This window comes from Stegostoma tigrinum, chromosome 8, assembly GCF_030684315.1.
Source record: "Stegostoma tigrinum isolate sSteTig4 chromosome 8, sSteTig4.hap1, whole genome shotgun sequence".
NCBI lineage: Eukaryota > Metazoa > Chordata > Chondrichthyes > Orectolobiformes > Stegostomatidae > Stegostoma > Stegostoma tigrinum.
In genome coordinates, this window is record NC_081361.1 from 64,327,679 (window position 1) to 65,451,635 (window position 1,123,957).

At 41.3% G+C, this 1,123,957-nt stretch overlaps 14 protein-coding genes across 35 annotated transcripts; 8 read left to right on the forward strand and 6 right to left on the reverse strand.

Annotated features, from left to right (window-relative positions):
* Positions 1-25,585: 25,585 nt before the first annotated feature.
* tut4 (terminal uridylyl transferase 4) lies at positions 25,586-101,248 on the reverse strand. Of its 4 annotated transcripts, none has more exons than XM_048539095.2 (32): positions 101,137-101,248; positions 96,566-96,733; positions 96,241-96,403; positions 94,140-94,906; positions 88,403-88,566; positions 82,967-83,083; positions 82,203-82,380; positions 79,382-79,470; positions 78,060-78,111; positions 74,433-74,502; positions 72,666-72,792; positions 70,823-70,942; positions 68,238-68,468; positions 67,259-67,433; positions 63,878-64,695; positions 60,955-61,105; positions 55,834-55,914; positions 49,918-50,021; positions 46,842-46,899; positions 46,465-46,568; positions 46,208-46,297; positions 44,881-44,994; positions 43,607-43,684; positions 42,459-42,636; positions 38,035-38,082; positions 37,861-37,943; positions 35,166-35,281; positions 34,283-34,443; positions 29,795-29,913; positions 28,470-28,977; positions 26,948-27,115; positions 25,586-26,107 (listed from the first exon to the last, which is right to left on the reverse strand). In XM_048539095.2, exons 4-32 carry the CDS (start codon positions 94,765-94,767, stop codon positions 26,025-26,027), a joined length of 5,013 nt encoding a protein of 1,670 aa, XP_048395052.1. In that variant the 5' UTR covers positions 94,768-94,906; positions 96,241-96,403; positions 96,566-96,733; positions 101,137-101,248; the 3' UTR covers positions 25,586-26,024. The 4 variants fall into 4 exon arrangements, with proteins under 4 accessions (XP_048395052.1, XP_048395051.1, XP_048395053.1 ...); XM_048539094.2 differs by having other exon boundaries at positions 101,131-101,246; XM_048539096.2 differs by having other exon boundaries at positions 101,173-101,234.
* Positions 101,249-107,692: 6,444 nt separating this feature from the next.
* gpx7 (glutathione peroxidase 7) lies at positions 107,693-130,232 on the forward strand. Of its 2 annotated transcripts, none has more exons than XM_048539572.2 (3): positions 107,693-108,114; positions 123,280-123,541; positions 128,067-130,232. In XM_048539572.2, exons 1-3 carry the CDS (start codon positions 107,899-107,901, stop codon positions 128,228-128,230), a joined length of 642 nt encoding a protein of 213 aa, XP_048395529.1. In that variant the 5' UTR covers positions 107,693-107,898; the 3' UTR covers positions 128,231-130,232. The 2 variants fall into 2 exon arrangements, with proteins under 2 accessions (XP_048395529.1, XP_048395530.1); XM_048539573.2 differs by lacking the exon at positions 107,693-108,114 and adding an exon at positions 120,431-120,558.
* A 23,357-nt stretch (positions 130,233-153,589) lies between these two features.
* On the forward strand, positions 153,590-176,929 carry LOC125456685 (protein shisa-like-2A). Its single transcript, XM_048540051.2, has 3 exons — positions 153,590-153,792; positions 165,386-165,525; positions 176,757-176,929. The coding sequence occupies exons 1-3, from the start codon at positions 153,611-153,613 to the stop codon at positions 176,927-176,929; spliced, it is 495 nt and encodes a 164-aa protein (XP_048396008.2). The 5' UTR covers positions 153,590-153,610.
* Positions 176,930-236,057: 59,128 nt separating this feature from the next.
* Positions 236,058-241,163, reverse strand: LOC125456450 (cytochrome c oxidase assembly factor 7). The gene is made up of 3 exons (XM_048539564.2): positions 240,243-241,163; positions 238,382-238,522; positions 236,058-236,573 (listed from the first exon to the last, which is right to left on the reverse strand). Exons 1-3 carry the CDS (start codon positions 240,346-240,348, stop codon positions 236,125-236,127), a joined length of 696 nt encoding a protein of 231 aa, XP_048395521.1. The 5' UTR covers positions 240,349-241,163; the 3' UTR covers positions 236,058-236,124.
* Positions 240,735-294,920, forward strand: zyg11 (zyg-11 family member, cell cycle regulator). Of its 2 annotated transcripts, XM_048539559.2 has the most exons (17): positions 241,127-241,434; positions 245,809-245,974; positions 246,324-246,342; positions 251,016-251,773; positions 253,491-253,631; positions 254,551-254,727; positions 257,298-257,362; positions 268,560-268,659; positions 269,821-269,871; positions 271,005-271,166; positions 277,117-277,164; positions 279,377-279,444; positions 281,531-281,660; positions 287,985-288,037; positions 288,783-288,880; positions 290,218-290,440; positions 294,380-294,920. In XM_048539559.2, exons 2-16 carry the CDS (start codon positions 245,972-245,974, stop codon positions 290,412-290,414), a joined length of 2,070 nt encoding a protein of 689 aa, XP_048395516.2. In that variant the 5' UTR covers positions 241,127-241,434; positions 245,809-245,971; the 3' UTR covers positions 290,415-290,440; positions 294,380-294,920. The 2 variants fall into 2 exon arrangements, with proteins under 2 accessions (XP_048395515.2, XP_048395516.2); XM_048539558.2 differs by lacking the exons at positions 241,127-241,434; positions 246,324-246,342 and adding an exon at positions 240,735-241,031.
* A 3,836-nt stretch (positions 294,921-298,756) lies between these two features.
* echdc2 (enoyl CoA hydratase domain containing 2) lies at positions 298,757-331,750 on the reverse strand. 3 transcript variants are annotated; one of them, XM_048539561.2, is made up of 10 exons: positions 331,461-331,749; positions 329,419-329,486; positions 328,329-328,416; positions 322,719-322,805; positions 321,075-321,167; positions 316,015-316,071; positions 305,764-305,951; positions 305,487-305,537; positions 299,414-299,461; positions 298,757-299,306 (listed from the first exon to the last, which is right to left on the reverse strand). In XM_048539561.2, exons 1-10 carry the CDS (start codon positions 331,699-331,701, stop codon positions 299,229-299,231), a joined length of 999 nt encoding a protein of 332 aa, XP_048395518.1. In that variant the 5' UTR covers positions 331,702-331,749; the 3' UTR covers positions 298,757-299,228. The 3 variants fall into 3 exon arrangements, with proteins under 3 accessions (XP_048395518.1, XP_048395520.1, XP_048395519.1); XM_048539563.1 differs by lacking the exon at positions 331,461-331,749 and adding an exon at positions 331,348-331,435; XM_048539562.2 differs by lacking the exon at positions 321,075-321,167 and having other exon boundaries at positions 331,461-331,750.
* An 11,562-nt stretch (positions 331,751-343,312) lies between these two features.
* Positions 343,313-362,243, reverse strand: tmem53 (transmembrane protein 53). Of its 3 annotated transcripts, none has more exons than XM_048539840.2 (3): positions 362,107-362,243; positions 354,499-354,590; positions 343,313-346,255 (listed from the first exon to the last, which is right to left on the reverse strand). In XM_048539840.2, the coding sequence occupies exons 1-3, from the start codon at positions 362,159-362,161 to the stop codon at positions 345,557-345,559; spliced, it is 846 nt and encodes a 281-aa protein (XP_048395797.2). In that variant the 5' UTR covers positions 362,162-362,243; the 3' UTR covers positions 343,313-345,556. The 3 variants fall into 3 exon arrangements, with proteins under 3 accessions (XP_048395797.2, XP_048395798.1, XP_059503927.1); XM_048539841.2 differs by lacking the exon at positions 362,107-362,243 and adding an exon at positions 361,863-362,077; XM_059647944.1 differs by lacking the exon at positions 354,499-354,590 and having other exon boundaries at positions 362,107-362,226.
* Positions 362,244-362,313: 70 nt separating this feature from the next.
* armh1 (armadillo like helical domain containing 1) lies at positions 362,314-433,917 on the forward strand. Of its 3 annotated transcripts, XM_059648250.1 has the most exons (13): positions 362,314-362,410; positions 369,359-369,458; positions 372,003-372,234; positions 377,381-377,449; positions 387,180-387,346; positions 395,172-395,368; positions 396,296-396,380; positions 402,364-402,483; positions 409,987-410,041; positions 416,470-416,599; positions 431,002-431,079; positions 433,460-433,541; positions 433,643-433,917. In XM_059648250.1, the coding sequence occupies exons 3-13, from the start codon at positions 372,029-372,031 to the stop codon at positions 433,660-433,662; spliced, it is 1,209 nt and encodes a 402-aa protein (XP_059504233.1). In that variant the 5' UTR covers positions 362,314-362,410; positions 369,359-369,458; positions 372,003-372,028; the 3' UTR covers positions 433,663-433,917. The 3 variants fall into 3 exon arrangements, with proteins under 3 accessions (XP_059504233.1, XP_059504236.1, XP_059504235.1); XM_059648253.1 differs by lacking the exon at positions 433,643-433,917 and having other exon boundaries at positions 433,436-433,541; XM_059648252.1 differs by lacking the exon at positions 369,359-369,458 and having other exon boundaries at positions 362,385-362,410.
* Positions 433,918-440,949: 7,032 nt separating this feature from the next.
* ipo13b (importin 13b) lies at positions 440,950-621,060 on the forward strand. Of its 5 annotated transcripts, XM_048539244.1 has the most exons (21): positions 440,950-441,672; positions 461,529-462,262; positions 472,783-472,845; positions 505,622-505,762; positions 507,144-507,285; positions 513,581-513,747; positions 521,769-521,889; positions 524,479-524,626; positions 526,143-526,324; positions 530,392-530,418; positions 534,840-534,974; positions 556,992-557,135; positions 557,307-557,387; positions 567,977-568,114; positions 570,790-570,886; positions 599,661-599,713; positions 602,502-602,568; positions 611,269-611,327; positions 614,810-614,899; positions 617,364-617,545; positions 619,287-621,060. In XM_048539244.1, the coding sequence occupies exons 1-21, from the start codon at positions 441,610-441,612 to the stop codon at positions 619,381-619,383; spliced, it is 2,931 nt and encodes a 976-aa protein (XP_048395201.1). In that variant the 5' UTR covers positions 440,950-441,609; the 3' UTR covers positions 619,384-621,060. The 5 variants fall into 5 exon arrangements, 4 of the variants coding, with proteins under 4 accessions (XP_048395201.1, XP_048395203.1, XP_048395202.1 ...); XM_048539246.1 differs by lacking the exon at positions 556,992-557,135; XM_048539245.1 differs by lacking the exon at positions 472,783-472,845.
* Positions 621,061-628,481: 7,421 nt separating this feature from the next.
* On the forward strand, positions 628,482-676,818 carry LOC125456058 (AP-1 complex subunit mu-1-like). Of its 4 annotated transcripts, none has more exons than XM_048538721.2 (12): positions 628,482-628,661; positions 630,863-631,019; positions 631,116-631,183; positions 643,071-643,201; positions 648,134-648,281; positions 651,616-651,742; positions 656,040-656,182; positions 660,363-660,434; positions 664,548-664,706; positions 667,005-667,130; positions 670,935-671,010; positions 675,611-676,818. In XM_048538721.2, the coding sequence occupies exons 1-12, from the start codon at positions 628,620-628,622 to the stop codon at positions 675,628-675,630; spliced, it is 1,269 nt and encodes a 422-aa protein (XP_048394678.1). In that variant the 5' UTR covers positions 628,482-628,619; the 3' UTR covers positions 675,631-676,818. The 4 variants fall into 4 exon arrangements, with proteins under 4 accessions (XP_048394678.1, XP_048394680.1, XP_059504237.1 ...); XM_048538723.2 differs by having other exon boundaries at positions 656,142-656,182; XM_059648254.1 differs by having other exon boundaries at positions 643,071-643,132.
* A 4,261-nt stretch (positions 676,819-681,079) lies between these two features.
* Positions 681,080-734,993, reverse strand: LOC125456558 (fizzy-related protein homolog). Of its 4 annotated transcripts, none has more exons than XM_059647946.1 (15): positions 734,793-734,993; positions 730,925-731,008; positions 725,406-725,591; positions 714,342-714,464; positions 713,046-713,109; positions 707,162-707,289; positions 706,174-706,256; positions 703,126-703,309; positions 695,097-695,162; positions 693,439-693,541; positions 691,671-691,855; positions 691,050-691,283; positions 686,647-686,751; positions 685,495-685,587; positions 681,080-681,730 (listed from the first exon to the last, which is right to left on the reverse strand). In XM_059647946.1, the coding sequence occupies exons 3-15, from the start codon at positions 725,478-725,480 to the stop codon at positions 681,689-681,691; spliced, it is 1,485 nt and encodes a 494-aa protein (XP_059503929.1). In that variant the 5' UTR covers positions 725,481-725,591; positions 730,925-731,008; positions 734,793-734,993; the 3' UTR covers positions 681,080-681,688. The 4 variants fall into 4 exon arrangements, with proteins under 4 accessions (XP_059503929.1, XP_059503928.1, XP_059503931.1 ...); XM_059647945.1 differs by lacking the exon at positions 734,793-734,993 and adding an exon at positions 734,451-734,616; XM_059647948.1 differs by lacking the exon at positions 730,925-731,008.
* Positions 734,994-744,042: 9,049 nt separating this feature from the next.
* On the reverse strand, positions 744,043-763,901 carry ebna1bp2 (EBNA1 binding protein 2). The gene is made up of 9 exons (XM_048538655.2): positions 763,323-763,901; positions 756,430-756,513; positions 753,247-753,419; positions 750,581-750,704; positions 749,623-749,712; positions 747,298-747,373; positions 747,020-747,125; positions 746,187-746,355; positions 744,043-744,451 (listed from the first exon to the last, which is right to left on the reverse strand). Exons 1-9 carry the CDS (start codon positions 763,371-763,373, stop codon positions 744,401-744,403), a joined length of 924 nt encoding a protein of 307 aa, XP_048394612.1. The 5' UTR covers positions 763,374-763,901; the 3' UTR covers positions 744,043-744,400.
* A 96,597-nt stretch (positions 763,902-860,498) lies between these two features.
* LOC125456546 (uncharacterized) lies at positions 860,499-870,835 on the forward strand. Its single transcript, XM_048539757.2, has 2 exons — positions 860,499-861,313; positions 869,424-870,835. The coding sequence occupies exons 1-2, from the start codon at positions 860,947-860,949 to the stop codon at positions 869,588-869,590; spliced, it is 534 nt and encodes a 177-aa protein (XP_048395714.1). The 5' UTR covers positions 860,499-860,946; the 3' UTR covers positions 869,591-870,835.
* A 17,958-nt stretch (positions 870,836-888,793) lies between these two features.
* Positions 888,794-899,805, forward strand: lurap1 (leucine rich adaptor protein 1). The gene is made up of 2 exons (XM_048539916.2): positions 888,794-889,264; positions 896,054-899,805. Exons 1-2 carry the CDS (start codon positions 889,031-889,033, stop codon positions 896,648-896,650), a joined length of 831 nt encoding a protein of 276 aa, XP_048395873.1. The 5' UTR covers positions 888,794-889,030; the 3' UTR covers positions 896,651-899,805.
* The last annotated feature ends 224,152 nt before the right edge of the window (positions 899,806-1,123,957 follow it).

Sequence of the window (1,123,957 nt, forward strand, 5' to 3'; positions counted from 1 at the left end):
GGTGAGGGCAGAAGTGTGGGAGATGTGTCAGACGTGGTGGTGAGCCCTGTTGACAATGTAGCTGGGGAATCCTTGGTTGAGAAAGAAGGTGGACATTTCAGAGGCTTCCTTGACGAAGTTGGCCTCATTTGAAAATATGCAGTGGAGGTGGAGGAATTGAGAGAATGGGATGGAGTCTTCAAAGGAAGTGGGGTGTGAGGATGTCTCGCCCAGGTAGCGGTGGGAGTCACTGGGTTAGTAGTGGATATTAGTGGCCAGTCTATCCTCAGAAATGTCGAAGGGAATGGAGGAGTCAGAGATAGACCAGGTGAAAGTGAGGGCAGGGTGGAAATTGGAGGCGAAATTGATGAAGTTTCCAGTTCCAGACAAGAAGAGGAAGCAGCACCGATGATATCATTGATGTATTGGAGAAAGAGTTGTGGGTGAGGGGGCGGAATAGAACTGGAACAAGGAATGTTCCACATACCCCATGAAGAGACAGACATAACTCGGCCCCATGGAGGTACACATGGCCACCCCTCCTTAGCAGAAGAAAATGAGAGAAGTTAAAAGGGATAACACAGTGTGGAGCTGGCCGAACATAGCAGGCCAGGCAGCAGCAGAGGAGCAGGAGAGCTAATATTTCAGAAATGGAGAGGGGGTCTGAAATAAATAGAGAGAGGAGGTGTGGGGCTCAGGAACGTAGGTGGGGTGGTGATCGGTGAGTGCAGGTAGGCAGTGGTGGGAATTGATTAGTGGAGGGGAGGAGCAGATAGGCGGGAGAGAAGACGGACAGGTCAGGAAGGCAGGGATGAAAGGAAGGGTTAGTCATGGGATGAAGCCAGGGATGGGCAGATTTTGAAGCTAGTAAAGTCCACATTGAGACCATTGGATTGTAGGCTCCCAAGGCAGATATGAGGTGTTGTTCCTCCATTTGCCAGGTGGCATCGTTGTGACACTGGATGAGGCCCAGGATGGACATGTCCTGGAAGTGGGAGGGGGAGTTGTAATGGTTTGTGACTGGAAGGTGCTGTCGTTTGTTGCAAACTGAGTGCAGGTGCTCTACAAAGCGGTCCCTGAGCTTGGTCTCACTGGTGTAGTGGAGACCACATTGGTTTGTGGCAAACAACAACACGTGGGGCATGAGCAGGCTGAAACAATGCGTCTGCCCAGACAGTCCTGTTTGTGGATTTTTGGGAGGCAGTAGAAACAAGATGTGGGGAGTTGGGGAACTATCAGCTTGGAAGTGGAGTGTGGAGATCACTGGATGAAAGTAAATTAGTTACCAAAGTGGATACAATGACCTGCTGTGTCCTTGTCGGGTCATGGTCCAGGGGAAGATAGGAGGAGGTATCCGAGAGTTAGTACTCAGCCTCTGCAATGTAGAGGTCAGTGTGCCAGACTACAACAGTACCACCCTTATTGGCAAGCTTAATGACGAAGTGCAGGGAGTGCAGTCAGTATGGAGGGAGATAGGTTGGATTTGGTGCGAGGGGCAGCAAAATTGGGTGACTAAAATCACGTTGACAGTTCTCAATGACCAGATTGAGTGCAGGTAAAAGGCTGGAAGGAGGGGCCTAGGTGGAGGGACAGTGTTGGAACTGGGCGATGGGATCTGTGGGACAGGAAGAGGACTCTTGCCCAAAGCTATGACCAAAGTGATTTTACAGTTCACATCGACAAAACGTTTTGATTATTGCACATTAATGCTGTGATACTGTCAAATTACCAACAAAAAGTTTAATTTGTGGAAATGAACAAAAAATTCTGGAAAGCACTCAGATCAAAATTGCTGAAATTGAGCATGGAGGAGAAGATGGCAGAAGAAGAGTTTGATGTCATGTCGTGCCCGAAATTCGTTGAGGTGAGGATGCAGAGGAATAAAGCCAAGACCTTTGCTGAGTACGGAGCATTCAGCATGGGAATGAGAAACAGAGGATGAGAAACCTTGTGGCAGAAACAGGGTGGCAGAAACAAAGGATGAGAAACAGTATTTCAGAATCAGAGAATGGGTAGCAGAAGATGAGATACAGAGGCTGAGAAAGGCAAAGGACCGGAGGGTGACAAATGGTGAGGCAGTAACAGAGAAAGAGAAAGGTAGTGGCAGAAAGAGGGAATGAGAAACACGGGATGAGAAACAGAGTGGCAGAACCAGAAGATGAGACACTATATGAGAAACAGGATAAAAGCCGGTCAATGACAGAGTGGCCGAAACAGAGGATGAGAAAGGATGATAAATGGTTTAGAAAGAAGAGAGAATGAGAACGAGGGGCAGAAAGAGAGTATGAGAAACCGAGGACGAGTAACAGATGAGCAGAAACAAATGATGACAAACAGAGTGACAGAAACAGAGATTGTGATGCAGGGGTTGAGACAGAAAATGAGAATTGCAGGAGGAGAAAGATGGAGAGAAACAGAAGGTGAGAAATAGAGTGGCAGAAGCATGAGAATGAGAAGCACTATCAGTAAAACGTGATGAGAAACAGGGTAAGAAACAATGGTAGAAAGAGGGTGACAAAAATGGAGGAGAAGAAACAGGCGATGAGAAACAGCATGAAAAGCAGAGGTTCAGAAACAGGATGGCTGAAACAGAATGAGAAACAATGTGTCACAAACAGATTTTGTGATGCAGAGGATGAGAGAGTGGCAGAAACAGGATGAGAAAGACAGAATGAGAAACTGAAAGATTAGAAAGACAATGACAGGAACAGGGGATGAGAAACAGTGTGGCAGAAACCGAATGAGAAACGGGATTAGAAACAGAGGATGAGGCAGAGAGGGTGAGGAATAAAGTGGCAGAAGCAGAGAACGACAAACAGTTTTGCAGCAACAGAGGATGTCGGAGGATGAGTAAGTCCAACCAACTCCAATCTAATCATGGAAAACTCCAAGGCATTTTACACGTATATGAGGAATAAGACAGTGACCAGAGAAAGGGTAGGGTCGATCAAGGATTGTAAAGGGAACTTGTGCACAGAGCCTATAGAGATAGGAAAAGTCCTTAATGAATACTTTTCTTCGATATTTACAACTGAGAAGGGCCTAGTTGCAGAGGAGGGCAGTGTAAAACAAGCTAGTAGGCTAGAGGAGGTCGATGTTAGTAAGGAAGAATTACTAGGAATTTTGAGGAACTTGAAGACAGATAAGCCCCCTGGGCCTAATGGGATTTATCCAAGGATTCTATGGGAAGTGAGAGAAGAGATCACAGGGCCTTTGGCGATGATCTCTTCATCCTCACTGTCCATGGGCATGGTGCCGGAGAGAGGCAAATGTCATTCCCGTGTTCAAAAAAAGGGAATAGGGATAACCCTGGAAATTACAGGCCGGTTAGATTTACATCAGTGGTGGGCAAATTATTGGAAAGAGCTCTGAGAGATAGGATTTATGATCACTATGATAGGCACAGTTTGATTTGTGATAGCATGGATTTGTGAGGAATAGATCATGCCCCACAAGTCTTATTGCATTCTTTGAAGAGGTGACCAAACACATGGATGAAGGTAGAGCAGTCAGTGTGGTATACATGGATTTAAGTAAGGTGTTTGATAAAGTTCCCCATGGTAGCCTCCTGCAGAAAGTAAGGAGGCATGGGATAGGGGGAGATGTGGCACATTAGATTCAGAATTGGCTGACCCTTAGAAGACAAGAGTGGTAGTGAACGGAAAATATTCAACATGGTGCTCAGTTATGAGCGGTGTACCACAAGGATCTGTCCTGGGTCCTCTTCTGTTTGAGATTTTTGTAAATAATTTGGATGAAGGAGTGGATGGGTGGATTAGCAAGTTCGTGGACGATACGAAGATGGTTCACATTGTGGACAGTGTGGACGGCTGTTCTAGGTTACAAAGGGACATTGATAGGATACAGAGCTGGGCTGAGAAGTGGCAGATGGAATTTAACCCTGAAAAGTGTGAGATGATTCATTTTGGAAGGACAAACTTGAAAGCAGAATACAGGGTTAAGGGAAAGATTCTTGGCAGTGCGGAGGAGCAGAGGGATCTTGGGGTTCATGTCCACAGTTCCCTGAAAGTCCTAAGATGCTTGGCCTGCTATGTTCATCCAGCTCCACACTTTGTTGACCCAGATGGATAGAGTTGTTAAGAAGGCGTATGGTGTGTTAGCTTTCATTAATAGAGGGATTGAGTTCAAGAGCTGTGAAGTTATGCTCCAGCTATACAAAAGCTTGGCTTGGCTGCATCTGGAGTATTGTGTCCAATTCTGGTTGCCTCATTACAGGAAAGATGTAGAAGCGTCGGAAAAGGTGTAGAGGAGATTTACCAGGATGTTGCCTGGAATGGAGGGAAGGTCTTACAAGGAAAGATTGAGAGAGCTAGGCTTTTCCCTTCAGAGCAATGAAGGATGAGAGGTGACTTGATAGATGTGTACAGAATGATCGAAGGTATAGATAGAGTGGACAGCCAGAGAACTTTTCCTCGGGTGGAGATAGCTATAATGAGGGGACATAGTTTTAAAGTGAGTGGCGGTAGATATAGGGGAGACATCAGAGGTGGGTTCTTTACTCAGAGAGAGGTAGGGGCTTGGAATGCATTGCCAGAGATGGCAGTGGATTCGGCCTCATTAGGCGCATTTAAGCAGCAATTAGATGATAGTATAGGGTAGGGATGTTAGACCTTAGGTTTAGGGTAAAAGTTCGGCACAACATCGTGGGCCGAAGGACCTGTACTGTGCTGTACTCTTCTATGTTCTAAACAGTGTGTCCAGAGACATAGAATGGGAAACCTTGTGGCAGAAACAGGGTGGCAGAAACAGAGGATGGGTATCAGGGGATGAGATACAGAGGATAAGAAGCAAAGAACTTGGAAGACAGTGACAGGAACAAAGGATGAGAAATAATGTGGCAGAAACACAGAATGAGAAACAGGCTGTTAGAATCAGGGTGGCAGAAACAGATGATGATAAACAGAGGACAAGAAATGGAGAATGATGAACAGTGTGGCAGAAACAGAAATTTAGAACAAAAGCATCACAAACAGAGGCTAGGAAACAGGGCATGAATAATACATTAGCAGAAACAGAGAATAAGTAACAGTTTATCAGAAACAGAGGATTTAAAACCATGTTGCAGAAACGTAGAACAGAAAGCAGAGAATGAGACACAGTGGATGAGAAACATAGTGGAAGAAACAGAGAATGTGAATCAAAGGATGAGTAAAAGATTAGCAGAACAAATGATGACAAGCAGAGTGGCAAAAACATAATGAGAAACAGTGTTGCAGGAACAAAAAATCAGAAACAGGATGAGAAGCAGAGGATGAGATGCAGGGAGAAACAATGCAAGATGAGAAACAGACAATGTGAAACGGAGGATGTGAAACAGGCAGAAACAGGATGAGGAACCATGCATATGAAACAAAGGATTAGAAATAGATGATGAAAAACTGAGGATGGGGAACAGAGGATGGGAAACAGAAAATGAGAAGCTATTAGACCTGTTGGTAGGAGAGCATTTTGGCTGTAGCGATCATAACTCTGTTACTTTTACAATAGTCATGGAAAAATATAGGTACATACAGCAGGGTAAGGTTTATAACTGGGGGCAGGGTAATTACAATTCTGTTAGGCAAGAACTGGGTAACATAAAATGGGAACAGATGCTGTCAGGGAAGAGCACTATTGAAATATGGAGATTGTTTAAGGAATGCATTCTGCGTGTGCTTGATATGTTTGTCCCTAGCAGGCAGGGAAGATGTGGTCAAGTGAGGGAGCCTTGGTTCTCAAGAGAGGTCAAATCACTGGTTAGGAGGACAAAGGATGCTTATATAAGTTTAAGGAAACAAGGAACTGAAAAGGTTCTAGAGGGATACAAGTTATCGAGGAAGGAGCTATCAAACTCTGTTTCAGAGCTCCTGTGTTTCTGCCTCCATCGTTCTCATCATCTGTTTCTTATGACCTCTTTCTGACCTTCTGTTTCTCATCCTCTGTTTCTGGCCGCTGATTCGCATTCTTTATTTCTCATCATCTGTTGCTGCCCCTTTGATTCCTTACCCTATTTCTGCATCTTAGTTTCTCATCCTCTGACCCTGATCATCTGTTTCTGCTGCCCTGTTTTGCACCCTCAGCTTCTGGCCCTCTGTTTCACATCCTCTGTTTCTGCCCCTCTGTTTTTCATTCTCTGTTTCAATTGATCTGATTCTGTCCCTCTGTTTCTCATCCTGTGTTTCTGCATCTACCATTCTCATCATCTGGTCCTGCCACTATGTTTCTCATCCTCAGTTTCTGCACCTCAGTTTCTCATTCTTTGCTTCTAATTATCTGTTCTTCCCCCCTATTTATCATGCTGTGTTTCTACCTCTCAATTTCTCATCTGTATCTACCCCTCTGTTTCTCATCTTCAGTATCAGCCCTCTGTTTCTCATTGTTTGTTTCTCATCATTGTTCCTGCCTGTCTGTTTATCATTCACTGTTTGTGCCCCACTGTTTCCCATCCTCTGTTTCTGCCCCTCTGTTTACCATCCTCTGTTTCTGCCCCTCTGTTTCTCACCCTCAGTTTCTGCCCATGTTTCTCATCCTCTGTTTCTGCCCCTCTGTTTCTCACCCTCAGGTTCTGGACCTTTGTTTCTAATCATTTGTTTTGGCCCCTCTGCTTATCATCCTATGTTTCTGCCCCTCTTTTACTCATTCTCTGTTTCTGCCCCTCTGTTTCTCATCCTATGTTTCTGCCCCTACTATTCGCATAAACTGTTTCTCATCATCTCCTACTGCCACTCTGTTTCTCATTTTGTGTTTCTGCCCCTCTGTTTCTCATCATCTACTTCTGCCCCTCTGTTTGGCTTCCTTTATTTCTGTTCATCTGTTTCTGCTCCTCTGTTTATCATTTTCTGTTTCTTCCCCTCTGTTTCTCATCATCTATTTCTGACTGTTTCATTCTCTTGCTCAGTTTCTCATCATCTGTTTCTTCTCCTTTGCTTCTCATCATCTGCTTCTGCCCTTCTGTTTCTCATGCTCTGTTTCTGCCTCTTTTATTCTCACCCACTGTTTCCCATAATCTGTTTCAGCCCCTTTATTTCTCATCCGCTGTTGCTCATTATCAGTTTCTGCTCCTCTGTTTCTCATCCTCTGTTCCTTTCTCTCATTCTCATCCTCTGTTTCTGCCTCCCTGTTTCCCATCCTCTGTTTCTGCCTCCCTGTTTCTCATCCTCTGCTTCTAACCCTCCATTTCTCACTCTCTGTTTCTTTCTCTGACATTCTCATCCTCTATTTCTGCCCCTTTGTTTTTCATCCTCTGTTTCTCATTCTCTGTTTCTGGCCACTGATTTGCAGCCTCTATTTCTCATCATGTGTTGCTGGCCCTTTGATTCCCATGCTCTGTTTCTGCTCCTCAGTTTCTCATCCACAGTTGCTGGCCCTTTGTTTCTCATTGTCTGTTGCTCATCCTCTGTTTCTCATCAACTCTTTCTGCCCCTCTGATTCTCACACTCTCTTCCTTCTCCTCTGTATCTCATAATGTATTTCTCATCATCTGTTGATGCCCCTCTGCTTCTCATCCTCTGTTTCCACTTGTCCATTTCTCATTGTTTTTTACTCCCTCATTCTCATCCTCTGCTTCTCATCATCAGTTTCTGCCCCTCTGTTTCTCACACTCTGTTCCTTCACCTCTGTATCTTATCCTGTATTTCTTATCATTTGTTTCTGCACCTGTGTTTCTCACACTTGGTTTCTGATGATCTTTCTGCTCTTCAGTTTCTCATCCACAGTTTCTGGCCTTTTGTATCTCATTGTTTCTCATCATGTTTTGGCCCCTCCTTATCATCCACTGCTCTGCCCCTCTGTTTCTCATCACCTGTTTCTGCCTCTCTGTTACTCATCCTCTGTTTCTCATCAAATATTTCTGCCCTTCTGTTTCTGCACCTCTGTATCCCATCTGTATTTATTATCATCTCTTGCTGTCCTTATGTATCTCATCCTCAATTTCTGACCCTACATTTCTCGTTCTCTGTTTCATTCTCATCCCGTGTTTCTGACCCTCTGTTTCTCATCCTCTGTTTCTGGCCTTTGATTTGCATCCTCTATTTCTCATCATCTGTCGCTGTCCCTTTGATTTCCATCCTTGGTTTCTGCCTCTCAGTTTTTCAGCCTCTGTTTCTTATTATCTGTTTCTGCTCCTCAGATTCTCATCCACAGTTTCTGGTCCATTGTATCTCATTGTCTCTCATCATCAGTTTTGGCCCCTCTGCTTATCATTCTCTGTTCTGCCCCTGTTTCTCATTTTTTGTTTCTGCCCCTCTTTCTCATTCTCTGTTTCAATTGATCTGTCTCTGCCCCGATGTTTCGCATACCGTGACTCTGCCTCACCATTCTCATCAGCTGTTTCTCATCATTTGCTATTGACGTTCTGTATCTCATCCGCAGTTCTGCCCTTCAGTTTCTCATCGTCGGTTTATGCCCCTCTGTTTCTGCCCCTCTGTTTCTGATCCTCTGTTTCCACCCCTCTGTTTCACATCTTCTGTTACTGGCTCTCTGTTTGTCATCCTTTGTTTATTTCCATCTATTTCTGCTCTTTTGTTTCTCATCCTCTGTTTCTTCCCCTATGTTTCTTATCATCTGTTTATGCCCCTTTGTTTCTGTGGATCTGTTTCTCATTCTCGGTATTTCATCCATCATTTCTAATCCTCAGTTCCTGCCCCGCTATTTCTACCTATCTGTTTCTCATTCTCTGTTTCTAATCCTCTGTATCTCATCATCTTTTTCTCATCCTCTTCTTCTAATCCTCTGTTTCTGTCCCTCTGTTTCTCATCCTCACTTTCTGCCCCTCCACTTCTCATCCTCTGTTTTTATCCCTCTGTTTCTCTTTGTTTCTCTTCAGCTGTTTCTGCTCTTCTGTTTCTCATTCTCTGTTTCTGTCTCATTCAAGTGCATTGTTTCTCACCATTTGTTTCCGCCCCTTGTTTCTCACCCTCTGTTACTCATCCTTTTTTTTCCATTCTCTGTTTCTGCCCAGCTCTCTCAAATCCCCTGTTTCGCACCCATTGTTTGTCATTCGCTGTATCTAGCTCTGTGTTTCTTCGCTTTGTTTCTCATCCTCCATTTCTCATTCTCAGTTTCTCACCCTCTATTTCTCATCTTCTATCTCTGCCCACCTCTTTCTCATTCTCTGTCCTTAACCTCTGTTTAGGCATACACTGTTTCTGCCCCTCAGTTTCTCATCAAGTGTTTTGGCCTCCCGGTTTCTCATTCTCTGTTAGATAATAAAATGTGAGGCTGGATGAACACAGCAGGCCCAGCAGCATCTCAGGAGCACTCCTGAGATGCTGCTGGGCCTGCTGTGTTCATCCAGCCTCACATTTTATTATCTTGGATTCTCCAGCATCTGCAGTTCCCATTATCACTTCTCATTCTCTGTTCCTGCCCCTCTCTTTCTCATCCTCTGTTTTTATCCCTCTGTTTCTCTTTGTTTGTTTCTCTTAGCTATTTCTACTCTTCTGTTTCTCATTCTCTGTTTCTGTCTCTCTCATTCACATGTACTGATTCTCATCACTGTTTCTGCCCCTCTGTTTCTCACCCTCTGTTACTTATCCTTATTTCCCCATTTTTTGATTCTGCCCAGTTCTTCCCAACCCCCTGTTTCCCACCCACTGTTTCTCATTTGCTGTATCTAGCCCTGTGTTTCTCCGCTTTGTTTCTCATTCTCCATTTCTCATTCTGTTTCTCACCCTCTATTTCTCATCTTCTGTCTCTGCCCACCTCTTTCTCATTCTCTGTCCTTAACCTCTGTTTATACATACACTGTTGCTGTCCCTCTGTTTCTCATTCTCTGTTTCTGTCCATCTCTTTCTCACCACTGTTTCACATCCACTGTTTCTCATTTGTTGCATTTGGCTCTGTGTTTCTCCGCTTTGTTTCTCATCCTCAGTTCCCCATACATTGTTTCTGCCACTCTGTTTCTCATCCTCTCCTTCTGTCACTCTGTTTATCTTCCTCTGTTTCTCTTCCTCATTTTGTCATCCTCTGTTTCTGCCCTTCTGTTTATACACCTCTGTTTCTGCCCCTTTGTTTCTCATTCTCAGTTTTTCATCCTCTTTTTGTCAACCTCTGATTCTCATCATCTGTTTCTCATCCTTTGTTCCTCATCATCTGTTTCTGTCCCTCTATCTTACATCCTTGTTTCTCATCCCATGTATCTCATTCTCTGTTTCTCATCCGTTGTTTATACCCCTCGATTTCTTGTCCCTTGTTGCTCATGCGCTTTTTCTCATCTTCTGTTTCTTAGCATGTGTTTCTGCCCCTCTGCTTCTGAACCTCATTTTCTCATTCTTTGTTTCACATCCTCTGATTCTCATCATGTTTCTGCTCCTCTGTCTGTCATCCTCTGTTTCTCATCCACTGTTTCTACCCCTTTATTCCTCATCCTCAGAATTGGTCCCTGTGTTTCTAATCCACTATTTCTCATTCTCTGTTTTTCATTCTTTGTTTGCCATCATGTGTTTCTCATCCTCAGTTTCTGCACCTCCTTCTGCCCCTCTGATTATACCCTCTCTTTCTCATCTCCTGTTTCTCAACCTCTGTTTTTCCAACATATTTCTTATCCTGTTTCTCATGCCCTGCTTCTCATCATCTCCTTCTATCTCTCTGTTTCTCATAATCATTTTGTCATCCTCTGTTCTCATTCAATGTTTTCATTAATTGCTTTCTACGCGTCTGTTTCTGATTCTCTTTTTGTCATTTTTTGTTTCTCCTCTTGTGTTTGTCAATCTCTCTGCTTCTGCCCCTCTGTTCCTACCACCTCGTTCTCACCTTCTGTTTCTCAACTCCTGTTTTTCTCATGCTCTGCTTCTCATCCTGTTTCTCATCTGTTTCTGCCCCTCTGTTTCTCAATCTGCTTCTCATTCTCTGTTTCGCATCGTATGTTTCTCATCCTGTCTTTTTCCCCCTCTGTCTCTCATCCTTTGTTTCTCATCCCTCTGCTTCTCATCCACTGTTTCTGCCCCTCTATCCCTCATCCACTGTTTCTCATTCTTAATTCCTCAATAACTGTTTCTGCCACATTGTTTCTGTCCCTCTCCTTCTCAGCCTCAATTTCTCATCCTGTTTCTCAATCTCTGTTTCTGATTCTCTGTTTCTGACCCTCTATTTCTCATTCTCCATTTCTAATCATCTGTTTCTCATCCTGTGCTTCTGCCACTCTGTTTTTCTTTCACTGTTTCTCACCCTTTTCCTCATCTAGTCTTTCCCATTCTTTGTTTCTCATGCTGTGTTTCACCTACTGTCTTTCTGTCCCACTATTTCTCCTCATCTCATTCTCACCCTCTGTTTCTAATTCTCTGTTACCGCCACTGTGTTTTTCATCTTTCTTCTGCACATCTGCTAATAATCCTCAGTTTCTGCCCTGCTATTTCTTATATTTGTCTTCCTGTGCTTCTGCCCATCTGTTTCTCATCCTCTCTTTCTCACCATTTGTCCCTCATCCTCTGTTTGCCATTCTCTCTCTCTGCCCTGGTGATGCTGCACTTCTTTTAATCAAACTCTATTTGACATCCTCTGTTTCGGACCTCTTGTGTCTCGTCCTCTGTATCTCATTCTCTGTTTGCCATCATCTGTTTATCACCCTCTGTTTTGGCCAGTCTCTTTCACATTCTCTGCTTCTAGCCCCCTGTTCCTGCACCTTTGCTTCTGCCCCTCTGTTTCTCGTTCTCTGTTTGTCATCCTTCATTTCTCATCCCCTGTTTCTGCCACTCTGATCCTACCCTCTGTTTCTCACCTTCTGTTTCTCATACTTTGCTTCTCAACTGTTGTTCCTCTTCCTCTGTTTCTCTTCTTCTCTTTCTGCCGCTCTGTACCTGCTCCTGTCTTTTTCATCCTGTGTTTCTGCACCTCTGTTTCTGATCGTCTGTTGATAATTCTCTGTTTATAACCCTCTGTTTCTCATAATCTCATTCTCATGCTCTGTTTCCCAAACTCTTTCTGTCATTCTGTTTCTCATCCTCTGTTTTTCATCTTCTGTTTCTGCACCTCTGTTTCTCATCCCGGATTCTCATCATTTGCTTCTTATCTCTGTTTCTCATCCTCTTTCTTTCACTCTGTTTCTCATCCTTAGTTTTTGTCCATGTGTTTCTCATCCATTGTTTTCACGTCCTTTGTTTCCCAGCCTTTGTTAACACTCCTCTGTTTCTGATCCTCTGTTTCTCATCCTCCGTTTCTGACCCTCTCCTTATTACCCTCTATTTCTCATTCCTTGTTTCTCATCCTGTGCTTCTGTCAGTCTGTATCTCTTCCTCTGTTTCTTACCCTTTTCGTCATTCTCTCTATCTTATTCTCTGTTTCCCATGCTCTGTATCTCATCCTGTCTTTCTCCCCTCTGTTTCTCATCCACACATTCTCACCCTCTGTTTCTATTCCTCTGTTTCTGCCCCTGTGTTTTTTATCTTTCTTCTGCCCATCTGTTAATGACCCTCTGTTTCTGCCCCGCTATTTATTCTTATCTGTCTCTCACACTCTGTTTCTCAAACTCTCTTTCTGCCCCTCTATTTCTTATCCTGTCTTCCTCACCATCTGTTCCTCATGCTCTGTTTGACATCCTCTCTCTCTGCCCTGTGTCTCTGCCCCTCTTTTTCTCAACCTCCATTTGACATCCTCTGTTTGGCAGCATCTGTTTATCATCCTCGATTTCTGCCTGTCTCTTTCTCATCCATTGTTTCTTATCCTGTTTCTGCACTTCTGCCTCTGTTCCTCTGTTTATAATCCTGTGTTTCTCATCATCTCCTTCTCATGCTGTGTTTCCCATCCTCTGTTTCTCATCTCCTCGTTCTCATCCTCTGGTCCTCATTTGCTGTCTTTCAATCTCTCACTCAGTGCCTGTGTTTCTGTCCCACTCTTTCTAAACCTCTGTTTCACATTCCCTGTTTGTCATTCTCTGTTATTCATCATCAGTTATTGCCCCTCCCTGATTCTCATTCTCTGTTTCACAACATCTGTTTTTCATTCTCTGTTTCTCATCCTCTTTTTCTTTCCCTCTGGTTCTCATCCTTGGTTTCAGTCCTTGTTTTCCTCATCTGCTGTTTCCCAGCCTTCCTTTCTGCCCCTGTTTCTGATCCTCTGTTTTTCATCCTCAGCTTCTGACCCTATGTTTCTCATACTTGGTTTCTCATGCAATGCTTCCATTCGGTGTTTCTGCACCTCTATTCTGCATCCTCTGTTTCTGACCGTCTGATTCACAACTTCTGTTTTTCCTGCTCTGTTTCTGCCTGTCTGCTTCTGCCCCTCTGTTTCTGATTTTCTGTTTCTCATCCTTTACTTATCATTCTCTGTTTCACATCATCTGTTTGTGCCGTTCTGTTTCTCTTTCTCTGTTTTGCATCTATGGTTTCTCATCCTGGTTCTAATCCCATGTTCCTCATTCTCTGTTTCTTGTGCTCTGTTTCTCATCCTATCTTTCTGCCCCTCTGTTGCTCATCATCTTGTTCTCGCCCTCTGTTTATTGTCAATCTGTTTCTCACTTTATTTCTTCCTGTGCTTCTCATTGTCTCTTTCTGCTCTGTTGCTTCTCATCTTCTTTCCCATCCTCTTTATCGCATCATCAGTTTCTGTCCTCCTGTCTGTCATTCTCTGTTATTCATTTTCTGTTTCTCATCCTCGGTTTCTGCCCCTGTATTTCTCATCTCTTTCTCATTCTCTGTTTCTAATCCTCTGTATCTATTCCTCCATTTTTGCCCCTCTCTTTCTAGTCATCTGTTTCCCAAAGTCAGTTTCTCACTATCTGTTTCTGCTACTCAGCTTCTTATTCTGTTTCTCATCCAGTTTCTGCCCCTCTGCTTCTGACTCTCTGTTTCTCATCCTTTTTCTGATCATCAGTTTCAGCCCCTCTGTCTCTCAACCTCTGTTTCTCATCCTGTGTTTCCGCTCCACCATTTCTGGCCCTCTATTTCTCATCCTCTGTTTCTCGTCCTCAGTTCCACATCCATCATTTCTACCCCTCTGTTTCTGTCCCTCCCCTTCTCATCCTCAATTTCTCATCCTTTGTTTCTGCCCCTCTTTTTGTCATTCTCTGTTTCTCATCCTTCAATTCTGACGCACTGTTTCTTATTCACAGTTTCTAGCACATTTTCTCATTCTCCACCTCCTCTGTATGTCATCCTCTGATTCTCTTTCAACTACTCTCTTTCTGCCTCTGTTTCTGCATCAGTATTTCATATACTTCGTTTTCAACATTTTGTTTCTGCCATTCTGATTCCCATCCTCAGTTTCTCAACTTTTGCTTCTGCTACTCCATTTCTCATCCTCTTTTTCTCATCTTCTGTGTCTTATTCTCTGTTTCATAGCCATTGTCTCCCATCCTCTGTTTCTGCCACTCTGTGCCTCATCCAGTCTTTCTCTTCCTCTGTTTCCACCAGTCTGTTTTTTCTCTTTCTTCCACTGTTTCTGCAAAAGTGTTTCCAATCCTTGGCTTCTCATGCTTTGTTTCCAATCCTCTGATTTTCACCCGTTCTTTCTGCCACTCTCTTTCTGCCTCAGTTTCTGCGAGACTGTTTCTCATCATCTGTTTCTGACACTCTGCTTCTCAACCTCTGTTTCTGCTATTATTTCTCAATAATCATTTCTCATTCTCTGTTTCTCATCTTCTGCTTCTACCACGCTGTTTCTCATCCTCTTTTTCTCATTCTCTGCTTATGCCAATCTTTTTTCTGGCACTGTTTCTTGTTCTTTGTTTCTCATCCTCTGTTTCGCATCCTCTGATTCTCACCCACTCTTTCAACACCCTCTTTCTGTCTGTTTTTGCAAGACTTTCTCCTCATCTGTTTCTGCCACTCTGCTTCTCATCCTGTTTTTCATTCTGTTTACTTTTTATCGGTTTCTTCTATACTGTTTCTACCATACTATTCCAAATCCTCTGTTTATTACAAGGTGTTTCTCATCCTCTGTACCTCATTAATCTGTGTTAGCCACTCTATTTCTCGTTCTCTGCTTCTGCCAAACTTTTTCTAACACTGGTTCCCATTCTTTATTTCTTATCCTCTGTTTCACATCCTCTGATTTTCACCCACATCCTCTGATTCTGACAAACTGTTTCTCATTCACTGTTCCTGGCACGGTTTTTCATTCTCAGACTTTCATTCTCTGTTTTGCTTCCTCTGTTCCTCGCACTCTGTTTCTCATTCTCTGTTTCTCATCCTCTGTTCCTAACATTCTGTTTCTCATTGTCTGCTTCTGGCAATGATTCTTGTTCTCTGTTTTTCATCATCTCTATCTCAGTTTCACATTCTCTGATTCTCCCCCTCTCTTTCTGCCACCCTCTTCCTGCCTCTGTTTCTGCAACAGTGTTTCTAATACTTTGTCTCTGCCACTCTTTTGACATCATCTGTTTCTGCCACTCTGTTTCTCATTCCCTGTTTCATATTTGCTGCTTCGCGTTCTCTGTTTCTCTTCCACTGACTCTCATTCTCTACTTCTCATTTTCTGTAATTCATTTTCTATTTTGCTTCCTCCCTTTCCCATCCTCTGTTTCTGCCACTCTGTTTGTGCAACCCTCATTCTCTGTTTCTCATCCTCTGATTCTGATCCTGTTTCTGCCATTCCTTTTTCCTCATCCTCTATTTCTCGTCCTCTATTTTGCCACTCTGTTTCACTCCTCTGTTTCTTAACTTATGTTTCTGCCATACTGATTCCCATCCTCATTTTATCATCCTCTGTTTGTCAGCCACTGCTTTTTATCCGCTTTTTCTCATCCTCCATTTCTGCCACTCTGTTTCTCATCCTTCGTTGCTGCCAGTTTGTTCATCTGTTAAATCTGTTTCACATCCTGGGTTTATGCCACTTTACTTCTCATCATCTGTTTCTGTCACTCTGTTTCTCATTCCCTGTTTCACATTTACTGCTTCTAATTCTCTGTTTCTCTTCCACTGCTTTTCAATTGTTGTTTCTCATCATATGTTTCTCATTCTCCATTTATCATAATCTTTTGCTGATCCCCTCTTTGACACTTTGTTTCCCATCCTCTCTGTCTGCCACTCTTTTTGTATCCTCTGTTTCTTATCCTCTGTTTTATACAGACTGTTTCTCATTCTTTGTTTCTCAACCTCTATGTCTCATTCTTTGTTTTGCATCTACTGTTTCCCATGTCTGTTTCTGCCTCACAGTTTCTCAAACTCTGTTTCTCATTCTCATCCTCCATGTCTAATTCTCCGTTTTTCTTTCTCTGTTTCCGCCATTCTGTTTCTGCGTCTCTGTTTTCGCAATCTGATTCTCATCCTCTATTTATCACCTGCTTTTGTCACTCTGTTTTTCATCCTCTGTTTTGTGCCATCTGCTTCTGCTGCTCTATTCCTGATCATTTGTTTCTGCCACTCTGTTAGCATTCTCTGTTTCTCATCCTGTGTTTCTGACACTCTGTTTCTGGCACTGTTTCTCATTTTCTGTTTCTCCTCCTCTGTGCCTCATTCTCTGTTTCACATGCTCATTTTCCCATCCTCTGTTTCTGCTGCACTATTTCTGCCACACTGTGTTTCATCTTCTGTTTCTCACTCCCTGTTTCTGCCACTCTCTTTGTACCTCCCTCTTTCTGCAACTCTGTTTCCCATCCTGTGTTTCTCTTCGTCTGTTTCTTATTCCCTGCTTCTACCATGCTGTTTCTCATCCTCTCTTTCTGCTAGTCTGTTTCTCATCTTCAGCTTCTCATCCTCTGTTTCTGCCTCTTTTGCCATCCCCTGTTTTTCATCCTGTTTTGACACTCTAATTCTCTGTTACTCATCCTCTGTGTCTCATTCTCTGTTTTGCATCCTCTATTTCCCATCATCTGTTCCTGCCACTCTGTTTCTCATTCTATTTTTCTCATCCTCTGTGTCCCATTTTCTTATTCACATCCAGTTTTCCTTCCTCTATTTTGGCCATTTTGTTTCTCATCCCACACTATTTCTCTGCCTCTCTATTTCTCTTCCTCTGTTTGTTGTCCTTCGTGTCTACCACACTGTATTTCACACTCTGTTTTTGGACTCAGTTTCTTGCACACTGTTTCTGCCACTGTGTTTCTGCAACTGTCTTTCTGCCACACTGTTGTTTGCCAGTCTGCTTCTCATTCACCATTTCTCATCCTCAGTTTCTCATCCTCTTTTCCTGCCACTCTGTTTCTCATTCACTCCTTCTACCACGCTGTTTCTGTCACTGTCTTTCTGTCACTGTTTCTCATCTACTTCTCATTTTCTGTTTCTCATCCACTGTATCTCATTCTGTTTCACATCTGCTGTTTCTCATCCTCCCCATCTCATCCTCTGTTTCTGCCATTCTGTTTTTGCCACTTTGTATCTCATTCTTTGCTTCTCATTCTCTGTTTCTCATTCTCTGCTTTTCATATTCTGTTTCTTATCCTTTGTTTCTGCCACTGTTTCTCATCCACTGTTTCACATTATTTGTTTCTCATTCTTTGTTTCTGCCATTCTGTTACTCACCCACTGCCGTCCTCTGTTCCTGCCACTATTTCTCACCTTCTGCTTCGGACACTGCTGTTCTTCATCCTCTGTTTCCCATCCTCTATTTCTGCCTATTTGTTTCTCATCCTCTTTGTCTCATCCTCTGTTTCTGCCACCCTGTTTCTACAACTTTCTTTGCTATCCTTTGTTTGTTCTCTGTTTCTGCCACTCTGTTTCTCATCCTCAATTTCTCATTCTCTGCTTCTGCTTCTCTGTGTCTCATCCTCAGTTTCTTGTCCTCAGTTTCTCATTGACTGTTTCTGCCACTCTGCTTCTGTCACCGTTTCTCTTCCTCTCTTTCTCATTCTCTGTTTCTCATCCTCTGTATTTCATCGTCTGTTTCACTTCCTCTTTTTCCCACTCTCTGTTTCTCCTGACCCATGATCATTGTGGGGATATTTCCTGATGATTTTGCAATGTTCACACCATTCTTGATAACCCAGTACTGAAACAATATGTGTCCATGCACAAGATTTGGACAAGTCTCTGCTTGAGCTGATAGCATTCATGACACATAAATACCAGACAATTCCAACAAGAGAGAATCTAACCATTACTAAATTTCCCCACTTTCACTATCCTTGGGTTTATCTTTAACCAGAAACTGAATTAGATCATCAATATAAAGACTTTATCTACTTGAGCAGATTAGAAGATGGGATCTCTGTGGTTGTAATGCATCATCTGTCCTCCCCAAAGCCTGATCACCATCTACAATGGCTAGATAGTTTATTTTAACAGGAGGTTGCAGTGATAGAATTTGGTTAGAACAACAGAATTTTTATTATTGCATCTTTGCTTAGGGCAATGGGCTTTTCAAACTCCACCTATGAGGGATAGCCACAGGCCACTTTTCAACATTTATCATACACAAGAACAAGAAAAATGCTTGAAGGAAGTATTTTTATTTATTATTGAATGAGATCATGGGATGTCAAAGTTATAAGGGAAACCAGCATTTGTTGCCTATGCCTAGCTGCTCCTGAATGGAGCGGCTTGCTAAACTCGATAGCCAGAGACTTTTCCCCAGGACAGGATTGACTGCCACGAGGGGTCATAGTTTTAAGGTGGTAGGAGGAAGGTATAGAGGAGACGTCAGAGGGAGGTTTTTCACCCAGAGAGTTGAGAGCACATGGAATACTTTGCCAGTGGTAGTCATGGAAGCAGAGTCATTGGTGACATTTAAGTGACTGCTGGATATGGACATGGACAGCAGTGAATTGAGGGGCATGTAGGTTACGTTATTTTATTTTTGGATTAGGATTATTCCACGGCACAATATCGTGGGCCGAAGGGCTTGTACTGTGCTGCACTTTTTCTATGTTCTATGTTCTAGGTTCTAAACCTTAGGTGCCAAGTTTACCACATCTACAGCCAGACATGGTAAGGATGGTGGATTCCCCATTCTAAAGGTACTTAATGAAGTAGATAATTTTTATGACAATTGGTGATAGTTGTGGGATATATACTGGGACATCTAACATGGCCTCATTAAATGCAGTTATGTTTTAAAAATCTTAAATCAAATTCTATTTTAGAGTAAGTTACTTAGTTGGAAAGATCATTAGGCAGCATCTATTTAGACTTATTATTTTGCTAATGGACCATACATTATGCTTTTCTATAACATTAAACTTTCTGAGATTAGTAGTAATCAGGCAAGAAGGGGTAAGATTAAGGAACCTTGGATGACGAGAGCGGTGGAGCTTCTAGTGAAAAGGAAGAAGGTAGCTTACATAAGGTGGAGGAAGCTAGGGTCAAGTTCAGCTAGAGAGGATTACATGCAGGCAAGGAAGGAGCTCAAAAATGGTCTGAGGAGAGCCAGGAGGGGGCACGAGAAAGGCTTGGCAGAAGGAATCCGGGAAAACACAAAGGCATTTTACACTTACGTGAGGAATAAGAGAATGGTCAAAGAAAGAGTAGGGCCGATCAGGGATAGCATAGGGAACTTGTGTGTGGAGCCTGAGGAGGTAGGGGAAGCCCTAAATGAGTTTTTTGCTTCTATCTTTACGAAAGAAACCAACTTTGTAGTGAATGAAACCTTTGAAGAGCAGGTGTGCATGCTGGAATGGATAGAGATAGACGAAGCTGATGTGCTGAAAATTTTGTCAAACATTAAGATTGACAAGTCGCCAGGCCCGGATCAGATTTGTCCTCGGCTGCTTTGGGAAGCGAGAAATGCAATTGCTTCGCCACTTGCGAAGATCTTTGCATCCTCGCTCTCCACTGGAGTCGTACCTGAGGACTGGAGAGAGGCAAATGTAATTCCTCTCTTCAAGAAAGGAAATAGGGAAATCCCCGGCAATTATAGACCGGTAAGTCTCACGTCTGTCGTCTGCAAGGTGTTAGAAAAGATTCTGAGGGATAAGATTTATGACCATCTGGAAGAGCATGGCTTGATCAAATACAGTCAACACGGCTTTGTGAGGGGTAGGTCATGCCTTACAAACCTTATCGAGTTTTTTGAGGATGTGACTAGAAAGGTTGATGAGGGTCGAGCTGTGGATGTGGTGTATATGGACTTCAGTAAGGCATTTGATAAGGTTCCCCATGGTAGGCTCATTCAGAAGGTCAGGAGGAATGGGATACAGGGGAACTTAGCTGCTTGGATACAGAATTGGCTGGCCAACAGAAGACAGCGAGTGGTAGTAGAAGGAAAATATTCTGCCTGGAAGTCAGTGGTGAGTGGAGTTCCACAGGGCTCTGTCCTTGGGCCTCTACTGTTTGTAATTTTTATTAATGACTTGGATGAGGGAATTGAAGGATGGGTCAGCAAGTTTGCAGACGACACTAAGGTCGGAGGTGTCGTTGACAGTGTAGAGGGCTGTTGTAGGCTGCAGCGGGACATTGACAGGATGCAGAGATGGGCTGAGAGGTGGCAGATGGAGTTCAACCTGGATAAATGCGAGGTGATGCATTTTGGAAGGTCGAATTTGAAAGCTGAGTACAGGATTAAGGATAGGATTCTTGGCAGCGTGGAGGAACAGAGGGATCTTGGTGTGCAGATACATAGATCCCTTAAAATGGCCACCCAAGTGGACAGGGTTGTTAAGAAAGCATATGGTGTTTTGGCTTTCATTAACAGGGGGATTGAGTTTAAGAGTCGTGAGATCTTGTTGCAGCTCTATAAAACTTTGGTTAGACCGCACTTGGAATACTGCGTCCAGTTCTGGGCGCCCTATTATAGGAAAGATGTGGATGCTTTGGAGAGGGTTCAGAGGAGGTTTACCAGGATGCTGCCTGGACTGGAGGGCTTATCTTATGAAGAGAGGTTGACTGAGCTCGGTCTCTTTTCATTGGAGAAAAGGAGGAGAAGAGGGGACCTAATTGAGGTATACAAGATAATGAGAGGCATAGATAGAGTTGATAGCCAGAGACTATTTCCCAGGGCAGAAATGGCTAGCACGAGGGGTCATAGTTTTAAGCTGGTTGGTGGAAAGTATCGAGGGGATGTCAGAGGCAGGTTCTTTACGCAGAGAGTTGTGAGAGCATGGAATGCGTTGCCAGCCGCAGTTGTGGAAGCAAGGTCATTGGGGTCATTTAAGAGACTGCTGGACATGTATATGGTCACAGAAATTTGAGGGTGCATACATGAGGATCAATGGTCGGCACAACATTGTGGGCTGAAGGGCCTGTTCTGTGCTGTACTGTTCTATGTTCTATGTTCTAATTGAATTGAGAACTGATTGGCAGGATCTAGGCAAAAAAATGTTCTAAATGGCTTTAGGTCTGTTTAGAGACCAATGATCAATTTTGATCAGTGTTCAGACTACTCTATATTATTTTTATTAATGACCTAGATATAGATATTAGAAAATCAATAAATTACCAGATGATACAAACATCTGTGAATATATTGGGCCATGCATGAGAGTAGGGTGGATACTCAACATTCATACATCTGTCAGGGGAAAGCTTTATATGTACAGAAGGAAAGGCAGTTTGTCTTTCCAGAATGTAGATCTTTAAATGTAGATGAAAAATTCTGCGAAGCAATAACAAATAGGCATTAACAAACACTAACAGGGTGCATTTATCGAATTGATTCCAAGGCAAGAAATATATTTATGTCCTTGTACAAGAAATTAGCCAGGCTTCACTTGGAGTTTTGACCTTCTCATTGACAATTACAGGTAGGAAAAGATCAGATAATCTGGAAATCCCACAACAAACCATGGTGACGTTGGCGGTGGAGGGTCTAGGCCCAAAACGTCAGCTTTTGTGCTCCAAAGATACTGCTTGGCCTGCTATGTTCATCCAGCTCCACACTTTGTTCTCTCACAAACCATGGTGAATGTTGTAATTGAGAATCTTCTTTCTGTAACTCCAACAGTCATACAATCATTTGAGAGAGCCCATACAAGAAGTTAAAAACAACTGTGCAGGCTTTATTGGTAATGGGAACTGCAGATGCTGGAGAATCCAAGATAACAAATTGTGAAGCTGGATGAACACAGCAGGCCAAGCAGCATCTCAGGAGCACAAAAGCTGACGTTTCGGGCCTAGACCCTTCAACGTCAGCGTTTGTGCTCCTGAGATGCTGCTTGGCGTGCTGTGTTCATCCAGCATCACACTTTGTTATCTGTGCAGACTTCATGATGGATTGGAATATCCAATGAGTTATGGATAGATAGCCGTCTATGTTAAGGAAATTGAATTAGGTGATGTGACGATGAGGATGTGGAGTTGAAAGCTGACCTGAAGTAAAAAGAGCGATGTTGACATGACGGTAAAAATTGTGTTGATGATTGAGATGTCGGCTTTGGTTTTGTCTAATGTTTAGAAGGAAGAGATTAAGGTTTATCCAAAAACCAAACTCCAAATAAGCAGTTGGACAGCAAAGAAGCAGCTGGGGTCAAATTAGGTCACAAAGTAATAGAAATGGGTATTGTCAGTGCATATATTGCTAACAATATCACTAAGGGACAGTATGTATATAAAATAGAGAATTGATTAAGATGTTGTGGAATTCTGCAGGTTAACTTGCAAGGGAAATAATATAAAACTGCAAATTCACTGGCTATGTTCATTTGGACAGTAGTTGGAGACACCACAGTAGCACAGCTGGTTAAGTTCTGAATACTGCAGAACAGTTGAGGAGGACGAATACACAGTAGTCACAATCATAGACAAAGTCATTTGTGACTGGTCAGGTCTGTTTGGATGCTGTCAATAGGCGAGAAGCCTAACTGCAAGGATCTGAAGAGGAAATTTCAGAGCAAATAATGATAAAGTTAGGAGCCAGAGCTTGATGTTTGGTTTTCCACATGTTTTGCTTATGTTTCTGTATAAATGAATACTCAAAAAAAATGTAAGTGAGACCCAAATAACTTGTCTGGTAAATTTTACCAAGAGTCATTTAAACTGAAGGCACTTACAAATGTACTAAGTTCTGTTAGAAGTTAAAACTTGCGAAATCACCAGCTGTAAAGCTGCTGTATCTGGAACCAATACTCAATTGGGTTTGACTGCCCCTTGGGCAATTAAGGATGGGCAATAAATGCTGGACTAGACAGTGATGCACACATCTCATAATGAAAAAGAAACAATCTTGTTGTATAACAGAATAGGCGAAGGAGCAAAATGTTCTTCTGTTACCTTGTTCATCAACTAGTGAACTAACTATTGCATTGAGCTATTAGAGGGCTGAAAACCTGGTTCATCTGTCCTTATATTGTCAGTCCCGCCATCCCCGGAATCAGCCTGGTAAACTTTCACTGAACTTCCTCGAGAGCAAGAGCATCCTTCTTCAGAAAAGGAGACCAAAACTGCACACAATATTCTAGGTGTGGCTTTACCAAAGCTCTGTATAACTGCAACAACACATCCCTGCTCTTGTACTCGAAACCTCTTCAATGAAAGCCAGCATACCTTTCGCCACCTTTACATCCTGTTGCACCTGCATGCTTACCTTCAGCAACTGAAGCACAAGGACACCCAAGTCCAGCTGCATGCTCTCCTCTCTCAATTTACAGCCCTTCAGGTAGTAATCTTTCTTCATATTTTTGCTTCCAAAGCGAATAACCATATATTTATGCAAATTATACTGCATCTGCTATTGATTTGCCCACTCACCCAACCTGTCTAGATCATGCTGAAGGATCTCTGCATCCTCATCACATTTCACCAACTCATCCAACTTGGCATCATTGATAAATTTTGAGATGTTACATTTTATTCCCTTATCCAAATCAATTATGTTGTGAATAGCTGGGTCCCAATACTGATCCTTGTAGCACCCCGCTAGTTACAGACTGCCACTTTGAAAAAACCCATTAATTCCTACTCTTTGTTCTTTCTCTGCCAATCGGTTTTCTATCCGTCTCAATACGCTTTCCCCAGTCCCAAACACTTTAATCTTGCACAGCAATCCCTTATGCGGCACTTTGTCGAATGCTTTCTGAAAGTCCAAATATAACACATTGACTGGATCCCCCCTGCCAACTCTATTAGTTACATCTTCATAGAATTCCAACAGATTTGCCAAGCAGGACTTCCCATTCATAAATCCATGCTGACTCTGCGTGATCCTGCCACTGCTTTCTAAATGCTCTGCTATAAAGTCCTTGATAATGGATTGGAGAATTTTCCCCACTACTGATATTAGGCTTACTGGTCTATAATTTCCTGTTTTCTTACAACGCCCCTTTTTGACTATGGGAGTAGCACTTGCTACCCTTAATAGTTTCCTTTATTAAAATTCAGCACCCTAATCTCCGAATCAACTACCTCACTCTACATCTTGATAAAAAAATTCCATTCTGCTATGGTCGCTCATTACTAAGGGTCTTCCCCAACAGATTGACAAGTATTCCCTTCTCATTACACAGTAGCCAGTCTAGGGTGGCCTGCTCACTAGTTAGTTCCTACACATATTGATCAAGAAAACCATCCCACATATATTCCAGGAATTCCTTCTCTATGGCATTGTGACTAATTTGATTTGCCCAATCCATGTGCAGATTAAAATCACCCATGACCACCGATATTCCCTCATCACATGTATCACTAATTTCCGGTTTAATGCCATTCCCAACATCACCACTGCAATTTGGGTGTCCGTATATGATACCCACTATTGTTTTCTTGCCCCTTGTTATTTCTCAATTCTCCCCAGGCAGGGTCCACATTGTCAGAGCTCATATCCTTTCTCACAATTGTGCTAATTTCCTTTTTAACCAGCAATGCCACTCCACCACCTTTTCCATTTTGCCTGTCCTTTTCCGAAAAGCTGTAATACCCTGGGCATTCAGTTCCCATCCCTGGTCACCCTAACAGCCATGTCACTGTGATACCAATTATATCGTACCCATTTATATCTATCTGCGCAATTAGTTCATCCACTTAAATGCAAATACTCTGCATAGCAAGGCACAAGTGTACTTCCATTGTTGCCTTGCACTGATCTGTGAATCCTGACCTTGAGAGTTTGATTACAGATGGAATACTAGTTGCAAAGGGAAGTGCTTGGAAACCCAACTGAGTACTGGTTCCAGATACAGCAGCTTTACAGCTGGTGATTTCACAAGTTTTAAGTTCTAAAAGGACTTACTGCATTTGCAAGTACCTTCAATTTGAGTGACTTGATAAAATTTACCATACGAGTTATTTGGGTCTCAGTTAAGTTGTTTTTTGCAGTTTTTTTTTGCTTTGGGTTGGGAGTCATGTAGAATTGGCCAGGTATGGATGGCAGATTTCTATTCCTGAAGGACATGAGTGCATCGGATGGGTCTTTACAAAAATTTACAGTGGTTACAAGGTCACCATTAGCCTAACTTGTAAGCAAATTTAAACTTCACCATGTCATTGTGGGATTGAACCTCATTAGCCTGGGGTTCTGCAGTACAAATTTAGTGATATTATCTATACACTATTGCCTCTCCTTCTGCAAACTTGAACTCACTCCAAACTCTGCTGTCATTTCTGAACTCACATTAAGCCTCATTTAAGCATACTTTCATAAACTTGCTTTGCCTCATAATCCCTTAATACATTTGGTTAATTAAATTCTATTAATTTCAGGTTACAACTGACTTCATGTCAAAGACTGCTGTTAAAAAAAAGTCCAAACATTCACAGTGTTTCTTGCTATAGGCATGAGCAAGACCAAATTAATAAAATTGATCATATTAGAGGTTAAGTGAATGAAACAGTGGCAATCCAGAGGGGAAACAATTACAGTCAAATATCAGTTTATTAAAAAGCTACAGTTTATTTTTAAAAGGCATTTGGCACTATATACTTTTGCTCTGAATACAGCTGACCATCTTTAAACCATATTTTCTTTTTTTTAAGAACCATATACAAAGTCTGAGGCAGCCAAAGTATGAATATAACAGAGAAAATAAATCCAGTCTTTTTTAAAAGCATTTTTTTTTACAGTTCCATCAGCTTCAAACAAAAAATGATTTTACCCCACCTTCAAAAATGGGAGGCATTAAAATAGATGTGATCTGTATCATAAGTCACATTGTGATGTATCACAACAAAAACTAGTAAAAATTACAATCAGGTTTGGTCTATGTACAAATCATACAGTTTAAAAAAATGTCTTAAAATAATTTCCTGCTCTTCTTTTGCAAATGAGTAGGGTTCTGTAACTGTGTATCATGGTGTGGATTTCCATTTAAGTCACTTCTTTTGCTGAATATAATTCATCCGTATTCTTCCTTGCTGCATGATTGGAAAATGCTGGTTACTGTGAATTGTAGGACCTGTCAAAACAGGAACACTTACAGTTTTACAAATACACCAATTTTAAACTTACTTTATGAGAATGTAAACATTGCATTCACTGTGTTTCTAAAAGTTGTATGATTGAAATTTCTGTTGAAATATTATGCACAAACAACTTTCGCACAAGTGAATGAGACACAAGTCAACTGTTGCAAATACACGCAAGTTGCTTAGTACACGTGAAAGCAGCTTTCTGGAACTCACCATTATTTGAATGAGAAACTCAGATTGCTGTTTATAAAGTTGCTGCCATCTTCACCCACTGGTCTGTATAGCTTAGTTAAATGCTGCTTTTGTCAAATTAACCAGCAGCAAATCCTAGGTCACTCAAATTATAATACTGCAGATTTTATGGGATTTGATTCACCCATTTTCTGCCCTCTTGGCTCTGCTCAGTCTTGATCTTGTTTTTAATAACCTTCCAAATCATAACTTCTACAGTGCATTTTCAGTACCCTGCACTGTATCACAGGTAAGCTTGGTCAATTGGGTGACAGAGGGAGAACTGAACCAATGTGCTTAAAGATTATCATCCATTTAGTTGCAGGTAAAATTTCTATAATTCTTCAAATCCTGGATCAAACAAGTGATTCTTATAACTTTACATGAAAAATTTTTGGCCTCCTAAGGTCCATAATTATTTGTTTGGAACATATATAAAGTCCACTAAAATATAGTATGTACTTTCTGCTCTCAAAACCATTTACAATAATATGCTAGGGGATACATATAAAGTGAGAAGCAATATTCCTACATTTACCTGCCATATCACTTTGCAATAGTCAAACCTGATCAGAATGGCTTGCTGTTATTGGTACCTTGAGAATAGTAGGATTTGTTCTGCTGAGGATAGTTCGTATTTCCCTGCTGAATGAAGTTCTGAGGCATTCTGTAAGGCCACGGTGCTTGAAAATGAGGAAGAGGATGATGCTCCCATGGTATGGGTGGTGGATTTAGTTTTGCAAATTGTCCCTGAAACCTTTGATCTATGTTTCCATGGAGGAAAAAAAGTCAAATGTTTGTTGTAAGACATGATTGCTTAAAATTAACATTAAGAAGCCTAAAAAGTGCAATTTGTCTCCTTTGCAAACTGGGTGGCATGTAATTCTTCCTTAGCATATAATTTCCTCTGTATGAACACAGTTAACCTTGTAGCAGGGTAGCTTGTTAACGTATTTTGACGCAAGGTGTACTTACTTTACTTCACTGGCATAGTTAAAAATATTGTCAGAAGCACAAGCAAAATATTAATACAGTACCATTAGATATTAAAGAATTAGCACTATAAAGGTTGAATGAGAATTCATTACTATTGACAATAATGGGGTAAAAGATGTTGTAACAGATAATCAATGTTCAACACTATTATAAACATGGTTATTGAGGATGGAAAAGAGAAGGGAATGCGAAGAGGCAAACAACAAGGTAAATTACAAAAACAGCCCAGAATTCCTAGGCGGTCTCTCTTTGTTTCTGCTAGTGTTATTTTTGAAGCTTTAATAATAATCATATGATTTTTAGAACATTCAAGGGAGAAACACACAGGCTTCGAAATTGGTCATAATCATTATCAATGGTTTAGCATTTTTCATGAAAAATAAATACTCATTGTGACAAGTGAGAGGTATTTGTGTGCAAGTTATACCATAATTTTGTAATCTTAGTTACAAAGTATTACTTAGAGTATTCACTTGTACAGGAAGTATTACGCTGCCCTTCTAACCCTGCATTATTTGCATTTGAGATGTATATTGAAATTTCTCCCAAAAGAATGATTAATTCATTTGTATCCCTTCTCTTTTGGGTCACTAATTCTTGGCTAGGACATGATTCCACAGATTCCAATGGTCATTCTTCACATCAGACAGACAGCATTGGCAAGATTTTGAATCAATCTCATATTCAACTGACATCAATTCTTGTGCACACCTTCAGCAGAAGTTACTGTCTACCAGTGACATGTAGAAGAAAGGTCAAACAGCCAAGCTGCTTCTGAGAACATCTGTAGCATTCAACAACCGCCCCAATCAAAAGTGGCCATTTCAGCACACTGGGAAACATCTCAATTTTACATTCAGGGAAGTACTACATCATGAATTATCAAATGTGCTGCACATCTCTAAACTTATTTATTACTTAATATGTTAATCTTACCCTTCACTGTAATTTATGAGTAGCCATAAAGAAATGCATTTTTGTTAGATAATATCTGGTGTAAAAAGATAAGCACACGTAGAATAAAATTGTTAAAATTATAAAACTACACTTAAGCATGTCCATTACAGTGCATATTCGAAGAATAATAGCTACATATTAATATAATGAGAAAAAGAAATATACCTGAAGCTCCCAGAGTGCCATTTCCCACTAGTGTGCTGCGAGTCATGTGATTGTGCCACTGTCCATCATGAGGAGTGTTGGAGATACCCATGGGCCTGGCAGCAGGTTGAGCAAAGATGATACTAGGATCATTCAGATTCATATTGTTGGGATTAGCTGTGTTGCTGCTCGACCGCATAGGGAAAGTAATGTTAGGATGGTTACCAGATGCAGAGTGAAGCAGAGTAGGCCAAGAATTAGTGGGCATTTGCACCTGGTGCTGTGGTTGGTGCGACTGTATTAAACCCAGGCTGTGCATATTGGAATACTGACCTGGGTGAGGCTGAGCATATGGAAACATGGACATTTGAACCTGATGGGTTGGTTGAGCAAGTGTCTGTGCAAGCTTATTTTGAGAAGCTGCTTGTTGGGTCTGTGGATGGGAAACAGAAGCTGTTTGAGATGAATTTGGTGTTAATTGCTGATGCACAGTTTGAGGAGAATAAGGAGGCGTCTGATGTGGTTCTGACTGAAAATTAGAAACAAAAAAGCAATGAGACAGACTATTGCTGCAGTTAATGGATTTCCAGTTTCTAACATTCTTTCACTAAACCATGTTTTAAGATGGAAGGAAATAACTTACAAAATATTGTGTGTGAATAGGGTGGGTTAAGTGATAATAATTCTAAAAGGATTTATCTGCCATACCATTTTCAAATACAAATATATCACGACAACTATTGAATTTCTACATAACTGTAAAACTATTCATTATTATAAACTACTGTTAATCTTAACGCAGTTACAAGAGGGGTTTCTCCATTGTGGGGCAAATTATAGAAGAATTTTTGAGAATATAAAACTATAAATGGTAATTTGGCAAATGGCAAATGGCAAATGGGAGGCAATGGCCCAGTAGTATTATTGCTGGACTGTTAATCCAGAGACCCAGATAACATTCTGGGGACCCAGGTTCAAGTCCCGCCATGACAGATGGTGGAATTTGAATTCAATAACATACGTGGAATTAAGAGTCGATGCAAAGGTGCCAGGATGGAGGCCAGGTTATGTATGTCAGAAAAACCCATCTAGTTCACTGATGTCCTTTAGGGAAGGAAACTGCCATCCTTACCTGGTCTGGCCTACATGTGATTCCAGACCCACAGCAATGAGGTCGATTCTGAACTGCCCTTGGCAATTAGGGATGGGCAATAAATGCTGCTGAGCCAGCGATGCCCTGGTCCCATTGGTGAATATAAAAAAATTTCAACATAAAGCTTTATATGCTGGAGAAAACCCTGTGCAACTGTAATATGTTATATAAGAAGCAGAAACAAATAACTCACACATTCTGAGGGTTGCCTGTTACGTTGTGGGAAGTCTGGATGTTGTCCTGAATGTGATGCTGATGCCTGGGAAGTTGTGACCACCTGTCCATTGGTGATATTTCGTGTAGCCTGAGGAACTTTAAGACAAATAAAATCTGTCGGATACCAAACAGTCATTTAATACTGAATATTATTACTACTGAATTTTTGCAATGTTTTAATTCCTTAATGCTTTTTTCTTTTTCAACGTCTCCTTTATTTTCCACTAAAATGTTATCTTCCTAGACCTTTTGTCTGAACTACACCAGCATAGCTGAAAAAAAATTTTGAACTTGCAGTCATTAGTTAGCAACAATGAGGTTTATTACAGCTCCCAGGTTGACTGGACTTTCAGATTGTTTTTTTCACTGCAGGGTAATGCCTAACATCTATTGTCACTTCATATGCTGATCAAGAAACAGCAATTCAATCAATACTTACCATTCCGCTTCACAAAAATCTCAAACTCCAAAGCAGCGCACCAGCCTGCTCTGGAAAGCTTAGTGTACATACTGTATGCATCAAGTTATACTATACTAAGTCACTTAATATTTTTATGCACTGTACCGCCTCCCTCAATATGGATATGAACTTTCACGAGTAGTGTTAAAGGACAAATAGAACAGTAATCTGTTTCTCTACTGAAGGATTGTTGGAAAATGTACCGCATGATATGATTCATCAATGCCAAAAAGTCCAATCCTAGCACTGTAAAATTACAGATAACACCATGTGGAGCTGGAGGAACACAGTAGGCCAGGTAGCATTACAGGAGCAGGAAAAAGAAGGGTCTCAACCTGAAACGTCAAATTTCCTGTTCCTCTGATGCTGCCTGGCCTGCTGTGTTCTTCCAACTTCACACTGTGTTATCTCTAACTGACAGCATCTGCAGTTCTTACTATCTCTATGTACAATTAGAGTTGGAATTACTTGGGTGGAAAGTAGAATGGCTGAAGATCAAAGGCCACAAGAAATCAAGGAGAAATAAAATTCCCTGCAACAATTAATACCTATAAGGGTTTGTATCAATATATCAGACTACATTTGGGTATTGTCAACCGGTGCAATTTTTCAGCAGACAATGGAGAACATTTTACAAGATCTGCCCCAGCTCGACATTTATCTAGATGACATATTATTAACAGGAAAGACCAATCAGGAGCACTTAGAAAACTTGGATATAATCTCTGGACATTTCTTGCAGGTAGGCATACACCTTAGAAGGGCAAAATGTGTGTTTCGGGTACCCTAAGTGACCTACTTGGACTACAGAGTCGACAAGACCGGGTTACACAGTTTGTGAAATAAAGTGAGGGCAATCAAAGGCACGCTGGCTCTCACATCTGTGCCAGAGCTTAGATCTTAATTTGGGCTGGAGAATTATTACAGCAAGTTCATACATAACCTGGCCTCCATCCTGGCACCTTTGCATCAACTCTTAATAAAGGGTCAGCCTTGGAAATGGTCGCATAGCCAAGCCATAGCTTTCATGCAAATGAAAAATGGCTATTGCCCTCTATGGTGTTGGCACACTATGACCCCAAGCAAGATCTGCTATTGAAATGTAATGCCTTCCTGTATGGCACTGGAGTGTTATTAGCTCATTGGTTGGCCAAAGGATAGGAACACCCGATACCATGAAAATGCCCAGATACAGATGAAAGATTTGGCAGTCAAACTTGAAGTCAGAAAGTTCCACCATTACCTTTACAGATGTAAAGTTGTAACAATAACGGACCACAAACCACTGCTAGATCTACTTAAAGAAGGCAATGCAATGTCACCTGTAGCTTCAGACCGAATTTCGCGGTGGCCTGCAATACTAAGAGCATATAATTAAAAGTTGGAAAACTGTCTGGGAAGCCAAGTAGCAAATGCAGAAGCACTGAGCTGCCTCCTGCTGACATACACGGCCAGTGGTACCGCTAACAGAACAGTAATGGTTTTAAATTTTCTGTACACTCTTCCAATCACAGTTGACAGTATCAGACTTTGAATGCAGTCCTGGCAAAGCTGAAACAGCTGGTGGTAGAACACAGAACATAGAACAGTTCAGCACAGTACAGGCCCCTCAGCCCACGATATTGTGCCAACCTATTTTACTAAAATCAATCTACCCTGAATCACTATCTTCCTTGTGCCCTAAAACTTAAAAGTCTCTAAAGTATCTGACTCCACTACCACTGCCAGCAACACATTCCACATGCCTCTGACATCTCCCCTACACCTTCCTCCAATCACGTTAAGACTATGCTCCCTCGTAATAGTCATTTCTGCCCTGGGAAAAAGTCTCTGACTATCCACTCTGTCTACGCCTCTCATCATCTTGTACACCTCTATCGAGTCACCTCTCATCTTCTTCGTTCCAATGAAAAAAGCCCTAACTCCATCAACCTTTCCTCATAAGACCTGCCCTCCAGTCCAGGCAGCATCCTCGTAAATCTCCTCTGCAGCCTTTCTAAAGCTTCCACATCCTTCCTATAATGAGGCAATCAGAACTGAACACAATATTCCAAGTGTGGTTTTATAGAGCTGCAGCATAACCTCACGGCTCTTAAACTCATTTCCTCTGCCAATGAAAGCCAACACTTCGTACGCATTTTTACAAACCTATCAACTTGGGTAGCAACTTTGAGGGATCTATGGACATGGACCCAAGAACCCCTCTGTTCCTCCACAGTGCTGAGAATCCTGCCATTAACCCTGTACCCTGCATTCAAATTCGACCTTCCAAAATGAATCACTTCACACTTTTCTGGGTTGAATTCCATCTGCTACTTCTTTGCCCAACTCTGCCCCAGTGATGAGGGAAACCAAATGGCTGTCACAATCAGAATTGAAACCTTATGGACCCAGACAGACCAGATTACAGTAGAAGATTGCATATTATTATGGAAAGCAAATGTGATCTTCCCAAGCAAAGGCTGCAGCTCAGATACAGGCTGAACTCCATCATGGTCATCCAGGATGTCCAAAATTAAGATGTTGGTGAGACGTTAAGTCTGGTGGCCAGAATTAGATGCAGACATAGCTGCATTGGAGGAGCAGTGCCCAGAGTGGCAATAAGGATAAACATTACTGCTTGCAACTCCTCCACATTTGTGGGAATGGCCGGGTAAATCCTGGACTTGGTTAGATGTCAACAATGCAGGTCCTTTCATAGGCTCAAAGTTCTTAGTCATAGTGGACGCCCAATCAAAGTGGCTGGATGTGCATAGTGTTCATTTGTGGGAACAAAAGAAACAATGCACCCATCTTTTGTAGTACATGGGCTCTTGGATGTGTTGTTCGCAGATAACAGGCCAGCATGTCCCAGCAGAACGTTTCAGTACTTCCTAAAGTTGAATGTTATTCTACATACAAGGGCAGCTCCATACCATCCATCATCCAATGGTCTGGCAGAAAGAATAGTCCAAAGTTTAAAGGGAGGCTTAAAGAAACAGACTACAGCTTCACTAGATACCAAACTATCCCAGTTCGTCATACTGGCGACTCCTCACACAACTACAGAACAGCTGCAGAAGAGTCACTGATTGGGAGAAGACACTCTAACAGGTTAAATTTGATCTTACTGGACCTAGGGGCAGAGGGTGTAACAGCATTAAGTATGCCTATGCCGGATACAAGACAGTTTACTTCAGGAGACAAAGTTTGGTGTAGGAACTATGGGAATGACGCTGCAAGAGTAACAGGCATGGTTGACACAAGATCAGGTGCACTGATTTTTAAAGGTTTGGTAGGTGTTACGGTCCTGAACAAGCACATAGACTATTTGAAAGCTGCAAACTTGCAAACAATGCAGGAGCAAAACATGCCTGGCTCCTCAACAGCTTTTCCGACTGCTCCAGAACCAGTTGGTTCTCCCTCTCCATCAAGCGTTGAAGATACCTCGGAATCTGAGATGGATACAGTGATGTTGCCACCTCGGCGCCTTTGCCACCTGAAGAAGAGAATGAATTTCTTCCAAGACACTCCAGCCAGAAGAGGTGAGCTACTGTGTGTTTCACACCACCTTATAAGAGACAGAATTGGAGGAACCTGACCTGATGCTAAAATGACCTGGGACAGCTACACAAAAAAAAACAGCCTATGTCCTTGGACTCAAAATGGGGAGGGATGTAGTGACTGCAATTCGGTCAGCTAGGTGGATCTCATAGAATATGGGTCTCCTGTTTGGGGATGTTAATCTGGTCCATTCAAAAGAGGCCTGACTGACAGATATAAACAGGACTTTCAAAGGTTCCGTTTACTCTCTGAGAGCTGGCTCTCAGGGAGCTGGGTCAGTGTCAAAGACTTGGTGACAGGATACTGGCCTCTCTGAAGTTATTTCACACGTATCACTGAAAAGTCATATGTTAAAAGTACTTTTTCTTGAAGATTTTCAGGGCATTATAACAGTTCTAAACTTAGTATATACACAAACATTACAGTAAATGCAGATAATTTAAAAAAAAATAGTTTGTCTACCAGGCACAGTGTTATTCCTCGGTCGGGCTGTTCTGTATTCTGGACAGTCCCTTCTCATATGACCGGTATCACCACAGATAAAGCATCGTTTTTCTCTTAGTTCTTTTTCTTCCTCCTTCGAATCTTTCTCCTCATCTTTGTCATTTTCTTTCTTCTTCATCCTTAACACAAAATATTTTCAGTCAATATTTATCATTCTTTAAAAGTAATACCAAGCAAGGGGGAATTTAGGGTTGCCACCTGCCCTAGTTTTTGGCTGGTTTTAACAGCAGGTGTTAAAATGTCCAAACATTAACAAAGCATCAAAAGATATGATTTTCCAGGCTTCTGGAACATTTTCATCCAGTATTACAGAGTTGGCAGTAAACTATCAAAAGTAATTAATTTGAAGTGTTTTCAAGAGTGAAGATCAAAATTGTGGTATGGGGAAGGGAGAGAAACAGGAAGACAGACAGAGTAAGAAGGAAGACCGTGAGAGTGTACGACAGTAAGAGAGAGAAATCTGAATAACATTTTAAAGACAAAATTCTAAACATGCTGCTGACTCTGCAGAGCCTGGTTTTCATCCATGGGCCATTGTAATGGGCATTTCTCAGATCAAATAATCCACTTGGAAAATTCTTCAATAAATCAAAATGTCACTTTGGTTTAACTGGTAGACATTTCATCTGAATCAAAACTTATGGGGTGAAATTCCAATCCAGGGTCACAGCACATGCTCTTATGTCCTCCTTAAACCTTGCTGCTAGCCATCTTCATTTAACTAATTTTCTATTGCAAGAACTCGCTGCTATGCACTTTCAAATTAATTAGTTGGCTGCAAATGGGTTTCAGGTTGTCTAAAGACAAAAAATAAACTATATAAATGTAAGTCATTTCTTACCTCCTTCTCTTTGGACAGTCTTTCATGTAATGTCCAATTTTCCCACAGATACGACAACATCTATCATTTGGTGCCAATTCTCCATCAGTTAGGACTTTCGAATCAAAAAAGTAATCCTTAAAAAAATTTATTTCCACAGTTTTAATTGTATTGACCATAAGGTTATGGTTGTAAATTTAATGTATGGAAATACCAAATTGTTCAATGAATTGACTAGCTAATATCTAAAGAGATCAAACAGTTTGAAACAGATTTATTTTATTTAAATTTTAAACATATTAAGGGACCAAGTTATAATTCCTTCAGTTCAGATTTTGACTTCATTACTGATTTCCATTTGTCTTATTCATTAGTTTTCTTCATTCTAATTCTTTGAATGGTGATAAATTGGGAAATATTGATATACAAAGGGACCTTGTACATCAGTCACTAAAAGCAAGCATGCAGGTGCAGCAGGCAGTCAGGAAGGCAAATGTTATGTTGGCCTTCATTGTATAAGAGTTTCAATCAAGGAGCAAGGATGTCTTACTGCATCTCTACAGAGTTTTGGTGTGACCACATCTGGAGTACACTGTGTAATTTTGATTTCCTGACCCAAAAAAGATGCACTTGTCCTGGAGGGAGTACAGTAAAAGTTCATCAGGCTGATTCTTGGGTGGCAGGTTTATTGTATGAGGACAGCTTGGATTGACAGGGCCTACATTCACTGGAATTTAGAAGAATGAGAGGGAACCTCATCAAAACATATAACATTCTCTGGCAGAGCTGGGCAGACTGGATGCAGGGATAAGTTCCCCTGTAGTCCAGACTAAGGGGTCACAGTCTCAAGACGTGAGGTAGGCCATTTTGGACTGAGGTGAGGATAATTTTTTTTTGCTCAGAGGATCTACTCCTACTCATACTCCTTTTTCTATGTTAATAATGGCATAATCAATTTAACTTTCTTCCAGTATCAAACCCAAGCAGATAATATACACATTACAGTTTGAAATTTAAGTATTACTTAGAACACTGTTTTTTATATTATTACTAATAATAAATTATGTTGAATTTACAGGCATTCCAACCCAGCTAATCTATACCAAATTTTACGGTTTACATAGAACAGCACAGCACAGTACAGGCCCTTCAGCGCATGATGCTGTGCTGACCTATTATCCTACTAAGATCAAACTATCCTGCTTACCCTACATTTTACGATCTTCCATGTGCCTATCCAAGAGTCGCTTAGAAGTCTCTAAAGTATCTCCACTACCACTGCAGACAGCACATTCCATGTGGCCACCACTCTGTATCAGAGACATCTCATTGAAGAACCTATCACTGACATCTGCCCTATACCTACCTCCAATCACCTTAAAATTATGCCACCTCGTAATAGTCACTTCAGCTCTGGGAAAAAAATCTCTGACTATCCACTCCTTCTATGCCTCTCATCATCTTGTACACCTCTATCAAGCCACCTCTCATCCTTCTTCGCTTCAATGAGAAAAACCCTAGCTCCCTCAACCTTTCCTCATAAGACCTGCCCTCCAGTCCAGGCAGCATCCTGGTAAATATCCTCTGCACCCTCTCTAAAGCTTCCACATCTTTCCTATAATGAAGCGACCAGAACTGAAACATCATTCCAAATGCAGTCTAACCACAGTTTTATTCCCCAGTCAACTCCCCTGCCAATGAAAGCCAACACACCATAAGTCTTCTTTACAACCCTATCAACCTGGGTAGCAACTCTGAGGCACGTATGGACGTGGACACCAAGATCCCTCTGTTCCTCCACACTGTCAAGAATCCTGCCATTAACCCTGTAATCTGCATTCAAATTCGACCTTCCAAAATGAATCACTTCACACTTCCCCGGGTTAAATTCCATCTGCCACTTCTTTGACCACCTCTGCATCCTGTCAAGGTCCCAGTGCAACTTGCAACAGCCCTCCACGCTGTCCACAACTCCACCAAACTTCGCGTCATCAGCAAACTTACTAACTCACCCTTCCACTTCCTCATCCAAGTCATTTATATACATGCAAAGAGCAGAGGTCCCAGAACAAATCCCTGCGGAACACCACTGGTCCCCGAGCTCCAGGCTGAATACTTTCCATCTGCTACCACCCTCTGTCTTCTATTGGGCAGCCAGTTTTGTATCCAGACAACCAAATTTCCCTGAATCCCATGCCTCCTTTCTGAATGAGCCTACCATGGGGAACGTTAACAGAGCTCTTCCCATCCTATTTCATTGAATACTATCTGTATATCCTTCTACTTCTTGCTGTCTCATGTACTTTCAGTTTTCCTAAAGGCAACGGTGATTTTTGCCTCAATTATTCCTTGTGTTGTGGCAAGTTCCATATTTTACACCCAAAATGTTTCTCCTGAATTCTTTATTTGACCTATAAGTAATATTTTACATAAATGAACCTCATTTTTCAACTCTCCCACAAATCTTCTTTAAATTTCACCTATCAAACACCGAGACCTCTTTCCTAACTTCCCTAGTGAAATAATCATGCACCGTTAAGGTCGAAAAGAACTAAAATTGAGCTTAATTTATCAAATAACAAAATTTGTTACCATAGCACTGGGAAGTATTATCACAAGGGTTCTCCCAAGGAGAGGTTGTTGGGATTTTCAATTATTGTATTATTTAATCAACAAGAAAGAAGAAAGGTATATTAACATAAATGCCTTTACATACTGTTTCCATTCCAGGAAGTGGATATACAGGTGTGCCAAATAATCTGCGCCCATTTATAAAAGCTTTCATAATAAAGTTGGTCACTGCAAAGACAGTAAATGTTGGAATCGGAGCTAAGTTCATGCTTTTTTACGCAAAAAAAATTATGAACAGTCAAAACGAAAGAGAACTTACTTTTTCTTGAAACTCCAGCACCAAGATTGTGATTCAAATCAAAAGGATCTGGAAAACAAGTTCTAACATCACTGACCCAAAATTAAGTTGCCATTGGTTGCCTTTTTATTCATTGTAACACAGAATTATTTGAAATTCATACTACCCGTAAGTCGAAACGTGAATTTTAAAGATCTCAGAATATTCAAGAATTATATTGACGCTTAATGTGATTCACCTTTCACATATTTCTCTTAGGTAGTGATGTACCAAAATGAAATTTCATTCATGATCAGTTGACAAAGCAATAAAAAATATACTTGGTTATTTCAGCTGCAAATAATGGTGAGGAGGAAAAACCTGAAGAAAATACACAGATACTCATTAACCACCATTCAGGTTCAAAAAAAGGCAAATTTACCACTTTGGGAAATTGAAATGCATGGCAAAATGTTAGGCAGCATTATTACTAACGCTCATCAAAATGATCAACTAAGAGGAGATAGTATAGTACATGCTTTGTTACATCATAGAATCATAGAATCCCAATAGTGTGGAAACAGGCCCTTCGGCCCAACAAGTCCACACCAAACTTCAGCTCGCCCATCCTAACCCATTCCCCTATAACACTCCTTACTTAAAAATCCATGAATACTACGGGCAATTTAGCATGACCAATCCACCGAGCGTGCACATCTTTGGACTGTGGGAGGAAACCAGAGCACCTGCAGGAAATCGACACAGACACGGGGAGAATGTGCAAACTCCACACAGACAGTCACCCAAGGATGGAACTGAACCTCGGTCCCTGGCACTATGAGACAGCAGTGCTAATCACTGTGCCACCATACCGCCCCAAATAAACTCCGAAATACAAAGCTCTCTGTAAATAAACCCTAAAACCATCCAGTGAATAAGCCCTGAAACACTGAGCCGCCTATAAAAAGACCCTAAAAAAAGCTCCTTTAAATAAACTCTGAATCAGAACCTCGTGAAAATAAAACTGGAGGCACACAGCCCACTGTAAATGGTCCCTGAAACACACAGCTCCGTGTGAATAAATGCGAAAACAAAGCCACCTGTAAATAAACCCTGAAACACAGAGCCCCCTGTAAATAAAAAATAGAATCATAGAATCCCAACAGTCCCCCTGTTCCAAAAAGTTTCTAATAGAGAGATAGAGAGCTAAAACAATGAATAATTGTCAAGCAGAAGGAAAAGGAATGTTTCAAGGTATGACTTCAGGAAGTTTTTATGTTCTTGCTGGCTAACAAAAGAACAGCAGAGGTAGAAATCTGCAGACAACTTTCCATCCTCCTGGGCAGGATATAGTATGTGAAATCTAATAATGGTAGATAACAGTCTTTTTCAAAGTGTTTTGATGAAAATGGTCTGCCTGTTGATAAAGTGATAATTCAGCTAAAACAGATTTTTCTCACTTTTACCATAGCAAAAAATGCACTTAAAACTACTGCAATAGCTAACTCATGTCTTGTAGTAGACTGAAAGGTTTATCAATTCCCGAATGATACCAAAACAGCTTGTATTTATATGCTACTTTAACATAACACATCATCGTAAAATACTTCAGACAAATATTATCAATGAAATATTACAATGATCTTAAACTTTATCATACAAGTTTTAAGAAGCATTTGAAGGATAGAGAGGTGAAGAGGTTTCGGGAGGGAATTAAAAGAACGCAGCTATCTTGGATACGGAAGTAAAGAAGGCTACAGTCAAAACAGTCAATGGATGAATATGAAGGCTGTATTTTACTAATCAGCACGTGGCAAGAATGGAAGGCGTGAGAGACGTTTGGTGTTAAAACAATTCTTCCACCTGAGAAATGTCTACGCTGTGGAGATATGCAGCCAATTTGCAGATGGAACTGCCCAGTTAAGATCCATTTTGCGGGGTTGTCAACACTTTGTTGATGGCAGAATGGACTCCAGCCAACTTAGCTCTCTGATGAAGGGTCTAGGCCCGAAACATCAACTTTTGTGCTCCTGAGATGGTGCTTGGCCTGCTGTGTTCATCCAGCTCCACACTTTGTTATCTTAGTATGGAGTTGGCTGTGCTGCTTTGATCAGATCCAGAAATTCCATGTCCCAAATAGGGAGCTTGTAGGAGGAACAGCCAGCGGCCGCAGCAATTGCACTGGACTCAGTTCCCATCTGTCTCATGAAGCCTTAGCCTCAGAAGTTATAATCTGTATTAACCTGTTTAATTGCTAAACATGTCCTACCTCTGGCAACTGAAGGCTCAGCATCTGCTTTTTAGCTTGACTTCAAGGTGCTGAATAATGTTCCTCTAAGTTACATGCCCCGCTCAAAGAATCTGCACACGAAGCCCTGGCTTCCAGTTCAGTCCTCCGGGACAGAGACTGAAAAAGATTCACCGCGCTCTCGGTGAAAAAAATCCACTCATTTCAGTCTTAAATTTCCTACCCCTTATTGTGAGACTGTCTTCGCTGGCTCTGGGTAATACATCTGTCCTGCCTCAATCTTGTGAAACCCCGTAAGCATTATATATATTTGAAGGAGATTACCTCATTCTTCTAAACCCCAGAGAATAAAGACCCAGTCTGTCCGATCTTTCCTCAAAGGAAAATTCCTCCATCCTAGGGATAGTAGTGAACCTTTACTACACACCCTATAGGGTAGGTACATTTTTCATACATAAGGTGCCCAAATTTGTAAACAATTTTCTCGGTACTGTCTCACCAAAGTTCCATATAACTACAGTAAGGCACTTTACTGCTTTACTCCAATCCTCTTTGAATAAATGTGTCTTTTCCATTGTTAACTGTTTGTTGTTACCTGCATGTTAGCTTTCAATGACTCCTGAATAAGGATACCCAATAAGTTCCCAGCCTTTCATCATTTGAGAAATACTCTGTATTTGTTAGTCCCACCAAGAGTGGATAACCTTCATTTCTCCATATTGTATTTAATCTGCCAAATTTTAATCCACTCACTTAGCCTCTCTAAATTCCCTTGAACCACTTTTGCATCCTCCCATTCCCACTTACTGTATGACATCTGCAAACTTGGAGATATTACACTTAATCTCAACATCCAGAACTTGACACTGGATGTAGATGTGAAATATTAATTCTGTTTCTTTCTCCAGCGATGCTGCCAAACCTGCTGAGTTTCTCCAGCATTCTCAATGATTGATCAAAATTATTGCTATAGCTTCTAAAAAGCAAGGGCCTAAACACAAATCCTTTCAGTATTCCATTAGTCACAGCCTGCCAACTTAAAGTATTGTGTATGTTTGAATGAGATTACCTCATTCTTCTAAACCCCAGAGAATAAAGAGCCAGTCTATCTGATCCTTCCTCAAAGGAAAATTCCTCCATCCTAGGGATAGTAGTGAACCTTTACTTCGCACCCTAAAGGGCAGGTACATTTTTACTGTCTGCTTTATCCCTACTCTGTTTGCTTCTGTTAACCAGTTGTCAGTCACTTGATTATATTCCTCACAATCCCATGTCCTCTGACATCTTCTGCAGGACCTTATCAAAAAGATTTATGGAAGTTTAAATATATCACCAAAAAAACTCTAACAGTTTTGCTAAAGATGACTTCCACTTCAAAAACCTACGCCTGCAACCAATCCTACCATTATTTTCTGCTTGTCCTCTTATTACAACCTTTATTTTAGATTATAGCATTCTCCTCATGACTGACATTAGGTCAACAGCTCTGTAGTTCCCCGTTTTATCTTTCCCTCCTTTCTTGATACGTCACCTTCCAAACAATAGAAACCATTCCAGAGTCTGTAGAATTTTGAATGATGACCATCAATGCATCAATTATTTCTATTACTTCACACCTTCAACAATCTGGGACACAGACTATCAGAGCCAGGTGATTTAACCACATTAAGTCCATTAATTTCTCCAGTGTTTTTTTTTAGAAACTAGTACTAATGTATTAAAGTTCCTTATTCATGCTAGTCACTAGAATTTCCCTTATTTTTGGAAGGTTTTTCATCTTTTCCTAAATGAAGATCGACACAAAGTATGCCATTCCTTTAGCCCTCAGTGATCAATACAGCTCAAATGAATGCCAGAGCCCTTCAGGAGAAAGGATTAGGGGACAGAACAACTATCATTAATTGAGGTATGTTGGGTAAGGTAATGAAAGGAAACTGGGGATGTTGGTGCATCTAGTTTTATGGTTATAGTAATATTAATAGTGACAGTTGTTGCTGAGTTCAAGAGAACACAGCAAAAATCAAGCTGCTTATATTATTTGGTCAAAACATGTAATAAATCCAGCCAATCTCTATAAAGACAAGACTGCAAAATCTTATCATACTCAGGATTGACTTTAGCCTCAAAACATTGCATGGAAATTTGCCGATGGAATTAGTTACATTATATAACCTTATGCAGATAATCAATAACGGAATTTATGCATTAAACTAAATACCTTCAATTGCGATACATTTTGAAGTCCACTGCTTTTCAAATGTCGTTAAGAGCTTCTTCTGTCTGATGCAGATAACATACTCTTTGAAATCGAATTCTTCTGTGTAAAATCGCAATAGGCCTAGCCAAAGTTCACCCACTGATTCTTTGTTTGTCCCAAGTTCAGGCAACTTTTTCTTCTAAAGCATGAGAAGGAATATTTTAGAAAATATATATAGCAGGTTTCTGAAAAAAAGTCTACAATATTATAAAACAAGGTATTGGAGTAATTTAGCACAATTTCCACAAATTGTGGAAGTATTACACTAACCACGACCAGCACATTTTTAACAAGGAAGGAAGCAGTTGTAAATCTAGTTCCACAAAGAGGTTAATTAGCTTTGAAAAACATGACTGGAACTTAAAGTTGAGAAAGCTCTGGGTTCTCTTGGCATGCATCCTAGAATACTGCATAGTCATTGAGGAAACTGAGGCTCTGACCACAATCTTGCTAACATCCTTCCACGTGGAAGCAGTGGCAGAGGGCTGGAGAGCTTTGTAATACCTGTGTTCAAGAAGGGAAATAGGAATAAGCAAGGTAACAGAGTGGTCATCCCAGCAATTATAGTGGGTAAATGGCTTGAGATATTAAAACAGGATAAAATTAATACTCAGAAAAAACTGGCTATTTAAAAACAGCCTATATTCATGGCTTTTTAAAAGGTAAATCACGTCCTTCAAATTCAATGCAGTTCTTTGAATAAATAACTGCAAGTATTGACTAAGGAAATTTATCAATGGTTGAACGAGATACCTGCAGTTTTGTAGGCATTAATTTTGTAACTAATCGAACAAAGGGGGTTGACAGCTTTTATATGTAGGAAAATGGGACACCATATTAAAAAGTACTGGATGCAGAATTAATATAAACAATAATTTAGAAAGAAGAGCACTGAAGTGGTATGACTAATAGTCTAACCAGAAAGGTTTTCTTTCCAAAATTCTGGCACAGATACGATGAGAAAAGTGTCCGTCTTATGTGTTTGAAAACTTGACAGTTCTAAACAATCTCAAGATGATTTCCTACAGCTTACATCCTAGTCATTCAATTATACTACCTTATTCCCCAAGATAAAACATGCAAGTCGTTAATCAAAAATGATATATTACCAGTTCTTCAACATCATCAAAGAAAAAAGCATTCCATCCATCTACCATTCTCTGAGGTGCTTCTTTCCCATCAAAGATCTACAAAGAAATTGATTTGGTTTTTATAGTCAGTTTAGAAGAAAATCACATTTGCAACAGCAACGTCACCTCAGTGCTCTGGATTTTGAAACTGATAATATCTCCTCCACTACGTTATTTATTACAATAATTTCTTTTCCCAGAAGACCAGTACCGATATGCCCAAAACATAATAATATCATTATTTCACCACTGTTTTACTGTTCTTCATTGCTATCACAGTCGTATTGCTTTCCCAACGGTGCATTCTAAAATATGGTGTTATCACAAATAGAAGCAAAAGAGATCAATCATTCTGATCATAATGCAAGAAGGACAGCTTCCAAGTCTTCAAATAGCCAAATCTCAGACTGCAACTAAAATATATGATAAATTGAAAATGCAAATAACATACGTAACATTAGTTAAAATAAAGACATTCTTCTCATTCCATAATGGCAACAGGAGATTTTAATCTGTACTTAAGCTTGTCCATAACCTTTCTTTCAAAATACTACCAAGAAGCAAACTGGCAAGTACCCATGCAGCTTCAAGGTTTTCAGTTATGTTAACCATGAGGTTAAAAAGTTGAACAGTTAGGCAGTAACATTCTAGAAAAACAATGCTATAAAAACAATATCCTTTCAACAACATCTTTTACAAATGATATTCTGAATTATGATAAAACTGTTCAACAAAAAAAAATGAATGTTACAAGCAGTACTGCTCTTGATAACTGAACACAGGGAAACACAAGATAATTATATAGTTCCAAGACTGTGACTTCTTCCTTAAAAGAAAAGGAGACCTCATACAGCCCCCCTCTCCATGAGGGCAATCTGAATTGCAGGGTGCCTACTAAACTGACGCCATCAGGAATAACATAAATGGAGCTTAAGACTACTTCAAAAGCTGCTGGAGACACCAGGAAATTATGTGATAGATTGGAACTGCCCCATATAATTAAGGCCACTGGAATGATCTACCAGAGATGGAAACATTAGCATTGCCTCCATGCTGTTGCTAAAATTGAGAGCTGGATTGATTGTAGCACTTTGGAAAGAAATGTAACCTGAATGTTTTCCGTTCCCTTAACTGCCATAATTCAACAGAGTATATTCATTCAACAGATATGCATTTTGTCTTCAATTACAGTGCAGCGCTTCGCACACGCAAGACACTAACAGAAGTATTTTCATTCGGGCATTTATACTTACTTCTTGAAGAACAGGGATAACTGGTGGCTTTCTTTGTTGTAGAAAGTATAGCACCATGAGGACATAGGCATATGAAGACAGGCTTCCTCTTGAGGCATCACCAATATCACAACGCTATAAAAGTGTATGTTTTCAGTTAGAAATAATCCTGAAACCAAACACTGCTTACATACTCTTCACGATTCATCGAAGTTCCATTTAGTTTCGATATTTCTATTTCAAAGGCCGCAAACTATCCCACTGGGTGAGAACTTGAGAAAATGTGGATATGCTGTATTCTGGCTCAAATCTAAGTTCACAGGGACATTGCCCACAACTGACCGGCCCTTGGATGTCTTTCCTTGGTTACTAATTCTGTTGCCAATGATGCTTGTTCCACTGAGTTGTACATGTAAGCGTAATTGTCATTTGCATCAGTGAGTAAATACTTTCCCTATTATAGCAAAGTTCTGCCTATTACACCACAAATAGGGATTAAGCATTTGTAGACAGTATAAGTATGTGATTTGTGATCTCGGCGTAGAACCAAACTAGCAAGCACTCTGGAGGCTGCCCTTCAAACTCGTTTTCAACCAATCCTTTCAAACAAATAATTGTACTGTTGTAGTGGAAAGAAATAACCGATAATGGTCAAGCAAAGCAGTACCACACTTCTAGGCTGTGCACATGTGCAGCTGCTCCAAAAGCCTGCCCTATATATGTGATTTTACCGATACTTAATCTGTGATTCCCATTTGCTTTTACAATATGATGGAAAATTTGAATTTGAATCAATTAATTTTCTTTTCATGAATCGCATTACAATGCTGAATCATGAAAAATAGCACAGTGATAAGTTACATCATACTTTTACAATGATTTTGTACAGAATTAGATGGTGTTCGATGCATGATATTTAAAAAAACATTTTTGTTGTGACATTAAAATGTGATTCTTGAAATTAAGTACGTGAAATGGGAACTTGTATTTTCCCTCATTTCAACTTGATTTTTCCCATTCCTTATGGCTGAATGTCAAATCAGGATCCTTAGGCTTTGCCAGTTCTCAACTGCGTGCAAGTGACATGAGCTACATCATTTTGTAATGTTTTGTGGTGCCAAACTTCCATTTGTTGTCTCCCTGCAATGAGATGGTCAAAATGAGGAAGTCTTATTCTAGGGTAATATTGGTGCAAGCCCTGATTCAATACACAGTTTATGCACTGCTTAATCTGCTAATCACTCTTCTATTTTATATTCTGAACAACCTGACAAAGTATAGCAATACATGACCAAATGCAATGGATACAATACATGCGAAATACTGAGAAACAATGTTATGAATTTACCTTAGCAAACACCTTCATAGTGTACCCCAAATATTTTACTCTAGGATCAATAGCAGCATATGTAGCCAACATCCTTGTGTTATGCTGAGCCTGTGAAAAGTAAACTTATTAATGGTTGTCTTGCAACATCACAAATTGAATACTAGCCTTACAATAGATAAATAAATTCTACATTTAATATCATTTAAATTAATTATACTTCTACTATTAACATCGACCCAGTTACATCCGCAAGAAAAACATCCAGATTTCCTTACCAAAGTGTTGTACAAGCTGATATCTCCTTCCAGTCCACTCTGCCTGTGTTCAAATTTTACAATAGGCACTTTAGCTGTTGTTATGGGCAAGATGTTTCTCAAACCTATCAAAACAAGAGATATTCATTGCCAAACAAACTGTTACTAGGATTTCTGAAATGTAAATGATTGATCTATACAAACCAGATCTTCTAAGTTAAAATAAAGATCCATATTTGTTTGCCATATACAAAATACAAACTTAAAAGCAGTGAACTTTAGTGTAGTCATTCATACAAACAGAATGCAAGCCGTAGAAGAACAAAGATTCAGTAATAAGGATTGTGTTGATTTTTATTGAAAACTTTTAGTTTATTTTCATGAAAACAATCACCTACCTGGATGCTTCTTGAGGACTTTTGCCAGACCTTCAATTATTTCCTTACAATTGAGTTTCTTTAAGAAATTAAATACATATACAATAAGTCGGTTGAATTTTAGGCAAAATCAAAAAATTTCACTGACATTGACAGCTACAATAAATGCATTGTATTCCAAAGCAATACTAACAGGCCCATCCAAAAACATGATTACTTCCTATTCGGCCAATTTAGTATTATCAAGTTTGAGTGTTTCATTATCTGGTGATGCAGTATATTAAAACTTAAGGATGAGATAAAATTAACTACTTTCATAATGAAACTTCAATTACACCACTTGTTTTATTGTGTGGAAAATCTCTTGTAACATAATCATTCATGGAATAATAAATATTATGGGAATTCATTTCACAAGCACTGATTTCTCAATTAGGTTTTTGTTAGATCACATCATAATCTGGTTAAAAGTTACCCATTTCTGTAAGGGTGGTTATAACTTCAACATCACAATTTCCTAATCATGATTATCTCTGATATGTTTTATTCATAGAACTAAAGAGTGAAGCAAATACAGTATTACCTTATGTTGTTTTACCCTGAAATACAGAACTTGAGTAACAGGTGCAATAAATGCAGATCACTAGTGTAGATATTTTTAATCAATCCATTCAGCCAGGTGCAGGGATGGCTGGACTTCAATCTAAATCTTCTGGTCCAAGGAATGGGCAACTACCTCTGCACCACAGGATCACTTGTACATATTTAAGTGCTCAACAGCTTTATCATGCTCTAATAATGAGCAGGATAAATCACTTTCATATCTCTATTGAGTTGTTTGATAACAATTTATTAAAATTCCAAAATCTTTCAACAGGGTGGGCTAAGTTTAATAAATGATTTACAACTGAGACTGGGAGAACTGCTTGGAAAGTAGAGATCAAGACATTGTACTACTTGCATCACTCTCCTGAAAAAGTATCTTTCCGAATTGTTACTGTCTGCAGATAGACAGAGATATGATAAGCAAAGAGAATGCTGACCCAAATCCTCTGATATGGGGAGACACGTCTGACTCAATGTTCCTGATATGCCTTGGGAACCTGAGAAGATCCACGTAAGCATATGTGCGGTACATACACAGATTTATTGGACAACTTGACAAGCTGATGAGGGCCCAATTGGTTTATTTCATGCATACGTAGGGAATGCCAGTCTTATCATCAAGTCATAAAATTAAACTCTGGTGGGTTATAGAAACCTCTAGTCTTTAAACAAGGCACTACAACATACATATTACAATTTCCACATCTCTGTCCAGGTGACTTATATTATCTGATGTTTTCCTACAGTGTTTACAAACATTGTTGGTATTTCATTCAAGACCAGCTCTATTTTGCTGAAAGTACAGATCCTATATTTCTAGCCTGCCTTCGTACATCTGTGGTTCCAATTTGTTTTTACAATATGATGGGAAATTTAACATTTAACTAACTGAATCTGATTCCACCCCTTCACGCAACATGTTGAAACTTCCAATTGCCAGTTTTAGCCTGCCTACACTGCTCCAATGATAACGGGAACAGGTGGCAGAAACATGCATATTTAGACTGCTTGCCCTTTAATTATTTTGGATGTTATACAGATTTATTTAAAGCTTTTCACAGAGAGGTGTATATCTTACACAGGGGTAGACTCATAACTAAATCAGCTGCAGAGTTAAAACTCCCATGCCAACAAAGTTCACTTGTTCCTGCACCAGAGACAATGTTCCACTTCAGATTTCAATGCCGCTCCAACTTTATTGTGCTACGACTGAGTTCTGCATTCCGGAATCCAAAGTGATTGCCATTCCTTGGGAGATTCACAGCAGCATTTCCAACATGGCAACGTCCTCTTAACATTATAATCAAGTAAGAATTAACATTCACTGGATAGATCTTGAATTCAAATGTTTATGATCCATTTAATCAGTACATGGGCAACTGAATCAATTTGTTATAGTATTTTAAGCACTCTAAAATCAATCTTATTGAGCAGTTGAAAAAAACTAAAGGGGGAACTGTAATAAAATCCTAAACAAAATAAAGAGAAATAGGCCTGTGTTTAGTCTCTCATTTATTCTTTGTATAATTTACTTCAGAACTGCTGAGTATTCAGCAGCACTGCTATAAAAAAGTTCTGTACAAAATGAGCATTGCCTAATTGCTTTTAACCATTAGGTTAAAGGAACAAGTGGAAGATAACACTCAATAACACTAGAGGTGTAAGGGGCAATTCAATAGGGTATATTTCCCTATTTAAATGATATTCATTAAACTCTTCACCAATTAAGTGGGAATTACGAATTTCAATTAGTTTTAATCTGATAGCAGTTCCATTGGAAAATTCTGCTTTATAGGAGCAATAATTCTGTGCTAGGGCTAGACTGTTATTTTATAAAGTGAGCAAGGATAAGGTAACAATTACAATTTGTGGGATAAGGAAAATAAACCACACAAGGAGTAGCAATTCTGTTCAGTTATTGTTCACTCCAAACACTGGTTATTTCTACTAGCTATTTAATTTCTGTGATGGTAGCTAGAAAGCTTGTTTATCCTTACACTCAAAAGTGATCACCCTTTTTTATAAGATAACAAAGTGTGGAGCTGGATGAACACAGCAGATCAAGCATCATCTGAGGAGCACAAAAGCTGATGTTTCGGGCCTAGACCCTTCATCAGAGAGCCTTCCTCTCTGATGAAGGGTCTAGGCCCGAAACGTCAGCTTTTGTGCTCCTGAGATGCTGCTTGGCCTGCTGTGTTCATCCAGCTCCACACTTTGTTATCTTGGATTCTCCAGCATCTGTAGTTCCCATTATCACCCTTTTTTATAACTTTAGATATTGATTTTAAACTAAAGCTCATTTCCAAGGTCAAGAGGGAAATTAGGAGATCTGACTTAATTCATGAATTGTTTCATATTCTGGTTTCATGGGGACTCCCACTCTTTGTTTTCCCTGAAAGCCCTGTTCCCTTTCAGGAAAAGACAGTCCAAACTGGTCACTTCCCTCCATTTCAAATTTCAATTGATTGTTCACTTCGAAACGAAAACTCACCTCTGCAGTCTCATGGCCTTCCAAAGTCATGCATATATCCAGATCGCTATCACGAAACCCAAAACCATTTTTAGATGATCCAAACAAACACAGTCTGGCCTTGTCTGTCTCAAAAAAGATTATGTATGAATATCAGGGATACCAGATATTTGCGTTATCAAACAGTTATGTAAAGGAAGTAGACAGAGGGGTTGAAGAAGCAAATTGGCTGGAGATAAAGAGGACGGGGAGAAAGGAAAGAACAAGCAAGACATAAGGAGACACAGGATAGGGAACAGAGATAGAAAAGGACAGAAAAACCCAACAACCTATTTCACAATTTGCAATTAACTCAGCTTCAATAGTTCTTTCTTGGGGGTTGGGAGAGAAGGGGGAAGGAGACAGGGGGAAGAGTTGCAAGTTCTCATTGTCTTTTGTGTGAAAAAAGCTTCTTCTGACATCCATTCACCATTCTAGTTCTAGTTTTAAGCCTGTGCATCCCTGTTCTGAACCTCTCCAACAGCAGAAATAGTCTCTCTCCACTTAGAGTCATTGAGTCACACAAATGGAAATAGATCCTTCAGTCCAAACAGTCCATACTAACCATGTTTCCAGGCTAAACCAGTCCCACCTGCCTGCGCTTTGCCCATATCCCTCCAAACCTTTTCTAATTGTCAACTTATCCAATGACTTTTAAATGTTGTAACTGTATCCACCACTTTCTACGGCAGTTCATTCCACACATGAACCATTCTGTGTAAAGAAGTTGCCCCTTGCGTCTTTTTTAAATCTTTCTCCTCTCACCTTAAAAATATGCCTCCACCCTAAGAAAAAAACTCTTGTTGTCCCCTAACCTGTGCCCCTCATGATTTTATATACCTGAATAACCCTGCAACCTCCGAAGTTCCAATCACAAAAGTCCCAGGCTTTTCTGTCTATTTCACATCTCAAACTCTCCATTCCTGACAAAATCCTGGTAGGGATACAAATTTCGAAGAATTGTGCACCTGAACTGCTAGCATTTCGGTTCTACAACACAACCCAGGGTCTTACTGTTAACTGTACTTGTTTGTATCAGCAAGCTGAAATACCTCACATTTATCGAAATTAAACTCCATCTGCCACTCCTCAGCCCATTGACCAAGATCTTTTTGTAATCTTAAATAACTTTCTTCACGATCCATTATGTCACCCACTTTGGTGTCATTTGCAAATTTACTAACCATTCCTCTTATATTCTCATTCAAATCATTCATATGAATGACAAACAAAAGTAGACCCAGTACCAATCCCTACGGAACACCGCTGGTCACAGGGTTCCAGTCCAAAAATCAAACCTCGACCACCACCCTCTGTTGCCTACCATAAAGCCTGTTTTGTACCCAATTGGCAAGCTCACCCTGAATCCCATATGATCTAACTTACTAATTAGTCTACCATGTGGAACCTTGTCAAATACTTTACAGAAGTCCAAGTAAACAATGTCTACTGCTTTGCCCACATCAATCTTTTTGGTTACTTCACTGAAAAATTCAAGCTTGTAAGACATGATTTTCCCAGCACAAAACCATGCTGACTAGTCCTAATCAATCCTTGCCTCTATAAATGCATAGAAGTCCTATTTTTCAGAATGACCTCCAACAATTTACCCAACACCAATGTCAGACTCACAGGTCCATAGTTCCCAGGCTTCTCATTACAGTCTTCCTTAATTAAAGACATAACATTCGCCTCTATCCAGTCCTCCGGTACTTCACTCGTGTTTATATATGATACAAATATTTCTGTTAGGGACCCTGCAACTTCTTCCCTAACTTTCGACAATGTCCTTGGATATACTTGAACAGGTCCTGGAAATTTAGTTAACTTCATGTTTTCTAAGACCTCGAGCACTTCTTTGATATGAATTGTTTTCAGAACACCAATATTTATTTCCCTGAGTTCTCGGGCTTCCATTTCTTTCTCCACAGTAAAAACTGACACAAAATTTTCACATAATATCTCTCCCAGCTCCTGAGGTTCAACACAAAGATGATCTTGTTGATCTTAACTTGTTGATATTTTTAATCTTTCTAAACCCCTGAATTAGTTCATTCTCTATACTTTAATAAACCTATTCAGACATGTTATGACACATCTTTGCAGCAAGAGTGAATTCAAACAAGGACTTCTGGCCCAGTGCATTCTGCAACAAGGTAATACAAGCTTAATTCTTGTTAACTGCAAATTTAATCTTTTAGTCACAGTATTTATCGGTGAACATGTTCTGCACTTTCTCAAACACCAAAATATTCTTCTTGATGCATGGTGTCCAGAAATGATGGCAGTACTCTAAAATAAGGTCTAACTATTGCTTCAGATAACCATGGCATCACTTCCAGCAAATTATATCGCTGGGAAATATTATTAATAGATCTTGACAAGTGAAGCAAGAGAAACCTGGCAATGAGTTCCTTTTCTGCCACCATCACTTCTGTGTCAGCCGCCTCTGAGCTGGAGACGGTCACAGTCCGCTGTCCCGCACCTCCTCCAGTGCTGGGCATCGACTTAAATGCCCTGGCTGTGAGGTGGCTGATGTCCTGGCCTCCTGACACATCTTCTGAAGTCACCACCTGAGGTGGAACAGGGATGGAGATATAAGAGGCCTTGGCTTCCTGCAGACGGACATCACAATGTGGCTCTAGGGCAACCAAATGGAAAATGATGCGCCCAAGTTGCAAAGACAATCATGAAGCTGGGTGGATGCAGCAGAATCCACCACATGAGCCAAACACTGCCGACCCCGTCACTGCCATCTTGGACGTCATGATGTTATTGTAGTTGGATTTTATGTTTGTTGTTTGAACAGTTTGTTGCAGGCTTGGGGATGGTTTTGATTTTCAGTTGGGGGATACTGTCACATGCCTTCTGGAAATCCAAATACATAATGTCGACAGTGGCTCTCCTTCACCCACAGAATGTTCAGAGAATTCCAAAAAATAGGTTAAACGTAATTGCCCTTCCTCAAAACCATGCTGACTCTCCTGATTACCTTAAGCTTTTCCAAATACACAGCTCTACCTTTCTTAATTATCAATGCTGCTGCTTTCCCCAAGAAAAATGTCAAAATAATAGGCCTACAGTTTCCTGTTTTCTACCACCCTAGCTTGAATTAAGGAGTTATAATTGTTATGTTCCAACCTCCGGTAAATTTTGGAAAATTACAACCAACATATCCATAGTCATGATTATAGAGTTTTACAGTACAGAAAGAGGCCCTTCGACCCATCGTGTCCATGATGATCAAGTACCCATCTATGTAACTGGTCCCATTTTCCATCACTTGACTCCTAGTCTTGTATGCTGTGGCACATTAAGAAATCATTTTGTGACTCTTCCATGTTGTGATGGTTCCCGCCTCCATCATCCTTTCAGACAGTGAGCTGCAGATACCCGAAACCGAGAAGATTCTTCCTTAAATCTTCTCTAAACTCCTTCTTTTGAATTTCCCCTGGTAGAAACCAGGCTTATAAATTTTAATACACCTTAAAATGAGAGGGGGTCTAAGACAGCAGGAAAAAGGAGTGGGAGAAATGAAATGGGGGAGAATAAAGGCAAAGACGGGAGACATGAGAGCCAAAAGAGAATCCAAGTAGAGGAACACAATGGGGCAGATGCAGGGTTTGGGGAAAGGAAGGGGAAGAGAAACAAAGAATATGGAAGGAGGCAGTGTGTGAGGCAGTTACAATGAAATGAGTAAAATATAAATGAAGAGATCAGAAACATATGGAGTGGAAGGTGAACAGTGGTAGGAAAAATGAAAATATAGCCAAAGGTCACTATAACACTGTGGAAAGGTGCAGACAGAATGGAAGTAAGAACATAAAAATAAATCATTCAGTTCAACCAATTTATTGGTGTTCATCTTCCATAAGATGTAAAAGCACAAGTAGGCAAATGAGATCATGGCTGATCTGATAATCCTCAACGCCACCTGCCTACCGTATCTCCATAACACTTGGTTCACTTATAATTAAAAACCTGTCTATCTCTGCCTTGATTACACACAACACAGAGAAGAAGTTCCTTCCCACCACTTTCCTAAATAACTGATCTCTTACTTTGAGATAAGAAGATCCCTGCATACTCAGAATCGACCTGATGAACCTTCTCTGGACCGCCTCCATTATCAATAAATCTTTCAGTTCACAGTTCACATTATTTCAGGTGTGGCCTGACCAGTATCTTGCATAGCTATACCAAGATCTCCCTATTTTTATACCCCATTCCCCTTGAAATAAAGGACGACATTTCATTTGCCTCGCCTTTTACCCGGTGAACGTGGACGCTGGCTTTTTGTGATTCATACACAAGAACTCCCAAATAACCCTACGCTGCAGCATTCTGCAATTTATCCACAATGAAGTAATATTCAGTCCTCCTAATTTTCCCACCAAAGACTGAACCTCACATTTCCCCACATTGTGTCCCACCTACCAAATTTTTGCTACTCACTTAATCTGGCTATAGACTTATTCTGAGAATACCCTCTTTATCCCAATTCTCTTTCTTCTATGAGCTAGCCAATTCTCTGTTCATGCTAATAAGCTTTTCCGAATACTATGGGCTCTTGTCTTATTAAGTAATCTTACATACAGTATTCTATCGCATGATTTTTTTGGAAATCCAAATGTATTACATCTATTGGTTTACCTTTATCTATCCTGCTTGTTGCCTCCTCAAAGAATTAAAATATATTTGTCAGATGTGATTTCCCCTACATGAAATCATGTTGAATCTGCTTGATTTTTCTAAATACTCTGCTCCTATACTCATTCTTATTGACTCTTTACATTTTCCCAATGACGGATGATAAGCTAACTGGGCTATAGTTACCTGTTTTGTCTCACTTCCTCTTTCAATAAGCGTGTTTAATTGACATTTTCCAAACTTCTGGGACTTTTTCAGAATCTAGTGATTGTTGGAAGATTACTACCAGTGCATCCACTATCAATTTCTGTAGCTATGTGTCTTGTAATAGTAGAAGGCAACCCATTAGGTATTGGGACTTATCAGCCTTTAGTTCCGTTATCATCACATAATTCCTATAGCATGGAAACAGGCTTTCAGCCCAACACATCCACACTGAGTCTTCAAAGAGCATCCCTTGCAGACCCCGTCCAATCCCTGTAATTCTGCATTTCCCTTTGCTAACCCATTTAACTAACACATCACTGGACACTATGGGCAATTTAGCATGGCCAATCCACCTGACCCGCACATCTTTGGACTGTGGGAGGAAACTGGAGCACCCAGAGGAAACCCACACAGACACAAGGAGAATGTGCAAACTCCACACAGTCACCCAAGGCTAGAGCTGAACCCGGCTCCCTGGCTGGCGCTATGACGCAGCGGTTCTAACAACCAAACCACTGCGTCACCCTTGTTATTTTCCACAGTTTTTTGATTAAAATAATTATCTTCCGTAACAACTGTCTGGTCACATTAGACTTCATATTCCTATCCTTTTACTTTCTTCTACTTCAACCAACTATTTAAGCTAATATTAAATGTTTGCATCATCTCTCTCAATCCTCATGCATTCCATAACCAAATAAATCTTACTTAAAATTGTTTCTCCTGCTATCTGTCCTAAATCTGTTGATTATAATTTTATACTTGGTATAGAATGTCAGATGTTAAAGATGAAGATAATTATTTGGTCCATCCAGCAGTTCTTTATCATAGTACACCACTGCTTACTTCAAAGCTTTAGCACCTCCACCTCCACGTGTAAAAATTCACAATGATATAGTTACAGATGCCCTTGCAATAAGTTTTTGGATAAAACTAGCTGATTATACATACTTCTAAGACTGTGGCTGAGACTGGGTGCCAAAGGTAGTGCCTTAATAAATAAGATGAAGTGTGATGCTTATAGCAAGTTATAGAAATTACCATCAAATTCTTTACGGATAAATCTTTCCAAACTTGCTAAGGTTTGTTCTCTATTTTGTTCCTCAAGAGGTGAGAGTTCATCTAAAAAAAATTTGAGATTTGTTATTCATCAGACATTATGTGAGTAAGATGTCAATAATACTGAGATACAATTACACACAGCAAGCCAGTTTAGACATTTGATTACAGATACATGGTAGAAATAGTTAATGATTCTTTCTTATTTATTTATTCTTGAAATACAAAAATAAACAGAGATGCACAGTCCATGATTTAAAATATGCCTTTAGCAATTGCTGTAATGCATAGCTGATATTTTTCGGAGGCCAAATATCAATGTATAATGCAAACCCATTTCTGCTTGAAGTCAATTTTGCATCTGTGCCAGTTCTCTTGAATTTCAGAGATCCAATCGCTTCCATTATTACTGCCAGGCAATAAAGTTTGAGGTGTGAGAGTCCAGCTTTTAATCAGTGAGCACATCACAAAATTTTTACTAATGAATACAAAATGTCTATCAAAAGCATTCTCTGAATGGAAGTTTTTATTCTAAACTGTTGCCATTACAATACATTCAAGTTGTTTAATATTCTTGCAAAGATTTATAGCTTGGGTTGTGGATGAGGCTGTTGGCTTGCTCACTGAGCTGGTTGATTATCGTACAGATGTTTTGTCAACATGCTAGACAATATCATCAGTGCAGTCTCTGATGAAGCGATGTTGGTCTACTCCGCTGATATTTATGTGATCCAGTCTGTTAAGTTGGGTTGTGATTTTTCCGGTTCTGTTCTGCATGAGTTTATATATGGGGTCTCATTCCAAATGTTTGTTGATTCCATTCTGGGTTGAAAAATCAGGCCTCTAGGAATTCCTGTGCATGTCTGTGGTTGCATTGAGCTAAGATGGTCACGTTAACCCAATTAAATTGATGGCCTCATTGTCCGAGTGCACTGAGCTGAGGAAAAGTTTGTTGAGTCGTTTTTCTACTAGTTGGTGTTCGTACATCCTGATGGCCAGTTTCCTTCCAGTCTGACCAACGTAATGTTTATTGCAGTCATTGTATGGTTTTTTGTAAACTTCACTGGTCCTGCATGTCATGAGTATATGGTCTTTGGTTCTTGTGAGTATTTGTCGTAGCGTGGCTGTGAGTTTGCGTACTATCACGATTCCTAGTGATCGCAGCAGTCTCATTGTCAGTTCTGATATGTTCTTAATACAGGGTAGCATGGTCAGTGTATTGCAGTGTACTGTGTCCATCTAGTGGGCACCTGCGTTGGGATATCCATTGTTAGCAAAACAATTTCATCCATCGGTGCCTACTAGATAGACAACACCAAATGGACACAGTGCACCCCAATACACTAGCCACACTACCCTACTATAAGAACATTTCAGAACTGACAAAACTCCTGTGACCACTAGGAACTTTGGTAGCAGACAAACCCACAGCCACACTTCGACAAACACTCACAAGGACCAAAGGCCCCATATGCATGACATGCAAGACTAACGTAGTTTACAAAATACTTTGCAATGACTGCCACAAATATTACATCAGCCAGACCGGAAGGAAGCTGGCCAACAAGATAGTTGAACACCAGGAGCAGCAAAATGACATGACAAACTTTCCCTTATCTCAGTGCACTCGGACAATGAAGGCCATCAATTTAACTAGTGCAACATGACGATCTTAGCTCAAGCCAACCACAGGCGTGCACAGGAAGTCCAAGGGGTAGGGTTTTCAACACAAAATGCAACCAACTAACACGTAGAATTAGACCCCACATATACAAACTCATGCAGAACAGAACCTGAAACGACACAACCCAACTTAACAGACTGGATCATATAAACATCAAGCGGAGGGGAACACCATTGCTTCATCGGAGTCCGCAATGATGTTACCCAGCATGGTGAGGAAATGTCTGTACAATAACCAGCCAGCTTGGCAAGCAAGTGAACAACCACATATTCTCTCCCCCTTCCACAAGTTTCACAACTCATTTGTTCATTAGCTCACATCTATCCTCATCTTATTTTTCATATTGGGCAACAGCAGTACTTCTATTCCTCAAGCTACAGTGCTTGTGGAAACATGAAACTTCAACAATTCATTCTTTTTTAAAAAAGTTCTTTTTTAAAAAACTTTTCCAAAATCATCAGTGCTGAAACAAAACTACATTAAGTACTTATTATGTTATTTGATCAGTGCTGTGCTCAGGCTAGAAAATGGAAGGAAAGTGGCAAATATTGGGAGTAGAAATAAAATCACTAATTTGGTAGAGAACATCCCTGAATCTGCTTGGAACGGTTTCCGTTAGGTGAATAGAAGATCGTGTAATGTCCATACTATATCATGCAACTTATTTTGAGTGCAGCCACGGTAAAGCAAAATGTTTAATACACGTATTAAGATCATCCCATATGATCACTTTAACATCGATGTAAGCTTAAATCCTGAATTTGGTTCAATGAAACTTTCCAGTTCCTGATGCTAAAACTCAACTTCAGATAAGCCACATCAAGCATTCAAGGCAGTATAGATACAGGGCAAGATTAAATATGTAGTTAAACCTTAGGCAAAGAAAGTCAAAGAAATTGAATCAAGGATATATTTGGAAAAATAGGTAACAAATGAACAACAGGTGTGCATTATGCTCTATGTACTTATCACTTGAGTGGAAGCTGATTAAGATTTGGAAGGATTCATAGACAGTGTCTGAAATTTTAAGGCTGAAAGACTGATGCTTTAGCATCACTTTGGCATTAAAGATGACACCTTCTGTTAGAAAGTAACCAGTTCATAGATAAAGATCGATGCTCTAATCCTTACTGAATAAGATGAAACCCATACAGAACCTAAATGTTATATTTATTCAGATTTCATGCCTTATTTTCTAGTAGTTCTATATTATACAGTGTTCTCTGAGATGGGTGGGTGTGATTCTTTTTAGTGTTAGTTTCTGGAATCTGATTCAAAAGATTAATATTCCTGGTTTACATGAGGTGCTCAAATGAAGCTTTCTGCCTCTGAGAATTGGCATTGTTTCCGCAGTTTCCTCCACAGCGAATATTACGAGGCTGAGAGAAGACCCACATGCTTTCAAATTATGTTTGATGATAAGCCTTTGGATAAATCACCACCATTGGTAGTGGATGGCAAGGTTTTCCAACAGGATTTACTGAATTTGAAGTTAGGACAAACCTAGCCTGAGGCCAAGTTTCAGTTTAAGCAGAACACTGTTTCAATAGAAAGGAAGAAAATATGTGGTGTTATAGGTATATTAAAGTTTGTATGTGATAACATATATGATGCCAATATAATACCCAGGTAACAACTGGTGTTACAGCTAATAATAGAACAGAACTTGCAATGTGTTCGATAAAGAAAATGAAATAAGACTCCAGAAAGAAAAATATATTCACCATAGAGCAGTTAAGTTCTAGACAATAAAGATCATCTACAACAGTGGAAGTCTAACAACTTCATCTTGGCATTTAATAGTACTGATTTTATTGAATTTCTCGACCATCACCATCCTGGGGGTTCATCATGACCAAAACCTTAACTAGGCCAATTATATCATTATTATGGACACAACAGCAAGTCAGAGGCTAGAAACTCTGTTGCACCTCCTAACTTCCAAAAGTCTTTCTATCATTGAGAAACAGCACATCTAACAAGATTCAATAAGTTAACACCGTCCAGGACAAATGTGAGATTAACACCTCTCCCACCAACTTAAACATTCACTTCTTCGGCCACTGGCATACAATGGCATAAATGTGTACAGCCTACAGATGTACTGCAACAACTCACCATGGATTTTTCAACAACACTTCCTGAAACCAATGACATCTAATGCCAAGGTGGACAAGACCATCAGAGGTATGGGAACACCATCATTTGCAAGTTCCCCTTCAAGTTATAAACCATTCAGACTTGTAAATATATTGTCATTTCTTCATCATAAATGGTTCAAATCATGAAAATCCTAGATTAACAACACTATAGGAGTGCACCACATGGACTGTAGTTGTTAGGAGGACAGTTTACCACCATATGCCCATGGGCAATTAGGGATGGACTACAAATGCTAGTCTGGCTAAGAAAACAAATCTCCATGTTATTCACAAAATGCAAGGGTAGCGAAGCATTACATCTGGAGAAAGAATACCAGAAGCTCAAAACATTAAAAAATGTCTCTGATTCTCTTCCTATTTCCTCTAGAAAGGCAAGTTAAATGTCCTTAATATACATGGAAAATAAATAAATGAGAAACAATTACAAACTGTTAATAATGAAAGCTGGAGAAATTAAACTTCTCTATATTTATAATAATAACACAATGCATGCCACGTCATCAGAACTTCTGGATTTTAAAAACTGACCTTCAGTTGCGCATTATTAGTACTTGTAATTTAAAGAGGATTTGTTTTGTGCACAGAACTTGAGCATTGGTGAAAATAAGACATTTATCACAGTGTTTTTGTCTGCACTCAAAAGAATATTTCTAAGAATGCTAATGTAATGGAAACAACATTTTATACTCTCATTCACATCTTGTCAGCAGCACACTTTTCTCAATATAAAATATTGCTCCCCTTTACAGTGGCATTCTTGCAAATGTGCTGATGAATACAAGATGAAAAGCTTCAACAGCATATGCCATTTTTAAGCAATACTTCAAAGAATATTAGCTCAATTCTGCAGGAAACCAGCTCAGTTTTAATCCAAGCAAAATATGTACTTTCATATAAAGCTGCGAAGACAGGATAAACTCAATTTTACATTTCAAGAACTAATCTCATAATTAATTGCAATATCACAACGATTCCATCAAACATTCAGTGATTCAACATTGCTTGTCTTTGGAGAATGCTGCACCAATAATGGCACATTGTTGGATTCATTTAATCCACATGAAATTAACATGATTAAGACTGTTATAGTGACAAATTAAAGGTATAGTTCTAGCAAAGTCAAATAGTGCACCTGTGTTGGCTCAATATTTCTCCTCTTCAGATGGTAAATTATTTTCTTTAAGCCTTTAACTCTATGCTGTTGCTCAGAATCCCCCAATACTTACATTATTAATTACAAAATGACACTGAACTTACCATAACATTTTGTGCAGACTAGATCAAGAATTTGCTTAAATTTATTTATCATAGGTGGCAAAGGTTTCAAATCAATCTTCTTGAAATCCTCTGGGCAATCATTCTTTGAATGTCCGTCCCGTTTGCAGATGCTGCATACAATTGTTGGGGGCTGAAGATAACAGGAAAAATTTACTAATTTCATATAACCTGAAGAATAATTATTACTGCTTTACGAGTGCCATAATACTTATACAAAAAAAATACAATGACACATCATTATCTGTTGCCAAGTGATGGCACTTTTAAATGCTGAACAACCAATACTAGTTTTGTTGCTGTAGCCAGGTATCTTCCAAGGATGGAAACCAAGGTGAGTGTTATCTCCAGCCTGGTCCCTGCCAAAACAATACAGAGTGTACCCACTTCAAAGCAAAGCAACCAGACCAACTCTGTCCAGAGTACTTGAAATATATACCTAACTATCTGTTTAGTGTATTACATGCTATATTAAGTATTAATGATTGGTCTTTCATGTTAACTCTGTAAAGTATATTTTACTGCATGGAATTCATTTGTTGGAGCCCAATGTCCTCAATACATCATGTACCTTTGTGACACAGTTTTGCATTTTAAAACTAACACAAATGTATAAAGTTTCTGCCTTCATTTTAAATCTATAATATGCAAGATAAATTACAACATATTTAAAGTGCTCAAGCTATAAATGATTGAGTCAAGTAACTAATATGAAGTTAACCACACTGACTTGCAGAATTATAAGTAACTGGGAACGAAAAAAACTAATGAATTTAAATCACAAGCCTAAACAATATATTCAAACCCAGTTGTTTTTCCCCACATTTGAGATATCCAGCAACTGCTATAATATGAATATTTCCTGATTTCCTTCAATGGCCAACTTATTTCCTCAACCAACTGACAAGATATTCACCCCAGGTGACTACTTTAAATATAAGAAAAAAACACAAACTTAAAATAATTCACAAAACTAGTTCATTTTTAACCTAGAATATTTCTTATTTCTTGTTGGGAGTCCATTACAATCATCTTTCCTGGGGACTTGCACTGTCCTGACCATAATTTGTTTTATTCAAATGGGTGCCCCTTCTGCATGCTCCTTTGTAAGCATCTCACTAGTTTCAACTGAATGGATAATGGTTTCAATCCACGATATCGAAATTGAAACACCAATATTTAGACTTAACTGCTGTCAATACAACCAAGACTTTCTTTGTACATGCAATGTCTTCACCCCACTTTAAGAGTTCTTTGAACTCAATGTCTGCTATGTCATCATGATTCTGAAGTTCCTCTCTGCTGCTCACAAATGCAAACAGTGTTCACTTCAATTGCTTCAAAAACATCCATGTGATTTACCTTCACTCAATCCAGCACTAATCACCAAACATTGTACAATGGTCGGATGTCATTTAAATTAAAAGTAAAATTATTTAAAACTATCATATATTTAGACATGATATTAATTAATAAATCCAAATAGAAATGATAATTTTGAAATGCAAGAATCAAAAGTTCACTGAAATTGAAATGATTAATTTCAACATTATTGAACTACTGAAAGTGTATGTTACATTAAAACAGATAACTATTTTAGTGATTCCACTGCATTTAAATATGTACATTTTGTGTTTGAACTAAATGACAAAGCATCTGTAAAAGGAAATCAATCAGAGTACATATAGACAGATCATGATTTACCTTCTACTCAGTTGTCATTAAATCTGACATGAAAATCTAGACAACAGTTTGCATTGTTATGCATTTCAAAAGATTAAGAGGAAGATGAATGCAAGTGTTTTTTTTCCAAAAGCAACTCACAGTCTAGATATTCCTCATGTTTTCTATATTTCAGCATACTTGTTTTAAAAATTACAAATGTAAAACTTGAAAAAAAATCTTAAATTCTCTAAGCCTCTTGACCAATGTTGTTATCTGTGTGGTCTTTCTGAGGCTTACCTTTAATACCTCAATGCTTAGTATATGACTGCCAGCACCTTCACATCACTACCAGGAGGACTTGAGCTCAAAAACATCACATCAGGTCTTGCAAATGTTGCACAAATGGAAATTCAAATTAACGTTGAGCAACTGCAGACTCAATTGACAATTCATTTACTGTGAACTTTTTCTTAAAATAAAAGAACCTTTACTCAGTAACTTTAGTGGCCTGCATTTTATGATCAGTGGCACAGCGATAGAGTTGCCATTGATTCCGAAGAAAGCCGCCCAGTGATTTGTGTTTTTGATTTCCCCCTTCTTAACAATAGATTAAACCTGATGGCAATTCAATGGGATCTCCAAGCATGTAGTAACAGTGGTGTCAGTAAGCAGGCAAGCCACCAATTACATTGAAGTATTTCACAGGCAGCAAACCAGGAAGATTAAAGCCTTCAATATTTTTATTCAATTTAAAATTTCAGAAAACAAGTAAGGTGACAATTGGATTGAGATACAAGTTAAAACAAAGATAAACTTTTATAAAGACCGTAATATGTCAACAGAAATAAAACTAGATTTTCAGGGCCAGCAGTTATGGTTAGCAGTTATATGACAAAGTTACTATGCCATTAAAAATCAAATAACACCTTATTCAACTGAATTGTTGAATCACTGACAGCAACTTTTGCACTTTGTGATATTCTGCAAATGTGTGGTTCTAAATGTCACTGTCAGCTTCAGTACACTATCAATATCATTGATGAGTTTCACCAACATAACCAGTGCAAAATCCTGCCGGATGTTCCTAAATTAGCCCATTATAGGTTCTTATGCTATAACACTCTCGAAGTTAGAGAAGTCACACAATATTACTTCTCGATAAAAGGATGATTCTCATAATTGTTTAAAGTTTACACTTTAACACATAACTCAATTCATGCAAATCTAAAGGATAACTTGCCTTTCCATTTGTTAGAATGCTTTTCTCAAAGACATAATGTAGCTCCCCTGTCGCTGATGCATTCCCAGTATCATCAATAACAGTGCAGCTCAGAGCTTCGGTTTCTGTTGTGCAAGTTAGTGAGGTAGTTGATACACAACTGGCAGTGCAATTCGTTCCTTCTGAGCAATGTACTCCGAGTGTGCAACTATCTTTATGTCCATGCAGTTGCAAACTGGCTGGTAGCATCATATTTTCCATGGACTCACGATCTAACTCTTCCAGGCCTGCCTGCTTTGAACAATTCTCTGAAGCATCAGAAAGTGCCAGTGTTCTAGTGGATTGTTTGACTGAATCACAACCGAGCAACCTTTCACTGGAATCTCTTGCACAGTTGCCAACCTCTGGTTTCCCAAGACTGCATTTTTTAAAATTCACTGCAATTACACTGTTGGAAGATGGAACACTCTTCAATTCTGAATGCTCAGTATCAATATTAATATTTGAAGTAGAATCAACACTTGAGTTAGTACATTCCATTGTTCCACTGTCACTGGTCCCATTTGTCACTTCTCCTTCAAGAGAAGATTCTTTAATATCGCTCCCTATTACAGTTCCCTTCTGTGGCAGGCAACAATTGCCTGAACGCTCTTCAGATTTTAAAGGCTTTTTGTTGTTGACTTTCCCTTTTTTCCTACCATCTGGTTTTAACTTAATCCCATCTTTCATTTGAGGAGATGCGAAATATTTATATGCAGTCCTAAATCGTTCCAGAATATATTCAAACACCATCTGGCTGTTCAAACTGCGAGCTATGTTTCTCTTTAGTGCAAAAGGGTCTGTGAGAAAAGTGAACACAACAGTTATATTATGTAACGTTTTCCCTTCTACATCAAGTGCACTTGAAAAACATCATTGAAAACTTTCAATGGCATCTATTACAGAACTCTCAGAAATCTCAATTTATTATGCACGGCTGTGAAAATGATCTTGTATGAAGATGGTGCAGGAGTCCAGAGGAGGTTTATAAGAATGATCCCAGAGATGAAGGTCTTGTCACATAAGGAACAGTTGAGGACTCTGGGACTGTACACGAAGGAGCTTAGAAGGATGAAGGGGAATCTGATTGAAACTTACAGAGAAGCCTGGATAGAGTGAATGTGGAGAAGATGTTTCCACTAGTGGAAGTGACTCAAGGGCACAGCTTCAGTGTGAAAGGACAACCCTTTAGAACTGAAATGAGAAGGAATTTCTTCAGCCTGACAGTGGCAATTTTTTATTTTAATTCAATCACTGTTTAAGCCAGCATTTATTGCCCATCCCAGAGCAGTTGGGAGTCTGTGAGTATACAGTCACATGTAATCCAGACCAGGTAAGGGTGACAGTTTCCTTACTGAAACGACATAGGTGACCCTATGGGTTTTTGGATTCATGGTTTTCACTGGAATCTTAATTCCAGTTTTTTAAAAATCAAATTCAAATTCCCCCATCTGCTGCAGCAGGGTTTGAAACCAGGTCCTCAGAACGGTATCTAGGTCACTGGATTAACAATCCAGTCACAATACTACTAGGCCACATTTTCCCCAATGGGGCTCACTGCCACAGGAGCATGTGAAGGCCAAATCACTGAATGTATTTAAGATGTAGATAGATAGGTTCTCCAAAACTGGCCTCACCAATGTCTTATACAGCTACAGCATGATATCCCAATGCTTGTACTTCATTTTCTGACCAATGAAGGCAAGCACGCCAAACATCACCTTTACCACTGTCTACCTGTGACTTTATTTCCCTGGAGCATAGGGTGCCGAAGGGTGACCTCAAACAGGTTTATCCAATCATGAGGGGCACAGATAAGGTGAATAGCCAAAATCTTTCCCCAGGGTAGGGGAGTCTAAAACTAAAAGGCATTGTTTAAAGTGATGGGGGAAATATTTAAAAAGGTCCTGAGGGGCAACTTTTACACACAGAGAGTGGTGTGCAAATGGAACAAAGTGCCAGAGGCAGGTACCACTGCAATACTTAAAAGTCATTTAGACAGGTACACGAACAGGAAATGTTTGGAGAGATATGCGGCAGTGGACTAATTTAGTTTGGGAAACCTGGTTGACATGGACGAGTTGGACAGAGGGGTCTGTTTCTGTGCTGTGAGACTCTATGGCTCGATGCCAGGGGCCAGCTGCTTCCTAGCCACATGCTCATTTCAGGGCTCATGCAATTCCTACTCTTGATTAGTGGAACATTTTGCAACTTGTCCAGCTACCAAATGGCTCTCGATAGAAATCCAACAGCAGAAATCATAAGTTATTTTCCTAATTTCCATTCTTGGCATCCATCTTTCAATAATGCAAACATAAATACTTTCATGTCCTGTGTCTTGCTTGTCATTGCTACTGATATTTGCATAGGGGCTTTGACATGATAGATGCCGGAAGTTTATGTCCTGTTGTGAGGAGTCGAGGATCAGATAGCAAAATCCCACAGCAAGAGATCACCCATTTAAGACAGAAATTAGGAAGTGTTTCTTTTGAGATAAACAGTCAAAAGGTAATTCAGTGTCTTTCCATAAAATTATAAACATCCTACTAGTGTAGTAAATTAGAATTAGGTATATTGATACTGTAAATAATAAGATTTCAGTGATAATGGGTTTTCAGCCCAATGAAAAAATATGACAAAAATATGTGCACAGTTGATAAGTAAGAATACAAATAAGAGGCGTAGCCAAATGGCCCAACGAGCTGGCTCTGCACTTCAATAAAATCATAGCTGATCTTCAAACGTCTATCATCATTAATACTTAGAGTTATAATAATATTCTGGCTAAATTTGGTACTGAAGTAATCAACTGAGACGACAAACTGAAATCCTGGAGGGAGGCTTGAACCCACAACTTTATGATTCAAGAGGTGGAGTGTTACTACTGGTCCAAAATGATACTGACTGGAAATTGTATAAAAGGGTTCATTTGTTATGTTAATGTCTTGAACATAATTAGTACCTTTCAAAACCTCTTAGCCTCATTTTCAATACCAAATAGTCCTTTATGATCATTCTGGGCACTAGAATTTGTTATCCATTTCATCAGAAAATTTAAGTTAATGAGTGTGCCAGTTTTGACATCTTTACAGTTTTTTATAAACTTAACCAGTTTTTCTCATCAACTTTTTCAGAGAGGTTATTGCAAACCTCTGGAACATGTGGGATTTGAACCCAATCTTCGCAGTCCAAGGAGCATGGACACTATCACTGCACCAGGAGAGGGCCATATTAAAGGAACACCTCCAACCTCAGGGACTTTAACCCAGAATCTTTGAATGCCTCAGCTTTAACTACAAGTCCAATGCCCATTGCATCACAGTACCATTTTTTCTACTGATTAAATGTTTATGTTCACCTCACCCTCAATAGCTATTCTTCTTTTCGGCCAATTTTTATTTTCTCTCGTTACAAGATCTTTTACCCGTATGCAGATGACGTACTCTTCCAATGCAAACTCTAGAGTGTAAAATTTCAGTAACTCTAGCCAGAGGTGCCCAAGAGAAATGTGATGTGTTGAACCAAACTTCAACGCAGCCTAACAGGAAATGAGAAAGCATGATAAATGATGAGAAAGCATGATATAAGAATTTTCTTCAAGTCTATCTGCTTAAAAGATCCATTTAAATTTGCAGTAATAGGCAGGAATCAGAGTTGTGTCAATATAACAAATTCAACTAATTTCACTGCAAAGTTATTAGGTACCATAAAGTTACCTCCAAATTAGGCCCTACAGTGGCCAAATCTCAGCAGAAACTGTACAATAAGAAAATGAGAATTATAAGCGTATTTTAAAACAGAATCAGCTGTCAGTCATTATATATTAGAGATAATTACAAATTTAATTTCATGCTGTGATACCTAGGTGTAGAGAAAGTAAAAATCTAGAACCGTACACTCGAGCAATGCTCAGAGTCTGCACTTCAGATAGCTGGATTTAATTCTCACTTGTACTTGTCATTCTGGTCAACTTCTCATTTCATAAATTTCTTCTTTATAATACTGTGAAACAGTCCTGCATCAAGCTTTCCAATCAACATCTTAAAAGATCTTTTAGAATATGAGGTGAAAGGTGTGAATATTATTGATATTTGAAATTTCAATTCTAACCACGTTAGATGTAAGTTCAAACCTTTAATGTAGGGAGATTTTTCATCAATTCAATTTTCCTCGGATCACATACACTTCACAGTTAATGCTATAACACAATAACATCGAGATAATTTCACATTCAGCTCTATCACTTACATTGCTCAATAAATACCAAAAATTTCAAATAAAAATTCATAATAGTACCAAAATTATAACAGTATAGCTTTAGAAATGAACATACTAAACTTACTTTGCCTTGCTTTTCTTTCAATAAAGTACTTTGGTTATGAGGTTCAGTGCTTTCCATCTTCTTATTTGAAGATTTCCTATGTTCTGCTTTATTTAAGGTTTTACCATCTCCATTGCTTATATTTTTTGTTTCTCCAGAGTTCGCTGGTCTGTGCTCCCATAATACATATTCATCATTCTGTATTCCCTTCAGATGGTATTCATCAATTCTTTTCAAGTCAAAACCTTCAATCTAGGATTCCAAAACGTGACAAATGAACTTTTTCCACTAGCTCAAAAGCAAAATGGGAGGATCAATTTAAGGTGTACATAAAAAAAACTCTAGGGCAGAAATTCATCTTGGTTGATGGTGCTAAAATGATAAGTTACAGCCAATCCAATACTACACATTTTGCACCACTGTCTGAGATTAGTTTCTAAACACTTTGGGTTGAATCTTATGTTTTATTTGGCTAGGTCCAGTTTGCGAAGCCTAGCAATTCTCTTGAGGACATTTCCAAATTGCCTCATTAATCACCAACCACACCCCTATGGTGTCTCTCACCTTTAATTTCTGCCCTATTTTATCACAGTCATTCTTGTGATGAGTAAGTCACCACTCAGCAAATATCCTGGAATTCACCAGCATCAACTGCTTCTGCACCATCTTTCAAAGCTCATTAAACAAGTATTGGCAGTCCAAAGCTGCTCTGCCCAATACCTGACATTTACTCCAGACATGGCAGACAGGGGAAAAATCAGCACACTGCTTTATGATCTGGGTCCTGGAGGTCCTGCTGAACAGGGTGGTGCCAGTGTGGGATTTCCTCCTCCGCCGGATCAGCATTGGGTATGTTACAGGACTCTGCCAGCTTCATCAAGGTTGCCATCCCAGTTAGTGCAGTCTCAGTCATTTGGAGAAATGCCCAACACTGTCGGTAGAAGGTAAATGTCCTTCTGCACTCTGCCAACCTAAGTGCCATCATTTTCTCTTCGGAACCCCACACTCACTCTATCTCTGCTATAGTATCTCCACCTGAGAAACATGCTCCATCACTATTACTGTTGCCTGCAACGTTTTCACTTATCGGTCTCATCTAACCCTACCCACTTCACCACTAACCCTGCATATCTACCACCTGTGCTGCCTACTCATTCACTGAGGATACCTCCCTTTCTGCACCGACAGTAAAAGCTGCGCCACCCATTTTCATCTCCCATTATACCTGCCTCTAGCTCATCCCATGAGGTAAACAGGTCATATTAGGACAGAAGGACTCAAGGCAGATGTGTCCTGCCCATCATTTGGCTCCTCACCCCTTAAGAGGGGAAGATTCTGACTGACCACCCTTGCCAGAGCCTGGCCTGATTTCAGAGGTTGCACTTGACATACTGTGTGCTAGTACTCCTGGCCAAAGTCCATCTCACTTGAGTAAGGCCTGTTGACAACTATGAAAAACTTTGTAGCTTTGTGTCTGTGCCAAAAGGCATGGCAAGACAGTAGAAATATGAGCCTGGTATCTCTGGTTGAGGAAGCGAAATGCAGAAAGGCAAGGTAGGCCAGGGGTGTTGTGATCATCAGAGAGGCTCAGGTCGAGTGAGCGCTATGAATAGCCCGGAGATACAGCCTGGTACAATCTACGAACTGGGTGCATGCCCCTGAGCACAAAGTGTCCTTGCTGGAGGAGTCCAGTGACAGCCCAAGGTGTGGCACTGAAAGGATACTAGTGATAGTGGGTCAAGTCTTCTCTACAGACAACAAGCAAAACGAACATCATCTACAAAATACCTTGCAAGAACTGTGACAAACACTACATTGGACAAACAGGCAGAAAGCTAGCCACCAGGATACATGAACATCAACCAGCCACAAAAAGACATGACCCCACTATCACTAGTATCCTTACATACAGATGAGGAAGGACACCACTTTGACTGGGAGAACACATCCATCCTAGGACAAGCCAAATAGAGACACGCACGAGAATTCCTAGAAGCATGGCATTCCAACCGGAACTCCATCAACAAACATATTGATTTGGAGCCAATCTAGCATCCTCTGAGAAAAATAACAGGAAATGGCATCACCAATGCAGGAAATGACATCACCAACCCAAGGAAACCTAAACAGATAAACAGAAAGCGGACAGAACACCAGTGCTTCACCAGAGGCTCACTGATGATGTTACCTAGAATGGTGACGAAACGTCTGAAAACTAACATTCCAGCTCAGCGAGCAAACTTACATCCAGACATTTAACATGCATTAGTCTCCAGCAAATGGCATCTCACTACTGCCTAGTGTGAGTCTTGCCATGCTGCTTGTGAAAAGCATTAAAGATGGTGTGAGATGATCTTGATATCAAGTCTAGTCTCATGATTCTGTAACAAAGCTTGCCATATTCAGATCTCTATAAGAATCTGCTGACTGATGTCACTGATATACAGCAAAAGTACCTGTGTAAATAAATCATATTGCTGTCATTTTAGAAAAATGTTGGCCATGTGATTTGTCATTTGATGCTTCTTATAAAAAGCTAAACAAGATATGAATCAAAGGAAAACAGAAGAATGAGCCCCTCGTAGTAAAAATATAATGATCCTCACCCATGAGCCCAAGTAAGCTGGTAAAAGAGGTTCTTGTCTTTGCTGAAGAAAAAATATCACCATCAATGTAAATGAATAGGAGGGAATGCCACCTTCTGCTTGACAGTCTATGTGGCACACCTAAAATGACAAAGAATTTGAAAGATGAGAAATAGCTTACTGTCAATACACCTTATAATAAGATAATATTTTCAAAAATTAGGCAATGAAGTGTTGTTCCATCATCAAATGACAGCTGAAGAAAAATGAAACTGTTAAACAATTTTTAGACAAGACTTTTATTGTGAAGGTGCTTCTCAAACATGTAAGAAAAGTGTGAAGTCAAGCCAAAAGGGAAATGGTTGTGAGGACAGAAGGTGTCGAAAAAATGGATTTTCAGCAGAGTCCAAAGACAGCAAGCAGAAAGACAGAAACATTTAAGGAAGAGAATTTGACAACATTAGGCCTACGAAACACAACTCAGACCTGCCAATGCTGGATTTGAGAGGACAAGAAAGAAGCAACAACAACAGTAGCAGCAGCAGAGCAGTGGTGAATTTCAGGGGAGTGATAAGCTGCAGTGGTTAAGAAAATAGCCAAGAGTGAGATCCCAGAGACATTTAAAGACAAGGTTTAGAATTTTAAATTTGAAACATTATGGGTCTGGAAGTTAATATAGAAAGGATACAGGTGAAGGGTAAAGGCAAAAATGGGAATTAGTGCAGAATTAGATATAAGAACAGACTTTTGAATGAGCTGAAGAATATGTTGCACAAAAGGAAGAAGTTAATGAGATCGTGGATTAAAATGATGGAATTTAGGAGGGATATTGGACAGTAAAGTCTGGAAAAGAAAAAGGTATTAATAAGGTTCAACAATAAGTTGGATGAGGTCAAAGCAGACAATTTTATTATACTGGTATTATGTGATTTTCATATAGTGCAAGCAATGGGATTGGAAAACTGGTTTGGGGACCAAACAGATTGTAAGCTCTGATTCAGCCTCATGCAGCAGTCAGGAAAAGTGTGTTAATTATTGGGGTGTGCAAATCATGCTCAGGCTTGTTATCTTTCCAATGACTATCTCGGGAAAACTATGGCTCATGTAAAACTCAATTTAAAACGAGCATGCTGATAGCTGAGGACCAGTGAAAGGTTTAGAGAGGACATGGAGAAGTGCTATTTCTGCATAAATAGAAATGGAACTAGTGTTTTTGGAAAATATTGAAAATATTTTGTTTCTGATTCCCAATATCTGCAGTTTTCTGTTTTTTTTTCTGTTTTATGGAATGCTTAGGAGGCCCCTGCGATGACAGTAGGGTTGGAAGAAAAGCCATTACCATTGACTTGGTACCAAATTCAAAGTGATACCAGGAAAGGGAAAATTCAGGCAACTGAAATCACTAGAGCTTCTGGGGTTACTTTCTTCAAGCTCAGTGCTGATTGTTATTTTGCTACCGACTGCAAAATATGAGCCAACAGTAGTTCTGAGGAAGGGTCACCGGAACCAAAACGTTAATTCTGTTTTCTCCTCCACAGATGCTGCCAGACCTGCTGAGCTTTCCCAGCAACTTCGTTTTTGTTCCTGAATAGTTCATTATTGCTAAAAAGGCAATTGTAGTGCATGGACGAGTACTGAGGAACAAACTTACAACAGTCCTCTGACCATGCAACCTGTCCCTTTCCAAAAGTGCAATGAAAATTCAATCTAAATTACAGCCCCAAGTCCCAGAGCAGCATTTAAACCAACAGCTGACTCAAATGCTTCAGTGAGCTACTCTCTCAATTGCCAGACTCAAGATTGACCCAGTGTGCATTTCCATTCTGATTTAGTCAAACATTTGATTCAGAAGCAAGATACTCACCCTTGCCCAACACCGAAATGCTAGAACTAGCGGGATCAGCCGAGGCTCCAATTTGGCCAGAGCTGCTAGCAGGTTAGTAGTAAGGCAGGCCACATCGTTCCCTGCACTGACTTTGCAAATCAGACCACTGTAGATGAAGAGAATAAGGACATTCTGAAAACTGTTTCTACAGGTTATTGCCCTTGAAAGAATAAAGTGATTTTGTTTTTGCATGATTTAGTCGTTTTAATTCAATTGTTAAATATTTGACAAGTAGCTACAAAGAACTTGAATGCAGCCATTCCTCCACGGATCACATCTGCTACACTCAGTTGAGAATACGGAAGGAAACCAATTGGCTAGTAAATTCTACCCACTGCACTTCCTGTAATATTACACCGTGTGTTCTGTATGCATTGAGATGACTTTAATTTGGGTCATTATACTCTCTTTTATGAATGAGACAGTTTGAATGTTATTATTCAATGAGGAGTGGAAAGGTGAAAAGGCTATTACGGCTAACTGCAGGGCTGCAATTTTGAGCACAGGGCATAAACCTGTAAGACAAGCTGAGTGACCGCACAGATTCAAGGATGTGCACGTATGTTGCATTTTCCACAATATCAAGAGATCCTAAAATGCTTTATACCTAATGCAAATATTGAAACTTAGCTAATATTGGAATTATAGACAAATACTGCAGCTGATCTGTGCATCCTGAATTTACACAAATAGCAATGAGATAAATGGCCAGATAACCTGCCAATGTTGGTTGAGGAGTATATTTTGATCAAGATAAAGGGAGCATTCTCCCTTTTTCTTTAAATAGTTTATGCATATTTCAGGGACAAAAATAACCCTGGTTTAATTTTTCTCCTAAAGCCACCTTTAAAACTTTAGAAGTACCTCACTATTCCACTTAACTGTCAGCTTGGATTATGTACTTATGTTTCTGGAAAACAATTTAAAGTTACAGCCTTCAGTCTCAAGAGACTACAGTGTGTGCACAGAGTGAACAAGTTTAAAAACAAACCATCAGGAAAGAAATATAGATTGAACACACGTCTATGCATTTCTCCACCACATCTAAAATTTGAATTCAAGTATTTTAATCGTCATCAAATCAATCCCTATTATTTACCATTAAACCACTGGGATTATTGCCTTTATTTATTTATAAATTAGCATATCTTGTTGGGAGTTAAATTCTATGTTAAATAGCAACAATAATATAGTCACTTCAATCACTTGTAATGTACTTGAATATTTACATGCATGTCAACTTGGATGTTTATTATTGGTGAAGCATTTCACTGAAAGGTGAGAAAGGTGAGAATCAAACTACACGATTATAATTAAAGCAACATCTCTACTTTAAAGGGCATGTAATGCAAATTAGACATTCACTGCACAAAGGTTATACAGCATATACAATTATTTGTCAAGAATTTGTTAAGTAACATATCCTAGTGGTTTTAATAAAAACTGAATATATACAATGAAAACAAGACAAAATTATGAAGAACAGTGGATTTGTCAGGACCCTAGATTAAAAAAAAACATACATGTTTGATGGAAACCTTTAATTTGACTGAATGGATGATGATTGTACAAATGATTCTGTGGTCTAAGGTATTAGGATATCCCTCAAAGTCAAGCATCAACCATATCATGCTGTTTCTCATGCTGTATCTTCTGTATATTCTAAATTATATGCAAGAAAATTCCATAATCATTTGGAAGAAAGGAATAAAATAAATTTTCCCTGTAATTACAGGGTACACAAACCTTTGTATATCCCTGCAGGAGATAATTGGAACTTTGGCATGGAAATCAGACTCGACATCTGAATATAAAGCTGCAAGGTAATGTTTTAATATATTAAGGATAAAGGCAATAAAAATCATAGAATCATAGAATGCCTACAGTGTGGAAACAGGCCATTGGCCCAACAAATCCACACCAACTCTCCGAATAGCATCCCATTCAGACTTAGCCCCCCCAACCCTATCTGTGTAGCCCTGCATTTCCCATGGCTAATCCACCTCACCTACACATCCCTGGACACTATAGGCAATTTAGCACGGCTAATCCACCTAACCTGCGCATTATGCATGATTTTAAAATTACTGACAATATATGGATGTTATGTTTTTTCCAATTTCAGACTGAATACGAATGATGCTTTCTTAAGTAGAAAAATCGGTCTATTTCAGAATAGAAGAGTTACTAGAGTGAAAACAGCCAAAGTTCATCTATTTGGGATAATGGGAACTGCAGATGCTGGAGAATCCAAGATAATAAAATGTGAGGCTGGATGAACACAGCAGGCCAACCAGCATCTCAGGAGCACAAAAGCTGACGTTTCGGGCCTAGACCCTTCATCAGAGAGGGGGATGGGGTGAGGGTTCTGGAATAAATAGGGAGAGAGGGGGAGGCGGACCGAAGATGGAAAGAAAAGAAGATAGGTGGAGAGGAGAGTATAGGTGGGGAAGTAGGGAGGGGATAGGTCAGTCCAGGGAAGACGGACAGGTCAAGGAGGTGGGATGAGGTTAGTAGTTAGATGGGGGTGCGGCTTGGGGTGGGAGGAAGGGATGGGTGAGAGGAAGAACAGGTTAGGGAGGCAGAGACAGGTTGGAGTGGTTTTGGGATGCAGTGGGTGGAGGGGAAGAGCTGGGCTGGTTGTGTGGTGCAGTGGGGGGAGGGGAGGAACTGGGCTGGTTTAGGGATGCGGTGGGGGAAGGGGAGATTTTGAAACTGGTGAAGTCCACATTGATACCATTAGGCTGCAGGGTTCCCAAGCGGAATATGAGTTGCTGTTCCTGCAACCTTCGGGTGGCATCATTGTGGCACTGCAGGAGGCCCATGATGGACATGTCATCTAAAGAATGGGAGGGGGAGTGGAAATGGTTTGCGACTGGGAGGTGCAGTTGTTTGTTGCGAACTGAGCGGAGGTGTTCTGCAAAGCGGTACCCAAGCCTCCGCTTGGTTTCCCCAATGTAGAGGGAGCCACACCGGGTACAGTGGATGCAGTATACCACATTGGCATATGTGCAGGTGAACCTCTGCTTAATGTGGAATGTCATCTTGGGGCCTGGGATAGGGGTGAAGGAGGAGGTGTGGGGGCAAGTGTAGCATTTCCTGCGGTTGCAGGGGAAGGTGCCGGGTGTGGTGGGGTTGGAGGGCAGTGTGGAGCGAACAAGGGAGTCACGGAGAGAGTGGTCTCTCCGGAAAGCAGACAGGGGTGGGGATGGAAAAATGTCTTGGGTGGTGGGGTCGGATTGTAGATGGCAGAAGTGTCGGAGGATGATGCGTTGTATCCGGAGGTTGGTGGGGTGGTGTGTGAGAACGAGGGGGATCCTCTTTGGGCGACTGTGGCGGGGGCAGGGTGTGAGGGATGTGTTGCAGGAAATACGGGAGACGCTCCTGTATCCCCTCCCTACCTCTCCACCTATACTCTCTCCACCTATCTTCTTTTCTCTCCATTTTCGGTCCGCCTCCCTATTTATTCCAGAACCCTCACCCCATCCCCCTCTCTGATGAAGGGTCTAGGCCCGAAACGTCAGCTTTGTGCTCCTGAGATGCTACTTGGCCTGCTGTGTTCATCCAGCCTCACATTTTTTCATCTATTTGGTATTTTTTATTTGTTAAAGGAAGGCCAGCATTTATTGCTTATCGTAACTTCCTCAATAAAGTGGTAGTAAGCCACATTCTTGAAATGCTGCTACATTTGTGGTGCAAGTACACCCACAATAGACTACATATCAAATTATTCAAATACTGTAATCAAAAATGTTGTCTTCTGAAAGAATCATATGTAATTGCTAACAAATTTATCCATCATTTTTCTTGGGAGCCTATTATATCAACCAATTGCTCAATATTGTTCCCAAGATTTATTTTAAATCTATATCTTCTTCGAGTATAGGCCATGTACTATGTTGCTATTCTGGAGAAGGCGCATAAGCTTGTTTTGATGTACACCATATTATCCCAATTTAAGACACATGAAAACAACAATCATTTCACCATTCAACATCATCTTTTCCAGTGCATATTTAGATTGATCATAATTACAACTGTTACGTACATGTACACCAACTGAATATATGTTGAAAAGAAATGATAGACCAACATCCAATACGTTCATTTAATCAGAATCTGTTGAGCAATATTATAGAAACACACTTAATTATGTTTATTGTGGTTTCAGAAACTATTGTTGATACAGAATCATTATGGTGTGGAAGGCCATTCAGCCCACTGTGACCATGCTGACTCTCCAAATGAACACTATGACCAATCACTTGTCTTTTCACTATAACGCTGCATAAACCAACATAAATTAATGAACAGTAAATGATTATGTCATCAAGTTAGCATCTTATGATCAGTACCAGAATAAACATATCAAATCTTTACAGCTATTTGGAAAAGGACTGCAAAACAAGAGTTCCAAGGATTGCCAGATGTCTTGTGTAGATCGAAGCTACACTATCTCAAGACAAAACTAAGAAGACATCTTTCTGACGTAATTCACTGCAGGCCAGGCCAAAAGACAGATGAGGTCCATTATCATCATCATTATAATATGTGGTTTGCCCTTCAAACACAGCCTCAAACACTGATTGAAACCACAGAAGTGAAAAGCCACACTTCAGAATTCTTATTGGACTACCAAAGCACCTTATTTGGAAAGAGGCTTGACACTGCACCGGAGGTCACATGATAAGGAAGGCATATTTGCTCCTCGCTAAAAGAGGTATGAGCAGAATTCAAACTGACATTCAACAGAATTCCATGAGAGAGAGAGTCCTGCTAGTAGAGTAACCAGAACTCTGTTTCTAACTGCACTATCTTGAAAGAGAAAGAAGGTCTTTTTCCTTCGACCTGTTCCACTTTCAAGTTCCCCTGAAAAATGCACCTTCAGGCAGATCAATTACTCGAACCTTCGCAGCTACTAAGATATCTCTCAAATTTCAACAAATTCACTCCAGCCAATGCATCAGTTCAATTAAGGAACATCAGGCCTGTGCCATAATAGGAGACTGGGTTAAATTTCATTTTTATAATTACTGTTTTATCTTTAGCTGTATCTATATTGTGTGTGAGAGATGATGTGGGTGAGTCGAATTAGTGGCAGTCACATTTTTGTTAACCTATGGAGAAAGTGTGTGAGAAAAAAATTAACCTTCTTCAATTTTAAATGCAGAAAAATTTCCTGCTTGGCAAATAAAAGTAAATAGCTAAATACGGTATCCATGACACCAGCCTCCATGTGACTCTGTATGGCCACAATCAGGAACTCTACATGTAGAAGCTCACTTTGTGGCTCCACCCAATGACCCCACTATCTCGACAAAACAGTTTTTAGTAGTCACGTCTTGAAATATCAAAGGTAGTCAGTAAACTTACAAGTGTTTTTAATAATGTCCAGCACTTGAATCAAAACATCTGGCTGATTTAACTGCAAAAGAAACAATAATGGATAAAGCTAAAGTCCTGCAATTCTACAAAGGAAGAATCAAAAATCAATTCTTTAAACCTTCACAATACATAACAAAATACATTATTTTAATCATGTTTATTAAGCATAACAGGAGAAGTGGAGATCTTATAATGCTTTGTCCTTCTATCATTCATGTTGGTGTTGCTAGCTAGACTAGCAATTATTGCCCATTCTCAACTGCCCAGTTGACAGTTAAGAGTCAACCACATTGGCGTGGGTCTTCAACCAAAATAGGGAAGAATTACAGATTTCCTTCTTTAAAAGGCATTAGTAAACCAGAAGGGTTTTTACAGCAATCAGCACTACATGGTTGTCATTAGGATAGTTTTTCATTCCAGATCTTCAATGAATTCAAAATTTTAACACCTGCCATGGTGGGATTTAAACTCACGACCCCAGAATATAAACCTGGGGTTCTGGGTTATTAGCTCAGTGACATTACCACTACACCACCATCTCCGCTGTACAAATCAATTCCAGAATACATTCAAGAGATGCTTATTCAGCTCAAATGTTATCACTTCATATCAGGGATGCATAAGTCACGAATTTGTATCAAAATCTCAAATTTCCTAAAAGAATCTAATAATCTGACATCATAAATCTTTCACCAGTTTAATTTCACTTACCATGTACTGCCACATTTTGTTTGCTAAGTTATAAGATTTGTCTCCTCCAAAATAACAGATGGTTAGTGTTCCCAGTCAGTGCAAGGGAAGTATGAAAGACTTTTGGACAATGAGCCGTTTGCAGGACTTGCAATATGTCTGGAAGCAAGTTCTAGCAGGTTATCAGAAAGTGCCTCTCGTAAAGTAAAGGTTCCCTTTCGAATGAGAATGATTTGTTATGGAAGGATTTGATGTCAACATTGGCAATGGGGCAATAGTAGAAGTAATCAAAGGATATAATTAATTTTAAAACAATATTTTATTTTAAATAAGGAAATAATTTCAAATCCAGCCTGAAGTCTAGAACGTCTCATGCTGTGGCACATTTCCAGTTCTTGGAGTCAGTTATTGAACCTATCAAAAACAAGCACTTAAGAGTCCCAAATTGTGAGTGGACGCAGACGACGTTTCTGACTGGTAAACCCAGCAGTGAATTTTACCAGGAATTTTACGAGGCTTCTGACATGATTTTGTTGCCGCACTCTATATTTTGAGCCCTGATGTATAATCCATGTTTATGTGTCATAAAAGTGTCAATTGAAACATGTCGTATCACTTACATGGGAAGGGAATTTTACATCAATGTTGATGTCACTAGTTTTGAAAGCAAACCTTGTAAGACAAGAACCATACAACCTCAATGAGCAATCTGTAAAACAAATAAAAGCAAAAGATATCAACAAAGATTTATGTAGACTCAGCTGGGTAGGTAAACATTCTAGTTCATTAACATCCTTTCTATCCTTTCACTTTCCCGAACAGAAAGCTAGCATTTTAGCTTGCTTCAACTATAACTTTAGCAATTACTATGTAATCTTCCTCTATTATAACTAGCTCTAAATTAATCTCTGCCAGCTCTATTGGAGACTCCATTTCCTGGACTCCAAATAGTTTTCTAGCTTGATGACTTCCTTTCCATGACTTCCAGTTTGAAGTCATTGTCAACTTCTATTTCCAGTCCATCTTTGCTTTCCTTGAAGTTTGTATTCACTGTATTAATTTTATCCTTCTGAAAGAAATGATCACACTTCCCCGAGTGCCATTATACTGCCATTACCACTTTCGCAAGTTATGAAAGTTGTTATTATCTTTCAAATTTTCTATAACTTTGAATATCTTAGTTTAAAAACTGAAATGAACAACACATGCAGAACAAATCATTTTTGACAGATTCAACTTTGAAGATGCGTGTTCATTGATAGGTAAATGTTATTCCACAAGATTTGAACAAGGAACTGGTGTAGGTCATACAGCCTCTCGAGCCTGCTCCACTATTTGTAAGATCATGGCTAATCTGATTGAAACCTCAAATCCATGGTCCCACCTATCCCCAGAATGTTTCATTCTCTTGTCTGCAAGCCTAGCTGTCCAACCTTTCCTCACAAGATAGTCTGCCTATTTTAGGTTTTGTTCTGGTCAACCTTCGCTGGACAGCTTCCGAAGTATTCACATGTGTAATAATTCCATTAATGAGATGACTAATACAGTACTCCTAAATGGGCTCACCAGTGCCCTGTATAACTGGAGCATAACCTCCCTACTTATATATTCAAATCCCCTCTGTAATAAGTGTTAACATTCTATTAGCTTCCTTAATTACTTGCTGAACCTGCACACTAACCTTTTCTGATTCATACAGGAAGACAGCACTGTATCTCAGTGCTCTGCAATTTTGCACATTAGAGAACTTTATTTTTTCCTGCTGAAATGGACAATTTTACATTTTCCCATATTATACTCCATTTGTCACATCTTCACATGCTCACTTAACATATCAATATCCTTTTGTAGCCCCATGTCCTCTTCATAACTTACTTTTCTACCTACCTTTATGCCATCAGCAAATATGGCAACCAAGCCTTCCATCCCTTGATCCAAGTCATTAATATACATTGTAAACAGCTGAAGTCACATTACACCTTGTCACCCAGTTACTCCAATCACCCCCACTTCCCGTTAGCCGGCCAATATTCTATCTATACCAATATGCTATTCGCCACATCATCAGCTTTCAGTTTCTCCAAGAACCTTTGAGGTGGCACTTTATTAAATAACAACTAGGAGATCCCCCTTTATCCACATCACGTCACTTTATCAAAGAAGTTCAACAGATTGGTTAAATATGACTTCCATTTCAAACTACCATGTTAACTCAGTGTTCTTACCTTGAAGTTGTGCAAGTGCCCTGCTCCAAGTTTTTAATACAAGCTTCTCGTACTTTTCTGTGGACTGATATTAAGTTGACTAACTTGTAGTTTCCTGCTTTCTGTCTCCCTTCCTCTTTGAATAAAGGAGTTACATTTACTTTCTTTCAATGAAAGCGGACTCTCTCTCCAAATCAAGGAAGTTCAGAAAATCAACACTAAAGCATCAACCATTCCACCAGCCAATTTTGTTTTTACTCAGTACTACTTCACTGGTGACTGCAATTTTCCTGAGTTCCTCACTTCTTTATTTATTGCTGCTTCTTGGATATTACATGTGTCCTCTACAGTCTATACCTCGGAATTTTTCTTACTCATTAGAATGCATCTATACTATGTATTCTGTCATGTCCCCTTAAATGTCTGTCGCTGCATCTCTGCCAAGCATTCATCTCTCTAATCTGATTTGCGCATGCCAATTTGCACATGGGTAAGGCAATAATCGAGTTTAATGATCTTTTTTAGTTCTGTTGCTTAATCTGGCACCTAGGTCCTCATACTTACTGTGCACAGCCATCGGCTTTGTAATGCCTACGTCGTTAGTACCTACATGGATGATGACAACTGGATTCTCACTCACTTACTGCACCTTTACTCCAGTCCTGAGCAGATATCATAAATGTTGGCACTGGGCAGGCAATGCAGTCATTTGGATTCTTATTCTTGTTGCAGAGAACAGTGTTAATCTCTCTGATTATATTGACCCCCACTACCACTATATTCTTTCTCTTCTCACTTGAATGTCAGTCCTGTACCATCGTGCCTTAGTCAGTTAGCTTTTCCAATATTTAGCCTCCAATTTCATTCAGACAAACTAAAAGAATCTCAAGATTGTTGGGAACAATTGCAAAGACTGGCTCCTGCCCCCGGGTGCTCTTAACTACTCTTAACATACCCTCCTGTCCTTGGTATACTAATTAAACCTGATGATCCAATCTTAAGATTAATTCCTGGCACAAAGACTCTAGGCACGCTCCCAAATTCCGCATGATTCACAATTCCTCTAATTCAGTCTCCAGCAATATAAACCCTGAGCCGAAGCTGCTCAAACTTCAAACACTTACTCCAGTTGCACTTGCACTGGAACAAACTGGCATCCAGGAACCCCTACATACCGTAGCTGTGACACTTCATTGCGTATGACCAGCTGTAGAATATAACACAAAGCAATTCAGACCTGGCAAATGTTGCCGAATGATTTTCTCCATTTCATCCACAATATTCTTCCGGACATGGAATTCTTGCTCAGAGATCCCTTCTTGCTGTGCAGCTTGTAGCACAGCAGAATTTAATGCAGCCAGATGGTCAGGAGTTGGTGGTATTAGATTACGAAGTTCATTTTCTTCTTGCTTCTCCTGGAGGCAGAGGGCAATGGAACAAAATGATCTCAAGAAATCTGACAGCTCTATTTCTATATGGTGGCATAGTAGCTCAGTAGGTTAGCATCACTGACTCACAACTCCAGGGAACCAGGTTCAATGCCAGCCTTGGGTGACTGTCTGTGTGGACTTTGGGCATTGTCCTTGTGTCTGTGCTGATTTTTACTGGGTGCTCTGGTTTTTTAACCACATTCCAAAGATGTGCAGGCTTGGTGGATTACCCATGCTTAATTACCCTGTAGTGTCAAGGAGTGTGCAGGCTAGGTCTGTTAAGCATTGGAGTTGGGTCTAGCTGGGAAGACCTTCAAAGGGTCAGTGCAGACATGATGGGCCAAATGGCCTCCTTCTGCATTGGAGGGATTCTATGATTCTATACAACTCATGAATGAAAAGATCGCAATACAGTACTTCCTTTGATAATTGATTTTGTGTGACAGTACAACAGTACACAAAAGATACAAAGTATCACTAATAAAGCATTTGATGCAGGCTTACTGCTAATTTAAAAAAGAGTAAACATTTTAGAATATGATGCAAATCTATAAAAAATGAAAGCACTTACTGCAATATTTTTCTTATGCCGCTTTTCTTTTATATGCTTATGAGCACCCTGGATATTTTCAATGTGAACTAGGCAAAGTTTGCATAGGTACTGACATGAAGGATATTCTGACGAACGCTATTAAACAAAAAGTATGATACATATTAAGTATAACTAGAAACATTATACTATAGTGAATTATTAGCTCATAAAAAATATTTGACGGTGAGTATTTCTATCAGTCAAAAGATCAAGGTTATGAGAAAGCCCCACATACTCCTAAGTCACTAAGAACTTTCAAACAAGCAATGTTCTTAACCTCATTAGTGAGGCCATTATTATTGTCTATGCATTGAACAAATATATCTATCAACTTACATGCACTGCTATGAAATCCTAGAACAGCAGCTATCTCAACTGCATGAATGATCACTTTTAGTTTTGCACTTGCAAAATATTATTACTGAGGCCATTCGGTGCAACTTTCACACTCAATCAGTTAAATCATTAAGTATAATCATTTATATTTTACCAATTTTACACTTATTATAAATCACCAAGATTGCAAAATATTCACAAAATACTCATTAATACAATTTCTCAAAATAAGTGGATAGATCAGATTCAATTTTCAGACAAAACTGTAAACCAGTATTGCAACAGTTAAAATATCGCACTACTTCATAGTTTTTCCACTGGATTACAGCACTAAAAACAAAACGCACTTGACAAATTCAATGTCACAGGAAAACAATAATTCCCTCAACATTTTCTTGTTAATCATGTTTTAAGAACATTTGAATTTTAGTAAACATTCAAACCTAAAAGTTGGAAAAATGACTGAAAAAATCTAAAATCATAGACAATAAACAGCTACAGGTTAACTGTATTATTCCACAGAAAGAAGAGTTTCAATGTTATCCAGTTTTCTGTGAGAATGTGCGAAGAAATACAAAATTCACAGTAAGAAAAAGACCAGACCCTCCAGCAAGTCTTCCTCACTCCTCACGACGAGGACCAGTCAATCCTACAGCAACTCCCCCCTCTCCCTGCGTAATGATGCTACCAAGCCAATTTCAAACAGGATTTAAAATGTAGTAATTTTCTTACAATTCAAATATAATAAAAGGCTATTGAGGGTAATTAGATATTTAAGAGGCTTGAGCACGAAATCTTTGATAGCATTTCAGTGCGGTGTTGGCATTACTTAAACTGATAGGATAGGGTCCAAGTTTCATCTGCACTGGGGAAAGATTGAGCAGAAGGCAAGCACATCCTCACAGATGCTCAGAACCATTGTCATTTACACCAAAGAAAGATGCCATGTTTACGTTGGTTCTATGCTAAAACTATTCAAAATCAATCCTAGTCAATAATTGTGTGACACATTCAATTTTGACCTTCCGCTACTGCTCCAAAAAACAGAGGTTATGATATTGTAGTAATGTCACTGGACAATAATCCACATGGGAACATGGATTCAAATTCCATCATGCTGACTGGTAGAATGTGAATTCGACTAATCAATCTGCAAACAAGGATTATTTGGTACCCATCTTGTGTCTGTCCCTACCTGTGGACCAAGAGACTCGGGATCACATCCCACCTGGTCCACAGGGGTGTAATAACATCGCTAAACAGGTTGATTAGAAAAAATTGGTCAAAAGTGATTTGAGGGATGTTGTGGTGCAGTGCAAGTGTCCCTACCTCTGAACCAAGATGTCCAGGCTCAAGTCCCGCCTACTCCAGAGGACTGTAATGACACCACTGAACAGGTTCATTAGAAAGTATCTCAAAAGCTATTTGTGCTGATGTTGGCCAAATCGACTGTCCTAAAAAAAAACTACCTGGTTCACTAATGTAAGGAAATTTTCTGTCATTACTCCGTCTGGCCTACATGTGACTCCAGAACCACAGTAATGTTGGTTGGCTCTTAAATGCCCTATGAAATGGATAGGCAAGCCACTCAATGAGAAAGCAAAGAACTGTGGTTGCTGGAAATCTGAAACAAAAACAGAAATTATTGGAGAAATATTAATTCTACTTTCTCTCCACAGATGCTTCCAAGTTTCTCCAGCAATTTCTGTTTTGAGACAAGCCACTCAGTTATATCAAAGCACAATGAGGTCTAAAAGGACCACCCAACATTGATCTAGGCATCAGAAACATCAAAGGCAAACCCAGCCTTGCCAAGTTCTCATCACTAATTTCTGGGAGCTTGAGCCAAGAATAGGAGAGCTGGCCCTCAGCCGAGATAAGCAACAGCTTGTAAGGTATGATTTGCTAAGTATGACTGTATTCCAGGCACCATCATCAATATCTTAGGTATATCATTTCCTATCATCAGGACACAACCAGGTAGCAATTGCACTTGAGTCTTCAATATTGACTCCAAACAATATGAAGTCTCATGACATCAAGACAAGACATCAAGGAAAGGAAACACACTGCTGATTACCTCCTTGTTCTTGAGATGGATGATTCAGTGCTCCCTAAGTTGAACATCAATTGGAAGAAGGATTGAGGGTGTCAGCAAGGTCTCAGAATAACTCCGAGAGGGGAAATTCAATGTCCAACATCAGGAGTAGTTCAGTAAAACTGCTACTGACCATGTTTGTCAGTCCTAACGATGGTTGATCTGTGCAGGTGATGAAGAAACCAAGACGGAGGAACATCCTTGACTTCATCCTCGTCAATTTAATGGTTGTCAATTACAATATTGCTAGAAGTGACCATCACACAGTCCTTGTGGAGGCAAGTCCTGCCTTCACATGAAATATTCACTCCATCATGTTATGTGGCACCACCACTATCCTAAATGGGATATTTCAAACAGATCTAGCAACCCATGGCTAGATATCAATGAGCTGGTGTGGACTATTAATAGTATCAGAATTATTTTCCACCTGTAACAGTTTATAACGTCTTGTGCAGTACATCCCCCACCGTACCATTACCATCAAGCCAGAGGATCAATCATGGTTCAATGATGAGAACAGGGTGGGTATGCCATGATAACCACCTGGTATACCTAAATATAAGGTATCAATCCGGTGAAGCTACAATACAGGATTACTTCCATGACAAACAATGGACAGTTAAACAATCTCAGAACTGATGAATAATCCTCAATAATGGAGGAGGCCAGCACAGCGGTCATTTGCAACAACCTTCAGCCAGAAGTTCCATGCGCACGATCCATCTCAGCCTCTGCCTGAGGTCCTGAGCATCACACAGGCCAGTCTTCAGTCAATTCGATTAATTCCTCATGATATGAAGAAATATTTGAATGCACTGAAAAACGTACAGCAATAGAACTGAAAACTAGTGCTTTAGAAGTAGCTGCACTCCTAACCAAACTGTTAAGGTATACTCATCACACTGGCATCTATCTGGTTGTCAAAAATTGTCGAGGAATATCCTGTCCATAAAACATAAACAAAATATCGCGCCATCAACCTACTCTCAATCATAAGTCAAGTGAAGGAAAGGACTGGCATCAATGCTATGAAATTGCTATGACTCGGCAATTAATCAGTGATAAAGTACTCACTGATGCTCAGTGTGCATTCTGACTGAGCCACTCGGTACCTGCCCATGTTACATTGTTGATTCAAATGTGGGCAAAAAACGCTGAACTTAAGTAAAGGTGGCTGGCTTTTACATCAAGCTAGTATATTTCAGGGTGTGACATCAAGGAACCTGTGCAAAACCAAAATTCATGGGAATTGGGAGAAAACTCTTTATTTGCTGGAGTCATACCTACCACATCGGCATATAGCTGTGGTTTCTGAAGATCAATCATTTCAGTCCCTGGAGATCCCTGCAAAAATTTCTCAGAATAGTGGCTTAAGCTAAACCATCCCCAGATGCTTAATTAATTATCTTCTCTCCATGATAAGGTTGGGATGTTCACTGATGATGGCACAACGTTCAGCACCTAGTATGACTTTGCAGATACTGAAGCAAGTGCTAGACAATGACTACATTTGACATGAATCTACTCTTCATCCCTTGACATTCAATGGTATTACCTTCACGGAGTCCCCCACTATGAACATTCTGAAGGCTACCACTGACCAGAAACGGAACTGAACCAATCATAACAGGGGGATTGAGTTTAAGAGTCGTGAGATCTTGTTGCAGCTCTATAAAACTTTGGTTAGATCGCACTTGGAATACTGCGTCCAGTTCTGGGCGCCCTATTATAGGAAAGATGTGGATGCTTTGGAGAGGGTTCAGAGGAGGTTTACCAGGATGCTGCCTGGACTGGAGGGCTTATCTTATGAAGAGAGGTTGACTGAGCTTGGTCTCTTTTCATTGGAGAAAAGGAGGAGGAGAGGGGACCTAATTGAGGTATACAAGATAATGAGAGGCATAGATAGAGTTGATAGCCAGAGACTATTTCCCAGGGCAGAAATGGCTAGCACGAGGGGTCATAGTTTTAAGCTGGTTGGTGGAAAGTATCGAGGGGATGTCAGAGGCAGGTTCTTTACGCAGAGAGTTGTGAGAGCATGGAATGCGTTGCCAGCAGCAGTTGTGGAAGCAAGGTCATTGGGGTCATTTAAGAGACTGCTGGACATGTATATGGTCACAGAAATTTGAGGGTGCATACATGAGGATCAATGGTCGGCACAACATTGTGGGCTGAAGGGCCTGTTCTGTGCTGTACTGTTCTATGTTCTATGTTCTATACAAATACTGTGGCTGCAAAAGCAGGTCTGATGCTGGGAATTGTGCAATGGTCTACTCCTACCGCAGCACAGGCCAACCGTCAGAGTCTACAAGGCACAGTCAGAAATACGAGAGAATACTCTCCATTTGTTTGCCTGAGCGCAGCACTAACAATACTCAAGGAGCTTGACTCATCGAGGACAAAGCAGGCTGCTCTCGCCAGTGTGTATCCACGTACAAATGTTCTTACATTTACTCGACAAAGATCCTTTGACAGCACCTTCCATGCCCATGAGTTCTACCATTTAGAAGCATTGCATGGGAACACTAACTGGCATAAATTCTCCTGCAAATCCTGACTCAGAATTATATCAACATTGCTTCGCTCTCACTGGGTCAATATCCTGGAAACTCCTCAATAACAACAACGTGAATGTATCTGTGCCACAAGCACTGCAGCAGTTCAAAAGGTGGCTCAAATTCTTTGTCAAGATAGTTAGGGTTCGGCAATAAATGCTGGCCTACCCAGCAACATCAACATCAACTGAACTAATAAGTAAAACAAAAACCAAATTTTACAGTTCATTAGCAATAACGTTACATTATTAATAATACTTATATCAAGAGTGCTACATTAAGGGACACATCCTTAAACAGTGTACTTGACAAAAACCTCCCCAAAAATGTACACTTATCTAAATATCAGCATTATTCATTCTTGGCTTTAACAACTTTAATACCACTGTAAACTGAATTGTATTTCAACAGCAAATCATGTCCTACTTTTTCCAGACGAGAGATATAATCCCTTTCCAGTCTTTCCTCAGCTTGTTTCAGTCCAAGCTGCTGTTCTGCTGTCATTTTAGACTCATCAATCACTGGTATACTTTCTGGACAGTTTTTCTCGAAAGGATTTGCTCTGTTTGCATTTGTAGCAGTTGTTTTACCTGTAAATTATAAATGCACAATACTAACTTGATACAGGTGTACATTAAATTAAAGCCATGACAAGCATGATCAATATGCAGTGAACTGGACACGAAGCAATATTCCTAAAAGGTGGCAGTTTTATGCATTTGTTGTAAGCATTCTTTGTGGAATTATTATGTAGTTTGAGTTCATGAGTCTACAGCATCGAATAACTCACCAATTCAGCACTAAATTGTTTGCTCAAAGGTCAGAGGATGCTGGTTGTTCAAAAGTGCAATGTATTATTTTGGCATATTGAGGTTGCTCTTCTAAAATTCTAGCTGATTTATGGTCTAGAGACATAGAGATGTTCAACACAGAAACAGACCCTTCGGTCCAACCCGTCCATGGCAACCAGATATCCTGATAAATCTACTGCCATTTGCCAGCATTTGACCCATACCCCTCTCAATATTTCCTGTTCATATCCCCATCCAGATGCCTTGTAAACATTGTAATTATGCCAGCCTCCTCCACTTCCTCTGGCAGCTCATTCCAATCATACACCACCCTCGACATGAAAAAGTTACCACTTAGGTCCCTTTTATATCTTTCCCCTCTCACCTTAAACTTATCCCCTCTAGTTTTGGATTCCTCCACCCTGGGGAAAAGATCTTGTCTATTTACCCTATCCATGCGCCTTGTGATTTGGTATATCTCTGAAAGATCACCCCTCAGCCTCTGACGCTCCGGGGAAAATAGCCCCAGTCTATTCTGCCTCTCCCCACATCTTAAACCCTCCAATCCTGGCAATATCCTTGTAAATATTTTCTGAACCTTTTCAAGTTCACAACATCCTTCCTATAGAAGGGAGATCAGAATTGCACACAGTATTCCAAAAGTGGCTTCACCAATGTCTTGTGCAACCACAACATGACCTCCTATACTCAATGCACTGCCCAATAAAGACATGCACACTAAATGCCTTCTTCACTATCCTAACTACCTGTGACTCTACTTTCACTAAAAGATATACTTCTTGCATCAAATCATAGCACACCTTACAGTGAAATAACTGATCACATAGAAAGAATTCTATTTCCTAGCTGTAACATTGCTCACAAATAGGTAAAGAAAATTGTGAGGAACTAATTACTCTTTCTTCCAAGACCTGAGATGAAATCAAAACTGATATGAAAGTATTTTATTCAGTCACAATCCAGGTCCTATTGGGAAAGACATTATAGAATAGATTCAGAGAGTCATACAGCAGGAAACAGATACTTTGGTCCAATTCATTCATGCAGCTAAACTTTCCCAAATGATACTAATCCCATTTGTCAGCATGTAGCCCATATCCTTTTAAATCTTTCCTATTCGTGTATCTGACCAAATGTCTTTTAAATGTTGTAACTGTACCTGCATCTACCACTTCCTCTGGCAGTTCACTCCATATGCGAACCACCCTTAGGTGTGAAAAAACTGTCCCTCAATTCCTTTTAAATCTTTCTCCTCTCACCTTAAAATTATGCCTCTAGTTTTGAAGACCCCAACCTGAGGGAAAAGAACTTTGCTGTTCACCTTATCTGTGCCTCTCATGATTTTATAAACCTCTGTAAGGTCACCCCTCAACCTCCAATGCTCCATTGAAAAAAAATCCCAGCTTCTCCTTATAACTCCAAACCCTCTAGTCCCTATAACATCAATTATTAAGGAAATAATAGCAGCACATTTGGAAAATGCAACAGAAGTCGTATCTGGCTAATTTATTAGACTTTTAGAGTAAGTCTCAACCAGAGTGGATAGCGTAGATGTGTTGCATTTAGAATCCCAGAAGGTTTTCGACAAGGTCCCTCACAGAAGGTTATACCGTAACAGCCCACAGTGTTGAAGACAGTATACTGGTATGGATAGGCAATTGGCTCATGCGCAGGAAACAGTGAGTGGGAACAAGGAGATCTTTATCAGATTGGCAACCTATAGTCAGCGGGGTTCCACAGGGATCAGTTCTGGGACTACAACTGTTTACAATATATGAATGAGCAAGTGAATGTACAGTAGCAAAATTTGCAGATGACACAAAAATAGGTAAGCAGGCAGGTGGTGAGAGGGATACAAACTACTTACAGAGAGCTATTGATAGGCAAAATGTTGGCAAATGGGGTATAATGTGGGAAATGTGAAGCTATTCATTTTGGAGGGAGAACAAAACAACAGAATATTATTCAAATGGACAGAAACTGCGGGAAACTGCAACAAAAGGACAAGGGGGTACTTGTGCATGAAATACAGGGAGTTAGCACACACGTGCAGCAGGTAATCAGGAAGGCTAACGGAATGGTGGTCCATATTTCAAGGGGGTTGGAATATAAGAGTAAGGACAGTTTCTGCAACTGTACAAAGTGCTGTTGAGACCACAACTGAAGTAGCATGAGCAGTTTTTGTCCCCTTATTTAGTTTAGTTCGAATCAGCCATCTCACTCAGAGGAAAGGAGAAAAAAAACTGTCACTCAGTGCTAAACCCTGTCACATATGATTTTAATATGATTATGATTTTGATGAATGCTCAATACCAATAATGAATGCTGAAGTGCCTCTCATATCTCTGGTCCTAACAATCCTGCCTCTACCACCCTTTTAGGCAGTGAGTTCCAGATACCCACAACCCTGTGGGTGAAAAGTTTTTCCCACTAAATCACCTCCTCCTTACCTCAAAACTATGCTCCCTGGTTATTGACCTCTCTACCAGGAGGAAAGATTTCTCCTTATCCACCTTGTCTATGCCCCTCAGAACTTTGTATAAATCAATCAGATGGCCCCCTTAGCCTTTTCTGCTCTAAAAGAAACAACTCCAGCCTATCTAATTTCTCTTCATAGCTGAATCACTCAATCCCAGGCAATGTCCTGATGAAAAAAAACTCAAACAACTGCGATATAGGAAATCAGAAACACAAACAGAAATTGTTGGAAAAACTCAGGAAGTCTGGCAGCATTTCGGCCTAACTAACATTATATATAACTCCATCATAACTAACTTGCTCTTGTATTTATGCCTTGAGTAACAAAGGCAAGTATCCCATATGCATTTGTAACCACTTTATCTATCTGTCCTGACCTTCAAGACTCTGCGGACATGCACACTGTACTTCCTCGGCTCCTATCCTATCATTCAACAGATATTCTCTTGCTTTGTCAGTCCACCAAAATGCATCACCTACCACATTTCACGATTGAATTCCATTTCCTTCTGTTCAGCCAATTTGACCAGCCCATCTAAATTGTCCATTAGACCCAGTCTCTCACCTACCTACCACACCACCAATTTTTGTGTCATCTACAAAGTGACCATATCACCTACGTTCATGTCTAGATCATTAACATACAAAACAAACAACAAGGGACCCAGCATTGAATTCTGCAATATGCAACTGGACACAGGCTACTCATCACAAAAATACAATTCAGTCATCATTCTCTACTTCTTGCCTCTCAGCCAATTTTCGGTTCAATTTGCCCTGGATCCGATGGGTTTTTAGTTTGTTAACCAATCTGCCATGAGAGACCTTGTCAAAAGGTCTTGCGTGGCTAACTGAAGTCTATCTAGACTACATCAACCACACTAACATCATCTACACAACTAGTCACCTTGTTTAAAAGATCAAGACATGCTGAATATCCTTAATTAACCCTTGCCTCTCCATGTGGAGATTAATCTGCCACTCAGAACATTTTCCAATAGCTTCCATGGTTGTTAGGCTCACTGGCCTGTTGTTTCCTTGCTTATCCCTACCACCCTTCTTAAATAATGGTGCCACATTAGCTGTTCTCTAGTACTCTGAAACCTCTCCTGTAACCCCCTGCAATCTCCTTCCATCCCTCCCACAGCAGCCTGAGACATCTCTCATCTGGTTCTTGAAATCTACTTGCTATAGCCACTAATACCACTCTCTCTCTTTCTTCATGCTAATTCATTCAAGAATAACACAGCCGTCTTCCCTAACTTTATACCTATATTAACCTCAACAATGAACACAGAAGCAAAGTAATCATTTAAAATCTCAGCTATGTTTCCTAGTTCAATACAGGTTGCCATTTTCATTCTTAAAGGACCCTACTCTTTCCCCAAATGTTCTCTTACTACTAATATACTTTTTAAATGCCTTTGGATGTTCCTTAATGTTATCTGCCAGTGTTTTCTCATGTCCCTTCTTCATTCTCCCAATTTCTTTTTGAAGCAAACCTTTTTCTATACTTTTCTAGGGCACTGTTGTTTTGAGCCTTGGGAATCTTTCTTTTGTTCCCTCTTAACTAAACCTGTACATCCCCTGATATCCACAGTTCTCTAAATTGTTGATCCCACCCTTCACCTTTATGGGAATAATTTGGGTCTGCATTCCCACTATTACCCTTTCAATTATCTCCCAAAGGTCTCATGCTGATTTTCCTGCAAGCAGTTGCTCCCAGTCCACTTTGGCCAGATTCTATCACATCTTATTAAAATTTGGAGTGAAGGGACTATAGGATTTAGAGCCATGGACAGTGAAGGAACAAAAATACAGTTCCAAGTCAGGATGCAGTGCGACTTGCAGCAGAACATGCACATGATAGCACTCCCATGCATCTGTTGCCCTTGCCCTTCTAGGTGGTACAGGTCATGGGTTTGTTGAAGGAGGCTTAGTGATTTGCTACAGTGTTTCCAGTAGATGGTACATACTGCTATCAGTATGCAATGTAATGTCTATTGATATATAGCTACAATAAGTGATTGGGCATTTTTCTTCTTCTGCTGAAATTTATATTCAATGTGGTTGACACTCATGCTAAAGGGTGGAATGCTTTGTTACGTCAAGTACCTAATGTCAGCAACAAGCACTCCTAAATCTGGAACAGAGCATTGTGATGTAGGCTAAAGGTCCCTCAACTTTGCCTTAATAGTCTACCTTTTTCTGACGGTCAAAAGAATTTCTAATTTCTATTTCCAATGAAAGATTTTCTTGTGACCTCTCTTCTCAAATTTGCCACTCTTGTGCCAAGTTAAGGGCTCACAGCTGCTAGAAATTTGGTTGAGACAGTTCATATAGGATTTTGCCAATCAGTGACAAAATCTTTCACACCTCTCAATCTTTTCTGAATTCAAATCTATGTCCAATAAGTGAAAGGTCAAAGAGGTAACTAATGTACCTTCCAGTTTCCAACTTCTGAACAGGATTCTGAAATAAAAACAGCAAGTGCTGGAGGTTTCGGATTTCCAGCATCCATAGTATTTTGCTCTGCTCTGAATGGGACTCTGGTTATTGAACTCAGTCTAAGAAACAGATGATTGCATATTAACATCAAATATATAACCACTGCTCCTAAGCAATGATGCAAGTGAGAGATTAGATCATTTGCCCAGTGAATGAAGTACTTCACTTCTATATTTGTATCATATACGTACCTGTAGAAACAAAATGTCACAAAAAACTGTTGCAATCTCGGAAGAATCATAATGCGAATATTTTCATAATCAGATAGGTAAAATTTCATTTGTGAGATGCTTTCAATCATAGTCTAAATTTATAAATAACTACATGTCTTAATTGAAATATAATCCTAGAATAATCCACCTTACCGGAAGCCTCTGGATTCTTTTCTATTTCTTTAACATCCTGCATGTTCTTCCCAGGTTTAGTGCGGTCATCACTATTCGTATGCACAGAAGACCTGCTCGGTTGTGCTGCGGGCACCAACTTCATTGATTCCTTTGGTTTCACAGGTAAACAATCTTTTTCATTCACAGTCTTTATGCCACTGCTAGTGTGAGAGATCACAAATTTCCCAAATGCTTGCTGCTGAGTCTTAACTTGCTTATGTTTTATTTTCTCAACTGAGATTATTCCACTCGATGCCCGGCTTCCTTGGCTGAGACCTTGATCACGTATATTCCGTGCTCCCGGATTCCTTGAGCTAGTTATGCAGTTCAACATGTCTTGCTTGCTATTCCTGCCCAATTTCACATCTGCAGTTTTTTCATTGTTCTTTCTTTCTATTAGTTCGTCATTCCATTTGGATTTTTTGTTGTTCCAGTTTGAAGTAGTTTTGCTACTATCTCGAGAAGATCCCTCAATTAGATTTTTGGAAGTTTTTTGCTCAATGTCATTCTGTACAGTAACTTTTAAGTCCTTACCTTCGCCACAGACATGGCGAGGTGATTTCCCAGTTTTATGTGCTTCATCTTTAATGTTTTTAGCTTCTTCCATTGTTACAGTATTCTCTCTTTCTTTGTCAATGGCCACCCTTCTCTCCACTTTATTAAAATCAAAATCTTTTAGTCAGCCACTTAATTACTTATTGATGCAGATCAATAACCCAGGTGAACAAACAGTTTTTGTTGAATTCCTGTTAAAAACATAAGCAAAACCGGTTAAGGATTATTGTAGTTACAGACGCTTTCATAGACAAACTCTTAAGCTAATTAATCCAGTCACAAAGCAATGAATTACATTGGCAATAGGGATTGATCAATTGCATATATTGATAAATAGCATAGTATAAATTGTGGCATTTTGTTAGCAGTTTAAATATATCCTTGTGATAGATCAGTTATTTCAAAGTCACAAAGAGGCCAAAAAATGTTTTTCAAGGATTCATACTGGCTGACTTAACAGAGGGAATAACAGAAAATCATAAAAATGGCCATGTCTGAAAAGCTTAAAGAGCATCATTAAACCAAAATTAAAATAAAAATGTTCAGAAACAAATTTAAATTCCTACAAAAATTGAATTCTGATTATTTTAAAAGAATATTCCTTAATAAGATCTCATTGTCAAGTTTTCATCTTTAAGTCACAACCTTGTTAATTAGGGTGTTGTAAGGAATAAAAATAAACTCTATTTTTGTTGCATGATCTCAGTTAGCAGCTACTCTCATGAAGCAATAACTCCAATTACTCCAAGATCACTGAAAGTAAATCATAAAAGCCTTCTTGTTAAAGCCACTGCAGCAAACATGAGAATGCTAAGCAATATTACTGCCAGCTGTTATTGAGGAAATTATTTGAGGAAATAAAGACACAATATTTAAGCATCAACACAGGCAGCACTGAGGAGATGTGGAATATGTATTTGTGCTAATAATTACTAATTTGTGGCTTCTCAGTCTGAGGCATGACATTGTATCAAATATCCATTAAGGGAGGGTTTGAAAAAAAATCAGAACATTTGATTCTGTTATTCTGCTGTGCTGCCGTCAATTAATTGTAGATTTGGCAGAAGCTAGGGAGGTCGTTTGTACGCATATTCTACACAATGAAGTGGGAAGGGAAGGCACCCAAACACAACCAAGAATTAAAATCAGTAAGCTAAATTATTTAATTTACAACAATGAGTCCATTTGTATCTTGTCAATCTCATCAAATTTATTCTAAAAGTAAGAAATGATATGATATCCAAGTTGCTGAACGATAATTGACATTAATCATTTTATTTTTGCAACTCTTTCATATTCAACACCAGACTTGAACAACAAAAGCATGATCTGATATTGTTATCAAAGCTTAAAGAGAACAGTTAGAATGAAACTGTGACAACCAAGCATATGGGAGTTAGAACATGATGTTTAATATTATGAAATGGCAAACTATTATCGATATTAGCCACTGCATGTGAAACAGACTAATGAAAAATAAACTTAGAAATTGGCTAAAGTTTTACTTTGAAAGAATGATACTTACCAGTTACACTCAACTTAACTCCAATACATTTGAAGCAGCCAATCTATTGTACCGTAGCTCCTCCCAGCAACTTTTCTGGGCTCAAGATCAATATAATAATAATTCATTGTGATTACAGAGCCAGAGCCAGAGCCAGAGCCAGAGAGACTTCTAAATGCCACCACTAGAACAAAATAGAGAGAAATGCTGAAGTATCTGTGGATATTAATGATTGCTAACCTTCAAATATGAAACTTGCTCAATATTTTTAAGTATATTTTAAATGTTGAATTATTCTTCATTAAGAGAGTTTAAATTCAATTCAGATCCAGCCAGTCCAACTTACTGCCACAGTTTCTTCCATCTCAGATTTCGGAAATTCTACACTGAAATTTCAATTTCTGGCACTGAAGTCTTTTTAATCCTAAATATTTCCTCATGCCCGATATCTACAAGATCCTACAGCAATCTCATCTCGAAGAAAACAAGTTGCAGGTATTGGTACCATTTGTCACTGTAAAAACAAAACACAGACCAATAAATGGGTCAGACTATAATCATTTGTAACGCAAAGCTACCTCCCCAAATACAAAACTATTACACTGCGTGACTTCCCAACAGCACACTTGAGATATGGAGCTCACCCTTCAACCATAAAACTACAGCTTGCCACTCCATTATGTGCTGGAATGGTAGTGCAGTGAATCTTTTACTTACATGATCAAAGACATAAATTGCAAACGAATTCCGCACTCAAGGCCTTGGTTAATTCTGTCTTCAGGGATTGCTGCATAGCTCAAACTCAATCCAACTTCTCCACAGAACTAAAATTAATTTTTCGTGGCATTAAAGAATTAAGTCAAATGGATTGGAGGACATTTCTCACATTTCAACAGAAAACAAATGGAAGACTTTTAAATGAATGATGGACATGTGCACGTAAGTATCCGAGATAAACAACCTCATACTGTAAAAGGGCAATCAGAGGAGTCAAAATTCATTTAGCAAAAAGCGTATCTGCAGATGCAAGATGTAAAAGGATGAAATGCTTTCAACAATAGAATATCAAGAGGGCTATCAGAGAAAAGGCAAATGGCTTTAAATGACAATGTGCACAAAATAATAAACATCATTAATGATAACTTCCTTTGGGAATTCACAAGGAAATAGACACGACGACAAGCTCTCCCTCAAAATTCAGGTTCTCTATCAATGAAGGTGAATTTCAAGACAAACTGGGATGATCTTAAATAAATTCTAATGCTCAAACGTATTTATCGTACAGTGGTGGCAGAGCTGTTAATAACCAGCATTGAATAGTCTATGGACTGGGGTCATCCCAACAGTGAAAACTTTCAGACATGATACCCACACTCAACATTGTTGACAAACAGACACAAGCAATTAAAATAGTTTTGCTTTTGATACAGGTGTCACTGGCAAGGCAGGCATTTATTGCCCATCCTAGTTGTTCTTTGATTATCAGCAGTAAACCTGGAAATTATTAAGTTTTTGTATTGATCCATAGCAATGTACTTGGCTTAAGTTAAGAAGATCCCAACTGACAAATGTCTTCAACTTTTTTGAACAAGTGCCAACATAACAATGCAGACTTAAAACGTGCAGAGATCCACCTTAAAGAATACCAATAAAACGCAAAGTGTGGGAATTGAGGAAGCAAAAAACAGGCTAAATGATAAACATCCTAAAATAGTCTGGAATTAAAATAATATATGCAAAATGTCTTTATTAAAAGGCATCCAGGACTGGTTCCTGGGCCAGTGTGCTTTAGATTCAACAATGGAAGATGCATTACTTGATTTAGTTCTGAAAAATGAAGTTGAATAATTAATTCATCTAAAAACTAAAAGAACTGTGGATGCTGTAAATCAAGAACAAAAACAAAGTTGCTGGAAAAGCTCAGCAGTGTTCTGAGGAAGGGTCACTAGACACGAAACATTAACTCTGTTTTCTCCTTCATAGATGCTGCCAGACCTGCTGAGCTTTTCCAGCAACTTTGTTTTTGTTCTTGATTTACAGCATCCACAGTTCTTTTATTTTTTAGATGAACTAATTATTCAACTTCATTTCTCAGAGCTAAATCAAGTAATGCATCTTCCTTTGTTGAATCTAAAGCACACTGGCCCAGGAACCAGCCCTGGATGCCTTTTAATAAAGACACTTTGCATTGCAGTGTTCTGAGGATGGGTCACCAGATGCGAAACGTTAACTCTGTTTTCTCCTTCATAGATGCTGCCAGACCTGCTGAGCTTTTCCAGCAACTTTGTTGTAATTAATTAATCTGTCAGAATAACCAGGAAAATGCATTATCTCTGATACAACGTTGTACTTGTGCTCAATACAAGAACAGAAAAGAATAATACTGAACCAAAGATGAGGGTGGTGGACTGGAAGGTAGCAAAATTAGCAGGACGGATTCTGCCAGCATTAATTGGGTGTGAAAATGAGCACATGGCAGATTAGCAACAGGAACTTTTCAAACATAAGAATCAATATTCATAACGGAGCAGGTTGAAAATTTTGCGCATGACATGCAATGTGCATTTCTGTGAATAGAAGCTTATAAAGCGTAGACACATTTGGACTCCAGTTCTATCTTTCACTGCCTAGCTTTCTAAGTCATATCAGGAGAGAGGTAGAAAATTAGACTAGACGGGCTTTGTTGAAGGCAAACAGTGTTTAACAAATGAACAATTTATTTTAAAGCATTGACTGAAATAGCAGATGAAAGCAATACAGAAGATGTACTTTATCTATTTTTTGAATTAGACAGCTGTGGGTTCAATCCCCTTTCTCTGACTTTGGGACATCATTGACAAAGATAACTTAACTGCAGTACTGAAGGAAATCTGAACTGTCACAGGATTTTTTCACATTTACTGCTCTATGTTGCACCTACAGTACAAGTTTCTTGGGGTCAGTTAGCTCAGGTTAGACAGATTGCCCGTTGTGTCCAAACTAAATGGATTAATCAGGGGAAATGCAAAGTTATAGCACTGGCAGATGGGATGCATCTCAGAGGATTGGTGTGGACTCAATAGGCCAAAGGGCCAGCTTGCGCACTGTAGGGATTCAATGATTAATTCTTCATGATTTAGTCACAAAGTCTATTCGCCATTTTTCATCTGTTTCTGGTTGGAGTAAAAGATCTTTATTTTAGAAGATTAGAAACGATGGGATTGGAGTACACAGATGCAATGTCACTGTTGTAAGATGCATAGTAGCATATCGTTAAGATTCATCAACTTAGTATCCAGTGAGTGAGCCCAAAAAGCAGCACAATATTGAAAATAGTGTGCAAGAGCAGATGGTCATAAAGAAAGTTTTTTTTCAAGGGTAAGATGGAACTTTGGCTACTATTATTTCAGATTTTTACTTTCTCAGCAGTTTTAGATATTGTAGATGTTTTTAAAGACGAACAGTCACTCTCATGTGGTGCTCTAGTAAATAGCCTGAGTATCATTGTTATAAAGATGATGATTTGGAATGATAGAGAGTTCATATGTGATATTAACGATTTGCAACAAAAAACTGAGATAACAGCCTTTATAGTATTTGAAGATGTCATTTACCATACGCCATGACTTCTGTGCAATGCAAAAAAAAAGGCCAGGCATCAAGGGAATGCCTACTTTTGATCCTTGTGTATAAGTGACAAAACAAATGAAATATAATCAGGCAAATTTCAAATTGAGAGGCACTAATGACTTAGGCATGCACTTTAGATTGCTCAACAAATAGTTTAGTCTGTTGAATTTTTTTCTTTCTGTACATTGATTTCAACTATATGTCACAGTTGACATGTATTGTGCTATTTGTTACAGGTAAGACAATGATTAAAAATCTATAAGGCTCTCTTTCCTCTTCCTGACATGCCAAAAGTGATTTAAGAAAATGTACAGTTATCTATCTTCCCTTTACACATCATCTCTACACTGTTGTCACCTTTCCAGGTGAAACAGCCAATGTACATCTGTCACTAATTTTGCTTTATGTTTTTGACTGATATTTGTTTTATAAGGATCAGAACTCAATAGTACAATGTACAATAGTACAAACCATGGTTACAGAATTGATTTTTGCAGAACAAAGCCGGGTATTGTAACCAATGATGCCAGAAATGCAGCTATGTTCCTCTACTAGTAAAAGAAGAAAGAGTGAGGCAACAACTTTCTAAAGTAAAATACAACTTCCACTGTTGATGGTGAGACAGCAATTACAATATAGCAATTTTTGCTGAAATGCACAATGTATTGATGCACATCATTTAGAGCTTATTTCAATCAACGTGGGAGACTTCATTTTCTATCCAGAATAGATATGATCCACAAGCGATCTCCAGAGTTATTTATAAAAATTCCAATTTCGCTTGTTTTCTACAGGGTCACTTGGGTTCAAATAGTTGTCAATTTCTGCCAGATACGGGCACCCAAACCAAAATAAAAACTTAAAAATCAATGGGAATCTATGGAGGAAATAAGATGTACATAAAATTAAATATTTATTCTCTTCACGTAAACAGTCACACACCTAGACACAGGAGGAGGATTCATAATATCACACGGGTGGGAACAGATCACAACTGACCCAAGTACAACCTCTAGCCCGGTAACACTTGTGGCTGGCTGGGGTGGTTGCAACACTTGAATCTTTGAGACAAGCGCTGGGGTTAAATGTCCAGGTTCTCCCTAGTGAGAAATGCGTTTAGACTAAATAACCTGTGCCCCTTCCGTCCTCCCTCCACCGCTTTAAACCTGTCACTGGCCTAAAACAACAGCAATCCGAAAGCGCCGAAATTCCTGACCGCAAGCGCAAACCAGATCCACTTGGTGACTTTCTAGATCTATATTCGACAATCGTTTATGATCCCTTCCTATACAAGTCTTATACCTTTACCGGTAGGGTCGACCAGCGCTCCCCAAAGCGTCCCACCATTTATTTATTGGGCTAAATCCTTCCGATCATCTACAGGCCATCCACAAAACAAAACTAGCAGTACGCAGGCGCGACGACGCCTTCCTTTAGCATCACAGATGGAAACACTAACTTCCGCCCGTACAAAACTACAAATCCCGAGAGGCTTCGCAGTGCTTTGACGGTTGGTAGGGATGGTGCTGCGTCTGCGCTTTGCGGTTAGTGACGTCTATCCCAAACGGCGGTGGTGTTGGACTTTAATGTTGGGGTGGGAGATGATGCGAGTTTAAGCTCTTAGTTTCCCAGCTGGTACACCGAGCTACAGCGCAAAACTGTCTGGCAGCTGATCAGTATTGGAATGTTTCTGTCGTTGTCACGTCTGGCTGACTTCTGGTTTGTAGTGTAGAGTGACCTGTGTAGCGTGAGTTCAGTTCCCGCACCAGTTAAGTTTGTTTTTAACTCTCCGTCTCGATCTCTTGTCCTTGTCTACGTTCTTTCCAGCAAGAGCAGCTCCGTGGTCTCGGAGGAGGATGGCGACTTTACTTTGGATGCTGATGCAGCCGTGAAACTGGCATGTATGCTATTAAGACATTTGCCAAGAAAAAAAATAAACAATTGTCCATGAGGACTTTCTTTCTCTGTAACCTTAAAACTTATCGGTTTTATAGGAAAACATTGATTTTTATAGCAGATTATGCTCCAGCTTGAACTGCATACAGCCAGGTGTGCAAGACTGAATTACGTAGGGAGGAATTAAAATGCAGTAGTGAGGAGAATTTTTTTTCCCAGGATAGGGTAGCCAGGGGGAAAAAACACGTCATTTCTTTTATGAAAAGATGTTCACTGGCTGTCATTCAAGATTTTGAAGTTGTAATTAGCAGTGAAGGTATGGAAGCAGTGAATAGAGTACATTTGGATTTCCATAAAGTATTCAATAAGTTGTCAGTTTTTACAAAAAAGAGGAACCACATGATTGGGGTTTATATCTAAGAACTCAGCAATTTGTGTAGGCCATTCAAGCTTGTTCTGCCATTCAACAAAGTCATGGCTGATCTGTGGCCTAACTCCTAGCTGCTTTTGGCCCAAATCCCTTAGTATGTTTGCTTAACACAGGTTTGTCTATTATAAATTTTTAATTAACAACTGATTGAATATACACTGCCATTTGTAGCTGAGAATTCCAAATATCTACCACCCTTTGTGGGAAATCATGAAGATGCAGTTGAGGTAGATCAGTTCTTAACTTGTGAACAGCAGTAAACACTGAGTTGAACAGCCTCCTCTTATTCCTCTTTCTTGTGTTCTTGTATATTTTCATTGCTTCATTAGTACTAAATTAAAATTCCTGATTAACAGCATTTGTAGACAGCCATTACTGCAAGAACTGCACTGGTTCAAAAAGATCCACACCAGCTCCCTGTGACAACTAGATGCAGGCAATAAATGCAGCCTTTCCAACCTCATTGGCATGCCTTGCTGAAAGAAAATATATTCAGAACCTTGAGGCTTTATTCCCCTTTTTAGTTTGATAGTATTGTGGGAAGAAACCAAATTCCACAAAGAAATACAACCTTTTCATGTGTAAATTATGCTGCTTTTTATTGTCCATTTGAGGGCACATTGAATGCAATGCACTGAGTGAATGTGATAAATCTGTAAAAGGTCATATTTATACAATTTTACAACAGATGGAAGAACTGAATAAAGTAGTGCAAAAAAAAACACAATTGATACCTGCTGCTTGATAAAGAAATGTATTCAATGTTTTGTTTTCTGTATAGGCATAAATAGAACAAATTCAGGTTAAACTACAAGAAATAAAAGACAACATTTCAGTGAACTTCCTGAAAATTAAAATAATATGGGTTATATTCTCAGTTGTAGTTTCCAATGTGAGAGTCCCAACTGTGCATCCTCTTTCACTTTGTAACTTTTTTAAAAAATTAAATATTTTTGAATCCCCTGTTTGGGGATGACATTACATGGAACGTACACTAGGAAATTCACTACTGTCAATTCTAGGTCAGTAGATTTAAATATTAGGTCAGTAATATTGGGGCGGCATGGTGGCTCAGTGGTTAGCACGGCAGCCTCACAGCGCCAGGGACCCGGGTTCAATTCCCACCTTGGGTGACTGTCTGTGTGGAGTTTGCACATTCTCCCTGTGTCTGCGTGGGTTTCCTCCGGGTGTTCAGGTTTCCTCCCACAGTCTAAAGATGTGCAGGCGAGGTGGATCGGCCATGCTAAATTGCCCGTAGTATTCGGGTGTGTGGGTTATATGGGGATGGGGATGGGTCTGGGTGGGATGCTTCAAGGGGCGGTGTGGACTTGTTGGGCTGAAGGGCCTGTTTCCACACTGTAGGGAATCTAATCTAATCTAAACCTCTAGAGTAGGTGGGACTTGACCCCAGGTTTCCTGGTCTAGTGGTATGGATGCACCACGAGAGGGCCCCTCCTTTACATTTTGACACTTAAAGGAAGCATTAGTGGCAGCTGGAAACAATTTGTGCTGATTCTTCCTGCTGCAGACATAGGTCTAGGTAGCTGAAGAAAATCGGCTTTAGAAATTCAATCAAAGTAAACACTCTGTAAAAACAAAACAAAATACATCTTGGTGCTATTGTTCTCATAGATTTGACTGTATGAAACCAGAACAAAAGCTCTATAAAAATGAAGCATGTTGTTATGGCTGTACGAACAATCCAAATTATATCAAATATGTGCAGCATATCAAATATGTGCAGCAGCAAGCCACTTAGTCCAAGTAATCCATGCTGCTGCTTATTATTTCATGAGGTGAAGATGCTGCCGGTTTTACCCATCCCTAATTGCAGTTGAGAAAATGGAAGGGAACTGACTTCTTGAACCACTGTTCATGTGGTGTAGGGACACCCACAGTGCTGTATGAACAGAGTTCCAGTATTTTGATTCACTGATAATGCAGAAACTGCAACATAGTTCCAAATCAGGATAGTGTTTAGCTTGGCAGAATACTTGCATATCTAAATGTCCCCATTCATCTGCTGCCTTTGTCCTTCCAGGTGGTAAGGTTGGCATGTTCAAGTGTGCTGTTGAAGAAAGTTTGGTGAGTTGCTGCAGCACATCTTGGAGATGGTACACACCACTGTCACTATATGTCAGTGTTGATGGAAGTGAATATTGAAGGTGAGAGTTAAAGTGCCCCTCAAATGAGCTACTTTGTCCTGGATGGTGTCAAGTTTCTTGAGTATCTTGAAGATGCTTTCATTCAGGAAAAGGGAGATTATTCCATTACATTCCTGAATAGTGCCTTGTGGATGGTGACCAGACTTTGGGGAGACCGGAAGTGATTTTTTTTGCCACAATTCTCAACCACTGACATGCTCTTGTAGCCACAGTATTTATGTAGATGGTGCAATTCGGTTTCTGGTCGATGATAAGCCCCGGAAATTTGATCATGAGATTCAGTGACAGTAATATTGTTGACTTGCGAAAGTAGATGACAGGATTCTTACCTGTTGAAAATGGACACTGCCTGGCACTTATCTGGTGTAAGTGATACTTGTCACTTATCATTCCAAGCCAAAAAGTTGTCCAGATCTTACTACATATGGGTTCAGAACATTTCCTATTTGAGGAGTTGCAAATGGTGCTGAGAACTGTGCGGTCATCAATGAACATTCCTTACTTTCTACCTTATAACGGAAGGTGAGTCATTGATTAAGTTGTTTAGGCATAACTCGTTACCCTGAGGAACTCCTGCAGTTATATCCTGGAGTCAGGTAATTGACCTCCAAAATCCACAATTTTGCTCGTTATCATTCCAACCAGAGAGTTTTTTTCCCCCAGTTGGTATCGAATTAATGTTTGTGAAGGCTCCTAGATGCTAAACTCAAACCAGTACTGTCTTGATGTCAAGTACAGTAATTCTCACCTTACGTCTTGAGTTCAGCTCTTTTGTACATGTTTGGGTCAAGGTGGCAATAAGGTTAGAATCTGAATAGCTCTGACAGAAATCATACTGAATGATGTTGAGCATTTTATTGCTGTATAAATGCTGCATGATAACACTGCCAACAACACTTCACTGATGATTGAGGGTAGACTAATGGAGTAGTAATTGGCAGGGTTTAGTTTGTCCTGCTTTTTGTGGAAAGGACACACCTGGACAATTTCTGACAGCTGTACTGGAGTAGTTTGGCTTGGGCCACAACTAGTTCTGGAGCACAAGTTTTCAGTACTACTGCCAAATTGTCAAGCCCATTACTTTTGCCCCAGATAGTGTTTTTAGTTGTTCCTTGGTATCATATGAAATGAAGTAAATTGATTGAAGACTGGCATCTGTGATGCTGATGACCTGAGAAGGAGGCCAAAGTGGATCATCCACATGACACTACTGGCTGAAGATGGTTACAAATGCTTTAGCCCTGTCTTTAGCATTGATTTGCTGGGCTTCCCTACCATTGAGGATGGGGATCTTTTTGGAGACTGATCGCCCAATTCATTGTTCATATATCTACTGCTATTCATGACTATATGTGACAGTAGGACGGCAGAGTGGCTCAGTGGTTAGCACTGCTGCGTCAGTGCCAGGGATCCGGGTTTGATTCCACCCTCAGGTGACTGTCTGTGTGGAGTTTGCACATTCTCCCTGTGTCTGTGTGGGTTTCCTCTGGGTGCTCTGGTTTCCTCCCACAGTCCAAAGATGTGCAGACTAGGTGGATTGGTGATGATAATTTGCCTGTAGTGTTCAGGGATAGGTGGATTATGGGGAATGGGTCTGGGTGGGGATGTTCTGAGGGTCAGTGTGGACTTGTTGGACTGAAAGGCCTGCTCCACACTGTAGGGATTCTGTGAATACTGCAGAATTTTGATTTGATTTGTTAGCTGTGGGATCAGTTAACCCTGTCTATTGCACGCTGCTTATAATGTTGACGGTGCAAGTAGTCCTGTGCTGTTGTTTCACTAGGTTAGCAGCTCAGTGTTAAATTTGTGTGGTGCTGCTCCTGGCAAGCCCTCTTGCACACTTCATTGATGTTGTTCTCCTCTTGATGGTAATGGTTGAGTAAGGGAAATGCCAGGTTATAGATTGTGGTTGAATACATGACCAGGCTGTTGTTCTTGTCAGAGAGGACATTGCATACCTTCAGGATGTTTCACAACTTGTGTTTGGATCATATTGTTTATTCATCACCAAAGCTGACTACCTTTTTAACTTATAGCAAAACACTGTTTAATAGTGGGCAAGTTGGGGGTGTTGAGAATAAAATTCAATATCCAGTATATTGCTTAATTATTCGTAATATGATGAAGACACACTTTTTTGAGGATTCATGTTTAAAAGATTGTGGACAGTTATTCATTTGGAGTTCTGGAAAAATACTTTCTCTTTAAAATGGTTATCACTAAAATGACATTGGATCATTTTATTTCAAGACTTAGAATTTGCATGGCTTAATCGAATTGCTTGGACTTATTTACTGATAATCAAATAGGTTTATGGACATCAGTAGTTTTGTTTGGATATTGTTTAGAGTTCAGTAGGTATACAGCCTATGCAGCTTGTCCTCTCACCTGAGGAAATCTTGTTGGAGGGTCCAGTGTGTGATGATAGAAACACTGATTTAGCTGTTCTCCTGAAAAATCCTCTGCATCATCAACAATCCCTAAATAGCATGCATCTGCAAAGTTCCCTGTTCTGACTATATTTGACAGAATACACACTGAAAGCTGTTGTGTCCGTTTCATACCTTATCCCTTTTCCTTCGAAATTAAGAATTATTGGTCAAATTTGATTTCAAAATTAACCACTGCCAAGAACGTTTTTGTTTTTAATTTTTGTTTGTATGGATTGTATTTAGAAGGGTAAATATTTGTAGTTTCCTTTTGAAAACGTATGTTAATCAGCTTTACATCTTTGAATATGATCTTTCACAGTAAATGAAAAATATTGACCCTCTCTGATGAAGGGTCTAGGCCCGAAACGTCAGCTTTTGTGCTCCTGAGATGCTGCTTGGCCTGCTGTGTTCATCCAGCTTCACACTTTATTATCTTGGATTCTCCAGCATCTGCAGTTCCCATTATCTCTGATCAAGAATATTGTTGTTTATTTAATAAACCTTTTTTTAAATTCTATTCAGATTGAACGTATAAACCATTTCAGAACTCACTGAAGTAGAATCAAGTCATCTCAAACCTGAGGGACTACCTAAAAATTGATAGTACTGAAATCTTTATTTATCAATGTAAAAGTTCCCTTTACTTTATGATGCTCTTCTATTAGTTATGTCCATTTACAAGGGGCCATTTATGTTGGTTTCATTCGGCGACATTAGTATTAGTCTGTATTGGACAAGAAAAAGCACACGTTTTGAGAAGTTGGAGCATATTATCCCCAGGAAGTGGGATTCACGGCTAGGAATGACAGTTCGGCCGTCACGATATTCTTATCTGCTGAAATTAAAAGCTATGAGTACTTGAGATTTAACAAATATGTTCAAGTGCTAAGCAGACAAAAGGTGAGCTAAACCTTATTCCGAATCCAGGAGATGTGACTCGACTTGTCCGACATTGATGATTCTTTCAGAACGGTGGATGGATCAAAAACAACTAATTGAAAAGTGAATGATTCTTCTGGGCGACCGTTAAATCTTTGGAGTTCATTACGACTGTTTTGCAGCACCGCCTTACGTCAGGTACGAATGGCTGATCTGTGTGGGAGACGATTGGGAACGAGCCCTGTTGCGGTATCAGAGCCAGTCAGAAATGCAGCAGTCAGCCCAGAAACAGCAGGCGCCAAGCAGAGCTGTTTCTTTCTCACAACTCAGCACCCGTTTGCTGTTCATAGTCATGTCACTCGCAGCGATCATAGCTCTGCTGTTATTCGTCTGGCCAACCGAAGAGAAAAACAAAGATTTTTACTCATTTAAAAGTGTGAACATTAGAGGGAAGCTAATTTCACTGGAGAAGTACAGAGGATCGGTAAGTTTGACAACTCCACCCTATCACTAACCGATCACGGAATTAGGACTGTGCAAACTCATGAAGCCTCCAGCTTTACCCAACTAACACACGTGAATGCGGAGCCCACATCCTATTCCCTACTTGACTGTGATTGAAACAATGGAATTTGCTGCCCTTTAATCTGTAATTCATGGGGAATCATGGGGGACCCTTTGAGCAGAATTGTATACGTGGCATCGTAATAAAGTAGTTCAACTATTCTCTCTAAACGTATTTGCTCACTGGTGTATCGTTTTTCCAAATACTGTACGGCTACGAAAAACAGTTCTACTTGAAGTAAGCAAGCCAGTTCATTCATTGTTGTTTAAGTTAACTTTAGGTTAACAGCCTATTCTACATCAGACGTTAGGACCATCAACTGCAAAACTTATCCTATATGAACCAATGCAACACAAAACCAATATACAGCAAATGATGGAAATTGGAAATAAAACTACAAACATGCAGGAATTACTTAGGTGTACCTAAGAAACGAGTTAATTTTCGTGTCTGTGAACTTTAGAACTTTCATCCTGCCTGTAGTATTTGATGCAACTATTCATTGAGTTCACCTCCTGTAGTTTCCCCAGTCATGTAGTATTTTCCCCTGGTGTTTGTGTAGTGTTCTTTTATATTTTCAATTTTTTAAAAAGATGTTGCACTTAATATGCTCTGCAACCCTTTCAGACAATGCTTTCAAGACCAGAATAATTCATTCATAAAACACCCACAGTGTGGAAGCGGGCTATTCAGCCCATCAAGTCACACCAACCCTCCAAACAGCATCCCACCCTATCCCTGTAACCCTGCACTTCCTTTAGCTAATCCATCTAGCCTGCATAGCCATAGACACTATATATGCAATTTAGTATGGCCAATCCACCTAACCTGCAGATTTTTTGGACTGAAGGGAGAAACCCACACAGAAAGTCACTCGAGGATGAAATCAAACCTGGGTCCTTAGAACTGTGAGACAGCAGTACTAACCACTGAGCCACCATTCCGGCACTCTGCATAAGGTTTCCTCAGGGCACCTGTTTAATGTGCTAATCAGCTTAAATCTTTGTCCTTTGCTTTCCAACCCTTCCTCCACTGTTCCTTACTTGGTAAAAGTCCTTCAGGAGTGTAAACCTCTCTACTGATTTCTCCATCATCTCTTCGGTACCGCAGCATCTGTGGAAAGAGAAACAGAATTAACGTATCAATGGCAGTATAACTCTTTTGGCTAAGATTGTTCAGGTAGCTAGTCGAGGAGTTCAACCTGGCAATGACTACAAGGGTGGCTAAGGCTGCCCCGGTATCATTAGAGGTTCAATATCGATAGAGGAAATCAGACCTTGAGGCCAAATCTAATTAGAGGCTTGTTGGTATGCATTCCCACAGTGCTTCAGAGGAAGGAAGCAGGACTCCTGGTTTGATTTACTTGCGGATGAGTTAGAGGCTGAACAGTTTCTGAGAAGGACTGAAAACGCCCAGTGATTTGGTGATCGAGGACTGAATTGAGGATATTCAGTTTGTTGTGGCATCCAGAGGCCTTGTCACAAGTGAGATGGCAACATTCACAATGGAACATTAGCACAGAAAAACCCATTGGCAAATACTGGGAAGAGGTTCACATGTTCAAAGAAGTGTGTAGTGGATCTTTGAGTGCAGAGACCAGTAGTGTTGAGGGCAGTAATAGCCTGCGCAATAGTAGTGCTTTCATGATTTATAAGCACATCGAAGGAGAGGACCCAGACTGCATATCCTCAGAGGTAGTGAAATGGGTCAGTCATGTAGTCCTCCTGGCTGTCTTCTCCAAATTGCCTTAGGGACAAGCAGTTGAAGGACTGCTTAGCAAAATTTGTGAGTGATGGGAATTTGCAGGTAGAGTTAAGGAAGCATAGTGGTGACAAGCCTGTAATGTCCTGTGAAGTGCAGGATTATGTCATTCAGATATTTGAAAAGATTGAAGGAGAGAGGCTGCCATTGAGGAAGTGACTATTGGTGCAGAAGGGGATAAAAACCTCAGGCTGTAAGCATAAAATGTAAGCAGAACAAATTGCTGCATAGCACCTACAGATTCAAATCTTGCTGCCCTGACTCTATGGTAAGTCAATGGCCAGTCTTGCACAAGGGCCATTCCCAAGTGGTGTTGGAGTTGTGATGGGACTTGACATTTCAAACAAGACTGCCATCAGGCATCGACTCATCATTCAGTGCAATGGTCTTCCCTTCTCATCAAACATTAAACGATTTAGGCCTTCCATCAAAAGCCAGTCTGAAAGCATTGGGGAGCAGTGGGTGTGTTGAAGTGGCATTCTTTCAGGTAAGGTAAGGTTCTTTCAAGTAGAGCCTCATTACATGCAGAGTGATAAACTTCCCCCACAGCAAGCATGAAATTTGGCAAGTAGAAGTCTCATGCCTAATTGATACAGGAGCAGAAGAATCAATTGTAACTAATTTTCCTGAGACCCTCTTACTGTGAAGTACTGAGTATTGAACATCACGTCTGGGTCTCTGCTTCACAGGAGAAACCATTGTCTTCTTGGTTGCAATAGGCTCAGTCTCATTTTGCATAGCTTGGTTATCTAGTAACTCATGACCCCACCGATACTCCATTTGGTGTACAAAAGTTGACACTACTCATGGTATTAGTCCAATGTGTTAAAAGATATAAGGTCCTCAGAGCGTGTCTATAATGACTGGCATGAGCAACACATTGGTGTTTGCAGGTGGGGCTCCAAGATCTTTGACCTTGCTCCATCCAATTAAGGTCTATCTGCTAGTGTGGGACATTTGATCTATTCATGTGGCAAAGAATTGTGTTCTTTTACTGACTCTGAGGCTCTTGAAGGCTCATGCCACAAGTCTCCAATTGGTCCACATCTGCCCTTGGAAAAGTATCACATATCACAAAAGGCAGAGCTCTCACTTGTGTAAAACTGGACATCACCCTCATATCTGTGGATAGAATACATAGAATATCCACGTAGGTCAACAGTGACAAAGATATTTACCTCTAATTGAGAATGCCAATAAAACATTGCCACTGGACAGTAGACTGACTGGAGAAGACCCAGAGGTGGCAACTTGTTTCTGCTGCCACTAAGCATGGAATAACTTTAAGTGTTGATGACATTGGGTATTGTGACTTGGTTAGTCCTGTGATTATGACTGAAGATGACTGTCCAGTAAAGATTTCTTAACATCAGATTCCACTCCATCTCTGAAAGAAAGTCTGAGACTATCTGCAGAAGTTTTTGGGGTGAGATGTAATCGAAGAGTCACCAAAATTGTAAACAACAGCAGCAGCTCTCTGGTCTTATGATGAAGAAAAATGGAAAATTGCACTACACCTAAGGCTGTGCAGGCAGATACGGTAAGGAAGACCACTGGACAGTTGAAGAGAATCAGGTGGGTATTGGGGGAATCCGTGAAGTGATCTTGCGCACAAATTGGTTTCTTGCTTTGGATGTTGGTGAGGACAATAGTGCCTCAGAAGTGCTTTCAGAGCCAAGTTAGGGGCACCATTGGGCAGCTTAGCCGAAAAGGAGTGGGCAATGTGGAAAAGAGATACTGATAGTGTTTTTTTAAGGGCAAAATGCAGGCATTTCTATGGCCAGACACATGACTCTTGGATATGTTGCCTCTCTGGTACCAGGATAAAGGATATCACAGAACAACTGCAAGATGTTGAGCTGAGGGTAAGTACCCAGAGATCATGGTCAATGACAGTACCAATTATTTAAGTAGAAAAGCGGATAAAGCTCTGAAAATAGATTTCAAGGAGCTAGGAAGGAGGACCTCTGAAGCAGTAATCTCAGGATTACTTTCAGTCCCATCTCATGTGACCGTAGAAATAGCAGAACAGAGAAATTGAACGTGTAGATAAGAGACTATGTGGGAGGGGAGGGCTTTAGATTTTTCAGGCATTGGTCTGGTTCTGGCATAATCAGGGTCTATACAGGATGGATTAATTGCCGTTTGGCAAGACCAGATCTAACATCCGCATGGGGAGATTTACATATGCTGTTGGGGAGGATTTAAACTAGTTTAACTGGAAGTGAAAACCCAAGAGGGAGCTCAGGTTCAAGGGAAACAAACTAGTAGAAGAGTCGACAGTACAGACAGAAGACAGACAAAGCAATGACAAGCATTAAATGGGATCCAAAGGGAGATGTTATAAAGGCTGAATTAGTGGTACTCAATCTAAATGAGTGTTGTAAAAAAGGTTGATCTGAATGCACAAATTGAGATGAATGGATATGATTTCATTGCCATTACAGAAATGTAGTCACAGGGTGATCATGATTGGGAACTGAAGATCCATAGATATGCTATATTTAGGAGGGCTGGACAAAAAGGATAGCACTCCTAATAAGAGATGACATCAGTACCTTTGTGAGAGGATTTTCATTCAAAGGATCAAGTTATAGAATCAGCTTGATGGAGCTGGTAAACTGCAAGGGGAGTAAAATTGGTGGGATTTGTTTATAGAACACTTTATGGTTGCACTAATGTTGGAAATTAGAGATGTGTGTAATGTTAGTACTGGCAAAAATGAGTTGCTTCGATCTGCATATCTCGCAGGTTAATTAAGTTGCCACTAATGCAGAATTTGAATTCCTGGAGTGTGCACAAGTTAGATTTCTGGTACAGTACATTTACGAGCCAATAGGGATTGGGCTAATTTGCATGTGGAGCTGTGTAATGAGAAAGGACTAAATAATGACATTGCTGTTAAGGAGAATTTATGGTGCAGGACAGGGAAATGATGGAGAAATTTAAGTTACTTTGCATCTGTCTTTGTGGAAGAAGATAAATTAAAATCTCCCAGAAATGCCAGGTGACCAAGGGAATTATGAAACTGAAGAGATAAAAGAAATTAGTATCAATAAAAAGGTAGTATTGAAAAATTAGCCAGATTGGGAGAATTGATAAAATTCCTGGATCAGATGAGCTTCATGTGTTTAATGAAGTAGCTAATGGAGATACTGGATGCATTAGTGGTTAGAATCATAGAATTTTACTGTACATAAGGAGGTTATTTGACCCATTGTGCTTCCACTGGTTCCCATTCTCCAGCCCTAACTCTGTAGCCCTCTCAATTAATCACTTCCAAATAGATGTCCTGCTCTCTTTTTGAAGCTTCCTTAGGGCCGCATGGTGTCTCACTGGTTAGCACTACTGCTTCACAGCACCATGGACCCGGGTTCAATTACACCCCTGATCGACTGTCTGTGTGGAGTTTGCACATTCTCCCCATATTTGTGTGGGATTCCTCCAGATGTTCCGGTTTCCTCCCACAGTCCAAAAATGTGCAGGTTAGGTAGATCGCCTTGCTAAATTGCATGTAGTGTGCAGGGGTGTGTAAATTACATGGATTAGACATGGGAAATGCAGGAGTACAGGGAAAGGGTAGGGGGATGGATCTGGGTGGGTTGCCCTTTGGAGGGATGGTATAGACTTGTTGGGCTGAATGGCCCACTGTAGGGATTCTGTGATTCTCCGATGGAATCTGCCCCCATCACTTTCCCAGGCAGTGCATTCGAAATCCTAACAACTCTGAGTAAAAAATGTTTTTCCTCATCTCACTCCTCACTCTTTGGCTGACATTCTTGAAATTGCGAGCCCTAGTTACTGGCATACCAACTAGTGGAGACAGAATTTTTTACCTGTCATAATTGTTCATAATTTTAAACACCTCAATAAGGTCACTTTCTCTGCTCCAGGGAGAAAAAACCCAATTTTTCTAAGCTTCACTTGTATCTAAAAATTCCTCATTCTTGGCATCATTCAAATAAATATCCTTTGCACTCTTCAGGGCCAAAACTTCCTTCTTTAGATAAGCTGCCAGAACTGAACACACAACTCCAAATGTGATGTCACCAATGATTTGTGGAAATATACCATCACTTCCTTGCTTTTATACTCTCTTTGTAAATCCAAAGATTCTATAAGCTTTCTTAACAATTGTTTCAACTTGCCTGGCTGCCTTCAGAGAATTAAGCGCTTGTATCCCGAGGTCCTTCTGCTCCGGTACTCCTCTCAATGTTGCATTGTCGAGACTGTACTGTGTCTCTGTGTTTCTTCTACCAAAATGCATTATCTCTCATTTCTCATTGAAATTCATCTGTTAGGTGTCTGCCCATTTGGCCAACTTGTCAATGCCACTCTGAAGTCACTAAGCATCTTCCTCACAATTCACTATTGTCCCTAGGTTAGCATCATCTGCAAATTTTAGAGATTCTGCTCTTAACACCCATCTCCAAATCATTTAAATAAATCGGAAAAAACAAGTGCCCCAACCCTGATCCCTGGGTAACACCACTTTCAACATGTTTCCGTCTGAGAAATGCCCAACTATACCTATCCTCTCTTTCCTATATTTTAGCCAACTTCTAATTTATGCTGCCAAGGGCCTGTCAACCCTAAGTATTTCTAATTTGCTATCAAAACTGCCAAATGGTGCTGTACCAAATGTTTTCTGAAAGTCCAAACATCCACAGCGCTTCCCTTATTCACTGTCTGTTTCACCTCAAAGAACTCAAATAGATTTGTCAGTCATGACCTGCCCTTGACAAAGCCTTGTTGTCTGTCCAGTTTTAACTTATTTTCTCTAAATGTATATTTACCTTATCCCATATTTCATCAGTTTACCCACTATTGATGTCAAGCTGACAGGTCTGTAGTTTCCTAGGTTATCCTTTGCCCCTTTCTTAAGCAACCATGTCATGTTTGAAATCTTCCAATTCCCTGGGACTAGTCCTGTGTTTAGAAAGGCCTGGAATATTTTTGTCAACAGCTCCACAAGTTGCTTCCTTACCTCCCTTAGTAATCTACAATGCATTCCATTCAGGCCTTATGACTTCTCTACCTGGAGTACCGCCAGCCATTTTAGCACCTCTTCTTTGTCTTCAATGGCACAGCTGAGCTGCTCAATACCTACATTTTCATCTAGGCCATTGTCACCATCTTCTAATTTGGTAAAGACAGAAGTAAAATATTCATTTACTACCTCTGCCATATAAAGAACAAAGAAAATTACAATACAGGAGCAGACCCTTTGGCCCTCCAAGCCTGTACAGACATGCTGTCCGTCACAACTAAAACCCCTTACCTTTCGGGGGACAGTATCTCTCTATTCCCATCCTATTTATATATTTGTCAAGACGACCTTTAGAAGTCACTAAAGTATCAGCTTCCACCACCTACCTCAGCAGAGACTTCCAGGCACTCACCACCCTATGTGTAAAAAAACTTGCTTTGTACATCACTTTCAAACCTTGCCCCTTGTACCTTAAACCCATGGCCCCTGGTAATTGACTCTACCACTCTGAGAAAAAGAAATATTTTTTGCTTCAGGGAGCAGCTTACTATACATGTTCCTATACATGGGTCCCAGCCCATCCTTCACTAATCTTTCACTGTTAATGTGTTTGAAGAACATTTTATTCCTTGCTTTAGTGCAGCCTACTATCTTTTTCTCATGCTTCTTCTTATACTTTCTCATCCCAGCCTTAGCCTTTCTCCTGCATTTGAGATACTCATCCTGATTTCTTTGATATTATTCCGGTAATTTCCTGGGCTGCTAATTCCAGAACTAAGAACATAATCTCAGCATAAGGGTCAGGCAATTTAAAGCTGACATGAGGAGGAGTTTGGAATTCACTATCCCAGAAGGTTATGGGAGGTCAATCGTTGAGTAGATTCAAGAAAGAAATCAGTGGACTCCTTGGCACTAATGACATGAAGGGTTATGGAAATAGCATGGGAAAATCACTTTGAGGAGCTGATAGCATGATCTAGAATGGCAGGCATACTCAGTGAGTTGAATGGATTGTTCCTATGATGACTGAGGAATTAACACAAAGACTCCTAAAGATACTTCTTAATGTCCACCAACATTAAAGCAACAGAGTTTCAGTGGGCCACTGACCTCCCTCAGTTTTGATTCCAAATCCAGTACAGGCCAGTCAAAAGCAATGCAAATGCTGAATATCTTCAGTCAGAAGATTAATTGTGGGTGGGAACCCACCTCTGCCTAGTTGGAGGGGCCTGTTGTTGACATTACATCCACACACAAAGTCAAAGGCAGCATTCTGCCCCCAAATCTCTAAGCACAGCTAATCAGCTCCTCAATGTGATTTTTCCCATGCTATTTCCATAACCCTTAATGTCAATCGTGCCAAGAAATCCATTGATTTCTTTCTTGAACCCACTAAACAATTGAGCTGCCATAACTCTTTGGAATAAAAAATTCTAAGCTCCTCCTCATCTCAGCCTTAAATTGCCTGACCCTGATGCTGAGATTTTGTTCTTTTTTCTAGAGTCCACAGCCCAAGAAATTACCAGTATAATAATATCAAGGAAATCAGGAAGAGCATCTCAGATGTAGGAGACTCACTGTGCACTTATGAATGCATTCGAAACCAGGTCCTGGAGGTAAAGACGGATGTGGTTTCATCTTTGCCATTTACCTTGAAAGAGAGCCTCAGACAGCTTCAACTGACTTATGTAGCTGTCATAGACTACATTACTACTGGAAGGCTGAACATCCACAAACCTGGTGCTAGCTGATGAAGAAATCAGGATGCTAGATGTGGATCAGCGTGAAATGGAGACTTCTCACAGTATTGCTGAACCTGAAAACATTGCATGATGGTACGTGATGGTGAAGTGCAGTCAGATAAGAGATAAAGAATTCTGAAGTGACCCTAGTGTTGTGAATCTAGGGAGTGCAATGAGTGTGCAGAGGCCTACTCCAGCTCTGGAAAATGGTAAAGCGATGTCGTGAGGGAAGCAGCAACTAAATCAATGAGTGATGTCAATCACATGACTCCTGGAGACCTGACCGACCTAAACCCCATTCTCGTGATAACAAAGTGTGGAGCTGGATGAACACAGCAGGCCAAGCAGCATCTTAGGAGCACAAAAGCTGATGTTTCAGGCCTAGACCCTTCATCACCCGTTCTCGGTGATCTGCTACAGAGCCTGAATCCCACAGAAAGTACCAGTACAATACTGATAAGAGAAAGTCAACTGGGAAGCCTGAGGCTGGTTTGAAATAGGGCCTTAGGTCTCATTTAAGAGAGTTTAGATAAAACAATGGCAGTTGATGAAGGCCTTTGTTATGCTCAGCCAAATCTGTGTGCTCAACACTACCACTAGGTGGAGGACCACACTTGCATGCACAATATCACCACACCATTTCTGTGGCTGGTTTGGATGGTTGCTGCGAATTGTTTCATCTAGAATTTTCACAGTGACCTCATGTGCATCAATAAAGTGTTTTCATTAAAAATTTAACACAAACAGAATATTGCATTTAAACTTTGGCTTTATTTCAGAACGGTTTGTGTAAGACACAAATTTCAAACCCTGTGGCACCAGTGAGGCTGCTGTAATGAACCTTCTCTCTGGCACACTTACATAGGTTACATTTTATAACAGCAAAGAAATACAGAGGATTTCCTTTCTTGTGTGGTAAAGCAAAACACTTTTTAATTGCTGATGTTTTATAATCAATGACAGTGAAGTATATTCTGCAGCTAGCCATCAACGAAGAATGTAGTTGTTAACCTGCGGCCTTCTTCTGAAATACGAAGGAGAGATATTATTAAATTGGAGAGGGCACGGAAAAGATTTACAAGGATGTTCCTGGAACTGGAGGGTTTTAGTTATAAGGAGGGGCTGGATAGGCTGGGACTTTTTCTCTGAAGCATAGGAGGTTGAAGGGTACCTTAGAGAGGTTCATAAAATCATGAGGGGCACAGACAAGGTAAATAGCACGGGTCTTTTCCCGAGGGGGAGTAGAATTCAATAACTAGGAGGAATTTTTTAAGGTGAGAGGGGAAAGTTTTAAAAAGGACATGAGGGATAAATTTTACACAAAGAGCAAGGTTTGGATGTGGAATGAATGGCCAGATGAAGTCGTAGATGCAGGTAGAGTTACAACATTTAAAAAGATATTTGGACATGTATGTGAGTAGGAAAGGTTTAGAAGGATGTGGGCAAAACACAAGCAAATGGGACTAGTTTAGTTTGGGAAACTTGGTTGGCATGGATTGGTTAGACCAAAAGATCTTTTTCCATGCTGTATGACCCTATGGCATGATGACTTTGTCTCGGTAAATTAAATAGCAGAGTATGCATGAAGATGTGTTTTCTGGAATGATGCAATTCACAATACAATCACTATTAATATCACAAAAGTTATTTGCACATGTATTTCAAACCACTCCCCCACACATGACTAGGCTGCCAATGCTGTGATGGGAGTCCACACTCCATTTAAGAAAAGGGCACTGAGTATATATCCTTGTTATGTAGCAGGTAGTAAGGAAAGCTGATAAAATGTAATCATTTATTGCAAGAGATATTGAATACAAAAGACATTTAAAAGACCATATGTGGAGTACTATGCATGTTTTTGTTCACCTTAATTGAAGAAGGATGTAAATGCATTCGAAGTAGTCAGAGACTATTTAACAGAATAATACAACAGAAGGTGCTGGAGAAATTCAGTGGCCTGGCAGCATCTGTGGTGAGAGAAACAGAATTAATGTTTGAAGTCCAGTGACGCTTAAAGATCCAGCCAGACCTGTTGACCTTATCCAGCACTCTGTTTTTATATTTTATACCTCAAGCATTCGTAGTACTTTGTTTGTACCAGCATAATAGCTGGAATAGGTGAGTTGCTTTTATGAGGAAATGTACTGGTTAGTCATGTTCTGCTAGGGTCTAGAAGTGTAAGAGGCAACTTGATTTAAACATACAAGATCCTGAGACATCTGACAAGGTATATATTGAGAAATTGTTTCCTCTGGTGAGAAAATTTAGAAATAAAGATTACTGTTTAAAAATCAAGGATTCACCTATTTAATACAGGGATGAGGTGCATTTTTTTAACCCTCAGAAGGTCATGAGCCTTTAGAATTCCCTTTTTAACAGCCAGTAAAAGCAGAATCTTTGAATATTTTTAAGGCGGATGTGGATGTGTTCCTGATAAACAAGAGGATGAAAGTGTTATAGGATAAATAGTTTTGAGGTAACAATCAGATCAGCTGTGATTTTACTGAATGGTAGACGAGACTCAAGAGGATAAATGGCCTACTCCTGCTCCTAAATCATGTATATGTTCTACAGGCAGCTGACCAATTTAATGAAAGTTGTTTGAGCCAGCTTACCTTTGTAGGTAGTGGGACGTCCTGAGATCGTGACAGGCACTGTATATATGTAAGTTATCCAAAGCTCTTAATAAGAAAAATATATTGCAGTATTTTATCACATTTCCATAAGTGGGCACAATTTCTCAATTAAATGGTTGTTGAAAAGAAGGTAGCATTTGATATGAAAGCAAAACCAATGAAGTTGTAACATCAGAATGGCTACATGGTCGAGCTTTCAATTACCAATTTCTAAAAGAGCAAATCCTTGAAAGATTGACTTTGTAACATCACCATCAACACCATAGTTTTGAAACTACTAAATTTTATACAATGTCAGAAGATAACATTTGTAAAATGTTGGGTAGGGGTATTCTTGATATGAATTGTGATTTTTTTTTCTCTCTCTCTATTTCAGTAGATGGCAGTGAAGGAGGAGATGAATGGCCAAAGTTTTACTATATGCATTAGTCTTATGGCACTTGAGAAATAGGGAGTCAATATGAAGGGAAGATTTGAAGAATAATCAACATTCCCAAAGGAAGAGTTTTTGCAATTGATCTTTTGTTGCCTTATTGACTTTAACATTCAGAACATGTACAGATTCAATAATGGCATTCATCAGATAGTGCATCTTTAATCTGTCCACTCTTACTATATCTATGCTGTTCCAGGGTCAGCTCAATGTTAGCTATAACGAGAAGCTTATTGCTTTCTTCCCTCTATGAATCGTTGCCTTGGAAACAGCACTAAAGGGAAAGGCTATTCTCATTTAGCCAGAGTACCAGATTTGGCAGAGAGCAGGAATTCTTCCATCAGTTGCCATGGTTTTATTCAAGCATAGGAGAATTATGATGTTTATTTGGTTTCTAAGGTAATATATGCTATGTATTGTTGGTGAGCTATTAAAGTTTCTGAGCAGTTTATGATGCCATGTTTGTACCTCACCTTTATGTTTATTATTATTGATTCACTTGCCTATCACAAGGAAGTGACCTTAGATAAAATATATAAAAGGCAACAACAAAGCTCCTCAATCACATGGCCATAACTAGGCAAGTACTATAATTGAGGCTTAGCTTAGGGTGCACTTTCACTCAATGTGCAGAATCAGTCTTTAAAAGCTCCTGTCACTTCCCAGCACTAAGAATTCAGCTTCTCAGAAGATTAGCATCAGGATGGGCTCCAATGAGGAAACAGAGACCTGCTGTAAATGTTACAAACATGTTGATGGAGAAAACTACAGATGACCGAAGCAAGGACATTTTCAAAGGTAGCTTGCAGGAAAGACCATGGCTTGAAAAATGTATGGGTGAAGTGAAAAGTCTTGTAAAACAGTAATCTATCAATAAGTCTCCATAGACTTACCATAGCATGGGTCTCCACTGTCATTTGAGAAAGACAGCTAGCAGTGGTCTAACCTGAGGGCCACCACTCCTCAGACAAGGGGAGAGTCCTTCATGTTAAACACAGCTAGTTCAGGATTTAAAACCATGTTGTTAGCATCAACCCACAAAGCGAACCAATCATCCAAACAATTGAGATGACATAGTATGGAGTTGGAGAAGCTCATCAGGCCAGGCAACATCAGAGGAGCAGGAAAGAATCAGGGCCCTTCTTCAGAAATGGGGAAGGGGAAGGGAACTCGGAAATAAACAGAGAGAAAAGGGTGGGGTTGGGGAAGGGTGATAGGTGAGTGCAGGTGGGAAGTGGTGGGGATTGGTCAGTGAGGTGGCAAGGACAGATAGGTGGGAGAGAAGATGGACAGGTTGTGTCAGGTCAAGGAGACTGGGATGAGAGGGAGAATTGGACATGGGATGAGGCCAGGATGGGGAGATTTTAAAACTGGTGAAATCCATGTTTAGGCCATTGGGCTATAGGCTTGGCTCCCAAGGCGGAATATGAGGTGTTGCTCCTCCAGTTTCTGGGTGGTGTCATTGTGACACTGGAGAAGGCCCAGGAGGGATATGTCGCCCAGGGAGTGGGAGCGGGAGTTAAAATGGTTTGCGACAGGAAAGTGTTGTTGCCATTTGTCACGTACCGAATGCAGATGCTATACAAAATGGTCTCTGAAGAAGTTACCCTCCTCCCTCCGGACAATCAGAGGATCGCTCTCCCACTGCAACTTTCTTGTAATAACTTGTCTGTCTCCTTTGTACCTATCTTCTCCTCTATCCATCTTTGATCTGCCTCTCCCTCTCTCCCTATTTATTTCAGAACCCTTTCCCCCTTCTCCATTTCTGATGAAGGCTCTAGGTCCGAAATATTAGCTTTTCTGCTCAGCCTAGTGTGTTCATTCAGCTCTACACCTTGTTGTCAAGGATTCTGTCTTTAAATTTTTGGGGGTGGGGGAGTGTGAGGACAAAAGTTTGGGAAACGCAAGAGATGCAGTTGAGGACATTTTTGATCCCTGGACGGGAGAGGCTACAGTTCTTGAAATAGGAGGAAATCTGGGACGTGCGGGAGTGGAACGCCCCATCTTGGAGCAGAGGCGGGGGAATTGGGAGTAGGGGAACGCATTCTTGCAGAAGGGTGGGTGAAAGGAGGTGGAGTTCAGGTAGCTAACAGATGTCAGTTTCAAGGTGGTCACCAGAGATGGAGACAGAGAGGTCCAGGAAGGAGAGGGAGGGATCGGATACAATCCAGGTAAGTTTCAGGTTGGGATGAAAGGTGTTAGTAAAGTTGATGAACTGTTCAAGCTCCTCATGGGAGCATGAGGCAGCACTGATACAGTCATCAAAGTAGTGGAGGAAGAGGTAGGGGTAGTGCTGGTGTAGCAGTGGAAGAGAGACAGTTCCACGTATCTTACGAAGAGGCAGGCATAGCTTGGGCCCACGCGGGTGCCCATGCCACCTCGGAAGTGGGAGAAGTTAAAGGATAAGTTGTTAGCGGTAAGGACAAGTTTGGTTAAGCAAATGAGGGCATCGGTGGAGGGGGACTGGTTGGGCCTGTGGGAGAGGAAGAAGCAGAGGCCTTCTAGGCCATCCACATAAGGATACAAGTATAATCCAACTAATTGAGGTGACCAACCTCCCCCTGACCTAGCAATTACCAGTACAGGATTGATATTCAATCCACAATAAGGTAATATCTTGATAAAATACTCTCAATTATTTGTTCCTTAAAAGTGATTCTGAGAGACAACATTTAACTGGAAGTGTTCTGTAGTAAACTGATACTCTATGCCTTTTTCCCATCTAATTTTTGCATCTTATAGAAATCTGGATATTGTAAAAACTTCAGAAACATTCAATAATCTCCTGAAATTTCTACTTGCCGTCCCAAACCAGTTCTGAGGAAGGGTCACTGGACCCAAAAAGTTAACTCTGATCGCTTCTTCACAGAGGCTGTCAGACCTGCTGAGCTTTTCCAGCAACTTCTGTTCTTGTTCCTGATTTACAGCATCAGCAGTTCTTTCAGTTATTATGTGGGAAATCTTGCTCCATTCTTTTTGTGCCTGAGTTTTACATTTTTTGTGTATGTCTGGAGCAGTATTACTGCCCCCAGATGCACCAATGAAAACCATCTCCTTTATAGAATGGTCTAGATCCTCTTGAAGGTAGCAATTCTATCCAGTTTTCCTTAATGAGTTCTGCATAGCTCTTAAACTTTGTCATTACTGCAATGTAATCCATTTTGTGACTCTTTAGATTGTCTCTTTGAAAGAGATCTGGGAAATAAACAATTAAATGATAATCACCTGCGTGGATGCAATGAGCCAAATGGTCTTTTTCTGTGCTGTAGATCTCTATGACTAAAGTTTTATTCCCTGTCACCTTTTCAAGATTAAGGAGTAGGAGTCCCACAGATGGAACCCACAAAATTCCATCACGACTGCATGGCCCATAGAGGCAGTCTGTTTGGACACTTCTGTACTAAATTAATTTTTGGGGCTTTTGTTTACATATAGAAAATAAGCTGTGTATGTGTCATTGCTGTGCCTTTTTTTTTGTTGTTTTTAATCCTAAATTGCATTTGTTTTGTAATTTTTCAGATCTCTTTAGTTGTTAATGTTGCCAGTGAGTGTGGCTTCACAGAAAATCACTACAAAGACCTACAACAATTACAACGTGAACTGGGACCAATGCATTTTAATGTCCTGGGATTCCCCTGTAACCAGTTTGGGAATCAAGAGCCAGGCTCTGACCAAGAAATTGAAAGGTTTGTGCGAAGGACCTATGGAGTTTCCTTTCCAATGTTCAGTAAGATCAATGTCAAAGGTCCTGGTGTGAATGCAGCATTCAAATATTTAACAGGTAAGAATGAGATTTTCCAGAATTTAGGAATACTATTCATTTAAAACATAAAATAAACCACCAATACAGTTTACCTGCATTATACAAAATGTGCAGTAGTTTCTCTGAAATAAGAGGACATCAGAACTCACAATATAAACTTCCATTAATGTACTGCTAATTTCCCAAATATTCAAAACATTTATCATGGTTATGGTTAATCTGAATGCTAGTTGGTAATATTTTTAATTTTATTGACAGTTGCAGACACCAGATAATCTCTAGTGTCTTGCTCAAGTGGTCATGCTCTAATTTTCTAATTTGTGAGTTGAGACAAAGAGTCAGGGAGCCCTGTAAGGTATTCCAACAGAAATATTATCTTGTATCTTGTATCTTGTATCTTGCATAATTTTTATGCAGAAGAAACATTCCTGTTCTGTAGAATTTCATGTAAGGTAGCTAGTCTACATTCCAAAATTTAAAAGTTTGGCTTATACGATGTCAATTCAATTGGGCACAATCACAGTTCCTCATAGTACTTCGTTTTAACAATGTTTCATGCTGCTGGTTTAAATTCCCAGTTTTACAATGCATCAAGCACATGAGGATAGAAATGCTAAATTAAAACAAAACACTTCACAAACACGCAACTGGCCTGTTAGCGTCTGATAAGAGAAAACATGCATTAATATTTTGGAAAACTGAAAGAACTGCAGATGCTATTAATCAGGAACAAAAACAGAAGTTGCTGGAAAAGCTCAGCAGTTCTGGCAGCATCTGTGAAGAAAGAATCAGAGTTAATGTTTCGGGTCCGGTTTCCTCAGAACAGAGGAAGGCTCTGAGGAAGGGCCACTGGACCTGAAACATTAACTCTGATCCTTTCTTCACAGCTGCTGCCAGAAATGCTGAGCTTTTCCAGTAACTTCTGTTTATGTTCATTAATATTTTGGGTTTGAGTTGAGAATCAGTCGGAATTAGAAGAGAGGAGGTAGGTGAGCCTTGTAGGTTTGATCAAACGGGGAGAGGGGAAAAGATAAATAAATGTCACAAGCCAATACTGACTGAAAAGATCTGGGCAGTTTCTTAACTTATTTGCAAGATGGAGAGTGCTGGCTAATGTGCTTAGACTATTTCAATATGATGGAGAAAGCATGACAGTCCTTCAAAATAAAGGTATTAAAATGAAATCTGAATGAGAGGAAGCCAGATCGAGAGCTGAAATGTATAGATCTACAAATAGTCCTCTGACTCTGAGTAAGAATACTTGCCCAGCCAATGTAAATGCTGACATTTTAGATAAACATCATAATTATTGGTTTAAAAAAAATCTTTTGGACCAGTTCTTGCCCTTATTTCCAATATGAATATCTAAGAGACAGAGTTCTGACTGAAGCTCTAACTTGTGAAAATCCTCAATTATTTTATTCAGAAAGTTGCTAAGTATCTTAGGAGCAGTAGTACTGTCATTAAAGCTTGTGTTAAGAACATAGGAATGGAAATAGCCATTCAAGCAGCCAAGTCTGCTTCCCCCATTCAATTTTATCATGGGCTGATCACATGGAATAAAGAGAGAGTGAGCCAGCTGGATATAAAAGTGCCTCAAAGGTAGGAGGCAGAGGGTGTAGGTGGGGGGTTGTTTTTCGGACTGGAGGACTGAGACTTGCGGTGTACCATAAGGCTCAGTGCTGGGTGCACTGCCTTTTGTCATTTATACAAATGATTTGGACGTGAATAGTAGGAGGTATGATTAGTAAGTTTGCAGGTGACACCAAAATTGGTGGTGTAGTAGACAGTGAAGAAGGTCACATCAAAAACCTTGATCAGATGACCAAATGGGCCAAAGAGTGGCAAATACAGTTTAATTTAGATAAATGTGAGGTGCTTAACTTTGGAAAGACACATCAGGGCACAACTTATACAATTAATGATAAGGTTATGGGAGTGTTTCTGAACAAAGAGACTGGGCTGCAAGTTCATAGTTCATTGAAAATGGAATTGCAGGTAGACAGGATGGTGAAGAAGGCATCTGGTATGCTTGTCTTTATTGGTCAGTGCATTGAGTGAAGGAGTTAGGAGATCATTGTTGCAACTGTGCAGGACACTGGTCCAGCCACTTTTGGAATACTGAGTTCAATTTAGTATCCCTCCTATAGGAAAGATGTTGTGAAACTTGAAAGGGTTCAGAAAAGATTTACAAGGATGTTGTCAGGGTTGGAGGATTCAAGCTATAGAAAGAGGCTGATTAGGCTGGGGCTATTTTCTCTGGAGCATCGGAGGTTGAATGGTGACCTTACAGAAGTTTTTAAAATCATAATGGGTTTGGATGAGATGAATAGCTAAGGTCTTTTCTCCAGGTTAGGGGAGTCCAAAACCAGGGGGTATAGGTTTGAGGTGAGAGGGGCAAGACCTAAGGGGCACCTTTTTCATGCAGAGGTTGGTGTGTGTATGGAATGAGGTGGTGGAGACTGGTACAATTACAACATTTAAAAGGCATCTGGATGGGTATATGAATAAGAAGCATTTAGAGGGATGTGGGCCAAATGCTGGCAAAGGGACTAGATTAATTTTGGATATCTGGTTGGCACGTAGGAGTTGGACTGAAGATTCTGTTTCCATGCTGTACAACTTACATTCAATTCATCTACCTCAATGCTGCAAGTGGGGTCTCACTAAGGCTGTAATTAATTGGAATTGTGAAAGAGTGAAAATGAGAAGGGAGCTGCAGTGGACAACCTTTAGAAATAAATGTTAACAATCTGGGCATATTGCTAAACATTACTGCATGTAAGAATGGTCTTCTATTGTCTTCCTACGTAGCATAATATTTTCTATTTTCTGTTTTCTGTTACTTGCAAAACTGTGGTATTTTTTAAAAAGTAATAATAAACCAGACCCATATTTAGTGTCCTATGATGTTGGGCTGTAAAATAAGCCAGGAAAATATTGTTCGTTGAATGACATTTTCCAGTATTGTTGTTTGTGAATTCATGTTCTCCAGAAACATTATTTGTCAAACTGTGTAACAGTTTCACACAGCAGTGAAACACGTAGCAATCATGATCGGCGCCATGCTTGGTAATTGTAGATCCCAAATATCACCTTGTGAGTTCTGCTGCTTTAACAAGAATTAGACAAGACAGGAACTGATCCAGCACATGCTTGACATAACAAATGAGTCAGTGTTAACAGCATATCTGCCCCACAGGTTCAATACTCAAGTGGGTTGATTTGTCCTGGATTGTGCTGCGGAAGCACTCATCTACTCCTTTGTTACCTCTAGACCTGACAATTTGAATATTTTCTTGGATGGCCTCCCACCTTTTACCCTTAAACTTAAGTTCATACAAAATGATGCTGCCCTATTCTAAGTCGCACTGAATTCCATTCACTCATCGTTCATGACCTACATTGGTTTCCAGTCTGACAGGAGAGTCAATTTTAAAATTCTCATCCTTGTTTTCAAATATTATCATACCCTTACCCCTCATCTACTTATCAGCATCTGTTCCAGTATAATAACATGCCATAAACGCACCTTTGGCCAAACACACCCTTACCCCTCATCTTAGTAACCTTGGCCAGTCGTACAACTGAACCGCAGTTCTGGCCCTTTGCACATCTCCAACCTTGAGGTTATGCTTTCAGCTGCCTAGGTCCAAAGTTTGAGGACTCCCTCCATAGATGTCACTACCTTTCTCTCTCTCTTTCTTTATGACACTCCTCAAAACAAGGTTAACTTTGACCAAGCCTCAGGTCACATTCTTGCTATTGTCTTAACTGCGTCAGTGTCAACCTTGTAATGGCACTATGGCTTTAAGAGCTGTATTTTGTCTTTATGTTTGAAGAGAAGTTTTGAGCCATAGGAGTGAAGCTGCTGTCTATTCAAAGCCAATAAAGTAAATAGCTTGTGAGGCCTTGGGTTTTCTTATAAAGTTAGAACCATAGAGGCAGCCTGAACAGATGGAGTCAGGCTCCCACTGAACTGGGGTTTAGTTTAGCTTTTAGTAGTTGCTGGGGTTTTGAAGCTATTTGTGGAAGCTACTACATCGTTCTCTCTGTTACAGCTAAAAGTTGGAGTTCTCTGTACTGCCAGAATCGCAGGTCTTGGTCAAAGGTGTGTTTATGGGATATTATTATACTGGAACAGTTGCTGATTATTAGTTAAATAACCTATTACATTGTTAAGTTTTTCAGTGATATTAAAGTTACACCAATTCTTGTTTCTTTTGTTTGTATTTTAACTGGGGGTAAGATTAAAGTGTGTTTTGCTTAAAGCTGAATCATGTGACCATTTGAATTACATCTGGAACACAATTTGTTAACACTTGCTTTTAAATATGATAAAATTTATGTTCCAGACTATCTCCTTGATTTATTTTCAGGGAGTTTTGTCTAGTCTGTAACCAACTTTAGTTCATTATGGATGATATATAAATGCCAGTTGTTATCATTGAAAACAATCATGCAAGTTTTTTTGTCAAAAATTCAGGTAAATGTGAAGATGTGAAGAAATACTCATAAAACCTGTTTCTGCATTTAATTATAGACTCCTCTGGGAAGGAGCCAAACTGGAATTTCTGGAAGTATCTTGTGGATGCAAATGGTGAAGTGGTGGATGTTTGGGAAACATCTGTTCCAATTGCAGAAATAAAGCCAAAAATTGCAATGCTCGTGAGGCAACTCATTGTGAAACGAAAAGATGAATTGTAATTTAACTCCAAAATCTGTAATATCTAATGTTACCTTATTTTAGTTTACATCATTTTTAACAAATTATTTTTGTGTTATCATTTCTGTTCTGTGAAGCCCACTAATTCATTCCCTGTGACACTAAATTTTCTTTGGCATAGGTTATGCCTTCCTACTGCAATAAAAATAGTTGAAGAAATTAAGCAAATTGTACATCATTTATTACTTTTTTAATTGAGGTAGAACTCAAGTTTATTGTATGCTCTAAATATAAATGAATACATACAATAAAATTAGAAATACAAGATTCACCAAAACTTCAGTCACTGCATACAATGTTTTGCAATTTACTTGTTTTCTTCTAAGTAACTTATTTGATATTATCCTTTATATTTTCAAGTAAAATTTATGTTAGTGGGTTGTTTACTTTCTTCATACTAAGAAAACTAGATCTGTTTCCAAAAGATAGGGAAAGATGTTTTAGTACAGATTTAAAAACTTCCTAAAATGATATCGCATAGTATAATGTTATTTTTGTATTTGAAAGGAGGAGTGGCAATTGGGAGAGGGAAACCAATGGCAAATGTAGTTTGAAGACAGAATCTTTTCAGCTGCCTGCCCGAAACAGTTGAAAAATGGCAGCAGGTTAGGAATGGAATTCCTGCTGGCAAGAATGCTAAATGGATAATTTGGGGTGGCCTTTGATAATGAAAGGGACACTTTGGAGTAGCAGAAAACAAATTTTCCTCATTGGGTCTAGATGAATGTTCCTGTTCCTGATTATTTTTAAGAAATCTTAGATTAAATGTTTTCTTCTCATTGTTTTATCCCTTATGAGAAAGCTACTGAAACTTGCCTTGTAAGGTCAGAATAAAAATTCTGTTTGGCCCAGAAAACTCCACTAGATTCAGACAGGTGCTTCTTATGCTATCTCCTTAGAGTGTCTTAAAATCAGTGTAAACTAGGTGGGAAATTGGTGAATAAGGCATTTGAGACACCTTTAACTGTGCACGAGTTTCGGGTAGGGTTAAAGTGCCCCATTTTTGCTCACCACATATCTCATTATTAATATATGGCAACTATGGGGAATATGAATGTTATGTTTTTAAGGCAATGAAATGTATATAGAGAAATGTCCAGTTCAAATGCGTTTTGATGGAAAGATGGAGTGACCTCGAATTTGGCCCTGTTCTGAGACACACAATCGTGAACGTGTTTTACATACGTATATTGTTTATGCCTTCCTAATGATTGTACAGATTTAATTGAAGGTGCATCCAACCTTGACAGGCTTCTACCTAGAAAGATGGATGTGAATCAACAGTTCCCTATGTTTAATTTTCTATCTAGTTCTTCCTTTATGAGGTCCAATGACCATCGAGCTACAGGAAGATATCTTATTTGCCACTAGTCCCAGTGACAATCTACCAGTATTCAGAAGATGATTAATGGAACAACATTAGAGAGCAGCACAGTAATTCACTGAATATATTCATCTTTTGAGTTACACAGATCTTGATGTTTGAGGAAGCTGATGGGTGGAAAAGCGGAATTGTGGACAGGATTACATCAGTCATCATAATAAACAAAAAACAGTAGATGCTGGAGATCTGAAACATACAAAAACAGAAATTGCAGAAGAAAAGTCACTGAACTCTAAATATTAACCGTGTTTCTCTCTGCCCACATACTTCTGGACTCCCTGAGTTTTTCCGATAATTTTTGTTTTTGTTTAGACCAGACATAGACACGTTGAGAGGTGGAGCAGGCTAAGCGTCAAATTTTAAACCCCTGTCATTGTTTATTATGCCTTATATATGCTGCAAAGAATCTCAGGAAAGTTGAGATATCCACTAGAAATACTTATTGTGTTAAATATTAAATAAATCTGCATAGAAAAGTAAAAGTTTGATTGTGGCATTTCAATTCTCTGTAAACATTAAGCAGTGTCAGTAAGGAAATGTCTCAGTTTGTTAATGGTTCAAAGATGAACAAAATAAATTCAAATCTTGTAACAATTTGATTTAATGACAGGCAACATTGTTTTATCCTGACTGTTGTCATTCCATTCTCTTCACATTTTAACTTCTGTACAGCTGATCTGAATTTGTTAGAATTTTACTCCTTTCAAGTTTGTTTTTCTGATGTATGTCTCCCCCCAACTCTACACCGGTGTGATCACTGTGTCCATTCTGTACACCCAATCCTGTGAAACACCTAATCAATGATGGGCGTTCCTGTGAACAGCCCAGGTTCCTATGATCTCATGGTGTTTAACAGAAATTGTAATTTCCATGCCTTGTGATCTTTCTATGCATCCTATCAATTAGCACTCGAAAGTTACTGTTTGCACTCCTTCTAGTCTGTCCCTGACTTATTTATCTCTAAGGACTGCTTGAATTCTGTTATTCATGTATTTCATATATTATCTCTATCAAATTCAATCATTCCTCTTACATAATTGGGACAGTGGATAATATATATATAAAATACAAAAGACAGTTGGTTTTAACCAACTGCTATAAGATTCATATTGTTAAATTCTATTGTAAAGTTAGTTATAAAGTGTAAAGTTATACAGCTCCTTCCACTGTTGGCACTTGTAACTAATAAGTTGCCACCAATCTATTTTGTTCAGTGCGTACCAGGCATCTTTTTAAAGGTAAAAGAAAGTGTTTCCTGAGACTAATTAACTTTCACATGTATGTTTAAATATTTTTCCCCGAATGTTTATATTATATTTTGGTTATACGTGTATCTACAATTACGTTGAAATCTATCTCTATGATCAACTGAAGAATCTTTATTTAGAAATAGGTTCTAGTTAATGTGAATAATTTCAAAGAAATAACCAATTACTGCAAAATAACTTTAGCTGTTGTCTTCACAGCTGCTTAATGTGTTAGGTTGGCTGGTTCATTGGCTGAGATTTACGACACTTGTTCTAAGTGATGCTGTTCACTTAATGGGACAACATCCTTTCATCAATGAGGCTGAAATCAATCACTTGCCTATCCTTAGACATCCTTTTATCAAACTGTCTTGGTTGCTTGCAGGGCCTCACATTCACCTTGGAGTAGCCCTGTTCAGAGATACCATTTTGTTCCATTCAAATGCCAGAACAGACTGTTTTATCCTGTTTATTTCTTGTCAGACATTTTGTGTCTTTAATACATGGGCCACCCTTAGAATAAGTGATAGATATGTTTCCAACAAAAGTTTGCATTAATTTCACATCTTTAGATTTTCCTTGTTTTTCAACACAATTTGATCAAGGGAAAGTGTTATGTAAAGTTATATTATTGAGAAATATAATTAAATTCTGTCAATTGGCCATCCTGAGATGTCCCTCCTGTCATTATCACTGATGGGACCACAAAATTTGTGTTAATGTATGACTAGGGATCAGTAACATCTTTAAAAATAGTAAATGTAGTTTGAGCTCCTAGATCTTAAGAATGAAGTTCCAAAATCCCATGGTTTTAAACAAGCTAAATTTATTATACATTGTTATAACATTCTAAATACATATGCAATTTATGTTTTAACAATCCAGAATTAGCCATCCAGAAATAGCATGTGGTAGATATGGGTAACTGACAAATTAAGACAGATTCCCTGACTTTGTGATTGCAACATCAACCAGGTGGACCTCATCGAATATGAGTTTCCTAGTTGGGGTTGTTAATCTGGTCCAATCAGGGAGCCCTAGCTGACAGATAAGAACAGGCATTCACTCTGAGAGCCGGCCCTGAGGGAACAGGATCCATGTCAAGGGCTCGCCATGTGTAAATAACCTTGGTGACTGGATACTGGCCTCTGTGGTGTTATTTAAAGAGTGACAAGAGTAGGATTAATAATGTAACCATGCAAAAACTCCTACAACTCAAGCCAAACTAGAGTTCAAATAAGCACTGTAACTGGCTTTATCATTTGAAAATGTGGAAAGTGGAGCATTTTAGCTGCAGGGTATTTCAATGGAAGTGGACACTCTTGCCAGTCTGACTGAGTTTGGGGAACACCATTTGAGTGAAAGCAATTGCATAGCCTTACCCAAGACATATTCAGAATGCAGACTTTAGACAGTAAAAAAGCCCAATGAGACCTAAACTGAGTAAGAAAACTCAGATCGGTATCCAGTTATTCCATTATTTGCATTAGCCATTTCTGCATTCATGCCCGCAAAACCCAGTTACTGACTTTTTTTTAAAAAGTACTCAAATCCATTCCTCTCTCCTTAAAACAGAATGTAAAATTCAATCATATTATGGTCACTACTATCTAAGGGTAACCTTCACTGAGATAATTAACTAATTCAGTCTCATTGCACAGTACTAGGTCCAGTATAGTCTGCTCTCTGGTCAGCTCCTGAACATACTGGTCTAAGGAACTATCCTGAAAATATTCAGTAGACTCTTCATCTTGGCTATATTTGCCTGCCTGATATTTTTAGTTGACATAGAACATAGAACTGTGGATTAAAATATTCAATGACTATTACTATGACTTTCTGACAAGCTGTCATTATTTCTTTGAATCCCCACAGTGTGGAAGCAGGCCATTTGGCACTTTGAGTCCATACTGACCCTCCAAAGAGCATTCTCACCCAGTCCCACCAACCCCATCTGATTCCCGTAACCCTTCATTTTCCGTGTATAACCCACCTAGCCTGTACATCCGTAGACACTACAGGCAGTTTATCATGGTTACTCCACGTAACCCACACATCTTTGGACTGTGGGAGGAAACAGGAGCACCTGGAGCAAACCCACGCAGACACAGGGAGAATGTGCAAAACCCACTGAGGGTCTCTGTTGCTGTTAGGCAGCAGTGCTAACCACTGAGCCTTGTGCCACCCTTTTTGTTTCTTTCTTCCTTCATTTATGCTCCACCCTACTATGTGGTTACTATTAGAGGACCTGTACACCTCTCCTGTCAAAGGACTTTTGACTTTATCATTTTTCATCTCTATCTGAATAGTTTCCACATTTTGTTTTCCTGATCTTAGGCCGTTCCTCCCTACTGTGCTAATTCCATCATTAACTAACCATTCCATCTTTGCCCCATTTCCTGTCCTTAACAAAAACGTGAAAAAATATTCTTTGGATTTGTTTTGTGATCAAATGTGCTTTTTTTTTTGTTCAAGGAAAGGGAGCAGAACATTCTGCAGCCAGGAACACACATTTATCCCACAGGCGAGCACAGTATTTTCATACAGACTAATACAAGGTGTGAGTGTGACTGTATTTAACCAGTAAACACAGCGAGTTTAGTTTTAATTAGTTTCTGAGAATGAACATCAATCCATTTCACAATGAACATCAGGGGATTACATGGATCTTTTGTAGGAGTGGAAGTTTGTTCATTATACAAATATTCATGAGTTTATTAAACACATTTACCTCTTTCCTGACAATAGAGTGAGGGACATCACAGTACTGACCCACTTTCCCATTAATATTCTGTCAGTAAAGCTGGGAATTATCTGATTGACACAAATAGCATGGATTTGTGAGGGGTAGATCAGCTTCACAAACTTTATTGAATTCTTTGAAGAAGTGATCAAAAACATGGATGAAGGTAGAGCAGTGGGTGTGGTAAACATGGATTTAAGTAAGGCATTTGATATCATTCCCCATGGTGGGCTCATGCAGAAGATGAGGAAGCATGGGATAGGGGGAAATGTGGCAGATTGGATCCAGAATTGGCTGACCCTTAGAAGACAAAGGATGGTAGTGGACAGAAAATATTCAACATGGTGCTCAGTTATGAGTGGTGTACCGTAAGGATCTGTTCTGGGTCCTATTGCTATTTGTGATTTTTGTAAATTATTTGGATGTAGGAGTGGAAGTGTCGATTAACAAGTTCGCAGATGATACAAAAGTGGGTCGAGTTGTGGATAGTGTGGAGGGCTGTTCTAGGTTACAAAGGGACATTGATAGGATGCAGAGCTGGGCTGAGAAGTGGCAGATGGAGTTTAACCCTGAAAAGTGTGAGGTGATTCTTTTTGGAAGGACAAACTTGAAAGCAGAATACAGGGTTAAGGGAAAGATTCTTGGCAGTGTGGAGGAGCAGAGGGATCTTGGGGTTCATGTCCAAAGTTCCCTGAGAGCTGCCACCCAGGTGGATAAAGTTGTTAAGAAGGTGTATGGTGTGTCAGCTTTCATTAATAGGGGGATTGATTTCAAGAACCATGAAGTTATGCTCCAGCTATACAAAAGCCTGGTTCGGCCACATCTGCAATATTGTATCCAGTTCTGGTTGCCTCATTACAGGAAAGATTGGGAAGCATTGGAAAAGGTGCAGAGGAGATTTACTAGGATGTTTCTTGGAATGGAGGGAAGCCATATGAGGAAAGGTTGAGAGAGCTAGGGTTTTTTCTCTTTAGAATGATGAAGGATGAGAGGTGACTTGATAGAGGTGTACAAAATGATCAGAAGTATAGATAGAGTGGACAGCCAGAGACTTTTTCCTAGGGTGGAGGTAATTATTACAAGGGGGCATAGTTTTAAAGTGAGTGGAGGTAGATATAGGGGAGATGTCAGAGGTAGGTTTTTTACTCAGAGAGTGGGAGGGGTGTGAAATGCATTGCTAGAGAGGGTAGTGAAGTTGGCTTCATTAGGGGCATTTAAATGGCTATTAGGTAGGCATATGGATGATAGTATAAGGTAGGGGAGGTTAGATAGACCTTAGGTTTAGGATAAAAGTTTGGCACAACATTGTGGGCTGAAGGGCCTGTACTGTGCTGTACTGTTCTATGTTCTATGTTCTACGATCTAAGAAAGGGAATTATGGAAAGTTGATTGTCTTATATGGAATCTGAAAAGAAAAGCTGCTCAGTTGTATGGTAAAACAAAATATACAATATGAGAAAAATATTTGTTTAGTTTACATTTGTTTTATTCAAGCATTGTTTGTATGTCTTCAAAAGTTTCTATTAACAAAAAGAAAATATGTTCATAAAGCAAGTAATTAAACCGTAATTAATTAAAGTGAATTGCAATTAGGTTAAAGAACAGGTCAATAGAGATGTAACAGTAGACATTTAAGGGAATATTTCAGAACACATGGAAACAGATGCATTCCAATGATTAAGAAATTTCCAAGCAATTAATTACCTGGGAAGATATACATGGAGAACGAATAGGAGTCTGTATGGAAGTAGCTGCAAGGCTAAGTATATAGTAAATTCTGCCCAAAAGGAAGATTCTTTAAATTCTGTCTAATCAGCATGCTAGAATCCAGATTGACATTCATGGATCAATACTAAATTATGAAACTGAATTTGTGAGGAGAATAGTCATAGAATCATTTCACACTAAATGATATCATTCTGTCCATCAAGTTCACGCTGGCTTGCTGTAGAGCAATCTAGTCAATCCCATGCCCTCATTCTATTCTCGTAGCTTTGCATGTTTATTTTCTTTTATTTCACATTCAATTGCCATTGTTTCCTTATAAAATCCATTAAGCACTATCACCCTCAAAGGTACTGAGTTCCATACCTTTACCATTTGTTGCATTAAAACATGTTCTCCATCACATTCTGTCTGCCCCTTTTGCCGAAAACTTTAGCTGCTCAAATATTAACATTAGTCAAAGCCACGTTAATCAGGACTCCTCTAGCCTTTGTACTCTATATTAATGGAAGTATTTGCAAAGTGAAAGGAAAGATTAATTTTTTTTTCTGTTATTTCTGCTCGGTTTTTGCTTTCAATTAAAATATCGATAACAGTAATTATCAAACATTTTATGAATCTTGCTTAAGATACAAATGTCACCCCTTCCTTCACAAAAATGCCTTATTCATACTTAAGTCATGACAGATGGAATGCCCTGTGGGTAAAGTCAGTGTGTGGTTATACACTTTGGTCAGTAAAATAGAGGTATTTTCTAAAAGGGGAAAGGCTTCAGAAACTGAAGCACAAAGGGACTTGGAGTCATAGTTCAGGATTCTCTTAAGATTAACATGTAGGTTAATTGGCAGTTAGGAAGACGAACACGGTGTTAACATTCATCTCAAGGGGGCTAAAATACAATAGAGATGCATTGCTGAGGCTGTATAAGGCCCTGGTCAGACCGCATTTGGAATATGGGAGCAGTTTTGGGCCCCATATCTAAGGAAGGATGGGCTGGCCTTGGAAGGGGTCTTGAGGAGGTTTTCAAGGATGATCTCGGGAATAAAGGGTTTCTCATATGAGGAGCAGTTGAGGGCTTGGAGTCTGCACTCAATGAAATTTAGGAGGATGAGGGGACAATCTGACTGAAACTTACAGAATACTGAGAGACCGAGATAGAATGGATGTGGAGAAGATATTTTCACGAGTAGGAGAGAAAAATATCCAAGGGCACAGTGTTTGGTTGAACTCTTTAAAACTGAAATGAAGAGGAATTTCTTTACCCGAAGGGTGGTTAATCGATGAAACTCAATGCCACAGTGGGCTGTGGTGGCCAAATAATTGAGCATATTTAAGACAAAATAAATAGGTTCTCGGTTAGGAAGGGGATCAAGGGTGATGGGGAGAAGGTAGGAGAATGAGATTGCGAATCATATCAGCCATGATTGAACATTGGGTTGAATGGTCTAATTCTGTTCCAATGTCATATGGTCTTAGAAAGTCTACTTTTTGTTCTATGTCCCACAATGGTCTTGTCACCATTTGGTTTCCAAGATCTTTAATTCTCACAGATACTGGCACTGACGTCCAGTAATCAGCAACTTCAATCGTGATTGTTTTTAACAATATTCAAGTAATCTGCTCATTTATAAAAGATGGCATGAAATTGAATATCTTATAACAATAATTATGGCTGATTGACTGCAGCTGCAAATCTGCGTTGTGTTCAAAATATTTCACAAACATTCTGATGTGGGCTGACAGCAAGCATTAGTCCCCTTTAAGGAACATAATAAATATAATAGCACAATTACACTGAGGACTCTAGCAGTATTGTGCAGGTGGGTTTTTTTATGTAACGGTCTTGGAGAAAAGACCTCATATTTTTTCTGAGCTCTTCTCATTTGTCAAAAGCAACCAGGTTTGAACAGCAGGTTGATCCTTCTGGAGTGCGATCGGAGTCTGAGTTTATATCTGTGTATGTTAAATTACTGAAATTGATTCTTTTAAATCTTTAGTTTCTCCTGACTTTTCTTATTCTGCTAGGCTCTTTCACTAGATTTCTCTCGGTTGCTCTTCTCCAGCTTAAATTAAATTTTGGTCTTGCTGATTTGGCAGGGCCAGTCCAAATTTCTTTTCTATCCCTTTTGCTGCCTCTTACTGCTGCACTTTATGGCCTCTAATCCCAGTGGCAGTGATGATGCTGTGAAAGCACTGTTTTATCATTGCTTTGCCTTCCTTTTCTAGTCTTTGTATTTTTGCACTGTACATAAAGTTATCTCTGTTACTCTTATGAATATTTAATGTTATTCCTGGAGCCTTCTCTTGATCCCTTTAGATTTTTCCTCTCTTAGGCCCCTGTCTTTTTCTAACTGTGGCTACCCTTCATCTCTTTTCCAAATCCACACTCCTTTCCCTGAGCCTCTTAACAGCTTCTTGATGAAAGTTTGTCTTTGACTTGTTGCGTTGCTAGTGTAGAACTCACTGTCTTCACCAACATTAAGTGTTACATTACCAGATTGGATAGAGATCAGTGTCATAGGAACACAAACTCCTTAAGTCTGCAGGTGGGGCTTTGAGTATTCTATTATGGAGCAGAGGAACTTAGGGGTGCAGGTACATAATTCATTGATTTTGCATCGCAAATAGGATGGTTAAAAAGGTTTTGGCATGCTTGCCTTCATTGCTCAGTCCTTTCGTGTATAGGAATTGGGAAGTCATGTTGACTTATAGACCATTGGTGAGGCCTCTTCCGGAGTGCTGTATCCAGTTCTGGTTGCCCAGTTACAGGAAGGATATTATGAAGCTGGAGGGGACTCAGAAAGGATTTACCAGGATACTGCTGGGTATGGAGGCTTCAGTTTTAAAGAAAGGCTGGAGCTTTTTTTCACTGGAATGTAGAAGGTTGACAGGTGACTTATCGAACTTCAGAAAATCATGAGGGGTGTAAATAGGTAGTTGTCTTTTCCCGAGGATGGAAGATTTTAAGACAAGGGCAGACATTTTTAAGGTGAGAGGAGAGAGATTTAAGAAAGACATGAGGGGCAAATTTTTTACACCGAGGGTGGTTCGGGTGTGGAATGAACTTCCTGAGGAAGTGGTGGATTTGGGCACAATTACACCATTTAAAAAAACATTTGGATAAGTACATGAATAGGAAATGTTTGGAGGGCTATGGGTCAGCAGCAAGCAGGTGGGACTAGTTTAGCTTGGGATTATGTTCAGTGTGGACTAGTTGGACCGCAAGGTCTGTTTCCATGCTGTATGCCTCTATGATTCTATCACTCTGCGAGGTGGGAAGAGAAAGAGGGAAGAAATACAGATGTTGAAGTACTTTTGGAATGTGGTCAATACTGTATGTTGAGAATCAAAAAGACCATTTACCCGCAGCAAGGATCTACAAATAGCAATGAAGTACATGGTCAGATAATTACCCACACATCCAGTCTTGGGCATATGTGTATATAAGCTGATATCATACCACAAACCACATTGTAGTGTTGTTAGTGTGGAACACCAACCCACTGATGTCAATAGGAGAGGAGTGCTGAGACTCCAATCCATTTCTTGCACTTTGGAGGCCCTCGGGTAACTATAAATACATCTGTCAGATGATGCTGATGGTTAAATAAGAGGTTGAGCTGAGATTTGAGATCAAGGACCTTGGTTGATGCTGCAATCACAGGTGATAGGTGGACTACAGAGAACTTGAGAGAATAGGAGGTCAGGATCCAAGGGGTGGAAGTTAAGGGATTAGGAGGAAAAGAAAGTTTAGGAGAAAGAGAATACGAGGAATTCAGGATCATATCAGGTGAAGCTTGAGGCTGAAGGGAGGGTTGAGCAAGTGGGTGAAGCGGTATCAAGGGAGGATAATGATAGTGAGTGGAAGCGATCAGTAGGTGGTAAAATGGTTAGATCCAGAGCAGGTCTGTTTTTCCTCCTGAGACGGCCATCAGTTAATCACCTTCCTTCTTGCATCCAATTGTGAAGAATGGTTTCTCTCAATACATCAATAATGGCAATGGTTGACTCAAATAAAACCAATCTCAGTTGACACTGACAAATATGAAATATTAATCATGGTGGCAGAGTAAGATGCTCCTGCCAGAGCTCCTCTCCTCCTGTGCTTTTTCTTTCTTTTTCTTCTTTTCTCGCTTTTATCCTTTTTCTTTTACTCTCCCCTTAGCCGTGGGCAGCGAGTCCTGGAGGAATGCATGGGCTGCGAGTCCCAGAACAGCACCTGGAGATGTAGCCCTCAAGCAGTGTGGACTCTAAGACCTGGAGATGCATGCAGGCAGTGAGTCCCAGAGCAGCATGTGGGGAAGCAGACCCGGAACAGCACATGGGTACAGAGCCCTGGAACAGCACGTGGGGAAGCAGCCCCAGACCAGCGTGGTCAGCGAGTCCCAGGCAGACAGCAGAGCAGGGCAGGCAGACCTGGAACTTACCTTGGACCAGCTGAGTGCCAGTACGGAGTGGACCAGAGCTTCAGAGTGGAGTGGGAACACCTGTTGGACTCAGGTCTGATATAGGTGGTCAGAACATAGCCAGAGGCCCTGCACTAAGCTGCTACTATGTAACAGTGATAATAGGAACTGCAGATGCTGGAGAATCCAAGATAATAAAATGTGAGGCTGGATGAACACAGCAGGCCCAGCAGCATCTCAGGAGCACAAAAGCTGACGTTTCGGGCCTAGACCCTTCATCAGAGAGGGGGATGGGGTGAGGGAACTGGAATAAATAGGGAGAGAGGGGGAAGCGGACCGAAGATGGAAAGAAAAGAAGATAGGTGGAGAGGAGAGTATAGGTGGGGAAGTAGGGAGGGGATAGGTCAGTCCAGGGAAGACGGACAGGTCAAGGAGGCGGGATGAGGTTAGTAGGTAGGAGATGGAGGTGCGGCTTGGGGTGGGAGGAAGGGATGGGTGAGAGGAAGAACAGGTTAGGGAGGCAGAGACAGGTTGGACTGGTTTTGGGATGCAGTGGGTGGAGGAGAAGAGCTGGGCTGGTTGTGTGGTGCAGTGGGGGGAGGGGACGAACTGGGCTGGTTTTGGGATGCGTTGGGGGAAGGGGAGATTTTGTAGCTGGTGAAGTTCACATTGATACCATTGGGTTGCAGGGTTCCCAAGCGGAATATGAGTTGCTGTTCCTGCAACCTTCGGGTGGCATCATTGTGGCACTGCAGGAGGCCCATGATGGACATGTCATCTAAAGAATGGGAGGGGGAGTGGAACTGGTTTGCGACTGGGAGGTGCAGTTGTTTATTGCGAACCGAACGGAGATGTTCTGCAAAGCGGTCCCCAAGTCTCCGCTTGGTTTCCCCAATGTAGAGGAAGCCACACCGGGTACAATGGATGCAGTATACCACAGTGGCAGATGTGCAGGTGAACCTCTGCTTAATATGGAAAGTCATCTTGGGGCCTGGGATAGGGGTGAGGGAGGAGGTGTGGGGGCAAGTGTAGCATTTCCTGCGGTTGCAGGGGAAGGTGCCGGGTGTGGTGGGGTTGGAGGGCAGTGTGGAGCGAACAAGGGAGTCATGAAGAGAGTGGTCTCTCCGGAAAGCAGACAAGGGTGGGGATCGAAAAATGTCTTGGGTGGTGGGGTCTCCACCTATCTTCTTTTCTCTCCATCTTCGGTCCGCCTCCCCCTCTCTCCCTACTTATTCCAGAACCCTCACCCCATCCCCCTCTCTGATGAAGGGTCTAGGCCCAAAACGTCTGCTTTTGTGCTCCTGAGATGCTGCTGGGCCTGCTGTGTTCATCCAGCCTCACATGCTACTATGTAACGTTTATTTGAAATTTTTTACTTGACTGTAATGCCAATCCTTTAACAGTGTCCTATTTCTAACTTATCTTTTAAACTCTGTAAAGTAATGTGATTACTTTTTATTCCTCTTTTGTATCCAAGATTTGTACCTAGGTATTTGTACCTAATTTGGTGCGATAAGACGCAGACATTGTAAAAGCTTTTCATTGTATTTCTAGAATAGATACGTGTGACACTAAAGGATATCCTATTCTGTTCTAATCAAACATGGCATTCCATCACTTACTTGAATATGAAAATGGATAAAGTAGATTCAATACTCGGTGAAGACAGTCTCTTGTTTGTTCTCACCTAATATGGCGATGACACACTTCCAGCCAGAAGTGAGTGATAAATATTGGAATATATTTTGGTCAGACTACAATATGAGCTCTCATGTTGTTCTTCAAACAGGGTAATGGAGTCTTTTCAGTTTGCTTCAAAAGCAGAATCGGCATCAGTTTAACCCATTCTTCAAAATACATCACTTTGAACAATTGAGCACTCCTTCATTGTTGTAGTGAAATATCCATTTAATATGTATGCTCATGTTTCTGAAATGTGGCGTGAGTCTTGCTTTGCCACCTCACCAGACCAGCCAATAAAAATTTGCTCTTAAAAATGTCATGGAAATGGGCTCTGTTTCAAATTCCAGCTGATGAAGATTTGTGCTCTTCCTTTCTTTCTTCCTTTGTTTCTCGATCTGGGTCAGACATTCAGTTTCCCAGAATTTTTCTTGTTAAGATTTCTGTTGGAATTCAATAAGGTTGAACACTGGAGAGGTTGAGTCTTACAGTAATGAAGGCATAAATAAACATTTTCATGCCAATGAGTTGATGGGGGATGGGGGCGAAGATGGTTAATATTTTGCAAAACAATATATGACAGAACTGGCCTGATCATTGTTTAAAATTCATTCATGGGATCTGGGCATTGACGACTGGGCCAGCATTTATTGTGCGTCCCTACCTACCCTTGGGAACGCATTGGGAGCTATCTTGTTGAACCTCTGAAGTTCATCTGGTGGAGGTCGATCCACAATGTCATTAGGGAGGGACTTCCTGGATATTAAGCCAGTGACACTGAAGGAGTGATGATACATTTCCAAAACAGGATAGTGAGTGGCCTGGACAGAGCATGCATGTGATGGTGTTGCAATATATCTGCTGCTCTTGTCCTTCTAGATGGTCATGTGTTTGGAAGGTGCTGTTTAAGAAGCCTTGAAGAATTTCTGCATTGCATCTTGTAGATGGCACACACTGCTGCAACTGCGTGCTGGTAGTGGAAGAATCGAATGTGTTGCCAGTCAAGCAAACTGCTTTGTCCTTGATAGTGTCACATTTCTTCAGTGTTGTTGGAACTGTAACCTAGGTGATGGGCATTGAAATCCCTCAACCAGAGTACACTCTGTTACCCTCAGTGATTCCTTGACCTGATATTCAACATGCAGAAATATAGAGACATCAGCTGAAGGGGAGCAGTACACTGGTAATTAGCAGAAGGTTTCCTTCCGTATGTTTGATGTGATGCCATGAGAATTCATGGAACCTGGGGTCAAAGTTGAGGACTCCCAGAGGAAATCCCACCTGACTATATACTGCTGCACTGCCTCTTCTGCTGCTGTGACAATGGGAAAAGACATAACATCATGATGGTGATTCCGGAGTATGACATGTTGTTGCTTGATTTGTCTGTGAGACAGGTCTCCCAATTTTGGCATTAGACGCCAGAAGAAGGAGGACTTTGCAGGATCAAGAGTGTTGAGTTTCCTGTGTTGTTTGTGCAGCCTACATTGCTGAAAAGTGGCCCATTAGTTCTGTTCCTTTTTTAAGGAGTTTTATTGCAGTTAGATACAACTGGATCGATTGCTACGCCACTTCAGAGGACACTTAAGAAACAGTCACATTGCTATGTGACCTGGAGCCACATGTACCCTAGACAAAAAAGGATAATCTACAATGGTTTTATGGTTATCATTAGATAATAATTCATAATTTTTAACATTCAAATCCCACCATTTTCCATATAAGGATTCAATCCTCAAAGTATTACCAGCATCACTGGATTACTAAACCTGTGACAATACTACCGTACCACCACCTTTCCTTATCAATGTAAATGGTGCTAACACTGTTTAATTTGAGAGTAGCAACATGAGCGAAAAGAAAATACAGTTAGACAAGGTTCATTGTCTGTTAAGCAGCATGGTTTCATGTTCCTAAAAGAAATTGATGCATTAAGCATGGGTTACCTTAATAACCATAGGGATTAAACTGGTTATTTATCAAGTTTCTCAAGTGCTAGAACTCCAGTAAGAATGTCTCTGGCTAAAACAGATTTGCAAATTAATCAGTTGCGTATTTCCTGACACAAAGACATCAAAGCTCAAATTCAGGATTCACTGAAAGATTACTGAACATTTCTAACAGGTTTTTTGTTATTTTAAAAAGAAGCTTTTATATTTACACCATGGAAAGAGGCCAAATTTTGCATCCATATCACAGGAATGCTTATAATATCATTGATCTATCTGTAATGAATGTAATGAGGTCAGTCAGGTGGACCTCATAAAATATGAGTTCCCTGATTAAGGCAGTTATTCAGGTCCAATCAGGGAGCCCTGGACGCCAGATAAGAACAGGAGTATCAGAAATCCTGTTCGGTCTGAGAGCTGTCTGTGAGGGAGCTGGATCAGTGTCAAGGAATTTTCATGTGTAAACAAAGGGTGACTTGGTGACAGGATACCAGTTTCTGTGGAGTTATTTCATTACCCACTTGAAATAATTACAAAAAAGAACAGGAAGGCAGCATCGAATGCACAGTCCGTTAATGGAATGTAGTATCCAACCATTCTTCAAACTCCAGTGGTCAGTTCAGGTTTCAACTGTTAAAATCAGAGACAGCTCATGAGAATCAAATCAGCGGCAAGATTTTAAATCAACAGCAGCCCTAAACACTGACCAAGTGCTACGAAAGAAATACTGTAGTGTTGAAAATTGTGCAGCAGATGCTTCTGTATAATTGATGTGAGATTGGTTTATGACATTTTAAATCATTTACAAAAATTTGTTTATTACTGGACTTCAGAATGCAAAGACAATGTGTGGTTAAGCAAAGATCATTGCACCATGGTGCAATGTTAATATGCTGTTCTCTTTGTTGAACACAGAGCTACATTCTATTTGTTGAATTGTTAGTATGTTTCTGGAGTTAATACACATTTCCAATTTTCCATTGTTAGATCCTATACAATCATTTAAAAGTCAGAACTAATACTTTTGCCAGATACAAGCATAATTTGAATAAGAGGTGTCATCTATTTCTTATCTGGTTCTGCCTTCTTCCCAAAAATATAGTTCATTGGTAAAATTTGTAGCATTACTTAGTTCAAACTTGCCACTACATATAATGTGTAATTCCAATCAGTTTCTTCCAAGATAGTAGATATTCATCACTACACCAGTCATTGCAGTGTATATAGTCAAAGCATCATATAGCACAGAAACAGATTCTTCGCTCCAACCAGTCCATGCTGAACATAATCCCAAACTAAACCAGTTTCACCTACCTGCTCCTGGCCCAATGCCCTCAAAACATTTCCTATTCATGTAGCAATACAACTGTCCTTTAAACCTTGTAACTGTGCCCATATTCACCACTTCCTCAGGAGATTCATTCCATAGAACATTGAACATAGAATGGTACAACACAAGTCCTTTGGCCCACGATGTTGTGCCGACCTGTTATCCTACTAAAATCAATCTACGCTGCATACCTTACATTTTACTATGCTCTATGTGTCTATCCAAGAGACACTTAAAAGTCTCTAAAGTATCTATCTAAGTGTCATTTATTGGACATAACGAAGTGTGGAGCTGGATGAACACAGCAGGCCAAGCTGCATCTTAGGAGCACAAAAGCTGATGTTTCGAGCCTGGACCCTTCATCAGAAAAGGGGCATGGGGAAAGGATTCTGAAATAAATAGGGAGAGAGGGGGAGGTGCACCGAAGATGGATAGAGGAGAAGATAGGTGGAGAGGAGAGTATAGGTGGGGAGGTAGGGAGTGGATAGATCAGTCCGGGGAGGACCTATTCACTCCCTACCTCCCCACCTATACTCTCCTCTCCACTTATCTTCTTCTCTTCCCATCTTCTGTCCGCCTCCCCCTGTGTCTGTATTTATTTCAGAATCCTCTCCCCCTCCCCCTTTTCTGATGAAGGGTCAGGCCCGAAACGTCAGCTTTTGTGCTCCTAAGATGCTGCTTGGCCTGCTGTGTTCATCCAGCTCCACACTTTGTCATCTTGGATTCTCCAGCATCTGCAGTTCCCATTACCTCTGATCATTTATTGGACAGTCAGTTTTGTATCCAGACAGCCAAATTTCCCTGAATCCCATGCCTCCTTACTTTCTAAATGAGCTACCATGTGGTAGCATTATCAAATGCCTTGCTAAAATCCATATACACCATATCCACTGCTCTGCCTTCATCAATGTGTTTTGTCACATGCTCAAAGAATTCAATAAGTCTTATGAGCCATGACCTACCCCTCACAAAGCCATGCTGACTATTTCTAATCAAACTGTGCTTTTCCAAATAATCATAAATACTATCTCTCAGAATCCTCTCCAATAATTTGCCCACCACAGAAGTCAGGCTGACTAGTCTGTAATTTCCAGGGTTATCCCTATTCCCTTTCTTGAATATATGCCACCCTCCAGACTTCTGGTACTACTGGAGTGGACAGTGAGGATGCAAAGATCATTACCAAAGGGGCAGCAATCTTTTACCTCGCTTCCCATAGCAACCTTGGATATATGCCATCTGGGTCAGGGGACTTATTTATCCTCACATTTTTCAAAATTTCTGGAACATTCTCCTTCCTGACATCAACCTGTTCGAGCATATCTGCCTGTTTCATGCTGTCCTCACAAATGTCAAGGTCCCTCTCACTGGTGAATACTGAAGCAAAGTGTTCATTAAGGACCTCCCCTACCTCCTCTGACTCTGTGCACAAGTTCCCTCCACTATCCCTGATTGGCCCTACCCTCACTCTGGCCATCCTCTTGTTCCTCACATAAGCATATGCCAACCACTCCCTGTATTAAAAAAAATTGCCTCATGTCTTTTTTAAATCTCTGTCCTCTCACCTTAAAAATGTGCCCCCTAGTCTTGAAATCTCCAATCCTAGGGAAAAACACAACTACCATTAACTCTATCTATACGTCTCACTATTTTATAAACTTCTATCAGGTCACTTCTCAACCTCCAGTGCTCCGGTAAGAAAAAAAGTCCCAGCCTATCCAGCCTTTCTTTACAACTCAAAATTTCCAAACCCAGCAACATCCTAGTAAATCTCTTCTGATCCTTCTACAACATGATAAATATCTTTCCTACAAAGACAAAAAAAAAGCTGCAGATGCTGGACTCCAAGGTAGACAAACAGGAGGCTGGAAGAACACTGCAAGCCACGCAGCATCTGGAGCAAAGGAGAAGTAACGTTTTAGGTGTTACCATTCTTCAGGACTAATATCCTTCCTATAACTGGACGACCAGAATTGAACACAGTATTCCAGAAGAGACCTCGCCAATATCCGATAAAATCTCAACATGACTTCCTGATTCCTATACTCGAAGGTCTGAGCAATGAAGGCAAGCATGCCAAACACCTTTTTAACTACCCTGTCTATATGCAAATTTCAAAAAATTATGAGCCTGCACCTCTTGGTCCCTTTGCTCTACAACACTACCCAGGGCCTTACCATTAATTGTATAAACCCTACCCTTGTTTGTTGTACCAAAATGCAATACCTCGTATTCGCCCACATTGAACCCTATCTCCCATTTTTCAGCCCATATTTATAAGATTTTTAGAAAATTATAATTCATTCATAAAATTGGTAAAATTACACAACAAAACATTTTGAATTGAAAATTACAATATTTTTCATGGAATTATATTTTATTCATAATTTTTTAAAAGTGCATCTAATGACTTTCAACTTTGGCATTACATAAAGTGCAAATTAAAAGCTTCTTCTAATGTTGTACGCTACTCTGTAAGTTCACAATTATGTTATTATTAACCATACTCATTAAATGTCAAACATACAGTGGTGTAATAGCATTGTTCCTGGGCTTGTAATCTGGAGCTCATGGCTAGCTTCAGTAATGGTGACCATGACAACAATGATCAATTGTCCTGAACCTCATGGGAAGAATATCTGTAATTCCTACCTGATTTGTCTATGCGTGGCTCTAGATTTACAACAATGTGCCAATCCTTAATTATTAGAAGAATTGAACACCAAAGTAAAAATGTTATGTTTCAGTAATATAGAACATTGGTGAAAATACACCTTGAATACTGTGAGCAGTTTTGGTTTCCTTATTCAAGAAGTAAATACATGGAGACGGTTCAGAGGAGGCTTATGAGATTGACATTTGGAATGAGTCAAGAATCTTTTGAGGTTAATTTGAACAGGCTGGGCGTGTTTCCACTGGAGTTTAGTAGAGTGACAGGTGTATAGGGTGCACATGACAGGTGTATATTGAAGTATATAAGATCCTAAGTCACCATGACAAGGTGGACATGGAAACGATGTCTCCACTTACGGATGAACCCAGAATTAGAAGGTGCTGTTTTTAAATCAGGGCTCACTCTTTCAGAACAGAGGTCAGGAGAATTTGTTTCTCTGAGGGTTAGGCAATTTTGGAAATCTCTGTCTCTGAAAACCATGGAGACAGGGTTAAAGAATACTTTTACATTGGAAGGGAATAGATTCTTGTTATACACGGGAAATCAAGAGTTGTCAGTGTACATTAGAATTTGAATTTGTAACAGATCAGCCCTGACTTTATTGAATGGCAGAGCAGACTTGAGGAGCCAAATGTCTGCTCCTATTTTACATGTTCATATGATTCTTAACTGCCCTCTGAAATGGCTGTGTAAAACAGTCAGTTCATAGCGTAATTAGGGATACATAACAAATGCTTGCCCAGCCAGTGATGCTGAAGAGAATAAATTTTAAAAAAAGAACAGACCAAGAGATTTTTCAGCTTTTGTCCCTGGGTGTATTATGGCTGAACATCCTCAGCCACTGGCCTTTCCTCACTCATTTTGCACTGACTTCCCCAAGATGCAGAGGCCCTTGTTACATTGTCCTAAACCTTGGAATTTTCTCTTAACCTCAACTGTTCTTCATGGTATCAGGAAGAGTGCATGACATCAGCAAGGCACCTATAGTTAGCACTACACATTAGCGTTCTAGTTTACATGAGTATCACATATTAGAAGCTACTGAATGAACTTCAGGTAATCACATAAGGTGTAAAATAAATTCAAATTGACTGATTTTATCCATGTGTGCCTCTCCCATTAATGGCAACGGGGACTGAAAATTTGAAATACAAAATTAAATTGTGAAAGAATGTAAGTACATATTCAACAACTTCACTTCTCTGCTGCTGCAAATTTTATACAGTGACTCTTCCTCTCAATTCCTGACCTCAGTTTCAGCTTTAGCATAATAAGTACATGAAGGAGAAAGTTTTAAAGAAATCAGAACTGGAGTTGGAAGGAAGAACTGCTGTTTTAACACAGTGATGGGAGATTGGAACAATAATACCAGGAATGTGAAGGTACATATTACAAATAACAGACAGAGAATATAAATGAATAATACAGAAAATGCTGGAAACACTGGCATCTGTGGAGAGATTAAAACAGAGCTAATGTTAAAAGTTGATGACACTTCATTCTCAAAATGTTATTTTGGTTTGAGACCAATGAGCAAATCTTCTGAGGAGTGGCATGTTTCTCACCTGGACTTCCAAAATAATCATCTTGACAAATGTAGATATACTTGTGCTGAGTCTTCCATTGTGGTGCAGAATCATCATTGGAGGCCAGATACGCCATGCACTCTTGTTTTAGTATCTCAAACTGCAGTATTCTGAGCTTAAATGTTCCAAAGTCACTTTCACAAGCTTGGGAGATAAGCTAAGTGTGTAAAGTAAGTAGATGAGGCTAAGTGTGGTAGTGAATGGAAGAGATGAATAGGGTGGTAGGTGGGTAATGTAGTAGGATGGTGAGAAGATAGAGTAGCAGTTGAAGAAGGAGGTACAACAGAGGTAGTTAGTGTTAAATTAGAGTTGGATGGTGATTTGGGATGGTATTGTTTGGATTGTCTCAAAGAAGAGTTGCTGAGGTTGGTATTTCATATGTTCTTAGAGATGGATGTGGAGTGGGTCTGGATAGCTGAACGGGGAATGAGAATAACAGAGTTACACAGTCACATAGCACGGAAACAGACCCTTTGGTCTAACCAGTCCTTGCTGGACATAATCCCAAACTACTCGAAAATAGCAAGAACTGCGGATGCTAGTGTCAGAAGAAGGGTCCCAACCCGAAACATTAACTTTCCTGCTCATCTGATGCTGCCTGGCCTGCTGTGTTCCTCCAGCTTCACACTCTGTTGTCTCATAAGCCCAAACTAAACTTGTCCCACTTGTCATCTCCTGGCCCATCTCTCTCCAAACGTTTCCTATTCATATATCCTTCCAGATGTCATTTAAATGTTGTAATTGTACCTGCATGCACTGCTTCATCAGGAGGCTCATTCTACATGAGAACCACCAGCTGTGTAAAAAAATTGCTTTTTTTTTTAAATCTCTCTCCTCTCACCTTAAAAATGTGCCCGCTAGTCTTTAAATTTCCCATCTTAGGGAAAAGACAATTACCATCAACTCGATCGATACCTTTCACTATTTTATAAACTTCTATCAGGTCGCCTCTCAACCTCCTATGCTCCAGTGAAGAGAGTCCCAGTCGATTCAGCCGTTCCTCATAACTCAAGCCTTCCTTACATTATATGCAGAACAGGGAGGTCTCTGAATGATTATTTTGAAGCATGTATTTGAAGCATGGTATTTAACTGGGAACTTCACACCAAGTGTCACTTAAAGTGAAATCACTTTCTGAGAGAGATGGAAGACAGCAAAATCCAGGCTAATTAAGGTATGGAGGACCTGTGCCCCTTTTATGCCATGTCAAATTTGAATTTTTGAGTTAATTAAATTTTCAGAGGAAGGGAATGCATATTCATCAACTCCACTTCTCTATCATTCTGGTATTTAACTGGGAACTTCATTACAGTTCCTCTCTGCTACTCATTAACATAGTACCTATAATAATGCAAATAACGAATGAAGATGGGTTTCCTGAATGAACTCTGGTTGGGTGCAAAAACAAAGTTGCTGGAAAAGCTCAGCAGGCCTAGTAGCATCTGTGAAGAAAATGTCAGAGTTAATGTTCCTGATCCAGTGATCCTTCCTGATTTACAGCACCTGCAGTTCTTCTGGTTTTTATCTAGTTGGGTGCAACAAGTCCTAAAGTCATACTTCTAGCAAATTGTTTGGTTAGTTATTTTCCTCAGCTGTACTGTGTTTATGTATATTGAATGTATTTTATGGCATTAAAATGTTACTATGTTAAACCCTCTGATCTGATTTTGATTTTCTTCAAGATACTGTGCCTAATGTGATTTGATGGCTTCCGTAACTATGTTTCATACGTAATGGAAAAAAATGCATACTAATGTGCTTTCCTTAGCTGTCTTTATGCTGAATTATTCCTATTTTACATCAGTTTTTAAGCTTCAGCAAAATGTTAATGAGAATCTGAGGAATTTTCATGTAAGTTGCTGAATGAAAGATTGGCAGACAATAACATGTTAATTTTTGTATCACTGGTCAATTATGTACCTTTTAGAAATTCTGCTAAGTATGTTAAACTTGGATACCCTTGTTATAAATGTGCCTGTGGTGCGGCTTCATAGAGGGTATTTTGCAGGAACTGGTGAATTACGCGAGATTTCAGCTTAGTGAGAGTCGGTTAAATTTGAACTTCTGGAGCATTAGTCTGGCTCGTGGATTGACTAGGCAAATAAAACATTATTCTACATTACTGTTCCGTACTGTTGGCTTCAGAGATCCAGAGGGCAACTAACTTTCTTATTTACAGTTACAGAACTATTGCTGATCTCTGAACATTACGATTGACAGCAATGTGATGTAGGGTTATACTACTCTAATCAAATGTGTCTACTATCATGGAGGTGAGAACATCCAGTGCTCAGAAATAAATCATTACAAGCACATGAAGTGAAAGGTCAGAGAAAGAGAAAAATGGACAACAAGGGGCCAGTTTGAAAGTGATTTTCATAATTTGCTTCCCTTGACAGTCTTTCCACAAGGGAGCCATTTTGCTGTAGACTCTGTTCCAGTCAGTGCCCTCCATGCAGCAATTTCTTTGAAAGAAATGGTGGGAATTAGAATCAACAACAATAATTGCTGGAGAAACTCAGCTGATCTGGCAGCATCTGTGGGAAGGAGGCGGTGTTAATGTTCGAAGTCCGGTGATTGTTCATCAGAATATTTAGTGGCTAGGAAAAAGTGGTAGCTACGCTAAAGCTGAAGTTGGCGGGGGGTGATAGGGCAAGAGAGAGCTGAATGGATGTGTGGGGAGGTAGCCCAAAGGCAGAGATATGAAAATGGCAAGTAAGCAAGGGGATTATGGGTAGCAGGCTAGGACAGAAGAAAAGCTGAATGAGTGATAATGAACAGCTAAGGGTGAGATCATGGGATAGCTGTACTGAATGCTAAACATATAATGTAATATAGGCTTGAGACTGGGTGATGATGGGTTGGCTGGGCTAAAAGTAGACCGTGGAATAACAGGGTTGGGTGTCGGGTGAGTAAAAAACATGGAAAGATGGAATCAGGCTCTAAAGGTGTTGAACTTGATGTTGAATCTCCGAGGCTGCGGGGATCCAAAGCAGAAGGTGAGATGTTGATCATTGAGATTGTACAGAGGGTTGCCAGAATATTGCAAAAGGCTCAAGAGAGAGATGTTGGCATGAGGATATGGTGGTGTGTTGAAGTGACAAAGAATTGGAAGCTCAAGGTCGTTTTCCAGAAAGAATGTAGGTGTTCTGCAAAGTGGTTAACCAGTCCATGTTTCATCTTCTCAGGATAGAGGAGACCGCATCATGAACAGTGAATACAGTAGACTAGGTTGAATAAAGCACAGATAAATCACTGATTTACTTGGAAGGCCTTTGATAGTGAAGAGGGAGGAGATAATTACACCTTCTGTGATTGCGTAGAAAGGTGCCGTTGGGGTGTGAGGAGATATTGGGAATGGTGGAGGAATGTAACAGAGGCTTCCAGAGGGAATGGTTCCTGTGGAATGTTGAAAAGGGAGTGGAAGGGAATATGTGTGTCATTGTGGAGGAGGTGACAGAAATAGTGGCTTACAACCCTTTAGATGCAGGGGCTGGTGGATGAGTAGGTGAGGGCCAGAGGCATCATATTGCTGTTATGGGAGGGAAGAGAAGGGGTGAGGGCAGAAGTGAGGAAGATGGGTCGGACACAGCCGAGGGCCCTGCCAGCCACGCAGGTGAGGAATCTTGGTTGAGGAAAGAGTAGACATTTCTGTGGCCCCCTTGAGGAAGATGGCATCATTGCAACAAATGCAATGGAAATGAATGAACCTGGAGAATGGAATAGAGTCCTTCCACGAAGTGGGGTGTGAGGATGTATAGTCCAGGTAGCTGGAAGTCAGTAGGTTTGCAGGGATATAAGTGGCCAGGCCATCCCAAGAAATGAAACAGAGATATTGTGGAAGGGAATAGTGGAGAATGTGATTGACCAGGTGAAGATGTAAGCAGGATAAAAATTGGAAGCAAAATTGATATATTTTTCAAATTTGGAAAGATAGAAAGAAGTGGCACTGGTGGTGTCAACAATGTACTGGAGAAACAGTTGTGGTTGGGGACCATAGTAGGACTGGAACAAGGACCATGTACTCCACAAAGAGACATACATAACTGGGGGCAGACGTGCGTACCCTTGGCCAACCTATTGATCTGAAGAACGTGAGAGGAACTAAAGGAAAATTTGTTCAGAGTGAGGATGAGCTCCACCAATCAGAGGAGGGTCGTCAGTTCAGGTTTTCTTTCCAGGTAGAAGCCTGGACCCCTGAGACTACCCTGACGGGGGTGGATATGTGAAAGGAATTAGAATACTCTGCTGTAACTAATAGGTCCTTTCTGACAAGTGACGTTATTTTGCTGTGAAAACACATACGGCGCGAACCCTGACTGAAGCTCTCTTGGTTGTTGTGATTGCAAGTCTGCCTTGGCTGTCATTCAGAACCCCCGGGTTGCCAAGAAATCAGACTCCCTGTTCCGTGTCTCTGCAGCTGGATCTGTAACTGGTTCCTCAACCTGAGCCACTTTTTGTTCAACGGATCACTGCAGTGGGATTCACTCGTTTCTCTGACCGCGCTTGGAGTTAACCCGTGGCATCCCTGAAGCTTTCATCACTGGTCCCTCCTCTCCCATTCGCCTCAAATCTTGAGGCAGTTTGTTTCTGGGACAACCTGTCGGCACCGTGTGATCTCCGGTCTCTGAGGCAGCATGAGTGCAGACTGCAGCGGGTATTATACCGCGAGCAATGCCTTCGTTCCCAACTTCACATGTCCCAAACCCGACAGCGATCTGGGCGCCAACTATTGCTGCGGCTTTAATGATATCAAATACTGCTGTGATGACCCTAACAGTTTCTTCCCTTACCAGTACAGCTACATGTGGTCGTTAAGGTAAGAGAGGTCCTTCAGTGGGTTTCAAAATGTGATTTACAAAGTGATGGCTAAAAACAAAAAGTTTTTTTAATCCTTAATACTCCAATAGCAATATTTAGTAAAAAGCTCCCCAAATAAATCCTCTGGACCACTCGAATGAAGACGACTTCGCTTTTTGCTGTTGTTAACGCTCCCTCCTTAAATAAGATGTGAACTCAATGCTAAAGTAGTGATAATGGAAACTGCAGATGCTGGAGAATCCAAGATAATAAAGTGTGAAGCTGGATGAACACAGCAGGCCCAGCAGCATCTCAGGAGCACAAAAGTTGACGTTTCGGGCCTAGACCCTTCATCAGAGAGGGGGATTGGGAGAGGGTTCTGAAATAAATAGGGAGAGAGGAGGAAGCGGACTGAAGATGGATAGAGGAGAAGATAGGTGGAGAGGAGAGTATAGGTGGGGTCGTGGGGAGGGGGTAGGTCAGTCCAGGGAAGACGGACAGGTCAAGGAGGTGGGATGAGGTTAGTAGGTAGGAGATGGGGAGGTGCGGCTTGGGGTGGGAGGAAGGGATGGGTGAGAGGAAGAACAGGTTAGGGAGGCAGAGACAGGTTGGACTGGTTTTGGGATGCAGTGGGTGGAGGGGAAGAGCTGGGCTGGTTGTGTGGTGCAGTGGGGGGAGGGGACGAACTGGGCTGGTTTTGGGATGCGGTGGGGGAAGGGGAGATTTTGAAGCTGGTGAAGTCCACATTGATACCATTGGGCTGCAGGGTTCCCAAGCGGAATATGAGTTGCTGTTCCTGCAACCTTCGGGTGGCATCATTGTGGCACTGCAGGAGGCCAATGATGGACATGTCATCTAAAGAATGGGAGGGGGAGTGGAAATGGTTTGTGACTGGGACTGCATCCCAAAACCAGTCCAGCCTGCCTCTGCCTCCCTAACCTGTTCTTCCTCTCACCCATCCCTTCCTCCCACCCCAAGCCGCACCTCCCCATCTCCTACCTACTAACCTCATCCCACCTCCTTGACCTGTCCGTCTTCCCTGGACTGACCTATCCCCTCCCCACCTCCCCACCTATACTCTCCTCTCCACCTATCTTCTTTTCTCTCCCTCTTCAGTCCGCCTCCCCCTCTCTCCCTATTTATTCCAGAACCCTCACCCCATCCCCCTCTCTGATGAAGGGTTTAGACCCGAAACGTCAGCTTTTGTGCTCCTGAGATGCTGTTTGGCCTGCTGTGTTCATCCAGCTTCACACTTTATTATCAATGCTGAAGTAACTCTTTTGAGCTTTTACAGTAGATTCACAGAACGACATCTATGAGTTAATTCAAACAGGAAAAGCCAATGAGAATAGCAGTTGATGCAAAGATGTGTCTTTGGTTGGTTTAGGGTTATTTTACACAGAAGTTAAAAACTAAGTGTAAAACTGGAAAACTGAGCCCCTTCATAAGTACTCTCTTGGAGATTATCCCGAAAGGATAATGTAGAGATGCAGCGTTTCTATTTGTCAGTGCCACTGGTGGGGAAATTATAGCTGCTCCACCATTCCTGTAAGGGGAATTACTGTAACAATTGCTCTTTTATCGTGGTTCGAGGCTCAGTCTTGTGACAGAAATTTTCTTGAAGAGTGGCTTCTGGACAGTTGACTGCAAGCTGTGAATAATCCTAAATGAAATCGTACAATTGATAACCAGAACCAGAGGGGGATTAGCGGGGATAGTGGGAACTGCCGATGCTGTAGAATCGGAGATAACACGGTGTGGAGCCGGATGAACACAGCAGGCCGAGCAGCATCAGGAGAGCCGGAAGGCTGACATGTCGGGCCTAGACCCTGATCAGAAACGTCAGCTTTCCTGCTCCTCCAATGCTGCTTGGCCTGCTGTGTTCATCCGGCTCCACACCGTGTTATCGGGGATTAGCGGGGTGTTTGTGCCTGCTAGTCAGCCTTACTTAGTCCTGGCAGTTCTACAGTTGGTTTGCAACTTATTCCAAGGACGTATCAGTCCTGTAAAAACGGTTTATAAATGCATATTCTCCTATTTCTATCCAGACACAAGCGGATTGATACAAGCAACGCCTTCACTTAAACACATGCACCTACACCGAAAAAATGCTAAAGAAATGCAGAGTTTTCTAATCTACTGACTGTAGAGGATTTTTAAGCATGTTTAAATTCTATTGTAAGTTGGAGGCATTGTACTTGTGATGTTTACATGTGTAAGCGGTATTTTAGTGGAGTGCTATAGAGCTGGACCTCAGCAATTTACAATCTGTATCAATGATGACGATGAGGGAACCGAATTTTTAATAACTAAGTTCGCTAATGACACCAAGACAGGCTGGAAAACAAGTTGCCAAGCGGGGGTTAGAGGGTCCGCAAACGGACAGGCAGGTTAAGCGAGTGGATAAAAAAATGGCGGAAGGGGTATAACGGGGATAAATGCGAACTTAGATAACAAAGTGTGAAGCTGGATGAACACAGCAGGCCAAGCAGCATCTCAGGAGCACAAAAGCTGACGTTTCGGGCCTAGACCCTTTCTCTGATGAAGGGTCTAGGCCTGAAACGTCAGCTTTTGTGCTCCTGAGATGCTGCTTGGCCTGCTGTGTTCATCCAGCTTCACACTTTATTATCTTGGATTCTCCAGCATCTGCAGTTCCCATTATCTCTGATAAATGCGAACTTGTCCACTTTAGCAGGAACAATGGAAAAGTCATATAATATCTAAATGGAGAGCGATTGCAGCACTTAGTGCAACTTTAGGGTCTGGATGCCTTGGTACATGAATCACATAAAGTTAATACGCAGGTGCAGTATGTGATTAAAAAGATGAGTAGAATATTGTAATTTATTGCAAGATGTGTGGGATATAAAAGCAGGGAATTGTTACGACAGTCATACAGGACATATTGTGCGACCATATCTGGAGGGCTGTGTACAGTTTTGGTCTTCTTATTTAAAAAAATGTAATTACTTTTGAAGCAGCCCAAGAGAAGTTTGTTTGTCTTGTTCTTGAATGAAGGGCTTTCCTTATGCAGAAAGGTTGTCGGACCTGCATCCATTGGAAACAAAACGGAAGTTGCTGGAAAAGCTCAGCAGGCCTGGCAGCATCTGTGGAGAAAAACCAGCTAACGTTTTTGGTCCTGTGACCCTTCCTCAGAACGTTCCTCTGTATCTATTGGAGTTTATAAAAAATGAGAGGTGATTTTATTGAGATCTGGAGAGGACTGGGTAAGGTCGATACCAGGAGGATGTTTGCTCCTTCTAGAAGGACTAAAACTATGGAACATATTTTAAGAATAAGTTGACTCATTTTTAAGGCAGATTAGGAACATTTTTCTTTGAGGGTCATTACAGAGTGGAATTTTCTGCCCCAAGAGGTAGCAGAGGCTGATTCTTTAATTTTTTTCAAGGCTGAGTTAGATTTTTGATACCCAAGGGAGCCAAGAGTTATAGGGAACACACTGAAAAGTGAAACTCAGACCACAACCAGCGCAGCTGTAATCTTATAAAATGATGGATCGGATTTGAAACACCAAATAGCATACTTTTAATCCTAAATCCTTGTTCCTATATCCTACACAATGTGGATCTGCCCCAACCCCCAACACATTACAGCATGGCCATTGCTAGAGTCATAGTGGCATGGAGTCATACAGAATGGAAACAGACCCTACAGACCAATTGGTCCATCCCAGTCATAATCCCAAACTAAACTAGTCCCAACCACCTGCACTTGGCACAAATCCTTTCAAACATTTCTTATACATGTATTTATTGAAATGTCTTTTAAACATTGTAACTGTACCTGCAAGCACCACTTCCTCTGGAAGTTCATTCCACACACGAACCACTCTTGTGTAAAAAAATGCACCTCATGTCTTTTTCTATCTTTCTCCTCTTACCTTAAATATATACTCCTTAGTCTTGAAATTCCCCCACTCTAGGGAAAAGACACTTGCCATTCACCTTATCTAGACCCTTCATGATTTTATAAACCTCTATAATGTCACCCTTACTCTCCAATGGAAAATGTTCCAGCCTATCCAGCTTCTCATTATAATTCAAAACCTCCATTCCTGTCAACATTCTGGGAAATCTTTTCTGACCCCTCTCCAGCTTAATAGTAACCTGCTGTTAAGAGGGTAACCAGAACTGGACATGCTACTTCAAAAGAGGAACTACGAACATCCTGTACAACCTCGACATGATGTCCCAACTCCTATACTCAAACGTCTGATTAGTGAAGACAAGTATGTTAAAAACCTTCTTAACTACCCTGTCTACATGTGATGCAAACTTCAAAGAATCATGTAGCTGAATTCCTAGGACTGTCTGTTCTACAGGACTACCCAAGGCCCTACTTTTAATTGTATATGTCCCACCCTTGTTTCTTTTAACAAAGTTCAGTACCTCGCATTTATCCAAGGAAGCAGGGAATTAATAATATCGTTCACAACTCATTGTGTGTATGTGGGAATGTATGGTGTGATAGTTGTTGGGAGGTGAGTGCTAACCACTTTATGTGTCTGTGTAACAGTTGAACAAGTGAAAAAAAACTTACAGAACTGGAGAGGGTGCAGAAGAGATTTCAGGATGTTGCCTGGGCTGGAGAGTTTCAATTATGAAGAAAGGTTGGACAGACTGAGGTTGTTTTCCTTAGAGCAGAGGAAACTGAGAGAACATATGATTGAAATGCATAAATTTTATGAAGGACATAGATATGAAGAAACGTTTGCTCTTGGTGCAGGGACCAATGACCAGGAGGATAAGGTTTAAGGCCAGGGTAGAAGGCTTAGAGAGGATGTAAGAAAATCTTTTTCACGCAGAGAGTGGTGGGAATCTGGAACTCACTCCCTGTGAGAGTGGTAGAGGCAGACAGGCTCATAACACTTCACAAGTACTTGGATATGTACCTGCAGTTCCAAGGCATACAAGGCTTTTGCCCAAGTGCTGGAAAATTGATTCGAATAGTTAGATTTTGTTTTTGACTGGCACAGACTCGATAGGCCAAAGAGCCTTTTTCTGTGCTGCAGATCTCTGACTCTTTGACTTGAAAATGCAGCTGGAAAATATGTTTTTTGGTAATGGTAAAATTGCTGACAGTACTTTTATAGAGTCACTAACAAATAACAACTTGGATCTTTTAAGGTCAGCAACACCAGTGCCAATAGTGCTGTTAAACAGAGGCTGGTGTAATAGGAGTGGCAATAAGGTTTGTGCAGGATAAAACTGAGCCCAGCTGAGATAATCTTAAAAGCAGCCATATTGTCGAGGAGTCATGGGAAGTGATTGTTTTCCTAATTCGAATATAGATGCCTTTTTTGCCATAATATAACAGTTCCTTATTCACCTGCATCTATTGCATATATTAGAGAAAATATTCCATGTAATAGACACGTGCCTGTAAGCATTTCCTGTGTCTTTTGCACATAGAGGGTGGTGCATTTTTCTGTTTTGAAATAGACAGGAGAGAATAAACCTCATGTTTCAGTACACAGGTGATAGTGATTTTTTTCTGTGCTACAATAAAAAATGCGGGTAATTTTTTTCTCCTTGTCAAAAGTAGCCTATTAAATCTGCGTCAAAATTAATATTTTTGATGTCCATTAACATATTTAAAGTGTATCTGACATCAGTTACATAAACAATAGGGAAAATGATCACATAAGGTTGGAATTTTAGACATATTCCAAATAATGCCTCAGTAAATTGAAAGCATTTTTATCATAAGAGGCACATTATATTTTACCATGTGGGGAAATACCTGATTCCATTGAATCAAAATCCCAAAACCGTCGAGCAAAATTTCTAAATGTTTATATTCTGCAAGTCTGCTCTGACAGTTTACTGAAGTAATTGTTCATCTTGGTAATGAATGAAACGCAATATTTTATGACTGTGCCTTCCTCTCTTTCTATCGGTTATTTTCTGTGTGCCTCTGGTTCTCTCCTTTCTCATTCTTTCTATCAACTGTATTGCCATATTTTTCTATGTTCTAACTTTTGCGTTTGGTTAGAACTGTTAGTGTGTAACCCTGAGGTTTGTCTATTCTTTCTTTATAGCCTCTTTTTTGGTATATCATTGACTCTCTCTATCTGTCAGATTATTTATCTGTTTTTCTGTTTCTCTGTCTGAATTTTTGTATCTGTGCCTCTGTCCATTCAGAAAGGCACTGACTATTATGGTGTAATTCTGATGGTTCAGATATGGGAACATTTAGCAGTGTTCAAGGAGTTGTATTCTGCTTTCTTCCATAAATTGGTCTGTGGTTCTTTTACTTTAATTAAGACCTATTGTTTCAAGTTTCTCCAGTACCTTCATACTGTCCAGATTTCCTGTGTCCTTTCATGACGTTGAACAATACTCAGGTGAGAAAATGCTGGAAATTGATTGCAGAGCTACTGACTTTTGTTTAATCTTTGCAGATTTCAGGGTTTTGTGTTGGAAGTGCCTGTGGACATAAATGGCAATGTAATGATAATATGGATCTCATTACTCATCATCACAGCAGAAATGTGTACCCTATTGAAGTGCACCATTGTGTTTGTGACACAGTGATTTATACTGCTTCACAGTAACCCAAGCTGCTCCACTACTGTCTAGGTCTCTCTGGCCTGTGGAACGTACACTAGGAAATTCACCACAGCCAATTGTAGGTCAGTAGATTTAAATATTAGGTCAGTTATATTGGGGCGGCACGGTGGCTCAGTGGTTAGCACTGCAGCCTCACAGCGCCAGGGACCCAGGTTCGATTCCCACCTCGGGCTACTGTCTGTGTGGAGTTTGCACATTCTCCCTGTGTCTGCGTGGGTTTCCTCCAGGTGCTCCGGTTTCCTCCCACAGTCCAAAGATGTGCAGGTTAGGTGGATCGGCCATGCTAAATTGCCTGTCGTGTTCAGGGGTGTGTGGTTTGTAGGGGAATGGGTCTGGGTGGGATGCTTCAAGGGGCAGTGTGGACTTGTTGGCTGAAGGGCCTGTTTCCACACTGTAGGAAATCTAATCTAGACTTGTGTGGAAAGCCAATTCTGGAACAAGAGCACTGAGGAAAATTTGTTACTTTCCCTTGTACTTTGAGATTTGTAGGTTCCATCTTTTCTCGCAATCTCAGTTGAGTCACATATAGAGAACAGAACAGATATTTGGTCAGGAGAGGAACCATTATGTGAGAAAAGGAAGAGACAATAAAGGTTGTGGCATTGGAATAGAAGAATATGCAAAGTGGAAGTTCTCAAGAGTGAGTAAGTCTATGAAAAGGGGGTAATGTTTGGGGATAGTTTTTAAGATAAATACATTCAGTATATAATTCGGTACTCTCAATGATTAGTTTATTGCGCTGCATTTTGTTTAATATGTGCAATGTTTTTTTTCCAAGTTCTATTCGCAGAGACAGTGTAAATTTTGGAAAGAAATTTGTATAAAATGGACTGTGACAGTGAAGTAGATGTTTTTGTTTGTCTATTACTTTCTTAGTTTGTGAGCCAACTAGCATATTTGTAGGATGGAATTCTGCATATATGATATGAATGTGCTAAATGGGAGATTTTTATATTTATTTACATACGTAGTTAAATAAGATTGGTAGGTTTGTATTAATTTTGATCATGTTGCTAATAGGTGTTGCTGTGACATTGTATTTGATGTCAATGCAGATAGTTTAATGATAAGACCATAAGACATAGGAGTGGAAGTAGGGCCATTTGGCCCATCGAGTCCACTCCACCATTTAATCATGGCTGATGGGCATTTCAACTCCACTTCCCTGCACTCTCCCCGTAGCCCTTAATTCCTTACGAGATCAAGAATTCATCAATCTCTGTCTTGAAGACATTTAACAACCCGGCCTCCACTGCGCTCCGTGGCAATAAATTCCACAGGACCAGCACCCTCTGGCTGAAGAAATGACTCCTTATTTCCATTCTAAATTTACCCCCTCTTACTCTAAGGCTGTGCCCATGGGTCCTAGTCTCACCGCCTAACAGAAACAACTTCCCAGGGTCCACCCTTTCTAAGCCATACATTATCTTGTAAGTTTCTATTAGATCTCCCCTCAACCTTCTAAACTCTAATGAGTACAATCCCAGGATCCTCAGCCGTTCATCGTACATTAAACCTACCATTCCAGGGATCATCTGTGAGAATCTCTGCTGGACATGCACCAGGGCCAGTATGTCCTTCCTGAGGTGTGGGGCCCAAAATTGGACACAGTATTCTAAATTTTGGATTAGAACATAAGTACTAAAAGATTACTGAATCACGGTCAACTATTACTAGTCGCAATAAAATCAAAGTATATTATGTAAGAGAATAATGAATTGCTAGTGTATTCCAAATTTTGTGATGAAACATAAGATTTCTGTATCATCTATAGACCAAGTTGCATTTAATTCTTAAAAATAATCCTGCACATTTCTATTTTTGTTTAATTAGATATAGACCATACAGTTTCTAGCAAGTATGTGGCTTTGTAAGACTGGTTTGTTGCTAGATAAAAGATATACAGGATAAGTATACAACCCGTGATGGCTGACAGCAGTTTACAGAACCAGAGGACAAATAGACAGCACGGAGCCTGTTTATCTCAGAAGCTTGTGATGGCAGCTTCTTGCTCTCTAATTGAAGTGACAGGGAACTCTTCCTTTCATCTTCCTCCATCTTCACTCGTTCTCTGTCTCTGATCACTCATGGAAATACTTTAGTTCTAGAATACAGGAGCAGTACCCAAGATGTCAGACTGTCAGTTTCTCCCTGTCTATCACTTAGCTTGAAGTCACTTTTTAGTTTATATAATGTTGAAGGTCATTTTTGTCAGCATTTATTAGATATTAACAAAGATGAAAGGATACGCAAAACACTTCTATTGAGGTAAAAATATTAACATGGAAACTAGAGCAAAGGGACCTCAGTATTTCTACTGACTGTTTATACACTGTTCCAGCGATATGAAAAAAACAGTTTACTGGTAACCTGTCACTAGTGGTGTGCCACAAAAATCAGTGCCAAGGGAGCCACAATTATTTAGAATATATATTCATGACTTAGGTGAGGGAAGTGAATGTACCCCCTCCAAGTTTGTGGTTAACACAAAATTTAGATAGGAAGTCAAGTAGTGAGGACAACGAGCAAAAACTTGGCAGATGGAATATAATGTAGGAAAATGTGAGGCTAGGCATTTTGGCAGGAAGAATAGGAGAGCTGAATGTTATTTAAATGGTGAAGGAATACAGAAAGCTACAGAATAGAGGGATTTGGCAGTCCTTGTCCATGAATCACAATTCAGTGGGTAATAGAGAAAGCAAATAGAATGTGGGCCTTTATTTCAAAGGAAATAGAATATAAAAATTAAGATAGTTTTGCTAAAACTGTACACAGCACTAGTCAGACCACAGCAGGAATACTGAATAGTTTTGGGCCCCGATATCAAGAAAGATGTTTTGTCATTGGAGGCAGCTTGCCCCCACACCTCCTCCCTCACCCCCATCCCAGGCCCCAAGATGACTTTCCATATTTAGCAGAGGTTCACCTGCACATTTGCCAATGTGGTATACTGCATCCACTGTACCTGGTGTGGCTTCCTCTACATTGGGGAAACCAAGCAGAGGCTTGGGGACCGCTTTGCAGAACACCTCCTCTTGGTTCGCAATAAACAACTGCACCTCCCAGTCGCAAACCATTTCCACTCCTCCTCCCATTCTTTAGATGACATGTCCATCATGGGCCTCCTGCAGTGCCACAATGATGCCACCCGAAGATTGCAGGAACAGCAACTCATTTTCTGCTTGGGAACCCTGCAGCCCAATGGTATCAATGTGGACTTCACCAGCTTCAAAATCTCCCCTTCCCCCACCGCATCCCAAAACCAGCCCAGTTCGTCCCCTCCCCCCACTGCACCACACAACCAGCCCAGCTCTTCCCCTCCACCGACTGCATCCCAAAACCAGTCCAACCTGCCTCTGCCTCCCTAACCTGTTTTTCCTCTCACCCATCCCTTCCTCCCACCCCAAGCCGCACCTCCATCTCCTACCTACTAACCTCATCCCACCTCCTTGACCTGTGCATCTTCCCTGGACTGACCTATCCCCTCCCTACCTCCCCACCTATACTCTCCTCTCCACCTATCTTCTTTTCCCCCCATCTTCAGTCCACCTCCCCCTCTCTCCCTATTTATACCAGAACCCTCACCCCATCCCCCTCTCTGATGAGGGGTTAGGCCTGAAACGTCAGCTTTTGTGCTCCTGAGATGCTGCTGGGCCAGCTGTTTTCATCCAGCCTCACATTTTATTATCTATTATTCACTCGGCTGATACCTGGCATTGAGGAGGATGCAAGGAGGCTGTAAGATGGTTTGGATAGGTTAAATAAGTGGGTGTGAACATTATCAGATTTCAGATATTAAGAGGTAACATGATTATCCACATCATAAGGAAAAATCAAAATGCCAAATCATTTCTAACTCAGAATGTGAATCTTGGAAATTCTCCATCTTGAGCTGAGGGTGGTCAGATATTGATTATATTAATGTCATAGTTCACTAAAATTTTAGATGCCTGCGAAATTAAGGAATATGCGAACAATGTGGGCAGCTGTATAGATGTAGTCGAGATCTACCATGATTTTATTGAAGGGCAGAACAAGCTTAAATGTATAAATGCCCTATAACCTTGCGTTTCTATTGTTCTTATGAGTACATAGGGCAGCATTTGGGAATCACAATTACACTGTCTACACATGGGCTACAGAGAGGGAAAGGGTCTAGGCCCGAAACGTCAGCTTTTGTGCTCCTGAGATGCTGCTTGGCCTGCTGTGTTCATCCAGCCTCACATTTTATTATCTAGTCATTCAAGCTTCCTGCAATGCTCCTTTTTGTGAGCTTTGCTGCAATGTGTGCTTGTGAAAGCCAGATTAGCTCAGCTATGATGCCATACACAGTTTTAAATTTGTTGATATTTAGGTCAGTGGGTCTCAGACAAGGTCTGTAAAGAATTAACAAGGGGCCTGAGAAATAACTGAAGCACACAAGGGAGTGGAGGAGCAAACACAAGGAGCAGAGAATGAAGTGCAGCTACCAAATGATGTGGCACACAGCATTCTGGTCCCCTCATCTAGCATGCATAGAGGAGCTCTCATAGGGACAGAATATCTTAGGTCTTATGAGACTTTGAGCAGAATGGGCCTGTACTTGTTGTTGTATATAAGAATGAGAGATGGCTTTATTGAAACATACAAGATGTTTAGGGAACTTGACAGGGTGGATATGGAGAGGTTAATTCACCTCGTGGATTAGTCTAGAATTGGAGGGCATAACAGTTATGGCAGAGATGAGGAGCAATTGTTTCCTCTCAGAGACTGTGGCATTCTTTACTACGGATGGCTGTTCAGATTGGTCATTAAGTACATTCAAGGGTGAGATAGACAAATTTTTAATCAGCGATTATGGGTAAAAGACAGCAAAGTGGATTTGATGATTAACAAATCATCCATGACTTTGTGGAAGAATGTGCCAAATGCAGAAGAATCAAGCCAAATTCATGATTTGCTCATTTTTAGTGTTTTAATCTTGACATGTATGCAAACAAAGATCAAACTTTAAAAAAAATCTCTTGCATTTTTTTTCAGTATTGGTGCTCTCGTGGGATTGTCTATAGCAGCAGTGATTCTTTTAACTTTTGTCATCACAGTTTGCGTTCTCTGCTACCTTTTCATCTACACTAAACCACAATCCAGGCTGAATACTGGATTAGATTTACAAGCACCAGGTAAGTTAATTTAATTTGAAGATGTTCATGACATATGTTATACCTTCTGAAATAGCATTGGATAAATTGTAAGTCTGGTAGAATTGTATACAGCTTCTTAAAAACTAAATTGTTGATCAAAGTTGGGAATCACCAGCAAAACTAACATTTATTGCTTATCCCTAGTTGCCTTTGCGAGTTACCTTCTTTAATCACTGCAATCCATGTATAGTAGATATACCCACAATGCTGTTAGGGAGGGAATTCCAGAATTTTTAGCTCATTGGTGGTGAAGAAACAATAATATGTTTCCAAGTTAGGATGGTATGCGGCTTGAAGGGGAACTTGAAAGTGTCATGCTATGATGGATCTGCTCCCCTTGCCCTTCAAGCTGGCAGAGGTCACAATTTTATAAAGGACTGTCAAAGGAGTCTTGTCATGTTACTGCAGTGCTTCTAGCAGACATTCTACGCTGTTTCAAAAAATCTACTGATGGTAGAGGGGGTACATGATTAAAGTAGGAGGTGGGATGCCATTTAAATGAGCTGCTTTGTCTTGGATGTTATCAATATTATTAAGTGTTGTCGAAGTTGCATTCATTCAGGCATATGGAGAGTGTTCCATTGCATTCATGAGTTGCGCCTTGTAGATGGTGGACAGACTTTGTGGAGTCAGGATGCGAGTTACTCTACATAGAATTCTTAGCTTTGTTTTCCTAGTGTATTTATAGTATTTTATTACTGGTCTAATTAGCTTTCTGGCTACTGGTGACCCAAAGATGTCGATGGTGGAGATTCAGAAATATTAACGCCATTGAATATCAAGGATATAGACGATTAGCTTCTTTCCTCATGGAGATGTTCATTGCCTGCCACTTATCAGCCAAAAGCCTAATTTTTTGCTAGGTCTTGCTGCACATACAGGACCAGTATTGAAAATCTGAAGGTGTTTCCCTACCAGAGAACATGGAACTGTGGAATGGAATAGGCGGCTGGCTTATGTGATGATTACTGATTTATTAGATTTATTCAAATGAAAGCTACACATGGGTCTAGCTGGCACAGAGACTACATCAAACAAAAGGTAGGTAAAATTAAATGTTAATTGGGACCAGCACTATCTCCTGGACAAGTATGAGTTGTCTAAAGAGATGGAAGTTGTTTTTTGCTGGCCTGGGATTTTAAGATGCATTTTCTATTTTCTCAGGAAATTATGTGGCATTCTAGTTGGTCAGGAGAGCTTTGATTGTAGCATAATGCATCACAGTCATGTGATTGAATGGGCTACAAAGTCTTTTCCAGATCATCATTGTTTTGTTCATGGCATATATCCGTTATGCAACTAATATCAAACTTGAAGTCGAAAGCAGGCTTGATTGTCCTTTCTATAGTTTATGTTTCAAATATCTCTGCGCCTTTGAATTGTTTCTCCAGGGTAACTGCAGATTTCTACATCAGATACCTCCCAAACTCTGCAGAAATTCACCAAGTTCTCCCAGGGCTGCCTCCAAATTCAGAAATTACCTCCAAAAAATACCAAACCCTAAGATCCTACCTCCTATTGATCCACATTGCCTCAACTTTGCATTGGATTTTATTCAAGGAATGTAGAATTTCACAGAGGTATCTATGATAGAGAGTGGATCCAAATGAAAGCTGAAATATGCAGGAACACTTTTCAAGACTGGAATTTTTATTGAATGCACCTCTGAATTGTGGTCACTGTCCAGCCTCTTCCATGTTGCATATCCCCCCTCAGATTCGTCAGGTCTCAACCTCTTCTCTAGGAACTGAAATGCCCCCAAGGATCCTTTGGGTCCTGTTAACTGCCTCAGGCAACTTGTTGGCCTTAAGTTGTCTTTCCTTGCTCCTCTTGAGTTCTCTCCAAAACATTCTCTCATCTCAAATTTACTTCCAGCTGTCCTCACAGGCCTACTTCCATGTCAGAGCTGTCTCCCAGGATGCCTCCACATCTAGGGATTATCCCCAGGCTGTGCCCAGTTCCTGTACTCCCCTCAAGCACTAGGCCATTGAAAAATATAAAATATAGCTAGACCTGAATGCTTGAAAACATGAAAAACCTGTATTGGTGGTTACGGTTTTCTGTTCTACTCAGTGGATTCTAATACTTGTAATAAGCAGTTTTGAAAAATGCTGGCAGCGCATGAAGGGCACAATCTCAATGTCTGTGAAGGTGAGTTTGCAGACAGGACAAGGATGGAATTGGGAACCAATCTGATGATATCCAGCATTTGGAAGATCTTGCTGGAGGTGGAGTTGTACTGTCAAGCCTACCACAGCAATCAAGTAGCAATTTGGAGGCGAGTTAGGGGATGGGGAGAATTTGGCTGGAACCTTCCTGGTATGAGAGGAGATTTCTGCGGAGTGTCATGGCTAGCAATTCAGTGGCTGCAGGTACAGATCTAAGATAGTGTGTTGCCTCCTCAGTGCCAAGATCAAGGGTGTCCTTGAGCAGCTACAGAGGTGAGGGTGGCCATAGTCGAGCAACATGAGGAGAAAGAGGGAGGTGGTTGTATTGAAATCAACGACTCTCAAACAAAATCTTGCAATGCTCCAAGTAAATTAATTGCAATCATTTATTTTCCTCAAATGCGCTCAGCAACATTACACTGAAATCATTAGAAGTCAACTATCAAAAACTGAAGCAAAAGCTTGGGTCGGTCTTGAAACAATATTTGAGCAGGGAAAAAAAGACTCAGAGATCAGATTTTCCTGCTGCAGCAGTGATTATTTACCAAGGAAAGGTTGAACTCAGACAAATCCGAGCTACACATCTTGGATGATTAAACGTAGATGAATGACACTGATCATTAAAGTCTTATTTTCTTGGTTCTCATAATGTCCATACAGTACTGCTATTGTCTACTACCTCATTCCTCCCCCCAACTCCTACCCCTTGCCTTACCTTCTCTTGCTCTACACCCCTGACTTCTCCTGCCTATCCTTCTCTCCTTCTTCCTTCCTATCTCTTCAACCTGTGCTCTTCCTGGGTGCAGCCTGGTCAGAACTGGAAGCTCTGTCAGTTGTGCACCCTATCCAAATGGCACTGGCTTATCTGGCACCCTACCCTGTACCCATCGGTCACCCTTTCCTCTGGGACCTGTCCTTACCCAGGAAACATCCTACCCAGCTGGCACCCTACATACCTGGCACTCTACCCTCCTACCTATTTGCTACCTTACCGCCCCAGCAGCCTAAACTCACACTTACTTTATGTAGTGTGATTTGACAGTAGCTGTCAAAAGTGGCCATCAGGACTCTTAAATGTCAGAATATGGCAGCTGACTGCTGTGAAGAACTATCAGAAATGAAGTACATTTCTGCATTTCTGAGGGAGATCTGATTGGAATCTCTTGTCAGAAATGTGAAACTCCCTTCTTTCATCAAAAAGAAAAGCCAATGTTTAAATCTGCATAAGATTGCCAATCCTCAAAAAATGCAGACTCTTGTTTTTTTTCCGCACTGTTAGCTGCTCCGAAGGAGTGGGCAAAGAAGTCACCCTGGAGGAGGGGCACCAAGATTACCCTGGAGGATTGGGCACAGAAGTCACATTGAGGAGCAGGTGCAGAGGTCACACTGGAGGACTAGGTATAGAGATCATACTCGAGGAATAGGTACAAAAGTCACATTGGAGGAGTGGTTCCAGAGGTCACACTGGAGGAATTGGTACAGAAGTCACATTGGAGGAGCAGGTGCAGAGGTCACACTGGATGAGTGGGTGTAGAGATCACCCTGGAGTAGTGGGTGTAAAGAGGTCACACTGGAGGAATCGGTGCAGAAGTCACATTGGAGGAGTGGTGTAGAGGTCACCCTGGAGGAGTGGGCACAGAGGTAATCAAAAGAAAGGGTAACATGCCAGTTGAAATGGAAGGGATGAGAGAAGCTGCTAGGAAAACAATTGAAAGTACACAGTAAGATTTTTATTTTTGTCCATATTATAATCTAGTATTGACTGAATATACAAATTTAACAAGCTGTGTCCTCTATTTTAATGTCTGATTGTTTGAACATGTTCATTGGCGACCAGGACTCATTCTAATTTGCACCATTTATTGTCCAGTGATGCCTGCTACAGTTCTCATCATTTTAGAACATAAGTGAGCACTCATTTTTTCAGGTAGTACATATTCTCTTGAATGAGAAAAATAGGGTAGATGAAAGCTCCCTGGATGGACGTATACATAGGTGTCCAAAATCCTTATTGCATCTGCTGGTTGAGTGCAAACTCTTGACTAGAGACTGTCAGATTCACACTATATCCTGTTGTCCATTCTCCATCACCACAGGACATGGCAAATGAATCCTGACAGAAATGTGAACATGACTTTGGCATTGTCATTGTCTGAACCATCTTGAGGGTGTCATGGTCACATTTTGTTGATGTATGGAGCTACAATAACTGGGACTGTCTTACCGTTGCAGCCTTCTTCCCCCTTCACAGCTGTTGAGGATGTTTTGGACCATACTTCATCTGGCATCTCTCCTCAGTAGGAGGAACTAATAACTCTTGATGGAAATGTTCAAGGAATGTTGGAGTTCACAATCTTGCCATGTCAAGGTGGCGATCTGAGAGGGAATAGCCATTATGGGGACACAGTTGCAATTTGTGTTAGTGGGGTATTGTGATGTAAATTAACATTGGTTCTGAGGAAGGGTCACCGGATCCGAAGCGTTAACTCTGTTTTCTCCTCCACAGATGCTGCCAGACCTGCTGTGCTTTTCCAGAGTCTATTCAGCCTCCCGCTATTGCTCAAACCCTCCAACCCTGCCAACATACTTGTAAATCTTTTCTGAACCTTTTCAAATTTTACTTCTTTCCTATAGCAGGGAGACCAGAATTGCACACAGTATTACAAAAGTGGCCTAACCAGGGTTGGAGGGTTTGAGCAATAGCGGGAGGCTGAATAGACTGGGGTCATTTTCCTTGGAATGTCGGTGGCTGGGGGGGAGTGACCTTATAGAAGTTTATAAAACGATAAGCGGCATAGATAAGGTGAATAGCCAAGGTCTATTCCCCAGGATAGCAGAGTTCAAAACTAAGGGCTTCAGTTTAAAGTAAGAAGGAAAAAATTTAAAAGGAACCTAACAGGCAACTTTTTCACACAGAGGGTGTGTGTGTATGGAGTGAGCTGCCAGAGGAGGTGGTGGAGGTTGGTACAATTACAGCATTTAAAATGTGTCTGGATGGCTATATAAATATGAAGGGTTGAGAGGGATATGGGCCAAATGCTCACAAATGAGACTAGATTAATTTAGGATATCTGGTCAGCAAGGATGAGTTGGACTGAAGGGTCTGTTTCTGTGCTGTATATCTCAACGATTCTATAAAACAACGGTGTAATGGGTGGATGAAAGTGTTAGAAGGCTGTTCAAGAGTTCCAGTCCCCAGTGTTCACTGAGATGATAATTTTCATTTACTAGGATTTGCTGCTCCTTGATCTCCCTTCTCTGGGCACTTTCTTTTGCTTGCAGGAGGTTCACACACTATGAAGACTCTCAATTTATTGGCTTAAAGCTACAGCTTACTGCACTGGTGAGGGAAACTAAACTAACTTTCTTCAAGTTTTGGATTCTTATTACTACAGATGAAAGACAATACTACCGTTTCCAGACATCAAATTTCCCTTTCTGGGAATCAAGTGTTAGAAGGAAAAAGCAGGAAAGTGGAGTTGATCATATCAGCTTTGATCTCATTGAATGGTGAAGTAGATTTACTGGGCTGAATGGTCTATTTTGGCAGCTATAGCTTATGGTCTTATCCAAAGGCTTCTGGCTATCTGATTCACATTTGGGAACCATATCACACTGTTTTTGTCAGACAGAAGACCGTTGTCACTGAAAACTAATCAGCACTCCACAACCCCATCAGCTACTGTTGCCAGCCAAATCTAATTTTGTACACACTCGCTAGTGCCAGTTTGCCTGTAGTAACTTGCCCCATTGCTTACGCAAGCAACATTGTAAACAGGATATACAAGAATTGTTGGTACCCTGCTTTTAAAAAGTCCAGCAATCACTTCAACAATCCTTGGTTTTAAAAAAGTCATTTTTCCTATTTCAGTCCACAATCCAAAATACAGAAAAATAAAACACTATGGTCTTTAGAAGTGACCAAGGCTGGCGTCTTAATATTCAAAAGTAGTTGACATTTCAAAAGGCGTCACTGTGGTTAGCACTGCTGCCTCACAATGCCAGGGACCTCAGTTTAATTCAGAGCTTTGGCAGACTGTCTATGTGGGGTTTGCACGTTCTCCCTGTGTCTGTGTGGGTTTCCTCCAGGTTCTCCAGTTTCCTCCCACAGTCCAAAGATGTGCAAGTTAGATGGATTGGCCATGCTAAATTGCCCAAGTCCAGGTGTAAGTTAGTTGCATGAGCTATGGGAAATACAGGGATAGTGTTAGGAGGAGGTTTTGGGTGGGATGTCTTTCAGAAGGACTGTGTGAACCAAATGACTTGTTTCCACACTGTGGGGATTTGATGAAAGCCAGTAAGAAAGAAAATCTGATGTGGTAGATCTATTATAAATTAGCTTGGATGGCTGGTTCACTGTGTAGGGTGACACGAACATTAAGGTTCAATTCCCACATTGCCTGACGTTACCATTAAGGACCCTCCTTCTCAACCTGTCCCCATGCCTGAGGTGTGGTGACCCTTAGGTGAAACCACCACCAATTGTCTCTGTCTAATGTGAGAGCTGCCCTATGGTCTGGTCAGACTATGGCGACTTTACTGTTTACCTTCTTTTATTAAAGGATGGGATAACACAGTGAAAGATGACTTTTGTTCATAAAAATGATAGAAAAATGAAAAATAAGTTTCTGGCAGAGACACAAAAGATCAAAGGAAGGAAGTCACCTTGTGGAGGTTGTTATAGACCTAGCCACGCTCCCCCCAACCTCCCAAAACAACAGCTGCATTGAAGGCCTGTGTATATATGAAGAAATAATATGACTATGCAAAAAAGGTGCTGTGATAATCATGGATGACTTCACCCTTCGTACAGTTTAGATTTATCAAATTGCCAAAGCTGGCTTGAATGGTTAATTCATAAGATGCATTTGGAACAACTTCTTAGAGAAACATGTTCCACAACCAACCAGGGAGCAGGCTGCTTAAGACCTGATAATCTATAAAGGTCTTGATAGTGGAGTGTTTAGACAATAAGTTATCAAAGCAAGATAGCATCTTACATTTGGATAGAGGGTAAAAATCATTGGTAAGAGGGTAAGAACCTTAAGTGATGGCAATTTCAAGGATACAAAGGAAAAGTTGCCTAAACTGAACTGGGAAAAATAGATGAAAGGGTTCAATGCTAGAAAAGCGGTGGTAGGTGTTTAACTTACGTCATAACTTTCAACAAAGATATCTATTGAGATAAAATGTCTATGAGAAAGAAACGCCATCTATGTCTATCTTTGGATGTTGGGATAGTCTCAACCAGAGAGAATTTTATGACGATTCTGTAGGTCAGAGATTGGACAAACTTCAGAAGTCAGCAAACCATGACATACACAAACTGTACAAAAACATACAAGGAGGGAGAAACTAGAGTACAAGAGAAAGCTATATAGAAAGATTTTTTAAAAACTGTAAGAAATTCCAGAAGTATATTGAAAGAAAAATAACAGTTAAAGCGAGCATTGGTCCCACAGAGAATGAGTTTTGGAATTTTTGGGCAGAAGGGCAAACAAGGAGATGGCAGAAGTGTTGAACAGGTATTTTGTATTCATTTTCACTGTGCCAAACAGAAAAACATCCCAAAAATTGAAAATCAACTTAGAAAAGATATTTGAAAAACTATTGAGACATTCCGTTGATAAGTTCCCTGTACCTGACAGCATGAATGTCAGGATCTTACAAGATTTGGCTGCCTTAGACAGTGGATGCAGATTTAAAGCTTCCAAAATTTCCTAGATTCTGTAATGGTCCCAGTGAACTGCAAAACACAAATGTAGCTCCTGTATTGAAGAAAGACAGGAGACAGAAAAGAGGCAACTAAGTCTGTCAAAGGGACAAAGCTTGAATGTATTTTTAAAGGAGTAATAGCAGTACATTAAAACAAAATCCATGAAACAGTCAGGCAGTGCCCACATGGTTTTGTAAAAAGGAGATCATGTTTGACTAATTTATTCAATTTAGGGTTTGAAGATATAACCTGCAGCGTGGATAATGGGATCCAATGGGTATGAATTGGGATTTCCAACAGGCATTTGATATGGCATAAGACATTACAGGAGATAAGAGTACATGGTGTTGAGCTAACACATTAGCATGAATGGAAAGATGGTTGACACATGTAAGGCAGGGAGTTAGGATATGTATGTCTTTTAAAGTTAGGAAACTGTAATTAGTAGAGTGTTACAGTAATCAATGTTAGCACCTCAACTGCTTACAATCTATATTAATGATGTGGATGAAGGGAACAAATGTATGGTTATTAAATTTTCTGATGACATTAAGATAGTGAAACAAGTTGTAAAGAGGACAAGAAAAAGAAGATTCTGCAAAAAGATACAGATAAGATAGATGAGAGGGCACAAAAATGGCAGATGGAGTGTAATGTATGAAAAAGCTTGCTTACTTTGGAAGGAAAGATAGAAAAGTATAATTTTATTTAACTGAAGGAAGACCACAGTACAGAAAGACCTGTGTATCTTTTCATGTGAATCACAAAAGGTTAGTGCATGGGTAGAGCACTTGATTGGAAAGGCAAATGGAATGTTGGCTTTTATTGCAAGGGGAATGGAGTTTAGGTGTAACTATACAGGGCCTAAGTGGGAAAAAATCAGGAGTACTGTGTCCAGAACTTGTCTTCGTACTTCATAGAATCACAATTGTTATGGTGCAGAAGGAAGCCATTCACCCTGTTGTGTCTGTACAGTTTCTATTATCTAGTGCTGATCTCCTGTCTGTTTCCCATATCCCTGCACACCATTTCGATCCAAATAACCATCCAATGCCCTCCTGAATGCCTCAGTTGAACCTGTTTCTACCACGTTTCCAGGCAATACCTTCCATGCATTAAAACTTGCTGTGTAAAAGGTTTTTTCCCTCGTGTCACCCTTGCTTGATTTGTACATCACTTTTTATCAATGCCCTCTTGTTCTTTCCGCTTTTACTAGTGGAAACAACTTCTCCCTACCTATTCTAATCTGCCTACTCATGATTTTGAAACCATCTACCATATCTTCATATACTTATGAGAAGAGATGCAATTTCATTGGAAACAGTTTAGAGAAGGGCAACTCTGCTCATGAATGAAGGGATGGTTTTATAATCTCTTAAATAGATTAGGGCTTTATTCCTTGCAATTTAGAAGAATGAGAGATAGTTGCATTGAAATATGAGGTTCTGAGACTTGACAGATTTGAGCTGTGAGGAAATTTCTCCTTGTAGAATAGTCTAAAACTAGGAATCATAGTTTAAAAATAAGATGTAGCCGTTTAAGATGGAGGTGAGAATAATTTGTTTTTATGTTAGAGGATTGTTAGACTTTGGAAATCTCTTCTTTTGATTGCTGTGAAGAGTAGGTCAATGAATATATTCAAACTGAGACAGTATTTTGTCAAGTGTTTGGGGGCAGACAGGAGAATGGAGTTAGGGCTACAATCAGATCAGCCATGATCTTATTGAATGGTGGACCAGGATTAAAGTGCCAAATGGCTTACTCCTTCTCCAGTTTTCTATAATCTTATAAACTTTAGTATTGAAGTAACTATGGATGAAACTCTAAGGGAGCTAGAAAACTTAGTCAGCTCAACACTGACCATGCTCAACCAGTTCAGTGACAGCAATGATCAAAAGCAAGAGAAGATTGATCTGCAGAGCCAAATGTTCAGAGACAGAAGAGGTCGTTATTGAACTTTACACTGCTGTGCTAAAATGGGAAAATTCTATGGGTGTTGAAAATCTGTGGTAAAAACTGAAATTGCTGGAAATAGCAGGTTTGGCAGCAAATGTGGAGAAAGAAACAGGGTCACTGTTTCAGACCATAACATTTTGTCAGAATTGGAAAAATTTTGAGATGTAAGCAGGACCAGAGACAAGAAAAGGAGATGGAGTGAAAAATCAAAAAGGATTACTTTTAAAACAGGACAATGGTGCAAGGCAAAACAGGGGTGGTAATAGGACAAGGATTGAAAAAAGGACTGGTGTAAATGGGGTGGAAGAATCATGAACAACTGCAGCTTCAGGTTATGACCTGAATATGTGGAGACTTGTAGGCCATGAAGTGCCTAATGCAAAGATGAAAGCTTGCGTTATGTCAGCTTTTGTTTTTTGATTGCCTGCTAACTGATGGATTACTGTACTGATCCTCTGTAGATGGTACCAAATTCAAAGTGAACTGGAATAGAGACAATCTGTGCTCTAGAGCTGGCAAAATCCTTGTACACAGCTATTGTCAAGGTCATTGGAGAGTGTCATCATTGCACCTTCAAAGAAGGAGCAGCCAATTATTGGAGTTAAGCTTTCAGGTAGGATACTGGAGGATTGAATGCAGCAGAAACATCTCAAAAGGCAATAAGACGGGAATTATATTTTGATCTTATTTATCCATGTGGACTGTGGATCTTTTGGCTACATTATTATAAATTATAATCTTTTTACAATATAAAGTTTAGGTGATCTTTTTGATCTGTATTTTTGATCTGTACTTTCTTTCCTCTATGTCGTGGAAAAGAGTTAATTATTGAGTTCACGCACTTACCTCACAGCTGTAACTACTACATTCGTTGCAGAGGGAGTTGTGTGACTTTCACTACCCCAGGAATTGCCAATCAGTGCAGCAAGATGTTCAAAGACCTTGCAAGGATCCTTCAATCTTTTACTTATAAATTCTGCGTCTTGATGCTTCTCTCACTAAACTGATGAAGGAGCAACTCTTAAAAAGCTAGTGTTTTCAAATAAACCTGTTGAACTATAACTTGGTGTCATGTGATTTTTGACCTTGTCCAACACGCTCCAACACTGGTACCTCCACATCAAGAATCCTGAAGGAAATTTAGAAACTGGTGCTGGTGTATACATTCTATTACAGGCACTGCTGTCGTACTATTTCTATCAGTGCTTGGGTATCAGGGAAACTTGGAATTACAAAGGTAAACCTAGATACTCAGGTGCTACCTTAGCTAATAATCACTGTGCTCCATAACCTGACGCAGAGCTTCTCCTAGTCTTCAGGGGCATGCCAAATGTATTTAACTGTTTATGTCACACTTTTTGTGTTTGCAGGTCCAGACCAAATTTTGGAGAACCTAAATCAGACCAATGGACCAGGTACGATTAGAAAACAATTGCAAAGTCGGAGATTAGATTGCAACAATCAGCCACCTGAACCAGACAGATTGTTCCAGAGATGTTTCATGGCCACAGTGACAATCGTTAATGTCCAAGACTCCTCCTGAAGCTTTTGCTAATCTAGTTTGACATTTTCAAAAATAAATTGCAGTATGATCTGTGGCAGTAAAAAGAAAGCTAAACTATTGTTAGACATTAGAAACAAGACACATTAGTGTGAAATATTTATTTGAGGCCTAAATATAACCTCTAAACTACTATAGCCTGGAACAAAAACAGAAGTAGCTGGAAAATCTCAGCAGGTCTTGCAGCAACCGTAAAGAAAAATTCAGAGTTAGCGTTTCAGGTCACTGGACCCGAACCGTTAATGCTGATGTTTTTCTTCACAGATGCTGCCAGACTTGCTGAGCTTTTCCAGCAGCTTCTGTTTTTGTTCCTGATTTACAGCATCCACAATTCCTTCAGTTTTTAACTACTGTAACCTGCTTTATTGGGTCTTCTAATGCTTATCTATGATAAATAAAGCTTTTATTTGGCTTGTAGCTTAAACACTCTAATAGAACCTTTATTCCTTCACATTTAGAGATCCAGGAAGTCATGAGGAATTACAGCAGATCCATCAAGCTAAATACAATGACAAGTGCTTCTGGTGAATGATTGAGATTACGGCATTCAGAAATATGAGACATGACAGATTTATAAACAGTGAGGGATTATCATTAATGTCAAACACTAGAAAAACATCTAAACAATAACTTAAAAATATAACCTTTGATCATAACATCATGATCAGACCAACGTTAGGCTATTGACACTTATAAATAGAAAAAATGTTAACCATGTTTAACAATAAGTGCAAAATATTGATATATGATCTGACGTTTAGCAGCAGTGGAAACAAACAGAGGTGTTTATTATTTAGAAGTAATTAAGTAGTATACAGCAGAAGAATAGGTGAAAATGACAGCACTTGAAATCAAGGCTACAGTAGTACAAGTATGGCATTAGTATGGCACCCCTAGCAAAACTAGAATCAGTGGAATTGGGAGGAAAAACTTTCCACTGGTTGGAGTCATACCTGGCACAAAGGGAGATAGTTGCGGTTGTTAGAGGTCAGTCACCTCAGCTCCAGGTAGTGTCCTAGGTTCAGCCATCTTTAGCTGCTTCATCAATGAAAGTCCCTCCACCATAAGGTCAGAAATGGGTATGCTTTTCAAAGGTTGCATAATGTTCAGCACCATTTGCAATTCCTCAGATACTGAAGCAGTCCATGTTTAAATGCACCAGAACATGGACAACATCCAGGCTTGGGTTTTTGACATTCAATGGCATTACCATCACTGAATACCCCACAATCAACATGTTGGGGGTTACCATTGACTGTAAACTAAACTGGACTTGCATATAAATACTGTGAGTACGATAGCAGGTCAGAGGCTATTAATGCTGCAGTGAGTAACTCACCTCCTGATTCCCTAAAATCTACTGGAGCAGGAGTATGATGGAATATTCCCCACTTGCCTGGATGAACGCAGCTTAAAGAATACTCGAGAAACTTGACACTGTCCAGGACAAAGCAGCCCACTTGATTGGAACTGCATCTACAAGCAACCATTCCCTCTACCACCAACACTTAGTAGCAGCAGTGTGTACCATCCACCAGATGAACTGCAGAAATGCACCAAAGTTCCTTAGACAGCACCTTCCAAACCCATGACCACTTTCATCTAGAAGGACCAGGGTAGTGGATACATGCGAAGACCATCACCTGCAATTTCCCCTCCAAAGCTACTCACGTCATGGCTTGGAAGCTATTACCGGTTCTGAGGAACGGTCACCAGACCTGAAACGTTAACTCTGACTTTTTTTCAAAGATGCTGACTGACCTGCTGAGCTTTTCCAGCAGCTTCTATTCCTGATTTGTTCCTGATTTTTGTTTCTGATTTATAGCATCCACAGTTCTTTTGGTTTTTGTGGAAGGTATCACTATTCCTTCAGTGTTGCTGGGTCAAAACCTGGAATTCACTCCCTAATGGCACTGAGGGTCACCCTACAGCACATGGTCTGCAGCGGTCAAGAATGCAGTTCACCACTGCAAGGGTAACTACAGATAAGCAATAAATGCTTCCCAGACAGTGACGCCCATGCCACATGATAGATTGAAATAAAAACTGAAGAGACAATAAAACCAAATGGAAGTTTGGCTTGATGATAAGTTGCACTTATGAAAACTGAGGATGTTCAAGAAGGTAAATAAGAAACTGTCAACTCAGAGACTTTTGGTGAATGGATGAACAATTGGAAATGGCAGGAAAACTTACATCAAATCTAATTGAAATGAGTGATAATTCAGTCAATTGAATTCATGCTCTGATCTATGATAGAATCTAATCTGATTTTAATATTTAATGCATAGATGAAACTTTAGCATTTAAGTTAAAAAGAGAACACAAAACATCGTCAGGAATATTGGTTCTATCACACGAGGAGCAGCTTTGTTATGCAACATGGTAAGAATATGGAACATACTGCCGAAGAGTGTTTTGGAGGATGATCCAATGGTTGTGTTCTGATGAGAATTACGTAGCTATCAGCATAAGTGTATTGTAGAACTGCAGTGCAAGTGTGGTGGCATGAGACTAGCTGAGTTCTTCATCCAACATGAACTGCCAATGATTAACCATTTAATTACAAACGTAATCTATTGGATAGAGTTGATGCTCTGGTCTTGGAAACCAAGAAATTCAATCAAGTTTGTTAGATGATCTTAGCTGAGGTTGCTAATGTTGGCCTTAGCATATTTGGGCTGAGGAATGCAAAGTTACCACTGAAAATGATCCCTACAGAAGGTATAGGTGTGTGGCTTAGGTTCAAATGTGATACTGTTTGCAGGCAACACTGCAAGGATCATGCACAGATTGTGGCTCCTTAGCTAAAATTGCCATCAGCAGCATGTGCCTGGACAAGCAATTCCCCCGCAAGGAGCCACATCTTTAAAAGAGTTGGATGCGGCAGGAAAGAAAATAAACTCAGTCCAAACGCGTGGTATTATACAACAATAATTACCAAATGCAATGAACTCAAATTATTCTTTGTTAACAAAACAAGATCAAGATGATGATTTGTGCAAGGGATGATTTGTTTCAACTGAATGTGTAAGGGTGTAGCAAGAAAATACTTTCCAACTTTACGTAAAGGACTTCTGTTGGAACGTCTAGGTGTGTAGTTCACATTCTGTTGTGATTAGATATTTGAAAATTCGTTCTTCCCCAGAGGATTGTGCCCTGGCACTTAGCTCATGCAGTGAATGCTGACCCCAGCAAGAGAGACCTGAACTTGTTAATCATTTGGGCAGAAACCTTTACAAGACCGAGGCCCCTGTAATGTTGATTGGGTTAGTCTAGTCTCCTGGATTGTGGCTGTAAAGATCAGAAAGGAATTTTCCAGAATTTAATTCCCTTATTAGCCTGAGATTTTAAGGTGATACTTGTCCTCTTTTATGAGAACATTGGCTTTGGAGTGGGAAGTGAACCCCAAATTGGTCTGTTCATGACAGGTTCCCAAAATGTTGAGATACAAAATAACCCAATTATTCTGTTCTCATCAGATTCCTAAAACAATAATGTTCCCCTTGGTATAGATATCACCAAGTCAAGGGTTGTGGGAATAGGGCAAGAAAGTAGAGTCGAGGATTATTAGATCAGCCGTTATTTCATTAAATGGCAGACCAGACTCAATGGGCTGAATGGCCCATTTCTGTTTCTGTTTTTTATGGTCTTATGATCTAACATCTAAAAAAACCTTTTCTTTGTCACACCAATTTTTATACTGAAATCAATAGACAGCAATTTAATGACCACGACATCAAAAGAGACCATTATGGGTCAAAAACAAAAGGGCTAAAAACGAGCATGAGCAGCAACTGACTCATATCAACAAGATATAGCTATGGGAGTATCAAAAAAAATGCATTTTCTCAATTTTGAACTGTTTACAGTAAATAGTAAATGTGGATTGGCAATTTCTAGCAAGATTCATCTTATTTTGCCAATCTAATTCTGTCTTCTGTGTAATAGCCTGGCTTGCTACAAGTACTTTCACCTTCATTTTGCCCATCTTCAACCCTTTCATTGTATTGATATCTATATCCAGCATCCAGACCAGAAGTGGGTACAATACTGCAGTGATGACCTGATTAGAGCTTTATAAAAGTTCAACAAAATTCCCTACTTCTGCACTCAGTACTTCTACATATGGAGCCCAATGTCCCACATGCCGTTTTAGTCACTCTCTTGGTCCTTCCATCTTCAAAGGTCAATGCATACAATTGGAGGAAGCTGTGATAGATCAGCCGATTGGTACTTCTGGCTAAAGATTGTTGAGAATACTTCATCCGTATCTTTTGAACTGATATGTCGGGCTCCCCCATTATTAAAAGTGGGGACATGTGCAGAGTCTCGGGTGGCTGCGTCACTGGCTCCAAATACCTTTATGGAGATAAGACTTGGACTTAAAGATCTGGGTATTATTCTTACCTTTTGGCTTTCTTTTACATCTGCTTTTGATTTTTGTTAACCAAGATGGAGAATGGCAATTTTGCACACTTTTCACTGTACTCATGTATTCATATACTTGAGTACACAAGAAAATAAAATGCAGTCCTAAATTCCAGTGAGTTGTTACGACTGGATATTGCAAGACTGTAGAGCGTACATCTGATCCATTGTTGTAGGATTGTTTAACGCTATCACTTGCTGCTTACACTGCTTGGCAAGTAGTCCTGTTTTGTAGCTCAATAGGACAACATCTCATTTTTAGGTATGCCATCCTGGACTCGTCATTGAACTAGGGCTGATCCTTCAGCTTGATGGTAGTGGAAGAGTGGGATTATCCTGGGCCAGGAGGTCGCAGATTTTATTGGAATATGACTCAGAGTTGGTAATGCCACTGAAAGTCAATGGTTAAATTCTCTATGAGAGTTATTGTATTTTTAATAGCATGGAAAAAGACCTTTTCACCCATCATGTGACATCCCGTGACAAGAGCCCTAGCAAAACTGAAATCAATGGGTATCAGGGGGCAAACTCTCCGGTTGTTGGAGTCAAACCTGACATATAAGAAGATGGTCGTGGTTACTGGAGGTCAGGCATTTCAACTCCAAGACATCGCTGCAGGAGTTTCTTAGGGGAGTGTCCTGGGCCCAACTATCTTCAGCTGCTTCATCTTAAGCACCTTCCCTCCATCAAAACATCTGAAGTGGGGATGTTCACCAATGATTACATAATGTTCAGCACCACTCAAGACCCCTCAGATACTGAAGCAGCCCATGTTCAAATACAACAAGATCTGGACAATATCCAGGCTTGGACTGATAGGTGGCAAGTTACATTTGCGCCGCACAATGCCAGGCTATGACCATCACTAATAAGAGACAATCTAACAACCACCTCTTGACATTCAACAGTTCTGCCATCACTGAATTCCCTACTATCAAAATCCTGGGGGTCATCGGTGACCAGAAACTCAACTGGATTCACCACATAAACACAGCAGTTGCAACAGCAGGTTATAGACTAGGAATACTGCAACGTGTAACTCACCTCCAGACTCCTCAAAGCCTGTTCACCATCTACAAGGCACAAGTCAGGAGTGTGATAGAATATTCCCCACTTGCCTGGATGAGTGCCACCCCAACAACACTAGAGAAGCTTGACACAATCCAGGACAAAGCAGCCCGCTTGATTGGCATTATGTCCACAAGCATCCACTCCCTCCACCACCGACGGTCAGGAGCAGCAGTGTGTACTGTCTAACTAGATGCACTGCAGAAATTCACCAAGGAAAATTACACAGAACCTTCCAAACTCATGACCTCCTCCATCTCGAAGGAGAAGGACAGCAGATATTTGGGAACACCACCACTTTCAAGTTCCCCTCCAAGCCAATTGCCATCCTGACTTGGAAAGATATTGCTGTTCCTTCACTGTCGCTGGGTCAAAATCCTGGAATTCCCTCCCTAGTGGCATTGTGGGTCAACCGTCAGCACATGGACTGCAGTGGTTCAAGTTGGCAGCTCATCACCACCTTCTCAAGGGTGGCTAGGGATGGACAAGAAATACTGCCCAGCCAGCGAATCCCACATGCCACAAGATTAATTTTAAAATATAGTCTATGCTGGTCATCAAACATCCATCTATCCTGATCCCATTTTCTAGCCCTTGGCCCATCATCATAGCTACTCCATTTTTAAGCTCGTTTAATAATTCTAAAATGTCTTGAGGGTTTTCACATGCATCAACCTTTGAGTCAGTTAGTTCCAGATTCTGACAACCCAGGATATTTCCTCAAATCCATGTTAAACGTTCTGATCCATAATTTTAAACTGTACCAGGGTCATTGATCTCCCTATTGAGGGGAGACATTTCTTTCTCTCCATATGAATATGCCCCTCAGAATTTTGTACACCTCGATCAGACTACCCCTTAGTCTTTTCTGCTCTAAGGAAAACAACATCAGCCTCACCATTCTCTCGTCATATCTGAATTGCTCCAGCACTGGCAACACCCTGGTGCATCCTCTCTGTTGCAATCACATCCTTCTTATAATGTGGCAACCAGAATGCACACAGAACTCCGTTGTGGTCTTTCTTATGTTATATTCAGCTCCATCATAGCTTCCTTGTTCTTGTATTAAATACCTTGACTATAGTCTACACAACCACTTCATTTACCTGTTCTGCTGCCTTCAAGGATCTATGATAATGGGTACCAAGATCCCACTGATCGTCTGTACTTCTTAGGGTGTTACCATTCAATGTGAACTCTTGTATCTCATTAATCTTCCCAAAATGCACCACCCCACACTTTTCAGACCATCTAACCAGTCCATCTATATTCTCCTGTATTCTAAGGCTTTCCTCATCACCGTTTACCATACCACCTATTTTTATCTCATCTGTGAACTTTCTGATCATACGTCCCACGTTCATGACTACGGTCTCCCTTGTCTCTTGATCACTGCCTGACATGAGTGCAGTATAAATGTTACTTGCCATTTATCAACCCAAGCCTGGATGTTGTTCGGCTGTTGCCACGAATGGACGTGGACCCTTCTAGTAACTGAGAAGTTGTGACGACGAACCTTGTGCCAACAACCTTTGCAATTGCAGTAACAAAAACGGAAATGAAAGGGGTATGTAAATGAGGGATTTATGGATGGCAGGCCAGGAGAGAAGAGATAATGGGAACTGCAGATGCTGGAGAATCCAAGGTAATAAAGTGTGAAGCTGGATGAACACAGCAGGCCAAGCAACATTTCAGGAGCACAAAAGCAGACGTTTCAGGCCTAGACCCTTCATCAGAGAGGGGGATGGGGAAAGAGTTCTGGAATAAATAGGGAGAGAGGGGGAGGCGGACCGAAGGTGGAGAGAAAAGAAGATAGATGGAGAGGAGAGTATAGGTGGGGAGGTAGGGAGGGGATAGGTCAGTCCGAGGAAGACGGACAGAACAAGGAGGCGGGATGAGGTTAGTAGGTAGGAAATGAAGGTGCGGCTTGAGGTGGGAGAAAGGGATGGGTGAGAGGAAGAACAGGTTAGGGAGGCAGAGACAGGCTGGGCTTGTTTTGGGATGCAGTGGGGGAAGGGGATGAGCTGGGCTGGTTGTGTGATGCAGTGGGGGAGGGAACGAACTGGCCTGGTTTTGGGATGCAGTGGGGGAAAGGGAGATTTTGAAGGAAGGATTTTGTGGGAAGTTACAGACAAAGTGGGTGGCCATGGGTACCCGCATGGGCCCCAGCTATGCCTGCCTCTTTGTAGGTTACGTGGAACAGTCCCTCTTCCGCACCTACACAGGCCCCAAACCCCACCTCTTCCTCAGTTACATTGATGACTGTATTGGCGCCGCCTCTTGCTCCCCAGAGGAGCTCGAACAGTTCATCCACTTCACCAACACCTTCCACCCCAACCTCAAGTTCACCTGGGCCATCTCCAGCACATCCCTCACCTTCCTGGACCTCTCAGTCTCCATCTCAGGCAACCAGCTTGTAACCGATGTCCATTTCAAGCCCACCGACTCCCACAGCTACCTAGCATACACCTCCTCCCACCCACCCTCCTGCAAAAATTCCATCCCGTATTCCCAATTCCTCCTCCTCCGCCGCATCTGCTCCCAGGATGAGGCATTCCACTCCCGCACATCCCAGATGTCCACGTTCTTCAAGGACCGCAACTTGCCCCCCACAGTGATCGAGAACGCCCTTGACCGCATCTCCCCCATTTCCAGCAACACATCCCTCACACCCCGCCCCCACCACAACTGCCCCTAGAGGATCCCCCTCGTTCTCACGTACCACCCCACCAACTTCCGGATATAACGTATGATCCACCGACGCTTCCGCCATCTACAATGACCCCACCACCCAAGACATTTTTCCATCCCCACCCTTATCCGCCTTCTGGAGAGACCACTCTCTCCGTGACTCCCTTGTCCACTCCACACTGCCTCCAACCCCACCACCCCCGGCACCTTCCCCTGCAACCGCAGGTAGTGCTGCACTTGCCCCCACACCTCCTCCCTCACCCCTATCCCAGGCCCCAAGATGACTTTCCATATCAAGCAGATGTTCACCTGCACATCTGCCAAAGTGGTATATTGTATCCATTGTACCCGGTGTGGCTACCTCTACATTGGGGAAGCCAAGCGGAGACTTGGGGATCACTTTGCAGAACACCTCCACTCGGTTCGCAACAAACAACTGCACCTCCCAGTCACGAACCATTTCAACTCCCCCTCCCATTCTTTCAACAACATGTCCGTCATGGGCCTCCTGCAGTGCCACAAGGAAGCCACCCGAAGGTTGCAGGAACAGCAACTCGTATTCCGCTTGGGAACCCTGCAGCCCAATGGTATCGATGTAGACTTCACCAGCTTCAAAATCTCCCCTCCCCCCACTGCATCCCAAAACCAGCCCAGCTCATCCCCGCTTCCCTAACCTGTTCTTCCTCTCACCTATCCCCTCCTCTCACCTCAAGCTGCACCTCCATTTCCTACCTACTGCCCTCTCCCGCCTCCTTGACCTATCCATCTTCCCTGGACTGGCCTATCCCCTCCCTACCTCACCACCTATACTCTCCTCTCCACCTATCTTCTCCTCTGCCTGTCTTCGGTCCACCTTCCCCTCCCTCCCTATTTATTTCAGAATCCTCTCCCCATCCACCTTTTCTGATGAAGCGTCTAGGCCCAAAATGTCAGCTTTTGTGCTCCTAAGATGCTGCTTGGCCTGCTGTGTTCATCCAGCTCCACACTTTGTTAACCCTTAATACCTTTACTGTTTAAAAAATTATTTATTTTAGCTTTAATCCTTCAATTTATTTTACCCCCCTCCACATGCAGTGCTGTTATGACAACAGTTGCTTTTAGCACAGCCAGCTCATTTTCACCCACTTCAAAGCCTATTATCACATTACATAGCCTGCTTTCAGCACAGACTACTCATTCTCTGCCACCCCCAGCTCTCTCAATGTCAGTTATTCAGCTTCTCTTCTCTCCTGGATTATAAAGTGTGAAGCTGGATGAACACAGCAGGCCAAGCAGCATCTCAGGAGCACAAAAGCCGACGTTTCGGGCCTAGACCCTTCATTGGAGAGGGGGATGGGGAGAGGGAACTGGAATAAATAGGGAGAGAGGGGGATGCAAACCGAAGATGGAGAGAAAAGAAGATAGGTAGAGAGGAGAGTATAGATGGAGAGGTAGGGAGGGGACAGGTCAGTCCAGGGAAGACGGACAGGTCAAGGAGGCAGGATGAGGTGGTAGGTAGGAAATGGAGGTGCGGCTTCAGGTGGGAGGAAGGGATGGGTGAGAGGAAGAACAGGTTAGGGAGGCAGAGACAGGTTGGGCTGGTTTTGTGATGCAGTGGGGGAAGGGGACGAACTGGGCTGGTTTTGGGATGCGATGGGGGATTCCTCAGACGACATGTCCATCATGGGCCTCCGGCAGTGCCACAATGATGCCACCCGAAGGTTGCAAGAACAGCAACTCATATTCCACTTGGGAACCCTGTAGCCGAATGGTATCAATGTGGACTTCACAAGCTTCAAAATCTCCCCTTCCCCCACCACATCCCAAAACCAGCCCAGTTCTTCCCCTCCCCCCACTGCATCCCAAAACCAGCCCAGCCTGTCTCTGCTTCCCTAGCCTGTTCTTCTTCTCACCCATCCCTTCCTCCCACCCCAAGCCGCACCTCCATCTCCTACCTACCACCTCATCCCGCCTCCTTGACCTGTCCGTCTTCCCTGGACTGACCTATCCCCTCCCTACCTCCCCACCTATACTCTCTCCACCTATCTTCTTTACTCTCCATCTTCGGTCCGCCTCCCCCTCTCTCCCTATTTATTCCAGAACCCTCACCCCATCCCCCTCTCTGATGAAGGGCCTAGGCCCGAAACGTCAGCTTTTGTGCTCCTGAGATGCTGCTGGGCCTGCTGTGTTCATCCAGCTCCACACTTTGTTATCTTCAATTATTTTCCCTTAATGTCTTTTGTTGAACCTATTCTGGTGCAGCACAAATTGGTCTGTATGAGGCTGTAAGAATACCACATTGGAATTAAACATGAACCTACTTTCTCGACTCTTCTTTCCAGCTAACTCAAGTTTATTCAAAACGTTTTACAATTTAATGCCAGCATGTTAATTCCAAGCATGAAAAATCAAAAACTATTAACTTCATGCAAGAACATTATGAGCTCTAAAACATATTCGAGCTCGTGATACAGCTTATGATTTGAGCTGTGCTCCTACAGTTTAGAGACATGTTATTTTTACTTTTTTTTAAAAAACCCAACACTGGGTTATTCTGGATCAATCTGAATTCTGCCATCACTTTACTCCTCACAGTTAAATTTAACACGGTTAAAATAAACAGGTTAACAATTGTGTTTGCAGAGATATGCTGTGGCAGCCAATCTCCTGGTCCCATTTCGTTGACTAATTACCGTTTCCAAATGGACATTTTCCAGCATTAATTTTCACAAGCTTCAAAATCTCCCCTTCCCCCATCACATCCCAAAACCAGCCCAGTTCTTCCCCTCCCCCCACTGCATCCCAAAACCAGCCCAGCCTGCGTCTGCTTCCCTAGCCTGTTCTTCTTCTCACCCATCCCTTCACTCTGTTGGTATCAGAGTTTTCCTGATTGATCTGCAAGATTAATAACAAGACTTGAATTTATAATACAGCCTTTAAGCTAGAAAAAACACCAAGGCACGGATGGAATGCAATTGTGGATGTGGTGTACGGAGCCAAAAGGGGAGGTGATAAAAGAGCAAAAATAAACAAAATAAGCTCAGGCATCAATCATTGTAGATACAAGGGAGAGCTGGAAGACACAAAAACTGAAATTGCTGGAAAAGCTCAGCAGGTTTGGCAGTATCTGTGAAGAGAAATCAGAGTTAACGTTTTGGGTCCGGTGACCCTTCCTCAGAACTCAGACAGCTGGAAAAACTAAACTTGGTTGCAAAGATCTAATTGAAAAAGTTGTTGAAGCTGAAAAAGGGACACAAAGACATAAACAAGAATAGGCCACGCTGTCATTTAATTAGATCATAAAAATCTTCTATTTCAATGTACTGAACCGTCTCACATCCTTTAATATCTTTAATATGTAGAAATCTATATTTTTCAATCTTGACCATAATCAATGACTAAGACTCCACAGCCATCTGGGCCAAAGATTCACTTCTCTGAGTGAAGAAATTCCTTCTCATTTTAGACCTAAATGATTGACATTTTATTCTGAGACTGTGTCTCTTGGCTTCTGAGCTTCCCCACTAGGAAAGCTATCTTCCTGCATTGACCTGTTGATCGATTTTATGTGTTTGAATCTGATCAGTTCTCATTCTTCTAAACTTCAGAGAATATAAATCCTGCATATTTAATTTATCAAGATAATCCATCCATCCTAGCAATTAGTTTGGTGAATGTACATTGCATCCCCTCTATGGCAAGCACTGTGTTAGGTCTTGTAGTCAATATGTGAGAATACCTTTGCAAGACATGCTCATAATACAACCACTATATGATAGCATGTGACCTGGGGGTATAATGGTCTTATTTCGCATCTTATTTTGGATCACTTGAAGCATGACACTACTGGAAGCATGCTTGTCTCTTGTAACTTGTGTGAGTCTGCCTCCAGTAGGGAGTTTTACCTGATGCAGCATTGCTTATGCTGTTACTTGTAACGTAAGTAACTGGTGTGGAGAGATAATGGGAACTGCAGATGCTGGAGAATCCAAGATAACAAAGTGTGAAGCTGGATGAACACAGCAGGCCAAGCAGCATCTCAGGAGCACAAAAGCTGACGTTTCAGGCCTAGACCCTTCATCAGAGGGTCTAGGCCCGAAACGTCAGCTTTTGTGCTCCTGAGATGCTGCTTGGCCTGCTGTGTTCATCCAGCTTCACACTTTATTAACTGGTGTGGATATGTTGTTATTGAAGAATCCAATGCACACTTATTATAACTGTTATGTACAGGCATTATTTCCCTCAGGCACTTAAAAGGCTGAGCTGATATTAAGCTAGTCAGATTCTTTCAAATGATAGCCAAAGTGGTGGGTGCTGTGATGTGACTAAATCAGGCCTGAAATTGCAGAGATCCACCTTCATTTCCATGTGCCTGGTCACTAATCATTTCCCCAACCTACCCAACAGCCAATGAGCAGTTGACATCCACATAAATTGTGATTATCCCACCGTACCTTTCCTGACAGGTGCAGGACCTGGAAACTTCCCTGATATCAGCTTCCTGACGTCAAAACGAAAATCTTGCCCGTTAATTCTCTTTCTCCCTACTGATGTGGCCAGACCTGCTGGATGTTTCCAATGTTTTCCATTCGATCTCAGATCTTTAGGATATTGGAAGGTAAACCCTGCCCCAGAATATAGCATTCCCACATCCACGTTATTGTCCTTGTCACCAGAATTCTTTTATCATCACCTGATCACATCTTTCCACCTGGTGTAGAAACCATGGTCACTCATTCAGGTCAAAGGGATACAGACAAGCTTATTTAATGCACAAATGATTTGACCTCCCATTTCCAGATCAGCTGGATCATATCAAGCTCCACCAACATTGTTCACCTTTCCAAACCTACCCACAACTCTATAGAATCACCTTGAAGAATATAGCCAACTGTTGATCTTTTCTCATCACTAAAAACCATCTCCATAATTATTTTTCTTTCATCATTTATCCTAACATCTTAGAAATGAAAGAAGTCTCTAGATGTATCTGTCATGGAGATTAACACCAATGGTTCAATTATCTCTACTTCTTCCCTAAATTCTCCTTGCCACCAATGAAGTTTCTTCCGATGTTTCCAAACCCTATCCCAAAATCCTATATCGCTTCTTGCTCTCCAATTACATGAAAATTGATTAGCAGACAGGAAGCAATGATGAGGAATAAATGGGGCTATTTCTGAATGGCAGGCAGTGACCAACAGAATAGTCCAGGGTACTAGGTTCCCAACTATTTACAATACATGTAAATGAGGGAACTAAATGTAGTATCTCAAAATTTGATAAAAGCTGGGAAAAAGCTGGGCAGAGATGTGAACTGTGAGTTGTGAGGCTGCAGAGATATTGCAAAATGATCTGAACAGGCTAAGTGAGTGAACAAATGCATGGTGGATACCGTTTAATGTGGATAAATGTGAGGTTATCCGCTTTGAGAGCAAAAATAGGAAGGCAGATTACAAGTTGAATGGCTGTTAATTGAGAAAAAGGAATGTTCAATGAGAGATAACAAGGTGTAGAGCTGGATGAACACAGCAAGCAGCATCAGAGGAGCAGGAAAGCTGACATTTTGGGTCTAGACTCTTCTTCAGAAGCCTGAAGAAGACTCTAGAACTATTTCTGAAGAAGGGTCTAGACCCAAAACATCGGCTTTGCTGCTCCTCTGATGCTGCTTGGCCTGCTGTGTTCATCCAGCTCTACACCTTGTTATCTCAGATTCTCCAGCATCTGCAGTTCCTACTATCTCTGAAACACGTTCAATGAGACCTGGGTGTCATCATGCACCAGTCGCTGAAAGCAGGGCTGACATGAAGAGAAGTTGAATTGGTCAGGATTGTATTCATTGGAGTTTAGAAAAATGAGTGGACCTCTCATAGAAACCTGTAAAATTCTAACAGGACAAGGCAGGTTAGATGCAAGGAGGATGTTATCAATGACTGGGCAGTCTAGAACCAGAGATCACAGTCTAAGGATACAGCATAGGCCACTTTGCACTGACATGAGAAATTTCTTCACCCAGAGAATGGTGAGCCCGTGGAATTCACTGCCATGAAAGTGATTGAGGCCAAAACATTATGTGTTTTGAAGAAGGAGATAGACATATCTCTTGTGTGAAAGGGAGCATAAGATATGAGGGAAAGGCAGACTTAGGGTATTGAACGCAATGTTCAGCCTTGATCATACTGAATGGCAAAGCAGGCTTGAGGGGTCCAGTTGCCCACTCTTGTTCCTATCTTCTATTAAATCGTTTCCTGTTCCCTTGGCTGAACTGTGATACTGAAGCTGGTCCCTTCCATTTAAATCTTTTTGTATTTCAGGGTAAGATGGAATCCAGCTGAGTTTAATTAAAACAAGAACTGTAGATGTTGGAAATTTGAAACAATGACAGAAATTTCTGGAGAATCTCAGCAGGGTTGGCAGCATCGGTGAAAAGAAAGCAGAGTTAATGTTTGGGTCTATGACCCATTATCAGAGCTGAGTTGCCTGTCTTCTTTCACAGATGCTTTTAGACCTGCAGAGTTTGTCCAGCAATTTCTGTTTTTGAACCAGCTGAGGTTATTTAGTTACACTTCACCCGCATCTTTAAATTTATATTGTCTGGGTGAATTTTTCAATTTTTTTGTGAAATTGTCAACAGGTTGACTTGATTATGCATCAGGTCTTGAATTTTATTGATAGATTTGATGACAGCTCTGGTTGGAGGTGTGTGCTGAGTTTTTTCAAAAAATTTAATCTGGGTTTCTAGTGTTGTCCACATCGAGCACCCAGCTATTAAACAAATTTAACCCTTTCTCCCCTGCACACCAAAGAATTTAGCTGACTTTTTCTTTTCACAAGTATATTTTCCAAATTTACTCAATTTCAGTGCACACTTTGCTTAAACATCTCAAATGCAGCTATAATTTCATCAGCCTCCCAATTCATCATGGGCTGAAACTGGGCTCAGTTTTACAATGAGGGAACTCTGCCAAAAATTCAATGGATATCCCATTCTGTGTAAGGGTGGCTGCCATGTTGTCATATAACCATCAATCAGATCAATCAGGCTAAGTGAGGGATTTCTTATTTCTCAGAAAAAGGAAGTTCCACCTCAAGAGAGCTGCGGGCCAATTTGATGGCCAGCAGCCCCAAGAGATAGTCTCCAGTGGACACTGTTTCTGGGACCAGATGCCAAGGCTGACAGGGCCTAATAGCATGGGTAAAGGGGTTGGAGGCTGGAATTGAAAGAATAGAGTGGGAGATAAATGGGAAGATAGGGTCTTGGAAGCAGTTGCCTCCAATAGGCACAAAGTTCCGCAGATGTTCTTTTGCCTGATAGCAGCCCTCACAGTTGAAGTTCTTGGGGTGCCACATATCATTGGATTTCCTCATATCACAGGCAAAATAGCAGTGGGGTGTGGATGAGGCACTTAAGTGTAATTCATTTGTTATTTAAAAATTCTTCCATTGTGCCTTGCGAAACATTGCACTGTTCAAAGGCAGGTGGATAGATGACAGGAACACCATGCATTGGACTTCATGAGGCTCTATCTTCAAAATCACCTGCAAAGGAGCATAAGATTCAAATTTATGGGCAGAATCTTATTGGGTCTGAACAATGTGGACAATGGCAAGATTTGTAGCAGAATTGAATGAGAAGTCTGTGTTGATGTCTAGAGTAGTCCATATCATTTTTTATGCCTTGGACAAGTGGTCCGCTGAGTTTCTTGCTGGTAGAGCTGAATTGCCACTTAATGGTGATCATCACTTGTTAAACATCTCACTTGTCTTATTAATATTCAGCTTCTTATCATGCTTTAAACAAGGTAGACATTGAGAAATCTTGACATGGAAGTCAGAGCAGGCACCTAATGACTTCAGAGCGCGCTTGTTCCCTGCCTTGCCTCTGCACCATCATCTTTTGCCCTCACCCAGAAATACTGGGCTCATATTATTTGGTTAAATTTTGTTTTCTTTCTCTGGCATTTGAGTTAATTTTTAAAACTATTTCAATATCGAATTTGTTTCAAATTTTTGCCATTTTTAATCACAATCTTCTTCCACCTTGCTATGTGTTCTGGTTCCCACTAGTTTAAAATAATTATTGTAAGAGATATCCACAGCTGGCATGTGATTTGGCTAGGATCTTCTTTGGATGTATTTGGTGCCACCAACCTTTCTTGTAATACTAGTCTATGGGGCTTACTAGTAGTAAGCATGAAGGATTAACCACTACTAATAAGTCATTGGCAGAAGAGCCATATTCTTCAGTAATAAATAGCAGTAAGATAAGAGGTTACATTAGCTTAAGGCTAATTAGCTATATTAACACTATTATGTTGACGACAATAGTCTAATAATAAATACTTACACAACTGTAGATTCAAAGTGCTGAAGTTTTATCAAGTGTGGTTTCTTTTTGCTCTCTATGTAACTGCTGAACCACAGTGCAGCAGTTCACGTGACACCCTTTTATGTAAATGCATATGACAGTGAATTCCTAGCTCTTTATGAATAATATAACGATGTCAATATGTTGCAGTAGCTTTCAAATAATTTTTTTTCCTTGATATTTCAGACTGATTCCCCAATCAGATCCTGCCAAGGAGTGCTTCCTGAATAGAAAATTACAGTGGACCTGTGATCTCACCAGAAGATTAGAATCAGAGAATCTTTCTTTGATTTTCCCCTTATGTCTTCAGTTCTAAAATGCTACTGTTTTAATTTGAGTTACATAACGGATATACAATGGTAAACATTTAATGGCAAAGCTGGGGCATTAAGGAAGTTTAGTTTCTGAACAGAAAGTGAACACAAATGAGAAATCTTTTGGCTCTGACCCTAATTTCCCAGCATGTTTTTAGTCATCTGCAGAATTGTCTAATCTGACTGTGCCTTTAAAGTCATAGTTTAAGTATTCCCATTGGGATTGTGTTCAATTGCAGTCTAATTGCTGTTAATTAACAATGTTTGCAAATTGTCAGTTGCTTATGAATTGGCTGGCTCTAGTCTAATCTGCAAAATCCTTCCACCAAAACAACCTTCAGTATTGTTAACTTAAATTATTGGTCTTCATTTATGTTTGTGTATGTTTTGTATTTAAGGTGTGCAATCTGACAGGGATATTTTTATACTTTACATGAATGTGAACCTTCCACACTGCTGCTCACAGTAAGTTTGAAGATTCAATGTTTCACAAGAATAAGAGGGAGAAAAAAAATCATTTCATTGTAACACCATCAAAAGAATAGCTCATCAGTCTGCCATTGTAAGGTGTATAAATGAGCTTTATTAAATAATCATTTCCACAGACTGCCTCAGCAATCACATCATTAGAATGAAATTATTGTTCACCCATTCTTCTACTTTGAATAAGTTCCTTTGCATGTATCTTGCCCATTGTGAAATTGTATTTTTCACACAACCTGTCCTTGTGATGTTATGTAAGGCATGTATTAACATCTTCAGTAGGCAGTGTACTGAATTAAATGAAATTTCAAAAATAATTGCTTCTGAATAATAGTTAATGCACTCAGCTTCTATAATAGCAAACACTAAGCAAAGAACTAAAACATAGATATTTTCCAAAAGATTGAGTACAGTTTGGAACCCTATGGTTGTACCTAACAATGCTTCAAAAACTTTTTCAAACAAACTTTTGTGAACAAGTGAGGATGAAGCGGTTCCCTTGTCCTCCTTTGGTAGAATGGTGTCATCCTTTTGAGATGTCAAAGTGATGCCCCTCCGTGGCTATTCATTCTTCCTGCATTCTTTGCTAATTTGTAAATTTACTTTCTGTATTGACAGCTCTATCAGGATTGCTTTAGAAACATAGAACTACAGAAAATTGGTGCAGGAATAGGCCATTTGGTCTGCACCATCATTCAATATGATCATAGCTGCAATTTCAGCATCTGACTCCCACTTTCTGTCCATTCTCCTTGATCCCTTTAGCCACAAGGTCCACTTTTAGTTCCCTCTTGAATATATCTAACAAAATGGCTCCAACAGCTTTCAGTGGTAGAGAATTCCACAGGTTCACAACTCAATGAGTGAAAAAATCTTCCTCATTTCAGTCCTGAATGGCTTACCCCTTATTCTTAGATTGTGATACCTTGTTCTTCCCACATCTAGGCTGTCCAGTCCCATCAAGATTTTACATGCATCTACGAGATCCTCCCTCATTCTTCTAAATTCCAGTGACTACAAGCCTAGTCAATCCAGTATTTCTTCATATGTCAATCCTGACATTGCAAGGCTCTGGTGAACCTTCGCTGGACTCCCTCAATAGCAAGAATGTCCTTCCTCAGGCTAGGAGACCATAACTGCACACAATACACAAGCTGTGGCCTCACTAAGGCCCTGTATAACTGCAGCAAAATATACCTACTCTTATACTCAAATCGTCTTGCTCTGAAGACCAGCATGCCATTAGCTTTCCTCACTGCCTGCTACACCTGCATGCCATCTCACCTTTTCCTAAACTGCATGCGTTCAGAAAATTCTGCCTTCCTATTTTTGCCACCAAAGTGTATAACCTCACATTTATCCAGATTATATTGTAATTGCCAAATATTTGCTCAATCAGCCAGCCTGTGCAAGTCATGCTGCAGCCTCTTAGAATCCTCCTCATAGCACGCAGTATCACCCAGCTTCGTGTCATCTGCAGATCTGGAGAACTGCATTCAATTCCTTTGTCCAAATTGTTAATGTATATTGTGAGCAGCTGGAGTCCCAGCACTGAACCCCGAAGTACTCCAATCATCACTGCTAGTCACTCTGAAAAAACCCATTTATTCCAATTCTCTGCTTCCTGTCTGCCAACCAGTTCTCTATTCACATCAATACATTACCACCAATGCCATGAACTTTAATTTTGCTTACTAATCTCTTGTGTGGGACCTTGTTAAAAGACTTTTGAAAATCCAGATACACAACATCCATTGATTCACCTTTGTCCGCTCCACTTGTCAGATCCTCAAACAATTCCATTACAATTACATTAGCTACCCTCCAGTCCATTAGAGCTCTTCTACAGTCTGTGGAATGCTAAAAAATGATCACCATCCGACCTACCTTCCCCTGCCCCACCCCTCCCCTCTCTATTTATTTCCCAGCTCCCTTCCCCCTCCCCATTTCTGAAGAAAGGTCCCGACCTGAAATATCAACATTCCAGCTCCTCTGATGCTGCCTGGCTTGCTGTGTTCCTCCAGCTTCGCACTGTGCTGTCATCTGATAGTGGGACCTGTAAACAGCCATATCTTGCTGCAATTTATAGTCTAATCACATCCAGGGCATTGCTGGCAGAATTACTATTAAAGGTTTAAACAATTAAAGGTACTGTGACTCTGTGATCTGGAATATATGAGATCATTCAATATATACCATATATGGGAACAACACAATGCAACATTTCAATGCATTATTATATTACTAAGCTAAGGTGACAAAAATTATGTGCAGCTTTTCTGACTGTGCTTGTGTATGGGATGGGATGAAAGGTTAAATGTGTTGATGATATTCAACAGCTGCATGACTTTGAATGAGTCCTGTGAACATTCCTGTAAATGCTGAAGCCAGGACAATCAACGTGTTTTTTTCTGTGATAATGGGAACTGCAGATGCTGGAGAATTCCAAGATAATAAAATGTGAGGCTGGATGAACACAGCAGGCCAACCAGCATCTCAGGAGCACAAAAGCTGACGTTTCGGGCCTAGACCCTTCATCAGAGAGGGGGATGGGGAGAGGGAACTGGAATAAATAGGGAGAGAGGGGGAGGCGGACCGAAGATGGAGAGTAAAGAAGATAGGTGGAGAGAGTATAGGTGGGGAGGTAGGGAGGGGATAGGTCAGTCCAGGGAAGACGGACAGGTCAAGGAGGTGGGATGAGGTTAGTAGGTAGCTGGAGGTGCGGCTTGGGGTGGGAGGAAGGGATGGGTGAGAGGAAGAACCGGTTAGGGAGGCAGAGACAGGTTGGACTGGTTTTGGGATGCAGTGGGTCGGGGGGGGGGGAGCTGGGCTGGTTGTGTGGTGCAGTGGGGGGAGGGGATGAACTGGGCTGGTTTAGGGATGCAGTGGGGGAACTGATGTCCATTTCAAGCCCACCGACTCCCACAGCTACCTAGAATACACCTCCTTCCCACCCACCCTCCTGCAAAAATTCCATCCACTATTCCCAATTCCTCCGCCTCCGCCGCATCTGCTCCCACGATAAGACATTCCACTCCCGCACATCACAGATGTCCAAGTTCTTTAAGGACCGCAACATTCCCCCCACAGTGATCGAGAGCGCCCTTGACCGCGTCTCCCGTATTTCCCGCAACACATCCCTCACACCCCGCACCCGCCACAACCGCCCTAAGAGGATCCCCCTCGTTCTCACACACCACCCTACCAACCTCCGGATACAACGCATCATCCTCCGACACTTCCGCCATTTACAATCCGAACCCACCACCCAAGACATTTTTCCATCCCCTCCCCTGTCTGCTTTCCGGAGAGACCACTCTCTCCGTGACTCCCTTGTTCGCTCCACACTGCCCTCCAACCCCACCACACCCGGCACCTTCCCCTGCAACCGCAGGAAATGCTACACTTGTCCCCACACCTCCTCCCTCACCCCTATCCCAGGCCCCAAGATGACATTCCACATTAAGCAGAGGTTCACCTGCACATCTGCCAATGTGGTATACTGCATCCACTGTACCCGGTGCGGCTTCCTCTACATTGGGGAAACCAAGCGGAGGCTTGGGGACCGCTTTGCAGAACACCTCCGCTCAGTTCGCAACAAACAACTGCACCTCCCAGTCGCAAACCATTTCCACTCCCCCTCCCATTCTCTAGATGACATGTCCATCATGGGCCTCCTGCACTGCCACAATGATGCCACCCGAAGGTTGCAGGAACAGCAACTCATATTCCGCCTGGGAACCCTGCAGCCCAATGGTATCAATGTGGACTTCACCAGTTTCAAAATCTCCCCTTCCCCTACTGCATCCCTAAACCAGCCCAGTTCATCCCCTCCCCCCACTGCACCACACAACCAGCCCAGCTCTTCCACCCCACCCACTGCATCCCAAAACCAGTCCAACCTGTCTCTGCCTCCCTAACCGGTTCTTCCTCTCACCCATCCCTTCCTCCCACCCCAAGCCGCACCTCCAGCTACCTACTAACCTCATCCCACCTCCTTGACCTGTCCGTCTTCCCTGGACTGACCTATCCCCTCCCTACCTCCCCACCTATACTCTCTCCACCTATCTTCTTTACTCTCCATCTTCGTTCCGCCTCCCCCTCTCTCCCTATTTATTCCAGTTCCCTCTCCCCATCCCCCTCTCTGATGAAGGGTCTAGGCCCGAAACGTCAGCTTTTGTGCTCCTGAGATTCTGGTTGGCCTGCTGTGTTCATCCAGCCTCACATTTTATTATCTTTGTGTTTTTTTCTGTCATTATTCTTCTCTGTGGCTTGTTGTTTGTTACACTGTATAAGAAAGAGAATTTCATTCCAAGGTGTTGGACTTCACCTCAGACTGGGGTTGCGAATGGTGCCAGGAACAATCTAAGCCTCCAGACCAGCTGTCAACTGAGTGCTCCCCGACTGGCAGAAGGACATGAGACTTATTGTTTTCTTTCTCCTTTCTTTTTCATCCTTTTTATTCACTTAATAAATTATCCTTTCCTTTTCTATCTTTTACTACTACTCAATAAATGTTCATTGTAAGCAAATTGCTACTGTTGAGTCTTCTCAGAATTACATTTAACCAAATCTGAAAAGAACTGCTTGGATACACCCTGTGATCCAAGGAATTTTTGGCAACGAGGCTGGGATCCAGGAAAATATGTAAGAGAAGGGAAAAACAACTTGATGCTCCAGAGAGACCTTCCGTATTCCAGGGTGGAATGTGGCATACTCTGGATTCGGATCTATTGCTATGTTGGCACAATTAGGACTCCCAAAAGGATGGGGGATGGTTATAACTGGAAAAAGAGAGATCTGGAGGCATGGTTTCTTCACTGTGCAAGTGCACCAAACTGTGCTGAAATGTTAACTCCTTGTGGTCTGATTTGAATGCATTTTTGCTTGTTGGTTGCTAAATATCACCTTGTATAATTTGTGTGTTTTTGATCCCTGGAGCTTGACTTCTGGGGCTACTTTGAACTTAGTTTACATTTTTGGAACGCGTGGTGATTTGGAAGTGTGTTCTGTGCCAGTATCTGTGTGAAGCATGTATGGTTCATGTAATGTTCTTCTAAAAAACCGTCATGGTTGTGTTAAGGAAAAAATATGTAAAATGTTGATTCAAAATTGGTTCATAAAGCTTGGTAAAGCTTTACCTTTTGGAATTGGCTCTATGTTGTGTTCAGACTGAGTAAATTTTAATTCTAGAAATTACCATGTTTGGAATTTCATCTTCTGGCCAGAGTGAACTTCTACATACTGGTTTAACACAAGTGAATCTTTACTTCTGGATAATAAGATTGACTAATTGTTAATATCCAAGTGGTAGGGAAATTGGAATGTTGAAAATGCAACACTATGTGGGTGAGGAGTTTAGGAAAGGCAAATTTCACAAAGGATGAGCTTTTCCTCCCTAAATAATAAAATGTGAGGCTGGATGAACACAGCAGGCCAAGCAGCATCCCACGAGCACAAAAGCCTGACGTTTCGGGCCTAGACCCTTCATCAGAGAGGGGGATGGGGTGAGGGTTCTGGAATAAATAGGGAGAGAGGGGGAGGTGGACTGAAGATGGAGAGAAAAGCAGATAGGTGGAGAGGAGAGTGTAGGTGGGGAGGTAGGGAGGAGATAGGTCAGCCCAGGGAAGACGGACAGTTCAAGGGGGTGGGATGAGGTTAGTAGGTAGGAGATGGAGGTGCGGCTTGGGGTGGGAGGAAGGGATGGGTGAGAGGAAGAACAGGTTAGGGAGGCAGAGACAGGTTGGACTGGTTTTGGGATGCAGTGGGTGGAGGGGAAGAGCTGAGCTGGTTGTGTGGTGCAGTGGGGGGAGGGGACGAACTGGGCTGGTTTTGGGATGCGGTGGGGGAAGGGGAGATTTTGAAGCTGGTGAAGTCCACATTGATACCATTGGGTTGCAGGGTTCCCAAGCGGAATATGAGTTGCCGTTCCTGCAACCTTCGGGTGGCATCATTGTGGCACTGTAGGAGGCCCATGATGGACGTGTCATCTAAAGAATGGGAGGGGGAGTGGAAATGGTTTGCGACTGGGAGGTGTAGTTGTTTATTGCGAACCGAGCGGAGGTGTTCTGCAAAGCGGTCCCCAAGCCTCTGCTTGGTTTCCCCAATGTAGAGGTAGCCACACCAGGTACAATGGATACAGTATACCACATTGGCAGATGTGCAGGTGAACCTCTGCTTAATATGGAAAGTCATCTTGGGGCCTGGGATGGGGGTGAGGGAGGAGATGTGGGGGCAAGTGTAGCATTTCCTGCGGTTGCAGGGGAAGGTGCCGGGTGTGGTGGGGTTGGAGGGCAGTGTGGAGCGAACAAGGGAGTCATGGAGAGAGTGGTCTCTCTGGAAAGCAAACAAGGGTGGGGATGGAAAAATGTCTTGGGTGGTGGGGTCGGATTGCAGATGGCGGAAGTGTCAGAGGATGATGCGTTGTATCTGGAGGTTGGTGGGGTGGTGTGTGAGAACGAGGCGGTTCCTCTTTGGGCGGTTGTGGCGGAGGCGGGGTGTGAGGGATGTGTTGCGGGAAATGCGGGAGACGCGGTCAAGGGCGTTCTCGACCACTGTGGGGGGAAATTTGCGGTCCTTGAAGAACTTGGACATCTGGGATGTGCGGGAGTGGAATGCCTCATCCTGGGAGCAGATGCGGCAGAGGCGGAGGAATTGGGAATACGGGATGGAATTTTTGCAGGAGGGTGGGTGGGAGGAGGTGTATTCTAGGTAGCTGTGGGAGTCGGTGGGCTTGAAATGGACATCGGTTACAAGCTGGTTGCCTGAGATGGAGACTGAGAGGTCCAGGAAGGTGAGGGATGTGCTGGAGATGGCCCAGGTGAACTGAAGGTTGGGATGGAAGGTGTTGATGAAGTGGATGAACTGTTCGAGCTGCTCTGGGGAGCAAGAGGCGGCGCCGATACAGTCATCAATGTAACGGAGGAAGAGGTGGGGTTTGGGGCCTGTGTAGGTGCGGAAGAGGGACTGTTCCACGTAACCTACAAAGAGGCAGGCATAGCTGGGGCCCATGCGGGTGCCCATGGCCACCCCTTTAGTCTGTAGGAAGCAGGAACAGCAACTCATATTCCGCTTGGGAATCCTGCAGCCCAATGGTATCAATGTGGACTTCACCAGCTTCAAAATTTCCCCTTCCCCCACCGCATCCCATAACCAGCCCAGTTCGTCCCCTCCCCCCACCGCACCACACAACCAGCCCAGCTCTTCCCCTCCACCCATTGCATCCCAAAACCAGTCCAACCTGTCTCTGATAATAAAATGTGAGGCTGGATGAACACAGCAGGCCAAGCAGCATCTCAGGAGCACAAAAGCTGACGTTTCGGGCCTAGACCCTTCATCAGAGAGGGGGATGGGGAGAGGGTTCTGAAATAAATAGGGAGAGAGGGGGAGGCAGACCGAAGATGGATAGAGGAGAAGATAAGTGGAGAGGAGAGTATAGGTGGGGAGGCAGGGAGGGGATAGGTCAGTCCGGGGAGGACAGACAGGCCAAGGAGGCAGGATGAGGTTAGTAGGTCGGAAATGGAGGTGCGGCATGAGGTGGGAGGAGGGGTTAGTTGAGAAGAAGAACAGGTTAGGGAGGCGGGGACGAGCTGGGCTGGTTTTGGGATGCAGTGGGGAGAGGGGATGAGCTGGGCTGGTTTTGGGATGCAGTGGGGGAAGGGGAGATCTCCCCTTCCCCCACTGCATCCCAAAACCAGCCCAGCTCATCCCCGCCTCCCTAACCTGTTCTTCCTCTCAGCTATCCCCTCCTCCCACCTCAAGCCGCACCTCCATTTCCCACCTACTAACCTCATCCTGCCTCCTTGACCTGTCCGTCCTCCCCGGACTGACCTTACACCTCCCTACATCCCCACCTATACTCTCCTCTCCACCTATCTTCTCCTCTATCCATCTTCGGTCTGCCTCCCCCTCTCTCGCTATTTATTCCAGAACCCTCTCCCCATCCCCCTCTCTGATGAAGGGTCTAGGCCCGAAACGTCAGCTTTTGTGCTCCTGAGATGCTGCTTGGCCTGCTGTGTTCATCCAGCTTCACACTTTGTTATCTCGGATTCTCCAGCACCTGCAGTTCCCATTGTCTCTTGCATGGCTATCTTTGATTTGCATCTGCATTGGCAATTGTAACATGTGCTGTCAAGTATCATCAGGGTTGGACTGTACAGAATGCTACCTCAGAATGGGATGTACAGAATGGGTTGAAAGGCTAAACCTGTTGATGGTATTTGACAGTTGCGTGAGCTTGAATGGGTCCTGTGAACATTCCTGTGTATGCTGAAGCCAGGACAATCAATGTTTTTCTTCAGTTGTTTTTCCTGTGGCTTGCTGTTCATTACACTGTATAAGAGAGGGAATTTTGTTCCAAGTTGTTGGACTTCATCCGGACCGGGATTGCGAATCATGTCGGGAACAACCTAATCTTCTAGAACCAGCCATCGATAGAGAGTTCCTGGCAGAAGGACGTGAGGTTTATTGTTTTTTTTCTCCTCCCTTCTTCATTCTTTTTACTTACTTAATAAATTATCCTTTCCTTTTCTGTCTTTTATTATTACTCAAAAAATGTTCATTTGAATTCCAAAGTCACCAGTCAATGCAAACAGCTTCCGCAGACCTCTGGAGACTTCTACTGATTTCTTATGACTGGAATCCTTTTCTTAGAAATTTCAACAAGGCAATAATTAGAGAATAATTAGAGAGACCAAAATCAAAAATACAGCTTCCAAATCTGGCAACTTTGAAAGCAAGACTGCATCCTACCCAAAAACCCGATCAAAGCCAGTTCATTCTTCGAGGTTTCAAGAACTGCAGATGCTGGTGTCAGAGATAATACTGTACAAAGTTGGAGGAGCATGGCAGCATGAGAGGAGTAGGAAAATTGATGTTTTGGGTCAGGGCCCTTCTGCTGAAGAAGCGTCAACTTTCCTATTCCTCTGATGCTGCCTGGCCTGTGGTGTTTCTCCAGCTCCATAAAGTTCATTCTTTGTTTTTATCTCTCTATCTTTTTCAACATTCTCTGTAATTGGCTGGCCAGAGCTCTTCCTCCTTTGATTGACTAATTGAACATCCAATCAGCTTCGAGTCCCTGAGCATCTGTTGGGTTCTGATTGTAGTAATTAACCTGCAATATCTTCCCAGGCATACACTACAGCGTTGGTCGTTTGTTCTCTCCTGCTTTTTTTAAACAAGCTGCTTTTCCAAGTTCAATTCTCACAGTTTCAAAACAAAAATGTGAAATAATAAAAGAAAAGTAGTAGCACTATATTCTATTTAGAGGTCAGAACAGTGTGTCATGATGTCCAATGTTTCTGTGATGTAATGCCTTCTTCAACAAACTAAGCAGGGCCATAAGATATTGCCTCTGCATCAGGTTCCCAAATAGATCACATTTTGAAGTTTGTTGTAATTCCATGCAGGTAGAGGACATCACTTAATCCTTCGATTATCTCCTCTAGACAGCTGAAAGAAGCAACAAGGCTATGTAATAGATGACAAGCATGCATGAGAGGCACAACATTATGCTGAGTAAGAACATGAGGATTTTCTTCAGGAGGGATAATAACCTCAACATCCTGCCGTGCAGTAGCATCAGCCATGGCAACCCAGGCAGGACTCCCGTGTGAACCTTGTTCAATGGAAATGAGTTGTGTGAAGTCATCTTTCACTGTCCCTTAAAGGTTTTGAGGCTGTCGAGGCTAGCAGCTCGGATGTAATCCTAACTGTAAATGCAGTTTACTGCTTTGATCTTTCCAAGTGCGGTTTAATAAAATTCAAGGTTAAAATAGATGGAAGGCTTCACATTTTTCCAGTTCTCACTCATTCAATCCTGACAAGGTTTCATACTAGTATGTGCCCTTGAGAAAGGATCACTCTCACTCAGACTTGAGTTCGAATATTGCGCGGAGTTCAGAATGGCTAGTCTTTCTACCTTCTTTATAGCTGCAGCTGAAATGGCTGTCGCTCACACAGCTGATGATGAAAATTGAATGTATATTCGCAAATGCAATAATGTATTTACAATGAAGCTTTGCCTATGCCACCTATATCCCTTTTGTTGTGGACAAATCATTACAAACTACTTTTAATTTAGCAACTTGTTAAGAAATCTCACAGACAGTCAAGTACTGAAACAAAGATTTAAACTTTATTGCATGTAGCAACCAAAATAAGACCCCACAAGTAAGCAAGCCAAGCCTCACAACTCAACTTGCCTTTATCCAATTTATGGTAGAACTTGGCCAACCAACAATACCTGACTCTGGAACTGTCCATGCTTCAATCCTTGGTCTGTGTTGCTCTTTGAAATGCTCCTGAAGGAAAGTTCTGGTGTTGGCTTCTTATGCAGTTTTCTCATCCTTCAGAAATAGCTTTCTTGTTCCTTGTTACATTTGGCATTGACTGTCTGTGTGAAGACATAGCTTTCCTGTGAGTAATGGCTCAAATTATTCTGCAGGGCAATCAGTTATCCTTGTGGCATAAAGCAGCCAGTAATGAAGCAGATGTCAAAACAGTTTCGTTCTTGTAGTTTCGAATCTTTCTTCTCTCAGACATGGCTAATTGCTTTCAATTCTTGTATATGTTTATTCATGTCCCTGAATCGTTTATTCCAGACTGCTGCTTCTTTCAGTGTGTCAGCTTATCTTTGTTGATTCTTTCAACCCACGAACAGCTATTAAAGTTATGCAGTTTGTAATGTCATACATCCCCTCCCACAACATCTAGGTACAGTCCTAATGTCTGCAGATGGTGTGGCGGAAGATTGCCTTATCATGAAGCCTGTTGGCCTTGGAGTTTTGGTGGGTGATTCTGGGGGTCTATGTGGCTGGAGGCCCAAATATGCAGAGCGTATCCTGGCTAGAAGCAAGTTTGCTCTCCTTGACTTTAATTACCATAGGCATGTTGAAGATGGAGGACACCTCTAGAGTGTCCTGAGAGGAGACTTTTGAGGGACTTGTATATGGATCCTCCTGTGGCTGGGTTCCTACTGGCACCATCATGCTTCTTTGTTAGGAAGGGACTCATAAAATGAAATCCCCATCATATTGTCATTGGTACTTATTGTGGAATGTAGATTTTGTGTGTATATCCAGCTGTTAAATTGGGGCATTGGACCTGGGCCTCCGTGGCAGCTGCCAACCTGTCTATGCAGGCAAGCAGATGCTCACGTGTCGCAAGCAGGCAGCATGGTACAGATGGCATTGATGGACACATTCAACCTTCAGGTCAATTTCTTAAGCGCATCAGACAAACCTGCCTGCTGCTTCTGCATCTGCTTGTGCCTTAGAAAGAAGTTACAAATGGTAGACACTGTGGGGGCCTCACCGGCCTGTGCTGAGCAGGAGCTTGGTCTCCAAGCATCACTGGCCTAAAGCATTTCTTTCCCAACCAGCATCAGAAAGGTGGCAGTGAAGTGCTCACCAGAATGTGCCCCCAATGTAACATGCACACTGAGGTGTCAGCATCTGAGTTGGATGAGGGCCCAGGAGGCAGCCTTGTTGGTGCTTCCTTCTGATGGATTCGTGGCTTCTTCCCCAGAGGGAGAAGAGGAGATGATGTCCTTTGGGGCTGGTCTCTTCATGATGGAGGCTGTGTGGATTTAACCTGTTCCTGCAGGTGTCAAAAGGGGAAATGAGTTCTGTAATAACGGTGGAAGCTTGGGCACATTGAGAATCCATTCATAGAAATGGAAGTACAGCACAGCATTCATAATGATTGGGATATGGTAGTTTCAGCCTCACCCCATGATGGGTCATGGTGACTGTCACTAGGGCAAGGATTTGTTCCTGGCAGGGGAGAGGAGACAAATGTCTGGCACCCCACTACCAACCTCGGCTCTCTCCAGCTTCTTGTGGGATGTTTATTCCTGAAATAAGACAAAGGGAAGGATTAAATTAGATGGTAGTGGATGGATAGCGCAAGAGCTGCACAAAATTTCCCAAATTGGACACATTCAATTTTTGACATATATGAATGCCATTTCAGCAACTGGGTAAAATCATTAAATGTACATGATCACTTTTGGAACAATGGAACTTGAGTTTAACAGCGCATTCCTCTCATTTCAGTCTTAACAGTAGTCAATTTGTACACTGTAAACAAACAAGATGATTCTGAACAGCTCTGCCTCAACCAAAATACAAAAAAAGTTTACATATAAGCCAAGACACTAAGGATGACCCTTTTCTCTTTCTGAAAACACTGGCATGTGATCTTTTACACCCATCTGAGAGACCAGCTGGGATCTCAGTTTAACATTTCATCCAACACCAGTAAATGACTAAATGCATTTATTTAGTTGCCTGTTTAATGTCTTTCATGTACAAAGATGGTAGCAGATTTTCTCTTGTTATCTCAGGGATGCATAATCACACTGTTGGAGTTTATGGCAGCAAATTGGGCAGGAAGGACTGTGTGCCTGTAAAATACACATCCAAATAAATAAGGGGAGAATTCTCCTCATCCACATCTACTCTACGGGCTCTTTCCAGGTCACCATCTTCAGCCATGCACTGTATAAAGAAAATATACTGCATGCAGATTAAATGATTCCAGACTTTAGTCTTCTTTCTATATTTTATCTGTTGTGATCACTTTGAATTCTGCTGCAATCTTGTAGGCTCAGAAAATAATATGGGTGATGTTTTGGTAATGTTAAAGTTTAGAACTTGACTTTCAGATTCTTTTTATTATGTTCTAAATTTAAGTTTTTGCAACTGATTGTTCTCTTCCAGTTGTTTTATTAAGAAAGAGCAAATCGCTTACTATAAATTTTAATCATTGTATGGTGTGATGAGACTGAACAACCTGTTGCATAGGATCATAGTTTGGAGGAAATCTTATTCTCATTCTTTTGTCAGTTGCTTTATGTAACTTCCAAGGCTAATTGACTCTACAACTGTAGTTCTCTGCTCACTCAAATCCCACATGATGAGGTTGATTGTGAAAGCCACCAATGCCCATACGTAAAAGCTGAAAAATAGCAGTGAAATTGTTGTAATCTCAAAGGTCATTTCCAGCAATTCAGTAACCTTGAAGCAAAAGGACCCAATGTACAAACCTTCCTATATATCTTGTTTCACATAGGTGAAAACATCTAGAAAAATTCTACAAAGATTGTAAAAGGGGCAACTGATACAATGCATGTGTCAGTCAAAATTATTCAGAAAAAGTTGTTACTTTATAAATGTCGAACTTGGGTGAAGGACCACCTATCCTTAAGTATCATTACCAGATGCCAGGAAGTTATTATCATTCTTTAATCACATCAATCCATTCATGTCTACTTACTCACATATAAGATTGTTATTATAGAATGTCAGTAGGCCACAGAAAAATATAAACATGTGAGTTTCCAACTGTTCACCCAATAGAGATGGCATTCAAAACAAGCTTACTATGGATACAGAATAAGCCATTAGCTTTTTTTCTGAATTATAAGGGATGTAAAATCACAGGTCATTCTCCATTTATTACCTGGTGTATACTACCACGGTGTCGTGGAAGGCTGGATCACAGATCTTGTCAAGAACCTGAAGTTTGAAAATGATTCAATTTTGCAGATAATGAGAGTTGATTGTGTGAAGGACTTAAAAATTAATAAAGGAAGATTTTGAAGTCCAACATTCAACTTAATTTATAAAAGATGACCGTTACTTGATTGTTTGAACTTGAAGCAACATTGTAAAATACTCAAAATCTAAAAAGTGCATTTAATTCACACAAAAAAATCGAGTAACATTCTAGAATCACACAACTCAGAAAGATGCGTTTGATATTATTGTGCCTCTGTCAGCTTTTTGAAAGAGTTATTTAACTAATGCCATGCCCTTGTACTTTTCCCCAGCCCTGTAAATTTCTCAATTTCAGGTACCCAACAATTTTTCAAATGTTGCTGTTGAATCTGCTTTTAGGTGATACAGCACAAATTATTATAATACACTGCACCTAAAAATAAAATCACATCATCTCTCCTCCATTTCTGCTAGTTGTCTAAAACTGTGCTCTCTTAGTTATTGATCTTCCTTTCGGTGGAAGCAGTTACTAGCTGACTTGATCAAAAGTCCTCATAACTTTGACCACCTTTAATAAATATCCCCTTAGCCTGCTTTGCTCTACGGAGAATATTTTAAATGAATGCAACATGAAAATTGCATATGGCTGGAGATTAGTCACTCCAGACAGATCTCAAAATTCTGTGACCTTGGTCTCGGCCCCGACCTCTGCAAATGGATCCACAGCTTTCTGACCCACAGACCGCAATCAGTGAAAATAGGTAATTGCACCTCCTCCACAATGACACTCAACACTGGAGCCCCTAAAGGATGCATCCTCAGCCCCCTGCTGTACTCCGTGTACGCCCACTACTGTGTTGTCAAATTCTGAATGAACGCTATCTACAAGTCCACTGACAACACTACCATAGTAGTACAGATATCTAACAATCATGACTCAAAATACAGAAGGGAGATAGAAGGCTTGGTGACATGGTGCAATGAGAACAACCCCTCTCTCAACATCAGTAAAACTAAAGAACTGATCATTGACTTCAGAAACAAAGGAGGAGACACACCCCCATCTACATCAACAGAACTGAGGTTCAGAGAGTTGAGAGCATCAAGTTGCTTGGAGTGACAATAACCAATCATCTGTCTTGGACTTCCCATGTAAATCCGATGGTCAAGGTGGAATCTTTTTCCCCAGGCAACACAGGAAATTTGGCATGTCCACAAGGACCCTCATAAATTTCTACAGATGCACCATTGAAAGCATTCTGTCTGGGTGCATAATGGCCTGATATGCCAACTCTGCCAAGAACTATAAGAAACTACAGAAGGATCGCTGCCGTGGAAAGGTTGCCAACATCATCAAAGACACATCGCACCCTGCAATGAACTCCTACAATCTCTTCCATCAGGTAGACCTTACAGAAGACTAAACACATGCACCAACAGGTTCAGGAACAGATTCTTCTCGCCATTATTAGACTGATGAATGGACTCTTTAGCCTGCAATAAAGCTGATCTTGTTAACGTTGATCTCACTACTGTAAGCCCTATGCAATGTAACCTGTATGGCTCTAAGTCTTTTTATAACCTATGATCCCTTGTTTACTTTGAAGTGCCTTTACTGCTCCTAAACAAAGCTTTTCACTCTACTTCGGAACATGTGGCAATAAATCAATCAATGAATCAAATGTTTTTGGTCTAGCAACAGGATTGCATTTACATTTTCCCAGTCAGTTTGGACTCAGTGATTCAGGGCTATGCTTTTCTTTCATTTCAAGGCCATGCTTTTGTTGTGTTGAGCAACAGAGTCTCATATTCTAAATGTGCTGTTGTTTTAGGTTACATTTCAACAGTTGGTTGTAAATGCCATGGCCGTATTGTGGACTCTTAGTAATGTGTATAACTAAGGTAAGCATAAAACCCCATTCTATGTAACTGGGAGCCCACAGTTTAGATCCTTTATGATCTGATCCATTGGCAGATATTCCAGGATTTGACTTTGTCCTGTTTACTTGCCAGGAATTTTGTACTGTCAATATACTGGCAGCCTTTCCTGGAAATGTTGGCCATTTAATTATTTGCAGCATTTTCTGTTTGTTACTTACTGTACCTTTTTTCACAATGATTGACGCTGAAACTGATGAAAGTTGAAACAGGGCACGGTTTCTTTAGTAGTAGTTTGTTTTGCTATTTGACCACAAAAACCACTTTCACATGTAAAACACTTAACACTTACACGTAAACTGCAAATGCATTCAGCAGAAATAATGGGAACTGCAGATGCTGGAGAATCCGAGATAACAATGAGAGATAAGCTATGCATTTAGCAGCTGACTCCAACCAACTCTATAAATGTCTGTCTGCGTAAAAGTTTTCACAATAATGAAGGTAATGGAAGGAATTAGCCATAATTACTATAATAATTTCTGCTTAATTTCACTGTTATTAGGTGGAATTTTTCCAGACTCAGCATGAATGTAGGCTATGTTCACAGTGTCTTTGTGTTGCCTTACCTTTGTGAGTGTTGCACCCCTCAGCCAGAGCTTAAAGGCTCACAGAATCTCTATCTTGTCTTGGTTTTCAGGTCAGGCAAAGTCAAGCTGTTAATTGTAGATCTCAGCAGTCATTAGTTCAGTGGAGGACAGTTTGCTGGATGGCACCTTCCTAACACAATGTCACACTTACAGCCAGCCACCTACATGTCTGTCAGGGGTTCCATGTGGTCAGTCAAGGGCTTTGTCTGGTTTCATTCCAGGGATGTGGACTAGGTCAGTCTGCTGCTCAGAGTTGTCACGGTCAGAATTTCCTCCTCACTGGGGGTCAGGAGCTGAATGCCAGCTTGGCTCTTTCTAATCTATTGTATGCCAAATTCTCCTCTACTTAAACAATGGGAGGGGCTGAATAACATAAAAGTGCCTGGCACAGCTGTTAGTGTTGCTGCAGATGAGGGAAACATGGTGAGGTCTCCCGAGTGTGTGAGCAGGAGGCAGAGAAGCCATGCAGGGTTCATAGTCTGGGGCTAAAATGCTTTTAGAAATAGTATTAATCAGAGGTGCTAGTTCTAAAATGAATGCAATGCAACATAGCAAGACTGTCAGTAAAGTTACAGCCCATAGAATAAAAGGGTTTGTAGCACCATGTGCAGCAAATTGGCTGAATCACAGTAAACAGAAAGTAGTCGTGAAACAGTTTCTTCTCAGAGAAAAGCATCATGTAGAGAGACCCAAAGATCAATATTAGCAACATTACTTTTTTAATATATATTGTCTTAGGTTTGGGTTGACAGGGCATAGTTTCAAAATGAGCAACAGCAAAATTTTGAAGCATTATCAAAATTGAAGATAAATTTCAGGAGACATGGGCAAGCTGCTGGAATGGATTAACATATGGATAATGAAATTTAATGCAGAGATGGGTGAAATTATTCATTTTGGTAGGAGGGATGAGGAGAGGCAATACAAAGTAAACAGTATAGTTCTAAAGGTGTTAAAGAGCAGAGGAAGATGTGGGTGTATATACACAAATCGTTGAAGGTGCCAGGGTAGATTGAGAAAGCAGTGAATAATGCATATGAAGTTAAGGTTTTTGATGACTCTTCTTGAGTTTTTCTCAAAGACTACTATTTTGGTTTTCAAGGGCTCCTATTTCATTCTCACTGATCATTTCTTCTTGCAGTCACAAAGTAACGATACCTTTTGTATTTGTATTGACAGATAGAGTACAGACATAGAAGAGTACATTAATATCCTCAATATTTGACAAGACTTCATTAAATTTAATGTCACAAGGCACAAGGAAAGCATCAACTTTCTAGACACCACAGATTTTACATTGGTGCAAATTAACAGGCATAAGTTTACAACAAATGCCTGTTTCTCAAAATAACTAAGATACACTTCTCACCCAAAAACACATCAATGTAAACACACCTTCCACAGACTGTGTGGTCATAAGTAATGCATTATAATTACATGTTGACAAAACTGGAGCATTTTAATTTGGCATTTACCAACCTTATTGCATTACAGAACTCAATCTCGACTTAAATCTGATAATTAACAGAATACTTATCACAATAGCGTCCAGTATAATTTTGCCTGTATTTTAGCCCTTGAACTTTTGCAACCTTAAATTGGAGATTTCAAATTCCCTAACCAGGAATTCACTACATATCACGTTCATAGCGTTTTCCTGGCTCTCAAAGTGTTTAACTGTATAAAAACATTGCCTGTCTTTTTCAACTTCTATCTTCTACCTTGCAGCCTTTCTCTTTCCCCAAGACATGGCACTACAGTTACAAGAACAGATTGGAGAAGCTGAGGCTGTTCTCTTTGGAGAAGAGACCAGTTAGAGATAGATGGATAGATGGATAGTTGGATAGATGGATAGAAAGATTGATAGAAAGATAGACAGATAGATAGATGGATAGATAGATAGACACACAGACAGACAGAGGGACGGACAGATAGTGTAGGGGAGTAAGCTCCACAAGTATCGACATCCTCAGATGGGTGACCCCCGCACATCAAAAGAAAAGGAAGAAGCATTCGCCACAGTCTTCAACCAGAAATGCTGAGGGGATGATCCACCTTGGCTTCCTTCAGAAGTCCCCAGTCTCTGTGTCAGTGTTCAGATAGTTTGATTTACTCCATGTGATATCATTAATTAATGGAAGGCACTGAATACTACAAAGTCTATATGCCCTGACAAGATTCCAGCAATAGTACTCAAGACCAATAATCCAGATCAAGCCAGCTCCTAGCCAAGCTGTTCCAGTGCAGCTACTACACTGCATCTATCCAACAATGTGGAAAACAGATCAAAACCCAGCCAATTACCAGTCCATAAGCCTACTCTCAATCAACAGTAAAGTAATAGAAGAAGCCATCAACAGTGCTATCAAACAGTATTAGCTAGGTAATAAACTGCTCATTAAAGCTCCGTTTTGGCTGTGCCAGGTCTACACATCTCTGACTTTATTACAGCCTTAGTTCAAACATGTAGAGAAGAGTTTAACATAGCTGAAGTTTCTCTTGCTTCTAGTAAGTCCCTTCTGCACTCTACAGTACATTCTCAACTTTCCTAAAATGTGGTGCCCACTGACGCTTAACAAGTCCACAGTCAGCTGGGAAGTTGGATGTAAAATTGGTTTGATCATATAAGATAGTTGTGGAAGGGTGTTTTGTTGATTGGGGGCCTGTGATTAGCGGTATTCTGCAAGGATCAGCTCTGGAACCTTTATTGTTTGTAATTTATATAAATGATTTGGATGAAAATGTCGGTGGTCCGATTAGTAAGTTTGCAGATGACATGAAAACTACCGGAATTGTGGATAGTAAGGAAGATTGTCAAAGGATATAATATGACATAGATAAGTTGGAAAGTTGGGTGGCGAAATCAGAAAAGCTTTTCTGATGAAGGGTCCAGGCCCGAAACGTCAGCTTTTGTGCTCCTGAGATGCTGCTTGGCCACATCCAGCCCCACACTTTGGTATCTTGGATTCTCCAGCATCTGCAGTTCCCATTATCTCTTTACCAAGAATTTGCCTGGATTGGAGTGTATTAGCTATAAGGAGAGGTTGGACAAACTTGGATTGTTTTCTCTAGAGCATCAGAGGTTGAAGGCCAACCTGACAGAAGTATATAAAATTATTAGAGTCCTGGATAGGTTGAATAGTCAGAATCTTTTGCCAAGGTTAGAAATGTCAAATACTAGGGAGCATAGGTTTAAAGTGAGACCGGAAATGCTGAAAGGAGTTAGATGCCTGCAACACACTGCCAGGGTAGGAGCAGATACGACAGCAATGTTTAAGAGGCATTTAGACTGACACACGAACAGGCAGGGATTACAGTGATATGGACCATGTACAGACAGGTGGGATTAGTTTACAGTAGAATCATGGTTGGGATAGGCAGGGCCTGTTCCTGTGCTGTACCGTTCTATGTTCTAACAGAAGTGGGTGAGAGTGACTGCTCTTGACAACAAGGCTGCATTTGGCCCCAAGTATGGCATCAAGCAACTACTGCCAGTGGAAACCACAGGAATTAGCACTGTCGCCACAATTATTTACAACGTATATTAATTACTCAGATTCCCTACAGTGTGGAAACAGGCCCTTTGGCCCAACAAGTCCACAACACCCCTTGGAGCATCCCACCCAGACCCATCTCTCTATAACCCACACACCTCTGAACACTATGAGCAATTTAGCATGGCCGATCCACCTAGTCTGCACATCTTTGGACTGTGGGAGGAAACTGGAGCACCCGGAGGAAACCCACGCAGGCATGGGGAGAATGTGCAAACTCCACACAGACAATCGCCCGAGGCTGGAATTGAACCTGGGTTCCTGGCGCTGTGAGGCTGCAGTGCTAACCACTGCGCCACCATGCTGCCCCTAAACAAGGAAACTAAATGTCCTCCAGCCAAGTTCGTGAATGACATGAAAGAAGTTAGGCAGGCAAGTGGTAAGGATGACACAAAGAGTCTGCAGAGGGTTAAAGACAGATTGAGTGGTTGCGCAAAATCTTGGCAGATAGAATGTAACGTGAGATCCTGCCTGCACCAAATGGACATCAGTTGTTCAAGAAGGCAGCTCACTAGCACCTTCTCAAGGGTGATAAGGAACGAGCAATAAATAATGGCACAGCGAGCAATGCCCACAAGCCACGAGTAAATAGGAAAACATTATTTCTGAGATAGGATAATTAGCAGAAATGTAGAAACTGAACAATAATTAAATAGTATCATCGTTAGTTTTTTGTGTTTTTATTCATAGCTCCAAATCAAACATAAGAACATGATTTGCTATAATTTGATGGGCAGCTTTTTTCAATTATTCCCGTAGCATAATGTAGTTCTGCCACCTACTGGGAGATGGGCATTATAGAACTGAATGTAATATGCTTGCAGTCCTTATAACAGAAAATGTAACTAAGATAATATTTCTTTTGTTCAATGCATTATCCAGAAAGAGAAGAGGCCATTTCTAATTATTTTAATACATCACTGTAAGTGCCAACGATAACAGGAACTCAATAATGCAGCTCTATAGGTAATTTTGGTAATGTGTGTTTGGTCAGCTACATTGAGGCATCCTTCCTGTCTTGTTGTAAACCATGTTAGCCAGGTGACAAAGATCAGTAGTGCACTATTTCTATCAGACTATACCTTTGACAAAGATAGGTGGATGAAAAAATGGGATATTAGGAGAAAAGATCAGAATCCAGAACTTGTTGGCCAAGTGTCAATAGCAAAGATGACAGCAGAAATGTACAACCTCATGTATAAAATAAGTAAAATGTAACCCCTTCGTACCTGACTCTATGCTTATTCCCATGAGATTCTAAAGGCCACCATGAAGGCCATCGATAAACACGCAGAATTAGCCCCTATATACACTCCATTGCAAAGAAAAACCAGAAATGAGGTAATCAACTCCAACAGACCCCAGAGTTTAAATACCAGGCGGGAAAACATAGAACATAGAACATAGAACAATACAGTGCAGAACAGGCCCTTCAGCCCTCGATGTTGTGCCGACCTGTGAACTAATCTAAGCCCCTCCCCCTACATTATCCCATCATTATCCATAACAACGCTTCATTGGAAGCTGCACTGATGATGTTACCCACCAGGGTAATGAAACATCTGCAAAGAAATGAACCAGTTCGACAAATGAACCAACCACAGCATCCACATCCTGAGCTATAAATCTGCTCAAGAACCTTAAATAGTGATGTAAGATAGGGGTAAATTAAGGGTCCTCCTAGAGAGCATGGAGAGGGGCTGGGGATTGCAAGAAAAACAGAGGACAAATGTCATGAAATCAGGCTGTGAAGTTGTGGTATTCAATATTGAGCCCAAGAGGCTGTAAATGATCTCAGTGGAAAATTAGGTTTTGTTCCTTGAGTTTGTGTTGTGCTTCATTGGAACACTGCAGCAGAATCAGAACTGAAATGTTAGCATCAGAACAAGGGGGTTTGTTGAAATGCAAGCCGCTGGAAGGTTGGGGGTCACTCCTACGGACAGAGCAGAAATGTTCTACAGAGCAGTCTCCAATCTACATTTAGTCTCACCAATGTAAAGGCAACTGCATTGTCAGCAGCAAATATAGTAGACTAGACAGAACAAAGTACAAATAAAATGCAACTTCAGCTGGAAGGTATGTTAGGGGCCTTGGACAGTGAGGAGTAGGTGATTGGGCAAGTTTCAGTTTCAGCAATTGTATGGGAAGGTGCCTTGGAGGAGTGGGAAGTGTTAGGAGTGATGGAAGAAGGGACCAGTGTGTCACAGGGGGAATGACCCTTGTGGAATGCTGACGGTGGAGGGGAGGAGGAGATGTGTTTGGTGGTGGCATCCTGCTGGAGGTGGCAGAAATGATGGACCTTGGCTTTGAGAACTATCTGGGATCACAGCATGTATCCAAGTGGTTCTTTTTACAGATTCAGCTAAATATAATTAAGAGAAAGTTCAACAACGGCAATTTGCTTAAATATGAATGTTTATTAAGTAATAATAAATGATTATAGTGATAATAATGAATGGAAAGGAGAAGAACAAGCAACAAGTCTCATGTTCTTCTGCCTGTCGGGGACATCTCAATTGATGACTGTTCTGGAGGTTTAGGTTTGTTCCTAGCACTGTTCGCGATTCCGAGCCGAAGCAAAGTCCAGCAGCTTGGAACAAAACTTTTTCTCTCTTATACAGTGTGACAAAGAGCCAGCACAAAGAAAGCAGAGACAGAAAGACAAAACTGTTGGCTGGTACAAAATGGGAAAACAAGTGCAAGTGTCATCTTTGGCTCATAGAGGAATGTTGACAAGGTCAGAGATAATGGGAACTGCAGATGCTGGAGAATCCGAGACAACAAAGTGTGAAGCTGGATGAACACAGCAGGCCAAGCAGCATCTCAGGAGCACAAAAACTGACGTTTCAGGCCTCGACCCTTCATCAGAAAACATTCTCATTCAAGGTCATGCAGCTTGTCGAGTATCATCAACAATTTTAGCCATTCAGCTCATCCTACACAATCTATCTTCTCTTGCAGCAGTCAAATACCATCAATAACTTATAGCCCTTCAGACCATCCTACACAGGGCCTGACTGCAGACTGATATATGTCTGTACTGGCCTGGGCTAGCCATCTGTGTGAAATCAACAAAGGTACTGGGTAAGAGACTGGCAAGAAAGCAAATGTGCACTCCTCCTGAGAGACAAGAGCATAAATCTCTCTAATGAGGCAAATGCTACTTAAATGACGCTGTGTCTCCACACTGTCTCTGCTCTATGTGAGAACAAGGTGTGCTTGCATATTGATACATTAAAGGCCCCTGTCTCTAAACTCATGTTACTAGACATGCTCACTTTAATGGATTGAAAAATTGAGATGTTGAATCCCAGAGCATCAGTGGAAGCTGACCAGATTCCCAGTGACTGTCATCAGAGGCTCCTGTGCCAAGTTCAGAGCTGAGTACTTGTTCCATGAATATTCCATGGACCTCACATAACTACACCATACTTAATGTAATTAAGATATTATACTGTGTGAGGTCATTGCATGGCTGCCAGTCCACTTAAAAGGCCTGGGTGTACAGGAATTTGAAGGGCCACTAGCCTGAAACATTAACTCTGCTTTGTCTCCACAGATGCTGCCAGACCTGCTGCGTTTCTCCAGAAACTTCTGTATTTGTTACAGGAATCAGGAATCATAAATGTAGTCAGTGTTTTCATCTATGCTGTCTGTAGCACACCCAAGATATGAGTTTCTGAATGCCGAGAAGACTTCAAGAGTGTTCTAGTTTTTTTTTTGAATTGTTTATACAGTCTCTACAATTATAAATGTGACTGTCTTCTCAAAGGCAGATCTTCCAAGTCAATAATTGCTCATCAAACATATAGGTTGCTTTAAAGGCTCAGGCACTTCTGCAATTTGGTCACATACATAAGGACCCTGTGTATAATGTGCTGGCTCCAGCCAGTCTGTTGGGTGTTTAGAGCTCTGCTTTGGCGAAACTGGCAAATGTGACTTGGAGGCCCAAAACAGTGATTATCACACCTGGAAACTACCAGATGACGACAAAGGAAAGTTGCTGACCTTCTGCTGATGGACTTACACTGTCACAAGGATGAGTGGCTACATGGCTTGGCAACAAGTGCCAACACCAGAAACAACAATCCATGAAGACCCATGCAGTACTTGTGGCAGAATCTATCTCTCAAGTATTGATTTCTTCAGTCATCATAAAATATGTGCCATGGAAAATGCCAGTCCTATTCCAGCTCACGCCCACAACTCTTTCTCCACTATATCCATGATATCAGTGGCGCTGCTTCCCTCTCTCATCCGGAATTGGAAAAGCTCATCGATTTTACTTCCAATTTCCACCCTCCCCTCACTTTCACCTGGTCTATCTGTGACACCTCCCTTCCCTTCCTTGACATCTCTGTTTCCATTTCTGGGAATAGACTGGCCACTAATATCCACTACAAACCCACTGACTCCCACTGCTACCTGGACTATACATCCTTATACCCCACTTCCTGTAAAGACTCCATCCCAGTCTCTCAGTTCCTCCATCTTCTTTGTATGTGTTCAGATTAGGACAACTTCAACAAGAGAGCCTTCGAAATGTCCAGCTTCTTCCTTAACCGAGGATTCCCTAGCACCATTGTCAACGGGGCCCTCAACCGGGTCCTACCCATCTCCTGTACTTCCACACTCACCCCTTCTCTTCCCTCCCGCAACAGCAATAGGATTCCCCTTGTCCTTACCTACCATCCCAACAGTATCCACATCCAGAAGGTCATCAGATGCCATTTCCATCACCTCCAGCAAGATGCCACTACCAGACACATATTTGCCTCCTCTCTTGTCCGCCTTCCAAAGGGACCGTTCCCTTGGGCCACCTTGGCCCACGCTTCCTTCATCCCCAAAACCTCCCCACAACAGCCTTACAGCACCTTCTCCTGTGACTGGCGGAGGTGCAACACCTGCCCATCTACTTTTTCTCCCCAGTATCCAAGGGCCCAAACATACCTTCCAGGTGAAGCAACACTCCACCTGCACTTCCAAGAATCTAGTCTACTGCATTCGCTGCCACAGTGTGGTCTCCTCTACATTGAGGAAACAAAGTGTAGACTGGGTGACCACTTCACAGAATATCTACGTGCTGCTCACAAAAAAGACCCTGAACTACCTGTTGTATGCCACTTCAACAAACTACCCTGTTCTCTGGCCAAAATGTCTGTCTTTGGCTTGCTGCAATGTTCCAGCAAAGCTCAACGCAAACTGGAAGAACAACACCTCATTTTCCACTTGGGAAACCTATAGCCCTCTCTGCTCAATATTGAACTCAATAATTTTAGGACCTAAACTCTTTCATGTCCTAGTCCGCTACCCCACACACCAGACCTTGTTACCACATAGCCTGCCATTACTCACCACCTGCTGTTAGTCACCAACAGTTCCCATTAACAACAGCTCACCTTCCCAGCCAGATTGTTATCAACTCCTTTGTCTGTCCAATTATTCTTCTTTATCTTTAGGCTCTATCCTATCGTACATTCCCTAACCCACTCCCCTCCCTATTTTCTGCACATAAATTGACATTTTCCCAGCTATCATCAATTCTGAGGCAGGATCACCAGACCTGCTGAGCTTTTCCAGCAACTTCTGCTTCTGAATCTGCCGTCTTTACCTGGTCTGGCCTACATGTGCTTCCAGTACCACTGCAATGTGTTTGTCTCTCAACTGCCCTTTGGACAATAAATGCTGGCCTGCAGTGATTCCTACATCCGATGACTGAATAAAATGTACTATCTGACATGAGGTAGTAGGAACTGCCAATGCTGGAGAATCTGAGGTAACGCAATGTGATGCTGGATGAACACCGCAGGTCAAGCAGCATCGAGACCCGAAACGTCAGCTTTCCTGCTTTTCTGATGTTGGTTGGCCTGCTGTGTTCATCCAGCTTCACTCCGTGTTATCCTGAACTATCTGACATGGATTGTTTGCTGCATGTCCAACACTGTTCATAGATGGATGGATGTCAAATAATGAATAGAGGATATTGACTTTTCTAGATCGATATTCCTGATAGCTGTTGTTGCTATCCGCAACTTTGCAACTTTCAGCAGCTATCCTCTCTGGTTCAGTAGTATCAATTGCTCTCTTAAGCAATTAATTTTTTTTAAAATCATCCGTATGCAGATTGAAAAGTTGGGATAGAAATTTATAAAGATAATAGGCCAATGGGCAGGATTTAATCCAGCACATTTTGGTGGGAGTCATGGTGGCCAGGCCGACTTAGTCATGAGGAGGCCCTGCGTCTGTCTCCCAGCAGGAGTAAAGACGACCCTGATGAATTGGAGGATAGCCGGAGCTGAAGCAGTGTTCTTGGCATGTGGTGGCAGGATGTTGACTCAGCTCTTTGATCAGGCCAAATGAACAGACATTATCCTGAGGTCACGGGAATTCAGTGGTGGCTCAGGCATTACTTGTAGCCATATGATTTTTCCATGCTTCCCATAGGCCCATGCAAAATACTTTGCGCCTGATTGAGACTCCCTGCATTAGGAAGGGAGGGTTGCCAACAATCATCCTTCATCCAGCCTCACATTTTATTATCTTGGATTCTCCAGCATCTGCAGTTCCCATTATCACTGATACAATTTTAACCTCACTGTGAAGCCTCTTCCAGGGATGCCTAACCTGAGAAGTTACCCTCCTCCCTCCGGACCAACCTCAGGGAATCTCTCTCCCACTGCAACTCTCTTGTAATCTCTTCAGCCTTGAAACTGCTACTGACCTATCCCCTCCCTACCTCCCCACCTATACTCTCCTCTCCACCTATCTGCTTTTCTCTCCATCTTCGGTCTGCCTCCCCCTCTCTCCCTATTTATTCCAGAACTCTCACCCCATCTCCCTCTATGATGAAGGGTCTAGGCCCAAAACGTCAGCTTTTGTGCTCCTGAGATGCTGCTGGGCCTGTTGTGTTCATCCAGCCTCACATTTTATTATCTTGGATTCTCCAGCATCTGCAGTTCCCATTATCACATCCTTCTGCCTATGCCTTTGACACAGCTGCCACCTTCCCCACACCTCCACCACACGCCCATCTTCTATACAAACATCCCGCCTTGGCCCACTTTTAGCTGAGATCCTTCAGTGATGCTGGGTCTCTAATGGCGAACTGCCAGCAGCTGCCACCATTGCCAATGGCTGTGACAGCAATACGGAACTGTGGCCTCTGATTGCCTTATAGCTCTGTGGGTAGGCAAACTGTAGTCTGACTCTGAGCCCTGAGTCCTTCCCAGCTGAAGGGTGCAATATCATCAGACCTGTCACTGTGGACCTGATTGGGTATTCCTAGTGGTTCTCCCACCAGTTGGTGAAATCTCCATTATGCCAATTAATGTCTGTCGTCTGCAAGGTGTTAGAAAGGATTCTGAGGGATAGGATTTATGACCATTTGGAAGAGCATCGCTTGATCAAATGCAATCAACACGGCTTTGTGAGGGGCAGGTCATGCCTCACAAACCTTATCGAGTTCTTTGAGGATGTGACTAGAAACGTTGATGAGGGTCGAGCTGTGGATGTGGTGTATATGGACTTCAGTAAGGCATTTGATAAAGTTCCCCATGGTAGGCTCATTCAGAAGGTCAGGAGGAATGGGATACAAGGGAACTTAGCTGTCTGGATACAGAATTGGCTGACCAACAGAAGGCAGCAAGTGGTAATAGAAGAAAAATATTCTGCCTGGAAGTCAGTGGTGAGTGGTGTTCCACAGGGCTCTGTCCTTGGGCCTCTACTGTTTGTAATTTTTATTAATGACTTGGATGAGGGGATTGAAGGATGGGTCAGCAAGTTTGCAGACGACACGAAGGTTGAAGGTGTCATTGACAGTATAGAGGGCTGTTGTAGGCTGCAGCGGGACATTGACAGGATGCAGAGATGGGCTGAGAGGTGGCAGATGGAGTTCAACCTGGATAAATGCGAGGTGATGCATTTTGGAAGGTCGAATTTGAAAGCTGAGTACAGGATTAAGGATAGGATTCTTTGCAGTGTGGAGGAACAGAGGGATCTTGGTGTGCAGATACATAGATCCCTTAAAATGGCCACCCAAGTGGACAGGGTTGTTAAGAAAGCATATGGTGTTTTGGCTTTCATTAACAGGGGGATTGAGTTTAAGAGTCGTGAGATCTTGTTGCAGCTCTATAAAACTTTGGTTAGACCGCACTTGGAATACTGCGTCCAGTTCTGGTCGCCCTATTATAGGAAAGATGTGGATGCTTTGGAGAGGGTTCAGAGGAGGTTTACCAGGATGCTGCCTGCACTGGAGGGCTTATCTTATGAAGAGAGGTTGACTGAGCTCGGACTTTTTTCATTGGAGAAAAGGAGGAGAGGGGACCTAATTGAGGTATACAAGATAATGAGAGGCATAGATAGAGTTGATAGCCAGAGACCATTTCCCAGGGCAGAAATGGCTAACACGAGGGGTCATAGTTTTAAGCTGGTTGGAGGAAAGTATAGAGGGGATGTCAGAGGCGGGTTCTTTACACAGAGAGTTGTGAGAGCATGGAATGCGTTGCCAGCAGCAGTTGTGGAAGCAAGGTCATTGGGGTCATTTAAGAGACTGCTGGACATGCATATGGTCACAGAAATTTGAGGGTGCATACATGAGGATCAATAGTCGGCACAACATCATGGGCTGAAGGGCCTGTTCTGTGCTGTACTGTTCTATGTTCTATGTAACCCAAAATACATGAAAAGTGAGAAATGAAAGGTGGGCATGACTGGGCAAGAGATAATTCGGTCCCAAATCAACATAGGAAAAATATTGATTAATTATGACCACAAGTGCAGAGAACAGGCAAAATGCACATATGAATGGGAAAATTCATGAGAGGAAAGAATACAAGGATAACTCTGTAATCAGCTGGAAGATGAGGGACTTTATGTATCTGGCCTGGTCTGTATTTGCAGTATTCTGTGTTTTTATTTCAGATTTGCAACATCTGCATTATTTGACTTTGAAACTACCCCCCACCCCCATATCTTAGCTCACTTCTCAAAATATAATATATTCAAACAGTGTCATTACGACTAATTAGTCATTTAACCAATCAAATTTCTGCTGCCAAGATATTGTGACGTCACGTAGTTAGCAAGTTTAATGACTAAAGTCAAACAGCAAATGCTAGTAACACACGTTAGCTGGAGTTTTGAGGTTGGAACTGATGACATAGCTTACTCAGGTACGGCTGTGATACAAGATCATAATGTGGTTTAGAGTGTCGCAGAATTTGATTGGTTAAGTGGTATATGATGCTGGCAAGTAAAATGAAGTAATGAGATTTTATTTTAATTATCTAATCTCAAACGCAGTGGTTATACCTGGCAATCTAACTCCAGTTTAATTAATTGATAAATTTGACCTACCTCACAGACACAACAAAGTTGTCCATGAAGTTAAGGTTAAAATATCTCAAAAACGAATGGCAAATCTTTGGCATACAGGGCAGAATTAAGCCAGCCCCTAGGAATTGGTGAGGAAGATTATGGGGTGAGTAGGATTGTAGAGAACAATTTTGGATTAGCTTCCAGTCCTTTTTCCACCGTTGGGGAATTTTACTGCCTTCCTAAGAGGCTAATAGCTAATTTGCATATATAAAGACATGCCCTTGTCAGAACCTTTTAATTCACTAGTGGTAGATTGAAGAAGCAGCCTCCCAGTGTCAGCCTGGAGTTTTTTTTTTAGGGAGGATGGTCGGGGGTGTTGGGGCATGTGTGGAAGTTATTAAATCAAATGAGGGGGTTTGTTAAATCAAAGAAGGGCCTGTGGACACGTAAGGCAACCCATCACAGCCCTGATTGTAGCCTGAGAAGAGTTACACCTCCAGAACGCAAACCGTGCAACTTTAAAGACTATCTTTGGCCTGACCTACAGTAGGCTGCAAATCCTGTCTGCCTCAGAAATGGCCACTGCTCCTAGTGGCACCGCTGAGCTGACAGCTCCCTAATTGGGTCTCAAATAGGACGACAGCCTAATGACTGTTGTCTGTAAAATTTAGATGGAAGGTCTACCACTGCATATGTGTGTTGGTTTCCGTTAATGAAGGACCACACACCAGATTGGCAAAATTTGGCTACAGTATATTTCTCCTCCCAATTTTTTAAAAATTCCTGTCTGAAAATGAGTTTTCATGAACCTATTTTAAAAAGAATGATCCAACCTGATCTAAAGACTATGAGTGCACTGTACATTTAAGAAATATACTCTATGGTGCATAAACTGTAAAACAAGATTATTTTAAAGTTTTTCATTAGTTATATGACTTTATGTATTGCTCTATCTGATGATAGAGTGTAATTTAATGTTTGTACACCAGAATTTTCATCTTCAAGAACCTATGATTTTAGCTTTTCATGTTGCTGAATCTTTGACATGCTTATAATTGTTTCAAAATGTAAAGCACTGTCTGGTTAGATGTTAAAATCTGTTTGCTTTTTCAGGTTCTGTTCCGGAACCTAGTCTCATCCATATTCTCAAGTGTTCCAGATTGCATGGAAATTACTGGCTTTGTGGATTTTTTTTAAAAAATGGTAATCCTTCCTGCCATTTGGTACTAGGAATTATCTTGGATTCAGGTATGAGATGATGCATCTTTAAATATTTAGCATAAATGTTCATTATTTGCTCTGTTTTCTCATGTGATTACATAGGGGTAGCAAGTTGTTCTTTTGTAATATAACTGAAAGCTTATTTTCACTACGTGTGGATATGATGTTAGCTTCCATCATTTGAACACATGTCCTTGACTTTGCATTGGCATGCCAGGTGGATTAGATGAGAAATAGGAGGTCATCATGGGGGCCAGGCAAAATCCAACCAAAACAATTAAACTAAATCTGTTTGAAATAAAGGTTACACCAGAAGACTAAATGGGGAAAGTAAACATAAACCAAATTAGAAACACAGAAACTGAGTCAAGGAAATGAGATACAAAGAGACTAACAAACAAATTAATAAACTATAAAGTAACAATAAAAATGTCAAAACAGAATTTAAAACTCTCGGAGGTACAATAATTTAAAATAATAAGTTGCAGAAAGAAAGAATATAGAAAATAGTAAATCACCACAACTTGTCTGATATTTGTCAGCTATTAGTCATTGGCTACTTCAGACATCTGATGATGTAACAGTGTCGTTGATTTTAGACAACATACACATATTGGTAAAAATCCATGAAACTCTTACTTGGCCACAATTCATCAATCTTTCAACAGAGGTAGCATTATATGAATGATGGTAATGAGGATACCTCAAGGAAACAAGTTTTTACTTTAAGATCCCATACTTAAGTTTTTGTAACAAAATAATTAGTTATTTATTGCTTGGAAAAATACATATTTTGTCAAAGTTTTTCATTTTGCACTCATCAGGGCAACTCACTGTCATAAAATACAAATATTGTATTCCCTTTACATTGGTATTTTTTGATCATTGGCCTGTTGAGAGCGAAATGAAAAGCTTTAACAAAATGTGTTTTTGTCCAGAAATGCTCAAGCTTTGTCCTACCAAACAACATTCATTTTCTGTGGGGGTTTAACAATATGATTAGTGCTGTATTCGGTCTGACATGATATGACATGGTGGACACTTCCAGGAAAACAACTAGTCAGTGGTAGTTAATTCCAGCTTTTGTGGTAAACTGAAAAACAACAAAATTCACAATTCAGCTTCGTAGTGCTATGTGTGAGCTGATCTTCGCATCTCTTGTTCTGTGTTAATTTTTCTGCTAGACTATTAATCTTTTCAATTCCATTATTTGTACTAAAGATGTGCATTTCCTATTAATGATTAATTTTTTTTTGTTACAGTTCGAGTATTACTTTTCTGTTTAAAATCTAACAGTAGACAAAATAATGGTGACTCAATGATCCACTGTGGTTTTCGAAAGCATGTGTCATAGACTGAGAAGAAACAGGTTCCCCCAAATAACAAGGTCCCAGTGATGTCCTAAATGACAATGGCCAGTATAAGAGGTAACATAAGCTGTGGCTTGGAAATACATTGACTGTATGGAATGAGGAATGGTATTTGATGAGGAAAATAATGGAGGAGAAAATAAGGTATGTTTTAACAAGTATTTTTTTCCAAAGAAGTATGCAAAACATGATAGAACGATTTCTAGCAGAATCGTGGTGAACTTGCTCTGCTTTCTTCTTTATATGAGAGCACCAACAGAACAAGAAGCTGTCTGAAAACCAGTAAGGTTAACTTTGGAAAAGAGAAACTCAACTGAGGGAAAAGTGGGCAACTTTTAAGGAGGGAACTCTTCAAAATGGGCTTTCTGGGTAACCAAAGCAACTACAGGCTGAGAAATCAATCATACTACTTTAAGGTAGGGCCAACACCACTCCAATCTGTTCTTTGCATTCAATAAGTTGGATCAGGACTGAGTTATGCAAAGGTCCTGTCTATCTTTGGCATACAGGACTGGCCAATTTGTACATGGACATTCCAAGAAAACAGGTTTGATAAAGGCCTCAACATTGTAAACATTTTAGTGGCTGTATTGATTAAAACATTTATAAAGATGGAACAGCTATAACATGTTGTAGAATCTCACAATAAACCAAGAATATAAGGCAGGTAAGTACAGAAAAAAGTTAAGTAATGATTTATGATGTTGAACTCTTCATCAGTGTTATCCTGTTTGATGGGCAGTCTACTGCTGTTTACATCTGAACACTGGCTTCAGATCTTCCTTGTACCCCGCTATCATCTTTACATCAGAAGATTCTTGTGATTTCAGTGGATGTAGAAGTAGATTTTTAGAGTTCTTTGATGAAGTGACCAGGAAGGTTGATAAGGGCAGGGCAGTAGACATAGTCCATATGGATTTCATAAAGGCCTTTGATGAAGGTTTCAATGGTAGGCTGTTCTGGAAAGTTAGATTGCATGGAATCCAAGGAAAGCTGGCAAATTCGATACACAATTGTCTTGATGGTAGGAAGCAGAGGGTCATAGTGGAAGGATGCTTGTTGGAATCTATGTCTGTGACGAATGGCATGCCTCAAAGGTCAGTGCTCGGCATATTGTTTGTTATCTATATCAATGATTTGAACGAGAATGTACAAGGTATGTTAGTAAGTTTGCAGATGACACTAAAAAAGGCAATATCCTGGACAGTGAGGAAGGATATCAGAAATTGTAACAGGACCTTGATCAGCTGGGGAAGTGGGCTGTGAAATGGCAAATGGAGTTTAATATAGATAACTGTGGAGTTGCATTTTGGAAAGTCAAATCAAGATAGGAGTTTCATGGTGAATGGTAGGGGCTTAAGGAGTATTGTGGAACAGGAGGACCTTGGAGTTCAGGTGCCTAATTCTCTGAAAGTGGAATCACAGGTAAGACTGGGCAGTGAAGAAGGCTTTCAGCCCACTGGCATTCTTCAGTCAGGGCACTGAGTATAGAAGTTGGAAAGATATGTTGCAGTTGTACAGGATGTTGGTGAGGCCACACTTGGAGTATTGTGTTAAGTTTTGGTCACCTTCTTATAGGAAGGAGGTTATTAAACTGGAAAGAATGCAAAAGAGATTTACAAGGATGTGGCCAAGCATTAAGGGACTTAGTAAAAGGGTGAGATTGAATGAGCTAGGGCTTTTTTTTTTCTTTAAAGCATTGGAGACTGAGGCAGGATCTTATAGAAGTATATAAGATCATGAGAGGGATGGATAGGGTGAATGCACTCAGTCTTTTTCCCAGGGTTGGGGAATCAAGGACTAGAGGGCATCAGTTTAAAGTCAGAGGGGAAAGAACACATGAGAAAAGTTAGAACTTGAGGAGCAACTTTTTTTTTTTTTACACAGAGATTGGTACAATATGGAATGAGCTGCCAGCAGATACATTAACAACATCTAAAAGGCATTTAGACAAATACAGGGATAGGGAAGATTTGGAAGTATATGGGCCAAGTGCAGGGAAATGGGCTTAGCAGGGATGGACATTTTGGTTGGCAAGGACCAGTTTGTGCCTAAGGGCCTGTGTCCGTGCTGTAGGACTCTGTGACTCTATGATATTGAGGAAAGGAGTAGAGTGTCCTTTTGTCAGAACACAATTGTCTTGCAGAGGTTGTGATGGTGACGTTAAAGTCAATAGATTCATTATCCTGCATTTAACGACACCAATAATTGAGAGGTTATCAGCATTCACAATTATTAAAATGTAACTTGACAGTAATTCCAATTAACACACGTATATTATACAATGTGGAAATTAAAAATTTATGTGAGGTTTTCTGCTCCCCAAATGCTGCACTTCTTGTTGGTTATGTCATAGAGAAACTTGGCAATGGAATACATTGTATGTCATGATGCTGCTGTACTTACAATTTCAGCTAAACTACAGCATTTACATTCATGTGTAAGTTAATCTTCGGGAGTTTGATATGTCTTAATTGTTGTCAAGATCTCTGTCACTGGAAAAATTAACTTTTTTGGGTTCACAAATTTCAATTATTGTTGGAAAATTAAAGCAGCATTTTAAAACTTTTCCTATCTCGCTCAATCCTACTTTTCAGTGCATGATTTTACATTGAGTTTAATATCTTAACTGATGCTTCCAGGTCAGCCTTTTATTAGCCAAGTACAAACACATTAAAGTGATTAATTAAGATATACAGTTTGCACGTCCTGTTCTCACAGAACCAATGTCCTCTGTCAAGTGTGTCCCACTGTTCTAGATTTCTGATCACTGAAAATCTGAGGGAAAGCATCAATACAGTTAATGAACAGCAAGAATTATTCAGATAAATTACACACAGAAAGATGCCATTTGCTTTATAGTGTCAATGCCTGCTATCTGCAAGCTCAACTCAACTACTAACATATCCAGACCCTTTTCAATTCGATCCAACTGCTCTACGCCAACTTCAGTAGTCCAGTTTCAATCAACGGCTGGGAATCAAAGTTCCCTGATCAGATCCGGAGTCAGGTAGGACTTCCAAGTCTCTCCTAGATCTGGATGTGAGTTTGCTCGCTGAGCTGGAAGGTTAGTTTTCAGACGTTTCGTCACCATTCTAGGTAACATCATCAGTGAGCCTCCGACGGAGCGCTGGTGTTATGTCCCGCTTTCTATTTATCTGGTTAGGTTTCCTTGGGTTGGTCTCCTAGATAACAAAGTGTGAAGCTGGATGAACACAGCAGGCCAAGCAGCATCTCGGGAGCACAAAAGCTGATGTTTAGGGCCGAGAGCCTTGTTTGTGGATTGTTTAGGGCCTTTTGCCGTGTCCATCAGGAAGAACGCAAGACTGAGAGGGGTGACTATTCTAGCCAGTGAAGGCCTGCAAGTGTGTTCATGGATGACATCACTGTTTTCTGCTCGGATCCACTGTCAGTGAACAGTTCAAACTAGCTTAAACTGAGGCAAAAGCGAGGCTCTACTCCATAAGGAACTGGGCCAAACAATCCTTTGTCCCTTCTCTGTGAGGACAGATTACAAAGTGCTAGGAATATGGTTCGGAGAGGCTGGGGTGTGAACGTAAACTTGGGAAGAGTGTATTGCTAAGGTGAGGCAGGAACTGGCTTTTTTAGGAATACAGCTCCCTCTCCATTGCAGGCTAAAACCTGGTCACCAGGTGGGAGGTATTCCCCCTGTTGTACATGGCGCAGATCTGGCCTGTTCCCAGAACCTGCGCTGTTGCAGTTACCCGAACCATCTTCCACTTCATCTGCAGGTCTAAGATTGACCACGTCTACAAAGCTACCATGTACAAAGTTATGGATAAAGGGAGGGAAGAGCGTACCCAATGCCACCTTCATCCTGATAGCCACTTTCACATATGACTGCATCAAGCTGTGCAAACCAAGCACTGCTACGCATTCGGGTTCTATCTGTCTCTGGTGTTGTGAAGAATGGGTCTGGCCTCATTGTCGTGGAACACTCCAAATAGTTGCATACCATCTGTCCTTAACGGAGAAATTTGCACTGAAAAACACTTTTGACCACAAGTCCATCGGGCAATGGTCAGCACCTAGCACCCTCAAAACCTGTGGGAAAGGGAGACAGTGGATCCTGTCAGGTGGTTCCCGAGCAGACTGTCGAAGTCATTTGGCAGAATGCCTCATCACCAGAACTTTCCAACAACTACCAAGCTATCACATGGCTGGTGGTGAGAAGGGCACTGCCTGTAAGTTCCTTCAAGTATGTATAGTTGGGGTCTGCACCATCACATGCTTGCCCTAGAAGCAGCTGCGGGGTGGTAAAGACCACCACACAACTCTTTTTCTAGAATGTGGCTTTGCAAAGCAAGTCTGGAGAGAGGTGCAGTAGTTTTTGTCAAAGTTTATCACAAGCAGCTCCATGATGTAGGACGCTATGCTCTGTGATCTGTTCACTGGGAATGCACACCAAGACCAACATAGGCTGCGCCTCAAGGACTATCAATTCATTGACACCGAGTAAATAGCACAGAAACAGACCCTTCAGTCCAACCAGTCTGTACCGATTATAATCCCAAACTGAATCAGTCCTACTTGCAAGCACTTGGCCCACATTTTTTTTTAAGTACTTATTTAAATGTCTTTTAAATGTTGTAACTCTACCTGCATCCACCACTTCCTCTGGAAGCTCATGCCATGTAAAAAGATCGCCCCTCATGTCTTTTTGGAATCTTTCTCCTGTCATCTTCAAAATATGGCCCCTGGTCTTGAAATCCCCCACCTTACGGAAAAGACATCTGCCATTCACCTTATCCATAACTCTCATTAATTTCTAAACCTCTATAAAGGTCACCCATTAAGCTCTTACAATCCAGTTTAAAAAAATGTCCCAGGCTATCCAGCCTCTCCTTACAACGCCACACTTATATTCCCAGCAACATCCTGGTAAATCAGCTTAATAATATCCTTCCTGTAACACAATAAGCAAAACTGGACACAGTATTCCAGAAGGGGCCTCACCAATGTCTTGGACAACCTCAACATAATGTCCCAATTCTTATCCTCAAAAGTCTGAGCAATGAAGGCAAGCATGCTAAATGCCTTTTTAACCACCTTATCTATATGTGATGCAAACTTCAAAGAATTATATACCTGAACTCCTGGGGTAGATCTCTCTGTTCTAAAACAATACCCAAGGCCTTACCTTTATTTGTTTAATTCCTGCCCTGTTTATTTCTACCACAATATAATACCTTGCATTTGGCCAAATTAAAATCCAACCACCACTCTTCAGCCATTGATCAAGATGCCTCTGAAATCTTAGATAACCTTCTTCACTATGCGTACACCATCAATTTTGGTATCATCTGCAAACTTACTAAGCATGTCTCCTGTTTTCCCATTTAAATCATTTATGTGGATGACAAACAAAAGTGGGCCCAACAATGATCACTGGTCACAGGTCTCCAGTCCAAAAAACAACCCTGCGTCACTACCCTCTGGTTTGACAGTAGGAGACAATGTAGTATCTCTTTGCATCAATTGATTGGATTATAGGTCATCCGATTCACTTACTATTCAGCGGTCGACACTTTATTCGTACTGTCTGACACTTTTGATCACCTATAGAGACTTCAGCCCATCAACATTCCACTCTCTCCATTTGTATGACCTTTTGATCTCATTGCCCGTTGAACTCTCTGCCTATAAATTCTATGCCTATATGTTTTTCTTCACTTCACCTGATGAAGGGACAGCGTTCCAAAATCTTCTGATTTCAAATAAACCTGTTGGACTATAACCTGGTGTAATTCTGACCTTGTCAATCGCAGTACAACACAAGGACCTCCACAGAAAAAAAAAAATACAAAAGAACTGTGAATAAAGACAGAAGTTGCTGGAAAACCTCAGGTCTGGCAGCATCTGTGAAGAAAAAAAGTTAATGTTTCGGGACGCAACAGATGCTGCCAGACCTGCTGAGCTTTTCCAGCAACTTTTGTTTTCCCCCCGCTGATTTACAGCATCTGCAGTTCTTTTGGTTTTTATAAAGAACTGTGAATGCTGGGAATCAGAAACATAAATTGCTTGAAAAACTTTACTCGTTATATTCTCTCAAAATTTCAATAGAATTGTCAAGCATGATTTTCTTTTTGTAAATCCATACTGACTCTGTCTAATCCTCACTGTTTGCCAAGTGCCGGCATGTTAAATCTTTAATTATGGCCGCTAGCACTTTTCCAACTACTGATGCCAGGCTGACTGGTCTATAATTCCCTACATTATCACACGGTTGGAGTGCCAATTACCTCTTTCTGATTACATAATACCCAATCTAGGATTGCCTGTTCTCTAATTAGTTCTTCAATGTATTCATTCAGAAAACATCTTGTACAAACTCCAAATATTGTTCCAGATTTGATTTGCCCACTCTTTAGGCAGATTAAAGTCACCCATGTTTACAGTTGTACCTTAATTGCTTGAATCTCTAATTTCCTGTTAAATGTTTTCACCAACATGACCACATTAGTTTGGCAATCAATGCACAACTGGCATTATCATTTTCTAAATTCTACAGATATAGATTCCACTTCACCGGAGATAATATCCTTCCTCGCTGTTCTGTTAATTTAATCTTTATCCAGCAATGCTACCCCACCTCTTTCCTCTTCGTTTGTCCTTACTAAAAACTGAATACTTGTCAATATTCAGTTGACATCCAGATCACCCTGCAGCGACATCTCCGTAATCCCCACTATATTGTACATGTTTATACCTACTTGCACGACTAATTCATCTACTTTTTTGCAAATGCTCAATATATTAAGCCTGAAGTCCTGCATTCTGAACATTTTTAGTCCCATTTATATAATTTTGCAATATGGCTTCAATTCTCTGCCTATCACTTATTTCCAATTCAGTCTTTCGTTTATGCCTTTGTTTCCCTTTCTACTATCTCTGGCTTTAGGTTCCCAACCCCCTGCCTTTTAGTTTAAATCCTCTCAACTGCACTGGCAAATACTTTCCCTTCATCAGTTTGGCACCTGCCCGGAGTGGATCAAAAAAATGGTGTTTTCTATTCTTTAACCAACTTCCAATCCATGTTGCCTAGTACGCTTAACATAATTTGTTTCAGTTTCTCTGCTGCAATTTATCATTTCTTGAAACTCCATTGAAGGTATCATTACTTTAACAAAGAATTATTGTAAATTCACAAAATAGAACTTGCTCTTTAAAGATTTGTGCTAACTGTTCTTAACTGACTCATGTCTTTCTTAGTCTTGATATGATTCTATATAGAGTTATAGAGGTCTCTTGCACAGATGAAGACCCTTCAGTCCATTGAAAAACAACCAGCTAACTATTCTAGCCCCATTTTCCAGCATGTGGCCCATTGCCTTGGGATCGCAAGTATACATCTAAATGCTTTTGAAGTGTAATGAGGATTTCTGCCTGTATCACACTTACAGGTAGTGAATTCCAGATTCCCACCACTCTCTGGGTGAAAATAAATTTCCTTACATACCCTCTAACACTCCTCCCCTTACTTTAAATCTCTGCTCTCTGTTACAGATCCCTCCACCAAGGGGAAAATGTTTCTTCCAATCTACCCTGTCTATGACCTTCATAATTTCATAGTTCAGTCATGCACTCCCTCAGTCTCCTCTGCTCCAAGGAAAACTAATCCAGTCAATTGAACCTTTCTTCACAACTAAAACTCTCCATCTCACACAACATCTTGGTAAATCTCTGCACTCTCTCCAGTGCTATTACATCCCTCTTATGATGTGGAACCCAGAACTGCACACAATAGTCTAGCTGTGGCTTAACCAACATTTAATGCAGTTCCAGCATCATTTCCCTGTTCTTAAACACTATACCTTAGCTAATAAAGGCTAATATCCCATATACCTTCTTAACCATTTTAACTACTTGTTTTGCTACCTTAATGAACTGCTATACATACACCCCAAAGTCCACCTGATGCTTGGTGCTTCCCAGGATCCTACTGTTCATGTATCCCCTTGCCATATCTGTCCAGGCACAGTACATCACCTCACACTTATCTCAAATGAATTTCTATTGCTACTGATCAGCCCATCCGACCAAGCTGTCTATATTCTCCTGTAATCTAATGTTGTCCTCCTTACAATTTACTATCCCACTAATTTTTGTGAAATCCACAAACCTACTGATCAACCATCACATATTCAATTAGAAATTGTTTGTATATACCACAAACAACAAGGGCCCCAACTCTGAGTCCTGCAGAACCCCCCGGACATAGACTTCCATCTCCCAACCATTACCCAATGTTTCCTGCCCCTCAACTAAGTCAGGATCCAATTAGTCAATATTCTTTGGATTTCATGGGCTGTTATTTCTGTTATCAATCTCCCACATGGAATCTTATCAAAAGCCTTGCTGATATCCATGTAGACTAAGTCAAATGCATTGCTCTCTTGAAAAATTCAATCAAGTTGGAAAGACATGACTCCCCCTTAACAAAACCATGCTGACTGTTCTTGATTAATCCCTACTTCTAAGTGTAAATTAATTGTCCCTCAAAATTGCTTCAATAGTTTTCCCACCACTAAGCTTAAACTGACTGGGCCTGTAGTTTCCTGTTCTATCCCTTGCTTCCTTCTTGAATAATGGTACCACATTGGGCTAGACTCCAGTCACCTGACACCTCTGCCGTAGCTAGGCAGGAACAAAAACCTTATTGTCACTGCCCTCCTAATTCCTACCTGCCTCACTCAACAGCTTGGGATACATTTCATTAGGTCCTGCATATCTGTGTACTTTAAAGCCTGCCAGACCATTCACAACTTTTCAGAATTCTGCTCCCTCTAAACCTTTCACACTATGATTACCCAAGTTAATGTTACGGAAGTTGAAATTCCCTACTACCCTTTTACTTTTACATTTAAACTTAAATTTGGTTACATATCAGCTCTTCCATATCTCCCAGACTGTTATGAGACCTGTAAAATAGTCCCAGCAACGCGGTTACTCTTTTTTGATTTTGAAGCTCCATCCATGTGTTTTCATTTGAAAAGCCTTCTAAGATGTCACCTCTCCTTACTGCTGTAGTTGAATTCCTGATCAATATTGCGACACCCCTCCTCAAAGTGAATATGGCCCAACCTTGCCAACTCCCTTGCTCCTTAATTGGCCTATAATTTCTATACCTTCTCGACACCCTTGCTATCTCTTCTAGTTTTGGCTGTTCTTCTCCCCTGCTGAACTTTCTTTCTGGATCCCATCTTGCTGTTCAGTTAGCTTAAACTCTCAACAGCTCTGAAACTGCTAGAATCATTCCGATTTAGGTGCAACCTAACCACCTTGTAAGGTCCCACCACCCTCAATAACGGTCCCAGAAATCTACTGCCCTCCTGCCTGCACCATCTCTCCAGCCACACATTCATATGGATCAAATTCCTATGTCCATATTCACCAGCATGTGACACCAGAAGTAATTTGGAGATTACTACCCTTTGGGTCCTGTGTTTTAATCTACTTCCTAGGGCCCTCAGCTATTTTTCTATGTCATGGTACCAATATTTACCATGATCACCACCGCTGCCCCACCCCCATCGCCCCACCCTTTCAGAATGCCTTGCAGCCATTCAGTGGCATCCCTGACCCTAGCACAAGGAAGGTTATGTACCACCCTGAAGTCTCTTTTGCAGCTAATTGTCTATTCTCTTCACAAGTGTATCTCCTAACACTATATATTGACGTGCCATTACCTTCCTTCCGTTCTTGTGCAGTAGACCAACCCATGGTGCCATGAAGTTTCCCCAGCACTATCCAAAACAGAATGTCTATTAGAAAGTGGGGACTCCTGAACTACTTGCCTTCCTCTACTCTGCCTAGTGGTCACTCATGCCTTTTCTGTCAGTTTAGTCCTCACCACTGGTGTGGCCACCTCATTGAATGTACTATCTACAACATGCCCAACATTGCAGATGCTCCACAGTGAATTCACCCACAGCCCCAGCTTCAAAATACAGCAAGACACAGTTCCTGCACACATCGCCAATTGCCCAATGAGCATTTCTAAATACTTAAAACTTGATTCACAAATATTCATTTTACATACTTTGAAATCTTTAGCTTATTGGAAAGAATACTCTTTCTCTTCAACTTGTATTTTCTTCTCCCATTGCTTTTTGGAATGAGTTTGCAACTTAAAGCCTATTCCAAAGGTACCAATCACAAATTGATTTGTCCTCCAGGTGACAACCATTCATGTGCTTGTTCAGCATTGTATACGGTCACAGAAAATCACTGCTCAACCCAATTCTGTCCTCACCCAACATGTGCACAGTGTAATATAATTTTATTGATCAGACATATCAATAAGAAAAATAATTAAACAAAAACTTGATTTTACTGTCCAAACTTTAACTGTTGTGAAAATTCCTTTTGCTCTTTATGCAATTCCTTTGCTCTGTTTTTGAAAAGTTCAGCCTTTTCATTATTTTTTGTAGTACCCTCTCCTAATTTGTACATTCGACTTGTATTTGCACATGCCCAGATATGTCCTAGATCACATGCTTTAAGAGAATATTTTAGGGCCTTGGCCATATCCTTGGTCACTCCTGGAGCACCCTGGATATACAGGGTACTTAGATTGAAACAGCTGGGGGCAAAATTCCCATTGCAAGCTTTGGTGTAGTAATCTCTGGCTTTCACAGAGTCTGGTTTAGTATCAAATACTTGTCCATCATGAGCTAACAAACCAGCGTTATGGCAGGCATCAACTGACTTCTTCCCATCTTTTTCACATGATTTAACAAAGCATTCATAGGCAGTCTTCAGATTTTGTTGTAAGCCACCTATGGTAAAGACAAATATTGAGATTTATTCTGAAGATATGTCACTTCATTACCACATAGAAAAAAAATTAGTTGATGTTTTAGCTAAATCCCGACCAAAGTCATTACCAAACTCAAATGCTAGTCAATAAGATTAAAAGATTATTAAACAAGACAGTGATAGTGAGTGTGCATTTATCTTTTGTTAGATGAAGTGTTAATAGGACTTTAGCAAAATGGGATTAATTTCATCATGAATTTTTATCTTATTTCAAATTGAATTGTGAAAGGACAGCAGTAGAATGACCACATAGACTTTATGTATCATCTGGATTTAAATCAGCATCTTCGGCCATAATAATACACCAACGATGACATATGTTACTGGTGAAGATGATAATTGTTGATTACAATGTGCTTTTTGGTTTTTACAATGGCATGTATGTACTACTGAGGCTTTGTAAAGCCCTGGTCAGGCCACATTTGGAGTATTGCATGCAGGTTTGGGCCCCATATCTCAGGAAGGATGTACCGGCCCTGGAACAGGTTCAGAGGTGGCTCACAAGAATGGTCCCAGGAATGGAAAGCTTAACATACGAGGAACGTTTCAGGACTCTGGGATTATACTCGTTGGAGTTTAGAAGGATATGGGGGGATCTAATTGAAACTTTCAAAACAGTGAATGGTCTGGACAAAGTGGATGTTGGGAAGATGCTTCCATTGGTACGAGAGTCTAGGACCTGAGGGCGCAGCCTTAGAGTAAAAAGAAGACCTTTTAGAACGGAGTTAAGGAGAAATTTCTTCAATCAGAGAGTGGTGAATATATGGAATTCACTGCCACAGAAGGCTGCAGACACCAGGTCGTGTATATAGGAGATGAGACAAGTTCATGGCAGGCTGGTCTTCTTTGTGAGAGGATTTGAGTATCGGAGTAAAGATGTCTTGCTACAGTTATGCAGGGCCTTGGTGAGGCCATGCCTCAAGTATTGTGCGCAGTTTTGGTCTCCTAGTCTGAGGAAGGACATTCTTGTTTTTGAGCTAATTCAGCCAGGGTTCACCAGACTGATTCCTGGATGGCAGGACTGACATATGAACAAAGACTGAATTGACTCGGCTTGTCCTCACTGGAATTTTGAAGAATAAGAGGGAAATCGCAGAGAAACATAAAATCCTGATGGGGCTGGACAGGCTAGATGTGGGAAGAATGTTCCTGATGTCGAAGAACTCCAGAACTGGGGGTAACAGTCAAAGAATAAGCAAGAAGCCATAGAGAGGAGGAAGAATTTCTTCACTCAAGAGTTGTGCACCTGTGGAATTCTCTCCTACACAAAGCTATTGGGACTAGTTCATTAGACATGTTCAAGAAGGAGCTGGCGTGGCACTTGCGGCTAAAGGGATCAAGAGGTATGGAGAGAAAGTGCGAATGGGATACTGAAATTGCACGATCAGCCATGGCCATATTGAACAGTGGTGCAGGCTCAAAGAGCCAAATGGCCTACTCTTGCACCTATTTTCTATGTTTCTATGTAAAGTATACCTTGCTAGTTTTTTGCTAACTGGCAAAAGTATTATTACCAAGCATGTTTTCAAAACAAAAAGTGACTGTAGCTGTCTATTTCTGCCAGTTTTTCACATTTTTACAAAGAAAACTCAGTATTATAGAGCTATAGCAAGCTATCATCTGATTTCCAACAGCTAAAGACAACCATACTCTTGGCTCCCATACGTCATTTAAAAGTATTCTGTAATTGATAGCCTGTCAACAATGTTGATGCAAGCAAGTGTAATAAAATAAAGATAGAAGAAGGGTGAAACAAGATACACTGTACCTTTTCCAACTATGTAATAAGAGCCAAGCTTATAGCAGCTTTCTCCATGCTGGTTTTCCTCACAGTTGTGTTTCAATACCTGAGCAGCTGCTTCATAATTTTTTTTAATTCCTTCCAAGTAATCAGCAAGCCTTTGACATCCTGACAAGAGTTAAGTGTTAAACTTTATGAAATAAGTTAATTAAACAAAACCATACTACGTACTCCGGCTGTGCTGGTAAGTAACTTTAATAGATTTACTTAAAATGTTTTCAATTAAAAATGGTTAAATTATGTAACAATATACTGTGATAACCACAAGTAAGTTTATTTCATTGTAAAACCATAGAAAAATAAGAATCAATTTTAACTGCTTCAACCCAGAATATGCACTTCATCTCTTTTTGTATCAGTTTTGAGAAAATACCCTCCCAGTGTCACATTTTCCCAGGTAGGTGTGTTTTCCTCAAACCACTCTCCCTGTGTAATATGGAAACCAAAATTCAATTGTGTAACAATTGATGGCCAATTAGTAGCTTACCTTCTGGCAGATAGTCTGTTTATATTTGCCATTAGAAATTCTCAACTCTAATGACAGTTTGAAATGTGTCCGTCTACGTCTGGAGGCATAAATGCCACCCAAATTACTTCATGTCTATATACTTCAGAAACTTTGTGAAAACAGTCACAGGAAAGGATTGCACACAGTCATGTTTGTACCATGGCAATACGCTGGACGTAACAACAAGAGTGGGCCAAACAACACTTTGAGCGTGTTCATCACTCATTTACTAGGTGGAATGATGAGTTCTTTCTGTTTGTTGTTTTAAAAGTGAGAGAAATTTAATCGTTAAGTGTAAGTTAGGAAAGACATGACTGAAAAGGCACACGTGCTATTTTAAGCAACAAAAACAGCAATTATTGGAAAAGCTCAGCAGGTCTGGCAGCATCTACGGAGAGAAATCAGAGTTGATGTTTCGTGTCGAATGATACTTCCTTAGAACGAATGGACTTCCATCAGTTCTGAGGAAGGATCACTCATCCAGAAACGTTAACTGATTTCTCTTCACAAATGCAACCAGACCTGCTGAGCTTTTCCAACAATTTCGACTTTTGTTTCTGATTTACAGCATCTGCAGATCTTTAGGTTTTTGTTTTGTATCACATTATTTTTAAGGTTTGAATTTAGACTCAGGCACGGCACACAGAATCAAGGCAAAGCATATCTATCATGTGAGATAAGCTTAAGCAGTAAGGAGGTTGAAGTCCACACATAAAACATTTCCCATTTTAAATCTATACGCCTGTCATTTTTATACTTTTTCAATGTAAATTCCAAAGTTCACATTTTTAATTAAAATTGCCAAAGTAAATCTAATGCTGTAACTGCGTTGTCCTGTCAGGAGTGACTCGGCAGCACCGCCACTGCGGTGTATCACAGCATAAAGAGTTTACATGGAATTTCTAACGTAAGATCTATGTCGCGGTCGTGAAGAGTTCACAGGACCCGAATATAAACGAAAGTTTTAAAATAACTGATTGCTTAAAAAATTTCCATTTAACTTGTTACTAATGACATATATTCCATGCCTTACACTTATTATCGAAAAAAAGAGCTAAAGGCAATACTTTTAAAGAGCCAAGACAGGACAAAGATGGATTGTTTTTAAAAATGGAAGACGACAACTGTCCTGAAACATAGCAGAAACAGAATCAAAAGTAAGTCGCAAAGAAGAATTAACGTATTATTCTTACAGGGCTATCGGACAAGAACTCGTACATAAATGGTTTAAGCAGGATGGGTCAATTGGTCTCCTCCAGTGCTAAATAATTTTACATATCACCAAATACATTTTTACCAGTGGCTAATTTATTTCATTACCTTCCGGATCTTTCTCTCTGTGACACTGGTAACTGTACTCGATGGCTAGATTATCTAGAAACTCCCTCACTTCTGCTTCATTCTGGAAATTGATAAGTCCAGCCATCGCTCATCAGTCACAGGACGTTCAGAGCCTTAATTGCAGCCGTGTCTTAGCTCAAAGGCCAACAACCAACAGGGATAAAGCCTCCACTTCGGTTGTCCGGTCCCTTCACCTATTCAATTCTATGCTCCCCGCCTTCCTCGGCAATGGACGCCGGAAATCCCTCATTCACCGAAAGTGCATCACAAACTACTCCATTCCGCCTCACGTTGTTCAACCCCCTCCGTTTCTGGGCACGGCCGTCAAACGTCTTTGACCAGGCCAGGCAACTACCAATCGTGGCGATTCGTTTTGAATGACATTTATTCCAACCAATAGCTGGAAAGGATGGGCCGGAACCGGGTGTGAGGGATAGCCAATGGGTTTCTAGCGGATGCTAAGGCGGGGTTAAATGTCATCGCTGCAAGTGTTTCCGGGTGGTGACAGGGTTTCTGGAATTATTTACATAGTGTATGCTTAGACACATACAAACAAAATTCTTATGGCTGTTGCTGTTGTTTAGAGGAATCTAAAACAAAAAAGACAAATACTTTCGACAGTTAGGATGCGAAATGACCTGCTTCCCCGTAAGGTCCGCCGTCCTGTGTGAATAAATCTTCGCCGAGTCGTTGTTTTCTTCCAGTCATGTTCGTGTTTTTATTCCTTCGGAAGCTTCGCTAGTCTCGCGGCCGCCACTTGTCGCCATGGTAAGAGAACGTCGTGCTATTCAAATTTAACGGTTTTTGGAATGTTGCTGCTCGTCAGCCGACGCCGTCCTGGGTTTGGTAAAGCTCGGCTCCCTAACAGTTGCTTAGATTGGCTTCACTTCGGCTTCTTTAAAAAATGACGTCTGAAGTGGTTGGACCACAATTTTAATCGATTCGAAGATCCTTTTTTCCGAAAGGTTGTTAGTTTTGTTAATCAATGATTTGAGGATAGTTCTCTTGGATAAATGGTTATTTGCGTACTCGTTTTGTCTGCTATTAGAATTATTTTACAATGTATACACAAACACAATATCTCCCAGTTTGCACCTCAGTTTTTCCTTTGGTACCTAAATGAAATACATGCGGAAATGAATTTCATGGAATACATCGTCAGTGTGAACTGGTGAGTTAATTTACAGCTTTCACTGAATTTGTCTAAACGATTACAAATTACAACGACAAATATCCTTGTATTTCCCTTTTAGAACTGTTTGATTCTCGTAATTAATTAAGCTTTTTTTATAATATTGTGCTTAAAATTTCCGTGTTGTTCATCGGTTTCTTACAATTGTCAGTTTTCGACCATACGTTGTTACATTTTGAACTGCTGTCACACTATAATTGTGAAACCAAAGCCATTCAATACCACTTCTAAACTTGTGAACGTGCCAATCATGTAGCCGGCAAGAGCAGCAGGACTTCTTGCACAGATGTACAAAAATAGTCAAATGTTATAATCGTCTTGCTTATTTCACAGAATAGTTATAGCTTAGGAGGAAGCCGTTTAGCCCTTAGTACTCCCTGTGAATGAGCGTTTCATGTAGTACCATTCCTCTGGCTCTTAAACATTACACGTTCATCCTTTTTTCAAATAACAGTCGATGTCTCTAATGAGTACCTCGATTGAACCAGACTCTCAGACAATCCATTCCAGACCCCAACCATTCACTGCATTATTTTTTGTTTTCCTCAACCACTTTTTTTGCTTCTTTTGGCATTTGCATTAAATTTATGGCCTCCTTTCAACAGTGGGAGCAGTTTCACCCTACTCTGTCCAGAGTTTTGATCATATTGTGTAGCTATATCAAATCTACTCACCAAGAAATTTCACCCATGTTTTGATGAATAATCATATCAGATAATAGATGGTAAAATGCACAAGAGGAAGTGAAATGGTACTTTCTGGCCTTGTGGTCATCTTTTGTTTCTGATTTTATTCAGTATGCTTTTGGTGGGGAGAGTGTAGAAATCATGGAAAAAGAAGTGGTATAAGGAGATAATTTAATCTGATATTATCATTTTATTATTTATAATGTTATAACAAGTTTTCTTTTACATGGATTGAAGGGCTTATCTTGTGTGTAAAAGTTGAATGGATTATCTGTACATAAGTTGGAAGAATGAGGTGAGCTTATCAAAAAAAAACATCGTGAAGGAATTGAATCAGGTGGATACAAGAGCATGTTTCCTCTTCTGAAGGAGACTGAACCCAGGAGACAAACTTTCAGAACAACAGTCCACCCTTTTTTTTCAAACAGCAATGAGGAGATTTGTTTTCTGAGAGTTGAACACCCAGATTTCTCTTCTCCAGAGAGTAGCAGAGACTGAACCTTTTATTTACTCATGGCTGAATTTGTATTTTTTTTCTGGGTGGCAAGGGAGTCATGCGTTGTGAGGTGCAAGCAAGAGAGTGGAGCTGAATAGTTGAGTGGGCTCAAAGGAGCAGGTGTAGGCTATTTGGCCGTGTGATTATATAATACTTTTCAAAACAAGTTATTAGATCTCTGTGTTCACTTATAGCAATGCAAGAGTTCAAGCTAGAAGTATTTTGAGCCAGTTGAAAAGTCTAAATTTGGATAATGGGTAATTGTCCAACAGAGGTGTAAAGGAAGTACTACATTGACATTTGTTCACAGTGCTAAGATTACTCTTCCAAGAAACAGTTTGTGATCACACTTCTGCTAAATATAGTGTGAATTGGCCATCGATGCCAAACTGATTTTGAAGCCAAGTGAAGTTGTCTGCTTCAGAGAAGCTCACTCCACCTCTAATGGCCTAATTCTGGATTTGAATTATATTTGCATAATCGTTGCAAAGTCTATATGAAAGCATTAGTAGTTTTATTTCATCAGATTGTGCTGCACTACTTTTTTTCCCCTCTTTGTTTGGCTATTCCTTGTGGTATAATTTCTGAATTTATTAAACGGTCTCTTTTTTATTTTATTGTTCATTGTATATCTTGCATATTTAAACTAAAGTTGACAGATGGAGTGTTTAAAGCCCACCAGGATTAGCCAAAAGCGAAGGGTGAAATTAGTGTGAACAGTCATATTCAGCAAACAGTTTAACAAGGGGAACATGAAGCAGTTGACTAAAATCAAATGTATTCAATGTAAACCGGAACATAACTGAAGTGAAAGTAATTGTTGGTCAGACAAAGAAATCATAGGAGCAGTGCTTTAGCAGATCAATATAAAGGCTAAAACACAATATTGTAGCATGTGACGTGTGGGATTATAAAACTGCTACCAGTTTAATTTTGCTGGAAAATTTTACAGTATAATAGCAATGGAAGGAAGTGTTGCATATTGGCTAAGAATGGAAAATTATTTTGGAGAGAGAAAAAAGAAGTAGAATGACAGTCTGGTTGAAGTTTGATTTCTAGGCTTGACATGACCAGTGATGGAACATTTGTGCCACACAGTGCTAAGTAGTCAGCATTTCCAAGGAGAGAGCATTTGACCATTACCCCTTGACATTCAATGGCATTGCCATTGCTTAAATGCCCATTACGAGCAGCCTTACCTTTGATCAGAAACTGAACTGGACGAGTTATCACACTCATGTGGCTCCAAAAGCTAAGAATCCTGTAGCAGCCAACTCTTCTTTGGACTCCCACAGCGTGACCACCATCTACAAGAAGCAACTTGAGAGAGTGATGGAATACTCCCACTTCCCTGGATGAGTATACGATACTGAACACCATCAGGACAATGCAACCTGCTTGGTTGACACTGCATCCGTAAACATTCACTTTGCCAACATTGGTGTTCAGTAGCAGCGCTGTGGAAATTCACCAAGGCTCCTTAGGCAACACATATTCTACTCATGTCCGTTAGCAGATCAATATAAAGGCTAAAACACAATATTGCAACATGTGACGTGTGGGATTATAAAACTGCTACCAGTTTAATTTTGCAGATAACAGGAACACCATTGCCTGCAAGTTCCCCTCTAAGCCACTCCTCATCTTGATTTTTGAATGTAATTGCTGTTTCATCAGTGTTGGGTCAAAATACTGTTAACCCAATACCGAATAGACTGCTGTGGTTCAAGACAACTCTCTACCGTCTTCTCAGCAATGTACAATAAATGTTGGCCCAGCCTGTGGAGTCCTGTTTCTGAAACCAAACTATATATAACCATGTCGATGGGCTACATCCTAGATTTATTTTTTTTTTAACAATGCTTTAAGTACAAAGGATCTCTGAATTTGTTTAGTCAGTGTCAGTTGCATGTGCTGCGGTCAGCAATCCATGGCTTAGAAAATAGTAATGTTCATTTAAAATTCAATTTTCTTTTTTATATTTACATCTCTCTTTTTAAAAGAAAACCAATGGTACAAATAAATAAAATGAATCATGGATGCTGGAAATCAGAAACAAAAACAGAAATTGCTGGAAAATCTCATCAGAGATGTGGCGAGAAAGCAGAGTTCAAGCTTGGGGTCCAGTGGCCGTTTAGAACTTCAGAAGGGTACTGAAAAAAGTGTTGTTGGACCCAAAACTTCAACTCTGATTTTTCTGTAATAGTACAAGCATTGCTTTGAGGTTGACGGTGAGGCTTGGTGTTAACCATTGAGGAAGATTGAATCAATTTCCTCAAAATTTAATTTTGAGAATTTTTGAAATAACTCTTACTTTGCTATGACCTTTTCCTGTTGTATCCATTGGATAAACATTGTATTCTACTTTAATTTGCATTAAATAATTCTGTCTTGGAAATTTTGTCTCCTAACTGCCATTGAAATTAGTACTGGAATGCTAAGATGTAGAAGACTTCAAATTATTATTTTGCAAAAGATTGTGCGAGATTTTCAGTCATATTTTATGTTCTTGTTTTTATGTCTATGTCCAGAATCATTTTACAGCAATAACAGTGCAAAATAGTATAATTGTTTTGGAATGTATGCAGGAACCTTTCTTACATTTTACAAGCACAATTACAAGGTGATTAATGGATATGGAAATTTGCCAACATAACCTCAGAACTACTGCTTCTTCTTCTGTTTTCATTTTATAAAGTCTCGATTAACATGACTACCAGCTACCAATCTGCAGCCTCCTTTTTAAGTATTTTAGTGTCTTCAACATGTTCACTGCAGCTATTTAGATAAGAAGCCTGCTGCTGTAAATTTATTACAGTTTTGTAATGTGTTGTTTAACATCTGGGGAAGATCATGCTGCTGAAACCTCCAGAGGAAGGTGATTCATAAGAAGGAGTAATTACAAGGCAGTAGTTTTCTTGAAAAGATTCAATTATCACGTGAAATGAGGGCTTCAATGGGTACAAATATTATCGGGGACCATGAACACTGTGTGTAAGTTTCATATTTACATTTTTTTTTGTATGAGTGAAGGAGAGGGATTAAAATTAGTCCTAAATATTGTGGTTTCTAAAGAGCTCTGATGTAAGATTTACAAGTCAATATACAGATTTTGTATATTTTGTAGATTAAAAGATGTTCTCATTCACTTTCTTTATTTTCTACCAACAGGAAGATTTCTCTCCCCTTTCATTAACCGATATATGCTTAGATTTCTTGAGGGTGAACTTGAATAAATTTTGTTGGGAGAGGACAGATGGCTCATTCTGTCTCAAGGAAGCAGTGGTGTTTCCGCAAGAACTGGCAGATCGTCTGCTTCAGAAAATGTCCTTGAATGGTAAGACCGTGTCTGTTTACTTTATCTCTAAATATGGAATTTAAAAATTCTCAGCTGAAAACTTTTGAGTATATTGACATTTCACTCAATTGATTTTAAACTAGCTGGTTTCAGTGTAGTAACACCAAGATAAACTTAGTCAAACATAAGACATCTACAATAATGTTAAATGCTTGCTTTACCCTCTGGTTGATACGGGCACCCTGGGATTAGGGAGTTATAGGAAGTTTGCACAGAGCTCTGAAAATAAATGGGTGATGATTCTATTGAGATTCGGTAATAACTGATACCACTGTGGTTGATAAATGTTTCATCAGGAATAAGTTATTTTTATTTTTCCTTTTGTAAGCACACCAGCTGGAGCTCAGGTGAGAGTCTAGTTTCAATGGACAATGCATAAATCAGCCTCGAGATATGGACTTTATCCATTGCTTTTAATTTTAGATAATTACTTTTGTTATTGTTTTGCTCTAGTACATCCTTATTGTTCATGAGTGAGTTTTTGTCTTTTTTTGTGCCTCTCACAAAGGTAAAATACCAAAAGTGAAATGCTACAACACAGTCATCTACATAAGTGATCGTACAATAAAAATTAGTCTGAGCTTAGGTTAGTAAACCAGACATGATATGTATTGCAAAAACAGTGGGGAGAGTAATGCTGTGGGGTGGGGGGTGGTGGTGTGGAAAATGCTTCTGCTCTTCCTAATCCAATTTAACAAAATATTTAGCATGAGGATCTGAAGTAGACCTATCTTCAACTGCTGGTATTCAAGAAAGTTCGAGAGGATAAAGAGTACTAAAGATAAATGAACCTGATAGCAGTTTTCAGAAAATGTAGGGATCTATTATTAAAGAAATATTAACATGTTTAAGAAATCGGAGACCTGTTGGATAGCCAACATAAATTTATGAAAGGAAATCATATTTAACAAATTAAGTTTTATGAGGATTTGAATAGTAGGATATACAAAGGTGAGCCAGTAGAGCTAGTGTGTTTGGAGCTCCAAATGGCCTTCAATAAGGTGCCACATAGAACATTTAACTAAGAAAAGGGCTAGTGCATTTGGAATAGTATGTTATCAGTATCAATGGAATACAGGTTAATACACAACAGATCAGGTAGCTGAAATGGGAAATTTTCAGTTTGACACAGGTGTACAACAGTAGCAGAGGGTAAGAATGCTTGTGAATATAGTGCTGATCACGTGGACTGCTTTTGCTCTGTGTGATGTAGAACTTCTTGAGCTTCGGTACTGTACTCATCCAGTCAAATGGCAGGTACTCCGTCACACTCTGCACTTGTGCCTAATGTAAAGTGGATAGCAAAGGGTGGGGGGGGTGAAAGCAAAGAATCATGCGTGCTAAAAATCAGAAACAAAAAAGAAATAAAAATTCAGCATCCATGGAAAGAAATCAGCTAACATTTTGCATCCAGTGACCCTTCAGAACTGATGGTGGCTAGGAAAAGGTTGGTAATGATGTTGAAGATGGGAGACAGTTTAGAGAGAAAAAATTTGGACAGACAAAGGAGTTCATACAGATCAGCCTGGAGGAAGGAATAACTGCTAATGGATTGTGTGTGGTATCAGTGATGACCAGGCCTGGTGGTTGGGGGTGTGAGAGATGGTGCCTCAAGCCTTAAAATTGTTGAACTTGATATCAAGTCCAGAAGGCTGCAGAGTTCCCAAGAAGAAAACCAGGCACTGTTCTTCCAGCTTGGGCTGAGCTTCACTGCAGCAAGCCTGAGTCAGAGGCTTTGGCTGGGGTACAACATAGAAGCGATCTCATTGTGAACAGCAAATACAGTAGACTAGATTTGAGTGAAGTGACTGTAAAGCGGTACTTCATCTGGAAGGTGTGTTTGGGACCTTGGATAGTGAGGAGGGAGGTAGTAAACAGACAGGTATTACACATTCTGTGATTGTGAAGGAATGTGCTGTTGGGAGTGAAAGCTGAGTGACCAGGGTGTTCTGGAGGGAATGGTCCTTGTGGGAGACTGAGGGGAGGGGAATGTGTATCTGGTGGTGGTATCCTGCTGGAAGTAGCAGAAATGGTGGCTAATGATCCTATGAATTTGAATGCTTCTGCAATGGTAGGCGAGGACAAGGAGAACCCAATCGCTGGTGGTGGGAAGAGAGGGGGTGTGAGATGTGTTAGACCTGTTTGAGGGCCTTGTCAATGATGGTGCTATAAAATCTTTGCTTGAGGATGTGGAGGAGCTGAACAACTTGGAGGCTCCCTAGTCGAAGTTGGCATCTTCAGACCAGATGAGATGGAGGAACTGGGAGAATGGAACAGAGTCTTTGCAGAAAGTAGATTGTAGGGATATGTAATCAAGGTAACTGTGGGAGTTGGTGGATTTGTAGAGGAGTGCACAATAGGACCAGGTAAAGATGAGAAGTGAGTGCAGTTTTAAAGTGGAAATGGATAAACATTTCAATTCCAGTTGAGAGAGGGAAGCAGCACTGCTGAAATCAGCAGTATATCGCAGAAAGAGTTGTGGGTGGAGATTACAGTAGGACTGGTCCAGAGAAGGATTGTTTCAAATACCCCAGAAAGGCAAGCATAACAGGGGCCCATCTGTGTACCCATGGCCACATGTTTGAGCAGAAGAAAGTGAATGGAGTTAACAGAAGGTAAACAAACAGGAGGCTGGAAGATTATGGCAAGCTAGGCAGCATCTGAAGGCCAGGAGAAGTCAACGTTTCAGGTATTACCCGTCTTCAGGACTGGATGTGGGGATAGGGGGAGCTGCAGATAAAGGTGGGGGAGGCAGATGGTGGAATGGCAGTTATAGGTGGACACTGGTAGTAGGTATGACTTAGTTGGATGATGGGACGAATGAACCTGGTTGGCTGGAAGAGAGAGCCAGAGGGTGAAATGGAACGGACATGGTGGGGCTGGAAAGGAAGTCAGGGAGATGTGTGTGTGTGTGTGAAGGTTATTTGAAATTGGAGAGCTTAGTGTTGCGTCCTGTGGGCTGTAGGATGCTCAGGTGGAAGATGAGATGTTCTTCAAATTTGCATTCTGAGCCACCCATGTTCTCATGTTCTTAAAAATATTGATAAGATGTTGAAATGGCAGAGTATTACCTGAAAAGAATGACTGCAGAATTCCAGGGTGTAGAGAGATCTGGGTAATCTAATGCATGAATCGTAACAAGTTTGATGTGGTAGTAATTAAGGATAGCATTCTATTTGCCTTTTATTATGGGAGGATCTGCATAAAAAGTAAGGATTATATGTAAACCATTTGTGAAATCTCAACTCAAATACTGTGTGGCTTGGTCTCCTTTATTTAAGGGTGGATGCAAGTATGTTGGAGATGGTTCTTTGGAGGTTTACCAGATTGATACCTAAAGAAATGGGTTGCCTTGTGAGATAGGTTGGCAGGCTGGGCTTGTTTCCACTGCACACTAGAAAAATGAGGGGTGACTTAATGGAAGTGTATGAGATTCTCTAGGTGTGGTGGACATGGAAAAGATGTTTCCTCAAAGTGAATCCAGAGCCAGGGGATAATATTTTTAAAATTACGGATACTTTCATAGGTCCAAGATAGAACTTCATTTTTTTTCTGGAGGTTGTGGGACATTGTAACCCTCTTTCTTAGGAAGCTCCGGAGATGGGGTAATTGAATATCTTTAAGGTGGAGCAAGGTTACTGAGAGCAGATGGGAGTGTGGTAGTCTAAACTCAAACTGGTCAGCCATGATTTTATTGAATTATGGAGCAGACCTGAAGGCTGACTTCTGCTCCTAATTTTTATGTTCATTTGTCCTGCTGCAGCAGGCACTGGATAAGGTTCCATGTAAGAGATGTGCATTTCTGCATTGTAATTAGTTGCAGTGATAATTTGCTTCTCTAGTTGCTTGACTTAGTAAAGTTTGATTGCGAAGATGTGCATACCTATCATAGGTTAAGTACTTGTACTTTTAATTCCTCAACCCCTTCTGAGTAGCCTACATATCAGAACAGTTGGATGGGATATGAGGGAAGAAGGCCAAAGAATGTGTGGTTGGTTTAGAGGAAAAAAGCATTTGGGCACAAGCCTGATGGCAGTTCAGAATAACAGTTTCTGTCAATCAATCAAGGACCAATCAATGTACTTCTGTCTTCAGATATTTATTTTTATTCTCCCAATCCCATCTGACTAGGAAAAGCATCAAAGACCTAAATTTCTCCTCCAAATTTGTGCAACTTGCATGTCGTCTATAAACGCGGTTCATATGGGTGAAGTTACGTTCCATTTCTCTAGAGTCAGCTGCTAAGCCCTTGCTGTTTTAGAAAACTCTAAAATCTCACCAGTAGACTAATGCTGAAGTCATCTTCGTTCGTTTTGATGCTGATTCTGAGCACTTGATAGATTGCAATAGCACATGGTTATATTGTTTGCAGATAGTATCGGCCTATGTATCGTGATTAACGGTATTCATGATCAGTGCTTCTTTATAACAATTAATGTACACTTGAAAGTAATGTGTACCAATCTTTCTATTTGTTGCGTCTATTGTTTTAACTGTACCTTCACAACAGCAAATTAATAATGGCACAGTTGAGAGAAATGGTAACGTCAGTGAGGAATGGTTAACAAAATAGAAGGAAGCTTGCAAGGGGAGCTTCTTCCAGTCTAAGACAGTACATGTGTAAGATGTTAAATTTAAAATCTTTGGATTTGCTGGAAGTATTCAACAAGTCATCTCGTTTGTGTTAAATTATGAAATACTGCCTTAGAGCAAAATTGAGTACCCTTAACATGGCTGTCAGGAAAATCTATCTGCAGCAGTAAACCACACAGAATTGGCATACGTATTGCCAAAATTTCCCATTAGCTAACTTGTGAGAAATGGAAAAATTTCCAACAATATAGCAAAGGACATTTATTTGAGTCAGGAATTTTCCAACAATGTTCAATTACCTGTCCTGTCCAAGGTGTATATATTGGATTCCATCAATGTACCCCTTCTTGGACATTTTAGCGAATATGTTTCACTCACTCACCATTTACTAATGACTACCTTTTTTTTTCTTCTATTCTCACAACAGGTGTGCTTAATGAAAAGACTGTGGGAATTTTCCGTAGGAATGACTTGCTGCGCTTGAAACGTGCTTGTATTCGAAATGCTAAACTATCAGCAGTTGCATTCAGGAAAGCATTCTGCCATCACAAGCTTATTGATCTGGATGCTTCTGGTGTAAATGCAGACATCACGATAACCGACATCGTAAATGCACTAGTCACAAACAAATGGAATCAACAGTACCTGCAGTGTCTTATGTTGAATTCATTAACGTTGTCTCTGGAAGACCCTTATGAGCGGTGTTTCAGCCAGTTAACTGGCCTGCGTGTTTTAAGTGTTACCAATGTTCTCTTCTATAATGATGATCTCAGAGATGTTGCCTCTCTTCCAAGGTTAGAAAGTTTAGACATTTCAAATACTTCTGTCACAGACATCACACCACTTCTGACCTGTAAGGACAGGTTAAAATCCTTGACCATGCACCACCTCAAATGCCTGAAGATGACAACTACACAGATTTTGGAAATCATTAAGGAATTGGCACTCCTGCAACATCTAGACATTTCTGATGATAAGCAGTTTACTTCGGACATTGCACTTCGTTTACTAGAACTGCCCAACATTCTACCTAATCTCCGATCCTTGGATATCTCGGGCAGGAAACACATCACCGATAAAGCCGTTCAGGCATTTGTACAGCATCGGCCTACAATGCAATTCATGGGCTTGCTTGCTACTGATGCCGGCTATTCTGACTTTCTTTCTGGAGAAGGGAGCTTAAAGGTTGGTTTTTGTTAGCTTTAGAATTTTGACTGAGGTCTTTGTCTCCATGCTCTGCTGTCGTGGTTAAACTATGATTTTGCAAGGTTTTTGGGGCAAATGGTTTCTGCAGATTTTTTTAAAAAGCTGTTATTTTGTAGTATTTGTCGGATTATCATATAATAAACAATGCAATCATAATTGGAATCATCAGTAAGCTTAGTATTAAATCTGACATCACAAGAAATTGATTTGTGAGGAAAAACAAAGAAGGATTCTGACCTGAAACGTCAACTTTCCTGCTCCTCTGATGCTGCCTGGCCTACTGTGTTCCTCTAGCTCCACATGGTGTTATCTCTGACTCCAGTGTTGGCAGTTCTTACCATCTCTGAATCACTTTTTGAACATGGCATCTGGATTAGATGCACGAGCACATTAAATTTTGATTAAAATTACCTTATTTTTTGAAAGGAAAGATGACTGGTTGGAAAAAAAAGTTGCTGGAAAAGCTCAGCAGGTCTGGCAGTATCTGTGGAGGAGGAAGAAAAAAAGCAAAAAGTTAATGTTTCGGGTCCTGTGACCCTTCCTCAGAACTTCCCCAGTCACTTGATTTTAAAATTTAAATAATTCTTGGTGGTTAACAGTCAGTCGTGATTAACTGGGACATTCTCCATGGTGCTAATTTTTTTTTTAAAAGGTCAGAGTCCACTTGCCAACTGACATTCTCATTCTCATTTTACACAGTCTAAAAATTTGTTTTCATTTTGCTGTTGAAGTTCCTATGAAGTGCTGAGTGCAGGATAAAAAGTAGCGAAAGAATGCATTTCTTAGCAATATTAAATTTTACTTTTTCGTTGTGACTTTCCCATCCAAGACCTATTATTGTTAATATAATTGTATGCAAGTGGAAAAATGAACTTCTGATATGTTTCCATTAAAGTTGGTTTGCTGGATTTTTGGCTTGCAAGCACATTCTTTATACAAATGGGCATTGCTAAATACTTAAGTGTATGCATATTTATGATTGTTAGAAACAATTGCAGCTTGTGTTCTAGATACTTATTGTAATTGGAAGCTGAAGTTAGGATTAAATAATAGCCCATAGATGAAATAAATCTACTTAACCTGAAAGGAGTCAGGAAGGAGGATAGAATTGGTGGGCACAGCTTTGGACGAGGACAACAGCACATTCAAGGGCCTAGATTTGAAGATCCTTTCTAGGTTGATTTGCGGAGCAAAATAATATTTCTTTAGAAAATACATACTTTGCAGAATATTTTTGAAGCACTTTATTTGTTTTAAGAGGGATTTTTTGATAGTTAATTTTTTTTTAACAAGCGTGGTTCAAGCATATGGACAGATGGAATGGCAATTTTAAAAATCAACCAGCTTTTTAATCGTTGTAGTAAGTAGTGCAACTTTGACTTTAACTGGCAAACCTCAAATTTTTTTGCTGTTTTTAATGGGCAGCAGGTTTGAAGGGCACCAGTCCTTACTTGTGCTTTTTTTTTTCTTGCATTTAAATCATTCCCTTTAAAGATTTTTTTTTTTCATTTATGTACAGCTATTTTAATAACAATGTTGGTATCTTTTGACAGTCTGTTAATGCAGAGAGAATGAGTTGAAGTATGATTGCTGTTTCTACAGAATTTAAGCATGGCTGGGGAAGAAAGAAAAGTTATTACAGAAATTTGATTTTTTTCTTTTATAACCTCTTTATCCTTGATATTGTATGTGGAAGGTTTCAGGTGAAGCAAATGAAATACAGATTTCTGAAGCTCTTCGTCGATACAGTGAAAGGGCCTTTTTTGTAAGAGAAGCATTATTTCATCTTTTCAGTCTGACTCACAGTATGGAAAAACCACAGCCGGAACTACTGAAGGTAAATTTTATATTTAAACCAACTCTTGATACTGTAATTTTTCCTGTAGATGTATGATACCTATTTAAATGGCCTAGAAGCCAATCATCAATTATCTTGTACTCGTGCAATACAAGACCCCGTTATAATTGAACGATATATTACTTCCTCATCGCTAAGTGGTGATGCAGATCACATGGCACAGATAATAGAACTGGAAAGTTGGATTCCATAAGCTTTGGAGAGAATTCCTGCCTTGTCCTGTGGTTCAAAATCCATACTCAATAGCCAATGTGGTGCTAATAGCAAAGCAGAATTCATTCTACCAGAATCATGGCAGTGGTCTTCAATTGACTGTGTTTGTGTAGGTTTCCTTTGTTGAATGGGCCATGTTCTTCAAATGGGGGGAAAAGAAATCTTAAATCTCTGCCATTAAAAGCAAAGTACTGAACTGGCATTACCTAATGCCAGCCTGTATGATAAATTTCCTCCATTCTCACAGATAATATTCCAAATCCTGATTTATAAAAATGACTTTTTAAGCATTTGATTCTGGAATGCAGACAACACGAGAAAGGGTAATTTGAAAAAAAAACAACTATGCAGCTGATCCTGGCATCTCCATCTGTGCTCTTCGTGGACCAGTATGTTTATTGCCATTACAGATGTCTATACATCCTTGTACATAATGTACTTTTGCTCTTTTTATCTGTTGAATTTATAAAGCCTCCAGACAGTTCTGCTGGAAAGGAAATTTTGGAAGGCAAGGTACTTTTAAAGTATTCCAAGCAGCAAATTGCACAGTGCTTTTGGTAGGGGGAGAGGATGGTGCAGGGAGGAAAAAAAAATCTTTCTTTACATAAATCAATCTGACCTCCCCATGTATAAAGAGTTTAGTCATTGTTACAGTTTATGCTATATTTTTGTTTTTATTTTTTAGCTTGTGGTCATTGGAATGAAAAACCATTCCACAAACCTGCCAGTTCAGCTTGCTGCTAGCGCATGCGTATTCAATTTGACAAAGCAGGATTTAGCAGGTGGAATGCCTGTGCGCCTTTTGACAGAAGTGACTCGTCTCTTACTGAAAGCCATGGAACACTTTCCCAACCATCAACAGGTGAGTGTTGGAGATGGAGTGTCACACAGGCTAATGATTAGGCATTTGCATGCAGTCACCTGTTTCAAATTTTGCCCTCTGTTAACTCAACCAAAGCAAATATTGCTCAAGCTGAACAACTGACAAGTTAGAGTGTAGATTTATTGACTACCAAATTTTAAAAAAGAAGTCTCTTCCACAAAATGTTGGCTTATCCAACTTAATTGATACATTGAGTTTGAATATGGAATATACTTGCTGAACAGAATGTCAGTCATGAAGAAACCACTTATTGGGGAATATCTTAAATTCATTCCTGGCTATGTCAAGCCTGACTTGTAATTAATCATTTGAACAGTGTCAAAACAAAATTGTTTTATTAATATTTGTGAAAATGGAATTTTATTTTTTCTTTTCCATTGCTGCAGTTTTACCATAGTTCTCTCTACAAAATCGTATTGTTTGTAGAGCGAAAGCATTTACTCCTCCGGCCAGTGACTTTTCATAGCTGGTCAGGAGTTTTAACGAAAAGTTGTAGACCGATGTTACTGAACCAGCTGAATATTTCTAGAATTTTCTTCCTTTTCGTTTGATTCCTAGCAACATCATTTGCACAGTTGGTTTACACTCCATCCTTGTGCAAATTGACTAACTAGTTTAGGATTAGTACAGTCTAATGTATTTATTGTCTTTCTGCTCTTCAGTTATTTGCTTCAAGCTTTATTTTGTGTTCTTTTGAAGGACTGCTGCTGCATATCTCGCTCATGGGTATCTCGCTAAAGTCTCCTCACTAACTACCGGCCCTGTGTCTATTCTATCCCTTGTGCCCATTTCTGTCTTGGCGTCACCACACGCCATTCCAAGAGCTATTCAACACTCACCTGATATCTATCTGCGTCCCTTGTGCCTGAGCCATCTTTGAAAGTCCCCTGTGCATGTGGGCAAGTGTTGGCAGCATCATGACACCATACAACAATCAAGAGCCATGATGACACACTCCCTTGCATGTATAACCCTGTACTCTCACCCTGATTGATGTTTAACCTCTATACCACACACTTTACCTGCTCATAGCTGTATCCTGTCTTAACACCCTTAGTGATGCTGTGCACTCTATCCAGAGTGTTCCAGTGGCTGAGAAGCTGCAGTAGAGGATGGCCTCCCAGTCCTGCAGCCCTTGGGTCCCACTCCAATGACTGGCAAAGCTCTGCCAAGCCATTTCAAGGTATACTGACCTTGTCAATCTTGCATCTACATTATCCCAAGGAAGCAAAGTTGGGACCAAGAAACACACTTTCTTCTGCTACTTCTGAGTTTCTCCTGGCTGTTGGCCATGTCCTCCTGCATCCATCTCCGTCTTCTTGTGTTATCAGTCAGTGACCAAAATGTCACCAGTGGTTTGGCGCAGGACTCTTAGTGCAAAAGACCGACAGTGAAAACAGAAGGAGCAAAAGGATCTTTTGGATCTCAGGAGACTCATTTCCTGCAGATGACGGTTGAGGATATGCCCCTAATCAGTGAGACCTGTTGCATCTTGATAATGAGGCTCACTTCTCCACCATCCGTTCCCTCAGTATGTGTAGCACCTTGGTGAAGATGCTGCATATGTGGAAGTGAGTGTCTGCAGTGCTCAGACCCTTCCTATCTCACTTGCATCAGGTGCTCAAAGTCTCACTGCGTTCAGTAGACATCGTCATCACACTTGCATAACGACAGAGGCATTGATGTGTGGTTCACACAAGACCTTTTTTGAAGTTGCATAAGTAATGGTATCCCCTTCAGCCATTATATCATGTACAGCCACTTGCTCCTCCGCTGCCTTTCCACATAATCCCATTAACATTTGCTTGCCTGTTGGTGCAAGACTCGGCAGAGATGACCACATTGTATAGTTGGTTGAGAAAAAATATCTTGCTTCTATCAGAATGTCATGCCCATTGATCAAGTCAGGATTGTGCCTGTAGAGATTGACAGTCTGAGCAAGAGAGGGAAAATCATAGCTCACTTGAGTATTAGAGACATTCCATGATGTATCTTGTCATTTTCATTTTACTGTGCACCTTAGCCAGTCACTGTCTCCTCTTTCAGTTTTTCGGGGCACAATGTATTCTGACTGACTTGTGTTTGAAAGACATTTACAAGTCATCCTGCGTTTGCCAAGCACAGTACTCCATTAATCAAAATGTTCACATAAAATGTAAGTGTTCAAGAAGTGGAATGTTTCAGGATCAATTATAGCACCAAAAGTATTGCTCCCTTCGTGTTGAAGCATCATGAAGAGGCTACGTAACTGGAACAGACTCATCCTGGAAAGGAAAATATTGTCTACAATGTTTTTTAAATCATTAAATCATAGAATCCCTACAATGCAGAAAGAGTATCATACCTAGAATTCTACATCCCTGGACACTAGAGGGCAATTTAGCGTAGCCAGCCACCTAACTTGCTGTGATCATTTGACTTTCCAAAATTTATTTCAAATGCCTGTTATTGGAAAAGGAATTTTTAATGTTAAGTGTCTAATAAAGTTTCATCTTCATGGACTGAAAAATACTTTCACAAGATAAATTTGAAGTACATTCTTGTTTTAGCTTCAGAAGAATTGTCTGTTGTCCCTCTGCAGTGACCGTATCCTCCAAGATGTCCCATTTAACAGGTGAGTAATCTTGTCAAATACTAATCTACCCGCTTTTGTTTTGTGCAAAAAGGCATTGTCACATGTTTTGTTAATTAATTTTGCTAACAGGATATTAGATCAGTTTGATTTCTGTTTTATCTAGTTTAAATGTGTATCAAGATTCTACTAAGTCTGAGTAGGATTGTCTCCTCCTTTTTACATGTTCTAGTCAGCCTTTTTATTTTCAATCACTTGTGGGATGTAGGCATTGCCAGCTGCCTGGCATTCATTGCCAATATTTAAGTTGCCTTTTGAGGTGGTGGTGAGCTACCTTCTTGGATGTGGAAGCATTGGAAAAGGTGCAGAGGAGATTTACCAGGATGTTGCCTGGCCTGGAGCGCAGGCCCTATGAAGAAAGGCTGAGGGACTTGGGTCTGTTCTTGTAGGAGAGAAGGAGGCTAAGGCGGATTTAATAGAGACATACAAGATGATCAGAGGATTAGATAGGGTGGACAGTGAGAGTCTTTTTCCGAGAATGATGACTTTAGCTAGTACAAGGGGGCATAGCTACAAATTGTGGGGTGATAGATTTAAGACAGATGTCAGAGGCAGGCTGTTTACTCACAGTGGTAAGGCATGGAACGCCCTGCCTGCCAATGTAGTTAACTCAGCCACATTAGGGGCATTTAAGCAGTCCTTGGATAAGCAGATGGATGATTGATGGGATAGTGTAGGGGGAGGGGCTTAGATTCGTTCACAGGTCAGCACAACATCGAGGGCCGAAGGGCCTGTTCTGTGCTGTATTGTTCTATGGTCTTGAATAGCTGCAGCCAATGTGCTGCACGGTATGCTTAGAGGGAATTCTTGGATTCTGACCGAGGAACAGTGACTCTATTTCCAGGACTTGAGAGACAAGTTAGGCTTGTTTTCTCAGAATTAAGAAAGTCAAGGAGTAATCTGATCAAAGTTATTAACAGGAAAAGACAGGGTTTATAAATTAGTCACCCTAACTCTGAGAAGATCCAATTCCTAACATGTTTTCCCCATTTACCTTTTTTCTGTTAACTACAAATTTGACATCTGTACTCCCAGGCCCATCGTTCAAGTCATTAATATTGATTTATAAATAGTTGAGGCCCCAGCACTTGTCCTTGTGGCATCCCATTGAAATAACTCCAGAGGCCAGCGTTCTATCATTGCCACCTTTTTATCTAAACCTGGAAGATCCACAACATTAATTCAGCTTGCTCAGAGTCACCACTGAGTGAGCACGATGTCTAACATTCCTGATGTTCACTTTATAAATAGCAAGTCAAAGTTTAATTATTTAACCCGAACAATGAACAAATTAACAGTATTACCAACAAACCAAACAATTTCTCCTGCCTAAGTACTAATGATTCCCCAACTGAACTAAATTCTACTGGAATGCTTTCAAATAAACGTAAGTCCCACTTATATAAACCCAATTAATAAGACAACCATACATTAAAGCTTAATCTCTACAAGTTCACGCAGACAATCTCTTCTGGAACATTTCTGCTTTTTCCAGCATTTCTTTTGTTGATCTCCAGTCACAAATGTCTTTCTTCCACTGATCTTGTTGTCATGAACGTTTTCACAGTGAAGACTTTTTTAGCGGAAAATGCTGTGATACCTTTGATTACTTACAGAGTGCTTTCTCTGAGAGCTAAGAGGTGTTATCTCTTGGCAGTTGATTCTCCCCAATGCCATCCTCTTTACATCTTTGACCTATTAATTTCTTTACAATTGATTAGTTCTACATTGTCAACAACATCAGATTTAAATTTGACAGGGTTTTAGTATCTAAGGGCTTGGTTTAAATTGGCTAAATTTGAAAACATGTGTTGTCTTGGTGAAAATGATGTTTGGCTGTTCACTACAAAATGTTTCAATTTGGATGCTCTATCTGTGCACCTGCACTTTAAACTGCTGTTCAGACATCATTTTATCTCTAAGGACCGTAAAAACACCGTCTTTATAAAGGGATGACACAATGCTGTCCCCCATTTTACACTTTTTTACACACCAGCTTCACCACAAAAGTAGGAGCAGTGGTCAGCTTTCGGCCCTCCAAGCCTGCTGTGCTGTCATATATGATCCTGGCTGATTATTGTCGGAGTCAATAGCCTGTTACCACTTTCTCCCATGTCCTTTTAATCCTTTTAGTGTAAAGAACAAAATCTACCACCTCCTCAAACATTCAAGGTTTTAGCCTCAACCACTTCCTGCAGCATCAAATTCCAAAGGCTCTCAGGCCTTTGAGTGAAGAAATTTCTCCTTCCTCGGTCTGTTTCAAATCATTAATACCCTGTATTCTTCGACTCTGACCCTTGGTTCTGGACATCCCAGTCAGTGGCAGCATCTTTGCTTTTTCTCTGTATAGTTCTAATATTTTATGATTTTTTTTCTAAATTCCTATGAATGTACAGTTGGATCTGCTAAAACATGATAGTTGCATTCCTGTGCAACATCGTATTATAGAAAATCACTCTGCAGAAGTAACTGAGCCTATGGGAGAAGTAGGGTTCAGGGTTGACCACCAAAAAAATTCACTAAATCGCCCAAAAATCACTCAGAAGCCTAACACAGGATAGCATGTTTGAATCAATGTTTAATTCATATCTAATAATGAAATAAAAAGTAAATTTTAATACCTTGGGGAAAAAAATGTCAAGATGACTTCATGGGGAAGGAGGTTTGAGGTTTCCCTCTGAGTAAACATTGCGCACTGTCAGGACAGAGCCCTCCAAACAAACATAATGTTGATGTGTAGTCCATGCACCAATGGGATCGCATTATAGCCAACGTGCATTGCTGGAACACACATTGTAACAGAACCTCTGCAGCCCGAACCAGTCCAGTCTCTTTAGTATATCAGTCCGCCATCCAGGAATCGGTAAATCTTTGCTGCACTCTCTCCATAGCCAGAACGTTCATCCTCTGGTACGGAAACCACGTTGCACATAATGCTCCAGGTGTGGTCTCACCAAGACCCTGTACAATTGTAAGAAGATATTCCTGAACTGAAATCCTCTTACTATTAAGGCCAACATGCCATTTGCCATCTTCACTGGTTGCTGCTTGCTTTCAATGACTAGTGTCCAAGAATATTCTGGTTAATAGATTTCCTAATCTATTGCCATTCAGGAAATCCAAAGTGGATAACATCGCCTCTATCCACATTATATTCTTCATCTTGCATGCATTTGCCTGCCCACTCAACTTGTCCAGATTGCATTGAAACAATTCTGCAAACTCCTCACAGTTCACCCTCGACCATGACAGTCTGTCTCCTGCTGTCAAGCCAAATATTTATCCAATTGGCGTGTTCACCCTGAATCCCATGTGACCTAACTTTACTAATTAGTCTAGCATGGAGGACCTGGTCAAAAGTATTACAAAAATCCAAATAAACAACGTCTCCTGCTCTGCCATCATCAATCTTTTTGGTAACTTCCTCAAAAAAACTCAATCAAGTTTGTGAGACACAATTTTCCTCACACAAAGCCATGCTGACCATCCTTAATCAATTTTTTCCTCTCTTAAATGTACATGTAACAGATGGGGTTGAATCACCTTCAATTTATTCACAACCAAAGTTGGACTCACTAGATGATTTGTTCCCTGGTTTCTCCTTACAACCTTTCTTAAACGTAGGTGCAACATTAGCACCCTCCAGTCATAAGGCACCTCAACGATAGGGAAAGATATTTCTGCAATGGGTCTCGTAATTTCCTCCCTTACTCTCCACAACATTCTACGGTACATTAGGTCAGGTCCTGGAGATTATTCCACCTTTTATATTAACTAAGATATCCCAAACTCCCTCTTCTGTAATGTGAACTATTTTTAAAACATCCAAGTTTTTTTTTCTCTGCATTCTTTAGACGTCATTTTTTTCCACAGTAAAAATTGACATGAAATATTCATTTTGTATCTTTCCCATCTCCTGGGGTTCAACACAAAGATGACCTCTGTGATCTTTAAGAGGTGCTACCCTCTCCCTAGTTGACCACTTCATCTTAATGTATTTGTAGAATCTCTCTTGGATTATCCTTAACCTTACCCGCCAATACTATCTCATCCCGTCTTTGCCTTCATGAATTTTTTAAGAACGCCCCTGTACTGTCTCTTTACATTGATTTAAGATTCAATTGAACTAATCTGTCTATATCTAAAATAAAACTCTCATTTATTCTTGACTAGGACCTCTGTATTTCTTCATCCGTTGTTCCTTAATCTTATGAGCCTTACCCTTCACTAACAGGAACAAAATGCCTCTTAAACTCTCATCATCATACTCCTGAATGTCTTCCACTTGTCAGATGTCCTTCCACCTGCAAACAGACTACTGCAATTAACTTTTGAAAGTTCTTGTGTCTCACCATTAAAATTTGCCTCACTCCAGTTAAAAACGTATGAATGCTGGACCCAAAATGTTCCCGCACTTTTACATTAGTTGCCTGCCCTGCCTTATTGCCCAAAAGAAGGTCCAGTTTTGCTCCTTCTCTTGTAGGAGCATCCACGTATTGACTGAAAATTTTCTTGAGTACATTTGACTAATTTTTCACCATCTAAAACCTTTAACACTATGGTACCCCCAGTCAATGTTTGGAAAATTAAAATCTCCCCATTATTACAACCTTATCATGCTTACATATATCTGCGATCTCCCTACATATTCATTTTTCAATTTATGTCTGACTGTTGGGGGTTGGGACTGGGGCTATAGTATGATCCCATCAAAGTGATCTTTCCTTTTTCTTGTATGTAATTTCTACCCATATATTTTCTCTAGACTAGTTTTCAGAAATATCTTTCCTAGCGAGTTTTGAGAAGATTTGTAGCTCAGGTTGAGGTTCTGGATGTGAGTTTGCTCGCTGAGCTGGAGGGTTAGTTTTCAGACGTTTCGTCACCATTCTAGGTAACATCATCAGTGAGCCTCTGACGCAGCGCTGGTGTTATGTCCCGCTTTCTATTTATCTGGTTAGGTTTCCTTGCGTTGGTGATGTCATTTCCTGCATTGGTTATGTCATTTCCTGTTTGAGCTAAATACACGTATTGCTAAATACACTAAAAATGGCCTGAAGATGGGAAACCAATGCTATCCGACAGAGTGCCGCCCGCGAACAGCTGTACTTCGTGCATGAATGCCTAAGGAAACAGGTACTACCCAAATGTCTCAAATACAAACCTCCCCGTAACACCCCGCTAGCCAAAAGAATAGCTGAGCAAAATGGCCGCAGAATGCTTCGAGAAATGATCAATGATGCTCACAACAGACTCCGTAAATACAACCAGGAAATTTCGCGCCAAAAAACTTAACTCACTAACGCGACAGACCATGAATGGACAGACACAGTACAACGAGCCATAGACATCAGACAATGGCAAACACAGAAAACGAAAAAACTAGACCTGCAGAAAAAACTAGACAAACTCACACAAAACAGCAACACAGACAGCACAGAAGCATGAATTTTAAAAAAAACTTATCTGACCGACCATTAACAGATGCTGAAAAAGCCGTCTTAGTAAGAGGATTAAATTACAACTTCCGGGATGCGGACAAGAAAGGTTTCTTAGCAGCGTTAGAAGCAACACTGAAAGACGACAAACTCACAGAAGAAACCCAGCAAACCATCAGACAGACAGTCGCACCAACACTAAGCAGGAAAAAGGAAGAAAACACACTCAATACACAAAGGAAAGCCCTAAAAGGACTCAAAAAAGATAAAAACATTGTTATCCTACCTGTAGACTAAGGACGCTTGACAGTCATCTTAAACCAAACAGACGACATTGAGAAAGCGAACGTACTGCTTGCAGATACCGACACTTACCAACAGGTGGCGATAGTCGCAACCCCACAACTAGAGAACCGAATCACAGCCTTACTCAAAAAAACTTCAAAAATCTGGAGAATTAAACAAGAGACTTCCAAAAAATGAAACCAGATGGATCCAACACACCACGCTTCTATGGACTACCAAAAATTCACAAACCAGGAGCCCCCCTCAGACCCATAGTGTCGCTACCTGGAACACCAACCTACAGATTAGCCAAGGAACTACACCAAAGACTAAAACACCTAGTAGAAGACTCCCACCACTCCATTCGCTCCACCCAAGAATTCCTGAACACCAAAGACACCAAGATAGAAGAGGATGAAATAATGGTCTCCTTTGACGTAACAGCCCTGTTCACATCCATCAACATCAACCTGGCCAAAGAAACACTGACTACACTATTAGAAGAACTGAAGACACATACACCAGACACCACCAACCTCATCAGCAAGGACAATATCATCAAGCTAGTGGACCTATGCCTCACCACCCACTTCACTTTCATTAACAAAACCTACAGACAAACCAACGGTACACCCATGGGATCTCCGATATCAGGGTTCTTAACAGAGGCAGTAATGCAGAGACTCGAACAAACAGCTCTGCCAATCATCCAACCCAAACTTTGGGTCCGCTATGTGGATGACACCTTTGTCATCACTAAACAAAACAAATTAGAGGAAACCTTCAAGACCATCAATAATACCCTTTACTGGCATAACATTCACATAAGAGGAGGAAAACAACAACAAACTGCCATTCCTAGATGTCACAGTAGAGCGAACAGCCAATGGGGAACTTCAAACCAGCGTCTACAGGAAAACAACACATACGGACCAAATACTGAACTACAGGAGCAACCATCCCAACACCCACAAACTAAGCTGCATTAGAACATTATTCCAACGAGCCACCACACACTGCAGCACAGAGGAACTACGCAGAGCAGAGGAAAATCACGTATACAGCGTATTCAAAAAGAATGGGTACCCTATGAACACAGTCCACCGATTCCTCAACAACAAACCCAAACAGACAAAACGGGCCCAGAAACTATAACCACTCTCCCCTACATCAAAGACATTTCGGAAATGACTGCCAGACTACTTGGACCTCTTGGCATCAGGGTAGCCCACAAACTCACCAACACACTAAAACAGCAGCTAATGAACTTAAAAGACCCTATACAGACAACAAATAAAACAAACGTCATCTACAAAATACCTTGCAAGAACTGTGACAAACACCACATTGGACAAACTGGCAGAAAGCTAGCCACCAGAATACATGAACATCAACTAGCCACACAACGACATGACCCACTATCACTCGTATCCTTACATACAGATGAGGAAGGACACCACTTTGAATGGGACAACACATCCATCCTAGGACAAGCCAAACAGACACGCACGAGAATTCCTAGAAGCATGGCATTCCAACCGGAATTCCATCAACAAACACATTGATTTGGAGCCAATCTACCATCCCCTGAGAAAAAGAACAGGAAATGACATGACCAATGCAGGAAATGACATCACCAACCCAAGGAAACCTAACCAAATAAATAGAAAGCGGGACATAACACCAGCGCTGCGTCAGAGGCTCACTGATGTTACCTAGAATGGTGACGAAACGTCTGAAAACTAACCTTCCAGCTCAGCGAGCAAACTCACATCCATATCTTTCCTAGTTACAGTAGTAGTGTATTCTTTAATCAAAAACGCCAGCACTCCCCAACTTTCTTGCCTCCCTTTCTATCCTTCCTATAGTTTCCTAAAACTGAGCTGCCAGTCTTGTCCACCTCTCAGCCAAGTTTCTGTAATAGCTGTGACGTCCCAGTTTCACCTTCTTATACATACCCTGAGTTCATCGGCCTTACCTGCAAGACCCCTCGAATTGAAATAGATGCAGTTTAGTTCACAACAGTATCCAGAGCAGTATGTTTTGCAATGGAATGGTGGTAGGGGATTCCTATAATGCCTGCTTAAGTTTGGTACTCTGCCTGGTGGTCAGCTATTCCTTCTCTGCCTGTTGCCTCTTAACCTGCAGAATGACATGCTATCCACAGCCCTTGCAGATGCTTCAGCGTCCCCAGTTGCCTGTCCACTTCCAAAACCTGGCTTCGAGAACCTGCTGCTATAGATGCTTCCTGAGCACTTCCTGGTCTGAGCAATGGAACTGTGTCTGACTTCACACACAGCAAAAGGAGAACACTGCTCTCCTTCAATTCTTAATCTCCTTTAAACGAGATCCTTTAATATCTAATCGTATTAATTATTCCAGTTCTCTCTATTGTCGTCTGGATCCCTCCACCTGAACAGCTTCACTATGACAATGGGGTAGTCTCCTTTTTAGACTCATTGGGAAACAGACCCTTTGGTCCAACTTGTCCATGCCAACCACAAAGCATGCATAAATCTAGTTGCATTTAGCCCATATCCCTCTAAACCCTTCCAATTTGTGTACCCATCCAGGTGCTTTTTAAATGTTACATTGGAACTAGCTGTCTCCATCTCCTCTAGCAGCTAATTCCATATACATACCACCCTCTGCATGAAAAATTTGCCTCTTAGGTCACTTTTAATCTTTTCCCTTTCACCTTAAACCTATGCTCTCTTGTTTTGGGCTCCCTCACATTTGGGGAAAAGACCTTGCCTGTATACCCTTGCGATTTTATAGACCTCTATAAGGTCACACCTCAGCCTCCGATGCTCCAGGGAAAATAGCTGTGGCCTATTGAGCCTCTCCCTCTAGCTCAAACCCTCCAACCTTGGCAACGTTCTTGTAAATCTCTTCAGAACCCTTTCTAGCTTCACAACGTTTTTCCTATAGCTGGGAGACCAAAATTGCACACAGTTCCCCAAAAGTAGCTGAACCAATGTCCTGTACAGTTGCAACGTGACCTCCCAACACCTGTACTCCATGCACTAACCAGTAATGATAAGCGTACCAAATGCAGCCTTCGCTATCCTATCTACCTGCGACTCCACTTTTTCAGGGAACTATGAACCTGCACTCCAAGGTCTCTGTTCAGTCACATTCCCAGGATCTTGCCATTAAGTGTATGACGTACGATTTATGCTTTATTTCCTAAAATGCAGCAGTTGACATTTGTCTAAATTAAACTGCATCTGCCACTCCTTAGCCAATTGGTCCATTTGATTCAGATCTCATTGTTCTCTGAGGTAATCTTCTTCACTGCCCACAACACCTCCAATTTTGGTGTCATCTGCAAACTTATTACCATAAGTCCTATTATTAACATCCAAATCATTTGCACACATGACAAAAAGCAACTGACACAGCACTGATCTTTGTGGTACACTGGTGTTCACAGGCCTCCAGTATGAAAAGCAATACTTCACCACACTGTCTGTTTGCTTCCTTTTGAGCCAGTTCTGTATCCAAATGGCTAGTTGTCCCTGTATTCCATGTGATCTAACCTTGCTGACCAGTCTAGCATGAGGAACCTTGTCAAACACTTTTCTGAAGTCCATATAGGTCACAGCGATTGCTCTGCTCTCGTCAATCCTTTTTGTTACTTGCAAAAAAAATACTCAAAATCAGTGAAACAATTTTCAACGCACAAAGCCATGTTGACTACCCCTAATCAGCCCTTGCCTTTGCAAATCCTGTTCCTCAGGATTTCTTGCCACAACTTGCCCACCACTAATTGTTGCTAGCGGCACAAAGTTAGCCAACCTCCAGTTTTCCAGCACCTCACTTGTGGCTGTTATGATTTAAATATCTCGGCAAGAGGCCCAGCAATCTCTTCCCTCGCTTCCCACAGAGTTGTTGGGTACTCCTGATGAGGTCCCAAGGATTTATCCACCTTTATAGTTTGCCAAGTTGAAAATGACACATTTATCCTAATTTGGATTCTGTTACTTAATTTCTCCTCTTTCTACGCTATATAACCCTTCCATACCATGTATTACACAATAAGGGCATATTTTTATATGGAATATTCTATGGGGTGTTCTTTGGAAATCCAATTGCACCACATTTAGTGGTTCCCGTTTGTTCATCCTCAAAGCATTGTAGTAAGTCTGTCATACACTATTTTTCTTTCACAAAACTGTGCCTGATTGTGTTATGATTTTCTAAATGTCCTGCTATTAACACTTTTTAATAATGGATTCTAATCTTTTCCCATTTGACAGATAGAAGGCAGTTAGCCTAGTAGTTTTCTTTGTTAATAGAGCTGTTACATTTGGAGGTTCCCAATCCTTTTACAACTCTTGTACACTCCAGTGTATTTACAGAAGATTGCAACCGTTCATTCACTACCTCTGTCCCCACTTTTAAGATTTTAGCATTCAGGCTATCCGGTCCAGTTCAAGCTTCCTTTCGCCTTTTGGCATTTTTTAAAGCTATCGGATGACATGTTTTATTTGATTCTTGTTCTATTGATAAAAAGATTATCTTAGAAATAAGAGTCTGCCTTTTTCCTTTTATTCCTATTATAATTTTTTTACTTTGGTCCTCCGAGATCAAAGTTGACTTTTTGGTTGCTCTCTCTTATGTACTTGTTGAAGTCCTCACACTTTTTTTTTACACTTCCTGCTAATTGATCATTCAAACTCTTTTGTTTTTCTTATCATTCTTTTGGCTCTAAAATATTGAGGGTTGAGAGCCTTGGAATTGCCTTCCTCAAAAGGCAATAAATGCAGATTCTTTCTGTTGCGTTGTAGAATTGAAGTTAAAATCTCATCAGCCATGATCTTATTAAATGGCAAAGTAGGTACAAAGAACTGAGTGCCCTACTCCAGCTCCCTGTTTGTATTTTCATGCAGCGAGCACAGGGAAGGAAAATCTCAACCAATTTCCTGTCGGAGTAGCTATCTTGTCTTCTTGGAAGCATTACTCGAATCTGAGTGGATGTAAAGGTTCAGGATAAGTGAAATTAGAAAACAGAATGGTTTGAAGGTTCTGTTTGTTTTTCAAAATGAAACACATGGCAGACTATCAGGCAATTTCAAATGTTTTTAAAATGACTCTATTTCACATAGAGTTGGAATATTATCTGTGAAATAAGTGATCTGTTAGTAAATTGATCTTAGACTTTAAGTAGAGGGATTGTGAAAATATGAGAAAATGGAGACCAGCGGAACTCACTACCACTTTAAAGAGTGGGGTTATGAAGACCACAAGAAACTGAGTAAGGAAGAAACTGTACAACTCCAAGTAAAAATGTGCTATACGGTCACCACAAAATGTGGAGTATGTACTGCAGCTGTACCTTTTTTAATTTTTGGCACTCTTGCAACCCGACCTTGGAATACTACTATAGGGTCCCATTTATAAATGTGTAAAAATGTTTACCCAATATGTCAATATTTAGTGTTTTGGTTTTACAGGTTTGAGGCAGCCAAATTAGTAATGCAATGGCTTTGTAACCACGAAGATCAGAACATGCAGAGGATGGCAGTGGCTATTATCTCCATATTGGCAGCAAAGGTACATGTGATGCTTGTATTAATCAAGTACAAATTGTTTGTGGAAATTGACCCCACCCCCACCAACCCCAATCTCCATTCTCGATGCAAACTGAAGTTCTCTGTTTCTCTCTTGATGTCTGCTATAACCGTCCAAAGCAAAATACTGAGGACTGTGGAAATGTGAAATAACAGGAAATGCTGTCAATACTCAATAGATCTGGCTGCTTCTGTGGAGAGAGAAACAAAGATAGCATTGAAATGTTTCCTGAGTGTTTCCATCATTTGTTTTTTGTTTCTATGGCTTAACAATGACCTGCAAGGGTAGAGACCATTTTAAATTGCAATAGTTAGGTTTTATGTTTCCACTTCATTCTTTGTGTTCCACCTTTTTTTGGGTTGGAACTGGTTGCTGCTGCATCTGACTAGTGTTGTGCTGAAGATCTGTGCACTTTAAGACACTGCCCAAAACTGATTACTTATAGTAAGCAGAGATAGTGATGGAAAAATGATTAGATTCATTGTTGCTGGGCAAGTTGCGATCTAGAATCATAAAAGAGAACCGAGACTACGAAACACATGCGCAAGTAATACAGGCTAGCTATCCATTATTTGGAAAGCTGAGGATCTCAGTCTCACTATTCCTGGAGTTGCCACCTATGGAAAAACTTGATTTAAACCATCAAATTGCACTATATTACAATTGCACCAGAGAGGCGGGAGAATAAGAGAACTAGGTCTTCTCTCCTTCTCAGGCTAGATGTTTCTGCTGTATTTTCCAAACTTAAGTAAATCAAGTGACTAAGTACCTTATAGCATGAATCACTGTAGTAATAATGCAACTTTGCATTAAATAAAACTTATGGCACCCTTTTCACTTGCACCCTTAACTGACTACTCTAACATCGGGGAGATGGCAATAATATGGTAAAGTTCTGTATTTGAGGTATATAATTTTTTGCTGGTTTATTAACAGTGCCAGCTAAAACCAAAATACAACAGATACAACTCTCAACGCTCAGAGTTGCAGTAACTTGTTTTCAAAACTACAACGTCTTCCAATTTCCTTGGTTTAAAGCAGTATTGTTTCCCAGTTTCTAGTCCACAGTTCAAAAAAAAATTGGTCTTCACGTAATTTGAATGTATTATAAATTGTCATTTTTGAATAAATCTTGTTTTTCAGCTTTCTACAGAACAGACTGCTCAACTTGGTACAGAGCTCTTCATTGTTAAGGTAACATTGCTTTTCCTTGTCACTACCATGCTAATTTTAAACAAAACTGTTAAGAATACATCCCATTGTGCAGTAATCAATTACTTTACACAAGTAATATCATTATAAATTAGTGTGTTTTCAAATCTACCCATGCAGATTCTGCATCTTCTGACACCCTCTCTGTCACTTCTTGCTATCGATTTAATTTCATTTCTGCCTAACAAGGCAACCCCAGCCCCACTGCTCGTTTGCCTGTCCATTTGATAGAACATGTGTCCTTGGATATTCAGTTGCTAGATCTGATCACATTGCAGCTATGTCTGTGATACCCACAACATTTGTACCTGCCAACTTCAATCTGAAATGAGCTGCGGGCTCATTTACTTTGTTTCATATGCTACATAAATTTTAAAGTACAACACCCAGTCCTACATTGACTGCACCCTTTTTCATTATTGTACTCTTCTGTTCCCAATGTTAGATATCTGACCCTTTCCATGCTCTCCGTCCTAATACTTGTTGTGGACGCTTTTTTAATCACTGCCTCCCCCTCCTCCTCCTGCTCCACCGGCTGCCGCCGCCCCGGACCCCAGCGTCAGCACGCTTGCAGGCGGTGACAAACAGGGTCCCATCTAGGTTCCCGGCTTGGATTCAAGGACCCCATGGTAATTCTTTTTACATGAAATAGAGCAGGTCCTACTGTTTAAGCCAATACTTACTCCTCTGTTCTCATCACAAAATTTCCATTAGCACCTTGCTATGAGCAAATTTCCTACTGCATTTTATTCAGCACACTTACAACTACACTTCCAAAGTACCTTTCATTAACTGTATAAAGTATTTTTGAAATACCTTCAACTTATGAAAGAAACGGTATTGATATTTTTAAAAATGCAGCTGTTTTCAGTTTCTAAAAGTTGCTCTACACACCAGTACACAATTGCGGAGTTCCAGCTGACCAGGTGTGCCACAATGAAGGATCTAAGTGAGAGTTTTAATACTTCGAACTGTTGGCCATCTGGCTGAGTGACTCGAGATTGCAGGTCCCTCCTTTTTCTGTCGTGCTTTTTAAAATGTGTTTTTACCACAACCAGTTTTTAATTTTGCTCATCAGTAGCTGTTTAGCTGTTTAGCTGTTTTCTGTTTTCTAGAAATTGCTGCATATAGTGGAGCAGAAAACAACCCTGTCATTGGTTGATACTACTTTAAAGTTTACTCTGAGCGCACTTTGGAACTTGACTGATGAATCTCCGACGACCTGCAGGCACTTTATAGAAAATCAGGGCTTAGAATTATTTATGAAAGTACTGGAGGTAATTTTGTTTTTTAAATGCATTATGTAATGATAACATATCCTCATGTTTTTTGTTTTTCTTTCCTGTTTCTTCACACACTGTGATCCTTTTTTTTAATTAAAAGTTGGGTTCTTTGATACTGCCTTTATCCCAACCTGCCACCTTCAGTGCGACCGGGTCTCCTTGTGGATCAGCTTCTTCTAGAGATTGTACCTAAAATGGCACTGGAGAATGGCAACTTGGTACACTTTTTACGTGGTACTCCTGTATCCCTGTACTTGAGTATACATGACAGTGAAATCTAATTCTGACTCTAGATTGCATAGTGTCTTCAGGTTGTGTATTTGAATGACCTGAAGTGAATTGAATTGAGTTAAATTCACTTGTGTAGACGCTTGGTTATACTGCATCCAGAGTATTATGTGTAGTTTTGATTCTCCCTATTGCAGGAAAGATGACATTAATTACAGAGACAGTAATGAACGTTCACCAGACTTGCTCCCAGAATGAATGGCAAGACTGACCTATGAAGCCAGATTGGACAAACGGGGCCTGTATTTTGTTGTATTTTCAAACAATGAGGGGTGGTCTCATTGAAACCTACAGAATACTTATGGAATAGATAGGGTAGATGTTGGTAATATGTTTTGCATGGTTGAGGAGTCTGGAACTTGGGCATAATTTTAAAAATAACAAGATGCCATTTAGGGCTGGGTTGAGGAAAATGCTTTATGTTCAGGTGGTAAATCTTAAACTCTCTACCCCATAGGGCCGTGGAGGCTCAGTCAAACTCAGTATTAAAAAAACTCAAACTCAGTCAAAGTTGATAACCCTTTATGCCATCGATAATCAAACATTTATGTGGAAAGTATATGTAAAAGGTATTGAAGTGTTCGATCAACCATGATCATGTTAAATGGCGGAGAAGACCTATGGACTCAATGGTGTACTTCTATCCCTATATTAATTTGCCGCCTTTGGTGAAATGCCTGGTCTCTTCCCCTCCTCTCTGAAGGTTCAGAGATTTGGAAATATACTCTGTAGAAATTGTAAGCCCATCACACGTTCTGTTTCTTTTAAAAAGTGATGTTGGTAGCCTCAGATTGTTCAAATGTCATATGATGCATTAAAGACTAATTTTTGATGGCAGCCTTCACGTAGAAGTTACAAGCATTACTGGTCTTGTGTATAATAAAATCTCTCAGCTGCAGTCAGTAAAGTAGTAGTCAAACTACAGTGGGCTAATGTAGTGGGATACCTTATCTCCTGCCACAGTGTGCTGTATATTGATAAACTGTGAGCAAAGGTTTCTATATTCCGTTTCCTATTTCCTTCACATTACCTGGGACAAACATTGAGGCAAGAATTGTATTTAGGCTCCTGTAGGTCAGGACACTTTTTCATCTTTAGTACAGATTCTTGTCATTAGGTGTCTGACAATGACCCCTTGGGTATGGTATTATTTAATGTAGAGAATACACTTGAGGGATTTACACACCTGTGCCTTTCCTGCCGCTTCATGCACATGGGTTTAAGCTCTTCTAGGATACGTCTCGAAATGCTTTATAACTTGAAGCACAACAACTATTTATGTTGCATTATAAATGCTTAGCATATTCAATCTGTTTGTCATCTTTCTCTAACCAAAAGAATACACTGATCTTTGAATAGCACAATGGAATGTTTAACAATCACCAAAGTCAATTTAATGTATTCACTGAAGATTTGCAGAAGATCTACTCATTTGAGAATATCTTCACTTTTTTTCGTATTAAATAGTTTGATAACTGTTTGGGTGCCTTCTAAAAACTATAATTTGTACCTCTTACGTATTTTCAGCTATGCTGAATTGGCATAATCAAGGCCTGACATCCCTAACTGACTGGAGAATATATGCGATGATCAATGTTTTCTCTTCATACAGAGAACCGTGCATAACCCAATGTTATAGAACATAGAACATAGAACATAGAACATAGAACATAGAACATAGAACATAGAACATAGAACATAGAACATAGAACATAGAACATAGAACAGTACAGCACAGAACAGGCCCTTCAGCCCACAATGTTGTGCCGACCATTGATCCTCATGTATGCACTCTCAAATTTCTGTGACCATATACATGTCCAGCAGTCTCTTAAATGACCCCAATGACCTTGCTTCCACAACTGCGGCTGGCAACGCATTCCATGCTCTCTCAACTCTCTGCGTAAAGAACCTGCCTCTGACATCCCCTCTATACTTTCCACCAACCAGCTTAAAACTATGACCCCTCGTGCTAGCCATTTCTGCCCTGGGAAATAGTCTCTGGCTATCAACTCTATCTATGCCTCTCATTATCTTGTATACCTCAATTAGGTCCCCTCTCCTCCTCCTTTTCTCCAATGAAAAGAGACCGAGCTCAGTCAACCTCTCTTCATAAGATAAGCCCTCCAGTCCAGGCAGCATCCTGGTAAACCTCCTCTGAACCCTCTCCAAAGCATCCACATCTTTCCTATAATAGGGCACCCAGAACTGGACGCAGTATTCCAAGTGCGGTCTAACCAAAGTTTTATAGAGCTGCAACAAGATCTCACGACTCTTAAACTCAATCCCCCTGTTAATGAAAGCCAAAACACCATATGCTTTCTTAACAACCCTGTCCACTTGGGTGGCCATTTTAAGGGATCTATGTATCTGCACACCAAGATCCCTCTGTTCCTCCACGCTGCCAAGAATCCTATCCTTAATCCTGTACTCAGCTTTCAAATTCGACCTTCCGAAATGCATCACCTCGCATTTATCCAGGTTGAACTCCATCTGCCACCTCTCAGCCCATCTCTGCATCCTGTCAATGTCCCGCTGCAGCCTACAACAGCCCTCTACACTGTCAACGACACCTCCGACCTTTGTGTTGTCTGCAAACTTGCTGACCCATCCTTCAATCCCCTCATCCAAGTCATTAATAAAAATTACAAACAGTAGAGGCCCAAGGACAGAGCCCTGTGAAACTCCACTCACCACTGACTTCCAGGCAGAATATTTTCCTTCTACTACCACTCGCTGTCTTCTGTTGGCCAGCCAATTCTGTATCCAAGCAGCTAAGTTCCCCTGTATCCCATTCCTCCTGACCTTCTGAATGAGCCTACCATGTTGCCTTAACTAGTGATACTTGTATATTTCTTTCTAATTTAAAGGTGATTTGTAGAAAAATAAATACAAAATGGTGTAGTACATGTGGGAAGGAATTGAAAACTGACTATCTAGGTGAAGTGCTTTTTTCAGAATGTGCTATCAGCTTTTATGAAATAGAATCATTTGCTTGGATGGGTCTATTCTTGGTAGAACAAAATTCAATTTTGGAATGTATCCTTCAAAACGAACTTTTAATGTAGGGTATGTGAACACCCAAATGTTAATTTCCTGAATTCGTAACTCACGGCTAGACCTAGCTCACTTATTCTTCTAATTTCCTATAAAGTGAAACAACTTGGAAAAGTTGTACAGTCTTGTGATACTTCCCTGTTCTTATTTTCAGCCAGACTATTAATATGTCACCACAATTGAAAATTACATTTTGTCTAATAAACCTGCATCCACTAATATTATGTCAAAGGTAATTTTGATTCATAATTTTGCCTGGTTACAGATTGGCTCGTATGGCTTAAAAACAAAACAACCAATGTTTTAAATTTTTAGGTGGAATTATAGGTCCTTTTTTTAAAAAATGAAGGCAAATGTAAGTTGGCTCATCATAGTCGTGATGGTGACAATTTATTCGCTAACCTCTCCTGTCACTTACACCCTATTACACTTTCTGTTTCAGATAATTATCCACTTTCCTTGTGCCATCAGTGCCCTTTCTGGTAGAGTATTTTATGAGCAAATTATAATTTATTGCAAATAATTCTCCCAACAGTTCCTTTTGGTAGTGTTTTATGAAATTATGCCCTGCAACTACCAACTAACTGATCAGTGGGACATACTTGTTTCAATTTACTTCAACCAACTTTTATTTTATGATGCTCCTATTTAAAGCCCTTCAACTCTGGTATTATCTTAGTGAATTCCCTTTTATATGCACGCACACGCACACGCGCACACACACTCACGCGTCCAGAAGGCAGATGCCTCCGTAATCCATCCGACCTAGCCAATGCGTTCAATAGTAATTCCTTTGACAACGGTTATCAGAGAACTGCCCCTTGATCCAGGAAACTGAGTAACGGGTACGCAGACCTCTGTAATTGAGTGTCAAACTACGATTATGTCCTCTTTAACATTAATCATGTTGTGGGTATCACTGACTGGGCCAGCATTTATTGTCTATCCTTAGTTTCCTTAAGGTGATGGTGGCGAACTGCCTTGAATTGCTGCAGCCCAACAGCTGTAGGTAGACCCGTAATACGGTAGGGGAGGGAAGGGTGATAATATTTCCAAGGTAGGATAGTGAGTGGCTTTGAGGGAACTTGCATGTAATGGTAGGGGTGTCAAGGGGAACTTACAGGTGATTGGTGTTCTTGCAGATGGTATTTTCCTACAAGTGCAACTTGTTGATGGTACATACTGCTGCTACTGAGAATTGATGTAGTTAATGAATGTTTGTGGATGTGGTGCCAACCAAATGGATTGCTTTTCCCCTGGGTGGTGTCAAATTTTGAGTGTTGACCATAAGGCAGTGGAGCAGATGCAGGCCATTCAGTCTGTTGTGTGTTGGAGTTACAGTCATCCAGTGAAATGGGGAGTATACCATCATACTTCTGACTTGCACCTTATAAGATTGTGGATAGTCTTTGGGGAGTCAGGAGGTGAGTTACTCGCAGGATTGCTAACCGCTGACCTGCTCTTCATAGAATCACAGAATTGTTAGAGTGCAAAAAGAGGTCAGCCTATTGTGCCTGCACTGAATCTATTACCTGGTGCCAATCTCCTGACTTCTCCACACCCCCCATATCCCTGCGCACCATTTTCTGTCGAAATAATTATACAATGTCCTTTTGAATGTTTCAATTGAACCTGCTTCTGTCACTTGATATCTCATGGAATTAATTAAATTGGCAGAAGACTGCGATCTCTGATGCTAGGATGTTCAGAGGAGGTCAAGATGGATCATCAATTTGGCGCTTCTAGCTGAAGATTGCAGCAAATACTTCAGTCTTTTCCTTTGCATTGAGGTGTTAGACTCCCCCCATTATTGATGATGTGGATATCTGTGGAACCATCTCCCCGGTGTGTTGTTTAATCATTATCCACCATTTGTGACAGGACTGCAGAGCTTAGATCTGATTCACTGGTTGTAGAATTGCTTGACTGTGTCATTGACATGTTGGTTTGGGGCTTGAGACCATAACCACCTGTATCTTGAGATTGCTGATAACTAAACCAAAGTGATATGATTTAGAAATTATTGTTGCAACGATGTTAAAGGCTAGAACGAAATCAAATTCTGATGTGACTGTCATCAGTTATGTTTAAAGAAAATGTCTTTCTAATTTGTTTCTAGTAAGTGTCTTTACGTGTGGAAACATCAAGCTTGGCTCAAATGTTTATAACTCCTAAATATATAGAAACCACTACAATTCATTAGATTTCTACAAATGTGACACTGGAAATTACATACTTATTGCATAAGATTAGAGACTGGCAAGTGCTCCAAATGAAGTATTTTGGAAATAATTAGCTTTGTAGTAAATAGTGGCAACAATTAAAGGCCATTTATTTAGGATAATCACTAAAGGAGAAAGCTGTCTTTAAAAGAACATCATCATTCCACAGCAGTAGAGACGAGGTCTATAAAAAAGACAAGTGGGTGCATTTTTACAGGATTGTGTGAATTACAGCACTAGCTTTCAGCTGTTCTATCAGACACGAAGTGTCAATTGAAATGGACTGAATTTCCTGACTCTTTACTGAAATGTTATATACTTTGTTTTAAACCAGTTTGTGTTTGCAATATGTTAATGATTTGCTTTTGTATTTCCAGTCCTTTCCAGGTGAGCCATCTATCCAACAGAAAGTTCTGGGTTTGTTGGTGAGTAACTTTGGTGTTATACCGATATAGAATCAGAAAAGGAGTGATATGCTATGATACAGCATGGTAGAGCTTCCTATTGGGGTAATTCCTGTTCATTGGAAAGCATTGAGTGAAAGGAGTAGTTTGCCCTTTGTGCACTGAACATTTTGTTCAAAATTTGTTATGAAACATTGAAAGAACCTTCTATAATTTTGTTTCACAAAAACATTGTAAAACGAATGTGATGTTTCTGTAATCTGTGTGTGTTCAATATCCATGTCTGATTTATATGAAGAATTCAGAATCAAATCTGTTTTTCAGGGCTTAGCTTAGTAACAGAAGTGCAAGCAATCAGGTAGCACAAACAGTTGAGAACCAAGCTGAGCATAGAAATTTTATAAAGGAGGTTAAGAAAAGCAAATAAATGAAATAAATTGGGATTTTGGGGGGGGGAAAAAAAGGACTGACCACTAACAATAAAAGAAATCCCAAAGTTTTCTGTAAGCTTATCAACTGTAAAAGGAGGTGTAGACCATTTCAGAACCAAAAAGAGGATTTGCATTTGAGGCAACAGGCCTGGCTGAAGTGTCGAACGAATATTTTGTATAAGTCTATACCTATGAGGCCGATGCTGCTGAGGGCTTGATAATTGAGAAGGAAACTGACATTTTAGAATTATTTTAAAATTAAGGGGTGGTATTGGATAAATGAGTTAACAAATTTTTGGAATCAGGTGAAATGCATCTGAGGATATTGAAAGAATTGCAAAGATGCTGACAATTAGGTTTTGATCTTCTTTTGTTTTTTTTTGCCTTTCCAAAATGCAGCACCATACACTTATCTGAATTAAACTCAATCAGTCGCTCAAGGGGGAGCCAATGTCCCAGTGGTATTATCGCTGGACTATTAATCCAGAGATCCAGATAACATTCTGGGGAGCAAGGTTTATTTAATTCAAATTCCATCGTCTGCCACGGTAGGATTTGAATTCAGTAAACATCTAATAAACGATCACGAATCCCTTGTCAATTTTCATTAAAAATCCGTCTGGTTCACTAATGTCCTTTTGGAGAAGGAAACTTCTTAGAATACATGTGAATCCAGGCCCACAGCAATGTGGTTGACTCTTAACTGCCCTCTGGGCAATTCGGGATGAGCAATAAATACTGCCTAGCCAGTGATGCCCTTGTCCCATGAATGAATTTTAAAACACTCTAATATTCTAGGCTTCATAAATAGTGGCATAGAGTACTGAGCAAACGGGTAATGATTTAACTTGTGAAAGACAGTAGTTACACCATGGCTGGAGTGCTGTGTGCAGTTTTGGGCGTCATACTATTCATTGGAAATGAATCCGTGAAATAAAATGCAGAAGAGGCTTTAAAGAATGGTTCCAAAGATGAGAAGCTTCAATTATGACGAAGTATTGGAGAAATTGAGACTGTTTGTTTTCCTTGGAGAGGAGAAAGCTAAGAGGAAATTTGATAGTTTTTAAAAATCACGGAGGGTCTAGGCAGAGTGGATAGGTGTAAATTGAGCTAGAACCAGAAGGAACAGTTTTAATGTGATCTGCAAAAGAAGCAAATGCTAGGTGAGAAACTTTTTTTTTCCCCTTGGTGAGTACTTTAGAATCTGAATACGTTGTCTGGAAGTGTAGTGGAGGCAGGTATAATTGAAGCAATCAAAAGTTCCTATTTAAATAATCATCCAACATGCAAGGTTATGTGGGAAAGCCAGGGGCTTGGTTAAAATACTTGGAGCAGATGTATGGGCTGAATAACCTCCTCTTGTACCACAACAATAGCATGATTTTGCTATGTCTGTTTTAATTGGGAATGAATGGTCAGGAAATACTTTGTGTGCTTCTCAATGAAACATGTAAACCTGCACATTAGACTGGCAAAGTAATAGTGTAAAACAAAGATGTTTTACACTATTTGTTGTATATTTTGGCAATTGTGGACAATTACGCAGTATTTACCTGGAAAAGTGTAGAAAGATTTGAAACACAGTTACTCTGAAGGTGGTATTGCTGGAGAGGTGGTTGCTTTTTGGCCTCAGCCAAGTGTTCCCTCATTGTCTTAAAATGAGGGAAGGTAGAAATTATTTTTGTCGGGCCAGGTTGCGCTATGGGGTTGAGAATGGAAACCTTGTCCTGAGTTGGGGGAATAAAATCTGTTTAGAGGGTGAGTCTCTAATAATTGATCAAATAAATTTATTTTTATTTCAGAACAACATAGCAGAAGTGAAAGAACTCCACCCTCAGCTGATGAAGAAGAACTTTATTGAGCATATCAGGTAATAGTTATTTTGTTGCTGCTTGGTTTTAAAATTCTTCATTCTAATCAGTAGTGGTAGATTTTTCTTGTCACCCAAGCGCAGAACTGGTTTCACAAATGATGGGCACCCTGAAGAATGTGTTGTTCCTGTCCAGAAATGTTCAAAATAAATAATTCTGTAATATTCTTCAAAGCTTTTTTAAGACTGTGAATCTGATTAAATTTAAACTAGAAAGTATGAACACATTCTTTCAAAAAAAGATTAAATTGCATACCTCCTTTTAAAATTTGAACATTTGCATTTCCCCTCATGGAATCCATAATAACTGAGTTTGTTTAGTATAGGGTGATTAGACAGTTTTGAAAACAATTCTAATTTAGTGAACATGCAGTTAAGTAACAAAGTATATGTTTTGAATTGTAAGGATTGAAGTTTGTTGTAGGAATGTGAGGATTTATTGCTAGGAACAAGTAATTGAAAATACAAACGTTTTGTTTATGCTGTAGCAATTATTGAGGCTTAAGTTCACTAACTGACAATAATATCCAACTTTTTCTTTTGCACTTATAATTTCATGGAATGTGAGTATTGCTGGCTTAGCCAATGTTTATTGCACATCCCTAATTGCACAGAAGACAGTTGAGTCAATTGCATTGCTGTGAGTTTGGAGTCACATGTAGGCTAGACCAGGTAGACAAGGCAGATATTCTTCCTTGCAGGATGATAGTGAGCCAGTAGGGTTTTTATTGTAATGGACACTGGTTGCATGGTTGTTATTACACCGGTTTACTTTTTTTTTTGTTACTCTGAGACTGGAAAGATTTTACAAATTTGTGTTTTGCTGATCTTCAAATTCTTTTTTTGTTTCAGTGTAATAAACAAAACCAGGCTCTGTTGAGGAATGTGATGGTGGCAGTAAGGTTTTGCTACTTAAAAGTAATGTCCTTGAATTTAGAAAAATAAACGTGTGTGCGTGCGCGCCCAATCTGATGGACCAATAATTCCTTGTGTATTTGTTCGACAAGTAAAGGTGGATTTTTTTTGTTTTAAGTATGGGCTTACCTATAGACAAATATTGTGGCATATATACTCTGGATTTAATTTAAAGTGAAGGTGAAACGTTCATGTGAGATTTAGAAATTAGCTAATCTTTGTGTAGCACTCCAGTTACGCTTACCAACTATGTTGGGGGGATGGAAAATAGCCAGTTGTTCCTCCTACCTGATTACTAGTCAGCGATATCTGCAGGAGTGTTTGTGTATGGGTGTTTGCCAGTTAAAACTCTGATGCCCTGCAGTCAACTGTATTACAGCGGGGATGTTGGTAACTTGGGTGTGATGGTGGAGACCTACTGGTCTCTGAGACCATAACTAAGCAAGAATATGAGCCTTTACAACCGTGTCAGTTATGAGAATTATTTTGTACAGATGTGGTCAAAAGATGAAGCTGATTAATCTAGAATAATCCAATGGGTAATTTGGTATTTGAATGTTTCATGTGATTTATTGTTATCACATACTGCCAGTTTTTCTTTTGAGGATTTTGTAAAATTCCATCACCTTGCATTTATAGAGCGCACACATTAAAAACAACAGCCTCTGATGCTTCAAGCATAAAGATTAGGTGATTGACTGAAGGCATGGTTAAATATGAGGAGCTCGAGATTTGTGAAGGAGATGGAGAGATTTTTTTGAAGAATGCAAAAATATAAGATGTATTGTTACTGCACTGGTATGACTGAAAGGACAAAAGGTGGGAGAGGTGCGAAAAAGGCTAGTAACAGGAAAATGAATGTCTTTGCCATTTCAGGGGAATACCGGACTTGAAGACTTTGCAACGTGCCAGAGAAATCATACAGGGATTTAGAGGAGGAAATTATATTGGTTTGGGGTGAGGTGTTGTAAGCAATGAAAAGCATTTTAGGTCAGTAAAGTTTTAACTTATCAAGGATGATTCCAGGTCTTAGAAATTTTATTATGAAGGAGGTTTACTGAAATTAACCTTTTTACTAACTGGAGGAAAGGTTGAGGGGACATGTGCCTCCTGTTAGTATATTCTGAGATTGGAGGAAAATGCTTTGTAATTTTTTTTTCTCTGTTTTTAGTGTTCTACTGCACAATAAAGAAGTGGAAGTCAGTTACTTTGCTGCTGGAATAATTGCTCATTTGATATCCCGTGGGCTGCGTATCTGGACACTAGATCTTGACCTTCGAGCTTCTCTTCTGGAGCAGCTAGTATGTTTAAATACATTGATAATTGTATTTTGTAAAACCATATTTTCAATTCTAAGGTACTTTTTTTTGAACAAATGATAAGACCTTTTTTGTTGTTTTGAGTTGAAATCATGGGAATACTAATTTGTTTGCTATTTAGAATGAAATCATAACTATTGATCTGTTGTTTCACACCATTACCTTTTTCGGTTTCCCTCATGATCGGTCCTTGACCCTCCTTTCTATTTCTATTATCTACATGCTGGTCTTGACATGAAGTCTAGCTCTACCCACCACCCCTCTCAGTAAAAGCTATTTAATATTCAACTTTTTCACTGTCTGATTTGTCAGAGCCTGTCTGATGTCCAGTGTGTTACTGAACTTTCTTCTAACTACAGATTGAGAAGACCAAAACAATTGACTAGAGTCCCCACTACAAACCTTATTCTTTAGTTATTGATTTCTGTCACTCTTCTGGACTACGATCTGAGGCTGAATCAGATCACTTGTAACTTTGCTTCCTGTTCAAACCACATCTGAGCTTTAGACCACATTCACTCTGCTGCCAAGAATATGTACTTCAGTCAATGTAACATCACCTAAATCCTCACCTTCTCCACTTAGAGCTAATTTATTGCTGAAACCCTCACTATATCTTTGATCTGTAAATAACTAACTCTGCCAATAGCCTTCTGGCTAGCCTACCATCTTCTACACACTAAACTTGAAAGGCTTAATTTTATGCCGTTGACATCACTTTGTCCATCATTCTTATGCTTGTTGATCCAGTATTGGCTCTTGGTCTACTGATAAGGCCCTGGGTAGTATTATTGAACAGAGATCTAAGGGTTAGGTACATAATTCTTTTGAAACCTGTGTCACAGGTAGACAGGATGTTAAGAAGGCATTTAGCACATTTGCCTTTATTGCTCAGGTCACTGAGTAGAGCAGTTGGGACGTCGTGCTGAGATTGTACAGGACACTGAGGCCACTTTGGAGTGCTGTGTGCAGTTCTAGTTGCTCTGCAATAGTAAGAATTTTATTAATGAGAGAAAGTTCAGAAACGACTTATAGTGATGCTGCCAACTCAGAGTCTGAGTTATAAGAAGACGCTGGATAGGCTGGGACTTTTTTTTTGCTGAAGTGCAGGGTTTTATAGAGGTTTATAACATCTTGAGGGCCACAGAGAAGATGAATAGCAAAGGCCCTTTCCCTAGGGTAGGGCAGTTCAAAACCAATGGCATATTTTTAAGGAGAGAGGAGGAACATTTACAAAGGACCTGAGGAATAACATTTTAACACATGGTGTTTCATATGTGGAATGGACGTAACAGGAAGTGGTAGATGCAGGTTTGGCTACAACTTTTAAAAGACAGCTGGACAGGTACATGAATAGGAACTGTTTTGAGGATTATGGACCAATTGCAGACATGTGGGACTAGTTCAGTTTGGGGAAACTTGGTCACTATTACCATAACTCCTCTGTTTTAAAAATTCTTGTACTATTTTCAACTGGCTGCATAGCCATGTCCTTCTTTTCTCTGTGTGACTTCCTCCAGCCCTACACACATCTGAGAGTGCTGTGTTCTTCAATACTGTTCACCTCTGATTTTAATCATTCCAATATCATGCTGTAATCTTCATCATGCCTTGCCGTAAGCCCTGACATTGCCTTCTAAACCCCTCTACCTCCCTCTCCCCTCTTAAAGACTCTCTTTTAACTTTGTTTTCACTACCTTCACTAATCTCTGCTAATAAAGCAGTTTTAATGTATCTGGGATATTTTACGACATTTAGAAATTGCTTTACGAATCTAAGTTGTTGCTATTTATAAATAGAAAACATTGGAAATAGCTTCCTCCCAAAGATAAGAAATATTTGTGTCTTTGAGCTTAATGTTTAATTTTAATAAAATACCTGGGCATTTGAATTTTTAAAAAAATGCCTAATCTCTCTTCCTCCATTTTAGCAATCTGAATTACAAATCACTGCCCTACAGCCCAACCGCACAAGTTTGGAGAACAGATGCATTTTGTTTCATTCTTTAAGAGTAACAACCATACTGTCTTTGCATGACAGTGCCAAGATATTTCGTGAATGAACTTAGTGTCCTTTTCTAGCAATGTGTTCCATTCGTTGCTTATTCTTTTTTTAAAAAAATCTTATTTGCTCCTTTTAACAGACCCAGACCATTTTGCCTTTTAAAACCTTATTGCTTTGCTGCTGTACTTTCAGATACTTTGCAGTAGTGTTTTAAATGTACTTTCTCTATCCTGATCGGTTTCAGTACCACTACCAGTTCATCTCCTGGATAATAAAATGTGAGGCTGGATGAACACAGCAGGCCAAGCAGCATCTCAGGAGCACAAAAGCTGACGTTTCGGGCCTAGACCCTTCATCAGAGAGGGGGATGGGGGGAGGGAACTGGAATAAATAGGGAGAGCGGGGGAGGCGGACCGAAGATGGAGAGTAAAGAAGATAGGTGGAGAGGGTGTAGGTGGGGAGGTAGGGAGGGGATAGGTCAGTCCAGGGAAGACGGACAGGTCAAGGAGGTGGGATGAGGTTAGTAGGTAGCTGGGGGTGCGGCTTGGCGTGGGAGGAAGGGATGGGTGAGAGGAAGAACCGGTTAGGGAGGCAGAGACAGGTTGGACTGGTTTTGGGATGCAGTGGGTGGGGGGGAAGAGCTGGGCTGGTTGTGTGGTGCAGTGGGGGGAGGGGATGAACTGGGCTGGTTTAGGGATGCAGTGGGGGAAGGGGAGATTTTGAAACTGGTGAAGTCCACATTGATACCATATGGCTGCAGGGTTCCCAGGCGGAATATGAGTTGCTGTTCCTGCAACCTTCGGGTGGCATCATTGTGGCAGTGCAGGAGGCCCATGATGGACATGTCATCAAGAGAATGGGAGGGGGAGTGGAAATGGTTTGCGACTGGGAGGTGCAGTTGTTTGTTGCGAACTGAGCGGAGGTGTTCTGCAAAGCGGTCCCCAAGCCTCCGCTTGGTTTCCCCAATGTAGAGAAAGCCGCACCGGGTACAGTGGATGCAGTATACCACATTGGCAGATGTGCAGGTGAACCTCTGCTTAATCTGGAATGTCATCTTGGGGCCTGGGATGGGGGTGAGGGAGGAGGTGTGGGGACAAGTGTAGCATTTCCTGCGGTTGCAGGGGAAGGTGCCGGGTGTGGTGGGGTTGGAGGGCAGTGTGGAGCGAACAAGGGAGTCACGGAGAGAGTGGTCTCTCCGGAAAGCAGACAGGGGTGGGGATGGAAAAATGTCTTGGGTGGTGGGGTCGGATTGTAAATGGCGGAAGTGTCGGAGGATAATGCGTTGTATCCGGAGGTTGGTAGGGTGGTGTGTGAGAACGAGGGGGATCCTCTTGGGGCGGTTGTGGCGGGGGCGGGGTGTGAGGGATGTGTCGCGGGAAATGCGGGAGACGCGGTCAAGGGCGTTCTCAATCACCGTGGGGGGGAAGTTGCGGTCCTTAAAGAACTTGGACATCTGGGATGTGCGGGAGTGGAATGTCTTATCGTGGGAGCAGATGCGGCGGAGGCGGAGGAATTGGGAATAGGGGATGGAATTTTTGCAGGAGGGTGGGTGGGAGGAGGTGTATTCTAGGTAGCTGTGGGAGTCGGTGGGCTTGAAATGGACATCAGTTACAAGCTGGTTGCCTGAGATGGAGACTGAGAGGTCCAGGAAGGTGAGGGATGTGCTGGAGATGGCCCAGGTGAACTGAAGGTTGGGGTGGAAGGTGTTGGTGAAGTGGATGAACTGTTCGAGCTCCTCTGGGGAGCAAGAGGCGGCGCCGATACAGTCATCAATGTACCGGAGGAAGAGGTGGGGTTTGGGGCCTGTGTAGGTGCGGAAGATGGACTGTTCCACGTAACCTACAAAGAGGCAGGCATAGCTGGGGCCCATGCGGGTGCCCATGGCCACCCCCTTAGTCTGTAGGAAGTGGGAGGAGTCAAAAGAGAAGTTGTTGAGTGTGAGGACGAGTTCCGCTAGGCGGATGAGAGTGTCGGTGGAGGGGGCCTGGTCGGGCCTGCGGGACAGGAAGAAGCGGAGGGCCTTGAGGCCATCTCCATGCGGAATGCAGGTGTACAGGGACTGGACGTCCATGGTGAATATGAGGTGTTGGGGGCCAGGGAATTGGAAGTCCTGGAGGAGGTGGAGGGCGTGGGTGGTGTCACGGACATAGGTGGGGAGTTCCTGGACCAAAGGGGAGAAAATGGAGTCCAGATAGGTGGAGATGAGTTCGGTGGGGCAGGAGCAGGCTGAGACGATGGGTCGACCAGGGCAGGCAGGTTTGTGGATTTTGGGAAGGAGATAGAAACGGGCCGTGCGGGGTTGGGGAACAATGAGGTTGGAGGCTGTGGGTGGGAGGTCCCCTGAGGTGATGAGGTCCTGTTGTGTTTAAATGGATCCTCGCATTGATGACAAAGAGGCGTGATTCATTAGTTTGTTTGGAATTTGTCATTTCTGCTTCCTCTGACTCGGTGCCTTTTGCTTTCTTAATGTAAACTTAATAGGCTGTATTACATCATGGAAATGGAAGTGAAAATTAAAATTAAATTTTTGATAGCATTCTACTTGTAAAAACTGACAGTCGCTTCTGGATGCTATACTTTCGCAGTTAAACAGAAATCCAAGATTGGCTGTTTGAGATGTTATGGCTGTCTAAAGGGTACGTTGCTAGTACCCACCCCTCCAAAAGAAGTTCTGAGTTTGTGTTATTAGTTATGCTGTACGTTTCCTTGGAAAATGTTACAGCTTGTTGAATGAGATATTAATGTTTGAATAATATATTTGTAGTTATTGCTAAACATCCTCACTGAGCATAGTTTTAAATTTGTTGCATTTTATATTTTTTTTAAAAATCCATTTGTAAACCAGATTCTGTTGTTTAAGGTTAAAAGCTAAAATACCAAACAAACTTATTTATGTGTGCATGTATGTTTTCTCCCTTAATCTCCTGTGTATCGCTGGACCTTTGTGGGACTTAGGCTCACCACTGAGCTAGAAGGTATCTGTTTCAGAGTTGACTGTAAAATCTGGCCCATGAGTATATGTGGTTAAATGAACGATTTCTAGTGATCTTCTGGTACTAATATAGTCACTTGATTTCTTACGTTTTAAAATATGAAGTAATTTTAATTGTGGGAAACTATTTGAATACATGTATCCAGTCTCTTGGACTTTTAAATCTGCTGTGGATTGCACTTTCCATGAATGATGGTCAACTAAATGTGCACATCACTCTGGACTTGGAGAGGGAAGAGCACGAAATCATCATGATTGAGGTCTAGAGTTTATTAAATACAGTAGACAAACTGTTGCATTTAACACTAAACTAGGTGGAGAGATTAATTCTAATGTCCATTTTACTGTTTCTTTCCAGTTAGGATCAGCACAAGTGTTGGGTGAATTCTGAAATAAAACAGCCTTAGTGTGAAAATTTCCTTTAATGTTATTAGCAGTAGTAGCACATGAATTGTGATGACAGCGATAGTAACTATATGGTACATTTCTGTCACCGGAGGCAAGGAATGAGTGAGCACCATAACATTTTTTACATATGAAAAGCTGCTTGTTTCCAACTCCGCTAATTGGATTTTAACTGATCAAAGAGCAGACTGTTTGTTTGTTTGTTTGTTTGTTAAGCTTAACCTGTACAAAGGCAACCCATTGTGTTAATTTTATTGAAAATGGAAGTCATAAAAAAGCCTAGTTTGATCTGCTATTGATGGAATATGAAAATGACTTAATTGGGTGATCTCATAAGTATCCCACTGATGTCTTTAAATTGCATACTTACAGCATGAGGGATATTTTAACACGTTGATTTTTAATAATTCCATTTGTGGCTCACTTTATTTTCTTGACGTGATATACATGTGTTTTAAGATTTAAGCTTTTAAGTTTCAATTCAGATAAATAATTCAGACAGCTTGAACTCCAGCATATTTACTGAAATGATTATTCTGTAGTAACCCACTCTACATAGTGTACAAACTCCTTTTGGGTGGGCTCATGTGGTGCAATGTCTAGGTCTGGGTTCGAGTTCCTCCTGCCCCAGTTGTCTGTTCTCGGTCTGAACAGAAGTTTTTTTTAAAAATAATAAATCCACTAATGCCTCTGCCTTCCTCAGCAGTAATTTCCAAAGACCTGTTTTGTTTTTTTTAAAATTTTTGCTTTCTTTCTTTCCTTTTTTTCTTTCTTTCTTTATTTATTTTGTTTATTTATTCATTCATTCAAAGGCAGTTTCTTTTAAGCATACTACTTTCTGAGGAACCATTGTTTTGCTTTATTTAGCCAAAGTCAGTTGACTAACTTTCTCCTTTTTTTTTCAGCATTCTGTCATTCTAAATTGGCCAACTCCAGATTGTGAAATGGTAGCTTATAGGTATGTTCATGTTTTTTAAAGTGCACTTTGTGACGGTTTCCTGTCCCCACCCCATAGTGGATGCAGCTGTGAGATTTGAGGATAATTCATAGTGTCATGTGTTTCAAAATCTTTTATTGTAATCGATTACCTCTTTTCATTTATTTCAATAAATTTTATATTGAGATTATATGTTAGCCTTTCTTAGCAATCTTGTCCCTTGCATTAGAAAATTGTAGTTTTAAGCCTCGCTCTCAAACTTTGGCACATCCTACAGCGTCAACAGTGCCATATCGTGAATGACACATAGCACATCTAGCAGAGATTAGAAATCCCATGTGCTATTTAAAGAAAGTACCAAATAGCCTATTCATTTAGCTCCTTGTTTCGGGACCCTTTCTGTATAAACATTGGTTGCTACGTATCTCTATATGTATGTGAGAAAGTGAAGTAACTATGTAAAGTTATGAAAGGCATTGTATAAATGATTTATTCCTTTACTATTGCTGGAAAAGTTGTATTAAATTATTTTATTTGTAAATCAGATTCAAAAGTGGAAAATCATAGTGTGAACCAAGGTGTAGCATTATGCTTATTTAACATCCATTAGGATGAAGAGCAGAAAAGGAAGGTTTTATGAAAATGACCAAATCCAACAGTTTGTTTAAATTTAATTTGCCTCAGTTTTGTGAATATCATGGATTTTAGCTCATTACAAATGTTCTCTTTCCTTTCTGCTAACATGGAGTGATTATTTTATTTCCAGGTCATTTAGTCCCTTTTTTCCATTGTTGGAATGCTCTGATACACCTGGAGTACAGATTTGGGCTGTCTGGGCAATGCAACATGTCTGTAGCAAAAATGGTAGGTGTTAATTATGGACCAAGTGTAATATTGCTGCTTTTCACACTCTTGACCAGAATTGATTGATTGTGTTTTTCCATTTAAAATTTAGATTTTGAACTTAATGTAGATTGTTCTCTCTTTTTCTGGGTTCTTTTTATGAAGAAGTTTAATTGGAGTAACAATTAATAATTGACTTTTTGTTCTTCTTCGTTAGTTAATGAGATGCTCCATTTTTCTCTCGCCACAGTTCATAACATTAGTGGATGTTTTGGTGATCTTCTTCCAAAATTCTATAGATTCTCGAATCCTTCTGAAGATTGGAAGGTCGTAAATGTCACCCCCCTATTTTAAGGAATGGATGAAATACATGACAGGGCGCTGCAGATATGTTGGCCTGGCATTAGCAGCAGGGAAAATGGTAGAATCCATTACAAAAATGTGGAAATTTTGGGTACTAATCTAACTGGACATGGTCGGTATGAATGTGTTGGTTGTTTCTGAGGACCTTAAACTGAATTGATCTAACGGAGTCAATGGATGTAGATTTTCAAAGCTTTCGATGAAGTTCCCAACAGTAGGTTGATTAGCAAAGTTTAAAGATACTGGATATGATACAATGTACTGGCATGGATTAACAGTTGATTAATGGGCAGAAACAGTAGAAACAAACAGGTCATTTGGACGTTGGCAGGCTGCAATCGGTAGGATTCTTCAGGGATCGGACCTTTTGTATTGCACCCACATTACTGTGTATTATTTTGGTCCTCTTACCTTAAGATATTTTTGCAATAGAATGCAACAAAGGTTCACCGACTTATTCCTGAGCAGTGAGACTGACCTCTAAAGACAGATTGTGGAAACTGGGGTTGTATTCTCCAGAGCTCACGGAATGAGAGACTGTCTCATCTGAAACATTAAACATACTTGAAGGGATATATAAGGTTGATACAGTCAAATGTTACACTTGTTTGGCAAGACTGGAAACGAGACACAATTTTGAAATAAGTGGGAAGGCACTTCAGACTTGGATGAGAAGAAATTATTGTACTCCATGTTGAAAGCCATTGGAATTGTTGACTCCAGAGAGCTGTGGAAGGCAAGCACGATTTTAATAGTGCTAATAACATAGGAAACTGCCTAAAGTGGCTAATGGTGAATAAAGTGTGCAACCAGCCTGACTCCATCAGTTTCCCAAAGGTTTTGTGCAGTTAAAATTGTGCTGTTAAATTTTGAGTCTACCCTAGGTGTTAATTGTCTCTCGTAATCTCTACCAAAATATATTGTTTCTGTTTCATCAAATATGTTGTAAGAGTGACATCCAATTTTTTTTTTTCCCTTTTTGCTCTGTCCTACAGCTTCCAGGTACTGTAGCATGCTAATTGAAGAGAATGGAATGCAAAAATTGTACAGCATTAAGGAACATCCTCGAGTTTCACCAGATGTTCTGTGTATTGTTAACAGCATTATTGAAACTTTAGAAAAGTACATTATGCGCCATGGGAAAGTGGTGTCCAGCCAGAAAAAGCCACAAACTAAGCACAGTATGGTCTAAGCACATCGTTTGGACAGATTGTACCAGTAAGTTGTTTTTTCGAAAATGGTTTGGTAGCTTGGGTGTTGACAGATAACTTTTGTTTTAAGTCTTTCTCATAATCAGGACAGCTGCAAGAATGTTATTACCTTTTGAATGTTGGCAGTTTATATCTCAAAAGAAAGGGGTGCTGATTGGTTTGCAACTTGACTGTGGTGACCATAAGGTAGAGGAGCAGAAGTTGGGTCATTTGGCTCATCGAGTCAGCTCTGTCATTCAGTCGTGGCTGATAAGTTTCTCAACCCCATTCTCCTGCCTTCTCCCTGTAACCTCTGATCCCCTTGACAATCAAGATCCTATGTATATCTGTCTTAAATATACTCAATGACCTGGCCTCCACAGTCTTCTGTGGCAATGAATTCCAAAGATTAGCCACTTTCTAGCTGAAGAAGTTTCTCCTTATCTCTGTTCTGAAGGGTATTCCCTGTACTTTAAGGCTGTGCCCTCGAGTACTAATCTCTTCTGCTAATGGAAGCATTTTCCCAATGTCCACTTTGTCCAGGCCATTTAGTATTCTGTAAGTTTTTCAATTAGATCTCCCCTCCATCCTTCTAAACACCAAGTATAAACCCAGAGTCCTCAACTGTTCGTCATGTGTTAAGCCTTTCATTTCTGGGATCATTCTCATGAACCTCCTCTGGACTCGCTCCAGGGCCAGTATTTCCTTCCTTAGGTATGGGGTGCAAAATTGCTTAGGATATTCTAGATATGGTCTGACTAGAGACGTTTAAAGCCTCAGAAGTATATCCCTGGTTTTATATTCCAGTCCTCTCAAAATAAGTGCCAACATTGTGTATTGGCCTTCCTAATGACCGACTCAACTTGCAAATTAACATTCAGAGAAGCCCAGACACAGTACTCCCAATTTTCCACTTCAGAGTTCTGAATTTTCACCCCGTTTTGAAAATAGTCTGTGCCTCTATTCTTCCTACCAAAGTGCATGACCTCACATTTTCCCACATTGTATTCTATCTGCCACTTCTTTGTCCACTTTCCTGTTGTCTTCCAGTGGCCCAGTGTTCATTTTTGCCTTTTATACATCTAAAGAAACTGTTGCAATCTTCTTTTATTTTGGTGGCTAGTTTACCCTTGTATTTAATTTTCTCCCTCCTTTTTTTTAGTTGTCCTCTGGTCTTGGTATGCTTCCCAATTGCCTGGCTTCCCACTGCTCTTCACTAGATCATATGCTTTCTCTTTTGCTTTTATGCTGTCCCTGACTCCTTTGTCAGCTGTGTTTGCCTCATCCTCCCTGTAGTATGCTGCTTTTTCCTAGGGATGAATTTTTGCTGTCTCCCCCGAATTACTGGAGAAAACATTACCTGGCAGAATGCACTGGGGAATTTATATCCTTCATGCATTTGTTTCAAAGGTGTGATGACTGGTTTGCTTGCAAAGGAATGGACCCTGCTGATGAATATGTAGGTATATGTATCTAGCAAGCATACATGAGCCACATTGTGTGAGCCTGGCTGATATGTCGGAAATGGAAGTTTTTTTTCGAAGGACTCTTGCTACATAGTCTAGTGAGTGTCTCACTAAACTCTTCTCACTAACTACTTGCCTTGCCTCTTGTGTCCATTTCTGCCCTCATGTTGCCACCTGTCATTCCAGGAGCAACTTGACACTCACCCACTGTCCATCTGCATCTCTTGTGCCTGAGCCATCTTCCTATTTATCATTTGAATTGAATGGCTTGCATGGTCAGTTAAGAGTCACCCACGTAGCTGTAGACTGGAATCACCAATAGTGCTTAGCTAAAGACATGAGAGTACCTTTTTCTCAACAAAAAAAGTAGTGAACCAAATAGACTTTTTTTCTACCATTGTTTAATGTTCTCTGTTCCTGAAACTAACTTCCAATTCCACCAGCTATTGTGGTGAGATTTGAACTTATGAGCCCCGGTGGCATTAACCTGGGTCTCTGGACTACTAGGCCAGTGATATGAAAACTACACCACTCTATCCCCTCCACTCTCAATGTACTTGACTTTTCAGCAACTGCTGTTTCTTATTGAATCCTGCCTAACTATGAGACTTTTGCAAACACAGACTGGTTGATAGTTTCTTGGAGCACCCTTACTGGCAGTATCTCAACAGTTCAGAGTCAACTTGCCTGCTAAGCAAGATCCTTTACTCCAAATTGTTGCTGTTTTTGAACTTTATTAATCCTGCATCTATTCTAATGAGTGCAACATGAAAAGCTTCAGTGTTTTTTAGCAATACTGAAGTTTGGTAGCTTTAAACTGCTTATTCTCCACAACAATATTATCTTTATTATATAATTTGTAATGGGTAGGAAAAAGTGATTTTTGTAACCTGGATTTTGAATAAATAGCAAGCGTAAGACATAGGAAACCCTTCTGAAAGTACTGTATGTCTGAAAATCAGCAATGCCATTTGTAAAGACTTCAAAATATGAGTTGCTTATTATAAAAACAATAAATTTTACAAATAGCATCACACTATTTTACAGCACACAAGGTGGTCCATTGTGTACATGCTGGTTTTTTGCTACAGTTGGAAACAGAGTTAACCTGTCTTTCTTTTCTGCTTCAGTATTTTCTCTTAAGATAGTGGTGTGAAAATCTGTGGCAAACCAATCCTACTCAACATTTTTTAAATCACCCTTTCCTAATTTTCCTCAGCAATTTAAAAAAAACCTCTTTGTGTTCTTTATGGTTCCAGATTCCATTCTGAAATGGAATACCTCAGACTACCACAGATTTATCCCTTTAACTCTTGTGCTGTCTTTCTCAATTTATATGTACCATTAACACTTAACTGTGATTCTTCATTTGTGTGCAGTCTTTCAGGCAATTAAATTGTACAAGTTGTTTCAGAGATAGTAGCAACTGCAGACACTGCAGAATCTGAGAATAACAAGATGTAGAGCTGGATGAACACAGCAGACCAAGCAGCATCAGAGGAGCAGGAAAGCTGATGTTTCCGGCCTCGACCCTTTTTCTGAAGAAGGGTCGAGGCCCAAAACGTCAGCTTTACTGCTCCACTGATGCTGCTTGGCCTGTTGTGTTCATCCAGCTCTACACCTTGTTATCCCCTATGTTTATAAGTTCATTTTTTTTTTTTGATTTCTCATTTATACTTTTTCATTTGGCTTCCATTTTAAACAACTTTTAATTTCTAGTCCTTTTGTCATCTTCTCCCTCATGTCAGGGGTGTATTTAAGAATGGTCTTCAGTTGGAGGCAAGTTTTAAAGTTTAGTGCTGTCTGCAGTAGACTTGAAGTATTCACTTAAGATTTTAAAGCTTTTAGTTTTACTTTAACTTTATGGAAGACTTTTCCTAATACTCTTATCCCCCTCTGATTTACTGTGTATCACCTAGAAACAATGCTGCCTCCTCAGTTAAATATCGAAGTGGAAACTGTCTATTCACCTTGTTAAATGCATGTAACCTGCATCAGAATGCTGAGTTGGACCAGGTCTTGTAGAAAGAACAAACTAGATGTGTAATTTAGGTTCTTCTATCTTGCTGGTTTGGCAGTTGCTAGGAGCTGCATGGTGCATTCCAAATGAACAGTACATAGTGTATGTACTCTGGTGCTTTGTAGCTATCGAGTGGATTCTTGCTGCGTTCCGAGTGAATACTACGTTTGTAATAGTATGATTTGAGTTTAGATCCCTTCATTTTAACATTGGGATGGTACTAGTGTAGACTTTCTTGTTTGCGGTTTGATAACTGGGGTTCACCATATCATTGGCAAGATAAATCGATATATTTTGAGGTGAAATTTCAGTAAATACATCAACTGATTCTTACAACTTTGCCTAATTGTGCAAAATTAGGCAAATGAGGATTAGGGAGAATGTACCCATCCAATTTTGGGATCCAATATTAGTGTTGCACAATATGTGGAAGTGAAATTTTTACAAGTCTCAAATTAATACGTATTTACTTTTCAAACAGGTGGAGGATGTTCAACGCGTAACCTGTTTATTTTCTGAAGACAATGAAGAGAATTTCCTTGATTGAAACTGTCTGCTGTTAAACATTTCTATAAGCTATTCTCGGTGCAGGAAGAATATATCACAGTCTGAGTGTTGGTGTGGTTTGTGATATTGTCTTTGCAGATGTCTTGTTCTACCAGAAGCAGCCGATGCTTGAATAAATGCTGCTGATGAAATGTTTACTTAATCTGGATGTCACTCTTATATCATCTTGACAAAGAATAAATCCATGTTCAGAACAGCTGAACTGTGATTAGCTTAAATGTATTTGATCTCCACTTCCTTTTAAAAATATTTTGTATGAAATGTTAATGACTCCTTCAGGGCAAACTGGCATTTGAAACTGTCAATTTGTATCAATGCGTGTTTTGTTTGACTTATTGCTTGTACAGACAAATGTATCATTGGTTTTAAGATGATTTTCTGTTCAGAGGGACTCGTGCCATCAATACCTCATTTTAAAAACCATTCTATTAAAAGAATTATGATTTTGCACTGTTCCATTTTAAAAATTTAATTTTTATGGGAACTGTTATTTTGTTGTTACTGACAAATGTCTCACACTTGCCCCAGTGAATGCACACAACCTGTCTTGAATTCCATTCAGCCCTCATTGTTTGTTATGGTTTATGTTTGGGTGGGAGCTGCTTCTAAATGTAAAGAGATTTTTTAATAAAATTGGCTAAGGCTAAATGAAAATTTCTAGCTCTCCCTTTACAGATCCATTTTTGGGAGACTGCTAAATTTTCATGGGCATATTGGGTCATAGGCATTCCTTTTCAATAAATTGTAATGTTCTGCACATAGACATATGTCTTACATTTATAGCCAAGAAAAACACATTGAATACACCACCTGCAAGGGAGCAGGCTGTCTAAAATTCTGTTGAAATGACCAGGTCACTAAAGGAGCGACACCCACTGCTGCCACACATGGCTGATTAGCCAACACTTGTGCTGTAACACTTCTGTGATTCTACGATATTTGACTTCTTCCTCCAGTGATCTTTCAGAGTCAGTTTCTCACATCCAACACGGGTAAGTCATATATTCATAACTAATACCAAAAAAATTCAAAAAACATGCTTGTTAGTTTTTTAAAATTTTCAAGCTAATCACAATCTATTAACTGCGAGCTTGTAAATTTGACCAGGTATTTAGAGAAGGGAGCCTGAACACACTCTCAGGTTCTGGCTCCCAAGTTTGCAGATGTGTAAATGTTAATATTGCCTCACTGTCCCATTCTCTTCAATACCATGATTACCTCTTTCTTCAAAATACTGCTCTCATATCAAAATATTCTTTCACTCCCTTTTTACAAGGGAGAATTTCAGGTAGAAAATATTTCCTGTCCAGTTTGGAAGCTTTTGTCACCACCTTGGGTTGGGGGGGAAACAAAGCAATGAAAATCTTACGTAAATCAGGGAATATTGTTTATTTCTGCCTTCAAGCACTAATATCCTTAATATAGTTGACCCCTACCACACTCTTTGTTCAGCTTGTCTCGACTGCCATCAGTTTGGCTTTCTCTTACTGCTGCCTATTGCCCTTGTGTACTAAGATTTGGAAAATCAGCATTCTAATTGTAGTGACTGTCACTAGGTCAGGTGAACCTCAGAAATGAGTTCCCTGATTAGGGCTGTTAGCTGTCAGCCAGGGCTCCCTGATTGGACCAGGTTAAGAATAGGAGTGTCAGTCAGCCTGTTCACTCCCAGAGCTAGCTCTGTGGAAGCTGGGTTAGTGTCAAGGACACACCATGTGTAAATGAAGGGTGACTAGGTGATAGGATACTTGCCTCCTCGTGTCGATTCAGTAGTGGAGAGAAAAGCATGCTCCTGAAGAAATTTGTTTGTAACAGTTGGAAAAGGGCATGGCGGAACAGTGGTTAGGACTGCTGTTGTAGAGTGCCAGGGGCCTGGGTTCAATTACCCCTTAGGCAACTGTCTGTATGGAGTTTGCACACTGTCCTCATGTCTGCATGGGTTTCATAGAACTTAGAACAATACAGCGCAGAACAGGCCCTTTGGCCTTCGATGTTGTGCCGACCTGTGAACTAATCTAAACCCCTCCCCCTACACTATCCCATCATCATCCATCTGCTTATCCAAGGACTGATTAAATGCCCCTAATGTGTGGCTGAGTTAACTACATTGGCAGGCAGGGCGTGAAACGCCCTTACCACTCTGACATTTGTCTTAAATCTATCACCCCTCAATTTGTAGCTATGTACAAGCTGACGTCATCATCCTTGGAAAAAGACTCTCACTGTCCACCCTTTCTAATCCTCTGATCGTTTTGATATCTCTACTAAATCCCCTCTTAGCTTTCTTACCTCCAATCAGAACAGACCCAAGTCCCTCAGCCTTCCTTCATAAGGCCTTCGCTCCAGACCAGGCAACTTCCTGGTAAATCTCCTCTCCACCTTTTCCAATGCTTCCACATCCTTCCTGTAATGGGGCGACCAGAACTGCACGCAATATTCCAAGTGAGGCCGCACTAGTGTTTTGTACCGTTACAGCATGACATCGCGGCTCCCGAACTCTATCCCTCTACCAATAAAACCTCACACGTCATAAGCCTTTTTAACAGAACTATCAACCTGGGTGGAAACTTTCAGGGATCTATATACATGGACACCAAGATCCCTCTCCACATCCACACTACCAAGAATCTTTCCACTGACCCAGTATTCTGCCCTCCTATTATTCTTCCCAAAGTGCATCACCTCATGTTTATCCGCATTGAATTCCATTTGCCACCTTTCAGCCCAATACTGCAGTTAATCCAAGTCTCCCTGCAACATTCTTCCACACTGTCCACCCCTCCTCCCGGGTGTTCCAGTTTCCTCCCACTGTCCAAAGATGTGCAGGGTAGGTGGATTGACCATGCTAAATTGTCCACAATGTTCAAGGATGTGTAGACTAGATGGGTTTAGGGAATAGGTCTGGGTGGGATGCTCTGAGGGTCAGTGTGGACTTGTTGGGCTGAAGGACCAGTTTCCACACTAGGGATTCGATGGAACAGTCTATGGGATTCTATTTCACATGGATGATGGTAGTTGTCTTGACTCCATTTGCCTTGGTGCTGTCAGTCTGCTTAATCAACATTCAGAAACCGCTTAATATACTCTAGCACTCTATATGCGTGTCATCTGACTCCTCTTCAGCTGAACCACAATGTTCACATTGTGCCTCTTTGTTCAATGCTGAACTGAATTTCCATTCTCCATATCTTCATCACAAGGACACAATACATCAGCTCTTGTGTCTTAACTCGACTGAAACTTGCTCATCCAAATCTCCACTGCACTGATGCTGTTTCGGGCATGGAAGAATATGAGCCCTGATTTCACTAACTTCCAATGCACCAAATTTTAAAGTTAACTTTTGTGTTAAATCTCATCTTTGGCCATATTCTGCCCAATATGACTCATCCCAGAAACTACACTCTGGTTACAACTGTTAAGCGCTTAGGCCCTAGCTGTTAAAATTTCCTTGCTAAACATCTAGGATATTTTTTATTCACCATGTTGCCATGCTTTTATTTTTTAAGTGTTTTCATTCTTTTCCCTATGCTGCCTACCACATCTGGGTGTTTCTTGACATTTTTCCACACTGACAGAAATGCAAGTTGTTCTTTGCATCTGCTATAGCAATGGGAGATTTTATAATGTTAGTTTTCTGCAATGATTTGCAACCATACAGAAAATGATTTTTGTTCCTATTCTCACGAGTTCTGTTCTGGTCTTGATAGATGATGATCTCTGTTGTCTGTGCTTCTGTTGATATGAGCCTAGGACCAAATATTGGCAGCTTGTTAAGCATGAACAGCATCTTTAAAATGCAGCTTAATGTCCTCATTTACAATTTGTATATTACTTTTTACAGCAGGAATTACTCGACATGATGTGCTAACAGTACAAATTACAGATTATACCAGCTATCCTTCAATCCAACTCTTTAACTTGTTATACACTGCTGCTGCCACATAGGTATTTACGGTACCTTATGGGTTAGTGGACGTATCGTTCATAGGAGCACTTTGAGCATCCTATGCAAAAATACAGCACAGTTGTCAGTATACAAATATTGAAGGTTTGCTCATCAGATTTAACAGACAACTTTAGATTTTAATACAATGAGTGAAAAAAGAAAACTTTACTAATATAGTTAGCAGCTGAAACCAATGCTGGAGTCATCTATAGTAATCAGTAATTTCACCTGATCAAAGTATTTTCCAAAACCATAACTCATGTAATGTTTGTGATAATGCTGTAAGTTTTGAAAGATAATTACTTTGTTTTAATACTGACTTAGAATTTACTAAAAAACTGCTAATTGTTTTTCACGGATTTATTCTTAAATACAAGAATTTGCAACGTTGCACTGCTGTTAAGCACTCTGCCTCAAATGAAGTAATTTGAGTCAAATAGCTGTTTTGTTTACAGGATAAGTAAAACAAATTAACAAGCAACATGGAAAAATCAACCCAGCAAAAACAGCAGCAGACCAAATATTTAATCAGGGTCATGTGAAAGTACGATTCAAATAGTGCTGTATACAGATTACTAACTTCTGATGTATTCGTCAGTGGTACTATTCAAATTACTAATTCCCTCTTAAATGACAGTGAAAGCATTAGTTGAGATGCAACTGGGACTACAAATTATATTATATGATGCTGAAACCATGTGAAAAATTCAGTATCCTTCATATAGTTTGTAGAAGTTCAGTACTTAAGCAATTCTGTGATTGTTGTTTGCACGTAGAGGATATGATGTGCATCTCGGATGTCCGACTGGTCATTTCATTATTCTCCAATAAAATGTGGTAATCGTTTTTCTTTAAATGCTGCCATCCCCTCCAAACGATCTTTTGTAGGAATAACCTGTATTTGCAAAATGTGCAATTGCCTTATCAAAGTATTTCAGTTTCTAAAGCATTTATTTAATATAGTAGTAACCATTTTTTAAAAAATTAGCAAGATCAACATACCTGAGCATAACACATTCCTTCAATTGCCATTCCTGATGCAATATCTACCTGCAGGGGTTTAGAAATAATCTTTAAAATGGGAAGGCTAATATTGCTTTAAATTAGAAGTAGAAAATAAAACTAATGTTAAAATTCTTGTTCGTTACTTTTGAACAACCGACTTTATTTAAATTTACAATCCTACCTTTATTTTCACTGATTTTACTTTCAATTTTTGACTAAATACTGGCATTATCATGTCAAGGAAAGTATTTGGCACATCAAGCTCATCTCCTCTGTAATATTTCAACTTATTTGAATTCTAACTTGTTCAATCTAAACTCCCCCAAATGGTGGCTTAAGTTTCTCATCTAGTGCCTTATTTTTCATATTTGTATCTCAGACATTTTCTAAAATAGATACAAATAAAATTTAGTACTTGAAGTAAGTTGGAATTGTGACCCTTGTAACCTCTTGTATGAATTATTGGTATTCTGTAGTTTGTATGGGAATTATTTGTTAATTTAAAAACAAATTTGTCCATCCAGGACAATTGTGTATAAGTTTAAAAATACAACAGAGTAGCTATTTCAGTTTTCAGCCAGCAAACAACAAAGTTGTACAAGTCAAAGATAGCTACACCAACAGCACTGTTGGGAACGGAATTCTGAGGTTTTGATTCATCGAGACTGAAGGAGCAGGAATATAATTCTAAGCCTGTGTGGTGTAAGGCTTGGAGGGCAAGTTGTTTTTGTAGGTGGTAGAAGCTGTTGAAGTAAGTGGTGCCTAAGGAGTCTTGGTAATTGTTGCAATGCATCTGTTAGGGTGGTGAATGGGACGTCAGAAAAATGGGCTTTAAGCAATGCTGGACCTTTACTCATCCAGGCTTTGTGGATGATAGACAGAATTTGAGAAGCAGGAGATGAGTTCCCAGCGTCTGGCTTACACTTTTGCCGTAGTACTCCTGCATAGTCCAGGTCAATTTGTAGTCATTTAACCCTCAAGGATATTGATAGTGGGGAATATAGCAACAATAATGTCATTGAATGTCTTTCTCATTGGAGATAGTTAGTTATTCTCTGGCTCACGTATGGAATAACTGTTACTTGCCCCATATTAGGACAAGCCTGAAAGTTATACAAGTCATGCTGCATTTACTGAACAATCACAAATGCTGCTGAACACTGCTGATTACACCACCAACCCCAGATCTGACCTGATGATGAAGGGAAAGTCAGAGAAGTAGCTGGGAATAGGAGACAACCTGAGGAGTGTCTGTACTGTCTGTACATCCCATTGCCTAAACCACCACAACCCATCTTCTATGAGGTAACCCCTTGCTGTTTCACCTCCACCCAAATCGTATTGATTCTAGTTTTGTTAGGCTACCTTGATGCCATACACCTTCAAATACTACTTTGTTGTTAAGAGCAGTCACCCTTCATGGCTGCAATTCAGCTCTTTTATCCATGTTCTGACCAAAGCTGAAATAGGGCAGGAGTTGAATTTGAGTTTCTCCAGGCCTACAGTCTGAGCAGATTACTATTAGGTATTGCTGATGTTATAGACTTGCTGGTTGAGGTGTGTGTGTGTGTGTTTGATTGCAAACATTTCATCACATTGCTAGGTAATATCATCAGTGTGCCACCAGTGAAGTGTTGGTGTTCTGTCCTGCTTGTTATTTATATACTTCGGCTTGCTAGTATGGCTGGTATCACTTCCATTTCTGTTTTTCAGTGGTTTGTATATTAGGTCCAGTTCAGTGTGTTTGTTGATGGAGTTCTGGTTGGAATGACAGGCCTCCAGGAATTCCCTGGCATGTCTCTGTCCAGTCAAATTCATGTTTTTGTCAGTATGTATTGAGAACAGTGAGAATTGGTTGTCTCTCTTGGTGGCTAGTCATTGTTCACTTTTCCTCATTACCAGTTATATCCCACCTCAGCCAATGTATTGTTTCTCACAGTTGTTGCATGGCATTTTGTATATTACATTAGTTCTATTAGTTATGGATATTGCATTCTTTACGTTCATCAGTAGCTGTCACAGGATGGTTGTTCGTTTGTGGACTACCCTGATACCTAGGCATCAGTAGTCTTGTGGTCATCTGAGATGTCTCTGATGTACAATAGGGTGACTGTTGTATCTTCCTGTTGTGGTCTGTGCAGAGGTAATAGCAGATTGTGTGCTTTTTGGGTATCCATTCTTTTTAAAAGCTCTGTACAAGTGCTCCTGTTCTGCTTTGTGCAATTCTAGATTGCTGCAGGTTGTTCAGGCTTGTCTGAATAATGTGCTGATGCAACTCCATTTATGGTTGCTCAGGTGGATGCTGGTATAACTACATATCTGGTCTGTATGTGTGTCTTTTCTCTAAATGCTAGTCTGGAGTTCCCCGTTGTTCCTACATTCTACAATTATGTTTGGGAAGGGCAGTCAGTTATTGTTCTCTGCTTCAGTGAATTTTATTCCAGTGAGGATGTTTACATGTTGGTGGGTTTCTTCTAGTGTTATGGATTTGATAATCACCAAAAGGTGTCAACTACATAGTGGACCCAGAGTTTGGGGTTATAGTGGTGAGTGCTGCTCGTTCTAACCTTTTGTATTACCGCTTCTGCAATCAGCCTGATATTGAGGATCCCACTGGGTGTTCTGCTGATCCTTTTGAATATACGGTCGTTCAAGTTGAAGTGGGTTGTGAGGTACAGATCGAGTAGTTTCAGGATGTTGTCCTTGTTGATGCAATTGGTGTTGTGGGGTGCCCGATTTGTCCAGCAGTGTACCAACTGTCCCTTTGGCTAGGTCAATTGTTTATGGATGTAAATAGTGCTGTTGTGTCAAAGGATATCATTATCTCATCCTCTTCTATTCTGGTGTTTTTGATGTTGAGGAGTTCTTGGGAGGAGTGGATGAAGTGGGTAGTATTGTCACCTCAGTATTTCGGCTGGTCTATATGTTGGTCTGCCTGGTAGACACACACCGGGTCTGAGGGGATTGCTGCCTTGTGTACTTTTTAAGGAGTCCATGGAAGTGGGGTATGTTGGATCCTCTAGCTTAACTTTCTGGTAGTCTGTCTTGCTGATATCTCCTGAGTTGTGTGATGTCTACAGGGTTGTTGTAATCCTGTTTTCTGTGATGTTGGGTCTATTGCCACCTGTTGGCGGGTGTCAGTATCTGCTGGTAGTGCATTAGCTTTCTGAATGTATTAGGCTCTAAGGATTACTGTCATGTGTCTTTTATCTGCCAGTAAGATTACAATATAAAGAATTGCTACCCACAACCAATGATATACAAAATACTATGCAGGGACAGTGAGAAACATTACATGGACCAAAGTGGAACAAAATTGACAATATGGATACAGTAACATCATCTAGCCACCAAGAGACATGACCAATTCTCACTAGTCTCAATACACACAAAGAACACTAATTTGACTGGAAAAACACATCCATAATAGCACAAGCCAAATACACATGCCAGAGGATTCCTGGAATTCCGTCAACAAACCACCGGAAAACAAGCGGAAGTGACGCCAACCACCTCAACAAACAGAGGCATATAAATAAAGAACAGAACACCAACGCTTCACTGGAGAGGCACTGATGATGTTACCGAGCAGGGTGACAAAATGCCTGCAATCAAACACACCGGCTCAGCGAGCAAGTCTACCACCTCCATCCACAACACCAGCTACAAATCTTAATTATTTTTTTAAGTATTGCTTGATAGCACTGTCAGCAACACCTTTAATTTTATGGAATATTGAGAATTGACTGGGTAGTAATGATCAATATTTAATTTGTCCTGTCTTTTGTTGACAGGATCTACCTAGGCGGTATTCCGTATTAGTTACCGTGCTGACATCTAAATGGAATGGCTTGGCTAGGGGTGCAGCTAATCATAAGTTTCCGGAACTATTGCTGGTATGTTGTCAAGGTTCATAACACTTGCAGCCATTTCTTCTTTGAGTGGAAGAATCAAATCTTAAGGATAGCATCTGTGATGCTGGGGACCTCTGGAGGAGGATGAGATGCATTACCTATTCAACCATGTGGCTGAAGATGGGGGCACAAATGGTTCAGCTTTGTCTTTTGCACTGTTGCCCTGGGTTCCCTCATATTGGGGGAGGGTGGGATGGGAAGAATATTTGCAGAAACTCTTCCAACAGGTTGTTTAATCGCTGACCTTGATTCACAACTGACTGGCAAGGCTAGAAAGCTGAAAACCACTCTGCTGGTTGTGGGATTGCTGAACTTTGTCTAGTGTATACTGTTCACACTAATTGACGTGCAACTTGTTCTCTGGTGTATCTTCATCAGCGTGACAAAAATTTTAGATATGCCTTTAGAGCTCATGCCATGAGCAGCAAGCATTTTTTAAATCCAATTTATTTAAGGCTGACTTATGAAGAATAACTGCCAATGCTTGTGGAACAATTTGCAGTTTTCTGGAAGAATTAGCAAGAAAATTACGTAGTATTAGAGAAACCTCTTAATTACTAAGATCAAGATAGTAAAAATAATTGAAATCAGCACTGTACACTGTACTTTGGTGCCAGCTTAGTTCAACAGCTATCAAGTAATTACAGATTCAAGATCTCCCTTGGACACTTTTGCACAGTATGGAAAGCCAAGACATAGCCAAGCTGCTATATCTTAAAACAGCTGTTAAAAATAAGTATAGAATATCTACTGTATTAGACAAAACAGCAGGAAGTGTTTGAAGTACCCTCCTGCAGAATCATCAATGCACATTAACTGGTTATCTCTTTAATGGAAACTGCCATGCTTGTGACTAAACTTAAAATGTTTTAATTAATATACTTATTTGAAGACAATTAAAAGCATTATACAAAACATATGCGATTCTTTTTATATTCACTTGTTACTTTTAAGACTAATACTAGGCAATGACGATCAAGTAACTGAAATTTTTTTTCTTAGTCATGAGTCTGCAGGCATTAAGGCTTGTTCAATGATCAAAGTTTCACAACTTTGATGGAAGTGATGACCTGCTGGTATTAGTGCATGACTGTTAATCCACAGATTCAGATAATGTTCTGGGGACTTGGGTTTGAAGCCTGCCATGGCAGATGGTGGAATTTGAACTCAATAAATATCTGGAATTAAGAGTCTAATGATGACTGAGAATCCGTTGTCAAATGTTGGAAAATCCCGTCTAGTTCACTAATGTCCTTTTAGAGAAGAAAACTGCCATCCTTACCTGGTCTGGCCTATATGTGACTCCAGACACACACCAATGTGGTTGGCTCTTAACTGCTCTCTGGGCAATTTAGAGATGGGCAATAAATGCTGCTTTGCCAGTGACACCCTCTTCCCGTGAACAAATAAAGCAATTGATTCGTTTCTGTCAACTTGGTTTGTTCTTTTTATTAGGCTCGCTGTGCTCATTTAATTTCATCCTTATGAGTAGCAATAATGGGCCTGTTACTAAACCATTGTGTAAATTAGTTAACACTGTCACATAACTCAGGGGGAAAAAAATGGCTTCATTTAACTATTCCACCAAGAAAACTTCAAATATTCTTTCCTTCATCTTTCAAGCGCTTAAAAGATTATTTATTTATGCTGTTTGAATTAGAAGAAACAACTCTTCCTTTTCCTTTTAATTTTATAGCTAGGCCTAATCTTGGGCTGGTTCCTGTTCCTGTTCAAAGTACAATTCATTCTTTTAAATTTGCCCTCCACTTAAAACTTGTGCCAACTGCGATCAGCTAACATATGAAGGAAGGATCAAATTTAGGATCCTGTTTCTTATACCTTTGCACTGTGCTGAAGCAACAAAGAAGCTTGTAGATGTTTTTAAGTATAGAATCTTCAACCGGGAGAGGGGGGAGCAAAAAAAAGTAATAAAAGGGCCAATCCTCATTATCTGTGAGGGCAGATGGTAATTCAGTGAACCCTCATTGGAGGCCTAATGGCTTTTAAAACTGCTGGGGCTTTCTTAAACTGCTAGTCAGCAGTTTGCCCATTTCAGGCAGAAAGTAATGTAGCAGGTGTCAGTTGGCAGGTTGCAACACATTTACATTACAGATCGATCTTATATAAGTACATGAATAACACGTCTAGCACATTACCTCAATGCCTCTGTTCATTGCCTGCTTTGCCATCCTGAGAGCTACTGGACCCTTTAAGATTAAGCAGAAAGAAAAAACTGTGTGACAATCATAATGCTCAAATATTTATAGACAAAACAATGGGCTGTATTCCAATCATTTATTACCACCCTCTTAACAAATTATACACTCCAATAATCAATTTCTCTGAATCATCCACTGTTTAGTCAAATTTCCCATGTGTGTTTAACAGATTTTTTTTTGGTGACCAAGTCCTCAGAAACGGTTATTTACAAACCTGTGGAAGTATCTCTTTAGCCAGGTCCAGTGCTTTTTGATAAGCCGCATCCCCCAAATCATTTTGACGCACAGCATTATTCACCAGGCCCATTGACATTGCTTGTTCGCCATCTATCTGTCGGCCAGTGAAAATAAGTTCCTTTGCCAGGCCGATTCCTACAGTTCGAGGCAGCCGTTGACTACCACCTTGAAAATGGGAATTAAAAAGTCAAGTAGTTATCACAGCTTAGGTCAAGTTTGGTTATACTAAAATTTCATTTGTTAATAATTAGAATTTTAGTTTACCCTATATGGCTGACTTGTGCAATATGTAACTTATTTCTGTCTAACTAAAGACAGAAACATGTCCAGCATGTATTTCCTACACCACTAAACAGTCATGCCTTTGTGTAGCATTCAGGTATTCAGACACGCAATCAACAAACACGTGGAATTAGACCTCATATACAAACCCCTGCAGAACAGAACTGGAACTTAACAGACCACATCATTATAAACACCAAGTGGAGTAGAACAACATTGCTTTAATCAGAGGCCACACTGATGATGTGACCTAGCACGGGGACAAAACGTCTGTACGATAACCAGCCAGCTTGGTGAGCAAACCAACAATCTCACTCACAACAAAGCTATAAATGTTGGCAAGAATTTTAAATATACCATATTACTTCTCAATTTGGTCAACACTATTACACTTCCAAAGGGGAGGCAGTGGCCTGGTGGTGGTATCGTAGAACGTAGAACATTACAGCACAGTACAGGCCCTTCAGCCCTCGATGTTGTGCCGACCTGTCATACCAATCTCAAGCCCATCTAACCTACACTATTCCATGTACGTCCGTATGCTTGTCCAATGACGACTTAAATGTACCTAAAGTTGGCGAATCTACTACTGTTGCAGGCAAAGCGTTCCATTCCCTTAACCTTAGTGTCGTCTGCAAATTTACCAACCCATCCTTCTACGCCCTCATCCAGGTCATTTATATAAATGACAAACAGCAGTGGACCCAACACCGACCCTTGCGGTACACCACTAGTAACTGGTCTCCAGGATGAACATTTCCCATCAACTACCACCCTCTGTCTTCTTTCAGCAAGCCAATTTCCGATCCAAACTGCTGTATCTCCCACAATTCCATTCCTCCAGATTTTGTACAATAGCCTATTGTGGGGAAACTTATCGAACGCCTTGCTGAAATCCATATACACCACATCAACCGGTTTACTCTCATCTACCTGTTTGATCACCTTCTCAAAGAACTCAATAAGGTTTGTGAGGCACGACCTTCCCTTCACAAAACCGTGCTCGCTGGACTGTTAATGCAGAGACCCAGATAATGTTCTGGGGAGCCAGGATCAAATCCTGCCAGGGCAGATGGAATTTGAATTCAATGAAATATCTGGAATGAAGAATCTAATGATGACCATGAACCCATTGGCCAATTGTTGGAAAAACCCATCTTTCCACCAAAGGTTCACGTGTCCTTCAGGGAAGGAAACTGCCATCCTTATCTGGTCTGGCCTACATGTGACTCCAGATCCACGGCACTGTGGTTGCATCTGAATTTCCCTCTGGGCAATTAGGGATGGTGCCTGGCCAGCGATGCCCTCATCCCAATGAATACAGAAAAAAAAATTCAAAACAAAAGGCTGGAAAAGCTTAGCAGGAAAGGCTGCCAGTGTGGAGAGGAAAACAAAGTTAATGTTTTCAGTCTGTAACCTCTAATCCACCCCCTGCTTTGGAGGACGGTTTCTCTAAGTTATTACTTTATTTCAATTTAGTTAATTAATAACCCTCCCCCTAGTTGATTAACTGCAGGAAGCTCAAGCTCTCAGGTAAAATGTCTCGCTGTGCACAGGGCAAAGCAGACTCAAAAGGGGGATAAACGTAACTGAAATTAGAGAAGATTTAGGTTTTATTGCCATTGTACTCCTGTACTTGTACATTTTTCACGTGTACTCAATATCGTCATAGAGACAAAAACAAATTGCTGGAACAGTTCAGCAGGTCTGGCAGCATCTGAACTCTGAGCAAGGGTCACTTAACCCAAATTATTAAGTCTGATTTCTCTCCAAAGATGCTGTCCAACTGCTGACGTCTTCCAGCAATTTCTGTTTTCATCTCTGATTTACAGCATCTGCAGTTCTTTTGGTTTTTATTAGGTCCAAAGTCTGAGGTACAAAATAGAAAAAGAAAAAAATAAGTTTGAGAAGTTTATAAGTATGGCAAATAAAGGAGGCCAGGAAATAGGAAAGATCGAGCAGATATCAATAAAGAATCACATAGCGTAAGCAGATTGTCAAACAGAGAGAGCATTATAGAGTCCAACCAGTTCCCAAACCTGAATTAGTCCTATCTACCTGTGTTTGGCCCGTATTCCTACCAACCTTTCCTATTCATGTTCTTATCCAAATGTCTTTTACATGTTGTAACTGTACCTGCATCTACACTTCCTGTGGCTGTTCATTCCACACACACACACACACAGACACACTCTCTCTCTCTCTCTCTCTGTATCTAAAAAAGCTACCTCATGTCTTTTTTAAAAATCTCTTTCTCCTTTCACCTTTAAGTATGCCCTTTAGTTCTGAACACTCCCCACCTTACCTTAGGGGGGAAAAAAAACTTTTCGATTTATCTTATTTATGCCCCTCATGATTTTACAAACTTCTATAAGGTCACCCCTCAACCTCCCATGCTCCAGCAGAAAAAAATTGTAGCCTATTTTCATAACTCAATCTGACAACATCCTGGCAAATCTTTTTGAACCCTCTCCAGTTTAGTAATATCCTTTCTACAACAGGGTGATCAGAATTGTGCACCGTACTCCCGAAGAAGCCCAAATGTGCTGTACAAATGCAACACCACATCCCAACTCCGACAGTAAAAAGGTCTAAGCTTTGAAAGCAAGGATGTTAAATACCTTTCTAACTACCTGGTCTACCTATGATGCAAATTTCAAAGAGTTACGTACCTGAAAGCATTAGCTAAAGTGAAGTCAAAACTCTGGATCTGGCATCAGAGTCAAGGGATCAGATCTGGAGTGTGACTCACGTTACTATTCCTTCACATTCAGCCAATTTTGTATCCAAATTACTAGTTTTCTTTTTATTCCACGAGTTATAACTTTTCTCAAATCTGTGTATGGGGTTAATATCAAGGGCCCTTTGGACATGTGTACAATATCAACAGTGTTTCTTTCATCGACCATTTCTGTTACTTCTTCAAAAAAAAAGTCCAGCAAGTTATTTCAATATGATTTCCCTTTTAGAAATCCATGCTGCTCTTCCTAATTAGGCCATCTTTTCCCATGTAACTATTAATTTGGTCCCAAGCAATTGTTTCCAGAAGTTTGTACACCATTGAAGCTAAACTGACTGGTCTGCAATTGTTTACAACTATTTTTGAGCAGAACAATTATCCAGTCTTCTGGTACAACAGTGATTATGGCCGATGGCTCTGCAATTTCCACTCTTGCTTCTTTCAGTATTCTTGGTTGCATCTCATCTGGGCCTGGTGCTGTGTCAACTTTAAGAATCAACACTCTAACACTTGCTCCTATCACATTTATAAACCAGCACTAGTTTCCTACTCTGTCACTATGATCTAACCTGGGTAACATTTACTTCTTTAGTAATCACTGGTGTAAAGTACTTAATACCTCAGCCATGGCATCTACCTCCATGTATGAATCTCCTCTCTGGCCCCAATTGGTCCTAAACTGTCTTTTACCACTCTTACTATTTGTACAGGGAGTTCTCCTATAATGCGATAGTTGTGTTCTTGCGTGACTTCAAGCTATAGAAAATCACGTTATAAGGAAATCACTACAGAAAAATTGCTATACTAGTACAGAGGAAAGTTCGTGTTATCCAAACAGCATCCACTATTAATCAATCACATTACAGCCAATTCAGGTTAACGAAAAACACGTTATAGCAGAACTATGTGTATGCCAAAGAAGTCTTCAGGATTTCCTTTCGTGCTAGTTGCGTGTCTTTTCTCACAATTCCTCTTTGCTTTTCCAATGTGCTTTTTCACCTCCCAGTTGAAACTTCTGTGTTCTTGCTTCACTATTTATATTTTTAACCTCACATCTGTCATAAGCGCAATTTTTCATCTTAATTTCTATCTTCTTTGTCATCCAGAGCACTCTTGACTTGTTTCTCCTACCTCTTCCTTTTGAGGAACACACTTTAACAGTATACAAACCATGACCTCTTTGAAGATTGCTAATTTACATATTTTCCTGCCGATCTTGTTTCAGTGAGGCAAATGTAATTCCTCTCTTCAAGAAAGGAAATAGGGAAATCCGCGGCAATTACAGACCAGTAAGTCTCACGTCTGTCATCTGCAAGGTGTTAGGAAGGATTCTGAGGGATAGGATTTATGACCATCTGGAAGAACATGGCTTGATTAAATGCAGTCAACACGGCTTTGTGAGGGGGCAGGTCATGCCTCACAAACCTTATCGAGTTCTTTGAGGATGTGACTAGAAAAGTTGATGAGAGTCGAGCTGTGGATGTGGTGTATATGGACTTCAGCAAGGCATTTGATAAGGTTCCCCATGGTAGGCTCATTCAGAAGGTCAGGAGGAATGGGATACAGGGGAACTTAGCTGTCTGGATACAGAATAGGCTGGCCAACAGAAGACAGCGAGTGGTAGTAGAAGGAAAATATTCTGCCTGGAAGTCAGTGGTGAGTGGGGTTCCACAGGGCTCTGTCCTTGGGCCTCTACTGTTTGTAATTTTTATTAATGACTTGGATGAGGGGATTGAAGGATGGGTCAGCAAGTTTGCAGACGACATGAAGGTCGGAGGTGTCGTTGACAGTGTAGAGGGCTGTTGTAAGCTGCAGCGGGACATTGACAGGATGCAGAGATGGGCTGAGAGGTGGCAGATGGAGTTCAATCTGGATAAATGCGAGGTGATGCATTTTGGAAGGTCAAATTTGAAAGCTGAGTACAGGATTAAGGATAGGATTCTTGACAGTGTGGAGGAACAGAGGGATCTTGGTGTGCAGATACATAGATCCCCTAAAATGGCCACCCAAGTGGACAGGGTTGTTAAGAAAGCATATGGTGTTTTGGCTCTCATTAGCAGGGGGATTGAGTTTAAGAGTCGTGCGATCTTGTTGCAGCTCTATAAAACTTTGGTTAGACCGCACTTGGAATACTGCGTCCAGTACTGGTCGCCCTATTATAGGAAAGATGTGGATGCTTTGGAGAGGGTTCAGAGGAGGTTTACCAGGATGCTGCCTGGACTGGAGGGCTTATCTTATGAAGAGAGGTTGACTGAGCTCGGACTTTTTTCATTGGAGAAAAGGAGGAGGAGGAGAGGGGACCTAATTGAGCTATACAAGATAATCAGAGGCATAGATAGAGTTGATAGCCAGAGACCATTTCCCAGGGCAGAAATGGCTAACACGAGGGGTCATAGTTTTAAGCTGGTTGGAGGAAAGTATAGAGGGGATGTCAGAGGCGGGTTCTTTAGAGTTGTGAGAGCATGGAATGCGTTGCCAGCAGCAGTTGTGGAAGCAAGGTCATTGGGGACATTTAAGAGACTGCTGGACATGCATATCGTCACAGAAATTTGAGGGTGCATACATGAGGATCAATGGTCGGCACAACATCGTGGGCTGAAGGGCCTGTTCTGTGCTGTACTGTTCTATGTTCTATTAACCATAAACTGTTCTTGCCCCATTGAAATCAGCTCTCCGCCAACAGATTTTTCTTACTGACCAATCATTTTCTACTATCACCCTAAACTTTATGATACAATGATCATTGTCTCCTAAATGTTACCCTACTGTCTCTTGACCCATTTAACCAACCGTACTTCCAAGAACCAGGTCCAACAGTGCTTCTTGTTGGACTGGATGTATACTGGAAAATTCTGTGTATTCTTGGAAATTCTTCTGAACATATTCTGGGTACATTTGCTCCACTCTGTCCCTTGGACTGAACTACATGTGTTTTTTTTTCCAGTGAAGTCCTCCACTAAACTACTCTATAATATTGACATCTCAACTTCCCTGCAGATTTATTCTTCCACATTCTTCCTACTTGTTGGTGGTCTATAGACTATATTGAGCGATGTAATCACACCCTTTCTGTTCCTTACTGGTAGACAAATTCCCTTATTCACAGGAAAAGGGCATCGTTGACTAGGCAGCATTTATTGCCCATCCCTAATTTCCACAAGGCAGTTAAGAGCCAACTACATTGCCATGGGTCTGGAGTTGCATGTAGACCAGGCCAAGGGAAGATGGCAGTTTCCTTCCCTAAAGGGTATTAGTAAACCAGATGGGATTTTCTAAAAACTGACAATGGATGTCCTCCTGCAGTGCCACAATGATGCCACCCGAAGGGTGCAGGAACAGCAACTCATATTCCGCTTGGGAACCCTGCAGCCCAATGGTATCAATGTGGACTTCACCAGTTTCAAAATCTCCCCTTCCCCCACCGCATCCCAAAACCAGCCCAGTTCGTCCCCTCCCCCCACTGCATCCCAAAACCAGCCCAACCTGTCTCTGCCTCCCTAACCTGTTCTTCCTCTCACCCATCCCTTCCTCCCACCCCAAGCCGCACCTCCATCTCTTACCTACTAACCTCATCCCACCTCCTTGACCTGTCCATCTTCCCTGGACTGACCTATCCCCTCCCTACCTCCCCACCTAGACTCTCCTGTCCACCCATCTTCTTTTCTCTCCATCTTCGGTCTGCCTCCCCCTCTCTCCCTATTTATTCTAGAACCCTCACCCCATCCCCCTCTCTGATGAAGGGTCTAGGCCCGAAACGTCAGCTTTTGTGCTCCTGAGATGCTGCTGGGCCTGCTGTTTTCATCCAGCCTCACATTTTATTATCTTGGATTCTCCAGCATCTGCAGTTCCCATTATCAATGGATTCATGGTCATCATTAGCCTCTTAATTCCAGATAATAACTGAATTAAAATTCCACCATCTACCATGATGGGATTCAAACCCTGCTCCCCAGAACATTATCTGAGTCTCTGGATTAACAGTCCAGTGATAATATCCCTAGGCTATCACTTCCCCTTCTGCCTTTGAAGCCTCCAAGACATTCTCCAGCACTACAATGTCCTTCTCTATCAAGACTGCTACCTCTCCTCCTTTCCGACCTTTTCTGAAGAATTTGTACCCAGGTATAATGAACACAGTCTTGCCCTACCATCAGCCAAATTTCTGATGAGCACATCATCTTTCCACATGGCAAACCACTCCTGTAATTCTATAATCTGTGCATTCACATACATGCATACATAATAACTCTGACTCAGACTTCATTACTTCCTCCCTTACTCCAATTTAACTATCAATTTTCTGTATGCTCGTACTAGCAGTCTCTCTCCAAGCATTTTGTGAACCCCAGTAGTCTTCTCTACCATTTTCCTTTAGTTCTAAAACCCCTGCAAAGTTGGATTAAAGCCTTCCCAGTAGCATGAGCTCAAGGAACTCAGTCCTAGCTCTGTTCTTGTACAAGTTCTTGCCTCTTGTGCAAGTGTCAGAACCAGAGCCAGTCCTAGTGTCCCAGGAATCTGAAGCATGTCTTCCTGCACCATCTTTCCAGCCCCACATTCCTCCTAATGATCCTCCTATCTCTGTACTCTCTTGCACATGGCACTGGGAGGAGTTATCTGGAAATGACTACTTTTGAGACAAACACAGAAAATGCTGCAGAGACTCAGCCGATCTGACAATATCTGTGGAGAAACAGAGTTTACGCTTTGAGTCCAATACGTAATTTCAGGCATCCACAATATTTTGCTTTAACTATGTTTGAGGCCCTATTTTTCTCATTTTCTACCCAGCTTGTGAAAGTCTGATTTTAGGACCACATTCTCCTTTCTGCCCAAGTTGTTCGTTATAATCTTAGGTTGTTGACCCTCTCCTAGAAGATAGAGAAAGCTAGGTTCTTGATTTATAAAGGGGTCAAGGTTTATGGGGAGAAGGCAGTGAATGGGGTTGAGAAGCATATCATCCATGATTAAAGTGGAGCAGGCTCTACGAGCCGAATTGCCCAATTCTGCTCCTATGTCATATGGTCCATGAATGGCCTGCAGCTACTCTATGGTGTCCTTGACCACCGCAGCTGGGAGGCAACAAACCATCCTGGATTCATGTCTACTGCCACAGAACTGCCTGTCTGTTTTCTCAACTAATAAAATCCTTAGCTCTATCACTCTTCCTTTCTTCATCCTGTTCTCCTGTAAGGCTGAGCCATTCACGTTTCCCAAACATGGCTCTGACTACAGTTCTTTGTGGAATCAAGCATCCTAACCAGCTTACAAAATGGAAAATGATTCCTGCTGTATCTGCCTAGTGGTCACCCATTCCATTCTGCCACCAGATTCTTCAACTACAGGGTGACCAGCTCCCTGAACATACTACCCACTTGATACGCAGCCTCACGGATGTGCAGTGGCTCCAGTCATTTCTGCATCCTTCCTACATGTGGTCATTAACAACTGCAGCGGGGTCCATGGCATCCTACACATCATAGGCCATACATTTCACTCAAAAATTCCCTTCCGTATCTTTACTTCTCTAGGATTAACTTTATTCTGCTTGGAATTACTTATATTGTCCCTAGCTTTCCCTTTTTCCATAAGGCCATTAAGATACAGGAGCAGAAGAAAGCCATCTGGCTAATCAAGTCTGTTTTGCTATTCAATGAGATCATGGTTGTTTGATAGTATTCAACTCCACCTTTTGCCTTTTCTCCACTGATTATGCCTTCACTGAGTATGTCCTCACTGATTAAACATCAGTCTATGTCAGCCATAACATGCTTAACAACCCAGCTTTGACAGCCTTCTGTGGAATAAGCTCCTCAAACTCACCACCTTCTGAGAGAAGAAATTCCTCCTCGTCTCTGTCTTCATGAGGTAACCCTTTAGACTGAGTTTATGCCCTTTGCCCCAAGACTCTTACAACAGGAAACAATATCTCTTCATCCATCCTGTTAAGTTCCCCAAGAAGCTTTTTTTCAATAAGGTTGCCTCTCATTTTTCTAAAACCCAATGAGTACATGCTTAACTTACTTTCCAAGCACAGCTACTTTTTTAGAAATAGTGTGCTTTACCAATTTACAGCAAATTAAACTAACTGTCTCTTACCAAACAATAAACTTACTGAGATAGAAGACAATATTTTGTCCCACCCAGCTAATGTTATGTTTTGCAGCAGACCTTACTTAAAGCACCTCTTTCTCTCTCCACCACTAAATTTCCACTTTGAATCAAATTCCCAGATGTACATGCTTGGTCTTTGTCTTATTCAGGCAAGTTCCTCTTCACAGCAGACTGCTTTAACTTGCGAAAATAATCATCACCTTATTCAAGCAAAGGCTTCCAGGGTGGCTGATAGTAGTGGTTATCTATCAGGCAGCTGCATCTTAAATAGAACTAACAACCTTTAGTAAAGTAGCCTAAGTCAGAATCTAACTTTTACTCTATAATTGAAACATCCAAATAAAAGTTATACATGTGCCACCAATTCCATTCATCTCCCAAACACTGTCAACTTAAAAAAAGATTGAAAATGATTTGCCATAATGGCTAATCACCAAATAATACATCAATCTCTCTGCCTTCACAACACCACTCTGTGCCGACATGTATCTGTGTAGACCACCTCCTGCTATTGCAACTGCATTCTGCATTCAATGGTATAGGCTTCAAAATCTTTCTGAATAATTATGATTAGACTCTACAGAAACACTATCTCCCCCCTCACCAATGCCAAAGTGTTAAAATGACAAAATACTGCCTTAGAATCCCAACAGTGCAGTAAATTGGGTGGTGGTAGGGCTTAACTGTATTTATGCTCTGTTGTTGCACGGATTTCTAATTAGCTTTAAGTGGAAATTATAGTCATGGATCTTGAAATTTGGTTGTCTCAATATTTGGACGTGATTGGTGATGGGGAAGGGAGGTGGGCTTTGCACCCAAATGGCGAAGCCCAAAGCAAAGCACTGTAATTATTTGATTCAATGTGACACCATTCACCTCAGAATTAACCAAGATTGGCCCGTGCTCAGGTAAATAAAACATGAAACTATTACCTGGTCAGTTACAAGCAACTGAGACCCGCTTTTACAAAATGCAACCAATGAAATGGAAGTCATTGCCACATTTATTTCTTGAGATACTAAAGTACACCCAGTTTTCAAATGCCATCCACTTTATTTTACGTCTTTCACAAGGTAAGTGCACAAGGTAACTCACCAGCACCTGGAAGAAGACCTCTGGTAACTTCGATAAGGCCCATTTTGGCAGATGACGCTATAAGTTAAAGAAACAAATGGTAATGATTAACTGCTCTCTAACATGTACCCCGAATACCGAGAGGCATGAACTATTTAAAATTGCACTATGCAAGTGGATAAGAACAGGCAGTTTCATAACTGCAACACTGGAGTATTGAAACTTGAAACAAAGATCTGCCATGCTGCACTTTTTTTAACCTTTTTAAATACAATATCACTGAAAAAGTAAACAGAGGAGGGGAAAAAAATAGGCAAGCACGTGCATGAAAACAAGGAAAAACATACTGATTCTCAGGTCTTGCAATTTCACCTTGTTATTTCATCATTATTCATGGAGTACACACTGTCCATTGCCTTTTCTTCAAGTGACTCTATTCACACAGGCTGAAGACTGGCAGGTAATGTTCATGACACATAAACGGTAGGCAACATCTAATATTTGAAATGGTCAATCGAACCGTCCCTTGAATCCAATGGCTGTACCATCACAGAATCCCCCACTATCAACATCATGAGGAAGAAACACAACTGCACTCACGTTCTAAATACAGTGACTACAACAGCAAGTCAGAGAGGAGGAATAATGCGATTAACTTACCTCCTGACTCCCTAAAACCTGTCCACCATCTATGAGGCACGAGTCAGGACTGTGATGAAATACACCCACTTGTCCGGATGCATGCCATTCCAACAACACTCAAGAAGCTCGATAACATTCAGGACAGAGCACCCACTTGACAGGCACCAGATTAACCATCGACATAGGTAGCATAAACTATCTACATGATGCACTACAGAAATTCACCAAAGATCTTTAGGCAGCAGCCTCCAAATTCACAACCACTTCTTTGGAGATGGTCAGGGCAGCAGATACATGGGAATTCCGCCACCTGCAAGTTCCCCTCCAAACCACTCATCATCCCAACTTTTCATAGAATCCCTACAGGAGGAAACAGGCCCTTCGGCCCAACAAGCCCACACTGAGCCTCAGAGCATCCCACCCAGACCCATCCCCCTATAATCCACCTAATCTAAACATCCCTGAACACTCTGGACAATTTAGCATGGCCAATCCACCTAGTCTGCACGTTTTTTGGACTATGGGAGGAAAATGGAGCACCTGGAGGAAACCCATGCAGACATGGGGAGAATGTACAAACTCCACACAGACTGGCGCCTGAGGGTGGAATCGAACTCTTGTCCCTGGCGCTGTGGGGCAGTTTGCTAACCACTGAGCCACCCCAAAAATGAAGGTTGCTATGCATTACTGTACTTGTTCAAAGAATCATAGAATTCCTACAGTGTGGAAACAGGCCCTTCGATCCAACAAATCCACACTGACCTTCACAGCATCCCACCCAGCCCACCACCCCATAACCCACCTAAATCTACACATCCCTGAACACTACAGGCAATTAAGCATGGCCAAGAGAACATACAATATTTGCTAAAATTCCTCCATTTTATTTTGAACAAAATTCCTTAATTGTATTTCACAGGCAAAGGTTACCAGAGAGCTTTGGATAAAGAAGCCCACCGTTCCGTTTCTTGTCATTCAGGATGTGAGCATTTATTGTCCATCCCTAATCTCCCAGAGGGCAGTGAAGAGTCAACCATTTTTCTGGTGGGCCTGGAGTTAGATGTAGGCCAGCTTCCTTCCCTAAAGAACATTAATGAACCAAATCGGACATTTCCAACAATCAGCAATGGATACATAGTCATCACTCCAATCTTAATTCCAGATTGTAACTGAATTCAAGTTCTTCCAGAACATTACCTGGGTCTCTGGATTAGTAGCCTACTGATAGCGCCACTACGCCATTGCCTCCCCAATAAATTGATCATTTGATCATCTTCCTAAGTGCCTGCCTTCCTATTTCCTCAATGCAGTGGTCTAGCAATTGTGGTTTATTTTGAGGAGGGGTTAAGGCAAGGAGTTGTAGGACAAGAACTGATAGAATAACGGAAAACCCCATGATAATTAAGTCAATTGTGCCTTTGAACAGTTTGTGCTGAAACATTCAGGCTTTATAGTTGGCATGTCAACCAGGATGGACATTGAGTAGACTGGGCCTCTATTGCTGAGAATTTAGAAGAATGAATGAGAGGTGATGCCATGGAAATGTATGAGTTTTTTAAGGGACTTGACTGAATAAGATGCTGAGAGAGAGTTTCCCCAGTTGGTGCATCCAGAGGGAGTGGTCACTGTCTCAGAAACGAAATGTCCACGCACACAAAGATCTGTGTATCATTAGAATTCACTAGGCCTGCAGAGCTCAGTTGCTGAATATATTCAGCACAAGGATTATTAGATGTTTGGATACTTAGAGATACAGGGATAACGCAGGGAAGTGAAGCAGAGGTCGATCAGCCTTGATTGTAGCGAATGACAGTGGAACCTGAATCAGCTACTCCTGCTCCTACTTCCTGCATTCTTACATAAACCTTTATTTAATTTGTGGAGAGCCATGAGTGAATATTAGTACCTCTGCGAATCTGGCATGAAGAAATTTCCTCATCCTGTAAACAGTTGCATGATTAGCAGCGTAACTAAAATAATTTTATTGCTCAACAGCAGAAGATTTGAATCTCTGATGTTCTTCCTGGTTTCCAAACAACTGACTGAAAAGGCAACTCTCACTGCAGTCTGCCCTCTGCTTATCACTGGATTAAGGCGTTCCGACTCTGCCAAGGATTTATTTTCTGCTCAGCGGCCACAGGCTGTTATATATTAATCACCAGATGGGGTAAAGACCATTGATGTTCCTCTGATTAAAATGGCATGTAAACTTGCTGCAGCTTGTTTGTGCCTGAAGTATTTGTTAACGATGAGCTGTCCTGATTTCAGACAATGGGAATATCCAGCCTGCTATTCAAACTTAAATCTGAAATTTCAGCATCAATGAAAAGGCTATGATTTAACGTTCATCATTATTTCCCTGAAAAGGTCTTTCTTTAACCCTGTGTTAGAAAAAAACTCAGCTGTATCAGCTCAGGGTGGCTCAAGTCCATGTGGGTTTGTGACATGGAATACAGCTCAGACCAAGGCAGTACAGCAGCTTTCCTTCCCTAAAATTGTAGTTCGATTTTTATCAGCAATTTGGCAGCATTAGGCTATTGATTCCACTGTTGCATCACCACATATTTTCTGTGTCAACTCAGTTCAAATTCTCAAACTGCCATGGGACATAAACTCAAGTTGTCTGGGGGAGCAGATTTCCCTTACCAGGAGGACAAAGTCAGAAGAATTGGAAACACATCTTTTGTTCCTTCAGTGTTGCGAGGTGAAAATCCTGGAACTCCCTCCCTAATGGCATTGTGGGTCAACCTGCAGTAAGTGGATCGCAGCAGTTCAAGAAGGCATCTCACCACATTCTTCTCAAGGGCAACAAGGGATAGGCAATAAATGCCCACATCCCGTGAAAAAATAAAAACTAATTTGTTTGTATTAAATTTCTTCTGCTATTTTCCTGTTCACTTAAATATTTTAACCAGCACAATTTGTAGTTTATTTAAAATTGCATTCTCCATTTTTTCTGCCTTTTTCATTGTTTGACAAATTAGAATTAGTCTGAATTCATGTCAATAATGTAATTCAGAGCGAAATTAATTCCAGTACAGATTCCTGAGAACCCAGTCAATATTTTCTGGCCCCACTGAATAATGGTTATCTTCTACTTTTCAATCTGTTCTTATCTGGCATTGAGCTTGAATTCCCATTGCTCTGATGTTTAACAAAGTCTTTTGTGTGAGAGAATTCAAATGTTTACAGCTAACACAAGAACACAAATATCCATCTAGCTGTATTTTATCCACGTAATTGCTGGACTTTAGAGTCATAGAAGTTATACAGTATGGAAACATACCGTTTGGTCCAAACTGTCTGCACCAACCAGATATCCTAAACTGAACTAGTCCTATTTGTCAGCATTTGGCTAATATCCCTCCAAACCTTCCCTTTTTTTGTACACATCCAGATGCCTTTAAAATATTGTAATTGTACCCATCTCCTCTGGCAGCTTGTTCCATACATGCACCACCATCTGCACGAAAATGTTGCCCCTCAAGTACATTTTAAATCTTTCCTCTCTCACCTTAAACTAATGCCCTCTAGTTCTGGACTACCCTACCCTAGGTAAAAGACCTTGGCTATTCACACTATCCTTGCCTCTCATGATTTTATAAACCTCTATGAAGGTCACCCTTCAGTACTTCAGAGGCTGCACTGATGATGTTATTCAGCAGGATAATGAAACATCTACAGAACAATGCATCAGCTCAGCAAAGCAACCAACCACAATAAAAAAGTTACCCCTCAGCCTCCAACACTCCAGGGACTAAAGCCTCAAACTATCCAGCTCCTCCTTATAATTAAACCCTCCAATCCCAGCAACTCAGGTAGACGTAGGAACTTTGTCAAAGATGACTACTTTCAGAAGTTGCCGGAAAAGCTCAGTAGATCTGGCAGCATCTGTGAAGAAAAATCAGAATTAACGTTTTGGGTGTGTTGACCCTTCTTCAGACAGAACTATTCCGAGGAAGGGTTACCAGACCCTAAACATTAACTCTGATTTTTTTTCTTCACTGATGCTGCCAGACCTGCTGAACTTTTCCAGCAACTTCTGTTTTTGATTCTGATTTACAGCATCTGCAGCTCTGTTGGTTTTAACGACTAGTTTCAACCTTTGCCTCAATATCATGAGGATGCTGGGGACGAAAGAAATGGCGATACTTTTGTGAAAGGTTTCATGAATTACTTTAAATAAAACTCCACCCAGATAGGTTAAAGTAGTAAAATAATGGCTCAAGCTCAGCAAATCTCACAACTGTAGAGCAGATAGTTAGTTATTCTTAATTATATAGCTCATAAGCATCTTCTCAAAAGCAACTAGGGATGCGCAATAAAGGCTGGCCAGCCGGCGACACCCATATTCCACAAATGAATTTAAAAAAAGGAACTTTGACTCTCCACTTGTGAGATCTCAGCCTAAGTTAAACAGTCTCTTAAAGGGACCCTACCTGCAACACGAAGATCACATGCCAATGCTAGCTCCAGACCACCACCAAGAGCATACCCATCTATTGCAGCAATGGTGGGCATAGGCAACAATGCTGAAAGAAAACTCACCATTAACACTTGGAAAACATTCAGAAATTATCTCCACGCCATTAAAAAAAACTCAAAAAATCTCAACAGCTAAACCATTAAATGACAGTTTCTAGCAATCTCATTGGCTCAATCTCATTTTGACTGCTACAGTTAATCACATGACCAAACTGATCAATTCACCTTGAAGAATAAGCCCATGAAGCCAAGCTGATAAAGGTTGGTTCAGTTACTGCTAGATTTAGCAGCTCTGCTTGGCTAATAATGGATAATGATTTATCAAATAAATGAGTCCTTTTAAGGATGATAGTTTATTTGGCGTTTTTGCGTGAAATTTCTCTTGGGGGAAAATGTAACCAAAAAATTTTCATGGCATTGGTTTGTGCATTGCTTTAAAATATTCTCATGTGATCAAACAGCCTACATTGGAGGTGATGAAAAACGAGTGCTAATTTGGATTTTGGTGCAGGAGGGGTGGAGGTGATCCTTGCTTTTTTTTTGCAGCCTCCAGCAGCAGGTTAATGTTCGCGGGCATTAATTAGATGAGCAAGTGAGTGATCAGTTGATTATTCAGGAAGGTGTTTTCTTTAATCCTTTGTTAGGATGTAGATTCATCAGTAAGACTAATGTTTATGGCCCATCTTTGAACTGAAGGCCATGAAGAGTTTTACCCCATTTCGATGGGTTCAGAGTAACTTGTTTGGCCCGACCAGGTAAGGATGGCAGATTCTCTCCATTTAGAAGGACAATAGTAAACTAAATGGGTTTTTATAAAAAATCATAGTTTTATGGACACCTGGAGCCTCCAGATTAATAATCAGGTCAGTGACATGACTGCGACGCCACCATTTCCCAAAACTGGGGATGGTAACAAAATAAGAGACTGAAAATGTCGCAAAGTGTATCCATAAACCTGAGGATTGGCAGTGATTTAGAAACCAGCAAAGGGTAACCAAAAAAAAAGCAAAACATTGAAGGCTTTTACAACTCACAAACACAAAGTACGGAAAGTAAACCTTAAACCCATAGATGCAAAAATAAATAAAAGGATTACAAGGAATGAAGAAATTGCTGATGTTAAATCAGCTTGCTGTTTTTGAGAGGATGGGAAATTGGCCAATTCTTACTCTGACCCTACAAGCAGAGCAGGCCTCTCTTGAAGCCAGGGTGGACAGGATGAATTTTAAGAGAATGATTGATTGGTTAAAAGGCATTGGCACCAAATCTCTGTGGCAATGGTATTTTTGCAAATTGTTTCAGTGAGTGCAAGACCAAAAGCTTTGACAAGAAGTGTCATTTTTTAAACAATACTCAAATGATAATATATCAAATTAGGGAGACTCCCACTGAAATTGAGTTGCTTTTGTGCTACTCAGTAACAGTGCATTTCATAAAAATTTGTTTGGTGAAACTCTGCACTAGCTTTCAAGCATTGAGTCATTTTATACCAATACACCTGGATTAAAAACACTATTCACAAGTGCTGCTTTATTTTTAAAAAATGCTCAAAATTACTATTTCCAAAATGAAGATGGATCTTTATCCTTTGTACTTACCTATGTTGTTCATCAAATTTTGCAACCTACGTACAAAGTGGCCAACCTCTGTATTACTCATTTGAGCACGTTCCTTCAAGTCTGCACCTAGAAAACAAATTAGGGGAAAAAGGGAGGAGAAATAATTTGAGAAACAATTTCAGTATAAATACAGAGATAGCAAGAACTGCACATGCTTGAGTCAGAGACAACACAATATGGAGCTGGAGAACACAGTAGACCAGGCAGCATCAGAGGAGCAGGAAAGTTGATGTTTCAGGTTTGGACCCTTCTAAAACGTCAACTAAGCTGCTCCACTGATGCTGCCTGCCCTGCTGCATTCCTTCAGTATAAATACTGATATTTTATGTTAGAACTGGATGAAAAGAAGCAAAGAAGAAATTTCAGCAACAGTAATGTCCACTGTGAACAGTTTTAAAAAATACGTATGTGTTGCCCTGGGGAAGGTAGTAGTGAGCTGTGTTCTTGAGCTGCTGCAATCCATTTGGTGTAGATACACCCACTATGATGTTCAGGAGGAGTTCCAAGATTTTAAACATAGTGTTACTGAAGGAAGGTCAATACATTTCAAAGTCAGGGCAGCGAGTAGTTTGGACAGGAACTTACAGACACATGGTATTCCCCTGTACGTACTGCCCTCATCTTTCTAAATGGTAGTGCTGGGGAGGTTGGAAGATGCTGTCTAAGCAGCCTTGGAGAATTTCTGCAGTGTATCTTGTAGATGGCACACTGTGCTGCTACTACTGTAATGATAAACGGAGTAATGGTTTATGGATGCGTTACCAATCAAGCAGGCTGCCTTGTCTTTCCACAGAATCCCTACAGTGTGGAAACAAGCTACTCAGCCCAACAGGTCCACACCACCCCTCCAAAGAGTATCCCATCAAACCTATCCCTGTAAGCCTGCATTTCCCATGGCTAACCCAGCTACACCCCTGAACACTATGGGCAACATACAGGGCTGATCAACCTACCTTGCATATTTTTGACTGTGGGAGGAAACCGGAGCACCTGTAGCAAATCCATGTAGATATAGGGAGAGCGTGACAGTTGCCACACAGACAGTTGCCCGAGGATGGAATCGAACCCTGGCGCTGGGAGGCAGCAGTGCTAACAGGGGCGACACGGTGGCTCAGTGGTTAGCACTGCAGCCTCACAGTGCCAGGGACCCAGGTTCGGTTCCAGCGTCGGTGTGGAGTTTGCACATTCTCCCCGTGTCTGCGTGGGTTTCGTCCGGGTGCTCCGGTTTCCTCCCACAGTCCAAAGATGTGCAGGCTAGGTGGATTGGCCATGCTAAATTGCCTGTAGTGTTCAGGGGTGTGTGGGTTATAGGGGGATGGGTCTGGGTGGGATGCTTCAAGGGGCAGTGTGGGCTTGTTGGGCCAAAGGGCCTGTTTCCTCACTGTAGGGAATCTAAATCTAATCTAACCATTGAGCCACCGTGCTCCCATGGTGGCATCAAGCTTCTTGCGTATCATTGAGGCTGCACTAATCTAGACATGTACGAATATTCCATCAAACTCCTGACTTGTCCACCAACTCCAAGGCACATGCTTAGGGAAAATCGGGAGTTAAGTTTCTTGCTGCATAGTTCCTAGCCTCAGACCTACTTTTGTAGACACTGTATTAACATGGCTAGACTACCCAAGTATCTGGTCATTGATAACTTGAGGATGTTTGTGTGTGCACTCAATGCAATGGTGAATACAAACATTTAGACAGTGACATAGCCAGAATCAAAAACACAACAATTTAAAATCAGTTCAATAAAGTGTTTGAAAATTCAATATATCTTTAGTCTTTAGCAGATTTTCAGTCATTGTGATTTGGAATTTTTTTCAAATCAAATCATACCTATATCATTATTGATTCTTATCTATCACTCAGCAGAACCCGTTATGTAATGCTATGCCAATATCGACAATACATTGCCAAAAGTAGACTGTAATAGCCCATTGCCCGACTGCTCCAGAAAAGGTCAGAAATCACATAACATCAGATTATAGCCCAACAGGTTTAATTAAAAACACAAGCTTTCAGAGCCTCAGATCTTCTTCAGATGTTAGTGAGAGATTATAGTATCAGGCACAGAATTTATAAGGAAGAGATCAAAGGGTTACACTAATGATGAGAATGTATTAAACAACCCCAAGATGCTGTTAAATCTTTAATCAGTTAATAGGTTTTAATTGATTAATATGTATATGTAAATCCCCAAACTGCTTTCAAAGCATGGTCCTGAGAAAACTAAAGGTTTTATCAATGTAAAGAACAGGTGACATTTTAGGTCAGATAATGCATGTTAGGTGTGAGGCCTTGTTTACAATCTGCTTGTGTTTTAACCTGGAGTCAGGCTGGTTTTATTTCTAAAGTAGGAATTTGTAAAATGCCACACTGACTGACAGTCTGTAAATTCCACATTAAGCAGAGGTTCACCTGCACATCTGCCAATGTGGTATACTGTATCCACTGTACCCGGTGCGGCTTTCTCTACATTGGGGAAACCAAGCGGAGGCTTGGGGACCGCTTTGCAGAACACCTCCGCTCAGTTCGCAACAAACAACTGCACCTCCCAGTCGCAAATGATTTCCACTCCCCCTCCCATTCTCTTGATGACATGTCCATCATGGGCCTCCTGCACTGCCACAATGATGCCACCCGAAGGTTGCAGGAACAGCAACTCATATTCCGCCTGGGAACCCTGCAGCCATATGGTATCAATGTGGACTTCACCAGTTTCAAAATCTCCCCTTCCCCCACTGCATCCCTAAACCAGCCCAGTTCATCCCCTCCCCCCACTGCACCACACAACCAGCCCAGCTCTTCCCCCCCACCCACTGCATCCCAAAACCAGTCCAACCTGTCTCTGCCTCCCTAACCGGTTCTTCCTCTCACCCATCCCTTCCTCCCACCCCAAGCCGCACCCCCAGCTACCTACTAACCTCATCCCACCTCCTTGACCTGTCCGTCTTCCCTGGACTGACCTATCCCCTCCCTACCTCCCCACCTACACCCTCTCCACCTATCTTCTTTACTCTCCATCTTCGGTCCGCCTCCCCCTCTCTCCCTATTTATTCCAGTTCCCTCCCCCCATCCCCCTCTCTGATGAAGGGTCTAGGCCCGAAACGTCAGCTTTTGTGCTCCTGAGATGCTGCTTGGCCTGCTGTGTTCATCCAGCCTCACATTTTATTGTCTGTAAATTGTGTACTTTTTGAACAAAATTCACCCCATAGGTTTGTGTGTGTGCGAGATTGCGAGTGTGCGAGAGAGAGAGAGTGCATGTTTGTATGACAGAGAATCTATGTGACAGAGTGTGTGTGTGCACAAGAGTGTGTGCAAGACAGCATGAGAGAGACTGTGTTAGTATGAGAGAAGATGTGTGTGACAGAGAGAGCGTGTGCACAGGTGAGTGAGGGCACGAGTGAGAGAAAGGGAGAGAGACATGGAGACACAGAGTGTTTGTATGAGAGTGCGAGAATGTGCATGCAATAGTGTGAGACAGTGCATGCATGCATACGTGCAAGTGTGTGTAATGTGGTGAGGGCACCTGTAGTGTAACATGAGCCCAAAATACTGGTTGAGGCCATTCTCATAGGTACCCAAACTTGGCTATCAGCCTCTGCTCGGCGACTCTGCGTTGTTGGGTATCCTGAAGTCCACCTTGGAGGACGTTTACCCAAAGATCCAAGGCCAATTGTCCTTGACCACTGAAATGTTCACCCTCTGGGAGGGAACACCCCTGCCTGGCAATTGTTTGCGGTGTCCATTCATCCATTGTTGTAATGTCAGCATGGTTTCACCAATATACCATGCCTCGGGGCATCCTTACCTGCAGCGTATGAGATAGGCAAAATTGGCCGAGTCACACCAGTATCTGCTGTTCACGTGATGGGTGGTGTTCCCACATGTGACGGTAGTGTCCATGTCAGAGAACTGACACGTCTTGCAGAGGTTACAATACAGGGTTGTATATTGTTGTGGTCGACATTGTCTTGAAGGCTGGGTAGTTTGCTGCAAAAAATACAAGGCCTCATACCCAACACGCACTGTCTGACCTAAAATGTCACCTTTTCTTTACACTCATAAAACCTTTAGTTCCCTCAGGGCAGTGACTTTAAAGAAATTCAGGGACTTACATGTACATATCATTCAATTAAAACCTTCTAACTGAGGACCCGAAAGCTTGTGGTTTCAAATAAACCTGTTGGACTATAGCCTGGTGTCGCGTGATTTTTGACCTGGTCCAACCCAGTCCAACACTGCCACCTCCACATCTCTGCTCCAGAAAGGTGCAGAATGGAACTTTACAGCCATGATTGCCCAGACGGAAATAATTTCATAGCCAACCTCAAATAAGTCTGGATATTGCTGCATTTGGACATTAGTACTCGTAAGTGGCACTGAACATTGTGCAATCAACAGCAAACATCCCCACTTCTGCCCTTATGGTGGAGGGAAAGTCATTAATGAAGCAGCTGAAGACAGTTGGCCCTGGGATACCATCCTGAGGAACTCCAGCAGAGATGTGCTGGATATGACTCCAAACATTGCTGGAATTTCCCTGATTCCTATGACTCTAGTTTTGCAAGGGCTCCTGATGCCATACTTGGTCAAATACCTTGCCATTTGTCAATGAGAGTTTGACTTTACCTCCAGAATTCAGCTTGTTTATTCACATTTGAATCAAGGCTGTAATGAGGCCAGGAAGTTAGTGCTAAGCAAATGGTACATGACAGCCCTACTGGTGACAGCTTCAATCACTTCATTGATGACTGACAGTAGACTGATGGGATCAGTCACTGACTGGATTGGATTTGTCCTGCTTTTTTGTGTTCATATATGGCAGACTTCTTCTTTGATGGGTAGATGCAACTGTCATGACTGCACTGGACCAGCTTGACTAGACGTGCAGCAAGTTCTGCAGCATAAATCTTTAAAATGTCATCGGCACCCATGGCCTTAGCATCACAATACTACCCATAGTATCCAGCACACAGTCAGTTTTTTTTTGTTGTCATGTGGAGTGAATTGGACTGGCCAAATACCGGTATCCGTGATGCTGGGGAACTCAGAAAGAGGCTGAGATGGATATAGATCTCTAAGTTCAAATTTCAGACACAAAATTTGTTTAGGGAATTATTAGTTATTATTAAAAAAGACACTGTTTGGAATATATTATAATGTTACAATTCATATACCTGAAAAGAAAATATCACACATAACTAAGTACATTTAATATGTTTCAATTTAACATTTGCAATATTTCCACCGTATTTTAATAATCATATTATCACCCACTTGATTCTAGGTATGGTAGCTCCTTATCAAGTATACTGAGCCATGATTTTGCAATTTGAAGTTTCTACCATAAAGTTTAGAGGAGCCCAAACTCAAGTCTTCCAAATTACTGCAAAGCCTTGTATGGTTAGGAGAACATTCCATCAGTGCAACAGGATAATGCTACCAGAGATAATGGGAACTGAAGATGCTGGAGAATGCGAGATAACAAAGCGTGGAGCTGGATGAACACAGCAGGCCAAGCAGTATCTTAGGAGCAGAATTCTACCTTCACATTCTAGTTACAAAATACTCAGATTGTAGAGTTCTTACCTGCACAGAAAACTCCTTTGATCTGACTCTTAAAGAGCACCACACGCACACTTTTGTCTTGACACAAATCTTCAACTGCTTCTTCAAGCTAAAAACAAGTAATCAGTTCCAGTTTTTCATTGTAGCTCTTGTGAATATTGACATCAATGTGGAAAATCAAACTCCATCCGTGTAAACCCTCATGTCAAAAGGCTTGATCAAAACTGATTATTGTATTGGCACAGGCGTCAAAAGAGACAAAGCAGACAAAGGAAAGGGAAAAAGTGAGCAAAAAGGAAGAGGAAACTTGAAATCATTCATCAGGCAACAATACAAATTAAGAGAGAAGTTAAATGTACATTTAGTGAAATTGTATAAATAAAAGCCAACATGCTTGGCTCCAGATTTTCCTGGAATTTTGCTTGGGGTCTTTGGTTATAGAGTCCACCCAAAGGCCTAACAAAGTAGGAGACTATGCGCCAAGTGACTCACATCGTTAATTATGATGGTCTATGTTTTCCTGGGCAACAATAAAAGGATTTGCTGGAAAAGCTCAGCAGGCCTGGCAGCATGTGAAGAGAAATCAGATTTAATGCTTTTGAGTCAGCAGCCCCAAAAAGTTAACTCTGATTTCTCTTCACAGATGCTATCAAGCCTGCTGAGCTTTTCCAGCAAATTCTGTTTTTGTTTCTGATTTACATCATCCAAGTTCTTTCATGTTCCTGGGACTTGCTATCACCCTCTTTGAAAACAGTGATTAATTACCATTGCTCCATCCCTCCCATTAAAATCTACACTGATTGTGATTGTGTTAGCTTTACATCAATGCAAGTAACATGTTCTAAATATTTTACAAATGTCTCCAGTTGCAGAAAAACTAAGACCTTTTTTCAGATTTGGAGATCTTCCCCCAAAGAGGCAGTTAATCTAAAAAGATTCATTCTAAAAAAGTTTAGCTTATAAAATCCAAAGGTGATCAAAGAATTAAATGCAAATAGAAGAGTTATTTTTGTTTCAAGAACTAAATGGTAGGAGTTAAACCACAGGTGATGTAGGTTAGACACTCCGGGAATACACTGTTTTTAAGAAAAAGTAATAAAACTTCATGTACCTGCGTAACAAATACATTTCCAAGGGAATTTCTTGCATGAGGTCTGTTCATTAAAACAGCTGAAATTCCTAAAAGGAATCAAAAAAAACTTCACGATTGGAAACATTAACTTTGCTTCTACACTTAAGTTCCCCAATTTGCTCTTCAAAAGAAGCACACACCCATTAATACTTTTGATTCTTATAGAACTAAATCAGTACAATGAGGTACTGCACATACGCCACTCCCAAATAAACATTTGTCCAGCTTCCAGTGACTAAACCATTCATAGTGGACTTAATTCATTTTAATCTTCTATAGATGAAGGAAGAAACATTTCACTAGATGATGCTTTCGTGAACGCTAACCATTTAACTTCAAACAAGAAAGCTTTCTAAATTTCTTCACTGAAATTTAGAAGGAAGGGAGTGTTTTAAAATTTAAACTGCAGGGGATATGTTCTCCACCCAATGCCTGTATAACACTAGTTACAGGGTGAAAACATAATGCAAGTGGTATGACAGCAGCAAAAAAAATTGCTGTTGTGTTTTAACCAAGTTACATTTTCACATTTATTTTTACGGCAAAGGAGGTACACAAGATAATTTAAAAGGCAAAATTTTCTTATAGGAATCATTCTATTTCCAACACAGAAAATTCTACACCCAGTGTCTGCTATGGGCTTAAGCACATTGCAAAATCTGGCACAAACGGCAACTAACAAGTGGCGCTGGCTGTTCATCATCTTGTTGCTTCCTACAGGCCTTTTATGAGCTTTTGAACACCACACAACAACCAACGGTGAAGGGTATTTAAGGCAGCATCCTCTACTGGACACCGAGAATTTGAATGAGTACGGTACATAGCAACATGTTTACTCAACCAGATTCAAGAATCCTCACTGAGAAATACATAGTCCCAAACAGGCAGTGAAAGTGAATCTGGTTCCCTAGATCTGAGGCAACAATGCTAACAATTGTGCTGCCTGATGATGATACTTGAGTGTGGTGACTCTGAGCTCAGAACATGCAAAAAAAACTCTTTTCACCATATATTTGTGTACATGTCACAATAAATCTACATCTAAACTAAAGGCCAACATTCCATCTGCCTTCTCTATTACTATCAGAACTTGGATGGCAGTGTTTTTATGATTCATGCACCAGGACCCCCAAATCCATCTGACCTGCAGCTTTCTGCAGTCCTTCTCTACTTAAACAATATTCAGCTCTTCTGAATTAACAATCAACAAATGTTAATAAAATACTGATGTTTTTAGTGAACAATCTGTATTTTTTTTCTTGGAACCAGAACAGAATTTACTGGAAAAGCTCAGCAGGTCTGGCAGCATCTGTGAAGAAAAAAAATCAGTTAACGTTTCGGGTCCAGTGAGCCTTTTACATTACTCTTTTTTTCCACTGGTGTACTTAATGTTTAACTAATAGGAAAAAATTTGCCAATTTATTCCTTTGTTTCTAAGTGAATGCCTATCTCTCCACAAGACAGTAGTGTAGCAAAGCTTTTAGCAGTGCAAGGTCACAGCAACATCCCAATTTCAGTTGTGCCCGAGTGAATGCCACAAGTTAATTCTGAATAACAGTGAACGTCTGGGCCTTTTCCCAAGCTGAAGCTTCGGTGCTGTAATGAAGAACACTACATTATGAGACACGCTACTTTACAAATGAAATATTAAACCTTGGATCATCTAATCCCCCACATGTACAAATGGACGTCATAAATTCCACAGCACTATTGAAAAGAAGCCAGCGACATCCTCCAGTCACCTGGATAAAATGGCCTTCAATCACCACTAAGATTATTTAATTAATAAAAGTACAGAAGTGCTGTCATAGCAATTCTGAAATTCCTACAATAAATGCTGCAAATATTTAGATCAGGAAACATCTGTGCCAGAAGAACGAGATTTAATTTTAAAGATTAAACGCAAACCTGTTTATATTCGAACATCAGAATTATAGAGTAGGTAAAAACTCTGCAATCCGTGTCCACATTAGCAGCACAACTGTTAGAAAATCGGGCAACAGCAGACGCTAATCCCTTACCGGAATTCTCGCCCTGTAAACGTTGTATCTGGATTTCGGCAGCGCCACAGTTCCCCGAGCATCGCCTTCTATCGACTCCTCTCCGTGCACTGCCCAGCCCTTCCACGGCTAAACAGCTCACCGCATTCTGCGGATTCATTCGTCTACCGAACCGCATAAAACCAATCTTGCCATGTCCAACCAAACATCCCAAAGAAACAAAACTCCTCATTACTGTCACCGACGTTTGAAAACTACACATTCATTACCAGCCTCGAACAGGGAGGAAATCCCGCCTCAGCGCCGATCCTATTGGATGTGGCAAGAGCGCACTCACTGCTCAGAGATAACAAGGTGCAGAGCTGGAGGAACACAGAGGCCCAGCAGTATCAGAGGTGCAGGAAAACTGACGTTTCGGGCCTACAACAACTGAAAGATCTGTAACCACCTGTTATTACCCCAGAAGTTAACCTAAGTTTTTCAGTTTAAAATTTTTAATTTATACAACTGGATGTCATTTGACATTTGGACACAACGACAATTTCATAGATTATGCTGCATCGAAGTCCAGGTGACAACTCTCCCATTCAGTTTGATTTTCAATCATGCCGTCCTTTCCAGCCTTCATCGATTATCACAATCCTGTTTCAAACAGTCATTTTACCACTCGACCTATGTTGTTCGACTTGTCAACTTCTATGTGGGAGGAGCTTTGATTCAGCAGCTGGGAGGGGTGGTACAAAACAATTAGCTATGTTTTGACCTGACGCCTGAGACTTCAATAGATCCAGAGTCAATGTGGACGTCACGTTGGGCAGCTGTCTCCTGACTGTATACCACTGTACCACTTACCTTTGCTGGGTTTGGACATAGCCAGGGATGCTGTCTGTACCATGCGAGTATGACTGTCAGGCTGTTGCTTGACTTGTCTTTAAGACATCCCTCTCAACGTTAGCACCAGTTCTCAAATATTAATAAGGAGGACTTGGAAGGATGAATAATGTGCTACAGTTGCTGTTGACATTTCCAGTGTCTCAGTCCATGCTGACAGCAAATGATCCATCCAGTTTTATTCTACTCCAAAAAAAGCAGGTCAAAACCAATGTGGCGAGTTACCATCCTACTAGGGTACCTTCAGTCATCAAAAGGGTGAAATGAGTTGTTGACAGTGGCATCAAGCAGCACTTGGTCAATAAGAACCTGCTCACTAACACTCAGTTTGGGTTCTGCCAGGACCATATAGCTCTAGATTTCATTACAGCCTAAGTCCAAACATGGATAAAACAGTTGAATTCTAGAGGCGAGATGAGAGTAACTGCCCTTAACAATAGAACGCAGAACAATACAGCACAGAACAGGCTCTTCGGCCCTCGATGTTGCGCCGACCTGTGAACTAATCTAAGCCCTCCCCCTACACTATCCCATCATTATCCATATGCTTATCCAAGGACTGTTTAAATGTCCCTAATGTAGGGTGGAATTTGACTGTGTGTGGTATCTAGAAGTTCTAAAATTAGAGTCAATGGGAAGCAAAGGGAAAATTAACCATTCACTGTAGTCATAAAGGGAATCAGAAGAACAGGATATAATGCTGTACTCATTGATCACAAATTCTGTCATGCCACAGTGAAAAACTGTAATAACCTCCTCAGAAAACACACAAGGTATGACCGATTGAGTATCCTTTCTCCCTGGAACGGGGAAACTACAGCATGTCTTCAGACTTCAACACATTATCAACAACAATGAATATCTCACTATCATCTTCCCTATGCCTCTACTTCTTACCTTCAAACAACCGTCAAACCTTAAACACTCTATTGTTCACAGCAAACTATCTGGCCTTCAGGACAACATCGACAACAACATTATCCAACCCTGTCATGGCAACCTCTGCAAGGCATGTCAGATCATCGACATGGACACCACCCACCACGTACATGGCAGATACTCATGTGACTCCGCTAATGTTGTCTATCCCATATACTGCAGACAAGGATGCTCCATGCCATGATATATTAGTGCGACATGCAGACCCTATAACAACAAATGAATGGACACCACACAACGATCACCGGAGAAAGGTGTTCCCTCCCAGTGGGAGAACACTTCAGGGGTCAAGAACATTCAGCCTCCAATCTTCGAGTAAGTGTCCTTGAAGGTGGACTTTGAGATACACAACGACACAAAATTGCTGAACACAAGTTGAAAGCCAGGGTCCATACCCATGAGGATGACCTCAATTGTGATCTTGGTTTTATGTCGCACTGCAGATGACCCCACCACACTCTATACTTCCACACACACAAACTGTTTCACCAAGCACACACACACACACAGAACCTCTCTCAAACACATACACTCCCTCATGCTTACATTCTCTCAAGCGCGCGTGCGCACACACACTCTCTCTCACGTACACACACACACACAAATTATTTCATCCAAGATGTTTGTTTAGATGCAAATACATTCTGTTTTACTCAAAAAATAAAACCTGACCCCAGTTTAAAATATAGTCAGATTCTAAGTAAGACCTCACATCTAAAATGCATTGTCTAACCTAAGATGTCACCTCTTTTATACATTGATAAAACCTTTAGTTATCTTGGGACACTGACTCAAGATGAATCTGGATTTTGCATTTTAATCGGTAATCTCCTTCCTAACTGATTAAAGATTCAACAAGAGGTGGCCAGTTTTAGGGTTGTTACCTTCCTGCTCATAAATTCCGTGTCTCTCACACTATGTCTGAGAAAGAAGCTGAACTCCGAAAGCTTGCATTTTTAAATAAACCTGTTGGACTATAACCTGGTGTTGTATGATTTTTGACCTTGTCCACCCCAGTCCAACACTGGCATCTCCACATAAAGAGACTGCAGGCAGACTATATTTATCCTAACATCTGTCATTGGGAAATGCTAGGGTCCATTTTCAAGGAAGAAATGGCAGGATATTTAGATAAGCTTAACACAATCAGAGTCAACATAGTTTTGTGAAAAGGAGGGGAGTGATAGAGGACAAGGGAGGACTGGGTTATTGGGAGTGAAGGTGATTGTTTGATATAGAAGATAGAGAATAGATGGGGAAGGGGAGGGATTGAGGAGTGGAATGTGCATGGGTGATATATACGGTATCTGACTCAGTTCTATTCATTCAGTCAACCCTTCATACACTTATGCAGGTGCATTTTCTGGATGCACATGCTGTCTAGCCAGGTCAGTATTCAGCTTATGACCCCTTCCTCCACAATACACACAAGCACACATGCTCCCCATCACGCACTGTCTTGAGTGTGTTCTGCCCCTTTACATGGTTTTGTGTGTTTCTTCACTTCCCCTATCACATTCATAAATGCTCATTCTCCACGTCTATATTCACCTCCAACACACAAGAATGGGAATGAAATCCATTTATTTTCTACCTACTTGTGTTATGAGCAGTCAACTGTGCAGAGGAAATTAGCTGAAGTATTGTAACATTCAGAGTACGAGTTTGTTGCTAGGTTTTATAGGCCACTCAAGATAGTTAAAGGGTTATTGAACAGCTGGTTTTGATTAAGATGAAGAGGAGCACAGGAATATGCTCTCTGCAGCAGAAATGCTGCTAAAAGGCAAGTGAAAGTCACTGGTATTGTGCAGTTGGGTCTCAGAAAGAAGACCCAGGAACCATTGATATCTCAGGGATAATTGACTAGAGGGAGAAAATGTTCCATCCCAAAAAATGTGCTGCTGTAACAGGCTTCAAGCAGTTAGGTGTGGCTAAGTGTAGGGCTCCCAGACAGCTCTGGGACCTATTTGACCATAAGGCAAAGGAGCCGAAGTAGGCCTTTCAGCCCATCAAGTCTGCTTTGCCATTCAATGCGATCAAGCCAAAACTGATAAACCTCAAACTCACTTCCTGGCCCTTTCAATAACCCTTGCTTTCCTTTCTGACTAAAAATCTGCCTATCTCCACCTTGAATAAACATAATGACTCACCCTCTACAGCTTGAGTTGGATGGATGGCTGTCTTACAATACAGAGTGACACTAACAGTGTTGCATCAGTTCCCGCACTGGATGAGGTTACCATGGAGGTCCCATCTTGTAAACCTCTCCCCTCACCTAAAGCATGGTGTCCCACAGGTTAAACCACCACCAGACATGTCTCTGAGGAGACAGCAGTCCAATGGACTTAGCCTTACCTTTTTACCTGAGATCTCACACTTTGTCTACTTTAAGAAAAGTTACTGTTTACTGGATGATGCACAGTAGTTACAATGAGAGGAGGCTCATGCGGAGTGAAAATATCAATCGATAATTTGCTCAAGTGCCCTATTTCAATGCTGTAAATTTTAATTTATTTTATACAAATATAAACTTTGCATAAACAGACTTGACCTTGCATTTTTGTAAACAAGAAAATTAACCATAATGTCTATTAAAAGCAATCATTTTGCTGGAATTGATTTATATCAATTGAATTAAATCTCCTTGTAGCTATCATCACTTACACCACCAGTCGAGCAGGAAGGTGCTACTTTTTGGTGTGATGAATAAAAGTACGTAAAAATGTTTAGTACAATTCGAACAGCAGGTCCGAAGATTGAGGAGAAGGCTACTAATTTAACTGATGTGCTTCAAGCTGTTAGATTAAAAGTTGAATATAAAACATATGTGATAGTCTGGAGCTTTTGCTGGTTTTGTTGTTTGATATATTCAATAAATTCCTCGATGTGATGATATTCCCAAGGCAGCCTCCAATGGGACAGTTGTTACGATATAAACAGTGATTTAATAAAATTGCAGAGAATGCTTTACAGGAACAGCTCAAAATCAAAACCTAAACTCAGAATAATCTAAAGAAGATTGTGAGCTATTCATGTTATTGGCAGAGAAATGAATCAAACAATTATTCATTTGGCTTTACATCATTAAACACAAACATTAAACATATGCTTCAATTTGTTCTATATAGTCTATGTGTGTTCAATAGATTCAAACCCTCAATTATGAAAAAAATGCAGACTATTCTTGCCAAGTGTGCAGATATAACAAATGCACAGTATACTAAATCACTAGCAGTTAAAATGAAGACGTTCATGCTCTGTTAATATCTGCTTCAAATTATTTTTTAAGTGTCATAAAAATTACAAAAACACCAAATGTCCCTAATTTGAAAACCATCATGCTTATAGTATTATTTCAAAGCTGTTCCATTTAGAAACTGACAACACACCAACAGAACTTGCCAGCCATAATTTCTTGTTTACAAATTTGGTATTTTATCTTTTTCCAAAAGTATTACCTGAAACTGGTCACATTAAACAATTTAACGGTAGTACAACAGAGGAATATTTTCAAGCCAATACCTCATATTTTGGATTCAATGCCTGCATATTCAAGTAAACAACCAGTGCAATCATGGATAATACAATGCATATTCTAAACTACTTTCAAGACTTACATTGCCTGTAAGAAAGTGCAACAGTGAACTGGGATTTGTTTGGAATTTGTTGGATGACTAGCAATTTAATACGAAAGGGTTTTGAAAGCTGATTTAAAGTAAGCTGTTTTATAAGCAATGGTGTTCTCAGTTGAACATGTACATAACCAGTACAATAATCACAGCTATTTTCAAACATATTAATGTTTCTGTCAGAGTCCACAGCCTCTCTCTATTCCCCAAAGTACTTCATACTGAAAGAATCTTCCATCTCCAATAACACCTCTCTTCTCCAAATCTCTAGCCATTGCTGACTCTGTAAATTTATATAACTCCATTGAGCTTCTGCTTTTGATGCCCTTGAAACTTTCACGATACCCAACCATTCCTATTCTCTCTGGTATTATGTACATTTGTTTCATTTTTAAATCCAAGGGTTGCAAGTTAAACCATCTATGGGCATGGGCTTTCCCTCTGGGGATGGTAAACAAATCTGGAAGTTTACATGTCTCGAATGCATTCCCAGGAGACCAAATGGGGAACAGGCACACCAACCAGTGGGGTTAAGTTTTGGCTGCACCCACCTCCGTTCCCTGCTATGGTGTGATCAACAACTGTAACCCATGGTGTTTAGGTAATTACCTCATTGGGTGCGACTCAAAGGCATGGTATTTCAGCTAAATAATGTTCTCACTTCGTGGACATTTTAGGAAGGCATGATGGTTCAATAGTTAGCACTGCTAGCTCACACTGCCAGGCATTCAGGTTCAATTCCATCCTTCAACTACTGTCTGTGTGGCGTTTACACATTCTCCCCGTGTCTGCGTGGGTTTGCTTTGGGTGCTGTCGTTTCCTCCCGTAGTCAAAAGATATGCATGTTAGGTGGAATTGCCATGCTAAATTGCCCATAGCATCCAGGGATGTGCAAATCAGATGGGTTAGCCATGGTAAATATGGGTAACAGGGATAGGGTAGGGGGATGAGTCTGAATGGGCCCCTCTTCAGACGGTCAGATGGGCTCAGTGGCCTGCTTCCAAACTGTAGGGATTCTATGACTCAACGGTTGTGATGGTAATTGCAAACTCCTTTCTTCCACTGCTAGCTTCTCCAATCTCTTTTCTCTGCCTCATCATTCTTTCACTTGACACAGCCTGAGGAACATTTATCTTTAGTCCGAGGCTATAAGCTGTTGCACATTCCACAACTACTGCCAAGTTCCCTCAATCTCAAATCCAATCTTACAATTTTATAGGTTCTCCCATTCCCTTCACTACAACCCTCATCTTTCATGGAATTCACATCTTGCTGCCTTGAACTTCACACAGCTCCAGACCCAGCTGAGCACAACTATGAATTAATACTATTTTAACCCTTTCCTCTGGCAACATTCCTTTTCCAAAAAATTTTAAAACTTTTGTAGTAATTCTCAAGAAGACTACTTTTAAAAATCTTTCTGAATGCCATTCCATCTCTAGCCTCTATTTTAAATTCTGAATGTCCTAGTTAGCATTCATCCCACTAAATTCTCTATCCGTTCCTCTGACTGCTTAATTCACAAAATCTGGTGCCCACCCTACCACAATCCTGAGACCACTTTTGTCAACGTTATCAGCAATTTGCTACATATCTGCACATTAATTCTCTGTCTTTTGACCTGTAGACCACAAAAGTTATCTCCATTTCTCTTATCTGGGGGATTGCGGCCTCAGTTCTAATTCTACCCGTTACAATATTTATCTCCCCCACCCCCTCAAGCCACACCTTCATTATCATGTGGCATTCTAAGATTCCATTCTTGCTCTCTCCTATCCCTCAGCTACAGTGTTCCCCAACAATATTTATGAATGCTGATTTAGTTTTGATATATACTCCAAAATCTAGTTCTCTGTCTTCAGTTCCATCTTTACTTCAGTAACTGCGAATGGATTGTTGGACTGCCAGTGCAGCAAATCAGTTGGTAGCTGAGCTAAAATGAAAGTCTATATCAATTATGTCTTGCCCCACTCAACACTGACTTTGTTTTCCAGTCCCACAGATAACCATTCAAACTCAACCCATCAATGTATAATCTCAATTTATAAGCTGTACTACAAACTAAATTCAGAGCATCACTAAAACTCCTTACTTTCACCTCTGGAATATTACTTATCTCTGTCTCATTCATCATGACTGTTCTGAAATGCTCATCCACAACTGTCATGTTCCAATCTAATTTCCAATGCCAAATGCTAATCATACTTCATACATTTGCAAAACTGACCCCCTGTGGCGTACTTTCCTCAACATGGTCTGTCAGACAATTTAATGGCATAATTCCCCATGTCTTGGAACTCCCTATCCACTGCCCCCTTCATTTTGTTACAAAAATTAGTCAAGTTTAACATTCTTTTTAAAATTCACTGCTGCACTCTATGTTTGATATCTCAAATCATCGGGTTCTTACTGCTGTTCAAACATGATCTCCAACGAGGAAGTATCCAAGACAACTTTTCTCTACAGAAGATAAAAAGCACAAGGGGTTGTTGAGGGTGGTACATACATTTCACAAACATGTAGGTAATGTAAGAGGATAGATGAAGAGAATAGAGATATTTCTCCTGTAACATAATAGTTGCATTCTTGTGTCACCTCGCGCTGTTGAAAATCACTTTGTAGGGAAATCGCTATACTGTAGAGTAGAAAATTTGCGTTATCCAAACAGCGTCCACTATTCATCATTCGTGTTACAGCCAATTTGTGTTAACAAAATGCATGTTATAGCAGAAATATCTGTTTCTGTAAAAATGAATCTTCAAATGGATGTTGTTCATGGCAGCTGAAGATGATTGCAATACTAAATTTTAAGATGATTTTAACAATGGGGAAGGCATGTGTCAAGCCAAAGAAATTCAGGAATTTGCTCCTGTATTTCATGGAAAAATGCTGTGCCACAGATCATAAAGGTATTTACTGAAAGAGAATTTTCCCTTAAGCACGTGCATTTTCTTCAGTAAGAGTTTTTCTCGACTCTTATTTTTAAAATATTACTAGGGGGAGCCCCTTCATGGTCTAGATACCTTCTAATCAACCTGCTCAGATATGGTGTTACATACCTCTGGAGAAGGCGCTTTTGAACCCTTCTTCCTGCCTCAGAGGTAGGGACACTACCACTGTGTTACAAGAAAACCCCACCCTGCCCAACCCCATGGTCTATATGGGGGCACATAAAACAGCTAGCTACCCTAACACCTTCCCATCCACATCCAACCTTGCTCCATGTTTTGATCGCCATGACTGAGATCACCCAGCCCATGCTTAGACCTATTTGAGATTCTTAAGTTATCAATTAAAGGCTATTTGAGGGCTTATTTCAGTTTCCACTGTAATTATATTGTGGGCAGGTCAGATGTGCTCAGTCCACTATTTCCACAATTTGGGGTAAAATGCAGGAAGAGAATAGCTCCTTTGGAGTCCCTGTGCCCACTGGGGCACCTGCCAACGATAGTATCCTAACACTCTTTTGTGCCTCAATCCCCAGCTCCCAGAACCTGACACCACCACCCCACCCTCTCTTACTCAGGTCCTTGATCCCTCCCTTTAGCTAAAACTCTGGGCTTAACCTTTAGACCAGTATCGATGGATTTTCTTTTTGGCACTCCTTGAAAGTTCCATTAGCAGTAGCAACTGTGCTCTGATTGGCTAACTGCCTTGAGTCAGGGATTTCTGTCCCTTAGGGGTAGAAGTCCTATTCTCACATTGCCAAGGCACGGGTAATATGCCTGAACCCACCTCTAAAACATACACAACACTGTTTGGTTAAAAAAAATGTAGTAGGTAAAACTACCATCACAAGAACTGAATGTCAAGTTTAGTTCAGTGGATTCCAGCAGTCAATTAACAACAAAGGAAGGGAGTTGCATTGACCTGACCCAACCAGTTCTACTTACAGTTGTGCAACAGCACTGATTTCTGGCTCTCCAACAGATTGCTGCAAATCATTTTTGGAGTTTTGTGATTAGTTCCCTGCCTTATATCAGAGTCTGCAAGTCTCTACCTCTAAAGATAATAAAAGCATGCAAATTACCATGAATGGAACGTTGACAGCATAACTACAGCTTTCAATACTTAACATTTTACAAAAGCTGAAAACAAAAATTAATTCAACGGTTCTGTCTCTGACACACTCAGCAATTTTCCTAGCCATCAATATAGCAATACCAATAACCAGTGAAATAAAAGGTTGTTTACTTTAAAAAAATTGAAAAATAAACTCAATTACAATGTGAAAACTCTTTGATATCACGCATTGTCATTTATCAAAAGGTAGAAATTTTCCTGCAGGATTCTGAACACATCTGTGAAACTCAAACGGTGGTCCAAGGGCTACAGAGTGCAGGATTGAGTCACTCAATATTAATTTTCCCAGGGCAGTCAATTAATGGCCAGAAGGCTGCTTCACTATCCAATTAATCAGCAGGTGAGTTCAAGAGGATGAACGGTAAATCAGAGAATCTCATCTTGAAAGAATTTCAGATTATGATGGTAAGTGTGCAAAGAGACAGTACTTAAAATGGACACTGTCTCTCTCTCAAATCCTTTAATTTAAAAAAAGTATTATTCTAAATTAAGATATAAAATTTAAAATACCTCTAGATGGCTTTAATAGGCTCTTAATGAGCTGAGTTGGCCACTTGCCACATGAATGCTTCGTAACCCCATTATACCACGGAGAAAGTGGCCTGGGATAGGAGGTAGCCAAGGATTTGACACACTTGCTGGAAATGCTAATTTTAATCACATAACTGCCTCTGCTCCCAGCGGGCTTGAAAAATAAGTTTGTCTATTTTAATGGGGTGTGACTGGTTGTCTTTTTTTGTCAATCACAATGTTCCTCTTTTTAAAAGCAGCCTTCAATAGAAATATTTTGAAAGCTGGCATTTCTTCACATTTGAGCAGCAACTGTTAAAAGCTGACTAAATGGCACCAACATATCCTAATAAATTAAGTACACTGCACAATCAAAATTCAGTCTATAGAATCAAAGTTTTGGGCAAAAACCATCAAATCCAGTTCTGGGCCTTTGTGAGATGGTGGTCAAGTAAAATCTTTAAATAGATAAATTAAAAGTCTGAAGACAGTACTGTAGATCATGAAATCTACATTGTTTTCAGCTGTTTTGTAGATTGATTTAATCAGAGCAGTAGACATTGTCCATAGCAGAGTGTTCAACAGAGTTCTGTATGGTAGACTGTTTACAAAGGTTAGATCACATGGGATCGTGGGGGACAGGCCAACTGCAAACAAAATTGGCTTGCAGGTAGGAGAAAAAGGGTGGTGGTAGAAGATTGATTTTTTGACTGGACCAGCAGTGCCACAAGAATCGGTGATAGGTCGACTTCTTTGTCATTTTTACAAATAATTTGAATGTGAATATAGGGGACATGGTTAGTAAGTTTGCAAATAGCACGAAAATAGGTGGTGTAGTGTACAGCAAAGATTATCTCAGAGTACAATGGGATCTCGATTAGATAGACCAATGGGCCAAGGAATGGCAGATGGACTATAATTTAGATAAATGCAAGGTGCCTCATTTTGGTAGGGCAAACCAGAGCAGGACTTATACACTTAATGGTAAGGTCCTGAGGAGTATTGCTGAACAAGGAGATCAAGGGTTGCAGGTACATAGTTCCTTGGAAGTGGAAGTATCAGTAGACAGGGTGATGAAGGCAGTGTTTGGCATGTTTTCCATTATTGCTCAGAACATTGAGTATAAAGGTTGCAATGTCATGTTGCAGTTATACAGGACATTGGTTAGGCCACTTTTAGAAAACTGTTTACAATTTCGTCACCCTTCTGTTGGAAGAATGTTGATAAACTTGAAAGGGTGCAGAAAAGATTTACAAGGATGTTGCCAGGACTGGAGGGTTAAGTTAGAGGCTGAATAGCTGGGGCTTTTTCACCCCGGAGCAGAGGCAAAAAGAGGTGACCTTATTGAGTTTATAAAACTATGAGGGGCATGGATAGGGAGAACATCCAAGGTCTTTTTTCTTGGGTGGACCATCCAAAACTAAAGGGCATAGGTTTTAGGTGAGAGGGGAAAGATTTGAAAAAGGACCTGAGCAGTAAGTTTTTCATGCAGAGCGTGATTGTGTATGGAATGAGCTGTAAGAAGAAGTGGTGGAGGCAGGTAGAATTACAGCATTTAAAAGTTATCTGGATGGGTATATGAATTGGAGGCTGTGGAGGGATGTGGGGCAAATGCTGACAAATGGGACTAAGCCAGATTGGGATATCTCATTGCCTGGATGAGTTGGACTGAAGAGTCTGTTTCTGTGCTGCAACCTTTACTGTAGACAGGAACAATTTTATTCACAGAGAAAAGCAGAAGAAATTACCAGTAAAACACTCCTGACATTAGAGACTGTTATTACATTAAAAAAAACTTTAATGGATATCTTAAAAGTTGAGGCAAATGCATTGATATACACCGTGACCTTGTCATTTGTTTATGAACATATGAATTAAAAGCAGGAGTTGGCCATTTAAACCCTTTAATCTGCCCAGGACTCAGTAAGATCACACAGATCAAGTTATAGCCTCAATGCCACCTACCCAGTAATCACAGATTCTTTTCATGGCCCTTTTTTTCGGCCAGGAACAATTTGAATTACCAAAAAGAGAAAATAATTAATTTATCAGTGAACATTTGAAGCAAACTGACCAGAGTCAGATATTTCTGCTTTAAAATTCAGCAATGTTTCAAAAATGTATTTTTTGATGAAATGTGGGTGTTATTGGCAAAGACAGTATCTGTTGCCCATCCCTAATTATCCTTCAACGGAACAGACAGCAGTTAAGAACCAGATTGCTGTGGAACTGGAGTCACATGTAGACCAGACAAGGTAAGGATGGCAGATTTCCTTCCCTGAAGGATATAGGAAAAATGATAGTTTCATAGGATTAAAAACAGAAACACAGCAGCTCTGACACCACCCATGTAGAGACAATTAGCATTTCACATCTAATATAATTTATTTTATTAATTGCATTTAAATTCCAATATCTGTTGGAGGTGGAATTTGAATCCTTGCTCCTTGGACATTAATCTGGGCTTCTGGAATACTCGTTCAGTGACACTATCACTGTATCATTTTCCTCCTCCTTTCCTCAGGGAGGCAATGCAAGACAGAGAGAGGGATTTAAGTTTGACAAAAAAAAGGAAACATGAAAGACCTATCAAATTCATCTTCAAGTCACAGTAAATCCAAAAAGATAGAGGATTTTTCTTACTTCATTATTATAAAGATTGCATCACAAGTACTCAAGAATTCATTGGATCCATTCCTTGAATGATAGGATGAAAGATGCTGAAGCTGAAACCAACCTGTGTTGTGGCTTGCAGTAGAGAAAAATTCAGACAAAGATCATATGTGAACACTGCCAAACTTGCAAATTCTCATTAACATTAGAAATATGCACGGAGGCCAGAATGGGAACATGCCACATACGTGCAGATAAGACACTAAGATAATAAATCCAATTTCAATGCCAAAAGTTGACACCAGTAGCAGTTCAAAATGGTTTTAAAAAAATCACTACAAATAAAACCTAAAAACTTTGAGCATACTTTTTAAGAATTACTTTCTAAAAGCTGCAGACAAAAGGTTAACTCAGGAACCAAAATAAAGATCCAGTGCAAGACTTTAATATATAGGATGGAGAGGCTTATAAAGTTTACTTGCATGGCTATGGTGGTGCCAAGTTCTGGGCAACATGTTTTCAGCCAAATTATCCAGAAGCAAAACATTGATAATTTACACTTAAAAATATATATTTCACACTAAAATGAACCAAGGCTTTTGACAGCAATATGTAGTTCAGTACCAAGTTTGATAGAGATTTTAGGACAGGTGACAAAAAGCACAACCAAAGAGGTATATTTTAAGGAATGTCACAAGGAATAAAAATATTTAAAGTCTTTCACTGTAGACCAGTCAAAACTCTGGAACTCCCTGCCTTATAGCACTGTCAAGAAGCTAAACCACAAGAATTGCAACAGTTTAGGAAAACCACCATCGCCTTCCCAGGAAAATTAGAAATGGAATTATAAGTTCTGGCTCTTGCCCAGAAAATTAATTTGAACATTCTTCCAATTCTGTAAACTATACAAAATAATATTGCTCTGTTAATACATTTTTGTCATACAAAAGTACTAAATATGTTGTGTTTACTTCTATTATACAAATAATTTAGAGATAATGATTGATTGATCTTACATTACCAGAACATAAATTACAAATATAGTTTGGCTGTTGGACCTGGCATTGTGACTATTGCTAGTTTTCCAACATTTTTGTGCAAAATCTCCAAAAATTATCACAAACATTTTTAAATAAAAGGCATATCAACACATCCTGAGATACTTGAAAATTTTAAAAACTTCCTAATTCCTGACATTGAAGGTGCTAAAATGTTGGGTGTCATCAACCTTCAGATTTCACTGAAGTTGCCATTTCGCATATGAGAACAATCACTAACAGGTTATTCAGATATGAAGGGTATCATATAATTAAGCTTAATGCCACTGGTCACCCAAAACTTGGGTGTGCACTTTCTGGTAGGACTCATTCAACAACAAACAGGGCAGTACTGGCTGATATCCTTCTTTCTAAAAATGTTATGTTAAAACTGCCACCTTGGACTTCAAGTTGGTCATTGCATTACATTTTTTTTGTCAAATAATCTAAATAAAGCTGTTTTCCGAATGCATTCTTTGAGGAAATTTATGCACTTGTTAGAATACTCATCAGGGAATTCTCTGAAGTGGTTAACATGCTGTGATGTTTTGAAATCCATAGATTGCACCTGAATATTCTGCATTTTTCTAATTTTGATCATTGACTCCACATCCTTATAATAAATAATTTTATCTGCTTTTGAATACAAGAAAAGTTGAGGCCACCTTGATGGGTCCACCTTCAATGCATCATAGAATGATAGGGAGACAAATTGTGTTACTGGGTAAAGTAGAACTTTAAGTACTACAATCAAAACAAATGCAGGAATTGCAATACACTTTATAATAACATTGGTTGAAGAACCCAAGACAGTCTTGAGTGCACGGATACTACCCTGGAGGTTTCGGTTTCCAGGTGCACTATCAAAAATCGTGCCAACTACTCTTAACTTAGTGAAATAAATTTCAGTTTTGTTACACTGGAGTTCAACTATGTGGCGGTACAGCATGCTTCCAGCATTACTGAAAACATGGAACAAGATTGGATGCCCTTCTATGCCAATGTCAAACAAAAGATTTAATAGTTTTCTCGCTGTGCAATGGAGATTTCTGCTGAAGATTCCAGTGAAAAATATCTGCTGCCATGGAGCAATATATCTGAGAACTATACAACCCTGCAACAAGAAAAGAAAATACCATTTTAATACAATATACAAACAACATACTTGATTTCACGATGATCATGTTCTTTAAGCGAGTAAGAGAACGGTGAATGCTGTGATAACTGAAATTTTCAAGTGGAAGTTAAGTTTGCAGAACATGGAGTGGAACTTGGGAGGTTTAATTTGCTAAGCAACCAGCTATCTTCTTGTGACCCTCCACTACTTGGTGACTAATTGTCTCATGGATAGGTAGCCAAACAAAATCATCATATTTATTATTGTGGGAATAGTTCTGTTTGTGCGTACCAATAATTAACAATACATTCTTGGAAGAGGTACTGGTTGGTTTAATTAACAAATCTTATTGGCCAATCTTTGGTGGATAATGGAGCTTAGGGACAGCCCTCCAATTTAATATGACAATAGACTGACACCCTGTACAGAAGACCATAGCAAGAAACAAGGTTTAAGTCTGGAATAGGTAACAGAGATGCAGAAGTTCAGTTATCTACAGTAAGATCTTGTTTTGAAGGAAAGGTAATGCTAAGATAAGCAAGACAACCAATACAGGGATAAGATGTGTGGCTTATTACACTTCAAAAGGAGATAACTACAATTCACTGGGAGGAATGGTTGCCTTCATTGACAGCCTGTAAATTTACTTACTGCCTTCAAAATAAAGTAGCTTAATTAAACTGCATCATGATATGCCTCATTAATCTTTCTGTAAGCAGACATTTTAGAGAAATCCTAGCAAAAGCCCACATGAAAGACATGCATCAAAAAAATTCCTCACCGAATGATCAATATATTATCTTTGAAATTTTATACCCATCATCCAAAGGTATGATACTCAAGAGAGCCCCCAAGGAAATTAGAATCATAGAATTATTTTCTGTTGAGAAAAAACATGTCTGTCCTGCCTCCCAAAAGAGATACCCACCTAGGCCCATTCTCCAGTCTTTTTATCCTGTCTATTCATTCACAGGATGAGGGCATCACTGGCTTAGCAGCAGTTATTGCCTATCCCTAATTGCCCAGAGGGTGGTTAAGAGTCAGTCATATTGCAGTGCATCTGGAGTCACATGTCGTCCAGACCAGGTAAGGACGGCAGTTTCCTTCCCTAAAGGACATTAGTGAACCAGATGGGTTTTTCCAACAATCGACAATGGATTCATGGTCATCATTAGACTCCTAATTCCAGATATTTATTCAGTTCAGATTCCACCATCTGCCATGGCAAGATTTGAACCCAGGTCCCCAGAACGTTATCTGGGTCTCTGGGTTAACCATTCAGTGATAATACCAATAGACTTTCTCCATAGCCCCCTTAATTGATCACTGTCAAAATATATATTCAGATTTCCTTTGAAACCTGCTAAGGAATCTGGCTTCACCATACTCTCAGGCAGCGCATTCCAAATTCTAACAACTTTCAAGACTTGCGGGGGGGGGGCACATTTTAAAAGGTGAGAGGAGACATACATGAGGGGCAAATTTCTTTTACACAGAAGTGGTTTACGAGTGGAACAAACTTCCTGAGGAACTGGTTGATGTGGGTACAATTACAATGTTTAAAAGACATTTAGCTATGTACATGAATAGGAAAGGTTGAGAGGGATATGGGCCAAGAGCAGATAGCTGGGTCTAGTTTAATTTGGGGTTGTGTTGGCACGGACTGGTTGGACTGAGGGTCTGTTTCCATGCTGCATGATTCTAGGATTCTCTGAGTAATGAGGTTTCTCTTCATTTTACCCCTTGATCTCTTGCTGACAATTTTGAAACTGTGACCATTAGTACTGACGTGCCAACAAGTAGAAACAGAATATTCTCATTTCCCTTGTCAAAATTGGTTATAACATCATCACCTACTCCAGGAATAATAAGGTCAATTTCTCTGATCTTTCCTTGCATATAAACTCCTTCAATCCTGGTATAATTCTAGTAAGTCTCTTTTACACTCCTTAACATCTTTCCTTAAATATGGAGTGCAGAACTGAACAAAATACGCCAAATGTGGTCTGTCCAATGATTTGTAGAGATGTAGCATCACTTCCTTCTTTTTATATTCTGTGCTTCTATTTATAAACCCAAGGATTCAAAAGCCTTCTTAATAAATGTTTCAACTTGTTTGGCCACTTTCAGAGAACTATCCATGCAAATCCAGAGGTCCCTCTACTCCTTTTCTCCCCACAATTCACCCTGTATTATCTCTCCATCTCTCTTCTACTAAAATACATTACCTCTCATTTCTCTGTATTGAAATTCATCTGCCAGATGTCTGCCCATTTGGCCAACTTGTCAATGTTTCTCTGAAGTTGTTCGACATCATCCTCATAATTCGTTATTCTCCCTAGTTTAGTATCATCTGCAAATTTAGAGATTTTGCCCTCAATAACTATCTCCAAATGTTATATATAAAAATCAGGAAAAGTAAGTTTCCAAACACCAATCTCTGGGGACACCACTTTCACTGCAGGTCTGAGAAGGGTACACATATCCATACCCTCTGTTTTCTATCTTTTAGTCACTTCTAATCCATGCTGCCAAGGTCGCAACAATCCCAAACATTTGTAATTTGCTAGACACCACCTGTCATGTGACACCATTTCAAAATGCTGTCTGAAAGTCCAATTACACGATATCCATGGCACTTCCCTCATCCATTGCCTCTGTTACCTCAACAAAGAATCCAATTAAATTTGTCAGACACAATCTGTCTTGATTATCGTATTTTATCTTATTGTCTAAATTATTTTTCTCCAAGCGTATTCTCATCTTATTCAGTATTATGGTCTCCATTAGTTTTCCCACTATTGATGTCAAGCTGACAAGTTTGTAGTTTCCTCGACTATCCTTTTACTTTCTTAAAACAACAGCGTCACAGTTGCAATCCTTCAGTCTCCAGGGACTAATTGTGTGTTCAGAGGAAAATTTTGGTCAATAGCTCCACAACTTGCTTCCCTTCCTCTCTTAACAATCCAGGCCTGATGACTTGTCTACCTGGAGCAGTGCCAGTCCTTTTACAACCTCTTCTTTATCTATCGCTACACTGCTCAGTTGATCAACACCTACATTTTCAACTAGGCAATTATCACCATCTAATTTGGTAAAAAGAGACATGACATTTATATCCAATCGCGCTTACAAAGGAGCCCCAGCTATTGTCCCTCTTGGTAACTATATAATTAGACATTGGACAAAAACAAACAAATTTAAAAGATAATGACCATCACTTGCGCTGAAGGACTATGCAAGGCAGACCAAATTTGAAAAGAGAAGTGCATTAATAAAAGCAATATGTGTGCACAAACTTCTTGTCATAACTCTCAACCACAAATTATAGTCAAATATTTCTTTTAACAATATAAAATAAAATTGATGATTAAGAATTTCTTCTGAAAACAAAATAAGTGTGGCACGGTGGCTCAACAGTTAGCACTGCTGCCTCACAGCACCAGGGTCTCAGGTTCAGTTCCAGCCTCAGGCACCTGTATGTGTGGAGTTGGCACAAACACCCCGTCAGCATGGGTTTCTCCAGGTGCTCTGGTTTCCTCCCACAGACCAAACGTGTTCATGTTAAATGGACTGGCAATACAAAATTGCCAAGTAGTGTTCAGGGATGTGCAGGCTAAGTGGATTAGCCATAGGAAATGCAGGGGTCTGGGTAAGATACTCTTCAGGAGGGTTGGTATGGATTTGATGGGCCAAATGGCCTGCTTCCATAGTGTAGGGATTCTATGAATAGCAGAAAATACCTGAAACAAACAAACAAACAAGCTTAATAATAAATTGTACTTTAAAGATAGATATTTCATTTGGGTTCCCCGGCAACTGTACAGAAGTGATTAAACTGACTGAAGCTATTCTGCATCGTTTTCAACAAACAACTTCATTCTCTCTAAACTGAGCTTCTGTACCTTAAGTAGATATTTGTTCTCTTAAAAATATTCACTTCTCCACTTTATTAGCAGAATAAAAAATGCATTATATGTATAACTCTTTGATCCTTTTTTAAGTTTTTGCAACATCCACACAAGTGAAATAATTTTTAGAACAAAATGCACGATGCAGAATAATACAAGACAGACTAGTGGCAACGAAAAAATTCAAGGCCTTTTTTTAAAGACGAGAACACATCAATAGACAAAAAACAAAAATCAAAACTTCTTGGAAAGACCAAACTAGGATATAAAAAAGCATTATCTTGCAGATTTCATTTGGCCAATGTCTTCATTGATCTGGGTTTTCCAAGGCTATTTGAAGTTCAGTATGACATTTTGAAAATTACTTGATGAAATGTGCAAATGCAGCTTTCAACAAATTAGTGATAGCAGGTATAATAGATCTGTGTGCAGGAATCATCAAAAATTTAGATATGTACTGCTTACACTCTTATTCAACTACCAGCAATTGAATACCTACTCAAAAGTATCAAGAATTCAACATACAACAGAGATCTTTCCCAGTACTGGAGGTTCACAGAGGACGACTACTTTATAAAGGACTATTTTCACTAAATGCACAAGGTTTGTTTCACTGAATTAGTGTTGACCTCGTGAAGTTTTACATCAGTGCTTTGAGAGCAGGTTAATTTACATTATATTCAGTGTAATACATCTTGATCCATCTGGAAAAAAGCACATGAAGTGAGGAGAAAGCTTTTCTATTTATAAGCAGATAATGTTGGTCAGGCCTCAATCTGAATTCCCTGTATATACATTTCACCACAAGACCTTTACATCTAATTCCCCTTTTCTTCCCCTTGGCCCCTTCTTGCCGATGTCCTTTTTTTTCCATAAATCACTTCCCTCACTTTAATTTCCTGTGAAATATCTGAGGAAGGGTCACTGGACCTGAAGTGTTAACTCTGACATTTTCCATTACAGATGCTACCAGACCTGCTGAGCTTTTCCAGCAACTTGCGTTTTTGTTCCTGATTTACAGCATCCACAGTTGATGGAATCAGAATTCCCAGAGAGTGGAAACAGGCCATTGGGACCAACAAGTCCACACCACCCCTCCGAACAGCTTCCCATCCAGACGCATTCTCCTACCCTTGCATTTCCATGCCTAACCCACTTAACTTAAACATCTTGGGGCAGCACAGTGGCTCAGTGGTTAGCACTACAGCCTCAGCGCCAGGGACCCGGGTTCGATTCCAGCCTCGGGCAACTGTCTGTGTGGAGTCTGCACATTCTCCCTGTGTCTGCGTGGGTTTCCTCCGTGTACTCTGGTTTCCTCCCACAGTCCAAAGATGTGCAGGCTAGGTGGATCGGCCATGCTAAATTGCCCGTAGTGTTCAGGGGTGTGTGGGCTATAGGGGGATGTTGCAAGAGACGGTGTGGACTTGTTGGGACGAAGAGCGTGTTTCCACACTGTAGGGAATCTAATCCCTGAACACTATGGCCATGCTGACTTGCCCAATCTAACTACTCCACACATCTTTGGACTGTGGAAAGAAATCAGAGCCAGAACAAACCGACAGACATGGGAGAACATGCAAACTCAACACAAATAGTCACCTGAGGGTGGAATTGAGGCCATGTCCCTAGGCTGCGAGGCAGCAGTGCTAACCACTGAGCCATTGTGCCGCCCAAGTTCTTTTGCTTTTATTTAGTATTTAACTCACTGCCACATCTCCTTTAGCTATGTCCACCTTGAAGAAGTTCTGCTGCTCCCTCCGACGGGATTTCAATTCCAATCTTTCTTCTTGTCCACCGACATTAATTTCAGTGTCACTCCTGGTGTTGGACCAAGCATTTGCTAAAACTTGTTTCCACAGCCGTATCACATTCCTCAGTGACTGCCTCCAGTTGAGACTCACCCCATGTGGATTCCAACTGAAGTTTCATCCCTCATGTTTTGAATTCTCCCACGGTCACAGATATCTCCGTGATGTTTAATGTTCCACAGACAGCTGCTCTCGTCACATCCTGAGATCCAAACTCAGTGCCATGCAATGTCACATGCACACTCTCGACCTTTTTCTTCCACAGCATGGCAACACGTTGGCTCAGGGCTGCATCACTTCAGTCTTACTCCATCCTCCGGCTCATTCGCCATGCTAACAAGAAACATTTTTCTTTTCCTTTCAGGCATCATGGACCACAAGGAGTTCTGAGCAAGGGTCACCGGACCTGAAACGTCAACTGATTTTTTTCTTCATAGAATCAGCTGGACCTGCTGAGCTTTTCCAGCAAATTCGGTTTTTGTTCCATATACACACCATCTTCTTCTTGAAAAAGTTGCCCTTTAGGGCCCTTTTATATCTTCCCCCCTCTTGCCTTAAACCTATGCCCTCTAGATTTGGACTCCCCCACCTAGAGAAAAGACCCTGCCCATTTAACTTATCCATGCCCCTGATGATTTTATAAATCTGTTAGCCTCAGGGTGACCTCCGACGCTGCAGGGAAATTAGCCTCAGCTTATTCAGCCTCTCCCTATAGCTCAAACCATCCAACAGTATCCTTGTAAACTTTTCTGAACCATTACTAGTTTCACAACATCCTTCCTATAGCAGGATGACCATAATTGCACACAATGCTACACAAGTGGCCAAAACAATGTCCTGTACAGCTGCAACACGACCTCCCAACTCCTATACTCAGTGCACTGACCAATAAAGGGAAGCGTGCCAAACACCACCTTCACTATCCTGTCCACGTGACTCTACTTCGGTTGAAAAGAAAAATTTTGCACAGCTATAGAACAGCACTAATGTGGGAGTAATTGGATAGTTGTTTCAAAAAGCTGGAACAGACATAATAGGCTGAATGTCCTTCTTCTGTGTTGTATTATTCCATAGTTCTATGGACTTTTTTTTTGGATGTGATGAAAATGTCAGATTTATAAACATGTTAATCTATTTGAAGAGTTCGGAATTTGAACTAGCGTCAAGAGGGTTTCGGTCTGTTATAAAGGAGTTTAGTGGTTAACTTGGCAATATTTTTTGTGCCATGGTTTGATTTTTAAACCTGTATGAGAGAGGGAAATCCTGGGGTGACAATGAGAATTTGATTGATAGGGAGAATTTTACAAGTGGACAAAGTAAATACTGGGGAACATTAGCAAACTTCCTTTTAAAAGGAAGACTCTTCTTGGTTAGGGGAAAAAGCCACAGTTTGGAAAGTTTTTGCTGGTGAGTTCACAATCTTAGAAAATTTAAGTTTAGCTGTTGACTTATCAAAGAAGAGCCCACCAAATATTCAAGATTGGGAATTGGAAAAAAGGTTAAAAAGTTAAATTTAATCTGTAGATGTGTTAGAGAAGCTCTCTCTGGCATTTAAGTATTGTAAAGTGGTGTTGTTGAGATAGATGGGATTGTATTTTGACAGGTTTGAAGTCTTTCAAATTGAGTTACATATAAAAATAGCTTGGTTTATTTTATTCAATCTTTTCATTTCCGTAATAAATTTCTGTTTCATTGTTAAAGATGAAATCTGCAGCGTTGTATGCTCGCCTTTCAGCAGAAGACCACCTAATTTAAAAAAAGCAAAACAAAATTTAATCCACCCATTCAAATTTCAAATTGGAGTCTGACTTGCCCAGTCATAATATCAGCTGGGATCATAACACTTACAATAACAGAATGTGCCCCTAAGTTGTTTCTAATAATTGTGAATCAAATGCAGAAACCAGTTACACAGACTTCTGTGGGACATGCCTATTGGACTAACAAAGGTAAATTCAATTGTTGTTATCTTTTCACTACTTGCTTGCACTTTCAAAATGTCAAAAGTGGAAAAGAGAGCAAAATGCTGCAAATTTTCTGATTTTCTTTCAAATTTCAAAATATTGGAAAACATCTACCTGTCAGGGTGGACGATGGAGAAACAAAGATTCAAAATCAATTCTTCCAGAACAATTACAATCAGGAACTATTAAAGGGAAATTTATTGCTTACAACATTCTTCTTCAATTTTGTATTTAGGCTACAGGTTCACTCAATAGTGCCAGAACAAAATGATCAACAACCTGAAAATGTTGCTGTTAATTTCAATTCTCCATTGATCCTACCTGACCTGCTAATGTTTTTGTGTGTTCTATTTGTTTGCCAACTTGAGTTTACCAGAAAGCAAAATCTGCCTCTCTTGCCTTTAGAGACTATTTTTGCAGCTTTTTAAATTTACAGACATGCACACGAATTGAAATGTGTGACTGTAAATAGCACTGCAATAATCACAATTAAATCAGTGATTTTTGGATGACTAAAGTTCTAAAATTAAAAAGAAGTCATTTTCTTTAATACCAACCTGATTTTTGTACATATAGCTGTATTTTGATAAGTGCTTGTCTTGACAGCCTCCCCAGCCCAACAGAATTACCACAGGGTCTTCCTTAAAGCCTAAATTATACAAAATGTTACATTATACAATATAGCAGTGCACCTGACATCAATGCTTGCACAAAGTTACAAGTATAATTTCTATGCCGATTCCCATGAGAAGACAGATTTTGTTAAAAGTACGTACATTGCAAACAATTACAATCAACAAAGTATCAAAGGACAATACATTGTTTATATTTTCCTCTTATTTCTATTATTCAAATATCACGTCACTTAAGTGGAAAGCAGAATAAATGTAAGAGTCTGAATTAATATGAGGAGGTGGAATTTATACAAGAATTGAATTGAGAGTCAAGACCGTAGTGGTTGAAAACAATTTGACTATGAAGACAACATAGCTCAACCAAATTCTCTTTTCACTAATGGTCCATTTAAAGAAAGCTGGTGGGAACTGGAGGAACAAGTCAAGAACTGATGTGTTACATAAAGATACAATACTTACAAAATTTGCAGGTTGGTCCATCCAAAATATTTCACAAGAATTTAAATTAATTAAATAAGTTAAATTAAGTGGAGTCAAATTAAAGATTTGACATATTGCCAAATATTCAAAGGTAACTGAACACAAATAATGAGAAACAGAAATGCAAAATATTGCAGAGCTAGAAATCAGAATTACAAAACAAAAGGACTGAAACTCAGTAGATCAGTGGGAGAAATGGTTCAGAATTTTGACCCAGCACTGGTGGAATAGCTGTCACCACATAACGTTATTATTTCTCTGAAACTGGTACAACTGCAGAGGCAACACAAATTGGCTATAATGCAACTGATGAATGGGGAATGCTATTTCTAAAATGTGAACTTGCGTTGGCTATAACTCGAAGAAAGCTTCAGCTTAGATCAATTTTTCAATTTGGATCAGACAAGTTTATCCTGGAAGGGAATGTCATCAAGAACCTACATTTCTATGAATGAAGCACATGCGCCAGACTTTAAAGCGGCAAAGGATCATTTGACTCTGGCTGGGTGCCAATGCCAGTGGAAACTTAAAGCTTAACCCTGTGGTGGTGTCCCACTCTGCCAAACCGTGAGCCCCGAAAGGTTACCTTAAGTCTACTCTAGGTGTCTACTTTAAGTCAAAGAGGTTAGATGACAGGGCAATTTTTTTTCTGGCCTTATAGTTGATGTTTTGGAAGGTGACTTTAGAAAGTATTGCAGAAAAAAAAAATTGGATTTCAAGCTTCTCCTCATCCTCAATAATGTGCCAAGCCATCCTCCCATCATTGGTGAGCTTTCTGAAAGCAAAGTGCTATTTCTACCCAACCTCTCTTCTTCAACCCATAGACCAGGGTGCAATAGCTGTTTTTAGACCTTATTATTTAAGGTGCACATTTAAGCAGCTGTTTGCAACCACTGAGTGGGATAATGGCAGTGTTCTTCAATTTTGGAAGAGGTTTAACATGAAGAATGTAACTGACATTAATCATAGACGCCTGGGGTGATGTCAGTAAGGACTGCTTGCATGCAGTTTGGCAGAAGCTTCTCCCAGATTTTTTAAGGTTTTAAAAGGCTTTAATCTGTCCGAGGAGTTCCCAAGAATCAAACAACATTGCGTTGGTCTTGCAAAGCACGTTGGATTTGAAGAGAGAGAGAAGATTTGGAGAGCTGATTGAGTCCCACTGTGAAGACCTCTCGAAAGCTGATCTACAACTTGTCGCTTGGGGGAAGTGGAAGCTGGAGATGAAGAGGAAGTAGTCCAGGATGCAGCACCATGAGCGCTTTCCACTTCCTATCTTCTATCTTGAGGGAAAATGAGAGGCAGTTGCAGCTCTTAGAGCACAACAATTACAATGCAGAACGCTGCAGAGTTGCAGTTCGTGGAATAAGATCTTATTTGGCACCCTATCAACATCATCTTCAAAGAAGAAAAAGGGCAAAGCACCAAATACCAGCTGTCTATTTTTAAGCCAATCCCCTAGAAACAGTCAAAACACAATGAATCGTAGCCACCCACTTCTGGATTAACTATTTTTTGTCCTAACCCTGCAACCACAACTGCACCTGAAGGTGATGATGACGACAATGACAATGAAGACAACCCTCAGCACCTCTTAACAGACTAACCTCAAAACCTCCTTACCCATCAAGTCATCTTGGCATTTTATCAAGACAGTGTTAAATTTAACTTTTATTTCATTATTAGTTATGAATTAAAAATTATTCAATCTGTACTATCCTTTCTGTTTTGCTTTTGAGTGGGTTTGAGTGAATTTGGCTGATATTTTTTGGTGGTCTGCCCCTAACCCCACTTTTCCCATAGGCCCCGTTATTTCTTTGTGCAGGAATACAACAATCACATGATAGCAGAACCTCTTTTGTGGAAATCCAGAAGTTGTTGTGACCGATTCTAAACCTTTTCAAAAGGATGCAAAGTTCAACAGACTACAAACAGGTAGAGTTGACAAATAATGAGAATGTTTCCTTTCAAGCCACTGAACTCACTGCAAAAACCCTTGAAAAGACTATTGGTGAACGAGGTATAATCAGATTTCAAACAACAGATTAAGGTAACTATTACAGCTCAAAACTTCACTGGTCATGAAATACTTATTTTCTATTTGTGGAATTTCAAATTTCAAAAATTCTACACGCTATTGATATATTTGGGGTTTTGGGATGGTTCAGTTTCCACTTTAATCCCATACGTATATTCCTATCACTTACTTCACTCTTTCAAAGATTTAATTAATCACAATGGATAATCAGTGAATTTTATGTTCCAGTCTGCAGTCTATGAGAATTCTTCAAAGTATAAGCAGTTTAACCTGTTTGATGACATCACTGTGCCCAGATTCCTGCGGAGTGGCAACAGATCAAACTAATGTAAAATCATAACCATGGAAAACAACAAATCATTGTGATTAGTTTTCTGTAAGGCCAGTGGCAAGCATTACTGGTCATCAGCAGGAATCTTCCTTGCCCATGTTTAAACTGATGCCAGAGAGACTTCATGGGTTGCAGAATCTACGTGGAGGACTCAGAGGGCAACTCCCTCCCAACAGTACTGCCACTTCTGTTTGGTATGTCCTGCCAGTGGGACTGGACGTATCAAGGGATGGTGGTGGTGGTGGTGTCTGAGATATTGTCTATAAAGTATAATTCCATGAGTATGAACAGCTCAGGCTACTGCTTGACTTGTTGGAGAGATAGCTCTCCCAGTTTTGGTACTAACATCCAGAAGTTAGTAAGGAGGACTTTGCAAGACGTTTCCAGTGCCTCAGTTGATGCTAGGTGGTCTGTCTGGTTTCAATTCTTTGTTGGACACTGCAGGAAGTGATACAACTCTGTAGCTTGCTAGTCATTTTAGAGGGCAGAGGGTGCTGCCATGGGTCTGGAGTCACATGTGAGCTCCCTCCCTGAAGAATATCAGTGATCCAGATCAGCAGTGGTTTCATGGTCATTATTTGATTCTTAATTCCAGACAATTATTGAATTCAAATTCCACCATTTGTCATGGCGGGATTCAAACCCGGGTTCCCAGAACATTAGCTAAGTTTCTGGATCAAAAGTCTTGATGAGAGTACCACTAGGCTAACACCTCCCCAGGCAGGAGACATCAAATGACATAAGGGATGATGGTGCCAGATAAAAGAAAATAAACAAAATTGATTATTGATTAACTTATAATGACCAAAGCAGAAACAATCAATTTGTTTTCAACCAACAATTAATAAGTGGAAGCCTTGATTGGAAACTGTTGGATTCAATGTTGAATAAAAAAAGGCAGTAAAATGTCTAATTTAAAAAAAAATGAGGTGCTGTTCCTCAGGCTGACATTGAGCTTTACTGGATAGGGGGCTGTGGATGAAACAGATGATTTTGGATTATAACTACAGTTGCCTTATGTCACATGCACTCTTCCAATGACTGCATTGTTCTTTTCTTTTCTTCTCCCTCCTTTCTCTGTTTGAAACCTGTTACATTTGACTTTTATCAACTACAGTGCAAATGCTTCAAAATGAAATGTCAACTTAGATCTCTCTCCAAAAAGATGATACATGTATATTTCCAGCATTTTTCTATCATATCAATTTCAGAAACCTTGAATGACACCTCCATTATCCCTGAGACACCGAAGTAGTTGATTGGTCTGTCAGCTTTGCCCAGTTGTTAGCACCCTCACTTCTGAATCAGAATTAGTTCAAGCTCTAATTTAGGATTTTACTATTCTAAACTGACAAAATAATACTGAAAAAAGGCTGCATTGTTAGTTGAGTTTTTGAGACGAACCATTCATGATCAGCCACAGTTTCTGCTCCCAACTGCCTTTTTGTACATGATAACATCCACACATTTACATAAGTAAAAACAAAATCAAAAAGAACTGGAAAAGTGTCTACTTCAAATGAATGAATGAAATCTGAAATTTTCTTGACACTATAAAGCTGTAAAGAATTACAAATTCTTTGTTTCTTCCAATTAAGGGAAGTTTGACAGGGGCAGTAAAAAAAATTCATTGAAAAAGAAAGAAAGAATGAATAAGTTCTTGGCACTTGTTGGAGGGGAGGGAGAAGGAACATAGATGGAGGGTTTTACAAAGACAATTGTTAGTGCAAAAAGAAGCTGGAGTCCTTTTTGCTTTCCAGAATGATCCTAAAGCAATCAGTGACTTTGGCACAGGAGATTAAAAATCAGTTAATGCTTAATGTGGGATGATGAAAACAGTTGAACATTAGATATACTTGTGGGAAAGTGGTACCTCTGAGCCAGAAGGTCCAGGTTGAAGTCATAACTGCCTGAAGGGATGTCTGAGCATGTTCCAATAGATGAATTAAAATAAATACTCTCAAATATGTGGTCATTTTTTTTTCTCCATTTGACTGCAATAATTGATGTGACAAGACACAGCCCTGCATTGTAAAAGATCAATAAAGTAACACCAATATAAAGCCCTCCTATTTGGATGTATTTCTTTGAAAGCTATAAATGCACTTTACAAAATATGTTTGAAAATGAATTCAGCGGTGAACAAGGAAGTTACACATTACAATTTCTGTAACTGATTTTAAGTTGTATATTAGAGGATAACCTCAATGTCATAGCTAATTTTTTTTTGTTTTCTTGTTCATTCAGGGGTTGAGGGCATTGCTGGCTAAGCTAGCACTTATTGCCCATCTCTGATTGCCCAGAGGGCAGTTATGAGTCAACCACATTACTGTGGGTCTGGAGTCACACGTAGTCCAGACCAGGTAAGAATGCAGTTTGCTTCCCGAAAGGACATTAGTAAACCAGATGGGTTTTTCAATAATGGGTTCACAGTCATCGTTAGCCTCTTAATTCCAGATATTTATTTAATTCAAATTCCACCATCTGCTGTGGCAGGATTCAAACCCAGGTCACCAGAACATTACCTGGGTCTCTGGATTAACAGTCCAGCAATAATACAACTAGGCCATTGCCTTCCCTTCACTTAGTAAAAATAAATATTACCAAACAAACCAAAGTCTGGATTGCACATGCATTAAAAAAAAGGCATCAACCTCCCAAGTTCAGTCTAGTCTGTGGAATCTATTCAATTTACAGATTTAAGGATAGTTTAAATAAATAATATCTTGCTATTAAGACTGTCACTTGCCTGAGTGACCCTGAGAAACTGTTATATCTTTGGAGATAGTCACACAAGGAGTGTACCCAGGCTTCTACAGAAAACTCCCAGGTGCAGCAGGTAATCAGGTGAGGCAATGGAACATTGGTCATTATTTCAAGGGAGTTGAAATACAAGAAGAGGGAAGTCTTACCGCAACTGTACAAGGTGCTGGTGAGACCATATCTGGAGTACTGAAAGCAGTTTTGGTCTCCTTATTTAAGGAGAGATTATTTCACTAGAGACTGTTCAGAGTACTTCACTAGGATAATCCAAGGTAAAGAGGGTAATAAAATGTGAGGCTGGATGAACACAGCAGGCCAAGCAGCATCTCAGGAGCACAAAAGCTGATGTTTCGGGCCTAGACCCTTCATCAGAGAGGGGGATGGGGTGAGGGTTCTGGTATAAATAGGGAGAGGGGGAGGCGGACCGAAGATGGAGAGAAAAGAAGATAGGTGGAGAGAGTATAGGTGGGGAGGTAGGGAGGGGATAGGTCAGTCCAGGGAAGACAGACAGGTCAAGGAGGTGGGATGAGGTTAGTAGGTAGATCGGGGTGCGGCTTGGGGTGGGAGGAAGGGATCGGTGAGAGGAAGAACAGGTTAGGGAGGCGGAGACAGGTTGGGCTGGTTTTGGGATGCAGTGGGTGGAGGGGAAGAGCTGGGCTGGTGTGGTATACTGCATCCACTGTACCCGGTGTGGCTTCCTCTACATTGGGGAAACCAAGCGGAGGCTTGGGGACCGCTTTGCAGAACACCTCCACTCAGTTCGCAACAAACAACTGCACCTCCCAGTCGCAAACCATTTCCACTCCCCCTCCCATTCTTTAGATGACATATCCATCATGGGCCTCCTGCAGTGCCACAATGATGCCACCCGAAGGTTGCAGGAACAGCAACTCATATTCCGCCTGGGAACCCTGCAGCCTAATGGTATCAATGTGGAGTTCACCAGTTTCAAAATCTCCCCTTCCCCCACCGCATCCCTAAACCAGCCCAGTTCATCCCCTCCCCCCACTGCACTGCACCACACCACAGGAGGCCCAGCTCTTCCCCTCCACCCACTGCATCCCAAAAGCAGTCCAACCTGTCTCTGCCTCCCTAACCGGTTCTTCCTCTCACCCATCCCTTCCTCCCACCCCAAGCCGCACCCGCATCTACCTACTAACCTCATCCCACCTCCTTGACCTGTCCATCTTCTCTGGACTGACCTATCCCCTCCCTACCTCCCCACCTATCTTCTTTTCTCTCCATCTTCGGTCCACCTCCCCCTCTCTCCCTATTTATTCCAGGACCCTCACCGATGAAGGGTCTAGGCCCGAAATGTCAGCTTTTATGCTCCTGAGATGCTGCTTGGCCTGCTGTGTTCATCCAGCCTCACATTTTATTATCTTGGATTCTCCAGCATCTGCAGTTCCCATTATCTCTGATACTAAGATAAAGAGGGATTGTCTTATGAACAAAGATTAAACAGGTTGGGGCTCTACTCATTGGAGTTTAGAAGAATGACAGGTGATGTCAAAGAAACATATAAGATTCTTAAGGGGCTTGACAGGGTAAATACTGTGAGGATGTACTGTGAGGATACTGCCAATGATGGGAGAGGCAAGGACCAGGGGGCATTATCTCAGAATAAAAATTTAACACTGAGATGAGGAAGCATTTCTTCTCCCAAAAGCTCCTTACCACAGAGAACTGTAGGGGACAGAGTAGTTAAGGCTGACAGAGATTAATTTTTCATCAGAAGGGCCATCGAGAGTTACAGGGAAATGGCAGGACAGTAGACTTGAGAAATGTCAGATCAACCACGATCCTAGTGAACGGCGGAGCAGGATCGAGGGGCTGAATGTTTCCATTTCTCATGATCATATCAGTACAAAAATAGCCGTAACATAACTATCACCAAATCAGAACGACGAGCAAACTTCACCGAAATCATTGGGATCCGGAAACACAACAGTATATTCCAGGTCCTTGTCTCCCATCTTCTAAAGCGTCCCCGTTCCGTTAAAATCGAAGATTACCCTTCGCAAGAAACAACCAATATCAATACGCTTTCTTGTGGAGTCGATCACTTCCTTAGTAACACGTCAAACCGGAAGTTCAATTGAACCCCGCCCCTTTCACCGGTGCTTGGCTTCTATTGGCCAATTGGCGTCCACCTCTTAAAAGCTTATCCAATAGCTGGCTAACGCAAACGCCAATCACTGGCATTCTGTTTACTTTATTTGACGGTAGGTTTGTTCTATGTGAAATTGCTTTGCTGCTTTTATTGTGGTCATATCACCAGTTCAGTAAAAAAAAGTTCCTGGTACTAACATAATTGAGTCGACTGAACATGTCGAAAAAATATAGAAATAGTTGTACCAGAACTGAGGACTTTTGGCCCATCATGTTGACTCTAGCCCAGAAAGAACTATCCACCCTTATTCCATCTTCCTGCTAAGATAACAAGGTGTGGAGCTGGATGAACACAGCAAGCCAAGCAGCATCTCAGGAGCACAAAAGCTGACGTTTCGGGCCTAGATCCTTCATCAGACAAGGGGGATGGGGAGAGGGTTCTGGAATAAATAGGGAGAGACAGGGTGGCGGACCAAAGATGTATAGAGGAGAAGATAGGGGGAAAGGAGAGTATAGGTGGGGAGGTAGGGAGGGGTTAGGTCAGTCCGGGGAGGATGGACAGGCCAAGAGGGTGGGATGAGGTTAGTAGGTAGGAAATGGAGGTGCAGCTTGAGGTGGGAGGAGGGATGGGTGACAGGAAGATCAGGTTAGGGAGACAGGGACGAGCTGGGCTGGTTTTGGGATGTAGTTGGGGGGAGGGGAGATTTTGAAACTTGTGAAATCCACATTGATACCATTGGGCTGCAGGGTTCCCAAGAGGAATATAAGTTGCTGTTCCTGCAACCTTGGGGTGGCATCATTATGGCACTGCAGGAGGCCCAAGATGGATATGTTGTCTAAGGAATTGGAGGGGGAGTTGAAATGTTTCACGACTGGGAGGTGCAGTTGTTTATTGCGAACCGAGCGTGGATGTTCTGCAAAGCAGTCCCCAAGCCTCTGCTTGGTTTCCCCGATGTAGAGGAAGCCACAATGGGTACAGCAGATGCAGTATACCACATTAGCAGATGTGCAGGTGAACATCTGCTTAATGTGGAAAGTCATCTTGGGGCTTGGGATGTGGGTGAAGAAGGAGGTGTGGGGGCAAGTGTAGCACCTCCTGCGGTTGCAGGGGTAAGTGCTGGGTGTGGTGGGGTTGGAGGGGAGTGTGGAGTGGACAGGGGAGTCCTGGAGAGAGTGGTCTCTCCGGAAGGCAAACAGGGTGGGGATGGAAAAATGTCTTTAGTGGTGGGGTCGGATTGTAGATGACGGAAGTGTCGGAGGATGATGCATTGTATGTGGAGGTTGGTGGGGTGGCATCTGAGGACTAGGGGGATTCTCTTGGCGGTTATTACGGGGGCAAGGTGTGAGGGACGAGTTGCGGGAATGCGGGAGACTCTGTTGAGGGCATTGCTTCTCCTTTATATTCCTCTCAAAAAAGTCATGTGTCTGCACTAAATTTTACTTGCTTCTCATCATCCAAACATCAAGCTAGTCCATTTCCTTTTGAAGTTTATCACAGTGGCAGTTTGAGTTTAATTTAGATAAATGTGAGGTGTTGCATTTTGGTAAAACAAATCAGGCGCTTGGGAGTTGGTACAGGCTCATAATTCCTTCAAAACGGAGTTGCAGGTAGACAGGATCACAAAGAACATTTGCCTTTAATCCATGCATTGAGTATAGGAGTTGGGATGTCATGTTGTTGCTGTACAGGACATTGGTTAGGAATGTTGTGTTCAATTCTGGCCTCCCTGCTCTAGGAAAGACATTAAGTTTGAAAAGGTGCTGAAAAGATTCTCAAGATATTGCCAAGGATAGAGGGTTTGAGCCATAAGGAAAGGCTGGATAGGCTAGACTATTTTCCCTGGAACATTGGAGACTGCGGGGTGACCTTATAGAGATTTACAAAGTCGTGAGGGGTATGGATAGAGTGAACAGTCAAGGTCTTTTTTCTGGGGGAGGGGAGTCCAAACCAAGAGGATATACATTTAAGGTGAAAGGGGAAAGATATAAAAGGTACCTAAGGGGCAGTTTTTTTCATGGAGAGGGTCGTGCATGAATGGAATAAATTGCCAGACGAAATGATGGAGGGCTTGAGCAATAACAACAATTTAAGAGGCATCTAGATGGGTACATGAATAGGAAGGGTTTAAAGGGATATTAGCCAAATGCTGGCAAATGGGATAATTTGGACCAAAGGGCCTGTTTACATCCTGGACAGCTCTGACTCTATGACTCTCTCCCTCACAGTTCACAAAATTTTCTGGTGAATATTTTCGACCGCCTTTGAAACTATGCCTGTGCATCAAAGTTTTTTTTATATATCAGAAAAACAGAGACCATAAGATTGATTCCTGGATAGCCTCTCCCTCCGTATCTTTCTCCAATCCAAATTTTAAAAAAAACTTCACCTCTTTGTTCTCTGTCCTGCTACTTAACCAATTTCATGTTCATTTTATCACCATCCCTTTTAATCCACGTACTCTAACTTTGCTATCCAACCTAAAACTATTTCTCAGCTCTTTGTCTGTAGCCGTATTTATGACCATACCTCAACTCTATATTTAACTATTTCTTAAATGTGATGAGGGTCTTTTGCCTTTACCAGTATTTAAACAATTTCATCCTCCTTTCTCTGGTGAAGTACATTCCCCTCAACTCCTTTCTTGTTCTACTAGTTACTTTAATTCTTTGTCCACTGGTTGTTGATATCGGCAACAGTAAATAGGCCAGATTTATCTAACCCTGATATAATTCTTTTATTCCTCAATATAATTTACTCTACCAACTGCATGGCCAGTTTTTACATGATCTACAAACTTCTTGATTGTGTCCCTGCATTTATAACTAGCTCATTGATCTATATCACAAAATTGCAAGGGACCTAGTATTGAACCTTGTGAAACACTAATTTGAAATAATTTTCCAGACATAGAAGTACCTATTGATCATTAATTAGCCTTTGTTTCATGCTACTCCAAAAAATTTGTGTCCCTGTTGTCAGCTTCCGATGCATCCTGTGAACTTTTACTTGCCATTCAGTCTGCCATGTTGGATATTGTCTAAAGCTTTTTTGGCTAAAATCCAAGTCCACCATCCCCGTCAACCCTCTTTTTTTTTAAAAGTTCCTCAAAATATTCAGTTTAATTGGTCAGACATGATCTTACCTTATAGTGGTTGCCCTTGATTACTGTGCATCTTTGTGAATTATGATTGATACCGTCCTTTAGTACTTTTCGAAAAAAGTATTTAGTACTTTATAATTCCAATATTCTGACCACCTCATAGTTAGGATATTTGTGATTACTCAGTCTGTTTCAATGCCCCATGCTTAGTGAATGTTGCCCCTCTAGTTACATATAACTGTCTCTCTCTTTTATTGCAGGGGAAGTGAATTCTGTACTAAAACTGTCTTCATTTACAGGATCTGCATTCCTCTATTCCCTTCGTATTCATGCATTTGTCCAGGTGCTTCCTAAATGCTGCTATTGCGCCTGCTTCTACCACCTCCTCTGACAACACATTCCAGGCACCCACCACACTTTGTGTGGAAAAGCTTGCCTTGCATATCTCTTTTAAACAAACCCTCCCACCCACCTCCTGCACCTTGAACCTGTTTCCCTAATTAATTGACCCCTCCACCCTGGGAAAAAGCCTCCTATTTTCCACTCTATCCATGCCAATCACTATCTTATAAATAACCTTCTGCATTCCAGTGAAAATAAACCCAGTCTCCGCAAACTTTCTTCGTAGCCAAAATCCCCAAAACCTTTTCTGTACCCTCTCCAAAGCATCCACATCTTTCTGGTAGTGTGGTGACCAGAACTTTCTTTTTTCTTCATTCATTCTTAAGATGAATGCATCGCTGGCCAGGCAGCATTTGTTGCCCATCCCCAATCTCAGTTAAGAGTCGACCACATGGTGGGTCTGGAGTCACACGTAGGCCAGACCAGGGAAGAATAGCAATTTTAACAACAGCCAGGCTGTAGCTGGGCTTCTGGCCTTGGCTGCAATAAACTTGCTGGAAATGCAGACAGGCAATGGAAAGTCAGGTGAAGATGTTCGAGACTGCAGAACATCGTACAGGTCATGGAAGAGCCCATGCGAATTAAGCTTCAGTGTGTGCACATATAGCTTCTTCCATTGAGAAGTTAGTGGCAGATCTGGGGAGCCAGTTCAATTCAGTGCAAAAACCTACACTTTGTTGCAGTAGCCATTGGCTTGTTGCTGCAGTGGCTTTGCGTGGAGCATGCACAGGTGTCTTGGATTTCCCTTTAGTAGACAGGCTAGCGATGCCTCAGCCCAGCAGAAAGCATCCATTTAAGTCATTGCATGTAACTGGGTATTAATCTTAGATGTCTGAATTTAGTCAGTTGCTGATGTTGAGGTCACACCAATGTGTAGGCATAAATGAAAAATTAAGACATTGTGAATCTATAGTGATGGCATGGGTGATGAGACACTGTAAGCTTATGCCAAGGTATAATTGCTCTGTAGCACAGAACCTAAGCATTATCACAAGTTGAAGCTTTTTGACTTGCACTATTTGGGACTGCATACAAGAAACAAAACTTAGGGAGTGATCTTCAATTTCTCTCAACTGGTAATCTTAGTTAAAAAAAACTCAGACCACACAGGTAGATTCTGATTGATCAGAGTTTTGCTGTCAGGAATATAGCAGTTATTGGCCGTCTCTGTGATCCATTTCAGAATGAAAACGTTTCAAGGTAACAGCAGTCATCTCTTTTCATTCTATGTGATAAAGGTTCCTTCCTCCAAGCCTTCTAGGGTTAAAGGCTGTAGGTGATGAGGTAGCTCTGGGTTGGAGGCTAGCACATTCTGAAGAGCCAATGCTATGTAGGGGATCTAGCAATGATCAGATAGTTTCTTCATTCTTGAGCAAAATGATTGATGGTGAAGTTACAAATGAAAACCCCATAGGTCTGCCCATGGCTTTGGCCTTATAGAGAGGATCCATTACATCTTCCCTGTTTCTTATATTCCTCTCTATCATCATGATCATTGTCTGAGAAGCGTTGCTCCTCAATACTTGCACAGCAGTTCCTTTCCTAGTCTGCTATCTCTGCAAATATGACAATCACGGACATCCTAGCCAGAGCAGTCAAGAAGCACTATTTGAAGAAGCACTTTTTCAGAAAATCAATGGCCAGCCGAATGATTGCTATTCGTCGACTAGGGGTATGACACACTGGGGCCATGAGCCTCGTCCTGAAGAGATAATCCTTGTCACCCAATCTTACATTTGGATGGGGGCCTCGGGTAGTTCTGGTGGCTGAAAATGACGTAAGCTGCATGAATCATGAGAAGGTCTTGCGAAGTGGACACACACCCATATTGTTATTACAAGGTGTAAAGCTGGATGAACACAGCAGGCCAAGCAGCATCAGAGGAGCAGGAAAGCTGATGTTTGGGCCTAGACCCTCCTTCAGAAAGGGTCTTTTTCTGAAGAAGGGTCTAGGCCTAAAATGTCAGCTTTCCCGCTCCTCTGATGCTGCTTGGCCTGCTGTGTTCATCCAGCTCTACACCTTGTTATCTCAGATTCTCCAGCATCTGCAGTTCCTACTATCTGTGACACACCTGTATAATTTTATTTTCTGGTGGTCACAGACTACTTGAATGTTAAATAAATGAAACTCCTTCCGACTTACAAATGTAGCTAGCTGGGCTCCCAGAGACCTCTAATAGTAACCTGAGTGTAGTCAATTACACGCTGTGTTGTAGGAAGAGTGTACACTACTGAAGCCAGTGGCTTCTTGCAGCCTGGCTACCAGTATCTGATGTGACGAGAATTGAATAAGTTATTTGATTCATTTGAACTGGGCATTGATTATATCTCTTACATGCCAATTATTGCAGCCTGGGAAATACCACGTGCCTCTTGTGGATCTCTAGAATGAGCTGTCCTTGAAATTTAGATCTACAGTCATGATGAGGATGACTAGTATCAAGGTCCTTCTAAAACCCTGGTGTTGCATGGTGTAAAGGAGTGCCCAGAGGTTAGTGACCACCTGGTTAAACCCCAGCCATCTCTGGCAATGCATGTCAGACACTTGAAGATAGTAGCAGCACTTTCTGAAATGCACTTGCACTCCAATGCTCTTTGGTGACAACGATTGCCCTGGTTGCCTTCCTTATGATCTTTCTCCCTGTCGACTAGTGCTGGCTGATGATCTTGTGGCCTATATTGTTGTGCAATTGTAACCCACCTCTTGTAAAGCCTCTCTTCCATCACGCAAGATTGCAAAAGTATTGAATGTATGAACCCATTAGCAAATACACAACATGAACTAAATAAAAGGTGTTGGGCATTGTCCACCTGAGATTTGCTGGACTGGGAGAAGAACTATGAGGTGCAGGTGCAGGTAAGCACAGAGATGGGCGGGTCACACTGCAATCGCAGATAATGCCCACCTCATTTCCCTGAATCAGGCTGTGGGAGAATGGCTGCAGCAGAACAACCTGCTGCAAGGGGCTATTTGCTGAGACCATTCAGGCTTGTTAAGACCAACTTTCAGAGGCTGACTGGAGCTTTGTGGAACAGGCTAACTGCTTGGAGGTGGCAGATCTCAGGCCCTTCCTACCAGTCTTCATCAACTCTTAGCTCTCAGACAATTGAGAATACCAACCATAATCCCAAACTAAATTAGCCCCACCAGCCTGCACTTTGCCCACATCCCTCCAAACATTTCTTATTCGTGTATTTATCTAAATGTCTTCTAAATGTTGTAACTGTACCCATATCCATCTCTTCCTCTGGAAGGTCATTCCACACATGAACCACTCTGTACATATAAAAAAAAATGCCCTCATGTCTTTTTAAAATCTTTCTCCTCTCAGCTTAAAAATATACCTCCTAGTCTTGAAATCCCCACTCTAAGGAAAAGATACCTGCTATTAACCTATACCCCTTATTATTTCATAAACCTCTATCAGGCAATTTTTCCGGTGAAAGAAGTCCTAGCCTATCCAGACACACCTTATAACTCCGATACTCCTTTCCTGGCAACATACTAGTAAATCTCTTCTTAACCTCCTCCAGCTTAATAATATCCTTCCTACAACAGGGAGACCAGATCTGAACACTGTACTCCAGAAGCAGCACAACATGCTGTACAACCCCAGCATAACGTACCAACTGCGTTCCCAAAAGTCTGAGCAATGAAGGTAAGCATGCCTATCTATCCGTGATGCAAACTTCAAAGAATTATGTACCTGAACCCCTAGATCTCTAAGTTTACAACGCTACCCAAGGCCATACTTTTAATTGTATAAGTCATAACTCTGTTTGTTTCACCAAAATGCAATACCTTGCATTTATCCAAATTAAACTTTGGCCACTCTTCAACCCATTGACCCAACTGTTCAACATCTTACTGTAATCTTGAAATAACCTTCTTCACTGTCCACCATACTACCAATTGGTGTAATCTGTATACTGACCATGCTTTCTATATTCTCAACAAAATCATTGATATAAATGACAAGCAAATGTAGACCCAGCACCCATCCCTGTAGGACATGGCTAGTCTCAAGCCTCCGGTCCAAAAAACAACCTTATGCTATCATTGTCTGTCTCCTGTTGTTAGGCCAATTTTATATCCAATTGACAAGTTCACCTTGGATCCCATGTGATCTAACTTCAGTAGTTAGTCTACCATGTGGAACCTTGTCAAAGGCTTTTCTGAAGTCTAAATAAAGAATGTCTACTGCTCTGCTCTCATCAATATTAATTCAGCAAAAAAACTCAATCAAGTTTGTATTACATGATTTCCCTTGCACAAAACCATGCTGACTACCCCCAATCTTTTCTTGCCTCTCCAAATGCATTTAATCCTATCTTTCAGAATCCCCTCCAATAACTTAACCACGACCAAAGTGAGACTCATGGATCTCTTGTTCCTAGGCTTCTGCTTACATCCTTTCTTAAACAAAGGCATAACATTAGTCACTCTCCAGTCATTAAGCACCTCACCCATATTTATAGATGATACAAATATTTCTGCAAGGGATCCAACAATTTCCTCCCTAACTTCCCACAAAGTCCTGAGATACACAATATCAAATCTGGGAGATTTATCCACCCTTATACTTTGAAAGACCTCCACCAGTGCTTTGTATGTAGATTAAATTCCCTACAGTGTGGAAACAGGCACCTTGGAGCATCCTACCCAGACACATCCCCCTACAACCCACACACCTCTGAACACTACAGGCAATTTAGCATGGCCAATCCACCTAGCCTGCACATCTTTGGACTGTGGGAGAAAACCCATGCACAACACGGGGAGAATGTGCAAACTCCACACAGACAGTTACCCGAGGCTGGAATTGAACCCGGGTCCCTGGTGCTGTGAGGCTGCAGTGCTAACCACTGAGCCACCGTAATGTGAATTGTTTTCAAAGCATCAATATTTATTTCCCTGAGTTCTGTGCCCTCCATTTCTTTCTCCTCAGTAAAAACTGATGCTAAATAGTCATTTAATATCTCTCCCATCTCCTGAGGTTCAACAGAAAGATGATCTCTTTGCTGTTTAAGGGGCCCCACTCTCTGTCTAGTTGCTCTGTTGCTCTTAGTATGCTTGTTGAGCCTCTTTGGGTTGTTCTTAATCTTATTTGCCAAGGCTATCTTATATCCTGTCTTTGCCTTCCTGATCTCCCTCTTAAGAATGCCCCTCTTCTCTTTGTACTGTTCAAGATATTCACTTGAACCCAGTTGTTTATATCTCATAAATGATTTTTTAAATTCTTGACTAGCACCTCGTTGTCTTTATTCGTCCATGTTCTCTAAACCTACCAGGCTTACCTGCCACTCCTAACCAGAATAGAATGACTCTGTAATCTTGTTACCATACTTTTGGAAGATTCCCACATATCAGAGTCCCTTTATCCTTAACTCACAGCCATTAATCCTTGAACTCCTATGTCTTACGATCTATTTTCTTTGCCTCCTATACTCCACCCTTGAAATCCTACCATAATCCAAAATCTTACTCTGTCATCCTTGGTCTACTCTTGCTATGACATGAACCTCTCTCAGAGAACTGATGTGCTCTGCCTGAAGATTGATATTTCATATTTTACTGTCGATCTGCTATGTATGGCACAACTGCCTCTCAGTTGGGTAGACAAGTTCTGATATTCTCAGTGATGGACCATGCTGTATAAAATGGAGCCCGACACTTCCTTCCATTTGCTGCATCCACATATGTCAGTGTCCTTCTGTACTGCCAGTTGAGAACACAACTGTCAGGACCCCAACCCAACCCTGTCTCTTGTCCTTGCTGCTACCACATCATCGAGTTTCTCCAATACCCCTCCCCATGCTGCTGAAAAGGCAAAAATAAAATCTCACCTCAGATGTAAAAATTGAAGAACCCCGCTTGATGCATGCCACCTTTTAAGTCATTGGGAAACGGGAAGCACAGGTTTCCTGTCTGCCATCAACTTCAGTCCTACTTAGTTCTCCTTTAATAAGTATTCCTGGCATGACCACTAGATTCTCCCCATCAGGCAGTGTGGTGGTTGCTGCATCATTAACATGCTGCTGTGAATTTCTCAGACTTAACCCGACATCAGAAAATTGAGATTGCAGCTCTTGTCTGATTAAGACCACCTGCCCACCTCACCTCATCTTATTCATACAGCCCCAGTTAAATCTGCATCTATGTGTGGCCTGTTATATGACATTAACCATTTCTTCCCCCTTAGCTGACAAGATTAATTAAATTCTGAAAATGGCTTCATCGAAAGAAGAACTGGAAATTTCTAGACTGATGAGTTTTCTGCAGGAGTGGGACAATGGCACCAAAGCTGTCCGACATCGTATGTTGAATGATTTTATAAATACAAATAAAGGTAAAACAGGTCCAGAGCTGGAACTACAGTTTGCTCAAGGTGCCAGTTTGTTTCTCACAAGATTGACAGCATGGCTCAGATTAACGTATCCTTTTCTTTAGGCTGAATCTTAACATCTGTTTTCTATCAAATTGTGGGGAATATTTCTTAACTTATAAATAATTCAATCAACATCAGTGAGGGAAATAATGGACAACAGTATGTTATTATAGAACTTTTGTCTCTCTTAAAGGAGTATATTGTAGGCCTACTGTAGTCTGAATTTGACATGAAATTATCAGACACAGCCTGTAAGGCTGGTGGAAGATTGAACAGTAACTTTGAAACAACATTTGAAACAACTGTCTGTGTGGAGTTTGCACATTCTCCTCGGGTCTGCGTGGGTTTCCTCCGGGTGCTCTGGTTTCCTCCCACAGTCCAAAAATGTGCAGGCTCGGTGGATCGGCCATTCTAAATTGCCTGTAGTGTTCAAGGGTGTGTGGGTTATAGGGGGATGGGTCGGGGTGGGATGCTTCAAGTTGCAGTGTGGACTTGTTGGGCCGAAGGGCCTGCTTCCACACTGTAGGTAATCTAATCTAATCTAATTAGGCTATATTTGCAAAGGAAATACTTATTATGGGGAATAGGCCAAGTTGTGGAAGGTGGTGCAGACATGATTGGCAGAATGGTCTCCCACTATAATATATGAGAATCTGAGAAAAATCTAAAGCAAGAATGATCAAATGCTTGGTTAAAGGCAAAAACAGAACTGGGAATGCTGAAAATCTGAAATGAAAACAAATTGCTAGAGAAATTCAGCAGATTTGGTAACATCTGTGGACAGAAAGCAGAGGTAACACTTCAGGGCCATTTCTGGAAGAGGATCACTGGAGTTAAATAATTGGGTTTTACAAAGATTATTAAACACGCAGAATACTGTGTACAATTCTGATCGCCATTCTATCGGAAGGATGTTGCTGGGTGCAGGAAAGATTTACAAAGATGTTGCCAGGACTGGAGGATTTGAGTTGTGGGAGAGGCTGAATAGGCTGGTGCTTTTTTGCCTGGAGCATCGGAGGCTTTAAGTATGACTTTATAGAGGCTTATAAAACCATGAAGGACATGGTTAGGGTGAATAGCCAAGGTCTTTTTCCTGAGGTGGGGGAGTCCAATACTAGACAGTATAGATTTAAGGTGAGGGGGGAAAGATTTATGAAGGATGTGAAGAAGGCAAGTAGAGAAGCTGAGTTTGGACAGGAATTCCTGAGTATAGAAATTAGACAAGCTAAGGAATTATTGCCCATTTGTAGAGTGAAGGCAGAGAGGTTTGAGTTGGAGGAACTCTGTGTTCTTGGAGGCATACAGAGAGGGGGGTGAGGCACTGGAGGTTTTGAAGAAGTGAATTAGAATTCTAAATTTGGACCTTTTGCTGATAAGAATTCAATGTTAATTCATAATCTTGTAATAAAGGAACCTTTTGGGGAAGGATGATCATAATATGAAAGAACATGGGCAGCATGGTGGCTCACTGGTTAGCACCACTGCTGCACAGCACCAGGGAACCGGGTTTGATCCCACCCGCAGGCGACTGTGTGGCGTTTGCGCATTCTTTTGTGTCTACGTGGGTTTCCTCCGGGTGCTCCGGTTTCCTCCCACAGGCCAAGGATGTGCAGGCTAGCTGGATTGGCCATGCTAAATTGCCCGTAGTGTTCAGGGATGTGTAACTTAGGTAGGTTTTAGGGGAATGGATCTGGGCGGGATGCTTCAAGGGTCTCTGTAGATTTGTTAGGCCGAAAGGCCTGTTTCCACACTATAGGGACTCTGTGATCTTTTATGAATTTTCAATTAAGTTTGAGAATTTGAAAGCTAAGTCTGAAATTAATGCTTTTAATCTGGGCAAAGTAAATGTATATGTGAGGGATAAGAGATAACAAAGTGTGGAGCTGGATGAACACAGCAGGCCAAGCAGCGTCTTAGGAGCACAAAAGCTGATGTTTCAGGCCTAGACCCTTCATCAGAAAAGGAGGATGGGAAGAGAGTTCTGAAATAAATAGGGAGAGAGGGGGAGGCAGATCAAAGATGGATAGAGGAGAAGATAGGGGAGAGGAGACAGACAAGTTAAAAGGGTGGGGATGGAGCCTGTAGAGGTGAGTATAGGTGGGGAGTTAGGGAGGGGATAGGTCAGTCCGGGGAGGATGGACAGGTCAAGGGGGCAGGATGAGGTTAGTTGGTGGGAAATAGATTTGCGGCTTGAGGTGGGAGAAGGGGATAGGTGTGAGGAAGAATATGTTAGGGTGGCGGGGATGAGCTGGAGTGGTTTTGAGATGTAGTGGGGGGGCGGGGAGATTTTGAAGCTTGTGAAATCCACATTGATACCATTGGGCTGCAGGGTTCCCAAGCGGAATATGAGGTGCTGTTCCTGCAACCTTTGGGTGGCATCGTTGTGGCACTGCAGGAGGCCCAGGATGGACATGTCGTCTAAGGTATGGGAGGGGGAGTTAAAATGGTTTGCGACTGGGAAGTGCAGTTGCTGATTGTGAACGGAGCGTAGGTGTTCTGCAAAGTGGTCCCCAAGCCTCCGCTTGGTTTCCCCAATGTAGAGGAAGCCACAATGGGTACCGCGGATGCAGTATACCACATTGGCAGATGTGCAGGTGAACATCTGCTTGATGTGGAAAGTCATCTTGGGGCCTGAGATGTGGGTGATGGAGGAGGTGTGGGGGCAGGTACAAGTTGGTTCAAGTACATAGGTAAAAAAGTAAAGAAATATTATAGTAGGCAGACAAGAATAATTTTTTAAAAATCTATAATTAGCAATTAATAATTAATAATAACACATTTGCTAAAGGATTAAAAATTCAATTGGGAAGGTAATCCAACCAGGGCCAACAACACCTCAAGAGTAATTGATGGACTAAAGGAAGAGACTTTAATGTAACTGGAAAGGGATTGGTATTTTAAAATTCTGCAAAGCATGACAAAGAAGTTGAGAAACAAAAACAAACTGGAATGTTGGAGTAAATTAACTGGAAACATAGAAACAGCTTGTAATAGATTCTACAGATAAATAAAAAGAGAGAGAATCGTGAGAATAAATGTGAATGCCTACTGGGAGAGATGGGAGGTGTTATAGTGGGATATGAGGAAATGGCATCTGGTTTCATGGTAGCAGGCACAAAAAAGATTCCAGAGTTGTGGGAAATCACTTCTAGTAAAAGTGAATAATTTATGAATATTTGTGAAGAAATAGCACCTGAGAAATTATCGGCACTTCAAGCTGAATAATATTCCTGGTTTGATGATTCATAATCTAGCATTTTAAGACTACAGATATAGTGGTAGATTGTTTTTGATTTTACAGAATTCCCTAGATGTTAGAATGAATCTTGTGTTAGGAAATGTGATTCCACTATTTGTTAAAGGAGAAGGAGAGAAAACATAGAATCGTAAGCCAATTAGTGTGACATCAGATATTTACAAGATGCTGCACTTTGTTATTAGGGATGGAAGTTGACAGAATCTCCTCAGCACTGCTCGCAATAATCTTGATGGTGTGAATTTAATAGAACACCTTTGTCTGAACTCTCAGTGACAGCCATGTGTACTACATGTCCACTTCTGGTTAACCCGGTGCTTTGAATAAAAAGAAGCAGCTGCAACATCCTCAAATTTCCCTGAATACAGCTCCTGAATACAGCATTTGCACAGTTGACAGAAAAGGAAACAATGTTCCTTTTGTCTCTTTAGCAAAGCCTGCGTTGCTTCTTGTTGTTTTTCTTCCAATTTATCTCTGCAGTCGTTTTTTTTTCTCAGATTCACAGAGTCATACAGCACAGAAACAGATCCTTTGATCCAACTTGTCTCTGCTGACCAGACATCCTAATCCTACCTAGCTGCATTTGCCCCCAATCCCTCCAAACCCTTCCTATTCATTGACTGGTACAGATACTTTCTGAATGTTGTAATTGTATCTGCCTCCACCACTTCCTCTGGCAGCTTATTCCATATACGCACCACCTTCTGCTTGAAAAAGTTATCCTTCAGATCCTTTTTAAATCTTTCCCCTCTCACCTTGAACTTATGCTGTATAGTTTTGGACTCCCCCCTCCACCCTAGGAAAAAGACTTTGGCCATTCACCTTATTCACGCACCTCATGGTTTTATAAACCTGTATAAGGTCACCCCTCAGCCTCCGATGCTCCAGGAAGAAAAGACCCAGCCTATTGAGACTCTCCCTATAATGCAAACCCTCCAGTCCCAGCAACATCTATGTAAATCTTTTATGCACTCGACAACATCCTTTAGAAGTGTGATTAGAATTATACGCAGTACAATAAAAGCGGCCTTATCAACATGCTGTACAGCCACAACAAGGCTCCTAACTCCTTTATTGACTGTTCTGACCATTGAAGATAAGCATGTCAAATGCTTCTTCACCACCCCGTCCAACTGCAACTTCACCTCTCAGGAGCTATGCACCTGCATCTCTAGGTCTCCTTGTTTGACGATAGTCCCCATGGCTCTACCATTGCTCATATAAGTCCTGACCTGGTTTGTCTTAACAAAATGCAACACCTCGCATTTTTCCAAATTAAACTCCCTGTCCCATTGGCCATTTGATCGAGGTCCCATTGTACTGTGAAATAATCTTCTTCACTGTCCATCACACCACCTATTTTGGTTTCATTTGCAAACTTACTAACCAAGCATCGATCCTTGTGACACACTGCTGGTCAAAGGCCTCCAGTCCAAAAAGCAACCCTGTACTATCACCTTCTGCTCTCATCTGCTTTTGTCATTCTTTTAGATCTGCAATCAAAAGTTGAAAAAATTAGCAAGGACAATATTATGGAGGGTTTCAGGTTGATTATCGCAGGAGCTGCAGTTGCCCATCACTGTGATTAAGAATCACCAAACTTGAAACGTTGACTCTGCTTTCTCCTCACAGATGCTGCCAGCCCTGCTGAGTTTCTGCAAGAATTTCTGTTTATGTGTCTAACACTCAAGTTTCAGAGAGATAGAGAGCATAAAATAAAATATTTGTGTACTTCTATATATCTTGCTTCTACTCTTGGAAAATCTAACTATTGCAGAGTCTTTAAAATAATTTACTACCTTCATTTCTTTAATTATCCATAAATTAGAAATGTGTGTTATATTTCTTTTTTCTGGAAGTTGGAACCATGGCTGTGTTGTGCCATATAGCAGGTGAATGATCAATATTTTCTGAAGTACTTAACATCTTTGAACAGCTACATGGTTGGTACCTGTGTAACTGAACAGTTACAAGCCATTGGTGTATTTTTGTCTGCAACAAGTGGGTAAGCCTTAATTTAATCATTGCAATAATGTTTATATCATCAGTTGTTCTTTGTTTCTAAGTGAAAAATCTGAACCTTTGGCCGTTTCCTACTGCACATGCCAAATATTTATTTGGAAATAAGGCCATTGATCCAAGAGCTCTACAAATGCTACTTTTCGATGGTGCTAGAAAGTAGACAACAGACATGTAACAGTTGTCACTCACTTTCTGTGCATCTGTGGAAAGGCTCTTGTCTTTCACCCCAAAGTTCATTACAGGGATACCTTTGGGATCGAGAACCCAGCAACATTACTAATTATTTCTGTGGCTTCTCTTACAGTGGCCTTGTAACACACAAAACACTCAAACAGTTCTAATTCTTGCCTAATCAGGATAACAATTACTGTAACTGTTTATATACAACATTATCTCCATCACTGTGCCACTATACACTTTCAGAACATCAATTTGTGTATTTCTGTCAGTTATTCTGAAAGATGTGCTTTTTAAACACTCCTACTTATTTGGCCTCTTGGTTTTACTTATTTGCAACTCATTCAAATTTTTGTTTATTTTAAATTTGTGAAATTGTGTTACATATGTTTTTCTTTTTAGGTTGTGCAGATAGTTTAACTACATTTTGATGTGAGTTGTGGCTAACGGATGTTTTTATTCAATGCAATAGTGCTTGTGTTATTTCCATGACATAAGAATCTGGGTTGGATATGATAGTATTGAAGAATCCAATAGATAGCAGCTGAACTAATATTATTCTATCAGGTAACAGTGCTGCCAATAAAGTGTTATTCTTCAAGTGATCCAAGGTAAGGTGAAATGTGAGATTGTTGCATCCTTAGGTCACATACTGTGATGATATCATGACCATTTCTCTTAAAGTCATATTGCCATTGTGACATTAAGACACAATACAACTTCCCCTTTTTCAAAAAATAAAAATTATCTCAAGCAGATATACATGGTTGTATTCAGACAGGTGCTTTCAATTCACTAATCATGTAAACAGGTAAGACAGTTTATAAGAATAACATTTCAAACATCAGTGTAATGCTTTGACCAAAAATTGACTATATAGCAGTATGAGATTGACAGAGCTAAGTGATCCCGCACAAATGGATCAAATCTAACCTCTGCAGTGCTGTCATATCCTGTAGTGAATAGTGGTGGACAGTTGAACAACTCATTGGTGAGGAGTCTCCACAAATATTGTTGTCTTCAACAGTGAAAGAGCCCACCATGTCAGTGCAAAAGAGTGATAGCCCTTGACATCAAGACTGGATTCAACCAAGAGCAGCATCAAGGAGCCCTAGCAAAACTGGAGTCATTGGGAACTGGGGGCAAACTCTCTGCTGGTTGAAGTCAGACTTGGAATATAGGAAGATGATTACGTTTGTTGGAGGCCAGTCATCTCAGCTTCAAGATATCTCAGCTTGAATTCCTCACGGTAATATCCCAGGCCCAGCCTAATTCAGCTGCTTCATTAATGACCTTCCTTTCAGGGTCAGGGCAGAAGTGGGGATGTTCACTGATGATGCAGATCAGCTGCAACACACTAAAGCAGTTCATGTTAAAATGCAACAAGACTTGGAAAATATACAGGCTTGGGCTGACAAATAGCACATAACACTTGCCGCACACAAATGTCAGATAATGATCATTTTCAATAACATCCAATATAACACCTCGCATTTTTCCAAATTAAACTCCCTGTCCCATTGGCCATTTGATCAAGGTCCCATTGTACTGTGAAATAATCTTCTTCACTGTCCATCACACCACCTATTTTGGTTTCATCTGCAAACTTACTAACCAAGCATCGATCCTTGTGACACACTGCTGGTCAAAGGCCTCCAGTCCAAAAAGCAACCCTGTACTATCACCTTCTGCTCTCATCTGCTTTTGTCATTCTTTTAGATCTGCAATCAAAAGTTGAAAAAATTAGCAAGGACAATATTATGGAGGGTTTCAGGTTGATTATCGCAGGAGCTGCAGTTGCCCATCACTGTGATTAAGAATCACCAAACTTGAAACGTTGACTCTGCTTTCTCCTCACAGATGCTGCCAGCCCTGCTGAGTTTCTGCAAGAATTTCTGTTTATGTGTCTAACACTCAAGTTTCAGAGAGATAGAGAGCATAAAATAAAATATATATAAATATAAACCACCACACCTTGATATTCATTGGCGTTATTATCACTGAATCCACCATATCAAAATCCTGGGAGTTATCATTGACCAGAAACTCAACTGGAACATGCCACGTAAATGCTTTGGCTACAATAGCAGGTCAGAAGTTAGGAATACTGCAGCAGAACCTACCTCCTGATTTCCTAAAGCCTGTCCACCATTTACAAGGCACAAGTCTGGAGTTTGATAGAATGCTTCCCACATATCTGGATGAATGCAGCTCCCACAACCTTCAAACAGATTGACATCATCTAGATAAAGCAGCCCAGTTGATTGGCACCATATCCACAAACATCCACTATCTCCACCACTGACACTCACCAACAGTGTGTACCATTTATACAATGCACTGCAGAACAGACAGTGCCTTCCATATCCGAGACCACTTCCATGTAGAAGGATATGGGCAGCAGATACATGGAACACTACCACCTCCAAGTAGCCCTTCAAGCCACTCATTATCCTGAATTGGAAATATATTACCAACAGACACAACAGGGAGTGAGGTTGTTAATAAAGAAATGCAGTCAATGGAACGTAATTGTGGACACAGATGGTTTGAGGTGTGTATACTTCAATGCTAGAAGTGTCAGAAATAAGGCGAATGAACTTAAGAGCATGGGTCAGTACTTGGAGCTACGATGTTGTGGCCATTACAGAAACTTGTGTTACTCAGGGAGAGGAAAGGTTGGAAGTTCTGGGATTTAGATGCTTTCAAAGAAATAGGTAAAGAGGCAGGGCAGTGGCATTGCTAATTAGGTCTAGTACAGCAGCTACTGAAAGGCAGTTTGAGAATAATATGTCTACAGAGTCAGTTCAGCTTGAGGTCAGGAACAAGAACGGAGCAGTCACTTTGGCGGTATTTTACAGACCCCGTAATAGTTGCAGAGAAGTGGAGGAGTGGATTGGGAGGCAGATACTGGAAAGATGCAGAAGTCATAGGGTTGTAGTCATGGGTGACTTAAACTTTCCAAATATTGATTGGAAACTTTTTAGTTGTAATAGTTTAAATGGAGCAGATTTTGTACAGTGCATTCAGGAACGATTCCTGACACAGCATGTAGATAGACCAACGTGAGGAGAGGCCACTTTGGATTTGGTGCTTGGCAATGAACCAGGCCAAGTGTTAGACCCGTTGGTAGGAGAGCATTTTGACGGTAGCAATCATAACTCTGTTACTTTTACAATCGTCATGGAAAAGGATAGGTACATACAGCAGGGTAAATTGGGGGAAGGGTAATTACAGTTCAGTTAGGCAAGAACTGAGTAACATAAAATGGGAACAGATGCTGCCGGGGAAGAGCACTATTGAAATGTGGAGACTGGTTAAGGAATGCATACTGCGTGTGGTATGTTTGTCCCTAGCAGGCAGGGAAGATGTGGTTGAGTGAGGGAACCTTGCTTCTCAACTTGGTTGAATGACTGGTTAAGAGGAAGAAGGATGCTTATGTAAGGTTCAGGAAACAAGGAATGGAAAAGGCTGTAGAGGGATACAAGTTATCCAGGAAGGAGCTGAAGAAAGGGCTTAGGAGAGCTATAAGGGAGCATGAGAAAAACTTGGCAGTTGGATCAAGGAAAATGCCAAGGCTTTTAACATGTACGTGAGGAATAAGAGAATGACCAGAGAAAGGGTGAGGCCGATCAAGGATTGGAAGAGAATGTTTGCATGGAGCCTAAAGAGATAGGAGAGGTCCTTAATGAATACTTTTCTTTGGTATTCGCAACTGAGAGGGACCTAGTTGTCGAGGAGGACAGTGTGAAACAGGCTGGTAGGTTAGAGGAGGTCAATATTAGTAAGGAAGATGTACTAGGAATTTTGAGGAACTTGAAGATAGATAAGTCCCCTGGGCCTGATGGGATTTATCCAAGTATTATATGGGAAGCGAGAGAAGAGATCAGAGGACGCATGGCGATGATCTTTTCGTCCTCGCTGTCCATGGGTATAGTAGCGGAAGATTGGACAGAGGCGAATGTCATTCCCTTGTTCAAAAAAGGAATAGGGATAACCTTGGAAATTACAGGCCAGTTAGTCTTACATCAGTGGTGGGCAAATTATGGGAAAGGGCTCTGAGAGATAGGATTTATGATCAGTTGGAAAGGCACAGTTTGATTTGTGATAGTTAGCATGGATTTGTGAGGAATAGATCATGCCTCAAAAGCCTTACTGAATCCTTTGAAGAGGTGACCAAACACATGGATGAAGGTGGAGCACTGGATGGATTTAAGTAAGGCATTTGATAAGGTTCCCGGTGGTAGGCTCATGCAGAAAGTGAGGAGGCATGGAATAGGGGGAAATGTGGTAGATTGGATTCAGCATTGGCTGACTCTTAGAAGACAAAGGGTGGTAGTGGATGAAGAATATTCAACATGGTGCTCAGTTACGAGTGGTGTACCACAGGGATCTGTTCTGGGTCCTCTTCTATTTGTGACTTTTGTAAATGATTTGGATGAAGGAGCGGAAAGGTGAATTAGTAAGTTCGTGGATGATACGAGGGTGGGTTGCGTTGTGGACAGTATGGAGGGCAGTTCTAGATTACAAAGGGACATTGATTGGATGCAGAGCTGGGCTGAGAAGTGGCAGATGAGTTTAACCCTGAAAAGAGTGAGGTGATTCATTTTGGAAGGACAAACTTGAAAGCAGAATATAGGGATATGGAAAAGATTCTTGGCAGTGTGGAGGAGCAGAGAGATCTTGGGGTTCATGTTCATAGTTCCCTGAAAGCTGCCACCCAGGTGGATAGAGTTGTTAAGAAGGTGTATGGTGTGTCAGCTTTCATTAACAGAGGGATTGAGTTCAAGAACCGTGAAGTTATGCTCCAGCTATACAAAAGCCTGGGTCGGCCACATCTGGAGTATTGTGCCCAGTTCTGGTCACCTCATTACAGGAAAGATGTGGAAGCATCGGAAAAGGTGTAGAGGAGATTTAACAGAATGTTGCCTGCAATGGAGGGAGGGTCTTATGAGGAAAGGTTGAGAGAGCTCGGGCTTTTCTCTTTAGAACGACGAAGGATGAGAGGTGACTGGATAGAGGTGCACAAAATATTCAGAGGTATAGATAGAGTCGACAGCCAGAGACTTTTTCCTAGGGTGGAGGTAGCTATTATGAGGGGATATAGTTTTAAAGTGAGTGAAGGTAGATATAAGGGAGACAACAGAGGTAGGTCTTTTACTCAGAGTGGCAGGGGTGTGGGATGCATTGTCGGAGAGGGTAGTGGAGTTGGCCTCATTAGGGGCATTTTAGCGGCTATTTCATAGGCATATGGATGATAGTGTAAGGTAGGGGTGGAGGGTAGATAGACCTTAGGATTAGGATAAAAGTTTGGCACAGTATCATGGGCCGAGGGGCCTGTACTGTGCTGTACTGTTCTATGTTCTCTGTTCTATTACCATTCCTTCACGATTGCTGTGTCAAAATCCTGGAATTACCTCCTTCACACCATTGTGGGTCTACTTATAGCACATGAACTGCAGCGGTTCAAGAAGGCAGCTCACCACCATCATAAAGGGCAAATGGATGCAGGGCAATAAGTACTGGCCAGCCAGTGATATCCACATTCTGAGTGATTTTTCACAGAAAGCTTGCCTGGACCAGAGGAGCAACACTCAAGAAGCATGACACCAGTCAGGACAAAGTGGCCACTTTTTTGGCACTACAACCACATGCATTCATTCCCTCCACCACCAAAGCTCTTCAGCCGTAATGTATGCAATCTAAAAGATGCACAACTGCAATTCAACAAGGGTCCTTAGATAGCACCATTGATCAGTCTGCTGTGCATTGGCCTGAGTTGGCTTTTGTTCACTTGCAATGTTGTACCATGAACAGTAATGTCTTTGTATGATCCTGACAGGTTGCATATTTTAAAACCTTTTGCTGGCATCCAAATCCTTGCATTTGTATTTTTAACCCGCATGCTCTAACCTTGTGCAGTTTCGGTAGTTCTGTATCTGTTTGCTCACTGTGAATCACTTTCATTCTTTCCTCTGTCTTTGAAGAAGTATCTCCTGGATATCCATGATTAGACAATTGGTTGCTGGGTAGTGTTGTTTGTATTTACCTTCTGCGTTTCAGGTGTTCTGGAAATGCATGAAATGCAGCACTGTGATGGTCTTGGTTAGTTGTTCAATGCTTAATGATCATTGATTTGATGGTGCATACTCTGCTGGACTGTTTGAGAATGTATAATGAAGTGATAATGTGACTTGGACAATCCTCCAATAAATGCACATCTTGAAATGCTAAATAAACTGAAAATAGCATTCATCATGTCGGGGATGGCTATCCCTCATTAATAGAGGGATTGAGTTCAAGAACCGTGAAGTTATGCTCCAGGTATACAAAAGCCTGGGAAATTTAGAGAATAAACACAAGAAAGTTATCTTCCCTATGCACTATGAATAAGTTAATTGCTTCTTTCATCTAGGGCTTGGATAAATCACCATGTGGATGTAGAGGCTTCTCTCACTGCTGGAGTTGATACGTTTTGGTATTCCTTTTGTGCTTTCGTTAGTCATTGAATATCTCGATTCATCCCTGCCTAGTACAGAGATTCATGTGCTAACCATCTTAGGTTTTCAATACTTGTTTGTCCCCTGGTCATGAAATTAAGGCCTAATACTTTTGGTATTAGGACTTGTTTGTCTTTGTCATGATACACTAAGTTTATCACTGTCTTGCCACAATGAACAGATTTTCTCAGGAACCTCCTTAATTACGAGAAACCATCTCTGGATAATAATTTTTTTACAATATTAATAGCTGTTCATCTTCAGCAGGTGCTAATTGCCAAAACATAACAGATCAACCTTGAGAATGTCTTCCATTTTGTAGTCTACAGCATCAATGTGTAGATCAAAAGGAATATCTATGCCATTATATAGATAAGGTAATTTGCACAGTGTGTCAGATGTAATCATTGTGGTACCTTCTCAACAATCCTACCCATACTCTGCTGAAATATGTCTTGGTTACCGTATGACCCAAATAGCAACTATGGAAACAGGTCCATCCAAATGGTGTCCTAAATGTCATGACCTAAATGAAAAAAGAGTTTCAATATTTTGCATTTAGCTTGGGCGAAAAAAAAGCTTGCTGTGGAAAATTTAAGATTTAATTCATCAGATGTCAGTATTTTGTGGACACCTTTTTGTCCACAAAATGCCCTCTGCTGCAGCACCTTTTGATAAAATTATCCATAAACACTTTGGTTGTTGTCTACATGATATGACTTCGTCTGATAATCCTGAAGTTAATCATTACCTTGAGCTGGTCTTTGACAACCTTTCAGTTGTTTTCTTCATCTTTCTGTTCGTCTATGGAAAGACCAGATGTATTAAATGTGCAAAACCCTTCCCTGCCAGTGGCAAGCAAGACTTTTGAACTTCCTTTTTGGAATCATCTATTGCTTGTTCTATAAAAGGGAAGTCCTCACAATGTTCAAACAGTTATAATTCATTGAGGTTGTTATTGGATTCTCCCAAATCCATAATGAAATTTCTCCATTCCAGGATTCTGCCTTAAGAATGTTGGTTTGTATCACTTTAAGCCAAGTGTCCCTGGCTTTGTGTCAGTTTAAATTTTAAAGTTCTTCTTTCTTCAATGGTTGTGCAGCTGCTATGTATCAACTGTTAGGAACACCAATTTCTTCCAGCTTTCTGTAGTGCACTTCAGATTTTTCAGATTAAAAGTACCCTGCAACCTTTTTATTCTTTAATCAATCTGAAATTTTTTTATTCTTGAAGGAATTTTAAATTCTGATTAAAAATAAGTTTGATATTTCCTTGTAGTTAATACCAGATTTATAGATCTGTACAACTGACTGTACTCTTAAGAAAATGACGTAGCTTAAGGTAAAGAACTGTCCCCTTTTGCATATTCTCCATTGTCTAAAGCTCTTGACCAGTTAGTTTTTAATTAATCACAGAATCACAGAATTGTTAAAATGCAGAAGAAGGCCATTCAACCCATTGAGTCTGCATTGACTTTCTGAACATTTGACTTGGTGCCAAACCACAGCATGTATTTCTATTTAAATAAACATCCAATGACCTCTTAAATGCCTCATTTAAACTTGCCTCCTCAACATTTGCAGGGAGTGTATTCCATATTCAATTCACTCACTATGTGAATAAGTTTTTTTCTTACCTCGTATTTCTTCTTTAGCAGAACACTTTTAAAATGCTACCATCTGGTTCTCAATCCATTTGCGTTTCTCCCTATCCATTCTGTTCAAACTCTTCATGATTTTGACAACTTTAATCAAATCACCTCAAGCCTTCTCTCCAAGGAAAACCGCCTCAATCTTACCCATAGCCAATGGCATGCCAGTCAATAAGTGATGAGGGAGAGGAGAGACGAGAAAAAAAGGGGTTCGCCAAGTTGATAAATAAACTCATCGATTCTTTCGGGGTAACAATGACTGTGTGACCTTCATACTTTCCATGATATCTCTGCCATGGATGTTGAGATGTGCAAGTGCACTGTCTACCTCTGGATTGCTGCCCTTGTCTCCTGTTGAACACCTGCTTTTGATTTGATTTGATTTATTACTGTCACATGTACTGAGGTACAGTGAAAAGTATTGTCTTATGTGCTTTATGTGTAGATCGTACTATACAAGTGCATCAAGGTAACAGAACAGACTGAAGGATACAATATTACAGTTGTTGACAAGGTGCGGAGAGAGATCAATATTAACATCAAAGAGGTCCATTCAAAACAGTTAACAGTGGGAAGAAGCTATTCTTGAATCTGTTCATGTGTGTCTCCAAACTTCTGTATCTTCTGCCTGGTTGAAGAGAGTATAACCAGGGTGTTGGGGGTTGTGTGTGGGGATGGTCTTTGATTATGTTGGTTGCTTTCCCAATGCAGTGAGAAGTATAGATGAAGCTTCACCTTCAAGAAACAAATAAGCTAGTAGTGGGTGAACTGCAATATATATTTAGATAGTATGGTGGTAAAAGTTGAACAGTTGAATGTACCTTGCAAGTAAATGCCATCAAGATAAGAGTCTTTCATAGATGGCTGAGGCTCCTACCATGATGTGGGTGAGTTTGCCTCCAACAGGGTGTTTTACATTTGTGACAATATTTAAGTTCCCTCTGAGAAACTGGGCACAATGCCAAGATATTAAAGAATCCAATAGACATTTGTTACAAATAGCCATTGTGTACAAACATTAGATACCTCCCGGCACATAAGTATTTGGACTAATATTATGCTATGAGGTTATAATGAAGAATATGCTTCCAGTACAACGTCATTCTCAAACGATCTGAAGACAGGTAGATAATGAAATCTTTATACCCTCTGGTCACATGCTTTAATGCAGTAATTGTGAGCAAAAAGACATGTTGACATACAGACTGAAACCTAAAACAATACATTCTCTGTAGTCTAAAGAATAAGTTTCTAATCATATCAAAGCTTGTTATTTACACTTTTTGTAGTATGTTGTATATGTTTGCAAACATTAGTTAAAAACTTTTTTTAGACATGTACAGGTACATATTACATAAACAGATAAATTTTACAATTTATTGCAGACATCGATATCTCATAGAAGTTTTAGAAGTTGGAGGTGTTTTGACGTTTCTAGAAATTCTGAAGTTGAAACAGTCACGAGAAGATAATAAAGAAGAAGCATTAAAGTTGCTTCAAATTATTGCAAATGCTGGACGGAAGTATAAGGAACTAATCTGCGAAAGCTATGGTAATCTAACACATTGAAACTGATTTTATGTGATTTGGTTAAGTATTGCCGATTGGACCTGTTTCCAGGTAAGCTAACCTCATCTAATGTTGTGTGATCAGCTCATTAACCTTGTTTTATAAAGCTCTTACTGTGACTTGTGAGATTGTGGGGATTTGGGAAGGAATTTCAGTTGTCAGCAGTAGTGAAGGACCAAAACTATTTTTCTCTGCAAAGTGTAAGGACTAGGTGGCAAAAAGGTGAGACATGAACATCAGCCATGCAGCAATGTTTTATGAAGGACATTGAATCCTAAATCAGAAAGTCCATTACAAATGGATTATGTGTGATTAAGTACTGTTTAGATGCTTCAGTTTCCTAATGGGAAAGCTCCTATTTCTGACTGCTTTTAAAGTCTTTACTTACACTTATCGTCCTTTTTCATTTGTATTCTGTGTTTCTCTATCTGATAATACAAGGAGCTGGAACTTCAGTCTGTTAGCCATTCAACAACATATTATGAACCTATAGAACCACAACAGGTGGTACGGTGACTAAATGGTTGAGGTGACGTGGTGGCTCAGTAGTTAGCACAGCTGCCTTGCAGCACCAGGGACCTGGATTCAATTTCAATCTCCGTCAACTGTGTGGAGTTTTCGCATTCTTACTGGGTCTGCATGGGTTTCCTCCCACAGTCCAAAGATGTGCAGTTTAGGTGGATTGACTGTGCTAAATTGCCAATTGTGTCCAGGGATGAGTAGGTCAGGTGGATTAGCCATGGGAAATGCAGTGTTACAGGGACAGGATATGGTGGATCTGGGTGGGATGCTGTTCGAAGGGTCAGTATGAACTTGATGGGCCTGTTTCCACACTGTAGGGATTCTATTTTTTTAAAAAACCCATCATTCCAATATAAAACTGCCCAAATAAGTAAAAGATGTTAGCTATTTACATATTAGTTTATGTAGCTATATCATTACTTTGATTATTAAGCCAAATTTGAAATCTCTAAGCCATAAACAGTGGCTTAACACATTTCTTTTCCAGGTGGTTTTTTGAATTTTATTCAGATTTTTACTTCCGTTGATGACAGGAAGAATTTACATGGTGTGCATTAGCAATTTGTTTCTTGGAAAATGGTAGATGCTACCTCTACCTTTATTGCATAGCAGCTTTTACTAAAAGGATAAATAAAAATGCTACTAAAACAATAAATTAGCCAAGATGGACTTCTGTAACCGTAGATCAGCAAAATTGTGGGAAGACATGTCGACGGGTGGAGGTGAACAATTGCAATCTGATATTTAGCAACAGGTAATTGCAGAGGGATTCCTTAGATGCAGGGGTGTTACTAGAGGTGTGTCAAGTTGCAAATTCTGTACCCTTATTCAAAAAAGCTGTATGAATAAGCTTAGGAATGGCAGTTTAACTTTGGTAATAGAAACATTTTATAAAGAAGACAGAGCAAAAGTAATAGACACTTGGACAAATGTAGATTAATTAATTGATTTAGTGTTACGTGTACTGAAGTACAGTGAAGAGCTTTGTTTATGAGCAGTACAGGCAGATTATAGTAAGCAGGGATGTACAGATCAAAAAGACTTAGAGCCATACAGATTGCATTACACAGGGCGTGCAGTAGTAAAGAAAACCAGAGTACCATTTCAGCAAACCATCTTGCTGCTATGCTAACATGATGGAAAGTGTCATCAACAGTATTATCAAGAAGAAAGTCCATAGCAATAATCTGCTTAGGAACACTCAGTTTGGGTTTCATCAGGGCCACTCAGACCCTGACCTCATCATCGCCTTTGTTCAAATATCAACTAAAGAGTTGAATTCTAGAGGTGAGGTGAAAGTGACTACCCTTGACATCAAAGCTGCATTTGACCAAGTGTGGAAACAGGGAACTCTAGTAAAAATGGGATCAGTGGTAATTAGGGGGGAAACTTTCTGTAGGTAGAGTCATACCTGACACAAACAAAGATGTATGCAGTTGTTGGAGGTCAGTCAACTCAGTTTCAACCTCCCGGAATGCATTCTCGGGTAGGGTCCGAGACCCAACCATCTTCCGTTGCTTCATTACTGACCTTTTACCCCCTCATAAGGTCAGAAGTAGTAATGTTTGCTAAAGATGGCACCATGTTCAGCACCATTTGTGACTCTACAGATACTGAAGCAGTCTATGTTCAAATGCAGCATGATCTGGACAATATTATAATTTGGAATGCTATGTGGAAAGTAACATTTATGATACAGAAGTGCCAGACAATGATCATTTCCAACAAAAGAAAATTATATCATTGCCCTTGACATTCAATGGCACTGCCATCACTGAATCCCCCATTATCAACATTTTGGGATTACTAATGACCAGCAATTGAACTGTATTTGCTGTATAAATACAGTGGCTACAACAGCAATTCAGACACTAGGAATCCTGCAGCGACTACTTCCTGACTGCTCAACCTGACCCCCATCTACAAGGCACAGGTGAGGAGTTTGATGGAACACTTCCCACTCCTCTTGAAGAGTGCAGCTCCAGGTTTGGCCTGCCTGCCAGCAACACACAGCCACGGCAATGTACCTTCTGAAAAATGCACTACAGCAATTCACCTAAGATCTATAGACAGCACCTTCTAAACACACAAATATTACCATGAAACGGACCAGGATAGCAGATAAATGGAACACCCCCACCACCTCCATATACCATCCTGAACTGGAAATACATTGTCATTCCTTCAATTTTTCTGGATCAAAATCCAGGAACTCCCTCCCAGATACATTGTATCTACAACAAATAGAGTGCAGTGGTTTGGGAAGTCAGCTCACCTCCATCTCCTCAAAGGAAATGAGGGATGGGCAGTGAATGCTCACTTGATCGGCAGTACTTATGTCCCATAAATTGATAAAGAAATTTCCATCCTGGGCCTACTAGTATTCCAATAAAGCTCAACAATGAACTATGCCTCATTTTCTGCTTCGGCACTTTACAGCCATTAGGACTTACTGTGCTCCACAGCTTCAGAGCACGACCCCTGTCCTGTATTTATATTATAGCTCAAAATTGAATGAATCGTCTTTAATCACTTTGTGCAACAGCATGCTAAAATGCCAGGAGTGGTGTATTATGGTGTTAATTCACCTGTGATAGGAGATTCTGTAGTGATTAAACTAAGGCCAGCTAGCTGGATCTCGCAGAATGAATTCCTTAATTGGGGTTTTTAATCTGGTCCAATCAGGGAGCCCTGGCTGACATTTTAAAAAAGAAAGAGGGTGTCAGAGATTCTGGATCTCTGAGAGCTGGTTCTGAAGAGGCTATACTAGAGCGAAGGACTCCTCATATATAAATAAAAGATGACTTAGTGATGGGATACCAGCCTCTGTGGAGTTATTTCAGTGGCGATGAGTAAAGAATGTTACTAAAGAAACTTGCTCACATCAGTCGTTATAGACTTAGGTTAAGCATTTCTTATGTCCTGCCTTTGCATGATGATTTGTTTGACCCTGCTATTGAGGACTGGGCCCAGTATGTGGAAAGACCTTTTCTTTTCCCAGCAAGCAACATTGTGGCAGATGAAAAGTAAGAGCAATTCTCCTAACACTCTGTGGAGCCGCAGCTTTTTCTGTTATGAGGAGCCTAACTTAGTCTGAGACACCAATACTAAAACCTTTCAAGAATTAATAGATGTAGTTAAGGAATATTACAATTGCCGTTCTCTAATTCTGAGATGTGATTGCGTTTACTTGGTAGTTCAAGAACTGGGGAATCCCTATCAGGATTTTTGACTGGTTCAAGATGACTGGCAGAAGCATGTGACTTTTGTTTAACCGTTAAATGTTGAGCGATCATTTGGCAGGTGGGATTAATGATGTAATCATGCAAAAGTACCTACTAGCTTAAGCCCAGCTGGACTTCAAAACAGTTGCTACAACTGGCTTCATGATTGGAAAATGTGACGAGTGGAACATATGAGTTACAGTGTATTCCAGTGGGTGTGGGCACCCTCACATTCTGACTGAGCTTGGGGAACACCACTTGAGAGACAACAATTGCATAGCCTAATTCAGGAAATATCTTAATCAGAGGGACACTAGCTTGGTCTGCAATAAAACCCCAAAACAAAGCCAAGCCTCAGGTAAATGGTTAATAGTACCTTCAGGACGCTGGCCGGTAAGCCATTGTAGTTGCTATTGGTATACGAACATGATGGTTAAAGACTCCTACTATATCTAAATTGAGTAAGATAACTCATAGGCCAGTATCCAGGAGAATTCATACCCTGAAATGTCCAGATATGTCTGGCTTGGACTAGTTAAATTGCTTAGCAACATCCAAATCAAAATAAACATCTAGTTAAATGCTCATCCAGTTTTAATAGAGGTTGATACTGCCACGACTGTCTCAGTAGTTGCAGAACCAGTTTTTAAGGAAATTCATTTTAGACCTCAGCTAGACTGAGAATCTACACAGGGGAACTAGTACAGAGTAGGGGTATAACTAATGAAAAGCAGCTGATTCAGTTACCAGTGATTGTAGTAAAAAGGCTTGGAGCCCAAACTTGCTGTGCCAGTACTTGTTTGCGAGAGATTCACTGAGATTGGCTCAACATTTTTCAATTAGAAAATGGCTGTCTGAAGTCCTAATTAAATACTCAGAAGTCTTCCAGGAAGATCTAGGTACTATCAAAAGAACCAAGCCCACCTTACATGTTTATCAGGAAGCAGTTCTGTTTATCCGCAAGGCCTGCGCAGTGTCATTAGTCTTTTGTGGAAAAGTAGAGGCAGAAATCAGAAAGCTGGAATTCGAAGGAAATATCAAAGCAGTCCAATTTGCAGAATAGGCAGCTCTGGTCATTCCTTTTATGATGATTTCAAACAAACAGTGAACTGCTTTTTGTAGCTGGATGAATACTCAGTCCTTCACATAGAGGATTTGTATGCAAAATTGGCAGGTGTCTACCCTTCACGGACCCAGACATGAGCAATGCTTACTTGCAATTGTGTTTAGATGAGGATTCTCAGAAGTATGCTACAATTAATATCCATAAGGGCTTGTACCAATATGCGAGACTGACATTTGAAGTGTCATCAGCCTATTCCATTTCTCAGTGGACGATGGAGAATGTTTTACAAGGACTACCTTGCATCGCCATTTATCTGGACAATGCTCTAAAAGCTGGGAAAACTAATAACGAACACTTAGAGAACTTGGACATAGTATTAAAGCATTTTTCCGTGGTGGACAAATGCCAAAGAAAGGAAAAATGCATGTTCCAGGCACCCCATGTGATCTACTTGGGCTACAAGGTCGACATCCTTTGAAAAAACAAGTGAGGATGATCAAAGGTGCCCCGGCTCCCACATCTGTCCAGGAGCTTAGGTAATTTCTTAGGCTGGTAACTTGTTATGAAAAATTCATGCGTAACCTGGCCTCCATCCTGGCACCTTTGCATTGACGTCTAAAAAAGGTCAGCCTTGGCTTGTCTATGCGACCATTTCCCTACCTTGCAGTGAAGTAAAGACACACCTATGATCCTCCAAGGTGTTGGCACATGATCCAAAGAAATATCTGGTATTGGCATTGCAGTGCCTCCCCGATATGCTATCGGCATGGTATTAGCTCATGGTTGGCCTTATGGACAGGAATGCTAAATAGTGTATGCGCCCCGAACTTTGACTAGTACAGAGCATAAATACACCCAGTTAGAGAAAGAAGGATTAGCAGTCATCTTTGGAGTCAGGAAATTCTGCCAATAACTTTTATGGATGAAATTTGTGATGATAATGGAGCACAAACCCCTAATTTGTCTGCTTAAAGAGGACAAGGCAGGGTCGCCCATAGCTTTGGGCATTATTCAGCAGTGTGGTCTAATATTAAGCACTTATAATTACAAGTTGGAACACCATCCAGGAGGCTAAGTAGCAAATGTGAATGCATTGAGCTGCATCCTATTAGCAGATACTCTGCTGGTAGTACCCCCAGTGGCAGAGTCTGTAATAGTTTCACATTTTCTGGTGGCGATGAGAGAAGCCGAAAGGCTGTCACAACCAAAACTGAAACCTTTTTGGACTGGAAAGACAAGCTCACGGTCGAGGACAGCATATTGTTAAGGAGAACAACAGTGATTGTCCTGAGCAAAAGTTGCCACCAAATACTGGTTGAACTCCAGCAGGGCTATCCAGTCATCTCCAAAATGAAGATACAATGTTTGGTGGCCAGGCTTGAATGCAGACACAGCTTAATTGGTGTGGGGCAGTGCCCAGTGTGCCAACAAGGACAAAATTACCACCAGCAGCTCCCCACATCAGCGGGAGTGGCCTTTTACACCTGGTATTTGGTTGTGTGTCAACTATGCACATCCTTTCATGGACTCAATGTTCTTAGTCATTGTAGGCGCCTACTTAAAGTGTTTGGACATGCGTAGGGTTCATTCGCCAAACACGGAGATGCAATAGAAAAACTGCACGCATCTTTTTCAGTACACAGAGTCCCTGAAGTTGTGGTCACAGATAATGGGCCATCATTTACCAGCAGGGAATTTGGGTATTTCCTGAAGTTGAATAGGATTCAACCTATAAGGACAGCTTCAGTCCACCCAACATCCAATGGCTTGGCATAAAGAGCAGTCCAAATTTTGAAGGTAGGCTCGAAGAAACACCTTGCAACGTCACTTGATACTAAGCTGTCATTGGTTTTTATCTGATTACAGAAACACTGCACATTGGCTACTGAAATAACACGGCAGAGTTGCTAATGGGTAGAAGACTACACTAGATTAAGCCTGATTTTCCTGGACCAGGGTGTGGGCAAAAACAGCATCAGGAATGCCAAAGCTTGAAAGAAGACTCTGCCAAGCAAGAGAGACTGTTTGATACAGTGAACAACGCTTGGTGTAAGAACCATGGAAATGGCCCTGCACGGGTAAGAGGCACAGACGATACAAGGTCAGGACCAGTGACCTTTAAAGTTTGGGTAGGTGCAACAGTTCTAAACAAGCACCTGGACCATATGAAAGCTGTGAATGTATGAACAATACGTAAGCAAAACATGCCCTGCTCCTCGGCACACTTGGAAAGGCTGCAGAACCTGTGGGTTCACCCTCTCCAAGTGTTGATGAGTCCCCTGGATCAGATTGTCATTACGAATGTAGCCACCCTGTTGTCACTGCCGCTGGAAGAAGAAAGTGAAATTTTACTGAGATGCTGCTGGCCCAAGAGGTGAGCTCCCATGTGTTATGTACCACCCATACTGGACACTGTTAGAGGAACCTGACCCAGTGCTAAAATGGTCCAGGAGGCTCTCCGAGAAAATAAACCAATCGATGTCCTCCGACTCCGAGGAGGGGGGATGTACTGATTGTAATGACGTCTGCCAGCTGGACCTTAGAATATGATTTCCCTGATTGGGGCTGTCCATTTGGTCCAATCAGGCAGCCCTGGCTGACAGATAAAAAGAGGAATGCCAGAGATTGTGACACTCTGAGACCTGACTCTGAAGAGACAATACTAGATTCAAGGACTGTTCATGTGTAAATAAAGGGTGACTTGGTGAAAGGATATCAGCCTCTGTGGAGTTACTTTAAATTCCTCATTCTTCAAGTAGGTACAAGTTGTAAATGACTTCATTGCCTCCTGTAGGCGTTCTCATGAGTTACGAGACTTGTGCGAATTTAGCAAGGCTGTCTACAGTTTATGTTGCCATTGATGCTTGGAAAAGCTCCCGCATCTACACTTCCACAGGCCTCACCAGTAAAAATGTAGTTAAATGCATTCTGCAGTAACCTAATTAGCTATGACTAATACTTGGCCTTATTGTTTAAAATATTTTCTATTTTTTCAGGTGTGAGAAATGTTGCAGAGTGTTTGGCAAATGCAAAATCGGAAAAGACCCAAGAACAGGCTCAGATCTTACTGGAATTACTAGCACAAGGCAACCCAATGTATCAACTACAAGTGTACAAAGGATTGATTGCCTTATTACCATGCACTTCCCCAAAGGTACAACAACTGGCTCTTCAGACACTTATGACTTTGCAGGTAAGAAATTACAGCTTTTGCAAGTGTACATATAATCACATTTTTTTTTAATGGTAATAGCTTTGCTCCTTTTTATGTTGTTCTTCATATCTGTTGTTAGTCCCATGAAGCTTTTCATGACCGGAAGGTGAACTAGGCATCCTTCATTAAGTCTCCTCTATAACTGCATGATTTGAAGTATGGAACAGGATTCAACAGCAGCTAATTTAACGCCATAGTACTCTCGGCTGTGTTGATGGTTGACTGTTGTTTCTTTCTGTACAATGGTTAATGATGAAAGACATTTAAAGCTTGACTGTTCTGATATGAGGTCAATGAATTGAAACAGTATTAACACCAATTAATGCTGAGATTTGAAGATTAGTGTTTATTTTATAATTTAAATTAATATTGCTTATTTTAATGTTTCAAAGGGTTTCATAGCCTGTGAAACATTTTGCAAGTGGATTGTTGTGTTGGAAGAAAACCCAGCAACCAAATTGTTCACAGTGAGGTACCACAAACTGCAATGAAATAATAACCAGACCATCTGTTGGTAATGTTTGAGGAATAAATATTACCTGGATATTGGAAGAGTTCCCTTTTAACTCTGAATTATGCCTTCAGATCTTTGAGTTGCAGTGTGGATTATACTTGGTTTAATGTTTCATCCAACTGACAGAATTTCTGACAATTCTGAGCAATTTTGCATTGTCAAGTCAATTAATTAACTCGATAAAATTAAAAAAGAAACCCAAAGAACTGCAGGGAAAATTGTTTCATTCTGTACTACTTCGTGTCTAGTTATAGAACAGTATTAGCAGAAAGTTGCAGGCTGTCTCAGTACCAAGAAGTTGTTCTGGGAAACCAGCAAGTGTTCCCTTTTTTGAAATATTTAATTTATAAAACATGCTTTTTAATGTCACCTAGCACTTTTCTGTTCTTTAGACAGCTGTAAAGATTGTACATCCTTGCATTGTGGAACCACTTTTGAACGTATTGAAAACCATTCACTACGAAGTGCAATATGAAGGTAAATTACTGTCTGTGTTGGGCTAATATGGGATTCCACCTCCAGTTAGATTCCTTATTTTCTATTCGTAATTTTCAGGAATAAAGTTTTATCTACAGCCTGTGCAGCTTAAATATTTTAAAAGTAGTTTTGCAGAAATCCAGACTGAAAATATTCTTTACCAGCCCAAAACTCAGGTCTCTGCTAAAGATGATTTATTTAAAATTGATAAATAACAACACATTTCACAAAGCAATACTGCCAATGCTTAAAATGAATGTGTTTCTCTTCACATTCAAATGTAGCCACTTGAAGAAGCTTAACTTGATATGTTGGACTGTTTTTTCCAGGGAATGATGTTCATTGTCAGATTGCCACTCTGCTTCATGTTTCTGGAAAAGAATCTTATCAAGGATTCTGCAGAAAGTGGATCATACCTGAAATGAAATTGTCTTACATTTGAGGTATGAATGGTCAGAGGAAAGCAAACCACACCACCTTTCTCACAGCGGTAGTTGCCATATTCTGTGACATAAATATCCAGTGGAGCAGGTTGCCAATTGGGCAGCTCCTCTAAAGTGGTATATATGTAAGTGTGAGGTTTGGTACCTGCTGGGTAGGGTACAAGTAGGTAAGTAGCTAGGTGGATAGAGTTATGGATAAATAGACTGCATGTGGGGGAGGTACCAGGTGCAAGGTTGGAAGAGTCTTAGGTAAATAGTTGAGTGTTTGAGGTAGATCAATGTGGATGGAGGTATGTCGTTCAGATGGGAGGGGAGTTGTTGGTATCTGGCAAAGGGATGGGTGTTTGTCAGGGTGACAGGTGATTGGAGTGGTGTCAAATCTGGGATTGTCAGATGGGTTAGTGTATTGGATCCCAGTGGGAAATGGAGACAGTACTGTTGGGTGGTGTCCTGCTTCAGGTCCCAGTTGGTAAGTGAAGGTACTGGATTCGAGAGTGATTGATTTGTTCCTGGACATGGATGGAGGGGAATGGCATGTTAGGGATAATAGGGAATGGGCGGCGGGGTTGTTGGTTTTCAGGGCGGGAGGGAGCTGTCCCTACACAGTGAGAGAGAACTCTCGGGTGACCAGGGCAAAGGGGTTGTCAGGTCTGTTTCATGCCTTGGCAGATTGGCACAGTGTTGAATTCTGGGGTGGCATTTTGCATGGAGGTGGGGTCCAAGGGGCTGCCTGATCTGTAGGAGAGGCAGTTTGTAGGGTCTGGTGGTGGGATGATTTTGTAGTGTAAGGGGTTGGAAGATTTGTGGTTAGTGGTGTGCATGGTAAGTGGGGGATTAATTGTTTAACATTTCCTAGCTAACTACTAATTTAACTGCAGCCGAATTTGAAGGTTTGGCAATGGAGTAGATCATACAAATAAGCAAATGGCTGTTGAGTGTGGCTGGAAACTCTGTTCTGTTAGCATGCTAGCTAACAGAGTTCCTAGCCACACTAGAATCCACACTGAAGACCAATGGCATCAATGAGGAAACACAACAAGCCATAAGACAGTCAGTGATCCAAACACTGACCAGAAGTAACAAACTTAACACTCTCAACACATCAGAAAAGAAGGCTCTAGATGGACTAAAAAAAGACAAAACCATCATAATCCCACTAGCGGACAAAGGGCACATGATAGTCATACTAAACAAACAGGACTACCTCACTAAAGCGCAGACGCCAACACAAGTAGACCCCCCACATGCAACTGGGTAACATAATAATCAACACACTGAAGAGATTCAAACAGACTGGACAAATCAACAAAATGGACTAAAAATAAAACCTAAAGGGACAAACGCCACCACCACCACCACCACCACCCACACCCCCTCCCCCACCGATTCTACGGCCTCCCAAATGTATACAAACCCCTCAGGCCCAGAGTTCCCTCCCAGGCACACCAACAGACAGGTTAGCGGAGGAATTATAACAAAGACTAAAGCACCTCTTTAGCATGTCACCTCACTCAATCCACTCAGTCCAGAGTTCCTCAAATCCCTCAAAGACATAAGAATAGACGAAGCCATGGTTTCCTTTGATGTTACCAGCCTATTTACATTGATTGACATACTACTGACAAGAGAGATACTAGCACCTAGAAGAACAAGACCTGAGTGACACCGTCTCCACAGACAACATGCTGAAATTACTGGACCTATGCCTCACGATCCACTTTACCTTTAATGGCCAAATCAGTGAACAAATTAATGGGACACCCATGGCGTCACCTATCTCTGGACTAATAGGAGAAGTGAAGATGCAGAGACTTGAAAGCATGCCCCTTCTGCAGATCTAACCTAAACAATGGATCCAAGACATGGAAAACATTTTCGGTCATCGTCAAATGGACTAAACTAGAGGAGACAGACCGACTAATAAACAACAGTCTCACCAGCATCAAATTCACCATGGAAGAAGAAAAAATTGAACAGCTCCCATTTCTGGATGTCCTGGTACAACGCAGGGCCAATGGGGAATTTCTGACAAAGGTACACAGAAAGGCCACACACACGGATCAAGCCCTGAATTTCAACAGTAATCACCCCAACACCCACAAATGAAGTTGCGTGTAAATGCTATTTAAGTGAGCGACAACACACTGCAGCAACCCAGAACTGTGCCAAAACACAGAAGAATATCTCTACAAGTATTTAAGGACAATGGACACCCATACAGCTGGGTCCAAATGATGCCTATCACACAAACAACACAAGAAGATACAGTACGCGCTGACGCAGTCGTCATGTTACCGTACATCAAGAACATATCCGAACTGATCACAAAGACTCCTACCATTGGGCATCAGAGTGGCACAGAAAACTACGTCAACCCTTAGCCAACTGCTATCTCGAAGCAAAGACCCGTTACCCACTATGGACTGAACCAGAGGCCTGGTTCTCCACCAAGAAGGCCATCAATAACAGGTAGAATTGGACCCTGTATGTACACCACTGCACAGAAAAACCAGAATCAACTCCCACTGATCCCAGTGTTTAAATACCAGGCAGGAAAACACAACAACCCTTCATCTAATGATGTTACCCACCAGGGTAATGAAACATCTGCGAACTAACGAACCAGTTTGACAAATGAACCAACCACAGCATCTAAAACCTAAGCTACAAATAGACAATCGGTGCTGGAGTAGGCTATTTGGCCTTTGGAGCCAGCACCACCATTCATTATGATCATGGCTGATCATCCACAATCAGTATCCTGTTCCTGCCTTATCCCCATAACCCTTGATTCCACTATCTTTAAGAGCTCTGTCTATCTCTTTCTTGAAAGCATCCAGAGAGTTGGCCTCCACTGCCTTCTGGGGCAGAGCATTCCATATATCCACCACTCTCTGGGTGAAGAAGTTTTTCCTCAACTCTGTTCTAAATGGCCTACCCCTTATTTTTAAACTGTGTCCTCTGGTCCTGGACTCACCCATTAGCGGAAACATGCTTCCTGCCTCCACAGTGTCCAATCCCTTAATAATCTTATACGTCTCAATCAGATCCCCTCTCATCCTTCTAAACTCAAGAGTATACAAGCCCAGTCGCTCCATTCTTTCAACATATGATAGTCCCACCATTCCGGGAATTGACCTTGTGAACCTACGCTGCACTCCCTCAATAGCAAGAATGTCCTTCCTCAAATTTGGAGACCAAAACTACATACAATACTCCAGGTGCGGTCTCACCAGGGCCCTGTACAGCTGCAGAAGGACCTCTTTGCTCCTATACTCAATTCCTCTTGTGATGAAGGCCAGCATGCTATTAGCTTTCTTCACTACCTGCTGTACCTGCATGCTTGCTTTCATTGACTGATGTACAAGAACATCTAGATCTCGTTCTGCTTCCCCTTTACCTAACTTGACTCCATTGAGATAGTAATCTGCCTTCCTGTTCTTGCTGCCAAAGTGTATAACCACACATTTATCCACATTAAACTGCATCTGCCATTGCATCTGTCCACTCACCTAGCCTCTCCAAGTCACCCTGTATTCTCATAACATCCTCCTCACATTTCACACTGCCACCCAACTTAGTGTCATCAGCAAACTTGCTAATATTATTTCTAATGCCTTTGTCTATATCATTAATATATATCGTAAACAGCTGCGGTCCCAGCACTGAACCTTGTGGTACCCCACTGGTCACTGCCTGCCATTCCAAAAGGGACCCGCTTATCACTACTCTTTGCTTCCTGACAGCCAGCCAATTTTCAGTCCAAGTCAGTATTTTGCCCCCAATACCATGTGCCCTAATTTTGTTCACCAATCTCCTATGTGGGACTTTATCAAAGGCTTTCTGAAAGTCCAGGTCCACTATATCCACTGGCTCTCCCTTGTCCATCTTCATAGATACATCCTCAAAAAATTCCAGAAGATTAGGCAAGCACGATTTCCCCTTTGTAAATCCATGCTGACTCTGACCTATTCTGTTACTGCTATCCAAATGAGTCGTAATTTCATCTTTTATAATTGATTCCAGCATCTTTCCCACCACTGACGTTAGGCTAACCGGTCTATAATTCCCTGTTTTCTTTCTCCCTCCTTTCTTGAAAAGTGGGACAACATTTGCCACCCTCCAATCCACAGGAACTGATCCTGAATCTATAGAGCCTTGGAAAATAATTACCGACGCGTCCACAATTTCTCGAGCCACCTCCTTAAGTACCCTGGGATGCAGACCATCAGGTCCCAGGGACTTATAAGCCTTCAGACCTAACAGTCTATCCAACACCATTTCCTGCCTAATATAAATACCCTTCAGTTCGTCCATTACCCTCGGTCCTTCAGCCACTACTGCATCTGGGAGATTGCTTGTGTCTTCCCTCGTGAAGACAGATCCAAAGTACCGATTCAACTCATCTGCCATTTCCTTGTTCCCCATAATAAATTCACTCTGACTTCAAGGGCCCAATTTGAGTCGTAACCATTCTTTTTTTCTTTTCACATACCTAAAAAAGCTTTTACTATCCTCCTTTATATTTTTGGCCAGTTTTCCTTCATAGCTCATTTTTTCTCTGTGTATTGCCTTTTTAGTTATCCGCCATTGCTCTTTAAAAGCTTCCCAGTCCTCCGGCTTCCCACTCATCTTTGCTATGTTTTACTTCTCTTTTATTTTTATACAGTCCTTAACTTCCCTCGTCAGCCACGGCTACCCCTGCCTCCCCTTAGGATCTTTCTTCCTCTTTGGTATGAACTGATCCTGCACCTTCTGCATTATATCCAGAAATACCTGCCATTGTTAATCTAATCAAGAACGTTGTTCAGAGATGTGTGACACTTTTTGAGCAAGTGGGACTTTAACCTGGGCTTCTTAGCTCAAAGGTAGGGACACTAGCACTGTGCCACAAGAGATCTCTTCATAGGTTTCTTAAAAATTGTGTTTGATGTGCTATGACACATCTCTGGGACCAGGTGGGACTTGAGCACAGGCTTTCTGGATCAAAGATAGGGACACTACTACTACACCACAAGACACCTCTCTTCGTGCCCCCCCCCCCCCCCCGCCCCACTGACCTTTCCTCCTATTTTTCTTATATCCAGAAGTTTCTTACACACAACTGAACAGGTTCTCTGCCGCCCTGATATCAGCAAATGACGTGGTATTTTTTCATTCTACATACCACCACCAGTAAATCGTCTGTGTTTCCAATTGAACAAGTTACATGCACAGCCAATTAAGGGCACTGCAAATCATCAAATCCTGTTCTTTTATAAACAATTAACGCCTTTCCCTATCTCTCCTTTAACTTTAACTACTTAGCATTGACACCCATCACTAGTTTACCATATTCATTTGACATTAACAAGTGGGATAATTGAATACCTCTATGAAAGAGCCACACAGGTCTTCTTTTATGTTTTAACATTCCTATGATTCAATCAAAAATTCAGCAGCCAAAAATCCAATTTTATCACTTTGCCATTGGAGGTAAGAGTTTTTCTGTGAAAAATTAAGGTCATCTTGTATTACATGCAATGATTACTGTTCTGCAGGAATCGAATTTATCAAGTTACTTCTGAAATCTAACGTACGAAAAGCTCTGCTAGAAGGATTAGTTGCACGCCTTAATCCATCAGTGGATAACGAACAGAATCGACCAAAAATTCTTGATGGTAAGAAAGAAATTGGAAAGGCTGCAAGGTGTCATCTCAAAAATGTGCCAAGAGTGCAAGTTGCAAAGAGTGGAACTTGAGAGTTTTGTGAAGGTGGGAGTTTGGTGAAGTAGGGAAGGGAGGAACTGCTGCCTTGTTTTCCAACATACTTCCTCCGATCAGTGGGTGCTGGAAGAGACCAAGGCACAACAGCTGAGACATAAACCAGTTGACATCACAGGTAAGTGAGTATTTCTCTCTTCTACCTGCTGCAATTTGTCTTCACATTAAAGGCTAAATGGAAAAAAAATTTATAGGTTGAAAAGTAAAGATCCGTAGTAAATTTAAAGCAATCTAATTAAATAAACTGGACACACTGGGCCAGGCGTCTGCTGTCGCTAAACCATGTCCCCCATTGTAGTTTACAGTGACCACATTTGTAGCAAGTGTTGATTGTTTGAGGAATTTCAGCTCAGTTTATGAGTGTAGTCTGAACTTTGAACACTGTTGCACCTCAGGGTCGTGGAGAGTTACCTGGATGCTATGTTTCAGGAGAAAGACACATTCCTGAGTTCGGAACCTTGAATACGGTCATGGTCAGGGGCAGGATAGTGTGACTGAGTGAGGCAGGTAGAGGGATCAAGGAGGTAGCATGTAGGAGCCTTAGTTGTTGTCCTTGTTCAACAGGTTTAAGATTCTCGCTCCTTGTGGGAGTCTATAGAAGGGATGAGTAAACTGATCATCATACCGTGGTACTGAAACCCATTTGTGTGACGAGGAAGAAAGAATAAATGTAAGTCTTAACCATAGATAGTATAGTTCGGGGAAGAGACGATGTTCTCTCTAGGAGGATTGAAAGTCCTGAAGGTTGTGTTGCCTGCCCGGGTTGAGAATATCTTATCTGGGCTGCAGGACAACTTAAATAGTAGGAACTGCTGATGCTGGAGAGTCTCAGACAACAAGGTGCAGAGCTAGATGAACACAACAGGCCAAGCAGCATCAGAGGAGCAGGAAAGCTGATGTTTTGGTCAGGACCCTTATTCAGAAGAAGGGTCCTGACCCGCAACGTCAGGTTTCCTGCTCCTCTGATGCTGCTTGGACTGCTATGTTCATCCAGCTCTGCATCTTTTTGCAGAAGAACTCAGTTGGGAGTAATCTACAGATCCCCTAACAGTAGTTCCACAGAAAGACACTGTACAAACCAGGAAAAACTTAAATAATTCTGTATGATTTAAATATTTGTATGTATGACTGGATCAATCTAATTGACAAAGGTAGCATTGAGAGAGAGTTCATAGTGTGTATATTACAGATTGTTTCTTGGAGAAACAATTGGGGAACGAACCAGGGAGCAGGCTGTTTTGGTTTTAATATTGTCTAATAGGATGGGATTGATTGATGATCTCACAGTAAAGGATCCTCTCGGGAAGAGTGATCATAGCATGCTGGAATTTCAAATTCATTTAGAGGACGAGAAACTTGAATACCACACTAGTGTTCTGCTGTTAAACAAAGGTAATTGCATAGGCATGTGGACAGATTTCGCCCCAGTTGACAAGGCAGAAAGACTAAAAAATAGGATGGTTGATGAACAGTGGTGGACATTTACGGAGATATTTAATTTCTTGCAACTAAAATATACTCTAGAGAGGAAGAAAAATTGTAAGAGGAGAAATAGCATCCGTGGCTAAGCAAGGAATTTAAAGGTAACATGGGAGCAAAAAGTAAGGTATATCATCTTGCAAAGTTCACTGGCAGGCTAGAGGATTTAGAAACTTTTAAAGACTAACAAGGCCACTAAAAGGAAAGGTAACAGTAAGAGCAAAGGTTATTTATGAGAGAAGGCTAGCTAAATATGAAAACAGCTAGCAAAAGTGGTGGTAAGCATATAAAAAGAAAGTACCTAAATGTTGGACCCTTAGAGAATGAGACTTGGGAGTTAATAGTGGGAACAGAAATGGCAAAAAACTCTGAATCAATGCTTTGTCCCACTTTTCACAGAAGATGCAGAAATCATCCCATAGAAAAGGAGGCACTTAAACAGTCATCGTTACTAGGAGAAAAGTACAGAACAAACTATTGGCAATGAAGGCATTCAAGTCCCCATGTTTTGATGGCCTACGTCTAAGAAAGTGGAAGCAGAAATGGTGGATGCACGGTTATAATATTCCAAAATTCCCTGAATTCTGGGAAGGTTCCAGTTGAATGGTGAAATGCTAATCAAACGTCCTTATTCAAAAAAGATGGGAGGCAAGAAGTAGGAGACAGGTCGTTTAATATGTGTTGTTGGGAAATTATTGGAATCCATTAAGGAAATCGTAATGGGACATTTTGGAAAGTTAAAACACAATTCAGAGTTGGTGTGGTTTAAAGGTAAATAGTGTTTGATTGAAGAACTCTAGCAAATCAAAGATGTAACAAGCAAAGTGAATAATGGGGGTCTGTAGATGTAGTGTATCTAGACTTCCAAAAGACGTTTGATATAGTGCTGCTCGAAAGGTTAATGCAGAAGATATGTTCCCATGGGGTTAGGGGTAATATATTAGTTTGGATAGAGGATTGGCTAATCACAAGAACCATTGGGATAAACAGACCTTTTTTTGATTGCCAAGCTGTAACTAATAGAATACCGCAGGGTTTGATCCTCCAGCCGCAACCATTCACAGCCTACATTAATGACTTTGATGCAGGGATCGAAAGAAATCAAGCCAGATTTGTAGATGAGACAAGGAGGTGGGAAAACAATGAAGAAATAAAAAATTAAAAATGGATATGGATAGGTTAGGTGAATGGGATAACACTTGGCAGATGGAGTTTAACGTGGATAATGTGAGGCTATCCATTTTAGTCAGAAGAATTTCACAAAATCAGATTATCTAAATGGAGTGAAACTTCAGTGCAGAGGATTTAGATGTCCTTGTGAATGAGTTGCAGAAAGCTAGTACAGCAGATAATAAGGAAGGCAAGTAGAATATCGGCATTATTGCTGAAGAAATGAGTATATATGTAGATAAGTGTTACAGTTGTACAGGTATTGGTGCGACTGCATCTGGAGTACTCTATCTTGGTCTCTTTACTTGAGGAAGAATGTAATTGCATTGGAACAAGTTCAGAGAAATTACATTAGATTATTGTAGAGTCACACAGTAATACAACACGAAGAAGGGTCCCAACTGAAACGTCAACTTTCCTGCTCCTCTAATGTTGCCTGGCCTGCTGTGTTCCTCCAACTCCACACTGTGTTATCTCTGACTCCAGCATCTTCAGTTACTATATCTCATGGAAACAGACCCTTCAGTCCAACTTGTCTATGCCAACCAGATATCCTAATTCCATTTGCCAGAATTTGGCCCATCTCCATCTAAACCCTTCCTATTCATGTGCCCATCCAGATGCCTTTAAATGTTGTAATTGTACCCGCCTCCACTACCACTTCTGGCAGCTTTTTTTTCCCTACAAATGGAAACTTTTAAATCTTTTCCCTCTCACGTTAAACTAATTCCAGAGATAAGAGGCTTGTCTTAGGAGGAGAGATTGGGCAGTTTGAGCCTATACTCGCTAGAGTTTAGGAGGATAAGAAATCAATTGCGGTGTATAAGATGCTAAAGGTGAGGCAATCTCAAATGAGAGGTCATAGTTTTAGGCTTTGGGTGGCAGATTTAAAACAGAGATGAGGAAGAATTATTTCTTGGAGGGTTGTAAATCTTTGGCATTCACTACACCAAAGTGCAGTGGATGCTGGGACAATTTAAGGAGGACATAGAAAGATTTTCAATTAGTAATGGGTTAAAGAGTTGTGTAGAGCAAGCAGGAAAGCGGAGTTGAGACCGAGATGGCAGCAGCCATGGTCATATTAAATGGTGGAACATGTCAAGAGGCTGGATTGCCTCTCCTCCTCCTCCTCCTCCTCCTCCTAGTTCTTATGTTTTTAAATCAATAATGTTCGACCTGAATGGTGAAAAGTTTTATTTATTTGTTTATTAATTACTTTGGGCAGAGAAAAGTTGAATTGATTATGTAGCATTGGATCTCTCCGAATAGAGTCCACTGAGTATAACATTCAATATAACTTTGTGAATTTGCTAGTATTGCCAGAAAGCACATGACTGTTACTGTGGTATGGTGTAGGTAATACGTTTGATTTAATCCAAATGAGAGTTAAATGTCCCAGTTTTATAATTTTAAATTGGTGCTCAATTTAATGTTCAACTATATATAAAAAAAATCAAATAATGTGATTTTTTAAAATAACCATTTATGAAGTGGAATATTTTAAAATATAGCAGTTGTAGAATTTGCAGTTCAATGTGCAAGCTTTGCTTACCTGGTCACACTCCTGCTAGTTGTGGATCTTTTTATAACTAGTTAATGCAAATTTCCCTCCAGTTTTGAATGTGTAATGTTTCTTGGGTTGTAATGAGAGAGTGATAATTCTTAAAAATGTTGTGACAAGGTACTAGATTGGCAGAGGGCAAATTATGTAAGTATTAGGCAGGAGCTAGGGAGTGCTAATTGGGAGGAGCTGTTATTAGACAAGTTCACATTTGACATGTGGGAACTGTTCAAAGGCCTGCTGATGACAGTTCAGGACTGGCAAGTTCCAGTAAGGAGGAAGGACAAGGATCGCAAGGTAAGGAACCCTTTGATAATGAGGGAGATTGTGAATTTAGTAAAGAGGGAAAAAGAAGCATATGCAAGGTTTAGGAGGCTAAAATTGGACAGAGCTTATGAGGAATATAACACAAGCAGGAAAGAACTCAGGAAAGGAAATTAGGAGAGCAAGAGGGCGCCATTATCTTGGCAAGTAAAGTTAAAGAGAATCCCAAGGCATTCTATAAATACATTAAAAACAAGAGGATAACTAGGGAGAAGGTAGAACCACTCAAGGATAAAGGAGGGGACTTGTGCCTGGTGGCAGGGGATGTGGGTGAGATCCTAAATGAGTACTTTGTGTCAGTAATCACACTGGAGAAGTATATGGAGGATAGTGAAATTTGTGTGGAGAATGCTAATATGATATTTTGAGATCAAGAAAGAAGTGGTATTGGGTTTGTTGAAAAGCATTAAGGTAGATAGGTCCTCAAGGCCCGATGGTATCCACCCTAGGTTATTGAGAGAGGCAAGAGAGGAGATTGCTGGGACCTTGACCAAGATCTTTGTGACCTCATTAGCCTTTGGCGAGGTCCCAGAGGACTGACCAGTAGCTAATGTTATTCCTCTGTTCAGGAAGGGACGTAGGGACAATTAAGGAAGCTATAGACCAGTGAGTCTCACACACTGGTGTAGGGAAGCTATAGGAGAGAATTCTTAGGGATAAGATTTATGCACATTTGGAAAAGCATGGCCTAATTAGGGATAGTTAGCATAGTTTTGTGCAGGGCAGGTCATGTCTTACTCACTTGATTGAATTTTTCGATGAGGTAACAAAAATAATTGATGGTGCTAGAGCAGTGGATGTTGTCTACATGGATTTTGGTAAGGCTTTTGACAAAGTGCCTCATGGTAGGCTCACCCAGAAGATTAAAATGCATTGGCTCCATGTGACATGGCTGCATGGATTCAGAATTGGCTTGTCCACAGCAGGCAGAGGGTAGTGGTGGAAGGATGTTTATTCTGGCGGGAGGTCCGTGACTCGTGGTGTTCTACAGGAATCTACAGTGGAACCTCTATTGTTTGTGATATACATAAATGACTTGGATGAAAATGTACATGAGTGGATTAGTAAGTTTGCAGACGATACAAAGATCAGTAGAGTCATGAATATTATAGAAGGTTGTCAAAGGATATAGCGGGATATGGATCAGTTGCAGGTATGGGCGGAGAAATGGCAGGTGGAGTTTAATCTGTGTAAGTGTGAGGTGCTGCACTTTTGAAGATTAAATGTTAAGGACGTATACAGTTAGTGGTCGGACCCTGAACAGCATTGATATCCAGAGGGATCTTCGGGTTCACGTCCATAAGTGGCCATGCAAGTAGATAGGATGTTGAAGATGGCGTATGGCATACTTGCCTTTATTGGTCAGGGAATTGAGTACGAGAGTTCAGGTTGCAGCTTTATAAAACTTTGGTTAGGTCACATTTAAGAGTATTGCATTCAGTTCTGCTCACCATATTACAGGAAGGATGTGGAGGCTCTTGAGAGGATGCAGAAGAGGTTTACCAGATGTTGCCTGGATTAGAGGGTACAAGCTATAAGGAGAGGGTAGGAAAACTTGGATTGCTTTTCTGGAGGGGCAGAGACTGAGGGGAGACTTGATAGAAGTCTATAAAATTATGAGACGCATAGATAAAGTTGATGTTCAGAATCTTTATTTGTATTTGTGTAGAGTTGAAATGTCTAAATTGGGGGTATGCATTTAAGGTGAGAGGGGCAAAGTTCAAAGGAGATGTGAGGGGCAAGTTTTTTTTACAGAGAATGGGAGGAGCCTGGAAAGCATTGTCTGCGGTGGTACTGGAGACAGACATGATAGGGGCATTTAAGATACTTTTAGATAAGCATGTAAATATGCAAGGAATGGAGGGATATGGACCCAGGATAGGCAGGATGGATTAATTTAATTTGGTATCATGTTCAGCATTACATCGTGGGCCAAAGGTCCTGTTCCTGTGCTGTACTGTTCCATGTTCTATGATCTTAATAGGTACTGTTGAATTAGTAGTTTAGCTGGGCATTTAAAGATTCAAATGAAGGGTAAGGACCTCTGCCAAATTTGAGATTTCCCTGCTTCACTCTCCTTCATTCAACCACATCAAAAACAGACCAGCCAGTTGGTATTTTAACAATTAACATTTACACCAGTAATGGTATGTCTAAGGCAGTCTATGCCTCAGTTTTCCCTTTGCTGAGCTACCATCTTGTGCTGCTATCCTATTTTTTCTGGTAGCCTAGGTACATCTTTCCTTTCCTTTAATTGTAGTTTTTTGCTTCTCAATATTTGCAAAAAGATCCCTAATTCTGCCTCATTTCTCTTCTCTTCCATAACAGCAAGGATTTCACAACCATTCTGACTTTTACAGCACTTCAAAGTTGCAGACAGTGGTTTAATTCTTTGTTTTGACAGTAGTTGTTTCTCTTAGAGCTCTGAAAATTCACTCAGTTTTAGCTTCATACTTTTCACATTGCTTGAAACATACGTGTTTAATAGCTGCCACAAACTATAGTGAAAGCAAATTACGGCAGATGTAGAGGCCTCATGACTACAGCAAGCCAGCCAGTGCAATATGTAAATATGTATTTCTCCAGAAGCTCACTGGAAATTTTTGATATTCATTCATTCTCCAAACAGACAGGACTCAGTACTCAGACCAGCTAATTGAACAGAGATCAGATATTAAAACCAGGATTGACTGGTTATTATAGCTCAGATATAAATTATTTTTTCCAGATGAACTACTTGAATTAGTGTTTATTACTATGTTTACAAAGCAAAGATGTATTAACATTTGGAAATAACTTCCACAAGGCAAGGCCTTGTTTTTTTAATGCATACGTTCAGTATGACAGTAATTTTCTTTTATATTTAGAAGAACCCACCTTACCTTTGTTTGTACAACAGACTGCTGCAGCCAAAGCAATTGGGTAAGTGCCAAGTAATCATAAGATAAAGTTCAAGTTGCCACTAACATTGCAAATCACGAATTGAACAATTGTTAACAAACCAAGGAATCAGTTTTTATGCTGAGAGATCCATGGCATTGTGCAATGAGTTGGACTGTACAGTTTCATAACATGGATCGAGGTGGAAGAGGGAGTTAACTTCTCAATATAAAGTCCTGTTCGAAATTTGTTGAAAATCTTATTTTGGACTCTAGAAATTTAGGATACTGAGAAACAAAAAACGTAATGGATTTCTTTTGCCCCGATGACTTTAAAGATAGCAAATGCAAAATGCTGAATTTGGATTCTTCTATTAGAACATGACATTTTCCATTGCCAATATTGACATGCTAGAAAGTGTTTTTTAACAAAAAACTCTTTGGACAGGACAGGACAGAATAAGTGTAATTTTTAGCAGATTGATAGATTAGCTGAAAATAAAAGGGCTAATTTCAAATTTCTTGTAGGGAGCAGGTTGTAAATGATGCAAATTCATGGGCACAGACTCGATGTATTCAATCCATTGTTAATTAATTTTCTCTTGCAAGCACAAAAATGACCTTTATATGGGTTGGCTTAATTGTAAATGAAGGCTATGTTTCAAATGAGAGCTTTGAAGAAAGGTTACACTATCCATATTCTGCAGTATTAGTACAGGTGTCATTTATCTGTACTTTTCTAAAATAGAGATAATTTTCCATATAAGCATCCTTTAAACCATCCCTTCTTTAAGTATTTAAGTCCAACCATATCACATACCATTCATATGCCGAAACACTAGGCAATAAACTGCAGTCAAGCTTGACTATATTAATCTTTAATCAAATGAAGCAGGGAATAGGGACATTGTCAATTCTCCTGGGTCATTGATCTTGTATGAAATTGGTTTGAGGAGCTTCAAAATAGTTTTTAGTGTGAGAGGTCACCAAACAGTTTCAGCAGTGACTCAATTTATAGCATATTTTTCTCTGAATCACTAAGTGGAAGTTCAAGTTCTAACCCAGGTAGTTAGATCTAGGTTGACACTCAGTACTGCAGTGAGGGAGTGCTCGCTAGCAGAATTGCCATCTTTCTGATGAGGTGACCTACGGCCTTGATTGCACTCTCACATGGACGTAAAAGATCCCGTTGCATCATTTTTAAATATGAGCAAGGTAGCTATCTCTGGTGACCTGGCCAATATCTTCCCTCAGTCAACATCACTTAAAGACAAAGCAGATTGAGTAGAATCTTGTATCCATGTTCATGACAAACTTGGTGGTGTGAGACAGTTCATCAGGTGGGGAGGGTGGTGGTTGGGACTGCTTTTCCCCGGCTGCCAAAACTATCCTGACTAAGTCCTTGATGGAAGGAATGAAGATGGTCCTTTTTTCTCTACCCACAAGTTATTGTGCACAACTGAGCAACCTTCCCACCATCCTTTGCAATACACGGGCTTCCAGAAGTGTTGGTCACAGACAGTGTGGCCATCATTTACCAGCAGAGAATTCGAGTATTTCCTAAAGTCAAATGGCATTTGGCATGCAAGGACAACTCCGTACAATTCAGCGTCCAATGGTGTCCTGGAGAGAGCAGTCCAAACATTGAAGGCAGGCTGAAAGAAACAGCCTACAGCTTCACTTGATACCAAATTATCCTGGTTCTGGTTTGATTATAGTATTGTCCCTTACACCACTATATGGATAGCTCCAGAGTTGCTAATTGGGGGAAGTCTCCACACCAGGTTAAATCTGTTCTTCCTGGACCTGGTTGGGGGTTGGGTTAGGCTGAAACAACATCAGGAACACCAATATCAGACACAAAACTCCTAAGTAAGAGAAAGAGATTACGTCAGGGGTCGAAATTTGGTGTTGAAGCCATGGCCCTGCATGGGTAAGAGGCAAGGTCAATGCAGCGTCAGGTTGCATAATGTACAAAGTTTGGGTAGGAGAGGCAGTCCTGAACAAGCACATGGACCACATGAAAGCGGCAATCTCGCAAACAGAGCAGGAGCAAAACATACCCAGCCTCTCAGAACATCCAACAAAGCTGTCAGAACTCGTGGGTTCTCCCTCTCTGCCTAGCGTTGAAGAAACCTGTGGAGGATAAGATGGATGTGGCAGAGATCGCAGCCTCGACGCCATTACTGCCTGAAGATGAATTTTGGCTGAAACGCTCTAGGAATAAGAGGCAGGCTGTGGTCTTATACATTCCGCCAATATCTGAGGCAAAGTGGGAAGAGTTGGACCTTGTGAGAAAAGGCTACGGAAAAAAGTCCTACATCCGAGGACTTGAAGGAGAAGGATCTCGTGATTGGAAAGAGGTCAGTCATTATGCACTTCATAAAATAAGAGTTCCCTGATTGGGGTTGTTAACTGACAGGGAACCCTGGCTAACATAAACAGGAGTGTTGGGGGTTCTGTTCACTCTAGGAGCTGATTCTGAACTAGCTGGGTCAGTGTCATGTACTATGCACCTGTAAATAAAATGTGACTTGGTGATGGCATACCTGCTTTTGTGGAGTTATTTCACTTTGTCCTTCGAGGCACTGTTAGAAGATCTTTCCTGTCATTATTACCTTTCTTATCTATAACCCTTAGAATGCTTATATGAAGACTGTTGCAAAACTGCAGTTTAAATTATCTGCCGTTTCCCATTTTCATTCTCGAAGTCTCCCACACTTTAGCCATTCTTTTTATGCACCCACCTGTTTGTTGTAATACTTTTTGCCAGTTTACATTTAAGACATCTACTGCTGTTTCCTTTTTAAAAAAAAGCTCAATTCTCTAGCCAACCACAAGATTTCACTACTTTGTATGTCTTAGTTTTTGATTGGATATTGTCCTTGACTGCCCTTTGTTAACCACAGGTGCTTCATCCTTCTCAATTTGTCCTTTTCTTTTTGACAGGAATAGTTTTGCTGAATGCTACAAAATATGTGCTGAAATGTCTGCTACTGCTAATCCACCCACTTGTGCATTGATCTATTTTCCATGTCCTCTTTTTAAAATAATTGAAGAAAGATTTGTGTAATTGCCTCATTTAAGCTTAGGACATTGGTTTGAGACCCGTGTTGCTCTCGCTCAAACTGAATTGAAATTCTGCCATGCTGTAATCACAACCCCAGAGACTATTGTGCTGTCAACTCCTCTATCCTGTTAGAGCCAAAGAGCTTGAGGGTTGACTTTTTAATTCATACTCTGGTTATAATTTCTTCTGCATATGTTTTCTACCCCTTCCTGCTATACTGCTTTTGTTAAACTCTTTGCTACACTGCATCTCATTTCTCTTTGACTTTCTAAATTTCACTTCACTTGAAGTCTACACACCACTAATTAGTTTAAGATCTGTCTACAATCCTAGATGTATGATTTGCCAAGACTCTGATCCCAGCATGGTTCAAATTAAGAGTGGGTGCTAGTACCCCATGAATCAGAACCCATTTCTCTAACACCAATCTGAGAGTTATGCATTTACCTCTCTAATCTTAATCACCCATGCTAGTTTGGAGATTTATTCACTTGGGTGACAAATATATTGCTAGCTGGCCAGTATTTATTGCTTGTCCCTGGGTGCCCTGAAGGTGGTGGTGAGATGTCTTGTTGAACTGCTGTGGTCCATTTGCTGTAGGTTGACCCACAATGCTGTTAGGGAGAGAATTCCAGGATTTTGACCCAGCAACAGTGAAGGAACAGCAATCTATTTTCAGGTCAGGATGGTGAGTGGCTTGGAGGGGAACTTGCAGGTGGTAGTGTACCCATATTTCTGCAGCCCTTATCCTTCTAGATGGAAATGGTTATGGTATGGAAGGTGCTGTGTAAGGATCTTTTGTGAATTTCTACAGTGCATCTTGTAGATAATATGCACTGCTGCTACTGAGCATCGGTGGTGGAGAGTAGGATGCTTGTGAATGGGCTGCTTTGTCTTGGATGGTATCAGGTTTCTTGAGTGTTGATAGAGCTGTACCCATCCAGGCAAGTTGGGAGTATTTCATTACATTCCTGACTCGTGTCTTGTAGATGGTGGCCAGGCAGCAAGTTACTCATTGCAGTATTCCTAGCCTCTGACCTGCTGTTGTAGACACTGCTTATATGATGGCTCCAATTCAATTGAGTTGATTATTATCTTTGTGATTTTGCTTTATAATTTGGCCCTGAGCTGCTTGTAATTATACAGCATAAACTTTTTCTAGTCTATGTGGTACTTATGTGGACCACAACAACTGGATCACTCCCTTCCTCTTCAAAGTTTCTCTCCAGGTCGGGAGAGATGTCCTAACCCTTGACACCAGGTAGGCAACACAGCTTTTGAGACTGTCCCTTGCAGCAGAGAATAGTATCTATTCCCCTAAAAATACCATCTCCTAATATATCTTTTCTCACTGCCCGACTTGAATGGCACTCTGGAAAAGGGAGGCCCAACGAAAACCACTCCCTACCCTCAACACTAGTTATTCTCACACCCACATCCATCACTTACCTGCATCTGGGTGTGTCCTTGATTGGAAGCTTTCCTTGTAGTGCTGAGAACATTTGGTCTCTGATTGGCAACTCTTGGTGCCAATTTCTGCCCTTGAGATTCTTAACCATAGGGAAAGGCTTGCCACCAGCCTGTTAAATGTCCAAGGGATAGAGATATCAGTGAGAGTGATCACCGCTCAGTGAAATCTAACAGAGCAAATGCAATAACTAAAGGAACAGGGCATTTAATTGAGCACTGAGAGCCATTAACAGCAGAATGATACTTAACTATTGTACAATTTATGTCTTCCATTCGGCCATACCAATAGTATGACAAAGAATGTGTCTGTCTTACCTATGCCTGCCCATCATCTACAAGGTGCAAGTGACGAGTGCAATGAAATACATTAATGAGCAATAATACTCAAGAAGCTTGACACCATCCAGGTCAAGAGCAGCTCAGTTGACTGGCCCACCATCCACCGCAGCGTGTCGTCCTCGAGATGCAAGAATCGAGGGTTATGGGGATAAGGCAGGAACAGGATACTGATTGTGGATGATCAGCCATGATCATAATGAATGGTGGTGCTGGCTCGAAGGGCTGAGTGACCTACTCCAGCACCTATTGTCTATTGTCTATTGTCTCACGGTTTAGAATTTCCCCCATTCTACCATAACCACCAAGCCAGGGGATCAACACTTTTTGAAAGAAGCGTGCAGGAGACTTTGCCAGAAGCAGCATCAGGCATACCTAAAAGTGAGATGTCAGTTATTAAACTATAATACGGGACTGCACCCATGAGATAGGGTCTCTAGCACTGTGTCACAACAGCCCTAAAGTTCCTCAGCATAGTTTTCTGGGTCCAACCAACTTCAGCTGCTTCAGTTTCCTTTTTATCCATCATGCAGTCAGAAGTGGGAATGTTTACTGATGTTGCATAAAGTTCAGTAACATTTATGTCTTCCAATCGGCCATATCAATAGTATGACAAAGAATGGGTCTGTCTTACCAATATTTCACCAAGCTTCCTTTAACAGCACTTTCAAAACCTGTGACTTTTACACTTAGAGTGACAAGTGCAGTAGATAATGGGAACACAGCCATCCATAAATTCCTTGAAAGCACACATCATCCTGACTTAGATTTCTAATATTATTCCTTCATTACTGCTCAGTCAAAATGTTAGAACTCTCCGACAGGATGGTGGATGCTCCCACACCCCAAGAACTGCGGCAAAGCAGGGCGGCTCACAACCATATTCTCCAAGGCAGTTAGAGTTGAGTAATAAATTCTGGCTTAGCCAACTAAGTCCAAATGCCAAGTACAAATAACAGGCAAAATGTGGCAGCATACCTTCTTGAGAAGAGTTCATGTGGAGATCTCACTGGCTGCCCAGGAGGCAGCTGCAACTCTTATTGTCTTCACAAAATTCCATCCATGATCCAATTATTGTCATATTGCTTTTTGAGGGAGCTTACTTTGTATAAATTGGCTATTTTCTGCATAACAACGATGACTCCTCCTCAAAAAGTACATTATTAGCAAAGCATTTTCACAGGTATGTCCTGTGGTCCCAAAAAAAAGTACAACATAAATTCAAGTTTTTTCTTTGAAACATTTAATAGTGTAATATTTCAGTATGATTTGGAATGGATAATGTGGATGGGAAAGATTGATAACACTGCACTATGCATTGTTCTATTGAACTTATGGCTAAGGCATATAACTGACATAATAAATAGCGTTTTGCACTTCATCTGCTGACTATTTATATATGACTTATGCTACATGTCAACAATGATAAAAGTGGTATTCTTCCCAGCATTGACACCAAGATGAGAACGATTTCTTTTGGACAGAAAGAAAACAAATTTTGAGTGAAGAAATGAAATTCATTGGGTTTATTGTTTTTAATTTATCATTTTAATTGCAGTATTTGTCTTATCTGTTAACCTTTTTGCCTTTCACAGTTTACTCATTCAAGAATCTGCTGAGATAGCTGAGGAATTGTTGCAACTTAGAGTAGTGCATCATCTCATGATTGCCATGGGCAATATGAATCACGCTGACAGCCAAAGACAAGCTAGTTTGACGTTGGAAGTAAGTATATTCAGTGATTTTGCATGTGTGTTGCTGGCAGTGTGTTTAACTTGACTTCAGTTGGGAAACCACTGAAAAGAAATGAGCCCATAATTTCCAAATTCTTGTTGCTGATGGGTGAACTTCCCTGCCAGCAATGTGAAATTGGCATAATTACCTCTTGCATCGTGGAAGGTAATGTGTGTTCATTGATGACAAAAAATATTTATACAGCTTGGTGTTGTAATTGAAGTTGAAGAAACAAATAACTTTCAAGATTAGGTTACAACATTTATGTATTAGAATTTTATAATCAGTATTTTGTAAGACATAGATTTATCAATATTAATGAAAAACTGAAATTTTTGCATTAAACGTTGAGTATTCTCCAGATGGTTCATCAAGTGACCTTGGCTTCCAATTTTTCTGTACAAGCTAATAGCTACAGAAATAAAAGTTTTTTATTGATAGTTAAAACTAATCTTTAAAATACATGTACTATATACATTTTTAAACAGTTGATTGCAATTGTGAAATTGAACTAATGGCAAGGGGATAAAGTTCTGGCGCGTGGTTTCTGTGCATGCATTGTGCCCTGAGATGTCTGGGCCTGATGTAAGCCTGGAGGAGCTGAAATCACCAGGTTGCCACGCTGACTTTCAGGTTGGAAATTGCTTCTATTTAATTTCTATCCAATGAGTGGGAGAATGGGGAAACGGCATATCGTTGAGGCTGGATGATGTAATAGTAAGGATGTCAGTGCTTGCTAGTGAGTCCAAATATAGCTGTCATTGCTCACTGGTGGCAATCTCATCTTGTCTCTTAACACTTGTACGGAAAACAGGACTTTCACTCTGGACAGTGAAAAGCTCACTGCTGGCCATCTTGAGCAATTTTCCCCACCTTTCCTGATTCTGTCCAAAATACAAATCAATGTACCTTAGGACAGGATGAGGCCATTCAGCCCTTCAAGCCTGCCTTAGCATTCAGTATGATCATGGCTGATCATCCACCTGAATATCCTGTTCCTGATTCTTCCTCCCTCCCCACCTCTTTGATCCATACAGCACTAAGTGCTATATCCAACGCCTTCTTGAAGCCATGCAATATTTTAGCCTTGGCAGCTTTGCAATAGTGAATTGCACAGGCTCACCCCTCTCTGGGTGAAGACATTTCTCCTCATCTCAATCCTAAGATCCTACATCTCAGTTTACATGTATTTTTAGTCAATAGATGAGAAGCTGAAAAAGCACAAATTTTCCAGCTTCTCACCTATTGACTCTGGCTTCCAGCATCTGCAGTGCTTATTGACTCCAAGTACATGTATTTTTAGACTGTGTCCTGATCTAATATATCCCAGACCATTAATGGGAAGAAAGGGAGAAAATTAGGAGACAGTTTGCACAAATATTTGCATCATCATCGATTATGGGTGAGGTGCCTGGTGACTGGAGGGTAGCTAATATTGTACCTTTTGTTTAAGAAAGGTTGTAAGGAGAAACTGGGGAACTATAGACCTGTGAGTCTGACTTTGGTTGTTGGTAAATTGTTGGAGGTAATAAGAACATAAGAACCAGGAACGGGAGTAGGTCATCTGGCCCTTTGAGCTCACTCCACAATTCACTAAGATCATGGCAGATCTTTTTGTGGCCTCAGCTCCACTTACCCACCCTTTCAGCATAACCCTTAATTTGTTTATGATTCAAAAAGTTATCTATCTTAGTTTTAGAAACATTCAATGAGGATTCCTCAATTACTTCATTGGGCACGGAATTTCACAGGTTCACAAACCTTTGGGTGAAGAAGTTCCTCCTCAATTCAGTCCTAAATCTGATCCCACTAATTTTGAGGCTATGTCCCCTTGTTCTCGTTTCACCCACCAGTGGAAACATCCTCCCTGCTTCAATCTTATCCATTCCCTTTATAATTTTACATACTTCTAGGAGATTCCCCTCCCCCTACCTCATTCTTCTAAATTCCAATTAATACATTCCCAGTCTACTTGATCTCTCCTCATAAGCCAACCCTCTCAACTCCAGAATCAACCAAGTGAATCTATTCTACATCCCCTCCAGTACCACTCCATCCTATCTCAAGTCAGGAGACTAAAACTGCATACAGTACTCTAGGTCTGGCCTCACCAGCATCCTATACAACTGCAACATAACCTTCATGCTTTTAAACCCAATCCCTATAGCAATGAAAGACAAAATTCCATTTACCGTAATTACCTGTTGTACCTGCAAACCGACCTTCTGCAATTCATGCACGATGACACCCAGATCCGTCTGCACAGCAGCAAGTTGCAATTATTTTACCATTCAAATAATAGTCCTTTTTACTGTTAATTTCTATCAAAATGGATGACTTCACATTTATCAACCTTGTACTCCTTCTGCCAGACCTTTGCCTGCTCACTTAAACTATCTATAGCCCTCTGCAAACTTTCAGAGTCCTCTGCACACTTTGCTGTCCCACTCATCTGAGTGTCATCCTCAAACTTTGACACACTACAAATGGTCCTCAACTCCATATCAGCTATGTAAATTGTAAACAGTTGGGTCCCAATACTGATCCCTGAGGCACACCACTAGTCACCGGTCACCAACCAGAAAAGCATTCATTTATCCCCACTCTTTGCTTCCTGTTAGTTAACCAATCCTCGACCCATGCTAATACATTGCCTGTAATGCTGTGCACCTTCATTTTATGCCGCACCTTGTCGAATGCCTTTTGGAAATCCAGATACAACACATCTTTTGGGTGCCCATTGTCCACTGCGCTCACAGTGTCTTCATAGAATTACAGTAAGTTAGTTAAGTATGACCTGCCCCTCATGAACCCATGCTGTGTCTGTCCAATGGGACAGTTTCTATCTGGATGCCCTGCTTTTTCTTCCTTGTCAGATTCTAGTATTTTCCCCATGACAGAAGTTAAGCTAACTGGTCTATATTCCCCACCTTTTGACTACCTCCTTTTTTTTTAAACAGTGGTGTCACATTTGCTATTTTTCAACCTACCGGAATTGCCCCAGACTCCAGTGAATTTTAGAAAATTACCACAAGCGCATTTGCTATTTCTCCCGTCATCTCTTTTAGTACGCTGGGATGCATCCCATCAGGGCCAGAAGACTTTGAACATAGAACATAGAACATTACAGCACAGTACAGGCCCTTTGGCCCTCGATGTTGTGCTGACCTGTCATACCGATCTCAAGCCCATCTAACCTACACTATTCCATGTACGTCCATATGCTTATCCAAAGACGACTTAAATGTACCTAAAGTTGTCGAATCTACTACCGTTGCAGGCAAAGCGTTCCATTCCCTTACTACTCTATGAGTAAAGAAACTGACTCTGACATCTGTCCTATATCTTTCACCCCTCAATTTAAAGCTATGCCCCCTCGTGCTCGCCGTCACCATCCTAGGAAAAAGGCTCTCCCTATCCACCCTATCTAACCCTCTGATTATTTTATATGTTTCAATTAAGTCACCTCTCAATCATCTTCTCTCTAATGAAAACATCCTCAAGTCCCTCAGCCTTTCCTCGTAAGACCTTCCCTCCATACCAGGCAACATCCTAGTAAATCTCCTCTGCACCCATTCCAAAGCTTCCACATCCTTCTTATAATGCGGTGACCAGAACTGTACACAATACTCCAAGTGCGGCCGCACCAGAGTTTTGTACAGCTTCACCATAACGTCTTGGTTCCGGAACTTGATCCCTCTATTAATAAAATCTAAAACACTGTATGCCTTCTTAACAGCCCTGTCAACCTGGGTGGCAACTTTCAAGGATCTGTGTAAATGGACACCAAGATCTCTCTGCTCATCTACACTGCTAAGAATCTTACCATTAGCCCTGTACTTTGCCTTCTGGTTACTCCTACCAAAGTGCATCACCTCACACTTGTCTGCATTGAACTCCATTTGCCACCTCTCAGCCCAGCTGTGTAGCTTATCTGTGTCTCTCTGCAACCTACATCCTTTGTCACTATCCACAACTCCACCGACCTTAGTGTCGTCTGCAAATTTACTAACCCATCCTTCTATGCCCTCATCCAGGTCATTTATAAAAATGACAAACAGCAGTGGACCCAATACCGACCCTTGTGGTACACCACTAGTAACTGGTCTCCAGGATGAACATTTCCCATCAACTACCACCCTCTGTCTTCTTTCAGCAAGCCAATTTCCGATCCAAACTGCGATATCTCCCACAATTCCATTCCTCCGCATTTTGTACAATAGCCTGTTGTGGGGAACCTTATTGAACGCCTTGCTGAAATCCATATACACCACATCAACCGGTTTACTCTCATCTACCTGTCTGGTCACCTTCTCAAAGAACTCAATAAGGTTTGTGAGGCACGACCTTCCCTTCACAAAACCGTGCTGACTATCCCTAATCAATTTATTCTTTTCTAGATGATTATAAATCCTATCCCTTATAACCTTTTCCAACACTTCACCAACAACTGAGGTAAGGCTCACTGGTCTATAATTACCAGGGTTGTCTCTACTCCCCTTCTTGAACAGGGGAACCACATTTGCTATCCTCCAGTCATCTGGCACTATTCCTGTAGACAATAACGAGTTAAAGATCAATGCCAAAGGCTCGGCAATCTCTTCCCTGGCTTCCCAGAGGATCCGAGGATAAATCCCATCCGGCCCAGGGGACTTATCTATCTTCACCCTCTGAAGGATTTCTAATACCTCTCCCTTGTGAACCTCAATCCCACCTAGTCTAGTAGCCTGTATCTCAGTATTCTCCTCAACAACATTGTCGTTTTCTAGAGTGAATACTGTTGAAAAATATTCATTTAGCACTTCCCCTATCTCCTCTGACTCCACACACAACTTACCACTACTATCCTTGATCGGGCCTAATCTTACTTTCGTCATTCTTTTATTCCTTAAATACCTGTAGAAAGCCTTAGGGTTTACCCTGATCCTAAGCGCCAACAACTTCTCATGTCTCCTCCTGGCTCTTCTGAGCTCTCTCTTTAGGTCTTTCCTGGCTACCTCATAGCCCTCAAGTGCCCTAACTGAGCCTTCACATCTCATCCTAACATAAGCCTTCTTCTTCCTCTTGACCAGAGATTCCACCTCCTTCGTAAACCACGGCTCCCGCACTCTACAGCTTCCTCCCTGCCTGACAGGTACATACTTATCTAGGACACACAGGAGCTTTTCCTTGAATAAGCTCCACATTTCTAATGTGCCCATCCCCTGCAGTTTCCTTCCCCATCCTATGCTCCCTAAATCTTGCCTAATCTCATCATAATTGCCTTTCCCCCAGCTATAACTCTTGCCCAGTGGTATACACCTATCCCTTTCCATCACTAAAGTAAACATAACAGAATTGTGATCGCTATCACCAAATTGCTCACCTACTTCCAAATCTAACACCTGGCCAGGCTCATTACCCAGTACCAAATCTAATGTGGCTTCGCCCCTTGTTGGCCTATCTACGTACTGTGTCAGGAAGCCCTCCTGCACACACTGGACAAAAACTGACCCATCTGTAGTACTCGAACTATAGTGTTCCCAGTCAATATTTGGAAAGTTGAAGTCCCCCATGACAACTATCCTGTCTGTCTCACTCCTATCAAGAATCATCTTTGCTATCCTTTCCTCTACATCTCTGGAACTATTTGGAGGCCTATAGAAACCTCCCAACAGGGTGACCTCTCCTTTCCTGTTTCTAACCTCAGCCCACACTACCTCAGTTGACGAGTCCCCAAACATCCTTTCTGCAACTGTAATACTGTCCTTGACCAACAATGCCACACCTCCGCCCCTTTTACCATCTTCTCTGTTCTTACTGAAACATCTAAATCCCGGAACCTGCAACAACCATTCCTGTCCCTGCTCTATCCATGTCTCTGAAATGGCCACAATGTCGAAGTCCCAGGTACTAACCCATGCTGCAAGTTCACCCGCCTTATTCCGGACGCTCCTGGCATTGAAGTAGACACACTTCAAACCAACTTCTTGCTTGTCAGTGCCATCTTGCTTCCCTGAAACTTTATTTCGGACCACCCTACTCTCAACCTTTTCTATAGTCAAACTACAATTTTGGTGCCCATCCCCCTGCTGAATTAGTTTAAACCCACCCGAACAGCCTTAGCAAATTTCCCCCCCAGGATATCGGTACCCCTCTGGTTCAGGTGAAGACCGTGTTGCTTGTAGAGGTCCCACCTACCCCAGAAAGAGTCCCAATTATCCAAGAATCCAAAACCCTCCCTCCTGCACCATCCCTGTAGCCACGTGTTCAACTCCTCTCTCTCCCTATTCTCGCCTCACTAGCACGTGGCACAGGCAACAAACCAGAGACAACAACTCTGTTCGTCCTAGCTCTCAGCTTCCATCCTAGCTCCCTGAATTTCTGCCTTGAATCCCCATCTCTCTTCCTACCTATGTTGTTGGTGCCAATGTGGACCACGACTTGGGGCTGCTCCCCCTCCCCCCTTAAGGATCCCAAAAACACGATCAGAGACATCATGCACCCTGGCACCTGGGAAGCAACACACCAACCGTGAGTCTCTCTCGTCCCCACAGAACCTCCTATCTGTCCCCCTAACTATGGAGTCCCCAGTGACTAATGCTCTGCTCCTCTTCCCCCTTCCCTTCTGAGCAGCAGGGACAGACTCTGTGCCAGAGACCTGTGCCCCACTGCTTTCCCCTGGTAAGTCCCCCCCGCAACAGTATCCAAAATGGTATACTTATTGCTGAGGGGAATGGCCACAGGGGATCCCTGCACTGCCTGCCGGTTCCCTTTCCGTCCCCTGACCATAACCCTTTTTCCTGTACTTGAGGAGTGACTACCTCCCTGTAACTCCTCTCAATAACCCCCTCTGCCTCCCGAATGATCCGAAGTTCATCCAGCTCCAGCTCCAGTTCCCTAACGCGGTTTTCAAGGAGCTGGAGTTGGGTGCACTTCCTGCAGATGTAGTCAGCAGGGTCACTAGTGGTGACCCTTACCTCCCACATTCTGCAGGAGGAACATTCATCTGCCCTGACCTCCGTTCCCATTATTCTTGCCTACCTTTAGCTCTATTAGCTTGCCCTACACTACCTGTTTTGTGACAATGATCATTTTTAGGTACTCAACTTCCTTAGTCTCCTTGTCAACAATTATTGGCATGTTATTCATGTCCTCCACTGTGAAGACCAACACAAGACACCTGTTCAATGCCTCAGCCAGATCCTCATTTCCCATTATTAAATCCCCCTTCTCATCTTCTAGAAGATCCATGTTTACCTTAGCCATTTTTTTTGTTTTCTGTATTGGTTGAAACATTTGCTATCTGTCATTATATTCTGAGCTAGATTACTCTCATAATCTATCTTACTTTTCTTTGTAACTTTTTTGTGGCTTTCTGTTGACCTTTAAAGTTTTCCCAATCTTCTAGTTTCCCACTGGTCTTTGCCACTTTGGATGTCTTATCTTTCAATTTGTTAGCCTCCCTTATTTCCTTCGGCATCCTTGGCTGATTACCCCTTTTCCTACAGTCCATCCTTTTCACTGGTATATACTTTGCTGAGCACTTTTAAAAAGTTATTTTGAAAGTCCTCCACTGTTCCTCAACTGTCCCACCATAAAGTCTTTGCCTCCAGTTTACTTTAGGAAACTCCTCCCCTATCCTACAGTAGATCTCCTTTGTTTCAGCACAGGACCATGATATTGGATTTTATCCTCTCACTTTCCATCTGTATTCTAAATTCATCCATACTGTGATCGCTCCTTCCAAGAGGATCCCTCACTTTGAGATCATTAACTATTCCCATCTCATTACATCGGACCAGATCTAGTATAGCTTGCTCCCTTGTTGGTTCCAGTACATACAGTTCAAGAAAACGATCGCTAAAGAAAACTCAATGAACTCTTCCTCAGGGCTGTTAAGACTGACCTGGTTTGACAATGTGGTTTAAAATCCCCCATGATACTTGCTGCACCATTTCTAACAGGCATTAGTTACTTTTCTTATTGCCTGCCCAAATGTGATGTTATTATTTGGTTGCCAGTAGACTATGCCTATCATTGACTTTTTCTTAGAATTTCTCATTTCCACCCAAATGGATTCAACCGCATTCTCCATAGAGCCTATATCTCTCACTACCACCGTTATGTCATCCTTAAATATCAGAGCTACACCACTCCCCTTACCTTCCTGTTTGTCCTTCCAAATAGTCTGATACTCTTGGATATCGAATTCCCAACCATGACCATCCTGCAATCATGTCTCTGTAATGACCACTAAATCATACTCCTTTGCGATGATTTGTGCTGTTAACTCATCTGCCTTGTTTTGAATGCTATGAAGATTTTAGTAAACTGCCTTCATGCTAGGTTTTTATACCTTCTTTTTCAATTCTAACATCTCCATTAATAATATGTCCTGAGTTTTCCTTCTTTCTAACTTCTTTCATAGACTTCGATTGCAGTTAAACCCTTCTGCACATGTTAACCTGCTGCTTTCTTTTCTATTTACTATTATACTTACTGTCGTTTTCACCTTCCCTTCCCCCCACTTTACTAGTTTAAAGTCCTAATGACCACTCAATTTATCCGTTTCACGAGAACACTGGCTCCAGATTATTTTAGGTAGAGACCATCCCAATGGTACAGATCCCTCCTGTTCCAAGACTGATGCCAATGCCCCACGAAATAGAATCCCTCTATTCCCACAACACTCCTTTGGCCATGTGTTTATTTCCTTAATTTTCTTATCCCTAAGCCAATTTGCACATGGCTCGCATAATAATCTGGAGATTATACCCGAGTGCTTGATAATTCCCAAACCAGTCCTCCTTCCTCGCCTTGCCTATGTTGTTTGCTCCACTGTGAACCACAACAACTGAATCTTCACCCTCCCACTCCAATATCCTTTCAAGCCGGTCAGAAATGTCCCTCTTTACTGGCACCGGGCAGGCAGCACACCACGTGGGATTCTTGATCCTGCTTACAAAGGATGCTATCAATCCCCCTAGTTATAGAGTCCACTACAACTACCATTTGTCTTTTTGCTCTCCCCTCTTGAGTCACTTCCTATACCATGGTGCAGTGGTCAACTGGCTCATCCTCCCTGCAGCCCTGTTCATCCTCCCAGGGAGCAAGTACCTCATACCTGTTGGATGAGGTCAAGAGCTGAGGCTCTACCATTCCTGAATTCAGGAATGCCCTACTGCCTCACTTGCACTCACAACCTGCTGACCCTGATTATTGACTGAATTTGAAGTACTTAATCTACCAGGTGTGACCACCTCTAGAAACAAAGTGTCCAGGTACTTCTTCCCCTCCCAGATGTGCCACAGTGTTTGTCCATCTAAACTCCATTAAGTGCAGACACAGAATCCTCAACCACTTCAAGCCCTTCATCCCCAGGAACATTGTAAAATTTCCTCTGGATTTCGTGCAAGACCAGCATGTACAAAACTCTGGTGCGGCCGCAATTGGAGTATTGCGTACAGTTCTGGTCACTGCATTATAAGAAGGATGTGTAAGCTTTGGAAAGGGTGCAGAGGAGATTTACTAGGATGTTGCCTGGTATGGAGGGAAGGTCTTATGAGGAAAGGCTGAGGGACTTGAGGCTGTTTTCATTAGAGAGAAGAAGGTTGAGAGGTGACTTAATTGAAACATATAAAATAATCAGAGGGTTAGATAGGGTGGATAGGGAGAGCCTTTTTCCTAGGATGGTGACGGTGAGCATGAGGGGGCATAGCTTTAAATTGAAGGGTGAAAGATGTAGGACAGATGTCAGAGGTAGTTTCTTTACTCAGAGAGTAGTAAGGGAATGAAACGCTTTGCCTGCAACGGTAGTAGATTCACCAACTTTAGGTACATTTAAGTCGTCATTGGATAAGCATATGGACGTATTGGAACAGTGTAGGTTAGATGGGCTTGAGATCGGTATGACAGATCGGCACAACATCGAGGGCCGAAGGGCCTGTACTGCGCTGTAATGTTCTATGTTCTATGTTCTATGTCCTTCCCGAGAAACAAGGGCCCAAAACCACACAAAACATTCTAAATGCAGTCTGACCAGAGCCTTATATAACATCAGTGTACATTTCTGATCTTGTATTTTAAATGTCTTGTAACAAACGCCAACACTGCATTTAAATTCCAAACTGCCACTGAACACGCATGTTAATCTTGAGAATCTTCCCCTATAGACATTAGTCTATGCTTCTATTCTTCGTGAACCCAGCAGTTCCTGAAAGATCATCACCAATCCCTCTACACAGTCTCCTCAGCTATCTCCTTCAAAACACTAGGGTGTAGTTGATCCAGTCTGGATGATTTATCTACCTTCAGACCTTTCAGCTTCCCCAGCAGCTTCTCCTTAGTGATGGCCACTAAAATCACCCCTGCTCCCAACTCTCAAAGTTTTGGTATGTTGCTGGCATCTTCCACTGTGAAAACTGATGCAAAGTACATTTTCAGTTCCCCTACCATTCTTTTTTGCTCCCATTACTACTTCTTGAGCCTCATTTTCCAGCAGTCGAATGTCCACTGTTGGATCTCTGCCATTTTTTAAACAGGAATATCTAAAAGGTAAAGCTTATTTCATATTACTAGCTAGCTCACCTTCATATTTCATCTTCAGTTGCCCTACTGCTTTTTTAGTTGACCTCTGCCCATTTTTAAAGGTTTTCCACTAAGCTTCACTACATTGTATGCTTTTTCTTTTGCTTTTATGTTTCCCTGACTTCAGTTGGTTGCCTTGTACTCCCAATGTTTCTTCTTCCTTGTAATGAATTTCTACTGTGACTCTCAAATTATCTCCACAAAGTCCTGCCATTGCTACTTGACATCTTCTGTGCTAGGTTCCCCTTCCAATCCACCTTGGCCAGCTACTTCCTCATGTCTTTGTAGTTACCTTCACTCAATTGTAGTATTGTTACATCTAAATCCAGCTTCTCCCTTTCAAACCACAGGGTGAATTCTGTCATGTTATGGCCACTGCCTTAAATCTATCATATTATGGTCCTTCATCTTAAACTCCCTGATCAAGTCTGTTTCATTACACATCACCAAATCCAGAATTGCCTGTTCCCTTTGGGCTCTACGTCAAGCTGCTCCCCTGCAAAAAATCCCTTCTAAACATAGATGTTCCATGAATTTATTTTCTCAGGATCTGCTACCAACCTGGTCTTCTCAGTCCACCTGCGTATTAAAGTCCCCCATTATTACAACAATGCCTATTTTTTTCATGTTCCTTTTCTCTTCTGATTTATTTTCTGCCCCACATCCTGACTACTGCTGGGGTGTGTGTATACAACTCCCATCAGGATCTCTTCATTTGCAGTTCCTCTTCGTTTGCAGCTCCTCATGCTACATGCAAAGATTCTACACTTTCCAACCTCATATCGTTTCTTGCTATTGATTTAAATTTCATACTAACCAAGCAACCCTGCCCCTTCTGACAATCTGCGTATCCTTTCGATATGATGTATAACCTTGGATATTTAGTTCCCAGCCCTGATCCCTTTGCAGTCACTTCTGTGATGCCACAACATTGTATCCGTTAATTTCAATTTGTGCAACATTGTGTCTACTGTGCACACTGAAGTACAACAGTTTCAGTCCTGCTTTGACCACTTCCACATATCTGCGGTGTCTGAAGTTAGTTTCCTGACCTTTTCCCTGCTGCCTATCCTATTACCTGTTCTGAAAACTTTAATAACCTCTGCTGAGCTCTCGTCCACCTTTTGAAGTCCTCAATGATCACTCCATTTCTGCTAGGATCCTGGTCCCGGTTCAGCTCAGGTGGAGCCAAGCCCAACAGTACAGTGTCTTCTTGTCCTAGTACTCATCTCTAGTATACCACAAAAAGTATAACCCCTCATTCCTGCATTACTCCCAAAGTCCTTTTCCTCATCCACACAAGAAGCAAGTACCTCCTGTCTATTGGGCAAGATCAAGAACGGAGGCTCCGCCAGTACTAAATTCAGGATCCCTGTACCTGCCTCATTTGTAGTCATACCCTCTCATTCCTGACCACTGGCCAAATTTAAAATACTTAATGTACAGGGTGTGACTTCCGCCTAAAACAACTTCCAGGCAATTCTTCCACCTCCCTGATGTGTCAATTTTTTTATTTCAATAATATACTTTATTCATAAACTATCTAAATGTACCCAATCACAAATGCAGTTTGGTTCTGTGCAGTATCATATCAAAAGAAACAAACAAACAAAGGCATCTCTTAATTGCAGAAGACTATGTTTGCCAGCGTTTGAGGTATCGAGAGGATCCGATAACTGAATGGACCCCATTTAAGTTTGGCAGAAAGACCTCAGACAGTGGTTTTTCTCCACTTTGCCTTGGCAGCAGCTGTGCATCCCTCAGTGCATACTCCTAGACTTTGGATTGTGCCGGTCTGCAATATTCAGTCAGGCTCAACTTTTTGTTCTGGAAGACTAACAAGTTTCAGGCAGACTAAAGAGTGTCTTTCACCGAGTTGATAATCCTCCAGGCGCAGTCAATGTTTGTCTCGGTGTGCATCTCAGGGAACAGACAGTAGAGCACAGAGTCCTGTGCTATTGTTATTTTTAATTTCAAAAATAGAATTATTCATAAAATACACATGTATGCACACAAAGTCACACACAAACATTGGAGTTTGACTCAATCCAAACAAACCAAAGGCATTTCTGGAGAGAGCAAGCAAACATTTTGTGTCTAGATGTCTCTTCAGAACTCTGATAAAAGGTCATCTAGATTCGAAACATCACCTTGCTCTCTCTCCACAGATGCTGCCTGACTTGCTGTGATTTCCAGCATTGTTTGTTTTCAGTACAGATTCCAGTAATTTGTTATACAAAGGCATCTCTTACTTGTATAAGACTCTGTTTACATGCATATCAGGTTTTGGGAGAGTCTGATAACAATGGATTCCCACTTAACTTTAGCAAAAGGCCCTTGGAGGTCTTACCCCACTGCACCTTAATGACAGCTATCCCACTGTATTTGACGCTCAGATTTTAGTTCATCAACTCTATACTGTGGAGCAACCAACACTTGTTATAGATGTAGTCGGTATGAACCACAATGAGTTCCTCCAGCACCCACTTCACAGGGGTGCAACTTATCACTAGCTCTGCATCACCAAATTATTTAGTTTTTAGTTTTTGTTGGTTTTTAATTTTTAATATGGAAAATATTTCTCCAATTTACCTTTAATTTGAAAGGAACATAGAATAGATATACAGATGAGGAGTTACTTGCCAGCCAATGAACTTACAGCTTTTCCCGTGGTGGCACTTCTTTCACTGTTTCTGATCCCTGAGTCTCTTCCTCTGTTGCCAGTCCTTTTTCTGGGCTTCCACGTAAGTGTATAAGCCTCAAGTCTTAATTTGTATTTCCTGCTCAGTCTCAGTGTCCTCCCCCACTACTTATTCTCCTACTTATCCGTATGCCCCAAATTCCCAAAAATCTGACTTGGATATTAAAGAGCGGAAGAACTCTCCAATGAGAGAGAAGGAGGGATTGATCATTTCCTCCTTCTTTCAACCAATTCCCTGTTTCACAAAACATCAGTTACAATCTAATGCACCAAAGCAACTCTCTGAAGGACCTTTATTTTTATGGCCCCTAATTCAAAGCCTCCTGGAACTAGATTAAATTGTTGTCTCATTTACTAGCTTCAGATGAGCACCTAAATTATTCCTTAAAACTTATCCCTTGAGTCTCCCTTTTTCACCATAATTATACTCTATGCTCTAATGCAACAAAACAGTACTCGCAGGTTAGGATTAATAGAGAACAAAAACAGAAGTTGCTGGAAAAGTTAAGCAGATCTGACTGTCAGATCTGCTGAGTTTTTCCAGCAACTTCTGTTTTTGTTCCTGATGTACAGCATCCACAGTTCTTCTGATTTTCTTTTTGTTAGAATTAATAGATACGTATCTCAGGTAGTCATTATTAATTAATTCTGTCACTGAAATGAATTAGGTGTGCAATTCACTTTCCTTTGGTTGTTTGTTGAGTTGTTTAAGTTATCAAGGTGTAAAACAAATCATCCAACTGAAATTTTGATATGCTACTTGTGTTATGATTGCGCCAATGAATTTGATTAATGGTTTTGCCTTTCCCCAGTTGTACACTTCACTCTTCACTTCCAATCTCTCAAAGAAATTTCTGAAGCAATTAATCTGTAAAGTCAAGTAACAGGAAACTAACTAGATCCCAGAGACTGTTCAAGTACTGTCACAAAATAGGGAACCCTTTTTAAGAATGCAGGAAAGTTCCATTAATAGCATATTCTACCTCAAAGGCATTAAAGAAAAGACAAGTCCATTGTTTGAAGCATGAGGGAATTTTTTTTTCATTATATTCTGTTCAAAAAAAATTACATAATATTTTGTTCGTAAAGATGAGAATTAAAAGCTACGCATCTCTAATTTCAGCACCTGGTTCGTACATTTCCAGTCGTTGAAGAAAATGTACGAAAAGCCATGGGCGAAACACTCTTTGAATTATATATGGTAATTCTTTAATCATCTTAATTATAGTAACTTATGACAATAATTGAGTGTAACTTTATTTCTTTTCCAAGCTTTCTTTGATCACTTTATAGTTGCCCATTTTTCTGAAATATAGAGCTGTACAGCAGTTCAGTACATTGGCATTTTACATAGACAAAACTGTTTTGAAATCATTTGTAGGTAATTTTCTGTTGGACTATATGATTTACCTTTAACAAATAGTGTGAATAGTTAGTTACTACTGATCATGTGTCTTTTTAACATTTCCTCTTTTCAAAAAGCAAGACTTTTGTCCTCTCCTACTTCCAATAGACAAAGCGGGTGGCCATGGTTACCCGCATGGGCTCACGCTATGCCTGCCTCTTTGTAGATTACGTGGAACAGTCCCTCTTCTGCTCCTACACAGGCCACAAACCCCACCTCTTCCTCCGTTACATTGATGATTGTATAGGCACCACCTTTTGCTCCCCAGAGAAGCTCAAACAGTTCATCCACTTCACCAACACCTTCCACCACAACCTCAAGTACACCTGGGCTATCTCCAACACCCCCCTCACCTTCCTGGACCTCTCAGTCTCCATCTCAGGTAACCAGCTAGAAACTGATGTCCATTTCAAGCCCACCGACTCCCACAGCTACTTAGAATACACCTCCTCCCACCCACCCTCCTGCAAAAATTCCATCCCCTATTCCCAATTCCTCTGCCTCCGCCGCATCTGCTCCCAGGATGAGGCATTCCACTCCCGCACATCCCAGACGTCCACGTTCTTCAAGGACCGCAACTTTCCCCCCGCAGTGGTCGAGAATGCCCTTGACCGCGTGTCCCGCATTTCCCGCAACACATCCCTCACACCCCGCCCCCGCCACAGCTGCCCCCAGAGGATCCCCTTCGTTCTCACATACCACCCCAACAACCTCCGGATACAACGTATCATCCTCCAACACTTCCACCGTCTACAATCCGACCCCACCACCCAAGCTATTTTTCCATCCCCACCTTGTCTGCCTTCCGGAGAGACCACTCTCTCCGTGACTCCCTTGTCCGCTCCACACTCCCCTCCAACCCCACCACACATGGAACCTTCCTCTGCAACCGCAAGAAGTGCTACAATTGTCCCCACACCTCCTCCCTCACCCCTATCCCAGGCCCCAAGATGACCTTCCATATCAAGCAGATGTTCACCTGCACCTCTTCCAATGTGGTATATTGTATCCATTGTACCCGGTGTGGCTTCCTCTACATTGGGGAAACCAAGCAGAGGCTTGGGGACTGCTTTGCAGAACACCTCCGCTCGGTTCGCAACAAACATCTGTACCTCCCAGTCGCGAACCATTTCAACTCCCCCTTCCATTCCTCACATGACATGTCCATCATGGGCCTCCTGCAGTGCCACAATGATGCCACCCGAAGGTTGCAAGAACAGCAACGCATTCCGCTTGGGAACCCTGCAGCCCAATGGTATCAATGTGGACTTCACAAGCGTCAAAATCTCCCCTTCCCCCACTGCATCCCAAAACCAGCCCAGTTCTTCCCCTCCCCCCACTGCATCACAAAACCAGCCCAGCTTGCACCCCCCCCCCCCGCCACTGCATCCCAAAGCCAGCCCAGCCTGTCTCTGCTTCCCTAACCTGTTCTTCCTCTCACCCATCCCTTCCTCCCACCTCAAGCCGCACCTCCATTTCCTACCTACTACCTCATCCGGCCTCCTTGACTTGTCTGTCTTCCCTGGACTGACCTATCCCCTCCGTACCTCCCCACCTATACTCTCCTCTCTACCTATCTTGTTTTCTCGCCATCTTCGGTCCACCTCCCCCTCTCTCCCTATTTATTCCAGTTCCCTCTCCCCATCCCCCTCTCTGATGAAGGGTCTAGGCTCAAAACGTCAGCTTTTGTGCTCCTGAGATGCTGCTGGGCCTGCTGTGTTCATCCAGCCTCACATTTTATTATCTTGGATTCTCCAGCATCTGCAGTTCCCATTATCACATGCTTTTGACATGACCAGGACAGTAGGAAAAAAAGCACTCTGTAAGGCACTCAAGTAATAGTCTTAAATCCTAGTGTATAAATCTGTTCATCCATTTGCTCTGTTGTTGTCATATGACAAAATAACATATTAGGACATGAAGGAAGGAGAAGAAAATATCATGACCAATCTCTTTTCACATTGTTGAAGATACTGTTTACTAATACAGATTTGCAGTAACTATTGAGTGATGCATACACTGAAATTCATTCAGTATATCAAAGAACCTATCCTTGAATGAAAAAAAAAGAAATATAGAAAACCAACCTATTAGAAAATAAGTAATCATAATGAAGAGAGAATAGTGATTTTTTTTTGTCTTGAACTTACAGATGTATCCTTTTAAATCAATATAGACAGATCCAGGGAGTTTCTACTTGAAGATGGACTCAATCCAAGCTGCTGTTTTGGTTGGAAACAAAATCAATATTCCAGGAAGTAAGGCAGAGTTAATGTTGTGTAATTTGCTGAACAAGTATACATTTCACCAGTTGAATAATTGCATTAATATAATAATTGATTGTCATTTACCCCAACAGTTGAAGAAGGACCAGAGTAAAGCCCATGTCTTCAGGTGTAGCATGGCAAGAAGGAGTTCCTTTTTTAAGCTCATGATGAATGCATCATTTTTATGAACTGATTACATTTTCAAATATACTTAAGGTAGATGGAACAAAGCAGTGCTTGGATTAGCTCAATGACTTTCTAATTCCATTTTGAAATGTAATGAAACTGCATTCTAACTATTAGTGATTAGCATGCTTTATCGACTGTAGTTGAACTGACTTTAACAATGTGAATATGAGCCATTGGTTTATTACCAGCACTGTACACCATTGGAGTGATTAAAATTCAATTTCTTAATTATTTCTGAGTATTTTATCAGTTAATTTTAGATAAAATGTATCAGCATAATTTCTGGTATTAACTATCCCATTGTTTCTGTCTTTCAACCTGTTAAAAATATTTAATATAAGTAATGTTTAACTGTTAAAATGTGTAACTGTTGGTGAATATTGATACTCTTTGCTTTTGTAGGGATGTTACTCAAAATATTTTATCAATGCTTTCTGATTTGTTTTTATGAACTATGGCCAGGAAGTGGTTTCGTGCTGGAAAATGGTGATCTGTGGATGCCACTTGGGTGTACTAAGGCTGGTTTCAGAGGGAGGCAAATTAGAGTGGGACAAGCTCGCCTCAGCAGCGTCTTGCAGTACTGTTGCACACAAACGTTTCTGATTCTGGTGACAGAAAATAATAAGTGCTCAAGTTATGCCACAATGGATTAAATTACTAATTGGAGTCCTTAAAGAATTAGTGTTCCTATAATGATGGTTCCCAAATTACAACAACGATTTGGAGTCATTGATATAATGTGGGTATTTCTTACTTTTGACGGGGTGGATTCAACTTGCACGTCAGAAATTTAAGCACAATATCTAGGTTCATGCTATGGTGTCATACAGAGGGAATACTGTACAGTTGGATATGCTCTCATTTGGGTGAGACATTATGGAACAAATTAGTACTAAGGCTGTTTTATGTGCAGTGTTGTGCAGACCCTGAGTTAAATCATAATCTCAAACATTTCCTGGCAAACTCTTGTTTGTGAAATACTTCACTCATAAAGAAGATTCTTAAACAATACTAATTCTGTAGCTTTGGGGAAGAGCTTCTTAAGGTTGGTTAGGTAAATAGAGTGAAAGCTACAATCACGAATAAAGTGGAAAATGCTTAAAGAGTCAACTCAGCTATGGTAACTCACATGCCCAAACAGCCTATTCTCTCCATTGATCTTACAAAATTGCTTTCTGTGATGTTCAATGACTGGTTGGGAAACCTGTAATCTACCCCCACACCACCTCCCTCACCCCCATCCCAGGCCCCAAGATGATTTTCCATATTAAGCGGATACCACCCCACCAACCTTCGGATACAACGCATCATCCTCCTACAATTCCGCCATCGACAATCTGACCCCACCACTCAAGCCATTTTTCCATCCCCACCCTTGTCTGCCTTCTGGAGAGACCACTCTCTCTGTGACTCCCTTGTCCGCTCCACACTCCCCTGCAACCCCACCACACCCGGCATCTTCCCCTGCAACTTCAGGAAGTGCTACACTTGCCCCCACGCCTCCCTCATCCCATCCCAGGCCCCAAGATGACTTTGCATATTAAGCGGATGTTCACCGGCACATCTGCCAATGTGGTATACTGTACACATTGTACCTGGTGTGGCCTCCTCTACATTGGAAAAACCAAGCGGAGGCTTGGGGACCGCTTTGCAGAACACCTCCGCTCGGTTCGCAATAAACAACTGCACCTCCCAGTCGCGAACCATTTTAACTCCCCCTGCCATTCCTCAGACGACATGTCCGTCATGGGCCTCCTGCAGTGCCACAATGATGCCACCCGAAGGTTGCAGGAACAGCAACTCATATTCCATTTGGGAACCCTGCAGCCCAATGGTATCAATGTGGACTTCACAAGCTTCAAAACCTCCCCTTCCCCCACTGCATCCCGAAACCAGCCCAGTTCTTCTCCTCCCCCCACTGCATCACAAAAGCAGCCCAGCCTGTCTCCGCTTCCCTAACCTGTTCTTCCTCTCACCCATCCCTTCCTCCCACCTCAAGCCGCACCTCCATTTCCTACCTACTACCTCATCCCGCCTCCTTGACCTGTCTGTCTTCCCTGGACTGACTTATCCCCTCCGTACCTCCCCACCTATACTCTCCTCTCTACCTATCTTCTTTTCTCTCCATCTTCGGTCCGCCTCCCCCTCTCTCCCTAATTATTCCAGAACCCTCTCCCCATCCCCCTCTCTGATGAAGGGTCTAGGCCCGAAACGTCAGCTTTTGTGCTCCTGAGATGCTACTTGGTCTGCTGTGTTCATCCAGCTTCACACTTTGTTATCAAAAATGGCTTTGTCTGTTGTCTAACCCATGGCAACGTGAAATACATTGTGTGGAGATGGAAATGTTAGCTAGCCATTATTGATTCCAAACTCCTTTTCATTCCTGAATACCATGTGCCATAATATGATCTAATTTATGAATGGGTTGCTTTACCCCCCCCCCTTCCCCCATCAAAATGTGGGAAATCACATGACACCAGGTTAAAGACCAACAGGTTTATTTGAAAACACAAGCTTTCAGAGCCTCAGTCTCTGAAAGCTTGCGTTTTCCAATTAACATGTTGGGCTACAACCAGGTGTCATGTGATTTCTGACCCTGTCCACCCCAGTTCAACATCATCACCTCCACGTCATGATTCAAAATATGGTCAAAAGTGTATAACTATTTCTTTGAAGCCTCTTTAAACTGGTGTAAGAAAGGTGGTCAGGAAAAGGCAGTAAATTATGTACTGGTGAGCCTGACATCAGTGGTGGACAAGTTGTTGGAGGGGAACTTGAAGGACAGCATTTACATGAATTTGGAAACGCAAGGACTGATTAGGGATAGTCAACATGACTTTGTGCATTGGAAGTCATGTCGCACTAATTTGACAGTTTTTTGGAGAAGTAACAAAGAGGATTGATGAAAGCATAGTAGTGGATGTGATCTATATGGATTTAGTAATGCATTCAACAAGGTTCTCCATGGTAGACTGGTTAACAAGGTCGGATCACGTGGAAGACAAAGAGAAGTAGTCATTTGGATACAGAACTGACGCAAAGGCTCTCGGCCAAGGATGGTGGTGAAGGGTTCCTTTTCAGACTGGAGGCCTGTGCCACAAAGTTTGGTGCTGGTCCACTGATTTTTGTCAATTATATAAATGATTCCGATGTGAACATAGAAGGGATGGTTAGTAAGTTTGCAGATGCCACCAAAATTGGTGGTGTAGTGGATGGTGAAGACGGTTATCTCAGATGAGCTGAGGAGTGACAGATGGAGTTTAATTTAGATAAATTTGAGGTCCTGCATTTTGGAAAAACAAATCAGGGCAGAACTTATACACTTAATAGTAAGGCCCCAGGGAGTGTCACTGAACAAAGAGACCTTGGGATGCAGGTTCATAGTTCCTTGAAAGTGGAGTTGCAAGTAGACAGGATTGAGAAGAAGGTGTTTGATATACTTGCTTTTCTTGGTCAGTCCCATTGAGTATAGGAGTTGACAGGTCATGTTACAGCTGTACAGGACTTTGTCAGGCCACTTTTGGAATACTGCGTCTAATTCTAATCTACCTGCTATAGGATGTTGTGAAACTTAAAAGGGTTCAGAAAAGATTTACAGGGATATTGCCAGGGTTGGAGGGTTTCAGTTACAGGGAGAAACTGAATAGGCTAGGGCTGTTTTCCCTGGAGCATTGGCGGCTGAGGGGTGACCCTATAGAAGTTTATAAAATCATGAGGGGCATGAGGGCGAAGTCCAAAATTAGAAGGTGTAGGTTTAAGGTGTTTTGTCTGGTTCCTCTTTAAACAAGTTGCAGACAATTCCAACGAGAAGTTTATGAATGAATTTGCCCAGGTGTCCCACAATACCAAAGCAGTCAAATTAATATGAACACAAGCCAGTACCGGAGCAAAACATTCCTTCCTTCATTAATAATAAACATACTATCCCAATCCTTTTTGGTCGCTAACAGTTACAATACTTCCTCAGTATCTTATAAATTTACACAGTTGCTCTCCCTGCGGCTTGATCTCTAGAACTCAAGAAGGGTCTCGGCCTGAAATGTCATCTTTCCTGCTTCTCTGATGCTGCTTGGCCTGCTGTGTTCATCCAGCTTTACACCTTGTTATCTCTCTTCTTCCTCCCTCTGTCTGATCAGCTGATCTCTGCCTCCAGCCTTTCTGGTCTGCTTCGAAGGCCTCGGATGGTTCCGAGAGAGAAGTCTGCAGATGAACTCTGTTTTTATTCATTTTAGATGTTTTTCTGGAACTTTGAGTTCTGACCAATCAGGGAGATGCACTTAATAGTTCGAAACACAAGTCAGTCATTTAGAGATAGCAAGAACTGCAGATGCTCTTGTCAGAGACAACACAGTATGGAGCTGGAGGAACACAGCAGGCCAGACAGCATTGGAGGGGCAGGAAACTTGACATTTCGGGTCAGGACCCTTCAGAAAGGGGAGAGAGACGGGAGCTGAGAAATAAATAGAGAAAGGGATGAGGCTGGGGAAGGTAAGTGGGATGTTGATAGGTGAATACAGTTAGGGAGTGGTGGGGATTGGTCATTGAGGTGGAAAGGGTGGATAGGTGGCAGAGAAGATGGACAGGTTGTGTCAGGTCAAGGAGGCTGGGATGAGAGGGAAGGTTGGACATGGGATGAGGCCAGGGTTGGGAATATTTTAAAACTGGTGAAATCCATGTTTAGGCCATCGGTCTGCAGACTCCCGAGGCAGAATGATGCATCTGCTGTTCCCAATGTGGCCTCCTCTACAGCTGTGAGACGAAGCAGAGACTTGGAGATTGTTTTGTCGAGCATCTGCGCTCTGTGCATGACAAAGGACAACGATTTTACCTCCCCGTCCCATTCCCTGGGTGACATGTCCATCCTGGGCCTCCTCCAGTGTCACAGTGACACGACCCAGAAATTGAAAGAACAGCACCTCATATTCCACTTCTGGAGCCTACAGCTGAAAGCCTAAACATGGATTTTCACTACCTTTAAAATCTCCCCACCCCCGTTTTCATCCCACTGACCAATCCCCACCACCCCTACCTACACTCACCTATCACCATCTCACCTACCTTCCCCAGACCCACCCCTCCTCTCTCTGTTTACTTCTGAGCTCCCTTTCCCCTCCCCAGTTCTAAAAAAGGCTGCTGAACTGAAATGTCAACTTTTCTGCTCCTCAGATGTTGTCTGGCCTGCTGTGTTCCTCCAGCTCCACTCAGTCAATCATTTAGATGGCCTGCGACTGTCAAGTTACTTTGTGTAGCAGGACTCAGTGTCTTTCTGTCTGGGCTGCCCTTTATTTGGCTAAATTGTTGGGGTGTCTGTGCAGACTGTTGGCTTTTACATTATGCTAATATCATTAGCATCTGGATGCTGTGTTTGTACTGTGTGAGGTATATGGGTTTTGTGATTTCACAGTTTCATTTGACCAGTGTCCTCCATATCCCTGCTAACAAAGTTTGGAGCTGGATGAACACAGCAGGCCAAGCAGCATCTCAGGAGCACAAAAGCTGACGTTTCGGGCCTAGACCCTTCATCAGAGATCAGAGACCCTTCATCTCTGGGTCTAGGCCCGAAACGTCAGCTTTTGTGCTCCTGAGATGCTGCTTGGCCTGTTGTGTTCATCCAGCTCCACACTTTGTTATCAGGGATTCTCCAGCATCTGCAGTTCCCATTATCACTCCTCCATACTCCTTGCTGTTTGGCCAAGTTGGCAATCTGTGTTTTAGCAGCCAGGAGGCTGCTATATGTGAGGGGAAAATACTTAAAAGAGACTTAAGGGGCAACGTTTTCACACAGAGGGTGGTGTGTATATGGAATGAGCTGCCAGAGAAAGTAGTGGAGGCTGGTAAAACCACAACCTTTAAAAGGCATCTCTCTGGATGCGTATATGAATAGGAAGGGTTTAGAGGGATAGGCGTCAAATGCTGGAAAATAGGACTAGATTAATTTAGGATATCTGGTCAGCATGGATGAGGTCTGTTTCCATGTTGTACAGCTCTATGACTCTATAGTGGAACATTGTGAATCAACTCAAAACACCTTTACCACATTATTTTGACTAACAGCATATAAACTTGCAACTAAATCAAATGATTGATGAACACATCCAAAGTACATGATATTTTGGAATTGATACTGAATCAGAAGTTAGCTAAACAGTTAGAATGTAGTTAGTTTTTGACCCACTCTCAATCCTAAATACAATGCAATTCGGATATGCATGTGCTCAAAGAAACTTTGGAATCACTGTGAGGAAAGGAAACAATATTCACAAAGAGCTCCAGCAAGCCAGAATGCGATGCCTTGTATGATAAGCATAACCAATGACAATGCTCACACATTTTTAAAAATCAGCAAATTCAGGAGCACTTTGACTTAATCTGTTAAAGGAAAGAATGCTGTTGATAATTGGAAGAAGAAGGATTGTGGGATTTTTGTGTGCACATTCATGTATGCATGGCTATATCTGAAATAAATGCAGGTTTGTATTTTATTATTGACGTGAAGTAGGTACTGCCATGCATGCTTTTAAAGTGAACGTATATTCTTATATGTGAAAGTTCACGCTTGAAAATGAATTCTGTGTGTCTGGAAATGGCATCTATAAGAATACCTCCTTTATCAATAGTACAATAAGTGTAAATATACATATGCTTTTCTAGGGAAAAATGATAGGGACACTATTACCCTTAGACGACAGCAGAGCTATTTGACGGAAAAGTATATCGGATTGAGTGATAGAATTAGCGGCGGTGAATTGTAAAAATAAAAGTCATTCGTTTAAAAAAAACACGTTTCGACCCTTGAACATTTATTCCTCACTTTGTCTCGAATCCATTTTTTGTTTTGCTTGGTTAATCCTCTGGGAGGCTGTTTAAGGCGTTTCCCTAAAACAAATGGACTATATAAACGTAGTTGCTCTTCGCCTATTTTAATAACGGCGTCAAAGACGCAGCTTAGAGCAGTACATCCCGTCCCGCATGAACCTGAACACACAAGTGCTAATTGATCAACCTGGCTACCCAATCAATGCGGCAGCAATCTGGGCACGTGGGATCTTCTCTGCCTTGCGGTGAGTTTGCGGAGTGTTTGCGCAATGCTCCTTGGGAAATGAAGTACTGTTGTATCAGGTGCGGAGGAAGGTGGCAGTTGGGAAATTACATTGCGTTGAACGGTGGTGGTGGGACTGAGGACTACATTACCCAGAATGCTCGACGGCAGAGAAGACAACGACATCATCCAGTCTGCTGGTTGGCAAAATGCGTATGCGCTTCTGTGTAGTGCCGCCAGCTAGGTTAAAACACTGATTTTCAAATGGTCCCTAGGGCCAGTTAACAAGTGCAAGTCCTTTATTTGTTTATGTCCTTCCCCTTATTGTCAAAAACGAAAAGATAATTCTGGTTGTAGGGGTACAGTTGCTGATTTATTTATTTTAGTCGTTCCTTTGGAAACGGCGCCTGAGCAACCACCCTTGATGCCGCTAGGACCCCTTGGATCTGTCAGCGCAGGCCCTGAGGTGTCTGCGAGAAATTCAAAGCAGAAGAGCAAGTCAGTGTGTGTAGCCACTCACCACCTCTCCGAGCAATCGCCATTGTTATCGTCCACGTTGTGATTCATTCAGGGCGGACGATGCAGCGCTCCCAGTTAATTTAAAGAGAGCTGGCCAAGGAGGGAAAGGGCGCACAAAGAAGGAGGTCTGCTTAGGCTATCATTCTGAGGTGGAGGGAAGCGAAAACTGGTACAGGGTCATCCTGACTGTCATCAACCCCTCCCCTTTTCCCCCCAACCCCCCCCTTCCACCTCCATCACGATAGGGCTGCTGGTAAACTGAAAGGGAAAAGCAACAATAGGCTGTAATATTCTTCCCTCCCAGCACTAAAAATGGATCGCGAAAGAGGAGAGAGCGAAGATAATTTAGATTACTCAGTAGCAAACGTCGAAAAGGTAAGACTATATATCAGTTTCGTTTATTTGTAACACGTTACCTTTCATCATCCTAATTGTGTTCTGTGAACTCGTAGCTTGTAGGTACTTCAAAATCATTACCAGGCATGTGTATACCTAGTTCCATTAATACTGAGCCGTAAATGTAACAATATTAGAAAATTGTCTTTTTGTCTAGTTAGTAATAAAGAAAGTGTACCCGTTGTAGCCAGATTGTAAATTTTTTTAAAAAATTATTAAATGGCACCATCAACTACAGTTACCTTTGACACAATTATTGGAGCTAAACTTCTGATGTATGAATGGGGTTAACATGTTAACTTTGAATCGCTTGTTATATTTTGTTTCACAAATCTGTTTGTTTGTAAATATCTAAGGCTGATATTGTTTGATTTCAGAATGGAGCAAGAAACACTTAGCTTGCTTTATTTAGCCTGAGGGGGAATGCATTTTTTTAAGTGACATCATACATGAAGTCTGCATGGATGTTTAATGTTTTGAACATAGAGCTACTTGTTGACATATCAAGGTCCTTTTATGAAAGTGATCTTTTATAATGCATGCCTATGTTATTTTATTGTATGGGATTATTTATGACTTCAGTAACAAGTGCTATGTAAATCAATCCTTTTCAACTATTTTGTATTATGCTCATGAGTTATTGAGTTGAAGCTGACTTGTCAATAACAGTGCTTGGGAAACAGAATCTTGGCTGTGGGAGGTTTAACCAATGTGAGAATGAGGTCAGGGCAGTCTGATTTAGAACAGGCAAAGTGTAATTAGGTCAGAACAGAGTTTTTGGTCTCTTCTTTGCACTTAAATTCCATTCTTAAAATGTATAGACCTCCTGAAAGATGATCTTCCCTTAGCATGATTCTTCTTCACCTTCTTTGAACTTCTTCTCTGATCCATAAGCTCAGCTCAGAACTGTGTTTGACCTATGAACCGAGTTTAAGTGATGACCAAAAGAACTGCAGATGCTGTGAATCAGGAACAAAAACAAAGTTGCTGGAAAAGCTCTGCAGGTCTGGCAGCATCTGTGAAGGAACAATCAGAGTTAATGTTTCAGGTCCAGTTCTGAGAAAGGGTCACTGGACCTGAAATGTTAACTCTGTTTTTTCCTTTACAGATGCTGCCAGACCTGCAGAGCTTTTCCGGCAGCTTTGCTTTTGTTGTTTGTAGTTTTAAGTCACCTTTGCTTTCTCCCTGAGCCAATAAAGTTTTACTAGAAGGAATATCCGGAAGCTGCATTGCTGAAATTGTTTTTAGAAATCCAAGTTTTTTTTAAAATAGTAATCCCTTCAAAGTTACCTCTTTTGAAATACATCTGCAGCTTTTCATGTCTGTTTAACTAGACAATTTAGAAAAAAATACACATTGTATTTATGACTTTACAGAAATTATTCCTATGCTATTGGAGTAACAGAAAACTATGGTAAGTCAGTGGTTGGTGAGTTAAATTTTTCGGACGTTGATTTTTAAGACATTTTTCCAGAAGATGAGAGAAGCAGTGAGGTGAACCTGATGATCTGGGTGCTGAAGGCATGCAGGAGTTGATGCTATACCTGAAGCCAATGTCATAGCAGCAACAAGTTTTGGTGCGTAGGTCTGCCGGTCACTGAGGGAATACAAAAATATCTAATTTTAGATGAGTTAAAATTTCCTCTGGTTTGACATTAGGAAGTCTGAAGCTTTATCTTTATCATGCTAGAAGTGCCACACTCTTGGCATGTATTCTGTTGCTTCCCCATCAACTGTCTCGGGCTGAATTCCACTATTTGCAATTGCCTTATCATTCAACCTCAAACCAATCAGCTTCCCTTGCTGGTATAATGCAAAGAGACACTATACATGCTTCCCTCTTTTTAAAATGTTTATCATCTGCTCGGTCCTTAAAAGGCCACTTCACCCTGTCCCTCCACCCTCACCATCGTACCCCCATCTATGCCTCCTTTTCCAAATCATTTACCTGCAGTCTTCCTCTGAGGTCCTAGATCATGCTGTTTCCCAAATCTCTGTTCTTCTTTCTTGCAGTACATGCTTGAATCTGTATTCTGTCTTTACTGCAGCACTGGGACAGCTTTTTACAAATTAGCTAATTACATCCACAAACTGTGATGCATTTTCCTTCCTTGACCTCTGTATAATTGTTGAAATGACCATCCACACCTTTGTCCTTCAATGCCTTTTCTCTGGTGTGCACGTTGGTGGGTTTACACTGGGTTAATTCCAGTCTTGGCTGTCTTGATCGTAGGAGAACAGCTCGGTGATCTCTTTCTCCAGTCCCTGTTCTCTTGCATTTAGTCCCCTTTGACTCATCATCCTCACATGCTGCCCCTTGGTGACACTCTAGCACTAAACACCTGAGAATAGGTGACAGAGTTTGGAGAGCTGACCCACAGACCAATCAAGCCACAACCTGATGATGTAGTCATACTGATAAATGTACACTTTTCAGCAATGCCCCATACTCCTCCATTATCACCCAAATATATTCTGTCCCAGTGGCACTAACACGATAGGTTGGGACTCCGCACAGTGGTACCCTGTGGAGTCAAATAAGACTGATGCTGAGAGCTCTCAATATAGACTCCAGCCCCCATGAAATCTCATGGATCAGTGTCCATCCACCAAGGGAAATTGGTGCTGACGTTGCTGAGCTGATCAGTTCCTGTCATACCTGATCAGGTTAGGTTAACAGTAGTTGATGAGATAACCAACTTGGGAATAAAGTACTTGATATCGCCCTTGCTAATCTATCTGCAGATAACTCTGGGAATGTAACCACCACTGTTTCTGTGAAGATCAAGTTTCAACTTCATACTGAGACATAAGACATGTAAAATGACATTGCATTCCACTGATCAATGAGGCATTAACAACTGATCCAGCAGGTCAAAAGTTGGTGTCTATGAGCTACTGAGAACCAATAACAATAGCAGAACTTTATTCCTGATGCCTGTTGGAAATCCTGCTTCTCCATGTCCTCACATTTCCATTACTACCAACCAAGTCTGTGCAATGAAAAGAGAGTTCTGGGAGCAGCAGTAGGTATATTTGAAGGTAAGGCACTAATCTGGTGAAGTGAGCTCGCAGGTTTGCATACGTGCTAAACAGCAGAAGCAGCATATTACAAACCAGAGCTATGCTATCAGATAAAAAATCGATCAGGTCATCACTCTACAATTTTGTTATCTTATTGTTGGTAGTGAGCAATTAAAGCCTTTCCCTCCTGTCAGTTGTTATGAATATCCCTTCCTCATTGCTAGAATTGAAGCATTTGCAATCACCTGTAACATGATTCTTCTCAGCCTGCAGAGAAGTTCCCCACTACCATAGCTGTCAAACTTCAGCTCATTTAATTTACTCCATATGATGAGTGTTGAGTCTACTAGATAAAGCAAAGACTGTATCCCAACAGCATCTTGGTTGAAGGCCTAAGCTCCTTTATCTAATCCTACCTCCTTCTAATTCCCCGGTTATCTGTTTACATACAACACTGACCTTTGTCTAACCTAGTGAAGAACTGACCTTTTAAAGTTAGTGGTTTGAGTTGTTTAGATAGGTAGGAGAAAGTCATTAATGGAAGGACTGAGAATCAGAGGACCCTATCGAAGTTGGCCAAAGAAGCAATGGCACAATGAAGATGACATCTACGTTGCATATGCTTAGGATCTAGAATGCACTACCTGAGGGTGTAGTGGAGGGATAGACAAATTGTCTAAAAACAGACAAAGGAATTATGTTAATAAGTGAGATGGGTAGTGGATGCCCTCGCTATGAAGGAAGATTTCGTCTTCTGTGGAACCAAGAACCTAGTGAAACTGAAGTCCATAGAATAATGGGGAAGACTTTCCAGTGGCTGAACTCTTCTCTAGTACAAAAGATGAAGGCTGTGCATGTTGAAACAATTTATCCCTGGCCAGGTCATGGGGGCAAGTGACCGTCTTCAGCTGCTTCCATCATTGGACTTCATTTCAACATTAGCAGTGTAGCTGAATATTGACTCAGCCTAGCTGATGGATAAGGAAGCAGTCCACATGTATATATCAGTGCAAACCTGGATGGTATTACTATAAATGGCAAGAACATTTGGCCATACAATAGCCAAGCAGTGATCATCGCTAATCAAGGAGAGCCTAACCATTTCCCTTGGATATTTAAATGGTATGCCATCCCTGATCCCTTGACGAAGAATATACTGCAGGGAGAGATATTTCATTGGCCAGAATCTCAGTTGTGCCTATCTTGTAAATTCTATAGCTGTGAAAATTCACAATGCTGGGTATTGTGTGGAGTGACTTGTCTCTTGACTACCTCCAAAGTGCAAGTCAGAAGTTTGGAATACTGTCTACATTTCCCTGTCTGCTCAAGCAGCTGTCAAAGCTTGACACTATTTAAAACAAGGCAATCCACTTAATTAGCATTTCACCTGTTAGCTCACTAATGTGCTGCAACTTTTTAAAAAGCGACCATTTAACGTAGCAATGCTCAATGTCACATTAAAACATAATCAAGTAACCAGTCCATGTATGCAAAACTTCATCTATTTTATTGCAGTACATTAATGAGCGTCTGCCACCAAGAGACAACAGTTATTTAAGAAATTCTTGGATTGTGGTCTTCATTTGCAATATTTCCAGAAATTCTAGATGTTCCATTTGTCAGAGAACTTTGACCGAAATGACATCTCAGTGATAGTACACTCCCTTCTGAGTCGGAGGGTTTAAAAACAAATCATTTGTGGAGTGAGGGCATCGCTGGCTGGCCAGCATTTATTGCCAGTCCCTGGTTGCCCTTGAGAAGGTGGTGATGAGCTGCCTTCTTGAAGCGTTGCAGTCCACCTGTTGTGGGTTAACCCATAATGCCATTAGGGAAGTAATTCCAGGATTTTGACCTAACGACAGTTTCATGTAGTATATTAGAGACTTGTTTATGTGATCTGAGCTGACACGTCAATGCAGTGGTGAGAGAGAAGAATGCTCTTTTAGGTGAGATACTGAATTGAGTCCCCTCATCTCTGCGTGTGAAAGGTCCCACAGTACAAATCAAAGAAGAGCAGAGGTATTTTCCTGGTGCCAATGTTTTTAACTCACAACCAGCATCCAAAACAGATCTGATCAAGCTGTTTATAGGAACATTCCGCATGACTTTGTTCTCCTGTTATGCTACACCTGTTGTTATACATTTAAAAATAGTTTATTGATTTGAAAAGCACTTGGGACTGTCTTAAGGTTGTGAAAGACACTATAAGTGTCTCTTCCTTTTTTGTGTTACATGCTTTTTAAGATTTCGATTTTATTATTGTCACTTATCTAGGTACAGTGAAAGGTTTTGCGTGGAGGACAGGGAGACCATGCCATACAAAGTGCATTAGGGCAGTAGAGCAGAGCAAAGAATATAATGTTACAACTGCAGAGAAGGTGCCCCAAAGGGTGAGATCAACATTAAAGTTAAAATTTGAGATGTCCATTCAGAAGTCTAATAACAGTGGGGAAGAAGCTGTTCTTGAATCTATTGGTGTGTGTGTTTTAAGCTTTAGTATGTTGTGCCAGACTGGAGAAGCTGAGATTATAACAGGGTTGGCAGGCTCTTCATGCAATAATTTCTACAGTTTAACAAGTTCTTTTGGGCTTTAAAGCAATCCAGGATGTAATGCAGTTATGAAATGTGCTCAGTTTAGCTCTAACTCAAAAGCGTGTACTTCTCCCTCACAGCTGTATTGACCACAAGTTGTCTTGTCTCTCTCTTCCTCTGCACCACAGAAGCTCCCAATGGTTTCTTAGCCTTTACTGTGCTGCTTCTGCATTATTTCTGGTTTGCATCCCTTCGGTACCGACATGAAAATCTTGAGACTTCATCTAAAGAGGTGACTAAAGGCTGGTGTGGGGTCAATTAAGAAAATTGGGGACAAGCAATTACTGTAATTTCATTTTTGGTGTGATTAACAGTATACTGAATTAGTCTTTATGAATCTGGTGTCTTGGAAATGTTTGCAACTTCTTACAATAACCCAGTTGCCTAAAATATTTACTTGTGACTTTCGTAACTTAAAATGTTTCTAGTTTATGGCAGCATAAACATTTTAAAAAAAATTTCTTAAGCAACGTTGACAACTTTAATCCAAGTTACAATTTATTCCCTGCTGTTGTTTGTATTTTTAACTTAATTTGATAAGGGTGGCTTCTATATTTTTAAAAAAAATTTAGGATTTGATGAATTAAACAGCATCAACTAATTTGTGCAAATTGCATTCGTTTGTACTAAAGATTCATTTTTTAAAAAAAAGCTTATTGGTGAGTTCTTGCTGAACTCGTCAGATGTTGTAAGCTGTTTCAAAATCGTAAGTTATTTCCCCGTCAAGTGCCTTTTCTTGTGGCAGAATTAGTAAATTTTTTTTAAAAGATCATTGATTGAAACCGAGCTTTGTTTTGGAAAGCTGTGCCTACCTGTGTACACCACAGAAAGCAGTGCAAATCTGTGTCTTACACATTTGTGATTGTAAGATGTTGACACTGTAATTAACACTTCAGCCATTTTAGATAATTCCTATTTTTTTGCTTTGAATGTATTTGCAGTTGTTCATCTCTCAACAATCTGGTACATTGATTTGACAACTGCAATTTATTGCAATAGTGGGAAGTAGGCAGTTGCGTCAGTGTATAAATAGTACTGTACCCAATGATTTTATGAAATTGACACTTGCACAAGAGAAGTTACAACTTCAAGAACTTCTGTCATAATGTATTATTGATTTTTGAGATTGTAGTGAAGACTGATTTATCAACTAATTGGAGAGATGTGATCAGTCAGCGTTTATGGCCTTCCAGCATGGCTCAGATTTGACTGTGTTTTAGCTGATCATTGTATTAACATCTGTAAGATAGCTGACTGTTACTTAACCTAATGGCAAAAGAATTAACTTGTACAGTTGCTTTAGTTTGAATAACAATTGCAGGTTATAATTCATTTTTTTAGATTGGGGGTATAAAAACTTGGTTCACCAATTTCAGTTTTTTAATCTTCAAAAATGGCACACAAAATGTTCTGTGAAGTGAACAATTATACCAATGAGCAGGAGCAAATTCGTTGGTTGTCATTGTCTAGGATTTTGTTAACTCTCATTTATTATGGTGTCAGCTGAACAGTGGAATAAGAATACATGCAACTGGAAACCATAACCAATATTCATTTTGTAAAAAAAAAACCAATGAAATGTGGATGGTTTTAGCTGTTTTAGCTAGACCAGCATTTATTGTCAATCTGCATTTGCCCTTGAGAACCACCACCTGGAACAACTGCTATCTATATGTGGTGGGTACCTTAGCAGTGCTATTGGGAGACACCTTTTTTTGCCTGCTGATGTTCTAATTTACCACCATTATTTCACTGCTTAGATTATTATCCAAAATGGATGAAGGTGCATGGTTGCAAGGAGAAGGTGTCGGAGTGATATTAAGTGAATTGCTCTTTAGGTGATCCAATATTGGCATTATGAGCTGAATGGTTTCCTTCAACACTGTAATTCAGTAATGCATGCTATCATAAGATATAATGTATGTTTCCTGCTCTCTTGACTAATTCTTCACGGGTGAGGATCTGTAGGCATTTGACTTCTGGAACTACCCCATCATTGATGGTCGGATGTTTTTGGCAGATTGTAAATTTTGCCATTGATTACTCAGTACATGTTGGAATTTTGGGTGGTTCTCTCACACTAAATCTGAAGATTTCAGGTGACTGTGCTGCTGCCTCAGTCTCAGCTAAAATGAACTAAATTTTAAAATACGAGGGATCTGATTTGGAACCTTTCTGGTTTCTGACAAAACTATCTGGGGATGCACAAGAAATCACAAACTTTGTTTGTGGGAAAAGTTGTTTTGTTTTTTCTGTATTTTAAAAAAAAGTCAATTTAGCATTGAAGGGGAATATTTTATAGCAAGGTACTTGTTAGCAGTTAGATAAAATTGCACTAAACTTACTCCTTTTGTTTTACTTCTGTTAAATGGAGAACATGGAGAATGTTGAATTGAGCAGATAAAAAACAAGCACTTCAGCAGAAAACTAATCGTAACACTTCTTTTAAAACCACATCTTAGAATTTATGCCTGGGGAAAAGTGCTGTCCCAGTTTGCTAACTACTCACCACTCTGATCAGCCAAAGAAACTCATTGACAGGCGATTCACTTCTTTCTGATGTTGCTGCTGAAACTGATTCACTGCTAGTTTAATATAGACCAGCATTTTTCCAGCAGCCATGACTGGATAGTGCCTAGTAGCGGGGACTTGTTTTATTTCAGTCTCATGAAGGCTGCTGATGATTCCACCTCACTGTTGCTCTGGTAATTTTTTCATAATTATTCAACTATTAGATGCGGGCATCTATGCTCTGGGCCAGGGTTTTTTGCCCATCCCTAAGAACCAACCATATTGTTGTAGGTTTGAAGTCACATGTACACCTGACCAGGTAAGGATGACAAATTTCCTTCCCTAAAGATTATTAGTGAACCAGGTTTTATTTTCCAGCAGTTGACATGGTTGTCATTAGACTTGCAATTCCAGAGTCTTTATTGACTTAAAATTCAACCTGAGTTCCGAGAACATTAGAGATAACATGGTGTGAAGCTGGATGAACTCCAGCAGGCCAAGCAGCATCAGAGGAGCAGGAAAGTTTGACGTTTTGGGTCGAGACCCTTCTTCATTTTTTTGAAGAAGGGTCTTGATCCGAAACGTCAAACTTTTTTGCTCCTCTGATGCTGCTTAGCCTGCTGAGTTCGTTCAGCTCCACACAGTGTCAGATTCTCCAGTATCGGCACTTCCTACTATCTCTCTCCGGAACGTTAGCTGAGTTTCTGGATTAATAGCCCAGGTCCTATGCATTTGATTTGGCTGCATTGACTTTTTTTTTTGAGCCTCGTTGGTTTTGTCCAGTCTGGGAGATAATCTAGTACTCAAACCCCTGGTTATTCATGCCAAAGCTCACCAAAGATTCAAATAGCTCCACTATGATGTGCTTGGTCATAGAATTTTAGTATCTAGTTATTACATTTGGCTATCTGATACTTGAGTACTCTGAATAACTAACCTCTTTCACGAATGGAATGCAGATGGTTGAAGCTGTTTCTCAGACTGGCATTCTTCATGTCTACTCTGGATACCCCTTCAAGCTGATTCCCTGATGTGCAATCTGATCATCCCAATTCAAGTAGCATAAATTTGCATGCTGTTGTTAAGCTGTAGAATCTAACAGTGGCACGATGACTCAGTGGTTAGCATTGCTGCCTCATAATGCTAGGGACCTGGGTTCGATTCCACCTTCGGGCGACTGTCTTGTCTGGGTGGAGTTTGCAGGTTAGGTGGATTGGTCATGCTAAATTGCCTGTAGTGTTCAGGGATGTGTAGCTTAGGTAGATTATAAGAAGGTGGGTCTGGGTGGGATGCTCCAAGGGTTGGTGTGGACTTGTTGGGCTAAAGGGCCTGGTTCCACAGGGATTCTGTGGAAGTAAGTTTTTTGAAATTGGAGTGGCGCTAATCCAGACAAGTGGGGAGTGTTCCATTGTACTTGTTAATTGTTTTCTGTAGATGGTTAACAGACTTTGTGAAGTCAGGAGGATAATTACTTGCAGTCTAATTCTTAGCCTTTGAGCTGCCATTGTAACCACTGTGTTTATATAGTTAACGCAGTTCAGTTCCTGGTTAATGGAATCCACCAGGAAATTGATATTAGATGATTCGATGACAGTAGCATCATTGAATGTTAAGGGATGATGTTTAGATATCTCTTGCTGGACATGGCCATTGCTTGCCATTTGTGTGGTGTGAATGTTAATTATCAAATTTCAGCCCAAGCCTGAAAATTGTCCAGGACTTGCTGCCTTTGGACAGGAGCCACTTTATTGTCTGAGGAGTCGCAAATGGTGCTGAACAGCAAGCAATAATTGGCAAACTTCTTCACTTGTGGCAATTTTTTATTTGTAAATTGCAAGTTGTTGGTGAAATGGTGGAAGATGGGCCTCGGACACTACCCTGGGGGACTTGTGTGTACAGATGCTTCGGAGCTGAGATTACTGACCCTCTCTAACCACAACTGTCTTCCTTTCAGTCAGGTATGATCAAATCAGTGCAGAGTTTTCCCACTGATTTGCAGTGAGTTTTGCTCGGGCTCCTTGATGCCACTGTCGGCAATGCGGCCTTGATTTCAAGGGCAGTGATTGCTCCTTCATCTCTGGAATTTATCCCTCTTATCCATGTTTCGAAACATATTTGTAGTGAGCTCAGGGGCTGAGTGATCCTTGTGAAACCCAAACTTGGTGTCACTGTGTAGGTGTTGCTTAGTAGCAGTGTTGATGATACCTTCCATTAGTTCTACTGAAGATTGAGACTAGACTGATTTGGTATTAATTGATCGGTTTCGTTTTGTCATGCTTTTTGGGTGCAGGATGTAACAATGTGGAATATTGCCCAGTTTGGTAGATACCAATATTATAGCTGTGCTGGAACAGCTTGACAAGAGGTGCAACATGTTCCGGAGGTCAGGTCTTTGATATTATTGTTAGAATGTTATTGTGGCCTGTAACCTTGGCGGTATTCAGTGCTTCCAGCTGTTTCTTAATGTTACGTGGAGTGATTGGAAATGTTGAAGACTTTGTATCTGTGATGCAGGAGACCTCTGGAGAAGGCTGAAATGGGTCATCAACTTGGCACTTCTAGCTGAAGACTGTTTGAATGCTTTAGCCTAACTTTTTGTACTGATGTGCTGCCTCCCCCATTATGGAGGATGAGGATATTTGTAGACTCTCATTCTCCAGTGAATTGTTTAATTTTCCATCATAATTTTCAACTGTTGCAAGATTGCAGAGCTTAGACAGTATCATGGTAAGGGTGGAGTGAAAGAACTCTGCCATGAAATTGCAGATTGTGATGGAGTATAATTCTGAAACTGCTGATGAACCTCAGCGCCATCTGATCGGTTTGTTGTGAATTGCCTACCTCTGTCTATAACTTGTTGCTTGTGCTGTTTGACGTATAAGTAGACAACAAAATGTGAGGCTGGATGAACACAGCAGGCCAAGCAGCATCTCAGGAGCACAAAAGCTGACGTTTCGGGCCTAGACCCTTCATCAGAGGGGGTCTAGGCCCGAAACGTCAGCTTTTGTGCTCCTGAGATGCTGCTTGGCCTGCTGTGTTCATCCAGCCTCACATTTTGTTGTCTTGGATTCTCCAGCATCTGCAGTTCCCATTATCTCTGACGTATAAGTAGTCCTGTTTTGATAGCCCCAGGTTGATATCTCAATTTTAGGTATAAAACGGTGTGAAATGGGGGAGGGGAAGGGCATTCTGAAATAAGTAGGGAGGGGGAGAGGTAGATAGAAGATGGATACAGGAGAAGATAGTTGGAGAGGAGACAGACAAGTCAAAGAGGTGGGAATGCAGCCAGCAAAGGTGAGTGCATGCTAAGCAGCATCAGAGGAGCAGGAAAGCTGATGTTTCGGGTCAAAACCCTTCTTCAGAAAATGAGGAATAGGAGGGGGAGTTGAAATGGTTTGTGACTGGGAGGTGCAGTTGTTTAGTGCAAACCGAGCGTGGGTGTTCTGTAAAGTGGTCCCCAAGTCTCTGCTTTGTTTCCTTGATGTAGAGGAGGCCGCAACAGGAACAATGGATACAGTGTACCACATTAGCAGATGGGTGCTGGTGAACGTTTACTTGATGTGTAAAGTCTTCATGGGGCCTGGGATGGGTCTGAGGAATGGGAGGGGGAGTTGTTTAATGTGAACCGAGCATAGGTGTTCTGCAAAGTGGCCCCCGATCCTCGGTTTGGTTTCCCCAATGCAGAGGCCACAACGGAAATGGCGATTACAGTATACCACATTAGCAGACGTGCAGCTGAACATGTCCATCAGAGCTCCTGCAGTGCCACAACGATGCCGCCTGTAGGTTGCAGGAACAGCATCTCATATTCCACTTGGGAGCCCTGCAGCCCAATGGTATCAATGTGGACTTCATCAGCTTCAAAATCTCGGCTCCCCTTCCCGCATCCCAAAACCAGCACAGCTTATCCCTGCGTCTCTAACCTGTCCTCCCCTCCCCTCCCCTCCCCTCCCCTCCCCTCCCCTCCCCTCCCCTCCCCTCCCCTCCCCTCCCCTCCCCTCCCCTCCCCTCCCCTCCCCTCCCCTCCCCTCCCCTCCCCTCCCCTCCCCTCCCCTCCCCTCCCCTCCCCTCCTCGCCCCCCTGCCCCCCGCCTCACCTCAAGCTCCACCCCCATCTCCTACCTACTGGCCTTATCCCGCCCCCTTGACCTGCCCATCCTCCCTGGACTGACCTATCTCCTCCCTAACTCCCCACCTGCGCTCACCTTCGCTGGCTGCATCCCCGCCTCTTTGACCTGTCTGTTTCCTCTCCACCTATCTTCTCCTCTATCCATTTTCTATCTGCCTCCCCTCCTCCCCCGACACTTATTTCAGAACGCCCTTCCCCTCCCCCATTTTCTAAAGAAAGGTCTAGGCCCGAAACGTCACCCTTCCTGCTCCTGAGATGCTGCTTGGCCTGCTGTGTTCATCCAGATCTACACCTAGTTATCTCAGATTCTCTAGCATCTGCAGTTCCTACCATCAGCTGGTTTTGAACCTGCACTGCTGGCATCACTCTGCAAGCCAGCCGTCCACCAACTGAACTAACCAACCCAATAAAAATAATTTGCTGAACCTTTTATAAAGCTATGATTAGGTCACTAGGCTATTGTGTCCATTTGTACTATTTGTCTCAGTTTAGGAAAGATTGGAAAACCCTTGATTGAGTGCAGAGTTTATTTACCAGAATAGTTCGCGTGAGGATGCCAACTGGAGGTTTAGGTTATAGAAACTGTGGTTCTTCTGAGTGAAGAAGACTTGAGGTGATATTTCAAACATTTACAAGATTATGACAGGATTGGAAAAGGTAGATAGTGAAACTCTTTCCATTAGCTGATAAAACAAGGATTAGGAGCATCAAATTAAGGTTTTGGGCAAGAAATCCAGAGAGAATGTGAGAAAATCTTTGACACAGCGAGTGGTAATGACTGGATATTTGTCTGCATAAGTTGTGGAAGTGTTATAATCAGTGACTTTAAAAAATAATTGCAATGGCCCGTGAGGGAAATTAAACCTTGCAGGGCTAGTGTGACAGAGGAGGGAATAGGACTCCTGAATTTCTCCTCCGAATTGGTGTAGACCTGATTCATCAAATATCCTGGACACACTCTTCGTGGCTTTTTCACTCCATGACTTGATGTACTTGTACGGAATTTTATTTTAAATTTACACAGCCTCATACCATAAATAAAAACATTCATTTTTGAACTTCATGTTTGTGAATTGTCATTGAACTTTTTCTGAGGTGGGACACCAAAATTTGAGGTCAGCTCTACACTGTGTTTCTTTCATTGCTCAGTTCACTTGATGGTTGGTTTGCAGCGCAGAGTGATGCCACCAGCATGGGTTCAGATCTAGTACCGCTGAGGTTACAACGAAGAACTGGTCTTCTCAGTCTCTTATCTTGCCTGAGGTTTGGTGAGCCTCAGATTAAACCACCACCATCGCCTGTAATGTGAGATTGGCCATCTGGTCTGGTATGACAATGTTGACTTTACATTAAGGAAGATGGTAAAGGTATATTCTAAATCTCTTGGGATGAGTAGTTCCCCTTGCCTTCCTTTATCTACTGCTGAAATTTTCATCTATACTTTACTATTGTTCCTTCCAAATTTGAAAATTTCACTGATTCCTTGACACCTTTATCAGAGGATATGGCAGTACGGTTGGTTCTTGGAATCCTTTGATTTGGGAACAGAGAGAATCAGCAATGGTATCTGACAGCTAATCGGTATATTAGAAGCTAATTGCTGAATGACAAAATAATTGTGCTCTGATGCTCTCGTTAACTTGTCTGCCAGAGAGCACTTGAAAGGATCACTGATTTAATGGTTACTTCAAGAAAGTACTGGAATATTTCAAGTCCCCTTGCAGTCAGAAACCCACAGAAGATTATTTTGAACCTATTGCATGAAAAAAAATCAATTTTTAGTTGGTCTCCACAGACTGACTTGATTGAGATATTTCAACATTATGGTGTCTACTGTTGGTATGTTACTGAAACTCAGATTCGGAAGGTTGCATGTTCAGTATCTGGTCTGAACTTAATCAACCAAACACAAAAGTGGCATTGCTGAGGATATGGTATCCCCTGGAAAGAAAATGACTATGTTCAGAGGATCTAGAATCTACCTGTGATTTACTTAAGCTGTCTGTGTCATGTCTGCTCTCGCTCCCGCTCTGTCTGTGTCGGTCTCATGCTTGCAGTCTACCTGTCTTGCATGCATGCACACACAACGTTCTCAGGCTTCCTCCCCATACTCCTTCAAAAATGCAGAACTGTGCACGGTCTCGCTCTTGCCATTACATGATGTTGCTATCTCTCAACAATTCTGAAGCCTGTTTTACTACAGCAAAATGTTTCAAGGTCTGTTTAAAATATACCATATTCCACCAATCCAAAAACGAGGCTGTTCAATCTCATTCATGATTATCGTGTACCATTGTAGTTGGTTTGCTAAGCTGACTGGTTTTTGTGCAAACGTTTCATCTCCCTTTATAGGGGACATCTTCAGTGCTGCCCAGCCTCTGTTGAAGGGCAGTTGTTCTGTCTTGCTCTGAATTTATATGCTCTGGTCTGGTCTGTCATGGTGGTTAGTTCTGTACTGTAGTGGTATGTAGATTGGGTCTATTTCCACATATTTGTTTATCACACCGGTGGTCGAAAACCAGGCCTCCAGGAACTCTTGTGCTTGTCTTTGTTTCACGTGTCCTCGTAATGTTACTTTGTCCCAGTTAAACCAATCTCCTCCTATGCTGGAGTGTATTGAAATGAGAGGATTGGTTGTGCCATTTTGCTGCAAGTTGGTGTTTGTGTATCCTGGAGATGGCTTTCCTGCCCGTCTGTCCTATGATGTGTTTCTCGCAGTTCTTGCATTGCATTTTGTGTATGACATTGATCCTGCTCATTGTGGGTATGGGGTCTTTTGTCCTTGAGAGTAACTGGCAAAGTGTGGCAGTTGGTTTGTGTGTTGTCCTTGTTCCAAGAAGTTGCAGGAATCTTTTAGTCAGTTCTAATGTGGAATAACATGAAAGGACATAGTGGGTGACATTAGCAGCCAGCAAAGTTAGAGTGAGAGAGACGTGCTTTTGCATGTAAATAGTGCTGTTGGGATCAATCATTATTGGTGTATATGTTGCATCAAATGTCAAATATATTTGTTCCTTATTGTTGGTCATTTTAATGTTGGAAAGATGAGCTCACACAATTCTCTATCAGTGCTTCTTTGATTGCCTTGTAAATCTCATTATCGTGTGCAATTTGGATTGTGTCAATTTTTGTTTTTGCAAAGAATGCCTGCAGTTATTTAACCATCTGGAAATTCTCTATATATGTGCACCCCATAAATTTATCAAAACATGTGGGCCTCAAAAACTTGGAGGTAATAAGCAGGCGTGATGACCTGGTATTCAACTTCCTTTTAAGTTTACTGATTCAAGGCGACGTATCAACTGATCTATGGGCATAGTTGAAGTAACAACAAGGTGGAAAGATATTAAAATTAATGAAATATATACTAATGAATGTAATTCAAGTTATTTGGGATGTCTTATTTTTCCTTTAAACTCCTTATGAAACCTTTAAGTAATGGAGTCATTTCGGAGCTATAAGCTTAATGAGTCACTTTGTTTAAGATCTTAAATCGTAATGGAAATAATAATGCACTTGGAAGCACAAATTGGTAAAATGTAGTCTCAATTTAGACATGGTGCAGTAACAAAAGAGGAAATATTTACCTAGAAGTAAGGAAGAACGTTCACACATTCTCCATTGTCTATGAAAAGTATTTGGTTACGTTTCTCGCTGATAGTCAATAGATGTGTTGATAATGTTGACAGCAAAGATGAGAGGTTTATCCAGACCCTAGATTGAGATTATTCTTCTAACTTGATGCTCATTATTCAATCAGTTGCTTCAAGTGGAGATGGACGGGACATCTGTGTACTGTCGCTACAGAGCATGCAGAGCAAACGTTGAGAATTAGATTTTCCTTCCATAAGTTTAAAAACTGGAGCCTGGAATATAAACTTGCAGTTCATCATGCTTCATCGCAATCTGTAACCTCATGGCCCGGCATATCCCCCACTCAATCATTACCGTCCAGCCAGGGATCGGCCCTGGTTTAATGGACAGTGCAGGAGGGCATGCCAGGAGCAGCACCAGGCATACCTGAAGATGAGCTAACAGCCTGGTGAAGTCACCAGACAGGATGACTTGCGTGCGAAACAGCAAAAGCAGCAAGTGATAGACAGAGCTAAGTAATCCCGCAACCAACAGGTCAGGTCTAAGTTCTGCAATCCGCCCACATCCAGTCATGAATGGTGATTGGACAATTAAACAACTCACTGGAGGATCCATCTCCCCATCCTCAAAGATGGAAGAGCCCAGCACATCAGAGCAAAAGATAAGGCTGAAGCATTCACAGGAACCTTCAGCCAGAAGTACCAAGTGGATGATCCATCTCAGCCTCCTTTTGGTATCTGTAATGCTGGGGACCAGTCTTCAGCCAATTTGATTCATTCCACGTGATATCAGGAAATAGTTGGAGACATTGGATACTGCAAAAGGCTACAGGCCCTGACAACATTCTGGCAATAGCACTGAAGACTAGTGCTCCAGAACTTGCAGCTCCCCTAGTCAAGCTGTTCCAGTACAGTTCCAACACTGGTATCTGCCAGGCAATGCGGAAAATTGCCCAAGCAAGTCCTGTACACAAAGCAGGACAAATCGAATCCAGCCAATTACTGCACCATCAGTCTACTCTCAATCGTCAGTAAATTATTGGAAGGGGTCATCAACAGTGCTATCAAGCAGTACCTGCTCAGTGATGCCCAGTTTGGGTTCCACCAGGGCTAGTCAGCTCCTGATCTCAGTACAGCCTTGGTTCAAACATGGACAAAAGAGCTAAATTCCAGAGGTGAGGTGAGAGTGACAGCCCTTTTATGTCAAAGCTGCATTTGACTGAGTCTGGCATCACGGAGCCCTAGCATAACTAGAATCATTGGGTATCGGGGCAAACTCTCCAGTCATTAGAGACACACCTGACATGTAGGAACATGTCTTTGTTGTTGGAGGTCAGTCATCTCAGCTCCAGGACATGTCTGCAGGACTTCCTCAGGTAGAGTCCTTGGTCCCACCCATTTTTTTTCTGCTTCATCAGTGACCGTCCCTCCATCATAAGGTTAGAAGTGAGGATGTTTGCCAATGATTGTGCAATGTTCAGCACTATTTGTGTCTCCTGAGATATTGAAGCAGTCCATGTTCAAATACATGAAGATCTGGACAATATCCAGGTTTGGACTGGCAAATGACATTGCCCCACAAATGCCAAGCTACGATCATCACCAATAAGAGACAATCTTAACAGGCACCCCTTCACATTCAATGGTGTTATCATCACTGAGTTCCCCCACTATCAACATCCTCTGTGTTAACATCGACCATAAACTCAACTGGACTCACCATATTAACACAGTGGCTACAAGAGCAGGCCAGAAGCTAGGAATACTGCAGCAAGTAACTCACGTCCTGACTCCTCAAAGCCTGTACATCATCTACAAGTTACAAATCAGGAGTACAAAGGAATACTCCCCACTTGCCTGGATGAGTGTGGCCTCAACAACACTCAAGAATCTTGACACTATACAGGACAAAGCAGCCTGCTTGATTAGCAGTACATCCACAGACATTCACTCCCTCCTCCATTTGATGTTCAGTAGCAGCAGTGTGTACTGTCCACAAGATGCACTGCGGAAGTTCACCAAAGATCCTCTGGCAGCACCTTCCAAACCGACGACCACGTCCGTCTAGAAGGACAGGGGCAGCAGATATATATGGGAGCACCACCTTCAAGTTCCCCTCCAAGCTACTGACCATTCTGACTTGGAAATATATCGCCGTTCCTTCACTGTTGCTCGGTCAAAATCCTGGAATTCCCTCCCTAATGGCATTGTGGGTCAACCTACAGTAGGTGGACTGCAGTGGTTCAAGAACGCAGCGCACCACCACCTTCTCAAGGGCAGCTAGGGATGAATTTTTCTGATGAAGGGTCTTGGCCCGAAACGTCAGCTTTTGTGTTCCTAAGATACAGCCTGGCCTGCTGTGTTCATCCAGCTCTAAACCTTGTTACCTCAGATTCTCTATCATCTGCAGTTCCTATTATCTCTTTGTAGAAAATAGTATGCAAGTATTTCAGTCATTTGATCAGAAGTGAAAAATGAGATCTCTTGTGGAGGGAAAAGTAGAGGACATTAGAAACACCAACAATGTCTTCAAACAATTCTAACTGAAATATTCAACATAAATTTCCAATCCCTTCCACTTTTTCAGTTCTAAAGACTATTCTGATTTGCCTGATTAACACACACTACTTCAGGTGTTTAATGGTATCATGAATAACTTTGTCCATGACAGATGGTGCTGTTCAATGGTGTGTAATTTCAAGGACTCTTGCTGTTTTCTTTAGGTGGTAATGTTACTTTCTGTTTTCCCCTGATAGAAGCCCTGGTTTCAATAATTTGTTCAAGTTTTTCACCAGAATATGATACATTTTGTTGCAAATTTTTGTAACTTTATCTGTATGTCATTTGGGGTCTTCTCTCTTTTGGTACGTTTGATGCCTCAGTTGCTACCATACCAATAATTACTGCTTGTCCTTAATTGCTCAAATCCTACACAATAAACCCTAATTTCTGGCAACAATTTGAGGACTTCCATGAATACTGTTCCAAAGAAGTTGTTTAATACCTCTAATTTACTGGTTGCCTGCAGCTGCTTTTTTGTTTGTTTTTAATTTCCCTTTTTCTATCTCTGAGGCCCTGTTACTATTTTGATATTCTAGATGTGTTTCTAATAACGCCATCTTTTCAGTATTTACTTCTTCAACCCTAATCTTATGGTTCAGAAAAGTTTTAAAAAATTAACCCTTTAATCCAGTATTGTCTATTATTCATGTTCATCCTCCACCAGGCCCAAAGATCTGTAAATTGAGGATTACTTTTTATCCTTATTTGTTGTGTTAGTCCTTTTGTTCCCCAAGTCATTTATTTTTATTTGTGTATAGCGGTGTATTTTTTTAGTTATGTATTTAAATGCACCAATTCTCATTCAAACTTTATTCGCCTGACAACCTATTCTACTTTAACTACCTTATTGTTTATTCCCAAAGTCAATTCTGTTAAAATGGAATCTTTGCATTTTCTTCCTTTTTGTGGCAAGTCTAAAACCAAATTCTTGTGTATTGCCCACTTTGTTTGTTATTAGGATGAAAATTTTACATCATTTCCTAAATGTTTCTTTTGAAACATGGTCCAATATTACTATAAAATAGAGTTTGTGGACTTTTGGAATCCTATTCCTTTCTCATTGAGTTTAATGAGTAGATTTTAAAAAGAAACTGAAAGAAACAGATGTGAATTTAGTACAGTATTTGATTTTACTTAGATTTGCAATGATATATAATCCAAGTTGATTTTATTTGGGAATCTATTCAGTACTGTAGCTTCTCCAGGGCTGTGTCAAGAGTTGGAAAAGGAAATTAGTTCAGTCATATCTTTGATGTTGATATGATGGGCTGAATGCCTCCTGTGCTGTAGCCTAAGTTTACTAATGAATTGTAGATGCATTAAGCACAGAATTTTTCACTTCCATTCCTTGTTTCTTTCTCTTTGTGCCCTGCCTAATAGGTAAAATGTTATTTTTCATATTTTCTTCTTTTTGTATCTTTGCAGGCATTACATCAGTTGTACTATGATCCAAATATTGACAACAAGAACCTAGCACAGAAATGGCTGATGCAGGCACAAGTCTCTCCCCAAGCTTGGCAATTTAGTTGGGCATTGCTCAGCCCTAATAAAGTGCCTGAGATCCAGTATTTTGGAGCCAGTGCCCTTCACATCAAAATCTCCCGCTACTGGACCGATATCCCGTCAGATCAGTATGAGACTTTGAAATCCCAGCTTTTCAATCAGATTGCGTGTTTTTCCTCTGGTTCCAAGATAGTGCTCACCAGACTTTGCGTGGCGTTAGCATCACTAGCTCTCAATATGATGCCAGACAGATGGCCGAATGCAGTAGGTGACATGGTGAAGATGTTTCAGACTGAAAGTTCAGATGTAGATGGCAAAGCTAGATGTATGGCTTTACTGGAACTACTAACTGTCCTCCCGGAAGAGTTTCAAACAAGTCGTCTGCCTCAGTATCGGAAAGGTGAGGTGCGAAATGCCTTGGCACAAGAATCTAGTGTGGTGTTTCCTCTTCTACAGCAACTGCTGCAGACAGATTCTCCAGTATTCATCAGCCAGAAGGCACTCAAGTGTTTCTCAAGTTGGGTACAGCTAGATGTGCCATTGTTGGATTGTGAGTGTTTGATGCAAGCCTCCTTTACATCTCTACACAATGCTGAGCTCTTTGACACAGCTGTTGAAGCCCTTGTCAATGCCATCTCCCAGCCAGATGCCCAAAGGTAAGCAAGTCATGACTTCAAGTCACATTAACATTTATTGTAGATTTGTTTCCACCTGTGGACTGAACAAATACTTTTAATATTTCAGTTGCAGTGCTTTATCGGAACTCTGAATGATCTCACCTAATGTGTTAATTTGTTTTATTCACTGATGCTGACTCTTCATGTTGTTAAATGCTTTTCACAATTTTTTTCCCTTTTTTTTAAATCGACGTCCTGTTTTTGGTCTAGAAACAAGAAATTTCCAAGGCTGTTTGTGTGTATGATATGTGGCTGCTGGAATTTTGTTGACCTAAATTGCCTAAATTTAGGCACCGTTTGAAATAAAACAGAAAATACTGGGAAGATTCAGCAGATCTGGCAGCATGTATGAGGACAGATACCAAATTGATATTGAGTCCAATATAACTTTTTTTTTCTTCAAAATCTGTATTGAAGACTAGTCGTATCGAATCACTAGGTGGGTTTCTCTCCCCTACAGATGCTGTCAGACTTCCTGAGTTTCTACAGCAATTTTTTCTTCTAATTCATATTTCCAGCATTATTATTTTACTTTTAATTCCATGTGGTGTTTTTCTGTTCTAGTAATCTGGGATTTATTCATTCATGAGCCTTTTTATGCAGCAACTCAAATTGTGGCCCTGTGGCTCCTTGAGGCAGGTGATTTGTTGGATGGTCTGTCACACAATTATTGATGACTTAATTATAACAAAGCATTCATGCTAAAATTTGCCACTCTGTAGTACATTGTTGATTGGAAAGGTGTGTGTGCGTGCAATATGTAGTACTTCATAATGATTGTGATATGGGTAGCATTTAGAAAAGTTGTTACATAGATTACAATTCTAAAGTGCCCATAAATCAACTTTACTATGAAAGTTATAATTAAGTAATTGGTCAACCCACTAAAATGTTAGCCTTTCCCTTGAAATTGTGCTGGTTTGGACTCTTGAGGGAATGGACAAAAACAGATATTGTTGGAAACACCCAGCAGGTCAGGCAGCATCTATGGAGGGAAAGCAGAGTTAATGTTTCGGGTCCATTGATTCTTCAGATGGAAGAATCTGAATAGGCTCTGATGGAGAGTCCTTGGACCCAAAATGTAAACTCTGCTTTTTCTCCACAAATGCTTCCAGACCTGCTGAATTCTACAGAAATTTCTATTTTTAAATATCCAGCTTCGTCAGTTCTTTTATTTTGGAGGAAAATGGGGATTAGGCTGGAAAGTGGATTTGAGAGTAAGGATCAGCCATGCATGATCTTATTAAACAGTGGAGTAGATTAGAGAGGAATGGTGTATTGGCTACTCTTATTTCTTCTTTCGATACCTTGGGGGAAAATGGGAAAACATTTTTCACTAATTTTGAAATAAATTAGAGGGAAATAAGAAATTGAGTCCATGGGTTGACTGAATTGCTTTTTTGAACAGTAATGTCAAAACTGGGGTGTGGCCAGGACAGCTGGATGGCTGCAAATCTTAGATCTTACATTCTTCTTTTGTGATATTTTTAAAACATAAATTTAAGCAAAATGTGCGTGAATTTGGTCATTCACATGCATTTACAATGAAATGGAATTTGTGTGCTAAGTGCATTCATTCAAGGTGTCAACTTTGGAACACTTGAATATTGTCTTTAACTGCATTTTCAAAGAGGAAATAATGCCTGGTGATTTGATTGAGATGTCAGCTTTCTGAATGATGTAAAAATGCATAATTGGTTCAAGAATAGATGATACAATATCTATTTGAAAGAGCAGTGCTTTCCAGATTGCCAGCAGTTTAACTATAATTCTCAGAGATGGAAGAATGGAATGCCTGGTGTAAAAGCTAACTCTAGTCAAAAGTGTATCAGAGATAATGGGAACTGCAGATGCTGGAGAATTCCAAGATAATAAAATGTGAGGCTGGATGAACACAGCAGGCCAAGCAGCATCTCAGGAGCACAAAAGCTGACGTTTCGGGCCTAGACCCATCTAGTCAAAAGTGTTTTGGTAACCAAATAAGTGTAAGTAATACATAACTGAGCAAAGTAAATAATGCAACAAAATCTTTTCAGTCATTTGTATAAGGACTGGTTAACTCAAACTCCTTCAAAATGGAAAGGATACTGTGGCAATCTTCTTGGTAGTTAAGAATAAATATGTTTTTATTTTGTATTTGAGTACTAGATGAAAAGTGTTTGCTTGTCGACTGAAATATGAGAGAACCAACTTTTAGAAAGGAAGTAACAGTTTATGTGGCATGAGAAGAAGGTGCTGGCTCATTGGTATGGAGATGCAGCAGAAACTATTAACTGTCTTCTAGTCAGCCTGTTAGGACTTGTTACATGCCCTGGAGTCGATGGGTCTTGAATCTGTGCCTTCTGCTGCAGAGATAGGGACGCTACACTGTGCCACAAGGGCTCCCTAGCAACTGAAAACACAAATTACTGGAGATCACGGTGGGTCAGGCAGCGTCCACGATGAGAAAGCAAGCTAATGTATGTCTTAGTTAACATTTCATATTCAAACTAACCATGTTAAGTTTGCTTGGACAGGGCTTTTTTACAGGTATGGAGCATGGATTAGTTGTGTCCATAGAACTTTACTTATTGTATATTTTTCAATGTGTAGACATATTTAAGTTCTCTTATGTAGTAGTTTTATATAAAACTTTTGTGTTTTTGGTTACCTGTAATTTAAAGTGAAGATGAACAACTTTAATTGTCTCCAAGTGATTATCAATGTTTTAGGTAACTTTCATAGACCTGTGAGCCATTGGCATTGGAATCTTGTGGAAGTCTGGTCATATTGGCTTTGCTGATGTTGTGGAGAGATTTTGAGTAAGAAAATACATGTGTACAAGAGACAAGTTGGGCTAAAGGAAACAGAAGAGGCCTTGAATATAAAGGGATAACAATTGACTAACTTAATCTGATGAAGAGAAATCAGCTAATAGCATACGATATTTTATATTTCATATTTCTTTTCACATTGTCCTCCTCAGTATCAATTTTGCAACTATTGTGTAGCTGCTTTGATATCCATCTGTGCTCTTTTGACCTATAGCGCACACTGGGAATTGGAGTCTGAATGTAGGCGTATTTTAAAGACTGCAAACTTGGTTGCATTATCCTCCACTTTGCAACTAGTCACGTTAGGGTTAACGGAGGGTACTGAGAATTTAATACTTCAAACTATTTTAAAAGCATACACCTTTAGTCGTGTCTATTCCACTATTTTTGTGATCAGTTATGCTGAAAGAAAGCAGAAACATCCTAATATTCTATTACAGAACTGATTTTGTGTTTTTTTTTGATGTGAAAATACACCTTTGTTATAATATTAATCGTACAGGGCTGGCGGGGTTTTCGTAATTAGCAGTTAGTTCAGTTAGCTTCCTGAAATTTACTGTGCACTGGAACTCACATCTGAAAGAATTCAAAAATACATGGAAAATGTCATTTCTAAAAACAGAAGTCCTGGGAATTAATTGTTCTTATTTGGCTTTTTAATTTTAGCAGCTAGACTGCTTAGATTAATGTGCTACAACGGAAGAAAATGTATTTTCACAAATTTGTGCAAATAGCTAAATTTGAAATCGTATTTAGTTTAGTTTGAATTGTACAGTTGCTATACAGGCTTAGGAGAAAATTACGACTTGAATTTAAATACAGTGCTTTCAATCAATGTTTCAGAAACGACTTCAGTTTTCTTACAATTCATTGGGATGGCATCAACCATTCAGTTAAATCATCAGTGTGCTGTCAAACCAAAGTGAGCAATGAGAAATATTATAGATTGCTGTAAAATGAAAATATTAATAGAAGGTTACCATCAAAGTTTTACACAATTTAAACATATGAAACTGAGAGGTTCCATTTAATGAGAGCTGGGGAAGCCTAATACAATGTTGAATGAGACAGTAAGAGCTGCCGATGCTGGACGAACACGGCAGGCCAGGCAGCATCAGAGGAACAAGAAAGCTGACTTTTTGGGTTCGAATCCCTAAAACTTCCTGAAGAAGGGTCCCAACCCAAAACGCCATCTTTTCTGCTCCTCTGATGGTGCCTGGCCTGCTGTGTTCCTCCAGCTCCACACTTTGTAATAACAATGTTGAATATTGCTTTGTGGCATTTCAACAAATTGGGAAAGAAAATCTGTGTGAGAATTGACTGGAGTGAATCTTTTTATAGTGATGGGTATATTGCACAGTTTAAAATTAGGCTGAAATTGTGTCAGTTCTTATATCTGCTGATACTTTTAATATGGTTATTTTAAATTTGCTGTGATTTATTCCATGAAGTCCCTTTTTTAACATAAATTTTTCTGAATAAGTCGTTATTCTTTTAGCTAGAGTGGAACCCTGTTTTATTAGACTTATTACATTACTTCCATCTGTATCAAGAAGTCTTTTGCACATATTAGAATTTTTCAAGAAAATTTCAAGTTTTTTTTTGGTTTACCACAGGGCATGTGACAAGGCAACAGGACAACTGTTCCTTCTGGCATCAGGAATACTTGCCCATGGTCATTGGCCAAAATAAATGGTTCAGGCAGATGATTGTTAACACAGCATAGATTCAGCCCCCAGAATAAGGTATATTAGCAAGGGTAGCTGGGAAGTATGAGGGAGAACAAGAGGATCCGGGACATTGATCTAGCACCTTAGGAATAGACCAGGAGTTCTCCTGCATCAGCTTGAGGGAAGAACTCTCAAGGTTATCACTGAAGAGACTGCAAAATACCGTGTTTGGCCCAAAAAGAAAAATAAGTGTCCACCACCTCTGCTTCTCCGTTCTTTATTGATTCAGTCTTCCCATCTGTGATGGGTTGTATATTTCCTTTCTTGTCCAACTAAATAATGCGTCAATCCTAAACTGCTGCAGCTTAACCAACTCAAACTCATCACCTGAAAATCATTTACAAATGGTTAACTACCTACATTATATAACTATGATCACAAGTCCTCAAAGTTTAGTACAAGAAATGTCAGTCAACCCAGTGAATGCAGCAGTAGAAATCTGTATACAGCAAATGGTGAATTGTTCTTAAACTCTGTTGCAAAAGGAACATGCAAGCAATATGCTAAGCTAGCTACACAGACAATTTGATAGTGGTTCGTTTCAAGATAAACGTTTGGGCCTTTACGTTTACTATATTTAGAATTTTTAACGTACAATTTGATAATTCCTGTGATTTTCTTCTACATGTTTACTACAGTAATTCATAACTTCAACAAAACTTTTGTTAAAATTTTCCTTCATGCAGTAACTTTCATCTAGCCATATGCAATCATATAACCATCTCAAATCCCTATCATGCTCTAAAACATATGTTTACAGAAAATTTAAGGTGCAGGTTCCGTTGTCAGAATATTTGGCCGCAATGTTTGATCAGCACTTTGTATTTTAACATTGTATAATAGTCTTTTTAAATGGATTTGCAAACACATTTCTTATGAGGAGGGGTGCAGCTTGCTTGAGAGATTTTTCAGGCATCCTTATGTAATGGGCACCATCTGTATGTTATTTTTGAGTTACCTAATTGTCTTTCCAGAATACACAGGATATACAAATATCTCATCTACTGTGACACGCAAGGGTGAGGAGCAATTTAGAACCCAGCAATGCAGGGCCAAGGAACTGCTGAAGGGCAGATAACATATACTTGCTTACAGCTATGTAAAAACTTTGTTTAGGTACTTGAGAAAAATATTTATTTTCTATCTTGGGCTGGAAGTGTGTCCATTATAAGTAGAGTGAAGAAATGGGGAAATGGTGGACCAACTAAATAATTACTTCTGTGTCTGTTCACAGCAGATCATACAGAAATACTGAGTGACCAAGGGACTGAAGGAAATAGCATTAATGCTGAGGGAGAACATGAAAAGTTAGCAGAATTGAAGGTTGATAAGTTCCCTGGACCTGATGAGTAGCTTTACAGAGTGTTGAAAATGTGGCTATGGAGATAATGAATGCATAGGTGGTTACTGTTCAAAATTCTGTAGATTCTGGCAAGGTCGCTGCAGCGTAGAAAGTATCAGTGTGACTCCACTATTTAAGGAGGGAGATGGAGGGAGGGAGGGAGCGAGAGAGAGAGAGAGAGAGAGAGAGAAAATGTTAATGTTTTCTAAAAGATGTGATAACTGAATGCTTAAAGAATGCAAAATTGGGCTGCAATGGTGTGGATTATGAAAGGGAAATTGCTTGACAATTGTGTTGGAAATTGAGAATGTTGTTGTAGCATAGGCAAGGGAGAGCTGGTGGATCTGCTTTGTTTAAATTTTCAGAAAGCTTTTGATAAAAATGTCCCATGTAAGTTACTAAATAAAATTAGAGCATATGGGATTGGAGGTCATGTACTAGTATAAATTGAGAATTTATTAATAAGCAGTGCGTTGGAATGAATGAATCATTGTCAGGGTGGCAGGCTTTTACCAGAGGGATACCACAAAGGTCTATGCTAGGTCAGCAGCTGTTCACAATCTATATAAATGCTTTAGATTTGGGGGTCAATTGGGGAATATTTTGAAACTTACTACTCTCACACTGCCACCTAGAATTGTAAGTTGAGGAGGTGCAAAGAAGCTTCAGAGGAACCTTGGACAAGCTAAATGAATGGGATTGAACATGACAGATGGGATATAATGTGAGTAACTGCACACATTCACTTTAGTAGAAAAAACAGGCAGAATATTTTGTAAGTGGTGAAAAGTTTGGATACGCTGGTGTCCAAAGGGACCAGGGCATTCTTATTTGTAAGTCACTAAAAGCTAGTACAAGTGCATCAAACAGTTAGAAAGGCAACTGATCTATTTTAATTTGAATCTGCTCATGCATGCTATTTCACACCGATGGTGGTTGGAGTTGGACGCAAACCCTCTGGCTCAGGTATAAGGATGCTAACACTGCACTACAATGATCCTTTAAATTATTTTTAATCAACATGTTCAGATATGTTATGACATGCATCCAGGGCAGTTGTGACTTGAACCCAGACCTTTGGCCCAGGGCAGGAATGCTTCTGTTGTGCCACAAATGGTATGTTGTGCTTCATTGCAAGAGTGTTTAAGGACACAAATCAAAGTATCATCTTGCATTTGAGGACGGGGTGGAGGGAGAGAGAGAATGGTAACCTACAGACTTGCTAGCGTGACTTCACTTTTTTTCCTCCTTGTCTAAGGAAGGATATTCTTGCTACCAAGATAATGCAACAAAGTTCCTGAAACTAATCCCTGGGATGGTGGAATTGATTTTGAGGAGAGATGGAGGAACCTGGGTCTATGTCCTCTAGGGAATTGAAGAGATGAGAGTTGATCTAATTGAAACTTGTACTATAGTTCTTGGAGGGCGACAGATTGGATGTAGGTGTGATGTTTCTCCTGACTGGTGAGGCACAGAATCTCAGATTAAGTGGTAAGCCATTTAAGACTTGAAGATTTCAAGAGTAATTTCTTCACCCAGAGGGTAGGGATATTTGGAAATCTGTCATGCAGTGGGTGCTGAAATCTCAATCGTTGAGCTTGTTCAAAAAGAAATCTAGGGTTCTGAAGACCAGTGACATCAAGGCATAAAGAAATAGAGTGGCGAAAGTTGCGTCGATATAGATGATTGTCCATGATCTAATTGAATGACAGAAGGCTTGATGGACTCTATGACTGATTTCTGTTCACCATGACATTATTAAGTGTAAAACAAAATCAGTTAGTATATGAAGTTACCTTTCCAGCATATGTCTATTTTTAAAAACAGGCAATGTATGCCTCAAGGTCTTTAAGACACCATGCTTATGATTTTGTCACTAATTATAGCATGTGATCCAGATGTGTAGAGGTCTCCTATTCCATCTTGTCTCATTGTTTCAAGCAGTCTGTTCTATTAGAAATATGCTGCTTTATAACAGATATCTTAATGTTAACATAGACTTGCATGCCTGAGGGATGTAATGTTTGTGCATAAACCACAATACCATGATAATCATACTCAGCTTCTTATAGTACAAAGGATAGCATAGGCATTGATTCAACTACAACGTCATGTTGGAGACAAACTGTCACCAAAATAAATAGAGATTTATAGGATTGAAGAAGGCTTGAGTGGAATATAAAAGTTACCCCTAGACTAGTGACCTATTGGTTTGAACGGCATGTTCCTTTTGAAAAGTAATTCTGTCAAAATCTAAATGCAAAAACAAAAAACCTTCCATATTTGCTTGGTGCTCCTGCATGTGCAGTATGTGTGACTTGAGTGAGTTATTTCGCTCTTGCTGTTCGTCTACATTTATTTGAAGTTTAAATATTGCTAAGCGGATAGTAGCAGTTGAAGCCTTTTGTGTTGCACTTACCAAAATCAGGATGTAAGAAGCAGTCCTGAAACAGGACTCTTGTTTTAAGGAAGCCTCTTGTTTTAAACAGCACATGAATGGGGTGCTGACTGGTCGGGCCTTGTTGGTTTGGAGATGCAATCTTGACACCTGCCTGGTCTGAGAATCTAATTGGTCAGGGTTTTGCTGTGGAGATTCATGATCACAGTTGACGCCATCTTCATGGGTGTGGAACTTGGCTATCAGTTTCTGCTTGGCGATTCTGCACTTGTGTATTTGAAAGGCCACCTTGTCAGGACTTTGACAAAAGGAAATTTTTTTTACATACGTTGCACCTTTTCCATGCTAAAAGGATGATGGAAACAGCCAATCTTTATTGCATCCCCATGGCAATATCTGAAAATTATGTCTACCAGGTATTTTTATTTTCTCATGAACCTGTTCAGGAATGTAACTACAAACATCTGGAATGAGTGGGACTTGAGCCTGGGCCTTATGTCACCATGCCTAACGATGACCGAGCCAATCAGCACCCTCCTCCTGAGCTCCTTAAAATGCAGTTTCTCTTTCAAATCTGCTTTGAATCCTAGTTCTGATGAGTGCAAAATAAAACGTGCTTGACATCTTGTCTCCTTTTTTGCAATGTTTTAAGTTCTGTACCACTAGCAGTTATTAGAAGGTAATGCTTGTTTGTCGAGAAGTTTGTTTATTGTTGCAAAGAATGCATTGAAACTTGATACTTGATAGTTGTACAAAATAAACTCTTCAGCATAGTATTGTGTAATGGTTCACTATGAAATTATTTTGTTCCCTTTTCCCTCCTTCTCTGCAAACATATTGATTATCATACAAGTATTTTGCTTGAGGTTTTCAATTTTCAAACTTTTTTTGGCAAAACTACGAATATAAGCTTACTCTTACAACTACTGCATTTACCCAGAATCTATTCATCTGCTTTTTAAAAAAAAAACGCTTCTTTAAGAGGTAGAGCAGTGGCTTTCCACTTCTCCTTGGTTCTGTACAATTGCTTCAATCAATCAACTGCTGGATAAGTATTTCCCAATTTTTTTAATGCTAGGACCCCAATTTGGGGCTTGGAAATTATCATTATCCCACAGTGTTGAGAGTTCAAGGATGAGGTGTGGGTAGTTTGGAAGACCCTGGAAGTGCAGGGATCGTGGACAGAAGGCCTGAAGAATGGGGGCTAGGGAGTGCTTCATGGTGCCTTGGCTGACTGAGCTCATGAATCTCGTATTTGATTTGGGAAGCTCTGTTGATATGTTAAAGGTGCCATTTTTGAACGTGAGTGAAATGAAGTGTTGCATTTTCTGGGTTTGAAAGCCGAAGAGTCAGACCTTCTAATGTCGTGGCAAACAAACATGATGCTTTCCCTCAAATGCCACAAAATAACAAAAAATCGTCCCATTGCTATTTTAATGTTGCTTTTGCTAGCCATTAGGCTTGAAATTTACTCACTAGAAAACTATATTTCCATAATATGACCATTTTCAATAAATTAGCTCATTATAACGAAAGGCTAAAAATGTGTTCCCCATCTTCTTTAGGAAGTACGACTGATTTCTTAACATTGTTGACTTGAATAAGTGCTCTTTAATGTGATAGATTGTTCTATCAAAATCCAGAATGATATTAAAAATATTTATTTATCATGAACTAATGTTTTGCATTAGTTCCCCTTCAGAACTGAAAAGTAAAGAGGCATAAACATGTGAATGCATCTTTTGATCTCGAACAGTCTCATTATTTTGCTTTGGTGAATTCGGCGACAAATTCAATTTGATCTATTGATACTGATATAACTAATGAGTTCTTGTAGTACTCACATTTTTATTTAGTTAAGCAATATGCTTGGTACTGTAGCATTAGATGTGATATATTGATTGCTGAGATAAAGGATAATGAGTCATAATTGCCAACTCACGAACTTATTCACAACCACCACTATTAACAACTGATCAGGTGCCTTTTAACAAGATATGTAAATGTATGCAACTTATTTGTTTTCATTTTCATAGTGTGCATTTAATTTCAAGGGATGTGAATAAGCTAATGCATTTGAAATAAATTATAAATCGACCATCTATAAAGTACTTCTCTAAAATTAGCTTTGTGACGCCTAGCTAGTAGCTGCATATTTGGCCTGCCTGCTTATTGTCTATTGTCTTAGCACCTCTTCCCCCTTATTGCCTGTGCAGATTTCTTGCCATCTTGCTGAATCTTGCTGACTCTGCAGCTATAAGGGAGATGGGGGAGCACAGGTAGGTAAAACTTACTTCTGTTTTGTCTTGCACCCTGTAATTTCTAATTTACTCTAGTGCCTTGCATTCAATTTTTTCTTCCTTAAATGTTAATTTTAAGTTTCTATTCCAATAAAAGGCTGACTTTAATAGGACACTTTCAAGAGTTTATCCTTTTTTTGTATCTACATAATACCCATAATTGATGTAATCCAAAAAGCAATGTCACTTCAGCAGTGGCACTGACAATACGTAGCTCTACCAATACTTTCTCTATCTGCTCCACTGTTTCCACATAATTAGACTGCTTAGCTGCCATCCAGTAGCGAATGAGCAGAAATAACTTCCAACTAAATATTGCGAAGGTTTAAGCATTATCCATAAAATTTGTTACCAAAATACAGACACCATCCCTTTTCCATACGACATTTGTGAGGCTGAACCAGACTATTTATAAACATTTGGTGTCCTGTTTGTCTTGGAGATAAACTTGTAAACACAGAGCTGTACCATTGCCAAGAGCATCTATTCTCACCCCATGCCATCACCTAACTCTTCCCCCTGCCTCAGCTAATTTTATTATTGAAATTCCAAATTCAAATGCCTCTATGACTTCTAGACAAGTTTTTTTTCTATCAAACTTGTGTTTGATCTTCAGAATTCCATTCCCCATAAACTTGCAACTGTATAAAACTCTGCTTGTTTTGATACACATTCATGATCCGATCCAGATCTTAAAACTGGTTTGTTGGACAGATGTCATTTTGATTTCCCCTCTACTCTTTTAAATGATTTAGGTATCTCCAATCAGGTCAGCAGTTGTTTTCCATTTGTAATACTACTGATCTTGGTGGCAGTTAAGAGTCAGTCCCACTGCTCCGAGTCTAGAATTGCATGAAGGCCACACCGAGTGAGTGTGGCAGATTTCCTTCCTTTGAACTATGTGGATGAACTAGATGAATTTTTAAATGTACTAATGATTGCTTGATATGGCCAGTTGTATATTCTGAACTTAATTAATTGAGCTTAAATTTCAAATAGTAGGATTTAAGGTAATGTTCTCAGCGCATAAACCTGGGGCTCTGATCACTGGTTCAGTGGCATTACCACTATGCCATAGTTTTTACTACATGTTGTAAATTGTTGAGTGCAGGGTGCTTGGTGACTAGAACTTGGTGCAAATTAGGATGCAAACAGCAGAGAATTTTGGATAAACCCAATTTAGAAAGCATGTAAGACATCATGTTAACCAGGTGGATTTTGAATCTATAGGTAGCAAACACATGAATGAGAGTTCAGCAGACAACACTAAAGCTGCGGATCGGTCGAGCATTAGTGTGGAGATAGAAGTAGGTGATCTTGGTGATGGGGTATGTTTGTATTGGTTGTGCAGGTCAGATCAAATGGAATTCCAAGGCTGCTTACAGTATGATTGCACCTCAATCAGCGGGATAAGCAACTGACAGAGTTGATGATTCAGACTGAGTGAGTTTGTGGCAGAACCAAAGATAATTAGTTGGAACAAATTTATGCTCATCTGTTAAACTGAGTGCCAGATCAAAGGCAGAAAAGAGATGTAGAATTAGTTTGAACAAGATAATTAACTTTTTGCAAGAAGATTTGCACAGTATTCTTCATTAATATACAGGACTGATATGTTGTTGAAAGAAATTGCACATGATAATGTAAAATCCAGTTACCTCCATTTTTGACACTTGATGTAAGCATCTGTGCTGTGAACTGCAGTTACACCAAGTGGTTCCTGTTGGCCATCTATGCCCGAACTATTTCCTGCTTGCAAGGTAGATGATATTACATAGTAATAAAAAGCACAAGCAATGCACTTATTCGAATATTAATTTTATCGCTCGGTATTTTCAAGTAGTTACGAAACAATTTGCAGCCAATATATTGGCAACTCCTTGGGCATTTTGCGTTTGTGAATTTTTCTGTGTGGCAGCCTTTGGCTTAATTTTGTGGACATGTCTGAAGTGTTTTGTCTTAAGTGAATTCTTGAGATTGCAATGCTTTCATTTTGTTACTTTAGCTTACCTTTGTGGTCTTTGAGAAATTATTACTTGCTTAAATCAAGCATCTACAAGTGAACTTGAGTTATTTCCAGATGGTGTTTTTAAAAGAACACCTCCATCTAGCTGTCTCAGCCCACTTGAATTCTGTGTACTTATGACCCTGCTGAATATTCCTGTTTCTTACTGAAATAGTGGTTTGTTAATGCATAATTTGAAAAATTCCATTAAACAATTTATTTTTGTTCTTTGAGTTGAATTCATTCTTGTGCCTCCTGTTTAGGATTTGCCCTTTGCTAGATAAGGGCTGCCCTTTCCACCCAAATAACCTATTTAATGTAGAGGAGAGAGATAATGGGAACTGCAGATGCTGGAGATTCCAAGATAATAAAATGTGAGGCTGGATGAACACAGCAGGCCAAGCAGCATCTCAGGAGCACAAAAGCTGACGTTTCGGGCCTAGACCCTTCATCAGAGAGGGGGATGGGGGGAGGGAACTGGAATAAATAGGGAGAGAGGGGGAGGCGGACCGAAGATGGAGAGTAAAGAAGATAGGTGGAGACAGTGTAGGTGGGGAGGTAGGGAGGGGATAGGTCAGTCCAGGGAAGACGGACAGGTCAAGGAGGTGGGATGAGGTTAGTAGGTAGCTGGGGGTGCGGCTTGGGGTGGGAGGAAGGGATGGGTGAGAGGAAGAACCGGTTAGGGAGGCAGAGACAGGTTGGACTGGTTTTGGGATGCAGTGGGTGGGGGGGCGAAGAGCTGGGCTGGTTGTGTGGTGCAGTAGGGGGAGGGGATGAACTGGGCTGGTTTAGGGATGCAGTAGGGGAAGGGGAGATTTTGAAACTGGTGAAGTCCACATTGATACCATATGGCTGCAGGGTTCCCAGGCGGAATATGAGTTGCTGTTCCTGCAACCTTCGGGTGGCATCATTGTGGCAGTGCAGGAGGCCCATGATGGACATGTCATCAAGAGAATGGGAGGGGGAGTGGAAATGGTTTGCGACTGGGAGGTGCAGTTGTTTGTTGCGAACTGAGCGGAGGTGTTCTGCAAAGCGGTCCCCAAGCCTCTGCTTGGTTTCCCCAATGTAGAGGAAGCCGCACCGGGTACAGTGGATGCAGTATACCACATTGGCAGATGTGCAGGTGAACCTCTGCTTGATGTGGAATGTCATCTTGGGGCCTGGGATGGGGGTGAGGGAGGAGGTGTGGGGACAAGTGTAGCATTTCCTGCGGTTGCAGGGGAAGGTGCCGGGTGTGGTGGGGTTGGAGGGCAGTGTGGAGCGAACAAGGGAGTCACGGAGAGAGTGGTCTCTCCGGAAAGCAGACAGGGGAGGGGATGGAAAAATGTCTTGGGTGGTGGGGTCGGATTGTAAATGGCGGAAGTGTCGGAGGATAATGCGTTGTATCCGGAGGTTGGTAGGGTGGTGTGTGAGAACGAGGGGGATCCTCTTGGGGCGGTTGTGGCGGGGGCGGGGTGTGAGGGATGTGTCGCGGGAAATGCGGGAGACGCGGTCAAGGGCGTTCTCGATCACTGTGGGGGGAAAGTTGCGGTCCTTAAAGAACTTGGACATCTGGGATGTGCGGGAGTGGAATGTCTTATCGTGGGAGCAGATGCGGCGGAGGCGGAGGAATTGGGAATAGGGGATGGAATTTTTGCAGGAGGGTGGGTGGGAGGAGGTGTATTCTAGGTAGCTGTGGGAGTCGGTGGGCTTGAAATGGACATCAGTTACAAGCTGGTTGCCTGAGATGGAGACTGAGGTGTCCAGGAAGGTGAGGGATGTGCTGGAGATGGCCCAGGTGAACTGAAGGTTGGGGTGGAAGGTGTTGGTGAAGTGGATGAACTGTTCGAGCTCCTCTGGGGAGCAAGAGGCGGCGCCGATACAGTCATCAATGTACCGGAGGAAGAGGTGGGGTTTGGGGCCTGTGTAGGTGCGGAAGAGGGACTGTTCCACGTAACCTACAAAGAGGCAGGCATAGCTGGGGCCCATGCGGGTGCCCATGGCCACCCCCTTAGTCTGTAGGAAGTGGGAGGAGTCAAAAGAGAAGTTGTTGAGTGTGAGGACGAGTTCAGCTAGGCGGATGAGAGTGTCGGTGGAGGGGGCCTGGTCGGGCCTGCAGGACAGGAAGAAGCGGAGGGCCTTGAGGCCATCTCCATGCGGAATGCAGGTGTACAGGGACTGGACGTCCATGGTGAATATGAGGTGTTGGGGGCCAGGGAATTGGAAGTCCTGGAGGAGGTGGAGGGCGTGGGTGGTGTCACGGACGTAGGTGGGGAGTTCCTGGACCAAAGGGGAGAAAATGGAGTCCAGATAGGTGGAGATGAGTTCGGTGGGGCAGGAGCAGGCTGAGACGATGGGTCGACCAGGTCAGGCAGGTTTGTGGATTTTGGGGAGGAGATAGAAACGGGCCGTGCGGGGTTGGGGAACAATGAGGTTGGAGGCTGTGGGTGGGAGGTCCCCTGAGGTGATGAGGTCGTGAATGGTGTTGGAGATGATGGTTTGGTGCTCGGGTGTGGGGTCATGATCGAGGAGGCGGTAGGAGGTGGTGTCGGAGAGTTGGCGTCTGGCCTCGGCGATGTAGAGGTCAGTGCGCCATACTACCACTGCGCCACCCTTGTCTGCGGGTTTGATGGTGAGGTTGGGGTTGGAGCGGAGGGAGCGGAGGGCTGCCCGTTCTGCGGGGGAGAGGTTGGAGTGGGTGAGAGGTTGAGGCGGTTAATGTCTCGACGGCAGTTGGAGATGAAGAGGTCGAGGGAGGGTAGGAGGCCTGGGGGTGGTGTCCAGGAGGAGGACTTGTGTTGGAAGCGGGTGAAGGGGTCAGTGGAAGGAGGGTTGGGTTCCCGGTTGAAGAAGTAGGCATGCAGGCGAAGACGGCGGAAAAACTGCTCTATGTCCGACCGTGACTGGTATTCGTTGATGTGTGGTTGTAGGGGGACAAAGGTGAGCCCCTTGCTAAGGACTGACCGTTCGTCCTCAGTCAGTGGGAGGTCTGGGGGGATGGTGAAGATGCGGCAGGGCTCAGTGTGGCTGTCTCCTCTGGGGTTGCAGGCTGTGGAGGTTGTGGGCGGAGCGATGAGGTCGTCGGCTGTGGGCGGGGTTCCGTCGGCTGTGGGCGGGGTTCCGTCGGCGTCGACCGTGGGCGGGGTTCCGTCGGCGGTTGGAGGATCGGGGTGGGCGGCAGCAGCTGAGGTGAGGGTGGTGTGTGGGCTGTAGTACCTGGATGTGGAGGTGGTGACTGCAGCAGCGGTTCCGGAAGTTCTGTGGCCGGCGGAGGCGGATGTGACGTCATCGGTGGGGTCTCCGGCCGTGTCCTCATGGTCAATGGCGGCGGGTGCATGGTGGGGGAGGGGCAGGGACAGAGTCGGGATTTGGGAGGCGCAGGAATCCTCTTGTGGGTGGCAGGGGCCAGTGAGTTTGTTGTACTTACGATTTTTGGTGTCCAGTAAAGCTACACTTGTCCCCACACCTCCTCCCTCACCCCCATCCCAGGCCCCAAGATGACATTCCACATCAAGCAGAGGTTCACCTGCACATCTGCCAATGTGGTATACTGCATCCACTGTACCCGGTGCGGCTTCCTCTACATTGGGGAAACCAAGCGGAGGCTTGGGGACCGCTTTGCAGAACACCTCCGCTCAGTTCGCAACAAACAACTGCACCTCCCAGTCGCAAACCATTTCCACTCCCCCTCCCATTCTCTTGACGACATGTCCATCATGGGCCTCCTGCAGTGCCACAATGATGCCACCCGAAGGTTGCAGGAACAGCAACTCATATTCCGCCTGGGAACCCTGCAGCCCAATGGTATCAATGTGGACTTCACCAGTTTCAAAATCTCCCCTTCCCCTACTGCATCCCTAAACCAGCCCAGTTCATCCCCTCCCCCTACTGCACCACACAACCAGCCCAGCTCTCTCCCCCCCCCCCCCTCACTGCATCCCAAAACCAGTCCAACCTGTCTCTGCCTCCCTAACCGGTTCTTCCTCTCACCCATCCCTTCCTCCCACCCCAAGCCGCACCCCAGCTACCTACTAACCTCATCCCACCTCCTTGACCTGTCCGTCTTCCCTGGACTGACCTATCCCCTCCCTCCCTCCCCACCTACACTCTCTCCACCTATCTTCTTTACTCTCCATCTTCGGTCCGCCTCCCCCTCTCTCCCTATTTATTCCAGTTCCCTCCCCCCATCCCCCTCTCTGATCAAGGGTCTAGGCCCGAAACGTCAGCTTTTGAGCTCCTGAGATGCTGCTTGGTCTGCTGTGTTCATCCAGCCTCACATTTTATTAACCTATTTAATGTATTTTAGTTTGAAGGGCTGGTTGTTTTAACGTGTACCATTCACTTTTTCATATCCAGCTGGTGAGTGACTGAAGGTCAGGTACTCAAATTGTCAATCATGTGCATGTGAATATCTTAATAAAAGCAGGTTCAAGATGTGTCCCAATTGCCTATGGAATGTCCACATGGAAGCCTGTAATAATAGACGTTGCAACATGCCCCTAATAACCACAAGGGAAAATGGTGCTGTTTTGTTTAGCTTGGTCTCTGAACAGTTCATTTTTTTTTCCAGAGAGGTAAGAGAAACAGCTTCTACTAGGTGGCCTGTACTGTGCCTACTAATTCTATAACATTCTGAAAAGTACCATTTCTTAGATGGCTAACAGATCAACAGTATAGAATACATTTATGCAATGCCAAGCCTGTACATTCCCAATCTCTCCAATCGGTTTTATGTCAGGTATGTTTACATTATAGCTGCTAGTTGACTGGAAGGCCACTTAAGGCAGTAAGCATTGGATGTTGGGCAAGTGGGACAGGATACGAGAGGCAGAATTTTTGATGACTGTGGAGATGAACTGGCAGAATTTAAGAGCCCTTGAGACTAGAGTTTCAAAAGTTTCCTTGTGCTATTCAAGCGTATGGACTTAAGTAGGAATAGAAATGAACCGATGGGCAGAGCTTAGATCAAAGTCACATAGTAGGTAATGGTTGCTAATAGAGTGATATATCTGTAATAATGGCCATCCATGAAATGGACATGGTTGTGAGAGTATAAGATATTTGAGGATATTTAACGCATGAACCAATGATGATAGGGTTTCATATTTTGTTTGGGAATCAAGGCACGGAAATACAACACAGAAATAGGAGAAAGGTAGAGTTGGGCGGCGTCAGCATATTATCTGTAGATTATGTTTATAGCATATTGTATGCGGGTGGTTGGTATCAACTGGTAAATCACTTGAGTTTCTACAATAAGCATAGGGTCAAACTGCTGTTGTGATAGAAGATGCCTTCTTGTAATATGGTGCTCTGTAAATGAATGCAAAAATACTGATTTGGTTACAATTCTATACTTGACTGATTTCTGGGTTAGAACATGGTAACAGACAGTGGCTGCCCAAAAGCGAAGGTTAAATCCAAGTTGCGGGGAGAAAATCAACATTCCTGGTTGCTTTTGTCAAAAAAACTCAGTCAGCAAATATAAATTGTGAATTATATTTGCACTCTAGTGTTCTGAATTTGAACCATATGACCATGAGCTGACTTTGGTCATACAGACGTTATTACCTCCAGACCAAGTGGAAAAACAGCCTTGGTGGTGTTGCTTCCTGAGAGTTGAACACCTGCCATTTGGATAGCAATGAAGTTTTGGACGTGCAATTAGAGTGTTTGCCTTATGTTTTACAAGAAAGATGATCTGTTAACTGCCTGAGGTATGATCAAACTCAATTAGTTTGTAAAACAGTTGGACATTCTGTGGAGGAATATGTAATGAGCTTTAAGAAACTGTATATGAGGGAAGCAATGGCCTAGTGGCATTCTCGCTGGACTGATAATTCAGAGACCCAGATAATGTTCTGGGGATAATAGGAACTGCAGATGCTGGAGAATCCGAGATAACAAGGTGTGGAGTTGGATGAACACAGCAGGCCAAGCAGCATCCTGCAGCTTCTAGCTCCTAAGAAGCTGCTTGGCCTGCTGTGTTCATCCAGCTCCACACCTTGTTATCTCCAATGTTCTGGGGACCTTGTTTTGAATCCTGCCATGGCAGACAGTGGAATTTGAATTCAATAAATATCTGGAATTAACAGTCTAATGATGGCTGTGAATCCATTGTCAATTATCAGAAAACCCATCTAGTTCACTAATGTCCTTTAGGGAAGGAAACTGCCACCTTACCTGGCCTACATGTGACTCCGGACTCACAGCAATATGGCTGACTCTTAACTGCCCTCTGGGCAATAAATGTTGCTTGGTCAGCAACGCCCTTGTCCTGTGGATGAATAAAAAAGCAAAAAGACAGTATTTAGTTTGCAGATTCCTGGATCACAGCTAGCATGTAGGATGGTGAATTGTGCCAGGGTGACTTGTATGGGCAGCCATATGATTCCAACTAGATATCAAAGTGTGGAGCTGGATGGACACAGCAGGTTAAGCGGCATCTTAGAAGCACAAAAGCTGACGTTTCAGGCCCAAAACGTCAGCTTTTGTGCTCCTAAGATGCTGCTTGGCCTGCTGTGTTCATCTAGCTCCACACTTTGCTATCTTGGATTCTCCGGCATCTGCAGTTCCCATTATCTCTGATTCTAACTAGTGTTTGGTTCTCAGCGGGGGAGAGAGAGAAATCCAACTGGATCAAATGTCTGCTGCTTTGAAAAGGATCCTGGGGAAATAATGGGTCATTGATAACACAGTGTGGAGTTGGAAGAACGCAGCAGGCCTGGCAGTATCAGAGGAGTAGAAAAGTTGACATTTTGTGTCGGGACCCTTTTTCTGAAGACCCGAAATGTTAACATTCCTACTGCTGTGATGCTGGCTGGCCTGCTGTGTTCCTCCAGCTCAGCATTGTGTTATCTCTGATTCCAGCATCATCGGTTCTTACTATCTCTAAACAACGGAGTATTGTTGTTGATGCAAAGAATAAAGGATTTGATTGCCAGACTTCCAAAGTGGTCCAGGGATAGCGACAGAAGTACTTTTGTTCTGCATTTTATAGATCTGGTAGCTCCATCAATATTTATTTGTAGGAAATATAATTGGCATTGAAATAACTTCTGATCAGTTTTTTTTGTTTTGCTTACCTTTTGATCTGTGTAGTCAATGTATGAGCAAGTCTTTCAGAAATACCTTAGACCATTAAAGTGAATTACATCTTTTAAAGCTATTGCTTTGTAATTCTGTTTTAGTAAATCTGTTAATATTAGTCATAACTTTCCTTCAAATATTGACTAAATTTAATTATAAATATGACTCATTTCCATTAAGTAAATTATGGTTAATTCGGTAAGGGAAATTTTGTTGATTTGACACTTTGTGCTGAATAACCAAATAATCAAGCTAATCTTCTATTAGGTGCAGGGAATTGATGTTGTCTCAATACTGCTGTAAAACTGCTTCTAATCCGCTGCGTTATCTCTGCTGTTGAGTAAATGATTTTGTTCAGAAGGTTTAAATTTCATTGTGTTCTAACCTATTAGTTATCTAGCATGATTCAAAGCCCGTTAATGTGACACAGCCACGCACGCAGTCTTCCCACTCGCATTCCTTCACACTTTTATTATTGACTTTGGAACATTTTAAGAACATTTTCAAAGACAGCTGTTATATTTTGCATGACGGACAACTTTGGTTTTAAAACTGTACAGACTGCACTCATATGAATGCATAAAATTGTAAACAAAATATACATGATAAATCCATAATATGTCTCTTTAGCGCAAGAGAATGTTCCTCAGATAGTTTGTACAATAGTGACCAGTTTCAAAGTTGTTCAGTGCTGTTTTTCTCATTGTGGAGTTTTGGGGAACAGATGAATAATTTAAATGTTATTAAGAATAAAGTCTTGGCATCCAGATTGCTGGATCAAGTTTTCTTGTTGTAGTGTTGGAGGTGGTAGCATAAGTAGGTTATGTGGTGACCATTGAATCATCCCAAAATGTCTACAATCCAAGCTGTTTCAGCATCAACACATGCAATTTCCACTCTTGTTTATTTTTTTCACTGAAATAAGTGCCCTTGGTCTGTGCTTGACCATATAAAACCTCTTGTCATTATTTCCACTTCCTAATATGTCTAAGTCTGTCTTGACTCTGGTTAAAATTTAGACTACAGTGTTCCTAAGAAACTTCACTCAGAAAAACTTCAGCAAACTAAGAGATGGAGAACTGGCAATATAAGTCAGCAGGTGTGGTTAGTAAACCATTTGCATGGATTTTCCCTAGAGCAATATCATCTGTGATCTGCTAGTAATATATCCGAACATTTGGAAGAACATGAACTTCCTGCAACAGTCATTTTTTTTTCTCTATCCTTCTCCATCTGTAATGCTGGTTTGTCACACTTGCTTGCTCAGCTTTGAATTCTCTTGTCCCCAAACTAGATGGTGCCTTCCTTCCCTTTAATTGCCGTCTAAAGCCTATTTTAACTAAAATTAAATTGAGTCCAAAGCTTGTCCCTCCTACGTTTTTTGCTGAACAGCTGTCCAAGTAAGAGCTATAGCAATGTTTCATTGTAGCTTCCTCAATTTTCGTTGTTTCCCAATCTGCTTCTATCAAAGGAGCCTTATACTTCCACTGAGATCGAAAAAGTCACCTTGCAACCAGCCCTGGCAATCTAGGTATCAAAAAGGACAGCTCAGACTGTTAGTGAACATGAAATCTCAGCCCCAGCAGTTTGCTTTTCTTTTTGTTTTTTGCTTTTTGGATGGACTGAGAACAAATAACATTTTTGAGTCTGTCTTTAGATTAGACTGGATTCCCTACAGTGTGGAAACAGGCCCTTCGGCCCAACAAGTCCACACTGTCCCTTGAAGCATCCCACCCAGACCCATCCCCCTGTAACCCACACATCCCTGAACACTACGGGCAATTTAGTATGGCCAATCCACCTAGCCTGCCCATCTTTGGACTGTGGGAGGAAACCGGAGCACCCGGAGGAAACCCACACAGACACTGGGAGAATGTGCAAACTCCACACAGGCAGTCGCCCGAGGCTGGAATCGAACCCGGGTCCCTGGCGCTGCGAGGCTGCAGTGCTAACCACTGAGCCACCGTGCCGGCCCGTCTTCCTTTTCTGCATTCTATGTTCCGACACTGATAATTATAAACTTATGAAAACAACATCAGGTCACAATTCTGAACCTTTTTCTTTGTTCATATTTATTCTATTTTGCTGCAGCTCAATCCTGAGATGTGGCTGCACTTATTCTTCATCCCTAGTTGTGCAGAAGCTTGAATCACTTGCACAGTGTAGTACTAAAATATATGCAGACAATTCCCTTTCCTTTTTAAAATGTTCAGTTGAACCTATTTGGTTCATGTGGCAATCCAATACCTTTTTCAGTGGTCCATTTTCTGATTTTCATTGAATTCAAATTTGCAGGATGTAGTGGTTCTGTTCAATATCATAAACTAAGACATTTGTGCGAAGTGGCTAGTAGGCTGTAAACCAGTAAATATAAATTTTACCAAACCTAAAGGCAATCAGCCAGTGCGTGCAAGGGAGTACTAGTAATCAGGGTCTAAAGTAGTGAACCTTGGAGATGGCCTCAAGTAATTTATATTGACAAGCCAGCAGTCAAGAGAGAAGAAAGAACTTGTGATAGGAGTTCTGGTTCTGTGTTGGTAATTGTATATAGAGTGACTAAATGTTTCTTCGAGGTTCTGAAATTGTGCACCTGCTGTGCCTGGACCGAACAGAGTGCTCACCCCAGGGAGCCAGCATCTCCCACTGCTGCATTCTCTGACCCCTGAGGAAACCTGTGCAGCATCAGTTGATTTTTAAATTAGACTGGCATTCTGGAAGCCTGATTTCAAACATGTTAATTATATGTCCTGCTTCAATGCAATGCACTGCTATTTACTCTCTTTTTGTGGTGGTTGTGGAGGAAAGAAAATAGTGGCGAATGCAACATATCTATGCCACACACTTAGCATGGCAATCTTGGGAGGATGTTCTCTGGCCACAGTGTCTAGAACATTTGAGTCACAGTCTCAAAATGTGGGCTTTAGGACCAAGTTGGGGGTTTGTTGTCACATGAGGACCGAACACCTTTTGGAATCTGCATCATTGAAAACTGTCAATTGCTAATCTGTGATTCTAGTTAAGTCTGAGATTTTTGAATCTTTTCAGTGAATTGTGCAATTATTGGTGTAATGTTCAAATGCATGGTAAAAGAACATCAGTCCTGATCATGTTGACTAACTCAGGATGGGGTTAATGGGTGATGAATGCCTTAGTTCTGTTTCCATTTCTTATGCTCTTGTAAAACAATTCCGCAAAGCAAATTTAATCAGGGAAAAGAAAGTATAATTTGGGCTCCATCCTAATAATGAAAGATGATATAAATAAACCACATAATTTCAGTACAGTTTTCTAAATTACCACTATGTTCTAGTGATGATCACCGATGTTTGCTCAGATCTTCCATTGAGCCATTCAATGAACTGCCCATTGCTTCCCATGCTCTTCTTTGAGTTACCAGCTCTTTACTCCAACATCCAATCTAGAGTCTCACTGATTTATGCCATTTGATATAAGGCACTGACAATTGGCTCTAACTCCCGTCTCCTCAACTATTTACTTACGACTACTTCCATATCACTTCCCTTGTTTCAGAATTAGTCCTCTTCCCAAGTAACCATTACTTTTACATTGACATTGTACAGTGTGGTACTTTGGACAACTGAAGTTGTGGCATTCAAGATTGGTGTGAAGAGAGGAGAGATGTATTAGATTAGGATCAGAAGAGTGTCATGTTTCTAAGGATGTAATACTGGAGAATATTGCAAACACAGGGAAAGGCAGATCACTATTTGAGCCACTAGGTCGAGAATTTTAAATTGAATGAATTGTACTTAATGGCATAGCCAGCGTAGGGGTGATGGGAAATCAAAATTTGTGCAAATTATAAAAGATGGGCTGCAGAATTTAGAATGATCTCAGGTTGGAAGACTGAAAGATAGGCCAGGTGGCAGAACTTTGGAATAACCGATTTTGAGGCAAGTATGATTAAGAACTTTGGTGGAAAAGGAGTTGAAGCAGAAGTGAAAACTGGTGGTAAGTACATTGGTAATAGAATGCATCTTTGTAATGGAGAGATGTGGAGCTTTAGCTCTGTTTTAATATGATGGTCACATTATTTATTGTTTCAAGTTGAACTCTAGTGTTTATAGAAAGGGGTAATGAAAACAGTAGTGAGTGAACAGTGTTTGAGAGGACCAAATATAATTCCTCAACCATCCCAGTGTTTAATTGGTGGAAATTGCTACTTCTCTAGAACTATGTTTTGATTGGTCTGCCATTATAAAGATGTACCATGTTTGAGAGAAGTGGTGATGATCAAAAGTCTTTCCTTTCTTAGTCATTATTGAAGACTTTTCTCACCGCCTTGGGAAAGCAGCCAACATAATCAAAGACTGCTGTCTCCGTTACTCGCTCGTCTGCTCCACACTCCCTGCTAGCCCCGGCACCTTTTTTCCCTGCAACTGCGGGAGGTGTTACACCTGCCCCTACACCTCCCACTGGCTCCCCCACGTCACCTCCATCCCAGGCCCCAGGAAAGCCTTCCACATTAAACAGGTGTTCACCTGCACATCCGTTAATGTGGTCTATTGTGTCCACTGTTCCAGGAGTCTAAGCGGAGGCTCAGAGACCACTTTGTGGAGCACCTATGCTTGGTTTGCAACAAATGACATCACCTCGCAGTTGCGAACCACTTCAACTCCTCCTCCTACTCCCTGGACAACATGTCCACCCTGGGCCGCCTCCAGTGTAACAATGCTGCCACCCAAAAACTGGAGGAACAGCAGCACATATTTTGCCTTGGAACCCTACAACCCAATGGTCTCAACGTGGACTTTACTAGCTTCAAATCTCCACCCCCGACCTCATCCCATGACCAGCCCTCCCTCTCGTCCTCACCTCCTTGACCTGTAGTCTTCTCTCCCACTTATCCGCTCCTCCCACCTCAGTGACCAGCCCCCATCCCTACTTCCTACCTGTACTCACCCTGACTAGCTTCATCCCCACCTCCTTGGCCTGTCTGTCGTCTTTCCACCCATCTGCTCCACTATCCACCTTCTATCACTGCCTCCCCATCCGTCTCTTTATTTCAGAGCCCCCTTCCCCTCCCCCATTTCTGAAGAAGGTTCCTGATCTGAAATGTGAGCTTTCCTGCTCTGCTCCTCTAATGCTTCCTGGCCTGCTCTGTTCATCCAGCTCTGCACCTTGTTATCTAAGCTTCCATCTCCTTGCTTAACAAAAATCTATCTATTTCTGCCTTTAAAAATATTTAATAACTCTGTTTGCACCCTTTTTCAGGAACAGAAATCAAAAGACACTCAATCCTCTGGAAGAAAAGAATTGTCTCATCTGTTTTAAATGGGCAACCCCCTACATTTTTTTAAAACAGATCTAGATTCTCCCACAAGAGGAAACATTCTGCTCTGTCAGCACCCCTGCAGTCTTGTTTTTCATTCGAGTCATCACTTACTCCTCTAAATGCCAGCAAATCATGGACGAAAACCTTTGATTTTTATGCATATATAGATGGGCTTGTCAAATAGGCTGATCAGTAGCAAATAGAATTCAATTTGCGAAATTGAGGTGATGCACTTGAGTAGGCCAAACAAGGTGAGGGAATACTTCGTGCATGGTAGGATCCTAGAAAACACCCAAGGATGAAAAGGACCTAGATGTGTAAGTCCACTGGCCCCTTAAAGTAGTGGTGACAGAAAGACAGATGGGGTGCTTGCCTTTTTCAAACCGAGGCAGAGTTTTAAGAGCATGAAGGTTATGCTGAAACTATGTAAGAAGGTAGAGTATTGGATAGAGTTCTGAAATTGGTTTGATAGGAGGGATGCGATAGCACTGATGAGGATGCAGAGAAGATTACAAGGACGTTGCCTGGGCTGGAGAGTTTCAGCTGTGAAGAAAGGTTTAATTGACTGGACTTGCTTTCCTTGGAGCAGAGGAGACTGGTGTGGGTGGGAGTGCATAATTGAGATGGGTATAAAATTGACAGGAATAGATAGGATAAGCAGGAAGAAACTTTCCCCTTGGAAGGATCAATGACCAAAGGATGTAGGTTTAAAGTAGGGCACAGCCGGCTTCGAGGGAATGTGAGGAGAAAATGTTTCACCAAGATGGTGGTGGGAATTTGGAACTCACTGCCTTTTAAGGGTGGTAGAGGCAGAAACCCTCAACATTTAAGAAATTTGTAGATGTACACTTGTGAGACCAAGACATTCAAGAATTGGGCCAAGTGCTGGAAAATGACAGTAGAATATTTAGGTATTTGTTTTTGACTGGTGAAGACTAGATGGGCTGAAAGGCTTTTTCTGTGCAGTCGACCACCAAATACAAGCCAAGCCTGTTCAGGCTTTTACTCATAAGACAATGGCGTCTGATCCTGCTTCTAGTCTGGGAAACCATCTCTGACTTCCAAGGCAATCACATTCACTTTTTAAATAAGGTGAACGATACTGTGCACAATTCTCCAGATGCAATCTCTATTCTGAATAACTACCTGCTTTTATATTCAACTCCCTTAGCGACCAATGATAACATTCTATGACTTGCTATATGTGCATGCTAACCTCTTTGCCATTCATGTACTAGGATATCAGATCTTTGCAGTCTTTAATGGGATGCAGTGGCCCAGTGGTTAGCACTACTGCCACACCATGCCAGGGATCTGGGTTCAGTTCTACCCACGTGTGACTGTGTGGAGTTGGTGCATTTTCACATGTCTGCGTGGCTTTCCTCCAGATGCTGCGGTTTCTTCCTGCAGTCCAAGGATGTGCAGATTAAGTGGATTGGCTATTGCTAAATTGCCTGTAGTGTTGAGGGATGTGTAGGTTAGGTAGATTAGCTGTGGGAAATGCAGAGTTACAGGGATAGGGTGGTTGCGGCAGTGCAACTAGCTGGGATGCTATTTGGAGAGTTGGTGTGGATCTGGTGGGTCAAATGGCCTGTTCCCACAAAGTGGGGATTCTGTTTTAAAAAAAAAATCTTTTTATTTTTCATGCCAAAATGGATAATTTCACACTTTCCCACTTCACTGCCCATTCACTTAACACATCCATATTTTTTAGTAGTCTCATACGTGTTCTTCATGGATTATGTTCCTGTCTATCTTGTGACATCAGCAAATTTGCAAATCGTCTGCTTTGTCATGGTGATGCCCCGACCAATCGGACACTATACACCTAATCTGAGAATTAAGATGGGCAATTAACTGTTTGTATTGTATCGGCATGCCACTTATGGCCCAATCAATCAGCACTCTTCTCGATCTGTATAAAATTATTTTCAAGTCCTTTTTTTTTGTGCCCTAGCTGTGATGAGTGCAAAATGAAAAGCATCAACTTCTAGTCTTCTCCCTTATAGCCATGTTTATGTTCCGTGCTACTGAGCATTTAGATTATTCCATACCATATCTCCAGTGATTGTGAATTTCTTAAGCTCCTTCCCCCCCCCCCCGCCCTTTCATTTCCTGAATTTTTGCTGCTTTTGGGATGTTACTTGCAAAATACCTTCTGTGTTTTAGAGATCTGTAAACACTGGAAAAGGGGCCTTTCAACCCATCGTGTTCACGCCAGTTAAAAATAATCACCTATTTGATTAATCTGTCATCTCCATATTAACGGTTATTAATTTGCTAGTACTCACTTTGTTGTTTTATTCTTTAAATGCTAATAGAAACTCTCACTATCTCTTTATATTTCTGGGTAGCTTTCTCTCCTACTCTTTCACTCTCTTTTTGTTAACCACTTTGGTCATTTTTAGCAATTTTTGAAAAATATTTTATCAAGTTTTCTGACATGCCTGTCTTTGAACAATGTTTTTATCTTTTTAGTTCAATACTATCTAACATTTCCAGTTAACCACAGATAGCGGATCTAACTTGGAATTTTTCGGACTCCTTGGAATATATCCATTTTGTGTATTCTGAAGTATTCCCTTAAATATCTTCCACAGTGTCTCCATTGTGGTGATACTATGACTTTAAAAGGTGCATTTTGTCCTTTTTTTTGAAATGGAGAGATTGAGACAGAGGTGATGAGTAGTCTGCTTAAAGTAAGCAGCTTGTGAGGTCATAAGGTTTATTTTAAAATGTCAGAACAGTACAAGTCTTCTGAATGGATGGGATCAAGCTGCCACAGAACCAGAATTTTTGGTTTTAGCCTTTAGTAATTACTGGATTGTTAAAGCTAGATATGGAAGCTCTTATTCCTTTTTTTCTGTTACAGCTACAAGTTGGGTTATCTTCCTTCTGCTAGAATTGCATGTGAGACAAACAATTTCACTGAATTCACCTTTGCCAAGGGTGTTCTTACAAGATTTACTATATTGAATTAAATTAATTTACCATTCTGTTAAATTTTCCAATAGATTATTTACATCTTTTTGTTTTGTTGTATTTCAACGGTAGCGTGCCAAGAAAGTGTGTTTTGCTTTGGCCCTAGTTTGACCAGTCGAATTGCATCCAGAACATAATACCTAGCATTTACTTTTAAAATAAGAAAAAGTTAGGGCCCAGGCTGTTTCCTCATGTTTTTGAGGGGGCTTAGCCTGGTCCATAACACTTTGACCCATCTTTTTAACATAATGTTCCAGTTCATTTCAGATCAATTTGTTTTCATGCCCTTTATTCCTCCTTAACTTCAAAAATCGGTGAGGTGAGAGTGACAGCCCTTGACGTAAAGGCTGCATTCAGCAGAATATGGAAACGAGGAGCCATAGCAAAACTGGAATCAGTGCATCTTAGGGATCAAACTGCTTGCTGATTGGAGTCATACCTCCCACTGGAAGACAATTATGGTTGTTTGGAAGTCAGTCATTCTCAGCTTCAGGGCATCTTTGTAGGAGTTCCTACGCCCAACCATCTTCAGCTGCATCATCCATGTCCTTCCCTCCATCATAATGTCAGAAAATAGGGATGTTTACGCAATGTTCGGCACCATTAGTGGCTCCTCAGGAGCTGAAGCAGTCCATCTTCAAATACAAGAAGATCTAGCCAATATCACGCTTGGGTTGACATTTGACAGTAGCATTTCTACCATACAAATGCCAAACTCTGGCCATCGCCATAAGAGACAATCAAACCACTACCCCTTGACATTCAGTAGTGTTACCATCACTGAATCCTCCACTGTCAACATCCTGGTAGTTACCTTTGATCAGAAACTCACTAGACTCACCACATAAACAAAGTGGGTTCAAGAGCAGGTCAGAGACTTGGCAGACTATGTGTGGCGAGTAAGTCCTTTACCTGACCCTCCCAAAGCCTGTACGTCATCTACAAGGCACAAATCAGGAGTGTGATAGAATACTTCCCACTTACCTGCTTTACACCATTCAGGATAAAGCAGCTTGCTTGATTGGCACTGGCACCACATCCACAAACATCCATTCCATTCACCACCAAATGCTCAGTACACACTGCTACTATCTACAAAATGCCCTGCAGAAATTCACCAAAGATCCTGAGACAGCTCCTTTCAAACACACGATCACTTCCATCTGGAAGAACAAGGGTAGCAGATATATCGGAACACCGTCACCTGCAAGTTTTTTTTTCTCCAAGCCACTCACCATCCTGACTTGGAAATGTTCATCGTTCTTTCACTGTTGCTGAGTCAAAATCCAGGCATTCACTCCCCTCCATAATGGCATTGTGGATCAACTCACTGTAGGTTCAATAAGGCAGCTCACTGCAATCCCCTCAAAAGCAACTAGGAACAGGCAATAATCCTGGCTAACCTAGCCTGCAACATGCGCATCCCACATATGAATAAAAAGTAAAACTACTCGTCTCAGCCCCACTTCCCCCTCCCACAAATTGAATGTAAAATTCAATCATGTTATGGTTGCTGCTACCTATGGCACCTTTACAGTAAGATTATTAGTCTTAGCTCATTGCACTGCATTAAGCTCTTGGGCTCCAGAATGTGCTGTCATAAGAAACTATCCTGAAAACTTTGAGATCCTCATCTAGGCTATCTTTTAACCATCTGACTTGTTCCACTCTTTTTGTAAATAAAAATCTCTAATTATTCTTGCTGTTTTTGACAAGTTCTCATCTTTTTTACCATGCTTTACAGTTGGTTCCTGTTTAGAATCACGTGCAATACTCCTACAAGTGATGATTTGCCTTCAACATTGCTTATTTCTATCCTTTCATTTCCAACACCTTCCCAAATTTAATCCTTTTGTGCCCAGGATTTAGTTTTGAAACCTTCGCTCCTTCCCTCGTTGCAATGTTTTGCAAGCTCACCAGTTCCAACACAGTTCAGGTGGAGACTATCTATCCTATTGGCACAGATCTGCCTTTTCCCGATTACTGGTGCCAGTATCCTGTGAACTGGACCTTATTTTCTGCACACCTGTGTTGAACTTCACACATTCATCTCTCTTGAATGTTGTGTGCCCTATGCCAAATAATTGGATTAAACTTGTGAGGTTCTTTTTAAATTGGTGTCCAGCTCTTCACATTGACTATGCAGAGCTTCCTTCTTTATCTTGCCTATGTTGATGGAACCTACGTAGACCACGAAGGCTGGATCTTACACGCACTCCCCCCATCCCATGCAAGCTCCTGTCCAGTACTGAGCAGATGTCCCAATGTTGTCCTGTTTTGTGTACCTAAATAAGAGAAACAATCCTGTTTTTCTTTCCCCAATGGTGTTATTGTATAACACCTTTTCTCCCATTCTTCATGTAAGAAAACTCAATTCAAGCTCATTCAACTCCAAATCAAATCAGCTATTTTTGCCCTTCCATTCCTTTGTAGTCAAATGCAAAGTAATCTGAAAATCCAGCAAGATCATATACTCCAAGGGTGAAGGTTATCAATTCAGTAACTTCACATTTGAAGTGCTTGCCACAATTTACTTCACCTGCTTTGCAGCACACACCAAGTGGTCCACTGAATAAGTTGACACTGCCTTGTCAAAGTTCAGATGAGGATAAAAAATGTGAAACAGATTTGTTTGTTCATGTCCATTATGTTCTGTTAAGTTTCTTAAGGGAATAATACTGCAGATTACTTTGAGCTCCATGCAGTTTGGTTATGGCTTAAGTCCTGGCGAAAGCGGATGGTATGGTGATGAAAGCAGAAGATTTTAAGATTGTTTAGTGGGCAAACCTGTTATCCTAGGTCTCCCAGTCATCTTGGTAACAATATCTGTTCCATTGATGCAGTTTATACCCAGTTGTTTCGCTTTGTTTTAAGCAGCTGGTGTTGTGCAATAGACAAGACAGTGGCCTGTTGTTATTAGGCTATCTTTGTAGTTTTTCTCTGCAACTTTGGACCATCCCATAGAAGTAGTCAGAAAATAAAGATGGTGACAGTGACGTGGCATATTCATACAATGTGATTGGTATTGGAATTAAGTTGTACAGAACAGAGATTTTCAATTACAGCTAAAGAGAGAAACTCTGGCAGAGAGACAGACAGTCGAATATCCCGCAGCAGGCAAACTCGTAGAACACTAGTGCAGTACAGGCCCTTTGGCCCTCGATGTTGCGCTGACCTGTTAAACCAAACTGAAGCCTATCTCACCTACACTATTCCATTAATATACATTTTTATCAATGACCATTTAAATGCCCTTAAAGTTGGCGAGTCTACTACTGTTGCAGGCAGGGCATTACACACCCTTACTACTCTCTGAGTAAAGAACCTACCTCTGACATCTGTCCTTTATCTATCACCCCTCAATTTAAAGCTATATCCCCTCGTGCTAGCAACCTCCATCTGAGGAAAAAGGGTCTCACTGTCCACCCTATCTAATCCTCTGATCATCTTGTATGTCTCTATTAAGTCATCTCTTAACCACCTTCTCTCTAATGAAAGCAGCCTCAAGTCACTGGTAACATTCTACATGACTGTATATACTGCCAAGGGAAAAAGCACTTATGGCCTTAAAACTACGTAGAGCTAGAAAAATAGCTCTCTCAAGTATTTACAGATTACATTGGGTATCAATGAATTGTTGGAACAGTCTGAACATTGGGTAATCGATGAACGGTTCCAGTTAGACTTTTAACCAGAGAGTGCAAATAAATTCAGGGGACAGCATTTAATAAAGTTAATGTCTTCGGGCAAGGGAAGGGTTTTTTTTGAAAAGAAAAGCAAGCTCAGTTCCAGTCTAAATAGGTAGAACATTTAAGAAGTACTTGCTGTTTAGTGAGGATTGCTATCGTAGTTGCAGGGTTCATTAAGCATGACTACAGTAAGGAAAACAGAGGGTCATAGAAGTAATTGAGCACTGTGAGCCTTCAAAAATCCGAATTTGAGCAATAAAGTAGTGGAAGCCAAAGCAGGCAGTTCAACAGAAGAAAATGCAGAAACTTCTTTCCCAGTTCATGGAAAAATCAGATCTGATCTGTTGGTTGGGAGATACTGTTGCTCCCTCAATCACTTGCTCCTTATGTTGTTTGACACACAAGTAGTTCTTTGAAGTGTTACCTCTTTTTAGGTTGACACCTCATTAAGAATACCTGGTGCTGCTTTTGGTATGCCCTTCTGAGCTCTTCATCGAAATAGGGTTGATTGCCTGACTTGATGGTTGTGGTAGACTAGGTAATGTGGCAGCCATGAGATTGCAGATTGTGTTGGAGTACATTGCTTCCCCTGCTGATTGCCCACAACACCTCATGGATGTCCAATCTTGAGTTGATAAATGGGATGAATTCAAACAGATCTATCAAGCTACACCACATGATGGAGGGTATCCTCAATGTGAAGACAGGACTTTATGCCCATAATGGTTCAGCAGCGGCCACTTCTGCCAGTACTGTTTAGGGTTGGTGAGGATAAGTCAAATGTATTTTTTTTTTTCCCTTTTGGCTCCCTCTGTCTGCCGCATTCCCAGTTTAGCAGCCATGTCCTGTTGAACTTGATAGCTCAGTCACTAGTGACGCTACTGAGCTATTCTTGATACTGGACATTGAAATCCCCCACCCAGAGTACATTCTGTGCCCAGGCTACACACAGTACGTCCTCCAAATGGTGTTCAACATGGTGGAGTAGTGCTTAATCAGCTAAGGAGGCTGCAGTGAGAAATAGTCAGTGGGAGATTGCTGTGTTTGACCTGATGCTATGTTAATTTTTGTTTATTATTTTAATCTGTTGTTCTAATTGACCTGTTCAATGATGTTATTACACAACTCTGGAGCAGATAGAATTTGAACTTGGGTCTCCCAGCCCAAGGGTGGGGGAATTACCACTGTGCCCCAAAAAGCCACAAAGTCGAGGACTTCCAGGACAACTTGGTCCCGACTGTATGACAGCTGCAGCTATCTCTGCTGGGTCTGGCTACCTTGTTGCCGGGCATTTCCTGTCCAACAGTGAAGCAATAGTTTCAGAATAAGGGATCGCAAGTTTAAGACGTGAGGATTTACTTTGCTCAAAGCGTAGTGAACCTGATAAATTTTTCTTCTGCAGAAGGTGTCAGGTCTGGGTCACTAAATATATTCAAGGCTGAGAGACAAATTTTTAATCTGCCAGGGATTTCAGGGTTTTGGAAGAAAAGGCAGGAAAGTGGAGTTGAGGATTACCAGATTAGCCATGATCTCCTTGAACAGTGGAGCAGGTTTGGGCTGAATGGCATGCTTCATCATAAGGTTTTGTGTCTGGGACATAACTGTACTCAGAGAATCATACCTTATGGACTGTATCAGGTTACTGTTTGACACATCTGTGAGTCAGTGCTGCCATTTTGGCATGAGGCCTCAGATGCGAATAAGGAGTACTTTACTCAGTGAACAGGGCTGTTTGCCAGGATACAGAGACCATTTAGGGGTGAGAATAAAAAAAAATTCTTTGCTCAAAGGATGTTTGAGTTAAGTTTGCTACCAAATAACTTTAAGCCCAACTGCCAGAATGCATTAAAGAAATAATTAGACTTCAGGACATTAAAGGAGTTAAAGAGAGCAGGGACAAAACCTCCAGAATAAAACTTGTTGTTTCTGGTGCCAAGATTGATGCCAGCTTCTCCATTTCAGGAGTGCCGAAGAAGGGTCACTGGACCTGAAATGTCAACCCCGTTTTCTCTCCACAGATGCTGTCAGATCAACTGAGTTTTTCCAGCAATTTCAGTTTTTGTCTCCAATTCATTTGTTTCTTTAGACTTTGAGCAGTTTGTCACAAGTGAGTGGCTTGCTAGGCAGTTTTGGAGAGCAGTTAAAAGTCAACCAGATCACTCTGGGTTTGGTGTCACATGTAGGCCAGACTAGGTAAGGATGATCCATTTCCTTCCCTGAGAACATTGGTGAGACAGCTGAATTTTTATAACAATTGACAATGGTTTCATTGCCATCATCAGTCTCTTAATTCATGTTTTTCTTTTGTTGAAGAAACCAAGTTCCACCATCTGCTGTGGTTCAAAATCAGATCCCTAGAGTATTGCCGGGGTCCTTGGCTTTTAGTCCATTGTCAATGCTACTACTTAATTTGACCTTAGTCAGAGCAGAAAATCCGTAAGTGAAGCTGTGGTTAAGGCAGTAAGAATTTATTGAGGCTGCAAAAAGTGGAATTCATTTGGGGAAGCTCTTAAGATGAATGGGGCTCTTCACTAAAATTGTAAGATGAAAAGACATAACTACAAGTAGTGTGGACAGCACGAACCATCTCAGGAAAGTTATCTAACCCTCAAAAAAAAGACAAATGACCATTTGGCTGCAAAAGGTTGGAAAATCCTCCAGGAAACATACAAACACAGAAAATAGGATCTAGAGTAGGTTATTTGTCAGATTAAGCCAAATCTGCCTTATGAATATGATCCTCCATCTTGATGCTTTGTCCCTGCACTCTTTAACTCCTTTAATGTCTGGAAGTCTAATCATTTCTTTTATGTATTCTGGCATTGGGCTTAACAATGTTATTTGGTAGCAAACTTAACTCAAACAACTTTTAAGCAAAGAAATTTCTTTATTCTCACTCCTAAATGGTCTCTGTATCCTGAGACCAAGGCACGTTGTTGTAGGATTCACTGCCTGGACTAGCAAAGGATCATTCCTGCATCTGGTCTGACCAGCCCTGTCAGTTTTATACATTTCTTCAAAACGCCCTCTCGTTCTTCTAAACTTCAGTGAATGCAGACCTAGTCAACCAAATCTTTCCTCCTATTACAAACCTAATACTGTAGGAATTGGAGCCTTCACTGCATTCCAGCGGCAAGTGTAACCTCCTTTTGGGGAAGGAGAACCAAGTTGTATGCAAAACTACAGACGTGATATCAGCATGGCCCTGTACAGCTGCAGTACGATATTCTTGCTCATCTTATAATAAAGGTCATCATACATTTATGATTCAAACTGCTTCCTGCACCTGCATACTAGCTTTCAGTCAGTGACTGGCGTACAGTGACATCCAGATCCATTTGTGCATCAACATTTCCCATTCAATCATTATTTAAATAATATTGCTTTTTTTTCTACTGAAGTAGATAACATTGCACTTATTCATGTTATACTGCACCTGCTAAGTTTGTAAAACATGATTTCTCTTTCATAAATCTGTTGTCTTTGCCCAATCTTGTTAATATTTTCCAAATCCCACTACCTATCCTTGATAATCCATTCTAGAAATTCATCTCCACAGTATTATTGCTAATATGTTTTGCCAAGTCTACACATAAGTTCAAGTAAGCTGACGATTGCTGTAGTACCCTTATGTTTCCCTAATTATCTGTTTAATGTATTTTTTTTTTGGAGGCTTATATACAGTTGTCACTTATGTTTTCCACCCCTTGTTGCTTCTTAGCTTTGCTGAAACTGGTTTTATACCTAGATATTTGAGCCAGTACCGTTCCTCATTATTGCACTGATTTCATCCATTTCTAACCACCAACCCAACTGTTGAGGGAGCAAATTGCTTTAGAATCCCAGCTTAAGGAAACGTTAGTTTTTGAACAGTTGTTGAACCATTGTTTAAGAGACAACTCAAAATATTTCAATGGGTTTCCTGGATTTATGGCAGAATCTAAAAGAAGGAATGTCTTGCGATTAACAATGATGGCATAACATAATTGTCTGTCTTAAACCAAATGAGACAATGTTCAGGTGGCAACCATCCTGGTACACATGTAATTACAGCAGATTTGATCTTGTCATCTTATCTCATTTGAGAGAAGAATTTTTGATTTTTTGTTTTTCAAAGGAGAATTTGCTGCGCAAGTGACAGATCATGCTAAGTCAGTATAGACAGGTTGGGCTGAAGGGCCTGTTTGTGCTGTATGACTGACTTGAAGGAAGCAGCACTCCTCCAGGTAGCTGTTGAGTTCAATAAAGCAACCACTGGACAAATGCAAGAATCCAACCTAATTAACAAATTGGAATCTGAGTCTACATACTTCAGCACAGATTGTCCAGTAAATATAGGTGTGCTCCAATTGAGATGGTTGAATGCATGGAAGCCACAGATGACTAATGTCCAGGTATTCAGGTCATGATCAAGAAGAAATCCTTGGTCTCCAAGAAAATGACTGATACGGGAATTCTGAAAATTCAATAAAGAAAATACTACTTTATCAGGGCAGCCATCTTCTGTGTTGAGAATTCATGGGATTAAATGTGTTCCAGATTATGTTTGGAGACAATTTTGTGTTTCAGTAATAAAGAATTCCACTGTGGTGGAAATCTGGGGGATTCAGGGTCCGCCAGATGAGCTAATGTACCAATTGCTTGGGCTCAGCAAGAATGACATCCTCTGAAGGATGTCCAAGAAGTAAAAAGAAAAAAATACTTTGCAGACCTCATGAAATCTAGAACAAAATCAAGGTCAACAGTCCTCCAGTCAAAGATCTACCAGCCTTTCAAGTCTGAAGAATATTTCTTTTTCTGGAAAAATTATCAAACTTCAAGACCACCTTCAAGTCCATTCTTTGAGGATTTTAAGGATTTGTTAGACTTTACAAATGACAATTTAAATATCTGTTGTGAATGTTTGTTTTCTCTTGAAGGGATGACTATTGCTGTTTAAATATTATAAACTTTCATCATTACTGTATTTTAATGTAGAAATTGTTAGTTAAACTCATTCAAGCCTATCCACAACTGTCACTTGAAATTAATTTACCTCAAATTTTTTTCACAACTGCATCAGCTGCTCCTTTAAATTTCTTTTTGGAAATAAGGGAAATCTTGGTTTGAAATACAAGGCCTCAAATTCAAAATCAGCTATAGCACTAGTTGCATAATGAAGAATATTCTGTACGTTGCCACTGTATGTTAATTGGATCAATCTCTCCCAGTATGTAATTATTTTCTTAGCTCATCTGGACTCTTGTAGTTGGTACTTGAGTTAGCGCCGAATGTTGATCCTTGTTGAGTAGAAGAACTACAAAAAAGTTTAACTGCCCCTCCTAACTTGATCATCTTTCAGCTCATGGGTGTTTTGCAGAATGGCCCATGTAACCTGCAACCTGACAATCTGACTGTGAAGCCTAATTGTGCTTGTCTTTTACTTTAGTGGTTTGTAGTGATTCAATGTCTCATTGTGTAAGTCATGAACTGAAATGCTGAAGCCTTTATCAACAGCCTGATGCTTTCAAATTAATTAGATCATTGCGCAACATTAGTATTAAAATCAGCCTATGACAATCACCCATGTATTCCCATTAGGTCTAGTATTGACATGCCTAATAAGCTCAGATGTTTACAGCACTGAAAAAGGCTGTTAGCTATCACATCTGCACGATCAACAAAGATCTGATTACATTTAATCTCACTTGCCAGCTGTTGGCACGTTGCCCCAGAGGTTATGGCATTGCACATGGACATCTAGATACTGGATTCTCCAGCATCTGCAGTTCCCATTATCACTCTAAATACTGCTTACATGTTTTGAGAATTTGTGACAACTATACGTTCACACAGTGAATTTCAGACATGTGCCACCCTCTGGGTGGCATATTCTCCTTACCTCCCCTTTTAACCTTGCCCATTTATCTTAAATCTATGCCCCTGATCGTTGGCCCCTCTCTTAATATAGAAAGCACCTTCCTGTCCACAATATCTATGACCCTCATAATGTTATACATCTCCTTCAGGTCCCCGCTCAAACCTGGTTGCTCTAAGAAAAACAACTCCAATCTGTCCTCATATCTTAGACCCTGCAGCCCAGAGATCCTCCTGGTAAAGCTGCTCTATACCCGCTTTGTAGTGCATTTGCATCCTTCCTTTAATTTGGTGACCAGAATTGCATTCAGTGCTCCATCTGTAGCCTAACTTGTATTTTGATACAGTTCGAACATACTTCCTTGCTCTTGTACTCCGTAGCAATAAAGGCAAGTGTCCCATTTACGACCTTTTTAATCACCTTATCTGCTTGACATGGTACCTTCAGGGATCTGTTTGATATACAAATTGCAACCCTTCTGATCTGCAGTGCTTTCCATGGTCCTACCATTCATAGTGTCATCCCACTGTTCTGACTACTGAGCATTTCAATGATATCCTTGTCCAGTTGACACTATCCTCCTTATATTGTTTATTACACTACTAACTTTTGTGTTACCCATGAAAATTTTGGTCAACCACAGAAACTCTGTACTAGTACTCCCTGCTTCCTGCCACTCGGCTAATCTTGGATCCAACATGCCTCTCTGCCTTGGTCCCATTGGACTCCAACTTTCTCGATTTAGTTTGCTTTGAGGATCTGATCAAAAGCCTTGCTAAAGTCCACTTAGACCACATCAAATGCATCATCCCCCTTAGTTACCTGTTTGAAAAAATTCAATTAAATTTGTCAACAGAACCTTCCTGGTAACAAATCCATGCTGCGTAACCCTGATTAATCTGCATCTCTGTAAACACAGGTATATTCTGTCCCTCAAAATTCGTCCTAATATTTTTTTCACAACCAAGCTGAGACTCATTGGCCTGTAATTTCCTATCCCTTCCTCCTAATTTTAACAGTGAAGCGTCATTCGCAGCTCTTGGGCACTTCACCTGTGACCAGAGAGAATTTGAAAATTACTGCCAGGACCCCTGGTAACTTCTCCCTTGCCTCAATGAATAGGCTGCCATACATCTCATCTGGCCTCAGCAAAATTATCCATTTTTTTTTAAGGCTGCTAAACCTGCTAGTACCTCTGCTCTCTTTCCTTTTCCTTTATTTTACCATTAAATTCTTTCCTAACTTCCTTCTAAGTGAAGCCCCTACCCAGCCCTTTCCATACTCCTCTAGGGACTCTACTGTATTTGAGATCTTCTTAAAGTTTATTTTCTTAACCTTAAACTTTGAGCCAGAATCTTCTGTCTGTCTCCACCCAACAGTATGTTTGCCCAAAATAAATGCAAAGTGCTTGAGAAGCTTAGCAGGTCTGACAGCATCTGTGTGTGGTGTCGGGTGGGGGGGGCGGCGGAGAGGGGAGAGAGAGAGAGGGAGAGGGAGAGGGAGAGAGAGAACATCTTTGCCTGTTTTTTTGGGTATTTCATTTCCACTGATCTGGCCTAATGTGATGATCCCTCCAGGGTATCATACTTCCTCTCTCTATTGATGATTGCTTAATCAATTATACAGCCCATCATCATCTATCTCTTGCAACACAGCCCACTCAACCCCCACCCCCCACATGTGCTCTCTTGCACACACGCACCCCAACTCTGGCATCTGCCACTCCTAAACCAGGAATATTAACCTCCCAATTCTGCCCATCTGCCAGCAACATCTCTGTCGTAGCTATGATAAAGTTTTTCATTCATTATAACTCAGGTGCCTTGCATTGAAATATATTCCATTTGGCTTTATTAATCTAGCTTCTTTCTTATCTAGCCTACGTTTCTGCTGCCTTCCAGACTCTGTTACTTGTGTTTCAATTTATAACTCCGTCTCAGCATTTCCTTTCTCTGAATTCCTTAGCAGGATCCCATTTCCTTGCTAATGTAGTTTAAATTCTCACTACCAGCATTAGATTAGACTAGATTACCTACAGTGTGGAAACAGGCCCTTCGGCCCAACAAGTCCACACTGCCGCTTGAAGCATCCCACCCAACCCATCCCCATACACCTGAACACTACGGGCAATTTAGCATGGCCAATCCACCTAGTCTGCACATTTTTGGGCTGTGGGAGGAAACCAGATCACCCGGAGGTAACCCACGCAGACACAGGGAGAATGTGCAAACTCCACACACAGTCACCCAAGGCTGGAATCGAACCTGGGTCCCTGGCGCTGTGAGGCTGCAGTGCTAACCACTGAGCCACCGTTCTGCCCAGTAAACCTCTTGCAGGGACGTTGGTTCCAGTCCTGTTCAGATGTCAACAATCCAACTTGCACAGGCCCTAGCTCACCCAAAAACAGTTTCAGTGCCTCAGAAATCTAAATCTCCCTCCTTCATCCATGCCTCAGCTGCTCTGTTGTTCTATTCCAGTACTCGTTACTACATGACACTGCAATATCCAGAGATTACTACCTAAATTTCTAAAGTCTGCTTACAGGACATCATTTCTCTTTCTTCCTAGGTCATTGGTCTCAACATGGTAGAATTTAGCATTCAGTTTGAGAATTGAAAATTTGGGGTCAGAAACTGTGCTATGCTTAAATGAGGGTAATTATATGGGAATGAATGAGTGGATTAGGAAGGGAGTTTAACAGAGAAGTTGGTGTTTTGAGGAATGGGAATTGGTTTTTAGAAGGTAGTTCATGACTCAGTAAAGATGCTTCCCAGACATATGAAGGATTCTGCAAAGGGGATTAACTGACGCTTAACCAGGGAACTTCCAAACCATATCAACTTGAAAGAAATAGACTTATTTGTTATAAATAATAGCAGTGAGCCTGAGAATTGGGAGTTTTAAAAGTATATGTAAGATGACAAAAAAAGGCAGAAAATAAATAGGGGTAACTAGCAAGCAAATATGAAAATGGACAATTAAGTTTATTTAAATATATGAAAAGGAAGAGATAAGTAATGGTGAACTTAGGCCCCTCAGAAAATGAGGCTGGGAAGTAATGGGGAGCTATGAAATGGGGTCAGAGTTGTACAAGATGTTTATGTTGGTCTTCACAGTAGAATTCAAGGATTAGTAAATAATCAGGGACCTAAGGGCCGAGATGGGAAAAGGAACTAAATACAATAACTATCACTCGTGAAAAATTATGCAGGCAACGAACCAAGCCAAAGGCCAATAAAGGACTTGGACCTGATGGGTGGTATTCTGGGATTTTAAAAGAAGGAGCTGCAGAGGTAATTGATGCACTGGTAGAATTATTCTAAAAGTACTTAGATTCTAGAAATATCCAAAAAGATTGTAAAACTTGTAATGTAACACCTTTATTTAAAAAGGAAGGGAGATGAATAGGTAACTATGGGCCATTATCTTACTATGTCATCAGGAAAATGTTACTGTCCATTATAAAGGATGTAAAGCAGAACATTTAGAAATACACAACATAATCGAGAAGAGCCAGCATGGCTGTGTGAAGGGGGAGTTATGCCTGACCAATTTATTCCAGTTCTTTGAGGATGTAACAAACAGAGTAAGTAAAGGGGAACCATTAGATGTAATCTGTTTGGATTTCCATAAAGCATTTGATCAGGCACTACACATTGAGACTACTTAATATTCAAGCCTGTGCTTTTTGGGGTAGTTGGGATTTTCAGGGTGGCACCCTGTAACTAGTGGAGCGCCACAGGGATCAGTGCTGAGGCCACACTTATTTACAATATATATCAATTACTTGGATGATAGAAGTGAATGCTATTAGCAGGTTTGCAGATGATACAAAAAAATAGGTGGGAGGCAAGTAGTGCGGATGACACAGTGAGTCCATGGAGGGATATAGACAAGTGGTGGGTGGAATATAGGGTGGGACAATGTGATTGCACCCAGGCAAAATGAATAGAAGAACTGAATACTAATTAAATGAGGAAAGACTGCAAAAAGCTGCAGCAAATTTTGGGTCGTCTTGCATGAAACATGAAGTTCAACAATTAATCAGGCTGACATTCCATACGCCTTCCCTATTTCAAAGGGAATAAAAACAGTCAGGCCTTGCTCAAACTATACGAGGCACTAATCAGATCTTACTGAGAATACTCTGAACAATTTTGATCCTCTTATCTTAGGAAATTAGTATTAGAGGAAGTTCGGAAGATATTCACTATGTTGATCCTAGGTATGGAAGGATTTTCTGAAAGGTTCAGCTTTGAAGTGTAGAAAATTGAGAGATGATCTAAACACAATTTTGAGTGGCCTCAATGAGGTAGAAGCATAAAGGTTATTTTCCCTTTGGCAATGTTCAATGTTCTGTCTAATTCATGTGGCTGTGCTTGGGCATAACCACTCTGCTGTGCTGAGGCCAATTGCTGTGCACAGAACAATCACAGCATTGACTTGGTTCCAGATGTTGCTGCAATGCATATGTCTTGGAGGCTTGTTAAGAAAATTTGAGGGCATGCTGCTTGTTGTAGAGTCTAAAATCAGAGGGCGTAAACTCAGCATAAGGGCTTGCCCGCTGAAGGCAGGTATAAGGAAGACTTTTTCTTTCCTCTGAGGGTGGTAAACCTGTGCAAATCTTCACTCCAGAGATCTGTTAAAGCTGGCTGAGTCTGTGTATTCAAGCCTGAGGGCGACAGAATTATAATCATTTAAAGGAATTAAGGGTTACAGGGGAAAGACAGGAAAGTGGCTTGACTAGCAACAAATCATCCATGATCTCATTGAATGGCAGAGTAGACACACTGGATCAAATGACCTGCTTCTGCCTCTTATGATTGAACTTGGACTTCAACCTCTGGCTGTTGACCCTCTCCTCTCAATGTCTGCCGTCATTCCATGATATCCTTTACCCTGGCACCTGTGAGGTAATGCATCATGCCGGACTGATGTCAGTGGCTGTCCCTCTGCCTCACGTTACCAATATTGCCCATTCACATTTCTTCTGTCTCCATCCCTGAGCAGCTGGACCACTCAGCCTTACTGCTTTGACTCTAACTGGCCTCCTTAGAGAAACCTTAACTCTTACTTTTCGAAGGCTGAAATATGTTTGTGAACTAGATGCATTCGAGGGGTTCCATCACCACCTGCCTGGTCTCGTCTTTTTCTGTCTGGCAGCCTCCTGTATTGTTTATGCTTGCACTTCTTTAGACTGCATTTTACCACATTCAGAAATATGGTATCAGTGATCCTCTCAGCATCATGCATGCGCTGTAGTGCACCTAGTTCCAAAACTTAGAACTCAACTTTCTCTAGCCAGAGACATTGCCTGACGTATCTAGGATTTTCCATGTAGTACAGGATGGACTAATCACGGGAGTGAGCTCCCCAGTCATATCATAAATGAGTAGAAAATGAACCCGTGCTTTTATTTTACCCTTGCACCTATTTAAATATCATCTGGAAAAATCTTATTCTTGTTTGTCAAATAAGCAATCAGAATGCCTTAACTATCAAGTTAAGAAATTTAGTTTTGATGTTTTAAAACTTAGATAATTATCTGTCTGAAGTTCTGTTCTAGCTGGTATTTCAGAGGCCTGGGAGCAGTTGTCCTTTTTGTTTCTTAGCTGAGGAATGATGTGAAAAGGGGAGCTACAGGAACATGTAAAGCTGAGGGTGGTGAAAACAAAATGTTAAACTTGCGGTTTTTCTTTTTGAGGATAAAACCTTTTTTGCACCGTGTAGATGTTTCACACGATGCTGCAAAATATTTAGAATTAAATTTGTTAGTATTTTGTAGTTTGAAAAATGTAAAAGTTGATCATATTATTTGTATAGTTTTAAGTCTTGGATCCTCTTTTATGTACTTGCAGATATGTAAACACATTACTGAAGCTGATCCCTCAGGTCCTGCAACTGCAGGAGCAGCTGAGACAAGCAGTTCAAAATGGGGACATGGAGACATCACACGGTATCTGCAGAATTGCTGTGGCTCTTGGAGAAAATCACTCGAGGTTTGGTTTGCAATAATTTTATTTATGTTGCACTTCAGTCCTGTTTAACAACTGTTGCTTGCCAAAGGGTGAAAAAAAATGAAACCTAGAAAATGTAGTTTATAATGAAATAAGACATCTGATTTGGAAATGTTTAAATCAAGCATGTTAACTTTAGTAAGGGCCTCGTTTCTGAGTCCTTGACCTAATTTATGATAAATATATTGGTCTCTACTTGGAGAGTTGAGCCTTAATGAGTAACTGTACTTTTAGAAAAGAAGCAAACACCTGTAATTTGTGTGAAAATGAACCAACTTTTTGATGGAACTTCCTACCATTGGAAATTTCAGGAGTAGGAAGTACTGTGCAGAATTATCCGTGAAGAAGGTGGAACATTAGGTACAGGAAAGGTATTAAGACCTAAACCAATTATGTAACTGTTAGCAGAATAGTGGGGCAATAATGAATCACATCATTTGTGCATTGTCAGATTAGTTTATTACAATTCTGTTTCAGCTTTGAACAAAATATGAAAAATATCTTGCTGTTATGAAGTATTTTTAATCATCTTAATCACTTCTGGGGCAGGTGGTACTTGAATTCTGGCCAAAAAAAATAGGGATACTGTCACTGTGCCACAAAAGCCCTTAGCTTGCAACTATATAGTGCCCTCGAAGAAGGAAAAAACATCCCAGAGTGTTTCACAGAAATGCAATTAGACTAAAGTTAATATTGAACCAAAAAAAGGCACATTAGTCTACTAGATTAGTAATCCAGATGTCTGAACTAATGCTCCAGTGACTCTACTTCACATCCCACTGAGAGAACTAGGATTATTTTCGATTAAAATCATTTAATCTGGAATGAAATGTTTGTTTCATTAACAAAAAATAAATTGCCAGTAGTTGTAAAGCCTGAGTTGGGTGAATTTATGTCCTTTGGAATTAATGTTAGCTGTCCAAGAAGGCAGATTGCCATCACCTTCTCAAGGGTTGTTAGGCATTGGTAATAAATGCTGCACTTGGTCCAAAGTTAGTTTGATTGGAGAGCCTTATAGCCATGGATGTAGTTGGAGAGTAGAAGGAAAATCTGAGAAGGTTATTAAGAAAAATGTTGAAGTGAAGAGACTTGTTAAAATAAAAATTCCACAGTTATACTGAAGCCTGTACCTGTCTTCATTGTGTTAATGTTTTCTCTTGTTAATGAGATGCATTGCTGAAGTAAAATTATTATTGCGTTGAATACTAATTCGTAGCATGGTGATAATATTGATGTTCTAAGAGTAAAGTAATAGTTTCTGCATTCGTGGAATTACCTATACCATTTTATTCTCTTGAAATTATGTTGCAGCCAAGTGTTCATTGAAATTTTCCCAACTAGTGTGTGTTTGTTCCTTGTACAGAGCCTTGTTGGAGCAAGTGGAGCACTGGCAAACATTTCTAGCACTTGTCAACATGATCATGTTTTGCACGGGAATTCCAGGCCACTATCCAGTGAATGAAACTACAAGCTCTTTAACGCTAACATTCTGGTACACTCTTCAGGTATGAGCAGCATCTTTTCCATATTTGCATTTTATTCATACTAACTCCTAATGTCGGTTTTCAACTAAAATGTATTTTGAGCTGGATAGTAAATAGACTAATTTTAGTTGCCTATACCAACTTGCATTGATGCTTTTAGAAAATTTTTAAATTTTTTTTCCAAATCTCTGGATGAATGTGATTTTTTTTCTATTCCAAGCTTCTATCCAGTATGGTAAGGAGATTTCTCAAACTAGTTTAATATCATTGGGTTCCAGCAGCCGTTGAAAGCTAAGCAAAGAATTCAATGCACTAACAACCTCATTTTTATTGTTTATTTTCCCTTTCTTTGCTGCAATCTGCAGCTTACAAAAGACCTGCATCCGAAATGTTGGTTCCTCTTATTGCTGCCTATTCTTCCAAATAAGTACAGCATTTTCTGTTTCATATTTGCAACATCTGCAGTTTTGCTTTCAGTCTAAATTGTTTTAATCCATTCCTCTTCCATTAAGCAGAAAGACATTGCCTGATGCAGGCCTTTTGCTGCTCAAGCCAAATGATTTCTCTATTTGTCCTCAAGACTCTCTTGCTTGTGCTCACACTCTGCCTCGCTTTCTTGCTGTCTGTCTCCCTGTCTTAAGAACTTCTCCATGAAAGTAACAGCAGTAAGATGTTGATCAACATTTAAGTTCTCAAGTTTGCTTGTGCTGCTGTGACGATTCTTGTTGACAAAAAGAGAATGCATGCAATTAAGTGTTGCTGATATGAACAAATAAATAGGACAGAAATAGACAACATGGAAGGAAGGTGATGATATAGTAGTAATATCACTGAACTAGTGGATCAGAATATTCTGGGGATATTGGTTCAAATCCCAAAAGGCAGATAATGAAACTTCAATAAAATTGAAAATAAAGAGCTAGTCTAATGGCAACCACGTAACATAACAATTGTTCATTAACTTTGGTTTCTGTCTGCACAGCTGCTGCCAGACCTGCTGTGTTTCTCCAGCATCATGTTTTAATTTCAGATTTCCACCATCACCAGTGTTTTGCTTTTATATTATTCTAACTAACAATGTCAAACATGAAATCTCATTTCCTTACTAATTCTTGTCAAAACCATTCAACCAAGTCCACCCTAACTCTTCTAAACTCCTGTAGAAACGGGCCCAGCAATCTAACCTATCCTAATAAGACAATCACTCATTCTAATATCAATCTAAACTCTCTCTCTGAATTGCCTCCAATGCATTTAAATCCTGACTGATTTTATTGTCACGTGTACTGAAATTCAATGAAAGGCTTTAACTAAGGAGACCAAACTGCACATGGTGTTCAAGAAATCTCAATGTCCTGTATAACTGAAGAATAATGTTTCCTTTAATTGTTTGGTTCTCCCATTAGCCAACCTTGATGGTGTGCTGCACCTCTATGCTAACCTTTATGATTCATGCACCAGATACCTAAATCCCTCTGTTCCTTGGCATTCCATAGGCATTCTCCATTTTAAATAACACTTTTTTTTTATCCTTCCTGACAAGGTGAATAAATTCATTTTCCCAAATTATACTCCACCTGCATTATAGATGAGGTTATTGAAATTACATTAAATTGAGAAGAGTATATAATGCTGTGTTTGTCATTTTCAAATTCAGTGATCCATTCAGACGCTTGAAGCTTGGCTGAAAATAGTGGTATTGTGTTATCAAGAACAATGTTTTGAATATTTGGATCTTTATTTGCTCATATTTGTGATCTCATATCCATCTGCTCATCACATTGTATCCCTCCCATCTTGCTTTGATGGGATTGGTCATTGCTTGTTGTATTTTCATGGTTGAACCTCTTCCTCATCAAAAGTAACAATCTTTGATAGTGTTGATGAATATAATTTTCGACAAATCAGACTCAAAAGACATCAGACTTCTCTGGTTAAAACTCTGATCGCGATTGAAAATTATTGTTTTTAAAAATTATTCACTATGGAATAGTTGGGCAATCTATTGCCTGTCCCTAGTTACCCTTGAGAAGTGATGGTGAGCTGCTTCTTTGAATCACTGTAGTCCATATTTTATTGGTAAACCTACAATGCCTTTATGGGCAAAATTTCAGGATTTTTATTCAATGACCCTATAGAAAGGTGATAGCTTTCCACGTCAGGATAGTGAATGGCTTAGAAGGGAACTTGCATGTAGTTGACTATTGTATCTGCTGCCTTTCTGCTTCCAGCTGGAAATGGTTGTGGATTTGGAAGATGCTATCTATCTAGGCAATCTTATAAAATTTCTGTAGTGCATCTTGTAAAAAGTACACATTGCTGTTGCTGAATGTCCAGTGGTGGAAGGAGTAGATGTTTGTGGATTTGACGCTAATCAAGCAGACTGCTGTGTTCTGGAAGGTATCAAGCTTCTTGGTTGCGGTCGGAGTTGCATTCATCTAAACAAGTGGGGCATATTCTTGATTTTTGCTTTGTAGATGGTGTACAGACTTTGGACAATCAAGAGATGTTATTCATTACTGTTCTTTACTGGTCTCTAACTTGCTCTCGTAGCCATTATCTTTATATGGTGAGTCCAGTTGAATTTCTGGTCAATGGTAATTCCCAGGGTGTTGATAGTGGGGATTCGGTGATGGTGATGCTGTTTTAATGTCAAGGGCCAAAAGATTGTCCTTGTCTTTGTCTTTTATTGGAGATGGCCATAGCCTGGCACTTGTGTATAAATGTTATTTGCTGTTTTTCAGTACAAACCGGGATATTGTCTAGAATTTGCTGCATGGGCTGCATCAGTGTCTGAGGAGTTGTGAATGGCGCTGAATGTTATGCAGTCATTGGTGAACATTTCCACTGCTGACTTTATAATTGAGGAAGGTCATTGACAGGGTAGCTGAAGGTGGTTGTGCCTAGGATCTTACGCTGAGGAACTCCTGCAGAGGTGTCCAGGAGCGGAGATGACTGACTTCCAACAACCACAGCAATCATCTTTTGTTTCAGAGATAGTAGGAACTGCAGATGCTGGAGGATCCGAGATAGCAAGGTGTAGAGCTGATGCTGCTTGGCCAGCTGTGTTCATCCAGCTCTACACCTTGTTATCTTTGAACATTTTTTGTGCCAGGTATGACTCCATTCAGCACAGAGGTTTCCATTGATGCAGGTTTTGCCTAGTGTTCTTCGATGCTACACTCAGTCAAACGTGGCCTCGCTGTCAAAGCCAGTCACTCTCCCCTCTTCTCTTGAATTCAGCTTGTTTATCCATGTTTGAACCAAGGCTGTGGTAAGGCCAGGAGCTAGATGGCTCTGGCAGAACCCAAACTGGTTGTCGCTGAGCAGGTGCTGCTGTTTAGCACTATTTATGACTGCTTCCTTCACTTAACTGATTTGAAATTGTTCATCTATTGGTAAATTTTCATGGAATTATTGAATGATGCAGTGCAAAGGCGCCATTTAACTCATCCTATCACTTTGAAAGATCTATCCAGTTAGTTCCATTCCCCTCCATTTTAACGTAATGTCTCTGTTGACTTTAGACATGGAATTTTTCCAAGTGCACATAATGATGAAATAGTACATAAGCTCATTGGAAGGATACTGAAGAAAATGGATGAATAATAAAACCTAAGGTTTAAATTGCTAACCTGCTAAAAGTGTGAATGCTGGTTAAGGACACTATTGGCATTTCGAGATTTAAAAAATAGTGACAAACAGAACGAGAAAAGAAAGTACTGCAAACTTTGTTTTAACTGACGCCTTTTGAATCAGCACATTTAATGATAAACTCGCAAAAATTATATATCAAATACCATGATCACCTTAGTACTTAAGCTGTAAATAAAGCGTCAGAATGATGTGTATACCACCTGCATGATGTTTCTATTACTTTGATTTTAGATGTGGAGGTGCCGGTGTTGGAATCGGGTGGACAAAGTCAGAGTCACATGGCACCAGGTTATAGTTCAACAGTTTGATACACTATGCTCTGAAAGCTTGTGATTTCAAACAAACCTGTTGGATTATAACTGGTGTTGTGTGACTTCTGACTTTGATTTTAGGTGTGTTGATGATTTTACATTTCTTTTTGAGAGGTGTTGACATCTCGAAGCTTTGCTTGGTCAGACTTTACTGCAGTAACGCATACCTCTTGGTTATCTGGAATATTTCGGTCAACTAACACATTTCTGGTCCTGAAAATGCTGGTTAATAAACGTTCGCTCTATTTGAGCACAACCAGACCAACGCTTACAGAAAGGACATAGAGAATACAAAACGGTAGCACTACTAGTAGGCAAGTACGACAGAAACTGGAAATTCCATACAGAAATTGGAAATGCTGAGCCAGTGAGGCAGCATCTGTGGAACGAAAGAGACTTAACGCTTCAGTTCATTGGAAAAAAACTAGCACATGACGAGAGTATCAGCAGCATGTTTTTGTTCTTACAACAGCTTTAACTTGTACTTTTGCAGCACATTTAACGTAACAAATGTCAGAATACCGGTAAGTTCTTCGTGGGAGTATTATCAAACCAAAGTTGACATGAAGTCAGCTGGAGATATTAGTGTAAATGACCAAAAGGTTTATCAAATAGATGTTAAAGGAATATGTTACAAGAGGAAAGGATTCTAGAGCTTGCTTGGGGGGGGTGGGGGGGTGGGGGGGGGGGGGTGATCAACAGTTGTAGGCACAGCTGCTGTTGGAGGAATGATTTTAAACTTGAGGTGTGCAAGAGGTCAGAATTAGAGGAGTCCACAAATCTGAGAAGTTGCCAGGAAGTAATTTGAAACAAAAAATGAGTATTTTAAAGTATTAAAATTATTAAGTGCTGAGTCCTAAAGTTTCCAGTATATCGCAACTCTCCTCATAATTATGGTTTCCAATGGGACCGTTACTTGGGACGGTGGGGGGGAAAGATAAGAGAATCTTCACCTATCAATATCCTTTTGTGCGTCCTCACTTCTGTAGCCTTTAAACTGATGTTCAAATATTTTTGTTTGTCTGTAATGACATCCTCCATTTGCTATTTCTGTGTTTTCTTGGTACCTATCATTTGAAAGCTTTGCAAAAGGTTTGAGAAACCACCACTATTTTGTAACATTATTCTAATACTTTAATTTCCTTAAATTTAGTTTGGAATACAATTCTGTAATCCCACCAATAATGTGCGTCTAGCATCCATTCAAGATGCATTAGAATCCTGATTTTGGAAGCTTGACAATTTCTAATTGAGCTTGTTTATAGTCTGTCACAATCCATTTGGCTTCATGTTGCGCCTGTGGTAGCACCTTTTTGTTGTTTCAGAAATACACAGACACAGATGGTTGAAAGAATATTAAGATGAGTCGAAAAACAGTTATGTGAAGAGAAACAAGCATAAATTTAGAACTTTGCATCGTTAGAATTCTACATCACAGCTGTGGGCAGTCAATCATTGTCCAAGGGTAATAGATTTTTGGATACTGAGGAATTTGGAAGTTATGGTATTAGTGCACAAAGCTGGAGCTGTGATAAAAGACCAGCTATGATCTTACTGAATGTGGAGCAGAGTCAGAAGTTTTGTTTCTCAGCGTTGTACAAAAGTATAAATATTTACAATTTAAAATGCATATAATTAGGTAAGCATACATCTTGAGAGTTTGAGTGAATAGGCTGCCCCTAGGATCTGTTAATGCATTGCCATTTGGACAAGCCTATCAAATGCCTTGACTCCAGTTTTTTTTCCACTTTTATAGAGCAGAAATTTTGCTGCTTCCTATGAATCTTAATGTGTACACATCTGGATTTGAAAACTTGTGTCAGGAATAGCTTGATCAAACGAAATGCTGAATCTCTCAACTCTGCATACGTTATTCAGTATAAAGCTGGCCAGCTTGGTTGGGTGGAATTAGTCATTGTTTTTGTTCAGAATTTGTTGTTTTCCATGCATTTCTGCAATTCACTGGGGATTATACTTTCCCATGTGACCTCAAAGTTAAATACTTAGTGAACAGAATTTTTTTGAATTTTTAGTACAATAATTTTGAGTGACCAGTTAGAATGATTTACTTTGGGAATTCACTTAAAATTGTAATTTTATGTTCATATATCAAAAGCATAGTTTAGATAAATTTGTTTCTTTTTAAATAGCATGATATATTTATTCCTCTGTTTACTAATGGGGGTATAGATTTTGATTTAAGATATTTAGCTAGCAATGTTCTCAGTGAAAATTGGAGGGAAATCATTTTTGCTTTTAATATAATGTGTAAAGCATTATGAGCCTTGTAATCCTTTGCATTTCTTATTTTAATAACTTTAAGTATTGCCTTTTTGTCTGATATTTAGGATGACATAATGTCATTTGAAGCAGAGAAACAAGTGGTGTACCTGCAGGTTTATCGTCCTGTCTATTTTCAACTGGTTGATGTTCTGCTACACAAGGCTCAGTTTCCCTCTGATGAAGAATATTCCTCCTGGTCTTCTGATGAGAAAGAGCAGTTTAGGATATACAGGTGAGGAACTGAAGGGTTTGCTTTAAAAGAAATGTTCCCAACTGAACAATTTTTCATTCAACCTGGAATTGAGGTGCCTATTGTCATTTTCACTCCAAGGCATGCATTTTTATTTTTAAATTCCTTGCTGTTTGAACGGTTGCTGATGTGCCTAGAACAAAGCAGTCGGTAAAACATGTTTCAGTCCTGTTCCATTGGTGGTTGTGAAAGCTTTATTTAGTTTTGGTAAATCAATTTTTAGTGCTTATTTTCAATTTTCTGAGTTCCATGTCGTGACCAGGAAAAGACTATCTTTTAAACGCGAGCACACTGTATGTGGACTCTTGTGCAATGTTGACATCCTTTCCTGTGAACAAGGAGGCCTGGGTTCAAGTCTCACCTGGTCCAGAAGTGTATAATAACATGTCTGTCTGGGTTAATTAAGATAGATCTATAACTTGGTGTTAAAGCTTAAATAAACAAAGGAAAATGTTTGCATTTTTTTTCGTGTGCTCGTCAATGACTTCAAGAACATGTGTACATTAGTGAGCAGCCAAAACACATTGACCTGAAACATTTTGGGATTAATCCTTAATCCTGAGTTGGCAGATGATTTTTGGGGTGCTGATCTCAGCAGGGAATGCTAATAATTAATATTACTTATGAGGTAGGAAGAAAATCATTTTTTGTGTTGGCTTCTCATTATTATGCAGTGGTCACTGCATAATAATTAATTAGTTGTTAGTTAGCTGCTGACAGTAGCTTTTAAATGTTTAGAAATGCTACAATCTTTAGAGAGAGCTTTTTTGCAAATGGTATGGAGTTTGCCACAAGACAAAAAATAATTAGTCGGAAAAAAATCTGTTGGCTCAGAGCTAATATCGGGAACCTGAGTCAGAAGTTGTAGGTTTAAACCAGTCCTTGTTTGTGATTTAGGCTAATACTTCACTGCAGCACAGAAACGGAGAAAAAAGCTAAATAGTTTTTTTATTGCCAGAGGTGTTAAATGATGAGATGTTAAAACAATATCCCTCTGCTTCCTGAGATGAATATAAAGGATAGCATGATACACTTCAAAGAAGAACAGAGCAGTTGGTGACTCCTGATCAACATGTTGCTCAATGAATATTGCCACAGTAGATTATCTGAGATAGTAGACCACTCTGTCTGTGACTCCCTTGTCCGCTCCACACTCCCCTCCAGCCCCACCACACCCGGAACTTTTCCCTGCAACCGCAGGAAGTGCTACACCAGCCCCCACAACACCACCTTCACCCCCATCCCAGGTCCCAAGAAGACTTTCCACATGAAGCAGATGTTCACCTGCACATCTGCTAATGTTGTGTACTGCGTCCACTGTACCCGTTGTGGCCTCCTCTATTTTGGGGAAACCAAGCGGAGGCTTGGGGACCACATTGCAGAACACCTATGCTCAGTTCGCAATAAACAACTGCACCTCCCAGTCACAAACCATTTCAACTCCCCCTCTTTCCTCAGACGACATGCCCATTCTGGGCCTCCTGCAGTGACCCAACGATGCCACCCCAAGGTTGCAGGAACAGCAACGCATATTCCTCTTGGGAACCCTGCAACCCGATTTGGTATCAATGTGGATTTCACAAGCTTCAAAATCTCCCCTCCTCCTACCGTATCCCAGAACCAGCCCAGCTCATCCCCCGCCTCCCTAACCTGTTCTTCCTCTCACCTATCCCCTCCTCCCACCTCAAGCTCCACCCCCATTTCCTACCCACTAACCTCGTCCTGCCCCCTTGACCTGTCCGTCCTCCCCAGACTGATCTATCTCCTCCCTACCTCCCCATCAACACTCACCTTTACTGGCTCCATCCCTGCCTCTTTTTGATTTGTCTGTCTCCTCTCCACCTATCTTCTCCTCTATCCATCTTCTATCCGCCTCTCCCTATTTATTTCAGAATCCCCCTCCCCCTCCCCCTCCCCCATTTCTGATGAAGGGTCTAGGCACGAAACATCAGCCTTCCTGCTCCTAAGATGCTGCATGGCCTGCTGTGTTCATCCAGCTCAGCACCTTGTTATCAAGGTAGATTTATTTGCTTATTTATCTTTGACTGTGTTTTGTAGGAGTGCCACCTCTTGGTGGTGCAAAGAGCATGCTAGTGCATAAACACTACCTAAACAGTGCTACATCACTGCCAAGCGACAGGTGCATCTGCCTTCCTGCCAGAAACATCGTATACCAAGCCAGCCTTTGGGTATTCAGTAAAGCTGGAATAAAATTCATGGTGCCATCGTCACTCCCTCACTGAATCCAAACTCAGTCTGGAGCTGCTATCTGTCCCTCACCCATCCATGAGGATTTACCCAGCTTTCTCCACCCTTCATGACTGTTGTCCCCTTTCACAGCTTTTGACCCCATTCTAAGACCTTTTGTCCTTAGGAGAGGCATTTTCATCTGTGCGGCTGGTGTGACATTGTTATGCGTGGAACATAGTGAAGAAGTCAGGAAATGTACCAAAGAAAAAGAGACAGCCTATAAAGTGGCCAAGAGCACTGGGAAATCAGAAGATTGGGCAGGCACAAAAACAAACAGAGGATCACAAAGAGAGAAATAAGGAAGGAGAGGATCAAATATGAAGGTAGGCTTGCTAGTAATATTAGAAATGATAGTAAAAGCTTCTTTCAATGCATAAGAAACAAACAAGAAGCAAAAGTAGACATTGGGCCGTTCCAAATTGATGCTGGAAGGCTCGTGATGGGAGATAAGGAAATAGCTGAAGAACTTAATCAGTACTTTGCGTCAGTCTTCACAGTGGAAGACATGAGTAGTATGCCAACAATTAAGGAGAGTCAGGGAGCAGAGTTGAGTATGGCAGGCATTACAAAAGAGAAAGTGCTAGAAAAGCTAAAAGGTCTAAAAATTGATAAATCTCCTGGCCCCGATGGGCTGCATCCTAGAGTTCGAAGTGAGGTGGCTGAGGAAATAGCAGAGGCTTTGGTTGTGATCTTTCAGAAGTCACTGGAGTCTGGGCAAGTCCCAGATGATTGGAAAATTGCTGTTGTAACCCCCTTGTTTAAGAATGGATCAAGGCAAAAGATGAAAATTATGGCCGATTAGCCTAACCTCGGTTGTTGGTAAAATTCTAGAATCCATTGTGAAGGATGAGATTTCTAAGTTCCTGTAAGTGCAGGATCAGATTAGAACAAGTCAGCATGGTTTTAGTAAGGGGAGGTCGTGCCTGACAAACCTGTTAGAATCCTTTGAAGAGGTAACAAGTAGGTTAGACCAGGGAAACCCAGTGGATGTTATCTATCTAGACTTCCAAAAGGCCTTTGATAGGGTACCTCACAGGAAGCAGCTGAGCAAGGTGAGGGCCCATGGTGTTTGAAGTGAGCTACTGGCTTGGATTGAGGATTGGCTGTCTGACAGAAGGCAGAGAGTTGGGATAAAAGGCTCTTTTTTGGAATGGCAGCTGGTCTCAAGTGGTGTCCCCCAGGGTTCAGTGTTAGGGCCACAGCTGTTCACTTTATATATTAATGATCTGGATGAAGGGACTGGGGACATTCTGGCGAAGTTTGCTGATGATACGAAGATAGGTGGACAGGCAGGTAGTACTGAGGAGGTGGGGAGGCTGCAGAAAGATTTAGACAGTTTAGGAGAGTGGTCCAGGAAATGGCTGATGACCTTCAACGTGAGCAAATGAGGTTTTGCACTTTGGAAAAAAGAATACAGGCATGGACTATTTTCTAAACGGTGAGAAAATTCGTAAAGCAGAAGTGCAAAGGGATCTGGGAGTGTTGGTCCAGGATTCTCTAAAAGTTAACTTGCAGGTAGAGTCCATGATTAAGAAAGCGAATGTAATGTTGTCGTTTATCTCAAGAGGGTTGGAATATAAAAGCAGCGATGTGCTCCTGAGACTTTATAAAGCTCTAGTTAGGCCCCATTTAGAATACTGTGTCCAATTTTGGGCCCCACACCTCAGGAAGGACATACTGGCCCTGGAGCGTGTCCAGTGGAGATTCACACGGATGATCCCTGGAATGGTAGGTTTAACGTACAATGAACGGCTAAGGATCCTGGGATTGTATTCATTAGAGTTTATGAGGTTGAGGGCAGATCTAATAGAAACTTAGATAATGTATGGCTTAGAAAGGCCGGATGCGGGGAAGTTGTTTCTGTTAGGCAGGGAGACTCGGACCCATGGGCACAGCCTTAGAATTAGAGGGGGTAAATTTAAAACGGAAATGAGGAGACATTTCTTCAGCCAGAGAGTGGTGGGCCTGTGGAATTCATTCTTATGGAGCACAGTAGAGGCCGGGACGTCAAATGCCTTCAAGGCAGAGATTGATAAATTCTTGATCTCAGAAGGAATCAAGGGCTACGGGGAGAGTGCAGGGAACTGGAGTTGAAATGCCTATCAACCATGATTTAAATGGCGGAGTGGACTCGATGGGCCGAATGGCCTTACTTCCACTCCTATGTTTCATGGTCTTATGACCAGGGATGCGCAGATTCATTCTAACTCAGGGATGCCTGTCACCGGTAATTGTGCTAGTAGGCTAATTTCTTCAAGCAGCCATTTTGATGGAAACTGTTGTGTTCCTGCTAATCATTTGTGTTTTTGTTATGTGCACATTATCTGTCATGTTTGTCCACATAATGACTGGGATACAATTACAAAGTAATTATAGAAAGGCAATTACTTTGTGGTATTATCAATCCAGAGACCTAGGTAGAAATCCCTCCATGGCAAATGATGGAATTTGAATTCAATAAAAATATAGAATTAAAAATCTGATGATGACCATCAAATGTCAAAAACCTGTCCCGTTCAGTAATGTCCTTTAGAGAAGGAAACTGCCATCCTTGCCTGGTCTGGCTTTTGCTTTTAGTCTGCCCTCTGAAATGACCTAGAAGCCATTCCATTCTCTTGATTGCTAGAAAAACACAAAAATGAAGCCAGTCGGAGCATCTATCATTGACCAGGATGACAACAGAAGGAATGGCCTTGTCGGCCTAGTGCCAAAATTGGGAAAGCTGCCTGATGTAATCATGAAATCATAACTTACAGCTATTTTGCCACCTATCACCATTACAATCCTTGGACATGTCCTGTTCCATGACAGGACAGGCAAAGCAGAGGTGGTGGGATGGTAGTATAAAGTTGAGAGGGGGTTGCCCTGTGAGACCTCAACATGGACTCGACACCATGACATCTCATGACATTAGGTCAAATATAGGCAAGGAAATCTTTTGCTGATTACCACAGGGATTGCCTTCTCTCAGCTGATGAATCAATGCTACGCCCTGTTGAACAGCGCTTGGAGGGAACTCCTGAAAGTTGCAAGGCCACAAAATGTATTCTGATGGCGGAATTTAAATATTCACTGAGTGGCTCAGTAGAAGCAGCACTACTCATTGTGCTGGTCAAATCCTAAGGGCATAACTGCTCAGCTGAGTCTGTGGCAGATGGTGAAGAAGGAAAGAGGGAAAAGGGGAAAAACACATTAGACTTCATCCTCACTGATATGTCCATTTGTAGATGCGTTTGTCCATTAGTGTCGGCGCAAGTGACTACTGCAAAGACTTTATGACCTTATGTCTTGTTATATGGTGCTAAGTTCAAGTTACTATAGCCCTACTTCACCATAGGGCTGCTCTGAGTGGTGATGGTGGTGGTTTAACCTGAGGATCTCCATGCCTTTGGCAAGAGGAGAGGTTGAGAAGGAGAGTACTTCATGGTAACCTCCAATGGTGCAGGAATTGAAACTGTGCTGTTGTCACTCTGCATTACAAACCAGCAACCTAGCTAATTAACTAAATTAATTTCCCATTAAGATTCTGCTTTCCCAATTTTTTAAAGTGCTACCACTGTGCTAAATAGGACAGACTTTCAGAAGATCTAACACTTCAAGACCAGGCATCCATGAGGTGCTGTGGGCCATCAGCGACAGAATTATATTCCAACACAAGCTGCACATTCATGGCCTAGCATATCCTCACTCTAGTATCAAACCAAGAGATCCACCTTGATTCAAAGAGCTTATGAGGGCTTGCCAGAAGAAGCACTAGGCAAACCAAAAAATGAGGGGTCAATTTGATGACGCTACACACGGGATGAATTGCATACCAAACAGCTTAAGCATCAAGTTGTCCCATGCCAAGGGATCAGATCTAAGCTCATCAAATTTCCCCATCTTCAGTGATGGGAGAAGCTAGCACATCAGTGCAAAAGATGAGGCTGAAATATTTGCAACAATCCTTCAGCCCTGAACTGCTATGAAATGGAGGCACTGAAAAGGCTATGGGTCCTTACAACATTTTGACAATAATACTGAAGACTTGTGCTCCAGAACTTGCCACACCCCTAGCCATGCTACTCCAGTACAGCTGCTAAGCTGGCATCTACTTGACAAGGTGGAAAATTGGCCAGATATATCCTGTGCACAAAAACAAAAGACAAATCAAACCATGACCATTACTGCCAAATCCATCTACTCTCAATCATCAGTGGAGTGATGGACAATGTCATTAACAGTGCTATCATGTAGCACCAGCTTAGCAGTAATCTGCTCAATGACACCCAATTCAAATTTCAATTCTAACACAAGAAAGATGAACTTAGAATAACTTAACTCTATTGGAATACTTAACAGAAAAATAGATACCATGTCTGTTACTAATTAACTGCTTCAATATAGTAACATCACATAAACAAAAAGGCTAGGTCAGAAAATAGGTTTTGTTTCACATGCAATTCAGCAACCTCCGAAGAGAATGCTCAGCTTTTGGCTGTAATTGAGAGAGGGAAAAATAGCTTCCACGTCTTCAGTCACGCAATACTGAAAGCTAGCAAAACATCCTTTGATTTGTGAGAACTTGACCACATGCACTCAGGCTGCCTGTATTGTTCCAGCTCTTTCTTTAAAAAAAGAGTTGCTTGTCTGCTCAGCATCTGTCTCCGAGCTCCCCTCTAAAATAATTCAGGACAAAAAACAGCTCTTAAAACCACAGCATCCTCATAGTGGGTCTACTCCCAGCACATGGATTGCAGCAGTTCAAGAAGACAGCTCACCACTACCTTAAGGATACTTAGGGATAGGCAATAAATGTTGGCCCAACCAGCAATTTACCATGAGTAAATAAAATGTCATTGGTTGTGAAATACTCCTATTATCCTGAAGGTGTAAGAGGTATTGTGCATTTCCAAGTATTTTTAATCCCTTTTTCTCAGCAGTACATATGGGTAAATTGATACTTTTCAAGTTAATATGTGGTAAAATTACTTAGCACTTAGTTGGTGGTGTTTGCAAACCTGTGCTTTCCAGGATAGATCCCATCAGGGTTTCTGTTTGTCCACTTGATTGATTACTGAAATGAATGTTGCACAATGGGGGTTGGTTAAGTAGGATGGGCTGATTGGTCTCCAGGATTTAAAATTGAGATTTGATCTCGTTGAAATATATACAGGTCTGAGAGAACTGATAGTGTACATATTTAGTGACTTTCTTCTGCATGAAAAGTCCTGACGTTGAGTTTGTAATCTCAGGATCAAGAGGCTGGTCATTTAGGACTGAGGTGACCAGAAATTTCTTCACCAATAGGGTTGAGAGTCTTTGGAATTCTCTATTTCAGAGGGAGTAGGTGCTGGGTAAAGAGCATTTGCAAGACTGAGATTGATTGATTAAATTTTTAGACACAGCATAAGGGAAGTTGGTTGAAATTTGGTTAGAATTTGAGGGAGATCAAGCAGGAGCATATTGAAGCTTAAGGAGCCATGTCGATCACTCTTGTTTCTTTTGTGTGCTGCCAGTTTCTCCTAAATGTGATTTTTGGCTTGACATCAACCTTTGCTTGAAATGAGTGCATTTGACCATGTATACAGTTGACAAGTAGTTCTGGATTATTGACATCAGTTCAGCCTCATTAGAGCGTTTGGATTTCTAATTTATCGTTAAATCCTAAGTAAGATATTTCAGTTACTTAATATGTTTATGTAATTTTAGTTGCAAATGTTTATAATTTTGTTTTCATAATTATTTCAAATAAAATGCTTTTTCCTTGATAGGGTTGATATTTCTGATACTTTGATGTATGTATATGAGATGCTTGGAGCAGAATTATTAAGTAATCTGTATGACAAACTGGGACGACTTTTAACTGACAGTGAGCAAGCATCCTCATGGCAGGTGGGTACTACATTATTGCACTGATAGCTCACGTTAAAAAATCTAGGTTCAGCTTAGTATAAACACATTTAATTTCTAAGAGTGTTAAATATTTTTAATAGGAGTTCAGAATAAACAACATCCTCAGACGATGAAACATAGCTGGGTGATATCTTGATTATTCTAGAAAATACACTACATAAGAATTGCACTCTATTCTTTAGAGTATAAGAACCTTAAGACTTGTACCCAGGTGCTTTTAAGTACAGTATTTGCAATAATGTGTGGTATTTGGAGCAGCATAAGATAATCCAATCCTGGTTTGTGACTTTTTAAAATTGTTAAAGAGGATTAGTGATTGTAAAATGTTATTTTCAGCTATCTACACTTAAGTGAAATACATTTTCAATAAGCTTGCACACTACTTTGTTCAATATTCACATGAATATTACCTTGAAATTTTGATTGTCTAAGCCATTTACTCAAGTGCTTGCCTGATTCTTGCATTTAAAAGCAAGAAGTGAAACTATCTTCAATACCAGTTAAATTAACATCTGCTCAAAAAATAAAAGACTGCTTCTAGTTTAGTCATGCAAAAAATGCCATTTTACCGTTGGCATTTAGTTTACTGACTGCTCCATGAAAAGTTTGCATGGATATGGAAGTTGCTTTCAGGATAGGCATTTAGTGCCTATCCATGGTTGTCCTTGAAATAGCAGTGAGCTTCTTCCTGACAATTTGCTAAAAGTGCCCCCAAAAGTTTTGGGTACAGATGTCCTCTGGTGTATGACTTGGAGAAAACCTAGAGATCCTGGAATTTGAACCCAGCTGTTGCTGTGCCCATCTGTGTGTCGAAAGTCTCAAGTTCCAAGTGTTCTAATGTAGAAATAATGACAAGTTGCTGCAATGTATGCAGTATGTTGTATACAACGTGCTGGCAACAGAAAGTAATGATGGATTTGAATGTTTAAGCCTGTCAAGCAGATGAGTTTAAGCTGGATACTGGCTTCAGGAAGTAAGCTTAATTGTTGGAACTTAATCCCACTAAGGAGTGTATCTAATAGCGGTTTTGACCTCTACCTTTCTAGGTGATTGAATTTAATGGAAAGTACCAATCCACTGATCTGCATCAGTAATTGTGGCATTTTATGTAGCTGGCTCACCCTGATTGGAGGGTGGCGAATATCGCTCCCTCGTTCCAAAAAGGGAATAGGGATAATACTGGAAATTACAGTCCAGTCAGTCTGTCTTCTGTGATGGACAAGTTATTGGAGAGGATTCTGAGAGGTAGTGTTTATGATTATTTGCAAATTAACTGTGATTCGAAATAGTCAGCATGGCTTTGGTAGAGCAGATCATGCCTCACAAGCCTTATTGAATTCTTCAAGGATGTGACGTAACACATTGAAGGCAGAGCAGAGGATGTGGTGTATATGGATTTTAGCAAGGCATTTGATAAGGTTTCCCATGGTAGGCTCATTCAGAAAGTAAGGAGGCATGGGATCGGGGAAAAATTTGTTGTCTGGATACAAAACTGACAGGCCAAGAGAAGACAGAGGGTGCTGGTAGATCGAACCTATTCAGCCTGGAGCTCATTGACCAGTGGTATTCTACAAAGATCTGTTCTGGGACCTCTGCTTTTTGTGATTTTTTTTTTTAATAAATGACTTGGATGGGGGAGTTCAAGGGTGGGTAGGTAAGTTTGTCGATGACACGCAAGTTGGTGGAGTTGTAGAGGGCGGTTGTAGATTGCAATGGGACATTGACAGGATGTAGAGTCGGGCAAAGAAGTGACAGATGGAATTCAACCCAGAAAAGTGTGATGTGATTCATTTTGGAAGGTGGAATTTGAATGCAGAATAAAGGATTAATGGCAGGATTCTCGGCAGTGTGAAGGAGTAGAGGGATCCTGGGGGTCCACGTGCATAGTTCCCTCAAAGATGCCATTCAAGTTGATTAGGGTTGTTAAGAAGCCATGTGGTGTGTTGGCTTACGTTGGCAGGGGCATTGAGTTTGAGCTGTGAGGTTATGCTGCAGCTCGATAAAAACCTGGTTAGACCACACTTGGAATATTGTGTCCAGTTCTGGTTGCCTCATTGTAGGAAGGATGTGGAAGCTTTAGAGAGGGTGCAGAGGAGATTTACCAGGATGCTGCCTGGACTGGTGGGCCATTCTTATGAGTAAAGGTTGAGGGAGATTGGGCTTTTTACATTGGAGCAAAGAAGGATGAGGTGAGTGGATAGCCAGAGACGTTTTCCCAAGCGGAAATGATAATATAATTTCATTATTTGAATCTAAAATAAATAGGGCTGATATGGGATATGTACAAAATGCAGCATTAGCTTAAGAATCCTTGTGCAATTTTACTGATACTGCAATTTAGATGGAAAGTGCAGACTGGACAGAGTCAAATAATTCTGTGTTGGTACCTTTAAAATAGATAGTCGTTGACTGTTTTGTATGTTTTTAGGCCAAATGTTTGGTTCCTTTTGGTTTTCGTCAAAATGTTGGTTTTATGGGTATTACAGTTTCTATTTTAAACAATTGACAAATGCTAATTTTGTTGCATTGTGTAACTATTTTTTCCTCTCCCTTTTTCTCTCTTTTTAGCACATTGAAGCCTGTTTGTATGGGTTTCAATCTATTGCAGAAACCAATGATGTCAACTATTCTGATGTTATTCCAGGCTTGATTGGTCTTATTCCAAGGATAAACATTAGCAATGTGCAGCTGGCTGACACTGTGATGTTTACTATAGGTAAATGGCTTTACTTATTGAAAATTGCATGCATGTATTCTCTAAACAGCGGTAGGATTTGTCTGTTCTAAATCAGATCAAAAAATGTCCCAGTGAAGATGAGATGTCAGACAATGCATTTATGCACTGAGTTGTACTGCAAGTGTCACATCGGATATATGCTGAAGTCTGAGTGAACCATGAACTTTGTCTTGGACTGGGGTGGGGGAGAGCTACAATTTGATAAGATTGCTGAATGGTGTTGAAGTAAATAAGGATTAAATTTTTAAAGATCATTTAACAAATTCAGTTTTCAACTTTGGTTGTCACCGGTGGAGAGTAGACAACAAAACATAATGAACTATAAAGCCAAAACCCGAGAGAATAAATTGCAGGTAATCATGCTAAAGTCATCTAACACGTTAAACAAGCTTTCACCTTCACGTGCCCGTTTTCAGCTTGCTTGTGAAAAACAGGCTTTGGAGCCAACTTGCATCTTTGTATGCCCAATTAAGCTTGCTCATGAGACACAGGCTTTGGAATCTGAGGTAGTGTTGTGAAGAATTCTTACCATTACAAGGACTAATTTGTGAGGAATATTTTAAGAAATTTGAGCTCTACAGCTTAAAAGGTGGAGCCTTATGAAGTGAATTGTCTAGAAAGATAACTTAAACATATAAGCATCAATCAAAACAGTAAGACAAGAAGATATTGAAGAAAACAATTTAAAATAAAGCTTAGGATTGATATTTAGAAATTTCCCATAGAATGTCTAGCTCACAGATGTGGTAATTGATGGTAAACCCTAGAATTGTGTAGCTTGTGGGTGCTGTTTGTTTGCGAATTGGAGTAGCTGTAAATAAGTATACGGTAAGATGTACCAAATGGTTTTCCTCCATCTTCTCTCATTATGATGCAATAGCAGATATGAATAGTTAATGACCAGGTTGTGGCTAAGGCCTATTCCAAGGCCAGTTGACTTGACATCAGGCAATGCTTGATGATTATTTGAGCATTCAAAGTGACAATGCCAATTTTTCTTACCTTTAACGAGATGCCATTTGGTTAAGAAATATACAATCATATTTGAGATTCTCGGTGAAATGAAACAGGTCAAATATTCCTGTACAATATTAATTGAAACTCCTGGATTACAGATTTTTTGACAGACAGAAACTGCATAACAATTTACAAATGTAATCAGGCTTTGATAGGGTGAATAATTCCAGTAGTGTTAATCATTTGTGAAGATGTTTGATTGTTAACCGTTTTTGGCAAACCACGTGTTACGTGTGCGAAATATCTAACAATAAACCAGAATGTAGTGTATCATTTTGGATAAACTCAATTTTGACCCGGGTTTGGAGTTTGACTGTCCAGCTTAATGCCACACAATTATACAATAATTTCCTTGTTTCTTTGCTTGATTAAACTATCTAAATTATTGACTGTGCTAACGGCCATACTTGCAGCTTCATATTTATAAATTTGAGTACCAGAATTTTTTTGTTTAAACTACTTACAATCTTTCTTCCAGGTGCACTAGCTGAATGGTTGGCCGATCACCCAGTGATGATTAACAGTGTATTGCCATTGGTATTGCATGCTTTAGGAAATGCAGAACTTTCCATATCCAGTGTTTCCACACTGAAGAAGATCTGTAGAGAATGCAAGTATGACCTACCTCCCTATGCTGCTAATATTGTGGCAGTTTCTCAGGTAATGATCATCCAGATTTTATAAGCTACTTCCGAACAGTTAGATGCTGCATTGATTTACATTTAATGTACTGACTTCTGATGTTCTTTTAAATCCTTATGGTGCCACTTTAAAATGTGAAATCAGGAATTTTGTGTCAGCTGACTGTGCTGTTGAGCTACAATGAAATTGGAAACGAGCAGAAATTGCTGGAAAATCTCAGCACCTCTGTCTTTCATCAGTTCTGAAGAATGGTCAGTGGATCTGAAACATTTACTCTACTTTCTGTCTACAGTTGCTGCCAGAACTCTGTGTTTCCAGCAATTTCTGCTTTTTTTTTCTGATTTCCAGCATCCACAGTCCTTTGGGGGTTTTTGTTTGTACATTGAAATTAGATTCACCTCGATCATTTCGCTGCAAGATATGACAAATGCAGTAGTTCAAACAGCCTGGATCTGGACCAAATATTTTGTGTTTCTATTTCTTCGTTTACCTTCTAATGTGGAAGGAATAGGTGATATTTGGGGCTGGATTTAATGCCCACCCACTGGTTGGTTTGAACTTGAGTGAATGTTGTCCCCCCCACCTACCACTGAGTCATTGAAGCCCATAAGTGGATAATTAATGTTGAGCGTGCAGGTACACTTGGAACCCCCACCTTTTCACCCTCTTTAAAACCTTTTGTCCCTGAGAGGTGGAAGTCCTGCATTATGCCCATTAACTGCTCTGGCTGTGCACTCTGACCTTTTTTAAAGGAGAGAAGTTTAGTGAATCCACTGTGTCTCGTTATTCAGTATTACTTTGGAGGTTCTTTGCTGACAAAATGTTTGAGAAGGTATGTAATTTTAGTAATACTGCCAACTTCCTGATGGTGATGAAACAATAGGCCATTGAATAGAGAGAAGACGAAATGTTTCTTTTTTGCTCCAGTCCAATCCATTAGTTGCATGATTATGATTATAATATTATAGATCATGGATGTGAAAATAAGAAACAGGTCTTTATAATGGACTTTGTCAACAAAATTTCCATCCCTTCTGAGCTGGTACCTGTGTTAAAGCGGGTCCACAGGAGCTTCTTGTTAATATCCTTATTTTTTTTAAAAATCAACAGTTTGGGAACTGCAGCCTTTTTCTTCAATTAATCATTATTTTATACAATTTTTTGCCTTATTTTCTGATTCATTACTTCGTAAAGTTACTGACGCATTTCAGCAAGGTTAAATGGATTGCAATCTCTCTCGTTCACCTGAGCCTGTAGGGGCATGTTGGTCAGTAACTCCCAGTAAAACTAAATTAGCTAAGTCAACCCAGCACAAAGAATCCAAACTAGAGTCTCCATAGTATTATGCTACACCATGCAGTACCTTTCTTTGCTTTTTCTTTGTTCTTAATTCACTTCAGAGTGACTGCTACTACATTATGCCAAACTGTCTGACGAACTGAATTAGTGAAATTTATATATTTTAACTGAGCTGTTACTTCAGTTTTGTTCATGAGATCACGAGGTCTTTTAAGTCAAAGACCCAGTTCTAATGTCAACAGTTATTGTTCAAACCAAAAGACCTTTCTTTCTAAAAGTGCGTGCCAATTAATTGTTTTCCTGCGTTACTTGTTGCCAATGGATGTGAAATAACTGTGGAAATTGTGAAGGAGGCCCTTGAAGATTAACCTTCAAATCAACTTCATTTTCCTGTCATTCCTTTTAGTGCCCAAGAATCTAAAAATCTTAATCTGGAGTATACTCAGTTGTTGACGAGAATGTGGCATTCATTCATTTTTACTAACATAAATTTTAGTAACTCTCAGTGTAAACATGTTGAATTTGTGACATTTATTTAGATCTATATTACTGATTAACTCCCTTTTATTAGAAAAAGATTTCAACATAAACTGCTATGTCCTACCTTTGTTGTGAAGATACATCAGTTATATTCCAAGCAAAATGTATTTTTTTATTTTTCAACTTGTCCTGTCCCTTTGTAAAACAAATTGAAGTTGAGAATTTGGAAATACCAATGTCTATGCATGATATTAATAAATTGATTAGAAGGTTGAGAATGTAGAACAGTACAGTACACTACAGTCCCTTTGACCCACAATGTTGTGATAACCTATTATCCTACTGTAAGATCAAACTACCCTGCATGCCCTACATTATACTATCATCCATGTGCCTATCCAAGAGTTGCTTGAATGTCCCTAATGTATCTGACTCCACTACCACCGCTGGCAGCGTGTTCCACACACCCACCCCTCTCTGTGTAAAGGACCTACCTCTGACATCTCCCCTATACCTTCTTCTAATCGCCTTAAAATTATGCTCTCTCATAATAGTCATTTTCGCCCCGGGGGAAATGTCTCTGGCTTTGCACTCTAGCTTTGCCTCTCATCATCATGTATGCTTCTGTCAAGTCACCTCTCATCCTTCTTTGCTCCAATGTAAAAAGCCCAAGCTCCCTCAACCTTTACTCATAAGACCTGCCCTCCAGTCCAGGCAGCATCCTGGTAAATCTCCTCTGCACCCACTCTAAAGCTTCCACATCCTTCCTATAATGCGGCAACTAGAACTGAACACAATATTCCAAGTGTGGTCTAACCAGGTTTTATAGAGCTGCAGCATAACCTCACGGCTCTTAAACTCATTGCCCCTGCCAATGAAAGCCAATGCATCATATGCCTTCTTAACAACCCTATCAACTTGGGTCGCAACTTTGAGGGATCTATGGACGTGGACCCCCAGGATCTCTGTGTTCCTCCACACTGCCGAGAATCCTGCCGTTAATCCTGTATTCTACATTTTAGTTCGACCTTCCAAAGTGAATCACTTCACACTCTTCTGGGTTGAATTCCAGCTGCCACTTCTTTGCCCAACTCTGCATCCTGTCAATGTCCTGTTGCAACCTACAACAGCCCTCCGCTGTCCACAACTCCGCCACCCTTCATGTCATCGGCAAACTTACTAACCCACCCTTGAACTCCCTCACCCAAGTCATTTATAAAGATCACAAAGAGCAGAGGTCCCAGAACAGACCTATATGGAACACCACTGGTCACCAAACTTCAGGCTGAATATTGTCCATCTGCCACCACCCTCTGTCTTCTATTGAAGAGCCAATTCTGTATCTAGACAGCCAGATTTCCCTGAATCCAATGCCTCCTTACTTTCTGAATGAGCCTCCCATGGAGAACCTTATCAAATCTTAATCACCCTTAAGTGGGTGCAAACATTATTTTGCATTTGGTTTGTATGCATTTATACATACATGTATATTATAATTAACTAATTCAGCTGTTTATGTATGTATCCATCAAATATTATTTGCATTTTTACGTTGCATTTAATTTTAGGTTCTTCTGGTCATGAGATTTGTTTAGGAATGTCTTAAAATTTTAAATGCTGAGAGCAATTGAAAATTCCAAGTTGTCAATTGACTTATAGTTCAAATAGCATTCAATTGATTTTCAGTTTATAACTCACCTTCTCTGTCTACATAATTAAAAGTTTGAACTATCCAGTTCACTGCCAAAGCTGGGTAAGTAAATGTTATTTCGTGAGTTTTTGCAGGTAGACACAGAGGAATAAAGCACCTACCCATATCCAAGTACAGCTGATTCATTTTGAAATAACAAAATGTACACTGAAAGTACTTAGTCAAATAGTGACATTTTTACTCCCAAAGCATTCTGTCTTTTTCATCTTGTCAAATGTTGGCAGCCTGGTAATGTTTCCAGCATTTCTGCTATTTTTAAAAGCCCTGAAACTATTCCTCATTTTTGAGTTGTTGAAGTGCCAAATGAAATAGGGATATATTTTCAGTGAAGGGCTATTAGACTCTGTTTATTAGAAGTGGAATTCACAAACAGTGCGATGGAAGTGGTTTCAGTTTGGTGGAAACAAGTTGTTAAGCAGGTACATGTATTTGTGCTCCATTAACACAGATAACATGTGTATCAAGTTATTTAAAGCTTTGAAATTTATAACTGATGTGAGACCTCCGGTTAAGAGACAGGTCAGCAAACCTGATGTTTTGTTGTGGTGTGAGCAAATGATAACCTGGAGTTTCTTTTTGCTATTGTCTTCCACAGGAGGTTTTAATGAAACAAATTCATAAGGTTAGTTGATTCTTAAAGCTGTTTGACGTTTAACAAAAATAGAAGTAGGGAATATCTAGAATTGCTTTTATGCTTTCATTATGTTTGTGTGGACTATAAAACCAGTTTCATAATTGTGTTAAGTCCACTCGATAAGACAAGAATGTGAAGTTAACTACATATGTGCTTTAGAATTAACATTGCGTTGCCTCAGTATTTTAGCTCAGAAAAAAATTTGCTACATTTTTGGACTGTATACATGTAACTTTTTGTATTTGTATGCAATTAATTTTAATGGAACAGAGGAAAAGGTTTTAACACAAAGCATGAGCATATGATCAGATACTCAGTGGGATTCTATAATTTTAAATTATTCCATCATATATAAACTCTAAATATATCATTTCCCTATAATTTACATCTGTGAGTATTTTTTGAAAATTTTGTGTAAATATTTCTGAATAATTGATAAACTAGAACATTAGTAGGGCTCACAGTTCAGTTCATTGGAGCATTGGACAAAGAGCGACGGAGTTTTTAATCCCTGACTAACTTCTTTGAAGAGCTGCATAATATAACATTTAGTTTTGCTATGGGTAGGTTGTCAAAACTACCACCAAGTTCTTGAGGAGTCAGCACTGATATGTATTTCAAAATCTAGTGGCTAGCGAAGTTTCCACTTGTCTGTTGTTTGATTTTACCAGTTTTGTTGTGTGCTTTCTTTAAACTCTGTATGTTCTTAAATGTGGGCTTTTATTAAAAACAAAGCATTTAAAGTTTTAGCATAGATTTGTAGCTCGGGTTGTGGGTGAGGTTGTTGACTTGCTCACTGAGCTGGTTTGTTTTCATTCAGACATGTCATCACTATGTTAGGTAACATCATCAGTGAGGCCTCCGATGAAGCAATGTTGTTCTACTCCGCTTGGAATTTATACTGTCCTAAATAAAAACCGAAAGAACCGCAGATGCTGCAAATCAGGAACAAAAACAAAGTTGCTGGAAAAACTCAACAGGTCTGGCAGCATCTGTGAGGGAGAAAACAGCATTGACGTTTCGGGTCCAGTGACTCTTCCTCTGCATCCCCGCCTTAATGAATTTCAGGCCTGACATGATGCCAAACGCTTCTTGTGCCGTCTTCGCCATTTATATACTGTCCTATCTGTAATGGTGAATGGTGTCTTTTCCAGTTTTGTGCTGTTATGAGTTTGTATATGGGGTACAATTCTATATGTTTGTGGATTGCATTATGCATTGAGAACCATGCCTCTCGGAATTCCCATGCGTGCCCATGTTTGGCTTGGGCTATGATGGTTACCTTGTCCCAGTTAACCTGATGGCCTTCATTGTCTGAGTGTATGGATATTAAGGAAAGTTCGTTGTGTCGTTTTGCTGCTAACTGATGTTCGTGTATTCTGATGGCTAGTTTCCTTCCTGTCTATCTAATTTAATGTTTGTGGCAGTTGTTGTGTGGTCGTTTGTAAATGATGTTGGTTCTGCATTTTGTGGAAATGGGGTCTTTAATCCTTCAGAGTTTGTCCGAGAGCGGCTGTGGGCTTGTTTGCTCCCATGATTCCTAGTCGTCTTAGGAGTCTTGTTGTCATACTTTCAACTCTGATGTCCAGAAATGAAAGCCGATTGTAGTTTTCTTCTCTTGTGAATTTAATCCCCGCAAATACCTTGTTGATGAGGTGATGGGTCTCTTCTAGCTTGTTGTGTCTAATAATGACAAATGTGTCGTTCCCATATCGGATCCACAGCTTAGGTTGAATGGGGGACAGGATAGTGTGTTCTAGTCTTTGCATGACTATCTCTGCAGTGAGTGACCTCATGGGTGTGCCATTGATCTGTTTGTATACTTGACCATTAAAGACGAAGTGTGTGGTGAGGCACAAGTCTAGTATGTTGTCATTGCTGATGGAGCTGCTGGTTTGCGTTCCGGCTTCCTCTAATAATGCGGCTAATGTTTCTTTAGCTAGTGGGATGTCAGGTAGACATGAATAATGCTGTGACATCAAAGGATACCGTAAAAATCAGCGACGACAAGACTGTGTTCTTGACGGTGTTGAGGAATTCTTCCGTTGATTGAATGGAATGAGATGATCTGTCGACCAGGTGTCTCAGTCTGTGTAGGTTCTTGGCCAGTTTGTGTGAAGGTGTGCCTGTTAGAGAACCAATTAATCTGAGGGGGATGTCTGGTTTGTGTACTTCAGGAGGTCCGTCGAACTGGGGGATATTCATACCTTCTGGTTTCATTCTCATGTAGTCTGTGGTTATCTGTGCTGCATCCTTTCAGTCTCCTTCAGTATCTGGGTGATCCTATTGCCTTGCTGCAGTGTTGTGTCTATCGCCACCTGTTGGTAAGTGTTTGTATCTGTGATCAGTGCATGTGCTTTCTTGACAAAGTCCGGTATTTTCAATGTGCCCTTTGTCTGCTGGTAGGATTATGATGCTGTTGTCTTTCTTGAGCTTACCTAGTGCTTTTCTGTCTGTGGTCAGGGTGTCGCATTCGTTCCTTCAGTTTAGAGTGGGGATTATACTTTGTCGGATGGCTTAAATAAAAACCGAAAGAATTGCGGATGCTGTGAATCAGGAACAAAAACAAAAAGCTCAGCAGGTCTGGTAGCATCTGTGAAGGAAAAAGCAGTTAATGTTTCGAATCCGGTGACCCTTCCTCAGAATTTCTGTTAACTCTGTTTTTTCCTTCACAGATGCTGCTAGACCTGAGCTTTTCCAGCAACTTTGTTTTTGTCAGATGGCTTGTGTTTCGTCTGTGAGTCAGTTCTCTTATAATGTAGTCTCCAGGGCGGCCATGAAGTCTGTTCTGTCACATCTTTGTGGTGATGGTTCAGTCCATGTATTAAGACGGCTTTCTCAGTTTCTGTGAGTCGTTTGCTGAATAGGTTTCTTATCCATGTATCCGGTTTGTTGTTGTCCTTGTCTTTGTGGTGGATCAGTTTGGTAAGTTTCTCCTGTAGCTTGTATCTCCTCTTAGTTTTGGTCGTGTGTTGTTTGATGATGATGGGCTCATTCTAGGTTTGTTGTCTACTACGGGTCAGTAGTATTTAGGTACTGTGATTTTTGGTGTGAAATTTCCCATTTATACAAGTCCAACCCACCACCTCATCAACAACGTATTCACGAGAGAAGAAGAGAACCACAATCCGCTTCTGTTTCTGGATGTCCAAGCTAAACGTATGAGTTCCAAACTTCAGTATGCAGGGAGGCAACCCACATTGACCAAATCCTCAACGTTCACAGCAACCACCCCAACATCTACAAACAAAACTGTAATAAGGACACTATTTAAATGAGCCAGCACTCTCACTGCAGAACAGTCCAGAACAATGCAGGAAAGAGGAAGAGCGCCTACAGAAAACCTTCGGTATGAACGGATATCCCCGCAACTTCATCCACTGGTGCCTACTAAACAGACAGCAAGAGGACCCAGTACACCCTAATACTCTGGCCACACTGCCCTATGTCAAGAACATATCAGAACTGACAACCGAGACTCCGAAGACCATTAGGAATCATGGTAGCACACAAGCCCACAGCCACTCTACAACAAACACACTCAAGGATTAACGACCCCATTCCTGCAACTTTAAGAACCAAGATAACACTGTGGAGCTGGATGAACACAGCAGGCCAAGCAGCATCTCAGGAGCACAAAAGCTGACGTTTCGGGCCTAGACCCTTCATCAGAGAGGGGTCTCTGATGAAGGGTCTAGGCCCGAAACGTCAGCTTTTGTGATCCTGAGATGCTGCTTGGCCTGCTGTGTTCATCCAGCTCCACACTTTGTTATCTTGGGTTCTCCAGCATCTGCAGTTCCCATTATCACTTTAAGAACCAATGTAGTTTACAAAATACCATGCACCAACTGCCACAAACATTACGTCAGGCAGACAGGAAGGAAACTAGCCATCAGAATACATGAATGTTGGCTAGCTGCAAAACGATGCAACAAACTTTCCCGAATATCAGTACACTCAAATAATGAAGGCTATCAGTTGAACTAGAACAACGTAACTATAGTAGCCTAAGACAAGCATAGACACGTATGAGATTTCCTAGATGCTCAACCCGTAATGCAATCATCAAACAGATGGAATCGGACTCCATATACAAACCCATACAGAACAAAACTGAAAATGACACCACTCCCCAAAATGGACCAGACAGTATAAATTCCAAGTGGAGTAGAACAGCATCGCTTCATTGAAGGCCTCACTCACGTTGCCTAGCATAGTGATGAAACGTCCGAATAAAAAGAAACCAGCTCAGCAAGCAAGCCGACAAGTTCATACAAAGCACTTGTCAAGACATTCTGCTTTCATTTTTATTTGGTACTGCAAAAATTATATTTTAATTTGAAAATCCTCAAACTTTATTATCTGTTTTTCTTCACTGAGTATTTTTTATTTCTCTTCCTCTTTCTCAGACAAGTCAGTGTATGTGGCTGATGCAGGCTCTGGGATTCTTGCTCTCTGCCCTCCAGGTGGAGGAAATCCTTAGGAACCTGCATTCCCTCATCAGCCCCTACATTCAGCAGCTGGAGAAACTTGCTGACGAGCCGGTATGTACAACGAAAAGCCAGCAATATCATATGGCCTGAAACCAATACTTCAGCATTGCGGGCCTTTTTTTATATACTTCATTGTTTTTGTCCCAGATCCAATCATTTATTTTCACCCTATTTATCTTAAATACAGGGAGTTTTTTTTTTAATGTTTAATGTTGATCTCAAATCATGTTAATCTGCTAATTTAAATTCCAACAGCACAAAATTTAAAAAAAAAAGACACCAGTACACACACTTAGACAATATTCATTTTGCACTAGTCAATTTACAGTTATTGAAAGCTACTCACTTATGTGCAGGTGAATTTGCTAGTTTAATTTTAACATTTCTCGAATATTTACAACACTAACGTTGTGATTAAATTGCATTTTCTTACTTCATTGCATTCTGCAAAGAATTGTGTTTCATAAGTGGCAACGTTTCCAATTCTTAGAGCAAGGTTGCTTTTAAAATTCAAGTTGGTTACTGTTTCTTGAACAACTTAAAAGCTCCAGGATGGAAAGACTAGGAAAGGAGGTGCAATCCATTGAAATTCCAATGTTGGATCATCCAGTTTAGAAATAAACTGAATTTTGAACATATCAGTTGCTTGTTCTGCTACACTAAATGATAGATTACCTCAAATGTGTATCACTCGAGTTTAAAAAAGAAGCAAATTATAATGTTTCATTGTTACTTTCCATAAATCTTTGTGATGCCTTCGGAGTGATCTTGCTTTTGCTGTTTTATACTCTGCCAGTGTTTTCCTCTTTCCCCTCACCTCTCCCATTTAGCTGGCTTGTTGCTTACCTGAGCAGCCATAGTTTTTATTAATTCTTTTAGAATTAAAGAGATTTATAGCATGGAAACAAACCCCTCAGTTCAACTTGTCCATGCTGATCAGATATCCTAAATAAATCTAATTCCATTTGCCAACATTTGGCCCATATCCCTCTGAAACCCTTCCTATTCATATGCCCATCCAGATGCCTTTTAAGTATTATAATTGTACCTGCATCCATCATTTCCTCTGGCAGGCTATTTCATGTATACACTGCTTTCTGCATGAAAAGTTGCCCGTTAGATTCCTCTTAAATCGTTCCCTTCTCAACGTAAACCCATGCCCTCTAGTTTTGGACTCCCCAATTCCAGGGATGTGACCTATTTCTATTTACCCTATCCATTCCCCTCATAATTTTATAACCCTCTATAAGGTCACCCTTCAGTCTCCGATAGTCCAGGGAAAATAGGCCCAGCTTATTCAGTCTCTCCCCATAGCTCAAACCGAGCAGCGCTGGCAACATCTGTGTAAATCTTTTCTGAACCTTTCAAATTTCACAACATCCTTCCTGTAGCAGGGAGACCAGAATTGGATGCCGTATTCTAATAGTAGCCTAACCAATGTCCTGTGCAGCTGCAACATGACCTCCCTACTCCTTTATGCAATGCACAGACCAAGAAAGGCAAACATACCAAATGGCTGCTTCATTATCCTATGTACCTACAACTTCAGTTTCAAGGAACGATGAACCTGTACTTCAAGGTCAGTATGTTTAACAACACTCCCTGGAATCTTACCATTGAGTGTATAAGTCCTGCCCTCATTTACCTTCCCAAAATGCAGCACCTCACATTTATCTAAATTAAACTCCATCTGCTGCCCCTTGGCCTGTTAGCCCATCTGATCAAAACCCATTGTACTCAGAAGTAATCGCCTTCTCTTCACTACCACCACCAGTTTTGCAAACATAGTTACCATACCTTCTATGTTTACATCCAAATCATTTATATAAGTTACAAAAAGCAGTGTACCCAGCACTTATCCTTGCGACACACGTCTGGTCACAGGCCTCCAGTCTGACAGCCATCCACCACCACTCTACCTCCTACCTTCAAGTCAGTTCTGTATCTAAATAACTACAACGCCCACTATTCCATGCAATCTAATCTTGCTAACCAACCTACCACGAGGAACCTTGTTGAACACTTTACTGAACTCTATTTAGACCACATCCACCGCACTGCCCTCATCAATCCTCTTTGTTACTTCTTCAAAAAGTCAAGATAGTGAGATTTCCCACACGCAAAGCCATGTTGACTATCCCTAACCAGTCTTTGTCTTTCCAAATACATGTAAATCCTGCCCCTTGGGATTCACTCCATCAACTTGTCTGCCACTGATATCAAGCTCACCAGTCTGTAGTTCCCTGGCTTTTCCTTAATCGGCTTAATTGTGCAAAGTTTTGTAGTATAATGACCAGAACTCAAACTTGCACACTTGAGTGGGGTACAGTTAGATTTGATGGGTAGAGTGTGCAGAATGATGCCAACACCGTGAGTCAGGCCTCACAATACATGTGAAAGTTCATGCCATGTGCTTGATATGGAGTGGTGCCCCTCAAGCTATATAACCATTTCATTCTCTGTCTCTGTCTGCCCAACAAAGATGCTTATCGTCCCTGTTGCCAATGGTTAATTATCTGACCTTCCACTTAAGAGTATCCTGTTAGTGCCTTTAAAATATTAACTTAACATCTCAGGCCTTTTGTTTCACCATTGTTATTAAATTGTTAGTCTCACCTGGAAATTTACAAGGATTTTGATTAGTAGGGAATTTTTATTCACTCATGGTGGGTGACTGTTGCTGGCTGCCCAGCATTCATTGTCTGCCCTTGAGAAGGTGGTAGTGAGTTGCTGACTTGAACTGCTGCAGTCCACCTGCTCTAGGCTGATGCACGATGCTATTAGGGAGGGAATTCCAGGATTTTGACCCAACAACAGTGAAAGAACAGCAATGTTTTTCCAAGTCAGGATGATGAGTGTCTTGGAGGGGAACTTGCTGGTCGTGGTGTTCCCATATGTCTGTTGTTCTTGAGCTTGTCCTTCAGGTGGAAGTGGTGGTATATTTAAAATGTGCGGTCCAAGGATCTTTGAATTTTTGCAGTGTATCTTGTTGATCCTACACAATGAGCGTTGGTGATAGAGGGAGCTGATAATTATATGTGTTGCCAATCAAGTGAATTGTTTTGTCCTGAATAATGTCAAGCTTCTTGAATGTTGTTGGAGCTGTAGTGATACAGGCAAATGGGGAGTATTCCTTTGTACTCCGGACTTGTGCTGAGTGGATAATGGATGGGAATCGGGTGAATTACTCACTACAGTATTCCTCGCTTCTGACTGGCTTTTATGTGGTTAGTCCAGTTGAGTTTCTGGGCAATAGTAACCCAATGAGTTGACAGTCGGGGATTCGGTGATGGTAACATCATTGAGTGTCAACGGATGATGATTTGAGATTGTTTCTTATTGATGATGGTCATTGCTTAGTACATGTGTGGCATGACTGTTGCTTGCCACTTGTCAACCCATGTCTGGATATTGCCCAGATCTTGTTGCATTTGGAGCATGGACTGCTTCAGCATCTGAGGAGTTGTAAATGATGCTAAACATTGTGCAATTGTTGGCAAGCATCCCTATTTCTGACTTATGATGGCAGCAATGTCATTGAAGCAGCTGAAGATGGTTGTGCCTCTACCCTCTGAGGTACTCCTGCAGAAATGTCTCAGAGGTGAAGTGATGGTCCTCCAATTACCACAAGCATCTTCTTATACGCTAGGTATGACTCTAACCACAGGAGAGTTTTTCCCAATATCCATTTGATTCCGCACTTGATAGAATGCAGCCTTGACATAAAGGGCTGTCACTCTTAGCTCACCACTGGAATTCAGCACTTTTGTCCATGTTTGAACCAGGCCTGTAATGAGGTCAGAAGCTGTGAGACCCAGGCGGAACCCAAACTGAGTCACAGCTAAGGAGCTGCTTGATAGCACTGTTGATTACACCTTCCAACACTTTACTGTTGATTGAGGGTAGGCTGATGGGGTGGTAATTGTGTGGATTGGATTTGTCCTGCTTTCTCTGTACAGCATATAACTTGCCAATTATCCACATGGTTGGGTAGATACTAGTGAAGTGACTGTGCTGAAAGAACTTCACTAAAGGAGTGACTCATTATAGAGCACAAGTCTTCAGTACTACTACCGGAATGTTGACAGGGCCCATAACCTTTGCAGCATCCACAACCTCCAGCCATTTATTGATATCATATGGAATGAATTGAATTGGCTGGGTGTGCAAATTAAGTGGATTAGACATGGGAAATGTTGGGGTACAGGGAAAGGGTAGGGAAATGGGTCTGGATGAGATGCTGTTCGGAGAGGCAGTGTAGACTTGTTGGGCCAAATGGTCTGTTTCCACACAGCAGGGATTTTATGATTTATTGATATCAACTGGAGTGAATCAAATTTGTTGCCAGTTGGCATCTTTGACACTAGGGATCCCAGGAGGAAATCGAGGTGGGGCATCCACTCAGCACCTCTGGCTAAAGATGGATGCAGTTGCTTCAAAATTTTTTGTTTGTGTACTGATGTGATGGACTGTCTCATCATTGAACTGCCCCTTCCAGTGAAGAGTTTAGTTATCCACCACCATTTCAGAACTGGATGTGACACAGCTGCAGAATTTAGATCTGACGGCTGTGCAGTCACTTAGCCCCACCAAGCTGCTGCTGTTTAGCATGCAATAGTCCTGAGTAACTGCGCTAAGTTTGTAACTCATTTTTAAGTATGCTTTGCGCTGTCCCTGGCATGCACCCCTGCATTCTTCTTTGAACCAGGATTAATTGCCCTACCTGATGGTAATTTAGACTGGGTTATGTCAGGATGTGAGATTACAGGTTGCTGTTGAATACGTTTCTGCTGAGGCCCACCGCACTTCATTGGGTGCCTAATTCTGAGTTGCTAGAATCTGTTTGAAATCCTACCAGAATTGACATGGACAGATGCAAAGAAACAGGTAGCTTGGTGAAGACAAGGTCAAGTATTTTTTGGCCTTTTGTTGGTTCCCTCACTACCCGCCAGTCTAAAGCTACGATCTCTTACATTCAGCTAGCTTAGTCAGTGGTGGCTCTACAAAGCCACTTTTGATGACACACAGACATTAAAGTCATCCGCAGAGTACATTATGTGCTCTATAATTGCCACCCACTGTGCTTATTCCAAGTAGTGTTCAATGTGGAGGGTTACCAATTCATCGGCTGAGTATTAAGTTTGGTAGATAGTAGTCAGCAGAAGGTTTCATCCATGTTTGATGTGATACTGTGAGCCTTCCTGGTGCCAAAATCTATGTTGAGGATTTTCAGGGCAACTGTTTCTTACCTGTGTGTCACTATCTCTGGGTCTGATCTCCCTTTGATGGTACAGGGTGATGTCTAGGACATCGTCATACTCAAGAATCACTCATTACATTATCAACAGTGTCAGAATGTTGCTTGACTAGACTGTAGGCGGCTCTGCCAATTTTGATAGCTATTCCTGCAAATAAAGCATTACAGATCATTAAAAATTGCTGCAATAATAAAAAGGTTTTCTTCACCACTCAATATTTCTTTTGCCCATTATTATAAATCAGACTCCTACTACTTGCCCAACAGCTTGTTTATTTTTGAACGTCTCTTATTCTGCACAAAGCAGAAGAATCCTTGCTGTCATTATTGTTGTCTTCGAAGGTACTCAGAGCAAAATATTTCACACTGGCATCATTGTTGGTCAACGCATTCCCACCTAGCAGTCAGTCAATGCTTCATGAAGCATTAATTGGAAGGAAACAGGAGTTCTGCACCTCACTATGCCCCTATCCCTCATCCACTGTATTAGAGTGGTCAGTAGTGTAGTGATAGTGTTATTGGAGTAGTCATCTGGACGAAATTTGGGACAGAGATTTGAATCCTATTGTGATAACAGGTGAAATCTGAATTTGATTATCAAATCTGGAATTAAAAGTAACTAGTTTAATGCTGACAATGAAACTATTCTTGATTGTCAACCAGTTCACTAATGTCTTATAGGGAAAAATATCTGCCATTCTTAACTGCTCTGGCCTCAGTGTAATTCCACACTCTCTCAGCAATGTGGCTGACTCTAAAATACCCTTTGAAACTACCTAGAAAACCATTCTGTTCTGTTAAACCATTGCAAAGCCTTAAGAGAAGGAATGACAGAAGGCTTCCTGGCATCTACTCATGCACCACAAACATAACGTCAATCCTGCAAGCCCTCATGAATGAAGAAAGTGCATTTTTACAGGTTGCTATTAATTTAGCCTCTGTTTTACAGTCTCCAGTCTTCTGTGTGGCAAGCCTATAGTTTCTTTAAAATCACTTAATGCTTTAAAATTGAAATGAGAAATCTTGCAAGGATGTAGGATTTTGTATAATTGATTATCTAAGAGTTGGTTCTCAGATAAACTTTGAAATTTGAGCAAGTTAGGTAATTTGGCTACCTGATGACTTGCAGCTTGATTTTAAAGCCTGGTGCTCAGAATGGTTAATGGTTCTGATGGATCTGCCTGCAAAAGCTCTTAACCATTCTGTAATCGCACTTTTTTTTTGTTCACAAACTCAGGGTCTTCTATTCAGATTGATTTCACATCCTGAATTGTGGGTTGACATGTCTGAGGCACACTCAGTATTGTTTGGAATAGGGAGACCTTGTGGAATAATATGAAGGTGTCAGTAGTCATTCACCTCCATTTGCCTCAAATTGTTTTGATCTTCCATTTGTTTAGTAGGAAACACAACAAAGCTTTCTTGAAACTCCGTAGTCTTTTTTGTGTTGGCCTCTTCTTAAAGTGGTATGTGAATTCCACTGGCTGAGGTATTCTCTCTTAGACCCTTATTTAATCAGCTGTTCTCTGCAAGCTTGATACTGCCTGTTGTCCACATGACAAGTCACCTAAGGCAGCCGCCTTAACCACTTACATATGTCCAATTATTAAAAAGTATTGACTGCAAATTCATAATATGACTCTCACATGCTGAGTGCAATGTGTATAATCTTTATTGACTGGAACTGGCATGTGCTTAGTTTACCATTACAGTCTAACAATGACAACAGCAATTTGTGTTGATATAGCACCTTTAGTGTTATAAGGTGTTCCATGGCATTTCACAGGACTATTTTAAAATATGACAATAAATCACATAAAGTGATAATGGACCAAGAGGAAGGTTTAACACTCTTTTAAAGGTGGAAAGCCAAGAAATGCACAGTGGACCTACGTAACCAAAGGCACAGTAATTATGCTAGCGGTGCAGATCTTTGGTGTAGCTGGAGGAGATTACAGAGGGAGAGAGGGTGAGAGGGCGAGACCATGGAGTGATATGAAACCAAGATGTAGAGTTTTAAAGTAAACACATTACCTGGCCTGAAGCCAGTGTAGGTTACCAAGTATAGGAGTGATGCGGGTAAAGGCAACTTGTGTAAATTAGGACATGGGCAGCAGGGTTTTGGATATTTTAAATTTTGGGAGACTGGGAGTGGAATAGTGAAATGTAGAAGTAATGAAGGCAAGTTTGCAGAGTTTAAGCAGCAGATGACCGGAGATGGAAGTGAACCTTAATGACTTCAAGGTGGAAGTAGGCAGTTTTAGTGCAAATATGCAACAGGAAACTAATATTGGGAATCAAATTTAGTAGCAAAATTCCAAGCCCACTGAAAATATTTACTTTCAGATAATTGCAAAAGAAAAGGATTGAGTTGGTATTTGGAGAATGGAATTTAAACCAGGGTCAAAACAGTGGCTGCGGTCTTCCCAAGGTTTAATGGGGGCAAATTCTCACCCAGAAGAGATATCCAATAAACCATCTGATGACTTAACAGCAGCATTGTTATCAGTATATTTAACAGTGATACTGTCGTCATAGTGTTCCCTCAAATCTGGCTTTGGCATTGGCCTGGGTTGTCTACAATGTCTAGGAAGGAGATGGGAAGCCATCGCCTTCAATTCTACAGCAAAGATATATAATCGTGAGAGTACTGGAGGGGATAAATGCTGAAAAGTTATTTTCCTTTTTGAAGAAAATAGGTGTAGGGGGACATAGCCTTAAAAAATAAGGGTCCCACTTTAGGCAAATGAGGAGAAATCTTCATCCTTGCTGGTTGGGGGCGGGGGGGCGGGCAGAGCAGAGTTTCTGGAACATCCATTCTCAGAGAATGGTTTGGGGAGGGGTTATTGATTAATGAGGGCTTGTGATGGGAGTGGAAAATGGACGGTGCAAGAATGTGCGTTAAGGCGACGATCAACCAATCTTGTGGAATGATGGTTCAGCCTAGATGGCCAAAATGGTAAACTCCTTCTAATTTGAATATTTGAGTGAAATATTGGGCATTTTTAGGCCATACGACATCTGTGAAGGAAGCAGGCTTGTTAAGTCGATAACTAATACCTACGCACTGCTTCCAGCAATTTTCGTACTTTTGACACCAGATTTTCAATGTTGGCAACAAAAACAGAAATTGTGGGAAAAACTCTTGAATGCTAGCATCTGTGGAGAGAAAGAAGTTAACATTTTGGGTCCATTGATCCTTCTTCAAATGGGTCAGCTTTCTTTCGACATTGCTACCAGATTGCCTGAGTTTATCTATCAGCTTCTGATTTCCAACATCTGCAGTTCTTCGCGTTTTTATTGGATAATGGTACATTTTGAATTTTGCTGCATAGAACATATCTTTTCTGTGACTTTTGTGTGACAGTGCTTTATTGTGTTCTCAGTGTTGCATGTGTAAATATCAGATCGTTACAGTGTCTTGTCAAATGAGTATTTCAGTATTGAGACTTTTCCTCCGTTTTCTGCATGGCAACTTTGCAAAGTTGCTTTTCTTTTTAAAAAAAATTTAAATTATTATCAATCTGGCTAGGATTGAATTCATTTGTATATGTGAAGTTCTCCTTCTGTTCAAAATTTTATTGCGACCTTTCATTTAATTTTTTGTTTGCATGTAAACCTTTTCCAGTGTAGAAGTAAAGCATTGCAGAAATAACTTTCTTTTAGACATGTTAATAGTATAGTCTTTGTATCAATGCAATGCAGTTTCTTGTAGCATTGATGATAAAGTTGCAGTGGCGAACTTGGAGGTAGGGCTATCAATCTGCTTTGTTTTGCTGTCAGATTGAATCCTAGCTCTGAAATAGTAAAAAAATTACTTTGTACTAACATTGCTCTTAACTCACTCTAAGGATATCAATTGTTACTTTTTGTCGAACATTTTGGAGTCTGGTTCAGCTGACAAGGCTTATAAATGCAGAATTTGAACTTTTTGTAAAACTAATTGTTTTGCCTTGTTCCAGACAAACCTTTTTGAAATAAAAGAAAAATTGCATGTGGGCAGCTTTCATCTTAAACGTGCTCAAATTAATTTGTGAACAATAACAATGGGCACTATTTCAGGTGTGTAAATGCATTCTGTTCAGTTTTATTTGTTGATATATGGAATTTTATCTTGATTCACAATTCTGTCTATTTATGATTAGCTGCAGCAATTTAAGCTATAAACGTTGAATTCTATTCCCTATGCATGTTTTGGAAGTTTTCTTTCCACTTAAAAATGCCTTACAAAGGTGTTGGTCATAACTTGGCTAGAACTTGTTGCTGGATTAATGCAGCCGTTTTAGAAGTGGTTTTGATCTGATACAGACTACTACCTATCATTTGTTGTCCCTGGTACAATGGCGCGCCACAAAAATGAAAGGTAAGGAAAGTAAATGCCTTTTGAGATCACTTATTAACGTTGTTCAAAAAGTGCTTTATTAAATGCTCACCCAGAGAAATTAATTTATATCACCTCAAAATGCCAGTTTTGCTGGATCAAATCCCAACCCGCATCCAGTGTACTTAAGTTGTAATATTTAAATTTAATAAACTGTCTTCTGTTGCAGTCTTTCAGCAAGGTTTTCTTCATAGTGTGAAGCATCATATGTCTGGCAGTTTTGCCTTTTTTAAATACAGATGATGAAGTCGTCACACAGTGTGTCAACACTCAGGAGGCCGTTCAGTCTATTGTATCCAATCCATCCTTCCAAATGAGCAATCACACAATGCCATTCCTCGAACTTCTTACCATACCCCTGTACATTCTTCCTTTTGAGATAATAATTCCATTCCTTTTTGAATTCCTCTGTCAAACCTAATTCTAGCAAACATTCTGGCAGCACGTTCCTGATCCTAACCACTCACTGCGTGAGAAAATATTTCTCCTTGTATCTCAGTTGGCTCTTCTGCAAGTAACTTAAATCTGCATTGTCTCATTCTTGATCCCTCCATCAGTTATCCCATCTGCATTGGTCCACATTTCTCATGATTTTGAATGGATCTATCAGATCTCTTCTCGAGCATCTCATCTCCAAGGTACTGATCCCAACTTCTCCAAAGTAAGCGACGTTCCTCCATCTCTGGACCCATTCTTTAAAATGTTTTTACATTCTGTCCGCTGCTTTTGTATCCTGTCCAAAGTTTGTGCCCATAACTAAATGCAATACTCCATTTTAGGTCAGAGCAGTATTTATTCAAATTTAATACCAGCTTCCCAAAGTGGGGATCAAAACCCAAGTGCGGTCATCACTGTTCATTTGTGGGATGTGGGTGTCGCTGGATGGCCAGCATTTGACAAGGTGCCGCCTTGAACCACTGCAGTCCTCCTTCTGTAGGTTGACCCACAATGCTATTAGGGAGGGAATTCTAAGACTTTGACCCAGCGACAGTGAAGGAACGTGGAACATTACAACTCAATATGTGTCCTTGGGTCCTTGATATTGTACCGACCTGTGAAACCAATCTGAAGCCCATGAAACCTACACAATTCCATTATTATCCTTATGTTTATCCAATGACCATTTAAATGCCCTTAAAGTTGGCGAGTCTACTACTGTTGCAGGCAGGGCATTCCTTGTCTTTACTACTCTGATTAAAGAACCTACCTCTGACATCTGTCCTATATCTATCGCCCCTCAATTTAAAGCTATGTCCCCTCATGCTAGCCATCACCATCCGAGGAAGAAAGGCTCTCACTGTCCACCCTATCTCATCCTCTCGTCACCTTGTATGAACGGCCATGTATTTCCAAGTCAGGGTGGTGAGTGGCTTGGAGGGGAACTTGCAGGTGGTGGTGTTCCCATATGTCAGCTGACTTTGTCCTTCTAGACAGAAGTGGTTGTGGGTTTGGAAGGTGCTGCCTGAGGATCTTTGGTGAGTTTCTGCAGTGCATCTTGTAGTACACACTGCTGCTGACTGTTGGTGGTGGGGGGAGTGGATGCTTGTGGATGTAGTGCCAGTCAAGCGGGCTGCTTTGTCCTGAATTGTGTCAAGCTTCGAGTGTTGTTGGGGCTGCACTCATCCAGGCAATTGGGGAGTGTTCCATCAGGCTCCTGACCTGTACCTTGTAGATAGCGGACAGGTGTTGGAGGGTTACTCGCCACAGTATTCCCAGTTTCTGGCCTGTGCTTGTAACCACTCTGTTAATGTGGTGAGTCCAGTTGATGGTTAATGATAACACCCAGGATGTTGATATTGGTGGATTCCGTGATGGTAGTACCATTGAATGTCAAAGGATGGTGGTTAGATTGTTTTTCTTATTGGTGATGGCCATAGCATGCCATTTATTTGGTGCAAATGTCACTTGTCACTTGCCACTTGTCAGCCCAACCCTAGATATTGTTCATATCTTGTTGCATTTGAACGTGGACCGCTTCAGTATCTGAGGACACATGAAAGGTGCTGAACTTTGTGCAATCATTGATGAACTCACCCACTTCTGACCTTATGATGGAAGGAAGGTCATCGATGAAGCTGAAGGTGGTTGGGCCTTGGATGCTACCCAGAGAAACTCCTGCAGAGATGTCCTGGAGCTACAGTGATTGACCTCACACAACCATCTTCCTATGTGTCAGGTATGATTCCAACCACCAGAGAGTTTGCCTCTGATACCCATTGATTCCAGTTTTGCTAGGGCTCCTTGTTATGTTCTGAATGCACCCTTGAAATTGAGGGCTGTCACTCTTCCATCACTCCACCTCTGGAATTCAGCTGTTTTGTCTCTGTTTGAACCAAGGCTGTAATGAGGTCAAGAGCTGAGTGGCCCTGGTGGGACCCAAACTGGGCGTCACTGAGCAGATTATTAAGCAGGCGCTGCTTGATAGCACTGTCGATGACACCTTCCATCACTTTACTGATGCTCGAGAATAGACTGATGGGGTGATAATTGTCTGGGTTAGATTTGTCCTGATTTTTGTTTACAGGATATACTTGGGCAGATTTCCATCTTGCCGGGTAGATAACCACTATTCTAACGGTACTGGAACAGTTTGGCTAGAGGGGGGCAAGTTCTGGAGTACAAGTCTTTAGTACTATTGTCAGAATGTTGTCAGGGCCTGTAGCATTTGCAGTATCCAATATCTCCAACCATTTCTTGATATCATGTGGAAGACTGGTATCTGTAATGCTGGGAACAGCTGGAGATGGTTGCGATGGATCATCCATTCAACACTTATGGCTGAAGATTTTTGCGAATGCTTCAGCCTTATCTTTTGCCCTGATGTGCTGGGCTTCCCCATCACTGAGGATGGGGATATTTGTGGAGCCGCCTCCTCCAGTGAGTGGTTTAATTGTCCACCACCATTCACGACTGGATGTGGCAGGACAACAGAGCTTAGATCTGATCTGTTGGCTGTGGGCTCGCTTAGCCCTGTCTTAAAATTCTTCTGAACTCCGAGGTTCGTGCATGGCAATGCCTTCTGAAACTGGTAGTCCATGTTGGGAACAGTTGGCATGCTGGGACCGTTAGATTGGTTTCATAGCCATACAGTGATCCAGTACAATGAGCTAAAATTTTGTAGTAAAGATATCCATGCCATAACAGCTGTGCTGTTCCTCTAAGGTTCTCTGTTCTCTGAGTGGTCATGACTGTTTGCGTGCCTCAAAATGGGATTTCAGTGGTAAAGAAATTTGAGAAACATTGATATATCACAAGTCTCATGCTCTCATACTCTGTGTCCAAATGGCTAGTAGATAAAGCCAGGGACTTCGGAAGTAATAAGACAGTTACAGGCTTTGTATATGAATGTGTGCTGTATTTATAATACAGTGAATAAATTGTTGCTGGAAATAAATGTATATGACCTATAAGGGACAAAGTTGTAAGGTGACCAAATCTGATAACTCTACATTGAAGGGTACCTAAAATTTCAAAAATGCCAGCAGCTAGGAGAAATTGTTAGCTATCTTAGTTAAGAGTGTACTTAACTGCATTCCCTCTAATTTCGTTTTCTTCTGCCGTCCGAGGTTCGTGCATGGCAATAACTTCTGAAACTGGTAGTCTATGTCAGGCACAGTGTTTGGCATGTACAGATCCTCAGGTTGGCTGCACAACCATGCAGTGAACTAGTACAGTAGAAGGCTTAACCTTGGCTTGAAAGAGCAAGACAGAATCTGTTCAGTAGAGGTGAGGAATAGGACAACTAAAGAGGTCACTGGGAATAGTTTATAGGCCCCCAAAAATTAAATGGACCATTTAAGAAAAGTACTGCAGTAGTTAATAATGACTTTTATTCTAATTGAGAAGATCGAATTGACAGAGATAGTCTGGGAAATGGATTCATGGTGTATTCAGAGCAGTTTTCTATAGCCAAAATATTATGGACCCTATGAGGGAGCAGTTTTTCTAGAGCTGGTAATAACCAATGAGGACAGGATTAATTGGTAACCTCACAGTAAAAGAGCCTCAGTGACAGTAATCATAATGTGAGAATTTCATTCAGTCTGAAGTGGAGACATGTGGATGTAAAGCTAGTGTCTTAAAGCTGAATAAAGATAATTAAAAAGGCATGAGGGCAGAGCTAACTTGCGATATTCAGAACTTCAATAACTGTTCATGGACTGAATCAACAAAAATAAGCTGTCACACATAGCAATGACTATGTCTGGAATAAAAACAGAAGTTGCTGGAAAAGCTCGGCAAGCCTGGCAGCATCTGTGAAGAGGAGTCAAGAGTTAAGGTTTCAAGTCCGATGACCCTTTCTCAGAACCGATGGTAGTTAGGAAAATGTCAGCTTGTATGCAGACAATAGGGTGTGGGGAAGGAATAAAGTGTAAATAATAGAGCAGGGTGTAGACCCCAAAGAGAGAGAAGAGGAGGAGTGAGAATGGGAGGAGAGCTGGTGCTCAGCCTGTGCAATAATGAGGTCAGCACTACGATAGCACCGCTCTTAGCATGCCTAATAACCAAGTCAGCACTGGATCTAAGCATATGGAGGACAGTCAGTTCAGAGGAAAACCAGTTGGATTGGGTGAGGTTGGGGGGAGAAGGCAGAGAAATTGAGGCAACCAATGTCACATCAGCAGTTCTCAGTGAGTAGATCAAATGCAGGTAAAAGGCCAGGTGGTGGTGGGCAAAAGGGTCTGTGGGACTCGGAGAGGACCCTTACCCAAAGAAATAGGCACAGAGGTAAAGATGAAGGAAGAAGAGTACAATGTCATGTCATGCCCAAAATTGAAAGACAACAAAGACCTACTTCTTCTGAGCCCATGTTGTTGACTGATAAAGCTTGCTGTGCTCATGCCTTTTGCAAACTCCTGCGAGATATTTACATGATTTTTGTTCCTCTTTTCTTCATGTGTGCACTCTTGCACACTCCCTCCCACTTGCTTGTGCTGTCCCACTGTCTTCCATTGTCTCGCATGTTGTCTCACATAGATGCGGTCCCTTGTTCTTTGCAGGATTGTATCGTCTGACCTTTCTTGCCTACATGAAAGGGCAGCTGGTTTAATAACTTGCACATAGGAAAGTACCTTCATTTAGTAGTGCACTGATATGCCACACAGGCTACATACTCGAATATTCAGAACTTGATTTGAGCCTTATCCCTCATGGTTTGGAGATTGGAATGCTACCACTGATCCAAGAGTGAAATGTAGTTGGGCATAAAACCAGACCTGCAATTTGTGCAGATGGAGTATCAGGTGTTGAAAAAACCCAAAGAAAACCACAGAAGTATTTTAATAAGATGGTGGAATGAGGTTACCCAATGGCAGCTGCAATGTCTGGAATTGTCACAATGCATTTGTGCTTTTGACGATCATTGTAGTACTTATACCGAACACAGTTTGGTTCCCTCTGTAAAAGATAAAACTGACTTGGGGAGCACAAGTTCTTGGGATTGTGAAACATAACACCTCCATTTGATAGCACTATAAAGAGTTAGTAGAATTTCAGATTTTGGCTGCACAAATTATAAAATATAAAAACAAAATGTAGTGGTAAACCAAATAAAATCTCAATCAAATAGCACAGGGCTCCACAATGTGGGAAGATAATTAAGATTTTAACAAGGGCGTGACAAATTCACCAGGATGTCTGGTTAGAGAGAAAACACGCTTGAAGAATTGGATAAATTGTTTGAGTGAAAAGTTATGTTATTGGGCAACAGGACAGAAGTATTAAAAACTTTGAAAAGATAAGGCAGAGCAGATAGAAGTAGACTGTTCCCAGTACTTGAATGGTCAAGTGAGGTACTACAGATACCAAAGTGAATACAAGTGACCTAGAGCAGTGGGTGGTTTAACTTTGAGTTGCAGTCTAAACTCTAATCATAATATTTGTTGATTTGAGATTTTAACCAATGAGGCAATGCTTACTAATCCTGCATTGGGGTAATATCTTCCTACATACTGCTGTGATACTGTGGAATTAATTTTTTGGTTTGTTGGTTGTGACAGAAATTTGGTAAGTGTTCAAGATTAGATTCGATGCGTTGATGAAAGGCATTTGAAGTGATATAGAACCATATGATTGGAATTGTATGTTTCTATGGAGTTTACATCATAACTCTGGATACATTGAGCCAAATGGGGGACAAGGTTCTAATATCCTGGAAGTTTATCTCTTTGGTTTGTCTCAACTTAATATAAATGTAAATTGATACCATTTCCTGTGCATGCTCAAATTTGGTGAATTTTCATAATTAAGGCACAATAGAGATTATTTTAATCAAGTTTTAATAAATCTAGAAAGATACTTTCTATGCATAGAGTGTGACGTAATCTGAAGAGAGGAGAATTGATGATTGAAGCAATCTTGCAGATTTCGTGCTGTTCAGAAGACAGTTGGTTAAAAGCAAACTATAGCTTTAGACTGAAATGTGTAATTGGAATTACTATACATCATCATTCTTGGTAGTTTTTCACTTTTTTAAAAATTTGAACTTTTATTTGTTGCCAGCTCTCTCGCTTATAAATGCCAATTGTTTGCTCCCTTTGAATCTTCATTAACTGTATAATAGAACTTCAGTATGAAGTCGACATTTGTCACCATTGCCATTGAAATACAAGGCAATAACTAGCTGGATATAGATTTACTAAACCAAGAACTTGTCACTATGATGAGGGATTTGTCTATAGTTGCGTTATACGTGTGACTTTTCTCTTTGCAGAAGACTGACAAACTTGTGATTTTCCTACAGTTAACGGGTAAGTCCTTTTGAGAGCAGAGGTGGCTGAGACAATTTTTTTTTTAAGTGCCAACTTTTAAGTTGTGCATAAACCTATCCTAATCTTGGCTTTTATTAAATCAGTTGTTCATTCAGGAATTGGCAGATTTCAATTGATGTTAATTTTAAATTTAATCCATGTTTATTATTACATCTACAAGAATACATTATAATTTGTTCCATGTTCTAAACTTGATTTCCATATTTGCCTCAAAGAAAAAATATATTGAAGGAATGCATTGAATTCAAACTATAAATTCTGCTACCTTGAACATCACTTTCAGCTCTTTTATTCATATAAACATAATGCTTGCAAAAATGTAAAGGTGACATAGGTGAGGATGGGCTTCATGTGCTAAATGGAATTAATTCAAAATGTACACTTTTATACTGCGATTTATTTTGAATTTTACATTATGCTCTTACGCCGTTCTTTCTTCATGCTGCCTTTTAATTTCTGTAGTTCAAAACACAGCAACATAAACATCATTTTAAGAAGAAGAGGGATGATTTTAAGCAGCTGCTACTTAGAAATTTTGTTTTGGAGGAAAATGACGTCTGGCTGCCTAAAATTGAATTGGCAGTGTGGTAGCCAGATCTCTGAGTCACATTGGATGCAAGTTAGTTCAATAAAAGTATGTATCGAGAGAATGCTTTCATGCAGCTGGATAATTTTGGCAAGATCGTATTTTTGTGTTAATTCAGTTTGCAAATACTTGGATTTGGGAATTCTGAAATAAGCAAAGAGAGTTTGAATACTATTTATTGCACAAGCTAAGAAACGTAATTCAATGACTGAGAATCTGATTAAAACTTAGTTAATTTTGTAAATCTCCTTCAATAAATCTTATATGATTGGATCTGTCATCTGCTTGAGAATGTCTTTTCTAGACTTGCAGGAGCCAGTTCCCAGGTACTGACCTAATTAATAGCCAACTTCTGTGATCTGTTTAAACATTTTGCTCTTCCCTGGTGATGAAGCATCTGCAGAACCTTTTTGACCACGAGCCAAGCTGCAGTTAACTACCAGACTTGGCCTCAAATAAGCAAAAGGCTGTTGTTTGGCATGTTTTCCTTTTAGTACAAGCTGTTGCTGATAGTCCAAAAGTCATCTTTGGCTCTCAGTTACAGAGTCGTAGAATCATGCAACGCAGAAACAGATCCTTTGACCAACTGGTCCATGCTGACCAAGTTTCCCAACCCAAATTGGTCCCACTTGCCTGCAATTGGCCTGTGTCCTTCTAGACCTTTCCTGTTCATGTGCCTGTCCAAAAGTCTCTTAAATGTTGTAACTGTGCCTGCATCTACTTCCTCTGGCAGTTCAGTCCACATTCCAACCATTCTCTGTGAAAACATTGACCGTCAGATCCCTTTGAATATTTCTCTTTCCACTTTAAAAATATGCTGCCTAGTTTTGAACTCCCCACCCTAGGAAAAAGACATTTGCTATTCACTTTACAAAACCACAAGGACCCAGATTAACCTCTATAAGGTTCCTCAACCTCTTATGTTCCAGTGGAAAGAAGTCCCAGCCTATCCAACCTCTCCTTATAATTCAAACACTGTAGTTCCAGCATCATCCTTGTAAATCTTTTCTGAAAGGCCCCCAATTTAATAATATCCTTCCTTTACAGGCTGAAGAGAACTGTGCAGAGTACTGCAAAAGTGGCCTCACCAACTTCCTGTACAACCCCAACATGATGTCCCAACTCCTATTCTCAGTGGTCTGAGCAATTGAGGCAAATGCGCTAAATACCTTCTTAACCACCCTGACTACTACTGACACAGCTTTCAAAGAACTATGTACCTGAACCTCTAGGCCTCTCTGTTCAACAATACTACCCAGAGTCTTACCATTAACTGAACAAGTCCTGCCCTTGTTTGTTTTACCAAAATGTAAGAACTCACATTTATACAAATTCCCAGCTCACAGCTCCGAATAAAGTTGATAAAAGAATAAAATAAAAATGGAAAAACCAGCGAGGACTTTAATACTGGATAGATATTTGCTTATCTGTTAAGCTCTAAGAAATTGATTTGTTTTTGAAGCTGTTGCAAATATATATAATATGTTGAAAATGTGCAGTATATTAAAATATTGCATTGTTGTAGACTTCCAACCACCCCTTTCTATTATGAATTTTTAGGTCTACATGGCATTGCAAACATAAGCTGTAGTTTGACCTCCTTCCAATGGTGCTGTAACACCACAATTTTGTAAATCTCAGCGTCTTGGGAAAGAAGCCAAATACAGAAATTGCTAAATTGTATCTATATGCTCAATTGAAATTGTTCCCTGTCTTGTAATTGGATTTTACTTCAGTTTTACATGGTCCTGATTCTGCCTGTGCTATGCAGTATGTAATTGACTAATAGTGTATTAACTCCGTGAGTTAGTAAATCAATGACTATTCTATGCGTTGCTTTCAATGTACTGATATTGTATTGGGAATTGATGTTTACCTGGAATAGCTTTGTTAACTTCTTTCAAGCTGCAACAATATAGATTACTAATGTAATGTCTGCTATGACAAACAGTGAGAAAGACTTTGTAAATCAGTTTTCAAAAATGGCTCTCGCCAGTTGTCTTCCCTCTGTTCCTGGATGTTTTGAGTCCTTGCTGATTCCACAGGTACCAGATACAAAACAACTATTTCATCTAGTTGGCCATTACTTATACCTTAAAAAAAAGTGTTGGTTTGACTAGCAAGGTTTTAGAGCCACACTTCATTCTGTTCAAACTGCTGTTAGAGGTTTACTATGCTTTGTAAAATTCAACCCCTGGATATGTCCCACATTCCATTATCAAATGCAAGGATTGGATTTCATTTGTAGCAACATCATGTTGCCTTGGCTGAAATTGGCTACTTCAACCTAGTAAACAAAAAAAGGTTGTAGAGGAAATAAATGTATCCATGACATACATACACTGTAACTTATTTTTGTAACTAGCATTTAATTTGGTACTTTATTCACTCATCAAATGTGGATGTCACTCCCTCACCAGCTTTATTTCTTGCCCTTTGTTGCCCTTGAATGGAGTGTCCTGCTGGGTTATTTCAAAGGGCAGTTGAGAGTCAAACACATTACTTTGGATCCAGAATTACATATAGGCCAGATTCCTTCCCTAGAGGACATTAATGAGTCCGATGGGTTTTTCTCGACAATCAGCAGTGATTTCATGGTTATCAGTAGATTGAAAATGCAGATTTTTATTTTGAGTTGAATTCAAATTCCACCATCTGTTGTGACAAGATTCGAATCTGGGTCCCCAGAACCTTAATAGAAATTGCTGGAAAAGCTCAGCTGCTATGGCAGCATTTGTGGAGAGAAATGGGAAGTTAACATTTTGGGTCAAATTATCTTCCTCAGGACTTGAGGTTCTGACAAAGGGTCACTCGACCCAAAGCGCTAATGCTGATTTCTATCCATGGATGCTGCCAGCCTGGCTGAACATTTCCAGCAATTTTTATTTTTGTCTCTAATTCACAGCATCTGCAGTTCTTTAGGATTTCCCCAGAATGTTAACTGAGTTTCTGGATCAGTATTCTAATAGTACAAGTTCAATTTTTCAGAGATGTGGGAATTTTGAGATTTTGAGTAGTAACCTGTGTAAGATAAGCATTATATAAACATTCTCAGCAGTCAAGGCAGGTATATTCTTATCTAGTAAATCTGATTTGAGAAGTATACCAGCAAAGTATTGGAGAAGAATTGCAGCTCGGGTTGTGGATGAGATTGCAGACTTGCTCGCCGAGCTGGTGTGTTTGCAGACGTTTCATCATCTTGTTCAGTAACATCGTCAGTGTGCCTCCGGTGAAGCATTGGTGTTCTGTCCCGCTTGTTATTTAGATGCCTCGGTTTGCTGGAGTGCTTGGCGTCACTTCGGGTTCTGTTTTTCAGTAGTTAGTCTACTGGGCCCAATTTGTTAATGGAGTTCCGGTTAAATTGCCAGGTCTCCAGAAATTCCTTGACATATCTCTGTTTGACTTGTACTGTTATAAATGTGTTGTCTGGGACGATGCCAACACTTCACCAGAGGTACACTGATGATGTTACCTTGCAGGGTGACAAAACGTCTGCAATCAAACACGCTGGCTCAGCGAGCAAGTCTACAAACTCAGGTATACCAGCAATTTTCACATGGGTTGTTATCTGTACCTGACAACTTCAGTTTGAGGTGTGCTGCAAGTGTTGCAATCATGCTTGGTCACAAATGTTGCTGTTGATAGCTTGAAAGCGTCTGGTCACAGTTGTCAATTTGTCAATGTCAAAAGAAATGGAATTGCTAAATCATTGGCAGTTGAATAATTAACTTCATGTTTGTAATTTTGAAGATTGTTCAAAAATATATAGGTTAACATTGTGGAACTGAAAACACTCTCCATGTGACTGCCTGTCTAAGTGGGCAACTTATCAGCTAATAGTTAAGTGATAGAAAATAAATGTTTGTAACGGAAGTGAATTGTCAGACTGTACACAAGCTTGAGTGTAAATTGAGGCTTATGTACACCAGTATGTTTTGCCTCTCTCGAACAAATAAGTGGACTACCATTTTGGTGTCAATGTGTGTTGGGGGAGAAAGAATGCATAAAATAAATCTCTATTTGCTGCCTTCAAGTTCTAATGTTCCATTATAGTTTCATTTTAGTTTGAAATAAAATCAGGTGCAAATGAATTGCTATTTAGATAGCCTGACGTAGCTGGAGATAATTCTGTTGCCTGGAATCTGGTATGGCGAGGTTAGAAAATGAGACTTCAGTAACAAAAACCTCATTAACTAACAGAAAATAAAATGATAAAATGGTACTTTTGTGGTAAAATTAACTGACTGAAATGGCTCTGTCACATTAAACCTGACTGGTTTCCATTCTACCTGCCTGCTGTCTACATTTCGTACGACATTCTGTATAAACTTATTTTTATCATAGGAGGAATTGTTGACCTAAGATGGCTGGCTGCACAACCTCGTTTTTGGTTGTAAATATGCACATGAACTAAAGTAATGTTTAAACTTGGCCTGCTGCACCCAAATATTTTACATTACATTCAAAAAGGAAACTATTCTTTTGAAATCGAGGTGCTGCTGGGGAAAGGTTCTTTACTTATGTCTATCCTTAAAAACAAAAATCATCATTTTTTACTTCACTTCTTTGTCCGTTCTCTTATCTTCTGCCTTTTCAGGATCATGGACTTTGTTTCTGATTTTCCTCTATTTACATTTATGTTTTCCTGTATCTAGTTTTGTTGGCCAATAAGTAGGTATATTTTTTTAAATCTTTTTTCTAATTAGTTTGACTCTTTTTTCAATAACTTGTATCCTTGTTGCACTATGTAATTTTAAGCAGCTTCTTGAATTTTTTAAAACTTTTCTTGTGTAACTTGTGTAATAAAGTATTGCTAATTTTGTTTTATGTAAAAAAAATTTGTTTCAGTAAAAGTAATTATTTCAAATTAATCACTCAGTCATTTTTATTTGTATTAGATTTATTTATTTATGTACCTACCGTGATAATTATACTCATGTTAATTATTATGAATTGTTATGGCCATTATGAACATACTTAAGTTTTGATGCTGTAAGTATCGATCATTTAAGTTGCTCATAATTCTGTTCTGTTTTCATGCAATTATAGCTTTGTTTTTGACCTTCCCTTGCAGCCAAATCCATCAAATAAACTAGCAATAATACATATTTTGGGTCTGTTGTCCAATTTGTTCACCACATTGGATATCAGTCACCATGACGATGAGCCAGAAGGCACTGAAGCAAAGAAAAAACCCACCTTGCAAGGACCCAACCCTGTAAGTACTACCAGTGGTACTAACATGGGATTCTCATGGCTTGATCTTTGTATTTCTAAAAACAACTATGATGTTTATGTTGCCAGGAGCATATTTAGGGGGGAATTTTCTGTTTTGTAAAGTTAATTTGACATTCAGAAGCAACCATTAACGGTGATGATTTGTCTACAGGTTGTGGTGGTCCTCCAACAAGTCTTCCAACTCATACAGAAGGTGTTGTCTAAATGGCTGAATGATGCTCAGGTCGTTGAGGTAAGGTAGATTGTTAAAATACATTAGATTTGGTAAAATACATCTGGCAGTTCTGATTTGTTGATTTCAATTTTGGATTAAAGTTATCTTCCTCTTCAATGTACAGTTTAGCTTTTTAATGGAAAAGAAATTGGAAAACTGATTAACTTGCACAATCACTTTCTGGTATACAGGGAAGTGATCGTAACTATTTTTGTGAGCTACTTCTGAAAACCTTTGCTTATAATTAACCCTTAGTGCATGTTTACTTGACCACATTAGAGCTTCAGCGTGCTTCATAAAAAGATGTGATGTGGGTTTGTATCTGATTCGTAGTCACCAGTTAGTCAGTACAACAGCAAATTATATTTATGGAGCACAGTTGACACAGAAAAAAAACCCCAAAGCTCTTCCAAGGGATAATCAGTTTTTTTTAGAACCATGCCAACAAGACAAAGAAGATAGTTGAAATGGCAATGAAAGAGGTAAGTATGAAAGATGTGCTTCAAAGAGAGAGAGAGCAAGAGGAGATCCGGTAAAGATTTTAGAACCTGTGCCCTGACACCTTGAGGCACACCTGGTAATAGTGGAGTGAGGAGCAAGATGACACAAAAAAGACCAGAGTCATGAGATTGTGTAGATTTGAAGGAGTTTACAGAAATGGGGGCCACCTTTCTGACCAATCTTGTGAAGACGTTTTCCTGATACCTCTTCCTTTGGCAAGACAGCAGAGAGTCCAACTTTGGCAATTTTGGAAAAGGGCTAAAAATTTCAGGATTTACTGTGTGCCACTGCTTGAAAGTTCAGCTGTAAGGTTGGGATCAGAGGTGGCAAGGTATTGATTGCTGAATCTGGGGAAAGAGACAGAGAAAACGTGGGCCGGCAGTTACTGGAAGTGGTGAGAAAACCCTTGACAAGTGGCACTTGAGTTAGGAAAAGGAGAGGGAGAAGGTTGGTATTTGAAGCCGGTGTCTGTCTTGGTATAAAGTAGCAAGCTGCTAAAGGATTATTCACCTGTCCAGTCGGAAAGCTCAGGCTTGTGTTTATGTTCAGTTTGCTTGCCTAGACCCAAAAACAATGAAACTAGCTTGAATGTATCTCATTGTCCAAGGAGATACAGAGAGGAAATGTCAGACAGTGGACTGGATTTTGGCTGAATCATACTTGCTTGGGAATGCTTTAAATAATGTGGGGTGGACCAGACTTGGGATTTTTATATTTTTTGGGGAGGGATATAGACATCATTAACAATATTTGCCAATATTTGTCCATTTCAAACAGCCTTTGAACTCAGATGGACGATAGACCTTTTCAGAAGGCATAAAAGAATCAACCACATTGCTTTAGATCTGGAGTTATGTGTAGGCTGGACCAGGGAAGGTTGAAAGATTCCTTTCCTAAGGGAAATGGATGAATTAGATGGGCTTTTAAGACCTGCAATAGTAAATTCATGCCAGTGTTACTGAGCCGAGCTTTATATTTCGGATTTATTAATTGAATGTAAATTCCGCAGCTGCCTTGTTGGGTTTGAACCCATATGCAGAAACCATTAATTTGGGCCTCTGGAGTACTACTCAGTGGCACTATTGCTACAACACCGTTATCCCATTTTGCATTCCTGCAATTGTCATTGAAATAACTCCATAGAGGCTGGTATCCCAATAGACAATAGGCGCAGGAGTAGGCCATTCAGCCCTTTGAGCCAGCACCACCATTCATTATGATCATGGCTGATCATATCACCACAATCAGTATCGTGTTCCTGCCTTATCCCCATATCCCTTGATTCCACTACCTTTAAGAGCTCCATCCATCTCTTTCTTGCAAGTACCCAGAGACTTGGCCTCCACTGCCTTCTGGGGCAGAGCATTCCATATGCCCACCACTCTCTGGGTGAAGAGGTTTTTCCTCAACTCTGTTCTAAATGGCCTACCCCTTATTTTTAAACTGTGTCCTCTGGTTCTGGACTCACCCATCAGCAGAAACATGCTCCCTGCCTCCAGATTTCCCATAACCTTAATAATCTTAGACGCCTCAATCTGATCCCCTCTCATCCTTCTAAACTCAAGAGTATACAAGCCCAGTTGCTCCAATCTTTCAATATATGATAGTCCCGCCATTCTAGGAATTAACCTCATGAACCTACGCTGCACTCCCAAAATAGCAAGAATGTCCTTCCTCAAAATTTGTAGACCAAAACTTCACACAATACTCCAGGTGCAGTCTCACCAGGGCCCTGAACAGCTGCAGAAGGACGTCTTTGCTCCTGTACTCAAATTCCTCTTGTTATGAAGGCCAGCATGCCATTAGCTTTCTTTACTGCCTGCTGTATCTGCATGCTTGCTTTCATTGACTGATGTACAAGAACACCTAGATCTCGTTGTGCTTCCCCTTTACCTAACTTGACTCCATTGAGATAGTAATCTGCCTTCCTGTTCTTGCCGCCAAAGTGTATAACCACACATTTATCCACATTAAACTGCATCTGCCATGCGTCCGTCCACTCACCTAGCCTGCCCAAGTCACCCTGTATTCTAATAACATCCTCCTCACATTTCACACTGCCACCCAGCTTTGTGTCATCAGCAAATTTGCTAATATTACTTTTATTGCTTTCATCTGTATCATTAAGGTATATTGTAAACAGCTGCAGTTCCAGCACTGAACCTTAAGGTACCCCAGTTGGCACCGCCTGCCATTCCAAAAGGGACCCATTTATCACTACTTTTTTTGCTTGCTGTCCGCCAGCCAATTTTTAATCCAAGTCAGTATTTTGCCCCCTGTACCATGTGCCCTAATTTTGTTCACCAATCTCCTGTGTGGGACTTTATCAAAGGCTTTCTGAAAGTCCAGGTACACTACATCCACTGGCTCTCCCTTGACCATCTTCATAGATACATCCTCAAAAAATTCCAAAAGATTACTCAAGCACGATTTCCCCTTCGTAAATCCATGCTGATTCTGACCTACTGTTACTGCTATCCAAATGAGTTGTAATTTCATCTTTTATAATTGACTCCAGCATCTTTCCCACCTCTGATGTCAGGCTAACCGGTCTATAATTCCATGTTTTCTCTCTCCCTCCTTTCTTGAAAAGCGGGACAACATTAGCCACCCTCCGATCTGCAGGAACAGATCCTGAATCTATAGAACATTGGAAAGTGATTACCAATGCATCCACGATTTCTAAAGCCACCTTAAGTACCCTGGGATGCAGACCATCAGGTCCCGGGGACACTTAAGCCTTCAGACCTAACAGTCTATCCAACACCATTTCCTGCCTAATATAAATTCACTTCAATTCGTCCATTACCCTCGGTCCTTCAGCCGCTATTATATCTGAGAGATTGTTTGTGTCTTCCCAAGAGAAGACAGATCCAAAGTACCTATTCAACTCTTCTGCCATTTCCTTGTTCCCCATAATAAATTCACCCGTTTCTGTCTTCAAGGACCCAATTTTAGTCTGAACCATTTTTTTCCTTTTCACATACTTAAAAAAACCTTTTACTATCCTCCTTTATATTTTTGGCCAGCTTGCCTTTGTACCTCGTTTTTTCTCTGCGTATTGCCTTTTTAGTTATCTTCTGTTGCTCTTTAAAAGTTTCCCAGTCCTCTGGCTTCCTGCTCATCTTTGCTATGTTATATTTCTTCTCTTTTATCTTTATATAGTCCTTAACTTGCCTCGTCAGCCACATCTTCCCCTGCCTCCCCTTCAGATCTATCTTCCTCTTTGGAATGAACTGATCCTGCACCTTCTGCTCCACTGCCATCCCTGCTAGGGTATTGCGCCATTGAACTTTGGCCAGCTCCTCCATCGTAGCTCCATAGTTCCCTTTGTTCAACTGCAATACTGACACTTCAGATTCTCCCTTCCCCCTCTCAAATTGCAGATTAAAACTTATCATATTATGATCACTGCCTCCTAATGTCCCCTTTGCTTCGAGGTCCCTGATCAAATCAGGTTCGTTGCACAACACCAGATCCAGAATTGCCTTCTCCCTGGTAGGCTCCAGAAGAAGCTGTTCTAAGAATCCATCTCAGAGGCACTTCACAAACTCCCTTTCTCGGGTCCAGTACCATTCTGATTCTCCCAGTCTACCTGCATGTTGAAATCCCCCATAACAACTGTAGTAATACTTTTTTCACATGCCAATTTCAACTCCTGATTCAACTTACACCCAATATCCAGACTACTGCTTGGGAGCCTGTAGGTAACTCCCATTGTGGTCTTTCTACCCTTTGAATTTCTCAGCTCTCTCTCCCTACTGACTCTACCTCCTGATTCTATGTTCCCCCTCGCAAGGGACTGAATATCATTCCTCCCCAACAGGGCCACCCCACCCCCTCTGCCTGTCAGTCTGTCCATTCGATAGCATGTTTGGCCTTGAATATTCATTTCCCAGGCCCTGCCCACTTGGAGCCATGTCTCCGTTATCCCCACAACATCGTACTTGCCAATTTCCAACTGAGCCTCGAGCTCATCCACCTTATTTCTTATGTTTCGTGCATTCATATATAATACTTTTTAATTCGTTACTCCCCTCACCCTTCCTATCAATCCCTATTTCACTTGGTCATTCTGTACCATCCCTTCTTGAGTTTTCTGTTCTGTTGATTCTGTTGTCTTTCTTAACTTCTCTTATTCTCACTTTGCCTTCAACTTGATTCTTAAGTTTCCAGTTTGTCCCCTCCCACCCACTGCTTAGTTTAAACACACCTGTGTTGCGGTGGCAAACCTGCCTGCCAGAATGCTGGTCTCCCACCTTTTTAAGGTGCAGCCTGTCCCTTTTGCACAATTTATCCTTACCCCAAAACATAGCCCAGTGATCCAAGAATGTAAATCCTTGCTTCCTGCACCAGTTCCTCAGCCACACATTCAAGTCCATTATCTCCCTGTTCCTGCCCTCTCCAGCCTGAGGAACTGGAAGCAAACCAGAGAGAACCACCCTGGAAGTCCTGCTTTTCAGCCTTCTTTGGAGTACTCTGAAGTCCCGCTGTAGAATGCTCCTCCTCTTCTTCCCGACGAGATTTGTGCTGAGATGCACCACCACCTCTAGCTCTTCACTTTCACCCTTGAGGATTCCCTGCACTCTGTCGGTGACGTCCTGGATCCTGGCACCAGGAAGACAATACACCGTCCTCAAATCCCACCTGCTGCCGTGGAAACCCCTTTCAGTCCCTCTCGCTATGGAGTCCCCTATTACCACGGCTCTGCCTCTACGCCAATTTTCGACTCTCAGACCTGTCTGCCTCTCAGACTGGCAGTGTCGTCTGTCTCGACAGTTTCCAAGAGAATCAACCTGTTTACAAGAGGTACTTCCCCTGAGGTCTCTTGTACTTCAAGCATCTCTTCCTTCCTCATTGTCATTCCCCTTCTTTCTTCTGGTATCCTCGGTGTAATGACCTCGCTGAAGATCCTGTCCAGAAAACTCTCATTTTCTTGGATGAGCCTGAGGTTATCTAGTTCTTTCTTCAGTGCTGCAACATGCCCCTTCAGAAGCTGAATGTGGACACACTTGCCACAGCTATAGGAGCCAAAGGTATCATCAGTGTCCCTGACCACCTGCATTATGCACTCGGCACGCATCCTGTCACCAGGTCACCCATCATTTACACGTATACAGTACTTGATACTGGTCTGGCTTCCCTAAAGCCAGCACTGAATGAACGGAACTTCCTGTTTATGTCCGTCAGCTAGGGTTCCCTTTTTGGGCCTGCTAACCTAGTCTGATCAGGGAACTCATTCTGTGAAGTCCATATGGCTGACCCCATTACCATCACTGCAGGGTACGGGTGTGGTAGTCAACTGATATGTATCATTCCCACCCTTGTCAGCCTGTTGTGGGGATGGTCAGTTTAAACCCGGTGAAGTTTTTTTTGTAGTTCTCCTGTCAAAGAATGTGATTTCAGCACCTCGGGGGAGTTGTGTACTTCTGGGCAATTCTAATCCCAAGTGGAAACAAACCATAAAGCTTGCTTGTTGCTGGAACATTTTCATGACCTCCTTTGAAGTTCAAAGAAAACTTATTTAAGTTTCAGCTGGGAAATGCACATTGGAAGTTACATGTGCTTTGAATTGAATCTGTGACTCTGTCCTGAAATGTAAGTTGATAATTATATTGATCAGTAAATGTTGGAATGTCTTCCCAATGAAAGAGATTCTCTCATGTATTGGAGTTTGGAATAAACGGGGTTTGCATACCCTGAAGTGTCATTTGCTGAACCGATTTAAAACACAGCATTTTAAATTTGGGGGAGAAAGGAATTGCAACTTCCCCTGGAGACAACATAAATAAAACCAACTGCTTCTGAAGTATATTGATTGACAGCCTGTCTGGTGTAGCTTAGTAAACAAACTTCTTATCAGTTCAGTAAGCTCCATTATCTGGAGATGAAATAATTTGTTCTGATAGCTGTTGTCATTATGAATGCTTGGTTGTATTTCAAAATTTTCAGAATCACTTATGTCAAGGGATGTGTGGCACAGTTAGGTCTAAGTGGTAATTAGAGTGTTCATCTTTATAGTTGCTGATTGATATTTGCTTATAGCAAATTGAACATTTTCCAGCATGGCATTTTATAATGAGAGTTACTTTAATAATCTAATCGATTCATTCAGCACAGAAAAGGTTGTTTGGTGCATCGAGTCTGCACTGACATAACTAGCACTAAAAGTGCGCGAATCCCAATTTCTTGCCCTTGTTCCATATTGTTGAATATTATGATATTTGAAGTACTCATCCAAATATCTTTTAAAGGCTATAATGTTTACAGTCTCCACTACCTTCCCAGACACTGCATTCCAGATTCCCGCCACCCGCTGAGCGAAAATGTTTTTTCCCAGATCCCATCTGAAGCTCCTGTCCCTTACCCTAAAACTATGCCCTCTCATGTTTGACCCCTCAGTCAGGAGGAATAGCTGTTCTATATTCATCCTGTCCATACCCCTCATAACCTTATACACCTCAATTATGTCCCTCATCAGCCTACTCTGCTCTAAAGAAAACAATGCAAGCCTATCTAGTCTCTCCTTTATAACTCAATTTCTCCATCCCAGGCTACATGTTAGTGAACCAACTCTATATGTCCTCTTGTGCTAACACCTCCTTCTTGCAGTGAAGTAACCAGAATTGCACACAGTACTCTAGTTGCAGCCTGATCACTGCTCTGTATATCTCCAAGATTACCTCCTTGCTGTTATACTGTATAACACAACTGATGAAAGCAAACATCCCATACATCATCTTAACTATCCTACTCATGGTTCTGCCAACTTCAGGGAATTGTGAATAATTACCCCAAGATCCCTCATTTCCTCCAAGCTACCTTCTACATTTCAATCAACGTATTTAAGTGTAATTTGGATTGTTATCTATGAAGGAAAATTGTGCACGTTTATGAGGAGAAAGCAGAAGAGCGGCATTAGATAAATTTCTCCATAGGGCAGCTAGTGCAGACATGGCTAAATTGTTGCCTCTTGAGTGGCGTGTGTGTGTGTGTGTGTGTGTGTGTGTGAGAATTTGTGCTGTGACAAAGTAAAACGCTTTGCTGAGGTTTGACAAGGTCCCGCTCGCCAGGCTTGTCTTGAAGGTTGGGTTGCATGGGATCCAGGGAGAACTAGCCAACTGGACTCCAAGTTGGTAAGATGGGAGAAAGCGGAGGCAGATGGTTGAAGGTTGTTCCTTAGACTGGAGGTCTGTGACTAGTGGTGTGCTGCAGGAGTCGGTGCTGGGACTTTGTTGTTTATTAATTACGTAAATGATCTTGATGTGAATGTACAAGGCATAATCAGTGAACCTTCAGATTGTACAAAATTAGGAGGTACGACAACAGATGAATGGACATTGCGCAACAGCTGCCAGACAGGTATGTTCCTTGTCATTGGGGGAGCACTTCAGCAGTCAAAGACATTCAGCCTCCAATATTTACGTATCAGAGTCTTTGGTGAGTCTGCACTTGGAATATTGTGTCACCCCTTGTAGAAAAGGCATAGTTAAATTCGAAAGAATGCAAGATGATTTACGGCAATGTTGCCAGGACTAGTAGACCTGAATTAGAAGGAGAGGTTCACCAGGTTAGGAGTACTTGGAACCTAAGTGGCCTTTGATATGCATAACAACGCAGAATCACTAAGCAGAAACTGATAGCCAAGTTCTGTACCCATGAAGACAGCCTCAACCGTAATCTTGGGTTCATGTCGTGTCACATGTGATCCCACCACACTGTGCTGTAACTAAGATCATTGTTACTGTACTGTTTTGACGCCATCACTTTGATAAATTGTTACAATCTATCTATCTTAATTAGCTTGTACACTTATTACTTTGGTTCGACCCTTGGCATGCGATTCTTATAGCTAGCATGTTATTTCAGTCATTTGGTTTGTCTCCCGCATCACTTTAGTTTTAATTTTTTGTAATTGCTCCTCTGCCTTATTTAATCGGATCATAGGTTATCCCTTTACTTGTTATTCAGCTGTTGACACTTCACTCGCACTATCTGACACTTTTGATCACTTGCAGACACTTATTATTCAATGCTCCACTCACATCATTTGTATGGTCTTTTGATGTCTCTGCTGATAAATTCTATGCCTTCATGCTGCTCTGTCACTTCACCAGACGAAGGGGCTGCACTCCCCAAGCTTGTGATTTCAAATAAACCTGTTGGACTATAAACTCCTGGTGTCAAGTGTCTTTTGTTCTGGGAAAGCCACACTAGCCAATATGTTCCTTTCTCAGGTGCAGTTTTCAAAGCTCTGCCACATGCTTTGTAAGTCTTCTTTGTGCTGTCTCCGGAACAGTTACGTATTGCTGACCGGAATGTGCACACTGCCCCGGTGTAATCTAACCAATGTTTTATGCAATTATAGCAACCTTTTTTATAGTTCTGTACTTCCTCCAATAAAGGAAAGCATTTCATTTCCTTTATTTGCCACCTTTATTTACCTGTCTTGCCTTGTTTAAAGACCTGTGGGCATGTACTTCAAGGCGCTCTATCTCTCTGTCTCCCTACCCTTCTCAATATCCTCCCATTTATTCCGTTTTCTCTAGCTTTGTTTACTATTTCCAAATGCATTACCTCATATTCTCCTGATGTACCTCATATTCTCCTGATGGACCTCCCTGTGACATTCTCTCACCCACTCAACTAAACCAGCTGATATCTTTGTGGAGTTGGCAGCTATCCTCTTCACCATCAACTACATGGCCAATTTTTGTTTTGGCTGCAGAATTCCTAATCGTGCTTGCCACATTTAAGTCCCAACAATTAATAAGTAAATCTGACAGCAAAAGCCCCAACACTGAGTGCTGTGGAATGCAAGAACACCCATCAGCTATTTGTTTCCTGTTGCTGAACTAGTTTTTGGATCCAACTTGCCACATGCCTCTGTATCCCCAGGGCTGTAATATTTCTGACTAGTCTGTCACTGGGGACTTTATCAACTGGCTTACTAAAATCCATGGATGATATCCACTACACTGCCCTCATTAATCCCCTCATTGTAATTGCCTCAAGAAAATCAGTTGTTAGTCGAACACAACCTTCCCTTAATAAGAACATGTTGACTATCCCTGACTAATCATGCCTTCTAAGTGACAGTTTATTCATGTTCAGAATTGATTCTAATAATTTTCCCCATTGCTGAAATCTGACAGAATGGCCTATTATTATTTGTCTTATTGCTCACATCCTCTCCAAACAATGGTACAATGTTCGCAGGCATCCAGTTGTCTGGTACCTTGCCTGTATCTTGTGAGGATTAGAAAATGATCCATGAAACATCCTCAGTTGGTCTTCTTTAATCCAATCACATGCTATTGGCCCTGAATGTAAGTGCCCTATTGGGCATTACCATTGGGAGTAGGAGTAAATGGATGTTTTTTTCCAGAAAAAAGGAATGAGAGATGTATTTTAAATACATCTCACATCTAAAACTATAGACTTCAGGAGTGAACGTCCAAATAAAACTTGCAGATGTATAAAAATAAGAATCCTGACACTGAAGGTGAAAGTGATGAGGACAGTTTAAAACAAAAAATCTTTAAGTGGAATAGTAACTTGGATAGGTAGAAACCAGACGAGATTTATGTAAAATGAGGCTGTACATTTTGGATAAAGTGAAGGGATGGTGATTTAGTTGGCGAAGCCATGAGCACAGCCTTAGAATTAAAGGGGGTAAATGTAGGACGGAAATGAGGAGACATTTCTTCAGTCCAGAGTGTGGTGGGCCTGTGGAATTCATTGCCACGGAGCGCAGTGGAGGCTGGGACGTTAAATGTCTTCAAGGCAGAGATTGATAAATTCTTGATCTCGCAAGGAATTAAGGGCTACTGGGAGAGTGTGGGTAAGTGGAGTTGAAATGCCCATCAGCCATGATTAAATGGCGGAGTGGACTCAATGGGCCAAATGGACTTACTTCTACTCCTATGTCTTATGATCTTAAAGCAACTTCGTTGCTCACCTCTAAGCCAAAGCCATATTTCATAAAAACTATTGCTGTTTTTAGCCTGAGTGTTTGAGACCTACACCATGCTGTGGTGAATTAAAAATAACGTGTTAACTTTTTTTATTGTGATAATTGAGATTTCTTTCATTTTTCTTTCTAGTCTGTTTGTGCAATCTTTGAAAAGTCTGTGAAGACTCTTTTGGATGATTTTGCTCCCATGATTCCACAGCTTTCAGAAATGTTGGGTCAGATGTACAGTACTATTCCACAGGCATCGGCATTGGAATTAACGCGACAGGTACAATCTATGCATGTTATTTCAAATAAAGTTCTTTGATTGAATGAACTGCATGATCTTTACTTTCTCTTGTACTGTGATGGAAGGAAAATCTTTGTATTAAAATTGAGCTTTGATAAAACGTTACATTTACAGAAGTGCACGTCTGATAGGGTAGAGATTGTCAAATTTATTCCACCATTTTAAGTACTTGCTACTTAATTATTTCTTAATTTATGTTTGGGTAAAAACTGACACCAAGTCACAGCTTCAATCTTTGATCCTTGCTGATTTATGAGACTTGCAGTGTATAGCAGCAGGCACTTTGACACTGGATTTTAACTTGAGCTAGGCAAAGGAAAAGTCTGTCATGGTTTTGCATTCACTTAGTATTCACTGGCCTGCTTCAAATTGCATAGATGCAGTTTTAATTAAGTGCAGACTTGGACTTGCTGGTAATGTTCTCATTATCTAAATTCACAATGAAGAAAGGTTTCCAAAACAAAGTTGTTGGAAAAGCTCAGCAGGTCTGGCAGCATTTGTGGAGGAGAAAACAGATTTAACGTTTTGGGTCTGGTGACCCTTCCTCAGAACAGTTCTTTTCTTCTAGAGATAATGGGAACTGTAGATGCTGGAGAATCCAAGATAACCAAGTGTGAAGCTGGATGAACACAGCAGGCCAAGCAGCGTCTCAGGAGCACAGTTCTTTTCTTTTGGTTCTTTTTTTTAAAGAAGAAAGTTTACTTGGGAGAGACATTCAGTTGCTGGTGCCCATGAAGCTACACCCCAGCATATGCAGTATTTCCAGGAAAGGAAGGATCAATACTTGAAAGATGACTTAGTGGTGAAAGTAGCCTAATCAAGAAGCTGACTCGTCCTAATTGGGTGGGTTTACAAACTTATCTACTTGATATAAATCTTACATTTGTCAGATGGTGCACCTTAGAAATAATTTGCATCACAAATCCAACTTAAAAGTTTCCAAAGAGCAAAAGTTGTGATTTGCAAAAATATCATTGTTTGCTGGTGAACTTGGTGATCCCATTAACTAGACTGTGCCAAAGTCATGAGATAACAAGGTGTAGGCCTGGATGAACACCGCAAGCCACGAAACGTCAGCCTTCCTGCTCCTCTGATGCTGCTTGGCCTGCTGTGTTCATTCAGCTCTAGACCTTGTTATCTCAGATTCTCCAGCATCTGCAGTTCCTACTATCTCTATCCAAAAGTCATTTCTGTTCAGTAAAAGGGTAGGAAAAGCTACCAAGCATCTCATCCAAACCAGTAAATCAGTTAAACGTTATTCTCAACCTCCTGTAATAATTCATTTCTCACCAATCGAAATGTGTGGATCTATAAATTACATTTATACAAGTCCAGAAACACATTGAGCAAGTTGCATCTCTTTCAGTGTGGTAAGTGCTCTGTGGCAGAGACTGGTTTTGAAACTCCACCCATGCATGAATGTGTTTAAAGGTAGCCGACCACGTGAAGGACTTAGGAGTCGTAATGAATAAATTGTAAAATTTTACAGGTTGATTGTGACCATTAGAAAGACCATTAGAAATAGACAATTAGGTTGTATTTCGCGGACATTACAGTGTAATAATACTGTAATTAGACTTTGATCACTTAAGAGTAAGTATAATGTTTTAATACTTAACAGCACCATACCAAAAACTATTCCCTCTAGTTTTACTGCTCTCAAATAGAGCTTTTTGTTCATTCATGGGATTTGGATGCTACTAATTGTTCATCCTTGTTAGTTTCCCTTGAGAAGGTGATAGTGAGCTGTCTTCCTGAACAGCTACAGCCCATGTGCTGTAGGTAATTCACAATGCTATTCAGGAGGATATTCCAGGGTTTTGAGCCAACAACGTTGAAGGATAGCAGTACATTTCCAAATCAGGATGGTGAGTGTTTAGCGGGGGAGCTTGTTAGTGGTGGACTTTTTGAAGGTGGACTGAGGGCACACTTTGTTAGATCATGCCAAATACAAATCATTTGAGTTGCTGTCAGTACACATTAACTGTTCAGATGGGATTTATTCAGTGATTTTGTATTTGTATTCCTATACCATAGGTGTTATATATGCCCATGTGTTCCACAGAAGCAGAGTCAAAATAAGAGGAGGGAATTTCAGTGCATCGCTAGGCACTGATGGCAGTTTTCAATGACAATGGAATGACTTTAGGAAAATGGACATGCAAGAGGCATAACTGGAGAGCTGCTGAGATTACAAAAAAAATGAGGCTAGAAGAGATGGGAGATGTAACTGTGTTGATGCGCTTTGCTATACAAAACCAGTTTTTTATTTGTTTCAGTACTTTATGGAAAATGCTCTCAAAATTTGAAAATGTCACAACCCTACTTATGTTAGTTTTCCTTTTCAAATATAATGCAGGCTAGTAAAATTGTAAATTCTTATGCTAACCCCATACCTCAAGCACCGCTTGGGTAGTGCATATGTCTGTAAAATGGAGAATATCTGTTGCTAATGCTCTTGCTAACTCCAGATTGTGCAATAATTTTAATTGCTCCTGGTTGATATTCACAAAGTTACTTCTCCACAGTGGTGGTTGCAGTGTTCTTTTGTTTTTGGGATTGATGATTGTTCTTGTGTTTTTATTTATCATCATTTTTCATATTTTTAATATGTTAATCTGTCTAAAGTTGTTTTGGATTCTTGTGTTTTTCAGCTGGTACACATATTTGCCAATGATCCAACGCACTTTGTCCCTGTGAAGGCTCTGTTCCTCCTTGTTACATCTGTGACCCTCTCTATTTTCCAACAAGGTAAGTGATTATTTGTTTAAATGTAAATCATTTGAAGATTCTAATGGTTACTAGATTTATTTTACGATTGAGTGTGAATAATAGTGATCCAAGTTACTGGTTTTCCAGTACCACTGACACTCAGTAGGGTTTTGATTCTGGCAGTAATGGGGAATTGCAAAGAAAGAACAAACTTAGTATCTAATTTGTAATGAAAATGTGACTTTTGTAATCTACATTCATTGTAAATGAATGGCTGCTGGGAAATCACCTGTGTTAGTCGTGCTATATGACTGTAATTTGTGCCTTACATTTGTAGTTTTCGCTAATAGACGAGAAGCTGACTTATGCACTCAGCAGTTTCTATATGTAAACTAATAATTTCTGTATCAACTTGCATACGTAAGTTGAAGATGTGAACAAACAAGCAACTTCCTTTCAGACTGATTTAAGGGTCACAAAGTGCAGCACTATTCTCACCCCTCACCTGTTTTGTGTTAATGAAGCAAGTTGCCAATGTGTGGAAAAATTGAGTTTATTCATCTTAAAATAAATTGAAACGGAATGAGATGATTCTACGCAGGTTCAGTTGAAAGTTTTTAGTTGAAAGAATTTTTGGTTGTAGGGGGTGGAAATGAAAACATGGGAACTAAATGGTCTGGAAAGGAATAGATAAACGGTTATTAATGTAAGGAAAACAATGAGGTAACTAATTAAACAAATCAACAATTTCATCTAGGATAATAAAATGTGAGGCTGGATGAACACAGCAGGCAAAGCAGCATCTCAGGAGCACAAAAGCTGACGTTTCGGGCCTAGACCCTTCTTCAGAGAGGGGGATGGGGGGAGGGAACTGGAATAAATAGGGAGAGAGGAAGATAGGTGGAGAGAGTGTAGGTGGGGAGGTAGGGAGGGGATAGGTCAGTCCAGGGAAGACGGACAGGTCAAGGAGGTGGGATGAGGTTAGTAGGTAGCGGGGGGTGCGGCTTGGGGTGGGAGGAAGGGACAGGTGAGAGGAAGAACCGGTTAGGGAGGCAGAGACAGGTTGGACTGGTTTTGGGATGCAGTGGGTGGGGGGGGAAGAGCTGGGCTGGTTGTGTGGTGCAGTGGGGGGAGGGGACGAACTGGGCTGGTTGAGGAATGCAGTAGGGGAAGGGGAGATTTTGAAACTGGTGAAGTCCACATTGATACCATATGGCTGCAGGGTTCCCAGGCGGAATATGAGTTGCTGTTCCTGCAACCTTCGGGTGGCATCATTGTGGCAGTGCAGGAGGCCCATGATGGACATGTCATCAAGAGAATGCGAATTCCAGTTCCCTCCCCCCATCCCCCTCTCTGATGAAGGGTCTAGGCCCGAAACGTCAGCTTTTGTGCTCCTGAGATGCTGCTTTGCCTGCTGTGTTCATCCAGCCTCACATTTTATTATCTTGGAATCTCCAGCATCTGCAGTTCCCATTATCTCTGATACTATTTTAACCTCACTGCGAAGCCTCTTCCAGGGATGCCTAACCTGAAGAAGTTACCCTCCTCCCTCCGGACCAACCTCAGGGAATCTCTCTCCCATTGCAACTCTCTTGTAATCTCTTCGGCCTTGAAACTGCTCGACCATGTCCTGAAGCAAACCAGGTACCACAGCCACATCACCTTTCTCAGCACCTGCCTACGGAACCAGATCATCCCCAAGGGACTACAGTCCACATTTCAGCCTTCCCAATTTGGCCCCAACCGTGACCACCTCTACACCCAGAACATTCAGACCCTTCAGAAGCGGTTCTCCCTGCGAGTCCTGAAACAGACACTTGCAGCTATGCGCCGGCACCTCCAGGCACTGCAATCCAGCCTGCCCCAGCTCAGAGCCTCCCTCTCCCAGACCTGCAAAGGACCCCTGCTGTTTTTTATCCTCCGCAGGATCCACAGACTGAACACCCAGTTCCACTCAGCTTTACTGGACACCAAAAATCGTAAGTACAACCAACTCACTGGCCCCTGCCACCCACAAGAGGATTCCTGCGCCTCCCAAATCCCGACTCTGTCCCTGCCCCTCCCCCACCATGCACCCGCCGCCATTGACCATGAGGACACGGCCGGAGACCCCACCGATGACGTCACATCCGCCCCCGCCGGCCACAGAACTTCCGGAACCGCTGCTGCAGTCACCACCTCCACGTCCAGGTACTACAGCCCACACACCACCCTCACGTCAGCTGCTGCCGCCCACCCCGATCCTCGCACTGCCGACGGAACCCCGCCCACGGTCGACGCCGACGGAACCCCGCCCACGGTCGACGCCGACGGAACCCCGCCCACGGTCGACGCCGACGGAACCCCGCCCACGGTCGACGCCGACGGAACCCCGCCCACGGCCGACGGAACCCCGCCCACGGCCGACGGAACCCCGCCCACGGCCAACGACCTCATCGCCCCGCCCACAACCTCCACAGCCTGCAACCCCAGAGAAGACAGCCACACTGAGCCCTGCCGCATCTTCACCATCCCCCCAGACCTCCCACTGACTGAGGACGAACGGTCAGTCCTGAGCAAGGGGCTCACCTTTGTCCCCCTACAACCACACATCAACAAATACCAGTCACGGACGGACATAGAGCAGTTTTTCCGCCGTCTTCGCCTGCATGCCTACTTCTTCAACCGGGAACCTAACCCTCCTTCCACTGACCCCTTCACCCGCTTCCAACACAAGTCCTCCTCCTGGACACCACCCCCAGGCCTCCTACCCTCCCTCGACGTCTTCATCTCCAACTGCCGTCGAGACATCAACCGCCTCAACCTCTCCACCCCTCTCACCCACTCCAACCTCTCCCCCGCAGAACGGGCAGCCCTCCGCTCCCTCCGCTCTAACCCCAACCTCACCATCAAACCCGCAGACAAGGGTGGCGCAGTGGTAGTATGGCGCACTGACCTCTACATCGCCGAGGCCAGACGCCAACTCTCCGACACCACCTCCTACCGCCTCCTCGATCATGACCCCACACCCGAGCACCAAACCATCATCTCCAACACCATTCACGACCTCATCACCTCAGGGGACCTCCCACCCACAGCTTCCAACCTCATTGTTCCCCAACCCCGCACGGCCCGTTTCTATCTCCTTCCCAAAATCCACAAACCTACCTGCCCTGGTCGACCCATCGTCTCAGCCTGCTCCTGCCCCACCGAACTCATCTCCACCTATCTGGACTCCATTTTCTCCCCTTTGGTCCAGGAACTCCCCACCTACGTCCGTGACACCACCCACGCCCTCCACCTCCTCCAGGACTTCCAATTCCCTGGCCCCCAACACCTCATATTCACCATGGACGTCCAGTCCCTGTACACCTGCATTCCGCATGGAGATGGCCTCAAGGCCCTCCGCTTCTTCCTGTCCCGCAGGCCCGACCAGTCCCCCTCCACCGACACTCTCATCCGCCTAGCTGAACTCGTCCTCACACTCAACAACTTCTCTTTTGACTCCTCCCACTTCCTACAGACTAAGGGGGTGGCCATGGGCACCCACATGGGCCCCAGCTATGCCTGCCTCTTTGTAGGTTACGTGGAACAGTCCCTCTTCCGCACCTACACAGGCCCCAAACCCCACCTCTTCCTCCGGTACATTGATGACTGTATCGGCGCCGCCTCTTGCTCCCCAGAGGAGCTCGAACAGTTCATCCACTTCACCAACACCTTCCACCCCAACCTTCAGTTCACCTGGGCCATCTCCAGCACTTCCCTCACCTTCCTGGACCTCTCAGTCTCCATCTCAGGCAACCAGCTTGTAACTGATGTCCACTTCAAGCCCACCGACTCCCACAGCTACCTAGAATACACCTCCTCCCACCCACCCTCCTGCAAAAATTCCATCCCCTATTCCCAATTCCTCCGCCTCCGCCGCATCTGCTCCCACGACAAGACATTCCACTCCCGCACATCCCAGATGTCCAAGTTCTTTAAGGACCGCAACTTTCCCCCCACGGTGATCGAGAACGCCCTTGACCGCGTCTCCCGCATTTCCCGCGACACATCCCTCACACCCCGCCCCCGCCACAACCGCCCCAAGAGGATCCCCCTCGTTCTCACACACCACCCTACCAACCTCCGGATACAACGCATTATCCTCCGACACTTCCGCCATTTACAATCCGACCCCACTACCCAAGACATTTTTCCATCCCCTCCCCTGTCTGCTTTCCGGAGAGACCACTCTCTCCGTGACTCCCTTGTTCGCTCCACACTGCCCTCCAACCCCACCACACCCGGCACCTTCCCCTGCAACCGCAGGAAATGCTACACTTGTCCCCACACCTCCTCCCTCACCCCCATCCCAGGCCCCAAGATGACATTCCACATCAAGCAGAGGTTCACCTGCACATCTACCAATGTGGTATACTGCATCCACTGTACCCGGTGCGGCTTCCTCTACATTGGGGAAACCAAGCGGAGGCTTGGGGACCGCTTTGCAGAACACCTCCGCTCAGTTCGCAACAAACAACTGCACCTCCCAGTCGCAAACCATTTCCACTCCCCCTCCCATTCTCTTGATGACATGTCCATCATGGGCCTCCTGCACTGCCACAATGATGCCACCCGAAGGTTGCAGGAACAGCAACTCATATTCCGCCTGGGAACCCTGCAGCCATATGGTATCAATGTGGACTTCACCAGTTTCAAAATCTCCCCTTCCCCTACTGCATCCCTCAACCAGCCCAGTTCGTCCCCTCCCCCCACTGCACCACACAACCAGCCCAGCTCTTCCCCCCCCACCCACTGCATCCCAAAACCAGTCCAACCTGTCTCTGCCTCCCTAACCGGTTCTTCCTCTCACCTGTCCCTTCCTCCCACCCCAAGCCGCACCCCCCGCTACCTACTAACCTCATCCCACCTCCTTGACCTGTCCGTCTTCCCTGGACTGACCTATCCCCTCCCTACCTCCCCACCTACACTGTCTCCACCTATCTTCTTTACTCTCCATCTTCGGTCCGCCTCCCCCTCTCTCCCTATTTATTCCAGTTCCCTCCCCCCATCCCCCTCTCTGATGAAGGGTCTAGGCCCGAAACGTCAGCTTTTGTGCTCCTGAGATGCTGCTTTGCCTGCTGTGTTCATCCAGCCTCACATTTTATTATCTTGGAATCTCCAGCATCTGCAGTTCCCATTATCTCTGAAACAATTTCATCTAAATGCCTTGGTTTTCCAAAAGGAAGTGATCCGGTTTCTGCGCAAGTTTGTGTGCATAATTTCACGTAGAATATTCCACGAGAGAGTACATAACTTCCACTAACAAGTCATTTTAGTATGGGCCCAGCTGTTCCTTAGATAAGCTCACTCAAGCCAGATCTCAAGTATTTCTCCACAGTATTTATTAACTCTATCCCTGTGTATACATAGGTGGACATACGGAAACAGTCATCTCTGCCTGAAGCTGCTGTAGCTCCAGTTTACTAGCAGAGTCACTATTAGATGGCTACTGAGATCACTGTTAAATCGATCAGCATGTCCCAGAGAGTCATCTGATAGTGGTAAAGGGGAGCAAGCATTTTTAGACTGTGCTCAGAACAATTTCCTAAGCTGTCCAGTCTAGCAAGCAAGGAGCCACTGCTAGGCTTTGTTCTTGGGAACAAGGTGGGCTAGGTAAATCAGTATAATTGGGGAGCATTTAAGGTCAGTGATCTTTGTATCTTAGTCTTTGGGAAAATGGTAGAAATCACCAGTGAACAGGGTAGAGCAAAAACAATCAACTGGCAGAGAGCAGACTTGTATGGGGCGAGTAGTGATCTCGGCCAGATAATATGGAAACAGAGGTTGGCAGGAAAAAAAGTAGCTGGACAATGGGCTACCTTCAAAGAGGAGATACATTGGACCCAATAAAGGCATATTCCATCAAAAACTAAAGATAGGGCAAACTGATCCAGAGCTCCCTGGACAATACAGGTGTTAGAAATCAATATAAAAGGTGTGTTTATGAGCAGTGACATGTCGACAATTCAATTCATACAGCTGACTACACATGGAGCTGAAAATAAAATGAGAAACAATGGAGATTATGAAGAAAAGATTGGTATTTAACCTACAGGAAAATTCCGAAGTCTTCTATTAGTTCATGTATAGTAAAAAGGGTATTAAAATGCAGATGAAGGATTTTGGCCCAAAATGTTGGATTTCTTGCTCCTCTGATGCTGTCTGACCTGCTGAATTTATCCAGCTCTTACATTTATTGGCTCTGGCTTCCAGCATCTGTTATTCTTCCTGCCTCCTATTCATTTACTCCTCATTTTAAGGCAGGAGGTAGATGCTGATGAGGCCTTCATGACAGATGATGAAACTGTGTCACTAGAAGGTTTTAAATTGATCAAGAGTTGGCATTAGATAAGCTATTGTAACTTTACAGAAATTTTTTTAGGCCCAGGACTGCATTCAAGGATATTGACAAAAGGTTAGAGTGGAAACTGTAGTGGCATTAACAGTCTTTCAACCTTCTCTCTACTCTGGAGTGATGCCAACGAACTGGAGAATTGTAAACATTATATAAGAGTTTGTAAAGATAAGCCCAACAATTGTTTTGATTTGATTTATTGTACCTAAGTACAGTGAAAGGTTGTGTTTGCAAGCACTACAGGCAAATTATAGCAAGCAAAAGCATACAGATCATTGGATGCTTAGACAGAGAGAGACATATAGGTTACACTACACAGAATGTGTATGAAGCAAGCTTAACAATAACAAGATCAATGTTATTTGAAGTTAGAGAGCCCATTCATTAAGCAAATAACAAGCGGGAAGAAGCTGTTCTTGAACCTGCTGAAGCCCGTGTTCAAGTTTCTTCATCCTGATGGGAGAGGTTGTACGAGAGCATTACCAGGGTGGGGGTGGTCTTTTTTTGGCAGCCGTTTTGCAGCAACAAGAAGTGCAAATGGAGTCCATGGATGGAAGGTTGACTTGCATAATGGCCTGGGCTGTACACACAATGTTTTGTAATTTCTTATGGCCCTGCACAGAGCAATTGCTGCCCCAGGCCATTATGCACCCAGACAATATGTTTTCTGTGCTGCATCTGTAAAAGTTGGTGAGGGTCCTCATGGACGTGCTGATTTTCCTAAGCTGCTTGTAGTGCCATCTTGACCTTCGCATCTACATGAAAAGTCCAGGACACGCGGTTGGTTATCGTTGCTCCTAGGAACTTGACACTCTCAACCCTCTCCACTTCCACTCTGTTGATATAGATGGGACATGTTCTCCTTCTTTCTTTCTGATTTCAACGATCAGTTCTTCAGTTTTGCCGACATTGAAAAGATTTGTAGCTTGGGTTGAACCACTGAAAACAGAACCAGAAGTAATGTCAACCACCCCAACTGACCAAGATATATAAATAGCAAGCGGGACACAACACCAGTACTCCACCAGAGGTGCACTGACGAAGTGACCTAGCAGCGTGACAAAATGTCTGCAAACAGGCACACCGGCTTAGCAAGCAAGTCTACCACCTCAGAGGATGTTATCATTGCACCACCACTCTAAGCCCTCTATCTTCTCTATGCAATCCGACTTATCATTGTTTGGTATATGTCCTACCACAGTGGTGTCATAGCCAACTTGTAGATGCCGTTCGTTTGCAGTTTGGCTACACAGTCATGGATGAAGAGAGAGTACAGCAGGGGGCTGAGAACGCATCCTTGGGGGGGCTCCAGTATTGAGGTTTAGGTGGAGGTGCAGTGGTCTATCTTCACTGATTTGCGGTCTGTGGATCAAACAGCTGAGGATCCAGTTGCAGAGGGCTGAGCCAGGACCTAGACCTTGGAACTTTGAGATCAGTCTGGAGGGAATTGTGGTGTTGAAGGCAAAGCTGTAGTGGATGAGTAGGTGCCTAACATAGGTGTCCTAGTTGACCAGATGTTCCGGGGCGAGTGCAGGGCTAGGGAAATGGCATCTGCTGTGGCCTGTTACGTCAGTAAGCAAATTGCAGGGGATCGAGGCAGGCTGGGAGACTGGAGTTGATGTGGGTCATGGCCAGCCTTTCGAAGTACTTTGTGATTATAGAGGTCAGATGATGGGCAGTTATCATTAATGCACATAATTACAGAGTAGTCAGCTTAATTAAAGGTAGGGAATCTTATTGAACAATTATTTGGCATAAGATGAATAGTTGCACTGAAAAATGAGTTAATTCCAGAGAGCTGCCATGGATTTGTTGAAGGAAAATTTTTGTTGAACTAACTTGCTGGAGGTTTTTAGAGGTAGAAGTGGGAGTTATTGACAGAAATGCTGTTGATATAGTATACATGGGCTTTATGAAGGTTTTTGATATAGTGCCACACAATGACTTGACAAAGTTGTAACTTGTGGAATAAATGGACAGTAGCAACATGGATAGAAAATTGCCTGAGGAGCAAGAATCAAAGAATAATTGATAATGCTTATTTTTCAGGCTGTGGAAGGTTGGTAGTGGTGTTCCCCAGGAGTCAATATTCGCTCACTTAGTACTCCCTTGTTTTTTCTTATATATACAAATGATCTAGATCATAGTGTGCAGAGGACAATTTCAAAGTTTGTAGATGATAGAAAACCTGGAAGCGTTGTAACTGTAAGGTAGAATGTGTAGAATTTCAAAACAACATTTGCAATATGCTGGAAGGCGCAGATGGACAGCAGATGAAGTTTAATGCAGACACGTGTGAGATAATGCATTTCAGTGCAAAGAACGTGGAGACGGTGTATAAAATAAATGGTACAATTTTAAAAGGTGTGTAGGAACAGAGGCACCTGGGCAATTACATGCATAATTCATTAAAGATGGCAGGACAGGTAAAGAGGAACATTAATAAAGGGCTTTGGTAATAGTGGCATAGAGGACAAGGGCAGAGAGGTTTTGCTGAACTTGCATAAGACATTTGCCAGCCTTTGGTTGGAGTACTGTATACAGTCTGAATGCCACACTATTGGAAGTAAGTGTGTACATTGAATAGAGTGCAGAAGACTTTTGAAAATGGTTCCAGGGATGAGAAACTTGATTCATGAGCAATTGGAAGTGGGATTGTGGGATTCTTTCTCAACTTGAGAAGGCTGAGAGAGGACTTGATACAAATTTTCAAAATCGTGAGAGGATAAGGAGTCACTGTTTTTAATTCAGAAGAGGACTGAGAATTAGAGCACGGAATGAAAGTATTTTGCAAAAGAAGTAAATGCAAGTGAGTTTTCTTGCACAGCAGGTCTGGAATTGTGCTGTGAGCAAATTCAAATGAGACATTGAAAAGGGCATCAGGTTTTTTAACTATAAAAAATATGCAGGGTTATGGGGAAAAAGCGAGGAGATTGTCACTAAGCCAAAATACTCAGTCAGTGTAGATATGGTAGGCTGAAGTGGCCTCCTCTGTCCCCAAAACAATTCTGCAATCTGTATATATTATTAAAGCTTAGTTCCACAGTCAGTTTCTTAGTAAAGATTTTTAATACTTAAAAGCTTTAGAGAATAGAAACTTTTACATCTTCAACCCTTAATTTTGTAAGCCCTGTAAAGATGTAGGAATAGTGGATGCTTGCTATGTGCATTCAATCGATCTAAGAGCCCATTGATTTTGAGGACAGTTCCAGCTTCCCAATTTGTGTTGGACCTAACTTAGAGCAGAATTTTCCTGTCTCCTGAGGCTGACAGAGGTGGTGAAAATGGGAAATAATTGGGTGAGTTTGCCCTAGAAAGAAACTCAACCCTTTCTTGCTACCCCTGTAGTTAAATGTGAGAAGGTTCCTGCATGACTTTCTCAACTTGCCATGAATTAAAGCCCCTGGATAACCATTAATTGACCTTCTTTAACAAGCTCAATATGCCATTTCTCCAATCACCAGCCCTCCCATCAAATGCACGATGCAGCTAATTTCACAGTAGGGTGACCTGCCAGCTGAGTTTGTAGTGGAAGGAACTTCAATTATCTCCACCTGTTAACAGGATACAGTTGGAGGTATGGATGGCAGGTAAGGGGAGGTCTTTGAAAGCCAACTCCTCTAGCTCCGTGAATCTTGTCCTGCCAGAAGTAGTAAATATAGTAATAGTAGTTAGTAGTATTATGTGGGAGGCGATGGCCACGTAGTATTATCGCTAGACTATTAATCCAGAGACCCAGATAATGCTTTGGGGACCCAAGTTCGAATCCCACCATGGCAGATGGTGGAATTTGGATTCAATAAAAATATCTGAAATTAAGATTCTAATGATTGTGAGTCCATTGTCAATTGTCAGGAAAAACCCATCTGGTTCACAAATGCCCTTTCGGGAAGGAAACTGCCATCTTTACCTGGTCTGGCCTGCATGTGACTCCAGATCCACAACAATGTGGTTGACTCTTAACTGCCCTCTGGGCAAGTAGGGTTAGCTAGCCAGTGATGTCCTCATTCCATGAATGAGAAAAAGAAAAAATAGTTTACTTTCTTGCTGGACAAATTTGTTAAGTGCTATTTGAAAAAGTAACAGGTAGGATGCATGAAGGGGAGCAGAAGATGTTATAGATTTGGATTTCCAAAACGCGTTTAATAAGCTACTGCATGTAATCTCACTTTGTAAGATAAGACCCCATTCATTAGTTGTAGTATATTAGCATGCATAGAGGATTAGCTAATGAATTGAAGGTAGCGAAGGCAGTGTTGAGGACACAGCTATTTACAATATATATTCATGACTTGGATTACTGAAGTAAATGTACTATCATCAGGTTTATAGATGGTGTAACACTAGGTGTGAATGCATGTGGTGAGGATAACAGTCTGCAGAGCTATAGGTTGAGAGTTGGAAAAAGTCTAGAAATGGTAGTTTGTGTGGGAAAATGAGGATGTGCACTTTGGTGTGAAGAATAGAGGAGCTGAGTTTTATTTAAATGGAGACAACGCAAGAGCTGCAGCACAGTGATTTATTGTCTGTGCATGAATCATAAAATGCTAACAACTAAGCTCAGGTAATGGGGAACGGAAATGGATTGTTGGCCTTTTATTTCGAAGGGAATGGAGTCTAAAAGCAGGGAAGTCTTGCTAAAATTATATGCAGCACTAGTCAGATCCCACTCAGAATACTGCAACCAGTTCTGGTTCCGCTATCTCAGAAAAGATACGTTGGCATTGGAGGCAGTCCATTTGTAGTTCACGAGTTCGATTCTGGGCATGGGGGATTTTCTTTCGAGGAGAGGTTGAGATGTTTGGGCTTGTACTGCACTGGAGTTTAGAAGAGTGAGAGGTGGGGTAATTGAAATATGGCTGAGGACTTCTCAGCTCAAACTTAGCTTGGAAAATGCAGTACAGCCTACCTGCTAGTTTTCTTTGTGGATATTATAGGTATTGTGTTCTGCCACAAGGTAAGCAAATATTCAGCTCCCATTCCTATTCTGAATGGTAAAACTAGTATTTTCTTTCCTTGAGGTGGACATTTCTGGTCCAGACCCAAAACATCAGCTTTCCTGCTTCTCTGATGATGCCAGGCCTGCAGTGTTTATCCAGCTCCACATCTTGTTATCTCAGACTCCAGCATCGGCACACCCTGCTATCTCATTGACATGTGTCTGTTTTGTTGTCTTGACTTAGTGAGCTTCTGCTGTCTCTTTTCCTGAACCAAACTGCTGATTCAGTGTGCTCCATGAATAATACCCATCTCTATTGGAGTTTATAACTATCCTTCGTGGCATTCTCGCGGAATGCCCTTGTTTAGGAACTGTTTTTATCTGCTTTCATATGGGAATTTCACACATAATTCAGTTCTTTTATTGAGATGATAGATATTACCAGGAGTTGAGGAGAGATGCCATCTATTGTTTAAGATTTTTCACATCCACCTGAGAGTTTGAGATAAATATGGATTACTGGTTAGCTCCCACTTGTTTGCCATCTCCTCAACCAAGTGTTTCAATTTGTCTACATTTAGCACTTTTACTTAGAGCCTAAAATTAATGCACTTAAAATTAAATACACCTCTAAAACACATGAACAAAACCAAAGCTGCTGGAAAAGCTCACAGGTCTGGCAGCATCTTGAAGGAGAAAACAGAGTTAATGTTTCAGATTCGGTGACCCTTCCTCAAAAATAAATGATGTTGAACTCATTGGGATAGCTTGCTAAAAGTCCAAGCCTCGCTATTCCTGAAATTATCACCTATATCAGAAAATTTATAAAAGTACCAAACTGTCCCTGTTTACCTGTCTTTTAGATCCAGGTTGGCAAAACAAATCAGGATTCTGTAATTCGTGAAAATTACAGTTTATCACAAGCTACAGATTATAAGGTTCTAGCTGCAATTAAACAATATGGCCCATTGATATGTAAGTTTACTAGTTAAATCTTTACCAACACATAACATGCATATCTGTATGCACAAAGTTTAAAAAGAAAATATGGATTTTATGGGTTGAGGGAAAGACAAAGGTTGTGCGATGATCCCTGTTCACAGAATTTACTGAGATGATCCTTTTGGCATGTTAGGATGTGTTGCTCGTTGATATTCCTTCCCCAGGTATTTTCACTTGTGTGCAAGAGGCACAGGACAACTGGTTCACAGTTAAGTCTCTGACTTATCACTTCAAAGCCACAGCTTACAGCAACTGATAAAGGGAGATAAACTGGTTTTCTTCAAGTTTGAGGTGACTCCTGACTCAATATTCACACCCACAGACTATTCAGCTATCTGTGAACCAATCACATTGCTGTTAGAAGGCAGAAGCCTTTGTCATCAACAACTAGTCACCACACCAACTAATTGCATATTGCTGGCTGAATCTCCCTTTGTATGTACCTGCTGGCTCAGCTTGTCTGTAGTAACCTCCCCAACTTGAACATTCAGCAGTGTAAACAGCGCTTGCAGTGTGTGTTAGGGAACTTTTTAAAGAGCAGTAATTCTTTCAACAATCCTTGGGTTTTTGAGCTGTCTTTTCCCATTTGAATCAACGGCCAAGAATACAGAAAAAATAAGAAAACAGTCTTTACAATGAAGTGTAGGAATTGGATACTTGTAGCATTGATGCCACGGACAGTTAGCACTTGATGTTTTGGTCGTCTTTTCACTGAAACGTTGAAAGACTGCCTACCTGCAACAGCTTTTGATAAAATTGCTGTTTGTTTTCATTCTTCAGTTGTGTTACCAGAATTTAGGGGTATTTGCTTTTTATTTTAAAAAATGAAAAGAGAAAGTAAAATCAGCAAGTCAAACACGACATTCCTTAGATAGTCTATTGAGAATTTCAGATGAGCACATTCTATTCAAAACAAAATAAAATCAGACGTTCCCAGAGGTTATGCATGTATCTATTGCCCACAGAAATAGGGAAATGAGGTTTTGGTTCTAAGATGATCTGCAGTTGGACTGATAGATCAATGAATCTTTACTCACAAGCATCTATATTTGATGAGATCTTTCTGGTTTTAATTGTTCTACCCAACCCAGAAGTCATAAATATCAATCCCAATTCTGTGTGCCTGATTCATTTGCAGAAAAATTGACTGACGAATTCTATAAACATGTGATGTGCTCACAGTTGGGATTTAGTTGTTATGAGATTTAAATGTTGATTACTTCCATGATGTACTAAATGGATTTAGAAATGATAATGCAACAGAAACAGAAGATCTTGAAAACTAAGGTACATAAAGCAGCATCTATTGAAAGAATACAAGGCATTGCTTCTTTAAAAGTCCAGTATACAGCTTTTAATGGCAATCAGTTGTTGCTCAGCTGAAAGCTCATGTTCTTTGTGCCTGGGAATTAAGTCACATTTATTGAATGCATAGATAGGGTTAATGTCAGAATCTTTTTCCTAGAGTTGAAATGCTTAAAACTGGTGGTGTGGGGGTATGCATTTAAGGTGAGAGGGAGAAAGTTCAAAGAAGATGTGTGGTATTTTGTTTTTACACAATGGTAGGAGTATGGAACGCACTGCTAGTGGTGGTGGTGGAGACAGATATGATGGCGATGTTTAAGACACTTTTAGATAAGCAAGTGAATATGCAAGGAATGGAGGGATATGGACTCAGGGCAAGGATTAGTTTAATTTGGGATCACGTTTGGCACAACATCATGGGCTGAAGGGCCCATTTCTGTGCTGTACAGTTCTATGTTCTACGTTCTAACTAATATGAATGTAGATATAAAATGGATATTATGCTTCAAAATAAAAAGTGCACATCTGTAAAAATGAGAAATATGGAGCCATTTAATTTAGAAGTTAACATTAAGATATTTTATAAACTAAAGTATGCACCTATTCCAATGGGCTTTTTACCCAACATCTCAATGAAAAATACTGGATTTGTTTGGAGTTTGTTCACTCAAGTAAGTCCGGTACATTGGAGTAATATGGATTCTTGTGCACTGAATAATTCAGGTTGTATTGGTGGTTAATTTAAGTCTTTTATCATAAGCTAATTTAAGGTACAGATGATTCCTGTCAGTCAGTGGGTACCTGGTAGCTGCAATCATTGCTAAGGCCATGTTGACTCTCTTTGTTTGACCTTAAATGATATCAAATGAGTTGTGCATGTGTACGAGTATTGCTGGGCTAGAAAGCGATCAAGCAGTGGTACGTGCCCCCAAGCTCCAGCGATGATGGTGGCAAGGAATTAGCGCCTCAAGCCACACAGCAGTGCATAATCACCTTGCAGCTTATATTGATTGCAGCCTTGGCCAAGTGCAGCACAGACCTCTTTGAACACAGAACTAGGAGCTTCATGAGGAACGATATCAGGAGTAAAACATTCCTTTCTTTGCTTTTTACTTGCTGTTCTTGGATCTCGTGAAGACGAAAGCACCATGGCACAAGTCAACACTACCACTCCTCTTCTGCTGCAGCTTCAGAGGAGCTCCATCAAAGCTCCAAAAGCAATAGTAATAGCTATCAGCAAAAAAAGAGACCTTGTGCAAAACAGGGTCCCCAGGCCCGCTGGAGCCATTGTCTCATTGTCTATACCAGCTGCTGAATAAGGGCCTGTGACCACATGGATTGGTGAGCAATCCTATCCTGGTAGCCCCAAGGTAATAGGTAATTTCTATGACAGCAGTCTTTTCAGGGAGCTAATTTAGGGACATTTCACAAGTGGCAACTCTCAAATGCATCTGTAAGATCTCTGATGCTCCCTTCCAGAGTCTCCCTTTCGCCGTTGATGCAGGAGTCAGATAGTTAGGGCATTCGGATTTGCTGCCATCACTAGTTTCCTGCAGGTTCAGGATGCAATACGTTGCACTTTCAAACAGCCAGTGCATCCTAATATGACCAGAAAGTTTTGTAAATGGGAAAGGTTTCCAGTCGTTTACTACATAAATCCGTTGTGGTCAGAGCCAGAAAATGCAGGTGTGTGCTAAATTTCCAAGGAGCTGCCATGACCCTTACACCTTGGACCACACTTAAGTGGCTTGGGGCAAACAAGGATAGTTGCTGGCTGATGAGGCGTACCCCCACCATACCTGCTAATTAATGTCTAAGAAATCTTCAAACTGTTACCAAGAAGAGACATACTGCCGTGATAGTCCTCCGAAAAATGAGGTTCTGATATGTCGACAGATTTGGCGACATGATGCAGTGTACCCCAGACAGGGCATCCCACATTATTATGGTGTGCTGTACCCTACACACTCTCAGCCACCTAAATAGCTTGGCAGAGGAAAAGATGCATGATCAAGAAGGAACCTCAAGTGGAAGGTGAGGTTGAGAATTCTGAAATGATGTTTCTGACAACTGTCAGAGATGAAGAATACAAGAAAATGGCCTGCTGAGCCAGAGACAACATTTCAATTCTTTGTTTCCAGGATGACAACTGCTGAGAGTCATTTTCTATTTATATTATACTTTCATTTTCACTGTCAGCTGTCTGCTGAGTCCCACACATGGATTTAATCAGATTTTTATTAACTTTTAACTGTGCAGTGAAATAGTGATATTTCCATGCTATTCTGACTTCCTCACCTATGTAAAAACTAAAGTGCGTGCAGTACTTGCATTGGACTAATGTTAGCATTAAATCATAGATACGCTGAGTTCTTTAAATGACCTTGCTCCTGCATGGTAGTTTTAAAATGGTCCTTGCATCAATGACATTTGGGTTACATTCAACAGACCACTTCTTGGTGAATGCTATCAAGTTGTACCAAAAGCTGAAATTGCTCTTCATGCATCTTACCCCTTCAGTATCCTTGGAGTGCTGTATAATAGGAAAGCCTTAGCATCCCCTGTGATGGCTGTTCCACTAATGTGAGCGAGTGTTTTTGGCTCTTCCCTCTGGCTCTTCATTTGAGATTTTGACATGTGATATGGCTATTGCTGATACCACGCCCTTAAATCCCAGACAAAGGACAGACCTTGCCCTCTTAGAACATGTAGATTTTGCTATTGCTCCCATTAGATGCGAGTCACTGGTCCTCCAGTTGGACATCCCATCCCCTGGTTCCTCACCTAATCCTTATTGCTAATATCGCTGCCCTCAAGAGTAATTGGGAGTGCTTTGACTCCAGTCCCTAACTTTATAGGTGCACATTTCCCTGATTAATGAACCAATCTCTAATCACCCAATTTGACAATTCAAGAAGAAGCTTCAAGACATAGCAACTGAAAAGTCGCAAGTCCTTTTAGTGGAACATGCTCTAAATCTTTCAAAGGTTGTGGATTCTCTTCCTTCCCACTATGTCTGGATGTACTTCTTTGTGGGTGTCTCCTGGCACCACCCTGTCTCCTCAAGAAGAAGGGACAACAAGAGTAATGTTTGTGTGCTTTGTCTCCCTCATGCCTTGCTATTGATTATGGGCACCATCACCTAAGTGATTGAGTATGGGCCTAAATGCATATGGCCACCTGAGTGTTTTGCTGGATCTTGGTCTTCAAGGTGGCCATCGTTCTTCCCATAGGGGCAGCAAAATATTTGCATGTCAGGATCAGCAGTGAAAACATAATTGGCTCCGCCATCTTTTGCTCCTGTTTCAAGGGTTGCTGGTACAACTGCGTACGGTTCATATGCCTCCGTTTAGGTTAAGCACGTCTTGTACAGAGGCTTATATGCTGCACAGGACTGCGCAGGTGCCTAGTCTCTCTCAGTTCTTGAAGTGTTGGGAAGGCTTTGGGAACAACTTCTTCCACATGCTGTAGGACTATATGAGTAAGGAAGCCTAAGAGGAAGCATGAATAGTAAAACATATTAATAGTAAAAGATTTGTGAAGGATAGATTGGGGCCCATAAAGAACAGCAGGGTAAGCTTCTCTCTGAAGCAAAAGAAATGACAGAAGTACTAAATAAATATTTTGCTTTTGTCTTTACCACGTTGAAAGATTGTGACAGTGGCCTATTTGAAAACGTGGGTGTTGATCAACTGAGCAGTATGGTGAAAGGTGAAAAAGAACTTCCAAAATGGCTGGCAACAGTCCAGGTAGAGAAATTTCCAGGCTTGGGTGGGAAGTATCCTAGAGATGCATCTTGTTGAGAGGGGTAAGGAAGTAAATTGTAGAGCCATTGACAGAAATTTTCCAGGTGCCTCTGAGCACAGGATTAGTTGTGGGGACTGGAGGAATGCTAATGTGACAGTTGTTTAAGAAAGGGCAAAGGATAACTCAAGAGGCTACAGATCTGTCAACTTGACTTCAATCATGGGAAAACTAACAGAGGCAAAATGCAGGGTAAGGTAAGTATACACTTGGACAAAAGTTAATACTAAACAGTCAGTGTGGCTTTGACACGGCAGGTCATGTCTGACTAATTTAATTGAGTGACAAGGTGACATAGGCAGTGGATAAAGGTAATCCTGTGGATGTTTCATATTTGGACTTTCAGAAAGCATTTAATACACTGCCGTGTGCAGGTTGGCTAGCAAAATAGAAATGTTTGGTATTGCTGGGTCCTTGGCAGCATAGATTAGAAATTGGCTTGGCTCAAAGATTGGAAATAGAGTGTAGATGTGGCTGAACCTTTCTCAGATTGGTAACAAGTTGAAAGAGAAGTTCCCCAGGGAACGGTGTTGGGACCTTTTGCTCTTTATGTAAATGATTTGCACGTTGAGGGCAAAATCTCTAAATTTGCAGATGATACCAAGAATGAAGGATTTTAGGTACATGGAAAAATTAGAGAAACTGAATTATTCTCCTTGGAGTAGAGATGATTTTGAAGTGTCCTTATTGAGGTGTTCAAAATTCTGAACAATTTTTACCGGGTAAAGAGGATATTCTGTTTCCACTCATTGATGTAAGTAACTCGGGATCATGATTTCAAGACAGTGGACGGTCAGTGAGAGCTAGGAGTGATGACGAAAAGCTTCTTTACTCAGTTGTTGCATTTGGAATGTGCTTTCTGGGAAACCGATTCCATAGGAGGTTTCAAAAGAGAGCCGGATATATCTGAGAGTGATCGATTTATAGGGCATTGGAGATAGAGCTGCAGAATGGAATTAACTTCGCTGTTCTTTTGAGAGTCAGTACAGACATGATGGGTCAAACTGCTGCCTCCTGTACCAGAAAGTTCTGTGATTCTGTAGTCAAGCAAAGTGGTGAACCATTCTTGGTAGGTGAGAAGAAAGCATAGTGCCCAGGAACGAATAGTAGTTTGCCAGCATGAAGCTCATGTGAGCCCTTGGGTACACATCATGCATATGCTGTTGAGGCTTGCAGGCTTTGGTGCTGAATGCCTGTCAGTGGCACAGTTAGATTGCAGATCATTAATTTTCATGCACAGCAGCCAGGAATGTTGGTGAGGACCACTGACACTGATTTGTGCTGCTGTCTCACTCCAGCCTAGATGTATTTGATGGGATAGCCTCTTGGTGCCACATCTGAGAAATGTACCCTGTTCTTTGCCAACTCTACCTCACCACCACCGCCTTCCAGTGTCTGTGTTGTCTGTCTAATTTTGGATGAGTGATTTGTTTTCTGCCGAATGGGAATATTGTCTGTATACTGTTCTTTTACATAGAGTAGTTCTTTCCACTGACACAACCCTATCCTTCTGCACTGTTGCTGGTAGAACCAACCTTGATGTTACTCTTGCTTTCAGAAGCTTGTATTATAAACTCATTCATATTTCCCTTTCTTTAAAACAATTGCAAAGGCCCAGTAACCCTCCTGAATTTTAAGATTCTGCATCTGTTTCCCTGTCTTATTTACCTTGGTGAAATGCATTATAAAATGTATGTGTTTTTGGTGCAAAGCTTGTAGCTGCTTGACTAGTTACACTTGATGTTTTGAATATAAATTTATTGTTAAGGAACTCTGTTGCCATGGTAGTGGTGCACAGCCACTGGAAATAATCTTGAATTGTGAACACTGCTCAGTTATTCAGAGGATTTAGTGACAATTGAACGTATAATTAAGTAGTATTAGTAGGTTTTTACATCTCAAAGGGAAACAAAATCTGTTATTAAACAGACCTGAATAGAACAGAAGTTGGATTACCATAAATTGCTGGCCATGAATGTAGTTTATTATATATTGTGACGATGCAGAATATCAAGCCAAACCAAATCATCTTCACTATTGTATCAGAGATAATGGGAACGGCAGATGCTGGAGAATCCAAGATAATAAAGTGTGAAGCTGGATGAACACAGCAGGCCCAGCAGCATCTCAGGAGCACCAAAGCTGACGTTACAGGCCTAGACCCGTCATCAGAGACGGGGATGGGGTTAGGGTTCTGGAATAAATAGGGAGAGAGAGGGGGAGGTGGACCAAAGATGGAGAGGAAAGAAGATAGGTGGAGAGGAGAGTATAGGTGGGGAGGTAGGGAGGGGATAGGTCAGTCCAGGGAAGACGGACAGGTCAAGGAGGTGGGATGAGGTTAGTAGGTACGAAATGGAGGTGCGGCTTGAGGTGGGAGGAAGGGATGGGTGAGCGGAAGAACAGGTTAGGGAGACAGACAGTCTGGGCTGGTTTTGGGATGCAGTGGGGGAAGGGGTGCGCTGGGCTGGTTGCGTGATGCATTGTGGGGTGGGGACGAACTGGGCTGGTTTTGGGATGCGGTAGGGGAAGGGGAGATTTTGAAGCTTGTGAAGTCCACATTGATACCATTGGGCTGCAGGGTTCCCAAGCGGAATATGAGTTGCTGTTCCTGCAACCTTCGGGTGGCATCCTTGTGGCACTGCTGGAGGCCCATGACGGACAGGTTGTCGAAAGAATGGGAGGGGGAGTTAAAATGGTTTGCGGCTGGGAGGTGCAGTTGTTTATCATGAACCGAGCGGAGGTGTTCTGCAAAGCGGTCCCCAAGCCTCCGGGGAAACCAAGCGGAGGCTTGGGGACCGCTTTGCAGAAAACCTCTGCTCAGTTCGTAATAAACAACTGCACCTCCCAGTCGCAAACCATTTTAACTCCCCCTCCCATTCTTTCAACGACCTGTCCGTCATGGCCTCCTGCAGTGCCACCACGATGCCACCCGAAGGTTGCAGGAACAAAAACTCATATTCTGCTTGGGAACCCTGCAGCCCAATGGTATCAATGTGGACTTCACAAGCTTCAAAATCTCCCCTTCCCCAACCGCATCCCAAAACCAGCCCAGTTCGTCCCCTCCCCACAATGCATCACGCAACCAGCCCAGCGCACCCCTTCCCCCACTGCATCCCAAAACCAGCCCAGCCTGTCTCTGCCTCCCTAACCTGTTCTTCCGCTCACCCATCCCTTCCTCCCACCTCAAGCCGCACCTCCATTTCGTACCTACTAACCTCATCCCACCTCCTTGACCTGTCCATCTTCCCTGTACTGACCTATCCGCTCCCTACCTCCCCACCTATACTCTCCTCTCCACCAATCTTCTTTTCTCTCCATCTTCAGTCCACCTCCCCCTCTCTCTCCCTATTTATTCCAGGACCCTCTCCCATCCCCATCTCTGACGAAGGGTCTAGGCCTGAAACGTCAGCTTTTGTGCTCCTGAGATGCTGCTTGGCCTGCTGTGTTCATCCAGCTTCACACTTTATTATCATCTTCACTATCATTGGATTCTCAATGCAGTGAAATTAAAACCTGCAATGACCCTCAAAACTTCCCAATTTATGAATAGCAGATCTTGGACGCCAAGTTTATAACTTAAATAAAAAAGGAACAGATTTTTTAAAAAAACCTAATTTTAGCAGAGCACAGATGAAAAGGTAAACTAATTGATATCTATGATCCAAAGTCCAATCTTCTTGGATCATAATGACCACTCTCAAGACAGACACTGTTAAGGAACAAGTTTTTAAAAAAACTGATAAAATAATTGGAATTTGCCACTTCAGTGAACAGTTTGCGACAATTGATACCAGACCTTCATGAAATTCTTAGGCAAGTAGGACTGTATACCTTGCTTGAAATTCAAAAGTCACTGGTTAAGGCAAATGGTTTCAGCAGAATTCAAGAAATATGTACTTGCAGATTGCGATTCTTTACTCGGAGCCTTCAAGAATTTTAGAACAGAAGAAAACAAAACCAGGTAGCACTGTGTCTGGAAGTCTTTTTTTAAAAAAAAATCACACTGCGCCCTGCAAAACCAATCAGTACCAGTTCTGTCTTGATTTTTCACCTCTTCAGTCCGTGTTCTTTGGCTGATTAGCACCAGTTCTCCCTTGATTGACTAATTCAACATCGAATCAGCTGCCAGCCCTGAGCATTGTTACAGCTCAGTGCCGATTCATTGACAGTATCCTTTGATCAGTAATTAATTTGCATAATCGTTTCCAGCCCAGTTCCCAATAGAAAATAAAAGCCAAAAGAATTGTGGATGCTGTAAATCAGAAAGGAGACCAGAAATTCCTGGAAGAGCTCAGGCAGTCTGGTAGCATCTGTGAAGAGAAAATAGAGTACTGTTTTGGGCCCGGTGACCCTTCCTCCATTATGAGAAACATTAACTCACATTCACTCCCTCCTCCACTGACGCTTAGTAGCAGCGGTATGTACTATCTACAAGAGGCACTGCAGAAATTCACCAACCATCCTCAGGCAGGAACTTCCAAACCCACAATCACTTCCATCTGGAAGGGCAACGGCGGCAGACATATGGGAACACCACCACCTTCAAGCCATTCACCATCCTGACTTGGAAATATATTGCTGTTCCTTTACTGTCGCTGGGTCAAAATCCTGGAATTCCCTCCCTAATGGCATTGTGGGTCAACCCACAGCAGGAGGACTGCAGTGGTTCAAGAAGGCAGCTCACCATCACCTCAAGGGCAACTTGGGACGGGCAAGAAATGCTGGCCAACAGCAACACCCATACCCCACAAATGAATAGAGAAAAAATTGATTATCTCAAAACGTGCACCAACTGCTGCTGAATCCTAAAAGCAAAATCTTTTTCATCTAGAAACTTTTCACCACTTTGTATTGCCTTAGTTATTGAGTGAATACTCTCCTTTAGTGCCTTTGTTACCAAGAGTGGCTCACGCTTCCTGTTGAGTCTGTCTTTTTGACAAGAATAAATTCTGCTGAGCAATATGAAAGAGATGCTGAAATGACTACCATTGATTTTTATTTTTTCCCTTTGTAGTCTATTTTCCGAGCCCACTTTCGACAGCTCTTCCTTCATACTACTGTAATTTAAGTTGAGGACACTGGTTTGAAACTCAGATTGCTCTCCCTTGAACTGAACGTGAAATTCTACCGTGTGGTGATTGTGACTGCCTCGAGAACCATTAACTGTGAGATCTCAGTGTTATCCCGTGCAAATTACCAGATCTAAAATAGCTGTTCCGAGATAGGATCTGCAGCTGACTGTTCTAAGAAATAATCCCTGAAGTCTGATTTGTCCAGTCAATTTTTTTGGTTGTATTTTGTGATAATTTTAAGAAACAATAAATTCCAAAATTAGTGGACGCATGTGTGAAATTGAATTGGAAGAACCAGAGAGAAGTGTAAAACTGGAAGCAGACAAGATAATCTTGGCAAAGGTTCAGTTGAAACAGAAGGATCTAGAAATAGAATTGCAAAGAAATAAAAAGCATTTCAAAGAGAAATAAGACTGAGGAAAAGAGCATTTAGAAGAGGACAGAAAGAGGCGAGAAAAAGAGACAGGAAGGAATGTGTGAGAATTGCAATTTTAAAAAGCTTGAACTAAGCAAGGAGCCCTAAACCTAATGGGGAGAGTCTGCCCCCAACTCCAGAGCTGTTTTAAATTTCTCCAAACAGTGCCAACATTTGAGGAGAGAGATGTACAGGTACTTGTCATTTGAGGCAATGGCAAAACAGTTGAAATGGCCTTCAGATAACTGAATACGATTGCAAAGGAGATTAACAGGCATGAGGTTTGTGCCATGTGTTCTGAGAAGACCTCCACTGATTGAGATTTCAAAAAAGCTATCTTCCATGCATATGAGTTAGTATGGGAAGGTAATAGGCTGAAACTTTGAAACCTACTCACAGCTTGAGCAGAACTGCATTTGATGTTTGGTTGGTTGCAAGTGCTTTTAGTAGAGGACACCTGCAAGAGCCTTACACACAAGATTTTCCTCACTCCTTCCACAAAACAAGTTTATTTTTTTTAAAAAATTATTATTTTGTGAGACACCAAGTTTGTTTGATAACTATTGATACAGTACATGTCTGAGATGCTTTAACGAAAGAAAATATGTTAATAAGAGGTATTAATAGAATTTATGAAGTTGTTCCCTGCACAGTAGTTACCAGATGTCTTGGTGAACAGCATTGCTGCTTTGGGAATTATTCCTAGTTCACTTAATGAAGGGTAAATTTTTATATTGGATAATGTTTTGGCTAATGTCAATGATAACATGGTACCCTGTTGTAGCAGTTGCTTGATCATACTGATCTTGCCAAACTCCCCAGACTGACTCTGGCCAAATATGAAAAGCTGATTGCTGATAATGAGCAATTGAAGAAAATAAATTGAAGGATGCAAAAGTTGACTCTTCACAAAAATGAGTTTGCTCATAAAAAACATCATCTGGTGAGAGCACTTTCGTGTCAATCACAGGAGACAAAATAGTTGAAAGAGGATTTCAAATACCTAAATGATAAACTTGAAGCAAATTCAACTGAGTCAGATCTTAAATTAAGACTTGAATAACTTCATGTATCAGAAGTCTCTTTATGAAGTTCTGTTTTTTTTAAGAAAAAGCATACCGTAAACCAGGAGAGCAATTGCTGATCAATCAGGATAGTTGGTTGAATGCAGAATTGAAAGTCCAAAATTGACTGACTATGGGGGCTCCATTGTGAAAAGAATAAAGAAATTTTTGAACTCCTCTGCAGTTTTGAAGAACAAATCCAGATGAAAGAAACATAGGAGCAGGAGTGGGCCATTCAGCCCTTGCAGCCTGCTGCAACATTCAATGGGATCATAGCTGATCATCCAACTTTACCATATTCGCACTTTTTCCTTCAAACCCTTTGATTCCTTTGTCCAACTCTTTTTTTGAAAATATTCAGTGTTTTCCACAGGCTCAACACTCTCCCGGTGAAGAAGTTGCTCCCCATCTCAGCCCTAAATGACTTGCCCCCGTTAGTTAAACTGTGACCCCGATCTAAATGTGTTGTCAGCAGGACGATCATTCCTGCACTTATCCCTGATCTAATATTATAGGTTTCTTTTAAACTCCAATGAATATCATCCTAACTGGTCCAGTTTCTCTTCAAATGTCAGTTCTGCTCTCCCAGGTATCGGTCTGCACTCCCTGTATAGCAAGAACATCCACCCATGGGTAAGGATACCAAAACTGCACGCAGTACTCTAGGTCTGGTCTCGCCAATGCCCTGTACAATTTCAGCAAGAAATCCCTACTCCTATTGTCAAATCCTCTTGCTTGATGTCTTCACTGCCTGCTGCACTTGCAAACTAGAGGATGGGAAGAATATACTTTTGAGGCAGGGAGACTAAAAATATTAGCAAGGAATAAAACATTAAATAAGTACATTCTGGGATAAATTCAGGTGAAGGTGCAAGATCTGTGTTCAGCGATTAAAGCCAACAGGAATACAATTTTTTAAAAAATATACAAACTCCAGAACAAGCCAGTGAATAAACTTTGTTGTTAGCAAGTTTTGCTATTGAAGTCTTAGTTACTAAAATTAGCCAAGCTTTAAAAGATGAATGTGAAAAATACTCATCAACTAAGAAAATACAATTTTCACTCTGACATTGTACTTCAGTTTTACTCAGAATGCAGTCCATCCACTCGAAAGCTGCAGGACAGTCTCTGAACTGGATTGCTGTATCTCTTAGTCCCCTCTCTCCCACCCATTTTAGATACTGCTGTTTGTCTCTGCTTCCCCACCCCCCTCCCTCATTTTGGATCCAGCTGTCAGTCTCCAGATCCTCCTCCTTCTGAAGTTTCTGCTGGCTGTATCTAGGTGTTTCTCCCTTCCTCTCTTTTTAGTTCTGCAGTCTGTCTCTGAGTTCACCTGTCCTGCTGTATAATTTGTAATCTTCCTTAAAAGTATAGGTAGATGGCTATCTATGACCTAAAGCTCAACCTCTGCATCAAATCCCAAAATGAAATTACTGTATTAACTATTTGTTGTCTTGTTTAAGTATTCTGTGCCATGTTTTTGACGCTTTGTCAGTTCTGCACTGTAATGGATCTGAGACCATTGTGCATAACAGTCTCTTCTCAGTTAAATACAAAAATCTTGGCTTCAGGAAAACACTCCTCATTTAAGAGGAGTACAATTTTGAGTTGGCCTCTACTGTTTAAAAGTGACTGTGTTATTTGAAAGATGTCCTTTGAAGGAGTCAAGCATTGAGCCTATTGACACTCTTCTATCATTTTGCAATGAAGTTCGTTTGCTTATTTTAAATTACAGTCTGGGTTATTTAGCCACAATTTCTATTGATCAGGTTGTAAAAGTTGATTGTTAATTAGTTCTTTATGATTTTTGGTATAATTGACCTAAAGTTAGCTGGTTGGTTGGCTTCACTCTTAATAGTGCCAACAATCATTTTAATTTGTGATGACGTTTAATTTCACTTCCGACTGCAGCTCTTTCCCCTTCCCAGCCATTCACCTTCAAGTTACTGAAGGTGTTACAGCTCTTTGGTCCACCTGATTTTAAATAGCTTCTGTTTGAAAATCTGATGGAAACTTGCTTCCCCATAGTCATTTGTCACTTAAAAATTTCCGTCGGAATTGACAGTAACCTTTGAATAATACCTGTAAGTAATGTTAAGCCTGTTGAAATGACTCCAATTTCAGAATAGAATCATGCATTTTTGTTATTATTACTGTGAGACAACGGTGGATCCAGGGGGCACCATCATTGTGGTGTTGCGTGACAGAGCTGTTAATTACCTTCTTTCCTGCAGCCCCAGGAGTTAACAAATAGTTGCTTGGAAGAAGGTAGACCTTTTCCAATTCTACAGACACTTGAGGCTGGAATCAGTAATTTTTCCAAACAAACTCTCTTGCATTTGAAAATTTTCATCATCCTTTAAATGAATTAATGGAAAATCTCCATGGACATGGTACCAAAAGACGTATTAGATTTTGTCAAAATCTCATTGACTGCTGTGGTTTTGGACGTGGCATTTGTCCTCCGTGGTGAGCCTATTATGGCTATTCTTAATTTGTTAATGTGGGCTGAGTGTTCACACGTGTACCGAGAGCAGTTGTAGCATAGCTAAAATCAGTTCATTCAACAGAATTCAAAAATCATTTTTGGGACTTTGTGACTTGCTACTGTGCTGCAAGGTAGCTTTTATATTTGGCCATTGAAGAATCTTTTAATGTATTTGTTTATTTGCCCTCTTAATCCTTATTTCGCTGATGCCTTATAGGAGATCTGTAATTTTAACCTTCCTCCCAACTGATAAGAGGCAGAGGTGGATTTATTTTATGGTGCTGTCAGCAGCATTTTGAAGACATTAATGTGGAATTGAGAACCTATTTTGTCATATAAGGAGTGTGATTGAGTTGTGATTATGTAACTGAACCAATAATCAAAACTGCAGACTAATGATTCAGAGAACACGTCACATCCTACCATTGCGACTTCAGAATTCAAATTGATGTTATGATATCTGTAAAGTGATAATGGGGCTATCAGATTGTTGTTACCCAGTTTACTAGCCTTTACCTGTCTGACCAGTTGGATTCCTGCCACAAAATAACTGTCAATTACCCTCTAAAGTTGTCTAGTTCATATCAAATCACTATGCAGGAAGCTGAATAAAGTGGAGGCATTAACAGACTGTATTGCACAGCGTATGTAGTCTTGGTGTTGAATACAGTATTAAATGCACGACTGATTTGTACACTACACAGAGCACTGAAATTATAATTGGTTTGATCAGTTTTCTAACATGATTGAAGAGCAGTGGAATTGAGAACATGATTTGAGTTTTTGGTGGCAGCTAAAATAGGATGTTTTTGATTTTTATGTAGCACTGACAATTTCTAATGACATTTTTACCAAATATGTCATATTGTTCCTTTTCTCTCCTGTTCTATTCATTTGCAAATTTTTTGATTTCCTTCACATGTCCTATTTCCATCAAGCTTGCTCCTTCTGTTACACATTTCCCAATCTGAGACTGTTGTTACATATCCCCATTTTCCTGCTGCCACATTCCAACCAGCATGCATTTTTCTCCTCGGAGATCCTGTTCCATTAAAAACTACAGACATGTATCTTCTCTTAGACTGCCACTTCTGTGTTGTACCTTTTCTTGGTCCGTGTCCATTTATTTAATCTGCCAGATCTGTCCTGAGTTGTTAGTGAGTGCTTACCCAAGGCTTCAATTCTTCATCTGACATGGAACGTAACACTCTTGCACCCGTAGTAATATAGTTTCAACAAGAAAAAAACCTGCTGTAGCTCCTAAACATGTGCTGTGGTATGACTTCATAAAACAGTATTTTGCAGCTAAATAATTAGGTAAAGAAGCTTCAAATTTATAACATGAAGCTGGAGGAGCACAGCAGACCAGACAGCATCGGAGGAGCGGGAAAGTTGATGTTTTGGGTTGGGATCCTTCTTCAGAAATTTCTTAAGAAGGATCCCAACCCGAAATGTCAACTTTCCCGCTCCTCTGATGCTGCTTGGCCTGCTGTGTTCCTCTGGCTCCACACTGTTATCTCTGACTCCAGCATCAGCAGTTCTTACTAACTCTTCAAATGTATAATGCAGCTTGATCACTAATTATGAGAATACTTTTTTAATCAGCAACAAATTATAAATTGTTAATTTAGTAAACATATTTTTATATACTTGATATGGGAATCTGCTTGAATTCGATGTGCCCAATTTTGCATTTGTGAGCATTGTTATTATGAATCCTCTAACTTAACTGTAAAGATTTCTGTTTACCTGTCGGCATGCTGAAACACTGTTACGATGACTGTCAACAAGTAAAAAGATGAGTACTGGGATGTAGTCTCATTTTAAAAACCATTTGCAGTTGGAGTCTTAGATTTTATTTACCAGCATAAACAATAACTCATGCATTTTCTGTGATCTGTTCCAGATCTGCACAAATGTGTTTTTGTAACTTATTTTATTTCAATACTGTAGACTCTATTCAAAAGCAAATTGTCAGAGCAGAGATCCCAAATGATATAAAAACTCTGTGTTGGAAATGGTATTTTTTTGGAAGGGGAAACAATAAAAAGGATGGTTAATAGAACTGAATTTTCAGTTTTTTGAATACTGCCTTGCACTCAAATTTGAAGAGAGATCACATCATTTTAATCTGTTATCTCTACACCTGGGTTTCAATTCTCTTTGCCGTTTATTTCTTTTAGGTTCTGAAGTTTCATATTTCTGTACGTTCTCTTTTGTTTAACTGCTTTAAGCTGTTCATTGTACCCCCTCACTGTAACTGGCGTGTAGAGTTCATGAAACAATAAGATTATTGGTTTGCTGTTTGTATATTATTTCTTAAGTTACATCTTATTATATTTTAGGACCCAGGGATCATCCTGATATTGTTGATTCATTTATGCAACTCCTGGCACAGGTGTGTTTTTGTTTCTTATTTCATTCACTTTATTTTTTGTTTAATTATATTAAACCTGAAATCAGCACTTTTTTTTTCAAACCAGCTTTTAGAAATGCTTTGCAGGCTAGGAAATGTTGAGTCACCATGAGCTTGAAGCTGTCTTATGGACATGCAACAGTTGGTACTGGCAGTAGTTATAGACACTGGTTTGCACTGGCGGAAGACTGTGCCTTCTGTCCAATTGTAGAGAAAGGTGTATTATGTCGGCAGTCAGTCACTTTGTGAAATTCATGCCAAGGTTTGGTGTGTTTACATAGTGGTTTGTGCTATTAGCACTTCATCACCACTTAGAGTTTGTGCATAAACCGAGTAGCTGGAGGATTCATAGTGGACTTTGGGGAAAGGATTTGTTAAAAAAAAATCTAAACTGAAGTTGTTTACAGTTCTGTGCAACTGAACTAATCTTGTATTTGCATGCACAATGATGCCAGTTGGGTTGACTTTACTCCACATCTGCGAGTTAATTGAGCATCCTTCAGATGTTTTTAAACATCTGAAAGATTATGAAGATTGCAAATAAATCTTATCAAACTAATCTATCAATAATTAACAACCATTAACCTTAAAATAATTAAAAATTATCGCCTATATGACTAAGTATAGAGATAAAGTATCCCACCTCATTGATCTCCAGCCTGTTCTCAACTTTTAACGTGGTTGACCACACCATCCTCCTCCCACCGATTTCACAGTCACCGAGATGGTTGGGGTGCTGTTTGCATGGCTTCATCCCTATGCATCCAAACATAGCCAGGCAATTAATTGCAATTTACTCCTTGTCTCCCTGACCTGACCTAACCTATCCATCTTCTGACTCACCTATCCACTCCACCCTTCCCACTGACCAATTGCATAACTCCCTAGCTGCATCCCACCTTCTTCTCTCTATTTACTTCTGGGCTCTCTTCTTCTCTCCCCCCCCCCCCACCCATTCTGATGAAGGATTTCAGCCCAAAGCATTCACTTCCCTGCTCCTCAGAATGCTGTATGACCTGCTGTGCTTTTCCAGCTTTACATCTATTGACTGTCAATTAAATGCAATGGCTTCTCCCCTCTTCTCTTGCACTATTACAGTGCTAAACTATGCCCAGGATCTATCCTTGATCTTCCACCTATTTCTTGATACCATCAACAAAAAACACATTTAGTTTTCACATTAACACTGACATTTCTTTCAACCTCACCACTGTCTCTAAAGTTCCAGACTACTTGTTCAACTTTAATACTAAAGGAGCAGGAATTTCTCCCATTTATATATTGGAAAACCAAAACCATTGCCTTTGCTCTCCAACAAACCCTATTCCCTAGCTATCTTTTTCTCTGGCAGCTTCTTGAGGGTGAACCAGAGCATTCACAAACTTGGTGCCGTATTTGACTCAGGTGAGCTCCGATCACAGTTATGTCATTCGTAAAAACCACCTCTTTAAACTTCCTCAACATCACCTGCCTTCCTTCCTGTCTTGGTAGTTCTGCTGAAATCCTCATTAATACCGTTAGAGTTGTAGAGGTCTGTGGCATGAGAACAGGCCCTTCAGCTCAACTTGCCCATGCAGCCCCGTTTTTCACAATTTAAACAAATCCCATTTGTCTGCTTTTGGTCCATATCCATCCGTAACCATCTCATTTATGTACCTATCTGAATGTTTCTTAAACGAAAAAATTGTAATCGCTTCCACCGTTATCTTTCGCAGCCCATTGAGACACTCACCACCTCTGTTAGCTTTATTCTTGGTCATTCCACATTTCATTATCTAGATTTCTGCCCAAGTCCAACATACTGCACGTTCTTTTCACTTATCACCCCGATATTAAAGATCTACATTGGCTCCCAATTGAATGATGCTTATCATTGTTTTCAAATCCTTCCATTATCCTATTCATCCCCATTCAATCTCTGTAATCTCCAGCAGCCTGTAGCCCTTTGAGATATCCACACTCCTTTAAATTCTGGCTCCTTGATTGCCCCTACTTTTAAATGCTTTGCCCTTGGTGCTGGGGCCATCAGTTACCCAGCCCTAAGCTGTGAAATTCCCTCCCTTAATTTCTGTACTTCTGTATATCTCTCTTCTCCTATAGAACCATTCCTTCTAGCCTACCTCTGTAACCAACTTGTTTGTAACTTGTGCGAACATTTTCTCATGAAGCTTAATCTCATTTTGCTTTTACAGTGCTCCTTTGAAGCACCTTAAGACATTTTACTACGTTAAAGATGTACTATCAATACAGATTATTATTAATAGTTTCCAGCACAGTGTTATTTCATTCGCAGTAATTTTTCTGTCTGACCACGATTTTTTTTTAGTGTTCTGTAATGAGCTTGGAGAACTTGATTTGTAGTATATTTACATTTATATTTAAAATATCTGATTTGGTTTTAAAAATGTGTTATATAACATTCCAATCTGTTTTGTCCCACTTCATTTTGGAGGAATAATGGATATTTGATCTGTTTATTTTTTGTTTTTCTCTCTCCTCTTGCCTCATGTCCCCGTGTTAAATATTTTGCTCCCTCCCAATGCAGAAATATGTCTCTATTATGGGCTGTTTAAAGAAATGCTCTATGGTATCAGCAAGAGACATCATGTTATTATTTATGGCTTTCTGATTTGGTATAGTCTAGCGCTCTGGTACCAATCAGACCGTAAAGACAACAGATGAAGGATGGTCTCAGTCATAATGATTCAATGGGGAAACTAGAATCAGTCATTTATGAACTTGTTAACAAAACTTTGTATCTAATTCCTAGGCTCTCAAAAGGAAACCCGATTTGTTTTTAGCAGAGAACTGTGATGTGAAGGCCTTGTTTCAATGTGGTAAGTAATAGAAATACTAAACATATTTGTTGTCATGACTAGTCTTGAAATCTTTTTTGGCTTTTTAAATTTTCGTATGGTGATATTTGCTCCTCATGTTTAATAGGACCCAAATTGTGCGCAACATTTTATAAATTGGGAAGTTGTCAAGTAAAATGCAAAATTTAGAGGGTATGCCTAATAATTTTGATGGAATTCAAATGTGTAACAGCTGTTTAGATTACTATATTACAGACATCCTGCTTTTCTCTGCTGCTTCTGTATCCTTTGAGCTCTGTGCTGTTCCGCAAGCAGAGGTTTTCCAGAGAGATTCTATAGTCTTTCGATCATGTCCATGGATTGGCTGCAAATTGTTATATCTGTTTAGTATTACCCATTGCATCGTCTGTGTAAATGCTGCATGATCTGTGCCTATAAGCTAATTTCATGTCCTGTGATTTTAAGGCAAGAGAGGCTTTTAAAAAAAAATACAAGATCAAGAATGGTTTACAATTGTTATATATATCTTGTTCCTTAAACTGTAAAATTTGAATGAAGGCAACTTATGAAGGCTCAAGTAATTGTTGATCTGAGTAATCAATCTTAGAAACATATCTGGACATTTAGTTAGACCTTACAATAGCTGAGTTACATAATACATGACGTAATTTTCCTTACATCGCAATTTATGGCCAACCATGAAAGGAAATAGGTGGTTCCGTGAATATTCCCACCCTTAATGGTAGAGTCCTTCATGTTGCCGGAAGGATATTCTGCTACTGGGCATTTGGCACTCGGTTTTTATTTACTCATGGGATGGGAACATTGCTGGTTGGCCAGCATTTTATTACCCATCCCTAGTTGTCCTTCAGAAAGTGGCGGTGAGCTGCCACTTTGAACTACTGCAGTCCATGTGCTGTAGGTAATTCACAATGCCATTAGGTAGGAAATTCCAGGATTTTGATCCAGTGATTATGGAGGAATCGCGCTATATTTCCAAGTCAGGATGGTGAGTCACTTGGAGGGGAATTTGCTAGTGATTATGTTCCTGTATGTCTGTTGAGGAGGGAACGGTTGTATTGAGTCCTGTTTACTAACAGTGAATTGATACTGCTTTTGAGTCAAAACTGCCTGGTCATAAAGGAGCCAATTTTCATACATTGAGAACCCCTTTTCCAGCAAAGGTTGACATCGATTAATAAAAATCACCATTGTCTCCATTGTGCCAGCACAGCCTTTAACTGGCTAAGGCAGAGCGTTTGATGTCAAAGGTCTTAAGCTCTGCGTCAAACCTATATCGAGACAGTGTGTGCTGCCTGCCTTTATACATTGGACATGGATGATGTACAGCAGGTATCTCAAAGTATTACCAGTGTTGTCGCCTCAAAATCTTGCAAATCTAACAGCAGGATCAAAGGTTCTCAATTAGCTGCCAATACTAACATCATCTGCATATCTGAAAAGACTGGAGATTTCTACCTCAAACTCCAAAAGCAGAATTTTCCAGGATTGCAGATATAACACTTGCAGGACATCCTCAAGACGTTCCTGAAAAAAAAATTAAATATCTCTAATGACTCAATAACTAATTTGTCCAAACCAGCCAATCTGGAGAAGAAGCATTTATGAAGGTTCCAACTCAAGCATCAAACAGGCCCAGGTGGAGGCTGGGGAAAATAGTGGAAGGAGGGTGCTTTCTACCTACCTGATTCTTCTCATATGTACCAGTGTGCACATCCAGCATTGGACTTTGGAAGCAAATCATCTTGGAATGTTGCAACTGCCTAAGTAGTGGGGAGGACTTACAATGTAACTACAATAAATGCTGGCTTAATCAATGATGACCACATCTTTTAAATAAATTTTAGAAAGGCTGTAATATTTTTAGAAAGGCTGTAAATACTTGGTTAGACCAAGTAGTAAACAGCTATTTCTATTAAGAATGATTCATTTTTTGAATTATAAAGGCTTAAAACTGAAACATTCAGTCATTTCTGCCCATTCTCATTCTTTGTAAGATTTACCATTTTAAATCTATATTGTTATTGTATTTTCTCCACTCTGCCTTCTCAGTTAGAAAATGATACACAATTATCAATATATATTGGGTCAGTAATAATGCTAATAACTGGCTACAGCATGCCTGACCAGTTGCAACAGGCATTAAAGGGTGTATACATTTTCTCTTTCCCACCGGAAAAATGACCAACCTCTACACACATTTCTTATAAACATCTCAACCAAATGAGGAATTCCTCATGTAGAGAACAATTGCCATAAATCATTTGCCATAAGACTGCATTTATTCTGCTCGCCTGCAGGAATATCATATCACCTTTCTGGTGCCAGCTGAATCTTTCTAATAAGCTGTCTTTGTCGAGCCCAGTTGACTGCACATGTCTTGAGCCACGCATGCACAGAGATTTGACATTCTGCCTGCAACTCAGAAGAAGGGAAGAAATTTTCATATTGGCAGCCGGCCCAGTGATGAAGTTGCGCTTGCAGTCACTTTTCAATAAATCCCATGCACTAGAGCTTGCAAAAGCATCTCCCTGGAGCATATGGCACATGCCCCTCAGTGTCAGAAAACACAGCCTTCTTATTAACTCAGCATTTGTCTTTGGAGACCCGACCGGAAACATCAGCTTTCCTTCTTCTCTGCTGCTGCCTGGTCTGCTGTGTTGCTCCAGTTCCACATTTATCTCTGACTCCAGCATCAGCAGTTCTTACTAACTCTTCAAATGTATAATGCTTGATCACTAATTATGAGAATACATTTTTAATCAGCAACAAATTATAAATTGCTCATTTAATAAAGGTATTTTTATATACTTGATATGGAAATCTATTTGAATTCGATATGCCCAATTTTGCATTTGTGGGCATTGTTATTATGAATCCTACAATTTAACTGTAACGATTTCTGTTTACATGACTTGACATGCTGAAACACTGTTAGAACGACAGCCAATAAGTAAAAAGATGAGTGCTGGGATAAAGTCTCATTTTGAAAACAATTTGCGTTGGAATCTTAGATTTTATTTACCAGCTTAAACAATAACTTGTGCAGTTTCTGTGATCTGTTCCAGATCTGCACAAATGTGTTTTTGTAACTTATTTTAGTTTCAATACTTTGTTATCTCTGACTCCAGCATCTGTAGTTCTTGCTATCTTAGTGTTTACTATATTCTCAAAAGAATGAGTTTTTTGCTTCTGTCTTTATGAAAGAAACGAACTTTGTAGTGAATGAAACCTTTGAAGAGCAGGTGTGCATGCTGGAATGGATAGAGATAGAGGAAGCTGATGTGCTGAAAATTTTGTCAAACATTAAGATTGACAAGTCGCCAGGCCCGGACCAGATTTGTCCTCTGCTGCTTTGGGAAGCGAGAAGTGCAATTGCTTCGCCACTTGCGAAGATCTTTGCATCCTCGCTCTCCACTGGAGTCGTACCTGAGGACTGGAGAGAGGCAAATGTAATTCCTCTCTTCAAGAAAGGAAATAGGGAAATCCCTGGCAATTACAGACCAGTAAGTCTCACGTCTGTCGTCTGCAAGGTGTTAGAAAGGATTCTGAGGGATAGGATTTATGACCATCTGGAAGAGCATGGCTTGATCAAATACAGTCAACACGGCTTTGTGAGGGGTAGGTCATGCCTCACAAACCTTATCGAGTTTTTTGAGGATGTGTCTAGAAAAGTTGATGAGGGTCGAGCTGTGGATGTAGTGTAAATGGACTTCAGTAAGGCATTTGATAAGGTTTCCCCATGGTAGGCTCATTCAGAAGGCAAGGAGGAATGGGATACAGGGGAACTTAGCTGCTTGGATACAGAATTGGCTGGCCAACAGAAGACAGTGAGTGGTAGTAGAAGGAAAATATTCTGCCTGGAAGTCAATAGTGAGTGGTGTTCCACGGGGCTCTGTCCTTGGGCCTCTACTGTTTGTAATGTTTATTAATGACTTGGATGAAGGGATTGAAGGATGGGTCAGCAAGTTTGCAGACGACACAAAGGCCGGAGGTGTCGTTGACAGTATAGAGGGCTGTTGTAGGCTGCAGCGGGACATTGACAGGATGCAGAGATGGGCTGAGAGGTGGCAGATGGAGTTCAACCTGGATAAATGCGAGGTGATGCATTTTGGAAGGTCGAATTTGAAAGCTGAGTACAGGATTAAGGATAGGATTCTTGGCAGTGTGGAGGAACAGAGGGATCTTGGTGTGCAGATACATAGATCCCTTAAAATGGCCACCCAAGTGGACAGGGTTGTTAAGAAAGCATATGGTGTTTTGGCTTTCATTAACAGGGGGATTGAGTTTTAGAGTCGTGAGATCTTGCTGCAGCTCTATAAAACTTTGGTTAGACCGCACTTGGAATACCGTGTCCAGTTCTGGTCGCCCTATTATAGGAAAGATGTGGATGCTTTGGAGAGGGTTCAGAGGAGGTTTACCAGGATGCTGCCTGGACTGGAGGGCTTATCTTATGAAGAGAGGTTGACTGAGCTCGGTCTCTTTTCATTGGAGAAAAGGAGGAGGAGAGGGGACCTAATTGAGGTATACAAGATAATGAGAGGCATAGATAGAGTTGATAGCCAGAGACTATTTCCCAGGGCAGAAATGGCTAACACGAGGGGTCATAGTTTTAAGCTGGTTGGTGGAAAGTATAGAGGGGATTTCAGAGGCGGGTTCTTTACGCAGAGAGTTGTGAGAGCATGGAATGCGTTGCCAGCAGCAGTTGTGGAAGCAAGGTCATTGGGGTCATTTAAGAGACTGCTGGACATGTATATGGTCACAGAAATTTGAGGGTGCATACATGATCAATGGTCGGCACAACATTGTGGGCTGAAGGGCCTGTTCTGTGCTGTACTGTTCTATGTTCTATGTTCTAATTCCAATGTGCAGGATGACTAACTGAGAGCTCAGTGCTTGGATTTCCAAAATATATTTGACAAGGCTCCATATTGAAGTTGCTGCATAAGAAAGACCTCTGATATTGAGGATAATATATTTAGCATGGTTTGAAGATTGCCTAACAAAAGAAAGCAGAGTTGGAATAAATGGGTCATCCTCAAGTTGGAGAATTGTAACAAACAATCTGCCACAGAGCCTAGTGTTGAAGCACCAACCACTTGCAATCAATTTTAATGCCTTGAATGAAGAGATTGGGCATATTGTAGCTGCACTCTCTAACAGCAGAGAGACAAGTGAGGAGGGTAAATGAATAAGACAAAAATTGGTAAATGGAATATAATGTGAGAAAATTAGAGGTTATCTCTTTTCCTGTAGGAGCAGTGTAAAAACAGGGTATTATGTCAATCAAGAGACTGTAGAATGCTGCAGTATAGAAGGACCAGGAAGACCTCAAACGCAAAAAGTTACAGCGAATAATTAGATAAGAAAATGGGATCTTGATCTTTATTGTAAGGAGAATAACAGTCAGGAACTCTTGTGACAGGTGTTTAAGGCTTGATGAGACATGTGAAGTACTATATATAGTCTTAGTCTCCTTATTTGAGCAAGGATATTCTTGCATGGAGGCTGTACAGACTAGGTTGAATTGAAGGCATTAGTTTGAGCAAATAATAATTTGGCGTATATTCATTGGAGTTGAGAAAAATTAGGGTTGAACTTATTGAAGAATTTGAAGTTTATGAAAGAGCTACAAAGGGTAGAAACAGAAGAGGTCCCCCATTGTGGACAATCTAAAGCTATGTAGAGTAGATCCAGATAAAATTCTAACAGGACTAGACAGGGTTTTCCTGATGCAGTATCAGGGGTCACAGTCTGAGGATTTGAGATAGACCATTTAGGATGGAAAATGAGGAGACATTTCTTCACCCAAAGAGTGGTGAGCCTGTAGAATTTATTACTGCAGGAAGTATTTGATGCAAAACATTGAATGTATTCAAGAGGTGGTTAGATATTGCACTTGGGGTAAATGGCATCAATGGTTAGAGGGAGAAAGCAGCGTTATGCTGTTGAATTGGATGATCAGTCATAATTGTGTTGAATGGTGGAGCAGGCTTGAAAGGCTGAATAGCCGCCTCCTGCTCCTGTCTTCTATGTTTCTGTGTTAATAAGTTGCCCTCCATTTAAGATTGAGATGAGGAAATTTTTTTTCTTTGTTGCCAAATCTTTGGAATTCATAACTCAAAGAACTGTGGAGGATGTATCACTGAACAGATTTAAGAGCAAGTTAGACAGATTCTTTAACTTTATCAGGATCAGACAGTAGAGTGGAGTTGATGCCAAAATCGGCTGTGATTTTGTTGAATGACGGTCGTAATGAGCTATGTGACCATCTTTTGCTGCTTGTGTTCTGTTTTTAATTCTCATTCACGGGATGTAGGCTTAGGGTGAGCCAGCATCTATTGCCCTTTCTTGATTTCCCTACAGAAGGTGGTAACTACCACTTTGAACTTTGCGGTGCTTTGGAGTGTATATACATCCATCATGCTATTAGGAAGGGAGTTCCAGAATTTTGACCCAGTAATAGTGAAGGAGCACCATATAGAACATAGAACAATACAGTACAGAACAGGCCTTTCAGGCCTCGATGTTGCACCGACCTGTGAACTAATCTAAGCCCCTCCCCCTACTATTTCCAGATCAGGGTGATATATACCTTGGAGGAGGTCCTGCAGGTGATGCTGTCTTATGCATCTGCCACCTTGTCCTGCTCGGAGATGGACATTACGAGTTTGGAAGGTGCTGTTAGTGGGGTCCCAGCAAGTCACTGCACTACATTCTGTAGTTGGTAGACACTGTCACTACTGAGTGTCAGTGATGGAAGGAGTAAATGTTGGTGGATGTGGTGTCAATTAAGCAGGCTGCTTTGTCCTGGTTGGTGGACGAAAGGACTGTGGATGCTACAAATTGGCAACAAAGTGTAGAACTTGCTGGAAAAACTCAGCGGATCTGACAGCATCTGTGACGAGAAGTCAGTCAATATTTCGAGTCCAATAACCCTTCTTCGGAATTGTTTGATTGAGGCTACGAAAAGGTCAGTTCATGTGCCAGACACCACCAGACACACATTCCCCTCTTCCCCACCCTTGTCAGTTTTCTGCATGGACCGTTCCCTCCCGCATAGGTCTCCTCATCATCTACTCTAAACACCTGCCCACACCCCCATGACCCACCTCTAATTGCAGAAGGTGTAACTCCTGCCTATTTACTTTGTCATTCCTTGCTATCCAGAGCCCCAGACATACCACCAAGGTAAAACAGCGATTTACCTGCACTTCACTCAATCCGGTCAACTGTATTTGCAGCTCACACTGTGGTCCCCCTCTATAATGAGCAGAAGCAGTGCAGACTGGGCAACTGCTTCACAGAACACTCACATTCTGCCCAGAAAAGTGACCCTGAGCTTCTCGTTGCCTGTCACTTCAACACACCACTCTGTTTCTTCGCTGACATCTGTGTAGCAAGCCTGAGAGAGTGCTCCAGCAAAGCTCAGCACAAGCTGGAAGAACAGCAGCTCTCTGGACTGAATGTAGAGTTCAAAAATTTTAGGGTATGAACACCTTCTCCCATAACATTACCACAACCCCACTCACTAGGCCTTGTCATCACATGGGTTGCTGCCACTAACAACCCATTGTCACATGCTGATGGTTCCCAAGAGCAGCTATTCATTCTCCCAGGCTGACCTTTACCCATTGTTTTGCATGCCCAACTGTTTTTTCTCTCTCTGGGCTCCATCTTCACCTATCATTTACACCTTCGCCTTCCTTGCCCTCCATCTTCAGTGTCCATACCAACATTTTCCTAGCTGCAATCAGTTTTGAAGAAGGGTCACTGGACTCAAAATATTAACTGTGCTTTCTGTCTGTGGATGCTGCCAGACCTGTTTAGTTTTTCCAGCAATTCCTGATGTCCTGGAAGTTGCCTAGTTTCTTGAGTGTTCTTGGAGCTGCACTCCACCGCCCAGGTGGAGAGGTTTCGATTATACTTTTGATTTGTACCTGAAAGATGCTGGACAGGTAATGTGCAGTCTGGAGTTGAGTGACCCACCATAGAGTAACCTGTTTTGATCTGTTTTTGCAGCTACAGCTTTTATATGGCTGGCCCAATTCAATTTCTGGTCAATAGTAATCACGAAATGTTGCTAGGTGGGGATTCAGTGATGGTAGTGCCATTGAAAGTTAAGGGGCAATACTGACATCTGTGGAGAGAAGCAAAGTTTGTTTCAGGATCAGCAACCTGAAACATTAACTCTCTTTCTCACCACAAATGCTGGTTGACCTGCTGAATATTTATTTTTGCATTTCCTATTTTTATTTCAGGAAAAGAAATGTCTTCTCTTCTTGGGACTTGTTGTAAAACTCAGTAATTTGCTTGTTAACAATTCCACTGGCCATGAGGTTAAAATTACAAATAAGCTATATGGATCTAACTCTGGAGCAAATCTATAAGTGGGGAGGATATAACTAATTTCGTTGGTGCATTCCTTTTGAGTTTCAGCATTCAATTAGTAGTTCAGAATGAAGAAAACCTTATTCATTGCTCATTAGCCATCACATCTAGACTTAGCTATTCTTGCGCCTGATTTGAAATACAAAATTACTGTTGTGACAGCATAAGCACTAAGTAAATGTACACCCTTGCATAGAAGGAAGAGTCTTTTATTGGCTTTCATTATGCCCTTGGCTTGTTTGTGTGTCTGTGTATGTGCCAGTTCAGAAGCTGCTAACTGACCTACAATTCATCTGTTTTTTATCCAAGGAGTCCTATCTTTGAAATTTCCAGAAGCCCCAACAGTGAAAGCAGCGTGTGCCTTCTTTGTAAGTATTCTTTGTGCTATTACTTCTTAATTATTGTCTGTCTATATTTGAGAACATTATTCAACAATTTTAACTGTAATCTCTGCACCCCATTTTGTTTTCATTTATTTGCATGTGTCAGTTTTAATCTTGAGTTTTGCTTCTGTTTGGCAATTGTTCATTTTTCTGCCATTCACACCACCTCTGGTCACATCTTTTATTTCTTTAATTGTCTCTGCCATTTCCTTTGGCTGTGCCCGTTAACTTTTAACATCATTTAAAATCTTCTCATTATCTGCCCCATCGCAGACCTGTGCTTTCTTATTCCTCTTTGGGCAAATTTAAAACCTCTCTAACTTTGTTGTGATTAAGGATCATTGAGCTGAAATATTAATTTTGTTTCTTCTTCCACAAATGTGGTTGGACCGTCAAGATGGGCTCTGAGAGGAGTTCAGCCTATAAACACACTATCTACTGTAGATGAGATTCCCTACAGTGTGGAAATAGGCCCTTCGGCTCAACAAGTCCACGCTGCCCCTTGCAGCATCCCACCCAGACCCATCTCCCTATATCCCACTTACCCCTGAACATTATGGGCAATTTAGCATGGCTGATGCACTTAGCCTGCACATCTTTGGACTGTGGGAAGAAACTGGAGCACCCAGAGGAAACCCGCGCAGACACGGGGAGAATGTGCAAATTCCACACAGACAGTTGCCCGAGGCTGGAATCGAACCTGGGTCCCTGGCGCTGTGAGGCTGCAGTGCTAACCACTGAGCCACCACGCCACCCGTAGTGCACAGGCTGATGCCACTGTCTACTAAGTGCAAACACCTTCCAAGGCAGTTTGGCTCTCTCAATTTTGTTCCGTCTTCCACAAATGTGGCTGAACCTATTGATTATCTCCAGCATTTTGTTTTCATTATATTTAGGGAATTTAGTTCCAGTATGTTAGTACAATTATATCCACAAGTCAATACATCATACCTAATTTCATTCGTATATGCTTTTCTTACAAGCCATCCTACTGCATGTCCATAAGTGAAAACGTGTGATAAACTGTTACTTAAGAATGTTACGTGATTCCTAGCACAAATGTGATGACAAAGCAAGACAAACATCAAAATAATACTCTGAACATATGTATCTAAAGTGATTATTTATTTTAATATTTACCTCCCCTTCATTCTAAAACATATACTTTTTAATTAATTGCAGTAACTAGGCTTTAATTAGCAAACCTCAACTGCTTTTTTTTTGGCTGTGAGCTTGAATAGTTAGCTACTATTTGACTGTAAGGGGTATTTACAGCAAAATCTGGGCCAATGTCTACATAGACCGTTTCAGAAGTGGAAACCTTGGCTATGTCCTTTCTCTTTCCATCTGCTCAGGGTTCCACCTTGTTTTCCCAAGCTAAGGGATTGAACAGTTTGGTGTTCAGACATCAGGGAAATCACTCAAAAGCGGTTTTAATATGAAAACCTCATTGTGATGTATTGACGTAAAATATATTTTCCAGCTAATATTAGTGAAAAGGCATGCTTGTGTTAAATATATGAATGGAAGAAATGTGTCTCTTTATCATATCTGGCATGCTCGATCACAAGATATTGTGGTTATTCAAAGTGTGAACTTAATCATAGGTCAGTAAGAAAACTAAATGCCATTAAAACATGGACTTTTCACCTTTCACAGTTATCATTTTATCAATAATAATAGACTATCATGATCCTGTACTTACTTGATTCAGAAAAAATAATCTATATTATGGTCAAGGTGTAGAACTGGATGAACACAGCAGGCCAAGCCACATCAGAGGAGCAGGAAAGCTGACGTTTCAGGCCTAGACTCTTCAGAAAAACCTCCTTTGATCCTCCTCTAATGCGGCTTGGCCTGCTGTGTTCATCCAGCTCTACACCTTGTCATCTCAGATTTTCCAGCATTGGCAGTTCCCACTATCTCTATCTTATGGTCATCCCTTTGAAGCATAAGGCTGTGGTAATCATGTTATATTATTTAAAATCTGCTTTTATGGCAATTTGCTTGATAACCTTTTTTTAATGAATTCAACATTTCCACTTTGTCTTTTATTTAATTAGCAACTTAGATCAAAACCACTCAATCAATATCCTACTTAAATTATTATTATTACATCTACATAGCAAATATTCTAAGACATCAAATGTACAATATTATTCAGAGTTGACTCTTAATGTAGCAATGCACATATGTCAACTTCACAATGAACAGGTCCCATTTCTAGTTTAAGATTTTACAGCTACTTGCTTATTGATGGAGTACAAGCTTCAAAATATTTTGATTTTCTCCAGAACTATCAAAGCAATCAAAATTAAAACCAGATACGGGGGTAACCAATTCATGGGCACCTGACTTACAAGCGCTCATACTTAGGAATATTATTAATATTGATTACACAACAAGGTTTTTTTGATATTCATGGTAACAAACAGACTAAAAGCACCATTGACTAAATGCTGTTTTTCTATGTAACCTGTACTTTAAACCACACGACATAACTTATTGAACAACTGAAAAGTCCCACTATTAGAAATGTTATGCTGTTCCCAGTGTAGGTGCTCGTTTGACTAGAGCTCGTCTGAAATTACCTTTAACACTCAAAATTTGTTCTTTGCACCATCTGAGCCTGAGCAGTGAACCACAGAAACAGTCAGCCTCTTGCTGCTCGCTCTCTCAGGTTCTCTGTCGGAGAATTCTCGGGCATGTTCTAGATTCTACCCTGTCAAAGGCTATCTCCATGGCATTGCGAATCACAATGGGCTTTGTATTCAGATAGAATGCTGATTAGCTGTTTTTGAAAGCAGAACTGTCTTTATCTTTGAAGTAAGCACCTACTTGCATCCAAGTATTCTAGTCTCCAAAAAGACAATCTACTAAGTGCAAGATAACAAAGTGTGGAGCTGGATGAACACAGCAGGCCAAGCAGCATCTTAGGAGCACAAAAGCTGGCATTTAGGGCCTGGACCCTTCATCAGAAGGGTCTAGGCCCTAAACGCCAGCTTTTGTGCTCCTCTGATGCTGCTTGGCCTGCTGTGTTCATCCAGTTCCACACTTTGTTATCTCGGATTCTCCAGCATCTGCAGTTCCCATTATCTCCAATCTACTAAGTGAAAATGCTTTCTAAGGGATGATGGCTCCATTAACTCCTAACAGTCAGAGCGCTCAAACTTGTTTGTCAGACAGATGACTGACATAACTGCATTCATTTATTTTGTCTTAAATTGAAACACATTAAATACATTTAAACCTCACCATTGTAACACATTATCTTTACTGTATAGTCTAATGTGGTGTAAATACATTGAATGTAGTGAATCATCTATGTTTGCGATGGCTCTCAACATAATAACATGAAATACATTCACAATCACTTTGCAATGGCATCATTTCACAATGCTGCCTGTCATGGAAAAAAAACAGTTATCAATGAACTTTGTTTTTTTTTTCCCCGTTTCCTCTGTTAGACTGAGCTATTGCCACGTTGTCGGGAAGTACAACCTATTGGCTTAGTTGTCCATGAAAATGGAAAACTCCTGTTACAAGCAACTCTAGAAGTAAGTAGCCATTAAAAGTGGTGTGCTCCAATGTGGTCATTTGATTAAAATGGCTTCAGTAGGGATCAGAATGATCTGACCTGACAATCATTTGGCAATGAATCATTGGTTATCAGCAGTTTGGCAGCATTTGCGTTCACCATGGTGATGCCAGAGATATAAATATAGTTATTTGGAGAGTTTAATGCTACCATTATTTGCACTGAAGTAGTTTTACAATCATGAAGAGCTTTGACACAAGAACAGGGATTATTTCCCCAGTAGAAATATTGGTGACAATGGATAATCAGCCAAAAATGATCCCTGTAATTACAAAGAAATGTTAAGAGCAAGGGCCATACGTGTGAGTTATATGAGCACGCACTGTTTTTCCATGGGATGTAGTTGAGGCAAATGTCACTGCATCTTTTAAGAGCGGAGCGGATAAACCAACAACTGAATTGTCAGTTTTCAATTTGTGTCAACATAACATGGAGAAGTCTTTGTAAAATGGATCAGTACTATCTGTGGCCCAATTCTCCAATACGTGGCATCAGACATGTACAGAGGCGGGTGATTGTGACCATTAAAAGCCTATCGTTTTAATCTCACTACATTGTTATGGAAAGGTTTTAATCTGATGTCTAAGGCGCTCTGGCTCCTTTTGACTATGATTTTCCACTTATCGTCAGGACAGAAGTTGGGCTGTCAATTTACAATTGCATTGTGTTCAGCTTGATACACAATTTCTCACAATTAGGCAGTCTGTGAATAAAATCTATGGTTGGGTTGTGATTTGACAAGTGGCAAAGATACTTTGTATCAGGTGATTGTTAGTAATAGCGAGTCCAACCACCACCTCTTCACATTAAGTTGTATAACCATCAGCAAGCCTCCCACCATTAACCAAAATCTCAGCAGGACCATTCACCTAAATGACATGGTCACTGGAACAGGCTGATGCCATTTGCTATTTTCAGGAAGCAGTGAATGTGCTCATAATACTGGTCATCCATTTTGAAGTATACAAAACAGGTCAGATCATATGTCTCATTCGCCAATTTTACTGTTGTCTTCTGGTTACAAATCTCACAAATGATGGAATACTGTCCAGTAGTGCGGATGGATGCTGTTAGTTCGGCATTTGTGAAGTTCAGCACCATCTGGGACAAAATAATCTGAACTTAGTGCTGTCATTGTGCCATCACATACCATGGTTACAGTGTTTCCTTTCCATAGGGTATATTCTAGCCACTTCTCAAGATTTCATTTCAAACTTGTGACCTAGATCGTCTATGGAGAAAGGCAGTTGATACGTGGGAGTATGTTTTTACGTCCTCAACAAGCTGAGTCAATATCATGGATTTCCCTATTTTCTAGTTTTGTGAAACTACTTCAACCACTTAGACTCACATAGTTCAGAAAAATGATCTGACAATCCTTTACTAAAGGGGAAGCAGTGGTAAGGCAATAAAAATGTCTTACTAGTAATGCCCGCATCTCCAAATGAATTTCTAAGGAAGACACACAACTTTGAGCAAACAGCAGGCAGTATGATCAGCATTGGACTGTTCTGGTAAAAGTGTAACCTTTAAGAATAAAGCAAATGGAATCCTCCTTTATTGTGAAGCTGTGCCCTTTGTTATTTCAGTGCTAATCAAGCACACACTTTTAATCCATATGTTAACCTTTAACCTTTACATGAAGGCACAGAAAAGAAGAATAAAAACAAACTCACCAAACCAACCAGTAGCAAGCAACCATTTGTGTGATCAGTAAATAACTCTTCTGTAATTATGTATTTGCCTTTCGGGGTGGAGGAAACACCAAGTGGCTCAATTGGTAGCATTGTTGCCCCTGACTCAAAGGTTCAAGCCTCAAAAAGTGCTAATCCAGGACTTGAGCTCAAAAATCAAGGCTGATACTCCAGTGTAATTCTGAGAGAGTGATGTACTGATGTCCCAGGACACTGTTGCAGTAAAATGTTGGGGACTAAACAGCGAAACTATTGCCAGTATCTATTCCTCAATTAGCATCCCAAAATTAGGTTATCTGGTTATTAGCACACTGTTTTTGGGAGTTCACTGTGCACAAATCGTTAGCCATGTTTCCTACACTACAGAAGTAACTGCATCTACCTTGTGGTATCAAAAATGGCCATGAAAGATGCTATATAAATGAGATTTTTTAAAAATTGTAGGTAAAGCACCAATCATGAGATCACAAGGTCTCTTTAATTCTACAACCTTGATAGTTCTAATGTTACTTGCTATCTCCCTCCCCAGTGCATAGCATAATTTTACATTTTCCTATAAAATTATTTGGTAAGTTGTCACATTTGTACCTTTTTTAGTATGCTACGTATTCTGTTGTAACAATAAATCTCAAATTAAATGTGAGCTCTAATCTGTTGTTATGCTTTTTAATGAAAGTTCTGATTTTTGCTTCCACTGATAAAATTAACTTCATTTCTTTTGTTTCCCAGGCCATTGGTGGACAGGCCCCAAGGAGTCTGATGGATCATTTTGCAGATATACTGTTTGCTTTGAACAAGCACTGTTTTACCTATTTAAGCATTTGGTTAAAAGAAGTGATGCAGCAACAGAATTTTCCATCAAGCCGCCTTACACAAGTACAAAAAGAAACATTTAGTCAACAAATATTAAGGTACACATGTTCAGAATACAGTGCTATCTAAACTTTTTGCCATTGTGACCCAAGTTTTGAAGCTTGAGAATTGATGGAACTCCATGTGCAAGCAGGGAGATGTGCTAGAGAAGGAGTGTGGAGGTTTGTGAAGGAGAAGTTACAGCTGAGACATCAGGGTGGGATGTAGTTGGAGAATTGGTGACAATGCTTTCTTTTCCACCTACCATTTTGCAGGCTGGATGGCAGAAATCAGGCATCAGACCTTATTTCTTTAGGCCACGTCCACGTGACCAAGGTGAGAAAAGTACAGTTGTTGTGTCATGGGGCCTCGGATCCAATTCCAGGGCAGTTCTGCCAGTGCCTTCACTTTATAGCTACCATTGCTGCAATGGAGAATAGGGAGCTCCCAATCTGAGTTATTCATTTTGTAGCCTGCAATGGGAGGCATAAACCAAAGCATACAATTACCAGAAGCAAACATTGCTATCATGTACCAATTTTTTTTATACCAAACTTATCCCAATACCTTTTGGGTACCTTTTTTGTTTATATATTCCTTTTATTTTAGTTTCTACTTTATTAGTGGAGAGAAAATTGCTATTTTTCCCACGAATTTTTACCAAAAGGAGATATCTCAAAATTATGCAGTTTTAGGGGAAATGTAATTTCAATAGAAGCTAAAAAAATTTCTCTTGAGCAATCTGATAAGAATATATTACAACAAAAAGGAAAGATGTGGAAGCTTTAGAGAGGGTGCAGAGGAGATTTACCAGGATGCTGCCTGGACTGGAGGGCAGGTCTAATGAGTAAAGGTTGAGGGAGCTAGGGCTTTTTACATTGGAGCAAAGAAGGATGAGGGGTGACGATAGGGGTGTACAAAATGATAAGAGGCACAGCTAGAGTGGATAATCGGACACTTTTTTCCCAGGGTGGAAATGATTGTTATGAGGGGACTTAATTTTAGGGTGATTGGAAGAAGCTATAGGGGAGATGTCAAAGGTAAGTTCTTCACATAGAGCGTGATGGGTGTGTGGAATGTGCTGCCGGCAGTGGTAGTGGAGTCAGATACTTAATAGACTTTTAAGCAACTCTTGGATAGGCACATGGAGGACAGTAAAATGTAGGGCATGCAGGGTAGATTGATCTTAGTAGGATAATAGGTGGGCACAGCATTGTATGCTGAAGTGTTTGTACTGTGCTGTACTGTTTTTTGTTCTATGTTTATATTCTCCCAGTGAGACTGTTTGAATATTACAGGGAGCAGGAGGCTAAAACATACCTTGCCTTGGTTTTTTTTTCCCCCAAGATGAAAAAAAATGGGTAGGGTTAAAATCTTCTGATCACAGTTTTAAGGCATCAAACTAAACCGTGAGCATGAGATGCTTTATTTAATTTTTAAGCACTGTAAGTGGACTGTATGCACAATGGCTGAACTGAGCTTAAGCAATTTAAATAGATAATGTATAAGATAATATCACCACCCACTGAAATTGGGATGAATGTTAATATTTAGAAAGAGATTTAATAGCTGTGATGTTTATAAGTAGTGTATGGAGGCTTAATTTTACATGAGTTTAGGTATTGCTAGTATTCAATGCCACATTTAAAATTTATCAAGAAATTGTAACTTGTGACAAGAAAAAATGTAGTAATAATTTGCGTAACCATAAATTAATATATCATAATTTAATGGACCGGTGTTATCAGTATGAGATTGTCGAATGAAAAAAAATTACGTTTAACTTATGCTGTTTTACAGAGACAGAGTGAATAAAAGACGTATAAAGGACATTGTTAAGGAATTCACGTTACTCTGCAGGGGTCTTCATGGCACAGAATATGCAGCCGAGTACTGAAGCTATGTAATTAAATTGAAATGTCACTCAGTTAATAGCATGCTTCCTGCATCCTCAACACATTTGCACTGTTTCCTTCTGAGAAAATGCATTCTAGCATGAAGGATTTTTAAAATCAGCAAATGGGCTTCTGTCTGCACTACAGGATTTGAGAAGAGAATACATGCACTTGCGTGCAGTCATATTAAGAGGCATTTTTAAAAGAAAAAAGACTTCCTGTCATAGGATTGGGTCAATAGAGGAAATGTGCCAGAATGGTACTGGCATCATCTGTCCTGACTTGCAAGTGATGTGTGTGTATGTTTTGTGTTGTAATTAAAGCTTTATGGAAGCAATATAACTTGCTGCTGGAGTCCTGTGATTTTGGCACTTTGTAAACACGACAATATCTCGTAGAGGGAGTTAATCCCAAATGATTCAGCTGTGGAATATTACTGGTGATGCTGCTACAATGTCTGAAACCATTTTAAGCAAATCTAGTATTTTTAGGTTTCTTTTGTTTTTAATTTAATAATGTGATGTGGGCTTCTGTCATAAAGTAAAAAAGTGTGGAATGTTGCAACAGTCTGGGAATTTAAAAAAATTTTGGACTGTAACAATTGCTATCTGAGAGTTTCAAAACTTTTCACATTTATTTGAAGGAAACTGAAAAATTACCAGAGTTTTGAGTTACCTATTCTGACTGCAAATGAAGAAAACACTGGCCCAAGCAAAGGTCTAATTATACTTCTGGCATAGTTAAAAAGCAATCATAGTTCCTCCATCAGAGTTTTTGAGGCTCTGTAAGCTTTGTTACAGCCCCATTTTGTTTCATAACTTCGATTTTTTTGTAATATATTCTATGTGTTACTCGCTGTACAAAAACCAATATCACCTTAACATAACTGCAAGCTGTCCTCATTTTTTTGGCAACTTGTTTACGTGTGCTTCTAGACTATTCTGGAAGTTCCACAACCATAATATATATTCAGGTACTGGAAGTAAAATGGATGTCCACGAGCAAAATCTTGATAGGAAATGATACTGTAGCGTATTGGTTTTCTATTGTGAAATAAAGCTTCACTTGTAAATGTGTGTTTTTGTCTTCTGCCCCAAAATCTTGTGCCCTCACCAATCCTACAGTTGTAATGCAGGTAAACTGAGAAATAGATATCGAATTCATAAAATTTTTACCACCTGAATTGTATACAAAAACATGTACGACAAGGAACCTACAGCTAGATGCCATTGTCTGTCGGAATCTCATAATTTGTGGATTGTGCTCTTTCTTTTAATCCGCGTTGCAGTAACATTGGTTTACAGAATCAGTCTACACGTTTCTTATTCCACACATCTTTGACGGCCCCAGTACATCCTAAAGCTTGCCATTCAAGTACTTTTCATTGTGTAATCATTAATGTTTCTAGACAAACATAGCAACTGGCTTGCATGTAATGTGATCCCACAGAATACAGAAGCATTATTTTGGTTTTTGTTGTGTTGATTGAGAGTTCATTATTGGCCAGGCTGCCAATTAAATCCCCTATTCAACGTGAAGTAGCTCCATAGGATCTCTTTCTTTGACCCCAATAGGGGAGTTAGAAATGCCTCGAATAAGTACGGATGATATGATGTTGTGGCAACACTTTACTGTACACTATGAATCTCAATTAAATATTTTTCTTTGAATTCTGTCAATATATGTCTGGATCCTGTAGGTTTTACTCTAGAAAACAGTAATGAAGATCTCTGTGATGGTGGGCTGTTTCATTGTAGATTGAAGCAGTGCTTTGACTATTGTTCCATGCATTTCAAAATGTTTAATCCACACGATGTGGATTTAGATCCCTTTCCTTTGGTTGTTATTAGTCTGAAGTAACAAATTGAACATAATTATCAAAAATCAAGAATTCTAACATGATTGTGTATCCTCTTCCAAGAAGACAGTGGAGAAAATGTCACACAGCTAAGAAATACATTCTAAGGAGGTTAAAAATCAAAATCAGTCACTGTCAAAATTTAATTTGCAACTCTAAAGTTGTTAATTTTCTGAAAAATTGTCATGTTTTCTTCTGGATCACATAGGATTTTCTCATTGCCCACATAAGCTTTTATTTGTAGCGTCTTTTGTTCAATGCAATTATTCCATTCACTTAGCAAGAGGTAGGAAATCACAAGTGCATAATGGGCTGAATTTTCCAAAAAGCGGCAATTTCTTGTAAATCACCACCCTGACTTTTTTTTTATATTGAAGAATTGAACTTCACATTTCTGAAAGGAGATTTCGATCATGTTTCTTTCAGAAATGCAGAGCTCTACTTAAATTCTGACAATGTTTGTTTCAGAGTGCAGCACTGCTGTGAGTAGGAAAACTATTTTTTCTTTTCACAGCAGTCACTGCCATGTTCTGACGTGTTAAACGCACCAATGGCTGCTTTTTTTTAAACTTCATTCACTGGATGAAGGCATCACTGGCTAAACCAGCATTTATTGCCATTAACAGCTGCTGTCAAACAGTAAGTACATGCATTCTGGATAGTTGGAGGATAGGATACCAGCTGAGAGGCGGTATGGATGACTTATAAACAGGGTGTTGGGTGGTTCAGGTGCAAGAGGGATAGGTGGGTGATGCAGTGTTTGGAGTAGGTGAAAGAAAATTGGGTCTGGTGGCATGGGTGGATATTAGGTTTAGGTCCAGCACTTGCGGGGCAAAGCAGTCGTGCCAGGATTGGTCAGGATCTGGAGGATGTGTATTTGACCCTGTGGATTCAGTATGGGCTCTGTTGAATAGTAAATCAGCAGATAGACTGTACTTTACCTGAGTAACTATTTTATTTAATTTCGTCAGAACCCTCAATTCTGATTTTTATGGAGGCCTTTGGAGCAGTCCAGGTTTGGAGGAATTGTCCAGTGTAATCTCAAATTTTCAGTGCATTTCCTTTGGAGTATGCTGCAATGGGGATTCCACATGGTCCCCAGGAACAATTCCCATATAGCATAACTGCCCCACATTTTCCATTGGCTAATGTATCAAATATCTGAGGATCGCAGGGCTTCAGTCTGAGAAGCAACCTTCCACCTACCACTGACATAGCAAGAACTGCAAATGCTGGAATTGGAGGTAACACCGCAGGCCAGGCATTATCAGAGGAACAGGAAAGCTGACGTTTTGGGTCGGGACCCTTCTTCAGAAATGAAGGGTCTCAACCTGAAATGTCAACGTTCCTGCCCCACTCATGCTGTCTGGCCTGCTGTGTTCCTCAAGCTCTACACTACGTTGTCTCTGACTCCAGCATCTGCAGTTCTTGCTATCTCATAGCAAAGAATGTGTTTGCTATGCTTGCCTTTATTTGTCAGTGCATTGAGCATAGAAGTTGGGAGGTAATCTTGCAGCTGTGTAGGACATTGGTCAGGCCACTTTTGGAATACTGCATCCAATTCTGATCTCCCTGCTAGAAAAAGAATTTGTGAAACTCAAAAGCATTCAGAAAAGATTTACAAGTATGTTGCCAGGTTTGGGAGGGTTTGAGCCATACGAAGAAGCTGAGTAAGCTGGTGCTATTCTGTCCAGAGCATTAGAGGCTGAGGGGTGATCATATAGAAGTGCTTAAAATCATAAGGGGCATAGAAAGGGTGAATAACCAAGGTCTCTTCCTTGGGGTGGGGGAGTCTATAGTTTTAAAGTAAGAGAGGAAAGAGTTAGGAGAGCCACGGGCACACTTTTCACACAGGCTGGTGTGTGTATGGAATGAGCTGCCAGAAGTAGTGGAGGAGACTGGTACAATTTAGAAGATTTACAAGGCGTCTGGATGGGTATATAAATAGAGAATCTTTAGAGGGATGCAGGCCAAATGCTAGGACTAAACCGATCTCTGATATCTGGTTGGCATGGACAAATTGGATGGAAAATTCTGTTTCCATGCTGTATGGCTCTATGAATAAGTCGTAGCATTCAAAATGCTGTCTATAGTCTGTATTGAAAGTCTGATCAAAGGGAGGCAGTTTGCTGATATGTGCAGTGTTCATTTCAGTGCTTAATAATCAATCAATCGATCTTTCATCAAAGTAGGAATACCTTGATAAATTTCGGCCCACAGCCATTCTACATGAGGAAGGATTGTGCTGTTTTACTGTTCAACAAAATACAATTGTCTGCCCAACCATGGGAATCTGCATTTGGAAGCGCTATGCAGGTATGTCTGTAAATAAAGTGTACAAGTAAATTTGAAAGACTGAATACAGTGTTTCTGGGCTGATTCCAGGAATTATGATAAAAGAAACAGACTTTTTAAGCCTTTTGCTAAAAGGACATGACGTCTTAATGGCTTTATTCTGGAGCAAACCATTCTACAGTGTTTAATCCATTTTTCCTAACTAGTGTATTATCAGCAGATATTGAGATATGCCATATTAATCATAATAGACTTGTGTTTACTGGGGGAAAACCGCTATCATTCTATGATGCCTGTACATGTAAAAGTTAGTTAAGATGGGTGATAATTACTTAAACATTTCAAAATATCCTCATATTATTGAATATTTGATTAAATAATTTGGGAGCCCCAGCAAATTATTAAATTACCTCTAAAATTATGATCCCAGCTGACGGTACTAGTGAATAAGTCAACTCCCAGAGTTAAATTGAGCATGATGGACCATAAATAAGGTTGAATTTTCTTCTTGTTTACTATTAGAGGTCAGATACTGAACAAGCTGACAACAGGCTATCAATGTATTTTAACAAAGAAACATGGAAATTGTTACATAGGACTAAAACAAAAACTACTTGATATTAATTTAAGACTTCTTAGTACAATTCTTCATTATGAACATCCAAAAGAAAAGTCTCTTTCCCCAGCACTATCCTTGCTGATATTCGTCAAGTGAAGTATCTTGCTGCCACCCCTCCTGCAACCCCCCCCCCCCCCCCCCCCCCCCATTTTTACACTATACAGCAATGCCAGCTAAGCAGAGAACTTAAATACATTTCAATTTGGCATACTGATGTGCATTCACTCGATACTGTATTTTCTGAAATCTTTAAATGCCAATTCAGCTTTCTGTTACTTAACATGAGTTCCTTCGACACATGTTTTCAACAGCATTGTAGCAATTTGTCTTTGACACCCCAAAGTTGCTGCTTCTGGAGCATTCTTCTCACTTGGTCCGGAAGTCATATAACTAAAGCCAGCAAACACCTTTACAATTATCTCCCCAGATGGCTGGCTGGTCATTAACCTGAAATCACATGATTTCTTAAATGCTGTTTAAACACCATGTTTGAAATGACTTTCTGATCTATTTTTAAAGGGGCAAGTCGGACCTTTACAGAATCTATAAACTAAATTCCATTTTTCCTCCCCTTCAGGACAAATGAACTTTCATAACAACATGCATAATGTCTGTTTTTAGAATTGGCATAATCACAGAGGAATTGAAAACAGTTCTGGCTGTTACATGATTTTGGAATTGCAGTTTCATGGTAACTGTTAAACACCACTTTCAAATGAGTTGAGGTTTCTCCCTTTTTGTTAAATGCATTCACCCGATCTGATATCGTAACCAGCTATTTCGGGTACAGTGCTGTGCAGGAGAAAACACAAGAAGAAAAAGAAATTCACCATTTTAGAGGAGCTGATAAAGTTTAGAATGGTTTCTTCGGCTTACAGCAAAAGGAAGTGATAGGGCATAAGAGATGGTCTTGCTGACACACAGCAAGTGAGAGAACCTCTGAAATAATTGAGTGATTCTGAAGATTTGATACCTACAAGGAAGACCTGCAGCAAAGCCAACCCCACCATCTCACTAATCAGGAGATGTTCTGTTTGGAAAAAAATTGAGATTTGGTATGAATGAATGCTGTTTCTTGAAAAAGCAAACCAATGCAGATTGAAAGATAATAAAATGTGAGGCTGGATGAACACAGCAGGCCAAGCAGCATCTCAGGAGCACAAAAGCTGACATCAGCTTTTGTGCTCCTGAGATGCTGCTTGGCCTGCTGTGTTCATCCAGCCTCACATTTTATTATCTTGGAATTCTCCAGCATCTGCAGTTCCCATTATCTCCAATGCAGATTGAAAGTTGGTTCATGAACCTTATTTATGGCTTCTCTAATCTCTGAAATGAATCAAAATTCTTTGCCACAAAAAAGATACTGTATCTGAAAATGATTTACAGATAAACCTATTTCAAACTCCTGCTTTTTCTCAGTTGCACATTCTGTCATACAACAGAGGATTATGTTTACAAATCTATTATGTAATTAGTGAATGTGGCAAATTTCTGGGAGGCATTCTAATCTAATTCACAGTTCTAAAAATATATCCAAAATCAGTGAGTAATTTGTTAATTCATACAAAGCAGTTGGCTTGTCTTTTGAGAGAGATATGGGAACTACAGATGCTGGAGAATCTGCGATAACAAAGTGTGGAGCTGGATGAATACAACAGGCCAAGCATCTTAGGAGCACAAAAGCTCATGTTTCGGGCCTATTCTTGACTTTGTTTTTTCTCTTGTGTTCTTCGATTATTTCACACATACCCGTGAAATTCTCCACAAATACTAATTTGTGAACCATTGTCCTAGCACAGTGGTTCTTAAACATTTTGGATAGATAAATTACTTTCAAGTTAATTAATAACCACTGACTCTCTCCTACCCACCCCAGCTAAATTCATACTAATTATGATTTAAAATCATAGATAAAGGTTTTCTGATTTCAGTGTAAGAATGTTTTCAAATATTTAATTACCATTTTAAGCAGCAGAGATGATAGTGGCATTGATGCACTAACAAGATCAACTATGATCAGAAATTTTCAAGTAACGGCTTTAATAAGACCCATAAATACATTTGTCTAACCAACATTGCAGATGTGAAATTGGAGTGGAGTATTGTGTAACGTGTTTGAAAACAATTCTAGTGTATTAATTTCTAACTGGACATAGAAGTGGTAGTGGAGACTCCTACATGAGACAGTATTCTTCTCTGTGTATATGCCAAGGAAGATATGATAGCTGCAGAGAGGGAAAGATTAAGCTGCTTTTTGTAATTTTACTGAAAACTGACTGGGAAAGACAGTGGCAAAACTGTCCACCTGGATAAAGTGTCTACAATCTCTATCTCACAGTTCAACACTTAACCCAGGACTACCTAGAGTCCTCCATTCCAGCTCTCGGCATTTGTGCTACTCATTACTTCAATGACCGGTTTGACACCACATAGAACGTATCAAAATATTCTAATGATTTAAAACAGGCGACATTGAGACCAAAAAATTTTATACCCGTCCAGAAATTAGCAATATTCCTACATGCAGAGATAGCAAGAACTGCAGATGCTGGAGTCAGAGACAACAGAGTGGAGCTGGAGGAACACAGCAGTTCAGGCAGCATCAGAGAAGCAGGAAAGTTGATGTTTAGGTCAGGGACTGTTTGTCATGAGTCTTGATAGAGAGTCCCCATCTGAAACATCGACTCTCCTGCTACTTTAATGCTGCCTGGCCTGCTGTGTTCCTCCAGCTCCACACTGTATTGACTATATTCCTACGTCCATCACTCCCATCCACAGTCACACCATCCAGCTGTTAATTCCAGGACAATTTCTTCTTACTACCATACCTACAAATTGATGGATTGGTAATTTCACACTGGATTAGTATTCCAGAGGCCCAGTCTTATCAGTGTGAATTCAAATCCCATCAGACGTTATGCTGGGAACTTGAATACAAATTAATTAATCAATTTCAAATTAAAAGGTAAGCTCAGCAATGATGACCATGAAAGCATCATTGCCTGAAAAATCCATCTGATTCTGTGTTTTGGAAGGACCTTACTAGGTCAGACCCAAATATGATGTCAAGCCCCCAGCATTGTGGTTGACACTTGTGATCTTGTGAAACAGCAAGACAATTAAATGTGACAACAAGGTGTAAAGCTGGATGATCACAGCAGGCCAAGCAGCATCATTTGGCTTGCTATGCTCATCCAGCTCTACACCTTCTCTGAGATTCTCTAGAATCAGCAGTTTTCACTATCTCTGAGACAATTAAATGGTTCACTTAAGGAAATAGGGGTGGGAAACCAATGCTGGCTATGCCAAACCCCACAAAAATATTTTAAAATATTTATTTCTCGTTCTGAATGCTCTCTGAGGAACTGCCTAGCATTATTACTAAATTTCTCTTTTACTGTTTTGTACCCATAATATTTGTTCTATGATTAATTTCACTGAAACCTCTTACAGCTTTTCTCCTAATTGTTGTTGTGCAAGCATCTTTTTCAGTGATGAAAACCCAACATTTTAACTCGTTTTTGCGTTTTTTTTCTGTGCTACCTCAAGAGCTTAAGTATTCATTTTGTGTCCCTGCTTTTGATCTATATATGAAAATTGATAATGGCCATAGAAAACTGTTTAGACAAATAGCAATTGTGAATTGAAAACTTGGGAATTGAAATCAGTGAGGGGTTAAAACCTATATTGAATACTAAGATTCAAAATCAGTTTTAAATTTAAAAAAAAAACAAATGAATCTTTTTCTTCCTATTCACACATTTTGCTTCAAGTTTACAGAAGAATATCTGCAAATGTAGGCTATAGATCCAATTTAAGCTATGCTTGAATACATCCTGTTTCCATTTCTCAAATGAAGATATTTGATCTTAAGAAAATTTTGTTCATACAGGAAGGATCCTGCTTATAGGAAAACATGTTTCCTTTTGTTAAAGATAGGTGCACATTGTGATGAAATAGTGTTTGGCTTTTAATAATTTCTTTTCTAACTGTGTGAATTCAGGAACAATTTGGACTGAGTTCTTGGTTTTACATTTCTCACAATTTTGTACATATATGGTATCAGGCAGTGAACTCTTAGAAAAAACTGACATTTATAAACTTATTTTCAAATTGATTTGCCTGTTGGATCAAACTGAGAAGTTAGTGATGATTCCTTTATTATCAGGCAATGAATTCTGTCAGTTACTAAGACAAATGTTAGAGTGTTAAACGTCACTCGTGTTTTTCAAGTTTATACCTCCTGGTTGATCAATAGGGCAAAGTAACATTCTGCTTGCTTCTATCTATTTGCTTTCATTCTTGCCATGACCCGTTCCTGTCAGGGTCCTATTGATTTTGAAACGTAAAAGTCAGTGTTTCCTTCTTGACTTGTGATCTTTTTAGGGTGTGTGTATATATGTACTTCATGATTTAAAAGCCTGTAATCTTCCTTTAAATATAATACACCTGGAAGCTCTGCAGACATGGCATTTTCTGCCATTTACTTTTTGGATAACAAAGGACAGGTAGGTTTATGCCATGTTTATGTTATTAAATAGTTCAAGTACTTTTAGCCTTGCGTATATTTCATTCTTTCCTATTAATGGAAAAACAAGCCTGTACCAGACAGTGGTACAATATAGCAGAAATTCATAAATTAATAGAAACAGTTCCCTTTGAGAAACAATCCTTAATGTCATTAAGGATACATTTTAACTATTGCGTTAATTTGGCTAGTGCAACACAGGTTTCATGCATTCAAATTAATGTTTAATTCATGATTGCACAGCTAATGGAATGAAAAATACTGAAATATGCTCACTGAAGTATGTATTGAGATCATCATGGTGTTACTTCTCAGTGGAATGTTTATTTCATGTAGTATTATTTAATTGCTACATAAAAGTAAATGGTTCAGAGACACTTCAAATGACAAATTGCTAGCAATTTTCCTTTTTGGAGATTAGCGGGCAGGCAATTAATTGGACATGGTTTTCCTCCTTTTACTGGCGTGACCTCTTGCCTCATGCCTTTTCATGAAAACATGGCTGAAATTTAATGGTGAATAACTGTCTATCTCCTTTTGAAATTTATTCATTGTCCTGACAACCACACATTCTGTGTAATTAATTCCATGGATTTATGACCCTATGGAAAAAGTGATTTCTCCTTTATGCCTTTTAAATCTGCTATCCTAAAAACTCTGACTTCTTGTTCTAGATTCCTCCACATGAAGAAATATCTTCTTTACACTTAGTTTGTCAATCTTCTCTTGCATCTTATTTACTTCAATTAGATCTTCTCTCATTCTTCTAAATTCCAGAGAGTATAGGCCTAAGTTGCTCAATATCTCTTCATAAAGTAAGTCTTTCCATCTCTGCAATCAATCTAGTCAGCCACCTCTGAACTGTCTCCAAAGCAACTGCAGTCCCCCTCAAATAAGGGGACCAAAATTGTACTTAGTACTCTAGATGTGGTCTCACTAATGCTTTGTATGGTTGCAGAAACACTTCCCTACTTTTTAATACTGTATTCCTTTAGCAATAAGTTCCAAAATTCTATTTATCATCCTTATTACTTGATGTACCTTCATTCTCATTTTGAGATTCATGCACAAGGGCACTTAGATCCCTCTACACTGAAGCACTCTGATTTTGTGCTCCTGAGATGCTGCTTGGCCTGCTGTGTTCATCCAGCTCCACACTTTGTTATCTCGGATTCTCCAGCATCTGCAGTTCCCATTATCTCTGAAATTCCTCTCCATTGAAATAAAAAGTGGCCTTTCTATTCCTCCACCCAAAATGGATAGCATCTCATTTATTCACATTAAACATCATCATTGTCAAATTTTGGCTTATTCACCTAACTTACCTATTTGCAAATTTCTTCTTTTTTCATTGGAACTTACTTTCCCATATACTTTACTACCTTATGCGAACCTTGCTGTAGTACTTGCTATCCCTGCAACCAAGTCATTAATATGGATTCTAAATAATTGGGGCCCAAGGACCATATCCAGTTTTACCCCACTAGTTACATCTTGCCAATTGGAAAAAGATCCATTTATCCCAACTGTGCTTTCTATTGGTTAGCTAATCCCTCTATCCAAGTTCATATTTTTCTGCTAACCCTATGTGATCTTACCTTGTGTATTAACCTTGTGTGCAGCTCATCGAGTGTCTTCTGGGATTCCAGAGATACTACATCTTCAGGATCCCCATTATCCATCTGGCCTTCTGTGTTTTCAAAGACAGGGTAGACAGTCGGAGTCTTTTTCTCCCCAGACTGGAAATGCCAAATACTACGAGCTATAGATTTAAGGTTAGAGGGGAAAAGAGTTTTAAAGGAGACATATGAGGCAAGTCTTTTATATCAAGGGTGGTAGGTGCCTGGAATGCATTGCCCAGGGAGATGGTAGGAGCTGATATAATGGCAACATTTAAGAATCATTTTGACAGACACGTGAATTGGCAGGTAATAGAGAGATATGAACCATGTGCAGGCAGATGGGATTTGTTTAGAATAGCATCATGGTTGGCACAGACTTGGGCTGGAGGGGCTGTTCTTGTACCGAACTATTCTATGTTTGATATTAACTCTAGCGAATTAGCCAAACATGATTCATCGTTGATAAAAACCGGGCTGATTCTGATGGATTGAGCTTTGACTTTCCAACTGCCCCATTATTATTTCCATAATAACGGGCTCTAACAATTTGCCTACACAGGTTCTCATCTCACGCAATTATCGAGGGAATGTTGCAATGTCGATGATTGAGAATTTCATGCCTTTACTTCTAAGCAAAGAGGACGATGGGTCCTTAAGTCCAATTTTGCAGCAAGATGATGTCTACTTTTTGTGGATTAAATACAAAAATATTTACAGTATCCTTGAATTATTTTACTTTAAACTGCATTACCTGTTCCATCGTGTTTGTGATTTGTAAGTAAAGCCAAAGACCTTAACCTGAAGAAACTCAGTGGTATCTACAGTGAAGAGAAACACCAACATTTCATTATCTTTTGCATTCCTTTACAAAGTTAAACAGGTAGGAAAAAATATCTCAATCTGTATTTAATGTATATTTGATATGTGAATACTGAGCCTTGGAACAAAAAGTATAATACTGTGGAAACCTTCCATTATAAAACACATCACATTTATCGTTAATGTCCAAGAGTGCCAATGAACAAAGCACAAAGAACAATACAACACAGGAACAGGCCCTTGGCCCTCAAAGCCTGTGCTGCCTTCCATAGTAAAGCTATCTTCACTGACAGGATCCATTATCTTTATTCCCTCCCTACTCGTATGTTCGTCTAGGTGCTTCTTGAATGCTGCTTTTGTGTCTGCTTTCACCACCTGCTCTGGCCACACGTTCCAGGCACACACCATGCTTTGTTTGAAAAACCTACCTCGTACGTCTATTTTAAACTCCTTCCCCACCGCCCCCCCCCCCCCCCCCCCCCGGCTTCCCCATCTCCCCAACCCCTGCACCTTGAGCCTGTGTTACCTAGAAATTGATGCCTCCACCCTGGTGAAAAGCCTCATACTTTCCCATCTATCCATTCACAATCTCCTCAACTTCTATTAGGCCACCCCTCAACCTCCTGCATTTCCGGGAAAACAAACTCAGTCTATCCGACCTTTCTTCATTACTAAAATCCCCATACCAGGTGAACCTTTTCTGCACACTTTCCAAAGCACCCACATCCTTCTGGTAGTGTGGTGATCAGAACTATACTGAATATTCCCTTACTGAAGTTCTGTAAAGCTGCAGCATAAACTGCCCACCCTTATACTCAATGCCCCTTCCAATGAAGTTAAGCATGCCATAAACATTTTTTACTACCTTTATCTACTTGTGGCTATCACAATCTGGACCTGCATACCCAGATCCCTCTGCATATCAATACACTTAAGGGTTCTGCCATTCACTGTATAATTTCAACTTGTGCTTGACCTTCCAAAACGTATCACCTCATTTGCCTCGATTATATGCCATCTGCCGTTTTTCTGCTCATGCCGCCAACTGATCTGTGTCCTGCTGTATCCTCTGACAATCCACCTCACTTTGTATTGTCTGCAAACTTACTAATGAGGGCAGGTATGCTTACTGCCAAATCATATATATATAGATCATGAACAGCAGAGGTCCCAGCACTGACCCCGGTGGAACACCACTAGTCACAACCTCTATACTGAAAAGCACCTGTCCACCGTTACCCTGTGTCTCCTATGACTAAGCCAGTTCTGTATTCACCTTGCCAGCTCACCCCAATACAATGTGACTTCACTTTCTGTACCAGTCTGCAATGAAGGACTTTACTGAAGTCCATGTAGACAACATCAACCACTTTTCCCTCATCAATCATCTTTGTCACCATCTGGAAAAACTCAATCATGTTAGTGAGGCACAATCTCCCCAGCACACAACCATGCTATCTTTCACTAGTAAGTTCATTCCATTCACTTCTAAATGTGCATAGATGTTGTCCCTGCTGTGCACTAATTTCCCTATTGCTGACGTGAGACTTGCAAGTCTGTAATTTCCAGAATTATCCCAGCTACCCTTCTTTAAACAATGGGACAACACTAGTTATTCTTTCATCCTCTGGGACCTCACCTGTGGCCAAAGAGGATACAAAGTTATCTAGCAATGCTCCAACAATTTGTTCTCTTGCCTCCCTCAATATTCTGGGGCAGATCCGGACCCAGAAGAGGGCAAAAGAGTGGTGATGTTGATTGGCTGATATGGGGGAAGATTTGAGTCAATACAGTCACTGCTTCCAGAAGGTGTTTTAGAGAGGGGCTGTTGTCAAGTCACAGTACTTGGAACTATGATGTCATTGCAATTACAGAGAGTTGGCTAAGGGAGGAACAGGATTGGCAGCTTAATGTTCCTGGAAACAGATGTTTCAGGCATGATAGAGGGGGATATAAAAGTGGTGGGGAGTTACACTAGTTGTTAAGGAGACTGTTGCAGCTGTACTGTACCTTGGATGGCTCGTACTGTGAGGGAATGTGGGTACAGCTCAAGAACAAGAAGGGTGCAATCTCCAATGTCTGGGGTTTACTATAGGTCTCTCAACAGCCAGCAGGAGATAGAAGAACAGATGTGTAAGCATATTTTGGCAAGATGTAAAAGTAACAGGATTGTTCTGGTGGGTGACTTTAACTTCCCATATATTGACTGGGATTCACGCAGTGCTTGAGGTGCGAATGGGGCAGAGTTTATAAGGAGCATCCAGGACGGCTTCTTGAAAGAGTATGTAGATTGTTCAACTTGAAAAGGGGCCGTACTGGACCTAGTATTGGGGAATGAACCTGGTCAGGTGGTCAATGTTTCAGTAGGGAAGAAACTCTCAAACAGTGATCACAATTCAGTAAGTTTTAAGGTACTAATGGATAAAGATGGTAGTTGTCAGGTGAAGGTGCTAGATTGGGGGAAGGTTAATTACAACAATATTAGGCAAGAACTGAAGAATGTAGATTGGAGGCAGATGTTTCTGAGCAAATCAACATCTGGCATGAGGGAGGCTGTCAAGTGTAAGTTGATGGGAACTCCGAACTGGCACATTCCTGTAAGGATAAAGCATAATTATGACAAGTTTAGGGAACTTTGGATAATGAGAGATATTGTGAGCCTAGTCAAAAAGAAAAACAAAGCATTTCAAAGCGATGAGGCTGAGAACACACAAAGCAAGTGTGGAATACAAGAAAAGTTAAAAGAAACTTAAGCAAGGAGTCAGGAGGGCTAAAAGGGGTCATGAAAAGTCATTGGCCAACAGGATTAAGATCAAAAGTGAGGAGGTATTGGGGGTCTTGAAAAACATGAAGGAAGACAAGTCCCCAGAACCTGGTGTGATATACCCCAGAATACTGAGAGAGGCAAGGGAGGAAATTTCTGGGACAAAAACAAAGTTTCTGGAAAAGCTCAGCAGGTCTGACAGCATCTGTGAAGGAGAAAACAGAGTCAATGTTTTGGGTTGGGCGACACTTCCTCAGAATTGGCTGGGAAAAGGTCAGTTAATATGTAGAGAAAACGGGAGGGGCTTGGGGTAGGGAGTGAACAATAGGATAGAGCCTAAAGAAAGAGAAGAGCAGTTGGTCAGACAAAGAGTTGATGATAATCAGGTTGGGAGGGTGAATAGTTGTTCATGGCGACTATTTGTGACTAATAACAGGTAGTGTGTAATGGCAGGCTATGTGGAATAGTCTGCCATTACACACTACCTGTTATTAGTCAATTCTAAGAGTTCCACCCACCTGGCAGAAAAGTCCAAGTTCTCAAAAACTCCTTTATTGGTCTTCCCTTTTATTAGCAAGTAATCTAGATAAGTGGTGACCTGGGGTAGACCTTGTAAAATATTCTCCATTATCCCCTGAAAAACTGTACATGCTGACAATACCCCAAATGGCACTCATATGGTCCAAACGCTTACGGATATTAATTGTAACGTGCTTCTGGGAATTTCAATCTGACTGCAATTGCAAGTACACTTGGCTCATGCCCAGCTTCATGAAGGACACCCCTCCCCCGCCAACTTTGCATATAAATCCTCAATGGGAGGGATTGTGTATATATCCAGCTGAGAAAAGCATTTTGTCATTTTTTCAAAAATCCCCACAAAAGCAAACTGACCTGTCAGACTTCAGAATCAGTATAACCAGTGCTGCCCATTTCGCAAACGGAGCTAGTTTGATGATTCCTGCACTTTCTAGCCTCCTGATTTCTGCCTCTGCTTTTGTATGTGAGGCAAATGGCACTGGCCGGCCTGTGTCAAATCATGGACTAACTTCCTGGTCAACACACAAGGTGGCCTTGGCTCCTTTGACAGAGGTTTTTTGGGAAGGTCTAGGGACTTTCAACCAATTGCACCCATCGGGCTTGGGCCTGAGTCTTTTACTACATATTTCTCATGAGATTGGAACTTAAGTTGTATACTTAATTTGTAAAGGCTCCCCAGTATACGTTCTCAGTCTAGCCAAGGCCTTGTGCAAACTTAAGGGTTGGAGTCTAGATCAATTTTTGTTAAAGATTGGTTCTGCGATTTGGCCATGTCCATATCAGACCTCCATTAGAAACAGGTGCCCATTTAACCAAATGTTTATTCTGAAGACAGTGGCACTCCGCCCACCGCCGACAGAACCCGGCCCACAGCCGATGCCGATGGAACCCCGTCCATAGCCAACGCCTACATTGCTCTGCCCACAGCCTCCACAGCCAGCAACACCAGAGAAGACAGCCACGCTGAGCCCTGCCGAATCTTCACCATCCCCCCAGACCTCCCCCTGACTGAGGGCGAATGGTCAGCCCTAAGCAAGGGGCTCACCTTTTTGCCCCCTCCACCCACACATCAACGAATACCAGTCACGTTTGGACATAGAGCAGTTTTTCCGCCGCCTTCACCTCCACGCTTACTTCTCTAACCGGGAGCCTAACCCTCCCTCTATTGACACCTTCACCCGCCTCCAACACAAGTCGTCCTCCTGGACACCATCCCCAGGCCTCCTACGCTCCCTCGAACTCTTCATCTTCAATTGCCGTCGACACATCAACCGCCTCACCCACTCCACCCCTCTCACCCACTCCACCCCTCTCACCCACTCCACCCCTCTCACCCACTCCACCCCTCTCACCCACTCCACCCCTCTCACTCACTCCACCCTCTTCCCCCGCAGAATGGGCAGCCCTCCGCTCCAACCCCAACTCACCATCAAACCCACAGATAAGGGAGGCTCAATTGTAGTATGGCGCACTGACCTCTACATCGCTGAGGCCAAATGCCAACTCTCTGACACCACCTCCTACCGCCCCCTTGATCATGACCCCACCCCCGAGCACCAAACCATCATCTCCAATACCATCCATGACCTCACCACCTCAGGTGACCTCCCACCCACAGCCTCCAACCTCATGTTCCCCAACCCCGCACTGCCCACTTCTATCTCCTTCCCAAAATCCACAAACCTGCCTGCCCTGGCTGACCTATTGTCTCCACCTGCTCCTGCCCCACCAAACTCATCTCCACCTATCTGGACTCCATTTTCTCCCCTTGGTCCAGGAACTCCCCACCTATGTCCGTGACACCACCCACACCCTGCACATCTGCTAATGTGGTATACTGTATCCACTGTACCCTGTGTGGCTTCCTCTACATTGGGGAAACCAAGCGGAGGCTTGGGGACCGCTTTGCAGAACACCTTCGCTTGGTTCGCAATAAACAACTGCACCTCCCAGTCGTGAACCATTTTAACTTCCCCTCCCGTTCCTTAAACGACATGTCCATCATGGGCCTCCTGCAGTGCCATAATGATGCCACACGCAAGTTGCAGGAACAGCAACTCATATTCCGCTTGGGAACCCTGCAGCCCAATGGTATCAATGTGGACTTCACAAGCTTCAAAATCTCCCCTTCCCCCACTGCATCCCAAAACCAGCCCAGCTCGTCCCTGCCGCCCTAACCTGTTCTTCCTCTCACCTATCCCCTCCTCCCACCTCAAGCCACACCTCCATTTCCAACCTACTAACCTCATCCTGCCTCCTTGGTCTGTCCATCCTCTCCGCACTGACCTATCCCCTCCCCACCTATACTCTCCTCTCCACCTATCTTCTCCTCTATCCATCTTTGGTCCGCCTCCCCCACTCTCCCTATTTATTTCAACCCTCTCGCCCTCCCCCTCTCTGATGAAGGGTCTAGGCCTGAAACATCCTGAGATGCTGCCTGGCCTGCTGTGTTCATCCAGCTTCACACTTTTTGTTATTGTTTATTCCGAATGGCTCTGATTTGCACGTTGCTAAGCAATTTAACAGTTCCAAACCAGATGTAGGTGGACTTTGTAGGACGTGCACTCTCCTGGCCTGAGTTCTCTTGCTCAGTTCTGGCCTAGTGGAACTCTTTCACGCTCTCGAGTCCACATGCTGGCAGCAACCACAATGGTTAGCCAGCCCAGGTCCTGAAGAAAATTTTAGCCATTTCACTGAGGCTTGGCTTTGTTTTGGGCTTTGCTGTTGGCTCACATAGAGTTCTTCTGCCCAGGATATATTTTTCATGAGGCTATACGATTGCCTTCACTCAAGTGGTGTTCCCCAAGCTCAGTCAGACTAGTGAGGGTGTCTACTTCCATCAGAATCCCATGGAACTCAGATGCTCCACTTGGTGCATTTTCCAATGATAAAGCTAGTTGTAACACCTGTTTTGGAGTCCAGTTGGGCTTCAGCTTGTAAGTGTGTTTGTATGATTGCATCATTAATCCCACACACCAAATGCTCTTTCAGCATCTCATTAAGGGTTAAACTAAAGACACCTGTCTCCAGCCTCTAGTCACCAGTCTTCTTAACCTAGTCATAAATCCCAATACGGATTCCCCAGGTTCTTCCACTGCCACGTGACATCAATAGCCTCTCAGAATTAGAGGAGACTTGGGTTTGTAATATTCCTTAACTAAATTTGTTAACTCTTGAAAGGTTTTAATATCTGGTGCCTCATGGAAAATTAGGCTTCAAAAACCAAAAAAGCTACTGGGTCCACAACCTGTCAGGATAATTACTTGTTGCAGTTCATCTGCCCCAGTGTCATTTGTTCAGAAAAAAAAAAACATTCTTTCTACATACTAGGCACATCTTTGGCAGGATCAAATGAGCTAAACTTCCCAAATAATGGTACAATACCAGAAATGCTTACACCATTTCACAGACTGTTGCAAGTAAAAATTTTTTCAGGAGGGTGCTTTGCTATTGTCATCACAGAAATAGTTCCACAGAAACTGGATTTGCATCACCAAGTCATACTTTATTTACATGTGGGGTGTCCTTTGCACTAAGCCACTCCCTCAGAAACTGAGCTGTCAGCCAGGGCTCCCTGATTTGGGGCTGTTAATCAGGTCCAATTAGGGAACTCATTCTGTAAGTCTGGGTGACTTTCAACCACTACAAATCCTGTCAGTGGAAGGTGACAGTTGGAAATTTAATATTGTCTTCACTCCAGTGCAAATGACTTACGTTCTGCCAGACAGTTTAAAAATATTTTCAGAGCTAGATGTGACCATGTTGTGGAGAACATTTGGACATAATTCATGAGAGATAATGGGAATTGCAGATGCTGGAGAATCCAAGATAACAAAGTGTGGAGCTGATGAACACAACAGGCCAAGCAGCACCTCGGGAGCTCCTGAGATGCTGCTTGGCCTGCTGTGGGCATAATTCATGTTTTGTTTGACAACGTTTAGTTATTTTGACATTCTGTAAGGTCACATGCACTAAGGAGAAGATGCAGTAAATAAGTGCACAACAATGAGAAAAATTTTGAAATAGAATTTTAGTTAATATGTAAATGCAGTGTTTAATTATAAGCTGTTCATGGTAATCTATTGTGTTGGATAGAAGCTTATAAGGGACTGAGTGATATTGTCCAAGCCGTGATTTGTAGCCGAATCAGACGAACAGTCCAGTGCAGCCCATTTCAATGTTGGTAGCTTCTTGCTATGTCTCTTATTCTTTTGGCAAGCAGCAAAATGGTTTTCTGCCTAAGCAGCTCGTGTTGCCATTTGAGGGGAATTATTGCTTGTTAAAAGCCTTGTTTACAGCTCATCTCACATAGATGGTTCTTAAAATGTAAACTGCAACCTTTATCAATTTTTTTTTATTATTTCTTTCATTTTTATATCCACTTTTGCAGTCTGAAAATAAAATTTCATGTTTGTATTTGAGATAACAAAGTGTGAGGCTGGATGAACAGAACAGGCCAAGCAGCATCTTAGGAGAACAAAAGCTGACATTTCGGGCCTAGACCCTTCATCCGAAAAGGACTTTCCAGGCCCAGATCCCCCCACCAGAAAAGGGGGATGGGGAGAGGATTCCGAAACAAATAGGGAGAGAGGGGGAGGTGGACAGAGGAGAAGACAGGTGGAGAGGTAGGGAGGGGATAGGTCAGAGGAGGGAGGACGGACAGGTCAAGGGGGTGGGATGACGTTAGTAGGTAGGAAATGGAGGTGCGGCTTGAGGTGGGAGGAGGGGATAGGTGAGTGGAAGAACAGGTTAGGGAGGCGGGGACAAGCTGGGCTGGTTTTGGGATGCAGTGGGGGGGAGGGAAGATTTTGAAGCTGGTGAAATCCACGTTTTCTGATGAAGGGTCTCGGCCCGAAACGTCAGCCTTTGTGCTCCTGAGATGCTGCTGGGCCTGCTGTGTTCATTCAGCTCCACACTTTGTTATCTCGGACTCTCCAGCATCTGCAGTTCCCATTATCTCTCCATGTTTGTAGTTGTCTGACATTCCTCTACTACATGACGACAAGCTGTAGATCTACAGTATGCATTGGAGATGGGATGGTGCTGTTTTCAGGGTGTTGAGATGGGATTCGGTATAGACAGATGAAGTATGTGGTGTAATGATTGAAGAGCGCAGAGATTGAGAATAGGGCTGTATGTGTAAGGGAGTGTCAGCTCTTTGCCGTGGGCATCTTATCTTTGTAGCTTCTATGTCATAATGTAGCTGGTGAGGGGCAAAGCCACATTACCAATGCTTGATGGGTACACAACAGACTTTTGGTGGATATTGTCTGCATTGAGAATTGGTCCAGGAATGGCGTGTGTTAAGATGAGGCCATAACTAGAAGTGACAGACATCATAGGGATTAGATAGGTAGCTAATGTGGTGACATTGATAAGAAGATACAGCAGAAATCATAGTGGAAATCCCTCAAAAAAAGCCTTGTGCAACTCAAACTTGGGTAAAAAACATATAAACCTGTTACGTTTAATGGTCAGTATGTCATTATACTTTCAAGAGACCAACTCATGATATCATCATTGCTTGATAGCATATGACCTGAGGGTGTAAAGTTTCAGATCCGTATTAAATTGAAACAAAGACAGACCTTTCTGGAGGAACTCAGCAGATCTGGGAACATTTGTGCAGAGAAAGCAGAGTTAACGTTTCAGGCCCAGTGACCTTTCTTCAGAACAATGCCAGTTGCCAAATACTGCCAAAACTGCTGAGTTTCTCTGTCAATTTTTGTTTTTATTTCAGATTTCCAGTATCTGCAGTTCTTTATTTTATCCATCTTAACTGGGACCACTTTGAAGTATATTTCTCTTTATAATTGAATACGTTAATGTTAGCCTTGACGTGGATATGTTTGTAAATGGAATAGTTGTGTATAATAATCTGTAATAAATGCCTGTTGGATCTTTTGATAATGCATTACCCATGCCTTGATATCTTATGGTGAGGGATAATATAAGCATTGTCTCATCAGTTATTGACATTCAGCTGGTGACAAAACAAATGTCATAAACTGTGTGAAATGTTGATGTTTTCAGTCAGCTATTGAATGGTTTTGTAATTCTTACAATAACAGCTATTTGCATCAACTTGAATTGTGCCTTGTACCATATCAAAATATTGCAGCGAATTAAGCATTGGAAGAAAAGAAAGTGGATTGGAAGAAGTGGCTAGAATTGTTACGCTGAAAGTAGACTTTAAGAAAGATTTGGAATTATAGACCTGGATAAACCAATTGTAAATATAGACAGGTCACAAATGAATAATCTTTTACATTGTTTTGTGTGATAAATATAATGCCATAGCGCAAATGCAATCAAGGTTCATCAGACTTGTTCCCAGGATGGTGGGCCTGTCCATTAGGAGAGATTGGGAAAATTGAGCCTGTCTTAGCGAGTTTTGAGAAGATTTGTAGCTCAAGTTGAGGTTCTGGATGTGATTTTGCTCACTGAGCTGGAAGGTTAGTTTTCAGACATTTCGTCACCATTCTAGGTAACATCATCAGTGAGCCTCCGACGAAGCGCTGGTGTTATGTCCCGCTTTCTATTTATCTGGTTAGGTTTCCTTGGGTTGGTGATGTCATTTCCTGTTCTTTTTCTCAGGGGATGGTAGATTGGCTCCAAATCATTGTGTTTGTTGATGGAGTTCCAGTTGGAATGTCATGCTTCTAGGAATTCTCGTGCGTGTTTCTGTTCGGCTTGTCCTAGGATGGATGTGTTGTCCCAATCAAAGTGGTGTCCTTCCTCATCTGTATGTAAGGATATGGAGTGATAGTGGGTCATGTCGTTTTGTGGCTAGTTGATGTTCATGTATCCTGGTGGCTAGCTTCCTGCCAGTTTGTCCAATGTAGTGTTTGTCACAGTTCTTGCAAGGTATTTTGTAGATGACGTTTGTTTTGCTTGTTGTCTGTATAGGGTCTTTTAAGTTCATTAGCTGCTGTTTTAGTGTGTTGACGGGTTTGTGGGCTACCCTGATGCCAAGAGGTCCAAGTAGTCTGGTAGTCATTTCGGAAATGTCTTTGATGTAGGGAAGAGTGGTTAAATCGGCGGACTGTGTTCATAGGGTACCCATTCTTTTTGAATACGTTGTATAGGTGATTTTCCTCTGCTCTTCGTAGTTCCTCTGTGCTGCAGTGGGGGGTGGCTCGTTGGAATAATGTTCTAATGCAGCTTCGTTTGTGGGTGTTGGGATGGTTGCTCCTGTAGTTCAGTATTTGGTCCGTATGTGCTGTTTTCCTGTAGACGCTGGTTTGAAGTTCCCCATTGGCTGTTCGCTCTTCTGTGACATCTAGGAATAGACCCTATACAGACAACAAATAAAACGAACGTCATCTACAAAGTACCTTGCAAGAACTGTGACAAACACTACATTGGACAAACTGGCAGGAAGCTAGCCACCAGGATACATGAACATCAACTAGCCACAAAACGACATAACCCACTATCACTCATATCCTTACATACAGATAAGGAAGGACACCACTTTGATTGGGACAACACATCCATCCTAGGACAAGCCAAACAGAGACATGCACGAGAATTCCTAGAAGCATGGCATTCCAACTGGAATTCCATCAACAAACACATTGATTTGGAGCCAACCTACCATCCCCTGAGAAAAAGAACAGGAAATGACATCACCAACCCAAGGAAACCTAACCAGATAAATAGAAAGCGGGACATAACACCAGCGCTTCGTCGGAGGCTCACTGATGATGTTACCTAGAATGGTGACGAAACGTCTGACAACTAACCTTCCAGCTCAGCGAGCAAAATCGCATCCTGAGCCTGTCTTCTTCAGAGCTTTGAAGAATAAGAGGAGGTCTCATTGAAACTTACAAAATAGAACAATAAACAAGGTAAATAAATACCTTGGAACAAAAACAAAGTTGCTGGAAAAGCTCAGCAGGTCTGGCAGCATCTGTAAAGGGAAAAAACAGTTAATGTTTTGGGTCTGGTGACCCTTCCTCAGAACTGTTAGAACAGGCAAATACCTTCCCTGGTTGAGGGAGCATAGAACCAGTGAGCACAATTTCTTTTTTTAAAAAAAAATCCCGTTTAGGACTGAGATGAATTTATTTTGGTAATCTTTGGAATTGTCTATGCCAGAGCACAGTGGAAACTTAGTCTTTCAGTATGTTTAAAATAGAGGTTGAGAAATTTTTGATCATTAGTGGTATAAAAGATTACAGGGATACTGTGGTTAAAAGGTATTGAAGTGTTTGATCAACCATGATCATGGTCTACTTATCAGATTATTTATTCCTCAAAGGATTCATTTGAACTGGTCAAAACCACAATTGATGAACATTAATAAATTGAATAATCTTTCGTCCTCATATGGTGCATCCTGCAAGAGATTAACTCTGACTGCAATCTGTTGTTTTGTAATCAGAGGTTTTGCAAAGGATGAAACCCCCAACCCTTGTCAAAAGTTAAATTCCTATCCAGAATTTAACTAAGTTAATTGAATCTTAAAGCCATTTGAGATAGATCTAGTGTTTCCAGATGTGTTCCCTGTATCATTAAATATCTCGTGAGAAGTATATTTGAAGGTATTTTGGTGTATGGTTAATTGTTGGAAATTTTGGGGTGGTGCCTTAATCTATAACACACCTTAAAGATATATGTTTTTCTTTTGTAATTTTAGATCTTCATCGAGTACTTTGGAGATCTTGAACAAGAGAGTATACAGGACAATTTTATTCTAATGTACGAGCTTCTTGATGAAATTATGGACTTTGGTTACCCCCAGATCACTGAGACAGCCATATTGCAGGAGTGGGTATATTCAGTGCATCAACTCTGTTACATAAAAAGAAAGTAGAAAAAAGACTCCAGGAAAATCCATAAGGAGATTTGAAATGTTTCTTCTGTTATTGAAATGATAATTCTAAAATAATTTTACTGTAATTCTGCCAGGGGACTAAACTAAACTAGACTCAGTTAGGTCTTTCCTTTCTGCTTTACTTTTTAGAAAAATGCTGAAATCTTTCATTGTTTTGCTTACTTGCTCTTTCACCCACACTTTAGGTTTCTGTTGGAGTACAGTTATATGGTGCCTTGACCTAATAGCCATTCTTGTATCAGCTTTTGTGATGAATTTTTAGCTAAATACCTGACCTCAGTGCAACAACACAACTGAACCATCTCCTGTCTACAAATATCATCCATATAAGCATAATTTTAGTGGAAGCTACTACATAACTAACCAGAACAAGGACTGAGTTTTTAACTGGCAAAAATGAATATTTTGACATTATGTCAGGGGTTAAAATGTTACCGTGCCTCCATTGCATGAATTTTCTTTTAGGTCCCGAATCACTCCTTTTTACTGTGTTTTTTTACTATTTATCTGCCTGAAAGCTGGGTTGTGCTGCAGAATGATGCCGACATTGTGGGTTCAGTTCCTGTGCCAGCTGAAGATATCATGAAGGACTCTCCATTTTCAACCACTCCCCTCATATGAGGTGTGGTGACTACCAGTCATCTCTCTGCAGGAGAGCAGCTCGATGCTCCAATAGGACTATGGCAACTTTGCTTTGGCAGTCATATAGCTCAGTTGGCGAGATAGCTGATTTCCACTGCAGAGCGATGTCAACAGCATGGGTTTAATTCTTGAACCAGCTGAGGTTACCCTGAAGGTTTCTCCTTCTCAACCCTTCCCCTCACTTTAAGCGTGGTGACACTCTGGTTAAACTAGCAGCAGTTATTTCTCTGAGTGAGCAGCACCATGCCCAATAAATCTATGGTGACATTAACTTATTTTTCCAAGTATAATCCCATAAATGAGTACTATCATGTAATCCCTACAATGTGGAAGCAGGCTATTTGGCCCATCAGGTCCACACTGACCCTCCAAAGAACATCCCACCCAGACCCTACTCTATCCTTGTATTTTCCATAGCTAATCCACTAGCCTGCTCATCCCTGGACATTACGGGCAATTTAGCATGGCCACTGCACTACTCTGTCTCTTTTCATATACTGTCCCTTGTATCTTTTCGTTTTTCAATTCCTTAATGAAACTTCTATATTCAGCTTGATTCTTGATTGTATTATTCAGCTGACTTCTGTCATAAGCACATTTCCTCTCCATCTTAAATTCTCTCCCTCTTTCATCATTCAAGGCGATCTCAATTTGTTTGCTGTACTTTCTTCTTCAGTGGGAATACACCTTGACTATGATCAAACTCTCACTCAGTTATTCTGCCTATTGTTCAGTTTATGTTTTGTCTGCAAAATTTTGAGTCCACTTTATCCAAATCCATTATTACTTGATTGAAATTGGCATTTCCCCAGTTAATTAATTCTGATTTGTTTCTTGTCCTTTGCCATGACCAATCTAAATCTTCTGATGCACTAGTAACTAGCTCCTGAATGTTCCCCCACTGACACTTGATCATTTGGACCATCTATGAACAAGATCTAACAATGCCCCCTTTCACATTGGACTGAAGACTTACTGCTGTTGTTTTCAAAAAATCTCCTTAACACACCCTGACCTTTGCTCTGTTAATATCCCAGTGTACTAAAGCTCTCCATTATTACCACTCCTTCTGTCTTGATACCAACTCATTCTTTGGATCTTTCCCACCAAGAAATTGCACATTTTTTTGTTCTGTTTGGTCCAGTTGTTCCATAGCTCCAGCCAAGTGGACTCTGTCCTTGAAGACTATGAACAAGTCCTTCTCCAGTGCTGCAATATTTCTTCCTTTCTTGTCATAGCTGAACACCTTGTATCCAGGAATGTTCAATACCCAGGTCTGCCTTTCTTTGAGCGAGATCTTTGCCTATTTCCACGTGCCTATCTGTATCTGCAATCTTGCCAGCCACACTCTGCATAGTAGCATACCATGCACAGTAATCCTAACCTAGACTTTATTAATTTTCCTCTGCTGTGAGCTCCCCGAATGACTGGCATTTTTAGTATTACTGAAAAAGTGGATGTTGTCAAAGCATTCATCAGGACAGAGACAAGAATGACAGATTTCAAAGGGGGTGTCAATTGAAACTGCATAAACAAGGGTGCTGAGTGATTTACAAGTCAACTGTAGACAGGGTGTTGCCATGTGAAATGCATCCAGTCTAGGCATTTATGCATTTTTCTTCTAGTTTTCCTGATGGGGACAAGCTGAAAAGCTTTAATGTCATGTTTCTTTCTTTTAGCAAAACTGTTACAATTTAGTTCTGTAGTACTCATAACTTAGTAAATAAACCTTGCTGATAAGAAAAGAAATCACCATCTACTCTCCACTTCTGTTATTGTTACTTGAATATTGGAATACTACTCAATCCTGAGTTTTGAAAAAATAATAATTAATTTCCCAGATGCTTGGACCAATTGCCTAAATTTGTAGAAAGGGAAACACGGTCACAGTATTCACCCAACTAATTAACACTCAGCCATCCTACAAAATCATAGTGGTTTGTTTTTTTTTGTTCCCACTTTCTGAACTCCATCCCAATCCTGACCTGGAACAAAAACAGAAGTTGCTGGAAAAGCTCAGCAGGTCTGGCAGCAGCTGTGAAGGAAAAAAAATCGGAGCTAATGTTTCGGGTCCTGTGACCCTTCCTCAGAACCCTTCCTCAAACCTGATCTACTCCAGTTTATGATACTGTCTTCTGTATGTAATGGGACCCAAACCTGACCCCGCAGTACTCCTGGTTTCATACTTTTTTTCCTTGAAGTTCAGATTCTGTCCTTGAGCCTGGCCCTCTTTGCTTCCTCCCAGGTGATTCTGATTTCTTCCAGGTCCATTCCAAATAAGAGGAAGAGCTGTTGGCAAATGCCTTTGCAGAATGCCTTTTTGTTAGATATCAGAATGCTAAGAGCAGGCATGTTTTCCCTAGGCCCCAAAAAAACTAGGCACCCCTGCAATTTCTGTGTTTCTGTCCAAACATCACCCCCAATCATGATTAGACTCCCATATGCTGCATCTGCCTCACCCATACCCTCTAATTGAGACTGTCCAGGCCATCTTGGTGCCCAGTTCTTCCTGTGATCCACCCCCATCCCCACTCTCTCTCATTCCCATATCGATCTGGCTGCTCTTGTAGGCTTCAGCTTTGTGTGGACCTCACTTCCTTTCAAAAAGACCTCCAGCCTCTTGAGCAGGACATGCATGAGTGCAGAAAAAATTGACACCAGCTCTGTAAATGAATTCTGGGGACTATTCGGGAAAGGCATTTTTCAAATCTCAGGAGTCCTATTTACCACTGCACAAGATCTACTCCCAGGCCAAAACTCATTCCCTTATTTTCAACACAGCCAGAGATTGAATTTGAATAATTTTTGACCAGCATGACTCTGAAGCTACTTGCCCTAACCAGCTGAATCACCGGTTACCTATAAATTTTGTTTTAAATTCCAACTTGATAAATTCTTCCTTAGTTCCTCAACAGACTGAATTTCAGCCACTTCACTCAAACTATCTGAATCTATCTAATCATGCAATTTCTGTTTGGAATTAAAGTTTCAAATCGATGACCTCTCATCAGAATGTTTTTCCAGCATTTTCTTTTATTTCAGATTTGCAATATCCTTCCTTTTTTTAACCATAATCTGTATACAGTAATTTGTAGCAGTTTTCTATAAACACTTGATTTGGTTGAATAAGAATAATGGGGAAGCAAAGTCAGATAGCTTATGAAATTTAGGAATGAAAATCACACCGAATAAATCAGACTACTGAATTGAAATGATCCAGATTGAAATGGACGAGGTTAGTTCAGCTAAATTGATACTGAGAGACTCCATGGATTCTGTTAACCTATCACACATGTATTAATGCAAACTGAACTCTGAAGAATATGAGGAATGGAAGATTGTCCATGCTCAAGAAGTGCTAACCCAAAAACAATGGATAATGCAAGGTGACAAGGTTCAGGCACCTTTTTGAATGACTTTGGAGGCACAGTGGTGGGGATAAAGAAACTGACTTATTTGAAGAAAAAGTTGCTCTTCTCAGCTAAACAAACCTTTTAATAAGAAAGTGGGGTGGAAGTGGGGACGTGAGATGTTATAGCCAGTGAAGGGGGTAAAAGCTTGCATGGGTTTTCTGAATGTGGTGTACTGTAATGTAAAGAACTCCTCAGCACATAAAGAAGCAAAGGGACAGGATCTTGCCTTTAAAACTAAAGCTCTATTCTGGTGAAAACTATCCAGAGTTCTTCGGATTCAGATTTGGATATGGAAGAGAGACCAGATGAAATCCTCCAGGTTCCAATTTGGAGAAAAATGGTCAAATTTGGTTTGGTTATTTTGTCCTTTTGTCATTTTGCAGCATTACCCACTTGTTTTCCAGATTGTCAGCTTGCCTTCTATTCCCCACCTCACTCCTCAGTTTCTCAACTGAGCCCTTTTCTGCATTCTCCCACCCTGCTCCTGCTAAGCCTTCAAAGTCTCAACTGTTTCAATCCACTTTGTGGTTATTCCTTGATTAAAATTTTCTGTCTCCTCTCACTTATAAGGAAACCTAGTGAAAGCAAAGCTTTCTAACCTGTTTCTGTCTTAACCACCACCATCTCGCCATCCATGGCTCAGCATTGTTTCACTTATCTATTACTTTTTCTCCTTTTCCTTATTGAGTGTAGTCTCTAAGGCATTTTTAAATTAATGGCACAATACAAGCAAATGGTTATTGTAATAGTTCTCTGTTTAAAATGTATAAATCATTTCACCTTTGTTCATCGTTTTGTGGGTTGACACAGATACATTACACAGGAAGGTTACAAATTGCAGCAGGGAGCACCTAGACCTCCAGCTGCTGTCACCAATGCAGTATCCTGGAGATCTGAAGGAATCAAGTATCGGAAGAATGAACTTTTCATGGATGTCATTGAGTCTATTAACTTCCTGGTTAGTCCATGCTTTGGAAGGTAACCTTAGATATTGATATAGATCAGTTGCATTAAATGTACCAACACTGCCTGGTTTTAAAAACTACTAACTCAATAAGAACATGTAAAAATAGGAGCAAGATTAGACCATCCAGCCACAGTGTTTACTTCCCCATTCAGTAAGATTGTAGCCCATCTGATCTTGGCCTCAACTTCTCATTCCTGCCTGTTCATGTAACCCAAATCCTTTATGGTCCAAGAATCTGTCTTTCTCGGATTTGACTATCTTCAATGACTTAGCCCCCGTAATTCTTTGGGGTCAAGAATTACAAAGCTTCACATTCCTCTGAAAGAAGAAATTCCTCCCTGAATAATTTCTATCCTATGTGGGAAACCTTTGATCTGAAACTATGCCCCAAGTTCTAAGTTACAGATCTATCCCCTTCATGAGGGAAGCATCCTATCAAACTGGTTCAGAATCCTCAAGCTTTCAATAAGATCCCCTGTCTTCTAAATACCTGAAAGTCACAGAGGTCTCGGGCACAGAAAAGGCTTTTCGGCCTATGGAGTCAGCATCGGTCAAAAACAACCGCCTAACTATTCTAATTCCATTTCCCAGTACTTGGCCTGTAGCCTTGTAGGCCTTGGCATTGCAAGAGCACATCTAAGCACTTCTTAAATATTAAAACAGTTTCTGCCTCTCCCATCCTTACAGGCAATGAGATCCAGGTTCCCACCACCCTCTGAGTGAAACAAAGTATTTTCTCACATTCACTGTAAACCTCTTGCCCATTACCTTAAATTCTTACCCCAGGCATTCATCCCTCCTACTAACGGGGAAGTTTCTTCCTGTTCACCATCACTATGCCTCTTTTAATTTTATATCACAGTCATGGCTCCCTCATTTTCAGTGTTGTCCCAACTCTCTCAACCTCACCTTGTAAGATAATGTCATTAGTCCAAGAATCAGTCCAGTGAACCTTCTCTCAATAGCCTCCACTGAAAATATTCCTTGTAGCACTCAGTTCACTCCTATATGATTGAATATGATACTACTCCCACCTCTAGTGCTGTCCATAGCTCACTTTATGCATCTTCCTCTTTTCTACTTCCATATATATATTGGTGTCCATCCCCTAACAATTTTGTAACTGCAGGAAGTGCTAACCCTGTCCCCACACCATCTCCCTCACCCACATCCCAGACCCCAAGATGACTTTCCACATCAAGCAGAGGGTCACCTGCACATCTGCTAATGTGGTATACTGCATCTGCTGTACCTGTTGTGGCCTCCTCTACACTGGGGAAACCAAGCGGAGGCTTGGGGACTGCTTTGTAGAACACCTAAGCTCGGTTCACACTAAACAACTGCACCTCCCAGTCGCAAACCATTTCAATTCCCCCTCACATTCCTCAGACGACATGTCCACCCTGGCCTCCTGCAGTGCCACAATGATGCCACCGGAAGGTTGCAGGAACAGCAACTCATATTCCGCTTGGGAACCCTGCAGCCCAATGGTATCAATGTGGATTTCACAAGCTTCAAAATCTCCCCTCCTCCTACCGCATCCAAAACCAGCCCAGCTTGTCCCCGCCTCCCTAACCTGTTCTTCCTCTCGCCTATCCCCTCCTCCCACCTCAAGCCCTACCCCCATTTCCTACCCACTAACCTCATCCTGCCTCCTTGACCTGTCCGTCCTCCCTGGGCTGACGTATCTCCTCCCGACCTCCTCCTCCCCCCCCTCCCCCCCCCGCCATACTCATCTTTACTGGCTCCATCCCCACCTCTTTGACCTGTCTGTCTTCTCACCACCTATCCTCTCCTCTATCCGTCTTCAATCCGTCTTCAATCCGCATCGGCCCCTCTCTCTATTTATTTCAGAACCCTCTCTCCCTCCCCCGTTTCTGAAGGAGGGTCTAGGCCTAAACCGTCAGCCTTCCTGCTCCTGTGATGCTGCATGGCCTGCTGTGTTCACCCAGCTCTACACCTTGTTATCTCTGCTTTAAGTAAGATTTTGGATTTCCAAAGTGAAATTGTGTTTGTAAACTTGTTGGAATATTTTTGAAGATGATACTAACAAAATTGATAGAGGAGAGTCAATGTATGTAGTACATTTATATTTTCAGAAAATTTTTGATAATGTCCTTCACAGGCCATTGGTTAGAAAACTGAAAGTACATGGTATAGGAAGTAATGTACTGGCATAGTTTAATGACAGGCTAACAAAAGACAGGGTAATGGCAGGTAAGATGATTTTTTTCTGGCTGGTGAGTGTAGCATCAGGGAGCACAATTTCAAAAGTCTGAGATAAGGACAAACATTTTTAATTATAAGATTGTGAATGTTCAGAATTCTCTGCCCCAGAGGACTCTGAAAGCTCTGCCTTTGTGTATGCTAAAGGTAGCAAATAGTAGATTTCTGCTTATGAGTGGCATGCAGGGTTATGGGGTGGGAAAAAGACATTGATTGTATTGAATAGTGGGGTAGGTTTAATTGGCTGAGTAACATATTTCTGCTCCTATATTGCTACACTTGGCATCTCTATGTCACTGGTATGAACGTATATGACAGCATATAACTCAGTCCTTTCATCTTGCAGAACACTCAGCATGCTGTGTGTTAATGGCCCTCACTTTAGCGCACACAGATGACTCACAGGAGCTCTTGGTACTGGTTACAGAATTGTCCTGTGTGTTCCTCTAATTCTGAAATCTCCTGTAATTACAGCATTTATATGCTTTGCTATTTCTTTATACACAGCCCAATGATGCCATTGTCTGGCCTACATGGCTTCAGGATATTGTCACTTCCAGCAGTTTCTCATACCTAGTATCCGAGAGTGGCACAGACCCCAAAGATTCCAATACTATCTTCTTCTTACTACCCTTCCAGATGGTCATTTACCTACTATCCTTAGCCATCTCTGCCTTTGGGGTGACCAGTTTCCCCTCAATTCCCCCCCCCCCCCGCCCCCCGCCACTTCCACTTCCTCTTGCTCTCCTACAGTTCTATCTCTTATTTGCTCTTTAATCCTTGTGCTAATCTCACACTGTCCCTGTTAGGCTCGCTGTTTAACCTATCTCTCTGCATGCTGCTCTGTTTTAAGCTCAATCCTCTCACACTGTCTCATTATGTCCTCTCTAACTTGTTCTTTTATCATCTCCCCACTCTCACACTGTTCCCTTTCAACCTCACTCTTTAATCCTGTCACTATTGCCATGGTTAGCGGTATGGAAACTGTTCTACCATGCATAACTCCAAAAATATATTAAATTTAGAGTGATCAGTAAAATAGTAACACTAATGAGCATTCCAAAGAACTCCAAGAATCTAAAAGTCTGAATTTTTACAGGTTAATGCTCGTGGCTCTGTGGTTCACAGTGAGATTTTGGGACAGATTCTGCTGAACTGCTGTCTGAGTGGGATGCCAGACGTCACTTTGTGTTTCAATGACAATGCTCTTTTCAACCAGAACAAAGGTAAGTACCCAACATGGAATGAAGGAAAATGGTAATTTAAGGAGGATAGAATGTGCTGAAGAGCAACATTCTTTGCAATTTTTGTCCTATTCATGTACCCTGGATTTGGGTATTGTTGGTAAAACCTTCTGTTGAAGTTTTTTTTTCTTGCACTCATCAGGACAGGCACAAGAATGGCCAATTTCGAGGTGAGCAGTAATTTATATTGCTTGAGAAAGGATGTGACTGGTTGGCAGGTCAGCTTTGGTTGAGCATTGCCGTGGAGAATGCACCAGGAAGTTGCTGTTCTCCCATGTTATTGTTTAATTCAATCAAGGCACAATATTCAGACAAATCCCATTTCCTTATAAGAGGATAGGTTCCTGTGAATGAATATATAAATACATGCCTTCTGTAGTTGGATGTTGGACTTTGCTCCCACAGATGGACCATGATGTAGAGGTGGTCGGCGGCAGTGATAGCCCCCTTATGTCACTGATACTGTGGCTCTTGGTAGCCTGGTCCAGTAAAGCAGTCATTTAGCACTCCCTCGCCTACCTCTTTATTGCAAACTGTTTCTGTTTTGAGATGCGCGTCTCTTGGGGTGTACTGACTGTCCCTAGCCAGTTATATCACAGTCAAAACCAAATAGCTCAAAATGTTAATTTTTGGGTCATTGTTTCACAAAACAGTTAATTTTACTGGAATTCCTTGCAATGTGATCTTCCTGTCCACTAGTCAAACATGGGTAGGTCTCAAAGAGCATGGCTGCCAGACTGGATTTGCAGCAATGGTGAGGGAGTCAACAAGAAGGAAAAGTCAAGTTGACCTTATCCTCACGAATCTGTTGCAGAAACATCTGTCCATGACAGCATGAGTACAAGTTACTACTGCGTAGTCCATTGTCCTCCCTTCAAGTTGCAGATACCCTCCATTTTTTTTGTAGTACTTGCACCATGTTAAGTGGCCAAAGACTGGCCATCCATGAGTTAATCTGAGCTGTAAGTAGAATCGGAATACAATCCACACCCTCGTGGTCTGACGTATCCCTTATTGTACCATTGCCATCAATTTGGGAAAGTAGCCATGCTTCAGTAAAGAGTGCAGGAGGGCATGCTGAAAGTATTTTTTTTCAAATAAAAATTGTCAATCCGGTGAAGCTACAGCACAAACTACTTGGCCTACTAAGCAGTGAAAGCAGCTTGCAAAAGATGGGGCTAATTGATCCCACCATCAATGGATCAGTTTTAAGCTCTGCAGTCCTGCAGAATCCAATTGTGAATGATAGTGGCCAATTAAAGAACAGGAGTTGGAGATTCCTTTTTTATTTAGCTGGCTTTGTGGATTTGGGAAGCATTTACCCCCCCATCCGTAATTACCCAGATGGCAATTCAGAGTCATCCACATTGTTGTGGGTCTGGAGCCGTATGTAAGTCAGGCAGGTACGGAGGCAGTTCACTTCCCTAAAGGACACCGGTGAACCCAATGTAGTTTTTACAATTGCTGGTTACATGTTGCCATTGGGCTAGCTCTAATTTCATTGACTTCAAATTTCACCGTTTGCCATGGTGAGATTGAAACCCATGTTTCCAGAATGTTGGGTTGGGGTTTTCGGTTGCTAGTCCAGTGACAACATCACTACTTCATGGCTTCCCCTTGATATATCCTCATCCTTAATTGACTAGCACACAAGGGTAAAACAATGACAGAAGTTGTCTTGACATTTTCAGGGTCGAAGGACTGTCCTGGAATCTTTGAATTATCTTATAAAATAACGGAATCTGTCTGGTTTGGCTGAAATTGAATCCACAAACAAAGTCATGTGACTTGAGAGTCATTTTGTAAAACTTCATGTGCCTATTTTAAAGACAGATTAGCCGCCTTCACAAAATATATAATTTGCATATTTCTGTACACACATCTTTTGCTTGAGAGGGAAATGTGCATTCACAAATCCAGTTCTATGAAGAGCTGCCTCACAGCACCAGGGGCCCAGGTTCACTTCCATCCTTGGGTGACTGTCTGTGTGGAGTTTGCGTGTTCTCCCCAGGTGCTCCATGGGTTTCCTTCTGGGTGTTCTAGTTTCCTTCCACAGCCCAAAGATGTGCAGGCCCTGCTAAATTGCCCATAGTATTCAGGGATGTGTAGATTAGGTGTGTTAGATGCGGATGGGTCTGGGTGGGATGCTGTGAAGATTGGTGTGGGCTTGTTAGGCCGAAGGAGCTGTTTCCACACGGTAGGGATTCTTAGTCTAAGTCTAAGATTCAATCATTGTAAATCATAGTAAGAAATGAAAACATAAGTTGCTGGAAAAGCTCAGCAGATCTGGCAGCATCTGTGAAGATAAAATCAGAGTTAACATTTTGGGGCCAGTGACCCTTCCTCAGAACTGATGGCTGTGGAAATATGTTTTAGCAAATACTTAGTGAAACACCAGGACGGACTGAAATTAATATCAGTGGACAAAAGAAAAGATTGGAATGGAAATCCCTTTGGAGACAGGAGTAGAACTTCTTCAAGATGGGCATACTAGAGGAGATGTGGGAGTGAGTTAAATACTAAACAAAAATCGAAAGGATTGTGGATGCTGCAAATCAGGAACAAAAACAAAGTTGCTGGAAAAGCTCAGCAGGTCTGGCAGCATCTGTGAAGAAAAAGACAGTTAACATTTTTGGTCTGGTGACCCTTCCTCAGAACTACCTACTTCTCTGCAGTTCTTACTATCACTAGGTCAGATGCGGGAGTCAAAGATAACACAACGTGGCGTTGGAGGAACACAGCAGGCCAGTCAACATCAGAGGAGCAGAAAAATTGATGTTTCAGGTGGGGTCCCTTCTTCAGAAATGGTGGGGGTTGGGGAAGGTAGCTCAGAAGTAAATAGAGGTGGGGTGGGGCTGGGGAAGGTAGGTGGGATGGTGATAGGTGAGTGAAGGTAGGCAATTGTGGTGATTGGTCAGTGAGGTGGAAGCAGCAGCCAGGTGGGAGAGAAGATGGACAGGTTGTGTCAGGTCAAGGACGTGGGGATCAGAGGGAGGGTTGGTCATGGGATATAGCCGGGGGTGGGGAGATTTTTAAAACTGGTAAAATCCACATTTATGCCATTGGGCTGTAGGCTCCCGAGGTGGAATATGAAGTGTTGATCCTCCATTTTCTAGCTGGTGTCATTGTGACACTGGAGGGGGCTCAGGATGGACATCTCACCAAGGGAGTGGGGGCGGGAGTTGAAGTGGTTTGCAGCCGGAAGGTGTTGAGGTTTGTCCCATACAGAGTGTAGATGCTCGACAAAGCGGCCCCCAAGCCTCCGCTTGGTCTCACCGATGTAGAGGAGGCCTCATCGGGAGCAGCAGATTCAATAGACCATATTGACAGATGTGCAGGTGAACCCCTGTCTAATGTGGAAGGTTAGCTTGGTGCTTTGAATGGAGGTGAGTGAGGTGGTGTCAGGGCAGGTTTAGCACTTCCTGCGGTTACAGGGAAAGGTGGTGGGGTTAGTGGGGAGTGTGGACCCTGACTGGGCCATCCCAGGCCGCCTCCAGTGTCACAATGATGCCACCAGGAAACTGAAGGAGTAGCACCTCATTCTGCCTTGGGAGTCTACAGCCCAATGGCCTAAATGTGGATTTTACTAATTTCAAAATCTCCCCACCCCTAGCCTCATCCCATGTCCTACCTTCCCTTTCAACCTGCCTCCTTGACCTGACAGATGTTCTCTCCCACCTATCCGTCCCTCCCACCTCATTGACCAATCCCCACCACTCTCTACCTGCACTCGCCTGTCACTATCCAACCTACCTTGCCCAGCCCTACCCCTCCTCTCTGTCTTTATTTCTGAGCTCCCTTCTCCCTCCCTCATTTCTAAAGAAGGGCCCTGACCCGAAACGTCAACTTGCCTGCTCCTCTGATGCTGCCTGGCCTGCTGTGTTCCTCCAGCTCCACACTACATTATCTCTTCTTCTCTGACCTGTTGTTTTTCAGAGCAAGTGCTTGCTTTAGACAGGGTTGTTGGTTGGTAAAATGTCAATTCTATTGTGGTATAGTGCTAAAGGTCCAAATTAAAAATTATTTTCGTAGCTACGTTGTTAATTTTCAAGTTTTACATTTGGAAATCAATAGACAGGTAAGTTCAGTTCTGGAATCCAAATAACTATATGATACGAAGATCAAAATTCAAGAAGACATTTCTGCCCGAAAAGATGAAACGCGTGTCATGTAAATTTACTTTGTTTAAAAAAAATTAAAATGATTTAACACAATTCACTCCTAGATAAATGAATTAAGAGTGTCAATCCTCATCAATACCTCCCTTTTTGCTCCAAAGGAGAAAACACTAATGTAGTGGACTTTGAGGACATAAAATTTCATTCTTGTGTACGGCTGTCTCGCTTTGAAAATGAACGTGTCATCTCCTTCATCCCACCAGACAAAGAATTTGAGCTAATGTCATATCGAGTCACCAATAGAGTAAGATCTGAACAATTTTACTAATGTATAATAATAATAATGTGCAATATAACATGTAAAAGAGTTCCAATGCGATGTATCTGAGGAAAGAACTGTGAATTTATGGCATACCATGCTGCTACATATTTGTCCTGTCCTTGGATCATCTTTTATTTTAACAAGTGAACACATACCTGATTGTTTTCCTGCATGATGGTACCTCCAGGCCATTCCTGAGGAGGCTGGTTTAGGTCCAGGATCACAGAATCTTAGAAGAGAGAGACACGGAAAGAGGAAATTCAGCCAATCGTGTCTTCCCTGGCTCTTCAAATCAGAATTGAGACATAGTGCCATTCTAATGTCTTTTCTCCCAGTTTAAATAGTCATCCAATGCTCTCTTGAATGCCTTAATGAACCGACCACCACCATGCTTCCAGGAAGTGCATTCCAGACCTGAACCATTTGTGGGAAATGTTCTTTCCCACATCACATTTGCTTCTTTTGCAAATTGCCTGATCCTTTTTCAGTGGGAACAGTTTTGTCCCTAGCTACTCTGTCCAGTTCCTTTCATAATTTTGAAAATTTCTGTCGGATCTCTAGTTAGCCACTTTCTGTCCCAAGTAGAACAGTCACAACCTTTCAACCTGTCCTCGTAACTAAAGCTTCTCATCCCTTGTAAATCTCTTCTGCATTCTCTCCAATGCCTTCACATCCTTAAAGTCATTTGGCATCTTCAATCTAATAAGATCTAATAAGTCATCTTATACGTGTTCAGCATCGTCTCCTTACGCTTGCACTCTTATGCCTCTACTTACTGCTCTTTCTACCCATCCTGCCACTTCCAATGATCTGTACCCATACACACCAGGTGCCTGTACTCCTGCATTCCATTTAGAATTGTATCCCTTATTTTATATTGTCAGTCCGTTTTCTTCCTATCAAAACTCATCACATATGTGGGACACATGTGGAACACCAGCAAGTTGGTTAAACATGATTTCAGTTGCCAAGCAGGCCCCTGGGATCAGTACACACTGAAAGGAAGTGACGTCCCATCAGCATTCTTGGGTGGGGAATGGCAGCACTCTGTTTCACTGCTGAAGCAACGCCTCCCTGCGCCTATACACTTCTACCCTCTCCCACCCCGTCTCTATCCTGGACAGCGCCCAGCCACCCTACAGGTATCTCCTTCCACAACAGTGGTATGGCTGCAATAGCTATTTGTGTGGTGAGAGTTTGAAGGCTGAGAGGGCATCTCCTTTGTGTGACGGCCTCTCTGATGAAGGGTCTAGGCCTGAACGTCAGCTTTTGTGCTCCTGAGATGCTGCTTGGCCTGCTGTGCTCATCCAGCTCCACACTTTGTTATCTCGGATTCTCCAGCATCTGCAGTTCCCATCATCACTCACACATGACATTTCTGTACATTGAGCTTCACTAGCCATTCTGTGTACTCCATCAATTTGTCTACATCCTCTTGAAATTCTACACTGTCCCTTATAATGCATCAAAGTTCCATACTATCTGCAAACTTTGAAATTGTCCCCCACACACCAAGATCCCGATCAATACTATACATCAAGAAAAGCAAATGTCCCAACACTGAACTCTGGGGAACTCCTCTACAAACTACCTTCCAGCGTGAAAAGTGTCCATTGACCATTGCTCTCTGTTTCCTATCACTCAGCTAATGATTTATCCACATTGCTACTGTCCCTTTTGTAAGCTGTAACTTTTCTCATAAGTCTGTTGTGTGGCACTATGCCAAACACCTGAAAATCTATTCACACCACATCAACAGCATTGCCCTTATAGATCCTTTTTATTACTTCTTCAAAAAAAAACACCAGCAAGTTGGTTAAACATGATTTCAGTTGCCAAGAAGGCCCCTGGGATCAGTACACACTGAAAGGAAGTGACATCCCATCAGCAGTCTTGGGTGGGGGATGGCAGCACTCTGTTTCACTGTTGAAGCAACGCCTCCCTGCGCCTATACACTTACACCCTCTCCCACCCTGTCTCTATCCTGGCCAGCGCCCAGCCACCCTACAGGTATCTCCTTCCACAAAAGTGGTATGGCTGCAATAGCTATTTGTGTGGTGAGAGTTTGAAGGCTGAGAGGGCATCTCCTTTCCTGATGTGCTGAATGACCTCCTACAGGCTGTCCAGCATTAGGAAGCTGCCTGTTGCTTCTCATTGGAAGCAGAGTGTGGCAGTTGGCCATACCTGCCCACTGATTCTGATCTGTTAAAGCACCTTATTTCACAGTGTTCACATGTTTAGAGTTCTTTTAAATTACTGTCAGGAATTCCTTCTGGAATATCCGAAATAGCTACCCAAGGTTGTTAGGTGGAAAGGACCTAGTCTAAGTTCTGGTAACTCCAGAACTGACCCTTCAGTTACTCTTAATGACCTTCTAACCTAATTGCCACCTCACCCAACACCACATGTCTGCCACTGGCAATAAACACGGGGCAGTGTCAAGTCAGATGGAAGATTAATGGGGTGATAATGGGAACTGCAGATGCTGGAGAATCCAAGATAATAAAATGTGAGGCTGGATGAACACAGCAGGCCCAGCAGCATCTCAGGACCACAAAAGCTGACGTTTCGGGCCTAGACCCTTCTTCAGAGAGGGGGATGGGGTGAGGATTCTGGAATAAATAGGGAGAGAGGGGGAGGCAGACCGAAGATGGAGAGAAAAGAAGATAGGTGGAGAGGAGAGTATAGGTGGGGAGGTAGGGAGGGGATAGGTCAGTCCAGGGAAGATGGACAAGTCAAGGATGTGGGATGAGGTTAGTAGGTAGGAGATGGAGGTGTGGCTTGGGGTGGGAGGAAGGGATGGGTGAGAGGAAGAACAGGTTAGGGAAGCAGAGACGGGTTGGACTGGTTTTGGGATGCAGCGGGTGGAGGGGAAGAGCTGGGCTGGTTGTGTGGTGCAGTGGGGGGAGGGGGACGAACTGGGCTGGTTTTGGGATGCGGTGGGGGAAGGGGAGATTTTGAAACTGGTGAAGTCCACATTGATACCATTGGGCTGCAGGGTTCCCAAGCGGAATATGAGTTGCTGTTCCTGCAACCTTCGGGTGGCATCATTGTGGCACTGCAGGAGGAGATTAATGGGGTGGCAATCTTATGATGATAGCTGCTTCTTCAAAGATCTGGGTGAATGTTTAGATTTAAATGCTAGTCTCAACTTGGCAGTGAGGGGCTCATCTGTTAAATTTTGAGATCCAACTTCTATTAATTTGACGGGTATGTATTCTGATACGTAAAGGTAATACAGAAACAATATTGTTGGGCTGTAACATCTGTTTGAGCTCATATCTACAAAGCTTTGGATCTGGATTTTTGGGGAGTAGCCTCTGAGCCAATTTAAAATAGCAGGTCATACCCACTTCTGGGACTGCCACCTCTACTCCCAATGCCCAAGTTTTCACTGATTTGGTTTGTGAGTCTGTACTCTTCACTTGCAATCTGGATGGTTTCAATGTGCAGGTATACATCTCATAAGCCCCAGGATGTATGTGGAATTGCGCCAGCTTCTCCATGAATCTCATCATCTATAGCTCCTCAGATGTAGAGAACCATAGCCTGGATTTGGCAACTTTTTGTCTGAAAGGCAAGTTCAAAAGCTGAGCTCCTTATGGCCATTTCATTACTGACATACACCCTTAATTCCATCCCACGACCCATTGCGCTCCTGTCATGATTCCCATATCAACTCATGGCCATTTATTCTGTGTATACTATATACAGAATCAACGAGCCATATAGTTGATAGGGTTTGAGGATGAGGGCTAGAGGGTCCAATTGGGTTTTACAGTTGAGGTGGATAATCAAACCAGCTCAACTTGGCACTTGGCCATCTTTCTATCCATCAAAACTCAGCTTCTGTGGTCAACAGTCCTGACTTGGTCATACAGCTAGAGAGGAAATGGCAACATATCTAGTGGGCCCAGCAAGTCAGGAAATTTCTTGACAAACTATGCATTGGCAGAAAAAGTCCAGGCCTTAGTCTTGTAGTTACTGAATTGGTCACTATAGTAGCAATTAATTTGTTGAAAAATTGCAACAGAACAAATGTTGTAGATTTAAATATGCGTAGAAAAAATATATTCAATTAAATTGTAATTTTATATTTAGGTAGTTGAACAAACTACTTGAGTTAGAAATTTATATTGATAACGTGTGCATGTCTGTTCAGGTCCAACCATACCTATTTGTTGAAGCTAATGTGCAGCGATACACACACAGTAGAATAGAAATCACAGCAAAGGTAAGAAATTGAATGGAATTGAATGGTTTTGGTTCATGGCATTAACTGAATGTTTAGTTAATCTTTTTAGAGTTGTAAAGCTCAGAACAAGAGACCTGGTGGTGTAAAAGGAAGACTCATAATTAAAGAACATGACTGCCCTTGACATCTACATAGCATTTGACTGTGTGTGGCATCAAGTAGATATGGCAAAACTAGAGTCACTGGGAATCTGCAGGAAAATTTTCTGTTGGTTGAGATCATGCTTGGCTCAAAGAAAGATGGATGTGGTTTCGGGTCAATCATTTCAGGACATTGCTGCAGGAGTTCCTTGGGGCAGTACCCAAGGCCGTACCATCTTCAGTTGCTTCATCAAATTGATCTTCCATCCATCATAAAATCAGAAGTGACATCTATTTCAAGCCCACCGACTCCCACAGCAATCCAGACCACACCACCTCTCACCTACCTTTCTGCAAGAATGCCATCCCCTACTCCCAATTCCTCTGTCTCCGCCGCATCTGCCCCTAAGATGGGGTGTTCCACTCCTGCACATCCCAGATGTCCTCCTATTTTCAGGACTGTAACCTTCCCCCCTCTGGTGATCAAAAATATCCTCAACTGTATCTCTTACATTTCCTGCACTTCTGTCCTCATGCCTTCTGCCCAACAAAAATAAAGACAGAATTCCCCTTGTCTTCGCATCCAACTAATCACTCTCCACCACTTCTGCAACCTACAATCCGACCCCACCACCAAAAGTTTATTTCCCTCCCCACTTTTATCTGCCTTTCGTAGGGACCACTGTCTCTGCAAGTCCCTCATGTGCTCCACATTCCCCACTAACCCCACGACCCCCAGCACCTTTCCCTGCAACCGCAGGAAGTGCTATACCTGCCCGATACCTCATCTCCCCCCCCCCCCCCGGCTCACCCCCGTTCAAGGCACAAAACAAACCTTCCACATTAGACAGGGGTTCACCTACACATCTGTCAGTGTGGTCTACAGCATCCACTGCTCCCAACATGGCCTCCTCTACGTCAGTGAGACCAAGCATAGACGCAGACCATTTTGTGGAGCATCTGTGCTCTGTATGTGACCAACGACAACACCTTTCAGTCACCAACTATTTAACTCCCTGTCCCACTCCCTGGGTGACATGTCCATCCTGGGCCTCCTCCAGTGTCACAGTGACACCAGCTGCAAACTGGAGGACCAGCTCCTCATATTCCACCAATAGCCTAAACATGGAATTCACCAGTTTTCAAATCTTCCCTCCCCCAGCCTCATCCCATGTCCAATCCTGCCCCTCATTCCTGCCACCTTGACCTGACATAACCTGTCCATCTTCTCTCCCACCTATATGCTCCTCCCACCTCACTGAGCAAGCCCCACCACTCCCTACCTACCTTCCCTAGTGCTGCTGCTCTTGCTCTCTATTTATTTCTGAGCTCCCTTCCCCCTCCCCATTTCTGAAGAAGGGTCCCGACCTGAAATGTCAACTTTCTTGCTCCTCTGATGCTGCCTGACCTGCTGTGTTCCTTCAACTCCATACTGTTATCTCTGAATTTCACTTGTCTTCCTGAAGAAGTAATTAGACAGCAATCAGAGACCAGAATCTCATTAACATATCCCTTTCCCAGAGCAGGAGGCTGAAACTAATTGTATCCATTGTGACTAATAAATTTTTACAATGAATGGGAAGAATGCATGTCAAGATTTGAAGTTTTACGACATTACAACATCTAACGCATTGTTGATAAAACACTATCTTTGTTGCATCATGATGGTGTTTCTGTGAAAGTTTTGTACACCTTTAAACTGTATTTTTAATGTTTGTGTTTTAAATTAGACAGATTATTTTTAAAAATCTGATTTAAAATTGAATCCTAGGATTGCCTGACTCTTGTGGATTCAAACAGTCCATTTTACCTAGAGGAAACAAAAGGAGATATTTCCATACAAGAAAAACATCAGAATTCAATAATTATTCACAAATTGATTTTAATGGCCTTCCTTTCAAGTACAATGATAGGAAACATTAAGATGCAAGAGCCATCACAGCAGATGAGAGATGATGTAACAAATTATTGGAATATTGTCCACATTACATGATGCAGTGACCATCTTTCCAACCTCTTTAAAATAAAGAAAACCATGTTCAGCTGCAGCTGTCGATCTGGGAGAGAAAGATGTTCTGCAAAAAGCTATCAGGCTACTTGCAGTTAATTGGATAGCTCGAGTGCTTCTCTGCAGCCTTTTGAAAAGGAGACAAGGACCTTTTGTCTCCCCTACGGCATTCCATCTTCAAACTTACTTCTGAATCTAACCCCAGGCAGATTGCAACTGCTAGGACATCTTTGTAATTTTATTGATTTAAACTATGAAGGCACAATGTGCCTGCAGTCAAATGGAGACTGAGCTTGATTCCACTTTTGACAAGTATTATTTTTATTTGCTGTACCTTTTTATTTAGGTGGTGGGGGGTGGGGGTTGGGGGGAGGGGGGGAGAAGAAGAGAGAGAAGGTGTGTGTGTGTGTGTGTGTGTGTGTGTGTGTGTGTGTGTGTGTGTGTATACACAAAAGAGTGAATGAGGCATGGTTTCTTTAGTAATCTTTAGGACAAACATGAATAATAAACCAGCCTTTCCATTTTTAAATACTGAAAGCTTACTGCTTGCATTTGTAAAATTAAACCCATCACTCCGAGGGTGAAAATTACAGCCATCCACTGTCAGTGAAATTAGACAACTTATAATTTAAAGTAAAGAATTGAATACTGCTCATGTTATTTTTAGCCAGACCTAAAAATAGTTTGTCAGTTTTCACTGAATGTAGATGTTCAAGTTTCCTAGAATTGAGCTATGGTGACTTTTTTGGCTTCTGAGGATGTTTTTTCCTGTTCTTTTCTCATTCTGCTCATAATTTTAGAACTCTTTCATGGCGAGGCTTTATTTTCTCAGAAACTGATCTAGCTTCAACTAGAGGCACATTATTCTAGCCTTATTTTAACTCCCCTCAAATTTGATCTTTTCAGTCAGTGGGAGAGTTTCCACTCACTCTTGCATTGCAAACTGTCAAGACTCTTATGGCCCCTAGCGCCTCCATCTTTGCTTGATCCAGGTCTATTATAAACAGTATGACATGTGTAGCTATTCTTGGACAATCCTATAAACTGAGTTTTATGAATGGCTTCTTCAGACTTCCTCTTCATAGCATCATGAAAGACATTAGCCTTGTATCCAAATAGAAAGATTAATTAAAAACCGAAGAACTGCAGATGCTGTAAATCAGGAACAAAAACAGCTGCTGAAAAGCTCAGCAGGTCTGGCAGCATCTGTGAAGAAAACATTAGTTCTGAGGGATGGTCACCAAACACAAAATGTTTGTTCTGATTTTTCTTCACACATGCTGCCAGACCTGCTGAGCTTTTCCAGAAATTTCTGTTTTTGTTCTAGAAAGATTGATAAGTTGTTATTGATCTTAACTCTTCTTCATCTGACAAGTAGCTCAATATTTTGCTGTATAAAACCAATACCTTTTTGGGATTTTGTTTTAACAGGCTGCTGCCATTGTCTCAGCACTTTAATGTAATGTACCTATTCCCTGTGAAACTATATTAGTTTTCCTTTCATCACTAACAATCAAACCATCCAGGTTTACTAAAATAACACAAAGAACTGCAGATGCTGGAGACCTGAAACCCAAAACTGCAATTTCTGGCAGATTCACTCAGCTCTGATGAAGAATCCCTGGACTTGACACGTTAACAATGCTTTCTCCCCACAAGTGCCTCAGATCTGCAGAGTTTCACCGGCAGTTTGTTTTGTTTCATCCAGGTTGACCGGAAAACAGCCCTGTTCACATTGCCCTAAATTTAAAAATACTGTCCCAAACATGACAATTTGATAAAAATGGTATTACAATTAAATGGTTGAAAAAATTATGCATTAAACTTAGTAAATAACCTAATAAGGTCAGAGGTTGAAAGGGAATTTTTCTGGTTTGTGAGGATCCGCGCCATTACAAGTAGTTATTACTCACTGAGCCATTAAATTAGGTCCTTACTCAAATGTATCAATTATGACTCAGAAAGTAAGTTCCTCTCCAGTTGACTATATCTATGATGTTGCAGGTTAAAGGAAAGTTTAAAGAGCGTCTGACTGCTACAGATGTTGCCATCATCATTCCTGTCCCGACTGATGCCTCATCTCCAAAATTCAGTACAGCTAAAGGTTGCATAGAATGGGTACCTGAGGACAGTGTTATCATCTGGTCTATAAATTCTATTCAGGTAAGTCCATTATAAAACATATTGTCGCCAATAAACTGACCTGACTAAGAGGCAATTTGATAGCTGGCTACAGATGATTGTCATTAAAGAGGAATTGTTTCAAGTAAAACATTTTCAATTTTTATTTCTCTTAATTTCAGAAAGAATTCAAGCTTTATAAAGATACTGAACACTTTTGAGTTTTGGTTCTTTTCTGTCATTAACCCCTGGTGCAAGTATGCTTATGTGTGGACAATTTTATACAGAACTATTCACACATTGACGTTCACGTACAGAACAACATAATTCCTGCAGTGACAGGAGTAACATCAACAAGGCTGTTCTCAGTTTTCCTTTGATTCCCTTTTATAGAAGCACTGTTGCCTGTTTAGTCACTTCTCCAATTGAAAAACTGAAATTGGGCACTTGTGAAGAATAATGGATATAGAGTCATACAGATGTCAGCACAGAAACAGACCCTAATAGATCCATGCTGATCAGACATCCTAAATGAATCTAATCCCACTTGACAGCATTTGGCCCATATCCCTCTGAACCCTTCCTATTCATCTACCCATCCGAATGCCTTTTAAATGTTGTAATTATACTCGCCTCCACCACTTCTCCGGCAGCTCATTCCAAACATGCACCACTCTCTGCACGAAAAAGTTATCCCTTAGGTCCCTTTTGAATCTTTCCCCTCTCACCTTAAACCTATGCTCTCTAGTTTTGGACTTCACTACCTTGGGGAACAGACTTTGGCTTTTCACCCTATCCATGCTCCTCATGATTTTGTAAACTCCTATGAGGTCACACCTCAGTCTTTGACATTCCAGGGAAAATAGCCCCAGTCTATTCAGCCTTTTCTATAGCTTCAAAGTTGTAAATTTTTTTTCTGAACCCTTTCAAGTTTAACAACGTCTTTCCTATAGTAGGGAGACCGGCATTGAAAACAATATTCCAAACATGGCCTGACCAATGTCCTATACAGCTGCAACATGACCTCCCGACTCATATACTCAATACACTGACCAGTAAAGGCAAGAATGCCAGACGCCACCTTCAATACCCTGTGTAGCTGCGACTGCACTTTCAAGGAACTGTGAACCTGCACCCCAAGGTCTCTGTTTAGCAACAGTCCCCAGGACCTTGCTATTAAGTGTACAAGTCTTGCCTTCATCTGCCCTACCAAAATGTAACACCTCACATTTGTTGAGATTTCTTTAGAGTTACAGTTCTAATTTTGTATGAGGATATGTTGACATTTGTGAGTCAACTAACATTGTGTTAACATCTTCATTACTGTGAAAAATTTCAAACAGCTTTAGTTCCATTGTCAACGTTTGTGGACCGGGCCCTTGCAGTGTTACCTGCCCAAAATTCTGAATCCAGAAAATCTTTATAATAATTTTTTTCTCGGATGGTCCCTGTTGACCTGTAAGAAATGGTCATGCTGTGACAAACCATGATCAAATTATTTATTGAACTATTGACTTTTGCCATAAATCAGTAATTTAATTGCCACTTTTTGCAGATTCAGATAAAAGTCACAAAGCCTAACTGTAACTTTTTAAAAAAGGACATTGTGACTGGTTATTTGAAAAGGGCAGTGCTGTTCTGGGTACATTTAACTAAAAATTCCTGACCACTGCAGTTGTCAATAAAGTCTGTTAGTGAGTGGTATCAGTCATTCCTGTTATTTGTGTTTTACTACATGAAACAATCAGTCAGTGTGTATTCCTCCAAAATTTGTTTCTAGTGCTACGTTTGAGGGCCTGAAAGCCTTCTATCTTTTAAAACTTCAAAGAAAACACAAGCTCTCTTTAAAGATAACAAAGTGTGGAGTTGGATGGACATTTAGGTGCTCCTCTGATGCTGCTTGGCCTGCTGTGTTCATCCAGCTCCACACTTTGTTACCTCGGATTCTCCAGCATCTGCAGTTCCCATTGTCCCTGATACAAGTTCTCTTTACTGAGTTTCCAACAGTCTTGCAGGATTACAGGCCCCGGCCCTCACCCATATTCTCCCTCGTGGATTCTACTTCATCCCTGTCACAAGGCAACAGCACGGTTTTGTTTTCCACCTTCTTTAAATGCACTAAACTACTAACCTCCGTTTGCTCACTTAAGGGGTTATAAAACCTCATTAAAAATGCCTGTATACAAACAGGCCTCCAGACTTCTTCGCATCAGGCTCACAATCTCAGCTCTTAAAATTGCGATCACCCCCATGATTTGCCCTTCTTGGCACAGAAAATAAAAGCTGTCAATTAAACTTCTGATTATCGACTTTTACTGACTTGTTGCATTATTAATTCAGGGAGGAAAAGAATTTATGATGAAGGCCCATCTGGGACTGCCAAGTGTCAAGGCAGAAGAACCTGAAGCAAAACCTCCAATCAGAGTGAAGTTCAAAATCCAATACCTAGCAGCGTCAGGATTGCAGGTATATTTTGTCTTCAGTTAAACGCAAACAAACAAGGGATTTTTATCGCTTTTAATCCCCAAGAGTATTAGATGACATGGATTTAATTGAAGCTCATTTAGTGTATTTATTTAAAAACAGCTGGATGTCTATTTGAGTTCAAATGGTATTCCTGAAAGTATTGACAAAAATAATAAATGTTGTTTAGAACGTAACACATTCAAGACCTTTGGAACCGCGGACATGCTGTACAAAGGAAGCATACCAACCAGGGATGTATAATGTAACATTAACTAACCTCAGTAACAGTGTAAGAGACAGGAGCAGGAGGAGGCCATTTGTTTCTCCAACCCTGCCCTAGATTCAACAAGATCATGACTGTTCCACCGAAGGCCTCAACCTCCTTTTCCTGCCAGCTCTTCAAATCTAACTATCACCTCTTTAAATACTTCCAGTGATTTAGTCTCCAGAACACACTAGGGTAGAGGATCCCAGACTGTCACTACCTTTTAGATGATGAAATTCCTTCACATCTCGGTTTTAGATGAGTGATCCCTTATTTTGTACCTGTCTCCTGGTTTGAGATTTCCTGACCAGTGTAAGTATCTTCTCCACCTTTACCCTGCCACACTGCCTCAAAATGCTGTATGTTTCACTAAGATCGTCCTCATTCTTCTAAACGCTAATGATTAAAGACCTAACCTGTTTGGCTCTTCTTTATAAGTTAAAATCCCAGAAATCTTTCTTGCGAATCTTTCTTGAACTGCCTCCAATGCCAGTATATCCATCCTTGATTGCAGGGATCAGATCTGCACAGAGTACTCTACATGTTTCATGTACAAAAACACCCAGGTCCCATTATCTTTCCAACCTGAAAATGACCTGTTAATTCCAACTCTGTCATTTGTGTGTTAACCATGTAATTTTATCTTATGTAGCAGTTTTTGTTGTGGCACCTTGTCAACTGCCTTCTGGAAATCCAAATACACCACGTCCACAGGTTCCCCTGTTGTCCACCATGCAAGTAATGTCCTCAAAGAATTCCACCAAATTCGTCAAAAATAACCTACCCTTCATGAACCCATGCTGGGTGTTCCCAATGGGAGAATTTATACCCAGACGTCTTGCTATTTCTTCCTTAATGATAGATTCAAGCATTTTCCCCACTACCGAAGTTAAGCTAACTGGCCTATAGTTACCTGCTTTTTGTCTACTTCATTTTTAAACAGTGGTGTCACATTGGCTGTTTTCTAATCTGTGGGAACCACCCCAGAATCCAGTGAATTTTGGTAAATAATTACTAGTGCATTTGCTATTTCCTCCATCACCTCTTTTAGTACCCTGGGATGCATTTCATCAGGGTCAGGAGACCTGTCTACCTTTAGCCCCATTAGCTTTCACAGCACTGCCTCCTTAGTGATAATAGTTTCCAGGTCCTTACCTGCTACAATCTACTTGCCATTAGTTTTCGGCATGTTATTTGTGTCCTCCACTGTGAAGACCGACACAAAATAACTGTTTAATGTCTCGGCTATTTCCTCGTTCCTAGTTAATAAATTGGCCTTCTCATCCTCTAAAGGACCAATGTTTATCTTTGTCACTCTTATGATTTACATATTTATAGAAACTTTTGCTGCCTGTTTTTATATTCTGAGCTAGTTTACTCTCATAATCTATCTTACTTTTCTTTATAACGTTTTTTTGTGGCTTTCTGTTGGCCTTTAAAGATATCCCAATCTACTAGTTTCCCACTACTCTTTGCTTTTTTGTACGTTTTTTTTTCAATCTGATACTTTCCTTTATTTCCTTAGACATCCATGGCTGGCTGTCTCTTTTCCTACAGTTCTTCCTTATCACTGTACTTCTGCTGAGCACTGTGAAAAATCATTTTGAAAGTCCTCCACAGTTCCTCAGTTGACCCACCATAAAGTTTTTTGTTCCCATTCTACCTTAGCTAACTCCTCCCTCATTCCTTCATTGTCTCCTTTATTTAAGCACAGGACATAGGTACAGGATTTAACCTTCTGAGCTGTATTTTAAATTCGACCACACTGTGTTCGCTCCTTCCGAGAGGACCCCTAACTGTGAGGTCATTAATTATTCCTGTCTCATACACAGGGCTAGATCTAGGACAGCTTGCTCCCTTATAGGTTCCTTTACATATTGTTCAAGGAAATTATTGCGGATGCATTCTATGAACCCCTCCTCAAGGCTGCCATGACCGACCTGGTTTGACCAATCAGTTTGTAGACTAAAACTCCCCATGATAATTGCTGTACCATTTGTACATGTATTAGCTATTTCTATATTTATTGCCCGCCCACCACGATGTCACTATTTGGTGGCCTATAGACCACACCTGTCAGTGACTACTTCTCCCTGCTATTCCTAATTTCCACCCAAATGGATTCAACATTTTGTTCAGTAGAACCTATATCATCTCTCGCTATCGCTCTGATATTATCCTTAAAAAATCAGAGCGACACCACCTCCCTTACCTCCTTGTCTGTCCTTCCGAACAGTTTGATACCCCTGGATATTTAACTCCTAGTCATGACCATCCTGTAACCATGTCTCTGTAATGGCTACTAAATCATACCCATTTGCCATGATTTCTACCATCAACTCATCCATCTTGTTTCAAATACTCCTGAGCATTCAGATAAGGTGCCCTTATGCCAGTTTTTGCATCTTGTTTTTGAATTCTTTTTGAAGGAGTTCTCCTTCCCTTTTAACTTGTTTCCTAATTTTCAATGGAGTTGAAGCTTCCTCATCACCTGCTAACCTGCTGCTTTGCCTTACATTAATTGTTATTCTCCCTCTACGGTCACTTCTCCCTTCCCACCCCCACCCTACTAACTAGCTTAAATTCCTATCGACCACCCTATTTACCCTTTTCACCAGAACACTGGACCTGGCCCTGTTCATGTGGAGTCCATCCCAGCGGTATAGATCCCTCCTGTCCCAGAACTGATGCCAGTGCCCCATGAAAAGGAAACCCTCTTGCCCACACCACTCTTTTAGCAATGTGTTTACTTCCCTGATCCTCGCCTCCCTATGCCAATTTGCACGTGGTTTGGGGAGCAATCCAGAGATTATGACCCTTGAAGACTTCTTTTTTAACTCCCAAATTTACTGGGTGGCAGCTTACCTTCCCAAGCTGCCCTCACACTTTCTCCCGGACTCCCGACGCTGAAACAACTGAAGGACCGCAGTCATGCGAGGTTAGACTTTTATAATCAAAAAGCTTACCTTCCCGGCTGCCCTCTTGCTTTCTCTCGGACTCCAGCAGCTGAAACAACCGAGTCCAAGTTTGGCTTCATGTTTAGAAAACCCACATTCTAGTTAAAGTTGATGTAGAGAGCCAAAGATATATCCCAGTGCTGTGTTGAGTCCAAATCCAACCAAATTCATGATGTATCTTCCCCCTTTTTCCCTGTTAGGTTTTTTTTCTCTCTGTATTTCTTTTTTTGCTCTCTCTGCTTGTTTTCTCATTAACTCACTTCTAACAATATCCCAAGTGAATGAGCTTTGTCAGTCTTGCTTGAGCAGAATATATATATCCAAGAATTCACAATCTCGCTCAGTAGATTATAAACAATCTTTAATGTAAGAAATGGAAAACTTTCTACTAGTGAAATAGGAGGTAGATTCGAAGGTTGGGATTATGTTCTAAATTGATTTATTTGATAGGAAAGTGATTATATACAAGCATATGATTTTTCTTTGTAACTGCTGTCCAACATTAAGAATGTTAATGTTTTTTCAAATATTATATTATTGCCTTATATGAAAGGTTCACTTAGCACATTTTCATTTTTATAGATCAAGTACGTACGAATAATTGAAAAGTCCACTTATCAGGCAATATCCTGGGTCAGATGCCTAACAAAAAGTGGAGGTAATAATTTATTATAAACTCTCAACTGTGATTTTCTGAAAATGTTTTCTGGTAAGCTCTGTGCCAAATGGTTTCAATTTGGGACAGTTAGTTTCTGTCAGTTGACTGTCACTGTGGAGGGTATTATGAAGATCACTCACCTCTCAGGGAGGTAGGATAAATCTGAAGCCAAAGATAATACTGACTTTACACACTCTCCATTTGAGCCCATGTGCTGAAGAACTGTATAGTTTTCATGTCTCTTTTCAGAAAGCTCAGCCATCCTCTCAGCCAGATTGCAAGAGAGAATTAGGTGCCAGATCATAACTATCTCCAACATAAGAAAAGCTTATCATTATACTTTGACACTCAATAACATTACCATCCTTTAATCCCTCACCATCTTCAAAGGCACATGCAGGAGTGTGATGACATGTCTTCACTTGCTTGATTCCAATAACACTAGCCAAAGCAAAGCAAACTTTGATTGACATCCATCTAAGGCCTTTAGCAAATACTCCATCCAATTCACAGCACAGTGGCAATTACAAGATCCATTTCAACAATTCACCAAGCCCCCTTAAAGAGCACCTTTGAAGTCCAAGATCTTGGCCACAGAATATAGAACATTATAGCACAGTACAGGGCCATCGGCCCTCGATGCTGTGCCGACCTGTGAAACCAATCTGAAGCCCATCCAACCTGCACAATTCCATTATCATCCATATGTTTATCCAATGACCATTTAAATTCCCTTAAAGTTGGCAAGTCTACTACTGTTGCAGGCAGGGTATTCCATGCCTTACTACTCTCTGAGTAAAGAACCTATCTCTGACATCTATACTATACCTATCACCCCTCAATTTAAAGCTATGTCCCCTCATGCTAGCCATCACCGTCTGAGGAAAAATGCTCTCACTGTTCACCCGATCTAATCTTCTGTTCATCTTGTATGTCTCTATTAAGTCGCCTCTTAACCTTCTTCTCTCTAATGAAAACAGCCTCAAGTCCCTCAGCCTTTCCTCATGAGACCTTCCCTCCATACCAGACAACATCTTAGTAAATCTCCTCTGCACCCTTTCCAGTGCTTCCACATCCTCCTTATAATGCGGCGACCAGAACTGTACGCAATACTCCAAGTGTGGCCGCACCAGAGTTTTGTACAGCTGCAACATGACCTCATGGCTCTGAAACTCAAACCCTCTCCCAATAAAACCTAACACACCATACGCCTTCTTAACAACCGTATCAACCTGGGTAGCAACTTTCACAAATCTATGCACGTGGACACCGAGATCTCTCTGCTCATCCACACTACTAAGAATCTTGCCGTTAGCCCAGTGCTCTGTATTCCTGTTACTCCTTCCAAAATGAATCACCTCACACTTTTCTGCATTAAACTCCATTTGCCACCTCTCAGCCCAGCTCTGCAGCAGATCTATGCCCCTCTGTAATCTGCAACATCCCTCCGCACTATCCACAACTCTACCGACTTTAGTGTCATCTGCAAATTTACTAACCCATCCTTCTATGCCTTCATCCGGGTCATTTATAAAAATGACAAACAGCAGTGACCCCAAAAGAGGTCCTTGCGGTACACCACTAGTAACTGAACTCCAGGATGAACATTTCTCATCAACCACCACCCTCTGTCATCTTAATTTCTGATCCAAACCACTAAATCACCCTCAATCACATACCCCTATATTTTCTGCAGTAGCCTACATGAGGAACCTTATCAAATACTTAACTGAAATTCATATACACCACATGAACAGCTTTAGCCTCTTCCACCTATTTAGTCACCTTCTCAAAGAACTCAATAAGGTTTTTGAGGCAGGGCCTACCCTTCCCAAAACCATGTTGACTATCCCTAATCGATTTATTCCTTTCTAGATGATTATAAATCCTATCTCTTATAATACTCTCCAACACTTTACCCACAACCGAAGTAAGGCTCACTGGTCTATAATTACCAGGGTTGTCTCTACTCCCCTTCTTGAACAAGGGGACAACATTTGCTATCCTTCAGTCACCCGGCACTATTCCTGTAGACACTGACGACATAAAGATCAAAGCCCAAGGCTCTGCAATCTCCTCCCTAGCTTCCCAGAGAATCCTCGGATAAATCCCATCCAGCCCAGGGGACTTATCTATTTTCGCACTTTCCAGAATTGCTGTCTCCTCCTTATGAGCCTCAATCCCATCTAGTCTAATAGCCTGTATCTCTGTATTCTCCTCGACAATATTGTCTTTTTCCTGTGTGAATATTGACAAAAAATATAGCACCTCTCCTATCTCTTTGGACTCCACGCACAACTTCCCATGACTGTCCTTGACTGGCCCTAATCTTACTCTTGTCATTCTTTTATTACTGACATATCCGTGGAAAGCTTTCGGGTTTTCCCTGATCCTATCTGCCAAAGACTTCTCGTGTCCCCTCCTGGTTCTTCTTAGCTCTCTCATTAAATCCTTCCTGGCTAACACGAGCGCCCTAACTGAACCTTCAAGGCTCATCTTTACATACGCCGCCTTCTTCCTCTTGACAAGGGATACAACTTCTTTAGTAAACCATGGTTCCCTCGCTCGACCACTTCCTGCCTGCCTGCCTGACAGCTACATACTCATCAAGGACATGCAGTAGCAGTTCCTTGAATAAGCTCCACATTTCAAATGTGCCCAGTCCCTGCAGTTTCCTTCCTCATCCTGTGCATCTTGCCTAATCGCCTCATAATTGTCTTTCCCTTGGCTATAACTCTTGCCTTGCGGTATATACCTATCCCTTTCCATCACTAAAGTAAACATAACCGAATTGTGGTCACTGTCACCCAAAGTGCTCACCTACTGATCTAACACCTGGCCTGGTTCATTACGCAGTACCAGATCCAACGTGGCCTCGCCTCTCATTGGCCTATCTACATACCGTGTCAGGAAGCCCTCCTGCACATATTTGACAAAAAGTGACCCCTTTAAAGTACTCGAACTATAGCTTTTCCTGTCAATATTTGGAAAGTTAAAGTCCACCCATAGCAACTACTCTGTTACTTTCACTCCTATCCAGAATCATCTTTGCAATCCTTTCCTCCACACCGCTGGAGCTTTTTGGAGGCCTATAGAAAACTCCCAACAGGGTGACCTCTCCTTTCCTCATTTCTAATCTCAGCCCATACTACCTCCGTAGATGAGTCCTTATCAAACGTCCTTTCTGCCACCATAATACTGTCCTTGACTAACCCCCCCCCTCTTTTATCACCTTCCCTGATCTTACTGAAACATCTAAACCCTGGAACCTGCAACAACCATTCCTGTCCCTGCTCCATCTATGTCTCCAAAATGGCCACAACATCAAAGTCCCAGGTGTCAACCCATGCTGCAAGAGGACAAGGGTAACAGATGTGTAAGAGCACCAACACCTACCTGTTCCCCTCCCTGACTTAGAGCTGTATTGCTGCCCCTTCACTGTCACTTGATCAAAATCCTGGAACTTCTTCCTAAAAGCATTGAGAAGATCTCCAACATACAGACTGCAGTAGTTCAAGGAAGCTGTTCACTGGAATTCCCACATCCTCTTAATTACTAAAAGATACGTGGACTGGAATGGCTAAAAGGCAGCTAACAACCACCTTTTAAGGGCAGTTAGGTATGGATAACAAAAGCTAATCAAGCCAGTGATGCTCACATTTCGTCAAAGAAATTTTTAAAAAACACCTCAGCATGTTAAACTGAGAGTATTTGCCTGATCAAACGAACACCAAAAATTTCCATAGCACTCACTGAAGAAGAACAAGTCTGTTCTCTGGTGTGTGGAGTTATCCAATATCCCATTGGGAGGCACGGTGGCTCAATAATTAGTATTGCTGCCTCACAGTGCCAGGATAATGCGTTCAATTCCAGCCTCGGGCAACTGTCTGTGTGGAGTTTGCACATTCTTCCTGTGTCTGCATGGGTTTCCTTGGAGTGCCCCAGTTTCCGCCCACAGACCAAAGATGTGCTGGTTAGCTGCATTGGCCATGCTAAACTGCCCATGGTACCTGGGGATGTGCGGGCTAGGTGGGTTAGCTACTGGAAATGGAGGGTTACAGGGATAAGATGTAGGGGTTGGGTCTGGGCAGGATGCCTTTTGAGGGTCAGTATTGACTCAATGGGCCAAAAGGCCTGTTTCCGCACTCTAGGGATTCTATGATCTGGAACAAGTAATGATCACTCAATACCAGCAAAACTGATCAATTGTATGTTTTGTTAAATGCCAGTTTAATGATGATCATGTAACCATTGTTGTAAAAACCCATCTCGTTCACTCATGGTCATTTGGTGATGGAAATGTTCCAACCTTAACTGCCTTGTGACTCTGGACTCACAACATAACTGCCATCTGAAATAGCCTAGCAAGTCATTTACTTTAAGGGCAATTAGGGATTGATAGCCTTGACAGCGACACCCACATTCCATGCAACAATAAAACAAAATGTCATGTTCGTGGGAGCTCGCTGTGTGTGGGTTAGTTTTTAATCTTGTTTACATAATGGTAACTATACTTCAAAATTGGCTCATTAGTTGTGATGCACTGTGTGATTTTGGGAGAGTGTCATTGAGACTGTACATATTTTTCCTTTGTCCTTAGATTTCCAAATTCGGATTTGAAGTTTTCTACTTCTAAATTCCACTTTGAGCAGAGGAGTTTAACTGTGAACATCATTCACAAGATTTCAATAAAACACGAGTGCTGTTGTCCCAAATTGCATGAAATGATTTGCTCAAGACTGAAGTGCACAGTATATTCACAATTCCTGCTGAAGATTTTAAAAAATTTTGGACAGAAACAGGAGTTAATGAGTAATGATCGTCACTTTTATTAAAGAAAAGTCACAATTGTTCATTTGAATCCATTTTATGCCTTGTGATTTTGTTCAGAGTACGTATTGTGGGGGAAGATTTGAACTAGCCACTAATGCAACTAGTTCTTATCTGCGTGATATTAAATTGTTTTATGCCATTAGTTGCATTAAAGTTTAAAAGTTACGTTGCTCCCAACGTATGAACAAACTTGTTCGATAAAAATACAAACAATTTCACAAGGTGATGTGCTTCTGTTGTGTTGGCTGCTTTGGTAATTAGTTGTTCCACTGTTGTTTTTTCCAATTCTTGATTTTGTCTATGTGCTTGCCTGATTTTATTCCTTTGGGGTTGAATGGAAAGCAGCACTGAGGTGAACTTGGGAATGGTCAAATTAGCCAATGAAGAAAATCCTGTTGAGATCTGATCGTAGCCAGGAGACTAGTTTTATTTTCCTACCATGGCTACAGTGCCTTTTGAAGTGTGGGTGAGAGGAGGTGAATGCTGTTGATGGCAAAGGCACTATATATAGGTGCAATATCCCTGCTTTGTTTCAAATAGTAATACTTGTCAACCCCAGAAAGTTCAAAGCTATTTTTAAACTGACCTGAACTTTTCAAGATACATATGATGATGAAGAAAACTGTAGTTAAATTGGAATGAACTATCCCATTGTTTGGCCGTGTTTCTTCGAGTGAGAGCTATGGCTGTCACTCTGTTAAGCCCAATGTCAACTTTTCTCATATTCTTTATCTCAGTAATTATATTCCACGTGGAGGATGCCAAACAGGGCAATCATGCGGCAGGAGAGGCAGAAGTGCTTGCCCCTGCGAGGACTTTGCAATGTTCACACTGCTGGTGCCTTATTTACACCCAGTTCCACAATACTTCAGGTGCTGTATGCCTAGCCTTCACACTCTGATGCTCCACTATTGTTAGCAAGGACGTGGGCCAGAATGGCAAAGCCACTTCCTGCTCCACCAACAGGGTAAAGGTAGTGGGATACGAAGTGATGTGGGGGGGGGGGGGGGGGGGGGGGTGGCATCCTTTTTCCTTTTGTCTGACAAAGGGGGCCATGGCACTACACTCTGCCAGGCTGCCACCCTGGTTAATGCAGTGTCCTGGGTGAAAGGAATGCATGGCAGTGTAGGGAGAAGGTGAATGACTTTTCACCTGTTCTCTGTGCACTTCCTTGCCATTCACCTCACCACTCCTCCTGCTTCACCAGTAATAGCTCTTCCCATTTACTTCCACGTTACTCAATCCCCCTCTTTATCTCATTGCAAGGGAAACATGTTTCATAATTGGACTGAGAGGTCTAGGGCTGGTGATGAGTGGTGGACATAAGGCTCCTTGCCCCATAGTAGGAGGAACTGCTTACTTTGACCAGAAACAAGTGTGGCTGCTTGGGTATGGATGTGGAGATCTCCTTGGCTACTAACAGAATGATCTTCATTGTGCTGAGATGCACTGCTGTCCCATTACCACCAACGGTAACTCATTTTTAACTTGCACAATTTTTATCCCTTTTATGCAACTAATTCCTCCTCTTCTCTTAAGCAAGTACTAATGAGACTCAGTGAAGCTCTGGCAAGAAGATGCCAGTATTGGTGACCTTCCCCTCCACGTATACTTCTGAGAAAGAAGCAACTCAACTCTTGCTCGATGCACTAGCTGTCACCTGCTTAAACCCGTCACCCCCCAAACTCCAAGTTTCCCCTCAATGAGTTCTCTTTATAGATTAGACTTGGGAACACGAGCTGGTAAGCACATCAGGGACACACCTCCACAGCTTGTCGATGAAGAAATGCCCAAAGTTTCTGATGATTGCCAGAGCCCAGGTACCTCTTGAGCCTGGGTCAGTAGACAATCTCAGGGTCTCTACTCATGTATGTTAACAGACACAAGAACATCATTGGGTGGTTTTTATTGATGAGGAAGACAATAATGAATGGTGAGTGTTCTTGGTTTATTTTTAAGAACATATTGGCATGTTGAATCCTGTTTTGTATTTGTATGCCAATTCCTAGCTTAACAGTTCCAAACTGACTGTATTGTACATATCCCATAACCCAGTCACCCTGAGCTTGCTTGACCAGGTCAGCAATGTTCTGACATTAAAATTCCAATGCTTGCTTTCAAATCTTTTCATGACTGTGTTCCTCCATATCTTTAATCTCTTTCATGAAACCACAGTGGTGCACGACATGGCCACCTGACGCTGTTACAATGCTTGATGTCCAACTGGAAGTACAGATTTAATGAAATCTTTGTAGCTGTCCTTGGATGGCCTAGAGGCACTATCAGTGAAAATAACAGTTGGTGGCCTCAATCCCCCAAAGAGCCAGTCATTCACATATCATGCTTGACATTGGCTAATAATTAATTAGTAGCACTTCTAATTCAGGAGGAGTTAGCTCCTGGAAAGACCTAGAGAAATGCCAAATATATCCCAAGTTGTGGACGTGCTACTGTGCAGAAGTTGACTAGCATTTAGCATTGTGTTACCTCAGGAAAATCTGATGTAGACATTAATCCTACTGAACAAGGTAACCACATCTTGGGTGTGTCAATTCACATCGAGCTGAATATGTAGCAGATATTATCTACACCACCACCCCCCCCCCCCCCCAACTCCAGTCTGGATAACCTCAATGGGGCAGTATTATCTGGACTGTAGCTAGATATCTGGATTACAGAAATTAAAATGGTCAACCTCCCCTTTTATCGTTTTGATGAGGTTAATTTATGTTCAGCAAGGCATAATCTCCTCCTCCTGCCCTGGACAATCCCTGAAGCATCTGTAGGCTGTTGATAACTTTTATCCAAGACAATCTGTGGTGTCTAACAGCTTTCTTGATCTCTTCAAACATTAGATCATATACTTTACTGTTTCAGTAAGTGCACAATATATTTCCTTTTAATGTAATGAAATATTCCAAGATGCTTCACGGGAACATTATAAAATTAAAATGAGACTAATTCACAGATATTAGGCCGGATGAGAAAAAAATTAGACAAAGTGCCTTAAAGAAGTAAAATGATGAAGAGAAGTCTACACAGGCATTGAGACATTCAAGAGTGCATCAGATAATTGTTTTATAGAAATGGTGTGCAGGGATCTGGGAAAAAGACAAGCAATAAGCACTAGGTAATGGAACTAGAGCAGGTATGATGGGCCATTTGGATATACTGTACCATACCAATTCTGTGATTCAGTTGCATAATTGGTAATGTGCCAACGGTCAAAATTGATAGGGCATAAATATCAAATGGTTACAAGATGGTGAGGCTAAGTAGACGAGGAGCAAGGCAAGGATGAAATTTTAACATCAAGATTTGCTTGACCAGGAGCCAAAATGTAAATCAATGCACACGGGTGAAAGGGAAATGGACATTGCTCTGAGTTAACAGCTGGGTCACTGTGTCTGGAATGATAGCACTTATGATGGGTAAAATATAGGAAAGCGGCCAAGTATGTTGGATTGAGCAAGTCTAGAGATAGTAAAAGCATGAACGAAGACTTCACTGACATGGGTTGAGACAGACCAAAGCTAGTAGGTTAAGTAAACCTCAAGTGTTGGCCTAAGTACAGGGGTAGGAAAATGCATTGCAGGATCATATGTGGCACCAATTTTGAACAGATTGGCTCAATTTACGATTGTTACCTGGGAGAAGGATGAAATTGGTAAATGGAGAAGAGAGTTTAGAGCACTGGCACAGGAACTAAATTACAAAGATTGACAAATATGCAGTAACACCGTACTTATACCTAGTACTGCACTTATTCTTTAGATTGCCTCTGCTCCGATGCCTCAAAGAATGGCAGTAGAAAAAAATCCAGTTTCACTTGAAAATATTATTTTCAATTTTGATCAAAGGAACATCTGAGGCAGTAAGAAATGCACTATACTTGGGTTGGAGACTTGTGTGTTACACAATGTTTATTGTGGTGAACAGCCTAAATGTGTTTTAGTCAATGTAAAGGAGTATAAGGTAAAAGGGAACAGGAATAATAGGGCTAGTGTAAACAGATAGCTGCAGTATCTCTGGCAGTGCCAGTGTGTGTGTCCCCTATAGTTGTGATTTGATCTACCAGACATGTATAAGAGGACGAGACAGGGTAAATGTAGGAAGGATGTTGCTGATGACTGGGACCAGGCTAGGCTATTTGGTACTGAGATGAGAATTTATTTCACCGACAGAGTGGTGAGCCTGTGGAATTCTCTGCCATGGAAAGCAGTTGAGGATAAGGCATTGAATATTCAAGAGTTTGACATACTTCTGACAGCTAAAGGGATCAAAGGGTATGGGGAGAAAGCAGGAACAGGGTTGGATGATTGGCTATGATTATACTGAATGGTCTAACTCCTGCTTTTCTTTTCCATGTTTCCAAGATAGTCTTTTTGTAAATCCATTGATAACACAGGTAGTTCTGAAACACTGGAAGCCTCTTTACTAATGCATTTATTTGAATTGAACGTATATCGTCTGTTGGCACAAAAGGCAGAAAATGTCATGGAGCAACACCAATTTTGTTTTTAAACATAATTTTGACTTTGAATGTGAGTTTGCTCGCTGAGCTGGAAGATTAGTTTTCAGACGTTTTGTCACCATTCTAGGTAACATCATCAGTGAGCCTCCTACGAAGCGCTGGTGTTATGTCCCGCTTTCTATTTTTCTGGTTAGGTTTCCTTGGGCTGGTGATGTCATTTCCTGGGTTGGTGATGTCATTTCTTGCATTGGACATCACCAACCCAAGGAAACCTAACCAGAAAAATAGAAAGCGGGACATAACACCAGCGCTTCGTAGGAGGCTCACTGATGATGTTACCTAGAATGGTGACAAAACGTCTGAAAACTAACCTTCCAGCTCAGCGAGCAAACTCACATCCAGAACCTCAACCTGAGCTACAAATCTTCTCAAAACTTTGACTTTCTTCTAACATTTCACTTCATACTTGGTCCAATAAAGAACAAAATGTTTCTGTGCCAATTTATATCAAGGTGATTGTTCAGGCTGGAAGTGCAGTTTATATACAAGTTAATCCAACTGCCTAACTATTTCCAGTCCACATTGCGTAAATGATGGTTCTAATGGAGCTCTTCAGTAACAGTGATGTTTGGTTTGCATGCAGAGTGACAAATCACCTGACTGTGGAAGTAAAATCACACACACTGATTCAGATTCAACTGCAGCCACCTACAAATTGCCAATTCTGCTCAGCAAAGATCCAGTGAGCATTTCATGAATGAACAAAATTAAACTTTCATGTTTAATATTAATTTTAATTATGGCTCCTATTTGTAATGATTTTTTTCAGTGAACATAAGTGCAATGTAAATTACAAAGTTAAATTTCTTAGTTCTAGAAGCAAATACTGAGATGATTCAGTAGAATGGGGGTGGATAATGTCTAAAAATGTGCCTCCTTTTTCAGATATCCAAGACACACTACGTAAATACTTTTCATCTTTTTTACTATAAAAGATTAGGAGTGCTTCTGGATCCATTCCCACACTCCTGTTTCCATGCAAACATTAAGACAGCATCAAAGGTCATCCTCAGTCCAATAAATAGCTTCTGTACACATTGTACAATAGATACATATAAAGTGAACTTTCTCCTTTTACTTCACATTCCTTTTGCATTTCTTTCATCCATCTTGGTGTTGAGATGAATTAATAATGTACCAACAATAGTCTTTCAAATAACCTCAAAACTTAGTAAATGAAAGTGCATTGACCACTTGAACAAAAACAGTGAAGAGGAGGTTGGTTATGTTTGTTCTGATGAACTTTACTGCTGTGTGTGTTTGTGTTGAGGGAATCCGTTTTCGAAGGAGCGCCTGTTCTTCACGGCAGTTTTACCGTATCCTTGTAAAAAGATTAAGGACAGATTTGGATTCCTAAAATGGAAAAATTATTTTAGTATCAATGATATCAGGTGGCACTGCAAATCCATAAAAATCTCAAACAACCAATAGATTTATTAATTATTTGCACGTAACTAAGACGTTTTGAGGAAATCAAAACAGTAAAAAAAGTTATTTTTATACAACAGTTCAATTACTAATTTGCTCTTCACAGTACCAAAAATGTACCCTTTATATAGGGCATTTACTGTGATAAATCTCCTGGGGTCCTTCACAGAAGCGTGAACATGATTAATATTAATATGTCTTTTGTTCAGCATAACTAGTAAGAGCATCTCCATTCTTGGTCAAAAAGGAATGTTTTAACTGAGGAAAATGAAGTGAAAGTTAAGGGAGGGCAGTCTTGTGTTCATGGTCTAGACACCTCAAAGCATGCCTGCCAACATTAGGTACATAATTGGGTCGCTCTTAAATGATGAAGGGGTGCTTTTCTGACTGGGGGCCTGTGACCAGCAATATTCCACAAGGATTGGTTCTTGGCCCTCTTTTGTTTATCATTTATGTAAGTGATTTGGATGAGCATATAGAAGGTACAGTTAGTCACTATGCAGGTGACACCAAAATTAGTGGCTTGGTGCACAGTGAAGAAGGCTTTAAGATTGCAAAGGGATCTTGATCAAATGGGTAAATGGTCTGAAAAACATGGCAGAAAGAGTTCAATCTGGATAAATGTGAGATATTTCAGTTTGGTACAACAAACAAGCGTAGGGCTTATACAATTAATGGTAAGGCCCTGGGTAGTGTTGTAGAACAAGGGGACCTAAGGATGCATGTACATAATTCTTTGAAGTTTGCATCATAGGGTGGTTAAAAAGGCATTTAGCATGCTTGCCTTAGTTGCTCAGTCCTTTCAGTATAGGCATTTGGATTTATGTTGAGGTTGTACGGGACATTGGTGAGACCGCTCTTTGAATACTGTGTCCAGTTCTGTTTGCCCAGTTATAGGAAGGGTATTATCAAGCTTGAAAGGGTTCCGAAGAGATCTACCAGGATGTTGCTGGGTATGAAAGGCTCGAGTTATAACGAAAGGCTGGATAATTTCGGAAATTTTCCACTGGAGTGGAGCAGGTTGAGAGGCAACCTGATAAAAGTTTATAAGATAATGAGAGATATTAGACATGATTAATGGTAGTTGTCTTTTCCCTCGGATGGGGGTTTAATACTTGGGGGGTACCTTTTTAAATGTGAGACATGAGGCAATTTTTTTTAAACAGTGTGGTTCACATGCGGAATGAACTTCCTGAGGAAGTGGTGGATGTGGGTACACTTACCCAAATGTGTCAAATGTTGTAAGTATGTGAATAGGAAAGGTTTGGAAGGATGTGTGACTAGTTTATGTTTGGCATGGACCAGCTGGACTAAAGGGTCTGTTTCTATTGCTGTATGACTCTGCCTGTATAACAGGAGACCTAAAGGGTGCACAGCAGGTCAGAGTTGGAGACATGTGGGATTATAGAAAGCCAAAGCTATAGCAAGGGGGTAAGAGAGGTTGTATAACGGTTATAAAGGATGCAGAAGTCAAGGGATAATAATTAAGATTTAGAAGTTAAAAAAGGACAGTACAAGGGAGTTATCAACACCATTCAAGATAGTAGTGAAGATGATGGGTTGGGTGAGCAACAGTTTGTTGGAGTATGGGGGCTAAAAGAGCAAGTTGAATATCATGGAGAAGCTATTATAAAGAACTAGGTGGCACACATGATTTTAGGGCAGGGCTGGGATGGCATGATTTGCCTGTGCAGAGAGAGAGAGATGACTAGGCCAACTGAAATACCATTACAATTGAGGCCATGCCAAAAAAATATGAACTTGTGTTTCTCATAGGCGATGGTGGAAAATACAAAAGGTAAGAAGTTTGAAATATAGTCACTACTAAATAGAAGAAACTAGGCTCATCCTTAATTTCCAGGATCATCCTGGAATTTAATGATCAGTTTTCTCACAAGAAACTCTGACAGTACTTGGTGTGATCCAGCCAGATTCTGGGTGCAGTAGCTGTTTCAGGATGGCTAGCCACAATTCACTTGAACAGTGGCACTAACTTGGAGGTTTAACATCTCATGTGAAAGTCAAAGTCCTGTCAGCCCTTCTGGATGGGCAGGAAAGATCCCACTAAAACTATCTGAAAAGCATAGCAATTCTCCAGTTGTATCATAGGTTTGTACAACACAGAAACACATTCTTTGGTCCAACCTGTCCATGCCACCCAGACAACCTAAAATTAATCCAGTCCCATTTGCCAGCTTTTGGCCTATATCCCTCTAGACCCTTCCTATTCATGTACCTATCCGAATGCCTTTTAAGGGGGCAGTATTGTGGCTTAGTGGTTAGCACTGCGCCAGGGACCTGGGTTTGGTTCCAGCCTTTGGACGTTGGACTGTGGAAGGAAACCCATGCAAAGATGTGCAGGTTGGATGGATTGGCCATGCTCAATTATACATGTGGTTGGGGTTATATCTGAGTAGGATGCTCTGCACTGTGGACTCAATAGGCTGAATGGCCTGCTTCTACACTGTCAGGATTGTGATTCTATGAAATGTTGTTACTGTACCAGCTCTGGCAGGTTATTCGATATACGCACCACCCTCTGTCTAAAAAAGTTGCCCCCTTGGGTCCCTTTAAAATCTCCTGCCTCTCAGCTTAAACTGATGCCCTCTAGTTATGGACTCCCGCACCCCAGGGAAAAGACCTTGGCTATTCACCCTATCCATGCCCCTCATGATTTTATAACTTATAACTTATCCCTCAGCCTTCAATGCTCCAGGGAAATAGTTCCAGCCTATTCAGCCTGTCCCTATTGGTCAAACTCTCCACCCCTGGCAACAACTTTATAAATTTTTTCTGAACCATTTAAAATTTCACAACATCCTTCCTATAGCCAGGAGATCAGAATTGGATGCAGTATACCAAAAGTGGCCTAACCAATATCCTGTACAGCTGCAACATGATCTCCCACCTCCTACACTTAATGTACAGACCAATGAAGGCAAGTATACCAAATGCCGCCTTCATTATCCTGTCCAAATGTGACTCCACTGTGAGAACTCTGAACCTGCACTCCAAGGTCTCTTTGTTCAGCAACACTGCTCAAAACCCTATCATTAAAGGTGTGTAGCCAAAACATACTCTTCAAGTGTAAATTATCCAGTCATTTATTACAAAGCTGGGTCTGAATCCTTGGCATCTGCATATTTTCCAAATGAGTGACTACACTTCAACATTTATTTCGTTGATTCTAAATCAATTTAGGATGTTCTGAAGACATGAAAGGCACTATATAAATGCAAATCTTTCTCCATAACTTCACTCTTGGATGGGACATCATGACTATACCAGCTTGGTGTAAAAACAGCAGCAAATCCTCATACTGTAATTTGACAAGGAGTTTTACTGGATTAAGAAGTTTTCCAGATAAATGTAACATTTCTTGGGCTTAACCTTGCTTTAGTCAAGTTCCCATTGATACTCTGCTGTGACCAGAAACATGAAATTCCTGCATTCTCTTGCAAAACGCTTTTATCTCCCAGCCAGTTAAGGACACGCTGGACAAAAATTAACATCCTTTTTAATATAACATCACATGGTCTAATAATCAGCAAGTGATTTTCCAAACAAAGTATATTATTTTCCCCATTATTTTCATGGGGAGTTACATACACTAATGTGTAAGTTAAATTGACCATAAGTGCTTGCAAACAAACAGCTCTGCCAAAAAGTAGTTTTGGTGGACTTCCTACCTTAGTCGAACGGGTTTTACTGAAAACATTCCAAAACCGCAGAGTTTCATCACCTGCTCCTGTTACTATAGCCTCTCCATCAGGTGATATGGCCTAAAGAAAAGAATCGCAACTCATTAGTACAAAGGATCTACCTGTAGATGGTTTGAACTCATTTATTTACAGTACTGCCACTCCAGATAGCCATAAATATTTTAAAATAGACATCAATAGAGGAAACTAATAAGTGCAATAAATGTACAATTTTGCTATGGAATAAAAACTGACCTTAAAACAGTTTTTTAGGACATGTTTAATCATGATTAATTTTGTAATTACCTGCAAGCCCTGTAAGGGAACAAAAACAGATCTAGCACTGAACCCTGGGGTACGCTACTTACAATGCTTCTCTAATTTATGTATCATTCAGTTAACCTACATTTAGAAACAAAATTAATTTGGCTAGGTTGATTCAAAGATAGAAGCTAACATTAGATTAGTGGCTAATTGGGGAAAAAATGTATTTTTGTCATTTTAAGAGAAAAAACAAACATCTGTTTACAGTTTGATGCAGGATAGGTAAAATTCAAAAAAAATAAAGTCACAGTCTCACTGTCTGCTTCAGTCCAATTGCTCCTTGGAGAGACCCCCCTGCTGGCTGTGAAAAGTTCGCATTCAGGCATCTGCCCTGGATCTCAATTATGTAGCAAAACTTAGAATTTCCAAAAAAAGATTCTGGACAGAAACATAGCTGAGCAAAAATACAAAGGCTTGTAAATGTTGAAGTAATCAGAAAAGTACCACATGAAGTTGACTGATTTCCTCTACAATATGGCCTGTCATATTTTGAATTTCACTTGCTTTAGAGTATTTGGAAAGGCTAGGCAAGTTATAACACTTGACCATTCACTTCCCACTAGTGTATAACTAACACCTGGGTAAACCATAAGAAAATCATGCTTAAAATCTCAGATCAGTCCTATGGTCTGGTAGGACTATGGTGACCTGCTTTACTATTCCAGATTTATTGAATTTAAATTCCTCCAACAACATTTATCCAAAGGAGGACACGTTTAGTAAGATTACGCAAATGCTGTAATCTTCCAACATGTTGCAGAAAGCGAAGTATATCAGTGCCAACTTTGCAACTAGCCACAAAAACAAAACTCTTACCAGGTAGAGCACTCTATATGAATGCCCGGTCAGTTTGGCAACCTGTGTTAAGGACGGGTATTTCCACACTAAAATCTGATTCTGTGAATAGCCGTGTGTACTAACCTGTAAAACAAAGCCAAGTTTAAATCTAAAAATCCATCAACAAATCTTAATGAAGTTTTTTTCAACCTCATTTAGAATTGGGACTTGCTTTTTCAGACAAAATTGAATGAATTCAAGTCCAGTAAACTAACCCAAATCTGTGAATTAAAAAAATACATTGTTGACCCTCTGGTCGCTAGCTCTGATTGCAATATCATTTACAATACTGTACCTTAGATCAGCATAATTTCCCTGCCATTAATATCATCTCACATCAGGAACTTTCCTAGCTGATAACACTGCTGTAAAGTGGACATTTGAATTCCTGTAGATCCTCATTAATGCCACACAAAGTGCATAAATAAACTGCTTACTTAAGCAAAAAGAATACAAGTTAGTCATTGAAGATTGGCAAGAATCAAATACTTGGAAACAAATGCAATAATCTCCACAAGTGTGAAGCAATAATATTTTTAAAAGAAAAGCAAACGTGCTTCTGGGAAGAGAAGACAGGAGGAGGCCATTCGGCCCTTTCAGCCTACTTCACCATTCACCATAATCAGGACTGATCATCCAACTCAATAGCCTAATCCTGCTTTCTCCCCCTAACCTTTGATCCTATTTGTCCCAAGTGTCATATCTATTCATCTCTTGAATAGATTCAATGTTTTGGCATCAACTACTTCCTACAGTAATGAATTCCACAGGCTCACTACTTTTTGGGCAAAGAAATGTTTCTTCATCTCTATCCTAAGTGGGTCTTCCCTGAATCCTCAAACTGATCCCTTGGAGTAGCAAAATAAATCACAAAAAGACTGATCAAAAATATAAGATAACAAGGTGTAGAGCTGGATGAACACAGCAGGTCAAGCAGCATCCGAGGAGCAGGAAGGCTGATGTTTCGGGTCTGGGCTCTTCAGAAGTGGGGAGGGGAAGGGGATTCCAAAATAGAGAGGCAGGGTGGGGATAAAAGGAGCAGATAGGTGGAGAGGAGACGGACAAGTCAAGGAGGTGGGGTTGGAGCCAGTGTAGGTGGAGAATTAGGGAGGGGAAAGGTCAGTCCAGGAAAGACGGACAAGTCAAGGGGGCAGGGATACACCTGTCAGTCTTCTCTGACTGACCAATCCCCACCCTAACTCCCCACCTACATTCACGTTTACTGGCTCCATCCCTGCCTCCTTGACCTGTCCGTCTCCTCTACACCTATCTGTTCCTTTATCCGCCTCCCCACCTCTCTCTATTTATTTTGGAATCGCCTTCCCCTCCCCATTTCTGAAAAGTCCAGACCCGAAACATCAGCTTTCCCCTTCCTCTGATGCTGCTTGGCCTGCTGTGTTCGTCCAGCTCTACACCTTGTTATCTTAGATTCTCCAGCATCGGCAGTTACTACTATCGCTGGTCAAAAAGTATAACCAGGTGGAGGTTTAAAGAAAAGAGCAACAGGAAGTTGGAGGAGACGGGAGAAGTTATTTTATTAGGTACATAGTTGAGTTTCTGAAGGCTTTCACACTCAGTGGAGAGGGAGCAAGGGGAGGTATACAGCGGAGTTTGCGGGCAGGAGGGCATGAAGAATGAAAAGACTGGAACAAGATGAAAGGGTTGCATGGTGTGATACCATGGAGGAGTTCATGAACAATGATGAGGATTTTGAATCTGATTAAATCAAGGACTGAGAGGCACTTAAACGTTGATGTGGCAGAGATGTAGTTACATTAGCGTTGGGGACTAAGTGTGGTGTGTCAAAATTTGCAGATGACACCGAGGCGAGTGGTAGACCAAAGTGTGCAGAGACCACAAAGTCTGCAGAGGGATATCGATAGTCTACGTGAGTGAGCAAAGGTCTGGCAGATGGAGTACAATGTTGATAAGTGTGAGGTCATCCATTTTAGTAGGCATAACAGCAAAGTGGACTATGTTTTAAAGGTAAAAAAATTGCAGCACGCTGCTGTGGAGAGGGACTTGGGTGTCCTTGTGCATGAATTGCTAGAAGTAGGGTTGCAGGTGCAGCAGGTAATTAAAAAGGCAAATGGAATTTTGTCTGCTATTGCTAGCCGGTTGGAGTTTAAAAACAGGGAGGCTATGCTGTAGCTGTATAGGGTCCTGGTGAGGCCACACCTGGTGTACTGTGTGCAGTTTTGGTCTCCTTACTTGAGAAGGAATATAATAGCACTGGAGGGAGTACAGAGGAGATTCACTCAGTTGATTCCAGAGTTGACAGGGTTGGATTATGAGGAGAGACTGAGTAGGCTGGAATTATATTCAATGGGATTCAGAAAAATGAGGGGAGACCTTATAGAAACATAAGATTATGAAAGGAATAGATGAGGTGGAGGCAGGGAGGTTGTTTCCACTAGCAGATGAAACTAGGACTAGGGCATTGCCTCAAACTAAAGGGAAGCAGATGTAGGGCTGAGGTCAGGAGGAACTTCTTCACCCGAAGGGTTGTGAATCTGTGGAATTCCCTGCCCAGTGAAGCGGTTGAAGCTACCTCGCTGAATGTTTTCAAGGCAAGGCTAGATAAATTTTTGATCAGTAAAGGAATTAAGGGTTATGTTGTGTGGGTGGGTAAGTGAAGCTGAGTCTCAAAAAGATCAGCCATGATCTTATTAAATGGTGGGGCTCGCTCGAGGCGGGTGGATGGCCTACTCCTGATCCTACTACTTATGTTCTTATTAGAAGCAGGTGAGAGGAGGATTACTAGATTGATTCCAGAGATGAAAGGCCTACTTTATGAAAAGTTGAACAGTTTAGGCCAATGCTGTCTGCAGTTTAGAAGAATGAGAGAAAATCTAATTGAGGTATAAAAGATGCTAAAGAGGATTGACAAAGTAGATGTAAAAAGGATGCTTCCTAAGCTAGGCAATCTAGAACAAAGAGGTCCTATTTTTAGCATAAAGGGGTAACAGATTTAAAAGAGGTAACAAGAAATTTCTCCTCTCGAAGAGGTCATGATTCTGTGGAACTCGTGACCCCCAGAGTGTGGTGGATGCTGGGATATGGAGCAAACTAAGGAGGCGACAGATTTTTAATTCGTAATGGGTTGAGGAATTATAAAGAGAGCGTGGGCAGGAAAGTGGAGTCGAGGCAAAGGTGAGATTCATCATGTTTGTATTGAATGGCAGAGCAGCCTGCAGGGGCTGAAATTGCCAAACGTTGCTCGTAGTTATGGATCAGTCAAGACTAACAAGCATAACACTGTAGGACCGAATACAGTGGTATAGCTGCTGTTTGGGAACCTGGCTAGAAGTCAGAACAAAAATATAAGAAGCAGCATGAAGCTAAAGCACATCATTATCTTCACCCCCAGCATCTACCCCTCAAAGTTCACTCAGCTGCATATAGACAAGGTAAATGACAAAGTGCCTCTGATGTCAAACAGCAGGTTTCTATGTACACCACATCAGTATATCAGCAGCTTAACGTTTTTAAATTTTACTAGGTTTACGTTTAATCTTAAACTTAGGACTCAGCTGCAGGATTTATTCCCAAAAAACTGACTTTATAAATTGGTTTCGAGGGATCAGCAGAAGAAAATGTCTGGATTGCCAGTTAGGAAACATAATTAATGTTGGAATATGGATGCAAATCCACATCAAGCAGACAATTAGAAATCCTGAAGGAGGTTATTGAACAATGCACCTGATGAAAAGTGCATTGCTGGTCCTGCATAAGCATCCACAAACAGAACAGTCTATGAATCTGTGGCCAGATCAAGCACTTCTATTATAATCTGTTCATGTGGAGAAACATGCTTTGTTCTACAGTGCCGCTTTCCTCAGCTAGACATCCTTTGTTTCAAGTAATATTGTAGTCTCTTTTCATACTTTTTAAAAGCAAAGGGCGAGAGTTGGAGGAAGAAAATACTTTTATAAAAACCCAATTCTGAAATCCAAGGACAAGCTCCTAACTTTTGTCTGTAATAGTTGTGTGTTTGGTTAGGCACACTAAATCATCACATCACCCTAATGCTGCTGCGTAAGTGAAAAACAGAGGCTGCCCTCATTAGGGAAGTATTAACAACAAGTTCGGTAGAAAAACATCTCAGAATTCCTGGTACAGAACACTGTAATCAAATCTGTTTAAAAGATTCAGAAGTCTCCTCACATATGACTTCCTTGAACTTGGTGAACTTTGCAGAAGAAAGCAAGTTCCTGGGTAATCACATTCCTTTACATAATCAGTTCCAAACTGGAAAACGTAGTTAAAATCCATTACTTGGCAAAACGAAAACTCCATCCGCCCCCGACGCCCACCGCCCCCCCCCCCCCCCCCCCACACACACACACACACACACACAGAGTTTAATGGTAAAAGCTCACCAATTCATTTGCGTGCTTAGACCAGGCAAGATTGCAGACTTGAGAGCCTGTGTCGACGCACTGCAAGGGCTGGCATGTCAGTGTGTTCCAGAAACGAATGCAGCGATCAGCAGTGCCCCCTCCTGATGCCAGAAGGCCATGCTGATGAGGAGACCAGGCAATGGCCTTTACTGCTGCTAAATGTTCTGTGTATTGCTGGACTGGGCTCAAACTGGAATTGTTCCATACAAAGAGCTGAAAGAAAAATAAAATCCGCTTGTAAAACAAAAGACCAACAAAAAAGTAAAAATGGATATTCAGCAATGACTGTAACATCACAAAAGCTTAAGCCACTATATTAGTCATCTGACCCCAATTCCAATGGGAATTTTTAAATGAAATTTGAAAGATTCCATCTCCTCCATCATTTGCTCAGTTAAGCAGCTATATCAAGAGTGATAATAGCAGAAGGTAAATATCACAAGGCCATTTCAGATTTCCGATTTTTGCAAAGCTCTCTCCTATTCCTGGCTGTATGAGTGTACAAATTCTTACTACGCTTGCCTTGTGTTCAATGGACAAAATGAATAGGTTTGGACTAAACCCTAGATTTTGGATACCACCGGAACGAATGTCAGGTACCTTGTTATCGTTGCCCCCAGAAGCTAAGTGCTGGTGATCAGGAGACCACTTTAAACCACAGACTTCCTGCCTGTGGCCCTGTAATCGCCGCTCCATCTGAAGTGGAGGTGTTCTCACATCTCTCTGTAGAATGAGACGGTCCCGACTTCCTGATGAGAGTTGATCAGCATTCCAAGCCAAAGCCCCTATACATTAGGCAACACAGTAATACTATTTGTTTTTTCAAAAAAGTAGCTTTTGTGTTAGTGACTACTTTAGTCTCTTCTCTCTTCTTTCATAACTGTTGTGAAATCTATAAGCAGTAAAGGCCTTAATGTCTCAGTCGCCACCTTCTAACTGACACACTGTAGATTAGTTTAAATCAGTGAACATCTAAAACGTTTAAAGTTTGTGGCAGATGTGTTTAATAAAGGTTAATATATATCAACGCAACAAGAAATCTGAACAGTTACGTTTTTATATAACACACTGTACATGAAACAAAAGTACGTTTGCATTATTTAATAATAAAATAATGCAAATATCTTTTTTATTCTAGTTATTTTGATATTAAGCCTGTGCTCTTGAAAAAGAGAGTTTCACAAAGACACAACAGGTGCATCAATAATCAAAGTCCATCATTTGAGCAAACAGGTGTACTCAATTCAAGGTCCAAATTTTGTAGGATTCTACCATAAAATCCCAAATGCACAAGATTAGAAAAATACAATTCTTATCCGTAGGGCTACCCCAGAATTTTATTAATGTTTACTCTTATGTTAAAGTGAAAGAATATTGGATGCATCCAAAGGAATCAACAGTTCTATCCAAGGCAGCTCAGTGTTAATTCTGCGGGTGTTAGGCATTCAATGACTTCAGTAGGGCCACCTTTTATTAGTGAGGCTATTAGGGCTGTATCCTAGACAATATCCTAGGCTTTTCAGAAAATGGTGAATAGTACAAACTGTTTGCAAAGTATACTATCACATTTTGGTTGTTCATCTTTCTTCCTACCAAGGTTATGCGAGACAAAAGACACAAACCATTTCAATATGGAGTATTGTCTGGGTTTAACACCTATGCATCTAGTTTAGGAACAGGAGTAGCTCACTGCATGTGTTCTGCTCATGAACTGAACCACAGCTGATCTGTATCTTAACTCCATCACACCCACCACTTTGGGTTTGTAACTAGTAATATTCTTCTCTGACAAAAAGAAAGATTCACCTCAATTTTGAAAGTTTCAATTGACCTATCATGAGCTATTGGGAAAACAGCTCCAGATTTATGCAGCTGCCTGGCATTGTCTCAGAACAGCTGAACTCAAAATTAACTTCCAGTAAAACAATACACTTGTGTCAGATTATAAATACAAATGTCTCAAAACAATCAAAATGTGTTCACATCAGAAACCTTCAAAACAGTTATAATAAAAACTTATATTGGTTATTATTTTTAATACGATGAACAAACCAGCAGTTTATAATAAATTTCCCATAATTATGGTTTTATTTAAATACATCTGTTCTTCTGTATTTTTTTTTAAAATGCCTCTTCTGTGAATCCTAAAACCAGGTGGCAAATCTGTGGAACTCATAGCTACAAAAAGCTGTGGAGGTCAAGTCATTGAGTGTTTTTAAGACAGAGATAAGTAGGTTCTTGTATAGTAAGGGAATAAACAGGTTTCAGGGAGAAGGCAGGAGAATGGGGCTGAGCAAACTCAGTGGGTCGAATGGCCTAATTCTGCTTCTATATCTTATGGTCTTATTATTGTTATAGCAATACTTACCAACTCTAGCTGAATGTCCATCAAGAGAACTCAGCTTTTTCCCAGCTGCCGCATCCCAGATCTGCACATATCCCTTATGGGTACCCACAGCTACAAAATTCCCCTGTGTATATTAAGAGATTGTTTGCATTAAGTTACTGAGACTGTTACTATGGAACCTTCTGCAGGTGGAGCATCTAGTTTTACGTAACGCCTTGAATGTAATAAAACATCTCAAAAACACATAGATTGATGTCCTACTCCCATAGTACATCAATGGTGCAGTTCCCCCTTGGAATGCTCAAAGCACAAGCTGGAGTTAAAACTTTCATCAGAATTTCCCTCTGTCCTAAACCCCCAAACCGTGCCTCCCCACAAATGATCAGGAACTCAGCGGTGATGGAGAAAAGGAGGAAGTCAACTTGTACCTCTTCATTCCACTAAAGATCTGTAGATGAAGATAGTCTGATCAGAAATGCTTGAATTAGTTGGAAGTCATAGCCATGCTATCCCTCATCACCCCTGGTATAGGAAGGCAGGTACTAAAAACAAATCATTCTTTGGATACATAATTGTCTTTCTCCGGTCAATGTTGCACTTTTCCACTATTTTGTCTTTAAAATTTAAGTTTGTAGAATTTGTGGTTTTGCTTTTCTTGAAAGTCAATTCCTGTACCGTTTCAAGTGACTTCATTCAATTAATGACAGATCATGAAACAGAAATTCTCAAGTCATTTTCTGTCTATTCACTCACTCGCTTTACCCAGTCAACTGGGTGATAATTCAGTTAACAATCAAAATTTTGCACAGATCACCCAACACTATAGCCCATTCACTCAAAATTAAATGCACTAAACACCAAACTGAGCAAAAATCATAAGGAATGGCATTAATAATAGCCTTTGGAGGTAAAATGTAAAGAAATATTTGAAAGTAAATCTGAATGAATTTGAAAGTATTCTATTGATATATTGGAAAGACTGAAACCATTGTTTTTGGTCTTCATTCCGAACCCTATTTCCAACTCATATGCACTCCTGGCTGGTCACCAACATTTTACCAAAATTCCCTCCCTTAAACCAGAGTTCATATGAAACTCTCCTTCCCATGTCTTAAATCATACTGACTCTCATTTACCTGTCACGCTTGTGCTCACTGGCCTATATTGACTGTCTGTCAAGCAACATGATGATTTTAAAACTTTCATCTTTGTTTTCAAATCTATCCATGAAACCTTGCTTCTCACTATCTCCAGCCCCAAATTGTGTCAGGATATCTGGGCTCCTCAAATTCTGGCCTCTTGTGCATTTTCGACTTTAATTAATCCACCACTGGCTGCTACATATTAAGTTGCTAGTTCACAAGCTCTGGGATTCCTCCCTTTGTATTTTTAGGTCACATTTCACTTTCAAATACACTCCTTAAAATGTACTACTTTAACTTTGCTTCTGGTCAACTGACCTAACATTCCCTTGTGTGCATTAGTGTGATCTTCATTACAGTGTGAAGCACCATGGATTTCGTAGTACTTTAAAGAATATATATAATTAAAATAAGAATAAGACAACGTTGTTTGTGTTACTGTGCAATAAAATTTTACGGATTTCACTAAGTTTTGATTTGCGAAACAAAAGGAATCAAATGCATCAGATAATCACCAAGACATTTGATTACACTCACCCTCTCATTCCAACAAACAGATGTAACAGAGTCACCATCAATTGAGAGATCACACAGTCTAGTGACCTAGGAAGCAAAAACATAAAACACTGCTAAGGTTTTAGCAAAGATTTGTAAGTCAGATTGTGGGTGAGCTTGTTGACATGCGCACTGAGCTGGCTTGTTTTTGTTCAGACGTTACATCGCCATCCTAGGTAACATCATCAGTGATGAAGTGCTGTTGTTCTACCGTGCTTGGAATTTACACTATCTGGTCCGTTATGGTGAGTAGTGTCATTTCAAGTTTTGATCTGTATGGCTTTGTATATGGTGTCCAATTCTGTATATTTGTCAATTGCATTATGGGTTGAGAACCATCCCTCTAGAAATTCCCATGAATATCTTTGTTTGGCTTGGGCTACTATATAGTTACACTATCCCAGTTAAACTGATAGCCTGCATTGTCCAAGTGTACTGATATTAAGGAAAGTTATTTTGCTGCTAGCTGACATTCATGTATTCTGATGGCGACTTTCCTTCCTGTTTGTCTGATGTCATGTTTGTGGCTGTCATTGCGTAGTATTTTGTAAACCACGCTGGTTCTGTATATTGTGGGAATGATGCCTTTAATCCTTGTTAGTGTTTGTTGTAGAGTGGCTGTGGGCTTGTGTGCTATCATGATTCCTAATGGTCTTAGGAATCTCGTTGTCAGTTCTGATATGTTCTTGACGTAAGGCAGTGTGGCCAGTGTTTTAGGGCATACTGTGTCCTCCGGATGTGAGTTTGCTCGCTGAGCTGGAAGGTTAGTTTTCAGATGTTTTGTCACCATTCTAGGTAACATCATCAGTGAGCCTCCGACGAAGCGCTGGTGTTATGTCCCGCTTTCTATTTATCTGGTTAGGTTTCCTTCGGTTGATGATGTCATTTCCTGTTCTTTTTCTCAGGGGATGGTAGATTGGCTCCGAGTCAATGTGTTTGTTGATGGAGTTCTAGTTGGAATGCCATGCTTCTAGGAATTCTCGTGCATGTCTCTGTTTGGCTTGTCCTAGGATGGATGTGTTGTCCCAATCAAAGTGGTGTCCTTCCTCATCTGTAAGGATATGAGTGATAGTGGGTCATGTCGTTTTGTGGCTAGTTGATGTTCATGTATCCTGGTGGCTAGCTTCCTGCCAGTTTGTCCAATGTAGTGTTTGTCACAGTTCTTACAAGGTACTTTGTAGATGACGTTCGTTTTATTTGTTGTCTGTATAGGGTCTTTTAAGTTCATTAGCTGCTGTTTTAGTGTGTTGGTGGGTTTGTGGGCTACTCTGATGCCAAGGAGTCCGAGTAGTCTGGCAGTCATTTCCGAAATGTCTTTGATGTAGGGGAGAGTGGCTATGGTTTCTGAGCCCGTTTTGTCTGTTTGTTTGGGTTTGTTGCTGAGGAATCGGCGGACTGTGTTCATAGGGTACCCATTCTTTTTGAATACGCTGTATAGGTGATTTTCCTCTGCTCTGCGTAGTTCTTTTGTGCTGCTGTGTGGGGTGGCTCGTTGGAATCACCTATACAGCGTATTCAAAAAGAATGGGTACCCTATGAACACAGTCCGCTGATTCCTCAGCAACAAACCCAAACAAACAGACAAAACGGGCTCAGAAACCATAACCACTCTCCCCTACATCAAAGACATTTCCAAAATGACTGCCAGACTACTCGGACCTCTTGGCATCAGGGTAGCCCACAAACCCGTCAACACACTAAAACAGCAGCTAATGAACTTAAAAGACCCTGTACAGACAACAAATAAAACAAACGTCATCTACAAAATACCTTGCAAGAACTGTGACAAACACTACATTGGACAAACTGGCAGGAAGCTAGCCACCAGGATACATGAACATCAACTAGCCACACAACGACATGACCCACTATCACTCGTATCCTTACATACAGATGAGGAAGGACACCACTTTGATTGGGACAACACATCCATCCTAGGACAAGCCAAACAGAGACACGCATGAAAATTCCTAGAAGCATGGCATTCCAACCGGAATTCCATCAACAAACACATTGACTTGGAGCCAATCTACCACCCCCTGAGAAAAAGAACAGGAAATGACATCACCAATCCAAGGAAACCTAACCAGAAAAATAGAAAGCGGGACATAACACCAGCGCTTCGTCGGAGGCTCACTGATGATGTTACCTAGAATGGTGACGAAATGTCTGAAAACTAACCTTCCAGCTCAGCGAGCAAACTCACATCCAGAACCTCAACCTGAGCTACAAATCTTCTCAAAACTCACTAATACTGTGTCCTCTTGCTGTCTGTTTAGTAGGCACCTGTGGATGAAGTTGAGGAGGTAGCCATTCCCAAAGAAGATTTTCTATAGGTGCTCTTCGTCTTTCCTGCATTGTTCTGGAGTGTTGTGGCAAGTAGTGGCCCATTTAATGGTGTCTTAATACAGCTTTGTTTGTGGCTGTTGGGATGGTTACTGAGGATTTGGTCAGTGTGGGTTGTTTTCCTGTATACTGAAGTTTGGAACTCACCGTTCAAACTACTCTAATGTCCAGAAACGGAAGCTAATTGTTGTTTTCTTCCTCTCTCTAGTCAGGGAAAGTCCCAAATGATTGGAAAATTGCTGTTGTAACTCCCTTGTTTAAGAAAGGATCAAGGCAAAATATGGAAAATTATAGGCCGATTAGCCTAAGCTCGGTAGTTGGTAAAATTCTAGAATCCATTGTGAAGGATGAGATTTCTAAATTCCTGGAAGTGCAGGGTCAAATTAGAACAAGTCAGCATGGTTTTAGTAAGGGGAGGTCGTGCCTGACAAACCTGTTAAGAATTCTTTGAAGAGGTAACAAGTATGTTAGACCAGGGAAACCCAGTAGATGTTATCTATCTAGACTTCCAAAAGGCCTTTGATACAGTGCCTCACAGGAGGCTGCTGAGCAAGGTGAGGGCCCATGGTGTTCGAGGTGAGCTACTGGCTTGGATTGAGGATTGGCTGTCTGACAGAAGGCAGAGAGTTGGGATAAAAGGTTCTTTTTCGGAATGGCAACCGGTGACGAGCGGCGTCCCGCAGGGTTCTGTGTTGGGGCCACAGCTGTTCACCTTATATATTAATGATCTGGATGAAGGGACTGGGGTCATTCTGGTGAAGTTTGCCAATGATACGAAAATAGGTGGACGGGCAGGTAGTACTGTGGAGGTGGGGAAGCTGCAGAAATATTTAGACAATTTAGGAGAGTGGTCCAGGAAATGGCTGATGAAATTCAATGTGAGTAAATGTGAGGTTTTGCACTTTGGAAAAAAGAATACAGGCATGGACTATTTTCTAAACGGTGAGAAAATTCGCAAAACAGAAGTGCAAAGGGATCTGGGAGTGTTGGTCCAGGATTCTCTAAAGGTTAACTTGCAGGTAGAGTCTGTAATTAAGAAAGCAAATGTAATGTTGTCGTTTATCTCAGGGTTGGAATATAAAAGCAGCGATGTGCTTCTGAGGCTTTATAAGGCTCTAGTTAGGCCCCATTTAGAATACTTTGTCCAATTTTGGGCGCCATACCTCAGGAAGGACATACTAGCCCTGGAGTGTGTCCAGCGGAGATTCACATGGAGGATCCCCGGAATGGTAGGTTTAACGTATGATGAACGGCTAAGGATCCTGGGATTGTACTTATTAGAGTTTAGAAGGTTGAGGGGAGATCTAATAGAAACTTACAAGATAATGTATGGTTTAGAAGCGGTGGACGCTAGGAAGTTGTTTCCATTAGGCGGGGAGACTAGGACCTGTGTGCACAGCCTTAAAATTAGAGGGGGTAAATTTAAAACTGAAATGAGACGACAGTTCTTCAGCCAGAGAGTGGTGGGCTTGTGGAATTCATTGCCGCAGAGTGCAGTGGAGGCCGGGACGTTGGATGCCTTCAAGGCAGAGATCGACAAATTCTTGATCTCAAAAGGAATCAAGGGCTACAGGGAGAGTGCAGGAAAGTGGTGTTGAAATGCCCATCAGTCGTGATTTAAATGGCGGAGTGGACTTGATGGGCCGAATGGCCTTACTTCCACTCCTATGTCTTACGGTCTTATGGTCTTGAATTTAATCCCCGCGAGTAGGTTGTTGATGAGGTGGTGGGTCTCTTCTAGTTTGTCAAACGTGTTATTCACATACCGGATCCACAGTTTCGGTTGATGCGGGGGAGGGCAGTGTGTTCTAGACTTTGCATGACTGCCTCTACAGTGAGTCCTGAGATGGGTGACCCCCATGGGTGCGCCATTGATCTGTTTGTATACTTGACCATTAAAAACAAAGTGTGTGGTGAGGCACAAGTCTAGTAGTTTGAGTATGTTGTCATTGCTGGAGGAGCTGCTGGTCCGCGTTCCAGCTTCTTCTAGTAATGCGGCCAATGTTTCTTTGGCTAGTGGGATGTCAGTAGACATGAATAATGCTGTGACATCAAAGGATACCATAATCTCATCACTGCTGATTTTACGGTATTGAGGAATTCTTGGGCTGAGTGGATTGAATGGGATGATCCATCAGCCAAGTGTTTCAGTCTGTTGTAGGTTCTTAGCCAGTTTGTGTGTAGTTCTGCCCGGTAAGGAGACAGTGGGCCTGAGGGGGATGTCTGGTTTGTGTACTTCAGGAGGTCCGTAGAACTGGGGGATATTCATACCTTCTGGTTTCATTCTCATGTAGTCTGTGGTTATCTGTCCTGCATCCTTTCAGTCTCCTTCAGTATCTGGGTGATCCTATTGCCTTGCTGCAGTGTTGTGTCTATCGCCACCTGTTGGTAAGTGTTTGTATCTGTGATCAGTGCATGTGCTTTCTTGACAAAGTCCGGTATTTTCAATGTGCCCTTTGTCTGCTGGTAGGATTATGATGCTGTTGTCTTTCTTGAGCTTACCTAGTGCTTTTCTGTCTGTGGTCAGGGTGTCGCATTCGTTCCTTCAGTTTAGAGTGGGGATTATACTTTGTCGGATGGCTTAAACAAAAACCGAAAGAATTGCGGATGCTGTGAATCAGGAACAAAAACAAAAAGCTCAGCAGGTCTGGTAGCATCTGTGAAGGAAAAAGCAGTTAATGTTTCAAATCCGGTGACCCTTCCTCAGAATTTCTGTTAACTCTGTTTTTTCCTTCACAGATGCTGCTAGACCTGAGCTTTTCCAGCAACTTTGTTTTTGTCAGATGGCTTGTGTTTCGTCTGTGAGTCTGTTCTCTTTTAATGAAGTCTGTTCTGTCACATCTTTGTGGTGATGGTTCAGTCCATGTATTAAGACGGCTTTCTCAGTTTGTGAGTCGTTTGCTGAATAGGTTTCTTATCCGTGTATCCGGTTTGTTGTTGTCTTTGTCTTTGTGGTGGATCAGTTTGGTAAGTTTCTCCTGTAGCTCGTATCTCCTCTTAGTTTTGGTCCTGTGTTGTTTGATGATGATGGGCTGTTGTAGGGTTGTAGTCCATAGTGTGATCTTTGGTGTGAAATTTCCCATTTGTACTTGTTGAGTTGGTTATGGGCATCATTAATCGTTACCCATAGCATTCTGTCCCGTTCTGTTCAGTTATTTTGTATGCCTGTGGGTTTTTGGGTGGAGGTTTGTACTTCACGCTGTGGGGCAGTACCTGGTTCCTGAGGCATTCGTGGAGTAGGTGAAGTTGTTTGCGGGTAGCGCTCAGTCAGTTGGCGAAGGTTTCCCGTCGTTGGACAATTTTTAGCATGTCGTGCCTGCACATTCCCACAACATGCAGAACCAAAGTAGTTTACAAAATACCGTGCAATGACTGCCACAGGCAACATATCGGACAGACAAGAAGGAAAATAGCCATCAGACTGCACAAACATCAGCTAGCAGCACAACGACATGATGAACTTTCCTTTACAGTCAGTACACTCGGACAACAAAGGCTATCAGTTTAACTGGGGCAATGTAACGATAGTAGCCCAAGCCAAATATTGACACGCATGGGAATTTTCAACCCGTAATGCAATCAACAAACATATAGAATTGGACCCCCTATACAAACCCATACAGAACAGAACCAGAGATGACACTACTCACCGTGATGGACCGGGCAATATAAATTCCAAGCAGAGTAGAACAACTTTGCTTCATTGGAGGCCTCAATGATGTTACCTATCATGGTGATGAAAGGTCTCAGCAAAAACAAGCCAGCTTGGTAAATAAGTCATCCACCCCAAAACACTGCAACACATGCTTCTTTAAAGTGGTTTAATCCCTGAATAAGTCAATATATTTCTTCCCCAATTTAACACTAAGGGAAGTGAAACCATCAGGCGCAATATAAACCAACATGCACAAAGATACTGCAGCAAAAGTAGTGTAAATTGGTTTCTCAGAAAAGAATAATATTTGGGGCCCCTCTGCATTTAGATGCTTTTCACAGAAAATCTGTCTCAAATGACCAAACTCCTTTTGTCAGTTAAAAGCCCACTCAAAAAGCATCTGAAGGACATATTAAAACTGAAAGCAAAACGCCCTCACGAGGTTATCATATCACAAACAGCTGAAATTGACATTTTATTTTTAGATTTTAAGAATAAAAAGTCAAATGTTTAAAGACACAATTTAACAACAAAATAGGACAGCTCAGGATTGAGCCTCATAATTCAGATATTGGGAGTACTTTCAGAAATTATGGTACCTGTTGCCAAGAAATTTCAGTCAATGAAGCATAGACCCTGACTCAAACATAACATCAAAAGAAGAAATCAGTTTCAAGAATGCTGTATGTGTGTTGTTTCTGGACTTGCGAACTGATTGTTCGATTAGTTCTGAACAAAAGACTAAAAGTTAGTCTTTTACAGGTTATGTTCTCGTAAAGTATTAATTAGTTCCAAATACCAAAGCCAACAAAGGAACAGCATCACTTTCTTTACCATTCCTTCCTCCAACTTTTCTCAAATCTTCTAAGATTTGAGATCTCAACACGAGGTGAAACAAAGGAGGGAAGCTAGAATATTACCACTGCTTGTTCAAGACAGGTCTATTAAAAAGGTGAGGATTTTCTTTATATAAAGATGCAAAATTCATTTTAAATTTATAAAGCACAAGAGCAGATTTCCCTATCCCCAGACACCTTCTCCCCTTTCAACAAGATCTGTTGATGATGGTAGGTTCACAGACACTGGCTGATTCCCGGTGCCTTTTATATGAATATTTTTTCCTTGTGAGTTTAACCATTGAGCAGTGGCAAGCATACAACAGCCAGCTGCAGCCCTGTTGCCACCCAATATGTTGATCCAGCAGGAATTGAGAGTGGGAAGTCTGGCTGATCCCAGCAGGGATCAAGGGTTGGAGCTGTGGCTGATTTATCACCAACTCCAGGCCATTCCACCAACAACCCAGGGTTGGACCTCAATTGCTGTAGAGACAACAGGCTGAACCTTGGAACATTTTCATCTACACAAGGGCAGTTTACAGGTTTTAAAGTAGATATTGCACCCCACACACTTTTGAAAGAAAATAAAAGCCATCAGTTCTGGATACAATACAATTCTGGATATTCTGACAGCTAAATGAACGCAGCTTCTGCAACAAACATGGAAGCAGCCGCAGTTGAAGCTCTCAGCCAGAAAGCAATATATATTTATACATGAGGACAACATTGAACTGGACAGGTTTTGGGGTAGAGCAAAGTGGGAAGTTGAAGAACTAAAGATTCCTTACATTTACACTATTGGGGTTCTAAGAAACAGGAATGAGGCTCTCTCTTCCGGGAAAACAAATACACTGGGCATGATGCGAAAACCCCACAAAATCAAGCAAACATTAGAGTCAGAATGCTGCAGAGAAATACATTAAACGTACAACGCCATTGCAATTAAAAGAACTTCTACCACTTAGCGTTGATATCAAAGCCTTTGCTAATAACATACTGTACAATAGATCAAGCTATCCAGTGACCTGCATCTGTCCGAATGCACTGAACAGAATAACAAAATAAACTGGGTCTCAAGTGAAAATAAAAAGAAAAGTAGCTAACAGACTAAATTTTCAACAGAAAATTTAACGGGTCTTTGTTAGGGCTATCATGGTAGTCGACAGCACCTTACCTGACTGGTACATGCACTCCACAAGTAAACACACGCACCAAGACCAACACTTAGGACATTTGCTGCTGACCAATCCACTAGATTGAGATAAAAGTCGTCCTGCAGTTCTGGAGCATCCAGAACTTTAAATGGAATCTTTGAAATTTTTCTTGTTGGTTTCCGTGGTGACCGCAACAGCTTTTGACTGTTCAAATGGTAATAAGAAAGTTATATCAATAATTAGTTGATAAATTGATGTGACAACTCTATAAAATCTGCATATGACAAGTAAGTTCTGCCTTCGCACTCATTCAGACCAGACTCTCAATTTGGGACGTAAAATATCATTTTAAGTAAGTATCTCAGTCTCAATTTTTTTAAAAATTGCAATATGTTGCTATTTACTGCCATAACAGCAAGCCTAATGGGAAGTCCATCACAATTTTAAAACATATTTATTTCAGAGTTGCTTTATGAACCGGAGAGCACATTATTCTTCAGAGTTGCATTAATGTAATTGACGACGGTAAAGCGTTATAATACCTGCCAATCAGGAATTGGAACTGAAGGGGGAACTCAAAACAATAATCACCAGGGAGGCTGTACTGAACAAACGGTGTGAACTATGGAACAACAAATCCCTGGGCCCTAGGGTCTTGAAGGAAGTGGTTAGTGAGGTAATATACACTTTGGTTTTCATTTTTCAAACTTCACTAGATTCAGGGTAAATTCAATTACAATGGAAAATAGCTAATGTAATTGCTTTATTCAAAAAAAGTGATGGAGGGAGAAAACAGATCTATAGCTCAGCTGGCTGAACACCGTTCACACGGAAATGTTATAAGTTATTATTGAGGATGTCATAACAGAGCACTTTGATAAATTTAAGTTAACCAGTTACAGTCAGAAACAATGTGATTTTGTGAAAGAGAAATCATGCTTAACCAATTATTGAAGTTCTGTGAAGAAGTAACGTGTCTTGTGGAAAAAAGGGAGCCATTGGCTTTACTAACATGTTCAGAAGACATTTGATAAAGTTCTACAACATTGGTCAAATGTGGAAAATAATAGCCCATGGTGCAGGGCTTTACATATTGGTACAGACAGATGATTGGCTCACTTACAGGAAACAGTAGGCATAAATTAGGTATCTTCTAGTTGGCAAGATGTAACAAATGGTGTTCCATAGGGATTAGTGCTGTACCTCAACTTTTCATATTTATATAAAATTATTTAGATAAGGAGATTGAAAATAGGTGTAGCAAGTAATTAGAAAAAGTAATAGAAAGTTATAGTTTATCACAACAGGAAATGAAATTAAAAATAAGGAGTTTATGCTTCAGTTATACAGGATATGGATGAGACCACATCTAGAGTACTGTGTAGCCTAACATCTATTGTTGGAAAAATTTTGGTATCAATTAATGAAGTAATGACAGGACATTTGTAAAATCATAATAATGAAACATAGGCATCGTTTCGTGAAAGGGAAATCATTTATTAGAGTTTTTCAAGGAAGTCTCAACCAGAGCCAATAGATGTGTTGTATTTCCAATTCCAGAAAGAATTTGACAATGTACCACATGAAAGGTTGAGTGACAAGAGCCGATGTTGGGGGATAGCATACTGACGTGGATACAGAATTGGCTCATGGAAATAGTGAATGGGGATAAGGGATTCTTTTTCAGAGTGGTAACTCACGATCAGTGGGGTTCCATAGGGATCAGTGCTGGGACTGCAAGTGTTCGTAATATAAATATAAATAGATATGTATATGTATATAATATGACTTGGAGGAAGGAAGCAAATATAGTGCAGCCATATTTGGAGATGCCACTCAAATAGGTGGAAAGACAAGTTACAAGAAGGATGCAAAACAGTTTAAAGGGATACTGACAAGTTAAGTAAGTGGATGAAAAGAATTGGCAAATGGAGTATAATATGGGAAAATGTGAAGTTGTTCATTTTGGAAGGGGGAACAAAAGAACAGATTATTACTTAAATAGAGAAAAACTGTAGAAAGCTGCAATACAAGAGGGAATTGGGTGGAGCTGTGCAAGAACAAATAGCTAGCACACAAGGTGCTGCAGGTAATCAGGAAGGTTAATGGAAAGTTGGTCCTTATTTCAAGGGAGTTGGAGTATAAGTGTAGGGAAATCTTACTGCAACCATACAAGGTGCTGGTGAGAGCACATCTGGAGTACTGAGAGCAGTTTTGGTTCCCCTTATTTAAGGAAAGAGATAATTTCATTGGAGGCAGTTTCAGAGAACATTTAATAGATGATCTCCAGTGTGGAGGGATTGTCTTACGAAACATACACGATTCCTCAGAGGCCTGACAAGGTAAATGCAAGAGTCTAGGATCAGAGGGCATAGTCTCAGAATAAAGGGGTGTCAAGTTAAGACTGAGAAGAGGATGAATTCCTTCCCTGAGGGTTGAGTATCTTTGGAATTCCTTGTTACAGAAAGCTGGGGGCTGGGTACAGATTTAAGGCCAAGACAAATACTTATTCAGTACAGGAATCATGGATTTCAGGGAAAATACAGGAAAATGGGTGTGAGGAATGACAGATCAGCAGTGATCCTACTGAATGGCAGAACAAGCTCAATGGACTGAATGGCCTACTCCTATTCCTATTTCTTATGGTTTTACAATATTTATCTCAATTTTTTATAAAAGGATATAAATATACTGGAGGCAATTCAGAGAAGGTCTGATTTTCTCTTCTGTTCAGAATGGCTCCTCAAATCCCATTGCTTTGATTCTGGTTTTGACCACAAACTCTAATACTAATTCTTCCATTTCAAACATACCTGCTTGAATTTGTTCAAAATATTTGAGAATTATTTAGATGTATTATAGAGAAGACCACCAGCTTTGTGCACCAGCGCTAACTCGTTGCTAGAATGATCTAAAATCCATCAAGTTTTCCCTGAACAAATATTTTAAAAAGTATTATACGTGTACCAGTGCAAACTTCCTAGGTGAGCAGCAAAACTTTTCACCGTTAATAACATCACAGTCAATAACAAAGTTAACAACAGCAGGTACCTGGTGAGGCAAATTACCTTTTATTGCTTACGGGGGACAATGAATATGGAGAAATCTCATTCCCACCTTCAGTAGTGGACCTCTTTGTGCTCAAGGCATACTGCAAATAAAACAACCCGTAAGATGGATGAAAAATATTATGAAGTTAAAGTCACATTTTGCCATAATGAACAAGATATAGTGAAGAGGAATAAAATACTGACAAATGAAATTACTGTTCAGAATAGGTTTAAAACAACAGAAGATATGCTGAATTTAACCCAGTAATTTTAGTTTTGCACAAAGACATGATACATCTTTGTTAATCAACCATCAACACAAAACTAGAAAGTATCTGACTGCTGGCTTTATTCAAATGAATCTTTAGCTCCTTGACAAATCAACAGTTCCGTTACTTTTTGAACAGATCCACTTGGGAGCAAGCGGTGTCCAAAAATACAACTCTTAAAAGCTTTTTGAATCCAAAACACAAAAGAAATACAAGACAACATTGAATGCCAGGGATCCTCAGCATCTGCCTGAACTTCTAGAGCATGCTGTCTGAATCACGGCACCTTCACCCTAATGCAGCGCTCCCTCCGTACTGCAGCAGCATGCCAACCTGGACTGTGTTCAAGTCTTTGAACACGATTTGAACCCATGACATCGTCTCAGAATTAAAGAAGAAACATGCAGCAAAACATATCTATTTTCAGGTTTTGTACTTACTGTTATAGTAATTGAAGGGCTCCTAAATAAAAGAAAGTTTTAGAATAAAAAGCAAGCACAATTTTCATCCTACAATATTTCCTGCGTGCAGCAGAATGGATAAGAAGGCCACAGAACTACAAGTCAACTCCCAAGCATGGGCAGACCTCCCAGTTCTACTCTCGTTTACCATGGTCATGTTGGTGATATAACTCAGAAAAACATGAATAATTGAGGTCATGGGTGATTGATTCCAGTCAGAACAATCCATCCATAAAAACTATATTATTTAGCAGTTTCTTTGCATTGGGTACTTACTCTGAATAGATTCCTTCGCTCCTGCATTGGCATCTGGAATCTCCGATCTTCAGTCTGAGGATCACTCACTTTTTCAATGCCTGCTCCCAGTAGCTCATTCTTCAGTAAGGCAGCATATGCTACACCATCTGTTAGTGGATAGAGCACACCCCATTATTATAACATAATGGTATCATTCCAGATCACTGCAATTCGTTCACCATCTGAAATCATCAATTAAAACGAACAGAGGATGTCTCCTCTGACAATGAAATGCTGCAACTAAAAGCGGCTCTGTGCTCCATGCCATTTTGGCAGACATGGATTCACAAAGCAGCTTGAATTCAATAATGTGACAGGTAGCAATAAACAAAAACTTTCACTCTAGGCTGGCAAGTCAGTCTTAAATGAGAGATTCCTAAATGTTCGCAGGGTTGGTTAACTCCCTTCCTCAAATGATTTGTAGGTTAATAGGCTGGCATCACTGCAGAGCTACAAAGGCAATGCTTCCGAAATCATGTTGCTCTTTGATTCACTGCTGGGTCTTTCAATCCATTAAGAGAATAAATAGACAATTGGAGGAAAACAGGGGATATTGCAAGGAGTAACATCTCCGCTGTAATCAAAACATTCTTGAGGGAGAGTTTCAAATTAAAAATGGGGACTTGTGCAACTTTCAGGAATACCACTGAACAGAGAATAACACAGCATATTGATATTTCCACCAATTAGGATAGCCTATTTAATAAGTCACAAAAGTGATTGGTATTTTGTTGGATCAACAACCTCAGGGAAATAGGAAAGTAAATGAGAATTAAGCATTAACTTTGAAAACTTCAATGTAGCACCAAGCTGCTTGCTGCAGGCTCTTTTCTGCACACTCCGTCCTTCAGAATAAAAAGTCTCAGGCATACGTTGTTGCCAATTCTCAGTCTGTCTTAGCCACCCTTTAAATTCATTGATTCTATTTATTTAAAAGTGTCCTACGTTTAAAAAAGGTGGAGCCTGAGCTACCTAACATCCAAACAAAGCCATGGAATAGGACATAACTAGACTGATGCCAAATGTGATATATCCACTTAAATGATTTCACCTTACAGGCATCAAGTGAACACACAGAGCAATAATTATACAGCAACGGTAATATTTCAAACAGTCCTAATCACTGCTCAACTTAAGATTCAGATTCATCCTCATTAAATAAAATTATAAAGGCAGGCCACAGGGTACCTTAGGGCAAACGACACCTAGATTGGCTGGATGGTCAACAATGAGGAAAAAGATCCATGATTTCAGGAGGATATAGATGGATTGGATAGATGAACAGCTCAATGCAGATGGAATTTAACCCTGATAAGTAAGGGTTAAGGCAAACAAAACAGATCCTAGAAGGCAGCAGGACAGGTTAATTAGGTTAGTTAAAGCTGCAAGTAGGACACAAGATTATAACAGCAGAGAAGTTATGATGGAGCTGTACAGGACTTTGGGTTAAGTCAGAGCTGGAGTACTGTGTGCAGTTCTAGTCACCATACTGGAGATGGTGAACAGGAGATTCACCAAGATGTTGCCTGGGGGGATATAGCATTTTAACTAAGAAGAGATGCTGGATAAACAGGAATTTATTTTCTTCAGAGCATTCGGGGGACCTGATTGAGGTGTATAAGATACTGAAGGATGTGGACAGAATGGACAGAAAGCAGCAGATCCCCTTAGTTGAAGAGAATAATTAGGCAGCATAATTTTAAGGTGGAACACAGGAGGTTCAGTGGGAGATTGGGAAATCTTTTCACCCAGAGGGGGTTGGGAATCTAGAATACACAGCCTGGGAGCATAGTTGAGGCGGGAAACTTCAGAACTTTTAAAAATTACTAGGATGAGCGCTTGAAGTGGCATAACGTCCAAGGCAAATGAGCCAAGTGCTGGAAAGTGGGACTGGTGTAGATTTAAAAGTAGTTGTCAGTGTACACTCGACAGGCCAAAGGGCCTCTTATACACTGTATGATTCTATAATTCAATGGTCTGCCCTCTGAACCACCATTGTATTTAAGGTGATCCAGACCACGATACTTAACATCTCTGGACATCAAACATCCATAAACCAGTCTGTCTAGTTTAAAATACACATTATCAATAAGTAAATTATTAACAAATAAGCTTTTTCAATGGCTACACAGTAAGAATTTTAAAATTATGAATCCACTTTGATTTAAATCACACCACTTAAATATTAATGAAAAGAACTGCAGATGTTCAAATCAGAAACAAAAACAGAAATTGCTATTTGGCTGGCAGCATCTGTGGAGAAAAAAAGAGTTAACGTGTCGAGTTCAGTGACCCTTCTGCAAATGTAATTAATTTCGAAATCCTGTGGCAAAATGTAGCCATATAGGCTGAACAGAAAACTGTGAAAAAAAACAACCGCTGCGCAAAATGTTGCAAAGTGAAGGACAAGTGAAATACATGCTGACTCTGAGTGGGAAATAAAACAGAAAAAGAGAGATTGCTGCAAAAGAAGCACTACCCACACATTCCTACTTGCTGTAGGGAGGGATGGAAGGATGGACAGATTGTATAGTTCCTAAATAAATATCAGAAACATTGCAAGGTATACTCTTCATTAAATTATGTTCTGCTCTGATAGCAACACTTTTGTGCACATGATCCAATAAAGGAGCAATGAGATGAGGGATCATTTAGACATATTTTGGTCAGTTGTTAAGGACAGACTATTTGATGGAATATTATCACCTCCACGTCCTTTGAATATCAGAATCTTCACGGGAATCTTGGACAAGAATTTACTCAAATTGCATAGGTACATAGAAATTTGATATCAGGCAAAGGAGATTGTACATTGCCCAGAATAAATAAGACTTGCCCAACTTCAGAGCAAATCAGGACAAACTGACAAAAAAAGAAAGAAATCAGTGAAACATTACAAACACAGTCCCAGCAAAATGTTGGGACTGGTTGATGAATTATAGATAAGAGTTCATTGTAACCACCAGGAATACACACTACAAAAAGGTAAAACATAGATTAAAAAGCTCGTGCAGGTTTTGCCTAAAAAAGTCTTCATTCACAACACACGACTGTTTATCAGTATTGTGAGTTCTAATGGCCAATGAATTAGATTATATTTATACAGCTTTGAATCAAAAATATTCAATTAGGTGGATCGGTGGAAAAGTCCCTCAGCAGGATGTCTTTTCTGAAATCATGCTTGCTTCATTTGCATCTCACTTTAAATCTACTTCATCTTCTTTTTCTTTTACAAGGACGAGCGGCTTCTCTGTATCTGTGCCCTACCGCCTGCTTATCATTTTCAAAATCTCTGCCAAATCTCCTCTCAGCCTTCCTCTTCCCAAAGAGAACAGTCCCAACTTCTGAAATCTAACCTTATAACTGAATTTTTGCATTTCCTGGAACCAGTTGTATAAATCTCTTCAGCACTATGTCCAATGCATTCACATCTTTCCATTAATGTGGCACCCACACCTGTATACAACAATCCAGCTGAGGTCTAACAGTGTTTTGTACAAATTCATCACCTCCTTGCTCTTATGCTTAATGTTTCTTTTAATAAACCTGTGCTTACTATGTCCTTTATAAACTGCACTCTCCATCTGTCCTGTCACCTTCTATGTGCACTTATACACGCAAGAACCTCTGCTCTGGCATCCCCTTTACAGCAGTGATGTCCAGCATAAGTGTGGAAATATTTTTAAAAAAAGACAAATGAGGAGTAGACTCATCTACTGAAGATCAAGCCTGATGCAACTATATTAATCAAAAAAATTTACACCATTCAGGACAAAGCAGCCCACTTGATTGGTAACCCATCTACTATCTTCAAAATTCACCCCCTTCACCACGAGTACACACTGACAACAGTGTATACCAACTGCAAGATGCACCTTCCAATTCCACTATCTAGGAGGTGCAATTATATGCAGACACCACCATCTGCAAGCTCCCCTCCCTGCCAATGTTCTGACTTGGTTCCATGTTGGCATTATTTTTCACTCTTGCTGGGCCAAAGTTGTGCAACTCCCTTCCTAACAACACTGAGCATACCTACATCTCAAGATGGTCAAGGCCAAACACCCACATCCCATGAATGGATTTTTATTTATTCATGATAAAGTGAAAATCTGGGGAAAGACATTCTGATGAGAGAGTGCAGAACAGAAATAAGGCAACAAACTGTCACCTCAATTCTCTATTCATGCTTCCGATGTTGGAAAAATGAGAAAATTTGTACTTCTCCTCGGGTCGTGCCCTGAAATGTCATCATTCCATTGTATTTCCTGAGCGGTCCCTGTAGCATTTGTGATCTTTAAAGTAATACAAACATACTACAGCATGAAGGAATCACAGCAGTCACCACAGCAATTGACATTCAAGTGCACAATCCCGTTGCTACAGTCACAGCACAGCCACGCATTCAGACAATGGCAACCCTTTCTTCCCATAAACAGACTAACATTGCGATATGTAGCACCCTCAAAGTAGTTAAAATAAATATGAGAATAATTTAAAAAAAAGATGAAAGGTATAGAAAAATGCCTCCACAGAATAAAAAAGAAGAATGGTTGGTGAAATTTTCTGCAACGCATTATTGCTGGTGACAGGAGTTCAAAAATGCTTTTTTAAAAAAAGAAGAAAATTCAGCGATTGCATGGCGTTAAATGTTAAGGGGAATAGGAAGCACGTGGAAGAGTGGGAATTAGAATGGGTGAATTTTGCGCAAGGCTTTGCTACAGCAAGTGGCTTGTTTCTGCGTAGTAACATTCTAAAATTCTCTAATCAAGAAGCAAGAATGTTTGAGATTCATTTCTCAGTATCTGACGGTTCAAATAGCTTATGGACAATTTTGAATCAAAAGCTGTGAAGATGGATTGCTTTTACATCCTGCAACTACAGCAGAATGTTAATGTTGGTTATAAACCTGAAATTAGTTTTTACTATTTAACTCATGATTGGACTAACACAAATTCTAAAACAACTTCATTGCAGCGAAGATGCAGAGTTGAGAAGGATGTAATACAATGGGAATTGCTTGAAGATTTATACTAATGACATATACTATGTCACTATAAATTGAAACAGAATACACTTTGCCAGACAGTTGCCTTGATGTTTCTCTTGAAAAAGCGAGCTGCCATCTTTTCCACTGGATGCTGGACAGTCTGCATCATGGATTACTGATGAAGCCACTGCGAGGTTAAAATACAGTTAACTATGTTATCATGGTTTGTTTGTAGGATCTCAATTTCCTGCTGGCTACAGCATGAATTAGGCTGAAGCTAATTGTTAGTTGCCCTTTGTGGTCACACCCCCCACTTGCCTTCCCCTCTCCACCATCACCAAACTTTTGCAGAGCACTTACAATGTAGTTAGCTTTGCTGAAGCTCTTAATATACATTGGTGATACACACCTTTTATTTACAAGAGGGTTTGATATGCTATTATCTGCTCAATAAGAGGAATGATCAGGTGTTGGCTGATCTAGTCTAGCACTGTTGGCAACAAACAGCCAGATGAATAATTAACTTGCAAAAAAAAATCACAGACCATCTTACATCTTTCAAAACCGAGAATATTGTGTTCCAAAATCCAGTATTAATGGGTCTTGCAAGCTGGTGACACCGGTAATAATTTTGTACACTGTTTTATTGCTTCCCTTCACACCCACACTATAAGCAATTAGTTTAATAATGCTAATAAACAAGCACTCACTATCACAAGTAAAATTGATTTTATTAAAGCCAAAAGATTTAACGTCAACATACTTACTGTGACTTCAGGTTACACCAAACCCAAAGAAATAAATGCTTAAAATCTCAAAAACTCAATATTTAACTTTCTCATTGTGAAGACAAAAAGGCAATAAGTAACGTACCTTTCCCATTATCAGAGTTTGCTTCCTTTGTTTTTCGATTCTGGTTGGGGGACTTTCCATTTTCCTGATAAGGACCAAGAGTACAGCAAAATATTTAGTCAATGAATATTCCCTCTCCCCAGACAAGACACAGATTAGTCAACATGTTAATATTGTAGAGTTAATGACAGAATATTATTACTATAGACTAATCATTACCTTGGGGTGTTTGTCACAAGTTTGTGATTCAATTGAGTGATCGAATGAGTTAAGATAGTAACAAAAGAATGGTTCCTCTTGTATATGTTATCCCTTAGGTAAAATATTACCCATTCATTGGTAGATTTGAAATGAGCGACAGGACTGATTTGCACCTTTATCCCTCCTTAACTGTCTGGGAGGCAATAGATTAGCACACCCACTTAACACCTTGTTGGCCGTTCTAGGTACATGTCATCACCTACTACATACAGCTATTAAATATCAACAACATAAGTAGGAGAATCCATCAAAATTTTAAAAATGAAACATAAAACAGTTAACATTTTTCAACACTGTTTAAAACAGAATTACAAATGTGTTTAAATTGGTTGATCACTATGTAAAAATATTTAACAACAAAAATTACTTGGAATGAATTGGAGCGTGCAGCACCTTTTGCTATACAATTTGTGAAAAGTTTCAAAGGAGTGATGATATTTGAGTATTGAGGCAAATCAGCAGAATTGCTCAATGATCTAATGGTAATTTAATGTTCCTAAGATTTAAGTGTCACTCGAACTAAACTCTGTCCTTCTTTTAAAAAAAGAAAATTGTATAAGTACATGTTATCAATGAACCCTCAGCATGTATGCCTCAACATATTTACTGCACTAATGTGAATATTTCTATTTCCTTTGTTTATTTTAACATTACATTTTCTTGCCATTGCATCATAATTCAAACACTTGCCACTATCATACCTGAAATATGATGCCTCACAGATCAGAGCTTGTCAAAGTAGAACAACTTAAAACCTGGCTAAGACATGTAATGGCATTTTCCAAATCCTCCAAAGTGGTAAACTTCAATAAAATGCAGTGAACACAGGATGGACAAATATATTAATTTTGTGATTAAATGGTGTTAGATTTAAATCTAGGTTAATATAGGTCAAAGGGTCAATAATCCCCTCAAAAGCCAACGGCTTTTTCCAAAAATAGTTTCAAGATATTTACAATGTGAATCCCAGCACTGGTTAACAGAGGGTCTGCTAGATTAAACGATGTCACTTATAAAACCATCTCAATCACTCATAAAAATACCATCATTTCTTACATTTATAGCATGAAAGTTGATGCTCCAGTTTGAACTTGCTCTGGTTGGAATGAAGCGGTCTCCTGTCTTACGAGGAAGGATTCCTGGAGAGTTTGCAGTTACAGGTCGTGTGCTCAGGGCAGACTGTTTAAAATAAAAGGATATCCACATCAGCAAATTATTTTGGAAAATAAATATAAATAATCTAAAATTACTTCAATTCACGAGTGTTACAGACAGAGCTTAAAGAAGTGAACATTTATAGAAATCAGCAGAACTATTGGATCCAGTCACTATTAAACATTTGCTTAAATATATTTATCAACATTTTCAGATATGAAACCTCTTCTTCAGTTGTGCCATTAGTTATGGCTTCCACATCTATGGGTATATTTTACATACGTTGCTACATAAATAAACTATGCAATTTCCCAAGATAAAGTTTACTTTTAATAAGCAACATTTTAAAATCTACTCTGGTCAATCTATAAGAAGTGAATTCTGTATCATTATTGTTTTAGACTGGGTCCAGTCTTCACTTCAATCTATTAATCTGAGCTCAAAAACCTTATGGTATGTTGAATGTCTGATGATGGGCAGATTAAGTTCAATAATTCTTCCAGCCACCAGCTACCACCAAAGTTTCAAACAAAACAGTGTCCCTTCTTTGCCCCAGTCTTATAAGCTCAAATCTAGAACCTCTCCATGATCACCTTAAAATAACATGCCTGGAGCAGTGCACACTATTTGTAACAGAGGTATCATCATTGAATTCCAGAACAAAAAAAAAACTTTCAAATAGTTAAATAATGTTCCAAGCCAAAAAAAATCTCCACCCTATTATACATTCCTCAACAATGACAAGATCCCAGTCAACATTCAAATTAGCAGACCTCCGAACAGACCTCACGGTCAGCAGTGCATTGTTTAATGTATGGAATTATTCACCCATTTACCATCAGCTGGTTAAGCCTGATCAGAAGAAATCCCAGGCTGCTCTACATAACTGTACGAGTCGAGGCCTCTATAAATAAGAAATGGTCGTACTTGGAAGAGATTGGGATGGTAATGGCACCATGCATATTAAAAGCATCCATCTCATTCAAGCCCAACAAAGGCTTTGGTTTCCAAGGGATACACACAATTGCGTCAGCAAGAAAAGCCACAGTCATCTGCTCAGACACAGATCACTGAAATTTGACCATGGCATAAGATGGAGTTATTTCCTTCCCTGGTCTTTTGTTGGCACACCTTCCTGCAAGAAACCAGTTCTTCTCTTAGTCTCTTCCCTCACAGAAGGAATTTTTCTCAGAGAGGGTCATGTGTTTTTGGAACACTCTTCCTCAAAAAAGGTGATGGAGACTCTGAATATTTTTAAGGCAAATGTAATTAGATTCTTGGCAAGCAAGGGGTGAAAGGTTATCAACGTAGATGAGAATGTGGAGTAATCAGAACAGTCACAATCTTATTGACTGGCTGAGCAAGCTCGAGGAGCTGTGCAGTTCTTGCTGCTCATGATTTGTACTTTTATATCTTTCCTAGACATTAAAGCAGATGTCGTGAAGTCCGAATGCTAATTGCCACAAGCCTAAACCTACCTCATCATCCGTCAGCACTGTCCCATCGCAAATGGAACAGCAAATAATGCCGACAAAACGCCTGCAAGTAGCAGGGGAAATGTGATTGAGAAATAATTCACAAATTCAAATGTAATGCTGATAATATTGAACAAAAATATGTAACAGGTCAATTGCAAATCAAAGCACTCCTAAATTGATACCAAATTTTGGAAGATGGAAAATAAAAAATGAGAATCAACCTAAACCAAAAAAAAACTAAACTGTAAAATTGTAAAAGCGTGTAATATAACCTCTCTTTAATCCTTTACTAACAAAGCACAGGGACTGTACATCAAGTCATTTGCTGTCAGAAAGTTCCAATTTGGAATTGGAGATTTTCTGTCAGTCTTTAACCATCACCATTGGTGCACTGTCACATTTTGCACGAGCACCAATGATGGCTGCAATATGAAGTTTATATTTATTTCAAACTGAATAGTTCATTAAAGCTGGAGAATGTACCACATACTTTAGAAATGGAAAAAATATATAAATGTACTTACACACGTATTTCCAGCACTGGCCTGATACCACTGCAGAAACAGTGGCATGGCAAATGTGCATAGACTCTGTTGCTATGGTAATTGTATGAGGAGCGCACACTATCAAACATTTTGCTATTTCACCCAAAGTTACATATAGCCTCTGTTCTTTTCTTCGGCCAGTTTCAAAGCATATATGTTTTGCACACTGCTGCATCATGATTCCATGTGTTACAGATCAAATACTTTTCTGTAATAACTAAACTGCTCAAAATGGGAATTTCACTTTTTAACTGATGGAAGGTAAAAATACCATCAAAGCAAGGGGCCCATAAGAAACAAATGACCGATGCTGGAGTCAGTTCAAAACAGGTTCACTAGACTGATTCCTGGAAATGAAAGGGATGACTTATCAAGAATGGCCACACAAATGAGACCTTCATCAGAATTTTGAAGAAGGAGTAGTTATCGTATTGAAAGAAAAGATTCTGACGGGACTTGATAAGGTAGATGTTGAGAAGATGATTCAAGTAGTGGGCAGTCTTGAACTAGGGGGAAAAAGATTTTCAGAAAAAGGGGACATTCATTTAGAATGGAGATGTGAAAGACAGAACTACTGTGATCTTACTAATTGGCAGGGAAATCTTGAAGGGCTGAATGACTTGCTCCTTCTCCTATTTGTTTTCATGTGTAAGTGAGACAACGGGAAGGGGGGCGCAAGAGGAGTTCTAAAGCTAGTCACAAAACTCCATGATTTATCTTTGTTGTTAAAGTGAGCGGATGGGTCCAGTGATCTTTTGTAAATATTCACTTGCTGAAGGCTTTCAATAACTAAAATAGAAATAAGTTTTCACATTCCGAACCAAAGTAGTGGGAGAAAAATTGTGCTAACTATACAACATAAGTGGTCTGTCCCAGTTTTGGGTGCAGGTGGTAAATTAGATTTAGTCAGAATGTTGATGTAGGTCTGTAAAGAGGGGGTTGATCTCAGGCATGAAAGCAGCGTTAGGGGTAGTACTCCATTAAATGCAAAATCAAAAATGCAATTTCAACAGTATAGTGGCAAAGGCAATTCTACCCTAGTTAACAGTTTGTGCAGCAAATATTTATAAGTCACAAATGTACTGATTGAGAGAGAACTTCTACATATTCTCCTCTGCCAGTGTAGTGACAACAGATACTCAGTTACAATAAAGATTAACATCCCACTTGCTTTCCTGATTGCTGGCTGCACCTACATAGAGCATAGAAAAGTACAGCACAGTACAGGCCCTTTGGCCCACGATGTTGTGCCGTGGATTAATCCTAATCCAAAAATAAAATAACCTAAGCTACATTCCCCTCAATTCACTGCTGTCTATGTGCAAGTCCAGCAGTCGCTTAAATGTCACTAATGACTGTGCTTCCACGACTTCCACTGACAAAGTATTCCATGCGCTCTCAACTCTCTGGGTGAAGAACCTCTCTCTGACGTCTCCTCTATACCTTCCTCCTACCACCTTAAAGCTATGACCCCTCGTGGCAGTCAATCCTGCCCTGGGGAAAAGTCTCTGGCTATCGACTCTATCCATGCCTCTCATTACCTTGTACACCTTAATCAGGTCACCTCTCTTCCTCCTTCTCTCCAGTGAGAAAAGTCCAAGCTCAGTCAACCTCTCCTCCACATCTTTCCTATAATAGGGCGACCAGAACTGGACACAATATTCCGAGTGTGGTCTCACCAGGGTTTTGTAGAGCTGCAGCATAACCTCGCGGCTCTTAAACTTGATCCCCCTGTTAATGAAAGCCAAAACACCATATGCTTTCTTAACAACCTTATTCACCTGGGTGGCAACTTTGAGGGAGATCTGCACTTGAACACCAAGATGTACACTTTGAAATTTATGTATAAGGGCACTCAGGTCTTTATAAATACAAACATTTCCCAGTCTTTCACCTTTTTGTGTATTACTTCTCTGCATTATAATTTTATCTGCCATGTTCATGCCCACTCTCTCAAGCTCCCTTTACAGCATCTTGGCATTTTTTCATAGCTTACTTTCGCCCGCTAATTTTGTAATTTCAGAAAACTTGAATACATAGAACACACAACAGTACAGGCCCTTCGGCCCATGATATTGTGCTGACTTATTATCCCAAAATCAAACTACCCTACATTTTACTATCATCCACGTGCCGATCAAAGAGTCGCTTAAAATTCACTGAAGTTTCCGACTCCATTACCAGCAGTGCATTCCACATGCCCACCACTCCCTGTGTAAAGACCCACCGCTGATGTCTCCCCTATTCCTCCAATCACCTTAAAATTATGCCCCCTCGTAATAGTCATTTCTGCCCTGGGAAAAAGTCTCTGGTCATCCACTTCATCTATGCCTCTCATCATCTTGTACCCCTCTATCAAGTCACCCCTCATCCATCTTCACTCCAGTGAGAAAAGCCTTAGCTTCCTCAACCTTTTCTCATAAGATCTGCCCTCCAGTCCAGGCAGCATCCTGGTACATCTCCTCTGCGTGCTCTGTCTGAAGCTTCCACATCCTTCCTATAATGAGGCGACCAGAATTGAACACAAGTGTGGTCAGACCAGGGTTTTATAGAGCTGTAGCATAACCTCACTGCTCTTAAACTCAATTCCCCTGCCAATGAAAGCTAACACACCCTCTGATGAAGGGTCTAGGCCCGAAACGTCAGCTTTCGTGCTCCTAAGATGCTGCTTGGCCTGCTGTGTTCATCCAGCTTCACACTTTGTTATCTTGGATTCTCCAGCATCTGCAGTTCCCATTATCTCTGCTCTCAACACATCATATGCCTTCTTTGCAACCCTATCAACTTGGGTAGCAACTCTGAGGGACCTATGGACATGGACTCCAAGATCCCTCTGTTCCTCCACACTGACAAGAATTCTGCCATTAACCCTGTATTCTGCATTCAAATTCGACCTTCCAAAATGAATCACTTCACACTTTTCTGGGTTGAATTCCATCTGCCACTTCTTTGCCCAACTCTGTATCCTGTCAATTAATACATACATTACATTCAGTCCCTTCATCGTGATTATAAATAGCCGAAGTCAAGCTGCAGGACCGCAAAAGTGACAGCTTGTCAACCCATATAATGGCCATTTATTTGCATTCTGTTTTCTCCCTATTAACAAATGCTCAATATTTTAACATTTTACCTGCAATAAAATGAGTTGTAATTTTGTGATGTCTTCCTAAAAGCCTTATATTCTCTATTAGTTAAAATCTCAAAAAGTTCAACAGATCTGTCAAACAGATTTCGTTTTGATAATTCTTGTGTTCGTGCTGCCTTCAAATCAAGTTATGATTTTCTAAGTGTCTTACTATAGCTTCCCAAACAATAGATTCTAGCAGCTTTCTGCGAGGTGGGGTCCCAGCCCGAAATGTCAACTTTCCTGCTCCTCTGATGCTGCCTGGCCTGTTCCTCCAGCTCCACACTGTGTTATCTTGGACTCCAGCATTAGGAGTTCTTACTATCTCTCTAAGTGGTGATAGTATTTGCTTTCTCTCTACCTCCTTTCTTGAACAGTGAAGTGAACATTTACTTTGCTTTATTAAATCATTCATAGGATGTGGGCATCACCAGCTAGGCCAGCATTTATTGCCCATTCCTAACTGTGGGTCGGGAATCACACGCAGACCAGACCAGGTAAGGATAATAGTTTCCTTCCCTAAAGGAATTAGTGAACCAGATGAGTTTTTCCTGACAATCGACAATAGATTCATGGTCATCATTGGACTCTTAATTCCATTTTTTTTCTTTTTCCATCCACTGGGACTGTTCTACCATTTCAGTGATTCTGGAAGATCAAATATACCCACCATCTTTGTATTGTCCTCTTTTAAAACAAGAAGGCAGGACAGCAAGGTTAGGCATTAGTCTCATTCATCTCACCTTGCTATTACAAAGAAACATAGCAAATAGGAGCAGGAGTAGTTCATTCAGTTATTTGAACCTGCTCCACTATTCAATACGGTCATGACTGATCATCCAACTTAGTACGGTTTCCACTTTCTCCCTATACTCTTTGATCCCTTGCCTTAACAACTGTTTCTATCTCCTTGTTGAAAACTCTCAAATGTTTCGACCTCAATCACTTTCTGTGGCTTGGCGAACAAAGTTTTTCATTATCTCAGCCCTACATGACCTGTCCTGTATCCTTAGACTGTGACCCCTGGCTCTGGACTCCCCGGGCATCAGGAACATCCTTCCTTCATTTAATCTTTCTTGTCCTGTCTGACTTCCATAGAAATCTATGAAATTCCTCTCTCATTTTTCTAAAGTCCAGCAAATAAATCCTAAATAACCCAGTGTCTCTTCATACATCAGTCCTGCTATGCCAGGAATCAATCCAGTAAACTTTCATTGCACTCCCTCAATAGCCTAAACATCCTTCTTCAATCTCCTTAACAATCTCTGACATCCCTTTCTGAATCTAATATCCCCCAATCCTCATACTTAGTTTTTCTTTGACAATATTATAAGCTCCTGCATTTAATCTAAAACAATCTTGAAATTCTCTTATTAACCAAGATTAGAACACTCTTCCCCATGAGATTTTATTTCTTAAGGGGCTATGTATTTATTCAAAGTTATCACTTTTTTAATGCTTGTTATTGCTTATCTATCAGCATATTTTTAAAAGTACTTTCCAATCTACTTTGGCCCGTGTCCTTGCCTAGCTTACTTAGTTCACATTTAAGACCCTGCTTAGTGATTTAATTAAATTACTTTCAAATACCACAGAAAATTTAACGTATTATGATCACTTATCCCCTGGAAACCCCCTTACTTCAAATGTCATTAATTAATATCTTCTGATTTCATAGTTAGAGACCTAAAATAACTTGATCCTAGTTGGTCCCCAATGTACTGGTTTAGAAAATTAACTTGTATATTTTCCATGACTTTGTCCTCAATGACATTATTGCAATCTGGTTTATGCAGTGAATAAGCAAATTAAACTTTACACAAATTAAACTTTAGAGTACAATACCCTTGTTCCATGCACCTTTACCTTCTTAATTTATATTCTGTCCTAAAAAACAACTACCATTTGAGAAGCTTTAACTACCATCTCTTATCGAGCTCTGCTGTTTTTAAGCTCCTCACAGACGATTCTACAAACTGATCTTCCAAGCTAATGTTTCTTTTTACTATTGTCATGACCCCATTTTTTAATTATAAAGCTTACCCTCAAACTCCTTTTCCTTTTGTATACTTCTTCCAAAACCTAGATATTCTAGAATATTTCATTCCTATCTTGGTTACCTTGCAATCACATGTTAAATCAATCTCAATTTTATCTGTGGTATTGTCTCATCTATTTTACTAGAAGTTTTTGTGCATTGGGGTTAAGTACTTATAGCTTTAATCTTTCCATTTTCTGAAGTCAGCTTAGTTGCCTCAAAAATGTCAACAACGGACCAAGGCTATGTCAGATTTCAGGATTTGTCAGCTTTCAGGGAAGAAACTGGAATACCTTGATTTGAGTCAGAAAAGTTAAGTACACTATACCTTGGCTGCTGTACTACGTTGGTCAAATAAAAAACACTTCAGCAAAGTAATGGAAGAGATCAATGTCATCAAGTGGTATTTTCAAAGGAATAACCAGCTCATTGACACTCAATTTGGGTCCCACCGGGCCACTTGGTTCCTGGCCTCATCCAAATGTGGATGAAACAGCTGAATTCAACAGGTGAGACTGATTGCCCTTGATGACAAAGGCCACATCTGCCAGGGTGTAAAATTAAGGGGCTCAAGCTAAACCGCAGCCAGCAGGAATCAGGGGGCAAACTCTACATTATACTCCATCTGACTGCAGCCAAAGGAGGATAATTGTGGTTGTTTATGTCAGTCATCTCAGCTCCAGGAAATCTCTGCAAGAGTCCGTCAGAGTATCCATGAAGAAAAAGCTTGCTGATGATTGCACCGTGTTCAGCACCATTCATATCTACTCAAGTATCAACTAATCCCACATCCATTTACAGCAAGACCTGGACAACTTCCAGGCTTGTGTTTCTAAGTGGCAGGTAACATTGTCTGGAACTTGTGTTGCACAATGACCATCTCCAACAGGTGAGAAGCTAACCATTGCCCTTTGAGTTTCAATGCCACTACCATCATTAAATACCGCAGCAACATCCTGGGAGTTACCATAGACCAGAAACTCAACTGGACTCATCATATATATACTGTAGCTACAAGGGCAGGGTCAAAGGCTGGGTATTGTGCCTACTAACTCCTTGCAAAATCTGTCCATCACCCACAAGGCACAAGTCAGGAGTGTGATGGAAAACTCTTCACTTGCCTGGATGAGCACAGCTCCAACAACACTCAAGAAGCTTCACACCATCTAGGATAAAGCAGCCTGTTTGAGTGGCACCATATCCACAAACACTCATTAGCAGCAGTGTGTAGTTTCTACAAGAAGCAATGCAGCAAATCACCAAGGGTCTTTACATAGCACTTTCCAGAACCACAACCACCGAGAAAAAGTAGGGCAGTATGAGAACACTACAACTTGCAAGTTCCTCTCCAAGCCACATGTCATCCTTGGGAATGTATTATCGTTCCTTCGCTGTCAGAAAAAAACGCAGTTCCCTTCCTAACAGCATTGTGGATATCTCTTTAGCAGTTCAAGGAGGCAGCTCACCACCACCTTCTCCAGGGAATTTAGGGATGGCCAATAATGGCATCCCAGCAACACATTCCATGAACAAATTAAGAAAAAATTGCTACCTTGAAAATAATAAGAAATTATAGCTGAGTAAGTAAGTACCTGTGTGTTGCGTTTCCAAGTGTTAATGCTGCAAATTTATACTGAAAAAGCAAAGTAAGTGCAACCATCGCAAACGATCTTCGAATTCGACACAATTTTCATTCAGTGCAACTTGCGTTTCTGCAATCTGTTGAATTGGTTTTAAAAGTATCAGGCTAGAAGCAGACAAAACTTGCTATGTCCCAGGGTGAATTAATCACCCTTGTACTAATTGCATTTTTATGTCTACAGATCTCAAAGTGAACTTAAAATAAAGCTGGCTCTTTAGTGATCACTACTTAGCAACTCCTTGATTGTTTCTGATTTGGCTGGCGAAGTTAAGGTTTTATGCAGCATAGGCATAGAACTGTCTAACTTTCAGAGAAGTCCAATTCTTGGGTATCTAGATTTGAGGTGTTCAACCTGCAATGCTCTGTTACCTCTAACAAGTTCACTGTCCCTTTCTGATCCACTGTTTGATTTAACACACATCGTTACTCTGTCTGCCTTGATACTTCTCAGTCTTTTTGAATTTACCCCCGAAACCTCCCAATCTCATTCCTGTAACAATAAAAAAAATTAAAATCGTAACTCCTGGCCTACATATCAGTTTCACCTGAACACCAGTCCTGGGCCAGCTTAAAATCAGCCCATCCCATTGGATCAGCTCCCTCTTGCACCAGAACTGATCCCAATTATCCATGACGCGAAACCGCTGCTTCCAACAACACCCTTTCAGCCATAGATTTAACCTTCTAATCTTGACAGTTTTAACTCCCGGTCCCCTGAAGTCATTTGCCCTCTGCTGGAGGGCAGATCCATGAACACTACTGACCCTCTGGTATCTGGTCCCAGCCGCACAAATTGACGTGGAGATTTTACGACAGGTATCAGCGGGGTGTTTGAACACATCTGAACCCACTTTTCTCCTCAACCAACAACCAACATCACGTAAGTATGAATTGTAGGTAAACGATAAATTTTATGAATCCAAGCTTGATGTTCTGCCTCAAAACTAAATACATTTAGGCCAACTTTGCTGTTTCTACTGCTGTAGCTCTGCTAAGTTTGGAACAGGAATAGTAGCCCTTAGAGACCCTCAAGCCATTTCCTGCAGTCAACAAGATCAGGCTGCTCCATATCAAAATTTCATCCGAGATAATGGGAACTGCAGATGCTGGAGATTCCAAGATGATAAAATGTGAGGCTGGATGAACACAGCAGGCCAAGCAGCATCTCAGGAGCACAAAAGCTGACGTTTCGGGCCTAGACCCTTCATCAGAGAGGGGGATGGGGGGAGGGAACTGGAATAAATAGGGAGAGAGGGGGAGGCGGACCGAAGATGGAGAGCAAAGAAGATAGGTGGAGAGGGTGTAGGTGGGGAGGTAGGGAGGGGATAGGTCAGTCCAGGGAAGACGGACAGGTCAAGGAGGTGGGATGAGGTTAGTAGGTAGCTGGGGGTGCGGCTGGGGGTGGGAGGACCCATCCCTTCCTCCCACCCCCAGCCGCACCCCCAGCTACCTACTAACCTCATCCCACCTCCTTGACCTGTCCGTCTTCCCTGGACTGACCTATCCCCTCCCTACCTCCCCACCTACACCCTCTCCACCTATCTTCTTTGCTCTCCATCTTCGGTCCGCCTCCCCCTCTCTCCCTATTTATTCCAGTTCCCTCCCCCCATCCCCCTCTCTGATGAAGGGTCTAGGCCCGAAACGTCAGCTTTTGTGCTCCTGAGATGCTGCTTGGCCTGCTGTGTTCATCCAGCCTCACATTTTATCATCTCAAAATTTCATCCAGCTGCTTTGATTCTATATCTTGTAATACCTCCGGTAAATAAAACAAATCTATCAATGTCAGTTTTTAAATTATTAACTGAGCTAACCTCTTCCTTTTCTTTTTATCTAGGAGGTGGTATTGCCCACCTTCTAGCCTGAATGGGCATTCTCTGATTTTAAGCTTATGTACACTAGTTGTTGGCTCACCCACGGTAGAAAAATATATTTCTATCTAATAATTCCTTGGAAAATTCCAAAAAAAATTCGACTAAATCAACAATTTACAATAATTCTCTTTTCTAAAAATAAAATTAACTTTGAAGCAACAAGTACACCTCTCTAACAGTGAACCACAAATATTTCTATCATGAAATGTTAAAGTCAACCCTATAACTAACTTCTGAGTAAGCTGATTCTCTATTTGCACTTACTGGTGAAAGCATATTCTCGGAGACATTTTGGAAATGTGTTTGTCGAAGAAGCCTTCGCTCATATTCTTGGTCCATATTTGTGACAACGTAAGTCGAGGAAGGGATTGGGAGAGGCAGAGCAGATAATACTGTCAGTCAGAGGAAAATAAGTTCCAGTCACCTTGCAGCCTGTCCTAATTTGCATTCCTGCAATTAAAAAAAACACACATTTATGCATTAAAGCTAAATGAAGATATTCATTTTTTGGATAAACACATAATGGCTTTGAAACACGATCAGGGCTCTGCATAGGGTTTCTCATGCAATAACACTGAAACAATCATATTGAAAACGGCACGTTGTCCAAATTGCAGAAGATAAACAGAAGATTGTCTTGAATGGTAAAAATGAGGTATGTTATGGAGCAGTGTATAAAAGATCGACTGCTAAAATTCTGCAGACCTCTTGGATTGACACAAAATGCTGTGGCAATGTCTGAGGCTGTATGTGAAAATGAAATATTAAATTAAATACTGTCTCTGTGTTGCAAACTGACAGCCTATGAAAATCTTGTAGTGTTGCGCACGCTACAGTGCAGTGGTAAGCAGATCAATTACTATTCTTGATGTCTGAAAATATTCTTCTTGTTCACTGGATTTTCTTGGGGTCATTTGTTTCAGTGGGGAGCCATTTGTTAAAACAATAATCAGAGCTACAAGAAGCTTCATCTTAAACTAGGTTCACTCAAAATCAGCCTGCTGAAGATCAGAAATTCTGATTTCAGCTGATTCAGGAGATTGTGAGGTTATTAGCAGCTGCATTGGGCTTCTAAAAGGGCCTTATCTCATGAAAATAGATGCTGGGACTGTCAGTCCCAATGCCTGTAAGCACAGTTAAGCTATGATCATGGTTCTGCTTAGTAGAGGAGACCCATGTGCAAGAACTCAAATGTTGGCAGCAGCATTATTCATCTAAAATCAACTGTTATCATTCAGCAGTATTCCCAATGCAGCAGAGTCTGAACACCAACAGAAAACACACTTTGGCTTTCCTATTCTGAAGGAATTGCTGTATAGATGCAAAGAAAGAACAAATGTGCATTTATGTAGCATCTTTTACATGCTCAGGACACCACCAATAAGTGACTTGCTAGTTTGCATATGGTAAGGTACTGCACACAGGACATGTTTGGTTTCAGTGCTGTTGGCCAAGGAATAAACATTTGCCAGGAAAGTGGGAGAAATGTTTTAAATAATGCCATTGGATTGCTTACATCAGCTTGACAATACAGATCAGCTTTTGATTTAGCATTTCAACTGAAAGACAGCACTTCCAAGAACAGCTCAGATTAGATGCTCAAGTCCCTGAGTGAGGTTTGAGCCCAGAGCATTCAGACCAGTACTATACTACCACTGAGCCAAAGCAGAATCAGCCACCTCCTTTTAAACTAGGGCTCCAGGCTCTAAGGTCCAGTCTATATTAGAAGAAAATTTCCAACAATCTGTTAAGAAACAGACACTTTGGAATGTATTTGGTGAACATCAACAATGGAACTGCTGCAGAGAATTGGACAAGTAACAACAATAAAAACACAATACAGGTGTGAGCTAATGTAAGAAAATATATGCACTTAGGCCGATGATGAAAGGGTTGAACAAAAGTGTGTGTTTTAAAGCCAACTGAGGTAGCTTCAGAGTGGAAGACACAAGAGATGTGCATAACTTGCAATATCAAATGTTTGCATTTTATTACAAATCTTAACAAACACAAAAAAAAGTTTGTTGAAACAATTTTTTGCAAAAATCAATTGCTGGCTTGGGTTTTGGTAAAAAGAAACAAGTCTCACCTGTTTTCAGACACCATAAAATACCACAATAGCTTCAAAAGTAAGTCACTGAAACTAAACCAATGATACCAGGATAAATTTAGAAAAGCTAATGCTGTCCACATCCCATGAATGAATAAAAGAAAGAGATACCTCTTGGCGTCAGTACATTTCCAACTGCTACATAGAAATTATAACTTGGCACAACCAATCCATGCTGGTGGTTCTCCACCATACTAGTAACAACTGGCAGTTCCCGTATCTCTCTGTTCCTCTTTCTTCTAATCATGTCTCATCCATTTCTAAATGTTGACATATCCTCATTCATATTAAATAATGGACATGATAATTAGTTTCATGTGGTGTACTTCCACTGATGGTTGAAGGGATTAATCTGGGAGAAGCAGGTTTTGTCAAAACAATGTGGTTATCAGATATCATTGTGGGATGCTGTTTTTGGCATATTCAAGTTGTAGTCACTGATCATCATACTAGCACATCTTAATCCACAGACAACATTGCCATTTCCACATATTCTTCACTACAGTTTCTTATGTGTGCAAGATCAATGCTTAAAGTCTTAATGTCATGCTTATTGTATCCTTAAAGTGGAACTCCACATCCATAATAGCTTGGACTGAAGGTGGTATAGCGATAATGTCACTGATCAAGTAACCCAGAGACCCAGTCTAATGTTCTAGGGAACTCCAAACATACCATGAAAAACTGTGTGTGAGAGAGTGTGTGAGAGAGTGTGTGAGAGAGTGTGTGAGAGAGTGTGTGTGAGAGTGTGTGTGAGAGTGTGTGTGAGAGTGTGTGTGAGAGTGTGTGTGAGAGTGTGTGTGAGAGTGTGTGTGAGAGTGTGTGTGAGAGTGTGTGTGAGAGTGTGTGTGAGAGTGTGTGTGAGAGTGTGTGTGAGAGAGAGAGAAGGAACTGCAGATGCTGGAGAATCTGAGATAACAAGGTGTCGAGCTGGATGAACACAGCAGGCCAAGCAGCATCAGAGGAGCAGGAAAGCTGATGTTTTGGGGTCTGGACCCCTAAACATCAGCTTTCTTGCTCCTCTGATGCTGCTTGGCCTGCTGTGTTCATCCAGCTCTACACTTCGTTATCTATGAAAAATGGTGAAATTTGATGTTAATAAAAATTTCTGGAATAAAAGGCCGGCCTAATGGTGACCATTTAACAATTGTTGATTGTCATAAAAATCCATCTGATTCATTAATTTTCTTCAGTTATTACCATCATTACCTGGTCTGAACTACATACAACTCCCGACTCCAGTGTTCAATTCTTAACTGTCTCCTTGGCAATAGGGGCAGGCAACAAAATGCCTAGCCAGCAATACCCATGTCCCGCGAACAAAACAAAAAATCCATTATGTTTTCCAACCTGTGAATGTGCCTGAGGCAACAAAATCACCTCTGCTTGATGAGTGGTGGCATGTTTGGGAAATTTGCCTTGAAGGGGACTGTCACATTTTGTGATGTCTTTTCCTAAGACACTTTGAACTCACTGCAGGCAAAGGTGAAAACTATTAAGCTTCCTTTCGTCGTAGCCTAAATTGTCAAAGCTTCATATGGTGCTGAAAGCACAACCCTCAAAGCAGTATTGTGGGCCTGAGGGTCAGCTTGTTGTTTCTCCAGGCAGGTTTTGAGAGTCAGCCAAAAGTGGTAGCTACTTTGTGCATGCGTGCGCCAAGTTCTGCAGCAAGACAAGTCTCTACTCCAATCACAAACTTCACTAGCACATTCCATAGTATCAACACCTTTTGCTTCAAAGATTTCTCCTACAGTCAGTCTTAAATCTCTTGCCTCTAATGCTATATAGATGTTTCCTTCATCCAAGCTCCCATAAATCACTAGAAAGTCAGTTTCTATGTATTCCTTTATAAAGTTAAGCAGCCATAGCAAATTGATGTGTAATTTCTTCTATTTCAATTAAAACAATCCTCATCTTTCAAGACACTTTGCATTTGTATGTCCTCAAACAAGCATGACCACACTGAATCTGCATTCCATACACTTTATTGTTTCAATATCTTTCTCATAGTCTGCAGCCCAAAATTACACATCGGTTTTCCAATTGTATCCTCTTTACACGCGAGTCTAAAAACTCTGTCACAAAATCATCGGGATGCTGCGCCTGTGGTTACTGCTGCTTGGGTAGGTGCCATATCCAAATGTAATACTTTAAAGTGCATATTCTTACAAATAATGCACTATAAAAATAGCAAAAATTACGGCTTAATACCAAACTTTGAATTAACTCTCATCCCCTTTCTCTATTCACCATTTTTCTTCGTGCGACAGCTGTCCCCATTAAGTTGGCAGTCTAAAATAGTTTGAACAGCAATCCGTCAAAGAGTCAGAGAGATGTATAGAATGGAAACAGACACCTCAATCAAACTTGTCCATCCCAACCAGATATCCTAAATTAATCTAGTCCAATTTGCCAGCATTTGGCCCTCTAAACCCTTCCTATTCATTTACAAGGCATCCGGATGGGTATATATTGTAATTGTACCGGCCTCCATCATTTACTGAGGCAGCTCATTCCATACACGCACCACCCTCTGCATGAAAAAGTTGCCCCTTAGATCCCTTTTAAAATCTTTCCACTCCTACTTTAAACCTATGCCTTCTAGTTTTGGACTCCCCAACCCCAGGGAAAACGTGAACTTGACTATTCACCTTACCGATGCTCCTCATGATTTTATAAACTTGTAACAGGTCACCTCTCAGTCTCTGACACTGCAAGGAAAATAGCCCCACCTATTCAGATTGTAACCCTTCAACCCTGGCAACATCCTTGCAAATCTTCTCTGAACCCTTTCAAGTTTAACAATATCTTTTTTATAGCAAGGAGACCAGAATTAAATGCAGTATTCCAGATGTAGCCTGACCAATGTCCTGTACAGCCGCAACACAACCTCCCAGCTGTTATATTCAATGCGCTGAGCAATAAAGGCCAGCATACCAAACACCTACCATCCTGTCTACCTGTGGCTCCACTTTCAAGGAAACTATGAACCTGTACTCCAAGGTCTCTTCGTTCAGCAACACTGCCCCAGATGTTACTAATAAGCATACAAGTCTTGCCCTGATTTTTCCTACTAAAACATAGTACCTCACATTTATCTAAATTAAACTCCACATGCTATTGCTTGGCCCTTTGACCCTGAGGTAAACTTTTTTGCTGTCCACTACAACACAGAATTATCACTGCCCACTTCATGAAAAGAAAAATTTAGTAAAAATTGTTTATGAAAGAGATACCAGTCCAGATGCCACTTGAAGTTGGACATACAAATAATGATGAACCTATAATGACATGAGCTATTTAAGACTCAATTCTAACTGTTTCTGTTACCAAAATATATATTTAAATCTCCCTTTATAGTGAAAAGTTTCCCAAGCAGCAGTGCAGTTCACCATTCAGACTATTTTGTTTTGTTTCTTTTTTTTCCACTATATTTCAAAGTAACCATCATTATAAAATCAATTTCTACTATGTCACAAAATGACATTCTTCTACTGGATCTGGTTATTTGCATGAATTTATTCTATTCTCAGAATCCTAATTTGCTTCATTTGGAATTTACCCCATTACTACAATAAGAGTTGTTATTATGTTTTAAGACTCCAAATTTTGCTAAGTTTCACCCCCTTATATTGACCATAGAATAGGAAGTTAAAAGAAAACACGACATAACCTGTGTCAGGCACTGTGACATCACTCTCGATCATCTGTCTTGCAGCAGGTGAACGTTGAGGAAATGGCAGTTCAAATCAGGAAGCTAGATATATATAAAAAAATGATATAATGAATCAGGGGAATTAAGTCTTATTAAGGAATATACTTGATATTGTAAAAGGGCACTATTGTGAATCATTCCTCTAAGTAGGACATAACCTTGCAGAAAAATCAAATTGCCAAATTCAAAAAAAGGTCAAAAAGTATATTTAATTCAGATGAGGAACAACACACTGTACTCCAAGAGCTAACGACCTGGGCTCCTTTGATAAAGTAATTAATTTAAATATCAGGGCAAATGGTGGAAAGCATTCTTTATGGAGACTCTAATCTGGAGCTGATAACAGCTAACCACAAAAGAAATACAAACTCAGTTCCATTTCCAAAACTAGCATTAATTTGTATCAAAAGAATTATTACTCTACCTAATGTCTTTCCTTAGAACCTTGTGCACTGTGGCATGATTTGGATTAATTCTGTAAAGTCCAGGGATTTATGTTGAAAGGGAATTGATTTTGGGATGTTGTTTTCATACAGCAATATACAAAATAACTAAAATAAATTATATTAAATCTAGTATCTCCAACTAATTTACGTATAGCAAAACCTTTCCTTACATAGGAATCACTAATATTTTCATATCAAATTGGTTACTTATTATGCAGGGGCAAAAGCACAGCTATCCTCTTCAATGTAACTGGCTTCTCAGTCCTGATCTATTGTGTATACAGGATTCATAATACAATCAGTGTGACCACAATAGTAACATTCCACTTCAAAATTATATATTTTCACAGTTGACATTTATACACAAGCTAACAATGAGGAATTCAGGCCACACTCCATTCCCCACCCATTCCACATCAGTAAATCATCCCACACTTTTGGAAGCACCAATGTATTTAATTCAGAATAATCATAAACCTCCGAGATGATAAAGTATTGTGAAACTTCAATTCTGAAGTGGTAATCTAGAACACCACAATGCTACTCAATCTTAAAATCCATCCCTACAATTTTGACCAACTACATTCCAAATGTCTAAAAAATGAAGCACTTTCGGCCACCAAACGTCACCATTGTATAACCCTCAATCTCCTTCCTAAGCAGATACTTATTTAGCTCCCTCTGAATAAGTTTACAGAGATGTAACAATAAGTAACCAGGTATATTCAATATCATCATACTGGGAAGAAACATCTTTCTAACCTGCCTCTCAAGGCTTAACTTTAAGTCCACATACACAGTAATTCTACATTCAATCCAATGTTGAGTTTGGTTAATGTTCATGCAACTATCTAATAAAAATTGAACTCAAGGACAGCAGAGTGGTGTCCCTCTATGCAATTTCACATCAGCATGAGATGCGAGTCATTTTCACATGAGAAAAAGGAAAATCTAAGGGACCTGGTTACCCATTGCAAGGAAGCGGGCTTTCAGGCAGGTCGATAGAAAATCACTTACAAGAGAGCTTTTCGTGTTTTTGAATAAGGAATCAGTACTGATATGTTTTTCTACAATTCCCTCTCCTCCCCTATCAGAAGCTATTGAGTCCTTCAATACATCACCTAAGTGGAAATTGTTCATGTAGTACTTTAGCAACGAGGCATAATGACAAACTAGTCAAAATAAAAACCAAACATTTAATCCACTCATACAATGACATGGGCAGTGTCAGCAATGTAGCCATGAGGAATATGAACCCAAAATGCTTGTCCCTCACTTGTAAAGAGTGTGGTGGCCCAGAGTAATTCGACAATCATTTCTATTAGAACCACAAATGAATTTAGTCAGCAGATAGAGTCCTATAATCAAGCCTGCAGAAACTCACCAAGCATCACAAGGTGGGCAGGGGGAGGCCTTGAGACGGGTTCTTATCATTTCCACTGTTACTCGTTTGACAAGTAAACATACAGCAATAGCTTATTGGGGCACTGTGTCATTATTAAGTAACTATATTCTGTTTGCTCCAGTCTCAATGAACAATTCATCCAACAGCAAATCACTTTCTTTCCAATTATGCAATCCTTCTTTCAAATTTCTGCCTCCTCCATTCTTTGTTTCACGTTCCTGGATATCATGTACTTCATTTTAATTTACTGAATACAATCATTGGATAAGCTGTTAAAGTGAGGATATTGCTCACATAATGAACAACATCTGCATGTTCATATCTAGTCTACCCTTTCCATTTATATTCTTGTACCCTCATTTTCAATAGAAACTGTAAACATTCACTGCTGCACACGCACTTCCTGCTAGTGGTAGCACTTCAGCACCATAACTGGTGACAGAATGTAACTACAATGTGACAAGTTTACATCAGCAGTTTCCATTCTAAACAAGCACACAGGAAGTTACAGGAACAACATTAGAGTTGTACATTAAAAGAGTTTAACAACACTCACATGAAAATTACAACTGCTCCTGACTCAATGTGCAAAATGGCATGGTTCATAGCAGTGTAGAACCCCAATGGGAGGTTTTCTTCGTCATGTTATATAATGGGAGGTTTACTTTATATTCATAGAAAGTTTTAAATTTGAAGTCCTGCATAAGCATACACAGTTCCTGGCGCAAATGAAGTTTAATTCACTAATTAACATCCATTATAACAATGGATAGTTACCTTAACAAGGTATGTAGGAAATCTTAAAGTGCCCTTTGCTAATATCTCAAAAAACTTTAACAAAACATCCACAGACCAATAAAAAAACTGGTGCAATATAACATGACAGCGGCAAGTAAAAAGCCTGACTGCACTGGAAATCTGACCACAAATGAAAAGATCAGTTATCGCCCCAGATTTGCGCTGCAATTATTTTATTTGTCCACGCTCTAGAAAACAAAACATTCAAAAACCCAAACTCTCGCACAAAACATGAATGTTTACTTCATAGAGTCCACAATCCAAAACTCTGGCAAACGACTTTCGTAATCAGCTCAACACTTACACGTACACTTCTCCTAGTCTAGCCTCTCTAATCGCCTCAAAAAAAGTTTCCACACTCGAGGAAGTTCTACTGCGATTATTAAATATATACAACTCATTTTAAACATGGTAAACACACTTCGAAATTCGAAACCAGACCCGGAAGACGAGACTACCTTGTAAGAGAATAAAACGATTTTACAAGTCAAACATGTTGCGAGGTTTTAATCAAAGTTGCTGGAAAGAATCACAAGAAAGTGCAATCTACATGGTGGGGCCCGGCTAGGCTGATAGTAACAAATCTGGTTACCAGGCAGTTGTGTCAATTTCACACCACAACAAAATCCAAAACACTCGAAAATGGAACGTTTCGCCTCCAAATAACCAATGCGGGATCTTCGAGAACACAATGGAAACATTGTAACGAAAGGTATCAACATTCAGCAGTGAAATGCCTTTCGATCACGTCTTTTGACTTTTGTTGCCAATAATGCCGATTGCTATTACGACAGAGTTATCATGACAGAGTTGCCTAACACAGAGCTGTTATTACCTTATCTTCGCCCTCCTAAAATGATCTACTCCTTCGAGGCGGATTGCTCACATTGATCAATCGCCGAGAGCCTCATTTAAAATGACAGAAGAAAAAACCCTCCGATTCCCATTCAGCAGCTATTTATAAAGAATCCCTGCTCAATATGGCTCCGTGGCAAGAAAGTGCACAGCACTATGGGAATGGTTGCCATAAAAGGGAGGTTACATTTCATCACAAATTGATGGTCTGTGAGTGAGATACATTTTACGGTTTGTGTATTGCAATCGTCTGTATTTGCTAAAAGAAGCTTTACCGTCTTAAATGTACATCTTAACGGGAGTGTTTTCAAAGCTGTATTACCCGAGTTGTGGTTATCGGAAATGGGAAACAGACTTCTGAATCCAGATGAAATACTGTCACATCAACCAAATCTCGGCGTTTGTGAATTTACAACAAACAGAATCGTCGGTAAGTATGAATGCACTTGGTTAAAGTTTGCACACCAGCAGGATATCATTGTCCTGAAATGATGTTCGGCCGTGTCTTTGAGAAAGGGGAGGAGTTAACTGCCATCCTCGTCATGATGTCACACACAAGCTGTGATGTGTTTTAACACATTATGTAAACAAATTGAACCGGAATTGGACAAGACACCATCTTCTTCAACATTTTGTATCATTGCATGTTATTTTCTTCAAATAAAAAGCTGTTCAACTGAAGTAGTTCCGTCTATGCTTGTGACCTAAGTGCCATTGGTATCCAAATTACCACGTTCCTGGCAATGGGTTGCAGATTCATTAGATAAGGAATGGCATAATGAGGAAAGATCGCTTTTATCTTAGGCAAGGCTGATTTGGGTAGGGTCCAGTATTGGAATAGCCGAGATGTAATAGGTTTGCACCCTCATTTTTTTTCTTCATTCTTGCTTACTCTATCTCATTCTCTCAATGCTTGTTCATCCCTCACCATCCTCCCTGAATGAATGTGTGATCATCTAAGATTGTGCAAACCCCTTTGACCTGCAGTTGATGCTACGAAGGAGGGGTATGGTGGTAAAAGGATTGGTTGTCTGTAAGCTCTAGGATGTTTGCAAAAACTCCACTTCAGAAGTGGATGGAAATTAAAACTACTTCAATAATTAATTTCACTTAACAAATCTAAAGCTAAATGCTGGTTACATTAATAATGACTGTGGCACCATTGCAATAAAAAATAAGCTATCTAGTTTACATATTACCTTCAGGGCAGAAAACCTACATGTGAATTGAGGCCACAGCAATGACTGAAATGCCTTATTAGACTTGAGTTTGTGGCAGGCGGTGAGGGAACTAACAAGAGGGAAACATCTATTTCACTCCTTACTCCCCAATATACAAGTTGCAGGTGTAGCCTCTGAACAGTTTTTGCAGAGACAAAGTCCTGTCTTCATCATTAAAATATACCCCCATTGCACTGTCTGGCACTGTGCTAAATGGGATAGATTTCAAACAGATCTAACAAATGAAAACTGTGCCTCCATGTGCCACTGTGGGCCAGCAGTACTTTATTCAACGTTAAAGCTGTAATCGCATAGTTTGGCATATCCCTCATTTCACCATTACCACCAAATTTTGTTCAGATTGAAGTGCAGGAGAGCATGCTAGGAGCAGCATTTCTTATAAAAAAGATGACAACCTGCAATCTCTAACATGCCAAAAAAAAGAGCACTATGCAATAGATGGAGCTAAGGTGAGCACTATGCATAGATGGAACTAAGTGATCCTACAACCAATGGATTAGATCTAAGGAGGAGAAGGCATCCCAAATATCCCTGCCCTGAATGATGAGGAGCCCAGCACATGACTGCAAAAAATGATGTACCTGAAACAATGTTCAGCCAGAGATCAAAGTGGATGATTCATCTCAGTCTCGTCTTGAGGTTTTCCCAGTATCACAAATGCAAGTCTTCAGACAATTCAATTCATTGAATGTGATATCAAAAATGGCAGAAGGTACTTGTTATAGTTACGGCTATGACTGGGTTCTGGTTACATTCTGGAAATAATACTAGAGATGTGCTCCAGAACCTGCCATACCGTTAACTAAGCTCTTCCAGCACAGCTTCAACACTGACATTAATTCAGCAATGTGAAAAATTGCCCATGTTTGCCCTATCCACAAAAAGCAGGACCAATACAATCTTGACAATTTCTGCCACACTTGATCATCAGCAAAGTGATGGTAGGTGTTATCAACAGTACTATTGAGCAGCATTTTAAAGGAATAACCTGCTCACAGTTGCTCAATTTGGATGTAGTTCCTTCCCTTGGAACAGCCTTGATCCAAATGTAGACAAAAAAATCTGAACTCAAGAACTAAGATACTCAAGCAATCAAACATGCATTTTATAGTCAAATTGTAATTGGGTTGTTGCAAGTATCTAATCATCTTAATATTTTAAGAGAATTATTTAGTTCTGTAAAGATTAAAATGATAAAGGTGAAGTAATTAAAATGCTGTGCTTTAGGGATTGTCAGGACACCTAAACTAAGACCAAAAGATGACCCATGTTTATATAAGTTAGAAAAGATAGAACTGTAAAACAGCAAGTGGGATTACTTGGCTAAAGATCAGGAGTCTTGATGTCTACAATAAATGCAAGAACAATGGCAATCCAGACAGATTTTGATTAATTGCTTTTATAATAACTCTGGTGAGTCATTTAGCTCTGTTGGCTAGATGACAAGTTTGTGATGAAAAGTGATGTGGTTACCATGAACTTTCCTTATCAACTTCTCCCATTCAATGTATAATATCTACTTCTAACTACACCTATCAATGAAAAAATAGATATTGTTTCCTGTGGGCGATTAGAATATACCTTGCCGATGCACTGTTTACACTACAAAATAAGTAAAATCCAAAATGATGTATTTGAGCAGAATAAAATCTCCTGCAATGTGGTTAATGTGGGCTTTACTCATGTAGAAAAATTAGCATGTTCCAATCACCATCACCATAACACAATCATTATATGAATGTACAGGACCAGAAAACCAACAGTTCATCTCACTGACTTGCAATTAACTATCAAGGCCCTCTCTGAAATAGCTGTCTCTGTCTCTGAGGGAGGTCCATTTCTCATCACTATCCACAAAAACGTAATCGAACTGTTCATGCTCCTTTACTCTTCCAACCCTGAGCTTACATCTGATTCTCTTCAAAGTGTCACAATATTAAACATATCAATGTTAAACAAGGTTCAACTTAGCTCAATTTAATCGTGAGTAATATCTTTACCAAGCCTTCTTTCTCAGTGAACAATCTCAGGTACTTCAAACTCTCGTGATGACTTAAATACTGTAAGTTAGGAATCAGGATTGATTACACTTTTGCATTCAGCGTTTATAGTAGAAATGCACACTACTTGGTAGTATCTGTACGTTGTGTGCAACCTGTATCACCTGCTGGGATTTGCGATTTAATCCTTTAGTTATAGATTGCAACTGGAAACTTTCCTTCCTGTTTCCATATATTATACTTTTAGTAAACTATATTCATTAGTTCTCCTGGATCCCTTTGTTTAGCATCTAGGTGCTTTAATTACATTCATTACTTTAATCTCATAAATGCGCATCTGACTATATTCAATTTTAATTGTCACTAATTAGTCCTTCTTCACGATGATCGAGGTCCCTTAATGGGTTTACTTGTTTCCTATTTCTTTTAACCTCAGCCTAAATTGGTGTTATCTACAAATGCAGCTTTTCTTTTGTCTCTAGCTCTAAATCAATCTTAATGATGATTATTCCATCACTTTACCAAGGCCTTATTCAGTCAAATGTAATTTGCCTTTACACATCTGGGTTGGCAGTCATTTACAAATCCCAGGAAAGAAGCTTGACTGGGATATCCAAATTGCCAACATATACCGAACTACAGCTTTGTAGTCAATGTAACAGACAAAAACAGTCTGGAAAGAATGTGTCAGCTTGGATAGCGAATGAATGATGTCTTAAAATGAAAAACTTTGACTGTACACAGGGACGTGGTAATTGGGAAAAGGACCGGAGATGAGATTTGTTTTTCTAGAGAATTGTGATAATGTGGAATACAATGCTTGAAATGGCAGTGAAAGGTGAATCTATGATAACTTTCATAAGATGTTTGGAAATATACTTGATGGGGGAAAAACCCTGCAGGGAATTGACAGCATAATAGCATTACCTGGGGAGCTGGACAGCCAGCACAGAGAACATTGTCCCACAAAATGGACATGTCCACAGATAATAGGCCTGGTGCGTTGGCAAGCAGGGGCAGTGAGGTTGGGGAAAAGGGTTCAAATTGAGAAGAATGTAGAGAGGAGGACAGTAAGATAAAGGTTAATCGCTTTTGGTCACATTTTGTGGAGGAGAGTTCACACTGTCCTGAATGTCTAGAATCATCACATGGTGAATTCAAGTAGCTTTCTGATGGGCATGGATGCATTATGTAAATAGGCCTAAGGGAAGGATGTTATCTTAGATCAAAAGACGTAATTTGCTAAATGAGCCATGATGATCCAGCCTATCTTGTACACTTTAAAATGGAGCTCCAATAGTACCAGTACATTAATTTCAAAGTACGTCCGGTTTTATACTGGTTTTTCTGGGAGACAAACCCAGATCTGCCAAGAGTGACCTTTACTGTCAAGTTGCTACTAGGAGGTGAAAGTGTGTGGAATTCATTCAGTTGTTATGTTTATGATGGGCTGGCATGTTAATTGATCAATTCTATGGTAATAAAACAATTGTAAGAGGTGTGAGGGTAATATAATCATTAATCCATGTGTGTCTTTCCTGAAAGCAGTTTCTTGGTTGATTGTCTGCTGATGCTCCATCTTGATGGTGTTTTCTTGGTATATTTTGTCAGTGATGATTTGTCATTGCCCTTGACTCTCAAGAAGAGAGGAAGATGCAGATCCTAAGTTTACATTAGCCAGAATAGCAATCAAACCCGTGCTGTCAGTGTTATTCTGAAAAGCGTGTTAAACATTTAGCCAACTGAGTTAAATGACCCCCAACATAACCATAATGATAAAAAGAGCAGAAGTTAGTGAGGGCAGTAAAACTATACAGCTGAAGAAGACAATAAAACCAAATATGAAAATGATTGTAAGGAATTGAGTTATAGGTTAAAGTACAGAGGAGAAGCATTTAACCCATCAATTACATTTTAGATCCCCCCCAACCCCAATTCCCATATACAATCCTCATATCTGTATAGGTCTATTTCCTTTCTATGAATTTTCCTTTGTAAATATGTTAAGGCAGTCTTAAGTATTGTTAAAGACTATGTCACGCTGTGGAAATTTCTCATTTTGCACACATCAGAACAGAATCAAAGGAATACCAAGTATAATCTTGGGTGACATGATGGCTCAGTGGTTACCACTGGTGCCTCCCCGCACCAGGGACCCTAGTTTGATTGCAGCCTTGGGCAGCTGTTGGTCTGGAGTTTGCACATTTTGCTGTGTCTGTGTGGGTTTCCTCCCACAGTCCAAAGATATGCAGGTTAGGCATATTGGCCAAGCTTAATTACCCATCATGTCCAGTGAAGTGCAGGCTATGTGGATAGCCACTGGAAATGCAGGGTTGGAGGGAAAGCTGGAGTCAGTGTAGACTTGATGAGACAAAAGGCCTGCTACTACACTGTAGAGACAGGTGTTGCAGAATTCTCTGTTCTTGTAGCTACGGTCTTTCCATGGCTGGTGCATTTCAGCTTCTGGTCGATTGTATATCCATGTTGTTAGTGAGGGGTTTATGACGGTAATGCTATTAAATATGAAAAAGTGAACAAACCCAGTTGCATTCTCTCTGACAGAGGAAAGGACATTGATGATAGAGCTGAAGAGGATTCAATCAGGGAGACAGGAATGGATCCAAGATTAGCATTTTAAATTTAAATAAGCATAATTCAGGGCATGAAAGCAGAGCTCGCTAATGAACTCGCAAATTAGATTAAGAGATAGATGCAGTGACAGGTATTTAAAGGGATATTTTAGAATGGACACATTCCACTGAGAAAAGTTTTAAGGATAGGGCCTACCGTTAACAGTATCGAAGTTAAAAAGGTATACTTGTACAAAGATATACTTGGCACATCAAAAGACTGGATAGAATATGAAAGAAGGCAAATAATGACAGATCAACAATTTAAAAAATTACAACTTGGTTTAAAACTAGCTAGAAATATCAAAAGATAGTAAGATATTTGAAAAGAAAATAAAACTTAGTAAATGTTTGTCCGATTATAAATTCTGGGGAATTAATAATGGAGATGCTGATGAACTGACAAGTATTTGACATAGATCTTCTACAGTGAAGATCAAAAGGAATATCTCAAAAATAGTTGTAAATTAGCAAGTTGAAAGGAGGGAGTAGTGAGGAAAATTACAATTGCTATAGAAGTGGTATTGAGTAAAATGTTGGACCTATGAGTTGACAAGTTCCCAAGTTCTGATGGATTTCATTTAGGGTCTTAAAAGAGGGGGACCAGTGACATAATTGACGTACTGATTCTAAATTTTCATAGATTTGTCAGATTGCATTAGACTGGAAGATAATAAATTGCTTTATTCACAAAGAGAGTCTGACAGAAAGAAGGAAACCACAGGCCATTTAGCTGTCATAGGGGAAGTTTTTTTAGAAGATATTATTAAAGATAAAGCAGGGCACTTAAATTCAAGGTAATCATGCACAGTCAACATAGTTTCATGAAAGGAAAATATTGTTTACTCAATTTATTAAGAGCTCTTTGAAGAAGTAACGTGCTGTGCATAAAGAATGAATGCACTGTACTCTGGTTTACATTGAAAAGTTGCCTTGCATAGGTTATTGCAGAATATAACGGCTCATGATGTTGGGTGTAATATTAGCATAGTGAGGGGTTTGGCCAAACTCTAACTAATTCTAGTGGTTCCTTATGCCCCTCTGAAGTACTTCCTCATTTGTCTGTTTAAAGCACTACATAAGTGCGGTTCAGTTATTTTCATAGTTTGTACGGTGATTTTGAGAAATGATCCTTGGAGAAGATCTTTGTTAAATCCCAGTTATAGGAACAAATAAAGGAAAATTTTAAATAATGAGCATAAGCATTTTTGTGCATTTGTTACTAAACTGGAAAACAAGACAGCATTTTTTTTAAACATGTATGCTTTTCTTTCTCTTGTACTGATGGTAACCCTGCTGAAAATATCAAACATTTTTATGGAAATGCCAACATATGGTACAGTATGGGGTAGGAGCAAATTACTGCACCAGCCATGAAAATAGAAAATGTTGGAGATCACAGCAGGTCAGGCAGCCTCCTTGGAGAGAAAGCAAGCTAGTGTTTCAAGTCTGGATGACTCTTATCAGAGCTGAAGTGAAGCGCACAGGGGGCAGCATTTATGCAATAGTTCGAGCAGGTTGTTGGAGTGCTGGGGGAATAAGTACTTTGATAGTTCAGATTAAGTAATTGGAATGTGCGAATAGCAGGACAACGGTGTGTCTAACTGCCAGATGGAAAGATCAGTCCCACTGGGGTGTGGGGAGGGGAGAGAGGGAGACAGAGAATGTAACAAGCAAAACTAAAAGGAAGGGAAGGGATGGGTTCATAATTTGAAGGTGTCAAACCCAGTATTGAGGCCAGAAGGTTGTAAACTGCCTTGTTTGAAGATGACATGTTGCTCCTCCAGTTTGCACTGTGATTTGCTGGAACATTGCCCACTTGCCTGTCCTCGGCATGCTGCAGACGACTAGGACGCTGTATTAAAATGACTGGCTATGGGAAGGTCAGGGTCAAGCTTGCACACAGAATGGAGGTGCTCTGCAAAGTGGCCATCCAGTCTGTGTTTGGTTTCTCCAATGTCAAGTAGGCCACACTGGGTGCAGTGACTATAATACACAAGATTGGAAGAGGTACAGGTGAAATGCTGCTTCACCTGTAAAGACTGTTTGGGCTCTTGGATAGTGAGCAGGGTGGAGGTTAAGAGGCAGGTGTTGCACATTCTGCAGTTACATGGGAAGGTGCTATGGCAAGATGGGTGGTGGTGCTGGTGGTCAAGGAATGGACTAGGGTGTCCCAGAGGGAATAATCTCTGAAATGCAGGTAGGGGAATGAGGGGAAGGTGTGTTTGGTGGTGGCATTCTGCTGGAGTTGTCTGAAGTGGCAGAGAATTGATCTTTTGAATGCAGAGGCTACTGGGATGAAAACTGAGGATGAGGGGGAACCCGATCAACCTGTTGTGAGCGATGGGAAGGATCAAGGGCAGAAATATAGGTAATAGATCATATGCAGTTGAGAAGCCTGTCAACCACAGAGGGTGGGGAACCATAATTATGGAACAAGGAAGCCACGTAAGCAGGACTGTTTTGGAAGGTGGTGTAGTCTGAATAGATGATATAGGCAAAGCCAGTAGGAGAATGCGATGGGAAGAACTGTAGTGAAGGTCGCTATGGGAGTCAGTTGCTTTGTAGTGGATGGCAGTGAAGTCTATTCACCAAAACGGAGACAAAGAAGGGAAGTGTTGGAAGTGGAGATGTGAAAGTCAGGGAGGGGTAGTAATTTGAGGCAAATTGAACAAATTTTTTCCAAGGTCCAGGTGGGAGCATGAAGCAGCACTCCAACAGTCAATTTTATGAAAAGTGTGTTGTGGGCAGGGGGCAGTATAAGACTAGAACAAGGCATAACTGGGATCCATGCAGGTGCCCATAGCCACTCCTTTTGAAATTTCTCCTTGTAAAAACTTGTTTTCTCTCTGTGGATACTGCCTGATCTGCTGTGATCTCCAGCACTTGTTTTTCCAATACAGAAAAAGGTGTTCAACTCCATAATCAATATGCACGCGTGTTCTGGATGGAGAATATGTTAGGTTTCCCATGTCTCATTTCTAAGAATGTTGACTTGCACAATCTCTGACATCACTGCAGAATCACTCTAGAAGTCACGCATTAATTATTTCAAAGACATCTGATTGAGATCATTCAATGATTCCAGAAAGACAGTAAATTTCCACACTGAAGTGGACCAGATGTTCAAGTAAACAGGAAGGTAAAGTAATTTTAGTGTCCAAGGTGTTTCCCATAACATTAGTCGCTGCTAATGTCAGCTAATTTCAGCCAAACCAGTGCCACAATGTAATTTGTAACTGAGGTCAAGGTGAACTTTCCTTTCATTTACTAGTCTTCAAACCTTCCCTAATTAATCAACAAGCAGATTATCTTTAAGAGAAAACTCTTATGAACAGAAAATTGAAATAGGTTTAGAAGAACCAAATGAAAAATAAGGAATGTTACATTTAGTCCCTGATAAATTATCTTTTTTAATATAAAAGACGACAATGAAAATAAGACCAAATGGAATGTGTTCTGGAAGGACTGTATTGGAATAATTGGCTAGTTTATTACTCAGTTTCTACTTGTTTCCTGGTTACTGAAGTGATTTTTGTCATCAAATTTTTTGTGGCCAATCCTGCTTATTGAGGACTGACAGATTTAAATCACAACAACAATTCTGACTAAAACAATTGTTGTCTAATGTCTCAAACACTTCTACTTTGAATGCAGTGCAGAAAAAAAAGTTACTTTATGTAAGCACCCAGACCAGAAAATTGAAAGAGAGATGTTGAGATTTATTTTACATTAACAGTCCTGTGGTTAGCACAAATAAAAATCACTGCATTTTCATATTCTGAATTTTGAAAGTTATATTAAAAAAGGTACTTAAATCTTGTAAGGAGAAACCAGTATATTTAAGTGATTTTTAAAAATATTCACGTCCAATATTTAACAAGACAACTTTTCCAGATTTTAATACCATCCAAACCAAACCAGTTCTAACCAAATATGCTGTAGTTAATGTTCAAAAACTTTTCTTCTGGAGGCAAGGTTCAGTATGCTCATGATAATGTTCATAACACCCCACACTGTGGAGAAACACGATAAGAATATTCTTCTATTTTCACCTCATTATCGTGCCTGGTTCTTCTTTTTCTGTCTGGCCCTTTTGCCAGGGCGCTTCTGCAAATTAAAGAACACACATTATAAACCAATTCAAAATTTTGAGAGAGAGAGTGTTAATCTTCTCTTCCCTCCCAAAAAGAAAATTACAGTTTTTTAAATTGGAAGAAACAAACTACCCTAAATTAGAAGTGTCAAGGGAAGAGAACATACATACGAATAAAGAACGAAGGGCGGCCACTTGGCCCTTCAAGCCTGCAGTGCCCTCCAATAAGATCACGGCTGATTCGATTTTAACCTCAATGCTATATTCCAGCATATTCCCGATTAATCTTTCATGTCCTTGGCAATCAAGAATCTATTGACCTCTACCTTAATAATTTCAAGACTGAATCCATTGCCTTTTGAGGAAGGACATTCCGAAAACTCAATTGTCACAGAAAAAGCGTATCGCAAGATATTCTTTTCTTCAGGCTGTTCTGCTCCCCCACTAAAGATAGTAATTTGGGCTTCAGTTTAACACAATACTGTTTTAAAATGTTTCTTGATTTTAAAAACATGCCAAATATAAAATTACTGCAATACTAGAACAAAACACCATCAGAAAGGTTTGGTCGCAAAAGAATTGTCTTGCCAACATTATGTAAATGATCATCAGCAGAGCTTAAATTGGTTAGTGCTTTCCTCATTAGATGTATTTAAAACCATCTGAGCCTAGAATCCAAAGACTTCAAATGAATGGTTCAATTTACTACCCTAAACAAAACAAACCCCATTAATAAAAACTGCGTTCCATTTAAAATCTGCTTGATTTCCAACTTGACAGGCATTGGAAGAAGTTACTCAGAGAAGCATTAATACCTGATAATAGCAAGAAGACTGCAATATTAGTGCTTGTTACAAGATGTTAGAATGGTTTTTAAATAATAGATGAAAGATTCCCCACAACAATGACAATACATAGGGTTTGCATGCAAATCCATACCCCCAACCCTCTGGAAAATTATTTACAATTGCAAAACAAAAAAGATTATTATGTATTCTGTGCTATGGCTACAGATGTTCAGGAGCTACAAAATGAGAAAAATGCAGTGGTTATTCTTGCAATGAACAATGTGCCAGTTATTAAACTTAAATCTGAGGCCATGATCTAGGATGCAGCAAAAATGGCAACAACTACATGGTTAAAATTTTCCAGCTTTGTAAACTGTGGTGAAATGTATTAGTTGTGAACTCAATCTGGAAGGTGGGTTTAGGATGATGGTTTCATATGTAGACATGTTTGTCAGTTACTTTGGCAACCTCTGTTCTTAATTTATACCTGTGGTCCACTGCCAGTTTAAATAATGTAATGTCTGGGAAATCATTGCTTTCCTTGGGTGTTATGGCTTTAAATTTAATGATTGGTTGACAATACTGAGAAATGTTTTCATTGCTGCTTCTGAGAGTGTCCAAATACCCCACACATCGAAACAGACATAAAAGCTAATGTTGCTATGTGGCTCCACACCTAGAACAAATGAATCAAAAAGTAGTCAATGATAGGAGCTACTTTTGCCCAATGTCCCTATTCTAGAGTTTCATTTACTAGTACAATGTCAAATTTTGACAACAGTTCAAAGCATAGTGTATAAATATTAGAAACAGGGAACAGTCCAGAACGGACAGTGCGATTAAGCTTTGGATTGTTCTAGCAAACCAGCAAGTACTTTGCTATGAATAAGATTTGTTTTTCTTTATTAACATTCAGCATCACATTGCAGGAACTGTAATACTTATAGAAAAATACACTTACATTTGCATTCTTCTTTCTTCCTTTGCCAAAACTGTTGTTTTTGGAATGAGCAACTTTTGATCTGAAGCTGGAGACATCATCATGACTGTCTTTGGTGTTCCACTTTAAGCCTCTCTTCTTTCCTCCAAAACCAAATTTCTCATTTTTGTATTTCCTCTTTGCATTTATTCTGAATTAAAAGTTAACAACTGGCTGTTAATAACAACTTAGTAGGCCCTACCCGAGCTATAAGTTGGACGGCTGCCAGAGAACACCTCGCGTGCACAGTATTATCCATGGTTAAATGACTTTCATTTCTGTTTAAATATACCACACAGAAGTCCATGTATAAAGGAAAAAAAAAGTTGAGGTCCTTGAGCTCAATAATTTTACACAGGTGTGGCCTGAAGTCTGGTACTAATTTACAAAGAAAGCAATAGTTCTTATGTTAACTGGAGTACAGTTGTGGTTTATTGAATTTAGACTTTGCATGCAACTAAAGCCTCCAACAAAAGACACCTTGAACTGCCTACTTTGATACAATATTTTATATATACTGCAGTCTAATGTAGGTATTACACAAAAGAAACTTGAGGTCAACTACAACAGTCATACAGTTTCATAGTCTCCGCCCCTTGCATGCAAAACATATGTTTTCCCTCCTCTAAATGGCTGGTTCTTGCATCAATGACTTTTGATTTCCCAAGTTCAGCCAGAAGGTCACAAAACATTTTTAAAAACCTTTTTTAATGGAAAAAGCCTCTGGATGTGTACAGTCTTTTCAATTATTTAATTGTCTAGTCACAAAACAAAATTGAAGATACTGAACTTTTCTATCAAACATAATCCCTTACCCTTGCTTCTTTTGTTTAATTCCAGCCACTGGACCCTTTGCAACGTCTTTCTTTGTTTTTGAAGAAACTTTATCACCCTCAAGGAAATCCAGTTTGTCAGAGAGTCCTGAAGACAGAAAAATACAGAATCAAAAATCTCATTCACCTGTATTTTTACCAATGAGTATATATATGGGTATATATTGGGTTTGCTCCAACCTCTTGGATTCTGGGGAAACAGGGTTAAAATTACAACAATCTCAAATTTTCTGGCTCAAGGAACAAACTTCAGAACAAACCTTTTTGGTATTTTTTCACTGCTGTCATCATGGCTTTTTTTTCTTTCTGACGTTGCTGGATAACTTCTACTTGAACCTATGGTCAAAATAATAGCACTGATTTTAACAAGCTTCAACCTATTTTTGCAGAAAGAGCAATTCTAGATTGAAAATAAAGTGACTCACTTGATGCCTTGCATGAATAATCTATTCGATTTTTCACGCATATGAAAAAGTTTGTTTCAGTACAGCTAGAATTCTGAAGCTGTAAAATTTTCTTCAGCTCAAAATTAAATCAAGACTAGCTTTTGGTGGTGGTTGGAATATTAATGCTGCCTTTATATCGCAGACTAGTGACAAAAAGGGCTTTTTCAACATAAGTAAACCAAAGACTCTTCTGCCTGAACCACCACTAAATATGACCATGACTGATCTCTTTCACATCTCCATATCCCAAGCTGCTTCATGTAGTCCTCTTGTCTAGGATAAGCCAAACAAATAATCCATCCATCACAGTCTTAATCATATTCAACAATGGAACATATTTAACCCAATCGGGTAGAGAATTCCAAGGATCTACAACAGGCTTTTCCTAATCTCTTCATAAATGAGCAAACCCCTTATCCCGAGACATTGCTCCCATGTTCCTAAGATTCCCAAGCCAGGGGAAGCAACTTCAGAGTCTAAATTATCAAGTGCCTCACAATTTTACATTTTAATGAAGCTATCCCTCATTTTTCTTAATTTCAAAAAAAGGCGGCCTAATTTACTCAGCCTCTCAGTCCAGGAACACTTCTAGTGAACCTTTGCTGTTCCTCCATAGCAAATATATTTTCCTTAGGTATGGAATCCATAACTGCACATAATACTCCAGGTTTGACCTCACCAAAATCCTGTATAATTACAGCAAGATTCCTTTAGTCTTAGACTTGAATCCCCTGGGAACAAAAGTCGACATGTTCTGTACCTTCCTAATTGTTTGCTTTACCAGCATGTTAACTTTGTGGCCAGATTTCGAAGTTTCATGCCCTTTTAAAAAGAAAGTTCCTCTTTCTTAGTAAGAATAGAAAAGTGAATGACCTCTCAGTCCCACATTATACTTCATCTGTCACCTTTTGATCAATCACTTCACTTGTTTCTATCTCATTACAACTGAAGTTTCTAGTTTACATGTATTTTTAGAGAAATTACAGAACATTGAGGAAGGCTCAGTGGACCCGAAATGTTCACTCCGTTTTGTTTTCTTCACAGATTCTGCCAGACCTACTGAGCTATCCTAGCAACTTCTGTTTTTGTTCCTGATTTACAGCATCTGCAGCTCTTTTGGTTTTTATCTTGCATGAGTATGCTGCTCAGTGTTCCTCAATGTTGGAAATGAAGCACATAAGGAACTCTGGTCTTGACTGTCTTTCAATACATCTTTTGGAAAGTATATTTACATATGCTGGGGGAGGACAAGATTTCACTCTGATATTCTGTAACTGAATGGTGAGCCATCGCTCACTGTGGTGGCACATACAAAGAACTGCCACTTCGAGCGCCTACTGGGCAGCAGCTGCCCTTGTGGCAGTTGACCTCGAATGGCATCAATTATGGCTAGGAGAACTGTCTTTTATTTTTATACATCCGAACATGAAAATATTCATCTTGTTTAAATATCACAATTTTTATGGCTGTCATGTTTAGAGTACCAGGTCAGATGCCCTCTTAATAACTTCATGATGATACATGCTTTTTCTACCATTGCATGAAAAAGACAGGCAGAGATTCAAATCCATGAGCTAGAAGGCATAAGGTTTATTGTGCCTTCCAACTGAAAGCAACAACCAAGTAATTGCAACGAGAAAGTCATGCAATAAATTTACAACACCTGGAAACAATGGTTAAAAATTTGTTTGTAGAGAAATAGCCAGGATGTATTTTAGATAGATCTATGAGAATTTGAAATTATTGGGAAAAGACAGGAAAGTAGAGTCAACCCCAATATCAGAATAGCTATATCTTTCTGAAATGATGGAGCAGGCCCTATACGATCCTACAGCTTATTCCTGCTCACACTGATTATCATTTGTAAATAACCACAATATTTGTTTTGTTCACCAAATAACTAATATGAATTTTCACGTTGCAAACAATACACTACAATTTGAGGTAATTTGCAATTGAGGAACCTTTGTATTTCAAACATAAAAGGTTTATGTGCAGTATTACAAGAACAAACTGAGCAGTAAGCCCAAAATTAAGAACACTAACATCCTCAAAATAATGTAAGGATCATGCATTAACATTCTCTCTGAAGACAGTAATCTTACACTATACATGTTCAAATGGACAAAAAAAATTTACCTTTTTGCCATATTTTCGCAATGCTCGAAGCTGTTTAGCCTTTTCAGATTTTTCCATGGAGATCTGCTTTGATAACATTTTTTCTCGAATCTAGCAAAACAATGGGAAAAAAACCCAGAATCTTATTACAACTATTGGAAATATCTCAAACTGCTTGATGTAGTAAACAGTTTGAACGTGATCTCATGGTATGTAGGCAAATATGCTCCAAAACAACATCTGAGCAGGCAGTTAATTTGTTTTCAGTTACATTTTTAGGGAAGAACATTGATCAAAACTCTTGGAAAGTTTCAAACATTTTTTCACTCAAATAGTTATAGGATTATAGAATATCAATCTGGTCTGCAGTTTAATATCATAAACTACAGACCAGATGGTTAGGATTTCTGCTTTTTACCTTGAAAGGATAAACATCTGTGAACATATTAACATATTGAAACTCCAAATTAAATTAGATACGTAAGATCCAGAGTGGGACTTCAATCTATAATTCTGATTCAGTCGTGAAACGGAAATCAGTTGATCAAAGAAAACAAGATTCTTCATCTACAACATGTATCCAAGGACTGTCAAAAATTATACAATGAACCAGGATCAAGAAAGTGTCCACTTGTCATGAAATACAAATACAAATCCCGCCATCCCACTTCCAAGCAGCTACCGGCACCAATATTATTTCCTTATGGTTAGAATGGTAAATTGATCTATCAAAAATCGATAGATTTCAAATATTGTGGTTAAAACACTGCAAAGCACGTTGGAGGATTAATTATTAAAACATTATCACTTTTCTTTTTCCATGTCGAAAACTTCAGGACCAAGTGTTTGCTTTGAAACAAAATTGGAGATTTACATCAAGAACTTACTAAGAAATTGCACGATAGTTTTCTATGTTAACTCTACGTTTAGTTAAAGCTAAATTGCTGCTATATTTAATAACAGACTGGTAACCACCCACCTTCTGCATTTGCTGATCTGATTTGGCCATCTCAGCAAAGTAGTCATCTGGTCTTTTTGTTGCAATTTTGTGTTGGTTTAGCTGAGGCAATGCATCTAAAACTGTTGCCTGTGCCTGGCGATAACTGAACATGAAAGGAAATTATTATTACAGAAAATCAAAGACATTGTAGTTTCAGCTGATACTGCACCAGAAATGGAAGAATATCTACTTTGAAATGGTTGTAATTCATCTCAAGATATGACATGTTAGGACACACGGATCTTGGGAATTTAATTCTAAATTGATGTTAAAATTAACTGGTTTTGAAGGAGAGTAAGAAGCCTCGGTGCCAGCAAGATAACCCATTTATTTACTATGTTCCTCAAAATAACATCGGAATTTAATTGCACATCTTCCATACCACAATGTAATGCTGCATAGCCTCCTTTGGAAATAATCTGGATAAAAGCCAACAGTGGTATACCTTACTGAATAGAATTAATCACTAAGTGAGCCTTGAGCTAACCAGAACATCCGTTTCATCTGGATAAATGGGACTCAGAGGGCCAAAACTAAACAAATAGTTTCTCTGTAAGGCAACTTTCTGCCAGTGAAGGCTTTGATCATGTGAACAATAGAATCGTTCCACTCCTAAATGCATTGTGAACTGTACATGTACATTTTTTTGTCAAGCCATTGGACATGCAAACTATAATAGTTCTTTGAGATAGGTAACATGTACAGAAAACATTTTATTTCTCCAGAAATTCAATATGGTGGAATAAGAAATAAGAAAAATAGAAAACACTTGAATTCACGTTGAATTCACCTGTCAATGATGTCAGGGCATTACAGTCAACTGACATATTCAATCTTTTAATTTAGGAAATGAGACAGCAGGTGAATCCCCTAACCTCAAAGTTCCTGTAAAAAACGTGCTCACAGCACATTGGTGTAGGGTTGTTAAATGGAAGAAAATAATGAACTTAACAGCAACAAACAAGAAAGAGAAAAAGAAAACTATGTTTGGAGGTGCCAGCAAGAGTCACTGGGGAGCAGATGCTAGAGGCCAAGAAGTGAGTGGAGCTAGAAACAGAGTTCCATGGCCAGGATGTGGTACTGTGAACACATGGGGCTTACAATTAGAAGACGTCTTGCGGAGGCCGCACAAGACAGCAAAGCCCACGAGTAAACTTTTTCGCCAAAGACGGGATAGCAAGCTGGCAGCATCCACTTTGCCAGGGTGCCTTTCTTCTCACTAGTTAAGGGGAGTAAAGGGTAGAAGAGGGAGTCACTACAAGTGACAGAGGCATGCAAAGAGCAGAAGGATTTGGATGGGGAGGTGAAGAGAGAGGTAAGTTCAATTGTCAGGGAGAGAGACGGAGCAGCAGGAAGAAGGAGGCAGCAAAGACGACAGAACAGGTCCAATTCCAACAAAGAAATACTCATAACTAGGAATTAAATTCTGAAATAATTGGAGTAGCATATTACTTGCAAATAAATATGGTATCTCTAGTGTAAAACTGCAAGTGTTCAGGAGCTACTCTGAGGAAGAAAAGTGCAGTGGATGCAAGTGTAGTGAACGTTGTCAATTGTCACAATTTAAATAGGAGATGCATAAAAATGATAGTAACTGCCTGATTAAAAATATTCATACTCGGAAAATGTCATAGAAATGTGTTGGTGTGACCTTACCAATCTGGAAGGTGCATTTTTAATACTGTGCAGAAGCATATGCTACTTTGAAAAATAAATTTGTGCTGCTAATTTAGGCCAATAATTTCTGCCTGTCGTCTTCTGCCAAAGTAAATACTGTGATGTTTTTGAACACAATACTCTCATCTGTGAAAATGGATGGTGGTTGATATTGAGGAATTCTGCTTGTGTAAATTCAAATGCTCCACACATCAACTTGAATGGAGAAGATATTGTTTGTAAATAACTGTATCACCCAATAAAAGGACATAGTGAGAATAAAAAAAGTAGTCCTCTAAACAATCAAAAGCAAGTCCTGAACATCAAAGAGAAGATTGCAGTTTAAAGCAAAGTGTACCCTGTAGAAGATACAGCTGCAAATCTGTACACAGTAAACTCCCACAAACAATAATGCAATGATGATTGGATTTTAAAAATAAATTTAAACGAGCGCTAAATGCTATTGCTATTCCAGAATCCTTTACCTCAATGTGGATCTGGCCTCGGTTTACTCTGAAAATAAAAACATCTAGCATCTGATAGTGCAGCACTCCCTCAATACTGCAGCAGACTCTTGGCCTGGATTTTTGTTCTTAAGACTCTGGAAAAGGACTTGGAATTACCAATCTTCTGATTCAGAGGTGAAAGCTTGACCAGCTTAATGATGACTTGTACAATCTCAAATTATACCATTCAGCAGGAGGTACTTTGTGCCCACAAAGGTAACATTTGGAGTTTAAAGGAAATTAACGTGCAAACTCGGATTAATATGCCCAAATTACTGCAATAAAGCTACAAATGAAGAGTGAACACATCCTCGTTTAAAACTCTTGTAACAAAGTCAAAAAAAAATTGTCAGCTAAAAAAGCTGGTCAAAATTGTACACTTCTCGCCATTACTATTTATTTTAAATGCTCTGTTAGCTAAGCTTCTTGCAGATACATACATATCCTTAAAGGTGTAAGTTATCCATTAAACCTTGTACCTACAAATACATCTCACGTTGAAAGTCATCATCTGGATCGATATCTGAACGTTCCTCGGCTACCGATTTCCCTTCACTCAAAGCTATGATGTCAGCAGCTGGGCCGTTTGTTATGTCAAGCCTCTCCACCCACTCAATGTTTTTCTTGAACTCTTCCAAACGCTGCTCCAAACCCACCTGTAGTTTAATAGAAGAGTATTACAACAGTATTTCAAGGACACTTAAGGCTACTTAAGGAGGTGGCTCTCAAAATTGTGGACGCATTGGTAATTTTTTCCAAGGTTCTATAGATTCAGGAAGAGTTCCTGCAGATTGGAGGGTGGCAAACGTTGTCTCACTTTTCAAGAAAGGAGGGAGAGAGAAAACAGGAAATTACAGACCGGTTAGCTTGACGTCAGTGGTGGGAAAGATGTTGCAGTCAATCATAAAAGATGAAATTACGACTCATTTGGATAGCAGTAACAGAATAGGTCAGAGTCAGCATCGATTTACGAAGGGGAAATCGTGCTTGACTAATCTTCTGTAATTTTTTGAGGATGTATCTATGAAGATGGATAAGGGAGAGCCAGTGGATGTAGTGTATCTGGACTTTCAGAAAGCCTTTGATAAAGTCCCGCATAGGAGATTGGTGAACAAAATTAGGGCACATGGTATTGGGGGCAAAATACTGAGTTGGATTGAAAATTGGCTGGCTGACAGGAAGCAAAGAGTAGTGATAAACGGGTCCCTTTCAGACGGCAGGCAGTGACCAGTGGGGTACCACAAGGTTCGGTGCTGGGACCACAGCTGTTTATGATATATATTAATGATATAGACGAAGGCATTAGAAGTAATATTAGCAAATTTGCTGATGACACAAAGTTGGGTGGCAGTGTGAAATGTGAGGAGGATGTTATTAGAATACAGGGTAACTTGGACAGGCTAGGTGAGTGGACGGATGCATGGCAGATGCAGTTTAATGTGGATAAATGTGTGGTTATACACTTTGGTGGCAAGAACAGGAAGGCAGATTACTATGTCAATAGAGTCAAGTTAGGTAAAGGGGAAGCACAACGAGATTTAGGTGTTCTTGTACATCAGTCAATGACTAGTGAAGAAAGCTAATAGCATGCTGGCCTTCATCACAAGAGGAATTGAGTATAGGAGCAAAGAGGTCCTCCTGCAGCTGTACAGGGCCCTGGTGAGACCGCACCTGGAGTATTGTGTGCAGTTTTGGTCTCCCAGTTTGAGGAAGGACATTCTTGCTATTGAGGGAGTGCAGAGTAGGTTCACAAGGTCAATTCCCGGAATGGCGGGACTATATGTTGAAAGATTGGAGCGACTGGGCTTGTATGCTCTTGAGTTTAGAAGGATAAGAGGGGATCTGATTGAGACGTATAAGATTAATAAGGGATTGGACACTGTGGAGGCAGGAAGCATGTTTCCGCTGATGAGTAAGTCCAGGACCAGAGGACACAGTTTAAAAATAAGGGGTAAGCCATTTAGAACAGAGTTGAGGAAAAGCTTCTTCACCCAGGGAGTGGTGGATATATGGAATGCTCTGCCCCAGAAGGCAGTGGAGGCCAACTCTGGATGCTTTCAAGAAAGAGATAGACAGAGCTCTTAAAGATAGTGGAATCAAGGGTTATGGGGATAAGGCAGGAACAGGATACTGATTGTGGATGGTCAGCCATGATCATAATGAATGGTGGTGCTGGCTCAAAGGGCCAAATGGCCTACTCCAGCACCTATTGTCTATTGACACATTAACCAGCTTCAATTAGAAAGGGAAGACTCACACTTCAGATCAGGGTGTATTAACCACAGTTAGAAAGGCAATGTCCTGGCATCAAATTCAATTTTGTTAGAATTGCACCAAATTTTAACTCCATAAAATGCAGTATCTGTAAGCTAAGTTAACCATTCTTTCTTATGAATTAATTTTTGCACTGACAGAAATATTCCTGAGATTTTTATCATTACATAACCTTGGAACAACCAATGAGAAAGCATATACTGGTTGCCAGTTTCTGTTTGGAAGTTAGAAAAAAGGAGGCAGGAGAGGCAACCGTTGGAGGGAAAAAGAAAACTTAACAGCAGCTTCACTTCTTGAAGATGAAGAAATGAACCCCAAGTGTTAACTTGCTCATTTTTCAGCAAACTATTTCAAATGCTTTTGTACGATACATTTCTTGCTGCAAAATCAATCCAGTTCAATAGGAAAGGAGTAAAACTTATGCCGACTTGGACAATACGTGACAGTTTGATGCTCTTTTCAGCAGAATAATTTGTTAATACTCAAAGATCTAGTTATAATAATAAGTTTAAAACACTCTGGTCAAGGCAATGGCTTAATGGTATTGTCACTAAACAAGTAATACAGAGGTCCCGAAACGTCAGCTTTTGTGCTCCTGAGATGCTGCTTGGCCTGCTGTGTTCATCCAGCCTCACATTTTATTATCTTGGAATCTCCAGCATCTGCAGTTCCCATTATCTCTAATACAGAGGTCCAGATAATGTTTTGGGTAGCCCAGACTGAATGCCACCACAGCAGATGGTAGGGTCGGAATTCAATGAAAATCTGGAATTGAAAGCAGAGTTCAAACCATGATGATGACCACTGTCAATGGTCATAAAAACCTATCCAGCTCACTAATGTAATTGCATGAAGGAAACTGCCATTCTTACTTGGTCTACATGCGACTCCATAGATTCACAACAACATGGTTGACCCTTAACTGCCCACTGAAAGAGTCTAGGAAGCTTCTCAGTTCACTACCCTCGAGGGCAACTACAGATGGGCAAAACACATGTCACTGACGGGATCATGTATCCCATGAATGAATTAGAAAAAAACTCGAGTTCCTTTGGACTCAAGTAACTAAATGTCGAGCAAGGAAACCAAGAGTGCACATTCAAGCAGATGCTTCAAAAAACTGAAATGGAGTAAGGACTGAACTACAGCTTCTGAAGCTTCCAGTTCAAAATCTACAAAATTCATTGCTCCAACACAAATGGGCATTCAAGGCTTGGTGGATATTGACTGAATCAGTTTTGCACCAAGTTGTGCAAAATCTGCGTTATCAATCTCTGGCAGACGTTTCAACTAGATTGGGGTAAATACTGTCGGACAACAGATATTCAGTCTTCTCCAATATACGTCAATCATTACTGAGAGATTAAAGTAAAATAAAACAAAAATTCTCACCACATCGTTGACATATTGTTTCTGTGCTTCCTCCACTACATTCAACCCAGGTTTGAGTAAACCTTTTGAAAATGCATCCTGAAGCTGTAATAAAATGAAAAATTAAATGTAACTAGTTAAAGAAAAGCCTGAGTCCTTTACATTAGAAGCCATTAAATATTACTGTACGGTATAGCACCAAGATCTGCTGCGTGACAAAGTTTCTTGACTTGTAATTTGTTTCCATTCTTCCGAATCTGATTTACTCAGCAAACGTGCACTCAGAAACTCAAAGTGTGGAGCCCAGACATCTTCTAAAACTTGCACAAAAAGTTTTTGAATTAGGCCAATGCCATATTTGGTTGTTCCTTTTTAAGAGTAAAGCTAAAAACTTATATAGCTGTGAAGACTAAACTATTTCTGTAGTTCCAAATTATACATTGGTAAGCAATTTGAAATTACTTATGTAGTTCATTTCTGTCAATTACTAATATTTGGATGTTTCTTTTTGCTATTACACCTTGCTCACACAGAGCTCCAAAATATTAACAAAAAGTGAAATACTGCAGATTCTGGAAATCTGAAATAAATCAGAAAATGTTGGAAATACTCAAATGGTTTAGTAACATCTATTAAGAAAAAAACAGAGTTGACATTTCGGATCAATGACACTGCAGTTCTAATTAAAGTATTGACTGTTTCTTTCTACACAAAGACCATCAGATGTGACTACTTCTAGCATCTTGTATTCCCCACACCAAAGAATATGACCAGTCCAGAAAATAAAGCAGGCACACAATACAAGTTCTAGATTAAATCAATATTGAAGAATTTGCAACAATAATAATTCATTTATTCAAGTTTGCTACAATTTAACATCCCCCTCCTTGGGGTTGAAATGCAACTATGATCTGAACTGATTTTATCCAGGAAACTGCCCGAAACTGTTTCTCTGCTTAACCTGTTACCTAGGATCCTGGGATCTATCTTTGACTGCCTTAATTCTCAACCACTTCCAACACAAAACTGGGTGTGAGAAAGATTTGAGGGTAGGAATGCAAGGAAGCTTCAAGCTAATTTAAACTAGTTCAGTGGCCTGGTAAACACATTGTCACATTATACTGTATGCATCTGCCTAAATTTGTAGCTATACTCTTTGGTACAGAACAAAAAAAACAACAAAAAGCTCTATTTAAAACAGTGATCAATTGGGAGATTTGATTGAATCTGTTCTGGGACCTCTACTCTTTATGATCTTTATAAATGATTTGGATGAGGAAGTGGAAGGGTGGGTTAGTAAGTTTGCCGATGATACGAAGGTTTGTGGAGTTGTGGACAGTGTGGAGGGCTGCTGTAAGCTGCAATGGGACATTGATAGGACGCAGAGCTGGGCAAAGAAGTGGCAAGTGGAAGTGAAGCTGGAAAAGTGTGAAGTGATTCATTTTGGAAGGTTGAATTTGAATGCAGAATATAGGTTAATGGCAGAATTCTTGGCAGTGAGGAGGAACAGAGGGATCTTGGAGTCCACATTCATAAATCCCTCAAAATTGCTACCCAAGAAGACAGGGCTGTTAAGAAGCCACAAGGTACATTGGCATTCATTGGCAGGGGAATTAAGTTTAAGAGCCATGAGGTTATGCTGCAGCTGTATAAAACCCTGGTTAGACCACAGTTGGAATATTGTGTTTGGTTCTGGTAGCCTCATTGTAGGCAAGATGTAGATGTTTTAGACAGGTGCAGAGGAGATTTACCAGGATGCTGCCTAGACTGGAGGGCTGGTTGGGGGTGGTAGAACTTTCTCATTGAAGCGAAGAAGGATGAGAGGTGACTTGATAGAGGAGTACACGATGACAAAAGGCAAGGATAAAGTGGATAGCCAGAGACTTTTGCCCAGGTCAGAAATGACTATTATGAGGGGACATAATTTTAAGGTGATTAGAGGAACGTACTTTACACAGAGTAGTGGGTGCGTGGCATGTGCTGCTGGTGGTGGTAGTGGAGTCAGATACATTAGGGACGTTCAAGCAACTCTTGGATAGGCACATGGATGATAATAAAATGTAGGGCATGATCTTAGAGTAGGATAATAGGTTGGCACATTGTGGTCCAAAGGGCCTGTACTGTGCTGTACAGTTCTACGTTCTTAACAGGCTGGACAGTCTGTATGCAATTTTTCCCTGGATGGGGAGTCTTGAACAAGGGATACAGTCTCAAGATATAGGGTAGACCAACTAAGACAGAGATGAGGAAGCATTTCTTAGAAGTGTAGTGAAGCTGCGAAATTCTCTACCACAAAACACTGTGGAAGCCAGGTCACAAAATATATTCAAGAAAAAGGCAGATAAATATTCAGATTTTAAACGTGTGAAGAGATATGGGAGAAATTGGGAATATTGCATTGGGATTAGGGATCAGTCGTGATCACACTGAATAACAGGAGCAGGTTCAAAGGGATTAATTGCATCCTCCTGCTTCTCATTTCTATATTTCTTTATGCTGCCTCTAAGCAACATATTTTGAAAAACAGTACAGTATTAGCTTTTACACGTGGGCTGACAATACCTGGTTCTACCTCATGATCACCTCCATTGTTTCACCCACAACAACTAAATTTTCAGACCATTTCATTGACATTCTGTATTAAGATGAGCAAATATTTCCTCCATTTTACTATTGTGAAGAGCAAAACACATCATCAGTCTCCACTCCAGTTGTCTGGCTGCCAACTCCACCCTTTTCCCTATAATTGCCTAAGGCTGAATCAGACTGTTCACGACTTGGAAGTCAGTTTTGATTCTGAGAGGAGTTTCTGACCACATATCAGCAGTAGAACTAAAAATGCCCATTTCCAACTCTGTAACATTGCTTGACTTTGGGCAGCGCAGGTCATTTGCTGCTGCCTTAATTATCAGTTGTCTGAGCTACTTTCATACTCCTGATCAGTCTGCTGCATTCTATCCTCTGTAAACTTTAATTAATTCAAACCTCTGCTAACTCATACCAATGCCATTCATCTATCACCCCTATGATTGATAGAAAATGCTTAAAATCTAAAATTTTCATCTCTGCTTCAAATAGCTCAATGGCTTCAATTGTTCCCCTCTCTATTTTCTCTAACCCCACAACCCTCAGATATTTGCTCTCCTGCAATTCTGGCCACTTCAGCTTCCTTGGTTTGAAACGCTCCATCGTTGGTGACAGCACCTTTGGCTGTCTAGGCCCTTAGCTTTGGAATTCTTTTACTAAATCTCTCCACCTACCTTTCCTCCTTTTAGTGACTCCTTAAAACCCATCTCCTTGACCAAGATTTTGCTTATCTAACAGCTCTGCACAAGGCTCAGTCTGAAAAACCGCTGTAAAACTCTAACTTCAGAGTATTTTATTATGTTGAAGGTGTTGTATAAATCCAAACTGTTGTTGATTGGGTATTCAATATTCAAAGATATTCAACATTCTGGAAAAATAGATAAAAAGACAAAGGAAGGGGACAGCACTGTTAACAAAGGAAGGTGTGGTGTTGCGTAGTTATATCAGTGTGATAGATTGTGATGTGGAATCCATTTGAGTGGAAATAAGGAATAGCAAGGGAATGAAGTCATGGGTGGGAGTCAACTGTAAAGCCCAACAAAGTTACCTCATTGTTGTACACAAAATTTGGAGTGTTGTGTTTAGTTCTAGGCAACTTATTTAAGGAAGGATGTTAAAGCCATAGCTCGAGTTCAGAGGAGATTTACTAGAATCATGCCAGAAAGGAAGGATTTTAGATACAAGTAAAGTTGAGAGAGATTGGGCTTATTCTCCTTGGACCAGAGAAGATTAAGGGGTGACCTTATTGAGGTATTCAAAATTATGACCAATTTTAACTGGGTAAAGAAGAAATAATTGCTGGACCCCTTGCTAAGATATTTGATTCACTGATAGTCACGGGTGAGATGCCAGAAGACTGGAGGTTGGCTAACAAGAAAATTAGTAAGGAAAAGCCTGGGGACTATAGACCGGTGGGCCTGAAATTGGTGGTGGGCAAGTTGTTAGAGAGAATCCTGAGGGACAGGATTTACATGTATTTGGAAAGATAAGGACTGATTAGGAATAGTCAATAAGGGTTTGTGTGCGAGAAATCATATCTTGCTAATTGAGTTTTTAAGAAGTAACAAAGAGGATTGATGATGGCAGAGCAATAGGTGTGATCTATACGGACTTTAGTAAGACATTCGACAAGGTTCCTCATGGCAGACTGATTAGCAAGGTTAGATCACATGGAATACAGTGACAACTGGCCGTTTGGATACGGAATTGGATAGAAGGTGGAAAACAAAGGGTGATGGTGGAGGATTGTTTTTCAGGCTGGAGGTCTGTGACCTGCACTGTGCCACAAGGATTGGTATTGGGTCTACTGCTTTTTGTCATGCATAAAAGATTTGGATGTGAAGACAGGAGGTATGGTTAATAAATTTGCACATGACACCAAAATTGGAGGTGTAGTGGATAGCAAAGAAAGTTACCTCAGAATACAACAGGATCTTGATCGAATGGGCTATTCAGCCAAGTAGTGGCAGGCAGAATTTAATTTAGGTAAATGTGAGGTGCTGCATTTGAGAGGCAAATGAAGACAGGACTTATATACTGAATGTAAAGGTCCTGGGGAGTGTTGCTGAACAAAGAGACTTTGGGTGCTGGTTGATAGTTCCTTCAAAGTGGAGTCGTAGTTAGACAGGGTAGTAAAGAAGGCGTTTGGTATGCTGGCCTTTATTGGTCAGAGCATTGAGTTTAGGAATTGGGAGGTAATGTTGTGGCATTGTAGGTTAGCCACTTTTGGAATACCACATTCAATTCTGGTCTCCATGCTAGAGGAAGGATGTTGTGAAACCTGAAAGGATTCAGAAAAGATTTACAAGACCTGCAGCCCAATGGTATTAATGTGGATTCCACCAGCTTCAAAATCTCCCTTCCTCTCACTGCATCCCAAAACCAGCCCAGTTCATCCCCACTACACTAACCTGTTCTTCCTATCACCTATCCCCTCCTTCCACCTCAAGCTGCAACTCCATTTCCTACGTACTAACCTCATCCCGCTCCCTTGACCTGTCCAGGACAAGGTCTTTTCCCTGAGGTGGGAAGAATCCAAACCTAGATCGCATAGGTTTTAGGTGAGAGGGGAAAGATCGAAAAGAGGTCGAAGGGGCAATATTTTCATGCAGAGGATGGTGCCCGTATGGAAATGAACTACCAGAGGAACAGAAGGGGCCAGTAGACTTACAACATTTAAAAGGCATCTGGATTGGTATCTGAATAGGAAGTGTTTGGTGGGATATGGGACAAATGCGAACAAATGAGGCTAAGATAACAAAGTGTGGAGCTGGATGAACACAGCAGGTCAAGCAGCATCTTGGGAATACAAAAGCTGACGTTTCGGGCCTAGACCCTTCATCAGAAAAGGAGGATGGGGAGAGGGTTCTGAAATAAATAGGGAGACAGGGGGAGGCGGACCAAAGATGGATAGAGGAGAAGATAGGTGGAGAGGAGAGTATAGGTGGGGTGGGGATAGGTCAGTCCGGGGAGGATGGACAAGTCAAGGGAGCGGGATGAGGTTAGTAGGTAGCAAATGGAGATGCAGCTTGAGGTGGGAGGAGGGGATAGGTGAGGGGAAGAACAGGTTAGGGAGGTGGGGACGAGCTGGGCTGGTTTTTGGGGCGGGGGGGGTGGATTTTGAAGCTTGTGAAATCCACATTGATACCATTGGGCTGCAGGGTTCCCGTGCAGAATAAGAGTTGCTGTTTCTGCAACCCTCGGGTGGCATCATTATGGCACTGCAGGAGGCCCAGGATGGACATGTCATCTAAATGAGGCTAGATTTGTGAAGGATATCTGGTCAGCATGGACAAGTTGGATTGAAAGGTCTGTTTCCATGCTGTATATTTCCATGACTCTAAGTGGTAAGTAACATTCGTGCCACACAAATGCCAGGCTATGAACATCCCCAATAAGAGACAATCTAATCACTGCCCTTTGACATTCAATTGTGCTACAATTGCTGAATCCCCCAGTATCAACATCCTGGGGTTATCACTGATTAGAAATTGAGTTGGCCTCACCACATACAAAGTGGTGACAATACCAAGCCAGAGATTAGGAGTACCGCAGTTAGTTACTTATTTCCTGACTCCCTAAAGCCTACCCACCATCTACAAGGTGCAGTCAGGAGTGTGATGGAATGTTTCCACTTATCTGGATGGGTGTAGCTCTAACAACACTCAGGAAACTTGATGCCATCCAGGACAAAGCAGCCAGCTTAACTGGCATCAAATCCACAGGCATCCATTCCCTCCAGCACAGACACACAATAGCAACAGTGTATACTGTCTACAGATGCACTGAAGGAATTGAAAGATCCTTAGACAGCGCCTTCCAAACCCTCCTCTACTTCCATCTGGAAGGACAAGGGCAGCTGATACATTGGAACACCGCCCGCTGCAAGTTTGCCTCCATCCGCCATCCTGACTTAGAAACATATCACCCTCACTTCACTGTCACTCGTCAAAATCCAGGAATTAGGCGCCTCAGGGTATTGCGGTTAACCCACAGCACATAGACGGCAGCCCATCACATCCTTCTCGAAGGCAACTACAGACAGGCAATAAATGTCGGTCCAGCCAACGGTCCCAAACTTCCCACGTGATAATTACAAATAAAACCTCAATTCTTTGGGTAAAATGAACCTCTGCCAGTCACCTCCATTCCACAGTTTGTGGTTATCGCCATCAGAAAGTCGGGCACAGATCAGACAGAACAGGCCTTTAAATTATATCGAGCGATTCAACCCCCACCTCCCCATTCTCCCAACCCCGGACCCTCTTCCTGAGCACGGCTGCTGCTGTCATGGGAGCGATGCCTCTAGTTCAGGGTAACACACTAACCTCCAGGTCGGAATCCTCAGCGTCTGAGGCGGATTGTGGATCCCAAGCCATGCTGCCGCCGCCGCCGCCTCGCTGGTCGGACCTGAGCTGAAGATGTTCCCCGCCGCACTCACTCCCAGTGCACACGGTATACCCGTCCGGCCGGAATGTGGAAACCGCGCACAGAGTTCCGGGAATAAAGACCACCTTCCTCACAAAACCGCCGGGATACCAGTTAGTTTATTTATCCGGACGATCCGAAGTGTACCGCAGGAGTTTTCGAAAGCAGTGTGTAGATTCAAAGTGATAATGGGAACTGCAGATGCTGGAGAATCCAAGATGGTAAAATGTGAGGCTGGATGAACACAGCAGGCCCAGCAGTATCTCAGGAGCACAAAAGCTGACGTTTCGGGCCTAGATCCTTCATCAGAGAGGAGGATGGGGAGAGGGAGCTGGAATAAATAGGGAGAGAGGGGGAGGGGGACCGAAGATGGAGAGAAAAGAAGATAGGTGGAGAGGAGAGTATAGGTGGGGAGGTAGGGAGGGGATAGGTCAGTCCAAGGAAGATGGGGACAGGTCAAGGAGGTGGGATGAGGTTAGTAGGTAGGAGATGGAGGTGTGGCTTGAGGTGGGAGGAAGGGATGGGTGAGAGGAAGAACAGGTTAGGGAGGCAGAGACAGGCTGGGCTGGTTTTGGGATGCAGTGGGGAAGCCAAGCGGAGGCTTGGGGACCGCTTTGCAGAACACCTCCGCCCGGTTCGCAATAAACAACGGCATCTCCCAGTCACGAACCATTTCAACTCCCCCTCCCATTTTTTTCAATGACATGTCCATCATGGGCCTCCTGCAGTGCCACAATGATGCCACCCGAAGGTTGCAGGAACAGCAACTCATATTCCGCTTGGGAACCCTGCAGCCCAATGGTATCAATGTGGACTTCACAAGCTTCAAAATCTCCCCTTACCCCACCACATCCCAAAACCAGCCCAGTTCGTCCCCTCCTCCCACTGCAGCACACAACCAGCCCAGCCTGTCTCTGCCTCCCTAACCTGTTCTTCCTCTCACCCATCCCTTCCTCCCACCCCAAGCCGCACCTCCATTTCCTACCTACCGCCTCATCCCACCTCCATGACCTGTCCATCTTCCCTGGACTGACCTATCCCCTCCCTACCTCCCCACCTATACTCTCCTCTCCACCTATCTTCTTTTCTCTCCATCTTCGGTCCGCCTCCCCCTCTTTCCCTATTTGTTCCAGAACCCTCACCCCATCCCCCTCTCTGATGAAGGGTCGAGGCCCAAAATGTCAGCTTTTGTGCTCCTGAGATGCCGCTTGGCCTGCTGTGTTCATCCAGCTTCACACTTTATTATGTAGTACTGTTGTTAGATATTAGAAGGTCAGTTGGCTGGATTCTGGTTTGCAGCATGGAGTTCAATTCCCACACCAGCTCATGGTTGTCTTTGGATTCTCCTCCTCAAACTCTGTCTTCGTCAAAGGTAACAAGGTGTAGAGTCTGGATGAACACAGTAGGACAAGCAGCTTCAGTGGAACAGGAAGGCTACGTTTTGGGCCCACTTCACCCAAACATCAGCCTTCCTGCTCCTCTGATGCTGCTTGGCCTGCTGTGTTCATCCAGCTCTACACCTTCTTATCTCAGATTCTCCAGCATCTGCAGTTCCTACTATCTCTTCGTCTAAGGTGTCGTGATCCTCAGGTTAAGCCACCAACAGTCATTTCTCTCTACTAGAGAGAGCAGCCTAACATAAAAGTGACTTTATGGGTACATGCTGGGAACATGAAATGAAGATAACTCAAGTCAGACAATTTCCTCATCTGGGAATAAGTTACAGGTGTGACTGAATGGGGGAAGAAAAATATTTACAGCAGCGCAGTGGACTGGAAGTGTTTTTCAGATTGGGCCTCAGCATATGGCATGCCACTAGCACCATGCTGACCTAAAAAAGACTTCCATGATAAAACAGTGGAAACAGCATACAACACTGAACGATCCCACATTCAGTGTATCAGACCTAAACTCTGGGGTCCTGCCACATCAAATGGTGGTAGACAATAAACAATTAACAAGGGTTGGAAGCTCTTACCTCCCCCACCCCACCCCCCCACCATCTTCAATGATAGGGGAGTTGAGAACCTCAGTGCAAAAGATAAGGCAAAAACATTTGCATCCATCTTCAGCCACAAATGTTGGGGCCAATCCATTTCAGCTCTTTACTAATATCCCAGATCGCAGATACTAGTCTTCATCCAGAGATTCACTTCATGTGGTGCCATGTGAAATTGCTGAAGGCACTGGATATTGCAAAGGCTATGGTCCCTTACAGCATACCAGAAATGGTACTGAAAACTAGTGCTCCAGAATTAAAAATTGGTCCATGCTGAGCTATTCAAATATAGCTACAACACTGGTATTTCCCCAAAAAAGTAGAAAATTACTCTGTTATGTCCTGCGCACAAAAGGCAGGGTAGATTCAACCTGGCCAGTTACAGTCCCATAAATCTATTCTTGATCATTTGCAAAGGGGTGGAATGGGTTCTTGTCAATGATATTAAGTGCCACATGTTCAGCGATAAAAATGCTCATTGAATTGACCTTTGCCGGGGTCATTCAGTTTCTGATCTCATTGGATTCCCCCTTGGCGCCAGCATGCACATAATGGCTGAACTTGAGGGCAAGTGAGGGTGACTGCTCTTCAAATCAAGGCAGCATTATATCAAGCATCAATAAGTGCTAGTAAACACAGTAAATGGGAATGATTGGGAAAACGTAGATGAAGGGAAAGCTCTTGGCTGAGTGGTGTCATACCTAGCTTAAAGGAAGTGTTCGTGGTAGTCAAGGTCAATTATCTCAGTTACAAGACATTACTTCAGGAGTTCCTCAGGGTTGTGTTCTTTGCCCAAGCATTGTTAGCTGTTCAACGTGGCCTTCTGTTAGTGGCAAGTAACATTTACACCACACAAGTACGAGCCAATGACTATCCCCAACAGGAAGGAATCCATTTATCCTTGTTATTCAATGGCATTATTATCACTGAATTCCCTTTTATCAACAGCCAAGGAGTTACATTAACCAGAATATGAACTGGTCCAGCCATTTAAACACTGAGGTTACAAATTTGGGTCAGAGGTTGGGAATCCGAAAGGGAGTGACTCACCTGCTGTCTATGCAAAGCGTGTTCACCAACCTACCAGCCAAAAGCATGATTGAATACTGCCCACTTATCTGGATGAGTGCAGTTTCACAACAGTCAATAAGCTCAATATCATCCACGACAAAGTTGTCCACTTGATTGGCACTCCATCCACTATCTTCAGCATTCACTCTGTCCACCACAAAAGCACATCTTCAAGACATGAGGCCAATATCACATAGAAGCTCAAGGCATTAAAGTGCAGCAGAACACCACTTTCTGCAAATATTTTCATCCTGACTTGGAATTATATCACTGTTCCTTAACTGTTGTTGATCAAAATTGTGGAACTTCCTGTCCAACAGTGCTGTGAATGTATCTAGCCCTCATGAGCTGCAGAAGTTTAAGAAGGCAACTAAGCACCACCTTCTCAAGTGCAATTAATAAGGTGAAATAAATGCTGCCTTAGTTAGCAATGCCCAAATCCTGTGAATCAATTAAATAAACTCATATCCCATCTGCCTGCTCAGGTGGGTGTAAAAGATCCCATGAAATTATTTCAAAGAAGAGATGGTGAGTAATGCCTGGTGTCCAGATCAATATTGATTCTGTACTTTGTGTTCAAATAAAGATTACCTTGTATTATAAGATTGTTAATCACAATCATAAATGCTAGCAGAATATGGATGTTTGTCTGTGGTACTGAAAGAACTAAACTAGAAGCAGAAGACAAATAAAGCATTTGTTGTTGCACTTTGGTAAATATTTAGACAAATAAGTAAGTGATATTTATTTAAACATAAGAGAAAGATTTAGTCTCCAAGAGTTGTATTTGCTGCTGAGCATCTGGATTGTTAGATGGTGGAGCAGGAGCAGAAGGCAAAACATAGTTGCATTTCTGACCATTGAAGAAAAGTGGAAGATAATGTGGCAATTGTGGTGTGTGGTTACTCACTGACAAACAACTGGAACAGCACACAAGTCTCAGAGTTGGCTAATACTTTTCTATGTTGCTCACAGTGGTGTCTGGGAGATTGATCTTTCATCCCTGGCGATTGCCAATTGGGAACATTGACAACTCTAACTATAAATCTATGTAAAGTTGATCACTGTGCATGAACAAGAGTTTTTTGGCAAGTCTGAAAATTGCTTTTTAGAATTTTGATTTTATATCTCCTATTTCTACCCCTACTATTTAGATTAATATTTGAAGATAAACTTTTTCTCTTTCCTGAATATTATCTTCCAGCCCTCCTTTTCATGAAAAAAACATTCAAGTTCCTGCTGAGCTTCCTCATCGTTGAAGTTACTGACCCTGAGGGTCAGCTTCATGTCTCTGCTATGCACAGTGCTTGAATATTTCTCCTGGTGTTTGGTGATTGCTGTTGTGTGGACCCCTTGGAATCTTACCTTCACTTTTATCTATTTCAACAATTTTCCTGGCATTGACTCACCAACAAATTTTATCCTCTTTATTGCATTAAATTTCTGTGAATGTCCTGTCCACTTACGTACCTTGTCCGTTCATTCATAGAAATGAAACTGGACATCTCAAGAGTATTCAATATATGGGAAGAAACACATTGCAAATTTCAGATTGCCACCATCACAAGTGGAATTTGGATTGCTGATGGTCACCGTCAAGTCTGGGAGATGAATAATAAGAACATGGGTGAGGTTGGGGATAGGTGCCGCGTATCTGTGAAACATTTGCAGTCAGCACAAGGAAAGGAAATTGATGACAAAACAAGCGTGAAGGGTGGGAAATGTGAGATGATATGTTGAAACTGGAGGCAAATTCAAATTGCAGAGAAATGACCTAATAATCTATATGGAGGAAGAAAAAGAAGAAATGGAAAACAATAATGAACCAGCGATCGTAAGGATGGCAGATCCACTAGGAATTTGAAATTAATTTAGAAAATCAGCCTTAATTACTATTCAAATGAAAACAAATCAGGACATGTGAAAGAGACAACAAAGAACTAATATAGGGAAAAAAAGGAATGGAAGCAACAACTACAATAGTGACATGATATTGCATCAAGAAAATGTTCTCGGAAAGATCAGTTTTGTGTTATGGTCTAAAAATTAGTGGCAAGTAGTGTTTGCTTAATCTTTGCAACATAATATCCCTCCTGCAAGAGACTGCAGTTTTGCTTTTGGATAACCTGAAAATAAATAAAAACATTGACACCATGTTTATAAGGAAGAAGGAGTTGTTTGTAGTTTTAAAAAACAAGTAAAATTAAAATATGAATAGAGAATGCTGAAACAAATTAAGTTAACTGGTGCATATCAAACAATGTTACTTTTTGGGAACATTTTATCCAGAAAAATTGGTAGCATTTGCTATGAGTTGAGGAAAACTCAGTTTAACAGCAAACGTCTGCTTATTCAGGTTACAGTTTACTATGGAGCCTGGGAGGGGGATGAAACAGTGAAGCCAAGAGACCTCTAGATGGTAGCTGCATCAATATTTCTCACTTGACTTTCCCCATAAATTTGCTGTCCAATTTTTGACTAGAAGAAATGGAAAAACAACATTTGGAAAAATTGAAATGTATAATCTTAAAACCTTAAGACAACCTGAAAGACCCTGGGTTCAACTCACAACTGGTGAACTGATGATTGATCATAGTTATTCAGAACACAGTGAGGCATCATCAAAAATTTGAAAGGATTGTGAAACCAACTCATTAAGGTTTGGCATCTAACTGCACAATAATTTTCATATAGCATTCATTTAAATACAGCATGAATCAAACTAGTTTTGGGCAGTGGTGACTGTTAGAAATTAGTTCAGAGTCTTCCTGATTATTTTTCCATTGAAGTTGGGACAAGATGCAAAGCCACTGTTCACTGCTGTCGCAAGCTAATTGCACTGTTATTTGGCGCAATCATTTTTCCTCCATAATGTAACAATACAATGATAGTAGTCCTGCTGAAAGTTGAGAATTCAAACTTCACCATACACATTGTGAAACTAAACTGATAATATGTAAACTGTTAGATTGTTGTAAAAACCTGACCAGTTCATTAATGTTCTCCAGGGTAGAGGGCCTAACAAATGCACAGAGCATGGCCCAAATACCACTTTGATCTCACAACATGTGGTTGATATTTGATGTGGATGGCAAATGGAATGGAAATGCATGGTAAAATAGGACTGAGTCAGCCGGCTTTGTCAAGAGAAGGTCTTGCCTGACAAATCTGTCAGAATTCTTTGAGGGGGTAACGAGTGTTAGATGAAGGAGAGTTAGTGTATGTGATCTTTTTGAATTTCCAGAAGGCCTTTGATAAGGTGCCATTCAGGAGGCTGCTAAATAAGACCCCATGGTGTTAGGGGCAAGGTACTGGCTTGGATGGAGGATTGGCTGATTGGCACAAGGCAGAATGTTTGCATAAAGTGGTCTTTCTCATAATGACAGCTGGTGACTAGTGAAGTTCTGCAGTGGTCAATAATGGGATGAAAACCATTCACATTATACCTTAATGATCTGGATGAAGGAACTGAGGGATTTGATAGATAGAGGGAAGGTAATCTTGTGGTGTGGCAGTAGTGTCCCCACCTCTGAGCCTGGAGGCCCATGCTCAAATCCATACTGGTCCTCAACATGTCCAATTCATCCTTGTCCAGGAATTGGGGCAATTAGAGAATCTGACCAGCAGTTCAATTCAATGGATGTGTACATTAAAGACAAAGCTTGCTTGGGGAAAATATTGCCTTAGCTCCAAAATAATTTGACAAATGCTTCAGCCTTTGTGAAAATGGAGGAGATCCATGAACTAAAGAAGATCACTAAACTTCAGAAGATGCAGAAAGCCAGAATTCATGGACTTGGGTTGGTGCACATTGTTCTTCACCTAGTTCTGGTTGGATTATTCCCAAATGGAAAATCCAGAATGGGAATTCTGCAGCAAAAGTTGTAAATCTGCTGTATATATAGAGGCATTTTTGTTTCCCAGCTGCCAGTGATGCCTTTTAACCCTAGTTGGATATAGCAGTTATGTTGAGTCATGCTGGTTTGAGATTTATTAAGACATTGCAAAAACTGCTTGATGTGGCATGGTGCCTCAGTAGTTAGCACAGCTGCATCATAGTGCCAGGGACCTGGGTTTGATTCCAGGCTTGGATGACTGTCTGTATGGAGCTTGCATATTCTTCCCATGCTTGTGTAGGTTTCCTCTGGGAGCTCTGGCTTTCTCACACAGTTCATAGGCTTCTGACAAGTTAGGTTGATTGGCCATGCTATATTACCCCATAGTATCCAGGTTAGGTGGGCTAGTCACCTAAATGCGGGCTTGTGGGGATAGGGCCCAGTCCATGTCAGATGCTATTTGGAGTGTTGGTGCAGACTTGATAGGTCAAATGGCCTCTTTCTGCACTGTTCAGATTCTATGATTAACAACCTTTAAGCAGAAATGTGAAGACAAATTGTCATAAACTTAAGTGAAATTTGAGTGCATTATTGTAGGATTTTGACTTTAATTTCCTGTACTTTATGTCGGATGTGTTCTACTGATTAAGTAACATTATTATCAGAGCTTTATTGAAAGTGGGAACTCACTCAATTGTATAGCGGATGGTTTGACAAATGGTCTTTAGTATCAGATGGAATTGAAGTATGTCAAATTCTTGTGCAGCAGGTGGCCCATTTTGATTTTGTAAAAGTTTTACTTGATTTACGTAATTACCTCAGCAAATAACTGGTTCATTGAATTAAAGTGCTTCTAAGCGCTATTCATCTCTGCATCTGCAGAACTGCTTGACATCACTTACTGAGCAAATCCAGTCTGTGCGAATGTGCGATGAATACAGCAGATTTATAATTACAAAGATGCACTGAGGTTTGACCCAAAAAGCATTTTCAAAAGCACCCTTGCTGAAAATGCAAATGACTTTTTATGACTTCCTGAGAAGGTTAACTGCTTTTGAAAAAGTGACAAAACAACCACTGCTAGGAAGGCCCCAGTCTTAAGATTAGAAAGGGAATTTCATTTGCTGGTGGCTGCTTTCAAACTCACTTTCATCTCGACAAACAATGAAGTAATGTATTCTGAAATAATTAAAGTGATTTAAAATTGGAACGTATTGTTGCTCCTGAGGCCTTCGTTGAACTGTCAATATTCTCACCAGAAGTTGTTTCAGACTTCAGCAATAAATTGTTCAGTTAAGCAGACTCTTTCAATTCATCCAATCCAGTACATGAAAGCTTTCAAGAGATAACACAGTTTTTCATTGGTTGATGTATGATATAATGCCTATCCTGTCAAAACTAATCTGGGTTAGACTTAGTTTGAAAGATCTTTCTGTCGTTGTGGAAGAGGAGTCAATTCATTCTGAAGACAGTCAAAAAAGTGGAAAACCAGTCAGTATAATTCCTTACTGGAAACAATATAAAGATTAAAAATAAACAAATTAAAGTATGGGCCCTTTGTGAAATGCCAGGATTTGCATCTGTAGAAAAACTGTTCACATCTGTTTTGTTAAAGGCTATATTTCTCAAATCCCTGTTAGAACCTCCGTTTCCACTCTTGCTCCAAATGCAAATATTCTTTGCCTGGGAGAATAAAATTCTATACACTTTGCACTTGACAAGGAAGATGACACTAAGCAAAGAAGCAACTAAGGGCAGCTATAAACCTAGGGTTGAACCCAAAACTGAAAGGCTGGAAGCTATGTTTAATGCCCGGATTCAATGAATTACATGCAATGCACATTGTAAAACAGGCACGTCAGAGTGGATTACAGTAAAGTTCAATTTTATTGCAGGTATTGTAAATTTCAATTTGATGCTTTGGAATGTACTTTCACAAATTTTATCAATAAGTATAATGCCAAATAAGTATATTTTTGGAAAATGCTGTCATTTATTTGTGACCAATACCAAAATGCTAAAGATACTTCAGAAAATTAAAATCTTAATAAGTGAGTCTGTAACACTTAAATGATTAACCTTCCTTTCTGACAAAATGATCCACAATTGTTATGCTCCTGGGCATGCTTGGAGATAAGTCTAATTCTATTTGGAGTGGAGAACTGTGAACTTTATGGCTATCAAACGGCTGTTGCACTTAAAGAAGGCTGCTATTTTCCATTCGAGGGGCTGACTTACTGCAGAATCTTGCTGGAGTACTTACTCCTTTAGGAGGGTGGCTGTGAGAAAAGACACGATTTTTAATTCACATGGTGCAAATGAGGAAAATACCTTGTGGATTGAGCAAGCATGTCAAAGGTAAGGATCACTGAAATGGGCCCTTGGGAAGCACGCTGAATATTGTAGATAGTACGTACCAAATATTGAAGCTACGGCATGCTGCTAGATATGCAATGCACTAATCTCTTAGGAAACCTCACAAACACAATTTCATCACCGACCCAGTAAATTTTCTTTTATTTTCATAATTGGGCCATGTCTTATTAACTCACTCTCTGCTCAAGGAGAGAAAAGGAGTGAAAGTCCTTTGCCCCTTGTATTACCTGCTCATGTTCAAAGAGTCTCATTATTCCCTTTTCCAAGAGAGGACTGCACACAAACATCAAAGGTGAAAACACATTTGTGGTCTGTCAACCAGTTTGGAATGCCATACCACAACAAGCTGCAGAATAATCCCTGTGGAACTGCTGGGTAACGGGGTGCTAGCTTAACTGCTCATTTCAACTTTGCTTCTTAGTTAGCATTTGGTAATGACTCACAGGGAAACACATTTATATTTCTGCTCATACACTTTAGTGAGCTTGCTAACTGTACACAGAATAACTGCTGGTATACTCCCGATAACAAAGTGTGGAGCTGGATGAACACAGCAGGCCAAGCAGCATCTCAGGAGCACAAAAGCTGACCACAACTACACAGCTGACTGTGGTCAGCTTTTGTGCTCTTGAGATGCTGCTTGGCCTGCTGTGTTCATCCAGCTCCACACTTTGTTATCTTGAATTCTACAGCATCTGCAGTTCCCATTATCGCTGGTATACTCCTGTTAGTGTATGTTGCCTTTCTCTTCACATAGGGAGCTCCTAAGATTAGAATGCTAGCAGGAGGGACGAGTAACTGGTTCCATCTCATAAGAAGTTAAAGCACTGCATCCACCAATCCACATGCATATAGCATGGAGAAATCAAATAAGGGGGAACCATCATATGAAGGAAAATGTCAGCAAAGACAAAGGGTGGGTGGAAATGACAGCAGATGAGTAGCAAGCAAGGGAACAAATACCTACTGTTGGAGGTGCAGTTGTTGCAGGATTCATACATTTATACCTTATGGAAGCTGTAGTCTGAGCTCCACTGGCAAGAGGTGAAAGTAAGGGAATTAAACAATGGATTAGCTCTGATTGGAACAAAAGGAAGGAGTGCAGTGGAGTGATATGTGATGAAAAAGTGTGTTGAAACCAAATGGCAGAATCTACAAGACCTTTGAGAGGAGCTTTGTTGTAGCGAGACTCCGGCAACATCAAGAAGAAAGTAAAACTGACAGAATGCTCATGAGATGCAGATTGATGGTGTACTGATGATGACATGCATTATCGTACAAAGCACAAAATCAAGAATCAGCACCTCAAAGGATCAGTGAACATTGTGGAGAAAAACTAGCGAGAAAAGACAGAAATGATCTGGTCATCTGTTGTAGAGAGAGGGAGGAAACATGGTGAGGTGAGTAATGGAGATGGGATGGTCAGTAAGAAGGATAAGAGGAGGGCCTATGACCAGATGGAAAAGTGCAGTAGTGAGACATTTAAAAGAACAGTTAGATTTAGGTTTTATTGATTTTATTGTCATGTGTACACAAGCGTACAGTGAAAAGTGTACAATGTTGCCGCACGGTGCTTTCTTAGGTGCAAAATACCAAGGTACAAAATCTTAGTTACAGAAGTAAAAAAAACATAAGTTAAAAAGTTTAGGACAACAACCTTCTCAGTATGAAAGTGGAAAAATAAAGTTAAAAAGTCAAACGTTACAATCCTTTCTTAAGCCATAGACCTGTAGGTGTTCCAAGCTGGTCTTTTCCCCCACAGAACATAGAACATAGAACATTACAGTGCAGTACAGGCCCTTTGGCCCTCGATGGTTTCACAGGTCGGTGCAACAATCTGAAGCGCATCTAACCTACACTATTCCATTATCATCCATATGTTTATCCAATGATTAGTTCAATGCCCTTAAAGTTGGCGAGTCTACTACTGTTGCAGGCAGGGCATTCCACGCCCTTACTACTCTGAGTAAAGAACCTACCTCTGACATCTGTCCTATATCTATCACCTCTCAGTTTAAAGCAATAGCTCCTCATGCTAGCCATTACCATCCGAGGAAAAAGGCTCTCACTGTCCACCGTGTATGTTCTATATTCTATGTTCCCCAACAGAGCTAACTCTCCCCAGCACTGGACTGCTTCACTGCCAACTGCTGGCCTCCATTGGGCACACCAGGCTTCGGCCCCAGTTGCTGCTTTACAGCTGCATCATCCATTTTGACCCATTGCCGACACCGTCATCTGTCAGCACTAATGCCATCCTTCACTGCACTGCTGCTGCCAGCTGGGCTCACACTGGGCCCTAGCCACTGCCACACTCCAAAGAAATTGGTTTGGAAGAGGAATGGTTGACTGACAGGAGGAGATGGAGAAGGATAATGGATTTATTTTATTGCTCATTCACGGGACGTAGGTGTTACTGGCCAGGCCAGCATTTATTACCCATCTGGGGCAGTCAAGTGTCAACCACATTTCTGTGGGTCTGGAGTTATGAATAGTTCAGACCAGGTAAGGATAGCAGACTCCTCCCCTAAATGGCACTAATAAACCAGCTGGGTTTTTCCTGATAACAAAGTGTGGAGCTGGATGAACACAGCAGGCCAAGCAGCATCTTAGGAGCACAAAAGCTGACAAAGGTTTCACTTTCAATTCCAGAAATTCATTGAATTCAAATTCAGCCATCTGCCATCATAGGATTCGAAACCAGACATTACCAAGGTCTCTGGATGAATAGTTTATTGATAATACAACTAGGCCACTGCCTCCCCGTACTTTAAGGCAAGTTATGGTCACTCTGGCCTTGATATGCGGAGGATGCAGGCCCAGCAAGGGTATAGGGAGAGCTATGGTCTCCGGGAGTGAAGTTTTTCCGGTAATATGCACACAGTAATTGTCTAAAAAGGGCTCAGTTGAAATGGAGAAGAGTGAAGGGTCGGTCATTGGTGTGACAGGGTTGGCAACGAGAAAGGGGACATGAAAATTGGGGGTAATTTGGAGGTCACAGCTGGATCTTACATGTCACTCAAACAAGTGCAAAGTTGGAACCTAACCACTTTGATCTGAAAATCAACTGTGCGAATAAGTCTCAATCTGGCAAGTACCACATCCAAAGTGAGAGAAGTAAGCTCTTGGCTTTTCAAAGGGGGTGGGGTATGGCGCTGGAATTTGAGGCTATTCATTTGTTTCAATTCACAGTTAACCTGGATGCCAACACGCTTTGAATAAACTAATTCAGGCATGCATTCATGAAAGGGTCATTAGGAGTACGTTGTGTTCTCAAGTCGCTACCTTGTGTCCTATGAGCTACTATAAGACAGTTTCAATCACATCCTTATCCTCTCAGTTGTCCGTAGATACTCTCCTACACTACACCTTTAGCCTAAGTGTTCTTGGAATTCATTTGCAATGCCTAAAATGTGATCCCTAACTTCTCAGTTGATTGGTTCCCTGATAAATAAGGCCATATGCAGACAACTACTTTATTGGTTATGAAAGCAAAACCAATGTTTGACAATTGCAATGCAGCATCTCTTTATCCCTGGTTCAATACGATTTATATCTTTCAAATACTTTAACTTAAGCCAGTTCTATTGTGACATTAAGACTACAGAAGGCATTATATCAGTGTAAACAAATACGTACTTATAAAAGTGCCGCATTTGTACAATGATTGAACATCCATGCCATAATTGACACCACTCTTTGGTTTCTGTCACTCAGCCAATTTAGTATGCTGTTGTCCCTTTTATTTCATGAGCAGTAGCTTTCCTCGAGAGTCTTTTGTGAGGCGTTGTATTAAATGCTGCTTCAATCTACAAAGCAGGGATATTACACACCATGGATTAATAAACAATGTGGAGGTGTCTGAGTAACAGGAAACAAGGCAGTGGTGAAGAAAGGTTTATAGTGGGGATACCAGTTGGGAATAGTATCAGTACAACTGCTTTTCTTGATGTATATTAATTACTCAGTGGTTAGCACTGCAGCCTCTCAGCGCCAGGGACCCGGGTTCGATTCCCGCCTCGGGTCACTGTCTGTGTGGAGTTTGCACATTCTCCCCGTGTCTGCGTGGGATTTTTCAAGGGGCGGTGTGGACTTGTTGGGCCAAAGGGCCTGTTTCCACACCGTAGGGAATCTAATCTAATCTAATCCAATCTACTCTTACAGCGTGCAAATTCAAAATTTGCAGATAACACAAAGCTTGCAAATATTGTGAACTCCATCTTAAGTGGGAGGCCCCTTATTTTTAAGTTGTATTTTATGTTCCAGTATATCTTGTAGCAGCATTATTTCTGAAGGAAACATGTTAATCAGTAAGTAACCAGAATGTAGACTAGAAGCTATTGAGCAGCTTAGCTTGCAACATATAACGTGAAGGGTTGGATGGTACAGTGGCTCAGCAGTTAGCCCTGCTGCCTCAAAGTTCTAGGAACCTGGGTTCAATTTTAGCTTTGGTGACTGCCAGCAAGGAGTTTGAATGTTCTCCTCATGTCTGTGTGGGTTTCTGTCAGGTGCTCCAGCTCTTTCCATAGTCCAAAGATGTGCAGATTAAATGGCTTGGCCATGCTGAATTGCCTTGTAGTGTCCAGGGATATGCAGGACAGATGGATTAGCCATGGTAATTATAGGGATAGGGGTTGGGTTTGGGTGGGATGCTTTTTGGAGAGTCAGTGCAGACTCAGTGGGCTGAATGACATCTTTCTGCACTGTAGGGATTCTATGACAATACTGTGTTTTCTTGTAACAGCAGTTGCTGAGCAGTCCTGTCGTATGTCTTTAAATACACAGGACCTGTATTTAGTTTACCAGTCTTGGTGTGAAATTGGTAAGTTTTTGTAATTAAATACAGAACTGCAATATCTCCCACAAGGGGGAAAAGTCTTTTCAGAATCCACCCTATCAAGCCTGATGAGGATCTTATAGGTTTCAGTAAGATCACCATATATTCTGATAAAATTAATGGATACAGGCCCTACCTGTTCAACTTTCCTCAGAGGATCAGCCCTTCATCTCATAGATCAGCTGAGTGAATCTTCTCAGCACTGCTCCCTGTGTGAGTGTAAACTTAACTGTGTGAGCAAAGAGAACAAAATTGTACAAAGGGCTTCAGATGCGGTCTCACCAATGTAGAACTGGAAGAACAGTTGCCCTGTTTTATATTTTCATTCCCCTTGCAATAAATGACACCATCCTATTTGTCTTCCAATTCACTCGTTGTACCTACATAACAAACTAGACCTTGCCTCATGTAAAGTCCTGCTGAATTGCCGTCCAATGTCACATCTTACAAATTATATTGAATCTCATTTTGGATGAGAAAATCAGTTCACTGCCCATTTCATCTCATAAAAGGCTTAAATTATCTGTTTCCATTGTTACAAGAGACCCATTTGCAGTGTCAGTTAGGCAGTGGGGGACAGCAATCAATTCAGAAGGTCCTAATAAAAACAACAAATTATTGAGAACAATTTAAAGTTAACACTGCAATTGTTAGGATGTACAGAAAAATATTTTCATGTACAATTTTGTTTTATTCTCTAATACTTGACTATAAAGCTCAAATCTCATTGACAATATGTTTCTGGTTAACAATAGTCCAATAAACGAAATAGAAAATTCTAGAAATAAGCCGTCTGCTGCAATGTAATAAGTTGCTTACATGACATTTTTTAAAAATTCGCTCATGGGGTTTGGAAATCATTGACAGAGCCAGCACTTACTGTCAGTCACTAATGACCCTGGACAAGTTGGTGGTGAGCTGCCTCTTGAACGGCCGCAGTTCTTTTACTTCCATAATTTAAAAATATAAATAACTATACAGGAGGCAATACTAAAATTCTTAGTACTTTGAATACAAATATTTGAATACACAAATATCTTTGAAAATCATTGTACATTCATAAATAAAACAATTGCATCAGTGTTGCTGATTCAGTATTTCATGTTTAAACGCAATTGAAAGAAAAATACTGTGGATGCCGGAAATCTGAAAATATTAGAAAAAGAAAGACAGCAGATTAGGTAGCATCTGTGGACCAGAATTGGTGTTTCTTGGGTCCAAATTATACCTGCATTTTTGTCGGATGTCTCGAACACTTCCTGTTCCCGTCCTAATTTTACACCCTCCCTTCTCTCTTTTTCCATTATCCTGCTCTTATCCTGAAGTAGAAAGCTTCATCATCTTTGTTTCCAATTTTCATTCAATCAGTTTTTCACCTCTAAGTCTTGCCTTTCCTTCCTTAACTTCTTGTCTCCATTTTACACTGTTGATTATAAGTCCATCGACTCTTACGACTGCGTCGATTGCCCTTTCCATCCACTTCACATGTAATGACTCCGTTGCATTCCCCCCTGCCTGCTTTTCCTCTGTTTCCATCAAATCTGTAACTTTCCACAACACTGTTTTTAAGGTAGTCATGGAGTTATATAGCATGGAAACAGACCCTTCGGTCAACCAGTTCATACTAACCATAATCCCAAATTAAACTAGTTTCACCTGTCTGTGCTTGGCCCATTTCTCTCCGAACATTTCTTATTCATGTATTTATCTGAATGTCTTTTAAACATTGTAACTGTACTCTCATTCACCACCTCCTCTGGAAGTTCATTGTAAAATGAACAACTCTCCATGTAAAAAAGTTGCCCCTTTTGTCCTTTTTAAAACATCCTCCTCTCACCTTAAAAATATACACCCTAGCCTTGAAATTCCCCACCCTTAAGAAAAGACAGTCTTCAGAATTCCCAGCATTTGATCCATTCTTGTATTCAGTGTGTTTATATGACTGGTCTCGTTCAGTTTCTGGTCCATTATAAACTATTGGCTGTTGATAATGGAGATTTCAGCATTGGCAATGCTATGGCATGACAAGGGGCGAAGGTTGGATTTTCTTGTGTTGAACATGGTAATTGTTGGCAATTGTGTGTCATGAATGCTACTTGCCCTTTATCAGCCCACGGTATGTTGTCTGGATATTGCTGCATATGAACATGAACTATTTCAGTGTTTGGGGAGGTATGAGTGAAGCTGAACATTGTGCAATCATGGAGGGAACATCATTGATGGAGCAGTTGAAGATGGCTGAGCCTAGGACGCTACACTCCAACAGTTATGTCCAGGGACTTAAATGATTGAAATTCCACAACCATAACCAACTTCTTATGTGTCAGGTTTGACTCCAACCAGTGTAGAGCTTTTTTCTTCTGATTCCCATTAATTCCAGTTTTGCTAGGGCTCCTTGGTGCCTCACTTGGTTAAATGTGGCCCTGATGTCAAGGGCTGTCACTGTCACCTCACCTCTAGAATTCAGCTCCTTTGTCCATGTTTCAGCCAAAGCTGCAATAGGTCAGAAGTTAACTTGCCCTTGCTGAACATAAACTGGGCATCATTGAGCAGGTTGTTGCTAAACAGCTGCTGCTTGATAGCACTGTTGATGACACCTTTCACTACTTCATTGACTATTGACTGTCTTTAATTCATCGTACTTTTTATGTACAGGACATATATGGGAATTTTTTGCTAGCGTCGTACCGGTTTTGGAACAAACTGGCTAGGGGAGCAGGTAGTTCTGGAGCACATATTTGATAATATTTCTGGAATATTTTCAGTGCTTATAGCATATATAGTATTCCAGTGCCTTCAGCCATTTCTTGATATTACCTGTTTAAGGCTCAATTGAATCTAATGATGTGCTGCCTATTTCATTTAGCAGTTGGTGGACTGATGTAGAGTAGGAGTGCAGATTTATCTATCCTGAAGGTAATGAATCTGCAGTGTCTTTTATTGCAGCCTTGAAAATATTGTTACTGTGTAATGGCACCAGCAACCACAACAACATTTTACATTACTATGATATGGATCACCGTTACTTCACTGCTGCTGGGTCAAAATTTTGGAACTGTATGCCTAACAACATTGAACGTCCCGACACGCTAAGGACAGCAGCAGTTTGAGAATGCAGCTCACCACCACTTTCTTAAGGGTACTTATGGATGGGCAACAATTGCTGACTCAGCCAGAGATGCCAACATGATACTATTGTGTGATATTGAAAGGAAAATGGATGATAAACTGACAAAGGAAAAATTAGAACAGATGACTAAATGTTTTGTCAATGAAATGAGTTTGGTTGAGTTAATGGAAGAGAGGTGGATGCAGAAAATTGAAAAACATAAACCCAGAGGGCTGAAAGTAAACTTTCCAACACACGGACTGTAGAATGGGAAATGCAAGAGACTTGAGTCAAAAGAGAGATGAGTTCAAGGAAGGGTATCAGAGTGCTGGAGATGGAACTGGATCTAGGAAGCAGGAAAGCCAGCAATAATTTTTGTCTAAGATAATAAAATGTGAGGCTGGATGAACACAGCAGGCCCAGCAGCATCTCAGGATCACAAAAGCTGACGTTTCGGGCCTAGACCCCGCCTCCTGACTTTATTGCATATCATTTCTAATGGTGTTCATGCATTCTTATTGCTTCACAATTTGATTCACTTTGTGAAAAGTTTTCTCGTACATCTCCTAAGCTGTGCACAGATAATCTGTAAATAATTGTGGTTGTCTATCTTTGCAGATTTTGAAACATTTTAGTGGATAATTTATGAACCAAATAGACTGGATTCCGTTTAAAAAAATGTTAATTGTACTGCTCTGTGGATAGCCTGGCAGTTATAGTGGTCCCTTGTGAATTAAATAGGTTGCAAATTTGAATCACATTCAATTTCCTTAGCTCATTGGGAAAATTTGGCTAGCTGTGCTGATGAACAGAGCACTACAGCTTGTCTTTAACTGTGTTCCTTCTCAACATGTATTTGCCTTTCTTTTGATTTGGATACATGATCAACTTACATTAGTAAAAGATGCCATCTGTATGATTTCATTATGTACTGTTGACAGGTCTATCTATCAGGTTGTCAACAGCCTCTTTTTGGTCCCTGATGATTAACAGTCCTGACATTCTCCTTGTTGACAATTGATCCAGTTCTCATCTGGCCATGTCTCATTCATAAATTTCTTTTTCTTTACAAACTCGGCTAGACATGATAAGATCATTCACCAGACAAATAAGATGGCTGATAATTATTAGTTAAGATATAGATAAGATGAAATGACCTAAAATGGCTGCAACTACTTCAATATTTTCTACTTGAAGAACATATTTATCAGACGTACGTCTTTAACATGTTCCAGAGATAGTAGGAACTGCACATGCTGGAGAATCTGAGATAACAAGGTGTAGAGCTGGATGAACACAGCAGGCCAAGCGGGAAAGCTGACATTTCAGGCCTAGACTCTTCTTCAGAAATGGGGGAGGGGAAGGGGATTCTGAAATAAATAGGGATGGAGGGGGAGGCATAGAAGATAGAAGATGGATAAAGGAGTGGATAGGTGGAGAGGAGACAGACAGGGCAAAGAGGCAGTGATGGAGCCAGTAAAAATGAGTGTAGGTGGGGAGGTAGGGAGGAGATAGGTCAGTCCAGGGAGGATGGACAGGTCTGGGCACGTGATGAGGCTAGGGGATGGGGGTCGGGCTTGAGGTGGGAGAAAGGGATAGGTGGGAGGAAGGATAGGTTAGGCAGGCAGGGACAAGCTTGGCTGGTTTTGGAATGTGGTGAGGAGAGGGGAGATTTTGAAACTTGTGAAGTCCATCTTGATACCATTGAGCTGCAGGGTTCCCAAGCAAAATATGAGGTGTTGTTCCTGCAACCATTGGGTGGCATCATTGTGGCACTGCAGGAAGCCCAGGATGGACATATCATCTAAAGAGTGAGAGGGGGAGTTGAAATGGTTCGCGACTGGGAGGTGCAGATGTTTATTGCGAACCGAGCATAGGTATTCTGCAAAGCAATCCTCAAGCCTCCGCTTGGTTTCCCTAATGTAGAGGAGGCCATATCTGGAACAATGAATACAGTATACCACATTGGCAGATGTGCAGGTGAACATCTGCTTGATGTGGAAAGTCTTCTTAGGGCCTGGGATGGGGTTGACGGGGGAGGTCTATTGGCAGGTGTAGCATTTCCTGCGTTTGCAGGGAAAAGTGCCGGGTGAGGTGGGGCTGGGTGGGGGGTAGTGTGGTGCAGACAAGGGAGTCATGGAGAGAGTGGTCCCTCTGGAAAGCAGATAAGGATGGAGAAGGAAAAATGTCTTTGGTGGTGGGGTTGGGTTGCAGATGGCGGAAGCGTCGAAGGAGGATGCATTGGATCCGGAGTTGAGGACAAGTTCAGCTGAGTGGATGAGGGTGTCAGTAGAGGGAGACTGGTCGGGCCTGTGGGACAGGAAGAAGTGGAGGGCCTTTAGGCCATCTGTATGGGGAATGCAGGTGTACAGGGACTGGATCCCCATGGTAAAGATGAGGTGTTGGGGACCAGGGAATTGGAAGTTCTGGAGGACGTGGGGGCCGTGGGTGGTGTCATGGACGTAGGTGGGGAGTTGCTGGACCAAAGGGGAGAGAATGGAGTAGAGTTAATTAGAGATAAGTTTGGTGGGGTAGGAGCAGGCGGAGACAATGGGTCGGCCAAGGTAGGCAGGTTTGTGGATTTTGGGAAGGAGATACAAGTGGATGGTGTGGGGATGGGGAATGATGAGGTTGGAGGCTGTGGATGGGAGGTCACCTGAAGTGATAAAGTTGTGGATGGTTTGGGAGATGATGTTTAGTGGTCAGGAGTGGGGTTATGATCAAGGGGGTGGTAGGAGGAGGTGTCGGAGAGCTGGCGCCTGGCCTCGGCAATGTCGAGGTCAGTGTGCCATACTACAACTGCGCCTCCCTTGTCCGCAGGTTTTATGGTGAGGTTGGGATTGGAGCGGAGGGCTGTACGTTCTGTGGGGGAGAAAAGGCTGAAGGCCCTCCGCTTCTTACAGTCCTGCAGTCCCGACCAGTCTCCCTCCACTGACACCCTCATCCGCTTAGCTGAACTCGTCCTCACTCTCAACAACTTCTCCTTCAATTCCTCCCACTTCCAACAGACAAAGGGAGTGGTCATGGGAATCCGTATGGGCTCAAGCTATGCCTGCCTCTTTGTACGTTACATGGAAAAATCCCTCTTAGCTACCTTAAACCCCAACTCTTCCTCCATTACATCAATGATAGTATCGGCACCGCTTCGTGCTCCCACGAGGAACTCAAACAGTTCATCCAGTTCACCAACACCTTCCACCCGGACTTAAGTTCACCTGGACCATCTCTGATACCTCTCTCTCCTTCCTGGACCGTCTCTGTTTCCATCTCTGGCTGCCACCTGGAAACCAATATCCATTTCAAGCCCACCGACTCCCACAGCTACCTAGAATATACCTCCTCCCACCCACCTTCCTGCAAAAATGCCATCCCCTATTCCCTATTCCTTCACCTCTGCTGCATCTTCTCCCGGGATGAGGCAGTCCACTCCCGAACATCTCAGATGTCCTCATTTTTCAAGGACCGCAACCTCTTCCCGTCAGTGGTCGAGATCGCCCTCGACCGTGCCTCCCACATTTCCCGCAATTCATCCCTCACACCCTTCCCCATAGTAACAACCAAAACAGAATGTCCCTCGTCCTCACGTACCACCCTACCAACCTCTAGATTCAAAGCATCATCCTCTGACTCTTCCGCCATCTGCAATCCAACTCCACCACCAAAGACATTTTCCCTACCCACCCTTATCTGTTTTCCGGAGGGACTACTCTCTCCGTAACTCCCTTGTCCGCTCCACACGGCCCTCCAGCCCCACCACATCCAGCACTTTTCCCTGCAACCGCAGGAAGCGCTACACCTGTCCCCATACCTCCCCCCTCACCCCCAACCTAGGCCCTAAGAATATTTTCCACATCAAGGAGATGTTCACCTGCACATCTGCCAAAGTAGTATACTGAATCTGGTGTTCCCATTGTGACTTCCTCTACATTGGGGAAACCAAGCGGAGGCTTGGAGACCACTTTGCAGAACACCTACGCTCAGTTCGCAACAAACAACTGCACCTCCCAGTCGCGAACCATTTCAACTCCCCCTCCCACTCCTTAGACAACATGTCCATCCTGGGCCTCCTGCAGTGCCGCAACGATGCCACCCGAAGGTTGCAGGAACAGCAACTCATATTTCACTCAGGAACTCTGCAGCCCAATGTTATCAAGATGGACTTCACAAGCTTCAAAATCTCTGCTCCTCATCGCATCTCAAAACCAACCAAGCTTGTCCCTGCCTCCCTAACCTGTCTTTCCTCTCACCTATCCCCTCCTCCCACCTCAAGCCACACCCTCATTACCTACCTGGACTGACCTATCCCCTCCCTACCTCCTCAACTACAGTCACCTCTACTGGTTTCATCCTTGCTTCTTTGCCCTGTCTGTCTCCTCTCTACCTATCTTCTCCTCGATCCATCTTCAATCCAACTCCCCCTCGTTCCCTATTTATTCAGAATCCCACGCCCCTCCCCCATTTCTGAAGAAGGCTCTAGGCCAGAAACGGCACCTTTCCTGCTCCTCAGATGCGGCTTGGCCTGCTGTGTTCATCCAGCTCTGCACCTTGTCATCTGTTTAACATCGTACATCGTTTTGATACCTTTCTGCCAGCAGATGGAGCTGTAATTAAAGAATGTGTCAGCTTGACAACACTACTTTCTGAAATATTGTACATTTCTTCTTTTCTCGAGATGTTCTTCTTTGAACATCCTGTGCTCCGCGGACAGAAAACACTTTCATTTTTCTTTGTCCACTCTGTTACATCCTCATAGAACTCAATAAATTTGACAAACATGATTTCTCATAAAATCATGTTAACTCTGCTTGTTTTGATCTTTTCAATGACCTGCTACTACATCCAATATTTTCTAATGACAGATGTCAGGCCCACTGGCTTATAGTTTCCTGCTTTCTAATAGCCTCATAGGGCTGAGGGCTTTTCATTACAAGACTTGGTGAGTTTTCTGTTCCTGCCTTAACAAATTTGCCTCATTAATTATCTACCTTGTCCCAACAGCATCTGTCATGCCTGATTTCCAACCCAGCTTACCATGCCCCTTTCCGAGAACAATTTGCCACTCAGTGGATATCTCCCAAAACACTAGCATTCCTTGTGCCTGTGTCATCTTTGAAAAACAGTGCGTACCCGATGAGCCCTGGCATTCTGAAGTGGCCACGATCAATTTGTAAAGGTGTCAGAGAAGGGGAAAATGACCGGGGTGGTCTATCAGCTTCTGAAGTTGCCATGCAAGTCAGTGCCATCTCCAGGGTGCAGAGGATTGGCTAACAATGTCAATGACCATCTCCACTCTGTCAGGCTAAATAACACACTCTACTCTCTGCTATCTCTCACTCACTCAATCTCTGCTACTGCATGCATCTCTCACCACAGCTCATAATTTGACACTCTCACTATTGCATGTAACATTTTCCTTTACTTATTCTCCTTCCTTCCAACGTCCCATACCACTGTCCCTGAAGAGCCTCCAGCTGCCTCCTCAGTTCTTCTGTACACCTCACCACCTCTCCCACAGGTGCACCAACTGCCGTGCCACCCACTGTAATCTCACTCATTGGCCCCTTTTGCTCATTACAGCAGAAGACAGCTCATAGGAAAGCAGAGAGAGCCCATACCAGTGGAGAGGTATCCAACAGCTGTGTCCTCACTCTGCATAGGGAGAAAATTCTGGCATTCGCAGAGAAGACTGGGACCACCTTAGGGGAAACAGGAACATTCCTGTCCTGCCAAACAAGCACTGGTTCCACTGTAAGTCTTACATTAACCCCTCTGCCACTCTCAATCATTGCACAACACCTCGACCCACCGGCCATAGACCAAAGTCTGCCAGCCTGCATATGCCCTTTGCAGAGAGATGCCTCTGAGGATGAGCGTACGGAGCTGTTTCCAAGGCTGCCTCCTGTACCCTTATCAGCTCAAATACTGATACTTGGGAGGGGCAAACTGTAAACATTAAAGATGTGGGAGAACACCTCACAGTTGGCCGAGGAAGATGGCCCTGGCCTTGTGCACTCAAAGGATACCAGGTACATGCTCAGCCCAAAGGCAGGAGAGACCACTCTGGTGGAAACAATCCAGGATATCACCCACATACACAACGAGTAACAGGGATGGCAGACAGATACGTGGGACACAATGGCCCCAAGAAGCTGAGATAGTGCAGTGAGGTATGTAACCATATGGATTCCTCCATGGACAGATGATGGCAGCTGTAACGTACCAAGTCCTGCACCCTCAAGGTCTGCTGGAGAGGAAAACACACCTTTACTCCAGCTCCCCAGTGATCGGTTCCTGGGAATACTGATTCTCATCCAGGTGATTCTCTTCATAAGCCAACAGGGTGGTGTCAGGAGGCACCTCACACAGGCCTATTGGCACTTTCCATGCAAATCACTGCAGAGGTGACCAGGCCCTTCACATCTACCCTTCAGTTCTTGGAAGTCCAAGCAGAGGAGGGTTAATTTGCCTTTGGCATGAAGACCCTTGGTGTATCTGACCACCGAGACACAAGTGTATTGGAGTCATTTTGCCAAACTCCAGGGCCTTGGGCTCCATTACCGAGCAGGCTTTCACCACCTCAGTTACAGAATGAGGGAGTACACTTAGATGCTGTGGGAGGGAGGGATAGCTAGGAGTGGGAAGACTGTGTCTTGAGCATTGCCTGGGCCTGCACCCTATGTTCTTATCCTTTAAAACCAATGATTGGTGCTTGCTGCAACTCCCCCCATCATGGGTTGAGTCACTTACCCTACTGAGTGTGGTGGCTGCCCAGGCAAGGCAGGGCAGGGTTGCTCTGTGCATACTGCAAGGTGCTAAATGAGGGAGTGCTAAGGAAGCAAGTGAGCAACACTGAGACGTGGCCTAGTCTGACCTGTGATCCGGTTGCAAAGGGACCCTGTTGCAGCCTGTCAATACTTGTTGCTGATGTAACCTGGGGTGCAAGACTATACTTCCAGAATGCACTGCCAGTGTGCAAGGACAAATTCCAGAATGGTTGTGGTTTGGCAGATGCTGGATGCCATTGTCAGTGGAGGACAGGTTAAGCATCTGGTGCCCATTGGTAGGACCCTGGGCTGCAGTTTGGCCATGTGTAACATAGAGATCATTTTGAGTAAGCGGGGGTGAAATCAAGTACATGTTCCGGTTTCCTTGTTGAGTTTTCCTAACATCCAGTTCGCTTGGTGAGTGTGGTAAGATGGGTGGCTGGATAAGAATAAGGGGAGTTGTGGCATCAACAAAGTCTTCAATACAAGTTAATCCCCATCAATTAGTATCTCACTGCTGCATAGTGGCGATATTGCCACACCACTTGTAAAATATGTAAAATATGGGGTGAGAAGATCTTTATGTGGATTTGGGCCTTGGTGGATTTCTTGTCTGATCCTGTCACATCTCACTATAGTCTATGTCACTCAGACCACAATAAGATTCTGCCCAATTACATCAACAGCACAAAGAAAGCCATTTGGCCCATCACATCTGCACTGTCAATAAAGATCTGACTACATTAATCTCATTTTCAGCTCTTGGCACATTGTCCTTGAGGTGATGGCAACACAAGTAAATATCTAAATACTCCTTCGGTGTTATGAGAGTTTCTGGCTTAACCACTAATACAGGGAATGAGTTCCAGTCTGGATTAAAAGGTTTCGGCTCAACTCTTCTCTTAGTCTTCTACCTCTTACCTTAGATCTCGAGCTCCTGGCTATTGACTTGTCTACTAATAAAACATTGCCTTCCTATCCACTCCATCTATGCCCATCATGATATTCTACCGCTATCATGTCCCATCAAAACTTCATCGCTCTCAAGAAAACAATTCCAGCCTATCCAATCTTTCATCACTGCTCAGACCCTCCCACCCAAGCAGTGTCCTGATAAATTTCCTCTGCACTGTTTCTAATGAAATCACATCCTTTCTACAATGTAATGTCCAGAACTGCATGCAGTACTCCAATTATGGCCAAAATAGTATTTTTCACAGTCACAGCATAACCTCCCTTTTGGATTCTACACCTTGGCTAATGAAAACAAGTATCCCATCTGCTTTTTAACCACATTGTCTATCTGTCCTGCTACCTTTGGAGATCTGTGAATATGCATACCAATGTCGCTCTGATCTTCAGTATTTTCCAGGGTCCTACCATTCATACTGTCATCCCATGTCTTGTCGGCCCTGACTTCCTGCCTCACTTATTTCTTGAACAGAGTTGTTATAATTGCCCAATCTGCAGGAACTTTGCTTAATCTAGGAAAATATGAACATTTACAATTAATGCATTCATTACCTCTACAGATCTCCTTTTACAACTTGTCAGCCCTTATACCCATTATTTTACTTAGCACTTTATTCTTTAGTCGTTGTGATTGTTTTAAATTCCTTCCTCGCTTCTGGTTCTTGATTTCCTTTTGTTCTGGGACATTTTTTTGTCTCATCTACAATGAAGATAAGTACAAAATAAATAGGCAAATTCTGGCATTTTCTTGATTTCCATTAGTGATTTTTTCAGCCTTATCCTTCAAGAGGCCAATGTTTTTTAAGTGACTCTGTTCCTTTTTATATACTCCCAACAGCAATTATTTTTCTTACTTTTTTTATCTCCACCCAAAATGATTTTACTTCATGGTCTTCTAAGTCAGGTTTTTCTCAGTACTGTAATGTTCTCCTTCTTCATGAAAACTTCTGTCTGCCTTCTTGTCCTTTCTTTTTATCTTTGCAAATTGTGAAATAACCTTGAATATTCTATTCCAAGCCATTGACTTGTCTCTGAAATGGATAGCATGCAATTTCCATTTATTCCCAATTGAACAATCAATCTATTCATCTGGTTAAAAATGCTGTATACATTCAGGAAAAATGCCTTGAATTCTGTCTTTTTCCTCTTTCCTCATGCATATGTGTATTTGAATACCTTGTCCCCTTCTGTAATCATTATCTGTATTGCCTCGTCCTATTTTGTTAACTTTCTAAAACTCCTCTAACTTGAATCCTCCTCCATCGTCATTTCTATTTTAAAAATATTCTTACATGGAATATGACCATTGCTGGTATATGCTGTCCAATCTAATTGGTCTTGAACTGATTTGCTTTCAAGGTCACTTCAAAGGGCAGTTAAAAGTCAACCACATTGCTATGGGTCTGAATTCAGACATAAGCAGACTGAGAAAGGATGGCAAATTTCCCTACCAAAAAATAATTAGTAAACCAGGCTACAATTGATAATATTACTCAGTTGCTATTGTGCCAGCTTTTTCGAATTCCAGATTTTAAAAATTAGATTCAAATTTCACCATTTGCCGTGTCCGCAAGGCATTAGCCTTGGGCTCTGGAGAACTGGTCCAGTGGCATTACCACTGTGCCATTGCATGAACCACACTATTTAGTTTAGAGCCCTTTCTAGACCCAATTAAATGATTCTCCAGGACCCTACTCCTAACTCAGTTCATGCAAAGCCTTCTCCTTTCCCTTACAGTGATGCCAGTGTCCCACAAATTGAATTTTATTTCTCCAACATCAAATTATGAATTCTGAAAAAGAGGCACTGGACTCGAAATTCCAACTCTGCTTCTCTCCACAGATGCTGCTAGACCTGTTGAGTTTCTCCAATAATTTCTGTTTTTATTTTGTATCACTATGAGCCATGCACTCAACCCAGTAATCTTATATGTTCAAATAGTAATCTGGGGGTTATAACCTATGTAAATTTAGTCATCAGGATACAGTCAACAGCTGGAAACTTCCAGGAATGGTCCCAAATAATTGACTAGATGGTTAGGATGGGAATTGGGAGGAAGCTGGATCGGTAGAGAGAAGGTAGAGGCAGTAGAGGCTAAACATTTTCTCGTGCAATCTAGAGCAATATTCTTACCATCCTTAGCCAACAAAGATGTAAAATAAATAAATTCATTGACCTTCCAGGGTTTAAGCACGTCCTGTTGTTAGGCTTTCATTGCTGTTCATGAACAGGCCAAGATAGCACTTTAACAACATTGAAACTTGCGCTACTGAGCTCCCAAAGCTAAGCTCCCAAAGCAAGCTGCAACATTGCCATTGCATGCTATCGCTAAAAATACAGGAGAAATAATAGAAAGGAAAGTTCACAATTATTCAATAATACCAACATCCTCAAAACACTTGACAGAGTCTTTCTCAAAGTTGGACTTCACCCACCTGATAATTCTACAATTTTTGCTTAAACCTACAGCTCTAGTATTTGTGCGTTAAAGCTATAAGAGGATTGTTCAGCGGTTGCCAATTATCTGTAATCTCACAGCCCTGAAACCTTTTCAGTAAACTCTTGTACTCTCTCCAGATCCCTCATGGTTTTCCTAAATCCCACACATATTTTGAACACTAATTAAAAAGCAAGTCCCAGCAGAAAAAATTAAAATGTTATGTTGCTATAGTAGCTCACATAGTAATTCCCTTGCACTATGCAAGACATGTCAGTTCATCGACTTGGATGCTACTGTCACATGTGGGAACACCACCCACCAAGTTCACGGCTGATACTCATGTGACTCAACCAATGTTGTCTACCTGATACTCTGCAGGCAAGGATGCCCCAAGGCGTGGGATATTGGTGAAACCATGCAGATGCAACAATGGATGAATGGACACCACGCAACAATCGCCAGACAGGGTTGCTCCCTCCCAGTTAGAGAACACTTCAGCAGTCAAGAACATTCAGCCTCTGATTTTTGTGTAAGCGACTTCCAAGGCGGACCCTGAGATACACAACAATGCAGAATGGCCAAGCAGAGTCTGATAACCAAGTTTCGCACCGATGAAGACAGCATCAACCGTGATCTTGGGTTCATGTTATGCCACAGATGACCCTACCACACTGTTCTGTACCTGTAAAATCATCCCTACCTTCCTGTTTTGACAGCATCACCTTGATAGATTGTTATGATCCCTCTACCATAACTAGTTTGCAGTTTTGAATTACTTATTACACTCTCTCTCTCTCACACATACATACACACAAACACCCACACACACACACCCTACAGAGTGAACCATTTCATCCAAGATGTTTATTTGCAGATATATTCTAGTTTGTTCAAATAGCATATAACTTGTAGTCTGTGTGGCATCTTATAATTTCTAGCTTTTGGAAATAAAACCAGTCCGATTCTAGGTTAAAACTCTGAGACAGATTCTGAACTAAGCCTTACACCTACAATGCAGTGTCTGACCTGAGATGTCACCTTTTGTATAATCCTATGGCTCTGCCTGATTATCATGATAGCATAGTGCTGTCCTTTACACTTTACACACCATCTAACATACTTGGTCACCCGCAGAGATTTATTATCTGATACTCCACTCCCATCGGTTATATGATTTGATCTCGCTGCCTATTAACTCAATATCTGTGTGCCCCGTGCTCACATTGCGTCTGACCAAGGGGCTGTGTTCTGAAAGCTTTTGTGATTCCAAATAAACCTGTTGGACTAGAACCTGGTGTCGTGTGACTTCTGACTGTGCTTTACAGAAATTAATATTTTCTGTTGAGAAAATATTGCTGAAACAGAGCATAAGTCTCTTGCATGTTGTTCCAGGCTCTATTTGTCTGTCTATGTGACTATAACTGAATGCAACATTTAAGGTGCAGTCTGATGGAACATTATACTATTTGAATTTGCTGGCCAGACTTGCATGAGATGAATTAATCATCCCTTCAAAGTCAACTGACAGAAAATCTCTTCCTCAGAGCAAATTGAACTGAACATCTGTTGAAAAATTAACATTTAATTTTCTCAATGGTAGTAAATCTCAGTGAATAAATAATTCTTAATATTTGCACATTTGATGTTACTTTACAATTATGATAGTGGTAATTGGAACATCCTCAAAGCTTGTCCTTCTCACTCTCTGCTGCTATAACCTTGATGGAAGTACAGGACAAACCTTCTTTATCCATATATTACTTACAATGCTACAGAAGCCACATCAAATAAATTTCCAGTCGAAGAACTTGTGCGCTCTCCAGGCTGCCCACTGTGAGTAATTTCGTTTGTGGAGCTTTGGATTTGAATCTATGAGCTAAGCAACTACTGAGATCATGGCATAATGTACATGTAGGTTGCAATGTGTTATCAGTTGTGTTAATTGGGAAGTAACTTTTCTGTAGTTTGGTAAATTGATTGCCTATTAAATGATGTTATTCAATGTTGATTTTAGTTTCGTTTTTGAAGTAAAAATCTTAAATATGACATTTTGCTGCAACATCTTGTAATTTCTTCCATAGGTTGCTGGGAAATTCATATCTCCTTTCAAAATTTTTGATCTTTATGGGGATTTTAACAACACAGTATCATGCAGCCGATAGGATGAGTCTACACCAGCCTGTCTTGAGAAATGCCATCAGGGCAGATATGAAGCTTCTGATATGTTCAGGTATGAATGAAAAGGTTTACAAATGGAAACCCTGGAAAAGTGAAAAGGAAACATCTCAAGTGTTGATACACCTACTTGTCTCTTATCCTGTTGTCCTCTTAGGAACTGATATTCCTGATTTGAATGTTCCAGTACTTTGCAGACTTATCAAACAATTCAGATTCACCACATTGCAAGATACCTTTAAAAACAACATTTTATATCCAAGAGGACTATTTTAACCACAAGCAGGTGGTGGGCAAAGTAAATTATCTTGGTTTTTCAGCCTGCTCTGGAGATGCTGATGATCTCTGATTTTAACATATTCAACTGGGCAGGGAGTAAGGAAATAGTTTAAGGTGGATGGTGAAGTGGCAGATAAACCACACAGTCTTTCAGTAAGGGAGGAGGGGGGATGGAGGGGTGCGAAGGAGATTCACTGGGATGTTGCCTGAGTTGGAGCAGTTTAGCTATGAAGAGCAATAATGTGAACTGCAGATGCTAGAGAATCTGAGATAACTAGGCGTAGAGCTGGATGAACACAGAAAATTTTCTGACGAAGGGTCTAGGCCCGAAATGTCAGCCTGCCTGCACCTATGATGCTGCTTGGCCTGCTATGTTCATCCAGCTCTACACCTTGTTATCTAGCGATGAAGAGAGGCTGGTTAAGCTTGGGTTGTTTTCTTCAGAGCAGAGATAGCTGAAAGGGATACATGATTAAGCTGTATAAGATTGTGAGGAAGGACAGTTCTTGTGATGCAGTCACGCTACCTCTGAGACAGGTGCCCCCAGTTCAAGTCCCATCATACTCCAGAGGTTTTCCATAAAATGTCCGAACATGTCAATTGTAAAATATATTAAGATTGTGAGGGGGGCCTTCTTGTGGTGCAGTGGTAATGTCTCTACCCCTGAACTAGAAGGCCCAGGTTCAGGTCCCACCTTTTCTGGGGTGAGTAATAATAATCGTGAACAGGTTGTATAGAATAATAAGTTAAATTAAAAAAAATTTGGGTGTGGACATTGTGGATAGGACACAGTTGTTTCCCTTAGTTAAAGGGGAGATAATTTTAAGATGAAGGGCAGGAAGTTTAGGGAGGATTTGAGAAAATATTTTTTCTCTCAGAGGGTGATAGGAATCTGGATTGCACTACCTGAGTGGGTACTAGAGACAGAAAGCCTCACTGTGAGCATTTAGAATGTCAAAATGTTCAAAGCTATAGGTCAACTGCTGGAAAGCAGGATTAGTGTAGATAGCTGAAATGGTTTCTTTTGTCAGTGCAGGCTTGATGGGCCAAAGGGTCTTTTCTGTACTGTATGATTGTGTGACTCTATGACACACTGCACTTTGGGAGTCTCCTGCAATCGTGCAGCTGGAAGGCTGTAAAATCATGGCGGTGGTGAGGATTGCATAAAAGTAACAGTGTAAAGTAAACCCATATCCCTATATAGATAAATTTACTCTCAATAAGAAAATGTACAAAAACCTTCTCTAACCATACTTTCAACTAAGAGATGTGATGGTTTGCTGATACTGAATGTTAATGCAAGCTGAAGAAGCTAAAATTGAGAAGTGGATGTATTGTATCTGTGATTCATCATTCGCTCAATGCAAGTTCATTTTGAGAATCAGAAAGTGAAATTGAAATGATATTTTTCTCGCTTTCTTCAATACCTAATAACGAACAATGCATGGTATTCTCCTGATGGGAGATATAGGGAGATTCACGTCTGCAGACTTTGTCGCAGACTCTGTCAGTTATTGAGCAGCAATAGGAAATGAAGTAAAGATTAGGGATGACTCCTGACTCATTATTGCACCACTCAACTGCTAATTCTGTGAAACCTTTCCTGAAGCCAAGAAGTGTCTGTTAATTATAAATGAGTTTACTTATTGTACTGGGAATAGGAAATAATTACACATTATTGATGAGGAGTACCTGCAAGCTGCTCCACTGTATCGCTTGTAGAAAGATATCTCAGTAGGCAAAATTCTGTTAAAGCTACTATGAGCGAGCATTCTTAAGGAATCAGTTCAAAGGTAACAGGTGTAAGCACTCCCTACACAGGGGAATCGGTTGTCATGGTTGTTTTCATGCATCTAATGATCTGGCAATTAACAGTTTAAGGAGAAAATGGGTTGAAGCCTTAGGGTTTAGATGGGTATGAAACATGTCATTAAATGACACACCTTCAATTGAGTAGTGGGAAAAGCCGGTTTCATCGTGGTGGATAATTGATCAAAAATGACTATTCCATCGACATTGATGGATTGTAATTAGATACCGGTATTCTGTTGATATATTTTATGCTTCATAACTTTCCAACACATACATTTGTACAGTATTTTCAAACCCAGTGAGGAATTTTGACTACATGCAATAGTGTAATGGGAGTGTTAGTGAACTCACCTGAACATTTTATACTTTTCCCATTAATGTTAATGGAAATAAAAGGGGAGAGGTGAAGGTACAGCTGATTCATTACCCCTGTTTTGTAAGATTACCTATTTATAATTATCACAAACCTATCACATTCCTCATTTCCATTATTGCATTTTAACTAATAAAGTGCCATGTTGTGAATTTCTCACAAATGCTGCGTAAGTTGATTTCTGGCTCCTTCATCATTTCTGACAATTGGCCCACTCCTCAAAGTTTAATGTCTTTCCTCAGACACTGACTAACCCGCTGCGTGTTTCCCACGTGCTCTGTTTTTGTTGCAGATGTTTTACCTTTGCGTTTTTGCATGGTAATTCAGCAGACGAAATTCCTCATGACTTTTTTCTATTATTTATATGATCGCTGAAGCGATCAATGATCTATCCAACAGATTTGGTTGATGCACTGTAAGTGGTTGCAATCCACCATGACTAGACCCATCAAGGCAAAAGTTTAATATGTTGAAGATGGTCTGACTTGAACGGCCACGATTACAATGAGCTATTCTTCATCTTCCACAGGTGGATCAAATAGCCATGTCTTGCCTGGCCCATTCTCAGTTGGCTGTGGGTGGTCTAGATTTACTGAGAAAAGTTGAAACCTGAGATTTCATCATGCTAACCAGGTTGCAGCTGGTGATGCTTGCAGCATTATTTCATAAAGTCTGCATTATTTTATTTCCTGTATTTTTGATTATTGTCTGAAGTGGAAAGACCATTTTAAAACCAAGTACTTTAGAATGAATTGCTGCACTTTTAAAAATAAGCCACTGAAACCCATTGTATGTGGTATTTACATTGTTTTCATGGAGGGTTTCTCTATGTGAGCCTAAGCGAATTTTCTTCCACCATTTTCCCAAACGTGTCTCTCTAACTGTCATATTCTCTCACTCGCGGTAGGTCAAAGCACTGGCCGCTGCTGGGATCACCTGGGATTCCTGGCATTGGCACTATCTTTAAGTCAAGTACTATCAGTCTGCAGCTGCCCGACATGGTTTATTGCATTTGCCCTTCTATGCCATACAGAGGAAATTGGCACCCAAAATATGAAAATAGGCATCTTGCTGCTCAAAGAGCAGATCAGTTTACTGATGAGCACTTTAGCCAGTTTTCACTCAGTTCTAGATTTGAACATGTTACAAACTTGCTACAATATCCACAATTAAATGCGGAAGATGAGTGTGCGGCTTGGACAAGTCAAGTTGCAATTGAAGAAAAAAGCTAACATTTATACAGCATTGCGAAATTACCAATCCAGCTCATTCCAATCCGGTCTGTCACCATCAGAGTTACAATTAAATTGAAGACTCAACACTGTATCGATGAAAGAAGTTGATTCCACTATCAAGATGGATGTGGGAAGGAACAGTTTTACTATGCACAGCAGGCCACACACTATACTAAGTGTCCCATGCCAGACTGTTGACACCTTTGGGCCAAGGGCAACAGGTGTGAACTAGGGATCACAACAGGAAGAGAATGGTCATTCAAGGAGCTGAAGACCAGCAGAAACATTGTCCATGGCAGGAAGGGTTTGGCAAAGAAACTGTAGGAACCTCATGGAGAAAGCAAGAACTACAGATGCTGGAGTCAGAGACAATACAGTATGGAGTGAGAGGAACACAGCAGGCCAGGCAGCACAGGTGGTGTAGGAAAGTTGTCATTCCATGTTGGGACCTTTCTTCAGAACTTCTTCAGTGTTGCTACAGTGCTGCTCCAGCTTCACACTGAGTTCCTTATGCAGGAACGTCATCCCATTCTGCTTGATTGGGCTGAATTTGATAAGGAACTTAATAACTCAAGTGATCTGCAGAATTCACACTGTCAAGGGTAGAATCAAATTTAACAGTTTTCAACACGGTAAACCTGCCAATCTTCAATGTCCAAAGATACTATATTTTCGCAGAATAGTGTGTCTTCCAGACCTCTGAATTTGTGAAGTCAGAGATTTGTTAGGAAGATGGGTAGTGTTAAATGTAATGTATACAAATGTATAATATTGATGTCCAAGGCCCCAGACAATCTTTCCAAATCCAACTGGGATTCACCTGTACATCCTCCACCTGGTCTACTGCATCCATCGCTCCTGACGTGAGACCAGGTGCAGGCTCGGTGACTGATTCACAGAGCATCTGCGCTCCATGTCCTATAATCAACAACATCTTCCGGTTGCCAGCCATTTTAACTGCCCCTCCCACTTCCTGGGTGATATGTCCATTCTGGGCATTTTCAAGTGTCACAATGATGCCACATGCAAACTGGAGGAACAACACCTCCTATTCCATCTCAAGAGCTTACAACTTGATGGCCTCAACATAGAAATCACCAGTTTCAAAATCTGCCCATACCCTGACCTTATCCCATGCCCAACCCTCCTTCTCATCTCTGCCTCCTTGATCTGACACTACCTGTCCATCTTCTTTCCCACCTATCCGCTTCGCCATTCCCACCGACCAGCCTCCACTACCCCCACCTGCATCTACCTATCACCATTTTACCTACCCTCTCCCAGCCCCACCGTCCCATTTATTTCCAACTCTCTTCCTCCTTTCCAATTCTGATGAATGATGTAAACTCAAAACGTCAATTTTCCTGCTCCTTTGATGCTGCCTGACCTGATGTGTTCCTGCAGCTCCACACTGTATTGACTAATTGAGAAGAAAATTTGGGGTTGTTCAAGGGTTCTGAAAGGGTTAATATTCAGGGGTACCTTAAGCACCACCCATTTTGATGATGACATATGGACTTAATGGGAGAACAGTTTCAGATCTTGAAGGAGTAAGACCTAGCATCCAGGTCCTCCTCATAGTCTCAGTTACAACGACAGTCATAACAGTCTAATTTTTATTTAGTTGCTAATATACAAGAAACCACATCTTGATTAAGAAAAGAACCTTTTTATTAGCAAGTGGTTCTCCTCCACAAAAGCAGGCCAAGCAGATCTTATAGATCCAGCTGACCTACCAACTCATGAAAAACAGTGCAGACTATCTCATACTTCAAGGCAGATTCCTCAACATCCCCCATAACTCAGAACTCCCCTTCCAGAGAATCACAGAACTGTTCCTGACATACCGAACTGCATTGTAAATGGGGGTGGTGGGGATGCCCTTTGGAAGGTTGGTGGACGTTCGATGGGCCAAATGATCTCTTTTTGTACTTTAGGGATTCTGTAAATAGAAACTCATAAGGTCTGTTTAGGGTGGTACAGTGGCTTAGTGGGTAGCACAGCTGCCTCACAGTGCCAGGGATCTGGGTTTGATTCCAGCCTTGGTTGATTGTCTGTGTAGAGTTTACATGTTCTGTCTGCGTGGGTTTCCTCCAGGTGCTTCAGTTTCCTCCCACAGTCCAAAGATGTGCAGGTTGGGTGAATTGACCATACTAAATTGTCTATAGTGTCTGGGGTAGTTTAGGCTATGTGGACTAGCCATGGTAAATATGGGCTTATAGGGAAAGGGGAGGGGCCTGGGTGGGATGTCTTCAAAGACTTGGTGCAGAATTGATGGGCTGAATGGCATCTTACCACACATTTTGTGTTAAAGAACACTCAGTCCAAGATTTTTGCAATACCCTTTGGAAGTTCATGTAAATAACAATAACAGTACTATCATCAACACTTTCTGTTACTTCAAAAAAGCTCCAGCAAGTTTGTTAAATACAATTTGCCCTTAAGATAGTTATGCTAGTCACATTTCCTTAATTAACCAAAGTTTTCCCAAGTTATAATTAATATCATCCTAAATTATTATTTCTAGTAGCTTCCCCACCAAGGTTATGCTGACTGCAGGGCTTATGTTTACATTTGCAATTCTCCAAGACTTCGCCTGTCAAAGGAGCAGTGATCCAAAAGCTTGTGATTTCAAATAAACCTGTTGGACTATAACCTGGTATCGTGTGACATCTGACTTTACCCTTGAGAGAGGAGATGTCTGGAGAAGAAGAAACTTGTTACAATAAAGCAAGTTGTGATTTATTCTGAACATGTAAAACAAACAACTAATAAGTGAAGTTTCATGCAAATTAAGTGGAATGTTGGTTCAAAGCTGAAAGTACAGAAAATCTCAATGTTATGATGTGCTCAGTATGTCCAGAGGGATGGAAAAGATGGCTATTGGATCACAATGGTTTGACATGGGGGCCACAAATAGTAAAATACTTATTGTTTGAAAAAAGACCATGTCTCTAGTCTTTAAGTAATGCAAGTATTGAGTCATCAAACAGGACATTTCCACCTGATGTTCATTGACTCCATGGTGTAATGAAAGCGGAATATGGTAGAACATTCTTTGGAAGCATTTTGCAAGCTTTTTGCCATTCTGACATTTATAGTTATCTGTGACCACTTTCAGTCTGGTATGTTAAATTTAAGTTCATTTAGCAAACATGTCATATGAGGTCAACTTGCCATGCTCACAACATCTGCAAATTTAAAATAATCTCTCTCCTCTACTATTGCTGTCCCAGAGTGTTCTGATGCTCACTGCAATCCTTCACTCCATGTGCTTTAGTTAGGCCTTTTTGCGTACAGGATATATGTTGGTAATTTTCCACATTGTCGGGTAGATGCTAGTTTTGAAACTGTTTGAAAGAGCTTGTCTAGGGGAATGGCATTTCTGGGCATAAGCCTTCAGTACTATTGCCAGAATGTTATCAGGGCCTGTAGCCTTTGCAGTTTCCAATGCGTCCAGTCGTTTCTTGATATGTGCAGTGCTTCAAATCGGTATCTGTAATGCTGGGGACTGGAGGAGGCTGCAATGGATCATCCACTCGGGACTTCTGGCTGATGGTTGCTGCGAATGTGTTGGGCTTTCCCATCCTTGAGAGTGGGGATATTTAGAAACCTCCTCCTCCATTGAGTTCTTCTATTGTCCACCACCTTTCATGGATGCAGCAGGACTGCAGAGCTTAGATCTGATCTGTTGCTTGAGGGATCGCTTAGCCCTGTTGATCACTTGCTTCTTATGTTGTTTGGCATGCAAGAAGTCCTGTTTGGTAGCTTCATCAGGCTGACAACTCATTTTGACAAATATCTCTGCTGCTCTTGTCATGTCCTCCTGCACTCTGCCTTGAACCAGGGCTGACCGCCTGTCTAGCTGGTATTGGTTGAGTGTGAGATATGCTGGGCCATGAGGATGTAGATTGTGCTGGAGTGGATGCTCAGTCTTGACTTGTTTGATCTGTTTGACGTTTATCCCATCAGCATGCTAATGGTGCTACACAACACAATGGAGGGCATCCTCAATGTGAAGGAAGGACTTCGTTTCCACAAGGATTGTGTGGTGGCCATTCTTACTGATACTGTCACAGACAGATGCATCCGCAGCTAGCAGATTGGTGAGGATAAGGCCAAGTATGTTTTTCCCTCTTGTTGGCTGCTTCATCTTCTGCTGCAGATCCAGTCTAGCTGCTATGGTCTTTAAGACCCAACCAGTTTGATCAATAGCGCTGATGCCAAGCCACTCTTGTAGTGTACATTGAAATCTCTGACCCAGAGTACATTTTGCACCATTGCTATTCTCAGTGCTCCCTCCAAGTGTCGTTCAACATGGAGGAGTACTGATTCATCAACTGAGTCAGGACAGAGCATAGTAATCAGCAATAAGTTTCCTTGCCCATATTTAACCTGAAGCCATGAGACTTCATTGGATTTGGAGACCATAAGACCATAAGACCATAAGACATAGGAGTGGAAGTAAGGCCATTCAGCACAGCAAGTCCACTCCGCCATTTAAATCATGGCTGATGGGCATTTCAACTCCACTTCCCTGCACTCTCCGCGCAGCCCTTGATTCCTTGTGAGATCAAGAATTTGTCAATCTCTGCCTTGAAGGCATCCAATGTCCCGGCCTCCACTGCACTCTGTGGCAATGATGAGGACTCCTTGGCCAATCCCTCTCAACTGTATACCACTGTGCCACCACCTCTGCTGGCCTGCCAGTGAGACAGGACATATCCAGGGATGGCGATGGTGGTATCTGGGGTCATTGTCTGCTATGTATGATTCTGTGAGTATGAGTATGTCAGGCTGTTGCTTGACTAGTCTGTGAGACAGTGCTCCCAATTTTTGCACTAGCCGCCAGGTATTAGTGAGGACGACTTTTCAGTTTTGACAGGGCTGTTTCTGCTGTTGTCTTTTCTGGTGCCTAGGTCGATGCTAGGTGATCTGTCCAGTTTTATCTCTTTGAGACTTTGTAGTGATCGATACAACTGAGTGGGGCTTGCTTGGCCAGTTCAGAGGGCAGTCGAGAGTGAACCACATTGCTGTGAGTCTGGAATCACATGTCAGCTAGACCAAGTAAAGATGGCAGATATCCTGCCATGATGGACATTATTGAACCAGAAAGGTTTTTCCAACAATTGACAATTGTTTTATGGTCATCAGTAGATTCTTAAATCTAAACATTTTCTTTGAATTCAAATTCTACTATTTGCTGTGGTGGGATTCAAACCCAGGTCCCCAGATTATTAGCTGATCAAAACATGAGGAAATATAGGTGTTTTAAGAAGAGTCTTAAAGTAGGAAGTGGGATGGAGAGGCAGAGAGGAGTTTAGGAGATTTTCCAGAGGTTAGGACCTAGGCAGCTGTGCAGCTACAACTCTGTATTCTGCACTCTGTTCTGCTATGCTGATACACGTTGTATGGTACAATCCGTCTTTTGCATGCAAAACAACATTCTTCACTATATCTTGGTACATGTGACAACAATGGAGCAAACTCAAACTCAATGGTGCAGTGACTAAAATAGGCTGCTCTGGAGGGCTTAGATTAAATGAGTGTAGATATTTCAGAGGGTTGGGGCAGGCAGAAAATCCAGACACAGGGTGAATGAGGCTATGCTGGAATTTGAAACACGGGATGGTGCAAATGTATGTTCATAACTTTACCTTGTGATCATCTCAGGAAAATATGTCTTTATTGTGACTCTCAAACTGGAAAAGTTGACCAGGGACATGCCCATGTGTCCTAGACTAGTGGACTTCTTGCCTTTCCAAAGATAAACTAGGATTCCACATCAGATAAAAAGTTTGTTCATCAAAACTTCTGCACTTCTGTTAAAAGATCTAACTTTGGGTTTTATTTGGGTTTTAGATACAATAGAAGCACTTAAGGGACTTTTAGATTTTTAGACTTTTCAATGTGATATTTGTACACTTAATAAGAAGTAATATTTGTGACACACAATGAGCATCTTAAACAAGAGTGAATCTAACCATTACTCCTTGATGTTCAATTGCATTTCCTTTGCTGAATCCTCAACTATTAATATCCTGTGTGTTGCAACTATTCTGAATTTGAATTGGACTAGCTTGCTACAAGAGTTGGGTCAGAGGTTAGGAATTCTGTGATCAATAACCATCTCCTGTCGCTGCAATGCCTGTCCATCATCTACAAGGTACAAGTCATGATGGAAATTCCCCATTTGCCTGAAACGGTGCAGCTCCAACCCCACTCAAGAAGTTCAACAGTATCCAAGACAAAGCAGCCCACTTTTTTTGGCAACCCTTCTACCGCCTTCAACTTTCACACATACACATCTTTCACCACTGACACATATTGACAGCAGTCCTTACCAGCAACAAAATACAGTAATTCAGCCAGGATCCATCAACAGCATATTTCAAATCTACAATCTCTATCACATAGAAGGGGAAGAGCAAAAGATGCATGGAAACACTACCAGATGCAAGTTCCTTTTAAAGCCACACACCATGCTGACTTTTTACTATATCACCATGTTTCACTGCCTCTGTGTCAAAACTCTGGAATTCCCTTCCAGACGGCATTGTGGGGGTTTCTATACCCCAAGAATGCTGTTCAAAAACGAAACTCATTGCAAACTTCTCGAGGGCAATTAGGGATGGACAATACATTCTGAATCCTACATCCCTGAAACACAGTAAAAGAAATCTTGCATGTACAATTGGAAATCTTAATTCTCAGCTGATGGAACTTATCATGAGTCAAATGGAAAATTCCGGACAGTTTTGTTTTACTTTGAAATCCGTCTAACATTCATGGAAAAAGAACTCAAGCAAGATAGTTGAGAGGCAAATTAGGTAAATAAGTTTGTTGGGAATTGTTTTTATTCATTCACTGGGTGAGGGGATTGCTGGCTAGCCAAGTATTTGTTGGCATTTAAACGCTGAGAGGGCAGTTAAGAGTTAATCACATTGCTGCGAGTCTGGAGTCGCATGTGGGCCAAATGAGTTTTTCCTCTGACAATTAATTCATGGCCATCGTTAGACTCTTAATTCCAGATTTTTTTTTATTGAATTCAAATTCCACCATCTGCCATGGTGGAGTTTGAACCCTGATCCTGTGATAATACCATTTGTCCATCACATCCCATTACTGTAAGGAAAATTAATAGCTCATTGAGTTGCTGGAAGTTAACTGTGTCCATCAATAGAGTAAAAATGTTGAAAAAGGAACACCATAAAGAGCAGCTGGACAAATTATATAATATTTGATGATTAAAGAACAATCCCTTGCTGAGCCCATAATCCTCAAACATGACTGTGATGAAGAGGCAGGTCTATACATGCTGAAAGCACTATTTTGTCATACAGTGCCTGGCAGAAGATGTAGGACGGCCTTATTAAAATCGACTGGAGCTCCCAGTAGACGATGATTCATTTTGTTGCAGAAAGGAATACTTTGATAAGTATCAGGCTACTTTTTGAATTAATAGCAAGCTCTCCTTGCATCTTTCACATTAAGAAGAAACTTATGATCTCTGGCCTTGCCATGGTAACCGGCAGTGCAAAATATATCCTAGATATGTGGGGTGTGAGACTGAAATGATGTTACATTAATGGAATATTGATCCAGCCACTTCTCAGAAGTGAAGCATGCCATCAAATATTTCTGCAATCATTCTGCTTTAAAGCATCAGCTTTCAGTGAGATGCCTGTAATCTATGCAATTGCAGAGCTTAATGACCATCAATAAAATACAAGTCAAATTTTCAAACTGAAAACAGGAATCATGCAAGAGTGGGACTATGTTACATTTCTGTGTCTATCTTCAGCTTGTTTCGAAACATGATTTGAGTGCATGGTGCCTCATTCGGAATTGGGTCAATGCAACTTGATTGGTCTGGAGTCACACTTAGGCCAGATGAATAACATTGGCTTATTTCTAAACAAGATGCGTATTTATAACAATGATTACATATTCACCATTAAGGTAGACTTTAATTCCAGTTTTTTTTGAATTCACATGTCACTATCTGTCATTGTGGGATTTATCCTCATGTCCTCAGAACATCAATCTGGATTACTAATGCATTGACATTTAAAATAACTGCATAGAGGCCGGTATCCCATCACCAAGATACTCTTAACTAATATGTGCACAGTACATGGGCTCTGGCCAGCTAGCTCTGAGTCAGTCCCTACAGTGAGGAGACTCTCTGAGACTCCTGTTTCTAGTGTAAGCCAGAGGCTCCCTGATTGGTCCATATTAATTTTGTTTATTCATTCAAGGGATGAGAGCATCACTGGGTAAGCAGTATTTATTGCCCATTCCTAATTGCCCAGAGAGCAGTTAAGAGTCAACCGTATTGCAGTGGGTCTGGAGTCACATGTAGGCCAGACCAGGTAAGGATGGCAGTTTCCATCCCTAAAGGGCATTAATGAACCAGGTGGGTTTTTCCAACATTTGACAATGGATTCATGGTCATCATTAGACTCCTAATTCCAGATATTTATTGAATTTAAATTCCAGCATCTACCAAAGCGGGATTCGAACCTGGGTCCCCAGAACATTATCTGAGTCTCTGGATTAACAATACAGCAAAAATACTATCGCCTCTCTAGCCCCAATCCAGGATCTCATACTCAATGAAATCGACCTGGCCAGACTCGTTCCAATCACTGTGGATTATCACTATGCCCCTTCCTTCCCTAATATTGAAACAAGACGTCTTTACTCTTGTACCCAAATCCGCTTGCAATAAAGACCAGCGTATCATTTACCTTCCTAATTGTCTGTTGCACATGCATGTTAATTTATGGCGAATTATGAACAAAGGTGTTCCGTACACAATAGACAACAGTCTGATCAGAATGAATTCTTATTGAAATGTCCTTGAGATGGCTGCCTGCAGTGCGTGTGATACATTAAAGAAATCACATGACAATGGCAGTGATATTTGTACACGAGTACATTTTAATCCAAACAAAAGACGCCCAGGCCCAGTGTGCAGTTTGCACATTCTCCCTGTGTCTGCATGAGTTTCCTCCAGGTGCTCCAGTTTCCTCCCACAGCCCAAAGATGTGCAGGTTAGGTGGGTTGGCCTTGCTGAATTGCCAATGGTGTCTAGGGATGTTTAGGTTAGGTGGGTTAGACATGAAAAACGTAGGGGTAGGGGAATGGGTCTAGGTGGGATGCTCTTCAGAGGGGTGGTGTGGACTTGTTGAGCTGAATGGCCTGGTTCTATGGTTCTATGATTATTTTGTGTTCTTTGCACTTAGTGCTGCTACACAGTGTAACTCCAGTCATGTAGCTCTCTAAGGCAGTGTGATTCAAGTCACTTAGTGCTCCAAGACAGCTTGACTCCAACTTTGCACACAGCCAATACTCCTTGCTGGTGTTTGTGAGCCAGCTAATACAACTGCTGTCATATGTGCCGAAATGGTGCAATCCGCAACCATGCTTTCGTGTTCAGAACTGGTTGATGATGTTCTAGTCAGTTGCAGGGGTGTTAAGGCTCGAGTCTGTTATAAAACACATGACAGCACAACACTTGGAAAGCATTAACAGGAATGGACAAAGTCATCAAGCATTTACTGAAGGCAAATCATGCTTAAAAATGTATAAACTCCACATAAACAGTTACCCAAGGTTGGAATCAAACCAAGGTCCCTGGAGCTGTGAGGCAGCAGTGCTAACCATTGAGCCACTATGCTGCCCAATTATTGCTAGATTTTTGAGCTAGTGATAATGGAAACTGCAGATGCTGGAGAATCCAAGATAATAAAATGTGAGGCTGGATGAACACAGCAGGCCCAGCAGCATCTCAGGAGCACAAAAGCTGATGTTTCGGGCCTAGACCCTTCATCAGAGAGGGGGATGGGGTGAGGGTTCTGGAAAAAATAGGGAGAGAGGGGGAGGCGGACCGAAGATGGAGAGAAAAGAAGATAGGTGGAGAGGAGAGTATAGGTAGGGAGGTAGGGAGGGGATAGGTCAGTCCAGGGAAGACGGATAGGTCAAGGAGGTGGGATGAGGTTAGTGGGTAGGAGATGGAGGTGTGGCTTGGGGTGGGAGGAAGGGATGGGTCCCCACCCCTGTCTGCTTTCCGGGGGGACCACTCTCTCCGCGGCTCCCTTGTTCGCTCCGCGCTGCCCTCCGGCCCCACCGCACCCGGCCTGTCTGTCAAATTGTTCAGTCTGTGCCCCTCTTCAGAGTTGATTCTCTCTCTGGTTGGAAGGTGAGCTGCTCTGGTCACTGCAGTATCCTGATGTGCCTCTGGGTAGGCTGGAGATTGGGGGTTGCCCATGTGCTCTTGGGCTGTGTGCTTATACCCTCCTAGTTACCTTCTGGAGCTTCCCATGGACTTGACCAATCAGACATATTGAATCAATTGGCTTTATCACCTTGAGAGGGCTCTTGATGGCTTGCTGAGCAACAATATCTTTGATGTGTCCACTATTGGGCCTGGATGCCTGGTTTTATCCCAAAACCTGCAGCTGGTCTTTTTTCTCACTGAGGCACATCTGCCCCACTGCATTTAGTGTTTGCTTGTCAGGAAGGGTTGAATTTCCCTTTCACACTTCCTGATGTGTTCTGGTGCATGTCTGGTTTCAATTGCCTGGGCTTAGATCTTGCAAGAACTTGCCCCAGGCAGAATTGACACTTGTGTCTGTCTTGGCTCAGGCATTCCCAGCATACTTTGCTTTTTGGCCATTTTTGCTGTCCTGTTTATTTTAGTTGCTATGCCTATATTTCTGGCCTTTCTTTTTAAGGATTTTTTATTTTACTTGAGCAGTCTCAGGCTGCTACAAATCTTTTTGGGCTTCCTGTTTATAGCCAAGATGAGGATGCTCCAACATTCCAGCTAGTGAATTGTCAACCCAGCCCACAAAATCCTGGTTCATGTGGAAGAAATGATTCAATGTCAATCATGGGCAATAATTTTAACTTCTAAAAATAGATGGGTTGGGAGTCATATGAAATGTTAAAATGTTAAACATTGAAAACTGCACCTGAACCTGCTGACAGCCTGACCACTTTTGTGTTTAATGGAGGTGGCACTGAAAATGGGCATCTAAACAACCCCAGGAAGCGGTTGTCCATTAAAATGTTTTGATGAAGGTGGGAACTTTCCAATTAATCTATTTTACTGGATTAATCCAACTGCTCATGGAATGGAGAGTTAGCTTTGTGGGAAAGGGGAGTTTTTAAAAAATTTCTCTTGTCGGACGTGAGCATTGCTTGACCAGGCCAGCCCTAATTGCCCATTCCTAATTTCCCAGAGAACAGTGAAGAGCCAACCACATTGCTGTGGGTCTACATTCACACGCTCAAATCTGAAACTCTCCCTCCTATACCAATTCTCCAGTCAAGGCATTCAATTGATCAATCTTTGCATTCTTATGCTCACTAGCATGTGACACTGGTAGTAATCTGGAGATTACTGCTCTCGACATCTTGCTTTTTAATTTCTTTCCTAACTCACTGAAATCTATATTCAGCATCTCATCCTTCTTCCTACCTATTTTGTTGGTACCAATATGGATCACAACTTCCTGTCCACTTTTACTCTTAGAAAATAAACCTTAATGAAAGCACTTCTTTCTCTCTCTGCCCAAAATGCCCATTTTGACCCAAATTCCCAGTTATTCATTCTGTCTCAGTCTCACACCAGCATAACCTCCCTTACTCTGAATACATGGCTTAATCTTGGAAAAATAAAATCACTACATCAACTATCTCACAAGACATTTCATTTAAGACTCTAGGATGAAGTCTGCTAGCAGCCAGGTACATGTTGGCCCGTAGCTCCAAAAAATTCTGGTATCACTTCTCTGGTGATTGTGATTTTCCTGAATTCCTTCCTACCTTCCATTACCTGACTTATTGTGACTTCTGGTATGTTACTACCATCCTCTTTGGTAAGCAACAATATAAAATACCTGTTCCATTGACCTGCCACCTGTCTTCACACAATCATATGCTTTTTATTTAACTTTGATACTATCTTTAACATTTCTAATTAACCTTGAATGGTAAATCTGCCCCTTGGCATTTTTCTGAGGAATTGGAACTATGTTCTGCATATTCCAAAATATCTCCTTAAAAGCTTACCAGTTCATCCTTATTGACCTATGTTTTGCCCTATTTTGCCAATGCACTTTAATCATCTCTGCTTTCATGCCTTCATAATTGCACTTATTTAAATTTTTGTCTCAGACTCACTCCTCTCTCCCTCAAATTGAATGCAAAATTAAATCATGTAATGATGGTGCTACATATGGTGCATTCACTATAAGAGTCACACAGACCTACAGCACAGAAAAAGGTCCTGTTATGTCTGCACAGATCAAAAACAAACAACTATTCTAACCCCATTTTCCAGCATTTTGCCCACAGCCTTGTAAGCCTTGGCATCACATGTGCACATCTAAATACTTCTTAAATGTTGTGAAAGTTTCTGTCTCAGCAGCCCTTATTGGCAGTGGCTTCCAGATTCCCACTATCCTCTGGGTGAAAAAGATTTTCCTCACACCTTCTGTAAATCTTCTTCCTCTTATCTGCCTAGTCATTGACCCCTCCATCCATTTATCTATGGCGGTCATCTTCATTTATCTCAATTACAGCACCTCTCAATCTCATCTACTCTTGGGAAAATAGCCCCAGTCTTTCCAATCTTTTTTTTCATAAGTGAAACTCTCCAGCCCAGCAACATCCTAGTTAATATTGTCTGCACTGTTTCCAGTGCTATAACTTTCATCCTATAATGTGGACTCTAGAACTGCACACAATACTCTAGCTGTGGCCTAATCAACTTTTTCTATAGTTCCAGCATCATCTCCATGATCTTAAACTCTATACCCTTGTTAATAAGGGTAAGCATTCCATATGTCATTGTGTAACCACTTTATCTACCTATCCTGCTATCTTAAGGGAGCAGTATACATGACACCAAGATCCCTCTGATCCTTGGTACTTCCCAGGGTCCCACCATGAATTTCCTGACAAAATAAAAACTGAAAGAATGGCTGATGCTGTAAATCAGAAACGAAAACAAATTGCTGGCAAAGCTCGGCAGGTCTTGCAGCATCTGTGGATAGGATCAGAGTTAAGACTCTGAGTCGAGTGATCCTCCCTCAGAACTAAATTCCCTTACCTTGTTTGTATCACCTCTCATTTATCCAGATTGAATTCCACTTGCCACTGATCAGCCCATCTGACCAGCCTGCCTACATCCTATTGTACACTAAGGCAATCCTCCTCATTATTTACTACCTCACCAATCTTTCAATCACCTGTGAACTTACTGATTAAGTCTCCTACATTCAAGTTTGAATTATTTGTCTAAGTCACAGACAGTAAGGGCCCAAACACTGACCACTGTGAGACGCCACTGGATACAGGCTTCCAGTTGGAGAAACATCCTTAAACCATCACCCTCTGCTTCTTACCACTCTGTCAATTATGCATCCCATTTGCCAAATTTCTTTGGATCCCATGGAATTTTACCTTTGTTTGCAGTGTCCCATGTGGGACCTTATCAAAAGCCTTCTGAAATACAAGTAGAATACATCAAAAGCAAGAGCACTAATTAATCCTATCTCAATACCAGATTAAGTATAGTTTGCTTTCTGGTTAGCTCCAGAATGTGCTGTTCTAAGAAACTATCCTCAAAACTTTCTCTGTCTGTGGAGAACAATTTCAACTTGTCCGGTCTCTCACCATAACTGAAACCCTCAGGCTGTTCAATCTCTTTTGCATCCTCAAAAAACCTTCTCATTTTTCTTAAAGTGTGATGCCAACTCCAGCTGAGGCTTCATCAAATTTGTGCAAAGGTTTAGCATTATGTCTTACATGGTACAATAAATTTTCTGATCTTGCATTTCCAGTGGGAGCTACTATTAGTTAGTGAATTATTCTAACACTGTTACAGTTTTAACGTTGACCCTCAGTTTGCAGATGGCTGCAGCTGGGAACAAAGGTTTGATGAAAGCACCCATTAATGTTTTTCCATATGAATATTTAGCCAGGGCTCATTTCACCTGGGACCTGAATTTAAGCTAAATGAGGATGTTGTCTAAAAGTGGTAATTAGTCTCAAGATCACACATCCCTGTTGTATGAAACTGTCAAAGAATGAAACATAATTAGTGTGAGGTTCTCTTGCCACTGAGTCAGAATTGCTAAAATGCGTGCTTGCAATGTGCTCCTAGGCATTAACTAGCTGTAGGTGATTGCTTCAAACATTGCACTGCAAATGAAACCTCCAAAATGTGTGCTTTTGGCCTGACCTAGACAGCAGTGGTAGATGCCTATCCTTCAAGCAACAGAAATAATTACAATTGTCAGCCTTTTGAGAAATAACTGGGATTTGTAAAAGGAAGAGGCTGAAAGTGAAAGGCTTCTTTCTGTTTGATTTGATTGATGAGACTGTGCTGTCAGGCTTTTCTGTCTGGAGTTTATTCTGCAAGCTATTGTCCATTATCAGTTCAATTCTGGTTGTAATGAAAACACTTTCGAGCTCTGTGGAGAAAGTAAGAAGATTACTATTTCCATTGTGCAATTTATTGGATCGTATAAGAAAGACAATCTGGAGATATTACAATTAAATGCCTGTAGACAGAATGAAATTTTCTTTCTATAAATGGTAGTATCACTAATTTATTTTTTCATTAGTTCCCTGAGCATTTAATTGAATAGATTTGGTTTGTGGTGCTAGAATATTTGTCGGGATTCTCTTAATTACTCTAACGGCAATCGTCAGCTTTTGTGTCCCTAAGATGCTGCTTGGCCTGCTGTGTTCATCCAGCTCCATACCTTGTTATCTTAGCCTCAGGGATAGTTGATTTGGGGACTCGAAATAAATTCCGCAGTTCCTCTGACCTACCTCTGTGCCTTCTATTATTGGGTCTAACTGAACAGGGAATCCATCTCTGTACAAATGTCAAATCAGAACTTTAATGAGTTTCCAAATGGATACGAGTCTGAAGGAACTTCGGTAGGCACCTCAGGTCGAAGATTTTGTTCGCCACTTCAAGAAAGGTCTTAAAATTGGAAGGGCTTAGCCAAACAGAAGGGAACTGGACTAGGATATCTGGGGTAATAAAATGTGAGGCTGGATGAACACAGCAGGCCCAGCAGTATCTCAGGAGCACAAAAGCTGACGGTTCGGGCCTAGACCCTTCATCAGAGAGGGGGATGGGGTGTGGGTTCTGGAATAAATAGGGAGAGAGGGGGAGGCAGACCGAAGATGGAGAGAAAAGAAGATAGGTGGAGAGGAGAGTATAGGTGGGGAGGTAGGGAGGGAATAGGTCAGCCCAGAGAAGACGGACAGGTCAAGGAGGTGGGATGAGGTTAGTAGGTAGGAGATGGAGGTGCGGCTTGGGGTGGAAGGAAGGGATGGGTGAGAGGAAGAACAGATTAGGGAGGCAGAGACAGGTTGGACTGGTTTTGGGATGCAGTGGGTGGAGGGGAAGAGCTGGGCTGGTTGTGTGGTGCAGTGGGGGGAGGGGACGAACTGGGCTGGTTTTGGGATGTGGTGGGGGAAGAGGAGATATGATACCATTGGGCTGCAGGGTTCCCAAGCAGAATATGAGTTGCTGTTCCTGCAACCTTCGGGTGGCATCATTGTGGCACTGCAGGAGGCCCGTGATGGACATGTCATCTAAAGAATGGGAGGGGGAGTGGAAATGGTTTGCGACTGGGAGGTGCAGTTGTTTATTGCGAACCGAGCGGAGGTGTTCCGCGAAGCGGTCCCCAAGCCTCCGCTTGGTTTCCCCAATGTAGAGGAAGCCACACCGGGTACAGTGGATGCAGTATACCACATTGGCAGATGTGCAGGTGAACCTCTGCTTAATGTGGAAAGTCATCTTGGGGCCTGGGATAGGGGTGAGGGAGGAGGTGTGGGGGCAAGTGTAGCATTTCCTGCGGTTGCAGGGGAAGGTGCCGGGTGTGGTGGGGTTGGAGGGCAGTGTGGAGCGAACAAGGGAGTCACGGAGAGAGTGGTCTCTCCGGAAAGCTGACAGGGGTGGGGATGGAAAAATGTCTTGGGTGGTGGGGTTGGATTGTAGATGGCGGAAGTGTCGGAGGATGATGTGTTGTTGGGGCCCAGTTAAAAAATTCTATTCACTTTGAAAGTTAACCCAGTGTTGATTCCAGCAACTAGACAATAGACAATAGGTGCTGGAGTAGGCCATTCGGCCTTTGGAGCCAGCACCACCATTCATTATGATCATGGCTGATCAGCCTTATCCCCATAACCCTTGATTCCACTATCTTTAAGAGCTCTGTCTATCTCTTTCTTGAAAGCATCCAGAGAGTTGGCCTCCACTGCCTTCTGGGGCAGAGCATTCCATAACTAGTCAGAAGTGAATTTAAAAAAAATGTAACAGGCAATCAGCGCCTTTAGCCTCATTAAATTCTCGACCTATTTACTCCTCGTTGTTCTCAAATGCATCTTTTGCATCCTTGGCATCACCCTTTAAGAAAGATGGGGAGGTTTTTTGAGGACGCAGAAGAGGTTGAACAGCCTAAAGGTATTGCAAATTCTAAAATGATGTGACAGCAATGGTTAGGCTAAATGCAAAAGGCCTTATTTAGGGACACCGACCAAATGTTTCAGGAACTCTTTCGTGTCGTAACTCCCCCACCATGTATAATGATCATTCTCAAATGGAATAAATTCGTGTTGTCATGATGCTATACAATACAATAAGTACTGGCATAGTGATAATGACACTGGATTACTAATCTACAGTCCCAGGCTAATGTTCTGGGGACATGTGGTTCAGCCCCACCACTGCAGATGGTTACATTTGAATTCAATAAAAATCTGTAAAAAAAAGCTAGCCTAATGGTGACCATGCAACTATTGTCGATTGTCATAGAAACCTAACTGGCTCTCAAGTGTCCTTCAGGGAAGGAAAATTGTCATCCTTACCTGGTCTAGCTTACATGTGGCTTCAGACCCATTGAAAACTGGTTGACTCTTAACTGTCCTTGGCAAAATTAAGGATGGGCAATAAATGTCAGCCTAGCCAGTGGTGCCAACATCCCATGAATGAATAATGAAAAACAACTTAAATAATTGTATCATATTTCAAAATAAAAACAAAAAGAACTGTGGATGCTGTAAATCAAGAACAAAAACAAAGTTGCTGGAAAAGCTCATCAGATCTGGCAGCATCTGTGAAGGAGAAAACAGAGTTATCATTTCGGGTCCAGTGACCCTTCCTCAGAGCTCATTTTCTGTATAATTTTTCCATTCTTTTTCACATGATTGAAGTTTCTCTTTAATTCAAATCATCTCTTGTCTTTTTTTTAACAGTTTCCAAGCTCATTTATCATTAGCAGATTCAGTAGAAGTCTTTAAAACAATTGAAGAGATTGTTAGCATAGATGTGGGAAGATGATTCCACTTGTGGGAGATTCTAAAACTTGAAACCACAAATACAAGATCTTCACAAATTACTTTTGTTGGGATTGGGAAGAAATTTTTTATCCAGAAAGTGGAATTTAGCACCACATGAAATGATGAAGGTAATTGTACCACTGCATGGAAAGAGGGACGAGGTAGGTGACTGATGAATGAATGGGTAGATATCCTGATAAGAGCAATGAAGTAGAGAAGAAGGAGACTCATGTAGCAGATGCAAGCGATAGGGTAAACCAACTGGGTCTAACACTTTGTTTCTCTGCAGTTTATTAGCACGTGAGACGCAAAGAATGAGGAAATAAAAATATGGCAGAAATACAAACAAAATATGGATGTGAGTTTGCTCGCTGAGCTGGAAGATTAGTTTTCAGACATTTCGTCACCATTCTAGGTAACATCATCAGTGAGCCTCCGACGAAGCGCTGGTGTTATGTCCCGCTTTCTATTTATCTGGTTAGGTTTCCGTGGGTTGGTGATGTCATTTCCTGCATTGGTGATGTCATTTCCTGTTCTTTTTCTCAGAGGATGGTAGATTGGCTCCAAGTCAATGTGTTTGTTGATGGAATTCCAGTTGGAATGCCATGCTTCTAGGAATTCTCGTGCGTGTCTCTGTGTGGCTTGTCCTAGGATTGATGTGTTGTCCCATTCAAAGTGGTGTCCTTCCTCACCTGTATGTAAGGATACGAGTGATAGTGGGTCATGTCGTTGTGTGGCTAGTTGATGTTCATGTATCCTGGTGGCTAGCTTTCTGCCAGTTTGTCCAATGTAGTGTTTGTCACAGTTCTTGCAAGGTATTTTGTAGATGACGTTCGTTTTATTTGTTGTCACCACTTTGATTGGGACAACACATCCATCCTAGGACAAGCCAAACAGAGACATGCACGAGAATTCCTAGAAGCATGGCATTCCAACTAGAACTCCACCAAAAAACACATTGACTTGGAGCCAATCTACCATCCCCTGAGAAAAAGAACAGGAAATGACATCACCAACACAGGAAATGACATCACTAACCCAAGGAAACCTAACCAGATAAATAGAAAGCGGGACATAATACCAGTGCTTCGTCGGAGGCTCACTGATGATGTTACCTAGAATGGTGACGAAACATCTGGGAACAAACCGGCAAGCTCAGTGAACTAGCTTACATCTCGAACACAATAAAGACCCACTCTCTTGTGGACCGAGAGGACGAGAGTGCTATCTTGGAGGTGAAAGGAGGACGTCGGGTTGGCTGTGCACCCTTGCGACCAGTGGATCTTAATGCTGGCTTCGGCCTAACGCTGGTTCAGGGGAGCAGCCAACCTGCAACGATGGCTGCGGCAAGTGCTCGTGCCCCAGGTCAGGGGGTCCGGAACACCATCCGTGTTTCTGTAAAGAAGGTGGATGAAGGTGCACCTGTGGACCGCACCTTCTTCGTGAAGAGGGTCCTGTTGGCATGTTGTGGGTTCGCTGCTGCGGACATTTACTGCCTGCAGGATTTCCCCGGAGGAGGTTTTTTACGATGTGACCTTCAGGAGTGCCAAGCTTTGCGAGCGCTTCCTGGAGGTTTTCAAGGAGAAAGGAGGTGAGGGCCCCCTCTCTGTATTAACCGCTATCCCACTGTTTGTGATGCCAGCACAGAGGAGCCGTATGGTGACTGTACACATGTACAACCCGCATGTGCCAGCAGTTGATGTCCTGACCTTCCTCGGAAGGTATGTGAAGGTGGAAGGGGACCTAACTGACATCGTGGACCCCTTTGGCATCTGGACGAGTAAGAGGCAGGTCAAGGTGATGCTGAGGATGGGCGCAGATGGGAATGTCGCACACCCACCGTCCAGCTTCACGATCGGTGGGAGCAGGGGCTACCTGACCTATGCAGGGCAACCTAAAGTCTGCCATGCCTGTGGTAGGTCAGGCCACATGGCGGCCGACTGCAAAGCCACCATCTGCAGGAACTGCAGGGAGGAGGGACACCTTGCAAAGGATTGCCCACAAGAGAAAAGCTGCAACCTTTGCGGGGAAGCGGGCCACCTCTATAGGGCATGCCCGCAGCGGGGGACAACCCTCGCCCAGGTCGCCGGCAGGGGCAATGCGGGGCCAGCCCCCCTGGAGGAGAGGAAGGCACCAGGGCCCAGCAAGGACCCCACTAATGTGCAGGAGGGCCAGGCCGTGCAGGATGGGCCCGAGGCCAGCAAAGCACCCCTGCAGGCTCCGATCCCCCCCGACAACCCGGAGCCAATGGAGGCAGCGACAGGCGACCCAGGGGAGTGGACAACAGTCCGGAAAGCGAGGAGGAAGGTGCGTCGACGGGCCCAGGAACCGCAACAATCAGGCGGGAAGAGGAAGCTACAGGGGGGCTATAAGAGCTCCTCTGACGAGGAGGATTCGGAGAGGGCCCACCCGAAGCAGAAGTTAAAGGTCTCGAGGGGGAAGGAAAGCAGCACCCCGCTTCCAGGTGATGGGAGGCGTCCTGAGGCTCACTCCGACACCCAGTCAAGTGCCGCTGGAGCACTGGAGGGCCCCCCGGAACTTCCAGGCGGGAAGGAGGAAACAGCGTGTCCCCAGCCTGACCCGGAGCCGGACCCTCCTGCCTCCGCACCCCTGACGGGGGGATGCCACCCGGAAGGCAGCACGGAAGGTTTCCTGAGCCCGGAGAGCGTCCAGCAGTTAGCCCGGGCAATGGGCATGAAGGGACAGATGGAGGGGCTGGACCTTGGACTTGGGGGGTGTACTGCGGTCACTGCCCACAATGGGGGTACGAATTGCGAGCATTAATGTGCGCAGCGTCAAGTCAACCGCAAGATGTGTGTCCACGTTGGCCTACCTGACCACCATCAAGGCGGACCTCCTGTTTCTGCAGGAGTGCGGGATACCGCACCTCAGCAGGTATGTGAAATGGTCCGGCGCCTGGACCTGTGGGCCTTCGATCTGGTCGGGGGGTAACGACTGTCGCTCCTCGGGACTGGCTATTCTGCTGCGGGGGTGCAACTTCACCATCTCTCAAGTTCAGGAGGTGGTGGTGGGGCGCCTCCTAGTGGCTGACATCACCTACAGGAACGCTCCCCTGAGGCTGATCAACGTGTACGCCCCAGCGGTACGGAATGAGCGGTTGGCCGTCCTGCAGCGGCTTCCACCCCTGCTGGCTACGTCCAGGCCGGTCATCCTAGGCGGAGACTTCAACTGCATCATTGATGCAGATGGAAGATCCGGCGTGGGGACAGCGGGTGGGGGGATTCAACTGGACGTCACGTCCAGATTCCTGATGGGCACGGTGAAGGACGCCAAGCTGCTCAAGGTCTTCAGCACCCCTGCAGACGGAGCGCAGTGGAGGTACACCTGGTCGCGGCCAGACGGGTCTATTCGCTCAAGGATAGACTTCCTGTTTGTGTCACGGAAGTTCTCGGTCAGGTCCACCAGTGTCGAGCTGGTGTTCTTCTCTGACCACTGCCTCCTGTTGGCCGACTGTCACTTACAGGACGACCAGCCGGCCGGCAAGGGGACGTGGAAGCTCAACACGACTCTGTTGACCCCAGAGAACGTCGAGGAGCTTAAGAGGGAGTACGCCGGTTGGAGAACCGTGAAACCCCTCTTTGAGTCTCCAGGCGACTGGTGGGAGACGGTGAAGGAGAACATCAAGAGGTTCTTTGTCCTCAAGGGTGTTCAGAAGGCAAGAGAGAGGCGGGGAAAGCTGTCGCCACTCCAGAAAAGGGTGCAGAACCTGCTCCTTCTGCAGTTGATGGGGGTCGATGTCACGGAGGACCTCCGCGAGGTGAGGGGCCAGCAAGCCTCGCTCTTCGCCGCGGAGGCCTCCAGGATAATCTTCCGGTCCAGGGTCCGCTCCGTGGAGCAGGACGAGACGTGCTCGCGTTTCTTCTTTCAGAAGGTGCACAAAGAGAGCTCTGTGCTTAGCCGGCTGAAGGAGTACGACGGCTCGGTGACGTCGTCTCGGCCCGACGTTTTGAGGATCAGCAGATCCTTCTATGCCGGACTGTACGACATGAAGCCCACGGACAGCACGGCACCCGAGTCGTTCCTGTCGTCTATCTCGGAGGTCTTAGACGACGGCACGAGGGAGTGGCTGGACCGGCCGATATCCCTGGACGAGCTGGCCAGAGCCCTCAAGTCCTTGCAGAGGAATAGGACTCCCGGAAGCAACGGCTTACCGGTCGAGCTGTATTCCGCTCTGTGGGGCCTGGTCGGCCAGGACCTGCTGGAGGTGTACGATAGTGCGCTTCGGGCAGGGGAAATGTGCAAGTCCATGAGGAAGGGCATCATCACCCTCATTTACAAGAGGAAGGGGGAGAGGGAAGAAATTAAGAATTGGCGTCCCATTTCACTTTTGAACGTGGACTACAAAATCCTGGCCAAGGTCATTGCCAACCGGGTCAGGTCTGTCCTGGAGTCAGTGATTCACCCCTGACCAAACCTGTGCTGTGCCGGGCAGTAAGATCGCTGAGAGCCTCGCGCTCATCAGGGATACGATCGCCTACGTACAGGACAGGCGGGTGGACACCTGCCTCGTCAGCCTGGACCAAGAGAAGGCCTTCGACAGGGTCTCTCATGCTTACATGAGGGACGTCCTCTCCAAATTGGGGTTCGGGGAGGGCATCCGCAATTGGATCCGGCTGCTCTACGCTAACATCGTTAGCGCAGTCTCGATCAACGGGTGGGAATCAGACAGTTTTCCTGTTAGATCTGGAGTCAGGCAGGGCTGCCCGCTCTCTCCTGCCTTGTTCGTGTGCTGTGTGGAGCCCTTCGCCGCCTCCATCAGGAAGGACGTGAGCCTGAAGGGCGTGACTATCCCAGGCAGCGGAGGCCTTCAGGTCAAGACCTCCCTGTACATGGACGATGTCGCCGTCTTCTGCACCGATCGTCGGTCGGTGAGTAGACTATTGGACATCTGCGGCCAGTTTGAACTGGCCTCGAGTGCCAAAGTCAATAGGGGTAAGAGTGAGGTCATGTTCTTCGGGAACTGGGACGACCGCTCCTTCGTCCCCTTCACCGTCAGGACAGACTACCTGAAGGTGCTGGGTGTTTGGTTTGGTGGAGCTGGGGCATGCACTAAGACTTGGGTGGAGCGTATCGCCAAATTTAAGCAGAAGCTGGGCAGGTGGACGCTCCCGTCCCTCTCCATCGCGGGTAAGAACCTGGTTGTCAGGTGCGAGGGGCTTTCGGTACTGTTGTATGTGGCGCAGGCCTGGCCTATTACCTGGACCTGCGCCGCTGCGGTCACCCGGGCCATCTTCCACTTCATTTGGGGATCGAGGATGGACCGGGTCCGCAGAGACACCATGTACAAAGACCTGGGAAATGGGGGAAAGGGCGTACCGAACGCCACCCTCGCCCTGACAGCTACCTTTGTATGTGGCTGCATCAAGCTGTGCGTAGATCCTCAGCACACAAACACCAAGTGTCACTACTTACTGAGGTTCTACCTGTCCCCGGTGTTGCGAAGGATGGGCCTGGCCTCGTTGCCGCGGAACGCTCCGAGTAGTTGGACCGTTCCGTACCACCTGTCCTTCGTGGAGAAATTTTTGAAAGGAAACACCTTTGACCACAAGGCCGTCAGGCAGTCGTCAGCACGTAGTATCCTCAGGATCCTTCGGGAAAAGGAGAGGATGGATCCCGTCGTGTGGTTCCCCATGCAGACTGCCAAAGTCGTTTGGCAGAATGCCTCATCGCCAGAACTTTCAAACAAGCACAAGGAGATTGCTTGGCTGGCGGTGAGAGGGGCTCTGCCAGTGAGATCCTTTATGCATGCCCGGAATCTCTGCACCACTGCACGCTGCCCTCGAGGTGGCTGCGGGGGGGACGAGACTGTTGATCACCTCCTTCTGGAGTGTGCCTATGCGCAGGAGGTCTGGAGGGGGATGCAGTGGTATTTGTCGAGGTTCGTCCCGAGCAGCTCCGTGACGCGGGACTCCGTGCTCTACGGGCTGTTTCCGGGGACGCACACCGAGACCAACATCAACTGCCCCTGGAGGACCATCGATGCGGTGAAAGACGCTCTTTGGTCTGCCCGCAACTTGCTGGTCTGCCAGCTGAAAGAACTGACCCCGACCGAGTGTTGCAGACTGGCGCACTCCAAGGTCCAGGGCTACGTGCTGAGGGACGCTCTAAAGCTTGGGGCAGCCGCCGCCAAGGCGCGGTGGGGAAAGACCACCGTATGAGCCCCCTCGTCCAGAAAAGGGAAAAGAATCCTATCTGGTAACTGGGCCGAGCTGGCGCCTTCCCCAACTGGTCAGGGGGCCAACTGGGACTGTGCGGGGTGACGACTGCCGGGGCGGTTTCTTTGCTTTGTTTTTTTTTTCTCTGTTTTGTTTTTTTTCCTTTAGTTGGTGTACGTACCCCCGGGGTAACCCGGAGTGGCTTGCATGACTGGGTCGGTGTATAAATGTTTTTTTTTGTACATTCTATGAATAAAGTATATTTTTTCAAATAATAAAAATGTGACGAAACGTCTGAAAACTATCCTTCCAGCTCAGCGAGCAAACTCACATCCAGAACCTCAACCTGAGCTACAAATCTTCTCAAAACTCACGAAAGAAATATTTTGGACCTGTCTTCAAATTAGAAAACACGAAGAACATTTCATAAATCACAGAGTGTAATGTAAGAAATAAATGAGCACCTTGACAACCACAAGAATCTCACACTCTCTATTAGGGGACAACCGCTCTCCTATCATTGCATGTGATTGCCATGTTCAAATGGATACATCTGTAAAAACATGTTTGAAATGGCACAGTGAAATAGCATGTATCAAATCAATTTAAGAGAAACAGATGTACAACAACAAACGACAAATGGGTGAACAATGGTCAGTGTCAACCCCTCTGTAGGTTTGATTGGGAAGCACAGTATTGCTTGACCAAGGGTGGGGTGGGAGTTGGAGAAATTTAGAGGAAAGCTGTCAGGTTCAATTGTTAACAAGAGAGACCCTCAATGCAATCATGAGATTTTGTTGCATTGAGATTTTCTGATACTTGAAACACCTCATGCTTTTTCCTAGTTATATTTTCTGTTTCAGGATTCATAGTAGACTTTCTGAAAATGAATGAATTTAGTGTATTTCACACAGATGCTGAATGTTTATAACTGATAGGCAACGACCACAGGCAGGGTAGTGTAGTTATTTCAGTGGCACCTAAACAGGTTTGTGGTGACCAAGCAGAGGGGAAATCTTTGGGACTTTGCGGCAATTATGAGACAATAACTAACTCTCTCTCTGTTTTCTGGGTAGAAATGTTCTTCCACAGATAAGGAGCCCAAGGAGAAAAATCACAATGGTACAATCTTTAAAATCTATAATAGAAGTAGTCAAAGCTTATTTGGAGATGGCATTGGAAAAGTCAGGAATCCATAGACTGCACCTACAACATAGTGCAGGAGGCATTTAACGAACTAAGATGTACCCTGGTGACTATGGCAGTCCAGGTCATTAATGCAGCATCAAGAGGTCAGGAAAAGCATCTCAATCCAAATATTGCTTCCAGAGGCACCCTACCTCAGGCTTTCCAGAGTTTATTGGGAATATTTGACGTGTTCTCAGATATCATGTTAACTTGCCTGGATCTGTGGCTGACACGACTAGGTTGCAAGGTGGGACCAACACACATCATTACTTCTCATGAAATTGACTAAGTATTGGCATCAACAAAGCCTTCTACAGCCCGAAAGGGAAGAAGCTCCTGGTGTGGCATCATGATACTGGCCAAGTATGTGGCACCACAGTAGAAGCAGGTCTTTTAAGATCATTGGCTTCACAGCAAAGATTATTACGCAGGCAAGGAGGGCTGTGTCAGGATGGCACTGACTACAAACCTCATAAATATCTGAAAGAACACAACAAGCCAAGCAGCATCTGGAGGAAAGGAGAAATCAACATTTTGGGTATTATCCTTCTTCAGGACTGGATGTAGGGGGTATGGGGGGGCTGCAGATAAAGAGCGGGGGAGTGGAGGCAGAATGGTGGTGATAGGTGGTCACTGGTAGTAGGTATGATCTGGTTGGTCAATAGGAGGGATGACTCCAATTGCTAGCTGGATGGGAGGGTGAGAAGGTAGACTGGAAGGGAGGGGGTAGGGCTAGAAGGGGGGATGGGGAATGGATGGGAAGGCCATTTGAAATTGATGAACTCAATGTTGAGTTCTCCGGGCTGTAGGGTGCCCAGGCAGAAGATAAGGTGTTGTTCCTCAAATTTGCGTTCTAAGTCATTACAACACTGGAGGACGCTGAGGACAGACATATCAAAGAGGGAGAGGGGTGGGGAGTTGAAATGGGCAGTGACCAGGAGGTCAGGCTGGCGTTACGGGCCAGGAGAAGATATTCGGTGAAATGGTCACCTAGTCTATGTTTGGTCTCACCAACATAGAGATGACTACATCAGGAGCACTGGATACAACAGACTAGGTTGAAAGAGATGCAGGTGAAACTCTGTTGCACTTGGGAAGGGCTATTTAGGGCCCTGAATGGAGATGAGGGAGATGGCGTGTGGCAGATGTTGCATCTTTTACAGTTACAGGGGAAGGTACTGGGTAGGTTGGAGTGGTTGGTGGGGAGTGTGGTGCGAACTAGGGAGTGGCAAAGGGAATGGTCCTTGAGGAAGGCAGAGAGAAGGGTGGGGAGTGGAAGATGTTCTGGGTGGTGGAGTCTAATTGGACTTGGCAGAAGTGTTTAAAGATAATACATTAAACGTGGAAGTTGGTGAGGTGTAAAATAAGAACAAGTGAGACCCTATCTTTATTATGTTTGGGGTTGGGGGTAGTTAAGAGCTGTGAAAGGGGAATGTAGGAGGTGTGGTGCAAGGCTGTCTGGATGACAGAGGCGGGGAAAAGAGCATTGTTTGAAAAAGGAGAACAGGCAGGATGCTTGGGAATGAAATCTCCTCATCGGAGCAGATGCAATGGAGATGGAGGAATTGGTAAAATAGGATGGAATTTTTGCAGGATACAGGGTGGAAAGAGGAGTAGTTTAGGTAGCAATGGGAGTATGTGGGTTTATAGTAAATGTCAGTCTGTAAACTATTGCCAGAAATGAAAATGCAGAGGCCAAGAAAGAGGAGGAAGGTGTCTGAGGTAGGACAAGTGAATTTGATGGCAGGTTGTTAGCGAAGTTGATGAACTGTTCCAGTTCATCCTGAGGTGGAGTGGGGGGGGATGCAGCACCAAGAGTTCAGGAGCAGTACTGGTGTATGTACTGAGGAGGGACTATTTGACATAACTGACAAACCGGCACGCATCGCTGGGGCCGATGCAAGTGCCCATGGCAGCCCCCTGGATTTGGAGAAAGTGGGAAGAATTAAAGGAAAAGTTATCATAGGATCCCTATAGTGTAGAAACAGGCCTTTCGGCCCATCAAGTCCACACCGAACCTCAAAGCATCTCACCCAGACCACCCCACTGTAACCCTCGTAATCTACTCATCCCTGAACTCTATGGGCAATTTAGCTTGGCCAATCCACCCAGCATGCACATCTTTGGATTGTGGGAGGAAACCGGAGCACCCGGAGGAAACCCACGCAGACACGGGGAGAATGTGCAAACTCCACACAGACAGTTTCCTGGAATTGAATCTGGGCCCCTGCTGCTGTGAGGCAGCAGTGCTAACCATTGAACCATTATGCACCCCAAATTGAGGGTGAGGACTAGTTCAGTGAGGTGGAGGAAGGTATTTGTGAAGGGTGACAGGATGGATCAGTTGGAGAGGAAAAAGCTGAGGTCCTGTAGGCCTTCCTTGTGGGGTATGGATGAGTGCTGGGATTGAACGTCTGTAATGAAGGTGAAGTGCTGGGGGCCAGGGAAGTGTAAGTTATCAAAGAGGTGGAGGGTGTGGTTTGTGGCCCAGTTGTAGGTAGGGTGTGTTTGGACCAATCCCTATTCCTCCAGTGTTGCAGTGACTCACAGTGCAAATTTGAAGAACAGCACCTTATCTTCCACCTGGGCACCCTACAACACGGAGTACTCAACACCGAGTTCTCTAATTTCAAAATAACCTTCCTACCCATCTCCCAGCTCCCTTTACAGCCCCTTCTCAGCCCTTCCATTCCATCTCTGATCCTCCCTTCCAGCCACCAACTGGATTCATCCTCCCATCGACCAACCAGATCATGCCCTCTACCAGTGTCCACCTATCACCACCATTCCATGATACCGCACCTCCGCCACCACTCCCCCTCTGTCTTTATCTGCAGCTGCCCTTTCCCCACATCCAGTCCTGAAGAAGGGTATTACCCAAGACATTGACTTGGCTTGCTGTGTTCTTCCAGCCTCCTGTTTGTCTACCTGGGATTCCAGCATCTGCAGTTTTGAGTCTCTGTCATAAACACCCGAGACTGAGACAGTCCCAAGCACTGAAAGTGAAATAAGTTTAGTCATGAGTGGCAGTCATGCTGAGAAGACATAACGTTTGCCATAAGTTGAATGCTCAGGGTGATTCTGGTGTATTTCTTATGAAATGTATTTTGTTATTCCTGTTATGGTAGGAGCAGCAGGTAAGATCATTCGTGACAAAGTTATGACTACATTATGATACGTTCCTCAGCCGATAAAACACCTTAGTAATTTCCAGGCAGTTTACCATCTGCTTGAGTCCAAATTGAGCAAAGGATTTCCTACTGACTTTAATAACACAATTTCAGATTGTGAGGCTTGCTCACTTGGAAGAGGCCAGCAGCAGTCTGCGATGTAGCCAGAAAATGAAAGGGTTGAACTGGAAGGCCACACAATACTTTTTGAATGTGAAAGGTGATTGTGTTTTTCATCAACCCTTCTGCATCACTCCTACTACTACAGAACAAAGACGCCTCAGATCGGGAAGCTCTGCAACGACTTTTCAATTTTAGGAAACAGTTTGCTGGTATTGTTTGGGAAGATCTGATAAAGGGGGGGTATTGTGAAGAGTTTTCAGGCAGGCTTGGCGCTGGCTAAATAAACGTCCACATTCGAATTCTCAATTGTGATTAACCTATACATTGAAAGAGATTGCTGGTAAGTTTAAAAATCTTTATCTGCACAACACTGTTATAGTGATACACAATTCAAAATTTGGCATTTTTCTAAACCCCACAATATTCCTGGAATAAATTTACACTTTTAACAGTCCAGGCATAACAATTTGTAATCAAAGTCAAGGGCAAATTATTGCTGTAAAAAGCTCTATTCTATTTGATAACCTCTCACACACACAACTCCGTATGTTGCCGATTTCACTTTATAGTTTTATGTATAAAATGGAACTTTGTGTTTAGGAGGAAATTTAGCACTGGTCTGTTTATCTCTTCACACTAGAGTACTATTATTCGGAATGATGTAAATTAAAATTGATCCAATTTAAATTAAACAAGACCTGAAGTGACTCATTTTCTAGTGATTATAACATTTTCTCTGATTATTACTAATAGGTCTGGAGTTACATATAGGCCAGACCAGGTAAGACAGCAACTTCCTTCCCTAAAGGACATTAGGGGACATGATGGGTTTATCCGACAATCAATGATGGATTCATGGTTATCAGTAGACTCTTAATTCCAGATTTTTTTTGAATTCACATTCCACCTTCTGCCATAACAGGATTTGGATATGGATCCCAGAACATTATGTGGGTCTGTGGATTAACAATCCAGTGAGCATACCATCAAGGCATCGCCTCTCCTGTCTGCAGGAGAGGGCATGGGAAAAGGTGGACAGAGGTAAGAGAATGTGAATGGAAGGAAGTACGAGGAAATGATTATTGCTTCCTGAACCAGCAGTCTTGATTTCCGTAAGTCTTATCCTTTCTTTTCAAAACTCTCCATGGCCTCCCCGTTCCCTATCTCTGAAAGTTCTCCAGCCTAATCATTTGAGATAGCTGTACCACTCCAATTCGGGCTTACTGTGCATCTCTGATTTCCATTGTTCCTTCACTGGTAGCTATGCCTTCAGTGGTCATAAAATCTGGAAATCTCAAGCTAAACTTCACCAATTGTCAGAGTGTCCCATTCTCAGACCATTCCAAAGTTACTCCTTAAAACCACTTAATTAGACCAGGTTTTGCTGGCTGACTTAATACCTCTTCATGTGGCTTGATACTAAGGTTTTGTGTGATAACATCCTTATGAAATATTTCCTATTGTTTTATGTTAAAAGTGGTGAATAAATACAATTTATTACCCTGGGAAACAAAATGTCATAAATGGACATGGCAATAGTCAAACACATCTGTTCTCTAAAGGTCAGAGATAATGGGAACTGCAGATGCTGGAGAATCCAAGATAATAAAATGTGAGGCTGGATGAACACAGCAGGCCCAGCAGCATCTCTGGAGCCCAAAAGCTGACATTTCAGGCCTAGACCCTTCATCAGAGAGGGGGATGAGGAGAGGGTTCTGAAATAAATAGGGAGAGAGGAGGAGGCGGACCGAAGATGGAGAGAAAACAAGATAGGTAGAGAGGAGGGTATAGGTGAGGAGGTAGGGAGGGGATAGGCCAGTCCAGGGAAGATGGACAGGTCAAGGAGGCGGGATGAGGTGGTAGGTAGGAAATGAAGGTGCGGCTTGAGGTGGGTGGAAGGAATGGGTGAGAGGAAGAACAGGTTAGGGAAGCAGACACAGGCTGGGCTGGTTTTGGGATGCAGTTGGGAGAGGGGAAGAACCGGGCTGGTTTTGGGATGCAGTGGGAGAAGGGGAGATTTTGAAGCTGGTGAAGTCCACATTGATACCATTGGGCTGCAGGGTTCCCAAGCGGAATATGAGTTGCTGTTCCTGCAACCTTCGGGTGGCATCATTGTGGCACTGCAGGAGGCCCATGATGGACATGTCGTCTGAGGAATGGGCAGCCCTCCGCTCCCTCCGCTCCAACCCCGACCCCACCATCAAACCCGCCGACAAGGGTGGTGCAGTGGTAGTATGGCGCACTGACCTCTACGCTGCCGAGGCCAAACGCCAACTCTCCGACACCTCGTCCTATCGCCCCCTTGATCATGACCCCACCCTCGAGCACCAAACCATCATCTCCAACACCATCCATGACCTCATCACCTCAGGGGACCTCCCACCCACAGCCTCCAACCTCATTGTTCCCCAACCTCGCACGGCCCGTTTCTATCTCCTTCCCAAAATCCACAAACCTGCCTGCCCTGGTCGACCCATTGTCTCAGCTTGTTCCTGCCCCACCGAACTCATCTCCACCGATCTGGACTCCATTTTCTCCCCTTTGGTCCAGGAACTCCCCACCTACGCCTGTGACACCACCCACGCCCTCCACCTCCTCCAGGACTTCCAATTCCCTGGCCCCCAACACCTCATTTTCACCATGGATGTCCAGTCCCTATAGAGCTGTATTCCTCATGCAGTTGGCCTCAAGGCCCTCCGCTTCTTCCTGTCCCGCAGGCCTGACCAATCCCCCTCCACCGACACCATCATCCTCCCAGCCAAACTCGTCCTTACCCTCAACAACTTCTCTTTCGATTCTTCCCACTTCCTACTGACAAAGGGGGTGGCCATGGGTACCCGCATGGGCCCAAGCTATGCCTGCCTCTTTGTAGGTTACGTGGAACAGTCCCTCTTCGGCACCTACACAGGCCCCAAACCCCACCTCTTCCTCCGTTACGTTGATGACTGTATCGGCGCCGCCTCTTGCTCCCCAGAGGAGCTCGAACACTTCATCCATTTTACCAACACATTCCACCCCAACCTCAAGTTCACCTGGGCCATCTCCAACACATCCCTCACCTTCCTGGACCTCTCAGTCTCCATCTCAGGTAACCAGCTAGAAACTGATGTCTATTTCAAGCCCACCTACTCCCACAGCTACCTAGATTACACCTCCTCCCACCCACCCTCCTGCAAAAATTCCATCCCCTATTCCCAATTCCTCGGCCTCCGCCGCATCTGCTCCCAGGATGAGGCATTCCACTCCTGCACATCCCAGATGTCCACGTTCTTCAAGGACCACAACATTCCCCCGCAGTGGTCGAGAACGCCCTTGACCGCATCTCCCGCATTTCCCGCAACACATCCCTCACACCCCGCCCCCACCACAACCGCCCAAAGAGGATCCCCCTCGTTCTCACACACCACCCCACCAACCTCCGGATACAACGTATCATCCACCGACACTTCTGCCATCTACAATCCGACCCCACCACCCAAGCTATCTTTCCATCCCCACCCTTGTCTGCCTTCCGGAGAGACCACTCTCTCCGCGACTCCCTTGTTCGCTCCACACCAACCTCCAACCCCACCACACCTGGCACCTTCCCCTGCAACCGCAGGAAATGTTACACTTGCCCCCACACCTCCTCCCTCACCCCCATCCCAGGCCCCAAGATGACCTTCCATATCAAGCAGATGTTCACCTGCACATCTGCCAACGTGGTATATTGTATCCATTGCACCCAGTGTGGCTTCCTTTACATTGGGGAAACCAAGTGGAGGCTTGGGGACTGCTTTGCAGAACACCTCCACTCAGTTCGCAATAAACACCTGCACCTCCCAGTCACGAACCATTTCAACTCCCCCTGCCATTCCTCAGACGACATGTCCATCATGGGCCTCCTGCCCATGTAGGTAGGAAATGGAGGTGCAGCTTGGGGTGGGGGGAAGGGATGGGTGAGAGGGAGAACAGGTTAGGGAAGCAGAGACAGGCTGGGCTGGTTTTGGGATGCAGTGGGGGGAGGGGAAGAGCTGGGCTGGTTTTGGGATGCGGTGGGGGAAGGGGAGATTTTGAAGCTGGTGAAGTCCACATTGATACCATTGGGCTGCAGGGTTCCCAAGCGGAATATGAGTTGCTGTTCCTGCAACCCCCGGGTGGCATCATTGTGGCACTGCAGGAGGCCCATGATGGACATGTCGTCTGAGGAATGGGAGGCGGAGTTGAAATGGTTCGCGACGGGGAGGTGCAGTTGTTTATTGCGAACCAAGCGGAGGTGTTCTGCAAAGCGGTCCTCAAGCCTCCGCTTGGTTTCCCCAATGTAGAGGTGCCACACTGGGTACAATGGATGCAGTATACCACATTGGCAGATGTGCAGGTGAACCTCTGCTTAATATGGAAAGTCATCTTGGGGCCTGGGATAGGGGTGAGGGAGGAGGTGTGGGGGCAAGTGTAGCATTTCCTGCGGTTGCAGGGGAAGGTGCTGGGTGTGGTGAGGTTGGAGGGCAGTGTGGAGCAAAAAAGGGAGTCGTGGAGAGAGTGGTCTCTCCGGAAGGCAGGCAAGGGTGGGGATGGAAAAATAGCTTGGGTGGTGGGGTCGGATTGTAGATGGCAGAAGTGTCGGAGGTTGATACGTTGTATCCGGAGGTTGGTGGGGTGATGTGTGAGAACGAGGGGGATCCTGTTTGGGCGGTTGTGGTGGGGGCGGGGTGTGAGGGATATATAGCGGGAAATGCGGGAGACGCGGTCAAGGGCGTTCTCGACCACTCTGGGGGGGAAAGTTGCGGTCCTTGAAGAACTTGGATATCTGGGATTCCAAGCTTCCTCAACATATGAGTCCCATTATACATGGGATGTGTCTGAAAGGATACTATAATGGAAGTGCAAGTGAATTTGCTCTGCAGAGCACTACTGGGTACATCTTAGCACCCTTTGGCATAAAATCAGAGCAATATAGCATAGAATCTTGGGTCACAGGAGTTCTTTGATACTATAGAAGATTAGTTGGTGAAGGAAAAAATGTATGCTTCATATTTTGCTCAAAGCAATGTTTGGCTCTGATAGACCTGCTATTCAGTTCATCTGAGGACTGAAAGATCAATTCCTTCACTGCAATGTTTTCAAATTTTTTTTTCAGAACGTGACATTTTATAGTTGTGGTGGATTTACTGGAAGGGAATGGAAACCAATTTTAAATCTGTGGCTTCTGATTTCCTCCAGTAAGCAATGAAATGTATTTGGAAAGAAGGCAAGAATATTAACAGAAAAAAGTTCATGTCATAAAAGGCAAAAATAGAATGACTAGATAATTAACATTTAAATGCAGCATATCACTTTTTTAACTTGCTGAGAGGATATGGGCAGTTCTGGCTAGGCGAGCATTTATTGCCCTTCTCTAATTGCCCAGAAGGCAGTTAAGAGGGAACTTATATGTATGTACATTAATGATGATCAATTGATTCAGCTGATTCAAGGGGGCTAGATTTTCTTTCTTTTGCCAAAGGTGGGCTGAGGTTTGATTTCTACTCTCCTAACCTCACACTATAGCTGCTCTTTCTAGAGCTAGGGTCATCTTTCAAACAGCGTTGTCTCCCTATCAGCAAAAAGAAGCTTGCTACTGGTAAGGAAGGAACAAGTGGAAGAGGGACCACCAATACAGCCTGGCAAGTCACTTTACTTTTTTAAGGCAAAAAAACTATGTTTGGTGGTCCACAGAGAAGGAGACAACCTCACTACTTGGCCCTCAACATCAATAGGGGTGGCATTTCCAGGCCATATACTTGCAGAAGGACACAGTGGTGAGAGGGTGGCTGATGTGTTGGGGCTGGGAATAAAGATCAGAGTGAGCATGTGGTCGCAAATCTTCCATCCTGGATTACCTTTTCTTCCCTGTATTATACTACCTTTGTGATTTACAGGAAATCATTATTTATTTTGTAAAGCTTAATAATTCAGTTAAAATAACAGTTATAAGGATTTAAGATATAAGACATGCATCTCATAAATATTTATATGCGATGTACAAATAGTAATTTCTATGGCTTTTGAATCCTCTCCTTTTTTATTGGTTTTATAAACTGTTTCAATCACCTGTAATTTTATTTTCCTGTTACTAACAATGATAATACAGTCTTTTCATTACAAAGGTCAAGTGATTTATTTTCTGTTGTTAAGCTGATTTGCATGATTACTTCTAGCACTAAATTGTATGTTGCTATTTCGAAGGTAATTGGACATTAATATCCTCTATACAATGCTCAGATATCCTTGACTGTCACATAGAGGGCAATTCTGCTCATAATGTTTGATAACTCGTGTGAGCTACTTCTCAAGTACTTTCCACTATTTCAACTATTTAACATTCATCAGCTCCTAGCAGGTGACTTTCTTCAGTCTGATATCAATAAAAATGAGCAGACGGTAACTGGCACTTGATGTGAATAATGCACAGCAATACTAACGTGAAAAATTTGTTACTTTAGTAATGAATTGTAAGTCTCCACAAATTACTGGATAAAAATGCAGATGGAGTTGGCTTCTCGTGTTAATTACCCGGTGTGATGTAGTATGTATACAGAGATCAGCTCTGATCTGCTGGCGTGGGAATCACTTAGCTTTGTCTGCAGCCCACTAGCGTGTGAGTAGCTCTGCTTTGTAGCTTCACCGGGTTAATAATATATTCCAAACTAGGTAAGGTACTGTTCTGGTATGACTTTAATCCATTTTCATTGAACTGGAATCTCCGCCCTTGATAATAGTAGAGAAATGAGGGATTGGCCAGACCGAGCAACTAAAGATGGTAATGATACAATTCTGTTGTTGCTGATGGTGACAGTACCACAGAGATGCCTACAAAAACAGAAGTTGCTGGAAAAGTTCAGCAGGCCTGGCAGCATCTGTAAAGAAAAAAAAATCAGAGTTAACATTTCGGGTCCAGTGGCCCTTCCTGCGAACTGATGGTAGGTGGGAAAACGTCAGTTTAAATGCAGAAAATAGGGAGGGGATTGGGTAGGGAGCAAAGAAATAGGATAAAGGATAGAGCCCAAAGAGATACAAGAACAGCTGGATAGACAAAGGACTTGATAACGATCTGGCTACGAGGGTGAATAGCTATTAATGAGGAGTGTTTGTGACGAACATTAGGTAGTGTATGATGGCAGGCTATGTGATAGCAAGGCCTGGTGTGTGTTGGGTAGGGGGCTAGAACATGGGAAAGTTTAGGAACAAATTTTTGAATTCGATTTTGAGTCTGGAGGGCTGCAGGGTCCCCAACCAGAAAATGAGGTCCTGTTCTTCCTGCTTGGGTTGAGCTTTGCTGGAACACTGCAGCAAGCCTAAGACAGAGATTTTGGCCAGGGAACAGTGTGGTTTGTTGAGATGGTAGGCAACTGGAAAGTCAGGGTCAGATTCTTTAGGGCCATTTAAGTGACTTTTGGACAGGCACATGGATGATAGTAAAATGTAGGGTATGCAGGGTAGTTTAATCTGGGTGTAGGATAATAGTTCAGCACAACATCATGGGCCAAAGGGCCTGTACTGTGCTGTATTGTCCTATGTTCTATGTAGTATGTTTTTGTGGTGTCTTTTTTCTACTTAGGGACCCTGCAGCAATCCGTTGAATAATTTTAGTTCCTAAACTCTCCCATCTCCTTGCCCCCTACGCCACACATAGCCTGCCATTACACATTACCCATTGTTATCCACTAACTGTCCCCAAAAACAGCTATGAAGGGTCTAGGCCCGAAACGTCAGCTTTTGTGCTCCTAAGATGCTGCTTGGCCTGCTGTGTCCATCCAGCTCCTCACCTTTGTTATCTCGGATTCTCCAGCATCTGCAGTTCCCATTATCTCTATTCACACTCCTAACCAGATTGTTATCAAAACCAAAAGAACTGCGGATGCTGTAAATAGGGAGCGAAAACAAAGTTGCTGGAAAAACTCAGCGGGCCTGGTAGCATCTGTGAAGGTAGAAACAGAGTTAACGTTTTGGATTGGGTGACTCTTTCTCAGAGTTCAGAGTTTGTTTTTGTTCCAGATCATTATCAAGTCCTTTGTCTATCCAACTGCTCTTGTATTTCCCTCAGGGTCTATCCTTTATTCTATTGTTTACTCCCCATACCAGCCCCCTCCCTATTTTCTGCATTAAATCAATGTTATCCCAGCTACCGTCAGTCCTGAGGAAGGGTCATCGGACCCGAAACATTAACTCTGATTATCTTCCTCACACATGTTGCCAGACCTGCTGAGCTTTTCCAGCAACATCTGTGTTTGTTCCTTGGTGGTTTGAAATCGATCAAATCCCACCCAACTTCCTGCAAAAATGCCATCCCCTATTCCCAATTCCTTTGCCTCCGCTCCCAGGATGAGGCATTCCACTCCTGTACATCTCAGGTTTCCTTGTTTTTCATGGACCACAACATCCCCCCTCAGTGGTTGAGAATGGCCCTGACCGTGTCTCCCGCACTTCCCACGACTCATCCCTCACACCCCGTCCCTGCAAGAACAACCAAAAAAGAATCCCCCTCGTCCTCACATACCACCTCACCAACCTCCAGATCCAACACATCATCCTCCGACACTTCCGCCATCTGCAAAATCTGACCCAACCACCAAAGACATTTTTCCCTCCCCACCCTTGTCTGCTTTCCAGAGGGACCACTCTCTCCGTGACTCCCTTGTCTGCTTCATACTCCCCTCCATCCCCACCACACCTGGCACTTTTCCCTGCAACCGCAGGAAGTGCTACACCTGCCGATACACCTCTCACTTCACCTCTATCCCAGGCCCCAAGAAGACTTTCCATATCAAGCAGATGTTCACCTGCACATCTGCCAATGTGGTATACTGCATCCACTGTACCCGTTGCTTCCTCTACATTGGAGAAACCAAGCGGAGGCTTGGGGACCACTTTGCAGAAACCTATGCTCGGTTCACTCTAAACAACTGCACCTCCCAGTCGCAAACCGTTTCAACTCCCCCTCCCATTCCTCAGACGATATGTCCATCCTACATGTCCTGGGCCTCCTGAAGTGCCACAATGATGCCACCCGAAGGTTGCAGGAACAGCAACTCATATTCTGTTTGGGAACCCCGCAGCCCAATGGTATCAATGTGGATTTCACCAGCTTCAAAATCTCCCCTCTCTCTACCGCATCCGAAAACCAGCCCAGCTCGTCCCCGCCTTCCTAACATGTTCTTCCTCTCACCTATCCCCTCCTCCCACCTCAAGCTGCACCCCCATTTCCTACCTACTAACCTCATCCCGCCCCCTTGACCTGTCCATCTTCCCTGCGGTGACCTATCTCCTCCCTACATCCTCACTGACACTCAGCTTTACTGTCTCCATTCCTACCTCTTTGACTTGTCTGTGTCCTCTCCAACTATCTTCTCCTCTATCCATCTTCAATCCGCTTCCCCCTCTCCCCATTTATTTCAGAACCCTCTTCCCCTCCCCCATTTCTGATGAAGGGTCTTCGCCCAAAACGTCAGTGTTTCTGCTCCTCAGATGCTGCTTGGCCTGCTGTATTCATCCAGCTCTACACCTTGTTATCTCGGATCTTCCTATTAGTGTTAATGGGAACTGCAGATGCTGGAGAATCCAAGATAACAAAGTCTGGAGCTGGATGAACACAGCAGGCCAAGCAGCATCTCAGGAGCACAAAAGCTGACGTTTCGGGCCTAGACCCTTCACCAGAGAGGGGGATGGGGAGAAGGAACTGGAATAAATAGAGAGAGAGGGGGAGGCGGACCGAATATGGACTGCATCCTACTGCATTCAATGGTATCAACGTGGACTTCACAAGTTTCAAAATCTCCCCTTCCCCCACCGCATCCCAAAACCAGCCCAGCTCGTCCCCTCCCCCCACTGCATCCCAAAACCAGCCCAGCCTGTCTCTGCTTCCCTAACCTGTTCTTCCTCTCACCCATCCCTTCCTCCCACCTCAAGCCGCACCTCCATTTCCTACCTACCACCTCATCCTGCCTCCTTGACCTGCCCATCTTCCCTGGACTGACCTATCCCCTCCCTACCTCCCCACCTATACTCTCCTCTCTACCTATCTTGTTTTGTCTCCATCTTCGGTCCGCCTCCCCCTCTCTCCCTATTTATTCCAGTTCCCTCTCCCCTTCCCCCTCTCTGATGAAGGGTCTAGGATCGAAACGTCAGCTTTTGTGCTCCTGAGATGCTGCTTGGCCTGCTGTGTTCATCCAGCTCCACGCTTTGTTATCTGGAATTCCTATTATCTATGTTTTTGTTCCTGATTTACGCATCCGCTGTTCTTTCAGTTTTTACAGAGATGCCTGGTTCTTCAACTTAGTTCTAACTTTAGTGCACTTGATATTAGATATGATAAAGTAAATGCAAAGTCAAAATACAGGATGGAATTTAACGCAATCAACTAAACTTGGAGTCATGTTGCATGAGGCATAGAATTGCGTAGAAAAAATTGACAGTAGAATTAAATGTTGGCAGGAACCTTTGTGAGCGTGCTGGGAACCAGTTAAAACTGTTAAAAATGTGTTAAGCGTAATTTTTGTGCTGCTTAATGCCATTAAGCACAATTTTGGGCTTGAAAGAATGCTGAGAGAGAATCACAGGCTGTTAAATCCCTGGCCAGTGAAAGTTGTGTTGAAGCATGCTGTTTTTCCCAAGGTAGACACTCAATCATTTAGTTGTTGCCTTCTGTGGGAACACTAAAGGAGGCCAGAAAGTTACAGAGATAATGGGAACTGCAGATGCTGGAGAATCCAAGATAACAAAGTGTGGAGCTGGATGAACAAGCAGCATCTCAGGAGCACAAAAGCTGACGTCTTGGGCCTAGACACTTCATCAGCGGTGGGTCTAGGCCCGAAACGTCAGCTTTTGTGCGCCTGAGATGTGCTTGGCCTGCTGTGTTCATCCAGAAAGTTACAGCCTGAAGGCTATACATTGGCATTTTCAGTCCAGGGGCAAAAGTCAGTGAAAGGGTTAAAATCAGGTTTGTAGTGATTTCACATCTTCTGTTGTTGGAAACATGATGGGTGAAGGCACAGCCCGAAGGGATGTGTTGCCTGGATTAAATACCACCTACAATTTCTATTGAATATCTTCTATTAAAGTGAGGGAGTGAGAGTGGTCGTGACATATTCTACCTTCAAGTTGTCTTCAAAATGTATCAGGATCAACAGATACATTTAAGTAAAGGTGAACAAGTTAGATACAGGAAGGATGTTCCTTATGGTGGGGAAGTTCAGACCCAGGGCTGACAGTGTAAAGATAAGGGATAAATTTTTTAGGGCTGAGATGAGGAGAAATTCCTTCACCCGGAGAGTGGTGGGCTATAGATTTCACTGCCACACAAAATGGTTAAGGCTAAAACGTTTTTTAAGAAGGAGATTGATAGGGGAGGTGATGGCCTAGTGGTATTAACACTGGAATGTCAACTCAGAGACCACGTAATGTTTTTGGGAACCTGGGTTTGAGTCCTGTCATGGCAGATGATGGAATTTGAATTCAATAAATATTTGGAATTAAAGTGTCTAATGATGACCGTGAGACCATTGTTGATTGTCGGAAAAATCCATCTGGGTCTCTAATGTCCTTTTAAGGAAGAAAACTGCCGTTCTTACTGGTCTGGCCTATATGTGACTCCGGGCCCACAACAATGTGGTTGACGCTTAACTGCCCTCTGGGCAATTAGGGATGAGCAATAAATGTTGCCTGGCCAGCGACGCCCTCATCCTGTGAATGAATAAAGGAGAAAAAAGCAGTTGTGGCTAAAAGGCTCAAGGGATAGACAGGGAGAGCAGAATCTTTAGATTGATGATCAGCCACATTCATAATGAGGAGGTGGCTTGAATAGCCTACTCCTGCTCCATTCTTCTATGTTTCTAAGTTTGGTAGCAATGGGAGATCCCATAAATTGCAGAAGAAGTGATTAAATTGTTGGTATATTTTATGATCATGTTAGCTAAGAGTGAAATTTTGGGAAAAGTACAAAAGAATTTCCTTGAAATCTTGAGAGAATGCTGACAAGTGAGTCAAATGGCCAGACTACATTAAGAAATCTGAGATCTTTGGGACTGTCCCATGAACAGAAACTATAGATACGTAGAAAAATTCACTGCACTGAAATATATGTGAGGAGGGGATGGTGCAGTGGTCATGTCACTGGTCTAGTAATACAAAATTCCAGGCTATTGTTCTGGGGCCATGGATTAGAATTCCATTTGTGGCCATAAGACCGTAAGACATAGGAGCAGAAATTAGGCTATTCAGGCCACTGAGTCTGCTCTGCCATTCAATCATGGCTGATAAGTTCCTCAACCCCATTCTCCTGCTTTCTCCCCGTAACCTTTGATTCCCTTGATAATCAAGAACCTATCTACCTCTGTCTTAAATGTCCTCAATGACCTGGCTTCCGCAGCCTTCTGTGACAATGAATTCCATAGATTCACCACTCTCTGGCTGAAGAAGTTTCTCCTTACCTCCATTCTAAAAGGTCTTCCCTTTACTCTAAGACTGTGCTCTCGAGCCCTAGACTCACCAACGAATGGAAGCATCTTGCCAACATCCACTTTGTCCAGGCCATTCAGTATTCTGAAAGTTTCAATTAGATCCCACCTCATAATGTGTATAGTCCCAGAGTCCTCAAATGTTCCTCATATCTTAAGCTTTCCATTCCTGGGACCATTCTCGTGAACATCCTCTGAATCCACTCCGGGGCCAGTATATCCTTCCGGAGATATGAGGCCCAAAAGTGCACACAATTCTCCAAATGTGGCCTGACCAGAGCCTTATAAAGCCTCATCAGTACATACCTGCTTTTATACTCAAGTCCTCTCAATATAAATGGTGAAATTTGAATTCAATAAATTATAACCACTGTCAATTATTGTAAAAAAAACCAATTGGTTCACTAAGTCCTTTAGCAAAGGAAATCTGCTATATCTTGTTTACATGTGATTCCAGACCCGCAGCAATGTGGTTGCTTTTTAACTACCCTCTGGGCAATTAGAGATTGGCAATAAATGCTGGTCTAGCCACTCTCATGAGCAAACAAAAAGAAAGTTTGCTGATGTTTTTATGCTGACTAAAAAAAATCTTATTTTATACTTCTTTGACCCTAACACTATGGATTGCCACTTTTCAAGTGCATTTCAAGTGCCTTGGAAATGCGACGAGGATTTCTGTCTCTACCACCCTTTCGGGCAGTGAAATCCAGATTCCACCACCCGCTGTGTGAACAAATTCAACTCAAATCTCTACTAATCCTTCTATCAACTACATTAAATTGAAGACCCTGCTTATTGTCTTCTCTGCACACAGAAATAGGTTCTTCCTATTCACTCTATCCAGGTTCCTTATGACATTATAAATTCATTTCAATCTCCCTTCAGCCTCCTGCATTCAATGGAAAATTACTCTAGCCTATCTAGATCTTCCCTCTGAGCTAGAATTCATCAGCCCTGACTACACCCTCTTTTAATGCAGTCACATTCTTCCTATTATGCCATGTCTAAAACTAATACAGTATGCTAGCTGCAGTCTGGCTAGTATTTTGTATAGTTCTGTGCACTTTAATTCAAAGCCTCAGCCAATAAAGAATCCTGCATGCTTTCTTGACCGCTTTAAATTTTTGTGGTCCTGCATCCTCTGTTGCTAAAGCTACTTGAACATATTAGGGAATGATTGGAGTATTCATGAATAGGGAAATCCTAAAATCATGTTTCATTTCCCAAAAATTAATAAATATTATTTTCAGTTTTGCCTGCTCCAAGGGTCAGCATTACTGCCAAAGGGGCGAGTAATCTAATAGATGATTTTAGCTCTTGGCTGGGTGAACATTAGTGGACATAAGTGCTCTTGCTCATTTTTCTTGGGCTCGTAATAAATTACCACACGATTATCATGTTTGTACATGAGCTTGTACATATCATTTACAACCGGTGGATTTATTCCAGGAAATACAGTAGGTCACTGCTTTACAAATGCCTATACTTACAAATGCAATCCCATCCTGGGTGTAATCTTAAAGATCTGACATGCAATCATTTCCTTCACTTCTGAGCGCTGGTTTACATTGTCCTGCATTGTGTTCCAACTTGCACACAAATCAATTTACAAATTCCAGAATGGAAACTGTTTGCAACTCACAGACTGCTTGAGCTAAATTCAAAAAGCCTTTCTTTATATAAACATGAATTATTGTCAGATATGCTTGCTTTTATCAGTATAGTAGCATTCACTTTAAATGCCTTTAAGCATATCAAATATAATTTAGGGCTTATGGTTTGGAGGGTGAAGATTACATTTGTAAATTTGATTGATCAAAACATAGTAATTATCGTTGGTGATGGTGAGAAGCAATTCTTGGAATGGAAAACATACACCTAAAGAGAACTAAAAATAAACAAAACGTATACTTCACAGAGTTGGCCATGTAAATTAATCGAGCAAATATTGCCTTCTGCTTGCTTCAACTACATTATACACTTCGCGTAGTTATTACTGTATTTTAAGAATGGCATTGATTGAAGAGGAAAATTGACCAATGTTTTTTAAATACTAATTTCCCAGTGGTATTGAAATTTCAAAACTAAACTTTCAGTGCATTCTCAGGCAGATAGCCCTAGCTGTTGGCAATTGCATTTCAGCCCTCTTAATCGGTGCAATAAAAATGACTGAAACCTTTAAAGATTTCTTGATCTAAGAAGCCATTGAACATCAGAAGAAACAGATACATTAAAGTGCTTACTTAATTCCTGAGCTTTAAACAATCTCTTCTGTTAGAAATAGCATGACTTCACTGGTACTATAGCAACAGATAATTACAATTCACACAAATGTGGGCTAATGCCACTGACCGTATCACCATCCTTAAAGGATTGCTCTCTAGGATTGATATTCTAAATAGCTTGCTGTTGAAACTCTTTCCAATCTCATAGGCCGTATGAAGATGGCTTAAATATTTCTGATGACCAAAGGTACCTCAGGAATAACAAGATAAAATCAAAACAACATGAGAAAATGAGAACAGTACAAGAATGCATTCAGGCCATCAAACTTGGCCTGTCACCTTATTAGATGTTGGCTGTTTATTTTACCTCAAATCCATTTATCCACCTTTGCTCTATGTTCCCTCATATCCTAACCCAATAGAAAGTTACCAATTAATACCGGTTCGACCAGTTTGACTGGTTTGACCTTTGTAGTAGAAAAGTTACGAGAGTCAATCACAAAAAAAAGTGAACACTTGGAAAAACAAAGCTCAACTCACCAGTGTCAACATGGCTTCGTGAAAAGCAGGTTATGATTAACAAACTTGCTGTGTTCTCTGAGGATGTAACCAATAAGGTGAATAATGGGGATCCAATGGATGTGGTATATCTAGACTTCCAGAAGATATTTGACAAGGTGCCATATAAAAGACTGATCCAGAAGGTTAGATCCTAGGGACTTAGGATAGCATATTGGCTTGGATAGAGGATTGGCTGACTGATAGATAGCAGAGAGTCAGGATAAATGGGTCCTTCCCTGAGTGTCAAACCAGTGGGATGCCTCAGGGTTAAGTTCTCAGACCTCAACTGTTTGTAATCAAATCAAAGATCTGCAAGCAGAGACAGAAAGTAACATAACAAATTTGGAGGATAATACTAAAAATAAATGGGAAAGCAGGCTATGATGAGGAGATACAAGAGTTTAAAGAAAGATATTGATAGGCTAGGGGAATGGGGCAGAGTCTGGTGGGTGGAGTTTAATGTAGATAAATGCAAGGTTAGAATAGAATAGAATCCCTACAGTGTGGAAACAGGCCATTTGGCCCACCTGGTCCACACTGACCCTCTGAAAAGTATTCCACCCAGACCCACCCCCCCAACGCAAACATTGCATTTCCCATGGCTAACCCACCTAGCCTGCACATCCCTGAATACTATGGGCAATTTGGCCTAGTCAATCCACCTAACTTGCACATCTTAGCACTGTGGGAGTAAACCGGACCACCTGGTGGAAACCCGTGTAGGCAAAGGGAGAATGTGCAAACTCCACACTGAGAGTGGCCCAAGGGTGGAATTGAATCTGGATGTCTGGCGCTGAGAGGCAGCAGTGCTACTTACTGAGCTTGTGTTGTCCATTTTGGCCAGAAGAATATCAGGCCAATTATTATTTAAATGGGAAGCAGAAAGTGGGTATTTAGGTGCAGTATTTAAGAAGAAAGGCAAATGGAATCCCGACATTTATTTCAAAAGGACTGTATTATAAAAGTGAGGAAGTGTCAATACGATTATATAACGTGTTGATGAGACCACATCCGGAACATTGTGCCCAGTTTTGGCATCCTTTCTTGAATGAGGATTTGGTAGCAATGGGGGCAATTCAGAAAGATTCATCAAATTGATTCCAGAGATAAAAGGGATATCATACAAGGAGCAGTTGGATAGCTTAGGCTTGTACATGCTGGAATTTATAAATATAAGGTGAGATCTGATTGAAGTATATAAAATGTGAAAGGGGATTGATAAGGTTGACATTGAGCAGATGTTCCCCCTTGTGGGACAGTCTTGAACAAAAGATCATAGATATAGAGTGAGAGGAGGTAGAATCAAAACTGAGATGAGGAAAAACTATTTCTCTCAGAGGGTTAACAATCTGTGGAGCTCACTGCCCTGCAGTACTACGGAGGCAGAGTCAACCAAAAAATTCAAGAAAGAAATAGATATGCTTCTGTTTAAAAGCAGAATAAAAGGCTATGGGGAGCAGGCAGGAAAGTGAAGCTGAGACCAGGATTAGATCAGCCATGGTTATGTTAAATGGCAGAATGGGCTTGAAGGGCTGAATTACATGCTCCCGCTCCTGATTCCTATGTTCCAATGTAATTGTAATCTTGAACATAGGATCTGTGGGCCATGGTAGAGCCCTCGTAGTGAAGTTAGGAAGACAGTTTATGACTGAAACTCATGCTAAAGGTCCAATAGTAAGAAGAGGAAGGGTTAATGGGAGTATTGGGCACATCTCTTCAGCCGTGGGACACTGTATAATGGTGGGAATGCACATGTGGCAGAGGCTTCTGTCTTGTGTCTTGTCCTGAGGAATTTGGTATCATGACTGGCAAGGGAAAGACACAGACAGAAGGCTGTCCAGGGCATGGTGGTTCCTGCAGAAAGTGTATAGGGATGAGTTTTGTAGCAATGAGTTGTGGAGGGTATGGTCGCAGTCAATAGGGTGAGGTCAGTAATGCAGGAGTTGGTCAAGGCCTGGGAGCCTATGGTTTTGTGGGGGTGAAGATTCCAAGTAATGTAAAATAATTTGATGATGGGAGAGTAAAGGATCAGAAAGGGCATTAGGACTTGGATTGTTATGGGCTGAGGGAGAAAATAGGGAAACAAACTAATACATATGGGATGTCAACTGAAAAGGTTACAGGGTCATAGGGGGACAGATTATTAGATGATCAGGGTGGTAAAGAATTGAAAAGATTGTAAAAGTTGCAAAGACATTGATGGGTAACAGCCTGGAGAGTGAACATATTCATTCTCACAACAAGAGTAAATTCCATCATTTTTTAATAGAATTCCTCAAGTGTGAAAACAGGCCATTTGGCCCAACAAGTCCACAATGACTCTTCAAAAAGTATATCATCCAGACTCACCTCCCTACCACCATATCCTATCCCTGTAACCCATGGCTAACTCACCTAACCTACACATCTTTTGACTGTGGAAGGAAATGCATGCAGACTCAAGGAGAATGTGCAAACTCCACAAAATTAGCCAAGGGTGGAATCGAGCCCAGGTCCCTGGTGCTGTCAGGTAGCAGTGCTAACTCCTGAGCCACCCAGATAGCTAGCCCATTCTCTTTGGATTTGAAAAAGGCTGCACCCAATGTGGGAGATGGAGGTTTTCTTTGGGTGGGCGGAATTAAAGCTTAGATTTTTTTGATTGAAGGAAGACCTCATTAATCATGAGCCCAGTGGATGGAAAATAATGAACAGCTGTCAGTAAGGAAAGATATATTGGCATTGGAGGCAGTCCAAAGAAGGATCACTCAATTAATCTTTGGTATGGATCGATTATCTTATGATGAAAGGTTGAGTAGGTCGGTCCTATATGCATTGGAGTTTAGAAGAATGAAAGAGATCTTACTGAAATGTGTAAAATTCTTAGGAGACTTGAAAGGGTAGATGCTGAGAGGTTGTTTCACCCGTGGGACAGCCTAGAACCAGAGGCATTATCTCAGAATAACAGGTCACCCATTTAGTATAGAGGTGTGGAGGAACTTCTCTCAGAGGATTGTGAATTTGTGGAATACTTTACCATGGAAGGCTATCAAGACGGGGTTATTAAGTATATCTAAGGCTGAGATAGACAGGTTTTTAAATGAGGAAGAAATCAAGAGTTATAGGGTAAAGACAGGAAAGTGAAGTTGAGGATTGTCAGATCAATCACAATCACATTGATTGGCAGAGCAGACTCAATGGGCTGAATGGTCTTCTTCTGCTCCTATGTCTTATGGTCTTATTGTCTTTACCTGCAAGACAGGGTCACGAGGAGATGTATGTTCAACTACACCCTTCACATGTTAATGTTTGATACAGTCTGGTACACACAAGAGCATTTCATCTCTAGTGCACTCCAGCAGAGTTGAAACTGGCTTTTTAACCCTATCCTTGCACATTCTTCAAAGGGAAACACACAAACTATGTCAGTAGTTTGGGACATAAGATGAAAAGGGTGGATCACTGCTGAAAGGGCCTTCAATCTCTTGATATCTTTGTGTCACAAGAGATTACAGTCTATTCCGTTTGAGGTGTCTTTGACACTTTTTGGTATTTTCGCTCATTGGCCCCACACAGAAGTTTTTAACATCTGCAGTTATTGTCTCTGTAGCAGTTTTCTTAAAAAATAAACAGAGTTTGAAATTAAAGGCTTGAAATGTCCACAGGTTCTGACTCGTGGTCATGACAGGAACATTCACTCACATGTTTTAAGTACCATGGTCAATGCATACTCCCTCCATGGTTTAGTTGTAATGAGCTGACCTCTGAAGCTGCACAGGGTATAAATTTCCCTGTTACATATTCTGGTCAGGGAGACAGTCAGGTAGGAAACATTGCCAGGTAAAGGATATTCCTAGGGTATCAGGTAGCAGAATGTCAGGGCAAACCTTCAAAGAAGAGGGAACAAAAACAAAGTCGCTGGAAAAGCTCAGCAGGTCCAGCAGCATCTGTGGAGGAGAAAACAGAGTTCTGATGAAGGGTCTAAGCCCGAAACGTCAGCTTTTGTGCTCCTGAGATGCTGCTTGGCCTGTTGTGTTCATCCAGTTTCACACTTTGTTACCTTGGGGTAAGATTCCTGGTATTGATTGCCGCAGCTATCTGCTCCCACTAATGTTGCCATGTCTGGAGAGTGCCCCCAAGGATAGAGAAAATCTCTCCTCCATCCACCTCCCATACTCAGGCCTCCAGCATCATTGGCAAATCTTGATGCCCATTCAGTGGCATGTTGTGTCGAAGGTTCTCTATGTCAAGTTCACTTAATCAACAATTTACAAAATCTAATGCAGATCCAAAGCTTCTCCACTTTGAAATACACACATTAGCTTTAAGTAGTACAGATCAACATAGACTTGTGCCAATTTGTCACAATTTTGCATTGTTCAGACCTGTGTGCAGCCATTCTATGGTATGTGTACTGACTGCATTCTACAATCATACAAACCAGCATGCAGGACAATGTATACATGCAGCCTGTAACGGAAGCAATTGACACAGGATTACCTTGCATCTCGATCTCAGCACCCATATTCAGGGCCCTATTCAACTTTGACAAGGATTTTCCCTTTTGAAATTTCAAAATTTTAATTGTCTCTTCCCTTTTCATTCCATTTTTCAACACACATGAAATAAATAATCTTTACTCAATCAAAATATTGAGAAATCATGGTCATTTGAAGATTAGGATTTATTTTAGACCTTGAAATCTATTTTTTCTGGCTTGATGTATGCTATATTAACATAAATTGATTCTGACAGCTCTGTAGAATTCTGAAATATCATGAAACACTGTAGTGCAATGAATAAATGTTTTGGAGGCTTTTGTCTGACTTTCTTTAGTAAATTACCATAATAATTGGTGTTTAAATATTCAACTAAAATTGGAAGGTTGTTATAACTTATACAGTACCTGAATAATCATTCTTATTGCAATTGTGAACGAGGCAGGGGATGGTAATCTTCAGATTGTGAATCCAGCTGATTGCCTCTGATTACAGTTCAGCACAATGATAATTGGCTTCTCGTGCTGAACTTGATTTTCGAATGGAAAGCAAGATTTCTCTTTCCTTTCTCATCAAAATGTAACAGCCATCAACAAGACGAAAATGTGTGACTTCTGCAGACATTTCTCTATTGTGACAATGGGACAGTCAATAATGATAACAAACATTTTGTTCCTCCAAGTACAATAGCATGATGACAGCTAAAGCCAGTTCTGACCAACTGTACAGAATGTTAATATTATGCAATGGAATATTTGTTGAATTTTTTGGCACCCCAGTGTCAGATTTTTGCAGTTTAAGGACACTTATTCTCAAACTAGTTCTCCAAGAAACTCTGCTTTTGTACTTTGCTACACATCACTTTCCCACCCAGATTAATCTAAACAATGCCACTATAGATCAGGATTCAAAATGTTTTTCAAGGAGTTGAGTTCCTTTTGAAGGATACTTTTTAGTTTTCAGTGGATCCAATTTGATTGTCACTAATTCATTTATTGAGTGATACAGTCACCTAGAAATAAAACTTTCACAGTTATATTAACTTAAGCAGTATTTGGACTCACACATAAGTAAAATTAGAAAAATTCATTGATATTCTCAATAATTATAAATGACCCATTAAAATTAAAGTTACACAACACAAAGAAAACATTAACTTGCTAGACAATTAGCTATGAAGGAAATTTTTCTTTAAAATGATTAACATACACTTCTGCACACAAAAGCCATCACCATAAATAAAATTATACAGACTAGAATGGCCACAGCATATGTGATAGCACATCACATATGAACAAAGCTACAAGATTTTAACTGTGCAATTACTATAATTACATCTCAAATTTCAAATTCAAATTTAAATTTGACAGTTGTGAATGTTCCTTCCAATAGTATTCAGTACATTTTCTCCATAGAATAGCTCCTGGACATACATGGCCTTAAGTTAATGATTTCTCACACATTTAAAGGAAATTAATTGCTTCAGCTATTTCAAGCTTTCTTGGATTCTAGTTGGATGACTATTTCTTTGTCGATTTGTATAAAACTACTCTCCTCTTTGCAGCTTCCTTCTACCATATTGCAACTTTCATCTCTTCCCACCACTTATAGTCTTCTGCTTCACCTGCTTTCAGACATCTCCCCTGAGATGCTGCTGGGCCTGCTGTGTTCATCCAGCTTCACACTTTGTTATCTTGGATTCTCCTGCATCTGCAGTTCCCATTATCTCTCCCCTCACCCCTAACAGTCACATAGTCAGCCCTCAAAGCCTCTAGTAACCTTCACTTCCCTTGTAAATCCCTTTGCAACCTCTTTCTTCCTTCCACCCTCCTTAAAGCCTCTTTATTCTTTTCCCAGCCCTTTGCTGACCTTGTCTTCCCTATGTGACCTCCTGGAGTCTATTTCTCCCCTGTCTCCTTCCAATCAGTCATACCCTTAGACCAAAGAGATGGAACTCCTGGCAGACTTGCCTGTCAGGCCTTTGGTCCTTGGCAAAAGTCCATCTGGCCCCACCTTAGCGACGCAGGCCTTGGAATCCCTATTCCCTCCCGGACTAGAGGCTGCTTTTTACTGACTGCTTGATCCTCGATTCAATTTTCTTGGGCATTTTGTGGCAAATTTTTGCCTGTGCTCCCAATATAACTTGACTGCTGCTGGAGACGATCAATGAGCATTCATTGGCATCACATGAAATCGAACGATGTCTTTAACTACTGTGTCAGACTCACTTGGTTGTGACAATCTTGTCTCTGAGCCATGGGTTGTGGCTTGGTGTTTATTCAAGATTAAAACAGGATAAAGCCACTGCAGAGGGTGGAGGTAATTCCATTCAGAGAAGTAGCCTCCAGGCTTTGTGCTGATAGTGTGGAGCCTCACCCAGTGGATGCATTTATTTACATTCAATCTTCCAACAATTTGATTGGATTATTTGAAAACCACAAAGAGCATGGTCCTAAATCTGAAACGTCAGCTTTTGTGCTCCTGAGATGCCGCTTGGCCTGCTGTGTTCATCCAGCTTCACACTTTATTATCCTAAATTGATACAAGTTTGGAATACCCTTTTGGAAATCTATCGTAGGAGGACAATACAGGCCAATGGATCCCAATTCCATTTTAGCCAATGAGACAGATTTTCTTTTGCAATTTCTTTTCCCTCAATTTTCATGCCTCCTCTCCTGGAAGATTTAATTAATGCATGTATGGAAACTTCGGAAGATGCAATGAGCACCATTGCTCCTGACTGTATTTATTGCTACCTATTAATCAATCTGCTTTTAAGTTGCTAATTATCACGGACTGTTTGAGTATTACTAAAATCTTGATTGAATTGGCTGCTGCCCATTCACGACAGCATGTGACATTTTCGATAACCTTTTAGATGTGAAGTGCCGTATATATGTGAATATAAAATAAGGAATATTGTTGATGGAAAGTTCTTACTCATTCATTTGCATTTTAAAGAGATCATGATTTTTTTTTTAAAAATGCAGATTTGAGTTATTCTTTAATGAACTAAATGAGCTTTGTAGATCTGAGTGCACAGTTAGGTTGGAAACAAATTGCATAATCAAAGTGCTGCAAAATGAAAGATTTTTTTTAATTTGAAGAAGAATTAATAGATTAAACACATGCACATTAACGAATTGACATGTTGAAATGAGGGAAATCCGGGCCTCAAGTTGAAATTTTTATTATTACCAATTGTAAAGAATTTATAGCTTAGTTGAGATGCTCAAAGTTTCTTTAAGGATTGTTTTAATAAACACAGTGAAGGTGAAGTTTTAACCTGCTAGTAACCATGGGTGTTGGTGCTGTAAGGAAACTGGCAGAAGCATACTAAAATGCACTTTGCAATCTATGGATTCTGGCTTTAAATGCCTGTGTATGAGTTACCTAGAATCTCTTGAAACTCACCACGTTCAGCAAGGTGATGGGACAAGAGGATTTGACAGATCTGTGCAGGGCTAACAATTTTGTACTATTATCTCTCCATTAGCTCAACTTTACATTTGGAATTACCAATATGGAGATTAATTGAGAAGCTGAACATCCTAGAAATACAGAAATATGACAATTCCTTCTTTGTCTGTAGCTTTTGTTCATTGTATCTGTTTTGAGACTATGGTTCCAGTACTTTGGAAGTAATTTCCAAGACTATGGAGGCCATATCCCTTGTGTCTGAGTATGTTGATATTGATTTATAATTGCCCAGGTGACACCCTTCTCAGCATTTGGGCAGGAGCTTAAGCAGGTTTACTTTAAACCTCTGAGAAATAAGCGAACTGGCAATAGCAACACCAGCAGTGAGAGGAAGAACAGCAGCAGCTGTCTTCTCCTCAGCTACCTGCCAGGCCACAAGACAAAGAGGATGCTCCAGTTTGCAGGAGATGTTATTCCCCTAACATAGGATACACAGGCAGAGTATTCTGCTTCCTGCAAATGATGGCGTACTATGAATCCCACTTCAGGTCATTGCTGATATTTGTAGACCTCTGGAAGATGATATCCTACCAAGAGGAACAGTTGGGCAATGACAGCCACTGGCAGGTAAAATCATCACAACACCGAATTTCCTTGCCTCTGGCTCTTTCCATGGATCTAATGGCAACATCTGAAAGATCTCACAAACTGTTACACTTGATACATCTCCCTGGCAACAGAAGTCATGTTTGTCATGGCCACCACTTGGATTCATCGCTATTGGCAAAGATTCTTGGCTTTATTCCCACAGGAATGGGGCATCATGGATACACAGACAGGATATGGCCCCTCAGATCAACAAGCAGTATTGAAGCTGAACCAGCAATTGAAGGGGATTACCTTCTATTCCATAAATATGGGGTATAAAACATGAATAAGCTCCATAAGCCTAGTATATAATTTCTGATGGAATATCATACCGTGTACACAATAATCACAGAATTACCACAATATTTTCATTCTGTACCAGCCAAATCTTCCAAAGATCTTGTTCCTGAAACAATGTCAGCAAATGGTTCTGTGTAAACAAGGACAATCATTGAAGGATATGGCTGTTGACTCTTGGTCAAATCCTACAACTGATACACAGAGAAGCTGTAATAGAGACCACTTAAGCAAAATGGTTGGTTTTCTGGACCTGCCATCAGGATGCTGGGATAGTTGTTCAGGTGTGTGGATAGACTTGAGGGCAGCCTTCAGTAGGCGCCAACAGTATGTTCAGAATGGTAATGCCATTCTGTTCCTTGCACCACACAGCTCAGTAGAGAGGTTTGGAGCTGCAGAACGATGAGAGTAATGATCTCTTTGTATTCTCAGCCGAGAGAGATGAGGAACAAAGTGGGGGAGCAATCTAATGTGGTCAGGGTACCTACAACCATTCATTTAGCTATAGGGGAAACCCAGAAATGATTGATTTAGACATGCTTTAGGTAATCTGCAGCAATGCAACCTTCTGGTATATCAGCAGTGCACTATATGAATCACCTCAGCCCCTCACATAAAATAGACAATAATCTATCTGTCTCATTGTCACTACTGTTTGTCTTCTATACTTGTTATACCACTTCCCTCAAGGCTGAAGGCCTCTCAGCAGAAAACAGGCTACAATGAGGGTTGAGGTAAAATTGTTGGTGCATCAAAATTGAATATGAAGTTTGGCAATTTAACATGATGTCATACATCCAAGTAGTTACTCTTCCACAACTAAATTATCTTTCTTTTCCTTTTGATATCATCTGAGCTGAGTCTAGTAACTTGTAAATAAAAAATCCAAAATCCCAATTGTTTAATATAAGAATGGAGCCATAAGATTCAATGGCCATGAACAAATTTATAAAAAAGATAACAAGCAAACTAAAAGGAGCTGAATAGTTGGAAAGAATTTTGTATCCATTCTGAAGTGCCAGATAAGGTGCAGTCAAGCTTATTACAGTTGGATATGTTTGGAAAAAGTCCTCCCAGATGCTGCAAATAAGGTTAAAATGAGACTAATGGTTTAGGACTTCAAAGATTTGCTGATCAAGATGGTAAGGACTTCTCCATGACAGGAAAAGAGATCTTGAAGATTTTCTTAACTCTCTTAGCCACATACTTATGGCAATATATTTTCATTGACAAAAGAAGGCCCATTTTTACAGACTGAAAAATTACAAAAGAACGAGTGATGTTGAAGGAAAGACAGAAATTCAACAAAATTGTTTGCAGCATGAATGATGTTTTGTTAGGTTTGCCTTGCTGAAAGGGTGCTGTTTTCAGCTAAAGCAGACCTAGCAATGTTCTAGAGATAGTGGGAACTGCCAATGCAGGAGAATCTGAGATAACAAGGTGTAGACCTGGATGAACACAGCAAGCCAAGCAGCATCAGAGGAGCAGGAAAGCTGGTGTTTTGGGTCTGAATCTTTCTTTCTGAAGAAGGGGCTAGACCTGAGACTCAGCTTTCCTGCTTCTCTGATGCTGCTTGACCTGCTGTGCTCATCCAGCTCTACACATTGTTATCACAGCAATTTTCAACTGGCTTTACAGAGAGAAACTCGCAAGCATCATTATAAAGCAGGCTGATAATCTTCTACAGCAACATTCTGTAGCATAATTATCAAATGATTACAGGTAGATAATCGGGGGATTTAAGATTGGAAGTCAGGCTTTAGGGACAGTTAATATGTGGAGTTGGATGTTCATTACAACAGATTGGGAATAAACTTGAATCAGTAATATGTTACGGTAATCTTGACTCGATAGAAAGTTGATCTTGTATCCAAAGAAAAAACAGAGCAGTTATGAAACTTGACTGGACAGTTATATAACTTATCCAGTGATGAAGCACTGAAACATAAAGCTATAAAGAAACACATTACAGCTGAGGATTCTCTGAGGGCAAGTGAAGTTCTGAAGAAGTTAAATTTGGAGAAATTTCCAGCCTTGGATGGTCCAAAAATATGAAGTTAAGTCTGTAATCTTAATGCTTCTCAAAACAATCTTTCAGATATGTTGCATGGTCTATCATATTTTAGGTGGGTGAAAATGAAAAACTTGTCTCATGTTCTGGGAAGCCAAGAAAACGGAAAGGAGATTAGAAGTTCCCCAGTTGCAGCAATTGAAACAATAGATATGGGATTATATCTACCTAAGCTTTGAAGGAAATTCTACACAAAAGTCATGGTTATTGTTCTTTTTGGGAGAATGTTCATCTGACAAGCAGCGTCACTGAGAAAAAGGTTGAGCATTGACTCTATCAGTATAAAGGAAGTATTGGAGAGGTAGTACATTGCTAAATTAAAATGGGCACACACAAATCAACAACTCTCTGAGTACTGAGCAAAGAGGAATAATTTCTCAAAGTTGTTGAAGGACCTGGAAGAGAGAGCACTTTTGTTTTTTGATGAGTTATCAGAAATATTACTGGTTCAGTAAATTTTCAGCCGACACTAAGGTCGGTGGAGTTGGGTTAGTAAATTTACAGATGACACTAAGGTCGGTGGAGTTGTGGATAGTGACGAAGGATGCTGTAGGTTGCAGAGAGACATAGATAAGCTGCAGAGCTGGGCTGAGAGGTGGCAAATGGAGTTTAATGCAGACAAGTGTGAGGTGATGCACTTTGGTAGGAGTAACCGGAAGGCAAAGTACTGGGCTAATGGTAAGATTCTTGGTAGTGTAGATGAGCAGAGAGATCTCGGTGTCCATTTACACAGTTCCTTGAAAGTTGCCACCCAGGTTGACAGGGCTGTTAAGAAGGCATACAGTGTTTTAGCTTTTATTAATAGAGGGATCGAGTTCCGGAACCAAGAGGTTATGCTGCAGCTGTACAAAACTCTGGTGCGGCTGCACTTGGAGTATTGTGTACAGTTCTGGTCACCGCATTATAAGAAGGATGTGGAAGCTTTGGAAAGGGTGCAGAGGAGATTTACTAGGATGTTGCCTGGTCTGGAGGAAAGATCTTACGGGGAAAGGCTGAGGGACTTGAGGCTGTTTTCATTAGAGAGAAGAAGGCTGAGAGGTGACTTAATTGAAACATATAAAATAATCAGAGCGTTAGATAGGGTGGATAGGGAGAGCCTTTTTCCGAGGATGGTGACGGCGAGCACATGGGGGAATAGCTTTAAATTGAGGGGTGAAAGATATAGGACAGATGTCAGATGTAGTTTCTTACTCAGAGAGTAGTAAGGGAATGGAACACTTTGCCTGCAACGGTAGTAGATTTGCCAACTTTAGGTACATTTAAGTCGTCATTGGATAAGCATATGGACGTACATGGAATAGTATAGGTTAGATGGGCTTCAGATCGGTATGACAGGTCGGCACAACATCGAGGGTCGAAGGGCCTGTACTTTGCTGTAATGTTCTATGTTCTATGTAAATATGGAATACTAATTTGTTTCCTTTGATTGCACTGAAATTTTAAAACATTATTAAAAAGATTTTATTTAAAGAAAGAAGGCAAATCCATTCAGGTAGATTAACAATGTTGTTAAAGACACGTTATAGCATTGTTTGATTATGGGCTGAGAGAACACTTAAACAGCATCAGTCTCAGTGGTATAATTGGTCATTGGTTTGACTGAACTAGCAAGATTTCCATTCTGATCCAGCCAAAAATGAGGTCTTTACTGTCTGGCCTTTTCAAGGACTGATAATTTGTTTAATTGTTTTCTTAGTAAAGTATAAAGGTATCAGCTGGAACACAGAATCAGTTAGGAAGCAAACATCTGTAATGCTGCATCTTACGAATATTCTGGCTAGTAAAAAAATCCTAGTTCTTTTCATGCTTCATGATCTGGCTGGATCCATTTATTACCAATAGCTGTCAAAGTCACTGAATTTCCTTGCTTTTGCCTCTTTCCAGGGACCTACTATGGACCTTAGTTGCATGTTGTGTACAGTTGCACACCACAACATGTTGTAACTCATTGGTGTCCTCTTTACTAGAGCTGGGCATGATTTTCATTTCAGCGAATATAGGCCTCACAAGCACAAAGGTCGCCTACACTGGGTTTCCCCAGGCATGGAGCATCATCAATTGTACCCATATGACCATCAAGATGCCAAGTACTCATCCAACCAGAATCTCCAACAGGAAGGGCTTCCCCTCTGTAAATGACCAACCAGTCTGCAATCAACTAGAGCTTCCTGCAAATGTGTGCTCACTTTGCTGGTGGCTGCCATGATTCCTTTATATTCCACGGTTCAATTGTGTCAGATTTTCACTCCAAACCCCAAAACACTTGGACGGATTCTATGGGACAAGAGATATCCCTTGAAGAGATGGTTACTCAGCCCTCTGAGAAAGCTAAACAGAGAAACAGAGGTGTATAACCAATGCTACTTGCTTATCATAACAACCATCATTATCAGACCATTGGACTTCTACAAAAATGGCATTTGGATGATGCCCTCCCCTACTGTCCTGCAAGGTATCTGTCATTGTGGCAGCCTGCTGCTCTCTTCATCAATCTACTCTACAGAGAGGTCATGTAGACCCTGGGAGAAACAGTTCATTGAGAAAAAAGCAGGAGTAGGAAGTGGTAGAGAAAGAGAAAATGAAAGTGAAGACAGATTTTCAGAACAGGGAGGTGCTTCCGCTGCTTGGAGGTGCTGGCCAAAATTTGGGACTTGAGGGGTTCATGAGGATGTGGTGAATGTTTGCAATCTTTGGGCTCAGGAATGTTTCTTTGGATTTCAGGAATGATTGGAGCATTGCTGATTCAGTTCAAGGGGCATGGGATTGTTGGGTGGCATTGGAGATTAGTGTGAAAAAGAAGACACAGCCTAGAAAAGTGAATCACTTACTGCTAATGCCAAAACCAATCTGCCCATAGGCTCTGCCCTCAGTACGAAGGATCCCGTTAATTCTATCACCGTCTCTCACCACTTTTCCTGTCATGGCAGCAATTATAGGAGTCCCAGCAATAGGGATTAATGTATCATTATTGATAAAGTGCACAGAGAGGAATGCAGTTCACAGAGACACATAAAGCATTCAGACGATTGAGTGGCCTCCTTGCTCAGTCACTCCCACACAATTCCTGCGGCGGCACCTTCAAATGCAGCTGCACCTATATCATTGCGGGGGCAGTCTCTGTCACGTGGCTCCCTCTGTCAGATGGGTGGACAATGATGAGGGTACTGCATTAGAGGTGGCAGCTTCATCATCCTCCATGATATCTCCAACCCTTGAGAGGCATTCAGACATCTGGAGGAGTGCTGAGCTGATATCCACTCTGAAGAACTCTGCACCTCTATCATCATTGGCAGCTCTGTACTACATAGGATCTAGTAGATCCCATGACTGCCGGTATGCATATCCTGATGAACTCAGTGTGTTGCTGCATGGGGCTCTTCATGTGGCTTACTGCTCTGCCCATGGAGTAATACACATACTCAAACTCTAACCCATTATGGGGCACAAGATCTGAATGAATTTTTCCATCTTCTGCTCAAGATCCCACAGCGTCACAGAGAATGCCAACATCCATGCACATCACAATCTGCCTTGCTTCTGTGCCCTACTAAGCTAGGCTGTATGTGCCCTCTGTCCTCCAATCACAGTGCCCTCTGGCTCACAAACCTTCTCCTGCACACTGTGCTGTGATTACGATCTTGCAGCACTATACCTACGTATGTCTCAACACCCAATGAGGTGAGAATATAATACCTGGTGGATTACATGCCAGTGCTCCTTCTTTGGGTAGCTGAGGTCCTGCAGTAGTGGAGGGAGAGGTTGCTGGGGTTGGAAGTTTGAAATTGATGAAAACAAGAAAAGCAGAGCTGAAGTCTCTGTTGTGCTGAGGCTACCCAATGTTACTCAGCATATGATGCAATATTGGACAAGATGAAACTTGCACTACAGGTTCCTGGCATTCAGAGTTCAGTAACAATCTCGCACACCCGCTATTCTGCTGGGCTGGCTGCCCCCAAAGTCTTCATTTTGTTTTGCATTCTGGAGCAATAAATACTGGAGCTTAAATTTCACTTCAGTCTCAAAAAGTGAATGAAATTGTGAATATTTGAAAGTTTTGCAACTGCTGCCGGCGAAAATAATTTCAATAATATAATGGAAAAGCAATGGAAATCATTGTCTATAATATAACCCATTATCTGAATACATTTGTTTTGGCTACCAAAGGCAGCATTGTGCAGACGAACTGCTGTTCATGCAGGATATTTTCAATGGAATAAGATGGCAGCTGTTGTTTGCTTCTCCTTTTGAAATTATGTTAATAAAAGAGCAGGGATATAGCAATAACCATGAAGATTTTAAATGAATATGTTTTAATGGCCTTAAACTTGAGAAGCTAATTTTGATTTACAGCTTTGTGTACGTGAACATCTGAATTCTCCATGTTATAGAAATCACCACTATTGCCGGTTTCACTTGTTTCATAAACAGCAGAGTCTGAGTATCAATGAGCAAGATGTTTATACACACAGGAAATCAGTTCAAAGCTCTTGAAAATACCCTTCCCCAAAAAATGTGGTTCAGTTCAGTTTTAAAATTCCTGTTTCAATTTAAACTTATAAGTCATGGTGTGGTTCATGGATAATCAAAAGGGTCAATTATTGTTGTGAGACACAGGTCTTAAACTGATTATGAACCTGCAGGGAAGGTGTCAAACTTGCACTTAGCACAATATCAACAATATTGATGCTTAACTGCCCTCTGGGCAATTAGAGATGGGCAATAAATGCTGCCTAACCAGCAACGTCCTCATCCTATGAATGAATAGAAAAAAAAATGTTTTAATAACCTAATATGTAAATACTTCATTGTACTGTACTTGAAGCTATTATCACAGATGTGTCCCCATATGAGCCCTTCTGTTTCGAGAATGTAAACAAGAAAACACTCTGGTGAGAAATAGCACATTTCTGAGCCAATTAAATCATATGTTTCACAAAAATATACAAGAATGAATGGAATAGCATTTCTCAGTTATATTTATTTCCATTGGCTTCTTGTAGATGTATTTTCAAATTAATCTGTTGAGAAGTGTTATTACACATCTGAGAGAGTCTTTGACAGACAGGGTTGTTTCTCTTGGAGCAGAGGATACTGAGGGACAAGTTTGAGATTTATAAAACAATGAAGGCATTGACAGAGTAGACAGGAAGGAACTTTCTCTCTTGCTGGAGAGATCAGTGGCCAGGGGCATAGATTTAAGAAAGGGCCAGGAGATTTAGAGAGATAAGGAAAATATTTTCAGCCAGAGGGTGGTGGGAATCTGAAACTCACTGCCTGCAAGTGTGTAGAGGAAGAAACCTTCAAATCTAGAAAGTGTTTAGGTTTGCACTTGCGATTCCAAGGGGTAAAAAGAGATGTGTCATGGAACCCATAGAAAGTGGGATTAGAATACTTAGTTGCTTTTAATTGATCAGTGCACACATAATGGGCTGAAGGGCCATTTTCTGTGCTGTAGACCTCTATGAACTCTGGAACAGATGTGATTTGAATCTAGGCTCACGCTATCATTGTGTCATAAGAGCCCCTCATTGATTTGGTGCACCATTTAAAATAAAACCTCTCTGCCACTAGCCTAGACGTTTCCAGACTATGTGTCCCGAAATTAACTGGTACTCTATTTAAGTTGCAAGCAATTTAAGCACCTTCACAAAGTATTTAGAGAGAGATAGGGAGAGAATTTGCTAGTCAGAGTTATTACATTGAAATATTCATTATTGAAAAAGACTTATTTTGACAAAGGTTTTCATCTTGCACTGCATCAGGATATTTGAAGCATACCTACGTAAAGGGAAACAATATTTTGTGATGTGTGAGAAGATATTGGTAATTGACAAGTCGACTTGGATTAATAGAGGCATTATTTTGGAGAATGCACAAGTTAGCAGTTATTAAGGGAAGTTGACTCTGATTAGTTAAGTAATTGCTTGAGAAATGAACCAGCAAACAGCTGTCTCTTGTTTTGTTAAATTGTAAAAGACATAAAGTGTGCATATGTTCTTTCTGTTTCTAAAGAACAAAGCTCTGAATTTTAAATGCGTAGCTTTCAGTATATGCAGGGAGGCCACACTGTGAGATTGACTGACATTCCTAACTTGGTTGTCAGCATAATTCTTAACATTCTCAGGATTATTTAGCAAATATTGTTCAATTCTGGATTTACGTCTAATGTTAAAGACTGTATTTTGAGTTTTGTAAGTATTGGTTGTATGGGTATAGACAGTACCTTCACTGTTGCGAACAGTCAACAGGACATGCTGTTTAATAGGATCTTACATCCCTGACATCATATTAGCCTGAAATTCATATACACATTATTCATTTGTGTGATAGTTAGAATTTTGTTTTGGCTTATGACAAACAACACTCGTGTTGCTTCTGCGTTATAGCAGCATGGAACAGCTAGCTTAATCCATTACCAACATTTTTGACATATTTTACCCTTTTGGTGTAATCTGAAGTTTATTGGAATTTTTCAGCATTGGAAGCCTTTGGTCTGCTTCCTTGTTATGTTAGTTTAGAGATCTGCCAGGTGTTTTCTACTGTTGCCTACCACAAACCTGCCTTTTCTGGTTAGTAAACATATTGCAATTCTTACAGTTTCATGTGCTTTTGGCACGCTCAAAATATAGCCCATTATTTGTCCATCAAAGTCATCCTGTGATATAATGGCTACCTTGATCAGATCATTTCTCTCTGTATGTCAGTCAGACACAAGAATGGGCTGACGTGTGCGACAATTACTATATGAATGTGTTAAGAATTATGCTGACAACCAATTTAAAATTCTCACTTGGGCTCGCAGTGAGGTGCATTTGTATGCACCGGAAACTATACGTGTTAATACACAGGGTCCTGTTCTTAGTAGACAGAAAGAACAGCACACACATTGTAACTGTTTGAACTTAACAAAATAGACAATAACTATTCTGTGGTTCATGCCATTGTGCAATGTCTCGAACAATTAGAGCCAACCTGCCTGGTTTATATTTAAACAAAACTGGTAGTTAACTGTCAGTCATCATGTAGCTAGTGCAGTGTCTACAGCGATATCTCTACCAACCAAAGCCTATTCGCTAACTTATCGGCATTCTATTCTCATCCACTCAAAAATGTTTTTCCCTTTATATTTATATTTCTTATGAATGTCCTAATGAGTGAAGAAGAAAACTTCAACAAAATGTATCTTTTTCAACATTACTCATTATCAGATGACTAATTAAATGACTAATGTTGTTCCCTTGATGTGGCAGGATGTCACACCTGTATGATAGTTCAGCATTATCTGAACATAAGGTACAAATGCTTCTGTTCACTTTTATTTTAGGAATTCCAGATTCCTTTAACTATCTTTCCCTCTTATGATATTGTAAGTATGTTTCACTATGGTTTATCATATTTTATTGTATTTATCTCTTAATTTTTTTAGTATCTCAAATATTTCCTTTACTCTATATATTTGTACACCACTCCCTGCTGTTTCTCCTCTTTCCCTTATAAGTTAACTTTTCCATTCGTGTTTCTATCTTAACTGTGCTTTTCCTTTGATAGCCTGAGGATAGCAAATAATTAAGATAACAAAGTGTGAAGCTGGATGAACACAGCAGGCCAAGCAGTATCTCAGGAACACAAAAGCTGATGTTTCGGGCCTAGACCCTTCATCAGAGCTCTCTGATGAAGGGCCTAGGCCTGAAACTTCAGCTTTTGTGCTCCTGAGATGATGCTTGGCCTGCTGTGTTCATCCAGCTCCACACTTTGTTATCTTGGATTCTCCAGCATCTGCAGTTCCCATTATCTCTGATAGCAAATAATTAGATGTTTTCCCACCAAAAGGAGTCCAAGGGAAGGTAATGATAAATGGTTATCTTCTATTAACACTGACAGAATTGTTAATTCTAGGAAACAATGCTGAAGAAAAATAGCAGATAGTGTTTAGGCTGGAAATTGATGTAAAACTGGGAAATCTCAATAGGTTTGGCAGCATCCCTGGAGAAAGAAACTTACCTGTGTCCCTTAGCTTCACAGTCTAACTTTGCTTCCCAGTCATTCCCCAGTCTTGGCCCTCAGCCTAGATCGTGGGCTTCTTTTGCAGTCTTGCACCCCTGCTTAACAGCCTTGCTCCCTATTCTTGTCCTACTTCTTCAGGTGTTACAAATTGCTACTACTCACCTCGTTCCACCAGTGACAGGCTGGTTTTCTTTCATGTTTTCTGCTGACAGGCTCATAGCGAACTTACCAGCAGTTTTATCCACCAATGCTGTGTACTTTGAGTGCTGCAGGGTATAGTTTTGGCAGGAGATCGCAATACCTAGTAGAACGTAATGTTGTACAACCAGATCTGGCGAAGAATAACTAAGATGTTGTGCATTAAGATGAGGTATCCCTTGGATTTAAGGAAATGATGATTAGAGTCCTTCCAGATATTGACAGGGTCAAGGATATCTGAGGCATTATTGAGGAAGTAACTGAGCAGATGAAGAAGTATTGTGATGCATGGAGGGCCATTGTCTAGATAATTGGGTATTTGAAAATGAGATGTAAGAGCTTTGTCTGAGAGCTCATTTTTTGAGGAAGGATGCTGAAAGAAATACAATTGCAAAGGTATTATCTTTCATGGGATGTGAGTGTGGCTGGCACGGCCAGTATTTGTTGCCTATTTCTAAATGCCATGGAGCTGAAAGGCATAGCCAGATCATTTCAGAGTGCAGTTAAATGTCCACACTGGCCCTCCAAAGAACATCCCACGCCGACCCAACTCCTTAACCTTTCCCTGTAACACTGCATTTCCCATGGCTAATCCATCAGACCTGCACATCCCTGAACACTACGGGCAATTTAGCATGGCCAATCCACCCAGTTTGCACATCTTTGGACTGTGGGAAGAAACTGGAGTACCTGGAAGAAACCCATGAAGACAGTGTACAAACTCCACATGGAAAGTCAGGTGAGGTTGGAAAGAACCTGAGTCCCTGGCGCAGTGAGGCAGCAGTGCTAACCACTGAGCTCTGTGCCGAAAAGAAATGAAGTCACCAGAAACTGGATCAAGTGAGTTAGTACAGAGATTGAAATGAGCAAGGATGAGGGCATGATCAGTGCTGATATCAGGCAAGTCAGGTCAGGGGGAGGAAGGCACTGCAGACCCTTCCTTTGCATTATAACTCACTAACCCATCAGCGGAGAAAACACAAGCTTGAACAAAGGACACTTTCAGGTGAACATCATTAATATTTTCCAAACAACACTCACTTTACAATAGGTTCCCCAGTTATCTTGCATCTTGGGTTTTACTATTCCTTAATGCGACAAACCATAGGACTTTTGCAGCCAATGCAAATTTGTCAGAGTAGATTGCTACTGTATGATCCTGTGGGCCAACCCACCAGGGATAGACCGACTCTGCCTCCACATCAGTGTTAGCCGTTCGGGAGCGAATGCAGAAACCGTTTCCAACTTCCTGTAATGTTACAGCACATGCAGAAAGGTTGTGACACTCTGCAATCTAGGGTGACTTTATTAGCCTCATCTCCTTGCCCTTTCCCCGAATTCCTGCAAGGATTTTCTCTTTAGACTATTACGTACTTCCCCTTTTAAAGTCAGGCTGGGAGCTAAACTAACGGAATGGTTTTTACCCTGATTCGGATCTGAGCCCCAGCACTCCCGTGTCCTCCTGTGTAGTGGCTTTGGTTCGAAGTCATCATTGCTTCATTTTGTTCTGTCTTTGCTATCTGTTGCTGCCTGAAACCCCATTCAAGACCGAACACTGAGCCGGATGAACATCGAAGCAGATCCTCTCACTGGTAAGCTGTAGACTGACGCTGACCAGCTCAGAGTTCTCTCTAACACATGCCGCACATGCAGTCAGTTATCGCTCTCTGCCTGTCAGTCTGCGTTCAACAACACCAAAACCCCAGCCAGTCACGGTACTGAGCCCAGTTCTCCCATTCTGGACTGAGCCACAGCGCCGTTCCCTGTTTGTAGAGGTTGTAAAGCAATGCTGTAGAGATTTGCGATCTCCACCTGGGCTTTCTTTCCTCTCATGTGGCAACATGAGCCAGTGTAACGGGACGGCGATCAGCTTTCTGTCTCGGATTTTACCCGCTGTGAACAAGACGGCGAATTTGCTACAAAAAGCTGTGGAGACGACCACGTCGGCGGTGAGTTGGCTGGGTCCAGAAGAAGGCGATTATAATCCCGCAGGGAATGTCACCAACTCCACCGGGGACATGGAGCACCTCTTCCGGTATTCATTCTCCGACAATGGATTGCTGTACAAGGAATATAAAGCCCCGGCTCGGGACGCCATCCCGTTGCCAAAGGCTGTGCTTTACCTGTTGATGGCAGCCTTAGTGGTGGTGGCTGTGGTTTACGCTATTGTTGGGCATCTCATTAAGGACCTTGTGCACGACTTTGTGGGTGAGTAGCTGGACTCGTCACTAACCGATACAAACCATTTGTACAAACCAACACCGAGGCGTCCTTTAAACTCACAGATAGATATCATGTGAAAAGTTTTACGAGTGAACATAGACGCGATTGTTTTTTCATTTTGAATGTCCGCCCAAACCGACCGAGTGGGTAGTAATATTTGAGGCTGCAGTTAAAATGATCATCAATCCTACTACTGGTGATAATTGCAGTGATCACCCTCGGTAATATGAATGGTTTCTGAACGCTCTCAGCTTACTTAGAACTAAAAGGAGTTAAACAAAGAACTTAGAACTAAAAGAAGTTAAACCGTGAATAATCCGACAACATTTTGTTTCAACAAACTCAAAAAGCTTTACGATTTAACTAATGTAATCATTTTAAATTGTTTTGTTTCATTTTCCCGCATCTTTCCCTTTGGAATCCCACACGGGTACAGGGAGCTTTGTTGCCTTTTGACTGGTGTCTTTACTGATAATATAACAGCAATTCCAAATTAAACAGACAGATTGTCAGGTACTAATTTTTATCAAACGTCGTGCGTCAGGACTCGCTTTATTTCAGGAGCACACTTGCTTCGCTACTCAGCTTACACGGAACAACTTCGTGTGATCAAAGTTGGACCACCGAAGAAACGTTACTTACATTAAAATAGATCCAAATACTCTTCTGTTCAGCTGAAATAAAATATCATTTACAAGCACCCCGGGAGGACCGGTACCCAAATTAAACAATGAACAGCATGAAACTAAAGGGTTTAAGTTGGTAATGAAATATATTCTATAAGCTTCCCTCTTCTAATAATACAAGCAACGCACTATGTTATTTTCCTACCAACAGGTATATTGTGTAACCGCGCGTAAAAACTGAAGGTTTGGAGCCAGTTGATATCATTAGGGGAAAAATAAACCCGAAAGAACTGGAATGCTGGAAATCAGAAACAAAATCAAAAGCAGAAATTGCTGGAAAAACTCAACAGGGCTAGCAGTATTTGTGAAGAAGGGTCACTGGATCCGAAACGTTAACTCCGATTTCTCTCCACAGATGCTGGCAGACCTGCTGAGTTTTTCCAGCAACTTATGCTTTTGGTTTTGACATTATTAAAATAAATATATTTGAAATTTGATATCTAAATTCTAGAACAAGAATCTTAGCATGATTTAAAAACACAAAGTAGAAAAGAGGCAGCAAGTGAAATGCCAGCCATGTTGTGGTTGCTGTTTGACAAGTCAAATATTACAGATAAATATTAAGGAGATACAATTCAGGTTGTTCACAATTAAGGATATATAATTTTTAAGAGGGAGTTAGGGTCATCTGAAGAGGGAAAAGTCATTGGGAAGTCACCAGAACTAGATTTGGCACAGTACTATATTAGCACTGAATTTTTAAATCGATAGTCAACTGTTCATAAAGGAACACCCGCTTTCACCTGTAACACATTTCTTACAAAGTACAGTGCATTCACCACAGCCAGAAACAGTTCCAATCTGTTCTATTTTACAGTCTTTGACTGACATTGTAATCCTTTGTTGAACATAATTTCCTCCAGCCAAGTTTGTTATTCTAAAACAATTTTAAATCAAGAAGAATAGATTATTAAAAATTTTTTGTAGCAAATGTAACCAACTTTATCAGTTCATCAGCTGTAATTTCAATCTCCCATAAATCCAAGTACTTGATCCATTTTGCCTTTAAAAAGTAGCACAATTCCATCACTCACTTTATCAACATACAATCCAGTTGACCTCCCATCTGTTACCATTATTGCCTAAAGACATCAGGCAGTTGCTGGAAGAGATTGTGTCTTGTACAACACTAACAATAACTTTGAAATTCTCTGACCTGTTAATATTGGGAGGGATAGATGCTTTCCTGTTCCCCATTGTCTTTGCAGACTGTTTTTTTAAAGCAAACTGCTTAGAACAGTTTAAACTCAGTCTAGACTCCAGCGAAAGTCTATAAAGCCTGCTTGAATACAAAACAACTTTGCATTTAGTAGTTTAGTAAATATTATGTTGCACTCATTTAAACCTGTATCGCCAATTCCAGAATCGATGTGTTTCTGGAAAGTGAAAGTGAAATGTTTGAGTTTGAAATGTAGTTACTAGAGTAATACAATACGGAAATAGACCCTTCGAACTGTCCAGTCCATGTCAACCATAATCTCGATAATGTGGAAACAGGACATTCAGTCCACACTAACCGTCTGAAGAACATCCCACTCAGCCCCACCCCATCTCTATAACCCTGCATTTCCCATGGCTAATTTACCTGCACCTCCCTGGACACTATGGGCAATTTAGGATGGCCAATCCACATATTTCGCACATCTTTGGACTGTGGGAAGAAACTGGAGCACCTGGAGGAAACTCACACAGACACTGAAAGGGCTCTTTCAGTGGAAACTCTGCACTGGCAGTCACCTGATGTTGGAATTGACCCAAGTCGCTGGTGCTGGGGTCGCAGTGCTGACTAGTGAGCCACCATGCCACCCTAAAGCTAAACCCAGGTCCCATGCTGAACTAGTCTCACTTGTCTGCACTTCAGCCTTATCCCTCCAAACATTTCTTATTCATGTACTTAGTTAAATGTCTTTTAAATGTTGTAACTGTACCCACATCCACCACTTACTCTGAAAGTTCATTCCACATATGAACCACTCTGTGTGTAAAAAAAAATGCCACTCATGTCTTTTTAACTCTTTCTCCTCTCACGTTAAAAATAGGCCGCCTCGTCTTGAAATCCCCCAATTAGGGAAAAGGCCTTTCCTATTCATCTTTTCTCAACCTCTGATGACCTTATAAACCTCTATAAGGTTACCTCTCAATCTCCTACAGTCCTGTGAGAATGATTACTGTGTAGTTTTCACACCTCAAATTCAAATGGTTTCTTTTAAAAAAAATACTGAAATATGTTTTTTTTTAAAGGAAGGCAGTTTTGTTTGAGTCTATTTGCCAGTAAGAAGTATTATGGTGGATATCAAGGGCTAGTGCAATCCTTGTAGACAAAAGGATATCAACCATTACAGAACAGCTAGTGAGACATATTCACTCTACTAATCTGTAGATGATTACTAGTGAAAGACATTTAGATCTAGTTTTCAGAGCTTACTTTTTAACAAGGGAGTGACTTGACTAAAATTTTGCTCAGCTTCACACTGATTTTAACTGTAGTTCATACTTCAGTGTTTAGTATTGTGTACAGCTAGTCACAGTTATTATTGGAGCAAATATGGCAGACAGTTAGGACATGAGAGTAATCAGTGCGAATGATGAGTTAACCCGTTATTTTAAAGATGCACCAGCAAAATTTTTACGTTTCTTAATTCAAATGAATTAGGTAGACAGGGACGACTGGTTTTTAACAAATATCTTGAAATGTGACAATTCCCTTCGGGCTGCACTGAAATTTTGGACAAGATTATGTTCTTAAATCCAAACAAAAGACATTACTTAGTTAAGTAAGGCCTTACTTTAATCATTATAAAATGGAATGCCTTGAATTTGCTGATAAGTCATAGCCTAAGTCACCTTCAAGCTTCAACAATACTGATGACAAACATGTAATACAGTCAATAACAGTTCCTTCAGGTTTTTACAGTATGGAAAGAAACTATAAAGTGTGCAGTGGTAACATCATAGGACTAGTAATCCTGAGGCTCAGGCTAATTTTCTGGGGACATGGTGGGTTCAAATCCCACCATGGTAGCATTAATAAATTTTGAATTAAAAGCTAGTCTCAGTAATGGTGAGGTAACAAGGTGTAGAGCTGCATGAACACAGCAGGCCAAACAGCATCAGAGGAGCGGGAAGGTTGACATTTTGGGCCTAGGCCCTTCTTCAGAAATAGGGGAGGGGAAGGGGGTTCTGAAATAAATAGGGAGAGAGGGAGAGAGGGGGAGACAGATGGAAGATGGATAGAGGAGAAGATAGGTAGAGAGGAGACAGACAGGTCAAAGAGGCAGGGATGGAGTCAGTAAAGGTGATTTAGATTGCGAGTTAGGGAGGAGATAGGTCAGTCCAGGGAGGATGGACAGGTCAACGGGGTGAGATGAGGTTAGTAGGTAGGAGATGGTGGTGGGGCTTGAGGTGGGAGGAGGGGATAGGTGGGAGGAAGGACAGGTTAGGGAGGCGGGGAAAAGCTGGGCTGGTTTTGGGATGCGATGGGGGAGGGGAGATTTTGAAACTTGTGGAGTCTACAGTGATACCATTGGGCTGCAAGGTTCCCAAGCGGAATATGAGTTGCTGTTCCTGCAACCTTCGGGTGACATTGTTGTGGCACTGCATGAGGCCCAGAGAGATCCAATGAGTTTTTTCCGGAGGGAGGAGGGTAACTTCTTCAAGGTAGGTATCTACTTACGTCACCACCCAAAGGTTGCAGGAACAGCACCTCATATTCTGCTCGGGAACCCTGCAGCCCAATGGTATCAATGTAGACTTCACAAGCTTCAAAATCTCCCCTCCCCCAACTGTGTCCCAAAACCAGCCCAGCTTTTCCCCACCTTCCTAACCTGCCCTTCCTCCTACATATCCCCTCCTCCCACCTCAAGCCCCAACCCCATCTCCTATCTACTAACCTCTTCCCGCCCCATTGACCTGTCCATCCTCCCTGAACTGACCTATCTCCTCCCTAACTCCCCACCTACACTCACCTTTACTGGCTCCATCCCCGTCTCTTTGACCTGTCTGTCTCCTCTCCACCTATCTTCTCCTCTATCCATCTTCTATCACCCTCTCTCCCTATTTATTTCAGAACCCCCTTCCCCTCCCCCATTTCTGAAGATGGGCCTAGGCCCGAAATGTCAACCTTTCTGCTCCTATGATGCTGCTTGGCCTGCTATATTCATCCAGCTCTACACATAGTTATCTCAGATTCTCCAGCATTTGCTGTTCCAACTATCTCAGTAATGCAGACCATACAACTATAATTGATTGTTATTAAAACTCATTCGATTCAATAATGTCCATTAGGGATGGAAATTTGCCATCCTTACCTAGTCTGATCTACATATATGCTAGGCCAAAAGCAATATGGGTGACTCTTATTTGTCTTTTGAGATGGTCTGGAAAACCACTCAGCACAATATAGTTACACCCACATTCCATCAAACGAGCAAAAAAATGCAAGACCCTTGATAAGATGTGTCCTTGAAACACTAAATTTCAAGGTAATCAAAATGAATAAAAATGCGCAAATTGATTCCTTAATGGTACAACATTAGGAGAAAATACATATCTTTGCTGAAATACAAACATTTAGAAAAAGCTAGTTACTTTGCAAATCAAATTTTTAATAGATATTTTATTCACTAAAAAATTGAAAGCTGACTAAAATACTTTTGAACTTTGCCCACCTCTGCCCCTATGTCTCCCTCATAGCTACTAAGTTAGTTATTTATGCTTTCATTATCAGTTTTGCCAATGTTCCCCATTGGACTTTTGAACTCTATCTGTATAAGGTTTTACTAATCTAAAATTTTCTACCAAACCACCAACTTCGTCCTACACAATGTATTACTCCTATACTTCCTCTATCCTAGTCAATTTCCATTGTCACCTACTTCCTAGTGTCTTGAATTTGGAATCCTTCTACAACCGTGCCCCCAGCTTTTCATTAACCATGTATTTTATGGTCTTCTCCAAGTAATCAAACACACATATTAGCTTGGGTCAGTTGTAACAGTCTTGGCTTTGATTCAGAAGGCTTCGTGTTCAACCCCCCCCTTTCTGTGTACTTGAATATAGAGAGTTCTTTACTGTTACATGTGTCATTTCTTTAGAAGGAACATTAAAGTGGGGCTGTATCTGTTCAAGTGGATGTTTAACATCAATGGTACCACCAAGAGAAAAGTCGGTAAACCTTTCCAGTGCCCTGGCCGACGTTTCTGTGTCAACTTGCATGTTTTAGGAATTGTTGATTTTCTAGCCAGCATTGTTACATTTTAGTGCCAAATCAATTTCCATATATTTAAAACAAATGGCTGCTCACAGGTTTCAGGTAATGAGATATTTATTATTTCTTGGATTTTGTGTTAACTTTCAGCTTTTCTTAAAAGGAGTCATGAAATATACAGAGGTTACAGTGGGCAGCACAGTGACTCAGTGGTTAGCACTGCTGCTGTCTCACAGCGCCAGGGACCCGTGCTCGACTTTGTCCACAGTTAACTGTCTGTGTGGAGCTTGCACATTCTTCCCGTGTCTGTGTGGGTTTCCTCTGGGTGCTCTGGCTACCTCCCACAGACCAAAGATGTGCAGGCTAGGTGGATTGGCTGTGCTAAATTGCCCGGATTGTTCAGGGAAGTGTAGTTTAGGTGGGTTATAGGGGGATGGGTCTGAGTGGAATGCTTTCAGGGTTGGTGTGGACCTGTTGGGCAGAAGGGCCTGTTTCCACAACGTAGGGATTCGATGAAAAAAAAGGGGTCTCAGTTTGACATCTAACATGCTGTAGAGGTGCTGGTGTGGGACTGGGTTGGACAATATCAGAAATCACATGACACCAGCAGGCTTATGTGAAAACACAAGCTTTCAGAGATTTGCTCCTTCTTCAGGTGTTCGTGAACAAAGAATGAAGCTCTGAAAGCTTGTGTTTTCAAATAAGCCTGTCGGACTATAACCTATTGTCATGTGATTTCTGACCTTTAACATCAGACAGCCAGTGTCTATGATAGTTTTGCATTGGAAATGAAACCTAGATTTTTGTGCAAACATCTTTAAAGTGACATTGAATGCAGAACCATCCAACTCTCAAAGGTGAGAGTACTGCCAAATGATCCACAGTTAATAAGTGGAGGAAAAGAGACAAAAGAGTGGGGAGAGAAGCAGTCAAGTTTGAGTGAAGAGCAACAATGAAAGAGAAAGAGAGAGAATTGGAATTCTGACAGGCAATGAGAGATTTAAGAAACAAGACAACAGGACGAGCCAAGGAAAATAGCAGAAATGAGCACATGTGGGCATTCCAGAAAGGAGAGAGAATGAAGCATAAAATGTTAGCAAAGGGTTTATGCTGGAGTAATAAACCGTAGTAAGTTGTGAAATTCAGTTTAATAAATCTGGTAATTTGTGAGCTAGTATCAGATAGAATTATTGTGAATGGTGTTGGATTGTTGTAAAGACATCCTTGTTCACTGTTGGAGCCTGCTACCTCTATCAGTTCATTCAGTCTTATCTTCCACATGACGTGGCAGACTATTATTTCTTATTCAGTCAGTTTCAGCTGTCTATTATTCTCAATGTATTCAATTTTACTCATTTGTTATCTCCAACTAACCAGTACAACCTACCTCTTATTTCTCACGTAATTAGTCTTATGTATCTGCTATTTTCTGTGATCACTCCCTTTGTATTCCATGACATCAGATCGGTATATCTGTCATATTCCATAGAACGAATCCTAGAGAATCTGTTACTCTGCATATAATAAGGCCATTTCATGAGTTATGAACCATCTAATTAGTTCCATGCATCTATTATCCTCCGCAATCAACTCTACAGATGTGTTTTTCTATGTGAATATTACTATGGATTTGTCATTTTCCATTTAATTGCTGCCACCATGTGTTCTTTTTTGAGAGCAATGTGACACTGAATTGAAATTAATATTTGAAAAATATTTATAAGATGGATGATAAATGTTTAAGATGAACCTTAAAGGAAAATGTACTCTGTTAGTTGGCCTTAGAAATTCAAGTTAAAAGCTAAAAAATTTCTGAATGTTATTTTCTGATCTATTTGATTTGCTCCCCACATTGCTGTTAATATTTGTGTAGCATTTCTTCAGGTGCAACATGTCATCTGGAAAACTGTCATTCATTAATTTTCTAATTTAGATGGTAATTAGTTGCAGGGGAATGAACTGATTATGTCAGTTATATAATAATTCCTATTCTGTAACTGCTATCACATCAGGTTGCAGATATTGTAAATGGATGAGCTGCCTTAGTACAAATTATTCCTATTCTACTGATATAGAAGAACAATGATAAGAAATGTTTCTGCTGGTAGCATAATCAAGCTGGGGTTGAATTGTTGTTAGCGACACTGTCCTTTTGTTCTCCTTTCTGGTTTCCTTTCTATACAATGCTCTTTTTTTTAAACAGATTGGTTATTTGGACCAACTCCAGATGACAGCAGCAATAAAAGCGATTTGAAATGCATTTCCAGTAGCTTGAATGACGTAAATAGCCAGCACCATGGAGGAGGTGAAAAAACAGATGAACTGGTGATTTTCATAGAAGATCATTTATATTTACCTCAGGACACATGAAAGTGACTGAACTATCAATGTGAGAACACAATGACATAGGAATACAGGTTATTCTTCTTTAGTTATTGAAATCATAATGATAAACTGAATCCAGCATTTTCTATCCCCCAACTCTCAAATACAGAATAAACTTGGACATGATAATGACAAGGGAAATGTTCATGTTTGCTCAGCTGTCATCAGAACATTAATTGTGAGTAACGACACCCATAGCTTTGGACTTGGTAATTGATGATTTTTTTATATTCAAATATTTTCTTGACATTGCTTTTGTATATCACGTGGATGTGGAAAAAGGAGCAATGTCATTTACCGGCACAATCAACAAGGGGCCTACTCCTGGAGGAGTTTTCATCTCAGGGACTAGTGTCCCTTTAAAATTTCAACACAAATATGAACTGTGTACCAACTACTGATTGTTGTTTAAAATTATTTCAATTAGAATAATGTTGGTGATTCACAGGGATATGAAATGCACTGTCATTTTTCAATCGAACCATTCCATTGAATTTTTTAATTGAAAAGTTTCAGCTGAATTATTTATGAGATAAGAATGCCTAGAAATTAACATTGATATAACTTTTTTCTCAGAATTTGTCAAAGTAAATTGTAGTGTATTGGATCTATTGTTTATGTGGTTGTTATAATGTCTGTCTTCAAATTCTAAAATGAGCAATTGATAGAAAAAAATTCCTCCCCATTCACTGTGTTACTTATTTCTCAACATATCCTATGGTAGTGAGAGACATTTTCACAAAATAATGCAGCCACTCGGCTGTGAACAGATAGGTTGCCGGCAGAATGTTACTGCAATTTGAATTTGGATCAAATTTCTAGTAGATTTTATTGTAAGATTCCAATATTAACTAACAACAACTGTCTGTACACTTTGGCTAGTCTTTTAGTAAAAAGCTTTCTGTAACTGAATATTTTGACAGTGAATATGAAGAGTTTCCCTTGTGCTTGATAAGTGTTTGCAATGTTTAACATACCTTTTGCCCCAATTCTATGTTGAACAAGTCAAGAAAAGTTGCGTCAGTGCCTGAAAGTGTTGACCATAAAACTTCTTATCACTTAAATATATTTTACTTCTGAGCTAATTCAAAGATTTTGTGCTTTTACATCTCATTTGTAGTTTGGTGTAAGTTTAAATTGTTACAATAGATCTATTAATGGCATAATTGTAAACTAGAAAACCATGAAAAGAAATTAAAATATATTTTGTGTTTATATGTACTTTTGGAGAAATGTTTACAGAGAAAATCTGGATCCTGAGATTAAATGGTGTGTCCTGTCTTTATTCACAAACATTTGTCATTTTCATAAAGTACAAGAAATAGAATGTCACATTAAAAACAAACTTGTTCACTGTGATGAGTGAGCAGTGGCTGTTCAATAAAAAGAGAAAAATATTGCAAAGGCTCATTAGCTATGATGGGACATCATATTTTATAGAGATCTGTGTGACATGGCTGTGGTGATATCTGTGGTATAATCAAATGAAAAATCCGGTAAGGCCCATTTGACATGGGGAGCAGCTCACTCCATCTTTTATATTTTTGACAAGCAACAAGTTGAGCTTCTTGCGAGGCTGTAATGAGTTGTGAATTAAGGGGGATTATTGATAATTAAACATCTTGCTAATAGATCAACTTGCCGTATTAATATTCAGCTTCCGATCTTACCAAATGTGCCAAACAAGCTTGACATTGAAAAAACTTGAAAACTGGAAACTGGAACGGGTACCTGGCCAGTTTATCTCACTGTGTGTGATAAAGGATTTCAATATGGTACTTGACCAAACTGCACCATGGGGCATGATCCACTGGGTCTGACCACTGAACCGAAGAGTAAACAGAGTTGGGAATGAAAAGCCTCTACTCTGGGAAGGAAACTCAGCAAGTTATTCTTTGAGACTTGGGCTTGGATGTGATGGGAAGGGGGATGACAATTGTGATTGAGGACAACAGTATCTGCAAGGCAGAATATGGTAAAGCATAGATGGGACAATGCTCCGACTGGGGGGAATAGGGCGAAATGTATGACCTCATTCAGTACGAGTACCTCTTTTGCCAGGAGCTGCGTGGGATTGGTGGGCAGGTTGATGTAGACAGTCTGAGTAGGGACCTGGGGAGGTAAAAGCGTATTGGTTTTATGGCAGGTTCTAATAGGAAGTGGGTTTGGATGTTTTGGACCTCAACAATATTTAGAGGCAACGGCTGCAAGCCGATTGCTAAGGAGCACTCATTGTTGCCTTCCATTGTATTGGAAATCAAAGGTGTGCAATGGGGAAGAAAAAGGCTGAGACAGCACATGGAGTGGGCAGAGAACATAACTTGACCTGTGAGCAAGGGGGCTGTAGGACTCATCGATGTTAAGGCTTTTAAAGGGAAAGAGCACTGAGCAGGCCATTGCACTGTACAGGATGCAGGGACCCTAACTTTTGTGCAGCCTAATGCATTGCCTCATTTGCGTTGCACTTCCCCTTGTTCCTCTTGCTTCTAGATGATACAGGAGGCTCTCAGCACAGACAACAATCCATGAAGCATCATGTGTGATCATCAAGTTCTGCCTCATTTTGGAAGAATGACATTCAGGACTACACAGGGAGATGAACAGCCAGATGTAAGGTGAAAGCAGCGACATTTATAAATAAGAGCAAAATAAGATATGAATGAATGATATTATATTATTGTTACCTGTGACCCAAAAGTGACCTCAATTAGTTTCCTCCTCCCTCTCCCTCTCACCACAACATTGTGTACTCCCTGGTTCTGCAGCTGGAGTGAAGCATGTGTACTCAGTAGTGGAGGACATTGGTCCTGGGCATTTGGTGGGCCAATTGTGGGGTGCTTGTGTCTGAACAAGCCTTACACGCAGAGGGTCTTCTTGCCAGATGCAAGTTGACCCTAAAACAAACAGAAAATGTTGGCGAATCTCATTAGTCTGGCAGCATCTATGGAAAAAGAAACAGAGTAAATGTATCGAGTCTAATATACTCTTCTTCAAAACTAAAACCTCCTCAGCATGGATGTCCAACAGTGAAAGGGTGGAGCTGGAGGGCCAGACCATCTCTGGAGTGCCCTGACAGGAGACATCTGTGGATGTTGCAGGTGACTTCTCCTCTGTCTGGGTGCCTCATAGCATTGCACCATCTCCATGTGAGGAAGGGGCACATGAAGTGTATGCCAGGCTTCCTATCCCATTGTTGCCATGACTTCATTCCTGAGGACCAATGACTGGGGTGATGAAGTAGATAGTGTGCACCTTCCCAGCAGATCCTGAGTGGGCTGGACCTGGATCTCCATAGCAGCCACCAGCCTGTCCATGGAGGCAGACAGGTGATCTCAAGATGCTAAACAACTGCAGCAGGAGTGTGCTGCTCCTGCTCCCACCCTTCTTATCCCTGATTACTGACATTAAGGAGTCTCTTGCCTGGTATTGAGCAGGTGCCTGGTCTCTGGCAACACTGAGTGTCAGGAGCCTGAGGTGTAGACCTATCACAGTGAGATGATCATCAAAATGTGCCCCTACATCTTCACTGGGGTAGTGTTGTGGAAATCAAGATCTGTTACTCCTGGAATCATCATAAAAGTTAAAGATTCTATAAAAATACATAAAATTTCCCAATTTACATGTTTTTTAGACCCAGGTTGTCAGAAAGCATGGACCAGTTTTCTGTACTTAAAAGTTAATATTTATTACAAATAAATGCATCCTAGTTGCAGATAAGCAATTATGAACCGCCCCTCCACACAAATATAGTCAGGTGCCAAAACTTGGTGTCCAGGGTGGAAGAAAAGACTGAGAAGACAGTTCAATAGTTCCTATCCATAGGAATCATTGAGATGATCCTTTTGGCCTTGCTGCTTCTCAATTTTCATTATTAAGACATTTTGATTTGTTTGCAGAAGGGTAAGGTTGACTGGTTCATGCTGAGAAAGTCTCTGTTATGTTGTGTAAGAGCCATGTCTTACAGTCAGTGAAGAGAGAAATGAACTTACTTTCTTAAATTTTACGTGTTTGTTACTGCAGAAAAAAACCCAGCCCCTTCCCTGTCAGAGCTCCAATGGCTAATGGCCAAACATTCACACCTACATGTTGTTCAACTCCATGGGAGTCAATTGCATTGCTAATGGCAGACAGAAGACCCTTTGCCACAGATAACTGACCAACATTCTACAGATCAACTAGCTCCTGGCTGCTGACTGGATCTCCCTTCATACATTACCTTTGGCTCCAGCTCATCGGTAGTAATCTCCTCCACTGCATGAACAAGGAACAGTGTAAACAGCACTTATAATAAAATGAGATAGAAGGAACTGCCGATGCTGGAGTCTGAGATAACAAGGTTTAGAGCTGGATGAACACAGCAAGCCAGGCAGCATTAGAGGAGCAGGAAAGCTTACATTTTGGATCTGGACCCTTCTTCAGAAATGGGGGAAGGGAAGGGGACTCTGAAATTCAGGAGGGAGGAGGGTAACTTCTTTAAGGTAGGCATCCTTAGAAGAGGCTTCGCAGTGGGCTTAAAACTCACTCATAATAATAAACTCGTATATAATAAAAACTTGCTTTTGAAAATGTAGGAATCATTTCCACAATACTTGGCTTCTAAATCAATCCACTTCTCATTTCAGACCCAATCAAAATACGGAAAAATGAAAACATCGAGTCTTTATGCTCAAAAACGTAAATACCCTATTTTATATCAACACAGAATGTGGTTTTTCTGCTGATTAGTCATGACTGCTTGTTAAAATATGGCAATTTGAAAAGAAAAATTGCTGTTTCTCATCTCTAGAAGTCCCATAAGGAGCTAGTGTTGAGGTGACATAAGAACAGAAATAAGCAGAGCATTGCCAGATCACAGCCTCCATGCCTTGCTTTGCTATGCTTTGCCCTCCCACTTAGCATTTTGGCAGTTCAGTCAGAGCCAAAAACTGTCAACACTGCTGCATTGATGAGCCGCTTCGTGCAGACACAGATAGATGTGTGCTTATGCTCTGTGTGTGCTTGTCATCCTCATCAGCGAGATGGGTAGCACAGCAAGATGTTGTAACTTAAGGTAAATGGTAGTGATATGTTGAACAACATTAATTTTTCATAAATCTGAGAGCCCTTAGTTTCTAAGTTTGAATAACCTGCAGATTTCAAACCAAACTTTCCTGGTTTGGAAAATTCACGATCTCTGGGCTCCCCTCCCCCTCCCCTGTCCTGACAAATGGTTTTGGTCCAAAATGTTGACTTCCTTGCTCCTCAGTTACTGTATCACCTGTTGTGCTTTTCCAGCTCTGCATTTATTGACTCTAGTTTCCAGCGTCTGCAGTCCTTTCTGTCTCCTCTCCAGCTGAAATGACCTCTTCTTGAACTCCTTCTGGAGAAAAACTAAGCTTGCTTTTGAAATCAATTCTGGAATTTTCTGAATTTTAAAACATGCTCCATTCTAGATTCTTCTGATTTTAAGCAACGATAATAGCCTTTAATGTTTATCTGCCATAAGCCAAACAGTATAAACAACTTTCCATTAACACCACATGGGTCAACAATTACCTGCTTTCTCATGAATACTGGATATTGGTCACTTGCTGGAAGAACTCTCTGGCCTTTGGATTGGGAACCCCTCATGGAAGTAACCAACACCCAACTGCCTCTATTTTGAAATTGAAACTTCCAGAACTGATATCATTGAATATAAATTATAAACCTTTCATCATGACAGAAACAGATGCTAAAGTGAGACACCTTCATGCTGTAGAATGGAGTCTTTGCTAAATGTTTAAATCTGGTACTTACTGTCAACACAAAGAATTCTATAGTCAGAAAAATTGTGACTTCATTAAGAAAGGGTTATGATACCCAAAATGCTGAACTATATGTTGCTGATTTTAGTGTTAAACCCAATTTCACCAGTTAACAATGGCCCACCACCCACAAAGAGAGGTTTGAAATAGTTTTTGATCATGTTTAACTCTAATAAGATCTCAATAGTAGATATTAGCAACTATATTAGAAATTTCCATACCTTTCTTTATATTAGCAGATTATCCTGGGCATTGCTTCTGCTGAGCTAAAGATGTTACAAGGACAAAGGGGCTTTACTCAGCTGTGTTGCCAAGAAAATAAATCCACTGTCATCAGAACAGCTTCATACTTGACGGTGGCGAGACTGATTGCCGGTGAGAATAGGCTATTAGCCATCCCCCAATAGCAGCTAAATTGTAGGACAAAATGTATATCTAGAAATAGTTTGGGCTTGTAGGAAAAGTAATGCTATAAAATTGTGAGCAATTTTAATCTTCAGATTGATAGGTCAAATTTCACTGTCAAAGACAATCTTGAGAACAAATTCATAGAGTGTATTTTGAACAGTTTCGTAGAACAGAGTGAACTGAACAAGTTCATTTCAACACCTCCAGGGAAAAGTGATCATAATGTGAAAAATTTTGCATTTACTTTATATTGAAAAACTTGGTTCTGAAAGTAATGTCTTAAACTTAAACAAAGGCAATTTCATGGCTTTGACAGTGAGACTTGACTAAAGTAGACAGGGAAAATAGATTAAAAGGTAAGATGGTCAAGAAGCAGTAGCAGAGAGAGAAGGAGGATATTAAGTAACTCTCAACAAAGTATATTCAATTGAAAAAGAAAGACATCGCGAGACGGATGCATCATGTGTGGCTGGAGGATGATATCAAATTGAAAGAGTATGCACAATTCTGTGAAGATTAGTGATAGGAAAAAAGGTTGGGAAAAGTTTAGAATGCTGGGATCCATTATTAAGGAAGTATTCGTAGGATGATTAGAAAATTGTGGCATATCAAGCAGAGTTAATATAGTTTCATGAAATGGAAATCTTGCTAGACGGATCCATTATAGAGTCATAGAGTCAGAGAGATGTACAGCATGGAAACAGACCCTTTGGTCCAACTCGCCCATGCCAATCATATACCCTAAATAAATCTAGTCCCATTTGCCAGCGTTTGGTCCATATCCCTCTAAACCCTTCTGGCTCATAAATCCATCCAGATGCCTTTTAAAATGTTGTAATTGTACCAGCCTCCACCACTTCCTCTGGCAGCTCATTCTATACGGGCAACACTCTCTGTGTGAAAAAGGTGCCATTAGGTTTATTTTAAATCATTCTCCTCTCACCGTAAATAATTTGCTCACCACTGGTGTCAGGCTTACAGGTCTATAGTTCCCTGGCTTTTCCTTACCACCTTTCTTAAATAGTGGCACTATGTTATCCAGTTTTCAGCACCTCACCTGTGGCTATCGATGATACAAATACCTCAGCAAGGGGCCAGCAAACACTTCCTCAGCTTCCCAAAGAATACTAGGGTACACCTAATCTGGTCCTGGGGATTTATCCACCTTTGCGTTTTAACCTGTTCAGCACCTCCTCCTCTGTAATATGGGCATTTTTTTCAAGGTGTCACTGTTTATTTTCCCACGTTCTCTATCTTCCGTCTCCTTCTCCACAGTAAACACCGATGCAAAATATTCATTCAGTATCTCCCCATCTCCTGCAGTTCCACACGTAGGTGGCCTTGCAAATCTTTAGAGGGCCCTATTCTCTCTAGTTACCCTTTTGTCCTTAATGTATTTGTAGAATCGTTTGGATTCTCCTTAACCCTATTTGGCAAAGCTATCTCATGTCCCCTTTTTGCCTCCTGATCTCCCTCTTAAGTATACTTTTACTGCCTTCATGCTCTTCTAGGGATTCAAACGATCTCTGTTGTCTATACCTGACATAAGCTTCCTTCTTCTTCTTGGCCAAAACCTCAATTTCTCCAGTCATCCAGCATTCACTCCACCTACCAGTCTTGCTTTTCACCCCAGCGGGAACATATTATCTCTGGGCTCTATTCATCTCATTTTTGAAGGCTTCCCATTCTCCAGCCATCCCTTTACCTGAAAACATCTGCCCCCAACCAACTTTTGAAAGTTCTTGCCTAATACCAGCCAAACTGATCTTCCACCAATTTAGAAGTTTAACTTTTAGATCTGATCTATCCTTTTCTGTCACAATTTCAAAACTAGTGGAATTATGGTCACTGGCCCCACTGACACCTCAGCCACCTGCCCTGCTTTATTTCTCCAGCTTTGCACCTTCTCTAGTAGGTACATCCACATACAGAATCAGAAACTTTTTTGTAGACACTTAACAAATTCCTCTCCATCCAAACCCTTAACATTATGGCAGTCCCAGTCTAAATTTGGTAAAGTAAAATCCCCTACTATAAACACATTATTATTCTTACAGATAACTGAGATCTCATTACAAATTCTTTTCTCTTTTTCCCATCGATTATTGAGGGGTCTACGGCACAATAAGGTGATCATCCCTTTCTCATTTCTCACTTCCACCCAAATAAATTCCCTGGACATATTCCCAGGAACATCCTCCCTAAGTACAGCCATAATGATGTCCCTAATCAAAAATGCCACTCCCCCTCACCAGCGCCCTTCTATCATTCCTATAGCACCTGTATCTTGCAATATTAAGCTGCCAGTCCTGTCCATCTCTGGGCCATGTCTCTGTAATTGCTATGATATCCCAGTTCCATATTCCCAACCATGCTGTGAGTCATCTGCCTTACCTATTTACCTCTTGCATTGAAATAAATGCAGCTTAATTGATATAACACGGCGTAGAGCTGGATCAACACAGCAGGCCAAGCAGCATCAGAGGAGCAAGAAAGCTGATGTTTCGGGTCGAGACGCTTCTTCAGAAATGGAGGGGTCTCTCCACCTATCTTTCCCTTTATCCAACTTCCATCTGCCTCCCCTTCTCTCCCTATTTATTTCAGAATCCCCTAACCCTCCCCCAATTCTGAAGGAGGGTCTCGACCCGAAATGTCTGCCTTCCTGCTCCTTTGATGCTGCCTGGCCTGCTGTGTTCCTCCAGCACCACACTGTGTTATCTCTGACTCCAGCATCAGCAGTTCTTATTATCTCTCCATAACCTATAAGTTTCAATGAGGTACATGTCATCCTTTTAAACTCCACTGAGTGAAGACACAGAATCCTCAACTGCTCCTCATATGACTAGCCCTTCATCCCTGGGATCATTCTTGTAAGCCTCCTTTGGATGCCCTCCAAGGTCAGAATATCTTTCCTTAGAAACAGGGCCCAAAACTGCTCATAATGTTCCTGCAGCATCTGCAGTTCCCATTATCTCTCATAATGTTCCAAATATGGTCTGACCAAAGCCTTATACAGATCCAGCAATACATCTCTGGTCTCGTATCCTAGCCCTTTCAAAGTGAAATACTAATATTGCATTTACCTTCCTGCTGTCAACTGAACTTACATGTTAACCTTAAGAGAATCCTGAACTAGGATGCCCATGTATCTTTGTACTCCCGATTTCTGAAGCCTTTTCCAATTTAGAAAATAGTCTATGCCTCTATTCTTCTTATCAAAGTGCACAATCTCACACTTCTTTACATTGTATTCCATCTGCCACTTGCTTGCCTATTCTCCTAGCCTGCCCAGATTCTTCTGCAGCCTTCCCGCCTCAACACTATCTGTCTCTCCATCTACCTTCATATCATCTGCAAACTTACCAACAATGCCCTGACTTCCTTCATTCAGATCATTAACGTATGATGTGAATACTTGTGGTCCCAACACTGATCCCTGTGGAACTCCACAAGTTGCTGGCTGCTGTCCTGAAAAATACTCCTTTATCTACACTCCTTGAATTCTGTCAGTCAGCCAATCCCCTATCCATGCCAATCGCTTGCTCCATCACCATGGGCTCTTACTTTATTTAGGACCCTCCTGTGCAACACCTTGTCAATGTACTTCTAGAAATCCTAATAGATCATGTCTACTGGCTCTCCTTTATCTAATTTGCTTGTCAGAATTCTAACAGATTTGCCAGGCATGACACTGTGCTGACTCAGCCTTATTTCACCATGCATTTCCATGCAATCTGCAATCTCATCCTTAATAGTGGACTCTAAAATCTTACCAATTTTTTTTCATTCATTCATGGGATGAGGGCATGAATGGCTAGACAGCATTTATTGCCCATCCCTAATTACCCAGAGGGCAGTACGGAGTCAACCACATGTTGTGGGACTGGAGTCACATGTAGGCCAGACCAGGTGAGGATGGCTATTTCCTTCCCTAAAGGACATTAGTGAACCAGGAGGGTTTTTTCAACTATCGACAATGGATTCATGGTCATCACTAGATTCTTAATTCCAGATATTTATTGAATTCAAATTCCACCATCTACCGTTGTGGGATTCAAACCCAGGTCCCCAGAACAATGACTGAAGTCAAGATAACTAGCCTCCTGTTTCCTGTGTTCTGCTTTCTCCCTGACTCCAGTGATTTATGAAAAATCACCAAAATGCCTGCACAATCTCTTCAGCTATCTCCCAAAGGACATTGGGCTGTAGTCCATCTGGCCCGGGTGATTTATCCACTTCAGACCTTTCAGCTTTCCTCTCACCTTCTCTTTAGTGATGGCCACTACGCTCATCACTGCCGTCTGGCTTTCTTGAAGTACCAGTACGCTGCTGGTGTCTTCCACTGTGGAAACTGATGCAAAGTCATTTCCCCTGCCACCGTTTACATTTTTGAAAAAATCTTGTGATCTTCTTTTGCACTATTAGCTGGCTCACCATGATATTTCATCTTCTCCCTCCTTATTGCTTTTTACGTCATTCTCTGTTGGTTTTTAAAGGCATCTGACTCCTCTGGCTTCCCACAGATCTTCATCGCATTGTGTGCTTTTCTTTTTGGTTTTATGGATATCCCTGATTTCCATTATCAGCCATGGTTGCCTCACCCTCCCTTACTAATGTTTCTCCCTCCTTGGGACCATTTTCTGCTGTGCCTCCTGAATTATCCCCAGAAACCCCTGCTATTGCTGCTCCACAGTCATCCCTTCTAGGCTCCCCTTCCAGTCAACTCTGGCCAGCTCTTCCCTCTGTCTTTGTAGTCACCCTTACTCAATTGTAATTGCTTTACACATGATTCCAGCTTTTCCTCTCAATCTGCAGGGTGAATTCTATCATGTTATGGTCACTGGCCCCTAGGAGGTTCCTTTAGTTTAAGCTCCCTAATCAAGTCTGCCTCATTTCACATCACCATGTCCAGAATTCCCTGTTCCCTTCTGGGGTCTACCACTATCTGGTCCAGAAAACATCTCATAGAAGTTTTACACATTCCTTTTTTTGGGATCTGCAACCAACCTGATTTTCCCAGTCTACCGGCATATTGAAGTCCTCTATTATTGTTGTAACAGTGATTTTCATACATTCCTTTTCTATATCCTGATTTATTTTCTGGCACACATCCTGACTACTGCTAGGAGGCATGTACATAGCATAAATAGATTTTGACACAAGGTAAGAGTTCATGGTGTTGGGGATAATATATATGCAGGGCATAACCAATAGGAAACAGAAAGTTGGGCTAAATAGGTTATTTTCGGGTTGGTCGGCTGTAAATAGTGGAGTGCTAGTGTCTGAACTATTTACAATCTATATTCATGACTTGAATCAAGGGATAGAGTGTAGGGTTGCCAAATTTGATGATGATACAGAAATACAAGGGGAAGCAAGTCATAAGAAGATATTGATGAAGGGTCACCAGACCTGAAACGTTAACTCTGTTTTCTCCTCCACAGATGCTGCCAGATTTGCTGAGCTTTTCCAGCAACTTTATGTTTCATCTTGATAAGAAGATACAGAGTCTGCAAAGGTTGACAAATAGGCTGATTGAGTGGGTTAAAATTTAACTAATAGAGTAAAATGTGGGAAAGTATAAAGTTCTCTATTTTGCTGGGTAGAATAGAATAACAGAGTATACTATAAGTGTACAGAGACTGACAATGCTCTGTTAAGAGAGATCTGGATGTCCTCATAAATGAATCATTAAGTTTTAGCATACAGGTACAAACAGAATGTTAAATGTTATTGCAAAGGGAGTGGACTATGAAAGTAGAAAAGTCTTGTTATAACTGTATAGGATGTTGTTGAGACCTTCTCTCAAGTACTAAATACAGTTTTGGCCTACTCATTTAAGCAGGATTATTTTAAATTAGTGGCAATTTAGACAAAGTGCATCGGGATGATTCCTGGGACAAAAGGGTTGTCTAATGAAGAAGGGTGGAACCTGTAAGTATTGGAATTTAAAGGAAATGAAAGGTAAACCTATTGAAAATGCAAGATTCTGATGATGCTTGACAAGGTAGAGCAGAAAGAATGTTTTCCCTCATATGGGATTCTAAAATTAAAGGCACAGATTAAAAAACAGATGGTATAAATTTCTTCTCTCAGATGGCTATTAATATGTGGAATTCTCTATCACAGAGTGAATTGGAGGCTATGTTATTGAATACATTCATGGCTGAGTTAGGCAGATTTTTGATCAACAAGGGTATCATGGCTTGTGCAGGAAGGTGGTGCTCAAGGCAGATAGATCCGCCCTGATCTGATTGAATAGTGTAGTAGGCTCAGAGAGCCAAATGTCCTATTCCCAATTTCATTTCTAGTTTTTCTTTGAAGAATAGGTGCAAGTATATCATTATTGACTTCACATCTTGGACTTATGCATACTCATTCTTCAGATGACAAATTTTGTCTCAATCGCTAAAGGGTGACATCTTGTGGAACACATCAGTGCTTTTCACAAAAGCTCACTAGAGGTCAGTATTCTACTGGCAAAGTAAAATGTGCATCTTGACGTCATACACAATTAACACAGTCTTTGCGTGTAATAAATAATTTTCTATGCACCAGTATCTTCCTAATTACAAAACCACATTGAGAACTAAACTTCATAGGTATCAGATCTCAGTTTTAAAAATTCAGATGTTTGGATTAACTTTCTCACTGAACAAAAACAATTAAAATACTAAGTTTTAAGGGAGCTGTGTTTCATAAAATCACAAACAATTGCAACATTAAGTTTTGTATGTAACTGAAAGCTCTTTAACAGTATTAATGACATTCTTTTATTGGGAATCCAAGGTGAAGAATACCACTAAGTTGTAATGAATAGAGAAGATGTGGTAAATAATGGAAATGGAATAACTGGAAATGAGAGAGAGTACAGACAGACAGCTTCTCATCCTTCAGACACTTAACATTGTCTATAAAAATAGTAGTGACTCTCTAGGAAGATATTCCACTATTTTAGAGGCAGGTTTTGTCTCTCACAGGATAAAGTTATTATAAATGTCACAAAGGCAATAAGAATATAAAATGTAAACTATTTCCTCCTTTTAGCATTTTATCGAAGTAATTATACATTTATTTTCTTGGCAGGATGACCATCATCTTTCAGTAGTTCTCTGAAGACCCAACATGTGTGATACAAAAGATTTTGATATGCTGTTTGGCTGACACCAGCAAAGATTTTTGTCAGTGAATAGATCCATTAAATTACTGATGGATCAGTGCAAATATTTTAGGCTATGCAGTAAGTCATTAGAATTGTGCAATTTAATCAATTCCAGACCAAAAAAAAAACCCCTTGACCATTAGTACTAAATTAATACTTATCCCTACAGTTTTAAACAGTTTTAAAGCAAACTTATGAAAATTTGCTTTTGAGCATAAATCTGTATTTTAGAAAGGAAGTGCTTGATGTTCAAGGTTGTGAAATTAAGGAAAAGAATTATAAGCTGAACAATAATTTGCATTCACCAAAAGTTAAATACTGGTGAAAAGTTTACAAAAATATTAAATTTGTATACCAAGATGCAGAATCCATGTTATTAAAGCAGTGCAGTCGAAATTGATTCGTTATTTTTTGGAGAAAACTTGTCTCTGTGAAATACAGCAACGAGCCTAATATTTATGCAAGTGAAGATCCTGAATAGAGTTTGATAACATTTTTGGACAATAAATTCACGAATGGCTGTGGAATTCATGAATGGCTGTGGTAGTCTGAGTTAAAAGCCACCAATTCATTTTTGTGTATCACTCTGTAAACAAGCGTTGACGTCCATCTCAGTTTCCTCCTGTGATTCCCAGCATTCTAGATACCAACCTACAGCCAATTTGATTCACCCTATATGACATCAAATTACAACTGGGAGTTGCTGGGTACTGCAAAGGCAATGGGCCCTGAAAATATTCCAGCGATCATACTGAAGACTTATGCCCAAACTAGATATGTCCTTAGACAAGTTGTTCCTATCCAATTGCAACACTGGCATTTACCTACGGTATGGAAAATTGTCCAGTTATGTCTTGTACACAAAAATCAGGACAAATCCAACCCAATCAGTTACCACTCCAATGGCCTACTTTCAATCATTAATAAAATAATAGACAGTATAGTTGACAGTACTATCAAGTGCCAGTTAATCAACAACAGACTGCTGGCTGACACTGATATTGATTTCTGCCAGATCCACTCAGCTCTTGACTCATTGTAGCCTTGGTCCAAACATGGTCTAAAGAGCTGAACTCAACAGGGAAAGAGAGGGTCACTGCCCTTGATATCAAGTCAGCACTTGATAGAGTGTGGACCATTGAGTCCTTGAACCCACTGAAACTGAAATTAACAGGAATTCAAGGGGAAACTCTCCACTGATTGAAGTCATATATAGTGCAAAAGATGATAGTTATGGTTGTTGGAGGTCAGTCATCTCAGTCACAGGATATTGCAGCAGGAATTCCTCAGGGCCGTGTCCTAGGCCCAATCATCTTCAGTTCTGAGGAAGGGTCACCGGACCCGAAATATTAACTCTGATTTATCCTTCACAAAATAGCAGCAAAAAGATGATGTGTCAGCTGGAGAGGAACTTTGAGAACCCAAAATGTGTGGCATTCACTGCAGAATTCTTAGCCTTTGTCACAATGCTTGCACAGCTGGTTCAGTTCAATGTCTGGTCAATGGTAATCCGAGGATGTTGACAGTGACAAATTCATTGATAGTGACAAATTCAGTGATAGTAATGCCATTGAATGTCAAGGAGCAATGATCATATTCTCTCGTGTCTTGCCCGGCACTTATATAACACAAATGTTACTTGCCACCTGTCAGGCCAAGCCTCAATATTGTCCAGATCTTGCTCATTTGGGCACAACTGTTTCAGTACCTGGGATAATCACAAATCATGTCAAACATTGTCCAATCACCAGTGAACTTTGCTGCTTTTGACCTTATGATAAAGGAAAAAATCATTGATGAAGCAGCTGAAGACGAAAGGAACGAAAACAAAGTTGCTGGAAAAGCTCAGCATCTCGACATCTCAAATATCAAATCTCATTTTGTGCTCTTTGGACTGCCTCTGGTGGCACTGGTTTGCAGGATTTTGTGAAGTCACCATTGGTTAAATTTCACTAAAGATTTGAGATGTATGTTGTGCCTTGTCCATATTTCTGAAGCGCACAGGAATGTAAGTAATATTGCTGCCACAGACGATGAACTCAATGTCAGATTTGAAGTCTTTCTTAACAAACTCTCAGTTTCTCAGGTGTCTAAAGGCTGTGCTGGCATACTGGAGGTGATGTTGAATTTTCTCTTAATCTTTGTTCCAGTGAAGCAGTGATTCATATTGTCCAGAGGCTAGCCATAGATCTTGACCGTCACATTAGGGTTGAGTTTAGTTCTAGTGACAGTCCTGTACAATGGGAACAAGCTGGCAGAGGACCTTTGTCTTTCGGATGTTTAGCCTAAAGCCCATTGTCTTATATGTTTCGGTGAATGCATCAACAATGATTTAGGGTTCAATATTTATATTTCAATATTTACACAAAATTAACGAACAGAGTTTGTGTAAAACCTGCATCTAATGAATAGTACTTTGAGGTTAGTTATACTATTCATTAATTTTAGAAGCTGTAATGCTTGACAATAGCCTCTGTGTCATTGTGCCAGCTCCATTGTCTGACTCAGATGTTACATAGTTCCACTTAGTGGATTCCAAATTCTGTTCATCATTAATCATAGGTAGTAAGTGAGTGGAGCCCTGGAGTGCATCACTTGAGAGAATGGTGAAAATTAATTCAATAGTAAACAATCAAAAGGATATTTGGTGAACATTTGAAGGGAAAATGTTTGGAAAAGAGCAGAAGAATGAGATAAACTGAATAGCTTCACTTTGGTATAAGAATGATGAGTCAAATGATGTTCTTCTATACTGTATCATTCCATGCCCATTTTCCTCTCACGGGACAGGGACTTCCCTGAAAAGGCCACCATTCGTTGAGCATCCCTGATTGCCCTTGAACTAAGAGGTGTGCTGGGCCATATCAGTAGGCAGTTAAGAATCAATCACCTTGCTGTGGGTCTGGAGTCACGTGTAAGACAGGAATGGGAATGGAAGGGGATGAGAGAGAAGGTTGAACATGGCAGAAGCAGTAGGGGGAGGAGTAAAGTAGATTGATGGGGAGGGGAGAAAGAATGTGAGAGGGAGGAGAGAACATCCATATGATCAGGTGGGAGGGGTTGAGTTTCCACCACCTTCCTACCTCTCTCCACTGAAGTCCAAGAATGTCTGAAGTTGGCCATTCCTCTTGGACACCAGTTGAGGATCTTAAGTAGCTATTTTGGAGCAACTTAATGGCTTCATCCTGACACTGTTGTTAGTCAATCAGTTTCAGGTTTTGCTTTCTGTGGCGGATGAGACATACCACAGGGGCCCTCATTGTAAGCCTATCCTGTGACGGATTGAGAGACCTGAAATTGGAAAGGGTAGGGAGGGTGTACTCATAAGAAGCCACGACCCAGCCATTGTCAACCTCTTCCTTCCTGGCAATCTCATCCCAGCCCTGTAACCTGGCTGGAAAGGATTCCTTATCAATCCTCCGGTAAAAGCCCACTGCAATCCTGAGGCAACCACTGTTTTGAGTGGCACTTTAAGGGAATTTCTCAAGAGCACAACATGTCTGACTAACTTGCTGATTTTTTTAAAAGTAGTAACAGACGGTTCTTGAGGGCAATGCAGTTTATGTAGTATACATGACTTCTAGAAGAGACAGTTCAAACAACAGACTTGTGAAGAAAGTTAGATCTCAACGAATGACACAGTATCAATATGAATACAATAATTTTGAGTAATATGAAACAAAGGGAAATTTTTAATGGATGAGTTCCAGGCTGGCCATAGTTTGCACTGTTGGATTCCCCAGGTTTCCTTGACACATATTAATGATCTTGATCTTTGTGCAAAGAGCACACTTTCAAAAATTGCTGATGATATGATACTTGGATGCATGGTTCATTGAGAGGAGTATTGTAGTGAACCTCAGAAGGACATAGAAACATTGAGGAATAGACAGAGGCGGCAATCAATGAAGTCCAATGCAGGGAAGTTAAAGGTTTTGGCAGGAAGAACAAGGAGAGAAAATATAAAGGGTACAACTCTAAACGGAATGTGCATGTTCATTAAAGATAGCAGAACCGATAATAAAGCTATCCTGGGCTTTATCTAAAGGGACCCAAAACTTGTATGAGATAACAAAGTGTGGAACTGGGTGAACACAGCAGGCCAAACAGCATCTTAGGAGCACAAGAGCTGACGTTTCGGGCCTGGACCCTTCATCAGAGAGGGGGATGGGGTGAGGGTTCTGAAATAAATAGGGAGAGAGGGGGAGGCGAATCGAAGATGGATAGAGGAGAAGATACGTGGAGAGGAGACAGAAAAGTTAAAGAGCAGGGATGGAGCCATTAAAGGTGAGTGTAGGTGGGGAGGTAGGGAGGGGATAGGTCAGTCCGGGGAGGATGGACTGGTCAAGGGGGCGGGATGAGGTTAGCAGGTAGGAAATGGGGGTCTGGCTTGAGGTGAGAGGAGGGGATAGGTGAGATGAAGAACAGGTTAGGGAGGTGGGGATAAGGTGGGCTGGTTTTGGGATGCAGTGGGGGGAGGGAAGATTTTGAAGCTTGTGAAATCCACACTGATACCATTAGTCTGCAGGGTTCCCAAGCGGAATATGAGTTGCTGTTCCTGCAACCTTTGGGTGGCATCATTGTGGCACTGCAGGAGGCCCAAGATGGACATGTTGTCTAAGGAATGGGAGGGGGAGTTAAAATGGTTTGCGACTGGGAGGTGCAGTTGTTTACTGCGAACCGAGCGTAGGTGTTCTGCGAAGCGGTCCCCAAGCCTCTCCCCAGTGTAGAAGGAGCCACACTGGGTACAGCGGATGCAGTACACCACATTGGCGGATGTGCAGGTGAAAATCTGCTTGATGTGGAAAGTCTTCTTGGGGCCTGGGATGGGGGTGGAGGGAGGAGGTGTGGGGCAAGTGTAGCACTTCCTGTGGTTGCAGAGGTAAGTTCCAGGAGTGGTGGGGTTGGAGGGGAGTATGGAGCGTACAAGGGAGTCCCGGAGAGAGTGGGCTCTCTGGAAAGCAGACAAGGGTAGGGATGGAAAATATCTGGAAAATGTTGGGGTCGGATGGCAGACGGCGGAAGTGTTGGAGGATGATGCGTTGTATCCAGAGGTTGGTGGGGTGGTATGTGAGGAGGAGGGGGATTCTGTTTCGGCGGTTATTGTGGGAACAGAGTGTGAGGGATCAGTTGCAGAGATGCTTTTTCTGACTCAGCTAGAGCCCTGTGTCCAGGTCTGAACGCTGCATATTAGAAAGGCTGTGTGCGTGCACTGGGGAAGGTGCAGAAAAAAAAGATAGATTGGAGAAGTAAGGACTGTTTTCCTTTGGAGAAGTTGAGAGGAGGTTTGATTGGAAGCATTCAAAATCGTGAGGTCTGGACGGAGTAAGCAGTGAGAAAATGTTGCCGCTTGCGAAGAGACAGAGGACACAGTTTTAGGTTAACTGGGAAAAAAAAGTCAAGGTACTTTCACGAGCAGGCAGGCTCTCGAATTTTGCTTGAGAATTTGATGAAGATAAATTCAACCAAGGTATTCAACAGGGAATCAGACAGCTATCTGATCAATAACATGCGGGATTACGGAGAGATAGTACCGTATTAGACATTCCTTAGAAAATCCGGTTCAGACGTGAAGGGCTGAATGGCCTCCTGCTCTGCAACCTGAAATCTGCGAACTGTTGGTGGCTGTATCCTTTTCATATGCCCTTGTGCTGCATTCACTCACAAAGTGGAAAGGAAGAAGGTTTAGTGGTGACATTGGGACTGGAACGGCAGTTGGATTGACGGCGGAGTTCCGTTTTTGTCTCCTCCGAACACTGGGGAATAGCACAAGGCCAGGGCAGCGTGAGCGGGGGTAGGTTTTGAGTGGCGCTTTGTTTCTTTCCATTACGGTAGAGAGGGTCGGGTGACAGAGCCGGAGCTGTCTTCGCCGCAGTCTCTTCATTCATTCATTCAGCGATGCCTGCAGGTGGAAATTGGTGTGAAGCGGCGCCGGGGCCGGGGAAGACAGAGGCTCAGTAGGGAAATGTGTATCCTAGGGAGGGTGCCTGGTGGGGAACAGAGCTAGTCTGCTTGGTTTTAACCGGACTGAATCCCTTTGGACCAACACATCGATTCATAGATCTTGTCATGGAAGATAGTGCGAGCGAATTGTTGCCGGATCTGAAGGATCTGGAAAATAAGGTTGGACGTAAGACGCCAGAAGGCTTGCTGCGGTGGTTGCGGGAGGACGCAGCGCGGCTAGCCGGGGAGAAGGTGGACACTGCTGGGCCGAGCGGGGACCAGGCGGCGCTGTTCCCTGGGCAGAACAAGAAGCTGCCCCAGGGGCTGGCCGAGAAGATCCGAATGCTCCGGCTGGAAATGGTGAGGGGGTAGGGTGTTGATTTTTTTAAAAAAAACGTTACAGCTTGGCGTCTGCAGGTAAATTCTGGGCGAGTCGGCTGTAGCGTATGACTATCTCATTTCCGCCAGCAACGCCGTTCCTATGGAGGTTGCAATAAGTAGATGTTCGATACTTATATTGTCGGGAGCTCTGCCTAAATCCTACGGAAGTGCTCCCGGCATTGACCGGCTGCATTTAGCAAACAATTGTGACCCCCAGGCGGATCTCACCTGAGAAATCTTCACATTAACCCCTTCACTGAATGTTACGAAATGATCTCACACCTAGTCTTTCATTTTTAAAACTAAACTCACTTAGACTGATTTTAAGAAATTGTTCCTTTATCAGGTTAAAGGAAATACTCCCTTCAGGATTGGGAACAGTGTCGGGACCCAAGTCACAAGCTTCTGTACTTGACTCTGAGGAGGGGTCTTTGCTCTCTCCGCTGTGCAATAGTTTGAAAACTTGTTGAGGTAATGGGACTTGTTTCCTATTGAATCAACATTTTCCACAACATTTCAGTTAATAATTAACTGCTTCAAATGTGACTTTTGTCTTTTTTTGTTGAAACACTGAGTCAGTTTACAACGACGTTTGAATAGATATTTGAGTTAACGCTTCATTTCAAGTAAATTAATGTTGCTGGCTGATGCAAAATAAAAGGTCAGGTGCATGAATAAGTGATCTGAGTTAGCTCTGAGAAGAATCCATTCTGCATTAAATTGGCGAGGATCTCTGATTGTCAGTTAGCAATTCGCGACTTTTGAGGCTAAACCACGCCCTAATCTGAGTAACCCATAGACACTCGGAATTGATTCCTGTATCTATCTCGTCTCTAGGATCAACTTCCACTCAAGGTCAGAACTAACGCCAGTACTGGAGCCTTTGCTTATTTTATATACAAGTTACTTAACTTTCCCATTGCGATTTGTCAAGTTATAATTTCCTACTCCACCTGTTTTGTCTCTGGGGGTCGCTTTGTCCATACGATCGGTCCCTCCCACTGCAAATTTCACTGAAGATTTATGCTAACGTTGCGAATAAAGGCGTAAGAAATAGTAACAGGTGTAGACCATTTGGCCTCGTGAACCTTCCATCATAAGATTATGGCTAATTTTTTACCGTGGCCTCAACTCAGAATCTTCCCCTCCCCGCACCCCCTATAATCCTGATTTTCTTGAGGATCAAAGGTATTTCTAACAACCGTGATTAAATTCAACAACCCAGTTTCCCGTTCCAACGATTAAGAGCCCTCTGAGAGAAAAGAAATTCCTTCTCTGTTTTGAAACCCCTTATTCTTTGTTCTAGATTCTCCCCACAAAGGGAAACGTTCTCCTAGGATTTGCCTTGTCAGGCACACTTAGAATCTAATTGAAACATAGAGGATTCAAAGCCTTCTAAACTGTAAGGAGTAGGGTCCAACCTGTTCCCTTTGCTGGGTAAAGAATGGGTTCATCCCAGGTGACTCTGAACTTTCTAAACTTCATCCAATGTGAATATAAACCTTCCCCAATAAGAAAGCAAAGCTGTATGTAGTATTTTAGATGTGTTCTTACCAATGCTGATTTTGTTCAAACTAAATACATTGTGCTCTGATAAGACTGGTGGTGTCTGATGTGCAGGAGCACAGGATATGTTTGAATGAGCTGTAAATGAACATTACCTTTTGACGTGGCAACTATGCATTCTTCAGTTTTTGTCTTACAATTCCAATCACTCAAATTGTATAATCCCCTATCCAATATTCATCTGCTTTGTAATATTTCTACAGTATATGAGCAGGTTATTTCTGATACAGCTAATTATGTCAAGTGAAGCAGTCTTTAGAAATGAAAGAGAATTTGTAGGTTCAAAAACAATGGGTTTCAGAGGTTGATGGATCCAAAAATATTGGGGACATGGGAGAAGTGAAGTGGGATATTTACCCATTCCTCCTTCAGTCTTAGAAATTTAACATTCCTATTCTTAAGAATATACCCTTTTATAGGAACATTGGAGCAGGAATTGGCCATTCTCCTGTACAGTGCCCATATCCTTGAAAATTATGCAAGTAAAACAAGTTTGAGTACACAGTGTATGCTATAATATACTCCTGACATATTGCAAATTTAGGGGTTTGAGATATTTCTATGATTGCATAGATCTTTATGCTAGAGTATTAGAACTGGTGGCATTCCTAGTCAGGATTTCCTATTGACTTGTGGGGAGATGGTGGGCTGTAGTGTGCAGTATTGTTAAGAATCTACAAACATGGCAGGGTGCAGGTAATGCTAAAATATTTGGCTGTAAGTGGGTGACTGGCCTGCAGAAGATGCAAAACAGCTTCGAGTATTTCTCCAGATTTGTTGCTACTGTTAGTGATACTGATGGTTCTGACTTAGTCCATGCATTTTATAATTAGACTGTATTTGTTGTATTAGATTTTGACCAACAGGGGATGCAACATTTTGTTCATAGACGGAAATCTGTAAGTGAGTGAGTTTGAAAGGGGTTAATTTTCCAGGTTCTAGGCTGAGTATGAGAGAGTTTGGGTTCAGAGGATTGGTTAGTGGTTCTCCTAGCCAAAGGATGCAGCAGCATATTGAGGAAGGTGCGGTAGGGTCCGTGTGTAGGTAGGAATATGGGTTTGCGGCCTCAGATCTGCTGAGCCTTGATCCAGGGTCGGGTGAATGTACTAACTTTGGGTAATGGGAGGTTTAGTGATGGAGAGGAACAGCTCCGAGAGAGAGTTTACACTGGAGTATAAGCATCCTAGACAAAATGATAGACTCGAAGAGACTGCCACAATTTGTATCAGGTTATTATAAAACCTGTTAACTAATCCATGCCAAAAAGATTATGCCACTGCATTCAGACGGTGTCCTACCCGCATTATCCAAATTGCTCGGTGTGACTTGGGGAAAAGAAAAGATTCAATGTTTGCGCATCATACAGGTTCATATCCTTGCCCCTGACAGATTGCAAACAAACTGGTGTAGATTCCATAGAATAAAGGCAAATGATATTATAGAAACAATTACTTCTGTGTTGCCAACTGAAAAGGCATTCAAAAGATTTTCCCCCTTTATTCCAAAGTGAGAAATGATTTAATTACAAATTTATGTTCTAAAACCTTCTTCCTAATGCTCAGGAGTGTTGCCCCTTCAAAAAAAAATTAGTGTCCTGAGATGTGAATAGAAACTGCTTATCAAAATTGCTATTATTCAATGCATATACAGATATTGTGCGTAGCACAAACTGTTACCAAATAGACAGGTTAAAACTTCATTTTTGACATTGAATTTCAGCTATCTTTGAGAGAGAAATTTGGGAAATTTAGATTGAACAGTGAAACACATCTGTGTATTTTTGGGTATCGGTGTTTCAATGTCAGTAGTTTAAAACCATGTAACACTTGTATTTGTAACACAAGGAAAGTAAACAGGAGGAAGCTACATGTAACTCCAAAGCAAACCAGTTCTTTTCTTCCCCTTTTGCTGAAGCTGAGCCAATTAATTTCACATCCAAAGATGCTGTCAAAATGAGCTGCGTCATGATACCAGTTATGACAAGTAAAAATAGGCCTCCACTTCACATGGGTAAGGAGGGTAAAAAGCATCCTGGGTTCTCATCTCCAACAGCCCCATATTGCTTATACTTGAATGGCCAATTGAATGACTTGCCAGAGAGTGACTGATGTCAATGACGTTGTAGTTTTTTTTGGTTTTGATCTCTTCCAGAAAGGAAATTTTAATTTTCTATCAGTAAACTAGAGATTTCATGTATTTCAATCCTGTGAATTCTTGAAGTGTGATTGAACAGCTTATTTCGAAGTGCAGTTATTTCAACCGCAGTGCAATAATAATTCACATTCAGATTCTGAGATTGTTGGGCCTCTTTGTGTGGGAAGAAGTTTACCACATGGTGGAGCTAACTCATATACCATTGTGACTGAATGGTGAATGCATAGTCTGCATCATTTTTGGTTTTAAATGACATAACCAGGTCCATTTTACATTCCTGATTTATGTTCCTCTGTGACAAGAACAAAAACCTGCACTTGTGTAGTACTTTTATTGTTGTGAAATGGTTCTTTGTAGGAACATTATCAGACAAACTGTGACAGTGAGCTTCATAAGGAAATATTAGGTCAGATGATCAAATGCTTTATCAGAACTAATTCTTCAGGAGGGAAACAGGAGAGAAGGGAGAGATTATGGAGGGAGTTCCAATGTTTAGAACTATTAGCAACTGAAAGTGTGGCCACCAATCATGGAACAATTAAAATTGGAGATGTGCAAGAGAATAGAATTGGAGGAGCACTGCTGTCTTACAGAGTCAAGGCCTTGGAGGGAATTGAATAAAAGGATGAGAATTTGAGGTTATCCTTTAACTGGGTGCCATTGTGAGTCAGTGAACATGTAGGTGATGGATAAATGGGCAGTGTAACAGCTGGAAATTCATTAGCTGACAGGCAAGGTCATTAACAACAGTGAACCTATCATCAGTGCTTGTGTTCCATCGAATTGGAATGTTCTTAGAGTGGAGAGCAGATAGTTGTTGAAATTATGCTGGTTTAGCGAACAAAAGCATTATGGGACAGTAAAGGTTTACAAAGCAGTACAGCCTGGCCGTGGGGGAAAATCCTGACCACCCCCAGATGGGCTTGGCCTGCTGTGTTCATCCAGCCTCACATTTTATTACCCCCAGATATTAGTGGCTTGTAGGAGCAAAGCATTTTGTGGTGTATCACTGTGTAGTCAGTTATAAGAGATGTGGAGGTTGACAACATCAGAAGGATCAATGTGTGATCCCACAGGAACCTTGGTATCTGACTCTTTATAGCAGAAAGTTTGTTTTCTATATTAGCTTAAATGTTCATTACCACCCCTACGTACTATGATCATTCGCTTCATAGCTGACACCACCATAATTGTCAACCAGGGGCCAACCACTATGACTATTGATGAAGATATGGGCGATAGTGACCAAGCATTATGGAGATATGTTGGTGGTACATTCCAGAAAGAGAAGCCCTGGAGTTTTTTTTTGACACTAACTCATTTATCAGGCTTGTGGTTCAGTTCGAAAGTTAGAGGGCTAGATTTTATAAGATATTTTGGTCTACATCCCCATCCCCATTCCCACCCCAAGCTTAAAATGTTGTGGGGAGCCAGCTCATTGCCCCAAATATAGCTCCACCGCAACTTGAGAGCACTTTAGGGTGAGGCCTTTGCCATTGTCTTGCGAGGAAGCCATGCCTTGAAAAGCTGCCAGTTGGTTGGATTGACCAACTTGATCTGTCATCCCACCAACACCAGTGGGAGCATTGGCAGCAGCTGGGAATGCAGGTGATCTCAGCATACCAAGCATCCTGTTGTTAGTTCATGATTTCAGATGGGCATGTGAATGAGTTGGAGTGGATTCATGCGGCTAGCTTGTGGGTTAAGGATGGTGGGGTACAGGTGCCTCCAATGCGCACAGGGGCAAAGAAGGCCAAGTTCCTGTCACCTCGCCCAATACCAGTGCTTACTCTGTCATGCATTGCCTCCCGTCCTGCTGGTTGAATATCACCAGAGGAGGAATTATTTGTCAGTCAGTGTTGATTTAAGGATCTCGATAGGCCCAAGGATGGGCCAGCTGTCCAATACTGCTACTTGTTGTAACGTTTCAGACGGACTGGGAACAGTATGCTGGCTGGTAGGAAAGGCTACTTTGTGGATTTTTAAGCATATGCCCACCCATCAGCAACAACCTTCAAACCTGCCCATTTTGGGATCTAGTTGTTTAGTTACCGGAATAGTAATCCAGAATATGAAATCAGATTCCAAAATGGCAGTTGACAATTTTTGAAAACAGTTCTTGTTTTTAAATTCCGGAGTTTTAGAAAAACTGGTTAAAACAATTGTCATAAAACCCAACTGGTTCTCAAAAACCTTTGTAAGAACAAAGGGATGGGTTGGAGAGAAAATTTTTCAGCAACCTAAGCAAAGACCTCTTTAACTGCTGATTTAATTAAAGGTTTCCCAAATTGCCCTACTTAGGAAACTAGTTTCCTGGATATTTTAGGCTGCAGCAAGCAAATTCTTTACATCACCTGGACTCCTGGGCTGGTAATGATCTCCCTAAAGTAATTATTACTGTCAGATCAGTGGAAAACAGTCACTTTTGAATTCTCAGTTAAAATGCAGATAAATTACAATACTGAAATAAATTGTTTAAACTGGAAGTGTGTTCTGTTTAAATGTAGGTTATTTCGGGCTTTGCAATTTCTTTTTAACCTCTTAATCATAAGGACTATAAATGCAGGTGCCGTCAGTTTGAATAACAGATTTATTTCCCAGCAAGACAACAACATCTGCTATTGCTGTGGCACAGAGACCTTGACTCAAGTTTCTGAACTCTGCTGTGCTCTCCAGCAGAGAACAAAAGAAGCAATGAGCAAAATGTATTCATTTTTAATGACCTGTTCAGGAGTAGCAAATTTAGACCTGTAAGTAAATGAGGTAATGCAGGAATACAAATGAAGAGAGAATACGCTGAATGTTAGTTTTCTAATTCAAAGGTTCCTTAGGGATGATGTATACCAGATGTTAATGTGCCATTAATGACTGTCATTTAGATTGGATATTCCTTTATAAAGAATGTTGGGATGCTCAGGGGAAAGTGTACACTATTCATAATACTTGTACTTGGGAGTAACTTGATTTTATTCATTGAAAATAAAATTGATCAGAAAAGTATTAACTTTGTCTGAAAACAGTTTTTTTTTCCCCCACTTTTATCATTAGGCATATCTAAGAACGATTGATATCAAGATTATGCACCAGTTGATGGCTGTTAATGAAGGGATTGAGGCAGTGAAGTGGATTTTGGAAGAAAAAGGCACTCTTGCCAGCAGATGCAGCAGCCTGACCAGCAGTATGTACAGCCTTGTAGAAAGCCAGGAGACTTCAAGGAGAGGTAGCTGGAACAGCCTACAGGATCCAAATGACAAATTGGATGGCATCTCCATTGGAAGTTTTTTGGATACTTTGGCTGATGATATGGACGAATATTGTCAGACCTCCACAGATCCTTTGTCTTCTATGCCCTCAAACCAAGGAGGCCCATTCACTACAATGGAGAAGGAAATATTTACCAATGAGACACATTGCCAACAAACCAACTTGGCTAATGGATTTTTGGAAAAGCAAGGAAACAGTGTTGCTGATTGCAATGTGGAAAGTAAATTCTCTTATGATAAGTCATGCAAAGATATTGGCAAACTGAAGATTCAAAAAAATGGGAAAATAGATCATGATGGTTGCAAACTAAATAAAATGCACATTGAATATGATGCTCACTGGCATTGGGTACAGTCACAAGATGATGTAACATTCCTGTGAGGGCTGACACTGTTAATGATCTATGCAGTAGTACTCAACTCCCCCACAGTCAAATCCATTACAATCCAAACCTGAATTAATACCATTAACAATAGATGAGTAAATGTGGGCTATTGGAGCTTTACAGTTTTTTCTTAAGCCTTGATCAAAAATAAATTTTAGCAGTAACCAAGCGTGCAAGTTTCAAAAGATATTTCGTTCTCCAAAAAGTTATTCTGCTCTGTTTCATTTCAGTGATGCGTGACGGTAGCAAGCAATTTGCTATGGCTGCTTTTTATTGCAGACTGAAATTGTCAAGTTCAAAGGTATGGGTGGTCAATATGGCAAAATGCAGGGGAAAAAAATACACGTTCTGAGGTATTCTTGCAGTATAAGCCAAATGTTTCAAGTGTCAGAACAGAGTAGCAGTGTGAGAAACGTGATAGTTTTAAGGATTTGGAGAATACAAGTTGGATTTTAATTACTGATATTGCATTTAGATGAGAATCATAGCTTGTACAAACGGTCAGCTTATAACTCTGATTTTTTTTTGTTATAGTGTAAATGCAGCATTAACCAGGAGTTCTGGCCCAACCTGACATTGGATCAAAGCACAATTAGTTTGGGCCATAATGCTCTGGATTTGCACCACGTACAGTTAGCATTGATATGAAACAGAAACAATTTTTTAAAAAAATGCACATTGTTTCCATCGTAAAAATTATTATTCCAGAATATATGTTTTGGTGGCTATGATGAGTAATGGGGAAATAAAAGTTTATATTGTGGCTCTGACTAGCTAAATATGTTTTCGGCTGCAGGTTGAGTACCACTTTGTTAATGTATAAGATTAGGATGATCCTTCAGTGAATGATATTCTTACAGGCCACATCAATAACTGTACTTTTTAAAAAACTATTTCAGTAATTAGGAGGCATGATAATTGTAGTGTGATTAAAATTAATTGGGTGTACTTTCGTTTGCAATATTAGTATATTTGAGTTTTGGCCTAGCAGATGAAGGATTTCACTTTTTGACGTGGAAGTAAGCACTTAAATTGGTGAATTTCAGTTAGTTGAGAAGAAAAACATTCCGAGGCTCACTGGGTTTAAATATTTGCAGACACTTAAAATATTTGAGCTATTCATGAGTTAGTCATTTCTTGTGCAGATAGTTTGAGATGCCAGTTTTTACTGGGGTTGCCTGCTTCATGAGCCCTGTCTTCTTCACCTGTGTAGCTTTCAACATGGAGTATTTGCGTGCACACGTGTTTATCTCTTTTGATTTGGTAGAGGGAAGTTCTGGTTCACGTTTAAATGGCAGGGCAGTAGTAAGTTAGTTAACCCCTTGCTATGGCTGGGGAAACCTTTTATCAAATGTTATTCCCTTCGACACAGACGTCTCCTTTTTATGAGGGAAGATGTCAGAAAAGTCAGAACAGCTTTTTTTAGTCTAATAAAAGGGAGGCATCATTATTGAATTTCAATGCACATTTCAGATGTAATCACCTTTTTATGTAGATATTCAAAGAAATATGTTGTTTAAGATATGATGCAGGAATCTTTTTGATGCAAACACAATTGCCTTTGGGAAGTACAGTGCATTTTTTTCACTCATGACGTTGAATGACAAGCCAGCTGGGATTTTTGAAAACCGCAGGCGATTGTTTTTCTCTCTTGGAGTAGTAGTTTGACCTGGTTTATTCAAACTCTTCTGAGAATACATTTATTAGACTTCAAATCACTGGCCAACTCTGCTATTCATTCAAAAATGTGTAAAAGATTGAAAATGACCCCTGAAGCTGGTGTAGAATATAGGAAAAGAAAGCCCTTTTATTGTTTTGCCTTTTAATGCTGTACCTCTTTCGATATTCCTAATTTAGCATCAAGTCTTATGTTCTTCTTCAGATAGTGAAGGTCATAGGAGGCTTTCAGAGGTGCAGGGAACTCATATGCATCCTATGGTAAGATTAAGGTTATGGTTAGCCTTAATCCTAACCCTAACACTAACTGTCTTGAATTTTTAAGTATCTCTTTCTATGGACATGCATACAGCTAAAAGGGTGTGCAGTTTTATTGAACCATTTCTTTCTGGTTCTCTAAGTAGGAAGCCAAATGTTTTGAGAAACATCTGATCAAAGTTGGAATGTGCTGATGTCTTTTGTTGTTCAGGTGTTTTCTTCAGAGTGCAGTTACAGGAGATGTGCTGAGCGAATTTCAGCATGTGTTGAGGTAGGCATGTCCTCTAAAGAATTGAATTTTAAAAGCCAGGTCATCACTTTGTGATTGAAGTGCTGAATTCATGTGTGTATATTAATGTTTTTCAGTTTTTTTACCATCATAACGCATGTTCAGAAAGTAACAAAATGTGCAAACAAATGTGAGCCAGAAAGTGAAAATCATGTGCATCAACAGCAGTAAATCAGTCTAATGGGCATTTTAGGAATTAAAGGGGTCTTCCACTTGAATTAATTTGGGTTCACCATGTAAAACTTTTGACTTATCCAGTTTGCTTATGATAGAAGATAGCTCTAGGGAGAAAGAAATATTTGGCTTAATGGGTTATGGATAAACCAGGTCTGCCTCTATTTTATGCTGTACTTCAAATGATTCCTATATTGTCAGAGTTTTTGATGTTTTTGCTGAAGTCTTAAATGAAGATTTGAGGGTAATTGAAGTGCCTGCCAATGATCAATGAAAACAGAAAAAGAAATATTCTTTTGCAAAGCAACACAGTGCACTAAAGTCTTGAAGTATGGTGATTGCCAAACTATGAACATTTCTATTTGTGTAACATGTACATGTGTATAGTATGATGTGTCTGGATATTGTAGAAATTGCCAAATTTAACTTGTTCATGGATAAATCCTGGAATTGATCCTGTGTGTTTGGGACTTTCAGTCTCATCATAACTGGACTAAGATTTGAAGCTGCTTCATTCTGTTACTTGTATTTAATACATTCTTTGGTTATACATTTTATATTTTACTATTAAACTCAAAAAGCTTAGTTTTATGAATAAAATATAATCAAAGTGTGATAATATACCTGAGAGTGTTACAGCTATCTAAACTACAGATCAATGCAGTAACAGCAATATTAAACCCTTCTGTGTACAAAGTTAAATTGTGTGTGAATATTTTGAATAATGTCTGGTAAAATATTATTAGAAACGGACTCTTTTGTGTTTTTGCAATTTGATTGATTGGCCTGTGTCTTTGTCTTCACTCTTTATTCATTTATGATGGCAGAGGTTCTTAATATATCTTCTAATGTAATGAAAAGACTACTGGTTGAGGCGCACTGTAATCTCAATTACTGATCAATGTGATTTAATGATTATGGGGATTGTCCTTTTTTTAGTCCTTGCCTTGTGGAGACATCTTTTCTGAATCACGATAGGCTTTTGGCTTTCATTAGTGTGCGATGTACAGAATTTGTAAATATTTTGGCACCCTCTTAAATGAAGAAGTTCCTGACCCCTGTATACCAATTTGTTTGCTGCTTTCTGACATTTTATTCCACGAGGAGTGTTTTGAGTTGTTACGTTCAAAGCTACTTTGTGCTTAAGCCCAATTAATATTACATTCTTATTTTGTTTAAAAGAACTTTGAATTCAAATTTCAATATTTTCTCCTGAGAAATCCTCCCTTAAACCCCAGGAACTACCTAACTTACACAAAGTATTTCCAAGTCCAAATTATCATTAATTTAGAGAGTGCTGCACTTTGTCTGTTTTGGGCACCAACTGCAGTCATTAGTCTCTGCAAAGCATTAGTGAAGAATGCATTTGAGTAGTCACTTGTAAATGTTGGATTATCTCCTGTGGTACTTGCTAATTACAAACAGGATAAAAATAGTTATGCAAAAATGGAAAGTGAGCTGAATGCTACACTTCGTAAGTCCAGGTTGCGGACAAAAAAGTCAAGGGGAACTTGGCTGCATCATGCTCATCATGTTTCCTGCTTGACTTTAGGGTAGCTTCTTGTAACAATTGTTCTTCCTCCAAGAATAGAGACACAAGGCACTTCCATTTGTCATCCTTCCACTCGAAGTCTGAATCTTATTAACGCACTTGCACAGGCTGCAAATTATAAAATGGCATCAATGGAATTATCAAGCTGCTACAAACTGGTACCTTCCAACATTTATTCACAGCTCACAAGATGTCTAACATCCGTTCCTTTCTATCCATCCCTGGTGTCATTCCTATGCAGACTGAAAAAGAGATAAGGTGTACAGCAGGCCGAGCAGCATCAGAGGAGCAGGAAGGCTGACGCTTCGGGCCGAAGAAGGGTCTAGGCCCCAAACACCTTGTTATCTCAGATTCTCCAGCATCTGCAGTTCCCATTATTGTTTTTCTGATTAGATTAGATTCCCTACAGTGTGGAAATGAAGAAGAACTGATTTTTGTTATTTTTCAGTTAAATATTTAATTGTTAAGTATGTATTGCTGCAAAATAGTGTACAAACAGTAGGATCATAGCATCTTTGTTAACACACCATGAAGTGTTAGTTTAAAAAAAAAATCAAGTTGTAATAGTAGAAGATTGGCAATACCTGGCTGGAAATGGTTACTGTTGCTACATTTTTAAAATAAAAATCACCTAGAATTAGAAACAAGTGAAACTTGAGGCTTTTTAAAAAAATATATAGATCAGATCTGAATTGAATTTTAGAAAAAACTAATGAAAGTTACCTCAGTGATGTTTATCTTGATTTGGTTCCTTTCTTGCCTTTATTCCCATTTTAAAAAGGTCCTTTTCAAGTGCATCAAAGCTACTTTTATATTCAAACCCTGCACAGCTTAAACCATTTCAAATACCTGTCAAATATATTAGCTAAATGGATGAAACCACAAAGGAAAATGCAAGAAAAGCCATCTCCATCTCAAAATTTCCAGGATATGGATTTTAAACACTACAATATATGTTAGTTGTGCACTGATTAGTTCATTCTCGTGTGCATCTGTTTCTCTGGTCCCATATGGATTTCATAGAGTATTGAAGTATCTGTACATGTGTATCCCTTTAACTTTGAATCACATTGATCTCTGTCATAAAGAAGTAAAGTCCTTTTATCCTTTTTTCATTAGAAACCCACAATATACCTTCAGTGTGAGGAAAGATATTCTGATATCTAATCTCATGTGGATCTCCTCAGTATTATACCTTTTTATCAAAGCGACTGACTTCTGCTTTTCACGGAGATTTGAAGGTTATCGTGCATTACATTTCCCATAGGGTTGATACTAACTCTGCAGCTTTGTGCCATAAAACCTGGTTTGCTTCTGCTATCATGTCAGTAAACAGCCTTAGAAATTACAACAGAGACCTAGAAAATGTTAAAATTTTCTGATGTGGAGGTGCCAGTGTTGGACTGGGGTGGACAAAGTTGAAAGTCATGTCACAGTAAGTTACAGTTCACCAGGTTTATTTGAAATCACAAGCTTTTGGCATGCTGCTTCTTCGTCAGGTGAAGTAGCCATCTCCAGCTTAATATCCCTCCTACAGCAGGGTGACCAGAACTGTACACAGTACTCCAAAAGTGGCCTCACCAACATCCTGTACAACTTCACCATGTCCCAACTCCTAAACTCAATGGTCTGAGCAATGAAGGCAAGTGTGCGAAATGCCTTATTGACCATCCTGCCTTCTTGTGACCCAACTTTCAAAGGACTATGAACCTGAACCCCTCGGTCTCTCTGTTCTACAACACCACTTAGGGCCGTACCATTGACTGTATAGGCCCTGGCCTTGTTTGTTTTGTCAAAATGTGATACCTAGTATTTATTCAAATTAAACTCTATCTACCACTCGGGGTTTTATAAGAAAACAAAAATGCTGACTTTTACTAATACACACATGGAGGTTGCATACAAAACCCAAAGTGAAGAGGGCCGCATAATGTAAGTTTTGAACATCTTCATTATCAAAAAGATGGACTGGCTGAGAAATACTTATGATGAATTGCCTTTTTATTTGCTGTTATTCAGGATTGATTTTTTTAAAATTGTTTTGTTATGCAATTGGAAAGGATAATTACTAACTGGCCTTGTTCTATGTAACAGAGATAATGGGAACTGCAGATGCTGGAGATTCCAAGATAATAAAATGTGAGGCTGGATGAACACAGCAGGCCAAGCAGCATCTCAGGAGCACAACTGAGATGCTGCTTGGCCTGCTGTGTTCATCCAGCCTCACATTTTATTATCTTGTTCTATGTAATGTAGTCAGTCAGTGAGTGAATGTTTTTCAAAAATGAGTCCAATAAAGTTCAGAGAGGTGTGTTGGAAGTATGAGTAGATTGTTGTAAATGCCTGTACGTCCCTCAATACATGATGTTAAGATTAAAAGGGACAATTGCATAATATCAGTGGTAGGGCAATATAAACAAAGGAATTTCAAAAACAAAGAATCTTGCGTTTAGTACTGTCTTTTGGACAAGTTTCAAATAAAAACCAGATTAATTACACTGAACTCTTGTTGCACGCAAAGATGGCATCTGGAGTGGGCTATTGCATTGCAGCTTTAATACTGTAGGAAGTATTTGGGAAAAAAACAGATTTGTTGAGTGAGTGTTTTATTGATTGCAAAATCCTAAGGACAGTGAAAGAAATATTCAGTGTGTTACCCTTGTTGAGTGATATCAAAATCGACATTAACTGAATTAAAAACACTTGCGAGCATAATGAACTATATGTGCTTTCTTCATGTTTATATTCAATATCTGGGAAATTACATTTAGTTCAAAAGGAAAACATAATTGTAATTAACAGTAGTTCAGATTTTCTGATCTCTGGAATATCAGAGACTGTATGCGGTTGAGGACTCTTCAAAATACTCATATTTTGGATAGTTATGGTTTACTGGCCTCGATATTTACACAGGAAAGATTTGACAGAAAAGTGCTTTTGTAGCCACCCCCTACCCAGCATTGATCTGACCGGGCTGGCATGCGCCATCCAACTTGCCACTGCACACCCTCAAGCACACATCTGACTTAACCAGCTAACACCTCAGCCATTCTATCTCCTTACCAATTAGTTTCCTGACTCTACCCAGATACACACCTACATGCACCTACCTACTAACTCGCTGAGAATACAGCAGCTAATACAGGAAACAAAGAGACATGGATTCTGGCTGATTCTCCTTGCTGTTGCCTCAGATGTTTCCGGGGTTAAGGTAGGTTTTTCCGGGATCCTCCAACTGACAGGTCATATTGCAGGTAAGTAGGCTATTTAAAATTCTAACGCTACCCATTATTGGGCTATTTGTTCTTTATTCATTCACAGGATAAGGGTGTTGCTAGCCAGGCAGCATTTACTACCCATCCCTAATTGCCTGGAGGGCAGTTAGGAGTCAACCAAATTGCAGTGGGCTTGGAGTTACATGCAGGCCAGACCAGGTAAGGATGGTAGCATTCTTCCCTAAAGGACATTAGTGAATCAGATGGGTTTTCCGACAATTGGCAATGGATTTGTGGTCATCTTAATTTCAGAAATTTATTGAGTTCAAATTCCACCATCTGTCATGGTGGGATTTGAACCTGGGTCCCCAGAACATTATCTGTGTCTCTGGATTAACATGTCCTGTGATAATACCACTGGGCAATCACCCCACCCCCCCCCTTGTCTTACTCCAAATATTCTCATCCATCTGCAGCAGTTCAGCTGAACAAACCTTCTCCACCCAGCTTAGTTTATTTTATAATAATCTACCTGCATCAGTTGAGAAATTCTATGGTTAGAAGCACTTAGCCCAGTACTTGAATACAGCTTGAGTACGAGGTACCATGTGGCAGTGCAGCCTGTACATAACATCTGCAGCGTGCCTTCTGAAGCTAGGCTGATAAACTGGCCCAGGATGAGAAACCAGAGGAGTTTTTGTAAAGGTGGAAGAGTTATACACTTGTACAGAATGGAGGCACCCCCTTCGGTCTAATTTGTCCACGTGATGATCTGATAAAATTGATCTAGTCCTATTTGCCAGGCTTTGGCGCTCATCCCTTTTCAACCCTTCCTATGCACGTACCCATCCAGATGCCTTTTGAAACGTTGTAGCTGTATCAGCGTCGAGCACTTCCTCTGGCACCTCATTCAATACATGCACCATCCTCTTTGTGGAAAACATTCGCCATCACATTTTCAACCAGTGCAGGGTCACTGGACCCAAAACGTTAATTCTGATTATTTTCTTCATAGATGCTGCCAGAGTTTGCTTAGCTATTCTAGCAACTTCGTTTTTTCTTCAACCAATGCTCTCTAGTTTTGGAGTCCCCACTCTGGGGGGCAAAAAGACCTTGACTATTCACCACTCATGAATCAAGATTACAGAGATGGGTTTTGGGACACCAGAAAGGGAGTTAAATAGAACAATGTGTGGGAAAGCTGACGGCCAATATAGATCAGCTTAAGGGGAATAATGGAGTGATGAGTCTTTGTGAGATTGTACACAGACTTAATTGTGTTCCTGTTTATGGAAGGTGAAGGATTAAAAATTGACCTGGTGAATGTTATAATAATTTCTCTTGAGGTGAGAAAGACTTGCACAAGGGCTTTTACAGCAGTGGACTAAGGTTGGAGCAAAGATCATTCAAGGGGAAAGTAAGTGACGATTGTAACAGAGGAGGTTGCTTGACATTGTATAGGATGCCGAGATGTGAAAAACTGACATTGGGAGGAGAATGTGACTTTGTACAGTACAGAGTTTGTGGGTTGAGTAGAGCTTTGTTCGTCCTTGAGTTTAGCTGGAGAGGATGGTGGTTTACTCTGGCCTGTAAGTCAGTCCAGGTCCAATAACACTGTAGAGCAAATGTAAAAGACGAGCTAAGACAGGCACAATGGGCTCTTACTTAGGTAGATGGTGTAACCTTATTAAAATCATAAATAATATTTAGGCGTTTTCCTGTAGCAGCTGGTGATCTTAAAATGTCAGCTAAACTGAATCTCCATGTTGATTTTTGGGCAGGTGTATTAGTTGGATAATAGGAGGATTGGGCAGCTGTTACTCATGGAAGGGAGCAATGTTTGCTCAGCTGAGCTGCTGCTTGCTGGGCCATGGCATTGTCCAAAGAATGGAGTTACTGCTTAATGATCCCAAAAAGCTGCTTGGCAGAACTGTTGTCGACTCGTGGGCTTAATGACAGGTTCATTTAATTACTGACCACTGCATAGTGGGGCCTGGATGAAATCATGAGCCTCTTCCCAAGCAGCATTGTGTGTATAAGCAGAGAGTTGGTGAGTGTGCTTGTTATGATGTTAACATACCGTGGCAGCTGCACAATCCACTGCAGGTGCTCACACACCAGTTGCAAGTTAATGTGGATTGTTGGGGGCTCTTGTGGTGCAGTGTTTGTGTCCCTACCTCTGGATCAGGAGACCAGGCTGCCAAGTCTCACCTGCTCCAGAGATGTGCAATCAAATCTCTGAATAGGTTGATTAGAAAAGAAATATAGAGGGGTGCCCTCAGTATCATTGGATCTGGGTGAAGCCTAAATATTGTTGGAACCCAAGATCTCGCAACAGTTTCTGCTCTTATAAGAGACAACTCTTCCATTACTTTCCCAATTTGTCTGGTTAACACAGGTGTGGACTGCTGCTATTGGTATCTCTTGCTGCAGCTGGAAGCATTATGAGAGGGAAGGTGACTTCCTTTGCAACATTTGATGCTGACATTAACAGTTTTGGTTGTTTCAGGAGGTGACACACCTCTTGCAGCATCCTTAAGAATTATAGGCGTTTGCATTATAGCCCGCCGAAGTGCTGGCATGGTGTCCTGAACCTATGTACGCTCAAAGTACAAACTACAGCAATGCTTCTTTCCATCTGGTCACCTTGCAACTGAAGCTCTCTTTTCTTCCTCTGGCTGTGGCTGCTCATCATTAGCAGCGATTTACATTTATATGGCACTTTATATGTTTCTTTTGAAGCACGGAAAAATTGGTACCAAACCAAAGAAGAGACATAAGGAGGAGGAATGACTGAACAGGCTTGTCATTGCCAAACCAGAAAGGCTGATTCCTTGATAACAAAGTGTGGAGCTGGATGACCACAGCAGGCCAAGCAGCATCTCAGGAGCACAAAAGCAGATGTTTCGGGCCTAAACCCTTCATCAGGGAGGGGGATGGAGAGACTTTGTGTGTGGGGTGGGGTGGGGGGTGGTGGGAAGAAAAAAGCTGTTGACGAAAAATCTGAAAATATTGTCATGCCATTATAAACATTTTAACATTTCCATAGATGCCAAAAGACATTAAACTACTAGAAAAATATTTCACAAATGGTCGCAGTATTTTTATAAGAGTGCAGGTGAGAACCCCTTAAGTAGAGTATTTAATAGGTATCTCAGCCTGCACCACATTGTGTAGGTAGATTGCAGAACTTCTCTATTTGACAAAAGTAACCGCTATGCAAACTAATTATTCGTGAAAAACTTTGGGACATTTATGAAGCATAATACACACAGCAGGCATTTTATTGATCATGACTTTGATTTTTGTTTTGTCTTGCATTTCTTCACCTGCTTAAAGTCCCTGCTTTCACCTTCAATTCCTACACCTCTTCAATGTTGCTGTAACTTCACAGTATGGAGTGCATTTACTGACTATGTACTGCTGAATTTGCAATTGTAGATGATTGCCACAAATAGTTGAAGGAGCCCTTTGTGAAATGTACATTGCATTTCGGGGAGTTGTATATTTGTAGGAGTTTGAATTTCCCATTTGAAACATTATTCTCGTTCATGTGAAAATTTTCTTTTGTGCTAACCGTTAAAAGAATTTCTCAAAGAAAATTTGAAGAATTAATTTGCAGTTGCTGTGCATATTTTCTATTCATTTGTCATGTTGAGTTAAATGGATCCATTCATCTAATTTCTTGATAATTAGTAAAACACAAATGTCCTTTGTAAGGATGTTAGTCCATTATCTTGTGTTTCATACAGTATCATTTTTAATTGACACTTTGTATAAATCTCCCTCCATTGTTTGGAGTTTGCATTTTGCTTTTGGAGCAATGGTCACATACAAATAAAAATTCCCAATTCCAAATAGTTTAATAATCAACTTCCAAACTTTGAGCTGTTAGAATTTGAGATTGCAGCAGTCCTCATAAACTTGAGAGGAGCCAGAATGGAAATTTGTGATGGAGTTATGCAGTTTTCTCACTTTTTATTTTGACGGAGACCAGCTGGACTGGATTTATGAGCTTGCTTAAAACATGAGTTACATGAAAGCAAGTGGCACCATTCTGGATTATCATATCACTTGGATATATGTTGATGTGAAGAAAATGATGGTCTCTCCACAAAACCCTCAACAACGATTAGTATAAATCTTTAAGACATGAAATGCATGCTCATTTAAAGAGGAGGAATACTTTTGAAAAAAATGCAATTTTTTTAAAAAAGCAATGCTTATGAAGATAACTCTAAGTTATACATGGTCCATCACAGGACCAAAAGGACACAGCTGTTTGGTTTCTTCTGGCAATTATGTCAGTGAGACTATGGTGAAGTGATCAGAAATTAAGCTTAGCATAAAATACCTATCAATAGGAGGAGTGAGGCCAGCAGAGAATCTCCTGAATTCAGGATTTCCATGATTTTTGATCAATCAAACCAGCAGATACACTTGATAAGAATGATCATACTTGTCAAGGCAGAGATTATTGAAAATAATTTATCGTAGACTCCCTACAGAGTGGAGACAGGCCTTTCAGCTCAACAAATCCTCAGAGCATCCCACCTAGACACATCCTCTCGAATCTATACCTCCCTGAATGCTATGGGCAATTTAACATTGGCCAATTCACCTAGCCTGCGCGTCTTTGGACTGTGGGAGTAAACCCGGAGCGCCCAGAGGGAATCCACACTGGCATAGAGAGAATGCGCAAACGCCACACGGACAGTTGCCTGAAGGTGGAATTGAACCTGGGTTCCTGGTGCTGTGAGATAGTGGTGCTAACCACTGAGCCACCAAACTTTTGTGCAAGGTAGGAATGAGACACGGACAGGAAAGTGAATGTTCTAATAAAAAGTTTTTGTTTAGTGCAGATCTTGCCAAAGAAGGATCTGGTCCATGTGTTCAGTGTAAGGACTTTATTCATCTGAAAAAAAAGATAATTTCGATTTAATAATGATCTGAGTTTTATTTTAAAGTGAAGAGCATTCTAAACATTTAAAAATTTTGGGTGGCATTGCAACAGCTGAACACTATTATTCCATGATGGGAAGTTATGGGTGCAACTCTGCCTGCAGCATTAATAGATGATAATCAATACTTGTCAATCAATAGTATTACCATTGCTGAACTCTCACTATCAATGTCCTGGAGTGTTACTATTGACCAGAAACTGAGCTGGATTAGCCAAGCAAAGACAATAGCTTTGAACCTCGTCTCCTAACCAGTAATGCTGTGAGTAACTCTCCTCTTGATTTGTCAAAACCTAGCCACCATCCACAAGGCAAAGAGTGTGATGGGATCCTCCCCACTTGACTGGATAGGTGCAGCTCCAACAACACTCATGAAACTTGAAAGCCCTCTTGATTGGCACCACCTCCAGAAATGTACACCCTTCTTGCCACCATCTCTAGTAGCAGCAGTGCATTCTATTCTACAAGATGCATTGCAAGAATTCATCAAGTTTCTATAGACAGCACCTCCAGACCTGTGTTCACTTCCATCAAGAAGGTCCAAGGTGTGGAATGAGCCTCCAGAGGAAGTAGTGGATGTGTTACGGTTACAACATTCAAAGACATTTGCTTAAGTTCATGAATAGAAAGGGTTTGAAGGGATATGGGCCAAATGCAGGAAGGTGAGACTAGTTTGGGATTATGGTCAGTGTAGACTGGTTGGTCTGAGGGGTCTGTTTCTGTACTGTATGAATCTGCCCGTAAAGCTGCAGATACATGGGACCACCTGCAAGTATCCTTCCACTCATCATCCTGACTCGGAGATATATTGCCATTCCTTCAGTGTCACTGGGTCAAAATCCTGGAATGCTCTCCCTCCGTAAATTGTGGGTCTATTTACACAAAATGGAATGCAGCAGTTCAAGAGGCAGTTCACCAGTACCTTGTTGAGCAAGTTGAGCCACCAGCGATGCCCACGAGCTGCGCATGAATAAGAAAAACTATGACTATGGACTGTCTATTGTAGTATCTGCTTCATTCTTTCAGCCTTATAAATATTTACCTCTAATAATGAAAAAAAATGTGAAAAGTAGTGCTGTTACCAGCCTACAAAATAAACTGCTTAGGTAAATAATATCAACACTTCCAATGGATATTTAGGTGACAGGGTGGTGTTGGAAATTGTAGAAATCTTTGCAGTGTGATAGATGGCAAGGAGACAATTGTAGAAGTCCCCTGGAATCCTGAGCTAAAATGGGCTAAATGTTCATCTCATGTTTATCAGTGATCATTATTAAATTAGGCACTGGCAAAAACAGTGACCATTTAAAATGAAAGTAGACCTAATTCTGAATACAGTTTTGACTTTTTCCTTTTACTATAACTGTCAGTGAAGTTATCTCTGAAATAAATTTTAAGATGTCTGGAATTGAAATATTCTGTTATTGTTGTGATTTAAGATTAAGCTTCTAAGTGCATGTTAAGAATTTATTGAGTGTGATTATGTTTTTGTTAAAGTTATCATTTGAAACAGTGAAATAAAGTGGAATGATCTACTATCTGTAAGGTATGCTTCAAGACTGTAATGGGATATGCTCAGTTGCCTGGCTGGATGCAGGTTTAACAATACTAAAACAGCTGGACAATATCCAGCCTACTTGGTTGTAATCTATCTACCACTTTCAGTGTAGCAATGTGTACCATCTACAAGATAACATGGCAAGGTTCCTTCAACAGCTCCTTACAAACCAGCAACCTCCATCATCTTGAAGGACAAGAGCAGTAGATATGTGGGAACACCACCACCTGTGAGTTCTTGTCCAAGCCGCACACCAACCTCACTTGGAACTATATAACTTTTCCTTTGCTGTCTCTGGATCAAAACCCTGGAATTCATTCTCTAACATCAGTGTGGGTGAGTTTACTCCAAAGGGATTGCAATGGTTCAAGAAGCAGCTCATCATCGCCTTCTCAAGGGCAATTAGGGAAGGGCAATAAGCATTGCTTGACCAGCGGGACCACATCCTATGAATGAATTTTTAAAATGCCACAGTTCTTGCTATACATTTTTGATCGAATTTTCCATCATAATATGAACTAATTGAAAAAGGTTAGAAACCACAGATTGCACACCCCTGTATTAGACATACAAATTAAAAATGAATTGCAAACATTAATCCCTCATGAGATATTCTGGCATTTAGTTATTAAAAAAAAACATTGAAGCCCATTTTACAAAATTTGGTGCTCTGGGAAGATCTCCAGCTCAGATCACAGAGATATTCAAAGAATGTGGTCACTAAGTGACTACTGCTGTTTTTCCTTCATCACTTCATGTGTTTCATATTAAGATCAAGTTAACAGTCATTAATCTATCTCATTTTATAGGGGTGTTTGCATGGTAACCCTTCAGTGTTTATCAAACTCTAAATTGTAATTGTTCATGAAGTTTACACTCATTGGAATGGTGTGAAATTCTTCAGCTATACTGCTGGCATGCATGTGAGCCTGAAATATTTTGCACAGATGGTGGTTTAAGGTAAATTCTACCTTTGCAGTTTGTTCTCAGTTAGATCTGACAAAAATAAAGACACTTATTTCATAATTTATGGTACTTTCGAAATGTTATGACTGTTGTAAAACAGATAAAGCTCATCTCTAGATAATAGAAGCAATATAATTTGTAAAAATATTCTCTCTTTTAAGTTGTCCATGCCTTCTTAGCATGTGGCAATGACTTCTCTCGATACATCTAACATGACAACCTTGATGACATGATTACACAATTCACAATTCTTACCCTTACATACTCAAGTCCAATTTGAACATTTATAGGTACGGATAAAAACTATGATTTTTACAAACTTCTTTTGCATCGAGTTAAGTAGTTATTTGAACTTATACATTACTTTTAATGTAGTTCAACATCTCAAAATGTTTCACATATGTGCAATCAGATAACATCTGACAGTCAAAAAGGAGATATTAGGGTAGATTTAAATAGAAAAGCTTGATCAAGTCGTTGGTTTTGAGGACCATTTCCAAAGGTCATTGAATCATTTAATATTGCTGAAGTTAGCTAAATGATTTAATATTTGTTCCTGCCCTCCCCTTCTCCCTCTACATTATCACACAGCCGCCGATATACTTTTGGCACTTTCAGTATAATGAAAACAGAACACTATTACTGCTTATGATGTAGCAGACGGCCAAAACTATTTTGTCAGCCTGTTTCAAAAAGAACAGCCCTGCTGCTGGCAAATAGGAATGATATTGCTGCTGATTATCAGCACAGGCCACCCATCCAGATCAAGAATCTCGTTGACCATTCGCTTGTCTGCATGTACCTTCATGAACAGCACTCTCTTGCTGTCATTCCACCCCACCCCCTTTTTGCAAAGTTTGGCAGTGATATGTGAAAGTCACAATTCAGGATCTTAAAACAGTAGCATGTATCCAATTTTTTTCTCCATCGGGCTCCTGGAAGCTGCAAACAATGTAAAGCTGTGTTTTTTTCACAAGTGAAAAAGGGCTTTATTCTGCATTTTGTCTACTTATAAAAGTCCAGAAGCTGAGTTCTCTTTCATTTACTCCACTCCAGGTCAAGATGCCCTAATTGTTGATTTAGAGCTGTAGAAAATAATTAATATTTCAGATAGTGGCCTCTCATCCATCTCCAATTTATTATACATGAATTCTATTTTACAAGTTAAGATTACAAATATCACCTAACAGAATTTCTTTGATGGCTGATTTTGCTGTATCATAAAATCCACTCTCAATGTCACGCACCACCTCAAAATACTCTGCCTTCAGTTGCACTGACTCAAAGCTGTTCTGCTCCGCCATTTCATTTCAATCCTTGCCTCATTTGGCACAATAATAACAATCCTCTCTGAGATTTTACAGGTTTGGAGAATTACAAGCTTCAGCAATTTATAGGTAGCAATAACCTTCTGGATCCTTCTTCCCTTTACCAGCCTTGTCCTTCATCTCTTCTTCAAATTTCACTTCATGCTGTGTGCTCATAATTGCCAATGACCTACTCCTCTTTCACTCTGTGTGGCTTGTCCGTTGCAATAGCATCAGCTTCAGTTCCCTGTTCCCACACCTCTCAATGAATTTCTCCCTGTAGCTCCAATGCTACAACCCTGCCAACGTCCTTGTAAATGTTTTCTGAACCTTTTCAAGTTTCCCAACATTTTTGTATAGCAGGGAGAACAGAATTGAACTCAGTATTCCGAGAGTGGCCTAACCTACAATGTCCTTGCCTTTATTGGCCAGTGCATAGAGTATAGGAGATAGGAGGTCATGTTGTGGCTGTACAGGACATTGGTTAGGCCTATGCTCAATGCACTGACCAATAAAGGCAAGCAGACCAAATGTCTTCTTCACCACCATGACTACCTGTGACTCTACTTTCAAAGAACTACTAACCTGCACCCCAAGGTTTCTTTGTTCAACAACACTCCCCAGGACCTTACTAAGAAGTGTACAAGTTCTGCCCTGATTTGCCTTACCAAAATGTGTCATTTGTCTAAATCAAACGCCATCTGCCACTTCTCAGCCCATTTGTCCATCTGATTAAGTTCATTTGCACTCTGAGATAACCTTCTTCGCTGTCCACGAGACCACCAATTTTGGTGTCATCTGCATTAGAAATCATAATATGATTAAGCACAGTAGACAGCTTTATGAAAAGGAAATCTTATTTCACAAATCTGTTAGGGCTTATTCTGAGAAATTAGTAGTGGAAAAGGTAAGAGTAAATGAAACTAGTAGATGCTAGTGTATATGAATTTTTGAAAGCATTTGACAGGTTAGCACACAATAAGTGATTACATAAAATTAAGGTCCATGGGATGGTGGGTTGCACATTAGCTGGCATTGGTTAATGGACAGAAACAGAGTAGGAATTAATGGCGTATTTTCAGGCATCCTGCAACTAGCAGAAAACTGCAACATTTTCAGTCTTCTCCCTCAGCCTGGTTTCATCCCTCTGGTGTTGTATCCTTCCTTAATCTTCATTGTGAACTGTGTGTATGACATTGGCCATCTCAATTTCTCTACTCTCAGAACTTGTAGCACTCCATTCTCTCAGGTCCAAAACTAACATCACCACAGGAAATGATGAAAGCATCTGCAGAATTCTTCCTATGTGCTAAAAACAGGAAAATTCCAATGTATTACTTTCAACGATATAAAGGGAATAGCAAGCTGACGAAGGAATTCTGAAAATACCACTATTAGGTTTCTGAGATCATAGAGTCATACAACACTGAAACAGACCCTTCAGTCCATGCTAACCAGGTTTCCAAAACGAAACTAGTTCTACTTGCCTATATTTGAGCCATATCCCTCTAAACATCACTATTCATGTACCTGTCTAAATGCCTTTAAATACTGACGTGAAATATTCACTTGATACTTCACCTATCTGCTGTGGTTCTATACATAAATGGCCTCATTGATCTTTAAGAAACATTATTCTCTTCCTAGTTGTTCTTTTGCCCTTAATGTGCTTGTAGAATCTCTTTAGTTTCTTCTGAACCTTACCTGCGATAGCTATCTCTGAAATGACTCCACATAAGCCAGTATTCCTTCACTAAGTCATCTTTTGTTTACATGTGGTGAGTCCTGCCAGCTGTCAGCATGAACTGGATGTCTGACATTCGTATTCATATTTGTAAGCCAGGACTCCCTGATTGGACCAGATTAACAGCCCCAGTCAGGGAACTCATATTCTATGAGGTCAATCTGGCTGACCTCTTTATAATCATTACAATTATGTTTTTGGGGAAATATGCAGCCATGGTGCAGGATCGCTAGGTAAGGTCCCCTTTAACCAAAGGGTGTTCTTGGTAATTTAGAAATGTTGCTTTAAGTGGTGAAGAGTGGAATGATACCCTGGCTGAGCAAAGTTGAACAGAGAGAGGTACATAGGATGTTACATTTCCTGAACTACGTCTTGGGGCACTATCCGGTGTGAATTAGTGGCAGGAATCTGTTTATCCAGCTTTCAATACCCCTTGGAGGGTCTGAAGTTCTGAATGAATTAAATTGTCTGTTCTCCATCTCTGGCATTGCGCCATCCTCTGGTGGGTTTTGGGCACAGATGGCATCTGAACGTTTATAGTTCCATCCAAAGACAATAAAAAACATTGGTCAAACTTATAGTGCAGTCATTTGAGAGCAACAAAAATGAAAAGTACTGTTCCTGCCTTACTTTCTAGTCTGCTTATTTTCTATTGAAAAACATAAGCTGAACAGTGTAATTAAAAAGGCTGCAATTAAGTTGTTTGTTAGGTTCTGCTGCTGGTGCCAGGTTTACATCAGCACTTGTGCAAGTGGACAGGGAGAAGAGCAAACCTTGGATGCTCAAGGCCAGTAACGAATATAGCGTTCTTTTAAAGGTGTACCAGTGGGTTAAATCACATTGAGAAAATTCTGGATCTTTGTTATTGTAACATTGAGCGTGTAACAAAATTTAAAAAAAGAATCTGCTGTCAGTTCATCTCTCATCCAGATGCTTTTGGAATGTGAATTGACTATTGCTGAAATAATAGTCTGCAGATAGGAAATAATATGGGAGTTTAAACTTAAAGGCATACTGTCAGGGAATTAGGATAATTCCAGGAAAGCATATATCAACTGAGCTTGCTGTAGTCTGAAACCTAATATCTCTTGTTTGCTGAAGGTCACGCAGTAGCAGGTGCGAAACTTGTGGAAGTGGAGAATACCGTTTGATGTCTGCTTTAATGTGGGAGCTTTAGCAGCAGCCTCAATCAATGATGAGATAATTTCACAATTAGTTTGATTTTGTACTTTTTCCAAGTTATTGTGGTTACATATGAAGTGGCACTTTTCGAGCGACTTTAGATTGTGACTCGAAGAGAAATATTTATCGACCACCAATTCACCTGTTTGGAATAATCAGTTCCTCTGAGTAACATAGCAGCTGTCTAAACAGTCTGTTTAAAATCTGCATGTGTCCTTTCTCATATGTCTTCCACAGAGCTAAAATCATTTATACATATGCCAGTTGTAAATTTTATACAGTGCTTGATCTATCTGAAAGGCATTTCAATTATCTCATTGGAATACCGGCATTCTATGTGTGGGAGCTGGACGGGTTTAGTGTGGGTGAGTGGAAACAACATTACTCTTGTCTAACTTGGTCAGTCCAATCTTGCTGAAATGAACCTGCGGTATAACTAGGGCATGTGTTGTGCTGAGTTGAATGAGCTGGGTGTACAGGTTAAATCAGGTAGCATTGTCAGATTGGGTCACACCTAGATATGCAGGGAAATGCGATCAGCCACTGATGAGAGAGAGAGATAATGGGAACTGCAGATGCTGGAGAATCCAAGATAATAAAGTGTGAAGCTGGATGAACACAGCAGGCCAAGCAGCATCTCAGGAGCACAAAAGCTGACGTTTTGGGCTTAGACCCTTCATCAGCGGTGGGTCTAGGCCCGAAACGTCAGCTTTTGTGCTCCTGAGATGCTGCTTGGCCTGCTGTGTTCATCCAGCTCCACACTTAGTTATCTCAGCCACTGGTGGGTCATTTCTCAGCTCTGTTTTATCTATGAGCCTGCCTGGTCTCTGCTGGCCAAGGGCGGGTTGAAAAGTCTCCCCACTACTTTTGTTTCAAACTGTAAATGTGTGTGTAACTAATGACCTGTGGAGCCAGGATCTGGATCTCTGAAGATAAGAGTTGTTTATTTGAGGATAACAAGGTTCCTCATGTGTTTTTGTGTGGGGTCGTGCAGGGCATGTGCAGTCTAGCAGACCTCACCTTGCCATGCCATGTCGACTGGCTACTGCCGCTGTTTTCAGAGTCCTTTGCAAAGGATACTTCAGATCCACATATTCCTTCAGGCCTCTACCCTTCACTCTCTGAATTACTGTATCAGGATTTTATAGTTGGGCATGATTCCAATTTTCTAGGCCACTGTCTTTATTCTGTTGAGGCTTACCCATGATTTAAAAATGGCTACTATTGTCATGTCACATAAAAGCAATGCGATTAGCTTAGGTGATGTAATGTGTTCTGATTTAAACTGCATCAACATGTTCAAGTGCTTTCCAAACAAATTAGAATAATATACCAAACACATTTCAGTGCAGACTGCATTATTTTGCTTTAAAATACTTTAATATATTCTCTGAGTCATTCTTATCCTGGTCCCCAGTGCAGCAAAACTCACAGACTTTGATAATAAAAGTACTATCTTTGTCGAAAGAAAAATAGGAAAATTAGTCTTCCATGATGGCTAGCACGAGGGGGCATAGCTTTAAATTGAGGTGTGATAGATATAGGACAGAAGTCAGAAGTAGGTTCTTTACTCAGAGAGTAGTAAGGGCGTGGAATGCCCTGCCTGCAACAGTAGCAGACTCGCCAACTTTAAGGGCATTTAAATGGTCATCAGGTAAACATATGGATGATAATGGAATAGTGTAGGTTAGATGGGCTTTAGATTGGTTTCACAGGTGGGCGCAACATCAAGGCCCGAAGGCCTGCACTGCGCTGTAATGTTCTTTGTTCTACGTTCAAAAATGAACCATTTTTGGAGCACAATATCTTTCACCCCAAGGCCTTCTGAGAGATTTATGACCAAGCATAGGACTTTGTAACTTTTCAGGCATTCAATGCTCCTGCTTAAATCAGGCTTTTCGTGCTTCACTGGCATATACAAGGAGTCTAACCATCCTTCTTTGGTATTTCAAGCTATTAATTGGACTGTTTTACAGGAAGAAGTATTTTTTGAGATGTGAATGCAGTTTGACCATCAGTTGCCTCTGAAAAAAGTTGACAAAGCAGGCAGCAGAAAATTGCATGCTTGTCTTTTATGGGATGTGGCACAGCAGCATTTATTTCCCATCCTTATTTGTCCCTGAAGTTGTCATTTCAGAGGGCGGTTAAGAATTGGAATCAGGAATAAGAGTCTGGAATCACACATAGGCCAGACCAGGTAAGAATGGCAGATATCATTCCATAATGGACATTATTTAACCTAAGTTATTTTTATAACAGTCATTGATAGTCGTCTTTGGCAGCTTTATTATTCTTACTATTACTGACGACAGCAGTTCTATATTCCAGAATGATCAATTGAATTTAAACTCCATTAGCTTTCATGTAGGATTGAATTCATGTTTCTGGAGTTGGCCTCTGGATACTAGTCCAGGAAGATTATCACTGTTATCTTCTTCCCATGAGTGAGTTCTCTGTGAAGGCTCAATATGAACTACTGTGCATCCTGAAGATTTCGATGAGCTCTAAGCAGCAGTTTCCTTGTGACCCTCAGCCCTCCAGTTTTGAAGTAACTTTGGTCCAGATATCTAGCAAAGGTGACCACTGATCCAGTCTGATATCTGACAGCTGCATTTTTGGCAGATTTGGGCCCTGTCGTGTCCTATATGCCTTCATATCTGATGTTTCATTTTGAAACGCCTATAAAAACCACAATCATTAATCTTCTTTGGCACTGGCGAGAAACCACAGACCCCAACAAGCTTGATGCACAAGGTTCCTGTCCTGAAAGATGACTTCCTGGCCTGTACTGGCATCACATTAATATCTAGACCCTGATCTATTAACAACCAATACAATCTGCTATTGGATTAGATTAGATTCCCTACAGTGAGGAAACAGGACATTTGGCCCAATAAGTCCACACCGCCCCTTGGAGCATCCCACCCAGACCCATCCCTGTATACCCACACACCCCTGGACACTATGGGCAATTTAGCATGGCCGATCCACCTAGCCTGCACGTCGTTGGACTGTGGGAGGAAACCGGAGCACCCGGAGGAAACCCACACAGACACAGGGAGAATGTGCAAACTCCACACAGACAGTTACCCGAGGTTGGAATTGAGCCCAGGTCCCTGGTGCTGTGGGGCTGCAGTGCTACCCACTGAGCCTCTGTGCTGCCCTAAGTTTTCATATAGGGATCACGAGCTACATAGCTGGAACCTCATAAACCACTGGCTTATAATGAGCAGGAAGCACATGGAATTACACAAATGATACCTCTCCTGCTGGAGCTTGCAGTATTTATTCTATTTTTATCATATTGTCAACAATTATTTTGTTATATTATTTGAAATGCACATGTAGCCAGTCCATGCTACTATCTATTATACTTATGAGACATTATTCTCTTGATCTTCATCCCTATTCTTGTAAATATTTCTTTTTTCTTCCTCACATTCACCTGGATGGCAAAGGAAGTTCACAAGGGCGATGATTGATTTGATTTATTATTGTCACATGTACCGTGATACAGTGAAATGTACTGTTTTGAATGCTATCCAGACAAATCATATCTTACATAAGTATATCAGGGTAATAGAACAGAACACAGAATATAGTGTTGTAGTTACAGTGAAGGTGCAAAGAAAAATCAACTCTAATATATGAAACAGCAGGGAAGAGGCTGTTCTTGAATTGGTTGGTACATGCCTTTCCCTTCCCATCTTGTCAGATATAATTACCCACTGGACTTGTGCCCAAGCTCCAGCAGATCTCTAATCTCTACTCAGCTGGTTTGACTGAAGCGGTGTGTTGTTTATTGATGAACAGTAAGGTGTAAACTGAGGAAACAATGTTGTGAAGCAAAATTCCATCAAATCAGGAACCTATTTTAGGTGGGGGACTGGCATTGCGAATCAGGGATAGTATCACAGCTGCGGAGAGGGAGGGTGTTGAGGAGGGTTTGTCTACGGAATCAGCATAGGTGGGATTCAGAAACTGGAAAGGAGCAGTCACTTTGTTGAGAGTTTTCTATAGACCTCTCAACAGCAACAGAGACAGTGAGGAACAGATTGAGAGGCAGATTTTGGACAGGTGCAGAAGTAGTAGGACTGTTGTCATGAGTGACTTCAACTTCCCTAATATCGACAGGAACCTCCTCAGTGCAAATAGTTTGGATGGAGCAGATTTTGTCAGGTGTGTCCAGGAAGGATTTCTGACTCAATATGTAGATAGGCCAACTAGAGGGAAGGCCATATTGGGTTTGGTGCTTGGCAATGAACCAGGCCAGTTGTCAGATCTCTCGGTGGGAGAGCATTTCAGTGATAGGTGTCACAACTCCCTGACCTTTACTCTAGCCTGGAGATGGATAGGAGCAGAGGGTATGGGAAAGTATTTAATTGGGGGAGGGGGAATAACAATGCTATTAGGCAAGTACTGTGGAGCACAAATTGGGAACAGATGTTCTCAGGGAAATGCACGACAGAAATGTGGAGGTTGTTTCGGGAGCATTTGCTACAAATACTGTGTAGGTCTGTCCCCATGAAGCAAGGAAGGGATGGTAAGGTGAAGGAAGGTTGGATGACAAGACATGTGGAACACCTAGTCAAGAGGAAGAAGAAAGCTTACTAAAGGTTGGGGAAGCAAGGATTGGCCAGGGCTCTGGAGGGTTACAAGGTAGCCAGGAAGGAACTGAAGAATGGACTTAGGAGAGCCAGAAGGGGGCATGAAAATGCCTTGGCAGGTCGCATTAAGGAAAATCCAAGGTGCTCTATACTTATGTGAGGAACAAGAGGATGTTCAGAGTGAGGGTAGGGCCAATCAGGGATAGTGGATGGAACTTGTGTGCAGAGTCAGAGGAAGGAGGGGACTTCCTTAATGAATGCTTTTCTTCAGTATTCACCAGTGAAAGGGACCTTGCTGTTTGTGAGGACAGTATCAAACAGGCTGATATGCTCAAACAGGAAGGAGGATGTGCTAGAAATTTTGAAAAACATGAAGATAAATAAGTCCCCTGGGCCAGATGGGATATACCAAGGTTACTATGGGAAGCAAGGGAAGAGATTGCTGTACATTTGGCGATGATCTCTGCGTACCCACTGTCCGCTAGAGTGGTACCAGGTGATTGGAGGGTGGCAAATGTTATTACCTTGTTCAAGAAAGGGAATAGGGATAATCGTGGGAATTACAGACCAGTCAGCCTTACTTCTGTGGTGGGCAAATTATTGGAGAAGATGCTGAGATACAGTATTTATGATTATTTAGAAAAGCATAGTTTGATTAGAAATAGTCAGCATGGCTTTATGAGGGATAGATTATGCATTATAAACCTTATTGAATTCCTTGGCAATGTGACAAAACATATCGATGAAGGTATAGCAGTCAATGTGCTATATATGGATTTTAGAAAAGCATTTAGAACATAGAACATAGGAAAGTACTGCACAGTACAGGCCCTTCGGCCCACGATGTTGTGCCATGGATTAATCCTAATCCAAAAGTAAAATAACCTAACCTACATTCCCCTCACATTTGATAAGGTTCCCCACGGTAGGCACATTCAGAAAGTAAAGAGGCATGGGGTTTGGGGAGATTTGGCTGTCTGGATACAGAATTGGCTGCCCAATAGAAGACAGAGGATGGTAGTAGATGGAAAGTATTCAGCCCGGAGTTCGTTGACCAGTGATATTCCACAGGGATCTGTTCTGGGACCCCTGCTCTTTGTGATGTTTATAAATGACTTGGATGAGGACGTGGAAGGGTGGGGTAGTAAGTAGAAACCTAGTAAGTCTAGCCACCTAGAAGCCATTTCAAGCCCACCGACTCCCACAGCTATCTAGAATACACCTCCTCCCACCCACCTTCCGGCAAAAATGACATCCTTTATTCCCAATTCCTTCGCCTCTGCTGCATCTGCTCCCAGGATAAGGATTCCACTCCCTCACATCTGAGATGTCCTCGTTTGTCAAGGACTGCAACTTCCCTCCAGGAGGAAACAATATCAAGAGAAAATTCAGAGAGGGTAGCAGCCAGAAGACATTCACTGAAGCTTCCAACTCTGCCGAGATCCCAACAGCTTCTGATGCTACTAAGAAAATCAAACCCATAAATCCTAATCTGTTTGAACTGACCACAACCATTCAGACTATTAAAAAAAACCCAAGACATTCTAAACTGTTGACTGAAGTGGTCTTCAGAGGCCAGCTCTGTACATCTCCCTTACAAACACTCTTCAAAAAAGAACAAGAGAAAATAACCTCTTAAAATGATAGCATTGTCATACCCTACTGATTAAGAATCTATTTATCTCAGCTTTAATTATGCGCAAGGACTCTGCTCCCACACCTCTCTGCAGCAGGGAGTTCCAAAGACTCTCAACCCTCTGAGAGAAGGACTTCTTCCTCATCACAATCTTTATTTAATCCATTTGTGGGATGTAGGTGTCACTGGGTGGCCAACATTTATTGCCCATCCCTGGGTGCCCTTCTGAATGTGTTGATGAGCTGCCCTCTTGAATCACTGCAGCCCACATGCAGTAGGTTGATGCAAAATGCAATTATGGAGGGAATTCTGGGATTTTGATCCAGTGACAGTGAAGGAACAGCGATACATTTCCAAGTCAGGCAGAGGAGTGGCTGAGAGGGGAATTTGCAGGTGATGTATTGCCATGTATCTGCTGCCCTTTGCCCTTCTGGATGGAAGTGGTTGTGGCTTTGAAAAGTGGTCGAAGGATCTTTGGTAAATTTCTGCAGTGCATCTTGTAGATAGTACTTGGTAGAGGTGTACAAAATGATCAGAGGTATGGATAGAGTGGATAGCCAGAGGCTTTTTCTTAGGGTGGAAGTAACTATTATGCGGGGGCATAGTTTTAAAGTGAGCGGAGGTAGATACAGAGGCCATGTCAGAGGTAGGTTCTTTACTCAGAGAGTAGTTGGGGCATGGAATATATTGCCGGAGAGGGTAGTGGAGTTGGCATCATTAAGGGTGTTTAAGTGGCTATTAGATAGGCATATGGATGATTGTATAAGGTTAGAGTGGAGGTTAGATGGGCCTTAGGATTAGTGTAAAAGTTAGGCACAACATCGTGGGCCGAAGGGCCTGTATTGCGCTCCACTGTTCTATGTTTTATGTTCTAGTACACACTGCATTTACTGAGTACTGGGGGTAGGGAGTGGATGTTTTTGGATGTGGTGCAATCAAGTGGTCTACTTTGTCCTGGATGGTGTCAAGCTTCTTGAGCGTTGTTGGAGCTAAACCATCCAGCCCATGTGGAGAATTCTATTACATTCCCGACTTGAGCCTTGTAGATGATGGGACAGGCTTTGGGGAGTCAGGAAGTGAGTTACTTGCTACAGTATTCCTAGACTCTGACCTGCTCTTGAAGCACTGTATTTATGTGGTGAGCCCAGTTAAGTTTCTCATCAATGGTAACCCCGAGAATGTAGTTTGTGGGGGTTCTATGATGGTAACATGATTGAATGTCAAGGGACGGTGATTAGATTGTCTAGAGATAGTAATTGTCTGGCATTTGTATGATGCAAATTTTTCTTGCCATATGTCAGTGCTCGCCTGGATATTGTCTAAATCTTGTTGCATTTGAACATGGACTGCTTCAGCATTTGAGGATTTGTGAATAGTGCTGAACATTGTACAATCATCGGCAAACACCTCCACTTCTAACCTTGTGATGGATGGAATTGGCGCCCCTTAATTCTGAGACTATGTCCTCTGGATCTAGATTGTCCCATGAGGGAAAAGATCTTCCCAGCATTTACCCTGTCAAGCCCTTTAAGAATTTCATAAGTTTGAATGAGATCATTTCTTATTCTTCTAAACTCTAGTGAGTAGAATTCCACCCTGTTTAGCCCCTGTGTCACATATTTATTTAGAACATAGTAGCACATAGGGTCAGGAGAATGATAAATTTCCGGGTATGTCTCTGGCAAAAAAAGCAGAGGGGAGAAAGTGGTGGTGAGCCAATATAGCAGTATAAGTGATAATGGGAACTGCAGATGCTGGAGAATCCAAGATAATAAAATGTGAGGCTGGATGAACACAGCAGGCCCAGCAGCATCTCAGGAGCACAAAAGCTGACGTTTCGGGCCTAGACCCTTTATCAGAGAGGGGGATGGGGGGAGGGAACTGGAATAAATAGGGAGAGAGGGGGAGGCAGACCGAAGATGGAGAGAAAAGAAGATAGGTGGAGAGGAGAGTATAGGTGGGGAAGTAGGGAGGGGATAGGTCAGTCCAGAGAAGACGGACAGGTCAAGGAGGTGGGATGAGGTTAGTAGGTAGGAGATGGAGGTGCGGCTTGGGGTGGGAGGAAGGGATGGGTGAGAGGAAGAACAGGTTAGGGAGGCAGAGACAGGCTGGGCTGGTTTTGGGATGCAGTGGGTGGAGGGGAAGAGCTGGGCTGGGTGTGTGGTGCAGTGGGGGGAGGGGACGAACTGGGCTTGTTTTGGGATGCGGTGGGGGAAGGGGAGATTTTGAAGCTGGTGAAGTCCACATTGATACCATTGGGCTGCAGGGTTCCCAAGCGGAATATGAGTTGCTGTTCCTGCAACCTTCGGGTGGCATCATTGTGGCAGTGCAGGAGGCCCATGATGGACATGTCATCTAAAGAATGGGAGGGGGAGTGGAAATGGTTTGCGACTGGGAGGTGCAGTGGTTTATTGCAAACCGAGTGGAGGTGTTCTGCAAAGCGGTCCCCAAGCCTCCGCTTGGTTTCCCCAATGTAGAGGAAGCCACACCGGGTACAGTGGATGTAGTATACCACATTGGCAGATATGCAGGTGAACCTCTGCTTAATATGGAAAGTCATCTTGGGGCCTGGGATAGGGGTGAGGGAGGAGGTGTGGGGGCAAGTGTAGCATTTCCTGCGGTTGCAGGGGAAGGTGCCGGGTGTGGTGGGGTTGGAGGGCAGTGTGGAGCGAACAAGGGAGCCACGGAGAGAGTGGTCTCTCTGGAAAGCAGACAAGGGTGGGGATGGAAAAATGTCTTGGGTGTTGGGGTCGGATTGAAGATGGCGGAAGTGTCGGAGGATGATGCATTGTATCTGGAGGTTGGTGGGGTGGTGTGTGGGAACGAGGGTGATCCTCTTTGGGCGGTTGTGGCGGGGGCAGGGTGTGAGGGATGTGTTGCGGGAAATGTGGGAGACACGGTCAAGGGCGTTCTCGACCACTGTGGGGGGAACGTTGCGGTCCTTGAAGAACTTATATAGCAGTATATGCAGCTTAGGTTCTCTTAATGAACTTATGTCCATTGATTTTCTTGTTATGTATAACTAACCTGGACTTTGGTATGTCGAGTACTATGCTGAATTTTGCTGATAAAACATTTTGCTGATGTAAAACTTTTCTAATAAAAGAAAAGAGGATAGAAGCAGATTTCAGGAAGGTATGGACACACAGCTGAAATGACCAGATACACAATAATTGCCACTTAATGCTCCTAGTTTACCAGGATGATTCCAGGGATGAGAGATATCAGTTTATTGGGCAGACCAGAGGAGCTGAGGTTATGTTGCTTGGGCAGTAAAAGTTAACAGCCAATTAATCAATGTATTTAAAATTATGAAAAGTTTCAATAGAGTAAATAGTGAGAAATTGTGTTCTCTTGTTGGGGGGAGAAGAGCTGGACTTTGGTGTCATGACTTGGGGCAGGAGGCTGGGTCCCAGGATTCCCTGTTGGGGCCTGGGGCTCCCCTGACAGAAGTTGTCACCTTGGGAGGGCACTATCACTCTCGAGATGAGAAGAGCTACTTTCAGCAGGCTGGAGAAACTGGAGAGGCCAAAGGCCTGAAGGATATGCAGAGGGAGAGAGAAGAGAAGGGAAACAGCAGGAGCCGAGGTTAGCAGCTGGTAATTGACAGTATCACAAATCCCAAGCTGTAAATATGGCAGACTGAAGCCATTGAGTAAACAGTGGCATTGGTACAGATGAACAGCAATGTGAGGCCTAGTTAGACTGGCTAGGTTGCATGTCTACATTTGAGAGGCTATGAGAAGAGAAATAGCTGTTCTGTTTATGGGAGACAAGGTTGTAAAGCCCTCACTTAAAGTGGCAGCTGAATTGTGAAAATTAGAACTTTAAATGAAATTATTTTAAGTGAATCATCAGTTCCCACTAAAGTCAACATGAAACCTGGCGTTAGGGTCCATTGAATATTCCTTGCTCAGAATAAAACAATGTTCAAGTTCAAGTACTGTCCTTTATTGATATTTTGCACTCCTAACTGAAATAACTTGCAAAAGGAAATAAATCTCCAAATATAAAAGCAAACAATTAGTTAGATCAGAAACTTAAAACAAAGAACCACAGATGCTGGAGAATCTCAGCAGGTATGGCAGCATCTATGGGAGGAAAGCAGATTCTGGTGATACTTCACAGATGGTTGTAGACCTGTTGAGTTTCTCCAGCAATTTGTTTTACAATGAATCCATTCAGTGTGGAACCAGGCCATTTGGCCCATCCTGACCCTCCAAAGAGCATCCCACCTGGACATTATGGGCAAATTAGCATGGCCAATCCATCTAACCTGTACATCTTTGGATTGTGGGAGGAAACTGGAGCAAACTCCACACAGAATGTCACCTGGGGCTGGAATCAAACCCGGGTCCCTATTGCTGTGAGGCAGCAATGCTAGCCACTGAGCCACTGTGCCACCCCAACATCAGAGCCTTTTTCAGCAGAAACCAACTTTAAAACATTAAATTGAAGTTGTGTACCTTGCTAACTCATATATTCATAAATAAAGAAACCTCTAAAATAAATGCATTTTAAAAGAATAAGAAAAAATTCAGGGTTAGTGCTGTAAATGCATGATAAAAATTACTCACCTGGTGAAGCGTTTAATTGACCTGGCTCCATCTAGTGGCAAAAGCTGGTCACTGCAGACAAAACCGCTTGCATTGAACAAGGATAACAAAGTGTGGAGCTGGATGAACACAGCAGGCCAAGCAGCATCTCAGGAGCACAAACGCTGACGTTTCGGGCCTAGACCCTTCATCAGAGCTTTGCATTGACCAATTTCTGTCACTAGGTGGAAAAAAGGACTCCTGAGCAAGTTTAGAGTTGAAGCCAGGAGGGTGGGAGCAGGAGCCAAGTGATTTGGAGGTGGGAGGGTAAGAGGGACTGAAGGAAGGGGCAGCAAATGGAGGAAAACCAGAATGTCTTCTGTGGGATTGACATCTAATTGTGGGAGTGTAAGGTCTTGACAGTATGTAGGCCACAGAACAGAATGAAAAACGTAAAACTGAAACTGACAACGTTAAATGAGTATATTGTCATTATGAGCAAAGTTAATGTGGAACACCATTTTTGTTTTTGATTCAAGAAATATGGGCATTGCTGACTGGGCTGTTTATTACCCATCCCTAGTTGCAGCTCACCTCCATCTTACCAAGCACAACTAGTGATGGGCAATAAATATTGACCCAGTCAGCAATCCTCACATCCTATGAATGAATTAATAATGCATTAATTGAGTCGACCTCAAATGGGCACTTCCTGTAATCTGGTTCACAAGGCCAACTGAACCTGGTACCTGGATATTTAAAAATTTGGATTTAAGCTTTTGACAATCTGCTGGCAGGTATGAAACACTGGCTGTGAATATCGATGATTATTGTTCATTTCTTGGAGTTAAGCTTTTTCATTCATGTTTACAAAGATCAATGCTTGCGCATTAAAGAAGCCCTGGTTTACAACAAAAACAGAAATTGCTGGAAAAGCTCAGTAGGCCTGGCAGCAGCTGTGAATAGAAATCAGAGTCAATGTTTTGGGTCCAGAGACCCTTTCTCAGAACTGTTTTACAACCTTCTGTGTGCTTGAATCACCTGTTACACACTGGTAACAAAAAGTCTCATCAATTTGAAATAATTAAAAGAAAGCTGGATAATAAAGGAGAAAGGCTTATTGAGATCTATAATGCATTGCCTGAAAGACAGATTGAAGCAGGCTTTGTAGTAATTTTCAATTGGAAATGTTCCTAAAGAGGACTAGTTTATTCAGTTGTGGAATGTAGGTTGGATTGATGGACTCAACTAGACAACTGTTTCAAAGTTACAGACAAGCCAAACAGCCAATTGGTATCCCTATAGGCTGTAAGATGTTGTGATTATATGAGGTAATGTCCACTTTTTATGCCTAAGTTTTCTTGAAGAACAGCCTTTCACGAAAGGTTGGAATTGATAGGGTTGATTTGGATTGTCTGAATTGCATTGGCTTTGACAACAGGGAGGTTGATTTTAATAGCTGAGTCTCATTAGCACACATCAAAGTGAATGACAGTAAAAATATCATCGAAGGGAGAAGGAGCTGCCCAGCTGAAAGACCAAGCATCAGGGAACCAAGACAACAGGGAGAAAGTTAACCAGCAAAATGGTAAGTCTTCAGAGTGAGATTATAGTCAAGGATGGGAGGTTGGAGAAGACCAGTCTAGAGCAACACAGCACTTTTCTTGGGGGATTAAAAGCATACCCTTGCTCTTCCTAATACACATAGCAATATAAAAAGAGCAGGAAGAAAATTGTTCTCTAGGCCTCGACTAGCCTTGTATCTATTTTCTCAAAAGTTTAGCTTTGAGAGGATTCTTAAAGACGATTCCACCACTTCAGGGCAGCTGTCCCTGCCATTATAGGCTGAGGTGTGTTGTGGGACAGGGTAGAGGCAATGGGGTGGAGAGGCAGTAGGAGATATAACCAGAGGGAGTGAATGGGAAAGACTGGAGTGAATAGAAAAGAGAGTTTGGAAAAAGATCAGTTGAGGACCATTTCATCCCCTTAATGCTGCCCACCCACAGCAATACCACACCCCACACATTCGTCCCCCGCCAACTGCAATGCCACTATCCACAGAAATACCACCCCGTCACAACTATACTACACCCCACAACACTCCCACTGTAATTTCCAACCCTCACGGCCCATTCCCTTCACAGCCACCACTTGAAAATAAAGAAACAAAAAGTTAAAATTGTGGAATGGAACTGCACAGAGGAAATGCCAGTTTACACTTTGAGTCTCTTTTGAAGGTCAATCTACCATTTTAATTACTTTTAATTTATGCCTCTAGTATCAACTCTCCAATAGTTACAACTGTTTCTCTTCATTTATTCTTTAAACTATTCATAATTTAAAAAAAACAAGTAATTCCCCCCTTAGCTTCCATAACCTTTAGAGAAGAAACCCAACTTCTTTGCTCTATCTATACAATGGCTGTCATGGAAGGCATGATGGGCCAAGGGAATGGTTGGAGGGGCATTTGTTGGTATGGACAATATGCATGCCCCTGGATTGTGGGTGCTGTGAGATGGCATGGTTTGGTATCCCTAAGGCTCATTGAGTGTGTTGGGGAGAAATGAGGTGCTATATGAGGAGTGAAGTCTGGTGGACTGTTTTATTAATTCTTTTTGGAGAACTGAGGCAGTTTTGCACTGCTGGCCTCCTGGAGCCCCTACGGCTGCTTCTGAACACTTCCTGGGGGAAGCAGACATTAATCACATTTCTACCCATCCTCTTAGAATGATCTCCTGTGATCCTAGCTCCTAGGTTGGGTTTGTAGAGTCAAGTATTATCCTGACTCGACTCTCCCAACCCAGGAGTGAAAATTCAGCCTTAAACATCTATGGCTAGAATGAAGAGAGCAGGAATTACCCCATTGCAAACAATTCATGCAACTATTACTATTTTGAAATGTCGACTCAGTTTCCAGTGTATATATTGTAATATTTATGCACAGCATGATGTATAACACCCCAGCTGTACACTGTAGGGCCTTTGTGGGTGGATATAGTGTCAGCTAAGTCAATAACATGAGGGGAGGTTTATCATGGGGTGGAAAATGATGATGAGTACATCAAGCTTGGAGTGTTCATGTATTTCCCAGTGACTCATTGTAATGTCACTTTAGTGAAACATACAAACAAATTTAGGGATCTGTGAAAACCCATTGCGCCATATGGCATTCCCAGCAGAAATTAATGCTTACAGATTGTGAAACTTGGAAAGTCATAGAGAAAACAGCTTCTGATCTTATACCAATACATCTTGCTCACTGGATCGTTCAGTCCCTGGTTTCTCAAAGTGTTTCTGTGGAAATGTAAATTATGGAATCACTCTGGAAAGGAACTAAATAGCAAAGAAAGATAATAAAAACAGGACAAAATAAATGATTTTCAATTCTTTATAGGGAGTACCTTCTGTATGTATCTGTATGTGAGAAATGGACTTTAGCTCCCATGAATATTTATTTTTCCTCCTTACTGGAAAGCTGCTGAGATGCCAGACCATGATGACATCATCCAAGGATCCCCTGTTTGTGTTCATTTTCTACTCAATCAAGCAAGAGTGAGCCTGGCCCCTGCTAGTGATTTTGTTTCAGTATCTGTTGCCGGGCAGTGAAATTGATCGATTTTTAGAAGAAAATTAAATGAGATTTCACAAATTTAAATCATGTCAATGGTAGATGGAAATAATTTGAAGAAAATAACCCAACAGAGGGAGTTGATATTATAAATCAGGAGAATAGCCTTTGTAACCTGACCTTTATTTTCTATTCTTTTAGTTGAGATGTAGTTTGCCTACTTAGGTAAAGTCACGAGGGGGCTGCTCTCTCAGGCAACTGGTTGCATGTTTAACATGAGGACTACCACATCTCAGGTGAGGGGAGAGATTGAGAAGGCAGGTTGTTCATGGTGATCTCAGCCAATATGTGAACTGAACCCAAGCTGTTGGCATCTCTCTATATCAGAGACCAGCCATCCAGCCCACTGAGCTAAGCCATTGTGCTTTTCCACACTCTGTAAAGCACCTGCTATGAACACCCCTGAGCACAGATGCATTCTCCTACACCATTTCATATGCTTATCTATACCATTAGGGTGTTTTTGAGCACAAAATGGGCTAATGTCCAGCAGTTTCTCTCGTCACATCATACATATTAGTTGAAATAAAATAATTCACTATGATTGGCAGCGATTTGTAGTTCCAACAATCCTATTTTCTTTCATTGTTTATTACCAGCATGGTTGAAGAAAAAGAAAAACACAAAAATCAGATTATGTTAGCAACTGAAGCCAGAAGAAATACGGGTTGTGCCAAAGACCATCATGACACAGTGGTAGAATAGAATAAAGGGATAGTGATTCGAATTAACTGAGAGTAGGAGAAAGGTAGAGTAGGGAATTAATTCACAGAAGGAGGGAAATGATATGGAGGAAATGGGTGTCATGGGGAGGGTGAATTCTGTTTATCATGAGTGACAAGTACCCAGTTCACATTAAGCCATCAATAATATCATGAATGATCAACTAGTAGCAAATAAAGTTTCTTAAAATAGTAATGTTTAAGTTGAAGCATCAAAAAATAAAGTTTGATTGGTGCTGGCACTATCTGGAAGTCAAGTGTTGTACTCAACTTCAACAGACACCATGGACTATTCAACTTAATACATTCCTTACTGAGGAACTGTGAGTATAATCACTGTGGAAGTACTGGAATTGAACATTTAATGCATGACATGACATTTTGGGATGAAACAAGGAAGCTGAGAATTAGAAGATCATTGTTTCTTACAACTGTGTTTTCTTGGAAGTCATAAATGCAGCATAACCTGTTTGATTGGTTTATTTTGTTGGCGTCTCCCAGAGCTTCAGAGATTCTTGCTGAGGTTCGTGCATGATTTTCAATAATTTTTAGACTGACAGCTTTGCTTCGAAATGTTGGGCTTAGCCAAGGAATGAAATATGAGACTAATAGACAGTCAGTGGTTAACCAGCACAGCCGGGATTCCTGGTCAGTTCGATGAATGTATGTCAAAGAAATCTGACATGATTAGGAATAAAGTCAAAGATTTTTTGAAGGGTGGCTTTGCAAACAAGACCACAATTCTTTAAGGTGTTCAAAGTTGGTTAATTTTTCTGGCACAATATCCCAAATCGCTAACTTGTTAAAATCTCCCACCTGTTAATAGTGAGGAGGTGCCCTGAGCAATAAATTGCATTTGATGTCTCACTTGGGAAATTCCAGACAAAGTGCTGGATTTAAGATATCTTTCTGATCACCATGAAGATCTTAAACAAAATGAACCAGTAATTCCTTGAATCTCTGCCAGATTTCTTTAACTTTGGCAGAATTTACTAGAAACAAAACAGGAATACAGTTGATTGAGACTCTGGACTGGATTTTATGCATCAAAATTGGCAGCCCACTCACCACTCACAGAAGCATTAACTGGCCAGCCTAGCTGCGACAGTGAGAAATTACGCCATAATATTTGCACCATATTGCTGATAGAGAGGCAAACAAAGGTTTTATTCCTTCTTAGAATGACCATTAAATCTCAGGGTTGGCATTGTTAACAAGCTAATTGATTGAAACGTTATACTACCCATGTCGTAACACGGTTGACATAGATATATGGGCATGAGTTGGATGTCAGCCTTTTTTGACCCACTGGTTGAAAAATAGGAATGAAAGAGAGGGGTGGTACATCATTTGAGGGATTTTCTGTGTCAACTATGGGCACTCATTGCCCTATCTCCCAAAAAAGATGTTACTTTTCCCTTGGTCCCTCCCCCGCTAAAATCCACCTTCCCAAAGTCCACGTACACTCCACCCATAAATCCCACGAGTCACTTGGGTTCTGGATCTGGCTTTGATTTTCGTAGATCCCATCTCAATGTCAGCGATGAAGTCTGTAGGTACTGGGACTGCTAGAGTTCCTGGCCAATCAAGTTGGCTGCCAGCTCTCAAGAGCAGAACTGCCTCCCACTGAGGGATAAAATCCTTCCATATCCTTGTGACCCTCACAATGTGTTGTGGCTGCAGGACAGCCTTAATTAGCATTTTGATTTGTGACCAATTATTTACTGGGGGAGTTGGCAAGATCCTGTAAAATTCAGTCTCATGTCAACTCAGAGATTTTACAGCCATCTTAAGAGGGGTCGAAGCCTCTGGTTGCCTTCTGTTTGCAAAATATTACAAGTACTATGTTGCAAATTCTTCTCATTGGACAACACTGTAATCATCCCAAAGATATTAGATAATCAACACAGTATTGGAAGGGAAAGTCTTGAAACAGTCTCTGTCACTAAGAACAAAGTATTTGACAAACTAACAGGACTGAAGACAGAAAAATCACAAGGACCTGATGGCCTGCATCCAAGAGTTTCAAAGGAAGGAGCTGCAGATATAGCGGAGACATTAGCTGAAATAATCCAGAACTCACTCGACTCCAGGAACGTTTGAGCTGATTGCAAAACCACAAATGTGACCTTCCCTGTTCAAGAGGGCAGGGACTCAGAAAGCATGTAATTATAGGCCAGTTAGCTCATGGTCTGTTGTTGTTGAAAATGGTGGAGTCTATTATTAAGGAACCAATAGCAGGATACTTAGAAAAGCTTAATACGAACAAGGTCAGCATGGTTTGGTGAGAAGGAAATCATGACTGACGAATTCGCTAGAGTTCTTTGAGGTCAGAACAAGCAGAGTTGATGAAGGGGAACCAGCTGAGGTTGTGTATTTGGATTTCCAAAAGGCATGTGATAAGATGCCACACAGAAGGTGATTGCACAACATTAGAGCCTACAGTATTGAGTGAAATGTATTCACATGGATTGAGGATTGATTAACAGAAGACAGACAATTGTGATTAATGTGTCTTCTTCAGTTTGGAAAGAAGTAACTTGTGGAGTTTCACAAGAATCAGTCCGAGGGCCTCAATTATTTACTGTTTGTATTAAAAAAAATGGAGGAGGAGGCAGTGTATAACATATCCAGATTTTCTGACAACAATAAAAAGGTGTGAGGGCAAATTGTGATGAGGGGATTTGCTAGAAGACACAGATAGGTTGAGTGAGTGGGCAAAAAACTTGGTAGATGGAGTTTAATGTAGGAAAGTATGTGTTTATAAAATACTTCGGTGAATCTAAGTGCAGACTACTATTTCAATAGGGAAAATACTCCAAAAAGGTGTGGCACAGATGGTTCTGGGTGTTCTTGAAATGCCAAAATTTAGTGTGCAGGTGCTACAAGTAGTTAAGAAGGCAAAGGAATTTTGACCTTTATTGGTAGGGGGTTGCTGTCTAAAAATAGGAAAGCCTTATTACAACTGTATAGGGTGTTGGTGAAGCCACGCCTCAAGAAGTGCATACGAGAAGTTTTGGCCGCTGTACTTAAGAAAGGATATAATGGTAGACTATTCCAGAATAAGCCATTTGCTGATTCCTGGGATGAAGGGATTGAATTATCAAGAATGGCTACACAGGTTAGGCCTTTACTCAATAGAACTTACAAAAATGAGTATTGATCTAATTGAAACATACAAGATTTCGAAGGGACTTGACAGGATAAATGTTGAGGAAATGTTTCTGGTAACAGGGGAGATCTTGAACGGGGTGACATAAGTACAAGATTAAGTGGACACTCATTTAAAACTAAGATGCAAAAGAATTTCATTTTTCAGAGGATAATGAATGTCTAGAATTCTCTATCCCTGACAGTGATGGAAGCTAGACCATTGAAAATATTTTAAGAGGAGTTTCTTGAAGTATCAGAGCTATGAGGGCTCTGGGGAGCAAAATAGCACAAAAGAGGAGTTGAGACCTAAGACAGATCAGAGACTGCACTTTCTTTTTTTAATATGAAAAATGGGATAACTCAGCTCATTTTACGATGTAATACAAGTCAAAGGAAGAAACACATTGTGCTGTCAATTGACAGTGTTAATCAGTGGCAAACTGGAACAGTAGTTTGAATCAGTTGCTTAGCTGATTAACACAAACCTATTCATCAAAATAACAAGTTGAACATTGATCAAAAGAATCCATAAGATACGCAGTGTTTAGAAATCATAGACGTAATTAAAAATTTATTGTAATCTGCTTTTCCTTATGAAACAACATGACCTAGACTGTGTGCCGTATATTTAACCTGTATGAATGATGTAACCAGTCTTATCCCAATGATTACATCAGTTGTGCCACAAGCCTGGCCAAAATTCCAGTCAAGAGCAATCCAAAAAAGGGAAAATATATCTTTTAAAGATCGTAGCAAAAGTGATGCAAGTCATTGGGATCTGGAACGTAATTAAATCCAATTTTCTGGTCTATATCTTAAAGGTGATGTAAAAAGCAATGCTGGTCTGATCTTTTGACTATGCCTGTGTGGGAGTTCATAGTGCAATTTATGCTAAAAAAATTCCAATTAAGTTAAATGTAGCCCCAAGGGTTTAAATTTGTAGAGCAGCAAGACTGGGAAATGCAGGTTAGGATTCGAACAAAACGTTTCAACCAGTCCACTTTAGATAATGAAATTTCTGTTAAGGATACTACAAATATTCCCAGCTATCATGATGGAAATATTTATATTCGAGTAAGCCTATCATGAGGTGAGAATACATGCCAGGGGTAGGAGATATCTGAATTGATCGCATTGAGAGCTTTTTGATTGAATGATTTGGTGTGATTCTCAGAATGAGGAAAGAATTGAAGGCACTTCAAATCTCAGATACTCGACATCTGGCACAGCACATCCTTTAGAGGACAACATAGAGGCAGGACCTGCACCCACCCACGCACCATTCAGCTGCTGTTCAGTAGAACATGGGATGTAGGTAATGGAAGCTCAACCTGTTACTTTGTAGGCTTAGATTGCTGTTGCATGGCTCCATACATCAGAAAGCCCTGAAACAAGGGAATTCATGGAAATAGTCACCTTTGCATTCATTGGTAGAGTTGCCCCTACCTGTGCTCAAAGTGGAGGTCTGCCTGCAAGAGGTGATGCATTTCTGTGAGCACAACAGAGAAGATGCACATACTGTGCTTCACTTGATTTCAGGAAAGAGGTATGTTTGCTGATGATGTTGAGTAGTGTATGCTTCTTTTGAGAGCATCAGTGCTCCAATACTTCCTTCCCACTCTGACAGCAGTTCCTAGGTGCTCCTTGTCCATTTTCCCTCTTGTGCGACAGAACATGCGGGCTGGTAACCACAACCCCAATCCCTGAGACTAAGTGGTCTGTACAGAAAACTTGCAATCAATAACAAACCCTTCTCTACATGCAACACCATTCGCTGCATCAGCTTTTTCAACTTCAAATAGCAAGAGAAAATTTGCAACACTTCTGCAAACTCCAATAAGAGCCAATGCAAATCAAACAGCAACCAACCTGTGGCTAGTTGGTGATCCCTTCATATGGTATTTGTTGTCAGATTTGGGGACAGCATTCTTGCTGCTACTGAATTATATTAGCCAGAGTAAGGAGTTTAAAAAAAGTTGCATTGACATCAAATTTAGCATTACCAAAACTGACTCATGTCAGAAAGTGAAGTAACATACTTCCGGCATGCCTTCCTAACAACTGGGCACAGTCTCCAAAGAGGATTTTTAGTTTAGATGTAGCATGGATGCAATTTTGCAACAGAAATGGCACCTGTAGCACTGTAATTGGCCACCACTGTGCTGAATTTTGCCATTGTCTTTTTGTCATGGAAGGTAGTGATTTTTGTTAATGTTGTTACATGCATTAATTTACGATGTAACATCTAGATCCAGTTAATGATTCTTCTCATATTTTGCTGAAGTATTTCAGTTTGCCTTTAGAATGGCTGGAGAAGGGCACCATATGGAATTCAGATCACAAAGGATTATTGGGCTACCTGGGGCATTTTATTTATTCATTAATGGGATGAGGACATCGCTGGCTAGGTAGCATTTATTGCCCATCCCTAATAGCCCAGAGGGCAGTTCAGAGTCAACCCTGTGGGCCCGGAGTCACATGTAGGCCAGACCAGGTAAGGCTGGCAGTTTCCTTCCCTGAAGGACATCAGTGAACCAGATGTTTTTTTTTTCTGACAATTGACAATGGATTAATGGTCATCATTAGATTCTTAATTCCAGGTGTTTATTGAATTCAAATTCTGTCATTTGTTGTGGCGGGATTCAAACTCAGGTCCCCAGAACATTATCTTGGTCACTGGATTAACTGTCCAGCGATAATACCATTCGGCCATTGCCTGCCCAAAATGATTGGATAATTAGACATCTGACAGTTTGGGAACTCTCATAATGCTTGGGCCATTTATGGAAATGACGAATTATAATTGAACAAATATCTAAAGAAGATCTAAAACTAGTAACAGTTATCTTTGTACAAAACCATCTCAAGTATTGGTTAGTGCACCGGTAAGTAACTTTTTCCAACATTCTCTTTAATCAGCATTATTTAATGCTCATGATAACCCTAATACTTCAAAAGGACTAATTACTGTATTAAAATAAGTAGGACTGAAAAAAATGTCACCAATTATTTCATCCAAAATATATATTAAGAAGTAACAAAAATTGTACACTTCAGCACTTCTAAAGTGTATCTATATTATCAGAGGTGTGGTATGAAGGAATTTGTTTCTGTTCACAGATGTATGTCAGCAAATGTGAATAGATTTGAAATATTGCTCTTGAATGATTTTATTAGGTCCTGCATATTTTCCACACAAATGAACTGCCAATGAGGTCAACTTAATACACACACTCTTGAAACTAACACCAGCAGTGAACAGGAGCTGCTTAACTTTTATTCTATATATGCAGTTTTCCAGAACTATTAGGAGCAACAAAGGACATACACACTTAGATACATGCATTTGTATTGTTTAGCTTCAAGTTGTTTTGATAGGAATCTTACTAGTGGCTTATAATGTTGAAGATATCATTGCATTGCTATATGTTAACTACCCAGGGTCAACATACTTCAATTCAATTTCAGTTGGCTGTGACCAGATCCATTTGGAAATAGTTGAGTTGGTCACTGAATCTATTAAATTCTGTCCAACATTTTGTCAGTTTCTAAAAAAGATGGTTAGGATCTTTAAATTACCTTTTTAGTTGCTGAGTTAGCCTGGGACATGAGGATGATTTTAAAATGTACACAAATCATCATTTAGTCCTCTTTGCTACACAAATGGTATGCATGATTGAATATCACCCAAGCATGACTTCATACCTCAGTTAATCCAAATGTAAAGCTATACCAGCTAGGAAACAATATGAACGGAATTTGGAAGTTAAAACTAATTTTAGCAGGCCTGTCTTTTTTGAAACTATATGCGCAAGACATATTTTCAGATATTCAAGGAAAATCAAGTCTTCAGAAATCAAATTTAGAACATAGAACATAGAACATAGAACAGTACAGCACAGAACAGGCCCTTCAGCCCACAATGTTGTGCCGACCATTGATCCTCATGTATGCACCCTCAAATTTCTGTGACCATATACATGTCCAGCAGTCTCTTAAATGACCCCAATGACCTTGCTTCCACAACTGCTGCTGGCAACGCATTCCATGCTCTCACAACTCTCTGCGTAAAGAACCTGCCTCTGACATCCCCTCGATACTTTCCACCAACCAGCTTAAAACTATGACCCCTCGTGCTAGCCATTTCTGCCCTGGGAAATAGTCTCTGGCTATCAACTCTATCTATGCCTCTCATTATCTTGTATACCTCAATTAGGTCCCCTCTCCTCCTCCTTTTCTCCAATGAAAAGAGACCGAGCTCAGTCAGCCTCTCTTCATAAGATAAGCCCTCCAGTCCAGGCAGCATCCTGGTAAACCTCCTCTGAACCCTCTCCAAAGCATCCACATCTTTCCTATAATAGGGCGCCCAGAACTGGACGCAGTATTCCAAGTGCGGTCTAACCAAAGTTTTATAGAGCTGCAACAAGATCTCACGACTCTTAAACTCAATCCCCCTGTTAATGAAAGCCAAAACACCATATGCTTTCTTAACAACCCTGTCCACTTGGGTGGCCATTTTAAGGGATCTATGTATCTGCACACCAAGATCCCTCTGTTCCTCCATGCTGCCAAGAATCCTATCCTTAATCCTGTACTCAGCTTTCAAATTCGACCTTCCAAAATGCATCACCTCGCATTTATCCAGGTTGAACTCCATCTGCCACCTCTCAGCCCATCTCTGCATCCTATCAATGTCCCGCTGCAGCCTACAACAGCCCTCTACACTGTCAACGACACCTCCGACCTTTGTGTCGTCTGCAAACTTGCTGACCCATCCTTCAATTCCCTCATCCAAGTCATTAATAAAAATTACAAACAGTAGAGGCCCAAGGACAGAGACCTGTGGAACTCCACTCACCACTGACTTCCAGGCAGAATATTTTCCTTCTACTACCACTCGCTGTCTTCTGTTGGCCAGCCAATTCTGTATCCAAGCAGCTAAGTTCCCCTGTATCCCATTCCTCCTGACCTTCTGAATGAGCCTACCATGGGGAACCTTATCAAATGCCTTACTGAAGTCCATATACACCACATCCACAGCTCGACCCTCATCAACCTTTCTAGTCACATCCTCAAAAAACTCGATAAGGTTTGTAAGGCATGACCTACTCCTCACAAAGCCGTGTTGACTGTATTTGATCAAGCCATGCTCTTCCAGATGGTCATAAATCTTATCCCTCAGAATCCTTTCTAACACCTTGCAGACGACAGACGTGAGACTTACCGGTCTATAATTGCCGGGGATTTCCCTATTTCCTTTCTTGAAGAGAGGAATTACATTTGCCTCTCTCCAGTCCTCAGGTACGACTCCAGTGGAGAGCGAGGATGCAAAGATCTTCGCAAGTGGCGAAGCAATTGCATTTCTCGCTTCCCAAAGCAGCCGAGGACAAATCTGATCCGGGCCTGGCGACTTGTCAATCTTAATGTTTGACAAAATTTTCAGCACATCAGCTTCGTCTATCTCTATCCATTCCAGCATGCACACCTGCTCTTCAAAGGTTTCATTCACTACAAAGTTGGTTTCTTTCGTAAAGACAGAAGCAAAAAACTCATTTAGGGCTTCCCCTACCTCCTCAGGCTCCACACACAAGTTCCCTATGCTATCCCTGATCGGCCCTACTCTTTCTTTGACCATTCTCTTATTCCTCACGTAAGTGTAAAATGCCTTTGTGTTTTCCCGGATTCCTTCTGCCAAGCCTTTCTCGTGCCCCCTCCTGGCTCTCCTCAGACCATTTTTGAGCTCCTTCCTTGCCTGCATGTAATCCTCTCTAGCTGAACTTGACCCTAGCTTCCTCCACCTTATGTAAGCTACCTTCTTCCTTTTCACTAGAAGCTCCACCGCTCTCGTCATCCAAGGTTCCTTAATCTTACCCCTTCTTGCCTGTCTCAGAGGGACATATTTACTCATCACTCCCAACAACTGTTCCTTAAACCGTCTCCACATGTCTATAGTTCCCTTACCATGGAACAACTGGTCCCAGTCCATGCTTCCTAACTCATGTCTAATCGCATCATAGTTTCCTCTTCCCCAATTAAATATCCTCCCATTCTGCCTAATCCTCTCCTTCTCCATAGCTATGTAGAATGTGAGGCAGTTATGGTCACTATCACCAAAATGCTCTCCCACCACAAGATCTGATACCTGCCCCGGCTCGTTTCCGAGCACCAAGTCTAGAATGGCCTCTCCCCTCGTCGGCCTGTCAACGTACTGCGTTAGGAAACCCTCCTGAACACACCTTACAAAAACAGCTCCATTCAAATCTTCTGCTCGAAGGAGGTTCCAATCAATATTAGGAAAGTTAAAGTCACCCATTACAACAACCCTACTGCGTGCACACTTTTCCAAAATCTGTCGACCTATGCTTTCTTCAATCTCCCTGCTGCTATTGGGGGGCCTGTAGTAAACCCCTAACGAGGTGACTACTCCCTTGCTGTTCCTAATTACCACCCATACTGACTCAGTAGGCAGATCTTCCTCGACAAAGGAAGCTTCTGTAGCTGTGATACCCTCTCTGATTAGTAGTGCTACACCCCCTCCTCTTTTTCCCCCCTCCCTATTCTTTTTAAATGTTCTAAACCCTGGAACATCCAGCAACCATTCCTGCCCATGAGAAACCCATGTCTCTGTTATGGCCACAACATCATAGCACCAGGTACTGATCCATGCTCTAAGTTCATCACTTTTATTCCTGATACTCCTTGCATTAAAGCAAACACACTTTAACCGATCCCTTGGTTCCTTCCCAGGAAAATCCTTCCCACTAGCTGGTCTATCTCTTGCTACTGCCTCACCTGCATCAACGCTCACCTCTGGTATACAGCTCAGGTTCCCACCCCCCTGCCATACTAGTTTAAACCCTCTCGAACTACTCGAGCAAACCTTCCACCCAGGACATTGGTCCCCTTCCAGTTCAGATGCAACCCGTCCTTCTTGTACAGGTCCCACCTTCCCCAGAAGGCATCCCAATTATCAACATATCTGAAGCCCTCCCTCCTACACCAGCTGCGTAGCCACGTGTTCAGCTGCGCCCGCTCCCTGTTCCTCACCTCGCTATCTCGTGGCACCGGTAGTAAACCAGAGAACACTACTCTGTTCGTCCTGCTCTGCAGCTTCCATCCTAACTCCCTGAAATCACTTTTTATATCCTCAAACCTATTTCTGGCTATATCATTTGTGCCAATATGTAACACGATTTCTGGCTGTTGAAAGGGAATTGAATGTATATTTGGCAAGGAGTAATTTCCTGGGTAATAGGGAGCGTTCAGGAATATGGGATAACTCATCATAGAGTTGACACAGACAAATTGGACCGAAGTTTCATTTTGTCCAGCATGTTTGAATTTTTCCAGCCCCGTGATGTAGCCAGATTGGCAAGATGGGAATTTTAGTAGGGAACTGTGCCAGATTGGCTCCCTAATACATTCTTGCAGCAGGAGAACCTTCCCTGGGGTGGTCTGGGAAGTGGGCTGGCTGCCTTCTCCATGGTGGCAGGCAGCCAATTCACATTATTAAGGCCCAGTTAAGGGTAATTTTGCAGCCTCCCCACGATTTTTCTGGTGGCTGAGTGGCCCTGGCATCTGTGAAGGCTGGCAGGTGAGTGAGGGTGGCACACCCCAAAGAAGGAGCTGCCAAGACACTTCCGCCCAAGGGGTTTTCTCTCCAGTTTGTTTCACCGACCAGTCTATATGTGCAGACCAGCTCTAGGAGGTCCTGAAGCACAAAAGAAAATTCAAATTCCAAATAAAACAATTTTCTCAATACATATAACTTGCAATCGTTTGCCAAATAAATTGACTGACTAAATTGCTTGATTCATAATTACGTTTGTGCATGTAAAAAAAATTGCTTTGGATAAATGTTTACATAAGATATTATTGGAACATGAATTGTGGCTCATTGAAAATAGTTAAACAGTATTGTTGACAGAAAGCCCATGGATTGAGACCCAACTCTGATCATCCGAGATAGTCTGGACTATGTCTAGCTATTTGTGACCTTTGCTTTGATTTCTTTGCATGTGACTAAATTCAGGACAAGGTAAATGTTAGTGCCTTGCGTGACTGGTTGAAATATTGAAAATGTCAGTTGAATGAATTTGCCATTTTAGCCTAGAATTTGTCCGAAGGGTTTCATTGTTGAATTTAGATGGCTCAAGATTTGTAAAAGCTTATGTTGAGCAAGTCCCAGAACTTTCCTCCTTGTGTCAAATTCCATTGTGGCTTGAAGTTGCCTAATTCCTTTAAATCATTCTGATGTGATCTAATTTCTTGAGGTGGGATCATTTCCTATTTGAGCTTCTGTTGCAAAGAGGAAATATTACAAGTGGAAACTTGCACTGGAGCTTTCAGCATCAGAAAAAGTGGCAAAAGGCTTTAAAGGGATAGAAGAGGTCAGGAATTAGAGAGATTAGGTCCACATTTGAAGGAGAATAGACCCTACCTCCATTTTTCAGGATCCACTGCCATCTCAGATAAATGGGATGATCAAGTAATTTGGGAAAAGGATAAAATAGCTGGGAACTCCAGTTGCATCCCCTACTGCAATTTTCCTGCACTTGGTTCACCTGAATCTTCCCACATTTTCTGCCATGATTCCATTAGGCAGAATTATCCAAATATTTGCCACTGATCCTACTGTCTCCCTGAAGTTCAGCTAATTCAAAGCTCTGTGTGCATACTTGACTCTGCACCAAGTCCCACTCATCTATCATCCAGGCCTATATTTGTTCCCTGTCTTTCAATGCTCAAACTTAACTTTCAAATTTTTATCTTTTTAGATAAACTTTTTCCTGACCCCATTTGTCTGAATCATTGCAACCTCCAAATATTCTATGTTCCTTTGACTCTGACTTTTGTATACGCCTTTATATTTTTGCACATCATTTGAGGTCATCTCCTCAAACGTCTGCATACTAGGTTATGAAATTCTCTTCTTAAACCTCTCTAATCCCTATTGCTCATTCCAGAGGCTTCTGAAAAACATTGCACTGAATTTGGTTGCGGAGATAGAAATTAAGAGAAAGATGAAAAAGTGCCCTATGAAAGCGGAAAATACATTTGCAAATTGAGAACATTACAGAAGTTTCTGTGGAAAGGAGAAAAAAATTTATTAAAGAAACAAAGAGTTATAATGATAAAAGACTGATGGCCTCCAAAAAGTAGAATCCTTAAGTTTTCTACAGGCGCATAAATAGTAAAAGTATGGCCAAAGGAGGAGGACGGTTGATTAGGGATCAAAAGAGGAATTTACATATGTAGGCAAGGGGCATGGCTGAGGAATTAAATGAATACTTTGCATCTGTCTTTTCTAAGGATATGGATGGCACCCACACCATGGTGGCAGAGGGTGAAGCTCTGTCACTGAAAAGGTTCAAAATTGATAAAGAGAAAGTTTTGTTCAGTATATCTATCCAAATGCTTTAGGTCAATACCTAAAGTTGCAAGACATTTAGACTGAATTAAATGTATCTAAGGATATTGAAGGAAGTAGAGTCTAAATTGCAGGGGCATCAGCTGCGATCTTTCAGACTTCCCTCGACACAGGTGCCAGAGGAATGCAAAATGGCAAAAATCATGTCGTAGTTCAAAATAGGTTGCAAGGGTAAGCCCAGCAATTACAAACCATTCAGTTTAACCTCAGTGTTGGGAAGGCTTCTAGAAACAATTATTCAAGATTGAATTAGTTGTCACATGGAAAAGCTGTGCTGAGCGGGAAGAGCCAACATTAACTTGTTAAAGGGAAATCATGCTTACCTAACTTGCTGGAGTTTTTTTGAAGAAGTAACAGAGACAGTTGATGAGGGTAAGGTGTTAATGTGGTATACATAGACTTTCAAATGGCATTCAATATAATGCCACACAGTATACTTCTGAGGAAAGTTATGGTCAACACGGAAATTTCAATGTGGAGAAGCATGAGATGATGAATGTTGTCTGGAAGAACTTTATCAAATAATATAAAACAAGGGGAACTATTCTTAACTGGGTACAGGAGTAGAGGGACATTACTGTGAATAAATAGGAGCATAGAGTATAAGAGCAAGGAGTTTATGCTGAGTTTATACAAAACACTGTGAGTCCTCAGCTGGACTATTATGTACAATTCTGAACACCAGAGTATAGGAAAGGTTGTGAGCAGATTGAAGATAGTGCAGAAGATATTTACAAAAACGGTGCCAAGGATTAAAACTTTGGTTATGAGTGTTGATTAGAGAGGGTGGGATTGTTGTCTGGGAGTGACAAAAGAAGGCTCGGGCGATACTTGATTTCTGCCCATAAAAAGATCGAGAATGGGAAGGCATAGACTTAAAGTGATTTGCAAAACAAGCAAATGTTGTGTGAAGAAAACAGCTTTTCACGTGAACGGTTTGGATCTTGAATGCACTGCCTGGAACTGTACGTGGACGAGGCAGATTCAACTGAGACAATATGCAAGGGTTATAGGGAAAGGACAAGAGAATGGCATAAAGTCATGATGCTCATTGGGAGAGTCAATGCAGACACAATGGGCTGAATTGTTTCCTTCTGCCCTATAAAAAACATGAGATTCTGTGCTGGGCCCATTCACCAGCTGGAAAGTGAGCAGTGGTGCTACCACTGCCTTTCGGCATTCCCTTACTCAATCTATTGCAGACCAGGAACTTATTTGATTGAGTTGCATGTGTATTACCTTCAGAGTAGACACCCAACATTCGATTGCTGCTAGCCAATCTCAGGCTGGCAGATCTGCAGTACCCTACACCCCAGCAAGGGCAAGTGTAGGTCATAACCCAAGGGTAGTTCATCATCCTTACTGGTCCCTTAAGAGCCTCAGTTGGCTTCTGGATCAAAAGGCTCATCCCCAATCCTTCCCATCCCTGATTTAATTGGAATATCCCCGCAGATATTCCGGCCTATTGAAACAGACCTCCCAGACTGTTTTCAGCAATATTGTGTCACAGGACTTAGACCAAACTTTTATTTACTGCTCCTTATATCACCTTCTTTGACATGTAGTGAGTTTTGTTAGATTAAAATTCTGTAAAGCATCTTGAGAGATTATGTTATGTAATAACATTATGCTAGTGCTTCTTATTGCTGATGTTGTAGTCAATCAGTTTTAATGACTAGATTAATAATAATTTTTTGGAGTTTCAACAACCCTGGAAATTAGTAATGAATAAATTACTATCAATTCCTTATTCTTCATCTTGGTAAAATAAGTGATACATTTTGTTGGAATTAAATCAAACAGTTCATAAAAATTTCAAAACTGTCTGTTTTCCTTTTGTCCTACTGAAGTTACAGTATTTGTATTTAGGGCAGTTTTAATATTTATTTAAACAGGCTTACTGATTTTATAATTTATAGTATTTTTCTTTACTTACATTTTTCTGATTTGTAAACATGGCTCCAGACCAATAAAAACGCTTGTTTTTTGGAAAACATTGGCTGAAGCAAGCCAGTCACTTGAGAACTTGCAGGTTCTTATAATTGTTAAAACACAAATTTTTTTGTAGAAGAAAAAGTCCCCGAAATTCCTTTATACACAAACATAAGAGTTTTGTTAGAACACTGACAGAATCCTGGGACTATTTGGATCAAGAAAGTTCCTAAATATTTACATAGTTTTCCTCCTGTTTCCAAACAAACATAATAAGTAGCTATTAGATGAAGTGTGCTTTGATTCGTGGATCCCTGAAACAAGTACTGGGCAAAGTAGTGACTGTATAGTTGGGATACCTGAACTATGCTGAGTGCGCATTCTTGTAATCTGCTTAACTAGAGGGTTTTAAACTAAGTAGTGGAGGATCAAGTGTAGAAAGGTGTGATATATTAAAGACTAGGGAAAAGTTAAGAGACGAAAACAGGAATATCGCAATTAAATGTCAAAGAATAGCAGGAGGGGGTAGAGGAAAAGTAGCAAGGAATGTACAACAATCAGAAGGAGATGCTATAAAAATAACAAAATGAAGAAAGCTCTGACAACTCTGTATCTCAATGCGTATAGCATTCATAACAAAACAAATAAACTGAGTGTGAACATTGATTTAAAAACCATGAGGGAGACACAGCAGTGGGATGACATGGATCAGATCCTGAGTATTCAGTATCTGATGACATACAATAAAAACAGGAAGATAGGGAAGAGTAAAGAGGTGACATTGTTAAACAAAGATGGCATTTATGCAGTAGTTAGAGATGACTTCATGAGATCAGGACATAGAATTGGTTTGAGCTTAGATGAGGAATTGTCGGGGAAGGAGTGGTCGACAAGCTGTTGAACAGTAACCATGACATATCATAAAGTATGAGACAATAATCATGGGTGACTTTCATCCGTATATATAGGGAGCGTTAGATTGTATCAATTGTTTGGATACCAGGTTGACAAAATGCTTTTGAGATAATTTCTTAGAGCAGCACATTTTGGACTTGACCAGACAGGTGGTTATAATAGACATAATATTGTCTAATGTGACAGGATTAATTAATGACTTCGGAGTTAAGGCACCCCTACACAACAACAACCTCAATATGATTGAATTTTACATTCAGTTTGATAGAGAACATTGGGTCTGAGACTTGTATTTTATGTATAAATAAGAGCAAATGCTTGAACACTGAGCTGGATGAAGTAAACTGGCAGTCAAAGCTAGGAGATAGATCAATGGAAACATAGGGCAGACATTCAAAGAGCCATTTCAGAACACTCAGAGGAAGTACATTCTTACTACAAAGAAAAATTCTAAAGGGAGGATTCCCCATCTGTTCTTAACTAAATAAATTAAGAAAGCAGTAAACTTGAGGAAAAAAAATAACTGCACAAAGATGAGTAGCAGGTCAGATCATTGATCAGAATGCAAAGAACAGTAGAGGATGACTAAAATGTGCATTAGGAAAAAGATATTAGAGTATGAGAGGAAGCAGGAATGTAAAATCTTATAGAAAGAGCTTTTACAGATACTTGCAAAGAGATAACAAGGAAATGGTGAATAAATGAATGAATATTTCACTTCTGTCTTCATTACAAAAACCCCTGCAATAGCTACCAATCAGGAGGTGGAAAGGAAAGGCAGACTATGCGAAATTACAATTATGAGGGAAATGAGAATCCACATATCACATCCTCCACAAGACATAGACCCATTTATGCATAAACTCTCTCGCTCTGCCCGGCAGTCAATCTTCTATTCATGATAATATGTCACCCCATAAGCAAACTGATGGAGATGGAGACTGACAACTATTGGATCCAAAAACAGAAATTGCTGGAAAAGCTCAGCAGGTCTGGTAGCATCTGTGAAAGAAAAGTCAGAGTTAACGTTTTGGGTCCGGTTCAGTTCTGAGGAAGGTCACTGGACCCTAAACTTTAACTCTCTTTTTTTTCTTCACAGATAATGCCAGCCCTGCTGAACTTCTCTAATGACTTATGAATTTGTTCCTGATTTACAACATCTGCAGCTCTTCTGGTTTTTATTAACTGTTGGGTCCAGATGGCTCTTAAATGAGGTTTCTTTTGAGGCAATAGATATGTTGGTGTTAATTTTCCAAAATTTTGGAGCTTCGTGATGTTTCTCATAGGCTGTAAAGTAACAAATATTATACCTCTACTCAAGAAGGGAAGGAAGTAGAAAGCAAGAAACCATAGGCCAATCAACTTTACATCTGGAGCTGCTGTTAGAATTGAGATTATAGTTGTCCATGTAGAAACATGAGGATATTCAGCTTGTTTTATTCAAAGAGAAATCATGTTTTACCCAATTTATTGGAATTCTTTGAGGGATTAACATGCTGTGGATGAAAGTGAAGTTAGTAGAAAAATACTATGCTTGGAGTTCCAGAAGGCTCTTGATAATGTTCCACGTCAAAAGTTACTGCAAAAATTATTCATGGTGTAGGGGTAACATATTGACATGGAGAAAAGTTTGAATGACAGGCAGAGAGAGAGGGTATGCATGAAAGAGTCTTTGTCTTGGGTAAAATGTTGTGAATGAAGTTCCGTAGAGCTCTTGGTGGGTCCTCAACATTTTACAACTTACATCAATGACTTACTTCGGGGAATGAAGGCATGATAGCTAAACTTGCAGATAATGCCAAGACATGTAGGAAAATATGTTATCACATGTCAGGCTGACTGGTCTATAATTCTTGGTTTACTCCCTATCTCCTTTTTTAGGGTTGCATTAGCTTGGAATTGTTCTAAAGTTTGTAGAATCTTGAAAAATATGCAGAAATGCATCCAGTATTTTTAAGGCCACTTTCTCAAGTACTCTGGGAGATTGGTTATCGGTTCCTGGGGATTTATCAGTCTTTAATCCAATCAATTTACCCCAATATCATATTCCTACTAATACAGATTTTCTTTAGTTTCTCCCTCTGACTGGACCCTAAGTCTCCAATATTTTTAGGATATTATTTGTGTCCTCCTTTGTGAAGACAGAACCAAAATTTGTATTTAATTGGTCTGCCATTCTTGTTTTGCAGAATAAATTCCCCTGTTTCTGACTCTAAGGAACTTGCATTTTCTTCACCAATCTATTTCTCTTCACATGCCTATTAGTTTACAATCAGTTTGTATGTTTCCTGCAGCTTAATCTCCAAGTCTATACTCCCCCTCTTAATCGGTCTCTTTGTTCTCCTTTGCACTCAGTCCTCAGGTCCAATGTCTTTTTAAAAATCCAATTCATATGCTAATACTATCCCTAATTACCCCTGACAGCCATGGTTAGGCCACCTTTCCAGTTTTAACTTATGATAGAGGGAAAGTAGTTGACAATGTAGCTGAAAATGATTGGGCCTAGACCACTACTCTGAGGGACTCCTGCAGAGATGTTCTGGAGCTGTGATAAATGCTTTTTGTTTCCTTTTGTACCAAAACGGTAAACCGTTTGTTTTTGATTTTACTTTAACTATTACATAAAAGTAATCACCCTTTAAATAGAATGTCAAAGTGAAACCAATATGTGTCATTCCACATTGTAAGCACTGAGTCACAGATAGTGTTTGAGTGCAGAAGGAGGCCATTTGGCCCACCGCGGCCACACCCGCTCTTCAAACTACCATAATTAACTACTGTCAACTTCCTGTTTTTCAAAATAATCACTTAATGCTCTCTTGAATGCCTCTGTTAAACCTGTCCCCACCACACTTCTAAATAATGCATTCCATACCCTCATGCAATTAGTTTGTACCCTAACTGCTCGCTGTATGAAAAAGGTTTTTTCTCACATCTAGTTTGCTCCTTTGGCAAAACATATTTAAATCTGTGCCCTTTGGTCCTTGGTCCTTTTCATGGGTGGAATAATTTGCCCTTAACTACTTTGAATAAGCATACTTATGATTTTGAAAACCTCTATCAGCTTTCCACTTAGCCTTCTTCAGTTCAATCAGAACAGTCCCAGCTTCTTCAATCTATTTTCATCTCTGAAATTTCCCATCCCTGGAACCATTCTTGTAAATCAATCAATGCGCACAAATATTATGCTGACCACGGAAAAGTAGTTTGCTGATTTTGATTTCTTGCTGCTAAATAGGTCCCATCTGAAAACTGTCACTCCAGCTCAAACATATCAACATGTTAAATAAATATTTAAGAAGAGAAGAGTCAGACGGCAAAATTGACAGAAACACAGATGCAATGCAATTGGAAGGTGACTTGTGAACTTTCATTTGTTGCGTTGTCTGAGCATTCTCGTGACATGTCTGTTTCATTCATGAATGTTTGTTGAAATTGGCAAGGAAGTAAAGAATTAAATTGATTTATTTGTTCAGTATGAGATAACTATGGCCTTGAAATGTTGGGAATGTTCAAATTCCGTGGACTTTGCTCCAATTCCAGTTGAGGTGAAAGTGAAAGGCTTTTCGTTTGAATCTCCAGGGCCCCAGATTGACTGTAATTGAAAACACTTCTTATCAACAGTGACCAGCTGCAACAGTGAATAAATCCAGCAGTTCTATTAAGTCTGAGAATTGGGATATGGCCTTTTTCTGGTTATTGTGCGTTCAAATAAACTGGGACTGTTTTGATTGAAATCTTTCAGTGCACAATAAGGTGCATATGTGAACTTTTTGAATGATAAATTGATTAGTAAAACAGATTAACTTTTTATTTTGAGTGATCCTGCCAACACCAAGATGCAATTAATTCGAAGGCCTGTCTGACACAAACTATGTTTTCTTTCTTTGAGGGGTCCAAGTGGCAATGATAAACGTTGAACCTTCAGTGGCAGAGACCAATTCCAGTATGTTCACTGCCTGTAAAATACAGAGACTGTGTTGAGACCCATTTACCAGACTTATCTCATATTGGAGTAAGAGCAGGTTCTTGTTGTGCAGAGGTAGATCCTGACCTCAAGGTCAGGAAGTCCAAGTTCAAGTCGTCCCTGTCCTGGAAGCTTGTTCAAACAAGTTGGTTGAAAAATAACTTGGGGATAAGAGGAGAAGGTTGGGAAGGAGCAGATATTTGTAAATGACCATTTTGTACTTCTTACTGTCAGCCCTACAACAGAGCTCAAAATGTACAGAAAGTATTCAGGTATACTGTATGCTAACAGTTATTTGTTGATAGCCAAGTGACCATGAACTTGATATGTAGAGTTTCTTGCCCACTTATCATCTATACAATCTACAGGTATGGTGGTGGTCAGTTCTAATCTGGCATAGATACATTTCACATTAGAAGAACATTGACTGAAAATGTTACATTGTGCCTCCCATCTCTTTGTCTAAGGTCAGTGTTTGCGCCACATTTCCATTATAACTGAACATACATGCGAAGAGAATAAATAAAGCAGGGGAGAGAAAAGTTGGCTAACAGAAGTGGATCAGTCCACTTTAAATATATATGTAAGTGCCTCAGTTTGCTATGATCTGCAAATCTTAATTGAATTTATACTGTAACATCTGGTTGGCCTAAATAGAGTCTTAGAATTGCTGTAGCTGGGAAAGAGGCCATTCAACCCATTGTGTTAATATCTGGAAGAATGACTCATATAATCCCATGGTCCTCTGTCTTTTTCCTGCAGGTCTGCAAAGTTTTACAATTTGGATAATAATTTAATTGTCTTTTGACGGCTGCGTTCCAATCTACCTCCACATCACTGTCTGTCTTTTCACTCCAGATTCTAGGCACATATAAATGGTTTTCCTCATGTCACCAATGCCTTTTTTGTTGATCACATTACACCAGTGTCCTCTGGTTCTTGATTCTACCACAATGACACCAGTTTCTGCTGACTTGCTTTGTCTAGCTCCTCTGTGATGCCTCAGTTAAAACTCTTCTCAACATTCTCATCTCAAAGGAGAATTGCTGGAGCTTTTCTACTCTATCTTTTATTTGGCTAAGTCCATGTTGCGTGTATTCTTTGGGATGATTTCCATGGCAAGGCCTAATGGGTTTCCTTGTCATTTCTTACCAAACACACATCATTAACTACTTACACACCTCAGTAGCAACTCTCAACGCTGATGCTGACTATCTTGCCTGTCAAATTTATTAGAATTCTCTGAGAAAGCAACAAGAAGGTTAGATAAAAGGGAAATAGAGGATGTAATATATTTGGCATTTGATTACATACACATGTTAGTTTACCTAACAAGATAAAAAATGCATGCATTTGGAAGGAGTACATTAGCATAGATGATTGACTAAGTAATAGAAGACAGAGACTTAGGATAAATGAGCCATTTTCAGGACAGCAACCTCTAATTAGTAGAGTGCCACAGTTTGTGGAAGACACAAAAATAGGTGGAAAATCAAGTGGTGAGTGTAATGATTATAATGAGGTCAGCCAGGTGGACCTCATAAAATATGAGTTCCCTGATAGGGGCTATTAATCTGGCCCAATAAAGGGTCCCTAGCTGACAGATATAAACAGAGTGTCAGAAGTTCCATTCACTCTGAGACCTGGATCTGAGGAAGCCAGACCAGTGCCAAGCATTATGCATGTGTAAATGAAGGCTGTCTTGGTGATGGGACACCGGCCTATGTGGATCTATTTCAGTGGTGCCATGAGAAACGCATGCTCCTGAAGAAATTTGCTCGCAGCAGTTGACCTTGAGTTGGGCTAAGCATTTAAAGTCTTAGAGCCATAGAGTCATATAGCATGGAAACAGACCCTTTGATCCAATGCTAAATGTAATCACAAACTAAACTAATTCCACCTGGCTGCTCTTGGCCCATATCCCTCCAAACCTTTCCTATTCATGTATTTATCCAAATGTCTTACATGTTGTAATTGTACCCACATCCACCATTTCATTCGGAAGTTCATTCCACATGTGAACCATCCTCTCCGTAAAAAAATTACCTCTCGTGTCTTTTTAAAATCTCTCATCTCCCACCTTAAAACTAAGTCCCTAATTGTGAAATTCCCCAGCTTAGCGAAAAGACAACCACCATTAACTCCATCTATACCTTGCACTATTTTATAAACTTCTATCCAGTCGCCTCTCAACTTCCTTCATTCCAGTGAAAAAAACCCCTAGCCTATCCAGACTTTCTTTATAACACAAACTTTCTGTACCCGGCCACATCCTGGCAAATCTCTTCTGAATTCTCTCCAGCTTGATAACATCCTTCCCAAAACTGGGTGACCAGGACTGGACACCATTCCTGTGCCACCTCACCATAACATTGCAACTCCTATGCTCAAAGGACCGGGCAAGCGTGCTAAATCCCTTTTTAACCACCCTGTCTATATTGTCATCTGAATCGTTCATATGAACCGCAAACAAAAGAGGACCCAGAGCTACTCCCTGTGGAACATTGTTGGTCACAGGCCTCCAACCTGAAAAGCAACCGTCCACCAACACTCCCTGTCTCCTGCTCTTAAAACGATTATGTGTCCAACTGGCAAACTCAACCTGAATCCCAAGTGACATTACTTTACTTATTAGTCTACCATGGGGAATCCTGTCAAAGGTTTTACTAAAATCCAGGTAAACAACCAAAAGAATTGCGGATGCTGTAAATTAGGAACAAAAACAAAGTTGCTGGAAAAGCTCAGCAGGTCTGGCAGCATCTGTGGAGGAGAAAACAGAGTTAATGTTTCGGGTCCAGTGACCCTTCCTCAGAACCCCTGGGTCACCGGACCCAAAACGTTAACTCTGTTTTCTCCTCCACAGATGCTGCCAGACCTGCTGAACTTTTCCAGGAACTTTGCTTTTGTTCCGAATAAACAATGTCTACTCTCTGCCATTACCAAACTTTTTGATACCTTCCTCAAAAAATTCAATCAAGTTTTTGAAATACGACTTTCCTCGCACCAAACCATGCCGGCTATCCATAATCAATTTTGCCTCTCTACAAATGAAAAGCAATGAGTAATTCTCCTGACAACTTGTGGACACACAGCTGTTTCAGTTATGAAAGCCTTAGTTTTGCTGAGGATTCAGATACCAAAACCTTTCCAAATTTGACAGATTTAGTTAAGGAACATTATGATCCCGAGTCTACTCTAATTCTGAGCCGCTATTGGTTTTACTCAACAATTCGAGAACTATGGATTCTGTGTCTGGATTTTTGACCATGTTAAGATGACTAGCAGAGACATGTGACTTTAGTTTAACCTCTAATGAGATGCTGAGAGGCTGTTTGGTATTTGGGATTAATGACGTAACCATGCAAAAGTGCCGATTAGCTGAAGCCCAACTGGGCTTCAAACAGGCACTCCAACTAGGTTTATCATTGGAGAACATGGCAGGAGGAGTGTATGAGTTACAGGGTTTACTGATGGAAGTAGACACCCTTGCCAGGCAGACTGAGCTTTAGGAACACCACTTGAGTGAAGGCAATTGCAAAGCCACCCTCAGGACATATCGTGAACAGAGGGACTCTATGTCCGCCCACAGCAAAGCCCTGAAACAAAGCCAAGCCTCAGCCAAACAGTTAAAATGTTCTTCAGGATCTGGTCGGGCATGCCATTGTAGTTGCTGCCGGTATGTTCAGAAAGATCTGGGTGTTCAGGTCCATTGTTCCCTGAAGGTGGCAACGCAGGTCAGTAGAGTGGTCAAGAAGGCATACGGCATGCTTTCCTTCATCAGACGGGGTATTGAGTACAAGAGTTGGCAGGTCATGTTGCAGTTGTATAAGACTTTGGATCAGCCATATTTAGAGTACTGTGTACAGTTCTGGTTGCCACATTACCATTAGGATATGGATCTGGACAGGTACATGGATGGGCAGGTAGCAGAGGGATACAGACCCTTAGAAAATTGATGACAGGTTTAGACAGAAGATCTCAATCAGCGCAGGCTTGGAGGGCCGAAGGGCCTGTTCCGTGCTGTAATTTTCTTTGTTCTTTGTTCTAATATCTTTTCATAGATTTGTGAAAATAACAGACCTCAGTATCCTGCTAAAGAGGAGAAGGCCGTGCCGTCCATAACTTCAGGATGAGTTCAGCGGTGGGCTCTAAGACTAAGTACGTAGAATTACAAGTTGGAACACTGTGTGTGAAATCAAGTAAGCAAATGCGGAAGCATTGAGCTGCCTCCCATTGACATACAGCATCAATGCTACTGCCATTGGAACAGTCTGTAATGGTTTTAAAGTTTCTGGACCCATTTCCAGTCACAGCAGACAATATCAGATTTTGGATGTGGAAAGATCCAATTCCAGGCAGAACTGAAATAGTTGGAGGTGATGGAGGAATCTAAGGGCCATCACAACTAAAACTGCAACCTCTTTGGACATGGAGAGACCAGATCACAGTGGAGGACGTCATGTTATTCTCGGGAGAAAGAGTGATTGTCTTGAGCAAATGTCGCCTCTAGAAACTGGCTGAACTCCTCCCGGGTCAACCAGGCATTTCCAAAAAGAAGTTATTGATGAGAAGTTATGTCTGGTGGCCAGTATTGGATGTCAACATAGCCGCATTGGTGGGTCAGTGCACAGAGTGCCAACAAGGACAAATTTTACTGCCAGCAGCTCCCCCACATTCATGGGAAAGGCCGGGTAAACCCTGGCCTTGTTTACATATCGACTATGCAGATCCTTTCATTGGCACAATGTTCTAAGAAAACAGTCCATACTTTGAAGGCAGGCTTAAAAGAAAAGGCCTACAGCCTCATTAGATACCAAACTGTCTCAGTTCCTATTTGATTATAGGACTACCCCTCATGAAACTACAGGGATAGCTCCAGCAGAGTTGCTAATGGGGAGAAGACGCTGCACCAGTTTAAATCTGATTTTCCTGGCCATGAATGAAACTGCATCAGGAACAGCAATGTCAGACACAGCTAAGGGAGAAAGACAGTTTACTCCAGAGGATGAAGTTGGTGAAGGAACCAAGAGAATAACCCTACATGGGTATGAGGCCAGGTCCAGTGAGGTATAAACTTTAAATAGGAGCAACAGCCCTGAGCAACTATGTGGACCAAATGAAAGCTGCAGACTCACAAACGGTGTTTGAGAGAGTTTAACACCTTGTGGAAGAGTCTCGGACCAAAGGGCATGATCTCAGAATAACAGGTTACCCATTTATGACCAAGACGAGGAAGTATTTCATCTCTCAGAGGGTAATGAATTTGTAGAATGCTTTACTGCTGAGGCTGGCTCATTAGTTGTATTCAAGGCTGAATAAGGATAAGCAAAACAAGGTGAAGTCACTGTAGTTTTGCCAGACCACAGGGCTGCTCTCTCAGTCAAGAGAAAAGACTGGTGTGGGGCAGAGGTTGAGAAAGAGAGTCCTTCATGGTAACGTCAGCCAATGCAGGAATTGAACCCACTCTGTTGGCATCACTTTGCATTGCAAAACAGCTGTCCTGCCTTATGTTGAGGCATGATGGGTAGAATGTTGTCCTTCCGTATTGTAACATACTATAATTCCATGGTGCTATTGGAGTTGCAGTTTGCAATTCTGTGTTTGTAATGTTTGGCTCCATGTTGGCTGGAATTATAACAGATGCACTGAAGGAGCTGTGTGTGTGCCTGGAAGGAAAATGAACATTCGGCAGCATTGAGCTCTCTCATGAGTGACTCACTTTCCTCCCCTTGCATACAGATCAGTTGCAGCAACTGGAGAGACCAGGCAGGTAGCAGCAGACATACTTAGCCACGCTACTTCTGTGTGGGCTCTACACTTCAAATGGTTAACTTTATTAACTTTCAGAAAACATAAGTCTCAGTGCTTACAAAAAATACAATTAAAATTTCCTAGGGACCTTACATTAGAATTGCAAACCCCCAAGACACACTTACAAATAAGTAGCATACCACTATACTCACTGTTTCCTTTTTCAGAAAAATCAAATATTTTGGAGAAATTGCACTTATTTACAATAGTTATTTCCTCTTGTAATGTAGCTGATCATATTTGATAGAGAGAATCAAATGTCATGAATTTGATTTTGATTTGAAAGCCCATATCTTGCTGAACTCCTACAGTAAGTAATCATTTTCACATGTTACAAAATTAAGTTTCAATTTGCGCAGAAAAAAAAACTGAATTGAAGAATGTGATCCCAAAACCCTTTTAAAAAAATCCTAAAATCCATTGTAATAAAAAGGAATTAAATGCAGTGAGTTGTTTGAAGAAGCAACCTTGGTTAAAGGCCTGTATTTGGAGTTATCTTTCAGTGGCATGTTTTACTTGAGTTGTCTGCTTTTTTTGAATTTAGTAGGTTGACAAGCATGTTTGGAGCAGAAGGTCATGAATCTCAAAGGGAATAGAACCGGACGGATACCAATCATCAGCATTGTAAGTTAACTAGCAGCATTTCAACATTTTAACAGGATTTGTCAATAAAATCATCTATTTTGGCAAATACGTTTGCTTATTTTGACAGTAGGTGTGACAGCTGTCAATACCAATGGAAGTTATTTTTTTCCAGCTGTTGTTTATGCACATTAAGTAATGCATGTAAATGTGCATTACCCAACCTATTTGGTGTGAGAAGGTAGTGCTGTGCATTCTCGATCAACTACTGCAGTTCCTCTTGTTGTGGTTTAAAACAGCTTGCTAGGCTAGCAGGTAAGAATCAAGCAGTTTGTCGGCAACCCACGCTCCGAAAAAATTTCAGAATTTTAAAAAGCTCTCAATCAGATCTGTTTTAGGTTCTCTCTCTTCCAGAGTACAGAATCTGATTCTGCTCAAATAAATCAAAGAACTGCAAATGCAGGAAATCTGAAACAAACATGGAAATAGCTGGAGAAACTCAGCAGGCTTGGCAGCATCTGTGGAGAGGACAACAAAGTCAATGTTTAGCTCTAAGAAAGAACCCTGAAGAATGTCACTGGACCTGACATGTTAATTCTGCTTTCTCTCCACAGACCTGTTGTGTTTCTCCAGGGATTTCTGTTGTTGTTCCCCTTCTGCTCCATCTGTCTTGATGGTCATGTGCTCTCAGTCCAGGTAACATCCATTTCTGAAGAAGGGTCTAGGCCCAAAACATCAGCCATCCTGCTCCTCTGATGCTGCTTGGCCTGCTGTGTTCATCCAGCTCTACACCTTGTTATCTAACATCCAAGAATTTCCTTTCTAACAGCACTATGGGAGTATCTGTACCGCACAGTCTGCAATGGTTAAAAAAGGCAGCTCACTGCTACCTTCCTAACTATGGAGTTGCCAGTGATGCTCAAATTCCATAAGCAAATAACAATAAGGGTGATGGAGCTGTCAACATTTTTAACTGGATGTAGCTTTGGTATGGTGTTGAGTCTTATTTAATATATAAAAACTATGCAGAATTGTATTTAAGTTAATGATAAGTTACAAAATGCTGTAAAATGACAGGGTAGCTCTCAAGTCATGTTTTGTCAGATCAAAGTCCTGGAACTCCATCCCTCTCAGCATAGTGGGTATACTTACAGCGAATATACTAGTTCAAGAAGGCAGGTCACCACCACTTTCTCCAGGGCAACTAGGGACAGGCAATAAATGTTGGCCTCGGGGAGGTACACCATCATCTCCTGAACAAATAAAATAAACCCTTCTAGTAAATTCCTCCTGTGTTTTCTTTTACTTAAAACACTAAAAGATACGTAGTCAGAACTGATTGAGTTTTAGATTAGATTCCCTACAGTGTGGAAGCAGGCCCCTCAGCCCAACAAGTCCACACTGCCCCTTGGAGCATCCCACCCAGACCCATCCCCCTATAACCCACACACCCCTGAACACTACGGGCAATTTAGCATGGCCGATCCACCTAGCCTGCACATCTTTGGACTGTGGGAGGAAACCGGAGCACCCGGAGGAAACCCACGCAGGCATGGGGAGAATGTGCAAACTCCACACAGACGGTTACCCAAGGCTGGAACCGAACCCAGGACCCTGTTGCTGTGAGGCTGCAATGCTATACACTGAGCCACTGTGCCACCCTATTGACCTGGTGATTATCAGCTTTGATGAAGCCATTAGTCAGCTTTATGTGGCTTTTCATATGGTTTAAATGCAATTCTGCCTAATAGATAAATTGGGAAATAATAACCTATTTTTGAGCTTGTGTAATTTCCCTTGTATGTGAGCACATTATTATCACATTTTCTATCATATCATGTTTATCCAGGACCCCAAATTTTTTGTTTAATTTTGTCCTATGTGTTTGCACTGAAGTAGAATCTCTTTGGGATTTAACTGATCTACCTCTCCATCTGCAGTGAAATGGCCTCAGAAATTCCAGGAAAACAGGCTTTTAACTCTGTCATCTCAGCCCCTTGTCAATTCCATCCTCGAACCTCGGCCTATTCCAAACACTACCTCCCATATTCTACGCTGCATCAGCTCTGCACCCATCTTTGCTGTTCTTTTTCACACACAGAGGCTCCTGTTTCCCAGTCACTACAGTTAAAAATTCTCAGTTTTGTTGTTATGCTGAGTCTGTGTCCTCACCCCCAGATTCCTCACTTCATTCCAACTGGCCTTTTCCCTCTTTGTCTCCTTAAACTCACCCAGTCTTATTTCCCACTCCACCCACTACCCCGCCAACATTTTGTTCCTGAGATTTTAGTCTCTGGTGTATCCATTTCCTCTCCACCCCACCATTGGCCATTGCAGTATTAGCTGTGATATTCTGAGGTGCCTTGATCCTGAACTCCTCTCAGCATTCAATTTCCTTTTTCTCCTTTAAGAACACCCTTAAACCAATCTCTTTGACTAAAGTTTGGGCACCCTGCCAAAACTTTCCTACTTTGGCTCAGCATCTATTTTTCTCACATCCCGGTGAAGCATCTTGGTGTGTTTTCCAAGTGTATGTTGTGGCATTTTCCCAGAAGACCACTCTTGGCAACAGGCGGTATTTGTCACCTATGTCAGTATACTGGTGCTGACCAAACATTATTCGAGGTAGTTTGCTGCTGTTGATTCTCCTTTATATTTGCCTTATCTTGGCCTATCTAGTGATGCATACTAAAAGATATAGCATTATAAAGTATCTGCAAAAAGATGCTGTCCTTAGATAACACAGTTCTTTGCATGATCAATATGTAGAACTACATTTGATTAGACATAATTACCAGGGCCTCAGGGAACTGGACAGATACTGTCTCTCTGAAAGCTAGAGTAGAATTCCTTTCTCCACTCACAGACTGTGTATCATACCAGTAGAATATGTGAAACTGATGCAATATGAACACTAATGCCTTTAGAACCAGTACATCATACAACAGAAGATGCTTCATAAATGAAACTTGTCATCATATTGGTAAATGAATAATGTGAAGAACTGAAAGGTTGTTTATGAGGAAAGTAGAGAAGTCAAATTTTACTGTTTGACTGAAAATGGAGTTTAGGCACAGCTATGATTTTACCAGCTCTCTAGGGATGGGCTAGGAGGTGCCATAGTCCACAAAGGTAATGGGAAGGGGAAGTATCTTTCTAAGACCAGCTCTTGTTTGTAGAGAGAAGAGTGGTGCAATGTCCTCTGTCCAGAGGCAAAAGGATCAGTTAAGTTGCAAATAAGGGGTTTCCCAATCAGTGGCAGTGTGCTGCCTGCTGTGTGGGAGGATAGCTAGATAAATACTGGAGGCCTCCTAGCAGGCCTTGGAGGAGAGGTATTCTCCAATTTGGGCACTATTTGGCACACTGAGTGGTGGCAATGGTTGCTCTCACAGCAACGGCAATGTTGGCCCTTATCAACCTCTCATTCCCCTTTCTCAGTCTGGCTAGATTGGCTCCACAGTTTTCATGCATTTACCGGGTTGTCAGGACCAGAACATTCTCCTCACTTTCCTCCGGCAGTGCATTCCCAGCAATGCCAATGTTCCTGGTGGCAGTGCTGAGGCTACTGAGCTTGTAATCCTCTGATTAGGAGTGGGTGACCACCCTTAGTAGGGATGGCAGAACAGGGAATGGCCAGTTATTTAGTGGCCATTTACAAATGGCATCCATGGGTCTCTCATCACGGTTTTTAAGACTGTTGGCAGGAGCCCCAACCCCATCATCAAATTATGGCCCTGCATTTCTTAATTGGTAACATAATGTTGGTAGTGAATGCAAAAAGTTAGAAACCGTTCTATTTATTCATCATCAATCTTCTCAGGGCACTACATTTGCAAAAAAAAATTAAGTTTCTGCTATTATAGTGAAATTGAAAAATATCTGTTTCTCTTTCAAAATGGAACAGAGGTTTGACTTTGATGTTTTCTACTCCCTGTAGTTCTGTTTGATCTTTTGACTCGGAGGCCAGTTGCATGAGATAATAGCACAAAGCGTTACTTCGAAGTTGTAGTGAATCCTTCATTACTTTATCAGTGTTTTCTCCTGAAATTACGCAATTGATAGTGTATTTATACAACTTTAAATCTTCAGAGAACTGGCAGCACTGGGATTTGAAAGCATGCCATTGGATTTTCATGCCTTAGTGTTCAGGTTGATTTGATTAAATGTAAGCTCTTTGAACTCAAAGCCAGTACTTTTGGTTCTTGCACTCTGAGATAACATTGGGTTAGATTTTCCACCAATTGACTACAAATAGGCAGAAAATTGCTTTAACATATATTGAAAGTGAGCTAATTTGAAGTACAGAATTTAGCCCAAAACTCCGTCGGCTTCATATTCGTCATGATATTCTGCCTTTTCTTTAAGTTTGGGCTCAAAGAATCAATCAGATTACAATGCCTCACATCGCTCTGCTAAAAGCAGCAGCAGCAGGTGCGCAATTCCACAAAATCAAACTGTTTTTTCAACTATGTCACAGAGTATCGTGACCTTCCAATCCAAACGCTTAGTCTAAAATTACTAAATCTCATTCCATCTGTTAGTAAATTTCGATCATGTTACTGAGGGTCAATTCATAATCCACAATTTCAACTTTTCCGCTTGGCAGACTGAGATGTTTAGTGTTACATTAACACAATATCTACAAATCAAAGAACTACATAATGTTTGTGGAGCAGCATCATCAACATGGATTTAAAACATTAGTTATTTATGAGTGACTACAAACCAAACTGCAAAGGACAAGTTGGAATGCAGTAACATATGACACTCATATACTATATGTGAAATGAGAGATTTCATGATAGAAGAATGACTAAAAATGTTGAAAGAGTGAGTAGGATGTGACATTAGAACAATAAAGCACTGGCCCAAAATATTGCTTAGCCCCTCAGGACTTGACAGCTGCTGAACACCATAAGTGAATAAATTTCAACAATCATGTTCTAACAGACTTCCAGATTGAGCGAAAAAAATCTCAAATGAAGATCGGTATGTTGTATCGTTAAGTAACAGAATACAGACAAATGAAGTTCTGCAGAAAATAGCCTGACAACAAGAGAATGTTTGCCTGAATTCACATGTAAGAATTACTAAACTCAACATTGACGTGGGGAGAGAGATAATGGGAACTGCAGATGCTGGAGAATTCCAAGATAATAAAATGTGAGGCTGGATGAACACAGCAGGCCAAGCAGCATCTCAGGAGCACAAAAGCTGACGTTTCGGGCCTAAGGGTCTAGGCCCGAAACGTCAGCTTTTGTGCTCCTGAGATGCTGCTTGGCCTGCTGTGTTCATCCAGCCTCACATTTTATTATCTAACAACATTGAGGTGGCATTTTGGTCTAGATACCTAATATATTAAATTCAATCTCCAGACACCAAACTTCAATTGTGACGAGGTTAATGGCCGAATGGAGTCATTGTGAGACCATCAATCTGAGACCCAGCTAAAGTTCTGGGCTGGAATTCTGCCATGGCAGACAGTAGGATTTGAAATCAATAAATATGTGGAATGAAGAGCAACAGTCTGACTGAATGCCCTCCTTATTCAGCATCTTCCAAACCAACAACCACTTCCATCCAGAAGGACACCGGGACACCGCGAGAACACAACCATCTGCAAGCTCCCCTCCAAATCATTCACTATCCTAACATTGAAATATACCACTGTTCCTTCACTGTCACTGGGTCAAAATCCTAGAATTCCCTCTCTAATTGCTTGATGGGCCTATCTACATAACATGGACTGTGGCAGTTCAAAAAGGCAGCTCACCACCACTTTCTCGAGGGTAACTAGGGACAGGCAATAAATATTGTCCGGCCAGTGATGCCCACATTGCATGAGTGAATTAAAAAATACTTTATCTGGTTATGGAACTGAAAGGGCTACTCAAATCAACATTGGAGTAATGTTGTGATAGATCATAAAGTTGATCTGAAATAGCTTACTAATGACATAGGTTTTCAAGTTTGGGGTTCAGCTTATGAATCAAAATGATAATATTGTCCTCACATCATAATAGGATTTTCTGTTGTACAATTGGAAATAACTCAACAGAGGCTGGTATCCTGTCACCGAGTCACCCTTTATTTACATGTGGTAAGTCCACGGCACTGATTCAGCTCCCTCAGAGCCGGCTCTCAGAGTGAGCAGAATGTCTGACATTCCTGTTTTTATCTGTCAGCCAGGGCTCCTTGATTTGACCAGACTAACAGCCCCAATTAGGGGATTCATATTGTATGAGGTTGACATGGCTGACCTTGTTATATAATTAATCACCGCCAGGACACAGGAAAATATTTCCATAGATTACAGAATTTCATCAAGAAAGTATTGAGTTGGTGGCTATTAACTTCATTACAAGCCCTAACAATTGATTTAATCAAAGAATGCTCTGTTTTAAAACGTAGCAGTTGCGTAAGACTGTTATGTTCCAAGAAGATTCAGGAGGTCAAGGTGTTAAAACAATGGGAGCTTTATTTAAGTGGCATTTATTCTTCAGGCAGCAAGCTTGCATTAAGCTGTTTCCCACCCAAAATAGCCAAAGACATTATCACAATGTCACATGATATGACTCTTAACATGACAGTCCATCATACTTATACAAATACATAACACCCCTCCCCCTTTAAATCAGAGGTTTCTGCAATGAAAACATTCACAAAATTTACAATTATGTGCAACTGTCAGGAAGTAAGATATTCTGGGGGATGTCAATTCCTGTGTAACTGTCAGCACACCTCAGATGTCTGTTTAGTTTTCTTGTTGGCTTTAACATCTGGTATTTTAGGTGTACTAGGAACATCATCTGTCATTGTCTTTTCCTGAGGCAACTGAATGTGCAAATCTCCAAACAATGTCATGGTATGCTCCACTATGGTGATGCGTCCCTCTGGTCATTTCCATGGGCATAATGGCACTAGTGGAGCTGGGTTGCAAACTTTTGTACATATTTTCACTTCCTCCTTACATTCAGAGTTGAATCCTGGCCACCAAAAACTAACTTCTGGTTAGCTGCTTCATTCTGACTTCAAAACATCCTATTGGCACTAAAGAATGCTGGGGAGGAATTAAGTGGAGAAGTAATATTAGACAAACTAATGGTGTTAAAGGCAGAGAAGTGTCCAGGCTCTGATGACTTGCCTTGAGTACCCTAAAAGAAGGACCTACAGAAATAGTTGGTGCAGGAATAGTTTGTTGTAATTTTCTAAAAATCTTTGGATTCTGGAGAAATATCGCAGAATTGGAAAACTCCCGATGTCACACCACATTCAAAAAAGGAGGGAGGCAAAAACTAGATAACTATTAGCCAATTAGCCAAACAGTTATTGTTGGAAAAGAATTGGAATCAATTTTTAAAGCAGTAATAGCAGCACATTTGGAAAATCAAAATCTAATCAAGCAGAGTCGGTATGGCTTGATGAAAGGGAAATAGTGTCTGACTAATTTAATAGAGTTTTTTGAGAAAGTCTCAACCGGAGTGGATCACGGAAAAACCAGTAGATAAGTTGTAATTGGACTTCCAGAAGTTGTTGGTGGTAGCATATTGGTAAGGATAGAGAAGTGAGCAATGAGTAGGAAACAGCAAGTAGGGATCAGGGGTTCTTTTCCAGGTTGACAGGTCGTGGCCAGTGGCGTTCCACAGGCATCAGTGCTGGGTCTGCAAATATGTGCAATATGTATTACTATTGGAGGAAGGAAACAAACTTTAGCCAAATTTGTGATGACACAAAAATACATGGAAAAGCAGGTTGCGAGAGAGTTCCAAGCTGTTTCCAGAAATATATTAGCTTAAGTAAGTGGGCAAAAAGTTTACAAATGCAGTGTTATGCAGGAATATGTGAAGCTGTTCATTTTGGAAGGAAAAACAAAAAGAACAGAGTATTATTTACATGGAGAAAAACTGCAGAAAGCTGCACCACAAAGGGACTTGGGAGGTACTTATGCATGAAACACAGAAAGCTAGCATACAAGTGCAGCAGGTAATCAGGAAGGCTAATGGAACATTGCCTCTTATTTCAAGGGGATTGGATTATAAGTGTAGGGAAGTCTTACTGTAACTGTACAAGGTGCTGCTGAGATCACATCTGGAGTATCGTGATAGGTTTTTGTCCCCTTATTTAAGGAAACATATCATTTCATCAGCATGACATCACCAACGCAGGAAATGACATCACCAACCCAAGGAAACCTAACCAGATAAATAGAAAGCAGGACATAACACCTGTGCTTCGTCAGAGGCTCACTGATGATGTTACCTAGAATGGTGACGAAACGTCTGAAAACGAACCTTCCAGCTCAGTGAGCAAACTCACATCCAGAATCTCAACCTGAGCTACAAATCTTCTCAAAACTCGCTAATATCATTTCATTGCAGGAAGTTCATACAAAAGGATTGTCTTATGAGAAATAGCTAAACAGATTGGGATGATGCTCACTGGAGTTTAGAAGAATCAGACCATGGAAAAATATAGGATTCTTAAGAGACTTGGCAGGGTAAATGCTGGGGCATGTTTCCTCACATGGGAGAGTCTAGGACCAGAGGGCATAATGTTAGAATAAATGTGTGCCAATTTATAGAAACACAGGAACCCTGCAATGTAGAAGCAGGCCATCTGGCCCATTGAGTCCACACCGACCCTCTGAACAGCATTTCACCCAGACCCACCTAACACATGTTAGTGTCATTAGTGATGGCTCATGTGTTTAATGATAGTTGCTCTTCTGGGAGTCTGGGCTTTTCTCATGCTCTTTTTTGTACCTTGTAGATTTTCTTCTTACACTTTACTTTCTGTATTTTTGCTGTATGTTATTCATGTTTCTACCTCAAACACACCTATTCAATGTGCCCTTTTTGGCTGCAGTTTCTGCATATAGCTTCTCTATACAAGCAATTTGCTGCTGCGTGACCTGTTTTTTCACACCGATGACAGTTTTGAGTCTGCATTGGTGCTCATCTCTCAGCCGCCATTTTGTGAGCTGTCATGCTTGACCTTAGTAGTTCAGCTTTCTTGGCTGCTAGTTCCATCAAAGCTGCTATTTCCAATGCTTTCTTTAAATCTAGATTCCTTACTGTCAGTAATCTCTTCTGGATTGCTTCACTTTTTAAACCATCCACCAGCGTCAATTAAGCTGTCTCTGAATTTTCAAAGTTCTGCTAACTTCTTTAAAATTGCTTCAACTGGGAGATAGATTCATGAACATGCTGCTTATGTTAGTGGAATCTGAATCTTTTAGCAATTGCCAGTGGTCTTGGTGAAAAATGATTTCATAGGATTCCTATTATTTCTTCATACATTTTAGAACTCAGTTTTTCTGGCTATAACAGACTCCTCAGGGACACAGGAACAACAGTATCTTCTTCAGTTTTGTTACCTTGAACTAAAGCTGGGTGTCTTTCAGTGTAGGAGTTCCAGCTTGCTGTGCTTTCATCCATATGGTTCAATGGCAGCACAATTTCCCACCATTTTGTACTTCCTTTTAAAGTGAGAAGGGTCTGCATATCACAATGTACGGTGTAAATTTTAGCACTACCTGGCTTTTATCTGTTTAAAGCTAGGTATTCCTGAGGTTGCCTGATTCTTCCCGAGTCTACATTTCTATTGCAAAACGCTTACCTCCATGTAAGGTACTCATTATTCAGTATTTCTTCAGTGTGGTGCACATAGAAAGCTTCTTCTGCACTATTCACTTCTTCCCTGGATTTTTTTTAAACTTCATCACTGCTTTTCTGGCATCCTTTGATTTATTTTATTCTTTTTCTTGAAGCCCCTCCAAGATCTTCAGTGAAGACCGTGACATTTTTTTAAATGTAGGATTGATTGTCCAAATGGCTCTCCAAACAGTTTCTCGTCTTGTCACTGGTTTTCCTTTCGTGTTATGTTCCAAGAAGGAGGAGGAGGCCAATGCGTTAAGCAGCAAGAACTTTATTATGGAGATGTTAACTCTCCAGGCAGCAACCTTAGACTAGGCTGTTTCCTGCTCAAAATTTCCGATTATGTCACTGTTACATCACGTAATCAGATCTTAAGCTGACAGTTCTTAGACAAAGACATGATCAGGATGGTCCCAAAAGACATAAAGAATTTTCTGAAGAAGTGTCTAGGCCCGAAATGTCCGTTTTCCTGCTCCTCTGATGCTGCTTGGCCTGCTGTGTTCATCCAGCTCGATGCCTTGTTCTCTCAAATTCTCCAGCATCTGCAGTTTCCACTATCTCTCAAAGAATTTCTAGTTAGATGATAAAAACAGAAACAACAGGTTACAATAATGTCATGGTTTCTAATGCTACTTGATCTAGTTTAAACTCCATCATTACAAGTTTGTGAAATTGAATTTAGTAAGATCTGGTAACATGTGGGGAAGCAACAGAAAAAAAAGTCAAGAAGACTGTCAGGTTGTTGTAAAATTCCATAAGATTCACTAGCTTTCTTCAGAGAAGAGGATTTTCATCCTTGTCCAGGTCTTGACCCAGCTCCTGCACTGAAAGACTTTCAACGCCATTGGTAGTGGCCTCACAAACGTAGAGGGTATAGTCTCCATGGTCCATAGGCTGCTATGCAGGGTAAATCTGAGAGTCAGGTAAGAGGAAGGATTGTGAAGGTAAGTGCTTCATGGTAACATCAGCTAGTGTAGGAATTGAACCCATCCTGTTGGCTTCCCTTTACATCACTAACCAGACATCCACCCAACTGAGCTAGCCAACCTCCAGTAGCCTAATAAGGCATTCAGATATAAATTAAAAATCAGATACTGCTTATGAGTAAGGTAATGCTAAAGTAAGGTAATGTTCCTTCTCAGAATAACGAGTGTAGATAATAAACAGAACCTTGTCAGTGTCATCCAAATCCAGAAAATAAATCATTCAAAAATAGCCCATGAGAATGCTTTGATGTACATTGTGTTGCTTTATTTGTATGCTGCAACATGGAGTGATGGGACATAGGTTTGTAATTATGTTCTCTAAATCCCTATGGAGTAGGAAAACTTTCAGTTTTTCATATCCCGTAACACTGTTAGCTCTTTAATTGGAACTATCTGTTCTACTGCAAATGCAAAATTTTTCAGATCCTGGAAATCTGAAATAAGTATCCAGGAAACCAGCATTCATGTAGAGACATCTGCATTAGGAAGGCCAAATGTAGACGAGAGACTTCTTTGCAAAAGACTTCCATTCAGTCCATTTAGAATACTGTGTACAATTCTGGTCACCTTTCTATAACAAGAATGTTGTTATACTTGAGAGGATGTAAAAGAAATTTACAAGGATGTTCCCTAGACTGGAAGGTTTGAGTTATGTGCAGAAATTGAATAGGCTGGGCTATTTTCCCTGGAGCATTGGAGGTTGAGGGGTGACTTTATAAAGTTTAATAAAATCATGCGGGGCATGGATAGGGTAAATAGCCAAGGTCTTTTTCTGAGGTGGGGAAATCCAAAACTAGAAGACCTAGGTTTAAAGTGAAGGGGAAAAGATTTATAAGGCCCTGAGGGATAACTTTTTCATGCAGATGGTGGTGTGTGTATGGAATGAGTTGTCAGAGGAAGTGGTGAAGGCTAGTACAATTACAACATTTAAAAGGCATCTGGATGGGAATGTGAATCGGAAGGGTTTAGAGAGATATGGGCCAAATGCCGGCAAATGGGACGAGGTCAAATTGGGATGTCTGGTCAATGCAAACAAGATGGACTGAAGAGTCTGTTTCCATGCTGTGTGGCTGTATGAACCTGAGCTTCCTGTGGCTGGTCATTCCATCATGTCAACTCTGATGATTTGCCTTTAGTTTGCTATACTGTTCCAATGAAGATCAGGGAACCGTACCACAGCTTTCAACACTGTACTTAGGCTTCTAGACTCAATATTAGTTCATTTGGCTGAATAGCTAGTTTGCTATGTATTGTGATGCCAACAGCATGGGTTCAATTCCTATGTGAGCTGAAGTTACCATGAAGCACTCACTTTCTCAAACTCTCCCCTTGCCTGATGGTGATGATGCTCAGGTTAAACCACCATCTCTTGAGAGAGCAGCTTTATTGGTCTGGTAGGGTTATGGGGGTCTTACAGAGGCCTGGGTCAGTACAAATGTATATCTTATCATGGAATCCCTGCAATGTGGAAACAAGCCTTTCGGCCCAACAAGTCCACATCAACCTTCAGTGTGTCCCATTCAGACTCATTCTCCCTATAACCCACCTACTCTACACATCCCTGAACACTATGAGCGATTTAGCATGGCCAATTCACTTAGCCTGCACATCTTTGGACTGTGGGAGGAAACTAGAGCACCTGGATAAAATCCACGCAGACACTGGGAGAATGTGCAAACTCCACACAGATAGTAGCCCTGAGGATGGAATTGAACCCTGGTACCTAGCACTGTGAGGCAGCAGTGCTAACCACTGAGCCACTGAGCTGCCCCCAAAATGTCTGCCCCCTTGAATGAGACATAGGGCATGTAAAAGAGAAATGAACAAATAAATGCAAAATATTTAAATCTATAATAATAACTAAGAACTTGTGATCTCAGGACACCACTACTGATTTGTCTTATAGCTTTATCTTCTGTCAAATTAACACCTCGTCTCAGTATACACAATAAATTCAGATTTCATCATTTCTTTTCTTCAGTCAATATGTATTATGTTGTAAAATGTGAGGCTGGATGAACACAGCAGGCCAAGCAGCATCTCAGGAGCACAAAAGCTGACGTTTCGGGCCTAGACCCTTCATCAGATGCCCTCTCTGATGAAGGGTCTAGGCCCGAAACGTCAGCTTTTGTGCTCCTGAGATGCTGCTTGGCCTGCTGTGTTCATCCAGCCTCACATTTTATTATCTTGGAATCTCCAGCATCTGCAGTTCCCATTATCTCTGTATTATGTTGTGACTTCATTAATATAAACTTAAGATATAATTAAATTTAGAATACTTTTATCACAATATAATTTTTCTCAGTTAAAATGCAGATTGATTTCTACTTTTCTTTAAGTTTTTAGAGGTTTAATTACTAGCTGATTGTTTTGTAGATATAGCTGCTGAAACATGCTTGTCAAGCAGCATTCATTCTGTTCTGGACCTGTTGAAATCTACTTGGTTCTGTCGTTTAGTTGCTTATTTAAAACAAGGCTGAAGGCACCTTCCCATAGCACTTCTCATCGCACAATGGCATTTCCTTTTCAGCTGAAGTGTTAACAGTGTGTGTCTTAAATGTTAGTGAGTTACTGAAACACTCATAACACTTATTTTAAAAAGCAGACTCTAGGGATCTAACAAATATGCAGCAAGCTAAAATGTATTAGTGAAGGTCAGATATCTCCTCTTGCTCTGCTCAGGTTGATGTATACGTGTAATGTCAAAGAATTCTGTGGGAACGACAACATCCCAAAAGGATACAGGGTAATAATTTGAAAAGCTCATCAAGTCACAGGGTAATACAGCGCAGAAACAAATCCAACTAGTCTGTGCCGAACATAATCCCAAACTAAATTAATCCCATCTGGCCTGATCCTGGCCAATATCACTTAAACCTTTCCTATGTATCCAAATATCTTTTAATTATTATAATTGTACCCCATCCACTATTTCCTCAGGAAGCTCACATTACACATGAACCACCTTCTGTGTAAAAAAATTGGTCTCTCACGTCTTTTTAAATCTCTCTCATCTGGCCTTAAAAATGTTCCCCCTTGTCTTGACATTCTCCTGTCTTCGGGAAAGACAACTACCAGTAGCTCTATCTGTACTTCTCATTATTTTATAAACTTCTATCAGGTTGCCTCTCAACCTCAAACTCCAGTGAAAAAAATCCCAGCCTATCCAGTCTTTCTTTATAACTCAAACCTTCCATACTCAGCAACATCCCAGTAAATCTCTTCCGAACTCGCTCCTATAGGTAATATCCTACCTATAACTGGGTGACCAGAACCGGACACAGGATTCCAGAAGAGGCCTCACCAATGTCCTGTACAAACTCAACATGACTTCCTAACTCCTATACCCAAAGGACTGAGCAATGAAGGCAAGTGCCATTAAACATTACACAAAGGTAGAGCTTTTATAAGCATTTCTTTGATAAATATTAATAGACCAAGCATGTTAGACTGCTAAATAATGACCTAAACACAGAGTATTTTTGAATTATTTGTTTTTTTGACTTGCTACAAATTTTGATAAGGTCCAAAGATGAGTATAAAGATTACAGTGCATGATTAACCTGTGCCTAATCCTTTTGATGTAAACAGCATACAATCTTAGTATATAGGATAATAAAATGTGAGGCTGGATGAACACAGCAGGCCCAGCAGCATCCCAAACTAAATTAGTCCCACCTGCCAGCTCCTAGCCCATTTCCCTCCAAACCTTGATAATGAAATGTGAGGCTGGATGAAAACAGCAGGCCAAGCAGCATCTCAGGAGCACAAAAGCTGATGTTTCAGGCCTAGACCCTTCATTAGAGAGGGGGATGGGGTGAGGGTTCTGGAATAAATAGGGAGAGGGGGGGAGGTGGACCGAAGATGGAGAGAAAAGAAGATAGGTGGAGAGGAGAGTATAGGTGGGGAGGTAGGGAGGGGATAGGTCAGTCCAGGGAAGACAGACAGGTCAAGGAGATGGGATGAGGTTAGTAGGTAGGAAATGGAGGTGCGGCTTGAGGTGGGAGGAAGGAATGGGTGAGAGGAAGAACAGGTTAGGGAGTCAGAGACAGGTTGGACTGGTTTTGGGATGCAGTGGGTGGAGGGGAAGAGCTGGGCTGGTTGTGTGGTGCAGTGGGGGGAGGGGACGAACTGGACTGGATTTGGGATGCGGTGGAGGAAGGGGAGATTTTGAAGCTGGTGAAGTCCACATTGATACCATTGGGCTGCAGGGTTCCCAAGTGGAATATGAATTGCTGTTCCTGCAACCTTCAGGTGGCATCATTGTGGCACTGCAGGAGGCCCATGATGGACATGTCATCTAAAGAATGGGAGGGGGAGTGGAAATGGTTTGCGACTGGGAGGTGCAGTTGTTTATTGCGAACCGAGCGGAGGTGTTCTGCAAAGCGGTCCCCAAGCCTCCGCTTGGTTTCCCCAATGTAGAGGAAGCCACACCGGGTACAAAGGATACAGTATACCACATTGGCAGATGTGCAGGTTTTCCTCCACCCACTGCATCCCAAAACCAGTCCAACCTGTCTCTGCCTCCCTAACCTGTTCTTCCTCTCACCCATCCCTTCCTCCCACCCCAAGCAGCACCTCCATCTCCTGCCTACTAACCTCATCCCATCTCCTTGACCTGTCTGTCTTCCCTGGACTGACCTATCCCCTCCCCACCTATACTCTCCTCTCCACCTATCTTCTTTTCTATCCATCTTCGGTCCGCCTGCCCCTCTCTCCCTATTTATTGCAGAACCCTCATCCCATCCCCGTCTCTGATGAAGGGTCTAGGCCCGAAACGTCAGCTTTTGTGCTCCTGAGATGCTGCTGGGCCTGCTGTGTTCATCCAGCCTCACATTTTATTATCTTGGATTCTCCAGCATCTGCAGTTCCCATTATCACTGATACAATCTTAGTATATCTTGTTCATTGTCACAGTTGCAGCACGCTGCCTGAGCTAAACACACTGCAGAGTGGCTGCATGCCTGTGCAAACCAACGACATCATGAAAAGCAAGCAACACTGAAACCCAACCTCTGCTTCTTAAAGGGGTGGTGCATTTCGATTGGAATAAGTGTAAGAATTGCAGGGAACGAGTTCACGAGTAGGAAGAATAGGGAATAATGGTACAACATAGAGAAGAGCTGCCTTGTGGGACAAAATCAATGGCAAATTGGAACACCAAATCCAGGTCCTCTCTTAGGATGACAACTTCTACCCTCTCAATACTGCCACTCCACTAGTGCCTCTGCTGATGCCTGTCGGACTGTCAAACCAGACTGCTGCAGTCTATGACTGATATGGTGCAAACTGTAGCCAGGCTTTCTTCATCGAAAGCTGGGTGAGGTTGTCCTGCACAGGTACCTGTGGGTGCACCAATAAAATCTTCTAGCACCATTGCTGCAGTCCCTGGTGTACCACTGCACAGGAACATCAAACCAGGGAAGGCCTGTCATGAGAAGGACCCTGAGGAAATGTACAAGAGAGGATCAGTTGACTTTTCTACAGACAAGTGGATAGTTTGTTTGATAAAGATGGTTTAGAATGGTTGTTTTCTAGTGGTTTTTATTTCCATTTGGTGATGAAGAGAATGTTTGATGGCTTATCACAGTAAGTTGACTGATTGGAAAATTGGGGCTTGTGTTCACTGGGAACAGAGTTAGAAGAGCTGATCATGAATGGTCCAGCCAAAAAGCAAATGTGCTGACTGTATGTTCCTTCTCTTCTGCTGAATTCAGGAACATATTGTGCCAACTAGCCCCTCTGCCCCCTCCACCACCACCCCACTGGCAGCCCCAACCTACTGCTAACATCAGTGGCTTGAGATATACCTGGTTGCAATGATGATGGGGAGCTGATGCAGCAGACCATGACAAATGATGAGACACTTTATGGAGGGTACTGCAGGACTCCTCCAAAGTGGTCCAGGTAGTGCAATATTTGTTGAAGTATTTTAGCGATCTGGTCTTTTGTGTTGAAGTATGGTTCTCACAATGTCCGTATTGTCCACATGTACATGGCTTGTGCACTGGAACGATAAGCAATGTGCTCAGCAAATATTGCTTCTTGCTCAGTAGCTAGTCTTTGGTTTCTAGTTGTGGTTAAAACTCTGATGGTAGTGTGGATTAGTACAGATTAAAATAATCATTGCTGCTGCCAGGATAGAGGACATTGACTTCCGTGATACAGAATCATAGAGCCATACAGAGTGGAAGCAGATCCTTCAGTCCATGCCAAATATAATCCCAAACTAAATTAGTCCCACCTGCCAGCTCCTAGCCCATTTCCCTCCAAACCTTGATAATGAAATGTGAGGCTGGATGAAAACAGCAGGCCCAGCAGCATCTCAGGAGCACAAAAGCTGCTGTTTCAGGCCTAGACCCTTCATTAGAGAGGGGGATGGGGTGAGGGCTCTGGAATAAATAGGGAGAGGGGGGGAGGCGAACCGAAGATGGAGAGAAAAGAAGATAGGTGGAGAGGAGAGTATAGGTGGGGAGGTAGGGAGGGGATAGGTCAGTCCAGGGAAGATAGACAGGCCAAGGAGATGGTTTGAGGTTAGTAGGTAGGAAATGGAGGTGCGGCTTGAGGTGGGAGGAAGGGATGGGTGAGAGGAAGAACAGGTTAGGGAGTCAGAGACAGGTTGGACTGGTTTTGGGATGCAGTGGGTGGAGGGGAAGAGCTCTGATGAAGGGTCTAGGCCCGAAACGTCAGCTTTTGTGCTCCTGAGATGCTGCTTGGCCTGCTGTGTTCATCCAGCCTCACATTTTATTATTTAAGAGCTGGGCTGGTTGTGTGGTGCAGTGGGGGGAGGGAACGAACTGGGCTGGTTTTGGGATGCGGTGGGGGAAGGGGAGATTTTGAAACTGGTGAAGTCCACATTGATACCATTGGGCTGCAGGGTCCCCAAGCGGAATATGAGTTGCTGTCCCCCTCCCATTCTTTAGATGACATGTCCATCATGGGCCTCCTGCAGTGCCGCAATGATGCCACCCGAAGGTTGCAGGAACAGCAACTCATATTCTGCTTGGGAACCCTGCAGCCCATTGGTATCAATGTGGACTTCACCAGCTTCAAAATCTCCCCTTCCCCCACCGCATCGCAAAACCAGCCCAGTTCGTCCCCTCCCCCCACTGCACCACACAACCAGCCCAGCTCTTCCCCTCCACCCACTGCATCCCAAAACCAGTCCAACCTGTCTCTGCCTCCCTAACCTGTTCTTCCTCTCACCCACCCCTTCCTCCCACCTCAAGCCGCACCTCCATTTCCTACCTACTAACCTCATCCCATCTCCTTGACCTGTCTGTCTTCCCTGGACTGACCTATCCCCTCCCTACCTCCCCACCTATACTCTCCTCTCCACCTATCTCCTTTTCTCTCCATCTTCAGTCCGCCTCCCCCCCTCTCCCTATTTATTCCAGAACCCTCACCCCATCCACCTCTCTGATGAAGGGTCTAGGCCCGAAACGTCAGCTTTTGTGCTCCTGAGACGCTGCTTGGCCTGCTGTGTTCATCCAGCCTCACATTTCATTATCTTGGATTCTCCAGCATCTGCAGTTCCCATTATCACTCCCTCCAAACCTTTCCTATTTATGTATCTATCCAAATTTCTTTTAAAAAATGTAATTGTATCTACATCTGCAACTTCCTCAGAAAGTTCATTCCACATGTAAACCACCCTCTGTGTAAAAAACTTGCCTCCATATCTTTTTAAATCTCTCTCCTAGCATCTTAAATATAGTCTTGAAATCTCCCAACCTAGGGAAACGAAAAAGTCAGAAGTCACAAGGTACCAGGTTTAAGCCCAACAGGTTTATTTGAAATCACAAGCTTTCAGAGCACTGAGATAACAAGACGTAGTTCTGGATGAACACAGCTGGCCAAGCAGCATCAGAGGAGCAGGAAATCTAACGCTTCAGGCCTAGACAGTTCGGCAGAAATTTGAAGAAATCTGAAGAAGGTTCCTCTGATGCTCCTTGTCCTGCCATGTACATCCAGCTCAACACCTTGTTATCTCAGATTGTCCAGTATCTGCAGTTCCTACTACCTCTTTCCGAGCACTACTCCTTTGTCAGGTGTACACTTCACCTGATGAAGGCACAGCACTTTGAAAAATTGGGATATCAAATAAACCTGTTAATTATAAACTGGTACCATGTAACTTCTGGCATTGTCTAGCCCAGCCCAACACTGGCATTTCCACATCTAGGGAAAAGACATCTATTATTAACCCTGTTTATAGCCCCTCTTGACTTTGTAAGTCTCTATAAGGTCACCTCTCAACTTCCTATGCTTCAGTGAAAAAAGTTCCAACCTATCCAGCCTTTCTTTATAACTCAACCTTCCATACCTGACGACATCCTAGTAGATTACTTTTGAAGTTTCTGTAGCCTAATAACATCCTTACTATAGCTGGGTGACCAGAACTGGACATAGTACTCCAGAAGAGCCTCACCAGTGTCCTATACAACCTCAGTATGACTTCCCAACTCCTATACTCAAAGGACAGAGCAATGAAGGTAAGTATGCTAAATGTCTTTTTAAACACCCAATCTCTAATGTGACGTAAACTTCAAAGCATTACGTACCTGAACCCATAGGTCTCTCTGTTCTACAACACTACCCAAGGCCCTGCCATTAATTGTGTAAGTCCTGCGCCTGTTTGTTGTATCAAAGTGCAACACCATGCATTTATCCAATTTGAATTTCATCTGCCATTTTTAAATTATTGACCCATATGAACAAGATCCCTTTGTTATCTTAGAAAACATTTTTAGCTGTCTACCATGCCACCAATTTTGGTGTCAACAGCAAATTTACCAACCATGCCTTCTGTATTCTCATACAAATTATTTATACACATGAAAAACAAAAGAGGGCCCAGAACCAATCCCTGTGGAGCAGGGTCTATAGTTCCAAAGTTTCTCCTTACAACCCTTCTTAAACAAACAGCATTAACTACTCTCTAGTCTTCAGACATCTCATCCATCGTAATAGATGATGCAAGTATTTCTGCAAGGGGCCCTGCAATTTCGTCCCGTACTTTGCACATATTGAATATCCGTTGGATATCGAGGAAGCAGAATCCCTTCCAGTAGTAGAAGCTCTCCAAGTTGCCATATAATGTCTGCAAAGCGGTGTGTGTGCAGACAATAGAACCAGAAGGAAGTCTGCTGTCCTAGTTAAGCTAAGTACTTATACTGGAAAGAGAAAATGCAATGTATACCCCTCTCCTTGCATACAGAGTATCAATAAACTCTGTTTTATAGCAGTGCATAGTGAACTACGACCTGTCGGAGATGTTGCCAACTTTAGCCTGGACAGAATATTACATAATGATGATCATGTCATATTCAACATAACAATCACTGACAGTACTGTCCTTGCCTTGCTCTGATACTGCAGGTCTGCCTGCAATAGATGGCAGTTTCAGTGAATTCCTCCATAGTCAAACAGGGATGTTTAATATCAGTTCATAGCTGACATTGTGATCACAGACTAACTTCCCAAAAATCCAAAGCTGAGAGGCCTTTCTTCTTCCTCCTCCTTCTCCTCCTCACTCTTTGAGCAGCTTGCCCTCCTCTGTAAAATCCAAAACAACTGTGGATCAGGAACAAAAGCAGAAGTTGCTGGAAAAGCTCAGCAGGTCTGGCAGCATCTGCGAAGAGCAAAACAGCGTTAACGTTTCAGGTCCAGTGACCCTTCCTCAGAATGGACAGTAGCTGGGAAAATGTCAGTTTATGTGCAGAAAATAGGGAGGGGGATGGGATAGGGAGAAAACAATAGGAAGCAGCCCAAAGAGAGAGAAGAGCAGTTGGATAGACAAAGAAGTTGATAATGATCTGGCTTGGAGAGTGAATAGTTATTAATGGAGACTGTTAGTGACTAACAGTAGGTAGGTGTAATGGCATATAGGTAGTGTGTTACTGTATATAAGCTAATATTTTCCCAGCTACCATCAGTTCTGAGGAAGGGTCACCAGACCAGAACCGTCAACTCTGATTTTCTTTTCACAGATGCTGCCAGACCTGCTGAGCTTTTCCAGCAACTTCTGTTTTTGCCCTCCTCTGTGTTGCCTCTGTTCATTCTTTTTGTTGTACTGTTGGCCATAGAGTATTATCAACTGGAGCACCCAGGATATGAAGCGTGTGGCCTGAGTAGAACACAAGGAATGAGAGCTAACACATTCAATATGTAACACAGCACCACTGGTGGATTTCATCAACTTGAAATAAACCTCCAAATGGTTCTGCTAACTCAGCAACTAACCTATAACCCTGCATGTGGCACTGTTTCGTGTGTAGAACTTTCCCACTACTGTATGAATGTCCAACCGTGTGAAGTTAAGGGAGGACGTTAGCTGTTACATTGGAACTGTGAGGTCAGAAATGGCACTTCTGGTGTCAAGCAAATATTACATGCTGATAGATCACACAATCTGCATACTCTGCAAGCGTGGGCATTTGTTCACAAAGCCCTTGCTGTAGACCTAATAAAATAGCCTTCTATGAAGTACATGGCACAATTGACACACATTTATAGACACAAAATGTCATTTGTAATGAATGATGAAATTATGGACACTATGCAATTGAATTTTGGAATTTTTTAAAATGTATTGTTTCGTTTTGATTTATGTTTTTTAAAACCATTGCGTATATTTTTAAAAGGGCTGTTTTCAAAATTTTGATAAAGTTTGCTGAAGGATCTCAATGTTATCATTAATGATACAAGTTATACCAATCTTATTTATGATACTTTGCAAGACATTAGGGCTGTGAAATCAAATTGATATATACCTTCGCTTGAAAAATAAACCACAAATGATATTATTATGAAACCGAGGAGACGACTCAAAGCCTATAGTCCAGGCCTATAGCGGATTGAAAAGAGTGATAGAAAGGTCAGATTTATCAACAAGTAATGATCTGAATAAACCCAATGGATGGAAAGTCATGGACTCTGAAATTACTACTCTGTGTCTCCATGATGCTATGAATGACACAGGCACTGCTAAAGATAAACCATTACCTCTAGCTAATACCAAACTTCAGCTTTTTTCCAAGAATATTGTGGGAGGAAGAAAAGAGGGATGTTGCAGAGAAAGAATGAAGTGCATTGAGACGATGCAAGTTTTAAAATTTGAAGTTTTGTCTTTCATTTGTTTAGCATTTTTGACATAATAAAACTTCCCAACATCCTTCACAAACATGTCATTCTTTACACATTTTATGGCATCTACCTCATTGATTCAGCTTTTGATCAACTGTCCTAATATCTCTATGAAACCTGATGTCAGGTTTTCTCTGATACTGCTGCTACTAAGAAACTTGGCACATTTTGCTAAATTAATAGCATCATACAAATATAAGTTGTTATTGCTACATGTCATAAACAATTTCTTCAAATCACAGATTTGGTTAAAAAATGGCTTGCATTCCATTTTGCAAGCATATACTGCCTCTTGACCAAGTCAATATCCTAAGTTAAGTACTTAAATAATATCATGTTTATTTACGACTTGTTTGGTTTTGAATTCCAGTTCTTTTTTAAAACATTTGCTGTTTACTTCAGGCACCAGAAAATTTGTTCCAACAGTAATAATTTCAAAAGTGATAACATGCTTCAGGACCAGTCGCAATTGTTTTCGTGACTGCTACAAGAGCAAATTTAAATGTTTAGCTCGCCAGCAAGCTGAAGCCAAATCTTTTCGTGATAATGGAGTAACTTTGTAATTCCCTTTCCACAAAAACTTTCACAGGGAACAATATCTCCCCCAAAGTGCCACAACAGGAAATTGTTGTGAAAATGTATGCTGAACCAGAGAAGAAATTTTAGGACGATTGGACTTTAAGGTGTTTACGGAAGGAATTCTCAAGCACGAGGCATAAGCAGCTGAAGCTTTGTGTGCTGATGGGGAAGATGTACGGCCAAAGTCAGAGGAATGGAGAGTTTGGATGGGAGTGGTTTGCTGCTTAGGAGAACACAAATATAGAGAGGGTCAAAGTCTTGGAGGATTCTAAAGAAGACAATGAGTATTTTCAATGAAGTCATTAGACAACTAGGATCTAGTGTAGATCGGAATGTAGATCAGAGATAATTGGTGACTGGGACTTGGATAGATCATTGAAGCATAATGCTGCATGAGCTGAAGTTTATACATTGTGGATGTGCAGTTAGGAAAATAGGGGAATAGTTAAAATGGGAAGTGATATGGGAGGGGTTTAGCAGCAGATTGGTTAAGGCAGCTCATATATGTATGCAATCTTTGTGATAGAGAGAATGAGGTAAGAAGCCCAACTGGGTAGCATGTGATACAGACAGCAAAAACGCAATTGACTTTAAACACACAATTTCTGATTTTATTGCACAAATTTAGAGACATTTCACATTATATTTGCTTTTTTTTATAGTTGCTGTGTCTAAGAGATTTGGAACTGGAAACAATTAAAGAACAAACTAATAACCAGTATGAATAATTTTCACTATTTAACATGCCTGAGAAAATTATTTTTGGAATAACATAATTTGATTGCCATTTTAACACAAATCCTGGTATTAAGTCTTTTGTTTACTAATTTAGTGAAGTGTAAAAAGTGAGTCCTCACCAGTTTTTTTAATATTCATTTTTTAATTAAATTTATTAAGATCAAAATTCCAATCACATATCTTCATTATTTTCAAGCTATATTGTATTGTCATTGTATTGAAATTGTACAGATTTAAAACAATTTCTTTTGATATATTTGTTAAAAATATCTATTTCGGTTTAAACGCAGAGGTATGATCTAAAACTTGTGAATGTTGTTACCTTGCTGTTACCAAACTGCAGTTTAGGAACAGAATGGAATATGTAACACTACAGTCATCAGGTTCAAAACATTGGTATATGTGCAGCAGACTTTGAACTTCTTCCAGTTGCTGTTCTCTCCATAGCTGGTAATTCTGAGGATCTTACTGACTATGATATTTCACAATACTAATTTCTGTTGGGAACACACCCAGTGTACATTATCAAGTTTGCCTGTTAGTTGCATAATATGAAATGTGTAAGTTTCTTTTGTAGAATTAATATTGCTTGTGATATTTCTTATCTGTTATTTACTTGTCCTTGTGTCTTATCCATTTTTGTTCTTTGAACACATATCTCACATAATTATTCTTTATATGAGATTAGCTCAAATGCATGGGTATGTAGGAGGTTGCTTTAAATAACTTAACTGTCTTGTTGAAGCGTGAAACACTAATGCGTTTTTCTCAAATAACAAGGTGTTGCGCTGGATGAATACAGCAGGCCCAGCTGCATCAGAGGAGCAGGAAAGCTGACGTTTCGGGTCTTTCTTCAGAAATTTGAAGAAAGACCCAAAACGTCAGCTTTCCTGCTCCTCTGATGCTTCTTGGCCTGCTGTGTTCATCCAGCTCCACACCTTGTTATCTCAGTTTCTCCAGCATCTGCAATTCCTACTATCTCTGAGTTTTTCTCAGTAGTTTTCCCCATGATTTTCCTCTTCTTTTTAAAAGGTAGTGACTTATTCAAGTTAATCATGTACATCTTGCTTCTCCATCCAAATGGTCATGTATGATCTGGGCAGGAGACGCAGTTTTACCTTGGAGATCATTGTAGCCAAGTTTGCTGCTGCTGTCACATGATCTCTACAGACATACACTTCTCCTATTTGATTCACTGAATGACAACCAGGATTGGGAATCATCAGCAATCTTTTGAACAGACCAGAGTGTGCTTGTTCACAATGAGCAAAGAGGCAATGGTAAAAGGAGACATCCAGGCTCACTCTGTCAAAGGCTGCTTTAGAAATAAGGGGCAAATGGTGAAAATAAGGGGCAATTCCTTAAAATGCAAAAAGGTATATCACCCAAATTACATCATAATGCTGCAGGGAGTGTTTGAACCTACTTGCCAAGAAATGGAGACAAGGGCGCATTAGAAGACAGAAACGGTGTGCACAAAGGATTGGAACACAGCAACAATATTTGATTAAGAAATAATAACGTGTTAGATAGGCTCAGATTTAGTGGCTTGAAAAATACACTAAAATGGCTTTATACTATATGTTTCTAAATATACAAATGTTGTTCTGTAAGTTTGATGAGCTGCAGGCACAGGTAACTACATGGGAGAATTTGCCATGGCCATAATGGAAGTTTACCTCAAAAAAATGACAGGACTGGGTGCTAAATATTCCTGGACACAAGGGGGTGAACTTTCATCTGGCTGCAAAGATGTGTTTCATTTTGCAGAAGTCCAACTTAGAGAGAAATTTTCAGAGGGTTTCCTCTGCATTCACAACTCATCACTATTTTTTGCCTTTTATCACATGATGTGAATGCCGTTGAGTGAAATGTATTTACTCTCCTGCTAACATCAAGTTCCCCAGTATAAGACAGTGAGCAAAATTGACTTTCCTAATACCCACTATTTTTGTTGGGACCAGAATGGCCAATGATCTGATCAGACTTATGCCTTCTCTGTTGATCTGTGAAAAGCTTTGTAACTAAAGTGCAAAAATGTGCCTTAGTGGTTTTCTGCAACTTTTAAACCACCAAAAGATTCCTGGCAAGTTGAGTGTCTGGCAGGGATGGGTTACTGGAAAGAGGGTTCCCTTAAAACAACAATCATCACAACTGAATGGTAGCTCCTCAAGCTCTGAGTTCCGAGTGCTCACAAAAGTCCTGTTAAAATCTGCAATCCTGAATGGGAGCAGACCCATCTAATCTGCACGACATATAGACTCAGGTACAGCAGCAGCACTGGCAAGTGATGGTCTTCAGCCAAGGGGAAACCAGATGTATGCACTCGCACCAACCTTGAAGGTGACTGTGAGCCCTCAAAGTCCTGTGACCAGCTCTGTCCCAAGTTCCACATCTGACTTCTGTGTGATTTCACAGCCTGTAACATATAACAGTACATCAACAGGTAACCCAAGCCCTAGTTTCCAGTATAGGGCATTTCATCTTCTTCAACACAGATGCTGCAACAGTGGGCCATTCATTGACAAGTCTTGTATCAATTTCAGGACTCCCCTAGGTGCAGAGGGTACTCGAGGGCACATATATGGCAATAACATTGCACTGTTGAACGCTGGCTTCTCACAAATCCGTAACACCACTGGAGCCAACCGCAACGAAGGTACAATGACAATCAGCATTTAATGCACATTCTGAAGGTATAATTCTGGTGACTGCACTGCTCATGGGGTTGACTGCAGTATGAACAGGCATGGGAATGGGTAAGGGCATGAACTGTGTGGCTAGACTATGGGAAGTGGGTGATGAAATGAAGGTGTATGAATTATGAGGACTACAGGGACTAATCGTATCTTAAACGACTGAGATGATGTTCCAGAGAACAGAGTCAGACCTCTTAATCAATCCGCTTTGACACTCACTTGCTGCCCATGGCCACCACTGCTTCGGTGGTGGATGAACACAACCTTAGCCACGACTCCAACCTCCCTGGAACAAAAATGTAGAGTAATGGGGTATTTTGAACAGAGGTGTATCTGCAAGGTGTGAGCTTTCCCAACTCAGGTTACTTGCATCAGGAGCAAAAACGCAACCCACAAGGTACGATAAAAAAGCAGAGTACAGCATCTCCTCTGAGCTGGATGGTTGTGCAGCGGAGGTGCAACTGCTCCAAGGATCTGCAAACTTGCAGCATTGCCTCTTGGTTCCAGACGCCAATGACCTCAGAGATCCATGCATCTGGAAAGAAAATTAGCAGGAGTATTGGCAGTGTTTTCAACCTATGGAAGACACTGGCTGTACCTCGATTTTAATTTGTGTACAATCACCCATATTTAGGAAGTAGGCAAAACCTTTAGAAAGCATGTGAAAAAGAAATTGCAGTGGTTTCAAGGATGAGGAATGTCAGTCATGTGGAAACATTGGAGAAGCTGTGGTTGTTCTCCTTTAGGAAAATTGAAAGCAAAATTGTTAGGAATGCTCAAAATCATGAGGTGCCTCGACAGAGCAGACAGGGAGAAACCATTCCCAGCAGGGTTGAGAAAGAAAGGACGCCAACTGAAGGTGATTGGCAAAATGAGCATTGGAGACAGGAGGAAAGCAGTGAACACCTAAGATCTTAATTGCACTGCCTGAGAATGTTTTGGAGTGAGATTGTGGTTTTCAGAATAGATTTGGATAAGAACCTGAAGATTAAAAAAAATGCAGGGATACAGGGAAAGGACTGAATTTAATTAGCTGCATTGTTTTTCTAGAGAGCTACTAGGGAATGAATGGACTGAGTGGCCTCCCAGTAGCACTGTAATCTTTCTGTGATTCTTTGTATGTGAAGACTATGTACTTTAGTAATTGCCATGGAATTTTCATTGCTACTACATAATAATGTCCCTTAAGTGGATAGAAAATGGAATAGTTAAATGGAACCTGGGAGACTATGGTCATTTTTGAGCAGTGGTTTCTCAGATTTGTATGGAACTAAAGAACCAAGGTCTCTGCCCTGGTACATATAGGCTCAGTTAAGATTTCAATCCTTGGAGAGATCAAAGCATACCCTATTAGTGCAATTGTAAATGATGGTTATAAGCAGCTGCAAGCTGCACAGTGTTACTTAGAGCTGTGGGTCTAGTGCAGGAAAGTGGGACGCATGTAGATTGTAGTGTATTTGTAGCAGTACAGACTTGATGGGCCAAAGGGCCACTTCTGTTTTGTATAATACAGTGATTCTGAAATGAGGAAGCACCATGCAGCAAATCGGCAGCAATCCTAAAAAGAGTGATGACAGTGAGCCTGAGGCCAAAACTTAAAGATAAATCCTGCAACATTTAATAGATGATAATTGCAGTTAAAGCTCAAGGGTCACCATAGTACATTCTCTGAACTGACTGACAAATCTCCATGGCTGACACATGATGAGTTATGCCATACTTAACTGGTGGAAAACAAGATGTCTCTTCTAATGGTCTAAAAAGCTCTTTTTGCAAGAATTTTTCAGGTGAGTTCATTCTTTTCTCTTTAATCATTCATGGAATGTATGTATTACTGGCAAACAGTTGCTGCCCGTTCTAATTGCTCTGAAAGAGAGTGATTTTTTTTGACCATTTCAGAAGGCAGTTAAAAACCAAACGCATTTCTCTGGGTCTGGACTCACAAGCCAACTAGATCAGGCAAGGACAGAAATCAGAGAAACAGATGGGTTTTCATAACATCTGATGATAGTTCTCATGGTCAACATTCTTCTCCAATTTTCAATTCCAGATTTACTGATGAATTTAAAATTTTATCAGATGACTCAGTGGAATTTGGATGTATGTTCCCAGAGTATTTGTCCAGTGACAGAACATTGCACATCCATATTGTTGTGGCAGAGATGGAAACTTCTGCAGAAAGATGGATTCGGGAGGCAGTGATACATTCGAGCACTTTGCAGATAAAAGAGTGGTTGATGAAGAAGTGGCAGTTTACAAAGTCAGGGGTTGGCAAAAACAGATTATTTGAAAGGGTAATAGCAAGGGTTTTAGAAAGGAAAGTAGTAGAATCTGAAGAGGTGGAGCAATTTGAATTGTCAACTCTCATGGGAATCTGGAAAGGATCTTGGACGAGATGATATCGGGGATAGTATAGAAAAAGATGAAAGAAAATTCAAAAAGAAATAATTAAAAAGGCATATCATTGGTTTGGCAATAATGCTAGGTAAATTACTCATTTAGAGAGCTGGTATAGACAAATTACCTTCGTCTGTGCTGTAACAGTTCTGTGATTCTGTTCTACCTTGGCTATATCTGTCTGAACATAGTATCTCAATTAGACAGGCCTTGTAAATATCCCTGAGGCAAACATACTAACAGTAAAGAGGTAAAACAGTAAAAGGATGTGCGTATCGCCGCACTTCCTGTCAGTAAGTTGCATAGTTGTAATATTTATACTAGTCAAGCACTTACCAGTATGATTTTTCTTGCTGTTTCTTTCTCTTGTGAATTTTGTTCTCTGACGTCATCTTTTACTGAAACAGATTTTAATCTAGAGTTACAATGAAGCATATCAATTACAATTTCTATGAAACAACCGTAACCTTTAAGTTCCAGGAATGAGCTCAAACATGCAACAATGCACTCAGACTTCGGCTTTGTCCATTCCAGCACATTCTTCATCATTTCTGAGGTTTCTCAGGTTAATAGTTTACCACAGCAGCCATCAACATTTGGCAGTGGTTGATGCCCGTGGAAGAATGATGAATTGTGTGTCTGACATATTCCCTGACACCTCAATGCTGGTAACTGAAGAAACTAAATCTGTGTCCTGAGCATTCATTCACCTAATGGAAACATAACTGTTTATTCATTTTAAAGTAAAACAGAAATGCCTGATAATGGAAGCCAAATAGCTGTTGTGATATTATCTGGGTACATAAAATGCTACTTACATCAATTGTAAATTCATATTTTACTACCAGAGTGGTTTTCTGTTACGCTTCATCATCTAGTGATAATCTCACTGAGTGCTCAGATAACTCCTAGCTCAGAAGCTTAGAACTGGTTGTCAGGTTTCTAATATCTTACATGGCTTTTTGCCAAGCTCACATCTGAGCCAAAAGAGTGAAGTGGAACTTTTGCTCCCTGTAATTTTTAAAAATATATGTCTTTCTATTTTGCCATTGGAACATTTATCAAAGGACGTTCTAAGCATTCCATTTCTCAATTAATGCACATTGTTTAAGTGCAATACTTTCCTTGAAGTGTGAATTGGCACACATCTCAACTGAGGTAAATAGGAACAGAATGGACCGTTCAATTAATTCCATTCCATTCTTGTCATATTCCTGTGAGAAATGGAAAAGTCTGTACAATAACTCAGGTTAAAAAAATTTGGGTTACACAGTGTCTAATATAAGATATGATTATGTGTTGGATAGTATGGATTTTGTTAAGAAAAATATAAATTGAAACTGACCTGCATTACACTGGCTAAAAACTGTCCATTGTAAGTTTATTTTGATGGTTGATGTAACAATGACACATAGACTAATGGACGTAACATGAGCAAAACCCATTTTGGAAAGGAAGATGGGTGCGGAGGGTAAATCTTCTAAAAGTTGAGATGCTGCCATCATCTTGCAAGGTCAAAGGCAATTGGGAAATACTCATTCACCCACAAGTAATACGTTAAAACATTGTGGTAAACAATGAACTTCTGCTTTAAAGAAAGCTTCTGGATTTAGCAGGCAGTGGATCTATTTCTCAATGTATGTGGAACTCGACAGGATCACCAAGGTAAGTAGATAGTGATGACAGCGTCTTCAGTGAAACTGATAGCTGGAAAGCCTTTTGTCAATGAAATCTTGCAGCCATTCCTGGTTGAGAAACTGCTGCTCATCACACTCCCTCTGTTTCAAGGGTGATTGCCACCTCATTGAAAGTCTCTTCTTGACTCATGTAAGTCATCCATCTTCAGTTACATTTCCCTGTTGCCAGCCTTTACTACAGCACTCAAATTCAACTTCCAGTGAGAGACAGGAGAGTAGCAACACCAAGACCAACAGGGGAGGGGAATGCTTCTTTTGGCCATGAAGTGGACCTGAGGAACGTGTGAGAGAGTATGTCTGCCTATGTGCACCATGTTGGCTCCTTCACTGTCCACAAAAATCCAGTATAGTGTACCCCAGCAATTTCACACCCAGGTTACAGGGCATCAAGCCAAATGCCAGGACAACCCTAGAAGATTTAGATGGTGACAAGTGCCCATAGAGAAGACAAATCCAATCCTCAAGCTGGACATTCATCTCAGAGTGACAGGCTAGGGCATATCCTTCCTATAGATCCTTTCCGTGGCTGTAGTTTGCTTAGGTTCAAATATGTATGTGCAGGCTAGCCATTGTACCATTTACCATGGGCCATCTTATTAGAAATCTTTCCTTTGACAGTGTCAGTGAGCCATCTCACCTGTATTCTCCATGGCAACATTTACCAAACAAACTCCACTTTCCAACCAATCAGCTCTGTCTCCTAATACAGTATAAATGTTGGCTTTCTCGTTACATTGGTATTCTTGCAAATTGTCCTGATGGCTGCACGGTAAAATAATCTTTGACAAAATGTGCTTTTATTTCACTCATGCACTAAAGCTCATTCACTAAAGCTACTCTAATAGAAGGAGAAATCAATGTCTGATAGGACTGTGTTGACTTTATATTCTATGGGTGTGAAGCTGGAAAAGCACAGCAAGCCAGACAGCATCAGAGGAGCAAGTCAATGTTTTGGGCTAAAGCCCTTCATCAGAACTGACTTTGTATTTATTTTATACTCATGTCCATACATAATGAATCACTTCATAAAAGTTTACAAAATGCAACTGTGTTCGGTTGTTAATTTTTGTAATTAGTACGCAAAGACAACTGATAATTGTTTGTCTTTTAGATCCTTACTTGTGAAGTTAATTTGTACTTCCATTTTTAACCTCTGATAACAGCAGGCCAGATACTAGCTATGGCCAGGATGTGGGGTGAGTGACCCCCTCAAGGCTCTTTGGCAATAACATTCCAAGGCTGAGACATAAGAAGTATTTTTGGAGCCTGGGTGATGGATCTCCTTTCAGTTCTTCTCTCACTGTGAGTGCTTAAACCTGGACCTCACTCAGCAGTTCCTACATTGCCAGAAATACACAAATGTTATTTTAATGAGACATAAACTATTTATTCCAATGCACGACAGAGAAGATAAGAACACCGCTCCTGTAGCTTGGCAGAATTGAAACACAATGGTAGTAAGTCGATATTTAATCTTATAATCGGTGATCCCAACCTTTATCAATTGTTCTTTGATGTACTATTTAAATTGAATTTTTTGATTTCATGGTGGGAAAATTCATTGGGACAGCATTCAGCAAACAAAGTAATACTTAAAATAATGCTTTTCAGTCAGCCTGCAACATATCTCTGTTTCATTAAATGTTCGTGGGACGATGAGAAAAGGAGATTTTCCATGATCTCAATTGACTAAACTGGAGGGAGTGGTTTAACTGGGTATGATTCTGGTTGGAATAGATCATTTAAACATTACTTCTTTATTAAAAATAAACATATACTGAAGCACCATCCAGTACAAACATATGGCACCAAACTGATTTTTTTTCAGTTGTTACATCAATCCACTGTCTCTGTCTTTATGAACATTTTTCAGGTAAAATAGGCACTATCAGCGGGAATTCTCGAATTTGTACATGCTTGAATCGATAGAAATGCAGTTTAGTAAGGTGATACCACAGGAGTAAGCGGCTTTCAACCTTTGACCAAGACAGGATATGAGACTGTATGGAACATGCTTTGAAACTGCTGTTTAAACTGCACGCACATTCAACATGCACATGGAATCATTCACAATACTGCATTGTTCCTCAAATAAACACCATGTTGTGAAGGATATATATGTGCTGACCCTGACCTGAATACTTATGTTGGAGTATTTAATTGAGTAATATTTGCCAATTTCTTCCTCAGAATTGAGACAAAAAGCTGTGCATTAACCCTGTAAGTGCTGAAATCAGGTCACAGCCTTCAAACAGTACATCAGTTTGCTGTAGTGTAGTGACGTTGATACATTGAAAGTGATCCTCTGTCTGCTGGAGACTGTCTGTCTGACTGCATACTGTTACAGAGCAGTCACTGACATGGGTACCAACTGGCTACAGGTGTTCTACTCTAAAACTGTCTTTAGGCACTTACAAGCTTTCCCATGTCTTTGTGACACATGAGGCAGACAAATTGTAGGCCATGCCTGTTTCTGTATTGTGTTTGGTTCTGAAAGTGTTAACCTCCTAATATGATAATGTTATATGGACTCGGATATTGGAACAACTCTGGATCTTGAGAGAAATTGATCTACCACCAGGTCTCCACATAGTTGTAATATAATGCAACTACGTAATATAAAAATACTAATAAATGTTATATGGTTGCTATCATGCAACTAACTACATCTTTTTAAGTCACTGGACTATCGACTATCATACAGGAACTAGTGCGTTCTGCAGATTCCAACTGAACAGGTGATTTGTGGCAACAAACCTAATTCATGGTGCCGAATAGTCCAGATATCTCATACAATCTGATGAGCATTACCTTACAATGTGGTGGGTAGTGATTTCTTTATTTGTTTATCTGTTGTCACAAGTGCTGAAATACAGTGAAAGGCTATGTGTATGAACAGTACAGGCAGATCTTAGTAAACAAAGGATGTACAGATCAAAAAGACTTAGACAGAGACATACAGGTTACATTGCACAGGGCGTACGCTAGGTGAGATCAACGTTAGCAAGATCAGTGTTATTTGAGGCTAGATAGTCTGTTCATCAACCTGATAACATACAGGAAGAAACTGTTCCTGAACCTGCTTGTGTATGTATTCAGCCTTCTGTATCTTCTGCGTGACGGAGGAGGTTGTAGGAGTTCATTACTGGGGTGCAGTGCGTCTTTGATGGTGCTGGCCGATTTCTGCAGCAGCGAGCTGTGTAAGTGGAGTCCATGGATGGAAGGTTGGCTTCCATGATGGTCTGGGCTGTGCACACCGCGTTCTGTAGTTTCTCATGGTCCTGGGCAGAACAGTTGCCATACCAGGCTATTATGCACCCAGACAGTATGTTTTCAATGGTGCATCTGTAGAAGTTGGTGATGGACCTTATGGACATGCCAAATTTCCTGAGCTGCCTGAGAAGGAAGAGGTGTTGTTGTGCCTTCTTGACCATTGCATCTATGTGGGATTTCTAGGACAGGTTGTTAGTTATCGTCACCCCAAGAAAAGTGATGCTCTTCACCCTCTCAACCTGAGTTCTGTTGAAGTAGGTGGGGGCATGTTCTCCTCCTTTCTTTCAGAAGTTGATGATCAGTTCTTTGGTTTTGCTGCCGTTGAGAGACATATTGTTTTCAATGTGCCATATCACCAAGCCCTCTAGTCTTCCTTCTGTAGGTTGACTCTTTGTTGTGAGATATCCGACTAGGCCCAAAACGTCAGCTTTTGTGCTCCTAAGATGCTGCTTGGTCTAGGACCGAAACGTCAGCTTTTGTGCTCCTAAGATGCTGTTTGGCCTGCTGTGTTCATCCAGCTCCACACTTTGTTATCACTCATTTCTATCTTTCTCAGCCTGTAACTTTTTTTTTGGTTTATTTTTCCCCTAGTCCATGCAGGATTTCAACTTTACTTAGAGAGCCTCTGATATCCATTTGCTTTCCAGCTGAATTCCAGACTGCTCATGCAGTGATAGAAATAAGTGAAGTACTTACACTTAGATTGAACATTGCCCCTTAGTGAGTGGACACCATGGGAATGGCCAGAGTAAGGGAAATCTAAGATTACAGAAGTAGTTTAAAAATGAAGTCACAGCATTGAGAATGCCACAAAGCCAGCAATAATGGGACAATTTTGAAGCCCAAGCAAATTCTAATGAAAAAGTAGGGAGACTATTTTGGCCACAGTAAGAGTGAGATAGAATATTTAAACAGTGGTTAAAGGTGGGAAGAATTTGTTAAAGTTGCAATTGTGGGAAAATTTAAAAAGAGAAAAACAATGGGCATTATTATTGCCACTGACAATGTTAATCACCTATGGGAATAAGTTAAAGGACAGGATCTACCAGCAGGCAGTGGAATTCATTCAGTAAAGCTGCAGGAGAATGGGAATCATCTTTAAAGCCACAGACAGTGGAATTCAATTGGCAAAGCAAGTTTTGATCAGAAAAAGTCACAAATAACCCATTTTACTTGCATAAGGTGGTAACCCTCTGTTTTGACTGATTAAGTTCCGAAAAACCCTCCAGTGCATAAGTACAAAACAGTAGCATTGGTACACTGCAGAATCAATAAGCCTTTATAAGGAGGAGAAATAAATTATTATATTAGGAAGACATAGCAACAGAAGTAATATTACCAGGGAGATTTAACTTCAGATGGGCCTAATAGAACACCAAATTGGACATCTTGGATCAAACAGTACTGGATACAGAATTGTTTCCAAACTGTGTATTAAATCAGAAAGTCAGTATGCATTTGTATTGAATTGTGATTATAGCTGATGACTAGCTTGTCAAGGCATATGGACGTACATGGAATAGTGTAGGTTAGATGGACTTGAGATCGGTATGACAGGTCAGCACAACATCGAGGGCCGAAGGGCCTGTACTGTGCTGTAATGTTCTATGTTCATATAAGAAGGCACAGATACTTCTGATTAAGTTCTGCAAGCTTTTGATAATTACTTTAACCTTAGAACAAATAAAATTCTTGAAAAGTTGAACAGAAGACTTCAGCATCCAGAGGAATCCATAGATTAGTGGAACATTGTGACTATGGAGCTTTGAAATCAGAATTCATAAGGGACATAATTGTTTTTGAATTACCGCTTAGTCTTCAGCAGTTTTTAATTGCATCCAAAGAAAACTTGACTTTGGAGAAAGCCATTCAGATTGTGAGTGAAGCAGAAACCTTGCAGAATGCAGATGAATCCTTAGAGGAGAGGATCAACTTTATCACAGATAATCAGCAGGATCACTTAATTTCTTATGACACAAATGCTAAAGAAACATGCGAGAAGCTAGCACATAGAGGCTTGACAGTCAATCCTAAGGGTCAATTTCAGCATTGTAGTGTCAGGAAACCTCACAGTCAGAATGTGTGCCCAGATAGTGAAAAGAATTGCTTCATGTATAAAACATAATGACACTTTCAAAGGATGTGCAGCATGAGACACTGTTACACAAATAGTAATCAAATAGCCAATCATACTCATACTAATAAGGTAGAACAAGCTATAATAGAAAAAAAGCCAAAGAGAGATGATCCAAGCCAAATTTTTGGCAAGAAGCTATTTATGTCAAAGGACGTATCGTAATTTTAAGCTTGATAAAGGGGAGAGTGGCACTATATAATCAGATAATGTATCACAGATGAAGAAAATGTTTACATCGTATAACAGTGAAACTAAATGGTCCAGGAAGTGTAGCTCTCGAGATTAAAGATATGCTAAAAGCAACTCTGCAATACAAGAAGCGTTTGACAGTAGACAATCAATACATATCAATCAATATTACAATCATGAATTCTCACTCAAACATGAATATGTTCCTTAACTGTTATAGTGTGAGCAATACAAACCTCTTTAAGTTTAAACCAGGCATCTTCAGGTTATGTATTTAATAGTGAGGTTCTTCCCACCTAAGAATGGGAGTTGATTTCTAGACAGTTAAAGGATCCAGAGGAGAAAGATAGTAACTGGTTTTTGAGCTACATGAGTGATTGACAATCAAATGCTTGCCAATCTTTTCTAAGCCTTTTGTTGCCTAATTCAACATATGAACATTGGTATATTAAACATTGACCTTATTCAAATCATGGAAGAAGTTCAACTTGATACAATTAAGAGAGAACTAATGGAGAAGCAGGCAGACATGCTGCAACTGTTCAGAAATAGGCAGTCATGCTACATTTGTTCGAGGAACAGCCAGTCACTGAACTGTAGTTCAAGTAAATGATTGTTATTGAATAATCAGTCATCAAGCAATGTGTCATCAAGCAACTAGTCAAAGGACACAAGTAGAAGATTTCATATAGCTTCCTAGGCTCATGGCAGAATGCAAAATACAAGACAGTATCCATTGGCACAAGAAAATTCCATACAATCAACAGGGTTGTCAGTAATGTACTCACTCCTATCAACATAGAAGCATGTTTATGCAACACAAACAAGCCAAGTTTATAAAGATATGTGATTGAATTGAAGGATAATGTGCAATATAACCCACTTGAACTCATTGATGAATCTTGAACTGAAGTTGTTCAGACTATAACACGGCTTGGTGAACAGACTTGGACCTGATGTCAGTTACTGAGAAGGTGCAAATTCAAATAAAACATTTGTTTCTTCACCTTCAAAAAAGAATTATCAATATAGATATCATGCTAAGTAAACAGCAATAATTAATTAGCAAGACTGATGAGCTGAACATGTTGGCTTCACCAATTTATAATCATGGGTGACTGGAGTCATTCAACTTAGTTGATAAGTTGAAGTACAGTGCATACATATAGTATATATACTTCAGCACAAATTTGGCGGCAGGTTGAAAATATAGGATTGCTCTGTATCTTTAAAAGGAACTAGCTATAACTGCATGTGAGATAGATGATCAAAATCCATGACCAATACTTCTGCTAGTCTGTGTATCAGGAATGATGCTTGCAGCTTATCAATTGTCATCCCCGAGTTTGCTGATCGAACTTTATGCACATCTAACGACTTTGAATGGGTGTCCACAATGACCTGGGACATTGACCCCATGAAAGGACCAGCATAGTTGACATGCAACTGAGTCCAGAATTTACCTGGCCATCCGCATGAATGTGGGGAAGCTGCTGGTGACAATTTTTCTCCTTGTTAGTACTCTCGGCTCTGCCCACCAATGCAGCAATGTCAGCTTCCAACCCTGGCCAACAGACATGACTCCTTGCTAGCATCCCCTGGATGACCCTGGTGGAGTTTGGCTAGTATCTGGAGGTGACCTTTACTTGGGAAAATCACCCTTGCTCCCCACAGTAATATGCGATCCTCTACAGTGATCTGATCCCTCCAGATCCAAGAGGCTTTCAATCCTGGTTGCGATGGACCTTCTGTCTTCCACATTACCACCAGTTGCTTCAGTTTTGCTGGGGCAGGATCTTTTTGTATCCATGGTTGGATATTGTCTGTGATAACTGGAAGTGTGTGCAGAAAGTTTAAAACCGAAATGGACTCTTCCAGGGGAGGCAGCACTGGTGGAGTATCTGCCAATGGGAGGTGGCTCAGGGGCAAGATTCACTTGGCTTTCTAAGTGGTGTTTTAACTTGTACAAAAATGTGCTGAGAATAAGGGGCCCAATGGTGAATTCTATTGGAAGCTATGGGCTGCACCATCTTGTCTTCCTTCAGTAGTCCTGGCAGGAGTTTGTGATCTGTAGCTATGACAAATTCCCATCTGTAAAGGTACTGGTGGAACTTGCTCACACCAAAGACGAATGCTAAACCTTCCTTCTCTAACTGGGCATACTTGCATTCGGCATCAGCCAAAGTCCGGGAGGCATATCTTATCGGGCGTTCCTCTCCTTTGGGCCACTGCTGAGCCAACACCACCCCGATTCCACACAGGGAGGCATTGCATGTCAGCACCACACCTTGCTTCGGATTGTAGTGGGCCAACACCTTAGATGATGATAGCTGAGATAATAGGAACTGCAGATGCTGGAGAATCCAAGATAATAAAATGTTTAAACCTCACTTTTAACTTCACTGCGAAGCCTCTTCCAGGGATGCCTAACCTGAAGAAGTTACCCTCCTCCCTCCGGACCAACCTCAGGGAATCTCTCTCCCATTGCAACTCTCCTGTAATCTCTTCGGCCTTGAAACTGCTCGACCATGTCCTGAAGCAAACCAGGTACCACAGCCACATCACATTCCTCAGCACTTGCCTATGGAACCAGATCATCCCCAAGGGACTACAGTCCACATTTCAGCCTTCCCAATTTGGCCCCAAACGTGACCACCTCTACACCCAGAATATTCAGACCCCTCAGAAGCGTTTCTCCCCGCGAGTCCTGAAACAGACACTCGCAGCCATGCGCCGGCACCTCCAGGCACTGCAATCCAGCCTGCCCCAGCTCAGAGCCTCCCTCTCCCAGACCTGCAGAGGACCTCTGCTGTTTTTTTATCCTCCGCAGGATCCACAGACTGAACACCCATTTCCACTCAGCTTTACTGGACACCAAAAATCGTAAGTACAACAAACTCACTGGCCCCTGCCACCCACAAAAGGATTCCTGCGCCTCCCAAATCCTGAGTCTGTCCCTGCCCCTCCCCCACCATGCACCCGCCGCCATTGACCATGAGGACACGGCCGGAGACCCCACCGACGACGTCACATCCGCCTCCGCCGGCCACACCACTTCCGGAACCGCTGCTGCAGTCACCACCTCCACGTCCAGGTACTACAGCCCACACACCACCCTCACCTCAGCTGCTGCCGCCCACCCCGATCCTCCCACCGCCGACGGAACCCCGCCCACGGCCGACGCCGACGGAACCCCGCCCACAGCCGACGCCGACGGAACCCCACCCACAGCCAACGCCGACGGAACCCCACCCACGGCCGACGTCGACGGAACCCCGCCCACAGCCGATGCCGACAGAACCCCACCCACGGCCGACGCCGACGGAACCCTGCCCACAGCCGACGACCTCATCGCTCCGCCCACAACCTCCACAGCCAGCAACCCCAGAGGAGACAGCCACACTGAACCCTGCCGCATCTTCACCATCCCCCCAGACCTCCCACTGACTGAGGACGAACGGTCAGTCCTAAGCAAGGGGCTCACCTTTGTCCCCCTACAACCACACATCAACGAATACCAGTCACGATTGGACATAGAGCAGTTTTGCCGCCGTCTTCGCCTCTATGCCTACTTCTTCAACCAGGAGCCTAACCCTCCCTCCACTGACCCCTTCACCCGCTTCCAACACAAGTCCTCCTCCTGGACACCACCCCCAGGCCTCCTACCCTCCCTCGACCTCTTCATCTCCAACTGCCGTCGAGACATTAACTGCCTCAACCTCTCCACCCCTCTCACCCACTCCAGCCTCTCCCATGCAGAATGGGCAGCCCTCCGCTCCCTCCGCTCCAACCCCAACCTCACCATCAAAGCCGTAGACAAGGGTGGCACAGTGGTAGTATGGCGCACTGACCTCTACATCGCCGAGGCCAGACGCCAACTCTCCGACACCACCTCCTACCGCCCCCTCGATCATGACCCCACACCCGAGCACCAAACCATCATCTCCCACACCATTCATGACCTCATCACCTCAGGGGATCTCCCACCCACAGCCTCCAACCTCATTGTTCCCCAACCCCGCACGGCCCATTTCTATCTCCTTCCCAAAATCCATAAACCTGCCTGCCCTGGTCGACCCATCATCTCAGCCTGCTCCTGCCCCACCGAACTCATCTCCACCTATCTGGACTCCATTTTCTCCCCTTTGGTCCAGGAACTCCCCACCTACGTCCGTGACACTACCCACGCCCTCCACCTCCTCCAGGACTTCCAAGTCCCTGGCCCCCAACAGCTCATCTTCACCATGGACGTCCAGTCCCTATACACCTGCATTCTGCATGCAGATGGTCTCAAGGCCCTCCGCTTCTTCCTGTCCCGCAGGCCCGACCAGTCCCCCTCCACCGACACCCTCATCCGCCTAGCCGAACTCGTCCTCACCCTCAACAACTTCTCTTTTGACTCCTCCCACTTCCTACAGACTAAGGGGGTGGCCATGGGCACCCGCATGGGCCCCAGCTATGCCTGCTTCTTTGTAGGTTACATGGAACAGTCCCTCTTCTGCACCTACACAGGCTCCAAACCCCACCTCTTCCTCCGGTACATTGATGACTGTATCGGCGCCGCCTCTTGCTCCCCAGAGGAGCTCGAACAGTTCATCCACTTCACCAACACCTTCCACCCCAACCTTCAGTTCACCTGGGCCATCTCCAGCACATCCCTCAACTTCCTGGACCTCTCAGTCTCCATCTCAGGCAACCAGCTTGTAACTGATGTCCATTTCAAGCCCACCGACTCCCACAGCTACCTAGAATACACCTCCTCCCACCCACCCTCCTGCAAAAATTCCATCCCCTATTCCCAATTCCTCCGCCTCCGCCGCATCTGCTCCCACGATAAGACATTCTACTCCCGCACATCCCAGATGTCCAAGTTCTTCAAGGACCGCAACTTTCCCCCCACAGTGATCAAGAACGCCCTTGACCGCGTCTCCCGCATTTCCCGCAACACATCCCTCACACCCCGCCCCCGCCACAACCGCCCTAAGAGGATCCCCCTCGTTCTCACACACCACCCCACCAACCTCCGGATACAACGCATCATCCTTCGACACTTCCGCCATCTACAATCCGACCCCACCACCCAAGACATTTTTCCATCCCCACCCCTGTCTGCTTTCCGGAGAGACCACTCTCTCCATGACTCCCTTGTTCGCTCCGCACTGCCCTCCAACCCCACCACACCCGGCACCTTCCCCTGCAACCGCAGGAAATGCTACACTTGCCCCCACACCTCCTCCCCCACCCCTATATCAGGCCCCAAGATGACATTCCACATTAAGCAGAGGTTCACCTGCACATCTGCCAATGTGGCATACTGCATCCACTGTACCCGGTGTGGCTTCCTCTACATTGGGGAAACCAAGCGGAGGCTTGGAGACCGCTTTGCAGAACACCTCCGCTCAGTTCGCAACAAACAACTTCATCTCCCAGTCGCAAACCATTTCCACTCCCCCTCCCATTCTTTAGATGACATGTCCATCATGGGCCTCCTGCACTGCCACAATGATGCCACCCGAAGGTTGCAGGAACAGCAACTCATATTCCGCCTGGGAACCCTGCAGCCTAATGGTATCAATGTGGACTTCACCAGTTTCAAAATCTCCCCTTCCCCTACTGCATCCCTAAACCAGCCCAGTTCGTCCCCTCCCCCCACTGCACCACACAACCAGCCCAGCTCTTCCCCCCCACCCACTGCATCCCAAAACCAGTCCAACATGTCTCTGCCTCCCTAACCTGTTCTTCCTCTCACCCATCCCTTCCTCCCACCCCAAGCCGCACCCCCATCTACCTACTAACCTCATCCCACCTCCTTGACCTGTCCGTCTTCCCTGGACTGACCTATCCCCTCCCTACCTCCCCACCTGTACTCTCTCCACCTATCTTCTTTTCTCTCCATCTTCGGTCCGCCTCCCCCTCTCTCCCTATTTATTCCAGAACCCTCGCCCCATCCCCCTCTCTGATGAAGGGTCTAGGCCCGAAACGTCAGCTTTTGTGCCCCTGAGATGCTGCTGGGCCTGCTGTGTTCATCCAGCCTCACATTTTATTATCTTACTATAGATGATGATAGCTGTTATTTCACTTCCCAAAATACTTCTCTGTTTTGTGACCATTTCCAAGGCTGACCCTTTTTCAACAGCAGGTGCAAGGGTGCTAAAATGGAGGCCACATTACTTATGAATTTTCTGTAAGAATACACAAACCCAAAGAAAGGCCTAAGCTCTGGTACAGATGCAGGAGCTGGGGGTCCTTTGACCGCCCTCACTTTCTCTTCCAACGGTTGTAATCTAGTTTGTCAACTCTGTAACCCAAGTACATGACTTGGGGTGCCTGGAACACACATTTTTCACTTCTAAGGCATACACTGCCTGGGAAAAATGTTTAAGCATTATGTCCAAGTTCTCCAAGTGCTCTTTGTTGGTCTTTCCTGTTATTAGTACATCATCCAAATAAATGGCAACCTAGGGTAGCCCTTGTAAAATTTCACTGGAAAGAGTGCAGGCTGATGATACCCCAAATGGCAGTCTTATATATTGATATAAACCTTTATGGCTATTAATTTTAATGTACTTCTGGGACTCCTCATCCAGTCACAATTCCATTCAGACAACAGGAAACTGGCAGAACACAGCAGGGTAGGCAGAAATGTTTACCCCAGCTCCAAGATGACAGTTGAAAATGAATGTTCTTTAGCAGACTTTCTCCCTTTGCCACTGAAATAACTGCATAAAGGCTGAGGTTCCATCACTGAGCCACCCTTTATTTACTACAGCGCAGTACACTGGCTGTGGCCAGCCAGTTCAAAGTCAATCCCCTGAACTGAGGAGATTCTAAGCCAAGACTTTCCTGATTGGCCTAGGTTAACACCCCCAATCAAGGACCTCAGTATCAACAAGATCCACCTGGTCCCAATCACTACATGAACACAGAAATTTGCCTCATTCAGAAATCCAGGATACTGCAAAAGAATGTGACTCTTTCAAAAGGGCAGCAGTTCTTGGTGAAGGAAAGTCATGAGATTATAGGACAACTTGGTGATGCAGTGGAACAATTTTGAGGTTCATAAAAAAGATGGCTCCTGAGAAAGAAATTCACAATGTAAAAGCACCTCCATTTTAAAGAAACATTGTAGGCATTACACTGTCAAGAACAGAGTCAAACTTGACAGTCTTCAAGTCAAAGACCGAACAATGTTCCAAATCTGAAGAGAATGTATTCTAGCAGATCAGTGAAACTACCAGACACACTGATTTGTGAAGTCAGAGACTTAGAGAAAGATGGGATTGTGGTAAATGTAAATGCATATTTGAATGCATAATTATCAATAATGGAAAAAGAAGCTTGACAGGAAAGATCGTAAACGGTGTTTGGGTTTGAAAATGAAAGAGAAGTGAACAGAGCACCATGCAATATAATGATGTCACATGGAATTGGGCAGGAGAAAACTTTGCAATTCTGGAAGGAACAGACACACCATTCAGTCAACCTCATAGCCTGAGTAACAACGTCTACCATACCAATGTCATATGACAGATTGTTGCTATGCAATAAACAACATCTTGTTTAAGACAAGAACCTCTTATAGACTCAGAGTTATACAGCACAGAAACTGCTTCGGTCCAATCAGTCCATGTTGAACATAATCCCAAACTAAACTAGTGCTACCTTCCTGCTCCTGGCCCATGTCCCTCCAAACCTGTCTTATTCATATACTTGTCTAAGTATCTTTTAAACATTGTAACTGTGCCCACCACTTCCTCGTTAGACTTGGTAGACTACTTAATGATTTTCCTGTACAATAGATCAATTCCACCATGTGGTCCAAAGAGTGGTCACAACTCTACCTTATAATGACCAATAGCCCAGGCAGATCTTACAACAAGATGACCAATGAAGATGAATCATACAAAATATTCTACAGCTAGCTCTTTCTAGAATAATTTGAAAGAGGAGAGCTTGGTGATGATACCGAAGCAGCTTTGTTATTAAAGCTTTATTTGGCATTCGTTCAATCTTTGATGGCAGAAAATTTCCATTCGGAGCACTGCTTTGTGGCTGGCACAGTTCAGAAGGGAATTATGGAGTGGAGTTTTAGAGAAGCACCCATTCTTGTTCTTAGTTCCTTTCAAAACTGATCTGGTTCTGGCCTACCAAAAGTGCATAAAGTCTTCTTCATCAAGATGTCCCTTACTACTGGCAAGTACTGAGCAAGAAGGGACTGAAAGGTAATGTGGCACCACTTGTTTGTTATAATTTATATGTGGAGGGTGGTGTGTTGGAGGGGGAATATCCACACCACGTTCTTAAATAGGCTGCCCACCCAGGGCAATGAGAAGGTCTCTAGAACAATTCAGGCCCTTGTTTTTAAACTGCAATGGTTTCAGTGAAGATGGTAATGGTTAGAATCTAAAAGCTCAGGTATTTATTGAAAGACTGAAGCCTCATGGTTTACAGTTTAAAATAAAAGAATGCTATTCCACAAAAATAAAAAAAAATATGACTTCTAATAAACACAGCCTCCCACATACAGCCAGTTATTTAAAAGGTTTTAGAAATATAATTACTACAGTTACTATAAAATAAACTTCATAACTCAACATTCCTTCTATGCACATTTGGTCTAAACACCTATAGCTGAAGTCAGGTAATTACATATGCAAGCAAGGATCTGGATAGGGCATTCCAATTCTTCAGCCTTCTCTGTCATTCAATAACATCATACCGATCAGATTGGAATCTCAATCTGCATTCTTGCCAACCCCTGATAAATCTTTTGCTTCTGCTTAAGAAGAATGATCTACCTCTGCTTTGAAATTGTTCAAGGACTCTGCTTCCTCTAACTTTTTAGGAAGAGAGTTTCAAAGACTCATGACCCACTGAGAGAAAAAGGAAAATGCCTCTCCTTTGTTTAAAATGAGTGACCCCTGATACTTAAACAGTGACTCCTATTTCTAAACTATCCCATAAGTGGAAGCATCCCCTCCACATCCATTCCGTCAAGGCCTTCCAGGTCTGAAATGATTCAGTCAAGTCTACTCCCACTCTTCTAAACCTCAGTAGATGCAAGCCTAGCCTGTCCAACCTTTCCTCATAAGATGACAAATTTGTTCCAGCTATTAGTCTGCAGAACCTTCTCTGAACTGCTTCCAAAGTTTGGTATCCTCCTTTAAATGAAGTGACCAATAATGTGCACAGTACTGTGGATGTGATCTCACCAGTGTCTTGCATAATTGAAGCAAAATCTTCCTAGCTTTATCAGCAGTTGGAAGATTAACCATTTGGTGTGCTACAGTTTAATTGATTCGTACAAAGATCAAGATTACTAGGCCCTTCCACTTACTACAAGATGGTTTATCCCTTCAAAATCATCCAACACGTTTAACGATTTTCGACTCTCCTTCAACAAAATCAGCACTAGTGTTTTAAGTATAGCCACCTCAGGTCAGGACTTGCCTGTTCTAATATTTTTTAATTTTGGAATTTTGCATCCAAAACACTCTTGCTCTCTTTTCAGCTTGACTATCCGTGGTCATCCAGTTAATGGTTAATAGAGAGGTTCAGTTAATAAGTGTTTTAATCTCTTTTAGGTAGCACATTGAATTTCAACTGAATCCTGCTGCAAGATGCTGATTCATGCACCTTGCTTGTACTAAATTAACCTAGAACTCAACTAAACTTCTTTAAGGCTGAACCACAACCAGAAAAGAAGGAAGGAATTGAAAAACATGATAGGAAAAGGAATGGAAAATTGGCAGAATTCCAATATATTAAACCATGGGGAGAAACATTGTAGGTCTCTAGAATTCTCTACAAGCTGAGTTATCACATGAATACCAGCCTTTTCAATAAGGATAAAGGAAGGAAACTATGAGGGAAAATCTCCATAACGCATCTATCACACAGATCCTAGTGGTTACCTATTGGGAAACAGGGAGCTAGGGATATATTGCAAGAGCAAATAGTTGGAGAGAAAATAAAATGGAAGGTATTAATAGAATGAATTGGAATTAAGCTTCAAAACAAACATAACTAATTGTTACAATGATCACAGTTTTGACTTTTCAGTAGTAGTCATTGAAATGAAGTTTTCTCATTTTACAGCCGGGTACAGAAATTCAGCTTAGGTGGTACCATTAAACAGATGGTTTTGGGTGGCCATTTATAATGTACAGCACTTGATATTTAATTATATTGATTGTATCCAAAAGATAATTTTAAATAAACTTAAAATACATAAATAGAGGAACACCTTTGACAATGGATGCTTTAATTGTCTGCTTGCTAAATTAACATTGAAACACTGTGGAATGAGGGAGCTTGTGGAAAACATGAGGGTGAAACAATGATAACATCAAAATTGTGGAAACACCCTGTAAAGAAGGGTGAACTGGAAATGTTTTGTGGGCTGGTATCTCTCAATTATTTCACTAGGGAAACATGAAGGTGTGTCAGAGACACATTTCCTGATAAGATAGTAATTCGTTGGTAATTATGACAAAGCATAGTATCCAAAGTTAGAAAAACATCTGTTGTGGTTCAAGTCAGAAACATAGAAACTGCTAAGAATCAGATCTGAAAAGTAACTGCAACTATCATTTAAGGCACAGTTTTCAAGAGAAAATATTAAATATTTTCTGGATTCTAATGAGACATTTCTGAGCGTAAACAAGCTCATTTCTCAATGACTGCCTTGAACTTTGCAGTTATGATCTTGAAATGATTAAACACAGATCCTCATAGTGTTGTCTTAAGAACTTGAAAAATATTGATAAAGATTATATGATCTTAACCACAAATTCTATTCTCTGCCTAACAATGTCTTGCCAACTTAAACTGTGCTATTGTGAACAGCACTTTATGGAAAGTATGATCAGAATTTTCCCATTTTCAGTTTTGTTGACTGAGATTCATTGTTCCTGGTCCACTGTGGTTCAGAGCAACTTATACCTCACACCATCATCTGCTCTTCATTAGTTATGCAAATGGACTATTGGGTACCTTTCTTGGGAATTGCGTAACTGGAGAGGGGAAATGCTCGCCACTGCCAAGATCTGCCAGCTTTCATGCCCCGGCACTATATTTAAAACCCAGCTGCACACCACTTCAGAAGCAACTGCCAAACAAAATTAGAGATTTCTAAGGTTTTGGAGTAGATTTGTAGCTCGGGTTGTGGGTGTTGAGGTTGGTTGTCTTGCCGAGCTGGTTTATTGTTCTGTAGACATTTCGTGGTTCTCCTTGTCCATGTGGATTGAGATGAGTGAGTATTGGTCGTGTCTTCTTGAAGCCAGTACTAACTAACAACAAGAGTATATGAACCTGTACTCACTCATCTCAATCCACATGGACAAGGAGAACCACCACTTCGACTGGGACAAAACCAAGATCCTGGGGCAGGCTAGGTAGAGACAAGCACGAGAATTTCTGGAAGCATGGCACTCCACGAAGCAGGCTATTAATAAACACATTGAACTCGACCGCATATACATTCCACGACGGAGGAAACCCAGAAGTGAGGCAATCCATCGCAATGGACCACAGAGTTTAAAAGCCAGGTGGGAAAACACAATGACGCTTTATTCAGAGGCTGGACTGAGGATATTACCAAGCACGGTAATGGAACATCTACGGAACAACAAACCAGCTCAGCGAGCCAACCAACCCCAAAATTAGAGGTTTGCAAAATTGTGAGGGGCTTGGATAGGGTGAATAGCTAATGTCTTTTTCCTAGGGTGGGGAAGTCTAAAATTAGAGGGCATAGGTATAGGGTGAGAGGGGAAAGATTTAAAAAAGATCTGTGGGGCAACTTTTTCACACAGAGGGCGGTGCGTGTATGCCAGAGCAAGTGGGGGAGGTGCGTATAATTACATCATTTAAAAGGCATCTGGATGGATAGAGTTTAGGTAGGGTTTAGAGGGATATGGGCAAATGGAACAGGGTCAGTTTGGGATGTTTGGTCATCATGGACAAGTTGAACTAAATGGCCTGTCTCTGTGCTGTATGATTCTATGACTCTATTTGAGAGATAAGGAGATATCCTGATGATGAAAAAATAAAAAAACAGAATAAAAGAAAAATAAAAGAATGGCCTAACATTGCTCATCTCTTACAACTAGATAACTCGTTGACTACAAATGAGATCAGATGTCAGGGCTCCTTTGACCATGACATTGAGAATTATAGCCAAAGCATTACACATTACGTTACACTACAGAGAACTCATTCAGGCTAATCACTATGTGTAGGGTGATAAAATGTGAGGCTGGATGAACACAGCAGGCCAAGCAGCATCTCAGGAGCACAAAAGCTGACGTTTCGGGCCTAGACCCTTCATCAGAGAGGGGGATGGGGAGAGGGAACTGGAATAAATAGGGAGAGAGGGGGAGGCGGACCGAAGATGGAGAGTAGGAAGGTGATGTGGCTGTGGGACCTGGTTTGCTTCAGGACATGGTCGAGCAGTTTCAAGGCCGAAGAGATTACAAGAGAGTTGCAATGGGAGAAAGATTCCCTGAGGTTGGTCCGGAGGGAGGAGGGTAACTTCTTCAGGTTAGGCATCCCTGGAAGAGGCTTCGCAGTGAGGTTAAAATAGTATCAGAGATAACCAGGTACCACAGCCACATCACCTTCCTACTCTCCATCTTCGGTCCGCCTCCCCCTCTCTCCCTATTTATTCCAGTTCCCTCTCCCCATCCCCCTCTCTGATGAAGGGTCTAGGCCCAAAACGTCAGCTTTTGTGCTCCTGAGATGCTGCTTGGCCTGCTGTGTTCATCCAGCCTCACATTTTATCATCTTGGAATTCTCCAGCATCTGCAGTTCCCATTATCTCTGTTACTACGTGTAGGGATTGTGCTAGGGCCCTGCCTGCACACATCAATCCCCACATATGAGTGAGAGGGTGGGATCTATCCTGATTTCACATATTTCTGCAGACAAAGCTTCATTCAGTGTAGTAGGTTTTTGAGGGAGCACACTGCCATTCAAGGCTGGGAGATTTACTATGTACAACTGACATGTTTGTTTTGGACTGAGAGCAGGCTTGATGACATGGTGCTTTCTGCTGATTTGCTGATTTATGTGGATGAAGGATGCAGAAGGGAGGTGGCCATAGAGCTTGAAGGGATGTTGTTGTGAAGTGGCATTTGAATAATGGCCAGGACAAGCATTCAGTGAGCTACAACGGTCAGGTATCTGCTCTGGCTCGGACCTGTTCGACTAATCATCAAGATCAAGAGTAATCTGTAACCTAAGTTTATATGCCCCCTCATCCCTTATTACCTTTGGTTATGATATCTATGAATCTCAAATATCAAGTTAATAACTGATCTCGGGTATCAATTGCCATTTACAGAAGACAGTTCCAATATTCTCCCCATGTTGTATGTGTGGTCTTGTTTTCCAGAATCACCCCTGAAAGACCAGATCTTATTTTTAGTCTGTGTTCCCTTGCCTAAGACTCTTCAACTAGTGTAAGTTAGCTTTTCTCTATTCTATCAGTTCCTCCTAACATCTTGAAGAGTCAAGCAAATCATTCCTGAACCTTCCACATTGCAGGGAATATAACCTTTCTTGTGTAACTTTTCCCTATAATTAAACCTTTGATGTTGAGGTACTATTATGGTAAAGTTATCCTGCGTTATGTGGCAATATATTCTTTCTAAGATTTGGGAGCACAGTAGCATCATGAAGATGTACAGCAAAAAAACACACCCTGGTGCCCAACTCATCCATACTGACCAGATATTTTAAATTAATCTGGACCCATTTGCCAGCGTTTGGCCAATATCACTCTAAACTCTTCCTATTCATATACCAATCCAGATGCCTTTTAAATGTTGCTTTTGTACCAGGCTCTACCACTTCCTCTGGTATTCATGCACCACCCTCTGTGTGAAAAGTTGCCCCTTAGGTCCCTTTTAAATCTCTCTTCTCACCTCAAACTGATGCCCTCTAGTTTTGAACTCCCTTACCCTGGGGAAAAGACTTTGGCTGTTCACCCTCTCCATGCCCCTCATGATTTTATAAACCAAGATGGGTGACAAATGGACTAAGTGGACAACTGAACCAATTCCTAAGAGCTACCTTGGTTATATCTTTTAATAGGTTATATCTTTTGGTTTAATATGTAATTTATAGTTTATAATTAACAACGTTTTGATGTTAATTCATGTTTAACTTATTGTTAGTTAATGTTAAATGTTTGTTTTATTTGTCTTTTGTCTATTAAACATTCTTTTAGTTTAAAGTGTGGAATCTTGTGCCTTTCTTTTGATACTAAGGGGGATTCTGGATTTTGTTCTCTTGTTGACCTTGACAAAGATCAAAGCATTGCTCTTTACAAGTCCACGCTGGCTCTTTCTGATCAGCTGAAAATATTCAAGATTACAGGCTTTAGCAATTTCCCAATAACAGGTGCTGTCATGTCCAAACAGTGCGAAGATGTCTTAGACAATGTGAATAGAATGCAGAGTGAGATAGAAAAATGAGTTCAGTTCAAATTTCCATAAGCCTTGCGGGAGTTGGATAGGCTAGATCCGGCAAATTGCTCACCAGAGGCAATGCAATGGGCAGTATAATGTTGTTTCCTGATGTCTGAGCCAAGTGCAAGAGTCAGAAACTTCATAAATTGAGATTCTTCAGCTTTAGAGAAAGGTATTTTGCGGCAATGTTTTGGAAGTAGAAAAATCTCCACAGAATCAAGAAGGTAAAGCCATAGCAATTCATCTTCAGGCAGAGAAACAAACAGACACAGATTTCAGGCTGCGGAATGCAAATTTAGGATCGATTTCAGGAAGTTCTTTTTCTACAAAGTGTGATCAACACATGCAGCAGTTTGGCAGGAAGGGTGGATGAAGTCGTGGAATTAATGAATTTTTAAAAAAGCTAGATTCTGAAACAGGAAAAACAGTGGGGGTTGTATTTTGAAAAGATAGGGGAAATTGAATTGAAGAGCCTTCTTTATTGGAGTCTATCTAATTAATTCCTGTACTGTATAGACACTTTGATGTTTCAATAGGAAAGGATAAATGGATAAATGCAGAAAAGTTGACAGCTAACTTTTGCCTTCCTTCATCTGTAATTTTCCAAAACGTGACTGGAACATTTGATTTAATAAGAAAATACATACTACTTCATTTTGTTTGTGCAGTAACTCTGGCGTGCAGTAACTAGTGATAGAATCAGACAAATACATAGTATGGTTTTGAGAATGGCTTCCAAAATGATAAGAATTGAATTATGGTGGCTGGGTGAACGAGTAACACAAAAACCAAATTAGTTAGAATAGCCTTTTCAATTTTTACAGTTGCTTTGTTCCTGAATGATTGGATACTAACATTGGAGCTTTCTTGACAAAGTTCCCATCTTCTGTAATAAAAACCGAAAGAACTGTGGATGCTGTAAATCAGGAACAAAAACAGAAGTTGCTGGAAAAGTTCAGCAGGCCTGGCAGCATCTGTGAAGAAAACAATCAGAGAAAGAGTCACTGGATCCAAAACGATAACTCTGAATTTTTCTTCACAGATGCTGCCAGATCTGCTGAGCTTTTCCAGCAACTTCAGTTTTTGTTCCCATCTAATAAACATAGCATAATAAACAAACGTAACAAACTTCACCATAAAATAAACATAGGGTTCCTGCAGTTGATTCTTTCCAATGTTTATGAAACCAGCAAAAGACTGATTAAAATTAGATTAATGGTCTCAATATTCTAATTGAACAGCAACGGCAGATGGGATTGGGAAAAATGTGATACAATTAAAATAATGGAGAGCCAACTGAACAGACAGAAGATGCGAAAATATAAAATAGTCACTAATAAATCCAGTAGGGACTTTAGGAAAAAATAGTTAACTAGAGACTGGGTAATATGTGAAACCTGTAGACACAGGAGCTAGTTGGAGCAAATGGAATAGATGCATTTAATGAGAGTTTAAACAAGCAGATGAGGGAAAAACTAAATAGATAGATAGACTGAGAAGGTGTGATGAAGTAGGGTGGGAGAGATGATCATGTGGTTAGGCTTTAGGTGTCAATGTCTTAGAGGAGTAGTTCTCACCAGTATACATGGAGGTACCAATCAGTCAGAAGTTCCCAGCAAGACTAGCCTCCCACATTAGTCAAGGGCATTAGCCGTATTAGATATCCGCTTGGGGTGGCATTGATCGGGGGTCCATGCCTCTGCAATCCAGGGAGTGAGTTATGGTCAGTTCTGTGTCTCAACAGTGGCCAATCTGGGGCAGGGTGGCAGTGGAGTGTTGTGGTAATTGCAATTGGGAAGATGTACAGGCTGCAGTCAATATTTGAGTGTGTATTGTACAGGACTGTCTGGGTAGGTTGAGAAGGCAGACTATGGTCAGTCTGTCAGGTACATTCACAGAAACTAAAGAGGATGGGGGTTGGAGGGTGGCAAGTGTATTCTTTGCCATGGTATTGAGCCTTAGTAGTGGGGTCTGGTATCTGCAAGCTCTGGGCAAGGGTACTCTATAATTATGATGGAGCTGCAGGATTTGTAAGGAAGTGATATAGTAAAACATTTCTGGGAAGGGTTTATTGCAAGTGAGGCCCCTTTCCTGATTAGGAGTAGAGTTAGGGTCATGAGTTTCCTGCCTTCAATGGAGGAGGGCAGTGAATGACCCTACCAGGCATTTAAAGCTAGGGTCTGGTTGGGCAGGGTAGGCAGGTGTAGGCTGCTGCCTTCTATCATGACGCAGATTGAAAGTGCGCAGTAGTAAACAAAATGTCTGTGACTACAGTAGGCAGCCATCTTGTGTCTCTTGTGACACTGTCATATATGTCAGACGCAATATAACTAGCTCAGATAATATATTACAAACCTATTTATTGTTTATCAAGATAGAACCTTACCACTAACAAAGAGTTTGTGAGGGCATTGTACCCCATGTTGTGTCAAAAGAATTGGTGGTAGTAAATCTACAGAAGGCATCCCAGCTGATTCAAGGAGAAACCAACAAATACAAGAGAAGCACCTCTTCTTGCTTTGCCTTTTCACGCACTCTAACACTGATCTTCCCATATCCCTTATCCATCGTTATCCGCATTTATCTCTCTCCCTGTTCAGTCGCTCTACCCCCTAAACTGCAGCGATCTGCTCTTTAATTTTTTTTTTCATCTTTACATCTTTGCTGCCTCGATGTACTTTTTTTCAGGTAGGCATCCATTGAAAAAGCTGCAAATAAACACAGCAGCGACTGGATTAAGTTACCTTCATATAAAATGAGTTTTGGTGGTAATACCTATTTCACACAAATGCTCAACAACTGAACTGCTATTGAGGGACTCCAAGCCCTTTATGGAGCAATCTCCCAACCTGCATATGGTTTTGGCCTGTGGTGAACCAAGTAGACAGTAACTACGTAGGTCCGTTGTGCTACAATGACTTCATTACATCTTCTCCTGCACCTTACCAGACCTCAGTCATTCAATCCTTTGTTGAAAGTAGCTGCTACCCAATATGTAGAGGATCATATTAATTTTTTTATAATTAAGACATTGTGTAGCAGTTGGGAGGCACTTTGTTCACTCATTTTGCTTAGTGTGTGGAATAATGCTTTGTTGTTCAGAAAGCACAGGCCTTTTCTGGTCTTTCTATTTAATATATTAAAAAAATCAACAATAAGCATGGCCTGATTGAAGCTTTTTAACCAAACTTAGCAGCTGTATTTCCAGTAGCTTGATCTGTTATCCAGCTGACTCAAGCTGTTGCTTTCTGAACATAAACATAAAGCTTGCTGCAAAACTCCTCTAAATGTGATTCATGGAATTTGTGCTGGGATATTGATTAAAAGAGGATGTGAATTACAGTGATTATTTGAAAACCGACACTTAATAATTCCATGATACTGTCTCCAAGGAGGGTGGGTTCCTTGCCAAGGAAATACAAATGTGCCTGCTTTTATACAGCACCTTAATGTTTTCTGTTGTAGCTCAAAGGGTTTCAATCATCTATTATTAAAAGTTATAAGTACTAATGCAATGGCACAATTGTTTTGTGGTAGTGATTTGAGGCTGTATTTCTACAGCACCACAGAGCCAGTGGTGCTGGGCTATGCTGATGACTGTAGGTTATTTTCTTATGAGGGAAATGGAACACCTTCTTGCTCAGAACAGCAGCATCCAAATGCCCGTCAAAATGCAATAACTAAACAGTTGGCTGATTACTACACAGATTAAAGCTAACATTTAAACATTTCCTTTTGCCCTGGTTGTAAGAATAAAACTGGAGCCCACATGAAACTGACACAGGGAGTGCATATATTGTGAAGCACAAATCATCTCAGTTGTGTGCAATAGGCTGGAAGAATCAGTGACCTTTACTAGCCAGCCAAAATTTGAAGGTTCCTAACCATTCAAGCTTAATTCAAAGCTTAGATGATTTAGTGTCCATTTGGCCAGAGGTAAAAAAGCAACAAGGGAGAAAAGACATTATCAGGAGTAGTGTACAGACTCCAAACAGTTGCCACTCTATATAAAAGGCTATAAATCAACAAATAATAGAAGCATGAGAAAAGAAAATCAATAATTATGGGTGACTTGATCTTCATATTGATTGGGTTAATCAAATTGGAAAGGGTAGCTGTCACAACAAACTCATATTACATTGGAGGTAGCTTCCTAGAACAATACACCAAGAAGCCAACTAGGAAGCAAGTTATCTTGAATCTGGTAATGGGTAATGAGGTAGGTTTAATAAATGGCCTTGAGAAAAAGATCCCCTAGGAAGTAGTGATCATAACATAATAGAAATTAATATTCAGCTTGAGAGTGAGAATCTTGGGTCAGAAAAACCCATTTAACATAAATAAAGGGAATTGCAATGAAATGAGAATAAAGTTGGCAAAAGTGAACTGGGTGAATAGGCTAGCAGAAATGACAGTAAATAAGCACTGGCAGACATTTAAAGGGTAATTCATGATTCTCAGCAAAAATGCATTTCAGCAAGGAAGGAAGATTCGAGGAGAAGATTAAATTAATCATGGCTAACCAAGGAAGTTAAGGAGAGTATTACGTTTAGAAGAAAGCAAACAAGGAGGCCAAAGGCAGTGGGAAAAATTCAGAATCCAGCAAAGGAGGACTGAAAACATAATAAAGACAGAGAAAGTAAACTATGAGGGCAAACCTGCAAGAAACATAAAAACTGATAATATAAACTGCTTTAAATATGTAAAAAGAAAAGAGGGGTCAAAGTGAATTTACGCCCCTTAGAAGATGAGTCTGGGAGAAGGTTTTGGGGAACAAGGAAGTGGAAGAGGGATTAAACTTCAGTCTTTATGTGGAAGGTGCTTTGAAAATCCCATTAATACTAAGGAAAATGGGGAAGGAATCAAGTGCCATAAATATTACCAAAGAAGTAAAATTAGAAAAACTAATGGGGCTAAAGGCAGGTAAGTACACTGGCCCTAAATGTTTGCATCCTGGATTCTAAAATTGCTGAAGTGACACCACTATTGAAAAAGGGACAGAGACAAAAAGCAGGTAACTGTAAGCTGATTAGCCAAAAATCTATTGTTGGAAAAGTATCGGAATCAATTAAGGAAGTAATAGCAGAACATTTGAGAAATGACAATGTAATCATACAGACTCAGGATGGCTTCGTGGAACGGAAATTGTGTCTGACCAATTTGAGGAAATCTCAACCATTAGAGTAGATTCATTGGAGGCTGCACTGATGATGTTACCCAGCAGGGTAATGAAACATCTGCGGAACAATGAACCAGCTTGGCGAGCCAACCAACCACAGAAATCTCAACTGGAGTAGATAGAGGAGAACAAGTAAATGTTTGTATTAGGGCTTACAGATGGCATTCAACAAGGTACCTCTCAAAAATTTAAGTCATAAGAGCCCACGGTATTAGATATAGTACATTGGTATGTTTAGAAAATGGGCGGGAAATGGTTAAGTGATAATGGGAACTGCAGATGCTGGAGAATCCACGATAACAAAGTGTGGAGCTGGATGAACACAACAGGCCAAGCAGCATCTCAGGAGCACAAAAGCTGACATTTCGGGCCTCTCTGATGAAGGGTCTAGGCCCAAAACGTCAGCTTTTGTGCTCCTGAGATGCTGCTTGGCCTGCTGTGTTCATCCAGCTCCACGCTTTGTTATCGGGGAAATGGTTAAGTGGTTCTTTTTCAGGTTGGTGACCTGTAACCCGTGGGGTTCCACAGGGATCAGTTCTGGGACCACAGCTATTTCCAAAATACATTATTCACTTGGAGGAAGGAAGTAAATGTTCTGTAGCTGAATATACAGACAACACAAAAATACATGCAAAGGTAGGTTATGAGAGGAATACAAGTAGTTTAGAGAGAGATATCGGTTGTATAAGTAAGTCAGCAATAGGTTGGCGATAGTGTATCATGTGGGAAAAGACAGAATAGTTCATTTTGGAAGAGAGAACTAAAGAGCAGAACATTATTTAAATGGAGAAAAGTTGCAGAAAGCTGCAACACAAAGGGACTCGGGAGGTAATTGTGTACGAAACACAGAAAGCTGGCACACAGGGTGCAGCAGGTGATCAGGAAGGCAAATGGAATGTTAGCCCTCATTTCAGGGGGGCTGAAGGTAAGAGTGCATACTTTTTGGGCCCCTTATTTAAAGAAAACATACAATTTCAATGGAGGCAGTTGAGAGAATCTTCTCTTGGATGATTCTAGCATGGAAGGATTGTCTTATGAGTAGAGGCTAAACAGGTTGGGACTCTGTTCATTGGAGTTTAGAAGTATGAGAGATAATCTCCCTGAATTTATTGGATTCTTAAAGGACTTGATAGGGTAAATGCTGAGAGGATGATTTCTCTCCTGAGAGAGTCTAGGACCATATAACATAGTCTCAGGGGTTTGTGGGTTTTTGCAACTCCTTTCCCCCGAGAGCTGTGGGGCAGAGTCTTTGCATATATTTAAGGATGAGATAGGTAAATTCTTGACCCATAGGGGAATCAACGGTTACAGGGAAAGGGCAGGAAAGTTGGATGTGAGCAATGTCAGGTTAGCCATGATCCTATTGAATGCTGAAATGGGCTTGAGAGGCTGAATGGCCCAATCCTGTTACAATTTTTCATGCTGATATTATGGTCATCATGAGCAGAGGATACACAGGTAATCCTAGATCACCTCGGTAACCATAACAGCTAATGGTTGATCATTTACTATGTTTGTTTTCTGGTAACACCAGGGTGAGCACATCCTGCAAATACACAATTGCAGTATCACAGTTTCAACTACTTGCATTTAAATTAGTAAGTTGGCTTGACGCAGACTAACAATAATGTTAAAGTTGCTCTTAACCAGTTACAAGTTCTTATATCAAGTCTACCTATTGATATTTCACAGTTCTCTTTATGAAAGCATGCACCTGATGATTCAGTAAATCAGAGCATTGCAGTAAATGAAACTCCCACTTTCCAATTAAATGGAAGGCTGGAAAATTGATAGGAATATTTAATTTGTGTATATTTTGATAAACAAAAATCAACAAAACAGTATTTTGAGCAAAATATTTCAGGCAAATTCCATTACCTGATGTAAGACTTGAAACAATGAATCTGGGATTAAAAATAGCAATAGCAACCAACTGAATTTCTTTAGCTGCACAGGAGAACACTGGGCAAAAGCTGAAAACTCCAGGTTTAGTTAAAAGTTAAAGCCCGTTCAGAGACAGTGTGTATATGAAATATCTTTGAGATTGAGACCCAATCACAGAACTAGGATGAATAATCAAACTACTACTGGTGAGATTTTACAGTTGTTCCTGAGAAATTATATTTTCGTTTAGTTTTCATTATTTGCTCCATGGAAGTTGATCACACAACAGTCAAACGTTTGTCTCTGACTTAACGATTGTCAGGAACAATTGTGCATGTGTCAATGGCTACAGTGTGAGCTGAGTGAGCATGTGTAACTGTTTTTGATGCCCTTCTGCTACTCTGCAGGATTCCTGGATGCACTGGTGAATTCTGAATGTAATTTCTAACAGGAAGTGGGAGCAAGACCTGGGCAGAATTTAATCTAGCCCATCATTGTGGGAATAATGGTGGTCAAATTCACCTAATCACAGGAAATGCATTATAATGGGAATTAATATGTTAAGGATGAAGATATGGATGATGATGAACTCTGATTTCAAAGTTACATACTGTCAAAGCTCTAAGAAGCTAGAAATGGAAGAACCATAGAGATCTGTAACCAGGACAGTGTATATTAGAATGTTAGTAAAGAGTTTGTAACACCTACTGAAGTAATGCAGTGCTTACAGTTAGATAAGGTAAGGACAGAAATGCAGGAGACTCCAATTAGACAATTTAGCTAAATGGAGCAACCTTGACAAAGGCGTTGAGACAATCAATACCTAGACCCAATAGTTAGCAGAATTCACGAGGGTAGGGTACTAAAAGCGTGAGACCATGAAAGTAGCACAGCCCATGGTGACAGCAATATTAGCACAAACATGGACAGGCCCCATGTCAATCTCCTGATGACATCAAAGCTCCATTGATTAAGTCAAATGATAAAAAGTGTTGACACAGGATTTCTAACCACTAGCAGTGAGCTGTTAATTCAGCTCATTAATGTGCCAAGTCACACCCAATATCCCTGAGATCACAACATTTTAGTGGTTACTCATAGATTAAACGGGAGCTGCACAACTTTAATGTATTTCTTGAAGGTGGCTCAGTGGCCTCGTGTCAATTTCAGATATGTGCCCAATTAAAGGGCCTGACATTGGGAAGGAAAGCTACTGAAAGCCACAACTCCTTCCCTGTTCTCTGAATCCCCCTTTTCCTGTGATCTCCTCCTGTGGTCTCCATCCTGCCTTCACTCATCAATGGACAAGGGACTCCAAGTGATCCCAGGCCTAGCGCATGGGGTCTTTGCCGACAGCTGCTACTACTCCCTGTTGTGCTGACAGCAATGAGGAAGTACTGGCCTCCGGAATAAAAACAGAGAGTGCTGGAGAAACTCAGCAGGTTGGGCAGCATCTATGGAGAGAGGAAAGCCAGTTAACATCTTCAGTCTGATATGACACTTCTTTGGAGTATCAGTGCTGCCCTCTAATTGGCCAGCAGCTTTCAGCCGACAGGCATTCTGTCTCTAGGGTCCTAAAGCCCATAGAGAGCAAGATAATTGTGAAGGTACTGTGACCTTTCCATCTCCTTCGCGGAACTCTATTGGTTCTCTGAGTACTAGGTAAGACTCCCAAAGGGCCAATTATATCTGAGCTCTGATACTTTGAATCAAAATAAGAGATATAACTGTAAACACTTAATCTTTGTCATCGATCAATACAAATTCGTGTACAATCTCAAGACTTTCTAATTAATAGCCCAGTTCCAGGCTTGAACTAATCTCTCCTGATTTCCATGGGCCTATAGGACCATTATTATTCCTCATGTCTGATGATGCGGTGACCAAAGCTGTCTATCACAATTCATTACGAACTTTGATGAGTTTAGCAGGTTGTTTTTAGGAAGGCTTCCTCAAATTCTGGGATCTTCTAGATGAGAGTTTCTCAAGTCTTTCACAAATAACATGCAAATGTTTTATTTTTAGCCACTTTCTTCCATTATTCATATGTTGTGGGATTATAAGATCCCACTTCCAGCCACTCTCTGCATTGCTTCTACTTTGCTTCTGGCATTCAGCCATTCTCTGCACACCCTCATGCTAGCTAAGTTCTAGCTTGGCTTTGACTAACTGTCTCTTTCTTGGCATTTCCTCTGCTGTTCCCAATCCCTCCTTGCCTGGCAGCCTTTAGGAGGTGTGGGAAATCTGTATAGCTCCAATTTAATCTCTGAGTCATTGCTAAAATCCTGCGGTCTCAGGGACAATAAGTGTAAATTGTCTCATTCACTGCTCCTCCTCCCTCTATGCCTGAACTTGGGTGTTTTATCATTTATTGCCCAAGTGACTGTATGTGATTTGGACTCTGCTCAGCCGTGACACCTTCACCTCTGCTGCTATTATCGGTAATATCCTCCCTTTGCTTTTTCAAAGCCTAAAGTCACAACACAAATTTCAGTTCCTTGCCTGGACTCAATGGGTGATGTATAAATGGTGTCAGATAATTTACTGCTTCAGTTACATTGGCTCTCTACCATTCCCATCTTGGATTAGGTCCTCAACTGTGCAGTCGAATTACTGGATGGGATGGAGGGGCTAGCTGTTGATCAAATTCACTCATTCAGAGACTTGACACTGGAAAGGCAGAGGCTCACTGAACACGCAATTACAATTGTCTTTGCAGACAATCCCCCCTCTATAGAGCTCACCCCATGATCCCAAACCTATGAAACTTTGCCTGATTTCACTCCATTATCAATGAGACTCTGGTGCCTGTCATTCCGGCAATAGCCATGGTCTCTTCAGTGGTGCTGCTAAACAAAAGGCCCATCACTGGTTTCGCCAATGGTACCTCATTGACTCTTGGTTTGGCAGGTCGTTCTAAGGATTGACTGAGGATCTTTGGTGAATTCCTGCAGTGCATCTTGCAGATGGTCAGAAATCAAATGACATTAGGTTATAGTCCAACAGGTTTATTTGAAAACATAAGCTTTTGGAGTCTTGATCTTTCTATTAACACCAAAATAAGGAGTAAAACTCCGAAAGCTTGAATTTTCAAGTAAACTTGTTGGACTATAACCTTGTGTTACAAAAACAGAAGTTACTGGAAAAGCTCAGCAGGCTTGGCAGCATCTGGTCCGGTTACTCTTCCTCAGAGTGACACAACAACTTTCATGTAACCTCTGGAGTTAAGTTCTTTCGTCCAGGTTTGAACCAAGGCTGTTATGAGGCCTGGAATCCAAACTGGGCATCACTGAGTAACTGCTGCTTGATCCCACTGTTGATGACACCTTCCATCACTTTACTGATGATCGAGAGTAGATTAGTGGAGCAATAATTGGCTGTGTTGGATTTGTCCTGCTTTTGTGAACATGACATAGCTGAGCAATTATCCACCTTGTTGGGTAGATGCCAGTGTCGTAGCTGGACTAGAACAGTTTGACTAGGGGAGTGGCAAGTTCATTTCTTTAATTCATTCACAGCATGTGCCCATCACTGGTTAGGCAGCATTTATTGCCCGTCCCCAATGGTCCAGTGGACAGTTAAGAGTCAGCCACTTTGCTGTGGGTCTGGAGTCACATGTAGGCCAGACTGAGTAAAAACTGACAGTTTTATTTTCCTAAAGGACATTAGTGAACCAGGTGGGGTTTTCAGATAATTAACTTAGTCTTTTAATTCCAAATTTTTATTGAATTCAAATTCTACCATCTGCCATGCTGGGATTTGAACCCAGGTCCTGAGAATGTTGCCTTGGTCTCAGGATTAATAGTCTAGCAATAATAACACTAGACCATTGCCTTCCCTAGTAGACCTTCAGTATTGTTGATGGAATGTTGTCAGGGGCCATGGCCTGTGCAGTATGCAGTGCCTCAAGTCCGAATACCAACTTCTGTTTTTGTGTCTGATTTACTGCATCACAGTCCTTTCGGCTTTTCTTTGGTTCAGATCTAAACTCTGCTATCCCATCACGTCTAGCCATGAATGGTGGTGGTCAATTAAACAACAAAAATATCCCCATCTTCAATGCTGGAAGACCCTAGCACATCAGTGCAAAAGATAACCCTGAAGCATTTGCAGCAATCTTTACCCAGAAGTGCCAAATGGAAGATCCATCTCGGCCTTCTATGTGGTCCACGGCCGTGAATCTGCCAGTCTTCAGTGAATTCAATTCACTCCACACGATATTCTTAAAATAGGGTGGGGTGTGGGGTAGGGGGTAAGCTATAGTAAAATTAATTTTAGGGCCTAAACTCTCCCAAGTCCTAACGTCCTACCCCACAAACCAGGCCTTGTTATCACATAGTCTGCTGTCACACATTACCTATTGTTAGTCACTAACAGTCCCCATTAGAACTGTTCAGCCTCCTGGGCAGATCATTATTACCTGCTTTGTTTATCCAATTGCTCTTCTCTCTCTTTGGGCTATGTCTTTTATCCTGTTGTTTACTCCCTATCCCACCCTCCTCCTTATTTTCTGCATATAAATCAAAATTTTCCTAGCTACCATCAGTTCTGAGGAAGGGTCGCCTGAACTGAAATGTTAGCTCTGATTTTTTTTCACACATGCTGCTAGACCTGCTGAGCTTTTCCAGCAACTTCTGTTTTTGTTCCTTAGAGCTGAACCATTGGTTGTGGGATTGTTCAGCTCTGTATATCACTTGCTGCTTATGCTGTTTGGTATGCAACTAGTCCTGTTCGGTAGTTTCATCCAGCCGACAGCTCTTCTTTACGTATTTTTGCTATTGCTCCTGGCATGCCCTCCTGCACTCTCCATTGAACCAAGTTCAATACCTGGTTTGATGAGACTAGTTAAATGGGGGATATGCCAGACCGTGAGCTTGCAAATTGTGCTGGAGTACAATTCTACTGCTCAGCACCTCATGGATACCCAGCCTTGAGTTGCTAGATCTGTTGGAAGTCTGCCCCATTTATCTCAGTGATAGTGCTACACTATACGATGGAAGATATTCTCAATATGAAGGCAGGATTTCATCTCCATGGACAAGTGGCAAATTGGTAAGGACAAGGTCAAATATGTTTTTCTCCATATGGTTCCCTCAGGACCAGGCCAGCTCAATCAGTAGCACTGCTGCTGAGCCACTCTTGATGGCAGACATTGAAACCCCAACTAAAGAAAATTTTGTGCTTTTGCCACCCTTAGTGCTTCCTTCAAGTTTAGTTTGACATAGAGGAGTACTGATTTATCAGCTGAGGGAGAGCAGTGCATGTAACTAGCAGTGTTTAACTTGCCCATGCTTAATCTGAAACCATTTGAATTCATTTGGTCCGGAATCAATATTGAGGACTTCCAGGGCAACTCTCTCCCTACTGTATAGATCTGTGCTGTCACCCCTGTTTGGTCTGTTGGTGGGATAAGACACCTCAGGAATGATGGTGGTAATATCTGGGACAGGCATGATTCTTTATATCTATGATTAATCTGGGAGACAGCTCTATCAATTTTGCCACTAACCCTCGCGATGTTAGTAAGGAGGATTTTGCAGGGTCAACAGGTCCATTTCTACCATTGTCTTTTCTGGTGCATAGGTCGATGCCAGGTGGTCCATCCAGTATCATTTCTTCATTGAGACTTTGTAGTGATTAGTACAACTGAGTGGTTTGCTTGGCTGTTTCAGAGGACAGTTGAGAGTCAATGACATTGCTGTGGGTCTGGAGTCACATGTATGCCAGACTAAGTGAGGATGGCAGATCACCTTCCCTAAAGGATATCAATAAGCCACTGGTTTTTCCGACAATCAACAGTGGTTTCATGATTATCAGTAGATTCTTCATGCCAGATATTTTATTTAATCTAAATTCTACCATCTGTTACCATGAGATTTGAACCTGGGTCCCCAGAACATTAGAGATAACAAAGTGTGGAGCTGGATGAACACAGCAGGCCAAGCAGCATCTCAGGAGCACAAAAGCTGACATTTCGGGCCTAGACCCTCTCTGATGAAGGGTCTAGGCCCGAAACATCAGCTTTTGTGCTCCTGAGATGCTGCTTGGCCTGCTGTGTTCATCCAGCTCCACACTTTGTTATCTTGGATTCTCCAGCATCTGCAGTTCCCATTATTTCTCCCCAGAACATTAGTTACGTTTCTGGATAAAATGTCTAACAATAATACGGGTAAGCCATAACCTCGCCTCTGAATTCTAAAACCAAGTGATCACAAAGCTGGAAGAACCAGAAACTGGCAAACCCAGCGTAAAATGTATATTTAAGCATGCTTGGCGAGTTCATGTAACAGAGCTGAGGAAGTGGGAGTGAAATTCATCACTTTAGCTAATGACTAATCATTCTCAGGTGAAGTTTGACAGAACGTTGAGTTTACTTTAAAAAAACATGATTTTAGAAACAAACTCATGAAGAACTAAAATTGACATCAGTAAGTGAAAAGAATTTGCAACTAGGTGGTGTCTTGTTGCAAAACAATTGCTTTCTAAAGTGCTTTAAGGCAAATGAAATACTTCAGAAGTGAAATCACTGTAGTAAATGTGGGGAAATGTCACTGCCTACACATGAGAAGGTTCGATAACAGGAATACATTATGATCATAAGAAATAGGTGTTGGATGAGACCAGTTGATGACTGGAGCCTCCATCATTCAGAAAGATTATGGCTGTTCTGAATGTGGCCTGAACTCCATATTCCTATGTCCAGAGTTGATTACACATCCAACTCAGCCTTGACCACATTCAATGATTCAGTCTCCATGGCTCAACTAATTCTCCTCTGAGAAAATGTACCTCTATTCATCTCAGTCTTAGATGGGAGATCCCTTGCTTTCAAACTGTGGCTTCTAGTTCTAGACACCCATGAGGGAACTATCCTCTCAACACTTAGCCCATCAGGCCCCCTCAGAAAATTAGCTCAACTCATTCTTCTGAACTCCAATATGTATCAGCCCAAAATATTTCCAAAGTAAGCAAATCTCTCCTTATGAAAGAAGATCAAAACACTGTATAATGATCTAAGTGTATGATACCACCAATGCCCTGAACATGTATAGCAAGACTTTTATATTCCATGTCCCTCCAATAGGTCAACATTCCATTTGTCTGCTTAGGTACATCTATACATGCAAGCTAACCTTTTATGCGATATTTATAAGGATACCCAGATCATTCTGTACTGCAACATTCTGCAATCCCTTAAATTAAATAATGTTCTGCATATTTTTTCTTCCTGCCAAGGTGAGCAACCACACATTTTCCCACATTATGCTCCATCTGCTGATGTTTTTTCCAACTTTGTTAACCCTTTGCAGATTCTTCGGGTAGAATTTTATGATGATCTTCCCCCAGAGAAATGACATGAGAAGTCCAACAAAGCCAGTTACTAGTTATGTTTTCATCCAATCTGGACATGGTGAGATGCCCGCTAAGCAGTAGAAAAATGCCAGCTAAGGAGGAATATTGCTTGTTATTGGCTTCACTGACTGTACTTCACATCTCATTAATACACAAGTTCACATGCTACCAACCTTTGAGAGGAAGGAACACACTGAGAATACCTAATGTGAGTTCCAAGTCCGACTCATCACTCGGTTCTCCTCACCATCACCACGGCAATTTGCAAAAATGTTTCAGGGCATCTCAATGGGAACTAGCGACGTGCCCCCCTCATTCATGGACACTGTCATTTGACAACAGCCAGCCCCTCAGCACCCTCATAGCACTTGTCTGATCTGCCGGATGCTTATACACTTTAAAGTTGTACTTTACAGCCATCTGACAACTAGCTTTGAAAGGCTGCAATAAGGACACTTTGCACACAGGGACAGGTGGCTAGTTGATGAATTGGACTCAAAAACAGAGCCCTGTTTGGTGAAGGAGGGGCTGGGGTGGAGAGAGGAGATAGGGGCTGAGTGCAATCACTGCTGAAGGGAAAAGCCGGAAATATAAGTTGAGATGGGGACAAGGAGAGTGATGTGGAGAAGCCTGAGGTATATATGGGGGAGGCTGTACAGAATGGGAGGGCTGGCTACACAAGGGGGTGTTATTGGTAGTGACCATCATTGTGGCCCCCATTGGGGAGTGTACAGGACTATGGTTGGCATCATTTACTTGCAATTCCATGGTTCAGAAAGCAAGGAAGACAGTTGAAGGTGGAGGTCTATGTGATGGGTGTCTACATGGAAGGTGCAGATGTGGGATTACTTGAAGTGGGCAGTGAGAGTTGACCAAGGTAAATGGGGATGTGGAGTTTCTGGTGGGATCCTTGACAATGAGTCTGAGCCCAGTGCTGAGAACATCCACCAGGAGCTGCATTCCCCGCCACTCAGAATCACCAAACTATTACAGTTCAGAAGGAGACCATTTGGCCCATTCTGACTGCATTGGTTCTACTACTTCACTTGCCATTTGCTAGAAATAACCTGCTAGAAAATGCCTGGGCCAACATCTACGGTGAACAGAGATTGTGCTGGTGTCACTTTGATGGCCAAAAGCTTGAGCTTCACTTCTGTTGGTCAGGAGGACATTAAGGGTGAAAATACATCAATCATACACTTGCAAAATGTAGTTAGATTCTGTTTGCAATCATCTTATCATACATTGGGAATACATGCAGTGTGGTACAAATGCTGATCAATAGTGATGTTCACTGTGTTACTGGTCCTTGAAAATTGCACACAGGCAACCCAATGAAGCAGAAATTATTGTAACTGACTTTAAAAGAGGCATACTGGCCACAACCAACACAGCTTTTGTACCATTTCCAAATCTGTGGGACACAGAATGCGTTCCCTGTTCACCTGCTCCGTGAGGAGTATGGTATATGCTACTATATACAAAGATGACTTTCATGGTTGATGTGGGGCTGGGATGGAAGTGTGCAGAGTGCATGGGCAATCCCAATATACTGCTATGTGTTAGTTACTCAGCTGGTGAAATATCTCTTCAAAGTAGCTGGCTGTCTCAAACAGTCATGATAATCAATATGTGGCCTTTATTGTCTAGACACCGTAATCTCGAGATCTAGAAATTTGGAGAAGTAGGATGAAGCTCATCAGATCTGGGCACTAGATAGGCTGTACTTCTAACAATTTATTTAGCTCCCCTTGTGATTTTCGTGAGTTCCTCCCTCCCTTCTATTTCCTGGTTTATTGCTGCTTTTGGGATATTACTTGTATCCTCCAAATTAAACATTTCTGTTCAATCATTTGCCATTTCCTTATTTTCCATGATCAATTATTTAGACTTACTTTCGTTACGACCCATACTCACCTTTTCACTCTTTTCTTTTTAAAATATTCAAAGAAAATCTTACCAAGTGTTTTTATATTTCTGGCAAGCTTTTTCTCATAGACAAATTTCTCCCAATTTATTAATAGTTTTGCCCGGTTGATGCTTCCAGTTGATCTATAGATTAGAATCTCCCATAACTATAGCTGTGCCTTTCTGACATTACTTCTTTATGTTCCTCTGCCTACAATGTGGTTACTGTTAGGGGGCCTGTACATCACTCCCATAAGCAACTTGCACTTATTATTTCTCATTGCTATCACTTCCTGGTTTCCTGAACTTAGGTTATCCTTCTCTGTTGTGCTAATACCATTATTAACTAACAGAGATGGCCATCCATATTTTCAAACCCCTGTGTCATTCTGAAATGTACTGTACGTTTCAAAGTTCAAGTCCCGATCCATGTCATCCTGTATCCATGTTTCTGCTTGGATTAGCAGATCATTCTGATTCATTACAATTTGTGCTCTCAGTTAAAGTGACTTTTTCCTTGAATGCTATGTGCATTAAAATACACCACCTCTAGTTTCATATTCTACTTTTCTTGTTATCACAGTTAGTTTAGTTTAAGACTGTGTTTATGATCCATTTTTCTCATCCGCAACGCAATGTGAAACTCCATCATGTTATACTCACACTTGCCCAAAAGATACATTGCTTTATACCACATTAATCAACTGTCTTTCATTACACATTGCCATGTTGAAATGCAATTTTTCCTGGTTGGTTCCAGAAAATATTATTTTAAGAAACTGTTTCAAATGCCCTCTACAGATAGCATTTCCATCCTTAAAAGTGTCTGGGAAGGTGGAATGAAGGGAAATTAATCTGGTGGATTGACATGAGAGAGATACCAGCCTCTTCCTGTAATATCAGGAGTTAAATTCTGGACTGGAAGCCCATTGTTGATCTCCTAGATCAGTTCATATTTTAGGCTGTTAACTGTCACGTAAGGGAGTACCCTTACGCAATGACCATTTTAGTGAGTTAACTCTCTACCAGCCTGTTCAATTATTTCCAGTAGGTGAAAGAAGTGACACCTTCCCGATTGCTGCATCAGAGTGTCCTGCCTGCTGGGTTTGGTGGGGCCTCGATTTGCCCCAGTGTGGGTCAATCGGTGGCATAGATGGTGAGGAAGGGAGTACCCTTACTTCAAATCCTCTGGCACCTTCTCCCCATGTCTTTCACCCACTAATGCCCCTACCACTACCAAAGACAAGTCAATTACCTTCCCACTGCTCCTGGTCTTCAGCTGTGCTGTAGAGCCAAGGTATGGAAGAAGTTTAGGTCACTACACCACACAACCAGCCCAGCTCTTCCCCTCCACCCACTGCATCCCAAAACCAGTCCAACCTGTCTCTGCCTCCCTAACCTGTTCTTCCTCTCACCCATCCCTTCCTCCCACCCCAAGCCGCACCCCCATCTCCTACCTACTAACCTCATCCCACCTCCTTGACCTGTCCGTCTTCCCTGGACTGACCTATCCCCTCCCTACCTCCCCACCTATACTCTCTCCACCTATCTTCTTTTCTCTCCATCTTCGGTCCGCCTCCCCCTCTCTCCCTATTTATTCCAGAACCCTCACCCCATCCCCCTCTCTGATGAAGGGCCTAGGCCCGAAACGTCAGCTTTTGTGCTCCTGAGATGCTGCTGGGCCTGCTGTGTTTCATCCAGCCTCACATTTGTATTATCTTGGATTCTCCATCATCTGCAGTTCCCATTATCTCTGACTTGAGTGGTGTACAGACTCCGAACAATAACCACATGGTAGAGTGGAACATTGAGGAAGAAAGACCTTGTGATGAATGCTCTGTATATTTGGATTTTAATTCTTTCCTTTTACTGTTTCGCCTTCCTGCAATTTGTTGATACATGTTATGCTTATAGGTTATGTGTCTCCCTGTAACGCCATGATTATCAGAGTGATTAGTTCAACAGGTTGAAGGATAAATGTTTTTAAGGGCATGTGGAGAACTCATCAGTCTTTCCCTCAGTATTGTCATGTATTCATCTGGACTGCAGGTGAGGCCTTAGCTTCACATCTAATCTAAAGTATGGCACCTTTGACAATGCAGCATCCTTTCAGTACACCAACGTAAAAAAATGCAGTGAACTTGAAACTGCCTATAAATTTCACTGTCACAACGTGTGACTTAGTTTCAAAAGGTGGTTCTACAGAAGATAGTATTAGCTCACAGGCATCATTAAGAAACGAGTAAGATTATCACAGAGGTCAGACCATTGCTGTAAAAGAATTTGTAATGTGAATACTTTATTTCTTTGTTTAGAAGATTAACAATTGAATTAATTGATGCTACCTTGAAATCCAAAGTTTGATGGTTGGCATTCCTACTCAAAACAGTTTTGTCGGACACAATGTATTGTTGCTTCCTTGTTGATTTCAGTTTTTCTTGTAAACTGAGACATTATCCCAGTGTAGACTGGCAGTGAGTCTGGTATATGTTTTGAACATTATATAAACATACAGATGCTCCTTAGGGTGACTGACTGGTGCTCCCAATGATGTGGAGGTGCCAGTGTTGGACTGGGGTGGATAAGGTCAAAAGTCACACGACACCGGGTTATAGTCCAACAGGTTTCTTTGATGAAGGAGCAGTGCTCAAAAAGCTTGTGATTTCAAATAAACCTGCTGGACTGTAACCTGGTGTCGTGTGACTTCTGACCTGGAGCTCCCAAGATCTTCTTTACTAATAAGTAAAAAGGAAGATGAAACCAAACCATTTAGTGTTGTCACTAGTCTCGATGTGATACACCAACAATATCCAAGCAGAATCTATGGGCTGAATCATCCCAAATAGTGACCAAGTGTTAATTTTGGTGAATTTCAAGTCGGGATTCCCTCCATACGTCAGGACAATTTTTCTTACACAACCTTACACTGCTCACATCATTAATTATTCATCCAGGCCCCATGGCGCCCAAATCACTGAAGTGCACAGTCGAAGGGCTAAAATTATTCACAGCTGCTGGGATAATTTGGCTGTGACAGCTGGGCAATATTTCAGATCGTAATTTGGGCACCACGTTAAACACTGCAAGCCAGGAACTGCCATTAATGTCTGCTGCTCAAATGCTATTGAGATGGCTGTGAAAGGGATGTTGGCTCCCCAGTTCATTGACAGGGACCTGGACGGCAGCGGAAAGCAGTGCTGCCCTCTTTCCTCATGACCACCAGTCCCTGGCACCAGTGGCTGCCAGTACAGAATGAGATAGCCACCCAGATCAGTGCAGTGTCCGTCGGCAGCAGAAACAAGCAGCGTTGCCAAGGGAAGGTGAATGACATGCCACATTCTGCAAAAGATGTGCCACTCTCCTACCTCTGCTACTTCCTATTCACTCCAACCATGCCACTGCACCCAACTCTCACCAAGGCTATTGGAAAGGATATGAAAACAGAAAGTGCTGGAAATATTCATTTCAGCATCTGTGGTGAGAAAAGATAGTGGTGCAGTGTTAATGAAACCGGACAAGTTATCCTGAAATACAAATTAGTGTTCTAGGGACATGTGTCCAAATTCTATGCTCCACCCCACAGCAGCTGGTGAAATTTAAATTCAAGTCATAACTCTGGAATATAAATCTATACTCAATAATAGTGATCATGAAACCAATGTTGATTTGTGAAAATCCATTCGGTTCACTAACATTCTTTACAGAAAGAAAGCTATTGTTTGGTCTTCTCCACTTGTGACTCCAGTCTCCAGCAATGATATTAATTCTTTACTGCTGTCTTAAATGGCTGAAGAAGAAATTCTCAACTGAAAGGTAATTCAGGGCAAGCAACAGATGTTGATCTTGCCAGTGAAGCTCATGTCTCATGAAAGAATGAAATAAAACAGCTAAAATTTCTGAAGAAGTCATAGTCAACTTGACACATTAACTCTGTTTCTCTCTTTATAGCTGCTGCCAGACCTGATGAGTGTTTGCGTCACTCTCTGATTTTAGTTCAGGTTTCCTACATCTAGCAGTATTTTGCTTTTAATTTAGTGAATTAGAGAGGGTTCTCTTTTGCCTTAAGATCCTGAACTTAAATCTGGTGCTTGTAAATCAGCATGTAATTTCACGAAACTCCTCTCTCTGTTAGTAGTCTATGGAATTTCCAAGTTCATGACAGATGAGCCAGCACAAAAAAGCCCACACAGCCACAGTGCACTCTGATCTCTTGCAATTAGACAAACACATTTTTAGGAGGGTCTTTTTTGATGGCCTAAGTTCAGAAGTGCTGTATTTTGGGCGCAACAAAAATCCCACATTGTCCAGCTGACTCAAAAATCTGCAGTGAAATTATTGTAAAATTATAGGTAATGGAATGCACATTCACTGATGAAGATATTATATTTCTTTGTCCTGATCCACCAGGGACTACAGTAAATTTAACAAAAAATGTCAGAAGTCTGATGTAACAGGCTCAGAATTAATAAAGAAGTCATCCTGGCTAGTTTCAATTTATATTCCTTAGAACAAAGCAGCTTTGAAGAGAATCAGTAAGAGAAAGTAAGGAATAGAGAAAATGGCCAGGTAGCTCTCATCTATTCTGTACTCAGATCACATTGTTTCCGTTCTAACATGGTAAATTTAAATCACCCACAAAAAGCCTGAAGCACAATCATGTGAAATCTATTGCATAGCTACATTTGTGGTTGGATGCTCTCCACAGTTCCCATCTTCATAATCTAGTAGTCCAGAAACATCAAATTTGCTGAGTTGTTAAAAAGCTCAACCACCACAACCTGCGGCAATATATTAGCAGCGTCACTTAAAGAAAGCCGTTAGAGAGCCCAGAAAATGTATTACATGTCACAAGTTGGCATGTGGGGAATTGACAGCATAGTCAGTGGAAAAGAGTAACACTCTGTCTGCTTTCTAGCCTGATTTGGGAGTACTTAATGTCACTTCTGAACATAAGGTCGAGGATTTATCTGCTCTGAGTTCTGTTATCACTAATTCTCCTAAGTAAAAATACAGAGATAAACAAATGCAACAAAATGATAAAGATGCACTCGTTTAATCAACTCTGCAGTGTGTAGATGCTATGCTACTTGCTGTGTGATAGTTGCTGAGAAGACCAATTCCCCCACTATTGCCTCACACTTTCTTTCAAACTTGCCTGGATAGAATACTTTTTCTTAAAATCATAAAAGTAATTCTTAGAGTCAAATCCTTTCAAGGAAATAGAATTTTTAAAAAATGCTTCTGTTCTAGTGTTGTTAGATTATGTCATCCTGAATAGCCATAAGGGGGCTACTTTTTGTTGATGTACGTTTGGGTTGAAGAGGATTTCTCCATGGTTGAAAATCCTCAGCAAGTTCATGTGAGCTCATGGCCACTTGGGTAAGATGCCAGAGGTACCACTATGCCTAGAATCTTAACTTAAGAAGCAAAGCTTCAAACCTAAATACCTCACTTTTGATTTTATTTGTTTAGGAGATGTGAGCTCTGCTCACATGGGCAACACGTTAACATCTCTATTCGCCCTTGAAAGGTTGGTGGGAGTGAGCTGCCTTCTGAAACTTTTGTAGTCCAAATAGTATTAGGAAATTCCAGGTTTTGATCCAGTGACATTGAAGTAATAATGATATAGTTTAAAATCTGGATGGTGTGTGCCTTGAGGGGTAAATTGCAGTGCTAGTGCGTCCATGTATCTGCTGCCCTTGTCCCAGGTGATGGGTTTGGAAAGAGGTGTTGAAGGAGGTTGGCGAATTGCTGGAGTGAATGTTGAAGGTGGTGGATAGGGTGCCAAACAAGCAGACTGCTTTGTCATTGACATTGCTGAATGTTGTTGGATATATAACTAATTCAACCATTTGGATAATATTCCATTTCACTCCTAATTTATGACTCATAAATGATGTACAGGCTTTGGGAAGTTAGGAAATGTGTTTGCCATGACAAAATTCCCGGCCTCAGTTGTAGGCACAGTATTTCTGCAGCTGATCCAGTTAAGTTCTTAGTCAACTGTAATCCTGAGGATGCTGATGCCGGTTTCAGCAATGATAATGCTATTTAACATCAAGGGAAGGTTCACTCTTGTTGGAAGTGTTCATCACATGGCACAAAAGGGTACCTGCCAATGTTGCAAACAAATCCCACACAAGTTGCCCAAATCTTTTTGGTTCCAGACATATTGCCCAAACACTTTAGCTCTCAGTGAAGCGGGATGAATTGCCTCCCCATTTTTATTCACTCATTCCCTTGGTTGGTTGCAACAAAGTAAATTTGAAAATGGATCCCTTCTCTTGTGGATAACTTCCTCCTAACCCCCTTTCCCTACTCTAGGCCTGAATCCTTTGCCCACTTCTCTGGATTGCACCCTCCCTCACTCACAGGGACTGACATCCCTTTACCCGCTCCAGTCCCAACTCCCTTCCATCCATCCGGTCATCAACCCTACTTCATCCCTTGGTACTCAATCCTTGTTCCCCTGTTCCTGACCTGACATCGCTTCACCTGCTCTTGGCCCAATCCCCATTCTCCTACTCTAGATCTAAACCCCTTCACCTGCTTGAAACTCGACACTCCATTCACCTCCCCACCACCCCGGCATGACCACCTCCATTTGACACTCTCTCGACCTGACCCCCACCCCCCTCCCTGCTTCACCCACTCCAGATCCAACCCACTTCATTCCTCAGCAGTTGCTCTATTTATTTATTTATTTATTATTGTCTCGTACTGAGATTTGGTGAAAACTACTGTTTTGCATGCTATACAGGCAGATCATACCATATCAAATGCATTAGGGTAGCAGAACTGATTGCAGAGTATAGTGTTGCAGCTGCAGAGAAGGTGCAGAGAGAGAGATCAGAATTTGCATTTGAGAGGTCTATTCAAAAGTCTGATAGCAGAAGGGAAAAAGCTGTTCTTGAATCTGTTCATACGTGTATTCAAACTGTTGTATCTTCTGCTCAATGGAAGAAGGTGGAAGTGAGTGTAATAGGGGTGGGAGGGATCCTTGATTATGTTGGTTGCTTTCGCAAAGCAGCAGGAAGTATAGATGGAGTCAATGGGTGGAAGGCTAGTTTGCATTATGGACTGGGGTGTGCCATGACTCTCTGTAGTTTCTTGTGGTCTTGGGAACAGCAGTTGCCATATCATGTGGTGATGCATTCAGATAGGATGCTTTCTGTGGTGCATCTATAAAAATTGGTTAGATACTTTATGGGCGAGTCAAATTTTCTTGGCCTCTTGAGGCCTTGTTTGCTTTCGTGACCATTGCATCGACTTGGGTTGACCAGGACAGATTGTTTATCATCATCACTCCCAGGAACTTGAATTCTCAACCAAGTCCACTCAGCACCATTGATGCAGTCAGAGGACTGCCCTCCACGCTACTTCTTGAAGTCAATGATCAGCTCCTTCATTTTGCTGATGTTGATGGAGAGTTGATAATCCTTCCCCTATCCCAGACCTGACCCCACTTCACCTACCCTGGATCCAAAACCCCATCAAGTCCTGCAATCCAAGCATTTTATCTATTCTGGATCCTAGTCTCTTCATTCCCTGGGATCTGAACCTCCTTCACCTTTTCCAGAATGATCCTCTTTCAAATGCTTTGGGCCTGATCCCCTTTCACCTGCTCTGGACCTGAACTGACATCACCTGCTCTGGACCTTGGCATCTTTCAACTTCTCTAAACTTGAGCTCCTTTGACATGCTCTGGTCCTGATCCCCTTTCACCTTCTCTGGACCTGATCCCCTTTCACCTCTTATGGACCTGACCCCCAGCACCTTCTCTGTACCTGAGCCTCTTAATGCCACACTTGATTAAGTGCAGCCTTGATCTTAGCAGAAGAGTGGTGTTAGGCATATTAGCTCAAAAGGGTGAGTGGCCTAGCCTGTTTCTGCACTCCAAGTGTCCGACAAAACATAGCATTCAGGGCAGAAGTGGAAAAAAGTGGTGTGACAAATTACAGGAAAATTTCATTGTGACATCTGCCTCTCCTTCAGAATCATTCAGTGAAAATTGTGGAATTTACTCCCTAATGGCATTGTGGGCAATGTTACCATGGCACTGCGCAGTGAAGTGTAATTGCAGCTGCTCTGATTTTCCGTGAATGGCGATCTGTGTCAGCACACCAATTGCAGCATTGACTTCTGGTTCTGGAAGTGTTAGGGGCAGCACCAACAATATTCAAGAAGCCTGACCCCATTCAGGACAAAGCAGTCAACTTATTTGGCATCACATCAGCAAATATCCACTCCCACACTCAGCAGCAGCATTGTATACTATGTACAAAATGCACTGCAGAAATTCATAGAAGGTTCTTAAACAGCACCTTCCAAACCCATGACTATTTCCATCCAGAAGGACAAGGGCAGCAGATACATGGGAACTTCACCACTTGCAAGTTTCCCTCCAGGCTACTCAACATCCTGACTTGGAAATATATTGCCATTCTTTCACTGTTGCTGGATTAAAATCCTAGAATTCTTTCTATGAAGGCATTGAGCATCAACTTACAGCACACACACTGCAGTGGTTCAAGAAGGCAGCTCATCACCACTTCTCAAGGGCAACTAGGAATAGGCAATAAATGGGGCCCATCCAGCTAAGCTCTGCATTCCTTAGGTGAATCAAAATATACAGATGTGTGAACGCTGAATATTTATATTAGTGTGAAATCCCTTGATGTTGTGATCTAATATGAGAAATCTTGAGAAAATTCAAACCCTACATATTATCCAAGCTCTGAATATGGCCCACTTTTGGGGTTTAGTTTTCACACCAAGGCTGCTTAAACTTAGGATCGTGGTGTGGCCAGGAAACAACAAATAAAAGTCATATTTTTCTTCGGCATTTTAACACATTAGGGATGGTTTTGGCAGGATGTAGTCCGAGTTTTAAAATAGTTACATATGTGGTGAAATGTGTGCTTATTTTAGTTTTCTGTTTCCCCAGTCCACACCCCATGCATTGATAAATTGCCAATTAAAAAAAATGTTTATTAACTGACTCTAACTCATATTGATCAGATAAAGGAAAAATATTTGAAGCAACATTAGCAGAACTTGCTGGAAAACCACAGCCGGTCTGGCACCATGTGTGAAGAGAAAGCAGAATTAACATTGCAAGTCCAGTGACCCTTCTTCAGAACATCTGTGAAGCATATACGCCTATTTTTGGTCAGGAATTTTATCTGTTTGAGGTAGGTGCGTCTGCAAGTCATAAGGACCTAACTTACAGGGATCACTTTATTTAGAAGTTTAGCTTGAACATCAGAGAAAAATCCCTTATTTTAGAAAAAGAATTCGGCCAGCTCTGTTGAATGGCACACACTCACATTCCTCAAAGACTTTTGAATTCCGTTGTGGAATTTCTCTACAAGAAAGTGATGGACAAGGAAGAAAATATTTGAAGCAGACAGATGGGCCTGAAGTTCGGATTCAGAAAGTGAGGTTGTCCGGGCAGTTCATATAGATTCAATGATATCAGACACAGTTATTTTTTATTCACTCACAGGATGTGGGTGTTGCTGGCTGGACCAGCATTTACGGCCTAGCCCCAGTTGTCCTTCACAAGGTGTTGAGGGGCTGCCTTCTTGAACCACAGCAATCCATTTGGTGTAGGTACACACACAAATCAATTAGGAGGGAATTCCGGGATCTTGACCCATCAACACTGACAAACAGAATATTTCCAAGTCAGGAAGGCAACTGGCCTGGAGGGCAGCTTGCAGATGGTGGTGTTCCCATGTATTTGCTGCTCTTGTCTTTCTGGATGGAAGTGGTCATGGATATAGAAGGTGAATTTCTGCAGTGAACCTTGTAGATAGTACAAACTGCTATTACTGAGCATTGGTGGTGAGAGGGAATGGTGCTTCTGGATGTGCCATCCTGACTCACAACTATTTGGAAAATTGTCCAGGTATGTCCTGTACACAAAAAGTAGGACAGATCCAATCGGGCCAATTACTGCTGTATTAGTTTACTCTTGATCATCAGTAAAGTGATGGAAAGTGTCATCAACAGTGTTATCAAGCAACACCTGCCCAGCAATAACCTCCTTTTTGATGCCCAGCTTGGGTTTCATCAGGGTCACTCAGCTCCTGATTTCATTATTGGTTCAAATGTGGACAGAAGAGTTAAATTCCAGACATTTGGTAAGAGTGGCAGCCTTTGACATCACAGCTGCTTTCGACTGAATGTGGCATCAAGGATCCCAAGCAAAACTGGAATTAATGGGTTTTGAGGTGAACTCTCTGCAGGAGTTCTTCAGGGTAGTGTCCAAGGTCCAACCGTCTGCAGCTGCTTCATTGTTAGGTCAGAAGTGGGGACATTCACTGATGATTGCATAATACTCAGTACAATTCATGATTCCTCAGATACTGAAGCAGTCCGTGTTCAAATGCAACAAGATCTGGACAATATCCAGGCTTGGGCTGACAAGTGTCAAGTAACATTTGTACCACATAAATGGCAGGCAATGGCCATCACCAACAAGACACAATCTAACCACTGCCCTTTCACATTCGATGATGCTACCATCACTGAATTCCCCCACTATCAACAAGCTAGGGGATTACAAAAGCAAATTTGTCTCTTCTGATTTTCCTGGTCTTGCATGAGACAGCACAGCATACCCTGGAGAAAAGAAGAATGGTTTGCAATTGTGTAATACCTTTCATAACGTCAGGACATTCCAAAGCATTTTACAGCCAATGAAGTATCACTAAAATGTACAGTAGTCACTGTTGTAGGAGAGATCAGTGATAGGTCATAGGTCACAAACCTGAGACCTTCAATCCCCAATCCCTGCTGCATCCCTAAACCAGCCCAGTTCGTCCCCTCCCCCCACTGCACCACACAACCAGCCCAGCTCTTCGCCCCCACCCACTGCATCCCAAAACCAGTCCAACCTGTCTCTGCCTCCCTAACCGGTTCTTCCTCTCACCCATCCCTTCCTCCCACCCCAATCTCTGACAATCCTGTTGCAATACTCTACCCTGGAGTAGGAACTCATGCATGTCATTGACAGAGCAAATGTGGAGAGAGAGGGTTAAATGTGCTGAAGTGGGAGGTTATTTGCCATATGAGAGTTCATCATAACATCCTTGTTTCTTTCTCTTCATTAATGTCAATAAACTATTAGAAGACCTCAGCAAAACTCTTGTTGTAAGAGAATGTGAGCTCTGTTCCCTTTCAAATTGCTTATAACCTCTCTTCTGCTTTCCCTTGTAGATTATACAGAATAACCTCAAATTAACATCTCAGAAGCAGGCTATGTCAGTGACTTGAGTCTACATGAAAAGGTCTCACTCTAATGTCTCCCATTTCAAGCCCAGTCTGCTATATGCCTTCCCCCTATTCATGTGTCAAACCTTTCCTTAAACCCATCACTTAAATTTCTTCATAGATAATAAAATGTGAGGCTGGATGAACACAGCAGGCCAAGCAGCATCTCAGGAGCATAAAAGCCGACGTTTCGGGCCTAGACCCTTCATCAGAGAGGGGGATGCGGAGAGGGAACTGGAATAAATAGGGAGAGAGGGGGAGGCGGACCGAAGATGGAGAGTAAAGAAGATAGGTGGAGAGAGTATAGGTGGGGAGGTAGGGAGGGGATAGGTCAGTCCAGGGAAGACGGACAGGTCAAGGAGGTGGGATGAGGTTAGTAGGTAGATGGGGGTGCGGCTTGGGGTGGGAGGAAGGGATGGGTGAGAGGAAGAACCGGTTAGGGAGGCAGAGACAGGTTGGACTGGTTTTGGGATGCAGTGGGTGGGGGGAGCGGGGCTGGTTGTGTGGTGCAGTGGGGGGAGGGGACGAACTGGGCTGGTTTAGGGATGCAGTAGGGGAAGGGGAGATTTTGAAACTGGTGAAGTCCACATTGATACCATATGGCTGCAGGGTTCCCAGGCGGAATATGAGTTGCTGTTCCTGCAACCTTCGGGTGGCATCATTGTGGCAGTGCAGGAGGCCCATGATGGACATGTCATCAAGAGAATGGGAGGGGGAGTGGAAATGGTTTGCGACTGGGAGGTGCAGTTGTTTGTTGCGAACTGAGCGGAGGTGTTCTGCTTGAGCTTGTAACTGATGTCCATTTCAAGCCCACCGACTCCCACAGCTACCTAGAATACACCTCCTCCCACCCACCCTCCTGCAAAAATTCCATCCCCTATTCCCAATTCCTCCGCCTTCGCCGCATCTGCTCCCACGATAAGACATTCCACTCCCGCACATCCCAGATGTCCAAGTTCTTTAAGGACCGCAACTTTCCCCCCACAGTGATCGAGAACGCCCTTGACCGCGTCTCCCGTATTTCCCGCAACACATCCCTCACACCCCGCCCCCGCCACAACCGTCCTAAGAGGATCCCCCTCGTTCTCACACACCACCCGACCAACCTCCGGATACAACGCATCATCCTCCGACACTTCCGCCATTTACAATCCGACCCCACCACCCAAGACATTTTTCCATCCCCTCCCCTGTCTGCTTTCCGGAGAGACCACTCTCTCCGTGACTCCTTTGTTCGCTCCACACTGCCCTCCAACCCCACCACACCCGGCACCTTCCCCTGCAACCGCAGGAAATGCTACACTTGTCCCCACACCTCCTCCCTCACCCCTACCCCAGGCCCCAAGATGACATTCCACATTAAGCAGAGGTTCACCTGCACATCTGCCAATGCGGTATACTGCATCTACTGTACCCGGTGCGGCTTCCTCTACATTGGGGAAACCAAGCGGAGGCTTGGGGACCGCTTTGCAGAACACCTCCGCTCAGTTCGCAACAAACAACTGCACCTCCCAGTCGCAAACCATTTCCACTCCCCCTCCCATTCTCTTGATGACATGTCCATCATGGGCCTCCTGCACTGCCACAATGATGCCACCCGAAGGTTGCAGGAACAGCAACTCATATTCCGCCTGGGAACCCTGCAGCCATATGGTATCAATGTGGACTTCACCAGTTTCAAAATCTCCCCTTTCCCTACTGCATCCCTAAACCAGCCCAGTTCGTCCCCTCCCCCCACTGCACCACACCACCAGCCCAGCTCTTCCCCCCCACCCACTGCATCCCAAAACCAGTCCAACCTGTCTCTGCCTCCCTAACCTGTTCTTCCTCTCACCCATCCCTTCCTCCCACCCCAAGCCGCACCCCCATCTACCTACTAACCTCATCCCACCTCCTTGACCTGTCCGTCTTCCCTGGACTGACCTATCCCCTCCCTACCTCCCCACCTATACTCTCTCCACCTATCTTCTTTACTCTCCATCTTCGGTCCGCCTCCCCCTCTCTCCCTATTTATTCCAGTTCCCTCTCCCCATCTCCCTCTCTGATGAAGGGTCTAGGCCCGAAACATCAGCTTTTGCGCTCCTGAGATGCTGCTTGGCCTGCTGTGTTCATCCAGGCTCACATTTTATTATCTTGGAATTCTCCAGCATCTGCAGTTCCCATTATCTCTGATACTTAAATTTCTTCCACAGTTTCACAACTCTTACGCAGAGAATGATAGAGTGATAGAGTCTGACAGCATGGAGACAGGCCCTTCAGCCCAAATGAGTGCATGCCAACCAAAATGCCCATCCACACTAACCCCATTTCCCTACACTTGGCCCATATCCTTCTAAATCTTTCTTATCCATGAATTTGTCCAAGTGCCTTTTAACTATTGTTAATGTACCACTTCAACCCCCTCTGCTTGCACTTCATTCTATATACATGCCAACCTTTGTGTAAAAAAGTTGCCCCTCAGGTTCCCATGTATTCTTTCCCCTCTTACTTTAAACTGATGTTCTCTGGTCCTTGATTCCCCAAACCTGGGAAAATCACTGAGTGCATTCACCCTATCTATGCCTCTCATGATCTTATATACTTCTATAAGATCCCTCCCTCAGTCCCCTGCACTCGAAAGAAAAAAGTCCTAGCTTGTCTAACCTCTCTCTATAACTTAGTCCCTGGAGTCCTGGCAACATCCTTGTAAATTTCTTCTGCAATCTTTCCAGTTTAATAACTTCCTTCTTATAGGAAGGTGGCCAAAACTGAACATAATACTCCAAGTGTGGCCTCACCAACATACTGTACAACTGCAACATAACTTCTCAAATTCTGTAGTCAATGTCCTGACTAATGAAGGCCAGAGTGCCAAAAGCCTTCTTTACTGCCCTGTCTGCATATGACTCCATTTTCAGAGAACCATGGACCTGTACTCCAAGATCCCTCTGTTCTACTACACTCCTTAAGGCCCTACCATTCACCATGAAACTCCTACCTTTACTTTGACTTTCCAAAATGCAACACCTCCTGCTTGTCTGTATTAAACTCCAAATGCCATTTCTTGGGCCACTTCCTCAGCTGATGGAGATCCTGCTGCAATTTCTAATAACCTCCCTCACTATCCAAGTTACCGCCTATTTTAGTGTCATCTGCAAACTTACTAATTGTGCCTTGTGAACTCTTATCCGAATCATTGATATAGATAACAAATAGCAGTGGGCCCAGCACCAATCCCTGAGGCACACCAGTAGTCACAGACCTCCAGTCCGACAAGCATCTTTCCAATGTTATTCTCTGCTTCCTACCATCAAGACAACTGTGTTTCTAATTTGCCAGATCTCCCTGGATTCCATGCAATCTAATCTTTCAGAGCAGCCTACCATGTGGAACCTTATCAAAGGCCTTGCTGAAATCCACATAAACAATGTCTACCACCTTGCCCTCATCATCTTTCCTGGTCATTTCAAAGAACTCTAATAAATTTCTGAGGCATGATCTCCCACGCACAAAGCCATGCTGACAATAAGGATGTAATGGATCTGCAAAACCCAGAAACCTCAGCAACAAGCAACTTCAGCACTCCACATTCACACACTTCATTCTTTCACAAAACTGTCTTGAGTAGATTTTTGGGGGGCAGGAGGAGACGGTATGTGCTTTGTGGATTTGGTGTAAGAAAAAGGGTACTGTAAGGGGTGGTCAAAAACAGATGGGCTTTTTAAGTAATGTCTGGTTATGCACAATGGGGAAAGGCATTGATGGCTATTGGATATGCAATTTCTGAGCTGAAGAACCTGGAAATCTTTAATTGATGGGTTCTACTTTGAAGAGCACAGCAGCTTAGCTTGTGTTTTAGGAAAAGCAGATGACTGACACTTAAGATAGCTGGGAATGGTCTGGCTTTGTTCCCACAGTCACACAGCAATGAGACAAGTTGTCCACTTTTCCCAGATTGCTGCCTTGCCAAAGGTCAGTGTGTATATGATAAAACTTGAGAGAGTTTTATGGGCTCCTACATTAAAACCCCTCAATTAGTTCAGCAGAAAATAACATGCTCCTCACTTATTTTCTCAAAGGTGGTCGCAGCTTGTAATATCACATGAGTTACATTGTCTATTCTCTACATGCCTTCAGATGCTTGAGTTAGAAATACAACCTTTGGTAGTCAGAATAAATAAAATGTAAACCTCAATAGATGTGATGAAGGATAATCATTAAAGACTGTGTGCCAAATGTCTTTAAGTCAGAGATCTTAGGAGGAGGTAATGGCCTAGTGGTATTATCACTGGACTGTTAATTCAGAGACCCAGGTAATATTCTGGGGACCTGGGTTCAAATCCTGACATGGCAGATGGTAGAATTTGAATTTAATAAATATCTGGAATTAACAGTCTAATGATGCCTGTTAATTGTTGGGGAAAAACCCATTTGGTTCACTAATGTTCTTTAGGGAAGGAATCTGCCATCCTTACATAGTCTGGCCTCTGTGTGGCTCCAGACAAACAACAATGTGGTTGACTCTGTACTGCCCTCTGGGCAATTAGGGATGGGCAATAAATGCTGCCTCTCCAGCAACACCCTCATCCCATGAATGAATAAACAAAATAAATCTGGCATTTAGACCTTTTGGAGTGGCAGATAGATGTTCTGATAAAATAATTGCCATTTCACATTATTATATTTGTACTAGGATCATAGAATCCCTACAGTGTGGAAGCAGGCCATTCAGCCCATCAAGTCCACACTGATAGTCCAAAAGGCATCCCGCCAGATCCAACCCTCTACCATATTCCCCTAACCCTGCAGTCCCCATGCCTAAACCATTTAGCCTGCCCATTCCTGGACACTGCAGGCAATTTAGCATGGCCAACACACTTAACCTATACATCTTTGGACTGTTTGAGGAAATCAAAGCGCCCAGTGGAAACCTACGCAGGCAGTGGGTGAATGTGCAAACTCCACACAGAGTGTAGTCCAAGGCTGCAATCAAGCTTGGGCCTTTGGTGTCATGAGGCAGCAGTGCTAACCACTGAGCAACCATACTGCCCTTGCTATCAGATCTCACATAATGAGCCTCCTTGCACAGTGTACTGATACCCATTTATAAATGGAGTTTTTATATCAGTTACTGTATCAGCTTTGGTCAGGTCATTAAAACTTTTGTGACATCAGTTTACCGTCCTTTTGGTCATGGCGTCCTCCCTCTGTATGGACAGGCATCGTTTCAGACAGGCTTTCTGATACAGATATCTAGTAGTCAGGGCTGGTGGTGCATTGGGGAGTCAAGGGGGATTCAGGTCAGAGTGGACGTCTTGTCTGGGTTGAGTGGGGGAGTGGAGTCAGAGGTCTGCCGGAGGGTGGTAGGTGGGCAAGTAGGGATTGGTGTCTTTGGGAGTGTGGGGTAGTAGTAAGGGAGGTGTGTCAGTGGTTAATCAGGATGGTGGGCAGGTGAGGGCGAAGTTGTCAGTTTCATAGATGGCCAAGAGTTAGAGCAGTTTAATGCCTTTAATTTTCCATGGCTAAATATTAAGTTTACTAAGAATGCTGTCAAATTTTAGACTCTAACCCAGAGTTGGGGACTGTTTTGGAGGGTTACAGATGCTGATTAATTGGCCAATGGAAATTTCAAATTCCTATAGAGTTAGCTGTATCGGGGCTTTCACATGGTCCCAATGCACAACTGCATGGTTTAACAACCTCCAACCTCCCATCAGAAGACCTGGGTCTTTGTTAACCTTTCAAGTCCAATTTGATTCATTTTTGAAAATATGGCACTTCTTTACAGCCAAAGAAGATTCACGAAGGTTCAAAATGTTCACTCTCCACAGATGCTGCCTGACCTGCTGAGTTTCTTCAGCACTTTCTATATTTATTTCAGATCTCCAGTGGGGCATTTCACCTTCAAAAGTGTGGAGGATATTTTGTGAGTCAGAATCTGTGAAATTGTGAAATCATTTTTCTTGCATTTGTGCCAGACCTTGCTTGGCTGCCTTTGACAGCTGTTTCTGGATTTTGAGATACTCTGGCAGCAAAGCATTCCTGAGGTGTCCAGTTGAGTTAGCTGACAGTGAAGTGAACTGTGTGCTGATCCTTGCACACCTTCTGCACCTTCACACTGCTTAATGATAAGCTGAAACGAGCTTTCTGAAAACCGAATTCTGTTCTTCACAAATCCCAGCAGAAGGGTCTAGGCCCGAAACGTCAGCTTTTGTGCTCCTGAGATGCTGCTTGGCCTGCTGTGTTCATCCAGCCTCACATTTTATTATCTTGGAATCTCCAGCATCTGCAGTTCCCATTATCTCTCCCAGCAGATTGCTTGTTTTGCATGAGTTTTATTACAATCTCTACTCCAATGAAAATACACTTAAATTGATACGAGATAATATTGTGTAATCACCTCTTCAGAATATCAGTAGATTCAGTATAGCATTTTCCATTGGTGTTAAAGTGGTGCACAGCAGCTTGTGAATATTAAGGACATGAATCACCAGTGATAGTTAAGATTATTGCTGTCTTCCTGATTCCCAGAGACCACTGAAGCACTAGTTGAAAACCTATCCCCACCAACCAAGAGTATACAATGGCAGCACAGCTTATTTTACACTAACCTTTATTAAATAGCAAGTGCTAAAAGATTGCCTTTTTAAACTTCTTTACGTTACAATGATCCATTTGCTGTGAAGATTTTTGTCGTGAAGCATGATGACAGTGAATTTAGGATTCTTGCTGATAGGTTTGAAATTTGATTTTGATATTATGAGCCTTGCAGCTATAGTTGGATGGAATAAGAACCACTCAGCCCTGAGCTTTTTGCTGGCATGGACATAATTGAACTAAGATAATCCCCAAGGAAATTAATATGCCGAAACAAAACAAAAACACTGGGTATTCTTCTCGACTATACCATTGCTTCAGCAAAAGACATTGAAGAAAATAATTTTAGAAACTCTGACATTAGTTAAATTGATAATGCACAGTCCACAGGCTACTTTCTGACGGTCCCAACTAATCAAGCCCGCAGCTTTTCACTGTGAGTGGCTATCTAGCTTATGCCTTGCATTGCTGTTTCGGAGTCCAACACTCATATATTCTTAGATAATGGGAACTGCAGATGCTGGAGAATCCAAGATAACAAAGTGTGAAGCTGGATGAACACAGCAGACCAAGCAGCATCTCGGGAGCACAAAAGCTGACGTTTCGGGCCCTGATGAAGGGTCTAGGCCCGAAACGTCAGCTTTTGTGCTCCTGAGATGTTGCTTGGCCTGCTTTGTTCATCCAGCTTCACACTTTGTTAACTCATATATTCTTACCTGTGTCTGTGTCAGTTTAGCTTCAGGATAATTTAATAGCAAAAAGGACCCTATTCCAAGAATCAAGGCCCATTTCTAGCATCAGGAGTTTTGAATGTACCCAGAATTCTAGACCTGTATGGCTTCATTGAGGAGGTAGGCTTTGCATTGCCACCTGTATTTCTGGGAGAGTGTACCAGCTTTTCCATGACTCATGAGCCATAGATTAGATTCACAACACTTTTGAAAGGGGAGCTCAGAAATGTCTTACGAATGCCAACTCCCTGTCCCTTTCATTCCTTCCCTCCATTGCCCTTGCAAGTACACCTATCCACTGTGCCAAATATATAAGTGCAACAAACCATGCAATAACAATGGTCAATGTGTGAACACCAGAAAGCAGAGTACACAAATCTAATTCAACACTTCACGCAGTGAGGAAATGAGAGAAGGTTGCAGTCTCAGAAGTGCCATCTTTCAGATATTAAACTGAGGCCCTGTTGGCTTTCTCCAGTAAACATGAAGGATTCTATTGCTCTGTTGCAAAGAAGAGCAAGTTTGTTATTCCTGGTATTTAGGTCCACTAGCCAACAGGAAAGCAGAGTACTTTATCAAAGTTACATTGCTGTTAGTGGAACCCTGCTGTGTGCAAACTGCTTATGAATTTTCTACATTACAATGATGGCCACACTTCACAAAGTAATTCATCAGCTATAAAGTGTTTTGGGACAACCTGAGATCATGAAAGGCATTATATAAATTTAAGACTTTCTGTCTTTCCTGGAAGTCTGCCGAGGGCGGTATGCTGTAAAATCTCAAACTCCATGCTGGCAAGAAACCAATCGCTGATGGCAGTAATGGATGTCGAGGTGATCTGACTGTACAATTCATGAGGGTTTATAGGAATGCTAGCCTGCCCCAGCACAAGTCTGGCAGTGCTCCACAGATAAAGCTCACTCAGGTGCACTCCAGCTGAAAACTAAAATTTAAATAAACAAGTGTCATCTCTTATTAAGAAATCATCTTTGTTACAGACATATTAATCAGGGAAATGTCAAATTCCACTCCTAAGCAATCTATGATTTATTAAATAAAACAGAAAGTACTGGAAACACTCAGCAGGCCAGGCAGCATCTGCGCAGAATGAAACATAATTAACTTTTCAGGTCAATGATCTTTCATCAGAGCTGCAAGAAGTTGGAGTTTGAGTGGGTAGCAATGGCTAAACAAATTAGATTGAGGAAAAAGTGGGAGAGTAATAGAAAGAACAAAATGGAAGGTCTGTGATCGAGTGAAGGACAAATGTTAATGTTACAACAATGTCACAAGGTCCAAGGGGGATAATAATAAGAATGAGCCTAGACAGGAGGAAATTGCTTCCTGTGGGACTGTTGCCTGTAACTATGGTGGCTCAGTGGTTAGCACTGCTGCCTCACAGTGTCAGAAGCTTGGGTTCAATGCCACTGTCAGGTGGCAGTCTGTGTGGAGTTTGCACATTCTCCTCAAGTCTACGTGGGTTTGCTCCGGTTTCCACCCACAGTCCAAAGATGTGCAGATTAGGTGGATCGGCCATGCTAAATTGCACATAGTGTTCAGGGATCATAAAATTCCTACAATGTGAAAACAGACCCTTCGACCCAACAAGTCCACACTGGCCCTCAGAGCATCTCACCCAGACCCATTCCCCTTTAACCCCTCATAATCTAGGTATCCCTTGAACATTACGGGCAATTTAGCATGGCCAATCCACCTAACCTGCACATCTTTGGACTGTGGGAGAAAAACCAGAGCACTTGAAGGAAATCCATGCAGACATGGGGAGAATGTACAAACTCCACACAGACAGTTGCCCAAGGGTGGAATTGAACCTGGGTCCCTGGTACTGTGCCACCCCAATGTGTAGATTAGGTGTGTTACAGGGGGACGGGTCTGGGTGGGATGGTCTGAGGTTTGATGTGGACTTGTTGGGCTGAAAGGGCCTGTTTCCGCACTGTAGGGATTCTATGAACTTCTGTACTAGAGCATAAACTAAAGTGATTGAAATCTGTGTTATGTGTAGAATGCTAGAAAGTGCCTATTCTTAAGGTCAGCTTCTGAGCTGTGAATTTCTGTTTCTGAAGCTGCTTCGGCAGCTGTGGAAAAAGCAGAAACAAAATGGAGGATTAAGTTGCCAATTGATTGACCAAAAGCTCAGAATGAAAGGAGGTCTTCGGCAGTCATTCTGTTTTGGATGACGTGTATATTTAAAATCTAATAAGAAAGAAAGAGTTAGTGAGATTTATCAGATGTAGAAGATGATGAGAGGCATAGATAGAATGGATAGTCAAAGATCTTTCCCAGGGCGGAAATGACTATTATGAGGGGGCATAATTTTAAAGAGATTGGAGGAAGGTATAGGGGCGATGTCAGCGGTAGGTTCTTCACACAGAGAGTGGTGGGTGTGTGGAATGCGAGGTAGTGGAGTCAGATAATTTAGGGACTTTTCACTGACTCTCAGACAGGCACATGGAGGACAGTAAAACGTAGGGTATGCAGGGTAGATTGATGTTAGTAGGATAATAGGTTGGCACAATATCGTGGGCCGAAGAGCCTTTACTGTGCTGTACTGTTCTATGTTCTGTGTTCTATGTTCTATGTTCTATATGCTTCTGCAGAAGCATTTAAGGAAACACTCAACACTGACAATATTGGACTTTCTGCATTTACATCTCCTTTTCACCTCTTTCTTAATTTTTGATGGAGTCTCGGTGAGGCCTCCTGAATCTGTGATAGCTGGCAAGTGTAAAGCATTTCCTGTTATTAGCCTAAATTGATTTTGCAGACAGCAATGAATGAATGATGTTACAGTGTGACTTACAGAGCTTAAAGTCAACACGGCCTGGCACTCTCAGTAGGGGATTGCAGAACTGTGTAAATTTGGTGAGGAACTGTGTTAACCAATCAGATTGAAGAATCCTCTCAGAACAGAGAAGCGTCAAATTTTGGCTCTGAAGTGCTTGGTTTCTCAGTGCTATGGCTGCCATTTTAACTCCAAAATGGTGTCTGCAATGTGTAGATGCATATGGAGTAAGCTGCATCAGATACCATTTTGCTGAAAGAGTTGGAGTGTGGGCAGAGGGAGTGTGTGCTAAGGGTAAGACAGGCTAGAACATAATGTTGCTGAATGCCTCTGGTGCTATTTTGAGCTCATCGCTCCAGTTAATATCCTGTATTATCCCATGTGCATAGTCGAACAGGTGCTGCGGCAGGATGGACCTTGCATCATCATTTAGAGCAATGATCCACAACCTTCATGTTTGTTGGTGATTATATTTTTATTGACTCGAGAAGTGTTTGGCTGTCTCCAACAGAATTTAAGGTTCCTGACATCTACAGAGATTAGGCTGGTTGGCAGGGAAGGCCTTCTTCCATGATTCTGTATAAACCAGCTGCTCCCAGACAGATTGTAGTAATCTGCATTCTCCTTGTACGGCACATGACATGCAGAGATGGCACACAACAGGCCAATCATTTGGAAATGGCAAAAAGATGACTGGGGAAGGGCCCCTCAGTGGGGCAGCATATCCATTCTGAGTGTTCATATTGTAATTCACCGACATAAACCTCAGCAAGCAACAATGTGGTAGCCTTTCTTGCTTCACTTAAGATATCGTCATTGAAATCCAACACCTTTTGCAGCCACAGTTACACCCTCACAACAGGGCAAAGATGGCAATGCCAGGGTCTGAGAGGGTAACTGAATATTTACCTGCTGCCTCCGTCTGGGCAGGAGTTTACAATATTTGTTAACTTCTTCCAATTTGCCATAAATGGCTGTATCAGGAATGTCATTGACACTCCACTTTCTATGAGAAATGAATACATTTGATTGCCTTCATTAGGGAGAAGTGAGTGAAATCTGTATATATCCTTGTAAGCCCTGTAGGCTTCCCCACTCTACAGAGTGCTATTGACATCACGCAGTTTATTTTGTGGACATAGCTATCGACTCGGAGATAAACTACAGCCAAAAGGGATTCCAGTCCCTTAACTTGCAATTGGTAGGAGATCATAGGCAGCATATCTTGCTAGTCAACACTTGATACCCTATAAATGGTATGCGTGGATGATGCTTTGGATACATTCTGATATGGATATGTAAGAATGCACATACTGTGGTATTGATTTAAGCTTCCTATTTAGCATCTTATCCAAACAGCTGGGCCTCTGACAGTGCAACACTCCCTCGGTACAAGACTGAAGAGTAAGCCTAAATGTTTTGCTCAAGTCCTCCATCATTGATTGATTGATTTATTGTCATGTGTACCCAATTACAGTGAAAAGCAGATCGCAGCAAGCAAAGGATGTACAGATCAAAAAGACTTGGAGGCATACAGATCGCGTTGCAAGTTACATTTTTTGAGGCTAGAGTCCATTCAACAGTCTGATAACGGTTAGAAAGAAGATGTTCCTAAACCTGCTTGTGTGTGTGTGTTAGTTCAGGCTTCTGGATCTTCTGCCTGACAGAAGACATTGTAGGAGGTCATTACCAGGGTGTGATTGGTCTTTGATGATGTTGGCTGCCTTTCTGTGGCAGCAAGCCATGTAAATAGAATTCATGGATTGAAGGTTGGCTTCCATGGTCGTCTGGCCTGCGCACATCACCTTCTGTAGTTTCTTACAGTCCTGGGCAGAGCAGTTGCCATACCAGGCCATAAAGCACCCAGACAGTATGCTTTCAATGGTGTATCTGTAGAAGTTGGTGAGGGACCTTATGGACATGCCAAATTTCCTGATCCGCCCAAGAAAGAAGGGGTGTTGTTGTGCCTTCTTGACTGTCGCATCTATGTGGAAATTCCAGGACAGGTCGTCGGTTATTGCCACCCCAAATTCACAACTTTCTGATTCAGTGGCAAGAGTACTAGCCACTGAAGCATAGTTAACTAACGCAGTTAGTGGAGATGATATTTGCATAAAATTGATTCTGTCCTTACATTTCCATTATAAATTCTAATGACCACATTTACAATGCTAACTTGTTAAGTAAACATGTCATGCTGCAATTATACACATTTGCCAGAAAGTACCTTACATCTTATTTCTTACTTAGGAGAAGAAAATTCCATAAAAAGATTGTTTTATTTCAATTTTAAAAACTCTTGGTATTTTCAGGTGTCATCTGAACAGTGATAATCGTAAACTTGTGGGAATTGTATATTTAGATGAAAGGAACATGAAGAAAATCCAGACATATCGAAATATGCTTTTGTAATTGGCATGAATAAAATATTGGATTCAAAATTAGATCCTGCAAACTGACCTGAATATGAGCAGCTATTTATCTCCTGTAATTTTGGAAGTACAGGCCTCAGAGGCTTAAAAACCATATCTGAAAGGAGGTATCAGAATTTTTAATAAATTAATTCAGCAATTTCTCAACAAATCCAAAGTGGTGTGATCAGTCTCAGGGTAATGTTTCTTTTCTACCTGCAGCTGATGAATTGCTTCTCATTATCACTGTTCATTTGCTTTTATAAGGATAAAAAAGCAAAGATATTGCACAGGAATGAATTGTAACACAAAAGCTTACCTATTAACTAGTTCACCTTGGAACACAGTGATAAAGTAGCAGCGCTGGTTTCACAGCAGTGTATGTATACATTGTGCAATTATACTCGCAGCTCGTACTGTGTTCTGATAAGGCAAAGTACAATTCTGCGCGGCCTACTTAAAGGGGACAGTAAGTGTCCCTCTAGACAAATGACATGGTTGATGCATTCGCATAGATTTACCTTTTTACCAGTATTTTCCATGAATTTCAAACACTCCTTTGTCTTAAAGTTTGAAAAGAACTGGACAACCTTCCAACTATTTTCGGTCACAAGTTCATGATGTCATCAGAACAGAATTTATGATGCCATGAAAGGAGAATTTGTTAACGGTCCTGGAGCAATGAGTAAAGTCATCTCTCCTCACTCCTGAGCTTGGTACAATAGTGTTTTCAATTTGTTCAAAGGTGAAGTATATTTTCCAATTCCATTTGCACCTGAACATACCTTAAAGCTGTTAAGAATATACCAGACAGATCTCCATGCGTTAATCAGAAATACAAGTGTTAGTTTTTTTTAACTCACTTTAGTGATTAATGAACCTTATTTAAAAGCTAAAAACCTATGCCAAACTCTATAATATAAATACACTCGTACAGACAAGCACAAACTGGAATGCAGGCAAACAGAATGATGCACACTAAAGGGAGATGGAACTAAAAAAAAAACAACTACAGTTCTTTGATGAAGGAATTATATGTTGAATTTCTGATCTTTTAGTTATATGGTAGATTTCCAAAGTTTTGAAAAGATTCAGTTTCTCTCAGCTAATAACTTTTGTAAAACTGGGTGTCAATATCAAAGAGAGAAAGAGAGTGTCCTTATTCTTGATGTTATTGCAAATTCTTTGAAGTTACTCCAAATTTCTGAATGTTCTTATTTTCTGTAGCCAAAAACGACAGCTTATATCATCGCCGAGGCCAGACGCCAACTCTCCGACACCACCTCCTACCGCCTCCTCGATCATGACCCCACACCCGAGCACCAAACCATCATCTCCAACACCATTCACGACCTCATCACCTCAGGGGACCTCCCACCCACAGCCTCCAACCTCATTGTTCCCCAACCCCGCACGGCCCGTTTCTATCTCCTTCCCAAAATCCACAAACCTGCCTGCCCTGGTCGACCCATCGTCTCAGCCTGCTCCTGCCCCACCGAACTCATCTCCACCTATCTGGACTCCATTTTCTCCCCTTTGGTCCAGGAACTCCCCACCTACGTCCGTGACACCACCCACGCCCTCCACCTCCTCCAGGACTTCCAATTCCCTGGCCCCCAACACCTCATATTCACCATGGACGTCCAGTCCCTGTACACCTGCATTCCGCATGGAGATGGCCTCAAGGCCCTCCGCTTCTTCCTGTCCCGCAGGCCCGACCAGGCCCCCTCCACCGACACTCTCATCCGCCTAGCTGAACTCTTCCTCACACTCAACAACTTCTCTTTTGACTCCTCCCACTTCCTACAGACTAAGGGGGTGGCCATGGGCACCCGCATGGGCCCCAGCTATGCCTGCCTCTTTGTAGGTTACGTGGAACAGTCCCTCTTCCGCACCTACACAGGCCCCAAACCCCACCTCTTCCTCCGGTACATTGATGACTGTATCGGCGCCGCCTCTTGCTCCCCAGAGGAGCTCGAACAGTTCATCCACTTCACCAACACCTTCCACCCCAACCTTCAGTTCACCTGGGCCATCTCCAGCACATCCCTCACCTTCCTGGACCTCTCAGTCTCCATCTCAGGCAACCAGCTTGTAACTGATGTCCATTTCAAGCCCACCGACTCCCACAGCTACCTAGAATACACCTCCTCCCACCCACCCTCCTGCAAAAATTCCATCCCCTATTCCCAATTCCTCCGCCTCCGCCGCATCTGCTCCCACGATAAGACATTCCACTCCCGCACATCCCAGATGTCCAAGTTCTTTAAGGACCGCAACTTTCCCCCCACGGTGATCGAGAACGCCCTTGACCGCGTCTCCCACATTTCCCGCGACACATCCTTCACACCCCGCCCCCGCCACAACCGCCCCAAGAGGATCCCCCTCGTTCTCACACACCACCCTACCAACCTCCGGATACAACGCATTATCCTCCGACACTTCCGCCATTTACAATCTGACCCCACCACCCAAGACATTTTTCCATCCCCTCCCCTGTCTGCTTTCCGGAGAGACCACTCTCTCCGTGACTCCCTTGTTCGCTCCACACTGCCCTCCAACCCCACCACACCCGGCACCTTCCCCTGCAACCGCAGGAAATGCTACACTTGTTCCCACACCTCCTCCCTCACCCCCATCCCAGGCCCCAAGATGACATTCCACATTAAGCAGAGGTTCACCTGCACATCTGCCAATGTGGTATACTGCATCCACTGTACCCGGTGCGGCTTCCTCTACATTGGGGAAACCAAGCGGAGGCTTGGGGACCGCTTTGCAGAACACCTCCGCTCAGTTCGCAACAAACAACTGCACCTCCCAGTCGCAAACCATTTCCACTCCCCCTCCCATTCTCTTGATGACATGTCCATCATGGGCCTCCTGCACTGCCACAATGATGCCACCCGAAGGTTGCAGGAACAGCAACTCATATTCCGCCTGGGAACCCTGCAGCCATATGGTATCAATGTGGACTTCACCAGTTTCAAAATCTCCCCTTCCCCTACTGCATCCCTAAACCAGCCCAGTTCATCCCCTCCCCCCACTGCACCACACAACCAGCCCAGCTCTTCCCCCCCACCCACTGCATCCCAAAACCAGTCCAACCTGTCTCTGCCTCCCTAACCTGTTCTTCCTCTCACCCATCCCTTCCTCCCACCCCAAGCCGCACCCCCAGCTACCTACTAACCTCATCCCACCTCCTTGACCTGTCTGTCTTCCCTGGACTGACCTATCCCCTCCCTACCTCCCCACCTACACTCTCTCCACTTATCTTCTTTACTCTCCATCTTCGGTCCGCCTCCCCCTCTCTCCCTATTTATTCCAGTCCCCTCCCCCCATCCCCCTCTCTGATGAAGGGTCTAGGCCCGAAACGTCAGCTTTTGTGCTCCTGAGATGCTGCTTGGCCTGCTGTGTTCATCCAGCCTCACATTTTATTATCTTGGAATCTCCAGCATCTGCAGTTCCCATTATCTCTGAGCTTATATCAATGACTGCTCTCAGGAGGTGGTTCCTGTGTGTGAAAATCTGGCTATTGACCCGCAATAATGATAGCAAAAATTAATAGGCATTTAGGCAGAGAGTAGAGGCATACAGATCATGTGCAGGCAGGTGGGATTAGTCTACAATAGCATCAGGGACAGCACAGGCATAGTAGACAGAAGGGTCTGCTGCTGTGCTGTACTGTTCTGTTCTATATGCTAATGAATCCATTTTCACAAAAAGTTTTGATGACCAATTGTCAGAGTTCCTTTGTTAGCCTTTGGTAGATATAGGGAAGTTTTAATCTTCCACTTTGCCTACGAGTTTCAGATTTAAGTCTTTGCTCCAGCAAAGTCTGGAAAGTTAAGAATTCTTGGTTCCAGAGACAATTGAAAGTGTCATTATGTGTCCTGTGCATTCTAGATGATTAATTTTAATGTCTTGACAATATATCCCTTTGATAGCCTTTTCTGAGTGTTATAGTCCAAGATCTTAGACATTTCTTTGTATATTCCCATGTCTGTTTGGCTAATTTCAGGGTCAGGTGACTTTGGTAGCCATTTTATACCAAGATCATGATATTTTAAAGATTATTACTCTATATTTTATCATGGTGACAAGTGCTATGCAAAACATTGTGTCCCCAGATTTTTTTCTTTCAAATTCGATTCCAGCAGATATTCATAGGTATCAAAAATGTACAGATGGAAATTAAGAGTAATAGGGAATGGAAATGATGTCCATGCAACTTGTAAGCTAATGGGGCTGCTCTTAAAGCCCTGAGTCCCTTAATTATGAGCAATAGGAGCAGACTGGTAACCTCCATCTCATGGATAAGTTGGAGAAAATACAATCTCTTAAAAATATTTTGACATTTTCTATGATTCTAAATTACAACAAAGACACCAAAGGTGAATGTTACAACGGCAGGATAATGTTGGTGGACAGTGACGGTGGACAGTGGCCTTCTATTGACAGAATATTACAATTGCGCTCATACTTCCAACACTGGGAAGTCTGTTTTGCTTTTTGGGTGGTTGCAGACATCAGTAGCAGCCCAGCTGTGAAATCCTGAGCTTTGTGAAGCACTAGCGCCCGCATATATCACAAGCTGATCTCCTGCTGGTACACCGTGTCTTCGGAGTTCTGACCTGCTCCAAATGAAGCTCTGTGTTCATTTCCATTGCTTTGTGGAGGGGCATATGGTCGGGGAGAAGGATCTTGGTGGTGCTGCTGCTGGAACAGCTGTTAATGGTGTGGCCTCTCTTACCCTTCAGCAGAGTTGGAGAGTGTGGCTGCATAAATTGCTCCCATGTAATTATGAAGGCTGAGTGCAGGGCAGGTTATTTGGAGGTGAGTGAAATGTTAGAAAGTGGCTTTTATCAAGAAGTTGGCAATCACCATCAAGCAATTAAAACACTGAGAGAGGAAGAGACCAGCAGCCTCTGAATAATCATGGTTAAAGCTCTTCACTGTAACTGACCAAAACCTTCACTGTCAGTTTCGCCAAAGAAGCACTTTCTGTTGTTTCTCAGTAACTCTGGCCAGTTGCTGACAAGTTGGAAAATAGCTTTCATGGCTGGTAAATCCAAGGTTCAGTATTGAAAAGGATGATAAGAGCTTTGTAAAAAAAACTTAATTATGTACCCAGATGAGACAAAGGGATTCCTGCCTATGTCACCTGTCAGCGTCACCCCTAGGAATGTCGGAGGATGACTGGATCATATTGACATCCCAAACCAAAGTCAATTTCGGGGATAATCCCAATCTATTTATTACCAAACCCCCTCCCAGTTGGCAGGGAAATTCCTGTCCCTATGTTATAAGCACTGCATACACAACACTGCAGACCTGATGCTCCACACAAATAGACCTATAATTCTGAAGATCATGATCAGTCAATTATGTGTAGTGGGGCAGATTGACTGATTCAGAACAAATTCCTATTGCTTCTCAGATTGAGCTAATGCGCCCAGTCATGACTTGAACTGAATAACCTCTAATTATCAAGAAATCAATAGATCACTCTGTATGATAGTGTAGGGCTCTTAGTCTTGTAGGTGAACAGCAACCCCCATAGAGATAACAGTAGAGAGATTGTCACATAATGTCCTGGGTTTCTTGATGGGTAGCTGCAGTAGAGTCTGAAATTGCTGCTATGCTACCTTATTGGAAAACAAGAACAAAAATTCATCATTCCTTCACTTCCATTGCCCAGTTAGATCACGAGTGAAATGTATTTGGCCGTGCTCTGTTTGCTTTATTCTCTTATTTGATCAAAACGTTTGCACCCCAATCATAAAAATTTTGATTGATTTAGTATCTACAGCCTTTCCAAGTAAATAGTTCCAGATTTCAATCATCCTTTGTGCGCTTCAATACTTCACCCCTACAGTGGAAATAATTTCCCTACATCTATCCTGTGATATCCATATATTATGCTAACTACCTTGAGTAGGTCACCACACTGCCTTCTTGTTTTACATTTATTACTGTATCAAATATTTGTCAGCTTGGAAATACAATAGGCAAGATGTAAGAGAAAATAGTTTGCAACCAGAAATATAGCCCATCCTGAGAGAACAGCATTGTACAATTTCTTACGTCAGTTATAGTTATGGTTAGTGAGATAATCTAATTAGCACCAGCTAGGTTATAATCAATTTTATAGACCTGAATCACTAGGAACTAGAGACTGACCAAAACCATTTTGGTTGAAATTGTATAGCTATTAGACTGCGAACTCAACACTCTAATTATCTTTAGACAACAAGTGAAAACAATGCCCTAAGATGTAATTCTCCAGCAGATCAACAAAATGGTTACTTTTAAATGAAAAAAGATATTTCCGTACCCTTGAGTTTATCTCCTCAATTTAGTCTCTTCACTCGTGATATTTTAGAGCAAATAAGCGAGAGACATGTCTCTGGCCTTTTAATTGAAGATGACAGCATTGTTAATTGTCAACAAAATCACAAGTTGATAATGGTCAGAGTCATGAATGGTATAAATATTGTCAGAAATTGGTATGAGTCATACGTGATGTTTAACCTATCTGTCAATAATATACTGTTTAGTTACTTTCCAATAAAAATATTGCATTGAGGGTGAATTCACTTCTGCAGAAGGTGAAGTAATTCACTATGACACCACACTCTGAAATTAGGCAATCTGGGGAGGCGTTGCCATGGTGAGATTCATCACCATGGAATGTTGATGTCTTGGGTAGAGGCCTTTAGGGAAGCTTTTTTTTAAGCAAATTGCAATGATTGGGCAATTAAATAGGTTGTTTGTGTTATGAGGTTTATCCAAGGAACTGATTTTGTCTGGAAGGCATGATTACATGTTGCGAGTGGAAGCTGTCATATAGTTGAGTGATATATTTCGTGCTGATCAGTTGTATTGTGCACTCCTACTGATTATGAGATCCAATGGTCCGTCGCAGCCTGGCTTGGAATCAGTACTGCAGGCCTATATGCCTAATTCACATGATAGAAATGAATTTGTACGGCATGGCAACTGTGTTAATGCTCAGAATGTGGTAACAACTAAATAGACAATAAATGGCACTCGCACAAAATATTTAGTATAACTCAACCTTTATTAAGGCATTAAAAAGAAACTCAATTGACATGAACAATTTTTTCCTTAACTTACTGAAATGCCAGATTAACCTTAAAACACTCAATAAACATTTGTACTGCCTTTTCAGTATGCTGATTATTTACTAAAACAAAACACAAGACTCATGGCTTGAATTCAAATCATATCCATTGTGATGTAAGGAAATGCGAATTGGTCAGGCTCCTTCCAGCTGGGTTATTTTCTTCTCCAAGTTCTGGACTCTGAGTACCTTCCTTCGTGCGTTGGCTGTTCCTGCTGGTTGACTCTGCCTTCTCTGAGTCACTGAGACATGATACACATGTACAATTGCCCACATTCTACTGTCCAGTTGAGATTTAAACTTATCATCTGTTTAATGAGGCCTCAGTTAGACAATATTCTGCTCTCTGTCCATTATCCTTTGTCATGCTTCTGTTAGGCTTAATATCATCAGTTCATGTGCTTATATTAGGTAAGATTCTTTTCCCATCATGTTTCATAGAGGTTTAGCTGATAGCCATTGGCTACAACCATTACAGAGACATTGCTACCAGATGACATGTTCGGATCTGAATCTTGAAGGGTACAGGACATATAGGAAGGACAGAAAACTAAGGATACTTCAAGGGGTTGCTCTGTTAGTTCATGATCGTATTAGGACAATAGAGTGGACTTTTTTTTAATATTATGATACTAAGATGAGGAAACATTTGGGTAGAATTGAAAAATATAAAGGCAAAACATCACTATTGGGAGTGGTGTGCAGCCCTCTCTAAAAGTAACCACCTGGTAGGATGGAGCATAAAGGGAGAAATAATGAAAGCCTGTCATAAAGGAACTTGGAGAAACCACATTCACTAGAGAATTGGTAATGAAAAATCTTTTGATAGTATTCAGTCATTGGATATGGGATTCATTGGCTGAGTCAGCGTTTATTGCCCGTCCCTCGCTGCCATTCAGAGGGTGGTGGTGAGCTGCCTTCTTGAACTGTGCAGTCCATGTGCTATGGGTAGACTCACAATGCCATTAGGGAGGAAGTTCCAGCTTTTTAACCCAACAACACTAAAGGGGCCACAATGTCTTTCCAAGTCAGTTGGTTGGTGATTTGAAGGTGAACTTGCAGGTGATGGTCTTTCCACGTATCTGCTGCCTGTGTCCTTCTAGATGGAAGTCATTGTGGGTTTTAAAGGTGCTCTCTAAAGATCTTCAGTGAATTTCTGCAGCGCATCTTGCAGATAGTACACCGGCCAGAGACACATCTCTTGCTTATTCTCTCTAAAATATCTCCTCATGAGTGAGGAGACTAAATTAGGAGATAAACCCAGCTGGACTGGATGTGGTGCCAAACAAGCTGGCTGTATTGTCCTGGTAGTACCAAGTTTCTTGAGTGTTGTTGGAGCTGCATCTATCCAGGCTAGTAGTGAGTATTCCATCACATCCCTGACTTTTGTCTTGTAACCATGGATAGGCTTAGGAGGGGTCAAGAGGTGAGTTACTCACTACAGGATTTCTGCTATCTGACATGCTCTTCTATACACAATATTTATAAGGATAATCCAGTTCAGTTTCTGGTTAGTGGTAACCACAGAATGTTGATGGTGGGGCATTCAGCATTGGGAATGCCATTGATTGTCAATGGGTGATGGTTGGATTTTTCATTGTTGGAGCTGGCCTTTGCCTTGTTCTCATATTAGTACAAGTGTCACATGCCCCACTTTTCAGCACAAACCTTGATTATATCCAGAGCTTGCTACATTTGGACAAAGACTGATTCAGTGTTTGAGGTATGGCGAATGCTGCTGAATATTATTTAATCATCAGCAAATATCCCCATTTCTGACTTCTCGACGGAGGGAAGTTCATTGATGAAGCAGGTGAGGTCAGTTACACTGAGGACACTACTCTGAGGAACACTTCCAGAGATGTCTGGAACTATGATGCCTGACTTTCAGAAGCCACAACCTTTTTTGTTTTTTTCTAGGTAAGATCTAACCAATGGAGAGCTTTCTCCAAATCCCACTCATCTAGTTTTGTTTGAACTTGTTTTTGCCCATGCTGTGTCAATGTTGCCCTGATGTCAGAGGCAGCAGGTCTTACCTTACCTCTGAAATTCATCACTTTTGTTTATGTTTGAACCAAGGCTGTAATGGAGTCAGGAATTGAGTAGACCTGGTGGACCTCAAACTGTATCAGTAAGTAGATTATTGTTAAGCAAATGCTACTTGATGGCACATTTGATGACATCTTTAGCAGTTTTCTAATGATTAAGAGTAGGCTGATGGTGTTGTCCGAGATGGTACGATATGTTGTGGAAAAGGGAGAACTGGTGGAGATACTGTACTTAATTTCTGGGAAGCATTTCGTAAGGTGTTACTTGAAAGGTTATTGTGAAAATTAAAATCTCATAGTAAAGATGATAACATATTAACATGGACAGAAGTTTGTCTGGCTAACAAAAAGCAGAGGGTAGGCATAAATAGGGTTTTTTCAGGTTGGCATAAAGTAACAAGTGATGTGCCACAGGGATTGTGCTGTTATCTCAACTATTTACAATTTATATCAAAGGCTTAGATGAAGGGTTGTAAGGTAACATTGCCAAACTTGCTGATGATACAAAGATAGGAGGGAAGGTATGTTTGAAGAAGCCATGAGGAGGCTACAAATAGATATAGCTAGGTTAAGTGAGTATGCAAAGAAGTGGCAAATAGAAAAATGTGAGAACATGTGAAACTGTCCATTTTGGTAAGAAGAATAAAAAGAAGCATATAATCTGGATGATGAGAGATTGCAGATTTGATCTAGGTGACATCATGAACCCCTATCACAAGAGGTTAGCATAGAGTTAAAGCAAGTAATTAGGAAAGCTAATAGAACATATCATTTGTCATGAGGGTAATTGGTACAAAAGTAGGGGTGTTATGCTTCAGTTACACAGGGCATACGTTGGGGGAGGGGTTTTGAGGGCAGCAGTATGAGAAATGCAAGAGATGCATTTCAGGGCGTTTTTGATCACTGGAGGGGGGGACATTGCGATCTTTGAAATAGGAGGACATCTGGGATATCCGGGAGTGGAACGCTCTATCTTGGGTACAGATGTGGCAACATGGAGGAATGGGAGTAAGGGATCATATTCTTGCAGGTCGGTAGGTGAAAGGAGGTGTAGTCCACCTAGCTATGAGAGTCAGTGGGATTGAAATAGATGTCGGTGTTAAGGCAGTTACCTGAGATGGAGATGGAGAAGCCCATAAAGGGGAGGGAGGTATTGGAGATGGTCCAGGTGAGTTTGAGGTTGGGGTGAAAGATGTTAGTAAAGTTGCTGAACTGTTCAAGCTCCTCGTGGGAGCATGAGGCAGCACTGATACAGTCAGTAGCAGAGGAAGAGTTGAGTGATAGTGCCAGTGTAACAACGATAAAAGGGACCATGAAATTCCATGTATCCTGCGAAGAGGCAGGCATAGCTTGCGCCTATGGCCACGCCCTTAGTCTGTAAGAAGTGGGAAGAGTTAAAGGAGAAGTTGTTCAGGGTAAAGACAAGTTCTGTAAAGCAGATGAAGGTGTCGGTGGAGGGTGACTGGCTGGGAGTTTGGAAGAGGAAGAAGCGGAGGACTTTAGGCCTTCTGTGTGGGGGATACAAGTGTACAGGGATGGAATGTCCGCTGTGAGGATGAGGTGTTGGGACCAGGGAAGTGGAAGTCTTGGAGGATGTGGAGGGCGTCACTGGTGTCCTGGATATAGGTGGGGAGTTCCTGGACCTTGGAGGATAATACAGAATCAAGGCAAGTGGAGATGAGTTCTCCTGAGGGTCATCTTGTGGTATTGTGGTAGCATGTCTGTCCTCAATGAGGGAAGCCTGAGTTCAAGTGCCACCTATTCCACAGATGTATAATAACATTCCTGAACAGGTTGATTAGGAAAAACACATGAATAAAAAAAAAAGTTTATCTCCATACTCTTGTACATTATTTTTATCCAAATAATCATTCAAAGCCCTATCGCTTGCATTAATTGAATCTGCCACCACCAAACTCCCAGGCAGTCCATTCCAAACTTGGCTGAGTGAAAAAGATTTTCATCACCTCACCCTTGCTTCTTTTGCAGATTATTTTAAATCTATGTCCCCCGTTCTTGCTTCTTTTATGAGATGGAACAGCTTCTCCATATCTGCTTCATCCAGCCCGACCATGATTTTGAAAACCTCAGAAGAACAGCCACTGGAATTCGAACATTAACTCTGCTTTCTCCCCACAGATTATGCCAGATCTGCTGTCTTTCTCCAGCAATCAGTTGTGATCTTGTTGAATGGTGGAGAAGGCTCGAGAGGCTACTTGGCCACACTACTGGCACTAATTCACATGTTCATAAGTGATTGGATCATACCACAGGCATGGCTGGACTTCATTCATTAATTTTACTTTAAGTGAAATCCCACTCTTTCATTGATCATTGCACATCACATTCCCTGTCTAAGGGCATTGTGGGCTAACCTAACGTGTATGGATTGCAATGGTTCAAGAAGGCAGCTTACCACCACTTCTCAAGGGCAACTAGGGGCAGGCAATAAAATGCTGGCCAGTCAGTGATGCCTACAACCAATAAGTGAAAAAGAAATTGCTTATCTTTGCACTTGGCCTGCCTAAACAGGCCTCTAAAGGCTGATTGTATTGACTTTAAGTTTTTTTCTCATAGCTTCATGTTAGCCTTGCATGAGTTGATTTTCCTGAGAACTCTGTTGTTTTTGTTTCAGTGTCCTCTCAAACTACTTGTTCCTGCAGGTACTGAAGCAACACATTACAAAATATTGAATGTTGTCTTTCTTTCAGAATGTTTTAATCATGACACAAGAAGAAAAGTCACGTGATCCCATTGAATGGAAGTGTAGCGACAACTGAAATATTCCGTGACCGTCTGGAACCAATGCCTATAGAGAACTTCAACAAATACCTGAACATGTCAGTAGACTTGCCTCCACTCCAGAAGTCTGCCATCTGGATGTATCATCTGTTGCAAGCTGACCTTCAGGCAACATCTGTCAAAAATAATTTTTTTCTGTGAAACTAAAGCCTAACATGACGAATTTTTCATGCTACTGGATCCTTGGAAAACAGCCCAAGGGTGCATAGTACATCATGCAGTCCGATTGCACGTTCACCCTGTTTGTTTTCTCATACCTTCATGGCCTCGCCCCTCCCTATCTCAGTAACCACCTCAAACCCATCAGCCCTTTGAGCTTTCTGTTCCATTCCAAAAGCTGGCCTTTGCAAATCCCCTATTTGTATCGCTCCACCTTTGATACCAGTGTTTTCAATTGCCTATGTTATACTTTCTGGAATTCCTTCCTGAATCACTCGCATTCTGTAAATTTCTTTCCTCATTTAAAGATAATCATTAAAACCTATCTTTTTGACCAGTCAAATGGGGCTGAATCTTACCATATTTTGCCGTCTCAGTTTTGAGGAGCTTCATGGATGGTTTCCATCTGTAAGCTCTGGTGACTTTCCTCACACAACTCTCCATCTTCTTCATCTCATTCATTATGTGCCTGGCATCCCTCTTGTACCAACTTGCAGTCAGCAAAGATGGAGGTGCTTGACCTGTGGCGTTGATGCCACTGAAGTGTCATATTTAAACTTCAGCTGCATACCAGCTCATATGCTGCAAGTCAAGAGCTACCCTTGGTTTATTGCCATACATTTCCAAACAACATGGCGAGAGAAGCACCTTGGTATCCTGCTCTGTCCTCAGGGGCCTGGACATTCTGATGGGTGGGGTGATGGAAAAGGAGGCTATCCTCTTAACCCAGGATTGCCAGAGGAGAACACAGCACCTGACACTACTAGTCTGGTCTGAGTTTGCCACCTGCAAGCGCTGCAAGGAAGGACCTTGTGCAGTCCACGAGGGTAAGGGCCACCATCTTCTCTCTGCCACCTGACATGAACTCTAACCCTGCAACTGCATCCACATCCCAGTAAGGCTCATAAACTATCACACTCAATGATCCATATAGCACCTTCCCTCAATCAGTCACACACATCCTACCCCTCACCTTCCAAACCATTCCTGCCCTCTGTGGTTCCCTCTCACTTACTGATACAGTCACCACTTTTCCTGCTCTTGTACCACTGTTAACAGCTTTTCCAGCTATTTCTATCTCACTCATTGTCTTTTGTCTCAGTGCAGGAGAAAGCAGCTCCCAAAAGGACAGAGAGGGTCAAGACAGGTAGTGAAGTGGCTGACATTTGTTTCCTCACTCTATGAGAAGAAGGTGGCTCCAATCTCCACATTGGATGTTCTGCTTTCCTAACACACTGTCTCCGAGAAACACTCAGTGATGTTTACTGCCCAAACCTCAGGACTGAACATGGCCTACCTTCTTGGCCAATTTGGGAGGACAGCCCTGAATGTGGATGACCCAGCCCCCTGATTAACTCTGTGTGGGTCCTTGACTGACTTAGGACTTATCTCCAAACTGATTAAAGTTGACCTGCAGGACTGACTGCAGGATACAGAATCTTAGTACTTGACTGCAGCAAGTACTTGAATATCCGTGATCACATCCTTGGGCTTGGATTGGACTGGGCCTTTGCTGACAGTGGCCACACCCTCAGACTGACCATAATCTCCCTTCACTGGATCAAGGAGTACTCCTTTTAGAGTTTCAGACAGGGCCATTTACTTGAAGCGCTTGAAGTGCGTTTTCTGCATAAGCTGTTGGTATCTGGCACACATGTGAGATTGACCTAACTCGGTGGAATGGAGTAACATGTCCAGTCCCTTGCCTGAACACTAATGGCAAACATGGCAACTTCTGGCTGTGCTAAGAGAAAAGACAAGACAGAACTACTGCAAGCCTGTAAAGTTTGAATGAAGAGACAATGCTTTTGGTGAGGCAAGGCAGTTGATGCTGTGAACATCGAAGTGAGGACAAAATGAGTGGGCACTAAGAAAGCAGATTAAGAGGTCCTCAGGGACACCTTATTCCGATGAGATGGGGGTCTGTCCCTATGCACAATGTGGCTTGGCTGTAGAAGGCAATATGAGATCTCAGTGAATTCTAAAGCATGGCACTGAAGTATTGAAGAGTTTTGAATCAGTTTATAAGTCAGTCTTAGACAATGTGGTGAGACTGGTGCTGACAGAGGGTGCAGGTAGTCACTGTATATTGACCCTGAGCTGTTGGGCACTGCTGGCCATTGTTAATCTCAGAGGAGATGCCAGTGAGATAACCATTCCGACTTTAAACTTGGGAATTGGATTCATTTCTTACCGACACCTGGAGAATAGTAACCTTCTCATGCACATTGCTGTGGGTCTGGAGTCATTTGTATGGACAGTCTGGGTGGGGATGGAGGATATGCTTCTTCAAATGATTTTACAACAATCTATAGTGGTTATTTGGTCCCCAATAAGTTAGCTTTTAATTCGAGATTTTTGGTGGTTCAGAGATAGGGAAAATTCAAGTAATTTGGCCTAAAACTTACCTGGTTGACTTGTTGTTAAATTTAGTTTGATAGGGTCCCTGTGAAATGTCTTCAGTAGCTCAGTGATTAGCACTGTAGCCTCAGAGCACCAGGGCTCCAAAGGGTGACTGAGTGGAGTTTGTACATTCTCCTTGTGTCTGTGTGGGTTTCTTCCAGGTGCTCTGGTTTCCTCCCACAGTCCAAAGATGGGCAGGTTAGGTGGCACAGAAACAAAAACAGAAATTGCTGGATAAGCAGCTTAGGTGGATTTGCCAAGCTAAATTGCCCATAGTGTCCAGGGATGTGCAGGCTAGGTGGATTAGCCATGGGAAATGTAGGGTTGCAGGGACAGGAACAGGGTAAAGGGGTGTTCTGGTTGCGATGTTCCTTGGAGAGTTGGCGTGAATTTGATAGGCTGAATGGCCTGCTTTCACACTGTAGGATTCAATGGTTTTATTTTTCTAGCAAATGCAAATTCCTGAATCAAGGGATTGCCTCTTTATTTGTTTAAGTGATTAGTCTGCCAATTATTTTTTGGAAGGAATACTACTCAATAATCTACAGCATTGCTTATGCCTCTCCACGCATGTATAACAGGTTTGTACTGATGCTTCGGTGATGTAGGTTGGCTGTAGAGGATCTTTAACGTTTCCTGAACCTGAACAGTAGGGACCACTCTTACAGTCGTCAATAAATTCCTGCCATTTGATGGATTGGGCTTGTCAAATGGAACTTCTTTATAATTTCCTGTATTTCCCATTCCTTGCTCCAAAGGGTGTCTGCTGGTGGATCTTGGTCAGAAATATTGCTCCATATGGGGTGCAAAGTTGGAAGGTGAACAGGGCTTCATGGAGGAATATGCCAGTTCAGCCTGGATAGATCCAATCTGCTTGTACTGTGTTAAATGTTCTACACACAAATGCAAAGTAACAGTTCTTTATTCATTCATGGGATGAGGGCGTTGTTGGCTAGGCAGCATTTATTGCCCATCCCTAAGGGTCTGGAGTCACATATAGGCCAGACCAGGCAATGGTGGCATTTTCCTTCCCTAAAGGGCAAAAGTGAACTAGATAGGCTTTTCCTGACAATCAACAAGGCAATCATGGTCAACATTAGACTCTTAATTCCAGATATTTATTGAATTCAAATTCCACCATCTGCCATGGCAAGATTCAAACCCAGGTCCCCAGAATGTTAGACGGGTCTCTGGATTAATAGTTCAATGATAATACCACTAGACCATTGCCTCCCCCAGATGCAAGGAGAAACATTTTCCTTGCTTACTCTGTGGAGTTGAGGCAACTACTTGAGACACAGCGTATTCATCACCTAGCGTGTATTCCACAAATGTGAAGTGTTTCTGATGGCACTCATACGGGCGTTAAATTTCCTCACAAGAACCGTTATAATCTTAAAGTGAGGGAAGAGTGTGCACTAAGTTACTGTTCAGATGAAATCTCATGTGCCCTGCAAGCAGCAGCCCACAGTGAATAGTTTTTTAGAAGAGGAAGTAATAAAGGAAAGACGGTGGACTGCTCATAGGAGATTAGAGCATTGACATCAATGGTTGCTGACCTCATTGAGAAACTTTTAAACTTTGAGATAGAAGAATGGGCATTTATTTGTTCGTCTTTCATTCACTTGCAAGGGAACTTTAACATTCAGTTTTGACACAACAAGAAGTGCCTTCGGTCCCACAGAAATGTGTGAAACAATGAATGTGACTGTTACTACTACTTTGCTCTGGAGCCATCACTTTTCTCAGAGTCAAGTGCCAAGGACATCAGCAACTACATGGGAAAAGCTGGCAACATTTCTCAATGCAGCAAAAAGTGATTAATCAGCCATAAACTTCCTGGGCTGGATAAAGACAGGCATCAAGTACAAAAGAACAAAGTTACGGTGAATATTTATAAAACACTGGCTTGGGTTCAATTTTATCCAATTCTGGGCATCACAATTTAGCTTTCATTCCAGTTCCCTCTCCCCATCCCCCTCTCTGCTGAAGGGTCTAGGCCCGAAACGTCAGCTTTTGTGCTCCTGAGATGCTGCTTGGCCTGCTGTGTTCATCCAGCCTCACATTTTATTATCACAATTTAGCTGCTTGGTTTGGGTGGATATGGAATAAAGGATGAAGAATATACTTCAGAATCACTACTTACTGAACATGTGTGTGAAAAGAATTGTGTCAGAATGACATTAGATCAAATGGAGCTGGGACCTGAGATTGTAGCATTCCAGAGATTGTCCTCTTTCACCATTTCTTCCCCGTAGTTATGTTCAATAAAGCCTGTTTGATGTTCACTCAGCTGAGTGTCGACCTGATTCAACTACAGTGGATAAATATAATTTTGAGTTTCTCTCACAGAGAGCCAGCAGGGACACAAAAAGCTGATGAGCATCCTTCTGCACTCTATTTCCACAATTTTATGAAGTAGGCAAACTCTCATTTGATGTATCTTCCACAGGAGGCTTTCCAACTCCATGACATTAAAGGAAGTAGTGCTACATTTATATCATTAAGGTTAGTTAGTTTACTTTGCTGCCGTTGCTCTGATTTGCTGTTTCATTCCTTAGTGGAAGTTAAAATAGTTATTGATTGAATCACCTTGAAGAGTATTGTGAACTGTGATGGTTTGCATTTTATAAAAAAAAAGCACTGCAGCAGATGCAGAAACAATTTATATTTGTTTTTATGTTCACTTGTGAGAATCATGGTGGGCAAGCGTTTATTGCTCATCCCTAACAGCCTTCGAACTGAATGGCTTGCTAGGCCATTTCAGAGGGCAGTTGAGAATCAACCACATTACTGTGGGTCTGGAGTCACTTATGGGTCAGACCAGGTCAGGATGGCAGATTTCCTTGCCTGAATGACATTAGGTGAGCCAGATGGGCATTTCTGCAAATTGGTAATGGTTTCATGGTCATCAGTAGATTCTTAATTCCAGATATTAATTTTTATTGAATTCAAATTCTACCATCTGTGGTTTTGGGATTCAAACACAGTTCCCCAGTACATTAGCAGAGTTCCCTGATTTAATAGTCTGGTGATATTACCAGTAGACCAGAGAACAAAAAGAGATGTTCAGAAAGATTGACTAGACTGAATCACCTATCTCCAGATAAAAGAAGGCTGAGGGATATCAAAATAAATATCCTAAAATTCACTTTGATTTCAAGAGATTAATTATGGGTAAGATATTTTCACTTGTGGGAGTACAATATTAGAGGTCATAAGGATAAAATAGTTCTTAATATACTCACAAAGAAATTCAAGAGAAGTTATCTCGACTTTGTGGAACTTGTTGCCACATGATTCAGTCGTCTAAATTCCCTAAAATGAATCTGTAAGTACATGACAGAAAATGTATAGAAGAATATGCTGGCATTGATAAGCTGGGTGGAATGGCAAGTCTCTGCAAATTTGATCTAATTCCATGAAACAAGTGTACTATAGTCAGAACTCTCCACAGAAAGTGGAAAGGACAGATGGATTCGCATCACAACAGATGACCAGGGCGAATATGAGCTGCATCACCAGTTAAACATATGCATTGGACCAACCCAACTCCATTTTCTCATTATTAACAATCAGTTCTTTTCTACATCAGGATCACAGGAAGTACATTTGATTTGGAAATAAAACAAAGTCCTAGAAATTCATCTCAAGTCAGTCAGCAGTAAAGAGAAAACATGTGTTGAATCTTTCAGATGTGTATCATTCATGAGAACTCATCATAGATGCTGAGTGATCTTCAGTGTATACCAAGCATTTTCTGTCTATATTGTTGATTTCTTTCTGATTGTTATAAATTTGTAATATTAATTTATTTCTTGAATATTTGGCCTTCAAAAATATCATCCAAATGCTTGACTGTTATGTACACTGTCTTGTCCAAAAGGACCGAAGCTATTTTAATATGATTGAATTATTCAATTCTTTGATCTTTGATCTCAACATCCCCAGATATTTTTCGTCTGGAGAAACTTACTGATCTCTGTCTGTAACATAAACAATGACTGAGCCTCCACAGCCCTCTTGGTCAGAGAATTCCAAAGATTCACCACCATCATCTGAGCGAGGATATTCCTCTTCATCTCAGTCTGAAATGATCTGCCACTTTTTCTGAGAGTCTGTTCCCTGCTTCTCAATGCCACCCTTCCAGTCAGGGAAATCATCCTTTCTGCATTTTCACAATTCTTACAGTGATCAACAGAGTATGTTTGATTGAGATCGTCTCCTTCTTCTAAACCTCAGAGAATGTGTGCCTAATCTACTTAACCTATCCTCATAGGACAATCTCTGCAACTCAGGAATTAGTTTCATAAACCTCTGTTTCACTTTCTCAATGGCTAGTTTACCCTTCCTCAGCTAAGGAGCTCAAAACTACACACAATACTATTGTTGTGGCCTCACCAAGACTTTATGTCATTGCAGGTAAGATATCTTTACCCCACACTTAAACCTCAAAAGAATAAAGTCCAAAATAAAATCTATGTCCTTACATTTTTGCTGCACATGCATGTTGATGTTGTAATTCACGAAGAAGGGCAACTAAATCCTTTTGAAGTGTTAAGCTTCTCAACAGTGATGAAATATTTTGTATTTCTGTTTTCCCTTCCCGAGTGGATGCCTCACATTTCCCCACAATCTATTCTATCTACATTTTCTGCCCATTCATTTCACCTCTCCACATCCCACTGATGCATTTTTATATCCTCCACATAACTCCCACTCCCACCTAATTTTCTGCAATCCGCAGAAATATTTCATATAGTACCCACATCCCAATTATTGATTTGGATTGTGAATAGCAGGGGTCCACACGCTGGTCCTTGTGGTATCCTAACCATATTAGCCTGCAAACTTGAAAATGACCCAATTATTTATATTCTCTGTATTCCATGTCTAACACTCACATTAGTGGTGGGCAGGTTTTTGGAGGGAATCCTAAGGGATGGGATTTACATGTATTTGGAAAGGCAAAGGCTGGTTAGTGATAGTCAATGTGGCTTTGTATGGGGGAAATCATCTCTCACTAACATGTTTGAGTTTCTGAAGAAGTAACTCAGAGGATTGATGAGATCAGAGTGGTAGATGTGATTTATATGGACTTCAGTAAGGCATTTGACAAAGTTCCTCTGATAGACTAGTTAGCAAGGTTAGACCACATAGAATACAGGAAGAACTCTCCATTTGGATACAGAACTGGGTGCAGAAGGTAGAAGGCAGATGATAGTGTTGGAGGGTTATTTTTCAGACTGGAGGCCTGCGTATACCATAGGATGGGTGCTGGGTCCACTGCTTTTCATCATTTATATAAATGATTTGGATTTGAACAGAGGTGGTATGGTTACTAGGTGTACAGCAAAAGGGGGTTACCTCAGAGTACAGTGGGATCTCAATCAGATGGGCCAATGGGCTGAGGAGTGGCAGATAGAGTTTAATTTAGATAAATGTGAGGTGCTGCATTTTGGAAAGGCATATCAGGTCAGGACTTATATACTTAATGCCAAGGTTCTGAGGAGTTTTGCCCAACAAAGAGATCTTGGGGTTGCAGGTTCATAGTTCCTTGAAAGTGGAGTTGCAGGCAGATAGGGTAGTGAAGAAGGCATTTGGTATACTTGCCTTTATTGATCAATGCATTGACTAAAGAAGCTGGGAGGCCATATTGTGGCTATACAGGACATTGGTTAGTCCACTTTTGGAGTGCTGTGTGCAATACCATATTGTGGCTATACAGGACATTGGTTAGTCCACTTTTGGAGTGCTGTGTGCAATACAGTACTATGGAGTACTGGCTCCCTACCACAGGAAGGATGTTGTGAAACTTGAGAGGGTTCAGAAAAGATTCACAAGGATGTTGCCAGGGTTGGAGGGTTTGAGCTGTAGGGAGAGGCTGAATACACTGCTGCTATTTTCCCTGAAGCATTGGAGGCTAAGGGATTGACATTATAAAGGTTATAAAATCATGTGGGGCATGGATTGGGTAGACAAGGCCTTTTCTGCCAGCTGGGAAAGTCCAAAACCAGGCAGCATAGATTTAAGGTGAGAGGGAAAAGATTTAAAAGGGACCTATTGGGCAACTTTTTCAGGTAGAGGGTGGTGGATGTTTGAAATGAGCTGCCAGAGGAAGTGGTGGACACTGGTACAATTACAACATTGAAAAGGCATCTGGATGGAAATATGAATAGGAAGGGTTTAGAGGGATATGGGCCAAATGCTGGTAAATGTGAATAGATTGATTTAGGATATCTGGTCAGCATGGATGAGTTGGACTGATGTGTCTGTTTCCATGCTGTATATCTCTATGACTCTAACCATTTCCCAATGCCATATCAGAACACTCCCCCAAATTTTGCTCCAGTTTTGTTTGCTAACCTGTAGATTGGGACCTTATTGGAAGTTTCCTTAAAATTAAAAAAAATCTAATTCACTCGTTTCACCTTATCTTTCAGTTAGTTACATTCTCGTGAATCTTGAGCAGATTTATGAAACATGATCTGTCTTTTATATATCCATGTTGATTCCACCCAATCTAGCCATTGTTTTCAGACTGTCTTGTCCAGTGCTTTCACTACAACTGGCAGGCTAGCAGTTCTGTGATGTCTCCTTTTTTCTCTCCCTCCTCTCTTAAATAGTTGGGTTATATTTGCCACGTTTCAATCTACTTGGACCATTATGGATTTTATAGATTTTTGAAAGATGATCGGCAGCATCATTTAATGTTACCAATATTATCTCTAAAATCACCTCTTTCGACATTTTGGGATGTAAATCATCATGCCTAGGTAATTTATTGTCTTCAAATCTCAGGGGCTCGGAAGAACTTGCCCAAAGTATTTGTTTCATTTCTTTATCTTTTCTTTTTCCCATTATAAATTCTCCTGACTTCACATGTAACGAGCACCCATTTGTTCTTGCTATTTTGTTTATATATCTACAGAAGCTTTTGCTGTTCAATTTTATGTTTCTCACAATTTACTCAAACATCCTCCTTTGCGACATATGCATCATGCAAAGGCGAAATAGTCTCACAATCCATGTTGAGAAATTGGAAATTTGAGAGGAAATCACAAGTTCTGTTGAATGGTGCCTGATTATCCTGTTCCATCTTTCTCATAGATAATAAAGTGTGAAGCTGGATGAACACAGCAGGCCAAGCAGCATCTCAGGAGCACAAAAGCTGACGTTTTGGGCCTAGACCCTGATGAAGGGTCTAGGCCCGAAACGTCAGCTTTTGTGCTCCTGAGATGCTGCTTGGCCTGCTGTGTTCATCCAGCTTCACACTTTATTATCTTGGATTCTCCAGCATCTGCAGTTCCCATTATCTCCCCCATCTTTCTCATATTGATTTGATACTGCACCATTATTGACTGTGGAAAAATTATCTCATCGACCTATTGCTGCTATTATCAAGAAGAATTCACTCAAAAACAGGATGTTATTCACAATACAAGAACAATCAAAGTCATAATATTTTAGAATCTTAGGACATTGAGTCTCTGGAGCAGGAGCAGAAGAGATTTACCAGAATGATTGATGGAATAAAGTGATCTTTTCAGAACAGGGAAACTAAATGGAAAGATTTAATAGAAGTGTTTGAAGCCTAGAAGGTTTTGCTAAAATAAGTGAGTAGAAACTGTTTCCAGTGATAGAATGGTCAGTAACAGGGGATACTGATTCAAGGTGAATGGTAAAAGAACCAGGAGCCGCAAGAGGAAGCATTCTTTTTACATAGTAATTTGTTGTGATCTGGAATGTGCTGTGTGAAATGTTGGTGGATGCAGATTTAAAAGTAATTTCCAAAAGGTAATTCGATAATCAGTCTTATAAAAAAAACTATGAGAAAGAGCATGGGAGAATGATTAGGATACTTCTTTGTTTGTTTTGTGATAGAACATAGAACATAGAACATAGAACAGTACAGCACAGAACAGGCCCTTCAGCCCACGATGTTGTGCCGACCATTGATCCTCATGTATGCACCCTCAAATTTCTGTGACGAATTTCTGTGCTTCCACAACTGCTGCTGGCAACGCATTCCATGCTCTCACAACTCTCTGTGTGAAGAACCCGCCTCTGACATCCCCTCTATACTTTCCTCCAACCAGCTTAAAACTATGACCCCTCATGTTAGTCATTTCTGCCCTGGGAAATAGTCTCTGGCTGTCAACTCTATCTATGCCTCTCATTATCTTCTATACCTCAATTAGGTCCCCTCTCCTCCTCCTTTTCTCCAATGAAAACAGTCCGAGCTCAGTCAACCTTCTCTTCATGAGATAAGCCCTCCAGTCCAGGCAGCATCCTGGTAAACCTCCTCTGAACCCTCTCCAAAGCATCCACATCTTTCCTATAATAGGGCGACCAGAACTGGACGCAGTATTCCAAGTGCGGTCTAACCAAAGTTTTATAGAGCTGCAACAAGATCTCACGACTCTTAAACTAATCCCCCTGTTAATGAAAGCCAAAACACCATATGCTTTCTTAACAACCCTGTCCACTTGGGTGGCCATTTTAAGGGATCTATGTATCTGCACACCAAGATCCCTCTGTTCCTCCACGCTGCCAAGAATCCTATCATTAATCCTGTACTCAGCTTTCAAATTCGACCTTCCAAAATGCATCACCTCGCATTAATCCAGGTTGAACTCCATCTGCCACCTCTCAGCCCATCTCTGCATCCTGTCAATGTCCCGCTGCAGCCTACAACAGCCCTCTATACTGTCAACGACACCTCCAACCTTTGTGTCATCTGCAAACTTGCTGATCCATCCTTCAATCCCCTCATCCGAGTCATTAATAAAAATTACAAACAGTAGAGGCCCAAGGACAGAGCCCTGTGGAACACCACTCACCACTGACTTCCAGGCAGAATATTTTCCTTCTACTACCACTCGCTGCCTTCTGTTGGCCAGCCAATTCTGTATCCAAACAGCTAAGTCCCCCTGTATCCCATTCCTCCTGACCTTCTGAATGAGCCTACCATGGGGAACCTTATCAAATGCCTTGCTGAAGTCCATATACACCACATCCACAGCTCGACCCTCATCACCTTTTCTAGTCACATCCTCAAAGAACGAGATTATGTTTGTGAGGCATGACCTGCCCCTCACAAAGCCGTGTTGACTGCATTTGATCAAGCCATGCTCTTCCAGATGGTCATAAATCTATCCCTCAGAATCCTTTCTAACACCTTGCAGACGACAGACGTGAGACTTACTGGTCTGTAATTGCCGGGGATTTCCCTATTTCCTTTCTTGAAGAGAGGAATTACATCTGCCTCTCTCCAGTCCTCAGGTACGACTCCAGTGGAGAATGAGGATGCAAAGATCCTCGCAAGTGGCGAAGCAATTGCATTTCTCGCTTCCCAAAGCAACCGAGGACAAATCTGGTCCGGGCCTGGCGACTTGTCAATCTTAACGTTTGACAAAATTTTCAGCACATCAGCTTCCTCTATCTCTATCCATTCCAGCATGCACACCTGCTCTTCAAAGGTTTCATTCACTACAAAGTTCGTTTCTTTCGTAAAGACAGAAGCAAAAAACTCATTTAGGGCTTCCCCTACCTCCTCAGACTCCACAATATATACACAATAATATACATTGTGATATATTTGTTTGTGATATACGTAAATGATTTGGAGGAAGGTATAGATGGTCTGATTAGCAAGTTTGCAGATGACATGGAGATTAGTAGAGTAGCAGATAGTGAAGGGGACTGTCAGAGATTACAGCAGAATACAGATAGATTGGAGAGTTGGGTAGAGAAATGGCAGATGGAGTTCAATCTGGGCAAATGCGAGGTGATGCATTTTGGAAGATCTAATTCACGAGCAAACTATACAGTAAATGGAAAAGTCCTGGGGAAAATTGATGCCCAGAGAGATCTGGGTGTTCAGGTCCATTGTACCCTAAAGGTAGCAAAGCAGTTCAATAGAGTGGTCAAGAAGGCATACGGCATGCTTTCCCTTATCAGACGGGGTATTGAGTACAAGAGTTGGCAGGTCATGTTGCAGTTGTATAGGACTTTGGTTCAGCCACATTTAGAGTACTGTGTACAGTTCTGGTCGCCACATTACCAAAAGGATGTGGATGCTTTGGAGAGGGTGCAGAGGGGTTCACCGGGATGTTGCCTGGTATGGAGAGAGCTAGCTATGAAGTAAGGTTGCGTAGATTAGGATTATTTTCATTAGGAAGACGGAGTTTGAGGGGGGACCTGATTGAGGTCTACCAAATCATGAGGGGTATAGACAAGGTGGATAGTAAAAAGCTTTTTCCCAGATTGGGGGACTCAATTACTAGGGGTCATGAGTTCAAAGTGAGAGGAGGAAAGTTTATGGGAGATATGCGTGGAAAGTTCTTTACGCAGAGAGTGCTGGGTGCCTGGAACGCGTTGCCAGCAGAGGTGGTAGATGCAGACACAATAGTGTCTTTTAAGGTGTGTCTGGACAGGTACATGGATGGGCAAGGGAGCAGAGGGATACAGACTCTTAGAAAATAGATGACAGGTTTAGACAGAGGATCTTGATCAGCGCAGGCTTGGAGGGCCGAAGGGCCTGTTCCTGTGCTGTAATTTTCTTTGTTCTTTGTTCTTTGCTCTTTGTTCTACCTACAACAGCCACGCAGGGCTGAATGACTTCTTTCTGATTTATTACTGCATGGTTCTTTGAACACTTTTGCCTTTTTAACATGGTTCGGAATCGTATGCGAAAAACTGAGATTGAAAGTTCTGAGGTTGGAGAGGAGTGGTGGAAAGCACTGGCAGGAAAATGTAAAAACATGGTGGTATCTTCCTGGAGCCTGAACAACATGGGCTGTAGTTTGAAATCTGAGAGAATTGTGTGAGAAGTTGAGCATTGCTTTTCTTGATACCAGGAGTAACCAGTCACATTTCCCAACAGAGTTCCAGATGGCAAGATAAGATTCTTGTCAGAGATAGGCCTATTAACAAGGATTATTGTTTATTGTCACCCTCATTATACCTTAATCTCACCTCATTAAGTTGCAGGTTCTCATTGTACACCTGCTGGATAAAAACTCGACACTGAGAAAAGTGGTAACAAGGTGTGGGGCAGGATGAACACAGTAGGCCAAGCAGCATCTGAGGAGCACAGAAGCTGATGTTTTGGGCCTAGACCCTTCAGCAGAAAAGGGGATGGGGTGGGGATTCTGAAATAAATAGGGAGACGGGGGAGGTGGACCGAAGATAGATAGAGGAGAAGATAGGTGCAGAGGAGAGTATGGGAGTTGTAGTGGGAGAGAGATCCCCTGAGGTTGGTCCGGAGGGAGGAGGGTAACTTCTTCAGGTTAGGCATCCTGGAAGAGGCTTCGCAGTTAGGTTAAAATCGTGATCAGAGATAATGGGAACTGCAGATGCTGGAGAATCTGAGACAACAAAATGTGGGGCTGGATGAACTCAGCTCCACACTTTGTTATCTTGGATTCTGCAGCATCTGCAGTTCCCATTATCACTGAGAAAAGTGATACTTGGTGACTCCAGTTCGCCACTTGCTGGACTTTATCATAATCTCAGGATATACTCCACAGAACCCTGACACATGCACCTCATGTCCACAGACGTCGGCATTCGATATGCACAATATCACGGCAGCATCTCCAATCCACTTACAGTACACTGCTGCATTTCATTGCTACACTTTGGAGCACACCAGCACCTCTCATTGTAATGCTGATGTAAAGTTAGCTTGTGAGCAACCACAGGCACCAAGCACGTGGAACGGACCAGCCTGCATTGGATGGCTGCTTGCTTGCTTCCTTAGTACTGACACACCAAGGGCCTATCTGACTGTACACAACATCCCTGCCTTGTCTTGCTTTGCAGCTGACCCCTCAGTCAGAGTTTGAAGGTGCACTGTACCTCAGTTGCGTCTTGCTGCTTACTGTAGAAATAGTTAAAGGGTTTTGTGTGTGATAACCCTGCCCTGAACAATGAAATAATGCTGGGCTACAGTGGACATTGGGGAAAGCCACCAGCTTAGAGTGAGCTGAAAAGTGAGCTGGCGAAGGACCAGTGAGTTTTGTGGCCTGTCACTCAAACAGCCACAGGTGTAGGAAGGTACAGTTGCGCGTGCAAGCATACGCCAGCAGTGCCACCCACATGCCATGAGAATTACAGGACAACACTGGACTGCCAACTCTTGACTGGGTTCATGGTGCCAGGGCTCAAAGATGGCAAGGGTGCCAGATATGGCAGTCTATTCTGGGATATCCCAGAGTGGCGAGTACTTGCAGCTACAGAATTGAGATGGCATTGGACTAGAGGGGTCCCATGGATTGTGGTAGGTAGCTTACTTGGGATTATCACACAAGAAAATACATTAAGCATCACAGAGAGAAACCCTCAATTAGACTTAATGAAAATGACACTTTGCCAGAACATAGTAAGATTCATAAGACCATAAGACGTAGGAGTGGAAGTAAGGCCATTCGGCCCATCGAGTCCACTCCACCATTTAATCATGGCTGATGGGCATTTCAACTCCACTTATCCGCACTCTCCCCGTAGCCCTTGATTCCTTGTGAGATGAAGAATTTATCGACCTCTGCCCTGAAGGCATTTAACGTCTCGGCCTCCACTGCACTCCGGGGCAATGAATTCCACAGGCCCACCACTCTCTGGCTGAAGAAATGTCTCCTCATTTCCATTTTAAATTTACCCCCTCTAATTCTAAGGCTGTGCCCATGGGTCCTAGTCTCCCTGCCTAATGGAAACAACTTCTCAGCGTCCACCCTTTCTAAGCCATACGTTATCTTGTAAGTTTCTATTAGATCTGCCCTCAACCTTCTAAACTCCAATGAATACAATCCCAGGATCCTTAGCCATTCATCGTACGTTAAACCTACCATTCCAGGGGTCATCCGTCTAAATCTCCGCTGGACACGCTGTAGTGCCAGTATGTCCTTCCTGAGGTGTGGGCCCAGAACTGGACACAGTATTCTAAATGGGGCCTAACTAGAGCTTTATAAAGTCTCAGAAGCACATCACTGCTTTTATATTCCAACCCTCTTGAGATAAACGACAACATTACATTCGCTTTCTTAATCACGGACTCAACCTGCAAGTTAACATTTAGAGAATCCTGGACCAACACTCCCAGATCCCTTTGTACTTCTGCTTTACGATTTTCTCACCATTTAGAAAATAGTCCATGCCTGTATTCTTTTTTCCAAAGTGCAAAACCTCACATTTCCTCACGTTGAATTTCATCAGCCATTTCCTGGGCTACTCTTCTAAACTCTCTAAATCTTTTTGCAGCCTCCCACCTCTTCAGTACTACCTGCCTGTCCACCTAACTTCGTATCATCGGCAAACTTCGCCAGAATGCCCCCGGTTCCTTCATCCAGATCATTAATATGTAAAGTGAACAGCTGCGGCCTCAACACTGAACGCTGTGGGACACCACTTGTCACTGGTTGCCATTCTGAAAAAGAGCCTTTTATCCCAACTCTCTGCCTTCTAACAGACAGCCAATCCTCAATCCAAACCAGTAGCTCACCTCGAACACCAGCTCCAAAACTGTACTGGCAAATGATAAAATGCATAAGAACTAGTTGAAAGCTGTAACTTATTATCAACATTTAAGTGACTGAACGCTTCACGCAGAAAGTATCCCTCTATCCTCAACTTTACATTTACAAAATGTTTACTTCATAAAAATAACAGTGAAGTGTTACATGAAATTTAAGATAGGGCGTTCGTTAATATAATACATAAGTAGTTACAGAGTAAGCCTTCTGGGCTGTGATGACTTATTGTTTGTTCTATTTTGATGTTTGTTGATGCAAATGTTTACAATACACTTTTCACACTGGCATGTTGCTAATGCACATCTGTGTCAATAAAAAAACGGCATTGATTTAAATAACAATTATCATTATTCCTCCTTCAATAAACACTGATCATTTTATAAATAAATAACAAACAAAAACCTGATGGAATAAAAACATAAGTTGCTGGAAAAGCTCTGCAGGTCTGGCAACATCTGTGAAGGAAAAATCAGAGTTATTGTTTCAGGTCTGGTGACCCTTCCTCAGAGCCTGACTTTATGACAGTGTGGAACCTTGTTGCTATTTTAATTCCAGCACAAAGGAATGATATTTTTAAAAAATTTTAATAGCTGAAAATTGGGTTTGTCATCAGCAAAAGACACATTTTCGGAAAAGGCTTCTCAAATCATTCGTTAGTAATTCCTCCAGACATCAAAAAACGACATCAGAGATAATGGGAACTGCAGATGCTGGAGATTCCAAGATAATAAAATGTGAGGCTGGATGAACACAGCAGGCCAAGCAGCATCTCAGGAGCACAAAAGCTGACGTTTCGGGCCTAGACCCTTCATCAGAGAGGGGGATGGGGGGAGGGAACTGGAATAAATAGGGAGAGAGGGGGAGGCGGACCGAAGATGGAGAGCAAAGAAGATAGGTGGAGAGGGTGTAGGTGGGGAGGTAGGGAGGGGATAGGTCAGTCCAGGGAAGACGGACAGGTCAAGGAGGTGGGATGAGGTTAGTAGGTAGCTGGGGGTGCGGCTGGGGGTGGGAGGAAGGGATGGGTGAGAGGAAGAACCGGTTAGGGAGGCAGAGACAGGTTGGACTGGTTTTGGGATGCAGTGGGTGGGGGGGAAGAGCTGGGCTGGTTGTGTGGTGCAGTGGGGGGAGGGGATGAACTGGGCTGGTTTAGGGATGCAGTGGGGGAAGGGGAGATTTTGAAACTGGTGAAGTCCACATTGATACCATATGGCTGCAGGGTTCCCAGGCGGAATATGAGTTGCTGTTCCTGCAACCTTCGGGTGGCATCATTGTGGCAGTGCAGGAGGCCCATGATGGACATGTCATCAAGAGAATGGGAGGGGGAGTGGAAATGGTTTGCGACTGGGAGGTGCAGTTGTTTGTTGCGAACTGAGCGGAGGTGTTCTGCAAAGCGGTCCCCAAGCCTCCGCTTGGTTTCCCCAATGTAGAGAAAGCCGCACCGGGTACAGTGGATGCAGTATACCACATTGGCAGATGTGCAGGTGAACCTCTGCTTAATGTGGAATGTCATCTTGGGGCCTGGGATGGGGGTGAGGGAGGAGGTGTGGGGACAAGTGTAGCATTTCCTGCGGTTGCAGGGGAAGGTGCCGGGTGTGGTGGGGTTGGAGGGCAGTGTGGAGCGAACAAGGGAGTCACAGAGAGAGTGGTCTCTCCGGAAAGCAGACAGGGGTGGGGATGGAAAAATGTCTTGGGTGGTGGGGTCGGATTGTAAATGGCGGAAGTGTCGGAGGATAATGCGTTGTATCCGGAGGTTGGTAGGGTGGTGTGTGAGAACGAGGGGGATCCTCTTGGGGCGGTTGTGGCGGGGGCGGGGTGTGAGGGATGTGTCGCGGGAAATGCGGGAGACGCGGTCAAGGGCGTTCTCAATCACCGTGGGGGGGAAGTTGCGGTCCTTAAAGAACTTGGACATCTGGGATGTGCGGGAGTGGAATGTCTTATCGTGGGAGCAGATGCGGCGGAGGCGGAGGAATTGGGAATAGGGGATGGAGTTTTTGCAGGAGGGTGGGTGGGAGGAGGTGTATTCTAGGTAGCTGTGGGAGTCGGTGGGCTTGAAATGGACATCAGTTACAAGCTGGTTGCCTGAGATGGAGACTGAGAGGTCCAGGAAGGTGAGGGATGTGCTGGAGATGGCCCAGGTGAACTGAAGGTTGGGGTGGAAGGTGTTGGTGAAGTGGATGAACTGTTCGAGCTCCTCTGGGGAGCAAGAGGCGGCGCCGATACAGTCATCAATGTACCGGAGGAAGAGGTGGGGTTTGGGGCCTGTGTAGGTGCGGAAGATGGACTGTTCCACGTAACCTACAAAGAGGCAGGCATAGCTGGGGCCCATGCGGGTGCCCATGGCCACCCCCTTAGTCTGTAGGAAGTGGGAGGAGTCAAAAGAGACCAGCCCAGTTCATCCCCTCCCCCCACTGCACCACACAACCAGCCCAGCTCTTCCCCCCCACCCACTGCATCCCAAAACCAGTCCAACCTGTCTCTGCCTCCCTAACCGGTTCTTCCTCTCACCCATCCCTTCCTCCCACCCCCAGCCGCACCCCCAGCTACCTACTAACCTCATCCCACCTCCTTGACCTGTCCGTCTTCCCTGGACTGACCTATCCCCTCCCTACCTCCCCACCTACACCCTCTCCACCTATCTTCTTTGCTCTCCATCTTCGGTCCGCCTCCCCCTCTCTCCCTATTTATTCCAGTTCCCTCCCCCCATCCCCCTCTCTGATGAAGGGTCTAGGCCCGAAACGTCAGCTTTTGTGCTCCTGAGATGCTGCTTGGCCTGCTGTGTTCATCCAGCCTCACATTTTATTATCAAAAAACGACATGCTGTTTGGCTTCTTTTTTTCAGAATGAACGTTTTCTGTCAGTGGATCATTTATCTCAAAGTGTCCACAATATTAAGAATGTTGGACTGTTTCTTGGATAATAAAATAAAAGTTGTTGTATAACATGTGGCTACTTTTAATTTTTGCTTATCAGTATTGTTCCATTAATAAATATTGAACATATTTAATTGGTGTAAATTTGAGACGCATAAATTGGTGGAGAAGGGCTCAGCCAGAGACTTTGTAGGTCAGACTGAGCCCAAGGCAACCCAAGGCTCCAGTCAAAATTTGAGGTGAGCCAATTGAAAAATAAAACATTTCTCTCCAAGCACGCATGTAGATAATTATCCTGCCAATTTTATTTTAAAAGACGCTTTTTGTCCAGTTGTAGTTTCATGCATCTTACTCTAATCCTCAGCAAATCCGCTCTGTATGTTCTCTTGTCAAGACAAAACCATTCTCTATGGCTCCTGCCCAAGCTGCCTGACTTTATCCAATCTGCTGTTTTTAGTAATCTCTGTGAGCCTGTTTAATCTCTTTCCTACGGTGATATTGACCAGAATCTGTCTTTCTTTATTCTGGCTAGACATGGTAAACTATGAGTTACTGTCAGTGATATCTGTGAACAAATGTTCAGTATGCTGTACTGCTGGCGTCACAGCAATGTACCTGGCACAGAGCATGGCAGAAATTTGGTAAGTTTGTTCGAGTTAGCACAGTTTACAAGCGGAGTTGCAATGAGGTCAAATGAAGTTTATGCACGTCCATGGCACAGTTCTGTTATTGTATGGATTTGGGAGATTTTGGATCTTTACCTTCTGTGTCGCTGAGGTCTACAGCATGGAAACAGGTCCTTCAACCTGACCTGCCCATGCCGCCCTTAAAATGTGTCCTTGGAATTCCAATGCTTCTCAGGTTATTTGCATACTCTAAATGCCTTTCACACAATGTAAGTCAGACTTCAAGCTGCACCTTACTTCTAATGTTGAAAACATTGTTGCTCTATTCTCGAGGAGGCAGATGCACACAATTTTTGGCAGAGAATCCACACTAATGATACATCACCTAACCTCTGTCATTTCAATCAACAAGAGAATTCTGGCAAGAATTAATGTGTAGATTGTTGAACGGATAGCTGGAACAGAGGCTGGTAATTCTGTATTCGTCCATCAACCTCACCATCAGAGTCACCAGATGTACATTGTCCCTGTGATCAGAGTACATCTGAATATTGATATAATGGTACATTTTGTGATCTAAATATTGTATGATATTTTCATAGGACACACTTGGTATGAGAAGGAAATCCCCAATTACACAAAGAAAATAATTAGCGACATGAATAGAAAAAGTACAGTAATGCAACTCCAATATTATTAAGAAATCTAATCAGCAAAAATTAGATAGACCAGCTTTAAATTCAGCAATATGCATCATGGAGAGCTCTGTGTTCCATTTAAAACTGGTACTCATCAAACTTTATTAAAACCAATGGACGCAGAAATTATGATAGATATAACAAATTGATGCACAAAGCTACGTTCTAATGTCTGTTTATATAAAAACAGTTTTTAATTTTTTTGTTGCAGTATTTCCTTCAATAGAAATAAGCTCAAACTCTTTATTCAAAGCCAAGAACTTAACTTTCTTTTGATAAGCTATTTGATCCAGAAAGTTGTAATATAAGTTTTATTGGATTGCTTTAAATGCTCCAACAGTAAATAGCTCAAATATATTTTGACAACATGTCCCATTTGCAAATATATTAAACTATTCTGGATCCTATTCCATTGATTGAATATTGAGATTGGGTGGCTACTCAGTCTTTTTGACATCTTCTCTGCAGAGGCCTAGGAGTGAGATAGATAACAGATAAATCCTGCAGAGGCTTGGGCACTGTCTCCATTCCAACATTGCCATGGAGCGTTCCTGACCACAAATGGAAAATCCTGTCTACTGAGCTAGTTGGAGTAGATAGGATTGTGTTCGTTATGAGGCTGTTGTGTATTTTGCAGCTGCACTCATTCGGGCAAGTATTCCATCAAATTTCTGACTTGTGCCTTGTAGATAGTGAACAGGAGTTGCTTGCTACAGAATTGCGAGCCTCTAACCTGTTTTTTTTTAACCTCCATATTTATATGACTGGTATGAGTTCAGTTTCTGGTTAATGGTAACCCCCAGAGTGTTGACATTGGGAATAGGGATTCCTTCCAACATGATTCGCAACAATTTGCTAGGTACATCAAATGAATATTTTCAATTGAGTATTTAGCAAAATCTATAGCCCAGTCATTAATGAATTTTTCTGAATGTATTAACCAATCTTTTAGCCTATTTTCAACAAGCAAGTGACATCTATTTAAAGTAATAGCTGGTAGTTGGTGAAATTTGAATGTGATAAAAATCTGGATTTAAAGCTATCTCAGTATTATAAAAATTCATCCAGTTCACTCATGTATTTAGGGAAGGAAATCAGCTATCCTTACCCAGCCTAGCCTATATGTGATTCCAGATCCACAGTAATGTGGCTAACTTGTAACTGCCAATTAGGGATGGGCAATAGCCAGAAATTCCTTCATCCCATAAATTAATAAAAAAAATTGTAATAAGATATCTTTAGCCCAATACTCAAAACTGCTCTTGTAATAAAGGTCAACACACAGTTTGGCTTCTTATTTGCATGCTTGTAGCTCCATGTTCACTTTCATTGACTTATGACACGGTCACTGAAGAACCTTTGAAATTCAACACTTCCTAGCCTCTCAATAGACTGCCAGATGCAGAAAGCCCATACCACTGAGCATCCCATTTATACTGCTACACCTTCAAGGCAACACTGGGACAAGATAAGCTTTAATCAGGTATTTCACAAATTGAAGTAAAAGAAAACCATTTGTTGGTAAATAGCTATTTATTACTCTATATAGCAAGTACAACTTACTTTCCGAAGTCAACTAATGCTAAATTTGGTAAGCATGCTTTAATTACATTTACAAAACAGTTACGTAATACAGAACATGATTTGGAGCAACTTGTATCAATGATTTAGTTATTTGGTTTTCTTTTTTGTCAACTCTGATTTAAGGTGACCTCTCTGTGCATGACTTTTGAAGCAGTTAAGAAATATAAATTTGAAAAGAAAAAGGATATCTTAATTTACAGTAATATAAACCATTACTGAAAAATATCAGCATTCTCCATAAATCTTGACAATATTGTCCAGCATCTTATTACTGCTCACAAATTCTGAAGCATTGGTTTGTAATTTGATCAACTAAAATGAACAGTGATAGATATGGCTCTTTTGACTGATACAAGCCTAGAGGTCAGATTCTTAATCAGGATAAGTGGAGGACACCATGATGAATCATCCGTCCAATTAATGCTAGTTGTCAGCAAAGCTGATAACTTAACCCTTACCCAGAGTGTTTTATTGAATGTTTTAAAAGGTTATGAAAGTAAGCAATTAATTATAAGTACCATTTAATGAAAGATGCTGAAGTCAGAAAGCATCTTTGCAATTAAAAAAAGAAAGGTTTACAGTAATTAAGCCTTCAGCTTTTGCTGTTTCGGCCCTTTCAATATTAAAGTTCCATCTCCACCATGAAATGTGAGAACAGCCAGACAAGACAGCAGACAAGCAGGCTGATTAAAAGTCTCCATCATTGGCACTTTAACTGATTGTTTGGAGTTGCATCAAAAGACGGTGAAATGATTTTTCTATTATACTTCATCCTATTTTGTGGGGAAATATTTAGCATTTTTTTGTAAAGCGCATAGCTGAAAGCTGGTAATCACTGTAGTAAGGTTCATGGCCAAGGTTCCAACATTAGTTTCTGATGGTAGTTCATAGATATATAAGCTTATAGCATCTGAAGAAAAGGTTGAAGGAATAAAACCTTCAAAATGGAAAGTGCACATATTAGGAAACACGTGAGGTCAATATATGTATCTTTATGTACACGACATGCAGTCAATTGGTTATACAGAGCTTTGAATATTTCTGAAATAGGAGACATGCTGTTTATGTTTCTGTCTTGCATTCATCAGGACAAACAGAAGAATGCCAAATTTCAAAGGAAAACAATTTATATTGCATGGAAAGATAGTGCTGATTGGTTGGCAAGAAGCCTGTGTTCGGTTGAGACATTGTCGGGGAGATTGCACCAGAGAACTGTTGCCCTGAAAGCATTTCTTTGAGTCCGAAAAAGACAAGTTGTCTCTGATTGTTTGAGGCATTGCGCTCGTTAATATTCCAGGGAACAGTTGTTCGCCCCATACCTCATGTTAACTTAACATGGTGCAAGGCCTGAACATGTTCTTTTTGTTTGCAGATAACACAGCCTCGAGCATGACACATGTAACTTCTAATAAATGTAACTCAGCCATATTACAAGCCCAACTCATAATGTTAAAAGATTTTAGCAGACTCAGGATCATTAGATGTGTTTCCTTGGTTGAAATGTACATTTCAACCAAGGAAACACATCTAATGTTGAACACTATTTTCCATATTTTACAAGCACTGACTGTGGTTCATATAAAACGGCATGTCCCTTTGGCTGTTTGTAATAGGCAGAGCACTGACCATACTCAACCAGCCAATCATTGTACTCAACCAAGAATCTCAGACAAAGGGCAGTGATAGATGTATGGAGGGGAGAGCTTTGAGTACAACAACGTATTATTGATTAGTCTGGAGAGGGATTGGCTGCAAAGGCAGAATACCAGAGAACAGGGGAGAATCAGTGGCATCAAGGCAGCATTGAATTGATTGTGGCATTGAGGAACCCTCACAAAATTGAAGCCAATTGCATTACTTTCCAATGGTTTGGTTTATCCCATCATACAGAAGCTGGTCATAGTTGCCAGAGACCGATCGTCACAGCTCCAGGATGTCACAGCCAGATGTCCTCAGGGTGATGGCCCTGGTTCAAAAATAGGATTCAGCTGACATGTATAAACATTACACTCAAGTGTATGGCGCCTTCCAAAGCCATTAAAATGTTATTACTTTACAACATGTGCTGAACTTTGTTTGGGTCATGTAATTATGGTCTAAGGGAACAGGAAGCAAATGGAATTTTCAACCTATTAGCATTACTAGCAATCCTGGCAAATGCTTGTAATTCCCATTCTACCTCTGATACAATGTGAAGTGAACAGTTCTAATAGTTAGTTCAGACATTCCGTAATTATGCCACTTTCATTCTTCATTCACACAACTGTCATACAGCTTGTGATTTTAAGGCTACTCGTCCTTTTCACTTGCACTTTAGCTTTTGCAGTGCTGTCAAATTTGAAATTTATAAAAAGATTTTTCTTCACCTTTCCAGGCGAGACAAAATAGTGGGGAACAAAAAGGTCTTTCATGATCATTCTTGTAAAGCAAGTTCTGCTGGTGGATTACACCTTTTTACATATAACAAAAGAACTTATTCTCTGCAGCTAAATATTACAATCCTGTGACATTTTACCGATGTGTTATTAATTGTGGAGTGAGGAAAATGGCAAATTTACCAACATTTTATTTCATTTCATCATGAAGACACATAGACAAAAAGATTAATTGTTTAGACTGGGTGGTGCCATGGAGTAGATTAGAACATCATAATTTCATTTCAAAAACTGGTTTCAAATCCTGCTCAGACAAGTACTGTGGTAACCATAGGCTGCTTTGAACAAGTTCTTCTCAGGCATGAGTGTTCTGTTCATCATTGTCTATCCGTTAGTACTAATTGACATTACCACTTCTTACAGAAAACTACAAAGGTCTTTTATAAGAACAAAAGAATTGTAACAATATCACAGTTGAAGAAATTCTTCTGCATGACGTTTGAGGCATATTATCCCAATATAATTAACTATACTTTGTTTTGTGCCTATGCCGTTTGAGTGTATAAAGTATGAGTAATGTAGAAGCATTAACATACAGAGTGATCTAAACATAAATTGTATTAGTGATAATGGGAACTGCAGATGCTGGAGAAGCCAAGATAATAAAATGTGAGGCTGGATGAACACAGCAGGCCCAGCAGCTTCTCAGGAGCACAAAAGCTGACGTTTCGGGCCTAGACCCTTCATCAGAGAGGGGGATGGGGTGAGGGTTCTGGAATAAATAGGGAGAGAGGGGCAGGCGGACCGAAGATGGATAGAAAAGAAGATAGGTGGAGAGGAGAGTATAGGTGGGGAGGTAGGGAGAGGATAGGTCAGTCCAGGGAAGACGGACAGGTCAAGGAGGTGGGATGAGGTTAGTAGGTAGGAGATGGAGGTGCGGCTTGGCGTGGGAGGAAGGGATGGGTGAGAGGAAGAACAGGTTAGGGAGGCAGAGACAGGTTGGACTGGTTTTGGGATGCAGTGGGTGGAGGGGAAGAGCTGGGCTGGTTGTGTGGTGCAGTGGGGGGAGGGGACGAACTAGGCTGGTTTTGGGATGCAGTGGGGGAAGGGGAGATTTTGAAGCTAGTGAAGTCCACATTGATACTATTGGGCTGCAGGGTTCCCAAGCGGAATATGAGTTGCTGTTCCAGCCAATCATAAATGTATGGAGGGGAGAGCTTTGAGTACAACAACCTATTATTGATTAGTCTGGAGAGGGGTTGGCTGCAAAGCACTGCAGGAGGCCCATGATGGACATGTCATCTAAAGAATGGGAGGGGGAGTGGAAATGGTTTGCGACTGGGAGGTGCAGTTGTTTATTGCGAACCATGCGGAGGTGTTCTGCAAAGCGGTCCCCAAGCCTCCGCTTGGTTTCCCCAATGGAGAGAAAGCCACACCGGGTACAGTGGATGCAGTATACCACATTGGCAGATGTGCTGGTGAACCTCTGCTTAGTATGGAAAGTCATCTTGGGGCCTGGGATGGGGTGAGGGAGGAGATGTGGGGGCAAGTGTAGCATTTCCTGCGGTTGCAGGGGAAGGTGCCGGGTGTGGTGGGGTTGGAGGGCAGTGTGGAGCGAACAAGGGAGTGATGGAGAGAGTGGTCTCTCCGGAAAGCAGACAAGGGTGGGGATGGAAAAATGTCTTGGGTGGTGGGGTCGGATTGTAGATGTCGGATGTGTCACAGGATGATGCGTTATATCCGGAGGTTGGTGGGGTGGTGTGTGAGAACGAGGGGGATCCTCTTTGGGCGGTTGTGGCGGGGGCGGGGTGTGAGGGATGTGTTGCGGGAAATGCGGGAGACGCGGTCAAGGGCGTTCTCGCACTGTGGGGGGAAAGTTGCGGTCCTTGAAGAACTTGGACATCTGGGATGTGCGGGAGTGGAATGCCTCATCGTGGGAGCAGATGCGGCGGAGACAGAGGAATTGGGAATAGGGGATGGAATTTTTGCAGGAGGGTGGGTGGGAGGAGGTGTATTCTAGGTAGCTGTGGGAGTCGGTGGGCTTGAAATGGACATCAGTTACAAGCTGGTTGCCTGAGATGGAGACTGAGAGGTCCAGGAAGGCGAGGGATGTGCTGGAGATGGCCCAGGTGAACTGAAGGTTGGGGTGGAAGGTGTTGGTGAAGTGGATGAACTGTTCGAGCTCCTCTGGGGAGCAAGAGGCGGCGCCGATACAGTCATCAATGTACCGGAGGAAGAGGTGGGGTTTGGGGCCTGTGTAGGGGCGGAAGATGGATTGTTCCACGTAACCTACAAAGAGGCAGGCATAGCTGGGGCCCATGCGGGTGCCCATGGCCACCCCCTTAGTCTGTAGGAAGTGGGAGGAATCGAATGAGAAGTTGTTGAGGGTGAGGATGAGTCCGGCTAGGTGGATGAGGGTGTCAGTGGAGGGTCACGGTTGGACATAGAACAGTTTTTCTGCCGCCTTCGCCTCCACGCCTACTTCTTCAACCGGGAACCTAACCCTCCCTCCACTGACCCCTTCTCCCGCTTCCAACACAAGTCCTCCTCCTGGACACCACCCCCAGGCCTCCTACCTTCCCTCGACCTCTTCATCTCTAATTGCCGTCGAGACATTAACCGCCTCAACCTCTCCACCCCTCTCACCCAGTCCAACCTCTCCCCTGCAGAACGGGCAGCCCTCCGCTCCCTCCCCAACCTCACCATCACACCCGCAGACAAGGGCGGCGCAGTGGTAGTATGGCGCACTGACCTCTACATCGCCGAGGCTAAACGCCAACTCTCCGACACCACCTCCTACCGCTCCCTCGATCATGACCCCACACCCGAGCACCAAACCATCATCTCCAACACCATTCATGACCTCATCACCTCAGGGGACCTCCCACCCACAGCCTCCAACCTCATTGTTCCCCAACCCCGCACGGCCCGTTTCAGTCATCAATGTAACGGAGGAAGAGGTGGGGTTTGGGGCCTGTGTAGGTGCGGAAGAGGCCCGTTTCTATCTCCTTCCCAAAATCCACAAACCTGCCTGCCCTGGTTGACCCATTGTCTCAGCCTGTTCCTGCCCCACCGAACTCATCTCTACCTATCTGGACTCCATTTTCTCCCCTTTGGTCCAGGAACTCCCTACCTATGTCCGTGACACAACCCACGCCCTCCACCTCCTCCAGGACTTCAAATTCCCTGGCCCCCAAAACCTCAATTTCACCATGGACGTCCCGTCCCTATACACCAGTATTCCGCATGCAGATGGCCTCAAGGCCCTCCACTTCTTCCTGTCCCGCAGGCCGGACCAGTCCCCCTCCACCGATATCCTCATCTGCCTAGCCGAACTCGTCCTCTCCCTCAACAACTTCTCTTTCGATTCCTCCCACTTCCTACAGAACAAGGGGGTGGCCATGGGCACCCGCATGGGCCCCAGCTATGCCTGCCTCTTTGTAGGTTACATGGAACAGCCCCTCTTCCGCACCTACACAGGCCCCAAACCCCACCTCTTCCTCCATTACATTGATGAATGTATCGGCACCGCCTCTTGCTCCCCAGAGGAGCTCGAACAGTTCATCCACTTCACCAACACCTTCCACCCCAACCTTCAGTTCACCTGGGCCATCTCCAGCACATCCCTCGCCTTCCTGGACCTCTCAGTCTCCATCTCAGGCAACCAGCTTGTAACTGATGTCCATTTCATGCCCACCGACTCCCACAGCTACCTAGAATACACCTCCTCCCACCCACCCTCCTGCAAAAATTCCATCCCCTATTCCCAATTCCTCCGCCTCCGCCGCATCTGCTCCCACGATGAGGCATTCCACTCCCGCACATCCCAGACGTCCAAATTCTTCAAGGACCGCAAATTTCCCCCCACAGTGGTTGAGAACGCCCTTGACTGCGTCTCCCGCATTTCCCACAACACATCCCTCACAGCCCGCCCCCGCCACAACCGCCCAAAGAGGTTCCCCCTCGTTCTCACACACCACCCCACCAACCTCCGGATACAACGCATCATCCTCTGACACTTCTGCCATCTACAATCCGACCCCACCACCCAAGACATTTTTCCATCCCCACCCTTGTCTGCTTTCCGGAGAGAACACTCTCTCCGTGACTCCCTTGTTCGCTCCACACTGCCCTCCAACCCCACCACACCTGGCACCTTCCCCTGCAACCGCAGGAAATGCTACACTTGCCTCCACACCTCCTCCCTCACCCCCATCCCAGGCCCCAAGATGACTTTCCATACTAAGCAGAGGTTCACCTGCACATCTGCCAATGTGGTATACTGTATCCACTGTACCCGGTGTGGCTTCCTCTACATTGGGGAAACCAAGCAGAGGCATGGGGACTGCTTTGCAGAACACCTCCGCTCGGTTCGCAATAAACTGCATCTCCCAGTCGCAAACCATTTCTACTCCCCCTCCCATTCTTTAGATGACATGTCCATCATGGGCCTCCTGCAGTGCCACAATGATGCCACCCGAAGGTTGCAGGAACAGCAACTCATATTCCGCTTGGGAACCCTGCAGCCCAATAGTATCAATGTGGACTTCACCAGCTTCAAAATCTCCCCTTCCCCCACCGCGTCCCAAAACCAGCCCAGTTCGTCCCCTCCCCCCACTGCATCACACAACCAGCCCAGCTCTTCCCCTCCACCCACTGCATCCCAAAACCAGTCCAACCTGTCTCTGCCTCCCTAACCTGTTCTTCCTCTCAGCCATCCCTTCCTCCCACCCCAAGCCGCACCTCCATCTCATACCTACTAACCTCATCCCACCTCCTTGACCTGTCCGTCTTCCCTGGACTGACCTATCACCTCCCTACCTCCCCACCTATACTCTCCTCTCTACCTATCTTCTTTTCTCTCCATCTTCGGCCCGCCTCCCCCTCTCTCCCTATTTATTCCAGAACCCTCACCCCATCCCCCTCTCTGATGAAGGGTCTAGGCCCGAAACGTCAGCTTTTGTGCTCCTGAGATGCTGCTGGGCCTGCTGAGTTCATCCAGCCTCACATTTTATTATCTTAGAGTGATCTAGGCATACAGGTCCACAGTTCCCCAAAGATGGCAACACAAATGGATAAGGTGGTCAAGACGGGGTATGGCATGCTATGGTATGAATGGTTGGGGCATAGAGTATAAAAATTGGACGTCATATTGCAGCTGTATCGAACTTTAGTTCAGCCAAATTTGAAACATAGCATACAGTTCTGGTCACCACACCACCAGAAGGATGTGGAGGCTTTGGAAAGGTTACAGAAAAGGTTTGCCAGGATGTTGCCTGCTTTGGAAGATATTAGCTTTGATGAGCGATTGTACAAACTTTGTTTGTTTTCACTTGGACATCAGAGGCTGAGGGGCAACCTGATATAAATTTACAAAATTACGACAGGCATGAATGGAATGAATAGGCGGAGTCTTTGTCCCAGGGTAGAAATGTCAATTACTGGGGGAATAGATTAAATGGAGGAAATTTTAAAGATGATATGACAGCCACGTTTTTTACTTAGAGGATGGTAAATGCCTGGAATGTGGTACCAGATGTGGTAGTAGAAGCAGATGTAATAAAAATTTTGAAGAGGCACCTTGATAGACATATGTCTATGCAGGGAATAGAGAAATACAAACTATTTTCAGGGAAAATGCTTTTAGTTTAGAAAGGCAACGTGCATCAGTGCAGTCGTAGCAGGCTGAAGTGCCTGTTCCTATGCTGTGCTGTTCTTTGATCTTTGTTGTTGACACCAGATGCAAAACTTTAAGGATATCATGTTTTCCCAGTACTGGTGTTCTGAAAATTACCAAACACTTTTCAACATAGATCAACAGGGAGATTATTCATAATAGATCTATCCCTCAAAAAACGACTCTTTGTCTATCTGTGTACTTGTCACTCTTTAAACCTATTTGGTGCAGGTTCACCCTCAATGCTATTAGGGAGGAAGTTCTTGGAATTGGATCCAGTGACACAGAAAGAACAGTAATATACTTCTAAGTCAGGGTAATGAGTGATTGCAGAGGAATAGTCAGGTGATGAGGTTCCCAAGTAACAGCTGACCATTAATTGTTAACATTGTATTCGGGTTAAAAGATACAGTAATTTGTGTTCCTATCTTAGGATGCTGTGGTGTCCTCCTAACCAAAGTACAAAGATGTTATTGAAGTTATTGTAAAGAATTGGATAAGAGCAACCAGAATAATTGAGAGATACGACCATAAGACCATAAGACATAGGAGTGGAAGTAAGGCCTTTTGGCCCATCGAGTCCAATCCGCCATTTAATCATGGCTGATGGGCATTTCAACTCCACTTCCCTGCATTCTCCATGTAGCCCTTAATTCCTTGTGAGATCAAGAATTTATCAATCTCTGCCTTGAAGACATTTAGCGTCCCGGCCTCCACTGCGCTCCATGGCAATGAATTCCACAGGCCCACCACCCTCTGGCTGAAGAAATGTCTCCTCATTCCTGTTTTAAATTTACCCCCTCTAATTCTAAGGCTGTGCCCACGGGTCCTAGTCTCCCCGCCTAACAGAAACAACTTCCCAGCATCCACCCTTTCTAAGCCATACATTATCTTGTAAGTTTCTAATAGATCTCCCCTTAACCTTCTAAACTCTCATGAATACAATCCCAGGATCCTTAGCCATTCATCATACGGAAAACCTACCATTCCAGGGATCATCCGTCTAAATCTCTACTGGACACGCTATAGTGCCAGTATGTCCTTTCTGAGGTGTGGGACCCAAAATTGGACACTGTATTCTAAATGGGGCCTATCTAGAGCTTTATAAAGTCTCAGAAGCACATTACTGCTTTTATATTCCAACCCTCTTGAGATAAACGGCAACATTACATTTGCTTTTTTAACCACAGACTCTAACTGCAAGTTAACCTTTAGAGAATCCTGGACCAACATTCCCAGATCCCTTTGCACTTCTGCTTTATGAATTTTCTCACCATTTAGAAAATAGTCCATGCCTGTATTCTTTTCTCTTTTTCAGGGGAAGGGATAGGGTAACAAAGAGCGATTATGTAAATTGGAAATTTTCACACAGGCAGATAAATGGACTGCTTTGAGCATCCATTTGGTCTAAGAGGATGTCAATGATTTCATCAAGGACCTGAAATGTTCTTCCAGGTCTCTGACTAGTTTTCCTCTCCCTTCACCCTGAGTGACTTCCAAAATGAAGTTCCATCACCTCATGTGCTATTTCTGGGATGCCACTGTGGGCAATGTTCTGATGAGCTATGCTACAGACCAACAGTGAGTGCATAAGCACAGTTTAAAGATAATTTACCGGTTGTCACACGTCCTGATTAGGCAATCAGATATTATATGAATGTAAATTAATTTCTATTCGATATTTGTTCTGATTACTCTTAAGTTCATTAATTATTTCCAATAATAAAGAATGTATAATCTTGTTTGTCAAGCATATGGTGTACTGTATACAGTACCTTTCTAGAAATTTATAAGATGCGTGTTGCTGGCGAGATTAACATTTGTTGACTGGATGTAAATGTTTTTCAGAAGGTTCTGGTGAGCTGCCCTCTTGAACACTGCAGACTTTGTGGTGTAAATGTCCCACAGTGATAGTACGAAAGGCGTTCCAGGTTTTTGACCCAGTGACAGTGAAGGAACAGCAATACATTTCCAAATTAGTAAGGTGTGCGGGTTTGAAGGGAGACTTGCAGGTTGTAGCATTTCCACACCTCAGTGATCCTTGCTCAGCAATGTGCCAGAGGTTGTAATTTTGAAAGGTGTGTCAGAAGAGCATTTGTGAATTTCTGTAATTCACCTTGCAGATGGTACATGCTGCTACCATTTTGCAATGATGTTGGAAATGGTGAATGCTGTGCCAATTAGGTGAGCTGTTTTGTCCTGGATGGTGTCAAGTTTCTTGGGTATTTTTGAAGCTGCATTCATTCAGGTAACTGGGGAGTACTCCATAGCATTTTGGCTCGAGCCTTGTAGAGTCTGAACAGGCTTATCAGAATCGGAAGATGAGTTACTTGCTGCGGGATTCATAGCACCTGACCTGTTGTTGAAGCTACAGGATTTATAAGTCTAGTCCAGTTCAGTTTTTAGTCAATGTAAATCCCTAAGATGTTGTGAGTGGGGGAATCAGCAGTGGTAGTTGAAATAACTCTATAGAGTTTTATACCCCATCACCAAGTTGCCCTTTATTTACACATGGGAAATCCTTAATATTGATCTAGCTTCCTCAGAGCTTAGAGAATGTCTCATACTCCTGTTTTTATCTGATAGCAGGGGTCCCTGTTAGTACCAGATTAACAGACTTAATCCATAAGAGAACCCATATTCTGTGAGGTCCATTTGGCTAACCTCATTACAATCGCTAGTGTGATGATGCTATCACTTTAAGAAGGTTATTTTGTCCTGGGTGTTTTTTTGAAGCCAGATTGTAAAGGCAGAGGTATCAAACTAGCTACTGGTTACTGCTTAAATAAACAACTTGGGGGCATTTAGGTTTTTTAAAAAAGATTGGACACAGCTTTGATGTGAGTGGCCGGTTCTCACAGACCAGGTTGTGCTTTTTTACCTTTAGCAGTCAGAAGCTGTTTGGAGTTCAGAAGAGTTAGATTTCAGTGAATGATTCCTAGCTGTGACTTTCTCTGAAATCTATCTTTATGTTGTTTCCTCCTGGATTAGAGAACTGCATGTAAGAATCTGTGTCTGAATTTACCTTTTTGCCAAGGGTGTGTTTATGGGGTGTTACTATATTGGAATAGTTAATTAATAATGGGTACTGTATCTATTATTTGATTAAGTTTTTCAATGTTAAGTTATTCTAAATTCGTCTTTCTTTTGTTTGCATTTTAACTATAGTGTTTAAATAAATTTTGCTTTGCTTAACGTTGAGTACTTTGAACAGTTGCATCACATCTGGAACATGACACTTCACATCTATCTTTAAAGTAAGAAAAAAAGCAAGGTCTAGGCTACCTTAAAATATTTTGAGGGCATCTGGTCTGATCCATAGCACTACAGTCATGCCATTGAATGGCAGGTTAGGTATGATGGTAGGATGCTTTCTTTGGGAGATGGTGAATGCTTGGCACTAGCATGGCATGAATGTTTCTTGCAACTTGTCAGCACAAACCAGGATTTTGTCCACTTTATTTTGCATTTCGACATAGATCACTTCAATGTTTGAGGAGCCATGAATGGTAGAACATAGAACATAGAACATAGAACAGTACAGCATAGAACAGGCACTTCAGCCCACGATGTTGTGCCAACCATTGATCCTCATGTATGCACTCTCAAATTTCTGTGACCATATGCATGTCTAGCAGTCTCTTAAATGTCCCCAATGACCTTGCTTCCACAACTGCTGCTGGCAACGCATTCCATACTCTCACAACTCTCTGTGTAAAGAACCCGCCTCTGACATCCCCTCTATACTTTCCTCCAACCAGCTTAAAACTATGACCGCTCATGTTAGCCTTTTCTGCCCTGGGAAATAGTCCCTGGCTATCAACTCTATCTATGCCTCTCATTATCTTGTATACCTCAATTAGGTCCCCTCTCCTCCTCCTTTTCTCCAATGAAAAAAGTCCGAGCTCAGTCAACCTCTCTTCATAAGATAAGCCCTCCAGTCCAGGCAGCATCCTGGTAAACCTCCTCTGAACCCTCTCCAAAGCATCCACATCTTTCCTATAATAGGGCGACCAGAACTGGACGCAGTATTCCAAGTGTGGTCTAACCAAAGTTTTATAGAGCTGCAACAAGATCTCACGACTCTTAAACTCAATCCCTCTGTTAATGAAAGCCAAAACACCATATGCTTTCTTAACAACTCTGTCCACTTGGGTGGTCATTTTAAGTGATCTATGTATCTGCACAACAAGATCCCTCTGTTCCTCCACACTGCCAAGAATTCTATCCTTAATCCTGTACTCAGCTTTCAAATTCGACCTTCCAAAATGCATCACCTCGCATTTATCCAGGTTGAACTCTATCTGCCACCTCTCAGCCCATCTCTGCATCCTGTCAATGTCCCACTGCAGCCTACAACAGCCCTCTATACTGTCAACAACACCTCCAACCTTCGTGTCGTCTGCAAACTTGCTGACCCATCCTTCAATCCCCTCATCCAAGTCATTAATAAAAATTACAAACAGTAGAGGCCCAAGGACAGAGCCCTGTGGAACACTACTCACCACTGACTTCCAGGCAGAATATTTTCCTTCTACTACCACTCGCTGTCTTCTGTTGGCCAGCCAATTCTGTATCTGGACAGCTAAGTTCCCCTTTATCCCATTCCTCCTGACCTTCTGAATGAGCCTACCATGGGGAACCTTATCAAATGCCTTGCTGAAGTCCATATACACCACATCCACAGCTCGACCCTCATCAACTTTTCTAGTCACATCCTCAAAGAACTCGATAAGGTTTGTGAGGCATGACCTGCCCCTCACAAAGCCGTGTTGACTGCATTTAATCAAGCCATGCTCTTTCAGATGGTCATGAATCCTATCCCTCAGAATCCTTTCTAACACCTTGCAGACGACAGACGTGAGACTTACTGGTCTGTAATTGCTAGGGATTTCCCTCTTTCCTTTCTTGAAGAGAGGAATTACATTTGCCTCTCTCCAGTCCTCAGGTACGACTCCAGTGGAGAGCGAGGATGCAAAGATCTTTGTAAGTGGCGAAGCAATTGCATTTCTCATTTCCCAAAGCAGCCGAGGACAAATCTGGTCTGGGCCTGGCAACTTGTCAATCTTAATGTTTGACAAAATTTTCAGCACATCAGCTTCCTCTATCTCTATCCATTCCAGCATGCACACCTGCTCTTCAAAGGTTTCATTCACTACGAAGTTCCTTTCTTTCGTAAAGACAGAAGCAAAAAACTCATTTAGGGCTTCCCCTACCTCCTCAGACTCCACACACAAGTTCCCTATGCTATCCCTGATCGGCCCTACTCTTTCTTTGACCATTCTCTTATTCCTCACTGGTGACAAACATTGTGCAATCATCAGCAAACATCCCCACTTCTGACCTTATGTTGGAGAGAACATTATTAATGAAGGTTCAATGAACAGGTTATTGTTAAGCAAGTGCTGGTTGACAGCACTGATGACCATTTCCATCAGTTAACTGATGATTGAATGTAGACTGAGGGCAATGAGTAGATTTATCCTGCTTTTGGAGTACTGGGCATAGTTTCCACATGACCAGATTCATACCAGTGTTGTAGCTGAACCGGAACAGTTTGGCTAAAGGTGTGGCAAGTTTTGGAGCACAGCTCTTCCGTACAATGATGTTAGATTCCTAATTACTCCAAACAATTGTTTTCCCATATTTGGAAAAACAACTCTATATATTGATGTATAAATATTAATTCCATGTTGGAATCAATTTTGAAAATTTCAACGCATTCTATGAAATTCAATTGGTTCAGCCTTTCTGTAATGTCACCTCCTTAGTGACCGATAGATTTCACCTCTGATGCTGCCAACCTCATGTTACACTCTCACATTAGTAACAGCAGTCTGCTTCTAGTCACAAAATAAACAGCAGCTGGTTATGAGTATTCTGAATTGATGCTCTGGCACTTGAATTATTCCAAAACGAAAAGCTGCTTTTCATATTTTTGGGGTGCAAATGTATATCAAATAACTCAGTTAAAGTGTTTGAAGCAAATGCAATAAATCTGGAGATATTTCACTCGTCTGGGGAAAGTCTCCCCAAATTTGTACAAAGGGATTCCATGATTCACTGATGGTATTTCACATGTATTTATTTTCCAATAATCTCAGGCAGATGTTGTATAGTGGCAGTTACTTTGAAATGTGATATTTACAAGAAAGCCCTGGTAGCAGTGGTGGTGGTGGCCACAGTGGTGCTGGTGGGAAGGGTGGCGAGGTGGGAGTGTGGGAAGCGTAGTCCAGTTTCTAAGAAACCCAGACTTGTGATTTTCCCTCAGAGCCTGCCAAGCCTAACAACTGGTCTTGATTAGAATCCATTTTTTGGTTGTAGTGTTTATAAAACCCATGTTGATATCAGAAATGACTACTTATTGAATGGGCAGAGAGCACCAGAATAAAGATAAAGACTGGACAACAGCATTGTAAATGATTTAAAATAGCAGCATTGAAAATGACTGAACTTTTGCATAGTTAACCTACAAATTTCTAAGCCATTGCAGCCTGTCAATAAATAATCCACCAGCAGCAATCAAATTACAGAGTCATAGAGTCAAACAGTATGAAAAAATACCCTTTGGTCCAACAAGTCCATGCCCCCCATGTTCCCAAACTAAACTAGTTCCACGTGCCTGAATTTGGCCCCTAATCCTCCAAACCTTTCCTAATAATATAACTATCTAAATGTCTTTGAAATGTTGTGAGTGTACATGCATCACCACTTTCTCTGGCAGGTCATTCCCCACATGACCTACTGTCTGTGTAAAATGGTTGCCCTTTATGTCCTTTTAAATCTTTCTCCACTCACCTTAAAAATCTGCCCTCTAGGTGTGAACTCCCCCACCTTAAAGAAAAGACCCTTGTCTTTCACCTTATCTATACCCCTTATGACTTCATAAACTGTTCTCGAAACATTGCAACAGTACCTGCTGATTGAGCCGGGTGTCGAAGAAACCAGAGTAAAAGACAATATATCGTGATTGAGAAGGAAGTTTCTCCTGGAATAGTAATCATCATTTCTGAACAATAGATCTGGAATCAGCTTGATTTGACCATGTTTGGGTAACTGGTCACTTTGTGAAGGAGGAACATGTGTTTTTGTACTTGAGGAAACTGCCTTTTTCCGGCTTAATCAAAAGAAAGTGATCAGATGAAGCGGTAGAGACACTGAGTGGGCACTCCTTTTTTCTTCCACTTGCACTGCAAAAGTAGTCTTGCCTGTTGTTTGACCAATGACACGCCATGGCCAACACAGCAGCTACTGATTTGAGAAAGAAGAATAGAAATTTGAGTAGAAAGGCTTTTGGGGGCAAATGGGAAAGTAGAATAATCAGATCATCCACCGAGGGGCCAAGCGGCCTACTTCTGCTCTTAATTTGAATATTTATACATAAATTATTCATCAACGTCTTTAAATGGACATGATAGAGATTCTGGAATGGGAGAGATAATGGGAACTGCAGACGCTGGAGAATCCAAGATAATAAAGTGTGAAGCTGGATGAACACAGCAGGCCAAAGAGCATCTCAGAAGCACAAAAGCTGACGTTTCGGGCCTAGACCCTTCTCTTCCAGCCCATTTTGATACCACACAAATCATAAATCCACAGGATCTGTGTGCAACTGACAGTTTTAGACTAAAAATGAATTAATCTTCCCTTCTATTTTATAACCTACTCCTGTGTGATCGCGTTTGAATGCAATGCATTTGTGAGAGTTGGACTACTTTTTAGATTCTGTGTGTTATGCACAATAAATCCTATTGGCTTATCTTTTAAAACTGCAAAGTAACCCTATCTATATATGTTGGCTATAGTCATAGGAGGTCAGTTAGCTCAGGTGGCTGGGCAGCAGATTAGTGATGCCAACAGCATGGTTTCAGACTTCTGACTGGTAGACTTCACCATAAAGGTTGCACCCCTTATCTGAGGCACGGTGACCCTCAGGTTTAAGCCACAACAGTTGTCTGTGAGAGACTGAGACTATGGCATTTTTTACCTTGATACTTAAATAGTTGAGATTAAAAACTATCATTAAATCTCAACCGAGGCTGAATCATACTTTTTCTTAGTAACATGTGAAATACATTGTGTTTGGTGGAATGACTCTTGCTGTATGGTTGTAACTTGCACCAATGTTTTACCTAACTTACTGCACTACTTGGCATATCTGACCTCATGGCCAATTTCTGCCCCATCTTACCCAGGCAGGGTCTTGCACATGGTGATCCTGGAATTGACTAACATCCTTGGCACTGTTGGCACCTTTAAAATCCTGCTGTGCACCCAGATAAGCACTGTTATTCTGTACCTTCCCAGTAGTTCTGGTCTCCCTTCTATAGGAAGGATGATATAAAACTAGAAAGGATTCAGAAAAGATTTACAAGGATGTTGCCAGAGGCTTTGAGCTATAGGGAGAGGCTGAATAGGTTGAGGCTATTTTTGCTGGAGTGTTGGAGGCTGAGGACTGATCTCATAGAGGTTTATAAAATCATGAGGAGCATTGATCGGGTAAATAGGCAAGGTCTTTTCCCCAGGGTGGGGGAGTCCAAAACTAGAGAGCACAGGTTTAGATGAGAAAGATATAAAAGGGACATAAGGGGCAACATTTTCATGCAGAGGATGGTGTGTATATGAAATGAGCTGCTGGAGAAAGTGGTGGAGCTGGTACGATTACAACATTTAAAAAGCATCTGGATGGGTATGCAAATAGAAAGGGTTTGGAGGGATATTGGCCAAATGCTGGCAAATGGGAACTAGAATTATACAGGATATCTGATCAAAGGGATGAGTTGGATTGAAGGGTCTGTTTCTGTCCTATATATCACTATGATTCTATGATACTGACACTGACATTTGCCTCAGATGTGGTAGTCAGGAGAAATCAACACCCCACTTTGCTGGCATGGTTTTGGATATCCCACTGAACAGAATGGTGTATAGTCACGACTATGAAACTATTGTCTGTTGTCAGTAAAAACCCCATATGATTCACTAATGTCTTTTAGGGAAGCAAACTGCCGTTCGTACCTGGTTTGGCCTACATGTGACTCCAGACCCACCACTATGTGGTTGACTACTCTCTGGGTAATTAGGGTTGGGCAATAACTGTTGGCCTAGCCAGATATACCCACATGACCTTGCGTGAACAAAGCAAAAAGAATGCCCAGCATTGTTGGAAGAAGATCAATGTCCTTCTCTGCTCTGCCAGTGTAAGTGCCACCATTTCTCTCCCATACCTCACACTCCCCATTTCTGCTACTGTATCCACCTTCTGCCAAGGCACATACTCTGCCACTCTCGCTAATGCATGCTACATCTCCCCCTTTAACCTTTATCCACACCACACTGTGACAACACTATTTCTGTACATCCCTTGCTTATTCTTGGGAAACCTCCCCACCTGCACAACGTTTTAAAGCAATTGTGTAAATGTGATGGAGATAACTCAAAGAAGGTTTATTAGACCAATACCAGGAATGGGCATGTTGTTTTATGAATGAAGATTGGACAGGCTAGGTTTGTACCTGCTGAAGTTTAGAAGAGTTAGAGATGACTTGATTGAAACATATAAAATCCTGAGGGACCTTGACATAGAATCATCACAGAATCATAGAATCTGTACAGAGATATAAAGAGGATATTTCCACTAATGGGACAATCTAGAACCAGGGGTCAGTATTAAAATTAGGATTCAACCATTTAAAACTAAGATTAGGCAAAAATTTCTCCTTGAGGGTCATGAATCTTTGGAACTCTTCTTGAAAAGGTGGTGGAAGCAGGGTCCTTGAATATTTTTAAGGCTGAAATGATAGGCTCTTGTTAAGCAAGGAGTTGAAAGATCATCAGTGTTATGAAGGAACATAAAAACAGAAATTGCTGGAAAAGCTCAGCTGGTCTGGCAGCATTGGTAGAGAGAAATTAGAGTTAACATTTTGGATCTAGTGACCCTTCTGAGGAAGACGCTTCTGCCTGACCTGCTGAGCTTTTCCAGCAATCCCTATTTTTGTTTCCAATTTTCAGCATCCATGGTTCCTTTGGCTTTTATTTATGAAGGAAGGATTGAAAGGTGGAGCAGGCCCAAGGGGCTGAATGGCCTAATCCTGCTCTTGATTCATATGTTTGTATATGCTGCATGCTGATTATGTATCTTGGTGGATTTTTTTGTTATGATGAGGCAACCATCATTTCTAAAACTGCTAGTTGATCTGCTATGGTGCTATGCCTGGGTACTCAAAACTAAGTGTAAAGTTCAAATCAAACAAAGGTGGAAAAAGTGGTATATGAACCCTGCTGGGGTAGGAGAGAGGGCATGCAACTGATATGGGACGATGCAATGATGAGACAGCAGGAGAATGGGCAATGGGTAAGGGATATGCTGGGGAGAGAAGATTTGAGAGAGGTGAGGAAGACAACAGAGAGAAAGAAAGCATAAGGTAGGATGAGGCAGAAGAGTTATTTGCATCTCTGGGAATGAAACTACCTCAGAATGTGAAAATCTCTTTCTGGCACATCAATGTACACAGCTTTTGGTTTGCCACTTTAATGCTATATCTGGAGGATATGGGAGCACAAACTGAGTAATGACTCATTGTGTTTTTGGCTCACATTCCTACCTGAACTTGCACCTCTAAAAGTAGATATTTATTCTCTGCTTGTGGACACATTTACCTATAAAACTATACTTAAAAGTAATTAATTGTTTGAAGGATTTTAGAATGTCCTGGAGGGAAGAGAAGGTACACAAAAAATTTCTTTCTTCCTTTCTCACATCTACACGTGTACAGCTGTGAGTAGTGAGTTAAAATGGCTGCAAAGGATTGACCTTGAAACTCTTTAGTGTATTACCAACTGAGTATAGTAATAAACATTACAGCTGTAAAATATATTTAACCACTCTCAAGTTCGTTCCAATGAAATATACAGCAAATCTGTTAATATTTTGGCAGTATTGCCTGGTAATGTCACTCAATCAACATGAAGGTAATTGATGTGTAAATTGGCTCTGTGAAGGTATTGTGGTTGTTCCCAGGGAAACACCATTCATTTTCTTGATGATGTGACCTGCACATTGAGAAAGTGAAATCCTTCCCTGTTGATGCATCTGGCATTTGGATTGATCTATTGTGATTAAGAAAGGGAACATTTATGGCCACGAGTGCAATCATTGAATCCTTGGAGCTTATGAAATCCTGCCACTCTGTAAAATTGCATTACCCTGTTATGTTACTGGCTTCCTTCGGGGCAGGGGAAAGATGAATTGCTAGCTATAGAGAAAAATACATCCGTGACTTTTTGAAGTCATTTGTGCACATCTGTTTATCTAATGCAGCACATGTCCCCAGTGACAACCAGGAACAACCCCATTGCACACGTTAAAGGCCGTCATAAACTCAAGAGACAGCGGTGGAGATGTGCTGTTAGTCAATTCACAGTATGTGGTATTATTTAGTGACAGTTTGCTCTGGAAATTATAGTCTCTGCTCCTGGTTTAATGCAGGTAAGTGTGCCTCTGGCATTGGGGTACTGTCGGTGGGCACTGTGTACCTCCAGAGCTGTCTCACCAACTTACCGTCTCTCAACGAACTAACTCTTCTTTGTCTTCCTTCAAGTATGACCAGCAGGGAATTTGCAAAGGGAGATCATTTCTAACTGTCAGGGAAGACAGGGAATTGCACCCCAAGAATACCACGGAGGCTGATGGCAAAGAAGTTTCCTGCAGGGAGTTAGAAATCAGATTGGACTATACCCGGTCCTAAACATGATGCCAGGCTCCTTCAATCCTCTTGCCCCTCTCAGTCCCATTTCATACTGCCCAACAATCCTGAACACTCACTTTCCGTGAAGAGTATGTAGCACAAATGTAGAGAAATAATTGAACATCAGAATACATGCCATCCCATCTTTCCTGACACCTGCGTTGTACCAAACATCAAGCTGGAAATCCTTTCAGTCACTCAAAACTATGGTAAAACAGAGCACGATCTTAAAATAGATAATGACGCCCCATGATAAATCTTTTCCCCATTTCCCATGTTTCCCTACCTAAAGAGCACCCTCAAATTTGAAATGTGTGTGTCTTGGGCATCATGGGGAGAGGGGTGGTGGCAAATTGGAGTGGATTACGAGCAGGAAATGAAGTACCACGTGATAATGGCTGATTGATATCTAGTTGGAAGGGCATCTGCCTAATGATGCACCAAGGAATGAATGTTGGAGCAGACTAATAAAAGAATGGGGCAAAACTAAAAATCTGAGAAATAAGTGAAATGAAAATATGAAGTATTCCTGCAGCTCTCCCGCAACATGTGATGCCAAGTTCAAACAGATAAGTTTATCTTTCAGTTTTTCTTTTCTTTCTGTGCTGCTTCCAGCATCTCTGGACTGTATTAAGTATTAACTTTTTGAGGACTGTGTATCTTGGCTACTACTAGAAATATAACTACATTCTTTGAATAAGCTGAACTATCATATTAAACTAACAGGAAGGTATTTCTGACTGATATAAATTCAGTAAAAGCTGTTGTGCCCAAAAAAAAAATTCCTTTGCCAAGAGCTGAACAAGCCCAGCTGGTTAAGAAAAACTCTTTCATTTTCATTGTGGCATAAGGTTTGGAAGTGTGCCTTCTCTACCCCCTAATGTTGTTGAGTATCTGATATTGAGGGGACAGAAAAAAAACAACTGATAAAGATCTGAGTCTCTCAATATCAGTCAGGAAAACGCTCAAGATTTGCAAAATGTATTTACACTTTGTTGCCCCTAAACAGAGAGATCTCAGTTTTCATTGCAATAGCTGTCATAATGGTTAGTGGATGCCCCCAAAAAGGACCAATTCTCCACTCATCCCTGGCCAATATTTCTGTCCCTGCCTTGCTGCAGCTGAAGAAACAACACCTCATTTTCCGCTTGGGGAGCCTACAGCTCTCCGGACTCAATATTGAGTTCAATAATTTTACGGCTAAAACTCTCCCATGTCCCAGCTCCTGACCCCACACACCAGGCCTTGTTACCACATAGCCATTACACATCCCCTGTTGTTGGTGACTAACAGTCCCTATTAACAAATCCTTAGCAACTCCTTTGTCTGTCCAACTGTCTTTCTCTCTCTTTGGGCTCTATCCTATCCTACTCCCTACCCCAAACACCTCCCTATTTTCTGTACATAAACTGACATTTTCCCAGCCACCATCAGTTCTGAGGAAGGGTCACCGGGCCTGAAACGTTAACTCTGGTTTCTCCTTCACAGATGCTGCCACCTGCTGAGCTTTTCCAGCAACTTTGTTTTTGATCCTCTTATCCAGATCTTTTTAAAATTTATATATTTTTTCTTACAGCTTTTGGAAGTTTCCCAAAACTAAGTTAGGTTACTGATCCACTGCCAGTCTACAGTTGGTCAAACTAGCTATGGTCTTTCAAAAGCTTACAAACAACCCTTTACAGAATCTGCAAATACTCACAGGGGACAGTATTACAATCATTTGTGGCATTATTGTTGCCCCAAAGCAACATCAACTTGTTTGAATAAATTTTCACTGTTCTTGGCATATGATGATTTGGAAGAATGAAAATCTGTGCAGGTACATAGGTATTAGCCAGGTACACAGCTACTTGTTGCCATTAAGCAGCAAAGCTCATGATCACACACTAATTGCTCACTAATGGAGTGGAACATCTTGTGATTTATGAAGGAAGAGGGACCACCGTAATAGATAAAACATTACTGTGTTGAGGCTTTTGTGGCGAAGTAGTAGCATCCATATTCTGGGCCAGAAGTTCTCACCTTCCTGAGGCATGTGTTGTAAAATGTCTAAACAGATTGTTTAAAAATATCTAAAACACTGCAGTCAGTGATGTCTATGAATTGAAGCTTTGGCAACCTAAATGGAGGCCTTCCAAAACTTGGAACCATTGGCAATATGTTAGCAGTCATATCTCAACTGAATTTGGTTCTATTGACACCTATTTTTTAAATATAAATATTACAATGGTCAGAAGCAAATTGCCCTTAACATCTTGAAAGTTACACTCTCAGCAGGCCTAGTTGGTTAATATATAGAACCACAAAGCCCAACCTGATTTCAACTTTGCCTATACTGTGACTAAGAGACTAATTGTAGAGATCCAACTTCTACCCTGGTTGAAATCCACATGACAGAGATTAAACATTAAACCTGGAACCTTCCTAATGCCATTTCAACACATGGCATGAATCAGAAAAATTAGTAAAATGGGCTCCATTTGCATCAAGGAGGAGATGGAATGTGTATTTCTTCAAGAAAAAACAAAATTACTTCCGCTGAACTATGCATGGCATACTTCCAGTTGGTCTGATTACCACTAGCTTTTTTGAAAATGATCATTTAAGGAACAGACTGATGCATCTGTTAGCTTGCTTCAATGATTAAACTCCAGCCACTACCCCCAACTGGGAAATTTTCTTTATCTGCTAAATAGAATTCACAAAAGTCATGAACATTCCAAAGGGAGCAATGTGTTTCTTCAAAAAAAAACACTCTCAACCCACTCTCGCCCTGAAATATAACCCAGTGACTCAAAGTCTACAAGCAGAACCATGAATGGCACAGATACAAGAATAACGATCAAATATTCTTAAAATAAATGAATATGACTTTGAATTTTTCTTGAAGCTGATTATGTTAAGCTGGTGTACTTCCTGAGGGAAACTAAATGATGTACCCTTAGTTCCAATTGCTAAATTTTACAAAGTGAACATTTTTTTGCACAAGATTGATGTAGAACTTGTCGAAGGGGCATCTGAAAATTTTGAATCATACCTCAACAGGATGCTTTGTCAAAAATGTATTCTATTGAATTAAATGTTGTAGAACTTGAATGGTTTCTGTGACACTCCTTATTGTTCATCTGATCTGAATTTCTGATAATGGAAGAAGGAACACAATCAGAAAGGCTAAAGTTTAAAATATGAGTAAACGCCCAGTCTCTCTGGCTTTATTTGGTTTATAAGAAAGCATGCAATTTAAGGCTAAACATTGCTCTTCACCTTTGTAACCTACTCTATGCCTATGGCAAGATGGAGTGACCTAAAACTATCATGTTAAAGATTCAGAAAACGTCCTACAATTTTCACAGCCATACGCTAGGCTACTCTTTATCTTCCTCTATAACATAGGGTTGTGGCAAAAGCAAGAACTTACGATGCCCTTTACATTGACACCTATTAGTCATGGTGCATTGAAGCTACAGTGTCCATGACCAAGTCCTGATTTTTGACTCTACTGGTTTCCTACATCTGCTAACATTTACCTTTAACGGTGGGTATTCTGAGGTTTGAGAATTACAGTTGTTAACCAGAAAGGAGCAAAGGTTTCCTGAAACCATGGTGAGACCTACAGAAATTTCTCTTGATGGATAGAACTGAGTTTTCTAGAACCTGGTTTGTATTTTCTGATTGTTGCAGCTTTTCTTCTGTAGTGGTAACAAGATATGTACAAGGCATGGAAGTTGACTTTTGGTGTCAGCACTTCTGTGATATGGCTTTTGGCTATATATTCTTATGTGGCTTAATTTCTGTTTTGTTAATGCAATTGTGCAGTGTCTTGGAAACTTGACTTCTCTGAAGGAGTGTATAGCTAATAATGAGAGGGAAAGAGAATGAGGCATGTGAGAGTGAGCACCCCAGATAGCTACAACATGAATAGCCAGAGACATTTATAACGTCAATAGCCAAAAAAAAGCAAAAGAGTGAAGAAGCAGTACTGCACTCAATTAATAAACAGAAAACATATGGTGACTGTGAAATTGGTTGAAACCCAAACACAGGCACCCATTCCTTTCAATGCAGAGAGTAAGCAATCTCTGTAACATCTGCTATTTTAATTAACTGTAGTGTGCAGATCATAAGAAATATAGTGTTTGGGGACTGCATGGCTGAGCAGGTAGCACAAAATTACGGGAGACAAGCAAGTGTTAAAGACAGCCTGCAGTACACAAAGACTACCTGCACCTTGTCAGGTGAAGGAGCATGGTCATTACGACAGGTCTATAAGTCATTATCTAAATGAATTAGAAGTGTGAAGCATCAACAATGACATGACTCAACAGAAAGCAGGTTCCAAGATTTACTGAGATAATGGGAACTGCAGATGCTGCAGAATCCAAGATAATAAAAGGTGAGGCTGGATGAACACAGCAGGCCAAGCTGCATCTCAGGAGCACAAAAGCTTTTGTGCTCCTGAGATGCTGCTTGGCCTGCTGTGTTCATCCAGCCTCACATTTTATTATCCAAGATTTACTGACACTGCTTTGGAGATTTTGGTGGAAGACGAGGTTCTTTATATAAATTTGACAAAAGCAGTGGGACAAGAAAGTTGTGAGCTCAAGGCCAAGAATTCTGTCCTTAAAACCGGATGCAGTGCCTCAAGAAGTACAATGACTTCACAAGTAATCAAGATCAGTGAATACATCTTCAAATACCATACCACTCATTGAAACACGAGCTTCATTCATTGCTCACTTAAGGTTTCTATCAACCACTACTCATCACTGCCATCCCACACTCTTAAGACTGCTGAATGTTTTACATCTACAGCTGCCAGACATTTGATTGTGTCAACCACATCACTAAAACACATTGTGCTACAAAAACTGCAGATGCTGGAGTCAGAGATAACATAGAGTGGAGTTGGAGGAACACAGCGGGCCAGGCAGCATCAGAGGAGCAGGCAATTTGACGTTTTGGGTTGGGACACTTCTTCAGAAATGGGGGAGGGAGAAGGGAGCTTTGAAATAAGTAGAGAGGGAGTTTGGGGCAGGGCAAGGTAGGTGGGATGATGATAGGTGAGTGCAGGTAGGAAGTGGGAGGGGTGGATAGTTGGGAGAGACGATAGACAGATTGTGTCAGGTCAAGGAGGAGAGAATGAGAGGGAGGGTTGGTCATGGGATGAGGCCAGGGTTGGGGAGATTATAAAATGGTGAAATGGTTTAGGTCATCACACTCTAGGCTCCTGAGGTGTGAGTATGAGGTGTTGCTCCTTCAATTTGCTGGTGGTGTCATTGTGACACTGGAGGAGGCCCAGGATGAGCATGTCTCCCAAGGAGTGGGAGGTCTTGTTGTTTGTCATATACAGAGTGTAGATGCTCTACAAAATAGTCTCCGAGTCTGGTGGTTGGTCTCACCAGTGTACAGGAGGCCACATTAGGAGCAGCAGATGCAGTAGATCAAGTTGATGGATATGCAGATGAACCCCTGTCTAATATGAAAGGTTTGTTTTGGGCCTTGAATGGAGGCGGAGGGGCAGATGTAGCACTTCCTGTGGTTGCAGGAAATGGAGCTAGTGGGAAATGGGGAATAAACGAGGGAGTCACAGAGAGAGCAGTCCCCACAAAAGGCAAATAGCGGTGGTGAGCTATCTCTTTGGTTGTGGGGTCAGATTGTAGGTATCAGAAGTAGCGGAGAATGATACACTTGATGTGGAGGTTGGTGGGATGGTATGTGAGGACCGGGGGATTCAGTCTTTATGTTTGCTTAGGGGAAGGGGGCTTGAGGGCAGAGGTGCAGGAAATGCAAGAGGTGCAGTTGAGGGCATTTTTGATCACCAGAGGGGAAAGTTGTGGTCCTTGAAATAGGGAGACATCTGAGATGTCCAGCAGTGGAATGCCCTATCTTGGGAGCAGATGCAGTGGAGGTGGAGGAAGTGGAAGTAAGGGATCACATTCTTGCAAGAGGGTGGATCAGAGGTGGTGTGTTCCTGGTGGCTACGGGAGTCAGTGGGCTTGAAATAAAAGTCAGTATTGAGGCAGTTACCAGAGATGGCGACAGAGATGCACAGGAAGGACGGGGAGGCATCAGAAATGGTCAAGGTGAATTTGACATTGGGGTGAAAGGTATTAGTAAATTTGATGAACTGATAACTCCTCGTGAGAGCATGAGGCAGTGCCAATACAGTCATTGATGTAGTGGAGTAAGAGGTGGGGGGTTGTGCCAGTGGAACAGTGGAAAAGGGATTGTTCCACATATCCTATGAAGAGGCAGGCACAGCTTGGGCCTATGTGGGTGCCCATGGCCACCTCCTTAGCCTGTGTGAAGTGGGAGGAGTTAAAGGAGAAGTTGTTAAGGGTAAGGACAAGTTCTGTTAAAACTAAAAGAACTGCGAAAGCTGTAAATCAGGAGCAAAAACAGAAGTTGCTAGAAAAGCTGAGCAGGTCTGGCAGCATCTGTGAAGAAAAAAATCAGAGTTAACATTTTGCATTTGGTTCTGATAAGCAGATGAGGGTATTGGTGGGGGGGGACTGTTTGGGCCTGCGAGCCTTAATTTTAGGACCGTGGAAAATGACCTGAGGCGCCAGAATAGAGGTGGCAGACCAGGCTGCTTGTCCTTATTCTGATGGAGTGGGTGTGGTCACCATTATTAGAATAGCCATGACTCAGGCTGTGGCTAGTAGTTGTAGGGGTTGTAAACATTAAAAGGTGTCATTGTTACAACTAATCCTCCTTGTCACAGTGATCAGAGATAATGGGAACTGCAGATGCTGGAGAATCCAAGAAAATCAAGTGTGTAGCTGGATGAACACAGCAGGCCAAGCAGCATCACAGGAGCACAAAAGCTGATGTTTCAGGCCTAGACCCCTTGTCACAGTGACTGGGCATTGATGAAGCAGAAATCTTATCACTTTCTTTCATTCTTGCAGCCACACAGACACTAACTTGGATGATAACATACACAGTCAGCATCTGTACGTGATGAGACATTGGGCACAAGTGACCTGCAACCAGGGCAGCAGGAAATCTAATGCTTCCACCATTTAGCTGGAGGAAAGTTTGAGTTCTGCTGCAGATGACTCAAATGAACATTTCACAGGAGTGGGCAATTCAAAAATACTGACAGGTATAGGGAAATGATGCTACATAGCCTGGGCTGCTAGAAAGTTTGCATGCAAGCTCAAGGAGCATGTAGCACAGAATCAGAACTAACCCTTGTAGCGTGGAAGTGGCAACACTGGACATCATTAGCAAATTGATGGAGACCCCATGATGCTGAATCTGATAGTTAACTAGACAATTCCCGTTACTGTAAAGGCAGAAACAAAACAAAATAGTAATGCTGCGAAGCAAACCTAAGTTCCTATGTGAGAAGTGATGAAATGGCTTTCCTTTATCCACCTACCCCTCAACTGTACGTGACAAGATCCCCTCTCTTCTCGATTCATTTCTCCTGAGCTCAAATAACTTAATTTTGTTAACCATGCTTTCATGAGTAAACAAGAAGTGAGCTTATTAATTACTACGTGCAAGAAAAACATAGAACATAGAACAGCACAGCACAGTACAGGCCCTTTGGCCCACGATGTTGTGCTGACCTATTGTCCTACTAAGATCAATCTACCCTGTCTACCCTACATTTTACTATCACCCATATACCTATCCAAGAGCTGCTTAAATGTCTCTAAAGTATCTGACTCCACTATCACTACCATTTTTAGGTGGACGTGTGGAAAAAGTAATAAACCATCACACATATTAGAAATAAAAGTCCAAAATATGGAAGATTAAAAAACAGATATACAGCTGAATGAATTGTTCACAAATGATAGTTGAATGTTGCGGCTGTTGTGGTAGAAGTGACTGAAGTTTACCCCTCTTCATGCAGGTGCTTAGCAATTTGGGGCATTCAGATCAAAAAATTGAGGAACCTTGGGTTCTGGTCATATGATCAGTATCCTGGCAGTCAATATGAGAGGTTGGATTTTCATGAACCCTTACTCACATGCTTGTCCTGTGCCAGTGAAAATTGGGACCACTAGGATGGGCATGAGAATCTAAGAATAGAATCACACCTGCCATTTTTAAATGGCCCAGGGATTCTTCCAGCTTCATGAAAATCTGGCTCAAGGTCTTAGGCAGTACTTTGTTCAACGTGCACTTAAACCAGCATGGCAAAATGATAGATACATACTTAGTGGTAAAGGCTGTGCTAGGGTGATGGAACTCATAACTCACACACTGGTAGGCAGCATTCTTTTAGTGAAATTGACATGAACTGAAATTGAGCTATTAACTCTGCTATTAGTACACGGTTCCACTTCCTGGGCTCTGAAGTACATTGATAGTGATATTTCAACAGTCAACTTTTGAGATTTTTGGTTGTGTAGGTTGATTGAAGTTCCTTTGTCAATTTTCAGTTCATGAAGATTTTGCCAAATGGATGCAACCTACTGCTGTGTGATTTGTTTTCTTCACTGATTTGCAGCAGTGCCAAAGAGGGTCTAGGCCCAAAACATCAGCTTTTGTGCTCCTGAGATGCTGCTGGGCCTGCTGTGTTCATCCAGCCTCATATTTTATTATCTAGGGTCTCCCTTTTGTTGTTCCACTAACCAGCTAGCTTCTAATACTCAGGGAAGGCCTTTACCAGCAACACAATGGTAACTAGAGGATAGATCTTCAATTGAGACCTTCAGAGAATATTAACTTTTGAACGCAGGCTGGTTCACTGATGGGATTCGGGTTTCAACCCTGCCTTTGTGCACTTTCACTTGCCTTCTCCTCTGATGCTGACTGGCCTGTTGTGTTCCTCCAGCTCCACACAAAGTCTATCTGCAGTTTACGGCATACTATGCAGAGTGTAGCTTGCTGTGGGGCAGGGCATTGTCGGTGTGATGATACTATGGCTTAAAGAAGTGTATTTTGGCCTTTTTTTTATGAAGAAAGGTTGAGGCAGAGATGTAGAGCAGTCTGCTCCAAAGTCAATAAAATAAACAATAAAGTAAAGGATAAGGCTGAAGCATTTGCATCAATCTTCAGCCAGAAGTGCCAAGTGGATGATCCACCTCGGCCTCCTCCAGGGGGCCCCAGCATTACTGATACCAGTCTTCAGCCAATTTGATTCACTGTACATGGTATCAAGAAATGGTTTGAGATGCTGGATACTGCAACGCTATGGGCCCTGACAACTATCTGGCAATATTATTGAAGACTTGTGCTCCAGAACTTGCTACTCCCCTAGCCAAGCTGTTCCATACAGTTACAACACTGGTGTCTACCCAGCAATGTGGAAAATTGCCCAACTATGTTCTGTGCCCAAAAAGCAGGACAAATTCAACCCGGCCAATTACCGTCCCATCAGTCTACACTCGATCATCAATAAATGATGGAAGGTGTCATCAACAGTGCTGTCAGGCAGCGCCTGCTCAGCAATAACCTGCTCAGTGATGCCCAGTTTGGATTCTGCCAGGGCCATGCAGCTCACCTTGGTTCTAACATGAAAAAAAGAGCTGAATTTCAGAGGTGAGGTGAGAGTGACAGCCCTTGGTATCAAGGCTGCATTCAACTAAGCGTGGCATTAAGGAGCTCTAGCAAAACTGGAATCAATGGGTATCGGGGGCAAACTCTCTGGTAGTTGGAGTCATACCTGACACATTGGAAGACGGTTGCGGTTGTTGGAAGTCAATCATCTCAGCTGCAGGATATCTCTGCAGAAGTTCCTCAGGCTAGTGTCCTACGCCCAGCCATCTCCAGCTGCTTCATCAATGACTTTCCCTCCATCATAAGGTCAGAAGTGGAGACGTTCGCCAATGATTGCACAATGAGTGTTGCCCCAACAACACTCAAGAAGCTTGACACTATCCATGACAAAATAGCCTGCTTGATTGGCACTATATCCACAAGCATTCACTCCCTCCATCAGTGACGCTCACTAGCAGCAGTACGTACTGTCGACAAGATGCACTGTGGAAATTCACCAAAGATGCTCAGACAGCACCTTCTAAACCCACAACCACTTCCATCAGAAGGACAAGGACAGCAGGCATATGGGAAAACCACCACCTCCAAGCTCCCCTGCAAGTCACTCACCATCACAACTTGCAAATATATCGCTGTTCCTTCACTGTCACTGGGTCAAAATCCTAGAATTCCCTCCCTAATAGCACAGCAGGGGGACTGTGGTGGTTCAAAAAGGCAGCTCACCACCACCTTCTCAAGGGCAACTAGGGATGGGCAAGGAATGCTGGCCAACCAGTGACGCCCACATCCCACAAATGAATTGTAAAAGAAAAGCTTGTCTGGCCTTGGGTTGCTTTTTTTTTTAAAGTTGGAACAATAGAAGCAACCTGGGTGGGTTGGGTCAAGCTCCCACAGAAGCAGGATTTCTTTCAGTTTTTGCCTTCAGTAGCAATTGCTGGGTCTTGAAGCTGGATGTGGAAGCTCTTATCCCTCTCTCTGTGACAGCTAAAAGATGGGGTTCTCGTCCTGCTAGAATTACATGTGAGACAAACTATTTTACTGAATTTGCCTTTGCCAAGTGTGTGTTTATGGGATGTTACTATATTGGAACTGTTAATTAGCTAATATAGGTATTGTTTTGTTTTGCATTTCAATAGAACTACAGTATAGCAATTCTTTTCTTTTATTTTGTCTGTATTTCAATTGTAGTCCATAAATAAAGTGTGCTTTGTTTCAAGCCTGGAAGTTTGACAAATTGAATTGCATCTAGATTACAACACATTACCTTTAAAATAAGAAAACGTTAGGGTTTAGACAATCTTGTTAATATATTTTGAGGGGGTTTGGTCTGGTCCAAAACATTAGGCCTTTGTTATCTTTGTAGTCACAAGAAACCACAGTCCAGTCTTTTGAGGCATCTTGGACACCTTTAGGTGTGGATTGGCAGTGCTAAATTTGCCTGTAGTCTTCAAGAATGTGTAGATTAGGTGAGTTATAGGGGGATGAGTTTGGGTGGGGTGCTTTGAGAGTTGGTGTGGACTTGTTGGGCCATAGGGCCTGTTTCCACACTGTAGGGATTCTATTTAAGAGCTAAAAATACGTGTAGTATTTTAGAGTTCTGGCTGATCATTGTAACAGCATTTAGATGCAGGATTAATTATCTAGCTCTGCTCGCTAATTGAATATTGGAAGGATAGAAGCTTTTTAAGTTATTGGATTTCACAGATTTGACCAAGAAATGAGTTCAGTCAGTGGAATCCTGACAGATGAGCCTACAATTCTCACAAAGCAATGCCCTTTTACTGTTTGTTTGGCTCTGACAGAGATAATGACAAATGTTCGGCTCTTTTGGAATACTGAGCTTCATTGACCTTCCTTATGTAAGTAAAGATGGCAGCCTGGGAAATGTTTCAAATATCACCCGCTCTGGCCTGGAAGAAACTATTGCATAAATATTCACAGACACAGTCACCTTCAAAGTCATTGGCAAAGCTGTTTTCCCTGTGCTTAACCTGTAGTTGCAGTTGTGGAAGATTTCAGTGAGAATTTGACCCTGTCCCTTCGTGAGCTTCCAGTGGGAGAATTTTGCTTCCTGCTGAAACACCTCCTCCTTTTCCCTTACCCAGCAACTTATCCTACACTGCATTGCATTGCATGCTGTTTGAGGAAATGCAAATACTGGTACCCATGTCTAGAAACAAGTGGTTTGTGCAGAATTTTCAGGGTCACAAAAACATTAATACTGAGGTGTGCCACAATAGCCACGACGTATTCAAAACTATGTTAGATGCAGAGGTGATTCAGAATAGATACATTCAAGAAGAATATTTGACTTCCTTCTCTTCCCAGGAAGAATTCTCAGTAACTAAGACAGATATCATGCCAAACCACAAGTGTAACTATTGACAGTGGATGAGAGATTCCAAACCAAACAACAGGTCTCAGTGAAATGTTTACATGCTTCAACATAAACCTACAGGCAGATTCAGAATACAAATCTGTTTTACAGAGATCAAAAAGGTGGTGCATAAACTCCATGGAAGCCACCACTAAGAAGCAATGACCGGTGTTCAATAATTTAGGATACTGTCAGGAAGAAATTGCCTTTGTCAGAGATTCAATTTACAGAAGCAATTGTTTGTTTCAGCAGTGAAGATGTCCTCTGTGAAGGATATTCAAGCAAGTTAAGGTGCTCCAGTTTAAATGAACCTGTAGACCTCAAACCATCAGGAAGAGAATCAAAGACACCAGTCTTCTACCCAGCAAACTACCATGATCCATCCTGCTGCTGAACACATGTACAACTCAATGAAGTTAGAATATAGCGTTAGGTGTTCAATAATAGTAGTGTTGCTGTCAAATTAGTTCCCCATATGCATTTTTTAACAACTCTTTCTGAGATGCTGTTATACATCACTGGACTTTTTCTTTAACCACGATCAAATCAACCATGTTAAACCCTGCACGCACATAATAAAGATCTCAGCAAACTGGTCCAGAATGGTGAGAAGCTGAATGATTGTTATATACTTGAAGATAATTGTGTTTAAACAAAATCCAATTCCACACTTTTAATGAGGGCTTCATCTCACTTAACCACAATCTATATAACTCATATCTCACTGATTATTAGATCTCCATATTTATAAAACTAGTTGTCACGCAATTAATCCTTAACTAATGTATCCAATGCTTGTGGGAGCTTGTTTGACACAACAGTTGTGTCCATACTTTTGAGGCCAAGAGGACTTTGTTCAAATCCTACCTCTTCCAGAAGTGTGTAATGACATCTCTGAACAGACATTTCTTGTTCCATTAGGGCCTAGTTCCATATCCGCCAAACCACAGATGATAACAAACACCCTATTCTTCTTCTGAAATTGGTTAATATTTATTGGTCAATATAATTACAACATATTGAATTCCCATTTTTCTTCTTTGCACATTAAATTTCCAAGGGGTCTTTTTCCAGTTTCTTAGAACTTGCTCTTATCTTTATAGAACAATCAAATAGTTCACCATGGCTATCCACCAATTCAATTTAGAGATTTCTCAATGTTTCAGCTTCTGTTTTAAACCTGCAATATTAATCCTCAATCTTTTTTCATTCATACATTTTATTGGGTGTACATTATCCATTGTCGCTTATTGTTGACATAATGCTTAATGGATATTTCTGCTCAATCTGTTTTGCAAATTTCTTCCCAATATTTTTAATAGAGAGGATGCCAAATTTATTACCTTATCAAGTGCGAGGGTTTCTGCCACTAAGTACCTTTTAACAAATTCACTAAATTTTTTAGCTTCCATAAGACCATAGGAAATAGGAACTGGAGCAGACCATTCGGCTCCTCTAGCCTGCTCTACCATTCAATAGGTTCATGGCTGATGCAACATTCCTATATCTCATTTTCCTTGTAACTCTTGATTCCACAACTGATTAAGAATCTTTCTATCTCAGTCTTAAACATACACAAGGACTCTGTCCCCATAGCTCTCTGATGTGAGGAGTTCCAAAGACTCAGAACCCTCTGAGAGAAGAAATTTCTCCTCATCTCATTCTTAAATTGATACCCCTTTATTCTGAGAGTATGTCCTCATACACTTTCTCATGAGGGGAACCATCCTCCCAGCATTTACCTGCCAAACCCCTTAAGAATCCTATATATTTCAATGAGATCACTTCTCTTCTTCTACACTTCAGTGAGTAGTGTCCCAAACTATTAAGTCTTTGCTCATTGGATAATCCCTCTATGCAAAGGGTCAGCTTAGTGAACATTCTCTGAACTGCCTCCAATGAAATGATATCTTTTTGAAAATAAGGGGATCAAAACTGCTAATAGTACTCCAAATGTGATCTCACCAGCACGTTGCACAGTTGTAGTAAGACTTCCCTACTCTTATACTCCAACCCCTTTGCAATAAGAGCCAACATTCCATTAGCCTTCCTAATTACCTGCTGCATCTGTGTACTAACTTTCTGTGTTTTGTGCACAAGTTCCCCCCTTGTTCCTTTAGGTTGCTGCTTTCTGTAGTTTTTCTCCATTTAAATATTCTGTTCTTTCATTCCCCTTTCCAAAATGAAAAAAGAAATCACATCTTCCCATATTGTACTCCATTTTCCAAGTTTTTGCCCACTAACTTAACCTATCAATATCTCTCTGTAAACTGTTTCTATCCCTCTCGCAACCTGCCTTTCCACTTGTTTTTGTGTCATCTGCAAATTTGACGATAGTGCATTCACTTCCTTCCTTCAAGTCATTAATATATTGTAAACAGTTACAATCCCAGTGCGGATCCCCTCCGGTCACAGGCCACCAACCTGAAAAAGAACCCCTTATTCCCACTCATGGTTTCCTGCCTGTTAGCCAATTCTCTATCCGTCAAAATACTACCTCCAACACTATGGCTTCTTTTCTTATGTTTTAACTTTTTGTGAGGTAGCTGTTGAACACCTTCTGGAAGTCCCTCTATGCACTTTGATTGAGACTCCCTCTAAAATCTCTCATGGATTTGTCAGGTTTCTGTTTTATGAAGCCATGCTGATTCTGCCTGATTAGACTATGATTTCCAAATATTCTGCTATTACTTTTTAAAGATAATTAATGCTCTACTCTTTTTACATGCTCCTATTATTTGTTGATTTATCGTCTTTTCTGCAGGGTGGCTACTGTTTGGGGGTCTGTAGACTCATCTTGCCAATGTATTTTTTTCCCTTTCTTTTCCCACCAGAGTGGATTCCTGGTCATGAGTGTAGATCATCTCTCACAACTGTTGTCATTTCATCTCTCATTAATACTGTTACCCCACCACCATTTCCACCACTCCTGTCTCTCCCAGAGGTCAAATATCCCTGAAAGTTAAGTTCCCTATTTTGATCACTTCTAATCATGTTTCCATATTGGTTATAAGATCAGATTCATTTAACTTGATTTGTACCTTTAGTTCATGTGCCTTATTCTGAATGCTTCATACATTAAGTTACAACACCTTTAAGCTAGTTCTATTATTGAATTTCCATACACTTCTTTGGTTCCTTGGCAGAAATGAACATTCACAGCTTCTGTCTCTCATTTTATTTTCTACTGACAATCAGCCCCATCACGAAGCTGCAATCCTACCATCTCCGTTACCTTTGATTTGCCGATTTTCCAATTTTCCATGCAACTGAACCCAACCCTGCATTATTCAGTCTAAAGCCCTATCTAGAGCACTAGTTATGCGATTCTCCAGGACCACCATCCCATTAGAACAGCTCTATCCTTCCCCACTACTGGTGCTAATGTCCCACGCACTTGAAGCAGTTTCCTCCCACCAATCTTTGAACCACAGCGCTTACATCTTTAATCTTGTTGACCCCATGCCAGTTATCTTATGGCTCAGGGAGTAACTCATAGATTATTACCTTTTTGGTTCTACTTTTTATTTGAGCCTCCAGCTGCCCACATTCCCTCAGTAGAACCTGTTACCTCTTTGTATGTATATAGTTTGTATTTATGTGGACAATGCACTTAGATCTTTCCCCTCGTACTCCGAGTTCCCCTGTAGCCCAGATGAGAAATCCTGAACCTGGGCACCAGGCAGACAACACACGCTTTGGAACTTTTGATTCTGGCCACGGAAAACGCTGAATATTCTCCTGGCTATACTATCTCCGGTGACAACTACATTTCTCTTTCCTCGCCCCTCTTCAATTGCTCCCTGTACCATGGTGCTATGCTCAGTTTGCTAATCCTCCTGACAGTCTCCACTCACATCCAAACAGGGAGCAAAAATCTCAAACATGTTAGACAAGCTCAAGGGCTGAGGCTCCTTCAGCATTAATTCTTGGATCCCTCTACCTGCCTCACTCGCAATCGTACTCTCTTGTCCCTGCCCACTGAATGAATTCAAGGTCATCAATCTAAGAGGTGTGACTGCCTCCTGAAACACAACACCTAAATAACTCTTTCCCACTCTGATGTGTAGCAGCATTCAAAGTTAAGATTCCAGCTCATGAACTCCGAATTAGAGTTCCTCAAGCAACTAACACTTGCCATTGGTCTGGTTACTATGAAACATGATGGGGTACGCCCGCTCCCAAATTACATTCATACACCACATTGAACACAGAACATAGAAAAGTACAGTACAGTACAGGCCCTTCGGCCCACGATACTGTGCCATGGATTAATCCTAATCCAAAAACAAAATAACCTAACCTACATTCCCCTCAATTCACTGCTTCCATGTGCATGTCTAGCAGTCGCTTAAATGTCACTAATGACTCCGCTTCCACGACTACCACTGGTGAACTATTCCATGCGTTCACAACTCTCTGGGTGAAGAACCTCCCTCTGATGTCTCCTCTATACCTTCCTCCTAACACCTTTAAACTATGACCCCTCGTGGCAGTCAATCCTGCCCTGGGGAAAAGTCTCTGGCTATCGAACTCTGCCTAACCCTGCAACTCCATTTTATTTACTTGGTTCTCAATCTTTCTTTAATCATTCTACTCATCTTTTAGTCTGTAATCTGTTTTTAATTTGTAAACATTTATCCTACTTACCTTCGTTTTGAAAGTAAACTATTACAGATAGTCAAAATAGCAGCTAATACCAACCAAAGAACCGACGGTTTTCCTGTGTTGTCATTCTTTGCATTGTGCGGAACACCTGATTCTGTGCTTCAATTTATCCTGTTAAAAGAGATTACTGTAGTGATTATAACAAGGTCAACCAGGTGGGTCTCATAAAGTATGAGTTCCCTGATTGAGGCTGTTAATCTGGTACAATCAGAGAGCCCTGGCTGGCAGATATAAATAGGAATATCAGACATTCTGACACTCAGAGCTGGCTCTGAGTGAGCTGGAACAGTGTCAAGGACATTCTATGTATAAATTAAGGTTTACTTGGCAATGAGATATCAGCCTCCGTGTAGCTATTTCACTTACAAATTATGAACCAGAAAAGCAAGCAAAAGGCACTTTTTCCTCTTTGCACCCAATTCCCATGCTGCCCCAAAATGCCCAAAACATACACTCACTCAGGCTGTGCCTCACTGTGAATGTGATCTCCCCTTCCTGATCATGTAAAGGTAACTGATAACTAGCTAATTTAAGTTCCTTTCCCACAAAAGAAAATATATAATGTTCTGCACTTGAGAATACAAAGAGCTTTGCATAAGCAACATCACTGAAAACAATTTAGTTTCATATTCCTGGCGTCTCCTAATGAGGAAAACTTCAAAACACAATGCTCACTTTTAAACTGATTCAAAATTTTGTTAGCCTGAAAAATACCTTCCATCTTGGAATTTTTCATCGCTGTGCTCAACTCTAGTACTTTAATACTGGCCTCTGGCAGTCCTTTCCCAAACTGGGGACTGATTAGTTATTACTAATGGAACTTTAGGCTTCCTACCAAAAACTAACAATATAGGTTTTAACATTCAACAATCTGCCACAAATTCTTAGCAGGTACAACCCACACTAATGCAAATGATAATTTACAGTTTGGCTGATCTGCCAAAATTTTGTGAATCGTTTTATTTCTTAGTGCATGGTTTCTCATAATCCATTGCTGTGTTACTAACTATCGTTCGTATGGACACACAAATCTCTAAATCAATTGAAAGCATACTGTCCCCAAAAATCAGTGAGAAATTTTGTCAATGGTCCAAGTCCGGTACCTATCCTCTTTTAAATTACCTTATCCACAACTATTTTCTTAACTTTACTAGGTATTGTTCAGTAAGGGTTAGAGATCGGGTTAGGTTTACGGTTAGATTGAAAAAAATCTCCTCGACAAATCAAAACATAAATTTAAAATGGTTTTTACTTTATCTCATACCTTTGAATTACCTAATTAAAACCTCTTCCTAAGTGCAGACTTACTGTTGGCCATGTTGATGACCTTCAATATTTCTTACAAAACTCACATCCATCACATTTTTATTCTTTGAGCCAATTTAATATCAAACACTTATTCCAGCATTCTTTACTGAACGTTTTGACCTTTTCGAGATGGATTTGCAAGTTGCCTGTGTAATTTTAGCATATTTGACTCTGTCTTCTAAATTTTTACACCAATATCAATAACACTTTTCTAATTTCTTTGATGGAGAGGATATGTACCTTTGAAGAAATACAATAGTGCTCCAATTGTGTAAAACAGATTTTCTAAATAGCACAGTTTTATCATTTTTCACCTCAAATTTAGACTTCCTTCATCAATTTACTACTTAGTAACAAGGGTTTTTCACTGTACTCTATATCTGTGCTAATAAAGTAATTTTGTATGGTTATTTTACAATGATTGATCACTCTTTTCAAAGATCTTAGCATGTCACAATCCTTAAACTTGAAACTGGTGGAACTCTCAAATTCTTTAAATTTTGTACCACTCCTCATTATTCAGAGAGTCTAGATAAAATTTTAGACAGTATATCCTACTCTATATTCCACTTCAGATGTGAATCCACTGTCTAATACTGCACAATTGAAAGAATCTGGTGTGAACATCACTGTGCTGAAACTTCTTGTGACTAATACAATGCCCTCTCTTGAATGTGTATCTCCATCTTCGTCCAAATCCTCCACTTCATTTTGGATTGTACCATTTAGGACTGTTTATGGCATAATGGCACTTTGAATTTCACCTGAAAATTTGAATGACTACACCTAAAGCCTTCCTGGGGTTCATTCTCTTATTGCAAATCAAAAATTCTTTTTACTTCACGGAATTATCAATAGCATTTCTGTCTTTATTTCTATTAGTTACAGCTCTCCTTTCATATTGTTCATTACAACCTGTGCCTAGACAGATTCACCAGTCTCCTGATACCTTGTCCTCCATTTTCTGTCATATCATTGATTGTGCTGTGTATGTTTATCCCCAAATTTAGTCATCGCCAAAACCATTAATCTGCCCATACTTAATACTTTGGCTCAGTACAATAAATGAAATACCATCACCGACGGGAGAACTTCCAAATTAAATTTCTGCAGGCCTTGCTTACAATCTACAGAATTTCAATAAATACACTTCCAACGGTACTACTTGTCTCTCTAAATTTGTTGACATTTGACCACCTCATAAGCAGTCAATATATTATCTTTCTGATAAATTTTATCTTTGATAATTAACAATCTATCCAAACTTCATCCACATTCAAATTATCGGGCTTCAACTTCTATAAACTTTGCTTCAGATTCTAAATGTACGAAGGCCATACCACATTTCCTGTTTGGTAAAGAAGTGACTGTGGTCTATATTGTAAATTCATTTTTTCACTGGTTATAAGATGTATTTTCTGAAAACAGGGGTTTGTAATCATACAATAAAATTTTACATTTTGATTCAAACATCCTCTGCTACCAATGTTATACAGTAGAAAATAACTATTTTAAAGTGTCCAAGCCCACATTTTAAATGAGGGCTTTATTTCAGTTAACCACAATCCATAAAACTCACACTCCATCGATTACTAGCTTCCATATTCATAGAATTAATTCTGGCACATTAACCCTTATGTAATGTTTCATACACTTGTTTCATTTGGCCTCAGGCCTCCCTTGAGACCTTATCAAATGAGAACAATGCTGTCCTATCACAGAAATCATTTTGAAGGGAAGAAAATACTCATAGCCCTGAAAATCAGAGCCGAGACACTTCTTCGGAAATGGGAGCAGGCAAGGGGATTCTGAAATAAATAGGGAGAGAGGGAGAGGTGAATAGAAGATGGATAGAGGAGAAGATAGGTGGAGGGGAGACAGACAGGTCGAAGAAGTGGGATTGGAGCCAGTAAAGGTGAATGGAGTTGGGGAGTTAGGGAGGAGACGGGGGTGGGGCTTGAGGTGGGAGGAGAGGATAGGCGAGAGGAAGGACAGGTTAGGGAGGCAGGGACAAGCTGGGCTGGTTTTGGAATGTGGTAGGGGGAGGGGAGATTTTGAAGCTTGTGGCTGCAGGGTTCCTAAGCGGAATATGAGTTGCTGTTCCTGCAACCTTTTGGTGGCATCGTTGTGGCACTGCAGGGGGCCAAGGATGGATATATCATCTGAGGAATGGGAGGGGGAGTTGAAATGGTGCGCGACTGGGAGGTGCAGTTGTTTAGTGCAAACTGAGCGTAGGTGTTCTGCGAAGTGGTCCCCAAGCCTCCGCCTGGTTTCCCCAATGTAGAGGAGGCCACAACGGGTACAGGGGATATAGTATACCACATTGGCAGATGTGCAGGTGAACATCTGCTTGATGTAGAAAGCCATTTGGGGCCGGGGATGGGGGTGAGGGGGAGGGGTAGCACTTACTGCGGTTGCTGGGAAAAGTGCCAGGTGTGGTAGGGCTGGAGGGGGTTCCCATACAGAGTGGTCTCTCTGGAAAGCAGATAAGGGTGGGGAGGGAAAAATGCTTTGGCGTTTGAGTCGGATTGCAGATGGTTGAAGTGTCGGAGGATGTTGCGTTGAATCCGGAGGTTGTTGGGGTGGTGCGTGAAGACAAGGAGAACTCTGCTTTCATTGTTATTGCAGGGAGGGGGTGTGAGGGATGAGTTGCAGGAAATGTGAGAGACACAGCCGATGGCAATCGACCACTGAGTGGGGGGAAGTTGCAGTCCTTGAAAAACGAGGACATCTGAGATGTATGGGAGTGGATTGCCTCAATGGGGAGCAGATGTGGCGGAGGTGAAGGAAGTGGGAATAGGGGATGGCACTTTTGCAGGAAGGTGGGTGGGAGGAGGGGTATTCTAGGTAGCTGTGGGAGGCAGTGGGCTTGAAATGGATAGCGGTTTCCAGGTGGCAGCCAGAGATGAAGACAGAGAGGTCCAGGAAGGAGGCAGAGGTGTCAGAGATGGTCCAGGTGAACTTGAGGTTGGGGTGAATGGTGTTGGTGAAGTTGATGAACTGTTCGAGCTCCTCGTGGGAGTACGCGGCGCCGCCGATGCAGTTATCAATGTAAAGGAGGAAGAGGTGGGGTTTAGGGCCAGTGTAGCTATGGAAGTGGGATTGTTCCATGCAACCTACAAAGAGTCAGGCATAGCTTGGGCTGATGTGGGTACCCATGGCCACAGCCTTTGTCTGTAGGAAGTAGGAGGAATTGAAAGGGAAGTTGTTGAGGGTGAGGACGAGTTAGACTAGGCGGATGAGGGTGTCGGTGGAGGGTGACTGGTCGGGTCTATGGGACAGGAAGAAGCAGAGGGCCTTTAGGACATCTGCATGGGGAATACAGGTTTACAGGGACTGGAGGACCACGGTAAAGATGAGGTGTTGGGGACCGGGGAATTGGAAGTTCTGGAGGAGGTGGAGGGCGTGAGTGGTGTCACGGATGTAGATTGGGAGTTCCTGCACCAAGGGGGAGAAAATAGAGTTGAGATAGGTGGAGATTGGTTCGGTGGGTCAGGAGCAGGTGGAGACCTCACCTGGACATTCCCCCTCACCCCCATCCCCGGCCCCAAGAAGACTTTCCACATCAAGCAGATGTTCACCTGCACATCTGCTAATGTGATATACTGTATCCGCTGTTCATGTTGTGGCCTCTTCTACATCAGGGAAACCAAGCAGAGGGCTTGGGGACCACTTTGCAGAACACCAACGCTTGGTTTGCATTAAACAACTGCACCTCCCAGTAATGAACCATTTCAACTCCCCCTCCCATTCCTCAGACAACATGCCCATTCTGGGCCTCCTGCAGTACCACAACGATGCCACCTGAAGGTTGCAGGAACAGCAACTCATATTCTACTTGGGAACCCTGCAGCCCAATGGTATCAATGTGGATTTCACCAGCTTCAAAATCTCCCCTCCCCCCCACTGCATCCCAAAACCAGCCCAGCTCATCCCCGCATCCTTACCCTGTTCTTCCTTTCACCTATCTCCTCCTCCCACCTCAAACCCCACCCCCATCTATTACCTACTAACCTCATCCCACCCTCTTGCGCTGTCCATCCATCCTAGACTGACCTATCTCCTCCCTACCTCCCCACATATACTCACCTTTACTGGCACCATCCCTGCCTCCTTGACCTGTCTGTCTCCTCTTCACCTATCTTCTCCTCTATCCATCTTCTATCCGCCTCCCCCCTCTCCCTATTTATTTCAGAATCTCCTTCCCCTCCCCAATTTCGGAAGAAGTGTCTAGGCCCAAAACATCAGCTTTCCTGCTCCTCTGATGCTGCTTGGCCTGCTCTGTTCATTCAGCTCTGCACCTTGTTATCAGCAAAAAACTGAACTGTGCAGATAACATATTTGTCTCACAATTCTTTGAGAGTTATTTTACGTATTGTTACAAAATCCAGATTCAGCCTCACTTCAATTTCCACTGATGTATCATCATGTGATATGGGTTATATTTTGACAAAATACAACAAGTTACACAATTTTACTGCAAATTAAACTACTACAGCATTGTTAATACCAACAATATTATCTTGCTGCCATCTAGTGGTAATTTCGTCTTGAATACTCACGGTGCAGAGTACTTGTTTACTTTTATATTAATCAATGTTGTCAAATCTAATCTAAGTAAGTGAGGAGAGGGTTGGTCGGAAATCAGGCGTTCCTGGTTCAAAATAATGAGAAGCTAGATCTGTCATTATGTGATGAAAATTGTGATGAGCCAGAAGGACCAAAAAAGCAAAAGAGTCAATTACCAGAGACAGTGTGGACCACATAATGAGAAACAATAAAAAGGCAAGACACTGATAGTGAAATGGATGGAAAGGAAAAGTAAACATTCAAAACATCAGGATAACTCTCCAGCTGCTGGACAACTACCCCACACCATGGCACCTTTTGCTGGTAATTAAAAGACTACAGACTTCTTGCTGTAGAGCTGAGTATTCGATTGACAAAGTAGAGAAGTGGCGCCTGAGATTCATCCGGACAGAGTTGACCCTAAATCTCCTATTTTAAAAGTCCTTTGTTAATCCTTATACTGCAATTGCCAACATCTTGAGCTGAATTGTTCTGCTTTCATTTCCATCCCCGCATGTTTATCTCAATCCTGATATTCATATATGCTTCCTGTCCAACAGCTCATTGTCAAATATTCCAAGATAGTTTCTTCTGTAATTTACATACTTGCAACAAATTTTCTTTCACAATGACAACCATGGACAATAGGATCTAATCTGCACCATTTACTTACTGATCCCATGCTCCTTATAAGTGCCAGGTTAGTGGGAGGAGAAAATATAGCAGCACATGATTTCTCCATTTTTGTCATGTCCATCAACTCCACCAATACTTCCATATCTTCAGCAGCTGCTTCTGTACTTAGTGAGTGTTCATACACAAAACTGCTTTCTGTCCCACCGCATCATCATCAATAATAATCTTACAAGCCTGCTGCACAAAGTGAACTTGGAAAATTAATAAAAGGATTAGGCTAACTTATTTATTAAATGTGATTCTATAAAGCTGCAGGCTGTATTGCCTTAGGAAATTCTGAATTTGGCCTCAGTTAGGCACAGGTTCCCTCTTGTACTTTCTTGTCTCCCATGAGATTACAAGAATGGGTTGGGTCAGTGGTGTTTATTATAGGCAGACCTGATGACTTACCCGTCTGTTGTCTAAATTTCTGAGATATTAACTCCACTTTATTTGCACAGAAAGATGGATTTTCTTTGGAAAAGACATACATACACATAAATACGGCCTTCCACAATCTTAGTGTGTCTCAAAGCTATTTAAAGCCAATGGAATATTTTGAAGCTTTAATATCCATTGTTACATAGGAGCAGACGTAGGCAATCCTCATGTGATATGTCCAATCATTCCTGGTACTGTAATCTTGCAATTCTGGTACAATAATAGATTGTGCTTATTTT

Bases quoted from the DNA above. Each gene is read 5' to 3' on its own strand.
- tut4 (XM_048539095.2), bottom strand. From the start codon at position 94,767: ATGGAAGAAGCTAAAAACATTAAAGATGAAGCACATAAAACTGGGAAA. The intron at 37,944-38,034 runs GTAAGTTCTCTT...CTGTCTTTGCAG, and splicing joins TGCTGGAGTTTCAAGAAAAA to TGACCAACTTTATTATGAAA. The intron at 27,116-28,469 runs GTATATTTCTTT...ATGGAAACATAG, and splicing joins TGGCACTCTGGGAGCTTCAG to ATCAAAGGTTTCAGGGACAA.
- echdc2 (XM_048539561.2), bottom strand. From the start codon at position 331,701: ATGTGTAGTTTTCAAACGTCGGTGACAGTAATGAGGAGTTTTGTTTCT. The intron at 322,806-328,328 runs GTAAGAACTCTA...TTTGTTTTCTAG, and splicing joins CAAAGGAGTTTTCTGTGCAG to GTGCAGACTTGAAGGAACGT. The intron at 305,952-316,014 runs GTGAGTTACCTT...CCCATTTTCAAG, and splicing joins AGGTCTTCTTCCAGGTGCTG to GTGGTAGTCAACGGCTGCCT.
- LOC125456558 (XM_059647948.1), bottom strand. From the start codon at position 725,480: ATGGACCAAGAATATGAGCGAAGGCTTCTTCGACAAACACATTTCCAA. The intron at 713,110-714,341 runs GTAAGAAATGAT...GGTCCTTATCAG, and splicing joins TCAACTTTCATGCTATAAAT to GAAAATGGAAAGTCCCCCAA. The intron at 691,284-691,670 runs GTACCTGACATT...TTTTTCTTTCAG, and splicing joins CTGGGGGCAACGATAACAAG to CTCTTTGTATGGAACAATTC.
- LOC125456685 (XM_048540051.2), top strand. From the start codon at position 153,611: ATGAGTGCAGACTGCAGCGGGTATTATACCGCGAGCAATGCCTTCGTT. The intron at 153,793-165,385 runs GTAAGAGAGGTC...ATTTTTTTTCAG, and splicing joins AGCTACATGTGGTCGTTAAG to TATTGGTGCTCTCGTGGGAT. The intron at 165,526-176,756 runs GTAAGTTAATTT...TTGTGTTTGCAG, and splicing joins ATTAGATTTACAAGCACCAG to GTCCAGACCAAATTTTGGAG.
- LOC125456058 (XM_048538721.2), top strand. From the start codon at position 628,620: ATGGCATTTTCTGCCATTTACTTTTTGGATAACAAAGGACAG. The intron at 631,020-631,115 runs GTATCCTTGAAT...GAAGAAACTCAG, and splicing joins TAAATACAAAAATATTTACA to TGGTATCTACAGTGAAGAGA. The intron at 664,707-667,004 runs GTAAGTCCATTA...TTATTAATTCAG, and splicing joins GGTCTATAAATTCTATTCAG to GGAGGAAAAGAATTTATGAT.
- ebna1bp2 (XM_048538655.2), bottom strand. From the start codon at position 763,373: ATGGCTTGGGATCCACAATCCGCCTCAGACGCTGAGGATTCCGACCTG. The intron at 753,420-756,429 runs GTGAGAATTTTT...ATTAAACTACAG, and splicing joins AACAATATGTCAACGATGTG to GTGGGTTTGGAGCAGCGTTT. The intron at 749,713-750,580 runs GTGGGTGGTTAC...TTGTTTTGCTAG, and splicing joins CAGATCAGCAAATGCAGAAG to ATTCGAGAAAAAATGTTATC.
- tmem53 (XM_048539840.2), bottom strand. From the start codon at position 362,161: ATGGGAGACAAGGACCTGGAATATACTGTTGTGTTTCCGGATCCCAAT. The intron at 354,591-362,106 runs GTGAAGTTTGCT...TGTATAATTTAG, and splicing joins TCCGGATCCCAATGATTTCG to GCTTTAAGGAAGACCCTGTG. The intron at 346,256-354,498 runs GTTGGTATTAAA...TTCTTGTTGCAG, and splicing joins GCTATATGTACAAAAATCAG to GGTTGTATAGTTCTCAGATA.
- LOC125456546 (XM_048539757.2), top strand. From the start codon at position 860,947: ATGAGCCAGTGTAACGGGACGGCGATCAGCTTTCTGTCTCGGATTTTA. The intron at 861,314-869,423 runs GTGAGTAGCTGG...TTTTTTAAACAG, and splicing joins CCTTGTGCACGACTTTGTGG to ATTGGTTATTTGGACCAACT.
- lurap1 (XM_048539916.2), top strand. From the start codon at position 889,031: ATGGAAGATAGTGCGAGCGAATTGTTGCCGGATCTGAAGGATCTGGAA. The intron at 889,265-896,053 runs GTGAGGGGGTAG...TTTTATCATTAG, and splicing joins GAATGCTCCGGCTGGAAATG to GCATATCTAAGAACGATTGA.
- armh1 (XM_059648250.1), top strand. From the start codon at position 372,029: ATGGCTTCATCGAAAGAAGAACTGGAAATTTCTAGACTGATGAGTTTT. The intron at 372,235-377,380 runs GTATCCTTTTCT...ATCTTTGAACAG, and splicing joins ACAGCATGGCTCAGATTAAC to CTACATGGTTGGTACCTGTG. The intron at 433,542-433,642 runs GTAAGGCAGAGT...TTACCCCAACAG, and splicing joins CAAAATCAATATTCCAGGAA to TTGAAGAAGGACCAGAGTAA.
- zyg11 (XM_048539558.2), top strand. The intron at 253,632-254,550 runs GTAAATTTTATA...TTTATTTTTTAG, and splicing joins CACAGCCGGAACTACTGAAG to CTTGTGGTCATTGGAATGAA. The intron at 288,038-288,782 runs GTATGTTCATGT...TTTTATTTCCAG, and splicing joins TGTGAAATGGTAGCTTATAG to GTCATTTAGTCCCTTTTTTC.
- gpx7 (XM_048539572.2), top strand. From the start codon at position 107,899: ATGCAGCAGTCAGCCCAGAAACAGCAGGCGCCAAGCAGAGCTGTTTCT. The intron at 108,115-123,279 runs GTAAGTTTGACA...GTAATTTTTCAG, and splicing joins TGGAGAAGTACAGAGGATCG to ATCTCTTTAGTTGTTAATGT. The intron at 123,542-128,066 runs GTAAGAATGAGA...ATTTAATTATAG, and splicing joins AGCATTCAAATATTTAACAG to ACTCCTCTGGGAAGGAGCCA.
- ipo13b (XM_048539244.1), top strand. From the start codon at position 441,610: ATGGATCGCGAAAGAGGAGAGAGCGAAGATAATTTAGATTACTCAGTA. The intron at 568,115-570,789 runs GTACAATCTATG...TGTGTTTTTCAG, and splicing joins CATTGGAATTAACGCGACAG to CTGGTACACATATTTGCCAA. The intron at 617,546-619,286 runs GTACACATGTTC...GCTGTTTTACAG, and splicing joins TTTAGTCAACAAATATTAAG to AGACAGAGTGAATAAAAGAC.
- LOC125456450 (XM_048539564.2), bottom strand. From the start codon at position 240,348: ATGGCTGGACTTATCAATTTCCAGAATGAAGCAGAAGTGAGGGAGTTT. The intron at 238,523-240,242 runs GTAATGAAATAA...AACTCTTGTCAG, and splicing joins CAGAGAGAAAGATCCGGAAG to GATGTCAAAGGCTTGCTGAT. The intron at 236,574-238,381 runs GTACAGTGTATC...TCTTTACCATAG, and splicing joins TTATTACATAGTTGGAAAAG to GTGGCTTACAACAAAATCTG.